This window comes from Eumetopias jubatus, unplaced genomic scaffold, assembly GCF_037043125.1.
Source record: "Eumetopias jubatus isolate StellerSeaLion01/CBP00866 unplaced genomic scaffold, mEumJub1_p1.0 scaffold_4, whole genome shotgun sequence".
In the NCBI taxonomy this organism is placed as follows: domain Eukaryota; kingdom Metazoa; phylum Chordata; class Mammalia; order Carnivora; family Otariidae; genus Eumetopias; species Eumetopias jubatus.
The window spans coordinates 171,819,469-172,861,215 of record NW_028274810.1 but is presented as its reverse complement, the minus strand read 5'-3'; the positions used below and the strand labels follow the sequence as shown (position 1 = coordinate 172,861,215).

General features: G+C 38.2%; 12 protein-coding genes, 5 long non-coding RNA genes, 4 other non-coding genes and 5 pseudogenes across 50 annotated transcripts; 9 read left to right on the top strand and 17 right to left on the bottom strand.

Annotated features, from left to right (window-relative positions):
* Positions 1-63,893: 63,893 nt before the first annotated feature.
* Positions 63,894-88,619, bottom strand: LOC114216383 (uncharacterized). The gene is made up of 4 exons (XR_003610771.1): positions 88,492-88,619; positions 66,218-66,385; positions 64,871-65,008; positions 63,894-64,000 (listed from the first exon to the last, which is right to left on the bottom strand). It is a non-coding gene; the product is annotated as an uncharacterized LOC114216383 (long non-coding RNA).
* Positions 88,620-88,628: 9 nt separating this feature from the next.
* Positions 88,629-90,308, top strand: RRS1 (regulator of ribosome synthesis 1). The gene has a single exon (XM_028112950.2). It carries the CDS (start codon positions 88,715-88,717, stop codon positions 89,828-89,830), a length of 1,116 nt encoding a protein of 371 aa, XP_027968751.2. The 5' UTR covers positions 88,629-88,714; the 3' UTR covers positions 89,831-90,308.
* A 1,478-nt stretch (positions 90,309-91,786) lies between these two features.
* On the top strand, positions 91,787-126,045 carry ADHFE1 (alcohol dehydrogenase iron containing 1). Of its 9 annotated transcripts, XM_088022814.1 has the most exons (15): positions 91,820-91,868; positions 99,002-99,039; positions 100,080-100,139; positions 100,862-100,940; positions 101,495-101,548; positions 101,736-101,890; positions 102,040-102,236; positions 103,837-103,914; positions 105,254-105,359; positions 107,842-107,994; positions 109,586-109,684; positions 112,806-112,884; positions 113,070-113,166; positions 116,190-116,347; positions 123,045-123,614. In XM_088022814.1, the coding sequence occupies exons 4-15, from the start codon at positions 100,872-100,874 to the stop codon at positions 123,126-123,128; spliced, it is 1,329 nt and encodes a 442-aa protein (XP_087878940.1). In that variant the 5' UTR covers positions 91,820-91,868; positions 99,002-99,039; positions 100,080-100,139; positions 100,862-100,871; the 3' UTR covers positions 123,129-123,614. The 9 variants fall into 9 exon arrangements, 8 of the variants coding, with proteins under 8 accessions (XP_087878939.1, XP_027968095.1, XP_087878942.1 ...); XR_015768101.1 differs by lacking the exons at positions 100,080-100,139; positions 123,045-123,614 and adding an exon at positions 113,794-113,873 and having other exon boundaries at positions 91,787-91,868; positions 100,894-100,940; positions 116,190-116,277; XM_088022813.1 differs by lacking the exons at positions 100,080-100,139; positions 123,045-123,614 and adding an exon at positions 125,417-126,045 and having other exon boundaries at positions 91,787-91,868; positions 100,894-100,940.
* A 24,841-nt stretch (positions 126,046-150,886) lies between these two features.
* On the bottom strand, positions 150,887-162,172 carry LOC114214726 (uncharacterized). Its single transcript, XR_003610479.2, has 2 exons — positions 161,933-162,172; positions 150,887-152,084 (listed from the first exon to the last, which is right to left on the bottom strand). It is a non-coding gene; the product is annotated as an uncharacterized LOC114214726 (long non-coding RNA).
* On the top strand, positions 151,626-176,077 carry VXN (vexin). The gene is made up of 6 exons (XM_028110501.2): positions 151,626-151,930; positions 156,522-156,577; positions 164,676-164,835; positions 168,821-168,882; positions 171,707-171,798; positions 173,647-176,077. Exons 1-6 carry the CDS (start codon positions 151,864-151,866, stop codon positions 173,828-173,830), a joined length of 621 nt encoding a protein of 206 aa, XP_027966302.1. The 5' UTR covers positions 151,626-151,863; the 3' UTR covers positions 173,831-176,077.
* LOC114214717 (cytochrome c oxidase subunit 7B, mitochondrial pseudogene) lies at positions 157,957-158,961 on the bottom strand (annotated as a pseudogene).
* Positions 169,090-204,787, bottom strand: LOC114214722 (uncharacterized). The gene is made up of 5 exons (XR_003610478.2): positions 204,660-204,787; positions 178,079-178,214; positions 172,988-173,109; positions 171,946-172,181; positions 169,090-169,576 (listed from the first exon to the last, which is right to left on the bottom strand). It is a non-coding gene; the product is annotated as an uncharacterized LOC114214722 (long non-coding RNA).
* A 23,372-nt stretch (positions 204,788-228,159) lies between these two features.
* MYBL1 (MYB proto-oncogene like 1) lies at positions 228,160-266,745 on the bottom strand. 7 transcript variants are annotated; one of them, XM_028110210.2, is made up of 16 exons: positions 266,308-266,745; positions 256,544-256,649; positions 256,133-256,204; positions 253,350-253,442; positions 251,794-252,014; positions 247,599-247,773; positions 245,313-245,384; positions 244,500-244,604; positions 241,089-241,322; positions 239,650-240,018; positions 237,325-237,467; positions 236,656-236,770; positions 232,934-233,050; positions 232,741-232,845; positions 232,120-232,302; positions 228,160-230,809 (listed from the first exon to the last, which is right to left on the bottom strand). In XM_028110210.2, the coding sequence occupies exons 1-16, from the start codon at positions 266,325-266,327 to the stop codon at positions 230,681-230,683; spliced, it is 2,259 nt and encodes a 752-aa protein (XP_027966011.1). In that variant the 5' UTR covers positions 266,328-266,745; the 3' UTR covers positions 228,160-230,680. The 7 variants fall into 7 exon arrangements, with proteins under 7 accessions (XP_027966011.1, XP_027966024.1, XP_027966002.1 ...); XM_028110223.2 differs by lacking the exon at positions 266,308-266,745 and adding an exon at positions 264,936-265,008 and having other exon boundaries at positions 241,089-241,187; XM_028110201.2 differs by lacking the exon at positions 266,308-266,745 and adding an exon at positions 264,936-265,007.
* Positions 266,746-268,568: 1,823 nt separating this feature from the next.
* VCPIP1 (valosin containing protein interacting protein 1) lies at positions 268,569-309,549 on the bottom strand. Of its 6 annotated transcripts, none has more exons than XR_015768100.1 (5): positions 306,585-309,549; positions 295,546-295,632; positions 283,213-283,841; positions 269,738-269,911; positions 268,569-268,698 (listed from the first exon to the last, which is right to left on the bottom strand). XR_015768100.1 is itself a non-coding variant. In XM_088022810.1 (5 exons), exons 1-5 carry the CDS (start codon positions 309,286-309,288, stop codon positions 269,801-269,803), a joined length of 3,126 nt encoding a protein of 1,041 aa, XP_087878936.1. In that variant the 5' UTR covers positions 309,289-309,549; the 3' UTR covers positions 268,569-269,800. The 6 variants fall into 6 exon arrangements, 5 of the variants coding, with proteins under 5 accessions (XP_087878936.1, XP_087878935.1, XP_087878937.1 ...); XM_088022810.1 differs by having other exon boundaries at positions 268,569-269,911; positions 283,213-283,287; positions 283,693-283,841; XM_088022809.1 differs by having other exon boundaries at positions 268,569-269,911.
* A 373-nt stretch (positions 309,550-309,922) lies between these two features.
* On the top strand, positions 309,923-319,877 carry LOC114213429 (uncharacterized). The gene is made up of 3 exons (XR_003610216.2): positions 309,923-310,040; positions 312,210-312,402; positions 319,649-319,877. It is a non-coding gene; the product is annotated as an uncharacterized LOC114213429 (long non-coding RNA).
* Positions 319,878-349,370: 29,493 nt separating this feature from the next.
* SGK3 (serum/glucocorticoid regulated kinase family member 3) lies at positions 349,371-487,068 on the top strand. 3 transcript variants are annotated; one of them, XM_028109796.2, is made up of 17 exons: positions 349,371-349,467; positions 420,622-420,836; positions 426,818-426,901; positions 431,517-431,589; positions 438,195-438,270; positions 445,403-445,490; positions 450,324-450,373; positions 453,095-453,152; positions 460,243-460,326; positions 460,431-460,562; positions 464,635-464,747; positions 464,843-464,879; positions 465,465-465,551; positions 476,273-476,368; positions 478,377-478,532; positions 481,782-481,871; positions 485,267-487,068. In XM_028109796.2, exons 2-17 carry the CDS (start codon positions 420,759-420,761, stop codon positions 485,435-485,437), a joined length of 1,473 nt encoding a protein of 490 aa, XP_027965597.1. In that variant the 5' UTR covers positions 349,371-349,467; positions 420,622-420,758; the 3' UTR covers positions 485,438-487,068. The 3 variants fall into 3 exon arrangements, with proteins under 3 accessions (XP_027965597.1, XP_087878934.1, XP_027965605.1); XM_088022808.1 differs by lacking the exon at positions 349,371-349,467 and adding an exon at positions 396,066-396,164; XM_028109804.2 differs by lacking the exon at positions 349,371-349,467 and adding an exon at positions 403,430-403,531.
* Positions 467,253-467,498, bottom strand: LOC114214297 (cyclin-dependent kinases regulatory subunit 2 pseudogene; annotated as a pseudogene).
* Positions 487,069-502,874: 15,806 nt separating the features above from the next.
* Positions 502,875-537,250, top strand: MCMDC2 (minichromosome maintenance domain containing 2). The gene is made up of 14 exons (XM_028112783.2): positions 502,875-503,028; positions 503,123-503,253; positions 503,324-503,383; positions 505,450-505,645; positions 506,554-506,676; positions 506,796-506,900; positions 509,929-510,054; positions 511,698-511,935; positions 516,448-516,653; positions 519,077-519,243; positions 519,748-519,927; positions 523,600-523,742; positions 530,589-530,698; positions 536,550-537,250. Exons 1-14 carry the CDS (start codon positions 502,935-502,937, stop codon positions 536,714-536,716), a joined length of 2,046 nt encoding a protein of 681 aa, XP_027968584.1. The 5' UTR covers positions 502,875-502,934; the 3' UTR covers positions 536,717-537,250.
* A 1,525-nt stretch (positions 537,251-538,775) lies between these two features.
* Positions 538,776-542,209, bottom strand: LOC114216274 (uncharacterized). Its single transcript, XR_003610746.2, has 4 exons — positions 542,122-542,209; positions 539,388-539,500; positions 539,062-539,126; positions 538,776-538,885 (listed from the first exon to the last, which is right to left on the bottom strand). It is a non-coding gene; the product is annotated as an uncharacterized LOC114216274 (long non-coding RNA).
* Positions 539,201-539,289, bottom strand: LOC114216962 (small nucleolar RNA SNORD87). Its single transcript, XR_003610887.1, has one exon. It is a non-coding gene; the product is annotated as a small nucleolar RNA SNORD87 (small nucleolar RNA).
* A 22,098-nt stretch (positions 542,210-564,307) lies between the features above and the next one.
* TCF24 (transcription factor 24) lies at positions 564,308-571,264 on the bottom strand. Its single transcript, XM_028109379.1, has 2 exons — positions 570,875-571,264; positions 564,308-564,421 (listed from the first exon to the last, which is right to left on the bottom strand). The coding sequence occupies exons 1-2, from the start codon at positions 571,262-571,264 to the stop codon at positions 564,308-564,310; spliced, it is 504 nt and encodes a 167-aa protein (XP_027965180.1).
* A 2,314-nt stretch (positions 571,265-573,578) lies between these two features.
* On the bottom strand, positions 573,579-632,672 carry PPP1R42 (protein phosphatase 1 regulatory subunit 42). The gene is given in 10 exon segments (XM_088022807.1): positions 573,579-573,631; positions 573,634-573,671; positions 580,089-580,247; positions 585,754-585,755; positions 586,520-586,650; positions 590,434-590,551; positions 624,407-624,523; positions 627,976-628,114; positions 629,198-629,364; positions 632,544-632,672. Coding segments are annotated over 10 exon segments (1,053 nt in total).
* On the bottom strand, positions 576,838-577,593 carry LOC114216580 (small ribosomal subunit protein eS6 pseudogene; annotated as a pseudogene).
* A 753-nt stretch (positions 632,673-633,425) lies between the features above and the next one.
* LOC114216959 (small nucleolar RNA SNORA51) lies at positions 633,426-633,555 on the bottom strand. Its single transcript, XR_003610886.1, has one exon. It is a non-coding gene; the product is annotated as a small nucleolar RNA SNORA51 (small nucleolar RNA).
* An 18,785-nt stretch (positions 633,556-652,340) lies between these two features.
* On the bottom strand, positions 652,341-669,129 carry COPS5 (COP9 signalosome subunit 5). Of its 2 annotated transcripts, none has more exons than XM_028111870.2 (8): positions 668,766-669,129; positions 666,311-666,545; positions 665,234-665,362; positions 664,892-664,957; positions 664,281-664,366; positions 659,338-659,449; positions 654,503-654,651; positions 652,341-652,580 (listed from the first exon to the last, which is right to left on the bottom strand). In XM_028111870.2, exons 1-8 carry the CDS (start codon positions 668,906-668,908, stop codon positions 652,496-652,498), a joined length of 1,005 nt encoding a protein of 334 aa, XP_027967671.1. In that variant the 5' UTR covers positions 668,909-669,129; the 3' UTR covers positions 652,341-652,495. The 2 variants fall into 2 exon arrangements, with proteins under 2 accessions (XP_027967671.1, XP_027967692.1); XM_028111891.1 differs by having other exon boundaries at positions 668,758-668,845.
* Positions 669,130-671,014: 1,885 nt separating this feature from the next.
* Positions 671,015-837,707, top strand: CSPP1 (centrosome and spindle pole associated protein 1). 4 transcript variants are annotated; one of them, XM_028113310.2, is made up of 30 exons: positions 671,015-671,134; positions 680,596-680,704; positions 692,931-693,030; positions 716,762-716,865; positions 722,295-722,375; positions 723,748-723,849; positions 724,791-725,230; positions 736,878-736,976; positions 738,117-738,184; positions 746,182-746,275; positions 747,551-747,608; positions 749,299-749,507; positions 751,838-751,959; positions 752,314-752,392; positions 770,268-770,397; positions 772,203-772,350; positions 781,308-781,460; positions 784,770-784,882; positions 788,290-788,439; positions 789,048-789,194; positions 791,954-792,058; positions 793,991-794,057; positions 794,849-794,966; positions 806,790-806,929; positions 810,336-810,476; positions 812,277-812,323; positions 822,811-822,874; positions 828,609-828,718; positions 835,165-835,303; positions 837,306-837,707. In XM_028113310.2, the coding sequence occupies exons 2-30, from the start codon at positions 680,606-680,608 to the stop codon at positions 837,512-837,514; spliced, it is 3,636 nt and encodes a 1,211-aa protein (XP_027969111.1). In that variant the 5' UTR covers positions 671,015-671,134; positions 680,596-680,605; the 3' UTR covers positions 837,515-837,707. The 4 variants fall into 4 exon arrangements, with proteins under 4 accessions (XP_027969111.1, XP_027969098.1, XP_027969120.1 ...); XM_028113297.2 differs by having other exon boundaries at positions 692,931-693,042; XM_028113319.2 differs by lacking the exon at positions 722,295-722,375.
* On the bottom strand, positions 690,906-691,039 carry LOC114216965 (U11 spliceosomal RNA). The gene has a single exon (XR_003610888.1). It is a non-coding gene; the product is annotated as a U11 spliceosomal RNA (small nuclear RNA).
* LOC114216952 (small nucleolar RNA SNORA31) lies at positions 700,814-700,943 on the top strand. The gene has a single exon (XR_003610883.1). It is a non-coding gene; the product is annotated as a small nucleolar RNA SNORA31 (small nucleolar RNA).
* On the bottom strand, positions 706,891-707,426 carry LOC114215113 (coiled-coil-helix-coiled-coil-helix domain-containing protein 2 pseudogene; annotated as a pseudogene).
* A 1,385-nt stretch (positions 837,708-839,092) lies between the features above and the next one.
* On the bottom strand, positions 839,093-987,100 carry ARFGEF1 (ARF guanine nucleotide exchange factor 1). Of its 5 annotated transcripts, none has more exons than XM_028113260.2 (39): positions 986,468-987,100; positions 931,036-931,066; positions 930,362-930,518; positions 929,037-929,183; positions 927,394-927,573; positions 924,902-925,178; positions 921,393-921,503; positions 911,223-911,398; positions 909,850-909,983; positions 906,010-906,244; positions 896,678-896,777; positions 896,217-896,356; positions 896,003-896,111; positions 894,744-894,960; positions 890,909-891,020; positions 890,359-890,564; positions 890,006-890,090; positions 885,297-885,468; positions 883,222-883,373; positions 879,731-879,859; positions 878,704-878,862; positions 878,310-878,460; positions 872,728-872,818; positions 868,008-868,048; positions 867,746-867,915; positions 867,238-867,389; positions 866,926-867,098; positions 865,962-866,122; positions 864,139-864,269; positions 861,126-861,282; positions 859,899-860,034; positions 859,679-859,817; positions 857,907-857,979; positions 850,497-850,629; positions 846,526-846,665; positions 844,737-844,905; positions 843,310-843,448; positions 842,227-842,344; positions 839,093-840,563 (listed from the first exon to the last, which is right to left on the bottom strand). In XM_028113260.2, exons 1-39 carry the CDS (start codon positions 986,589-986,591, stop codon positions 840,399-840,401), a joined length of 5,592 nt encoding a protein of 1,863 aa, XP_027969061.1. In that variant the 5' UTR covers positions 986,592-987,100; the 3' UTR covers positions 839,093-840,398. The 5 variants fall into 5 exon arrangements, with proteins under 5 accessions (XP_027969061.1, XP_087878932.1, XP_027969077.1 ...); XM_088022806.1 differs by having other exon boundaries at positions 885,306-885,468; XM_028113276.2 differs by having other exon boundaries at positions 861,126-861,255; positions 986,468-987,099.
* Positions 914,282-914,720, top strand: LOC114216690 (large ribosomal subunit protein uL24 pseudogene; annotated as a pseudogene).
* Positions 987,101-1,041,747: the final 54,647 nt, after the last annotated feature.

The following is a 1,041,747-nucleotide window of genomic DNA, read 5'->3' as shown; positions in this document are numbered from 1 at the left end:
GTGTGTCTGCCATATTGTCATTCATATTCTGTTGTACTTTAGGCTGTAGAAAGGATATGTCAATTACTAACAACTGAGACTTCACCTGTTATAGAGGCATAGCTTGAGGATATAAATCATACATACATCCTGTTCCTAATTAAGGAGGAAGACTGACATATGTCATTGGAGACAACATAATAGACAGCTCTTCTGTGACACCAGCTTTTACATTAGTCAAAATGTTGCTTAGGAAATACTTGTCAGGATAAGACAAGGTTATATATACTGTTACCCATGGGACTGAGGACAGTCACCAAACATATGTGTACAAGACAAAAAAAGTTGCTACATAAAATCTTCACTCTTGAGTTACTCCAGTGGTGTATATAGCAAAGAGAGGGTTTGAGATCCAGGAGGGAAAATGGAAAAGGAATTCAAACTCCAGAGTTGCTCTATAGGTGAGATTAGTGGGTAGGAGTCTCACTGGCACAAAGAAGAGGCACCTTGTAAAGCTATAGTCTAACAGTCATGGGTTCAAGTCCCAGTGATCCCACTTATTACCTTTGTAACTACTGATGATTCACACAGTGTCTCTCATTTTCCTCATTGTGAAAGGAATATTAAAATAATCAAATGGATAAGATGATTACAAAAATTACATGAAGAAATATATGCAAATTATTTGGATCATAAGTGTTTGGGTTCCCTAGTAAATGCTCATTCATCTCTGGTCCATCTGTGAGGAAGAAATTGAGGCATTTCGTTGGTGTCAGGGATTGGGTTCCATGGGATGAGGCAAGTCAGGGGCCGCAACCCGAGGGAGCACAGGGCCCTGACAGCACAAAGAGCAGAAGTCAAGCCTAAATCCTTTAACACTATTTCTTCCCAACTGAGTTACAGCCCATTAGTGGAATGCACATCAATTTACTGTGCTGTGATTAGCACTTTTTAAGTGAAATGGAATGGACTCTATTATAGTTCAGCAAATGTGATAAGGGTAAGTTTCATGAGACTCTTGTTTCTGTTTCATATATATGTATATGTTAATGTATGTATGCTGGATTGTGATGTGAAATGTATTTATTACTGTGGATCAAGGTAAAAAATTTTTGAAAACTACTTCTTTAGAAAAAGCCAGGTTTCAAAGTCTCAGCCCAAAGGTTCACATCACAATGACTCAGAGCTTGAAGGAATCAGGATAGGAACTGATTTGTGACAGTGTGAAGGCAGAAACAAGATGATTGCTGGAACATGCTTGGGGTATCCACCCTCCCTACACCTATCATTAGTATGTAGTGAGCCAGGCTGGCTTATCACATGCATAGCAGACCCTCGATACTGGAGAGATCTGTTGAGATCTGGTCCCCAATATGCTGGGGGTTAGCAGCTACTTTCATATTCCCCAGGGAAACCACTGATTTCCCTATATTAAGCGTACCCTGGGTTTTGTTCACCTGCTCTGTGGAACCCCTCATCTGGGACTTGTTTTCTTACCTCCCTCTTGCCATACATACCTCTTGGGGCTGAGCCCTGTTCTCATTCTTCCCCACCTCACCCCACTCAGAGTTCTATGGACTCAATGGCACCTTGTTCTATTCCATGGCCAGTCCCCATACTTCTCCTCCCCCTCGCAACCCATATTGGGTCCAAAATGGAATTGATTTCCCACAGCTCAACTCATGATGAAACCTCTCTCCAACATGAAAACCTTTCAATACCATGTATTTAAGTTTGATTAGCTTATCTTCTGTGTCTTTAGCTAATCACCAGAGCAGACCAGAGAGATGGAGTATCACCTGCTTCCTGGGACACTAGTTCCCAAATACTGCCTCAATAACAAGCAGGAGTCTCTGTGTTCATAATACCTTCCAGCTTATATTTGCCTACAAGGATCTCATGCACAATTGTCAGGGGTCCTGCTGAGGTCCTGATAGCCAATGTATACCACGGTCCTGTGGGAAATTATCTTGATGCCATTTTAGGCTACCAAAATGCCAAAAGTACTACCAGGAAGTCATGGAATGGTTTGCTAAAAATCCACTTATAACACACAAGGAGAAAGAAGGGGAAAGAGGGGGAAAGAGACCATAAAGTTAATACATTTAGATAGGGTTACAGACAGACTGGAAGGACCTCACTGCTTGAATTCTGGGTTAGCAGCATTCATTTGTCTTCTCTCACTCTCTCTCTCTCTCATTCAATCTCTCTCTCCATGTCAATCTCTCTCTCTCTCTCTCTCTCTCTCTCTCTCACACACACACACACACACACACACACACACACACACACACACACACCCCTTTCTTACAACGACCAAAACTGAGATTTTAGCAAGAGTGCTCATGGACGTAAGGTGCCCTGGGCCCACACATTAGCTTTGTTGGAGAGATGTAGGTATAAGTACCTCTGGCCATCACTATAACTCAACAGTTAGCTGATTAACAGCCCTGGGTTTATTTGTATTTCTTGGGCAGAGGACACGTGGGGCCAGAATGGCTGCTATAAATAGGGTCTTATGAATATTACATGTTCATTTGGTGACCTGAATACTTTGTGCCTTTTTTATATTTAGCATCTCATAGATCCCATATATATTTAGTGTATAATGAATATTTGGTTCCCAGGACCTCATGAATATTAGATATCTTTTGATTCTGTTACTCCTTCCCACCTATGTTTGACCCATGCATGTTCTACTTACTGTTTGTCTATATATAACATAACTTAAATGTTTCACTTATTTTTTTACAAATTTATCTTCTATAATAGAATTAAATATTTCAAAAGCAAGTGCACATTACAACCACATTGCCCCTAACTGCCAGACTAGTAACCTTATGAAAGAAAGAAATTCATTTAAGTGAACATAACTTATCTTCACTGATATGGGAAATCTAGCATAGCTTCCAGAGTTGACTAGCTGGTTTTAACCACTATGAGCTATGTGGCTCCAGTCAAGTCACTTATTCTCCCCATCCTTCAGTTTCATCAACTGTAAAACTGGAATGATAATGGTATCTACTATATATGGCCATTGTGTAGATTAAATTAAATAATCTAAGGACTCAGAATAGTGCCCAGCACATAGTATATGCTATATAAGTGATAATTTTGTAATAAAATTTTCCACAGACCCCTTCACACAGGAGGCCTAAAACATCTTTTTCACCTAAGCTATCAACTTAATGCCATCTCTAGGTCTGGAATCTACCTCTGTTCCCTTTGGGAAAATTACAGTGGTGCTTGTCTTATCTCAGATTATGTGACAAAGCAAAGTAAATGTAAATATGACTAACACAATGAGATCAGTCCAATGAGAGGACAATGCAGAGAGTATTACAATCTCCAGTTCACTCTTCAATCATCTCTCATGTGAATTACACCATTTCCAATCATTTTACCCTCTTTTTTAACTCTCAAGTCTTATTCTCTGTAGAACTGATTTGCCTGTATTATCTCGTTGTGGTTTTTTCTCCTTCTCTGGCCCTATTCAGTTTAAAGTACTCTATATCTGCTAGCCAGCTTGTGAACAAATGCATCCTGCCCCTCCATCCATTTTCTACACTTGGCCAAGAATGCATCATCCTGATGTCTTATACCAGGATTCACACATCCAAGCCCCATTTGTCAACACCATTTGCCATTTCCTTCCAAGATCTTCCTCAATCACCCAAGTCCCATCTGAAGGTAGAAATGATGAAAAATGATAATAGTCACCCTTTCCCCAATAGCTGCTATGTACCAGGAAGTCTGTTCATGGCTTCCCACTCTTGATCTCTAATCCTGGTACCATAGGCATTATTGTTAGCACCCACAAGATTTCCTGTGAAGTATCTCTCATAAACCCAGAGACAGGAAAAATAAAAATGTATTCAGAGTTAAAATGTAAAATCAATACAATACACTAGATCAGAAATATGTTATCACCTTAAATACCCAGAAAGTGAAGAGTCTTGCATTAATTGACCAAAACCAGATAGAATGTATAAAGTTATCTAAAAAAAGAATGTGCCATAATAATTGTAGAAAAAAAGAAGTCAGCCACTAGCTAGTTGACTGAAGAATCATTCCCAACTCCTACTCTCTTGTCACTTTCCACTATATGGATGAAAAAGCCAAGCACTTGCTTTTCCAGCCTTCTTTGCAGCTGGAGGGATGGGAGACAAGGCACATAAGGGGACCCAGCAATGGGGTCATATAACACAATTCTGACGAGTGAGAAATAACTGGAAGTCTGCTAGGTATGTCTAGAAGAGGTTTTGCTTTCATAACAAAAGGGACAATCCTCCCCCTATCTCCTCCTACCTTGGATGAGAAATGTAATGGCTACAATCAGAAAGGACATGGCATTTAGACTCTAATAGATCTGAGTTCAAATCTCAGTTTTCCCACTTACTGGAGGTGCAATATTGGGCAAATTCTTTAACATGCTTCAACTGTAAATGGGTTTAATAATACCTGTAGATGTTCCAGTGAGAAGAGAATGATGCACCAGAATGGTCAGATGCTTGAATCCTCAGCTGTTACGTTCTCTCCAACCAGCAGCTTCATGGAATTGCCAGATTTTAATCAGAATGCACTCGCTACCATTGCTACTCTCTGGGTGCATCCACATCCCTTGCTCTGCCCATATCTCTGAAAAAAGTCCATGTATTAAACTCTCTCAAATTGACCATTTCAGGGTGCTATATACTTTCTGCTAGAGCCCCAACTGATGCAACCACTGATGAAATATGCATGTCTGAGATGACTTCACTCAGACTGAGAGTAACAAGTCCAACCAGGCCTCAGAGGCGTCTTTCAATCCAAAGACTCCTAAACCAAGCCTTCCTTCCTTTCATGTCTGTTATTCACTCCCAAGTTACCAGGAAAGGACTCTGGTCTCCCACCTGTCTCAGGAACTCACACACACACACACACACACACACACACACACACACACACACACCATCCCACCACACACACACACACACACACACACACACACACCATCCCACCACACACACACACACACACACACACACACCATCCCACCCCAACCAAAGAAAAGGAAATAGCATCCAAGCAGGGTGAATAGCTGGATTAAACTTTAAGAAGAATAAAGAGGGGTGCCTGGGTGGCTCAGTCGTTAAGTGTCTGCCTTCAGCTCAGGTCATGATCCCGGGGTCCTGGGATGGAGCCCTGCATCAGGCTCCCTGCTCGGCAGGAAGCCTGTTTCTGCCTCTGCCCACTCACCCTGCTTGTGTTCCCTCTCTGGCTGTCTTTTTCTCTGTCAAATAAATAAAATCTTTAAAAAAAAAGAAGAAAGAAAAAGCAAGAAGGACTAAAATACTTTAAACATCTAGTTTCATGTTATATCCCTAAAGCCTACTATAGTGCGGTCAGTGAGCTCAATAAATGAATGATAAAAAAGACTGACCATGTCCACGTTCCCACTCCAGCCCAAGAAAGAAGGAAAAGCAGAGATGAAGGGGAAAAGCTTCCCTCACAACTAGGCTGGAGAGAGGAGGAGAAGGCCAACAATTATTCAGTAATCTCAACAGTCTGGAATTACTTGTATGTTTCATGTTATGTGCTTACCCTCCATTAATTTTGATCAGGTTATCAAAATCCTGAATTTCCTTATTTCCATCTGGTATCATATCTCTTATTTTAGTCTAGATTCCTCCAGAATTCAGACACACTGAAGTGTTGAGAAGCAACTTTCCTCAAGCTTTGTGGCCAACTTCCATTCATTGTTTAGCATGAAAATTAATACAACAGAATCCCAGTTCCTGCCAGAATTGAGTCATTTCCATAACCTTAGTGGCCTTGGGCTTTTCCTTTGGGCTTCCCCGCTAAGCGGCCTGTTGGGCTGCCTAGCTCTAGGTTTCCTGGTCTTTTGGCACCTCAGTGCCATTTATACTATTCTATCCCTACTCCTGCTCTCTTAAGATCTGCCTTTACTGCTGCTAGGAAAGCCACTTGCTATTGCCAGCAACTTACAGTAATCAGCAGCAATTAGCAGCAGCTGCCTGACTTAACACATATAAGAAGCAACTCAGCAAACTCAGAGGGAGAAACCTCTGAGAATCTGGACAATGGCTAACCTCTTCCCATCCTCCAGCTGCAGAGGAAGCCTTATGCCTATCTCCCCAGAACTCTAAAGAGACTGCTAATCTACACTAGATCTTGTAAACTCACAAGGAGCAATTCCTTCTTTGGGTCGGCAACATGTCTTTCTGGAATTCCCTCCATGAAACGCAGTTTGGCATGCTCAGGTGTGGCGAGATGGCAAGTGACTAGCTTCATGTTATCCTCAGTGATGAAGGTTCAGAAGTCATTCACCTTAAGCTTCTTCCATCAGCAAAATGGCACCAAAGGACTTCACAGGGGTGATGTTCAGAGGTGGCTCACAGAAAATGAATCTTAACTCCCTCATTATTCCATTCAAGACATAAATTGGCTGTGCCCACCATCCAATACCCAGAAGTCAAAGTCTGCTGAAAAACAAGACATGGGCATCAGTGTGGAACTGCTGGTCATCTTCTGGAGAAAACCAATAAGCAATCGATCTACATATCATTAAAAACAAACAATTATTAAGCCTCTCCTATGTTCCAGGCACACTGTAGGCACTGGTATTCAGAGATAAGGAGTTCACAGGCTGGAAAAAGAGTGAAAGATCTAAGAAGACAGTTATACAATATGATAAACACTGTGATAGCAGGAAGTACTGTGTGCTAGGAAAGCTTATAAGAGGACATGAGGAAAGACTTCCTGAGAAGATGATGCTCAAACCAAGCCTTAAAGAACAAACAGGAGTTAGCAGGACAGAGACAGCCGAGGGCACATCAAGGGGCAGTTGGTTTGAGACAATGAGAGAACCTGAGACAGTTGTGGTGCTGCACTTTTAGTTCAGCTGGTAGGTGAGGGGACAAGAAAGGCATGAAGTGGCAAGAGATGAGACTGAAGAAGGAGAGTCAAAGGAGGAAAAAGTCTAGAGGTTCTTGGTGAATTCCAAGGTTCTTCCAACCACTATCTCTATTTTCTTAAAAAGGAGCCATGAAATAATGGAATTTTAGGAATAGAAGAGAATTTGGATATCAACTATGGCCAACTGTTTTATAGGTAAACTCAGGCCCACGGAGGTCAAATCAAGATAAGAGGCAGCACACTGAAATGATGGGATGATAGTAGTTCACATATGTAAAACATCTTACAGCCCATCAAGCCCTTTCACTTACCACATATCAATAATGGAAGGAAATGTGAACAAGTCAAAAGACCTGAGTTGTTAGCATGCCTCAATCACTGCCTGGGATGAGTGATCCTCAGTAAGTCCTTTCATGGCTCTGGATCTCATTTTCACATCTACAGGATGAAGAGGCTGGATCACTAAGGCTTTTTCCAGTTCTAACACTCCACATTTGTAGAAGCTGGTATTACTGAGTCTTTACTGCCATGTTAGAAAAAAATAACTTCTCCTCCAAAGGCCTGGAGTTATAATTTTCTGAAGGTTTTCAAGGTGGATCTAACCCATATTTCTTTATAATCCTTTTCCTGCTTAAACAAAATGGTCACAAATAATCTAACATCACCCTTATTAAAACTGTCCCCAACTAAACAAAAAAACAAGGTGCCTCCATAAACTCTGGAAATCTCTCTGATCTCGATAGAGTCAGTATTGCACTCCAAACTGAAATTGTTTCATGATATGCAGACGCCCAAAAATTATAGCTTTCTTTCTTTTTTAAATTTAGGCACTAAAAACCTACAAGGACATTCCATAATAAAGAAATGAATATATTGCACCTTCTGCCTTTCTCTTCATTTATTATTAAAGATATTTTCAGGGGAGCAGGCTCACATTGCTTAGGAATCCATCCGGGCCTGCTGATAATTCTCATTATGAGGTGAGGAGCACAATCCGAGAGGTCCTTCATCTTATGGAGAGTGGAACAATGTGGCTGTCAACACAAAGATTGAAGATGCAGGCAGGCACTACTCAGCAGGAGCAAAAGGATGCCTCGGTAGCAGTGATCATGTTTCATGCAAACAACCTAAAATCAAGAGAAAAGAAAAAACTGAAAATGTAATTTGCTAAGTTTTTCAACAATGGCATTTATTTTTTAAATAAGGGTTCTGTGCTTCAAAGCATCGTGCTCTAGTGTGGGATCTGAACATGGAAAAGCTCAGCCTGTCTTTGAGGAGTTTACGAGTAACAGGAGAGATGACAAATGAGAGTAGAAGGCAGCAAGGAATGGGTATCACAAAATCACAAGGTGAGTTCAGAAAGGAGAGAAATCTCATGCTGGGCGAGTGAGGCTGCAACCAATTGGGGCAGGGCAGGGCTGTGGCAGAAGGTGAGTGAAGCATCTGCTCTCCAGGGTGTCTGGACCACCTCCCTCACTGGACATTCTTCCTTCACTTAACCATTTCCCTCCTTGCATCATCTGGATATCCTTTCTTCCTCTCCATCTTTCACTTGTTTATTGTGTATCACCTCCACTAAAATGCAAGCTCCATGAAAGCAGAACTTTGCTTTGTTCTCTTCAATGCCTAAAACAATGACTAGCATAGAACAGGTACTGAATAAATGGTAGGAAGCAAGGCAGGCATGCAGGAAATAAGGGGGGAAAAGGGAAGGAGGGAGGGAAAATACAATCCACAGAAATGAATTCATGTCCCTACTCATCTTTCCCTTACATCCTATTTACATTTTAAAGTCTGATGTGGATTCCTTCCACTGAGAGAGCTGCCCCTGCTCTGTTTAGCCCACCTAATTCTTAACTTGACCCTAAATTCTCTTACAGTCCTGTGCCTGGCCATTCCCCACCATGCATCCCACCAAACTACACAATCATTTGTACATGCCATGTCTTTGTTCCTGCTGTTCCTGTGCCTAAAATAGCATCCTTCTTGTACCTTTCTCTGCCTGATAAACTCCCACTCATTCTTCAAAATACAATGTAGCAATTTAGCAATATCTTACAAAATGTTAAATATGCACTCCTTTTGATCCATCTACCCATTGCTATAAATGTATCCTTGGGGTTTTCTCACACAAGGCAAATGTTAGCTCTTCTAGGAACCTCTTTCTGTACTCTGAGGCCAGGCCACTGGAAGAGCACACAGAGCACACAGAGCACCCCTTTCATATATCATTTATCCCACAATGTGTAACTATTTGTTTACAAGGTGTCCTCCTTATAGTAAACCTAACCAGCTCATGAAACTTACATTCTTATGGGTAGACAGACAAAAATGTAAGTAAAAAAGCAAATAAATACATAAATATATACTTTCAAATAAAAGCCGGGGAAAAAAGGATAATGCAATCTCCAAGTAAGGAATGAGAATCCCCCTTTTTAACTTATTATGTACCTACTGTGTATCATGGTTGACACATTTTTAAATCTAAATTCTCCTCTGTTTGTACTATGCACTTTGATATTCTATGGTATGTTGCAGGCATCTAGGTCCTGTCTGCCCAAGTATGCTGTAAGATTATAGTGGGCAGAATCCATATCCTATACATATTTGCCTGCCCCCATGTCATCTAGCACATGGTGCACAGCAGGATTTCAGTTACTACCTGGTTGGTCATAGAAATAACTAAAAGCACAGGTGCTACTGACAAGTTTGAAACATCATCTATGAATAAAGAGATAAAACCCATGGAGAAAGAGGAGTCCAAATATGGCCTCTGAATAGCTCATATTAAAAACAAATAAACAGCAAGATGGCGGAGGAGTATGAGACCTAAATTTCGTCTGGTCCCAGGAATTCAGCTAGATACTTATCAAACCATTCTGAACACTTATGGACTCAAGAGGAGATTGAAGAAAAGAATAGCAGCAACTCTCTGAACAGAAAAGTGACCACTTTCTGGAAAGGACCCAACAAGCGGCAGATCCAGGGAGACTCCCCTTCCTCCCACAGAAGGAACAGCGAGGGAGCTCACCGCAAGGATCTGCTGGGTTGGAGATTCCACACGGGGTTGTGTGCCAGAGATAGAAACGCTCGATCACGGGCCGGGTGAGCACAGAGTGAGGCCAGAGACCCGGGAGATGGGAATGATTGACTGCTTTTCTCTGGGGGCTCAATGAGGAGGGGTGCCCCGAGTTCTCAGCTCCTCCGGGGCAGAGATTGGGAGGCCGCCATTTTCACTCTCGTCCTCCAAAGCTGTACAGAAAGCTTGCAGGGAACAAAAGCTCCTGAGAGCAAACCTGAGATTACTTAGCCCAGCCCTGACAAGGGCGGGGAAATTCCGCCTCCAGCAAAAGACATTTGAGAACCACTGCGACGGGCCCCTCCCCCGAAGATCAACAAGAACAGCCAGCCAAGACCAAGTTTACCGATCAATGAGAACGGCAGAACTCCAGCGCTAGGGGAATATTGCACATAGAATTCATGGCTTTTTTCCCATGATTCTTTAATCTTTCAAAGTTAATTTTTTTAATTTTTTTTGAATTTTTCTTTTTCCCTTTTTCAACAAATATCTTATCAATATCTTTTTTAAATATCTTTTTTATTTTTCATTTTTAGAGTCATATTCTGTCCCTTCATAGTAGTTAACCTTATTTTTTGGTGTATATATATATATATATATATATATATATATATACACACACACACATATATATATATGTTGTTCTCTCTTTAAAAATTTTGGGATACAGTTTCTTCTAACAGACCAAAATATACCCTAAATCTCTACTGTATGGCTTTGTTCTAGTCTCCTGCCTGATCACATTCTCTCCCTTTTTTTTTTAGTTCCTCTTCTTTCTTTTTCAACCAACTTCTTATCTTATCAATTCCTTTTATAAAATCTTTTATAACTTTCATCTTTACAGTCATATCCCAACCCTTCATCGTTTTTACCCTTATTTTTGTACATATATAAGTTTTTCTTTCTTTAAAATTTTGGGAGGGACTTTCTTCTACAGACCAAAATATGCCCAAAATCTAGTGTGTGGCACTGATCTATGCACCAGCCTGATCATATTCGATCATACTCTTTTTTTTTCCTTTTTTTCTTTTTTCTTTTTCTTTTTTCTTTCTTTCCCTTTCTTTTCCCCTGGTTTCAAGTCTCTTCTGATTTGTTTAGTGTGTATCTCTCTGGGGTCATTGTTACACTTTTAGCATTTTGTTCTCTCTTTCATTTATTCTTCTCTGGACAAAATGACAAGATGAAAAAAATCACCTCAAAAAAAAGAACAAGGGGGGCACCTGCGTGGCTCAGTCATTAAGTGTCTGCCTTCAGCTCAGGTCATGATCCCAGGGTCCTGATATTGAGCCCTGCATCAGGCACCCTGCTCCACGGGAAGCCTGCTTCTCCCTCTCCCACTGCCCCTGCTTGTGTTCTCTCTCTCACTGTCTCCCTCTGTCAAATAAATAAATAAAATCTTAAAAAAAAAAAAAGAACAAGAGGCAGTACCGACTGCCATGGACCTAATCAATAGGGACATTAGTAAGATGTCAGAACCAGAGTTCAGAATGACGATTTTAAAGATACTAGCTGGGCTTGAAAAAAGCATGGAAGATATTAGAGAAACCCTCTCTGGAGAAATAAAAGAACTAAAACCTAACCAAGTCGAAATCAAAACGACTATTAATGAGGGGCAATAAAAAATGGAGGCTCTCACTGCGAGGATAAATGAGGCAGAAGAGAGAATTAGTGATATAGAAGACCAAATGATGGAAAATAAAGAAGCTGAGAAAAAGAGAGATAAACAACTACTGGATCATGAGGGCAGAATTCGAGAGATAAGTGATAGCATAAAGCGAAACAATACTAGAATAATAGGGATCCCAGAAGAAGAAGAAAGAGAGAGAGGGGCAGAAGGTATATTGGAGCAAATTATAGCAGAGAACTTACCTAATTTGGAGAAGGAAACAGGCATCAAAATCAGGGAGGCACAGAGAACCCCTCTCAATATCAATAAAAATAGGTCAACACACCGACATCTAATAGTAAAACTTACGAGTCTCAGAGACAAAGAGAAAATCCTGAAAGCAGCTCGGGACAAGAGATCTGTAAGCTACAATGGTAGAAACATTAGATTGGCAACAGACCTATCCGCAGACACTGGCAGGCCAGAAAGGACTGGCATGATATATTCAGAGCACTAAATGAGAAAAATATGCAGCCAAGAATACTATAACCAGCTAGGCTGTCATTGAAAATAAGAGAGATAAAAAGCTTCCAGGACAAACAAAAACTAAAGGAATTTGCAAACACGAAACCAGCCCTACAAGAAATATTGAAAGGGGTCCTTTAAGCAAAGAAGAGCCTAAAGGTAACATAGACCAGAAAGGAACAGAGACAATACACAGTAACAGTCACCTTACAGGCAATACAATGGCACTAAATTCATATCTTTCAATAGTTACCCTGAATGTAAATGGGCTAAATGCCCCAATCAAAAGACACAGGCTATCAGATTGGATAAAAAAACAAGACCCACCGATATGCTGTCTGCAAGAGACTCATTTTAGACACAAAGACACCTCCAGATTGAAAGTGAGGGGGTAGAAAACCATTTACCATGCTAATGGACACCAAAAGAAACCTGGGGTGGCATCCTTATATCAGACAAATTAGATTTTAAACCAAAGACTATAATAAGAGATGAGGAAGGACACTATATCCTACTTAAAGAGTCTACCCAACAAGATCTAACAATTGTAAATCTCTATGCCCCTAACATGGGAGCAGCCAATTATATAAGCCACTTAATAACAAAAGCAAAGAAACACATCGACAACAATACAATAATAGTGGGGGACTTTAACACCCCCTCACTGAAACGGACAGATCATCTAAGCAAAAGATCAACAAGGAAGTAAAGACTTTAAATGACACACTGGAATAGATGGACTTCACAGATATATTCACAACATTCCATCCCAAAGCAACAGAATACACATTCTTCTGTAGTGCCCATGGAACATTCTCCAGAATAGATCACATCCTAGGTCACAAATCAGGTCTCAACTGGTACCAAAAGATCGGGATCATTCCCTGCATATTTTCAGACCACAATGCTTTGAAACTAGAACTCAATCACAAGAGGAAAGTCGGAAAGAACTCATATACATGGACCTAAAGAGCATCCTACTAAAGAATGAATGGGTCAACCAGAAAATTAAAGAATTTAAAAAATTCATGGAAACAAATGAAAATGAAAACACAACTGTTCAAAATCTTTGGGATGCAGCAAAGGCAGTCCTAAGAGGAAAGTATACAGCAATACAAGCCTTTGTCACAAAACAAGAAAGGTCTCAAATACACAACCTAACCCTACACCTAAAGGAGCTGGAGAAAGAACAGCAAATAAAGCCTAAACCCTGCAGGAGAAGAGAAATAATAAAGATCAGAGCAGAAATCAATGAAATAGAAACCAAAAGAACAGTAGAACAGATCAACGAAACTAGGAGCTGGTTCTTTGAAAGAATTAATAAGATTGATAAACCCCTGGCCAGACTTATCAAAAAGAAAAGAGAAAGGACCCAAATAAAATCATGAATGAAAGAGGAAAGACCACAACCAACACCGAAGAAATACAAACAATTATAAGAACATATTATGAGCAACTCTATGGCAGCCAATTAGATAATCTGGACGAAATGGATGCATTCCTAGAGATGTATCAACTACCAAAACTGAACCAGGAAGAAATAGAAAATCTGAACAGACCTATAACCACTAAGGAAATTCAAGCAGTCATCAAAAATCTCCCAACAAACAAAAGCCCAGGGCCAGATGGCTTCCCAGGGGAATTCTACCAAACATTTAAGGAAGAATTAATACCTATTCTTCTGAAACTATTCAAAAATTGAAATGGAAGGAAAACTTCCAAACTCGTTTTATGAGGCCACCATTACCTTGATCCCAAAACCAGACAAAGACCCCATCAAAAAGGAGAATTACAGACCAATATCCTTGATGAACACAGAAGCAAAAATTCTCACCAAAATACTAGCCAATAGGATCCAACAGTATATGAAAAGGATTATTCACCACGACCAAGTGGGATTTATCCCTGGGCTGCAAGGTTGGTTCAACATCCGCAAATCAATCAATGTGATACAATATATTAACAAAAGAAAGAACAAGAATCATATGATCCTCTCAATCGATGCAGAAAAAACAATTTGACAAAGTACAGCATCCTTTCTTGATCAAAACCCTTCAGAGTATAGGGATAGAGGGTACATACCTCAATATCATAAAAGCCATCTATAAAAACCTGCAGTGAATATCATTCTCAATGGGGAAAAACTGAGAGCTTTCCCCCTAAGGTCAGGAATGCGGCAGGGATGTCCACTATCAACACTGCTATTCAACATAGTATTAGAAGTCCTAGCCACAGCAATCAGACAACAAAAAGAAATCAAAGGCATCCAAATCGGCAAAGAGGAAGTCAAACTCTCACTGTTTGCAGATGATATGATACTGTATGTGGAAAACCCAAAAGACTCCACCCCAAAACTGCTAGAACTCATACAGGAATTCAGTAAAGTGGCAGGATATAAAATCAATGCACAGAAATCAGTGGCATTCCTATACACCAACAACAAGAGGGAAGAGAGACAAATTAAGGAGTCGATCCCATTGACAATTGCACCCAAAACCATAAGATACCTAGGAATAAATCTACCCAAAGGGGCAAAGGATCTGTACTCAGAAAACTATAAAATACTCCTGAAAGAAATTGAGGAAGACACAAAGAAATGGAAAAACGTTCTATGCTCATGGATTGGAAGAACAAGCATTGTGAAGATGTCAATGCTACCTAGAGCAATCTACACATTCAATACAATCCCCATCAAAATACCATCCCCTTTTTTCAAAGAAATGGAACAAATAATCCTAAAATTTGTATGGAATCAGAAAAGACCCCAAATAGCCAGAGGAATGTTGAAAAAGAAAAGCAAAGCTGGCAGCATCACAATTCCGGACTTCCAGCTCTATTACAAAGCTGTCATCATCAAGACAGTATGGTACTGGCACAAAAACAGACACATAGATCAATGGAACAGAACAGAGAGCCCAGAAATGGACCCTCAACTCTATGGTCAACTAATCTTTGACAAAGCAGGAAAGAATGTCCAATGGAAAAAAGACAGTCTCTTCAACAAATGGTGTTGGGAAAATTGGACAGCCACATGCAGAAGAATGAAACTGGACCATTTCCTTACACCACACACAAAAATAGACTCCAAATGGTTGAAAGACCTCAATGTGAGACAGGAGTCCATCAAAATCCTAAAGGAGAACACAGGCAGCAACCTCTTCGACCTCAGCCACAACAACTTCTTCCTAGAAACATTGCCAAAGGCAAGGGAAGCAAGGGCAAAAATGAACTATTGGCATTTCATCAAGATAAAAAGCTTTTGGCACAGCCAAAGAAACAGTCAACAAAACCAAAACACAACCGACAGAATGGGAGAAAATATTTGCAAATGACATATCAGATAAAGGGCTAGTATCCAAAATCTATAAAGAACTTATCAAACTCAACACCCAAAGAACAGATGATCCAATCAAGAAATGCACAGAAGATATGAACAGACATTTTTGCAAAGAAGACATCCAAATGGCCAACAGACACATGAAAAAGCGCTCAACATTGCTTGGCATCAGGGAGATCCAAATCAAAACCTCAATGAGATACCACCTCACACCAGTCAGAACGGCTAAAAGTAACAAGTCAGAAAACGACAGATGTTGGCGGGGATGTGGAGAAAGGGGAACCCTCCTACACTGTTGGTGGGAATGCAAGCTGGTGCAACCACTCTGGAAAACAGTATGGAGCTTCCTCAAAAAGTTGAAAATAGAGCTACCATATGATCCAGCAATTGTATTACTGGGTATTTACCCCAAAGATACAAATGTAGGGACCCGAAGGGGTACGTGCACCCCAATGTTTATAGCAGCAATGTCCACAATAGCCAAACTGTGGAAAGAGCCAAGATGTCCATCGACAGATGAATGGATAAAGAAGATGTGGTATATACACACAATGGAATATTATGCAGCCATCAAAAGGAATGAGGTCTTGGCATTTGCAATGATGTGGATGGAACTGGAGGGTGTTATGCTGAGTGAAATAAGTCAATCAGAGAAAGACATGTATCATATGACCTCACTGATATGAGGAATTCTTAATCTCAGGAAACAAACTGAGGGTTGCTGGAGTGGGGGTGGGGTGGGAGGGAGGGGGTGGCTGGGTGACAGACATTGGGGAGGGTGTGTGCTATGGTGAGCGCTGTGAATTGTGCAAGACTATTGAATCACAGATCTGTACCTCTGAAACAAATAATGCAATATATGTTAAGAAAAGAAAAAAAGAAGATAGCAGGAGGAGAAGAATGAAGGGGGGTAATTCGGAGGGGGAGACGAACCATGAGAGATGATGGACCTTGAAAAACAAACTGAGGGTTCTAGAGGGGAGGGGGTGGGGGGATGGGTTAGCCTGGTGATGGGTATTAAAGAGGGCACGTTCTGCGTGGAGCACTGGGTGTTAGGCACAAACAATGAATCATGGAACTCTACATCAAAAACTAATGATGTAATGTATGGTGATTAACATAACAACAAAAAAATTTAAAAAAATAATAATAAGTGGTAAATGACCTGACAACCAAAGGAAATAATAGAATCAAAAGGAAATCAGAATCCCAAAGGAATTATTATAATTATAATCTTCCTTAATTAAACTGACCTAAAATGGAGGTTTTATCAATAAATCCCTCAGCATGTAAAGCAAGAACACAGACCTTAGGGAACTAAAAGGGGGACATGATTAAACTGAAAGAAAACCACATTTTTGAGAGTACAATCATTTCACACTTTCCAAAGGGCCTTTTTCCAAGCTGTTCCTCACTGCCCCTCATGAAGTTTCACAAAAGAACTCATTAGGCTTTGAGAAGTGCAGGTTGACATTTGTAATGTGTATATCAGGTTATAATACGTTGTTAAATGTGAAGAAATAAAATCAGTAATCTTCAATTCAAATAGATCAATAAGCATATTCAATCGCCTGTTCCGCTTGCTATAACAGTTACAGATGACAATATTTTCACCTTGTACTTAAAGTGATATTAGGCGATTAGGTCAGGAGCCTTGAACAGCCAAATGGGCAACTCATCACTTCCCTATCAGCACAGCCCTATGGGTCCCGGCCTTCAATATTGCATCTGGGTGAAGAGCTATGTTTTTGAATTGCAATCTCTGTCCTCCATTGCCAGTACAACTAGCAAGTAAGGAAAAACTGATTTTTTAAGGGCCTGTATAGAGGAGACTGATGTTAAATCTACTTTGGTGTTTTAATAAACTGTTAAAATTGAAGATCAGATGACCTTATGAACATTTTGGGCTTGCTAAAATCATCTTTCTCCAAATTTGAAATTCTTCATCACCCTAAGCCCTACTCTCTCCCAGAAATTAACTATCCTAGAAGAGTCCTGATGGAATTCTTTATTTCACTAAGAGGAATAAAGATATTCTAGATGGAACTTCCATCTTCCATTGTAAAAATGATGCTAGCTAACATCTACTGAGTGCCCACAATGCCAGGCACTGTTAAATGTTTTACATGCATTATCTCTTTTAAAACTCATAACAAATCTAAGTGGCTAAAACTATCATGATCCTCACTTAGTGGATAAGGACAATGAAGGACTGACAGATTAGGTAACTTGCCCAGGATGACACAGGAAATACTGAGTCTAGGACTGGAAACCTGGAATCCAGACATAGTGCCATAATGCATATCTTTTCAAAACATCTCTATACACTGTTGTCATACTCTTCTTTCTAGTCCTACATTATAGTAAATACCATTTAAGTTACCTTCACAGTTCCCAGTAACCCCCTTCCTCTGAGAACTGCCTATACACACACACACACACACACACACACACACACACACACACACACACACACACCCCAGAAGAATCCTGCAAACATGTACCTACTATGTTACTTCACCTTTTTGGTCATTGCTGACTGGATCATGAGTGGACACTTGACCCAAGTCAGGCCAGTCAGAATCTCTCTCAAGAATTTCAACTGAAAGCTCTAGTGCAGAAGCATTAGCAGTGGTCATGTTAATGGCCAAGTTCTCTAGTGGTTGCCAATGTTCCCAGAGCTGCCTGGCTTAGCCCCTTCCTGCATACTCCTTATCCAGTTTTCCTAGAATTCCATGAAGTTTCTTTTCATGAATCTAGGTTGCATAAGAGTGGTACCAAGACATAGTCATTTATTCATTCAATAAACTTTTCAAGCATCTACTATGTGACAGGCACATAGATGGAAATTTAGTGGGTGGAACCCAACATTAAAACAACTAACCACACAAATAAATATATAGTTTCGAGTTGTAAAAAGTGCCACAGCAAAAAAGTATTGGTGCTGTTAGAGATGGAATTACTTTTGTCATAAATGTGATAATATATGTAAAGCACTTAGCACAGGGTCTGGTTCCTAATAGGCTCTCAGTGTATGTATATTCTTTGGCCAAATTCTCTCTAAATAATAAATAATAGTTCTGGCACAACGTCTTCCTGGTTGAGGCCCAAATCCTGCCAAACTCTTCTAATTAACTGCTAATTTACTCCCTGCCTTTGGTTTCTGCTGCCAAATTATTATTCCCAAAATATCCTTTTATTATGCCGCCTATTTGTATCCCATGCCAAAGAATTTGGACTCTTTCCTGTAAGCCAGCTGTGAGGTCTCAGATGGGAGAAAGTAGGTAAGCAGGATTCTTGGTCACCTGCCCCGCCTTACTCCAAGGGAAAATAAAGGTACCCATGGGGGTGAGAGGGTGCATGAAAAATGAATGTCAGGTAGGCCATACAGCACTCATTATTTCTATTGGGTTAAATAAGTAGTCCAGCAATCCAATCTGCCCAGATAAGTTTTGACCAATGAGGGAAGGAGGAGGAATGGAGAGAGCAGCTCTGAGGTAAACCCTTCATTCTTCAGGACTGGAAAGACTGCTTTGATCACTCAGAGCAAACTTCTATGGAGATGGTGAGTTCAGTAAAAAGTTCAACCATCAGTTCCATCTTCTTCACCATATCTGGATGTTGGAAACATTCTCTTTTCAAAGCAAAGGGAGATTCAGCCCCACCAGGTGCTACTCTGCCATCTATTCTCTCCTCCTCTTCCTCTTCCTTCTTCTCCATCTCTCATTCTAAAGCATGTTGTGACATTTAATGTGGCTACACACAATAACGATCAATTGCACAGTATTATGCACAAGGGCCTAGCTGGTTTACGATGGGAATTCTGGCTGTCTGAAATAGGGTTTATTCCTGGAAAGGATAATGAAAGCATAAGAACTTGATTTTATGAATCATACTACGCTGTGTGGAAGCAAAGTACACCTTATGAAAAAATCATTACTGTTCATAAAACTAAATCCAAGTCTGCTCCTGAAGGAGTAGTGAGTTCAATGAAACACATTCCTTTTTCCAGAGAAACACTATGATACCCATTAAATGACAACTTTGAAATGAAGTAGCACTTAAGAAAAATGCTTACAAATTAGCAATTAAATGTAAACTTCCCTACCTATCAGCATCTTTCTCCCTCCATTTTTTTAATATTTTTTTAAGATCTTATTTATTTATTTGACAGAGAGAGAGATAGAGAGAGAGCACAAATAGGCAGAGCGGCAGGCAGAGGGAGAGGGAGAAGCAGGCTCTCCACTAAGCAGGGAGTCCTGCGTGGGGCTTAGGACCCTGGGATCACGACCTGAGCTGAAGGCAGCCACTTAACTGACTGAGCCACCCAGGTGCCCCTTCCCTCCAATTTTTAAATGTAAGTTAAAAGAGATCCTTAGAGAATGTTCAGCAGATAAGGCAGAAGTAAAACAACATTTTCTACTTCCACAGTGCCTGTGGACCCAATCAATTTAATATGGGTTGGGCACCTCTCGACCTGAGTCCAGGAACCTCTACTTTCCTCCTTATCATCAACCTGAATTCTGGCAGAGACAGAGGGCACTTGTCCAGAGAATTAGTGGGTTTGGATCCCAGCTGCTAGGCCTGCCTGCCTCTCTCCTATTACTGATCCTCACATTTCTCAGGAGGCCAAATGGAAAGGAGATAATAAAATTCTCAAAGATGTTTTCTGGTTGATGATCATTTCAAAAGCCATTGTGCAAAATTTTCCCCCATCCTTGAAGTCCTGGAGGCTTGAAAGAATAAAGTGGAAACACTTTAGAAAGGATGAATGGTATTCAGAGCAGACTTCAGAATAAACTATATTTTTAAATCTGACAGCAGGAACCATTCATTCAACATTTATTGAGCCAGGAAACTGACTCAGAGCTAAGTATTCAAAGATCAATACCACATAGTACTTGCCCTTAGGGAACTCCTAGTCCAGTAGAGAAACAACCACTTTAAATATTTTCAGAAACAATACAGGTTTATATAGTATTGAAAAAAATATTTGTTATTTTGATACCCAGTACCCACCACCCTTCTGATATTAGCACTCAATTTTGCCTCCTTCATTGGATTCGGTCTGGATGTAATAATTCAGTTATGGTATGATGTCCAAGACCAAACCAAATCAAGTGGATACAATTCTCACTGAAAATCATATACAAGCTACTACGGAACTACAGAAAAGTATTCATAACTCAGCCAGGAAAGATCAGGAAAGGCTTCCTGAAGTAAGTGACACTAAATTTGAGTCATGATAGCCAATCAACAGTTAGGGAAACAGGGTCAAAAACAAAGACGTTTAGTGGGGCGCCTGGGTGGTTCAGTCATTAAGTATCTGCCTTCGGCTTAGGTCATGATTCCAGGGTCCTGGGATCGAACCCCACATTGGGCTCCCTGCTCAGCAGGAAGCTTGCTTCTCCCTCTTCCACTCCCCCTGGTTGTGTTCCCTCTCTCACTGTGTCTCTCTATGTCAAATAAATAAAATCTTAAAAAAAAAATAAAGACATTTAGGAGCATAATACACAAAAGAAAAGAGATATATAGCGGCAGGGAAAGAACAGCACAATGGAGACACACATGTATAATTTATTCCAATAAAAAGTTTGAAAATAATACTGATATTTAGGTCTCACCCAACACCAATTGAGTAAGAATCTTTGGAATTGAGACCAGGTATTGGTCTTTTCTAAAAGGCTCCCAGATAATTCTAACTGTGGCTAGAAACAGCACACCAAACCATAAAAGGCAAACACCTGTACCTGCAGAGCAGACCCTTCACATTCTGGTCCCAGACTTCACTTTCCACTTATTTTTCCACCTCTCGGCCCTCTTCCCTTTTTTTTAAGCAACAATACTAAATTTCTTGTAGGTCTTCAAACATATCGTGCCTCCTCAACTATTTACACAGGCTCCTCCCTCCTCCAGCCTCTAGGAGGCTGCCCTCTTCCTCGTTGGACATCTGGAAAGTTGTCAATTCTTCATGGCCAGCTCAAAGCCTAGCTTCCCTGGAAAGCCTTTCCTGACTCCACTACAAACTGAGGAGCTTCTTCCTCAGTCTTTCCCCAGCACCTATCCCTACCTCCACTGTTGTGACCATCTTACTGTCTTATAACACTTTCCACCTCTCCCTCCACACTAGACTCTGAGCAAGGATGTTGTCTTATTTTTGTATCTCTAGCCTGGTACATATGATTGCTACCCAACAAATATTTGTGAAAAACACAGCAGACTTCAGAATAAACTATATTTATCCAGAGAGAGGAAGGAATCCACCCACCTTCTTCATCTGTTAGATACTGGATATACTAGTCACTATTTCTTTCACTCAAATAAAAAGCCTTAAGGTCTTTAGAACTCCTTTTCAGAGTAGTCATGCAGGAGGAACTCTTGCTTAAATATGGAAATAACCAGTTACTCCTATTTCGCTCTGATATCTTTGGGTATACTCAAAGTTGAGGAGGTAGGACAGACTGCCTTAGGCCAGGAAATCTTTTCAATATCTTATATAGCAACTTCTCAGTATTTACCAATGTTGGAGAATACACAGGAGTACAGAGATCAACAGTCTATCTCCTCACCTAGATCACAGGCCCCTTGGGGACAAAAGCTACAGTTTATTCGCTTTGAATTCACAAGTCATAACACAGTATAGCTTAGAAGAGGAACTCAATAAATGTATAGAAATAAAACAGTCAATAGCCCCTGAGGTTGGGGTTCCAGCTGGATCCCTCTGGGCCAATAGATGAAGTCTGCATCTATGCAGAAATCATCCCCTCATCTCATTTCTCTAGTCAAAACCTTTAACATCCTGGTTCTTATTCCAGCTCTGCCACTTACTGGCCACATGACCATGGCTTCTTCCCTTCTCAGAGCCTCAGTTTCCTTAGCTAGAGAGTTCTCACTCAGTTTATGCAATTGCAGTCAGATAGTGACTTGGCTAGAATCACCTTGAACACATCCTCACTCACAGATCTGGCAATTAATGCTGGCATTTTCATGGGATGTAATGTGGGCTGTCAGCTGGACTACCCTACACATGGCCTTAGCATGTGGCTTGGGCTTTCTCACAATGAAGTGGCCAGGCTTCAAGAATGAGTAGCCCAAGAGAGCAAAGTAAGTACATGGCTTTTTTTTTTAAGTACACAACATTTTTATGACCATTATGGCAAATTTTGGATGTCACACAGTATCACTTCTGCTGTAGTCTATTGGTCAAAGCATCACAAAGGTCGACCCAATTTCAAGGAGAAGGGATATAAATCTCATCACTCTATAGGAAGAGTATCAATACCACATTTCAAGAACAGCATGTAGGATGGAAAATATTGGGTAGTTATCTTTGAAAAATGCAATATGCCACACCTACCTAGGATGACTATGCAGATAAAATGAGACAGTGATATAAAGTACTTAGCCTGTGCATGGCACATGGTAAGTGCTCAATAAACAACAGCTATAGGTAATTTTTTATTAGTGTTAAAGTGGCCCTTTCACTTCCCACCTGTGCCATAGAACCACATGGACTCACCTACAGATGAACTATGTAGTCGCATGGCCAAAGGTCACATCACCAGTAAGTGGCAGAGACAGGATTTGGGCCCAAGCTATCTGGCTCCCGAGTCTGCCCTCATAATCTCTATACCAAGAAATCCCTCTTTTGGAGTTTCTGTCTTGTTGATGAATCTGAGGACCTGAGGAAGGAAGAGAGCAGCCATCAGTGAAATGAAGAGCCCATTAGGTTGGGAACATCCAGTACTAACTCTATGCCCATGGACACTGGTGGGATAAAGAACATCAGACAATCCATATGGACCATTAGCCAGGGCTCAGTTCCCAAAGAAGAGGATCCTTCTTGATCCTAGCATTGACTAGAAACAGCATTTTGTTTTCCACCAAAACCGTCCTGGGTCAGGAGATCCTGTTCCTGTCACTGTCTCTGTACAAGTGAAGCTAAAGAAAGGCAACTCAGGCAACTAGTGCACCAGGGAGGCAGAGGGAAGCTAATCTAAGTTCACAAGCCTGAGGAGAGGTGGAGATGTGCTCTCCTCCCTGGGGAGGTGGTGGGGTTTAAAAGCATGGGCCATGGAGGCAGCCACCTGGCTTCCATTTCTGACCAGTTAGGGGACCGCCAGTCTGAGTCCGTTTCCTTGTTTGTAAAATAGGGGAATGATGATAAGAGAACCCTTGATGAAAGGCTGCTGTGGGGATTAAAGAAGCCAGGGCTGGAAAACAATGGCACCTATAAAGTGTTCAAACAGCATTAGTGATGGTGAGGATTCTAAGATTATGGAGTTCCCAGTGTTCCAGTTTGGGCCGCTCCAGGGCCCAGACACTCACTCTCTTGGCAAATATTTACACAGAGCTATGCAGATGTGAAAGGCTGGAGACCCCTCCCCACCTCACAGGAGACTGATGAGACCTGCTGCCCCACAACTTGCACTTCTGCTTCATAACCTACATTGCATTGGCATTTCTTTTTCAGTTCCTGTCTTCCTACATAGACTATGGTGCCCAGCAGGGCACAGACCTCTTTTCTTACCTTTAAATCCCTAGCACAGTGCTTGGTACCTAATAGGTACTTAATAAATATTTGTTGAACTAATCAACAAATGAATAAAATAAAAATTCAACTCCCTACTCAAAAAACAAAATAAATTAAAAATAAAATTTTTAAAAATCTCAGCCCTATTGTCCAAATAGACAATATATTTTAAGAATTCAGTATGCTATCCCTCCTCCTTATAGCTGTCATCATCTTCTCTACCTCTTGGGATTTCTTCTTTCCTTCAATAAATACTTATTGAGGACCTATTTTGTTTAGGTGCTGGGAAACACCAAAACTTTTTAAAAATAAAAACTCTGCCTTCACAGAGCTATTTCTGGTATGGGAAACAGACATTGAAAAAGCAAAATAAAATATAAATATAATTTCAGATAAAAAGTGCTATGAAGGAAATAATCAGGGTGTTACAATACAAAATTTCTGGGTTGAGCAAGCTCATAGAACCAGCAAGAAGAATCTATCTGGAGCTATGCTGGCATTAAGTGGCCAGGACTTTCCTTCCTCCCTGGGCCTAAGACAGCCCTCTCTGAAGGATACTGGACAGTTAGGCCATAAGGAGGCAGGATTCTGACACAAGTGCTCAACACAGGAAGTGATCTTCGTCTTTACCAGGAATCCATGCAGGCTGGGGAAGCTCCTGTTACCTTTGAAGGCAGCACCAGCAGGGATCTGTTAAAACTACAAGGGCACCAAGCAGACCAAAATAGTACAACAAAGGCTCTGAAAATTAAATTGTCTTTGAAACCACAGCCTACAAAAGTAGCCCAGGACTGGAATGCTAAACCTAAAAGGGTGACTGCCTGCCAAAATAAAATACTAAATAAAATCCAGAGTCTCCGGATGTAATAACCAAGATATCCAGGATACAACCCATCATACCAAGAAACAAGAAAATCATACTTGGGGGCACCTGGGTGGCTCAGTTGGTTAAGCAACTGCCTTCGGCTCAGGTCATGATCCTGGAGTCCCGGGATCGAGTCCCGCATCGGGCTCCCTGCTCAGCGGGGAGTCTGCTTCTCCCTCTGACCCTCGCCCCTCTCATGCTCTCTCTATCTCATTCTCTCTCTCTCAAATAAATAAATCTTTAAAAAAAAAAGAAAATCATACTTGGATGAAAAAAGACAATCAATTGACACCAACATCTAGATGAATCAGATGTTGGAATTATCTGACAAGGATTTTAAAGCAGCCATCATAAATATGCTTCAGCAAGGATTAAAAATGCTCTTTAAACAATGAAAAAATATAAAATCTCAGCAAAGAACTATAAGTTATAGGAAAGAACCAAATGGCAATTATAGAACTGATACAATAGCGAAAATTTCTAAATCTGACTGGATGGATTCAGTAGCAAAGTGGAGAGGACAGGATCAGTGAACTTGAGAATATATTAATAGAAATTACCCAATATGAACAACAGAGAAAAAAGAGACTAAAAAGCAAAACAAAAAAAAACAAAAACAGTCTCAGGAACTTGTGGGACAACAAGAGATCCAATATTGCCATCACTGGAGAGGATAAAGAGAGTGGCTAAAAGAGTATTCCAAGAAATAATGGCTAAACAGTTCCCAATTTTGGAAATTAAAATAAATAAATAAATAAATAAAGCCACAGATTCAAAAAGCTGAGTAAATTCTAAATAAGATAAATGCAAAGAAATCTATACTAAGACACATCATAATTAAACTTCTGAAAACTGAAGACAAAAAAAATCAAAAGCCGCCAGAAGGAAATGATATTACCCATAGAGGACATCAATTTAAATGACAGCAGATCTCTCAGATTTCTCATCTAAAACCATGGAGGCAAGAAGGAAGTAGAACATTTTTCAAGTGCTGAAAAAGAAAAAGAACTGTCAACGATGAATTTTATATCTGACAAAACTATTCTTCAGGAATAAAAGAGAAATAAAGACATTCTCAGATCAAAGAAAACTAAAAAAAAAAAAATTGTTGCTGGAAGACTTACCCTTAAGGAATGGCTAAAGCAGGTTCTTCAAACAGAAAGGAAATGATAAAAGAAGGAGACTTGTGGCATCAGGAAGGAAGAAACAACAGAAAGGGCAGAAATATGGGCAAACAGAATAGATTACCCTTCTCACAAGTTTTCTAAATTATACTTGGTAATTAAAAATGAAAATAATGATACTGAATACAATGATATTTAAAAGTGGAAAAGGTAAAGGGACCTGAATGAAAGTAAAGTTTTGACACTTCACTAAAAGTGGTAAACGCTAATACCATTCAACTGTGGTTAAGTCACATTTGTATACTGAACACCCAGTGCAGCTACTATGAAAATGATACAAAATGATACACACAAAAACACTATAAACTGACAAGTTTATCATTTTTACAAACCACTGAGCCTGGTTCTAAGAAACACAATGTTTTATATCTAATACCTGTCAATTTATGAAAAATATACTAATGGCAAAATGTTTATATGTTTGACTTAAACCAGGATTGTATTATAGTCTGTTAACAATATATAAATTACTAAATGGCCTACTTGATATTTTTCCCCTGAGATGTGTTTAAAGGGATTTTCTTTATCTTTTACATGAATGACTTCATGATACTTTTTTAGTAATGTGGGTGAAATTACCATACACACAATAGACAAGAAAATATTTTCAAGAAAGTAAACATAAAATTCAAAAAAATCTTTGTCTTTGATTGGAATAAAATTAACCACTGAGTTTAAAAAAATAAATTTATGCATCAGGAGCATTACATTAGAGAGAAGGGTCAGGAAAAGTCTTTCCTTGAAACCAGTGTTTGAGAAGATCCTAAGATAAAAGGAATTCCAGGTAGATAAGTACCCCATGCAAACATCCTAAGGCAGAACAGAGCCTGGTTTCGTTCAAGAGTCTTCTAACAACTAGATCATTCATGTGTGTACCTTCTCTAATTGATTTTGTTCCCTAAAACACACAGATTCTTTTTGCCATAAGAGTTTTACTGACACCTGCCATAAGGAGAAATGCCCAATCAATAACAAAAGCAGCAAAAATGGAAAAGTTACTAGGATACCAGTAAACTCACAGAGATCTCAGAGCAAATGGGGTCTGCATTTGTCTTGTGTCCCTTTTCCCCATCTCTTTGCAAATGACTCCATGGAGATTCCTTTCTAGTTTATCCCTCCCCAAGACACACACACACACACACACACACACACACACACACACACACACTTCTTCAATCTTCTGACTCCCTTCTTTATCTTGGTACCTTTTTTTTTAGATTTTAATTATTTATTTGAAAGACAGAGAGAGCAAAGCAGGGAGGAGGGGCATAGAGAGAGGGAGAAGCAGACTCCTTGAAGAGTAGGGAGCCCGACTCAGGGTTCAATCCCAGGACCCTGAGATCATGACCTGAGCTGAAGGCAGACACTTAACCAACTGAGCCATCCAGGGGCCCCTATCTTGGTACTTTTAATATAGAAAACAAGTGTCAATTTGTGAACTTTTTCAGTAATCTGAGATTACTGGTTCTCAAACAGGAGCAATTTTACTCCCCAATGGGACATTTGGCAATGCTTGGACACATTAATACTGTTATGAGTGGGAAGTAGCGGATACTAGCATCTAACGGGTAGAGGCTAATGATGCTGCTAAATATCCTATAATGGTCAGGATAGCCCCCACAACAGAGAATTATCTGACATCATCTGTCTTAGGTTAATGACTATAAATTTCCATCCTAAGGGAATTCCAAGAACTCTGTCTCCCACCCCAGTGTCTAATCCTGACTTCTCCTTGAAAAGTCACCTTGATCTTTTCCCAGAACAACAAAAACACTATCGGTAGTAATTCCCAAAAGATGCTCCATGTGTTATATGACAAAATAGTTCTGTGGTCAAACAAGTTTCATAAATGTTTGGTCAAACAGAGATATATAGGTTCCTCTTATTCTTTGAAACTGGCTAGGTCAATAGAAATGGCTAAAGCCACAGGTCAGAGTAGAAATGAGCACCAATACAGCAAGAGCTCTTTGACTACCAATGAGGCAAAGAGGTAGACAAGAAGACTGCAGTCTAGTGATTCTGCTGATAGAGGCTGGAACCAAATATCACTGCTGGTACTCACACCCACTGATAATCTTCACCTAGGCACCTAGCTGGGGAAAGTGACGGAGATATAAGTAACAGTGGTACCAGGAACAGTTAAGTATGTAAGTTTTAAACCTAGTATTAGTTTCCTAGGGCTACCATTACAAAGTACCAAAACCTGAGTGGCTTACAAAACAGAAATGTACTGCCTCACAGTTTGGGAAGCTACAGGTTTAAGGTCAGGTTTTGGCAAGGTTGGTTCTTTCTAAGGACTGTGAGGGAAGGATCTGATCTGGGCTTCTCTATATATAGCTGTTTCTCCCTGTATCTCCTTTCATGGTATTCCCTTGATGTATGCCTATCTCTTTGTCCAAATTTCCCATTTCTTCTAAAGGACATCAGTCATTGGATGAGGGCCCACTCTAATAACTTCATTTTATTTTCATTACCTCTGTAAAGATCCTATCTCCAAAGATCACATTCCAAAGTAATGGGGGTTAGGATTCCAACATATCTTTGGTTATCTTTGGAGGACACAATTTAACCTATAACATAAGGCTAGTTCAAATTCTTTGTTCTGGCCAATGGTTCTAGTTTTCTGGCCTAAAATCCTTTCACCAAAGCTATTAGTGAGCAGTAAGAGGGACATATTTAATTTATGCCTTCTTATGCATAAGCTACTTCATACAGAAACTGTCAAAAGCTGGACAGTAGGAGGGAGACCAGAAGAGAGGCCACATGTTGAATAATTGGAGGCTAATTATGGACATTTGTGCTTTCCAAGGTAAATGAACTGAGCTATCATAAATATGTCAGCATTTGCCTTCAGACAAAGTGTGACAAGAGTTTAGGCAAAGGGCAGCTGTTCTTCCCACTGTCAGAAATAATCCCAAAGTCTGTCAAACCTCAGACACAAAGTTCACATGTGTGGAGAACCCACCTGTGGTGGCCCCCTCAAACCTATCCTATCCCCCACACCTGCTGCCATTTATTTACATTAAATGGCATTGCAAACTGTAGCAATTATGTGGATCCTGACCTGAAAGTCATCAGTGCTTATGCACCCACTTCACAGACATTGTACTTCCCTAGAAAACTGGCTGCATTCCATTACGAAGTTTGGGTATTCTATGGCAGGTGTGCATAGCCAAGAAATGAGCCACTGATGGCCTGCTTTGGTGTTTGAGCAGGAGCCATAACCCAGGGGGAAGTCATTCCACATCAACTGTCGCTGATAATCACATGGTGCCAAATGTCTGCATACTCTCACTCTTCCTCTCTGTATTTTTTATTTCATTTAAAAATATTTTAATGTCCTTAGTGCGTGTCAGGGACACAACCACCCTATGAGATAAAAACAACTGCTATTCCCATTTTATAGATGGGTAAATCAGAAGGCACTGAAAGCATAACTTACCCAAGGTCACGTAGCTAGTAAGTGTAAGAACTCACATTTGAACCAGGCAACATGGCTTCAGAATCCATGTTGTATTCATTGGGCTCTGCTGTCTCTACATTGGCTTTGTGAGCCAATGTTACATGACAGAATTTGTTCAAACATGAATACTGAGACAACCCCTGAGTATTCCACTCTAAGTTCTAAATATATGGACATCGCTCAGAGCAACCCTGTAAAATAGGTACTATTTCTATTCCCATCTTTGGTCTGGTAAATTGAAAGACAAAAGGAGGTTAAATAATTTGTCCCAAGGTCACTTAGAATGTATCTCAAAAATAATGTTAGATGCTGGAGATACAGCCTTGAACAAAGCAACCACGGTTCCTGCCTTAACTGAACTGATGCCACAGATAGGGACACAGACAAGTAAATAGGCAACTGTAATACACTGCAGTAAGAGCCAAGGTTAAGTTCTGTGTGCTGTGCCAGCACACAGAGGTAGTAGTCAGCCTTCCCTCGGGACACTGAAAAGACTTCCTGAGGACTGATATTTTGACTTAAATCTGAAGATTAAGTTAGATAGGCACAGGGATAGAGAAAAGGGGGAAAATGTTCCAAGAGAGTAAACTGCATTTGTAAAATCAGGAAGCAAGACAAAGGGCACAGTTCACTCCAGGAGTTAAAAGAAATTCAGCAGGATTTGATGTGTAGAATGCAAGGCAATGGACTGGCAAGAAATGAAGTGGGAAAATAACATTATGCCCTAAGAACAATGAGGACCCACTGAGTTTTAGGAGGTAGAATAGCATCATCAGGTCTACATTCAGAAAGACAAGGCCGTAGAGCATGGATTGGTGGAAGGAAAACCAAAGTCAGAGAGTTCTCTCTCTCCATTCTGGGAGTCACTGCAATAAACCCTGCTTAATATTGTGCCAGAATTAAGCTCAGTGATCAACTGTCTCTATGGGGTGTGTGGTATAATAAAAAATATATTTGTGGACAGTTTCTGGCAGAACTCTTAGAACCCTTGGAATTTCCTTAGCGACAGGAGTGTCTTTTGTTATTCATAAGGAGCCCCTTTTGGCACACCTGATTTATGCTTATAAGTGAGATAGGCTGGGGCCTTTAGACAGTTTCAGGATGGGACTGGTCACCAGAAAGACCAACTGATTAGAGGGATGAAACTTTCAGCCCCACCCACTAATGTCTGGGAAGGGGGAAGGAGGAACTACAGATTAAGCTCTATGAACACACTTGAACAACAAGATTTGATGAGTTTCTGGGTTAGTGGACATATGGAGGTACTGGGAGAGTGGCACCCTAAATCAGGAACCCTGATTTATAGCCAATCAGTCAGAAGTACAGGTAACAACCTAGACTTGAGATTGGCATCCAATATGGAAAGCATTGTGAAACTGAGTCCTTAATCTATCTTCAGACAGAGAGTGTCAGAACTGAGTTAAATTTGTAGGATATCCTGTCAGTATCACTGAGAATTGGAGAACTGTATGGTGTGAAAAAAACTCTCACACATCTAGTGTCAGAAGTATTGAGAATAGAGGAGAAAAATAGAGTTTTCCCTCACAGGGTGAAAGAGAGAGGTGTCCTGTGTAACTCCTAAGCCACTGATTTATACAATTAGATAAATGGTGGTGCCATTTGCTGGGTGGAGAACACCAAAGGAGAAGTAAGTTGAGAGACAGCAGTAAAAATGAGTTCCATTTTGGACATGCTTGGTTTCAAGAGCATGTAGGACCTCCAAACGGCAACTGGATAGATGGATCTGAAGCTAGAGAGAAATCTGCACATGAGATAAAGCTTTTTAAATTATCAGTAAATAATTGGATATAGAACTCAAAAGACTAAATGCATTGATTAGGAAAAGTGCAACAAGGAAAAGAGAACAGGGTTTCATGTGACATCATCATTTAAGTGCTCGCCAACAAAAGAAACCTACAAAACAGACTGACATGGATCATTCAGAAGTAATAAGATGCTGAGACACATAGGTATCAGAGAACCCAAGGGAAGCTAAAGGAAGTCTTTTCAAATGATTTTGTGCTGTAAACAAGTCAATTAAGGCAATGACTGGGAAGTATCCATCTGATTATGCCATATTGGAAAAGCAAAATGTTTGTTTCTGAGGGTTGTTTAGGAAGACAATGGAGAGCCCTCTGAAGAGAAATAAAAAACTTAAGCAATCATTTCTTGCCCTTCACTATTGTAGGCCTAGCTGCTAGCTGGATGGATAAATCACTCAAGATTTTTGGGTGCCACTTCCAACAAAAGAACAGCATCTTCAACTCTATTTGGGGGCATTCACATAATAGTACTTAGTGTTGAGCTAATTTTCTATCTTTGGCTTCTTTGTCAGCACATTATAATCATAGACAGAGTTGGATATAACTGTGAAGGAGAAAATCTGCCTCAAAGATCCTTATCCTACCTGCTGCCAATGATCTAGCATCCTACATTTTCCCATTCCATCTCCCAAGACACTATAATCCCTGAAGGCAATAGTTCCCACAGGTGTGTGTGCTGCAGCCATGGTTAAAGTTTTTCCCTATATTCTTCCCTCCAAATTAGACAGGTCTTTCCTACCTCCCTCTTTTTTAGAGTCCCATGAGCAGGAGATAAACCACCTAGGGGTATTGTAATGCAATGGGAAAAAACTACTGAATTTGCAATCAGAAAACCCGGGCTAGATTCCCAGTTTTACTTACCATTTATCAGAACTATGTGACATTTCGTAAGTCATTTTTCCATTAATCTTTCTGAGCTTCAGAATACCTACCTCTGAAAGGTATATAGATTGGGGCGGGGGGGAGGACTGGGTGTTATACACAAACAATGAATCATGGAACCCTACATCAAAAACTAATGATGTAATGTATGGTGATTAACATAATAAAATAAAATTTAAAAAAAAAACCTCTCTTTTAATGTAATATAGAGTCATTCAGTCTTCCCAACTGGATCTCTTGGATTCTTGGAACTACAGTTTGTCTAGCATGGAGTCAGATTTGCTTTGGTATCTAGTAAATTGATGGACTTTTTTCATGTAAGTTTCTGTGAGAATATTATTTCTGAAATTCTGTAAGAAGAAACAAACACCTCATTTCTGGGTGGGCTGAATTGTCCTGTGTTTAATCAAAGAGGTGTGATGAGCCTCAACGGAGGAATTTCTTGTTACTTCCTGTTTTAGCAGCCCTGTACAGAAATAGCAAACAAGCATTTTTATGGTGCTTTACCATCTCCAAAGCACTCTTGCACATATGATTTGAAATTACCCCAGGATAGCTGGCCGAAACTGAGATCTCACAACAGACTGAAGGCAGTAGCAGATATGAAAAAATTCAACTGTTTTCTATCAAGCCAAACAGAAGAAATTAGCAAAAATGTAAAACAAGGTGACTCTTCTCTCAATTTTTTTTTGTCATAGGAAATATAGTTAGTTTTAATTAAAATGTGTTAATTATATTAATATCTAATGTTTTTTCAATGAATTAATGTATAATTGTTTTAATTTCTAATGTGGAAACTATCAATAGATCCAACACACATCAACACATTTTTAAGAGTGTAATGGGGTCTTGAAGCAAAAATGTTTGAAGACTACTGTGCTGGTGTGATGCCCAGTGAAATGGAATTTTAAATATTTTTTAATTAATTTTTTATGTTCAGTTAGCCAAATATAGTACATCATTAGTTTTTGATGTAGTGTTCAATGATTCATTAGTCATGTATAACATTCAGTGCTCATCACAACATGTGCCCTCCTTAGAAATTTTAAATATTTCTTACTTTAAAAAATTGCCATTTGTAAATTGCTAATTGTTCTTTGCTTTCTGATGGTAGCCACATGGAGTTGCCTTGAAGCTTTCACTTTTCCTGGACAAGTCACCAAAATGCCCTTCAATTACTAACAGACATTTTGCTGGCATCAAGGTCCAACTCCCTCAACCCCACCTTCACCCCACTGAGAGACTAAGCTTAAAGACATCCAAGATGGAGTGGTTGAATTTGTGTAAGAAACTCAGAGGCTGTAGGTAAGGGCCAATAGGAAGGAAATGAGAACCGCAACTCCTTTGCTTCTTGCTTCAAAGTTACCATAATTGTCACCTGACTCTGTTGGGAGGCAGAGATTCCCAACAATACTCCTCAGGGTCACCCTAAGGTCAGGGGTCAGGCAAAGGGATCTTACCAGGACTTGGAGACAGCTAATCCCACACAAATGCCTATTGATCCATGTACAGATGGAAAAGACCATTTCATGAAAGGAAGTTATTGAGAACCTGGGGCTGCTTGGGCATGGGGTACCCGTGGGTGAGGGAAGAATTCCTTCCCCATCCTGTTCTAGTCAGTTCTGGTCAGCGCAGCAATGGCAATGGCAACAAGCTTTCTATTTGGCAACTTCAATACCACCACACCTTCTGTGACACAGCCCTTGAATAAGTGGACTGTATGCCCAGGTTGGAGCAGTGGCACCAGTGAGTGGGAGTAGCAGTAGCAAGCTAGAACAAGTGCTCTTATAGTAATGACCACTCTTCTCCCAGCAAGGCAATATTAACTGAGGCTGACCTCCTGGATTAAATTCCTAGTGTTCATGGACTGATCACTGGAGGGCCTCCTCCCAGCCTCACCTCACCCAGGACCTCTGGCTAAAAAGGCAGGTGGGGACACAGGGGTAGCAACTGGGAAACCACTATGGGTGACATTTTTTGCACTCTAAACTGATGATACTAAACACCTCAGTTTCAGTTTCATTCCTGTGGTAGGCAGAATAATGACCTCCCAAAGATGTCCATGTCCTAGTCCCTAGAACCTGTGAATATGGTACCTTACAAGGCAAAGGGACTTTGCAGATGTGATTAAAGTTAAGGACCTTAAACTCGGGAAATTGGCCTGGATTATCCAGGCAGGCCCAATCTAATGACATGAATCCTCAAAGCAGAGAATCTTTCCTGCTATGGTCAGAGATAGATGGGACAACAGGTGCAGAGAGAGGCTATATGAGGAAGGCTCCACAAGCCATTGCTGCTTTGGAAAACAGAGGAAGGGGCCACAGGTCAAGGACACTGACAAAGGTAAGGAAACAGATTTGCCCCCAGGGCCTTCAGAACTGAACGTAGTTCTACCCTGATTTTAGCCCAGGGGAGGCCCATGTTGGAACTTCTAAACTCCATAACTACAGATAATAAATTAATGTTGTTTAAGCTACTGAGTTTGTGAAAATGTATCACAGTAGCACCAAAAACAATTACTAGTCAGTGCCTTGCCCAAAGAGAATTCCTAAACTCTAATAAAACACTAGCTTGAGGATTGTGTGGCAATAGCTGGAAGGGACCAGCTGAGCACAGAGTGAATAAACACCTCCGGAGAAGCTCAGATGCAGGATCCCAAGCAGCAGGAGACCTGGAGAGCCCTGTGGTAGGTCACCCCCAGGCCCAGGAGCAAGTGATCCTGATGACTACTTGAAGAACTGGGATTATATTATTGAAATCTGTTGCATACCATCTCAGGACTTAATTTTAAAAATTACCTTAGGAATCATCTGTAGTCCCTGCATCTTCTCATGCATGATTCTCTTCCATCAAATGGCACAACTTCTTTTGGCGACATTGTGTGCATTTTGTTTGTAAGTGGAGGCCTTGCTATTGGCTTCCTGGAAGGCCCAGAGAAGGTATTCTCTCATATTTCTCAGGCAAGGGCTTGCTTAGAAGAGGTCAAGGCAGCGCAGTATCAGTGTTAAGAGCAGTTTTTGGAGTCAGACAAGTGGGCTTGAAAACTCACTTTCTACCACTTACCAGCTGTTTGACCTTGTGTGCTTTTTTCATTAACCTCTCTATGCCTCAGTTCTCTCAGCTGTAAAGTGGGGAATAATTATAGTACTTACTCTTGGAGTTCTCTATGAAGATTTAATGAAATGATGCATATAAAGTACCTGACACATAATAAGTGTTTTTATTATGATGTAACCTATGTGGGTCCTTCAAGGGACCCAAGGGTTACATTTACTTTTTTACAAACCAAATGGTCCTTAAGGAGAGATTCATCCATGTATGCATGCCTCTCCCATCAGTGCAATTGCCAGAAGTCACAGCTACCAGCCAAATTAAAGTTGGAACATGTCTGTTCTCAGGAAAGTTACCCTAAACAATTCAAATAATAATATTTGATAATAAGAATAATATTTAACCCTTTTGGGGACCGGCCATGTGCCAAGTGCTATTCTAAACCACATGCATACAGTCTTCAAAATAAACCTATACCATAGTACTATACCATAGTACATAGTACTATACATACATACAGTCTTCAAAATAAACCTATACCATAGTACATAGTACATAGTACATAGTACTACCCCCATCTTACAGATAAGGGAATTGAGGAACAGAGAGATTAAATAATTTTCCCAAGATCACACAGCTGAGAAATAGGGAGGCCAGTCAGTCCGCTCTGAGTTCCACAGCCTTAATCACTACATCATAATATGTCTTTGAATCAAGTCATAAGATGAAATATAAACCAATAAAATCAAAAGTACTGACCCTCCCCCTCACCAAGAAATAGGCAAGTATTGATTGGTTACTAATGATTTAAAGGAGCCAGTCTTCTCAAAGAGTCAAAGGTTTCTTGGTAAATTTTTTTTTTTTTACTTTTCAATTTTTTTTTAATTTAAATTCTTGGTGACTTTTTAATTGGGGCAGGCTTAACTGATCTTACTAATCACTTCTGTTGAGTGTTATGCAGCGTTTAAAATTTTGAGCAAAATTAATATTATTTTAGGAGGAACATGAGAAGTACTTTTGGATGAGATGTTTCCCTTGTCCCTTGTTAAAGAACAAAAATTTACCCCAACTGAGTAAATCTGAAGATCTAATTGGCTTTATTCAATGATTCATGAATCCAACAACATCCTATCTAGCAAGTAGAGAGATGCTCTGAGGAGTTGTACAAAAATGGAAAGTTTTTATGGGAAGGAGGGTGGTGCAAGGAAGTTATTAGTAAAAGAAAAGAAAGGATTGTTTCAGGCAAGGTCACTTTCCCTTAGGGGGAACCACAGAGGGTCTTATTAGGAAGATGACCTCATCTTCCTTTGGGGGATGGAGAGAGACCCTGTGACAGATTACCTCATTGCAGCTGACCAGAAAATTCCTGAGCAATTGGTTAAGAATTCTGGGGGAGACTGAAACTGCAGTTAGGTTAGGTATTAAGCCCCAGTTTGGTGACTCCATTTTGAGCCTGTAGTTTTCTTTTTAACACCCTATATAGCCAGGGCATTATACAAAGAAGGAGGTGGTTTGAGACACTATAGAAAGGAAGTATTAATCCAGACTAGACCCAGGACTTGACAATATCCATTTATCCCTTTGTCTTTTCAGTTTCTCCCTAGGCTTTCTGCTAATACTTTATTCTTACTGGGTAACTGGTTATGTTGCTTTTCCAATGGCTGCCCCAGTGACCCCAGCTAAATTGTTGGTTGATCCCAACCCTAAACCATTATATTCTACCTTGTACTTTCCCTAGATAGATCTCAAGGGGCTATCTAAACACTAATTACTTCTCACTGTCCCCTGTGAAATCCCCTGAGTCATTTAGGGTATAAATGAAAGAAAAAGTCCTGGGAATGAGGAAATTTGAGCCTCCTCCTCCCCACCTGGGGCTGTAGTTGCTGGTCCAATGAACATTTTGTTTGGCTCTGCCTGGGATTTCCCTTACCTTCCTGAGTTTCCTTTAACCCATCTGCTTTCAGGGAATTTGGGCTGAGGCTATAAAATTAAAGTTCTTTATACTTAGTTTTCTTCCTTCTTCCCCACTCCCCATTCCACCATCTCAGCTGAAACAATACACACTCTTAAAAAACCTTAACCAAAGTGTTCTCACATAGCAAAATTTGCTGCTAAGGCTCTACCCCAGTTGAGGCAAGCATATCAGAGTCAGTAATATAACTGGAAAGTGATTGGTCTTTTGCACCTGTTGCCTGTATCACAAATAATATAATTAGCACGGGTTAAGAAAATGTGAGATTATTTTTCAGATATACACAGCTGTGACTTTAAAGATAAAACAATGTGATATCTACAATTTATGTTAAAATAAGTCTAATTAGCATTTGTCTTCTTTGCTGGATTATATACTTTACAAGGAAGGAGAATGAGTCTGCTTTATTCTCTGCTGTATCCCTGACCCACAATAGATGCTCAATAAATATTTCTTGACTAAGTGAGAAAGTTAATATGAAAGAATCACACAAAGTGCAGCATGAAGAGCAGTCTGATTATGCAGAGGCAGTAATCAGCGGGCCCCTCTGTGAATGCTGCTTTTGGATGAAGGGTTGTCACCCAAAGAAACACTGTCTGCTTCAAAAATTTTGAATAGTACTAATCCTATAAAATGAACAGGATTTTAACACATATTTTAAATGCATTTACAAAATGAATTCTATAAAATATTTCTCTCATTTCTCAAAATGTTTTTCTCATTTTCCATGGATTTCAGTGAAAAAGAAATTCTAGTACACATGATACAATAAAACGCAGAAACCTTTTCTTGTCTGCAAAAGCACAGATATGTTTTCCAATTTACTTTTGCCACTCCCAAAGGAAACACAAAGCTTGCCAAACTCAAATGTTGTTAGAACTCAAACAGTTCTGGGTCCTGGGGTCCTGGGATCAAGCCCTGTGTCGAGCTCCCTGCTCAGCAGAAAGCCTGCTTCTCCCTCTCCCTCTGCTGCTCCCCCTGCTTGTGCTCTTCTCCCGGCCCGCTCCCCTTCCCTGTCAAATAAAAAAATAAAATCTAAAAAAAAAAAAAAAAAAAAACTCAAAACAATTCCAAAACTCAAAGGAAGGCAAGTTTCTAATCAACTCTGGGATGTTCACTTTCAATAACATTTTTTAGGGCTAAGAAAGAATAGGCCCAAATATAGCTTTAAAATGTTGAGCTATCTACTTTTATAACTGTTGGTGATAGAATTGTTGTTGCTTTGTCAAATCCGGCTGCAGTTTGACCCTTCTCTGTGGGAACTTGATTAATAATGCCCTTAATTGCTTTTCCTCCTGCCCTCACAGCTGGTAGGAGAAGTGATGGATGTCATAAAGAAACACTGAACCAAGTTTTAAGGACAGAAAGGAAGTGGGAATGTAGTGCCGCTGGGCTCTGCCTCCTTCCTGAACCGTGGGAGGCCAGGGAGCTTCTCCCTTGTTAAGGAGAAAGCCTCAGCCCAGGAGCACTGGTTACTCTTGCTCCCCATCACAATTCTGCTCCAGCTCATGACTGACAGGGAAGCATTCCTAAATCCCCAGGCTTTAGTTGGAGCTTTCCCCATCTGCCCTATAGGTCTATGGGGTGCGAGTGAATGAACCAATGAACTGTTTCCTTTCTCAGGTCCTTTGCTGATTAGTTGATGCAAGAGTGTCAGAAAACCACGGCTTTTCCTGTACTGTGAATCAAGTGCAAGTGTTCCATAGGAGCTAAGATTACAGGAACAGTGTCCCAACTCAGTGCAGATGATGGAATCTAATCAAATAAGGAAGCGTTGGAGAGGGGAGAGAGTGATAATGGGCAGTGAATGTGACTTTGATTTAGAAAGTGATTTTATGTCATTTGAGATAACTCAGTAACTTTCCAAAAAGACAGACCAAATTTATATAATTAGGTTCCCCAGACTACTGAAATCCCTTTCTGATAACTTTATCCTTTTGCTTTTAATACCAACTCTTTAGGAGAACTGGTATGGATGGGGAGAGCAGAGAGGGACTAGACATCCTCAAGCAGCAGACTGCCTTAACTTAAAAGGGCCAGGAACTAAAACCTCAAAGAGCTCTTGCCAAGAGAACATCTATAAGATGCATAGGGGTTTATTGATTATAAAATGTATTGAAGGGGATCAGAATATGCCACCTCATAATATGCCACTTTGGCATAAGGATTATTTTGAGCTGAGGGTAACTGAGAAGCAGTGGACGCAAGAGCTCTCTGCCCTCCTATCTGACTAAATAGCAGGGCAAATATTTCCCTTCCATAAAAGAAATTTCCACTTGTAAAGGTATTCCACCCCCCCACCCATACCAAGAAGAGAACACAAGACATAATTAATATGTGACCATCCTTCTCTTATCTCTCCATGTATTTAACAGACTGTGTTACTCCCCTGCTTAAAATAGTCCAGTGACTTCTCATTCCACTTAGGATAAATCCAAACTCTTTACTTTAGCTGATGAAGCTCAACAATCCAGCGCCTACCAATATCTCCAAACTTATCACCTGCCACCCTCTCCTCACTGACTGTTTTCCAGCAAAACCGGACTTCTTTCTGTTGCTTGAACACCCCAGGCTACAGTTGTAAGATTTAGCAAATAAAAATACAGGGTGCCTGGTAAAATTTGAATTTCAGATAAAAATGAATTATTTTTTGGTATAAGTATGACCCATACAATATTTGGGATACACTTATACTAAAACAGTATATATTCATTGTTTATCTGAAATTCAAATTTAACCAGGCACCCTGTATTTTATTTGGCAAGGCTCATCCTTGTCCTAGTGCCTTTGCACTTGCTGTTGTTCCCGTTTCTGGAGGCCCCTTACTCCCAGATCACTGTCATATGATTGACCTTTCTTTGTCATTCAAATCACAAATATCACCTCCTCAGAAAATCATTCTCTGGTCACCCAATCTACATGGCTCCCAACACACATATCTCTCCCTAACCCAGTCACTCTCCATCTCATCACCTTATTTCTTCCTTTTTGACACATAAGTTCTATTAAGGCTGGGACCTTGTCCATCTTGTTCACTCTTACATCCCATTACCTACAGTGGCATATAGTAGATACTCAATAAAATACGTGCTGAATGAATGAATGTCCTCCCAATATACTAGCCTGGATAACACCTGTACATTTGAAAAGAGTGCAGGTAGTAAGAAGTGAAAGTCCTTTTACTTCAGAAAATGGGGGAAAGTGGGGCACCTGGGTGGGTCAGTCGTTAAGTGTTTGCCTTTGGCTCAGGTCATGATCTCAGGGTCCTGGGATCGAGGGCCACATCGGGCTCCCCGCTCTGCTGGAAGCCTGCTTCTCCCCCTCCCTCTCCCACTCCACTACTTGTGTTCCCTCTCTCTCTCTCTCCTTCTCTGTCAAAAAATAAAATTTTTTTAAAAAAAAAGAAAATGTGGGTAAGCATCATTAGAAGTAGCCATATAAACTGAGTATACACTATTTGAACTACACCCCTAGCCAAATTTTATTAACTTTACCATCAGAAATTAAGAAAAAAAGGAAATAATCCAATTCTTGGAAATGTTCTAAATCATTCAAATTACCCTCCCCTTTCTAAAGAAAAGAAAAAAATAGCAAAGCAAGCTTTGAATTTCAAGAGAACAAAGAAAAACTGTCACTAATTAGATTTTTTTTAAGATTTTTTTATTTATTTTTGAGAGAGAGAGTGAGTGAGCAAGCGAGCATGAATGGGGGCAGGGGCAGAGGAAGAAGTAGACTCCCCACTGAGCAGGGAGCCCGATACAGGGCTTGAACCCAGGACCCTGAGATCATGACCTGAGTTGAAGGCAGCCGCTTAACTGACTGACCCACCCAGGTGCCCACTAATTAGATATTTAATATTGTTTATTCTAAGTAGCATATTAACTGTAGTTCAAATGTTTAACATAATAAACCTCTATTTTGTGTAGGCTTTACAGAACAACTCTCTTGAACTAATATACCCTTATTTCCATGTTTAATAATAGAATTTATATAATATTTTAAATCTTATAAAGTATTTTAAAATGTAGAACCTCATTTGATCATTCTGCGTGCTCTAATCTGGACCACAATTTTTCTATATTCAGTTATTATGGAGGATACAAATTTAGTTTTACCATTACCATTATGATATCATTTTAAAACCTTCAAGTACAATAGTGTTCCTGTTGGGAAACATTAATCTGATTTACAACAATCTGTCTACAATGCCATTTTCAAGAATTCTTTACTGCAAAAAATAACAACTGCTTTCCTATGGTTAGCCTTTTAAATTCTGAAGTCCTGTTGATTTTAATTTACCTGGTCAAAGTAATATGAATGTACATTGGTGTGAGTTTCCTGATTTCTACTTTTTGCATTACAACTAAATACTAGTTCTTCAGGAAACTGTCGGTGAAAGAGAATACCAGAACAATATCTCACAGCACATTTATGGATTCCTTAAAAGCATGGTTACCATGTTCTCATACTCTAAACCCACATTTCTTGGTCCCATGCTTTAAAGTTGAGTAGTCTTTTTTTTTTTTTAGATTTTTTATTTATTTATTTGAGAGAGAGAGAATGAGAAACAGAGGGCATGAGGGGGAAGAGGGTCAGAGGGAGAAGCAGACCCCCTGCTGAGCAGGGAGCCCAATGTGGGACTCGATCCTGGAACTCCAGGATCATGACCTGAGCCGAAGGCAGTCGCTTAACCAACTGAGCCACTCAGGCGCCCAAAGTTGAGTAGTCTTTAATTCTTCTTCGAAGCAGTTATGGCAGAGGCTAAAGTTGAGTTGCTCTTCTGGGCTTCTCCCTTTGACAGCTGAGAGAGTGATTGATACATTTTCGGCACAGGGGTGATTTCATCCAGGCATGTGGCAGTAGTTCCGTTTGCTTCCTCATCCTTAATCTTCAGTTCTCTCTCACTGATATGCTGAACTTCTTCAGTACAGTCTGTTAGAAGTGAGCCATGGAGCTGCTGAATTAATTGCCTTTGCTCCAACCATACCAGATCATCTAGCAGCGGACAGAATCATGTGACTCCAAAATGGATAAGGCAGACATCAGCCCAAAGTGAAAATGACTGCAAAAGGCTACGATCCCAATTTATTCTTGGTCTTTTTTGATCTCCCTATAACATACTTAATATATTTTTGTTCTCTTTGTGCCAAGTAACACAACTACACAGCCCAGAATGCCAATTATTCCAGCTTACCTGAGCTAAGGGATTGGAAGTTTCTTCCTAAAATCTTCAGACTATCATACAGATCGCATTTCAGTTCTAAGCTTATCCATTCACTACTTCTACATCTTTCAATTTTTACCTGCATAAAGTAAAACAAACCTTGCCCTCCTTTTTTCACCTGGCTATCCCCCTCACAACACCCAGGAGACATCAGTCCCACCGCCAATTGGAGAGGCAAAGGAAGTCCTGGCAGTTATCCAGCTGATTCACCTGCTTCAGGAGACCCGAAGACTCATACACTCACTCATACGCTCATTCAATAAATATTTATTAAATGCCTTTGAGGCATTGTGCTAAGTACTGTGAGGAAATAAAGATGATTCAGATACAGGGCTTACCCTGAAGGGGTTTAGTGTCTACTAAAACACGCATACAAATAAACATTATAATGGCAGTAAAGAATGTGAGGCAATCCATAGAGAAAAAGAGACTCTATAGGAGAGGTAAAGACAAAGAGCTGTTGAATCCTAGCTGACAGGATCTGAGAAAGCTTCATTAAGAAGGTGGCATGTGAGGATAAGTAAGGTTTGAACCTCAGAGAGGGAGGGAAGGACATTTAAGCTCAACCACAAACCTGAGCAAACAGAGCAGGGGGACAGAGCACCAGAGCATATAGTCTCTCCCAACAGCTCAGTACAGTGCAGAGAATTGTAGACTTAGAGTCAAAGCCACTGGGTCAAGCCCCAGCTTTTGCTGACTTTTAGTCCTGTAACCCTAGTCACTTAACTTTTCTGAGCTTCAGTTTCCTTCTGTAAAGTGGAAAAGATAATTCTTTTTCAAAATTGCATGCAGTTGGGCAAATAAAATAGGATAATGAAGTTAAAGTGCACGTTTCTAAATAACTTGTACCCCCTTTTCTCAAGACTTCTTTCCCTACTTGGCCTGCATGTCTGCCTCCTGATTTCTCCCCACAATTTTCCTCACCTTGCTTTTAACACCCCATCATCTCCCATCAGAAAAATAGTAACAACAATCTCATTAAGTAGTGATCCCTGCTTCTTCCAGGACTCAATATAGGCACTATTGTTTTCTCTTTGAATTTGGCTTCAAAACGACACCCTTACTAAAACTATCCACAGAATTTACCCCTTTGAGAAACAAAAGTCTTCCAAATTCCAGCATATTGGTATTTTGGGGTCTTTTTCCTGTGCCAGTTCACTGTGTTAGATATGCAGAGGAAATGACCTAATCATTGGTCAAAGTCAAAGACACATCTTCAAACTGTTCCTTAAGATAATCACATCAGGATTTCCTTGAATCCTAGGCTATAAATTATAAGCAATTATGTTTGCATGATGAAACCCCTTCTAATATAAGTCTATAATCATAAAAGAAATAAAACATATAAATAATCATGCATATTACAACAGTTACATTGTTGATCTTCATAATTTAAAATTATCAATAGAGGAGTGGCTTCCTCTTGGACTTGAGTTAAAAAAAGTTGGGTATGGCAAAAAGGAAATCGCAGAGTCAGGGTTTATGCTTTTCATCTTTGTATTTCCAATGACTGATACAGTGTCCAGCATGTGCTAGGTGCTCAATAAATATTCACTGGACAAATGAATGAATGAGTGAAAATTATATCTCTCATCCTACCTTTAGTCCCAAATTCCAACACAAACTGCATGTTCCATTAGTACCTTAAACTCAACAAATTACAAACCAAATCATTATCTTCCCCCTCAAAAAAAATCATCTTTTTATGATTTTTTATTTCTATTATTAGTATCATCATTCTCTGAATCACCCAAGTTCAAATCTGCATTGGTTCCTCATCTCATACTGAGTTATCAATTATCAGTTATCAATTCCTGACAACAGTTTCTTTAGGATATTTCTCACATCTGTTCCTTTTTTCATTCATCTCCACTGTTAACCACCTAAGACCATGGACCAATTTATCTTCCTAGGACACTAATCACTTTGCTCCCTGGAAGGCAGGGGTAGGTCTCCTTTGTCAGATGAACTATCCAAACACTTTAACCTGGTGTTCAAGATTCCCCATGATCAGATCCAGAATTGTCTTTCCAGCCCTAACTTGTGCAGGTCCATTACATATACCTTATGTCCCAGTTCAACAGGATTACAACTCATCATTGTTTAGACACTACTCCTTTTGTTTGTTTCAAGTTTTTATTTAAATTCTAGTTACTTAACATATAACGTAATACTTGTTTCAGGAGAATTTAGTGATTCATCACTTACATATAATACCCAGTACTCATCACCACAAGGGCCCACCTTAATAGCCATCACCCATTTAGCCCATCCCCCGCCACCTTCCCTCCAGCAACCCTCAGTTTGTTCTCTACAGTTAAAAATCTCTGTGGTTTGCCAGCAGTAGAAGAGAAATAATAAAGATCAGAGCAGAAATCAATGAAATAGAAACCAAAAGAACAGTAGAACAGATCAACGAAACTAGGAGCTGGTTCTTTGAAAGAATTAATAAGATTGATAAACCCCTGGCCAGACTTATCAAAAAGAAAAGAGAAAGGACCCAAATAAAATCATGAATGAAAGAGGAAAGACCACAACCAACACCGAAGAAATACAAACAATTATAAGAACATATTATGAGCAACTCTATGGCAGCCAATTAGATAATCTGGACGAAATGGATGCATTCCTAGAGATGTATCAACTACCAAAACTGAACCAGGAAGAAATAGAAAATCTGAACAGACCTATAACCACTAAGGAAATTCAAGCAGTCATCAAAAATCTCCCAACAAACAAAAGCCCAGGGCCAGATGGCTTCCCAGGGGAATTCTACCAAACATTTAAGGAAGAATTAATACCTATTCTTCTGAAACTATTCAAAAATTGAAATGGAAGGAAAACTTCCAAACTCGTTTTATGAGGCCACCATTACCTTGATCCCAAAACCAGACAAAGACCCCATCAAAAAGGAGAATTACAGACCAATATCCTTGATGAACACAGAAGCAAAAATTCTCACCAAAATACTAGCCAATAGGATCCAACAGTATATGAAAAGGATTATTCACCACGACCAAGTGGGATTTATCCCTGGGCTGCAAGGTTGGTTCAACATCCGCAAATCAATCAATGTGATACAATATATTAACAAAAGAAAGAACAAGAATCATATGATCCTCTCAATCGATGCAGAAAAAACAATTTGACAAAGTACAGCATCCTTTCTTGATCAAAACCCTTCAGAGTATAGGGATAGAGGGTACATACCTCAATATCATAAAAGCCATCTATAAAAACCTGCAGTGAATATCATTCTCAATGGGGAAAAACTGAGAGCTTTCCCCCTAAGGTCAGGAATGCGGCAGGGATGTCCACTATCAACACTGCTATTCAACATAGTATTAGAAGTCCTAGCCACAGCAATCAGACAACAAAAAGAAATCAAAGGCATCCAAATCGGCAAAGAGGAAGTCAAACTCTCACTGTTTGCAGATGATATGATACTGTATGTGGAAAACCCAAAAGACTCCACCCCAAAACTGCTAGAACTCATACAGGAATTCAGTAAAGTGGCAGGATATAAAATCAATGCACAGAAATCAGTGGCATTCCTATACACCAACAACAAGAGGGAAGAGAGACAAATTAAGGAGTCGATCCCATTGACAATTGCACCCAAAACCATAAGATACCTAGGAATAAATCTACCCAAAGGGGCAAAGGATCTGTACTCAGAAAACTATAAAATACTCCTGAAAGAAATTGAGGAAGACACAAAGAAATGGAAAAACGTTCTATGCTCATGGATTGGAAGAACAAGCATTGTGAAGATGTCAATGCTACCTAGAGCAATCTACACATTCAATACAATCCCCATCAAAATACCATCCCCTTTTTTCAAAGAAATGGAACAAATAATCCTAAAATTTGTATGGAATCAGAAAAGACCCCAAATAGCCAGAGGAATGTTGAAAAAGAAAAGCAAAGCTGGCAGCATCACAATTCCGGACTTCCAGCTCTATTACAAAGCTGTCATCATCAAGACAGTATGGTACTGGCACAAAAACAGACACATAGATCAATGGAACAGAACAGAGAGCCCAGAAATGGACCCTCAACTCTATGGTCAACTAATCTTTGACAAAGCAGGAAAGAATGTCCAATGGAAAAAAGACAGTCTCTTCAACAAATGGTGTTGGGAAAATTGGACAGCCACATGCAGAAGAATGAAACTGGACCATTTCCTTACACCACACACAAAAATAGACTCCAAATGGTTGAAAGACCTCAGTGTGAGACGGGAGTCCATCAAAATCCTAAAGGAGAACACAGGCAGCAACCTCTTCGACCTCAGCCACAACAACTTCTTCCTAGAAACATTGCCAAAGGCAAGGGAAGCAAGGGCAAAAATGAACTATTGGCATTTCATCAAGATAAAAAGCTTTTGGCACAGCCAAAGAAACAGTCAACAAAACCAAAGGACAACTGACAGAATGGGAGAAAATATTTGCAAATGACATATCAGATAAAGGGCTAGTATCCAAAATCTATAAAGAACTTATCAAACTCAACACCCAAAGAACAGATGATCCAATCAAGAAATGCACAGAAGATATGAACAGACATTTTTGCAAAGAAGACATCCAAATGGCCAACAGACACATGAAAAAGTGCTCAACATCGCTCAGCATTAGAGAAATCCAAATCAAAACCTCAATGAGATACCACCTCACACCAGTCAGAATGGCTAAAAGTAACAAGTCAGGAAATGACAGATGTTGGCGGGGATGCGGAGAAAGGGGAACCCTCCTACACTGTTGGTGGGAATGCAAGCTGGTGCAACCACTCTGGAAAACAGTATGGAGGTTCCTCAAAAAGTTGAAAATAGAGCTACCATATGATCCAGCAATTGTACTACTGGGTATTTACCACAAAGATACAAATGTAGGGATCCGAAGGGGTACATGCACCCCGATGTTTATAGCAGCAATGTCCACAATAGCCAAACTGTGGAAAGAGCCAAGATGTCCATCGACAGATGAATGGATAAAGAAGATGTAGTATATACACACAATGGAATATTATGCAGCCATCAAAAGGAATGAGGTCTTGGCATTTGCAATGATGTGGATGGAACTGGAGGGTGTTATGCTGAGTGAAATAAGTCAATCAGAGAAAGACATGTATCATATGACCTTACTGATATGAGGAATTCTTAATCTCAGGAAACAAACTGAGGGTTGCTGGAGTGGGGGTGGAGTGGGAAGGAGGGGGTGGCTGGGTGACAGATTTTGGGGAGGGTATGTGCTATGGTGAGCGCTGTGAATTGTGCAAGACTGTTGAATCACAGATCTGTACCTCTGAAACAAATAATACAATATATGTCAAGAAAAAAAAAAGAAGATAGCAGGAGGGGAAGAATGAAGGGGGGTAAATCAGAGGGGGAGACGAACCATGAGAGACAATGGACTCTGAAAAACAAACTGAGGGTTCTAGAGGGGAGGGGGTGGGGGGATGGGTTAGCCTGGTGATGGGTATTAAAGAGGGCATGTTCTGCGTGGAGCACTGGGTGTTATGCACAAACAATGAATCATGGAACACTACATCAAAAACTAATGATGTAATGTATGGTGATTAACATAACAATTTAAAAAATTTAAAGCAAAAGAAAAGAAAAAGGGAAAATTATATGATTAAAGGGATCTAAAGAGTAGCAAAAATAAAAGGATGAAGAGAGAAATATTTTGCTAATCTCTTGATAGGCCATCTTAACAAAGGAAGATTGAATGCTATGCTAGGTCAGATGACACTGTACTCTTGAGGATGACTGCAGAGAGTCAGTGTTGGAAGATAAGGATCAAAATAAACAAACTTTAGAGCTAGAAAATGTTATGGGAATGAATTTGTTTTCTCTCTGTCGAAGGAGTCCTAAAGAGAGACTGATTGTTCTCCTTAAGGTTTGCAGGTTTTTCAGCAAAACAGCCTTTTGTTTATTTGCTTTAACTTATAGCTTTCCTAATGTGCATTAGAGACAGACATGGTTTCTAGATCCATTCAAAAATTTTGATAACTACCAATGTTTTCCAAGAAAATTCTGTAAACTTAGAGAGCTAGCAGTTAAAAAAACAAAAACAAAAGTGATCCTATTAGAACTTGTATTCTACTGGGGACAATAAGACTATGAATAAGATAATAAGTAAAAATTAACAAGTGCTATGGAGAACAATAAAGCAGAGAAGGGAAACTGGGGTGTGGAGGGTATAATTTTAAATCAGTTTGCTTTGAAAAGCTTCTAGGAGAAAGTGATATTTTTGAATAAAGTCCTACTGAACATGAAAAAAAAAGTCTCTGTGGTTTGCCTCCCTCTTTTTTTTCCTCCCTTCCCCTATGTTCATCAGTGTTTTTTTTTTCCTTAAATTCCACACATGAGTAAAATCACATGGTATTTGTCTTTCTCTGACTGACTTATTTTGCCTAGCATAATACACTTTCACTCCATCCCTTTCATTGCAAATGGCAAGACAGCATTCTTTCTGACGGATGATAATACTCCATCACACACATACATACACACACATACCATCTTTGGGCTCTTTCCATAATTTGGCTATTATTGATAATGCTGCTATAAACATCAGGGTGCATGTGCCTCTTTGAATCAGTATTTTTGTAGCCTTCAGGTAAATATCTAGCGGTGCAATTGCTGGGTTGTAGGGTAGTTCTATTTTTAACTTTTTGAGGAATCTCCATACTGTTTTCCAGAGTGGCTGTACCAATTTGCATTCTTACCAACAGTGTGAAAGGGTTCCCCTTTCTCTGCATCCTCTCCAACATCTGTTGTTTCCTGTGTTGTTAATTTTAGCCATCCTGAACAGGTCAGACTTTACTCCTTTTCTTAAGCCTAGAGAATCTTTATGTCCAGCCTTGATGTCCAGCTTGAACATTTCCTCGTCTATAAGTCCTCAGTGACCTCCTTGGCCACAGTAAGTATCCCCTCCATGAACTCCCAAATTAGTTCAAGCCTCTCTTACCACATTTGGCTCATAAATTCACCTACTCACTCAAAAATAAGTATGGAGTACCTACTGCTATGCTCAAGGAATTGAGATAGACACTAAAAAGTCAGCAATAAACAAGATAGTCATGGTCTCTGCCCTAGTGAAGTTTCCTCTGCAGCAAGAGATGTAAGAGTGTTCAAGGAACAGGAAAAAGCCAGAGTGGCTAAAGGGGAAAGTAGATGAAGCAAGGTCAGGGATGCAGACAGGGCCAGGGGCCTCATAGGCCATCTTAAGAAAGGGAATATTATTTTAAATGTGAAGAAGCCATCAATGGCTCTATGCAGAGGAAAGAGATAATTGGATTTAGATTTGTCTCCAAAGGTTTTACTGGCTCTTGTGTAGAGAATGCATTATAGGAAGACCAGCTAAGGAGGCTGTCCCCCTATCTAGGCAAATAATGAGAGTGAAGATAGAGAAAAGTAGATGAATCTGGAGTAGTACATTCTAAAGTCCACAGGACTTGCTAATGGATTAAATATAAGGAGAAAGAAAGAGAGACATTAAGGATGACTCCTAGCTTTCTGACATGAGCAACTAAGAGTACAGCATTGACTGATATAGAAAATGTTGGAGACACAGCAGGTTTAAGAGAATGATTGGCAGATGAGAGAGGCTTCAACATATCTGAATGTTGATAGAAATTATCCAGTGGAGAGGAAATGATAGAAGATACAGGACAAAGAATAAATCAATCCTCAGGGGCCCCAGGGCCACAAATCCTGGGCTACCTGCCAATCTAGGTGTTACAGGGCTCAGCTTTATTAAAGTAAATGAGACATGAGACCACAGACACCGGCTAGTCAGGATGGAAGAACACTTGGTTATGCATGCATGAATGAATGAATGAATGAATTTGTTCAATGACTAAAATTATCTATCCTATTATTTTTATCTTTCAGAAGCAACATTAAAAGAAGAAATCTTAGAACATGTTTGTCATTGTTCCCTATCCAGCCCCTAAAGAAAGAAATCTTCACTGGAAAAAGGCAGGTTACAAGCAGTATTCATTGTATAATCTCCTACACACACATGTGTGCATACATACATATTTTATACATACTGATACATAATTGAGGACTGTCATTAAAATGTAATAGTATCTTTATAATTGGATTACAAGTATTTTTCATTGTCTATATTTTATAAAATTTCTATAATGAACATGTACATTTTTGTATTATGAAAAAAACTAGTAAGTTTATTAGATAAATATCTTGGGCTCTCAGACACACCCAAGTTCTAGAAGATTCTTCAGAGGGAAGGAAGAAACTAGTAGAGTCAGCAGCATAGCTTTATTCAAGGCATTTGGTCTATCTGTTTGCCTGATCTCTCCCGCCACAAGGAGCATGTATATCCTCCCCAAGCCAGCTCCTGTGGTCCCAAACACCATTCTTACCTGTGGTAGCTGCCACTCGCCCAAGAAAGTTCCTTTACCTATACAGAAAGTCCAGCCAAGGGCCCCATCACCATTTCTCACCATTTATAATTTTTTATGACTTTTTTCAAAAAATATTGCATTCATATATTTAAAGAATTCAGAAGTACAGATAGTATACAATGAAAAAGCCTCCTTAAATCTCTGTTCTCCACTTTCCCTTGGAGAAACAAATGTTACCAATTTCTTGTGTAACCACCTAGAGATAAATTATAGATGGAGCAATAATTTTTTAATTTAAATTTTGTTAGTTAACACACAGTGCAATATTGGTTTCTGAAGTAGAATTCAGTGATTCATCACTTACGTACAATACCCAGTGCCCATCACAACAAGTGGCCTCTTTAACACCCATCACTCAACTAGCTCATTCCCCACCCACCTCCTTCCATCAACCCTCAGTTTGTCCTCTATCATTACGAGTCACTTATGGCATGTTTCCGTCTCTCTTTTCTTTCTTTTCCCCCTTCCCATATGTTCATCCGTTTTCTTTCTTAAATTCCACATATGAGTGAGATCATATGGTATTTGTCTTTCTCTGACTTATTTCACTTAGTATAATACACTCTAGCTCCATCCACATCATTGCAAATGGCAAGACTTTATTCTTTTTGATGGCTGAGTAATATTCCATTATGCATGCACGCACGCACGCACGCACACACACACACACACACACACCCCACATCTTCTTTATCCATTCATCAGTCAGTGGACATTTGGGCTCTTTCCATAGTTTGACTATTGTTGATAATGCTGCTATAAACATTAGGATGCATGTACCCCTTCAAATCTGTATTTTTGTATCCTTTGGGTAAATATCTAGTAGTGCGATTGCTGGGTTGTAGGGTAGTTCTATTTTTAACTTTTTGAGGAACCTCAAAACTTCTCCAGAGTGGCTGTACCAATTTGTATTCCCACCAACAGTGCAAAAGGGTCCCCCTTTCTCCACATCCTTGCCAACACCTGTTGTTTCTTATGTCATTAATTTTAGCCATTCTGACAGGTGTGAGGTGGTATCACATCGTGGTTTTGATTTGTATTCCCCTGATAATGAGTGATGTTAAGCATCTTTTCATGTGTCTGTTAGCCATCAGGATGTCTTCTTTGGAAATGTGTCTATTCATGTCTTCTGCCCATTCCTTAACTGGATTATTTTAGTTCTTTATAGATTTTATCAGAAACGTCATTTGTAACTATCTTCTCCCATTCCATGGGCTGCCTTTTAGTTTTTTGATTGTTTCCTTCACTGTGTGGAAGCTTTTTATCTTGATGAACCCCAATAGTTCATTTTTGCTTTTGTTGCCCTTGCCTCTAGAGATGTGTCTAATAAAAAGTTGCCATGGCTGAGGTTAAAGAGGTTTCTGCCTGTGTTCTCCTCTCTCACATTGAGAGGTCTTTCATCCATTTTGAATATATTTTATTTATTATTTATTTGTATGGTATAAAAAAGTGGTCCAGTTTCATTCTCTGCATATTGCTATCCAATTTTCCCAACCCCATTTGTGGAAGAGACTGTCTTTTTTCCATTGGATGTTCTTTCCTGCTTTGTCGAACATTAGTTGACCACACAGTTGTGGGTCCATTTCTGGGTTCTCTATTGTGTTCCATTGATACATATGTCTGTTTTTGTTTGGAGATTCTCCAAAAAGTTAAAAATATAACTAATACCTAATGATCCAGCAATTATACTACTAGCTATTTACCCAAGGATACAAAAATACAGGTTCAAAGAGGGACATGCACCCTAATGTTTATAGCAGCATTATCAACAATAGCCAAATTATGGAAAGAGCCCAAATTTCCATCAACTGATGAATGGATAAAGAAGATGTGGTGTACATATATGTGTGTGTGTGTGTGTGTGTGTGTGTGTGTGTGTGTGTGTGTGATGGAATATTACTCAGTCATCAAAAAGAATGAAATCTTGCCATTTGGAACAATGTGGATGGAGGTAGAGCCCTCTGATCTAGGCAGCAGTCATCCGTTTAAGAAATCATTGGCCTCTTCCCAGCACATTGCATGGAGGGAGAAGAAGCCCAGCACTAATGACCTCAGTTCTCCTTGGAGAACAGCCTCTTCCTTCAGCCCCCTGCTCTGGGATGACACAATGAGTAACATCTAGCCATAAAAATCAGTCTCTTTCATTTGTTTTTTATTATGTTGTACATCACTAAAGATCTAAATACAAGGATAAAAATTGAGAGAGAGAGGTTAAGTAACTTGCACAAATTTTATGGAGCTAAAGTTGATAAACACTATATATAAACAAGAGGGCCTAGAGGCTTTAGAGCCCCCACCCCATGTAATCTCTACCAGCACCCTAACCCAAGCTTTGAAATGAGTAAATGGTGTTTTCTCAGTATCTTATGTACAGAGCTCTGGAGAGTAGCCTCGAAGCCCCAACGCCTACCAAACTAGCACAACTGCTCTGGAAATTCTATAGCTACACAATAGATGAAGGACAGAGTTGGTACATGATTTGCCAATGACAAACAGAAAAGAGACAATTATCACTCATCCTAAAAATAACCCTGGGAGACAGATACTATTATCTCAGTAGGGACACACCAAGGCTTTACAGATGAGCAAATATAAGTTAAGTTGGCTTGTCCAAGTAACAGTGGCTGAGGCAGGATTCAATCCACATAACTCTGGTTCCTAAACCTAAAGGGGACAATGGCCGAGTGTGGACTATGGCTTAGAACCTCATGATGCCTTCTCAGAATCGTGTCTTCTGAGAGCAGACACATCAGATGGGCCCAGGGCACAGCTGCCTAATTCCAACAAAGGTCTTTGAGAGAAATCAATAGGTGTGTGTTGAAAAAAGATACTTACAAAATCATTTCTGAGAAAAACAAAAAAAAAGACCCTTCACAAGAAACCAGCCTCCAAGAAGCAGTATGAAGAGGCTGGCTGAAGGGAGAGGGGGTCTGAAGTACTTTTCCACTTCCTGAACAATTTATTGGGCTCCCTGCCCTTATGCTTGTGATTAATAGAGCCTCAAGAGCTGTTGAGTCTCCAGGCCATTTTGCTCTAGGAAGCTTTGATTTGAAAAATGAGACAAGTAGTTTCACTGCTGTCATCAATAGGAAATTAGGAGATAAAAAGAAATCTATTTAAATGGCTTTTAAATATTCACAAGGAGAGCCATTGGGTCTTGGCCATGTTCCTCTCCTCTGTGCCCCTTGCCCAGATACCCCATTGCATCAGAATAATGAACACAAACTATGCCACTGTCAGCAGATGCTGAAGACAGTGGCAGTGAGTACAGCCAACATTGGCCTGAACTCTCTTGCCCCTCAGGAACTTAGATCTTTGGGGATGAGGTTCAATAAAGAATATTTGAGCTTTTCTAGACCAAGGTGCAAGATAAGATGACTGGAGAGGTACAGCCACAGTAAAATGACAATCCGATTCAAAAGAAGCCTTTCACATTGGTTCTATGTAACTGTTTTCTTTTCTTTTTGGCATCCAAGAAAATCAAAACCAAATTTGAGACTCAAGCACAATAATCTAAAGGACCCTGTAGTCTGCAAATTTGTGGTCTTTTTCCTCTGGAGAGGCAGAACAGGAAGTGGTTAAGGGCATGAGTTCCCATATCAAACTGATTTCAAATACTGGCTCTCCTGCTTACAAGCCACGTGACTTTGGCCATATTTAATTTCACTGAGCCTCAGTTCCCTTTACCTCAAAATAAAGACTAAAATAGCACTTACCTCAAAGGACCCTTTTAAGGATTAAATAAAATTATGTACACAAATTTCATTGTATGCAACTAAAATCAGCTGTACTTATTAAAAGAAAAAAAGAAACTCTTAAGGGAATATAAATTGGTATAACCTCTTTCGATGCAATTTGCTGAATGCATCAAAATTTAAAATGTGGATTACTGGGGTGCCTGGCTGATTCAATCAGTGGAGCATGCGACTCTTGATCTTGGAGTCATGAGTTTAAGCCCCACCTTGGGAATAGAGCTTACTTTAAAAAAATGTGGATTCTGGGGCACCTGGGTGGCTCAGTCGTTAAGTGTCTGCCTTTGGCTCAGGTCATGATCCCGGGGTCCTAGGATCGAGCCCCACATCGGGCTCCCTGCTCAGCCGGAAGCCTGCTTCTCCCTCTCCCACTCCCCCTGCTTGTGTTCCCTCTCTCACTGTCTTCCTCTCTGTCAAATACATAAATAAAATCTTTAAAAAGAATGAAAAAAAATATGGATTCCCTTTGAACTAGTGATTCTACTTCTAAGACACTTATTAGAATAAGTAAACAGATGTATAGGTAAAGACGTTGGCAGATATACTATGTAACTGAAAAAACAGCAAAGTAAACATGCATCCATTGAGGAATGGTTAAATGAATTAGAATTCATCTATACAAAGGTATATATTATGTGGTAAGAAGAATAAGATATATGTGCTTCAACAAGGTAAAAAATCCATAATACACCATTCTGTGCAAAAAAAAAAAAAAAGTAGAATGTAAGGCAGCATATACTGTATGAACTCATTTGTATAAAATATACAGACACATATTTAAATTTGTATTTAAAAGATCGGAATGATATAAACCAAATGCTAGCAGTCATCAGCTCTGGGGAGTAGGATAGGCTGGTGCCTGCAGGAAGCAGGTTTTCACTCTTTATATAGTTCTCCATTAGTCGAATTTTGACAAGCAAGTGATATTTTACATTTTTTAAAAGATTAGTAAGCCTCATACTTTTGAGCTTAGCCACTCATAGAAAAATTAAGCAAATCAGATACAGACATACTAGCAACTGAAGCTTTAAGCATATAATCGTGGTTCATTTCAGCCATTTCAACTGGGTAAAATTCAATGTAATAAATAACAGAATTATGAAAATTTTACTTTGGGATACCTCAACACACATTTGTTCTCAAACTGTTTAACTGAATATATACTTTGTTTTCGACTCATCAATGCAAACTTTGTTTTCTTTTCTGATCCATGAGTTCCCTCACAAGCCTATATACCTGCCTGATAGGTATTTCCACCAGGATACTCCAATGTGCTTAAAACTAACATGTCTATGTTGTCTGTTGAAGGGCATCTCGGCTCTTTCCACAGTTTGGCTATTGTTGACATTGCTGCTACGAACATTGGGGTGCATACGGCCCTTCTTTTCACGACATCTGTATCTTTGGGGTAAATATCGAGTAGTGCAATTGCACGTACTGCATGGAGCACTGAGTGTTATATGCAAACAGAATCATGGAACATTACATCAAAAACTAATGACGTACTATGTGGTGACTAACATAACACAATAATAATAATAAAAAAAACTAACATGTCTAAAACCAAATCTATCATCTTCCCAAAATATCCTATTTTTCCAAGGATATTCCCACTCTCCTACCACCTGGCCTTGAAAGTCTCACTCTTATTAGTAGTCAGGCCTCAGTCTTACTCCATCAGCAGACTGATGGTCAAGCAGTGTTTGTTTTTGATCCACAGTATCTCTGACATCACTCCCTTCATTGCCATTCCCCAGGCCAGCCCCTAAATGCAAGTACCCCACCTCAATGTCACCTTGTATCTTTATTACAGTATCTGTAATACTGTGGACATCTCCCCGCTGCACCCCACCAACTCCAATCCCTAATAGACCATAAACTCCTCAAAAGAAGGTTCATTTTCTATTAATCTCAGCACCCAGCATCCTGCCTAGGGCACAGTGGGTGCTAGTTTAATATTTTTTTTCAGTGAACAAAGAGATGGAAAGAAGTAATTGGTCTTTCTTTCTAGCAGATTCTCCTTTCCCCATCTCCTTATCCCCCACCTATTTTCTTCAATAGTTCTCCCTAGTTGATAATTCAATAGCATCATCATCATTGGTAATTTGCCACTTCTCAGACGAGAGCATAATCCTTTCAAATTCAATCATGAATGGAGTTTAAAGGGCTTTATTTGATATATTCAGTGCTTTTCAAAGAAAACTTGAAAAATTCAAAGCTATAGAACCTAAAAAACTCCAATAGGCCTTAGATTTCCATTGAGACTTTTACAAAACAGTGAAAATGAGCATTTATGAATCATTGGAGGGTTAAAGACCAAGTCCCTTAATTATCAATCCTAAAATACTATTTTATAAGAGGAATGCACACGTATTAAGAACGAGTCATGTAATTTACAAATCATTTCTAAATAGCTCTCTGACTATGATGTTCAGCTTATTAGGAGCTGTTAATATTCTATTACTCGGAGGTCATTAGCACATTCTGCTGGCAGTATAGATCACATAATATCAAGTGACAAAGGGAGAACATGAAATATTCCAATTATGATTTCTTTTAAAAAGGGCTGCCGTGGGGCGCCTGGGTGGCTCAGTCGTTAAGCATCTGCCTTCGGCTCAGGTTATGATCCCAGGGTCCTGGGATCGAGCCCCGCATCGGGTTCCCTGCTCAGCGGGAAGCCTGCTTCTCCCTCTCCCACTCCCCCTGCTTGTGTTCCCTCTTTGTGTCTCTCTCTGTCAAATGAATAAATAAAAAATCTTAGGGGAAAAAAAGGGGGGGCTGCCGTAAACTTCTATATCTTGCAAAGTCGGAAAATGCTACCACCTTTCTCCATTAAATGGGGTACCATCAGGGGAGGGGAAGATTACTTAAATAGAATAATAGCTAACATTTAATATGTGCCAGGCACAGTTTGAAGGGCTTTCCAATAATTCACTAAATCCTTACAAAAACTTTATGAGCTATGTAGTTATTAACCCTATTTAACAGGTAGGGAAACTGAGTCCCCACTGAGGTTTTAAATAACATGTCCAAGATTTGTACCTTTTAAAAAGGGAGCCACGTGTGGCAGACATGGAGATATGCCACCCAGACCCCCACTTCAAGGAAGGCTTTGTGGCTAAACACTATAAAGATGTATTTCTTGCCCATGCTACATGTCTTCTGCAGGTGTCAGGATGGCTCTCTTCACTGTGGTCACTCAGGGACCCAGACTGATGAGACAGTCATCATCTTGAATGCTTCTGATTTTCAATCCAGAGGCAAAGAGAAACCCCTGGGATTCTAATATTATCAATTAAATGTTCCTGGTTTAAAATGACACAGATAATTTCTATATATAGCTTACTGGCCAGAATCACAAAAAGACCAGAAATGGCAATCCCACCATGTGATCAGAAAGGAGAAGAACTGAGAATACTTGATGAATTGTACTAATTGCAGTCTCATCTAGTGACCGAGATAGTTAAGGTCAAGGATTCCCAAACTTAGCTGTATGTATCTTGATCACTTGGGGAGTTTTTGTTTTTAGTAAAAATTCCCAGATTCCACCCCATATCTACAAAATAGAAATGTCCAGAGTGAAGGCTGGAAACACATAACCCCCTTGCACAATCCAAAACTATGTATATGAGAATCACACCACTAGAACAGCTCCAAGGTTCCTTCCAAAGAAAGAAGGCTATAAAAAGCAGGACACAGATTTTGGTGGACTAAGTTGTTTTACATACGCAAATTTTATTTTATTAATTAATTTGTTAGTCTCTATTAAATCTTTCTAAAGTATATTTTATGTCTTCATAAATTATATAGAGTAAACCTCTCCTTGTTGACTCTGGTCATTCAATCAGCAAAGAATTCCCACCTTCATTCCAGCACTTTATTGTCGTCATGGTCCTGACCTCAGGAGGCTCAGGACCTATTATGGCCTACTATGGCCTAATAAACCATCTCCCTGGACAACATTGGCCATGACCAATCCCTTGTCTCCCTAGTACATGGCCCTGGCTTCCAATCCCCACCCAAGTCTCACACCCTGAGTACTGCTTGCCATAGAGAGAATTCTGATTAAATATGCCCTTGATGGAGTTTATCAAATATATACAATGACTTCTTTTGGGGAAAAAAAGGTGCTTATAAATACTTAAAGCTGAATTAAACTGTTTTAATTATATATAACTTAAATATATACAAGCACAAAACTAGCCATATGGATATTACATTCTAGCTCCTGTACAACTATAAAAACAACATAAATTCATGAAATAAATAAAACCTAACAGCTAAGAGATCAGACACTTAAAATCAGAATGTCTAAGTTCAAACTAATTCCACCTCTTATAAATTGTGTCTTTTTGAGTGTTACTTAAACTCTTCAGGCTTTGGTCTCCTCATCTGTAAAATAGGAATGATAATAATTCCTATTATATAGGTTGCTTCAGGATTAAATTAAATAATCCATCTAAAGCATTAATGAATGATTAATGTTATTACAAAATCAATAACTTATATCACAAAATCAAATAAAGTACAAATTGAATTAATACAATTTGATACACAATAATATAATGTGATACATGATATTTTGCTGAAACCAAAGAGCCAACATGAATATAGTACTGAACCATGACAGGTTGAGTCCCACATACCTGTACTACTGTCTGCATGATTCAGTTTACCCATCATATTCCAACTGCTGGGAAAACTGCATTTGCCCAGTACACCATGATGGCTATGACATTTTCCTGGAGTGAAATGGATCATTTGTCTATTGTCTTCCTCTATTCTGCACCCATGAGTTTATAACACAGTATCAGCACAAAGGCAGGCTCTGAGATTACATATCTGTATTTGGTAATAAGACGGTCATTAGGATTTGCCAGGAAATATTTATTCCTATTTCTTAAATTGTCATCAAAATGAAAACACAATAAAGAACATTCCCCTGAAACTTATGAGGAACCCTGGCCTATGATGGGAAACCAAGAAAAAAGCTAATGGTGCTAGATGCCAGAATTTAGATCTTAAATGATAAGCCAAGTGTAAGAAAATGAAAGTTAATATAAATGCAAATTCCTACACTCATGTCCAAAAGACAAACCACACAAGTGATAACTGGGAAAACATATCCTGATAAGAGCACATATTTTAAGAACCAAGGAACTGTTTGTCAATAGGATGATGTGCTTGCCATAGAATAATAAGATCTTGGTTACATTATCAGAAGCAAAGTCTCCAAAATAAAGTGACTTCTACCCTGCTCCATGCAAGTGAGATCATATCTAACATCATATATTTGGCACCATATATGGCCCTTTAATAGGTTTATTAGTAAATCAGAACCAGTCTATTGTGGTGATTAATAACATGGAATCTAGAGTTCGGAGAACTGGATGGGAATTGGAATATCAGCCCCACCATCTCAAGCATGTTGGTTCACCACTCTTTAGTTTTCTTCGTTTCCTTATCAGCCAAGTGCTGATACTAATAATGTGTATCTCATGGGACTGTTATGAGAATTAAATCAGAACATACATAGTAGTATGTACTGTATTCTAAAGGTAAAATGCTGTTGAACACAATGTTTAGCCAAGGTAAGATTCTAAAAAAAATGGTTTAAACATTTTTAAGTACAATGAAGGACACAAGACAGTGAATTGTCCTTGATTTCATTTCACATAAAAATTATTAATAGAACTGGGAAGATTAGCTGGGAGAAGAGTCATCCTGAAAACAACATGGGGTTGCTATGTTCAAATTTTTGAAGTATGTGACAAAGATGAAAGAACTAGGACCAATAAGTCTAAGTTATAGGGAGACAATAGGGAGATAAGTGGTTTTTAACTCAACAAAGGTAGAATTGCTCAATGAGCAGTTCAAAAATTACACTGCTGCCAGAGAAAGTGGTCAATTTCTTAGTGGTGGGAAGTTCCATAACTACTCTGACCTTCTGTGAATCAGTAAAAATCCCCTAATGCCCTTCACTCTGTGGAGTCTCTCCCTAAATGTCCCACCAAATGACTGGTCACTTCAAGGCTACAGGAATCTAAAGACCAAAATCCTGTATCTCCAAGTCCCAGGATCATCTCAGCTTTCAACCTTTGCCCTATATTCCCTTCTATCATCTCACAAAACTGAAACAAGCCAAAGATGCTTTTCATCTGGGGAAAGATAAAGAGGAAGCCATGAGCACAAAACAAGGTTATTACCTCCTTCAATGTCTAGCCCAAAGAGAGCCCAATTTCCTTCTAGACAAATCTTGCCTCATTTCACATAAGCCTTTAACTTCTGGTCCAGTGGCACTTAAATAATCTGTTGGAAGTCTATCATTTTTGCTGTTTTGGACATACTGTGTTTTCATTTATCCAAAAAATGAAGCAAGGTTCAGCACATGTAAGTTTTCTGGTATCTATTTTTAGTTCAATGAAAGAATTTTTAAGCATTATTGCTATCTAGTAATGGGGATAACAATGACCCTGTCAGTAGAAGTATTAGAACTGAAACTAGGTGGGTATGGGTGTCAAACTAGATTACTTTTAAAGTCCCTTCCAACCATAAGAATCTATACTTCTATCTATATAATGATGTGGTAATTTCAAATGGAGTCTAGGAAGAAAAATCACCTGAGTGTATAAATAAATGAACCTAGGTTCATTTATTGAGACACATCTGCACTTGCTATAAACACTTTAATTTAGAAACTAAAACTTCCATTTCAAATAGTTTTGTTGCTATTTTCCTCACCAAAGATTAGTGTATTTTAAAGATTTTATTTTTTTTAGGTACTGCTCTACACCCAACGTGGGGCTCAAACTCACGACCCCATGATCAAGAGTCTCATGCTCTACTGACTGAGCCAGTCAGGCACCCCCCCACACTTGTTTTAATTCAATTTAGTTAACATATACTCTATTGTTAGTTTCAGGGGTAGAATTTAGTGACTCTTCAGTTGCATATAACACCCAGTGCTCATTACATCAAGTTCAGGCGCCCCTTTTACAGATTTTTTTTTAAGTAATAGGTTAGTGTATTTTAATGATAACTGTTTACAGTACATTACAAAGAAACAAGTTTTCTAAGAATATATACATAAATAATAAACACTGGGTCTATAAAAGTTAAAGTGAAATCCCAGAGCAGCAATTGTATACTGTCCTCTGAAAATGTGCAACAAGGCTTGACTTTATGTTGAATCACTACATTATATACCTGAAACTAATATGATCCCGTATGTTAACTATATTGGAATTTTAAATTTAGAAGAAAAAAAAAAAGGCTTGATTTTGGTTCCTCCTTCCACTTTCAGATCCTGAAAAAAATCACCGAGGAAGGTATGAAATTCAATGCATTGAATATAGGTGAACACAAAAATGCATGTAAGAAAGAAGCTACCACCAGATCATTCCAGCTATTCCTATGGTTAAAAATCTGCCTTTCTGCCTCTCATGCAAGAAGCAATGGTGTCCCATTGAACAATTTCATTCTTTTAATGTCATCAGGCACTTTTGTAAAAATGAATGTGGAGGCTTTTGACACACTTCTTTCATATTGCTAAGGAATATACATTCCCCAGATAATCTTCATTCTCTGCCTCCACAAAGAGCATGATAGTCTCAACCCCTGACATTTCCTCTTTAATAAACAGGGAATTTGTACATGGGCTGAAAAACGTCATTAAACACACTTCCTTTAGTCATTCAGTAATTTAGTTGCCATGGTAATCTTTGGTAAACTTGAAAAGTACTTTGGAGGGGTCATTTCCAAATGCTTGTTTTTAAAATTCTAGAACTTTTAAAAGTCCCAGAGGATAAAGAGGCTGAAAATGCTTTTCTCTTCAATGCCTCACCCTGGATTCATCGAATGGAGCACAGCTATTCACGTGACATGCATTATACCTCTGACAATGATCATTCCATCATTTCCCACCTCGAGATCATTCTTACAGACTGCCCATATCTTCCCAACTGAGTGAACACACTAACTCGGTTCTCCGTGGCAGCAAAGGGAATTAATTCATGAAATAAGCACTTTCCCATAATAGTCCCCAAAGCTTTTCACAATTGAGCAGTGTCATTTTTGGCCTTCCATCAATAATAGGGTGACAAAGTACACTCTGAAGCAGTTTAACAAAGGAACATCAGATAACTTGGGACTTGAACAGATCCAGGCCACTACCCAAGGAAACAATGTCGGACAGGAGGCTCTGATGATTCATGGCTCTAACCCACTCTGTTCATCAACCATGTCAGGGCTCAAAAGGTTTCAGGAAACACTGTCTGGAAGACTTTCTTCTGGCTAATAGCTACATTTGACAACTGACCTTTAATCTTTACTTCACATTATCATCCTATCATTAGCCAAGGATAATACACGAGCATTTTTCAAATATGATTTGATGGACTGAAGGTGTTCTAAAGATTTTTCATCCAAAGAAAGATGCTATTATTAGCTTTACCAGACTCTGACTCTATCCTGAATTTTTAAAAAGAACTTAATTAAGTAAAATTAATGGTTTCACTAGAGTTGAACAAGCAGTCACACACTATTTGTTTCATTCTTTTCTGTGGGGCACTATTGGTCACATTAGAATAGGCTAACACTCATGAACTAAAGCAGTGTATGTTGTGTGGTAGAAGGAGCACTGACCTGGAAAACAAGAGTCTGCTTTGACCTTAAGCAAACCATTTAATATCCCTTAATCTGTTGCCTCATCTGTAATATCTGAGGATTGAACTGAGTAAGAGAGCATGTGCCTCCTATCAGTATAGCTGGAACACAGAGAGAGAAGTAAAATATAAGGCAAAATGAGGTTTGGCCATGTAGGGAGGGGGGCCATACCTTGCCTTGTGAGTCTCCTCAAAGATTCTGATATTTACCCGAAGAGCAGTAGGATATAATCCACTGAAGATTTAAGCAAGAGGGTGATGTGATCAGAGATGTCATTATGGAAGGTTCACCGTGGAGTTTGGATTATAGATCAAAGCGAGACATGGAACCCAGTCAAACTACTTCAGTAGCCTTGGAATGATCTGCTTATGTCCCTGCCCCTGTGGCAGAGGCCACTTCACTACTACCCAAGTAGATTCAACCCTGCCCCAGTGCTGAATTACTTTTTTAAAGGGAGATCATAATCCTGCCTTCACAAGATTGTTAAAAATCCCAGCACAGTGCTTTGTCAAACTGACAGCTGTCCTGTTCTCCATTCTCCCTGCCTTGGTCCCTCAATCTTCTGGTTATGGGATCTTGGGATGCTTACTTGCTACCTGGGGCCCTTGAAGTCAGAAGTCCTAGGTTCCAGTCTCCATTTTGATACTTCCTGGCTGCATGAGCTTGGGCAGGTTGCTCGTTGTTTGCAGCCTTGGGGTCCTCACCTGCAAAAAGTGGGGTAATAACTATCTCACAGTGGGGTTGGGATGATCAACTGAGATGACTTATTAAAAGCACTCTGGAAGTCATTCTGCATATCCTAGGCCTCCTTGTGCTTCCCATTCCTGGTAATCAGACAGCAGACCCTGGACCTTCCAGCCCATTCCACCGTGGGTGGGCCTGGTGTGGCAGGCTCCTTTCTGCCCTCAGGAGCTACACTAAATAAACCTCCCCCTTCTTCAAATACATGAAACCACCATATCATCATATCAGATGACTGCCCTATTGGAAGGCCCTGCTTTGGCCTCACTCCTATTTAAGTAATACCCACTCTGAAATACCCCTTTTTTCCAATCATCTCACCTTCTCTCACTCCTAGTTTCATTTTCTATCAGATTACTCCCCTCCATTCTCTGCTACAATTTTCCAGTTAATGATACCAGTTCAGACTCTTCTAAGAGAACTGGGGGTAGGAAGGTAGGAGGAGGCTAGGAAGTTCCACAAAAGTTCCTGGAACATGTGTGCATGAGGAGGATGGCTGCTGCTTAAACAAACCTCATTAGTTTTCCAGCTGCCTCTGTGTGTGTGTATCTTTCCATCAACAGTGATTATGCAAATGTGATATTTGTTTTAATGAGCATGTCAGGTGTGTTTTGCTGTAACATTACATATGATTGACTATGGTATTAAAGTAACAACTTGATGACAACTGCATAAGAATATGTGGAGCTGTAAAAATAGAGGTTTGGCAAACCTCTCTCTTCTAACAGTAGCACAATCTCTGCTGGACAGTAGGAGCCTAAATATCCTATAACGCAATTCCCACAATGTGAAGGAAATTCAGATATTCAGAATCCAAACCTAGTCATCCATACCTGCCAACTCCTTTGGAGGCACAAGACTGGCCTGGGGCTCCAGCTGGCCAGCTGACTAATATTAGGGAGGTGGTTTTCAGACCATATGTGGACTCTTTTGTGGAGCTCTACTGGGTTGAGGAAAGCACAGATTTTATTCTGGAAGATACAAAATAGCAAAGTGGATTTAGAGTTAGACTACAACTGAGTATGAATTCTGGCAAAAACAAATTTCATCATCTGAAAAGTCTGAGCATCAATAAGGACAACAACCCTTATCCAATATATAGTTGCAAATATTTTGTTCCATTTCATAGGCTGCCTTTTCGTTTTGTTGATGGTTTACTTTGCTGTGCAGAAGCTTTTTAGTTTGATATAGTGCTATTTATTTTTTCTTTTGTTACTTGTGCTTTTGGTGTCATAGTCAAAAAATCATTGCCAAGACCAATGTCAAGGACCTTCTTCAATATGGTTTCTTCTAGGAGTTATGAAAACAGGATATTGAGGAGATATCTGCACGACATGTTTATTACAGCATTTTTCACAACAGTCAAGATATGGAAACAACCTAAGTGTCCATCAACAGATGAATAGATAAAAAAGATGTGGTACGTATATAAAATGGAATGTTATTCAACCATGAGAAAGAAGTCCTGCCATTTGCATCAACAAGGATGGACCTTTAGGGTATTATGCCAAGTGAGATAAGTCAGACAGAGAAAGACAAATACTCTATAATGTCACTTAAATCTGTAATCTAAAAGAGCGGGGAACTCATAAAAACAAGGACCAGATGGGTGATGACCAGAAGCTTGGTGGGCAGGACGGGGGAGTGGCAGAACCGGGACCCCTTGTGTAAGGACATGAACTTGCAGCTAGTAAATAAGCCCTAGAGATCTAATGCAGAGTAGAGTGATTATAGTCAACGATACTGTGTTATAAACTTTAAAGTTGCTAAAAGACCAGGTCTTAATTGTTCTCACCATGAAAAGGAAATAATTATGTGACATGATGAAGGTGTTCACTAATGCGACACTGGTAATCATATTGCAATATATATATGTGTATATATACACACACACAAATGTATCAAATCAACATATTATAACCTTAAGTTTACACAAGGTTATATATCAACTATATCTCAATTTTTTAAAAGCAAAAAAATTAAAAACCACACACTAAAACCAAGGGCAACAAGTGTGACATTTAGGCTTCTTCTCTTTCCAAAAGTATCCAAGTTCTTTTTAACTTTGGGGCCAGCACTTGGTAGTACTCTATTCCCTTCAAATTATTCTAGAGAATTTCTGTTCAATACACTCTTCTTAAAATGACAAACTCTTTACATATTTACACAAAATTGTTTACCTTTTGAATTAAGGTCCTCTATTTCCTGTGCCATCAGCAGGCCAATGATAGTCTCAGAACTTGATCAGCTAAACTTGGGTGTGAATTTAGTCTATGCTCTTCCTGGATTTTATTATAAGACGAATTTGCACATTTCAAATACTGGAGGTTTCTTTGAAGCTGAAATATCTGAAATTTTTTTTAAAGATTTTATTTATTTATTTGACAAAAAGAGACACAGCGAGAGCAGGAACACAAGCAGGGGGAGTGGGAGAGGGAGAAGGAGGCTTCCCGCTGAGCAGGGAGCCCGATGCGGGGCTCGATCCCAGGACCCTGGGATCATGACCTGAGCCGAAGGCAGCCGCTTAACAACTGAGCCACCCAGGCGCCCCTGAAATACCTGAAATTTTCAAAATAGCTTGGTTTAAGGTGTCTGGGTGGCTTAGTCAGTTAAGCATCTGACTCTTGATTTTGGCTCAGGTCATGATCTCAGGGTCATAAGATCAAGCCCTGCCTCTGCTCACACTGGGTGTGGAGCCTGCTTAAGGCTCTCTCTCCCTTTCTTTCTGTCCCTCCCCAGCCTGATCCTACCCCTCCCCGCCACGTGTACATGCACACTTTCTCTAAAAAATAATAATAAAAAAATAAAAATAAATTTTAAAAATAATAAAATAATAATAAAAATAGCTTGGCTTTAAGATCCACAAATAATCCAAAAACTTTTAAATAATTAAAGGCTTCAACCTTCTCACTCATGAAAAATTTAGCTAGAATTCCTAATGAAATAAACTTTAACTCATATAACATAGAATTAAATGTTTCCAAACCAGGTTGCTCAAAAAGACCCAAAAGGCCTAAATAATTAATTGACAGCCAAGAACTGGGTATCATTTCCAAACCCCAAAAATGGAGTTGAGCTGAATGAGCAAAGAAATGACATATCAAGTTAGACACGCCTTGGTGAGGCCTTCCCAAGCAGGCAGCACAACACCACCTCATCCTTCACAGCAGAAATAGCAATTCATCATCATATGCTACTATCTTCTTTATTTAATAATAGCATTTAACAAGCTTATTTGGGAATCTGATTCATTATCATTTTTAGGAATTGTAAAGGCCTTAAACCTTCTCCATACTGTGTGTGATTGTAGCTAAAGTTCACATCTTTCACAGAAAGGTGGAACATCAGTTCTAATTTTACATACTAGTGTGATAAAGAGCATAAAGCTCTTTGAAGGTCAGAAGACCCAGGTTCAATTTCTGACTTGGTCACTACTTTTCTGGCTTTTCTTAAATGTCTCAGTTTTTCCAACCACAATATATGGGCAGAGTTCATTAGAACTTGTTACAGTTCTTTAGAACAAATTATGTCAACAGTATTTGTTTAAAAATTATTGAACCCATACTGTGTGCCAGACACCATCCTATTTGCTAGAAATACAATAGCGAACAAGAAAGCCATGTTTCTAATCTCACAGAGTTTACATTTGTTCCAAATATGTTCACTGCTATCCAATCACTGATACGATACCCTCACAAATTACTGAGGACACATGAAGTCAATAAGTTAATTTACTTATTTCCTTATTTACTAACTGACTTGGTTAAAGTCAACAAATATTTGTTGAATACTTATATTGTGCAAGGCATTATTCTACATGCAATGAGAAAAAAATATGTCCCTCACTAGACTTATGCTGCAAGAAGATAGAGGTCATATTTGTCATTGCACTCTATGTCCCCAAAGACTAGCCTGGTATCTGGTACTCAGCAGGTACTCAATATATAACTGCTGGAATGAGTAAATTTGTGAGTAGAAAAAAATATTATAGGCCCTGCTCTCAAGGGATTAGAATCTAATGAGGAATTTAAAGCATCTGTACATCAAATACAATAAATCATGGTACGTTATAAAAAGACATGAAGGATACAAAAGGATTAAAAGCAGAAACTCAAAACAGATACTAGTATACCAATGTTCATAGCAAGAATATTCACAATAGGGATGCCTGGGTGGCCCAGTTGATTAAGTGTCTGCTTTCGGCTCAGGGCATGATCCCAGGGTCCTGGGATTGAATTCCACATCAAGGGGAGCAGGGAGTCTGCTTCTCCCTCTGCCTGCTGCTCCCCCAGCTTGTACTCTGTATCTCTCTCTCTCTCTCTCTCTCTCTCTCTGACAAATAAATAAAATACTTTTTTAAAAAAAAGAGAGCCGAGATGCCCTTCAACAGACAAATAGATAAAGAAGATGTGGTCCATATATACAATGGAATATTACTCAGCCATCTGAAAGGATGAATACCCAACTTTTGCATCAGCATGGTTGGGACTGGAGGAGATTATACTAAGTGAAATAAGTCAAGCAGAGAAAGACAATTATCATACGGTTTCACTTATTTGTGGAACATAAGGAATAGCATGGAGGACATTAGGAGAAGGAAGGGAAAAATGAAGGGGGGAATCGGAGGGGGAGACAAACCACGAGAGACTATGGACTCCGAGAAACAAACTGAGGGTTCTAGAGGGGAGGGGGGTGGGAGGATGGGTTAGCCTGGTGATGGGTATTAAGGAGGGCATGTACTGCATGGAGCACTGGGTGTTATATGAAAACAATGAATCATGGATCACTACATCAAAAATTAATGATGTATTGTATGGTGATTAATATAACATAATAAAATAAAATTTAAAAAATTAAAAAAGAATATTTACAATAGCATAAAGGTGAAAACAACCCAAATGTTAACAAATGAACAGAGAAACAAAATATGGAATATCCATACAATGGAATATTATTCAGCCTTTAAAAAGAAGGTAATTCTGAAACATGCTACAACACAGATGAGCCTTGAAGCATTAGACCAAATAAAATAAGACACAAAAGGACAAATATTGTACAATTACAATGATATGAGAAAACCTAGAATAGGCAAATTCATAGAGACAGAAAATAGAGTGGTGGTTACTAGGGCCTGTGGGGAGAGGGAATGAGGAGTTAGTGTTTAATGGACAGAATTTCTGTTTGGGATGAGGATTAATTCTGGCAATGGATAGTGGTGATGGTTGAACAACAATGTGAATTTACTCAATGCCACTGACCTGTACACTTAAAAAGAGTTAAAATGGAAAATTCTATGTTATATATCTTTTCCCACAACAAAAAATAATGATAATTATAAAAAGACATGAAGGAGTTTGGGAGGCAGTGACATCAACCTGGCCTAACCAAGGATGGGTTTCTTAGAGGTGGTATCATTTCAGCCTGCTCTTCCACTTACTGCATACAAATCAGAGTTGTCACTGTTACCAATAAGAACCAAGCATTCATTTTCACAAGGTTCTTGAGTTTTATAGGACTCCTTCTTATACAAGAAACTGGTAAGAGTGGTTGCTTCTGGGCAGAGACACTGGAAGTCAGGAGGGTTAAGGATATAATGGCCTGGGGTGAAATTTCTTCCTTTTCACTATACATTTGTTCTTTTCTTAAAATTTTTGGGGGGGAGGGGAAGAAGGAGGGAGAGAGAGAGAAGGAGAGAGAGAATCTCAAGCAGACTCCAAGCCCAGCACAGAGCCTGACTCAGGGCTCAATCCCAGGACACTGAGATTATGACCTGAGCTGAAACCAAAAGCTGGCTGCTCAACTGACTGAGCCACCCAGGCACCCCTATGCTCTAGGTTTTAATCTTGGATCCTCTTCTAATAAATTGCAATTTATTCATTTACTCTATGGCAGAGATATTTGTGGTGGCAATGCCCTGGATTAAAAGACAAGCTTCCTTAGACTCCTTTGCAGTAGGTGTGGCCAGGTGATTAAATTCTATCTAGCCCATGAGAAGTATTATGTTATTTTCTGAAAGATTCCTTTTTCCTTCACTTTGCTTCCTTCCAGGAAGTGATTTTGAGGATAGAAGGCATGTGCTGAGGATGATGGAGGAGATAGGACACTTGGTCGCTGGTGGGATCCTGAAGCTTCCATCCAACACCTGGTTCCCTCCTGTGGATTTCTTTTATGTGATGAAATAAACCACTATGTGGTTAAGACACAGTTATTGGGAGTTTCTATTATATGCTGTTTACATAAGCTTTCTTTCCTTCTCCCCCACATATTATTTCTTCTTTGGGCTCACTTTTTCATTTGCTTACTTGTAATTCCTATACTTTCATATTCTGTAACTCACTCTCTGTTTTCTGGAAGTTTTCACTTTCCTGCTAACCACAACTTTTGCAATCCCCTCTGCCTTTTGCAGAGGGCTGCTACTAGGTAGTCTCCTCCATCTTTGACTGCTGTGGCTACTTTATAAGTCCCATCATGCTGGCCTCTACACAAAAGCTGCACATTCTGCAGTTCTGCTATTTTGCAGTTGGTTCCCACTAGGAATATCGGCTCCAAGAAGGCAGAGCTGTCCTGTCTATTCGCAGCTGTACTCCTTGAACTTTAGAGCAACACTTGACTTTTAGCAACTACTCTACAAATAATTCACTGAGTTTACTCAGCAAATATTTATTGAGCACCTTTCAAAGCACTAGGGATACCTCAGTGAACAAAACAGACAAAAATTTCTTCACTACGTTCTAGTGTGGGAGAAAGAAAAATAAACATTCAATCAATCAATGAAAAAAAAAAAAAAAGAAAAGCTAATCTAGTATTCTACCAGGGGAGAGGTGCTATGGAAAATCAGAGCAGGGCAAAGGGGATTGGGGAACTCATGGTAGAAAAGCTGGGCAGGAGGGAAAGGGGATCACAGTTTCAAATAAATAAAGGAGTAAGAGTTGGCCCTTGAAGAAGGCAATATTTGAGCAAAGACTTGACAGAAGTGAAGAAGGGAACCATTCCAATATCCAGGGAAGAGCATTCCAGGCAACTAGTACAATGAGGGAACAGCTAGTTCAAAGGCCCTATGGCTTCAAGAAATAGTGTGGAGGACACTGAGCCTAGAAGAAAGTGAGCAGGAGGGAGAGAGATTTGAGAAGAGATCAAAGAGATCTCAGACTTTGAAGGTCAATCTCAGTTTTTTGGCTGTTACTCTGGGTGACACAGGAAACCACTGCAGGGCTTGGAGCAGAAGAGGGATATGATGTAGTTTTAATTTTAGAACACTCTGGCTGCTGTGTTGAGAACAGATTATAAAGGAACAAGAATGGAAGTAAGGAGAACAGTAAGGAGACCTACAATAATTCAGATGACAGCTTGGGCCAAGATGTAGCAAGAGGTAAGGGGGAAATGATCAGATTCTAGATATATTTTGAAGGTAGAGGCAAAGGGATTTGTCAGTCAACTGGAAGTGGGGTATTAAAAAAAGAAAAGAAAATACTACTCCCTTGAATGATTCCAAGTTTTTTGGCTTGGTCAGCTGGAAGAAGAGTGTTGCCATTAACCAAAATTGGGAAAACTGCAAGTGGACGAGGCTTGAAGGGAGGATTTTAGTGTGGCTGTGTGAAGTGGGACAGGTCTATTAGACATTCCAGTAGAGGTGTTCCAGCAGACAGCTGGATATACACACCTGGAGTTCAGAGAAAAGTTCTGGGTTAGGAGTATAAACTTTGAGGTCATCATGAATATATGAAGAATGAGCTCTGAACAATGATAAAACCTATTTTCCTTTCTGGAAGGAATCTTAATATTTTGCAGATAAAAGAATGACTTCCAAAGAGTGTGAACAAGACCATTAACCCAGAAAACAAGTCAAAACCTCTATGATGCTTCCCATTCTTTTTTTTTTTTTTTTAAGATTTTGTTTATTTGAGAGAGAGGGAAAGAGAGCACAAGCAGAGGAAAGAGGCAGAGGGAGAGGGAGAAGCAGGCTTCCCGCTGAACAGGGAGCCCAATGCGGTGCTCTATCCCAAGACCCTGGGACCATGACCTGAGCGAAGGCAGACGCTTAATGACTGAGCCACCCAGGTGCCCCCCCCATTCTTTCATTTTAAAGCAACGTGTCTCAAAATATGGTCTGCAGATCCCCTGAATCAGAATAAAACCAACTTTTGTAACAAACACTCTTAGTAATTCTCAGGCATACTCAAATCTGAAAACCACCCACTCTGTGTGTGTGTGTGTGTAACTCTGTGGCAGAGATTGTCATCTGGAAGTTTTCACTTTCAGACCTATAATGGCAACGAAGTGTGGGTTACACATGATGGACAGAACCTAAAGACAGTCACTAGGAATCCCTGATATCCAATTCATTTTATAATAGCCATAGGCTGACACATGTTGCATGGAATTTATCAATATTCAAGGAAATATATTTCTGGGTAATATTCTGAATCATTTCCTGCATCATCTCCAGAGCAACCTTGACCATTTGCCTTTAAGACAGACGTCTCTTGCTCTGAATTATAACAACTTTGGTTCAGATGAGCATGTTTCAGGAAAGATGCTGCTATTTCTCAGCCATATCTGATTTTCTGGTGTCAACATTTAGAAAACTATATTCTCATGAGTTTTTTTGGTTCTTTGTAATCTTTATTTTTTTCTTATACTAATTTTTTGCTTGCTGACAAAGTTTAAGAGCTCGTGAGACTATACTATAGTCTCCTAAACTGGAAAGTCCTTTCAAAGTGATTGGTTACTCAAAGAAACAAACACAGCCAACACTTGAAAGGCTTACCCAGGTACCCTTTCAAAGAAATGCTAATTCCAAGAGATTGTGCAAACACATTTAACAGGTTTCTTGAGTAATCATTTTCAGGCCCAGATTAACCTATAGTAGCTAAGTAGTATTTTCAAATTCCTGGGCCAGGAAAGTCATAAACCAAAGATCTCTTCAAATAGTTTGTCAGGATGTGTGGCAGCTATGGGCTTCACTCAGGTACATTTCCTGCCTGGCCCTTTTGGATACTAGAGTTATCATTCCTAACCTACATCAATTGTTCTCATAGGTTCAAGAACCTGGAACTACATTTTCAATCCACTCTATCAAAAAGAAAAGAAAAGAAAAAAAAAAAAACACTTGACTCAGTATGCTATGAAGAATTTGATATTAGAGAAACTTTAGAAAGTACTTAAGCCACTTTTAAATTATAAAACCCAAATTTGTGGTATCTCTAGGTTTTATTTTCTAAAATTCTGTGAAAATTTCTGACTTCAGTTCTGCTGGACAAATAGTTTACATGTTAAATTACAGCTGTCACTTTCATTTGTCTCAATTCTAAAATGACATTAAATTTTTATAATTTCATTGTATAAAACATTAATGTTTGATAGGTTGCATATAAATTCAGCAGGAGTATAGAAAGACTGGAAGTCCAGAATAGAAATTAGAGATCCTAAGGATGCACAATTGTGTGATATAAGAGTTCCAGGCTGCAGGCCCATGGTATCTCCCAAATGGGCTCAGACTTCACCTTTGTACCCAAAGTGAACAGGACCCAGGAAGGGAGAGGGCTAATGTTATAGAGTCAGAAAGTGCTGACTCTGATGACCCCCTGGCACCATGTTAAGCACCTGCTCTGGCCTGGGCTCGGGGGCTGGTGAGAGGAGAGCACAGTGGAGGCCCCAGGCCAAAGACAGTAGTAGAAGACAGGGTTCCCTGGGGAAATCACTCCTCTTCTCTGAACATAAACCAGAAGGGGCAGCAGCATCAAATACTGACTTTTCCTAATTAAACTTATGAGCTTATGACTCTTGGCAGGCAGTAAGTTTATAAGTTATATCATTTTTTTATTTTCTACTGGTTACTACTAAACAGATCTGAAAGGACTTCATAAATATTAAGATATCCTTTCAAACTTTTATCCTCCACTTTATTTAGATGGTACCTCATTCAGATCTTGTTTCTTCCTGGAAGGCACTGGATCTTATTCCCAAAATATTGAGGTACATGACTTCCCTTCTTTCCACACATGGTAAGTAGGAAGCACATAGCCATGAAGAGCACTGGGACCAGTAAGGGGACATGAAAGGGAGGGAGCAAATACATGTACATTACAATATCTGGGAAGTACTGCCACACTTTTTACATGCCTTCCATAATGGCCTTTTGTCTTTTCCATTGGATTAACAATCCTTGCAATACAGGCATCTTGTTGTCTTTCTATGGCACTTGGTATTCTGTTGCATTGGACATTCACTAAGTATTTGTCAATTCACGACCGATGCAAACTAGAAAGTATAAAAAATAAAGATATCCTACTTATCATGTGTCCATTTTCAAGGCTGCAAATAGCATAAGATGCTGTCATGAATGTTTAATAGAAAAGCTGCAGTGTGCAGCTTACATATACTGCTAATCTGGGAGCTATAAACCGGGAGAAAAATATAATATAACAAAATGTTCTCAACACTTACTTGCTTACAAGAAATTGAAAAATTACAATTTGGAAGGTATCGATAGTGTCTGCTAAATCGTCTGTTATTAAATATATTATCAAGGGAATAAATCCTTTTGCTGCCTATTGTAAGAAAACAGATTTAAACAAGATGTCAAAAGGAAGGAAAGAGAGGGGAAAGGGTATGTTGTAAAATATCCTTTGTTAAAATGGCAGTTGCCATTTCCCCTTTATTTTTATAGCTGTTAAATGACGATAGAGACAACAAAAACTAGTAGTCATTAAAAATTTCAAACTATATATATTTATACATACAATTATACAATATTGCCTTACTTAGCAATTCTTTTTACAACAGCTATATAAGATAATTTACAGAATTATCTCAAAGGAATCTCTAGCTACTCTAGTAAAAACTTAGAAAATAATTTAATTTCTCCACAGGACCATTTCCAGTAAGTCAATTATGACAAATTAGTTGACTGTGAACTCTAACCTAGTTAACAACATCCTGTGTTTACTGATGCAATGCTTCAAGCAATGGGGGCAAGATAGGTGGTTAAGACTCTCTCCCTCTCTGAGAGCCCATAAGAAGCAGAAACAAGAGCTGAGATGCAGCAACATCACCACCATCCTCAGACCGGAGGATGGTCCTGCCTCCTTGACCTCCCTACCCCATGCATATCCCCCTATTACACCTGCTCTGACAACTGCCATCACCCTCCATAGTCCACGCACGTATCATTTCTCTCTGGAACTAAGACAACGGTCTCCTACCTACCTGGACTCTCTGCTTCCAGTCTCTTTCCCCTTGACTGCCACTTGAGTGAAATTTCCATCAATCTACAGGCTTAAATTCCTTCATTCCATCAACTCCCTAATGCCTATAGCTCCTGGAGAACAGAAACACTTTCTCACTCCCACATCCCCAGTGCTAGCATGGCTCCTGGCACACAGTAAGTTTTCAGAAAATGTTGGCTGAATAAATATAGAACAAAGTGTGACATGCAAACCCCTTTATAATCTGGCCCCATCTGACCTTCATAGCCTCACTTTCTGCTATCCCTTCAAATGTTTCAGCAGTTCAGGATTGCTCTGTTTTCCCATACACACGATGTATTTTCAAATTTCTGATCTCTAATGGAGCAACTCTCTGTTTAAAATATTTCTCACCCATTTCAGTTGTTACCCCCTAATTCATGTGGTGAAGTTCTGACTGATACACATTAAATGAATGAATGAGCTAACAACTCTCACGGAATACCTTGCCTCTATTCCTGCATCTCACTGGCAGGACTACTCTGTCAACACTGTTTCCCCATGGTCTTTCCTGTCAGGATGCATATTCCACCACTTAATAATATTAACTAAAACTAGCTATGTGAGCCTGAACAAGACTCAGTTTCCTTATTTGTTTTTAAAAATGTGGTTGGGAAACTGGTCAGAATGTTTCTACTCTCATTCTTTTTTCTCTCAGTTTTTGATAAAAGATCTGGAAATAAAAAACTATAACATGTGCTCAGTAAACAGAAGGATAAATCAGCACTTATAAAACACTTGGTGTATGAAGGAAGAGCAGAAAAAAGAGATGAGAAAGGTAGGTTTGGGGTGGATTATGAATATATCCAGGTATCATGCTTCACTCAATATCATTTAAACAAGAAAAATAAATAGCTAATGGGGGAAGAGGGGTGTGTGTGTGTGTGTGTGTGTGTGTGTGTGTGTGTGTGTGTGTGTGTGTGTGTTGGGTGGCTCACTGTTAAAGACAGAGGCAATCCTACCCTCATCTGATACCTAGTTCCCAAAGAAATTGAGCAGGGCAGCCAGTGGAGGACACATTTTGTTTGTAACTCCAGGAGGACCAAGCTACTGCAGAGGAAACCGGCTTCTCTGACCAACACTGGGACAATGCTAAGATTGCCTAAGGGAGAACCAGAGCTGGAGACCACTGAACCTCCCCAGCATTGAGAACCACACTGCTTAAAGAGACCCCAAATCCTGCTCCATATGGGATTCAACCCCCTCCCTCCACAGCTGATATGAGCAGGCAAAGAGTTTGTGGACCATACCTGAATAGGTGGCTCCTATTGAGGCAGATTTAATGGCAGAAGAAACCTAAGGAGAACTTTAATTAAAATGTAATGACAACTCTTCCATACTGTTTTCCAGAGTGACCGCACCAGTTTGCATTCCCACCAACAGTATAAAAGGGTTCCCCTTTCTCCTCATCCTATCACTTGTTGTTTCCTGTGTTGTTAATTTTAGCCCTTCTAAGTGGTGTGAGGCAATATCTCATTGTAGTTTTGATTTTTATTTCCCTGATGATAAGTGATATGGAGCATCTTTGCATGTGTCTGTTGGCCATCTGGACGTCTTCTTTGGAAAAAATGTCTGCCCATTTTTTAACAGGATTATTTGGTTTTGGGTATTGAGTTTTATAAGTTCTTTATGTATTTTAGATAGCAATCCTTTATCAGATATGTCATTTACAAATATCTTCTCCCATTCCATGGGTTGCCTTTTAGTTTTGGTGCTTGTTTCCTTCACTGTGTAGAAGCTTTTTATTTTGTTTTTTTTTCTTTTATATATATATTTTTAAAGATTTTATTTATTTATTTGAGAGAGAGAATGAGAGAGAGAGAGAGAGAGAGCACATGAGAGAGGGGAGGGTCAGAGGGAGAAGCAGACTCCCTGCCAAGCAGGGAACCCGATGCGGGACTCCAGGATCATGACCTGAGCCGAAGGCAGTCGCTTAACCAACTGAGCCACCCAGGCGCCCAGAAGCTTTTTATTTTGATGAAGACAACTCTTGGGTAGATTTTTTTTTTTCCAGATTACAATTCTTTATTCATTTTTTTTAAAGACTGGTTTTACGGGTAGATTTGTTTAAAGGAAAGAAATAAGTCCAGGCAAATTAAAAAAAAATAAACCTTACTTCTGAATTTAAAACCTACAAAAGAATCCAAAAAATACTACTGCTGAAATACAAAGTAGTCATCAGGATTAGTAAGCTAGAAGCTCTATAAGATCAAATGGAAAAGATACGTCAGAGAGAAAAATACAAATAAAAGGAAATCATTCATGAAAAGAAACATGGAGACAGTTTCAAGGAGCCTGATATGCAAATGAAAATAAAGGCATTCCAGAAGGAAGAAAAGGAATAGAAGACAAGCCACAATCAAATAAAAGGAAAAATGAAAAAAAAAAAAGTTTTCCTGAGCTGAAAAAAGACCTGACATTTCAAACAGCAGGGGCAACCAAGTGCCAGACAGGATTAATGGAAAATGACATACATTTAGGTACATTCTGGTGTCATTTCTGAACTCCAAAGAATAAAAATATTCACATAAACTTCCAAAGAGAGATCACCTTACTTAAAAAGGAAAGAGAATCAGAATAGCTATCACATTCTTCACTGATAGTACTAAAGTCCAGGAGAAAAAAAAGAGAAAAGGAATACTGTTTAGAGACTTTTGAAAGAAGTGAATATAATCCAAGAATTCTATGCCTGGCCAGAATATCATTTATAGCAAAGTTGGAGAACCTTCTCATTGGTGGGTCTCCTCCCTCTGGAGCCTCCTTCAATTTGCCTATGCCTGGGTGAGTAATAAACCTTTGAATTACTTGCTGTCATGGCTCTGGTGTGATAATGTCTTGACATGAATACCTTTAAAGGAGGGAAGAGAGGGCCCAGCAATAGGCAGGGCTAAACCACAAGAGGTAGAAGAAGGGCATTTTCAAACATAAAAGAATTCAGAATTTATACCACATATGTAAATTTTTTGAGGAAATCATTCAAGACAGAATACCTCAATTGAAAGAAAATTAAAACTAAATAATAAATTCATGGTAGGGGTCTAAAGTATAAGAAACAATTGGGATCCATGAATCTAGCAAAATATATAATTATGTCAAAATGCATGGTGGCATTATGTTTATATAATAAAAACAGCATACTTCTCAAGAGCAGGAATGGAAACCAAAAGATGAAGTGAATATCTTCAAAGTGTTAGGAGAAAGTAACTGTCTATTGAGAACTGCATCCTCAAATAAACAATCTTTTATTAACTAGGGTAAACTAAAGACATTTTCAGATAAATAAAAAATGCAAGAGTTTGCCATAAGGAAACTTAATGAAGGAATTTTATAAGGATGTACCTCAGGAAGAAAGAAAACAAACTCAAAAAAGTTTTAAGAGACAAAAAGAAAAAATGGCAAAGATATTGATAAACATACAAATTGATAAATTTAAACATATCACCTATAACTATAATGATATCTAATTTAAGAGTTTAAGAAAATATAACTAAAATACTGGCTAATAACAGTGAATAATCTGATAGAGGATGATCAAAGTTCAGTACCTTCTACTTTTCAGTCAGGAGTGTTAAGACATTGATTAACCTCACAACTCATTAAGTAAAATATAAATGGAAAAAATCAAATAAAACCTTGAAAAGGAAAACAGTGCCTAACTTCTAAGTAATTAGAAAAAAATGGAAGATTAAAAACAAATATGCTGGGGCGCCTGGGTGGCTCAGTCGTTAAGCGTCTGCCTTCAGCTCAGGTCATGATTCCGGGGTCCTGGGATCGAGTCCCGCAGCGGGCTCCCTGCTCAGTGGGAAGCCTGCTTCTCCCTCTCCCACCCCCGCTGCTTGTGTTCCCTCTCTCGCTGTGTCTCTCTCTCTGTCAAATAAATAAATAAAATGTTTAAAAAAATAAAAAATAAAAACAAATACGCTATCATTCAAAATAGAGAGAAATAAAGGAGAAGAAGGCAAATTTTTAAAAGACAGAGATGCCCTTCAACAGACGAATGGATAAAGAAGATGTGGTCCATATATACGATGGAATATTACTCAGCCATCAGAAAAGATGAATACCCAACTTTTACATCAACATGGTTGGGACTGGATGATTACGCTAAGTGAAATAAGTCAAGCAGAGAAAGTCAATTATCATGCGGTTTCACTTATTTGTGGAACATAAGGAATAGCATGGAGGACATTAGGAGAAGGAAGGGAAAATGAAGGAGGGGAATCAGAGGGAGAGATGAACCACGAGAGACTATGGACTCTGGGAAACAAACTGAGGGTTCTAGAGGGGAGGGGGGTGGGGGGATGTGTTAGCCCGGTGATGGGTATTAAAGAGGGCACGTACTGCATGGAGCACTGGGTGTTATATGCAAACAATGAATCATGGAACACTACATCAAAAACTAATAATGTACTGTATAGTGACTAACATAACATAATAATATATATATATATATATATATATAAAATAAAAGACAGATTAAAACAAACCCAAACATATATGCTAAATTCCACTGAAAGTTAATGGATTAAACTTCCCAGTTAAAAGATGGAGACTGTCAGATGGATTTTAAAATCCTAGCTATAAGCTCACCAGAAACATGCCTAAATCATAAAGATGTAGAAAAGGTGACTATAAAAGGAAGGAAAAAGTATTCCAGGAAAATACAGAGAACTAAATGAAATTCAAAGTATCATAAATCAAAATGTTGTAAGAAGCACTAAAAGCATTACTTGAAGGGAAAGATACAGCTTTAAATATTTACATATTAAGAAATAAAGTGAAAACTAATGAACTTAAGCCTAACTGTAGAAGTTTAAAAAAAGAATAACAAAATAAAATCTAAGTTGAAGATTAATAAAAGTAGAAATTAACATGTTAAGATATAATGGAGAGTATCAATAAAGCTGAAAAATGGATCTTTGTGAAGACTTATAAAATAGAAAATCTCTAGTAAGATTGATCAAGAAAAAAGAGAATAGACAAAATAATATTAGGAGTGATATGATGGATATAACTTTAGATAAAGAGGAGATTTTTTTAAAGAGACTATTATAAAAATTTTATACCAATAAATTTGAGATGTTAGAATAGATAAATTTCTAGAAATACATATCCTACTATAACTATTTTGAGAAGTCAAATGGCTTCATCTTTTAAAATGGAATCAGAACCTTAAAATCTCTTCACCATGGTAATACCAAACCTAGATAATTTTATAGGTGAATTCTACCACACTTTCAAATAATCAGATGTTCCAATCTTATTCAAACTCTACCAGTGATCAGAAAAAGGAATACTCCCCAATTTAGCCAATGAAGTTACTATATAATACTGATATCTGAACAAGACAAAGGTAGTACAAAGAAGAAAAATTACAGGCCCACCTCACCCATAAATATAGATACAGAAATGTAAACAAAATGTTAGCAAACCAAAATTAGCAGTATAAAAAAGATAATACATCATGATCAGACTGGGTTTATCCCAGAATGCAAAATCTATGAAGTATATAAATATAATTTACTACATTAAATGATTAAAGGAGAAAAAACTATACGATAATTGTTGGGATTAGACTAAAAGGCTTCACATCCTGGTTTACCACTTACTAACTGAAAGACCTTGGGTAAGCCTCTCTACCCTGATGATCATCATTCTTCTCATCAATAAAATAAGGATACCATTAATATCTACCTCCTAGTCCTATTTTGAGAATTTATAAAGATAATCCATGTCTGATACATTATACCTGCTCCTGGTATACATGCCCTTTATTCCTCATGTTACCATCTACTAGAACACCCCTCTTCCTCCTCCCATCTATTCAAACCCTACCCAGGCTCAAAGGCCAACCCCAGTTCCTCTTCTTTCATAAAGTCTTTACCATTATTCCCCTTAGCTTTAATTTATCTCCCTCTTCTACACATTACAGTAGTTCTTAAACTTCTGAAGGAGGGGTAGAGAGTCACAGATGCCTTAGAGAATCTAATGGGGAAAAAAAGATCTATTCACAAAAATGCACATGCATATGCATACACATTTGCATAAAACATCAGGGGATTCCTGTCCCTCTGAAGCTCACCCATGGAACCCCAATTAAGAACTTCTGTCTTCAAGTGTATGTTTCACCATCACCCACTCTTTCTACCTGAGACCATCTTAACAAAAGCACAGGTTGCTGCATGGAGCTAGAAGCAGCACAGAGAGAAGCTAATGAAGCTCAATTCATAGATAAGGAAAAAGACACACAAAGAGGTGACGTGACATATCAAAGCCATGCACAAGTATAGAGAGTAACAGAGATGGAGCCAGAACCTGTCTCCTGACTATCTCTCTAGGTTTCTTTGCAAAAGTGTGTTTGAATAATTTATCTCCAACTTACAGAACTCTAAAATTGAGAAATAATGTTAGCCCATTTTTCAGATGGGGTGATGATCCCTTGGGGAATTTGTTCCCAGGTAATCAGGCTAGAAATTACTAAGACTTACTTAATCTCAGAATGATAGTTACTAAACATACCAGCAACATTATTATATTTTATTCTACTTTACCTTCCTTGTATTGAAATTCTCTCACTAGCTTTATCTGAAGCAGCACCAAACCGGGGAACACAACACTGCCCCAATTTTATTATGTGAGGGAGTTAACTTGGAAGCTTTTTAAAAACATTTCTACAACTGTAACCAATCAAAGAACATCATCAGTTCTAGATCTTGGGCCCAGATAGAAACAAATAAAGTCAATCCACAATCTTTCATTCTCATAAATATATCTTCTGTCTTCTTCCCTATGAGACATTTTTCCAGAACAGCTAACAAATAGTAAAATGGATTATGCCCTGCTCATTCTCTACCCTACCTTCCAATTCTCAAAGAAGTTTAATGGTAAGGGAAAAAACTGAAAGAAAAAAAGAAAGAAAAGCTTTATGAGTAATTTACAGAACACAATAATCAACCTCCACATTATTAAAAACTGATTAACACTTGTGTAGTCAGTCTCCCTATGCACGCAAGAAACTGTTTCACTATGTGGAGTCGTACGACCAACCTAGGAAATCAGATAATGACTCAGGAAGAGGGGGAGGTTTGTAAAATGGGATATATTGGAAATTATAGGAAATACAATATTGGAGTGCCTGAAGAGCACAGGTTTTTAACAAATGTATCTTAGAGATGAATGGCAAAGGCCACCTAGTCAAAACCTTTCATTTTCCAGGTGAGTAAACTGAAGCCTGAAATCTAAAATGCCTCACCTCTAAAATCCATAGGCTTTCCAGAGAAGGAAAACTGGGGCCCACAATAAGAAGTCAGCTTGCCCAGCTGAAAATTCATACTACCTTGGATAATGAGGTAAGTACCATAAATACTGGAAAATGCCAGGAACGTTATTTAAACATTCTAAATAATAAGTCTTTCTTAGGCCTTGGGGGAAAGCACACACACCACAAGCAACTGGATCTTCAGCATTACCAAGTGGCTCACAGGAACCTAGATGAGGCTGCAGTGCACTTCTGGATGCTGTCAGGGACAGTGTTACACCTATTTGCCACAAAAGAGGTTTTCTCCTTTGCTTTCTTTAGCAAGGAAAACACCTAGAAAAAGTGTAGGCTACAGCATTTCCCCTATATATGGTCATATTTTTAGTGTTTCTATCCATTGTTTTTATTTTTCATTGGTGTATTCTAAAAAATAATGGGCTTAACAATGTTTAGAAATAATTCTGGATTAAGAGGGACCAAGAAGGGGCACCCGGGTGGCTCAGTCAGTTAAGCGTCTGGGATCCAGCCCTGCCTCGAGCCCCACGTCAGGCTCCCTGCTCCACAGGGACCCTGCTTCTCCCTCTCCCTCTGCCTGCCACTCCCCCTGCTTGTGCTCCCTCTCTCCCACTCTCTTTCAAATAAATAAATAAAATCTTAAAAAAAAAAGGAGGGACCAAGAATTAATGTTTATTTGGCATAACAATAACTTCATTATGTACTCTTGATATTGCTTATGTGGGAAATTTAGCAGAAAAAATTTATTGGCAGATTAATATATGTTCACATATGGCCTATGATTGCAAAGACAAATTGAAATCTGCATGGCAATGAAGTTGCTCTCCTTAGGGGAAAGGAATTCAGGACTCAATTGCCTAATCTGGTGTAAATCTACTCTAAAGTTTTCAAAAACTGTTCAGACTCCATTAAGAAAAACACAAAAAGATCTCTTGCTCATTGCAATTTTACTTTCATAAGTTAAAGTATAATAAAAAAGATTTTTTAGATAAATGGATCTAAATTCTGTTGTTGGGTTCTTTGAGTGCAAATATACCTAAAGTTCTGGAACTTTAGTTTTCCTTTTTAAATCAATCTTTCATTCTTATATTGAACTTCTTATACAGGAAAAGTCTAAAGCCAAACACCAATCTCATTTCCTTGGGATTTAGTGAAGAAGTCTTATGAAGGGGGGTACCTGGGTGGCTCAGTCATTAAGCGTCTGCCTTCAATTTAGGTCATGATCCCAGGGTCCTGGGATCGACCCCGCATTAGGCCCCCTGCTCAGTGGGAGGCCTGCTTCTCCCTCTCCCACTCCCCCTGTTTGTGTTCCCTCTCTTCCTGTCTCTCTCTCTGTGTCAAATAAATAAATAAAATATTTTAAAAAAGAAAGAAGTCTTATGAAGGAAAACCATCAGCCAGTGGTGCTTACATACCTTACAGGTAGTGATAAGATTTTGGGAAATGCAGTTTTCTTGGCAAACTGCATTTGCCAATTTTTGAAAAACAGAAACTGTTGTGTATTTTTACAGATAGCAAATCAACTTAAGTCAATTCTAAAATGCTACCATCATTTTTACTATCCTCAAATCCAAAGTTCCCTCTAGACAAATGTACAATGTTTGGTAGTTATTCTATCTGCTTTTATACTAACTATACAAAATTTTAATGCTATATCTTCTATGTTCATTTGTAAAACAAAACAATAGATTTTTATATAGGTTTCTGGCTAAAACTGAAGCATATGAATACACAGATTTTTGTCTATGATTAAGAAATTTTCAAAAATTAGATTTTCCCTTCAAGTATTTCCAAATTAAAATTATAAATCAGTAAAAATGAACCATGTGGAAATAATGTGAGCATTTGAAGGGCTCTTTTCTGCTATTTTATCAAATTACTGGCACATTGAACTTCCTAGACAAAAATACTCAAAATAACTATGTTCACAGCAGGATTAAAGATTGAATCATCCCTAACAATTTCCGCTACCAAAAAGGGGCAACTGAGAAACATTTAGATTAATGCACCATCAAAAAAATGAAAAAAAAATGCTTACAAAAATGTTTTGCTGGACAAAGTAGTTATGTTTTGAGGGAACATAAAGGTATCACTTTCATGCCTTTAACCTTCTAGGCCCTTGACTGCAGAGAAAAAAAATCTCCCTATAAGTTTACTTTTGTTATTGAAATACTTTTCAATAGGTGCTACAAAAATATAGTTGTTGATTGTTCTGTCCTGTGCCTCATTTTTGCCTTTCTTAAGGAATGTTCTTAGCTACCTCTAGGAAGGTAGCTAAGATAGACAAATAGGAATGGGGAAGAAATATTTAAAAAACAAGCATAATGAGAACTATCATGCCATGGAGTAAAGAGCTATTTCAGGCCAGATCATGACCATCCAAGACCAAGAATAATCATTATTTTGTTAGGTAGAGAAGGGAGTTTATGAGAAGAGTGATTTTGCCAGATCGGTAGAAGACAAATCCTCTGGACTGACCTGAAGAGAGAATGAAGGGAAGGAACTGTAAGGATGCTCCTAGAATAGCTCCCTGGGTATCAGTCAGGTCCTGGCTGGAAACAGGTAGCAGTCAAACTGGGTAATTTAACAAAGATCAACAAAAGGAATATTACAAAGATGTAAGCATGGTTTAAGGAAACTCACAAAGAGTAGTGACACAACAGCTAGAGCCATACCAACCTCTAGGCCTGCAGGAACCAGGGAAGCAAATAGAGGAGCTAAGAGAATATGTGTGGCTAAATGGAAAGATCTGCCTGATTGGAGCTACGGCCTTTTAGAGGAACCAGCCAACCCATGACAATCTGCAGAGGGCTAGGGGCATACATGCCCTCACCTTAAACTCTTTACACCCTCTGATCTTCTGTCATTGCTTCCTGCTAACCACAACCAGCTGGAAGCCAGGGGCAAATAGCAGAGTAGAGAGAGGATCTGGAGAAGTAGATGGAAGAGACCCAGTCTAGGGATAAGGTAGTGACAGTGGGAATGAAAAGGATACAATACAAGAACACATTTAACAGAAATTTTAGACTGACTGGATTTGGAGTTTAGAAAAGTCAAGGATGACATCATAGTCTCAGGCCAGAGTAACTAGACTAGAATGATGATAACATCAACTGAGACTGTTTTTACTAACCATTGCATTCCCAAAGTCCAGCATAGTACCTTGAGCATGAAAGACCTTCCATAAACTTTTATTGGGGAAAAAAAAAATGTGGATGAATGGATAACGGAAGAAGCAAATTTTCAGGAAGATTATGTGTAAAAGTCTTAGTCTTAGGCATACTGACTTTAGAGTATTGTGGAAGAGCCCACCAAGTGGTTGGAGATTTCAGTCTGGAGCTCTGAAAAGGAAAGGAATAAAGATGTACCTCTGAGACCCATCTGCACAAAAGTGGCAGCTGACAGAATGAGAGTGGATGAAATGGCATAGAAAGCGGGTATAAAGAGAAAAGCAGAGTCTAATGACCAAATATGGGATCTGTCTGCATTATGGGACAAAAGAAGATAGGGAAAACAGCAAAGAGAAAAAACAAAGGGAAAAAAACAAAACAAAAGATGTACAACCATTGGCTGTACTGTTAAAATATATTCACATATATTTGTACATCTTTTGTAGGCTTTCTTTTTCTTGACACTGCAAAATCTTGCCTAACATAAAGATGATACAAATGCAAGCTGGAGACCACCACTCACCTACTTGCCTAAGATTTTTTTTAAGCCACAAATCCCAATTTTACTAATCTTGTTCACCCTGAATCTAACAGCCAACATTAATCCTTTTTTAAATTTAGAAAAGTCTATTTAACAGGTTTATTCATTCAATTATGTATTGAATACCTATTATAAATCCAGAATTATCACTGGCAAAGTGAAAGTAAAAATCAGTCTCCCAGCATAAGGAAATTAAAGTGAGAATTCACTGATTACTGTTTAACACCTTTTGACACTTGCTTTTTCTCTAACTCTGAAAATTGAAAGAGAAGCTAAAACCTACAAACGTGTCCTTCCTATCAAAAGCCCAAACATGCCATGTTGTAAATTTTTCTTAACCCTTCTTTCTTCCCTACTGTTCCACACAGTCTCAATAATCTTCGTGTCTAATGTCTGGAATATGGCAATCATTCAAATGTTTGTTGAATGAATGAATGGGAAGCTAAGCCAAGCCCAGCACAGCCGTATCAATGTCTCTAACACTCTCTATGGCAAATCACAAAACCTTTTTTAAGGGTCAAGGCTAGGTTTAAGGCCATTATCTAAGATGGCCTTTGACCTAGCCTTGACCTCACAATATGAGTGGTATTAAAGACTTTGTGCTGAGTATTAAGACAAGGGCAGAAAAAAACCCGCAAATCCTAAAATGTTTTTTGTTTGTTTATAGCAGCTCTATTCATAACTGCAGCCTAAAATGCTTTTAGAAAAGAGGAAAAAAGATTATAGCATACTGTCCGATGCATAAAATGTGCTCACTAAACGTTTGATGAGTGACTGAACAAAGGGAAGCTGAGGAAAGATAGTGAGCTCCAGAAACCAAACTCCGGCGGGTGGGGGGGGGGGTGAGGGGGGTGGGGAGGCAGGTACAGTAGATGGGACTGTGCCTAATGACCTCTCCAGCTGAAACTCAACTAAATCTATTTCCTAAGGGCTATTATATCCATTTCCATGGGTAATTTTCTAGATAACCCCCTCTTCACTACTCCCAACTTCCCATTAAAAAACAAAACCAAACCTGTAAGCCATACAATCAGCTCTGTGCCTCCCAAACTTGATGTACGTACTCATCACCCAAAGATCTTGTTAAAAATGAAGGTTCTGAATCATTACATCTGGGTTGAGGCCAGAGACACTGCAATTCTAACAACTTCTCAGGTGATGCTATACTACTGGTCAAAAGACCACACATTTTGTGTCTCAAGGGCCTGAAAGACATTGCGGAGAATACGCCTATCGTCTTAAAGCGAGAGTTAAGATAATTCCTACTCCCACATTTCCTAGTTGTATAACCTTAGACAAGTCATTTTACTTCTCTGAGCCTCCTTTTGTGGAATATGATGATTAACAACTGCTAACACTTATTGAGTGCTTACTATGTACCAGGAACTAATGTTTCATATTTTCAACTTATGAATTGGACTTAGGTTAAAAAAACCTGTCCAAAGTAGGTACTGTAAAACTAGATGTGATTCTAGGTAGTTTGACCCAAGAACCTGGTGCATGGTCACTGTATAAGACTGCCTCTTTAGCTTACTCCCAGGGCGATTAGAAAGGTTAATAATTGGTATTTAGCTAACATTTGTTGAGTGCTCCTATGTTCCAGACCAAGCTGCCTCAGAGGCATATTAACTCATTTATCCTTATAATAGCCCTAAATGGTAGGTACTATTACCACCGCATCTTACAGGTTTTTAATTAGGCCCAAATACCCGAAGATCCAACAGAAGTCCGGACTGGAACTCACGCAGTTTCACTGCAGACAGAGCCCAGCGCATATTTGCCACAAGCGTGGAGACGATGCAATCCCGGGGCTCTGGGCTGCCAGACCTCAGCTCGCCCGGGGAGGGGGCGGGGAGGGCGCACCCCAGTGCCCACCTAAGGCAGTCTAACTGCCAGCCCCTGTTCGCTCACCAAGCAAACCAAATCTTCCACAACTAGCTTTATGTGCATCTGTGGAAAATGTCTTTCTCGGTCAACACCCAGGACCCCCATGAACAGGTTCAGGCTATGGTAAAAATAAAATTTATGTAGTCCCAGAAAGCTGAGAAGCGATACATCTTGTGAACTGATTTACATTGAAATTGGTAACAGTCGCTCCGGGACCCCCTCAAACCGCGACGCCCAAAATTCACACCACCCCGCTCCGCCGCTGCATCCTGGGAGACACAGATCCAATTGGGCCCTGGAATTCGTAGTCCAGGCTCCTTGCGCTAGCACCGCCTACCTCTGGGCTCCCGCCAAAGAGCCTTCGGTAATCCCATCTGCTCTCCAACACTGCTCTCTGCCGGCCTCTTCTCGGGTTGCCGGGACTGTGAGCCTCTTCCGGGTGCTCCGGAAGCGAAGCTTTCTCTTCCGGAACGAGCTTCTCGGCGACAGAGCGTGGTTGTGTTGCCCGGGCTTGAGCCGGTGTTGGCAAAGCAGTAATTTGAACTGTCTACCCGGAGCGAATGAGCCCAGGGGGAGCCATGGAGGGCCAGAGCGTGGAGGAATTGCTGGCAAAGGCGGAGCGGGACGAGGCAGAGAAGCTGCAGCGCATCACGGTGCACAAAGAGCTGGAGCTGGAGTTCGACTTAGGTAACCTGCTGGCCTCAGACCGGAACCCCCCGACGGGCCTGCGGCGCGCGGGACCCACGCCGGAGGCTGAGCTGCAGGCCCTGGCGCGGGACAACACGCAGCTGCTCATCAACCAGCTGTGGCAGCTGCCCACGGAGCGCGTGGAGGAGGCGCTGGTGGCGCGGCTGCCGGAGCCCACCACTCGCCTGCCGCGCGAGAAGCCGGTGCCCCGGCCGCGGCCGCTTACTCGCTGGCAGCAGTTCGCACGCCTCAAGGGCATCCGTCCCAAGAAGAAGACCAATCTGGTGTGGGACGAGGTGAGTGGCCAGTGGCGACGCCGCTGGGGCTACCAGCGCGCCCGCGACGACACCAAGGAATGGTTGATCGAGGTGCCCGGCGGTGCCGACCCCTTAGAGGACCAGTTCGCCAAGCGGATCCAGGCTAAGAAGGAACGGGTGGCCAAGAATGAGTTGAACCGACTGCGTAACCTGGCTCGCGCGCACAAGATGCAGCTGCCCAGCGCGGCTGGCATGCATCCTACGGGACACCAGAGTAAGGAGGAATTGGGCCGCGCCATGCAGGTGGCCAAGGTCTCCACCGCCTCAGTGGGGCGTTTCCAGGAGCGCTTGCCCAAGGAGAAGGCCCCCCGGGGCTCCGGCAAGAAGAGGAAGTTTCAACCCCTTTTCGGGGACTTTGCAGCGGAGAAAAAGAGCCAGTTGGAGCTGCTGCGGGTGATGAAGAGCAAAAAGCCTCGGCTGGACGTGACAAGGGCCACCAATAAACAGATGAGGGAGGAGGACCAGGAGGAGGCTGCCAAGAGGAGGAAAATGAGCCAGAAGGGCAAGAGAAAGGGGGGCCGGCAGGGTCCTGGGGGCAAAAGGAAAGGTGTCCCGCCCAGCCAGGGAGGGAAGAGGAAAGCGGGCTTGGGAGGCAAGATGAATTCTGGGCCGCTTCCCTTCGGCGGCAAGAGGAAAGGAGGGCAACACCAAGGAGGAAAGAGAAGGAAATAATTTTCACCCTCGGACCCGTCTGTAAACGTTAAATTCTAGTTACGGGGGGGGGGGGGGACGGGGGGTTGTTGAAAAAGGGGGCCGCTGCCTTCACTGAGCTTGAGGTTGAAGGCATAGGCTGCCGACCCCCAAGATAGTATGTAAATGTTGGACTCTACAAATTAATGTTTTTCCCACAACCAGGAATTTGGCTGGAGATTAAAGGATGTATTTGAGGACATAAGAAAACGGGAAAGAATTTGGTGGAAACAGAATGAGTTCTATTTTTAAACGGACATCTTTTTTTCTTTTTAACTTTGGATATATTGTGAGAGAGAGTTGGTCATCTTTCAGACTTAAAATTGATTTCTGCATTATTTTTATAACAAGGGAGTGTATCACATGGGGGAACGGAAAGATTACATTTTCAAAACTGGACTTATAAGTAACTCTTATGAAGGTTGTTTAATAAAAGTGTGTTATCTACTGTTACTTTTGACATTTTGGCTATTGGTAGAAATTCTAAGTAAAGCCAGGGGATACCTGGTTCAGATTATTTTAGTTTACTTTCTAAAAACCAAAGCAGGTAATTTATGATGATTTCAGTGATACCAACAGAAGTGTGAGTTTTTCTAATAAGTATCAGATATAATATGAAAGTGTAATATGACTGGTGTCTCTGAAAAAAGATTTTATGCTTTTTAATACTGTGAAAACATTTACTGCCTGTAAATTATAAATGTGGGCTTCACTAAATAATGGTAATAATCCTCATTAATCCAAAAAACACTTAAAACTTTTTCAACATTTATGTCCCCAATTTTTTTTTTTAAACATCTGGTAGGGTCTGTTTTTTGAGAAGAGATGAAGAAACCCACCAAATCTTTACTGAAACACTGTTATCTTTGATTCGTTTGTCAAACTGACCTTACTAGTTTGATTAGGAGGTCAAATGTTCATAGCTTTTATGGGTCTCCTTCCCTAATTGATCTCAATAAGCTGAGAAGGATTCATAGTAGATCTAGATTCCAGGGGAGCATTTTTGCTGCTGTTACAGCCCCATGAGCCACTCTACTCAGGTTTTTGGTCTGACAGTTGATAGGAAATTAAAGCTGGGTGTTAATTGTGTCTTTTTTTAGTGTTGCCTCATTTTTATGTTATCTTTAGAAGTTACTATGGAAGAAAAGATTAATTCAAATTTCATGATATGTTAGTAAAAACACAGATGTTCAATTGTTACTGTCTTAGGATACTTTCTGATAAAGTTGAACTGCCATCATTGATCAACTCTCCCACTGGGAAGTGGAGCACTTGGCCCTAGAATATAGTGTAATCATGGAAAATTTGTAACTACTGATGAAACCATTTAATGGTAACTTAATCAAAAGCTATTCTGGAGCACTTAACACCTTTTAAGTTCTCAACTGTTCAGGGTGTTTTGTTGTTACTGTTTGGTTTTGGGATTTTTTTGGGTTTTGTTGTTGTTTTTAGACTTTTGATTTAGCAGTTAGGCACAGCACTGGCCCTGTAAAAACAAACAAAACCCTCGGGCTTTTTGCATGGTCCTTATTTACTATTAAAACAGTTTAAACGCAATGTCTTAATAATTTATTGGGAAAGTAGGAAGGCAAAGTAGCATTTTAAAGGAATCAGTGGAAAAAGAATGCCCTTTTTTCCCTCCCTTTCCCCGTATCCCCAATATTTGAAATAAAGAGTTTTAAGTAGAGAGACTTCAGGAAGTACTCACGATCCTACAAAGCAGTTACCATTACGGCAATTTCGGAGGTGGATGGTGAAATTGCAGGTAGGGCACTTGAGATTTTGACTCGTGGGAAAATGGTCCTGATCCAGAGGGCTAACGCTGGGGCCGGGAGAATTAGCACGGGGGGGTGGGCAGTCTCAGCCGAGTGGGCGGGAGCAGGAGGGCGGCGGCTGGGATTGGTCCGCAGAAGGGGCGTAGGGGGTGGAGGAGGGGCTACTGGAAGGAAGACTGCACGGCCATGGCTGCAGCCACCCGCGCCCGTGTCGCGCACTTGCTGAGGCAACTGCAGCGAGCAGCGTGAGTGCGGGGCCGGCGGGCGGGCGGGGGACCGAAGGATGCCACCAGGCCTACGCAGCCCCTCTGGGTGCGACCCGCCGGGCCCAACGCGGTCTTACTCAGGTTACTTTCAAGAACCCGGGGAAGGGGATCCCATTTAGCGTGCCCTCTCCACGTCAGAGCCGTGCGCCAGGTGGGGCGACATTGTAGCGGGGTGCCATGCAACTACACACAGCAGCGAGGCAGGTTGCACCTTGCTTGTTCTACCGTTAAAAAGGCCCAGAGAAGACAGTGCCTGGTCCCATGTCGTGGCAGACATTGGAGGGCTTGGCACGGTGACCAAGACAAATTCATGCATCCAATCAACACATTTGTATTGGGTGTATATTATGTGCCAAAAACTATTCTAGGTGCTGGGGATACAAGGGTGAAAGACTCTGGAGCAATTTAAACTCTAGCGGGTAATTGGATGAGGGGACAGGGTTTGTGAAACGGGCCTGGGAGGAACGGAGGGAAGAGAGAGATGGATGTGAGAAATTACCAGGAGCTTCACTCCCTGGCGTGTACAGGGAGTCAGGGTATTAAATGTTATGACATGTCTGACTCCCCATCCAGAAATGGGAGGTATATAGTAGCCACCTGATAAATATTTGTGGAACGTACAAATGCACCAGTCAGCCTGGGAAAACATGTAAAATTTTGAGCAAACAGGTAGAGATAAGGGGAAAGGAGGGGGACTAGAGAGGAATTTCAACTAACTGGGAAGAGCAGAACTACTGGCAAGAGATGTAGTTCCAGGATCTAAAGGAAGTTAAAATCTGGACCTACCTTCATAGAAGGAGGCGAGGATGGAGAAGACAGGCCCTGAATAAGAATATAGCACTTAATCAGGCACTTACTATGTACCAGGCACTGTCCTACATGCTTTACATATACTGTTAATAGTAACAGTAATCCTTACGACAACCCTATGCCATATTGTATTATTATCCTCATATTACAGTTAAAAAGAAAAAAAAGCATGAAGAAAAGGAATCTGTCCAGTGCCACACAGCTAAGCAAATGGTGCAGCCATAATCTGAACCCAGATATTCTAGCTTCACGGTCCTTGTTCTCAGTCCTATGCTAAAGAATTTGAATTATGTCCTGTAGATAATAGAAAGTTATGGAAGCAATAGTTCTCACTGTGAAACACTAATACTTTGAAATGCCCCATGGGGCGTGGGGGGAGGAATTCCATGGCTAAATAAATGGGAAACTGCTCACTGCTGCATAGTGCTTTTGGAGTCAGGATAATTAGCACACAAAAGGCTCTGAGAAGTCCTACAGGGTTGGAAAAAAAAAAAAAGGTTAGCTGTATTTAAACTCTTTGTTCTAAATCTGTTATAAAACTTTTTATCAAGCAACACTATTCATATCCCTTGGAACCAGTGTCATGTAGAACATGTTTTTGGAATGGTTGTATGACAAAGGAGGGTGGCATGATTAGAATTATGTTAGAGCTTTCTGGTGGCAGTGTGCAGTGAAGGGGAAAGACTAGAAGTAATTGTAATGCTTCAGCTAAAAGGTGATGGCTTCAGTTACCAAGGAGAGGCAGCTGGTACAAGGGGTAGATGTGAGAAATATTGAGGAGTCCATTAAAATCAGCAGGACTTTGTATCTGATTAGTGAGATGGAAGGAGAGGTTGAAGTTTCTGGCTGGGGTATCAGGTAAACGCTGGGGCCATTTACCAAGATAGGGACTATAGAAGCATTAGCTTTAGGAGGAAGATGATAACTTACCTTAGGAAATTCAAATTGGACATGGCTCAGGTACATCCAGGTGAAGAAGACCTTCAGCAGGTAATTGATTATATTGTTCTGGAGCTCTGAAGTGAGTTGGAACTCACACACGCGTATAGAGGACAGTTGAAACTCTGGCTGGGGAAGCAAAGGCCTTAGCAAACTGTAAACCTAGAAGGGTTGAGAATGAGGTCCCTATGAGCAGCAATGTGTTGAAGCAGGAGTGGCAAAACGGGGCTTATTTTTTAAATAGGGTATGCATTTAAAAAGTTGGAGATTTCAGATAAAAATTTTTGGAAAATTGGGAAATGGCATCATTGGGCCCACATTTCATCTGGAAGGTCTGCCAGGGCTGAGGTGAAGTGGTGGCCACTTCCCTTGAACAAGGCAAGCATTCCAGCTTCCTGAGAGAGCCTGGCATATAGCCCGCCACTCATTCTGCACACCAGCTACATAGCCAGCCAGGAGCTCTGACCTCTCATTTATATTATCTACCAGCCTCCTTACGCACTTGGATTTGCAAATGATTGGCACTTTCAGGGGAGGAAAAGGAGCCAGTATTAAAGGACAGGAACACAGCCAGAGAGGTAGGAGAAAGCCCAGGAGGGAAGGACTGCACATTCACTGCAGATTTGCAGTGTTCTCATTCATGGGGTACATCAAGAAACAAAACAACCTAATATCCCTGGTGTGTAAGTGTGTAGGTGGGGCAGGTGGGGTGGACAATAAACTAGTAAAAGTTAGAGTATATTACAAGTTGATAGGTATTAAAGAGAAAGTAGAGGATGGGTTGTTGAAGGAGGGGATGCAATTTTAGAGAGGATGGTCAGAGAAGACCTAACTGTATTAGTATCTTATTGCTGCTGTAACAAATTACCATGACTTTGGTGGCGTAAAACAACACACATTTATTCTTTTACAGTTCTGAAGTTCAAAATCAGTCTTACTGGGCCAAAATCAAGGTGTAAGAGGGCCACACTCCCTTCAGAGGTTCTGGAGGAGAATCCATTATCTTGCTCTTTCCATCTTCTAAAGCTGCACTTTTTGCAATGGTAGATTGTAGCTCCTTCCCCCATCTTCACAGCCAGCAAAGGTAGCCACTTGCTTCAGTGGTCACATTACCTTTATGTCAAATCTCCTTCTGCCTCTCTCCTAGAAGGATGTTTCTAATTACATTTAGGGCCCACCCAGATAATCCAGGATAATCTTTCCATCTCAAAATGTTTAATTTAATCACATCTGTAGAGTCCCTTTTGTTCTATAATGTTCACAGGTTCCAGGTATTAGGACCTGAATATCTTTAGGGTCTCAGCCGATCACACTCACTGAGAAGGTAACTGAGATGGAAGACCCGTGAAAGGAAGGAGAGAGCCATGTGGCTCTATGGGAAGGTACTTAGAGGTGGGGAATACCAGCATGGTTTCAGAACACGGTGACTGGAGCAGAGTGAGTGAGGGGAAGATGAGGTCAGAGATGTTGGGGGCCAGCAGGGGGACGACCAAGGATGAGCCCAAGGTGTTTTGGCCTAAACAACTGGAAGAATGAAATTGCCATTAAACTGGGGTGGGGAAAAGGCTTTAAGGGAAGACCAGGAACTGAATCTTAGGTGGGAGCTGAAATGCCTAATAGACGTTCAAGTGGAGATGTCAGGCAGCTGAATCTGGAGTTCAAGCAAGACAACTAAACCAGAAAGATAAAGGGGGAAATTGTCAGCATGGAAGGCACTCAAGACCATGAGACAAGGTGTGGTCACTCAGGGAGTGAGAGTGGAAAGAAAAGAGAAGGATCCACAGGCCGATCCCTGGGACCCTCCAGCATTCAGAGTCAATAGCATGAAAAGAACCTAGGCCAGGAGCAGCCTGGAAGCGAAAGGAAGAAAGTGTTTCCAGGGAGAAGGGAGTGGATAGAAGGATGCTGCTGCCAGGGTGGGCAAGATGAGGACTGAACTCAGAACGGAGTGGTATATTAGCAAGGTGAAGGGCATTAGGGACCTGGTAAACTGTTAGTGGAGTCATAGGGCAAAGGTCAGTTGGAGGGGGTCCCAGAGAGAATGCAAGAAGAGAAACTGGAGAGAGCAGGTATAGTCATCTAAAGGCAAGGAGAGCAGTGGGGGCAGCATCAGGAGAGGGAAGAAGGACAAGAGAAGGTTGTTAATATAAAAAGGGAAAAACACGGGATGCCTAGGTGGGTCAGTCGGTTAAGCATCTGTCTTCAGCTGAGGTCATGATCCGAGAGTCCTGGGATTGAGTCCTGCATCAGGCTCCTTGCTTGGCAGGAAGCCTGTTTCTCCCTCTGCCTGCCATTCCGCCAGCTTGTGCTCTCTCTCTTTCTCTCTCTCTGACAAATAAATAAAATCTTTAAAAAAATATTTAAAAATTAAAAGATTTAAACATTAAAAAGAGAAAAACAATATTTTATGTTGGTGGATAAGATCTACTGGGGGGGAAATCTTGATGATGCAGGACAGAGACGATGATACAGTGATGTCCTTGAGTAAATGGGGGGGGGGATGAGATTTAGTGCACAGGAGAGGGGCCGACTTTTGCTGAAAGCTTGGCCAGTTTATCCCTAGCCAGTGATACTGGCAGGAAGGCCAGAATAATCAGGCCAGAGCCAGAGGGTGGGTGAATGAGAGCCTTGCTCTACCCGTGGGTTCCTCAGCTTCTCAACAGTAGAGAAGCCCATCAGTGGTTTCAGGCTATCCTAAGGTGGGGGAACCCACAGTCTGTTTCTCCCTACCCCAGCTCAGGTTCTGTGTCGTGGCACACCAGGAAAAGAGAGAAAAAGCTCAGAGGATTTTAAATGTCTAATTTATTTATTTATTCATTCATTTATTCATTTACTTATTTCTTCAATCAGTATTCCTTTAATTGGTATTAGTTTGTGCCTGTTACAATGCTAACCATTATGGATAAAGTTGTGATAAAGGGCAGATCTTGTCTTGCCACCACAAAATTTACAATCTAGCGGCAGATGCAAACAGGAGAATGGTACCCACAATACAGTGTGATAATGGTTCTAATGGGGAGGGGGGCGTAGTACAGACCATAGGGGGAGAGTGCCTACCTGCGGCCTCCAGCCTTAAGGAAGACTGCCCAGGGGAAGTGACAATTCAACTGACACTAGAAAGGACACTAATTACCTGGAAGAAGGGGGGAAACATGTTCCAGGCAGAGGAAATAACAAGGACAAAGTTCTGGAGGCAAGAAAGAGAATGTGTGGCCCATTCAAGGAAAAGAACAAATTTTCCAGGAGCTCCAGAGGATGGACGGAGATGAGGGACCAGGTTAGAGAGATTAGCTGGGCCTGTGAAGCAGGGCCAGGTCTGAACTTTATCCAAAAAGCCATGGGAGGGGAAGTGGGGGGGCATCATTGGAAATAAGCCCCTGACCACTGTGTGGCACAGAGGGAGCCAAGAGAAGCCTATTAGGGACTCTCTGTAGTTATCCAGATGAGAGATGACACTGAAACCAGAGACTGGCAGAGGACCCAAGAGTGGTGGTTGGATTTGGGTAAAGAAATATTGGGGGGGCCTTGATGAGTGGTTTGCTATAAAGGGTGAGAGGTGAGCCCAGGATAGAACTCAATATTTAAGGAATGAGCAGAGTGGGAAAGGAGCTGGAAAATAATTAGAGGAAACCCAGGTGAGTAGGGAGTCCTGGAAGCCAAGGAAAGCATTGCACCCACCCAAGGAGGGGGTGGCCCAGTGTTCATTGCTAGGAGAGCAAGGTCCTGGGGGTGGGGGGTCTGAGAAGTAAGAATATAGCAGGAAAGCTGAGACTTGTTGAGACAGCAGCCAGATTTCAGGGAGCCAAGCAATGTGTGGGAGGCAAGAAAATGGAGCCAGCAGACCTAGGTCAGGAGGGAAGGCCCAGAGAGGGTGAGCAAGCCAGAGGGGAAAAGAGGTTGAGACTTTGAAGCATGAAACTCTTAAATACAATGACAAAGATCTAGTGAGGGGGAAGACTAGGAAACACAGGATAGATGGAGGCCCCAAGAAGGCAAGAGAGGATGGGATTCAAACCACAAGAAATAGGAATGATTAATCAAGGCGGCCTCAAACCTTATAAATATAAAATAAAAAGAAGGGGGAGGGGTGTAGGAAAGCATGTGCTCCCAAGGCCCTGGGCAGTGGAAAGTTTTGAGTCTGGAGATGTTCTTCCCTCTGCCTCCACTTTCTCGTCCTTGGAGGGTGTAAAGCAGGGAAAGTTCTCCAAAGAAAGCCCACCTGTGAAGGACAAGGCCTTGGCCTTGCCTGCTGTGTTTTCCCTGCGGCAGCCTGAGAATGGCTAACACCGCTGGGATGCTCCCAGGACTCTCAACACTCGGCATTTTCAGCCGTCTCCAGGAGGTGGCAGCCTCGACTCATGGTGGCGCTCACACCCGCTTCCCATGTCTGCTTTGACTTAAATCTGTTTTTGAGGTCTTGACCACCATTGAGTTGAACACTTTTCCTTCCTTCCCCACCTTACCCCTCAGATGTTCTCGCTCCAAATTTGAACGGTGGAGGGGGGGGGTGTATACATTCACGGATCTACTGGGACCCCACTAGGACAAGGTTCTCTGGCAAGAAATAGAAACATAAAACACTTTGGTGATGCTCAAATGCATAGCAACAGGAGAAAGGGACTATGCAGGAAATGGGAGGTGACAGAGACTAGGAAGGGAAACGGAGCCAAGGGTAGAGAAGCAGACTGGGAACTGAGAAGAGGTGAGGGATTCGGGGAGGAGAGGGTGATGGGCATGAGCACACTTCAGGCCACGGGGGAGCAGGGGACATGGCCACTGGTCCTGGGGCGGGGACCAGCACAGGAAGGCACCCAAGGGGCTGGCAGTTCCCTGGGGCTGGGCCCAGAAAGGATGGAGGTGCGAGGTGGTGACCAGCGAGGCCTGCAGGCCCAGTGAGGGCTTCTCAGAGGCCCAGGCCCAGAGTCTGTTTTGAGAAAATTAAACACCTTGAAGACAATGGGAAAATACAAGTTCCCTGGGTGGGGGCAATGGGAGGGGAGGTTCATTGAGTAGTTAACCTTGGGTCAATTTGGTCAAAGCTCCTAACCTGATAAAAGAGCTGGAACCTCCTAAAGCACTGAGACCCCATCTCAAACTTCCTTGTAGTCCCAGAGGGCTTACCTCAGCTTCCTGAAGACATTTATTGAGCACCAACTGAATAATTCCTGAAAGAATGATCCTGCAACACTGGAAAGACTCTGAGTGGACTTCTTGTCCATGATGATTTCTGGGTTTTCCTGCATAGCGTTTGCCAAAGGCAACTACTTTGATAGAATCTCAAGACTAGAATGCAGTGTGAGTCACATTAAAGCATCCTATCTTTTGGTTTTCTAGTTTCACTTTTCTTTTTTTCTTTTCCATAGATGCCAGTGCCCAACTCATTCTCATACTTACTCCCAAGGTAATAATACATTTTCTGGTTTTAAAGTGGCCCAAATTTCCAATCCCTCCATTGGCCCTTATAATACATTTGGGCAAAGGATAAATCAAGGAAATCAGGGGATGTGAGAGGAAAGTTGAAATGGTTGCCTTTTCACTTGCAACTGGCAATATCTAGTTCTGATTATATGATGGGAGCTGAACGTGTGCTACTGACTGATTATATGTTTGGCTCAAGTATATATTTAATGCTATTTATGATGTTTTTCTATTTTAAATAGAATTATTTGCCAGAGCTAAAAATGGGGGCACAGATGAGATTTTAAGATTGTCTGAGTTAATCAAACACAATTAACAAAGATGAACTCTTTGGATGGTTTTAATATGTCTCAGGAAAGAAAGAGGCTAAAGAACAAAGCGGTTCCTAGAAAGAAAAAACTTGTTTATATCAATTTTTTTTAAAAAAGTAACATTCTATTTCTTAGTAATTAAAAATGACAAAAGTTTTCAGTTCCCACAAACATCTTAATCCTTCCCAACTCCATTGTCCACAGAGCAGCAGGAAGCTCATTGTAGCTTCAGCGTGTCCTCAGAATGTCACATGAATTAGTGACACAAAAACTGATTTCACCTCTTAGAAGGAAAGGTCAAATCTAAACAGCACAGTGAGAATGGAAACGAGGGGGGCTGCCCATACAGGAAACTAAGCAGAACCCACAGAGAAGCCTGTTGGGGAGTAGAACAGATAGAGTGACTGAGGGCTTTTTCCTGCCACTGGTGTGGCTCACCATTTAGGAAAAACCAAGGGACCTCCCAGTCATTAATGACCATCTGCTAGGTGAAAGCATGCCCAGCCTTTTAGGTCCTCATGGACATATGCAGAATTTTGTCTTCAGCTGATTCTTTCCAATTCTTAGTTGATTTCAACAAAGAATTAGGAGTCTCCTGTTTGGGAGCATAAAATTAATAATTTAAATAAAGATAATCTCACCGTTTCCTAGGATTCAATTTATGTCTTTTCCTAAACCTCAGTAGCAAGAGTAATAGATTATTTCTTTACAGTGGATAAGGCAAGAAATTTGAATTTTGATTAAGGATACCCTTGCCCTCAGGAATCCAAAGGTAAATTGTTTTCTAGTTGTGGTCTCTTGTCCTTTAAAAAAAAAAAATGGTAGTGGAAATTGTTGTTGCAGACTTTTTTTTCAATCTTATGACTGACCAGGAGTGATGAAAACAAGGATAAAATTCATTAAGTGAAGCCTTCTTGTTCTAATATGACAGGAAATCATTTCTGCCAAAACTAAAACCTGATAACATTACAAAGAAATATCAGTTTATAAAAATTTTTATTAAATCTCATAAATAAAACTAAATTTTTACATGCTTTAACTTGAAAAATATAAATTTCTTACTGTGATCATTTTTTCTCCACGGAAAAAATTTTAATTCAAACAACCAATCACAATTGTTATAAGAAATATAAGCAAGACTCTAATTAATGAATTTACTAATAGTTGTTCTCTAACAGAAATCCAACTCGAGTCTAGAGGGGTTTTTTTTTCCCTAGAGGATTTTTAGACATTGTTTCAAAAGTACATTTTAATTTCAATGAAGAAAATATTTTAAATAACTATTTTCACACAATCAGCCTCAAGTTAGCATTACATTCTCTTAAAATGCAAGTTTTAATTTCAATTTGATAGGCAACAATGAAACTTGAAAATATATTTTAGCTAAGGCTTTTTCTTTTCTTTATAGGTAAGGCTTTTTAAGGGAGATGCTTATGTTCACTGCTGAAATACCAATTTACTAACAAAAACCATTATTTTTCCTTTGTTTTTGAGGCCTACTCTGATGCTAATTTCTACATTTCTAGCTCCTGGATTTGCACCTTCTGGGAAAACAACAGATTATGCCTTTGAGGTAGATATAATCAATCCATTCTTTCTTTTATGAATGACTTGAAAAAATACTAGAGTATTTTACTAATGCATTATTATCTCATTTGAAATCTATTAATTAGTGTTCCCTAATCTCATTATTTGATGAGACCCTATTTAGCAATGGGGGTAATGGAACTGGAATACACATCTTCTGATAACATGAGTAATGTCTAGAATACTGTCTTTTGTTCAGCCATCAAAATAGGACAGATTCTCAGTTATACAAACGTCTCCAACTTATATATGTTGTATGTCACAGTTTAGTTTCGTAATTATAATAACCTAAAAGAGGTCCAAGTAATCTTTTGAAGCAAGAATAAAGGATCAATGAATTCTGATGAATTTTTATCACACCGTAACTACATAATTATTTGATTAAATCTGTCTCCTCCTCGTTCAGGAGTCATAAATTAAAATGAAGGCCACGCTAAGGAATATATACTTTATTCTCTACACAATAAGGAACCATTCATTTCATTTATAGGTTTTTAAGTGAAACACCCTATACCTAAATCTTTTTTTTTTTTTCCTCAGATGGCCGTTTCAAATATTAGATACGGAGCAGGAGTTACAAAGGAAGTGGGAATGGCAAGTATTTAAGATTCCTACAGTCTTCCATTATAAATGTTACATGTCTTTTAAAACAAATGCAAATTGACAACAATTGAGTCCTTTGTTTTTAAAAATGTACAGTTGTTAATTTGCCAGAGAGAGAGAATCTATTACAGTTCTCGGGCAGTCAAACCTAACTTACAAATTATTTTTGTTGTTGTAGGACCTAAAAAACATGGGTGCTAAAAATGTGTGTTTGATGACAGACAAGAACCTCTCCCAGCTCCCTCCCGTACAAATGGTTATGGATTCCCTAGTGAAGAATGGCATAAATTTTAAGGTTTATGACAATGTGAGGGTGGAACCAACTGATAGAAGGTATTATTTTATTGTTGCTATTTACTTTATGTAGAAGCCAACACATCTCACTGTTGCTTAAAACTTGCTCCAGGCCTTGTTTAATAGCGTGGCAATTTGTTTCTGAAAAAATATGACCTAACTATGGCTTTTATTTTCCCTTCTCCAAGCTTCATGGAAGCCATTGAGTTTGTCAAAAGGGGAGCTTTTGATGCCTACGTTGCTGTCGGTGGCGGGTCCACCATGGACACCTGTAAGGCCGCTAATCTGTATGCGTCCAGCCCTCACTCTGATTTCCTAGATTATGTCAATGCCCCCATTGGGAAGGGAAAGCCTGTGTCTGTGCCTCTGAAGCCTCTGATTGCAGGTAAAGACTGTGTGTTTGTATGTTTTGTTTTGCGGTTGGCAAAAGGCCTCAGGAAAGATGCAAGCCAGGAATATTAGGGTATACGTTCCCAAAGTTTTCTGATTTCTTCATTTCAGTGTAGTACATTGTTTGGAGAGAACAGATAGCAATTCATTGATGTTTAAAATTCTGATCTTCATTTATTGCGCAGATAGAGACAATTTGGGTCAGTGGTAGGGAAGTTTGCAGATTTATGCTAGGAAGTTACTGTGTGAAGGAGGAGGGAAGGTTATCGTTTCCATATTATTAGATCCCTCTGCTGGCAGGTTGGTCTTCTAAACATCTCTGCTTTGTCCCATTCTGCAAGCCACTGTGGAGTATAAGGGGAACATTCGCTATTATTTTTCTGGTGTTGACTCAACCCTTTCTTCCACACAATGGCTCTTCAGCTGACCTGGGGCTTTGTCTCTTCTCTGGGACATGTGGCCAACATGGCTGCATCACTCTGGGCAACATCTGCTCTGTGGCTGCCCTTGGGGACAGACACACAAATCCAAATCAGATTGTCTGTCCCGCACAGACCTTGGGATCTCTTGGTCTTCCCTCCCTCCCATTTTATGGCTGTTAGCATATTACTATTTAAAGTTTTATAGTGAAATTGCACTAACTGGTAACTGGACAATATCTGTCTGAAGTTTTGTCCTCTCTCTTCTCCCCCTCGTCTGCCCCCACTGTGAATGGGCCTTGTGATGGTATAGGAGTAAGCTGAAGGCAGATGAACTGCTTTGACATGAATGAGCAATCAGCAGGGAGCACCATAATTGATGTCTAGCAAATGGAACCCTCTGGTGAAACTGTGTCAGCATCACACAGAGGGGTGATTAGTAAAGTTTAGAAACTTGACAGAACTACAAAACCACAGAGCCCAGCAAAGGCAGAACGTTACTGTGCTTGCTGCCAAGAAGGAATAAAGATGTCTTTTAGAGAAGGCAAATATGAATTTTCTAACTGAGATGCCGAGCAGCCCGTGTTTGAATGCCCAGCTGCAGCTGCGTAAGCTCGGGTGCTAGAGTTCTCAGAGTTCCTAGCTGTTAACACAGAAACAGACATTACACATACATGTTAAACATACATACGTGTTAATACAGACATGGACAGCATACATGTTAGGCCTAGATACATGTTGGCACAGGCACTGACATCCTACATATGTGTTAGTAGAGATATAGGTATCACACAGTCTCATCAAAGTGCACATATATGTTCGACATGCCTACATGCTATATAGACATGGACACCATGCATGTGAAACGTGTGCATATTAATGCAGATGCTGCCACCACATATGCATATTAAAGTGCATGTTAATGCTGACAGGCATACTATTGCACATGCATGTTAATGCAGACACGGACACACATGTGAAGCATACATGCGGATTAATATAGATACAGACCTCAGGTGAGCAACAGGGGCATCAGAGCTTCCTTCTCTAACTTTGTTCCTTGCTTCCTAAAGCTGAATTAAGTATCTCCATTGACCTTTATTTAGATGCATTATGTAAATTAATGTAATGTAATTAATGTAATTAATGTAATTAATATAAATTATTTTGTTCAAGTCCCAACTACCTCAGGAACTGGGAGTGAAACTACGGGAGTTGCCATCTTTGACTATGAACACTTGAAAGTAAAAACTGGTAAGAACTGTGCCCATAAAAATTGTGTTTAATTCTCTCTCACCTTTCAACCCCACCTCCTTTTCTTTAATCCTAATATCTAAAAATCAAGGAGTTTAGAGTTAAGGGAGGTACACACACACACACACACACACACACACACACACACATTTTCTTTCTTTTTCCAACTACATATCAAAATATGAAACAGTCTAATAAACTTTTTTTTTTAATTTTATTTATTTGACAGAGAGAGACACAGTGAGAGAGGGAACATAAGCAGGGGGAGTGGGAGAGGGAGAAGCAGGCTTCCCGCGGAGCAGGGAGCCCAATGCGGGGCTCGATCCCAGGACCGATCATGACCTGAGCAGAAAGCAGACGCTTAACGACTGAGCCACCCAGGCACCCCTAATAAACTTCTTTTTGAGAATTACCTACAAAAGCATATTGCAATGCCATAATCTTGATTGGCCATTTCTCTGCCTAAGTTAGTAAGTGTATGTCAGTGGTGAATGATTATTCCCTTTCTTGGACATCTTTTCAATATTTTTTTCCTTTCAACATTTTAAATCAGTTTCATTGAGACACAAATTTTATATAATAAAATGCATACATTTTTGAGAGTCAGTTTGATGAATTTTGACAAACAGATATACCCATGTAACCACTACCCCAATCAAAGTATAAAACATTCCCATCACTCCAGAGAGATCCAGAAGTCCCAGGCAGAATAAATTGATATTTGACTGCACATTTATAGTAACTTCTCTTTTTTAAATTAAATTACATTAACCTTTGACATTATTAAAGATAATAGTAGCCAATACTTGAATTCTACCTTACAGTTTTTCAAAGATTTTACATAATATTTTCTAATACTAGCCTTACATCAGCTATGAGGGTTAGAAGCCCTATATTGTTAGGATCTAATAGAGAATTAAGAGAGACTAAGTGACTTGCCCAAAGATACATCGCAAGCTGCAGAACCAGGACCCAAACCAGTGGTGTGCTAGTAAAGCAGTTCTCTGGAATGTAATCAGGAATTTAATGGCCAATTTGTAGTATTGGTCAATTTCTTTGGTGTAAATACTCCCACCATAGCCAGTGACACCATTCAAACCAGCGTTGGGAAGAGATGTACACACTTGGCTCCTTCAAACCAGAAGGAGCTTCAGATCCACTGAAAAACCCAGGTTTCTGACTCCAGACCTCTTTCCACTGTTCTTGCTGCCTTCCTTCATGAGAATGAATCTCATCTCCTATTTTTAATTTTTTAAGAATAGATTGTTAACCTAAAGTAACTTAATTTTTTTTAAATGGTGTCCATACCTTTCCCCTCTGTTGAAAATCCCTGTCTTAGGCATTGCTTCCCGAGCCATCAAACCCACACTGGGACTGATCGATCCTATGCACACCCTGCACATGCCTGACCAGGTGGTTGCCAACAGCGGCTTCGATGTGCTTTGGTAGGTACCGGTGCCAACTGGAGGGGCTTTTCCAGTCCCTGAGTCTATGGACAGTATCTTCTTGCTGAAAGCACTTGCTAAGCAGACACCGATTAGTGTTCCACAACCACGCCAGCTTTGGCTATCCTTATCCCCTTTCCTAGATGAAAACGCAGAACCTATAAAGGTTGATGACTAGGTGGGCTCCTGGGTAAGCCACAGACCGCTGTTCAGGATCAGCCAGGCCAGCCACGGCGGCTGCCACGGGGACGCAGCAAAAGGAGCAGGCGGAGCTGGTGTGCAGCATCTCAGACCCACAGCACCTGCCTCTATGGCTACAGGAAGCAGGAAACGGCCAGGGCTGCCACGGCACGGAAGAGGGAGCAGACGTTTCACTGAGTCAGCACTTTGCACACATCACCACCTCACTACAGCTCTGCACCACATGAGAAAGAAACCTGGCTTGGAGATGTAGTGACTTGCCAGAGTCATACTGCATGCTCCCTGGGCCTCAGCTGCGATGTGCTGCTGGATGCCTGATCAGGACACCGTCCACATTCAGCATGTCCCAAACTACCTATTTCATCCACTTGCACGTGCACATTTTTTCACATTCTAACATCTCTGAACTCAGAACACATCTTAAGATCTGTGGCACGACTGTATGGTTTTCTTCCTCAGTGGTACATTTTTTTTAACTAGTGCATCTTATAATGCATGGCATCTTAAATTCGATGAAATCTGATTCTTCTCTAACTTCCCCCACCACCTCACAGCTTTCCCTGAGTCCCTTAAGTTAGTGAGCAGCAGGACTTACTATGAACTTCCTTCTCATGCCCACACATAGCCCAGTATTTCCTACCACTTGTCCTGCTTGAATCTCTCCTATCTGCTCCCTCCCCTCAAGCCTCATTGTTCCCACCTTGGTTCAGACCTGCCCAAGTCTTGCTTAGACAGTTGCAGTATCCTTGTCAGACTCCCTGCTTCCATCCCATAGTCCGTCTGTCCTCCATAACAGCCTCAGCAAGATTCATCACACATATACATGCATGCACACACACATACCTCTGCCTGACAAGTCTGTTAGTGGCTTTCCACGCCTACTGCCAGAAGGCCAAATTTCTTTGGCCCTGGAATGTCCCCAATGCTCAGCTCTTTATCTGTTTGGAACATTCATCTTCCAATTCCACTGGTGCATTCTCCCCTTGATGGAGCCTTTGCTGACCCCCACCCCCTTTCCTCTCCTCAGGTACAACTGACCACTCTGTTCTTTGCTCTTCCCCATTGGGTGGCGTATACATTCTAAGACTCTTCCATTTCACATGCCCATCTCCTTCATTGCACTGTGAGCTTGATGAGGACAGGACCATCTTACTCACTTCTCCATCTCTGTCCCTTGGCACAGTGAATGTCACATCATAGGTATTTGGTTAATATCTCCCGACATGGACACCTCATTCTTGCATTGCCCACAGTTTGAACAGATTAAGAACCATAAAGCCATAAAACCATCTACCAACTATTTAAAAAAAAAATTCCAATGGTTTGTTCAAAAGATTTTATCTGCTTCTCAGATATAGAAGAAATTCTCCATTCTAAGACCAAAAACCATAATTCATGCCTGAAACCGTTCATGTTATATTGTGTTCCCAGTGCATCATTGATCTAGATGGCTATGCTTTTTTTTTTCCTCTTCTGCAATTGATTCATTAGAATTGATGGCACCCCAGCAGGTAGAGGAAATTCTGAAGCTTGGTTCTTGAAATAGCCAACCTTTAGTTTAAGGCATGTCAGAAAAAAGAATTGAATTTTTTTTCAGGCCAAAATTTAATAATAACAGTGAATGGTAAGTTTTACAATGTGCTGCTCATTATTCTAAGTACTTTACATGTACCACCTCATTTAATTTTCACAGCAGCACCAGGAAGGCATAGTATTATTTGTCCTTGTCTTAGAGTCACAGGTTAGCTAGTGACTTACCCAGGCCTGCAACAGGAAGGTCTGGTGCCAGGATTTACAGCTGACCCTGGCGTCTGTGTTCTCACCCGCTGCACGGTACTCTTAATAGACAGTTCATGTAACTATGATCCTCCTTAGGTGATACGGTATTTGATCAGTGCAAGGTATAAAATGGTAAATATATTTTACAAGGAAATCATTTTTTAGATTCAGTGCTTTTCTTCATGACCCAAATATGTAAAAATTCAACATCATAAAGATTTATTTGCACTAGAAAGGGACCACATGTAATCCAGTAATACATACTGGTCAAAAAACACTGTAATGCTGTTAATATAAACGTCACTGTTAATTTCTATAATAAGCAATGACTATTGTGGGCAAGAGTCTGACCTGCTGGGATGATGCGCTGTCATTATCACTGCTACAGAGTTTATCTGCCGTGGAGTGAATACTGAACATGTCCAAGAGAGTCTGTAATTTGAATGGAGGGAAAAAAGAAGAAGGTGCTTTCAATCTGTGTGTTTTAAATATTTCTCATTAGCCATGCCCTGGAGTCCTACACTGCCCTACCCTACCACATGCGGAGCCCCTGCCCTTCAAATCCTATCACCCGGCCAGCATACCAGGGCAGCAACCCAATCAGCGACATTTGGGCAGTCCATGCACTTAGGATCGTCGCTAAGTATCTGAAGAGGTATGTGGCCCAAGGGAGATAGAAATGGAATGGAAGGGGCGCCTGGCTGGCTCAGTCAATAAAGCATGCAAATCTTGATCTTGGGGTTGTAAGTTCGAGCCCCACATTGGATGTTGAAATTACTTTTCACTGAACTGAGCTGAAGTGAGACCCAGAGAGGCAGATGTTGGCTGTGCCCATGCAGGCCCTGTCCAAAGGCACACACAGTCAACCCAGTAAGCAAACTAACATGACTGAATTTAAGAAATGGATGTGTAGAGTTGTCTGTCCCAGGAGATATAAAAAGCTTTCTAAAAGATTTCAAAGGATTTATGAATGATGTAGCTATGATTGGCTCCCAAGAGAGCAAAGATATACTTAGAGATGAAAGCTGATCCCTGAGACATTAAGACCTATGCAAAGCCAGACTCATTTGTACACATAACAGAGGGAAAGAGCACAGCAGGTTGGACCTAGATGTGAACATGGTGCTTCCGCTGGCCCCGAGCTGGAAGCTACACTAGAGAGGGAGCTCAGACTACATTTTGTAGTAAAGCAAAGGGAAGGGACACAGAACTATTTCAGGAGACCATCAGGGAGCATGGTAGCATTTGGCTGGGTAGACGCAGATACAGATAATGGTCAGCCAGTGTGTGAGAGACAGGCAGAAGACTTGGCAGAGCACAGTGGAAGGTGAGGGCATGTAAAGGACAGAGGAAAAGCTAAAGCCCCATCATCTGCTCTTTCATCTTAGTGTTCAGGGAATAAGAAACTAACACTGGGTTTGGAAAGGAGCCACAGATGCCTAACCATTCCAAATAAAAGGAGATAAAAGGCTGTAGCACTCTTACTGCATAACAGGAACCCTTACTCCAGGCAAAATCGTGAAAAGCAAGCAAGGGGTGGTTTGTCATTCTTGGCAGTCTTAGGCTTCTTCCCTGGGGCAGGGTTTCTAAGCAAGTGTGTGCAGGATGGTTGAGCTGCATCTGCAAGGGGCCTTTGAGAATTTGCTTTTACAAAGTGGCGTCGGGACATCTAGAGCGAGCAAAGGCTCATCCTACAATAACATCCCACTTCCATGAGGATAAATATTAAAATAACATGTAGTTTCCACAGATACTAAAAGAGGCCTCCAGAGGGTTCTATTTGGGGCAGTGTCACAGAAAGAAAGATGGCTGGGCAGGCTGTGTTTAGCCTGCAGGTAGCCCCGGGCAACAGGGACTCATTTCAGAGAAGTAGTCTGGGCCCTGTGCATTCTGATTGTATGTTTACTTGGCCATAGTCAAGATCACTGACAAATGAAGAAGAAGAATGAGTCTCAGGGCACTTTTCTAGAGCAGCTCGCAGTCCAAGGGTCAGTGCTTTGCTTCCCCTGGCACTTTTATCACATGAGCAGCCTGACAGCATATTTATTATGCCTTTGCCCAAAACCATTGATGAGAAAATATGTTTCCCTTCGGTTTTCGTTGAGAAAACAAGATGTCGTTTGAATAAGTTGCCTAATTTTTCTTCCTACCAAGCAGAATTTCTTTTTTCACAGATCTTTCCCTAAGGCAGCTTTTTATTCAGTAGGAAATGCCAGTGTTGATGTAGGTATTTATATCATCCACAGGGCTGTCAGAAATCCTGATGATCTTGAAGCGAGGTCTAATATGCACTTGGCAAGTGCTTTTGCTGGCATTGGCTTTGGAAATGCTGGTGTTCATCTGTGGTGAGCGAACTTGAGATTTTATTTCTTCACCTAAGCTATTGCTTTTATTTTTAAAAAATGTTTATAACTTAGGACAAGTGGTAAGATCTAAATATGCTATAGAGAGAAGAAATTTAACTTAGGGTCCTGGAATGTTTTCTTAATTCAAATGTAATTTGTTGGGTCATAGTTTTTTAAGTTTTATTATTTTTTTAAAATATATTCTACCCCTAATGTGGGGCTCAAATTCATGACCCTGAGATCAAGAATCACATGCTCCATCGACTGAGCCAGCCCGGTGCCCTCATAGATTTTTTTTTTTTTTTTTAGATTTCATTTATTTATTCATGACAGACAGAGGGAGAGAGAGAGAGAGAGAGAAGCAGAGGGAGAAGCAGGCTCCCAAGGAGCAGGGAGCCCAATGTGGGACTCGATCCCAGGACCCTGGGATCATGACCTGAGCCGAAGGCAGACACTTAACCATCTGAGCCACCCAGGCGCCCATAGATTTTTCTTTTATAACAGCCTTATGAGATACAATTCACACACTATAAAATTTACCCATTCAAAATGTATAATTCAGTGGGCTTTAGCATATTCATAGAGTTGTACAGCCATTACCACAATCGATTTTACAACATTTTATTGCCGAGAAGAAATTCCGTTCCCCTTGGCTGTCACCCATCAATCCTCCTACACCCCTCAGTCGTAAGCAACCACTAATCTACTTTGTCTTTATAGATTTGCCTACTCTGGATATTTTATATAAATGGAATTATATAATATGTGGTCATTTGTGCCTTTAGCTTAGCATGTTTTCATGGTTCATCCATACATGCATCAGTATGTCATTCCTTTTTATTGCCTAGTAATATTCCACTGTATGGATATGCCACATTTTATTTCTCCATTCATCAGAAGATGGACATTGGACTGTTTCCACTTTTTGGCTATTATGAATAATGCTGCTATGAACATTTGTGTATAAGTTTTTTGTGTGGATATATGTTTTCATTTCTACTGAGTATATACCTAGGAGTGGAGTTGTTAGGTCATATGGTAGCTCTCTGTTTAAGTTCTGAGGAACTAATATCGTTATCCATAGCAGCTACACCATTTTACACTTCCATAAGCAGTGGATAAGGGTTCTGATTTCTCCACATCCTCACCATGTGTTGTGGATTTTTAAAACCTCAAATGCAAGAATTTTTTTCTCTTAATCTCTCACAAAAAGAAAGGGATCAGAATCCTTGTCAGTAGCCCAGAATTTATTTGTTTGATCAGAACTTTATTGGTATGATGCCTTAATACTGAATACCTGTGATCACTGAGAATTAAGAATAGGGCTTTGCTATGGAGGGTGCAGTGAATTCACCCCCAAACTTGGCTGCTGAGAGCACATATTGATACCACCTTTCTAAAAAACAGGTGGGGTGCCTGCGTGGTGCAGTCCGTTAAGCGTCCAACTCTTGGTTTCAGCTCTGGTTGTGATCTCGGGGTCATGGGATCAAGCCCTGTGTCGGGCTCCACACTCAGTGCAGAGTCTGCTTAGGATTCTCTCCCCCTCTCCCTCTGCCCCTCCTGCTTGTTCTGGCTCTCTGTCTCTCTCTCTCAAGTAAATAAATAAATCTTTAAAAATAAATAAATAAAAATAAAATAAAAAGCAAGTGAGCAAAATCTCCCAAGAGCTTGAAAAATGTTTATATCCTTGGGCCCACTAATTTTAGTTCTATGAATGTAGCCTAAAGAAATCATATGATCAAGGAATTTCCTAAGTGGTATGTATAATCAAAAATTTTGGAAACAACCTAATTTCCAACAGTTTAGGAATGGTTAACTGAAATGCAGTACTCAAAAAATAAAATAAGGCTATTAAAAATAATGTTTTAGAAGAATAGAAAATGATATGGGAAAACGTTTATAAAAAATATTAAGTAACCAAAGCAATGTTTGAAACTGTATGCACATATGATCATAAACTAAAGATATGCATAAAAAGACTAGAAGAAACATCCTATAATGGTTATCTTGAAGAAAAAGGATTATGGACCATTCTAATTTTTACGAAAAACATACACAACTCTTAAATCAAACTAAGATGTTGGGTATTGTTAGAAAGTTACTTTTGAAAGCTACATGAACTCTTTCACATCATGAAAGCACACTAAGCAATAATTTTCCAAATACTGTGAAGCCCAAGAAAGGTCAAGCACATTCCTAAGTAAACAGCAATTCAGTGAATCAATAGCTTCTGATCCATCTCACGAAAGTGATAGGCAAGGGATACCTTTTTTGGATAAGTAATCATATGGTTCACCAAAATACTCTGTCTTCTTATGAATTGTAAATCTTTTGCTGAGTAAGCCCAAAGTCATCCAGTAACCCACATAAAAAGACTTACAGACCATTTTACTATTGTAAAGCATTTCATTTACAATGTATTAATTATAAATATATAAGCTTCTCACAGTATGTATCTTCTGAGTCATCTAGTAAACTATAATATTGTCCTGTTTGTTCACCAAAAATTCAAGAGTATATAAAGTGTTTTTTCATTAACAAATCAAACCCCACAAATAAAAACCATGATACCTTTTCTTGATAGCCTTTCGAACTACAATAATCATTTATGAGTCAACTCTATTAGTATGTAACATTTGAAAGGATGTATCAATTATCAATGGGACAGATCACTGGAGGGTCAAGCTTGCATGTCTAATGCAGCACATCTTGGCTCATAAAACACCCACCCACATCATCAGCTGTGCAGGAGCACGCTGCCAAGGCGGTGCCAAGCAAAACAAAACGCATGCCCTGAAGCTTATTAAAGAAACTTCAAAGTAAATTCTTGATTTCTTCAAGATCATCAGGTTAATCTACGTGTTTGGGAAGCAATTTCTGCATTTGACATACAATTCTGTGAGCATTTGAATTTGAACATTTCAGAGGTTTTGTTAACGAATACACAAAATGTCCAATGCAGTAATATATTGTTGTATCAAAGAAAACAGAATGTATCACTTTGTGAGATGACTATATTGTCAAGAGACTGTGAAGGGCTCTCCCATAAAAGTATGTTTGTTTTGTTAATTTGAATTTCTGATAGCTGTATGTCAACCTAAGGACTTTCTTTCTTTTCTAGCCATGGAATGTCTTACCCGATTTCAGGCTTAGTGAAGACATATAAAGCAAAGGATTATAATGTGGATCACCCACTGGTGGTAAAATCATAATAAATTCTTTAATTAAATTTCATGTTCTTTGCAGTTGCCATAAATGTATCTGTTAAATGTATTTGTCAATTCTTGATTGCTTGGAGTACAGGCTAAAGTAATTTAATATCTAGAATATGCAGGGTAAAGACCCAAATTTGCCCCATTGGTCACCACGTTTTGTTTCTCTGCAGCCTCATGGCCTTTCTGTGGTACTCACCTCCCCAGCGGTATTCACTTTCACAGCACAGATGTCTCCTGAACGGCACCTGGAAACGGCAGAAATACTGGGTATGAACCATTACTCATAAATCTGTGACCCGCATATGTGGAGCATTTTGTAGGTTGCTTCTGGGGATAAACCATAAAGGATAATAATACCCATAAAGTTGCTTTGGAATAGTTTAATAATAAAATGTGAGTGACCTGCCTACAGTCCTATCTAGCACTAAAATTCTGTAATTTTGCTTCTAATAATCTATTAACAATGAAATGGAACCAAATATTGCTTATGTTAAATTTGTAGTAATGATATTTCTCGTTTTCATTCCTAAGGAACATGAAACTCTTTACATAGTATTAATGTTGTGAATGGTTTTTGCTACATTTAGTGGGTAATAAAATGAATCTAATTCAGGAAGTAACAGTACCTTCCCAATTATAGAAAATCTAAACAGCTAGAAACTTTATAAAAGGATCCCAAAAGAAGAACTTGTTTTGCTGCTCTGTAGAATAAATAATGTCTATAACAAGACACCCACAGTGCTTTTTGAATCTCACAAGCAAAAAAATTATATTCAGGCTAGCTTTAGTGTTGAGTAAAAATTTTTGGTATTTTTCTAAGATGAGAACTCTTTCAAGTAGACTTTGAGAATTTGATTAACTTTCCAAACATTTTATTCCCCTACTTGTGTTTAGGGTAGGAAGGGAAAAGCTAAAAAGAAAACGTCATTATGCTCTTCTAGCTCCAGCCGTTGGGAGAGGTTATTTCCGAGAAGGTAGGCATGACCACAGACTCCTTCCATGTGTCCTGCTTCACCTCCACATCTCTCTCACACTGATGTGTGTGCTTTCGTAGAGTTCCAGGTGCTGGGCTGTGCTGGGAATGCTAATGAGAGAAGTCCAGGGTAGAGAAGCAGTGCAGGGACTTGATTTCCCAGCATGGGCTACTGGAAATATGGTGCCTACCTTAGCAAGGATCTTGTGTCCCTTTTCCCTTTGAGGTTGGGGCTGTTTTTTTAGCCATTCTGGGGACTCAGATAGATGCCCGGTAAATACGCAGTGTAAGTAGGAAGGAGCCCAAATAGTAGGCTAGGTGTATGGTAAATGGGAAAGTCTTAGAGAACTCAAAGCTAAAATTCCAGGCAACCAACAACGTTACTGAGAAAGCAATTCCTCCGGTAGACAAAACTCAGGGTAGAACCCACCAATTCTTCCTCCTTGCATAAGAAGTTTTGTTTAATGTGATTCCGTACTTAGCCATTAAATATTTTAATTCCCTATGTAATCTTAGATTTTCTTAGCTTTATACCAATTTATTCTCTTTCCTACCCTCTCTTTTTTTTCTCAAACACTTCACAGGAAAACCCAGAGGCTTTGATGGTGTGTTTTATGGCAGCAATCCCAGGAACATAAAAACCTCATAAACTTTATACCGTGTGTCACCTTTCCACCTAATCCATATTTCAGCTGCCACTGTGTAATACAGACTGGTCTTGTCAGGCAAGGTTTACCTTCCCTCCAGCCGCTCTCCCAACTAGCCCCGTATCGGGTTCTATTTAAACCTTTTCCTGGATTACTAAAACAGTTCTTGTTGTCATAGAAGAAAAGGGTTAAAACTAATTGAATAGTGTGCTTCAGTAGGGACATAAACTATACATTCTAGTCTCCTTTTGAACCATACAGAGAAAGTGGCCTTAGACTCAACATGAGGCATTTTGGATAATGACTTATGCCACATCTGTTTGTCGAGTGCTTCACTTCCTGGCAGTGAATGTGTTCAACTAGAACAGGTGAAGGGCTGGAGTGCGAAGAGTCTGGGGACTCTCACTGCTACCCTGCCTGAGGGCAGAACCCCTAGCTCTTCTACACTGATGTCTCTACGATTTCATGTACTGATTATTTTTTTTTAAAGATTTTATTTATTTATTCATGAGAGACAGGGAGAGAGAGAGAGGTAGAGGCAGAGGGAGAAGCAGGCTCCCCGCTGAGCAGGGAACCCGATGCAGGACTCGATCCCAGGACCTTGGGATCTTGACCCGATCCAATGGATCTTAACCATCTGAGCCACCCAGGCGCCCTCATGTACTAATTACTAATCATGTCCAAATTTCCACCCCTTTGCAACCTTCTTCCCCCTTCACCAACATCACTATTATCTACAGAGTAAATACTGTTTTTTTGTTTTTTTTTTTTAAGATTTTATTTTTTTGACAGAGAGAGACACAGTGAGAGAGGGAACACAAGCAGGGGGAGTGGGAGAGGGAGAAGCAGGCTTCCCGCTGAGCAGGGAGCCCGATGCAGGGCTCAATCCCAGGACCCCAGCTGGGACCATGACCTGAGCCGAAGGCAGAAGCTTAACAACTGAGCCACCAGACACCCCTAAATACTGTTTCCTGAGAGTCTTTATGTTCTTGGTTCTGTCTGACTGGTTCTGTAATATTTATTTAGAGGAACCCGCCCTGCCCTTTGGCAACGGAGCCCAAAATAAGAAGTTTTATAGCTATAGAGAAGAAATATTTCCTTCCCTGGCTACACATAATTCATTTTTGTCATTTTCCTCCTTTGGGGCAGTCAGTGTTGGACTTTTGTACCTCTATACGTCCTTGCCACACAAGGTGTTTGCAAAGTGTTGGTCTTCTTTTCCTAAGATGTTGCAATGAGAAAAGATATTGAACACATATACCTCTAGATGTCAGCAAATTCCAACCCTTGAAAGTTACATAAGCTTTTCTCCTACAAATGCTCCTTCCTCCTCATCCAAACACCAGCCTTCTTTTTTGGTCTCCTCCCTGTGCTTCTTTTCCTGGCTCAGTTCCTCTTCTTCCCACCACACCAGGGGCGAACAGCCCATTGGAAATGTGAAAGCCAGGTTAGCCTCAGCCAACTTCTCTGCAAAGGATCTCGGGGTTCTCTGCAGGCTGGCCTGGCCCATCTATGTTCTGCAGGGCTGATCACTGGGCTGGCCTCCGTGTGGAGGCAGAGCAGTGCCCTTGTCCTTGGTGGTAGGGAGGCAGCAGTTAGGTTATATATTCAGCTATCTTGTGACTGAATGATACCCTCTCTCTCTATAGTCAGCACTTTGTGTCTTCTAGGAGCTGACACCCGCACTGCCAGGATCCCAGATGCTGGGCCTATTTTGGCAGACACACTCCGGAAATTCTTATTCGATCTGGATGTTGATGATGGCCTCGCTGCCATTGGTTACTCCAGGGCCGATATCCCTGCATTAGTGAAAGGAACGCTGCCCCAGGTAAGAGATGCAGGGTGCCTTCACTCCCTTCTGAGAAGCACAAAGCTGCTGGGAAAACGTGGTCCACTGGGGATGTTTCAGGGGAGAGGAAAACCCAGGGGTCCTCCAGCTTTCAGCTCTCCTCCACACCAGACAGCAGCTCTTCTCTTCCCCTGTGGGAAGGGGCCAGGCTCCCTCACCTTTATATTCTTCCATAAAACTGGCTTTTTTGGAGCTTTTATGATGTAACTGAAAGGATCTTTTATAAAAACTCAAGGCAAAAACAACCACATTGTCTTGAGGTATGGCAAAATTTCCCTTTTTACCCTTTCTGCTCTTTTAAGAGTCCTCTATAAAACAACCTGATGCTGTTCCAAAAGGACCACTAATATTATTTTATATTATAAGCGTTATAAATTCCTACTGTTTTGTGGGAAAATAGGCATGGCCTTTAAATCAATACTATTACAAAATCACTTTTTAATGTATCTGGGAGAGTATATTTTGTACATATACATATACATACGTATCTGTGTCACTTTGGGTCTTATTTAAATGTCGCTAAAAAAATTTAAACTGAGCTGCCAACTTTATTGGGTAGAATCATAATAGATGTAGAGTTTCCCCTCCAAGTTTCTCATGAAGAGAATTTACCCTCCCATTGCACCTCCCTTACCTTTTGGATCAGATACCCTTGTGCTGTAGCATCAGATCTTAAAAAGCTACGACCCCATTCACTGCAACTCACCATAAAATCGCGCCAGAGCCACGAGGTCTTGGGTTTTGGACCACACTATGCTCACCATGCCCAGAGTATTCACCTAGTCCTTCTGTCTAAAATGGGAAAGATGTGGATCACTTAAACACTGTAAGAATATGAGCGCAAGGCACTGCTACCCAAAGTTAAGGCAAGCATGGATCTATCGCTGACTCTGAAACAGAGTTAATGACTATTCTATCCACCCCGCACAGATTCCTGCTTACCCTAAGCAGCAGTGCTTTCCCTCACCCCACTCTGGTTAAATAAAGGCCCCACACTAGCTGCTTCCCCACTTGGCAACTGCTTAGAATGTTGAAGACCTCACCACTCACATAAGATGATACTTGAATGGATTGGGTTAATAGACTCACGTGTCCTCAGGAGGTAGGTAGGTAATAGCAATGAACAAAGTAATTTAAAGCAGCAGGGAGTGGTGGGGACTTTGGTGAACTAGAAAGCTTATAATCCATCTCACTGGGTGTCTTTTCAGCTACAATGTATTATCCCCCAGCAGAAATTCAGGCCCCAGCGCTGAGCTTCCAATTTCAAAAAAAAAAAAAAAATCCACTGCTGGAGTTTCTAATTTCCAACAAAAATCAACAATCTGGATGTTTGTATTGTATTCCCTGATCACCCACTGTAGAAACCAAACATGCCCCACAGGCCAGCAGATTCCCTGATTTAGACTCAGACCCGGTAGCCTCAGCTGCATCCAAAAATATAAATGAATGAGAAAAAGAAACATCTCAAAGTGTAGCTGAGCTCTTAGGCTAACTCACAAACTCTTAGTTCTAAGCAACAAGTCCAAGGGACTAAACAGCCAAAAAATATGACCAACACAGTTATTTTATCCAAACCTACTAGACTATAAATTCCATGAGTACAGGGATGTTTTCCTCACCCGTCCTCGACTACACCGAGCACAGGCTAGTAAACGTGTTAAATGGACACATAAACGGACACATACCTGCAGCCCTGCAGCCCTCTCTCTTGAAAAGTCGTCTGTGCAGGTGAGTGTAATGGCTGAAGGGCAGGAACTTTTTTCAGAAATTTCCTCACACTTGATAGGACTCACCTAATGACAAGAAGCCATGAAAGCCTGTCCAGGGATTCAGAGACCAGAGACCAAACGGTCGCCATGGTTTTTGACAGAGCCTTTGGCTCCTATAGCATGGTTCCAGTGATAGTGTCCGTTCTGCAGGAGGGGTTCTGAAAAGTTCTGCTTACTCAGGAATGTGTGCTTGTCAACCTGCAGGGATGGTATCCATGATTTTCAGATAAAACTGTGTGATATTCTTGGCCATTTCATTGCTAGTAGCAACGCATCTTCCAGCCATCAGCACACACTGGGAAGTGCTTACTGTTTAAATTCTACTGTGCTCAGTCTTTTACTTTCAGAAACTGTTCCAGATAGCAACAGATCCAGACTAACATTTGAGACCATCCACTAAAATGGCAAGTTAATCAGGTATCATATTAAATGCCTCCGTGCACATACCATCCCAGGGAAATCACAGATAGCAAAGCCTTAAACAGACAAAACTAATTTCGTAGTTTCACAAAAGATGCAAGGTAAATTAGATCTTTTGAATACAAGTCATCTCGGTGGAGGAGGAGGCCAGGATCTCCTCAAGCTATATTCAAAAGGCAGCCCCAACATGAATGCTGCTTTTTTAATCATGTGCCTGTGATTGGGAGAAGCATAGTTAATTTTAATAAACTAGCACTAGTTCCATTTTGGAGTCCATGTAATTGAGTCAATGTGTTCTATATATGGAGAAGGCAGGAGAGATTCACAGGACTTTGGGAGGAATCTTAGCAATAAGCCTGTCTGTTTTGCAGATGAAGAACTACTATGGGTTTTTTGTTTGGTTTTTTTGGCAGCAGTGAACATTTTACAGGAATGCTATGGCAACTTCAGAATTTTACACATGCAGCAGGCTAATCTTCACTTATTAGTATCTACAGGATTTAAGGTAGTGAGATGGATAGGTTGGTTGCTGCAAAGAATATTGCCAGAAAGATTATTTATGTAGTCGACATTTGATAAAGCTTCTTTTATGTTCAGCAAGAGGGATCAGTTTTCTCTGGAAGGAACAACCGGGCCAGTATTCTTGACCAAACACCACATCCCATACTGATGGTGGCAACAGCAGCCCTGTGTGCGGAGGCTTCCAACCGCCAACACCAGGCTGCAAGGCGAGCAGGCAAGAATAAATTAATCTTCCAAGCGGGGTTCCTGAAACCTCTGGAAAAAAACATTTACATTTCAAATCAAAACATTTCATTTCTGAGGAGAGCTGTCTACCAAAATGAGCACTTCCACTCCCTGGCAGACAGGCCAGCCGAAATGTTATTTTATGAATGCGCTAAAAGTAGTAGTCAGGATTTATTTCAGTGCCCATGTTAATCAGTTGTCCCTCGGTCTTACACGTCTATAAATAATAGCGCATTGCTGAACACATCTTAATTCGGAGAGTTTAGCTTTTACATGGCATAGATGATATGAGTGGGGATAGATCACAAACTTTATGTCCCTGTCCTCGTTTAACCTATCCTGGGGCATTAGAAATGTGGAAGAGAAACTCAGATCAGCGTGGCCTGAAGTACTTCTGAGACTCCTGAACTACTTCACCAAAGATGAACAGGATCGTTTTAAGGGCCTCTGAGCTCATCAGAGAAGATTCTCTCCTGTTATAAACAGAACAATGTGGCAGGAATTGGCGGCCATAGCAAATGCTGAACTTTGGTTCTTGACCCTGCCGCCAACACAGATGTAAGTCTCTGCCTTGCTATTGATTTTCAGAATTCTTTAGAGTCTCTGAAGATCTGCAGTGTAAAATTTTTGGTTTTACCCATACTCTTCAGCATGTTCCCCCATCCTCCCATCTGTTCATCCATCCTTCCTAATTATTTTTTTAATCATGGTAAAATATACTTAACATAAAATGTACTATTTTAACCATTTTTTAAGCGTACAATTCAGTGCCATTGAGTACATTTAGTATTGAGCAGTCATCCCAACTATCCATTTCCAGAACTTTTAAACCATTTCAAATAGAAGCTCTGCTCTATTGCTTAATGGTGAAATAGTAACTCCCCTTTTCCAGGCCCTGAGAACCTCTATTCCACTTTCTGGCTCTATGAATTTGCCTATTGCAGGTACCTCATATAAGAGATACAGTATTTGTTCCTTTTGTGTCTGCATAATGTCTTCACTTAGCATAAATCTTTAATGTGTCTGAATTTCATTCCTTTTTATGGCTGAATAATATTCCAGTGCATGGATATACCACCTGTTGCCTATCCATTCATCTGCAGATGGACACTTGGGTTGTTTCCATCTTCTGGCTATTGTAATGGATAGCCTTCTGACTATGAACATTGGTGTACAAAAATATGTTTTAGTCTCTGCTTTCAGTTCAATTGGTTATATACCTAGGAATAAAACTGTAGGATCATAGGGTAATTCTCTGTTTAACTTTTTGAGGAACTGCCAAACTTTTCCATAGAGGCTGCATCATTTTACATTCCCACCAATAATGCATGAAGGTTCCAATTTCTCCACATCTTCACCAAGATTTCTTATTTTCCATTTTTTGGATAGCTATCCTGGTGGATAGGAAGTGAGAAATCACTGTGGTTTTGAAGAGCACTTTGCTAATGACTAAAGATGTTGAGCATCTTTTCATGTGCTTACTGGCTATTTATATATCTTCATTCAAGAAATATCTATTCAAGTCTTTTGCCTATTTTTGAGATGGTTTGTTTGGGGTTTTCTGCTGTTGAGTTGTAGTAATTATTTATATATTCTAGTTATTAACCCCTTATCAGATCTATAATTTGCACTTTTCTCATTCTATCTGAGTTGTCTTTTCAACTCTCTTGAGAGTGTCCTTTGATGCATAAAACTTTTAAATTTTGATGTAGTCCAATTTACCTAATTTTTGTATTGCCTGTGCTTTTGGTGTCATATCCAAGAAATTATTGCCAAATCCAACATCATGAAATTTTCCTCTCTTCTGTTCTAAGAGTTTTGGTTTTAGCTCTTAGATTTGAGTCTTTACATTTAGACCTATTTTGAGTTAATTTTTTTAATACATTCTTCCTATTTTCATTCTTCCTTTTACCTTACAAATACTTATTGAGGTCCTACTACATACCATGCCTTGAATGGGACACAAGGAAGAGGAAAATAAAGTCTCTTCACGCCCTCATGGAGCTTACATTTTAGTGAGAGAAGACAGATGATAGGCATCTAATCAAATATGTAAATAAGATACAAATGAAATCATTTCAGATAATGATTAGTGGTATGAAGGGAAACCTGAGTAATGAGATAGTGATTTCCCATGGGACAGTGTGGCGGGGGGGGGGGGGGGGGGGGGGGGGGGGGGGACTCCAGGAGGGTGGGCGGTCAGAGAGGCTTCTGACTACAGGTGAAGGCAGCCACATTAAGATCTGGGAGAAGAGATCTGGGAACACTGCAGGCAGAGGGGAAAGACCCTGAGACAGGGTGAAGATGAGCATTTTCGTGGGACTGAGAAGGGATGGGGCTAAGTGAGACGAACTGATGGGAGAAGAGTCAGAGCTGAGGGGAGCAGCAGGGCCGGAACAGCGTGGCATTGGAGGCCACGGTCTTGTCATTGCAATGGGAAGTCATCAGAGAGCATTAAGCAAGTAATGACATGAACAAACTTCACGCTGGGAAAAAGTCATCGCTCTGGCTGCTGTGTGAAGAATGGCCTCTAGGGGGAGTAGAGCAAAAGTGGAAACAGACTTTAGGAGAGGGGAGTCAGGATGACTTAGACGTGGGTTGTGGTGGAACAGGAGGTGATAAGTGGTCAGGTTGGGGGTTTACTCTGGAGGGAAATCTGCCAAGTTTGCTGGTGGACTGAACTTGCAGAGAAGGGAAAGAGGAATCAAGAGAACTCCTAGGCTTTTCCCTGAGTGACTGGGGGTCACTGCTGAGATGAGAAAAATGGAAGGCAGGTGGAGTCAGAGTTCTATCTTGAATATGTGAACTTTGAGATGCCAATATCCCCCTCCCGCCATTTTCATTAATTCAACAAATAACTGTCAAGCACCTATGTACTGTGTGTCGAGCACCCTAGTGCGCACTGGGCATGAAGAATGGGCACAGCCCTGCCTCATCTACCAGGTACGCTCCCACACAAGTATTTACCATAAGAAAACAAACCAAGAGACCCGTGAGAATGGAACCAAAACTCTGGCATATATCTTAATTTCATTGAGGCCCAGAAATTTGGACATGGGGTCGTCATTGTAGTATCTTTTAATCTCCTGTCCCACTGGGATTAAGGAGACACTGATGGGGGTATAAATAGCAATAGGGTGTGCCATCTTTGCTGACTCCACCCAACAACACTGGAGAAATTGAGCAAGTCACTGAATTCATTTAGGAAGGTAGAAGTAAAACCTTAGTTAATATTAAAAAGGAGTCATTGTTGTCCTTAGCGTGAAAGTTGATGTCCTAATGAAGTCTTTTTGAATATACTTTCAGTCCAGTTGCAAAATATACAGTCTTTGAAGTGAAGGACAACCTGGTTTTGTTTTCCTCAGCAGCACCTGCTGCACCTGGGACAGTGCTCTCTGCACAGAGAGCCTACCTGGCTGAGGCTCTGCCCAATGTTGTTTGGTCATTATCGCAGGGGTTTTGCCCAAGGTTCGTTTGGTTCTGTACTTTGGGTAGAAAGCTATTGCCAGAACATAAGGCAAAGGCAATGGCTTTTGAAAGCTTTGTGGAAAAGAGGCATCACTTGATGAACTTCTGAGTGAGGGATCAGCTAGTATGAAGCAAACAAGAAATGGGATTTTTAAAGATAGGACTATTAACAAGTCATTGAGTCTCACGGCCAAGTTAACTTATATAACCTAGTCGCTTTTGCAAACTATCTTTTCAAAGCCCTGGGTAAATCTTTTCGTTTACTGTTTCAGGAAAGGGTCACCAAGCTTGCACCACGCCCTCAGTCAGAAGAGGATCTGTCTGATCTGTTTGAAGCTTCAATGAAATTGTATTAATTTCATTCTCACTGAAAGAATTACCACTGGCCATCACAGTTCTGACAAGAGAAGCCAAGCTAGCCAGAACTTTGTCTTTTCATCGCCACATATAACATACCTGTTACCAGTCTGAATGTGTTAGAAATTTATCCTGCAGAAGATTCCCTGATGCTCAAAGTCAAGCTACTTCCATAAAATAGTGGAAAAATACCCACTATGTCGGATCTTGGGCGAGACTTTAGGGATCCGTGTTCCTGTCCTAAACCCCATAGATTGCCACTGCTCTATTTATCAAATGAGCAAAACTCAGTATCTGTCAAAATGAGCAAAACTCAGTATCTGTCAAAAACATAAATGCACATATCCTACGCCCGGTAATCCCCAGTCTAGAAATTCATCCCATAGAAATACTAGCACAAGTGTGTTAAGAAATATGGCAAGGATAAACAAATAATACATTATATGTTAAAAAAGAAAAAAGAAGATAGCAGGAAGGGAAGAATGAAGGGGGGGAATCGGAGGGGGGGAAGAACCATGGGAGATGATGGACTCTGAGAAACAAACTGAGGGTTCCAGAGGGGAGGGGGTGGGGGGACGGGCTAGCCTGGTGATGGGTATTAAAGAAGGCACATTCTGCATGGAGCACTGGGTGTTATGCACAAACAATGAATCATGGAACGCTACATCCAAAACTAGTGATGTAATGTATGGTGACTAACAAAGTTAAAAAAAAATATATGGCAAGGATGTTTCTGGCAGCACATTTCCTAATAAAAAAATCTGAAAAAACCTAAATATTCATTAATAGTATAGAGATAAATAAATCATAGTATATTAAATAATGGAATGCTATAGTGCTATCAATAAGAATGAGATAAATCTATTGGAAATATGCCCATGATATACTGCTAAATTGGAAAAAGGCAGAACAATTATATATCTGTATGGTCTGATTTTTACTTATTAAATTATATATAAATATATGTCTATAGAGAGAAAGGATACACATCAAAATATTAAAAGTTATCACTGTAGGGGCGCCTGGGTGGCTCAGTCAGTTAAGCGTCTGCCTTCGGCTCAGGTCGTGATCCCAGGGTCCTGGGATTGAGCCCCACATCGGGCTCCCTGCTCAGGAGGGAGCCTGCTTCTCCCCTGCCTGCTGTTCCCCCTGCTTGTGCTTGCTCTCTGTCTCTCTCTCTCTTGTTCCGTGTCAAATAAATTAATAAAAAATATTTGAAAAAAATAAAAGTTATCACTGGAGAAAAGGACTTTGGGGTATAGAGAATTAAGAGAAAGTATTTCACTATATTTTATACTTCCCATTTTTATTTCATAAACATCTGTATTGTTTGGATTTGTTACAGGCACATATTTTCTGATTTTAAAAGGGCCAAAAAAAAAATAAAGGGGCCAGAGAACAGAGAAAAATACCACTTTATTGTTTTAGGTCAGATTCATCTTAGTTTATGAAAGTACTAATAACTAATATTTAAAGATTAAAACAGACCCAAAGAGGTAAAATACTAGAGACTGATCCTCAGGTAAATAGTTCCTTTGAGAAAAACACTAACATCCTACATGGTAATTCCCTCTTTGGAAAGATGTGTTCAGTGCTCAAAATAAATTAACTCAAAAGCAAGCAGTGTTGTAGTTTATAGACTTCAGCCTTGCAAGTAGAATCTAAGTAGCATGATCATCTGCCTCTCTGTTATCCCCAGCCTGCAAAAACTACAGCTCATTTCTCCTCATAAAGGTTACCACACTGATGTTTTTTTGCCTGCTCCAGCTTTGGCAGTCTGGATGTCAGTGTACTTGTGGATTTATTCATGTTTTAAACTGAATTAAAGTTTTAATCAAATAAGTAATGTATATATAATTACATCAGGATTTTAAAAAACGGAAGAGAAGTGCATTACTTGCCTTCAACCTGGCCAGGCCCACTTTATCTGTATCAAGGTCTTTATTTCCTTGAGATCTTTTAAATAACATTGAGATAATGTTTATAGAGGTTTCTCTAACTATAAACATAAAATATGGTCAGTACCAAAAACTGGTAATACAAAGATAAACACAAAAGAAAATATTTGTATATTTTCATATATTTCAAATATTGCACCATCCAGAAGATAGCCACGATTAAAAATGTGGTTTATGTTTTTTATTATATGCATGAATATATTTTTGACATGGAAATGATATCATTAGGGTGTAGTTTTAATTCCTACAGAACATTCAAATCATTTATACCAAGTACCCAAAAGGCAAGCTTAGGACAGTACCAAAAGAATCTCATTTGTATCTTGCAGGCCACATCTAGCTAAAATTCCCTCCAGCGTTTCAAGAGTATCATGGGTTTTGAAAGCAGAAGCTGTGTGATTGAGCGTACAGCTAAACTCTCTGCCAATCTGAGATCCTTCAGGAAACTTAAGTAAAAGTTGTTAATGTCTCAAAATACATTTGGCACAGCAAAAACATGTATGTGTCTCCCCATCAACCCACCCTCCCAAAAAAGTCCAGGTAAGTTCTAGACATTCTACAAGGTGATGTAGCATCATTAGAACGGCATTAGATTAGGGATCAAGGGCCGCGGGCTCCACTCCAGTCCCTTGGTCTTTCTTGGGCTTTACTGTATTCAACCAAGGCCTCTTCCACTTTGAAAATGCTATGCCTAGATTTTATGTATTCCATAGTCCTTAATGTGTGATTTTGAGTTTGGGAAATGTAATGTAAAATAATCCGAGACATAAAAATGCATTCTCGATCTCTCTTAAATGTTCAATGCCTTTACTACCAGTAGCCAGATGTCTAAATGTGACTCACCAGGAGGAGTGTTTGGTATTCATACTGATGATGACTCTGTAGAGAAGGATTTAAAGGTCAGGCATGAAGAAACAGATTTAGGAAGGCTTCATGTTTTTTATCTTAATACCCATCATGTTGGTCCTTACAATTTGAGAATATGGAAAAGATGTATTTCTTGACTTACCAGCTATTAAAAGAACGTGAGATAAGAAATTCAGCCCATTTCTGTAAACCAAACACTTCGATATTTCCGAGACAACAAGTGCATTTTTCTAAGTCAAATCCTATTTTTTATTGATTACCTTTAAAAGACCAAAAAGTTTTCAGGGGTTATAGCTCCATTTGTATGGATTAATTTACTTGCTAAGGCAAGAAAAATTAAAAGAATTGTATTCAAAAGTTTGTATAATATCACTTTCACAAAACTATCGTATTTGGTGAATTTTCATTCAAAATACATGAGCATCCCTAACTTGTTTTATGATACAGAATACTAATTAGTTTCAAGTACATCATGTTTATGATTTTTGTCAAGTGCCACAATAAACAGCCTATTCGTTTTGCACTCCTCTCCCTTCCCCATGCACCAGGAGGCCTGTGCTGGGCTTGGCATTTTTGCATAGCTGTGGACACAGCTGTGGGGTATTTTCCAGTGGTCAGTGAAGTAAGTCTGCTCTTGTAAAATACAGACAAGTACAGTATCAAAATAGAGAGCAAAACTTGCTTTCCTGGCCTTTTAACCCTGAGAAAGATTAATGGTTGTTTGGATTAGAAACTGTACCCTAATGAGGGACTGTTGCCTCCGGGGAGTGGGTCTGAGAAAGGGGACTGTTCACCTCCGGGTCAACATTGCACATGCTGCCTCGTCTCTGATGACCAGCAACCCCAAGCTGAGACAGCTGCCCAGGCCCTCCATCAAACGCCTGACCCTCTGGGAGCTGTTGCGGAGGCAGGCCCACATCCCCGCCATCACCATCACAATGGTCGGCCCAAGGTGGTCTCCAGGGATGAGCTGCACTTTGAATGGGCAGAAATTGCTTCTTGAAGACCTAGGTTGAATTACTGGCAGCTGGGGGTGGGAGGGTCTAGTTTCTGTTGCTATTATCCCACCACACTGTCTTTCCAACCACCCCCAACAACTCTCGGAATAAATGCATCCCCCCGCGCCCCCCCCCCGCAAATTGCAATAACTGTTGGCAATTTTATCCCATGTGAAATCCCTCATGAAGCTCTGTGAAGAACAGCCAACTTTAAAGTAACCCTACTTCATTCTTTCTAGCTTTAACTATTGGCTCTTTAATTTGGGTATTTTTAATTGGCTTTCCAATTTATAAAATTGGAAACTGATTAAAATAATCATGAGCGAAAAAGAGAAAATAACTACCATCATGCCATTACCCAAACACAGCTGCTATCATTTGATATACTTCCTTTCCATCTTTTTCATTTGGGTGGTGTAATTTCCAGCTCACTTCCCTCAAGGCATGACATTTTAAGTATTTTCTACATTGCCACATAATCTTCATAATCATTCTTTTTAAAGGTACACAATGTTTTGTTGAATAGAAATTTAAACATTTATCCTTATTACAGGGCATCAAGATTGCTTCCAAATTTTGACCCCTACCAATGACATAGCAATGAATACCGTGTATGTGGCTTTTTTTTTTTCATTTTCTAAATTAACTTCTTAGGTTAACTCCAAATTGAATTTTTATATTAGAGTATGGACATTTTTGTGACTTTTGATTCATGCTGTCAAATTGTTTATACTCCACTATTGTCTTAACTTTGTGTCCCCTCTCCTTCAATCTTCTCTTCAAAATAAATAGTGTAAGCCAGCAAGAAATGAAACAGAGCTCACATGGATGACCAGGGCTAGGCTATTTGTACAGACCTGCAAGAGTCACCTGTGATTTTTCTCTTTTTATATTAGTATATCTTAACAGTTCACACGAACAGAAACAGATTAAAATTTTCAAATAAAATTATGTAATTTATTTTAGTGTTACTTAAGTGAAACTGTAGATCACCAAGACTACTTTTATCACATTTTTTTTCCTTCTAGAACCTTCCATGGGACCCTAAACCTATGGGCTTGTGTTATTCACAGTCCCCCTGTTTTCCTGGCAAAAAAAAAAAAAACAGACCCACAGAGACATATAAATATCCTTTTCTATAAGGCTGTTCTAGAACCATCCAGGCCTGTGAGTGTAAGGATTGCTGCACTGGGAAGAGGTAACCAACAACCATCTCCACCAAGATCCCTTCCAAGGGTGTAAGTTGCCCCTTTAATCAAAAACCTCTCAAATCTTTGCCAATTATGCACATTGGTCCCATGTGGCTTTGGCAACATTTACTGGAGACCAATGTGAACCATATACCAAGCATTGCATAGGAGAAAAGAATGTTTGGACAACATACAAATGGAAAGATGTCCAAAGATTACCACCAGGCTGGAGTGGCCACTTGAGTAAGGACAGGTTAATTTTCATTCATTTTTCACATCTCCTTTAACCACTATATACTCAGTACATAGCTCAGTACCTTAAAATATTCTCCCAAAGGAGGAAGAAGACCATGGATTTGGGGAGAGGAGGATTGGGGTTCTGCAGGCAGGGGTGATTGGGGGAGACCCTAGGGAATGATTATAGGAACATGACATTTAGTAGAATTTTTTTAGTACTATTTAACCAAACTATTGTCACTTTATAAATATCAACTCTTATGAAATGTGGAGGCCAATTTGCTAGGGCATCTACTATAGCTGGCAACAATAATAAACTAAAGACAGTAACAGTTTCATTCTAACAGTTTCAGACAACTTTTTTTTTTAAGTAGGCTCCAAACCCAGTATGCGGCTTGAACTCACAACCCTGAGATCAAGACCTGAGTCGATACCAAGAGTCTGGTGCTTAACTGACTAAGCCACCCAGGTGACCCTAGTAAGTTTCAAATAACAGTCGTCTACTGGGCCCTCCACCTGTGCCAGGCCCTTTATCAAGGGTTTGCCCACTATGAGAGAGGCATTGCTATGTCCTTTTTGCACAAATGAGGAAACTAAGTTAAAAAAAAAAAAAAACTGCCAACTTCACACAGCTAGTAAGGGGCAGGACTAGCACTCAATCCCAAAGTCATCCTGACCCTGCTGCATTCCCAGCCACCAAATTCACTGCCTTTCAAGTGCCTTCTGTTGTCTGAGAGCTTCTTGAATTGCATTTAAACACTGTATACACTTGTGTACAACACAGTACATTGAACATAGTAGGGGACCCCTAAGTATTTGTGGAACAGAGGATTCTATTTTATTAAAAGGGGGAAAAGGAGAAGAGAAAAAAGAAGGTCCTGCAAGCCTTTGGCATGTCAGAGAAAAGTTGAGCTGGCCGTGCTGGTGGTCACACAGAAGGGTATTAGAAGTAGGTAACAGAGCCACCTTGGGGACAAATCCCAGACCTGCTTCTTACTGAGTAGCCTAGGGTAAAGACTTAAGATTTTCTGAGCACAAACCTTAACTCACAGGGTTGTTATAAACATCAATAGGAAGTAATGTATGCGAAATGTCCTTGCTCAGTAAATGTTACTTCTCTTCCCTTTCCTGAATGGAAAGCTTGCAGGAAGACTTTCACCCCAGCAGCTGACGAGCAGATCACTACAGTGACGTCAGTTGTATACTAAGGGCTTCCAAACCTCCCTCAGAACAAGAAGTACCTGGGACGCTAGTTAAAGATATAGATCAGTCCTTTCCTCCCACCCCTGAGAAACTCAAATCTTGTCAACCTGGGCTGGAACCCAGGAGACAGCTGTTAGGTCAGTTTGGTTTAGAAAAGTTAAACAGCACTTGGGCCTGTTTGGCGGCCTCTTGGCATAGATGGTGACAGAAACGGAGCACGGGTCTCAACCTTCACTGTGCATCAGAAGCTTCTGGAGGGCTTAGTAAAACATGGGTTGCTGGGCCAGGTCCCCAGAGTTTCTGATTCAATGAGTCCAGGTGGGAAGTGAGAATCTGCATTTCTAACTGCTTCCCAGGAACCACACTCTTGAGAGGATTGCAATTTTCTCACATTTCAACCTTAGCTGGCTCAGATTTCAGCTGGAATTCTACATGGTGTGTGGCCAGACCGTGAGCCCCTGGGGAGGGTCAGGACAACACCTGAAACTTACCTCAGGACTCCTCCACCAGACTGGGAACCCACGCCTGAGCGCTGTCCTGCCCCTTCCCCACCATGACCGGCTGTCCCTGCAGCTCCTCCTCGCGTTTCCACCTGATTTTCAGGCTGAGACCTTTCAGGATGTGCCGATCGAAGCCTGAGCAGAAAGGAGACACTCGCTTAGGACTCCAGGCTTGGTATTTGCTCCACCCATGAGGAGCCTATTAAAAAGTATATGAAGTACCAGAACACCGAGTTTCATTTCAGTATAATCGGAATAAAGAATATAAGACGCCCAGCTAGGAGGTTACCAGACTAATAAAACTATTCTGGCTAATCTGTTTAAAAAAGAAACTAGGGGCGCCTGGATGGCTCAGTCAGTGTCCAACTCTTGATCTCAGCTCAGGTCTTGATCTCTGGGTCGTGAGTTCAAGCCCCACATTGGGAGCCTACCTAAAATAAAAAAGAAAATGAAAATCCTCCTTGTTATATTCCTATTTTAAAAGCTATGTTGTGAAAAGGTTCCATTCTAACGTGGAAAGGGATGTAGAAAGAGTGAATACATATAGAGTAATGCCTGTATTTATTGGTAAAGTAGCTCCCTGGATACAAATCAAACTGTGCTTCAAGGGCAAAAGCGCCAACGTGAAGAAAAGGACAGCTACTTAACATCCAGCTAGAAAAAGACAACACAGCGGTCCTGCCGCTCACTCAGAGGCACCACAGGGCTCCCTGTTCTGACTCTTCTTGTTGACATGCAGCATTAGCGCCCTACCATATGCCCTTGCTAACCTTAAAAAATAAAACGGCCGTTATTTTACCAGCAAACCGCGGTTTTATCTTGAATGGCCGGGAACCGCGATCAAGGACAAGCACGCTACCGCAAAACTATAGGCAAGCACACAGACCAAAAGAGAAGAGGGCAGTTGGGAGGGCTGTTATAAACAAAAAGCCCATTGGACTAAACTGGGAGTTTAAAGGATAGTGACTTTTCATTGGCTGAGCTGTGACTCTCTCTCATTGGCTGGGCTGTTGCCGAGGGAGGAAGAAAGTCGCTCCTCCTCCAGGGATAATGAAGTAGTGTTCACTGCAAGGTCTGGCTCTTCCTGTTGGGTCTGCAGTTGACAAGTGGTAGGGCCTAAGAGCGCCCCCTGCTGGCCTCCAACTCTATTCTAAAATGAGCGGTCCTTTCATTAATTTTCACACCCTTGGTAAAGGGTTTTGGATGATCTCACCAGAAATGAGCACAGGCGGGGAGGGCTGTTCCCTGTCATGCTACTGAAACACCAAAATCTATAGATTTAAAATGTTTGACTTAAAATTGAGTAGAAAAAGATATTCCCTAATTTTGTGGAGGAGAGAGATGGAGCACCTCCAACTTTCATTGATTGCCCCCTATGCCCCAGTCTGGCCAATAGGAGGAATATTATCTTTGTTAGCTTGGATTCCCCCACCTTTCTTGGGTGGACCAGAGTTACCCAGTATGATGGACTGAATTGTTTCCCCAAAATTCATGTATTAAAGCCCTAACTCCCTCCACATGTCTGTATTTGAAGGTGGGGCCTATAAAAAGGTATCAAGTTAAAAGGGGTCATATGTGTGGACCTTAATCCAATCTGACCGGGGTCCTTCTAAGAAGAGGAAATTTGGACACAAAAGAAACACAAAGATGCATGCACACAGAAGAAAGACCATGTGAGGACACAGTGAGAAGGTGGGCCAAGGAGAGAGGCCTCAGGAGAAACCAAACCTGCTGACACCTGATCTTGGACTCCTAGCCTCCAGAACTGTGAGGAAATAAAATTCTGTTGTTTAAGCTGCCCAGTCTGTGGATTTTGTTATGGTAACCCTAGTAACCTAGGATTTGCTGGCAAATGACAATCTTGAAGGATTTACATCAGAAAGGGCTAAGAGCCACTAGCAGAAAAGAAAGTAGTTAATCCAGAGGCAAGAAAGAAGAAAAGGCTTGAAGCAGCAAACTGAGTGTAGAGTCTTAGGGGAGGTGAGCAGAGAGGGAGAGATCAGAGGCAGCCAACAAGCAGGGCAATGGAAGATAAAGAGGGAGAGAGTGGTTGGGTTGGTTCTTAAAGTTTGGCTCTGCAGGACGCCTGGGTGGCTCAGATTGTTAAGCATCTGCCTTCAGCTCAGGTCATAATCTCCGGGTCCTGGGATCGAGCCCCGCGTCGTTGTCCCAGCTCAGCAGGGAGTCTGCTTCTCCCTCCCTCTCTGCCTCTCCCCCTGCTCATGCTCTCTCTCTCTCTGTATCTTTCTCTCTCAAATGAATAAATAAAAACCTTAAAGCTTGGCTCTGTATTATGAATAGAATCCCCTTTGGAGTTTCTTGGGAAATGGCAATAATGACATAGGTTGTTACAAAATTATTTCTGCAGGTCAGGCTTTAGCTGTGATGCTTTTGCAAAATGCAACACCAAACCAAGCCTGATTCAAACTATGGGGAGTTAAGGTTATAATTTTAAAACAGTATAGCAAGCGCAGTGATAAAAAACCAAATCAGAAAGGCTTCATGAAGGAGGTGACTCCTGTGTTGAACGGAGAAGGAAAGACGGAGTTAGATGGGAGGTAGGACATTCCAAGGACCATGAACAGCAGAAAGGGTAACACAGAGTAAAAATGGAGTGTGCAGAGAATTTTCCACAGTTCAGTGTTGCAGGAGTGTCAGATGAGTGTCAAGAGGTGGCAAGTTGAGGCTGGAGAAGCAAACGTGGCCCAATCCTGGTGCCTTTTTGAAACTTGGAATGCACCCAGAAAGGTGGTGAAACCATCAGGGATGAGCTGGGGTGCCAGAGACAGAACTGTAGTATAGATGGGTCACTTGGACAAGAAGTGTCCTGATAACAATTATAGAATAACAAAAAAGATCATTATAAATAAGCTAATATTTCTTTCATCTTTCTCTGTATTTTTTAAAATTTTTATTTGGAAATAATTGTAGATCCAAATGCAATTGAACAAAAGAACAGAGAGAGAGATCCCGTATACCTTCACACGCTTTCCCCCCAGGTAACATCTTGCACAACTGTAATATCACAACCAGGAAACTGACACTGATAACTGCTTCCACCTCCTTCAGTTTCACCAATTTTACATGAGCTCATTTGTGTGTGTACTCAGTTCTATCACATTTTGTCACATGCACAGATTCATGTGACCACCACTACAGCCCGAATACAGAACAGTTCCGTCACAAGGATGCTACCCTTTGATTTTTTATTTTTTTTATTATGTTATGTTAATCACCATACATTACATCATTAGTTTTTGATGCAGTGTTCCATGATTCATTGTTTGCATATAACACCCAGTGCTCCATGCAGTACGTGCCCTCCTTAATACCCATCACCAGGCTAACCCATCCCCCCACAACCCTCCCCTCTAGAACCCTCAGTTTGTTTCTCAGAGTCCATAGTCTCTCATGGTTCGTCTCCCCCACTGAAGTTCCCCCCTTCATTTCTCCCTTCCTATTATCTTCTTTTTTTTTTTTAACATATAATGTATTATTTGTTTCAGAGGTACAGGTCTGTGATTCAACAGTCTTACACAATTCACAGCCCTCACCATAGCACATACCCTCCCCAATGTCTATCACCCAGCCACCCCATCCCTCCCACCCCCCACCACTCCAGCAACCCTCAGTTTGTTTCCTGAGATTAAGAATTCCTCACATCAGGGCGCCTGGGTGGCTCAGTTGGTTAAGCGACTGCCTTCGGCTCAGGTCATGATCCTGGAGTCCCGGGATCGAGTCCCACATCGGGCTCCCTGCTCAGCAGGGAGTCTGCTTCTCCCACTGACCCTCTTCCCTCTTGTGCTCTCTATCTCTCATTCCCTCTCTCTCAAATAAATAAATAAAATCTTTAAAAAAAAAAAAAAAGAATTCCTCACATCAGTGAGGTCATATGATACATGTCTTTCTCTGATTGACTTATATCGCTCAACATAATACCCTCCAGTTGCATCCACGTCGATGCTACCCTTTTAGAGCCATAACCATTTCTCTCCCTCCCCAGTCCCTGGCGACTGCTAATCTATTTCCTATTTCTATAACTTCGTACATTTTAAGCATGAAACCTTTTGAGATTGGCTTTTTTTCCACTCAGCATAATTCTCCGAGATTCATCTAAGCTATTCCGTGTACCAATAGTTCCTTCTTTATTATAAGTTGTATTCCATGGTGTGAATGTGCCGCTGTTAACCATTCAGCCGCCGAAGGACATTTTGACTGATTCCAGCTTGGAGCTATTACAAATAAGGCTGCTATGAAAGACTGTGTACAGGTTTCTGGATGAACATAAGTTTTTGTTTCTCTGGGTTAAATGTCTAAGAATGCCATATGGTAAGCACTTGTTTAGTTATGTAAGAAACTGCCAAACTGTTTCAGGGGGCTGCACCGTTTTACATTCCCATCAGAAACGTGTGAGTTTCTCCACATCCCACCAGCATTCTCTGTTACCACTGTTTTTTATTTTAGCCATCCTGGGAGGCATGTAGCGAGCTCTTGTTGCCGTTTTCATTTGCATTTCTCTAATGGCTAATGATGTTGAACATCTTTTCTAGTGCTGATTTGCCATCTGTATATCCTCTTTGCTAAAATGTCTGTTCATGTCTTTGCCTATTTTCTAACTGGATTATTTTTTTACTGTCGAGTTTTGAAAATTCTTTATGTAAGTCCTTTGACAAATATGGGGCTTGCAAATACTTTCTCCCAGTCCACTGCTTGTCTTTTCATCTTCTTACAGGGTGCTTTTTCACAGAGCAAAAAGTTTTAATTTGATGAGGTCCAATGTATCATTTTTTTCCTTTTATGCATCATGCTTTTGGTGTCAAGTCTAACTAAGAACTCTGATTAGCCATAGAGCTCTATAATTCTATCCTAAATTTTTTTCCTAAAAGTTTTAGTTTTTCATTTAAGTCCATGATCCATTTTGAGTTAATTTTTTTTTTTTTGAGAGAGTGTGTGCGCATGAGCGGGGTTGGGGGCAGAGGGAGAGGGAGAGAGAGAATCTTAATCAGGCTCCAAGCCCAGCACAGAGCCTAATGCAGTTGACCTCATGACCCTGAGATCATGACCTGAGCTGAAATCAAGAGTCAGACACTCAGGGGTGCCTGGGTGGCTCAGTCGGTTAAGCGTATGCCTTCGGCTCAGGTCATGATCCCAGGGTCCTGGGATCAAGTCCTGCATCGGGCTCCCTGCTCAGCAGGGAGTCTGCTTCTCCCTCTCCCACTCCCCCTGCTTGTGTTCCCTTTCTCGCTGTGTCTCTCTCTGTCAGATAAATAAATCTTTAAAAAAAAAAAAAAAGTCGGACACTCAACCAACTGAGCCATCCAGGTGCCCCTCCACTTATTTAGATCAGCATTTCATTTCATCAGCATTTGTAATTTTTAGGACACCGTTCATAGGCATATTTTGTTACTTTTATACCTAAGTATTTCATTCTCTTTACAGTAATTATAAATGGTATTTTTTAAAATTTCTGTTTCCACATTGTTAGTATATAGAACTGTGATTGATTTTTGCACGTGTATCTTATATCCTGCAACATCTCTGATTCCTTGAGATTTTCTACATAGGCAATTATGTCATCTGCAAATAGGGATAGTTTGATTTCCTCAGTTCTAATATGTACACCTTTTATTTGCTTTTCTTGATTTATTGCACTGGCTAGAACTTCCAGTACTATATTGAATAAGAGCAGTGAGAGCAGATATCCTTGCCTGTTCCTGATCCTAAGGGAAAAGCATGCAGACTAGAACTGTAAGGTTAGCTGTAGAGTTTTATAGGTGCTCTTTATGAACTAAAAATAATATAATAACACAGTAGCTTTTATTTTTCTCTGATGTTTTTGCTTAGATAATTTACTGGAGTTAAGTTATTTTTATATAATTAATGAGAAAGCAATCTTCTCCATTTCCATTATAATCCTGTTAAGGTAACTGTGCAGGTATTATAATTTCCAGTTTTCAGATAAACCTTTTAAAAATAGAGACTCCAAGAGGTAAAGTGCTTTGCCTAAAGTTACATGCAAATTAATAGACTTATGCTAAGTCCTAGGGAATCAGTTCAATAACATTTACTGTAAACCTACTACTGATAGCGTGGTTGAACCCTTATGAGCCAGGCACTATAAGTGCTTTAGGTGTGTTATGTCATTTAATTGCTCAAAACAGCCTAATGGGGTGGATATTGCTATTGTCCCCATTTTACAGATGATAATATCAAGCCTCAGAGAGCTCTATAATTGACCAAGGTCACTGCTAGCAAGTGGTAGCAAGTAATTTGAACAGAGACACAGATCTCCCTCTTTTTTTTTTTAAGATTTTATTTATTTATTTGACAGAGAGAGACACAGCGAGAGCAGGAACACAAGCAGGGGGAGTGGGAGAGGGAGAAGCAGGCTTCCTACGGAGCAGGGAGCCCAATGCGGGGCTCGATCCCAGGACCTGGGATCATGACCTGAATAGACGGCAGACGCTTAACGACTGAGCCACCCAGGCGCCCGCAGATCTCCCTCTTAACAACCACTTAGTATGAAATCCTGTGTCAGGTTCTGGGGACACAAATGTGGATAGAAGAGAGCCCCCTGCCTCCAAAGGAGCACATAATCCAGCAGGGGAAACAGATCAGCATATTTGCAGCTTGGTTCCTGAAGAAGCCACAGCTCCAGTTGGTAAATTATCTTAATAGTGTTAGAGCAGCTCAATAATATTTGTGGGCTGAATGGCTAAATGGAAGGAAAGAAGGAAAGAAAAGGGAGAAAGGAGGGAGGGAAGGAGGAAGGTAGTCATCATTCTGGTTTCTTGGACAAATCTAACATTGTTTGTATCTTATACAGAAGCTTCTAGTAGAAAGTACTTTCTACTTTCCAGAAGTAGAAAGAGTTCCTTAAACCAAATCATCTACATGCTTCAGCCAGCTTAGTGTTTGCACAATTGTGCTAGTAACAGTGACTAAAAAATATCAAATATAAACATCATGGAATATCAGAACAGAAAAAAATGGCAGGAGCTGGTCATCCAGAAAAAAGAGCAAATCTTTCACACACAGCTTTATGGAATAGACAGGTTCAGCCACAATGGCTGCCCAGGGAGGGTAGGCTTTCCTGGCTGAGTGACTTTGACCTCAGGCTTCCCCAAACTCTCACCACCTAACAAGACCTCCAACACCTCCAACACCATGCTCGCCTCTCCTTCATCGAGTCTCATCAGCAGGTAAAGTTTCCTGTAGGGCAGACCCCAGGAGATACTGGGCAAAACACTCTCTTCTCACTACAGTGTCCTTTCTCTCTTCAAAGCCCAATTTGAGTGCTTTTGATTTTTTAAATGAAATAAAGCCATCAACACACAATAAAAGCTATGCAATAGTATAATTAAAGGTCTCTAGAGTATATTTTATGTTACAGAAAAGATTGAATTTCTAGGCCTTCCCTTTTAAATCCCTTAAAACCTTCAGCTTTAAAATGAGAGACTCAAACTCTTCTCTCGAGTCTTAACTTTCCCATCCCCTAATTCTCCCTTCTCCTCCTATCCCTCTTCCTGTTCTTCCTCTGTGTTCTTATGACCACTGGGAAGTACTCATTCCCAAAGAAGAACAAGAAATACGAGTTAACATGAACTAAGGGTAGATTATACAAGTTCTATTCTAAACATTTTACATATCTTTCAATGTTGTCATTTCAACAACCTTATGAGTCATTATTACACCTTCCTCTTCACCCCAAACACATACACAGCCTCCTCGGTTCAGGCCCACCACCCCCCACCTGGATCACTTCAGTCACCTTCTTAATGGCTTCTCTGCCTCCATTTCTTAACCCGCAGCAATCCATTCTCCACACTGGCCCCAGGATGGTTTTTATAAAACCCAAATTGTCGACCATGTCTTTCCTTTAATTAAAATCCTTCAAGAGAAGGCACACAGCCTATAGCAGAAGGCAAAGCTGCCAGGATCTTGCCCCTGCCTCCCTGACCATCCCCCTGTCCCCACGTGGACCCTTCACTGCAGCCTCACCCTCCTCCCTAGGGGCATCAAGGAACCCTTGTTGAGGTCTCCTCTGCCCATGACATTCTCTGCATGCAGAGGATGCAGATCACCCTGTGGTGTAAGTACGTCTTACTCTTTGTGCAATCATTTATTGCCTTGTCGAGCTCCCCCTCTAATCTGTTAACCAAGGGTAAAAGACTTTGTCTTAATCATCTCTAGATACTTATCACCTAGTATGACAGCTCGCACAGACAGCAGTAAGTTATCAATAACTTGGCAACAAAGAATGGGAAGGAGAGCATGAAACAACTGGTCTGATTTCTTCCTACTCAGACAATCTGATTTTTCCTTGGCCAAAATCTCAAACTTTTCAACTAAATAAATGCAAAGCCTACATACCCCAGATCCTCAGCTACAACTAATGAGCAGGAGAACAACTATCTCTTGCCCACTATAGCCTGATATAAAAACAACCTGTCAAAAAGCAAAAAGTGTTCTAAGATATGCCTTTTAAAGTCCTGGACCACTAAGAACATTGGGAGGGCAGCCTGGGGGGGTCCACAGAATTTAGGAGCCCCCTCTTACAGATCAATGCACAGAGAACCCTCCTATCTAGGCCAATGAGGGATAACTTTGTAAAGAATAGACAACTATTTACCTACACAAAAGAAAATCTTCCTACCATTAGTAACACCATTAACATCTTAGCAGCTTTTCCATTATGAATCTGACATTTCCTTTTTCTTCAAAGCCCAATGTTAGTGCTTTTGATATTTTAAATGAAATAAAGCCATCAACACACAATAAAAGCTATGCAATATTATAATTAAAGGTCTCTAGAGTATATTTTATGTTACAGAAAAGATTGAATTTCTAGGCCTTCCCTTTTAAATCCCTTAAAACCTTCAGCTTTAAAATGAGAGACTCAAACTCTTCTCTCGAGTCTTAACTTTTATGTGGCTTATTACTTTTTTATCCCTTCTAAAACTCTAAATCCCTTCAACATAGCTTCGGTTCCTTCCATGGCTGAATTGGCAGCAGGCTGATCTTTTTATTGGTGGGTAATGGATTTAGTTTGATTGCTGACACGGGAACAATGAGAGGATAAACAATTCCATTTGTGGCCATGAAATTTCCCATCTGTTGAGTGCGTTCGTGACTGAAGAGCACTGGGCAGAGACAGATGAATGCGCCCGCCATGCCCGATCTTAATGACATCCGCCATACAAGTTGAACATGTGGCTCCATAAATCAAGAGCTAATAGCAACTCTGGTTGCTCATGTCATTAACTCGCCAGCCGCTTAAATACCTAAGAATGTACCATAACGTTGAGCATGGAGACCCGATTTGCAATTCTCATCTCACCAAAAAACCAGAGGTAGCAAGGGAAGCCAAAGTCATTTTTCCAAGCTAAAAACAACAACAACAAAAACACCTCTTTCAGATGCATGCTTAAATATTTGTAGATGATATCTCAGATCTGTGCTATCTGGAATTGTTTTTAAAATATAATGTGTGGGGGGAGTAGGCAGAGATATAGATGAAAAAAGATTGGCTATGGGCGCCTGGGTGGCTCAGTTGGTTAAGCGACTGCCTTCGGCTCAGGTCATGATCCTGGAGTCTCTGGATCAAGTCCCGCATCGGGCTCCCTGCTCGACGGGGAGTCTGTTTCTCCCTCTGACCTTCCTCCCTCTTGTGCTCTCTCTCTACCATTCTCTCTCTCTCTCAATAAATAAATAAAAATATTTATAAAAAAAGTAAAAACAAATAAATTATCTACTTTAAAAAAAAAAAAGATTGGCCATGAGTTGATCGTTGTTAAAGCTTGGTGATGGGAACTTGAGAGTTCCTTATACTATCTCCTTCCCTTTTGTATGTCCAAAATTATTCATAATGAAAAGGTTTTTTTAATTTGAAGATAACTGGAAAATGGGAGTTTCCATTGTTTAGCATGAACATTTTTTGCCAAATTCTCTCTTAAAGAAAAAGAAAGAAGCTATGCTCACACAACAGTTCAAGCATGTAACAAGGCAAGTAAGCCATCGTCACCAAAGAGGAAAGCAACACATTTCAGAGGGAGAAGATCAGGCAACACCCACTGTGGGTTTTCAGGAACCCACATCACTTGCTGCCCAAGCCCTAATGCCAGGAGATTATGGTGTTTGGGAAGTCTCAACAGTCTCCCCACTCCTCACACTTCTGATTTTCCACTGCAGTGAGTTACCTATGGTCACCATCACTTCTGCATTTTGTGGCTTCTTTTCATGGATGTTCAGTCCCAGGTGCTTTAATCTGGGGGCTGTTGTCAAAGAAATGGAAAATGAAAGAACAAAGGGAAAGGAAAACAACAAAAGGAAAGTGATAGTGCCCTGTTCAAAGGACTGTTCAAACCATTTCTGTTAGGTAAAGCCTCTTAATGCCACTCAGGGCACACTGTCTCAAGTTCAGCTGGATTCCCAGAGGAAGGTCTAGGTATGTCTCCATCAATCCTGGTATTGTTGCAAGGCCAGAAGAGGAGAAAGAGAGAAAAATCTGTGCCTCTATTAGCCTCCTGACTCCCAAATTATATACAAATAGAATGTTGCTATAATTTCCCCATGATAAAATCACTGAGTATGTACTCTGTGTCCAACACTGTGCTGGGCACTGGGGTTACCACAGTGAATAGGGCACATGGCTTCTGGTGAGCAGGCAGGCAAATAAACAAACAATCACTCCTCAGTGTGGTGCTACAGTGGAATATGGCCCCCTGACCTGCCTTGGGAATCTTCCAGTAGAAGTGATGCTGAAAGTGAGACTGTCAAGTGCAAAGGCCAATAGCCAATGAAGATTTGGCAGGTTGGAGGACCCCTAGAACTGTGCTGTCTGATGTAGTGGCCACTAGCCACACATGGCTATGGAGCTCTTGAAATGTGACCAGTCCAAGTTGAAATGGGCTGTAATGTAAATGTAAAGTATATACCAGATTTTGAAGACTTAGCATAAAAAAGTCAAATATCTCATTAGGATTTTTATATTGCTTATCTATTAAAATGATAATATTTTGGATCGTTTAGGTTAAATAGCAGATATTCTTTTTTTTTTTTTTTTTGACAGAGAGAGACACAGCAAGAGAGGGAACACAAGCAGGGGGAGTGGGAGAGGGAGAAGCAGGCTCCCCGCTGAGCAGGGAGCCCGATGTGGGGCTCGATCCCAGGACCCTGGGACCATGACCTGAGCCGAAGGCAGATGCTTAACGACTGAGCCACCCAGGCGCCCCTAAATAGCAGATACTATTAAAGTTAATGCCACTTATTTCTTTGAACTTTTTGAGTGTGGCTACTACAATACTTTAAACTAGATATATGGCTAGAATTGTATCTCTCTGGGACAGTGCCTCTCTAGTGGTTCAGGGTAAGCATGGGAACAGTATGGGTTGAGAACCACCTTGAAGGAACTGAGAGACTGTACAGTCCCCTGGTATCAGAAAAGGAACAAGAGTCATTTACCGTCTCCCTTACATATCAAACTTCAGGTCTGAAATTGAGCTCCTCACCAGATTCTTCTCCCCCAGCTGCTGAGTGTTGGTGGCTGACAGCTCAGCGCTGACTTCGCACTAGAGCTTGCTCCACTGTGGAGAACTAACCCGCCCAAGATCACACCCTTCCCAAGGTGGCCTCCAACTGGGGCCCCTCAGGTAGGATGTCAAGTAGGAGACCTGACTGACTACTTTGACCCAGTTTAGGTAAATCTGAAGACTGCCCAGCCTCCAAGTTCCTTCCTGAGGTTGGCTGAGTTCCTCTTTGGGACCACATGGCATCCCAGCAACTTCCTCTGCCTGATCCCACTTCCTTCACTTCGCCCCCAGGTGCTGACCTTACAAGCAATGGCCAGCAAACTTGCTCCCTGCAGATTTCATCTCAGAGTCAGCTTCCTGGGAACTGGACCTGCAACATGATATGCCCCCAAATCGCTTCTTTTTCCAGCCTTCTCCTGGAGTCATCTTTAGCTCCTCTCTTTCTCTCACACCCACAGCCTGTTGGTCAGCAATCCTATTGGTTTTACCTGAAATTACATCCAGAACGTGACCAGTTCTCACTTCCCTTTCCACTGTCATCCTGATCCAAGCCCCTATCACCTCTCACCTGTGGTCCTACAAGGGTCGCTCACTGCTTCCCCCTGCTGCTGCCCTTGCCATCCTTTCTCACCCTCTCAACACAGTAACCAGAGTGAAGGTCTCAAGCCAGGTCATGGCCCAGCTCTGCTCAAAGCCCACCAGTGACTTCCCATCTCACTCAGAGTAAAAGCTAAATCCTTGCTATGATCCAGCATGCCTAGAATAATCCCAGTTTATACCTGATTGCCCAGAATAATTTAGGAGCAATTGCTTTCCCCCTCAAAAGCAGTCTAGTTTGGATTATAAGTTACATAGTTACCCTACCTATAAGGCCTTTCGTGTAGCTTCCTGCTGCCTCTTGGGCCTTATCGCCTACCCTCTCCTTGTCCACTCTCTTCCGGTGACTCCAGAATATTCTGCAAACACGTAAACAAACTTCTGTCTCAGGATATTTGCACTTTCTGTTCCCTTGTCTAAGGTGTTCTTCCTTCAGTTATTTGCAGGCTAACTTCCTCATGCCCCTCAGGCTATTCAAGACCATTTTTGGGGGGGTGAGGTCTTCCCTGGCCATCCCTTTTAAAACTGCAAATATTTTACTGATTTATTCTGGTATCTTAGTCCATTCGGGTAGCTATAATGAGAAGTCACAAACTGGGTGGCTTATGAACAATAGAGGGGAGCCTGGGTGGCTCAGTTGGTTAAGTGTCCGACTGTTGGTTTCGGCTAGTGTCATGATCTCAGGGTTGTGAGATTGAGCCCTGCACTGGGCCCAGAGCCTGTTTGAGAGTCTCTTCTTTTCCCCATGCCCCCCCACACACTCCTGCACATGCATATGTGCATGGGCACTGTCTCTCTCTCTCTCTCAGATAAATAAATAAAATCTTTTTTTAAAGAGTCTCTCATAAAAAAAAAATAATAAAAATAATAAATAACAGAAATTTATTTTTCACAGTTCTGGAGACTGGAAAGGCCAAGATCAAGGCACCAGCTGTCTGTGTTCTGGTGAATCTTCCTGGTCCATAGCTGGTGCCTTCTTCTCACTGTGTCCTTATGTGCTGGAAAGGGTTAAGGAGCTCTGCGGGGTCTCTTTTATAAGAACATTCATCCCACTCATGAGGACTACACCTTTGTGACTTAAGCACCTCCCAAAGACCCCACCTTCTTATACCACCACATTGGGCACTAGGATTTTAAGATACGAATTTTGGTGGTACAAACATTCAGACCGTAGCATCTGGTTATCATCTGTCTCTTTCAATAGGATGTAAGCTCTGTGAGTTTACACTTCATCATCCCCAGTGCTTGGTGCATAGTAGGTGTTCAATAAGTAGCTGTTGGAAAAATAAAGGAATGAAATATGTATGGACTTCAAAAATATTAGGCTAAATGAAAGAAGCCAGACACAAAATTTCCCAATTGTATGATTTCATTTATATGAAATATCAGAATACATCAATCTGTAGAGACAGAATGCAGACCAGTCATTGCTAGAGGCTGGCAGAAAGGGGAATGGGGAATGATTGATGGGTACAAGGTTTCCTTCTGGGGTGAGGAAATATTTTGCAACTAGGCAGTGCTCATAGGAGCGATGGTAGCACAACCACTGCGAGTATACCAAATGCCACGGAAATGTATGCCTTAAAATGGTTAATTTCATGTTATGTGAATTTTACTTCAATGAAAAAAGAGCAAAAAAAAAACCAAATATGAATGAATGAACAGTGATGGAATGGTGAGGTCTGGCAGGGTCAGGGTTTTGCTGCCCTCAGTATGGAGAGGGGAGTGAGGGGTGTTATGCATTCCTCAGGCTACAAGAGGATGGCCTGAGAACCACGGTCAAGCCCATTCTCTTTTCAAGGCAGGGAGAACCTTCCCCGTAACAAGCGGGACCTTCTTCTCATTCATGCCATATTTCAACAACCATATTAAATGCCCACAAGGTCCAGGCATGATCCACTCTGAACCTTACAGAGCTCTGTGATAACACCCAAAGCGGAAATCAAGCTGCAATAATAATAGGTCACGCAAAAGCTCTGCATGCCATTTTTCAAATGATTTTCTTCCAAATAAATGTGATATGATCAACTCCTCTTGATTTCTGAACTTTTTTCTGGATGAAATTGTTGCCTTGTCTAAGAACATAAGCTTTGGGGCAGGCTGCCTGGGTCCTGATGCTGGCTCAACGTCTTAACAGCTATCAAATCTTAGATCGGTGGTTCTCAACGAGGGGTGAATTTGTCCCCAGGGGACATTTGGTAACATGTGGAGACAAGTTTGTTACAACTGAGGAAATACTACTGGCAGCTAATGAGTAAAGGCCAGGGATGCCAGTAAACATTCCTCGGTGCACAGAATAGACGGTCCCCACAACAAAGAATTATCTGGTCCCAGATTTTGATAATGGCACTGCTGAGAAACCCTGTCTTAGACCAGTCACCAAGCTGTTTTGGGCCTCAGTTTTCTCATCTGTTAAATGGTGATACTAGCACTGGGCCTACTTATAGGGTTGTGATAATAAATAAAAAGTGAGCAAAAGACTCATGGTGTAGTCCTTGGCATATAGTAAGTGCTATTTTTTTAAAGTATTATTAGACTAAGCCTGTGTCTGATTATCTCGATTATTGCAGAACCTAATAAGACCAGGTGAATTTGTCTTCTGCCCCTCCGCCAGCCTTAGCTGTGAGCTTCTAAAACAGGAGCATCACTGATCACAAGGAGATGGAGCATGTTCATCACCTGGGCCAGAAAACCCACTGTAATAAGCTTGCCTGATTTAGCAAATAAAAATATAGGATGCCCAGTTAGATTTGAATTCCAGTAAACAATAAATAATTTTTCATATAAGTATACCCTGTGTGATATATGGGGCACATACCTTATGCTAGAAAACCAATACGTAGACTACACTAGAAAAACTATTTGTTATTTATCTTAAATTAAAATGTAACTGGGTAACCTGTATTTCATCTGATCACCCTACCCTCCAAGCACCTGCCCTCTGACGAGGAGAGTCTTTTTCACACACAGAGAACATCAATTTGCCTAAGTTAAAGATTGAAACCATCTCTCTCCCCCTCAGAGGAACTGAAAGGTGAATGTTACACCCGCTAAAATTACGAATGTATCTCCAATTTCACAAAATAAACCACTGAAGATTGAACACAGAGGCCTCCCACGTCTGCACAGATTAGATTTGGGGGGTGGCAGGGAGTCCAGGTTTTGGAGTCATAACTGACCTGGGTTAGGGGCTCTCTTCTGTAAAGTGGTAGTACGTCCACTTTGCCAGACTGTTGTGGGTCTAGTGTATAAAATGCCTGGTACCTGGGGCACCTGGGTAGCTCAGTTGTTAAGTGTCTGCCTTCGGCTCAGGTCATGATCCCAGGGTCCTGGGATGGAGCCCCGCATCTGGCATCCTGCTTGGCGGGAAGCCTGCTTCTCCCTCTCCCACTCCCCCTGCTTGTGTTCCCCTCTCACTACGTATCTCTCTGTCAAATAAATAAAATCTTTAAAAAAAAAAACGCCTGGTACCTAATAGGTGTTCCACAGTGCTATCTTCGACATAGTGTTGGCACATGATGGGGTTTGATTAATGTGGGACGAAGGGGCGAACGCTGTACCGCACAAGCCAGGGGCCATAGACCACCATTCTATGTTGAAGGGCTACCACCCCTCTGCTCAGCCACTAAATCCACATTCCCCAGATGCTTTTAAAGCCACACACTCCCAGGAACCTCTCCAGATCTTTGGAATCAGAAAAAAATGGGGGTGCAGCCCAGGCTTTATCAGGCTGCTTACTTAGCAGGTCTGATGCACAATCAGGGTTAAGAACCATGACAAACTGAGGGTTGCTGGAGTGGTCAGGGGGTGTGAGGGATGGGGTGGCTGAATGATAGACATTGGGGAGGGTATGTGCTATGGTGAGCACTGTGAATTGTGTAAGACTGTTGAATCACAGATCTGTACTTCTGAAACAAATAATACATTATATGTTAAAAAAAAAAAAAAGAAGAAGATAGCAGGAAGGGAAAAACGAAGGGGAGGAAATCGGAGGGAGAGAGGAACCATGAGAGACTATGGACTCTGAGAAACAGGGTTCTAGAGGGGAGGCGGGTGGGGGGATGGGTTAGCCCAGTGATGGGTATTAAGGAGGGCACGTTTGCATGGAGCACTGGGTGTTATACGCAAACAATGAATCATGGAACACTACATCAAAAACTAATGATGTAATGTATGGTGATTAACATAACATAAGAAAAAAATAAATTAAAAAAAATCTTAAAAAAAAAAAAACCATGAGTCTAAATCTTGGAGGATGGCTCTGTCAAGAGTGGTTCTCAAACTTTAGCGAAGGTCAGAGGCCCCGGAGAGCTTGTTAAAACAAGGATTGGTGCGCTCTCTCTGAAAGTTTCTGATTTAGGAGGCAGGGTGGGCCTGATAATTTGCATGTCTAACACATTCCCTGTTCCCCCGCCCGCCCCATGCTGCTGCTGTCTGAAGACAATCTGAGAACCACCTCACTCCATCCAAGCCCCAGCCACATATTATCATCATCAGGGGTGTTTTTAAATACCTATGCCTTGGCCCTGGAGAATCATATTTAAACAGTCTGGTGAGGGACCTGAGCTCTTCATAATGCTAGTGCCTCTGGGTCAGGAACGTCTTCTCTCCTAAAATGAACTTTTTGTTCTAATTCCGAAGTGTGCCCTGGTGCCAACAACCAGGGTTTCAAGGGGGCCCCCTAGAAACTCAGTTTCTCAGGCCCCACCTCAGAGCCATGCAATCAGAATCTGCATTTTAACAAGGCCCTAATTCCTATCACATTAAAGACTGAGAAGCATTGCTTAGGATTCAACAGAAATGAAACTTGCTAGCATCTCTGTGAGGGTAGAACTCTGAGGTTGGAGAAACACAGGCAGCACCACTCAGCCCTCCCCATTAGCCAGGCAGATAGGTAGCCAAGCTCGCAATAAATAAATAGTCTTCCATTGACATGATTTGCCTGCCCTTTGAGACAGGGTAGAAACAGAATTTTAAAATTGAAAGTAAGTGGGCATGCACATGCCAACGGTGTAGAGTCCTCACCCCTGACTTCCCAGAACCTGAGAGAAGAGGAACCTGGTCTGGACCAGGACAGACTGCCTGACTTAGGCTTCGGCTTGCCCTGGCAGGGGCGGCCACCAGGACTCACAGGTGTGGTGTGTATTCAACTGTTGCGTACAGATTATAGAGTTTATATTCCAAAATGAGGTCTCAGCCATCCTCCCCTTCATGGATTGTAAGATCTCTGGGCAAGGAGCCCCGTAACTATCTAATATGATCAAGATTCTTGGCTCAGAGCCCAAAAGCCAAACAGTATAATTTTGGCAAAAAAATTTGATAATAAGTATTGCCTAGGGTGTGGGGAATAAGCCCCTCATATCCTATTAGTGAGAGTGTCAAGGGATGCAGAATTTTTGGAAGGCAATGTGGTCCCTCAAAATTTTAAACACCCTTATGCTATGACCCACTCACAACTAGAAACGTAGCCTACAAAAAAGTTAGAAGACATGTATAAGGATACATATATAAGGATGTTCTTTGCAGCATTGTTTTTAATTTTTAAAAATGGAAATAAGCTATCGGTCTATCAAGAAAGTAGACAGGGGCACCTGGGTGGTTCAGTCCACTAAGTGTCTGCCTTGGGCTCAGGTCATGATCCCAGGCTCCTGGGATCAAGCCCCAAGGCAAGTTTAGCCCCTGCTCAGCGGGGAGTCCGCGTCTCCCTCTGACCCTCCCCCTCCCCATGAGCACTCTCTTTCTCAAATAAATAAAATCTTTTTTAAAAAAGGAGTGGACAAATTCTTACAGTGCAGTAGTCTTCTGCACGTTTATTTTAAAAATGGGAACTATAAATGTTCACACATGGATGAGTACATGCATGCATATGTATGTGTATGTGTAGTAGGACTCCACTTCTATTTTTTAAATTATTTATATATATATTTATATATATGCTCATATATATAAATAAGCATAAACAAATCTGGAAATGCACCACCAATCTGTAAACAATGATTGCTTTTAGGAAGTGGGGCTAGAATAGGGGAAGTAGATTTCACTTTTTTTGTATACCCATCTATAATTTTTGAATGTGTTAAAATAAGCATGTATTATTCTTATTACTTCAAAAATATTTGCAACAGGTAAAAATGATTTCTTAAGAATTGTTTTTCTTGGGGCGCCTGGGTGGCTCAGTTGGTTAAGCAACTGCCTTCGGCTCAGGTCATGATCCTGGAGTCCCAGGATCGAGTCCCACATCGGGCTCCCTGCTCAGCAGGGAGTCTGCTTCTCCCTCTGACCCTCTTCCCTCTCGTGCTCTCTCTATCTCATTCTCTCTCTCAAATAAATAAATAAAATCTTAAAAAAAAAAAAGAATTGTTTTTCTCTGAGTGTGTTTCGTTACATTAGCTTATTTAGTTCTGTGTTTCAGGCTTATTCATTAAGCATAATACAATATACTATAATTGACTAAGTTTGGGCTGTCTTAGAAAAAACCTAATCCAGCCAGGATTCCTTGAGATTAAATCCAGGTGACCCTGATTAGCTTCTGGGTACCCTAGAAGGTTCTTTTTTTTTTTTAAGATTTTATTTATTTATTTATTTATTTGACAGAGAGAGACACAGCGAGAGAGGGAACACAAGCAGGGGGAGCGGGAGAGGGAGAAGCAGGCTTCCCACTGAGCAGTGAGACCTGCATGCGGGGCTCGATCCCAGGACCCTGGGACCATGACCTGAGCTGAAAGCAGACGCTTAATGACTGAGCCACCCAGGCGCCCCTACCCTAGAAGATTCTTAATTTTAATTTAGTATCAGGTCTTTGAAACTATGTGTCTTTTAGCCCCTATTCTTTACTATTACCTCTTATTAAGCCTGTGGTTAACCAAAACTCCAGGTTTCTTTGTAATAAAATGCTGCTAAACCGGTCACCCCAATTCTGTATAATTTTTTAATTAAAGATTAATGTTTACATTTAGTTTTATTAAATTCCATGTATGTTTTATTACCTAGTCTGTTTTTTGTTTTTAAAGTGAAGGACAGAACAGGATCTTGGTTTTCCTGAACAGTGCTCAGTAGGACTGCAGTTACCTACAGTGTGTTAACATAATTTTGGATCTTGCTTGCTATTTAGATATTCCTCTAAATTTTCTATTATTTAAAAATGTAATCACTGTGGAGGTTATAAAATTTATAGACATGTCTTTTTACCTGAAAATGACCAAAATCTACTTAATCAGAAAGGAAACTTATCAGATAGAGACCTAGGTATCTCATTGGAAACTATCAAATTGAACCATTTTTCAGTCCCTCCCTTATCTCTGCCTCTTTGTGCTCTTTCTCAATTCTCCACACCCATCCCTCACTTTTCCAATACTTCGCTGACCCCCCAACCCCCATCCCTTGCACTGGCTCTCACCCACCTGTATAGGTAACCACAGACCAACCAAGTATGCATCAAGGTGAAAGTACTTGCTCCCCTCCCCCAGCTAAAACTCTTTACCCTGGATTTGCATTCAGGCCTCAGGCCCTGTCCAGACCATCGGTTCCATTTATTTCCACTGGCTTCCCCTCAATTTCACCCCCATTGACCCTGAGAACCACCTAGATATTTAGAGTTTATACCTTCCCTCTGGCCCCAGCCTAAGGCCCAAATTCTGTTCCCAGGAGGCAGCAGTTTGGGTTGTGTCTACCTTGGTCCAGTCAAATGTGGTCCAGGGGACAAATTCAGAGAGAATAAGCATGGCTCCCCAGAGCCATCCTCTGTGGCTAGGTGCAATTCTGAGACATAAGTGTAATACTGACAACTAACTAACTGATGAGTAAATGCCCCAAATTTGTCTACTATAGAAAGAGCAGTGGATACCAAGTCTAAGATGGGCTTTGAACCCCCAGGTTCAAAGTAGGGGGCAAGACTGTTGAATCACAGATCTGCACCTCTGAAACAAATAATACATTATATGTCAAAAAAAAAAAAAGAAGAAGAAGATAGCAGGAGGGGAAGAATGAAGGGGGGGAAATCGGAGGGGGAGACGAACCATGAGAGACTATGGACTGAGAAACAAACTGAGGGTTCTAGAGGGGAGGGGGAGTGGGGGGATGGGTTAGCCTGGTGATGGGTATTAAAGAGGGCACGTACGTATTGAATGGAGCGCTGGGTGTTATACGCAAACAATGAATCATGGAACACTACATCAAAAACTAATGATGTAGGGGCACCTGGGTGGCTCAGGCATTAAGTGTCTGCCTTCGGCTCAGGACATGATCCCAGGGTCCTGGAATCGAGCCCCGCATCGGGCTCCCCGCTCAGCGGGAAGCCTGCTTCTCCCTCTCCCGCTCCCCCTGCTTGTGTTCCCTTTCTCGCTGTGTCTCTCTCTGTCAAATAAATAAATAAAATCTTTAAAAAAAAAAAACTAATGATGTAATGTATGGTGACTAACATAACATCATAAAAAAAAGTAGGGGGCAAGGCTTTGGAAGTAAAGAATGGAGTATAATTTAATGATTAAGTACATTGATTTTGGAATCAAATTAGGGATTAAATCCTAGTTCTGCCATGAAACTAGGTATTTTAATCTTGGGCAAATTACTCAGTCTCTTCAGGCCTCAGTTTCCTCACCTATAAAATGGCAAAAATAATGGCTAGTCTCGTTGGGTGGTTGTAGACATTAAATGAGATTATACATCACGCTTCCTAGCTCTTAGCAAGCATTTAATAAATGCCAACTATCATTATTATGATTACATCATCATTATCAACACGAAGAAATAAATCTGTCATGGCGTAATGAAAGACGGTGGGTTTGACACAATACACATACATTTCAGACATACCTTATTTCTGTGTGTATACATAGAATATATAAGACAAAATATAGGATATGTATTATTCTACATAAATATAGGATAACCGAATATATAGGATAATATATATTAGGCTATTTAGGGTAATAAAAATACAATCTTCTTGTAAATCTAATCTTCCTGTGCCACCTTGGGTGTCAAGACACTGCTTGTTACCATGTCTCTGCAAGCACCTGAAGGGTTGTACAAGAAGATGCTAAATAGACCGCTCTCCAGAAATGTCAGCCTTGTCATGTACTGGCATGAGGGGAAAACGCTCTGGAGAAACAGTCCTTTTGTTTAAAATAGAAACTTAGAAGGCTGCCAAATTAACACACGACAAATTACTGAATATCCTCTTCTTCTGGAGGAAAAAAAGAAAAAAGCCCCCTTCCTTTCTGAAATGAAAAGGGTAATTGCTGGTAGCAAAATCCACGTTTCTTTCCTTTTCGGTGAAATTCTCCAGCCAAGCTTGGCGCTAACCGAGTCGGCGATTTCACTTCATCCTTACTTCACAAAAGACTTCCAAAATCACTGCGGCAGACACGGCAAAATAAAAATGTTAAATACGTCCTGGCTGGGAGGGGACTGAAGCCTCCACGCTCAATCAAAGGTTTACAATAATAGGATTCATAAAAAAAAAAAAAAAGACAGATGGGATTAGAAAATGTTGCAGTGAAGACTCTGGAATGAGATGAGATCACAGCACCAGCCTGTCTTTTGTAGACCTGCACAATGATCCCCGAGCCAGACTGGATTAGGAAACCTCGCGACTAGGGGTTCAGAGAGAGGCTTCCGGTTCCCGGCACTTTGGGGGAGAGAAGGCTGAAACGATGCATCAGATTTACAGCTGCAGTGATGAAAATATAGAAGTTTTCACCACCGTGATCCCTTCCAAGGGTGAGTAAAATTGCCCTTGACGGTTTCCTCACCGCGGCACCTTCTGCCAGAGGTTAAGGATAATCACGTGCTGTTTTACTATGGCTTATCCTCAGGTCTCTCAGAGGGGTTGATGGGCTCACTGTTGTGATGGTATTTGTTATTGTTGTTGTTTCTGAAAAGGAGGTACATGGATAAACATCAGTCATTGAGAAACAATCCATCAAAGGGGTGGGGGGAATGAGGGCAGTTAAATGCTCCCAGTTCCACTTAGTTCAGTACTGGTAACCCAATATGCGAATGAAAGTGACAGCAAGCCATTGTTTTAGGAAACAGAGATGAAAACAAAATTCCCAGGGCAGCTAGAAAGATTCTTTCTTCTTCTCCCATGAGCAGGTGGGCTCTGAAATGAGAACCAGCTGGCTCAAAAGTATGATTTCTAACTATGCCATCAAATGTGAAGGAGAAATACTCCCCGCAATGGCCTGAAGTCTAATAAAGTGGTCAAATAATGCCCTGACCCAGGGCTGGCCTCTAACACAGATCCCAGGGCCCCGCTCCCAAACTTCACCTGGAACTAGCGTCACCAAAACGTGTGACTCTGTCAGCTCTTGTGCTCGGGGTGAATGGTGTCAAGTCCCAGAGAGGGCTTTGTGTTTGAGCTCAGCGGACAGCAGGTGTCTGGTTACTGGACAGTTCCCTCACCCCCTCCAAAGCTCAGCCCTCTCTCCTGCTCCCTCTGTTCTTTCCCCGTGGCCCCTGCCTTGCTGGCAGAGCCTGGGACTCTGGCTTAGCCCCGGTCTCATTGTCAGACTTGAATGAAGGGGGCTGGATGTTTGCTGGTGTTGTGACCCCCTGTTCAAACAATCCCTTTCTTCTTCCCGTGTCAGCCACTGACAGGGCCACTGCTGGGTGGTGGGGGGAGGGAGAGACTCAGCCTGGTCACAAAGAGACAGCCAGCAGAACATAAATAAAGCTTTTGACATCCATTGCCACATAGAGAGAGAAAAGAGCGAGAAGTCTGCCCACGTGCAGGAGTTGGAACTCTGTCTGGAGACTCTGGAAGTACCTGGAAAGTCAAAGCTGACCCTCTGACCCAGCACTTCCACTTCTGGATACTCTTACTCACAGATGTTCACAGGGGCATTGATTCTAGGAGGGCAAGATTGAAAATAGCTTCAATGTCCTTGAGGAGGGGAGGGGGTAAAATGCGGTGTCATCGTACTATGGAATATTCCACAGTTGTCAACAGGGATGAACTAGATCTGTGTGTATGGATACAGATCTCAAAAGCATAATGTTGAGTGGAAAAAAATAGAAAAGGCTGACTGAAAATTTTATATGTATGATAACAATTACTATATCTGGCAATACAAAACAACTTACGGATACATATTCAGAAAGAGTATGAAAACAGGCTGGAAAGATACAGAAAAAATTAGTGATCTTACCGGCCCTCGGGAGGAGTGGAAGAAGGATAAGGGGGGAGTAGAAAGGGAATCTAAACTTGTCTAGTTTTTTATTTCTTTTACATGAGAAAAAAAATTGGAAGCAAATATGAAAATGTTAAATTTTGTCTATTTCCTGTTATTTCTTTCCATTTAACAATTTTTAGAGGAAGAAACCAATCAAAGCTGAATAGCCCTTTTTAATTAAAAACTTATTCAACAATTCAGGAGCAATGTCACACTTCACCTGAATAAAAGCATTTGAAACAGGACCTTTGGCTCCATTTGCTTAGCGCAGTGGCCAAGAGACTGTGGTCACTTCTACACTGTGTGACTTTGGGCAGGCTACTTCATCTCTCTGGGCCAGAGTTTCTACTTTTGTAAAAGGGAGAGCTCGACTTTACCGCCCAGGGTTATTATGGGGGGGAAATTGAAATACAGATAAAACATATAAAGCATCTTGGGGCGCCTGGGTGGCTCAGTTGTTAAGCATCTGCCTTTGGCTCAGGTCATGATCCCAGGGTCCTTCCTGCTCTCCCGCTCCCCCTGCTTGTGTTCCCTCTCTTGCTGTGTCTCTGTCAAATAAATAAATAAAATCTTTAAAAAAAAACATATAAAGCATCTAGAACAGTATCCAGCATGTAGTAAGCACCATTAAATACAACACTTACAAAATGATGTCTATTTTTATTACATATTTAGAGCAATGACTATGTTCAAAGATAAATATTGAATCCTGTATTTCTTTCTTGCCATTTTCATTCATGGCCATCTCCTGGTCATAAACCAAGTATTCATTGGTATTCATGGACATTTCACTGCTCAGGAAGTTGTTCTCTAGAAAAGGAGTATTTGCATTCTTACCTTAGACCGTGAATGGAAGAATTTCACTTCCTCCCACTTCCTTTTTTGCCTCATCTTGCTTTCTCCAAAGCTATCAAGCAGAGGGCTCTCAGTGAGAGAAGACAGTGCTAGCTTTTCTTAAGTCACTGCTTATAAGAGAAATGGGTAACTCTTCAATACATCCCCACATTCCTTACCTACAGAAATAGAAGGTGGCTTCATTTTATCTAACAGGGTTATAGTTCTCCCTGGGATGCCCTTTTCCCAATGCTACCGTTTAGCATGACAGAAATAGCCAAGACATTTTCTGAGCACAGGTTCAGCAGCAAGGGCAGTGTGGCCAATGGTTAAGAGGATAGGGCCTTGTTCCACCATCAACTGTGGGACCCCTAACTTCAGTATCCCCAGTAAAATAGGGATAATGCAGAGTACCTGGCTCACAGAGTTGCTACGAGGAGTGAATGAGATAAACCAAATAAGCCATCACCTGGTGAAGCTCAATGTGAGCTATTATTACCTTTCTACTGTTGTATTATATCCTTCTTTCCAACACACCCATACATACATAACTGGGTTCAACTTAATATTTGTGTGTATTTTTTAGCTGAGCCATCTTAATGTCTCACAAAAATATGGCAGCAACAAGTGTTAGACTGTTACTTAAGTATTTTAAAGACATGGGACATAGATACCAAGTCTATAGCTGAGGACAAGTGTGGATTTTTACTTTCTGGAGAGAAAGAGAGCCCTTTAAGGGAAAAAAAATTCATAGACACAATTCACAGTAAATACAAAAAGTAAAAGCTGTGGTTTTACCAAGAAGTTATACCAGAAGTTATTTCCTGAGACACACCAGAGGGGGTTTAATTCTAGAGTGAACAGCACCATGGCGTTCAAAATAATTCTCTTGAGTTATAAACAACAATGGGGAGGGGTTGGGGAGAAGAATCGGGGAACAGCAGGAGGAAATGGAGAAAACTCCAGAACGAGAAATCCTAATGGAATGCTATAGGATCTAGAAGTCATCACCTATTCTTTCCACCTGCCTTCAGCTTGCAGAGATGGAGGACAATCATAATAACCACCATTGATTCCTGGGAACCTACTCTGTGCCAGGCACTGGACTAAGGGCTTTATAAAAATTAGTTCATTTCATCCTTGTCCCAGCCCTCTGAGGTGGGTGCTATTATTCCCCCCTGTCTTACAGACGAGGAGAGGAAGGTGTGGAGAGGATGAGATATTTGCCCAAGTCACATAAGTGGCAAGTGGTCCAGTTCTGATTCACACTCAAGTGAAGGGAGTCAGGAATCCTCCTAACTAGTGTACTGGACAACAGGTTTCACGGCTGTAGGTGCTCTGCAGAAAATACCATCACCCAGCACTCATCTGATCACTTATCTGATATGTGACAAGGAGTCATCTCAGTTCTAGGCAGGGCAGTAACATGGTGGGATTTCAGTTCCGAGTAAATCATTTTAGCGGCAGTATGGAAAAGAGATGCCTGAGTATCTCCATTTTCAACAAAATACACACCTTCTTCCAACCAACATTTTTTAATGCTTAATTGATTTTTAAAGCTTTTTACTGTAGTAAAACATGCATGATATAAAATTTACCATTTAAGCATTTTTTAAGTGTACAGCTCTGTGGCATGAGGTCCATTCACATTGTTGTGCAGACATCACCATTATCCATTTCCAGAACTTTCATCATCCCTAACTGAAACTCTATACCTGTTAAATAACAACTCCGCATTCCCTTCTTCCCTTCAAATGTAAGGAGAAATACTCCCGACAATAAATGCCAACTATCATTATTATGATTACATCATCATTATCAACATGAAGAAATAAATCTGTCGTGGCGTAATGAAGAGATTATTCTCTGCTCTACTTCCTGTCTCTGAGTTTAATACTCTAGGTATCCCATATAAGTGGACTAATACAATATTTGTTCTTTTGTGTCCAGCTTATTTCACTTAGCTTAATGTTTTCAAGGTTCATCCATGTTACCGCATGTATCAGAATTTTATTTCTTTTTAAGGCTGAATAATATTCCATTGTGGGCATATACCACATTCTGTTTATCCACTCATCTGTTAGGGGACACTTGGGTTGTTTCCACCTTTTGGCTATTGTGAACAATGCTGTTATGAACTTTGGTGCACTCAGCCAAGTAACATCTAAAATTGTAATTACACCCTGCCTATTCTCCCCACTTCCCCTCCTCCTCGCCCCTCCCACTCCAGGTGCAAACCCTCTCTGAGGCTACATCAGCCTCACCCGTGTTCTCTAAAACCATTTCTTTCTCTCTCTTTGCAGTGTCCAGTCCAGCCAGAAGAAGAGTCAAAAGCTCTCAACACCTCTTGACCAAGAATGTAAGGAAAACTTCAATTTTGATCCCTTTTATTGGTTTTCATTACAAAAGCGGCATCTAGCTTCTTCACTTCCTCTTCCTGCTCTCAATAGCCAGGAAGTTTTTCTCTATGGCATGTTGGGGCTGAGTGATTTCCTGTCTTCCACTTCACCAAAATAATTGACAAATGTCCACCAGACAGTGAACAGCCTTGAATTGGACTCTCCTATTCTGCCATTTTCCCCAGAGTAAATCTCATTCCCTAAAAAAACTGTGTTCTTATTTAAACAGAGTCCACGATGAGTATAGCATCCCTGACTGAGGTATTCTCCTGTTGTTGGCATTTGTGATGTTCCATTTTTTCACTATTATAAATAGCTTTGCAATTAATTTGTACAAAATACTATTCTTTTGGAGTAATTCCATGGTAAATTAGCAAGTAAAAGGATAAGAATAGTTTCATCTCTCCATCGATCCATTCCTCCAATATTTTCATGCCTACCATGTGTAAGAGACACTATGCTAGATGTAGAGAATAGTGATTTTTTTTTAAATGATTTCTGCTTACAGCTTTGTCACATATTACTAGGAATTCTAAAAAGTTGCCAGGCTTCTAGCAACGCTTTTCCATTTACCTCCAACCTCACTAACATTGACTTTCATTTTTTTTTACATTATCTTTTGCTACTCTAATAAGCATTTGCATTACCTTAAAATTAGTTTACATGTCATTAGAACCAAAGGATGCGGTAAATTTGTCATTTTACTTACAGATTTCTTTATACAAAAGTTGTCAATCCATCTTTGTACTTTCACTGAAAAGGTTTAACTGCTAATTGTTTCCTCTTGGTTATGCTGGAGTTTCTATTTCTATCACAATTTTTCATGGAACACCATTTTGATTTTCTAAGTATCTCAATTTTTGAAGGCCTATTCTCCATTAAAAAGAATTTTTTCAGCATCCTGGGAATGAGATGGGGTTTTAGTCATTGTTGTTTTTACAAACATTCCTTTTTTTGATTCCCAAAGTAGTATGTGCCTATTATAAAATTTCAAATACTATGAACATATAAAATATAATATCAGAAAATTCTAAGAAGCTGTGGAACATAATGGTTAGATATATAGACTTAGAGTCCAACTGCCTGGACTTAAATTCCAGTTCTATCCATTTCTAGCTAGGTAACCTTGAGCAAGTTGCCCACCATACTGGAACTCAACTGCTTTAGTATTCAAATGGAAATAATAGGAGCACATATCTCAAGAACCACTGGAGAGCAAATGATTTAATACATGTAAAGTGCTTAGTCCAGAGCCTGACACAAACCAAGCATTCAATTATTATTGGCGTTTTTTAAGTGAAAATTTCCCATATACTAACATATCATTATTATGCTCCATTGCTCGATAACATACTGTTTTGCAATTTGCTTTTCTCACTAAACTATAAATCTTGAACATCTTTACATGCCAGTTAATACTTATAGATCTACCTCATTTTTTTTAAGGTTTCAAATGTACTTTATTTCTTCAACCATGCCATACTTTAATGGGTGCACAGTGCTTTTACTTGGCATCAATTATGAGTTGGTTTTGAAACAATTCAGTATTACACCAGCTGGGATGATTACTGATCTCTCCATTCCTTTGGGGTGACTCTGCCAACAGGGGACAAGTTCCACTCTATTCCAATTTGTGTTGCTGTATATGCCCATACAGCAATACAGAAAGTGGCTCCACTAGCTAGTATGGCATTACCATATTTGTCATGGAAATCAGGTGTCCTTTTCTGGTGGCTCTGCCTTGCCATTGTTTGTGGAATGCTTTGAACTCGGAGGCGACTTAGAGCGGTTCTGACTATGGGAAACATTCTGAAGCTGAAGATACAACGGTGCAACTGTAGCTGCTGCTTTGCTGCAACTTCGGCCCAAGTCTCCTTGCAAAGCTACCTCATTCTTTATAAAGGCTGCATACCATGCCATTATATGAATGTACTATAATTTTCTGCCCAAATCACATCTGAAGTTTTCTAGATTATTTAACCAAATTCTACTAAAACAATGCTGTAAGCAATATCCTTGCACATATTTTTCATGCTCTTTTGCAAATATTTTTGAGGATAAATTCACAGATATGAAAATGCTTGGTCATCAAATCGACACATTGTACTCCTTAATGTTATATGTCAATTATATCTCAATTTAAAAAAAGAAAATGTTCAAAGGATATGAACATTGAAAATTTATAGCCATTACCAAATTCTTAGCAACTGTGTTTTAGGGTAACTTTACCAAAACACCGAAGTCCATACTATATGTCATCAATGTTGTTCATCTTTGACAATCTGATGGGTGAAAATATCTTGTTTTAATTTGCATTCTTTAATTATTAATATCATTCTTCATCCTTTCAGGGATTTTGATATTTTTTTCTCTATAGGTTCTTAACTCATGTCTTTTGTACATTTTTCTGTTGTATGTATTTTTTAATGACTTTTGAGAATATTTTGTATTAAGAAAGAAAAGAGGGGTGTCTGGGTGGTGCAGTTAGTTAGGCATCCGACTCTTGATTTCAGCTCAGGTCTTGATCTCAGGTCATGAGTTCAGGCCCTGCCTTGGGCTCTGTGCTGGGAGTAAAGCCTACTTAAAAAAGGAAGGAAAAAGGCTTTTAATGGAAAATTTCTTTGTGGTAGGGCAAGAGATTCTTACCCTTCTCCTGGTCCCTGAAAACTTAAGCCCACAGTCTAAAAGAAAAATGCTCCTGATTTTCAAGGAGTGGGTGTTACCAAAAATAGAAAGGGAGGGGCGCCTGGGTGACTCAGTCGTTTAAGCAGGCAACTCTTGATTTCAGCTCAGTTCATTATCTTGGGGTCCTGGGGTTGAGCCCCACCTCGGGCTCTGTGCTCCGTGGGGAGGCTGCTTGAGGATTTTCTCTCTCCCTCTCCCCCTGTCCCTTCCCCCACTCGCACTCGAGCTCTAAAATAAATAAATCTTTTTAAAAATGGAAAGGGAAGGGGTTGTTTGTGGGTAATTTTCAGTTTAAGGAAAGTTTCACAACAGACTTTTCAGTCAAGGGGCTTGAGTTTGGCATTACTCTAGATTTGAAGAGCCACAAATCATTCATGACTCCAGAAAGATCCCTTGGGAATTGGGACTATTTAGTTTTCAACCAAGTTCTTGCCTTGAATTTCTAACCCTAAACAGTGTTCATGTCTGAATCACTCCTAATACCTGTATCTACTGGCTTTATAAGGACAGAACAGTATTTACAAAAGCTTTTAAAATGGAAACTAAATCACCATACTTTCTAATAGTTAAGTAGGTTCTAGGGAAGAAAATCCTCAGGAGATTTTGAACCTAAATAAAGGAGAAAACTCTCAGTTGTCTGAGATGGTGGTGATGAAGCCACATGGGGATGAGATACACAAAGCAACCAAAATACAGGACACAACCTTCTGGAAGAGCCACTTGACTTCAGCCAGCACTGTAAAACCATGCTCTCAGGTTTCCTGGGAGTGGAAATTTTTGAGAAAGACAGTTATGTTTATGGCTTATGACTTTCCCTCTCCAAAATATTTTTACTCAGAGAAAAAAAAATGACTCAAGTATATGAATACATATTAAAATTTGCTTTTAAGAAAAAAATTAGAAGCTGGATCTTGTCTTCACCTATGCAGGCTTCCTCCAGGTGAGACAACTTAATAATGCCCTCTGGCCTTTGAGCTCTCCTCTAAATTCCTCGTTTCCCCTAACAGCCTGACTCATCCTTTGCTTGCACACCTCAACACCAGCTGTACAGAACATTCAAATTAGAAAAGACAAGAAAGGTCTTAGTCTACCTAAGATGAGGGAAGTGAGTCCTAAAGAAAGAATTGTCTCTGATCTGACGGGCTCTTGGCTGCCTTTGAGTTCCCAAGGAAAACATTCATATTTTGTCTAACCGCTTGAATCTACCAATGTTTATGACTTTCTTTGTCCTGAAATTCTTATTTGTGTCTGTTGTCCTTGGGCTACCAAAGGAGTCAGTTTCCCTCCTTTACAAAGATCTCTCGCCTCTAAATTATCCTTAGTGCCACAGCATCCCTAGGGTGCAGTCAGGCCCCCCGGGGGCCACTGATTCCCAGCCCCATCATAATGAGCAGCGGTACCACCACCAGGAAAGATGGAGAAATGAGATTGTAAATGTCACATTCTCCCCAGAGTTCAACCTGATCGGGGAGAAATTGGCCTGGAAATTTACTGATTTTTCAAAAGGCCCTGAGTGATTGATTACACTTGAAATTTCTTATCTAGATGTAGGCACTTCTCTGGGTCTTATAAAGAGCACTCACCTAGAAGTCATAAAACCACGACTCTCATTCTGGCTCTGTCCCTTATAACTCTGTGACCCTGAAGACACATGACCTCTCTTGGCCTCAGTTTCCCTATGTGTAAAATTAGGGAGTTGGGCTAGAACATTGCTGTGGATCCCATCAGCCCTAAGTCATGATGATTCTCCATCACCTAGGTCTCACCTGTCTTTCCAACTCCCTACCAGCCCCCTAGGCTGGCGAACAAACAGAAGTGTGACTTGAGGATGTCAGTGGATGGAATCCTGAGGCTTGAGTGTTAGCCCATGAATTCCGTTATTCTTTTTTTTTTTTTTTAAGATTTTATTTATTTGACAGAGAGACACAGCGAGAGCAGGAACACAAGCAGGGGAGTAGGAGAGGGAGAAGCAGGCTTCCCGCTGAGCAGGGAGCCCGATGTGGGACTCGATCCCAGGACCCTGGTCATGACCTGAGCCGAAGGCAGACACTTAACGACTGAGCCACCCAGGCGCCCGACTTCTGATATTCTATCAATAACCCGAGACCAGCAGGGGAGCATCAATTTATTGCTCTAATACATCCCCCCTACTTTCGGAAGGCAGTTTGCTGATTAGGAAAGGCAAATCCAACACTAAATCCGCCTCTCCCTTCCCTCTCCCCATTCCCTTGTCTTACCCCTGTACTGGGCTGGGGGGCCCGCTAAAGAGCCTGCTCTCAGACCAGCCTGTTCTAAGACCAGCAGCAGCCACCGCCCCAAACTGTGTCCTAGAGACCAGAAAATAGCCCAGGCTTTCAGGAGGCCACAGCCATCCATTCAGTTGTCTGTTTCCTGGTGTGGGCCCAACGCTCTCCCCCCGGAGCCCTCTCAGAGCTTCTGTTACTGTGGGAAATGAGAACCAAGTACAAGACCAGCTAAGAAAGGGAAATCTTCTGAACTGGGCACCTCTCTTTCCTTTCCTGCTACTGGCATCTTTTGGGGACTGGGGAAGACACCCTGAAGGGGCACTTGGCCCTAAGTCATGATCTGGGAAGTAACCAGCCTCACCCCCATCCCCTGGTCGCTCCTACCTCCAGCAGAGGGCTGAGCAGCTAACGCCTCTTGGCTCTCTCCTTCCCGGTTCTCTTCTGCCACCCCACAGCGCAGAGAAGCGATTGCGGAGGTGGAGTTTCTTGTTCCTCAAAGGGAACATTTGCTTCCCTTTCAGAGGAGGAAATGCTGGGTCTCCCTCACGGACTCCGCAGGCTTTCTTCACCTGGCTTTACTTTCTCCTTGTACAAAGTAGGTCTGAAAACATACCAGTCTCACTCCTCCTCACTCAGAAGAATGCTGACAGAATGAAAATAAAATCAGAAATACCTGTGGTAGCCAAGAGCTCTGTGTCAGTAATGAGGCTCAGGTCTCTCCTATTTAACCTGGAGGGTCACGTTCCAGGGGAGAGCCCTTAGGCCAAATATTGGGGACTGGGGCTCCAAACAACCATTACCCTAGGAAATTCCGGTATTCTGGGCAACATCATAGCAGAGCATGGGGCCGGGGGAAGGAAGGTAAAGCGGACAGCAGACTGTTAGTGCTGGGTGGTCAGTGCTGGACCACCCACTGAGCTTGTGCAGGGTGGACCCAGGGCTGCCCCCAGCCCAAAAGAACCACCACCTTCTAATCATACCACAGCTTATAAATATATCAAATCAACACATTGTACACCTTAAACTTACCAAATCATAGGTGTCAGTGATATCTCAATTTAGCTGAGAGGAAAAAGGAATATTTTAAATTATTGAGGGGGAAAAAAACCCACCTTCTGCAATGCCCAGAGGAGAACAGGTGCTAATCCTACATGCTCCTGAATGATCAGCTCTCTCCAAAGGCACAGAATGAATGAATCTGGGCCCTAAAATAGGCTTGAGAGGAGTTAATTTCCTAACCCAGATAAGACCAAATTGGGGATATATTGGTTTTCTAAGCAAAGGACTGTTTGTGGTAAACTGAAGCAAAGAGTGACAGCTTCTTCTTGTTTCCTCTTTGGGAGACAAGAACTGCTCCCTGATGCTGCAGATAAATATGTGGCTTGAGGAAAGAGTGCAAGCTCTGCTACTAAAACTAAAACAGATGATAGGCATTTGCTCCACCCCAAGACAGCAAGGACACACAAGAATATCTCCTTTCCCCGGAACCACTAAGTATCAAGACGGGGGCATGAACTCAGGTCTGATGACCACAAATGGAGTTACCTTCTTCATCATGGGCAATCTGAGAGAAAAAAAACCACACACACAACTCTTTTCACTTGCATTTAATTACTGTTCGACATCTTTTCATGTTTGTGGTGTCGTGTTTACCATTTGTATTTCTCTTGTCAATGGCCAGCTCCTGGTTTTTGCCCCATTTTTCTCTTTTCCTCTTCTTTATTGATCTGTAAGAGTTCTATGTACATAGGGATCATTCCCCTTCATATGTAACAAATGTTATATTGAGCCACATTCAATTTTTGTTTTGTTTTTAATATGTATCTTGGATCTGTCTGGTATTTATTTTGGTGTGAGACGTGTGAACACAGATCCATTTCCCCCAGTGACCTGCCATTTCTTATAACAGTATTAAAGATCCAATTTTTCTCCATTAAATCAAAATATCACCCCATTATATATATATTTAAAAATTTAGTCTTATTTGCTTCAGCGTCCTCCAAAAGCAACACAATTGTTCTATGTGGACAAGTGAGGGGGGATCCATCAGAGGCTAGAGAACAAGGGCTCAGATGGGTCCACCTACTTGCAGATGCCCCCAGTGCCCAGGACCTGGCACGGAACATGCCCTTACAGGGCATCTGATGAAGGAGCAAGCGAATGAGTCAATGCAAACCTCAGAGTAGCTGCCATGTACTATTGGACATTCCAACCAGCTTTAAAGGAGTGAAGAAATTCAGAATGGATGACCCCAACATCCTGGATATGTATAAAACTATGCAGGATAAGAGCCCAAAACCGCTAAGATTCCCTTCACTACTCTTGGTATTAAGATAAAGTATGGTATTTTTTGTCTCAAGTTTTTTTTACATTTAAATTATTTCAATGATTTAAGTATGTTTATTATAACTTTTAAGGCCCTTTTTGGTGGGTCCTGACAAAAGGGGTATTTCCTCTTAATGTACTTCCCAAAATAACTATTCAGGTGATCATTCCTGAAAACACATCAGCTCTTAGCATTCTGTCTGGTTTTCGGGAATTTCCACTTAGCGAACCACACATAGTGGAAATTCATCTCCCAGCTCCACCTGACACAGGCCCTCTGCAAGGTGGGGGTAAATGTGAGCATGTGGGGTTGTACCAGCAACTTCTGTTTTAAAACCTGGGAATGAGTTGGGCCCTGGGTCCTCTCCCTAGCTCTTCTCTCTGCGAGAGCATTCAAAAAGCTATCCTGTGTGTGAACGAAGGTGTCTGCTTAGCGCAAAGACTGTAAGACCCTGATTTCCAGAACTGTCATCATTTCAAATAGCCTGTTCTGTTGCCAAACCAGGTCAGGTCCTAGGGCAGGGGACATTTTTGGCTTGATGGCCCAGGCTGCTGACTCTGTGAAGGGACTGCTGGTGAGGAACCCGAACCCTCCAGGAACCCTCATCATCCTGCACCACGGCACTATTTGGCACGCTGAGATGAAATAAAACGGTTGCCTGTTGGAGGCCAGTTACCCCAAGTTCTCTCACTGCTGCTAGCATTCGCTGGAGCAAGGAAAACTCCGATAAGTCACTGTGGGCCCAAGGTGCATCTGAAGATCCGAGAGGCACAAGCTGACTGTCCTTCCTCCTCCCGGCAGGTGGTGATCGAGTCAGACCTCTACACGCCGCGGCCCCTGGAGCTGCTGCCGCACCGCAGCGACCGCAGCGACCGCCGCGACGGCGAGGGCCGCAGGGCGGGCCGGCTGCACGGCGCGCGGCCGCAGGGGCCCCACCTTGCCAAGGCCCCGGCCAGACCCGGTACGTGCGCGCTGGATCGAGTCCCCGGAACCTCCCTTGGGGACGGGGCGGGGGGCGCGGTGACGTACTCAGACCAGCAGCCGCGGGGGTCTACGGCCTGGCTTGTCTTTTCCAACAACCTCGCGCTCTTCGCTGGCGTCCTCCATCACGCCAGGTGAGCGCAGCACCTGGGGCGTGGGGTGTGGGGCGTGGGGCGTGGGGCGTGGGGCGTGGGGCGTGGGGCGTGGACGCCCCGCCCCGCCCCTCCCCTTCTCGGCGCGGGCCTTTCCTGCTCCGAGTGCACCTGCTCTCAGGCCCCACCTACAGAGCAACACAAAACACCTACCTGAAAAACACTCCTGGGCGAGCACAGATGCTTTTATCTGCCACCTGGCTCCCCCAGGAAGCCCAGCTGGGTTCGACAGATGAAAATCGTTATGTTCCGGGGGAGAGAAAAAACTAGTGTAGACATGAGTCATGAAGAAACAGAAGCTTACCTTATTTATTTTACAGGCTGGGTATGTAATTATACGGGCTCTTCATAAACTGCCAACTTAAGATCTCACCATTGTAAATGTGAGTAGCTTAGGGCTATCTGAACAATCTCTAAAAAGAATTTAGAGACAAATTTGTTTTGAAAACTGGAAACATTATAGATTTACCTTCAGCACTATTTTTAAAAATGGCCTCCACCCCAAGCAGTTCAACGGGAATCTGCGCCTAGCCCGCGGAAGTCTGTGGTGGTATTTTGCCTTTAATTGCTGGTTTAGGTTATTTCTGTTATGTCCACAGCCTAAAGTAATTCCTATTTTAATTCCAAAAATGCACAATAGAAAGTCTGGGATGTCCTTCTCAGGGCATTCAGCTGTCAACAACTTTGTATGTTGTAAGAACTGAAATTATACTTCATCGAGTATCTCTCTTCATTTATCCATCTTCTCTCCTTCTTTAGAGATGCTCGACTGGATCCCTAAGGTTTCTTTGATCAGTAACACCCTGATCCTGTTTTTATGATCTAATGTATAATAATACATAAATCAAGCGATACTCTCTAGCTAAGTGATTACATATACACATATGTAGAGTGAAAGCATTAGGAAAACCACAATCTGCCTTGCAAATTAAGAGGAGATAAATTTTTCTGTGTCTATATATAGGTGGGTGGGTGAGTGCATGTGTGTGTAGAAAGAGAAAAAGAATATCTTCGCTACAAAATCATAAAATAGATGTACAGCCGTGTTTTTCACATTTTAATGTGCAAAAGAATCACCTGGGAATCTTGTTTTCATGCAGAGTCTAATTCTGTAGGACTAAGTAGGGCCCCAGATTTTGTTTTTAAAAAGCTTCCAGATGATGTTGATGATGTTGGTCTGAGAACAATATATTGATTAGCAAGGATTTAGAGATGGTCAAATGGGTTCTCACAGTGGGGTCCCCAGAGCAGCAGAATTACCTGGGAACTTACTGGAAATATAAATTTTGGGTCCCACCTGAGACCTATTGAATCCAATTCTGGGGTGGGGCCCAGCCATCTCTGATTTAACAAGCTCCCCAGGTGATTCTAATGCACACTGAAGGTAGCAGATCCCTGGTCTGCAGCACCCCATGCCCATTTACAGAAAAGGAAACTGAAACCATAGAAGCTGTTTAACCCAAAGTCACACTGCTTATTAGCAACAGAACTGAAATTAAATCTTGGTTCTTCTAATTTCCTAGCCAATGCCTCTATCCCCCGCCCCCAGAGAATAATTTCGTCCCAACCATCTAGTTTTAGGGGCCTCTTTCCTTCCTAAATAGCTTGTGGAAGCTTGACTATCCAAGTCAGTCTTTTATTCTATAAGAGAACACTAAGTAATGAAATGCAGAGAATCTACCCAACATGTGACAGTCAGCTCATGCAGGGAATGTGCTAGTCAGGTTTAAAAAAAAAAAAAAATTGAGCTGGGCATTGATTCAATTCCTTCAGCTCCCCCAATCTGATAGATTCCAGAGGGAGGTTGGGGGAGACGGAGGGTTTCTGAGTCAAAGCCAGACCCAGGGCTTTCCATGGGAAAGGCTTGGGCACTGAGTCTTCCAACCTCCCATCAGAAGGACATGTGTCTCCAGGGATCTCAGATCTGGGGGCTTACTTCTTTTCTGAGCTGTAGGAGAAGGCTCCTGGATGATGTAGCCTTCTCATGTGGGAGAAAGATTCACCGAGGAATCTTGGAAATTGAAGGGACTCTGAAGGCAGAGACCCAGCTGAGAAACTCTCTCACCATGAGGCCCTGGGTAGGTGAGCCTCAAATGCCTGGAATGGGGACAACCACCTCCTGAGCCCTGGAGAATTGGCTGCCTATGGAATGTCTCCACCAAGATGTCCTCAGGCACCTCAGAATCAGCTTGTTCAAATGGAATGTGTCCTCCTCCTTCAAACCTGTCTTCCTTTCTCTGCTGGGATGTTTTCCTTAACACCCCCTTGTCCTCCCCACCCCCACTCCACCCACCACGTCACATACTAAACACTGACAATGTCAACTCCTGGATATGTCTCATCTCTCCCTCTTGGTACCTACCTCAGGCTACCTGGGCGCAGACCCCCTTCATCTCTGGTGTGTAGCATCCAACCCCGGCCCTCAGCCACCAGTCCTTCTTCCCTCTACAAGGCTACCAGAGGGGTCTGTCTAAAGCAGAAATCTGCCTCTGCCATCCTTCTGCTTCAGTGTCCTTCCTACCCCCACTGCCCTCCAGATTATGTTCAAGGCCCTCCATATCCATTCTCGGCTGACTTCTCCAGGGCACACTCCTGTCTCCACCCATCCATACACACAGAAATCCTGAGCTGCAGTACAATTCTGTGACTGCTCCATTATATTCTGTTTCCTGGAACTTCCCTGAGCCTGTCCCTTCTGCAGATTGTCCTGTCTCTACCTGGCAAATACCTCCCAGATTGGGTTAGGGTGTCCCTCAGTCACATTTCTCCAGCCCTGAAAGACCCCCAAAGCAGTTTGCCATTCCCTAGATCATCCTTACCTGGCTTCTTCTAACTGTTCTCCAAAGCCTCGATTTCCTCATCTGGAAAGTGGGGACTATTATGATATTTACCTAACAGGGTTATGGTAAGGGCTAAATGAGATAATGTTTATGTGTTTTATACTCAGCACAGTGCCTGATACAGTAAATACTCAAAACTATAAGCTGCTGTTATTATTTATGCCAGAGCACTGTACGTTATGATTTAATCTTGGTAGTCTTGTAACTTCATTTTATTGCCATTGAAATGTTTTCTTCCTTGGGTTGGGGAGTGTTTTATCTGTATTTGCTATAGTGTGATAGGATGGGGCTCGTTCTGGAATGTCTGCCCAAGGAAAGGACTGTATTGAAAGCCAACTTTCCCCTACCTGTTGCCAGCTCAACACCTGCATTCTCAGAAGCTGCAGACTTCAGGGTAGAGATAACTCAGAAGTAGGTCGGGCTTCAGGAATAAAGGCATAGCAAGAAGGTTCTCACGTAAGTCCTGTGTAGCCAATGTCTCAGGACTCAGATAATCTCCAACCCTCACACATCATGAAGCTGTGCTTCCCACCGCAGTCAGGCTTCTCTGCTCATTTCCACAGAGGAGTGTCCAGGATCAGCAAGCAAAATCGATCCCAGCAGTAGAGACTTAACTCCTGATAACCTCTTGTGATGTGGCACCTTAGGAAGGAAGGACAAGCTAAGGGCACATTCTCTGAGCGCCTACTGCCTGCAGACACAGTACTAAATGCTTCCACACACATGATCTTATTAGACCTCAGTTCTACCCTCCCCGCCCACCCCACACCTGGAAGAGTGCCAGGGGTACAGGTGACCCACTCGACAGTTGCCCCATTGCCTGACCCTACTGCCTGATTTTGCTGCTTGGCACAAAGGCCTTTAGAAATTCCCAGCTTGTGATTGATTAGTTAATGAGATCATTGATGCAGAAGAGGGGGGAAGTAGAACACAGAGTACCACTGAGTAATGTCTTCTCTGTTCAACCTTGCAGTGGGGAGTTCGGAACCCAAATCATCAAATCTGTGTGGGAATCGAGCATATGGAAAGTCTTTGGTAAGTAAAATAAGTTTGGTTAGTTCTATCCATTGTGCTTTAAACTTCTCACCCTGTCCTTTGTTTCAGGCCCGAGGATTATCAGAAAAGCCTACCTGAGGGTTCTTTGCTCCTAAAGTTTATCAGCTCACAGCATACCACTGTTGTTCTCTTTCTTGCCAGAAATTCAGCTTTTAGGCAAGCAGAAGAAGGTATTGCCTAGAGGACATCTCAAACATGGGGGGAAAGAAGTGGTTTCTGTGGTAGGCACGTGTCAGGTGGAAACACCTAATTCCCAGGGGCAGCTATGGGGGTAAAGAGCTGCGAGGGTCTTAAACGTTGTGAAAACACAAAACACCAGGCATCTCTGGTCAAGCCACCTCTGGAGGACATCTGCTCCAGTTCAGGGTCTCTGGAGGCCGACTCTGAGATGCGCGGTAGGAGCTTTGAGATGTATATTAGGGATCAGTACCTGTGACAGGAGAAGAGAGGTCGGCTTGCGCAGAGGCTGAACTGCTGTGCACACCAGATACCTCCTGGCAGGAGCTCTGGGGCCAGTGCTACCCATCCACCTTGTCCTGAGTTGGGCCCAAATGGTCAAACCTTTGTTTCCTCCTTGCTCCGTCATGGTACGTGGCCTGCCCCACTGGTGGCAACTTTTCCTTCCCTGAAGGGCGATCAGGGGGTGTACATCCAGATCTAGCTCAGGGTCACTCTGGAAAAAAAAAAAATCTCCTGCATCATCTTCTGGGCGTGTATGTGGGTACCGTGTGGGGTGGCACAGTAGGGGCGGAACCGTGGCTAGAGGTGAGGTCAGCTCGGGCATCCTGGGCTCTGTGAGCAGCAGCTCTCCAGATTGGTGGATCATGCCATGTGAGGACTAGAAAAGACCCTGGAGATTGTGTGGGCCAGCCCCCTCATCCTTCTGGAACAAATTGGACAGTGAGCCCTTCACTCCCCATCTGAGCCTAAAATCTAATCCAAATACCTCATTTAGGTCATCCCTGTACTAGGAGAACCACACAAAGGGCAGGGATGGGCCAAGCTGTTTTATCAGGAGCCCCCTGCCCCAACCTAGTACTCGAGAGAAACTGAGGAAGGCTGGGCCATTGCCATAGATTGTCAGGCTGTGACAGCTCAAAGAGTTGCCCTCAGCTGAGGCCGGAGGAAGACCAAGTTTAAGGGGAAGAGGGTGGCTCACAGCCTTGGATTACCTGCCCCAAGCCCCTGGGCTGGACTCACACAGTACCTCTGGCGGAGAGGTACCTGCATCTGGGAGGCCAGGATGAATTGGGATGGGATAGGGTGGTCCTGTGGACACAGTGACAAAGAGGCAGCATGACTGACTTTCCCCTGAGGGTCCTGCAGCTCCTCAGAGGCCCCTTATCCCAGGGTGGGAGAATGATTCAGAGCTTGCACAACTAATTGTGCAATTAGCATTGCTAATTGATTCAATGCTGACAGGCACTGGAGGAGGACTAAGGACTCTGGAGCAGGAGAGGCGGGTCTATGTTCCCGGGGCTGGACTGTTGGCACGGTGGGGAGGGAGAGCTCCCGAGAGGCCACAAGGTGGCACAGTAACTCTGTCCACAAACTTTGGCCAGCTAGGCAGAGAAGGGGACAGTTAATCATGATGTCCTCCACCTGGAATTTCCCAGCCATTCCAGGAATGTGGTGACCCAAAGCCTTCAATGCGGTTGGGGTGAAGGAACAAAGCATAGCATATGCCCATTGACTAAGCAAATTCTGGATTTAGCCCTTGTTAGGCCGTCAGTTACTTTTCCATTCAGCACATGCTTCTTGAGCACTCACCATCTCCTTTAGGAGGGCTGCAGAGGGCCACCAAAGGGATTAAGTGACAGACCCTGACACACACCATGTCACCTTTCTGAGGACTGGGAGACTAGACAAGCATATGAAACAAGAAGAGAACTGTAGAAAGAATTGAACATATCACACAGGTACTCAGTACTGTGGGACATGGGGCATAAAGGCCGAGAGAAATCAACTTAGGCCACCAGCCTAAGGAAGGGCCTCTGGGAAGAAGTGGCCTTGAATGGCAGGCAGAGATGAGGCTCCATCCAGAGGGTGAAGGAAAAGCCGAGGCACGATGCGGTGCTGTGCATGAGCATGAGGAAAGGGTTTGTTGTGCATGGGAATGAGCGTGAGCAAGAGGAGAGGCCAGGCCAGCCCCGCTGGAATGGGAGCTGTCACGGTACCCACGGGGGATAACAGAGGTCGAGCTGCGTAGATGAAGGGGAGCCGGATTCTGAGGAGCCTGTGCTTCCGGAGTTGGCATCAGTCCCGCCTGCTATGGGGAGGCGCTGTAAATCCATGGGGGGCTGAGATTAGTGGTGGGTCTGGTCCAAAGCAAGGAGGTCCCAGGTGACTGGAGCCGAAGGCTGCAGCAGAGGAAATGGGGAGGATGGCCCTGACCGAGGCAGTCTTTCAAAGCACGAATCTGCAGGATTTGACAACAAAGTGGACACAGGGAATGGGAGTTGGCGGGGTGGGGGGACAGAGTTGTCAGGTAAGATTGAGTTGTGCTCTCAAGTTCTCTGGGTCAGTGGTTCTCAGTGGGGTCCTGGGATAGGCAGCACCCAGGAACTTATTAGAAATGCAGACTCTTGGGCCCACATCAGACCTACTGAATCAGAAGCTATGGTAGGCCCCGCACAGTGTTCACAAGCCCCACAGGGGAGCCTTGATGCCTGCCAAAGTGTGAGGACTACCGTCCTGGGCGGTGGGTCGATGGGGTCACCCCCCTTTCAGCTGGCTCCAGTCAGTGCCAGAGTTGGGGCCATGGCCACATCCTCCCCTTCCCTTCCCCTTCTGCAACACCCAGATTCCTCCGGTGGCCCGGATCTCGGTGAAAGCCCCCGGCGTGCTGGAGGCGGCGGCCACAGGCTCGGAAAACGGAGCTGTTCTGACAAGAGGGTAAGTGCCCTGTCCCCCCCCCCATTCCCCACCTGCTGATGGCAGGGCTCCCCAACCACTCTTGATCCCGCCACAGAAGAGTAACAGGTGGCCTGGCTTACAGACTCTCAAGATGCTAACACAAAATCCATGCCAGCTTTAAATTACCTTTTAATGAGGGCAATAATCCTGGGTCTCTGTAGCGCCTCATCAACTGTTTCCCTAGGATTAAGCTGAAGTGTTTTTGATGGTTTCCACTTCATTAACACCACTTTTTAGACTTGCAGAAGTGTCATTCGGGAAGGTTTTTGGTTAATTAGATAAATGTAATCACAGGTCATATTCAGAGCCTCCTGGTAGGCACAGTGGTGTCAGAAATGCCTCGTGAATTAGGTGAAGGGCCCCTGCCCAAAGGTAAAGAAATACGTAAGATACACAAGTTTCAAACCAAATGCATAACCCCCATGTTACTGTTAACTCTGATCCAGAACCAGCAGCTAGACTAGGAGAAGTAGAGAGTCCCCTCCCCTACCCCCAGCAGTTCCCCCACTACCTTCCAGGCTGCACTAGTAGATGACAGGCAGGTGTCGGAAACTCGTCAGCATGCACATTTATGCCCCCGCCACCATCGTCCATACCGCACATAGTAGAAAAGGGGCTTAGGGGTTGATGAAGGGTGTGGGCTCTTGACTCCCAGCTGCTTGCTGGCCCAGCACCACCACTAAACTGCTATGACCTCCATGCCCTCATTTATTTCCAAACAAAAACAAAAAATGGGGATGATCATAATACCCCTCTTGAAGGATTATTGTGAGAATGGAATGGGACGATATGTGAAGAACTTAGCACAAACTGTGGCTGTTATATTTCAAGAAACCTACAGTCTAGCAGTTGGAAAGACACGTCCTCGGGAGCATGTGAGATGTGCACACCAGAGGGACCGTGGGCTGAAATATCAACCCAAGTGTCCACACCTTGGAAGCTTAGACTCCAAGGAGGAAGAGACCAATGTGAAGCTCTTGTAGATAAAAGAAAATAATCTAGAAAGAATTATAAAAACCAAGTCACTCAATGTACTTGGACCTAATTGGAGAAAAGTCAGAAAGGCATGTGGATTGTTTGAAGGTCTAGTGGCAAATGGTCCGGAGCAGCAGTAGCTGTTGCTGAAGGCTGGAGTAAGCCCACAACTTACTGAGCGGCACACACCAACCTTTCTGTTCCACATAGCTGTGTCGAGGGTTCTCCACGGTTCCTTTCTCTCTGAGCTCAGACATTCTCATTTCCATGTGTTCCTGGAGGCTGGCTCTTGAAAAGTCAGGCCATTTCTTTCACCTAGGGAGAGGAAGTGAAGAGAAAGATAAACATTTATTGAGGTCTACACTGAGCCCAGTGCTTTATTATCTCATTCTCCGCCTCACAAGTCCTGTGAGTTAGATGAAATTATCCCCCTTTTGTACATGAGGAAACTGAGGCTGGCTGAGATTAAGTCACTTGGTGAGGCCACACAGTCGGTGAGCAGCAGGATGCACCCCCAGGGCTCAGGCTCTTTCTATAGCTTTATGCTTTGGGAAGCTTGCCCTTTCCATCAAGATTGTCGGTCTAGAAGTGGGAGGGGTGGGAAAGGAGAACTTGGGACAAGAGCAGAACTTGAGATCCATGAACCACTGTGCCCAGAGCCACCTCCTTCCCTCACCCCATGTGAGGATCCCCCAAAAGAAGTCATCCGTATGTGCGTCCCAACAGTGACCCTCTATCCTGGTCACAGAGCAGAGGAGAAATAAGAGCTCGGTCTACTCCTTGAGGGCAAAAATTAAAAGTTTGGCTCTGTGAAATGACTGTCCTCCCTCCCTACCCCTGGCTTTTCTTTAGATCCAGACATCTCAAGAAGATGACAGAAGAGTATCCGACCCTTCCCCAGGGAGCAGAAGCCTCCCTACCACTGACAGGAAGCGCTTCCTGTGGTGTCCCTAGCATCCTCCGGAAAATGTGGACAAGGCACAAGAAGAAGTCTGAATATGTGGGAGCTACCAACAGTGCCTTTGAGGCTGACTAAAGGTGACCCTCCCCAGGTGTCCTGAGTTGGCCAAAGTTCACTGCATATGGGGGAGAAAACTTCCAGATTGGAACTGAGCCACATTCACCTCTGCTAGTAGCTGGTCCAAACACATCACCATCTCTTACTAACCAATAGCCCTGGTTTAGGGTACAAGCAAGGAACTCCCCTGGAAGGCAAAAGAAAAGTGTGCCTTCTTAGAATCAATAAAGCCACTGGTCTGAAAGTGGCTTTGGGAGGTCATAGAGTTTATATCCCTATCTTTAAGCAAAACCACACCACAATCAAACTTTCCCAACCCATTTTAAAGACCTCCAAAGAAGGAAGCAGGCAATTCCTCAGTCTTCCTTGTGAGTTGTTCTAATGTGTGTGATTTCTGGTATAAATATAAGAGCTTGACATTTGAGGCACTTGTAAACACCGTGGTTCTTACTATTCCTCTTATCACATTTATTTCATCTTGACAAGGTACAATTTTTAATGACAAAGTACTATATATTTACTTATAGTTCTAATATCCATTTGACAGTGTTGTCAAGATCAGTATTGATCATTTGGCATGATTGCATGATTTCTCTATTCTTTTACATGCAGCTTTTCTATAGAGAAACATGATTAAAAATTAAACGTTGAATGCTAATGTTTTCTGAAGTGGCAGAGTCTAGTAAAATTAATAATACCTTGCACTGGCAAAATGATTTTAACTTTTGAAAGTGCTTTCCCATCCATTATCCCTGTTAAAGAAAGCACAATTATTCCCAGTCTACAGATGAGGAAGCCAAGGCCTTATGAGAGACAGTTAGTGGAACTGGATACTAGGCCCTCAAGTCCACCAGACTCATTGCTTTGCTTATTTTAGCAACTGATTTAAGGAAGGTTTTGAGGGGTAGGAGTATGTCTCTGGGGGCAATGTTTGAAAGGAAAAATGTGATAAAGTTGGAAAAAGTAAGTGATTTAAATGAAATACATCATTAAGTATTGGGTTGAACTTGAAGAAATTGCCATCTCTGTAGGTCAGAAACAACTGATCAATTTCACATGGTTCAACCTAATATATAATATTGTGCTTTCCTTCTTTTAATGGAAATGTCATCATTAATCCCATTGTTAACATCGACAGACTTACGATGATAATATAACGACAGTTCTCATCTATTAAATGCCTACCGTGTATCAGACATGACACTGAGCACTTTACATACATTCTCCCTGTCTAACAACTCTGAGTTAGGTGTCCTTCTCCATTTCATAGATGACAGTTTAAAGCAGTTAAATGATTAGTCTCGAGGTGCCTGACTCACATGGGTGTCAGGCTTCAGTGCCTGGTGTTTGTATCTATTCCTTCACACAGAATAGCTCAGAACATAGAGAAGGATCAAGGTTAGTAAATAATGTTCACCTCAGATGCTAAACACCGATGATTGGCAGAGGCGGCCTAGAGCGCTGTGTGGAGGTGGAGTCTGAGATGCAGGCGTGCAGTGGTCAGTTAGGAATGCCGACCTGTAGAGGCCATTAGTGGCACATGTCCTGCATATCTGTCATCCATAGCCTCAACTCTGCCCCCAGAAGGCTGGTGTTCTAATTCAGAAGCTTAAATTAATCCAACCCATTTAGCAAAATCAGACACTCCATGGTGAAACTTAGTCTAAGACTCGGCTGGAAATTGCCACGTCTTGGTACAATGAAGAACTTAGCCACGTTACCAGTCTCAAGGGTTATTCATAGGCTACCACTCTGTCGCCTTTTGCTAAGTTACCCGTTTCCATGTCTCCAGGTGAACCGTAAGGAGGCATGGAGGGGTAAGAGGCCTGGGCTTCTGGGCCTTCACCTTGCTGATCCCTGCCCTTCAGTCATTGTTTTAGATGCTCAGCACCCAATCCTCACGTTGGAACATGATTTGGGGATTCAGGCATCAAGGGCTCTTTCGATGAGGGCCTAGTCTCAACAGACTCATAGTCTTGCACAGTATAGATAATGGGGCCTGGAGCACAGTTAGGGAACAAGTAGGTGATTTATGCTGGACCTATATCAATCAGAGTATCCTAAAACTATTTATTTCAACTTATTTAGTCTATAGCTGATGTCCTCCATTTGTATGTGGCACCTGGAGATTTCTGTAGGATGCAACTAACTTATTTATTTTTAATTTAAAGATTTCATGATGAAGTGTTTGCCTTGCATAGAATGTTTTAACTGACCAGTTCAAATAAAAATAAAGTATGCTTTGTCTGTGACATCAGTAAACCACCACAAGAGTATGAGGCTCCCTCACTGAATGAGAGAAGGCTTTCACCAAGGGAAAGAATTATGAATCTGGACCTCACTGTTCCTTTACCTAAATGAAAAGGATTGTGAGAAAGAATCCAGAATGTTCTTTCCGTCCTAAGGCAGTGTCTGGTTTTGATATTACGGGCCCTGCCCAACAGTCAACACCGGGGCCATTTCTGACGGGGCTCGGCCTGGCATGACCTGTCCTCTCAGGGCTCACCCTCCTCCCCGATGCCCACCCCTCAATCCCCACCACAAATCCCAGGGGGCCCAGTGGCCACCCCAGCCTGCTGGCCTGTCTCCCCTGAGGCCAGGGAAGACAGAGCTTTTCTCTTCTGTGCCCGCCTCATGTTCAGCCTCCCTGGAGACTGGCCCTGTGACTCACATTACAGCCACTTGCAGAAGGGCGCCAAGGCTAGCTCAGACTGCTGTCCAGGATGACGGAGCCTGGAGCCTTCTCGCGCCAGAGGCAACAGGGTTTCCAGGACATTTAGGGTAATGAAATCGCCTCTCTTAGGACCAAGTCCAGTCAAATATTTCAGTTCTGACTTGTGTGCTCTCTGGCAGTCCCCACCGCCCCCCCCCCAGGCTTGTGTCGCCTTCAGAGCAGGCAGATGGGCAGTGGGTAGGCTGAGCCACGGCTGCCAGAGCCCAATTTCAAAAGGAATCATGTGACATGTTGTCTCTGACTCTAAATTGGCAGAGACCTAGGGACAAGCAAGGAAAAACACAAGAAGATAACTCTCCCAAGGATTCTAATCCTCCGGAATTGCATTTCATTTTTAATATAAGAAATGTCAGCCTCTGTTTAGAGGTTTGTGGTGAACGCATCGCCAACGTGCATAGGAAGAAAGATTTCATTTTGCAGACAGGCCACGTGCCTAGAAAAAAGTCTTTTATTTTGGGGGGTCTCTTGGGTCACCCTGGACTTGGGGCAAGACTTGCACCTATTAATATCCTTTGTTGGGAGGGAGCATATAGTTTGGGGAAAGGCATGTCCTCTCAAAGGGAGCAGCAGCAGAAGAAACCTGACATGGGGCTTGCTCATCGAAAGGGCAGCTGGGCCTGTGCCAACCTGGTTCCTAGCCCCTAGCTGGGGTCTGTGGGGAAAACCCAGTAGAGAGGCTTGTACCACTTCACATCATAAGCCCTTCCCACACTGCTGCCACTCCTGGAGGCCTGGGCAGGGCCATTGGTGCACAGGTTGCCATGAGGCTCAACTCCCCTCCCAGGGGGGCAAGCAGCTAGGCCTTTGCCTGATGGCCTAAGAAGGGTCTATGCTTTTTCAGGAAGAACAGGGTAGGGGGTGGGGCAGGAATCTGGATCCTGCCCAGCCCCAAATAGCAGCATGGCCGGGGGGGGGGGGGGGGGGGTACCTGGAATTCTAGGCAAGTGCTAATTAACATTTCAGACTCCATCCCCAGAAGATCAAATTGAGTTTCCTACTCTTTAAACCACCTGGGCCCCAGCATTCTTCAGGGAGAGGCCCTACTTCAACAAGCACCAGCTTGTTGCTCACATCACAATCCACAGAGCTCAGGAGGCTACCCAGCCTGGCAATCGCAGGCAGTGGGGGGCAGGCCTCAGTGGCTAATCAGCAGCCCCTGATGAACAAGACACAGCTAGTTCTAAAATGAAATGCCACAGCTAGTGCTCCAAATGTGATCACATTCTCTGGGTGACAATATTCACATATAGGGCAACAGGCAACGCAAACCATGAAAATGATTTCTCTGTTTCACTCAGGACTAGTTCTTGCCACAGCAAACCTGTGTTGAGGGCAGGCTTATTCCCAGTTTCTCAATGTCTGCCCACCCCCACCCTCTTTCAACTTCCCAGTCAGCATCAACACACATACCTTTTCTTTCTGTTTGTTTCCCCACCCCCGGCTCCCTGACATCTGGCGGGGTCTGAGCCCTCAGTGGTGCCCTCGGCCTACTCAGGAGCCCCACCTCCTCTATCTCACAAAGGGCCTCCCACCTTGGGTACTCCATGCCCTGAACTTCTCCAGCTGCCAGAAACACTGGCTGTGAGAGCTTGAGAAGCTGTTGAATGTCATGGAGATTCAATTTCCTCCATCGTTGAACAGAAAATGTAGTATATCCTTCCACATGTCCTAGAAAAGATTAAACAAGACAATTGACATTAATATACAATGGTGTGCACAAGTATGGTGGTGCATGTGTGGAAATGTCCGAGTGCTTTGGCACTAGCTGGCAATGGCCAATGCCCAGAGTTCCCCAAAGTACCCCCCTTGGCCCTGGTTGCCCAGCCCCCCTCCTGGGACTCTTGCAGACCTCCCCATGGATCAGCAGCTATAGGTAATGCCTAGCACTATGGAGGGGCAGGGGGGGCTCCAAGACCCACCCAGTGCTATGACCCAGGTTTGTTCTCAATGGTTGTCCATGCTATGCTAGTTGTTAAAAATTTGTACTTTCTCCTGGAGACTAATAACCTTAAAAATAAAACTGCCAGTTATTTTACTAGCAAATACGGTTTTATTAAGGAATAGCAGAGAACTGCACTCTAGGACAGAGAAACTGCATCAAAACCATAGGTAAGTACAGGAAACAAAGCGGAGAAACGCTCTTTTATAGAGGAAGCTGGAAGTTGGAAGGGCTGTTTTAAACGACAAACCCATTGGAGTAAACTGCGAGTTTGAAGTATAGTGGCTTTCCATTGGCTGAGTTATAACTGTCTCTCATTGGCTGGGTTGTTGCCAAGGGAGGAAGAAAGCTTTCCTTCCTCTTGCTGGGGTAGTCAAGTAGTAGCCACATGCAAAATCCACCTTTTCCTATTGGATTAGCAATAGAGGAGGAATGGAAGGGTGTGAGAGCTACCCATGCTGAACCTCCTGACTCCATTTTAGTGAGATTTCCTTAATTCATTTTCACAAGACAATGCATTTGGATGTGCCTGTCTTGTAAGTTGTGGCATAGACCACATAATTGTAAGGTGAGCTAAGGTCCGGAGGGGTAACCCTTTAAACAGTGTGAATTGTTATCAATCCTTTGTTCCTCCAAGGAATGGAGGAAAGGATTTCTTAGGAACCTGGAGATAAGGTGAGAGGAGGGGGTTAAGGGCCTCGGATGGGGGAACAAATTCAGGCTACTTCCTCTACTTTGTCTGGAGTTCTGCTTATGCCCCATCAGTATTTTAAATGCCTTAGATTCAAAGTGCAATGGTCCCCAGAAGCAAGCATCCTCCATCAAGAAGAAAAGAAATGGCCACCACAGGTTGTCCTGCAGGGTCTCACTTGCCAGTGCCCTATACCGTGGACACCTAGACATGTAGGGTGGTAGGGATGAGCATCAGACTCAAGACGGGAAGCCTGATTCTTAAGACTCAACTCCACAATGACTTGCAGTGTGCTTCTGTGTGTGTGTGTGTGTGTGTGTGTGTGTGTGTGTGTGTGTATCTCGTAGATCAAACTGCCTGAGTTTCTTTAAGCCTCCATTGTTGCTCATCTGTGAAACATGGATTGTTACCTGCCTGGTGGACCTCACAGGCTGATGAACGATCAGAAGAGAGCTGGTGCACAAAAAGGCTTTATCAATTGTGAATTGCTCTTCTAACATATGGTGTTATGCTAACCCACTCCATTCAGAAAGAAGCAGAGCGGGGAGTGAGGAGAAGTGACTCAGGAAGCTCAAGACAGGAATGAGGGCTGAAGAGCTAGTCAGCAACCTAAAATAGAATCGTTTGCAGAGCCTGGGGCCAGACTGTGGGGCCAGGCCCGTCAGCAGCGGGCAGGGCAAAAACTCCCGGCTGGCAGGGACCCAGGCTACCTGCTCCCTCTGGTGTGCCTGTGGGGTCAGTGCCTGTAGCTGGAGATGGCTACCCGCAGGCCAGGTCAGTGCGGGCCACCGGCCACCGGCCCACAGGCAGGAAGTGGAGGGCAGGAATTCAGAGTGCAATCCCTGGGAATTCAAACAGCTCTCCCTCTCTGGGAGATGTCCCCTCCTTGCCAAATGCTGCCCTGGCCTCTTGCCCATATTCCCTACCAGCAAAATTAGTCTGCAAATGAAATCTACAAAGCACGTTGGCCCAGGAGACCACAGGGCCGGCCCATGTCCTCCGGCTCCAGGAGGGAAGCTGGCCCCTGCCCAGCCTGCCTCGGCCGAGCTCCAGCCGTTTGGTTCCAAGGCAGGTAACAGACACCTGTACCTGCAGGACTGAAGACGGAAGAACCACTGAGGGACTGGGGTCTGGAGGCAAGCTGGCCTGCTTGGGCGTAACTAGGCAGGGATTTGATGTTTCACAAACAAACACTGCTCCAAGGCATTCCTGCTGCTTGCTCTGGCCAAGGAAAGCAAGGTAATAGCTCAAGGAAGAGTGACCTCATCAGCAAAGCAGGCTCCCCAGTCTCTCACACAAACCCCATATCCCCAAACAACCCAGGAGACTGTTTGTCATGAAAAGTCCCAGAGTGGCCTGCCCTGTAGAGCGAGCAGGTGGCCAGTCTAGAAGTGGGCTGGGAGCAGGGAGGTAGCTTTTTTCCTGCTGTCTGGAGAAACCAACGTTTCAGGGCAGAGGCGTAGGGGATGGAGGCTGGGGGGTGGGGGTCATTTTCCACCTCAGGCTCCTCCCTCCTGCCACAACATGAACCAAAACAGGGCCAAAGCTATTTGTCATTTCAGCTCTCTCGGGGCCCCTGGCCAGGCTCTGAGCCATCAGCGTGCTGCCTCGGCAGCCTCGGGGGAGCCGGGTGCTGCCAGGACCATTCAGCCTGGTCCTGTTTCACTTCTCCCATCTGCTATTTTGTTCATCCTCAGGATGTGGGGAGAGGTGGAGATTGGGGAAAGAAGTAGGAAGTGGAGAGGGGAAGGGATGCCTGGATGCTCTGGCTATTTATTCTCTATTTCTCCAGCCTGAGGAGAGGAAGGGCAGAAAGCCATCCTGGCTTCAGAAACTGGAGAAAAACTCACTTGCAGTGAGTTGCCCGGGGCCATGTGCCATGCACTACCCGAAGCCACAGGCTAACGAGACATACCTTCCTCAGCCCTCCAGCACCGTGTGGTAGACTTCTTTACGTTAAGATAAATGCAGGTGTATTAGTAGGAGCAAACTCTTCCTGGGGTTTACCACATGCCAGGCACTGTGCTAAGTGCTTAAAGTGCCTGAGCTCATGCAATATTCCAACAGGGCTATAATCGAGTTCTTTCCTTTACTCTCTCTATTTACAGAGGCTAGAGAGTCCGTAGCATGTCTGAGGCCACACAGTTATGGGTGGCCGGCCTGGACATAAACCCCAGCAGTCTGACTCCAGAGCCCACTACACGTGGTTGTGCAATCTGTACAGTGCTGTCAGGGGCCTTACTAGGGACAAGGGCCACGTGCCCCGGCACAGGGGACTGCCCCCACACAACACACTTGCCTTGTGGCTTGCCTTGAAGGGGCATCTGCCCAGAAGAGGCAAAATTCACTCAAATATTTCAGTTAAAGCCCGAGGTGTCTTTGGATGTGTTATATCAAACAACAAGATACATTACATATATTATGTAAAATATGTAATATATATAATGCATTATTTTATATATAAGATAAAACCATATACATATATTCATTCTTCCTCTTGCTCTTGCCTGCCTCAACAGCTCAGCCCTAAGGTAGTCTGGCCCAGCAGAGCAAGCTAGGCCTCCGTGCAGGGTGAGAGGGCAGAACCACAGTGACCCACACAGAAGGCAGGCTGGATCCTTTTGAGATAAAGGACACCCCTGGGACAACTGGAGAAACTCAAGTGGGGTGTGCAGACAGATGGCAGTCAGGTACCCTTGTGAGTTTCCTGATTGGGTGGGTCTGTTGGGGTTTTAGAGGGGAATGTCCTTGTAGGGGGCACATGATGCCAGCAACTTACTCTTTTAAAATGTTTTTCATTACTAGTTTTACCTTTCGTTTACTTTTTTTTCTTTAGCTAAGACAGCAGAAGAGATGATTTGTGGGGCGCCTGGGTGGCTCAGTCGTTAAGCGTCTGCCTTCGGCTCAGGTCATGATCCCAGGGTCCTGGGATCGAGCCCTGCATCGGGCTCCCTGCTCGGCGGGGAGCCTGCTTCTCCCTCTCCCTCTGCCTGCCGCTCTGCCTACTTGTGCTCTCTCTCTCTCTCTGTCAAATAAATAAATAAAATCTTTAAAAAAAAAAAAAAAGAAGAGATGATTTGTTGTACACCTGTTACATTCAGCCACAAATGAAAACAGAATAAGTCTCAGAAGTCACAGGTCCAGGGCAAAGGACCAAAATGGACTGTTTTGGTGTAAGCAAGGTGGGTCTCTCAAAAGTGGATGGCTATTCTAGATCCACTGAATCAAGTTCTAGAAAGTAGGCATGTGATCCAACAATTTGTACCAGCACCCCTGGCCTCTGGCTTTCCTTATTTCTGCTATGGCTTCCATGAGTGCAAAAGCTAATGGTTTACTTGGACTCTGCCTTGTCTTTCTTCTTGTTCACTTCAACCTGAGCATTTGCTTCTTCCTCCACAAACCTCTCACGGCGCAGAGGTTTCCAAGAAGGTAGCGCTAAGGCCAATCCCTTTTTCATTTACTTTTAAAACAAACTAGTAATGCATACATATGCTCTCACGGTGAAAAAACATCAAGCAATACCAAAGTTATTCATTAAAACAATGAAAGCACCCTTCCTTCCCTTTCAATATCAGTGCCTTTTTCAGAAGCCACCGGTATTATCGAGGTGGTATCTTCGTAGAATGCAAATACGTAAGGGAGAGAACAGATCTTCAAGTTTTCTTGTCATCACAAGAAAACAAATTGTAACTATTTGAGGTGATAGATGTTAACTAAGCTTATCATGGTGACCATCTTGCAATGTATACATGTATCAGATCATTGTATTGTACACCTTAAATAAATACCATGTTACAAGTCAATTCTATCCCAATAAAACTGAAAAAAATAGCCAAGAAAAAAATAATTTAAAAAATTTGAATTCTTGGGATGCCTGGGTGGCTCAGTTGGTTAAGTGTCTGCCTTCGGCTCAGGTCATGATCCGAGAGTCCTGGGATCAAGTCCTGCATCAGGCTCCTTGCTTGGCGGGGAGTCTGTTTCTCCCTCTGCCTGCCATTCCCCCTGCTTGTGCTCGCTCTCTTTCGCTCTTTCTGACAAATAAATAAAATCTTTAAAAAAAAATTGAATTCTCACTATGAAAAAAGGAAAAGAAAAAAGAAATGTTAAACTTTCATTACATTGGTTGTTAAAGTCAAAAAAGGTTAATAAAATATACTTTGCTTTTGAAAAAAAACAAATATATAGGCAATTGACTTTTACATGGTACAGAGGAAAAAGGTTATTTGCACTGTGCTTTCAATTTCTCTGTAAGTTTGGGATTGTTTCAAAATGTCTAAAAATTAATAAGAAAACACACAGAAACCAAACATGAGCCTCAAAAGAAAATTTGCTCTTAGGTTGGAGACCTCCAGGGCATATCTCTATGGTCGCCTGCCATTAGAAGCACTAGAGTAAGGATTTGGGGGGAGTCTGGCCACACCCAGGCCACACTGTCCAGAAATACCAGGTGCTCTGTGCTCCCCAGGGAGTGGAGGGTTCCCTACTAGTGGGTATATGCTCCCTGGGTCGCTTCACGTGCTCCAGCCTCCACTTGGGAGTTTATAGCAGATAAGGTAACATAAGCAGCAGTGCCTTGGCCTTCAGGTTCTCACTGCCTAGACAATACACCCCTGCCTCCACAGCAAACAGCTCCCACAGCTCCTGCCTGCAGGGGCCTGCAGGGGCTCATCACAATTTATTGATCGCAATAGATAATCACTCTAAAGAAGAAATGGTCATTGTACTCTGAATTTCCTCTCCAAATGCAGGGACTTCTCTGGAATTAGTTAATACTGATGGAGAAAGGTCGTGGGAGGGAGGGAAGTATGAGAAAGTGCCAAGTCTAATGGTGGTAGCCTCAGCCTGGGACTGTCCTGGCTTTTAGAGCATCGTCCCTCTACAACTTCCGCACCATGAAGATGGCGCCTATCTGCTTCTCTGGGTTCAGGGCAAAGGACATGGATATTTTCCACATTTCTGATTATCTTTTCTGTTGAATAGTCTTTCATTTTAAGGACCAAGAGAAGGGTAGAAACTCCAGTGTTCCTGACCAGAACCACAGCTAATTTCCAGAGGGAGGAAATGCTGCCTGATGTTCCAGCCTATTACTCAGCAGGTGAGCTGATGGCCAAAGACAGTGGTTGTGGTTCCAGTGTCTGGGGCAACAGCACAAACAGTGCAGGGGTGTTCAGGTCAGTGCCCTGGCTCCCTCACATAAAATTCCTGCATCATGTGTGCTGAGAGTGGGCAGGGCACAGAATAAAATAGGTAGGCTTCTTGATGTGAGAACAGTTGCCCAGCATCGGAACATTTCTAGGGCCCTTACTTTGCCTAGAAATGCAGTGAGTAAAAAACCATGGACCTAATTCCTGCCCAAGTCATCTGCATAGGACCTCCAGAATGACAGCCCCTCCCTCACATGGAACTTGGATTTGTGACAGGGACATAAGAAGAACATCCTCCTCCACAATTTAATACTGCAATCTCTACCTTCCCTGTAAGACAACAAAAAGCAAAAGTGATCCTAGGGAAACACCAAATTTCACGGTGCCTATATTGGAATTACTGGGCAAGCAAGAAGAAGTGGACGTTAGGAAATACGAGCTAGCAGAAGTGAGCTCGGGGACTCGGATGTGAGAATGTGTGATGGCAGTCAGAAAGAAAAAGAGAAAAGACCAGGAGTTTAAAGAAGCTTAAAATCAGAAAGCAGGATGATTTCAGACGGGAGGAACTGATCATTCAGCAAACTGTGCTGGACACAGAGAAGGCAAAAATGAAAAGACAGTCCTTGCTCTTGAAGACTGAAATAGTCTAGTGGAAGATACCGAAATAAGCCAATTCAAAAAACCGCATGATCCAAGCCATAGTGGAGGCATTTAGAGGCTAAGGGAAAGTGAAGGAGTGAGCAACCGACTGAGGGAGTCAGGGACATCTAAGGTGGGTACTGAAAGGATGACGACAAGTTTTGCCAAGAAAGGGAAAGGGCTTGAGCGCCTTCCACAGGTAAGTCAGCTACAAAAAACCTGAAGGAAAGGGCAAAGAAACCAGTTCAGGGAGACTTCTCTTATTGTGACAGCAGGTAGCATTCCTGGGCAAGATGTCTGGACTCTTTGTCAAGGGGTTTAGAAATGACACTACAAGTCAGCCTGAACTCAAGGGGATAGTAAGCAGGGGGAAAGAGGGAGAATTGTTTTAATCATACTTTGCATATAATCTGAGACTTTCACCTCAGATTATTTACCTATTAAATAGGGATAATAATATATATGGTAAGGATAGCCAGTTATCTAACATATTTTTGGGGGAGTGTTAACTAAATGATAATTTTTTTAAGTAGGAACCCAATAAATACTTGGTGGTTTTTTTAATTTAAATTCAATTGATTAACATATAGTATATTATTAGTTTCAGAGGTAGAGCTCAGTGATTCATCAGTATTATATAACACCAAGTGCTCACTGCCCTCCTTAATGTCCATGACACAGTTACCTCATCCCCCCACCTCCCCTCCAGCAACCCTCAGTTTGTTTCCTATGATTAAGAGTCTCATGGTTTGTCTCCCTCTCTGGTTTCATCTTGTTTTATTTTTCCCTCCCTTCCCCTATGATCCTCTGTTTTGTTCCTTAAATTCCACATATGAGTGAGATCATATGGTATTTGTCTTTGATTAACTTTTTTCGCTCAGCATAATACCCTCTAGTTCCATCCACGTCATTGTAAATGGCAAGATTTTGGGTTTTTTGATGGCTGAGTAATATTCCATTGTATATATACACCACATCTTCTTTATCCATTCATCTGTTGATGGACATCTGGGTTCTTTCCATAGTTTGGCTATTGTGGACATTACTGCTATAAACATTAGGTGCAGGTGCCCCCTTCGGATCACTACCTTCGTATCTTTGAGGTAAATACCTAGTAGTGCAATTGCTGGGTTGTAGGGTAGCTCTATTTTCAACTTTTTGAGGAACCTCCATACTGTTTTCCAGAGTGGCTATACCAGCTTGCATCCCTACCAACAGTATAAAAAGATTCCCCTTTCTCCACATCTTGGCCAATATCTGTCATTTCCTGGGTGCTTAATTTTAGCTCTTCTGACTGGTGTGAGATGATACCTCGTTGTGGTTTGGATTTGGATTTCCCTGATGCTGAGCGATGTTGAGCACTTTTTCATGTGTCTGTTGGCCATTTGGATGTCTTCTTTGCAGAAATGTCTGTTCATGTCTTCCGCCCATTTCTTGATTGGATTATTTGTTCTTTGGGTGTTGAGTTTGATAAGTTCTTTATAGATTTTGGATACTAGCCCTTCATATGATATGTCATTTGCAAATATCTTCTCCCATTCTGTCGGTTGTCTTTTGCTTTTGTCGACTGTTTCCTTTGCTGTGCAAAAGCTTTTTATCTTGATAAAGTCCCAATAGTTCATTTTACCTTTGTTTCCCTTGCTTTTGGAGATGTGTCTAGCAAGACATTGCTGCAGCCAAGGCCACAGAGGTTGCTGCCCATGTTCTCCTCTAGAATTTTGATGGATTCCTGTCTCACATTTAGGTCTGTCATCTATTTTGATCCTATTTTTATGTGTGGTGTAAGGATATAGTCCAGTTTCATTCTTCTGCATGGGGCTGTCCAATTTTCCCAACACCATTTGTTGAAGAGACTTTTTTCCATTGGACATTCTTTCCTGCTTTGTCGAAGATTAGTTGACCATAGAGTTGGGGGTCCATTTCTGGGCTCTCTATTCTGTTCCACTGATGTATGTGTCTGTTTTTGTGCCAGTACCATACTGTCTTGATGACAACAGCTTTGTAATAGAGCTGGAAGTCCTGAATTGTGATGCCACCAGCTTTGCTTTGCTTTTTCAATATTCCTCTAGCTATTCGGGGTCTTTTCTGGTTCCATACATATTTTAGGATTATTTGTTCCATTTCTTTGAAAAAAGTTGATGGTATTTTGATAGGGATTGCATTAAATGTGTAGATTGCTCCAGGTAGCATAGATATTTTCACAATATTTGTGAATCCATTTCTTCCAATCCATGAGCATGGAAGGTTTTTCCATTTCTTTGTGTCTTCCTCAATTTCTTTCATGAGTATTCTATAGTTTTCTGAGTACAGATCCTTTGCCTCTTTGGTTAGGTTTATTCCTAGGTATCTCATGGTTTTGGGTGCAATTGTAAATGGATCGACTCCTTAATTTCTCTTTCTTCTGTCTCTTTGTTAGTGTATAGACATGCAACTAATTTCAGCACATTGCTGAATTCCTGTCTGAGTTTTAGCAATTTTGGAATGGAGTCCTTGGGTTTTCCACATAGAGTATCATGTCATTTGCAAAGAGTGAGAGTTTACTTCTTTGCCTATTTGGATGCCTTTTATTTCTTTTTGTTGTCTGATTGCTGAGGCTAGGAGGACATCCCGGTCATGTTCCTGACCTTAGCGGAGAAGCTCTCAGTTTTTCCCCATTGAGAATGATATTTGCTGTGGACTTTTCATATATGGCCTTTATGATATTGAGGTATGTTTCCTCTATCCCTACACTGTGAAGAGTTTAATCAAGAAAGGATGCTGTACATTTCTTCCTAGAAACATCACCAAAGGCAAGGGAAGCAAGGGCAAAAATGAACTATTGGGACTTCAACAAGATAAAAATCTTTTGCACAGCAAAGGAAACGGTCGACAAAACCAAAAGACAACTGACAGAATGGGAGAAAATATTTGCAAATGACATATCAGATAAAGGGCTAATATCCAAAATCTATAAAGAACTTATCAAACTCAACACCCAAAGAACAAATAATCCAATCAAGAAATGGGTAGAAGACATGAACAGACATTTCTGCAAAGAAGACATCCAAATGACCAACAGACACATGAAAAAGTGCTCAACATCGCTCAGCATCAGGGAAATCCAAATCAAAACCTCAATGAGATACCACCTCACACCAGTCAGGATAGCTAAAATGAACAAGTCAGGAAATGACAGATGTTGCAGAGGATGCGCAGAAAGGAGAACCCTCCTACACTGTTGGTGGGAATGCAAGCTGTTGCAGCCACTCTGGAAAACAGTATGGAGGTTCCTCAAAAAGTTGAAAATAGAGCTACCCTATGACCCAGCAATTGCACTACTGGGTATTTACCCCAGAGATACAAAGGTAGTGATCTGAAGGGGCACGTGCACCCCAATGTTTATAGCAGTAATTTCCAATAGCCAAACTATGGAAAGAGCCTAGATGTCCATCGACAGACGAATGGATAAAGAAGATGTGGTATATATATATATACAATGGAATATTATGCAGCCATCAAAAAAATGAAATCTTGCCATTTGCAATGACATGGATGGAACTAGAGGGTATTATGCTAAGTGAAATAAGTCAATCAGAGAAAGACAAATATCATATGATCTCACTGATATGAGGAATTTGAGAAACAAGACAGAGGTTCATAGGGGAAGGGAGGGAAAAATGAAACAAGATGAAACCAGAGAGGGAGACAAACCATAAGAGACTCTTAATCTCAGGAAACAAACTGAGGGTTGCCGGAGTGGAGTGGGGTGGAAGGGATGGGTGGCTGGATGATGGACACTGGGGAGGGTATATACTATGGTGAGCACTGTGAATTATGTAAGACTGATGAATAACAAATCTGTACCCCTGAAACAAATAATACATTATATGTTAATTTAAAAATTAAAAAAAAAAGATTGACTTACTGAAAGCTCAGATGATGAGTAGCATTATTTTTTTTAGCAATAAAGTATTTTTAAATTAAAAGAAAAAAGAAAGAAAGGAGTGGGGTGCCTGAGTGGCTCAGCAGGTTAAGCCTCTGCCTTCGGCTCAGGTCATGATCTCAGAGTCCTAGGATTGAGCCTTGCATCGGGCTCCCTGCTCAGTGGGGAGTCTGCTTCTCCCTTTGCCCCTCCACCTCCCCCTGCTCGTGCACTCTCTCTCTCTCAAATAAATAAAATCTTTAAAAAAAAAAGAAAGAAAGGATGCTGTACTTTGTCAAATGCTTTTTCTGCATCTATTGAGAAGATCATATGGTTCTCGTCTTTTCTTTTATTAACGTAGTGTATCACATTGATTTGCAGAGGTTGAGCCACTGTCGCAGCCCAGGAATAAATCCCACTTGGTTGTGAATAATCCTGTTGGATCCTATTGCCTAGTATCTTGGTGAGAATTTTTGCATCTATGTTCCATCAGGGATATTGGTCTGTAATTCTCCTTTTTGGTGGGGTCTTTGATTTTGGGATCAAGGTAATGCTGGCCTCATAAAATGAGTTTAGAAGTTTTCCTTCCATTTCTATTTTTTGAAACAGCTTCAGAAGAATAGGTATTAAGTTTTCTTTAAATGTTTGGTATAATTCCCCTGGGAAGCCATCTGGCCCTGAACTCTTGTTTGTTGGGAGATTTTTGATTACTGCTTCAATTTCCTTGCTGGTTATGGGTCTGTTCAGGTTTTCTATTTCTTCCTGTTTCAGTTTTGGTGGTTTATAAGTCTCCAGGAATGCATCCATTTCTTCCCGATTGCCTAATTTCTTGGCATGTAGTTGCTCATAACATGTTCTTATAATTGTTAGTATTTCTTTGGTATTGGTTGTGATCTCTCCTCTTTCATTCATGATTTTATTTATTTGGGTCCATTCTCTTTTCTTTTTGATAAGTCTGGCTTGGGGTTTATCAATCTTGTTAATTCTTTCAAAGAACCAGTTCCTGGTTTCCTTGATCTGTTCTACTGTTCTTTTGGTTTCTATTTCATTGATTTCTCCTCTAATCTTTATTTTCTTCTCCTGCTGGGTTTAGACTTTATTTCTGTTCTTCCTCCAGCTCCTTTGGGTGTAAGGTTAGGTTGTGTATTTGAGACCTTTCTTGTTTCTTGAGAAAGGCTTCTATTGCTATATCCTTCCCTCTTAGGACCACCTCTGCTGCAGCCCAAAGGTTTTGAACAGTTGTGTTTTCATTTTCACTTGTTTCCATGAATTTTTTAAATTCTTCATTAATTTCCTGGTTGACCCATTCATTCTTCAGTAGGATGCTCTTTAGTCTCCATGTATTTGAGTTCTTTCCAAATTTCTTCTTGTGATTGAATTCAAGGTTCAAAGCACTGTGGTCTGAAAATATGCAGGGAATGATCCCAGTCTTTTGGTACCGGTTGAGACCTGATTTGTGACCCAGGATGTGATCTATTTTGGAGAACGTTCCATGAGCACTTGAGAAGAATGTGTATTATGTTGCTTTAGGATGGAATGTTCTGAATATATCTATTAAGTCCATCTGGTCCAGTGGGTCATTCAGAGCCCTTGTTTCCTTTTTGATCTTCTGATTAGATGATCTGTCCATTGCAGTGAGTGGGGTGTTAAAGTCCTCTACTATTATCAATGTGTTTCTTTAATTTTATTATTAATTGGTTTGTATAATTGGCTGCTCCCATGTTAGGGGCATAAATATCTACAATTTTTAGATCTCCTTGTTGGATAGACCCTCTAATTATGATATAGTGTCCTTCCTCATCTTTTATTACAGTCTTTGGTTGAAAATCTAAATTGTCTGATATAAGGATTGCTATCCCAGCTTTCTTTTCATGTCCATTAGCATGATAAATTGTTTTCCACCCCCTCACTTTCAGTCTAGAGGTGTCTTTGGGTCTAAAATGAGTCTCTTGCAGACAGCATATCAATAGGTCCTACTTTTTTATTCAATCTGATACCCTGTGTCTTTTGATTGAGGCATTTAGCCCATTTACATTCAGAGTAACTACTGAAAGATATGAATTTAGTGCCACTGTATTACCTGTAAAGTTTCTGTATATATTGCCCCTGTTCCTTTCTGGAACAGAGGTTTATGTTACTTTTGGGCTCTCTCTTCCCTTAAGGGATCTCCTGAATGGAGGAGTGGGTAGCTGGAAGGCTTGGTACTTGTAGCTGCAGTGATGGAGGCCCTTGCCCAGAGCATGGCACTCTGTGACACCCTGGCCCAGGAAAAAAAATGTGACCCCATGGCTGGTTGTGCTCTTAGTAGAAGGAGCTCTGGGCAAAGAACATGGAGCCCAATTTCAGGGGAATGATGCTGTTATGGGCTGAACTGTGTCCCCCAAAAATGTCACATATTGAAGTCCCAACTCCCAGTACCTCAGAATGTGACCTAATTTGGGGATAGGGTCTTTACAGAGGTAGTAAGTTAAATGAGGTCATTAGGGTGGGCCCTACTTCAGTACAGAATGTCCTTGTAAGAAGGGGAATTTGGACACACTTGAAGGGAAGATGGTGTGAAGAGATGTAGAAGGAAGACCACTATCTGCAAGCCAGAGAGAGAGAGACCTGGAACAGAGCCTTCCTTCACATCCCTCAGAAGGAATCAATCTTACTGATATTTTCATTTCAGATTTCTAGTCTCCAGAACTGTGGGACAATCAATTTCTGTTGTTGAAGCCACCCAGCCTGTGGCACTTTGTTATGGCAGCCTGAGCAAACTAACATAGATGTCCACCCTACCATGGTCCACTGTGGTCCCCTTCAAGCAGTGTTTCTAAAATTTCAATAATGTGTAGATTTCTTTTAAGGAAAGAAGGACATCTGCTTACTCCACACCTATCCCATGACAATTTAAATCATTTAAAATTATTTTTAAAGTAGTATAATTAGTTACAGACATAAAATCAAGCATAAATTTGTATTTTTGCTCTTGTAGAATTATGAAATCAAAACTGAATGTACTCTGTATTAAAATTATCAGTTGAGAAGATATTTGCAAATGACATAGTTGATAAAGGGCTAGTATCCAAAATTTATAAAGAACTTATCAAATTCAACACCCAAAAAACAAACAATCCAGTGAAGAAATGGGAAGAAGACATGAATAGGCACTTTTCCAACGAAGACATCCAGATGACTAACAGACACATGAAAAGATGCTCAACATCATTCATCATCAGGGAAATACAAATCAACACCTCAGTGAGATACCACCTCACACCAGTCAGAATGGCTAAAATGAACAAGTCAGGAGACAACAGATGTTGGCAGGGATGCGGAGAAAGGGGAACCCTCCTACACTGTTGGTGGGAATGCAAGCTGGTGCAGCCACTCTGGAAAACAGTATGGAGGTTCCTCAAAAAAACTGAAAATAGAACTACCATATGATCCAGCAATTGCACTACTGGGTATTTACCACAAAGATACAAATGTAGGGATCCGAAGGGGTACATGCACCCCGATGTTTATAGTGGCATTATCAACAATAATCAAACTATGGAGAGTGCCCAAATATCCATTAACTGATGAATGGATAAAGAAGATGTGGTATATACATATACAATGGAATATTACTCAGTCAACAAAAAATGAAATCTTGCCATTTGCAACAACATGGATGAAGCTAGAGCGTATTATGCTAAGTGAAGTAAGTCAGTCAGAGAAAGACAAATACCATATGATCTCACTCATATGTGGAATTTAAGAAAGAAAACAGATGAACATATGGGAAGGAGAAAAGAAAAAAGGAGAGGGAAACAAACCATAAGAAACTCTTAATGATAGAGAATAAACTGAGGGTTGATGGAGGAAGGAGGGTGGGGGATGGTCTTAAAGGGTGATAGGTATTAAGGAGGGCAGTTGTTGTGATGAGCACTGGGTATTGTGTGTAAGTGATGAATCACTGAATTCTACTTCAGGAACCATTATTGCACTGTATGTTCACTATCTAAAATTTCAATTAAAAAAAAGATTATCCATTGAAATAAAATCACAGGATTAAAAAATTCTTGTGACAATGTTGGTGGTTCACTTCGAGGAAAACTACCCTAAACAATTTATACGCTGGGGAGACTGTGTCACCAAAAGCAATGCCAGTGGGTGGTCATCGGTGAAAAGTCCCAGGAATCATAGAACCAGATGGACACCTGGATCGTGCATTGACGCTGGTATGTCTCTAAGGAAACAACTTCTCCGTTCCCCTGTAGAGTCTTCTAGATGTTAAGAAACTGATAGCTCAGGGCCTGTAGTCAAATGTTGAAACTCTGAGCAAGCAGGAGGCTGTAGAGGACATATTTGGGATGGAGATAGGCTCCCCAGGTGTGCCTGTCCCCCTCTATATTCACTGTGCCTATTTTGTAGCAGATTCACAAGCTTGGTTTAGCAGAATAAATAAGTAGAAAGACAAGTAATTTTTAAAGTACCCCATGTGTTATGGGCTGAATTGTGTTCCCCAAAATTCATATGTCGAACTTCCAACCCCTAGTACCTCAGAATGTAGACTTATTTAGAGATGGGCTCTTTATATAGGTGATTAAAGGTTAAGTGAGGTCTAAGGCTCGGAGCCTCATCCAATAGGATTTACAAGAAGAGAGACACCAGGGCAGCAAGGCACAGAGGAAGGGCCATGTGAGGACACAGTGAGAAGGCAGCCATCTGCAAGTTAAGGAGATAGACCTCAGGAGAAACCAAACCTGTTGACAACTTGATTTCAAACTTCTAGCCTCCAGAACTGTGAGAAAACAAATGTCTGTTGTTTAAACCACCCAGTCTGTGGTGGTTTGTTATAACAGCCCTAGCAAATTAATCCCCCCCCACACACAGATGATCTCTCTCCAAGCCAATATCCCCCAGCACACTATTTGTTCATGACGTGGGTGGGTGTCCGACCACCCTGCAGAGAGCATCATGCTGGCTGCTTCGGGAGTTGTTGAAATCAGGGTTGGATATTTGTCAAAATGTCTTTTCTCCCCTACCAAACTATAATTCCTGAGAGGCCAGGACTGTGTCTCACTCTGCTGTGAACAAGAGCACACAGGAATCTCTCAACAAGTATTTGCTGGATATATGAATGAAAAATAGAAACAGGGTGTAATCTAACTTTATATTTAGAAATAGATAAAGAATATACACCAAAACATTCATAGAGATGATCTTTGAATATGGGATTATGCATGATTTAACTTTTGTTACTTTTACATCAGTGTTTTCTTTACCTCCCACAATAAATTCTTATTATTATAATAAGATAAAAGAGGGGCTTTTTTTTTTTGCTTTGATTGTTGTGTTTGAGTATCCAGAGCTGTTGCTCACTGAGATGCTGACAACAGAATTTAAGCTCATTCCCTTGCTGATGGCGCCTTAAGGAAAAGAAGGACCCTGGGGAAGACTTGAGCCACAGGGACTTCTCCCTTGGTCCCCCTGAGACCAGGTGCATTCACTTAGAATAAAGTCCCCAAATCATCTGCCTACCCCAAGTCATGCAATGTGGAGAGAACATCCAGTATCCAAGATAGGCTGAGAGGGAGCAGGGCATTTGACACCAAGGCCTGGGTGGTGCCTGCCCTGGAGGCCACAGACAAGCTTTCTAGACATTCATGTTGGGTGGTCCAGGGAGATGAGGCCTGTGTCCATTCATGGAGCTTCATAAGAACTTGGTCACCCTGTCGCCCAAGAAACACGTTAAAGGTTTACGCACACCACAGCTCACTCTTGGGCAAATTCAACCCAAGAGTGTAACATAAAAGGCCCAGAGACCCTCCAACCGAAATGATCTCTTACTTGATCCAACAAGAAGCCCTCAAATCCCCACTGCCAGAAGCCACCCATGGGGTCAAGCATTACCTACAGAAGGATCCAAGGCAAACAGCTTGTTAATCCATTAGCACATTGGCACTCAGCAGAAAGAGAGTCCCAAGGGACTGAGATGAAGGCATTCCACATTGTGATACAAGAAAGAAGTTGAGCAGTATCTATCAGAGTTTTTCTTAAACATGAGCAACGTACAGACCCCTTTTAAAGGAAAAAAATCACTTGTATCCCCAGTACTGACTCAATTTATTGTTATTCTAGGGCAACTTAAATATGTACAAACATACAATTGGGTAGGAAAATAAGCTTAAAATATGGAAAAGTATGTTGAATATAGAAAACATAAATACCAATAAAATCTAAATTATTCCATTACTTTAATGTGACAAACTGAACTGTTTTGCTGAAGCTAATTCACTGCACGGCACAGGAATGCAGGGCTGATCACGCAGCGGTTATCATGCTGGAGAAACATAAGCAGATGGTGCTCTGACCACCATGACACCCAAGCCATTATAAGCATCATCGACAGAACCCTGACACTGAGAAGGGATGGTTGTAAGTTCAGTAACAAGGCAATTATCCTGATCCCCAAGGAGATGTTAGATTACCACAAATGAGAGCACATATTTTAAAATTCTCATTGATAACTCTGTTGGAGCTCCAGTTTGAGACACTTTTATTCAGTTTCTTCAACGCTACTATCCAGAGAAAATAAACTCAAGTGGAGAACAAAGTTGGAGGAAACTTCAAAAAGAAAGCAGCAAAAACTATGATTGGGTGCCTTAAAAAAGTTCAAAAAAGAGCAGAAGGAATTGAAATAAGTTGGGGGATGTAAATGAAGAGAAAAAACAAATAAAAGTTACCTGGTTTGATTATTGAAGATAATGATGGTTTGGGGTTTGGTTTTGGCTACGACTACCTCTGGATTTATCCTAACCATCTTATTATAAAGTAGCAGTTAGAACATGTGGTTGAATCAGACACCCCTGAGACAGATTTCAGTCCCATAATTTCCCATAAACACAAGAAGTAGTTTGGCTTCTCTAAATCTCAGCTTCTTTCTCTGCAAATAGGAATGATAATTTTACCTTCCTCCAAGGATTGTTTTGAGGATTCAATTAAATAATCCATGTTAAAAAAAATCACTAATACATTGCATGGCACATAGTAAGTGCTCAGGTAGTAACTACTTTTCATATCAGATTTATTTTAGCCACATTAACCATAAATCTAGGCAAAGGACTTTAGAATACCTAAACTAAATAGTGGATAAACATGTGTTTGCATTTGATCTTATATTTTAAAGTATTTTTCTTAATAAATACATAGTCATAAAATAAAATTTTATAAAACATATTGAAATTATTTATTAAAATTTACATCAAGTAATTACTATCAAACATTATCCAAAAGATCTTTCTAAATTTGTACCATTTTCCAATGATTGACTTCTCACAGATCAATTCACTGGACCAGGTCTCCTTAAAACCACATTTTAGGATTGAGCAATTTATTTTGCTTTGATTGTTGTGTTTGAGTATCCAGAGCTGTGGCTCACTGAGACACTGACAACAGAATTTAAGCTCATTCCCTTGCTGATGGCAATTTGTTAAATACATTTTCAATATTCACAGGAGGGAAAGATAAAACTTGTTTTACATGTTTTAAAGAATTGGGTAATTGCTGGGTTACTTAAGCAAATGATGTGATACAAAACAACTCTTACAGGAAACAGACATGCCAAAATTGGTAGAAACATGATTTCCAAGGAAATATTTTTGGCTAGGAAAAAAAAATAGTCATTGGAACCAAGTCAAGAGATAGGCTTGTGTGTGTGTGTATGTGTGTGTGTGTGTGTGTGTGTGTGTGTGTGTTTTCCAGAAGAGGAAATGTGAAGTACTACACCTAGGAAGAGAATTTAGGGCTTCCTTGAGATGAGCAGATTTGTTTTATCAAGAGTAGCATTAGGGGGTTGGAGGAAGCAAAACCCCAAGTGCAGTAATGCAGCAGGAAGATCACCAACAATTCTCAAGGAAAGCAACACAAAGGCTAAAATCCATGTGACTTGCGGAGAGGTCACAGGCAGCCGATGGCCCAGGACTTAGAGCCGATGAGAAAAATCATAGCTAGCTAACCATCTGATTTATCTCCCAGACCTACACACTTTTGGAAGTAAAAGGGAACACAAAAATAAATTTAAATTACATAAACTTTGAAATATGTATTTTAATGGATAAATTGAATGTATCATATGAGTGGACCTATATATTAATTTTACTCCAAAGTAAAATTCTTTCCTTTTTTTTTTAAGATTTTATTTATTCATTTGAGAGAGAGACAGAGAGACAGAGAGAGCACAAGCAGGGGGAGAGTCAATGGGAGAGGGAGAAGCAGACTCCCCGCTGAGCTAGGAGCCTGATATGGGGCTCCATGTGGGGCTGGATCCCAGGACCCAGAGATCATGATGCAAGCTGAAGGCAGACACTTAACCATCTGAGCCACCCAGCCGTCCTATAAAATTCTTTCTTTAAAAGTAGTCAATTACCATGGGGTAATTCCTGCTCTCGCTATCTCTCTGTCAAATAAATAAATAAAATCTTTAAAAAAAATAAAAGTAGTCAATTACCATGTATATTCAAGCAAAATAAGAAAAATGTATTAATATGGATTCTCTGAAGATTAAGAATAAAGTCATTCTTGGTACATATTTATGTAGTTTAATCAGTTAGTCATATCTTTTTTTTTTTAAGATTTTTATTTATTTGACAGAGAGAGACACAGCGAGAGAGGGAACACAACCAGGAGGAGTGGCAGAGGGAGAAGCAGGTTTCCTGCGGAGCAGGAAGCCAGACACGGGGCTCCATCCCAGGACCCTGAGATCATGACCTGAGCCGAAGGCAGACACTTAATGACTGAGCCACCCAGGCGCCCCTAGTCATATCTTTCTTATTGAAATATTTTGAAGAGTGTATTTTTATTACACTTTATAAGTTTTATTTTATGAAGTTGCATGCAATTTTCTGCAAAGTTGTATTTTATGATTAATAAATTTTAAATGGTGTACATCTTCAATTGATTCCTCTATGGACAACAATATTTTTAGTTGGGAAAATACTCTCTATGGGTGCCAGAATACCTGGTACACTGAGAACAAATTCTGCTAAATATAAAGATTTATAGTTCTAATTTTTTCTATGTTGAAATGTGTAAATAATTCAGACCAAATATTTTCATGGATATTATTGTTTTTCCTAAGGTCAAAGTATATTTCTTTAACAAATATTTTTATAAATGCTGCAAAATTATCGGCTTTCTAGTTGACATTCCATTCCACTTCAGAATCTAAATTCATTCAATTAAAAGCAGGGGTTTTGTCAAAAGACCCCACAAGTCAAAATCCTCCAAAGTATAAGCATAATTATAGATTTTTTTAAATTAAAACTTTTACAACACTTAAGCTCTCCATGTTTAACTGTTCAATTTCTCCTTTGCCTTGTAAGGGCAAATTTCACTATCTTCCTGTTTGCAACTTTGTTTTCAATAGCTGCAATTTGTTAACATTTTCCAATACTGAAGTTCTTTGGTCCTTCATTGAGTACCTTGATTAAACATTTAAAACTGATTTCAATCTAAATGCAGTCAAAGGACTTGCTTACCAAAAAACGTTTCTTCTGCTACTAACGAGGCCACCACATTAATATCAATGGTTTCACTTTTTGAATATATGCAAGAAAACTTAGAATTAAAAGTGAGTGAAATTCATCTAGAAGAAATGGCATTTGATCTAATGAAAAGTCATGCTTCACTGAATGATACATAAATGCATCTTCTGCAGCTGTACCATCCTTCTGCCCAGTCTTATTAAAATTAAAACAAACTTTTGAGGTACCTGGGTGGCTCAGTCTGTTGATCTCCCGACTCTTGGCTTCCGCTCGGTTCATGATCTCGGGGGTCATGGGATCAAGCTGTGGGTGGAGCTCTGTGCTCAGCAGAGAGGCTGTTCTTCTCCCCCCTCCCTCTGCCTCTCCCCCCACTTGCACAGACACTCTCTCTCTAAAATAAATAAATAAATCTTAAAAAAATTAAAACAAACTTTGGAAGTAGATACTGATGTATCCTCAGCAGACATGTGCCTTCTGGTTTCCCTGTGGCCACTATGGCCCTCCATTTGTGGACAATAAAAGTTGACAAACACTTTGTTCAAGTTACATGCTCATTATCAACTATCTTGAGACACAGAAATCTGAGCATCTAATTTTTCATTAAACATGAACTTTTAATTTTCTTAGTTGATTGTTGGCAGAAAGACTTATTGCAAAAGAAAAAAAGCATTCTAAGTGTATTAGTTTCCCAATGCTGCTATAACAAATTACAACAAATGTCATGGCTTAAAACAACACCAATTTATTATGTTGTAGTTCTGGAGGTCAGAAGCCCAAAATAAGTCTCACTGGGCGAAAGTCAAAATGTTGGTTCAACTGGTTCCTTCTGTCCAATTAAAAAATGGGCAGAAGACATGAACAGACATTTCTCCAAAGAAGACATCCAGATGGCCAATAGATACATGAAAAGATGCTCAACATCACTCATCATCAGGGAAATGCAAATCAAAACCACAATGAGATGTCACTGCTCACCTGTCAGAATGGCTAAAATAAAAAACACAAGAAACAACAAGTGTTGGCAAAGATGTGGAGAAAAATCAACCCTTGTGCACTGTTGGTGGGAATGCCTGCTGGTGCAGCCACTGTGGAAAACAGCACGGAGTTTCCTCAAAAAATTAAAAATAGAAATACCATATGATCCAGTAATTTCACGACTGGGTATTTACACAAAGAATATGAACTAATTTTTTTTTTAAAGATTGTATTTATTTATTTGACAGAGAGAGAGAGAGCGAGAGCAGGAACACAAGCAGGGGGAACGGGAGAGGGAGAAGAAGGCTTCCCACTGAGCAGGGAGCCTGATGTGAGGCTCGATCCGAGGACCCTGGGATCATGACCTGAGCCGAAGGCAGATGCTTAATGACTGAGCCAGCCAGGCACCCCAAATATGAATTTAAAAAGACATATGCACCCCTATGTTTACAGCAGCATTATCTACAATAGCCAAATTATGGGAACAGCACAAGTGTCCATCAACAGATGAATGGATAAAGAAAATATGATTATGTATACAATGGAATATTACTGAGCCACAAAAAAGAATGAAATCTTGCCATTTACAACAACACAGATGAATCTAGAGAATCTAAAGCTAAGTGAAATAAGTCAGAGAAAGACAAATACCATATGATTTCACTCATATGTAGAATTTAAGAAATAAATGAACAAAGGAAAAAAAAAGAGACAAACCAAGAAAACAGACTTAATTACAAAAAAACAAACTGATGGGTACCAGAGGGGAGGTGGGTGGGGGATGGGTGAAACAGGTGATGGGGATTAAAGAGTGCATTTATCATAATGAGCACTGAGTAATGTATAGAATTGTTGAATCACTATACCATACACCTGAAACTAATACAATGTTAACTATATTGGAATTAAAATTTTTTAAAAATGTAAAAAACTGGTTCTTTCTGGAGGCTCTGAGGGAAGAACGATTTTCCTTACATTTTTCTATTTCTGGAGTCCATTTGAATTTCTTGGCTCCTGATCCCTTCCTCACATCACTCCAATCTCTTGTTCTGGTGGTAACATCAGCTACTGACTCAGACCTCCTGCCTCCCTCTAGAAGGATCCTTGAGTACATCAGGCCCGCCTGGATAAACCAGAATAATCTTCCCATCTCAAGATCCTTATTTAGTCACGTCTTCTAAACTCCTTTTGACATGTGAGGCAATGTATTCACAGGTTCCAGCGTTTAGGACATTTTTGGGAGAAGGAGGGCATAACTCAGCCTACCACACTAAGCAATGTAGAAACTAAATGTAGGTTTACACAGTACAATCAATGTCACAGACAATGCAGCGGTGCTCGGAGAGGAACTTCTTAGCCCCTATTTCCTGAACATGTCTCAAGTCCATTTCTATTAGCCTGTATTTTCCCACATTTCACACTGGCCACATTGACTATCAGCCTGGCACTTTGAGCCTCTAGCATCCCACAGGCCAAAACATGGGTCCTAGCACAACTGGTACACCAAGTCACCAATGGTGATTGGTGCAGCTGGTCCAGCAGCAACTACCACCCACCTGGGAGGAGAGGGTGTTCATGATCCCTCGCAGCTGCCGTCCAAGAACACTTCATTTTATTGGCAAACATCCCACACACTCTCCTCGAAAAGGAGCCAATGGTTAGGCTGCATCTGGAAAACTTCAAGAAAAGGGACTGGTGTGCCCCACTGTCTTTCAGATTTAACCATGCTTTGGAGGAAGAACTTTGGTTGCCACGCTGCATCTCACGCACGACTGGCCAAGACCAGAAGCCAGCAGTAAAGGCTACCAAACCCATCCCTGCTTATCTTGTTACTGGCCATATTATTACCTCCTTTTTAAAAAAGGAAAATTTGGGACAAATTCTAATCCAGACAGGATGCTAGAATAAGAGGTATCATAGAGACTGTAACCTGGACCTGTGGTTTTACTCTAATAAGTGAAAGAAAAGTTAACATTTCCTTTAAATTAGAAAAAAAAGAGAAAAACAAAAAGCAAGCCAAGATTTACCTAAGCAGCTGCTAATAATTAATAATTGAGGTTAATAACAATGGAATTTAACCTGTATTTACTTATTTTAGATTATTATGTATCTCTTTCTTTCTAAGAATAAATTCATGGGGCACCTGGGTGGCTCAGTCAGGTTAAGTGTCTGACTCTTGAATTCGGCTCAGGTCACGATCTCAGGGTCGGTAGATCGAGCCTCGAGTCAGGCTCTGTGCTGGGAATGGAGCCTGCTTAAGATTCTTTCTCTTTCCCTCCCTTCTCTCTCTCGCCCCTCCCCACCCCTGCTCACTTGCGCAAGCGCTCTCTCTCTCTCTCAAAAAAAAAAAGAAATTCATAATAGTTTGTTTTACAAAGGAGATATACATTTTCAAGGAAAATGATTGTAGGGTGCTCTATGATTTCTCAGTTATTCACAAACCAATCAAACCTAAGCAGGGCAACACCTACTGGCAACAATCCAAATTGCAATAACTACACCAAAACCAGCCTGGCAATTTAAAAGCTAGTAAGTGATCACAAATACTGACTCCCCTCAGGCCAAAACTTACCCTGTTTGTATTCCACACCTGCTTCTGCACAGAACACTCATGATCACACATTCCCTTTCTCCCAACTCCACCTTCTAGGCTTCCCTGGCCTGTCTCCCCTGGGTTCTCCTCATCTCCTTACATTCTCTTCCCCAGTTTCCTGGCTAGTTTCTCCTCCTGCCCCCGCGCTGTAACTGTAGGTGTCGCCCCCAAATCAGGCCTCAGCCCTTTGTTCCTTCTGCTTTACAATTACCCTCTTGGAGCATTACCTACAACCCATGTAACTGAAGGTCCATCTCCTTTCTTGATACCCAACCAAACTCCAGGACCCAATTCTTACACTTTCTTCAAATCTGGCCCCAGACCTCACTATTTTCTTTCTGTGAATTCTAATAGCATTTATAAACCACACACACAATCTAAAATATATATATATCCTATGTTCTTCTCTACACATTTCATATATGTACATTTGCTCCTTCCCATCCAGAGTACAAGCCCTTCAAGTAAAGGTGAGGTCTTTCATGAATCATTCAACAAACATTGAGAGCCGACTATATGCAAATACTGTTTTAGATACATAAACAGACAAAACAAAGATCCCTGATTTCATGAAGCTAATATTTTAGTGGGATGGGGTGGGGAGATGAGGGGGCAAGGAGAGACAATGAACAATAAACTAATAACCAAGAAAATTGTATATAGCATATGAGTCGGTACTAAATCTCAACAGCTTTACGTGGCTTGTAATATCACATTGGACAGTATAGGCCTAATGCCTTAATTCCCTGGATTTCATTTAATTTCATCAGGAAAAATGTCAGAAACAAATCAAGCTGCCATATTAGTGTTCATTTTCTCAAATGCAAAGCAGCCCAGTGCATCTACAAATACCATGATGCAGGTGGTAGAAATAAACTGGGGTTGTTGGCTTGTCTGCTTCTCTTGTTATAGAAAAAGTGAACAACAGAGTGACCACATTGGCAAAATCAGGTGCTCAGGAGGCTCCATCGGGTGGCCCAGGCTCACACCCTCAGGGTTCAGGCACCAGATGACCCCTTTTCTCACTATGAAAAAATACAAGAAAACAAGTTGTCCCACAGGCTCTGAAGGGCAATTACAAAGGAGATGTTCCAAAAATATTTGGGAGATGACATCACCGGAATCAACAACTGCTTGCCAAGGTTTTGAAGAGAACACCCCGCATTAGACTGTCCAGCTTTCATATAATTGCCATATTACTGTGTGATCAGAGGCCGAAGCGACTGTTTGCATGCAGATTTTGCGAGGCAGCTGTTTTGACAGGACAACTATTTGACAAAGCTGCATCAAAACCATCCCATCATCAAACCCAGTGTGCACCCCTGACACTTGCCCTGTCCCTGTCACCACCATTTCTGGAGGATTTTTGCTTACTCTATTGCTTTCTGATATATATTAGTCTTACAAATTACTTCTTCTTAATGAAAACTCATATATAACAGGCAACATTTGTATAAAAAAGCATAGGCAATTACATTTATATGCGCTTGTACTTGGACAGCGTATCTCTGGAAGGATATTTTTTAAAGGGGCAATGATCCATTACCTCTGGGGTGGGATGTAGGGCGCTGGGGATCAAGCACCGGGAGAACCTCACTCCTCACAAGATATCCTTTGAACTCCGAATATTTTTTTACCATATGCGTCTTTTACTTCATCTTTAAAAACCTTTTGCTGAATTTATTTTTTAGCAGTTTTAGTTGCACTAACATACGCAGAAAGTACAGAGAATTTTCACATACTCCCCCAACCCTTCGCACTCTATTAACACCTTGCACTGGTATGGCACCTTCCTTACAATTGATAAGCCAATATTTGTAAATTATTAAAGTCTACGGTTTACATTAGGGTTCACTCGATATTGTACATTTGGCTACTATAGGTCCAGCATCTGTTCTCACAAATGGGTACTCTCAGGTAGTCCTCCCAGCAATCTCACTTTCTAAATGAGGAAGCTCGGGCTCAGAGAGGTTCAGTAATTTGCCCAAGGTCACACAGCCCCTAAGTTTGTTTGTGTCTGCCTCCATCCTAGATTGGCCCATTACCCCACAGCTGTAGTGTATCTGAAGCATTAGACAAGCCAGCATGAAATTGCTTTTCTTTAAATTTAATAGGAAAAGAAAAAATCTCTTGAAAATGTTTTCAAACGATTGCTCCATTAACATGAGCAACAATAACTCCTCTTGAAAGGGGAAATAATTTGGCCACTTGTGGTTAAAAAATATTGCCCCACCCTCAGTGTCATGGCTACCAAGTCAGTGAGCTCCCTACTCCCTGTGCCCTCCCCTTGCATCATATGAATGTACCAGGGACAGGAAAGAGGGGAAATTCCACTTGACACCGGAAGTCCTATTTCAGGAATGAGTGACTCAGATGCCACTGGCAGACTCCCTGCCCAACCAATCAGCCCTGTTAAGGAGGCACATGCTTTCAGGGCATGATTAACAGGACACAGGGTTCTAGAGCCCCAAGTTTTAGCATATGGCTAAATTCTGGGCCCCAAATCTGCAGACAAAATCTTCAGAAAGCTTTCAGTGATTTAGTTTCCTTGTTGACTTCATTTCTTCAACAACCATGAGCTGAGTCCCCACTGGCTACTGAAGACACCAAGGAGAAGGCAGGTTGGACAAACCTAGTGCTCCTTCAATAATGCAATGGGGTAAACATAGAAACAGATGAAAAGCAAAGAGATGGGGGCAGGGTGAGGAGGACTTACTAGTATTATCTGGGGCTTCTGTCTTCAGGGAGATTTCTTTTGATGTATACCACAGCTATAATAAGATGCAATCTGCTAAATGTGCCTTAAGAACAGCACAAAGCAGATATTATGGGGATTCAAAGTGAACAAAGTGATTTGAGAAACTTAGTTACTACACAGAATTTGAAAATTATGTGTAGATCTTTGCTTCTGGAGGTGTGGTCCACACAACCGGAGCACCAATGTCACCCAGGAGCTTGTAAGAAATGTAGAATTATAGACTCCACCCAGACCCATTGAATCAGGATTTCTCAATCCTGATTTGATTTACTCAAATCTGCATTTGAGTAAAATCCTCTGGTGGTGTGTCTACGCAGTCAGCCTTGAGAAGCACTGGTTTAGAGCCCAAACGGCTCTAAAGCTTGCTTTAAATATTGTTTGGGTTTTGTTATTGTTTTGTTTTTTTAAGTAAACAATATGCAGAACTAAACTCCCTGTATTGTGAAATTAGCCTAACCACAACATAATCTTTCAAAATTCGTACTTCTCTTCCTTAAGTGCATCTTGTATTTCCCATTCTTCCTTTATTCAATCTGAGAGGGATGCAGGTGTGTGGGGCTCAAAACAGAAAAGAGAAGAAGAAAATAGATCCTCTCTGGGAGGTGGGCAGGGCTGGCACGCTCCCAGTAGATTCAGTTCTAGAAAATAAAGCCTTTGTGCTTGGAGGTGGTCTGAGGCCTTTCGCTCTCAAGTCTCTGTTTCACCTGGCCTGCTAGCTGTCCTGCTGAGCAGTCACATCAGCATCAGTGCATGTCCTTTTGTGCTGATCTCATTTTTTACATGGATCCGGAAGCATTTGCAGAGTACCTATGAAGTGCATAACAGGGGCTAAGTGCTCTCAGGTATATAAAGGCATGGCCAATCATGTGTAGAAATAATTACAAGAATAGGTAGAAAGTAAGTCGTACCAAAAGAGAGATATAAACCAAAGAGAATGAATGTTCGGATAAGGGAGAGAAAATTCCTGGCTCAAGAAATCCAGGAGGGTTTTGGGAAGGAGGCTGCAGAACCAGCTGGGCCTTAAATGATGGTCAGGATTTGAAGAGGCAGACATGGAATTAGAGCATTTTAGAAAGAACATCTAGCCCAGAAAAAGGGTGGGGGCGCAAAGATGAAGGGTTTCTCCCAGGAGATGAGAGAATCTGACTGAGACGTGTGAGGCAGCAAGCCGGAAAAGAAGACCTGGAATTTGGTCATAGATGGTCCCAAATGCCCAAGTGTGGTAGCAGGAAGTCACCGAAGATTTCTGAGTAGAGCAATAACATGACCATATCTGTGTCTTGGAGTTTTTATACACCAGGGCATTCTTTGCAGAGGAGGGAGTGAATGGGCGAGGGTAAGAATTTAGGGAAGTCCTACTGCTTCCTATGAGTCCCAGTTGAAGGTAGATAGATGTTATCCCCTTTCTTCATGTTCTTCCCTCTCCCCATGCCCCTGCTTCCCGCAAACCATGCAATCCATGGATGCTCAACATCTTGATGTTGACAGGGGCTGGAGTGGAGTCCAGCCCCCACGGAGACTTTCCTGAAGGCTGCGAAGAGGCATGAGCCCTGTTCCCAGGAAGATGGCCACAGAGCACAGGTGTGTTATGATAGGAAGTATGAAAGCTGCCGATTTATCAAAGTCTGGGGTGGTGATGATTATCACTGGGCATGTTCACCATCAGAAAGGAGAAGATGATCAGATAAGAAAACCCACTTGACAACAATCTCCTTTCACCTGTAATTACTTCTGGGTATGTGCTGTTCTAAGAAGAACATTTGGTGCCTTTTTCGGTGAACTTGATTCCCCTGAGCCAGCTGATTCTTCTTTCTCGTTATCACACAACTTGGGAGCTTGATAGAAAGGCAGAGCCATTTTGCCAATTCCCTCATTTAAAGGAGAAGCAGAATGACTTGTCCAACTGCGATCAGCCAAGCTGGAACAGAACCTTTTAAAAACATATAAAATATAAAAGCTGGAGGAGGGTCCCTAGCATCCCCCCCACACACTGGGAAGTGGGGGTGGGGAGGCTTCCCTGTCGTCCACGTCCACCAGGCTGTTGGGTGTCCAGGAGGGACCTCAGTGTGGGCTGCCCAGTGGGAGAGCGCCTCTTCCCCAGGTGCCAAGGTCAGCAGTACCCCTGACCCCAGAAGCAGGCGACCTGCCCACAGGGCGTGGCCTGGAGGGCCCCACCCCTGGCCTGACTCCCATCTTCACTCCTCTTAAAAACAGAAATGTGATGGAATTTTAAACTGTTTAGACGGGAATGTAACGTTAAGAAAATGCAACTTATTCAGCTTGGCCTACACCAAAATACAAAGAGGTTGGTGTGAAATCACTTCCTCAATGAGAACTAAGTGAGACACGCTCAGTCACTTCCCAGCGGAGGTGAGAAAGAGTTATTCCTCTCTCTCTCTCTCTCTCTCTCTCTCTGAGTCCTTGTGAAGAACCACCACACGTCCGGTAAAGTCCCTGCTGATGAAGTGTTCAGGGCTTATCGCTGCTCAAAGACACCTTCTCCAAGTCACGGCCACAGCCCTCACCATATCAAAACATCCCCTCAGGCCTTAAATGTTTTGTGCTTTGAGTTAAACTTACAAAGGAGAAAAGAGATGGCTAGATAAACTAAGGCAAGGAACACTGGAAGTTCTCGGCAGATTTTCCTTGGACTTGGGCTTTGTCTAATCACCTGTGCTAAAACACAAGGCCCTGGAGCCAGACCTTCCATTTCCAGAATAGTGTCAGTCAACCTGAGGGCAGAGCCTTGCTTTGGGTCTTGATTTATAGAAACAAGGCAAGATTCCCAGCCTCAAAACAACCTCGTGTTAGAAAACACTGAAGCCAGAAAGACTGGGCTTCCTGAGAGTAAGACAAAGACCAGACAATTGTGTCACCCAAGCAGCCAGCTTTATGAGGGAGGATGAGGGCTGGACAGTAAGAAAGTAGTCTTCTGCCTGATACTTACGTCAGCTGTGTCTAATTGAATAGAATGCATTCCACATATGGAATTTTAATTTTTCTAGAAGCTCCATTCTAAAAAAGCAAAGAGAAGCAGAGAAATTAATTTTAATATTTTCACTTAGCACAGTGTATCCAAAATATTATCATTTCAATATGTTGCCAATATAAAAATGATTAGGGAGAGATTTTACATTCTATTTTGTCCTAAGTCTTCAAAATCTCGTATGTATTTTACACTCAGAGCACATCTCATTTCAAACCAGCCACATTTCAAGTGATGAACAGCCACATGTGATTAATGGCCACCGTGTGGAACCCTTCAGAATCAGAGAATTAAAAAATCAATGAAAAAGATAATCTTAGGACACCGGTATTCTGAAAAGAGCCTGCCTGCCTACTGCAGGAGGGGCAAAAGTTAGGTTCTCTGGGAAGATGCCACATCACAGTCTTTACGGGATTTGTTTCGTCTTTTCCCTGACCCTGTGACCTGGATATTACTCTCTCCTGATTAACAGTAAGGAAACAGGATCAGTAGTCTAAAGGCTGGGCCAAAGTCACACAATGAAGAAATGGATATGGGATCTAAGCCCAGGCCTCCTGACTCCTCACGCCGGCCATGCAGTGTTCTGGAAGAGCCCTACTTCCAGGAGACAATTTCTGAAACTGGAGAGGACGCTCGGTGACATCATTCTGTCTGGTCCCACACAGATTTCACCCTCTTTTTAGAAGACAAATGACACATCAACCCAACAGAGATGCACGTCCGTGCATATTATCCAGGATGGTTTTTAGAAATGTGGGGTTAGTGGGGCGCCTGGGTGGCTCAGTTGGTTAAGCGTCTGCCTTTACCTCAGGTCATGATCCCAGGGTCCTGGGGTCCAGACCCGCATTGGGCTCTGCGCTCAGAGGGGAGTCTGCTTCTCCCTCTCCCTCTGCCTGCCACTCCCCCTGCTTGTGCTCTCTCTTTCAAATAAATAAAATCTTTTTAAAAAAACAGAAATGTGGGGTTAGGTGGGAAGGTGGACTCCAGCAGCCTGATCATGGGCAAACATGTCAGAAGTGGCTTCGGGAGTTCCTCTGGAGCTCCTTCTCCCTTCATCCCTCTGCTGGGCTCTTATCCTGGACTCACTACAGACCTCTCCCAGCTCCTCATGTCCCCTGGTACATTGGGCTGAGGTCATCACCTGCGTGCACGCTCTCTGCTTAAATGATGAGGTGTGCTCTTGTGTTAGACTCAAGGTCACCGCCGCAGATAAATAGCGGCCGTCTGGAGAGAACGCCTAGATTTGAGGAGGGCAAACCAGCAGAACAGATGTTCAGAAGATAGAGAGGGACTTTCATATCATTTCCCTTCACATCTACCTGGTCCAGGTCAGTAGTGTTCTGGAAATGAATGCTCCATTCAAACCTAAACAACAGGGCATTTACCATTTCATCTAAATAGTGCCCCAGCCTCAGGCCTGGGTAAGTCCTGTTTACTGTAATCAGTTCTGCTGCAGACTTAGAGATAGGATCCCCGCCCCCCCCACCCCGCCCCGCCCAGGTGGCAGGACCATGGAGCATGTGGCTGCAGACTAAGGTTCTGTCCATTTATCTCCTCTCTACCTCCCTCTACTCCCCGCCCCCCCCCACACACACACCCACAAACACAAATCAACACCTGATCAAGGAGCTGGCCACATCTCCTTCCTGCCAAGTCTTGCTCTGCCTGTGAACTCTGGGCTAAGATATCAATGGGGGATTCTCTCTGGGAGGTCGCAGTGTCCCTCCCCACTCCCCATCACCCTCTGTCTCTGCACGTGCACACAGCCTGGACCCAGCTCAAACTCATCCCTCACTGATGACCTCCCCCTTCAAAGAGTTCTCTGAACAATGGCCAGCCCCGCGCTCACCAGAGTGCAAACATCGCTTGCTCTCTGCTCCCTGAAAGGCCATATGGAAACTCCCCCTCATTTGTTGGCCCACATCTGACAGAGCAAAGGGCTTTTATCTCAGAAGGAAGGAGCCCAGTTCTGAGCAGCCCCCACGCCCCTAAGGACACACAAAGTCAAAAAGACGTTTGTCCAAAAGGCCTGTCACAGAGAAGTTTTCTGTGTGCGTGTGTTTTTTAAAAGAATTTTCTCTTCCCGCCAAAATGTCTGTACCAGCAGCAGTAGCAGGTCCGTGGAGAGCCTGCCACCTGACCTGCTCGGCAGGTCCCTAATTGCGTCCCATCTGGTGTCTGGCACACACAAAGGCCACCCGCCCAGCTCCGCCCCCAGCCTTTCTCCCGGCCGTTTGGTGCGTTCGTGCAGCCTGCGCAGGGCCGCACCCCGCCAGGCCCGACGGAGCGCACGGCTAGTGGGCGCCAGGCCCGGGGCCTCCCAGGCACTCAGAGCTGGCGCACAGCTCTGGGGTGGAGGACAAAGGCTGCGCCTGGTGCGGAGGGCCTGCGCTTCGAGGCGAGCACTGTGCACGTTTTGTCAGCCAAAGCCTGACAGGCGGGGCGGACTGGCTCTTAGCCAGAGAAAGCGGACGGACCAGCCCCGGGACCCCATGGAGCGTTGGCAGTATGCATTAAAATGCGCTTGCCTCTGACTCAGCAATTCCCAGCTCCTAGGAACATCCCACACTGCAATTCAGAAGGGCCCAAAGACAAAGCTGCCAAAGGTTCCCAGCACCGCCTTTTTGCAAAATAGCAAAAGCTTGGGAGCAACTCTAACAATTAAGAATGGGTTGGGTTGCAGAAACTGTGGAAGGCACACACTGTAAAATACTGGGTAGTGATGAAAGGTGATGCTGGAGGCCTGTATGTGTTGGCATCAAAGGATAGCCAGAAAACCATTCTTAAATTTAAAAAGCCAGTTACAAAATAATATACATAATATCCTCTTTCCTTATAAAATGTTTTTATGTAAATTTATATATACATGCATGACTGTGTGTATCTCTGTATGATAGAAAAAAATATATGTACCAGGCTGTTAACTGATTATTTCTGGATATTGAGTTTGTGGCTGATTTTTTCTTCCTATTTTTGATTATCTGTATTTTCTGACTTTTACACATTTTCCATAATTGTATAATAAAGAGGTTTAAAAAAATGAATGCTGGAGTCAGCTCTCTTATTTACTTATAAGTATTATCTACAACCATGGACGAGATGAAGTCATCTGAAGGAAAATATAGAGAAGGGGCTCCAGGGCAGAGGCCCTGTGACATCAATATTTGGAAGTTGGGCATAGGAGGAGACGGACACAGGAAAGGAAACCAGGAAGGGGTAGCCAGTACATGAAAGGAGAAAAACCAGAAGGATCCCAGAGGCCACGTGAACGAAGTGGCTCAGGCAAATGAGAGAGGCACCGTCACATGTCCCTCAGAGGTCAGACAGTATGATTAGGACAGCAAATTGGGCAATGGTTGGCAAGATGGAATTTTATCAGGACAAGAGGGAAGTTGAGGAAGTGGAGTTTTGCTGTGAAGAAAAGGCAGAGACACGGGAAATGGAGAGTGTTGTCCCCTGAGGGAAGGTTGGTTTTTTCAAAGGTGGGAGATATTTCCACACTGGGGTAAGGATGACAAGAAGGGTTAAGTAGGGAGGGATGCTGGGGAGAGAAAGGAGGGTTGCAGTGCTCCAAGCTTGGCTGAGCCAGAGGTGCAGGGTCCAACCAGTGACGAGGGGCCCCCAGCTCGCCCCCCTCCAGGAGGAAACAGCACCGCGACCGGTGGGCCCAAAGCAGGCAGCTTGGGAGGCATGGCCAGGGAAAGATGAGGTGTTTCCATGCTGTTCTAGACTTTTTTTAAATAAACAAATAAAAAGCAGCAAGCTGTGCCTGAAGGGAAGTCTGGGGAGAGAGATGAGCATGACCTCCTCAGACGGGGGAGAGTCACCTGTCCAGGGGTGCAGAGGGTAGGATTGTGCAGCAACCCTGAGGGAGGGACTGCTTGAGGCTTGTGGCAACCATGCACTTTTTACAGAAGGTCGGTTGGCACCCTTGTGCGTTTGCCTCCAGCCCCCGCTTCGGTGCTCTGTGAGCGAGGGGGCTCCCCAGGGGGAGGGAGGAGTTGGCCAGGGCGTGGGTGAATGCTGCCCTGCAGGGAGTCTCTCACCTCCCAGCAGCCCTTCCCGGTGCGCTTCAGCCTGCTGCTGGCAAAGGCTTCTCCCAGGCCCGCCCAAAGCCTATTTACCGACTCTTAAGACTTCATTTAGGGGTCTGCCTGCTTCAAAGAGCTGAGAGAGGTGCTGTCACTAAGCACATGAATTGTAATTAGGTATCTGTTCTAAAATTAAAGTAGGAATTCCTTGGAGGCTAGGAGTGGGTTATCTTTACTTTATTTCCTGAATTCTTGGTACAGAACGTAAAAAGTAGGCGCTCAATAAATAGGTGTTGAAGGAAGGAAAGGAAGAAAGGAGGAGGGAGGGAGGGAGAGAGGAAGGCAAGGAAGAAAAAGTTTTCCCCGGTTTAGAATTGAGGAAATCAAAACTCTAACTTCAAACCCTGCTTATAAAACACCAAGAGTTACATATTAATATTGGTCATATTATCAAATACATGATTTGAGCTAGAGGGACCCGGCGTACGATTTGCTTATGCTAATTGTCCTGGTGTAATTATTAATGAAGTCATCAGCGGCCACTGAGTTCAGACTGGGGCTGGTTACTTGAGTGAAAGCTTTCAGAACAATCTGCAAACTGAAAATTCAAAACTTTTTCATGGTTTTCATATGGATCAGTATCAGATTCTCACTTTTGACCATCCCTCCACAACCCCAGTGTATTACACGTGGGTATGAACTGAGCTATATCTGTTTAAAAATATTTTGCTATTTTTTAATTTTGTTAATATTTTATTGATTACACATACCAAACAAAACTGAATTCATTTTTACAGCCTTTTTGAGGTGTAACTGACGTACCACAAACTTTGTTCATTTTACTTGTCCAATTCAATAATTTTTGGTAAATTCACAGCTGTGAAACCAAACAATAATAATTGGACTAATTTTATTTATAGGCAGGAAATCATGTATATCTTAAGCTTTCTATTAACATGAATTATTTAATGTACACAACTCCATCCCCAAATATACACTCTGTAACTCTCTCTCTCTCTCTCATCGGTTCAATTTTGTAATAATTTATATCTCTCAGGAAATGACTTCATCTCAACTCTTAAGATAATAAATGGGAATTGTAAAACAACAGTCATATTCTTGAGCATGATAAAACTTTGGTATTCTTTTCCCAGGACACAATCCATCTTATGTTTTCACTTCTTGAGCATGATAAAACTTTGGTATTCTTTTCCCAGGACACAATCCATCTTATGTTTTCACAAAAAGGGGGGGAAGTATCACAAATGAGAACATCTCTCTCTCCTCACTCTGCCAGGGAAAGACGGTAGCTGACAACTGATGATTAATTAAACGGCCCAGAGATGTTCTGCCCCTGGGTTCCTCTGCTCCGGCCCACCCAACCATTCCATCTTCTCAGCCAGCTACTCGCACTTGTGGTTGTTACTAAATAGATATCCTGACTTGCCATATTCTCTGGATTATCAAAGAAGAAAATCCATGCGGCAGCTGAGAGTGCAATGGGCCTTGTTTCCCACAGACACTTTGTTCTTTCCCACAACTCACATTCTATGTGAGGATTTGGGGTTGGAAACCGCTGACCAACTTCTCCTTTATCACAGACCCTAGAAAGACACCAGCATGGTGCACTGAAACCTATCACTACCATGTTCTTTCACATTCAATATTGTAGAATCAACTACCCTGCCGACTAATATGAGTGCAGTTTCTGATATCAGTGTGCCAAGAAAATAGCAACAAGGGCTAAATCCTAACTTCTTATCAAGCCATCCAAGAACATTGACAATACAAGCAAGTGTCTGGAAGAGAGTAAAAGTCAGAGATCTTTCTAGAACCCTCCAGCAAAAAGCTCTAGGGATGGAGTTTTTGATCTAAGAAAGAGCCCCAGGAGTGGTTCCCAAACACTTAGATGTAAGATTTCAAAAATATTGGGGGTTTGGAGAAGTGATACATTTGGAATCTGGTATATTTTGCCAAATAAAGATTCCTTCATTGTTTTTGTTGTTGTTAAAGATTTTATTTATTTATTCATGAGAGACAGAGAGAGAGAGAGAGAGAGAGAGAGGCAGAGGGAGAAGCAGGCTCCCAAGGAGCAGGGAGCCTGATGCGGGACTCGATCCCAGGACCCTGGGATCATGACCCGAGCCGAAGGCAGGCGCTTAACCACCTGAGCCACCCAGGTGCCCTCCTTCATTGTTTTAAAAAGAAAGATTATTATTTGAATACCCCTAAATAAAAAGAACGTGTTCACAGAATGATTATTCTATAAATTAATTAAATTTTGTTTTACTTAAAAATGTATTATGCCCACCTATTTTTCTCAAATAAGAGCATATCCTCATCCAAGATAGAATCATCTTTCATATAGACAATGGAATTAGAAAGACATTTTATAATTCTTTACTCAGATCAAAAAATTAATCAAAGCAATCCCAAACTGAATGCTAGAATTCAGGCAATATAATATGGTGCTGCAATGGTCTAATGAATTCCAAAGAGTCTATGTTCTTACCCTGTTCCCGCTACCCCTTAATTTGTATTATGGCCTAGGGAAACTATTCCTATGCCACTCTTTCTCCATCAGCAAACCTGAGAAAACATTCATCTTTATAACCACATTGTACAAATTTCAGTGAGAGAAACCAATTAAAGGACTCACACCACACAAATAAGCTACCACTAGGTCTAAAGTGCTCAGTAATTACAGTAAATTTAGATGTTATCATCATACCTAGTCCCCAAATTCATTTATGACTCCCCGGTGACAGCATACACTTTCTCCTTCAGAAGGTGAACAGTAAACCAAATATAAAAGTATAAATTAAACTTACTACCTCAAGTCAGTAAAGTGAGGTTTATCAACCACGTACAATCAACTGCCTGCCCTCCCTTGGTCCTATGAGGGGCAGAGACAAATCCCGATGCGGTCCTTAAGGAGGGAGATAAGACATGGACTCAGAGCACAGGCCCTTAACACCTAAGGTGTAGGTTAGGCTAACAGCATGGTGTTTGGGAACAACAAGGAGGAAAGTATTTGTTCCTAACTCTTCCACAATCCTAGCTTCTTTTGCTTCCCCCAGACATTTTCTGTTTAACTTTTCCTTTTGACATGATTTCACACTGAAAGAAAAGTAGCAAAAATAAACTTTGATACAGCCCTTCAAACCAAGCAGTTGGGTTCACCAACTGCTGACATTTTAGCCACATTTGCTTTATCATTCTATCTCCTCCCCCTCTCTCTGTATGTGTATACACACACAGAGACACACACACACTTTTTCCTTAAATTATCAAAGAGAGTTGCAGACATTATACTTCTTTATTCCTAAATACTTGAGTGAATATTTGCTAGAACAAAAATATTCATGTATACAACATAGTACAATAATCAAAATTATGAAATTTAACACTGGTACAATACTGTTATCTAATCTATGAATTTTATTCAAGTGTTGCTAATTGTTATAGACTGAATGTATCTCCCCAAAATTCATATGCTGCGGTCCGAAACTCCCATTATGACTATATTGGAGATGGGCCCTCCTAGGACGTGATTAAGGTTAAATGAGATCATTAGGATGGGGCCCTGATCCTTATTAGAACAGACACCAGAGACCTCTCTCCCTCTCTTTATCTGAGCACAAGCACAGAGGAAAGTTCATGCGAAGATACAAGAAAAAGTGGTCCTCGACAAGCCAGGAAATGAATTTGCAGGTACCTTAATCTTGGATTTTGCAGCCTCCAAAACTATGAGAAAATAAACTTCTGTTGTTCAAGCCTCCCACTGTATGGTAGTTTGTTACAGCAGCTTAAGCAGACTAATACGCTAATGGTTCCAATGACCTTCGTAACAATGTTTTTTTCTTGCCCAGCACCCAGTCTTCCCAGTACTCTTAAAGCCCTTTATCTCTACCCCTTCCTTTACACAGGAAGCACTGCCATTAGTTTTTGCTAAACTTTTCACACGTATGTGTTCATCTCCCTGGGGAAGCTTTAAGCAATGTGAATCTTTGCTTTTGTCTTGCACATCTGTGACTGCCACGCACGGCCTCCACAGGGTCCTGCACACAGGAGGTACTCATGAATATTTGTCGGTTAATTGAATGGGAATAAGTTTTAATTACTAGCTGCATTATGGCTTAGAGCCAATGGTCATTAAATGAACCACACCTCAGTGGCCTCTCTCATTCTGTTGCCAGAACAAATTTTCCCATTGTTCCATGGGAATAATACGTACCATATCTTATTCACACAGAGCCTCTAGTTTATAAAAACAATTCTTTGGTGGGACGCCTGGGTGGCTCAGTCAGGTTAAGCTCAGCAGGGAGTCTGCTTCTCCCTCTGCCTGCCACTCTCCCTGCTTGTGCATGCTCTCTCTCTGATAAATAAATAAATAAATAATAAACAACAAAAAAACTTCTTTGATCATGCTCAGAGATGGATAAGCTCCCAAATTCCTTCAGGACAAAGTTCAAATCTTTCCAGGATTTTAAACACCCTTCAGGATCTGAACCTAATGTGCATTTTCATTGTATTACTACTTACTCTACGCTCCACACTCGAACCAAAGTGGGCCACTTGTCATTTCCTATGAATGTCCTTAATTTTCCATTCACCACCCTTTACTCATTCTTATTATCTCTGCCTAAAATGCAATTCCTCATCATCATTGATCAAAATTACCCTCTAGCATTGAGCCCAACATTGGAATAGAGCAAAATTGAATTGCTCGTCCATAAACGCATAGCACATTTATTCCACAATAATTTACTGAGCACTTACTCTATGCCAGGTACAGCACTACATGCTCAAACTACAATAGTGAATGAGACAGGGTTTCCTGCCCTCCTCATCATCCTTGCCTCTGCTAGTTGGACAATATATTCTGAGAATTTGAGCAGGATTTCTATTTAGAATGACTTTGTTTTCCTGATGTGATAATTCAACAGTTCATCATTTGGCCAACAAGAATGCCTCGTCTTTGTAGGCAATTCGATGGTGGATAGGCATATACCCATTCATTATCTCATTTTATACTACCTCAGAGGTTCCCCTTTTATGAGAGAGGACACAGAAATTCAGAAAGGTTAAGTTAACTGACCAAGGCTGGTGTCAGATATAGATGAGAATCCTGGCCTTCCAACTCCCTGTCCAGTCTCACCACCTCCAGAAACCAGATGTGGAGGAGGGATAAGAAATATTAGCCCTACTTTGTAAATGAGAAAACTCATTTAAGCATAGTGGATGTCAGGATATGCTGCAAAAAGAAATGCAACCTAGTGGTGTTCGGAAATCAAATTCAATATGACTTCTTCCACCAAGATAACATAAATCATATACCAGTGCCTTGAGAAAAAATAAGCCACTTGCTGCAATTTATTTGAATTCATAAGTTCAACTGTTGGTAGATTGGCCTTGCTTTATTAACACTTAAAATTTGAACAAGTAACCCTGTAATTCACTAAGCCAGTAAAAAATTCAAATGCAGGTAATTCTTCTGTAGTTCCAGTCTTGTCTTATACTATTAAAGTAACTTAGCATTTCAGAGAATTGGGAGAAAAAAAAAACCCTCTCATAATCCACAAATTCTGACATAACACTGCTAGCTTGAAAACGTTTCCTTTCAGTTTTTTACCAGACACAAACATTTTATATTATTATAATTATAGTTCTCATACTCTGCTTTGATTTTTTTCACCTGATATTCTATTCATCCTTTTCTGTGTTTCTACATAGTCTAAATATAGAACAGGTCTTGGAATCAGAAGCCCCAAATTCAAAATGTAGCTCTACACTTACCACTTATCTACAAGGACAGATGTAGACCTTACAGGGCTCAAAGCTTTTACAGTTGGTGGGGGGGGCGGGGGGCTCTTAAAGAATACAAAATTCAGAGTAGGATTAAATATTCTTTTGGAATGGAAAAGGAAATCACAACACATTTCTGGAGATGTGGAGATTTCGATCTTTTCTTCTGAGCTCTCTGCAGGCAATTTACCAGAAATGCTTATACAGAAATGCTCTCTGATTATAATCTGGTTTCCCCTCCTCCCCTCCACACCATGTGACTCCTGAATTCACAGGGGGCCTGCAAGTGGGGGCCCTAAAGCTTAAGCTTCATTTGCTTTACAGTAAATCCACATCTGCCATTAAGATCTTGGGCAGATTGTATAACGTCTCTGGTCCTCAGTTTGCTTATCTATAAAATGGGTAACAGCTACCTGCAGAGGTTGCTCTGAGAACTAAATGAAATAATGCAGAAATCAGTGCTGGAACCCATGCAGCACCACACAGGCTGGTTATCACCCCCCCTAATGCCAATGATCCGGAGGTGGGGGCTGCTTATGGGACACCAAACACTGCTCCCCCTCCTTAGAGAGACTACTTCCCTTCCAGTTAGGTTATTGTCCTTTTTCAACAATCTCTCCCTTTCTTGTGTCAGTTTTAATGGATTTTTAGGCTTATAGATTTTGTTAGTTATTAACAAACCCTTCTCTAGCAATTTATAGCTCAAAATAGGAATTAAGTAAAGCAACCCTTTTTCCAGGGCTTCTCCTTAATTATTTCTTCTGAAAACAATGCCTAATAAAATCTGATTTGGGGTTTTGCTTTTTGGGGTTTGTGTCATTTGTTTTTTGTTTGTTTTGTTTGTTTGTTTTTGGTTGTTTTTGGAGGTACTGAAGCAATTACAAAAAGAGGACTCAAAAGATTCAACGGCTCTGGCCTGTGAGCAGACGGGCCATTCATAATTTTGTGATTTCCAATTTGGAGCAGTCTCAGATGAATTTCCTGCCCAAGCTGGTCTACTTATGGAACAAAAGCCTGGAGATGTGTCTGTTTCACGCCCCATTGGCGGTGCACACTGCTTAGGGCTGGCCTCTCTGGTGGCCTGTATTCATCCGAGGGACTCACCGCCCTCCGCGATCTGGCTTTTACAGATCACTACAGGGAAATCCGGTGTAGACAACACAGACACGCTTTCCTTCAAACCACAGGGACTCTGCCACAATCTTTTTTATCTTGTAAGTATCCCGTAAAGGTTTCAATTAACTATTTCCTGTTATTGCTTCCTCACCAGGAAAGGTCCCCTTTGCTGGGTCAACTTTCCCAAAATGGTCCAAAAACTCTGAAAGTTGTCCCTAAGTCATTTATTCCACAATTTGCAACATAGATCCCTCTAAGGATCATTTTCATATGGCTGCTTCTTACCCGATATCCTACAGGCTCTGGCAAACAGGGACTAATTAGGTACCTGTGAACTAATACACAACCTGGGGAAAGGTGCAAATACCCCAAGAGGCAAGAGATGCCAAGTGTCTCATTCCTTTTTAAACAACTAACCTTGCGGCGTTGGCGGGGGAGGGCGCTGGGTGGCTCAGTTGGTTAAGCGACTGCCTTCGGCTCAGGTCATGATCCTGGAGTCCCAGGATCGAGTCCTGCATTGGGCTCCCTGCTCAGTGGGAGGGTCTGCTTCTCCCTCTGACCCTCCGCCCTCTCATGCTCTCTCCGTCAAATAAATAAAATCTTAAAAAAAAAAACAAAACTAACCTTGGGTTGTAGTCCCACCTTTGTGAACGGAATGCTTCTACAATTACAGCTACTCCAACCTCAGTTCAGCTACCTTCTCTCACACAATAATGGAAGAAGGGATGAGCAGGAAGAACTGCGAGGTGGGCCTGAGAAACAAACCTAAAAAGAATGCTTGGTACCATCTCACAAGCAGATCTGGGACAAAGGAGCAGGAAAATGGGCTGCATACCACCTCTGGGTACTGGAGAGAGGAAACAAGTTACCAGTTAACTAATTTTATTTTTTTTTTGAAGATTTTATTTATTGATTTGAGAGAGCACGAGCCAGGGGAGGGACAGAGAAGCAGACTCCCCACTGAGCAGGGAGCCCTGAGGTGGCGGGGGTTGGGGGAACAGAACTTGATTTCGGGACTCAGGGATCCTGGGATCATGACCTGAGCCAAAGGCAGGTGCTTAACAGCTTGACCGACTGAGTCATCCAAGCTCCTGCAGTTAACTAATTTTAAAGAGCAGGTTGTGAGGTATAGCTGTTACTTCACAAGATTTCTTTTACTAAAATTCTCTTTCATATTTAAAAAAGAGTATATGTTTAAAATACACTTGGAGAGGGTGCCTGATGGCTCAGTTAAGCATCTGACTCGTGATTTCAGTTTAGGTCTTGATCTTGGGTTGGTGAGTTCAAGCCTCGCATTGGGCTCCATGCTGAGTGTTAAGCCTACTTTATATATATATATATATATATATATATATATATATACACACACACACATATATACACACTTGGAGACAATTGAATACTTATAAGGAAATTTCCTTAAATACTGAAAGTAAATGTCTAGTAATTGTGCATTCTTTAAGAGCTAGAATTGACCTCAAATTTTAAATTAAATTTATAAAAATGGGAAAAAATATATCTGCTTAATCAACTTGTGATTCTATGGTAAATTTCATGCTTCCACTACTCTCAAGATACTTGGCCCACTTATTTACACTCTAGCCCAAAGGCATCTTACCTCCCCAGTGACTGCCCTCCCTCTGCAGACCCCTCTCCAATGGGTGGGGATTTTATTGCATTGTTTTTAAAGAATTTTTCCAGTAACTTCCTTGATACGCCTTTAAGTCATTTCAAGTTTTTTTTTTAAAAAATACTATTTTTCAATAAACTCCAGAGTCCTGTAGGACTTCATAGTAAGCACAATATCTGATAATTACAATAACTAATAAGGCCCTAATCGTATATGTTGGGTTTGATTTTTCTAGAGTCAACACAGTTACATTAACAGATTATACACATTTGTAAAGGAAGATTCTGCCAGAAGTAGCTACAGTTGGTAATTGAGAACCAGGAGATCAAAGGGTTTGTCCTAAGAGTTGGTATTCCTTCCAACACTCCCCAAAGAGGTGCCATAGTTCTTGTGTCCTCTTGAAACCTTAAAAGACACAGAGGTCAAGTCCAGGCATGTATCCTCACCCGCAGCTGTGGCCTCTGATCTTGGAATGCATTGTTTCAGCAGATGCAGTAGAAGCCAAGAAAGCCTGCCCTGATGAAAGGTTGTGTAGAGCCTGGATAGCCAATGCCAACCAATGAATAATTTTAGCCTCATTCTGTTCATATTCTTATATTTTCTCTCTCTTCCTCTTGACCCCTTCTGCAGCTGAGGATTCTACTCAAGCATCATTTCCTGAGGAAAACCTTTCCTGCCCAACCGCCCAGTTAGCTGGAGCCCTTTGTTATAGACCTCCATAAAATACTGTAGTCCTTTCCTTCAGAATGCCTATCGTGGTTTGTAGTTATATATTCATTAGGGTGGTTATTTGTTTAGTGTGTCTCCCCAGTGCAGGGGCCAAGGGCAGGACACCACAAAATGTGCCCCTTTGACATCTTGATTATTTTAAATAAAAGTTACATAAGAAAAAGCTGATGCAAGGACACTCAGCCCCTCCTCTGTCCCCCTAAAAGCAGGAAACAAATCTTCCATATGAAAAAATACCCTTCCTGTACTAAAAAGGAAAAATACATCTTTATCATCAGAGATAGGGACTTTAAAAGCCAAGGAAGCTACGGAAAGAAATCTTATTTTTTTCTAATCAACTACCTCAGCTTTAATTCTGCTTAGAATTCCCTACCAATTCCAGTGATGGGGATTAAGGAGGGCATGTGTTGCATGGAGCACTGGGTGTTATATGCAAACAATGAATCATGGAACACTATATCAAAAATTAATGTATGGTCACTAACATAATAAAATAAAATTTAAAAAAATAATTAAATGTCTATACAAATAAAAAAAAGAATTCCCTACTAATTAAAGCTCCCAAACACCTGTTTTCTTTTTCCTGTCATTTCCTCACAGATTTATTGTCTCTTTGTCTAAAATGTATAAAAACTGCCTGCCCTGATAATTTCTTTAGGTATCAGATTTCGTTATTGGGGCTCTGTGCACACATAATAAAACTTTGGGTTTTTTTCTGTTAATCCGTCTCGTGTAAATTTGATTCTTAGTCCAGTTGGAAGACCTTGAAAGGTAGAGGAAGATTTTTCCTTTCCTATACCACTAAACACTAAATCCTATGATTAGAACCAGGTCTGGTTTATCCTTACTAGTTTATGGTAGGCCATGATCAATACTGGCTGAGTGAATGAGTGAACGAGGAATCTAAGGCGTGGGTCCAGGCTCCCTTCCTCCACCACTAAGATTCTTGGCTAAGCTATAAATCAAGTCAATGTAGGTGAGCCAAAAACCAGAAGACAACTCTCCGGAACATTTAGAATATATTTGTTGAGAGCCCACTGGGAGCTGGAGCTCTTCAGAGAGGCACAAATCTCGAAGAGGAGCCAAGGCATACACAAAAAGCTCTAACGAAGGACAGAAGTAATGACAGCTACAAATGGGAGACAGATAAAGTGCAATGGAAATTCGGAAGAGGCAAAGTGGCCTCCAGTTGAGGGTATCCTGCCTTATTCCATGAACCTCCTCTCTTGATAACATTCCACACTCCCTTGCTCCTCAGTCCTTTTGCTGTGTCCGTTTGGCAAATGGAAAAGGTGTCTGCTTCTGCTGAGACCCTGGGTCAACCAGCCCCAGCAGTGGATACCAAGGGTGAGGCAGATGTGTATCACTATGGGTCGGTGCAGGGCCCCTGCCTGTGGTCACGCTCCCCCGCTGAGGGGACAAGGGGGGCTTAATTAACACCAAAGCATCATGATGCACCTAGCAGAGGGCCTGAACTCACGCTTGCCAAAACGAGTCTTCAAGGCTGCTTGGCAGTTCTACTGTTTCCCTGATCAAATTCCTTCCCTGTTTTCCTCAACAATCACTTAAAAATTCTTTACGCCCCTCAGATCTCTGACAGGGCCTCCCACACCATCAGTCCCTCCCGTCTTTCTCAGCAGATGACCCTGCCTCTCACTCCACAAAATGAATTGCTCTCTGAGGAGAGTCCTCACCCAAGGGCAGGCCCCTCTCCTGGTGCTGCCTACTTCCTGGCGTGGTCTCCTTACCTGACTTGGGACATCTTGAAGGGCCACCTGAACCTCAGAGCTCCCCAAGGAGTTGGCCAAGGTCTTCACTGAGACGGCACTGTGGTCAGCTTCTCCCTCTGCCCAGTCCTGCTCCCTTCCCTTCCTCAGGTGTTGACTAGAAGACCACCCCCTAACCCACATCCTGCGTGCTCATCTCCATCAGACTGTTTCCCAGGGAAGACATGGCCTACCAGGGCTTGCCTGCCTCTTCAGGAGCCTTGTTTGCACTGTCCTCCTCCACCAATGTCCTCACCACTTCACTCTGGCTTCGGGGTCTTTGAATTTGGAATGCCTGTTTCCTCTGCAGGGCCTTACTCTCCTTACCTGGTTACCTCATTCCCGCTCCATCTGCCAGGTCTCCCTTCACACATAACTTCCTCCTGAGGGAGGGTGCCTGGGTGGCTCAGTTGGTTAAGCGACTGCCTTCGGCTCAGGTCATGATCCTGGAGTCCCTGGATCGAGTCCCATATCAGGCTCCCTGCTCGACAGGGAGTCTTCTTCTCCCTTGACCCTCCCCCCTCTCATGTGCTCTCAGTCTCTCTCTCTCAAATAAATAAATAAAATCTTAAAAAAAAAAAAAAAAAACTTCCTCCTGAGGGAAACAGATCAGTTTCCTTTGTCATAACCTCTCATGGGACCATATTTCTCTCCTTCATAGCATTTGGAGTTCTACCTGCCCTCTCAGAATTTAAGCACGCTAGCAGGGCTGCTTGGTTTTGCTCTTGTATCCTTTGTGTTTTGCATACTTCCAGGTGGTGTGCTAAATGCTGAACACATTCCCTTAGGGAACTTACAATCCACTTACAGAGACAGCAATATAGGGGCACCTGGGTGGCTCAGTCGGTTAAGTGTCTGCCTTCAGCTCAGATGGTGATCCCAGGGTCCTGGGATGGAGCCCCACATGGAGCTCCCTGCTCAGCAGGGAGCCTGCTTCTCCTTCTCCCTCTGCCACTCCTCCTGCTCCTGCTTGTGCTCTCTCCCTCTGTTAAATAAATAAAATCTTAAAAAAAAAAAATGAGACAGTCATATGGAGGTTAAGAAGTAGTAGACCTCCATCTTACTAATGAAGAAACTGAAGCTTGTGACAGGCATGATCCCAAGGTCAGCAAGGAGAATTGGGATTAAATTAATGAACTCCAAAACACCCAGGGAAAAAGGCAGGTAGGTGGAGAAGGATTCCAGTGACTGTAATTTACTAAGTTGGTCTGTGGCCTGAAATAGGTAGTTTCTTCTGAATTACAAAACATTTTCTCTGTGAATTCCTAGTGATTTAAAACTGCATTGCCCAGTGCACTAGCCACTTGCCACTTGTGGCTACTGAGCCCTTCAAATGTGGCTGGTCTGAATTGAGATGTGCTTTAGGTGTAAAATGCACTTCGGATTTCAAAGACTTAGAATGTGGTGGGGGGGAGGGGTGGAAAGAATATAAAATACCTTATTAATAATGTATATTAAATGTTAATATTTTTGGACATACTGGGTAAAATATATTAAACTTAAAAAAATGTAGAAGCTCTCTCATCTATCATTATTTGTATTCATTACTGAGCAAAAAGTGTTCAGTTAACTAAAGAAGGTCTACCAGCCTATAGCCCTGGGTGACAGGGAACTTGGGAACTTGGGAATGAGCAATGTGGGTTAATCAGCTGAGTGAATTAAGTGAATGTTGGTCAAGAGAACACCAACACTGAAAAGACAATAACACATGCTACAAAGAAATGCAGTTGATAAGGTGCAAAGCACCTAGTGGACCACATGAGATAGATGAATATTTGGTTACTAGCAACTTGGTGAGTGTGGATGTTCCAGTGGGGTGGGAGTGAAAGCAAGAGGCTGAGCAGAGGTTGAGAAGTGTAATTGTGGAGTATTTATGGGGAACTGTAACTGTTTAGTTTGGCTTGAGTAGAGTTCGTGCAATGGAGTGGAGTAAGCTCTTACAAATAAAACTTTGGTATGTTTGGCATATACCACCCAAGGAAATAGTTCACTTACTTCACATAGAAATCTTGTATAAATTTACTTTACCAGAAGAAATGGGTTCAACATATGCTAGAGAAGAATAGTGAGAAGCTCATAACTGAGTGCATAATTCTTGTAGACTCTTGTAAGCATATGAATGGAACCCTGCAAGGAACATTTGTTACATTTTGCTGTGGCAGAGCACTTTTATTTCCCTCTACTATCCAACCTAAGCTTAATTTTAAAAATTTGTTATTGAAGTATAATGTACATACATACAGAAGAGTGCACTTAATAGCAGAGCTTGGATTTATATGAACTTAAACACATCCATAAAATTAGCACCCACGGCAAGAAATGGAGCATTGTAGCACCCAGAAGCCCCCTTCCTCAGGGTTCCTTTCAACAACCCCTCCACCCGGGGTAACCACTACCTTCTAACAGCATACACTATTTTTTCCTGTTTTTGTACTTTTATAGAAATGAAATCATACACTCTGTACTCTTCGGTGCCTTATGCTTAATTTTAAAGAATCAATCCAGTATGGTGACTAACATAACATAATAAAATAAAATTTAAAAAAAGAATCAATCCAAATCTCAGATGATTAAATGAATCCCAGCTCAGCATTGTACTGTGTGTTTGGACAAGTCTCTTAACCTAAGTCTGTTTCCACATCCACAAAAGTGGATTATACCAATGTTTACCTAAGAGAGTTGTCAGGAGGATTAAATAACATGCTTGTGACTGGCACATGGCTCCAGCTGTTACACTGTGCTCAGACTTTCAGGCTGTGAACTCATGGGTGGTGCAAGATCCCTGGGTGGTGCTAGCCCAACCAACTCTCCACAGTATATGGGGAAAAGAAATCTGCACTCTCTAGGCAGTGACCAAATTCTCAAATGAGCATCTACAAATACAAGGAAACCTGCTTACTTGATCCATCTCATTTCTCGGCCTAAGGAAAATAGATGCCATTTCTGTCACATACTTATTCATACCCTTTCTAGAATATCAGCTTCCTTAAGGGAAGGGTCATGTCCTGTTTACCACAAGTATCCCCAATCCTAGCACCAGGTACTGTAAGCACTTGGTTAAGTATTAGCTGCTAGTTGAACAAATAAATAAATGCTAACTGTATCAGGGCTTAGGAAATTGTGTCAGAATTTGATCCAATCTTTTGAGGTATGGTTAGTAAAATTACAGAAGTAAAATCACAGCAAAGTCAATCTCCCTCCCTCTTTCCCTGTGCTGGCCAGGAAAATCCACTCAAAGCTAGCACATTCTGTACTTGGAACTTGAATAAGCACATCAGATCTGAGACCTTCAGAAATAAGGGCACTATAGTACACTGCTTTTAATACTGAGTTTACTCAAATGCAACAGCTTTTAGCATACTAATGCCAACACACTAAAAAGTTTTCAGAAACATTCTCTTGACAACACATTTGTCAGCCATAAGTAATTTTTTTTCCTGGTACACTTTATCTTGGTTTTCTACTGATAATATTTCACATATTCTTGACCATATCCACTCATTAAAAAAAAAAAAAAAAAACCAAACCAGGGAAGGGGAAAGTCTAATGTTCTGATGGAATTTCACTTGATTCGTTTTACCCTCCACTACTTAATTAAAAATAAATTTTCGGGGCGCCTGGGTGGCTCAGTTGGTTAAACGACTGCCTTCGGCTCAGGTCATGATCCTGGAGTCCCGGGATCGAGTCCCGCGTCGGGCTCCCTGCTCGGCGGGGAGTCTGCTTCTCCCTCTGACCCTCCGCCCCTCATGTGTTCTCTCTCTCTCATTCTCTCTCTCAAATAAATAAATAAAATCTTTAATAAATAAATAGATTTTCACTTCTCACAGAGTGGGATGTATTTCTTCAAAAACTACCGACTGTTTTTACATTATAATTAAAGGTCTGATCGGCTGGCAAGTCTACCACTCTATAGGTGCATAAACCAAGCAGGAAATTACATGGTTATAAAAATGAGCTGAAAGATTTTAACAAAATAATAGTTTATTGACTATAAAGTAAAACTAGTTTCATACAGATAACTAAGAAGCCAAAGCTATTTTTAATCAATCTGTTGTGTAAAGTATGGCTATTATTCCCTGATAGTCATGACTAATTTTTAAAAATTCTTTCAACACTTACTGAGATTTTCTAAGCACCATGCTAGACAAGGAGCTACAAATAGCAATCCCCACTCTTCAAAACAAAGTCTAGTGGGAAAGTTTTATGGAAGCACTAGGATAATCAGGAAATGATTCACAGATCTGTGCCATCAAGGATGAGTAAAATTTTAATAGGCTAAGGAGACAAAGCAAAACAATCATGCAGAGAAAACATTTACAAATACAGGCATGGAGACAGAAGCATGCACATACATATTCTTGGAAGATCCAAGCCACCAAGTCTACATTAGCAAGTGAAGGAGAATTTTTTATTTTTATTTTTATTATTTTATGCTTTTACATTATTTTATACTTATCCTCTTAGCAGTTGTATTTTACACTGTAAATTAATAGATTGGCATTTTAGTGTCATGTGTCAGTCTTGCACACTTGAGATAAGCATTCTACTGAAGGATAAACTCATTTTTGGTGGGTTAATCCATCAGATTTCTAAGCCTAGAAAGGTAAAATCCAGATGGTGACGAATTCAGAGGCAATATAATGCTGCACAGACCTGACTTGGGTGAGCATTTGGCCTTGCAGGGGACACCCTGATGTCACTGGCACAATTTCTTCATATTTCTATAGAATGGAAATCAGAGTAATTAGTGCAACAATCCACGTAAGAGATGAAGGAACAGAATTAGAGCAATGGCCTTAGGCAGGCTTAGAATTGTTTTTAAAGATTTTATTTATTTACTTTTAGAGAGAGAGCAGGGAGGGGCAGAGCGAGAATCTCAAGCAGACTCTGTGCTGAGCATGGAGCCCAACATGGGGCTCAATCTCATGACCCTGAGATCATGACCTGAGCCGAGATCAAGAACAGGATGATTAACCTACTGAGCCACCCAGGGACCCGTAGGCAGAGAATTTACAACGGGTTTCAATGTGGAGAGGTGAGGGAGGCAGGAGGTTTCTCAACGGGTGATAAAAGGGAAGGCAACACCACAAAGAGAGAGAAAAAAAGGAAGGGGAGGTCCAAGTTGGGAAAAAGAGAACACGTTGCATTTAAGGTGTTAGCAGAAAAGTCATATGGAAATATCTAAAAGCAGTTGAAAATATGGCTCTGAAAGAGACTGTGTAAGTATTTCCACTTCTTGATAATGAGGTCAAGTTTTGTTAACAGATAAAATCACCTGTATAGGTAGTACTAAAGGAGAAAAAGAAGTCTAAAACAGAATGTTGGGTTAAGTCCTTAAGGGTTCAATCAATACCATAAAACACAAAACCAAAATGAAATGAGGAATGCGAGGTCAGCTTGTACACAGATGCTTTATTATGGATGTTAATAGTCAACATTGTATGCAAGATTCTCTTAACAATGGAAAGTTTTCCCATACATCAAAAAACTCAATTTAGTCAGGGTAATTGCTGTATTAATGTGAAAACCTTACAACAAAATGCAGTATTATATATGTGTAGTCAGTTTCCATGCAAGTATGGCTGCTACATGTATGTCTGGCATTTTTATAACATACTGAAAGAAATTCAAATGAACACAACAGTATAAAGGTGACTTAAGATGCCTGACATGTTTAAAATTAAAAATCTTCCTGCAAAAAGCAACAAAGCAGTTAACTAAAGGATTCAACCAATACCAACCCAAATATGTACTATGTCCAATAAGCTCAGGGTTATCTGCAATATATTATACTTGGGATAATTTAATGCTCAAGAAAAATTATGCTTTAAAAAAATATAGCTCTTCCAAGATATACTTTGGTGACTGGAAACTATGTACATCCAAACCAGCTAAGGGCTATGGGCTACATTAAAACAAACAAACAAACAAAAACCATTATGTGCTATTAGTTCAAAGTAACTGAAATTGAAATGATCCAGTATGATTTTGCTACAATCATTGGTTTTATAAAGTGATATTTCTGTGAGAAGTTCACTAATTAGGAAGCAATCAACAGACTTAACAAACACGCTAAGAAGATTCAAATTGGTTCATCTATTTGTTATCAACAAGGCATAATCTTGGTACCATACATTTTCTTCACTTCTCACTACATATAATATGCAAAAATGAGCAAGTGGATTTAAATAGCTTAAAACCCTTTTAGGTCTACTGTTCAAGAGCTAGGCGTTAAAATATTTAGTATTACCATTTCTACTAACGTAAAAACATCAGAAAATCTTAAGCTGTCTTTGTTTTAAGGCATAGTATTTTGGCATTTGCAAGAATTTGCCTGGTAATGGTTGATTCCATTAAGTTAACTTGAGAACTTGCCATCATTTGCTTTTTACCTTTTCACACAGTGCAAGTGGTGGTGGCTCTTTCCGTCTCTCATAGCAGCAAGCCGATTCTGCTATTTTCTATAGCAGCATACTTCAGGAGTGGAGAGGGAGAGAGTGTGTCAATTATAAATAGTTACAACTACAGTGTACAATTCTATTTGCCTGTCAGTGTTTAAGTTGACAGCACACCATTATATGTCTCAAAAAAAAGTACATAAAATCTCTACACAAAAGCAAATAAAGACATTCTTTCAAAAAGAAATAAAATAAGTGCAAACACCTAAAACAGGCAACTGAAGCAACTGTTGTAACCTGTAGAGAAACACAAAACATTTATAAAAGGACAAAATATTTTTATAAATAAAAGATAATGTTCTCTACTTCTGAAACACTGAGTAAATATAATAAACTTCTAAGTGCAGACTGTTTTTAGGGACCAAAGTACCATATTATTTGTTTAAACAAAATGCAAAAATTTCAAACACATATACAAATCACCAGATTAATTTATATGACCCCCCCATATAATTTAAAAAGAAAATATTAAATTATTATTTAGTACATTTTTAGAACTACTTTATAACCAACATGATTTAAAGGGCATAGTGCAATATTTAGGTAGATGTGACATACAGTAGCTACTGTATTCTTTGCAGCCATAACTTACTACTGTCTCATATTTCATACTTAAACATCAAAATTGTTCTTTATGTTAGCTGTAAATAACAGGAAACAACACTGGCTTCTAGACACCCTGTATAGGTATAAATAACTACATTTAAGCTTTAAAAATGAAAATAAATTATAAAAAGACTTCTTTCCAATTTACAAAGTCTTCTTGCTCCTACATACTGTACAATACATTCAACAAAACTCTCAGCTCTTCTGAGATTTATGAAGAAAATACTGACTCTTTACTAATAAGGAAAAAAACCCTTTTCAATGCTTCTTGTTTTTAGTACTATGCTCAAATAAATACATTTAACACTGTAGTTAATTTTGTTTTCGAAAAATACCAAAAATTAGTAGTGCAACTTTCTCTCCTTCTTTTCAATTTCTTCCCACTGTATTTCTTTGTAAATGGTAGCCTAAGTAAATCAGCACATAGGCAAAAGTACTTCATAAAACCATGTGTGCTTCCCATACATAGACTAACTACAGAAACCACACATACTCATAAACCTATCTGTAACAAAACTGCAGCATCAGGAGAGTAGCAACATACATCTTCTGAAGAAAATACGTGGAAATTTTCTTATAGGATATCCATAACATTCTAATATGGTTTTCCCATCTTGTTCTTTTAAAAACAATTTTTTAAAATCTCATCTCTTAAAAAAATCAACTATGAAATTACCGACCCCTTACTTAAGTGGCTGGGCTTCCTGCCTGTCCAATATGAAAAAAGAGGCAAACCGTTTTAGGGCTGTATTAAAACTCTAAAAACAATTAATTGACAAAAATTTCATTGCAACCTAATTTAGTATAGAATACAGTAAGAACGGGGCATTTCATTCATTTTAGTAACAATTACAGTACGAGAGCTCTTGAAGTGCTGCTGGTAGCGGTGTAAGTGCTCAAATATCTTCTTGCTTGTTCAGTCATGATAAGCTGGTCTTCCGTCTTCCCATAAACCACTGTTTCCCATTCACAATTTGACTATGAAGGAAACATTAGTAGTGATGTGAAGATTACCAAAATAACTATCCACTCCACTTTACAACTGATTACGCTTTTGAAAGTCAATGATTTCAACCGATTGGATATTTAATGATAAATAATCACTGTAAACATGTTTTGATAATGGCACTGTGATTCTTTTTATTAAACAATGTTTTAAAAATACATACCGAAATATTTATGGTCAATTTTTTTAAGTCCATCTTTTTCTTTATTTATTTTAATTAAATAATTTTTATTTTTAAAAAGTCCATCTTTTTTAACTATCTACAATGTTCATAGACCTGTGGAGGCAGTTGAAAGTTTTCTACCCACAACCCCCCCAATTCAAGTCAGTCTTAACACAGAAAGAAATGTCAGTCTTTATTGCTTCAAAATTTTGCAAAAGATTTAAAGAGAGGATGTAATGTCAAAAAATGAGCCGAGAATGCTTTATGTTTTGCAAATTAGGAAATATATCCATAATACAAGGTCAAGTTTGTGTTCGCTTCATTGGTTTTCTTCCTTTATTATAAAGATTACTACATTATAGGTACGACCTGCTATGTAATATATTTTCCTGAAAAGTTCTGTGTTGAACACTGGGAAATCAGACCATTTAAAATGGACTAAGAATGTGCTACATGGCTCTTTGAAGGGCAGCAGCTAAAGACAGAGATGAGGTGGTCACATCTGATTGCCAAAGATGTTTTCAAGGACTGCTTAAATGTCAGGAATGCTAGTGCTGCAGTCACTGTGGTATAAAGAAGAGAACTTCTTCCTCAATGAACTCTCAAACTAGCTGGGTTGAATTAAGATAATGTAGTAAAAAATTTTCCAGCCTTCATTTACAGCGACATAATGGCTGCATAGCAACGGAAAAAAGAATTTTGTTTTACAACTTCTGAGCCAAAAAGTTCACTGGAAACAATCATACCAACAAAATCAAGCTGAAACTGCTTCCAACCACTTACCCTTTCAAGATAGCAATTAGGGCTACACATATTTGTTACAGAAGAGATGCCAAAAGGAGACTTAGATATCTTTAGTTTAAAAATGAAATTGTGCTTAAGAAATCGCCAGAAGAGACTGGCTACAACTTCAATTGTTTAAATTATATGTGCCCTGATGAATGAGTCTCTCAAAAACCCAAATCTAGTTTGAGTGACAAAATAATGATGAATGTTTAGTTACTGTTATAGTCAGTTTTGAATCTAAAAAGAAAAGGTATAATTTGTGATCAGTAAGTCCAAAGTGATAACTGAATAAACAACAACAAAAATCACTAAAAGAAACTTATAAATTCATACCTGAAGGTTCTTTTCCAATGTGACAACTTTAGAAGTGTTAGGGTTTGGTTTCTTTTTATTAAGTGTATATGTTTTGTTGGTTGAATTTATAATATCTTGTTTTTCAGGAGTCAAGTTGCACCTATTGTCATGTATTTCCAATAATGGTATCATTAATAAAGATGTTGTAAATATATTTTCTGACTAAGAGAGAAAAAAGAAAGAGGAAAATAACTAATTCAAAAATGGAGACAAATAGAGGGACTACTGAGTAAGTGGTAGTGGAAGCCCTGTTCATTTCCCTCCAAGAAAGCTTTTGACTCCAAGGAAATTTCTAGTAATGTAGTAAAATTAAATATTTCAGAAATTAACCAAAGATAAATATTGAAATTTAAAGTTTTGAGAACAACCATTTTTTGACATCATACATAAGAGAGCGAACTCCTCTCAAAACAAAACAAATATAAAAAGCAAGGAAGTAAATAAGATATTCTCTACAGTTAATAGTTTCTGAAGAAAGCAAAATAAATACTAAAGGAAACTCTATGAATCTCTGATGAACTAACCACACAATGGAGTAAGAAACAAGAACCAGCAGGACTTAAAGCAACCATCTTAACAACAACAAAATTCTTTACCAACCTGCATGTCTGAAATGTCTTCAGTCAATAGTTGAGTACCTGGTTCTTCTTTTTCCCAATTATCTAAGACTAGTGATTTTCTGACTTTCTTTACAGAAGCTGTATGCTAGAATGAATAATTTACAATAGAAACATTAAAGTCACTTTTATTTTTAAAATCAAGACTTTTATTAACAATAATACTAAAAGATTACCTCCTGTTTGCAGCTTTTGTAAGCAGGTTCATCTTCCTCTTTGAGGAATATATCTGTTCCAGTTTCTTCTTTTAAAACTTCCCTAATATCTTCTTCCAAGAAGGCAAGTGGCTGTGACTAAATTGTTTTTAAAAGGGTTATTAAAGAGTCTTTTATTGCAATTTCATTTTTCCCCATATACAGAAACCCATCTTTCTTTTATACTTTTTCATTATTGGCATAATTTTCTCCCAGTCCCTGTAGATACCTAAGTTGAATGAATTAACTAATCACTTTTATGGCAAAAATACTACTACACATTGCAAGCACTGAATGAAGTGTGGCACTTTGTTCACTCTAGGCTTCACTCCAGCCTTCCTCCTCTGGGGAACCTACTGTAGCTCCCACTTCAATTAGGAGCCTCAGAATTAAACAGGTAAGAGATTATTTCCCAAATATATATACATTTTTTAAAAGATTTTATTTATTTGACAGAGAGAGACACAGCAAGAGAGGGAACACAAGCAGGGAGGAGTAGGAGAGGGAGAAGCAGGCTCCCCGCAGAGCAGGGAGCCCAATGCGGGGCTTGATCCCAGGACCCTGGGATGATGACCTGAGCTGAAGGCAGACGCTTAACGACTGAGCCACCCAGGCGCCCCTCCCAAATATTTTTATATAAAAATAGGAAAAATAAGAAATACAGAACGAATTGGGACTACACTAGTTCTCCTTAAACTACTTTTACTGTACTTATTGTATAGTATGTAATTACTAATTTACACGTTTCTCTTACCACTAAACGTGTGAGCTACTTAAGAGCAGTGAGCACATCTTTTTCATCTTTGTGTATATCTCTGTACACCTAGCCTCAAGCTTAGAGCTGAGACAGTGTTCAAGAAGTGATGTGTGTGTGTGTGTGTGTCTTTGTGTGTACTGGAAAGAAACTTGAGTGTGGGCTGAATAGTGAAATAGTCTCAAAATATTATTTACCTAGCTTCCTATCAAATAGCTAAGCCTACCATGTAAGTCAGAAAATATGGTTGGTGTGTTTTAGAGAGAGCACACACGGGGGACTGGGAGCATAGGGAGAGGGAGAGAGAGAACCATAAGCAGGCTCCATACGCAGTGCAGAGCCCCACTTGGGGTTCAATCTCGTGATCCTGAAATCATGACCTGAGCCAAAATCAAGAGTTGGACACCCAACCGACTGAGCCACCCAGGAGCCCCCGGGAAAAATGTTTTTAATTATATCAAACAACAAACCAAGATCTGTTTTAAGAAAAAAAAAAAGTAATCAAAGTGCCACTATATAAAGAACAAACTGACAGCACAGAATGACCAGCAGCTCATATTCCCAGTCAACAAAGCTAGGGAGAAAAACATTCATATATAAATGAGATTTCACAGCACTTACAAAAACTTTAAGAATGGAAATAGCATTTTTAAAGTGCTCGCATCCACAGCCTGAGACATGCAGGAATTATGTCAGTATTTCTGTGTAATGCTCCCAGAGCTTTTTTTTTTTTTACGATTTTATTTATTTATTTGACAGAGACAGGGACAGCAAGAGCAGAAACACAAGCAGGAGGAGTGGGAGAGGGAGAAGCCGGCTTCCCACTGAGCAGGGAGCCTGATGTGGGGCTCGAACCCAGCACCCTGGGATCATGACCTGAGCCGAAGGCAGACGCTTAACAACTGAGCCACCCAGGCGCCCCCAAGAGATTTTAAGAATTATATTTCACAAAGAACATTGATTAGGTACTCCTTAAAAACAAAACAAAACAAAACAAAAAAACCTATGATTTGTTTTTCCCTCATAAGAATACAAACGTCCTAGGGAAATGCCCAAGACATAGATGAATTCATTCACTACCAAGAATTACTCTCTTAATTGTCCTAATGTGACAAAGAAAAGAACTACTGTATTTAATCCTTCTCAGTTTGATACTACCAAAATTTAGATTTATATTTAAAGGACTTTCAGAGTTTTTAGTCTTTTGAGTGATTTTCAGCAAACATTAGAAGAATCAATGTTTATTAAGAAAGCAACAGATACTTAAGGTATACCAGATTAAAATTCTGGAACCATCTCTAAGAAGTGCATGTGACTCATAGTAAAATACATTAGAAAATTAAATGGTTAGAATATTGTAGGTACTCAGTAAATAATAACTAGAGAAGGAACAGGAGGAATGAAAAGTCAGCTTGCCGCAAACAAATGTATGAGCATATGGATATTTTAGAAACTGTTAATTACTAAATCATTATTTTCTTTTTATCTTAAATTGCTGATGAAAATGATCTGTTTTGGCAATGGATAAATTCTTCCCAAATGAGAACATACTAACAGGGACTTTAGGTCACTTAAAACCTAATTTCTCATGCACTATTATTAAAGTAACAATTTTTATTCAATTTATATGCTGAACAAATGACCCTGAGGCACTGCAGAATTCTTAAATGCCTTCAAATCATTGTTTATTTGTCTAACTCCCAATTAGGCTACACACTCCTACGAAGGCAGACAACATACCTGACAGGTTCAACATTACATCCCCAAAGCCTAGCCCACTGCCTGGTACCTATTAGGCACTCAATCAAAACTTGTCAAATTAATGATGCATTTTAAAATGAATAGCAAAACACTGAAACAGATTAGTCTAATCAATTAGATAATTCCATACAATGGAATATTATACAACTATTAAAAATTATGGGATACATATATACACATTAACTTAAATTTTTTTAAAAAGATTGTAAGATAGTACATAAAGTGTGATCTCACTTTTGTTATGTGTATATGCACAAATAAAAGTCCAGACAGCTAAAAAGAATATAGTTGTTCACAGCAGTCTAAGGAGCTAGGGGACAAAAAAATTTCATCAATCCTACTATATACCCTCAGAAAAGAGCAGAAGATTTGAGGGTGTGACATTCCTTTTGGTAGGAAACTGATTACATCAAGTAAACTAGAATTAATGAATCTAGTCAAAATATGACTAAAAATAGAAGAACATAACTAAACTCCCCTAGAAGTGACCATATTTTAAAAATATTTTATTTCTAATGAACCTAACTTGGCAGAGATCTGTATCTGCCTAGAATTAGAATGCCCATAGTTCATCTAACATATTTCAAAGTTGACTATATATCTGAAAGCACAGATAACACTTCCCACCTCCATTTATGTACTATTGCTACAATGATTAATCATAGCAGCAAATAAGTACATACTACTTGAAACTGAGCACCAACCTCTTTATTTCTACTACCTTTTTTATCTCCAGAAAGAACCCTCTGGGATGTGTTTTATGATCTCCATTGAATAGAAGAGTAAACTGAACCTTAAAGAGGTATCCTGATCAATCAGTCATAAGTATTATAAGGAAAGTGCTTATGTATATCAAAATATGAAAATTACTTTATTTGACTGCAGGTATCCACCACAGAAACTAATAAAAGGTGGGTTTTAATATTAAGAGGATTCAACTGACACTTGATTTGCTTTCTCTACATGACATGATATAAAAGAAGTATGAATTCAAAACAAGCCAAGCAAAGGTTTATTTACAAGTCGAGTAAAAGGATTCACACAACAAATTCAAATTTATAAATCAAGAAATAAAATTTTATCAATTTCAGTGAACATCTTTTTAAAATGTAAAAAATCAAAGATAAAAATCAAAAAACTTTTTTATTAAAATTAGGATATTTCTTAAAAATAAAACATGTATACATACCACAATTTTAAGAGGTCCATATTTTTTCTCCTGAGCAGCAAGCGCATTCTTAAAAGGCGTAGGAGTTCTTGGTGTGGTACCCAATATAGATCTTCTAATAGTAGGTGTTCTAAACCTAGCCAATCATTTAGATATTTGTATTATAGTCAAAATTTGATTCTATAAGAGTTAAGGAAGGCAAACCAATGATAAAAGCATACACTAAATTTTTCTTGCATACACATGTTTTATTTAAACATTCCAGGACTATTTTAAAGTATGCCTGCCTAAACTAATTCTTACTCCAATCAATCATCTTAAAATAGAAAAAGACAAATGCAGAAAGAAGTACTAAAAATGTTATTTCGCTTCATATCAAAGTTTTCCATTATTTTTAGTTGTTTTCAGTCAGTAGGAATGAAACATGAGGTTATGATCTGTTTTTTTCAATTCTAAGTCCTATATAAATAGGGATTAGAATAAATGGACGAAAAGCTATTTTTTCAAAATAAGATCATTTTTATTATTATTTTTTTAAGTAAGCTCTATGCCCAACGTGGGGCTTCTAGTAATGATTGTGAGATCAAGAGTCTCATGCTCCACTGACTGAACCAGCCAGGCACCCTATTAATCTATTCTTAAAATTGTGCTTCCCATTTTCTCTAACACAATTATTTAATATCTACTTACCCTACATTTTCCTTTTGATCTTTGGGGGTTGTTTCCTTGTGAAGAGGAGTTGTAATGAGAACCTTCTGCCCACAAATAGGGGTTGACGTAAATGAAGGATTTTCTATATTAATTTGTTCATTTCCAGGGCATGTGTTGAAAAACTAAAAAAGAGCATTTAAAGACAACTTCTAGAACATTAAAATATTAAACTGATAGGATTTTTTAAAGATATATATATATATATATTTTTTTAAAGATTTTATTTATTTGACAGAGAAAGACACAGTGAGAGAGGGAACACAAGCAGGGGGAGTGGGAGAGGGAGAAGCAGGCTTCCAGCAGAGCAGGGAGCCCGATGCGGGGCTCAATCCCAGGACCCTGGGACCATGACCTGAGCCGAAGCCGACACCTAACGACTGAGCCACCCAGGCACCCCAAAGATATTTTCAAGTATAAGATATCTCTCCATTCTTTTTAGAAAAGAATTATCAATAATATTTCATTTACATTCCACTCCATGAAAATTAAGCTCCATGAGGGCAGGAATGTTAATGTTGTTCATCGTCTACGGCCATACCACCCTGAATGCGCCCGATCTCGTCTGATCTCGGAAGTTAATGTTGTTCATCACTGCCTCCCCAGCTCTTTTAAGTGTTTAGCATATAATAGGCATTCAAGAAATAGTTGTTTAACAAATATTCGAAAGTTACAAAACACAGTAAAACAATTTTATAACAGTGTATTATCAAATAGAAATCTATGGGAACCATAAATAGCTGCTATGTTAAGCTTAACAGTTTCATGCAACAGGGTAACTGGAAAAAAGTATTATTATTTTATGAATACGCAATCTTAGGTATCCTTTTCTATGAGATTTCTTTGAATTCTGGAAATAATAATAATGCTTTGCTGATAATACAGCTGTCTAAAAAATTTGCCTACCTAGAATACAGCTCAGAACCTTGGAGCAGACAGAACTGGTATCAAGGAAATGACACAATTTACTCATTGAATCTTAACTTATATATAATCATGAAATACTGATTGTTTTTTGTAGCCAACAGAATAAAAGCAGTGGTAGGAAGAAGTGGAAATTACTTTAAGGCTACTTATAACTGGAATGAATTCTAGCTCTATCACTTCCAACTCCTAATATCTACAACACACTTAACCTTAAGATTAGTAGTCAAACCCTCTCAAAACCCTGCAGTGGTGCCCATCAATTACAGGATAAAATTCAAGCTCTTTACTATGGGATACAAGGTCTTTATTACCCATGCCTCAACCTTTTCAGCCACTTTCCACCTTAGGATTTATATTTCAACAGAAATTGCTAGTGTTCAAAACTCCCAAAATAGAAAATTGCTAGTGTGCCCAATCCAGTTTCACCTTCCTCAGGATGCTTTGTAACTCTGAGAGCTGGGGTGTTATTGGAAAACGTAACTATTCAAACTGTAGTCTGTGTAAATGGCATCCCCTGAAGCATAGGGGGAATAATTTTCAGAGAACAGAGTGCTTATGTACAGTAAGATTCTCCTAACTTCCCAGCATCAAAGTACATCTTCAATAATATCCCAGCATCTTCCAAGTTTATTTGATGATTAAATTTCCTTCTTTTTCCATAAAGCTTTTTAACTTCTACCAAGACACTTTCAGTAAACATCAGCTCCATTCTCTTACTAACTGATCATGGACAAATTGCTTAACTTCTGAATTGTTCCACCTAGCTCCTAAGGTCTTTTGGAAGAGGATTAACGGGTGAGATGCTATAAGAAAAGTGTTTAGCTTATAGCCTGGAATGCAGTATTCATTAAGAAAGATAGTATTATAAAATAAGAGATACAGTTTGCCCTGTATCTCTTGTAAATATCTGCTGCCCAGGAACATAACTCCAAGAGAAAGTGAGTATCTGTTCCTGACAACCACAGAAAACCTTCAGACACATGAAATTCTTACAGTGAGCAGTTGTCTATGGATGTATACCCGATATCTGTTGAACAGTTAATCAGGAAACTGGATCTCAGTCTCAACTCTGCCATCAGATAACTGTGGGCAAACCATTTTATCTTTCTGGGCCTATTTCCTGATGAGTTCTGTAAAGATGTAGAACTACTTATCTAAAACATCCCTTTTAGCTCTAAAAATGTTAAGATACTATAACGCAACTACTACACTTTATGAGATAGCTTCTAATCTACCAGAGCTTAGCACTCTCATGTACACGTTTAAATACCTTATCCATTTTTACATGTTATCAAAGCAACAAACTGCTAGTAAGGATACTAAGGATCTAATGTAATCGAGCTCACCAACATTTGGAAACAAACAAAAACAACCCTCTACCTGTGAAGGAGAAAATGGTAGTGTTTTCACCGGCGTGTGTTTTAGTGCTGTATTACCACCATCATTGAAAGAGCCATCGCTATGTTCGCTGCTGGGGGACTGACCCACTTGCATTCTTCTCTTCTTTCTGAGGATGGTTGGTGGAGTGCTAAACTTGGCCACATTTGGCGATGTTACAGGAACAGCCTCACTGTCTGCACCATTACAACTGTTTTTTTTCCCCTCAAGTACAAGACTGACATTAAATTGACATTCCATGGCTCCTTCATTGTGTTGAATTCTCATTAGTTTGACTGGGGTGGACTTGACAGGAGAAGCAGCAGCATCAGAAAGATTGAAACTGGTAACATCACTCCATGCTACAGGATCCTGCAATAAAATAAATCCTTAACTAATGAACTAAAGCTAATGCTTTAAGCTTGCTAAATGTGATATCGAACATAGAAAGATGACTTTCACAAAGTTAACTACTCATTTTTATTAGGAGAAATAGGCTTTTCTTGTTCTTTTTTTTTAAAGAAAGTCCATTTGAGAGGAACAGATTATGGTTTGACTATAACTCCAATTTGGAACATTCTGAAATAATATTTCATCTAATTCAGTAGCTGAAGCTTACTGTCAAAGTAATTTAAGTAAAAAGAATAAATTAAGTTATTATCAAAGAATACAATTCTTCATAAAACTTCACACTCTATTCCACATCAGAAAAATACTACCAAATTCAGTATAATTTGGTAATGTGTATGGAACATCTTCAAAATGGTCATACACTTTGATCCAGAAATTCAGTCTAACCTAAGGAAATAATCATGATTTTACACAAAGGTTTACATAATATATTCTGTAATTTGTAATACTGAAAAACTGGATACCACCTAAATGTTCAATAAGAGTACACTGAGTAAATAAATTTTGTTACATTCATATGATAGAATGAGTCATTAAAGTTGAAGTTTAAAAAATAGTTAAGAAAACAAAGACAGGCTCATGATACAATGTAGAAAAAAAATCCACAAACAAAATACTTAAGAGTATCTTTTGGTTTAAAAATACATGCATGCATATATGTTTTATATGTATAGAACACAGCCTGAAAGAAAATACTTCAAATTATTAACTCTGGGCTTCTGGAGGATTTTTCTTTTTTACAGTTTCATCTAGTTTCCAACTCTCTCTAATATACTTGTACAACTTGTATAATAAAAAATAGTTAAATTTCATTTTTTAAAAATTTTAGACAAAGTACATACTGAGATAGATATAGATTTAAGTTTTTTGTTTTTCCCAAAAGCCACTGCAAAAAATCAGAATCAAATCAAGCATGACATACAAAGGAATGTTTAAAATAAAACTGGTCAGTGTCCCTTAAACTAAGCTTCTGAACATGAAACCATATAACTAAAATTGAGCTTTTGATAATCTCACAATTTCAAACTTACAGATTCAATAAGTTCTAGAGTCTCTGCAAATTCTGGGATGGTCTGTAGAGAGGACAGCACAGCATTTGCCTCTACGGCCAGGAACTTTGTGGGTGAATTCTGCTGAGCAGACAGAGTTTGATTTTCATCCATACTGTAAAACTCACTAGTGTGCTCCTCGAGGCTATTTAGAGTATTAGACATGCTATCATCCATGAGGAAACTACCAGACCAGCTAGAAAAGCTTCCAGGTTGCTAAAAGTACAAAAGAAATGTGAGTATTATTTGTCATTCTCAACCTAGGCATAAATTTGGATTTTAAGTAAGAGTTTTTTTCTAGGATAACATACTTCACAACATTTCAGCTAAAAAATATAGTAGCAACTATACTGTCTTTCCTCAAAATGGATGTAAACATTTTTTCATTAAACCTCTTGTCTCTATTTCTTTTTTCTAACTAAATTTTTTTTTAATTTATAAAGTCATGGTGAGATAAAACTAGTACATGTATACGACATAAAGTTCAAGCTCCCAGAATGTGGTCTCTCTCTACCTTTTACCCTTCATCTCCCAACACTTTCACTCATACATCCTCCTTCCAGGGAATACCGAATACCCAACTATAGTCGTTGCAATTCCCACACGAGTTAGCCTTTGACCCTAGAATGCCTTTGCACATACTACTGCTCCCGTTATCTAGAATCCTCTCCAACACACACCAGGGAAAACTTTTATTCTTCATTTAAGATACACTTCAAATATTGGAAAGTACTCCATCTGATCATCCACTTTTACCTGTTTCACTTACAATAATGTCCTGGCTCATCTACTTTGCTAGAATATAATCATTGCCTTTCAAGATCGAGCTCAAATAGGATTTCTTCTAGGAACACTTCTCTGACTACCTAAACCTTAGACACCTCTCTTATGTACCCCCATAAAACTCTGTGACTTATTTTATCACACTCCTTCCTATTTCTTGTCTGTGTCCTCATTGCAGAGTAAATCCTTTGAAGTCAGGAACTGTGTCATTTTTATCTCTCTGAAGAGGTACAGTGGGCAATTTACTTATCTTTTGAGCTTAGCTTCCTAGTATCTCATAATAAAAAAACAAGAAAGGAGACCTTGAAGAGTCATGGTTAAGAAACAATATGTAATTCGAAAGTCGTTAAGAGTGGATCCTGAGTTCTCATTATATGAAAAAAGTAGTTTTTCCCTTTTTCTTTTCTTTTTCTGTTTTGTATCTATATTAGATGACAGATGTTAACTAAACTTATTGTGGTTATCATTTCACAATATATGTAAGTCAATTCATTATGCTGTACACCTTAAACATACAGTGCTGTATGTCCTATCTCAATAAAACTTAGAAAAAAAATATGTAAAGCATATCTCTCTGTCCAGAACTCTCGGAGGTGATAAAAATGTTGTTTACACCTGAAACTGCTCACTATGAGAGCCACTAGCCATACGAGCAACCAAAATGTGACTAGTACAACTGAGGAACTGGATTTTTAAATTTCATTTAAAATTAAATGGGGCTAGTAGCTACCATATTTTAGAAAGCACATTGTCCCATCCACAGGAAGTACTCAATAAATGGCACCTATTATTTTTAAAAATAAAAATTACTAGAATGTGCTAGATAGTCAATAACTAGATAACAATAGCAAAATGTTTGCTAGACAACAATAGGAAAATGTTAAGTTTCAAGTAAGGTGCAAAAAATTTCCAACATTGTTGTAAAATAAGTTCCACCTGTTTTAAATTTCCTCCAAAATAAAAGAAATTAAAGAACTCCTATTTTATTAGATAGCCAACTTCCGAGTATACAATCACTTTCTAGAGATAGATTCCAAGCCATATGCATTTCAATTAAATTTGGAGGTGGGAAAAAGATTCAAAAAGGTGATTAGGCCCAGTGGAAAAACCACAGGGTCGCATTCAGACTCATCTGAATATAAATTTTTAACAACAAACCACCTACTTCACAGAGTTAACACAAGGATTACTAAGAATACATAAAACACATCTATAATGGTCGAACATAATGGATACTCAGTAAAATGACAATATTTATTATCAAGTAATTTTTAAGAATAAATACTTTATATGTGTATGGACTCTACTCCACTGGGTGTAGCAACTTCCCTCTAGAATCTAGAATCTCCAACCAGATCTTTATGAGAGTGGATTTTAGATAAATAAGTTCTAAAAAAAATTAATAGCTTCCTTCATTTTAATGCAAAATGCCATTTCTTTTAGCTAGTTATATCTTTCTGTTAAATTAAAAATGACAGAAACTATCAAAAAAATAAAAAATGGTTTAAACAAGATATAATTATCTAGAAATGGACACTCTCTAACCATATTTATTTAATAAAACCAAAATTAATTTTAAAATAAGTACACTTCAGGTCTTCCTATTTGCCCATGGGTTTTGCAATTTCAAAACAAAAACTATGCCTCCTATGGCATGCATCTTGTCTGTTACAGGTGACAAATGTTGTTTGTATTAACACTGTTTTAAATGGTTTAAAGACATCACCAGTTGCCTTGTAACACTATTTCAAGAACTCAGGTTATTCTATTTAGTAATTTTGTATTAGTTCTCAGTCACCCTGAATGGACAGTCCCCTCATTAAGCTGCAAACCAAGAATAACCCTTTCCTAAATGCAAAAAAATCTCAGGATATTAAACTTAAAATTGTCATTTAAGTATAAACTTTCTTCCTTTAATCCATCTAACATAGCCTGTCTAACTTAGCTGGAATGAATACCATTTATCCTAATTTAATACTCCTAATTGTTCCCATCAACCAAATCCCAGACAATAGTTTTCACATGTGGTAATCAATATTCATATAAAAATTTATTAAGAACATAAAATTTAAATGTTCCCTTTCCCTATATTTTTTAAGTTATTATTTTTTTCTAATTTACCAAATTTGTATTCATAATAAATAGGAAAAAATGCTCAATGACAGAATAAAAGCAATTTTGAAGCACATAAATCGCTACACATCTATTAAATTCTTTATTTTTCAAATGTTTTTTCTATTAAAGCCATCATTACAAGGAATGTCTAAAATAAAAGCAGAGCCAAAAATCATAATAAAAGCAAAGCCTAAACCACACATCATTTTCACAAATATATATATATTGAAGATCATACCTTAAGTCTGCTTGAAATTTACAACTCAAGAAGCATCTTAATACAGAACATTGTAAAATATGTTCAAAAGAGTTGTATATCAAAATCAGGCAACCTCAACAATGCAAAATAGAAAAACTATTTTTAGTCCACATTAAATTCTGAAGTCATACTGAATATGCTTTCCATGTATTAGTATATGAAAGTCAATGCTAATGAAAACAATAAAAGCACATGAGGATTCTAACAAAATCTAAACACTTAAGCTTATTTCTTACCGATGAAACTCGCTTTCTTCTAACTTCATTCTCAGCTGACATAAGAAGCAACTCAAGTTCCTTTATTTTTTTTTCCTTATCAGGATCTTCATCAATGAAGGGTGGCTAAAAAAAAGTTAAATAAAAGAGAATAAGAGATGCTACTTAAACAACTGTTTTTATTATTATTATATTATTATTATTAATGTTCTAATTTTTATCTTCGATGCAACATAAAATCTCTTTTCTCCAATAACATTGATTTAATACAACTAAATCCCAAATGCTCAATATCACAATCTCTCTGGTATCTAAATATTTTCAATTTAACAGAAGAGATTTGGGAAATTTATTATTTTATTTTTTTAAGTAATCTCTACCCCCAACGTGGGGCTCAAACTCATGACCCCGAGATGGAGCCACATGCTCTACTGACGGAGCCAGCCAGCCAGCCCTAGAATTAGGAAATTTAAATGCATTAAAAAACTTGTATCATCTATATTAATTTAGAAATTTATGTCTGGAGTCTGTTTTATTAAATCATATGTATGCACATTCTATCCAATTTAAGAAAAATATGTCCATTTACAACCCAAATGCTCAAGTTGGAAAAATGAAAGGACCACTCTACTGGTGTTGTCAATCACCTTACATTTGTACAGTTTATATTTCTGAAACCCATTTATAAACTTTCTCCTTTAGTGTTATAATACTCTAAGTAAATAGAACAGATAGTATTGTTTGTGTCCTAGTTTTATGAATGAGGAAACAGGACTATTAGACTTTCAAATATATGTTTGAAAGTGTTTCCTTTTTTTGCTATAAATAAGTTACCTGAATAAATGCAGAAGTCTGAACATGTTCTACACAATTGCCTTCAGGTGACACATACTGATAGCCTGGGATCTAAAAAGTAATTAAAATATTAGTATCATACATATAGCACTATATAAATTTTTAAAATCTGAGGCAAAGCATAAAAACTCTTGACAAAATATCAGCATTAAAAACTCATAAAGTATCTCTTTAACTTTGAAAATTCATTTATATAATAGTTTCTAATAACTACATCTTTGTTCTTAGAATCTACTAATGAAAAGTAGTAACTCATAGGAAAGACCTATCTTCTCCTGGATGACATATGAGAATTACTTGGCATGTATTTATCAGCCAATCAGTCTATTATCTACAATATCCACCAAATTATTTTTTTAATCTGCTACTAGAAGGATTACTCTATCTCTGGAAGAAGACAAAGTAGTTGTGTTCTTATCTTTCAGAGGAAGGGCTTGGTCCATATGAAGCACTCACAAAGACAGAGATTAAAGCAAGTTTTTCAATATTCATTCCTCCTACTCCTACCACCACCCCATGCCAATCTCTGTGTAAAAAGATATGAAAACGGAGGCTTCTTCTATTATTCTATTGCCTTAGAAAAACAATCAGAATCACTCATGTGCTTTTTAATACTCTGACAACAGACTAAGAATTATTTTCTTTCTTTTCTAAAGCATCTATAGTAAGAATTTTGAAGTTGCATGCAAATTTAGTGTGCAATGGTGGAAAGAAACATGAAAAGGTATTTTTTAAAAACCTAAAAACCTAATAAATATAAATAAGAAATTGTTTATTTTCCATAATGGCCTACCTAAATCACTATCTGATGCAGAATCACCATACATAACTACTAACATAGAACTTAACTTTCACAATACTTGATTTGTATGTTATCACTAAACTTTCAATGAATTAGAAATTTATCTTTCTCAAACTTTTAATTTAAATCTGTGACAGTATTTCAAACCAATCCATTTTTTCTTTCAAGTCAAAATTAGAATGATTTTTTTAGTAGTTCAAATGAGCTGAATTATGAATGCATAAATCTTTCAAGAATTATTAAAAGTATAATACATGATTCTTAAAGTATGAGAAATATCCTTATTTTCCAATATATTTTGATTGAGATTGTTAAATACTCCTTTGACCCCAAATAATGTTTAAAATTATGTTTCTATGAGTTAAAAAAATAAATTTAAATGATAACCTTTCTAAGACAGAAGCAGAATGTTTCAGTTTATGGTGCTGAAATCTAGGACTCTAAAGAAAAATGTAAAGAAACAGACAATAAAAACCTTAAGGTATTGAGTATCAGCAGATAACTATACCATCTTCATACGTTTTCCTATTTGTAAATTAAGATGTCATTAGTTTTTTAAAATGGTTCTTTTAAAATTATGTCCAAAAAATAATGTCCATTTAATGAGGTAAATTCAAATCGAATCTGTGCATACTAACCACAGATTTTTAACACCCAGACAAATTTTATCTTTTGGTAGACACTATTTTTAAGTCCTGACTTAATCTTTACATTTTATGTGATAAGAACCAAGAATTGCTCAACATGAAAAATGGTATGACAGACAGGCAGACAGAAAAATATAAAACAAACCTTATGAAAACTCCTAAACTAATTTCTTGCAGAGAAGAAAATGCACTGTAAGGAAAATAGAGCTTGCCCTATCATGAGCTTGGGGAATCTCTACTCTAATGAACCTGATTAAACAAAGACTGACATCACTTAGTTGACTGGTTACTAGGGAGAAAAGCAAAGTTGAGTACCATCAAAGAACCAATTAATTATCTACCATGCCTCCCAAAATGATGAATGGATTTTGACTATTTTCTCCTTAAAACCATTTTATACACACTTACCTCTTAGAGATAAGCAATACTACAATTACACAAAATATTTCTTAAAAGGAAACTACAATGGATGATAAAGCACAGATGACCATAAGCTTTGAATCATAAATGAAGATTCAAAGAATGGTAGCATTAGGAAATGTACATACTGTTTCTTAACTAGATAATATAAAAACTACATATAAAAGGAAACATTTTAATGAGTTTGTTTCCAAAATATTTATCAATCAAAATAAGTAGAGATAAACCTCCACTAATGGTCTAATTGCTTGTTATAATAATTTTTTTTTCAGTTTGGAAATTGAAATGTCTATTCCCCTTAATATATGTTGTATCTGTTGTATTAAGAAATCAATCATCCTCCCATATAACAACTAAATAAATCTTTTAAATAATAAAGGTATTAAAAATATGTGCCTGAACAGGTATGTAAAACTGATTCTGGGTTTGCAAATGGTCCATAGTCGCACAAGGTTTGTGTTGAAGTTTAGATGAAGATCGTTCTGATTTTATTCCATCTTGTAAGTAGCCCTCCTGTTCCACTTTTCTTCGCATGGTAGAATTCCAGTGATTTTTGATAGAATTATCAGTCCTAAGAAATGAAAGTGTATAATTTAAAAAGAAAAAAAAAGTATTCCACAAATTTTAACACTGTATAAAGTGTACAAAGTGCTTAAAACAAATTTTCACAAATAATGAAACTAGATACTTTCTCAATTCAAAGATAAATTGTCTGTCAGTCAGGCATAGTTCTAAACAGTGGAGATAGAGCAGTGATGAGAAAGTCCCTCTCTCACGAGGTTTACATTCTCACTGAAAGTGTGGAAGCATGGAAGGAGGGAAGAATAGAAAAACGAAAAAATAAATAAGAAGAAAAACATCAGTGCAAGCTAAATTCAACAATACATAAAAAATCATATACCATGATCAATTGGGATTTACTCTAAGGATACAAGGATGGTTCAATATCTGCAAAATAAATCAACACCATATTAACAAAATAAAGGATAAAAATCGTATCATCTCAATAGATGGAGAAAAAGTATTTGATAAAATTCAACATCCATTTATGATAAAAACTCCCAACAAAGTGGGTACAGAGGAAACACATCTCAACATAATAAAGGCCATACAGGACAAACCCACAGCTAACATCACACTCTATGGTGAAAAGCTGAAAGCTCTTCCTCTAAGGTCAGGAACAAGACAAGGATGCCCATTCCTGCAACTTTCATTCAACATAGTTTGGGAAGTCCTAGCTACAGCAATCAGACAAGAAAAAGAAAGAAAAGGCATCCAAATTTGAAAAGAAGTAAAACTGTCACTATTTGCTGATGACATGACTATATATAAAAAAAACCTAAAGAATCCACCAAAAAACCATTAGAACTAATAAGTGAATTCAGTAAAGTTGCAGGATACAAAATCAGTATACAGAAATCTGTTGTGTTTCTAATACACTAATAACAAGCTATCAAAAAGAAATTAAGAAAACAATACCATTCACAATTGCATCAAATAGAATATAATACCTAGGAATAAATTTATCATGGAGGTGAAAGACCTGTATTCTGAAAACTATAAGACACTGATGAGAGAAACTTAAGATAGCACAAATAAATGGAAATACATACTATGCTTATAGACTGGAAGAATTATTAAAATGTACATACTACAAAAAGCGATCTATAGATTCAATGCAATCCCTACCAAAATACCAATGGCACTTTTCATAGAGCTAGAACAAATAATCCTAAAATTTGTATAGAACCACAAAAGGCCCTGAATAACCAAAGCAATCTTGAGAGAGAAGAACAAAGCTGAAGTATCACACTCCCAGATTTCAAACTATGCTACAAAGTAATAGTAATCAAAACAGTGTGGTAATGATACAAAACAGAAACATAGGTCAAAGGAACAGAATAGAGTCCAGCAATAAACCCATGCCTATACAGTCAATTAATCTTTAACAAATGAGGTAAGAACATACAATGGGGAGAAGACAGTCTTATCAATAAATGGTGCTGGAAAAACAGGACAACTACATGAAAGGATAAAACTGGACCACTTTCTTATATAATATACAAAAATAAACTCAAGATAGATTAAAGACTTAAATATAAGACCAGAGACCACAAAACTACTCAAAGAAAACAGGCAGTTAGCTCTTGGACATTGGTCTAAGTAGTATTTTCTTGAATCTGTCCGAAAAGGGCAACAAAAACAAAAAGCACTACATCAAACTAAAAAGCTTTTTATACAGTGAAGAAAACCATCCACAAAACAAGACCTACTGAATAGGAGGAGATATTTGCAAATGATATAAGCAATAAGGGTTAACATCCAAAATATATAAAGAACTCATACAACTTAATATAAAAAAAAAATCAAACAATGGGGAGAGAGCATGAACAGACATTTCTCCAAAGGCGGCATATAAATGGCTTATAAACTTAAAAAGATGCTCACTAATCGTCACTAATCATCAGGGAAGGGCAAATCAAAACCACAATGACCTATCACCCCATACAGGTCAGAATGGCTACTATCAAAAAAGACAAAAAAAACAAGTGTTGGAAAGGATATGGAGAAAAAAGAACCCTCATGAACTCTTGGTGGGAATGCAAAAAGGTACAGCCACCATGGAAAACAGTATGAAGGTTCCTCAAAAAATTAAAAGTAAAACTACCATATGATCCAGGAATTCCATGTCTGGAAATTTATCTGAAAAAAACAAAAACACTAATACAAAGATATATGCACACCCATGTTCACTGCAGCATTATTTACAGCCAAAATATGGAACCAACCCAAGTGGCCACTGATAGATGAGTAGAAAAAGAAGATGTGGTATATGCATGCAATGGAATATTACTCAGCCATAAAAAAGAATGAAATCTTTTCATTTACAACAACATGGATGGACCTAGATGGTATTTTGTTAAGTGAAAAAAGTCAGCTAAAGATATATACCATAGAATTGCACTTATCTGTGGAATCTAAAAAAACAAAACAAACAGAACAGAAATAGACTCATGGATACTAAGAACAATTTTGTGGTTGCCAAAGAGGAGGGAGGTTGAGGGCTGGGCAAAATAGGGGAAGGAGATTAAAAGTACAAACTTCCAGCTATAAAATAAATAAGACATGGGGATAAAATATACAGCATAGGGAATGTAGTTAATAATATGTAACAGTTTTGTATGGTGATAGATGGTAGATAGGTTTAGCTTGGTGAGCACTTAAAAATGTATATAAATGTTAAATCACCATGTTGTATACCTGAAAATAATATAATATTACATGTCAAAAACACTTCAGTTGGAAAAAAACAAAGAAAAACATCAGTGCAATGCAGATCTTTAAAGTAGGATAAGAAAAGTGAGTAACTAGGGTAATTTGATAGGTGGTCCAGGAAGGCCTCTGTGAAGTGACAGTGAGGCTAAGAATGAATGACAAGAATGAACCTGCCATACAAGAAAAGAAAAAAAGAGCATTCCAGATAAAGGCATAGATAGGGCAAAGGCTAAAAGCCAGGAACAAACATGGTCAAGAAAAACAAACCAAAAATTAGAGAATCCCAGTATTTTTTCACTAATTAGAATACCTATGTTGAAAAGAGTTCACTGGCTCCCTTTTTACCTAAAGTTCCTTTTATAAAAATGAGAACCTTCAACCCACAATTACTTGTAGTATAAATTCCACCCTTCATAAAATATACAAAGATTTACTGAGAATCGACTACATACATAAAGTGTTAAGGCACTTTATATTAAGGCTAGCTTAAATGGACAGTAACAAGATATATAAAAGACTGAAAACATCAGAAGTTCCTAAACCTGATTCAGTAAAAAACACAATGCTTTAATTTCCTTACCTATAAAAAAAGACAGCGTTGTTTGCTTTGCATATTTCATTAGTATATGAAAATTAAGTATATAGGTAAAAACATTTTATAAACTATGAAGTACCATACAGAGACTACAGCAATAAAAAGACATGCATGAGGTATGGATTTTCCCAAGGTTGCTGGTCTACTGTACTACAGACAATCAGGAAACATTTGAACCAGTGCAATATATACTTACAGTACACAGGGGTGTATCGCTTTCCCTGAGGGAAATTCTGTATTTTAGCCACATGGATATATATACACTACTTCCATGATTTGAATAATACCATAATTAAGAATTGCATTTTCGCTCATGAACTTCCATAGTTTATTTCAGCCCATATATTTGCTATTCTCTGGTCTTATACATAGAATCCAATATGAAAGAAATCCCTTCAATTTAGATTCCATTCCAACCAGGTTTGTACAAAGAAGGTCTGTCTGACGGGCATTGATATGTGAACAATCTGTGGATTACATTAACTGTTCACATAATCCAAAGACTTAGCATTTTACTGCACGAATTACTGCTATAAAATATTTCATTAAAAGAGTAATTCTATCCTTTACACAGAATTTATTATAAATAGGCCCAAAGGAATGCCTGTCTAAATTTCAATTATAAATAAAAGTCATGGGGATACTTGCAACCATATTTAAAGTAACTTAATGAAGATCAAGTTTAAGTACAGGAAAATGCATATACATTTATATAAGCACCTTCCAGGAAGCAGTTTGGCAATTTCCGCCCAACGATTTCCCAGCCGCTTATGTGCCTCGTAGATGATCCTGTCCTCCTCCTCCGTCCAGGAGGACTTCTTCACCTCCGGGTTCAGGTGGTTATGCCATCTTTCTCTACACTGCTTGCCTATTCTTCCTTTCAAATGTTTTGCAATTAAAGACCATCTTTTTGGCCCATATTTCTGAACTAATTCAATAACCTAAGAAACAGAAAAACAAAGTTTAAAAAAGCACTATCTTTTTAAAAATAGACAATCCATGGGGATGTAATGTACAGCATGGTGACTACAGTTAACAATACTGTAAGACGCATCTGAAAGCCGCCTAGAGACACCTTAAAAATTCTCATCACAAGAAAAAAATTTTGGCAGCTATATATGGTGACAGATGTTAACTAGACCCATTGTGATCATTCAGCAATATATACAAATAGCAAATCATTATGTGGTACGCCTGAAACTAACATAGTGTTACATGTCAATTATACCTCAATTAAAAAAAGCATTACCTTGACAGAATTTTGAAACATAACTCAAGAATACTTTTTTTTAATGCATTAAAATCCAAACCACAACAATTGGTCTCATATTCATCATTTGCCAAGTACAAAAGTAAAAACTTAATCTAAAATACAAGGTGTTAATTAAAGTGAATGGTAAATTAAATTGTTTTCATTGAAAACTAATTTAAAACAGTAAAGATGTTGAGACTTATAGATTTTCTATTCTAGTGATTTTTTTAAAAAAAAAAGCTTCAGCTGAAAGCCAAATACATCAGTTTGGAAGCAGGAAGGATCTACAAATTATCTTCATTTCTTCCTTTCTCACACTAAAAGGATACAGATCACACATTGTAAAACCTATCACTGGCCATCAAGTAAAGCAGATCAGTTCTGAGCCTGGTGAACTTTTTTTTTTGTTGTTGGTTTTTTTTTTGAGTGGGAAGAAACATGCTCTAATTCACCAACTACATTAACATATCTGCCATAAAGAACATAAACTAAAGGGCAATTCCTAGTAGAGGACAGCAATATTCCTATTCTCAGACTTTTATAACACAAAGAATTACCTTAGTTTTTAAATCATCCAACCCTTTAGAAACACGATGCTCTGGTATCTAACTTATTTTGGGGCTCATTACAGGTCAAGAGGGATAGTTAAGAATGACTTTCTTACATACCATGTTATCAGATAAAATAAAAATTAAAATTGTTTTTAAAATGTTAACTCAATTTTCAACAAGAAGCTATACCCTAAATGCTGCTAACTTAAGCTCTAAATAAGATGACTTAGCTGACGGCATTTTTCCTCCTGTAAACCAAACTCTCAGAAAGAAAAAGCTATGTATATTATACTTGGTTTGACTCAATTCAGAAAAACTACATTTCCAGACACTCACCTTTCATTCTTCTACAAGCAGCACCCAAAGAACAAAATCATGTGATTTAAACATATTCTTTGTGACAAAACAATATATTAGGAAAAAAAAAAGCCAGTCCACCTACACAGTTGGAACAAAGAATATGAACATGTTACCCTCTGATCTTCTTCTTTAGTCCAAGGACCCTTTATCAATTCTGGATTTAAAACTTTCTGCCACCGATGCTGGCACTGAAAATCCGAACGATTCTGAAAGAATTGATGATTTTGTTATTGAATAATTGTCTTCCAGAAAGCAAGTCAGCCTAAACTCAAGGAGAAAGTCTTCAAGAATAATGTATTCAATATCATTCTTTAAACTGGGGGCGCCTGGGTGACTCAGTTAAGCATCTGCCTTCAATTCAGGTCATGATCCCAGGGTCCTGGGATGTAATCCCGTATCATCAGGCTTCCTGCTCAGCGGGGAGTCTGCTTCTGCTTCTCTCCCTCGGCCCCTCCCCCTGCTTGTTCTCTCATTCTCTCTCTCAAATAAAATCTTTTAAAAAAACAGAAATGTGGGGTTAGGTGGGAAGGTGGACTCCAGCAGCCTGATCATGGGCAAACATGTCAGAAGTGGCTTCAGGAGTCCCTCTGGAGCTCCTTCTCCCTTCATCCCTCTGCTGGGCTCTTATCCTGGACTCACTCACTACAGACCTCTCCCAGCTCCTCATGTCCCCTGGTATATTTGGGCTGAATGTCATTACCTGCGTGCATGCTCCCTCTGCGCTCTCTCTCAAATAAATAAATACTTAAAAAAAAAAATTCTTTAAACTGTAGTATTTATTGGGGCACCTGGATGGCCCAGTCAGTTAAGTGTCTGCCTTTGGCTCAGGTCATGATCTCAGGGTCCTGGGATCGAGCCCTGCATTGGGATCCCTGCTCAGCAAGGAGTCTGCTTCTCCCTCTCCCTCTGGCCCTCCCCAAAACTCATGCATGCCCTCACTCTCAAATTAAAAAAAAAAAAAAAAAGAAAAGCCTTAAACTGTAATATTTATCTTACATGCCTATGTCTCGATTCATTTTTAAATTAACGCCTTTGGCAGAGCTTAGACAATATACATTATTTTAATTTATAAGTATGTATCTCTGCAGTGCACCTTATAACGTAGCAAAACGCAAAGCTATTTAACACAGATACTGCCATAAAGAAATGTATCTAAGATTGAGGAATAAAAGGGAGTAGACAGAAAACTATACAAAGCAGACATATGAACTCAAATAGCATAGCAATCTGAATTCATATAGTACAGTAGTACTTAAAAACCCCTAAAGGCATTACTAGACCACTGCATGGTATTTAAAGGATTTTTATAAATGATGAACTCTGAGTTATTAAGAAAAAACTAAATATATCTATATGAAAGATGTGCATTACATATCAGTTAAATTATTTAAGTGTTGAAACTTAAAAGGAAAATGAATTTACCAGGATAAGAAAGCCTTATGTAGAAATATCTCCAATCCCAAAAATCATTAACAAATGAAGCCTTAGTCAATTCATGACCTAGTAACTCTTACATATAATAATAATACATAATAATAACAACAAAACACTTAACTTCATGACTGATTCAGAGTTTACAAAAATATTAGTTCATATACAGGATTATGGATAATGTTGTTTACCAGTGGCCGTCTCTGTGCCTGGTGGATTTCAAATTATATTTAAGCTGATTTTTATTTATGGCTTCTAACCATCAATGCTGATCCATTTTAAGGCTATCATTTTCTTCAAAATAATCAGGCAGTTCCTGCATGTCACTGTAACATTTCTCTGTTCCCTTCATTTGCTGCTATTTCACTGAAGTTAAACTGATAAAGCTAATATAAATAACTTTTCTAATTTAGTTTCCATTTATTGAACACCTGCTAAATGTCAGGAAATGTGCCAAAATCCTATATATGTTATTTCTAATTCTCACAACAAATACTACAAAAACAGTACTATTATTTACATATTGTAGATAAGGAAGCTGAAAATCAAAAAAGTTAAGTAATTTTTCTAAGACCAAACAGCTAATAGAGCTGACTCCAAAACTTATGCTCTTTCCATTATCTAGTCTCAATTTTCAGGTTATGTTAAAAAGCATCATAACAACTTAGAAAGAACATAGGTAACCTGATTTATGAAACCCATGGTACTCAAAACAGAAATTCAAAAATGAGTATTTTGCCTCACTACCTTTAATGTAGTAAGAAACAAAAGAAATGTATGTGAAAACACTTTGTAAATTATAAAATTACATACTAATGAATAGTATGTGAATAGTATGATGAACAATTAAATATAATTCTTTTAAAAATCAATAACACCTTAAAATGCAAACATTAAATGACAAACTTTTCAACGGATCTTTTTCTGATTTTATTGATCAGCTGCCAAAAGATTTCAATGTATTTAACTTCTTCCAAATGTTTTAACGTTTATCAACAAATATTTTAAAGCCCTAACCAAACTTAGCATCATTTTCATTTTAGATTAGTAATCTTTTTAGGCCCCTGTATAAATTAATTATTAGAAAATCAGACTTTCTGACCTTTGACCACTGTAGGAAGATCAGAACAACAGAAATGTTTTTAGAAAGGAAACCTAAGTCTAAAATAATGAAGACACGGGGCACCTGGGTGGCTCAGTCGGTTAAGCCGCTGCCTTCGGCTCAGGTCATGACCCCAGGGTCCCGGGATCAAGCCCCACATCAGGCTCCCTGCTCAGCGGGGAGCCTGCTTCTCCCTCTCCCTCTGCCTGCCTCTCTGCCTACTTGTTCTCTGTCAAATAAATAAATAAAATCTTTTAAAAAATAAATAAATAAAATAATGAAGACACATTTCTGAAAAACAGCAAATTTAATCCAATTACCTATATCATCCATTTTAGAAATAGAAGATAATAGTTTACTTACTTGAAGATGACTAGCAATTAGAGTCCAATCATCAGTTCCGTGTTGTTCAACCAACTTCTTTAACTTATCATCCTATTAAAACAGGAATGAAAATTAGAAAGCTTTCCTCCCCCACCTATTCCTCTATCTCTAAATATAGATAACTCTCCAATTCTTTCATGTCATATCTGACAGCCATCTATAGAAGGACAAGCCACTATAATACAAACTCTCCCATTTACTCTACTGTTTCTGTCAGTCTCAACATCAAACCACTGTTCACACCTCTGGTAGAAGAAAAATATGTGCACATTAGTTGATGAATAACTTTTCTCAGGTTTTGCTTTTCAATATCTTTTAATATCTTTATTAAATATTATTATTAACAAGTAAATGCAAGTATGAAATTAGTAAACCTTATCACATAATTACCTCATCTCTTGTCCATTTTACTCTGTTCCAGAGTTTCTTCAGTCCTTTCTGTTGTGGTACTTCATAATCATGATCAGCATACTGAAGGTCATCATCCTCATCCTCACTAAAAAAAAAATAAAAACCCACAATTGTGAAATCAAGAATTTTATGTAAATTTGTGAATTCAATCTTTGAAACTGTGTATACAGGTATGACTGAAGAAGCCACTCAGACTAACATACATCAAATTAGATTATTCAAAATATAAAAAATTAAGAGTCGTACAATTGAGACTAGCTATAGTTCTTATTGACACCAGAGAAATGATATGCCACGAGGGGTCAAGTGATAACCTCTATGTCATGCTAAAGAGTCTGACTTTTATTCTTTATTTGACCTTTATCTTAAAGAGTTAAAAGGCTTTAAGTAAGGGAGAGACAAATACCTCGGGTTTTGGAAAAATCACTGGCAGGAATGTGGAGAAATGGAGGAAGGAAGACCAATTACTAATCTTTTACAATAACCCAAGTAAGAAATTATTAGAGCCTGACAATGTTAAGGGTAAAATACAAAACACAGTCACATCTAGTTAAAAGAAACAATGGAAGAAATGATTCACTGGCATTACCAACAACAAAATTAAAATATGTGAAAATAATCTGAATATATAAGATCAAGGCATAGTAAACAATGAAACACTATTATAAGATACATTAGACTTGAATAAATGGAAAAACATTCAGACCCCATTCCTGGATAGGAAAACAATATTACAGATGTCCATTCTCCCTAAATTAATTCATAAATTTTTAATTTTTTTTTAAAAGTAGGCTCCACACCCAATGTGGAGTCCAATGCAGGACTCAAACTCATGACTGTGGGATCAAGACCTGAGCCCAGATCAAGAGTGGGACATTTAACTGACTGAGCCACCCAGGCACCCCTAATTCATAAATTTAATGAATAATGATTTTCAGTGGGAGGGGTGCCTGGGTGGCTTAGTCAGTTAAGCATTTGCCTTCAGCTCAGGTCATGATCCCAGGGTCCTGGGATAGAGTCCCACATTGGGCTCCCTGCTCAGCGGGGGGCCTGCTTCTCCCTCTCCCTCTGCCTGCCACTCCCCCTGCTTGTGCACTCACTCTCCCTCCCTCTCTCTCTAATAAATAAATAAAATCTTTAAAAATAAAAAAGATTTCAGAGGGACTTAGACATGCTGATTCTATAGTTCATATGGAAAAATAAACAATTAGCACTACCCAGTATGAAAACATACTGTAGAGAAACAATAAATAGAACAGTACTGGCATATGAACAGATACACAGGTGAATGGAAGAGAATAGATCATTCAGAAAAAAAAACCACACCCAAATGGGAATTTGGTAAATTGTAACAGTAACATATCAAATCAGTGGGGTAAAGATGGGCTTTTCAATAAATGGTAAGACACAGGGTGGCTATTTTTAAAAATAAAGCTTGAGTCTTAGTTTAAAATAAAAAACGCCAGATGAATCTTACATTTTAAAAACTGAAACCATAATAGTACTATTAAAAAAATAGGACAGAGTTCCATCTTTTTATACCCTTGAGTAGAAGAGATCTAAATGTAACAAAAATCAAGAAACCATAAAAGAATAAACCAACTAAGGTAATAATAGTGGCAATGGAAAGAAGCATGTGAAACAGAGATATTAAAAAGGTAGAAACAAAAGGATTTTGCAAGCATCAAGGATGCCTCCAAAACTTCTGACTTTAGGAGCATAAACAGAGCTATCCACTGAGATAAAGAATAGAAGGAAAAACAGAACTTTGAGAGGGAGAAGAGAATGGGGAGAGTAGGCAGTTTGGGACTAGCTGATTTCAAGGCACTTGAGAAATATACAAGTGAATATACCTTGAACAGCACTGTCAAGAGAAATATAACACAGCCATATATGTAATTTCCTAGTAGCCACATTTTAAAAATAGAAACAGGTCAAAATAATGTTAATTATTTAACCCAATATATTAAAAAATTACTACCTCAACACATACTCAACATAATCATGAACTAGTTTACATTCCTTTTTTACTTACTAAAGTCTTCAAAATCTAGTGTGTATTTTATAGAGTACATTGCAATTCAGACTAACCACATTTCAAGAGCTCAATAGCAACATGTGGGGAATGGCTATTCCATTGGGCAGAGCAGATCTAGGAAGGCACCAGGGCACATGGATCTTCTGCTCAGGTTAAGAGGCCTAGAGTAGACACACAGTTTTGGCAATCACCAGCATACAGAAAACAGTTAAAGCCATGAGAACATGAAGCCTCAGAAAAGAGGGTGGGTCTTTATGATAAACTGAATTAGAGGGTTTTGAATAGCTAGAGGATTGAATACGGTCATGAGCATCTGAAAATAATAAGAGCAAATATTTATTTAAACTTTCTAAGTACCAGGGGCGCCTGGGTGGCTCAGTCATTGGGCGTCTGCCTTCGGCTCAGGTCATGGCCCCAGGGTCCTGGGATCGAGCCCCGCATCCGGCTCCCTGCTCAGCGGGAAGCCTGCTTCTCCCTCTCCCACTCCCCCTGCTTGTGTTCCCTCTCTCGCTGTGTCTCTCTGTCAAATAAATAAATAAAATCTTTAAAAAAAAAAAAAACTTTCTAAGTACCAGACATTAGGTAGTCTCTGAAATTTCTGTCTTAAAACCCCACAACAACCCCAAGAGGGAAATACTACTATTCCCACTTTACAGAAAAGGGAGACTCTGACTTAGAAAAGTAACTTCTTGCCTACAGTTACGCCAAATGTAGCGTGACTGAACTCCAAAATTCACTATTTAACCAGTATACTACCACATACTAGAAAAATAGGGAAGAGGATACTAAGAAGCTGGAAGATACCAAAGACAAACCTAAAGTATGTTTTGAAATCAGAACATGGTTCTAGTTATAACTGAACTACTTATTTTGCATCATGGATATATTAACCTCTTGGGGCTTTAGTTTACCTCTTCGTGAAATAAGGATAATACCACCTACCTTATAGTGCTTCAAGGATAAAATTAAATGAAAAAACATATAAGACACCTCATATAGCACATGGCACAGAGAGGTAGCTCAATATTAGTATTATGTGCATAGGCTGACTGCCCAACAATATTCGAGATTATTTCTGCTTTACTAGATTCAACTCTTTTCCAAAAATTCACTCTGATTTCAAATAGCTAAAGTTTGATGATTTAACTTTAATGTAATATATTTAAGAACATGTGGGTAGTTCCCAATATCTACATACAGTTTAATTTTTACAAAACTGAAAAATGAAGGCCTAGATTTAATATATACTGTCTATAGATCCTTTGCAGGAACTTCTGATTTCCCTTGATTTGTCAATTCTATAGGACCAAAATTCTTTTTTTTTTTTTAAGAAGGCTTCATGTCCAATGTGAAGGTTGAACTCATGACCCAGAGATCAAGAATCACATGTTCTACCAACTGAGCCAGGCTGGTGTGAGCCCCCCCTTCCCCCCGCCCCCGAACCGAAGTTCTTCATATCCAACCAAGCAAGACACCAAGATCCCCAACTTCTCTACCTATATAACTATCTATCTGCTTCGGTTCAATGCATTTCAACATTCCAATGCTCTCTCCCTAAAGCCAGTGTCTATTTGTAACAATAATCTGCCAGTTCTATGCTTGTTTTGTTGAATTAATCTGAAAATAAAGACACAAGTTTAAATAAAGAAATACCTGTTATTTGCTGCCATCTTCAGCTATCAGAAATATCCACCTGATTAGCCAAGATTAAATAGTTAAAATGGAGATGGTTCAGGATCCAGTGACTTAATAAATTTCTAAGAAGGCTACCAAATCAGAAAAAACACCATACTGAGGCTTTCTGTCCAATTTGTATGTACTCATGGCATCTACCCTTCTTTTTTAATGCTCATCACACATGCCAACCTTTCCAACCAAATAGTAAGTTCAGGAATGCAAAGACCATATCTGATACCTCTCAGCACCAAGCACAGTACCTGTAATATTTGTAAAATTAATGATCAGTGAATGATCTTCCTTACTCTTTTACCCCTCCAAGTACTCTGTATTCCAAACTTACCTCATTCCCTTCCAACCCAATGAAAACTTCCACCTCCCTCAATACAGCTGATCTCACTGGATATGAGAGAGAAAACTTTTTTTTAACAAATGAAAATACCTCTAGAAGGGGAAAGGCATTCCCATTTATTAAAAAGGACTTTCAAAATCCAAATGCACCTCCAAATGGTAGAATTTTAAGGAGCATAACCTGCTGAAACAAACAAAATATTCAATACAGAAGGGGTTCTTTGGGGTGTCTACTAATATTGCCTAACCTTTCCTGGAACTGTCCCCAGCAACATTACCACTTCCTGCCATCCCAAACAGCCCTCAGTTGTGCTTTTCACAGGTTCCCCCTTTCTCCCACCCCTCAGATCCCAACAGCTTTCACAAAGGCATATTTGAGACTGCTTTTAAAAATTAGGTTATTTCTAGATCAAAAATGTTTAATTCAGGGACTTGCCTATATAAATCTTGAGTGTTCAAAAAAAATATCTACATCAAGTCTAATCTGTACAAAATTCACTGTCGGTTCTTATCAAATTATTTTAACTTAAGGGTATGAGTCCAGAGATGTTATTTGGGTCAAAAGACCAGTTACCAAGGAGTAATTTTCCTGAAAACTTGTTCAACTTTAAAATTTGGCCTTATTTTTTAACCACATACTTGGTTTGTGAGAAATTTCTATTTCTACATGAGGTTTCATTCTCTGTTTTGCATCAGCATGGTCATCAGTTTCAGAGAGTTATACAGCCCAGTCAATGTTCAGGAAGCTGGGTTTTTTGAGTGGGGTGAGTGTGAGGGAGGATTAAAGTAGAATTCTTAGAATCATCTCTCTACCACTGGGACTTTCCTGGAGTCTATCCACCTAGCTACTTCTTAGTTTTAGCATAAGTTATTTCTATATTGGTTAAGTAACTGTTGAAAGAATGATACAACTTTTAAATAAGTGTGACAGAATAAGATCCTAGAAAATTATCAATATCATTAGCTACAATAGAAAGATGCCTGAGAATGTGTACAATTTGCCAGTAAAAAAGAGAAGGGATAAAACCCCACATGTAATCTCATCAATACTCTACTTTCACCACTGCTTAATAATGGTTAGACACCATCAAAACAAATCTGTTCCATTTATCTGCTTTTTAATATCATCGTTTAGCACTTTTATATTGTAGCAATCAGTGATGATAATATATAATAACTAAATAAAATCAACTCCTTACTACATAAGTAAGTCATTTTTAGACTAGGATGACTGATCTAGAAGACAACAAAAATAGGTGAAATTATTTCTCCAGATACAAAGCAAAAATAGAAAAGGAATTTGGTTTCTGAATCTTCATCCAGGACTTGGTTACCAGAATTACTCTGCCAGTTTTATTTTTTTAAGTCAAAGAAAATATTTATTCTATAACTGTCTGATATATAAACTAAGCACTACATTCAAATGAAAAGTTTTCTTTTTTTTAGATTATGAATGAACAAAGTGATTAGGGTGATTATCAAACAGCAAAATGAAGCACGTACACACACACACACACAAATACTATGACTCATTAGGCCAGGAAAATGGTTAAGAGAAACTTTACACTGGGTGTAAGCTAATAGGATGTTACAGTCATAACTTACCCTGTGAAATAATACACAAATTACTCATACTTGACTATATTAAGATAAAACACTTAGGGAGAAGTTCAATTTTTTTTAAAGATTTTTTATTTATTTATTTGACACAGAGAGAGAGAGAGAGAGAGAGAGATCACAAGCAGGCAGACAGGCAGGCAGAGGGAGAGGGAGAAGCAGGCTCCCCGCTAAGCACAGAGTTGGACATGGGGCTCGATCCCAGGACTCTAGGATCACGACCTGAGCCGAAGGCAGCCGCTTAACAGACTGAGCCACCCAGGCGCCCCGAGAAATTCAATTTTTAAGGGATACTAATTTTTAGAGTAAAATGAGGTATTGAAAGGAAGAATTTGAGAATTTTTAAAAATTTACTTTTATTTGAAAAGAATCACTGGTTCAAAATTAAAGAAATATCAATAGTTCTATCAAATTTGCTCTAATAAAATCACTTCAACTTGATTGTATTTTGAGTCACAAATCATCAAATCCGAAAATTTTATCAAAATCCAAAATTACATCTTTATTTTAAACTGGCTTGGGGCACCTGGGTGGCTCAGTCATTAAGCATCTGCCTTGGGCTCAGGTCATGGTCCCAGGGTCCTGCAATCAAGGCCCACATCGGGCTCCCTCCCTGCTTAGCGGGAAGCCTGCTTCTCCCTCTCCCACTCCCTCTGCTTGTGTTCCTTCTCTCACTGTGTCTCTGTCAAATAAATAAATAAAATCTTTAAAAAAAAAATAAACTGTCTTGACAGGGTAATTCTACATTTTCTTAAATCCAATCAAATTCAAGGTATGAAAATTTACCAGGTTGATTTAAAAAAGTGAAATCAGGCCACCCGGTGGTTAATATTATGTACTGCATACATGAATATTTTATTTCCAAACCTGGACTGCAAACTAGCATCATTATTAAGACAAATTTGACTTCATTTGACCAGTATTAATAGTAATACTGAAATAAGTACTGAAGGGAATTCTACCTACCTACTCATAAACAAAAATGATGACTGAACTTTTCTATTTTATTCCATTAGTTGTGTATATTTTTAAATGAGCAAAGATGATTACAAAAGGATTCAAAACAGGATATATATTAAATCTGGAAGTTACTTTACAGACCCTAAAATCCAAACCCCTAGATTAACAGACTTAAAACTGGGATATAGAGTTTACTTGCTTTTCTAAAACAATATTGCTAATTAATGACAAAGCTGCTTAAAAAATCAGTTCTCATTTTCAGTATTCCTTCACCCATAACACTCATTTTGCTGGAAATAACATAGTAAAATTGCTTCCCATACACACACATAACCCACTAAAAAACATTTTCCAATGCAAAAGCTGGCTTTTACCTTTCCAGTTTAGTACAGTTCACCAAGTGTAAATACCTGAATCTGTTACTACTTAAATATGTCTTCTAGTTTCTAAATGACATTTTTTAAAGTTTATTTTTAAGGGTAGATCTAGTTTTTAAAAACTAAAATTAATTACTCAATACATAAATATGCTTAAAAATCAAATACATGTTAATAACCTATACCAATTTTGGTATTGCCTATAAATTATATCATTAAAACCCCCAGTGAGATCTAAAACTATTTAAAGTCACAACACTAAATGAGCCTTTTCCTTTATGTAAATCTAGATCAGAGATACTGCAGCTATCTTAAACAAAAGTCAAAAGAGCCAACATCCTCCAGTTGTTTCAGCCTAAGGTAACAGTTTCTTTTACTTTTTTTTCATATCATACAGAAAAAAGTATATTACAGGATTTATACCCATAGTCTTATGCAAAACTTTTATATAGCAAACTATAGTTTGCACTCAAATACTTAGTCATATAGTAGAGATCTTAAATTGACCAAATTATTTTCTTTCTCAACTATAAATTAGGTTCATATTTATTAAGACATTTAGCCAAAAGGCATGAGGCCAGACTTTGCCCAATAATTTCACCTTCAAAACATTTTACATTCTATTATCTTATAAGATAAATAAGACTATTTTCATATACAAGAAATATAATTTAGAGCATGAAACACATTTAAGTATGAAGAGCCTAAGAAATACACCATTTAGATGTGACAATTTCTCACCACATCCTCTACCTCTATATTCCCATAGGGAGCATAGCTTCACCCCACTGCATTTAATTACTCCAGCCTTATGACTTTTTAAATCATTCTATAATACATTTTAATTCATACAGCTGACAAAGAACAAAAGTGAACAGTACAATCAATGTTCAGATCTCAATGCTCACAGTATTATGAATAAAAGAAAATAACGTACACAGGCAAATTAGTCATTAAATCACTTCTCCTTTCTTAGTCTATTATTATGAAGCATACAAAAACTATGAAATGAACAGACAAAATCAATTGGAGGACAGGGTTCTAACATTCAAGCATCCGTGTCTAACCATAACTAAACGATGATGATAGCATTAGCTAAGACACTCTTTCAAATAAGATTAACATCAATAGTGATAGGTAGATAATGCCACACAATGAATATAAACAAACTTCTGTTTTTGAGTTGACAGTCACTTGTCACTTTGCTTAATGAAATTATTTTATTTTAAAAGTTTTGTATATTTAAAAATCCACAAGGCCTAAGCCAGTACCTCAGTAATTATAATTATAGGAGCTTTTAATATCTATCTTTTCTGAAGATTAGGAAGTTAATTAGAGCAGAGATTCTCACCTGGGTGATTCTACCCCCCTCAACACACATTTGGTAATGTCTGGAAACATTTGATTGTCACAACTCAGAGAAACGGTGTTACTGGCACCTACTGGACAGGGCCACGGATGCTATTAAACATACTACAAAGCATAGGGCAGCCCCCCACTACCGAGAATTATCTAATCCATGTATCAGTAGTGACAAGGTTGAAAACCCTGTTGTAGAGAGGTGGGTTTATGTGAGTGTATATTTGTTCCATCTGAAGAGTTTGACCTACACCGTAGTTGTCACAAAATAAGTCTAAAAAGGACTTATTTAATGCTGATTTCTGCAGAAATACTTTACATACAGATGATTAATAAATTAATAAAGCAACAAATATAATGTGTAGTTATTGCCAATTTTTAACAGAAATCTGCAATGAATGAATCCTACTACTAAATTTCAACTTAAGAAATACATCTCTAGTTATGACTTTAAGGCTGTGAACCTAGATAAACAAAACCACTTGGAAATCCTGCCAAACATCTTTTCAGGTTTATTTAATACTACTGACAAAAGACAACCTCGTTTTGTGTCATCTAAGTGGTTACTACACACAATTTAGGTGTAGCTACTATAGCAACGTATAAATAAAAATTAGATGAGTAAATTCCTCCTAGCAAGTTTTCCAACAAAAATTATGCCCTACCTCTCTGGGCAACACTTAGTTACAGACAGAGCCAAACACGGAACTAAAAATATTCAGTGAATCAAACATTGTTTTAAGATCAAGCTACGGGTAGTAACAGTGTAACAACTTCCCAGCAGAAGATACTAAAAATATATACATAAAGCTGAGAACATGGGAATGGTAATTACAGAAAACATCAAAAAGGTCCTCTCTCCTCAGCTATTCCGGAGGATTTTCCCTACCTGTCAAGGTAGCAAAGATGGCAGAGGGCTCCCAGCGCACGTTTATCAGAGTTTAACTGATACAGTAATTCAGAAAAAAAGAATCTCTCCGGACACCATTTTCAAGCCGTCCGGGCTGCACATGAGCACTTTTAGGTGCGTAGGGTCCTCCCTGAAAGCGCAGACTTACCTGGCAAGAAACTCCGACCAAGTGGCTGTGAGAGACTTAAGTCTGGACGTGCGCTGTTGGGAGAATCAACTCCTTAGAGCAATCTGGGCATTTGTTACTCACTTTCTGCGCCTTAAACACAGTGGTCCCCAACTCTACACACGTCACGGCTGCGATTGGGCCAGCCGGGCCGAAGAGGCTGTGGGGCTGCGGGAAGGAAAACCTCTGCCCCAGCTGGGGAGGGCCTGATGGGGAAGCATTGGGACAGGGAAAAGAATCTGAGCCGGGACAGTGCCAACAGGCCTGAGTGAAAGGGATGTCACCCACCTGCGCGACCTCTTCGCCATCCTTCAAGTACCGCATAGGCGCGGGCTGGGCGGGGACGCAGTTAAGCCTCCTCCAGCCTCAAGCGAATGCTCCTTGTCCCCGACCCTCCAAGCCGTTTCCCTCGCTCCCTCTCCGAGGCGACCGAGAGTGGAACGCAAGTCCCCCGCAGGGCAGGACGGAGGGGCGGACCGCGACCCGCCCCCGGCCCGCAGTGCCGCTCCTAGCCCCGGTCCGGCCCGGTCAGGGATGCCCCCAACATGTCAGGAGGCGCGCTCCCGCCCTCCGCCGGCCCCTCCCGCCGCCTCTCAGCCTCTACTCAGTGGTCCCAGCTCAGCTCTGCGGCGGGCGCCGACCCCCGCCCTCACCCCGCAGCGAGCAGCTCTGCAGGGCTCGCAGCCTCCTGCAGGGTTTTGTCCGCACCGCCGAATCTCGCGCCCAGCCTCCCTCAAGAGCCGCCGTTTGAATCTGCGCACGCGGCCCCGAACCTCATTGGCTGTAGCGACCGCACGCGGGGGGACGAGGGCGGGGCGGGGAGAGCGCGCGCGACTGGGGGCGGGGCTGGGGAGCTGGAAGTCGGGACTGGAACTCGCGGGAGTCGTGGAAGGAGCTGGGAGTCAGGGGGTGGGGCCGCAGGGCGGGCTCGCGGGTCTTGCCTTGACAGGACTCGGAGCGCGCCGAGCGCCGCACTGCGCGGGGCCTGCTGGGAAAGCGAGTTCCGGTGCTCGCTTAGAGGCGGGTCCGGAAGCTGCGGCGCGAGTCCAAACTTCCCGGGGCTCGCGGACACGGTCCTTGGGGGTTGGGCGGCCTCGCCAAGGCACGTCCCCGCACCCTCCTTTCAGCCACAGCTCCTCGATTCCTAACTCCTCGTGTGTATCCCGCCTCGTTAGTTAGGAGGCGCGGTCTTCCGATTTGAGACAAATCTAACCATAAAATTTGCGCGGCCGTTATTGTTTAAGCAAAAATGTGAGCTATTTTTTGCCCAGACATCAGAGCTACTGGAGTAGCGAAGACTGTGATAGGAAACCGAATATCAAGAATGAGCAGGAGTGACAGGTGAAAAAAGTTTTTAGCTGGAGTCGTTCTTGGCACAGAAAAAGGAAATAAGCCAAGTCTGCGTCCAGTCTTCGCAGTGCTTAATCCCTTAGCTCGCTGTACGGGAAATAATGGAACCCGGATCCAGAAGAACAATGCAGGAAGACAAGAGCGAACTGGAAATTTTGCCCAGATAAATCAGTATGGTAGTCAACTATAGAAGGTGACCTTCCCTCGCAGGAGAGACGGGAGGAGGGGAGAATTGCATGGAAGGAGCTTCCAGCAGTTCGAACTACTTTAGAACAAGTGTAAAACTATGAACTGCTGGAATCAAGTAACATTGAAGTAGATTACAGTAACAATTAGAAATGGTAAAGGATCCAAATTTGCAAGGTAACATGCTCTACTGCATAGAGCACTAAACCACATGTTAATATTATAACAAACTTACATTTTGCTATTTTGAAATTTTACGCATCAATTTTTGCAAATCAGAGATGCAGGTGCAAATGTGAATTGAAGAGGAGCTTGCATGCACCACTTTGAAAACTTAAAACGCCTTTTTATAGTTCCGTTTTCTCAAGATACGGGTTCTGGGAAGGTAAAACACCTTTTATATCATTCCTTATTATATTGCTCGTTCAGTTTATTTTTAACCTAACTGAGAAAGTAATGTCATTTGAAAACTGATTTCTGATTTACTCCTGAGTCATACATTACTCAACTTATTTATATTCTAACAGGAAGCAGAGTTTCTCCTATATATTAGGCTTTTTGCAGAGAATACTTTTTTAGAGCTCGAAGGCAGTTATTCTAGATTTTGAAAGGGGTTCACAGTCATTTGAATACACACTAGAATGTAATTGAGAACTGGCCTTTTTTTTTTAGCAAAACATACATTTTAAAAGAGTTTTTATTCGGAGTATTATAAAGAGCTCTAAAAACAGCTATGAGGTGGGGGAAGCAATGAAAAAATGAGCAAAAGATTAGAGCAGACATTTCACAAAAAAAGATAGACAAATGGCAAATAAGCCACATGAAAAGACGCTCCACATCATTGATCATTAGAGAAATGCAAATCAAAACCACAGTGAGATACTATCACACAGCTATTAGGAGGAGGGAAGACTGACTATACAAGTGTCGGTAAAGGAGAAGATGCTGAGCAAATATAACTTTAATGCATTGCTGGTAGAAATGCAAACGGAACAGACACTTCGGAAAACAAATGTTTATAGTGGTTTTATTTGTAATCACCCAAAACTGAAAACACTCAAAGGGATGTTCTTCTCATGATCACACTTCTCAATCCGCGAGAGTTGTTTTGAATAGTCTGTTAAAGTTTCTCAGGTTTTTCCGCTGGGGTATAGGGGATTGAAAACCAAGGGAAAAATGATGGAGGACAAGTGTTAGAAATTTCTTTAAAAACTATTTTATCTTAAAAACTCATGTAAAGTTTTCTTTCTACTCCATGACAAATATATTCCTATTTTTAATTATAAAAATGATTTTTTAAATATTTTTTTAATATATTTTTTTTAAGTAATCTCTATGAACCCAACATGGGGCTCAAACTCACAACTCTGAGATCAAGAGTCGCATGCTCTTCCAACTGAGCCAGCCAAGTAAACCTAGAAAAATGATTTTAAAAGTATATACTAATTTACTTTCTTACTCCAAATCTTTAAATAAATTGCTTCATTATTATTAAATAAATGAGCGGTAAAGTGCACCATGCTCATCCTTCCCATGACTATACCAACTTATTCTCCACAAAGGCCAAATACTCCGAAGGTTTCCTTATGTTGTTTGAAAAGCTTTTGCTGGCTTAATATAGTACCTGAGAGACAATACTTTTGATAGAGCCATATGTATCATTCCATAAATATATTTTTGTCTGTTCTATTTATTGTAGAATCCCAGTCCCTAGAATAGCAATGCATCAGTATACAATGAGTAAACAAAGGCAAATAATAAGCTCATGAATAAATATGTTCGTAAAAATATAAATTAGGGGTGCCTAGGTGGCTCAATTGGTTGGCCATCTGCCTTCTGCTCTGGTCATGATCCCAGGGTCCTGGGATTGAGCCCCACGTTGGGTTTCCCTGCTTTGCAGGGAGCCTGCTTCTCCCTCTCCCTCTGCCTGCAGTTCCCCCTGCTTGGCTCATCTCTCTCTCTCTCTCTCTCTCTCTGTCAAATAAATAGTCTTTTAAAAAAATATAAATTTGAAATACCATTTTATGACTACTAAGGTAGCAAAATATTTCTAAATTCTGTCAACAAACTGAATAATTCCTTGATGTTAGTACTGAAACTGGTATAACCTTTTGGAAAGCAATACTAAGCAAAAGCCATAAAGATGTGCATAGCCTATGACAGACATTTTATCTTAATATACCGTAATTTGGGGTGCCTGGGTGGTGCAGTCGTTTGAGTGTCCAACTCTTGGTTTCGGCTTAGGTCATGATTTCGGGGTCCTGGGATCAAGACCCGCATCAGACTCCACACTCGGGGGAGTCTGCTTGAGATTCTCTTTCCCTCTGTCTCTCCCGCTTGTGCCATCTCTCTCTCTCTAAAATAAATAAATAAAATCTTTTTAAAAAAATACTGTAATTCAATGCAAGCAAAAAAGATGTACTTCAATGCTTATAGTGTTATATTTCATTAAAACCCCAATTGGTTCTCATCAGGGACAATTACAGCCAGTAAAAATAGTGTAATATTAAGACAATGCCATTAAACAGCTGTTACACCACTGGGCCCTTCTAGGTGTTTCACATGCATTCATCTTAGGTAATATGCACAACTTGTATAATTGTAACAATCCTATGGGGTAGGTACTATTATTTTCATCCACTTTATTTTTTTAGAAAAGATTTTATTTATTTATTTGACAGAGAGAGACACAGTGAGAGAGGGAACACAAGTAGGGGGAGTGGGAGAGGGAGAAGCAGGCTTCCTGCAAAGCAGGGATCCCGATGCGGGGCTGGATGCGGGGCTTGATCCCAGGACCCTGGGATCACGACCTGAGCCGAAGGCAGGTGCTCAACGACTGAGCCCCATCATCCACTTTATAAATGAGAAAAATAAGGCACCAAAAAGTTAATTTGTTCAAGGGCGTATTTTCATCCACTTTATAAATAAAAAAATAGGGCACCAAAAGGTTAATTTGTTAAAGGGCCTATAGAGGTAGAACCAAGATTTGAATTAGAAACAAGTTCCCAATCACTTTACTACCCTAACATCCATGAGCATTCAACTACCAGTATAGTATAGATGTACTATAATATGGTATAGAGCGAAGAGCTGGTAGCAGAATTTTATGATTAATATGTTATTTATGTACGTAAGGTCTCAGGGTGTATGTGTATGTGGGTAAGTGTCTAACATAGAAAATGGTCTAGGGACTGCACACCAAACTGTTTAGCAGTGTTTTACTTTGGAGGGAGGGATGAGATGGGGGCAGGGCAGGCTTTAACTCTTTACTCTATGTATTTTTGTATTATTTGACTTTTTTAAAGCATAAATTCTTGTTTATTTTACTTTTTTAATTTAAAAAAATGAACTGGAAGGGCGCCTGGGTGGCTCAGTCGGTTAAGTGTCTGCCTTTGGCTCGGGTCATGATCTCAGGCTCCTGGGATCGAGTCCCGTGTTGGGCTCCCTGCTTCTCCCTCTTTCTCTGCCCCTCCCTCCCCGCCTGTGCTCGTGCTCTCTCTCTCTGTCTCTCTGTCAAATAAATAAAATCTTTAAAATAATTAAAAATGAAATAAAAATTTAAAAATGAGCTGAAAATAAAAAGAAATAGCATGTTATATAAAACTTGCCCCAGTATTGATAATGCTAAATAAATATGCTTTGGCAGAAATGATGAAACCATATATTATGTGCTCAATCTGAGAACAAAAATCAGGTTTAGGATTATATCTTGGATACATAAATATCTGTTTCAACCTCTTCCCACCACCAATATATTTTGGTAATCTCTACATTTAGGATACTATTTTAAGTTTGACAGAAATTATAAATAGAAATCATATTGTCATAAGCAGCTATAGAATTCTTAGTTTGGCTTTTAAAGGTAAAAATGAGCGGTTGATCTGCAAGAAAAAAAAATGTAAGAGAAAATATTTTTAAATTTGTCCCTTTTCAGGAGGTGGGTGAGGGGATGGGTTAAATAGGTGTTGGGGATTAAGGAGGGCACTTGGTTTTTTTGTGTTTGTTTGTTTTTTAAAGATTTTATTTATTTATTTGACAGAGAGAGACACAGCGAGAGAGGGAACACAAGCAAGGGGAGTGGGAGAGGGAGAAGCAGGCTTCCCACAGAGCAGGGAGCCCGATGGGGCTGGATGCGGGGCTGGATGCGGGGCTGGATGCGGGGCTGGATGCGGGGCTTGATCCCAGGACCCTGGGATCATGACCTGAGCCGAAGGCAGACGCTTAACAGCTGAGCCACCCAGGCGCCCCAAGGAGGGCACTTGTGATGAGCACCAGGTGTCATATGGAAGTGTTTGAATCACTATATTGTATACCTGAAACTAATATTACACTGGAATTTAACTAACTGGAATTTAAATAAAACTTTAATATTTTTTAATATTTTTATTTAATATTTTTTATTTTTATTTATATTTTATATTTTATTTTATATAAATAAATATATTTAATATTTTTAAATAAAAACTTAAAAAAATTAAGTGTCCCTATTTCAAACCAATATTCTTTGCTCTACTCTTTTGTAATAGATAGAATAATGGCCCACCCAAAGATATCTATGTTCTAGTTCCCAGAACCTATGAATATAATACCTTAATGGCAAAAGGGACTTTGCAGTTGTGATTAAATTAAGGATCTTGACATGGAGATATTAGGTTGGATTATCCAGGAGGACCCAATGTAATCATAAAGATCCTTAAGAGTGGAAAAGGGGAGCAGGAGAGCCTGACAGATTTGGAGATGCTATACTGTTAGCTTTGAAAATGGAGAAAGAGGTCATGAACCAAGGAATGCAGGCAGCCTGTAGAAGCTATTAAATAAATCGAGAAAATGGGTTCTCCTCTCAGATTTTAGCTTATGGAGATTCTCTATCAACTTCTTTTTCTTTTTTTTTTTTTAAAGATTTTATTTATTTGACAGAGAGAGCACAAGCAGAGGGAGAGAGAGGGAAAAGCAGGTTCCCTGCTGAGCAAGGAGCCCGATGTGGGACTCAATCCCAGGATCCTGGGATCATGACCTGGGCTGAAGGCAGCCGCTTAACCGCCTGAGCCACCCAGGCGTCCCTCTCTTTGAATTTCTGACTTCCAGAAGTTTAGGATATTAAGTTTGTATTGTTTTAATCCAGAGTTTATGGTAATTTGTTACAGCAACATAGGAAACTACACCTTCTTTGAAATTTTGAACATTTTTGGCCTGTGATGATAAAAGTAGTGCTTTCTCTTCAAAAGGTGATCTTTCACATAGTGTTCAAATTTTAGCACTCATTTACAACAGATGAGCCTACTAACTGAGGGTTCAAAATGAAGGATATGAACTCCAGATTGAGAGAGAGGGTACTGAGGGCATTAAACAAGAGAAATTATTTACTAGAATATCACAAAATCCTTAAAGCAAGACTTGCTCATCTGTGGGAAACATGACATGTACGAAGATATGAAGGTATGTGCTTCTTTTTAATTCTAAGCTTTCTACCTCTACTTTAAATTTTGTCACCTTCCACATTATTAGGGATAATATCTTGTTTGTTTTTGTTTTCAGCCTCCCCTTCTCTCCTGGCCTAGTACATCCAGGCACTCCCAAAGGGAACAATGAATTTGCAAGATTTTAGGGGAATTTGTGGTTATTGAAAGTCGTTACTGGCATTTAGAATGCCAGTTCTAGGAACAGAGGACTCTTGTAATGTTTGAAAGAGTCCTGCACAAGGAAGAACTATCCTGAGTTCCATTCAACTTTCAACCGGACAGTAATTTAAGTGAAAAAACTGATAATTATTTAAGCCTAGAATCAACTTTTTTTTAACTTATAAACACAAGTACATAGTGTTGGGGTTTTTTTGCAGTTTTAAAATACACTATTTCCAGGGCGCCTGGGTAGCTCAGTCAGTTAAGCATCTGCCTTGGGCTCAGGGCATGATCCCAGAGCCCCAGAGTCCCAGGATTGAGCCCAGCATGGGCTTCCTGCTCAGTGGGGAGTCTTCTCCCTCTACCCTTCCCCCATGCTTGTGATCTCTTTCTCTCTCTCTCTCTCTCTCTCCATCAAATAAATAATAAAATCTTTTAAAAATATACACTATCTCCAGAAATACCAGTACGTAAACCAGGGGAAGATGGCATCTTATTTTGTTCAGACTTAACCAAGAGTTGTTTCCCCATTTTAGAAAATCATATCACTGAGGATAACTCAGCTCAAGATTTTAAGACAGAAATATAGCCCACTGGTATCTGTGTTTCTAGCTATGGAGTTCATAGTGATTCTATATGTATTTTGGCTGGATTAGTTGTGCCTGATGGGCTTTATTATAAATCTCTTCTGTTTCTCCTCCATTTTATAGGGAGAGCATTAAATTGATTTTTTAAAAATTTGTAAGTTATCTATGAATATCACTTTAGTAGGGTACAGGGAGTAGAATATATTGTTATAAAAAGAGGACACTGGCTCCAGTCGGTTTGAAAATATTGATCTAAATATATTCATCCATCCCTCCCTCCCTCCCATAATCCTGTATCTGCTATCTTCCCTTCTTCCCTTTCAGCTAAACTTCAAAGTTGTCTTGACTTGACTACCCCATCAGTCTTCAGTCCTCTCATAATCTAACCTTTACCATCACTGTCCATTAAAATTGTGGCTGCAAAATTGTGGCTCTTAAATCCAATGGACACTTGAAAAAAAATTCATTTTACCTGAACTTTCTACAGCATTTGACTTTATTACTTCCTTTTATTTGAAACTTCCGTCCTTCGTTTTCTGTGACCTCACCTCCATAATTTCCATTCCTCAAAGTATTTTGGAAGTCTCTGTTCTTCTGCCAGCTCCTTAAATGTCGGAATTCTCCCAAATTGCATGTAGCTGTCCTCTCATTGTACACTCTCTTCCTAGGCCATCTCAACCACTTCCATGATTTCAGTCACATCCTAGGATTCACGGATCTTCAACTTGCAATCCCAAACCCTCTCCTGAACTCCATCTCTCTCCCAAAATTCAACATGTGAATTCCCAAATGGAATTTATTCCCTTTCTACCCATCTGCAATTACTCCTGTGTCCTATTCCAAATTAGTAGCACCACCATCCAGCCTCTCAACTCATAACCTGAGAGTCTGGATTGGCCTTTTTACTGTCTCTCCAACATCTTCTCCTTGACATCCCCACGGCCAGTGGGTCAGTTCAGGCTCTCATCTCTCATCAATTACAGCAAGTCTTTTAACTGATCTCTCATCCTCTCGTCTTATCCAATCCATTGCATCCTCCACTTGGCCACCTGAAGGGTCTTTTAAAACACAAACCTGTTTAAATTATAATATCTGCTTTGGGAAAGTTCCAACTTCTAATTGGAGTCTCAGAAAACCCTTCTTATTTTGACATTTGGGATCACCTCACCTGTTTTCAAACTATAGATTACTTTTAAAGCAATTATGGCTACAGAACATATTTTGAATGCCATAAACCTTAACAACATAACAATAATAGTACAGCTAATAAAAGTTAAGAAGCAGAACGGGAGGATAAGGGATATTAGAAAGTGTAGAAATGATAATTTCTTCATTTTACATACTGGAGAGTTGAGATGATGTCTAAAAAATTGATGGCTCAATAAACAGACTTAAGAATATTATATAAAGTTAGAAAGGTGATTTGAAGAGAGCAAGGGTACTCATCTTTCATAATGGAGAAATCAAATACTGTCTAAAGTTGATAAATCAAGGGATTAGACCTGGTAGGGAGGTAACCACCAAAATAGAAATAGTTGATTTAGCAATTGAGATGGAGGAACTGGGTGTCTTTCTATATAGTTTTGAAAAAAATTTTTTAACCAAGTATATTCATTGCTTTGAGAATAACTTTTAAAAAGAAAAAGAATTAAGGCCCATTTCAATGAAAACTTCTATAGATTACTTCTTTTTCAGCTATTGATTTAATTTTTTCTGATCACTTCACTGTACCAAAAATAAATTTAATAACATTATAAAGCTTAGTAAAGAGAAAGCCAAATCACTCACCATAAGAAAGATCACAAAAAGAAATAATCTTAATGTGAGAAGCAGTATTTTAAGCACTACTTTGTACACTGGTTACTAGTTACAAGTTACCTCTTGGGAAGCCTTCTCTAAGCCCCTAGCAAGTCAGGTTAGTTCCTCCTGTAGTATGACTCCCACCACCCAGTAGTCCCCCTATATTTGCACTTGCTTGTTTAGGCGACTCTCTCATTCACTAAAAATATAATGGCAGGAAGTATGTCTTTCTTGCCATTTTATTATTCCTTATTTGTAGCAAGTACCTGGCACACGAAAAGATTTCATATAAATGTTTTGATGAGATACAAGTAGCCCATGAACTGTCCTTTGAGAAATATCACCTTTGGGAAGCCTTTCCACTAAAGCAACAGACCTGCTTAGTAAATGACAATCGTTCCAGGCTCTTGAAATGAGGGAGTTGGACTTTTATCTAACCAATGATTCTCAAATTTACCCAGATCAATCATCTAAGAAATTCTGAAATCCTTCTTTAAATCATCTCCAAATTTGGGGGGGGGGGAAACAAACCCAAGTAGGGAAGAACTTGGGGTAGAGGACTGGGGTTCAGGGAGGGAACTTCTAGGAAGTGAAATTAAAGCCAGGTAGTACACATTGAAATCATTTCAAACCAGATTGGTGTACCTGAAAACAAGCTAGATTTAACAATAGATGTTTATAAAGATTTACGTGACCACCAAATTTTACTCCTTTGCTAAATTACAAATATAGTACTCAGGTTAAGAACTTAGGCCATGGAGTCATAAACATCTAGGTTTAAATTCAGCTCTACCACCTGTAAGTCCAGAATTTGGGTAAATTACCAATCTACCTGAGCCTATTTCCTGAAAGATGAAAACAACGATGTTACCCAACCACAAAGAGTTGTTTTGAGTTGTTATTGTCTGTATATAGGGAAATGGTCACTAAATGATAATTAATATGGAATGTGTTTATTGCTTGTCTCCATCATTGGGATGTAGCTCTAAAAGCTACATGGATCTTATTTAGAATTATTACCCAGTTCCTAGAACAGGGGACACGTTGAATTTTTTTTTTTTTTTCAGGAGAGGGGTTGGGGTTACAAGTGAAGATCTGTGAATCCTAGGATGTGACTGCATCAAGATTATACTTGAATCATTCAATTTGTTACGCACTGATCAAAAGCCAAGCTTCTGTTCTGTGGTATGACAAATGGACCAAGGACAGGTTTAGTTCAAATGAGGAAAGAGTGCAAGTTTAAAGAGCCTGTTAGTTTTTCACCTCAGGATACCATAGTTTAGAAAATCAATCAAAGACTTCGTTTAGAAAATCAATTAAAGACTTCAATTTTTCTGTATACATTTTTAATGATTAGAAACAATGAGCTATGCAGTCATAATTGCAGTTACTGGGGTCTGAAAAAGCCAGTCAAGAAAAATAAAATCCATACTGAACTGTCATAAGTAGGATGTTTATCTTATTCACTGAAGTTTTTGAGAACTCCCAAATATATGGTATGTGACCAGTGGGACGCATGTACAAGACCTCAAGTCCAAGCTTGGGACAAGTGTAGCCAGCCAAAGCATAAAGCAAAGCTAATTATGTTTAGTTTACTTGGAGCCCACATCAATGTCACTTGTCCCAACAGCACTATGCTAACAGCAAGTGAGCCCATGATGACATATCAGCAGAACAAGGGGATAGCAACTAAAGAACCAAAAAGTTATAGAAGAAACTGAGGCCTTGAAAGGCTCCATGACTTGCCTCAAGTCACAGAACAAGTTAGTCACAGAGCACAGACTGTCAGTTCTCCAGATTTTCAGTATTGCATGTAGTCATAAAGCTCTCGCATAAATATCTGAACTTAGATACCATTGTTTTTAGCTCATTAACTATGTATCACAAATAAAGCAGGTTTTAACCTAATAAAACAAATTATTTAAATAATGTGTGCTCTATATATGAGGATTTATCAGTTTTAATGTCAACTGAACTCTACTGAATTATTTTGATATGTAAACAACAGGAATAGTAAACATTTAAGTGTTTACTGTATGTCAGGCACTGTTCTAATCGTCGAATACATGTTAACTCATTTAATCCTCACAACCACCCCAGGAGTAGATGTCCTCATCATCCTACTAGAGAAAAAACTGAAGCACAGACAGATCACACAGTAAACAGTGTGCCAAGACTCAGTTCTAGGAGCCTAGTGTCTGAGGCTCTGCTCTAAGTTAAACAAGTCTATTCTAACAGAATGAATATTAAGCATACATATTAAAACTTAAAAGTAAATATAAGTCGTTGATTGCTAAGCCATAGAAATGTTACTTCTATTTTCTCTATTTCCCTTCATTCCCTCTTTATCTCTAACCAGTATTTTTTAAAAATCAGCACAAAACTAAGTTCTCTTTATTAGAACATGTCTGTTTTGTCTTTAAATATTCAGTAAGCATTACATAACCCAATTATGTAAAATATCTAAAGGAATTTTGCTTATTCTTTTTTTATTTTTTATTTATTTATTTGAGAGAGAGAGAATGAGAGATAGAGAGCACAAGAGGGAAGAGGGTCAGAGGGAGAAGCAGACTCCCCGCTGAGCAGGGAGCCCAGTGCGGAACTCGATCCCAGGACTCCAGGATCATGACCTGAGCCAAAGGCAGTCGCTTAACCAACTGAGCCACCCAGGTGCCCTGCTTATTCTTTTCTGAGTCCATTTCATTTACGTTGAGATCACAGTAAAGGGGAGAAATTCCTGTTCCTATATGGTGTCCCACTAAAGGAGGTTTAAAAAAGACCTTTATTACATTAAGAATTCCTTTATAAAACTAAACTATATTTTCATGCATTATATTATTAAAGTATAATTCCAGGAAACTCAAGAATAAAAATTATTTTAAAAAGTTAATGTGGAGAAGTCGAGGGGAAAATCAGTTATGTATTAACTTATAGTTTTATTAATATAAAAGAAAACTTCAAATACTGTACAGTGAGGTGTGTAGAACACTATATAGTTATAATACACTATTAGCAATTATTTATTACTCAAATGTAATATATACAGCAACGACAAAATCAGAAAATAATGGGTAACAGCCAGTGCCTTAGGGATGATAGAACATTTATACTATTTAATTGAGCAGTTAAAGCACTTGCTATGTAATTTTTCTAAATATTTACATTACCACTTATTTTTACATTTTCTAAAGAATATTTCCCTCCAAAAAAGTAGACTCTCCAGCTCTTGGCACTAATTCTTAAAGTCCAATAAACCTGAAAATATTGATACCTTTTCAGTCCTTTATTGCCCCACCACAGGCATAAAGGCTCAGGAAGGGACTTGAGCAATCTAAAGAAAAGTATGCAATACCTTCAAATTTTAATACTAAGTAATTGATACTCACAAGCAGATAACATCAACTAAAACTTTTTTTTTACTAGTTTTCCTTTTCTTTTACAAGAGAATAATCATTGTATTAATATTATACTACAAAAGCATGTAGACTCCATAATTTAAAAAATTAAATGTCAGATATACAAGTAATGGCATTTTCTCCAATAATTCACAATTTTTACAATTTCTGCTATTTTGGAACAAACGTTAAAATTCCCACGATTTAATTATCATTAAATATGAATTGAAACACTTAGCATCTCGAAGAGTTATTAAGAATGGCAGAACTTACAGTTAACTATAAATCTTACAGTAGCTCCTCTTTGTTATTTAAGTAAACATTCTACTATGGTATGTTTTCAAGTGAATAGTTCTGGTTTGAAAATTAATTTCTTATATTACGAAGAGCTTTGAGGATGTACAATTTTGTTAAATTATATGATAACCTTGAACTGTAGGATATTTCTACCCAACTTACATAAAGTATATATCTCACTACTGCTGTGATAAAAGGTCATTTAAAATTCATATTGAGTGTAGTTTAATTCAATTTTGCAAAGGCTTTTTTGAAAATCTTAATATGGAAACCTTATTTCAGGAACCATGAAACTCTCAAAATCTACTCTGCAGTATTTTAAGTGTGGGCCAATTGAAATTCCTATTGAAAAATGAAGACAAAACTGTATTGATATTCTAAAATAAACATAGTATGATATTGTCACTATATTGACCAAAGCATAATTAATGACAGAAGTTATGAGTTTGCTTCATACCTAAAGATTAGTTATTAGGGAGTTCTAAATTTTTAAAGAAACGTTCACTAGCAACCAGTATTAGTAGGCACCTACAGAAAATAATACTGTTATAAATTTTGCATTTAGTAGCTAACATGTGATGTCAGTACAATTCTCAAAAACCTGTCATTAGTAATATATGAGTTGCTAGCAAGTGATCTTCCCTGAGGTAAGAGACCATATGCAAAAGTCTGCTCACTTCAAATCAAGTTACTTAAAAATAATGGCAATAAGGACCTATGGCTGGGATTCACAGATGCATTTCAGATTGGTATCTCAATTCCAAGCAGTAGGCTTGATTGTAAAAATCAAACTAAAAATCATCAGAAGATATAAAGAAATTTCACAGTCAATAGCATTTGCTAAATTTCTCAGGTTTTTATCCTAACATTTTCCAATAAAATACTTGAAACATAGTGAAAGGGGAAAAGATAGGCCTTGGGCTTGCTCTTTAACTAGTTCCTGAGTAACCATTCCCTTGGAGTTCATTATTATTCTAGCTCATAATATTTGGCAGTGTCATGTGTTCTTCAATTTCAACCAGTTTCTCATTACCAATATTCTACACCACCTTCAACTCTACCTGGACTTTGGGTCATCAACTCAAACTTGGTATGATTACCTATAAAATGGATTACTGAAGAAAAAAATTTACAATTTTACCTCAAGTTTCAGTGAAATATCACAAGTAGAATTATAAGATTGAGCTATAGTTATGTTACATCTAGGGCTAAAAAAATATTTTAACTGATTTATGACCTCTAGCCTGAACTCAAAATTGTGGTGATCACAAATGGCAGTACTAAAAAATAAGAATTCTATAGTCATGTATTTGATTATGATAACCATATGGAATGACAAAGGATGAAAATTAAGAACTTAAACTGTTTCTAAAACTTCTTTGTGAAGATGATACCTGGCCCACTTCTCAAAAACTAATTACCCCAACCAAATTTCAGCAGATTTAAAATAATTTCAAGAAATCTGACCATTCTCAAAATCAAGCCTTTTATTCTTTATCAAGGGAGAACCCAAACTATTATAATATTCATACCTAACCAGCTTCTAAATAGCATTGCTGTGGCAAGAGAAATTAATAGTGTTATCAGAGATTAAAGCCCTTCTCCTAATGTTCACAGGTGCACTCTAATTTGACTAAATGCAAATGTTTAATATAATAGGAAGATAAAATTTATTTCTGATATTTTTACTATATGCTATAAGAGTATATTTGTCAGTTACTAACGAAACATGCCAAGCCACAGGTGAAGAAAATATTTGTTAAAGAAAAGGTGATTATATCATTTACCTGGAAGCAGTGCATTTGCTTGTTAAACATTTTCCTGTATTTAAATTAATAAGAAAAAGCCAGTTTCAAGTGGCTGAAAAAGCCAGAAATGATTATAGTGGTCAGCGGTTTTGGCAATTTTTAGTTTAATACACAGAAGCCACCTATACTAACTAAATGGGAAATATTATTTGGTAGCTATAGTTCTTTATGCAAAACTAATGCACAATGTAAAAGTCCTAAATTTTCCTGCTCTTTAGATATTAAGATAATTGAAAGTAAATTTAGAAGAATCGAGATAAAATATGGTTTAAAATGTGATAATGTGATAAAACTAACCCAAATATATATCTTGCTCAGATATCACCTGCAAAATGTCTAGATTCTCCATTCTTTCCTTATTCAAATGGAGTAGTTCATTTAGTAAGTGGATTAAGTCAGAGATACTTTCATAGAAAGAAATCCAAAACCTCCCTCCTTTGGAAACACAAGTCAAAGTACTGTCTATATTATGAATCAACAGATTGAAATTTTGTAACACCTGATAATATAATTTCTGATGTACATTTTCTTAGACTGCAAACACAGTTCTGCATCTGTTACATGTGCAAACAGAGACAGCCAGGCTTTGAATGCTCTAGATAAGAGATTGTATTAATATACATTTTGTCTTTCATCCATTCAAATTCAACTTAATTTCAGTGAACAAAGGAAGAAGATGGATTGAAATGTACATTTCAGAACACAGACTTGCAGAACAGGATAAAATAGTGCAATACCAATCTCAGGATAAACATTCTTTGTCTTTAAGATAATAAGCATGAAAGGCTGCTTTTTGAGGAAACTGGCACTAAAGATTTGATGAATACACTATTTAAGCAAATGCCCAGTTGATCAGGGTCTGATGCAGTAAAATTTGCATCCAAATCCAAGTGAAGCCAACAGATAAAGAAAATCTTATGGATGCTAAGGAAAAAAGGAAACATTTTTGGTTCAAAGGGGCTCAAAGACACTTAGCATATACAAGCTTAAATACCATTGATCAAAATTGTAGAACAATGTAACTCATTCATAAAGATAAATTCTTATATATAAATTCTCTGTGAATCTGACAGACTCTGAAAATTAGAGATTAACTACTGCTACCATTATTTTTATATTTTCTACCACACTTTGCAATCAACTTTTCTGCAAGATTAAAGAAAAAAGAATTCAGTGGTACTTGACCAGGCCAGGATTAAAAAAATAATGGTAACATATTATCAACACCAGAGCACACAGTTGGCTGTGTTGGCTCAGACAGCAACATTACTGAATCACATTGACTTTATCATTCTAGAATAGATATTTTCTCCCTAGCCTTGCTCAAATCAGCAAAATGCTCTATCATTACACTCCATTCTCAAGATTACATATCTCTATGAATGTGTTTACGCTCACGGAAATGTCAGGATCCCAGTATCTAATAAATCCTTCTATGAATTTTAAGATACAATTTAGTTCCGATAACCTTCAAATTTACATAAATCTTTTGACACTCTAATAAATATGTAGAATGGTTACCTGGATGACATCAATGTTAGCAAAATCTCATTCCCCACTCAGTTCTAGCCTTTTCAGAAAATCTAACATTAGCAAGAGAATTTTCATGTTTGAAACATTAAGACTTTCATGGAATTAGAATTACAAAAAACTTCCAATGAACCACATATATGGAAGAAACTCATCTCAGCAGATCTAATAACTAATTTATAGGAATTCAGAGCCAGCCTGGGCAGCAGTATATTAAAAGCTATTGCCAATCACACACTTGCTGTCATGCACTGAATAACAAGATATAATCTTTGAATTATATACGTACAAGATTTTTTATGACTAATCAAGTTATGTGGCCCAGCCAACAAATGTTACATATTCACAATAAACATTCTGCCTTTATTATTAGCCTCTAATTAAATCAAGAGTGATCCATTGGCTCAGTTGTGTTTATCATTTCAGCATCTTGACTATCCATCTCTTCAGGCTCCTCCACTGAATTTCCCTTTTGTGCTTTTGACCTTGTGGCAAATGCTGCTCCCAGGGCCTCTGCCACACAGCTATCAGTTGTTTCTGTATTCAAATTTTCAGTGCCACCAGTTAAAGAAAAAGATTCAGGTAAGCCAGTCTGAAGATTCCCAGACTTCACAGAACTCACTTCTACTTTCCTTTGAGGAAGATCAGATGGTGACTGCTCTGTACTTTGATCCCGCAAATGCTTGTCCATCGAAGCCTGGATAGAAGAAACCATTTCCTGCAATTTTTTTCGCTGGGCCTCAACCAAATCAGGATCAAGCTGCCTGCTGTCTCTCATTGTAACTACTCCTGGAGCTATTCGAATAAGCTCACTATTACTAGGAGCAGTTGTGAATACAGAAGGCTCTATTTTAATGGAGCTATTACTAAAGTCTGTCCCTGTGTTATGCTTCCTTACAACTGGGGCTTCCCTAGCTCTTGAATCAAGGTGTGGATTACTAGATGCAGTTCCTAGAGAATGCCCTTTTCCCTGAAAGGCAGTTACATTATGAAGCTGCTCAGATTTCTTTTTCACTACCCCACCACTACCTAGTTTTAATAGCCCATGTGAGGGACTTGATTCTCTACTTCTTGTAGTAGCCTCTGCTCGAACCTGACTTACAGCCTCTTTAACTAAATCTTCAACATCAGGACCGATGGGGAAATGTCCTGCAGCATCCACACACAATTCCAGTCTATCTTCAGAAGCATTATAGACAAAGGTTTTGCCAGGCAGGTGTGGAAAAGTACAATGCTTGCCATCAGCCATACCTAAAGAAGGAAAAAACATATTTAATATATTAAAATCTTACTTAAAAAGTGTAGTAAAGACAATTATAGTTGAAATAGTGAATTTTCAACAATATCCAGATCACAGTTTTGAAAAAAATTAAAAAATAATTTATTATATTAATAGAATTTAATACTATTAAAAAATATCACAACAGACCTTACTGTAGTTCCCCAGGAGAATCTTTTTTTTTTTACAAATATCATTAATCTGTTACAAAGTTAGGAAAAGCGCTTGAAACAGCTAAGCTATGAGAACACACTAACAACAGTGTTAGTAGAACAACTGCTTGCAGTAAAGCAATAAGAAGACATACTTTCATCTACTAATTCAAATTTAAAACTTTGCAAAAATACCTATAAGGGCAAAGTGTTGCACAAAATATGCTGCAGTGCGAATTAAAATTAGAAATCATTAGTAATTCTGCTAAATTACAGAATACCAGCATAAAACTGGTTTTCTCAGTGTACCTTAGGTATATATCTTTTACAAATATAAAAGATAATGAACTTTCAAAATGAGATATCCTATAGTTAAAGAAGTAATTATGAGGGCATATTTAGGAAAGCTAAGATTAATGCACTGTGTCTTTGGTATAACTGTAAGAAATGACATTTGGTCAAAATAAATGAAAAAGATCTTGTTTAATTCAATTCCTTTGAAAAAGTTTTATTTCATGTTACTCCTCTTATTCCTCTCGGGTAAGCCACAACCACCAAAATAAGCCTGACTTACAGATGCTCCTCAAATGGCCCCTGCAATTTAATTTACTTCTCATAGTCAACTAAGGTAGCAATAGAAGAACTTAAAAGCAGGCTTCTATTTTCTACTTGAGGAGCTTATTGTCACTATCTGGTATTCCAAAATTTTATACTTTTTCCAGCTTGGGTATAAGAAAATTGTGTGTTTTAAACTATCCAATACCCTTACATTTTAAATTTGTTTCTCAAAGTATACTCCAAGTATGCAATAGGGGTTTTCAAATTTTATAAAACCAAAGATTTTCTATGTTAGCAACAAAAGAAAGATGAAGTAAAGAACTCTTATTTTTATTTTTTGTAAGTAGACTCCACGTCCAGCCTAGAACCCATGAAGCAGAGAACTCTTAATAATATATGGTGCAAATGGGTATGTTTATGGCAAAATATAAAGGCAAAAGCAAACTAGTTAAAAATGAATGAAATTGTTAGTGCTATACAAATACAGAGGTGGAGGATGACTGAACTATAGAATGCTTAGTAGGCATTTAGGTAGTCTCCAGTTTTGTAGGTTATTAAGAATAGTTTTTCCTCCCTCCTCTGAAAAAAAGCTAGAGTAGTTCTAATGTATCTCACTGTGAATATTCCAAATAACCACAGAAAAGAACTAAACTGCAAATGAATAAATAACATACAGTAATTTTAAAATAAACATTCATCTCAGCTGTAAGTATCCATTAATACAAATCCAACTAGAATTTCCTCTTAGCAGAACATTTTTGGCATCGGTGACTGAAAAAAAGAGACAGACAAAAATTTAAAATCAGAGATGTGGTCTCAATAGTACCTTTCAGGCCACAACCCTTAGAATCGGCTTATTACCAATCCCCTACCAGAGATCTGTCCACAGCCCATGTGAGGGACTTGGTTCTCTACTTCTTGTAGTAGCCTCTGTTCGAACCTGACTTACAGCCTCTTTAACTAAATCGTCAACATCAGGACCGATGGGGAAATGTCCTGCAGCATCCACACACAATTCCAGTCTATCTTCAGAAGCATTATAGACAAAGGTTTTGCCAGGCAGATGTGGAAAAGTAAAACTTGGCTCAAGAAACAAAGGTAGCAAAGAAGAGAATTTTGAATGATTAAGTCCAGGGATGACCCTAAGCAACTTTCAAACATTCATTTCAATAGATAACACCTGTTGAGTCTCACTATGTGCCAGGAACTAAAATAGACCCTGAAGATTCAAATAAAATGCAATTCTTAGGAGACAGGTACAAACAGATCATTATAATACAATCAAGTAAGTATAATGATGGGTATACTACTGACTTCACTGATTATTTGAGGATTAAATGAGAAAACACGCAAAGCATACCACAGAGTGCCTAATGTAAATCAGGCAGTCAATAGTTTTAGTTCCTCTATTAGATCAAAAGGTTTTGTAACTGTTTCCAGACTGCTATTGTGATGCTTTCCCTTGGTCATCCCTGGAAAGAATCATAGTCCCACATAACACAGTATTATTCACAATGAAACACTGGAAACAATCTATGTAAGCTTCCAACAAGAAGACGATGGCTAGGAAAATTACAATCTACCTGATGGAAGTAATATGCAGCAGCTATTAAGAATTGATATAAATAAGAAACCTATGATGCTTCATATATATAGTAAAATGTGCATGAATAGAAGGAAACAAATCTAAGTACTATAATTACAATCAGGCCAAAACATGTATGTATAAGACAAATATTTAAAAATTATAGGTGATGTTTTCCATTTCTATAGTTTCTAGACCTTTTACATTATTTTAAATATGTTTTAAAAAACCAATGCAAATACTTTACGGGGTTGTGCTCTCTTTAAATCATTTAGGTTTTATATAACTTATATAGCCTTTTGAATTTTAAGAATCAAGGTGTATTAAAATTCCTGTATCACATATCAACAGTTCCATCACACATCACACCAAAAAATATGTATACTAATATTTAGGGCTACATTCTTCCTTACATCAAAAAAACTAGAAATGCATCAGAACAATGGATGAATAATATTAAAATGATAAAACAGAATACTATGCTGTAGTGAAAATGGTAGTTGAACCCATCAACGTGAATGAATCTGAAAGTGCTGCATAAAAGAAGAAAATCACAGAGAACGCATATAGCATAATTTTCAATTTCCATTTTCATAAAGTTCAAACACAAGCAAAACTCAACATTATAAATTAAAGATAGCTATACAAGTTTTAGAACTAAATTTGTCATTCATGTCTGCACTTATCTCTGTATAAAGACCTGCAAGGAAACTTACATTTTAAGCAAAAGAACTTTAAAATATCTTTCCAAATATAAAGAATAGGAATATTAATAGTCTAGTTATATTGGGAAAGATTTCTGTTCCAACGTAGATATAACCATCTGCTTGTTAGGGCGGATTTGAAAAAAGAGAAGTATGTTCCAATTTTTGGAAGATATGGGTGTATGTGTTTTGGGGTGATATACTTTGATTCTTTGACCACAGGATAATAATAATGATTTGCCACACGAATCTGTCCTCAACAAAAGAGGTGAGGGGCACCTGGCTGGCTAAGTGAGAGGAACATGGGATTCTTGATCTCTCAGGATCAAGAGTTCGAGCCCCACGTCGGGTGTAGAGATTACCTGAATAATGAAATTTTTGAAAAGATAAAACTCTGCCACAAATATTAGAAGAAACTGTATTTTGAAAAGTAAAATTTTCTGACAATGACCCATTTCAAATGGTTGTTATAGTCAAAAGAATTTTAATTATTCTGCAAGTAACAGCTAAAATTCTAATAATAACAACAAACATTAGCTAATTATTTATTAGGTACCAGGCCCTTTGCTAACTGCTTTATGTGCATGATCTCATTTGATCCTAACAACCCTGACTGAGATTATAATACCCACTTTACAAATGAAGAAATTAAGACTTAGAAGTCACACAGGGAGTAAGTGGTAGAACCAAAATTTGATCTCAGATGTTCTTACTTCAGAATTTTAAACTACTTCTTAATAAGGATAAATAACACAGGTAACATTTAAAAACTTATAATGGCTATTGAGAGATAATTCACATAAAATTCATTTTAAGTGTACAACTGAATGGTTTTCAGTATATTCACAGCATTGTGCAACCATTACCACAATCACTTTTAGAACATTTTCATCACCCTAAAAAGAAATTCAAACCCATTAGCAGTCACTCTCATTTCATCCGCCTACCCTAACTCCCAGCCCTAGGCAATACTGATTTACTCTCTCTAGGTATGCCTATTCTGTGACATTTAATATAAATGGAATAATATATGATCTATTGTGACTGGTTTGTCTCATGCAGCATAATTTTTCAAGGTTCATGCATGATCTAGCATGTACCAATACTGCATTCCTTTTTATTGCCAAATAATACTTCATTGTATCGATGCACTAAATCCTACTTATCCAATCACCAGTTGATGGAAATTTTGTTTTTTTTCCACTTTTGACTATTATGAATAATGCTATTATGACCCATTTGTGTACAAGTTTTGTGTGGACAGGTTTCATTTCTCTTGGGTATACGCCTAAGAGTAGAACTGCTGGGTTGTAACCATGTTAAATCTTTTGAGGAACTGCCAGACTGTTTTCCCAAGTGGCTGCACCATTTCACATTCCCACCACCAGTATGAGGGTTCCAATTTCTCTATATCTCCTTGCCAACAGTTCTTATTATCTGCCTTTTTGATTATAGCTATTCTAGTGAGTGTGAAGTACAATGTCATTGTGGTTTTGATCTGCATTTCTCTGATGGTTAATGATGCTGAGCATCTAAACATCAGTTTATGTACTTAACAGCTATTTGTATACTTTCTTTGGAGAAATGTCTATTCAGATCTTTTGCCCATTTTTTATTCGCATTATTTGCCTTTTTACTGATGAGCTTTTATTTTTAACATTTTATTTATTTATTTATTTGAGAGAGAGAGAGTACACAGCAGGGGAGAGGAGCAGAGGGAGAAGGAGAAGCAAACTCCTCACTGAGCAGGGAGCTGATGCGGGGCTCAATCCCAGGACCCTGGAATCATGCCCTGGGATCATGACCTCAGTTGAAGGCAGACACTTAGCTATCTGAGCACCCAAGTGCCCCCAAGTTCTTTATATTTTAGATACAAATCTGTTATCAGATACATAATTTGCAAAAATTTTCTCATTCTGTGGGCTGTCTTTTCACTTTTTTTTTTTTTAATGAGAGAGAGCAGGGGAGAGACAGAGAATTTTAAGCAGGCTCATCGCCCAGCGCAGAACCTGACATGGGGCTCCATCTCACAACCCTGTGATCATGACCAAGTGAGCCACCCAGGTGCCCATCTTTCCACTTTCTTGATGGTGTCCTTTACAGCATAAAAGTTTGCTTTTTATTTATCTATTTTTTTCTTTTGTTGCTTGTACTTTTGGTGTCATATCTAAGAAGGCTTTGCCAAATCCAAAGGCAAGAATTTTAGGCCTATGTCTTTTTCTAAAAGCTTTCTAGTATTAACTCCTATATCTAGGTGGTGGGTACATTTTGAGCTATTTTTTTTTAAAGATTTTATTTATTTATTTGATAGTGAGAGAGACAGCGAGAGAGGGAACACAAGCAGGGGGAGTGGGAGAGGGAGAAGCAGGCTTCCCGCTGAGCAGGGAGCCCGATACAGGGCTCGATCCCAGGACCCCGGGACCATGACCTGAGCCGAAGGCAGACATTCAACGACTGAGCCACCCAGGCGCCCCTTGAGCTAATTTTTTATTTGGTGTGAGGCAGAAGTCAAAACTTCATTTTTTTGTATGTAAATATCCAGTTGTCCCAGCACCATTTGTTGAAAAAAACAATTCTTTCTCCATTAAACTGTCTTAGCATTACAGCTAACATTTTAAAAATAATTTCAAACCAGAAACATAAAACTATTTAGTAAATAATCAAAAGTCATCCCCACAACCACCCACCACCTATCCCTCCCACACAAAAAACAAATGAGGGAAGTTCATTCAGTTGCATGAAAGACAGTGCATATTTACCCTAATTACTGAGAATGCCATTAATCGATCTAATTAAATACTTTTAAAAATAACTAATTAAATACTTTTAAAAAACTATTAACGGATATCAATAATGTGAAAATGGAAAGTAAAAAGAAAGGGATGCAAAAATAAGGGGGAGGATGCTCAGAGAGAAATTTATAGCTTTAAATGCTTTTATTAGAAAACAAAAATTTATAAGCAATAATTTAAGCTTCTACATAAAGAAACTAGAAAGAAAAGGACAAATTAAACCCAAAGCAAGCAAAAAGAAGGAAAAAATAAATGTAAAAGCAGCAATCAATGAAACTAAAATCAGAAAAACAACAGAGAAAACCTGTGAAACCAAATCCTGTTTCTTTGGAAAAGATCAGTAAAATTGATAGACCATTAGCTGGACTGGTCAGCAAAACAAGCAAAACAAAACAACAGAGAAAACCTGTGAAACCAAATCCTGTTTCTTTGGAAAAGATCAGTAAAATTGATAGACCATTAGCTGGACTGGTCAGCAAAACAAATCGCCCATATCAGAAATGAAGGAGCTACAGACCTTACAGATATTAAATGGACAGTAAGGGAATATTATGAACAATTTTATGCCAATAAAATTGTTAACTTGGATGAAGTGGACAGATTTCTTGAAAGACAAAACAAAGCTTACTCAAGAAAAAACACATAAACTTAAGAGGATTCTATTAAATTAAATTCATAGCTAAAAACTGTCCAGCAAAGATAACTCCAAGCACAGATGGCTTCACTGGTGGATTCTACCAGTTAAGAAAGAAATAACCATATCAAAGTATTACAAAATCTACCAGAAAACAGAAGAGGAGCAAACACTTCCCAACTATATTTTATAAAGCCAACATTACCCTGATTAAGTAGTCATTTTAAGAAAACTACATACCATTATGCCCCATGAATACAGCTGCAAAACACTCAACAAAATATTAGCGATTTGAATCCAGCATGCAAAGTTGGTTCAACATCCAAAAATCAATCAATGTAATTCACCCTACCAATAAACTAAATAGAAAAGCCATAAGATCATTTCAATAGATGCAGGAAGAGAGCACCTGATAAAATTCAACATCCATTCAAAATATAAGCTCTCAGTAAACCATCAATAGAACGGAATGTCCTCAATCTGATAAAGAGCATTTCTGAAAAACCTACCAGATGAATTGCTTTCAGGAACAAGGCAAGGATGTCTGTTCTCACCATACCTATTCAGCAATGAACTTATAGCCACTGCAATAAGGCAAGAGAAATACAAGGCATACTGACTGAAAAGGAAGAAATAAAACTGTCTTTTATTTGCAAAAGACATGATGACCTACACAGACAATCCCACAGAATCTGCTAAAAAAGCTACAAGAATATGTGCATTTAGCAAGGTCACAGGATACAAGGTCAATGTATAAAAACCCATCTTGGGGCGTCTGGGTGGCTCAGTCGGTTGAGCGTCTGCGTTCGGCTCGGGTCATGGTCTCAGAGTCCTGGGATCGAACCCCACACAGGCTCTCCACTCAGTGGCAAGTTTGCTCCTCCCGCTCCCTCTCCCTCTGTGATCTCTCTTGTTCTCGCTCTCTCTCAAATGAATAAATAAAATCTTTAAAAAAAGTTTAAAAACCAATCTTATTTTCTATACACTAGCAAAGAACAAAAGGAGTTGGAATTTTTAAAAAAACATTTATTTATTTGAGAGAGAGAAGGAGCAAGAGAGACAGCGGGGGTGGGGAGGGGCAGAGAGAGAGGGAGAGAAAGAGAGTCCTAAGCAGACTTGGCACTGAGTGCAGAGGCGACATGGGGCTCAATCTCACTATCCTGAGCTGAGATCATGACCTGAGCCAAAGCTAAGAGTCCAATGCTTAACTGACTGCACCACCCAGGTGCCCCAGGAAATTGCAATTTTTAAAAAAGCATCTTTTAGGGGCGCCTGGGTGGCTCAGTTGGTTAAACCGCTGCCTTCAGCTCAGGTCATGATCGCAGGGTCCTGGGATCGAGCCCCACATCGGGCTCCCTGCTCATGCAGGAAGCCTGCTTCTCCCTCTGCCTGCCGCTCCCCCTGCTTGTGCTCTCTCCCTCTCTCTCCCTCGCTATCTCTGTGTGTCAAATAAATAAATATAATCTTTAAAAAAAAAAAAAAGCATCTTTTACAACAGCATTCCCAAACCATGAAATATTTAGGTATAAATCTAACAAAGGATATGTAAGAATTATATACCGAAAATTACAAAATTTTGATGAGGGAAATTAAAGAACACTTAAATAAATGGAGAAATACAATGTTTTCATGAATCAGAAGATTTGATGTTGTAAAAATATCATTTATCCTCAATTTGATCTACAGAGTCAACAAATCACAATAAAAATCCCAGCGGACTTTTTTGTAGAAACTAACAAGCTGATTCTAAAATTTATATGGATAAGCAAAGCACCTAGAATACCCCAAATTTTTTTTTGGAAAAGAATAAAGATGTTTGCAAAACCATGGATGGAGCCAGATAGTATGATGCTAAGCGAAATAAGGTAGAGAACAATGAATACCATTTGATTTTATTTATGTGGAATTTAAGAAATAAAACAAATGGGGGGGAAGCCGGGGGGGGGGGAGGAGAGAGAGAGAGGCAAACCAAGAAACACTTAACTGTAGAGAGTAAACTGAAGGTTACCAGAGAGGAGGTAGGTGGGGGACTGGGTCAAATAGGTGATGGGGATTAAGGAATGCACTTGTGATGAGCACCAAGTGTTGCATGAAAGTGTTGAATCACTATATTGTACACTTGAAACTAATATTACACTGTATGTTAACTAACTGGAATTTAAATAAAAACTTAAAAAAAAGAGTAAAGATGGAAGACTCATACTAACTGATTTCAAGAATTACTATAATGGGGGCGCCTGGGTGGCTCAGTTGGTTAAACTGCTGCCTTCAGCCTCAGGTCATGATCCCAGGGTCCTGGGATCGAGCCCCACATCGGGCTCCCTGCTCATGCAGGAAGTCTGCTTCTCCCTCTGCCTGCCGCTCCCCCTGCTTGTGCTCTCTCCCTCTCTCTCTCTCGCTATCTCTCTGTGTCAAATAAATAAATAAAATCTTAAAAAAAAAAAAAGAATTACTATAATGATACTTTAATCAAGACTAAGTATTGGCGAAAGGAGAGACATAGATCAACAAATCAGAAAACAGTTTCTAAAAATAGACCCACATGTATATAGTCAATTGATTTTTTAAAATAATTTTACTGATGCTATATTTTGCATATAATTCACCCTTTTCAAGTGTATGATCCATGGTCAATTGATTTTTGATGAGGTACTAAAGTAATTCAATGGATAAGGTATACTTCTTTCAATAAACAGTGCTGGAACAATTGGATATCCATACATTAAAAAATGAACCTCAACTCATACCTTGCAACATATAAAAAATCAACTTGAAATAGATCATAAACCTAAATATAAAATCTAAAGCTATAAAACTGCCAGAAGAAAACATAGAAAAAAATTTTTGTCACCTTTGATTAGGCAAGGATGTTTTTGGATAGGGCACAAAAAGTACAAAAGAAAAAACTGTTAAATTGGTTATCAAAATTAGAAATCTCTGATCTTCAGAAGATACTGTTAAGAGAATGAAAAGACAAATTACAAACTGGGAGAAAATATTTGCAAAATACTTACCTGATAAATGATGTGTGCCCAGAATATATAAAGAACTCTCAAAACTCAACTAAAAAGAAGATTCAAACCAATTTAAAAATGAGCAAAAGAAGGAAGAAAATAAGCACATGAGAAGATGCTCAACACCATTAGTTATTAGGGAAATGCAAATTAAAACCACTATGAGGTAATACTATAAACCTATCAAAATAGTTTTAAAAAACAAAAACTGATACTACCAAGTACTGGTAAGGAACAGAGCAACTGGAACTCCAGTACAGTGCTAAGGAATACAAAATGGTCCAGCTACTTTGCAAAATGGTTTGGGAGTTTCTTATAAAGATAAGCATATACTTACCATATGACTCAGCAATCCCACTCCTAAGTATTTATAAAAGGGAAGTGAAACATATGTCCACATACAAAGACCTATACACAAATGTTTATAGTGGCCTTATCCATAGAAGCCCAAAACTGAAAATCACCCAAATGTCCTTCAATTGGTTATAGATTTTCAAAAATGTGATTCATCCATACAATGGAATACTACTCAGCTATATGAGAGAATAAACTAATACATGCAACCAGATAGACGAATCTCAAAAGCATTAAAACAGTAAAACAGAAATGGGCAAATTTTTTTCTGTAATGGAGCAACACAGTAAATACTTTAGGTTTTCAGACCATATAGTCTCTGCCACAACTATTCAATTCTGCCACTGTAGTGTGGCAGAACACATTTTGCTGTGTTCTGAGAAAACTTTATATACACAGGCAGCAGGCCTGATATGGCTGCTGGGCAGTAGTTTGCCAACCCCTGTGCTAAATCAAAGAAACCAGACACAAAAGGTTATATTAATCCATTTACATGGTGATATGAAAAAGACAAACATAAAGAGACAAACAAAATCAGTGGTTGTCAAGGCCTGGGGGGTAGGAGTAAGGGATTGCTTAGGAGCACAAGGCAACTTTTTAGAATGACAGCAATATTCTGTATCTTGATTGTGGTGGTGGCTACATGGCTGCATATGTTTGTCAAAATTCATATACATACAAATGGTGAATTATACTGTATGCAAATTATGTTTCAAGAATTCTGTCTTAGGAAGGAAGGAAGGAGGAAAGGAAGGAAAGTAGGACCAAGGAAGAAAGGAAGGAAACCAGCCAGCCAGCTATTCTTTGGTCCCTGATTCAAATAAACCAAAAGAAAAAAAATTTTTTTTGAGACAATAAAAAAATCACGGAATTGTAAAAACTCACTGGATATTTGGTGATGTTTTAAAAATTATTTTTCATATTTTTAATAAGTGATAATCATACTGTAGTTTTTTTAAAAAGAAAGAGTTCTTACTTTTAGAGATACATAATGAAGTTCTTACAGATGAAATTATATTATGTCTGGGATTTATTTTAAAATAGTCCAGTTGAGGGGAATAGAAATGTACTGATAATTGTTGAAGCTGAGTGGTGGGTAAACAGGGGTTCATTATATTATTCTTGCTACTTTTATGTATGTTTGAACATTTCTACAATAGTCAAGTTGGGTTGGTTTTTTTGAAGAAGGGGAAAAAAAAGTGTGTAAGATAAAAACCATAAATAGTGATTATGCAGTTAATGTCTATGGAGGTCAGGTAGTGAAAAAAATGAAAAAAACGAGAAAAGCCAAAATCATTCACATCAAATCTCTGAAAAAACATGTGAGGTCCAAACACACACTGCTAATCATTCTCTTAAGACCTTAAAACCTGAAGATACAGTTGTATACTTTCAAATATCTTTACAAACAATGCATACCCAATGTGAAGTTAAATGTAAAATGAGTAATTTCTTAAAATTCAGAAAACACTGAGGTATATAATAGTAACAGCCAAAACACAACAACAACAAAAATACTGTATTATCTTGTTCTGGTACATTCACTAGCATTATAACCAAATCTGCTTCTAATTTCTTTCTTTCTTTTTTTTTTTTTTGCTTCTAATTTCACAATTTGTCTTTAGTTACTAAGAAACATATACATAATTTAATGAGAATATAGGAGCAAGGAAATAATAGGAGACTTTTTAGTAATATTATAGCTGAAAACATAGCTGATCATATGAGGATAATAATTCATTTAAACTATGCAAACTGCTAAAGAAGAACATATACCAAAGATTAATGTTGGAAGTAGCTTTAGAATATCTGCCCTTTCTTAATCTTACAATAGCCTAAGTGGAGATATATTATCTAAGAATAAAATCAGATAGTAACTATACCCATGGTTTTCTTCATAATATTGTAGAATACTCCACCCTGCTGGAACAAGTGAGGAAGCCCCTTTGCATAAGACCATACATCTTCTCCTGTAAAATAAAAACAGATATAGTATTGGCAACAAACAAAAGAGTTCAACCCAAGGTTGCTTAATGATTAACCTCGAATAGAGATTGCAAGGCAGATCTCCTAAATGAGTAACACAGCTTGGTATAACATAAAGAGATGATATGGAGTGATGGGACTATGGTAAACTAGAAAATCCATGGCCCATCTAAAGGTGGCAGCCACTGCCACGTGCTGTCATAGAAGAGGGTAGGCCCAATGTTTTAAGACCATATGGCTTTTCAGAAGCCAGAAACCTAGGTTTTTCATGTGAATTCTCCCAATTTTTTAAATGTAGAAACTAATTCAAAAATGTCTTTAAAACTGCATGAGTCAACACTAGGCATATTAAACAAAATATACCTGAAGACTCAATCCAACTCAAAGGAAAGTAGTTCACAACCTTGAACTAGAGCAACAGAGAAGGTTATGGAAAGATACTTATTTTTAACAAGTAAAATACAGAATTGTGTATTCTATATATATATTTTTTAAGTTTTATTTATTTGACAGAGACAGCAAGAGAGGGAACACAAGCAGGGGGAGTGGGAGAGGAAGAGGCAGAGGGAGAAGCAGGCTTCCCACTGAGCAGGGAGCCCGATGCAGGGCTCGATCCCAGGATGCCGAGATCATGACCTGAGCTGAAGGCAGACGCTTAAAAGACTGAGCCACCCAGGTGCCCCTGTGTATTCTATATTATGTTAAAACCAAATAAAAATAGATGGAAGTGTCTAGGGAGAAAAGTAAATAGGCAGACTGAAGGTAAGTAATTAATGTATTGTGTTGTTCCAAAGTTGACTTTCTTAAATAGAAATTTAGGGGAGAAATACCTTGTTGAAGAGATTCAGAACAACCTTTAGAAGTCTACAAAATGCCCACAAGCAAATGACCATTCACAAAAACATTTTTTTAAGAACATCCTTGACAGTGACTATTTCAATAAGAAGTTTCAAATAAAAAAACATAATCACTGTTCAAAAAGTTAATGAAGAATAGAAGGAACATAAAAATTAGTTACTTTTGAGGGTGCCTCAGTGGCACAGTTGGTTAAACGTCTGACTCTTGGTTTCGGCTCAGGTCGTGATCTCAGCATTGTGGCGTCAAGCCCGGCATCAGGCTCCACGTGCTCAACGCGAAACCCTCTTGGGATTCTCGCTTTCCTTCCCCACCCTCTAAAATGAATAAATAATTTTTTTTTTTTTTAAGATTTGTTTGAGAGAGAGAGAGAGAGAGAGAACACAAGCAGGGGGAATGGCAGTCAGAGGGAGAGGGAGAAGCAGGCTCCCCACAGAGCAGGGAGCCCGATGCAGGGCTCAATCCCAGGACCCCGGGATCATGACCTGAGCCAAAGGCAGACACTTAATGGACTGAGCCACCCAGATGCCCCAATAAAAAAATCTTTTTTAAAAAATTAGTTACTTTTGGTTTGTGGAATGATTGTTTTTGTTTCTTTATACTTTCACTATTTTCTAATCTGACACTGTATATATGCTACATTTACAATAAGGACTTTTTTCAGTTAATCTTAACAAAGAAAAGTTAATTTTTATTTTTGAATGGAGGTTACTAATGATGTGGCTTAATCATTACGTACATGCAATCTCTCAGAGCTCTAACCCCTTCCCACATTTATAAACAGGAATATGAATTTGCATGGCAGTTGGTTAAAGTTTAGAGTACTCAGTACATCAGATTAAAGTATGCAAATTTTAAAAGCCTTGGCGCTTAAAGTTTCAGTTTACTAGAACATTTACTTACACACAAACACTTCATTCACTAATGATACAGTATTACCAGAATATGGCTAAATTTAAGGGTGGGCACAAGAATTTAATTTTAAATTTTGAATATTAATAAAAGCCTCCAAAACAGAATGTTAACAACTTACAGTAGAAGTTCAATTGCTGAACTTATCATTAAACTTCATTTGGATAAATTATTTCTATGGCAGGGCGCCTGGGTGGCTCAGTTGGTTAAGCGACTGCCTTTGGCTCAGGTCATGATCCCGGAGTCCCGGGATCGAGTCCCACATCAGGCTCCTGCTCGGCAGGGAGTCTGCCTCTCCCTCTGACCCTCCCCACTCTGATGCCTTGTCTCTCTCATTCCCTCTCTAAATAAATAAATAAAATCTTAAAAAAAAATTTCTATGGCAATAACCTTTCATTTAGTTATTATCAATGTTACCTTAAATGTACTAAGTATTTTATAAAATACTCAGAATATAATTTATTTGAAAAACATACAAAAATTATATAGTAGTGGGGCGCCCCAGTGGCTGTTGGTTAAGCCTATGCCTTCAGCTCAGGTCATATACTTGGGTCCTAGGATGGAGTCCCACATTGGGCTCCCTGCCCAGTGGGGACCCTGCTTCTCCCCTCCCTCTGCCTTCTGTTCCCCTTGCTTGTGTGCTCTCTGTCAAATAAATAACTAAAAATTATATGGTAGCACTTAAGTTTTTTTGGTAAAAGTCTGAATAGGTCTTAAAGTAGTGAATTCTCCAGAACTGTCCACCATTAAAAACTAATTTAAAAAATGACATTTCCTAGTATTTTACATACCTTACTATTCCTTATTTAAGCAGGCAGAACTCTAAGTAAGAACTCTACTGGAGTGTTTATCAACCTTGTTTTCATTCTGTCCCTCTAAGGATCGTTTTTTTAAATTATTCCTAAGGATCCCTTTAAAACATTTTGCTAAGCTGCCTCCTCTGTGGCATTTGAATACTACAGAAATACAGATATACTGCTTATCTGTTTATGTACTGCAGTATATCAGAGCTCTATTCATTAAATAAAGATTTTGTTTACCCTCTCCCTCTCCCAAGAACCAAACTTCACCCCTCTTCAGAGCAGTATTTGGCCTCATTAAGTATGCATGCTCTGTTCCTTTAAGGGAAGGATAAATAAATCGAAACCTCTATTATCTACACAGCTTTGAGAAGGCACTTTACACAGTTTTGTTTTCTCATCACAACTAAGCCCTATTTTACAGAAAAGGAAACAGGGGCGCCTAGGTGGCTCAGTCGTTAAGTGTCTGCCTTCGGCTCAGGTCATGATCCCAGGGTCTTGGGTTCAAGCCCCACATCGGGCTCCCTGCTCCGCGGGAAGCCTGCTTCTCCCTCTCCCACTACCCCCTGCTTGTGTTCCCTCTCTCGCTGTGTCTCTCTCTGTTAAATAAATAAAAATCTTTAAAATAAAAAAAAAATACAGAAAAGGAAACAAAGTTAGAGAGTTTAAGCAATTCTCCCAAGATCAAACAGCTTGTAAGTGGCAGAGGCAGGATTTGAATCCAAAGCTTAAGCCCTCCCTTTCCACTGATATTAAACCTTTACCAGAGGTCAAATTGTGTTACAACAAATATGACAGAACTATCCAGTCTTTTCTTATAGAAATCCCTGGCATTAACAACTGGTTGGGAGGAAAAAATAGGCAAATTATTTCCTTTGGTATACAAATACTTCCACTAAGTCATGTTTGTGGGTAACAGAACCAAGAAAAGAGATTATCTGAGATCAGGAAGGAGGAATTGTGACTCTCTGTACAAGTGCCCCATCAGCATCCTACTGCTCTCCACTGCATTTGCCCCCATCAATCCTACAACTGCCCTGGTTCGGGCCTGTCTCCTGCCTGCAACACTGCCATCACATCCTCAAGGGTCTTCCCTCCAATCTTGTTCTCCTCAAATCCCTCCTTCTTCCGCGTTACACCTTTAATGGTTCCCCAAAACCATACCATAAAGTCCAAGCTCCTTTTTCATGGCAGATAAAGGCACTCAAAGAGTCATCCTTGCATTCTCATCTATCCCACATCTCTCACTGCACCCTAACTTGACTTTTACAAAGCAACACCACCAAACTGGTCTGGTTCCCAAAGGTCAATAATTGCTATATATTCTTTAAAACTCAATTTAGGTGTCACTTCCTCTTGGATTCTTCAGAGTGGCAGGTAGGTAGGTACCTTCCTTGCTACTCTTATGCAGATGAGCGCCACAGTTCTCATCACACTGCAGGTTAATTTACTATACTTTTCTGCTTCCCCTTCTAGACTGGCTTCTCAAAGTCAGGAAAAGGTCAGCGGTCTACCTGACTTTCTATTCCCAGGGCGACACAATGCTGAGGAGATAGTACCACTCTTAACATTCACTGAATGAATGTATATGAATGAACAGTACAAATGAAGTTTTTCCTTTTAACAATGCCCGAAAGAAGTACAGAAAAACTTAAATGGAGCAGCACAATGACAACTGTTCTTCAGTGTTAATATGGATAAAATATAACTAATGGAACCATCTATACCTCTTCATGAATCTAATAAAAAAAAATCACAGCAAAAACGAAGGAAAAGACTTTTAGTTACAAACTTCCAGTTATCAAATAAATAAGCCATGGGGATGTAATGTACAGCATGGTGACTACAGTTAATAATACTGCATTGTATATTTGAAAGTTACTAAGAGAGTAGAACTTACCAAAAAAAGGAAAGAATTATTTTTCTACCATTCCATTAGAAAGCAAACTCTTAGAGAACAGGAATAGCTTGGTAAAGCATCTAGCAAATATTATGTTAACTCATATTTTTGTTAGTCCCCAATTAACTTTATAATTTATGTTTCTTCACAGTAAAAAATAAAATATTTATATTCAGCACATTGTGTGTACATATAAATGTAGAAAAAATGTCTATACCACTATCATCAATAACCTCTGTTCACATTTTGTCTTCCTCAAATCCTTCCTCCTAAAAATCTTCAGTTCGGGCGCCTGGGTGGCTCAGTCGTTAAGCGTCTGCCTTCGGCTCAGGTCATGATCCCAGGGTTCTGGGATCGAGTCCCACATCGGGCTCCCTGCTCAGCAGGAAGCCTGCTTCTCCCTCTCCCACTCCCCCTGCTTGTGTTCCTGCTCTCGCTGTGTCTCTCTGTCAAATAAATAAATAAAATCTTTAAAAAAAAAAATTAAAAAAAAAAAGTCTTCAGTTTTCCTACCTAAACAGTAGTTATATATGGCAGTGGTATTATGGATGGTTTTTCTTTTGGTTTATCTGACTTTTTTCCTCTTTAAGAATTTTTAATTTTTAAAAAGTATATTAAAGTGAACATTTTTTTTAAATATCACATTTTTCTAACTTTTACTACTAATAATAAAATGACGGGTTTAAAAGTCGGCTTAAAAGCTCATCATTCCAATTTTCTAACTGGCTTTTTAAAAAGGCAATTTGAAGTTCCTATTTTGCAATTGATGAAGTGAGCAAATTTTATTTTTTATTTTTATTTTTTTAAAGATTTTATTTATTTATTTAACTGACAGAGAGAGAGAGAGAGACAGCGAGAGAGGGAACACAAGCAGGGGGAGTGGGAGAGGAAGAAGCAGGCTTCCCGCGGAGCGGGGAGCCCAATGCGGGGCTCGATCCCAGGACCCTGGGATCATGACCTGAGCCGAAGGCAGTCGCTTAACCAACTGAGCTACCAGGCGCCCCTGAAGTGAGCAAATTTTAAAATCTAACATCTATATGAAATATATATATATATATGTTTTTAGTGAAGTATAATTGACACACATTACATTAGTTTCAGGTGTACAACACAGCGATTTGACAACTCTATACATTATGCTATGCTCACTACGAGTATAGCTACCACCTGTCACCATACAACACTATTACAATACCACTGACTATATTCCTTATGCTGTACCTTTCATTCCCATGACTTATTCATTCCATAACTAGAAGCCTGTACTTCCCACTCCTCTTCACCCATTTTGCCCACTTCCCTCCACCCCCCACCATCAGTTTGTTTTCTGAATTTATGGGCCTGTTTCTGCTTTTTTGTTTTGTTTTTTAGATTCCACATGTAAATAAAATCATATGGTTTTGTCTTTCTCTGTCTGACTTATTTTACTTAGCATAATACCCTCTAGGTCCATCCATGTTGTCACAAATGGCGAGACCTCATTCTTTTCCTATGGCTGAGTAATAAAATGAACTATCTTTATAAGGTCATCTGGCTGGCTCAGTCGGAAGAGCACCATGACTCTTGATCTTGGGATCCTGAGTTTGAACCCACCATTGGTTGTAGAGATTACTAAATAAATAAACTTAAAAAAGAAAAAAAATATGTATTTTTAAAGACCCCCTCCCCAAAGGGGAGGGGGTCTTTAAAATAGATACCCAAGATACCTAAGATTACCTAAGGTACCTAAAATAGATACCCAAGATACCCAAGATACCTAAAATTAACTCTGAACTCAAGTATCTATCACCATAAAATAAACTGGCCAAAATGTAAATTTAAACTAGGAACATGGGACTATTTCTACTAGAAATAATCCTAAAGCTATTCGTTAGCTGAAAGAATTGTTGCCATCTCTCTACCCTTCCTGCAGATCCTCCCATCTAAAAATGTATCTACCTTATCAATAGTCAAAACCATTTCTAAGAAAGGGATGCCTGTTTCTCTCCTTATACCAAGTTCCTGAAGTGTATCCAGCCCATACAAGTTTTAGCGTCATCATTAACATTAAAAGATGTATTTATCATACATATACCTGCACACAAACCTGTGTGTAACACACACAGTCTGATTTTCTCTGGGAGGTAAAAATGTTAAAGACAACTATCATATTTTACTTTACATACACTTGAATTCTTTGAATATTTAAAAATAATATAATCTTGTAATTGAAAAAATATGAAGGAAAATAAAAGGTGTCAAAGTAGTTGAGTACAGAAAGGAATAGAATCAATGTTTAACTTAATCTTCAAAGTATTATAGTATAAATTCATGTATAACATACATTTATCTTAGGATATATCTATATGCATCTTTCAGGAAGATAAAAGATATATAAAAATCAAACAAGTTTCTCAACTCCTGAAAGGCTGCTAACCTTTATAGTGAAGTGGGGTAAATATCACAAGTAGCTCAATTCTGTTAAAGCAACTCCAAACTGACAGATTCTGTTTTTTTCACAAATCTGTCTTTAACTCTTGAAAAAGAAAATTAACTAGAAACTTAGTGGAATACACTACAAAGAAAAAAGAAATTAGCCTAGTATTTATGATGGCTGTTAGGCCATCTGTCATGCTTACCACAAAGAAAATCCACCAAAAAATGGTCTACAAGAAAACTGAATAATATATTTTGTAATGCGAAAGTCACTCACATATAAATAATGAAGATGACAATCTGCAAAAATTGTTCAATAACCTCCAACTAGTCTGGATAAAGCAGATTTAAATGTGAAATGTTACAGGTAGAACTTATTTCATTTTAAACTCTCATATTCAAAGTGACTAGTTCCATGAATGGTTTATACTAAGCAAAAGACTGATGCATTTGTTGATACAAATAAATAATAATTATAATGCCCTCAGCTGAGATTCTGCAGCTAAGTTTATGGAGGGCAAGGACTATGTCTCATTCATCTTTGTATCTCCAGCACAATCTCTAGCTCACAGCAAAACATTCATTTTGCTGAAAAAATTGCATTCATTCATTCAGCAAGCATTTATTTGGCACCTAATAAGTGCCAGGCCCTGTACTAAGTGATAAAGTATTCATCAGTGAATAAAACAGGCTACCGTCTCTGCCTTTGTGGAGTTTACAATACAGTGGGGTGAGCAAATAAATAAGTAAACCAACAAAGAAGATAATGAAAATTTGTAATAGGGTATGAGAGAAATGAACAGGATACAATGATAGAGGAGACCTACTTAGATTGGTTAGCAAAGGTCTCTCAAACCCTTAGATAATGGTCAGGAAAAAGCCTCTCTAAGAAGGTGGTATTTAAGCCTAAACCTAAATGAGAAGAAGCCAGTTATTCGAACAGCATAAGGCTGGATGCACTCTTTTCTAAACTAAAATATCAGCAGCTTAGCTCATATCTGGTAATTCACAAAGTAATTTCTGCATTTTGAAATTTGCAATTTTCTAAATAAGCTCTGTCGTTTTCCAGCCCTCTCCAAACTAAACATCAATAGTTCTCCAGCACTCTTTACATAAGGTTGTATATGTATGTGTGCGTATATATTTATTCCCAAATTGACATTTTTACCAACACATCACTTTTTATTAAGAATATCTTCTAGGGCGGGGCACCTGAGTGGCTCAGTGGGTTAAGCATTTGCCTTCAGCTCAGGTCATGATCCCAGGGTCCTGAGATCAAGCCCCACACTGGGCTCCTCTGCTCAGCGAGGAGCCTGCTTCTCCCTCTCCCTGCCACTCTGCCTACTTGTGCTTTCCCTCTCTCTGTCAAATAAATAAATAAAATTTTTAATAATAATAAAAAAAGAATATCTTCTAGAGGTGCCTGGGTGGCTCAGGCAGTTGGGTGTCCCAATCTTTATTCAGATTCAGGTCACAGTCTCGGGATCATGGGATCGAGCCTGCATCAGGTTCTGTCCTGGGCATGGAGCCTGCTTGGGATTCTTTCTCCCTCTCCCTCTGCCCCTCCACCACCACTCATGCTTTCTCTCTCTAAACAAAAACAAAACAAAACAAAACAAAACAAACAAAAAGATTATCTTCTACATAATTCAAATACAGTTATAAGAAAATAAGAGAGGTAAAAAACGAATATTTTTAGAGGGACTAATACAGGTCAGGCACTCTCTTAGTACTTTTTACAGCAGAAAATCTCTCAAGTGCTACAGTAAAAAATTAAAAAAAAATAACAAAACACTCTTTTTATGCTCAAATTTGTGTTGGGAATAGATTTAAAGAGATGTGTGGGTTTATAAGGGCAGCAACATAAATGTTGGAGGTAAAGAGGGAAGGGATCATAACAAGACATTATATTGTTGAACTCATTGCAGTCTACAGTCTAGTACTCAGATATTTAGGTCCAGAAACCTCAAACTAAACTCAAAAGGTGACTAATTATAAACCAGAACTATATTTTACTGATTTTCATTATAAAATATATTATTATGCTGACCAGATTTAAAGTACGGATCATAATCTCACTCTTGCCATTTATTTATTTACAAGGGAGAACACAGCCTTCTAAGTGAACTAATCCTCATATGCATTCTCACCTGTACATCAATACTTTTATCAGGAAGTTAAATGAGTGTTCAGAATAGATACCTGATGAATACAGAATCACTAAAGGGATACAGTTCTTTCAGCCAGGCCGTGGTGAGGACTGATGAAATATTCCCACCCTAGAGATTACCTTTCTAGTTACCAGAATTTTCATGAACCCTAGATGATGTATCTTTTCCCTTTGTACAGCAGTGTCTAAACAGTGCCAAATTCTGCTTTTCAACTCTTTTTCAACGTTCAATGCTGACCATCCATTCCATTTCTGCTGACACAGCCTTTCTTTAGACATGTTAATGTCATCTATTTAATGCAATCAAAAACATTTCAAAGTGCCGGCAACCTGCTGGGCACTATACTGGGTACTGAGCATCCAAGTTTAGATAAGAGATGAGCCACATCCTCAAGAGTTCATCCTCTATTGAGGAAGACCTTCTCTTTCCTGTTTTTTACCTGGGAGATTGCTAGTTTTTAAAGTACCTTCTGCATATACCTAATTTTATCCATTCTCTGCCAATGTTATTTAATTTTCAGAGTTCTAGGAGTATTTTATTGTTGCCCTGTGTCCCAACTACAAAGGGTATTTTGTAGAGAAGAAGCAACTGAAAGTATTGGGGAGATAAGCAGCTTGCCTGAATCACTAAGTTAATAAGCAGTGGAGCCAAGATTCAAATTCTAGGTCTTTCTGACTCCAAAGATCACACAATCTTTCATGTAGTCTCTAAGAAACCAGAAACTCTTAAGAGACAGACATACAGTGTGCCTAATACATTTCTTGACATATCCCCCAATTCGATGGCTATGTCTGCCAAAATAAAATCAGCAATATCAAGTTATAAATGTGTACAGAGCTTTTAGATCTCCTATTAATTTCTAGGCCCCCAAATTTAACAAGCCAGGAATAAATAATCTTCATTTTGGTAGGTCAAGGCCCAATTCACTGATATTTACTACTCTTAGAAAAAAGAATCAAAACCCAGATCACTTTTCCAGTTAAAAGCTCTAATCTCAGCAAAAATAAGGCTCTTCTAATATGTAATATAAATTTTAATTCACTTTAAGCCTTAGTAAAGCATATTAAGAGTGATTCTGAAAACAAAGATTAAGCAAATAAAAATAATGTTAAAAGTGCACCATTGGATCATATCTCAAATCATCTAAAGCTTTAGATTACATATTTAGTTGATATTTTTAATTTACGCTGAATTATTAAAAAGAAATGCTTCTTAAGCAACCCCATTAACATCTACCTGTTTCTTGTATTTCTCATGAGTTATGATAGTTTATTACAATTGATGGCACAGAGTCAGTAAGCAAGGAAATAACTTAAGCACAAATCCTAATGTACAAATAAAAATGTGATGAACTGGGAAAGGAAGAACAGGAAATGGAGGACAGAGACTATTAGGTGGGAGAGCAGTGAGAATATAAACACCAGAAACTGCAATTCATCAAACAGGAAGTCCTGAAATCACATGACATGCAGGAAAAGAAAATTTAAAAATAAATGAAAAGGGACAAAGTGGGCAGGCTCAATAGAGCCCAGGAGGTAAAATATTTTAAAAGGTTTTAAATAGCTACATTATAAGGCTATTAAAAAATTTACAACAATAAATTATATTTAAATAATCTGGTAACAGTTAAGGGACTACTTTCACTTTCTTAGTTATGTTGTCCTAAATATTGACTTTAGTAGAGAATCATGCTCACATATATCCATCAACTGTAAAAAAAAAAAAAACAAAAAAAACTGAAGGAAATAATCTCCTCCTAAACTATATATATAATCGAAGAGTTTTTACGATGACCACAGATTTTTTTTCACAAAGACAACAGAAAAACTCAATGCATTATATTCACAATTAAGAAATAACCATCTAGGTTAAAATGATCTTACCCATTAATGTTGCTAAAAGACACAAGGAGTACATTTCTTTGTCAGCTTGCTCCTGAAGTTCCTTAGATAGTTTACCAGTAACAGCAATCTCTTCTTGTTTCACAGTGTGGGCCGAGTGTGCTGCAGCAGACTGACCACCTTCTGCTTTACTTTTTAGAATCTCTATTGTAATTCTGTCGCCATGCTGTAAAGGAACTGGTTCCTTTTCCATTCCTGCCTGGGGTGGCATTAACTCTTTAGGAGGAAAGCCATATCGAATACACTGTAAATATGGAGGAATGTTAAATTCTCTGGCTATGCTTTCCTGAAGTTCAAAAAAGGTTGTTGAAGACTTAAGTGTAACCATTGACTGCCGTCCATCATTAGTTGTTATTCGGATTTTTTTCTCCTTAGAAGTTGTTGGTGAATAGGGAGCCTTGGTAGGGGTAGCAGGTGCAGAGGATGCACCATCACGAATGGTACTAGGAGAAACAGTCCTGGGCTGCCCTTTTTGTTCTTGTTTTAACTTCTCTGTTTTCCGTTTCTGCATTACAGCAGCCTGTTCCGTAATATTCTGTTGAATAGTTCTTTCAGTTTTACTCATGTTTAACTCCTCCTTGTGCAAAGTTTTTGTTTTCTGTCCAGTAAGAATAATTTTAGTTGGGAGCTGAGATTCCGACTCTTGTCCTTGTACATCTCCGACTCTTTGGGCATGAGCACCATCTATATTTACAGGAGTATAATCATCAGGATTCTTTTTGGCAGTCTGATGCAATATAGTGTGGACAACTTTCTGAACTAGGATTTCACTCCCAAATTCACCTGGAAAGTGCTTGGTAACAAGTTTCATTGCAACATCATAAACATTACTATTCAAAGATGAATCACTTTCATACTGGAACCAATATACTGTTTCTCTGACCACTCTTCCACCCCATTCCAAAGTAATAGGAAAAGCTTCTGGTAGATTGTCATACTCTTTACCATCCCAAAAATGTTTGAATCCACAACCACATTTGCCACCAGTGGACCTAGAATTAGTTCTGTCCCCATCCAAATACACAATAGACCCATCTCCTCTGACCCTTCGCACAGATGTGCCATGGCACCAATTACAAGCTGTCAGGTTACTCAATCCATAGTCTGGTACCAGAACATCTTTCACTGAATCATATGAGCAAACTAAATTGTTCAAGGGAAAGCTGTAATTTTTGTCAGGCCTCAGCTGTCCATGAGTACTTTTTGCCAGGTTATACAGTTTCCCTCCTGGAGCCAACCACTCTGGAGGAACATGAAGTTCAGAAAGGGCACCACAGAGCAAACATCTGTGAAGGCGATTATCCATTACTGCTTTTTTAGCAGCTGCTGTGACTTCTTCAGGCTGAACTCCTATCACCCCAGTCCTCCTGTAGAAATACTGATGGACATCAGCAACCAAACTAGGATGGATACCATGTTTGTCCATAAAGACTTCTTCCATAGCAGCAACAAGCCTAAGTAAGTATTTATCCTGCAAACTTCTGTCTCCTCCAATAACACAACCACCATCCTCCTCAAGTTTAATGTACTTTTTAATAAGGTCCTGAGGCACACCCCACGCTTTAGGCAGCAAATTCATAGGCAGTTTGGGCAAAGCAGCCCCTTTTATGCCTACCAAGGGGATATAATGGTTTCTACCAGAGCTACTCCATGCAATACAGATTGGTTTGTTCAAATGACCATCTCTCCCTGTGCACTTCTCTGCAGGGATGAGCCCAGGCAGAAAGGTGGCTGAATAATCACCAGAGCTTCTCATGCCACTGAGAGAATCTAGCAGAATAATAGGGCGATGTAATACATTGGCAAGGCCAAATATGTGGATGTTCCTCAAGCCCAAGGGAACACCCTCAGGTGGTACAAACAGAGGGTCACACTCATTGATAATGTCCTCCCATTCAGCGGCATCAATGAAGTCATGGAACAGGGCTTGATACTGGGCCAGGTGCTGCTGAAAGTGTTGTTTAAGATTCTCTCTCAAGGCATGCCAGAAGAGTTCCCGGCCTACTAGAGCCCGGGACACAGCATGCACCAAACAGTGTCCGTCCCCGTCCACATGAACTGGAATGAGGCATTCCTGGCTTTTATTGGCCCGCTTGATGTCCTCAAGAGTGTCATGCAAATACAGGAGGCTTCCGGAGCGGTCCTTGCCATAGCCCACGGTGTTAACATGCTCTGGTTCGATGAGGAAGGCGCGGTCACCTAATAAAGCGCAATCGAACAGTTCACCCTGGTTCATGTCCCGGAGAAGCTTAGCCCTGCCTGTCTGTTTATCCATTCCATAGCGAGCTAATATGGGCGACAACAATTTGCAGTGGTAGTTAGAAAGGCCCATCACCTTTACCAGTTCCGTGTTCTTCTTGGGTGCCCCTGTCACCCCGAGCAGCGCGTTCCGCAGCAGGTTGTGTAGCACTACGTCCGGGTCGGTCACCTCCTCCACCCCCAGCAGCTGTTGCTGCTCGTGCCGCTGTCCGCACTCGGTACACTCGATGCTGACAGAACCGGAGGCCGGGAAGAACAGACGCGCCTGGCACTTCGGATCCGGGCAGCTCCCGGAGAGAATTCTCCGGTCTCTCCGTTTCGAGAGCCCCACCGGAGGAGCCGCCGCCGCCAGGGACGGCGGAGTCTGCGGAGCCTCGGGGGGAGGAGGTGGCGGAGGCAGCGGAGGCGGCGGCGGCGGCTGAGACATACCTCTCGGCTCTCGTGTCTCGCTCCGCGTCCCAAGCGACCCTCAAAGGCTCATAGCCCAGACCCCCACCAGCCCGACTCTGTCTATTCCAGGCCCAGGGCGAATCACTTTCCTTTCCCTACCAGCTCCTCCTCCTCCTAAGCGAAGGCGGAAGCGCCGGACGTTGTTTCTCTTCTTACTTCTCCACTGCCGTAGCCGTTGCCCCGAACGTAACGGCCACCACCCTACCCAGCACTCACACTCACTCACTCTCGCTCTCTCTCTCCCTCAGACACACAGACATACACGCCCTCACTGAGAGTGCGCAGGCGCAGCTACCGCTCTGCCCTCTGGGAATTAGAGTCTTGCAGCCTCTCTTCCAGACGTTGAGTGCTAGGATCTTGGATCCAGAAAGAACTACAAATACCGTTAGGCCAAGCGGTTCAGCCCCCGCGGAGAGGCGGAAGAGGAAGGCAATAGGAAGGGGGGGCAGAAAGGAAGATAGTCTCTCATGTTGCTTGCTGGGAGTTGTAGTTTTAACTGGATCTCCTTTGTCGTCTTCCCATTTCTAGAGCGCAAGCAAAAGAGAATGAGAGACCACATTTCCTAGGATGCCCTTCGGTGCGTTCAGCCTCACTTCCCCCTTAGGCGGATAGAAGGATACAGGGAAGCCTGGTAAAAACAGAATTAAAGGGAATGGGTGTCGGAAGCGGAGGGTCTGAAGTTCACGACTCCTAGAAGGGGAGGGGAATGAAAGGCTCTCAGTGAAGAAGGTACAGTAAATAAATGTCCAGCGATATGGCGGGCTGGGAAGTTGAATGAAATGATCTAATCTAGACCGGAGGTCGTAAAAGAAAAAGGGGGAAAACAATGAATTGATTCTCGGAGTATTTCTTAAGGTCTTTTTTTCTGCCACACTTCTCTGTTCTCTTTTCTACCTGTATTCCAAGCCACTGAGTGCCTAAGTCCCCTTTTCTGCCTTTTTTCCCTCTCTAGTGAGGGTAACTGGGGCGCCATTTGTTTCCTAGTTCCCTGTATGTCTTTGCAGTTTACAGTACAAATAACAATACCTTGGATGCGTGTAGAGTCGTATATACATACAAAGCGTTTTAACTAGATATAGTTTGCTCCTTATGGCCCTCTCCTCAGAGAGCTGTAACAGCTGTTTTTTAAGTTCTTAATATATTCCTGTTGCAGCCTTTACAAACACGGTATCATTTGATCTTCATAATAACCTTGTTAGAAAACACGTCGAGAAAGGAAATGACTTCCTCGGGTTCACACAGCCAGTAAGTGACGGTTAAGCATTCAGATCTAGATCTGTACCCATTTTACAGACAGGGATATAGGCACGAAAGGTTATACCAGTTTTATATAAAATAATAACTAACTTCTCATTACTATTGCTTTATAGTTTACATATGTTCATATATATCATCTCATTCTCTCACCAGTCCATTAATACGTTACCACTTAATACTAGGAATTAAATGACTTGTGCAAGGTCAAATCACCAGTGTATCTCTGACCCAAAGAGTGCTTTTTACACTATTTTCTACAAAAGAAAAGAGCTGTTAAGCTCAGACCTTTTGTTAAGCCTCTGGGTCTGTTAGTGACTCAAGGAGTGAGTGGTAAAGATGTTTACCCTTAAGAGGGCAGTACAGCTTTATTGTGTGCTTGGAAACTGCCTCTTCATGCAAAACACATTGATATGTTAATTGAAAGCTAGTATTGTTTTAATTATTATTGTACAGTCAGCCCCTTTCACTTATTCTGGAAATTCTTGCTTTCTGAACCTTAGATAAGTGAACTGTCTCAAGATTTCTGAAACATTTGGCACAAAATAGATACATCAGTGCAATCCATGAGGTCATTTGAGTCTTCTGCAGCTGCCAAGGGAATTGTTTACCTTACTAGGTTTTTTGTGTAAATAGAATTTGATGCTTTGAAATGAACCATCTGTAAGACACTCCTAAAGGGTATTAGTACTGACTTTCACCCTAATTATTGTCTACAGTTTTCTTCAAAAGAAATATGTTTGAAAGAGAAAGTCTTCAAATGTTATTTCCTCACCCAGTTCTTCCAGGTCCATGCAAAAAATGATGTTACCTCATATAAGATAGGTAATGTTACTTAAAGGGGATAATTTTTTCAATAAAGTTTTTCTTAATTCATGCAGGAAAAGTTGTTTATTTCTATTTTGACAATAGTTTGGTAGTACTATATACGTGATCTTGGAACTGATTTTTTATTGAGTGTTTATAAGTTGAGAAATTGAATATGCCCATTAAGTAGAAATCATTGTCTTCTGTTACGGAGAAGTTACACCTGCAGTGAAATTTTATTTTCCTCATACAGAATCCAAAGAATTGAATTATGAAAGCTTCAGAGCACATGAAAGATAACAGCAGTGTGCACACTGGCATGCACTTTTATGTCTTGACATCACCAAGGCAGATTTTCCTTACTAATAATACATGTGAACAGTGAAATAGATTTTTTAAGTTGCATCCGAATGTGTCGTTCTGAATCATACTTGACAAAATCATACTTGACAAAACCCTACTGAAGAAATGGGTGGCCTCTCTCTGGCTTGTCAAGCACAGTCCATTCGACTGATCCACTTTCCTCATTTGGAACCTTGATTAGTTAGAAACTTTTTTACCAAACTAAATCTGACATTTAAACCCATTTGTTACTATGGTTCTCCTAGTTTTAAGAATGATACTTTTGAGAGGAAAAGATAAAATACCCTGGTATAAAGCATAGTTAATAAGGGGGAAGGAGAGGAGTTAAGTTTTCAATCAATTCTGGAGTTAAATTAGGTCATTTAACCTACAAATCACTTTTTTAATGAGTCTGTAGATGCAAAGTTCAGAAAGAAGAAAGCTTACCAATAAAGGGGCAATATTTTTTAAATATTTTATTTATTTATTTGCCAGAGAGCGAGCAAGCACAAGCAGGGGGAGTGGCAGGCAGAGGAAGAAGCAGGCTCCCCGCCAAGCAAGGACCCCGACGTGGGACTCGGATCCCAGGATCCCGGCTGGGATCATGACCCAAGCTGAAGGCAGACACTTAACCAACCGAGCCACCCAGGCATCCCAAGGGGCAATGATATCAACCATACCAAGTTCAGTATGTAAATTAGTCTTTTACAGGCATTTGGAAGGCATGGGTACCTGTAAAGTAAGAGAATTTTGTTAGGACAAAATATGACATGCTGTATAAAGCCATAGGAGTACAGAAAGCTTCTAACCTGCTTATGTGAGATACACATGCTTCCTTCCTCTTCTCCACAAATTCCATGACCTTAATTGTCTAATAACTTTCACAAGAACTTTATGAGATTCCTAATAGTTGTTGTTCTTGTCTCAGTATTCTGGATGGGAAAATGAGCTGAGCCCCTAGTGTTAGCTGCTCTGATACATACCTCTTCTACCGCCTTTATCCCAGCATCACTTCTATCTGAATGGCCAAAATGTAGTTAAAACTGAAACCCTTTTTCCCCCATAAATTTCTAGTATGACACTTCTAAAATTCCTGTATTGCTGTTAGCAAACCTAGTAAATGCAAAAGCAAGAGGCATCCACTTAAGAGAACAACCATGATTGTTTTTTCTCTTTTATGTTGGAAAAGGAAGGGAATCATAACTTTGGGAATCATTATGTCAGCCACATACTTTTTTTTTTAAAGATTATTGTATTTATTTGAGAGAGAGAGAGCACAAGTGGAGGGAGGGGCAGAGAAAGAGGAAGAAGCAGTGTCCCCACTGAGCAGGGAGCTCTGAGGCTGGTCTCAATCCCAGGACCCCTGGATCGTGACCTGAGCCAAATGCAGACGCTTAACCAACTGAACCACCCAGGTGCCCCAGCCACATGCTTTCCTATATGAAATATACATCTGTACTAAGAGTTGACTGTGTTCCTCCAGATTCCTCCCCCAATCGGACTTTGAGTCATAAGCTTTTGTTGAATCTCACGATGGACATACAAGGGACTTAATTACTTGAATAGGTACTGTAGGTACTTAAAGGGATGCAGAAGGACATCCCTGACCCAAAGGAACTCAAGAGTCTAACAGAAGAAATAGGCTTAACCAAATTGTTCATAAATACAGGTAGAATAAAGCATATAATCGATCAAAACAATACAAGAAAATAAATATCACAGATGCTATGAAAAATTTATTGAGGGCTTATTGTAGGGAGGGTGTTTTTAAGAATATTATCTTAATCTTTAAAACAATCCTGTGAGGGGCACCTGTTAAGCATCAGTCGGTTAAGCATCTGCCTTTGGCTCAGGTCAGGATCCTGGGATCGAGCCCCACATCGATCAAGCCCCACATGGGGCTCCCTGCTCAGTGGGAAGCTTGCTTCTCCCTCTCCCTCTGCCACTCCCCCTGCTTGTGCTCTCTCTCTCTCTCTCTCTCAAATGGATAAATAACATCTTTAAGAAAAACAAATCCTGTGACATAGGTAGTATTGTTTTTATTATACAGATGAGAAGATTTAACTCTGGAAGGTTAACATTATTATCAATATTATTACCACCCAGCTAGCAAGTAGCAGAGCTGGGCTTCAAATCAAGGTTCATGTTCACTCACTCTTTCCACTACATCACAGCTGCTTAGTGATTTGAGAGAGAATTAGCCAAGAAGTGAGTGCAGACTGGTGGCCAGTGGCCAAACTTGGCTTACATGTGTTTTTGTTTGGCCAGCAGCAGTTTAACTTTTTTTTTGAATGTGAACATCTTTGCACAGTGGCCAGCACTTTACTCTAACATCATATACCAGGTCCCCTTGAGACATACTACCTTCCTGGTTCCAGAAAGCATTTGCGTTTTCTGTATCAGACAGCAACTGGGGACAGAGAGGAGCAATTCTCAAAAGGCTCATGAAGAAGGTATTTCAAAGGGTGGAGGAGGACTTTGTGAGTTGCAGAGAGGGGTGGCTGGGTGGCTCAGTCAGTTAAGGTAGGCTGCTGAGCCTGCGTTCATGTGGCAAAGGTCAAATTCTACCTAGGTAACATCTCTGCATTGCCCAATAGAACTATCTGCAGTGATGGAAAAGTCCTATGCCTGTCCTGCCCAATATGGCAACCACTAGCTACATGTGGCTATTAGGTACTTAATGTGGCTAGTGCAACATAGGAACTGATTTGTTAACTTTATTTAATTTTAATTAAATTTAAGTAGCCACGTGTGGGTATGGCTCTCTGTTGGCAGCACAAATCTAAGTCCTTACAGCTATTAAGTCTACATTAAAAATAATGATTCCCCAAATTCCAGTGAGTTCCTAGCTCTGGTGGGGGTCAAGGGATGGGGACTGACTGTAAAAGGGAACAAAGGAACTTTTTAGGATGATGGAAATATTCTTCATCTTGATTATGGTGATGACATGGATATATACATTTGCCAAAACTCATCCAACTGAACTTTAAAAAGGGTGCATTTGTGTGTGTAAATTATACCTCAATAAAGTTGATTTTTTAAAAAGATTTATTTATTTGAGAGAGAGAGAGAAACAGCATGAGAGGGGAGAGGGTCAGAGGGAGAAGCAGGCTCCCCGCTGAGCCAGGAGCCCGATGTGGGACTCGATCCCAGGACTCTGGGATCATGACCTGAGCCAAAGGCAGCCACTTAACCAACTGAGCCACCCAGGCGCCCCAATAAAGTCGATTTTAAAAAGGAAAAGAATAAAGGGGCACCTGGATGGCACAGTCAGTTAAGCATCCAACTCTTGGTTTTGGCTTAGGTTATGATCTCAGGGTCCTGGGATCGAGCCCCATGTCGGGCTCTGTGCTCACTGCAGAGTCTGCTTGAGAGTCTCTCTCCCTCTTGCCCTGCCCCTCCTGCTTGTGTTCTCTCTCTCTCTCAAATAAATAAATAAATCTTACCCCAAAAAAAGTAAAATTTGAGTTCCAGAGACCGGAGTTTCACCTCTAGTCTACCTAAAGCATGCCTTCTGCAATCCCATTTTTTTTCCTAAGGACCAGCAAAGTCTATACGACATTACAGGACCCTGTGTGATCTGGCCCCTGGCTACTTCAGACATTATTTCCTTAGCTCATGCGTCTGCCACACTGACCTCCTTGTTGATCCTCAGACACTCCGTGTACATTCCTGTCTCAAGGCCTTTGCACTTGCCCTTCTTCTGATTGGAAAACTTTTTCCAGGTAATCACTTAGGTGTCTGCTCAAATATCAGCTCCAGCAAGATGCCACTTCTGCCAACCTCTCTAAAATAGCACCTCTGTCCTTCTCACCCTCCATGTCCCTCTGCTCACTTTCTTGATAGCACTAATCACTATCTGAAATTATATAATTACTTGTTTATTGTCCTCCTTCCCCATTAGACTGTAAGGCTGTTCCTAAGGGCAGGCAGTTTGTTGATTGTTCGAGTCCCTGTGCCAGGCACATGTAGCCTCAGCAAATATTGCTGAATGAATGAATGGCTGTCATCCATGGCAGGGTTCTCAGCCTGAGATCCAAACATACACCATCATAGAAAATCCACAACTTCTCTAAGAAATGTTTTAAAATCCTTTGTTGGCATTTTAGTACTAATCTAAAACAATTTTATGATTTCTCAAATGAGCACCCTAAAACATGAAATTCTGAATGCATGAGTTCATGTAGTGTTTAGGATTTTGTGTCAGGTGAAAACCAAAGGACATCATGACTAAATGTATAAAGATTTCACGGTTATTTTGATAGAGTTGGGTCATCACATGTCACATAGTAACCTAGACATGCCAAACTCAAAAGAGCCAACACTTTAACTGCCAGTGCCACGTTCCAGTTAGAAACAGAAATTGCACAAAGCATGCACACTTGCACACACAAACATACACACACACTCATTCGGAACAACTTAGTAACTATAAGTGAACTAGTAAATACACAGGAATTGTTTTGTGGTTTCCAGCAATAATCAGATTAGATACTATTAAATTAAGATGTCATACTTAAAAAGGGGTGAGGCGCCTGGCTGGCGCTGTTGGTAGAGCATGCAACTCTTGATCTTAGGGTACTGAGTTCAAGCCCCACGTTGGGCATAGAACTTACTTTTAAAAAAAGATGTCAGATATTCAAAAATACTAAACCTATCTTATAATAAGTGACTACTTTATAGTTACCAGATGATAATTAAAATTGGCATTCCAGGATTTTGTAGCACTAGAATTTTTATTGAAATATGTGATCTGATCTCCAACTAGTAGCAGAAAACCTGGAAGTTATTAATACAGTGTATTTGTGCAAATGGGTATCATTGCATTGACATTATTAAGCATACAGAGACACATTTAATATAGATCAGAAGTTGCATCTTCCTCAAAATGGTTGAAAGACCTAAATGTGAGACAGGAGTCCATCAAAATCCTAAAGGAGAACACAGGCAGCAACCTCTTCGACCTCAGCCGCAGCAACTTCTTCCTAGAAACATTGCCAAAGGCAAGGGAAGCAAGGGCAAAAATGAACTATTGGGACCTCATTGAGATAAAAAGCTTTTGCACAGCAAAAGAAACAGTCCACAAAACCAAAAGACAACGGACAGAATGGGAGAAGATATTTGCAAATGACATATCAGATAAAGGGCTAGTATCCAAAATCTATAAAGAACTTATCAAACTCAACACCCAAAGAACAAATAATCCAATCAAGAAACGGGCAGAAGACATGAACAGACATTTTTCCAAAGAAGACATCCAAATGGCCAACAGACACATGAAAAAGTGCTCAACATCGCTCGGCATCAGGGAAATCCAAATCAAAACCTCAATGAGATATCACCTCACACCAGTCAGAATGGCTAAAATTAAGTCAGGAAACGACAGATGTTGGTGGGGATGTGGAGAAAGGGGAACCCTCCTACACTGTTGGTGGGAATGCAAGCTGGTGCAGCTACTCTGGAAAACAGTATGGAGTTTCCTCAAAAAGTTGAAAGTAGAGCTACCATAGCACCTAGCAATTGCACTACTGGGTATTTACCCCAAAGATACAAATGTAGGGATCCGAAGGGGTATGTGCACCCCAATGTTTATAGCAGCAATGTCCACAATAGCCAAACTGTGGAAAGAGCCAAGATGTCCATCGACAGATGAATGGATAAAGAAGATGTATATATATACAATGGAATATTATGCAGCCATCAAAAGGAATGAAATCTTGCCATTTGCAATGATGTGGATGGAACTGGAGGGTGTTAGGCTGAGAGAAATAAGTCAATCAGAGAAAGACATGTATCCTATGACCTCACTGATATGAGGAATTCTTAATCTCAGGAAACAAACAGGGTTGCTGGAGTGGTGGGAGGTGGGAGGGATGGGGTGGCTGGGTGATAGCCATTGGGGAGTGTATGTGCTATGGTGAGCGCTGTGAATTGTGCAAGACTGTTGAATCACAGATCTGTACCTCTGAAACAAATAATACATTATATGTTTAAAAAAAAAAAGCACAAGGGGAAGAATGGGGGGGCGGATCGGAGGGGGAGATGAACCATGAGAGATGATGGACTCTGAAAAACAAACTGAGGGTTCTAGAGGGGAGGGTGGTGGGATGATGGGTTAGCCTGGTGATGGGTATTAAGGCACGTTCTGCATGGAGCACTGGGTGTTATACGCAAACAATCATGGAACACTACATCAAAAACTAATGATGTATGGTGATTAACATAACATAATAATAGAAAAAAGGAAAAAAAAGTTGCATCTTCATGCTCATAAGCCCAATGGTTCATAATTCAAATTAACACTAATTTAAATGGCTGGACCAAATAACCACTGTCCTTGGAGCAGGAGAATGCTTATCACTGCAGTTATATTAATTTTCCTTCTTTCATCTTTTTCCTTCCCTTTATTTAAAACCCAAAGGGTACTTTTGGGGTAAAAGAAAATAGGTTCAAGAGCTTACTGAAAGAAACACTTTATCTTCATTCCAGTTACAATCTCCAGTTTTTGTAGAATGGCCTGATCTCTCTATCTGAACCTTCTAGCTCTGTCCCTTAAACACAGTCTAATTCAATTCCCTTCATGGATATAACATAAAGAGTCAGAAAAAGCATTACTTGACACATTTTTTTAATATGTATAGTCTCATAAGACATTTTAATAGGTGAGAGAAGAGCAAAAGTACAAGGCAGCATACTTTCTTAGCCCTTTGGATCATTTACATAAGTCCTTTCATAATATTCCAAGATAAAAATGCATTATAATTACGTACAAGAATATAAATGCTGTCTGCAAGGTTTTTATTTTGGTGGGCAGGAAAGTATTGGAAATTGTGTGTGTGTGTGTGTGTACACTAAATTAAAGCATCAGCACTAGGTGTCAGCAGATCACAACACTGGAGAGCACCTCAATTTGGGCATTGGTCAAATAGCAATAAATGGGGGCGCTTGGGTGGCTCAGTCAGTTAAGCATCTGCCTTCGGCTCAAGTCATGATCCCAGGGTCCTGGGATCAAGCCCCGTGTCAGGCCCCCTGCTCAGCAGGAAGCCTGTTTCTCCCTCTCCCTCTGCCCCTGTTCCTGTACTGTCTCTCCTGCTCACTCTTTCTCTCAGATAAATAAATAAAAAATCTTTTAAAAAAATAACAATAAATGGACGTATGTCTTTCACAATAACACCTCTTGCTGAGCATTTTCTCCTTCAAATATTAATTTTTAGCCTGACATTGCTAAGTGTGCTCCACAAATTCTATGGATATTAATAGGTATCATGTTGAAGGGAGGGTTCTGTAGTCAAGTCAGTTTGATAAAACAGTAAGTAAATGAAGTTAGTTTTCTTCTTTTTCCACTAAGTACTTGTCAGAGCCTTTCTATGCTGATGACACTCTGACTCCAGAGGACAAGCAGTGATGCTTCTAGAATGTCTGTGGAGAGAAGGGCTTAATGGCAAGAGTCGGCTTGCAGCATAACATACTAGGATGTATTACAGCTTTCATTTTGCACATTATTTTATTTACCGTGTATATTTACTGCATATATTAACAGGTGATCTGGGGGTGCTGATAGAGATAACGGGGATGTTAATACCCTAAGCCACCCTTGGCATTATTATTGATGTGTAGCATTTCCACACCCCCTTAGCCACAAAATCATTTTGAATCTGTGTCAGAGGCATATATTGTAGGAAAAACCAACACAGAGAAATAGTGCCTCTCGTCATGGTCTCTGCTTTTATCAGTGTGCTTTAAAAGGGCTTAATGCTTGTCCATATTTTCTGGTAGTTCATGGGGGTTTTTTCCCATTTAATATTTTCATCTAGCTGATATGTATTTTTGCACAGGATGTGAGGGAGAGATTCAACTTATTTACTTATTTTATATTGCAAAATACCAGTTGCCCCAAAACCTTGCATTAAGTATGTTTTTGGTTTTGTTTTCAGGTCCAGAACCCTTCAGATCAACTTACCAATAAGTTCAATATGTAAAACAGACCAATATGGCTGAAATGGGAATGAATGAGAGTTAATGCAACTTGCCAGCAGTGCTTACCCCCATTCCCACCTCCCCACAAGGTGTACTTTGAAAACCACTGGAAAAACCCAGCCCCTCATAAACGTCTTGAAGTGCCCCATCTGTAACATGCTACATTAAAATGTTTACTTATCCCAATTATTTTTCTATTTTTCTGCCAGTCTCATACTTTAATTTATAGAGCCTCAGACCTTTCTAATACAACAAAAGAAGAAATTGAAATATCTGATAAAATGAGATTTGGGAGGATCCATAAAATTAGCATATTTCTTTAAAATGTCTGCTGTTGGCAAGAGTTGACCAAATCCCTTCAATACATAGAAGATTAACTTGGTAAAACTATATACTGGTTGATAATTTGACAATGTGTGTCACAAGTTTACAATGTTGATATTCTTTGATTTACCAAATCACTTATAAGATTTAACCCTAAAGAAATAACCAGAAATGGGGGCTCCTGGGTGGCTCAGTCGTTAAGCGTCTGCCTTTGGCTCAGGTCATGATCCCAGGGTCCTGGGATCGAGTCCCACATCGGGCTCCCTGCTCAGCCAGGAGCCTGCTTCTCCCTCTTCCACTCCCCCTGCTTGTGATCCCTCTCTCGCTGTGTCTCTCTCTGTCAAATAAATAAAATCTTTAAAAAAAAAAAAGAAAGAAAGAACCAGAAATGTATGGGGAAATTTTGCTATTGTTTATATTATTGATAGTATTGAAAATGTTCCAGGCACCTGGGTGGCTCAGTCGTTAAGCGTCTGCCTTCAGCTCAGGTCATGGTACCGGGGTCCTGGGATCGAGCCCTGCATCGGGCTCCCTGCTCTGCGAGAAGCCTGCTTCTCCCTCCCCCACTCCCCCTGCTTGTGTTCCCTCTCTTGTTGTGTCTCTCTCTGTCAAATAAATAAATAAAAATCTTAAAAAAAAAGTTCCAAATTTTAACAATGCAGGACTGGTTAAATGGAATCTGGCACAGCCATGAGATGGGATACTCTAGCCGTTACAGTGATGTCATAAAAAAGAAAAATACCTTATTGAGTGCTTGTGATGAATCTGGCACTGTACTAGTCACCTTAATTGTATTGTCTTAAGCCTAACAATATCCCTAGATGATAGGTATCATTATTCCCGTGCATAGAAAAGAAAACACAGAACTTCAAACAGCTAGTGAAGTAGTGTTGCTGGAATTCAACCCACGTCTGCTCTTAACCCTTGTTCTTAATCACTGTCCTAATGATACGGAGAAATACTCACTATTTACTGATAAGCTATTGTTTTACAACCCAATTTTTTTTTTAAGTAGGCTCCACATCTAATGTAGGGCTTGAACTCATGACCCTGAGATCAAGAGTCACATGCTCTACCAACTGAGCTAGCCAGGCACCCCAAATAAGACTAGCCCCATTTTTTAAGTAATCTCTACATGACATGGGGCTACAACCCCAAGATCAAGAGCCTCCCACTCTACCTACTGAGCCAGCCAGGTGCCCCCCTCATGATGAGCTCTTGTTTTAATGTAGTTTAACTGACATTAAAATAAACAACAAGCAAAAAACTTCCTCCCATGTGAAATCCCTTCCTTTCCAAAGTTAGTTATGCTTGGTCATTTTGTCGCCCAAAACGAATCTACCTTGACACATGTTTTTTTAAGTTGATTTTGGAAGTTTTAAATGCCGCTTTAAGAATTCAAACGGTACTGAAGATTATAAAGCTGCAACTTTAAGCATAAATGATATATAAGATTGGGTACACTTATAGGCTCTTTTTTATGTTCCCTCAATTCTATCTCTTCTTGCTCTGGTATCAGCTCTAGGCAAAATGAGGGGAAGGATCTGTGAAGGTCTAGATGGCTAACTTTTGACACAGGAGAGTCCCTTATGTGTGTAGCATGGTGGTTAGAAATGCTGTTTCTGGAGCTCAGCTGGTTAGACTGAGTCCCAGCTTTTGAATTTGAGCAGCTTGTTTATCTTCTTGGTGCATCAGTGTCTTCATCAAATGAAGGTGGTCATTGTACCTATCTCATAAGATTGTGGTAAGGATTAAACTAATTGATGCATGTAAAGTGCTTAGAATAGTGCCTGAGACATAGTAAATGCGCAACTATTAGCTACAATTATTGTTGGTATGATGCTGCTGCTGCTGCACATGTGCAGAGATGAGGAAGACAAGAAAAATATGAGTGCTTACTAGGTACTGTATGCCTGCATGATCTCTCCATTTGATCTCTCTGAATGAGATATTTTTATTCCCTAAAATTCAGGGTGGTGATATGTGGACGGAATAGAATAAATTATTAGACCCATTTCTCGGACTAAGGACAAGATAAATACCAAAAGCTGCCTGACCAGGACATAGCAAAATGCTGAGGAATGAGATGAGAAACAGGCCTGCAGACTCATACCACCCTTTGGGCAGTGTTCTAACATTCAGGACTAACATTCAGGACGGAGTAGGTGCTGAACCCAATCTGGTATCAGAAAACTGCTTTAGAAATCCAACTGTTTTTACACTGGCTGTATTTTCTGTAAATATTTCTTGTTTTCTTCTCCCTTTGTATGTACTAAAATTATTTCTGAACTACCAGTCTGTCTCAATTTGATTTTAAGGGAACAAAAAGGAAAAAGGAATCCTTGGGCACCTTCTGGAGCTTTCAGGGAGAACCTGTCAGACACCAGGTGTCCTGGGCTTCAAATGCCAGAAGCCTAAGAGGGAAAAGAAATGCAGGGAAGAAAATCCTCAGGGTACCTGGGTGGCTCAGTTGGTTAAGCGTCTGCCTGCAGCTCAGGTCATGATCTCAGGGTCCTGAAATCGAGCCCCGAGTTGGGCTCCCTGCTCAGCATGGAGCCTGCTTCTCCCTCTCCCACTCCCCCTGCTTGTGTTCCCTCTCTCACTGTGTCTCTCTCTGTCAAATAAATAAATAAAATCTTAGAAAAGAAAAGAAAATCCTCTTCCCCAGAGGCTTCTGGAGTGTTCTCTGCTCTAACCTTAGAAGGTTTTGAATAATGTTGCCTAGAGAATGGCCTTTTACTTAGTCATCTATCTAGCATGACTCATCCCTAAGGGTGTTGAGTAAGTGAAATTTACAGTATTTATGCTTTTGTGACTTTTATAAACATGGTGATGTGGAAAGAGCATGGACTTTGGAATTGAACAGGCCTAAGCTTTGTCACTTGGTACTTGTGTTATTTTGACCTAGTTAATAACTCCTCTGGGCTTGGGGCACCTGGGTGGCTCAGTTGGTTAAGCATCCGCCTTTGACTCAGGTCATGATCCTGGGGTCCTTGGATCCAGCCCCACATTGGGCTCCCTGCTCCGTGGGGAGCCTGCTTCTCTCTCTCCCCCTGCCCCTCCCCCTGCTCGTGCTGGCTCTCTCTCGCTCTCAAATAAATGAATAAATAAATAAAATCTTAAAAAAAACTTTTCTGGGCTTCCTCATGGATAAAACAGGAATAATGAAAATCTATTTCACAGAATTGGTATGGAAATGAAATGAGGCAGCAAAAATGAAAGTATAACCTCCGGCACACATAGGCACTCATGCTTTTCCTTTCTCTGTCAGATTATGGGTTTGGAGTGAGCATTTGGCCACGTCGTGTATTTATTTTTATATTTTTCTACTATATCCCATGCAGTGCTTTGTTTACAGTGAGCATTCTATAGTGACTTAACAACATTGCATACATGCACAGAAGTAGTTAATGGGTAAACAATTCTAGGTGTGTCCTAATGTTGATTAATCCATTTATCCTGTCATAGAGAAAAACTGCCAAATGCAGATAAATAAGATGTGCATTCAGGGCTAAAGAATTGGGCAGCAGCTTCAGGGGAGAGCGGGGACCAAGCCCTCGGCCCCCTCTGCTTGCAGAGCCCCCTGAGAGCTCCTTGTTTCAGTTTACTCAAAGGCAGTCTTCTGTGGGTGAACTGCAGCCTCACCTCTTCCGACACCTGGGGTTCCTCTTAAAGACAACTTGCTATGCTTGATTTAAATTGTTTTCCTTTTTTCTCATTAAATACTGAAAAGGTAAGAAAGATACTGTGGTATTTATTTACCCATACACTGAGACTGCGTAATTACTATAATTTCTTTGAAACTGTAACATCATTTCAGACTTTTAGAAAAATTGAAAAAAATATTACAGAATTCCTACACACCTTTCAGAGTTTCCCAAATGTCAGTATTTTATACACTTGCTCATCCTTAGCTCTCTATATTATATATGCAGATTATTTTTTTGGACCATTTAAGAGAAATTTCCCTTCCTCCTCCTCATTCCTTTCTTCTTTCATTCCTTCATTCCTTCCCCCCTCCTTCTTTCCTTCCTTCCTTCGTCTCAAATAAAACATATTCAGTAGAGCTAATACTTCTTGCTTCACCCACCCCCTACTCTCCCTCCCCGCCTCTCCTTGCCTTTGTTAGGGAACCTGCTGGGTTACATGTTTTTGTCCTTTTACTACGTATGATTGGTTCTACAGATACTGAATTTTCATTATTTGTTGAGACTTGCTTTGTGACCCAGTACATGATCACTTTTACGACAATTCCATATAACCTGAGAAAGAATATGTACTCTGAGCCAATAGCAGGGCACCTGGGTGGCTCAGTCAGTTAAGCGTCTGCCTTTAGCTCAGATCAGGATCTCAGGGTTCTGGGATCAAGCCCCGCATTGGGCTCCCTGCTCAGCGGGGAGTCTGCTTCTCCCTCTGCCTCTCCTTGTGCTCTCTCTCTCACTCACTCTCTCTAATAAATAAATAAAATCTTTAAAAAATAAATAAATGAGCCAATAGCTATAAACCACTTGCAACAGTGCCTGGCACATCATAAGCACTATGTAGTGTTTAAATTTTTAAGACAGTGTACAGTTATATATAAATCCATTGGCTCAAATTTGTTAACTGTCTTGCTCAAATTTTGTATACTTGAGCTCTCAACTTTTAAAGAAGTTTGCTAAGGGGGCGCCTGGGTGGCTCAGTTGGTTAAACTGCCTTCTGCTCAGGTCATGATCCTGGAGTCATGGGATCAAGTCCCGCATTGGGCTCCCTGCTCAGCAGGGAGTCTGCCTCTCCCTCTGACCTCCCCTCTCTCTGTCTCTCAAATAAATAAATAAAATCCTAAAAAAAAAAAAAAAGGAATTTTGCTAAGATCTCCCTGTGACCGTGGATCTGTACATTTTTGCATGTATTCTGCCAACTTTTGCTCCCTGGCCTAGGAGTGAGAGCTTCTGGTCAGTTGTCTGCATCCCACCCCTAACCCCTCCTGTTAGTGTCTCATTGCACAGCTGAGAGCTAGGATGGAAGTCAAGGTGCGGACTGAACGGAAAAGCCATCACAGGGAAATGGAAGTTTATGAATCCAAACACGCCGAGAATCACAGTGGCCTTAACATCTCCCTTTTGTAAGCTTTTACTCAGCAGCCAAATCATCATTTGCTACACCCTGATATTTCTCCTCTCAAATGCCCCCCACCCCACGGGTTGCACCATCCTACCCCACTCCCTTCCCCTCCAATCCCTCAACCGTAATTCTTCTGAAGCTTAAGCCAATTTGGGGGATAATATTCACTAAATGCCCTCTCCAATATTTCAAAACTAAATTTCAATATTTCAATGATATTTATGGGACTGGAAGCTGGGCAAGAAATGTTTCTTAACTGATTCATTAAAAATCGGATATTGTTGGCTATATCACGATAAACAGAATACACATGAAGAGTGGGAAAACAGACATGAAATAAATAAAACCAAATAAATTGTGAAAATTGCTAAAAGAGTAAAGAACTGTTTCTGTAAGGAAGAAAATGGTGGGGGCGTGTCCTGTGAAGATGTTTTGCAGAAGGACGTTCGAAGAGGAGTGACCAGCTCTCAGAAGGTCGTGGCCAGAACAGAACTTGGCGGCTGAAGGGCTGAAAGAAGCCAGCAGGGCGGGATCACAGTGAGAAGCAGAGCGGTGGCTGGAGAGACGTGGGCTCGCTCGCATCGGGCTGTATGAGCCGTGTTAGAGCTTTTGATTTTATCCCAGGAACTGGAATCCACTGAAGGGTGTTAAGCACAGAAGGAGGTGACCAGATTTATGGGGGTTTTGTTTTGTTTTTTAAAGATTTTATTTATTTATTTATTTGAGAGAGAGCATGAGCGGGAGGGGGGTGGGGGGGAGAGGGGTAGAGGCCGAAGGAGAAGCAGACTCCCCGCTGAGCGGGGAGCCGGACGTGGGTCTCCATCCCAGGACACTTGGATCATGACCTGAGCCAAAGGCAGACGCTTAACGACTGAGCCACCGAGGCGTCCCAGATTTATGGTTTTAAAATATGACTCTAGCTAGAAGATGGAGAATGACTGCAGAAGATCAAGAGTGGAAGCAGGGTTACCATTCATAGCACCTTTGGCAAATGGGGGTTTTTGGTGAGCTCAGAGTATGTCTCCCTCTTGTCAGAGAGTTTACTAAAACCACAACAGCAAATGAAACAGACTTCCTTCATCTGTAAAGGATCGTTTGTACAGTTTGTGATGACCATCACAGACTCCTTATAGGTCTGGAAGGTATAGAGTTATAACCACAACTCCACCCCCAATTTAAATTTTGTGGGTATTTTGTGAGAACTTTTTTTCTTGGAAAAAATCTAACTTTCATTTAAAAAGTATAATTAATTCCCATTACCTTGGGAATTACTTACTCAATGATTGTCAAGTTTGCTGACATTTACTTCATCTGTTACTTTTTTTCTTCCTTTGCTGAATTATTTAAAAATAAATCCCAAATATATAATTTTGTCCCTTCATATTAAGGATCCACCTCCAAAATATGAACATTTTCTTACATACCACAAAGCCATATTCACAAAATTAACAATTTATTGCTAACATCTAATGCCAATTCCATAACTAAATTTCTTTATGTCTCAAAATGTCTTTTTTATAGTTGGTTTGTTCAAATCAGAACCTAAGTAAGATCTACACAATGCATTTGGTTGTTAGATCTTTTAAGTCTCTTAATCCACAGCACTGCTTTTTCTTTTTTTCCTCCTTTTTTCTTCTTTTTAAAATTTATGGTATTGACTTGTAGGAACTGGATTAATCCTGTAAAATGTCTAAATATTTTATAATAAAAACTGTTTTTAAAAAAACAGGATAAAATATGGGGTTTGAGCCTTTAAACTTCCAGTAAGTCAGACCATCTCTCTGGAATGTTCTTTGAAGTGTCTGGCATACAACACAGTTGGTGAACCATAAACACTCACCACACTTGGCATGCATATGCAAGCTGTTAAATAAGAGTACTTATGCTTAATGTTTTAATCTTATCATTCAGTCTTCTCAAGTTCTTGACCTGCTTACTCACTGTGATTTGTCTACTGTTATTAAATTAACAGAGTCTGAAAATAGCAGTTTCTCAAATGTTTTCCAAAACAATTAAGATAATGCTTCAGCTTGCTAACCTCAGCCCTTTTCACTTCAGATATTAGAAAATTAAAATTAGTTGAACTGGCATCAGTAAAAAGCCAAGTTTCATTCCACTTCAAGGATGCACAGAAAAAGCAGTGGCCAAACAATGCATGTTTCCTTCACCTCAATGTTGGTCTCTCCAAGAAGGATGACTTTTGTTTCTTTGCTATAATTAGCCTCTGTTGCCAATGGAGCAGAGTCTTATTACCTGCAGTAAATAGAATTAGATCACTAGTTCTTTTGGCTTTGTTGTTTCAACAGGTTATAGGGCATGAATATTATTGACAATACCATGGTTATATAAAATGTTGGCATAGGGAAAACTGGGTAAATGGTATATGCGAACTCTGTACTATCTTTACAACTCCTCTAAATACAAAATTATTTCAAAGTAAGACTTTTTTTTTTAGAGAGGGGTGGGGAGGGGCAGAGAGAGAATCCTAAGCAGACTCCATGCCCAGTGTGGAGCCCGACGTGGGGCTCGATCCCACGACCCCAAAATCATGACCTGAGCAGAAATCAAGAGTTGGACACTTAACTGACTGGGCCACCCAGGTGCCCCAAGATGGTTTCAAATATTAATTTCCTATTCTAAATGATTATCTTAAAGAAGTGCGTGGTTATTCCATTAATGGTGTCATTGCTTTAATTATCTTTGATGCCCCTTTTTTGGTACTGTCCTCAAAAGCCTAAAATCAAAGGTCATAAAATTGGAAGATTGTAAAAGATCTGAGGAGTTATCTAGTCCAATTCTCAACCATTCCAGAGAATTCTGCTATGTACCATACATTATTTACCATTCCCCTAGTGGTTAATATTTAGGTTGTGTCCCAAATTGTCCCCTTTACAAAGTTTATTGGACATATATCTTTTTTTGTACACATATCTTTAGACACATTAGGGATATTTCAGTACTCTAGATTTCAAAAAGTGGAATTACTGGGTCAAAGGAAACACCCATTTATTTATTTATTTTTTTAAAGATTTTATTTATTTATTTGAAAGAGAGAGAGAGGGCGCCTGGGTGCCTCAGTTGGTTAAGCGACTGCTTTTGGCTCGGGTCATGATCCTGGAGTCGCGGGATCGAGTCCCACATCGGGCTCCCTGCTCAGCAGAGAAAATGCTTCTCCCTCTGACCCTCTTCCCTCTCGTGCTTTCTATCTCTCATTCCCTCTCTCAAAATAAATAAATAAAATCTTTAAAAAAAAAGAGAGAGAGAGCACATGAGAGGGGGGAGGGTCAGAGGGAGAAGGAGACTCCCTGCCGAGCAGGAGCCTGATGTGGGACTCGATCCCGGGACTCCAGGATCATGACCTGAGCTGGAGGCAGTCGCTTAACCAGCTGAGCCACCCAGGCGCCTGGAAATACCTCTTTAAAATATTGATTAAGTCCTTCCGATTTGCCATCCAAAAAAGCTGTATGCTTCTACCAACAGTGTGTGGGCATATACTGACATAGGTTGCTAGTAATCTTTTACATTTTTGCTATTCTAATAGGGGCCTGGTGGGTTTGGGGCAGCGGAAGCAGCCTAACCCTGTAGGGAAGAATATTGTACCAATGACATATTTTAGAATTAGCATGATGATATGTTTTATTATTATTTTGAAAATTCTCCTGATTGCTTGCCCTCCTTCCTGCTGACTGCTCACACCACCCATCCCCACTTGGTATACTGCTGCTGATAGGTAAAAAAAAAGCCATCTTGCTTTAATTTGCATTTCTCTGATTAGTAGTGAGGTTGAACACATGCTTATTTATTAATTGGCAACTTGTATGCCTTCTCATTGAATTGCCTATTCATATCATTGGTCTGTTTATTTACTTATTAAAGATTTTATTTATTTATTTGCCAGAGAGAGAGAGGGAGAGCACAAACGGGGAGCGGCAGGCAGGGTGAGAAGCAGGCTCCCTGGGGAGCAAGGAGCCTGATGTGGGACTCAATCCCAGGACCCTGGGATCGTGACCTGAGCTGAAGGCAGATACTTAACTTACTGAGCCACCCAGGCATCCTGGTCTGTTTTATTTTTTATTTTCCTTTTCTGATTTTAAAAGAACATTTTCTATATAATGAATAGCAACCCTTTATTACCCAGTTTGCAAATTTATTTTCTGTGTATCACTCATTTTTTAACTTTAGTCTCTTTTGCTATATGAGAGTTATGGTGGTGTTTGGGGGAAGATACAAGTGAGGGTTTTTTTTTAAGATTTATTTATTTATTTTAGATAGAGAGAGTAGGGGGAGGGACAGAGAGGGAGAGAGAGAGAGAGAGAGATAGAGAATCCTCAAGCCGACTCCCTGCTGAGTGTGGAGCCTACCATGGGGCTGAGATGGTGACTGGAGCTGAAATCAGGAGTCTGGCCACTTAACTGACTGAGCCACCCAGGTGCCCCAAGTGAGTTTTTATTTCATTTAAATTCCTTTAAAATTAGAAATACTAGGAACTAGGAGGAATACATTTCAAAAAAGCCATCAAGGGGCGCCTGGGTGGCTCAGTCAGTTAAGTGTCTGCCTTAGGCCCCGGGTCATGATCCCAGGGTCCTGGGATTGAGTCCCTCATCAGGCTCCTTGCTCAGCAGGGAGCCTGCTTCTCCCTCTCTCTCCCTCTGCTTGCGCTCTCTCTGTCAAATAAATAACATCTTTAAAAAATAAAAATAAAAATAAATAAGTAAATAAAAAATTTTTAAAAAGCTATCAAATTCCAAGTAAGAAATCCACTGTGCTTTTCTGAGCAGGGAGCAATGCTCAGGATCAAAGCAAAGCATAGCAAAAGACTCCTGGGTGCCCTTCCTAGACTCCCTCTACTTGCCTCCCAGCTCCCATCTCTCACCCCATGCTATGGCTCTCCTGGGGATTTCATGGAGAGGCACAGCTCTTTACCAAAGTGTTTAATCTTCACATAATCTAGGGCGCCTGGGTGGCTCAGTTGGTTAGGCGACTGCCTTCGGCTCAGGTCATGATCCTGGAGTCCTGGGATTGAGTCCCACATCGGGCTCCCTGCTCAGCAGGGAGTCTGCTTCTCCCTCTGACCCTCTTCCCTCTCGTGCTCTCTATCTCTCATTTCTCTCTCTCTCAAATAAATGAATAAAATCTTTAAAAAAAAATCTCCACGTAATCTGATCAATCCATTGTGGCTTCCAGGTTTTGTGTCAGGCTAAGGAAGTTCTTTCCTACCCAAAGTTTGTAAAGATATTTTTCTAAATTTTTTTTTTTACAAATAGTTTTATTGTTTTGTTTTTTTACATTTAGATTTTTAAATCACCCATGATTTATGGGTAATTAAGCCAATTGTCCTTATGCTGTTAGTACTGAATTATCTAGTCTTCCCCCACCAATTTGAAATGCTACCTTGAGGGGTGCCTGGCTGGCTCAGTGAGCAGAGCATACAACTCTTGATCTTGGGGTTGTGAGTTCAAGCCCCCTGTTGGGTGTGGAGATTACTTAAAAATAAAATATTGGGGCTCTTGGGCGGCTCAGTCAGTTAAGCGTCTGACTTCAACTCAGGTCCTGGGATTAGGCCCCGCATCGAGCTCACTGCTCAGCAGGGAGTCTGCTTCTCCTTTGCCCCCCCTCCCCCCCCCCCCCCCCCGGTGCTCTCTCTCTGTCTCTCTCAACTGGGTGGCTCAGTCGTTAAGCGTCTGCCTTCGGCTCAGGTCATGGTCCCAGGGTCCTGGGATCGAGCCCCCCATCGGGCTCCCTGCTCAGCAGGAAGCCTGCTTCTCCCTCTCCCACTCCCCCTGCTTGTGTTCTCTCTCTCTCACTGTGTCTCTCTGTCAAATAAATAAATAAAATCTTTTAAAAAACAAATAAAATAAAATATTGAAGGGGCAGCTGGGTGACTTAGTCAGTTAAGTGTCTGACTCTTGATTTTGGCTCAGGTCATGATCTCAGGGTCTTGAGATGGAGCCCTGTCTCGGGGATCCAAGTTCAGCCAGGAGTCGGCTTGAGATTCTCTCTCTCCCTCTGCTCCTCCCCCGGCTCATGCACACACGCACACACATACACTCTCAAATAAATCTTTAAAAATTAAATATTTTTTAAAAATGAAACGCCACCTTGAGCATATGTAAAATCCTGTAAATATGAACCTGGGTTATTTCCTGAACTCTGTTCCATTCCATTGATCTAGTTGTCTTTTTCTGATCAGTACCATACTACCCTATTTACTATATAGTTTTACAGTTCTTTCAGTGTCTTGTAAGCCAAGTCTTATTTTGTTATAGTTGTTTTTCAAAACCTTCTTGGCTATTTTGAAATATTTACTCTTCCAGATAAACTAGAGATTCAACTTTTAAATATAAAAAATTCCATTGGGATTTTGATAAAAATTACATTTAATTTACAGATCAATATGGGGAGAATTGGCTTTAAAAAATATTGAGGCTTCTTATCCATATTTGACTCTCCATTTACAAAGACTTTATATGTCCTTCGGTAAAACATAATTTTTAATGGGTTTTGAACATTTTTTATTAATTTTATTTCTAGGTATTCTATAGTTGTGATTATTATGAATGTGTCATTTTTGCATTTTATTTTTGAACTGTTCTTCCTGATACACAGTAAAACTATGATTCTTGTATATTCCTTTTATACTTAGAATCTTGTATTACTATACTTTGTTTATTTAACCCTCCCCCATTTCTGAGTATTAGGTTGTTCCCAAGTTCTGATGGTCATACTTAGCATTGCTACAAACATCTCTATTTAGGTAATTTTTTCCCTTTAAATTTCTTAAAAGAAAAAAACAGAGGGGCACCTGGGTGGCTCAGATGGTTAAGCATCTGCCTTCGGCTCAGGTCATGATCCTGGGGTCCTGGGATCGAGTTCCGCATCGGGCTCCCTGCTTCTTGGGGAGCCTGCTTCTCCCTCTGCCTCTTTCTCTCTATCTGTCTCTCATAAATAAAATATTTAGAAAATAAATAAATAAATAAATTTCATCCCACGCATGGGAAAAACAGATTTAAAAGGTACATGGAACTTTATGTCTCTTATTACATACTGCTCCTGAAGGGCTAGCCCCCTTTCCAATTCTGCCTGTGATAACATCAGCAAATCAAGTAACAATGATGAAGATAATGACGAGGATGATGAGACTAGTTGGTGAGAGCCAGTGTTATGCTCTGGGCTTTCCATGTCTTTTCTCATTTAATACTCACAATGAATCTATAATATGCTATTGCTGTATCATATATACAGATAAGGAAACTTAGGCACAGAGAGAAAGGGTAACATCTGCACTCATAGCTGGTAGGAGGCAAAGTCAGATGCATTGTTCCATGATCAAGCCTTCTTCCTATGTCTTCTCCAATACCCATTCTTTTTATCTTTCATTTACATTTGAGACTTTAAAAGGTATATAAGACCTGAAAGTTGTTTTACTTTGCATTTCTTAACCAGTAAGTAGGTTGTGATGTAACACACTCGTTAAAACTCTGTTTCATCTCTTTTGACCACTTATCCAATAGACTGGTGATGTTAATTACATATTTGTAACAACTCTCTCTATAAATTGGATAGAAAGTTTTTAAAAGATTACATTTTTTTCCCACACCTTTACAAATATTCTTGGGTATTATTGCCCATTGATCCTTCCTTCCTCTATTCTAATTTATATCTTCTGTAAATTCTTCTTATCTGAAAATTCCATTACCAGCATGGAGAATATTAAGCAGATGGACCGCACTTATCTCATTCAAACAGTAGTAGTAGTAGTTAATAACAATAACAGCTTTCAAAAACTGAATACTTACCTAGTACTAAGGACACTATATACATAATCTCATTTAATCAGTTCTATAATCCAATGAGATATTATCTTTGTTTTACAGATGAAGAAATAGGCTCAGATTTATCAACTTGGCTAAGGGCACACAGTTAATAAAGGAAGTCCTGTCTATTACAAAGCCCATGTTCCTAACAACAGTACTGCTGGCCCTCCATTATGTAGGGAATAAAATTGACTCTCTTTGAAAAAAAAAATCTATCATGTTAAGAAATCTTCCATACCAATTTATTTCTTTTTAAAAATTTTTTTAAAGATTTTTATTTATTTATTTGACAGAGAGAGACACAGTGAGAGAGGGAACACAAGCAGGGTGAGTGGCAGAGGGAGAAGCAGGCTTCCCGCTGAACAGGGAACCCGATGTGGGGCTCGATCCCAGGACCCTGGGATCACGACCTGAGCCGAAGGCAGACGCCTAACGACTAAGCCACCCAGGCGCCCCTCTTTTTAAAATTTTGAATGAATGTGTCTTTTAATTGAGATATAATTGACATGTAACATTATATTAGTTTTATGTTTACAACATAATTTAATATTTATTATTGTGAAATGATCACAATAAGTCTAGTTAACATCCATCAACACCTAGTTACAAATGTTTCATACCAATTTCTTACAAGCTTTAAATCAGAGATTTTTAATTTAATTAAATATGTTCTTGACATTTTTTTAATTTATTTATTTATCAGGGAGAGACAGAGAGAGAGAATACAAGCAGGGGGAATGGCAGGCAGAAGGAGAATCAGGCTCCCCACTGAATATGGAGCCCAGTGTGGGACCAGATCCCAGGATCCTAGGACCATGACCTGAACCAAAAATAGACAGACACTTAACCTACTGAGCCACGCAGGAATCCCTTTTCTTGACATTTACAAAGAACCTTGCCATTTGCCTTGCTTAGTACTTCTTGTGGTCTCTGGGCTTTGCCACTCTGGTCTCCAGGGGGCACTGTTTCCCCTTTAATCAAGCATTTGACTCTTAATTCTCTTGGGTACAAGCAAGACCAGGGAAAATATTTAAACAAAGTTTACAAAGAGCTCAGATGAACAGAAGGCAAATGAGTACAGAGAGTAATACACAACTAGATAATTTGATTCACTGAATGCAGAGTAGGAATTTCAGTATTTGACACACCCTACCTAGCTTCCCACTGCATGCACAGAGCAGAAGCCTTTTTTTTTCTATCCTTTAATATGTCCTCAAGCAAGCAAAATTCTTCAAAAACTGGCTCTGAGATTGTTAAGGCTAGTTCCAGCTAAGGGCTTCCTTCCAAATTCTAGTTTCCAGTTTTAGTATCCGCCTCTCCCTACATACTAGACACTAAACATGTCAGCCCTCTTCTGGGAAGATGACAGTGTCTACCCCTGGTTTGTAGCTTTGTCCTGTTGTTTGGAAATGGTTATCTACGGGTCTCTCATACCCCTTCATGTCTTGGTCAATATGCCAAGAGTGTAGGGCCCTGACAGCTTATATTACATATCTATTACTACATAACAGATTACTCCAAAACATAGAGGCTTCAAATAACAAACACTTTTTTTTTTTTTTTGACAGTTTCTGTTGACTAGGAATCTGGGCATAGCTTAGCTGGGTGCCCTTGGCCTCAGGGTGTCTGATAAGGCTACAGTCAAGGTGTTGGCCAGGGTGCAGTCATCCCCAATCCTGAATAAGGGAGATTCTCCTTCCAAAGTCACTCAACATAGCTGTTGGCAGGCCTCAGGTTCTTACTCACTGTTGGTCAAAGACATCCTTTCCTTGCTGTGCATGTCTTTCTTAGGGCGGCTTACAACATGATAACTGTCTGCCCTCAGAGTGAATGAGAGAGAACATGAGAGGGTGCCCAAGATAGAAGCCACAGTCTTTTTATAACCTCATCTCAAAGCAACATCCTGTCACTTGTGCTATATTAAATTAGTTAGAAATGAGTCAATAAATTGAGCCCACAGTAAACTGGAGATGATTACACAAAGGAGTGAATACCAGGAGGCAAGAACAATTATGGGCCATTTTAGAGGTCTTCTACCACATCACTCTTTACCCAAGCCATTTCTCATGGTTGTGTTTGCAGGAAGCAATCTTTTTTTTTTTTTTAAGTAATCTTTACGGCCAACATGGGACTCAAACTCACAACCCTGACATCAAGAATAGCATGCCCTAGTAACTGAGTCAGCCAAGTGCCCCTACAGCAAGCAATCTTGAGAGATAAAGTAACATCTCCCTCTGGGACAAAGAAGCTGACTTACCTTGTTGCTTGCTAGAAAAGCAATGGGCTCCCCAAGTTCACTGTTCCCCCACTGAACACAAACCCACTGCATGTGTAGCATCTGTCTGGGCCCCTTGGTATCACGCATATGGAACTTGGGGGCAAGAGGAATTGATACGAACAATTCATGCTTTTTATGCTGTGCTGTGGGTAAAACAGTTTTTTTTTTTCTCTGACTCATATGTCTCATGTCTTCTTTCAGCATCTGTGAAACAGTAAAGACTAACTTATTGGCTTGTAAGTGGGATAAATCAAATTGCAGACCTGACAGTTTGACTCAAAAGCACAATTCAGAATTGTATACAGGCCTGGGAGACCAGCATTCATACAATAGATCCATGTACATATTCATTTTATTTGACAAACACTCATGTGCCAGGTAATTATTCTAAGAGTTTGTGGATATAAACTCATTTAATCCATGAGGTAGACTCTGTAAAGCAGAGCCTCATTATTCAAACAGAAACGACACAACCTGGCTACAGCCTCCATCGATCCAGCGTATCACGTTAACTGTGTTCAGAGCTGAGAAGAGGGGGAGCAGAGAGAAGATGGGGGCCATGACAAAATAGAGAGTTAATTCCTCAAAACCTTTGTTGAAATCATCAAATTAGGGTTTTCTATTCCGAACATAGTAACATATTGTCTTGTTTCAAAGGGATATTCAAAGGATAAACTCTACCAGTCATATGCTAAATGCTTTGATTTTGTGTGCTATATTTGACTTCTGAGGATTCGATTTAGAACACTTGTTCTAGATTCAGACTATGAAGGTTAAAATGAACTCTCCACACAAAATTCTGAACATGGAGTTTGTAACAGCTTTATTCATAAGTGCCAAAACTTGGAAGCAACCAAGATGTCCTTCAGTAAGTGAATGGATAAACTGGTACATCCATACAGTAGAAAACTGTTTAATGTTAAGAAGAAATAAGCTATTAAGCCATGACAAGATGGGTGGGGCTTTAATGTATATCGCTAATTAAAAGAAGCCAATCTGAAAAGATTATATACTGTTTGATTCCAACTATATGACAATTTGCAAAAGGCAAATCTATGGAGACAGTAAAAAGATCAGTGGTTGCCAGGGGTTGGGAGGAAGGAAGGGATGAGTAGGTGGATCTCAGAGGATGTCAGGGCAGTGAAACTATTCTGCATGATACTATAATGGTGAAAACATGTTACTAGACGTTTGTCCAAGCCCATAGAATATGTAACAACAAGAGTGAACCCTAATGTGAATTACAGATTTTGAATGACAATGATATATCAACGTAGGTTCATCCATTACAAGGGAAGTCCCACTCTGGTGGGGGAGGTCGTGCATATGTGGGGGCAGGAGTTATCTGAGAACTCTCTACTTTCTGCTCAATGTTGCTGTGATCCTAGAACTGCTCCAAAAAATAGTCTATTTTAAAAAATGCTTTGAAAATGACAGTGTACTTTAAAATGTAAAATATTATGAATAGTATAAGCACGTGTAGTAAGTTTTTGTTAACCTCTCTCTCCACCTGTCCACGTCCCCTATGCCCTTGGCCTCATCTTCCTGCCTGTCATCTCCTCCTTTCCTTAGCAAGTATAAATGGCCTGGCCCCCACTTGGCCTCTCTTCCTCCGCTCCATTGTCCTTCTCTTGAACCTTCCCAACCTAGGTTCAAGCCGGCTGTCCGTCTCCTCCATGGCTTTACCACGGCTGCAGAGCTCAGGGTCAGAAAAACCACAACGGTGAAGACGAAATGTATTGTACAACTTGCATTCTCCTCCGTCAGCTCATCCCTCAGTGTTTCCTGCAACTATTTATTTATTTTTTTTAAGATTTTATTTCTTTATTTGACAGAGAGAGACACAGTGAGAGAGGGAACACAAGCAGGGGGAGTGGGAGAGGGAGAAGCAGGCCTCCCGTAGAGCAGGGAGCCCAATGCGGGGCTCGATCCCAGGACCCCGGGATCATGACCTGAGCCGAAGGCAGACGCTTAACGACTGAGCCACCTAGGCGCCCCTCCTGCAACTATTTCTATGTCTCTCAAACCAGAGCTTTCTGCTTAAAATATGTATCAGTAAGTTTTAAGTGTAATTCGCTTTTCTGATATTGTACTATTTTGAATATGTATTTTCAAAGTCTTAGGCCATTTCTTCCTACTCTACAGATATTATGTGTCAGCTTTTTTGCATATATATAAAATTGGATTCATGTTATTAATTAAGCTGTTTTTATTAAAACAATTAAAATAATCTGGCTTCTAATGAGCGTGCATATCTATCAATGATGATTCACCCAAAAATGCTTATGCATTAGCAAACCCGGGGGGGGGGGTTGATGTGTTTAGAGTTGCTTTAATTATTGGTGTATTGAAGAAGATTCTGTGGATAAGTTGAGTCATATTCCCTTCTCCAATGTGCCTCAATTCCCTGGAATAAGGCTCCCTTGTTCTTAGATTAAGGTATTTCTTCAATGAGTTCAATCAAAAGCTAATTCAATCCTTTCCACATCTCTTTTAGCAAGACTACAGACCACTCCCTGGGTCCTATGGATCAATACTAGTGGTCTCAAATTGGTAGCCCATGGGGCAAATTTGCTTGATAGATATAGCTCATTTGGCCTGCACAGTGTTTTAAGAAAATCTGAATTTGTTCCTAGCATTTTGAAATTATGCCATTTCACATTAAAATGTATATTGCTAGCTTTTATTGAAAAATTAACAGACCTGGCAACATTGGGCTTCTGTGCCCCCCTTGCAACAGTCAGCTGGTAGCAGCCGTCAGCTGTAGAGGGCATGCGCCTCTTGCCACTCGTGAAGACCGATGGTCAGTTACCATTTATCATCTCACTTTCACCTCTTCTGACACCATCGCAGGGACCTCCCTGGGCTTTAGGCATTTAGTTTGTAAATTCTCCTACACCTGGTCCTTCCGGCCTTTCATCCAGCACCACCCACTGACATTGAAGGCTCTGTGGTGCTCTAGAAAGACCATGGGCTTCAGATCAAATGGACTCAGCTCTGCCACTTACCTGCTGTGTGACCTGGGTAGGGTTATTTCACCTCTTTGAATTTCTGTTCCTTTATCTGTAAAAAAGGGGATAATGATGGTGTGGTTATTTGGATTAAAGTCAATAATGGGAGCACCTGGGTGGCTCAGTTGGTCAATCTTGATTTTGGCTCAAGTCATGATCACAGAGTCGTGAAATTGAGCCCTATGTTGGGCTCCGCACGCAGCAGGGAATCTGCTTGAGATTCACTCTCTCCCTCTCCATCTGCCCCTTCTCCCCCCATGTCTGTGCACAAGCACTCTCTCTCTCTAAAAATAAATAAATCTTTAAAAAAAAAATAAAGGCAATAATGTACATAATGTGCTTCTGATAGAGCCAAGAAGAGGCAGGAAGGACTCAATGAGTATGGCCTGCCTCCTTTGACAATCTCTGAGCTCACCTCTCAGGAGACTGCAGGGCTACTCCTGTAAGTCTCCAGCATGGTCAATTCATAACTAATTTGTATGATACTCTCAGGTGTCTAGATACTAATAATAGAAACTAGGAGTACATGGCTGGCTCAGTTGGCAGAGCATGTGACTCTTGATCTTGGGGTCGTGAGTTTGAGCCCCACGTTGGGGATAGAATTTAGTGAAAAAAATTAAATCAAATCAAACTAAATTAAATTTTAGGGGCACCTGGGTGGCTCAGTTGTTAAGCATCTGCCTTTGGCTCAGGTTATGATCCTAGGGTCCTGGGATCGAGCCCTGTGTCGGGCTCCCTGCTCAGTGGGGAGCCTGCTTCTCCCTCTCCCCCTGCTTGTGTTCCCTCTCTGTGTCTCTCTCTCTGTCAAATAAATAAAATCTTTAAAAAATAATAATAATAAATAAGTAAAACATAAGAAGCCAGATAGTATTTAAGTAAAATTTATATTCTATAATTGTCATCTGCCATCATCAAGGAACCATAATGGGTTAAGTTGTTAACCAACAGCACTTCTATTGCTTGGAGAATAATCCTATGGCATGGTCAATCGAACTCTTGCAATTAGTTATATAAAGAAAACAAAAATGAAAAAGTCTGTGAGTTGGCATGTTTTCCAAAACTGGGGGAAAAAAAGACAATTCTCTATATGCCACACTTGCTCTCACACTGTAACTTGTAGAGTTCCTGATGTATCTATATATCTAACTTGCTTTTTATATGCTGCTGTAACAAATTACCACATACTTGGAGACTTAAAACAACACAAATATATTATCTTATGGCTCTCTAGGTTTGAAGTCTGACATTGGTGTCACTGAGCTAAAATTAGTGCATCAGCGGGGCTGCATTGTTTTTTGGAGGTTCTAGGAGTGAATCCATTTTCTTGCCTTTTCCAACTAATTAATTTGTATTGATACTTTGAAACTAATTGAAACTAATTAATTGTATTGATTCCAGCGGCCACCCACATTCCATGGCTTGAGGCCCCTTTCTCTACCTTCAAAGGCAGCAATGTTGTATCTCTCCAACCATCCTTCCATAGTGACATCTTTTTCTCTAACTCTTCTTTTGCCTTCTTCCTCTTCACTTCTAAGGACCCCCGTGATCACCTGGGACCCACTCAGAAAATCCAGGATATTCTTCCTATCTTAAGGTCAGCTGACTGGCAACCTTAATTCTATCTGCAACCTTAATTCTTTTTTTAAATTAATTTTTAAAAATTGAGGTACAATTAACATATGACATTATATTAGTTTCAGGTGTACAGCATAATGATTCAATATCTGTATATGCTGCTAAATGATCACCACAAGTCTAGTTAACATCCATCACCACACATAGTTACAATGTTTTTCTTGTTATAGAAATTTGAAGATCTCCTCTCTTGGCAACTTTCAGATATACATACAGCATTACTAACTGTAGTCACCATACTGTACATTACATCCCATGACTTATTTATTTTATAACTGGAAGCTTGAGCCTTTTCACCACCTTCACTCATTTCACCTACCCCCCCACCCAACCCCTGCTTCTGGCAGCCACCAATCTATTCTCTGTTATCTGAGTTAATTTTTGTTTAGTTTTAGATTCCATATATAAGTAAGATCATATAGTATTTGTCATTTCTTGTCTGACTTAATTCACTTAGCATAATGGCCTCTGGGTCCATCCCTGTTGTTCACACAAACTTAATTCTTTGCCACATAATATAATATATTTACAGCTTCCAGGGATGTGGATGTGGCTATCTTTCAGAGGCCATCATTCTGCCTACCATAGTAAGTAGGTACATTACTATGAATTTATTTCACTTAATCTTCACAACAACCTTATGAAGTAGGAAATACTTTTACAAATAAGAAAACCGAGGCTGAGGAGTTAGGAAACGTGCTTGGGTCCAGAGCTGGTAAGCAGCAGTGAGATTCAAACCCAGAGCTGTTTTCCTCTAAAGCCATGTGCTTAATCACTATACCATACTTAAATTTGTTCAAATGGTATTTTCTATTTTTTTAAATTAAAAAAACTTTTAGAAGATTTTATTTATTTATTCATTTGAGGGGAAGGGGACGCAGAGGGAGAGAATCTCAAGCAGACTCCACACTGAGCATGGAGCCCGACATGGGGCTCCATGCCACGACCCCAAGATCATGACCTGAACCAAAATCAATCTTTAACATTTAACCGACTGAGCCACCCAGGTCCCTCTCTTTCTATTTTCTTTGAAAATGATTATTATAGTGAAAATTGGATTTTTGGGGGGCAGTGGGTTAGCCCAAGGAGTATATATGTATCAGTTAAAATTCAAATAAAGATATTGTCTCTTTATTGCTTTAATGTGCTGCTTACATTTTTCTAAATTGAATTTTATATTATTACAGACTTTTGCAACTAAGTCTGACTTTTCACACCATGCCCTAAATTGTTAATACCACTTGCTTTTAAAAAGTCAAACAGAGGGGCGCCTGGGCGGCTCAGTCGTTAAGCATCTGCCTTCGACTCAGGTCATGATCCCAGGGTCCTGGGATCGAGCCCCACATCGGGCTCCCTGCTAAGCAGGGAGCCCACTTCTCCCTCTCCCACTCCCCCTGCTTGTATTCCCTCTCTCGCTGTGTCTCTTTCTGTCAAAAAAAAAAAAAAAAAAAAAAAAGTCAAACAGATATAGTTGCCTCCAAAGGCTGTGAACTTTGATTTTGCTTATTTGCGAGTTTAAAAGTAAATGAGACCCCAGGTAGTTATATGATTCAGTTTCTTGCCTTGAATACCTCACATCACCACTTTTTTTTTTTTTTTTAGGGAAATGGATTCCATTGTAGGTGTTTAATTTCTATGATCTTAACAGCTTTTTCTTCTACCTGTTTTTCATGATTGTTCTTTAATGCAAATAACTAGCAATTAAAAGTAATTTATCCCAGTCATGAGTTGAAATTATAAGCAATGAGATAAAGTTTTAAAGAGGTGGTTGAAGCCAAATAGCTTGCTTGTAAAACTTTCAAATAATATGGTATCAGGCTTGAAGAAACACACCAGGCAAAAGTGGTGAGATAGTTAAAAAGGCAATGTACTGAGGAATACATTCAACAGTGAATGCACTCCACATCATGTAAGGAAAAAAATTAGTGTGTTTTTCTCATTTTCTGTCAAGGATATAAAATCCCCTCGAAAGCACAATGCATGTTTGTACCTTGAGCCTTCCCTCTGTCTTAACACGGTGATTTGAAGAGGAAATGTTTGTTGAATCAGTGATATTTATATTTACATATGATTGCATAAAAAGCACCTTGCAGATATCAAGAAAGGAAATAAGTCATAAATGGTATATTTAAACTACATAAAAAACTAAGTGGGTATTAGAATGACCAGTTTCAAATTCAAATCCCAGTCTACAGCAAATTGTCGTCTATGCCAAGGGCTGGGAGTGGAGGTAGGGGAAGGAGCTGAGAAACAGGTGATTCTGTGAAGATTAGTTGTGGGAACAGTTCTTTATTATATGCTTCATAAATGATTTAAACTACTCTTTATGGGTGGGGATAATATTTTTAATTTCTATCTCTGAGCCTAGCACAGTACCTGGCATACACTGGGCACTCAACAGTTACTGAATGAAGAAGAAAGAACAAAAAGCATTAAATTCTTAGATGACACTAAACAGAATGCACATACATATAAATTATGTATCTGTGACCTCCTATACTAATAGACTGTACCCATTGTAAAACAGAAACTCCAAATTTAAAAACATGAAATAATCAATATACTTTAAATAATTTAATGGCATTTTATTAATAGTATAAAAGCATTTCTGCTTTCATTTGATGCTTTATTACTTGGCACTTTATTACTTTTTTTAAATCTTGGTTTAACACATTGTGATATAGTGATTTGAAGATGTGGTTCTAAGTTTAGTTTATTCTGATATTACATTTTAATAGCTGAAAAAGATACTTCAAAAAGATATTTAGATTTAAATTGAAGAAATACATTGTTTTTGGCTATACCTATTAAAGTATTCATTTTCTTCTTCAGTCTCATCAACCAGTTCTGCAAAGGCTTTTGTTGAAGCCTTACTAGTAAATTCCCATTTTCTCTGCTATCAATCAGCAATTCTTGCAAACTAATTTTAAAGCATTGCATTTTAATTAGTTTAAGGCCCACTCAAATTATTTGGAAACTATTTCAAGAAATCAAAAATTGTGTTTCCAAAATGTTTAAGTATGCATATATGAGAGTTTTAAAAGGACACACACACATACACACACACACATACACACTGGGGTTTTTGCAACAAAAATACACACTGATAGAAATATTTCTAATTTTCAAATATTTTTTCCAACGTGTTTCTTTCAAAACACGTATACTCTCAAAGGAGAGGGCTGATCGAGTTACTCTCTCATGTTAAAACTTTACCTTAAAAGGAAAATACTACTCACAGAAAAGGTAAGGAAATCTGGATCCCTGGTATTTTTGTCAGAGGAAAATGCATCTTCATTCTGATATTCATTCTCTTAAGTAATAATAATAACCAGTGCTTATGTAGTGCTTATTTTGGTGGTAGATTTTTATATATTAGCCTACCTCATCCTCAGAACAACCCGATGCAGTAGATACAATTATGCTCTCCAATTTATGGATGAGGAAACAAAACCTCAGAGATGTTAATGATTTGCCCAGGACTACATGGCTGGCGTGGCTGAACTATGGTCAGACCAGGTAGTGTGTATGCAGGAGCAATGACTTTAACACTGAGTATCCTGAATCCTTCAGTAGAAGATAAAGAGTTTCCATGATGACTCTCCATCTCAGTACAAAGTATTATATAGATTCTATTGAAAGGATTTGTTTGTACAGAATTAACCACATCAATGACCTCCTATGCTACACAAACCTGCAGTACACTGACGTTGGATAAAGGAGAGCTTTCCTGCAAGGGGGAAGCCCATCCTTCTCAGGGAACCTCACAGAGCACATGAATGACTGCCTGAAAAAGGACTGTTTGAGTAAGCCTGGTGTCAATATGTATGTTAAATAAGAAAATTTAACTTCTTTCTATTTATTTTTTTAAAAGATTTTATTTATTTATTTGAGAGAGAGAGACAGAGAAAGCAACAGAGAGCACGAGTGGGAAAGAGAGGGGGAGCAGGGAGCTGAGCAGGGAGCCAGACGTGGGGCTCGATCCCAGAACCCTGGGATCATGACCCCAGCCAAAGGCAGACGCTTAATCGACTGAGCCACCCAGGCGCCCCTAACTTTTTTCTTCTTGAATAAAACGAATAGACATTGGAGTATTTTCTTTCTGAACTGTATTAGAATGTCTTGAGTACCCTTAGGATGCACACCCTCTGCCTTGGGTTTTTTTTGACTTTACAAATATAATGAAATTCAAAATCACTCAGGAAAAGTACAGTTTTGATAAAATAGGTATAGGGATAATCAAAACAACCTCTTAAATATAATGCAAGAAAACATAAGTAGGCTAAACAAGCATTTCGAGTTCAGATTTTAAAATTTGATAATGATGAAATGTAATTTTAAATGTGAGAGTGATTCTAACTTGCTATATAGGAGTGTGAATTGAAGAGCTGTAAGAGAATGCTCTCACTGTACTAAGGACTTACCTGATCCTTTCTAGAGTTCCATGTCTCATACTGGGCAACTCATCTAAAGAAGAATGTGGAGAATTTGGAAAGAATTCATATGAGAGTCATAAAACATTAAAAAAAAAAGAGGTGTGAGAAAAAGTTAAAAGAACTCGGGTTGTTTATTCTAGAAAACCTAGAGAATTTAAGGGTCTTCCGGTATATGAAAAGTTACAATCCCTTAAAGTCTATTTAAGTCTTTGACACGTCTGGTTGAGGCAGACACAGATGCCTTAGAGAATCAGTTGCAGAAATAACAGCAACACACGTTTTTAAGCCAGAGGCTATTAAGACTTTGCATTTGAAATGGGTTCAATCATTCATTGTACATAATTAACAGTAAGTAACTGAGTCACCAAATGAATAGTGTTTAAGAAAAGCTATTATTTCCTACTGATATGCAACTAAAATAATTGTTATCTTCAAAGTCCACCTAGTAGGTTTGAGCTCAAAGGCCTAATAAGGTTCTCTGAGGAACACAGTAACTGCTGACCCAACTTATGTAAGTAAGTTATTATCAACTATTAACAGATGTAATTTATGTATGTAACAGACTATCCAAACAAGAGACAGAAAAAAAAAAAGTGAGAAAGAAAAGAGAGCGATTTGTATTTTGTTCTTGATATTCATAATAACTAGATTGGAAGACAATGAGGTTTCCTTAATTTCCTAATTAGGGAAGGATAATAGTTTCACTTCAGATAATTAATGGTCTTAGCAAGATTTAAAGTAATTTCTAGCAACTTTTTATCAAAAGTTGTGCCAGCAATGTAAGGGTTCTGATCTCTCAACACTTCCCCTTGGTTTTTCTCAGGAGTCTCATATAGAAAGTGAAAAAGTCCTGTCATCTAAAGGACCTTATATTTGACCCTAATGTAGTCTTGCTTTAAAATGGTTTTCACTTTGTTACAAAACACACTTGAACGTCAGGCACTTCAGTTTTGAGTTTGAACATGGCTAATTTGGCCCAACAAAGATGTTGAGCTTTGGGTCATTCCCATCCCCAACACACAAAATGAGTATACTCTCAACCATTTTCTAAATGAAGGAAACAAGTTATTTTGGCTCTGTGCCGAGGTGGTATACACCAGTGTCAATACTCATCAATTCCTGGGCGCCTGGGTGGCTCAGTTGGTTAAGCGACTGCCTTCGGCTCAGGTCATGATCCTGGAGTCCCGGGATCGAGTCCCACATCGGGCTCCCTGCTCAGCAGTGAGTCTGCTTCTCCCTCTGACCCTCTTCCCTCTCGTGCTCTCTATCTCTCAGTCTCTCTCAAATAAATAAATAAAATCTTTAAAAAAAAAATACTCATCAATTCCCATGAGTGTCTGAGTTTTTCTAACTATCCCTTGGGTGGCTCTGTGTTATACTAAATTGTTTTGCTCAGAAAATTCAATACATTAATCACTTTAATTCCCATCTGCGTACCTATTTTACTGCAGGCTTTTCGGGTTAACTATTTCCTGAGCCAATTCATGGCTTGGACTATCCTTAAACTACCCTCCCTAGAAAAATGGTTTTCTTTTTTTGAAGTTGTGGGATGCTACGATTGGCATACTGAAGGATAAACATAGCTGGAAACTATAGCAACAACTTATGATATCTGACCCACTTAAGGAGAGGAGTTTGTAGTAGAATGAAGGAAAAGGTGCTATGAAAGCAATACAAATAATATGAATCAAAAGTATCTGTGCTTTTGTAATCATGTGGTTGGTAGCACTATTGTCTAGTCTTGCTGATTTATCTGCTATAAGACAAATATTCTAATGAATGCTGGCTCTCACTTCTGTTACCAGCTGACTTATGAATAGAAGCCATTCATGTCCCATAGCTGTCATTTTATCAAATTTTCTCCCTATGGGAAGTGATATTTCTTGCGTTATCGGGAAGTGATATTTCTTATATTATGCTCCTCAACTCTTCCAAAGTTACAATGAAACAACTACAAATAATAGAGGACTTCATTAGGATATAAAAAGTCATGATGGTTCCTTATCAGGCACCAGTTTAGGGAAAAGGTTTTCCATTTTGAAGAGTAGGTGAAAACCAAGCACTCATCTCATTGGAATATATTATCTAAAAAAATACTGTATTCTCTTGTTAGGTAGTTGTTTATTTTTATTTTTAATATTTGGGTCAATAGTTTACAGTATCACCAGTCCAATTTTCTAAAGTTCTGAACATAACTGTATCTTAGAATTGCTTTTATTTTTTTCCTGTTACATTTAGGACTTCTCCAAAAACTCTCCCCAAACTCTCAAATTTGACCATTCTTCATACTAGTACAAAAGGAATATAAAATATTGGCATTTTTATATCTGTGTTAGAGCTAATCATAATGATGACAATAGCAATCAATTGATATTATGTTCCAGGCATTCTACTAAGTTCATTTGATCCTCCTAGCAATTTCATAAGATAAGAACTATTATTATCTCTATTTCACTGAGGAGAGTACTATTATCCTATGTTACTGATGAAACCAGTGCTCAGAGATGTAAAATAATTTGCCCAAAGTAGAAAGTGGCAGAGCCAGAACTTAAACCTGAGTCTATCCAATTCCAAAGCTTATGCTCATAATCTATACATTATAAATAAAATAGATGAACAAAATATTTGCCCTATCTGCATGAATAGAGTCATATTTCCAAACAAAATTTTGGAATCCATGGTCTAAATAAAAAACTTTTTCCGTTTTAAAATTTTATTTATATGAAACCTTTTATAAAAGCATAAATATCAGCTAGATATGTAGCTGAACATTTAACAACTTTTCTTTTACAGTATAAACTCAAAGAAATTGGAAACATAATGGAACATGGAGATATGATCTATTTCTTTTTTTTTTTTAAGATTTTATTTATTTATTCATGAGAGACAGAGAAAGAGAGAGAGAGGCAGAGGGAGAAGCAGGCTCCCAAGGAGCAGGGAGCCTGATGTGGGACTCGATCCCAGGACCCTGGGATCATGACCTGAGCCGAAGGCAGACGCTTAACCATCTGAGCCACCCAGGCACCCTATGATTTATTTCTATAGATGAATATGATTAATCAAAGTAATTAGCCTTACTCCCTGCTCAGCGGGGAGTCTGCTTCTCCCTCTGACCCTCTTCCCTCTTGTGCTCTCTCTCATTCTCTCTCTCTCAAATAAATAAAATCTTTAAAAAAAAAGTAATTAGCCTTAAAGGTGCCTTTAAAATTAATTTTAAGTTGGGGCGCCTGGGTGGCTCAGTTGTTAAGTGTCTATGCGTGTGTTAAGTGTCTATGCGCATAAATGTGTATGCGTGTGTGTGTGTGTGTGTGTGTGTGTGTGTGTGTGTATGTGGGTGGGTGGGTGGGTGGGCGCGCACGTGAGGCTCACAGCAGGAAGACAGATTTATTCTGGAAATGTAATGACTCTCAGATGTTTGTTTTTTAAGGAGAAAAAAGGAAGGAAGGAAAGAAAGAGGGAAGGAGGGAAGGAAGGAAAGAAGGAAGCGAGGGAGGGAAGGAGGGAGGGAATGAAAAGTTGAAATGTCATAGCCAGGTATGTATCTCTAAAGCGAGAATGATGTCATATTTGGAGTTTATTGACAAAATTTCCTTTTGTCTGAGAAATTTTTCAGCATGGTGAATATGGTTTTAATTAAGAGATACACTGATCATTTGTTGATTTTGTTACAAGGGAGGAAATTCTGTAGTTTCTCTGTGCCTCATTGTGTGGATCACAATGGAAACAGACAAAGGACCATGGCAGTGTGTTGATTTGTAGCTACTGTATTTTACATCTGTTTCCGAATGCCACTGAAAATCGTTGTTTAGAAAGTTCTGCAAGATTATTATGTTTTGAAGTATAAAAATATTGGATTCACAATTCTTTAAGAAGGAGGCCATACTGTGTTAACTGACATTACAAATGACTATTCTCACCCTACCTGTGGGTTAAATTTTTTAATATTATTTTAAAACATAAGGAAATGTACCCTGAATTTAGGGAAGCCACACATAAATGCTGGCTCCTCTAATTACCTTTGAAAGTTTATTTGTTCATAGATTTATGGCATTGCCTCAAAATCTAAAACTTGATATAGACATGGTAATCTTTATATAGTTGTTGGAGTCTATCTTCAAGTGATATCTGATAAAACTTCAACTACAGTAGTGTTGTGGGGCAAACACAACCCTGCTCAGCTTCCAAATGCTAACCACTTTATTCCACGCGCACTGAATCATGTCATCTTTAGTTTTCCACTCATCTTCTTTACCTCTCTTTAACTGGAAAAAAAAGGATACAAATAAAATGCAACTTCTATATTTAAAGAATAAGAAAGAGTAATAAGAAACTGTAAAGTGTGACCTCAGCTGACTTGGAGATTAATGGGAATGCAAATAAATAAATAAATAATAAATCAATAAATAAAGTGGACTTGGAAAATGTGTGGAAAGGAAATTTCTCTGTACCCAGGATCCGCCAATTTCTGAACTCTAAACACAAAAGCCAAAACGTTGCTGATGAAAAAAAAAAGTAGAATACTTCAAATAACAGTAAATGAGGCATAGTTGTTCATCGAAATTATTTGGATACTTATTTCACTTCCCTGAGTTTCCAATTTACACCCAGCCACAGGCCCACCAGGCCATTCCTGGGGTAACTCTTACTCCTCTGGCTGTCCAGCGGTCCTGCTCGCTGCGTATGGCAGGGTCGTCTCCGCCGGGCGGCCGGGTGCGTTGGCCCACGCGGCTCTTGGGCCCCAGGGCAGCAGTCACTATCAGCTGAGCAGCCGAGAGTCACCAAGGATCCCGAGCCTCTAGACAGGACCCACCGGTGTCCCTGAACTTTGCGCACGCGGCGAAGCTGGAGGCAGACCGCGCGCTGTGGCTGGGCTTTCGCTGGGGTCCACGACGAAGAGATTTCCGCGGCGGGGCGGCGGCGGGCCTGAGCAGGGGCCGCCCAGCCTGCGGCTCCAGCCCAGCGCCGACAGCGCCAGCTTCGGTGCGGGCGCCCTCCCGCCGCGCTGCCGGCCGCCCCGCTCTCCCGGACCGCCCGGCACACTGCGGGAGGAGCCGCCGGCCGCCGTGACGCGTCAGGGAGGAAGCGGCGGCGCCCGGCGGCCCTGCGGGGAAGGAGGAAACGCGAGTGCGCTCGGCTCCGCGCCCGCTGCGCCAGGAGGCAGCACCGTGGAGCTGGGTAGGTACGGGGCCGACAGGGACCCGAGGCGGGTGGGCCGGCCGCAGGGTCCGTGCGCGTCCGGGCCGCAGTCGTGAGCCCCTGGGCGGGTGAGACGAGACGGGGCGGGGCGAGCGGTGCCCGGGCCTCGACTGCTGCCTCTTCTCGGGGCAAACGTGACTTTCCTGGGTCTTTTGGCAGCTCCCCTGACCCCTCAGCCCGAAAACCTCCGAGTTGGTGGAAGGGGAGAAGCAATACCCCCGCCCCGCCCCCAACTCTAAGAGTTTGTGGTCTGTGTTTCCTCGAGGTGAATTCAGATTCTGCTTTTTGATTCCTAAACGCTCGAACCGTGTGGGTGGAAGGACATTGTTAACCCAGTGCGCAACTTCCCAGCTTAGAGGAGCCGGGAACTGGGGGGGTGGGAGACCCCCACCTGAGGTCGAAAGAGGGCGCGGGTCGCCTGCGAGGATCGGGGATGGAGGAGGCCCCGGGAGTGGAGGGCACAGGAATCATTAACCTGTTGTCCGCGGACTGAAATCTGAGGCTAATGGGTTACTACTACCCTTGGGTTCTCTGTGATTTAAACCCTTTCCGTCTTTTTTAAAGTGAATTTGGCTCTATTGATTCCCACAGCTTTAGTGTTGATATGTACCATCTAGAATGCTTTGAGATTTTTAGATTTGTCATTTTTAGTGGTGGTTAGTTGGGAAGATAGAAAAGAGAAAGAATTTATCTCTTGAGACTTAAACTCTTTCATCATTTAATTTTGCACAGTGATTTCTGAACCATGAGTAGAATTTGGTCCTCCGCAAGAGACTATATGCTTGAGCTGCAGGTACACTTGAGCTGCAGAAATAGGTATAGAGCACTATAGTTCCCAAATCTTTATTTAAAACTATTAGACTATTGTGTGTTTTGATTCTCTACTTTGTCTCTAGGTTGAGGATTTACCCAAGCAATCTGGGAAGTGACTTATTTATTTAATAAACACTCAAATGGCTCTTACCACGTGCTTGGGCTCCTTCTTAGTGTTTTATAAATATTAACTCAAATTGTTAGCGCAAACTATTAAATTATAGCGGTTCCAGCAGTGAAGAGACTGTGTACAGTTCAGTTCCCCAAATGTCACTGCAAGAGCTAGAAACATTAGAGGAAGTTTCAGGCATATTTTAGGACTGGGTGTGCCTTCTGGCGCACTTGGCTACCACTCCTGTAAGACAAGCCGCCACCCCTTCACTCCCTGGGGGAAGGGAGTCTGGAGCTATGGGAATGAGACCTCTTCCTTGCAGATCTCTGCCTGATCCCTAGCATCATCTGTAAGACAGTCTTTCATATCCACCATAGTGCCCATAGTGCCCATTAGCTAACTCTGGAGAGACTAGAACTTCCCCCTTTTTCAACTGCCACTACATGGAGCTTAATTTTGTTTTTAAAAGGAGCTTTGTTCCTAATCTGTTTGACAGTTGATGAAACCATAGTTTAGTGAAATGTACTATAAAATAGACTGTTTTTGCTTGTACACGTCAACATAAATAATGCTTTGTAATTTTGCTGCCATTTGCTGTTAGTAACGTTGAATTGATAGATCAACCTGGTAGGTGTCCATTTTGTGATTTGCAGACCTAGAGAGAATATTTTTCCAAAATAAAATACCCTCTTCAAATGAGTCTTTTGGCCTGATGGTCAGATTGGAAGAGACCCAAAATGGTGAATCATGGTTCTTGTCATTATGGTGATTATCATTTGATGTCAAAATCTGCACGTCATACTAGCTTTCTCTTTCTAGCTTTCTCTATCTCCCATTTAAATTTCCAGAGAGATGATTAAATGAGACTCTGAGCCTTATTTAATAGGATTATGAGGTGTCTCCTGGAAGCAGGAAGACTCACTTTTCCTCTGATATAACTTACGGTACAATAAACAGTGGCATTCATGAATTCAGTCAAGTGAAATGACAACTAACGCTTTCATGGTTTACAGAGTGCTTCCAGATATATATTTGTGAGGTTGGCAGCCATTTTTTATTCCTGTTTTTACAGATGAGGAAACTGAGGCATAGAAATGTAAAATGTTTTAGCCAGGATTGTACAGCTGGTGGTGGGAGAGAGAGCTTGAATAGAGAGCAGGTATGTGGACAGTGCCTGGCATGTGCCAGCCAGTAATAAACATTGTGGAATGAATGATTCCAAATGACTTCAGATTTCTTGCTCTTTCCAAACATTATGCTTCTCAAATACTGTAATTGATTTATGCCTAAGAGATTTCTGGGCCTATACCAATGTCTCTCAGTTATTTCAAACAGTACCTGATACAATAAACATCTTTTCAACAAAAGGGATGAGAATGCCCTTTGGACTCATTTCTTAGGATTTGTCAACTCTGGTTTTTGAAAAACGCAGTAGGCTGGTTATTTTGTTCTCTTCTCAAACATCTTTCTTTTTTCCTCTGATTTGAAGATAGTTTAGATTGGACATATGGTTTCATTGTTTGTGTTGACAGCTTCCTTATCTCTCCCCACTCACTGAAGGTCATTTTTAAGGACTACAAATCACTATAGGTTTTCAGTGTCAGTGAACTCAATTAAGCTACTTAGATTTATGATCAGGTTCAAACACAATGATCATAGGTATTGTCAATTTTTTTTGAAGCATCTGACACTACTACTACTGTGTTCTTTGAAATGTTTTAAGTACGTTAGTATAAAGGGTCTCTTTTTAAAAAGTTTTATTTATTTAAGCAATCTCTACACCCAACAGGGAGCTGGAACTCATGACCCCAAGATCAAGAGTCACACGCTTTCTGACTGAGCCAGCCAGGTGCCCCTAAAGGGTCTTTTATTTTTATTTATTTATTTATTTTAAAGATTTTATTTATTTATTTGACAGAGAGAGACAGTGAGAGAGGGAACACAAGCAGGGGGAGTGGGAGAGGGAGAAGCAGGCTTCCCGTGGAGCAGGGAGCCCAATGTGGGGCTCCATCCCAGGACTCTGGGATCATGACCTGAGCTGAAGGCAGACGCTTAACGACTGAGCCACCCAGGCGCCCCTAAAGGATCTTAAAAAAAAAAAAAAAAAACCAAAAAACCCCTCAACTATTTATATCCTTCCAGTATAATCTCTGTTTCTTAAAGTATGTGACCTGCAGAGAGTTAACCTTCAATTAGGGGGGAAACTATGGCCATTACCTGCAGGGAGGAATTGAGAAGGGTATCATGGAAAAAAGAGAGATGGGGTGGCCTTTCCCATGAGGGATATTAGATGGTAAGAAGCCCTTAATGAAGCCAGACTGAGTCATCTGCCTGTCAACATTCTTCTGTGTGGGGGTGGAATAAAATACTTTTGAAACCTGTCTTGTTTCAGAAACCACTTTACCTTTTCCGATTCTCATATTTTCTCTCTCTTTGTTAATTCATGTAAATTACTGACTAAACTGCTAATTCATGAAACTCAAATTATGTAACATGTTATTCCTGACAGAAACAGCTCCCATGGTATTTTAAGGGACTCAAGGCTTCTGTTTTCCTTTACCTATTCCATTCCTTACGGTGGCATCTTTGTTCTCGTTTCACTTTTTTTTTCTTTCTATTTCATGGAGAAAAGTAAATCTAAGAGGTGCTGATTCCACATCTTGTAGTTCAAGTCAAAGTAATTTTAACTCAGTACTAACTTTGAGTTAATTGTTATTGCTGAGGAAGATGACGTGGAAATCAAATGTTGAGGGCTGAGTCAGAGCATCGATAAGTAAAATTTTATTACCTCTCTGAAGCTGAGCCAGGGGATTTTCAAAGGGAATTGAGGCAGTGTACAGTATCCTTGCCCTTGTCTAGTTTCCCAGGGCCTCTCCTCTTTCCCACAGGTCCTGAATACCTGTCTTGGTCCATCTCCTTGTAGCCACTATTTCTTCTATTATTCAAAACCAAAATCTGTTTTCCTAGGGTGGGCGTGGGGGCGAGTGAAAGGAGGGTGAAGGGAATTGTTGTAGGGTAAGAGATTGATAATATGGAAGAAGGAAGACAGGAGATGTGTGGGTGAAGTAAGAGATATTTAGTGAGCTCTCCTGGTGGATTTGTGCAGAGTACTGGCCTCCCTCAGTGGGGCCATAAATGTAGGGAAGACCTACATGGGATCAAAGAATGTCTGGCAAGGATTAAAAACATCTACTGGTGTGCGACATTGGCAGGCAGAGCTCCTTTGTAGCACCAAGTGTGGAGGGATCATTCTAGTTAGCTGTTGCTTCAGGCCACCATTTGAGTTTGCAGATAATTAAAATGTAGAGGGCTGGTTTTGTGGCTTTTAATTTGAGAATAGGAATGATTTGACAGACTTTTGGTTGAATAAAGGCCTGGATTTTTACCTTTTTAAAGGCATACATTTTTTGGAGAATGTCTATAGTGTTGAGATAATGTTACTCCCTTTACTGTTTTGTGATTTTATATAAATGACATTTGTATTTACATTGCATATAATAATGAATATGATTCAGGTTAAGTGTTTCCATTCAGGTTCCTGATATATTTGCTATGCCAGTCAATACCAAACTTTTTTTTTCCTGTAGGTAAAATAGACTTCATATGTAATATATTCATTCAGACACAAAATTGGACTCGTTGATGGACTAGACATTCCACAGACGGCTGGATGAAATGTCCTCAAGTACAGTGAGGCTTCACTAGGACTTGACTAATTGTTTGCTTGAGTTAAAAAATGAGAAGGACCTTTATTGCTCTAGTTATTTACCTCATTGTTTTTAAAAAATAGATTAAAGTTAACTTAAAATGATCTGGTTTCCAACTCAGTGTCCGTATATGCAGACAAACATACATATAGGACCAAGTGTATAGCCTATATATAATCTAATGCACGTGCATGTTATATATATGACTAGCCAAGAAGGAATATAAGAATCATATCCTTAGTTTCCCAAGAAAACACTATACATCATCTTTCCCCCTTTTTAATTTTATTATTGTCTCATATTTTCTAAACATTATTTTTTATTACAAAGGTATGCATGCCCTTAAATTCAAGCAACTGAGAAATATGTTAAGTAAAAAAATGAGTCCTCCCACTCTAATCTTACCCACAAAGATAACCACTCTCAATTTTTATATCCTTGTAAACTTTTCCTCATGTTTATATAAATTTGTATATCTATAAATGTACTTTGAGGTTTTGTATTGTTTTTAAAGATTTTGTTTATTTGTCAGAGAGAGAGAGTGTGTGAGCACAAGCAGGGGGGAACGGCAGGCAGAAGGAGAAGCAGGCTGGCTCCCTGCTGAGCAAGGAGCCCAACGTGGGACTCGATCCCAGGACCCTGGGATCATGACCCGAGCTGGATGCAGATGCTTAACCGACTGAGCCACCCAGGCATCCCATGTACATTGAGTTTCTTAAAAATGGGAATCATTCTACCCAATTTGTTCTTTTTGTTTCTTGTTTAACACTTTATTGTGTACATCTGTAGATCTACATAAATTTTGACAGCTACATAGTGTTCCACTTCATAGCTAATAACATCCAGTTTCTAGCTCCATTACTTCTGTGTTCTCTCTTTTGTATCTTTTAAAATATATTTAAATCACCAAAGTAACACATTTTTCAAGAAAAATTTAAAGAAAAAGAGAAACTAAGAATCACCAATAAACCTGCCATCAGTTAATAATCGCTCTTAGTATTTTAGAGTACATCTTTCTAAACTTCTGTGTGTATCCATGTTTTCAATGCCATTTAAAAACTTTCTCTTATACAGGCTTGCTTTGTTGGTTAGAGAATCATGTTTATGTAGCCAACCAACGTCATGGATTCCATGCATGTTTGAACCAGTTACTTTACAGTTTCCTGGCCACCTGCCATACCCTAAACCTGGATAACACTCATGAAAATTTATACTACTGCTCATCAAGGGGATGAGGTGAGGGTACATGGGTGGATTGATAAATCCATCCAGATCAGCATAAATCCTTCTAATGGAGGTCAGTCAATACTTGTATTTTAAGCACATCCAAAGTACAAGATGTTTAAGAAGAGAGACGATAGAATACCCACATGTGATTGTGATCACTGCAGGAGAAGCAGAAGTAATGGATTTGAACCAAGGAAAAGTGTTAAATTCAGTTAAAAATGAGAACAGCTGAACTTTAGATGTTTTGAAACAGTCTCCTAATGATAAGCACATGGTTTGGAGTCCTTGGTTTAACAAAGCTCCCACCAATGGTAGGAGTAGATGACCTTGATGTTCCTTGTGATCCTATTCTGTTATAGGCTGTCTCAGAGTTAGTAACACTTGGCTTCGTATAATTTCATGCATACAACTCCCTCATTGCATACTAACTCCACCAGTCTTTCCAGATGGCACCTGTCCGGGCGAGCATCTCTCCACCCGCCGAGCATGTGCACAGCTATCTCCCACACATTCCTCCTATGTCCCCTTGCTGCCTTTCCCCCTTTCTGAAAGTTTAGTAGCCTTTTGACCTTTTTCTTTTTTCCTTTTCTTCCAGCTTTTGCTTTAAGGAAATACCTGTTCTTTCTCCATCCCACTCTCTTCATTTTGGTCTTGAGCAAAGAGATACTAATCATGGTGATACAGTTAAGAACAAGCCTTTAATAAGGGAAAGGAAAGCTTTTAGTTTGGGAGGGAAGGTAGACATTATAAAGAATAGTGGTTTCAACCTTCAAAGCCCTTGAGAATACCCAGTAATTCCTTTCAAAATTTCCACAGAAGTCCCCACCCACCTCCTCTTCTGTAAATAAGCTGGTTTTCCTTAAGCATTGGCATGTATAATAAAATTTAAAACTTTATAATGGGGGGTAGAATTCATGTTATTGCAATAGCATTGTTTTGTGCTACTTTTTCCCCATTGAAGATGTTAGCTATGTTATGGATTGAATAGACTGTTGTAGATAAGATGACTCTTCCCTTCAGAAAATACATCTAGTTCTAGATATCTGGTTTAAAGCAATCTCTTTGGTTTTAAGTAAGTTGAAGACTAAGAAGGCTATTTTAGATTAAAGGTTAGTAATCTTTGAGAAGTGGTATGTCAAGATTCCAAACCCTTTCCTTCCAGATTTTCATCAGCAGAGATAGGCATTAGTGAGAAGCATGGATCAGCCTTTCATCCTTAGGAGTCAGAGAAGAAGCAATACTGGTTGCAAGAATGTTAGGTTGCCCCTGGAGACTCTCTCAAGTCAGGCCCAGGTAGCTGGCTTCATATCAACATCAGCTCACTTGTAAAGGTGCTTTGGCCAGACGTTTTGAGGAGCTTCACACCAAGACAATAGCTGCTTAAGCTACACTGAGAGTAAAGGCCTATTTTTTTCATAAATATTAATGAAAAAGGTTTTGAAAAGACATTTTTATTCAGCTTTCAAACAACATGATGCTAAAATTGATGCTGGCTTAAGCATGAAAGTTCTATATCATTCACTTATTTGAACAGGGTTAGTAAACATTTAGAAATTAAGACTTTGACATAATTTTAAAAAATTGTTCTTATTTTTGTAGTTCTTTGTGTACATAGTTGGCATTTAATCCATTCTGACATAAATAGCTCTCTTTTCTGATTGATCTCCTGTTACCCCTACTCGCTCTTCTCATGAATATTTGGTTAAAATTTTTTTGTCCCGTAAGGGAGTGATTTCTTTTAATTAATGAAAGATAAGACACTCAAATGTCTTAGCAGAGAACCTTTTTAAAGAGATTTATAAGACTATGCTACCTTTTCTCCTTGAGTTTTGTTTCCTCCTTTGGATTTCCTTTATTTCTGCTTCCCACTGACATTAACATCATTTATGTTTCGCCTTTTAAAAGTCCACTCATGTGTGAACAAAAGTCCCTGTCCTGTTGAATTTATTTGTTGCTTTCACTGGATATTTAGGATTAAAAATTTGCCTTTAGGGGGATGCCTGGGTGGCTCAGTCGGTTAGGCACCTGCCTTCAGCTCAGGTCACGATCCCAGGGTCCTGGAATCCAGTTTCTCATCGGGTTCCCTGCTTCTCCTTCTGCCTGCTGCCCCCCCTGCTTGTGCTCGCTCTCTCTCTCGCTGACAAATAAATAAAATATTTTTTTAAAAAATTTGCTTTTGGGATGCAGAATGGTATTGATAAATTGCTACTTTTGTGTAGAAAAATGAGGAAAGAAAAAGGATATATTTTTGCTTTGCTTGTCTAAGCATAAAGAGACTCTGGAAGGCTACTAAGAATTTTTTTAAAGATTTTATTTATTTGACAGAGAGAGATAGTGAGAGCAGGAACATAAGCAGGGGGAGTGGGAGAGGGAGAAGCAGGCTTCCTGCTGAGCAGGGAGCCCGATGCAATGTGGGGCTCAATCCCAGGACCCTGGGATCATGACCTGAGCCACCCAGGTGACCCAAGGGTACTAAGAAATTAACAGTGTTTATCTATTTGAGTTTGGGTGGCAAGAGCTGGGTGGGTAGGGACATGGGTGGGAAGCAGACTTTTCACTATGTCTCTTTTATATTCTCTTGGTTTGAACCATGTCAATATGTAACCCATTGTAAAAATCATTTTAAAAATCATGTCTATTGGTTTCCTGACTTATAGAAAATAAATCTACCCTTTTCTGTTTTCCCTTTTCCATACGTCTTTAAGAAAGTTGCTTTGTTTTTTTCCAATAACACGATTTTATATATTTTATTTATTTATTTAAAGTTTTATTTTAATTCCAGTTAGCATACAGTGTTATATTCGTTTCAGGTGTACAATATAGTGATTCAGCAATTTTATACATACTCACTGCTCATCATGACACGTGTACTCTTTAGTTCCCATCACCTATTTAACCCACCTTCCACCCACCTTCCTTCTGGTAACCACCTCTATAGTTGAGTCTGTTTTTTGATTTGTCTCTCTCTCTCAAAAGTTGTTGTTTTAAATCTTTTTAAAAGAATCCTTGTGTAGTCTAGTCTCAAAGGACTAGCAGTATCTTGTGGGAATCTTGACCTGTTCCCTTCTGCTTTCTCAAGTGCAGTGTCTTAAGATTCAGTATGAAGCCTTCTCTTAAGAAATTCTAATACTGCAAATATAGCCAAGCCTTAAGTTCTTGTTGGCTTATTTGATGAATCATTTAACTGAAATTGTCTGCAATATTCTGCCAACTGGATACTCAGTTGTTTCCTAATAAAACTGCCAGATAATAACAACATAATTAATGCAAAGTTAGTTGATTTTTTCCCCCCGTGGTATCTTGTATCTTATCATCATGGTTATAATTTACCTACTTAAGAGTATATTAGTTTGAAACTTGTAGAAAATAAAGGTTAGTTTCCTTTAATATTAAATAATACTGCCCTTTTTAATACACACTAAGCCAAATAGTTTCTTTCATCTGGACTTTTGTAGTTTTTGTCATTTGTGACCTGTATTTTACTTTGCGGAGAACGAAGAGAAAGGAACTAATAGTTGTTGAGGGGTGCCTGGGTGGCTCAGTGGGTTAAGCGTCTGCCTTCGGCTCAGGTCATGATCCCAGGGTCCTGGGATCTATTCCCGCGTTGGGCTCCCTGCTCCACAGGGAGTCTGCCTCTCCCTCTGCCCCTCCCCCTGCTTGTGCTCTCCCCTCCGTCTGTCAAATAAAAAAATAAAATCTTAAAAAAAATAATATTTGTTGAGTATCTACCACATACTAGGTACTTTAAGACATTATTATTTTATAAAGATTTATTTATTTATTTGAGAGAGAGAGAGTGATTGCGTGCAAGCAGAGGGAGGGGCAAAGGGAGAGGGAGACAAGCAGACTCCATGCTGAGCAGAGCTGGACAGCACATGGCCCTATCCCAGGACCCTGAGAGCATGACCTGAGCTAAAATCAAGAGTCTGAAGCTTAACCAACTGAGCCACCCAGGTGCCCAAGACATTATTTTACTAAATATTCAGAATAACTCTGGGGAGTAGGTGAGTATTATTTTACAGATGAGCAAATTGGGGCTCAGTGAGGTTTTGAAGGGAGCTGTATGTAGGCAACACAGGGCAGAGCTGATCTGAACACTTCTACCTGGATTTACTAGGAGGTCTCCTATGCCTTTGAGGAGGGGGTAAAAGCTGACTCGGCTTAAACCTCTCATCTGAAAGAACTGGCAGAATTGATTTACAGATAACTCAGATTACCATCTGCTGTTGAGGTAGTGGTTAAATGAGTTTGAGGACTGGCTTTTCAGTTTTACCTTATTATTCTGAGATTACATTGTTTTAATTTAGTAACTCGTGCCAGACTTCAAGAAGAAAGCTGACTGAAAATGTTTTAAATATCACATATTTCTTGCTTAATAGAAAAGGGCTTAAAATTCTCAATTTACTGACTGGGTGAAATTCTGAATATATAGGGTTTGAATGTCTTATGTTAGTATCTGCAGAGGTATTAAACTTGTACTGTTAGCAACCAATGCCCAGTGAACTTTGCCAACTCTAACAAATGCTGTTGTCATGCTCTTGTCTAAAATCGCTTAAAGATGATAATTAGCACCACTTAAATAAATCCGGAGCTAAAGCCATCATCAGGTAAAGTCTATCATTATGATGATCTTTGATGGATGTTAGCTGACGTAGGTATATCACATGTCCTGGCAGTTACTGGGATGCGCTCCTGTTTAACCAAGTAAGAATGAAAGAACATTTTATGTCTCAATTCATATTGTCCCATTATCTAATGCATTTATGTTCTGGGCAAAGATGGTAGGAAAGGTATTGAGGAAATTCAAGTGATTAGAAAAGTTTAAAAGGAAATAAAACATCACAGATGGTGATTGAACAGGACAGAATAAACCCATCCTCAACATTCTCTGGAATCTGTTACACTTAATACGTTAAAAAAATCGTTAAATTTTTAAACACTTTCCCCATTGAATTATCTTGGCAGCCATGTAAAAAATCAACTGACCGCAAATGTAAAGGTATATTTCTGTACTCTCGTTTTTATTCTAATAAAATGCCACACTGTCTTAATTAGCTTAGCGTGGCTCTGTAGTAAGTTTTAAAATCAGGAAATGTGAGTTCTCCAACTTTGTTCTTTTTCAAGATTGCACTATTTGGGGGGCTATTGCATTTCCATATGAATCTTAGAATCTGCTTGTCGATTTATGAAAAAATGGCACCTGGGATTTTGATAGGGATTGCATTGAATCTGTAGATGGATTTGGAGAATATTGCCATCTTAATGATATTTTGTGTTCAGATCCATGAACGTGAGTTGTTTTTCCATTTACTAAGATCTTTTCTAGTTTTTCAACAATGTTTTGTAGTTCTCAGTGTAAATCTTGTGCTTCTTTTGTCAAAATTTATTCCTAAATATTTTATTCTTTTTGATACAGTTGTAAATGGAATTGTTTTCTTAATTCATTTTATGTTTGCTCATTGCTACTGTATAGAAATACAAGTGATTTTTTATATTGAGGTATAATTGATCATGTTTTATTAGTACAATTGATTTTTATTTTTTTAAAAAGATTTTATTTATGGGGTGCCTGGGTGGCTCAGTCAGTTAAGCGTCTGCCTTCGGCTCAGGTCATGACCCCAGGGTTCTGGAATCGAGCCTGCATCGGGCTCCCTGCTCAGTGGGCAGCCTGCTTCTCCCTCTCCCTCTGCCACTCCCCCTGCTTGTGCTCTCTCTCTCTCTCTCTTTAAAATCTTAAAGATTTTATTTATTTATTTGACAGAGAAAGAGAGAGTGAAAGAGAGCACAAGCAGGGGGAGTGGCAGAGGGAGAGGGACAAGCAGACTCCCTGCTGAGCAAGGAGCCTGACGCGGGACTTAATCCCAGGACATGACCTGAGCTGAAGGCAGACGCTTAACCGGCTGAGCCACCAAGGCACCCAGTACAATTGATTTGTATTTTTTTAAAGATTTTATTTATTTGACAGAGAGAGACACAGTGAGAGAGGGAACACAAGCAGGGGGAGTGGGAGAAGGAGAAGCAGGCTTCCCACTGAACAGAGAACCTGATGCGGGGCTTGATCCCAAGACCCTGGGATCATGACCTGAGCTGAAGGCAACTGTTTAACCAACTGAGCCACCAAGGTGCCCCATGATTTTTAAATATTGACCTTGTATTTTTTTTTTTAATTTTATTTATTTGCTAGAGAGAGCATGGGTGAGAGAGAGTAAGTGAGAGTACGAGCAGGGGGAGCTGCAGGCAGAGGGAGAAGCAGGCTCCCTGCTGAGCAAGGAGCCCCATGCAGGACTCAATCCCAGGACCCTAAGATCATGACCTGAGCAGAAGGCAGCTACTTAACCAACTGAGCCCCAGGCATCCCTGACCTTGTATTTTTAATCTTGCTGAATTTACCTATTAGTGTGAGTAGTTTTTTGGTGGATTCATTAGGATTTTCTATATATAAGATCATATTATCTGCACATAGAGATAGTTTTACTTCTTCCTTATCAATCCAAATGCCTTTTATAATTTTTTCTTTCCTAATTGCTCTGGCTACAACCTCCAATACAATGTTGAACGGAAATGAAGAGAGCTGATATCCTTGTCTTCTTCCTGATAACAGGGGAAGAGCATTTAGTCTTTCATCATTATATGTGATGTTAACTGTGGGTTTTTTGTAGATGTCCTTTATTAGCTTGAGGAAATCTTCTTATTTTGCTATGATTTTGTCATTAGAGTGTTAGATTTTTTAAGTGCCTTTTCTGTCTCTCTTGAGATGATTGTGTAGTTTCTGTCCCTTATTTTGTTAATACAGTATATTACATTTGATTGGTATTCAGATGTTAATCCAACTTTACATTCCTGGAATAAATCATATTTGGTCATGGTATATAATCCTTTTTATATGTTGCTGGATTTGGTTTGCTGGTATTTTGTTGAGGATTTTTGCACCTATATTAATCTATAATTTTCTTGTGATATCTTTATTTGGCTTTGGTATCAGGGTAATACTGGCCTCCCTGAATGAGTTCCTTTCTCTTCATTTTCTTGGGGGGGGTGAGATTTTATGAAAGATTAATATTAATTTTTCTTTAGCTGGACTTTGGCTTTTATTCGTGGGAAATTTTGATTACTAATTCAATTTCTTGTTACATATCTAGATAGTTTCTATTTCTTTAGTCTGTTTTGGTAGTTTTTTCCTTCTACAAATTTGTCCATTTCATCTAGGTCATCTAATTTGTTGGTGTACATCTGTTCATAGCATTCCCTTAAAATCCTTTTTACTTCTGTGAGATTGATAGTGATGTTCCCATTCATTCCTTATTTTAGTGATGAGTCTTCTCTCTTCTTGATCAGTATGGCTAAAGGCTTGCCAACCTTGTTAATTTGTTTTCAAAGAACCAACTTTTGGTTTTCTCTATTGTTTTGCAATTCTCTATTTCATTGATTTCTACTCTAATCATTATGACTTCCTTCCTTTTGCTTGCTTTGGGTTTACCTTGCTCTTCTTTTTCTAGTCTCTTAAGGTGGGAGGTTAAGCTGTTGATTTTTAGATCTTACTTTTTTAAAGTAGGCATTCACAGTTACATAATTCCCTCCAAACACTATATTAGCTGAATTCTAGAAGGCTTGGTTTGTTGTGTTTTCATTTTCATTTATCTGAAAGTATTTCCTAATTTCCCTTGTGATTTCTTTTCTTTTTTTCCCTTGTGATTTCTTCTTTGACCCCTTGGTTATGTAAGAATGTGTTGTTTAATTTCCACATATTTGTGAATTTGCTGAATTTCCTCTTGTTACTGCTTTCTAATTTCAATCCATTGTTGTCTGAGAACATACTTTGTATGATTTCTGTCTCTTTAAATTTAATGAGGCCTTCTTACGGCCTAATATGTGGGCTTTCCTAGAGAATGTTTCATGTGTACATGAGAAGATTGTGTATTTTGCTCCTGTTGGTAGAACTGTTCTATAAATATCTATTAGGTCTTGTTGGTTTATAGTGTTGTTCATATCTTCTCCTTCTTTATTGATATTCTGCTTAGATATTCCTCTTAATACTTTTAAGGCATTATTTTATTATTTCATTTTAATATAAATATAAAAACTTACTATCAAGATAAAAGACTCAAATGTGAACTTACAATGTTTAGTGGGCTATTTAAACAAAATTAAATTTAAAAATTATTTACTTTCATTACTTTTTAATATTAAAGTTTAAATGTAACTTAAGTTCAGTGATATTTTCTCAGGCCCATGATTCTTTTGTGTCTATATGATAGGATTTGTTAATAAAGTGCACTAAAATAGTTTCTTCAAACGGTATTGACACTCATGTCATCTCAAATGAATCAACACTCTTGTTTTTTTTTTTAAGATTTTATTTATTTATTTGACAGAGAGACACAACCAGAGAGGGAACATAAGCAGGGGGAGTGGGAGAGGGAGAAGCAGGCTTCCCCCAGATCAGGGAGCCCGATGTGGGGCTTGATGCAGGGCTTAATGCGGGGCTTGGTCCCAGGACCCTGGGATCATGACCTGAGCCAACGGCAGACGCTTAATGACTGAGCCACCCAGGCGCCCCTGAATCAACACTCTTATTTGATCAACTTGCTTGTTAGGAAGTACGAGTTTACTTGCTAAAATGTGGTGGAGGTGACAGCTCTAAAAAATGTAACAAATAGCACCACATCTTCACACTAACCAGAATTGGTGAGTAGTTGTATTTTATTTTTCATTTTCTCTCTTTTTTTAAAAGATTTTATTTTATTTGAGAGAGAGAGCACAAGCAGGGAGTGGAGCAGAGGGAGTAGCAGATCTCAGGACTTGGGACTTGATCTCAGGACACCAAGCCAAAGGCAGCCACTTAACTGACTGAGCCACTCAGGCGCCCCTTATTTTTCATTTTCAATGGTACCATTATTTGGTCTAGACCTACACAAATTCTATAAAATCCACATTTCAAAATTTGCAGTGGTAGAGAGGCCATGTGAAATCTAGTTAATAGAGGCAATTTAAAATATATCAATATATGAATACCAATAAATTCTTTTCCTCAGCTAAAAATACTTGGACGTTTTAGTACCATGTGTTTGTGAAGGACAATATAATCTTACTTTGCCTTGTAGCATATATAGAAATTATAATTATAATGCATTTTAAAAATAGACTGTTGTTTTGAGATTTTAAAAAAGCAAATACCCACATTTTAATGTGTGTTTTTTTTTTTTTAACCTGTAGTTAGAACGATCTCTGATTTAATGAATCCTGTCATCTAACAGTGACCGTTTTGGAAGGCCATTTGGCCTAGGTAAATACAGGGTGTGGGTCAGGGGTGCCTGGGTAGCTGAGTTGGTTAAATGGTTGCCTTGGGCTCAGGTCATGATCTCAGGGTCCTGAGATTGAGTCCCACATCGGGCTCCCTGCTCAGCAGGGATCCTGCTTCTCCTCTTCCTCTTCCCCTTCCTGCTCGTTCCCACTCTCTCTCTCTCAAATAAATAAATAAAATCTTTAAGAAAAAAAGTGTGTGGGCCAGAATGTAGAGGAAAAATTCTACATCGTTTCTAGATTTTCTAGATTTTTGGATTATCAGAGGCAACAGCAGTTTAGGAGAAAGCATAGATTGGAGAACAAAGAGTAGCTACTGAAGAATGAAAAAGAATGTGATACAGAAAAAGTGTAGAAGTGGGTGAAGGAGGAGGGTAGGTAGCTACAGAAGTCTTTATAGGTCCTTGGCAAAGAAGCCAGTACACAGAAATGAGTTCCTAAGTTTTCTCAATCTTTATCTACCTCCGAGAGGGAAATTTCTGAAAGCGAAGTGTGTCGTTGGAGCACATCCTCTTAAGTAGTGTAGTTATTGCAGTAATTGAATTTCCTCTTTCCATTTAGATCGTGTGGCAATATTCTCTGTGGCAACACTAAACGTCTAAAGTAGTGAATGTGATAGTTTTGTTAAGTGTTTTAAAAATCTTATGAGCTAACTTAGAAAAGTGATGATGGGTATAAAAATGGGCATAAAAATGCTTGGGCACAAATGTAAAAGGCACAAAGTAGGAATGTGATAAATGTTGGCTGATAATAACCTATCAGTAATATTCTATAATACTTAATAGCCTTGTCTAGGGCATTTAGAAAGCCCAAGTTATAGTGTTAGATCTGCCACTAACTTATTAAGGGATCCTTAGCAAGCCACTTGATTTTCTTTGATTATAAATTACTCAAATTTCCTTCTACCTTTAAAATTCTATGCTTCTATTAAATCCATACAGAAAAAAACAGCTTTGAATAAAGATTATTATTTTAATAGAGATGGAAGTTTTGTTGTTCTCAACTTCTACAATTTTAACTAGGGTACACTACATGAATAAGATTCTTTATAGCATTATCTAAAGCCAACCACTGATTTATTTGAAAACAAAGGGTTTCTTTACAGTGTCATTTAGCCTGGCTTTGCCATGAATCCAAGAATTATTCTACACTAATCAGAGAACAGTAATTCAGTTGTACTTAAATTTAGAGTTCCACACAGCCATTCATGAGAGATGAATTGAGGTGAACAAGTACTTCTAACTTAATTTGCAAAAGTTCTAAAATGTACGGGTGGAATGCACTGTAGGAAAGTGAAAAGTAGGTTGGAAGTGTGGCTCAGATCATGCAAAACTGTTGTAGGAACGATTGCTGCTTTTTGTTATATTTTCTGATCTGTGTGATTTCTAGCAAAAAAATTAGTGATAATGTAAATTTTAGGAGCATTTTTACCATCTTGAAATACTGATGTATGGTGTGGCTGTTAGATAATGAATCGGTATGGTCGGTTGTTTTTATTTTAAAAGGAAGCCAGTACCTGTATGAAATCATATTCGTGTAGTTGTGAAGGAAAAAACTCTTGCTTTCCATTACACGCAATACTCTGAACAATTCCGTACTCTGGTCATGAATGTGTGGTAGTTTTTCAGCACACCAAGCAATTCTGAGACACCAGCTGGGTGTCTTACAATTTAACTCAATCCTGACACTGCCTATCTGGAGATCCCACCGATTCAGAGCTCAGTTCTATAGAACTGTTGTCCCCACCCCCTTCAGCCAACATTTGCAAGGCCAGGTTGTTACCTGTTCTTTGGACCAACAGGCTATAACTTAATTTCCCATGACTCCCTCCTCATGTTTGATTAATTTGCCAGGTGGCTCACAGAATTCAGAAAAAAAGTTTACTTACGAGATCGCCAGTTTATTATGAAGGCATATAGCTCAGGAACAGCCAGATGGAAGAGATGCGCAGAACATGGTATGTGGGAAGGGATGAGGGGTGCCCTCCGTCAGGGCTGTACCACTCTCTCCCCACACCTCCTTGTGCACCAATCTGGAAGCTCTCTGAATCCTGCCCTTTGGTTTTCTATGGAGGCTTCATTATGTAGGTACGGTTGATGAAGTCATTGGCCATTGGTGGTTCTATTAAATCTGTATAGAATTTATTTGAACTCCAGCCCCGTTCCCTTCCCCAGAGGTGCAGGGTGGGTGTGTAGGTGGGACTGAAAGTTCCAGCCCTCTGATCTAATCAGATTGGTTCCCCTGGCAACCAGTCACTATCCTTATATTACCTTGGGGTTTTCGAAAATTCACCTCATTAACATAAACTCAGGTGTGATTGAAACAGGCTTATTATATGAATGATGAAAGACACCTGTTTCATCTTTATTGGTTTTTTTTATCACTTAGGAGGATTTTAGGAGCTCTGCCAGAAACTGACGAAGACCAGATATATGTATTTCTTAATATAAATCACGATATCACTGTAGTATACTATTTGGTTTTAGGAGGTAAATTATGCTCTGAGACCGAGTTTGTTTTTACCAGTGTGAAAATTAATAATGGGAAACCTCACCAAAATGGGTCAGGAGGTTTGGCAGGCAGAACTCTTGCACCTTACTACTCGTAGGCAACTGCAGACCCAACAGAAAGAGATGCACCTTGCAAGTGGATAATACTTTACTGTCTCAGCAGAAGGAAGAAAGACTTACCCTATCTCACTCTCACCCAACAGCCCAGCCAGTGAAAATCCACTATACTTCCAGCTCCCAGTTTACTCCAATGGATTTTTTGTTTATAACTGCCTTCCCAACTTACCCCCCTTTCTCTATAAAAGAACCTATTACTCCTTTGTTCTCTGGACTTGCCTATGGTTTTGCTGCAGCTTGCTTGTCCAGGATTGCAATTCTTTTTTATTCCCGAATAAACCCATCTTCTGCTGGTAAAATAACTGGACGTTTTATTTTTAAGGTCAACACCAGCCATTTATTTCTTGCAGGTTCGCTGTAGGCATTTCATAAGCCAATAGCATACAGGATAATATCTCTTACTAAGCCAATGAAGAAATAACAGACTCCAAAACAATGTTTGGCTGATAATTGTTCCAGGCAAGGGGAGATGAAAGAAATAAAGTCCAAATTTAGTTGAGGTATACCTTTATATAGTTGGTACTCAGGAGAGAGAGCTCAGCCAACTGAGAGCTGACATTAGGCGGCCAGAGCAAAAGTAAAAGTCCTTTGTTGCTGGAGCATGTTGGTAAGGAACAACGGTGCTGATGTCGGTGGGAAAGATGTTCTTCCAGGGGCCGCTGCAGGTCTCACCACTGTCGGTAAAAGAGTGGCCTTTCCTGAACTAGGACCCACCAGCTCACCAGGTCTTGGGAGAGCTATTTAGATCAACAAATAACCTTGCCAGACTGAATACTCACAGATAGTCCTCACAGACTCTCCGTGTTTATAATCTAAATGTCCCCTTGCCATAGTTGCTGTTTCATATGTTTTATTGATAAGCCCCAAGCAAGGCCCTCGGCAGCTGAGCTATGGAGTGCTTATCAACAATAATGGATGAGATGATGAAATCCTGACATAACTTACTTCACTCTTACATCAAAACAACTTTACTCTTAAGAACAGTTGCATTCAACAACAGCTAAGAACAGTCATAAACAAGTAGATTTGAAATACTATCAAACCAATATACAACATCCTTGTTTAAGAATTGTTAATAACATCATGAGAACCAAAACAATTTTTTTCCACTTCCATTAACAGAATACAGTACACTTTAAATATCTATGTAATCTTTAGTGGAAAAACCAGGAGGCAAGCCATTCAAATGTACTGTGGGTTTTTTCTTTTTTTAAATCTTTAACTCTTGCTATTAAAGTTCATGTATTATAATTCTGTGTACATTGCCTTAAGTTCAGTTTTAAAAGGAGGGAAAAGTGGAAAACAAGTTGCAAAACACTAAGGTAATTGATGGTGGTTATGAGTCATTATGGTTTATTGTGCAAGTATGTACAGTAGTAGAAGGATCCATCAGGCACAGCTCTCTTAAAATGACAGATTCACCAAATCCTCAGTGAAAAAGTTCCTGTATATATTTAATGGAAGTCTCTTCTCATGGACTTTCTAATCATTAAAATATAAAATTTGGGTCATTTGGAGAAGGTTCCGGATAAGTGACTGTGTTGAAGACTATATTAATTTGTTGGTCAGCATTTGTTCTTAAGCCTTTCTAGGACCCCCAAGATCTATCCCTATCTTGGAAGACAGTATTGACTTTCAGACTTTATACAGGTAGAAAGCAAAGAGTACTTTCTATTTCATCTCCGGTAGTTAGCCATAGACTTAACATCTTGTGCTTAAAAAGCTATTTTATTTTAATGTCTGTCGTTGAAGTTTACCAGTCAGGCTTCAATTTTAATGTTTCTCTTTCATAATTAAAGTGGACTGAATCTTTGGACTGTGGCATTTAATAGAACCTTTATTCAAACTTTTATATAGTCATATATAAAAACAGAATACTTCTTTAAAATGTATATAAGATGGTCACAAATGGAATGAATGTCAATGACAGGCATGTTATGCATAGAAGGAGCAGGTTGCTTTGGGTGACTCATTTTTTTTAGCTCCTTTGAGAATTATACTTAAATGTGGTTAAGAATGGGCCTTTTGGAGTCACCTGGCTCAGTTAGTTAAGCATCCAATTCTTTGTTTTGGCTCAGATCATGATCTCAGGGTCATAAAATTGAGCCCCGCATTGGGCTCCACACTCAGCGCAGAGCCTGCTTGAGATTCTCTCCCCCACCCACCCACCCTCTCAAATAAGTAAGTAAGTAAATCTTAAAAAAAAAAAAAAAAAGAATGGGCATTCTGGATTTAACCCAGACCATATTTCAAATAGTGGTTCAGACACCACTTACAAGGTTTTCACCTGTAGAATAGGCACAGTAATAGGACATATCTCATAGGGTTGTTATTAAGTTTAAAATAAATAATACTTATGGAAAGAGCCAAGATGTCCATCAACAGATGAATGGATAAAGAAGATGTGGTGTATATATATACAATGGAATATTATGCAGCCATCAAAAAACCAAAATCTTGCCATTTGCAACGACGTGGATGGAACTAGAGGGTATTATGCTAAGCGAAATAAGTCAGTCAAAGACAAGTATCATATAATCTCACTGATATGAGGAATTTGAGAAACAAGACAGAGGATCATAGGGGAAGGGAGGCAGACGCTTAACTGACTGAGCCATAGGGGAAGGGAGGGAAAAACAAGATGAAACCAGAGAGGGAGACAAACCATAAGAGACTTTTAATCTCAGGAAACAAACTGAGGGTTGTTGGAGTGGAAGGGGGTGGGAGGGATGGGGTGGCTGGGTGATGGGCATTGGGGAGGGTATGTGCTATGGTGAGTGCTATGAATTGTGTAAGACTGATGAATCACAGACCTGTACCTCTGAAACAAATAATACATTATATGTTAAAAAAAAAGAAGAAGAAGAAGAAGATAGTAGGAAGGGAAAAATGAAGGGGGGGAGATCGGAGGGAGAGACAAACCATGGGAGACTATGGACTCTGAGAAACAAACTGAGGGTTTTAGAGGGGAGAGGGGTCGGGGGGTGGGTTAGCCCAATGATGGGTATTAAGGAGGGCACATATTGCATGGAGCAGTGGGTGTTATACACAAACAATGAATCATGGAACACTACATCAAAAACTAATGATATAATGTATGGTGATTAACATAACATAATAAAATAAAATTAAAAAAGAAAAAATAATACTTGTAAAGCACTTAACATAATGCTTGTGATATAGTAGATGCTCAATAAATGTCAGTAATTAATAATATACTAGTCCTCCTGTATCTGTAGGTCGTAAGTTTAAGACCTTCAATGGATCCCTGTAACCGAGGATAGTACCAAACCCTATATATATTATTTTTTCCTGTGCATACATAGATATGATGAAGCTTAATTTATAAATCAGGGACAATAAGAGATTAACAATAATTAATAATAAAATAGGACAATTACAACAATATACTGTAATAAAAGTTACATGAATGTGGGCTCTCTCTCTCTGAAAATGTCTTATTGTACTATATTTGACATTCTTCTTGTAATGATGTGAGATGATCAAATGCCTATGCGATGAGATGAAGTGAGGTGAATGACATAGTCATTGTGACATAGCATTAGGCTGCTATTGATCTGAGATACATTTAAGGATCATCTGCTTCCAGACTGCAAATGACAATGGGTAACTAAACACATGGGCAAGCAAAACCATGTGGTAAGGGGGGACTACTGTATTCTTTTTTTTTTTCAAGATTTTATTTATTTATTTGACAGAGAGAGAGAGAGTGTGTGTACAAGTAGGCAGAGTGGCAGAGAGAGAGAGAGGGAGAAGCGGGCTCCCAGGGAGGACTCAAACCCAGGACTCTGGGATCATGACCTGGAGCCAAAGGCAGACGCTTAACCGACTCAGCCACCCAGGCGCCCAGGACTACTATATTATTTTTTTTTTTAAAGATTTTATTTGTTTGAGAGAGAGAATGAGATAGAGAGAGAGAGCATGAGAGGGGGGAGGGTACGAGGGAGAAGCAGACTCACTGCTGAGCAGGGAGCCCGATGTGGGACTCGATCCCGGGACTCCAGGATCATGACCTGAGCCGAAGGCAGTTGCTTAACCAACTGAGCCACCCAGGCGCCCAGGACTACTATATTCTTAATGGATAAAATTTTATGGCTTTAATTTTGTTTCTCTTTTGTTAATTATTTCAAAGGAAGTCATATACCACAACTTTTCCTTCATAAATCCTAAGAAGCTTTAGGAAAGAGAGATCTGGAGAATGACAAAGAAATGATTCTTCAGAGATTATTCCTGACCTAAGCTTAAAGTGATAAGCCTATTCCCCCTGTTGTGTCCCCAAGAGTCTGACTTCCAGCCCGTTGCCCTTTTTGGACTACACAATCTCTCTATGAGTGATTAGAGCTACTCCTCTGGTTTACGTGCATCTTTTGTGTATGACTCCCAAATCATGGCTCCTACACTGACCTTTATCCTTTGCTATTCAAACCTGGTATGTCCAGTTGCCTACTACCAGATAACTAGCTTCACATAGTGCTACCCTACAGGTAGTTCAAACAACATGTATAAAACAAAAGATGTCTTCTCTACCCTCCTCCTGATGTCCCATCCCCACTTTCCACTAATTTTGTCTCCCTTTTATTAGCCTATTCAACTTACGATATCCCCATCAACCTGAGAGGCATTCTAGACTTGTCTCCCTTATTGCCTACATCCTGTCATTTACAAAGTCCTCCTGATTTTACCTCCTACATATTTCTCAGGTTTGTCTCGTCAGTTCTATGTCAACTATAGCTTCTTGAGGGCTTCATCATCTCTTGCCTCTTTCTCTAGATTTCTCTAACCCCATCTTTTTTTTTAATTAATTTATTTTTTTTGATGTAGTGTTCCATGATTCATTGTTTGCATATAACACCCAGTGCTCCATTCAATACATGCCATCTTTATATACCCATCACCAGGCTAACCCATCCCCCCACCCCCCTCCCCTTCTAACTCCATCTTGATCTTGCCCCATCTTCCTTCATTTATATTGCTTTCAAAGTGATTTAAAGTGAAGATATGACCACTGTCGTTACTACATACAAACACCTTCTTCATTTCCTATATTATCAAGTCCAAGGTTCTTAGCATGGCTTATCAGGCTCACTGTGATCTTCTGATCTCTACTTATTTACTAGCTCTTCCAGGCTCATGCTCTCAGCTCCAATGGTAATTACTTCCACACATACTATGTGTGCTTGGAATACTGATCCTCTGCTCTTCACTAACTTGTCCAATTATCAGTTCTCAGCTTAAGAGCTACCTTCTTTAGGACATCTTCCCTAACTTTCATTTTCCTCGCTATACTGTCCCCCAAAATAGAACCACTTTCCTCTCCTCTGTGCTTCTACTGTAACCTCTGGATACTTCTATCCTAACACACTGTTGTATTGGAATTATCTCTTGTAGCCCATCAGGAAGTCTTGAGCTCCCTGGGACACTTTTAACAAACTGCTTTTTTCCAGAGGTGGAAGTCACAGTAGTTATTAAAATTATTTATCAATACAGGAGCACTAATAATGTAAGAAAAGAATGTGTAAGGTGACTTGGTTCTATGAAAACATTAGGTTCGGTAATTTTATGTAGACACTTGTTCAATTATACTTAAGCACCATAGGTTCCCCTTACTACACCAGAATGCTGACATTAATGTGGCTCAGCTCTCAACAATTTGTATCCATTTCATTAAGGTCAGGTTATAGTATATGAAGTTATTTGATTTAACATAGTACAGCTCATAGAACATAGTAGAACCTCAAAAAATGTTTGTTGAGTTGATGAATACTAAACTCAATCTATACAGACTGGGCCTTTGTGGTTAATTGCTCATGTTAGTCTGGCCATCTGCTCATACTTTAAAAAACAGGCTAAAAAAATGGAGGAAAAAATTCCCCCATTCTATCTTGCATGCCAGAAGAGACTAATCTTCTTAAAGCCCTCTTTTAATTGCATGCCTATCTTTCTTAACCTACAATGGCTCTTTATTAGTTCAAATCCAAACTCCTCACCTTGTCTTACAACACCCTCTGTATTACCTATTCAACCTAATTTTGGGCAGCAACTTCTACGGAATGATTCTGTACAGTTAGATCCACTTACTTAATAGGCAGGAAATACGGATTGGTTGTTCTTACTTGAAACAGATTTTGACTTTTAGCATCAGGGTAGAGACTTTAAAATTATATGTTGGTACACTAAACAAAAACTTTTTGTTCATTAAATATTTATTGAGTGCTCACTATGGGCTAGGCACTGGAACAGTGGATGGGGCTTTGGTGATAATCAAACTCAACATAACCTCTGCCCTCATGGAGATTTCAGTCTAATTGTGAAGGCAAATAATTATAATTCAGGGCAAAAGTTCTAGGACAGGGGAAGTGCTCCTGGAGCCCAAGTTCACAGCAGTAGCATCTAAACCAGCTATGGGATCAGAGAAGGCTTCTTAGGCTCAGTGACATCTAGCTTGGTGTCAGTCAATGGGCTGTGTATTACAGGCTGAAGGAACAGCAAGTGCAGAAGTTTAGTGGGAAGAGAGGCCGGTATGCTCAAGAAAATGAGAGAAGTTACCTGAGGCTAGATCTCAGGTACAAGGAGCCCTCTGTATTACTGTAGTAGATCATGAAAGAGAAGAAAGGATATCTCTTTGTCCTATCAGAGACTTACTTCCTCTTTTCCTCAGGGTCTAAATTATTCAAATAAATTCATTCTTTTCTTTCATGGAAGTTTTAAGAAAAAAATCAGAATGAATAAAATAAGCTTCTGTTGTTTTACTGCTCAGCTTCTATTCACATATTATGTTGCGTTTAATTGATGTAATTTATGCATACAAAATTAATAAGTCACACTGAAATGGTATAGGCATCACTGTAGTTTGCTAACACCCTCATCCCCCTTTGAGCATTTCCTTGGATCTACTCCTTGGATCTCCATTGCTATCGAATTGCATTAGATAAACTCCTCAGCAGAGTTGTCAAGCCTTTCATGGTTAGTCTTCAACCTACCTCTCTCTCTCTTCTACTTGTCTCTTTCATCCAGGCTTACCCTTTGTCCTGCCATACCTTTAGCACATCCCGTGTTTTCCTGTGTTTGAGCCTTTACTTACCTCCTCTTCACTTGGAATAGCTGCCTTCCCTTTCACTGTCTGTCTGATTATGATCCTTTCGTGAAAACTCAGTTCAAATTTCTTTTTCTATCAAGTCTCTGATTTTTTTTTTTTGCTTTCCTTCTTACCGCCTCCAATTCTCCAGAAGTGTTTTCTTTTTTCTTTTCAATAAAACATACCATAATCTTTTGTAGTGTTTTCTTTTTAAAATGTGGGCTGCAACCCATTAGTGACTTGTGAAGTCAATTTAGTGGACTGTGATCAGCATTTAAAAATCTAGAATAATGGGGTGCCTGGGTGTCTCAGTCAGATAAGTGTCCAACTCTTGATTTCCGCTCAGGTCATGATCTCTGGGTCAGGATCTCAGTGTCGTGAGATTGAGTCCTGTGTCAGGCCAGCGCTGAGAGCAGAGCCTGCTTAGAATTCTCTCTCTCCCTCTCTCCCTCCCCCTCCCCGCATGTGCACATGTTCTCTCTTTCTCTAAAAAAATTTTTTTTTAAATTATAGAAACCAGGATGCCTGGGTGGCTCAATCGGTTAAGTGACTGCCTTCGGCTCAGGTCATGATCCCAGGGTCCTGGGATCCAGCCCCGCATCAGGCTCTCTGCTCAGTGGGAAGCCTGCTTCTCCCTTTCCCCCTCCCCCTGCTTGTGTTGCCCTCTCCCTGTATCTCTCTCTGTCAAATAAATAAATCTTAAAAAAATAAAAAATAAAAAATTATAAAAACCTGGAATAAAATAGACCAGAATAGAAAATACCAAAATATGTTGTGTATCAAAAGGAGTATAGGTTTCCCCCACTATCCAAAAGTAGAGTGTTCCTATGAAACCTTTTGTAAGCCAAAATGGTGTTAAAGCAAAGAAGCAATTACCATTAATTAATATGGAAACAATTTTGAATGTTCCCAGATCCAAAAAAATAAAATAACCTCTTAGGCTTTTCTGATACCTTAGGATACATCTTGCTAAAGGATGCCCAGAATAAATTGTAGATGAAGCAGAGATGCTCACAGACACAGTTCAAAGCTGGTGCGGCTTGATGCGGAGATGCTGGGTGTAGTTCTGGGCAAGGAACTTGGTAGTGCTGCTCTGGCTGCTTGGGGTGTGCACTTTCTTTATAAACGCTCACTGCAAAACAAATGCTGAGTGCCATTTTTGCGTTTCACCTTTTTAGTAAAAGCGGAAATCCTCTTCAGATTTCTTTCAGTTAGCAAAAACAGGTACTGAAGTAGGTGTGTCATAAAAGCAACGTGGTGTAATACAAACTTTCAAAAAAAAAAAAAGCAGGAGATACCTGTGCTATTGTTCTATGGTACTTTTGTTGCAGGTGTGTGTGTGTGTGAGTGTGTGTGTGTGTGTGTGTGTGCGCGCGCGCGCACACGCACGTGCGCTGGCTCATCATGTAAGAAATATTTCTTGGGGCACCTGGGTGGCTCAGATGGTTAAGCATCTGACTCTTGATTTCAGCTCGGGTCCTGATTTCCAGGGTCTTAAGATACAGCCCTGCACTGGGCTCTGCACTGGGCTCTGCACTTAGTGCCGAGTCAGCTTGAGATCCTCTGCCTTTGCCTCTTCCCCCGCTCTCTGTCTCTCAAACCCTCTCTCTAAAATAAATAAATACAATAAATCTTTATATTTTTATTTTTTTAAAGATTTTTATTATTTATTTGACAGAGAGAGACACAGCGAGAGAGGGAACACAAGCAGGGGGAGTGGGAGAGGGAGAAGCAGGCTTCCTGCAGAGCAGCAAGCCCAATGCGGGGCTCGATCCCAGGGCCCTGGATCATGACCTGAGCCGAAGGCAGACACTTAACGACTGAGCCACCCAGGTGCCCCAATACAATAAATCTTTAAAAAAGAAATATTTATTATATAGTTCTTGGTAAAAAAAAAAATTGAAAAACAATGGTTCACATTATATCTATGGATTAGCTCCCCAATTAGAATATATGTTATTTTCAGACAAGGACTTATCAATTGGGCTCTAAATATTGCACCCTCTCCAATTCATATGGTATCTAGGGTGTTTTGTTCATTTTAAGTGTTGATTTTCTTTGAGCTTTTCTCTAATTCTTCCTAAATCCTTTAACAACCTTTCCATAAAATTGCCCTTACAGTTCGGTCAAGCAGATTGGAATCTCCCAGTTCCCTCCCCCTCTGGAAAACTTCCTTCAGGATTCCTCTGTTCTCCAGTTCCAGTCTGGGTTGCTGCTGGATTGTCATTCTGTGAATTCCCTTTGCGTCTTACCTGGACTGGATCCCTTGCTGCCTCTTTGGTGGCTGATTCTGTTATTTTGGTAGAGCACATGGTCCGATAGCTTAATGAGCTATTGTACCTTCACATTTGAGTGATAAATTGGCTGTCTATAGAACTCTGGTTGAAAACTGTTTTCTCTCAGACTTTTAAAAGCATTGCTCTATTGTCTTCTAGATTCCACTGTTGCAGTTAAGAAGTCATGCCATTCTTATCCCTAAACTTTTGTATGTGACCTCTTTATTCCTCTCTAGAGCTCTTAAGATCTTTTGACATTTTTTATTCTAAAATACTACAGTGATCTGCCTTGTGAGGTCCTCCCTTCAGCCAATGTACTAGGTACTCAGTGAACATTTTCAATGTAGAATTTATGTTGTTCATGTTTTGGAAGAATTCTTTGATAATTTCATCCTCACTGTTTCCTCTTTGTAGATCTTGGATTAGTTCTGTGTTTGATTTTTTGGATTGGTCCTCTAATTTTCTTACCTGTCTTTCCTCTTGTCCATCTCTTGCTAATTTTTGTTCTACTCTCTACAAGAGTCCCTCAACTTTATCTTCCAACCTTTTTACTGAAAGTTTTGTTTTAGCATCATTGTTACTTTCCAAGAGCTCTTTCTTATTATCGAATTGTGCATTTTAAAAATTATTTTATTGAAAAAAATCTTGTTCTTGTTCCATGCATATATCTTTCATCTCTATGAAGGTATTTCTTTTGTGTGTAGGTTAAAAAACTTTTGTCTATTCTTAGTATTCTGTTTCTTGTTTTTATTTGTTTTAGTTTGTTTCATGTTTTTTTTTCTTTTTTCTTTTGGTCCTTTATATTAGAAGTTCTTCTTAAGTCCCTGATGATCATTTAAGAGTAAAACACTAAACATTCATTGAAAACAAAATAAAAGTCCTATGTATCTGAGTGGAACTTGTTAAAGATGAGCCAGCTTTTTTGATGGGGACCATCACAGATTTCATCAGCGGAAACTGCTTTCTCAAGGACCATTCCGTTTTTTCAGACAAGAAACCTCTCATCTCTTTCCTGTTGCACCAAATCCTGAGCCTTTTTACAGAATCTGCAGGTTAGGTCAGCTCCCTCCTGCCTGGTGTCCCCTCTGCAGACCCTCAAGTTTCACCTTCTACCACTCTGCCCATTTTCCATTTCTCCATCGGCTGTCTTCATATAGTATGGAGTTTGTTGTCTTTTGTGTTTTTCCTGTTGTTTGAGGTGACTCCTGAGAGAAAGGGGTGAAACACCTTTATACCAACATTTTAAAATGAGAAATCCTTTCCTGAGCTTTTTAATTCACAAGTTTCTCCATATATGTCATTAAAAATAGAGGGACTATGCTAATATTTCTCCTACACAGTTATGTTGAGACCTAATTAATGCTAATGTATTTATGTAGATGAAATCCTTGTGTAAGTATTAAGTGGCATACTGTTTTCCAGAGAGCATAGAAAGAATGCTGTCTAGATTTTAAATTACCTTTCGTGGTTTCTCATTTCAAAAAAACAGAGGTTCTCCCTTTTAACTTTAGATTTTGGCAGACCAGTGTTTATTGTCTTCTCATGTCCAATTCCAATATCCAGAGGATGACATTAGAAGACAATTCATAATATGAAGCATGCTGAACATGGCTTTGTGAAAGTTGTTTTCATGATATTGAGGTGGCGTTTACTTTTAGAATAGACTGTTTTATATCCTAACCTCATTTTAATGTTCTTTTTCTTTTTGAGCATCTGACCATGGTTTTTCCATCCCTGTAACTTCAGTAAAATTTCTTTTTTTTTTTTTAAGATTTTATTGATTTATTTATTTGAGAGAGAGAATGAGAGAGAGAGCACATGAGAGGAGGGAGGGTCAGAGGGAGAAGCAGACTCCCCGCCGAGCAGGGAGCCCGATGTGGGACTCAATCCCAGGAGTCCAGGATCATGACCTGAGCCGAAGGCAGTCGCCCAACCAACTGAGCCACCCAGGCGCCCACTTCAGTAAAATTTCTTATAGGGCAATTGCTTATAAAGAAAAGACTATCTTGATGTAGTTTAAATAGCCATATAGTTTTTTGAGTAAAGAGTACAGAATGCCTGTTTTAGAAAGTCCAGGCCTAGAGGAGTAAGAGAGCTGGAGGAGACTGAGATGGTGCCATATTGTGAAAGAATGGTGTTACACATTATTTTAAAATTCTTCAACATGTGTGCCATTTTAGTATAAAGCTAAAAAAAACTCTTATCTTTTAAACTTTTAGCCACTTGGCAATTTAGGTTTTTTTAATCTGTTTGGTTTGCTAAGTCTTTATCAAAAATTAGTACAATGTGTTTTACAGCATAACCTGGCAGGTAGAGCACAAGTATTAGTGTTGGACAGGCCTTGGTTTGAATTCCAGCACTGCTGAGCGAGTTACTTAAAGTTTCATTTTCTGCTTCTGTAGCATGGGAGTTAAGAAGATGTCCTTGCAAAAAACTAATGATGTAATATATGGTGATTAACATAACAATAAAAAAATTAAAAAAAAAAAAGAAGAAGATGTCCTTGCAGGGGCACCTGTGTGGCTCGGTTGGCTAAGCGTCTGCTCAGGTCTCGATCCCAGGGTCCTGGGATCGAGCCCTGAGTTGGGCTCCCTGCTCAGCAGAGAACCTGCTTCTCCCTCTGCCCCTACCCCCGCTCATGCTCTCTCTCTCTCTCTAATAAATAAATAAAATCTTAAAAAAAAAAAGAAGGTGTCCTCATGGGGATTACATGAGAGAATGCATGTGAAGTCCTCAGCACAGGGCTTGGCTCCATTCCTTGGAGGCTCCATTCCTCAATTCCTTCTATTGAGATATGTAAGGCTTCTAGCTCAGCGCCTTTTCCTCCTCCTTTCCTCCTACTTACTCAGGATGTTCTGCTGAATCAAAACGACCAGTAGGAGGTTATATAATTCGGATCCTTTCGTCTAATTCTTAGAAGTTTTAATTTGGAGATAGTTTCAGTAAATTCAAAAAAATACTGCCACTAAGGGAATATCTATTTATGCTCAGCGCTTTCTAAAGAGTTAATCCTGTCTGTGCTGAATTAGCAACCTATGAAAACAACAGTGCGTTGCTGGAGGGAACTCCAAATTTTTGAAATAACTTCTTTGTCAAGCTACTCAGGCCTTGGGTATTACCTAGGGGAATTTATGAATATGTCAAGCCTTGATAGATTCTTCCTTTTTATGTTAATGTCCTGTAAATATGCTGGGCTCATCCTGCCTGTGGGTATGTTTTGTCCAGGCTGTTCCTTGTATCGCCAGTATCACGGTCCTCCTGGACCTGACTAGCGCTAGGGACCCCCAGGATCAGTTCAACTCTGCCCTGACTCATATTTCCCTCTAACACTTCTGATTTTGAGATTAATAAACTCTCTACTCTGACAAGTAGAAGGAGCAGGCTCATCAATTTTAATTACGAAAATTGCCTGCATGCTACTGTCATCAATTTTTCTGGGTTATCTTTGCAAAGATGGTGGACTCATCAATTTGAAATCCATGATGTCAGAGCTGGCCATTAGGGATTTCTAATTTTGCTATTAAATTATTTCCAGTGAAACTCTAACTAGATATTCTAGCTGTATGAATGCTTATGTGAGAAAATGGTAAAGAAAATATAGAGTAAGGGATGGATCCATTTTGTATTATTCAGAAAATTATTCTATAATACAGTTTCTGAAATTAACTACCTTTCGTCAACATCTAACAAAATGGGCAAAATTTGATTTGATTCGTCTGATAGAAAAATTATCATTTTATTAATGGGCTGTTTCTTGCATTTGGAAGACTAAGTTCTAATTTTGAAGGTGAATATTATGTAGCTTTACAGATATATTTTTATTAAACTAAAAATCTCCACTTACACTTTTTTATTTAAAAAGTAGAAGGTTTAACATTCCAGGGATATAGTGGACCTAGATTTGATTGCTTAAAATATTTTTTGTAAGCTAGTCACTCTTTTTTAAACATATTATTAAATACATATAAGAGAATATTCACAGCAGATGTGCAAAATATAAAGAATAACACTACAAAAAACACCCATGTAGCTACCACTCAGTTTAAGAAATAGAATACTAATAATCCATTAGAATCCCCATGTACCCTTCCCCAATTCAGTGCACCTCCCTCCACCCACCAATTAACTATGGCAAAACTTTCTATTTATTATTCTCTTGACTTACTGTAAAATGGTTTTTTTCAACATTTGTATTTATCTCTAAACAGTACCTTGCTGAATTTTTTGCTTTTGAAACTTATATAAATGGAATAATTTCTCTTGATACTTTTACTGGTAGTGTTGGTGACATTTATCCATGTTGATGTGTACAGTTGTGGTTCATTTTCATTTCTGTTAACATTCTATTGTATGACTATCCCATAATTTAGTTACCTATTCTTCTCTTGATGGACATTTGGGTTATTGCTAGTTTTTTGGCTAGTATGAACATTTATTTCTTATACATGTCCCTTGTTGCATATGAACAAAAATGGAATCGCTAAATACATTGCTTAATTTCTGAATTTCATGCAAATTCAATTTGCTTTTCTTTGAATTTAAGGAGGATTTGAGATTGAGAGAATTTATTGCAAATCAGTGCTTTGATAATTTGGTATCAACTTTAACAATTTTTCTAGGAAAAATAGTTCAAAGTATTTAAAGATAGTTGATTTATTCAGAAAGTCAGGAAATGAGGAATTCTAGATTACTTAGATACGTTTGTACATGGATATAGGGATCTAGATATGAGATAAAGATATAGTTAATTTTTAGGAATCAGAATATAATCCTAATAATAATAATAACAGCTAACTTTTATTAAGCATGTATGAACCAGGATGACTGTCCTGGTACATGCCAATTGAATAATTGAATATAAGCCACTGCTGCCTGGAAATAGTTTTGTGTGTGTGAATCTCTGAATATGGGCAGTGGAAAAATTGCCTTCAGATTTCTTGATTTTTGGACAAAAGAGGAATTTTATATTTATTCAGCCTGCTTTAATTAGTGCATCTTCTACCATCTGGAAGTAAGATGGACTATCAGATGCTGACTTAATTTTTCATTGTAATATTTGAATTTCTATAACTTCATGATAAGATGAGTCAATAATGGTTGTGGTAATTGTCAACTTTATAACTAGTGTTTATTGCCAATGTTTTTCTTGGTGTATATCTGGAAGTTATGAGCATTGCTGATATAATGTCCTCTCTTCTGAAAAACCCTTGTTTTACAACTATCTAAAATTTGCTCACTTTTAAGATTTCCTTCCTTCCTCTGTACTTAAGATATTTATTTTTGCCCCTGCCTGGACCAGGCACCTATTTGTCTAAGTGCTGGAGATGCAATAAGAAGCTAGATCCAATCTTGCCCTCAAAGAGCTTAGAGGTCAGTGACAGAGAGGGATATGTGATTAGACAATTTCTGGGCAATTTGCTTTATAAGGATTGGTTCATAGTTAGTCTTAAGAAAAGGGAAGAGAAAGCCTCCACTCTTTAGATATTTTTAAAAATCTGTTCTTTGATTTAAAATAAATGTACAATAAATTTAAGTACTTGCTTACTCATTTTTATAGGTAATTTTTTATACATCTACTTTCAAAGCTTTAAAGAAAAAGAAAAGTCATATTATGATTCTTCCTAACAGAATACCATTCTGTTTTCTTGTTTGGATTTCATGAAAAAGGAGAACTACTTTTCTTGTTGCTTCAAATGTTTTTTTAATTCCATGAGTCATGACTTCTGGAAACTTCTTAATCAGAAAACATAGTAGTCATTGATCGCATCTTGTGATTATTCTAATGAAGTCATAAGGAAGGCATGACATTTAGAACTATGTAAACAACACATGGGATGGTACCTTGAATCCACAGATACTCATGAACTTAGTAAATGTGGATATTGTAATACTGGCTTGCTTCATTAAAAGAAAAAGGTACACCACAGGAATAATCTTTGGTTACTAAATATCATTTATTGAAAGGTCAATCTAAGAGGGACTATAAAGTGTCCCGTAGATTTGGCCACGGGGAGAGCACTGTGCTATGTGACAAAGCAGTTTGGGGAGGTGAGGGGTGGAAGCTGATGACATTGTGTTGAAGAGTGAAGAGTAGAGGAGAAGAGAAGACAGCAAGTGTGGACTCTGTTCATTCCATACATGAGTTTGTAATAGAGTGACCAATACCCAGCACTGCAGGGTTTCCTTGGACTCAGCACTTTCATTTGGTTATTCTACGTGCCGGGTTCAGTGCTAGGTTCTGAGATTGTAAAAAGTAGATGTGCAAAGAGAGAATTATTATATAATATGATAGTTTAGGATATCAATTTAAGGGGCTGTACAAACACAAAAGGGAATACTCCCCAGTTTGCAGAAGGTGGTCAGAAAGAAGATGAATCCAGAGAAAGAGTAGGAGTTACCCCAACAAAAAAAAAACGGGGACAGAACATTTCAGGCAGAGAAAGTGTGCAGCCTTTAGTTTTTAGAGAAACACAAGTCATCTTTTCCTGAAAGAGAAGGGGAAGTCACTAAAAGGGAAAAGAGCCCAGGTTCTTATACCACAGGGTTTGGCCATGTGGGGGATGTTAAGGGAGATAAAATCTGGTGATCTCTATGTCTTCAGTGAAACTCGGGTACTGCTGAGGAAGAGAAAGAAGACATGAGGAGTTTAAGGAGAGTGGAGAGATCACAAGTTTCTAAGATAGTCAAATGTGATGATAATGGGTGGAAAAACTCTAAGAATTACAAAGCGCTAGAAGAAATAGCTAATACTTAGGTATTAGATACCTAGGCATCTTACGAACATTATCACATTTAATTATCATAACAACCACAAGAGGTAGATACTATTATCTCCATTTTACAGATGAGGAAACCAAGGCACAAAGAAGCTAACACTTGCCCAAGGTTATGCAGTTCCTAAGAGGCAGAAGCCAGGACTCTGTAGGTCCTGTGGAACCCTTCACTCTTTATCTCTGCATTGAATACATTTCTACATGTGATTTCACCTGACACTCGCGCTTATCTCTTGTGGTATTTTTATCCACAGGTGAGGGGACAGTAACCAAGGTACAATCTTGTTCAAAGTCACATGTGTAGTCGAGATATATAGGTTAGGCAATGTGTAGGAAAGAACAACTAAAGGCACTGTAAATTGCTGACACTTTTCTTTTCCCCACATTACATACTTCCCCAGCCTCAAAATAAACAAATATGATCCTACCCTCTCCATACCCCAGAAATATTCTATTTTTTTTGTTTAAAGATATTATTTATTTATTCATAAGGGACAGAGAGAGAGACAGGCAGAGGGAGAAGCAGGCTCCCCGCTGAGCAGGGAGCCCAATATGGGACTCGATCCCAGGACTCTGGTATCATGACCTGAGCCGAAGGCAGACGCTTAACGACTGAGCCACCCAGGCGCCCACCCCAGAAATATTCTAGCCATTCATTTGTATTTTGGTTTTTTGAATTCAAATGCACATCTCCCTAAAAGTCACAGATGACACTCCTTAATTCCTAACCAGGTTGCAAGATTTTAAATATTGGCCTTAGATTTTAAATGCCCTTATGAACCCCTGAACTCCGGTTGCCCTCTGAGTCCTGAGTTTTTGGGAAGTGGTAGTGACTGAAGATTTATTTAATTAGCAATGTGCTATTGTGGTGAGAGAGAAGTCTTCAGAAACCAGAGATGGGACTCCCAGAGCTTTAGCAGAATTGGTTGTGAAAGGTGGTTGACCCTCCCAGCAAAGGCAGACCAGGGTCCCAATAGCAAAGGAAAGAGTTGGACTGTATATTTTGGATATTCACAGATCAGGGGGTTTCTGTTTAAATTGTGACCAACTTTGATAATTTCTGCATTTACAGATGAGGAGAGATAATGTAAAGTTAAGGAACATTGCCCCATTTTTATGTTACTAGTTAATGATTGAGCCAGGACTAGAGTTAAATCTCTATCCCCTTAACCTATTGCCCCAGTGGGATGAAAAGCCAGTGAGACTTTACCACCACCAAGGCACTAATTTGCTGGTACATCTCTTGTGGATGGCGGCTGCCTCAGTATTCCGAATGATTCCAGGCAGTCTCATAAACTTGACATTTTCATCAAAACTCTCTAATGTGAGAAAGACAATTATCATATGGTTTCATTCATATGTGCAATATAAGAAACAGTGCAGAGGATCATAGGGGAAGGGAAGAAAAACTGAATGGGAAGAAATCAGAGAGGGAGACAAACCATGAGAGACTCTTGACTCTGAGAAACAAGCTGAGGATTGCGGAAGGGGAGGTAGGTGGGTGGATGGGGTAATTGGGTGACGGGCATTAAGGAGGGCATGTGATGTGATAAGCACTGGGTGTTATATGCAACTGATAAATTAATGAACACTATATCTGAAACTAATGATGTACATATGTTCGCTAATTGAATTTAACTTAAAAAAAATTCTCTAATGTTGTGACACCACACAGCATTCCCTCACTCATCGAGTCGCCCTAGTATGTCAGTGGTTATCCTAAACCCTGCCAACCCACTGGGGAATGTGACAGGCACAGTCTCTGCTCTCATGGTGCTTAAGGAGAGACAGTCATAAAACAATCACCCCAGGGGCGCCTGGGTGGCTCAATCCTTAAGCCTCTGCCTTCGGCTCAGGTCATGATCCCGGGGTTCTGGGATCGAGTCCTGCCTCGGGCTCCCTGCTCCGCGGGAAGCCCGCTTCTCCCTCTCCCACTCCCCCTGCTTGTGTTCCCTCTCTCGCTGTGTCTCTCTCTGTCAAATAAATAAATAAAATCTTCCCAAAAAAATGTGTAAAAAAAAACCCCAAAAAACCAATCACCCCAAGGGTTTAATTACATTTGCATGATAAATGGTATATAGGTTAAGTATTGGATACTATGCGAGTGTAACAAGGGCCCTAACCTAATAGTAAGGCCCTAAGGACATACTATTTTTTTAAAGATTTTTTTATTTATTTATTGGACAGAGAGACATAGTGAGAGAGGGAGCACAGGCGGGGGGTAGTGGGAGGGGGAGAAGGAGGCTTCCTGCAGAGCAGGGAGCCCGACGCAGGACTAGATCCCAGGACCCTGGGATCATGACCTGAGCCGAAGGCAGACGCTTAACGACTGAGCCACCCAGGCGCCCCCCTAAGGACGTACTATTCAGGCTGATCCCCAAAAGGCAAGTAGTAGTTAGCTAAGTCTTATGGACTGAATTGTGTCTCACTTCAAATTCATATGTTGAAATCCTAACCCCCCCGTACCTCAGAATGTGACTGTATTTGAAGATAGAGTCTTTAAAGAGGTAATTAAGGTTAAGATCATTAGGGTGGGCCCTAACCTGACATGACTAGTGTTCTTGTGAGAAGAAATGAAGACAGACTGTGTATACAGAGGGGGGACCGAATGAAGACAGGAGGGAAAAGACGGCCATCTACAAGCAATGAGAAGAAACCAAATCTATAGACACCTTGATCTTGGACTTATAGCTTCTAGAATTATGAGAAAATAAATTTCTGTGTTTAAGCTATCCAATCTGTGTCACTTTGGTATGGCAACCCTAGTTGACTGATAACATCAAGCGAAAAGTAGAGGTAAGAGTGTTCCAGGTAGAGTGACTCTACAGACTGAGAGGAAGGTTGTAGTTGGCTAGTTTGCTATTTAAAGGGACTCTTTCCATCTCTTTGGAGGAATAAGAGAATAAGAAGAATGGTATGTTACCCACATTTACAAAACCAAAAATCTTTTCAAGTTATGGGTTACCAAAAACTAACAAAGATTCCTGAAATTGAGTCATATATCTAGTCTTTTAAAAGATAATAATAATGTGGATATGTAAAATTGTTTATATATACATTTATTTATTTTTAACAGGTTTTTTTTTTTGAGAGAGAGAGTGAGGGTACACATGCACATGAGCAGGTGGGGGAGGGTCAGAAGGAGAAAGAGAGAGAGAATCTTAAGCATGCTCCATGCTTCTCATGGAGTCTGACTCAGGGCTCGATCTCACAACCCTGAGATTATGACCTGAGCTGAAATCAAGAGTGGGACGTTTAACTGACTGAGCCAGCCAGGCGCCCCTGTTTATGTATTTATTAATGGTCCAGTCTTCTGAAATTATCATGTGTAGACCTGCTTCTAAAGTGTATTATATGTTCATGGGGTTCTTTTGCCTGGGTGGATCTGTCTCTGCCTTCTTACCCCTGAAAATCCAATGCATAGTTAAAAATAACTGGAATCTTATGTGCATGATACCTCTGATTGCTCAGGCCCCTACTCCTCTGTCCTCCCTTACTAAGGGTGTGTACTAGCGGTTCTCACACTTTTTGGTCTAGAACCCCTACACTCTTAAAAATTATTGAGGACCCCAAAGAGTTTGTATTTATGTGGGTTATCAATATTTACTATATAAGAAGTTAAAACTGAGAAATTTTAAAAAATATTTAAATTTAAAATATTTAGCTATTACATATTAACATAAAACATTTTTATGATAAGTGTTTCCCAAAACTAAAAAAATAGTGAGATTAACACTGTTTTACATATTTCAAATCTCTTTAATTATATCTGGCTTACTAAGAGACACCTGGATCCTTATACCTGCTGCATTCAAACAGTTACAATATGTTGTTTTGATTGAAGTATGCAAAAAAAAAAAAAAACCAACTCATGCCTCACAAAGATAGGTAGTGGGGAAAAAGGAGGGATATTTTAATAGCATTTCTGGAAAACTGTGAAAATTCTTCTTTGACACTATACCAAGACTTGGCAAGTGGCTGTTTTTTAAACACAAGCTATGTGGCTTAAAACAACAAAAATTTATTCTCTCACAGTTCTGGAGTCTAGAAGTCTGAAATCAGGGAGTCAGCAAAGCCACATTCTCTCCAAAGACTCTAGGGGACATTTGTTCCTTACCTCCTGTAGCTTCTGGTGGTTGTCTGCCTTATGTGGCCTTCTCCTCCGTGTGTCTCTGTGTCTTCTCGTTGTCTTATAAGGACACTTGTCATTGGATTTAAGGCTCACCTGGAAAATATATAAATGATCTTATCTTGTGATCCATTTGCGGAGCCACCATTCAACCCACTATGGTCAGCTTACATTTTGAAGGGACCTTTGGTGCATGCATGGTTTTGTAACTTCATACATTAGTCTTTTGAAAAATACTGGTTCACTAATTCATGCAGATTTTCCAAATGTTGGCTCATTTCATTTAATAATATTTTTTAAAATCACATTTATTAATATCCCTGAGTGCATCAGAAAAATCTTTCAGTGGAAGGAAGCAGGCGAGCTCATGGGGGAAAGAAACAAATTTTCCAAAACTCTTAATTTCACTTTAAAGGTTGAATTTTATCATTGCCAACAAATACAGAGTTGTTTTCCTCAGTGTGACAGGCTTACTTTGTTCGTTTTCAAGAAAATGTCTGCCAAATACCCAAGTTTGGCAAATATTGTCATTTGTCAGTCATCCTTTTCAGTAAAAATGGTGTTCTGTATAAAGCAGTTAGTTCAGCTTTTAACTCAAACAATACAGCAGGAATGCGTTATGCATACTCACCATTTTGTCACACAGTATATTAAAAACTAATGGACTCAAAGGTCAAGATTTAATAAAATTTTTATTGCTTTTTCAAGGATATCCTTAAGTGAACTTGGCTTTTTCCTCTTTTTAAACTTCAAGTGAGTAATGGTGAAGAAAACAATGAGTAAGATAGTCATGAGCCTGCCTTGTTTCATGCCAGGGCACCAGCAGTTCTAGGTATTATTACTTTTGCACCAGCAGTGCAAATCAATAAAAAAGGCAAATAACATCTTAATGTTATTATGAAAATAGTCTGACCTCACTGATCCCCTGAAAGGGTCACAGGGCCTTCCAGGGCTCCATGGACTTGAAGATTGAAAACTGCTGATGTACATTTTGGAACTAAATCACCATAGACTGATTAATTTTTGTTAAAAAATTACGTGTATTTCTTGTTATTAGGACTGTTTCCTTAGAAATGAAATATATGCATGTACCTAAAAATAAAAACAACAAATAGTACAGGAAGGCTTATAATGAAAACACTCTCCCACCTCACCAGTCCTCTGAAGGAAACACTGTTTTAAGGAAAACATACCTTTTTATTATAGAAAATTTCAGACATCTACAAAAATAGTCTGAATAGTATAATTAGCCTTCATAAACATGTTGCCCACTTTCAACAATTACCTACTTATAGTTAAGTATTATTCAGCTAATCACACCCTCTTCCCCTGTCTCCACAATTTTGAGGCAAATCTGAGACATCAGATCATTTCATCTTTCAGTATATTTTTTAAAGATTTTGCTTATTTATTATTTTGAGAGAGAGAGAGAGCATGCAAGCAGGGGTAGGGGCAGAGGGAGAGGGAGAGAGAGAATCTCAAGCAGACTCCGCACTAAGAGCAGAGCCCAACACCACACTCCATCCCAGGACCCTGAGATCATGACCTGAGCTGAAACCAAGAGTCGGATGCTCAACCAACTGAACCACACAAGCACCCCTTAAATATTTCAGTATTACCTCTAAATATAGACTCTTTTCAGAAATGTAACAATAACGTCATGTCTTTAAAAAACCACAGTGATTTCTTAATGTCATTAGATATTTAAATTTCCCCAATTGCCTCATATTTTTTTCAGTTTGTTTATTCCAATCAAGATCCAAATAATATCCATATATTACAATTGGTAGTTGATGTATCTTTTAAGTCTTTTAATCTAAGTGTTTCCTGCCTTTTTTTCCCTTACAACTTATGTAATGAAGAAACAAGGTCATTTGTCCTATAGAATTTACCACTAAATTTTGCTGATTGAATCCCTGAAATGTCATTTATCATGGATCTCTGACCCCTGTTTTTCCTATACATTGGAAGTTAGAACTATAAACTCTATGAGATTTAGGTTCACATTTTTTGGCAAGAATACTTCATAAGTGGTAGTGTGTTTTTGCTTTCGGGAGACAAAATGTCTGGTTGGCTATCCTTTTTTAAGGTGAGTAGTCTTTGATGGTCATTGCCTAGATGCATTAATTCCTTAGAGGTTGCAAAATAGTCACATTTCTTCTTTATTCATTCTTCTATAAAAAGCAACATCCCCTTGTCGACTATTTGGTTACCTTGGATATAATTTGTATTGGAAAGGCAGTATAAAGGCTTGATTCTTACCATTTATTTACCAGTTAAAAAAAAAGATTTAGTTCCTTAGTATCACTCATAGATAATCCATGAGGTTTGTTTTGTATCTTTTTAATGATTTATTTATTCGAGAGGCAGAGAGTGCACAAGTGGGGGGAGGGGCAGAAGGAGAGGGAGAGAGAATCCTCAAGCAGAATCCCCACTGTTCATGGAGACTGATGCGGGGCTCAATCCCAGGACCCTGAGAACATGACCTGAGCTTAAACCAAGAGTTGGCTGCTTAACCACCTGAGCCACCCAGGTGCCCCTGTTTTGTATTTTTTAGTGTCTTTGTAAACTTCTGTATTTAGCATTCATTGTGTTTCAGTTCACCATAGTCATTATTCTTTTTTATGCTTGATTTTTCCATCTTTGGTTAACTGCGTTGGTCCTAAGGCTTTTGACATGACTCTGGTATTCATTTATATCACACCAGAAAGTAAGGAAGTTAAGACATTTCAGGTTCATTTTGTATATTTTCTGCCCCATATCTGCAATCATCCAATCCCACAAGAAGCCCTGGTTCATTTTAGCAGAAAATATCTAGAGACCACTATCTAGGTGCTGATGGTGCTCATTTTACTTCATTTAAAATGTGCTCTTTTGCTGTTGGTAGAAATGAAAATTGGTACAGCCTGTCTGGAAAACAGCATGGAGTTTCCTCTAAAAGTTAAAAATAGAGCTATCCTGTGACCCAGCAATTACACTACCAGTATTTACCCAAAAGATACAAACATAGTGATTTGAAGGGGCACTGCACCCCAATGTTTATACCAGCAGTGTCCACAATAACCAAAATATGGAAAGAGCCCAGATGTCCATTAACAGATGAATGCATAAAGAAGATGTGGGGTACACACACACACACACACACACACACAGTATTATTCAGCCATCAAAGAGAATGAAATCTTGCCATTGGCAACGATGTGGGTAGAACTAGAGGGTATTATGCTAAGTAAAATAATTCAGTCGGAGAAATACAAGTATCATATGATTTCACTCGTGTAATTTAAGAAACAAAACAAATGAACATAGGAGAAGGGAAGGAAAAATAGAATAAGATGAAAATTGAGAGAGAGGGAAACCATAAGAGACTTTGAACTCTAGGAAACAAACTGAGGGTTGATGGAGGAGAGGTGGGTGGGGGGATGGGGTAATTGGGTGATGGGCATTAATGAGGGCACTTGATGTAATGAGCACTGGGTGTTATATGCAACTGATGAAACACTAAATCCTACATTTGAAACTAATTTTAAAAAATCTTAGTAAGTTCATATGAATGAAGCTATTAGTGTGCTAAGCTCTGGGACCCAAACTGGAAAAAAACAAATCACCTATTTATGACATAGTCTTTTGAATCATGAAAATACGGTGGAAAATAATTTTCCCCCTTAGCATACAAAAGAATGCATAAAAAAAAGTTCTTGTAATCTCCGTCTCCATTAATGGAATCTGAATTAGTCTTTTAAAAGAAATATGTGTAATTAATCATGGATTAAAAATTACTGACCAGATCATATAAATCATTTGAGACAAATTTAAACCCAAAGGCCTGTTCCAAATTCCAGTGTCAAAATTACTCAGCACATCATTAATAGATGATTTGCTGCATACAAGATTAATAGAAAAGACCTGACTTTTGAGGGTTGAGAAAAGGATTCAATTGGATGTCAAATTCAAAGATTTTATTTCCTCTCTAAGATGAATAACCTCTAATTATTGTTTATCAATTTTATTTTCTCTGGCCCACTGCTATAGAGGGCTTCAGTGTAATTATATCATAGGTCACTAATTCTCTTTTATAGAATTAGGTCCCCTTCACTGTAACATTAATATTTATATAAAACAACATTGATTTAACAAAAGATATATAAGCACTGTTATATATAAGAATTATTTGGAATTTGAGATACAGAAAATAACATTTAAAAATTGTTTTTATCAGAAATTTATACATAATCAGTCTTTCTTTATGAAATTTTCAGGCTCCTTTATATTTCAGTAAATGTACAGTCCCGTTGGTGTACTTAAACTTTTATTGTGTTCCTTTATTATAATTCATTTGTCATTATATCTTTATAGTGCGTTATGTTGTGTTCCTGCTTCAACTTTGTTTCTTAGTCAATATACTTTCTTCAGTACAATAGAATCAAGTTTATTCATAAAAGTTATTAGCCATCTCAGAATTCCAGGCATAAAGTCTGAGAAAACAGTGGAAGTTTCACATTAATCTGCTCTAGGATATTAGCAATGAGTTCCTTAGAAACTCATTGACTTTTCAAAGTCATTTTATTATACATGGTTAAGTTGTCATTATAGAGAGCTGATGTAGCATAGTGGTTGAGAGTATGTACTCTGGAACCAAAGTAGCCAGATTCCAATCCCAACTCTGCCAGTTAATAGCAAGTGACATTAAGCCAATTGATTTGGCTTTGTAGGTGTTTCTTCACCTGTAGAATGTAGGTGTTTCTTCACCTCTAGAATGTAGAAGTCCCTCTCCCACTACCCCTGCCTGTGTTCCTGCTCTCGCTATCTCTCTCTGTCAAATAAATAAATAAAATCTAAAAAAAGAAAAGAAAAAGAACATTAGCAATTATAGGGTGCCTGGGCGGCACAGTCGGTTAAGCCTCTGACTCTTGGTTTTAGCTTAGGTCATGATATCAGGGTGGTGAGATCGAGCCCTGCATCTGGCTCTGAGCTCCACACAGAGTCTGCTTAAGACGTTCTCTACCTCTTCCCCTACTCCTCTCCCCCCTCAAATAAATAAATAAATCTTTAAAAAAAAGAACATTAGCAATTATTGTCAGGGATACAAATAGTTCTAGTTATTTCCTATTAGTGTTCAGAAATATGTCTATAACTATTTTATCAGGACACTGTAATAATACCTATTTATGTGATTTTCTTTTCTTTTAAAGATTTTATTTATTTATTTGACAGAGAGAGAGAGCACAAGCAGGGAGAGCTGCAGGCAGAGGGAGAAGCAGGCTCCCCGTGGAGCAGGGAGCCTGCTGCGGGGCTTGATCCCAGGACCCTGGGATCATGGCCTGAGCCGAAGGCAGATGCTTAACCAACTGAGCCACCCAGGTGCCCCTATTTATGTGATTTTCAAAGGGTTTTAGACATGCTAGAGTCAAATACATTCTCAGAAAAACACATCTCCAATTTTATAATGGAAGCCAAGAGGATTCATATGCAGAAATTTATTTTATATTAATCTGTTTCTTTCAATATTATGTGGCTGATCCATGTAAGAATATCCTAAGGACACTGGGAATAATAGGATGAATCACATATGCATCTTGCCAACAATTATTGACTAATAGAGGATAAACAAATTGTGTTATATATATTCAAGAGAATATTATTCAGCCATGAAAAGTAATGAAGTACTGATATATATTACAATGTGGATGAACCTCAAAAACATGCTAAGTGAAAGAAGTCAGACACAAGAGGGCACATCTGCAACAAGTGCAGATAAAATGCTCGTAGAAGCTTACAGGAAAGAGTATTTCCCACTAAAAGACTGAGAAAAAACTCTTAAAGGAGCTTGTATTTGAATAATGCCATGAAAGAAGAGCAGGACTTACGTGTGTAGAGAAATGAGGTTCTGTGTCGCATGTAGAGGAAAGGGCTTATTTTGCTTGGAGAATGCGGGGCATGATAGGGAAGTAGGGTTATGTAATGGTCAGTTATGAAGGCTCTAGGAAGCTAGGCTGATAAGATTTTATTTAGTCATCAGTGGGATATTGTTAAGGTGTTTTCTATAAAATTAAGATGGCATTCATGTAACGTAAAATTAACCATTTTAAAATGAACAATTCGGTGACATTTAGTATATTTACAATGTTGTGTAACCACTACTTCTATCTAGTCTCAAACATTTTCTTTACCCCAAATTAAACCCCATGTCCATTAAGCAGTAATTTCCTATTCCCAGTCCTGTGCCGCGCCCCCACCCCCACCCACCCAGCAACTACCAATCTGCTTCGTGTTTCTGTGAATCCACCTATTCCAAGTAGTGGATTTATTTGGGATGTGCCCTCTTGTGTCTGACTTCTTTCACTTAGCATGTTTTTGAGGTTCATCCACATTGTAATATATATCAGTACTTCATTACTTTTTATGGCTGAATAATATTCTCTTGAATATATATAACACAATTTGTTTATCCATTCATCCCTTGATGGACATTTGGTTGTTTCCATCTTTCGGCTATTGTAAATAGTGCAGCTATTAACATGTACATGTAAATATTTGGGCACATATATTCGGTTGTTTGGGGTAAATATCTAGGTGTGGAATTGCTGGGTCATATGGTAATTCTATGTTTAGATTTCTGAGGAACTGACAAACTTTTCCACAGTAGCTGCACCATGTTACATTCCTACCAACAAATACAAGGACTCCAGTTTCTCCGCATCCTCACCACCACTTGGTTTCCACTCCTTTTTTTTATTACCATCCTAGTGTGTGTGACATGGTATCTCTTTGTGGTTTTGATTTGCATTTTCCTGGTGACTAATGATGTTGAATGTCTTTTCATATGCTTGTTGGCTGTTCATATATCTTCTTTGGAGAAATGTTTATTCAGGTCCTTTGCCCACTTTTTAATTGTGTTGTTTATCTTTTTGTTGTTGAGTTGTACAAGTTTTTTATATATTCTTGATGCTAGACTCTTTTCAAATATATGATTTGCAAATATTTTCTCCCACTCCATATGTTGTCTTTTTACTTTCTTGATGATACTCTTTGATTCACAAAGTTTTTTAATTTTTAATTTTGATTTTTCACAAAGGTTTTTAATTTTTTGTGAAGTGCAATTTATCTATTTTGTTGTTGCTCATACTTTTAGTGTCATATCTAAGAATCCATTGTCAAATCCAAGGTCATGAATATTCATATCTATGTTTTCATATAAGATTTTTATAGTTTTAACTCAGATTTAAGTCATTAATCAATCTTGAGTTAGTTTTTATATAGAGTGTGGGGTAGGAATCCAACTTCATTTTTTTGTATGTGGATACACAATTGGCCAACCACTATTTGAGGAGACTGTCCTTTCCCTGTTGAATGATCTTAGCACCCTTGTTGAAAATTAGTTGGCCATAGATATATGGGCTTATTTATGGACTCAATTCTATCCCAGTGGTTTATAGGCCTGTCCTTGTGCTAGTATTATATTGCTTTCATTACTATAACTTTGTGATAAGTTTTGAAATCAGAAAGTATGAGACCTTGTTCTTTTTCAATATTGTTTTGGTTATATAGGGCCCTTTGCAATTCTATATGAATTTGAGGGTCATTTCTGCAAAACAAGGCTGTTAGAATTTTGATAAAGATTGCGTTAAAATTATTACAGGATTTGAACAGAGAAAATGATTTGACTAGAATTGAATTGTCTTAGACAACATTCTACAATATGGATAGGAAAAGGAAGGAGTCTGGGAGACCACTAAAAAAGTTAGCACAACAGGAAGGCTCAGACCTATATTGTCAGAGTGAAGTAAAGGGACAAATGCCAGACAGGCTGTGGAGGCAGACTTGAACGGACTGGAGAAATTGGTCCATTTGTTTAATAATTTGCACCCCATTGTTATATGCCCCAGGCCCTGCAAATGTTATGGTAAACAAGATAGATATGTTATTTTGCTTTCATGGACCTTGAACTCTAATGGGGCAGGAACAGGGGAACAGTAAACAGTGAAATAAAGAGCAAATTGTGATCACAGTGCTATGAAGAAAATGGACAAGCTACTATTACAGAGATAACAGAGGAGGGCCTATTTTATATAGGAAAGGCCTTGATGAAGAACAGCTATTTATGTATTTATTTTTAAGTAGGCTCCACACCCAGTGTAGAGCCCAACGCAGGGCTTGAACTCACAGCCCTGTGATCAGGAGTTGGACATTTAACTGACTAAGCCACCCAGGCACGTCCCCCACATTTTTTTTAAAGATTTTATTTATTTATTTGAGAGAGAGAGTGAGCATGAGCAGGGGGGGAAGGGCAGAGGGAGAGGGAGAAGCAGGCTCCCTGCTGAGCAGAGAGCCTGACTCCTGGGACTTGATCCCAGAACTCTGTAATCATGACCTGAGCCAAAGGCAGATGCTTAACTGACTGCCTTAACCCAGGCGCTCCCCTTTTATTTTTATTTTTTTAATTTTTATTTATTTATTTGATAGAGAGAGAGCCTGAATGGGGGAAGAGCAGAGGGAGAGGGACAAGCAAACTCTATGCTGAGCACGGAGCCTGAAGCGGGCCTCAATCCCAGGACCCTGAGATCATGACCTGAGCAGAAATCAGGAGTCGGAGGCTTAACTGACTGAGCCACCCAGGTGTCCCTCTCAGTCTTTTTGTGTGTGTGCTGATTAGTCTGGTTTAGCAATTTGACTGATTTTTTTTTTTAATTAACTTTTGGTCTCATTGATTTTTCTCTTTTCTCTTTCATTGGTTGTGCTCAGATCTTTATTACTTTCTTTCTATGCATAATACTTCGGTTTAATTTGCTCCCTTTGTTTAGTAAGGTAGAAACTGAGTTCACTGATTTGAGAACTTTCTTTTTTTATTATGGGTATTACCTCCTAAGGACTGCTTTATTGCCATCCACAAATTTTGATATGTTGTGTTTTAATTTTCATTCAGTGCAAAATATTTCCTAGTTTTCCTTTTGATTTCTTCTTTGACCCATGGGTTACTTAGAATTGTATATTGATTTCACATATTTGGGGATTTTCCAGATGTTTTTCTGTTATTGATTTCTAACTTAATTTCACTGTAGTTAGAGAACATAACTTTGTATGCCTTAAATCCTTATAAGTTTATTGAAACTTGTTTTGTGGCCCAATATATTGTCTATCTTGGTAAATATCTTGTGTGTACCTGAAAAAGAATTATATTCTTGTGTCTTGTAGTGATCTATAAATGTCAGTTAGGTTAAGATGGTTAATAGTATTGTTTGGGTCTTTTATATCTGCTATGGTCTGAATGTTTGTGTCTACCCTCAAATTCATACATGGAAATCTTCACCTCCAAAGGTGATGGTATTAGTAGGTGGGGCGTTTGGGAGGTAATTAGGTCAGGAAGGTGGAGCCCTCATAAATAAGATTAGTACTCTTACAAAAGAGAACCCACAGAACTTCTTATTCCCTTCTATCAGGACACAGAGAAAAGATACTGGCCATAGACCAGGAAGAGGGCCCTGACTCAACCATGCTGGCTCCCTGATCTCCAATTTTCAGTCTCCAGAACCCATGAAAATTAAATTTCAGTTGTTTATAAGCTACACAGTCTGTGATATTTTGTTATAGTGACCCAAAATGATTAAGACAATATCCTTGCTGATCTTGTTTCTACTTGTGCTATTATTATGAGTGTTTTTAAAACCTCTAAAAATAGCATATGCCTATTTTTCCTTCAAGTTGTTTCAGTTTTTTCTCATTTATTTTGAAGCTCTGTTATTAGATACATAAATGATTAGGACTTTTTTTTTAAGATTTTATTTATTCATTTGCTAGAGAGAGAGAGATCACAAGCAGGGGGATAGGCTGCGGAGAGGGATAAGCAGGCTCCCCGCTGAGCAGGGAGGTCCATGCGGGGCTGGATCCCAAGACCCTGGGATCATGACATGAGCCGAAGGCAGATGCTTAACCAACTGAGCCACCCAGGTGCCCCCATAAAAGTTTAGAACTTTTATGTCCTCAAGATGAATTGGCCCCTTCATAATTATGAAATGACCTTCTCTTTCCCTGGTAATATTATTTGCTCTGAAATCTACTTTATGTGATATTATTATAGCTGCTCCAGCTTTCTTTTGACTAGTGTTAGCATGGTATAGCTTTTTCCATCCTTTTACTTTTAACCTATTTGTGTCTTCATATTTGAAATATAGTTTTTTGTAGGTGAAATATAGTTGCGTCTTGTTTTATTTACCCAGTAAGACAAATTTTAATTGTGGTGTTTTGACCATTGCCTTTAATTTTATTATTGATATGAGTTGAGTTTATGTCTGTCCTCTTGTTACTTGTTTTCTGTTTGTCTTACCTGTTCTTTGTGTCCTCTTTCCTCTTTTTCTAGCTTATTTTGGGGTTTGAGTATACTACTTTGTTATAGCCTATCTTCAAATGAATTATGCCATATCACTTATAGGATGCTTACATTTAATTATACAATATACCTTTCATAATATACCTCCATGTCTCTTCTCCCAACCTTTATGCTATTGTTGTCATACATTTTACTTACATATAGGCTATAAAGCCCACAATAAATGATTACTATTGTTGTTTTAAACAGTTATTATCTTTCAAAAGATAAAAATTGTAAAAAACCCAACACATCTCTTGTTACTATTTCCACTGTTCTTCATTCCTAGTGTATATTTCCAGAAATCTGGAGTGATTTTCTGTCTGTCTGATGGACTCCCTTTAACATTTCTTGTAGTGCAAGTCTTCTTGTTATGGTCTTTCAGTTTCTGTGCATCTGAAAAAAATCTTTATATTGTCTTGAGTTTTGGAAGATATTTTTTGCTGAGTATAGAATTCTAGGTTTATAGCTTTTTCGTTCAGTACTTCAAAGATGTTACTCCACTGTTTTTTTCTTGCACTGTTTCTGACAAGAAATCTGTCATATTTACTCTTGTTTCTCCATATAGAGCATGTCTTTTTTCCCCCTGGCTGCCGTTAAGATTTTTGCTTCATCACTGGTTTACTTTTTTACTTTTTTTTATTTTTAAAGATTTTATTTATTTATTTGACAGAGAGAGACACAGCGAGAAAGGGAACACAAGCAGGGGGAGTGGGAGAGGGAGAAGCAGGCTTCCCGTGGAGCAGGGAGCCCAATGTGGGGCTCGATCCCAGGACCCTGGGATCATGATCTGAGCTGAAGGCAGACGCTTAACGACTAAGCCACCCAGGTGCCCCTGGTTTTTAGTAATTGTATTGTGAAATATCTTGTTGTAGTTTTCTTTGTGTTTCTGGTGTTTGTGTTCATCAAGCTTGTGAGATCTGTGGGTTTATAATTTTCATCAAATTTTGAAATTTCAGTCATATTTCTTCAAATGTCTATTCTGATCTTTCCCCAGCCTACCTTTATCCTTTCCTTCTTCAACTCCAACTACAAGTATGTTAGACTGCTTAAAGTTTTCCCATAGCTTATAATTATTTTTTAAAGATTTTATTTATTTATTTGATGGAGAGAGACAGCGAGAGAGGGAACACAAGCAGGGGGAGGACAGGGAGAAGCAGGCTCCCTGCTCTGCAGGGAGCCCAATGTGGGGCTCGATCCCAGGACCCCTGGATCATGACCTGAGCTGAAGGCAGACGCTTAATGTCTGAGCCACCCAGGCACCCCTCCCATAGCTTATTGATTCTTTTTTTAATTCCTTTTTCTCTCTACAATTCATCTTGGAAATTTTATATTGTGTGTCTTCAAGTTCACTAATCCTTTCTTTTGCAATGTCTATTCTTCCATTAATCCCATCCAGTGTATTTTTCACCTTAGAGATGGTTGTTTTCATCCCTAAATTGGATTTAGAAATTTTTTATACCTTCCTTGTCTCTATTTAATTTTTTGAATATATGTCCATTATAATAACTGTTTTAATGTTCTTGTCTGCTAATTTTAACATTATGCAGTTGTTAGTTTCAGTGATTGATTTTTCTCCTCATTATGGGTCGTATTTTTGTTTATTTGCATGCCTTGTAATATCTGATTGAATGGCAGATGTTGTGAATTTTAGTTTGTTGGGTGCTGAATATTTTTGTATTTTTATAAACATGCCTGAATTTTAATTTGAGATGCAGTTAAATAACTTTAAAATATGATCCTTTTGGATCTTGCTTTTTATTTTGGCAGCACCCAAGCAGCATTTAGTCTAGGGCTAATTACTCTCCGATACTAGGGCAAGACCCTTCTAAGTACTCTATCTCATTGAACTGGGACGTTTCTAGTTGGCCTGGTGTGAATAGTGACTGTTCCTGGTCCTCTGTGAGTGCCCAGTACTTTTCCTTCTAATGCTTTGAGATGGTTTGTTCTTTCCATGACCCTGAGTACAGGCATACACTGATCAGCACTCCTGAATTCCCAAGGAAGACCCTCTGCAGATCTCTGGGATTCTCTGTGTTGTTATCTTGTCTCCATATCTGAGTTGTGAATGCTAGCTATCTTGTTCTCCCTGGTCTCACAGCTCTTGCAGTTCCCTCTTTTCCTGCCATGGCCTGTAAGTTCTCTGAAGGTGATAAGCTAGGGCCAATCTTGTACATTTCCCATCTCTGAGGCATCAGTCTCCTTCATTGCACGATATCCATCTTGAAAACTGTCGTTTTATATATTTTGTCTGGCTTCTTTTTGTTGTTGTTCGTTCAGGTGGGAGAGTAAATATGGTCCTTGTTACTACATCTTGGCCAGATTGAGAAGTTCCCCTAAGGCTCTAATCTTAATAGTTACTTCACATTTTTAGAAGAGGAAGAGAAACATTCCAAGAGTCTATAACCAGTAGCCTCTGGTACAACCAGTCTGTAAAATGAAGTGTGACTGTTGTTCAATCTGCCTATTAATGCTTTTTAAACATCCAGAATATTATAAAGGTTTGCTGTGAGTAGTGATTTATAGATTGTCTGGGCCAGAATTCAGAGCTCTGGGGCCTCCTTTAAACATGCCAGTGACATTTTCAAAACACAAGGGGCCATTGATAGATTGCAAATCAGTTTTCACTCTTACTTGGTAGTCATTCTGCAAACTTGGTTCTGCTTCTACTTTTGTCATCTGGGTAAGGTTGCAATTAAGGAAAATTTACTCTCTAAAGATGTTAGTAGTATGTAGGGCCCCTTGACATACGCAATTTACTGTGATTTGAGGCTTTATTTCTTGGATACTAAAAACCATTCTAGTCCCACTCTGAGAAGTGCTGTGTGATTCTTGTTTATCTTATTCTTAAGAATTTATTTGAAATTGAAGGGAAACTCTTACAATCTTATTTGCATGAAAAGAAAAGACCAGTATTTTAATTAAAGCAAAGGAGAGAGAGGGCTTAAGGAAAGCTGAAAATAATCATAGACTAATGAATATATTCTTAAGCACTTACTATGGGTATGTTACTTGTTTTGGCAATGGGGTGACAAAAGAATGGGCTGGCTATTTTTATTTTTATGTACCTCTGTGCATCTCATAGATTTAGTCTTCAAAACAGTCTTATTTAGGGGCGCTGTGTGGCTCAGTTGTTGAGCGTCTGCCTTCGGCTTGGGTCATGATCCCGGGGTCCTGGGATGGAGTCCCACGTTGGGCTCCTTGCTCAGCGGGGAGCCTGCTTCTCCCTCTGCCACTCCCTGCCACTCTACCTGCTTGTGATTCCTCTCTCTCTCTCTGTGTCAAATAAATAAAATCTTTAAAAAAAAGAGTCTTATTTAATAGTAATTTATTTTCCCTTTTCTTTTCTTCTTTTTTTTTTTTTACATAATCTTTACATCCAACATAGGACTTGAACTTTTGAACTCAAGACCCCAACCAAGATCAAGAGTCACATGCTCTACTGGTGGAGCCAGTCAGGCACTCCTGTTTCCCTTTCTAAAAATCAGTCACATCTAGCTGCCCATCAGAGCTTTGGTTAACATGAAATAATTGGTGTTATTTCAGTGTCATATAATTTCAGATAAAAACAGAAAATTCTGGGGCTCCTGGCTGGCTGGCTCAGCCAGTGGAGCATGTGACTCTTGATCTTGGGGTTGTGAGTCCGAGCCCCATGTTGGGTATAGAGATTACTTAAAAAATAAAAATATAAATTTTTTTAGTTAAAAAAAAACCAGAATCTTACTGTTCTAGGTAATTTGAACAGCCTAATTGTAGATGAATATAAATTTCTTTTAGGCTTTTGAGATACTGAAAATAGCTTTTTCTTTCTTAACTGGCTGGGGCCTAGGGTTATCTAGTAAGGAGCTTACAGTTTAGTTTTGGAGATAAATATAAATAACAGAAGAAAACAAAATGAGGTAGGCCTGCTAAGTTGCCACATTGAGTGGTACACATCCTAAGTGTTATAGCATTTTATTGGATAGAGAGGTCCCTGAGCTGAGCTATCAACTGAACAGGTAGCTAGGACTAAGAAGTATCTAAGCTGGGAAGCAGTGGATATAAATGTTCAGTGGCAGGAATGTTGGCTGTATGTTGTGGCTACTGTGCAGTGAGGAAACAGTCTGTCAGAGTAGTTGGAGATTAGGTGGAAAAAATAGGTGAGCGTCAGATCTAAGAACCTGAGTTCTTTGATTTTGGACTTTATACAGAGATGGCAGTGCAAATGAGAAGGTTCATTGAAGAGACTCTATAATGGAAAAAGCCGAGGACCTGGTGACCAAATGTGAGGACTGAGAGGGATGAGTCAGAGGTTTTTAGCTAGGACAAGAGTTATCATTATAGCAAATAGAAAAGTCATAAAGGAGAGCTTGAATGAAGTGATGCCAGAGATCCCTGAAGCATTTTCTAAAAATTCCCAGTTTCTCTGTGTGGCTCCTGACTGGACAGCACTTTCCCTATGGTCCTTTGCCCTTAATTGTTGAGCCTAGCAGGATGAAATTAAGTTTGGAAGGGCAAATAGAGGTCATGAGGCCACCTGGCCTAATCTCTTCATTTTACAGATAAGCAGATCTGGGGCTTCAGATTTTGTGACTTCCCTTAGGGCCACACAGCTAGGCTGGCCTCTTGGCACTGTTTTCTGAAATTCTTCCAGCAAATGCTGCTTGTTAGCAAAGTGAGCCTTGTGTTTTCCCCACCACAATTCAATTAGTGTTTGACTTGATTCCTCAAATAGTTTTTCACCTTCAAAAATCAAATTAATTAATAGTTAAAATAATTCCTTCTGAGGGGTCTGATTTTTTCCTTTATCCATACATGTAGTCGCAAACCTTGTAGTACACCGTGGGCATTAATGCCAAACTCGGCCTGGGTGAAATGAGTCTGCTCTCTTGAAAAGTGCCTGAGCTATTTGAGGGGAGAAGGAATGAGTAAGTCTGAAGCGATTCCTACTGAGACTCCTTTCCAGAATTTTTAAAATGAAAAACGAGGATGTGTGGTGAGATCAGTGAAGGATTTGCTTCCTTTCTTTGCCCCTCTAAATCCTAGCTCCTATGACTTCTCATGCATGGAACCCTGAATTCGTGAGTCCTACCCTGCCCGAGGAGAATGAGATTAGCTAATGCGCTGAGTAAGTGAACTAAGCTACTTTAAGAGGTCTCACCCAGCCCTACACCTCGGCTGGAACCTGGGGAGAGCGCCTTCTCTTTCCCCTCCCAAGCCTCTTTCCTCATTTTGCCACATGGCTGTCTGTCTCCCTTTCCCCGTCCCCTCTGCCTGCGTCCCGCACCTACTCCCTCGGGGTCAGGCACCCCCACGCCCTCCCCGCTTTATTTATTTAGGGCCTCCCGGCGGCATCCAGCCAGCACCTTCACGCAGGTCCACCGTCTTCTAGCGAGCTAGGGGCAGAGCTGAGTGAGCATAAGCCCCGCCCCTAGCCTTGGGCGGAGCTAGTGGCCTAGAGGGTTCCCTTGATTGGTGGGGGCGGGGCCTGCTGCGAGGGGCGGAATCAGGAGGTCGGGCCAAGGCGGGGAGGGTGGTGGGCCCCGCTGGGGGTAGGAGGCGCGGCGCGGAGGCCCGTAGAGTGTGGCGCAGCTGTGGCGGCGTTTCCCGCTCGCTATGCGTCGGGCGAGGGTCCCCGAAGGTAAGTACGGGGAGGGGCCTGGGCGCCGCGAGAGCCAGGTGAAGGAACCCCCGCGGGCGCGTTCGAGCCAGGTGTGGTTTGGTTGGACCGGCCCCTGGGCCACTTCCGTGCGTAGTAGGAGCGCGTGGTGCGGCTGGGCGGCCCCCTGGCGTGAACCCCTAGAGGCAGGGAGACACGGGGTCCGGCTCTAGTTTTGCAGCACTTGTTCACGGCATTACCGCCGAGACAGAAAACATTTGCGTTGCTCCACACACCTCCCTAAATCTCGAGAGACCTCAGGTACTGAGATTTTACGTTCTTTAAAATACATTTCTAGTTTGTGGTTCAGGACTGGAGGAGAAACTCGATAATGAACTTGCAGTGCAGCTTTATTTTGACTTCGTGTTATTCAGTTTGTAAGAAGAGTGCAATTGGTAATGGGACTGTTAATTTAAACAGGGACACCAGGATTTACATAGGCAGTGTATTGTGGAGGTTAAGCTCTTAGGCTTTGAAGCTAGAGTGCCTGGGTTTGAATCTACTTAATTGTGAAAACTTGGGCAATTTGCTTAATTTCTCAATGACTTTGTTTCTGCATATGTAAAATGAGGATAATGATAGTTCCATCCTTATAGGATTGTTATGAGGATTAAATCAGTTAGTACTTAATTCCGTCCGGCGCATAGTCCACAATCAGGTTGGCTGTTATGCATTTAGATGGGCATTAATCTTCAAAGCTGTCAACACCGGAAAACCTTTCCGCAGAGTTGTAGCTAGAAATGCTTGGGGATTCCTTTGGAATTTCAGAGACTGAATCCCACCAGATAAGGTCTCATTACTTTTCTCACCTACTAGAGATGTGATCATCCACCTGGTTTCAAATCTAATCCACTCTCAAATGATACAGAAGCCTCAGGGTCTTAAAGGCTGTTCTAAAAGACGGATGAAAAAGGCAGCACTTTCAGAGAGGGTATCCTCATTTTTAATACCAAGCTCCGGTATGTTTGTTTACAAGAAGGTCATTATCACTTTTATACAGAACTTACAAGTTGTGTTACTTGGGATGGGTGCTTATTTGTACTATTATTGCAAAAGGACGTAAACCAGAGTACCCAAATACATAAATAAGCTAAACATCATAGGAATCGTAACTAGCCAAATAGAATCTCAGAATTGAAAGGAATCTGAAAAATCACAACAGCTGCCCTTTACAGATAAGGATGAGGCCTCAGTATCCAGAACCAATAAAATGCATAGTTCAGGGTAGAATTCAGCTCTGCTGAACAACAAATAATAAAATCAAAGAATGATGTTACTTCTGATTTTGATAATTGTGCTGTTTTTGTTTTTGACAGTTTTATGGTGCTGTGAATGGTTTTTCTCTCTGCAGCATCCTCCTTGGTAGCTTAATTGCATGATTCATAATCATTCTTCAGCACCTTTGATTTAAATCACAAGTTTCAAAAGTTGCTACATCAATGATTGCTTTGAGAACAAGATGATTGTCTCTTAAGCTTTTTACAAACATGTTCCAACAGTGCTTTGGTTTTGTTGTTTTAAAATGTAGTCCTTTTCTCCCATGTAGGGAATATAAACAGCCAGTGTAAACAAATTGACTTACTAGGCAATTTGTTATCAGTGTGTTATTGGTGAAGTTTTTTTGATCTGCTTAGGGTAGAGTCAGGAAGTGGAACACTGAATACTAGCCCAAGGAAATAGGACTGGGTCACCAAAGAGATACACTGCAATTGCTGCTAACTTCAAAAGCATCATGGAGTGAAACTATTTGAAAATATTGGTGTGTTAGTTGCTGACTCTTTCCTGGCTCCTTGCGCGGTTCACTCCCTCACCTCTAGGTATTTGTTTAGATGTTACTATCTCAGTCAGACCCTAATTAAAATTCCATACAACTCCTCTCTTTCTATAATATATATTTATCTCTTTATTTACTTGTTCATTATCTCTTGTCTGCCATTAGAGGGTAAGTTCCATGAGGGCTGTGGTACTTGCCAGTTGTGTTCACTGCGCTATCCTGAGTGCTTGGAAACTGCCTGGCACCAGGTGTCAGATTTGTGCATCTGATGCAGACATTTCCAGCTAGGGCTAGTAATTACTTAAACCAATTCACTGTCATTTTGCCTTGCTCTCCGTTCCCCCCTTTTCTAGTTATTTATTCTGGTTACCCAGGAATAAAACCATGAGGCAGTATTAATGCCTCCTTCCACCTTGCACTCCACATGCAATAGCAAATCGCTATTACTTATTTCTCCAGTCATTTTTTTGCAAACCAGCCATTCTTATTGTTGCCAAACCCCTGTTTCTTTAAGCCCTCCTCCATTTCATTCCATTCTCTACACCTACAACCTTTCAGGTTCCCTTTTCGAATTCCTTTACATCTTCATCTGCAGAATGAAATCCAGAGTGAGAAGCCTGGCATTCAGAGTTCTCTACATGATTTCAAATGCACTTTTCCATCCTCTGTCTCCTATATGTAAGAAAAGTGATTTCCAATTTATGCTTGTAACTATGAAAATAAAATAAGGCTTTAATGATAATGCCATGTAAAAGCCATGGGTATTGAAGAGGGCGCGTTCTGCGTGGAGCACTGGGTGTTACAAACAATGAATCATGGGACACTACATCAAAAACTAATGATGTAATGTATGGTGATTAACATAACAATAAAAATTTAAAGGAAAAAAAAAGCCAAAGGTGAGTGTTGCTTCTTGACAGTTTCTCTTTCTGTTTTTATCAAGTGGAGTGAATGTTTTCCTGTAAGTGGGCAGGAATTCAGACAAATTGAACGAATGGCTATTCTCTGTACTGAGGACTTTTGCTGCCCTCTCTGTTTTGAGTGCCCAGCCTTCAGATCCTCCCTCACCACCCCAAATACCTAGATAAGTTCAGTTAGAAGTTTTTTTTTTTCTTCCTCTGAATTCTAGAAACTTTTCATACTTTTCTTAGAGAATTTATCAGTCTATTTTGAATTGTAATTCTTTGGGCATTTATCTTTTCTTTTTGCTACATATTAGCTCCTGGAGGACAAGAATCACGCACATAAAAATTCCAGTTACTTTTTTAAGGAAAAATAAGACATCCACTTCTTTGTTTTTTAAGTAAAAGTGAACTTAAAGTTCTTTTTTATAGGTCTTTAAATCATTAAATATTGAGCTTCAACAATCATTTCTATAATACGTTCAATTAAGGAAGAAGGCAGGGGGAAATTTAGTACTACATAAAAAGATCCAAAAGAAGATACTGAGATCTGGATTCATAGAAGGGAAGAGGTGTAGGGATAGCAACATACCCAACACCCACATAAATGGACAGGCAGAAGTTTAAAAAGATACACAGACTCACTCAGGAAACCATTAGGGCAAGACAGACTTCATGGAGCAAGCAACATCTGCAGCTTTGGTTTTTCTTGTGGGGAATTATTCCTAGCTTTATTTTGTTTTTGCATCTCTACGCACAAATAATACTGTCACTGCTTTGTTTTCTGAACTGGGTAAGACTGAACTTTCTCTTCCTCTTTCTGGTCTGCAGAATGTAGTTTACCTTCTTTCCCTTATTTTTAAACTAATAAAGTGTTCATACTTCCTTCTTATTTTCCTGTATGTATGGAGAAGATATATGCCAGAAGCTCTTAGTTCTTCAGAGAAAAGAGAAGATACTTGAATTTATCTATTGTGAGAAACTTCCGGCTTTATTGTTTGATATCAGCATCTGGTTTAATATATTTTGTTTCATTTCATTACCCAGCATATCCTTGCACATACTCCAGTTGAGTGAATGCTTTTCTTTTGCTTGTGACTTTTTCTGATATTTTAAAATTTGTCTCTAGAACATCTATAGACATTTCTGAAATTTAATTTTCTCTATTGCCTCCCAGACCTTGACTGGTGTTTTCCCATTCTAGGACATGCATTAGCCTAACTTACTCTCTTTGTTGATTTTGAGTACTTAGAGGTGTTGACTATATTTATTTTACCATTCCTAGGATGAAGCTGCAGTTTCTATTGGTAGGAAAGAGTTGGTAAGGAAAATAAATATAAAAGTCCTAATTTTTTAAATGTTAAAACTTTAAGGTAAAAATCTGCAGATTATTTTTACTAATAAGTAGCTATTATAAGGTCAGGACTTAAAGCTAATATACTACAATTTATTTTTTAAATTTTTAAAATTAAAATTAAAATTTTTTAAATTTATTTTTTAAATTGTAGTATATTAACTTTAAGTCCTTACCTTGTATTAGCTATAAGGAGAAAACTTACAACCAATTACATATTTAAATCATACCACAATTTAAATTTCTTCTTATGTGCTAACCAGTAAAGTTTTATTGTCAGAAAAAGAATCTTGAAAGCAAATATTTGCTTTGGAGTACAGTTTCCTTTATCACACTGTATAAAGCATCTTTGTTTACCCTGAGTTCTCCTTGTTTTCAAAAGCCTTAGTTAAGGGTACATATCAGGATCATTCATACAAATAATAAAAGATGGGGTGCAGACTACACATTTCTAGCACATGGTAAACACTGTGCAAGTATCTGTTAAATAAATCTATATTTTTCAAGATTTTGTTAGAGTACTGTAGCATACTAGTACATTTAATAATGGAATTGATCTAGTAAAGAGGGAGAAATTGATGATTCAGGAGACATTAAGGAATGATGAGCCATTGGTTACTTCGAAGATCTCACACACTTTGGCAAATGGCAATTTTTACGTGCCTCTCTCCACCTGTTTGTTGAAAGAATAAATGAAATGTGTACCCTAGGTACGTGGCAGTACTTAAGTCACAATTTCTACATTCTAGTCAGGGAGGTTTTCAATATACAAGATGTAATCTTAGATGATTATAAATGCTAAAATGGAAAAAACCCAGGATGACGACAGATTACTGTGGGGAAGGAGCACTGTAGTTAGGTGGTCCCAAAGGTTTGCACAAAGGCCTCAGTGTGAGGAGCTGATGGAAGAGCATGCTAGGCAGAGGGGACACAGGTATAAGAGATGAGATGGGAGAGTGCTCAGTGTGTGAGAAATAGGAAGGGGGCTGTTCCCACAGGAGTCTAGCGAATAGGGTGGTGAGGCACTGGTGGGATGCAGCTGGAGAGATTGGAAAAGGTTAGGCCATATGGGTGCTTGTAGGCTATTAGCAATAATTCAGGGTTTGGCTTTTATTCTAAGGGCAGTGGGAAGCAATGGAAAGAGTTTAAGCAGTGGAGTGAAATTATCAGATTTATAGTGATGAAGAAAATGACCCCGGTTACCGCAGGAATAACGGATTGCGGGGGCTTAGAGTGGAAAGTTCTCTAAAGAGACTGTGAAATGTGATGGTGATTGTTTGTGGGGGTTCTTTGGCGGTGGGTTTTGTTTGTCACTTCTTCCAGTCTTCCCAGCCAGAGAGCCAGAGCAAGGCTTCATAGGACCTGCAGTATTTTACCACTGCTAATTCTGTGAAATTCCATGTTCGTTTTTCTCATGCCTCATATAATCATCCATCCACCCATCACTCTGCCAGTGATCACAGTCCTCCAGGAATCGTCCTTGAAAGTGTTGTGTTCCCATCTTCCTGGAACATACGCTGGGAGTGTACCTTCCAGTGGAAAAGCTTGGGAAGCCAGGAATAGGGTAGGTGTTCTGGTTATGGGGAACCCAAGACAGTGACCTTAGGAGGCTGAGAAGGATAGAGCAGAGCATTGCAGCTGCAGTGAACATCCCTACCCTGTCGGTTCTGTAACCAGTGGAGGGACATGTTATCAGTTGGACTCAGTTTAGGATCTTCTTCCTTATCCTGGCAGCTTTGAGTCTAGTATTGGAAAACAGAGGACTGTCAGTTGTTACTTCTACCTCCTCACTCAATCCTTTCCTTAAATATCTGTATTAAATGGAGTCAGTTTCAGAGAACCAACAGACTCATGTAACTATTGTCAAGGTTTTTGGATACTGCTGTCAGATTGTTGGGTGCAGACCATTCTTCTATACTGTGTCCCAACATTGAATATCTTACACATATTTTATTTCCTTTTTTTAGAAAGTGGTTTCTTTTCTCTTTTTTTAGGATTTTATTTATTTATTTGACGAGAGAGACATGACGAGAGAGACATAGCGAGAGAGGGAACACAAGCAGGGGGAGTGGGAGAGGGAGAAGCAGGCTTCCCACTGAGCAGGGATCCCAATGTGGGACTCGATCCCAGGACCCTGGGATCATGACCTGAGCCGAAGGCAGACGCTTAACGACTGAGCCACCCAGGCGCCCTACACATATTTTATTTCTAATTCTTAATACCACTTTTCTTTATCAAGAATCAGGATAAATAAAAGGTACCTCAAATAAGAGATGCAGTAAACCTTGGAAAAACTAGGACTGCTTTGTGATTACAGAATGAGGGAAAAATCAGAGAGGGGGTGGGGTGGGAATTAGAGGAAGGATTTATTAGTAAGGAAGGAAAACAGGAAAAGTTGTAACTGATTCATCCTGCGATATGTGTAGGGAGAAGGTTACTATGTATCTTCCATTTTCAGATCCTGTTAGATTTTTAATCTGTTCTGCAGTGAATTTAATTTACAGATATGACAAAGATGTGCTTTGTTTCTGTTTGGAGCTAGTATTCTGAAAGGTGGAAATGAACAGATACAGATTATATACTATTACAGTAGGCTTTCAGTAAAGTAGTTAGTTTGAAGAATTTCCTAAGGTGCTTTTAATGTAGTTTAAAATGAAACCCAACTCTCTTGGCCTGTTCTCAGGAATAATTCCTGCCCCCTTCCCCATGCCCATTCCTTTTCATATTCTCTGGGTCAGTCCCCATTTTCCAAACCAGTCCCTATGCCATACCCCATGTCTGTAAGGGGATTTTCTTTTGTCTCTTCCTTTGTCAGTTCCCTCCTTTAGGACCCTTGTTTCCAAACATCCAGCACCAACACCCCTGCCCCCCTGCCCCCCTGCTGAAGAAAATCTGTAGCTCTTCCAGGTCTGCTTCTTGCCTTTTGGAACAGGATTGTTCTTAATTTCCCTTTATGCCTTGGTGTAAATCACTGAACCCCTCTTTGCCATATTAGTTGAGAGTGGATACAATACTTACGAATGTATCTGTCTTGTAATTTTGGGTAAGGTCCACTAGTCAGTACCAAACAGCATCCATGATGTGTGAAAGAAATGGAGTTAAGAACTTCTCTGTTTAAATTTTAGAGGTAAAAAGCTGAAGAATCTTTGGATTTTCTTATAAAACATTTTTTGGCTGTCTGAAACAAAGATGGACAAGATCCAGGACAGTAATTGCATGTAATGGACACAAACATGGGCACAATGATGAAGGAAAAAAATTCTTTTAAAAAAGCCTTAACTGATGTTAGCTATACTGGAATTGAAATAAAAACCTTAATTTTAAAAAGGCCTTAATCAGTGCCTATCTATTTTAAGTAGTATTTGTCAACAAAATTTTAACATAACATGAATTTGGACAGTTTTCTGTCATGGTATTTCATCCATATTTCTTACTTTTTACAGCCCTGAAATAAAAAGAAAATTAAATCTGTTAATGATTTTTTTAAAACTTTCCCCCCTTTTTAAAAAACCATATCCTGTGATAGCATCCTTTCTTGTGTTCTTCTTCTTCTTTTTTTTTTTTAAGATTTTATTCATTTATTTGACAAAGACAGACACAGCGAGAGAGGGAACACAAGCAGGGGGAGTGGGAGAGGGAGAAGCAGGCTTCCCGCTGAGCAGGGAGCCCCATGTGGGGCTTGATCCCAGGACCCTGGGATCATGACCTGAGCCGAAGGCAGATGCTTAACGACTGAGCCACCCAGGCACCCCTCTTGTGTTCTTCTTATTTCATAATTTAGCCCTTGATTGTCCTTTTGATGGGGCCAATACTCGGGGTCTATTCTGTACCACACTCTTGGCTAGATGTTGACATAAGATGTTTTATGAAGCTGGGCCACTCCTCGTACAGTGCTACACAAACCTGACCCCTCCTGGTGGCAGAATCAGAAAGCTGCTTTTCCTGTGCATGGCCTTTTTTTCTATCACCTGATAGTTAATGGATGCTTGGTGTTCTCCCCTCTTCAACCTGTATCTCCAAAGGTGATTCAGAAGAAGGGGATGCATGCAGTAGTACTATAAGGAATTCAGAGACAGTGTGTGCACACCAGGCTCTCAGGTCAGAGCTGTGATCACCATACGGTGCTACCACCTGAAGGTGTGTGAGAATGTGGACCTTGTAGCCTAGGTTTGTTCATCTGAAAATGCAGATAAAGATACTTGATGAGTCTCTATGAGGAACAAGTGATGTGTTAGATGTAAGGCACCCTTCAGATAGTGCCTAGCTTTAGTACTCAGTAAATATTAGCTTCTTAACCTCAACAGTATTGACATCTTGGGCTAGATAACTTTCTGTTGTAGTGGCTGTCCTGTACATTGTAGGATGTTTAGCATCATCCTTGACATGTAGCCACTTAGCAACTCCCTCAAGTTGTGACAACCAAAAAATCCCCAGACATTGCCCACTGTTCGTGATGAGAACCATTACATATAAATACAATATTTACTAGCTGTTAGTCTACCTTTGCAAACCACTTTCCCCCTAAAGTCTGGCTGGTCCCTGAAAGTTCTGTTCTCATCTGACCCACTTCTTTTTGTCATGTTGGACTTGTCTGAGTTGATTCACTGGATGAATATCAAGGTTAGTTCTTCTATTCTGGGTTAGTATCTGAACTTAGTCTCATTAGAGCTACAAGACCCACCCCTAGGTGAGCCAGCTGCCCCTGGGAACCAGTCTCCAAGACTATATTGTGACTCTCCAACAGAGTGAAGGCAGATTCTTTTACCATTCTTCTTCTTCTTTTTTAATTTTATTTATTGTTTATTTGACAGAGAGAAACAGAGCAAGAGAGGGAACACAAGCAGGGGGAGTGGGAGAGGGAGAAGAAGACTCCCCACTGAGCAGGGAGCCCAATGCGGGGCTCGATCCTGGGACCCTGGGATCATGACCTGAGCCGAAGGCAGACACTTAACGAATGAGCCACCCAGGCGCCCCTCTTTTTTTTTTTTAAGATTTTTTTTTTTTAAGTAATCTCTACACCCAACATGGGGCTCGAACTCAAGACCCCGAGATCAAGAGTTGCATGCTCCACTGACTGAGCCAGCCAGGTGCTGCCGCCCTGCCACTCTTCTTTTGAAAAGCCTAATTTACCTGTGAACTTCCCCCAAAATTCCAAGTTTTATTCCCACAAGAATAACATAGTTTCTGTTTGTTTTTAGTTGTGGGGTTCTTATATCAGTCCTCTTCTCTTTGTTTTATTTCCCTGCCTGGCCATAAGATGATTTTGCAGAATTTTGATTGCTTCAGTTTCACAGAATAAACATAGATTAAATTTATAGTAATAGCAGGGTTGCTTTTTCATAGATTCAGTCCTGACCACTTAAGAATAAATTTATGAGGGGCGCCTGGGTGGCTCAGTCATTAGGCGTCTGCCTTCGGCTCAGGTCATGATCCCAGGGTCCTGGGATCGAGCCCCACATCGGGCTCCCTGCTCAGCGGGAAACCTGCTTCTCCCTCTCCCACTCCCCCTGCTTGTGTTCCCTCTCTCACTGTTCTCTCTCTGTCAAATAAATGAATAAAGTCTTTTAAAAAAAAAAGAATAAATTTATGAGCCTTCATTGATTTCCAAAGGACTCTTTAGAGTGTATATATGTTGTAGAGGCAGTGGTAGAACGGGTGCAAGTCCTGAAGTCAGACTACCTGGGTTCAAATCCTGATGCCACCACATGGAGCAGATTACTTCTCCTTTTATGCTTCAGTTTCTCCTTGGTTAAACCTGTCAGTAAGGCTTCAGCGAGGAGCCACAGTCTGGCTTATAATAAGCTTAGCCACTAAATATTAAATATTGTTAGGTTACTGGATTGATTTAGTTTGAAGGAACGGATGACCTTATTTAAAGTGAGACAGTGTGGTATAGCAAACAAGTACATATACATTTTGGAGGTGGTCAAATTTGGACTTAAATCCTAGCCCATTAACTGGATAGTAGCTTGGACAAGTGATGTCTTTCTTTAATTTATTATTATTATTATATTATTATTATTAGGGGACAAGTGATTTAATCTCATTGTTTTTCTCTAAGCAGCTTCTGCATTTCCAACATAAGACTTTAGCACCCTTTTTTCAGAGAAAATTGAAGCAGACAAGTGTGATTTATTTCAAACTTCTCCCATATCTGCCTGGCTTTATTTTTATTTTTACTTATTTATTAATTTTTTGCCTGGCTTTATTTTTAGTTAGGCTGAGAATATATGATAGTCTTCATCTGTGTCCTCATGGTGTACCTTGCATACATATAACATCACACTTAGTGAACTGTTGAAATTTTTATATTGCTTATCATTCTTACCCATGAGATAAGTTCTTTGCAGGTAGGATTTTTCTCTTACTTCTCTTCCTTTGTCTTTCTATTGCTTAATGCATAATGAATGCTTAATAAGTATTTGTTGAACAAAGGAATAAAAAGTAATTTGAAACAAATTGCTTTGTATTAGATCCAGTTTATTGACTACTTACACAGAGCTAGGTCTTTTACTTATCTCAGATGCTTCAACAACCATATAAGGTAGATGTTGCTAGCCTCATTTTCTAGATTAGGAAACTAGGACTCATATAATTTGATCTTGTCCAAGGACTGAGGTGGAAAATTGTAGCATATTGTCCCCGTTTGAGTTGTAGTCACAGGACAGAAGATCATCTCTCAGGAGTTTTTGGCCTTAGAGGGAGGAACACAGTAGCTACCAAACTGCAGCCTGCTCAGGAAGGAGCAAGATGACAAATATATGTTGTATTTGCTTTTTCTCACCCCACGTCATGCCAGAGGGATGAAATCAACCAGCAGCTAGAGGGCGAGGGAGCCTAAAGGGTGCAGGGTTTAGAGGTCAGCATCCCAGGGCGTGGAGCAGGGTGGAGAGGGATCTGAAAAGACATGGAGGATATCCAGCAGAGTCCTCCCCTTCCTGTCCCATAGCGTTCCCTCTTACACTTTGGGCGTTACATTTAGGTTCCTAACTTGGGGGAAACACAGTCAGCCACCGACACTCACTGTATTGGGTGCATTCGTACTCCCACCCAGAGCCAATGCCAGTGTTCAGAGAAGGCAGCAGAGAAGAAAACTAAAATAAAACAGAACCGCTCTAGTCTTGGCATCTGTAGCTAGTCTTTTGCCTCAAGTTCATCACTAGTACCTATTTTATGTTCCCCTCCCCTGTTCCAGCACCTTAGCTTGTCAAAGTTGTTTACTGGTGGAGGACCCCAAACCTTCATTCCCACAGGATCCAAGTCTGTAGTAGTCCCATCTTTATTGAGTTGCCAGTTTCCCATTGACCAGTACTGTTGGACATGCCCCCACTGAATCTCCTCTCACTTCAGACATAATTCTCCTCCGCACACTGTATAATGACATCCAAGTTTCCTCCTGGAAATCCAGATCAGTCACTTTCCTGGGACAGGGACCACTCTCTTATTAGGGTGGATGGTGTGATAAACCACACGTGGCTAGGGCATAGGCTTAGCTTTCAGTTGAACAGGACTAGACTGTTCCTCGGTGAAAGCATTCATCCACCAAACCTGAGGTTATCTTGAGAAGGAATGGGGTAGAGTGTCATGTTAAATCACAGGTTCTGGAATGAGACATCGATTCAAGTTCTGATTCCACCAACTACTTGGTTCAGTGACTTCAGGCAGTTACCTAGCCCGATTGGTGTCTGTTTGCTCACATGTTAAAGGAGAGTGACAATAGTATCTTCTAGGGTTACTGTGAAGATTACATATCAGCCTAGTGCCTGGCACACAGTAATAATAATCATCACTACTGGTACATTATAAAGTTTAAAGTACAAGTTTGTAAAATAATATGTTCCATCATTTTAACACACAAGCACACACATACTCATAATACAGACATATTCTCACACCCATATATGTTTATAGACATATAGGAAAAAAGAAACATGCAAAAAATATTGACTGTACATGTCTGTTGTATATGCTAAGATGATGGATATTTTTCTATATGCTTTTCTATATGCCTTTAATTTTTATGATTATTTTTGTATTCAAATGGCAAAAGTTAATGAATTTTATGAATAATTTAAAAGTGACTCAAGAAGATAATTGAGCCAAATTTCATTATAAAAACGTAGTTTTTAGCCTAGGGTTAGTCAGTCCTTGTTGATGAAATCAGGGAGAACACCTCTCTTCAGCCAGTTCAGTCTTTTTGAGAACTGAGGATGCACTGAGTCAGGGACTATTGCAGTTCTGATCCTAGGTTTATATTATTGATAATGGGTCTCCATGTCAACAAAATAAAGTGTATTGTCCGGGAGCCATGCAAACACAGACATTGCCCAAAGATTGAACATGAGTACTCCAGAAACCGAGTGACACTGATAGGACAGATACTTGATCATTCAGGAACCTTCCATGTTTAAGCATCAAAAGCAAACAAAGAGGGGGCCTGGGTGGCTCAGATGGTTGAGTGTCTGCTTTTGGCTCAGGTTGTGATCTCCAGGTCCTGGGATCAAGCCCCATGTCCTGTTCCCGGCTCAGTGGGGAGTCTGCTTCTCCCTCTCCTTTTGCTTGTGCTCTCTCTGTCTCTGTTTCTCCCTCAAATGAATAAATAAAATCTTTAAAAAAAAAAAAAGGCAAGCAAAGGAGCGTAAGCCATGATTCATAGCACCAAAATGAGTGAATTGCTTCTGAAAGAGTGATTTCATTTTCTCAAATATTTCTGCACTTCTTCGGAATTTCTGATCCCATGAAGTTCAGGCCTAGTCACAGTGGAAAATAAGTCCAACTTGTCTTTGAGATCTAATAGATTGATTCTCTCAGGATGCTCATGAATTTCCAGAAGTCTTAGGTCTGAGTTTGATAAATATCTTCAACAATTTTCTGCTACTCAGTCATCTAACCAGTTAAGATAATCTTAACTTTCACACCCAACTTCCACTCCTTCCAAGTAACCCATAAGTTGTCAAAGGTATTAGAACAAAGAAATACTGCTTTGTCTACTTTGTCATGGGTCCATTGAGCAAGCAATGGGTGATAGGGAAAAAGGCTGACTGACATCCATAGGACCGGTCATCTTGACCACCTGATTATTGACAGCCTCTCTACGGTGAGCTTTTATGTAGGACAAAAATATTTTTTACATTCTGTGCTGTGTTAAAAAATTCATCCGCATACATCTGCAGGCCTCTCCTCCTTTTTAAACTTAAAAAAATTTTTATTTAAAAAAAAAAGATGAAAGAACAACATATGGGAATATACTCTCCCCTTTAAAAAACAATTTGAATCTTGTTCTTTCCAGCTCTTTACCAGTGAGCCATCCATTAGCTATTGGCCACAAGTCAGCATAGATATATATCTGGGGCATGCATTTCTCCTGACACCACATATACTGCTCAGAATTGTGCCCAGTGGGAAGAGTTCCCTTCACCACTCTTTCAGGACCATCCTTGAATAGGGCTGCATTGTCTCATTTCTGGGTGGGGCTAGCATCCCATGCATGTCCATTCATAAACGGGCAGGTCTTTTCCCTCCTCTGCTAACTGGCTGTAGGGTCCTCCCCACGAGTGTGTGGTGAGAGAGCTCACAAGGAAGATACTACAAGTAGCAGGTATTCCTGCGGTTTACTTGTGTCTTCCAGACCTGCTCAGGCCCAGTCTTGCTTTTAACATACCAAGTGGAATGCTTTTGTACAGTCCAGTTTTATGATTCAGTAGGTCAGATAATATTGTTCATGACTGGGCTGTTCTTATTATATAGTCTCTTGGTTTCCCATGGGCAGGTATATAATCTTTACGTGAGCTTAGTAGCAAGCCAGGAACCAAATGGACAAAACTTATTGACAGTACCCTAAGGAGTCTATAACTCATTCTTGATGCTTGTCAGAGGCTTCTTACCCCATCCCTGTCTGCCATGTCATTTGTAGTACTGGTGAGCGTGCTAAGGAATAGCCCCAAGAGTTAGGGCAGCTTTTATTGCTGAAGAACCTGCTCTTGAATCAGGCCCCAGTAAAAACTGGCAGCCTCGTAGGTTACCCAGTATATAAGTCAGAGCAGCACATCCTAATATGAAGCTCACCAATTGTGTTATGTCTTTCTTAGTGGACATAGTGCCAAGAGTAGCAATTTTACTTTAGATGGGAGAGTTCCTGCCTCAGACCTCTGGAACCATAGAAACCATCAGTGTGGTAGATCCCTGAACTTCCATGGGTTTTATCCTCTATCCTCTGGCTTGTACATGTGTCTTACAGAGGCATCCTGAGTGCTTGCTACATCTTGTTCACCAGATCCAGTTAACGTAATGCCATCAACGTGATGGACCAGTGTGGTGATCTGTGGGATATTGAGATAATCGAGTCCTTCAAGACTATATTATGGCAGTGCAGAAATAGCCCTCAGGTAAAACACTGAAGGTGCACTGCTATTTCTGGCACTTGGTGGGAAATTGCATTGTATTGTTCTTACTGATGATAGAAAAGAAAGCATTTGTCAGGTCAGTAGTTATCTACCAGATATCAGAGGTTATGCTCATTTTCTCCAGCAAGAAGTATCACATTTAGAAGTACAGCCATGATTGGCCTCATCATCTATTGTTATGTTCCAAGATCTTTCTGGCTTTGGTCCAAGTAAACAGGCAAGTTAAAAAAGGAGATATAATAGGAATCAATACCTCTGTATCCTTCAGTGTTTTTGATAGTAGTACTGACTTTGGAACTTCTCCCATGGATGTGGTACAGCTTCTGGTTTACTTTCATAGTGGGAGAGGGGAAGAGTTCCAAGGGTTTCTTCATGGCCCTTTCTTCCATATGGCCAAAGGACAGGGAACCAGTGTGGGGGCTTGGCCACTTACTAAGTATATCCATTTTCAGAAAAATTTTAGGACTAGGGAAATAACCAAAGGATGGGCCTGTGGTCCCATAGTACCCACCATGAGATACCAGTGTTGACTTCATTACTCATTTCTTTTCTGGAATGAGATAGGTGCTCTGACTGGTGGGCCTTGTTTTGGGTCTTTGGGGATTAGTGTCAGTTTAGAAGTCGTGTCTGGTAACTCTTGGAAGGACTGTACATTTCTCTTTACCCAGTGAGCAGTCACCCTTTTGAATGGCTGCAGGTCTTTCTCAGGGAAGGTCTGGAGAAAGATTGTTAGGATACACTTGTGGCCATGTATAGGATCACAGTAATCTCATATTTAGTCCACCTTGGCCTAATATCCTTTGAATGTACTCCCATATATGCTCCTCAGACTCCTGCTGGTAAAAATTTCTGAGATTCTGCAGATTTTTCAGTATAAAGGCAGTCTTTTCCCAGAGTTGGCTTTGAACTTCTTCCTGGGTTCTTGTGGGAGCTAACTCTCATTGGGGTGCAGTGAGGGGTGATAGGAATAGGTAGTGAGGAGACTTGGCATCCTCCTAAGTGCTGGCCTCTACTTATTGCCTACTATACATGTCCCCTGAGTACCTTGTATGAAACAACATCCTACTTCCCAGCTCTTTCCCGCTCGTCTATTCCTGATGCCACTTAATGTCAAAGCTTATTGTCCCTTCCAAATGGAAGACCTGAGACATGATGTTCTCCTCTAGTTCTGCTCCTGTGGACCATGCACAGTAAGGCACAAACAGACATTCAAGCTCTGCATAATACAGTACCAGCAGGGCCCACCACCCTCTGGGTCCCATATTCTCAAGGGATAGGTGTGGAAAATGTAGCACTGTAACTTTCATCCTCTTGTCACTTCTGCTACAGTTGGAGAATGGGCTGATGTGGGTCTGGGGCTCGTAGGCAAGGTTAATCTGCCTTAGAAGAGCTAAGGTTCCCCCTGCTCTGATTCTGTGGCAATAGAGCGATGGAACTGTGGGGCAAGAGTTTGATCACGTGGCTGTCCTGGTCTAATGGGCAAGCCAAAGAATCGAGCTGCCTTAATGGGGCACTCTGAGCTTAGGATGGGGCCAGTGACATGTCTATGTTTTCTGACAACTAATTCAACTACATATACATCCTTCTAAACTGCATTTCCACCATCAAATCCAGCAAAGTGGGTTTTGAATCATCTTGAAGCACCCTTATAATCAGTTAAAATTCACCATGCCTGAATACTCAATGCCTATTGATATTTTCAAAATCATTACTTCAATATAATTTATTTACAATTTTTAGATCTGTCAGAGTGACTTCCTAAAATTAGTCACCAGGGAAACTGGCAAACTATTTAAAGGGTATTATTTGGTATCAGTGGAGAGTATGGGCTGCTGTGTAGCAAAAGTGACGTCAGTTTGATATCTCGAGTCCTTTGTCCTTGGGTGGAATGATAATATTAACATAATTGTATTTATTCTATATGAAGATTGTAATATCTCTGACCAGGGGCCCAGTGCATAAGAATTATCCACAGTTGTAAAAATGCAGCATAGCACAGTGGTTAAGAGTCAAGACTGGAGCCACACAGCCTGCGTTCACATCCTGGATGGGCAATTTATTTAATGTCTCCATGTCTCAGTTGCCTCACATTAAAACAGGAGTAAATAGTTACTATATAGGATCCTAATCTGAAGCAAGCTTCTCCTGCTCATCTTGATGTAAGAAGCCTGAAAAACACACTTTGGGGGTGCCTGGCCGGCTCAGTCGGAAGAGCATGTTGACTCTTAATCTCAGGGCCGTGAGTTCAAGCCCCACCTTGGGTGTAGAGATTACTTAAATAAATACACTTAAAAAAAATAAAATAAGATGGAAAGCACACTTTTAAAAACCCTGCTTGAAATCTAACAAAATAGAGCCCTTTTGGGTGCAAGTTGCCCTCAGTCCACCTGAACTGTGGCTCCTAGAATGTCTTAGTGGTAAGGAAGGCTGGTGGGATGCACATGTTTGTGGTTTAGCTATTGATGGGGCATAAGAGAAACTGTATCTCTAACCTGGGCTGTGACTTACGATCAAATGTAAATTCCTACCAGAATAAGCATGAAATTTGTCCTGTGAATAATGACAAATCATTGTATTTTTAAATGATTTTGCTAATCCATGTTTTTTTGTTTTTGTTTTTGTTTTTCCTGTTGATTAAGGTTGCATGATGGAATATGAATGTTACCTCAAGAGGTTTTATGTTTTGGATTAGCTAACTGTTTATCCTCTGCTGACTATTTCTTCGGACTCATTTTTTGATGTCCTTTTGAGGCAATAAACTCAAAGGGATTATAACATGGACTACAAGGAAAGCTGCCCAAGTGTAAGCATTCCCAGCTCCGATGAACACAGAGAGAAAAAGAAGAGGTTTACTGTAAGTATGTAATATAAAGCATATGGAGAAAAAATGAATATAGAGAATATTTCCTTTTTTTTCTTTTTTTAAAGATTTTATTTATTTATTTGACACAGAGAGAAGGGGAATAGGGGGAGTAGCAGTGGGAGAAGGAGAAACAGGCTTCCTGCCGAGCAGGGAGCCCGATGTGGGGCTCAATCCCAGGACCCTGGGATCATGACCTGAGCCGAGGGCAGACGCTTAACGACTGAGCCACCCAGGCGCCCCGAGAATATTTCCATTTCTTCTTTTGTTCTTCCTTAACCTAGAAACATCCTTCCCATGTTTCCACATATCCAGATCTTACTTACCCTTCAAATGATACCTCCTCCACAGTCTTCCCTTTGTACTGTAACAGGATATAGTTTCCTTTTCAGATTTTTGCCTGTTTACCTATCCCCTGGGAGAAGCTTGTGAAACTCCAATAGATCCTCTCACCAGAAAATGTGAAGACACAATGGTCTACAGACATGCACATAATTTTGCATGCGTTGTTGGGAGCATAATGGACTCCAGAAGTCATGGATCCCATGTTAAGAACCACTGTCTTGCAATTTCCACAGCATCTTTCTTACAACAGTCATTTTCTACCTCAGTTTTTGAAATCTTTAATCCAGTATTTTACCTCTTTTTTTTTTACCTGAAAGGCAAAGACCATTTCTAATATTATTTTTTTATCACCATGGTATCTACTATAGAACTGTAAAGAATAAGCACAATGAATGTTTGCTGAATCATTGTGTCAGTGAGAGTAGCCATTTCTCTAATTAGTGTAATCAAACCTGTATTTAGTTCCAGTAGTCCTGTTTGTGTGTATATTCAGAGATCTCCTGCCTTGCTCCCCCTGAAACAATATCATTTATCTAGTCTATAACTGATCTGCTCTTCCTTGTAAGGCCCTACTGTCTGCTGAGTAGTATAAAGAAATTCGTTTAACTCAGTTCTATTTAACATTTAGTTGCAGCTAAAATTTAAGCAGTTCTTTTAAGTAAAAATGCTCAGGCTGTCTTTATTCTACTCTCTTTCTCCTATTTGAACACACGCTCCTCCAACTTGACATCATGGTTTATGACTGGAGAGGTGTCCCCTTTTGTGGTATTTGTTGAGTCAGTGACTGACCTCACGGTAGCCTGCTGAAGGCTCTTGCATTCTTGTCAGCCCTCTAGATCTTTGCTGTTCTGGGTGTAGAGTGACTGGTCTGGCAAACAGCCAGGTGTGGTTGACCTGATCTAGCCCTGGACATTTTGTTGGCATCCACTGTTGGCATCTGCAGTCAATCAACTGATTTGTGATCTGTTCTTTGTTGGCTTGGCCAGAGTGGTAGGTGACTTACTGCTGACTCAGCTTCCCCTTGGCTCTTGATGGCTGTAGACCCCACTTAGGCTCTGCCACTCCTTTCACTGTTCTTGATTCAAGTGGTCTACCCCGGCCTCTGACCTGGGGATCACCTCGCTCCTGCCAGGTGCATCCCATGACAGATGACTTTCAACTCAGAGTTCATGTCACATGGGAAAACTGAGGAGTTAAACTAAACCCTTTGGTCTGACCACTCCAGTCTCTTTTGTTTTTCTTTTCTTTTTTTAAGATTTTACTTATTTATTTGTCCAAGAGAACAAGCAGGGGGAGTGGCAGAGGGAGAAGCAGGCTCCCTGGGGAGCAAGGAGCCTGACGCGGAGCTGCATCCCAGGACCCCGGGATCATGACCTGAGCTGAAGGCAGATGCTTAACCAATTGAGCCACCCAGGCATTTTTGTTGTTGTTGTTGTTTTTTAAGATTTTATTTATTTATTTGTCAGAGAGAGATCTAGTCTCCTTTCTTAACTAGGTGGGCCTGGAGCCCCCAGTGACACTTTTCTCCCAAAGTCCCAGACAAGGAACTGGAAATAGCTTCTGTCCTCTCCTCGGTTCTCCCTTTCTTAATAAACGTACCTCCATACCCTGTACCAAAGCCCAGAGGAGAGGCTGCAGTGTGTGTCTGGCCATTTGCCTCTGCTCGGTGTCTGTTACAGCGGCATCTTAAGCATTGTTCATTTATTCTGCAGTCTTATAAGCAAGTCTTAGAAACATCACATTGATGGTAAATAAGAGGTCAGTATACCTCAGTAAAATAGTGGAGTGTGTGAAAGTTGTTTTTCCTTCCCTCTCCTATTTTTTTTTTTTAACCCTTGAGCATTCTCTCCTTTAAGGGCATAACCTCCTGCCAAGTTTGATGGAAGTTCATATATAGCAAATACAGGCAGTGGGTTATCTCAGTGTCCATTTACTTTTCATGGTAGAGGTATTTTCATGCCTTCTGTGAAAGGTTCAGGGAAGCCTGTAGCATCAGTCTTACCCACCTGTTCCCAGAGCTGTCCCCTGCATTCTCGGAGGCCTCCTCCAGATCACTTTGTTCATTTCTTTGCTTCAGATTATCAAATGTTGCCCTGGTAGAGAGGCTTTTTCTGACCACGCTATATGAAATAGCACCTTCACACCCCACCCTACCCGTTTCACTCTCTGTCCTGCTTAATTTTTGGGGAGGGGGGTTGCAAGGGGCAGAGGAAGAGGGAGAGAGAGAATCTTAAGCAGTCTCCACACCCAGTGCAGAGCCCAGCACGGGCTCAATCTCACAACCCTGAGATCATGACCTGAGCCGAAATCAAGAGTCAGATGCTTAACCAACTGAGCCACCCAGGCGTACCATCCCCTTTTTTTTATGTAGGCTCCACACCCAGCATGGAGTCCAGTGCAGGGCTTGAACTCACAACCCTGAGATCAAGACCTGAGCTGAGATCAAAAGTCAGACGCTTACCTGACTTAGCCACCCAGGTACCTCTACCCTATTTAATTTTTTAATAGCAGTTATCACTCCCTGATACATTTTTTGCTTATTTATGACTAGACTAGACTAGAATGCAAGATCCTTTGAAATAAGAACTTCCCTCACTGTTGCTTTATCAGTACCCAGAACAGATATGGATATTTAAAAAGTATTTGTTGAATTGATGTTGAATGAAAAGTAGTATTAAGTTCACATGTTAGTTGCCGACCACTACAGGGCAGTCCGCAAGAACCTCAGTTTTAGTCAACACAGACTACTCTACCTCACCCAACACAGACTCTGTGTCGAGCCTCAGTGCATCCCAGATGCCTGTGTCATACTTGGGAACAAAAATAGACATTGTGTTATTTGCTATCTCTAATATTTTTATACTCTAGTTCTCGTGTCTTTTATATAGCTCTATACTGTGAAGCTTCTTTTTTTTTTTTTAAAGATTTTATTTATTCATGAGAGACAGAGGAGGAGAGAGAGAGAAGCAGGCTCCCAAGGAGCAGGGAGCCCAATGCGGGACTTGATCCCAGGACCCCAGGATCATGACCTGAGCCAAAGGCAGACGCTTAACCATCTGAGCCACCCAGGCGCCCTATACTGTGAAGCTTCTAACAGAGAAAGGCATTACCTTCTAGGATGTCTTAACCAAGTCTAAATTATACTTTCATTTATCCATTCAACAAATTGTCATTGAGTTTGTGTGTCATGCTAGGTGCTGTTCTGGGCACTGGGAATATGGTAGGTAGCAAGCATGATACAGCCCTTGCTCTCAAGGATCTTAAATTCTGGTGGGACAAGAGAGGCAATAAGGAAATATTTAAAAAAAAAAAAGTTTTATATTGTAATAAGTATTGTACTGTTTTCTGCAAATTCTTGTGCTTATTTTGCAAATGAAAGTGTTTTTTAAAATTTGAAGAGTTTGTGGTTACCTATTGGTGTTTTATTAGAACTTAATAGGCCCTTGTTCAGGGCGCCTGGGTGGCTCAGTCGGTTAAGCATCTGCTTTTGGCTCAGGTCATGATCCTGGGGTCTTGGGATGCAGCCCTGAGTCAGGCTTTCTCTGCTTTCTCTCTCTTTCAAATAAATAAATAAAATAAAATCTTAAAAAAAAAATAGGCCTTTGTTCATAAGTCATACTGCTGATTGGTAACTTCATGGGGCTTTATCTGAAGCAGAGCTGCTTCAGCCTGGAACCTATTTGTGGCTTCTAGTCTTGGCTGTCCTTTGGTAACCATGGGAAGCCACCTTACCACACTAGGAAGCGAGCATAACTGATTCAAGTGGCTTGCAATCATCTAAACCTAAGTTTCTGATCCTTTGGTAGCAGTCCTGCTTTCAGTCCTATCTGATCTTGAATGCTCTATGAGTTAAATCTGTAACCTAGTCTTAGAAACGGTGTAGCTTTGCTGGCCCCTTGACCAGGTTCTTTATCCTCTACTTCCGCATCCTCTCTTTGTGAGCAGTATCATCTTACAAACAAATCTGGTATCTTACATCCAGTAGCTTCCTCTATGACAACTTGATGCGTTCTTAGTTAAGACCAGAAGAGCCATGTTACCACCCACCATCCCAGCTCATGTAGGGTGCCTGGGTGCTACTTTTTCTCTCAGTCTAAGTAATTCATCACTTAACTCAGGTGATTGATACCAAGGACTTTGTTTCACCTTCCAGGTGAGACCTTTTCCTCTCTCACACAGAGGAATGTGGCTTTGCATGCTGGGACCCTTCTCACTGTGTGCTTGTTAACGTGACCATGTCTTACAAAGTGCTACAGAATTCGTGTTTTAATCACATACAGTATCAGAGAGGTACTCTCCTCACATATTATCTAACTATGAACTTGTGAGTGTAGCTTTCAGTCTTTTATGGGAAAGGATAGTTTATACATATTTGTATACCCATTTTCTAAAATAAACCTGGTTTACTCTGAGTTGTCTAACAGACTATGGACAACTGTATTGTAAACCCCAAAGTAATTCCTATCTCTATAATTCATAACCCAAGTCATACATCAGTGAGCTTTTCCTCAAATGCATGGATTCTTGTTATTTTTCTCTTTAGAAATGACACATAGGACACCTGGATGGCGCAGTTGGTTAAGTGTCCGACTCTTGGTTTTGGCTCAGGTCATGAACTCAGGGTTCTGGGATCGAGCCCTGTGTCGGGCCCCTCACTCAGTGTGGAGTCTGCTTAAGACTCTCTCCATCTCCCTCTCCCCTTCCCCACCCCTCATGCTTCTCTTCCTCTCTCTCAAATAAATAAATAAATCTTTAAAAAAAGAAAAAAGAAATGACAGATCTTTGGGGTCTCAAACCATTCTCTCTACATTAGTATGTTGAATTATACTCTGAAACTATGGGATGGGATGAATTACAAGAATTAATTCTGTATTATAATTGTTGATTTGATACTGGTTCTGGTACATGAAGGGTTGAAGATTTAAATTTTAGTCTCATAAGTCTGTGAATTTGGGCAAGTTATTAAGCTTTTTTGGGCCATCATTTCCTCATGTGTATACTAGGGGGTTATAGTATTTGTTCTGCTTACTTCATAGGGTTGTTGACTCTGGTTATATGAAGTTATGTATAATATGAAAATATTAAACACATGTAAGATGGCAGTAGGAAGTCTGAGGATAAATTCCAGTTTGAAAAATACTGTGTACAAGATGACCTGGAAGGAGAAGAACTAAGAACTGAGTCTTTACTATGTGCCAGGAGCCACTTTTGAAAATACTTTATAATTTAGGGTTATTGCTGGAGAAGAGGAGAGGAGAATGGCATCAATTGAATCTATAATGTTGTAATCTTGGGGGGAGAAAAGTCTGAAACAAGAATGGCAAAATGTTAGAATTCAGAACATCTGAATGAGTTCACAGGTGTTCACTGTGTTATTCTCTTTGAAAATTATAGAAATATTTCATAACATTTTAAAAATAAAATATCTCTTAAAAAATAAATAAAATATCTCCTTTCAAGAAAATAAAGTAAGTCTTTTGACCAGTATACTTCTGTATTTTAGAGAATCATCTATAAACATGGATGTCTAATATCAGTTCCCTGAGTATAAAAACAGGTTATTCACCTATTAAATAGCTAATTAATTTTTTTGCAATCAAGTTTTGTTATGCTGTTTTTTATTTCCGCAGGTTTATAAAGTTCTGGTCTCAATGGGCAGGAGTGAGTGGTTTGTCTTCAGGAGATATGCAGAGTTTGATAAGCTTTACAATACTGTAAGTAAACGTCAGTCTGCAGGATTTTTATTTAACACAAAACACCTGAGGGTGCCTGGCTGGCTCAGTTGGAAGAGTGTGCAACTCTTGATCTTAGGGTTGTGAGTTCAAGCCCCATATTAAGTATAGAGACTACTTAAATAAAACTTAAAAAAAATTAAGATAGAATAAAACACCTGAGAAAACTTGCAAATAAGAGAAATTTCTTTTTTTAAAAAAGATTTATTTATTTGAGAGAGAGAGAGAGCAAGCAAGAACAGGGGAGGGGCAGAGAGAGAAGCAGCAGCAGTCTCCCCACTGAGCAGGGAACCTGATGTGGGGCTTGATCCCAGGACCCTGAGACTATGACCTGAGCTGAAAGCAGGAACTTAACCAACTGAGCCACCCAGGCGCCCCCAAGAGAGATTTCTTTGAGTGATTAAATAATACTCCTACCCAAATAGACAAGCAGAAAAGGGTAAGAGATTCTCCAGAAGCATCCTAACTTTGGAATTCCTACCAAAAAGGGTGGAGAGAGGACTGTTGAGAATTTCCAAGTAAACTCTTGAAGATACAAAAACTAGATATGTAGCTTAAAATACATTTAATGTCAGAATATTAGAAATAAATTCTTTCTACTGCCTCTCTAATAGTTGTTAATTGTCGTGTTATTTCTGGTTAAATTGACCAGCAACTAGATTTAGGTCTGAAAGTTTGTCATAAGCTTACCTTCCTTCTGTAGTTTCATTTGTGGCTAGAGGTAAGTCTTCAGTTCCAGATTTTAAGTAGCCAACACAACTAAAATGAATATGGACTTTTGTAAGTTCTAACAGTTACTGGTCGGTGGGGGGTGATATCTAAGGGATCATTAATTGTTTAAATTAGTAAAACCTATTTTTATATATTCAGAATTAAGATATTAAATATTATTTTTAATCCAGTGCTTGCAATTCCAATTACTCTCTAAAGTAGGAAGCAAGAGCACCATGGTCATTGTAACATGTCAGGCCAGATCTATGCAGAGACCAGTGTTTGTGTATTATTGTCCATTGTTGTGTTGGATATTAGTCATACATACCTAGGAGGCCAAAGAACCCCACCTGTGTTGGTCATTATAGACCTTAGATTATTAAGACAGCTCTGGATTCCAAGCTTTGCTTCAGTTAAGGAAAAAAGCAATTATGCTACAAATCCCAAATTTAAATTTTTTTCTGCCCTAAGACTAAATAGGAATCTCCTTATGTCATTGTTTAATAAGTGGTAGATTACCAGGCATCCTTCAGAAAAAATTGTTTCATATTAAGAAGGTAATTTTCTTCAATTTTCTTAACCCTGTCTCTTGATTTTAAAAATAGGGTTAAATAGATACAGAAGTCTGCGACTTACCATTCGTAAGATACTTTAAATATGGAGGAAGTTAAGCATATCTCAGTTAGATAAATTACTTTCTAAGTGGGCCAGAATGAATCCAATGTCTAGTTGTACAATATTCCATGTTTTGTTAAGTCATGAAAGTAAGGCTTCTGATTAATTTATTTTTTTTTTAAGATTTTATTTATTTTGGGAGAGGGGAGAGAGAGAGCAAGCACAAGCGGGTAAGGGGCAGGAGAAGTAGACTTTCTGCCAAGCAGGGAGCCTGACATGGGACTTGATACCAGGACCCTGGGATCAGGACCTGAGCCAAAGGCAGAGGCTTAACCGACTGAGCCAACTGGGAGCCCCTTCTGATTCCTTTCTTTTTAGCATTTCACTGTGTCTGCTTTTCTTCCAAATAATATTCAGATGCTTTGCTAGTTAAAATTGAACTTTTAAAATAATAAAGTTTTTTAAATGGCATTTTTCCTATGTAAAATTAATATATATTCTAGAAAATCTGGAATGTAGAGGAAAATAAGTGTTCAAACTTAAAAATCACCCATGCTATGTTGCTACTCAGAGATCTGTAGTATTTTTACTGTGTTTTCTTCTGTTTTTTAATTTTTCTTTAATGCATATGTAGCCAAACTAAATAAATATACATTTAGTTGCTTAATCAAATGATATTGTGACAGTCTTTTTTTGACTGTAAGTGAAGTCACACTTTTGAAACAAAATAATAGCCAAAAACAATTTGTACATGAGGATATCTTCTGTAATGTTGAATGATTTTTATTTAGTTAGTTTATTTACTTATTTATTTTTAAGTAGACTCCACATCCGGGGTGGAGCACAATGCAGGGCTCAAACTCATGACCCCGAGATTGAGACCTGAGCTGAGATCAAGAGTCGGATGCTTAACCAACTGAGCCACCCAGGCACCCCTGTAATGTTGAGTGATTTAAAAAAAAAAAAAGTTTGTGTTGGAAAAAAAAAATAGTTTATATTGGAGCCTGGGTGAGGGTTAAATTGCCAGCTCTGTTTGAAATTCTTGGATACCATTACATAAATGATTAGCATTTTTTTGAGGATTGTAAAGATTTGACTGTAGCTCTCATGATGATACTATAACACATGTATGCGTATACCAATAGTTTATATTAACTTCTTAGAGAAACAAGATGAAATTTTTTTCAGTAAACTAATAACTGAAAATCTGAGATTTCTTTCTGTATTTTGCTTAAAAGATTATATTAACCAGATTTACCTTCTAAATGTGTTTCCTTCTGTAGGACTGTTTTTAAGAAGGAAGAATGTAGGGAATGTCACCTAAAAGCTCAGCAGTGTGGTGGTCTTTCATGAGTGAAGAGCCATCCTCATGTCATGATGGTTTCATGATTTAAATAGCTAGCGATTAGGGGTGCCTGGGGCGCCTGGATGGCTCAGTTGGTTAAGTGTCTGCCTTCAGCTCGGGTCGCGATCCCAGGGTCCTGAGATCGAGTCCCGCATCGGGCTCCCTGCCTCAACGGGAGCCTACTTCTCCCTCTGCCTCTATCCCTTTATCTCCTCCCCTGCCCGCTTGTGCGCATGCTCTCTCAAATAAATAAATCTGTAAATAGCTAGAGATTAATTAGGTAAGGGTGTTAATATTTGAGTGTCTTTAAGTATAAAGGTGAAGTAGAATGGTTTGGGGGTACCCTCCCCCACCATGATCACTTTCATTCTCTTTTTCCAACAAACACCCCATCTTAAGCTTTTTGCAGAAAGTTTTCCTTACTATATAGTTGAGTTTTTATTATCCTTCTCCCTCATTTTTCCTGTATTTCTCTTCCTTTTTTCATCTTTTTCTTATTTCTCCATTTTCTCTGTCTGCCTCTTTTTTTATAACTCCTAATTCTGCCTCCTGTGGTGAGGTACAAAGGAAAAAACAGGGGAATTGCATCAGTTGTATTCTTTAAAACCACAGAAGTGGGGTTAAACCTGGCCTGAATTTCCCTAAGATTGAAAACACAAATTCTTTCCCTGTGTTCCTTTTAGAGTACAAGAAAAAACAAAAAGTACAATAACCAATCTGTAAACATTTTGTCCATAGAAACGTATTTTTTATGAGTGTAGTTTGCATTTAAATTTTTTTCATTGTAGAAATTGTTGCACACATACAGAAGTAGAGAGAATGGTACAAACACAGAAAACAATATAATTTACCACCAGCTGCCGCAGGTCCAGATACACGGCCATTCTCGTTTCATCTCTCTCCCTAGCCAGCCCACTGTAATGTTGAAGCAAATTTTAGACTTCGTACCTTTTCATCTGTAAATATTTTAGTATACATCTCTAAAAAGATAAAAGTTCTTTACAAATGCATGTGCACACATACACACAGTACTAGTATCACATCTGAAAATAATTAACAATGACATTTTAATATCTAGTATTCAGTTAGTGTTTATATGACTGGTTGATAAATCTGTGAAGTGTCTTTATGTCACAAAGTCTCCCCTTCCACCTCTCTTTTCTTTCTGTTACAATTTTTTGTTGAAAAAGCAGGGTCATTTGTCTACTGATTTTTCAGTCTGGATTTTGCTGACTGCATACTTGTGGTGTAGAGTGATTAATACATTCTTCTATTCTTTGTATTTCCTGACATTTTGGTAGTTGGATATATAGTTAATGTGTGTGTGTGGTTTTCTGACATCAGGCTTATAATAAAAATAAGCATTAATCCATTTTTATGACTTTACTGCCCCAAATTTAATGTCTTCAGGGCCAAGTTGTTCTTTGTCTAGGAATAAGCAAATCTGATAAACAAATGTATTAAAATATTAATAAGGGGTAGGCTAGAGCAGGGGGTAATGAAAGCAAAATTCACCAGCTTTCTTACAAAACAATTGTCATATAGAAAGAATGCAAAGATCACAACTTCTCTTGAGGTACTAAATGGTGAGTAACATGTATTCAGATCTTTACTCCAGATTCTTGTCTAAGTGCCAAAATCATCTCCATTTTACAGATAAGAAAACTGAAGTACAGAGATGTTAAGTAACTTATCCAGGGTCGCAAAGATACTAAGTGTTCTATTGGGACAAAATAGGATGATTAGTCAAACTAATGTTATTTTATTGGTGTAATTTAATATTGTATATATTTGATCATGATATCCTTAAAAGTATGTCTTATGATATATTTTCTTGAAAATCAGATTATAATTTGTTTTGGTACATGTATAACTAGAAGACTTAGAAAATTAAGTTCATGTAATGTTCTTTTTTTTTAATTCTAGTTAAAGAAACAATTTCCTGCTATGGCCCTGAAGATTCCTGCCAAGAGAATATTTGGTGATAATTTTGACCCAGGTAAGCAGTACCTTCATAGACCAGCCATAAGTGATAGTTGAAGTTTGAAGAAGTAGCTAATGTACTCATTGTGCTGTACAGTAAGTAGTACAGGGCTTCACGAAGCTAATCGATCTCATGTTCTTTGAACATAATGCCTCAGGAAGGGGCTTTCTGTGTACCACACATTGTTTTGTTTTATTTTGTTTTTAAAGATTTTATTTATATATTTGACAGAGAGAGCACAAGCAAGAGGAGTGGGAGAGGGAGAAGCAGACTCCCCGCTGAGCAGAGAGCCCCTGCGATGGGGACTCCGTCCAGGACCCTGAGCTCATGACCCGAGCCACACTTAACTGACTGAGCCACCCAGGCATTGTTTTAAATACTTTGCGTGTTTTAATTCATTCAGTCCTCACAAAAACCCTTTGAGGCAGGTGTTCTTATTATCATCAATGTTTTTTAGATAAAGAAACGGAGGTACATTTAGGTTAATTAATTTGCCCAGGGTCACAGCTAAGAAGTGTCAGATTTGGAAGTTAAATTCAAGCAGTCTGGCTTCAGGTAAATTTATTGGTCATTAAGGATAAATGGGGGTGTTTTTCTAACCATGAAGGACATTCTTTGTTGCATCCAGAATATTTATTAAATATAAACTGTATACACAGCACCCAGCAAGCCTCTGAATGGGATACTAAGAAAATGTCCTATTGTTCACCCTTAGGAAGCCTTATGACACGTAGGCTGTCAGGAGTCTGGAGCTGTATGTCTGAAGCCTTAAGCCTGGAACTGTTTTCACTTGAATCCATATCAGTCTAGGTCACGAATGGCTACATACAGAGAGACAGAAGTCTCCTTATCCACCAGATGATCTCCTTATGCAGATGAGAAAAGCCATCTGTCTATGCCACAGCTGAACCCTGATGGGCTAGAGTGCCGTCCATCCTCATCATCTGTCTTACCTCTGTAACTAATTTGCTTGTAGCCTTGTAACCCATTAAACCTAGGATTCCTCACATGTCTGCTTTCTTGGGTCTTTACTCAAAAATAAGTTCTCACATCATGTATCCTGACTGTACATCTTCTCTGCAAATTAGCCTTTTTCCACTGTGCCCTATGAAATTCTCTTCATGATTAACTAATTCCTCTTTATCCTCCATCTTTTTCATATTTCTTTTACATTATTGCTTTAATTAAACTTAGTCTTTTCCCTGAGGCTGCTGGATCACCCCCTATAGCCCTCTCAACTGGAGGTTTTTCATTCTTTTATGCTTTATGAACCTCAGGATTGGAGAGGGTTCTCACTTCCCCTATTATGTGTAGAATTTTTTTCTCTTGAGAGAATTTAGCATACTTCATTATCATTGCCAGTCTATCTCATCTGGCTGTAGATTTTATGAACATTGGTACTTGTCTTTTTTATTGATTTATAATGCCTGGTAGATCTTGGGTTTTCAATAAATATTACTTGAATATATGAATTCATTAATATAGAGAAGCAAATAAAAAAAAGCAAGGCAAGAGAGGACCGAGTCACCACAACAGAGCCGGATTGGACATTCTGCAGAATTGATTCTGTAGGCCAGTTTTTAGCTGCTGCAGAATGCTTTTTTCCCAATGAAACCTTTCACAGAAGATGTCATGCATAGAACAGATAAAAATGGAGCTGCTTTATTGGTGTAGCAGTGAAGTGTGTCTGCATAGCACAGGCTGACAAATGTCATCATGGGCAACATGTGGGTCCTAGAGTTATTTGGGTAAAGTGAATGTGAAACCGACAGTGTGCGATAACGGTAGTCACAGGCACAGAAGAGACAGGACAGAGACTAGAACATGGGCTAAGGGAATATTCTGATAGACCTCACATTAGATAATCAGAACGAGGCCTGGGGTGGAAATGAGCTACAAATGGAGCAATATGCAGGAACTCTTTTAAGGAAGACTCTATAAGAAATCTTGGTGATTGCTCAGGTAAAGGAGACATAGAGAAGGGAATGAGAGATAAGTGAGGTGTCAGGCCTGGGTGAACGAGAGAATGAATTACTGTGAAGTGGCAGAAATACATCTGAGAGGAGTCGGGAACTGTGTGTTACTGATAATAGAGACTTGAACTCAGTCTGGAGTTCTGGAGAGCCCTTAGTTGAACCTAATGGCAGAATCATTTCATTTCGTCATGGGAAGAAGATGAAGAGATAAAGACCTCTCTCTTGAGTTCTTATGTTGTAGTTTAAGAGCATGTCTCCATTTTCTTGTTTTCACTTCTTGATTCTGGTGGTTGCCAACCTAAGGTAAGTTTTATGTATCTGAAGGTAGATTTTAAGGGTTATTTCTGCCTATACTTTTCAAAAAGTTAAAATTTCATTTTGAATTTAAGTATCTTTCTGTAGAGGGCACAGAGATAACTATACTTTTTATATTCTAAATGGTTTAATATCAAGCCTTTTGCCAATAGGATCCTGAGGTCAGTATATAAACTACTGTTTTTTTGAAGTTAAAAAAAAAAAGTTTATTTTATCTTAACTATAGAAAAATAAGTGTACGAAGTACCAAAATCAGTGTGAGTCCAATAAAAGGGCATATGAAATTTAGAGACTTTGAATGTTAGAATATATAACTGTTTGCTCAGTATTTTATTTATCCAGTCACAAAAACATCAGTTAACATCAATCAGTTAAGTACCTTTCATTACACTTGTGTTAAGGGCTAGAGATAAAATATTTTTTAAAGGCATGATCCTTCAACCGCTTTTATGTAGAAACCACTTTTATTTCTCACTTTTAACCCTTACTAATTGAAGAGAAATAGATTTGTACAAAATAAAAAGACAACTCCCCATTATTGTTCTAGTCTTTGAGTTCTTCTGAAGCCTAGACATTGTACCCATCTGGTTCTTTATAAGACTTGGTGTAGGTACCAGTGCCTCAGGAAATTTTTCTTAAGTGCTAGTCCCTGGGCAGGACTGGGGAGCCTCTTCTCTGCTCTCATAGCAGGTGTGAATTCTCTGTTAGTTCCTTTGGTGTGCCCAAGTGTAGTGATTTGTTTAAATTTGTCTTCCACTAGAACTCAAGCTTCTTGAGGATAGGTACCATGTCTTAAGTAAACATTTTTGTATTTCCAGTGCCTTGTACAGGGCAAAGTGTCTAATAGGTGATTGGTGAACAAATGAACAAATGAGTGCATGCATGCTATTTTCAACTAGTCCCTTATTTTGGAAGGTCTCCTTAATATTAGGTTAAAGATTTTAAAAATTGCTTCTCTTAGAACTTACATTTTCAAATAGTTGAGGCTTGTGAATTAGGTACCTTAATTTTATTAGCCAGTCTTACTCTTTTTTCTTCTCTTTTGGATGACTTCTGTTTTGAGTCACAAAATGTTATAGCTAGAAAGAGAGCTTACAGGTCATTTAATCCTGTCCCCTAGTTGACAGGTTAAAGGGGGAAATCTGTGGTTAGAAAACTAGGCAGTGGCACAAGTGAGACTCAGTTACATCTTAGATTCTGGTTCCAGTGTTCTTTCCCTGTAGTAGGCTGTTTTTAAAAATGCTGCTGCTGTTGCAATAGTATATAATAATACAATATCTATTGTAATAATACAATAATATAATAATACTAGCAGTAGTAGTGATAATAATTGTGCTGTTATTTGAGTTCCTAACTATAAAGTAGCTCTTTTACCTCTGTTTCATGCGTGAGGAAAATAGAGACTTAGCAAAGACCAGCCACCACACAGCCAATAGCAGAATTATGTTCATCCAGGTTTGTTTGTTTCTCTTTTCACTGTACTCTATTGTCTGAGTTATGCATGGTACCTTTAAAATCAAAATTCACAGTCCTTTTGTGTACATGTTATTTTAAAATTTAAAATTGCTTGTTTTGGACATTACAAAAATCTTAACCTTGTTTCCTAACCAGAAAGGTGTGAATTAGGACTAAAAAAAAAAAAAAAAGTCTGTAGTCCCTGGGGGCTCTAAATATCCTTTGATGATGAATATAATTAGGCACTCTGGCCACCAGTAGCAGTATTAGGATTAAAACCCAAGGTCTCCTTACATCAGATTTTGGTGATCTTTTTCCCCCCTGTCCCACAGTACTGGAAATTGTGTCCCGTTGGTTGATTTTTCTTGAAGCAGTGAAATGACAGAAATCTGTGTAGGTCATTTTCATACACACTCGGGAGACTAAAGCTTTCATTTTATTGTCTAAGCTTTGATTTCTTTTCAGTCTCTAATTGAAATTTCTTTTGAATGACAACAGATAAATTCACATAAGTTCTTAATTGGAGAGATTTTTAAAAATATATCTCTCCAGGGGCTCCTAGGTGGCTCAGTTGGTTAAGCGTCCGACTCTTGATTTCGGTTCAGGTCATGATCCTCAGGGTCCTGGGATCAAGCCCCGCACAACGTGGAACATGCTTGGGATTCTTTCCCTCTCCCCCACCCATGATGCACAAGCCTATATATATATTTATCTCTAACTATAATTCTTAAAGATAGAATGTCAGCTTTATATAAATTCTTGGGACTTACCAATAATGGGCTTGTTCATTTTAGTCTTACCTGGAATTTTTTTTTTTTTTAAGATTTTATTTATTTGACAGACCGCAAGAGAGGGAACCCAAGCAGGGGGAGTGAGAGAGGGAAAAGCAGGCTCTCCTCAGAGCAGGGAGCCCTATGCGGGGCTCAATCCCAGGACCCTGGGATCATGACCCAAGCAGAAGGCAGATGCTTAATGACTGAGCCACCCAGGCACCCCTCTTACCTGGAATTTTTAAAGATATTTGCTGGCTTAATGTTGATCTAAAAATTAAGCTTGGAATTTCCTCTAAACTCTGACTACTATAGGGCTTCTTTTTTCATTACTGACTTATTTCTGTTCTTATGTTGGGCTTTCCATAGGGCTTTCAAAAAACTGTTCAGAGTCAGCAATGAAATGGAAGTAACACTTAGGCAGCATGGGCTGTAGCTCACTAAAGAAAGAAACTTAATCTCACGATTGATCTCCCAATGTAAAATGTACCTTTAGAGTAAGTATCTACAGAACAGGTTAGAGCTGCATCCCTATAATATAGCTTTTCTCTAAATATCTCAAATGTAGTCATTCATTTTAGTTTTCTCTATGTTTACTTCCTAAGTTCAGTTCCTGAAAAATAACTGTTTCAAGTGTAGTTTCTAATGTAAACCTCACCTTTGCCTTACTGTGTGGTGAATAGGAAGAATGCCTTTGGAAGAGTTCTATATGATACCTTCCTGAACTTCTTCAAGAAATTCACAGTTGAACAGGAAAAAAGTACTAAGTGCATCTAGATCTAACAGACCAGATCTAATTTATATTTGTTCTTTTATAGCCATACCTTACATTTAAGAAATGGAAATAAACCTGAGTGACTAGAAACAACCCATAATTTTGGTGACAAACATTGTACATTAAAACCTTTATTGAGTAGAAACCATTTTACTAAATCAAAACTCATTCTTGAGTTGAATATTGTTTATAGATTTTTATTGAGACATGCAGCCAGTGAGACACTTTTTCAAATATCCTGTTTTTTTCCTTTTTTAGAGTATATTTCTTAAGAATTTGGGTTTAGGGTGATAGATTTGTAAACCCACAACAACAAATAACAACAACAATAACAAAAATTGTAATAAAGATTGCGCTCTTTCTACCAGGCATTTTACTGTAAATTTATATGCACTGTCTCACTTAATCCTATAACAGCATTATGAGGTATAAATGTTAGTTATCCTCATTTTACAAGTACGGATTTAAATCTTAGAAAGATTCAAGGCCAGTTAAGTAGTAAGTAGCAGAGATAAAGTTTTTTAATTCCAAGAAACTTTTGTGCTTTACCTTTATTGCTAACCTGCTGATGCATAATCCTTAATTATCAAGTCAAAACACTTTGAAGCTTCTAGACAGTTGTTCTTTAGAAAATTGTTCCATTGTGTTTTTCAAGGGATGTTTAGCAGGGGGAGTTTTTTAGCAGCTAAGTTTTGGTGATAAACAGTTGCAAGGATTTCCAGTAATTCTTGTTACTTTTTTAAATTAGTACGATTTTCCATCACCAGTGTCATAGTATTAATTTTTATTCATTATCTGGTTGTACTTGAGTCAGACAAAGCAAGGCCCCTCCCCAAGTTTTGTGGTGAGTCTATTTAGAACCTAAAAGGGCATTTCTTTGGAGAGTTTTCTTTTGGGAGGTATGTTTTCTGCTTGATTTTAATTTTATAGTCATTGTATTTATAGATTTTTATAGATTTAAATATATACATATATTTCTAAGTATTTCTTATTGTATATCAAGAAGCATGAATTAAGAAATAGCTTATTGAGTGGCACCTGGGTGGCTTAGTCGGTTAAGCGTCTGCCTTCGGCTCAGGTCATGATCCCGGGGTCCTGGGATGGAACCCTGCATCGGGCTCTCTGCTCAGCAGGGAGCCTGCTTCTCCCTCTCCCTCTGCCACTCCCCCTGCTTGTGCTCTCTCTCTGTCTGTCAAATAAATAAATAAAATCTTTAAGAAAAAAAAAATAGCTTATTGATCAAATTGGTTGTCCATTCTTATATAACTATATTGATGATAATTACATAATCTGACATAAATAATCCTAATAGTTTGTCTCTCTTGACAGATTTTATTAAACAAAGAAGAGCAGGACTGAATGAATTCATTCAGAACTTAGTTAGGTATCCAGAACTTTACAACCAGTAAGTAATTTTCATGGTGTTTTGAAGAGGTGCTGAAACCAAATCTAAGAATATTGAATAAGCTACTGATCTAGATTTTATACATTCTATAGAATATTGTGCTGTATATGTTTGTAAAATCCTCAAGCAGTTTTCCCCTGGTGTCCTTAATCTCCTTTTCCCTCCATCAGCTCAAGACCCTAGTTATTTTCTTTCTTCCTTTTGTACTTGTATTAGTTTTTTAGATTAAACTTGAAAGAACATTACATAGTACACAGTTAAGACGTTTTTCTAATTATATTCAAAAAGCATTTGTTAAATCACTATATTGAACAGCTGAAACTAATATTACACTATATGTTAACTCACTGGAATTTAAATAAAACTTTTTAAAAGAGCACTTATTAAGTGCCTGCTGTATGCATTGATAAGGTAAAGAGAGCCTTCCAGAGGCATAGGCTCCCTGTCTAGTGGGAGAAACAGACATATAAACAAGCAATTAAAGGTAGGAAAGTTTTATGATAGAGGTGCTAGAAGATAATGGAGAAAAACGTGGCCAGCTTTCCTTGGCCAGAGGGCAAGCAAGGCTTCCTGGGATTTAAAGGATGTGTAGTTGTTCAAGAAAAGGTAGGGAGAGCATCCAGGCAAAAGGGGCAGTACATGTAACAGAATCTACAAAAAGCCTGACATGTTGACACTTAAGTGTTTACATTTCACGGTGACTAGACTACGGAGTAGGTTTTCAGAAAGGAGATGAGGCTGAAGGAGTTGGCAAGGGTCATGTACACACGCCACCATCCTTGTTCCGCCTGGGATGGTATTCTGTCGACCCAGACAAGGTCTCCAGGCCTTCTCCACATAGCATTGCAGACAGCCACTTAACAGGAAGGTGCTTTCCCGGCCCTGTGTGTGTCTCAGGCTAATAAGCCAGAAGGGTGGGTCCTATCGGAAATACAGGTAGATCTATGGTTTGAGATGTGTTTTCATTTTTGAGTCTGGTAATTAGTTCATGGATATTCATTATAATTATTAATTTTAATTTACATATATGTTACTTTTTTATTTACATAACGTATTATGTTCTTAGAAGAATAGAGAGGATAAAGTAAAATATCTTGGGAGCTTTTCCATAGCTGTGTAGACATGAGGGTTGCCTTATGGATGGTGATGTAGACGTGACACACTTTAATAGTCCTTTCAGAACCACAACACTGAAGGACTATATTTTTAGCAGTTGTTCTAAAACCGGTGACTACCATTTGTATAGTTCTTCACAGCGTGATTACTGAAGGTTTCTACCATTCTGAGCAAGTCCTCTGACCTCCTTTTTTTAACTTAATATAACTTACTAAATTAGTAAAATACTAGAACTGGACCTCCTCTGACCAAGGTCTTCTGCCTAGTGCTTTGGATTTTCCCTGTTGCTCACAAGGACAAGGGTTGGGAAGAGGTGCAGCACCTCTGGTAGCTCTGGGCTTAGCCAGTGCATTGAGGAGCAGGTGCCTTTCCATTCTGGGCCTTCAGCAGGTAACGAACAAAATCAAGGAGGATCCTTGAATTTGGTATTTGTATGTCGGTCTTTTCCTCAGTAAAAGAGTGTTTTGTGATTTGGCTCTCTGAATAATTATTTTTTAAACATTATGCAGCCACTCTGGAAAGCAATATGGAGGTTCCTCAAAAAGTTGAAAATAGAGCTACCCTGTGACCCAGCAATTGCACTACTGGGTATTTACCCCAAAGATACAAGTGTGATCCAAAGGGGCGCCTGTACCCCAGTGTTTATAGCAGCAATGTCTACAATAGCCAAACTATGGAAAGAGCCAAGATGTCCATTGACAAATGAATGGATAAAGAAGATGTAGTGTGTGTGTGTGTGTGTGTGTATACAGCCATCAAAAAATGAAATCTTGCCATTTGCAATGAGTGGGATGGAACTAGAGGGTATTACGATAAGCAAAATAAGTCAATCAGAGAAAGAGAAGTATATGATCTCACTGTTATGAGGAATTTGAGAAACAAGACAGAGGATCGTAGGGGAAGGGAGGGCAAAATGAAACAGGAAACCAGAGAGGGAGACAAACTATAAGAGACTCTTAAATCTCAGGAAACAAACTGAGGGTTGCTGGAGTGGAGGAGGGTGGGCAGGATGGGGTGGCTGGGTGATGGACATAGGGGAGGGTATGTGCTATAGTGAGCACTCTGAATTGTGTAAGACTGATGAATCACAGACCCGTAACCCCTGTTAATAAAAAAAAATTATGCCTTTTTCCTAAGACAAATTCTAGGTATTCAGCTTAGATCCACCCCCTAACCATTAATTTTTGCTATCTGCCCTTGAGATTACTCAGATTGTCATATTAGTGGCTTGTTTGAAATATGGTTCCTAAACCAAGAAGTCGAATTTGTCTTCTTTGACAGAGCCTTACATGGAATAAATATAGAACAAATGTTGCTGGTGATTATTTCTCCTCGCATTTTGAAGTGTTACAAAGAACCTCTACCACTATATATTAAATTCTAAATATTCATTCTGGATCTGGAAGTATAACATTTTAAAGATGTTATATTTGGTATTAAAAGTCAACTAAAAGCAATTTGATTATTTTCATTTTAACATTACACCATAAAATACACAATTCTTAAGTATACAACCTGATGGATTTTTATGTACATATACACCCTATAACTGCCACCATTCCATTCAAGGTAGAGGACATTTATAGAATTCCAAAAATAAATAGCCAAGAGTTTTTTCAAACTTAATTTTTCACTGACATTTTCTTTTTAATAAAAAATGACATTTTGTATTTTCTGGATCTCATCTTGGTGTTAACAGAGCTTTGTTAATTTTCACACTTTTAATTTATATATCAAACTATAAAATTGTACAGATTTAAGAGAGCAAGAAGAGAAGCCAATCATCAAGTGTATCTTGAACACCTACTGTGTACCTGTTACTCCTGTGTTAGGGAAATGCACTTTAAAAGTACCTTTACTTAATGGGGTGCCTGGCTGGCTTAATCAGTGGAGCATGCGACTCTTGATCTTGCAGTTGTGAGTTTGAGCCCCATGTTGGGTGTAGAGATTACTTAAAAATAAAATCTTAAAAAAATAAAATTATCTTTACTTGCTTATTTTAAAACAACTTTACTAAAATTTATTGTTAAAATTATTTAAAAACTGGAATAAGATAGGTTAATATTTATTTCCTGGATTTCTAGATTTAAAAAAAGGGTTTTCTGAGTGTATCAGCAGTGCATGATGTATTGTAAGATAAAACAGTGACAAATTTGACTTAAAAACTTTTGAACCCGATATCACAAGTGAAATTAGAAACCAAAAATGTAGAAAAAGATTCCCATAGTAAAGGACAGTAGATAAAATATACTTAATATAGAAAGAGCTTGTACAGGTAGGACGCACTTAAGACACCAGAAGAAATGGACAAAGCACATTAATGATGTATAAAAGAGGAGATACAAGTGGCTGATTAATTACCAGAGAAACTGAATATTTCCTTATCTATTTAAGAAATGCAAATGGGAGTAAAAATACCTTATTTGAGCTTTATTGCAGTATAACACATATAGAAAGGAGCACAACTCATGATTATACAGGTTAATGAACTATGAGAAAGTGAACACATCTGAGTTGCCACCTCCCAAGCCAAGAAATAGAACATTACCAGCACACCTGAAACCCCTCACATGCCTCCTCTCAATCTCTGTTCCTTCCCTCCTTCCCAGAGGTAATGATTCTCCTGATTTTTAGCAGGATAGATTAAGGGGCCATTGTTGTACTTTATAATACATGGAATCATACAATATGTGTTCTCTATCTGGCTTGTTTTCAACCATGTGAAAGTCATTTATATTGTTGGACATAGCGATAATTTGTTGATTTCCACTGCTGTATAATATCCCATTGTATGAATATACTCCAGTTTATCCATTTTACTGCTGATACACATTTGGGTTATTTTTATTTTGTTACGAATAATGTTGCCATTAATATATCTTTTCGTGCAATGTGCAAACATTTCTGATGTATTTGGAATAGAACTTCTGGGTTGTAGGGTATTATATATTTAACCTTAAGGGATAATGTTAAAAATGTTTTCCAAAGTGACTGTACCAGGTAATACTTACACTATCTATGTCTGAGATCACACTGCTCACCTCACCAACACTTAGTATTGTTAATCTCTTCAATTTGAGCCATTCTGGTGAGTGGGTTGTGGTATCTTACTGTTGCATTTCTCTTTCACTAATTACTAATGAAATTGAGTGCCTTTTCTTTAAATTACATATTTTTACTTAAATTATTACAGATAGTAATATAAACTAATATTTAATGCTAATCAGAGCTGGAGAGGGTCTTCAGGATGTTCATATACTGCTGGGAGAGAATAAATCAGTATAACCTCTCTGGAAATCAGCTTAACAAACTATTTAAAGCCTGAAAATGGTTTGTAATTCAGACCAAATAATTTTATTTTTAAAAATTTGTATTGAAAATCCTAAATGCAGTTCTAATGTTATGCACAAAGATTATCATTGCAACATTATTTGTAGCAGTGAAAGTTGTATAGTAAAAAGTTAGAGGCCATCTAAATATTCTAAAGTGAAAGAATCATTGAGTAACGTTTAGTGCGTTCTTATTATACAGCATCATACATCTATCAAAAGTGACTGTTTACAAACATGGGGAAATGTTTATGATGTAATTTTTAGGCAAAAAAAACCCCAGTAAGATAAAAATATTTTAAATACAGGGTGGTCTTAACAGTGCAGGAAAAAAAAATTGAAATAAAATACCACCAAGATTAGTAATAGTTGCCTCTGTGTGGTAAGATTGAAGATCCTCACCCTCACCTTTAAAAAAAATTTTTGTTGAGATAAAATTCACATAAATATAATTTACCCTTTTAACTGTTTTTAAAGTATACAATTTTGTGGTATTTAGTATATCACATTGCTGTACAACCATCACAACTATCCAATTCTGTTGCCTCAAGGCTAATCTAACAACATCACTCCAAAGAGACTACAGTTGACCCTTGAACAACATGGGTTTGAACTGTGTGGGCTCGCTTATGCATGGATTATTTTTTGGTAAATACAGGACAGTGCTGTAAATGTGTTTTCTCTTCATTACAATTTTCTTAATATTTTCTTTAGGTTACATTGTATATATATGTAATATGTATGTTATGTATATATATGTATTACATATATATTGTGTATATATGTAATGCATATAACACAAAATAAGTGTTAATCAACCGTTTATGTTATTGGTAAGGCTTCGGGTCAACAACAGGCTGTTAGTAGTAGTTAAATTTTGGGGGAATCAAACAGTTACACATGGATTTTCAACTACATGGGGCGTTGGTGTCCCTAACCCCCATGTTGTTCAAAGGTCAACTGTACTTTTGAATTTCTCCTTCCCCCAACCCTTGGCAACCACTAATCTGCTTTTCTGTCACTGTGGGTTTGCCTATTCTGGACATTTCATATAAATGGAGTCGTATAATATATGACCTTTTCTGTCTTTTTTTTTTTTTTTTGGCCTAATGTTTTTGAGGTTCATCCATGGAGTATTAATGTGTCAGTACTTCATTCCTTTTTATGACTGAATGATATTCTTTTGTATGGATATGTTACATTTTGTTTGTCTATTCATTTGGGTTTCTACTTTTTGGCTATTGTGAATAATGCTGCTGTGAACATTTGTGAGTTTTTGTGTGAATATGTTTTTATTTTTCTTGGGTACATACCTAGGAATGGAATTGCTTAGTCATATGGAAATTCTATGTTTAACTTTCTGAACTGCCAAACTGTTGTCCACAGTGGCTCTGTACGTTCTCACCAGCTCTACTGTTTTTAAAAATTATTTTTCATCTTTCTGAATTTCTACAATGAATGTATATTTTATTTAATCATTAGGGACAATTTGAGGAGGAGGTACCTCAGATACAGAGATTAAATTATCCCTCAGGGATGTCATTAATGTAATCATGTCACTGAATTAGTGCATTAAGGCCCCTCTTGGGGGCACCCGGCTGGCTCAGATGGTTGAGCATCTGCCTTCAGCTTGGGTCATGATCCCAGGGTCCTGGGATCGAGTCCCACATCGGGCTCCTGGCTCAGCGGGAAGCCTGCTTCTCCCTCTGCCTCTGCCTCTCCCCCTGCTTGTGCTCTCTCTTTCTGTCTATATCTCTGTGTCTCAAATGAATAAATAAAATCTTAAAAAAAAAAAGGCCCCTCTTGTATTTTAGTCTTATTTTTTTCTCTATGTTTGATCTTCATTCCAATTTTAGTATATGTGCTGCCGAAGCGAGCACTTCGTGTTTGATTTTCATACCCATCTCTTCATCCTTCCTGTTGATACCCACTTTCATATATTTGTTATGTCTTTGGAATTTGCTTATTGGGTATTGCTTCATGTGTGTGAATATTTAATATATATACAAAAATGATACTGTACTACCTTGTTTCTGACTCTTGAGTAGAATTCTCTGTGGGCAGTGACCGTAGCTTTCTTACTAATTTCTTTAGTGGTAGATGCCTATTTTACTTCTGATTCACTACCAGAGAGAAAGTTACAATGAGTATCCTAGTCACGCATCTTTCACTGAACCTGCACATGATTTATTTTTTGTGGTTTATTCCTAGAACTGGAATTTCTGGGCCCAGGAAAAATGCAGATACAGTTTCACCAAGTATTGCCAAATTCCTTTTCAGAAAAGTTGCCTCATTTCACATTCTTACTAGCAATGCATGAGGGTGTCTCTTTCCCTATATCCCTACCAGCTTCTGATATTATCTGTCTTTCTAATTTTTGCCAGTTAATGGACATAAAGTGGTATTTCATTAGTGTTTTAATTTTTATTTCTTTGGTTATGAATTAAGCTAGACATCTTCCTTACCATTTGGGTTTTTTCTTTATGAACTGCCTTGTTTATATCTTTGACCATTTGTCTGTTGGATTCCCTATTTTTAAAAAATTAATCAGCCTGTTCCTTTTATAATATTGATGGATTGTATTGGCTTTCATACTGTAAATGCTACTGTGGTTATTTTCATTTTAAAAGGGAGAAAAGCTATAGAAATGCTTTCAAAGTCATAATAAAGTTAATTTTTGTTTTTAGTCCAGATGTCAGAGCATTCCTTCAAATGGACAGTCCAAAACATCAGTCAGATCCATCAGAAGATGAGGATGAAAGAAGTACTCAGAAGGTAGTAAGAGGGATTATATTTTTTAACAGAAAAAAATACCATTCCCCAAAGATGAAATTGCTGGCAACTTTACGGCAACATTTACTTACAATGATGTAATTTCATCCATTGTAAATTTTTTACTTTGTAGAATACATAAAAACAAATGTGTACACCTCTTACTGATTACTACTTATTATAAAATTTATAAAATGAGGACTTTTATGATGAAAAGTAATACATGCTAGTATTTAGTAAGGAAGAGTAGTAGAAAGTTTAGTTAGTAGAATGTTTTGAAAATAGATGTAGAGGCACCTGGGTGGCTCAGTTAAGCGTCTACCTTTGGCTCAGGTCATGATCCCAGGGTCCTGGAATTGAGCCCTGCATTGGGCTCCTTGCTCAGCAGGGAGTCTACAGCTCCTTCTCCTTCTGCCTGCCACTCCCCCTGCTTGTGCTCACTCTCTGTCAAATAAATTTTAAAAATCTTAAAAAAAAATTGATGTTATTACTTCCTTATCCCTAACCAGACCAGTAATTTTTAACATTTTAGTGGTTTTCTTTCTCATCTTCTCTTAATATATAAGGATTTTTTAGTTACCTAATTTTAATTGTACAATATATGCAATTTTATATTCTCTCTTCACTTTACCTCTTAATTTTTATCATTATAAATCTTCATAATCATTAACATACTTAAACTGTTGTTTTGAATTTTGACCAGCAGGAAAGGCCTTTCAACCAAAGTGTTAATTGAATACTTCTTCTACATTGCCAAGTTTTTATATGCAGAAGAACCAATACGCATGTGTCAGTTGGTATAACTAAGTTTTATTCCTGTAGGTACATGCACATAATCAGTATGTGTTCCAAATCAAGAATAGTATATTCTTATTTTTTTAATCATTGTGATAACAAATAAATAAATAGGATAAGCCGTGGCTTATTATAAAGATGTTTTCAGCATTTACTTTAGAAAGTGATGTGAGAAAGGTAAATTATAAAACTTAACCCAGAGAATTATTATTTAGCAATTAAAATTATAATGAAAAAGTGTATATAAATATGGCAACACCTTTATAATTAATAAATGATGAAAACTATATGTTTGCTTAATATATGAATGAAAATCAGAGGTATTGGGTTCAAGTGCGTTTTTGTCTTTATAATGTCTTATTTTGTCGTGGTTCTGTTTTTGTGATTTAAAAGATAATATGAATCAGAACCTTACTGTCTCACAGCTAAAATCTTCATTTGGAAAATAGACATATTCCTTTTTTGTGACTACTGTAAAGTAGTAATTTTGCATTTCTGATGCCACAAGAGGGTTTTCAGTTAAGAGAACTGATTTATCTTTTCCATTTGTGACGTGGTTGATCCTAGGACAACATAAAAGGATATTTTAACTTTATATCTTTGCAATTTGTCAAAAGAAAAACTGGGAGAGCATTTGTAATAAATAAAGCATATTTGTAATAAATAAGGCAAAAATATTTATGTAAAAATGTCATACAAATGGATTTTTGAAAAGAAGGATATTTAAGACCCCAGTAGATTAAGAGAAAAGGGGCATGAAGAAATACTGTAAACAGAGATGTGGGGGAATGTTCAAGCTCAGTGCCAGTAGCAAGTGAAATTTGTACAATAGAGATTTTTTTTCTCTGCCAAATTAACAAAAATATAAAGTAAATAAAATATTTCAGGACTGGTAAGGGTAAAGCACAGGCACCTTAAGGCTTTCCTGGCATTTCTATAATTTTATGCAACTCTTTTGGAAAGCAGTTTGGCAATGTGTACCAAACATGAAAATATTCAAATTATTTAGGATTTGATGCAAATGAAATAATTCTTCACACAGAAAAAAAGATTCAGGGTGCCTGGGTGGCTCAGTCATTAAGCGTCTGCCTTCAGCTCAGGTCATGATCCCAAGGTCCTGGGATCGAGCCCTGCTTTGGGCTCCCTGCTCTGCAGGAAGCCTGCTTCTCCCTCTCCCACTCCCCCTGCTTGTGTTCCCTCTCTTGCTGTGTCTCTCTCTGTCAAATAAATAAATAAAATCTTTAAAAAAAAAAAAGATACTCATTTTAGTATAGTTTATGTGAAAAATTAGAATCAATTTAAATATTCATCAAATAGTGTTTTTCCCCATATATTGTATATTTTGAAAATAAGATAATATTTTAAGTTTTGACATACTGTTACCTGAAATCAGGGTATAAAATTTTATATTCATATTCTCACAGGGATTCCAGTTTTTTAAAGTTACATAAAGACTGTATGAAATTGCTCTAATATTTGCAGAATCATGTTAATAAGGTTATAGATTTTTTAAAAGCATTTTCTTCCTGATACTTTCCATATTTTCCAATTATGAGTATATTTTTAATTGAAAAAGATGAAACTTAAAAATATTTTAAAGAATAAAATGTATGTAACCCTGATTTTTCCATGTTTTGCTTGGCAATCATGTTGAGAATATATAGGTTTAGGTTATTTGAAAAATACCTTGCCTTGCTATAGGAGACAGCTGGTTTTTGAAGAAAGAAGCTTCCCGAATTCTGGTTCCTGTTCTCTGTCACTTTTGGCCTCAGATCTGAATTTTATTTCCTTTCTCTTTTTTCATCCATAAATCTGAAACTTGGACTAGGATCTCTTGCAGTTTTAAAATATGGATAAAAAGAATCTCTTCAGAAAAGGGAGAGAATCTCAAGCAGACTCCCTGCTGAGTACAGAGCCCAACCAGCGGCTTGATCTCAAGACCCATGAGATCATGACCTGAGCCAAAATCACGAGTGGGATGCTTAACTGACTGAGTACCCAAGCACCCTGCCGTAGCTATTTATTAAGGACTTCTAAGTGGATAACTAAATTAGTAGCCAGAAAATATCTTTCAGGGCATCTGGACCTTTCCCCTTATTTAGTGAGAGAAAAATAGAGGCCAAAAGAAGTCAAGAAACTTACGCTTTTGATTAGTGTTCACTGTTAATAAATTATATCTCACTCTTGGTTTAGTATAATCTTTAAAAATAGTGGGTAGAGTAAAAAGTTATCTGATTATATTTTCCAGTAATTTCCATTATTATTTCAGAAATGTGCTCTATTAGGAAAACCACTGCTATGTAATGAAATCTTCCTACATAGTGGTGTGATTCAGGGCACAGGTTGTCCTATTGTTTAATCCATGCTTATTGAATCCTCTTCCCTCACCTATATAAGGAAAGTTAATTAAATGGAAAAGTGATCCAGTTTTGGGGGGCCTGGGTAGCTCAGTCAGTTGAGCAACTGGCTCTTGGTTTTGGCTCAGGTCATGATCTCTTGGGTTGTGGGATTGCCCTGCATGGGGCTCCACACTCAGCAGGGAGTCTGCTTGAAGATTCTCTCCCTCTGCCTCTCCCCCTGCTCACCCATGAGCTCTCTCTCCCTCTCTCTCTGAAATAAATCTTTAAAAAAGTGATCCATCAGTTTTCTTCACATTCATTAAAAGAATAAATGTGTCAAAATTGTAACTTAGTTTGTATTATGTTATCAGATTCTCTGGAACACTATAATATATAAACAGAAAAGATTCTTCCATGTTAAAATTATGGCACAACAGGATGAATCTTATTTCATGAACCAGATTTTTTATACATTTTTTTTTTTGGTCTTGTGCTAGATTGTGTGGCTCTCTATATTTCTGTCTTCTGGGAGCTGAAAATGTATTACATGAAGATTTTTCATGTAAAGATATTGATAGGAAATTTCATTTCATAAGAAGCTGGTGCCAATATTGTTATTTCATAAGAAATATATCATTATGCTTAGGAACTTTTGCCCTTTATTTTTAAAAGTAGTTTGCATTCTGGAGATTGTCTATAAGTTTCAAATGAATTGAGGTGGAAATCTATATGATATATGTCTCTAATAAGAAATTGCTTAGGTAAAATTTTTTGGTACTGATTAAAGAGAAAAATTTTTTAAAGCTTATATCTATAACTTATGTCAAGGGTAATTATGTAGGGCTATAGTAAAAGTATGCATATTTGGGATCTCTGTAACTGTTTTAATTCCCTGTATGCATAAAGAATTTCAAAGGAAATTTAATGTGAAGCAGGATTCACTACAGTTGGCTTTATAAAAAATGCTCACGTTAACAAGATCACTAGATTAACCTGATGGGATCTGGGGTTAAATTTCTAGCTAATTATTAGTGAGCTAGAATCTTTTTTTAAATTGCTTTATGGCATAGTAGGTAAGTAAAGATTTGCTTCTAAATTAATATTAGGGATCAAATTTATATTATTGTAAAGAGAAAAGGCTATCTAAAATTTTTATTTGACTACAGTGGTGGAATTAGAAAGAAAAACACTCTTGTCTACATGTATTTGACTTGGAAATAAGTCCGTCTCCTATAATTCAATCCAGCATTAGCAGTCTTCATCATCATCATCTTATTATTTCCATATCATAAAATTAATAAGCAATTATTTGAAAATTTGGAAAAACATACAGCCATTTTAACCAGCTTTTTAAATGTAGAAATGATCCTTCATAAATTTGGGTTTCTACACCCACCTTGTCCAAGGAGCTTTCCCCAGTGTACTTCATTCATTTGACAACTTTGAGCTTTATTTCTGCCTTATTTTTCTCCTTAAAACTGCTCTTGAAATTTATCATTAAAATGATTATATTGTGTGTTTCCAAATAAGTTACTGCATTTATTAAGAATTAGGACTTCAGGCTTCTTTAACATGGCAATACATCCAATATCTATGGTAGAGTTATGTATATTTTATTTCAGAAACATTCATTGACTGATAACCTTTGAAGTGTTACCGCTTACAATAAGAGTGTTACCGCTTTTTTTCCCCGTCCCAATAGCTACACTCTACCTCACAGAACATCAACCTGGGACCATCTGGAAATCCTCAGTAAGTCTGTTTCAAACATCCTCTAACTGAATTCTAGGAAGACCTTTTTTGTGAATGTATAAATATATACCAGTTTAATTAGACCCGTTTAACTAGAACCCTATAAAATATAATAACCATAGTTACACTGAATATAATACTATCATATGCTTGCCTGTTTTACTGCTCTAGCTTTGCATTACTTTAATAGAGTTCTGAGGAGGTCTTAAATCCACAAATTATAGTTGGGTCCTGCTGTTTTGCTATTGTTATTTTTCTAGGTGTGTGTGTGTGTGTGTGTGTGTGTGTGTGTGTGCGTGTGTGTGCGTGCGTGTGCGTGTGTAAAACCAGTAGACTTTATTTCTCAGGAGATCTTAAGTCCAGGGAGGTATTCTGACAAAAGTATCCATGCAGGCCTAATGGATATTCTCACTGGTGCCCGGTGTTTTTGGAGCAACCCTAGTTGTCAGCCAGCTTGTTCCAGAAGAGTCATGATGGACATTAGCATATTAAAGGCTGTTAAACTTGCTTTAACCAGTTCCTGCCTCCCATAGTCCCATATTTGAGCACAGGGAAAACATATTGAGGAACAGCAGGAATGGCATATATAGACTTCATCTTGAATGTCAACTCTAGCAGTTCATTAGAAGTGAAGGAAGGGGGGGAAATCGGAGGGGGAGACAAACCATGAGAGACTATGGACTCTGAGAAACTGAGGATTCTAGAGGGGAGGGGGGTGGGGGGATGGGTTAGCCTGGTGGTGGGTATTAAGGAGGGCATGTACTGCATGGAGCACTGGGTGTTATACAATGAACCATGGAACACTACATCAAAAACTAATGATGCAATGTATGGTGATTAACATAACATAAAAAAAAAAAAAAAGTGAATGCCTAGACCACTGAATACAAAGGATTCCAGGCCACTTCTTGGCTCAGTTGGAGGAGTGCCCTGACAAATCAGTGATATCTGCCATGGTTTGGAGAAAGAGTATATAGTATTGCTGTCCTTACTTGTAATGATTCTTCAGGTTCATTGGATTCATTCTATCTTTTACCCCAGGACATTATGTTTCCCTCACTCTTTTGGTCCACTTAGTGAGTAAAGATAGATAAGAAATGGCCCAAGGTTTGGGTCCTTCAGCTTTGCAGTAAGGTAAAAAACTGGGAATGTGATGTCACAACAATCAGATGAAAAAAGTGTGTCAAGGAGGTAGTAATTAACTCTGTTAATGTTGCTGGTAAAGCAGTTAAGTGTTGAGAATTGACCACTGGATTTGATAAGTCATCGGTGACCTTTGCGAACCATTTCAGGGGTGTGGTGGGTACAAACCCTGATAGAAAAGAGTTCAAGAGAGAACTAGAGGAGAGAATAGCAGGAATAGACAAAGAATTTAGATCTCTTATTTGAGGAGTTTTACCACAAAGGAAAGCAAAGAAATGGGGTGGTAACTGGAAGGGGAGGTTTGGTTTTGAGCATGCTTTTCTGTTGTCAAACACTGAGTTGATTAGGCAGCACAGAAACAGAAACTCGCTTTCAGTGAGGATGTATCACCAACAGTTAACAGTGGGGCCTTGGGTATTGCCTGAATTAGCCTATTTACTATGTTTGAGGAATTTGCATGATTGTTCGCTGTTAGGTTTGTTTAAAAAAATTATTTCAGTATCTCAGCATATCATTCAAGAACAAAATAACTAGTCCAAAGTGCAGATTCTTGAAGAAGAAAAACACCTGAACTTAGTTAAGTATTTATTTCCCTAATCTTTACCTGTTATTATTTAACCTAGACCTGGTGTTACTCTCATGTTTGAATTGACCATTTGTCTCAGTAGTGAATTAAAGGAAATTTAAAATCTAACAGGTTAAGTGTCTGCCTTTGGCTCAGGTCATGATCTCAGGGTACTGGGATCGAGGCCCATGTACTGCTCCCTTCTCAGTGGGGAGTCTGCTTCTCCCTCTCTCTCTCTCTGCTTCTTCCTGCTCGTGCTCGCTCGCTCGCTCTCAAATAAATAAAATCTTAAAAAAAAATGAAGGAAATTTAAAATCTAAATGGAGTCATTCTCCTCTCCCTAGTCCAACTTAGGATTCAGACTGTGTTGAAGGAAAAAGTTCTTCTGGCTGCTTAGGCTCCACTTTCTGCTGCCCTGTTCTTTTGTCTACCTACAGCCAATGTTGTTTTCACCTGGCAGGGTGAAATAAAAGGACAAAATTAGTATTCCCTCTGGTTTCTCTACTGGATTTTCTGCATTACCATCTATGAGAATAAGCAGAGAGGTCTTTTATCTGTAATGTACAATAAGTTATATTACATGTCCGAAGGATTGCCGGATGAGGTAGTCCTTGGAATATATTACTAATTTATATAGTTGTTCAGGGCCCTCATTAACAGCATTGGTGAGGTTTATGATTAATAAAATTGGTTTAAATAGAAGCTACATTGATTTCAAAACAATATACAGGTACACATATATCCTTTTCTCCCAAAGAGACTATTACTGAAATCTCTCTTAAGCAGAACTTAACAAGGCTTAAATAAAGTTTTAAAATGTCTTATCAGCAAGTAGATATTTACTGCTATTCATCATTATATTCAAGATGAGACACTATCAGTGTGAAAGCTGGAGTCTTCATGCTACAATGTTTTGTGCCCAGCATTTTCTTAGTAGAGTGAGGTGCTAAGAAATGTTTAAAAGTTAACATCTTTCCAGTTTCTAGGAGGCTAATTCTTGTTCATTTTTCCAGTGCTAAACCAACAGACTTTGATTTCCTGAAAGTTATTGGAAAAGGCAGCTTTGGCAAGGTAAGAGTGTTTTTATTTTGCCGTTCAGTAAATAAGTACTTAAGGAATGCCTGCCTTATGTATTCCAGGCCGCAGAACTTGTTGGTACGCAGGATATGGAGTTACAGTGCTTTCTCTAACTTCAAAATACTTAGGGAGTTAAGGCGTTTACTCAAATTTTAACATAAAATTCATTTGTTCGAGTATTTGTTGAGCACCTATCATGTGCCAAGCAGTGTACTGGGTTCTGGTTAGTTAGAGAGTATTGAACGAAACTGACACAGTTACTACCTTTGTGATGCTTGCAACCTAGTAGGGGAAATAGCCAGTTAAAAATATGCAGTCATGGGACACCTGGGTGGCTCAGTTGTTAAGCATCTGCCTTCGGCTCAGGTCATGATCCCAGGGTCCTGGGATTGAGCCCTGCATCGGGCTCCCTGCTCAGCAGGAAGCCTTCTTGTCCCACTCCCCCTGCTTGTGTTCCCTGTCTCTCTGTCTTTGTCTCTCTCTGTCAAAATAAATAAAATCTTTAAAAAAAAAATATGGTCAATAAATAATGAAAAGCAGTAATGGGGATTGTGTTGTAAATACAGAATAGGGTGAAGTGATAGAGGACAATAGGTAAGTGGGGGGAAAATTCCTACTCAGATGGGTCGGTCAGGGATGGCTTCTTTAAAGAGGTGCTGTTTAAGCTGAAGCTGGAAAGACAAAAATGAGCAACTGTGAAAATAACAGTTGAGGGAGGAAAAGGGTGTTTGAAAACCCTGCTGTTCCTCATACAGTGAGTGTCAGATGAATCACACAACTTGACAGTGTGGCCATACCAAGGAAGGCCAGAAGCATCATAAAGGGAGTTACCAGGATCATTAGATATATTTAAATGCTTTTTTGCATTTGCTGCAATCTGTAATAAAAATAAATATGCGTGTGTTTAATTATAGTTTGCTACATTCTGAGCTTTGGGTATCTCTAGTTTGTTTTCTCAGTTCCCTGGATACCAGAAACTGTAACCATACAATTAAATCCATGTGTGTTAATTCAGCACATATATATCGACCACCCACTACATGCTGAACATTGTGCTAGTACAGCAACAGAGAGTTGGAAAGGGATGCTGCACTCAGAATGCTCAGTGTATTGGGATGTTAGAGATAATCTGTCATTACAAATAAAAAGCATTATCTTTTGGAAACTTCATGTTTAGATCTAGAGTCTACCAGGAATTGGTTCTTGGATATAGCATGAAGTTGTAGGGCACAGTTAATTTTTTCCCTATTAATATCCAACTGATCCCACACAATTTATTGAAAAGACAGTTCTTTCCCCACTGATCTGCAGAGTAATTTTCATCATTTATTCAGTGTCCATATATACATGGATCTGCTTCTAGATTTTATGTTTTATATTTCTGTTTCAAGATATTATATATTGTTCCATTAGTCTATTAGACTGTGTAGCTTGATATCCAACAAGACAAGTCCTCCCTCCTTGTTCTTCTTCAAGAGTCTTAGGCCTTTGTGTATCTTTTTAAGTTTTAGAATTAGCATGCCAATTTCCATAAAGTTCTGCTGGATTCTGATTGGGATTGCATTTAATCTGTAGGTCAATTTGGGAAAAATTGTTATTTTACATTATTGAGTCTTCCAATCCATGACCATGGTATATCCCTTTCTTAATTTAGTTCATCTTTAACTTTTCTCAGTAATGTTTTATGTCGAGTTTTTACACATCTTTAATTAGATTTATTCCTGTGTATTTCATTTTTTTATGCTGTTGAAAACTGGTGTTAATTATTGAAGCTAAATATATGCCATTATCTGTGTGATACATTGGTTCTACTTCTAACTGTATATCCAACAGAAATGCATGCACATATGCACTAAGAAAGGCATATGCCAGAATATTCATGGCATTGTTATTCATAAACAATCTAAATGTCTGTCAATTAAAGAGTGGATTAAACTGTGTAATGCAGTTTTTCACAGAACTAATCAAACAATACTAAAATTTATATGGAACCACAAAAGACCCTGAATAGCCAAAGCAATCTTGAAAAAGAAAAACAAGGGGCGCCTGGGTGGCTCAGTCGGTTAAGCATCTGCCTTCAGCTCAGGTCGTGATCCCAGGGTCCTGGGATCCAGCCCCACATTGGGCTCCCTGCTCCGCGGGAAGCCTGCTTCTCCCTCTCCCACTCCCCAATGCTTGTGTTCCCTCTCTCGCTGTGTCTCTCTGTCAAATAAATAAATAAAATCTTAAAAAAAAAAAGAAAAAGGAAAACAAAACTGGAGGTATCAAAATCCAGATGTCAGGATGATAGTGGCCCAAAAATAGACACATAAATCAATGGAACAGAATAGAGAGCCCAGAAATAAACCTGCAATTATATGGTCATTTAATCTGCAACAAAGGAGTCAAGAATATGCAATGGGACAAAGTCTCTTAAATGGTGTTGGGAAAACTGGACAGCTACATGCAAAATAATGAAACTGGACCACGTTTTTACACCATACACAAAAATAAACTCAAAATAGATTAAGACCTAAATGTGAGACTTGAAACCATAAAAATCCTAGAAGAGCACACAGGCAGTAATTTCTCTGACATCGGCTGGAACAACATTTTTCTAGATATGTCTCCCGAGGCAAAGGAAACAAAAGCAAAAATAAACTATTGAAACTACATCAAAATAAAAAGTCATTGCACAGCAAAGGGAATAATCAACAAAACAGAGACAACCTACTGAATGGGAGAAGATATTTGCAAATGGCATAGTTGATACAGGGTTAGTATGCAGATTAAAGAACTTACACAACTTAACACCAGAGAACCAAGTAATCCAGTTAAAAAATGGGCAGAAGACATGAACAAACTTTTTTCCAAAGAGGACATACAACATCAAAAACTAATGATGTACTACATGTTGGCTAATTGAACATAATAATAAAAGAGGACATACAGATGGCCCACAGACACATGAAAAGATGCTCAACATCATTCATCATCAGGGAAATGCAAATCAAAACCACAGGGAGAAATCACCTTATGGCTATCAGAATGGCTAAAATCAAAAAGTGTTGGTAAGGATGTTGGTAGGGATATGGAGAAGGAGGAACCCTTGTGCACTGTTGGTGGGAATGGAAACTGGTCAGCCACTATGGAAAACAGTATGGAGGTTCCTCAAAAAAGTAAAAACAGAACTACCATATGATCCAGTAATTCTATTAGGTATTTACCCAAAGAATATGAAAACACCAATTCAAAAAGATAATATGCACCCCTGTGTTTATAACAGCATTATTTACAATAACCAGGATATGGAAACAACCCAAGTGTCCATAGATACACATATACAATGGAATATCAATGAGCTATAAAAAAGAATGAAATCTTGCCATTTACAACAAAATGGGTGAATCTAGAGAGTATAATGCTAAGTGAAATAGGTCGGTCAGAGAGAGACAAATACCATATGATTTCATTCATATGTGAATTTAAGAAACAAAACAAATGAAAGAAGACAAACCAAGAAACCCACTCTTAACTATAGAGAATAAACTGATGGTTACCAGAGGGGATGTGGGTGGGGGGGTATGGGTGAAATAGGTGAAGGGGTTTAAGTGTGCACTTATTAAAAAAAAAAAGTATACTCACCATAATGAACACTGAGTAATGTATAGAATTGTTGAATTACTGTATCATACACCTGAAACTAATATAACACTGTATGTTAACTATACTGGAATTAAATTTTTTAAAATGTGTAATGCATTATTCTGCACAATAAAAATACAAAAATTATGCTTCATGCCACAACATGAATGCATATTACATTATTTAGAGTGAAAGAAGTCAGAGACAACTTTATATGATTCTAATTATATAAAATTCAAAAAAAAGACAAAACCTGTGTTATTACAAGTTGAGCTAAATGAGGAAGACAGGGATAAGTAGTTTCTGAAATAGGGGCGAAGGGGGGCTTCAGGCTACTGATAATGTTTTTTTTTTTAATTTCTTTTTAAAAATTTTTAAATTCCAGTTAACATCCAGTGTAATATCAGTTTCAGGTGTACAATTTAGTGATTCAACACTTAGATACAACACCTGGTGCGCATCACAAGTGCCCTCCCTATCACCCATTTAACCCGTCCCCCCACCTACCCCCCACCCACCTCCCCTGTGATAACAATCAGTTTGTTCCCTTTAGTTAAGAGTCTGTTCCTTAGGGCGCCTGGGTGGCTCAGTTGGTTGAGCGACTGCCTTCGGCTCAGGTCATGATCCTGGAGTCCTGGGATCGAGTCCCGCATCAGGCTCCCTGCCCAGCAGGGAGTCTGCTTCTCTCTCTGACCCTCTTCCCTCTCGTGCTCTCTATCTCTCATTCTCTCTCCCTCTCAAATAAATAAATAAAATCTTTAAAAAAAAAAAAAGTCTGTTCCTTGGTTTGCCTCTTTTTTTCCCCTGTGATCTTTTGTTTTGTTCCTTAAATTCCACATATGAATGAAATCATGTGGTTTTTGTCTTTCTCTGACTTACTTCACTTAGCATAATACTAACTCCAACATGTCATTGCAAATAGCAAGATTTCATTCTTTTTATGGCTGAGTAATATTCCATTATATTTGTAAATACCATGTCTTCTTTTTCCATTCATCTGTCAATGGACATTTGGGCTTTTTCCATAATTTGGCTATTGTAGATAATGCTGATATAAACAGGGTACGTGTATCCCTTCGAATTATATTTTTTTATTCTTTGCGTAAATGCAAAAATAGAATAGAAAACCCAGAAGTGAACCCACAACTATAAGATAATGTTTTATTTTTTGACCTAGATAGTGGTTACATATGTGTTCATTTTGTAGTAATTTACTGAGCTGTAATGATTTGTGAGTTATTCTGTATACATGTTATGTTTAATAAAAATTTTAAATCTTGCAAAGTGGTTAGAAACCAATAAAGTACAGTAAAACAAAAGCAGAATACACAAAAAATGGAAAAGTAAACAAATGCAAATCCAGTGTTTGAAAAATAGAAAAAAATATATGATAGACAAATAAATAATGGCAATCTAAAATTTATTCTAAACTCTTCTCCATTGAGGGGTCTTGGTTCCATTTTCCCTTTGCCTATTTGTTTCTTTTTTTAAAGATTTTATTTATTTGACAGAGAGACAGCTAGAGAGGGAACACAAGCAGGGGTGCAGGAGAGGGAGAAGCAGGCTTCCTGCTGAGCAAGGAGCCTGATGTGGGGCTCGAACCCAGCACCCTGGGATCATGACTGAGCCGAAGGCAGACGCTTAATGACTGAGCCACCCAGGCGCCCCTGCCTGTTTCTTAGCGATCTGCCTGTTCTCCAAATCTACCAATCTATTGAAAAAATGCTTACTTTAGGGAAATTGGTACCTCCTAATTGCCACATTTGAATTATTTTCTCATAATGTATTGGAAGATGAACCAGTCAAACTAGAGCAGGAAAGGTCAGGCAGGTGGGAGGTGTTGAGAAAAGGAAAAATGTACAAAGAAAAGGTGTTGTATAGAGTCAAATATTGTAGCAAACAAAAGAATGGAAAATGGGGAAAATGCCAACAGTTGAGCCAGGACATTTTTACCCTGAAGATGTTTTGACTCCGTCTTGATTAAAAACAAACACTTTTTTCTAATTAATAGACTTTATTTTTTAGAACAGCTTAGATTTACAGAAAAATTGAGTAAAGAGAAAAAACAGGAAGTTCAGAGAATACCCAAACATCCTCCACTCCACACACAGTATCCCTATTGTTAATACCTTACATTAGCATGGTACATGTGTTCCAGTTAATGAGCCAACATTGATACAAAGTCCATTGTTTATTCAGATTTCCTTGCTTTTTACCTGATGTCCTTTTTTTGTTCCAGGATCTCATCCACAATACCACATTACATTTGCTTGCGTGTCTCCTTAAGCTTCTCATAGCTCTAACAGCTTCTCAGACTTTCCTTGTTTTTGAGGACCTTGATGGTTTTGAGAAGTACTAATGGGGTATATTGTAAGATGTCCCTCTACTAGAATTCATCTGATGTTTTTCTCATGATTAGACTGGGGTTTTAAGTTGTATCGAGGAAGACAACACCTATACTAGAATATAAAGCCCAGCAGTGTTACCAGTTGCTGTGTCAGATCATCTCAGAAAGCTTTAGAATGTATCATTTAATAGTTACACAATTTGTCAGGCTTCTTGAATCTCTTAAAAAGTTATTTGCAAAACCCTGAGTATGTCTGCTTTTTTTCTGGGGCAAGAGCCTCTAAATTTCTTCAGATCCTTGAAAGTGCATACAGCCTAGCCCATTGTAGAAGCTCAGCTCTACATGGTCCTTCTTCCCCTGAATGCTTCTGAATTTAAAACTTAAGAGAAACCTAAATATGAAAACAAAAATGCATTTCAATCACATAGAAACCATTTTCTTCTCCGCTTTTTTTTATCAATATCCATGAAGTTGATAGCCTCAGTATTTTTCTTTTTTTTTTTTTAAGATTTTATTTATTTATTTGAGAGAGAATGAGAGAGAGGGCAAGCACATGAGAGGGGGGAGGATCAGAGGGAGAAGCGGACTCCCCGCTGAGCAGGGAGCCCGATGCGGGACTTGATCCGGGACTCGATCCGGGACTCCAGGGTCATGACCCGAGCTGAAGGCAGACGCTTAACCAACTGAGCCACCCAGGCGCCTGCCTCAGTATTTTCTAAGGACACTCTTTAGGACTCAGGGCTTGCATGTGCATGTGCACACTCAACACACCACACACACTTGAGGATCTCAAGCAGTATAGGTTTTGGGACTTAAATTTCGTAAAAATCTCAAACATCAGCACATTAAGTGACAAAGAAGTGGTACCTGGTATTTGAGTGGTACCTGGTACCTGGCTATTCAAGTGATTAACATTCCTTTTTTGTTATTATTTTATTAAAATATCTAAGAAGTAGAATAAAAATAAATTCAGTATTCAGTTTTCAAAACTAAAACGTCATCTAGGTCCCCTTTAGACTTTTTGTACATAAGTTATGAATTTACTGACAAGCGAATTGTTTTTATCAAAATATTGAAATTTCTAATAGTTTGTATAATCTGTAACTACAACAGGTTCTTCTTGCAAAACGGAAACTGGATGGAAAATTCTATGCTGTCAAAGTGTTACAGAAAAAAATAGTTCTCAACAGAAAAGAGGTAAAATAAAATAGCATTGTTTCTCCTAAATTCATTTTCTCAATTAACAGAATTATTTTCTGGTATATAATGCAAGTTGATCCTTTACTTTTTTTTTTTTACAGCAAAAACATATCATGGCTGAACGTAATGTGCTTTTGAAAAATGTGAAACATCCATTTTTGGTTGGATTACATTATTCTTTCCAAACAACTGAAAAGCTTTATTTTGTTCTGGATTTTGTTAATGGAGGGGAGGTGAGTTTTATGATTAGTTTTGTAATGTTGATAATGTTTAGAAAAAATAGAGTAAAGTCACAGTTTTTCTTCGCTTAACAGGTTTTGGAAGGATAGGCCAGAATTAACAGCTGTTAGATTCAAGATGCTGGCTAATAAGCACAAAGCAAGATGTAGAGAATTGTAAACAAAGCTCTTAAGCAGCTTATGGTGTGTAGGTGGGAAGATTCATAAAAGAACCTTGGTATGAAGCTACAGACTTCACGGATAATATAGCAGGAATAATATACTGAAACGTTAGACTAAAACATGATTTGTATTCAGATAATTATTGTCTCCACAGTTGCATATAAAGATTACTCTAGCCTGTCATTTTCTAAAACGTGCAAACTATAATCAGACGAGATGATCCTCTAATAAGGAGTTCTGTGGTGAAGTCAGTTTGGAAAACGTTTCAAGTTCTCTCCCATTGGCAATTAACAGTATGCTTCTTGGTGATTCACAGTATGTTTCAGCATGTTAAAGACTTTGAGTTCTGCCAAAGCCAAGATTTTTTGAAAATATTTTCTTAGCATGCAGTCCCTTTTTGTTTGAACCAAATCTGTTAATAATACTCCCCAAAACTCTAATCAGAGGGATATTGAAATACATTTTGGAAAATGCTACCGTCATGATAATAATTACAGTAATAGCTAACATGCATCAAGTATACTTATGTGCCCAGCACTCTGCATCTTTATATGTATTATTTCATCTTCACAACAGTCATGTTCTATAAGATAAAGAAACTGAGGCACAGAGAAGCTGGGTAACTTGCTCAAGGCATGTGGTTAATAAGTATCAGAGGCAGGAATAGAACTCAGGCAGTGTGATTCCAGGATTTAGGCAGTGGACCACCCCCCTGTTCTTCTGGTTCTCAATCCTCGTACCTTTCTAATTTGTTTGATCTCTAACCTGTGAGTGTCTCTCAAAATTATTCTCATAGATTGTGTCCTGTCCTCACAAAGGGATCTTTTCATCCCCTAGTTCCAGATCAGAGAGAGAGGAAAATGGTTATTTCAACCTTAATATAGTATACTTAACTGTAGAATAAAGGAAGACTACTGTCTATTCTGCAAACCTGAAAGATGGTCACACACCTAGATCATTTGGGGGAAGATGATTAAAAGAATCATCACACACCCCCTACATCTCTATGACAAAAATGCCATATGCCTCCTCAGTGTAGATGCAAAACTTTGAAGGCTGAAGATTTGAGGTTGTCATTTTATGTGTACATGAGTGCTAACATATAATGAGAATTTATTGAGGGCCTGCCACTGTGTAATTATTTTTCCTGCATTATTTCAATTAATCATTATAACTCTTTGAGATAAATACTCTTCTAAGGCTCAGAGAGGTTAAGTAACTTTCTCAGTGTCACCATGCTTTCTAGTAAGTGTCAGGTCCTGGATTTAACCTGGATCTGAGTACAAATCTGTGACTTTGAAATGTCCTGCAAGGCATTAACTGCAGATGAGATCCTGTTTGTGAGCTTCCTGCTTTGTCTGTGGTTTCTTCATCTTGTTTTAGGACCTTGCTTTTGAGCCCTTTTTATACATTGATCTCTCATAAACTGAGTGGCAAAGGTGGAAACATGTAGGCTTGTATTCTAAAAGATAGACTTGGTTAAGATAATGGGGAATAAAAAGAATGGAATAGAATGTTGGGGTTGGTGGAGGAGGAGCTGAATGGGGCAGTAGTAGGAGGGCAATAAAGATGAGAAAGGATAGAGGTAGGAGTATAATTTCATTATGGGTTTCCTGTTATTCTTACTAGGACTGTCCCCCTGGCTTTCTTTTTTTTTGTTAACTTAAATTCAATTAGTCAACATATAGAACACCATTAGTTTCAGGTGTAGAGTTCAGTAATTCATTAGTTATGTAGTCCCTCTGATTTTCATATAACATTTTAACCTTGACTTGTGTACTTATTTGATATGATACTAGACATTTACACAAGCCCTCCTGAACCTCAGCTTCCTCATTAATTTTCTGCCTCAAACTACTTGGGTAGATTAAATAATACAAACAGGGGCGCCTGGGTGGCTCAGTTGTTAAGCGTCTGCCTTCGGCTCAGGTCATGATCCCAGGGTCCTCGGATCGAGCCCCACATTGGGCTCCCTGCTCTGCGGGAAGCCTGCTTCTCCCTCTCCCCCTGCTTGTGTTCCCTTTCTCGCTGTGTCTCTCTCTGTCAAATAAATAAAATCTTTAAAATAAATAAATAAATAGAACAAACATATAAAGTCGTCCTCAGTATGGTGCCTTTTTTTTTTTTAAAGATTTTATTTATTTATTTGACAGAGAGAGACACAGTGAGAGAGGGAACACAAGCAGGAGGAGTGGGAGAGGGAGAAGCAAAGCAGGCTTCCCGCAGAGCAGGGAGCCCGATGTGGGGCTCGATCCCAAGACCCTGGGATCATGACCTGAGCCGAAGGCAGATGCTTAACAACTGAGCCACCCAGGCGCCCCAATATGGTGCCTTTGAGTTAGTAAACAGTGTTAGCTATCATTGATGAATGGTCACGTTTTCATTTTAAATAGAATATTAACGATAGTATAAGCTAATAAAGGCAGTGGTAGGGCTAAACAGGAGGGAGTATTTCAGAAATAATTAAAAGATAAAAACAGAAGAATTTATTCAATAGTTAGATATAGAGGCGAAGGGTAAAGGAGCAGTCCGGATGAATCCCAGGCCAGCCTCCATGTCCCTACTCTGTCAGGATCTATTATAACTGATCTTCACCATAACCTTTCAGAAGAGGTTAAGAAAAATTGGGGGACAGTCAGAGAAGTTAAATGAATTGCACACAAAAAGAGAAGAATTAGGATTTGAATCCAAGTCTGATCAGCTTTAAAACTTGACTCTTCTCACTGTACCTTGTTGCCTCCCATGGCTCAGAGGGCTGGGTAGAAAGTGATGTCATTAAAGGATAGAATATAGCTACAGTAGCAGTAAATCTGTAAAAGAAGACAAGGGGCTCTGTTGTAGACAAGTTGAATTTGTTGGCTTGTGAAATATTCAAGAAAGAGCAGTAGGCGGCAAGTCTTTGCAGGAGAAGCTCCAAGCAGAGGTGTAGGTGGGGTATGTCCACGTGGAAGATGTCGACATAGAGGGGTTTAAAATCACTGGATGGATTAGGTTACCTGGACAGGGTATTCGGAGAAAGAGTAACAGTGGAGAAACTGAGGACAGACACCTCGCTATCCCTGCAGTGTAAGGGGCCAGAAAGGAGCCAATACAGAACTCTCCAGGGAAGGGGGAGCCCTAAGGTGAGATCTTTGTTTTAAGAAGCCCGGGAACTTAGAGTAAGGACCTAGGGCAAACTTCGCCCAGGCAGGTAACCTAATGAGTAAAGGACAGGTAGTAAGAAATAAAATATGATTTCAGGAGTATAGGAAATGAACTGGAGAGCCCAGCTGCTGCTCAGCCCTGGCCATTTGCTACCACACTGGAATTGAGGCTTAATGTTGCAGAGCTTCCTTTTTTTTTTTTCCCAGAAGAAATCAAACCTGAATTTTTACCAAAAAAATTTCTCCATTTTTTTAAATGTTACCAGTTAATTTAGATTTTTTCTAAAAACAGCATTTGGCTCAAACACATTATATCTGTGGGTTATATTTGGTCTGCCAGCCACTTGTTTCCAATCTCTGAATAGTGGGTTTTTTTGTTTTGTTTTGTTTTGTTTTGTTTCCCAAGTGAAACCACAGTCAAAAAAAGGGCTAGTAAGACCTTATTGACTCCATGGCAATATCCAGATCATTGGTCTGGGTTGATAATCTTTTCCAGAGTGGTGAGGACACAGCCACGCTGGGGATTGAAGAGTAAATGAGAGACGAGCAAGTTGAAGTTAGCAAGGGTAAAGAAAGATGTGTGGTTGAAGAGAGAATGATTGCGAGGCAGGGAACACAAAGGAGAGTCACAGTTCTGTGCTTTGGTGCATTTTTATCTCATGTTCCGAGTAACAAAAATCCTGTTTTTGTATTTAGAGGATATATTTGTTTTACTTTATGTGTGAATGATCTTAATACCCATTTCTTTTTCCATTTTACAGCTGTTTTTCCACTTACAGAGAGAACGGTCCTTTCCCGAACACAGAGCTAGGTTTTATGCTGCTGAAATTGCCAGTGCATTGGGTTATTTGCACTCCATCAAAATAGTGTACAGGTACATTTTAATGTATTTCTTGTAAAAACGTCTTTTTTTATTACTTTGTTTCAGTTAATACTCAGTTTTGCTTTTCTTTCCATTTAATTTAATAGAGACTTGAAACCAGAAAATATTCTTTTGGATTCAGTAGTAAGTATTCTTTTAAAAATCTACCAATTCTCAATTTAATCGTTGTTGTGCTTGGTGGAAAAAAGGCAGCCTCAAAGGTTCCACACTGCATCATTCCATTTATGTAACATTCTCCAAATGACAGAACTGTAGAGATGGAAAATAGATGAGTGATTGCAAGGTGACAGGGACAGTGGGCATAGGTGAATACAAAGATAAAGGGGTAGCCTGAATCCTCAGTTTCTTTGGGGTAGTGGATAGTTTTCTATCTTGATGGTAGCGGTAGTTACATAGATCTGCACGTCTCTATTGCATAGAACCACACATATATATACACACACACACAAAGGCATATGTGTAAAAAAAATTAATGAAAACTGAATAAAATGGACAGTCTGGTTAACAGTATTCTACCATTCCTAATTTTGATATTTTCTACAGTTATATAAGCTATCAGCATTAGGAAAAGCTGGGTGAGGGGTACACAAAACTGTACTATTTTTGCAATTTCCTGTGGGTCTATAATTATTTCAAAGTGAAATGGTTTTAAAAATTGTCAGCTTATGCCCATGTGTTGTTTTATCTTACTGCCCCTCTGTTTGTCAGGGACATGTTGTCTTAACAGATTTTGGGCTTTGTAAAGAAGGAATTGCTATATCTGACACGACTACAACATTTTGTGGGACACCAGAGGTAAGAAATATGTCTCATTTGTTGTTTATATAATCAGGTGTAAATGCGAAAATGAATCACGAAGTGCAAATACAATACTCAGAATCAGAAAAGTAGACTAAAACTCTCATTTCAGGAAGCTTTTAGCCACTTGTATATATCTGATAATCATCCCTTCAGAACATTTAAAGTTTATTGATAGTATTTTTAATTGTGATTGTAGGCTACCACAGATAACCCAACAAAGATATAAATTATACTTATTTGTTTTTATTTTTGTTTTTTTAGATTTCATTTACATTCAAGTTAGTTAACATGTAGTGTATTATTAGTTTCAGGGGTAGAACTTAGTGATTCATCAGTTGCATATAACACCCAATGCTCATTACATCAAGTGCCCTCTTTATTTTTTTAAAATTTTTTAAAGATTTTATTTATTTATGTGACAGAGAGAGAGAGCACAAGTAGGCAGAGTGGCAGGCAGAGGGAGAGGGAGAAACAGGTTCTCCGCTGAGCAGGGAGCCCGGCATGGGGCTCGATACCAGGACTCTGGGATCATGACCTGAGCCGAAGGCAGCCGTTAACCAACTGAGCCACCCAGGCGGCCCAAGTGCCCTCTTTCATGTTCCTTACCCAGTTACCCCATCCCCTCATATACTTACATGTTTTTAATGTTAAAAGTTTACCTTAGACTTTTTAAAGCATTTGATTAGATTTCTGATCCTTTAAAAATCACCAATCAACAATGAAGAATGTACTAAAATTGTAATGTTTACACCACTCTAAATATACTAATAGCCATTGAAGTACACACTTTAAAATGAGTAAATTGCATGGTATGTGAGTATCTAAATAAAGCTTTTTTTATATAAGCTAGAGCAAATATGGCAAAATACTGACATTGCCTATAATTAGTGGCAGCTATATTGGTTTCTGTTTTCTCTTTTTCTGTGTGATGAAAGTATTTTATAATAAAATTAACCATTTATTTAACAGAAGAAAGGAAAGCAATGGATGTGGAGGAAAGAAAACCATAAGTCAGGGCGCTTAGGTGGCTCATTAGGTTAAGCATCTGCCTTCAGCTCAGGTCATGATTCCAGAGTCCTGGGATCGAGTCCCACATCAGGCTCCTTGCTCAGCGGAGAGTCTGCTTCTCCCTTTGCCTGCCATTCCCCCTGCTTGTGCTCTCTCGTTCTCTCTCTGTCAGATAAAAAAATAAAATCTTAAAAAAATAAAGAAAAAGAAAACCACAAGTCAGAATTAATCAGAACATCTCATCTTCTAATCATGTTAGCTAGCAGAAAATGTAACCTTCCATTTGAGACAATAATAATCTTTACAAGTCATGTTAAAGCCTTGTTACTCTCCCTACACACATACACACACACACATGCACACACACACACATTTCGTTTATTTTAAACTATCCTAATTTTATTTATTTATTTTTTTGAAAAATGCAACATACAAACTAACAAAAGTAACAGGTAAAGTCAAACAGGCACTTATATTAAAAGAAAAACCAACTAGAAGAAATTTTATCTTAAACACCTTATAGTAACCTATCTGCAGTTGCATTTACTGAGCTCTGTTGCTGTGAAGAATACAGCTCATGCACAGGTATGGATCAACAATTTGTACATTTTTCAAGTATTCACTGAATACTACCTTATATACACATATACATTAAATTTGAAAAAGATTTAATTGGCGATCCCCAGATAGACTTCATTTTTGTTGCTCTTTTGGAAGAGGTCATCTAAAGAGAAGAATATGTGGTTCTGGCTCATGAATCATGTAATGAACCCAGCCTAGACTCTTTTGGACACCAAGTCTCCTCCACTCCTCTTCAGACATCAGATGGGTTTTCGGGACTTGTTTGGAAAGTTCTCTGGGTAACATGACATGCCGGTACTCGTAGTGCTCATCGAAGTACTTGTCCGAGTAGTAGATCTGCTTGTGGGCCATCCTGCCGGTGGGCGGGAGCGACGGGGTGCAAAGAGCGGGCGCAGCGGGCCACACGTCCTGGTCTGGCCAAAGCAACGACTCAACTCTAAACTATCCTAATTTTAATATATTTATAGTGATCTTAGAAGCCAGGTAGTATCTCATCCTTTTTTTTTTTTTTTAAAGATTTTATTTACTTATTTGACAGAGAGAGAGACAGACAGAGGGAACACAAGCAGGGGGAGTGGGAGAGGGAGAAGCAGGCTTCCCGCAGAGCAGGGAGCCCGATGTGGGGCTCGATCCCAGGATCCTGGTATCATGACCTGAGCGAAGGCAGACACTTAACGACTGAGCCACCCAGGCGCCCCGTATTTCATCTTTTTTGTAGAGTAATCGCAAATAACATGATGAAATGTGTGATAAAATGGCTCATATGAGACTTTTAATCAACATCAGAAAAGTTAAAAATAATTAAAAGTAAAAATACTTTGAAATGTTTTTTTTTCCTTCCTTTTTCTAATCTACCCCTAGCTCTTAGATATATTTGTAACCATTCTAGTTTGGTTTGTGTATGAAGAAACATTTTTTTGTGAATGTATATTGGGTTTTTGGAATGTGGATACATTTTTATGTAAATTCTATCTCCTTTAAATTTTTTTTAATTTTTATTTTTTATTTAAATTCAATTAACCTATAATGTATTATTAATTTCAGAGGTAGAGTTCAGTGATTCATCAGTCTTATACCCAGTGCTCATTACATCATGTGCCCTCTGTAATGTTCATCATCCAGTTACCCCATTCCCCCACCCCCTTCCCTCCAGCAACCCTCAGTTTGTTTCCTATGACTAAGTCTCTTATGGTTTATCTCCCTCTCTGATTTCTTCTTCTTTTATTTTTTCCTCCCTTCCCCTCTGATCTTCTGTTTTGTTTCTTAAATTCCACATATGAGTGAGATCATATAACTGTCTTTCCCTGAGTGACTAATTTTGCTTACCATGATACCCTCTAGTTCTATCCACGTTGTTGCAAATGGCAAGATTTCATTTTTTTGATAAATGAGTAGTATTCCATTGAATATATATACACCACATTTTCTTTATCCATGCATCTGTCGATGGACATCTGGGCTCTTTCCATAGTTTGGCTATTGTGGGCATTGTTGCTATAAACATTGGGGTGCAGGCGCCCCTTCGGATCGCTACATTTGTATCTTTGGGGTAAATACCCAGTAGTGCAATTGCTGGGTCATAGGGTAGCTCTATTTTCAACGTTTTGAGGAACCTCCATACTGTTTTCCACAGTGACTGCACCACCTTGCGTTCCTGTCAGCAGTGTATGAGGGTTCCCCTTTCTCCACATCCTCGCCAAAATCTGTCATTTCCTGACTTGTTAATTTTAGTCATTCTGACTGGTGTGAGGTGGTATCTCACTGAGGTTTTGATTTGGATTTCCCTGATGCCGAGTGATGTGGAACATTTCTTTCATATGTCTGTTGGCCATTTTATGTCTTCTTTGGAGAAATGTCTGTTTATGTCTTCTGCCCATTTCTTGATTGGATTATTTGTTCTTTGGGCACTGAATTTGATAAATGCTTTATAGATTTTGGATACTAGCCCTTTATCTGATGTGTCATTTGCAAATACCTTCTCCCATTCTGTTGGTTGTCTTTTGGTTTTGTCGACCGTTTACTTTGCTGTGCAAAAGCTTTTTATCTTGATGAAGTCCCAGTAGTTCATTTTTACTTTTGTTTCCCTTGCCTGTGGAGACGTGTCTAGCAAGACGTTGCTGCAGCCGAGGTCACAGAGGTTACTGCCTGTGTTCTCCTCTAGGATCTTGATTGATTCCTGTCTCACATTAGATCTTTCATCCATTTTGAGTCTCTTTTTGTGTATGGTGTAAGGAAATGGTCCAGTTTCATTTTTCTGCATGGGGCTGTCCAATTTTCCCAACACCATTTGTTGAAGAGACTTTTTCCATTGGACATTCTTTCCTGCTTTGTCAAAGATTAGTTGACCATAGAGTTGAGGGTCCATTTCTGGGCTCTCTGTTCTGTTCCATTGATGTATGTGTATGTTTTTGTGCCAGTACCATACTGTCTTGATGATGGCAGCTTTGTAATAGAGCTTGAAGTCCTGAATTGTGATGCCACTGGCTTTGCTTTTCTTTTTCAACATTCCTCTGGCTATTCGGGGTCTTTTCTGGTTCCATACATATTTTACGATTATTTGTTCCATTTCTTTGAAAAAAGTGGATGGTATTTTGATAGGGATTGCATTAAATGTGTAGATTGCTCCAGGTAGCATAGACATTTTCACAATATTTGTTCTTCCAATCTTCCTCAGTTTCTTTCATGAGTATTCTGTAGTTTTCTGAGTATAGATCCTTTGCCTCTTTGGTTAGGTTTATTCCTAGGTATCTTATGGTTTTGGATGCCATTGTATATGGGATCGACTCCTTAATTTCTCTTTCTTCTGTCTCATTGTTAGTATATAGAAGAGCAACTGATTTGTGTCCATTGCTTTTATATCCTGCCACTTTACTGAATTCCTGTATGAGTTCTAGCAGTTTTGGGGTGGAGTCTTTTGGGTTTTCCACATAGAGTATCATATCATCTGCAAAGAGTGAGAGTTTGACTTCTTTGCTGATTTGGATGCCTTTTATTTCTTTTTGTTGTCTGATTGCTGTGGCTAGGACTTCTACTACTATGTTGAATAGCAGTGGTGATAGTGGACATCCCTGCCGTGTTCCTGACCTTAGGGGGAAAGCTCTCAGTTTTTCCCCATTGAGAATGATATTTGCTGTGGGTTTTTCATAGATGGCATTTATCATATTGAGGTATGTATCCTCTATCCCTACACTGTGAAGAGTTTTAATCAAGAAATGTTGCTATACTTTGTGAAATGTTTTTTCTGCATCTGTTGAGAGGATCATATGGTTCTTGTCCTTTTATTAATGTGTAGTGTATCACATTGATTTGCAGAGGTTGAACCACCCTTGCAGCCCAGTAATAAATCCCACTTGGACGTGGTGAATAATCCTTTTAATGTACTGTTGGATCCTATTGGCTAGGATTTTGGTGAGAATTTTGGCATGCATGTTAATCAGGGATATTGGTCTGTAATTCTCCTTTTTTGGTGGGGTCTTCGGTTTTGGGATCAAGGTAATGCTGGCCTCATAAAATGAGTTTGGAAGTTTTCCTTCCATTTCTGTTTTTTGAAACAGCTTCAGAAGAATAGATATTAATTTTTATTTGAATGTTTGATAGAATTCCCCTGGGAAGCCATCTGGCCCTGGAGTCTTGTTGGGAGATTTTTTTTTTTTTTAAGATTTTATTTATTTATTCATAAGAGACAGAGAGAGAGACAGGCAGAGGGAGAAGCAGGCTCCCCGCTGAGCAGGGAGCCCGATGCGGGACTCGATCCCAGGACTCTGGGATCATGACCTGAGCCGAAGGCAGACACCTAAAGACTGAGCCACCCAGGCGCCCTGTTGTGAGATTTTTGATTACTGCTTCAGTTTCCTTGCTGGTTATGGGTCTGTTCAGGTTTTCTATTTCTTCCTGTTTCAGTTTTGGTAGCTTATACATCTCTAGGAATGCATCCATTTCTTCCAGATTGTCTAATTTGTTGGCATATAGTTGCTCATAATATGTTCTCATACTTGTTTGTATTTCTTTGGTGGTGGTTGTGATCTCTCCCCTTTCATTCATGATTTATTTATTTGGGTCCTTTCTCTTTTCTTTTTGATAAGTCTGGCCAGGGGTTTATCAATCTTATTGTTTCAGAGAACCAGCTCACAGTTACATTAATCTGTTCTCTTCTTTTGGTTTCTATTTCATTTATTTCTGCTCTGATCTTTATTAATTTTATTCTCCTGCTGGGTTCAGGCTTTATTTGCTGTTCTTTCTCCAGCTCCTTTAGGTGTAAGGTTAGGTTGTGTATTTGAGACCTTGTTTCTTGAGAAAGGCTTGTATTGCTATATACTTCCCTCTTAGGACTGCCTTTGCTGCATTCCAAAGATTTGAACAGTTGTGTTTTCATTTTCATTTGTTTCCATGAATTTTTTAAATTCTTCTTTAATTTCCTGGTTGACCCATTCATTCTTTAGTAGGATGCTCTTTGAGTATTTGAGTTCTTTCCAAATTTCCTCTTGTGATTGAGTTCCAGTTTCAAAGCATTATGGTCTGAAAATATGCAGAGAATGATCCCAATCTTTTGGTACTAGTTGAGACCTGATTTTCGACCCAGTATGTGATCTATTCTGGAGAATGTTCCATGTGCACTCAAGAAGAATGTGTATTCTGTTACTTTAGGTTGGTAGGTTGGTATGCTCTGAATACATCTGTGAAGTCCATCTGGTCCAGTGTGTCATTCAGAGCCCTTGTTTCCTTGTTGATCTTTTGTTTAGATGATCTGTCCATTGCAGTGAGTGGGGTGTTAAAGTTCCCTACTGTTATCAATGTGTTTCCTTAATCTTGTTATTAATTGGTTTATATAATTGGTTGTTCCCATGTTAGGGGCATAAATATTTACAATTGTTTGATCTTGTTGGATAGACACTTTAATTATGATATTGTATCCTTCCTCTTATTACAGTCTTTGGTTTAAAATGTAATTTGTCTGTTATAAGGATTGTTACCTTAGCTACTTTTGATGTCCATTAGCATAATAAATGGTTTTCCAGCCCCTCACTTTTGATCTGGAGGTGTCTTTGGGTCTAAAATGAGTCTCTTGCAGACAGAATATCAATGGGTCTTGCTTTTTATCCAGTCTGATACCCTGTGTCTTTCTATTAGGGCATTTAGCCCATTTACATACAGAGTAACTGTTGAAAGGTAGAATTTAGTGCCATTGTATTACCTGTAAAGTGACTGTTTCTGTATATTGTCTCTGTTCCTTTCTGGTCTATGTTACTTTTGGGCTCTCTCTTCGCTTAGAGCATCACTTTTAATATTTTTTGTAGGGCTGGTTTGGTGATCACAAATTTCTTTTATTTCTGTTTGTCCTGGAAGCTCTCTCTCTCTCCTTCTTTTTTGAATGACATCCTTGCTGGATAAAGTATTCTTGGTTGCATATTTTTCTCGGTTATTACCCTGAATATATAATGCCAGTTCTTTCTGGCCTGCTAGGTCTCTGTGGATAGGTCTGCTGCCAATCTAATGTTTCTACCCTTGTAGGTTACAGAGCTCTTGTCCCGAGCTGCTTTCAGGATTTTTTCTTTGTCTCTGAGATTTCCAAGTTTCGCTGTTATATGTCGAGGTGTTCACCTATTTTTACTGATTTTGAGGGGACTTGTTTGTGCCTTCTGGTCTTTATACCTGCTTCCTTTCCCAGGTTAGGGAAGTTCTCCACTGTAATTTGCTCCAGTATACCTTCTACCCCTCTCCCTCTCTTTCTTTTTTCTTCTGGAATCCCAATTATTCTAATACTGTTTCACTTTATGGTATCACTTATCTCAGATTCTCTCCTTGTGATCCAGTAGTTGTTTATCTCTTTTTCTCAGCATCTTTATTCTCCATAATTTCGTTTTTCTATATCACTAATTCTCTCTTCTGCCTCATTTATCCTAGCAGTTAGGGCCTCCATTTTTTATTGCATCTCATTAATAGCCTTTTTTATTTTGACTTGATTAGATTTTAGTTCTTTTATTTCTCCAGAAAGGGATTCTCTAGTGTCTTCTATGCTTTTTTCAAACCCAGCTAGTATCTATATAATCATTATGCTGAATTCTAGTTCTGACATCTTACTTAATGTCCATACTGATTAGGTCCCTGGCAGTCAGTACTGCCTCTTGTTCTTTGTTGAGGTGAGTTTTCCATCTTATCATTCTGTCCAGAGAAGAATAGATGAACAAGAGAACAAAATACTAAAATGGCAACAATGACCCCCACAGAAATATACACTAAATAAATCAGAAGAGACCTGAAACCAAAAAAAATAAAATAAAAATAAAAAAAGAGAAAATAGGGCGCCTGGGTGGCTCAGTTGGTTGAGCGACTGCCTTTGACTCAGGTCATGATCCTGGAGTCCTGGGATCGAGTCCTGCATCGGGCTCCCCTGCCCAGCAGGGAGTCTGCTTCTCCCTCTGACCCTCCCCGCCATGTGCTCTTTCTCTCACCCTCATTCTCTCTCTCAAATAAATGAATAAAATCTTAAAAAAAGAAAATAACCAGGTGAACAGAACAGATACACTGGATCCTGTGTGTATTTTGGTCTGTTTGTTAGAAGAAACTGCATCCCAAAATTGTAAAGAAAGAAAAACATACACACACACAAACACACACACATAAAATTAAATACAAAAAGGATAGAATGTAAGTGTAAAAATGAAAAAAAAGACTTTTTTAAAAGTTGATAAAATAGGGGTGCCTGGGTGGCTCAGTCAGTTAAGCGTCTGCCTTCGGCTCAGTTCATGATCCCAGGGTCCTGGGATCGATCCCCAAATCGGGCTCCTTGCTCAGCGGGAAGCCTGCGAGATTCTCCCTCTCCTTCTGCCTGCTGCTCTGCCTTCTTGTGCGCTCTATCTCTGTTAAATAAATAAATAAAAATATTAAAAAAAAATAAGTTGATAAAATAAGAAATTGTTTGAAAAAGGAGTGAAAAAAATTAAAATTGGAAGACTAAAAAATCATGGGGGGAAAAACATGTATTCTATATACTATTTTCCTGTAGCGCTGGAGTTTTCCAGTTCTCTGATCAGTAAACTCGGTCTTAGCTGAATGTTCTTGCTGATCTTCTGGGAGAGGAGCCTGTTGCACTGATTCTCAGGTGTCTTTGCCGGGGAAGAATTGCACTGTCCTTGCCAGGGGCCCAGGCTAAGTAATCCTCTCCAGATTGCTCCAAATGACTTTTGTTCCCTGAAGGCTTTCCAGGCTGCTTTAGAGGATGAGAATGAAAATGGCGGCCTCCCATTCTCCCTACCAACCTCCCTACCTGGAGTCCAAAGCTAGGGGCCCACTCTTCAGTGCACCTTCGGGGAAAAGCAGTCAGTCACTCCTGTCTCCCTGGTCTTCCGCCACACTCCTTGCTCACCCAGCCCGTGACTGTTTCTGTCTCGGGCACGTGACTAGGTTTGGAGCCTCCAAATTCTGCAAACTGCTGGGTTGCGCACTCGTGCCGCTCCTCTGCGGGGGAGGCGGAGGGAGTCTCGCAGAGGATCTACTGCTTGCTGGACTCGCCCGACCATGCCTGGGTTTGCAGTATATGGCAACCCTGAGCTCAGAGCCCACTTCTGAGCTGAGAGCCCATTCCTAGGCTCTCTGATTGCTGCTGGCTTCCCCAGTCCAATGCCTGGGAGCTCTGCCCCACTCAGGCACCGCGATCTCCCTGTGACCCTTGGGATCCTCAGTCCCACCTAGGATTCCACCCCATTTCACCACCTCTGCACCTTTCAAGCAGGGACATCCCTCTCCGGAGCAGACTTCTAAAAGTTCTGATTTTGTACTCACTGGTCTGTTACTTTCCGGTGCTGGCCGAGGGAGGCTCCCTCCACCCATGGTTAATCTTCCTATATATCCCCTCGGATTCACTTCTCCGTACCTCCTCCTTTACAGAAAGTGGCTGCTTTTCTATTTGTGGAGTTGCGGCAATTCTTTTCTTAGATCTCCAGTTGAGTTTGCAGGTGTTCAGAATGATTTGATAGCTACTAGCTGAATTCCTGGGGCCAGGTGAAACTAAGGTCTCCTGCTCCTCCGCCATCTTGGACTATCTTGAATGTGTATCGATTGTATAGTTATCAAAATCTTTTTCCTTTAAGAATTTTATTTATTCATTTGAGACAGATACAGAGCGAGAGAGAAAGAGAGAGAGAGCAGGAGCAGTGGGGCAAGGCAGAAAAAGAAGGAGAAGCAGACTCCCTTTTGAGCAGGAAGCCCAATGCGGGTATCGATCCCAGGACTTAGAGATCATGACCTGAGCCAAAGGCAGACGCTTAACCTTCTGAGCCACCCAGGCGCCCCAAGTTATCAAAATCTTTAAGTCCTGTAGTTTTAAGAGAGGAAACAAGTTTTTTTTGGTCCTCTAAATCTAAATGTAATCAGAAATTACTAAACCCTTTTAATATATTTTGCCATTTTTTTGGATCACATTAAAAAAAAAGCCTAAGAAGAAATTATTTCCTTCATATGGGAAGAGAAAATACATATTTTGCAATCTCGAATTCAAATTCACCATTTTATATGTGTGAAATTATGTTTAAATGTTTTACAAATAAAATGTGCATAGCCATCTAATAACTTACACTTTTCTAAATAATATGTTAGAGAATTATATAGTAATTACAGTAATTACTATGGTGATTAATAGTAGTTACTGTTATAATTCTCTAATAACAATGCAATTCACATTCTTTTTTCTTTAAATGAAGGGGAAAATGGATTATAATTGCCGCATTAAAAATTCTTTCTTCAAGAGAAACAATTATGAGTAATGATCAGAGGAATTTCTAAAATAATCTTGTGAAAGACTCTCCCTGCCCCCTCAGCCCAATACCTAGTTTACATAGTATTACAGATTTCTACATTTGTTGTCCTCTTCTGTTTGCCCTAATTGCATCACAGTTTGTGGGGGGAAGTGCTTGAATATGTGTATTTTGAAAAATGTGCCACATGATTCTGAAGAATACTACTGCCTGAGAACCCCTGGTATAGGATGAGCATACCCAACCAATTAAAAATCTAGATAATATGTTTTTAGCATCATAGTGACATCTTAAATTTGTTAAATTTCTTAATTATTCCTAAATTTTATCATGAGTTATTTATTCAGTTGATTTAATATTTAATGTTTTCCATAGTACCTTGCTCCTGAAGTAATCCGAAAACAGCCCTATGACAATACTGTAGATTGGTGGTGCCTTGGTGCTGTTCTCTATGAAATGCTGTATGGATTGGTATGTATTTCTGCTCTCTCATTATTGTTCCAATTTATTTTCATTATTTTGAGTTGTCTCTCTTTTTTAATAATCCCGAGGACTCTTAGATAACACTGATTGAGCAGTAGTAGTAACCTGGTTAAATGAATCCAGAATCACATTGGGGATATATACAAAAGGAAAAACTTTTCCTTTGTTACTGGTCTTTCAATTTTTTTTCACTGTTACACTAATCACTACTTACACTAATCAATATTCTCATCCAGCTTGGCATTTTTTAGAAATAGACACTAGCTATAACATTAATATTATTCACTTTCATACAGTTTACCCATCATCATTCTGCCCAATTTCAAAAAGATGGAAAGAAGATTTCTGTATTAATTAGAAGATCATATCTTTTGGGTTTTGCCTTGTATTTTATTTTTATAGGATTAATAACTGGTGCTTCACTTTTTCCGCCAATAAGAAACCCTCTATTCCCTTTACCAAAAACATTACTAGATTTTATTGAAAAAGTATATTCACTATGAAATCATTTACCTCAGTTTTTATTAATTGAAGACACATAAGGCCAACCAGTGCTTCTGATTAATGTGTGTAAAATTGTTTTACTACGGTAATTAATATTCCAACCAGGAGTGCCTGGCTGGATCAGTTGGAGGGGCATGTGACTCTTGATCTTGGGATCTTGAGTTCGAGCCCCATGTTGGGTGTACAGATTACTAAAAAAATAAATAAACTTTAAAAATATATATCATTCCAACCAAAAGCAAGCAATTTAGGCACTTTGGTTAGTTTACATATTCTTATAGGACCAATTTTTCTTCATACTTTTCGAGATATTTAGAGTAGTTTCTAAAGTCTTTTTGTGATCCCATGAGTGTCCAGCAGCCCCATGCTGGGGACCATGCACTCATCACCCATGCTGCTGATCACACTAAGCTAAATACTATCATCAGCAGAGACCTGAGCTGGGGCTTGGTTTTTTTGATTCACTTTTTGTTTTGTGTGGGGTTTCCCCCCCAAAAAACTGGGGAGCTCTCATTGAAATCCAACACATGAGGTACATGTTAGAGCATTTGTCTTGTGTTGCTAACTTTGAATGATAGATTCCTATGGCAACCAACACTGTCTCTTTTTTGCCCTTGCTTACTAAAAGATTTAGTGTTCTCATTATAGTGACTTGGAATAACTGATATACCTTACTTTCTTTAAACGCTGAGTATTTGCTGTCCAGATATTTCTGAATCCTTTAAATTTCTTTAGAGGACTCTGAAGGTGGAAAATACTGTCATTGTATATAAAATGCAATTGATTCAAAAGGGAACATTTGAAACATAGATTTCACTAATGACACATGAACTTTTTAAAAATAAAGTTGGATTTTAAAAAGTAAAAATGTTTTGCTTTCCTGTAAAAAAGAAAGTGACAGGCTATATAACTGCCTTAACTTTAAAAATTATTTTTAGTTTAAAAATTAACTCGACAATAAACTGGCTAATCCTCATGTTGAAGCTGTACAGGGCTTAGGCTGTGAATTGTAATTCTGCACAGTGTACCCGTAATGCTGTTATTACCCAAAGTACTTAGGAAGGAGCACTATCTTCATGTCTCCATCTCTACTGGAAATCTCTGTTTTAATTCATTTATTCCCAAGTCTCAAAAAATTATTTAATATTAGATCTGTGTTGAATCTCTGTGTGCAGTAGTTCTTTCCTTATGCTTCTAATGAGGTTGGTGGTTTTCTCTAAAGCAGATACTATTACAAGTTTCACAGTTTACACCTGTCTGCAGCGTATTCTTGAACATTCAGTGAACGCATGTTGGGCTCTACATGGTGCTGGGTTTTAAACCCTCTTCACATTGGAGACCACACTGCAGATGTACACGTGCCCACAAGACCTGTGCATTTCTAGAACTGTCCAGACCCAGACTGATCCCTGTAGAGCAAGGCCAAATCCACTCTTTTAACCCTATTTCGTCATAGCTTAATTAACACTATTTTCCTTTTTCCCCCCGCCAGCCTCCTTTTTATTGCCGAGATGTTGCTGAAATGTATGACAATATTCTTCACAAGCCCCTAAGTTTGAGGCCAGGAGTGAGCCTCACAGCCTGGTCCATTCTGGAAGAACTCCTAGAAAAAGACAGGCAAAATCGACTTGGTGCCAAAGAAGACTTTGTATGTACATCCTTCCCAGTATCTGCTTTATTTAAGCTTAAGATTTGAAGAAAAATTCTTATTTTATGTGGCATTTACTGGGACGAATACAGCTCTTAAACAGCACCATGGAAAAGAAGCATGCTTGTCCCAGCAGTTCTCACCAGTGTTTATAGTGTTTGAAGCACTTGCACAAGGTGGCTTTTCATTTGATCTTCGTAACAGTTCGAGCCTCTCCTCTTCACCCCTCACAGCCTGCCTTCTCACCCTGTTATTTATTTGATTTTCATTTATAAGAATTTTCCTCCCTTTTTAAAAAATGTGTGGCATGCATTTTTTGGTTACCTAACCTTTTAAATCATTTTACTTAAGAATTTATTGAATATGCCTCCTGTCTGCATGAGGTAATACATTTTGCCTTGAACTAACATTTAATAACATTTTTTCTTCTGAGAATTTGGTGACACCTCCCTGAGGTAATTATAGAATCTACAGGTTTGTTTGGTTTTTTAAAAAATCAGGGCAATTAAGAGTGCCTGGCTGGCTCAGTAAATGGAGTGTGTGACTCTTGATCTTGGGGTTGTGGGTTTGAGCCCCACAATGGGTGTAGCAATTACTTAAAAATAAAAGTCCTTATGGGGTGCCTGGGTGGCTCAGTTGTTAAGCGTCTGCCTTCGGCTCAGGTCGTGATCCCAGGGTCCTAGGATCGAGCCCCGCATCAGGCTCCCTGCTCTGTGGGGAGCCTGCTTCTCCCTCTCCCACTCCCCCTGCTTGTGTTCCCTCTCTCGCTGTCTCTCTCTCTCTGTCAAATAAATAAATAAAATCTTTAAAAATAAAAATAAAAAAATAAGTCCTTAGAAAAAGGGTAATTAAATTGCTTGTGTAGCCACTGGTGTTATGTTCACATGTCAGTAAATTCATGAACTATTGGGGAACATGAACTTTTACTTTTTTTTAAGGATTTTATTTATTTATTTGACATAGACACGGCGAGAGAAGGAACACAAGCAGGGGGAGTGGGAGAGGGAGAAGTAGACTCCCTGCTGAGCAGGGAGCCCGATGCGGGGCTCGATCCCAGGACCCTGGGATCATGACCTGAGCTGAAGGCAGACGCTTAACCAACGGAGCCACCCAGGTGCCCCAGGGAACATGAACTTTTAAATTCATTTAAATCTCATACAAATTCAGGATGTCTGGGTGGCTCAGCCGGTTAAGCATCTGCCTTCGGCTCACTCCATTACCCCGGGGTCCTGGAATTGAGTCCCACATCGGGCTCCTTGCTCAGTGGGGAGTCTGTTTCTCCCTCTGCCTGCTGCTCCCCTGCTTGTCCTCAAACTCTCTCTTTCTCTCTCTGACAAATAAATAAAATCTTTAAAAAAATAAATAAACTTCCAACACTCTTGTTCCATAGGCTTCCGCAAGATCCCACAGTCATCTCATGCTTTCCTTTCTGTATTTCTGGGCCCTCTTCCGTAATGTCCTGTGTAAACTCCTTTCTTCAACCTGATGGTTAAGTGTTGTGGTTCCTTGTGGTTGTCCTAAACCCTCTTTCCTTCTTCTGCGCTCTCTTCCTGGACAGTCTCAATTGGCCCAATGGCTTTGGTTCTCGTCTTCATCTCACATGTCTATAACTCCAGTCCAGACCTCTCTTCTGAACTCGGGACAATGGGATATATGCCTATTCGGCACCACCCTTCGGATTTCTTGAGAGAACTTCAAACATAGCATGTTCAAAATTAAACTCCTGCCATTTCCCTTTTGTGTGCCTCAGGTCAGAAATCTGAGTCATTCTTGACTTCTCGTTCTTCCTGTCATATTCAACAGACAGCCAGATCTTGTTGTATTTGCCTCCTAAATCTTTCCCACAACCACACACTTTTCTACTCACACTGTGATTACTCTTTTTCTGCCATTTTCAACTTATTTTTTTTAAAGACTTTATTTTTAGGTAATCTGTACATCCAGCCTGTGGCCCAAAACCACAAGCCTGAGATCAAGAATCATGGCTCCACAAACTGAGCCAGCCAGGCACCCCTACCATTTTGAGTTTGTGTTTGGCCACAACAATAGCTATTTTTCCTTCATTTGCTCATGGCTTTCCAGTCCATTTCCCTGTTACAGTCCGAGCGGTCTTAAAAAACAAACCAAAAATCCCCCATATTTGTGACATTCCTAAAACTCCCTCATGATTTCTCATAATCCTAGAATAAAATCCGAAATTCTTAATGTAGACCCAATATGATCTGACCTCTTTGCCTCTCAGGCTTCCCCTTGTGTGACAGTCCCAATCCTTTCCTGTAATGCAACAATATTTGACTCATTTTCTTGATCAAACTCACCTCTTTGCCACCTCAGGACCTTTGTATTCTGCCTGGAATGTTCTCCCCCTCATTTTTTATATGACTAACTTTTGCTCATCTTTCACACCTCTGATCAAACATTACTTCATCTCCAAAAAGGCTGTTTAGACCCACCAAACTAGGTTGGATCCTACTTTATACACTCTTGTGTCACCTTGCAGGGAAAATAACTGGAATTGATACTCTGCCAGCCTTTGATCATACTAACCCAGAATAGAATTTTTTTTTCTTGGTACGATAACTTATCAGTTTGATTTTACCTCTACCCCAGTGTGTAAAAAAACTCTCTTACCTAACTTCTTTTTTACCTCTCCCATTCAGATAATAATTACAATTCTTTGTGCCTATGTAGTGCCTTCTTTTTTTTTTTTTTTAAGGTTTATTTATTTATTTGAGAGAGAGAGCATGGAGGGGAGGGACACAGGGAGAGGGAGAGAGAGCCTTAAGCAGACTCTGTGCTGAGCGCAGAGCCCAGTGTGGGGCTTGATTCCACGACCCTGAGATCACAACCTGAGCCGAAACCAGGAGTTGGATGCTTAACTGACTGCCACCCAGGCACCTTGTGCCTTATTCTTTTCATATCTCTTTTATTTCCATATTTTTCACTAGTCCTTAAAATTGCATGTGAAGTGTCTAAGACAAATGTTAACTCCATTTTACCTACAAAGAAATTATGACTGTGAAGAGGATATAACTTAGGTTGGTCATTCTGAATAACTGTCCTGTCTGCTCTGGTGGTAGTCTCTCCACTACACTATCTTGCCGCATGAATACCATTAGCATGTACCTAAAAAGAATTATTGAGGGACAAAGTGGTAATGGTTTGGCTTCATATAATTATTCAGTGAGTACTTAATTGTATTTTTCAACATTAGTAAAAAAAAAATTATGTATTTCTTTAACATTCTAGCTTGAAATTCAGAATCATCCTTTTTTTGAATCACTCAGCTGGACTGATCTTGTGCAAAAGAGGATTCCACCACCATTCAATCCTAATGTGGTAAGTGTCTATCCACATCTTATTTTCTGAACTAGTGAAATGTAGAACTGTAGTTCATCATAATTTTAGCAATAGATCTCAAAGTCTAATGTGAATGAAACTGAATCATCAGTACCATTATTTGAAAATATGTCTCTCGGGGTTTATCTAGTGCACTGATAACTTCAAGATGACCAGTAAAATTATATTACATTGGTAAAAGTATCTTTTAGCATAGTAATTATGAAGTGTTTCTTTGGAACATGTATAAAAAGGGATGAGCTCATTAGATTAAAAAAAAGATGCAAATTAAGTAAGTGAGGTGTCTCATGCCTATAAATCAACAAACATTTTAAGTAACATTAATGCACATTTTTTTCTAGAATGATACAAAACCAAGCACAGGCAAACATTAATGGTACTGTGAATTGTTAGATACCTTTTTGGAAAATAAAATGTTCATGTTAGCTTGACTTGTTAAATCAACTGATGGAAACATTTTACCTAAAGATTTTTTTTTTTTTAAAGGAAAGTTTCATCAAAGATCTGTTTACAATGTTACGATGTTGAAAATTTGGGGAAATAAATACAGAACAGTAGGGAAATTTTTAATAATCATCAGTAGGCCAATAATGATGTTACTATTGATGGCTATATCTTTAGGCATATACTTTTATGCATTAAAATATGTAATTTATTCCTTATGCTACCAAGTTACTACCGTTGTTGTCCTTCTTATTATACATATTTTATAAATGAAGAAATGGAAAGTCAGAGATGCCACATAGCTGGATTAAAAAGTAGCAGAGCAAGGATTCAAATCTGTGCATTTCAAAATCACTATTCTATCTATGCTTTCTTATGCTCGATTGCCTTTTCTCGTTAAGTGAATGGTAATAATAATAAATGTAAAAATGAGCAGGCACTTAGAAAATCCTTATAATGTTAAACAAAAACATGACAGTCCTTATACTATAAAATAAACATGGCAATTTTTGTGACGTGTTATTATAGCAGTAAAAATAACAGGTAAGGACTAGGAGAGAGTATAATATAAACCAAGATTGATTTGGGGTTGCGGGATCATAGGTGAATTTTTTTTTCCTTTATTTAAAGTGTTTTGGTGTTGTGAAATTCATGACATACTTTTTTAGTAAATTAGTGCAGAATAAGGAAATTGCTTCAGGAAAATATTACTTAGTCTACTCATTTTGTTAAAGGTTTGTTTCAGTGCATAGCTTATGACTAGTAATATTTAATAGGTGTGACACTGTACACCTATTAACAATATTTGTAGATTGCCTTATTTCATATAGCTTATCCAGAAGTGACTCCATTAAGGACAGTTTCTGTCCCTAATTTCTAGAGTTTGCACTAAGAACCTAGGACCTTTAAAAATTATTTTATTTTTATTTTTATATTGAAAGTCTTACTGAGTTTAGTTTAGCTCAAATAAATATGTCATCAGGCACATTAAAGAGTTAGGTACTCCTAAGCAGTACTGGAAATGGAAACAATGTTGACTTCAGAGTCAGTACCTCCATTTGGATCCCCACTCTTTTTGACTAATAAAATTTTTTAAAGCAAGATCCACAACCAAGAAGCCACAGAAGAAATTGGTAAATTTGGCCACATTAAATTTAGAAATGTCTACATGGTAAGAAAGAAAAAAAAACAACAACACTGCAAATAACAAACTGGGGAAGATTTCTTTAGCACATAAAGCATTCTTACAAGTCAATGAGAAAAAAGACCAATGACCAGTAAAAACATGGACAAAAGACACAAAATACGCAGTTACAGAAAAATAAATACAGATGGCTTTTAAATATATGGAAAGATGTTCAAATTCACTGACAAACTCTAATAGGTTACCATTTTCCACTTAACGGATTAATAAAGATCAGAAAGTTAGAGGATGTTAATGTAGACGTTCTCCTACTCTGTTCTCAGTACTTGCATCCTTTTATTTAACTCTGACAGCAATTCTATGAAATAGTACTGCTATTTTCCATATATTACAGATGAGTTAACTTAGGCACAGAAAAGGTTAAATAAGTTTCCCAGAGTTTAAAGAACTAGAATTTGAGCTCGGGCTCTTCGAAGACAGATCCTTCCCTCACTCTTAACATAAGCAATACAGTGTTATCCCTGTCAGTACTAGCCATGAGCCCTAAGAGCATTCATAAAATATCTATAAAGTCAAGTAAAAGAACATTTGCCATCATTCACTGAACACCTTCTACATGTCAGATTCTGGGAATTTTGTGTATTAACACATCAGATCCTCACAACACCTTAACAGGTAGGTGGTAGTATTCTTACTTACAGGAGTGGAAACAGAGATAGGATAATTTATATAAAAAATTAAAGCTAGCAAAAAAAAAAAAATTAGAGCCAGCAAATTTCATAGCCAGAATTCAAAGCTTAGTCTTATTCCAAAGCCCATGCTTCTGGGGTTCCATGTAAGAATTTGATGACATTTTATATATACACATAAATACAACTTGTAGTATTCTTCTTCCTCTGTGGAGGAATTTCTCATATTGAGGGATCTAGCATTCTGGGTTTCCCTTGTCTGTGCTCTGCTGTTTATAGACCTACCAGGCTAACTGTATCCTTGGCTTAGAGTACCTGCCTTGGATCCTTGTCTGTTCACCTTGGTTAGACTTGCTGACCTAGACATGCTAAGGATTCCCTCCCGCTTAGAGCAGAGATAACCTAGAGATTCAGGGATGAGTTCTAAGAGTGAGTCACTGGGATTTGTGTCTCAGTTTTTATCTGCAAATACGTCAGAAGGGGAAAGTGCGGTAGTTTGTACCAGATTTGTAAAGGAAGACGAAGAACTGCTTCCATCAAGAAGCTGCCATGCTTTATTTCCCGGGTTCCCAGCTTCTTTAGGCCTCTACAGCTAAGGTGTCCTAGCCAAATGCCTAATGACCTTTGTAGCACAGTTTTATTTAATGCCCCTTTATTCTCCTCAAAAGGCTTCACCTAACCAGAGTACAGAAACTAGATGGGCAAGCATTTGATGGGAGCTCAAGTGAAAAGTGCCATCCTGAAAACCTACCTGGACTCCTTTTCTAAACTTAGAGGTGGTGCTGGGTAGAGAGAGAGGGGGTCAGTTGCAGGGCCTGAGGTTCAAGTTACCATAGGTAAGGACTCTGTTATGCTAGCTTACCTCACCCTTGTCTCCCCCCACTTCCAACAAGAACTTTGCTAGAAGGACAGATAACCTCACCTAAATAGTAAACTCTGGAAAGGAAAAGCAGAAACTGTTTCAAAGAAATGGCGAAGTAGGAAGACATCTAAACTTGCCAGGAATAAATATATAAATTCATGAAGTGGTTTTAATGAAAGACTAAATTAGTGAAAAACAAGCTAAGGTGAATAATAATATGCTTTTGATGTTTTAGGCAGGACCAGATGATATCAGGAACTTTGATGCAGCATTTACGGAAGAAACAGTTCCGTATTCTGTGTGTGTGTCTTCTGACTATTCTATAGTGAACGCCAGTGTGCTGGAGGCAGATGATGCATTCGTTGGTTTCTCTTACGCACCTCCTTCAGAAGATTTATTTTTGTGAACAGTTTGCCATCCAGAAACCATTGAGCAAATATAAGCCTACAGATGAGACTGAAACTCCTCTTTGTGTGAATATATTCAAATATGTTTAACTAGTGCCTCATTTTTACATGTAATGTTAAAAACTATGAAAAATGTATTTTCTGCTGTATGCAAGAAAATAGGGCATTTCAAAGAGCTAAGTTTTGAATTAAAATTTCTATTATTGTTTATTAAGCTTATTTTTAAAGAGTTTTAAAAGCTATTGTTCTCAGCATTAACCTATTTTTAAAGAAAACATTTTGCTAATGACTGTTTTCCCCCCTCAGTTTACACTAACATCTACCCAAGACAGACTATTTTTCAACAGCCTGTTTCAGTTTGGTTAACATGACATTAATGCCTTTGTAACTCTCTACTTTGACCTTTGTTCTCAGATCAGAACTATGCAATTGGTATGTGGTTGTTTAAGAAGAAACCACATCTTTCCATGATAAGTCATTCTTTGACATAATCAGTTCTTGGTAGGATTAAAATGTAAAAGCATAGTTAACACATGGGCTGTGAGTTAACACTTTGAATAAGTGTTCATTCTGCAGATCAAATTAAGAAATAACAAAAGGAGACCCATTGCTTTTGAAATACCAATTCAAATTTGTGAATTATTTTTCTCTGGAAGAAAAGTAAAGGCTTAATAGTTAGAAAGTTTAAAATATTCCCAAAGATCTGAAGGGTAATAAAATACTACTGGATTTTTTTTTAGGTGGTGCCAAAAATGAATGTCTCTGTGTCATGTATTTATATTACAAATACGTTCTATTTATGTTCTTTCTGGTCTTTATGTTGTTAAGTAGGCCTAAATCTCGGTATTTGCTTTTGCAAAAAGCTGTTCAAACTGTCTTTCTAATTGGTTATTAGTGAAAAATAGTGAGCCTTCTAGAGTATTTACCTAATTGGGAATATAAAAAATAGAATAGCAAATTCTTGGTCAGTATATATATTTCACTACAGTGTAACAAAAGTTAAAAATGATTCAGGCAGATGAAATGTCAGTATCTTTTTTGTCTTAGAAAACACAGGAAACTCACCTTAAAATCATACTAAAAGCAAACTGTGTATTTATCATTATAAAAGAGAATACAGAAAAACTAAAAAAGAATGCTTGCCTTGGAATTCAGCTTCTTAGAGAAGAAATTTTTCAAGTCATGTAGGAAACATCGTGAAAGTTTAGGGACCAACTTATTATGCTTCAGGAACAAGCATTCTTTCCATGTATTTTCTCTTGAGAAAGGAATCACAAAAGCATTTCACATACCCTTTGGCTTAAAAATGTTCAGCAAAATGGGAGGGGGGTGTACTTTTGTTAGATTAATAATGTTTGCATCCAATACACTGAATCTTCCTTTAGAGGTAAGACTGTAATAGCAACACTGTAAATATGTGGTTTATTTGGCACTACTGTAAGTTCTGCTTTTACACAAAGTTCTTTGCTTATTATAAAGCAAAACAAAAACTAGTTTCTTGTATGATTTTTTTTTACTCAGCCACTCCTTAATTAAACTGCCAAAAATTAAAGTGCAATATTGTATATTTTTAAGAACAAATTTAAATATGCTGATGTTTATTGGATCACAAGAAATACAAATCTTAAAGTATAATAAAACTAGCAAAAAGATTAATAAGCATCTAATTCCTGTCATTATTTTAAATTAAATTGGTGATGGTTTATAAAAGTCATTACAAAAATGAATTATTTGTATATGTGAGGGATAAAAGTATAAAACTTTATATTTGGACACACATAAAAGATTATCTAGATTATCAGCGGCTGACATATTTAATATTCAGGGAATAAACATCTTCCAAGTTTCAAGTTTATTTTTTCTGTCATAGCATGCTAAGTCTTTTAGGAAAAAACGTGTGCCCTTTGAATAGTTGAACCATTTCATGGCTATTGCCAAAATAAATTCAAGGGTCTGAGTGAAGAATCCCTAACATTCTTCGTGTTATCCATACCTCTTATTTTATTGCATATGGTATAGTGAAGAGCTTCCCAGCCATTGTTACAGCATAGTACACACTGAAGTTGACAAGTTTTCAGCATACCTGGGGGGAGGTGCTAAATGATGTAGATAGAGACTGGAAGCAGGTTCTCCGTTCAAAATTTTTACATGCCAAAATAATTTTTGAACTTAAGATATTTGCAGAGCCAACAAACACTGTTTGGATATAATTTTAGCAATGGAACATTTAAAAGGTGGTTTAAATATTTCAAATATTTATTACTGTAAAATTTGATCACTATAAAAACTTATCATTACCAGTGTCTTTTAGCCTACCTTTAACTAGTAATTATTCACAGTCATGATATTAAAAAACTACACAGATAGGGCACCTGGGTGGCTCAGTCGGTTAAGCAGCTGCCTTTGGCTCAGGTTATGATCCCAGGGTCCTGGGATCGAGCCCTGCATCAGGCTCCCTGCTCTGCGGGAAGCCTGCTTCTCCCTCTCCCACTCCCCCTGCTTGTGTTCCTTCTCTCGCTGGCTCGCTCTCTGTCAAATGAATAAATAAAATCTTAAAAAAAAAAAACTACACAGATGTTACTGTATGAAAAGTGGGAGTGAGTATTACAGGAAAATTTGTGATATTAGAATGACTTTTTCAATAAACTGTTGAAATTGATGACTTAATTCCTCATATATGTAGTTTGGAAGTTAAGTCTGTTTTAAAAGTGGGATTTTCTGCCACTTGCCTTTAAGATTGGTTTTTACTTTTATTGATTTTTACAGGTTATTCCATATCCCAAGGTGATTGTTCTTTTATTATAAAATCCTAAAAGTACATAGATGAGTGTCAGGCATCTTGACTACCTTGAAATAATATGCCAAGTTTTGTGTATGAATGAAATTGACTTGCAGCAGGGAGTGCTAAATGGCTTTGTTCAGATACCCAAAAGGATTCACTGCTGTAAAAATACTGGGTTTCCTCTCTGCCATTTTAGTTCTTCTTTGCTCACCTACAATTAAGAGTAATTGCTCTCTAACTTCCCTGAAAGCATTCCAATTGGGACTTTTTACGTCTTTAGCATTTTTGGTCTCTTACCAATATTGCATAATCATTCATTTGTAATCCTTTTTTTTAAGATATTTATTTATTTGAGAGAGAGAATGAGAGAGAGAGAGCATGAGAGGGGGGAGGGTCAGAGGGAGAGGCAGACTCCCCGCTGAGCAGGGAGCCTGATGTGGGACTCGATCCCAAAACTCCAGAATCATGACCTGAGCCGAAGGCAGTCGCCTAACCAACTGAGCCACCTGGGTGCCCTATAATCCTTTTTTTTTTTTTTTAAAGATTTTATTTATTTATTTGACACAGAGAGCACAAGCACGGGGAGCGGCAGGTAGAGGGAGAGGGAGAAGCAGGCTCTCTGCTGAGCAGGGAGCCCAATGCGGGGCTCCATCCCAGGACACTGGGATCATGACCTGAGCCGAAAGCAGCCGCTTAACCAGCTGAGCCACCCAGGCGTCCCTGATTTGTAATCCTTGAAACACATTCCTTAATAGTTAAAAGGACCCATATGCAAAAATAGTTCTTATTTTACTATTTCCTTATATTATGTCCATTTTTACAGAGGTAAATAAATCAGCAAGAAACATAGCTATTTCAAAGTGTACCTTTTCAATAATTTACCCAAAGTCAAGATAGAGAATAATTTAAAGCAATATTACACACAAAAAAGCCTACAGAGAAGTATAAACTCAGAGTGATTTATAGCAGTGAAGTAGCCAAAGGATCCTACAAACAAAAATTATTTTTACATGTACTAAAAATGATGAACACCATATCTTTAATAGCATAAAACAAAAAACCACATCATTCTATATAACCCTTCTTACTGGAAGAGCCAGACACGTTTGGTGATTTTACAAATCTTGTGTTCAAATGTGACTTGAAAGTTTTTACTGAAAATTCTCTTTTGCAGGAATATATCTGATAGATTTATCCTTTTCCTTCTAACATATTTTCAGTGTTCTCATGTTATTAAGGAGCAGAGATTTACACTTCGATTTTAGTTGAGTTTCTGTGGGAAAGTCTAGAATGAGTTATCAATATTTAAGTGTTTTTATGTTTTATTAGTTAACTCATGGAATCTGGAAGGCTTATGGGCAATGAAACAGACTTACCCAAATGGTCTAATTTATCTCAGTGTGTTGGACTTTTTTCAGTTCTTTCCAGAAAGTAGTTAATACAGCCTTGGTTTTTTTTAAATTTTTCTCTCATGCCTCAATAATACAGAAATTATAGCTTACTTTGTTAATGATACATTGATGTTGAACATTAACACTTACTTACTTTAGAAAGATAACCCTAGCTATATGCCTCAAATAGATATCAAAAGCAAAGCTTTGGGGGCACCTGGGTGGTTCAGTTGGTTAAGTGTCTGACTTGATTTTGGCTAGGGTTGTGATCTTGGGATTGTGGGATCAAGCCCCAGATCAGGCTTCACACTCAGCAGGGAGTCTGCTTGAGATTCTCTCCCTCTCCCTCTGCCCCTCCACCCACTTGTGCACTCACTCTCCCACCTCCAATAAATAAATCTTTAAAAAAAAAAAAACTTTGTCAGAATTCATATGACTTTAACACTTAAGAGCTGTGCATTTATTTGGCTCTATATAAATTATACCTCAGTGAAAAATATTGAAAGACAAAGCTATATATAACAAAAAATAAAATTTAGATAACCCATAATACTACCATCTTAAAGTATTTGAGACATTTTACCACATTACATGTGAAAGAATCCAGGAATTTGGAGCCAAAGAAAAAGGTGAAGAGATGAAAATAGCCCAACCTGAACCATGTACATGCACGACAGGGACTTCCTTTTTTCCAGTTCCACCTGTAAGGATCTTGGAAGTTACCAGATAAAAAGCTGAACAGACTGAATCATCAACTACTCTTCTTGGATACAGAATAAAAGGGAGGATGCAGGGCACACTGCTACCCCCAAAATGGGAGAGTGAGGTGAATATAAGAAGTTGCAACTTACTGTAGCAGAGACTCAACCACTGCGGGAGCGGTGCAGGAGTTGGAAAACCTGAACTAGATTAGCAAGTTGCTAGAGGCTAAGTGAAGACAATTGAAAGTGAAAAAGTCCAGGGAAAGCCAGTCATAGGGATCCCCACAATTTTGTGAAACTGACCTCCCAGAGCTCAAGGAGCTTCTCACAAATACTGGAGAAAAACTCTCTTGCGATTCCAGGAGAAGGAGAGGAAAAGGGACACGTTTCAAATATGCCAGGGCATTCTGGTCTTCTGCTTTTAGGAGAAACTAGTTAATCAGAACCTGACCTGCAGGGGTATTCTCAGAGCCTAATATGCAGGAAGGAAAGTACCAAACTCTAGTCAGTTCAAGTCTTACATATGGGAGAAGGGAAATACCCAACTTCAGTCCACTCTAGCCACCCTGTCCCACCTAATGGGAAAGAAAAAACTAAGAAACACACTAAGTTTGTCCAGAGGCATTAAAATAAATGATCGAATCAAAGGATTATAGAACACTTCCCTCTCACCATACTGTATCACAACATTTTAAAAGATTTATAGCACTTCCTTTTACCCACTACGTCATGCCTGGCCACCAAGAAAAACTACAAGGCACACTAAAAGACAAAAACAAAAGCCCACACAATTTGAAGAGAAAGAGCATCAGAATGCAGGGATGTTGGAATTATCAGACCAGGAGTTTAAAACAAGTATGATTAATATGTCAAAGTCCCTAGGGGCACCTGGGTGCCTCAGTTGTTAAGTGTCTGCCTTCAGCTCAGGTCATGATACCAGGGTCCTCGATCAAGCCCCTCACTGGGCTCCCTGCTCAGCAGGAAGTCTGCTTCTCCCTCTTCCTCTGCCCTCCCCCTGCTCATGCTCTCTCTCTCTCTCAAATAAAGAAAATCTCTAAAAATATACATATATGTTAAGATCCCTAATAGATAAAGCAAGAACAGATGGTCTGTGTTGTAAGCAGAGAGAAAGAAATCCTAAGAAAGAAACAGAAAGAAATGCTGGAGATGTAAACAACAACAAATGAAGACTGCTTTTGATGGGCTTATTAATATGCTGGACACGGCTGAGGGAAGAATCTCTGAGCTTGAGGATATTTCAGTGAAAACTTCCAAAGCTGAAAAACAAAGAGAACAAAGACTAAAGAAAACAGAACCATATCCAAGGACAGTGGGACAACTGCAAATGGTGTAATATACGTGTAATAGAAATACCAGAAGAAGAAGAGAAAGAAACAGAAGAAATATTTGAAGTAATAATGACAGAATTTTCCCTAAATTAATGTCAGACACCAAACCACAGATGGAGGAAACTCAGGAACACCAAGCAGGATAAATGCCAAAAAATTATACCTAGGCATATCATTTTCAAACTTCAGAAAATCAAAGATAATGAAAAAGTCCTGAAAGAAGCCAGAGGAAAAACATCCTTACCTATAGAGGAACAAAGAAAAGAATTACACCCAACTAGTCCTCAGAAATCATGCAGACAAGAAGAGTGGAGTGAAATAAATAAAATGCTGAGAGGGGCATCTGGGTGGCTCAGTCAATTGAGCTTCAGATTCTTGGTTTTGGCTCAGGTCATGATCTTGGGGTCATGGAATCAAGCCCTGCATCAGGCTCTGTGCTCTGTGAGGTCTGCTTGTTCCTCTCCCTGCCCCTCTGCTTCTTACCCTGCACGTGCTCATGCACATGCACATGCTCTTTCTCTCTCTCTCTCTCTCAAAAAAAATTTTAAAAAGTGAAGGAGAAATGGACTTTCTTAGACAAATAAAAATTTAGGTAATGTGTTGCAATAGACCTACCTTGCAAGAAATGTTGAAAGAAGTTCTTTCGAGAAAAAGAAAACATCATAGGTCAGAAACTCAGATCTACATAAAGGAAGAGCATCAAAAAGGAGTAAATGAAGGTAAAATAAAACTTTTACTTTTCTTAATTGATCTAACAGGTAACAATTTGTTCAAAGTAACAGCAACAATGTATTTGATAATGTATGCATATGTATATATCATATAGGTAAGCTTATTTGTGCTTTTATATAAGTAAAACGAATGATGTCAATGATACAAGAGACAGGAGGGAAGAATTAAGATTATTTTATTATTATAAGGTAATCACACTGAGGTACTTCACTGTACTGTGAAGCAGTATAATGTTATTTGAAAGTGGATTTGGATTAGTTGTAAATGGGTATTGCAAACTCTAGGACAGTTACTATAAAAAGGTGGGGGGAGAGTGTAACTGATATGCTAAAAAAATGGAATCAGTTAAAATCACAGAAGGCAGAAAAAAGGATGGGAGACAAAAATAAAGACAAGAAAAAGGCAACAAATAGAAAATAGTAACAAATATGGTAGGTATTAGTTCAACTATATCAATCATCACTTTAAGCATAAATGGTCTATATGTACCAATTAAAAGACAGAGATTGTCAGAGTAGATCAAAAAACAAGATTCAACTGTATGTTGTCTACAAGGAATTTACTTTAAATTTAAAGATACATACAGATTGAAAGTAAATGGATGGAGAAAAATACACCATGCTAACACTAATCAAAAGAAAGCAGGAGTAGCTATATTAACTTCAGACAGAGCAGATTTCAAAGTAAGGAAAATTATCAAGAATAAAAAAAGGGATTACATAATGATAAAGGAGTCAATTCTCTAGAAAGACATAACAATCCTTAATGTGTATGTGCCTAACAAAAGAGTGTCTGACTGCATTAGGCAAAAACTGATAGAACTGCAAGGAGAGACAGATGAATCCACTATCATAGTTGGAGACTTCAACACTCTCTCTCAGAAATGGACAGATTCAGCAGGCAGAAAATCAGTGAGGACATAGTTAAACTCAACGACACCATCAATCCACTGGATATAATTGACATCTATAGACTCATCCAACAACAGCAGAGTACATTCTCTCCAGCTCACAGGAACATTCACCCAGATAGAACAAATTCTGGGCCATAAAACACACCTTGTGAAATTTAAAAGTATAGAAATCATACAATGTTTGCTCTAAAACCACAATTAAATAAAACTAAAAATTAATAACAGAAAGATAACTGGAAAATCCAAAACAGATGAAGATTAAATAACACACTTATAAATAACACATATGTCAAAGAAGAAATCTCAAGAGAAACTTTAGAATATTTTGAACTAGGGTGCCTGGGTGGCTCAGTCGGTTGAGCATCCATCCGACTCATGGTTTTGGGTCAGGTCACAATATCAGGGTCGTGAGACTGAGCCCTGCATCAGGCTCTGTGCTCAGTGGGGATGTCTGCTTGAAATTCTTTCTCTCCCTCTCACTCTGCCCCTCCCTGGCTTGTGCTCTCCCCCTCTCTCTCAAATAAATCTTTTAAAAAATATCTTGAACTAAATGAAAATGAAAACAATTTATCAAAATGTGTGGAATATAATGAAAATAGTATTTAGAGGGAAATTTATAGCACTGGATGCATATATTAGAAAAGAGGAAAGATCTAAAATCAACAATCTAAGTTTCTACCTTAGGGAACAAGGGAAATAATCACTAATTACTTTCAAGGTAAGCAGAAGAAAAGAAAAAAAATTATAGCAAAAATCAATGAAATCAAAAATAGGAAATCAACAAAGAAAATCAATGAAACCACATGCACCCCAATGTTTATAGCAGCAATGACCACAGTAGCCAAACTATGGAAGGAGCCAAGATGCCCTTCAACAGGTGAATGGATAAAGAAGATGTGGTACATATATACAGTGGAATATTACTCAGCCATCAGAAAGGATGAATACCCACTATTTGCATCAATATGCATGGAACTGGAGGGGATTATGCTAAGTCAAATAAGTCAAGCAGAGAAAGACAATTATCATAAGGTTTCACTCATATATAGAACATAAGGAATAGCACAGAGGACCATAAGGGAAGGGAGGGAAAACTGAAGGGGGAGAAATCAGAGAGGGAGACTAACCATGAGAGACTATGGACTCCAGGAAAAAAACTGAGGTTTCGAGGGGAGGGAGTTGAGGGGATGGGCTACCAGATGATGGGTATTGAGGAGGGCATGTGTTGTGATGAGCACTGGGTGTTATATGCAACTAATGAATCATTGAACACTACATCAAAAACTAATGATGTACTGGGGCTCCTGGGTGGCTCAGTTGTTAAGTGTCTGCCTTCGGCTCAGGTCCTGGTCCTGGGGTCCTGGGATCGAGCCCCACATTGGACTCCCTGCTCAGCGGGAAGCCTGCTTCTCCCTCTCCCACTCCCCCTGCTTGTGTTCCCTCTCTCACTGTGTCTCTCTCTGTTAAATAAATAAAATAAAATCTTAAAAAAAAAACTAACGATATACTATACAGTACCTAACTGATCATAATAATAAAAAAAAGAAAGAAAGAAAAATCAAAGAAACCAGAAGCTGATTCTGTGAAAAGATCAATAAAGTTGATAAGCCTCTAGCCAGGCTAACGAAGAAAAAGAGAAAAAAAAAAAAACACATCACTACAGATCCCATGGACATTAAAAGGATAATAAAGGAATACTATGAACAACTATGCCACAAATGTGGTAACCTGGATAAAAGGGACCAATTCCTTGAAAGACACAATCTGCCAAAACTCACACAAAAAGCAACAGTCTGAATAGGCCTGTAGAAACTGAATCAGTAATTAATAAGCTTCCAAAAGAGACAGCATCAGGCCCAGATGGATTCAGTGGTGAATTCCACCAAACATTTAAGGAAGAAATGATACCAGTTCTCTATCATTTCTTTCAGAAGGTAGAAGCAGAGGGAACACTTCCTAACTAATGACCTCATTGTATAAGGTCAGGATTATGCTAACCAAAACCAGACAAAGACATTACAAGGAAAGGAAACTACAGGCCAGTATCTGTCATGAACATAGATGCAGAAGTCCACAACAAAATCTTGTAAATTGAGTCCAAAAATGTATAAAAAGTTTAAAATGTATAAAATGTATAAAAGGTACACAACATGGCCAGGTGGGATTTATTCTACATTGTAAGTTTGGTTAAGCATTTGGAAACCAATTAATGTATCTCATCACATCAATAGGCTAAAGAAGAAAAATCACATGACCATAACAATAGATGCAGAAAAAGTACTTGACAAAATCCAACTCTTAATCATGATAAAAACTCAGTAAACTGGGGATAGAATGAAACTTCCTCAACTTGATAAAGAATATCTACAAAAAACCTATGGTTGGCATCATACTTAATGGTGAGAAACTATAAACTTTCCCTCTAAGACCAGGAAGAAGGCAAGAATGTCCCCTATCACCTGCTTCCTTTCAGCATTGTACTGGAAGTACTAGCTAATGCAGTAAGAAAAGAAAAGGTATAAAGATTGAGGAAAACATAAAACTGTTGTTGTTTGCAGATGACATGATCATCTATGTAGAAAATCCAATGGAATCAACAAAAAAGTTCTGGAATTAATAAGTGATTATAGCAAAGTTGCAGGATATGAGGTTAATATAAAAAAGTCAATCACTTTCTTATATACCAGCAACAAACAAGTGAAATTTTAAATTAAAAACACAATACAGGGGCGCCTGGGTGGCTCAGTTGGTTAAGTGACTGCCTTCGCCTCAGGTCATGATCCTGGAGTCCCGGGATCCAGTCCTGCAACGGGCTCCCTGCTTAGCAGGGAGTCTGCTTCTCCCTCTGACCCTCCCCCCTCTCATGCTCTCATTCTTTTTCTCAAATGAATAAAATCTTTAAAAAAAAAAAAAAACACAATACATTTACGTGAGCTGTTCCCCAAATTAAATACTTAGGTATAAATCTAATAAAATATGTACAACATATATATGAGGAAAATTACAAAACTCTGATGAGGGGTGTCTGGGTGGCTCAGTCGTTAAGCGTCTGCCTTCGGCTCAGGTCATGATCCCAAGGTCCTGGGATCAAGCCCCGCATTGAGCTCCCTGCTCCGCTGGAAGCCTGCTTCTCCCTTTCCCACTCTCCCTGCTTGTGTTCCCTCTCTCGCTGTGTCTCTCTCTGTCAAATAAATAAATAAAATCTTAAAAAAAAAACTGATGAAAAAATCAAAGAACTAAATAAATGGAAAGATATTCTGTGTTCATGGATAGGAAGACAATCTTGTCAAAATGTCAGTTCTTTCCAAACTGATCTATAGATTCAACACGATTCCAACTGAAATCTCAGCAAGTTGTTTAGTGGGTAGCAATAAACTTTATATGAAAAGACAAAAGACCCAGTATAGGCAACACAATATTGAAAGAAAAGAATAAAATTGGAAGACTACACTATCTGTTTTTAAGACTTACTATAAAGCTACAGTGATTGAGACAATGTGGTATTGGCAAAAAAATAGACAAATAGATCAGTGGAACATAATAGAGAACCCAGAAACAGACCCACAGAATTATACTCAACTGGTCTTTAACAAAAGAATAAAGGCAATACAATGAATTAAAGATAGTCTTTTCAATAAATGGTGCTGGGACAACCAGATACCCACATGCAAAAAATGAATCTAAACAGAGACCTCATACCTTCAGAAAATTTAACTCAAAGTGGATTACAGACCTAAATGTAAAACACAGAACTGTAAAACTCCTGGAAGATAACAAAGGAGAAAATCTAGTTAACCTTTGTTATGTTGATGTTTTTAGATACAACGCCGAAGGCATGATCCATGAAAGAAATAATTAATAAGTTGAACTTCATTAAAACTAAAAACTTGTGCTCTGTGAAAGACAATGTCAGGAGAATGAGAAGACAAGCCACAAACTCGGAGAAAATCTTTGCGAAGGACATACCTAATAAAAGACTGTTATCCAAAAAATACAAAGAGGGGGCACCTGGTTGGCTCAGTCAGTGGAGCATGTGACTCCTGATCTCAGGGTTGTGAGTTCGAGCCCCATGTTGGCTATAGGGAGTATTTAACAATAAAATATTTAAATAAATATATATATATATATGTATATCATACATATATATATATATTCACATATATATGTATTTACAAAGAACTCTTGAAAGTCAAGAATAAAAAAATGAACAACTCGATTAAAAAATGGCCTGGGGTTAGTCAGTTAAGTTGTTAGTCGGTTAAGCAGCTGACTTCTGATTTCAGCTCAGATCATGATCTCAGGGCCCTGGGATCCAGCCCCATATGGGGCTTGATTCTCTTTTTCCCTCTCCCTTTGCTTGATTCTCTTTTTCCCTCTCCCTCTGCCCTTCCCCCCCTCACATGCTCTCTCTCTCTCTCTCAAATAAATAAATTAATTTTTAAAAAATGGGTCAACGGCCTTAACAGACATCTGACCAAAGAAGATATACAGATGACAAATAAGCATATGAAAAGAAGCTCCACATCATATGTCATTAGGGAAATGCAAATTAAAATAATAATGAGATACCACTACATACCTATTACAATGGTCAAAATCTAGAACAATGACAACACCAAAGGATGGCAAAGATGTGGAGCAACAGGAACTCTCATTCACTACTGGTGGGAATGCAAAATGGTATAGCCACTTTGGAAGACAGTTTAGTGGTTTCTTTCAAAACCAAACATACTCTATATATATTTCTATATATAGAAATATATATACTCTATATATATTTCATATAAAGTTTATTGCTACCCACTAAACAAAACCAAACATACCACTTTAGTGGTTTCTTTCAAAACCAAACATACTTTGGTTTCTTTCAAAACCAAACATACTTTTGCACCCCAGGCAAAAGGGGGGTGCCTGGGTGGCTCAGTTGGTTAAGCGACTGCCTTCGGCTCTGGTCATGATCCTGGAGTCCCGGGATCTAGTCCCACATCGGGCTCCCTGCTCAGCGTGGAGCCTGCTTCTCCCTCTGACCCTCTTCCCTCTCGTGCTCTCTATCTCTCATTCTCTCTCTCAAATAAATAAATAAAATCTTTAAAAAAAACAAAAACAAAAAACCAAACATACTCTTATCATATCATAGTGCTCCTTAGTATCCTCCCAAAGAACTGAAAACATACATCCACACAAAAACATGGACGTGGATGTTTATAGCAGCTTTATACATAATTGCCACAACCTAGAAGCAACCAAGATGTTCATTATTAGATGAATGGATAAACTGTGGTACATCCAGATGATGGAATATTATTCAGTTCTAAATGAACAACTATGCCACAAATGTGGTAACATGGATAAAATGGACCAATTCCTTGAAAGACACAATCTGCCAAAACTCACACAAAAAGCAACAGTCTGAATAGGCCAAGTTCTAAAAAGAAGTGTTCTATCAAGCCATGAAAATACATGGAATAACCTTAAATGCATCATACTAAGGGAAAAAAGTTCATGACCTGAGCTGAAACCAAGAGTCAGATTCTCAACCAACTGAGCCACCCAGGCACCCCCCTTTTCAAAAAATATTTTGTTTTTAAGTAATCTCTACACCCAACAGGAGGCTTGAACTCACAACCCCGAGATCAAGAGTTGCATTTTCCAACCACTGAATCAGTCAGGTGTCCCTAGGAACTCCCTTTATCTTCTGCTCAATTTTGCTGTGAACCTAACACTGCCCTAAAATTTTTTAAATATTTAAAAAAAAAAGTGTGACAGAAAGCCCTGTGTAGTTGCTGAAAGACAGAAAAAAATGGGAGAGGAAATGAGAATGTAATGGAAAGGGATTTTGATTTGGGTAAAACAGTCCAGTTCCACACCACCATCTCTAAGTTAAAAAATTAAGATGACCCATCTGTTAAAAATTATTCATTTTTATAAATCTGCCTAACAAAACTCCATGTAAATATACCTAAAAATAAATGTTTCTTCCTTAATGTACTAGTTTTATATATTGGATATCTACTTAAAATTTTCAACCTATTGGGAAGTTTCTAATTCTCAACCTACCACTGAAAATTTATTTGTGATGTTCAGTGATATTCTGTAATAATAAAGTATTTACAGCAATGTTGTAATAAAAAGCAATGAAACTTTGCCTCTAGATATCACTATCATTTTTAGAGTCTGCAATGTGCAGTAATGCACTGAATACTTAAGGTTTTAAATGCTATTCTTACATTTAATATAAATATATGTGTGTATCTTCTTTTTTAGAGAAGGAACGGGGGTGGGGGTGGAGGGGCAGAGGGACAAAGAGAATCTTTTTTTTTTTAAAGATTTTATTTATTTATTTGAGAGAGAGAGAGAGAATGAGAAAGAGAAAGCACATGAGAGGGGGGCAGGGTCGGAGGGAGAAGCAGACTCCCCGCGGAGCAGGGAGCCCGATGCAGGACTCGATCCCAGGACTCCAGGATCATGACCTGAGCTGAAGGCAGTCGCTTAACCAACTGAGCCACCCAGGCGCCCCATAATCTTTTTTCGTTTTTAAAGATTTTATTTATTCATTTGAGACACAGAGATAGAGAGAGAGCATGAGCAGGGAGAAAGGCAGAGGGAGAGGGAGAAGCAGGCTCCCCGCTGAGCCAGGAGCTGGATGTGGGGCTGGATCCCAGGACCCTGGGATCATGACCTGAGCCGAAGGCAGATGCTTAATGACTGAGCCACCCAGGCGCCCCAATGCATATCTCATTTTTAAGGCCAAATAACATTCCATTGTAGGGATATACCACACTTTATTTATCCATTTATCAGTTGTTTCCACTTTTTGGCTATGAATATTGTGTGTAAGTTTTTGTGTGAACATATGTTTAAATCCTCTCATTATCTATGTATAATAGATAATGTGTGGCATGGATTTGTTGGATCATACAGTAACTCCACTTCTGAGGTAGTCCCAGGACGTTTTCCAAATTGATTACACCATTTTGCATTCCCAGAAGGAGAGTTTTCAGTAAATTAAAAAACAAAACAAAACAAAAAACCAGGGAGACCCTTGGCCTGTGAAAACAACAAAAAGCAAAGGTTTGTATCTATCTTCCTCCCTCTCCTTTGCCTTGCAGGGAGAGTGCAACGGTGATTTAATTAAAGAGGGTGGAGGAAGGGTCTGGGTAGCCACCCTGACGAGATGGGGGGCGGGGTCCCGGCAGCCCCCGCGCCACCAACGTCCGCGAGGTGCGCGCACGCGTGCGAGGATCTCGCTGGGTGTTGGTCTCAAGGGAGCGGTCGCCCGGCAGGGTTCTGTGGGTAAAGACTGGGTGTTATGTGCTGCTGGGTCGGGGTTCCTGCTAGCAGAGGCTGCGGATGGTGGTGGGAGAGGTCCTAGATCCCAGGGTGTGAGGTCAGATTCGCTTTTATCCACTTTGTGAGGTGTTTTTCTGCTGACGCGACGGGCGAGAAGACGCGACTCAAGGCCTGTTGCAAGTGAACCAACACTTGAGTTCCTTAGAGGACGGGAACGCTTGTAGAATTTTACCCCCGTTCTCTTACTTAATGTTTTTCCACAGGCTTCCATGTCGTTTTCCACTTTCCCCTTCTCAAAAGTGAATCTACTCCCAAGACTTCTGCTTTACACAGGGACACTGGAGCTTTATCTCTCGGGTTTTTGTTTTGTTTTGGTTTTGGTTTTTTTTTAAAGCTGCTGGACGCCAGGCCTTGATTTACGTGTCTCTAGTGCTTATATATATATCTGGGTGTCCCAAGAGCCCGTTAGGGTTACGGTATTTAAGGTGAACTTTACATTATTTTTCTACTCTTCTCTGGGGTTCCATATTTCCATTAGGGCAGCAGCATCCATCCACGCCCATCCTGAAAACACAGGCTGGTCACCATGTCCAGCATGAAATCTTTAAAAGTCTAGAATCCATCCCCTCTACTTCATTTCATTCATCATGCCCTGGATTAGGCCATACATCTCTTAAGACTATTTCAGTAGCTAGAAACTGATTATCAACTCTTTCTCTACCCAACCCATCTTGCACGCTGGCAGCAGGCATTGATTACTAACATAAAAATCTGACCATATTTTTCCCTGTTAAAAACTTCGATGGTTTCTCTTTGCCTGTCTATATAATCGTCACGGACTTCAAACATTTTAATAACCTGATTGAGACTCATCCAACCATTTCAGAGCCTCCCTTCATTCAGCCCCAGAAACCTTATGTTCAAATGAAGCACAGATGTAATGTCCTGAACACAACATACACTTTAAGATCATTGTACCTATGACAACTGAGAAACTCTGAACTTTCCCCCCCTGTATAATAGCAAAAAGGACAGTCTCTTTTATTTGGAAAGTAGCCTGAATGCCAAGTAGTAAGGACATGGATTCAATAGTGTAGGTCTGAAAATTGGGGTGACAGAGGGTTACCCCATCTTTGGAAAAAATCCTCCTGTCTTTACATCTCTTCCAGTTAGTGAGATCTTTATCAAATATCACCTTTAAAGTAGAATTCATTTCTTTTTCTCTATGACCTATTGTATTAAGTCAAAATGTCCTAAAACGATAGAAAATATTATGACCCCAACACAAGGATGATGTCATTTTGTGAACTATTTAATATATCTTGTTCCTTTTGTGAGTCTTAGTACATTAATATTTTTTATAACAAGTAAATTGTAAGTTTTTTACATATTTCTCATCTCTCACCATACTTTTTGTGAACAGTAGGAATCATATTTTACTCATCTTTGTGTCCCCAGTGTCTAGGACAGTCTGGTATCCAATAAATAGTAAATGCCCAATAAATATTTGATAATGAATAAATGTGATGGTCATTATTTCTGACTTCTCTAAATTGGCAACTCCTTGAAGGCAGGATCCAATCTTAATCATTTTATTCCTAAGATCTAATACAATTATTGGTATATATTGTTTCCAATTACTGTTTGCTGTCTTTAAATGAATTTTACATATTCCATTCTCATTACCAAAGTTTAATGTTTTATGTTGGCCACTAATAGAAGATTTAAAGCCAGAAGAAGCCTTATCATCTAATGCAACCCCTTCATTTTCTACAGATGAAGATACTGGGCCAAGAGAGGTCAGGTGATTGCCCCATAGCAACTAGGAAATGCTGGGTCTAGAACTAAGTTCTCAGATTTTTTAGGTTAACTACACTTTACTTAGATTGAATTTTTGAAACAACTTTTACCACTTTCATTTTTTAAGCAACTCCTGCAAGGGGACCTCATCATCTAATATTTATTTCAACAAGCATTTTTTGGGGAACACCTACTCTGTAAAGAGACAGTTGAGGCTCCTGTTCTTACATTTGCAATATTGTGGAGAATCTGATGACCTACTGTTGATAAAAAATGTTATTTGGCAAAAAAACCACAAAATTTTTTTTCCTTTTGGGTAGGAATTTTTCTAAGTTGGAAATTTTACCTCATTTCGTTTCACTCTCAATTTGAAGTTGAACAATTTGTAAGGTTTTATTAGAGATCATGAAGTATAAATTCTAATTTATTTTATTTCTAGGTATTCTCATCTTTTCTGTGCGTTTCACCATCTGTAGTCTTTACCAGCAACTGTCGTTTAATCATTTAGTAATAGAGAAGAATCATTAATTAGGAGAAAATGTCAAGTCTAAAAATGAAAGAGGCAGCCCTTATCTATCTTGACAGAAGTGGAGGCCTCCAAAAGTTTATAGATGATTGCAAATACTACAATGGTATGTTCAGCAAAGGTGACATTGTATCTTAGAAACTTTAAAATAAATTCCTGCATGTAACTATCCTCATTTTTATATTTGTGTATTTTTACAGATTCAAAACAAAGTTATGCTGTCTATCGATTCAACATTTTAATAAATCCCTCTGATATTGTTGAATTGGATGCTGAACTTGGAAATCACATTTTACATGAGCCTTTAAAAGCTGCTCAAGTTTTTCAATCAGTAAGTTAAAGAAAGAAAGAATTTTATGTCATGTGGAATTTTTGGTAACTTTGTTTGTTTGAAACCACAGGTCTGTTTTACTGCTGTTAAGACTCTCTCATTAATTGGACAATTACAGACTGAAACTCAGGTAAGTTTTAGTTAAATTTAACAAAGAAAACTGAGGTAAAAATTTTGAAGATTACTTGTAAATAAATATTTCTATATTCATATTTCTGTTTATTAAAAAATATACTACATTTTTTCAGAGTTCAATAGAATATCTTAAATACACATCTTTACTTCCTGTATTATCACTTATAACATTGAATATTTTTGTAATAGAACATTCCAAACATACCCCAAAATAAAGAGAATAATACGGTGAACCTCTATATATCTATCATTCAGATTTAATAGTTTACAATATTTTGCCATACCTGCATCATCCATTTTTTACCAAAATATTTTAAGGCAAATCCCAGACATCCTAATGTCACCGCTCCATCCTTTAGTATCAACCTCTAAAAGTTGTGGACATTTTTCTTATATAACCACAATGCCATTATGCCCCCTTACAAAATAACAATTTTTTGGTATCTAATATCCAGTCCATATTTAAATGTACCCATTTGGGCTCTCAAGAGTGTCTCACAATTGATTTGTTCAAATCAGGATAAAAACAAAGCCTATACATTATAATTGGTTATTGTATCTCATTAAACCTCTTTTAATCTAGAGCAGTTACCTCCCTCTTCCTTTTTATACCACTGAGTTTTGGAGAAACTAGTAATTTTCCTGCTAATGTTTCATAATTTGGATTTGTCTGATTATGTTCTTATGGTATTTAACTTATTCTTCCATACACCGTATTTCTGGGAAATAGAAATTGGCTCTAAAAACTTGCTTAAATTCAGATTCAACTCATTTTGACAAGGATACATCATACTTACTGTCATGTATTTCATATTGCACTACATTTGGGGAAATACACTATCTGTTTTCCACTTTTAGTAATCCCACAATTGATCAGTGGGTTCTGGTAATGTCAATCTGATCTCTTCAATATACATTTTCCCATCAACCTTCACCTAATAGTTTTTGCAGCCACTGATGACCATTACTAGAACCCATTATTTCATTAGAAGTTGTAAAATTGTGATTTTTCTAATTTCAGCAACCTTTCTGAATTTATTATCTGAAATTATTCTATAACAGAAATTTTCTCTCATCAACTATTTGGTTACCCTGAAATATAATTTGTACCTAAAAGGCAGAATGAATGGTTGATTTTTTTCCATTTATAAATCTTCAGAGAATAATGAGTTGAAATCTAGGAGCCTCAATGATGATCAGTAATTTTTTTGGTTTTGTTTTTCCTTTTTTTTTTATTATGAGGAACTCATGAATTTAAAGATATATCCGATATATTTCAATGAATCTTTGTCCTTCTTTTTGTTGTATATTATTGATTCATTGGAAGTTCCTTAAAGTTTGGTTCATTGGGAGTACCTTAAAGTTTGCGTTTATGTCCTTTTGACACATACCATGTTTTAGTTTTTGGTAGCTCCCTTGGTTTTTGGCACAAAGAGGTGCACCAGGTCCATCTGGTATATTTTCTGCCTCAGACCTGCAGTCAGCCATTTCCCTTAAGCAGCCTTGGTTCCTTTTGGTGAGAAATTATATTTAAGAGATCATAATCTGGGCACTGGAAGGGTTCATTGCTATTGGATTCTCATTGTTTTGTAGGTCTTGTCAGTGGGTATAGTCAAGAAATTGTGGTGTTTTTTTTTTTTAAAGATTTTATTTATTGAGAGAGAGAGAGCACATGAGAGGGGGTAGGGCCAGAGGGAGAAACAGGCTCCCCGCCGAGCAGGGAGCCCGATGCGGGACTCGATCACGGGACTCCAGGATCACGACCCGAGCCGAAGACAGTCGCCTAACCAACTGAGCCACCCAGGCGCCCCACAAGAAATTGTGGTTTTAAAGAAAAATTATGAGTTCATAATAATATTTTCAATTAAAATGTAAGATTTAAGGGGTTTGCATCTTTAATTTTATATTTAAATCTTATTTCTTATGCTTAAATTTGATTCCTAATAACACTAACAAGTTATTTATTTAATTTACTGTACAATGTAATATACTTACTATCGTGTAATGCAAGTCCAATTGGATCTACAATTTTTATTAATACCATTTTTACCTTCTTATTAGATTAATATAGTGCTGAAGTTAACACATTTACCTCCTCTACGAAGTTATAGTCTTGATCTTTGTGAGTTTCCACTTGATTATGCATCTCAAAGATTTTATATGTTGCAAGGAATTGTGATTGCAATGACAACTGTAACCAAGTATACACAAGGTGCAAGATTTCTTTGTTCAGATGAAGCATGCCCTCTTTCAAAAGGTAGATATAAAAATGTAAAATCAAAACATCAAGCAATTTATTGTTTAATCCTAAATCATGTTTATCATTAGTTATGAAACATTCCTAGACTAGAAAGAATGGAATAAAACTTGGTGTTTCATGTTTACAAGTTTACTTTGCATAATCCGGAGGTGCATTCTTTTCTTTCCCTTCTCTCTCCCACAGTGTTAACAGGTGCTCTTGGATTGCTGAAGCACTTGTTCTCATACATTGTTTCATGACTGTTCATGCGGTTTCCTCTCCCTGTAATGTCCTCTCTCAAACCTTTGGCTTAACTTCAATTCAGTCCTTCTCAGGACATCTTTTCCATTCATCCCCACTTCTCATTGGCTTGGATGTCATTCCTCTCTTCTCTCTGAACTCTCTAAATGAACACCACATATTGAAATTATCTGTTTCTTATTGCTGCCTTTTGAAACTGTGTTTAAGTATCCATATCACCAGTGTCTTAGCATAGTGCCTGGCAAGAAATAGCCATGCAATAAATGTTTTTTTTTATTATGTTATGTTAATCACCATACATTACATCATTAGTTTTTGATGTAGTGTTCCATGATTCATTGTTTGCGTATAACACCTAGTGCTCCATGCAGAACGTGCCCTCTATAATACCCATCACCAAGCTAACCCATCCCCCCCACCTCTAGAATCCTCAGTTTGTTTTTCAGAGTCCATAGTCTCTCATGGTTCGTCTCCCCCTCCGATTTCCCCCCCTTCATTTTTCTCCTCCCTCTATCTTCTTTTTCATGCAATAAATGTTAATTGAACTGCTCTGAACCCACATGCACAATTGAATTAATTATACTTTGAATTAGAATAATTTTAAAGGAATGAAAATGGATAGCTAAATCCAAAAGCAAATTTAGCTTACCTTTGTTTTCTTTCAGGATTTCAGTATATAAGAGTGCATGTGCCTGGTGCTACAGAATCTGCAACAGTAAGAAATGACTTTTTGTGTAATCTATGTTCATCTTCACTTCAAGAAGACAGAAAATTTAGAGTACTTGGTGGTAAAGATGCATTTATATTTTGTAATTACAAATTTTAAAATAGTATTTGATATCTTAATGTGGAAAGTAAATTGAATGTATATTCAAATAACTAATTCTTTTTTGCTATTGGCCTTAAGATAAACAGATAGTTGAAATAATCACAGCAAAGGCACTTCATGCTTTTCAAGGATATTCTAACAACCAGCCATGTAGGTTTCAATCTCTTACAATTTTTCTAAGAGGTAAGTAAGTTTTGTGTGAACTAAAAACAAATTGCTGTAAAATATATAAAATATGTAATTGACTTGTTTATAGCTGTATATTATAAATGGTACTTCTATAGCTTAAGAATCATAGGTGTTCTTTTGAGTGTTTTAAAGAGTCATATTTAGCTAAGGTATCAGTTATTCATTGAGTCATACATCATTCACTTAAAAAGATATTAGTACCTGCTATGTCCCAAGCACCATGCTAAGTTTCAGGGACACAATTATTTATGGTAATGATCTCCCATCATTTTATGTTGTATCTTATGTAAACATTGGGGTTATTTAATTTATTTTTTAAAGACTTATTTATTTATTTGAGAGAGAGAATTTGCAAGCAGGGGGGAGGGCAGAGGGGAAGCAGACTCCCTACTGAGCAAGGAGACTGATATGGGGCTCAGTCTCCCTGACCGGGAGATCATGACTTGAGCGGAAACCTAGAGTTGGTCACTTAACAAACTGAGCCACTCAGGAGCCCCTGGGATTACTTTATAATGTAAACTTCATGAAGGTAAGGACTAGTTTTTTTTACTGCATATAGTAAAACCTCAATAAATATTTGTTTACAAAAATGAATGAGCTGTGATGTATGATTAACTCTTGAGAACTGCATGAATAAAGACCTGTGAGTAGACAGAGCCTGCCATGGAGGAAATCATTATTGGTATTAATCACCCAGGGAAGGGTGAGTCTTCATTGAAAAGCCAGAACTGTGAAAATGAGGATGAGGCTCAGCCTCTTTTCTTGGGCTGAAATTGGAGAAATTAAACTGTTTGGAAAGAGAGAACTTGAATATCAAACATGTATCGGAAACTCAAGAGTTAGGGAAGTAGAAATTCAAACAAGAACTCTTCCCACTGTGGCCTGACAAGGATGAGGCAAGCATATAAGCACAGATGATAATAGGTCATTTTTAAATAGCAGTTACTCTGTGCCAGGCACTCTTACATATATTAACTCATTTAGTCACAACCCCATCAAGTAAGTTCTGTTATTATCTCAATTTTACAATTTGGAAACTGAGGCACAGAGAAGTAACTTGTCCAAAGTTACATAGCTAGTATGTGGCACAGCCATGATTCAAATTCAGGCATTCCAGCCTTAAAGTCTACTTAGTTCTATTATATACTACATAAAAACCATACAACATAGAAAAATATAAGTGGCTATCCAACTTATATTTTGGTAGAAAATCCTTTCTTCGAATAAACTCTTCCATAGAATGTAAATGAATTTTTAAGGATTAAATTAATAAAAAACAGGCCTTTTGGGATTGACATTAGAAGAGATCACCAGACTTCCCAGCCTCCTTACCTTTTTCTCGACCTTTCCTTGACCTCAAGATACATCTCCCAAACTCTATGATTCCATGGAACAGTTGAAAAACTATTTGCCCTAATTATCCCCTCATAATTCATTCTGTATCCTTCAGTTAGTTGTTTTTTGTTGTTATTGTTTGTTTGATTGGTTGGTTGGTTTGTAGTTTTTATTTTCTCAATTCTCGAGCCTGATTCTTCCCTTCCAGTCTACAGGGTACACCAATATGCTCTGTGGAGCAATAAATAAATAAATAAATAAGTAAATAAATAAAATTAAAATTAAAAAAAAAAAAGAAAGGAGGGACACCTGGGTGGCTCAGTCAGTTAAGTGTCTGCCTTCGGCTCAGGTCATGATCCCAGGGTCTGGGATTGAGTTCTGCATCGGGCTCCTTGTTCAGTGGGGAGCCTGCTTCTCCTTCTGTCTGCTGTTGCCCCTGCTTGTGCACTCTTTGTCTCTCTCTCTGACAAATAAATAAATAAAATCTTAAAAAAAAAAAAAAGAAATGAGAGAGAGAGAAGAAAAAAAAATGATGGAGAAGATCACCTTTTGATCTTCTTCATGGAGAGATGCTAATCCTGTTCCTCCTTTTAAGCCTTTCTCTCATAACTTTACAACCAACCAACTTCTAACTGTGTAATGGAGGATCAAGATTTTTAGTGTATGTTGGGCGCCTGGGTGGCTCAGATGGTTAAGCGTCTGCCTTCGGCTCAGGTCATGATCCCAGGGTCCTGGGATTGAGTCCTGCATCAGGCTCCCTGCTCCTTGGGAGCCTGCTTCTCCCTCTGCTTCTCTCTCTCTCTGTCTCTCTCTCTCTGTCTCTCATGAATAAATAAATAAAATCTCATGAATAAATAAATAAAATCTTTAGAAAAAAAAAGATTTTTAGTGTATGTTTTTAAAATAAATTTTGAGGGGTGCCTGGGTGGTTTAGTTGGTTAAGCATCGGACTCTTGATTTCAGCTCAGGTCTTGATCTTGGGGTCATGAGCTCAAGCCCTGAGTTTAATCAATTTGGCTCATGGCCAAATTGATTAAAACAATCAGTAAATCAACCAATTCTGAATTTGTGCAAAAGCTTTGTCCAATCTGTAGATGTGAGAAGGGAAACCTAGCATAGTGCAAGAAATAGCCAGATTTAGATGTGAACTTCAGTTCTGGTATGTACTATTTAGCCTCGTACAATTTACTTAACTTCTCAGTTTCTTCATGTACAAAGCAGGAATAATAATATCTAACAGTTTTCAGTTAGATAATATATGTAAAAATACCTTGCCTATATTGTAGGTAGTGAATAATACCTTTTAAAATTATTTTCTTCTCAAATTATTATTTATAAGGTCATTTTTATTAACATTTTTTATGATTAATGCAAAGATGTTTCATCTTAAATAGAATGATCCTGTTTTTCCTTTAATTGTATTAGAGGAGACTATCTTGTTGCTGTGTCTCATGCTTCTTGAAATTAATTCATCGTTGCCTATAAATATCAAAATTTATCAGCAATAAAATTGCCTCGATTTACATTATTGGTGTTACTCTATATAGATATTATACTAAACAAAAGTAAATGCTTTACAACTAACTCAATTACTAACTTGTTACTTGTTCTAGATTTTTGAACCATATGATCATGTACAAGTTTCATTTAGTGAATACATATTTTCTTTCGTGTTTAATAATCTTAGATGAATCAGTGAGTAAAATGAATATAGGAAATGAGTATAAAATTATTGGAATTCCAGCCTGTGTAAAAACTTCACAAATGGCTGTCTGTATAGAGGCAAACAGTATCATTTCTTGCAATCCAAAAGGTAAGGAAATTGTTAGTATCATATATTAACAAATATTTAAATTTAAGTCTATGTTTTCAGGAAATAAGTATTTGCTCAGGAAATAAGTATTGCTGGGCACTCTTCTAAGCACTAGGTATATAGTTATAGTCAGGTTCCTACTCTTAAATCATATGGTAGACAGTCAGTAAACCTGTAAACTAATCAACAAGATGATTTCAGATAATAAATGTTATGAAAGAAATAAAATGTGATAATGTAGAACCTTGCCCACAGGAAGGACTCCTTTTTTTGCCTAAACTTTATTTCGATTTTTTCATAATTAGCAATGAGAAAATTGTGTCCAGATGCCAAGAGTTAAAGATTCATCAAAAGGTTTTTCTACCCAACCTTTTATTTTCTAACTAAAGCAATATTAAGTAACTTGTGGTCTGAGAAAAAGACCCCAATACAATAGCATCCTTTTCCTCATCTGAGTTCTGAACCAATCAAGAAATAAGACAAAAGAGAAAGGCGATGGGGACTAAAATACACTTTTGTTACTGGTAATTTCCTTTAACAACTCAAACATAAATAAGCATTAAGTAAGAGTAGAGAGCAGACCTACTCTTAACTTGGCACACAAATAATTAAAGTAGGAAAGGTTAGTTAAATCTTGAATAGAGTTAGATTTTTTTTGGAATCACTAGATAACCATCTGCAAAAATAGAGGCCCAAGTTGAATTTAAATGCAAGTAGATTCTAGATACCTCTGCTTGTCTTGAAGAGAAAAGCTTCTTAAAAGAGCAAGAATATTGAAGAAAGAAAGCACTAATGGACAATAGATATTTTAATGTTATTTTAAATATTTTCTGCTGTGAAGTGTTTCCAGATTTATTGATTTGGTAGCAGAATATGACTTATATGTAGGTGAAAAAGTGTGCTTTCTCATGCTACACTATAGAATTAGGCAGATTTAACCACCCAAATGTGGCAGGAGTTACACTAAGGTAGGTCTCCCTTGGTCCATGGGCATGGATGAATAGAAGAAATCATTGCTCTCTGATGGCAGCCCAAAAGGAAGGAGAAAGGGACTAGTTTATGCATGCACAGCTATTCCTCCCAGTGATCAGTTGGATTAAATCAACTCATTCCTTTGAGGAGCTGGATAGAGTAAGGGAGTGGAGAAAGATCTAGATTGTTACAGTATAATAGAGTACAGTGCTTTCATAGTAGTAGAGAGTAATCTTCCCTTTTAACAGCATCATTCAAAGATTTCCCATTCTGCTGTTTAGCCCTCACTAAAGGTGGTATTATTTTAAACATAGATATAGAAGCAAACACTGCAATACAGGAGCCCCCTGATCTGGCTTTGTTCATATAGGTCTTAAAAGGAAAAAATGAGGGATTTGCTTGCCCCCCGCACAGCCAGTCTATGTGGACACATGGGGTGACTGCTTCCTTTTATTATATTCCCTGGGATAAAATTGAGAGACCAGAGTGACCTCTAATCATAATTTAATATAATATATATAATAATTTAATATTATTATAAGAAATTGAATGTGGCATTACTAGAAGAACTACAATTTGATAGTATTTTAGATAAATGGAATTAGAGATCTATAATGTCATTTTCTTGTTTTAAAACCCTTTTTAATATATGTGTTAATATTTACTTTCAGTTCCCTCAGGAATTAGCGACAATTTCAAGCATCTTCTCTCTTTGACTTCCAGCTCATGCTGGAAATTTACGGCAATACTTGCCAATATCTTTGCATCACAAATTGTTCCTCCTGGGACTTACAATTTGCTCAAGCTCTGTTTGCTGATGAGTCTAGTACAGACAACTGACCATAACAAGGAACTGAAAAATTGCCTGGATATTTTAATTATAACAAGTGATACTCTACTTGTAGACAGGTAAAATATGTGATATGAATGTTTTCAAATTATAAATTGGTCACAGATTTGCATAAATCCTTTCCATGAGCATTATTACAAGACAAATATTTAGAATTCATCTGGGCAGTATTAATATTTAAATAAACTTTTATTAATGAAGTTCAGAACTTTAAAAACAGGAATTGATAAATTGGATATTTGCTTTCAATATTTTGAGAATCTAACCACTCAGAATTTCAACCAATTTCCCCACTCAGACCTTTACAAATAAATGTATCCTTCACAGGCTTCTTTTTCCCTCATTCCCTAGTTCATTTTCTGCTTTTGTACTTTGCTTTCATTTTAAAATAATCTTCCCCCCAACAGCCAACAAGCCATTGTCTTATTTTTCTCCAAGATTCCATTCAATAATACTGATGCACTGTATCCAAATAAGTCTGTGAAAAGTGCCAAAATTACTGTTTGGGGACTATCACCCTAACTTCGGAATAAACTTCTACTCAGCATTTTGGGGCTTCCCACTAGCAAGTACCATTTCTAAAATTACTTAAATGTTCAAAAGCCAGGGATAAACTTCTTATATTAATACCTTAGATGAATTTGTAAAGCAAAAGCAAATTTATAGAATGAATTTAAAATTTTAAAAATGCAAATTTAACTTAATTGGACAGATGATGTTTTGCTAAAATTAAATTAAAATTAAATTGCAATGTAAATGTGGTACTAACTGCTACAGATTGCACCAATTTAATCTTCTACTGATGAGCATGGGAGTGTTTGTTTCCTCACAGCCTCACCAACACTGGGTATTATCAAACTTAAATTTAGCCATCTGATGGGTGGAAAATGGTATTTTATTTTAATTTACATTTCTTTAACGAGGCGTAAGTTTTAGCATCATTTAGAGTTTGTTAAACACTTTTATTACTTTTTTATGAACCTCCTTGACTACTGTCTACTTTTCTATTAAGTTGTTTTTTTCTAAATGATTTGTGATATCTCTTGTAAATGAAGGCCTTTGTCTCTTTTCCCGTTTGTCATTAACCTCTGGCTTTTCCTGTGGTATTTGGGGTGGTGTGAGAGATTTGGGGGGGTTGTTTTGTTTTTTAGTTAAAATTTGTATATAGCAAAATAATCAGATCTTAAGTGTATACTCTAATAAGTTTTGACAAGTGCATACATTGTGATAGCCACCACCACAATAAAATACAGAACATTTCCATCACCTCAGAAAGTTCCTTCACTTAGTTCCTATCTCCATAGGTGATTTCTGTCACCGTAGGTCAATTTTCCTGTTCTTGAACTTCATAAAAATAGAATCATATAATGCAAACAATGCATATTCTTTTGGGCCTAGTCTCTTTTACTCTACACATTTTTGAGATTGATCCAGTTGTGCATGTCAGTAGTTCGTTGTTTTTATTGATGAGTAGTATTCCATTATATGAATGTGCCAAAATTTGTTTATCCATTCTCCTAGTGATAGACATTGGGTTTTGCATGTTTTGACTATTATAAATGAAGTTGCTGTAAACATTCCTATACAGGTCTTTTTGTGGATGTGTGTTTTCATTATCTTGGATAAATAACTAGGAGTAGAATTGCTATGTCATTAGGTAGATACATATTTAACTTTATAAGAAACTGCCAAACAGTTTTCCAGAGTGGTTATACCATTTTACATTCCTACCAACAGTGTAAGGTTCCAGTTGTTTCTATCATCACCAACACCTGGTGTTGTCAGTGTTTCTCAATTTTGCCATTCAGGTGCATGTGAAATGGTATCACATTATGGTTGTAATTTTCATTTCCCTGATGACTACCGATCTGAGCTCTTTTATATGTGGTTATTGGCTGCTCAAATATCTTCTTTTATGAAGTGTCTGTTCAAGTCCTTTGCCCACTTTTAAGAGGGGCTGTTCTAGATATACATCCTTTGTCACATATATGTACCATGAAATTTTTCTTTCAGTCTAAAGCTAGTATTTTTTTCCTTAAAAATGTCTGATGAGCAGACCTTTTCGTTTTGATGAAATTCAATTTATTGGGTTTTTTTTAAGTTTAGTGTTTTCCGTTTAAGAAATCTTTGCCTACACCAAAGGTCATGAAGGTATTCTTTTATATTTTCTCCTAGAAGCATTATAGTTCTAGCTTTTATATTAGGTCTGTTATCCATCATAAGTTAATTTTTGTATATGGCGTGAGGTAGGAGTCAAGGTTAATGTTTTTTCCTACGCATTTATACAGTTTTTCCATACCATTTGTTGGAAAGACTTTCCTTTCATCATTGAATTGTTTTGACACCATTGTTGAAAATCAGTTGAACTGGGTATAAACTAGATATAAAATTGAACTAGACATAAATCTATTTGAATTCTTTCTGTTATTTTGACCTATTTGTCCATAATTATGCAATACCATACATTTTTTATTATTGTAGCTCTATGTTGTTTTGAATCAAGTGGTGCAACTTTATTCTTCATTTTAAAGATTCTTTTTCACTATTTTAGGTCCTTTGCATTTTCTTATAACGTTTAGAATCCATATGTTAATACCAATCTCTCACCCACCCGCCAGAAAAGGCCATTAAAGATTTTTGTTGGAACTGCATTTAACTTATAAATCAATTTTAGGGAGAATTTCTATCTTAACAATGTTGAGCCTTTTGATCCATGAATATGGTGTGTATCTCCATTTATTTAAGTCTTCCTTAATTTCCCTCAGCAATGTTTTGCAAAGCTCATGCATATGTTTTGCTAGAGTGATTTCTAAATATTTGAAAATATTGATATTATTAAAAATAGTATTTTATTAATTTCATTTTTCATATGTTTGCTGTGAATATGTAGAAATATAATTGATTTTTGCATTTTGACCTTAATTATGTGACTTTTTATCACTATTTTTTTAAAAGATTTTATTTACTTATTTGGGGCGCCTGGGTGGCTCAGTCGTTAAGCGTCTGCCTCCGGCTCAGGTCATGATCCCCGGGGTCCTGGGATCGAGCTCCACATCCGGCTCCCTGCTCCGCGGGAAGCCCGCTTCTCCCTCTCCCACTCCCCTTGCTTGAGTTCCCTCTCTCGCTGTGTATTTCTCCGTCAAATAAGTAAATAAAATCTTTAAAAAAAAAGATTTTATTTACTTATTTGACAGAGAGAGAGAGCACAAGCAGGGGGAGCGACAGAGGGAGAGCGAGAAGCAGGCTGCCCGCTGAACAGGGAGCCTGATGCAGGGCTCAGTCCCAGGACCCTGGGATCATGACCTGAGCCAAAGGCAGACGTTAAACCGACCGAGCCACCCAGGTGCCCCCTTGTATCACTATTTTTAAAAATTTCTCATTGGATTCCAATGTGTAGACAGACAAGTTTGAGGCCCATTGTTCTATATAATAGGTTCTCAGCCATACTGCATATTAGAATTACCTGGGAGAATTTTTTTTCCTTTTTAAGTAGGCGCCATGCCTGGAGCCCATCATGGGGCTTGAAACCACGACCCTGAGATCAAGACCTGAGCCAAGGTCAAGAATTGGATGCTTAACCGACTGAGCCACCCAGGCGCCCTACTTGGGAGAGTTTTTAAAAAAAATATTTATGATTTTGGCTCACCCCTAGAATGGTTTGGGGTGGGGGCTTGACATTGGAATTTAAAAAATCTCCCCAGGTGATTTTAATGTGAGGTGGGGTTGAAAACCACTGCTTTATAGGCTTGCAAAAGTTTCTTTCTAAATCTCATTCCCCCATTTTATATATCTTCAAACTAACATCCAAATTCCTTGGAATGACATGTACACTAGAAATTTTATAGCATCTACCTATGCATATTTAAAGAATACTGCTTCATCCTCTTTTGCACTGGATATCTATGTCAGCTCATCATAGTTGATTGCACCAGCAAGCTGTGATTTCTGTGGGAAGGCTTTGAAAGCTAAGACAATCATAATCCTTTCTTAGAATTTAAATTTGAGAAATGAAGGGGCTGAGGCAATTGGCAAAGAGATCAGAAAACAGAAAGATGTATCATGATATATAGGCAGCAGGGATAGTCATTATGGGCTACTGGCAAGCCTAAATGTGAAAATTCTGAATAAACAAAAGAAAGCAATCCAGAAAGAGCAAGGACCAGTTCAAATGTCATCTCTCTGTAGCTTTCTCTGACTTCCTTCCAGGAACAAATAATACTCTCCAATGGATGTTCTCCTAAAAACACATTGTGTTTTAGTTTTTTGTTTATGTCTCTCTTTCTAGGCTGTGAGCTTTCTAAGTTAAGGACCATGTCTTTTATATGTTTTTATCCCTAGAAAAGGTGCTCATTAGGGGTATCTGGCTGGCTCAGTCAGTAGAGCATGCAACTCTTGATCTCGGGGTTGTGAGTCTGAGCCCCATGTTGGGTGTAGCAATTACTTAAAAATAAAATCTTAGAAAAAATTTTCATTAAACACTGACTCAAATTAAATTTGTGTAGCTGTTATACATTATCACTTTTGAAAATCAAACATTGAATAATTGTAACGAGTAATTTATTTTTTCCTAGGCTTTTGAATTTTAGTATAAACCTTGTGCCCCGTGGTATACGTCATCCGGTCTCTACTGAAATTTTTCCTACCCTATCCAGAAATAAGTATGGAACTGGTGCAGTTAGCATTCAAGCTGGCAGTGCTTTGCTAGCTAAAGGTGGTATCTGCTTTATGGGAGACTTGGCTTCACACAAAAAAGATAAACTAGAACAGCTTCAATCAGGTAAACAATATTTTTTCTAATTAATTGTTACCTGTTTAACTTACAGTCTCATCAGTGTCAAGGAGTTAACAGTTAAGATTGTATTGTGCACATTTTAGGAACTGAGAAATTATATTAAATGACACTTCTCATTTTACCTTTATTAATAAAAAGAGAGGAATTTAATATACAAATGCACTGTTTTAGCTTTTGCTCTCAGTTGTGCTAACATATGAGTTTTTTTTGGCCCAGATTTCTTTTCTTGTCTTAGTGTTTTAGCTAGGACTTCCACTCTGATGCTGAAAAACAGTGGTAAAAAGAGATATCCTTGTCTTGTTCCTCATCTTTGCAAGAAAGTTTTGAGTTTGTCACCATTAAATATGATGTTAGCTGTAGGTTTTTTTGTAGATGTTTTTTTCCAAGTTGAAGGAGTTCTGCTCTATGGTGAAATACACATAACATAAAATTTACGATTTTAAACATTTTTAAGTGTACAATTCAGTGGCATTAAGCACATTCACAATGTTATGTAATCATTACCACTCTCCATTTCCAGAACTTTTCATAATTCCTAACAGAAACTCTGTATCTAGGGATGCCTGGGTGGCTCTGTCAGTTAAATGTCTGCCTTTGGCTCAGGTCATAATCCCAAGGTCCTGGGATCAAGTCCGGCATCAGGCTCTTTGCTCAGTGGGAAGCCTGCTTCTCCCTCTGCCTGCCACTCCCCCTGCTTGTGCTCTGTCTCTCTGTCTCTCTCTCTGACAAATAAATAAATAAATAAAATCTTTAAGAAAAAAAGAAACTCTGTACCCATTATACAATAACTCCCTATTCCTCCCTACCTCCAGCCCCTGGTAACCTCTATTCTACTTTCTGTCTTTATGAATTTGTCTATTCAAGAATCTCTTATTGTTAAATAAGATTCCATTTTATATATATACCACTTTTTTAAAAAATTCATTCATTTGTTGAGGGACACTTAGGTTGTTTCCATCTTTTGGCTATTGTGAATAATGTTGCTCTGAACATTGGAGTCCAGGTATCTGTTTGAGTCCCTACTTTCAACTCTTGGGTATATACCTAGAAGTGGAATTGCTGGATTATAAGGTAATTCTATGTTTAACTTAATGAGGAACCACCAAACCGTTTTCCACAGTGGCTATGCAATTTTACATTCTGATCAGTAAAGGATGAAGATTCTAATTTCTCCACATCAGTCCTATTACATTTCATAGGTAATAAAATATTTTTTAAAGATTTTATTTATTTATTTGAGAGAGAGAGAATGAGCAGTGAGGAGGGACAGAGGGAGAGAGAGAGAGAGAGAGAGAGAGAGAAGCAGATTCCCCACAGAGCAGGGAGCCTGATGTGGGACTCGGTTCCCAGGACCTGGAGATTGTGACCTGAGCCGAAGGCAGACGCTTAACTGAATGAGGCACCCCGGCGCCCCAGTAATAAAATATTTTTAAAGGAAAAAGCTCTCTATATTAGTACATTTAACAGCAGCTTTTCCCTTGTGTTTGATTATTTTTTAGTTTACACTGGGCCCACATAATAAGTAGCTGACCCTGGCTACTAGAATGGCAAAAATTTAAAAAATTGACAACAAATGTTACCAAGGATGTGGAAAAACTGGAATTCCTATGTATTTTTGATGAGAGTATAACATAGTACAACCATTTTGAAAACTGCTCTGGCCGTTTCTATAGAGTTAAAAATATATATTTATCTTATGACCCAAGAGAAGAATAAATATAGACAAAAGACTCTTATCATGAATGAAGAGAAGACTAATTTGAGAAATATTTGAAAGATAGAATCCTAGGAATTGGATTGAATCTATAGATTGAATGGTTATAAGGGGTGAAGGATGGATAGAAAGGAGACTTTGTTGCTTCTACATTTTTTATTTGGGTTTTAAGTAGTTGAATAGTGATAGCCCTAATTGTGAGTAATGCACACAGAGTCATTTGAGGAGAAGAAATGATGAATTTGGTTTTCAGCATGTTGATTTGAGATATAATTTCCCCTAGTCATTGTAGTTTATATTTTCTCTCAGTCTTACTCTCTTTCACTCTTACATACATGTCCTGCTTTCTTTTCCACATAAAAGAACATTGCTTAATTTCAGCCCCCCTTGTAAGCATGACCTACATGACCAGTCTCTTAACCCTCTGCCTATTCCACCCAGACACTGACCATAATTCCAGCTATATGCTTTAGACTGTTGTTCTCATCAAGTCATGGGACACATAAACGTCCGGCTATTTTTCTTGTTCTTTTTATGGCAAATTTTCTAATTTAACCACATCTTAAAAAACAACCAAATTTACTTGTGTCTTTACTGTTCAACATTTAGAGAGTAAAATACTATATAATAATATCTGTTATTAATTTGTAGATATATAGACCAAAATATAAATGCATAATGTCTTTTGACTTAGTTGTGGAAAGCAGAAGCATCACAGTATACATCCCAGGAAAGAAGTTTGGGGATGATGTTAATCAACAAATGACTTTTCCAGTTCAGTGCAGTTTTTGGTCTTTTGTTGATATGGATTCATCTTCAAGGAAGAATATGCAGAAAACCAATACTCTAATTGGTCAGATGGTAAGGTATATGTATATTTTATTTTAGAATGTTGTTCAGGGAATTTAATCACAGATTTTAATCTCAATGTTTTTGTTGTACTTAATGTTTTGTTATTAACCCATTTCTATCTTTAATCGGGTACTAGAACTAAATAATGATGCAATTGTTTGAAAATTTTCATTTTTTTAGTCATGCAAAGCAGGTGTTTGTTTACTAGAAATTATTATGTGAATAGGCAGTAGAGTAGGCTTTAATGAATAATGTGTAAGAAAATAATAAAGAGCATTAAAAAAATTGGTCATATTAAGTTCCCATGATACTCAGGAATCACTTTAAATAATAATTAGTAGTAACAAATAATAGAACAAAAATAGTTATATAATTTAATATAGTAAAATATTATAATAATATAAATATGTTAATAATTTAAATAATTATAAACAATACTTAATTTATAATTATTTCTAAAGTGTGGAAATGCCAGAATTTAATGTTTGTCTTTTACATTTTCATTTGATGTAGGATTGCAGTTTGATTCCAGCTAATCTCCTAGAGGCATTTGGATTATTGATTAGCTGCAATGAATCATCTCCTTGCTACCCACTTCTTTCTACTGTGCAACATACTTTAAAGAAAGCCATTGATCCTGAAGGGCAGCTTTATGTAGCTTCTAAGAAGTTCACAACTGAAGATTTTGAAAAGGTACAGGCAGGAAAAATGAGTACCAAGCATACTTGTGCTAATGTTTCTCAAATGAAATAGAACTCACTTGAGCTCTCAGTTTTCTTTATTTAGATTTCTTCTATTCCAAGTCACTTTCAGCCTTTAAATATTTTAAGGACATTGTGTAGAAAATATTTAGGATTATAATTAAATAAAAAACTGCATAAGGACATAAATATTAAAATGTTGAGTTAATTCTTTGTACCTCTATCCAAATAGCTTTTAAAAATCTCAGTAAAAAGAAAACCAATAGAATATTTCTATGGAAAATTATGATGAGAGGCTGTATAGGTATACAGTTATTTACATTTTACAGACCATTCAAAGGGATTTTCTTTATATAAATGCCTTCAGAGTTCTGACTTTAGAGAATACCTATCATGACTCACTAACCCATTTCAGTGTCCTGCCATGAAAACATGGGCAGCATGTTCAGAGAACCTGAGAGTAGGTGATATAAATTAGTAATGATTTTTGTAACTATTAAAGGTACACAAGTATTTACAAGTGACACCCTTTCAATATTGACTATTGAGAAGTCTATCCACAGTAGAGTTAAAATACCTAGATAGGATAGATAAAGGGCAGGAATACTGGGAGTGGGAATCTATGAGTCATTACAAATTTTTTTTCATGCCTGCTTTCCTTGTAGGTAGATTGCATGGGTAAAAGGAAGAGTGAGGTGGACTTAAAACGGAATTATGAGCATTGTTTATTCACATAGCTTAGAACAGAAAAAGAATATTTATGATAAATCAGGTATTTTTGTTTTATTTATTTATTTTTTATTATTTATATTTGGGGGAGGGGCAGAGGGAGAGAATATTTTTTTAAAGATTTTTTTTTAAGATTTTATTTATTTATTTGACAGAAAGAAAGAGGGAACACAAGCAGGGGGCAGAGGCAGGCAGAGGGAGAAGCAGGCTCCCTGCTGAGCAGAGAGCCCAATGTGGGGCTCGATCCCAGGACCCTGAGATCATGACCTGAGCCAAAGCAGGTACTTAACCAACTGAGTCACCCCGGTGCCCCAAGAGAGAGAGTCCTAAGCAGGCTCCATGATCAACACAGAGCCCAACATGGAGCTTAATCTCACAACCTTGAGATCATGACCTGAGCGAAAATCAAGAGTCAGACACTTAACCGACTGAGCCACCCAGGCACTCCTGTTTGTTTTAATATATAAGAAAAAAAGTAGTTAATCTCTAGGAATTAGGGTACTAAATATATAGACACACTAATGACCCAGAGACATTTTTGCCCAGTTTTTCTCTGAAAAACAAACAAATAAAACCCCTTGGGATTTATTATTTACTGAATCCTTTATATATATATGAGCCTACTTCTGCTCTTTTATGTTCTCACAGAAAAATAAATCTTCTTTAAATAGTTTATCATTTAATTGAGATAAAAATAAGATACAAGAAACCATTAAGGGACAGGTTAAGTGTTAACCTGCACGTGCTAACTCTAAGTATTTTAGGAATTCAGGAAGGAAGATGTCAAGTAGAATGCAAGAGTTGGGAAGACTTCAAGGAGGTGAGATTTTGGGGCACCTGGGTGGCTCAGTTGGTTAAGCGTCTGCTTTCGGCTTAGGGTATGATCTCAGGGTCCTGGGATTGAGCCTCACATCGGGGTCCCTGCTCGGCAGGAAGCCTGCTTCTCCCTCTCCCACTCCCCTGCTTGTGTTCCCTCTCTCGCTGTGTCTCTCTCTGCCAAATAAATAACATCTTAAAAAAAAAAAAAGGAGGTGAGACTTTAGTTGAGCCTCAAGAAAAGGTAAGATTTAGATGACAGGAAGGATGGACATCCTAAACAGGAATGAAAGTAGGAGCAAAGACAGAAGTAGAAATGAATATGCATGGAAAACTATGAGAAGACATAGCTGACTGGAGCAAAAATTAGAATCATTGGGATTAGGATTTGGCAAATTTACAATAAACCTTGAAGCTCAGGCAAAAAAAATTATAGTTGATTCCTCAGACTGTAGAGAACAGTTGGACTTTATTAGACTTGTGAAACAGCGAAAATTATTTCTCCAGAAGATAAATCTGTCCATTACACAAAACAGGTTGGATGTAGTGTGTCAGAGCCTGGGCTCTCCAGGAGACTGATCAAGATGAGTTTGGTGTGCCATTGTCTATTCAGGAGTGCTCTTCTAGCTCTTCTATTAATACCTGTGGAAGGGAGAAGGAAACAGGATTGGGCAGAGAAAGGAGTCAAGCTGTGATGCAGGCCCAAAGATAGCCCTACAATGAGCTCTGGAGTTAAAGAGACCCACCAGAATTGTTTTGCTTTGGACAGAAATAGACTTTTTTGGTAACACTTGCCCCACTTCTATCTCAGTCACTTGATATGGGCTGTCTTGAGGCATTCCCTAAAGAGGTTGATACCTGGAGGCCAATGCTGACAGCACTCCCAGGAGCTAGGAGCAAATCCTTTCCTGAAGGGGGAGATAGCTGGCACATTACTGTGACTCCATAGGATAAAACCTAGAGAGGGCTACTGAGATTATTAATAATGTTATTATCCAGTTCTTAAGGTCTAGAGGGAACTGTGGAGTGTAAGGAGAATAAAGAAGACAGGACATACCTAATACAGGACATATCCAGATCCTTTAAAATTTGTATTTAGAGGCGCCTGGGTGGCTCAGTCTGTTAAGTGTCTGCCTTGGGCTCAGGTCATGATCCCAGCGTCCTGGGATCAAGCCCCACATTGGGCTCCTTGCTCAGTGGGGAGCCTGCTTCTCCCCTGCCTGCTTCTTCCCTGCCTGCTTCTCCCCTGCCTGCCGTCCCCCTTGCCTGTGCTTGCTCTCTGTCACTCTGTCTCTCTCATTCTCTCTGTGTCAAATAATAAATAAATAAATAAATAAATAAATAAATCTTTAAAAAAATACAAAATAAAAAGTTGTATTTAAAATATAGTATTATAGTTAATAGCAACCTTATTATGATTAAATCTGCCTTTCAATTCTGAGTTGAAAAAGCAGAAAACAAACAGGGTGGTGAAAAGTCTGGAAATGATGTCACAGATTAAGGATTTAAGGGACTGGGAATCCTCAGAAAGAAAAAAAGCACAAAGCTCAGAGAAGACAGTGCTAATCATTATGTTGAAGGCTTGTTCTTTCCTGGAAGTCTTAATTTCCAAAGCCCACCTTCATAGTGGTTAACACAGTGCCTCCTACATTGTTAGTGTTCAGCTGTGTTCTTTAAAAGGAAGGAAAGGAAGTAACGAAGGCAGGTAGCTCTAGGGCCCATGAGAGAAAGTTTTAAGGAAATAAATATTCAAAGAATTAAAGCTATTCAAAGGGAAATGAGCTGCTGGGGGAAGCCTCTTTCCCACTGAAAGGATCTAAGGGAGCCTTTACTCCTCTAGAAGCAAAGCCTTGATCCTCATTCAAATACATTGCACAGAACATTTATGCACTAAGAGGGAGGAAGAGATTACTCTGGCTAAACTTTAACAATATTTACAGGTGTTAAGATGATGATTTAAAGCGCTCAATGACTTTGAGATGGCCCCAGATATTTAATCAACTTTGATGTAAATAAATTATGCAAACTTTGGATTTTTATAATATAGATTTTATAATAAAGTTTGAATTTCTTTTTTTTTAAGTTTGAATTTCTTAAATTTTTCACACTTTTAATTTAGCTGCTGGCTTTTGCAAAGAGTTTGAATGTAGAATTCAGTTTGGAGGCAGAAAGAATGATTCATGGCTATTATCTAGCAAGTCGAAGAATCAGAACAGATTCTGTAAGTGGATCAAAACTGTCAGCATCTGCATTAAAATACTTGTAGGTATTCAATCTAAAATTTTAAAGCCAGTATTGACTTTTAAATGATGTGTTTAATTAATTTATTTATATTTCACTTGTTTCTTTCTTTGATTGCTAGTTGGTTGGTTTATAATTAACCTTACTCCAAAAGATTTTAAGGTGATACAACAATTCCTTTTGTTATATTGTTACATCAATTGAATCTCCAATATTTGTTTTCATGAAATTATTTTTGTATTGGAACCTCTGTATAAAATGTGTCTAAGTAAAGTGCATTGATTTCAAATGCAAATGATTGTTTTTTAAAATATGGCTTTTTTATATTCCAGGTATTTTTTTAGTTGAACCTAGAAAAAATTCTTTTTAAGTGCATTGTTCCCTGTACTTTTAAATACTTCAATAGACTCATCTATTATTGTTCCTTGGAAAAGTTATTTTTTAATTTTTAGGGGCGCCTGGGTGGCTCAGTCGTTAAGTGTCTGCCTTCAGCTCAGGTCATGGTCCCAGGGTCCTGGGAATGAGCCCCGCATCGGGCTTCCTGCTCCGTGGGAAGACTGCTTCTCCCTCTCCCACTCCCCCTGCTTGTGTTCCCTCTTTCGCTGTGTCTCTCTCTGTCAAATAAATAAATAAAATCTTAAAAAAATAAAAAAATATATAAAAACTAATTTTTATTATAAAAGTAAAGGATGGACACAGTAAAAGTCCAAAATAATGAGTAAGGTGTCCAGCTAACTCTACCCATTGCTGTCCCACTCTCTAGAGAGATAATCACTGTTAACAGTTTTTGTGTATTTTTCCAAAACTTATCCATTCAAATACTAGCATGTACAAACATATGTAATTTAAATATATGATGTATATTAAATCCATACTTTATTTGAATATGCTATATATTTTTAGATGGATATGTTACTTAAACATATTATATGTATAGACGGTCCCCGACTTAGGATGGTTTGACTTACGATTTTTCAACTTCATAATAGTGTGAAAATGTACATTTTCAGTAGAAATCATACTTTGAATTTTGAATTTCTTTTTCCCGGCTGGCAATATGCAGTAGGATACTCTCTCCTACTGGGCAGCAACAATGGACTGCAGCTCCCAGTCAGCTATGAGATTAAAAGGGTAGACAACTGGTACACAGACACCATTCTATATCCATGCAGCCATTCTGTGCTTCACTTTCAGAGCAGTATTCAATAAATTATGTGAGATAGTCAACACATCATTATAAAAATGGCTTTGTTTAGATGATTTTGTCCAACTGTAGGCTAATGTGTTTTCAGCACTTTTAAGGTAGGCTAGGGTAAGCTATGTTTGGTAGGTTAGGTGTATTAAATACATTTTTGACATGGTATTTTTAGTTTACAGTGGGTTTATTGGGATGTAAACCCATTGTAAGTTGAGAAAGATCTAAATACAAATATATATTCACATGGATAGATATTTTCCTTTTGCCCAAATGGAATCATGCATGGTTTACATATTATATTATAATACTATCAGAACACAAGGAATTACCTTATTCTGTTTTAATAGCTGCATTATAGTTTTACTGTGTTCCAGTGGGGCTGTACCATAATTTCGACAGTCCCCTATTGATAAACCATTACTTCTAAATTAAAGTGTAATTTCAAACAAATCATGAAGTAGGACCAGGGGTAAAATAATCCATTAAATAAATAAATATCTTGTTATAACTGCAATATAAAATAAGTGAAGGACTGGCAGGAAATGTCAGAGGTCTACAAGAGATAAATATATTTAGTTAACTTTCCTAGCTGTATATTTATCTTTATAGACCTGAAAAAAAGTGCTGAAGATAAGGTAGAAGTCAACTATGATGTTTTAAAATGGTGAATGGAATTTTGTAATGTTTTCCATTTCTGAAGGAATATTTAAAATACTCAAATCAGGGGTGCCTGGCTGGCTCAGTTGGTGAACCATGCAACTCTTGATCTTGGGGTTATGAGTTCAAGCCCCACATCGGACATGGAGCCTACTTAAAAAAAATTTTTTTAAATAATAAAATAAAATACTCAAATCAATACTCAAATAGTCAAAGCCTTGAAAATCCCATTTTCTTATTTTTTTTTTCTCTGTAGCAAAAAGATATTTAAACTCATATCTCAGTTTACATTTTTTTTTGTGTGTTTTTTTAAGATTTTATTCATTTATCTGACAGAGAGAGACACACTTAGAGAGGGAACACGAGCAGGGGGAGAGGGAGAAGCAGGCTTCCCACGGAGCAGGGAGCCGGACGCAGGGAGCCTGGCACGGGGCCCAACCTGAGCAGAAAGCAGATGCTTAACAACTGAGCCACCCAGGCGCCCCCTCAGTTTACATTTGACTATATTGATCCAAAAATAAAGCAGAGTTAAATTTAATGTGATAACTCTACTTCTTCCCATTGTAGAAATAAACACTAGAAGTAGAGATGGAGTTTAGGAAATAGCAAAGTAAATGAACTCAGAAGAGTCATAAACTTTAAATTTTTCTCCTGCTTCTTCTATAGACAGGTACCTAATAACACCATCCTTGCTTTTCTAGAGTGGAGCTGAATAGTACTCTTTTCTTGCCCTGAAAAACTTTATATATATTCATTTGGGGTCAACATTTTTAGAAGGAGCTAAGGTGAGGATATCAGGAACATTATAGTCAAATTTGAAAATAAACAACTCTGGAGAGATCTCCATAGACTCAAATGATGATCTTGGTCTAACCAAGTATGAATGGATAAGAAAAGGTTGATGTCTTAATATGAAAAAAACTTGAGGTTTCATTCCTTTTATGTTTAATATGGGTAAACTGTAATATGGCTCTTAATACTGTGAATTCAGGTTATGTTAATAGAATATAGTATCTAGAGTAAAAAAAAATGCTAGTTCTGCCTCACCTCTACATTGCTGGTTAAATCACACCATAGTACTGTACTGAAAAAGAATATTAACCAAATCTGGTCATGAGGAAAGTAGCCAGAAAGAATGGTGAAGGGCCTGAAAATGATGTCTTATGACATACTAAAAGAGCTAGGAATATTTTATCTTAGAGAAAAGAAAATGTAGGGCAATTAGGAAATTTGTCTTTGAATATTTGAAGAGCTGTCATATTTAAGAAGTATTAGGCTTATTTTATAATCTCAGAAAACAGAACCAGGGACCAGTGGGTAGAAATTTCAGTGAAACCAATTTCAGTTTAAATTTATATAATCTTTGTGGGTGAGTCCCGAAATTTTCAAATGCTTTATTTGAAATCATAATAACTGTGAATTATTATTGTCCCCATTTTATACCCGAGCTTCAAAAAAATCCCAGAAAGTAAATATGAAGTCACACAGCTAGTAAATTCTAAAGACCTAGCCCAGGTTTTCTTTTTTTAAAAAAATATTTTATTGTTATGTTAATCACCAGACATTACATCATTAGTTTTGGATGTAGTGTTCCATGATTCATTTTTTGTGCATAACACCCAGTGCTCCACGCAAACGTGCCCTCTTTAATACCCATCACCAGGCTAACCCACCCCTTCATCCCCTCCCTTCTAGAACCCTCAGTTTGTTTTTCAGAGTCCATCGTCTCTCATGGTTCATCTCCCCCTCCGATTTCCCCCACTTCATTCTTCCCCTCCTGCTATCTTCTTCTTCTTTTTTTTTTTCTTAACATATATTGCATTATTTCTTTCAGAGGTGCAGATCTGTGATTCAACAGTCTTGCACAATTCACAGCACTCGCCATAGCACATACCCTCCCCAATGTCTATCACCTAGCCACCCCATCCCTCCCACACCCCCACCACTCCAGCAACCCTCAGTTTGTTTCCTGAGATTAAGAATTCCGCATATCAGTGAGGTCATATGATACATGTCTTTCTCTGATTGACTTATTTCATTCAGCATAACACCCTCCAGTTCCATCCATGTCATTGCAAATGGCAAGATCTCATTCCTTTTGATGGCTGCATAATATTCCATTGTGTATATATACCATATCTTCTTTATCCATAAATTCATCTGTCGATGGACATCTTGGCTCCTTCCACAGTTTGGCTATTGTGGACATTGCTGCTATAAACATTGGGGTGCACGTACCCCTTCGGAACCCTACATTTGTATCTTTGTGGTAAATACCCAGTAGTGCAATTGCTGGATCGTATGGTACCTCTATTTTCAACTGTTTGAGGAACCTCCATACTGTTTTCCAGAGTGGTTGCACCAACTTGCATTGCCACCAACAAGTGTAGGAGGGTTCCCCTTTCTCCGCATCCCCACCGTCTGTCGTTTCCTGACTTGTTAATTTTAGCCATTCTGACCGGTGTGAGGTGGTATCTCATTGAGGTTTTGATGTGGATTTCCCTGATGCCGAGCAATGTTGAGCACTTTTTCATGTGTCTGTTGGCCATTTGGATGTCTTCTTTGGAAAAATGTCTGTTCATGTCTTCTGCCCATTTCTTGATTGATTTGTTCTTTGGGTGTTGAATGTGATAAGTTCTTTATAGATTTTGGATACTAGCCCTTTATCTGATATGTCATTTGCAAATATTTTCTCCCATTCTGTTGGTTGTCTTTTGGTTTTGTTGACTGTTTCTTTTGCTGTGCAAAAGCTTTTTATCTTGATGAAATCCCAATAGTTCATTTTTGCCCTTGCTTCCCTTGCCTTTGGAGATGTTTCTAGGAAGAAGTTGCTGCGGCTGAGGTCGAAGAGGTTGCTGCCTGTGTTCTCCTTTAGGATTTTGATGGACTCCTGTCTCACATTGAGGTCTTTCAACCATTTGGAGTCTATTTTTGTGTGTGGTGTAAGGAAATGGTCCAGTTTCATTCTTCTGCATGTGGCTGTCCAATTTTCCCAACACCATTTGTTGAAGAGACTGTCTTTTTTCCATTGGACATTCTTTCCTGCTTTGTCAAAAATTAGTTGACCATAGAGTTGAGGGTCCATTTCTGGGCTCTCTATTCTGTTCCATTGATCTATGTGCCTGTTTTTGTGCCAGTACCATACTGTCTTGATGATGACAGCTTTGGAATAGAGCTGGAAGTCCGGAATTGTGATGCCGCCAGCTTTGATTTTCTTTTTCAACATTCCTCTGGCTATTCGGGGTCTCTTCTGCTTCCATAGAAATTTTAGGATTATTTGTTCCATTTCTTTGAAAAAAGTGGATGGTATTTTGATGGGGATTGTATTGAATGTGTAGATTGCTTTAGGTAGCATTGACATCTTCACAATGTTTGTTCTTCCAATCCATGAGCATGGAACGTTTTTCCATTTCTTTGTGTCTTCCTCAATTTCTTTCATGAGTATTTTATAGTTTTCTGAGTACAGATCCTTTGCCTCTTTGGTTAGATTTATTCCTAGGTATCTTATGGTTTTGGGTGCAATTGTAAATGGGATCAACTCCTTAATTTGTCTCTCTTCTGTCTTGTTGGTGTATAGGAATGCCACTGATTTCTTTGCATTGATTTTATATCCTGCCACTTTACTGAATTCCTGTATGAGTTCTAGCAGTTTTGGGGTGGAGTCTTTTGGGTTTTCCATATAAAGTATCATATCATCTGCAAAGAGTGAGAGTTTGACTTCCTCTTTGCCGATTTGGATGCCTTTGATTTCTTTTTGTTGTCTGATTGCTGTGGCTAGGACTTCTAATACTATGTTGAATAGCAGTGGTGAGAGTGGATATCCCTGCCACATTCCTGACCTTAGGGGGAAAGCTCTCAGCTTTTCCCCATTGAGAATGATATTCGCTGTGGGTTTTTCATAGATGGCTTTTATGATACTGAGGTATGTACCCTCTATCCCTATACTCTGAAGAGTTTTGATCAAGAAAAGATGCTGGACTTTGTCAAATGCTTTTTCTGCATCTATTGAGAGGATCATATGATTCTTGTTCTTTCTTTTGTTAATATATTGTATCACGTTGATTGATTTGCGGATGTTGAACCAACCTTGCAGCCCAGGGATAAATCCCACTTGGTCATGGTGAATAATCCTTTTAATGTACTGTTGGATCCTATTGGCTAGTATTTTGGTGAGAATTTTTGCATCCATGTTCATCAAGGATATTGGTCTGTAATTCTCCTTTTTGATGGGGTCTTTGTCTGGTTTTGGGATCAAGGTAATGGTGGCCTCATAAAATGAGTTTGGAAGTTTTCCTTCCATTTCTATTTTTTGGAACGGTTTCAGAATAATAGGTATTAATTCTTATTTAAAAGTTTGGTAGAATTCCCCTTAGCCCAGGTTTTCTGATTTTCAAGTTCAGCAATCATTCAAATACATTACATATGCCAAGTAAGAGCTTGAGGGAGATTTTTTAGGTAGTCAAAAGTTAGTTTTAAAATAAAAGATAAAGGACTGGATTCCTAGTGAGCCCTAGGAAAAGTTCAAAAGAGACTGGACAATAAGTAGCCTGAGACATTGTAGAGAAAATTCAATTATCTGATGGGAGTCTGAACTTTAAGGTCTCTTCCAAAACTAAAATTTCAAGATTCTATGACGACTTTAAATAGATGAAGAACTGGAAGAAAATACCTAAGATATCTATAAGAGATATTTAGTTAGGTTAATTTTCCCAACTGTGTGTTTATCTGAACAGAACTTGGGGAAGAGTGTGTAGAATAATAAAAATAAAGATAAGTCAGTGTGGAAACCAAGTCTTTGATAACAAGTCAGGATATTTGCTTGTTCTGGAATAGTCTATTGAACTTGGTAGGAAACACATGCTTTGAAAAGAAACTGAATTTTTTAAAAGTAAAAATATGCTGATCTTTAAGGTATGGCTTATGTACACATATGTCTTGGTTTGTTCCTGCCAAAATATATATTATCTTTATAATATCAGCATATTTTGATTAGCACCAGTTTTCTTTTTCAGAGTTTCCCTAGCTGAATCCCATGCTCGACTGAACTTAAGGAATAAAGTGCTTAAAGAAGATGCACTAATTGCAGCCTTATTATTTGAAACATCTCTCACACTGAAATATGGTAATCTGTTAATTTGTTTTTTGTTTTGTTTTAAGATTTTATTTATTTATTTGACAGAGAGAGATAGCGAGAGCAGGAACACAGCAGGGGGAGTGGGAGAGGGAGAAGCAGGCTTCCCGCTGAGCGGGGAGCCCTATGTGGGGCTCGATCCCAGGACCCTGGGATCATGACCTGAGCTGAAGGCATACGCTAAATGAATGAGCCACCCAGGTGCCCCAAATTTGTTAATGGTCACTATAAATAATTATATTTAAATAATCTTAGTCTGTTAAAATAAAATGTTATATATATTTAAATATTATTTTAAAGAATAATACATTTTTATCAGGTAAGGCCTGTTTGAATTTGAACATTTACTGATTGTTTATAGGTAGTTATCATCTGTTAAGTTCCTTATTGTGCATGATTGCTTGGATATTTAAACTTTTGCAACACTTACAGAATTCTGAAAAAACATGTACTTAATTCAACACATGAAGTGATTTTAAATTCATCTTCCTTTTAAAATAACATGCAACATTTAATTTTCAAGCAGTCCCCCTCAATGGAGTTAGGCACATAGCCAAAGAAAATGTGATCATCTGGCATCACCACCTTTCTGAATTGCTAGCTATACTAATCCTGTGACTATAGCATTTAATTATTTGAAATGAATATGAGTTTATTATGGTTTTGTTAATAAAAACATAAAAGGGCTCTTACGGTAAGAGTAAAGAGAGTTATATTCTCACAAAGGTCTTTGTTGAATTGGATGAGACATTAATTTTGATAAAATATTACCATCCTTGAAACCAAACTTTGGTCCCAACCGTGGGACTTAAAGGATGTATTAACACTGACTTTTCTGTGTATATACATTCAGTGCTTAAATTTGTCTTAAATTCAATTTATATGGTAATAACTTTTTGCAAAGATTCATTAGAACATTAGAACTTTGTTCTATAATTATCTAAATCAAGCATTCTTAACCTGGGATTCATGAATACTGAGAGAGTTCTAGGGGCTCATGAATCTCTAAATTCTGTAAAAATTTTTATATGTATGTGCTTTACACCTTTATGCTTACAGAAATGAGTGGTAAGTTTTATTAAGTATCTCTTACGGGTTCATGATTCCCAGAAAGTTAGCTATCATCCTGAATTAATTTTATGTACTAAAAGAGATAAACATTGGTTCCCAACCAATACTAAATAAGAGGAATGATATAAAAATATTTTTATTTTTAATTTGCTTTATCATTTATATATATATATATATATATATATATATATATATTTTTTTTTTTTTTAAGTAATCGCTACACCCAGTGTGGATCTGACTTACAACCCTGAGGTCAAGAGTCCATGTTCTACTGACTGAGCCAGCCATGTGTCCCTATCTTTTACATTCTTCTTATTCTGTATTTAAAAGCATTCTTTTTGGGGCGCCTGGGTGGCTCAGTCGTTAACCATCTGCCTTTGGCTCAGGTCATGATCTCGGGGTCCTGGGATCAAGCCCCACATCGGGCTCTCTGCTTCTCCCTCTCCCTCTGCCTGCCCCCACCCCTGGCTTGGGCTTGCTGTCTCTCTCTTGCTCTTTGTCTCTCTCTCTCACATAAATAAAATCTTTTTAAAAAAGACTTAAAAATCAATATGAAGGGGGGGAAATCGGAGGGGGAGACGAACCATGAGAGACTATGGACTCTGAGAAACAAACTGAGAGTTCTAGAGGGGAGGGGGGCGGGGGGATGGGTTAGACTGGTGATGGGTATTAAAGAGGGCACGTATTGCATGGAGCACTGGGTGTTATACGCAAAGAATGAATCATGGAACACTACATCAAAAACTAATGATGTAATGTATGGTGATTAACATAATAAAATAAAAAATAATTAAAAAATTAAAAAAATCAATATACCTAACAAATTCATTATGAAAACAAAAAGTAACTAAAGGAAAAAAAATCTTTACAGAGTTTTATTTTCCTCAGCAAATGCTTTCTTAAATGCTCAAGAAAGTCTTGACAAAATGCTTACCAAGTGAAAATTGCCATATTCTACCACAGGAGTCCTTAATATTATAATACCATAGTTTTTAAGGTCAAAGACACACATTTTTGTCTTCTTATTGATATCTAAGTTGTGTCTTTTTTTTAAAGATTTTATTTATTTGAGAGAGAGAGCAGAGGAGGAGGGGAGGAGCAGAGGGAGAGGGAGAAGCAGACTCTCCACTGAGCAGGGAACCCTATGCAGGGCTCCATTCAGGGTTCGATCCCAGGATCCTGGGATCATGACATGAGCTGAAGGCAGACGCTTAAACGACTGAGCCACCCAAGGCACTGCTCTTGTGTCTTAACAATTTCGATGGCATGCCATAGTAAAATAGGCAGCAATTTTTCGTTATAGTACATTAAAAAAAATGTTAGTTTTTATCAAGAATGCTTTTGGGGCACCTGGGTGGCTCAGATGGTTAAGCCTCTGCCTTCGGCTCAGGTCATGATCCCAGGGTCCTGGGATCGAGCCCCACACTGGGCTCCTGGCTCAGCGGGGAGCCGGCTTCTCCCTCTCCCTCTGCTCTCCCCCTGCTCATTCTCTCTGTCTCTGTGTCTCAGATGAATAAATAAAATCTTTAAAAATTAATAAAAAATAATTTTTTATAGATTTTATTTATTTATTTGACAGAGAGAGACACAGCGAGAGAGGGAACACAAGCAGGGGGAGTGGGAGAGGGAGAAGTAGGCTTCCCACCGAGTGGGGAGCCTGATGCGGGGCTCGATCCCAGGACCCTGGGATCATGACCTGAGCCAAAGGCAGACGCTTAACGACTGAGCCACCCAGGTGCCCCAAAAAGATTTTTAAGTCTTAAGCAAAAAACAATGTTAAACCTCCTTAAATGTTACTTTAAACATAGTAAGAAATTGGGAAAAAAGGGGAAAAAATAACAGCAGGAAACTGATCTCTACTCAGGGACATTTTTCTTGGATACAAAAACCAATAGGTTGTGCTTATGAACTAGATTTAGAAGCTGGGACAGAGAGCAGAGGGAAGAATTAAGGAAAACTCCCAAGCTTCTGCCTTGAGCAACTGACTGGATCATGGTGTCATTTGCCAAGACTAGCAAAAAAATAGAAAAAGGGTTGGGAGAAAAACCAAATGATAGATATAAGTTTGAGGCATCCTACAGAGATACCAATAGACAGATACAAGAATCGTTTAGATGAGAGTTCTAATTTAGAAATTTAATTTGGGAACCATCAGCACAGAGATGGTACTCATAGCCATGGAATGGATGAAATCACCTGAAATCACCTAGAGAGAGACTATATACTAAGAACTCCAAGGACGGCTCTTGAAGAATTCCAGTATTTAGAAATGGGGTCGAGGAGGAGGAACTAACAAAGGAGACTGAGAAGTAGCAGCTAAAATGTAGAAAGAAAATCACGTGTAGTTATGGAAGATTAGATTTGGCAACGTAGGGGATATAGGTGTCCGTGATCAGAGCTACTTCAGTGGACTGGGATTTGGGTGGGAAAAGAAGTGAGGATATGGAAATAGCACACATAAGACAACTTTGAGATGTTTGACTATAAAGATGGGGAAGAAAAATTGGGTATTAACCAGAGAAGGATGTGTGGTCCAAAAAGGATTTTTTTTTAATTTTTTTTTTTAAAGATTTTATTTTATTTGAGAGACAGTGAGAGAGAGAGAGCGAGCACATGAGAGGGGGGAGGGTCAGAGGGAGAAGCAGACTCCCTGCTGAGCAGGGAGCCCGATGCGGGACTCGATCCTGGGACTCCAGGATCATGACCTGAGCCGAAGGCAGTCGATTAACCAACCGAGCCACCCAGGCGCCCAAGGATTTTTTTTTTTAAAGATTTTATTTATTTGACAGAGAGAGAGAGGGAGGGAGGGAGAGAGCAGCAGCAGTAGAGGGCGAGGGAGAAGCAGACTCCCCGCCGAGCAGGGAGTCTGATGCTGGACTCGATCCCAGGACCCTGGGATCATGACCTGAGTCGAAGGTGACGCTTAACCGACTGAGCCACCCAGGTACCCCAGGATTTTTTTTTTTTTTTAAGAATAAATAGATCTTATGATGTGCAACAGAGAGTAAACTAATACTACAGAATCGGGGAAAGATCAAAGGAGTAAAATCCTTTAAAAGGTGAGAGAGGATGGGATCCAGAGCACATGTTGAAGGCATTGGCCTCTAATAGAAAAGTCAGTTCATTTCATAGGAGGGAAGACAGGGATAGAGAATCAGGTCTGTAGATTAGGTCAAATGCTCTACACAAGGTCATCAGCTAAAAACAAAACGTTTGAGGAGAGAACGGAATCTAATAGTCGCGTTGTGGGGGACAGAAGAACAGTTGTGCTAGACAAACCCAGCAGGGTTGTCTGGCAGTTCAAGTGCCCATCCATTTGAGGTTTCTGATTCATTTAAAGTGAAACCAAGAAACGCCAATTAGGTGATTTTCTGTCTAGCAGCCCGAGTGCAGGCATAAAGCAAACAGTTGGGCTCATGCAGAGTTGAGGTTTTGATAGGCGAGTGTTGCAGGGGGCAAGGGAGTTGGGGGACTGGCTTGGGAGAGATTCTTAAATAGGTTAAAAAAGGAAAATGAATTGAAGGAAGCTGATTAGAGGCCTTGGAGATAAAAGACCTAAAAGCTGGAAGTAGGTAGTGTAGGGAAGGGGGACATTTGAACTAACGGTTTTAAGTTTTTGGTGATACCAGTTTCCTGTGACCTTACTATGCATAGTGGAGGTAGAAGGGAAAAGGTCAAGACAGGGAGGTCTGGAATTAAACGAGCAATTCATATGGAAATCACCAAATGGCAAGGTATTAGGGAAGAGAGGAAGATTTTGAGCCATGTGCCGAGAACTGATGACTTGACCATGGAAGGGAAAGGGTAATAAAGCCCAGGTGGCACTGCGCATTAGAGGAAAGATTTTTATTCAGAGGAAAGCAGGGGTGAGAATGGTCTGGTAGCTGCAAGGGGGCTGCAAGTTAGGCACTGTCTCTGTCTTGTGATACTAAGGAATGAGGTGTTTTGAGAAAAAGCAGCTTCACCTGAGAGAGCCACAGGGAAGAAGGCAGTGTTCTCAAGGGACAGCAAAGATGCAGGTAAGATAAAGGGAGTAATAAAGGGAGCAATAAAGGGAGCAGTGACAGAAGTGTGAGGCTATGTAAGTATTTACTGAGGACAGACAGATTTAGGAGAGAGGCACTGTCTGCTTGGCTAGCAACTGTACACCTGGCCAGTCAGTGTAGGTACTCCTTCAGTGAATCAACAATGAAACATACAATGCTGTCTTTATCCTCAGTCATCCATTTAACCTTCATGAAAGTGTTTCCCTACCTTCTAATACCTTCTCCCCCTACTTCTTCCACCTCCTCCCATCACTATTCAGGTTCAAAACTGTAATGATTATGTCAACAGATAAATTTCTGTAGTTTCAAAACTTTAAAATGTAATCAACATATTTCTCCTTGGCGCTGTTAAGTTTGTGCATGTACCGAAACTGTCTCATGAGTCTCAAAAACAGGTCAGCTTTAAATGATTATTAATATTCTATTAAGGGATGCCTGGGTCAGTCGGTTAGGTGTCTGCCTTCAGCTTGGGTCATGATCCCAGCTCAATCCCAAGGTCCTGGGACTGAGTCCCACATCAGGCTCCATGCTCAGCAGGGAGCCTGCTTCTCCCTCTGCCTGCCACTCCCCCTGCTTGTGCTCTGACAAATAAAAATCTTTATTTAAAAAAAATGTCCTATTAAGTAAGTCAGAACTTAATTTTAAAACCTACTCTTCTGTTGAAAATGTGATTTCACATTTAGCATTTTAAGGAATTCTCATTTACACTTTTTTCCTTTACTTAGGGGCCACTGTATTTTGTGTTGCTCCAAATGCAGTATTTCCGTTTGAATTGTATAACGAAGAATATTTAGAGCAAAGGGATATCTATTTGACTCAGTGCCAACAGCAGCTCCAACAGTTTATTGCCACATATGGACCTGGGACAACTCTTTTCACTAGTGATGAATAGCCAATCTGAGGACACTATTTTCTTCATATTTAAGTTAAATGTGATTTTGAAGTAATGCTTCAGGTAATGTGTACAGTAGTATGTTAGAATGCTATCCTAAATGTATGAAATATGGTCTCAATATGATTTACAAACTAAGCAAGGTAAAATACCATTTTGTGTAGTTCCCGCTATTTGTCACAAGATGGCAAGAACACTTTAAATGAGAACATTTACCTACAAATAATCATTTTAAACCATTTTTCTTGCACCTGTGAACCTGACAAATGATAACAGCAATTTCTGTAACAGAAGCCCCAAATTTAAGGAGCTTTCATACTTTATTATATAGTGTTATACCCATTATATCATTTTGGAAGCCCTAATTATGGAGTCAGGGAAAGCTTGTATATTTCCCATTTTTTAAGCCAGGTTAAATGAAAAAAAAAAGGAATTTAAATCAAATCAAAGATCAAGAATTGGCAATTGGTTACAGGAAAGGTACCAAAAGGCGAAGAAACCAATTTGCAAACCCAGTTTGTTTCTGGAGGGAAAAGATCTACTCTGAAAGGTGGGGCAGGGGGTGGGTTGGGGGGACTAAGACTGAGGAAATACACTTAACTTGTAAAATCCCCAAATCTTTTTCATTTTCCAAAGCTTAAGAGAAATTCTAAAATAAATAAATCTTACTAAAAGGAAAATGTCATCACAAAATTGCCACCTATTTTACCCAGATACTACCATGCCGGTTCTTCAGAAACTGGTACCTCATGGAGCTTAACCATACAGACAGACAGGTCTCTCTATGGACCTTTGACGTATCATTCAAAAACAGTGAATAGTCACTAGTCTCAGACACTTGCATTCAGAAAGCAAAGCTAGTTTTGTACAAACAATTTACATATTACAGTTCTATAATTCTAGTCAGGACCTTACTTTGTGGCTTCTTTGTTGCTATACAGGTTTTGTACCGTTTGGCCATACTGCAATTATAACTTGGATAAAGGCAGGTAATTATATGCTGTGGGACTCAACAGGGGAAAAGCAAGATTTACCTAAGTCTCCAGTTAGGAAGTCAGTTTTAGAATTTTTTAAGATTTGAGAGAGAGAGAGCACAAAAGGTGAGAGGGAGCAGCAGACTCCCCGCTGAGCAGAGAGCACCACCATCCCAGGACCCTGGGATCATAACCTGAGCTGAAGGCAGACACTTAACCGACTGAGCCACCCAGGTGCCCCTAGTTTTAGAATTCTTGTAAATCCAGATTGGACTGTCCAGTCACTATTTTCCTTAAGATAACATTATTTGTACTAGAAGCAGAATTACTTTTTCAGAGCAGTTGTTTACAAAAAATTTTTATTATCATTTACAATTTATTCATGAGAGCGAGCGAGGGAGAGCAGAGGGAGAGGAGAGAAACTGAAGCATACTCAACGCTCAGTGCAGAGCCCAACGATGGGCTTCATCTCACAACCTGAGCAGAAACCAAGTGTCAGATACCCAACTAACTGTACCACGTAGGCACCCCAGGATTATTTTATTCAAAGGTATGAACAAAGAATAAGATTTATATTTTAAACAAATTGTAGGTCACAGGTGAAATCTTTACTTGTAAGAGATAATTCATTAAGGTGTTTAGGAGATTCCAAATACTTATTTTTTAGGTATACCTCCATGGTTATCCAGTTTGCTGAAATCCCCTAAGGCAAGAAAGGACATCGGTTCACAAACGAGCTTGTTATTGACAAGAACATACTATCCTTGAAGTATGTTAAAAACAAGTCTGGTGGGGTGCCCGGGTGGCTCAGTTGTTAAGCATTTGCCTTCAGCTCAGGTCATTGATCCCAGGGTCCTGGGATTGAGCCCCACATTGGGCTCCCTGCTCAGCAGGAGGCCTGCTTCTCCCTCTCCCACTCCCCCGCTTGTGTTCCTGCTCTGTGTCTCTGTCAAATAAATATATAAAACCTTAAAAAACAAAACCAAGTCGGACTAGTGATTATGAAAATGGAACTGTTTAAACATTTGGTATTTTTTAAAGATCATAAACTTTACTTGCCTAACAATTGCAAGTACTCAAACATGTATTTTTCTACATAATTTATTGAGGTGATCAATGTTAAAAATATTAATCTTCATGTTTCAATTCATGTCTTCTTGACCAATTCTTCTTTTTTCCTTCCAATTGCATGCCTCTAGGAAAAAAAAAATAGAAACCAACAGTGAAAACCACTCCATAGTCAAAAATCAAAAAGAAATCATACTCCCTGACACACACAGGCAATTTTAACAGGAAATGGCCCTAGCCCTTTGGAGTTTCAGATACTTTTGAATTATTAATAGCTGTGATTACTTGACAAATCATACTTACTTGAGGCAATGAATTTTAACCACGATAGTTTTGCACTTGAATATTCATCTGCAGCTACCTATATGCTGAAAAGAACATTTCACCCATTTTAATTAAAAATTGCATTATACTTGGGCAATTCACATAAACAATATAGGTTACTGGCATCTCAGTCTTAAAATTATTTCTTCAAAGAAACCCTCAGCTGGGTAAACGGCAAAAAGTAATTTAAGTCATCATTGTGCCAGTTTTTACCCTGTGTCAAAAATGTATTAAACATTTTTGGTACTGCCCTTCATGAACAGTACCACAAATACATAAAAAAGCACAACATTAACTTTTGGTACCTCATTACATGCACTTGTGCTCCTAGTGGTTTTATCAGAGCCATCCTGTGAACAGTTTCTGGAAAACATCAGGACAACCTTCATTCATCTTCACCTCATAGGCTCTATTGCACCTGGAAATTAAAATATTTAGAGTTCTCATTTGTACTTGCATCTGTTTGGCATCTTATATGTAGGAATGGTCCAGTGAGACTTTTTCCTTCTCATCAGGAACCATAAACGTAATATTTGCCACCTTCCTGACTCCCAACTTTTTAATAAAAACTACTAACATTAAGGCCATATACTGGAAAAATGTTGTTGTTTAACACATCTCTAATGAACAAAGTACTTTCTGTGTAATTCTTTTTTTGGTAGTCAAAGCAGATAAACCCCAAACTTAAAATGTCTATAATGATTTGAGCATATTAGTACTTTTGACTGTTTAGGCCCTAATAATTCCATAAATGATCTTTCCAAGCTGGAAATGGGTTTATTAGCATGAACAGGAAAAACAGTGGATACATATGATGTTCTTTACTGGGGCAGTATCGATTTTAAGACATGATGGTCCTAATGAGTACTCTAGCCATTGCTTTTCTGTCTCCGAGCTTGACAAGGATGAGATATGAATCAGGTTAAAGGTTAGGTATATAAAAACAAGTGTGCAGACCTCCAACTAAAGCATCACAATGGCAAATCTAACATAGTTTTAGAACAGATACATTATGTTGGCATCATTATTGGACAGTCTTGTGGAATTAAGTCCCAGGTTGCATGAAAGCACACTTAGGTAGTGCAAAGGGAATGGCCAGGGCCACAGATCATATCCCGCAGCACCCCAGGAGGATAAATCACTGAATCAGACAGCTACTGGAAATGATTTATGAAGACACATCAAATGTTGGACCTTGTGAAACAATTTATCATTTTCAAGTCTGGAAATAATTTCACATAATCAGTATCAGGAACACAAACTATTAGTTATGAATAATTCCAATTGGAAAATTTCAGTGTAATGAGATTGATGGAATTACTGAAAACTACATGCATAATCCCATTTCTCTAAAGCCTACCAGCATGTTTAGGGATACATATTTGGAATAAAACTGCTATCCATCCCACTTAGCTCAAAAAGCTAAGAGACGCGGATACAAAAGCCCAGATGATAGGCACCTCAGGATGGAAGGCAGGAGAATGGGACACGGAAGAAATGAGAGGCCATTATATTGATAAAATCACCGTTCTTAAATGGTTTGGTGGGCTCTGTATTTATTATGCTTCAGGAATTACCTACATTATATTTTTACCAAACATTTAGTTTGTAAAATTAAAAAAAAAATCCCAGTATTTACCAATAAAAATAGGATTCAAGCCCCTTAGGCCTCAAAATAATGACTAATACCAAATATACACTACTTTCAGGGGCGTCTGGGTGGATCAGTCCTTAAGCGCCTGCCTTTGGCTCAGGTCCTGGGATCCAGCCCCGCACTGGGCTCCCTGGGCTCCCTGCTCGGAGGGATGCCTGCTTGTCCCTCTCCCACTCCCCCTGCTTGTGTTCCCTCTCTGCCAAATAAATAAATAAAATCTTAAAAAAAACCAACAAAAAAACCCAAAACCTACTTTCATCCATCACAGTTGCTTTTTTTTTTTTAAAGATTTTATTTATTTATTTGAGAGAGAGAGGGTCAGAGGGAGAAGCAGACTCCCCGCTGAGCCGGGAGCCTGATGCGGGACTCGATCCCAGGACTCCGGGATCATGACCTGAGCCGAAGGCAGTCGCTTAACCTAACTGAGCCACCCAGGCGCCCCACAGTTGCCTTGTTGTAAGCAACGTATTTGGGGGAGGGAACAAAAAAAACCGCAGGATTATACCAAGTCTCATCGGTGAAGTATTCATTAATAACTTGTTTTTGAATAGGCAATGTTTTTTTCCAGTCTCCCAGCTGTTGACCAGTTTCTTCCGTATTATGTTCAGAAATACACATCTCTATATAAACGCAAAATCTAAGCGTAGAGCAGGCATTTATGGCCTGGGGGTAGGGGAGGGCAGGAATCTATACAGTACATATTGTTCTCCAACTTCAATACCACTCAGAGCATATTTACAAGGAAGACTCACAAATGCGACAACTCTACTAAATCCCTACCAGAACTGTTACTAAACTGCTGTTAAGTTTAAAAGCCAATCATAAAGTACAGTTAAGTAAAGGCTGTCTTAACATCCTAGAGATAATCCCTTCCCCATTTTATAAAATGCTCCCTTACTAGGGGTAAATACGCAGCCCATTTAGGGGACCTTAAAACCTTCCAGGCCGCACTCAAGGCTTTGCTGGGGATACAAAACGGCTTCGGAGAAGGGCGGGGAGGAGCACCAAACCCACCCGCCGTACCCTCCAACCTCCTCGGAACCACCTGAATCTGAGAAGGCCCTTTATTAATTTTGGGGCTTAGAACAGTTGAAGCCAAGGTCTACTATAAGAGAGGGGTCAGGTTAAGAGTCGCGGCTGGTTACTCAAAAAATGCGACTGAGCCAACGACCCGGAAGTAAGCTCCGGCCCCGTCAACTGGGGCGGGGGGGAGGGGAACGGGAAGGTTGCCTCCGGGGCCGAGCTCGCGGCCGTGTGGACCACGGGTCGGAGGCCCAGGGCGCGGGCACCCAAGGGCAGAAGGCCCAAGGCGGGCATGGTTTCCGGCACGGAATCAGGCTCCCAGCAGGAACGGGGGAACTAAGTAAGACCGCGAGGACGCCCACCTCGAAGAACCCAGCAACTGGCCCGCAGACCCTGCCGCCCGGCCCGCCTGGCCGACGATGCCCCACACAACCTCATCCTTCGGTGGCCGCGCGGAAAAGAAAGCACAGCTTCTTCCGCTCGGCGTTTGGCGCTCCGGGCCCCGCCTCTTCCGGGTCTTGGCCCCGCCCCTGCCCGGGATTGGGGTGTTCGCCCAGCGGCGGAGGGCCGGCAGAGAGCTAGAGCGTGTGGTCCGCGTTGCGGTCCCAGCGTTTCGCCAAGCTTGTGGCGCCGCCGGGAGGTCTGGCATCTCGGCCTGCGGTGGAGTGCCACAACGTAAGTTCCTACTGGGGGGGCCTTTTGGAACTCCGTAGAGGCTTTCAAGGCTCATGAGTACTTCACCTAGAGCTATTTCACTGAGTATGCAAATGTTTAATCTAGTTTGTAGTGGACAGAAGAGAGCGGAAAATGCTCCAAAAAGGAAGGGTTTCCCATTCCTAGTACAATATATTTGCTTAGTCTTCTACTCTCTCACGTAGTTCAGTGCGTGAAAAACTGGTGGTATTGGACATCCCAATTTAGAGTAAGGGTATCTGGAATCGACCCCTTCACACAAACACAGAACCAGTTACCAGAAAAAAAGGAAGCTGCCATATATTTCTCTTCTAACAACAGCTACTGCTGCTGTTTTTATCGATAATAATAATTATAGAGCATTTATAAACAGCATTTGTAAAGCAGTCACGTGCCTTGTTTATGAACATGTTCTAATTTGCCATTGATTTTTGTGTTTTGTGGGTTCCCCCCCTCTTGTTTCTCTCAGTCATTTTATATTGAGTCCTGGATGCAAAGCACTAGGCTTAGAGCTGCAGGGGGCAGGTTGATGGTCTTGTTGCCAGAAAGAATACACATAAAAGCATGTAATTAAACAACTGAATCAGTAAAAGACACATCATCTTTCCTTTAAACACTGAAAGTCTAAGAAATTCATACAAAATCCAGTACAAAATATATTTGCCTCAAAGAAACACGGTATAAAAAACTAAACCTTGCAAAACAAATTGTGCTTATAGTCACTTTACCAAAGAATTTCTCTCTATATAAAGTTTTTGCTGAATGTTTTATAGGGGTTTACAATTGTTTGGGGCCCCACCTGGGCAGTTCTGTCAAGTAGTGGCTTTGGGCCTCAGCCTGCATCGCAGACTCCTGGCTGGATATTACTTCTACAACCTAATTTCACAGCCTGGACAGCCACCTCCACCAAGCAAGCCTTTGCCTACAGCTGGTTGGGCAGGTGTGGGAGCCACCATTACTGAAAGTTATAGAGGAGGGTGAGTTTGGATGCTGAACCTATAGATGTTAGGGCAACATTTTAGGCAGCTTCTCAATGCCTACGGCCATATGAGAAGGAACTGGAGACCAGCAGGGACACTTCTGCAACACTTCCTTACAGGATAGCTCCTAAGTTGCTAGTTTTCCTATCCTCCTGTCGGTGCTCACGTGGCATGGTGTTTATTAGCATCGCTTCCAAGAGATACCTGATCTGGGAGGATAGATTATGGAAGGGACCACTGCCTTAATGACTTAATATGTTCTTTCTTCAGACTAGATACAGTTAAAGTCCATGACAAAGATTTAGATGTTCCTAAAACTCCAGAGACACCCATTTTCAGATTATCATTTTGTCAGTTATTTTAATTGTTTAATAATGTCATCCATTAAATAGATGCAATGTTCTCAACTGCAAGTAACAAATGCAACTAAATGGCTTTTAAAAAATGAAAGTGTATTATTCCACATTGCAGGAAGTCCAGAGGTACCTGGCTCTAGGGTTGGTTAATTCAGCAGTGCAACATTGTCAGAGTTTGTGGTCTTCTCTGAGACTCTTGATTTTCCCCTCATGGTTGCCAAAAGGCTCCCACAGCTATAAACATCACATTTTCTTGTAACAACATCCAAAGGCAGGAAGAAGGGACTTTTTTTTTTCTTTTAATCTGGGTGGAAAATCTTACGCAGAATGGCCTTCAGGTACCATTCATTAACCATGGTTAGGTTACATGTCCAGAGATTATCAGTTTGTAATGTGAGAAGGTAGGTTGTGGCAGAAAAGAAAGAGAAAGGGGTATGGCTGTTAAGAAGACTGTCAACAGTGTTTGCCTCAGCAGGTAATCTTAACTTTAAGGTTTGGGGGTACTGCTGTAAGCCTCAAGAGCTCTCTTTTAATTACTCTGCAAAGGAAGATAACATTATAGGCGCATGATGGAGGGTGCAGGAATTCTGAGGAAGGATGGGTTCAAATTTCAGTTCAACTTCTGCCTCAAAAGTTGCCACAAAAGCAAAAATAGCTTTTCTTTAACACAACTTTATTGACATACAAAGAATTGAACATATTTAAAATGAAAAATTTGTAAGTTTTGACATATGTATATGTGTGAAACATCCCATTAAAGAAAATGAACATATTCATCACCCCCAAACATTTCCTCATGCTCCTTTGTAATGTCTCCTTCATGGCCCCCAAACCCCACCTTCAAACCCCTTCCCCAAGCAACCACTGACTTACTTTCTGTTACTAGAGATTAGTTTGCATTTTTCTATAATTTGCTTAAATGCAATCATACAGTATGTACTCTTTTTTTAGAGGAGGGGGAGGGGCAGAGAGAATTTTTTAAATTAATTTATTTTTTGAGAGAGAGAGAGCAAGCTTGTACTCAAGTGGGGGGAGGGGGCAGATAGGGAGAGAGAATTTCAAGCAGACTCCCTGCAGAACATGGAGCCCGAGAGAAGGGGTGCTCAATCCCACGACCCCAAGATCATGATCTGAGCTGAAACCAAGAGTCAGTTGCTTAACTGACTCAAGCCACCCAGGCACTCCAGTATACTTTTTTGTTGGCTTCTTTCATTCAGCATAATCATTTTGAAATTCATCCATGCCATTATATGTAACAACAGTTAATTCCTTTTTAGTGTTGAACAGTTTTCCCCATATTTGGATATACCACTCTTTGTTTATCTATAGATCCACTGATGGACATTTGGAGGTTTCAGTGTTTGGCTATAACAAATAAAGCTGCTATGAATATTCATGTAAGTCTTTGTATGGACATGTGCTTTTATTTCTTTTGGTAAATACCTAGGAGTAGAATGGCTGCATTGCGTGGTAGGTGTGTGTTTAACGTTGTAAGAAACGGCCAAACTGTTTTCCAGAGTGGTTATTACCATTTTTCATTCCCATCAGCAGTGCTTGAGAGTTCTAGTTGTTTCATATTCTTGTCAACACTTGGTATGGTCAGTCTTTTGCTTTAGACACTCAAATAGGTGTGTAGTGATATTTCATTGTGCTTTTAATTTGCCTTTCCCTGAAGAATACTGAGCATTTTTTAAAATGCTTATTTGCTATCTGATATCATTTGCAAGTATTTTCTCCCAGTCTATAACTTGTTTTTTTTTCCCATTCTTTATTTTATTTTATTTATTTATTTTTAAAGATTTTATGTATTTATTTGACAGAGAGAGACAGCGAGAGAGAGAACACAAGAGGAGAAGCGGGAGAGGGAGAAGCAGGCTCGCAGGGAGCCTGACATGGGGCTCAATCCCAGGACCCTGGGATCATGACCTGAGCCAAAGGCAGACGCTTAACGACTGAGCCACCCAGGCACCCCTTTTTCATTCTTTTAATAGTGTCATTAAAACAGAAGTTTCATTTTGATGAAAAACAATTTATTATTTGTTTTCTTATAGGGATTTGGCTTTGGCTGTTTTGTCTAGGAAACTTTATATAACTCAAACTTCTGGAAAGTACCTTTTCCCCCCCTAACCATAGACCAACTCAGTTATTCCTCATGAGAATAAATATGCCCTTCTTAGGACACAGATCACTCCACCAGGCTCATCAAATGACTGTTTCTATGCAAGATTCAGAGCTATGTCTATTATAAATTAGGTCATGAATTTTGCCCAAACCTAGTAAGCTCCCTTGACCCTTGATTTTGGCTCAAGTCATGATCTCAGGGTTGTGAGATTGAGTCCTACAGTGGGCTCTGCGCTCAGCAGGGAGTCTGCTTGAGATTCTCTCCCTTTGCCCCTCACCCTACACACTCTCTCTCTCAAATAATCTTTAAAAAAAACAAAAAAACTCATCCTAATCCAGACTCTCAAAAACCTCATAATATCCTGCCATTGCCTCCCTGTCTAAGAAGCTAAGACTGTCAAGGCAGTAGTCTCCCTTACTTCTCTTATCCTTCCCTCCTTACAAATTTTTGTGATAAGCAATGAACTTGACTTTGTTCTTTTTTTAAAAAAAGATTTTATTTATTCATTTGACAGAGAGCACACAAGCAGAGGGCATGGCAGGCAGAGGGAGAGGGAGAAGCAGGCTTCCCACTGAGCAGTGGGGCTCAATCCCAGGACTCTGGGATCATGATCTGAGCCAAAGGCAGACGCTTAACCGACTGAGCCACCCAGGTGCCCAAACTTGACTTTGTTCTACCAACAGGTTATTTTGGTGGTCTTTTCAAGGAGTCAGCCATCACAGCAGTCAAAAATAAATAGATAGAAAGAAAGAAAAGGAAGGGAAAAGAAAGGAAAGAAAAGATGTCTCCAAAAGCATAGGGAGACAGATTAGAAGAATATCCATCCACATCCACATTGTGTGTGTGTGTGTGTATGTTTAAACAACCTAAATATCCAGAGACTGGTAAAATGAATTACCATACATCCAAATAGTGTAATGGAAATCCTACTTTTGTTTGGCAAATTTATTAACCCCCTTTTCCAGACTATTTCAGCCCATTTCTCCCAAACCTCCTCTTTCCCTTCCCCAACATTCTTAGCTTATAACTTATTAGGTAAGTCAGGACCCTTTAAGAGACTACAAAGAGAAAACACAAAGTAATTTAAACACGAAAATTTAATATAAAGAATTAACTGTAGGGGCACCTGGCAGGCTCAGTTGGAAGAGTGTGCGACTCTTGATCTCATGATCATGAGTTTGAGCCCATGTTGGGTGTAGAGGTTACTTAAATGAATAAATAAAAACTTAAAAAAAAAAGAGTTAACTGTAATAAGGGATTATCTATTAAGAGAAAAAAAATTTTAAAGCATGTGGAAATAACATATTGAAGTTGCCACCCCCTCTGAGCTGAGACAGAACCTAGCAAGGAGCAGATTTGGTGGCGGCCACTCCAGACTTTGTGGCTAAGTGAATGGCAGAGAAGTAAGGTGCCCTCTGGATCGCTAGGGGAAGCTACCCACAGGAAGGTGCTACGTAGTGCCGGCCACAGTGCACTGTAGGAACCTGTTGAGAGGAGCAAACCAGAAACAAGAAGAGAAGCTCCTCCTGCAATCTCCCTTCAGTACCGTTTGCTGACAGATCTTTACATTATTTGTTTGGCAAAAGAGAAATGTTTATATGGTCCAGGTCCATTTTCACAGAGCAGGTAATATGGGGTAGATCTGGAGATGAAAGACAGTAAATTGATAACTGGAACATTCTTTCTTCTCCATTGAACAAAGAGAAGCCACCAGCTGGGAAATCACCATCCAGTTCACACCCCTCTGTACATTAGTGCCTACTTTCTCCTGTCTTGTTGCTGCCCAAAGTGTCCCTCCTGTTAAAGGCTTTTGGTTCTCTCCTGCTCAAGGACGCTCCTTCAAGTGTCTTCTCTCTTTTGCCTCATCTCTCTCCCTTACCAATGGACCACTCCAGCAGCATATAAACATGTTCCAGTCTCTATACTATTTATTTATTAATTTTTGGCTGCCTAGTATCCATTCCCACTTCTTTTAATAAAAGCATGTACTGATATTGCCCAAATTTACATTTCTTTTTTTTTTCAAATTTACATTTCTACCTCAGACCTCACCTCCAAACTAACGTATGTTTTTCCACTTCACCATCTCCAGTGCTGAGGGTGGGGTAAAGAACTTAGACCTGACTTTTGACCTTTCATTTTCTTATCTCTCTTTTTCTATTGAAGCCTTTGTATTTCTCCTTCCTTTCTAATGGAAACTTCATTTAAGTCATTTCTTGAGATTCCTTTTCCTAGGCAAAATTTAATGTTAACTCCTTTAAACTTTGTTCTTAATAGTAAAGGGGTTTTTGGAATTTAGAATTCCCGTCTCCCTTTCAAGTCTATCACCTTCAAAGGGACTTAAGAAAGTCAATGTAGAGACTCAGGGTTGCCAGATGACTTGATTAATGTGAATAACTTGGGGCACCTGGGTGGCATATTTGGTTAAGCCTCTAACTCTTGATCTCAGCTTAGGTCTTGATCTCAGGGTCGTGAGTTCAAGTCCCACGTTGGACTCCACGCACAAAAAATAATGTGAATAAATTCCCTTTATACCTAAAAAATATCCACTTGCGTAAATGGTCAATTGATTTTTGACAAGGATGCTAAGACTATTCAATGGGGAAAAGACAATCTTTCAACAAATGGTACTGAGAAAACAGTATCTATATGCAAAAGAATGAAGTTCTTAAATTAACTCAAAATAGATCAAAGATCTAAATATAAGAGCTAAAACTATAAAACTCTTAAAACAGGAGAATAGTTTCATCAGTTTGGATTTGGGAATAATTTCTTGGATTTGACACCAAAAACACAAGCAACAAAAAGAAAAATAGATAAATTGGACTTCACCAAAATAAAACTTTTGTGCATTAAAAGACAGTGTCAAGAGAGTGAAAAGATAATCCACAGAATGGGAGAAAATGTTTGCAAAGCACATATCTGATAAGGGGTAAATATCCAGAATATATGGAGAACTCCTAAACTCAACAATGAAAAAAACCAAACAACTCAGTGCAAAAATGGACAAAGGACATGAATAGACATTTCTCCAAAGAAGATATACAAGTGGCCAATAACCACATGAAAAAGATGCTCAATATAACTAGCTATCAGGGAAATGAAAATCAAAGCTGTAGTGAGATACAGTTCACACCCATTAGAGTGTCTATTATCAAAACAATAACAACAGCAACAAAATAACAAATATTGGTAAGGATAGGGAGAAATTGGAACCCTTGTATCATTGCTGGTGCATTGCTGGTGAGAATGTAAAATAGTGCAGCCATGGGGGAAAACAATCTGGCAGTTCCTCAAAAAGTTAAACATAGAATTACCCTGTGTTCCAGCAATTCCACTTCAGGGAATATACCCAAAAGAAATGAAAGCAGAGACTCAAATACTTGTACACCAATGTTCATAGCAGCATTATTCATGATAGTCAAAAAGAAACAACCAAATATCCGTTGATGAATGAATGAATAAACAAAATATGGTATTTAAAATTTTGCAACTGTTTACAATGCATGCCTCTAGGGAGTGAAACTTGGGGTTTGTGGGGAAAGTGGTATTTTAATTTTTTATTGTATACCATTCTCTACTCTTTGGATTTTTACTGTGTGTATGCAATTTTATAATTAAACTTAAAAAATAATTATTAAAATTATTAAAAATTATTAAAATAATAATTAAAAAATAGTACATTTTTGCTTCCAACTGCAAAAATAGACCATTTCTAAAATTTGTCTCTTCAGCTCATCATCACTCCTTCCTTTACCTTTGACCTGCCTTATGAAAAGTGTTTGGTATTCTCCAGCAATGAGCACATCCCTGGGGGTTGCTGGTCTCCAAGTTGCTGAACTGAGTTAATGTTGCCAGTTTGCAGATACAATTAAAACCACTTCAAGGGAAAAGATTTATGGTTTAAATCTGATATAGCAGTTTATCAAAAGTAACTTTTTAAAAAAGAGCCACTGATTTGACAATATAACCAGGATTACCTTAGAAAGTTTACATTTTGTAGATAGACATATGTGTGGATTCAGGGCATATAGGATATTATTTTCTCTTAAGCTGTCAGAATCTATAGTCTCTACTTTACACATGTAAATCTCATTAGTAAATTAATACATTTGCCCTTCAGTCCTTTTTCATATTAGTGAATGATTTGGAGAACCTCCTAGTTCCCCTGGATGTTTGCAGCAGAAAATGAGGTTGGAACTGGAAGGAAGTTGGCTATAATAACCACATGCTTGTGCTCTCCCTTGCTCAATAGTAAGCATGTCAAAGTAGAGTTAATGCAAGGGAAATGTAAATGACCCTAGTCATAAACGCATGACTTTTATATATAAGATCCTTTTACCTCAGGCAAGATTATTTTTAAACATAATATTGACATTAAGATAATCATAGCATTTATACCTCTCGTCAAGGTTAAAGTTCCAAATCTGTGAAAAATACATTAAATTGTCAGAAAATAGGGCAGTGATCTGAATGAAAGTTGATTCTTAAACACTTGAAGTGCATGAACTTTACTGAGATAATTTTGGTGAAAATTACCTAAATTACTTATGATTTCTGCCCGGATCTAAAATAATGAGTGGCTTTAATTGTCAGTGTGAGACACTAGGGTTTTCCTTTTCTGTTGAAAAAATTTAACTTTTATATTAAGAGTAAGCCTTGCAAACAACTACTTAAATCCTTCGACAAATTCTAAATGTAATGGAATGTTACTGAAATTACTCAAGCTGACCAATGGGACCTGAGGGGAAGTCTGCTAGGAGACTTCAGGGGAAGTTTTCTTCTTTGATGAAAAGACACAAATGGGAAGAAATAGCTCTTCTTCCCCTACATATTATCTGTGAAAGAATTCTTGGCATCGCTGCAGCCATCTTGTTGAATGAGGGGAGCTTGCTGGAAATGGCAAAGTAGAAAGGAGAAGAAATCAAGCAACTTAAAGACATCGAATAGTCACCAAATTAACCAGCCAGGGAGCCACCCCAGTTCAGGCTTCTTGTTTTGTGAAATAATACACTTTTCTTAGTGTTTAAAGAAATTATTTAAGAACGATTACATAGAGAGTTGAGAATGTGGAAGTAATTGAAAAATTCAAACTAAGGTTAAATTATGTTGTTATTCGTACCTTAGTGATGATCTAATGCAAATGATGTCCTGAAATTAATACCCCATAAACTTAAACATGGCATAGATTCTGAATATTTCTTCCACAGTGTTTTGTGCATATGCATGAGAGTTTCTCTGTGTATGGTGGTATTCTGCTAAATAGGATCTAAAAACAAAGCAAAATACCCAACCCTGATTTATAGTGGTTGCAGATTTCTATAGTGTAAATATCCCCATCATGGGGGAATAGCATTCAAGATGCTATTTAACAACTGGTTTACATAATACCTGAATACTTGAATAATTAACAGTTGGTTCTCATAGAACACCATTCCCAAGAAGCTGAATTGCTGGGTTGAAGGATTGAAGGAGGAATGCATCTTCATACTTAGGATAGTCAAATTGTTTTCCAAGTGGTAGTACCACATCCCTGTCAAAACTTGTTTCAGAATTTAAACATTTTTGCCAATCTGATAAATAAATGCAGAATGGTATTTATTGTTATTTTAATTTGCATTTGCCATGAGGTTGAAAAGATTACATATTTTTTTTTCCTTAATTTTTTTTCGTATGTTTTTTAATCATTTGGGTTTTCACTTCTGTAAGTCCTAGCCTTCACCCAATTGTTTATTGGAGTATTTGTAATTTTTAAAATTGATTGATGGGATTTCTTTAATATTCTGCATACTAATCTTTTGTCAATTATCAGTTACCTGCATGGCAAATAACTTTTCCCAGTCTTTATCATTATATTTATGGTGTTTTATGTTGTTTGGAAATCTGTATTCTTCTGCTTACCAGCAGCTCCCTAACACCCAACACCTCTGTGTTCCTATGGAGAATTTCTGGCTACCTTGAAATCCAAATTCTTTACTGTGCCTTTTAAGGCCCTCCTTGATTTGCAAATTGGGAATGATACAATACTCATTCCTGTGATTTTTATGGGATGAAATGAGATAATATATGTGAAGTATTCATCCCTCTTCCCCGTGCTCTTTCTTTCTTTTTTAAAAAATTTTATTTATTCATTTGAAAGAGAGAGAGAGAGCACAAACAGGGGGAGGGGCAGAGGAAGAGGGAGAAGCAGAGCCTGCTGATCAGGGAGCCTGCTGTGGGGCTCCATCCCAGGACCCCGGGATCATGACTGAGCTGAAGGCAGACACTTAACTGACTGAGCCACCCAGGCACTTCCCCGCTGCGCACCCCCCCACCATGATCTTTCTTTCAAAGCAGTATATTCTTGCCTTCCCTGTGCCTGGAATACTCTTCTTGTCCCTCTTTGCCTTCTCCTTTTTTTTTTTTTTTTTTAAGTAGAGCCCACTGCAGGACTTGAACTCATGAACCTGAGATCAAGACCTGAGCTGAGATCAAGAAGTAGACACTTAACCAACTGAGCCACCCAGATGCCGCTCCTCTTTGTCTTCTCAGTAAAGTCTTCCTTGATCTCTTAAGACTGAGTCAGGTACCCCTGGCTGACACTCTTGTTGCTGTCTCTGTAGCCATCCCAGCCCTCTTCCCTGATATTGAAACCCAGATTTTATTTGTGTTTTATGCCCAGTCTTAGGGCTAAGCCAATCTGTTTGCCTGTCTCTCCTGCCTCTTGTGGTAGATGCTGGAGACTGGCTCACTTGATAGCTATTGCATTTCTGTATTTGAGAGACTGAAAAGCTAAGTATTACATATTTCAAGACTCTCTTGCAGCTAGGATTCTGGATGTGAATTGGGTCCTGCCAGTCAAATGCATTGGTACAAAACCTGAATTCTAAATCAAGTTATGTGATGAGAAAAGCAGGCCACAAGCCATCCATTTTGCTGGCATATATGCGGCAAAGGCAGTGTGCTTCTAGAGTTAGCCACTGTTGGGGTAGTTTCTCATTTGGCAGGCAGGATCCAGATCCTTGCAGAAGTATCAGCTGCCTTGGCAGCCCAGTTCTGTGGAATGATTTTGAAAATTGTTCCTATAAATTAAGCCTGAGTTTGTTTCATCTCAATGACTCTGTAAGTCACTAATGCTCTATAATAAGCTCTTTCTTTCTTTAAAAAAAAATTATTTGAGAGAGAAAGTGAGCATGAGCAGGGGTAGGGGTAGAGGAGGAGAGAGAGAGAATCCCAAGCAGACTCTGCTGAGGGCAGAGCTGGATGCGGGGCTTGATCCCAAGACCCTGAAATCGTGACCTGAGCCAAAACCAAGAGTTGGATGCTTAACTGACTGAGCCACCCAGGCACCCCATTCTTTCTTTTACTATTTATTTTTATTTTTTAGAGAGAGAGAGTGCATGTGCATGTATGTGCATGGGGGGAGGGGCAGAGGAAGAAGGAGAGAGAGAATACTAAGCAGGCTCCATGCTTAGCATAGAGCTTAGCATGGAGCCTGATGCGGGGCTGGATTTCAAGACCCTGAGATCATGACCTGAGTTGAAATCAATGAGTCAGACGCTTAACTGACTGAGCCACCCGGTGTCCCACATCTTTCTTTTTAAACTAGTTGGAGCAGATACCTCAACAAAATCCAGACTGATATACCTTCCTGACACCTGGGGTGAACTTGTGTCCCAGTTCTGGCCAATGAGAAAAAAGTAGAAGCCTTGGACCCTGATGACTTTATAAAGCCATCTTACCAGTCCTGGACTTCCTACCTATGGATTTCTTTTACATGAGAGAATAAAGTCCTAATTTATTTAACCCCCTGAGGTTGGGTCTTTTTTATTAGCAGCTGAATGCAATTCCTAACTGATATGGTAAGCAATGAACAGTGTGTATTGTAGTGTTAAAAAATACTAACATAGTAATAATATAGTATTATATTGTTGTAGTATAGTATTAAAAAATGGGCAGAGGACCTGAATAGACATTTTTCCAATTAAGACATATAAATGGCCAACAGACACATGAAAAAATGCTCAACATCACTGATCACCAGGGAAATGCAAATCAAAACCACAATGAGGTATCACCCTACACTGGTCAGAATGGATAGAATCTAAAACACAAGAAACAAGTGTTGGTGAGGATGTGGAGAAAAAGGAACTCAAGTGCAGTGCTGGAGGGAATGTAAATTGGTGTAGCCACTGTGGAAAACACTATGGAGTTTCCTTAAAAAATTAAGAATAATACCATATGATCCATTAATTCTACTCCTGGGTATTTATCCAAAGAAAATGAAAACACTAATCCAAAAAGCTGCACCCCACTTCCACAAAATATAGAAGAAATGCAAATGTCCATCCACAGATGCATGGATAAAGAAGATGTGGTATATATTTACAATGGAATATTACTCCTCCATAAAAAAGAATGAGACCTTGCCATTTGCAACCCCAGAGGATATAATGCTAAGTGAAATAAATCAGACAGAAAGACAAGTACCATATGACTTTAGTCATGTGTAGCATTTAAGAAACAAAACAAATGACCAAAGAAAAAAGAAACAAACAAAAAACAGACAAATTCAGAGAACAATTCAGAACCCCCTCTGGTGGTTGCCAGAGAGGAGGTGGGTGGGTGGGGTGAAACAGTTAAAGGGGATTAAGAGTACAGTTATGATGAGCACTGAGAAATGTTTAGAATTGTTGAATCATTATAATGTATACCTGAAACTAATATAATACTGTATGTTAGTTATACTTCAATAAAAAAATAATGGAAAAATGTTTGTGGACCAACTGATTTATGAATAAAGGCACTGAAGCATGAAATAGTAGTGTGTGTGTGTGTGTGTGTGTGTGTGTGTGTGTGTGTGTGCGCTATAATGGAAAATGTAAAACAGGAAGCGGTAGAGTAAGGGTGTACGTAAGGGTTTCACAGGTGAAGTTAGAGCGTTACATACCTTTAGATGATAGGGAATCTTTTTTTTTTAAGATTTTGTTTATTTATTTGAGAGAGAGAATGAGAGCACGAGAGGGAGGAGGGCCAGAGGGAGAAGCAGACTCCCTGCTGAGCAGGGAGCCCGATGTGGGACTCGATCCGGGGACTCCAGGATCATGACCTGAGCCGAAGGCAGTTACTTAACCAACTGACCCACCCAGGCACCCCTAGATAATAGGGAATCTTTAAAGGGATTTCAGCAGGTGTGTTACATCCTCAGGTTTGCATTTTTGGTAGGTTACTTGGGTGCAGCCGAAACTGCAGGTAATACTGCATTGTTAAATCTACAAATTGCAAGGTAAATGACAAATACTTGGAGTAATTATTCTTGCATTTGTGAATATAAGAGTATCTTTAGGGAAATCTTTTAATGTGCAATACTAGGTCAGAGTGTATACACTTAAAATATTGAGAGATATCTCCACGTTGTATTTAAAAGGGCTTGCACTCCAACAGTGTGACAGTCCTCGTTTCCTTATCCTTACCGATAATGGGTATTTTAAATTTGTACCACTGTTCCCCCTACCCCCACCATTGCTCCATTTAATATTACCTGGGAGAGGGGGAGAAAGGCATGAGGATAAAAACTAGGGATTTATTTTCATCAAAAACATACATTCTTGGGGTGCCTGGGTGCCTCAGTCGGTAGGGTGTCTGCCTTCGGCTCAGGTCATGATCCCGGGATCCTGGTATCGAGTCCCTCGTCGGGCTCCCTGCTCCCCTTCTCCCTCTCTCTTTGCTCCTCCCCACCCCCTACCCCCACTCATTTGCTCGCTCTCTCTCAAATAAATAAAATCTTAAAAAACAAAACAAAACATTCTTAAGCATTAGGGCCTGGTTAAAATAAATTAACTCCAGTATGCCAGAAAAATTAATCATCACTTACCTTCTGAGTCCAGTTAACCATTTCCCCCAGTATACTGAGACATAATTGACATATAACGTTGTTTAAGGTGTACAGCATAATGGTTTGATATATGTATATGTTGTGAAATATCACAATAAGTTCAGTTAACATCCACCTCACATAGTTATAAATTTTTTTTTCCTGTGATGAGAACTTTTTTTTTTAAAGATTTATTTATTTATTTATTCATGAGAGACAGGAGGAGAGAGAGAAGCAGAGGGAGAAGCAGGCTCCCAAGGAGCAGGGAGCCCGATGCAGGACTCGATCCCAGGACCCTGGGATCATGACCTGAGCCGAAGGCAGATGCTTAACCATCTGAGCCACCCAGGCGCCCTGTGATGAGAACTTTTAAGATCTGCTTTCTTGGGGCATCTGGGTGACTCAGTTGGTTAAGCAGCTGCCTTCGGCTCAGGTCATGGTCCCAGGGTCCTGGGATCAAGCCCTGCATCAGGCTCCCTGCTCGGCAGGAAGGCTGCTTCTCCCTCTCCCACTGCCCTGCTTGTGTTCCCTCTCTCGCTGTGTCTCTCTCTGTCAATTAAATACATAAATAAAATATTTTTTTTTTAAAGGTTTATTTGACAGAGACAGCGGGAGCAGGAACACAAGCAGGGCGAGTGGGAGAGGCAGAAGCAGGCTTCCTGCGGAGCAGGGAGCCTGATGGCGGGGCTCGGTTCCAGGACCCTGGGATCATGACCTGAGCTGAAGGCAGATGCTTAACGACTGAGCCACCCAGGAGCCCCAATACATAAATAGAATCTTAAAAAAAAAAAAAAGATCTACTTTCTTAGCAACTTTCAGTTATATAATCGTTAACTATAGTCGTCATGCTGTATGTTACCTACCCAGGACTTATTTGTCTTACAACTGGATAGTCTGTATCATCCTGATAGGTGAAATATGTTGTTTCATTGCTTTTTAAATTTATATTTCTTAATCATATGTGAGTTTGTGTCTTTCCATAGAAATATTGGCTGTTTTCTTTCAATGAACTTCTTATACCATTTGCAGCATTTTCTACTGAGTTGCTGGTTTTTTTAACTTCTGAGAGCTAATTTTATTTTATTTTTTTAGATTTTATTTATTTTGTGAGAGAGAGAGAGAGCGAGCACGTGATCACGAGCAGGGGGAAGAGCAGAGGGAGAAGCAGACTCCCTGCTGAGCAAGGAGCCCGACGTGGGGCTCGATTCCAGGACCCCAGGATCATGACCTGAGCCAAAGGCAGACGCTTAACTGACTGAGCCACCCAGGCGCCCAAAGCTGATTTTATATAAAGGAAATGACTACTGTGACTATCTTATATGTTGTGTCCCCCCAACATCCCTCCCCCGGTTTGCTTTTTGTCTATTTGTCTTGTTTATGATTTTTTCAATAACATAATTTTTCATAAAAAATTATTTTATATAGTCAAAATTACCCATCTTTTCCTTTATGGCTTTTTGGGTTTTGTTTTGTTTTTCTGTATGTGTGTCATGCTTCCCCTTGCCATCTTTAACCCTCCATCTAATTGAGCTAACCAGCCAGAGAAGACATTCCTAACTTCTACTGTCTACATATATTTCCTCAGCTTTTATTTCTCATCAACTTTATGAGTTGATGGGAACATGAGGAAAAGGCAAGGGAAGTTTGTTAAGGGCAAACACTAAGCCAAATGCTTATCACAGTAAGAGACCTGAAGCCAAGAAGGGTATTTTCCAACAGGACTGGGGGTAGAACACTAGAATGCCTAAAGCATCCAGGTAGGTAACAGGGCAGGCAGCCTCAAGCAGGTAAGAAGCAGACTCTCAGGGGTGCCTGGGTGGCTCAGTCAGTTGGGTGTCTGCCTTCGGCTCGGGTCATGTTCCCAGGGTCCTGGAATCACTCTACCCACAGTGGATGACATTGGAGAATTATGTCTGCACTGCGGCCTTTTTCCCTGTCTGCCCCTTGGCCTGACTCTCCCCTCTGTTACCATTTAGAGTAAAACTCTATTTAGAGGCCTCCAATTTTGGCTGTTCTTCATATAGGGAACTTTTGGAATTTCAAATTTTGTTTTCTCTTTTAATAAAGTTTGAAGTTTAGGTCTATTATCTTACTAGGGATTCTGAGTCAGTTTTGTGACTTCAAAGGTGAACAATGACTTCATTCTAGGAGGAGTCTCCCCTTAACCAGAGGTCCTTAATTCAGTGAGTAGGAGAGCCTGCACACTACTAAATCAGTTTAATATTTAAAAATATATGATCCCCGGGGCACCTGGGTGGCTCAGTTGGTTAAGCATCTGCCTTCGGCTCAAGTCATGATCCCAGGGTCCTGGGATGGAGCCCCACATCCATCGAGCCCGCATGGGGCTCTCTGCTCAGTGGGGAGTCTGCTTCTCCCTCTCACTGTCCCCTCTGTGCTCTCAAATAAATAAAACCTTTAAATACATATATACATATGTATATATATGATCCCCTCCTCTTGTTAGTAAACTACTTCATGCCCCAAGGAAATTTGCTCACATAGGTGTCCCCCAACTCACCTCCTATTAGGAAGTGGGATTTAGGTTTTTATCTAGGATCTATTTATTTTTTGACCTCTTCTGGCCTCCCCATTCCTCACTTCCTCAAGTTTGACTAAAGGTGGATCTTGAGTAACATGCTGTCTCTCCTCTCATCATTCATTTTTGCAGGAAGCTCTGCTTCCTTTCACCAAGGGAAGGGAGAGCACTAATGTAATGAGTGTGTATCCCGAGAGTGGCCGTACGTCTGGGTGGGGCTTGCATGGGTTGGGGGAGGGGGAGAGAACAGCAGTTACTGTTGGAGTGACAAGAATTTCTGTCTTGAGTCAAGCCATTCCCATCACCACTATCACTCTAGACATTGTCCAGCTTCTGGCACTGGCTGTCTGGCCAGAGAGGGAAATAGAACCACCTGGTTCTAGTCCTTCCTGAGACCTCGTGTGGCTGCTTTCTGGACCTCTCAGGTCAGGTGTAGCACAGCATCAGCAGCTTTTTCTTGTTCTGGTCTTGTCCTCAAGTCAGGTCTTTTGAAGGCAGTCTTTCCAACACTTTTAGAGTCTGACTGGTTTCGTGGTGGAACTGGCCTCCTTTCTGAAAGGAGAATTTGGAAATAGCTTCCCACTTCCCACATTTGTTCCTTCCCTTGACTCTCCTGTTTCTGCCATTGCACACCACTTTTTCCACTTGGTTATGGCCTATGTTTCAAGACGACTCCAGTATAGGGGCTTAAAATCAGCAAGAGAGACAGGTGTGCTGCACACAAAGGAGAAACAATCTTGCACAGGCCTTTTGTTTTTTTTAATACAACTTATTTTTTATTTTTTATTTTTTTAAGATTTTTATTTATTTATTTGACAGAGAGAGAGACAGCGAGAGAGGGAACACAAGCAGGGGGAGCGGGAGAGGGAGAAGCAGGCTTCCCACCAAGCAGAGAGCCTGATGTGGGGCTCGATCCCAGGACCCTGGGATCATGACCTGAGCTGAAGGCAGATGGATAACGACTGAGCCACCCAGGCGCCCCTAAAATACAACTTAATTTAAAAAAAATACTGATCTGGTCACCTGGGTGGCTCAGTTGGCTAAGCATCTGCCTTCAGCTCAGGTGATGATCCCAGAGTCCTGGGATGCCTTCAGCTCAGGTCATGATCCCAGGGTTCTGGGATCAAGTCCCATATCGGGCTCCTTGCTCAGCGGGGAACCTGCTTCTCCCTCTGCTCCCCCTGCTTGTGCATGCTGTCTGTCAAATAAACAAATAAAATCTTTAAAATCTTTAAAAAAAATACTGATCCACATGATATACATATCTACATAAAGAATTAAGATGCTTTCTAATAGCACATGTTTAAGATTTTTAAATTGACTGATTTCAGAACTTACTGAAAAATAAGATTGCTTTAATCAATTCTTATCTAGACCTCACATTGACTATATAAAAATGGAGACAAGTGATTTAAGTCCACCTCCAGAGCTCCCCGTGGACATACTTCTTGGTTCTGAGAAGGCAGGAATGCGTGAGTTTCTTCAGTAACATTCATAGGCACAGGAAATGACTATTGACATAATCTTTAAGCCTAATAGTTAAGATTATTCTTCAGTTTATAATTTAAAAGCTTCTGACAGCTGAATGCTATGGTAAAATTTATAATGAAAAAGTTTGAGTGATTGAGGTATATTTCACTGAGCTGGTTTCTCTTATGAGTTGAAACTAAGACTTGTATAAACATAGGAAGGGAAGCCCTTGCTGGGTTTATGTAGTTAGGCAAGAGCACTAATGTCCCACATTCCCAACTGTGCCACAGTACCGTCTGTGCTGTACTCAAAGTTTATAGGAAGCAAATCTATAGGATTTAAGGGGCATTTTTTCCCCAGTAAGACAGTCCTATACATATTAATTTCTTTGAGATATACAATTTTATATTTCCCTAGTGTTCCTTTTAAAAATTGGGAATCTTAACTTTTGGATATTTTTTAAGTTACAAGAACAAAAACAAAACTAAAAAAATCAAAAGTGTACCATGGAGAAGGATAGCATTAGTACACTACTAGTTGTAAAAGTCATTTGGGAAACTGTAGATATCACATCCTCCAGCAAGGTTAAAAAAAAAAAAGAATTTGGGGTGCCTGGGTGGCGCAGTGGGTTAAGCATCCAACTCTTGGTTTTGGCTCAGGTCATGATCTCAGAGTCCTGGGATTGAGCCCCATGTTGGGCTCCATGCTTAGCGGGAGTCTGCTTGGGACTTTCTCTCTCTACCTCTCCCTCTGCCCCTCACGCTCACGCTCTCTCTCTCTGTCTCAAATAAATAAATAAACCTTTTTGTTACCAGATTAAAACAATATGCCAATGCTCGAAGAGTCCAAGTTCATACCTTTTCAAATAAAATATACGACTGATATAACCTGCAATAACCTATACCTGGTTAGGAAAGAGCATTTGGATTAAGTCATCCTCTCAAAGTAAGATATCTAATATATAAATTTGGATCAGAAGCAATGTGTTTGATTTATAATTTCTTCTTCCTGCCAGCTAAGAATACAATTTGTGTGGAGCCAACAAGCACCTTTTCTTATAATTATGCCAAGTACAATTCATGTTGATTTTTTTAAAAGATTTTATTTATTTATTTGAGAGAGAGAGAATGAGAGATAGAGAGCACGAGAGGGAAGAGGGTCAGAGGGAGAAGCAGACTCCCTGCTGAGCAGGGAGCCCGATGTGGGACTGGATCCCGGGACTCCAGGATCATGACCTGAGCCGAAGGCAGTCGCTTAACCAACTGAGCCACCGAGGCACCCCATTTGTTGATTTTTAAGGGAATCATGTAGGCCACTGCAGAAATGTTTTGTCTGTTTGGTTTATTTCCTCCGAATGACACTATGATACCCCAAGGCTTAAATAAAAAAATTAAATGATGTGCTGGAAAATATATATACAACTACCTCTCCCTCTCCTACTTTCGCTTTTCTTGATAATAACTGGTTAGTTGCTTTCAAGAATATAAAATGAGGACCTGTGAGAGAAAGAGAAATTATTGAGTAATTTAACCTAAAAAGCAATTTCAACTCAAATAATGACTGGGTGTTTCAGTAAGGTCAATTAGCATTTATATTCTTTTTGCAGTTTCTTCTAAGTTTAAATAAAGTCTCCATGAATAGATAAGAAAACCACTGTTTAGGATATCTATAACTGCAGATTGAAGTAGTTGGGCCAAATAAGCCTTATAAAAATGCAAAACCCATCTTTTTTACCAGGTAATGTGTGAATAGATTTCCCCACCCTTATTCTATATCCCAAACACCCTCTTCCATTGCAGGACTTTTATTTTCCACGTAATCCCTTTTATTATTAAGTTTTAATTTGTAAAACAGGTGTGTATATATATATATATATACTTTTAATATAATTATTGATGCATGATCAACATACAATCAACTGCACTGTATTTTTATAATCAGAAAAGGAAATAATATTTTTAAAGTCTGTTGGAACTGGTTATGCTTCTAAAAAGGCACTTCCCTATCCTCTAAAATTTTCATTACAGAAGAATTTAAATATCTGTCATATTGCTGAGAGCTGAGTGAAATGACGGGAATTTAGGATTTCCCTTGCAGATTATAGGATAATACTGTGATCCAAATATACCTCCCCTCCCCAGTCCTAATATATACTCCATTAAAGGGAGCATGGTGAAGAAGCTAATGCCAAACAGTTATCTATCTTCTAGAAAGATTTCAAATGTACCTTAAGTACCTAAAGTCTTTGTTAAATATCCCCAGAGACAGATGCAAACTTAACAGACTAAATTAATTTTCAAATTAATGCTTTATTTTAGTAATGTGTTTATCTCGACCGTGTACCATTAATTAAAACAGCATGCTCCTTTGAACCTTTGGGTGAAAATATGCAATTTCTCCCTTGAGAATTTCCAATCTACCAAAAGCTGTTAACATATTTAGCAATTTAATGAAGTGTTAAGAAAACCTAGGACAGAAATATACTTCTTTGGCATTAAAACATTTCTGTAAGTGGACAAGAAGAAATAAAAAGTAATACTGCCAAAGGCAAAGCTTAACTATTTTAACAGGATGATATAGGAAGGTCTGGCAATTCAACAAAAGTCATAATTTTCCCCCAATTAAATGCTTTAACAACTGTAGCCAAATAGATCATTATTAGCAAGAAAACCATTTTTCTGAAACTCTTGCTATCAAATGTAGTATTTAGAGTTCAGTTTCAGGTAACTTTAAAGAACTTTGCTTTCATGCCTTAAGATAAAAGATTAGTCATAGCACTTTTTATGGAAATAACATAATAGTGAATGGCTGAATTCATACCTCATTTTACATTTTATTCCTTTCCATGTTATATGAGTGGGTAAATATAGTCACAAATATTTAAATATACAAACATTTTTGCTACATATTAATATGTAGAAAATTTTTTATTATATGCCTTTTCTTTTAAAGACATGCTTTGGTCACATTACTAGGAGTATTCACATTCAAATAATAAAAATTACAGGCTATCAGATATGAGCTGAAATATGGTCATGTTCAGCTGAATCAACTGAGTGATGGTTTGTGCCTTCAATGGTCCTTTACCTCATTTCACTGCCAAAAGCTGTAAGAAAACCGCAGTGAGGAGACAAATAAAATGATGGTTCAACAGCTATAGTAATCGGTTCAACCAAGTCCATTAATATACTTTCCTATTTGCTAATCTTGGATCAAATTCAGCTTCCTTAACACGTGGTTATTGAGAAATAAATGAACTTTACGGTTGGAAAGAGGAATAGTTAAGATGAGGAGAAAGAGAAGGAAGGGAGTTCAAGACATGACAAGAGACCTGTTTTGGGATTCAGTGCGGTCCCTGACAGACATTTCTACTTCATGGCTCTGACCCCTGAGCTCCTGTTGAAAACGGAAACGGGCACAATCAGGTAGAACAGCTGCTCCCTGGGCACGTGGTGTGCAGTGTGAGGGGAGAGGCCCACGGGAGAGGACCTTCCCGATTGCATGTTCACACTGGGGCAGATTCAGGGGGATATGCTCTGGCCTGATTGAACTCAGGGTAGTCACTGTGTGTCCTCAGACCCTCTCAAGGTGCAGATCAGTGCCGGAATTCCCAATCAGACGGGTTTTCTCTTCTATTTCATAATGGCCAAGTAGGTAGATTGTGAACAGCAACTGACAAGGAGGAGAAGGAGCTTAGGCAAAACCGAGACCGGGAGGGGTTGACTCTGTAAGGTGGCTGCAGCTGTGCCTGCTCATCTAGTCCAGGACCTGAAAGGGTGGAGCGGATATGGAGGGACCAGGGAGGAGGGTGAGGAACCCTGCTGCCCAGTGACACTCATCTGCTGTTTACACTGGGCTACAGGGATTCCCAAAGCCTTCCACAATTTGGAAACAAAATAAGATATTTCATAGTCATCTAGGAAGGTGGCCAAGCCCTGTCCAATACAGCAAACTCTTCTAATACTCCAAACAGGTTTTCTAAGAGGGAAAAATAACTAGTTGTAGAAGTTACTGCAACTTCCTAATACCTCAACAATCCTTTCACACATCTTTAGCTAAAACTGAATAAATGATCTCACACCTTCCAATTGAAATGGCTTCTCAGACCAACTTAAGCATAAACTGGTTTTCACAAAAATGGAATATTAGTGTCTTATTTTTTTTAAACTATCAAGATTATTGATAGATATCAGCTTTTCAGGGTGTAATAGATACCTACAGAAAATGTGTGCATTCTTTGGATATATACACAATTCTTTGATTTGGGTGCTTTTCTTTTTTCCAATAGTTTTTCTTGCACTATACAGTAGTGAATATCTCTCACAACGGATAGATAAGCTGTGTATTTTATACAAGACTGATGACTTCATTCCACATTTATTTAGATGAGACAGATAAATCTGAACTTCCCACTATGGATTCACATGCAGACTTTCAGGAATGATGTTTGTTATGCCTGATGTAATAAATACAGACTGATTTCCTACTATTTAAAAACAATGCACGCCACTTTCTACCAGCACCCATCAGGGAAAAGCCTAAGGCTGTGAGTCTGTTGTAGTACTGCCATGATTTGCTTTTTCTCCAGACACAGAATGCTTCAGAAACTGACCAGTAGCACCAATGTATAATCTTGATCGCATGGGCCATTTCTGAAAAAGAATATTTAAACAAGAATCCAAAAATTAGTATCTGTGACAGATAGGTCTGTATTAGTAATATTAAAAATTCCAAATGCCTCAAAGCAAATGCAATATCATGAAGCTAGTAACAATTATAATTGTGAAGTCAAAGGAACAACATAAAACAATGTTTATTAGTGCTAGCAATAAAAGTAAAAATATACCAAGACTTTGATTATAACTGTATAAAATAATATGGAAATCATGGAGAATGAATATAGATAAGCAAAGGAAAATATATCTATTAACAGTGTTTTAATTTAAAACTAACTCTAAAACAAAATATTTAAAGATATTTTAAGAAGTTATACATGGTAAATATTATATGTTCCCACTTGTCACAGAACTACAATAAGTGACTAACTCAACTTTTTACACATTTTATCTAGGGGGCGCCTGGGTGGCTCAGTCGGTTAAGCGTCCAACTCTTGGTTTCTGCTCAGGTCATGATCTCAGTGTCCTGGGAATGAGCCCCGCGTTGGGCTCCACGCTCAGCACAGAGTCTTCTTGTCCCTTTCCCCCTGCCCATCCCCCTGAGTTCTATCAAATAAATAAATAAAAATCTTAAAAAAAATTTTATCTAGCTAAAAGCATTATCTCGAAGTTGCAAATGTTATAATGTTTGGTGTTATGTAGATAAAACATCCAAAATAAATGTCTGGATGTAGTGGCATCATACAGCATTAGCCTTTCAGTAATTATTGCATTTGTATTCTGATTGTGAATTTTCTTTTTAAAGATCTTATTTATTTATTTATAATTTTTAAAAAGATTTTATTTATTTGACAGAGAGATACAGCGAGAGAGGGAACACAAGCAGGGGGATGGGAGAGGGAGAAGCAGGCTTCCCACTGAACAGGGAGCCCGATGCATGGCTCGATCCCAGGATCCTGGGATCATGACCTGAGCCAAAGGCAGACGCTTAACGACTGAGCCCCCCAGGCGCCCCTGATTGTGAATTTTCTAAATTCACCTTAAAAGTGGACAACCTCTCAAAAATAATATGACTTATTGCCAAATAGACATGATGAGAAAGAAACATATTATATAAGTAGTACTTTCAGAAATTTTTCTTGGGGAGGGGTGTCTGATAATCGGTTAGTTCTAAGGTCCTTGGAATACTAGTCAGAGAAATACTACTTTTATACAAAGAGAAGTCTTTAGACTAATAAAGTGCAACTCCCAAAGGTCAGCAATGGGATCCCACACTCTTCAGAGAGTAAATGCTACAGTGAGTAGCAGGCTCTTTTTATCACTGAACAGTCACAGGCTCACTGCTGGTTACACAGCACCATGAAATGTTCTTAAATGCCTGACAAATAATCTGCAGTGCTCAAATAGAGATACAATTATTAACAAGGTAAAAGACCCTAAGAACTTCAGATTCTTAACCCAAGCTCCATATCAAAATCACATGGAGGGGCACCTGGGTGGCTCAGTCATTAAGCGTCTGCCTTTGGCTCAGGTCATGATCCCAGAGTCCTGGGATCGAGCTCCGCATCAGGCTCCCTGCTCAGCAGGAGGCCTGCTTCCCCCCTCTCCTGCTCCCTCTGCTTGTGTTCCCTCTTCCGCTATGTTTCTCTCTGTCAAATAAATAAATAAAATCTTAAAAAAAATAAAAATAAAAAAATAAAATCACATGGGGAGCTTTAAAAAATACCGATGGCCAAGTCACACACCAGACCAATTAAATCGGAATGGACCTCTTTTTGCAGAAGTTGAGTATAAGGTAGAGTCAGATTGTACTTCTGAGTACAGTACTATCACCTAAACTGGCATTCCAGATGTAAAATGTAGCTATAAGGGATAGTTAAGTAGGCATGTGATACCATCCAGCAAGCCTCTGTTCTTTGCAACCAACAAGAGTCCTAGTTTTATGCCTCCAGATATAATAAGTGTTTGCTCTCATGCAGCTCAGGTCCATTTTAGGGTTAAATTCAGATTATTCTGGCTGGAAATCTATACTTTAAACACAGATAAATATAAAATTTGTGTTACTTAGAATTTAAAATGATCTACTCCTGTATAATCTTCCTGTAAATAACCTTGTACTTTATATTTGATGCAGTAATAACACTGACACTGTGCTACTTATTTTTGCATCCATTTCAGGTTTTTTTTAAATCACAGATGTGCTTTCTTACACATTCTGGGTGTATCTCTGGTCCTGTCCTTGGGTTCTTGCCATGGGTTGATAACCCCAGTTTTGGAAACTGGTATGGGTTTTTTCTGATATGTCAGGAGCTGACATTGTTAGATCAGATTCCAGTCCTGCATTATAACAAAGAACCTTGTGCCATAATGCTATGGACTGAATGTTTGTATCATATGTTGATGCTCTAACTCCCAATGTGATGGTATTTGTGGAGGTAATTCAAGCTAAATGAGGTTAAAAGGGTGGGTCCCCTCATGATGGATTAGTGGTCTTTTTTTTTCTTTTTTAAGATTTTACTTACTTATTTGAGAGAGAGACTGAGAGAGAGAGTTGGGGGAGGCGAAGAGGGAGAAGCAGACTCCCTGCAGAGCAGGGAGCCCTACTGATGTGGACGTGGTACTCTGAGGATCCTGGGATCATGACCTGAGTGGAAAGCAGACACTTAACTGACTGAGCCATCCAGGAGCCCAGGTTAGTGGTCTTTGAAGAGAAAGCTTCTGGGTGGCTCAGTCAGTAAGCGTCTGCCTTCGGCTCAGGTCATGATCCCAGGGTCCTGGGATCGAGACTGCATCAGGCTCCCTGCTCAGCAGGAAGCCTGCTTCTCCCTCTCCCACTCCCCCTGCTTGTGTTCCTACTGTCACTATCTCGCTCTCTGTCAAATAAATAAATATAATCTTTAAAAAAAAAGAGAGAAAGCTTCTTTTTTTCCTGAGAAAGAAGGAAGTTGGCCAACCACAAGATAGGGAGAGAGCTCTCACCAGGAATTCAAATGGCCCGTACTTTGATCCTAGACTTTCCAGACTCCAGAATTGTGAGAGAATAAATTTGTTTTTTAAGCCTTCCCGTCTATGGTGTTTTGTTATTGCAGCCCAAGCCGACTAATACTTGTAGTTAATAGTGTAGGGCTAAAATAATCAATTTCAAGTGTAGAATTTTTGGCACATTATAAACCTGTGCTTCTCAATCTTTTAAATTCCTGCCTCATATTCATGAGCATAAAAATGTCATGCTTAAACTTCAGATGTAATTTGAATATTCCATATGAATTAAATATATTTAAAAGCAAATAAAATAAACATTCCACTGAATGCTCCCTGGTATTTCTGATATGTGCTACCTGGGTCCTGCTGTATTGAGAATGACTCTAAATCATGCAACCAAATGTGGAGACAAATGAAGGCATCTGTTCCTTGGCGGGACATAAGTAATTAATGAAGCAAACTTAAAAATGTATATGTGGATTTTTGGGATGCCTAGCTGGCTCAGTGGGAGGAATGTGTGATTCCTGATCTCAGGGTCATGAGTTTGAGCCCCACCTTGGCTGTAGAGATTACTAAAAAATAAAATAAACTTAAAAAAATGTGTATGTGAATTTTTGCCTCATTTTTCATGAACTTAATGATAAAACTTTAAGAACTTTGTACTTTGATTTTCCAAAAGGCTTCTAATGATTTTATTCAACTGAATTTAATGTATATATGTAGTTTTAAGAGTCAGAAATAAAATGTAAATAAAATATTGGTTAGGCTGCATGTCAGTATTATGCCGAAAAAGCTAGTTTGACTGTTTTACGTTTCACCTTTCAATGGAATGTTTTAACATTTTGTAGATTAACACAATCCTGACCTCTATTTTACCTAATAAAGTTTATTTAAAACCATGATGTTTCATGAGGCTTAGAACAATCTAGCAAACTCATAGGATTAACCGAACTGAACCTGAAAACCTTAAAAGTGCACTCTTGGATTCTGGAGTTAAATGACCCAAAATAACAAAACTTTGTATTTTATTTTTAAGATTACTGTATATGTATATTATCAACAGTGATTCTCCAGGGATAATGCAATTAATAAAGTCATCTGTGCTTTTCTCCAATATAAGAATCTGAAATATATCCCTGTTCTCTTGAAGGATCACTGCCCCTTGGTACACTGGTGCTAATCAAATTGCTCATATCCCAAAGGGATGAAAACTGCTGTTTTAGGCTATGCCCCAGGATCCCAATCACTTTAACCGTCCAGTTTCATTTGAGATACTCTTAATGTAAATTCCCAAAAATGTTAAATCTCAATACAGATAATAAGGACTGATGACTCAAAATCATGGCCTTGAAATATTTGTTAACAGATCTTTAATCATCAAAGACATAGTAATGCTATGTTGTAAGGCAGAAAAAAAAGTCATCTTGGAACACTTTTTAACTATGGGTTACAACATCCTTAGTTAACTAAAAATTAGTATGATCAGAATATTTTTATTTCTTTTGCATTAGATTAATCAAAAATAGACTTAAACATTTGGTAATATCCGTAAAATAATGTGTTACAGGTGGTTTCAATTACGCGTACGAAATCTCTTTCCTCTAAACCTCCAAAAGCACATGGTTATAGCTCTCTTATGGTATACAGAACATTATCCCTTACATTATTTTATTTTTGTCTTTGTCTCTATTACATATTAATTTAGGGCAGGGATTGAGTCTTACTCTTAATTGTATCCACTCTCCTAACAGTGCTTTGCACACAGTAGACACTCAGTAAATGATTTTAAAACAGACTAGTCACTTGTTCAACCATCATCAATTTCATTTTAAAGAGGTAATCCTTGACCTTGTTTCATTATCCCTAGAATTGTCTTTTAAAATCAAAACAACTGATTTGAGGACAAATGAGATTTAATTTTTCTTAAAGGAGTTATTAGACTACAAAAACATTTGGTGCCTGAATCAAGTACAAAAAACAAAAAAACTCCTGTTAAGCTTATTGTTATATGAAAATTATTAACAGTATTTATTCAAAAAGATACTATAAGAAACAAAGGTGAAAACAATTTGATTTCTTATCTGAATTGTATCTCCTACAGAGGCATTTAACAGATGCTTTCTGTATTAAAGTCTACTTAATGTTAAACTTTTTTAGAGTATATGGGAAATGTCAAGTCAAAAGAAATCTAATATTAATGATATATTTGAATATCAATCTAATGCAGACTGTAGAGCAAAACCCCTAATTAATAATGAATGACTTTTCAGCAGAGATTATATTATATAGCACAAAGATATGAGGTCCAGTATAATTATAAACAAATGATATTCCAAATTTCTATATTCAAAATAGCTTGCGTCTATCATTATGTTGATTATATTTGCAAAGTAAACTGTTAAACCGCACCAAAGAATTTTAGTTTCAGTTAATATTAGACAATGTACCTTACTACATTTCAATGATGGTTATTCAATAATTTATTGAACACTAATATGCTTAAGTCTAAGTCCTGATTTTATATTTATATGTGTGGCAAAATATTTCAGAATGGTAGAACCAAAAATTTGAAAATTTAGGTTTAGAAAATATAGGGTAGATAATGCATTTTGAACAGAAAGCCAGATAAATGCTGGATTTTGAAACAAATCTAGGCAAGAAGGACAATGCAGAGTCTAAACACTGCAATATAGGTAATAAATCATAACCGTATACACCATGCTAAATGAAAACCCTGACCATTTTACCTACATGTAATGTAATAAATTATACAAAACGGATTCTAGGGGCTAATTTGCACATTACAGAATCTTAGTATAGTACTGAATCGGCTTGATTAACATACCCCAATCTATTGTGAAAATTACATAAATACATTATAGTTTTTCTAACATTCTAGGTAACTGCCTAATCCATGATAATTAACCTTTATTAAAACGGACTGAAAATTTACTCCGCAGAATGGCAGAACGGTCTCACTTTGTTCTTAACCAGTTTTACAAAAAATTTCAACATGGTTTCCTGGATTATTTAAGGGGCGATAATTCCATCACCCCCTTTAATTCGTGAAACTTTTCAACCATCTGATAAAAACCGCGATGGAAATATAATTATGTAAATTTAAAACTCTCAAAGGCTCATAAATGTAAATCTGATACTAAAAATCACTAGAACTTGCCAAAAACCCCAACAGGCACTCCCAAGAAACTTCTCACCTAGGAAAGGCATCATGTAGGCTGCATCCTGGAAGTGGAGTAGGACGCCCCTACGACCCAAGCCACTTCGGGTTTAAATCCACTACCTGTGAACAGTTACGGAGTAGCCTTTTGCAGTGGGGACCTCGCTACCGGTGCCCTTGCGGGCCAAGGTCGCTGTCCGGATCCGTTCCCCGTCTCGCCGCGAGGGAGGAGTGAGAGCTCTGCGGCATCTGCCCAGGCGGTGGCCGACCCGGAGGGTTAAGGTGCCCTGCTCCCCGGCCCAGCTCCGCAGGCCTCCCTGCCTGCCTACCTTAACAGGGTGTAGGTAGCCGTCGCCGCGCAGGGCGCCCAGCCCAGCGTCCGCCGGCGCCTCGGCGTCGTCTTGCAGGCTGCGGGTGAGGTGAGCAATGTAGGTGGTGGCCAGCAGCAGCACGTCCAGCTTGGACAGCTTGGTGTCCGGCGGCACCGACGGCAGCGTGCGCTGCAGCTCCAGGAAGGCGTGCCGCAGAGTCTGCACGCGGCTTCGCTCCCGCGCAGCGTTCGCTGCAGCCGGCCTCCCGCCCCCCGGGCGCCCGCCGCCGCCCGGGCCCGCGGGTCCTGGCCCGGCCCTGCCCGGGCTCGAGTCGCGGGTGGCGGCAACCGGGGGCGCGGTTTCGTTGCTAGCGATCAGGGGGCTGCCTGCGGGGCCGTCGCGGTCCATGGCGGCTTCCCGCGCTGCGTGCCCTGCAAAGGACCCAAGGCGCGGTGAGACCCGGCGCCGGTCGGGCTTAACCCGGGGAACCGCAGGCCTCTCGCTTCAACGGCATGCCGGGCCGGGCCATCGACGTGGCTCGGGGCGTTCTCAGAGATGAGGTCGTTTTGCCTGGGGCGTGTTTACCTCCCCGCGTCTTGGGAGAGTTGTGGGGCCTGACAGTTCCTGGGCTTAGAAGGCTCAGGAGGGGCACGGTGCCGACTTTACTTTTCAGGGACAAATTAAGTGAAAGGGCTATTCTACCGAGGAAGGAAGATCTTGGAAGCAGAGCTCCGGTTCGGGACTTGTTTGCACTTCTGGAACGTTATGTGCCAGCCCCGCAGGAGAGATGGGCAGGTCATTCTCGCGGGCTCAGCGGGAAGCCCTGGCCTCGCCAGGGTACTCAGCGCCCACGGGGGCAGCCCTCGCACCATTCATTCCCAAGGTCAGGGATCCCGGGGGTGACGGCGGGAGCTCATTCTAATTTCTGCGGGAGGAGAGGGGACCCCTGACCTCACCTTGGACCTAGGCACCCGCTATCCTAACGAACCTGGGGACCAAGCGACACTGCTGGGGTCGGACTGAGGTTCTCACCTTTCCTGGAGCGGCCGTGCAGGGCTCCGTTCCGCTGCAAGAGCGGACCAGGAGCGTCGAGCTTGGTCTGAGTGGCCAGGGCCGCACAAGTCACTCCATCCTCGTCCAGCCGAAGTCGACAGCCGCTTCTAGGCCCTCTTGGGCGCGCCTTTTATGCGGTCGCCCCCGTGGCCAGGCGTGTGTGGGCCAGACTCCATGTAGGGCTGGGACAGCGGGACCCGCCGAGGTCCGCGCCCACCTGACGGGCTCTGCCGGGGGCTGAGAGTCATTAATCAAATGGCCCGGCGGGGCGGGGCCACAGGGGGCGGGGCCACAGGGGCGGGGCGTCGTCATGTCCCCTCCCTCCGCCCCGTCCGGGTTCGCCCCGAGGCGTGACTGCAGGCGCAGTACGTCGAGCGTCCGCGGTGATGAAGGCCCTCGGGGCGGCCTCGCGAGTTGCCTAGCCTCGCCGCCGGCTTTCCGTCACGGGTCCGGCCTGAGCGCGGGCGCCTCCCAGGCAGGCGCCGAGCTGAGGCGGGAGCCCTGCCGTTTTGCCCAGCGTGACTTTTAATTTTCTGAGGAAATGTGGAGTGTGTCGCTGCGATGCGCTAACCTATTATTCTACCGCCAAGGTAAATGTTTCATGCTGCCCTAATTGAAGCAGTAGTCCCTCCACCTCGGTACTCCGTGACCAGTTTATAGCCGCTCGGAGATAGTGCGCCTACGGGGATATTTGGAAGTTCCCAAACCGGAGTAAAAGGCCCTGGGATCGCGGTCGCTTCTCCCCCGGGGGCGCGGACCGTTGCGGGTCGCCTCCGTCGCACGCGCGGGGCCCCGCTTTGTTTCGTTTTTTGGACCTAAAATTCGTCCTGGCTCCGCCCCCCTGCAGGGAACTCGCCTCAGATGTCTTGCACTTGGGGGCCCACGGGAAACGTGGCCTGCAAGCTGTCCGGTGAGGGGCTCTCTCTCAGGCTCTTTGAGAGCTAATGCTGGCTCGGCGCCGCTTGGCCTGTTCAGAGCCCGCCCGGGAAGCGCTGGGCCCACGACGCCCCCAACCCTGTGGCTCCCGCGGGTCCTGGGCCCAGGGCCTTCAGAGGTGAAGTCTAAGTGGACGCACGATAGTTTCTAGAACGTAGTTAGTATGTCCTTGAACTAATGCCCTCAGTTCGAAGAGCAGGACATTTAAAAATCTTTGGAGTCAAGACAGAATATCAAATTTAAAATATCATTGATGAAATTGCTCTTGTATATGAGACGTAATTTCTGTACAATAGATTTTTAAATTGGAACTGTGAAGTAGTATGTAGTAATGGTGACAACTTGCATTTTAATATATCATTCTACACTTCAGGTATATTAGTGAATCAGAATAATAATAATCTTCAGTTCCCGTTCAATAACTGTAATTAGATTTACGCTTTAGAAAAGATGGACCAAAATACCATTGGCTCAAAAAGGATTACTTTCTTTTGATGAATGAGGAAGCACATCTTTATTTTCTCAGTAAATTGTATGTAATGAGGTAAAAGCAATTGAAAAGCAATGTTTCAGACGCCATAAAGAAGCAAATCAAACCGCTTAAAGGTTTTTCTTATATAGTGAGATACCCTAGAGCTACAAACTACAAAAGATGATATTGCCTGGTAGTATAAAAGTAAAAAAACGTACGTTTCAGATCACTTAAGGCTGAATTTACTCATCTTTTTTTTTTTTACAAATTTTCTTTTACTTTTGTTCGGAGAAGGTGAAGTTCAGGTATATCACTTTTGTCAACAAGCTTTCAGATTCCTTGAAAGAGAGATACCTGGATTAATAGAGAAAAAAAACAGGAATATTTCAAAAATGAAAGTTACCCAAAATGGGAACATACAGACTCTAGGATACAACAGTAGTAGAGGCTAATGATTAGTCACCAAACTGTGTGAATCTTTTTAAAGGAAGCGGAACAATTCCTTCCCCCCGCCCCCGCCCCCCAGTAGAGAAGAACGTGGAAAATCTATGTGTTGGGAGAAATGTGGAAATAAGAATTTTGGAGGGAAGGTGGGCTGGGCTAGGGCTAGCTCTAGGCAAATGCCTAGAGCTTCTTAACTTTTGCACCCTTGGCATCTCACATGCCTCACCCTAGCCTAGCCTGCTAAAGCCTCCTGTTAAGCGGAGGAGGTGGGGGCACCAGGGAAGCTCTTCACTGATAACAGAGGCTGGAAAGTGGACAGCTGTATTGCCCGATAGTCAGGTTCAAACGAAAAGATTGGTGAAACAATACCAACCACTTCGGGCCACCTCGTCTTACCTGCTGCCACTCGAACCAGCCTCTCCGAATCCTTTCATGATTCTAGAGTAGTCCTATTCTCGCAAGAAGCCATTATTTGCCATTAAGTTAAAAATAGAAGATGAAAATCTTCAAATTTTCAACCTTACATACATTAGTAACAGGTACCTTATTTAACCATATGTGCAAAGTGCTTTACAAAAAAGCACTTTATTTTCTCATTTAGTCTACACAAACCCTTTGAGGATTTTACATTTTATGGTTGAGAAAATAAGACTCCGCAGGATTAAGCAATTTGTCAAGGTCACACAGCTAGTAAGTGGCAGAGACAGGGTTCGAGCCAGGCTGACCCTAAATCCTTTTGCTTTTTACCATACCTATTCTATTTAATATTTGTAGGTTCTTCATAATTTGCAAAACATTTTTTGTATCTGTTACTGTAATAAGGGGCATATTTTAACTTGACTCCCTATTAACAATTCAAACACTCTTTTCATAATAATACAGTGTATTTTTTGGAGTTCTTGTCTAGTCTTCCAGAAAGTAGATGGCTTTAGAGTGCTATAGATTTTATTTTGTGGAGTATGGTGTAGATCTTAAAATTATGTGTCTTTCTCTAAATATATCAATTTGTCCTTAACTTACTATCTTTATAATGTAAAATAATCACACATATCAGTGAAGAAAGTACATTGCTGTTTTATATATATATATGTGTGTGTGTGTGTGTGTGTGTGTGTATAATAAAACTTAGGTTTTATATAATTGGTGCTTTTTTTTCATCTTTCAACTATTTCCTTTATTGTTTAGTTAAGGTATAATGTACATAGTTAAATTCATTCTTTTGAGTATATAATAGTTCAGCAAGTTTTGATTAAAAACTACCACAATAAAGATATGCATTTCATCATCCCACCCTTCCATTCTGTTGTGACTTTGTGCATTCTACTCCTAGGCCTTGGCAACTACCCATCTGTTTTCTGTCTCTATAGTTTCAGCTTTGCCAGAACTTCATAGAATCTTACTGTGTATACATACTCTTTTAAGTTGGCTTCTTTAGCCTAGCATAATACTTTGAGATCTGTACATGTTGTTTTGTGTATCAGTAGTTCATTCCTTTTTAATGCTGAGTAGTATCCCATTACATGGATATACCACAGTTTGTTTATCCATTCCCCAGTGTCAGGTCTGTGGGTCATTTTGTTTTTGGTGATTATGAATAAGCCACTATACACATTTGGGTATAGATTTTTGTGTGCATATAGGTTTTCATTTCACTTGAAAAAATACCTTGGACTAACAGTGGGACTGTTAGATGTGGTAAGTACATGTTGAACTTTATAAAAAGTATGTCAGACTGTTTTCCAAAGTGGCTGTACTATTTTTGCATTCCCATCAGCAATGCACAAGATTTCCAGTTGTTCCTTATCTTTGCTAGCATTACCAGATTCTTTTTCTTTTTATCCATTTTAATATATATTTTTTAAGAAAAATTGAGCCAATATTTTAAAATCCATTGATTTCTTAATCTAGATATCTTGCTTGTCAGTTAGTCTGATTTCTCAAGTTTAAGAACTTGAGAAAGTTCTGCCTGACTACAATGTTTTGGAATGGAGTAGCTGCAAATGCCCTTAGGTGGGTGGACATGTGCTCTTCAGTTCACCTCAATCACATTCTCCTGCTTCCCTCACTTATTTTTTTTTTAAAGATTTTCTTTATTTATTTGACAGAGAGAGAGAAAGAACAAGTAGGCAGAGAGGCAGGCAGAGGGAGAGGGAGAAGCAGGCTCCCCGCTTAGCAGGGAGCCCGATGTGGGGCTCGATCCCAGGACCCTAGGATCATGACCTGAGCCGAAGGCAGCAGCTTAACCGACTGAGCCACCCAGGTGCCCCTTCCCTCACTTATTTTACCTGCCTATACCAGAGGGCGTTTTTGAGACCCCTTGCAGATTAGTTGAGAGCTTGGCTTTTAGAGTCAGTGACCCGAATTCAAGTTCCAGCTCTGCCTCATGGCCGTTGTGTGACTTTGGGCCCCTCTCTGACTGGGCCTCTCCAATGCTCATTTTCCCCGGCTATAAAATGGGTCTGATCATACTCTTATCTCAGAGGGTTCTGCTGTTTTTTAAAAGTTAAGGTAGTGAATATTCAGGTATCAAAGTAGACATTTTAAAATGGGGTAAATAACATAATTCTTAAAAATTAGATCTTACATAACTCTTGTTCACAGAGTAAGCCATTGACAGAATTGAGACTAGAAGTCACAAAACCTAGCTTAGATTGTTCTAAAAAAACCCTTTGTTGCTTACCACTATTGCTTTTTTTAAAGGAGGGGTGTCCTAATTTCAGAAGGGTTCCTTGACAACTAACTGCAAATCAAAGTCTTAATATTATATCTCCATTACTGATACATAGAAGTTTATTTTGCATATAAAATGAATTAGACAGAGGTTAGGTTTAACACAGCATAATTAAAGGCATTTAGAGCTTTGCAGATGAGTTTATATAAGATCATCCCAGAGTTTTGTAACTAAAAATATTACCTAAGTTTTAAAAACTCTTGAGGAACATAGAAGATCTGTTGTTACAACTGTTCAGACATAACCTTAGCAGTGGTGAAAGCAAGTTATTTTTACTGTTTTTAAAGTTCACTTTTTTGGGGGGGGATTGATGTCTGATTGTATTTATTTGTCACTCAGAAAATCTCATTTTTGACTGGACTCAGACTTAGAGGTAGAAGCTCTCAGAGAGGACAGCCTCCGTCTCTTGGCAATCTGTTCCTGGCATTTTTCTTTGGCCTCCTTCATTCTCTTGGCCAAAAGTTTAGCATATTCTGCAGCCTCTTCCTTATTTTTCTTAGTGCGCTGCTTCTTCAAAGCAATACGCCGCTGTTTGTGCTGGAGGACTCGTGGAGTAACAAGACGCTGAATCTTAGGCGCTTTGGTTCTAGGTTTCTTCCCTTCTTTGTTTAGGGGCTTTCTCACAACATACTGGCGGACATCATCTTCTTTAGAGAGATTGAAAAGTTTGCGGATTCTGCTGGCTCTTTTGGGCCCCAGGCGACGAGGCACAGTAGTATCAGTGAGTCCAGGAATATCCTTCTCCCCTTTTTTTACAATGACCAAGTTGAGAACACTGAGATTGGCATCCACAATGCAACCCTGAACAGATTTGCGCTTTCTCTCTCCAGTCCGCCTTGGTCTATAGCAGGAATGCCCCTTACTCAGCAGCAGGTGGACACGACCATGGGTCAAGATACCCTGCTTCATGGAGAAGCCTTGTTTGTCATTGCCACCACTGATTCGGACCACATAACCCTTCCATTCTTCACCCAGAGCATCAGCAGCAACTTCTGTGGCCATGCGCTTCTCATAAAAGGTACGAAGTTTGCTTTCATCCTCCACTTCAATGAGTTTCTGGCAGCCAGTAGCTGGGAAAGAGATGTTCAGCTTCATCCTGAAGCAGCCGACCGCCTCCAAGGCGCCATGAAAAAGAGCTAAAGTTCACTTTTTAACTCAAAGAAACCTAATACTTCCATATTCTAACTAAAGATAGTAGGTATTTTATAAATAGTTAAATAATGTACAGTGAACATTTCCCAGTGAATTATGGGTCCCAGAGATTCACATTCCTTAAAAGTATCTGAAACTAAGGCATTCTAACCCAGCTACACAGTTATTTTTATAGTAACAAAAGAGATGGACTGATCTATGGATAGGGCTTAGGCTTAAAAGATAAATAATCAAGTAACAATTTGCTTTCTTCAGTGTATGGTGCTCTACAGTATTCTCAGTGGATCTTATTTACAATATGTAAATGCATTTAATGTCTATTTTAAAATTACTAAGTCTCAAGCACCTCCTATCATGTTTGAAAAGAGAGGAAACATCTGTCAGAAGTATTTACTGTGACAAACACAGAAAGAAGCAATCATGTGTACACTTTTTAATAACATAAATTATTTTTAATTGAACAGTGAAGGCATTTGTTTAGAATCAGCCGTTAAATAAAAAATAGCTTTGAACTAATCTTTAATTAAAGTGTACATCGACAGTATCAAGTTCAGTTTGAGGGTCAAAAACAACGTCAATGAGTCTGACTTTTTCCTCCCTGTAGGGAAAGCAGGCTTGTATAAATATACATGAGCACAGACTGCACACATTTATAAAGGAGGTGAAAAACATTCCCCTGTCATTGGACAGATGTTGCTTCACTGTGTTCACATAGGATACGGGCACAGCTCCTAATGTGCAGAACCTTAAAGGAATATGGGGCACATACTTTTATCATTTGGAAGAAGACTCTAAGCTCTTTTATACCTCTGAGCAATAATGTAGACTATAGGAGACAACGTCTGTTGATGCTAGCTCATTCTCCCCTTAAAGTAATTAAGGGAAGGAGTTGCTTTAATCAACTTTTTAGATTTTTAGAATTTATTCTTTGTGGTTTTTTGTTTTTTAAGATTTATTTATTTGAGAGAGCACTTGTGCGTGGGGTGGGGGTGGGGGCAGAGTGAAAGTGAAAATCTTTTAAGAAACTACCAGGGTGATCGATGGATAGAGTGGTTCAGGTTTTGATGGTAATGGCAACAAATGTAAGCAGTTGAGCAAACTCTCACGCAGCTTCTGTGTTTTTTGTTTGTTTTTGGTGAGTGGAGATGAGCTCAGATTCCATATCCCTTTTCCTCTCCCCGAATAAAGCATTTTCCAGGCTCACAGGACCCTTTCTCCCTTAGGCCTCCATCCCAGCAAGCCTAAGCCACTCTTCAGGGAATGGGGGTAGGATAGTGTAGCAGTGTTGTTCATAGGTCTTCTTTAGGTTGGCTCCATTAAAGAATGCTAAGTCACCATCCCTTGATTGGACTCTGCAAAGAGGGTCTCACGACAAACTTATCTGGCCTTCAGCAAGCAGTTCTCAGAAAAAGGAAATCTATTCTAGAATATGTACACTGGCTCTGCTTACTTTCTCAATGAAATATGCTGTTGCCCCCTTCATTATATTGTAATGACTACTATGATATGATTGGAAAGATCAATAGAGCAATTATATTGAGTATAAATGAGAAAAGTTTGAATGAATAATTTATAGGATGTATTAGGATCTGGTTTATAATTCTCATAACATTTATCACACTCCACAATAATTGTATCACATTTGACTCTCCAACCAGCTTGTTGTAAGACCTTTGAGATCAGGAGTATCCCATTTGAGTTTTTATATCCAGTATCGCCCAGCATAGAGCAGGTACCTATTAGTTTTATGAATAAATAAAATAAATAAATAAAATAAAACTTATTTCTGGTATGATTTATCTTTACATTGAAGCAATATCATTTTTTAAAACTAAAAAAGCAATTTTCTCCTTATCAGGAAACTTAGAGCTGATTCATATGGAGCTACATTATGCATATACTCAAGGTTTAGAATAGTGACTCTTCAACTAATTTTTTAGATCATAAACCCCTTTGAGAATCTAATGAAACTTCTCCTTCAGGGACACCAGATTAAGAACCTTTAGTCTGGAGAAGTGAAAGTAGCCTACCTCTGTAATGCTCTGGGTTGCCCCTCCTATCTGCTACTAGATACCGTTGGCATAGTCATCTATTCTTTAGTGGACCACCCATCATCAGCTAGGCCTCAGGCTCCTTTGATATGATCTCTACTCATTGAGACATCTTTACCTGCTGCTTCTGGGACTGTCCTGAGTCACTTGCCCTACCTCAGTGAGTATATCTAGTCTGTGACTCCCACTCTTTCTTGAACTAGTTATTCCATCACAGTGTGATTTTTTGGGCAGACCAACAGTGAACTTTTTTTGGACGGAGTGGGGGTGCCTTGTCAAGAATTGAGACCCAAGAACAAGGAGACAGTTGGAGGGCCTCTCTTCCTTTGTGTTGTTGTCAGGGTGTCCCATCTTCCCAAAAAAGAGAAATCACAAATATTTGAAAGAATCTACTCCATATCTTCAATAATTTTAGGGTTATATTCTTGGGAGCTTTCTGTGGATGCATTTCCATTTGGGAGGTATCTCTGTATATCAGAAAAAAAGACTAATTTTGGCTTACCCACCTGTGGGTAATAAATAGGAACTATGTGATGCATTGTTTCAAATTTACTTGTAGTATACAAAGAGTTAAAAGGTTCTGCTTTGAAACTAATAACTAAATTGTAAACATAGCCTATGACAGCATTAGACAATCCAAAATTATAATTTATGAAATGGAATTAAATTTAAATAGATCCAAAATAAGGCCAATTAAAAACTTAATATCCCAGATAAAATATCACAGACTTGCATTCTGCTGTTCTGAGTTTAGTTTTTCAGAGTATTTAACCTTTAGGGAGTAGATTAGTTATGTATAGTTCCTGGAGTGTGTTCACACCTTTATTTTGAAACTTAACATTCCACATCATTTCCCTATTGACAGATCCTCCTCCCTTTCCAGCAGTTATTTCCCTTTAAGTGGGGACTGTTTTATTTACCTCTAATTCCAGTGTCTAGCATAGTCTTGTGTACATCCAAGGTGCCCAATAAATAAATCAGTGTTTCCATAGAAGCACTACAGAAGTATATGCTAAAAGATATGCATATATTTTGGATTTTGTTTAAGCATTTGATTTTGTTTCCAAATTTGAGTTATATAGTTATGTGGCTATATTTAGGACAAGATTTTTTATCATAAGATCCTTGAAGTCTTAAGTCATAATCCGCATAAATCTTGTCATAATCCTCAATATACAGCTCCAAATTTATAAGGCTATAAAAATATGTAAAAGGTCAGGAAGTACAGAAATTACTATCTTCCTAGGAATTCCTGTTCACTTATAATGTATTTGGTTGTACAAGCGTATCTTTAAATGGTTCATCTTAGTTCTTCTAAAGACCTGAAGGTATATTGTAGATTTTAAAAATACATAACATACCTCCTAGACTTTTAATTCATGCTTTCCATTTCTTTTGAGCAGTAATAACAGAGCCTTAGTATAAAGACCATAGTGTTAAGTTGTTGGCCACATACCTAAGGATGGAGTTATCATGTGCTACATACATGTATCCACAGATGTCACTGATGTTAAGCCTGAAAGGCTCAGAACTGTGTCATTGTGTTTGGATGGGGATGACAAATGTGTAGGAGGTGAGAGAGAAGGATCTCTACAAGTGGCCAAGGGAGAATAACTAAGTACTCCTGAGGAAAACTCAGATAATTTTCTCTTGCAGCTAATCAGCTTTCAATTTCAATTGTATTTTAATTGACCTTAGAGTTTATTTTTCAATATAGTAAATCATATAATCTATTAGAATACTTAAAATTTTTTTATATTATCCCATTTTCTCTGTAGTTCCTTTTTATTTGTAAAAATTATTTGTTTACATTGTCATGTTTACACATCTGCAGATTTTCCTAAATTCCCACCAATCTGAAGTGAATTTCTAAGTAGAGGAGACATCATTGTCCTTATATCCAAGCACAATTCAGCCAGTCATTGTTAGAGTGGTCACTAGAAGCCAAAGCTGTTTGATGAAGTTAAAAATTTTGATGAATGACTGCTGTCTTTGTGACGTTAGACAAGTTATTTTATCTTTCTGAAACTCAGCTTTCTCATCTACAAATGGATGTAATTATCTCTGCCATAGGTTATAATGATTAAATGCAATGATGTTTATAGATCTCTGAAATGTTTAGTACAGTAAATATTACCTCTCTTTTCTTCCCTTACCCCCCTTTGCCTCCTTGACTAGAGTGCTTTCCATTTTAAATTATTAATGATTATTATAATAGCAACTATAGCAAGGTATGAAATGATACTTCTGTACTATATAACATTCTATATGGCTTTTAAAAAATTTGTGCTAAAAACATTAAAAAATTTTGTTTTACGATTTTATTTATTTGACAGACACAGCGAGAGAGGGAACACAAGCAGAGGGAGGGGGAGAGGGAGAAGCAGGCTTCCTGCCGAGCAGGGAGCCCAACGTGGGCCTCGATCCCAGGACCCTGGGATCATGACCTGAGCCGAAGGCAGACACTTAACGACTGAGCCACCCAGGTGCCCCAACATTAAAAATTTTTTAATTAAAATTATAACTTTTTAATTTTAATTCCAAATAGTTAGTCTATGATGTTAGATTAGTTTTAGGTGTACAATGTAATGACTCAACAATTGTATACATTACTTACTGCTCATCATGATAAGTACATTCTTTAATCCCCTTCACTTATTTCACCCATCTCTCTACCCATCTCTCCTCTGGTAACCATCAGTTTTTTCTCTGTAGTTAAGAGTCTGTTTTTTGGTTTGTCTCTTTTTTTACCCCCTTGCTCATTTGTTTTGTTTCTTAAATTCCACATATGAGTGAAATGATACAGTATTTGTCTTTCTCTGACTGAATTATTTTGCTTAGCATTATACTCTCTAGCTCCATCCATGTTGTTGCAAATGGCAAGATTTCATTCTTTTTTGTGGCTGAATAATATTCCATTGTGTATACACACCACATCTTTATCCATTCATCTATCAGTGGACATTTGGGCTGCCTCAATAATTTGGCTATTGTAGATAATGCTGCAATAAACATAAGGGTGCATGTATCCCTTTGAATTAGTTTTTGCATATTTTGGGGGTAAATACCCAGTAGTGTGATTACTGGATCATAGGGTAGTTCTTTTTTTAACTTTTTAAGGAACTTCCATATGGTATTCCACAGTGGCTGCCTCAGTTTGCATTCCTACCAATAGTGCATGAGGGTTCCTTTTTTCTCTACATCTCTGCCAGTACTTGTTTTTTCTTGCATTTTATTTTAGCCATTCTGATAGGTGTGAGGTGATATCTTATTGTAGGTCTGATTCGCATTTCCCTGATGATGAGTGATGTTGAGCATCTTTCATGTGTCTGTTGGCCATTTGTGTATGTTCTTTGGAGAAATGTCTGTTCATGTCTTCTGCCCACTTTTTAATTGGATTATTTGTGGGTTTTTTGGGTCTTGACTTGTATAAATTCTTTATATATTTGGATACTAATCCTTTCTTGGATATGTTATTTGCAAATATCTTCTCCCATTCAGTAGATTGTCTTTTAGTTTAATTGATTCCTTTGCTGTGCAGAAGCTTTTTTGGTTAATGTATGTGGTAAGAACACTTAACATGAGATCTACTTTGTAAACAAATTCTTACATGTATAATAAATTATTTTTGGCTGTAGGTACAACTTTGTACGGTAGATATCTAGAGTTTATTCATCTTGCTTAACTGAAACTTTATGCCCATTGATTAGTAACTCACCATTTACTCCTTCCCCCAGCCTCTAGCAACCACATTCTACTCTTTGATTCTATGAATGTGACTATTTTACATAGCTCATATGAGTGGAATCATGCAGTATTTGTCTTTCTGTGACTGGCTTATTGTATTTAGCATAATGTCCTCAAGGTTCATTCATGTTGTAACATGTTGCAGAATTTCATTCTCTTTTAAGGCTGAATAATATTGTATATGTATCTACCATGTTTTCTTTATCCATTCATCTGTCAGTGGACATTTAAGTTGTTTCTACATCTTGGCTGTTGTGACTAGTGCTGCATTAACACAGGAATGCTAATATCTCTTCAAAATCTTAATTTCAGTTCTTTTGAATGAATACACAGAACTGGGATTGCTGGATCATATAGTAGTTCTATTCTTAAATTTTGATGCACTGCCATACTGTTTTTCATAGTGGCTGCACCATTTTGTATCCCCACCAGTAGTGTATAAGGTTCAAATTTCTCTACATCCTCACCAACTCTTGTTGTCTTTAGGTTTTCTGATTAACAGCCATCTGACAGGTGTGTGGTGATACCTCATTGTGGTTTTGATTTGCATTTCCCTGTGGATTAATGATATTGAGCATTTTTTAAAATATACCTGTTGGCCATTTGTAGGTCTTTGGAGATATGCCTTTTTCAAGTCCCTAGCCCATTTTAAAATCTGGTTATTAGTTTTTTTGCTGTTGAGTTGTAGGAGTTCTGTATATGTTTTGGAGCTTAACACCGTATCAGATGTATAGTTTGCAAATATTTTCTCCCATTCTGTAGGTTGTCTTTTTACTCTGTTGATTATTTCCTTTGCTGTGTATGAGCTTTTTAGTTTGATGTAGTTAACTTGTTTGTTTTTCTTTTTGTTGCCTGTGCTTTTTGGTGTCATATCCATGAAATCATTGCCAAGACCAATGTCATGAAGATTTCTCCAGTGTTTTCTTCTAGAGTTTTACAGTTTCAGGTCTTATGTCTTTAATCCGTTTTGAGTGGAATTTTTTGTATGGTGTATGATAAGCGTTCTTTTGCATGTGGATATCCAGTTTTCCCAACATTTAACTATCCATTCCCCGCTGTGTATTCTTGGCACCCTTGGTAAAAATCAGTTGACCATTTATGCATGGATTTATTTTTGAGCTTTCTATTCTATTCTGTTTATCTGTATATCTGTCTTACCTCAGGACTACACTGTTTTGATTGCTGTATTTTGTAATATATTTTGAAATCAGGAAGTGTGATGCTTCTAACCTTCTCAAGGCTGATTTGGCTATTTGTGGTCTTTTGTGGTTCCATATGAATTTTAGAATTGTTTTTCAATTCTGTGAAAATGCCATTAGGATTTTGATAGAGGTTGTACTGAATTTGTTAATTGCTTTGGGTATTATGGACATTTTAACAATATTAAATTTTCTAGTTCATGAACATAAGATGTCTTTCCATTTGTTTGTTAATTTCTTTCTTTAGTGTTTTGTAGTTTTCAGTATACACTTATTTTTTTTTCTTACCTTACTAGTTAAATTTATTTGTAGGTATATTTATTCTTTTTTGTGCTATTGTAAATGGGATTCTTTTCTTAATTCACTTTTCAGATGGTTTGTTGTTACTGTATCTATAATGGCTTTAAAGATTGCTTTTGGTAACTGTTAGTGATCACACTAGATTATGAAGAAATTAATAAGGATTTTATTGAGAAAATAAAATGACTGTAATTTTTTAAATTATAAACTTTAAGGCACATTTTAATTGTTGTTTTGTAGAATTTCACTGGAGAAGTTAAAAATAAATTAACTTAATTGTTTCTGAAGGAGGAAGACTTTTTAAAATCTATTAAGATGAGGGAAACTACATTATGTTTAGAATAGGTTCAGTTTTTGGGTGAGGGCTGGTGTTGAATTCTATGAATACTTTAGTATTAATAAGGTACTTTGGTGTCCTTGCTATAATTCTGAAAATATGTGAAATACTGCAATCCTTACCCTTGGTCTGGTTCTGCTCTTCAAAGCCCGCCAGGGATAAACAGAGGAGAAGAAATGCTGCCTGTCCATTTTATAGATTTCAGATCTTGAAAAATTCACATTGCCAACACAGCATCATCACTCATGGGTATACCGTCAGTTCAGAAAGTCCCATTCTTCAAAACGATTTCCCACAGTTCATATTCAATTGACATGATATGGCAAAATCATCAGAGCTCCATGCCTTTTTACCCTTGCTTCTCCTCACCTCAACCTCCTTATTCTAGAGTGGCAGAGCTCCTAGGATATGGTATCCATGCATGAAGCCTCACTACACTATTGTAGTTTCCCTTTCCTTATTCCCCCAGTCTAACCCCTTTCTACAATCCCATCCCATTAGCTGTGAAATAGGAGGACCGTTAGCATTCAAACACTGTCATGGAGCAGAGGAAGAGGTTCATTCCAATGTTGTGGACTATAGAATTTGTGATGAATGAATTCTAGGATGCTCACAAGTATGGTAAAGATTATTGTTACATGTTACACTTTGCTACATTTAGTTGTATAAGTTAAGCAAGGGAAGTTGACCTGTCCTTTGTATTGTAACCTTAAGCATATCATAAACAAAATATTCAAGTGTTGGGGTATGTATGTAAGAAAGGGGACAGGCTACAGAGTATAGGCCACAGATGGGGTTGTCATAAAACATTTTTATTTTGTATCCTGATGGAAAATGTGATTTTTGCACTGCTGCTAAACACATATACTAGTGACTTAGGTTTCACAATTTACATAGCTGATTGTTGTTTCACCATTTGCATATTTAATATCATGCACTTTTGTCAGATATTAAAATTATGCATTTTCCTCCACTCTCATGACTCTGTTTTCATAGCTGACACAGTCAAACTCAATATGAACCAAACACAGCTTTTGTTGACAGTAGCTACCACTTTCATCTGTAAACATTATAGGTAAAATTTCCTAGAAATTGTAAATAAGTTAAAAAAAAACCCAAATCTTAAACAAAAAAATCTAAATAAAAGCCTCTTATTTCTTGGCATTTTTTGTTGTTGTTGTTGAGTAGAATATTCTCCCTTTTAGTAGAAGTGGTTAACTAATGAATGACAGCCTGCTTACTTAGTTTGAGTTACCTGCATCCTCGGTTTTAGTGTTCCTTTTCTTGCTGATTTTCTTGGCATCTTTGGATGCTTTCCAATTTATTAGGAATTGTCTTTCCATATTTTTAATTTCTTTTCCATCGAGAAATTCTATAGAAAAATATATTTGTTAAAAAATACTATATATAAATATATAGATAATATATATATATTTTTGGTTTAAGGCATATGAACTTAAATTACACCAGAGGTTGAAATAAATATCTTTTAAAAATACCTTATTTATACAACTTCTTTGTTTTTGTTGAGCTTTTACTTATTTTTAATTATTTTTTTTTCTGATTTCAAAAAGAATATGTGCTTATTATAAACTGAAACATGGTGAAAAAAACATAAAAAGACTCTGTAATTACTATCCATAACTCTCCTTACCATCACTGACAAAGATAGTCACTGTAAACAATTTGATGTATGGTTTCCCTTCTAGGGCACATGTAAATTGTTATTTTTTAAAAACAAAAATGTCATATTCAACAAAATTTAGATATTATCTATTCATTTCCATATTATGGTTATTATTAAGAAAAAGCAAAATATATTTTATGTTAAAGTGAATAAGAAATTTTGTACATTTAGCATGGTATTTTAAAAGCACATACATTAATAATGCTTATTATATCCTAGGCTTAACCAACTGAGCCACCCAGGTGCCACTATTTTCTCCTAGGACATAGGATATGATAGGGACAACCCACAAAGCTGGCCTCTTTGTTCTGTGAAGATTTCAGCTATGTTTACATTTTGTTCCTCTAAAAAAGTTTTGAAAATTGAGCATCTTAAATTACACAAAATAATTTTTTGTGTAATTTGGAAAATACAAAAAGTGGGAAAAGAAAAAAATTAATATTGCCTGTATTCTACAACCAAAACTAATCACTAAAACCCACTAACAGTATATTTTTAACATTTTTTTGTTTTCTATGTATGTGTATATTATATAAAGTTGGAATTCTCTATTTATATAGTATTACATCCTAATTTTTATTATTGTATTGTGATCATTTTACCATGTCTTTCTTTAAACACAATTTTTAATGGTTGATAGTATTCCATTGTATATGTATATATGTGACATATACTATAAAATGTCAAACTATTCCTTTATAGGACATTTTGTTTTATATGTAATTACATATGGCCTTCATTTGACAAAAAGACTATCTCTTTCTAACAAAATTTGCTATATAGTAGTTTTGTAAGGTAATTACGCATTTTTCTTTCATTATCCATGTAATGTCTTCCCCTGGATCCCAGAATGAGAAAAGGATGTAGTAAAAATGTTTAAATCATGTTCTTACAGGGAAAGTGACAGTATCCTGCTACTCATTGCACTACTGAAAGTATTAACATTGCCATTTAAATATGATCCATAGTATTGTTAGATCCTAAGCACAAAATAAAGTGATGAAACTGGAAATATAAACTTAGAACCATAAACTCTAGAAATATAATTGTTTCCATATATTGTCCCATGTACTTATTTTAACTGAAATTAGTACTCTCCAAATTATAATGTAAGAAATTGGCTAAATGTTTTATTATCAAGCATCTTTGTACTTACAACTTTATATTAAAGGTCATTCTTTTATGTTTAGTTTTCCCAACCACTTGGTTTTATTGATATCTTTCCAGATTTGTTTTTATTAGTAATTGTATAATTTGTTAGTGTATTTTTGGGTGTTATATGTGTAAATCAATACATATTTTTAAAACATCTGTTATAAAGATAAGGAATGAAAATCCAAATCTTTTACCATGATCCCTTTTTCCCCATGTTTATGTTGCAGACAGAGGTGAGAAATGACTAGGAGACTGTGCCTTAGTAAGCCTGATTTCTTCTTTTAGGAAATGATCAGATAGAGGTGATTCAGGAGGGGAAGCCAGGTAATGGACATAAGATCAAACACCTGTGAGATTTGTTTTAATGAGTTGTTCTCAACACAAAATTTATTTCCACTCAGCTAAGTAAACCAAATGTGTGGCTCGTCATTCTGTTTGGTGAGGACTGGGTTACTCATAAAACATGTCTCTCCACAGTCCTTACTGGGACACATCAAACCAGGTCCTCAATTCACTTTTTTGTTTTTGGCTTTGCATTTAGGAAAAAAAGGACATGAAAATAAGACAAGCTAGGGGTGCCTGGGTGGCTCAATCAGTTGCATACGTCTGCCTTCTGCTCAGGTTCCTAGGATTGAGCCCCATGTCAGGCTCCCTGCTGACCCTCTGCCTGTTCTCTCTCTCTCTCTCTCTAGTGCTCTCTCTCTCAAATTAAAAAAAAAAAAATCTTAAAAAAAAAATGACAAGCTAGAACCCAAAAAGGAAAGACTGAAAGGACATATACTAAAGTGTTAGCAGATTTATGGTGGGATTATGAATGACATTAATACTCTTCTCTGTATTTTCTGCATTTTTATAAGAAATGTGTATTAATTTTAGGGGTGACTGGCTGGCTCAGTTGGTAGAGCATGTGACTCTTGATCTCTCAGGGTTGTAAGTTCAAGCCCCACATTGGGTATGGAACCTACTTAAAATTTTAAAAAAAGGAAATGTGTGTTACTTTTATAATCAGAAAATATGTTTAGGAAAGATTTATTTTTATTTTTTTTAAATATTTTATTTGAGAGAGAGAATGAGAGAGAGAGAGCACATGAGAGGGGGGAGGGTCAGAGGGACAAGCAGACTCCCTGCTGAGCAGGGATCCTGATGTGGGATTCGATCCTGGGACTCCAGGACCATGACCTGAGCCGAAGGCTGTCGCTTAACCAGCTGAGCCACCCAGGCGCCCGGAAAGATTTATTTTTAAAAAATTTTGACTAAATCCTGTTTATTTGGAAATCAGTACCTTATCTTCAAATCCTTTACTGCATCACCTACAGTATTCCGTGAACATAGTAAGATTCTTAAGCATCTAACATTAGTTGTATTTACTCTGCTTCCTAAGGAAAGTGGATTAATACAATTGTGTGTGGTGGGCAGGAAGGGAAGGAGATGGAGAGTTGAGGGAATGTAAATTGCAGATTCATCTGCACAACTTACAAAAAATACACATGACTGTTTTCCTGGTGTATTTTCAGTTTCCTTCCCCTGGCTGGTGGGGTCAAAGGTGGTGGGCAGGGTGTGACCTTGCATATGTATTTTGAAAAATCTTGGATTTTTGTGATATACCCTTTGTCAACCCCTCCCTCCCCTAAGAGAACCACTGTATTGGCATCATGATTAATCAAGGTTTATTACAGCTATGGTTTGAAATGGTTTTGCCATGCATTAGTTTTTATACCCAAGTATAGCATATCACAGAAGTTCAGATATAGGAAACTCTTTCATGAATCTCCCTCGTGAGAAGGCAGTGCTTGTCTCTTTAATGTTGTATGACTTGGTCCCTAGTGAAGAGCTGTGGTCCATTACCCCCAGTATAGTGCATAATCAGGCTGTTGTTATTTCTAAGGATCTCATAAAGGAGCTCCCTACCTTGCTCCCCTTTCAAATGAAAGGGACCCTGTACGTTCTTAGGGCAGTTGTCAAACAATGAATACTTTGATTAATTTTTATCTACAGATCCAAGAACTGAACATTCTCTTGGGATCTTCAGAGGATTTGTGCCAATGAGAATTTGACAAAAGGTCAGCAAGTTCTACACATTTTTAAAGAAAGGGTATGTGGTGCCTTAATTATTTCTGAAGAGCAGATATTTTTCATGTTTTATTTCTCAATTTTAACTTTTGCTTTTATTTAAAATATTGAATTTAAAGTTGACTATTTTCATAGAATCAGACATCATATTTATATTTTTCAAGGCTTGATGTTAAATTAACTAAAAAGTTAAGCAGTTCTCGTTCTCTAAGAAAATTATATTAATATAATATAAATATATACCCAGTGATTTGGACACCAGTATCAGTCTGTCTCTGTATTTAGGTTTGAGACAAACAGGATTTCCATTTAGATCCATTTTCCACAGCTTCATCAACTTGTTCAGTAAAAATTCCAAATCCTATAATTAGAGAAGAAAAAGCAAGACACAAGTATTTCATAATCATCAATATTCCTTTCATATCAGTTAACTGTTTTTAAAGGTAATTACTGCTTTTCTAGGTACTTAAAAGGTGTACCATAAATCTTTTTTGAATAAAATGGTCTATACTACTAATCGATCTTGTACACATCTAGGGGAATAACTTTTCTTTAGAATAAGGTGGTAAGAATTACAAAATTAATGAAAATTCTGAAGAATAGCAACAGGCAAACACCTATGATTCTTCCGTTTGCTCTCCTCAAGCCAAGACCAAAATTATAGGATATAAGGGAGAATTAAGAAATACAAAGTATAGATTAATTCATACATGTTCTTAATTACAAAGCTAAAAGTAATTGGCAATGCATTGCTTGGAATTTTTATTCCTGGTATCATTTCCTCACCTTCAAAGCCTGATACCTTTCAGCCTTGTTATTTATTAACCTCTTTGTACTTTCCATCTTATTCTTTGCTTGATCCATGTTTCTTGTTACTTAGATATTTCATTTTTCCATTTTTGGAAAACTTTCTTTTGGTAAGACTGCATTTATTCTTTAGATTTTAGAAAATCATTTTTTTTTTTTTTTGGTTTATTTTTGGTTTTTAGAGGGGAGAGGGGTAGAGGGAGAGAGAGAATCTTAAGCAGTCTCCATACCCAGCACTGAACTCAGTGCCGGACTTGATCTCATAACCCTGAGGTCATGACGTGAGCCTAAGTCGAGTTGGAAGCTTAACCGACTGAGCCACCTAGGCGTAGGCGCCCCAGAAAATCTTTTTTTTTTTTTTTTTTTTTTTACCATGAGCTGTGACAACAGTTCCATTCCACATATTAAAAATCCCCACAAGAAGTACCTGGCTGGCTCAATTAGTGGAGCATGTGACTCTTGATCTCAGGGTAGTGAGCTCAAGCCCCACGTTGGATGTAGAACTTACGTGGAAAAAAAATCCCCACAAAAACTCTTTCATATCATGCAGGTAACAAATTTGGAACATCCAGGCATATGGCTGGATGCTTTACAATGCTTACAATGCTTCACATTGTAAATACACCACATTCTACATGAAGGAATGGTATTTTAGGGGAATAATTACAAGGACAGCTGGGTGGGTGTCTAGGACCCACTGCAGAGCACCTGGTATTTCTCTTAATCTTCTTGAGACCCGTGTCTTCTTATGTAAAATGGCAAAAATATTTCCAGTTCTATCTACTTCATTATTCAACAAAATACTTAACTGAATCATGGCTGAGTTCTGTACTAGACTCTGAGGTATCCAAATAAATAATTTGTGAAAAAAATATAGGAGTTTTTTTGTTTTTTTTTTAAATAGACAATCCCAACCTTCCTGGCACTGCTGCTTACTGTATGACCTTAGGCAAGTCTGTGTTCTCATTTATAAAGTGTGAATAGTTAGGATTGGTTGTTGTGGCACATAAAGTGCCTGGAACAAAGCAGAAATAATAAATATATTAATTCTCTGTCTTGTCTGCCCTACCACCCCTCAGCTAATAACCTTTCTCTTAATTGTGGTCAATAGAGAACAAAAATTGTTGTAAGGAAGAATAACCTTCTGACTCACTGACTAGTAGTTGATTTCTTATAAGAAAGCTGTCTTCAAAAGTTGTAACTTCATCTTTCAGTCTTGGGCCCTGGATTACTTCCTCTCCACAGCATTTGTTTAACAGCATTTGAAACATCCCCGTGATTATTTTATGTGAGAGTTTCACTGTATTTCTCTTAGTCTAAAAACCTCTAAGGAAGGAACTGTGCATTGTATTTTTGTAGTGTTGAATATGATGCCCATCATCCAAAAGTTAAGTAATAACAATAATAAGAAAACTTAAAATTTATATAGATAAAAAGAATCCTGTAGAGTTTTGTTAATTGTTCCTCACTTGATAAATGACCCGTGACATACTCCCTCCAGTGTATGTTTATTTAAGACTAAACTAATCCTGTGCTGAAATATGATTACCCTTTGGATACGCTCTGGTAGTTCATTGCCTTCCTGTCTTTAATAAAATGCTTTCGCTTTCCTGCCCTTCAGTGTTATTGAAGGGAGCAGACACTTTTCTGGACAGTCTCTGTTTGATAAATGATCATGTCATGCTATCACTTAGAGGAGTGCTGCAAAATACTGAGGAACCAATTCTATTTCCCATGCAGGGCTGGTGCCTGAGCTCCTCTGTAGGCGCCTGCAGTAACTGGCAGTACTTGCTCTACAATTAATGATGGCCACTGATGAACCTGTATTTGACCAGCATGCTCCAATCTTTATCGGAAATGTCTGGTCCAGCTGTCCTAACTAAATCTAAAGACGGCCATTTGTCATCCCCCTGACTGCTTGTCATCATCTGCCTGGGAAAATCTATAATTTTTGGCTTATTTCTGACTAAACTGTGGAGTGAATAAATTTATCTTTGGGCTACTCTGCTTGTCAGGATCAATACTGAGCAGAGGTTGAATAAATTAGAAACTGGAAAAACATGACAGGCCATGGTGGTTTGTTCATTTGTGTCTTATAAATCAAATATTTAGTTTATCTTAAGAGGCAGGCACATCAAATTTTTTATTTCCACCATTCATTCTGAAGATGCTTTGCTTCATGATAAATGGTCATCAGAAAACCAATGAAGTAAATCACTAATATATCTGACTGTGAGATGAACTTTTCAGATTATTTTATTGATTTAGCAAACTTTGCAGACATAAAAACTATAGGTAAAGATTTTTTTAATATTACTATTCTTTCAAGTTTTTATACATTTTTGCAACCATGATGTTTATTTGACTTAATATGTCATCAAGGTATATAATGTTGGCCCTAGTGGAGTTCATGTCTCATCAACTATTATAGAAATGGAAGTTTTATTGTAAATGGCCAGTGAAGTTTTAATATTTTAATACATTGATGCATACTTATTTAAAGGAGTTACAGGAAAAAATGCAAAGGAATATTAACCAAAGTAAATGTCATTTAAACTAGAGCCCTCTGAATTTAAACTATGGAGTATTGTTTGGCCTCAAACCTCTCTTTCCCCTCCTCAGTGGTTGACTTTGCTGTCTATTGGGGAGAACTGGGTCATTGCCCACAGAGTTTTCTCAGTTTTCTGCCTTTGGTCTTACACTTCTTCCATTCCTCTTTCCTATTTTTGTGAACAAAGGAAGAGTCCCATCTCTTTTTTCAAATTAATCAGTCCTCTTGATCTTTTCCCTTCTCCATAGGCCTTCTCTTCTTAGGGTCTTCTTTCTCTTGCATTTCCATTTCTAATCTCTTTCTCCCCTATGGCTTTTATCCTATATGTTAACCTACCATCGCTACACTTCTTGAAACAGTAGTACAGAGCTGTGTTTTTCAAACTTTTATGTGCTTAAGAATCACCTAGGGATCTCATTTATTAAATGTGGGTTCTGATATATTTGTTCTGGAGTAGAAGCAGAGATTCTGCATTTCTGATGCTGCTGGTCTTAGGATGACATTTGGAGTTATAAGAGTCTAAGCCACTGACTGTGCTTCCTCAATCACTGGGCACTCCTGCAGCCTGGTCCTTCTGAACAGGCACTGCCAACCTTATCACTGAGCCATACATTACAATCTCAAACTTTCTCAGTTTCACTTCTTTGGAGCATCTTACCTTACTGACTGCTCCCTAATGGCTTTGTGATTCTACGTTTTTGCAGGCTTCCTGGATCCTGAATGAATCTCTGACTCTACAAGTAACAAACTTCTGACCATAGAAATCCCTAATGTATAAACAAGCTGTTTTATAAAAGTTGCTTTTGAGACTGGAGAAACCATTTCATAAAAAAGAGCTATACCCAGTGGACTGTTGCCTGAGTTGGCCCATGGAAACAACCTATTGAGAAAAAGCCCAAAGAATATCTGTGCAGTGACAGTGCTATAAAACCTCTCCAAGGACATCACCATGTTTTCTTTTTTTTTAAATTTTTATTATGTTAGTCACCATACATCATTAGTTCTTGATGTAGTGTTCCATGATTCATTGTTTGTGCATCACACCCAGTGCTCCACGCAGAATGTGCCCTCTTTAATACCCATCACCAGGCTAACCCATCCCCCCACCCTCCTCCCCTCTAGAACCCCCAGTTTGTTTTTCAGAGTCCATCGTCTCTCATGGTTTGTCTCCCTCTCTGACTTACTCCCCTTCATCCTTCCCTTCCTGCTATCTTCTTCTTTTTCTTTTTTCTTAACATATGTTGCATTATTTGCTTCAGAAGTACAGATCTGTGATTCAACAGTCTTGCACAATTCACAGCGCTCACCATAGCACATACCCTCCCCAATGTCTATCACCCAGCCACCCCATCCCTCCCACCCCCCACCACTCCAGCAACACTCAGTTTGTTTCCTGAGATTAAGAATTCCTCATATCAGTGAGGTCATATGATACAGGTCTTTCTCTGATTGACTTATTTCACTCAGTATAACACCCTCCAGTTCCATCCATGTCGTTGCAAATGGCAAGATCTCATTCCTTTTGATGGCTGCATAATATTCCATTGTGTATATATACCACATCTTCTTTATCCATTCATCTGTCGATGGACATCTTGGCTCCTTCCACAGTTTGGCTATTGTGGACATTGCTGCTATAAACATTGGGGTGCACTACCCCTTCGGATCCCTACATTTGTATCTTTGTGGTAAATACCCAGTAGTGCCATTGCTGGATTGTATGGTAGCTCTATTTTCAACTGTTTGAGGAACCTCCATACTGTTTTCCAGAGTGACTGCACCAGCTTGCATTCCCACCAACAGTGTAGGAGGGTTCCCCTTTCTCCACATCCCCACCAACATCTGTCGTTTCCTGACTTGTTAATTTTAGCCATTCTCACTGGCATCACCATGTTTTCTGAACATACAGTTTTCTATGGGGAATGGGAGCAGATAGGTATCCCTGTGACAGATGTTCAGGGATCAATTCACTTGCTTCCTTTTCTATAATCTACATTTATTTCTTTCAAACTTGTTTTCCTTCCCTGGACCACAGCAGACTGTAAAATCATGGCTACAAAAACAATTGTCTAACACACCATGATCTCCATTTATGTGCATATCCTTTACAGAAAAAGAATAGCCACATTGATGCAAATAGTAAAACATCTGTTACACTGAGGAAGGAAGGGTCATCTGTACATGATGGGAAGAACCAGATTTTACAGGAAACTACACTGAGCGTTTCATCTAATATTCTTTCCTCCCATATATAGGTAGTATCATTCATCATGGCTGTTTAAGTGACCACATAACCAATATGTTGAAGACACCCATGTTCTTCTGTCCACTGGGCTCTGGCTTTATGTATCCAACTGTCTACTTAATATTTTCTCTGGAAGACTACAAGGCACCTCAAACTCTATATGGCTAAAACTCATGATCTTCTCCCTCTCCACTGAACCTGACTCTCGAGCAAGGCAGGAACTAGAGAATCCTTCTTGACCTCTCCTTCTTCGATGCTCTGTATATCCAACTCACCACCAAGTTCTGTACACTTGATTTCCAAACAGCTCTCCAGAGTGTCTACTCACTTAATTTCTACCCCAGCTCTATTCAAGTTTCTACCATCTCTCACTTCCTAACTAGTCTAGCCTCTTCCAAGCTATTCTCCACACTGTAGCTATGCTGGTCTTTTCAAAATGCTATTCTATTACTACTTTACCCCTTGCTTAAACACCTTCGGTGATTCACCATTGTTCTTAGGTTAAAGGCAAAACTCTCTACCATGACCTATGTGACCCATCTACCCATCAGCCTCTATGTGTAGTATGCTCCACCTTCACTCTTTCTGCTTCCTGTTCTCATCTTTGTCAAACTCTCACCTTCTCCGGGGCCTTTGCACATGCTATTCTCTACCTGGTAAACCCTTCTGTTCTCTGAGAGCCCAGTTTAGCAATCCCTTTCTAAGAGAAGCTTTCACTGAGCTCTCTAACAAAGGCAAATCCCCCTGTTGTAGGCTCTCAAAGTCACATACTTTTTCTTTGTAGTATTTGCCAGAGGTGCAATTTTACATTTGTTTTTGGGTAATTATGTGCTTAATGTTTCTCTCCCCCTCAAGGGTGAGAGCTCTTCAAGGCCAGGGACTATGATTTTTGTTCACTATTGTCTCCCTCCATAGCAAGCACTGGCAGATGGTAGGTGTTTTGAATGAATGGATAAGAAGACATGAACAAAAGCACGCATGAATCAATGGATCTGACATTAGAAGGACAGGAATTATAAAGGAGAACTTGTATGAAGCCACTTTGAAAAATTTGCTGATTAGAGGGGCCACAGACATAGAAAGAGGAAAAGACAGGATTTATCTTCTGTTACTCTGTTTCCTCCTCTACTCCTCTGCCACCCTCCCCCTCTCCTCCCCCCATCTCCCTTGCCCCAAATCTCTGCCCTGGACCAGTTTTGGACTAGAGAATAGGAGAAATGAGGGCAGGGTTAGAGGATCTTGGGGGAAGGAGTCTTTGGCAGCTGTGGGCCTGTAGAAGTGAGAGGGAAGGGAATGAAATCCCAAAAAGGAGGAAGCTTCTTCCAGGTCTATATCCTGTGCCTCCACCTCTAATGTAGCCACTCCCCTGTGGCTCTAGTACCCTCAGTAGGCTAGGGAATGGGCACCATTTAGGAATACCTATTTTTGCCAGTGACCTGATTCTCTTTACTTTTTCCTTTTCTTATTCCTTCCACAGAGCTCCAAGATTTTAAGTTGCCCTGCCAGAATTTTTGTTGTGGTTGTTATATCTTTTCCTTTTAATTTTTCTTAAATATCTTTCTCATTGCTCAAACCAGAATCTTGATTGGAAGATTCAAAGTTATTTAACTATCCTAAGGGACCATTATTTTTCTTTTTTTCATATTTCATGTATTTTCTATAGGTGTATACAGGAACCTATGGATGTCCATATAAAAGCAGCTGCTTTAAGTGCTAAAAACCTTGGGTAATTATAGGGTTTTTGTTAGGAGTCACTAATGAGGTCTACTTTTCCCCCATGGCACAAAGCTGTCTGTAGTTGAAGACTTTTAGGAAGGATGTCAACGACCTTATGTGTGGTACATTGAGCTTTCTCTCCCATGGCACAGAGTTTGATGTCACAGCTTTGGGGCAGCTTCAGTCCGTGAGCATAAAGAATGGAAAAATGAAAGCCAAAAAAAAAAAAAAAATGGAGACACTGACCTCAATAATACATATCAAGAAACAAGTTAATATTTTGTTGCTAAACTTCAACATGTCCTTTTACTAAGCCATTGGAAGTTGATTTGAAATGGACCACAAGAGCATGTTTTATTTTTTTATTGTTCCTATCATTTTTAAATTTAAATTCAAGTTGGTTAACATATAGTGTAGTTCTGGTTTCAGGAGTTTAGTGATTCATCATTTACATGTAACAATCAGTGCTCATCCTAGCAAGTGCCCTCCTTAATGCCCATCACCCATTTAGCCTTATCAGCCACCCACCTCTCCTCCAGCAACCTTCAGTTTGTTCTCCTAGACTTAAAAAAGTCTCTTATGGTTTGCCTCCCTCTCTGTTTTAAATCTTATTTTATTTTTCCTTGCCTTCTCCTGTGTTCGTCTGTTTTGTTTCTTAAATTCCACATGAATAAAATCATACATTTGTCTTTCTCTGACTGACTTGTTTTGCTTAGTATAATACACTCAAGTTCCATCCATGTTGTTGCAAATGGCAATTTCATTCTTTTTGGTCGCTAAGTAATATTCCATTATATACACCACATCTTCTTTATCCATTCATCAGTCAATGGACTTTTGGGGTCCTTCCATAATTTGACTGTTGTTGATAGTGCTGTTATAAACATTGGGATGTTTCAAATCAGCATTTTTGTATCTTTTGGATAAATACCTAGTAGTGCAATTGTTGGGTTGTAGGGTAATTCTATTTTTAACATTTTGAAAGAGGACTGCCCCCCCATACTGTTTTCCAGAGTGGCTACACTATATTGCATTTCCACCAACAACACAAGAGCACATTTTAAATGAACCCTGGGCAAGTCTATATATTCACTCTTCCAGGAAGCTATGCAGGGCATTTTAAATTGCTTGTCTTCTTGGTGAAAGTAAAAACTTGAAATTTCATCCTTACTCCCTGGGTATCTTCTCTTTATGGGAGGAAAAAGCAATTTTTGGCATAGCCCAGCCTCTGGAACTTGCTGAATGGTTTACATTCCTTCTTCAGATGGTTGGATAATTTTTATTGTTCGTTTATTCATTCATTCTGTAAACATGTAGTTGGTGCCTGTTATGTGCCAGGCACTCACTGGGCTGAACTCTAGGGAATTCTGAAATAACAAAAATTCCTTGCTCTTAAATGCTCTCAGCCTAATGGGGGATATGGTGATACATGTTAACAGAATTCTATTAACCCAGGCATTCCTTACCAATCATTCAGTCATTTTTAAATTAGATTTTTTAAAAATCAAAGCAATGCAATCAACACTGTTAAAAAATAAGACCATAGGGTTTATAACAAAACTTAAAGAGTACCTAAGGGCTTATAACAGAACCACTTTCAGTTTCTACAGCTCTTCCTACATACACTTACCTCTGCATTACTAAATAACAGCTGTTATTTATTGATTTTTAAATCTTAGATAATTATCTACTGAATTCCTACTATGGAACATGATATAATTCTTGTAAGGACCACCCCAACCCCTAATAAACTTCCCTTCCCCAATCCTGTCAATAGAGTTAAATTAAACTTGTTGATATGAGGGGGGAAAAGATGGTGGAGGAGTAGGGGACCCTATTCCAACCGGTCCCCGGAATTGAGCTGGATATCTACCAGCTGAACACCCATGAAATCAGCCTGAGATGTAAGAAGATAGATCAGGATCTCTACAAACAGAATATCACAGGCAGTTGGTTTCAAGGTACAAAGCGGGGAGCCATGATTCCACAGGCAGATATCGGAGGATAAACGGGAGGAGGAGGGAGCTGAGCCATCAGGACCCTACCTCTGATGAGCGATAGCCTACCGCACTGGGGACTGGGCACAGACTTGCAGACCGATAGCGGCAGGGAAAGGACTCTAGGGCAGCACCCAGGACAGAAACCCAGAGCAGTGAGGTAACACATGCGAACTGGGGGCGGCTGGCGGTTTCAGAAGCACAAAGGGCAGAGATGTGTCCCTGTGCCCTGACCTGGAGGCAAGGACTGGGAGCCGTGCTGAGGGGCGCACAACCCAGGACGCTGCAGTTTATAGCAGCACAGACAGAAACGGAGATAGTGTGGCCTGGAGAGCTCACTGAAGAACAGATGGCGATCTCTCGGCTCTGAGGCAGAGGGTAGGAAACGGTCTCTTCTACGCTGACTCTCTGAAGAGATGCGGAAGGCCACCAGGGAAAGCCACCAGAGAACAAAAGCCCCCCAAAACTGGTTTTCACTGAGCCCATCCACCACCACACGGGGGCAGGGCAACTCTGCCCAAACAGGGTTGCCTGAGTAACAGTGTGGCAGGCCCCTACCCCAGAAGACAGGCTGGGAGAACAAGAGGCCAGTAACCCTAAGGTCCCTAGAAAACAGGTGCCTCTTGCTTGGGTTGTGGTCAATAATTTGGACTCTATACATTCCCTCAACCACCCCTCAACAGAATGACTAGGAGGAGGAACCCCCAAAATAGGAAAGACTCAGAGATTATGACTTATGCCACAGATTTACAAATGGATTCAGGTATAACCAAGATGTCAGAGATGGAATTCAAGCTAGCAATTGTGAAGACAATAGCTAGAATGGAGAAATCAATTAATGGCAACATGAGTCTCTAAGGGCAGAAATGAAAGCTGAATTGGCAGAATTTAAAAATACTATCAATGAGATCCAATCTAATCTAGATAATCTAGCAGCTAGGGTAAGTGAGGCAGAAGAATGAATTAGTGACCTGGAAGGCAATTTAATAGATAAAAAGGGAAAAGAGGAGGCCAGGAAAAAACAACTCAGAATCCATGAAAATAGAATCAGAGAAATAAGTGACACCATGAAGCATTCCAATGTCAGAATTATTGGAATCCCGGAGAGGGTGGAGAGAGAGAGAGGACTAGAAGATATATTTGAGCAAATTGTAACTGAGAACTTCCCTAATCTGAGGAATGAAACAAACATTCGTGTCCTAGAGGCAGAGAGGCCCCTCCCAAGATCAAGGAAAACAGGCCAACACCCTGGCATGTAATAGTAAAACTCGCAAATCATAGAACCAAAGAAACCATCTTAAGGGCAGTAGGGGGAAGAGATTCCTTACGTACAGAGGGAGGAACATCAGAATAACATCAGACCTATCCACAGAGACCTGGCAAACCAGAAAGGCCTGGCAAGACATATTCAGGGTACTAAACGAGAAGAACATGCAGCCAAGAATACTTTATCCGGCAAGGATGTCATTTAGAATGGATGGAGAGATGCAGAGCTTCCAAGACCGGCAGAAGCTGAAAGAATATGTGACCACTAAGCCGGCCCTGCAAGAAATATTAAGGGGGGGTTCTATAAAAGGAGAAAGACACCAAGAGTGATATACAACAGAAATTTACAGGGACAATCTATAAAAACAAGGTCTTCACAGGCAACATGGTGACAATGAAGTCGTATCTTTCAATACTCACTCTCAAAGTGAACGGCCTAAATGCTCCCATAAAACAGCACAGGCTTGCAGATTGGATAAAAAGACAGGACCCATCCATATGCTGTCTACAAGAGACTCATTTTGAACCTAAAGTTACATCCAGACTGGAAGTGAAGGGATGGAGATCCATCTTCCATGCCAGCGGACCTCAAAAGAAAGCTGGGGTAGCAAATCTTGTATCAGACAAACTAGATTTTAAACTAAAGACCGTAGTTAGAGACACAGAAGGACACTATATCATTGTTAAAGGGTCTATAAATTTTAAATAGCTACACCCCCAACATGGGAGCAGCCATCTACATAAGCCAACTGTTAACCAAAATAGAGTCACGTTGATAACAATACATTAATTTTAGGAGACCTCAATACTCCACTCTCAGCAATGGATAGATCATCTAAGCAGAAAGTCAACAAAGAAACAAGAGCTTTGAATGACACACTGGACCAGATGGACCACATAGATACATACAGAACATTCTACCCTAAAACAAAAGAATACTCATTCTTCTCGAGCACACATGGAATTTCTCCAGAATAGACCGCATACTGGGTCACAAATCAGGTCTCAACCGATACCAAAAGATTGAGATTATTCCCTGCATATTCTCAGACCATAATGCTTTAAAACTGGAACTCAATCACAAGAAAAAATTTGGAAGAAATTCAAACACTTGGAAGCTAAAGACCACTCTGCTCAAGAATGTTTGGGTCAACAAGGAAATCAAAGAAGAACTTAAACAATTCATGGAAACCAATGAGAATGAAAACACATCGGTCCAAAACTTATGGGATACTGCAAAGGTGGTCCTAAGGGGGAAATACATAGCCATCCACGCCTCACTCAAAAAAAATGGAAAAATCGCGAATTCACCAACTAACTCTACACCTTAAAGAACTAGAGAAAAAGCAACAAATGATGCCTAAGCCACGCATTAGAAGAGAAATAATTAAGATTAGAGCAGAGATCAATGAATTAGAAACCAGAAACACAGTAGATCAGGTCAACGAAACTAGAAGCTGGTTCTTTGAAAGAATTAATAAACCACTGGCCAGACTTATCCAAAAGAAAAGAGAAAGGACCCAAATGAATAAAATTATGAATGAAAGGGGAGAGATCATGACTAACACCAAGGAAATAGAAACAATTATTAGAAATTATTATCAATAACTATATGCCAATAAACTGAGCAATCTGGATGAAATGGATGCCTTCCTGGAAACCTATAAGCTGCCAAGACTGAAAAAGGAAGAAATTGACAACCTGAATAGGCCAATAACCAGTAACAAGATTGAAGCAGTGATCAAAAACCTCCCAAAAAACAGGAGTCCAGGGCCTGATGGATTCCCTGGGGAATTCTACCAAACATTCAAAGAAGAAATAATACCTAGTCTCCTGAAGCTGTTTCAAAAAATAGAAACAGAAGGAAAGCTTCTAGACTCATTCTATGAGGCCAGCATTACCTTAATCCCCAAACCAGGCAAAGACCCCATCAAAAAGGAGAATTTCAGACCGATATCCCTGATGAATATGAATTCCAAAATCCTCAACAAAATCCTAGCTAATAGGATCCAGCAATACAATAAAAGGATCATCCACCACGACCAAGTGGGATTTATCTCCAGGATGCAAGAGTGGTTCGATATTCACAAATCAATCAGTGCGATAGAATACATTAATAAGAGGAGGGAGAAGAACCATATGGTCCTCTCAGTTGATGTAGAAAAAGCATTTGACAAAATACAACATCCTTTCCTAAGGATGATTAAACTCTTCAGAGTACAGGGATAGAGGGAACATTCCTCAAGTTCATAAAATCCATCTCTGAAAAACCCACAGTGAATATCCTCCTCAATGGGGAAAAGCTAAGAGCCTTTCCCTTAAGATCAGGAACGCATCAAGGATGCCCACTCTCGCCACTGTTGTTCAACATAGTACTAGAAGTCCTAGCAACAGCAATCAGACAACAAAAAGAAATAAAAGGTATTCAAATTGGCAAAGAAGAAGAAGCCAAACTCTCTTTTCGCAGACGACATGATACTTTATGTGGAAAACCCAAAAGACTCTACCCCCAAATTACTAGAACTCATCCAGCAATTCAGTGATGTGGCAGGATACAAAATCAATGCACAGAAATCAGTTGCTTTCTTATACAATAACAATGCAACTGTAGAAAGAGAAATTAGAGAAACAATTCCATTTACAATAGCACCAAAAACCATAAGATACCTTGGAATAAACCTAACCAAAGAGGTAAAGGATCTATACTCTAGGAACTACAGAACATTCGTGAAAGAAATTGAAGAAGACACAAAAAGATGGAAAAATATTCCATGCTCATGGATTGGAAGAGTAAACATTGTTAAAATGTCTATGCTACCAAGAGCAATCTATACCTTCAGTGTCATCCCGATCAAAATTCCAATGACATTTTTCAAAGTGCTGGAACAAACAATCCTAAAATTTGTATGGAATCAGAAAAGACCCCGAATCGCCAAGGAAATGTTGAAAAAGTAAAACAAAGCTGGGGGCATCACGTTGCCCGATTTCAAGCTATATTACAAAGCTGTGATCACCAAGACAGCATGGTACTGGCACAAAAACAGACATATAGACCAATGGAACAGAATAGAGAACCCAGATATGGACCCTCAACTATATGGTCAAATAATCTTTGACAAAGTAGGAAAAAACATGCAATAGAAAAAAAGACAGTCTCTTCAATAAATGGTGCTGGGAAAATTGGACAGCCACACGCAGAAGAATGAAACTCGACCATTCTCTAACACCACACACAAAGATAAACTAAAAATTGATGAAAGACCTCAGTGTGAGACAGGAATCCATCAAGATCCTAGAGGAGAAAATAGGCAGTAACCTCTTTGACATCGGCCACAGCAACTTCTTTCAAGATACATCCAAAAGCTAGTGAAACAAAAGCAAAAATGAACTTTTGGGACTTCATCAAGATAAAAAGCTTCTGCACAGCAAAGGAAACAGCCAACAAAACAAACATAAGGAATAACATGGAGGACATTAGGAGAAGGAAGGGAAAACTGAAGGGGGGAAAACTGGAGGGAGAGATGAACCATGAGAGACAAACTGAGGGTTTTAGAGGGGAGGGGGTGGTGGGATGGGTTAGCCCGGTGATGGGTATTAAGGAGGGCACGTACTGCATGGAGCAGTGGGTGTTATATGAAAACAATGACTTGTGGATCACCACATCAAAAACTAATGATGTATTGTATGGTGCTTAACATAACATAATAAAATAAAATTAAAGGGGCGCCTGGGTGGCTCAGTTGGTTGAGCGACTGCCTTCGGCTCAGGTCATGGTCCTGGAGTCCCAGGATCGAGTCCTGCATTGGGCTCCCTGTTCAGCAGGGAGTCTGCTTCTCCCTCTGACCCTCCCCCCTCTCATGTTCTCTGTCTCTATCTCATTCTCTCTCTCTCAAATAAATAAATAAATAAAATTAAAGATATTAAAAAAATAAAATTGTTGATATGGTTAGTATTTATTGACTACATAATTAAGCTCACTTAAATATTGTTCAAAGTTAAATCACATAATGTGCTATGATTGCTTTTTATTGTCCCTGGAATTAAAAATTGGTTGATTATTTGCTTATTTTTCGATGTATTTATCACCAATTCACCCTACTATAACCTGGGCTGGTAGATACTGTTTTAAGACTTCACTTTAGATTTCCTTCATATTCATTCTGGGAATTTCTTTTGACTTTCTCCTGTTTCCTAGATCCTATGTCTTCCCTCTTTTTAGTTTTCTGTCCTGTTTAGATGAGACTCATTCTTCAAAGGTGCCTGAGAAAGGGACATAAGTTTTTTTAGAGCTTGCATGTTCAAAGATATTTTATACCTCATAATTGATTGAAAAATTCATGGAGTATATAATTCTAGATTTAGAAGATTTTTATCTCAAAATTTTGGAGGCATTTTTCTACTGTGTTCCAGATAGAAACGTCTGTAATTCTGATTCCATTTTGATTCTTTATATTATTATCCTTTTTTCTCTGTCAAATTCTTTAGGGACTATTTATTCCTGGTGTCCTAAAAACTTTTAAGGATGCACCTCAGTGTGGGTCATTTTCCATCCACTGTGCTGGCATTTGGGAGACAGTTTCATTCTGTCAATTCATGTCCTTTGGTTTTGGAAGTTCCTCCAATATTTAAAATTAACCTTATGGATTTGTAATTTACATACAGTATGCATCCACTAAAAGACTAAATCCTATACATTCATATAACAATCACTATAATCAAGAGAGAATGTTTTCATTATTCTTTAAGATTCACTCATAGCCCATTCCAGTCAACCTCTTCCCATTCCCATTCAGCAACTATTGATATAATTGGTACTATATACATTTGTTCTTACTTTTCAGCAGTTTCATATAAGTGGAATCATACAGTATGTACACTTTTTTGTCTATCTTATTTCACTCAGTATAATATTTTTTAATTTGTCCATGTTGTTGTATGCATCAGTAGCAGTTCATTCATTTTTATTGTTGGGTGATGTTCCATGGTATGGAATACAGTTTGTTTATTGCCCATTTGAGGGAAACTTGGTTGTTTCTAAAATTATAAATAAAGTTATTATAAAGAATTGCATACAGATATTTGAGTGAACATAGCTTTTTATTTCACTTGGGTAAATACATAAAAATGGGGTTGCTGAATCATATTTATTTACATAAATAAAAAGTACATATTTAAGTTTATAAGAAAATGTCAAACTATTTTCCTTTTTTAAAAAGATTTTATTCATTTATTTGATAGAGAGAGACACAGCAAGAGAGGGAACACAAGCAGGGGGAGTGGGAGAGGGAGAAGCAGGCTTCCTGCTGAGAAGGGAGCCTGATTTGGGGCTTGATCCCAGGACCCTGGGATCATGACCTGAGCCAAAGGCAGATGCTTAATGACTGAGCCACCCAAGTGCCCTGAAGCTGTCAAACTATTTTCCAGAGAGATGTACCTTTTAGATTTTCCTCAGCAATTAATGAGAAACCCAGTTGCTCCAGATCCGATAAAAAATTGGTATTAATGGGGTTGGAGGAGATAGTCCAAGATGGCAGAGGAGTTGGAGACCTTAGTTTCCTCTGGTCCCAGGAATTCAGCTTGATAGTTGTTAAATAATTTAGAACACCTGTGAACTCAACCGGAGATCTAAGAAAACAATAGATGCAACTCTATGAATAGAAAAACGACCACTTTCTCCAAGAATGACAAGATGGGAAACTCACCTCAAAAAAGAGAACAAGAGGCAGTACTGACTGCCAGGGACCTAATCAGTATGAATATGAGTAAGATGTCAGAAGAACTAAAATATCAAGTTGAAATTTTAAAAAGGCTATTAATGAGATGTAATAAAAATGGAGGCTCTAAACACTAGGATAAATGAGGCAGAAGAGAGAATTAGTGATCTAGAAAGCAAAATGATGGAGAATAAAGATACTGAGAAAAAGAGAGATAAACAACTACTGGATCACGAGGGGAGAATTTGAGAGATAAGTGAAACCATAATGTGAAACAATATTAGAATAATTGGGATCCCAGAAGAAGAGGAAAGGAAGAGGGGCAGAAGGTATATTGGAGCAAATTATAGCAGAGAACTTCCCTAATCTGAGGAAGGAAGCAAGCATTCAAGTCCAGGAGGCAAGAGAACCCCCCCCTCAAAATCAATAAAAATAGGTGAACACCTCGACTTATAATAGTGAAACTTGCATATCTCAGAGACAAAGAGAAAATTCTGAAAGCAGCTCGGGACAAGAGGTCCATAACCTTCAAGGGTAGAAACATTAGACTGGCAACAGACCTACCACAGACTTGGCAGGCCAGAAAGGACTGTCATGATATAGTCAGGGTGCTAAAAGAGAAAAATATGCAGCCAAGAATATTTTATCCAGGAAGGATGTCATTCAAAACAGGAGAGACAAAAAGCTTTTATGACAAACAGAAAATAAAAGAATTTGTGATCACTAAACCAGCCCTGCAAGAAATATTAAAAGGGATCCTTTAAGCCAAGAGAGAGCCCAAAAGTAACATAGACCAGAAAGGAACAGAGACAATATATACAGAAACAGTTACTTTACAGGTAGTATAATGGCACTAAATACACATCTTTCAGTAGTTACCCTGAATGTAAATGGGCTAAATGCCCCAGTCAAAAGACACAGGGTATGAGACTGAATAAAAAAGGAAGACCCATTGATATGTTGTATGCAAGAGACTGATTTTTAGACCCAAGACACCTCCAGATTTAAAGTGAGGGGCTGGAAAACCATTTATCATGCTAATGGACATCAAAAGAAAGCACAGGTGGCCATCCCTTATATCAGACAAATTAGATTTTAAACCAAAGACTGTAATAAGAGATTAGGAAGGACACTATATCATAATTAAAGGGTCTATCCAACAAGGAGATCTAACAATTGTAAATACTAATGCCACTAACGTGGGAGCAGCCAGTTATATAAGCCAATTGGTAACAAAATTAACGAAACACATTGATAACAATACAGGAATAGTAGGGGACTTTAACACCCCCTTCAGTGCAATGGACAGATCATCTACGCAGAAGATCAACAAGGAAACAAGGGCTTTGAATGACACACTGGACCAGATGGACTTCACAGGTATATTCAGAGTGTTCCATCCTAAAGCAACAAAATACACATTCTTCTCAAGTGCACATGGAATATCCTCCAGAATAGATCACATACTGGGTCGAAAATCAGGTCTCAACCAGTACAAGAAGACTGGGATCATTCCTTGCATATTTTCAGACCACAGTGCTTTGAAACTGTAACTTAATCACAAGAGGAAATTTGGAAAGAACTCAAACACATGGAGGCTAAAGAGCATTCTACTAAAGAATGAATGAGTCAACTCATTCATTAAAGAAGAAATTAGGAAGGAAATTAAAGAAGAACTTTAAAAATTCATGGAAACAAATGAAAATGAAAACACGACTGTTCAAAATCTTTGGGATTCAGTAAAGGCAGTCCTAAGAGGGAAGTGTATATAGCAATACAAGCCTTTGTCACAAAACAAGAAAGGTCTCAAATACACTACCTAACCTTACACCTAAAGGAGCTGGAGAAAGAACAGCAAATAAAGCCTAAACCCAGCAGGGGAAGAGAAATAATAAAGATCAGAGCAGAAATCAATGAAATAGAAACCAAAAACACAGTAGAACAGATCAGTGAAACTAGGAGCTGGTTCCTTGAAAGAATTAATAAGATTGATAAACCCCTGGCCAGACTTATCAAATAGAAAAGAGAAAGGACCCCAAATAAATAAAATCATGAATGAAAGGGGAGAGATCACAACCACCACCAAAGAAATACAACTATAAAAACATATTATGAGCAAGTATATGCCAACAAATTAGGCAATCTGGAAGAAATGGATGCGTTCCTAGAGACATATAACCTACCAAAACTGAACCAGGAAGAAGTAGAAAACCTGAACAGACCCATAATCAGAAAGGAAATTAAAGCACTAATCAAAAATCTCCCAGCAAACAAGAGTCCAGGGCCAGATGGCATCCCAGGGGAATTCTATCAAACATTTAAAGAACAATTAATATCTATTCTTCTGAAGCTGTTTCAAAAAATGGAAATGGAAGAAAAACTTCCAAACTCATTATATGAGGCCAACATTACCTTGATTCCCAAACCAAAGACCCCACCAAAGAGGAGAATTACAAACCAATATCCCTGGTGAACATGGATTCCAAAATTCTCAACAAAATCCTAGCCAATAGGATCCAACAGTACATTAAAAGGGTATTCACCACGACCAAGTGGGATTTATTCCTGGGCTGCAAGTGTGGTTCAGCCTTTGCAAATCAATGTGATACACTATATTAATAAAAGAAAGGACAAGAAACATATGATACTCTCAGTAGATGCAGAAAAAGCATTTGACAAAGTACAGTATCATTTCTTGATAAAACTCTTCAGAGTGTACAGATAGAGGGAACATACCTCAATATCATAAAAGCCATATATCAAGATCCCACAGCGAATATCATTCTCAATGGGGGAAAGTTGACAGCTTTTCCCCTAAGGTCAGAAACATGGCAGGGATATTCATTCTCACCACTGTTGTTCAACATAGTACTAGAAGTCCTAGCCTCAGCAATCAGACAACAAAAACAAATAAAAGGCATCCAAATTGGTAAAGAAGTCAAATTCCCACTCTTCACAGATGACATGATACTCTATGTGGAAAACCCAGAAGACTCCACACCAAAATTGTTAGAACTCATACAGGAATTCAGCATAGTTGCAGGATGTAAAATCACTACACAGAAATCAGTTGCATTTCTATACACTAACAATGAGACAGAAGAAAGAGAAACTAAGGAGTTGATCACATTAACAATTTTACCAAAACCCATAAGATACCTAGGAATAAACCTAACCAAAGAGGCAAAGGATCTGTACTCAGAAAACTATAGAACACTCATGAAAGAAACTGAGGCAGACACAAAAAAATGGAAAAATGTTTCATGCTCATGGATAGGAAGAACAAATATTGTTAAAATGTCTATGCTATCTAGAGCAATCTATATTTTCAGTGCAATCCCTATCAAAATACCATCAACTTTTTTTTCCACAGAAATGGAACAAAGAATCCTAAAATCGGTATGGAACCAGAAAAGACCCCGAATAGCCAAAGGAGTGTTGAGAAAGAAAATCAAAGCTCATGGCATCACAGTCTTGGACTTCAAGCTCTATTAGAAAGCTGATTCATCAAGACGGCATGGTACTGGCACAAACACAGACACACAGGTCAATGGAACAGAATAGAGAACCCAGAAATGGATCTTAAATTCTATGGTCAACTAATCTTGGACAAAGCAGGAAAGAATATCCAGTGGAAAAAGTCCCTTCCACAAATGGTGTTGGGAAAATTGGACAGCCAAATATAGAAGAATGAAACTGGGCAATTTTCTTATACCATACACAAAAATAGACTCAAAATGGATGAAAGACCTAAACGTGAGATAGGAATCTATCAAGATTCTAGAGGAGAACACACAGGCAGCAACCTCCGTGACTTGAGCTGCAGGAACTTTTTGCTAGACACATCTCAAAGGCAAGGGAAACAAAGGCAAAAGTGAACTATTGGGACTTCATCAAGATAAGAAGCTTTTGCACAGCAAAGGAAACAGTCGACAAAACCAAAAGACAACCGACAGAATGGGAGAAGATATTTGCAAATATCTTATCAGATAAAGGACTAGTATCCAAAAATCAGTAAAGAACTTAATCAAACTCAACACCCAAAGAACAAGTAATCCAATCAAGAAATAGGCAGAAGACATGAACAGACATATCTCCAAAGAAGACATACAAATGGCCAACAGACACATGAAAAAAATGCTCCACATCACTCAGCATTAGGGAAATACAAATCCAAACCACACTGGGATACCAACTCACACCAGTCAGAATGGCTAAAATTAGCCACTCAGGAAATGACAGATGTTGGCGAGGATGCAGAGAAAGGGGAACCCTCCTACACTGTTGGTGGGAATGCAAGCTGGTATAGCTACTCTGGAAAACAGTATGGAGTTTCCTCAAGAAGTTAAAAATAGACGTACCCTCTATGACCCAATGATTTCACTGCTAGGGATTTACCCCAAAGATACAAATGTAGTGATCCAAAGGGGCACCTGCTTCCCAGTGTTTATAGCTGCAATATCTGCAATAGCCAAACTATGGAAAGAGCTCAGATGTCCATCAACAGATGAATGAATAAAGATGTGGTACACACACACACACACACACACACACACACACACACACACACACACTGGAATACTACTCAGCCATCAAAAAATTGAAATCTTGCCATTTGCAACGACATGGATGGAACAGGAGGGTATTACGCTAAACAAAATAAGTCAATCAGAGAAAGGCAATTATCATATCTCCTCATATGTGGAATTTAAGAAACAAAACAGGATCATAGGGCCTAAAAAAAGATGAAATCAGAGAGGGAAATAAAACATAAGAGACTCAATCTTAGGAAACAAACTGAGAATTGCTGGAGGAGGGGTGGGAGAATGGGGTAACTGGGTGATGGACATTAAGAAGGGCATGTGATATAATGAGCACTGGGTATTATATAAGACTGATGAATCACTTCTACCTCTGAAACTAATAATACATTATGTGTTAATTAATTGAATAAAAAATTCGTATTAATGGATAAAGAAGATGTGGTATATATATACAATGGAATATGACTCAGCCATAAAAAAAGAATAAAATCTTGCCATTTGCAATGACATGTATGGAGCCAGAGTGTATTATGCTAAGCAAAATAAGTCAGTCAGAGAAAGACAAATACCGTATGATTTTACTCACATGAAATTTAAGAAATAAAGCAGAGGAACATATGGGAAGGGGAAAAAAAATGAGAGAGGGAAACAAACCATGAGACTTTTTTCTTCTTCTTTTTCTTTTTTTACTTTCAGAGGTAGAATTTAGTGATTCGTCAGTTGCATATAATAGCCAGTGCTGATAACATAAAATTCCCTCCTTAATGCCCATCACCCTGTAAGAGACTCTTAATGAGGGCTGATGGAATGAGCTGGGTAGGGGATGGGCTAGATGAGTGATGGGTATTAAAGAGGGCACTGGATGTTGTAAGTGATGAATCACTGAATCTACTCCTGAAACCAATATTGTATGGCATGTTAATTAAAATTTAAATGAGGGGCGCCTGGGTGGCTCAGACGGTTAAGCGTCTGCCTTCGGCTCAGGTCATGATCCCAGCGTCCTGGGATCGAGCCCCGCATCTGGCTCCCTGCTCGGCGGGAAGCCTGCTTCTCCCTCTCCCTCTGCCTCTGCCTGTCGCTCCCCCTGCTTGTACTCTCTCTCTGTGTCAAATAAAAATAAAATAAAATAAAATAAATCTATAAAAAAAATTTAAATGAAAACTAAAAAAATTGGTATTGTCAGTGTCTTTAATTTTAGCCATTGTAGTGGAATCACATTTTGGTTTTAATTTGCTTTTCCCTGCTGAATGATGATTTGAGTACTTTTCTTGTATTCATTTACATTAGCATATGTTACTTTATAAAGTTTTTTGTAATCTTTAGCCCATTTTAAATGTGTTGCTTGTCTTCTTACTATAGAGTTTCAAAAGTTCTTTATATATTCTGGATAACAACTGTTCGTTACATATATGATAGCTAATATTTTCTCTCCACCTGTGGTTTACCATTTCATTATCTTTCAAAGAACAGAGGTTTTAAAAAAAAATAAATTTTGATAAAGTCCCGTTTAACAGTTTTTTATGGGTCTTGCTTTTTGTGTTCTTTGTGTTTGAGTTCTTTAAAGAACTCTTTAATCTATGTTTTTAATCTAGCGGTTTTATATCTTAGCAGTTAAATTTGGATATGATCCACTTTGAGTGAATTTTGTATATGATATGAAGGGTGAAGGTTCACTTTTTCTATTTTGATATCCAGTGGTTCCACCAGCATTTGTTGAAAACTTTATCCTCATTGAATTATCTTGGAACCCGTGTAAGAAAATCAGTTGAACATATGTGATTTCTTTATAAATCTTGATATCTGTGTCCATCCTATGTCACTAATGCAGTGTCTTGATTATTGTAACAATAAAGTCGTGAAATCAGGTAGAGTTCTTCAACATCATTCTTTCTGCTAATATTGTTTCAGTATTTTAGGTCCTTTGCATTATCACATAAATTTTAGAATCAACTGGTCAATTTCCTTAAAAAATTCTGCAAGGATTATGATTGGGATTATGTTGAATATATAGATTAATTTATAAAGAGTTAGCACCTTAAGAATATAGTCTTCCAGGGGCACCTGGGTGGCTCAGTCGTTGGGTGTCTGCCTTCAGCTCAGGTCATGATCTCGGGCTCCTGGGATCAAGCCCCGCATTGGTCTCCCTCCTTAGCAGGAAGCCTGCTTCTCCCTCTCCCACTCCCCCTACTTGTGTTCTCTTTCTTGCTGTCTCTCTCTCTTTCTAAAATAAATAAATGAAATCTTTAAAAAGAAAAAAAATATAATCTTACAATCCATGAAAATGGTATTTCTCTCCATTTATTTAGTTGTTCGTTAATTTATCCCAATGGTATTTTGTAGTTTTTTTTTTCTTTTTTAAATTTTTTATTGTTATGTTAATCACCATATATTACATCATTAGTTTTTTGGTGCAGTGTTCCATGATTCATTGTTTGTTCATAAAACCCAGTGCTCCATGCAGAACGTGCCCTCCTCAATACCCATCACCAGGCTAACCCATCCCCCTACCCCCTCCCCTCTAGAACCCTCAGTTTGTTTTTCAGAGTCCATCATCTCTCATGGTTCGTCTCCCCCTCTGACATACTCCCCTTTTCTTCCTCTCCTGTTATCTTCTTCTTTTTTTTTCTTAAAATATGTTGCGTTATTTGTTTCAGAAGTACAGATCTGTGATTCAACAGTCTTGCACAATTCACAGCGCTCACCGTAGCACATACCCTCCCCAATGTCTATCACCCAGCCACCCCCTCCCTCCCACCCCCAACCACTCCAGTAACACTCAGTTTGTTTCCTGAGATTAAGAATTCCTCATATCAGTGAGGTCATGTGATACATGTCTTTCTCTGACTGACTTATTTCACTCAGCATAACACCCTCCAGTTCCATCCACGTCGTTGCAAATGGCAAGATCTCATTCCTTTTGATGGCTGCATAATATTCCATTGTGTATATATACCACATCTTCTTTATCCATTCATCTGTCGATGGGCATCTTGGCTCTTTCCACAGTTTGGCTATTGTGGACATTGCTGCTATAAACATTGGGGTACACGTACCCCTTCGGGTCCCTACATTTGTATCTTTGTGGTAAATACCCAGTAGTGCAATTGCTGGATCGAACGGTAGCTCTAATTTCAACTGTTTGAGGAACCTCCATACTGTTTTCCAGAGGGGTTGCACCAGCTTGCATTCCCACCAACAGTGTAGGAGGGTTCCCTTTTCTCCACATCCCCGCCAACATCTGTCGTTCCCTGACTTGTTAATTTTAGCCATTCTGACGGGTGTGAGGTGGTATCTCATTGAGGTTTTGATTTGGATTTCCCTGATGCCGAGCGATGTTGAGCACTTTTTCATGTGCCTGTTGGCCATTTGGATGTCTTCTTTGGAGAAATGTCTTTATTGCACAGCCCTTGCACATATTTTAAGTTTATCCTTATGTATCTCATGTTTTTTCACATGAATGGTGGATGGCATCTTTAAAAAAAAATCATTTTCCACTTGTTTATTGCTAGTGTGTGAAAACTGATTTTTGCATATTGAACTTGTTTCCTATAGCATAGCTAAATTTATTCTATAAGTTCTAATAGCTTTTTGTAGATTTTTTATGATTTTATATTTATCAAATCATGTAGTCTGCTGGTAAAGATACTTTTCTTTTTTCCTTTCCAAACTGAATGTTGTTTCATTTCTTGACTTATTGCTTGGCCAGGACTTCTACTATAAAGTAGATTAAACATCCTTGCTTTATTCTCAGTCTCAAGGAGGAAAGCATTTAGTCTTTCATCATAAGTTATGATGTTATTTATAGATTTTACATGAATGCCAATTATCAGGTTAAGTTCCCTTCAATTTGTTTGCTGAGAATGTCTTAAAAATCAAAATGGGTGTTGAATTTTTAAAAATGCATTTGTGTCTCTGTTGAGATGATCATATTTCTCTTTTATTTTGTTTGGTGAATTACATTGACTTTTTAAAAAAGATTTTATTTATTTGTCAGAGAGGGAGAGAGCATGAGCATGGAGAGGGGCAGAGGGATAAGCGGGCTCCCCACTGAGCAAGCAGCCCGTTGTGGGACTCGATCCCAGGACTCTGGGGTCATGATCTGAGCAGAAGGCAGACACTTAACTGTCTGAGCCACCCAGGCATCCCAAATTACATTGATTTTTGAATGTTGAACCAATCTCATTCTTAGAATAAATCTCACTTGGTCATTATGGCTTATCTTTTTTATTTTTTATTTTTATTTTTATTTTTTTTTTAAGATTTTATTTATTATTTTGAGAGAGAGAGAGAGAGCACATGAGAGGGGGGAGGGTCAGAGGGAGAAGCAGACTCCCTGCTGAGCAGGATCCCGATGCGGGACTTGATCCTGGTACTCCAGGATCATGACCTGAGCCAAAGGCAGTCGCTTAACCAACTGAGCCACCCAGGCGCCCTGGCTTATCTTTTTTATATATTGCTGGGTTTTGCTAATATTTTGGTAGGGACTTGTGTTTCTGTGTTCATGAGGGATAGTGTTTTCATTTATTTCATTCATTGTATTTTCTTTTCTTGTAAAGTTGGGGATAGTAGGATAATGTTGGCCTGATAACATGAGTTGAGAAGTTTTTCCTGCTTATCTGTTTTCTAAAGGAGTTTGTGTAGGATTGGTATAATTTGGTTCTTCAGTGTGTGATAGAGTGTATCAACGAAGCCATCTGGGTTTGGAGTTTTCTTTGTGGAAATGTTTTTATTTATAAGTATTTAATAGATACAGAGCTATATCGAATTTCTATTTCTTCTAATTCGTGTATTTCAAGGAATTTACGTTTTACCTAAGCTGTCAACTTTATTGGCATAAAGTTCTTTACAGCATTCCTTTATTATTCTTTTAACTACAGCAACATATTTTTCATCTCTGATATTGGTAGTGTCTTCTCTCTTTGTTTTCTTATCAGCCCACCTAGAATTGATTACTTTTATTTATATTTTCAGAGTCAGCTTTTGGTTTCATGGATTTTTCTGTAGTCAGTCTATATTTCTTTATCATTGATTTCTGCTGTTATTTCCTTCTTTTGAATTGAATTTGCATTTACTTTTCTTGCTTCTTGAGGTGGAAGTTAGATCATTTTCCCTCTTTTGTAATAGAGGCGTTCAAAGCTATAAATTTCCCTCTAAGCAATATGCTACTGCATCCCACAAATTTTCAAATTTTTGTTTTCACTTTCACTCAGTTCAAATATTTTCTAATTTTCCTTGTGATTTTTTTCTTTGTCCCAGAGGTTATTTAAAAGTGTGTTTTTAGGGGTGCCTGTGTGGCTCAGTTGGTTAAGTGTACAACTCTTGGTTTCAGCTCAGCTCATGATCTTAGGGTCCTGAGACTGAGCTCCATGTTGAGCTCTGTGCTCAGCACAGAGTTTGCTTGTCCCTCTCCCTTTGCTCCTCCCTCTGCTTTCTCTTTCTCTCTCTAATAAATAAATAAAATCTTAAAATAATAAAAGTATGTTTTTATTTTTTTAAAGGTTTTATTTATTTGACAGAGAGAGACAGTGAGAGAGGGAACACAAACAGGGGGAGTGGGAGAGGGAGAAGCAGGCTTCCTGCCGAGCAGGGAGTCTGATGTGGGGCTCGATCCCAGGACCCTGGAATTATGACCTGAGCTGAAGGCAGTCGCCTAACCAACTGAGCCACCCAGGTGCCCCTAAAAGTGTGTTTTTAAATCTCCAAACATTTGGAGATTTTAAAGATTTCTTTCCTTTATTCCTAATTTAATTCCATTGTGGTTAAATAACGTACTCTGCAAAATTTCAGTTCCTTAAAGTTTTTGAAGCTTGCTTTATGGCTCAGCATATGGATTATTTTGGTGACTATTCCAACTTCTGTTCTTAGGTGGAATGTTCTGAGAGTCAATTAGATTAATTCAGTTGGCTGTGTTGTACCGATCTTTTATATCCTTACTGATTTACTGGCTACTTAGAGAGAGTGTTGAAATCTGTTTTAATTATGTATTTGTCTGTTTCCCTTCTGCCAATTTTTGCTTTCTGCATTTTGAAGCTCTGTTATTAGGTACATATATATTGAGGAGTGTAATGTTTTCTTAATGAATTGGCACTTCTTAATCATTATAAAATTTCCTGATCTATCTCTGGTAATATTTCTTATCCTGAAATCTGTTCTAGCTTAATATAGCCACTCCAGCTTTCTAATCTTATTATTTGTGTATATATTTCCCTGTAATTTTACTTCTTACCTGTATATATATTTATATTTAAAGTGTGTTTCTTGCAGAGAGCATGTGATTGGATTTTCAAAATCCAGTCTTACCATCTCCGCCTTTTGATTGGAATGTTTAGACTATTTACATTTAATATAATTACCAATAAAACTGAGTTTAAAGTACCATCTTGCTATCTGTCTTATCTGTTCCCTTTTCCTCCTTTCCTGCTCCCCCGTATTTTTGCATCTCATTTTCTCTCTCTGACTGACTTACTAGTTATAAATATCCTTGTTATTTTAGTGGTTGCTTTAGGGTTTAGAACAATCATCCTTAAATACGCACATTTTGTTCAAATAATGACATCACTTCATATGTAACCTTAGTATACTGCCATTTCCTACCTCCCTGTCATTTTTGCTATTGTTATTCTACATTTTACTTTTACATATTATTAACCCATGATCTGTGGTTATTTTTGTTTTAAAAAATTGATAATCTTAAAAAAATAAAAATAAAAAATTGATAATCTTTAAAGATTTTATTTATTTGAGAGAGTGTGAGAGAGCGCATGTGCATGTAAGCACAGAAGTGGGGAGAGGGGTGGGAGTTGGGGGTAGAATTGGAAACAGACTCCGTGCTGAGTGCAGAGCCCAACATGGGGCTTGATCCCAGGACCCTGAGATCACTACCTGAGCTGAAACCAAGAGTCAGACAGTTAACTGAGTGAGATACCCAGGCGCCCCATTTCTCCACATTATTGCCAACACTTGTTATTATCTATCTTTTTAATTATAGCTATCTTATCAGGTATGAAGTGGTGTATAATTGTGGTTTTGATTTACATTTCCCTAATGACTATTGATGTTGAGTATCTTTTCATGTGCATATTATCCACTTCTATATCTTCTTTGTAGAATATCTATTCAAGTTCTCTTCCCATTTATAAATTGGATTGTTTGTCTTTTTCTTATTGAGTCATGAGAGTTTTTTTTTAATATATTCTGGACACCAAGTCTAATATCAGTTATAGGATTTGCAAATATTTTCCCCCAGTCTGTTGGCTTGTCTTTTTCATTTTCTTAATGATATTCTTTGAAGTATAAAAATTTTTAATTTTGCTGATGTCTAATTTATTTATTTATTTATTTTTTGCTTATGCTTTTGGTGTTGTATTTAAGAAGTTTTTGTCTAATAGAAAGTCATAAAGATTTATCCCTATGTTTTCCTCGAAGAGTTTTGTAGTTTTAACTCATATTTAAATCTTTGACCAATTTTGAATAGATTTTTGCTTATGTTATAGAAGAGATCCAACTTAATTCTTTTATATGCAGCTATCCAAATATCTCAGCACCATTTATTGAAAAAACTATTCTTAAATAAATAAAATCTTTAAAAAAAAAAAAGGGTGCCTGGGTGGCTCAGTTGGTTAAGCAACTGCCTTCGGCTCAGGTCATGATCCTGGAGTCCCAGGATCGAGTCCCACATCGGGCTCCCTGCTCAGCAGGGAGTCTGCTCCCTCTGACCCTCCCCCCCCATGCTCTCTCTCTATCTCATTCTCTCTCTCAAATAAATAAATAAAATCTTTAAAAAAAAAACTATTCTTTGCTCATTGGGTTGTCTTGGTGTCCTTGTCAAAAATCAGTTAACATAAATGTGAAGGTTTATTTCTGGATTCCAGTCTCATACTTATGACAATGCCACACTGCTTTAGTTAATACACATTTGTAGTAAGTTTTAAAATAGGAAAGTGTGAATCCTTCAGTGTGGGGTTTTTGTTTTTGTTTTTGTTTTTTTTCAGGAAGGTTTTGACTATTCTGGATACTTTGAAGCCACTACTTTTTCAAAGCTATTTTCTGCTTTCTTCTTTGTTTGGGCTGCTATAACAGAATGCTATTGACTAGATGGCTTAAGCAACAAGCTTGATTTCTCATGATTCTGGAAACTGGTAAGTCCAAGATCAAAGTGCTGGCAGATACTATGATCTTGTGAGAGCATTCTCCCTGGTTTGTAGATGCCTGCATTCTCATTGTATCCTCACATAGCTAAGAGAGAAAGCCGTGATCCCTTCTCTTCTTTAAAAAGACTCTAATCCCATTCATGAGATCTCCAGCCTCACTCAAGACCTAATTATTTCCCAGAGGCCTTACCTTCAAATACCATCACCCTGGGGATCAGGTTTCAATTTATGAATTTTATTTTATTTTTTTTAAAGATTTTATTTATTTAATTGAGAGAGAGAGAATGAGAGACAGCATGAAAGGGAAGAGGGTCAGAGGGAGAAGCACACCCCCACTGAGCAGGGAGCCCGACGTGGGACTCGATCCTGGGACTCCAGGATCATGACCTGAGCTGAAGGCAGTCGCTTAACCAACTGAGCCACCCAGGTGCCCCCAATTTATGAATTTTAAAGGGACACAAACATTTAGTCCCCAGCATTGCCCCTACTCCTCCTAGGACTCCATTTACATACATGTTTGAATGCTTGTTATATTCCACAAGCCACTGAGGCTCTGTTCATTTTTTAGTGTTTTTACTTTCTGTACCTCTAATTTTTAGTAATTCTAATGCTATGGCTTTAAGTTAACTGATAATTTCTTCTGTAATATCTTATCTACTTTTTTAATTTAAATTTTAGTTAGTGAACATACAGTGCAATATTGGTTTCTGGAGTAGAATTCAGTGATTCATCGCTTACATACAACACCCAGTGCTCATCACAACAAGTGCCCTCTTTAATGATTAATCTACTTTGAATCCCATCCAGTTAATTTTTCATTTTAGATCCATTTTTCAGTTCCAAAAGTTACTTTTTTCTTTGCATCTTCCCTTTCTTTTCTGTTTGTGTTCATGCTGTCTTTAAATTCTAGACCATATTTATAATAGCTTTTTAATAGTCCTGTCTTCTAATTCCATCCTCCATTGTCATTTCCAGATGTTTTTTCTTGAGTGACTTTTCTCCAGTTGTGATTGACATTTTCATGGCACTTGTTTGCTATTCCCCTCCCTGCATTGTGGTCTGGAAAGTGCCTTCAGGCAGAAAGCTGGAATAATTAGAGATCTTACCTTGTTTGTTTTCTTTCTCTTAGGGTCCACAGTCCTGTGCACCTCTAGTCGTGTCTGAAAAAGTTGTTTCACATATTTTATCTGGCTTTCTGGTGTGTGTGTGTACGCGTGTGCGCGTGTGATGATTCTTGTTTTGGTTAATACATCATGGCCCATTATATTATTTTTAAATATAATTTTCCCTTTTTTCCTATTTTCTGATTCTTGTACTCTTATTTGTCATATGTTGGATCTCCTGAATTAATTCTCTACATTTCTTTTTTACTTGCTTATTTTCCATTTTTTCTCTTTTGTTGTTTCTTGGACACTTATAAAGTTTTATCATTTAAGGTTTGTATTGAATATTTAATTTCTTCTATCCTCTTTTAAATTTTGCTGTGATTTTTGAACCACAGTCTCTCTGGTTCAACTTATTCACAAATTAAACCTGTCCCCAGTAACTTTATTTTTTAAGGTATTCTATCTAGGTAATCTTTTTAATTTTTTCTTCATTCATCTCATCTTATTTGGAGTCTAGCATTTTTGTCCTGTTATATATTGAAGTTTCAGGTATGGAGAAGTATTTCATGAAAAACCTGAAGTTTTTCAAGCCATAACATGGAAAGAAACTCCTAAGAGGTTCATGTGGCTTTGGTTAGAAAAAAGTGCAAAGCCCTGTTAAAGCACTCCATTTCTGAAATATGCAAAAAAATGATACTTGATCAGATATAATCTCACTATTGCCAAATCCAGTGGATTTCTGTCCATGTGTTATCTGCCCTCATGTCAGCCTCTCAACAGCATCAAATGCAAGGAGCCATTCCCTCTTTCTTGAAGCTTCTTTTTCTTGTCTTCTCATCGTTGACATCTCCCAGTGCCTTCTCATCTAAATGATCTCTAAATATTGGAGTGTTTCTGGCCTTATCTAGTCTCTATCCCTACTGTCTTTCACCCAGAGTCACAGCTTTAAATATCCTGTTAATACTGTTGATTCTAAAACTTTCCTATCTTCTCCTGTCAATTTCAGTGTCCAATAGGCATTTCAATAGAAGGAATTCTTTATTCCTTCCCTTGTATTTCCCAACTTCTAAAGGCTACCATGGTCTCCCCAGATCCTCACACAAAAAACAAGGATTCATCCTTGATTCTTCTCTTTTTCCTTTATTCTTGTGCATCCTACTCAGTAAGTCCCATAGGTTCAATAAAAAAAACATACCTCCAATCCATCCACTCCTTTTCATCTCCAAGCAACCATCTTTTCTTAACCTTTGCAGTAGTCTCCCAACTGATCTCTTTGCTGTTATTCTTGCAACCCATTCTTTTTCTTTATTTTTATTTTTTTTAAAGATTTTATTTATTTGTTTGAGAGACAGAGTGAGCAAGTGAGAGAGCATGAGCAAGGGGAGAAGCAGGCTCCCTCCTGAGCAGGGAGCCTGATGCAGGGCTCGATCCCAGGACCCTGGGATCAGGGCCTGAGCCCAAGGCAGACGCTCAACCAACTGAGCCACCCAGGCGCCCCTCATTCAACAGTTATTTATTGAGTACTTACAATGTGTTAGAGACCGAGCTAGGCAGTGGGGTCCCTATCACAGTAAATTGGTCTCTTTTTTGTTCCTAGGATACTTAGAATCTTTAAATCTGCTGTTCCCTATGCTTGGCATGTTCTTTTCTTAGCTCTTTGCACAGATTTGTTCTTTATCATTCTTCAGATCTCAGCATAAATGTCATTCCCTCAGAGGCCTTTTTTGATAATCTGATTTAAAATATCTACTGGCCCCTTTTCTATTATGTCATCCTATTTAATTTCTTCATAGCCTTTTTCATAATCTCTGCTTATTTATTTTCTGACTGTTCCCTCCCCTGTCTCGTTTTAATGTAAGCTCTTTGAGGGTAGAGACCCTGTCTGTCTTGATCATGGTATCCTCAGTGCCTAGAACTTTTTCTGAAGGCCTAGAGCAGTGCCTGGCACATATAATATCATAAATATTTTTAGTAGATTAACTTGATTGGGATGGGTTCAGGAAAAACTACACAGAGGAGGTAACATTGAGTTCAGTCTTAAAAAATAAGGGTTTGTTTATTTAGACATTTATTATTCGGCTGAATAATCAATAATAATAAAAGTATTTATTTTGGTTACACATTTATCCTGATTATGCAACATTAACATAGCCTAAGAATCACTGTGGGTGAAGTAGCTTGGTCTTAATGTCATTCAGAAAAACTTCCTTTGGGATCATTTGGAGGCTAGCATTTTTGTCCTGTTATCAAACTTTGATTTTCTGTTCAGAGTTAAAAGCATAATAGAGGGGCTTCTGGGTGGCTCAGTTGGTTAAGCATCCAACCCTTGATTTTGGCTCAGGTCATGATCTCAGGGTTGTGAGATCGAGCTCCACATTGGGCTCCAGCTCAGTGCTGCATCTTCTTGAGCTTCTCTCTCTCCCCTTTCCTGTGCCTCTCCTCCCTCTCACCTGTGCTCCTGCTCTCTTTCAATAAATAAATAAACTCTTTTAAAAAAGCATAATAAAATAAGGCTTTAAGAATGACAATAACTGAAATGAATCTTGGTAGTTATAATTAACAACTAATCAGATCATTTAAAATATATTCACCACTCATTACCAGGCATTGTGTGTAGAACCTGGCTTACAAAAACATTTTGGAAAAATACTTATACTGCACTTAAGATTGATGCCAATTTGGGAGACTGGAATTCTCCACTTTTCTCTCCCCAGGAAAAGTGAGCTTCTGTGCTTGGCCACTCTGTTCCCATTTTCCATGTGGTGAATTGGGAATGTAATACACAGCACAAGTCTTCTCTACTTAACAAAAACTTAGACACCAGGCTTTGTCACTTTGATTAGGATCATATGCATGTATAGTGTATTTCATATAAGGCTGTCGATCTATCACAAAATCATATTATTCATACAAATACTGCAAAATCATAGGAAAATTAAATAATTCTCATGAATACAAAATGCCCAGTGGGGAAAAAATCTAGAAGAGCAGTCTAAAACTTAAAATATTTTTGAATGCAGAATTTATCCCATGAACTTCTTATATCCTTCATGTTGTAAGTTGCAACAATTAATCGAGTCATGCTTCCTTATTGGTCTTTTTATTTTAAACATCCATCCTGATTGTTCAGTGGCATTTTGGGTATTTTGGGGACTTCTTTTGTAGTTTAATACATGTAATAGTTTTGTAATTGTCTACTGCTTATAGTAGTTATGGGACTAACTAGGTACTAGATCTGAATTTGGAAACAAGTCAGGGGAAGCTTTTTAAGGTCAGTGGATAGGAAGTAGTTTTGAAAACAAGAGCTCTGTTTATGGGGAAAAGAAGCTCTTCGTTGCTCCTGTGTCTCCAGGTAAAGAAATTATACCACAGCCTACCCCCGTTGCCATACCAGAAACTGTGAGGTCATGGCAGTGGCTCAGCTTACAGATGACTGTTTCCAGCATGCCTTCTCTAGCCACAGACTGAGTTAGTGCCACCACAATACTTATGGAAACAGAATCACATTGTAGTCCTGTTACTTGCTGACTGTAGGTTTTCTGAGCCCCAGGACTGTACCCTTCCTTCCCCTGATCTACACAGAATAGTACACTGTCTGACAGACATGTTGGTACTCAGTACATATTTGAATGAATAAATAATTGAATGAATACAGTATGATATGACATAACATGCCATGAATATAGCTAGTGCAAATTAGAGTAAGTTCAAGATCCAGATACTTGCCCAAGGAGGAGCAGCCAGGAGAGAGCTCAGGTCTAATCACAGTTACTAGAAATTCATTCATTGGGAGATCAGAATTAAGTTGTAAGAAATCTAGTCTCTAGAGGGAAACATTTGATGGAAAAATAATACAGAGAGGAAAAGCACATATTTCCCTCTCAGAAAAACCTCTTTCTGTTGGTGAGGGGTGGAGGTATTGGGGTATGGAAGAGAAAACCAGGTAAAAGGGCAGAGTTATGCAAATAAATATAGTAAGAAGTAGAGACTCATATGCTAGTTTTAGAGTTAATCCAGAATAGTTTTTAAAGTAATAAATTTTATATGTATTTAGAAAAATAAGTACTTTTTAATCACAATTTTGTGTAAGTACTTTAAAAATAATTTTTCTTTACACTACCTTTACATGCAGAAGTTGGTTGTCAACTGCTATGAGCTGATTAAGATTCTCCAGTGTTTCTAGGTCTTTTATGTCATCAATATTGTTATTGCTGATATTCAATATAGAGAGGGATTTCTGTAAGAAAAATAAATTAGCATTAGTAAATAGTCTAATTAAATGCTATATATAGGAACCAGAAATCTTAATCTGTGAAAAATTTAAGATTTATCAGTTCAGGCTATTTTGCTCTTTAGGCAAGAAAATTAAAAGCCATGGAGATTTTGTTTTTATGCTATATTTTTTTCAGACACAACTTTAAGGACTTTAGTAATTGTGATATGACTTATTATTTTTGTCTAAATTTCCTTCATAAGTCTGATTTTCCTCTTCTAGAATATAAAAGAAATTTATAGAAAAAAGAAGCCAGGAATCAAGAAGCAAAGAAAGAGAAAAGATGCCCCATAAACAAATGATAACACAGTATAGAAAAATGCTTATTTCAGTTTAAGGAAATTATCATTTTGTGTTAACTATCACTAAGATTTATACTTACATAGGAAGAAATAGTTTTTGTCTGTTTTCCTAAATAGGAAAAATGACTAAAAGATTGTCTGGTTTAATTTTTTTAAGACTTTTTATTTATTTATTCATAAGAGATAGAGAGAGAGGCAGAGGGAGAAGCAGGCTCCCCGCTGAGCAGGGAGCCCGATGTGGGACTCGATCCCAGGACCCTGGGATCATGACCTGAGCCAAAGGCAGACGCTTAACCATCTGAGCCACCCAGACACCCTATCTAGTTTAATTTTTATCTTTATCTCTCTCTATTTTCTCTAAGTTTTCTCTTGACAATCCATATGTTCAGAAGGCACTTAAAATAATGATTAGCTAATTAACAAGCAGTATCAACATCAGCTGTTAGTGAGGACATAAATACACAATAGAGCAACACTAAACCAAAGCCATCTTAAAATCTATGGCCTAATAATCTCTACCAAGATTGAGTCGACCCACCAAGGCATCCATAACCAACCTTTAGAAAAAATACTTCTTGATACTTTTTAAGAATTTAAATACAACTTAAAAAATTATGCCTTATATTTAGAATTTTGGAATCTAATTGAATCTATGCAAAAATTGAGCAAGCAAAGATGTTTGTACTGGCGTTTGTAATAAAACTGGCCATCCCCACAGAGGGATCAATTTATTTGGGTCAGTTGAGGTGAGCTGAGACACATTTGATTCTATGGGGAGGATAGGGAGAGGGTAGGATAGAAATCAGATCACTTCTTTCTTTTCCAATTTAAAGGACTGTTTTTCAATTTTTATAACTTTGGTTCACAAACCTTCTATTGCCCTCTGTTTCTGAGCACTGTAAAATAAAGCCAATGAAATCTATAAACACACAACCTGTTCCCTTTATGTCTCTTGCCCCAGAATTGAAGGTAGCGTATCCTAATAAATCCCATTTTGAGAATTAGCAAAAGCCTCCACTGAACCCTCTGGCTTCTCAACTAATTGTGACACCTTCACAATGTAACTGGGTGTCAAGTCACAGTGGGAGCATCAAATCTAGTGCTTCCAGATCTACTTGCTTCTGATGAGGAAGAGCTGATGTAGTGCAACCTACAATCAAATCAGAATCCATCAAGAAAACAATTATCATCATCATGATTCTCTAGGTTGTTTAAAATTTGCCAAATAATTGTGCATGACTCTTTCCTTAGGCTTTTTCCTAATACTATAAATTTTGAATCATAATAATAACCAAGGCTGAAATTATGAATGAATTGACATCTGGATTAGAACCTAATAATTTACATAACCATTCCACATCCTTCTTTTGATCCTTTTAGTACCGTAGAGGCAGGCATTATTATTCCCACTTTATAGCTGCTGAGTCTCTGAGAAATTATATGAGAAAAGTTAGTTTAATCCTCAAATAAATTCTCAACTGTTTGGAACCAGAAAAGACCCCGAATAGCCAGAGGAATTATGGAAAAGAAAACCAAACTGGTGGCATCACAATCCTGGACTTCAAGCTATACTACAAAGCTGAATCATCAAGATGGTAATGGGTACTGGCACAAAAACAGACACATAGATCAATGGAACAGAATAGAGAACCTAGAAATGGACCCTCAACTCTATGGTCAACTAATCTTCAACAAAGCAAGGAAAGAATATCCAATGGAAAAAGGACAGTCACTTCAATAAATGGTGCTGGGAAACTTGGACAGCCATATGTAGAAGAATGAAACTGGACAATTTTCTTACACCATACATAAAAATAGACTCAAAATGGATGAAAAACCTAAATGTGAAACAGGAATCCATCAAGATCCTAGAAGAGAACACAGACAGCAACCTCTGTGACTTTGGCTGCAGCAACTTCTTGCTAGACACGTCTCAAAGGCAAGGGAAACAAAAGCAAAAATAAACTATTGGGACTTCATCAAGATAAAAGGCTTTTGCACAGCAATGGAAATAGTCAACAAAACTAAAAGGCAACCTACAGAATGAGAGAAGATATTTGCAAATGACATATCAGATAAAGGGCTAGTATCCCAAGATCTATAAAGAACTTTTCAAATTCAACACCCAAAGAACAAATAATCCAATCAAGAAATGGACAGAAGACATGAACAGACATATCTCCAAAGAAGACATACAAATGGCCAACAGACACATGAAAAAAATGCTCCATATCACTCGGCATTAGGGAAATACAAATCCAAACTACATTGGGATATCACCTCACACCAGTCAGAATGGCTAAAATTAGCCACTCAGGAAACAACAAATATTGATGAGGATGCAGAGAAAGGGGAACCCTCTTACACTGTTGGTGGGAATGCAAGCTAGTGCAGCCACTCTGGAAAAACAGTATGGAGTTTACTTAGAAGTTAAAAATAGAGCTACCCTATGGCCCAGTGATTGCACTACTAGGGATTTATCCCAAAGATACAAATGTACTGACCCCAATGTTCATAGGGGCAATGTCCACAATAGCCAAACTGTGGAAAGAGCCCAGATGTCCATTGACAGATGAATGGATAAAGATGTGATATATATATACAATGGAATATTACTCAGCCATTGGAAAGGGCAAATATTTACCATTTATATTGACATGGATGGAACTGGAGGGCATTATGCTGAGCAAAATAAGTCAATGAGCGAAAGACAATTATATGGTCTCACTCATGTGGAATATAAGAAACAGTGTAGAGGATCATAGGGGAAGGGAGGGAAAGCTGAATGGGAAGTCATCAGAGAAGGAGAAAAACCATGAGAGACTGTTAACTATAGGAAACAAACTGAGGGTTGCTGGAGGGAAGAAGGGTGGGGGTGTGGGGTAATTGGGTGATGGGCACTGGGTGTTATACGCAACTGATAAATTATTGAATACCACATCTGAGACTAATGTACTATATGCTGGCTAATTGAGTTTAAATTTAAAAATTCTCAACTGGCCATATAAACATATAGAGTATACATAATGTCCAAATATACCTTTGCTACCTTCCTGTTCCATTATAACTGTTAATAACTGTATTCTTTGTCAGAATACTCAAATGTGGCCTTACTGCCAGAGAATGAAGAGTTCTTGGATCAAACAGAAGCTTTTCTCCAAGCGGAAGCCTCTGACTCTCAACATGAAGCTCTCTTAGTCCTTCTAATCCTTCTAAACCTTCTATGACAGCAATGTGATTGCCTCCCAGATACCTGCAAAATATAAAACAATTTTAAATAGACATTCTGAGAATATCATGGTCTGTAAACATGATAAAAACCTAACAATCACTGAGCTGAGTGAAAATTACATATGTAGAAATATGCAGAATCTTCTTTGTAATGAATCAATGAAAGGTTTATTTATATGATTCTTACACTTAATTTAGTCTAAGAAATAAGTTTATTTTTTTTAAAGTGAGAGAATTGGAATAGTCCTTATTAAATGATCTACCAGTATTCTTTTTATATGTTAGGGTGAAGAATCATCTGGGTAGGTTTTTTTTTTAAGAATTTATTAATTTATTTGAGAGAGAGAGTGAAAGAGAGCATGAGGAGGGTGGAGGGAGAGGGAGAGACAAGACTCCCTGCTGAGCAGGGAGACCAATACAGGGCTCCGTCCCAGGTCCCTGAGATGATGACCTGAGCTGAAGGCAGATGCTGAACCGACTGAGCCACCCAGGCACCCTCTGGGTAATAGGTTTAAAAATGGAAGATTTTTGGCCCTAACACCAGAGATTCTCATTTGGCTATCTAGGTCAGAACCCCGCAATCTGCATTTTCAATCAGCATTTTCTACCCCACTCTCTTCCCATTCTGAGGTTCTTAGCCCACTTTTTGGGAAGCGCTAGTAATTCTTCCAGTCTGGGAAAGTTGAATACACCAGTCTTCACTGTTGAGTTAAAATCATTATAGGCAGTAAATGCCTTTTTACAATCAAATCAACAGTATCAACTCTATGACCCTGCCCCTTTGAAATGTGTGATTCTGAAAGGAGAGCTCATCTGGTTTCCATGGAAACTTTTTTTACCAGTTGAGTCTTTAAGGATGCTTTAGGTATCCTTATAAGTGGTTAAGACAACTCACCCACCTGCAAAAGAAATGTATTATCAGGCTTAATGAAACAAATTGCCAAGTATTACATGTATAACAGTTTTTTTTTGTACTAATAATACTACAGGAGAATAAAAATTGAGGTCTGTTCCACAAAACTGCAGATAATGGAAAGGCCCATATGCAAAAATATTACTGTAATGATGACAAAGAATTACATTATTTAAAAATAAAAGCACTTACAGTTTTTCCAGTTTCTTTAATGACCTGAGGTTCTCTATACATGAAATACAGTTGTTTTGTAGATATAAATGGGTCAGATTTGTAGCATAATTGAAGTTAGTCATTTGACTAATACGGTTATCATACAAATATAAAACACTAAGATTTTTGCAAGGAGAGAGGTCTTCCTAAAAGGAAAACAAAAACAGGTCATACTTAATATCTCCTGAAAATTTAGAAGTTTGTTTTTGAGAAGGTTTTTCACTTAATCATTCTGCAATTTCCCCTAAGTTTAATATTAAAGAACAGTATTTCTCTGTTCTTAGCACAGTCAAAATGAGTCTCGAATGATTGTAAAATTAGTTCTAGGTTTTAGTATCCTGTAATTATATCAATAAGCAGTTTTCCTTGGAAGCAGTTAGGTTCCTCTGGAAGTTGAAGCATTTAACAAGTTATCGCTTCAACATTATAAATCAGGGTTTTTTTTTTTTAAGATTTTATTTATTTGAGAGAGAGAGTGAGAGCAAGAGAGAGAGAGCATGAGCGCAGTGGGGGAGTAGGGGTGGAGGGAGAGGCAGAAGCAGATGCCCTGCTGAGCGGGGAGCCCAAAGCGGGGCTCAGTCCCAGGACCCTGAGATCATGACCTGAGATCATGACCTGACCCTGAGGCAGACACTTAACCAACTGAGCCACCCAGGTGCCCCTATAAATCAGGTCTTAATCTTTCTGTAGGATTAGAAGTAAACTTGTTTATGATACTGAAAATGGGAAGTCATATAGCTATTCAAGAGCAATAGATTAATAAACTATGATAATGCTATTGAAGGGAATACTGTTTAACCATTAGATATCTGTTAGTTTCTTTAGTAATATTTTGTAGATCTCAAAATGAAAACAGTACATTCAATATGACCCACTATTGTAAAATTATATGAATACATGCCTAGAAAAAAGATTGGAAGGATATCACCTACATGTTAATAGCGGTTTTCTCTGCATGATGGGATTATGCCAGTTTCTTTTTATATGTATTTCATAGAAATGCACACCAGTTGTTTTTTTTTCTGATTGAGAAATTTTTATTGATAAGTAACTGTTAGGAACATTCATTCCTCAAGTCTGTTGTCAACTATAATCTACAAAAGCAAATTATACTTAAATTATAATGTTCAACAAAGTGGATTAAACAAACAAACAAGGCAGCCACCAATGAACTAAGCACAATGTGTTTTCTCACACCAGTTACTTTTGAGATAAGAAAATAATTAAAGGTATTTTTTAAAGTTTGCCATTTCTTATGTGGTGGTAGAGTCAGCTAGAGTAAGTAGGCAAGAGGTAAAGTAAAGTTATGCTCAAAAGCACCTCAGGTTGGGGTACCTGGCTGGCTCAGTTGGTGGAGCCTGAAACTTTTTGGTCTTGGGGTTTAAGTTTGAGCCCCACATTGGGCATAGAGATTATTTAAAAAAAATAAAATCTTAAAAAAAACTCAGCTTTTTTTAACAAGATTTTAAAAAACATAACCACATCTTGGGAATTTTAAGTTTACAAGGTGTTCTTAGTGTGAATTTTTTTTTTTTTTTTGAGAGAGAGCATGGGTGGGGGGAAGGACAAAGGGAAGGGAAGAGAGAATCCCAAGCAGGCTCCATGCCCAGTGCAGAGCCTGATGTGGGGCCTGATCTCATGACCCTGAGATGATGACCTGAGCCGAAATCCAAGAGTGAGACACTTAACCAACTGAGCCACCTAGCCACCCAGGTCCCCAACTGAATTATACTTGGCCCTTGAACAACATGGATTTGAACTGCATGGGTCCACTTATACATGGATTCTTTTTCTGTAAATACTGTATAATACTGTAATGTATTTTATCTTCCTTATGATTTTCTTAATAACATTTTCTTTTCTCTAGCTTACTTTATTGTAAGAATACAGTATATAATACATATAACATACAGAATATGTGTTAATTGACTTTATGTTATCAAGAGTTCTGGTCAACAATAGACCATTGGTAGTTAAGTTTTTTAGGAATCAAAAGTTGTACAAGGATATTCAGTTGTGTTGGGTGGTAAGATGTTGGGGAGTGGTGGGGTGTTGGTGTCCCTAACTCCTGTATTGTTCTAGGGTTAACTGTACTTTAACTAGTTTGCTTTCCTCCTAAAAAAGATCATCTAAACCAAAGGAGCACTGAATGTGAGGGGACAAAAGAACATTAAATGGAGGCTCTCTGCAGAGGGCAAATCTGTAATGATATGATGAGGTAGAGAGTTTTCTGGGCAATTGGATTCATGGGGAGAAGAATCACTAAGAAACTGGAAAGAAGGGATGCTGGGTGGCTCAGTTGGTTAAGCATCTGCCTTTGGCTCAGGTAACGATCCCAGAGTCCTGGAATCAAGTCCCACATATAAGGCTCCTTGCTCAGCAGGGAGCCTGCTTCTCCCTCTGCCTACCGCTCCCCCTGCTTGTGTGCTCTCTCTTTCTCTCTCACAAATAAAATAAAATATAATTAAAAGAAAAAGAAACTGGAAAGAAATACAGAATAGGAACTTGGTAGGGTCTTTGCAAAAAAAAAATAATTGACAGTTGTGCCTGGGGCTTTGGTATTTTTTTCATTCATTTTGATAAACATTTATTAAGCACTTAATATGGGTTAGGTGCTGTGTTGGATGGGGGGATTTAGAGTGATGTGAACAAAACAGACATCATCCCTGCCCTCATGTACCTTATATTTCTGAGGAAATTTCTCCCATTAGCATTTTATTGTAGACAATGGACACTAATCCAAATGGCCTAAAGGGGTTATTGCTCCTTTTAAAGTTTCCCGAATTAAAGCCAAGAATTAGCTTAACACAGAGAAAATATAGTGTCAGAGTATAGCCAAACAAACATAATCTTGTCTGATATAAATTATAGTATAACTTCCATTTATATAACCAGTTAAATTATGAGTGAAAAAGATTTCACTGTTGAAGTTTTGAAATAAGGTATTTGCATAGTTAAATCTTGCTATCTTGTTAAAAAAAACCTCATATTCCAAAGACCTGGAATTATACAAAAGTATTATCTTTGAAATTATTTTCCAACATACACTTTCAAATCTAGTTTGCTGCACTATAGAATATTTCAGGGGGACATATATATTTAGCACATATATTTAACAATCATGATGGTATATTTTATAGAGACTTAGTTTTAATAATTGTAACATCAAAAGCAGGAAATTAAAATGAAAACACAATATACTAATCAAAGTACAGTTAAATAAGTATGATCAAAATATAGTTAATAAGAATGTATTTTTGACACCTATTTTCAAACTTTACATTGTTAATTATGTAAAAATAGGAAATAATTTCAGAATTCTTACAATTTCATCTATATTTTTGTCTGAAAAATTTATATGAGTTATTTTCTTCAGGTATTGTGAAGTGGTTTCTTCTTTTCGGGGTTTAAGATTGCTATTTTTGGCAATTAGATCCAAGGTTAGTCGAACCATGATTTCTCTCTAAATCAAACTCTCATCAGTAGCTCAGTTCTAATACCATGTCAAAAGTAGGTTTAGGCATTGTTTTATGCCCAACTTTCTAAAAATAAAAGAAAAAAAGGAATATTATGTACATGGTAATTTAGGAAAAATTATTTTGACTTTTTAATTTTCTTATATAAAACTATGCGATAAGCTACTTCAGAGACATTTTTAAAGGCACTTAGGTATTTTCTAAGTTTATAGACTTAATTCTTTTTATAAAAAGATATAAAACATCAAAATTAATTAAGTATACAATGCTCATTCACTTCTACTTTTAAATCTTTTCCTCTCCCTAGTACTGAGTTTTTACTGTTGGCATCTTTTAAAGGATTTTTTTTTCCTCTCAAGAAATATCATCTGATGTTCTCATGTGAAGACACTAAGGCCCAGAGATTTGTCCCAAACTGCTTAAGGTAGTGGTAGTTGGGAATGAGACCAGGTCTTCTGGCTCCTTTTTTCATAGTACCCATGGTGATCATATTTTCTAAACCCTCAAAACAGAACACATTGTGGAAAAACCTTGAGTATGTACATAGGACAAGGGTGCAAAATACTTGAAAGTGGAGTAGGCTTTGAAATTTTATGTTACTACAACTGTAATCCACAAAGAGGCAACATAAGGCAGTGTTTTTGAGTCCAGACTGCCTGGGTTCAGATTTTGGCTCCACTGCCCCCTGATTAGGCAATCTTGGGCAGGGTACATCAGTTTCCTTTTTTTCCCCATGTACCCCCATTCACAGTACAGACCAGGCAAAGGGCCTGGGCTGAGGTGTATTTGGTAGATTTACTCTGCTTTCTCTTTCTGTACGGTCCATGTAAGAACACAGCCTGTGGTAAGCACCAGGACGCTACGTTACCTCTGTTTCTTATACAGTTAGGTTAATAATGGTACCTACTTCCAAGGGATATTGTGAAGATTACATAAGATAATCATGTATAGAATATTCTGCATGGTGCCTGGTACACAGGTCAATAAATGTTTGCTATCACCAATCATTATTTTATTGTTTTGTTCACAGATAAGGTGAATACTATTTACTTCACTGTTTCACCTGGAATACATTAGGGCTATTAAATAAGGGGAACATACTATTAATTAAATTAATTAATTAATAAAATATTGCTTTATGTAAGAGATCCATATGTGGTCCATAAGTTTAAAGTAACCCATTTTTTTCAATCATCCAGAAAGTATAGCTATTTAAGTGATAAACATCCCAGTTTTGTAAAACGTACTGTATTTTTAAAGTTTAGTTTAAAATTGAGCATTATTTTCATGTATCTGGAATTTCACCAACCAAACACCTCAATTTGCATCATATTCTGGACATGGAATCAGTGCTTCTGAAGAAAAATGAATTTAGTAGAAGATGGATTCCAATTTGTATTCTCATACAATGACATATAACTACCCAGGCTATATTATATAAAATGCCCACAATAAAATATTCAAAGATATGGCCTGTATCCTTATATACTTCAGAATGCAAAATTAATCTATAGAATAAAATTATGAAATCTTTGTAGATTTTTGAAATTTGCATGAATTCATTTTATAACAAAAATTTAAGATTATTGTTTATAGATCAAATTTCAAACATGACAATAATATTCTGAACAAAGTTTCTAATTAAGTAAAAAAAACTTTTCTTAATATTGCCTTAAAAATATTTCATGATGGGGGCGCCTGGATGATTCAGTCATTAAGCCTCTGCCTTCGGCTCAGGTCATGATCCCAGGGTCCTGGAATTGAGCCCCGCATTGGGCTCCCTGCTCCACGGGAAGGCTGCTGCTTCTCCCTCTCCCACTCTCCCTGCTTGTATTCCCTCTCTGGCTGTCTCTCTCTCTGTCAAATAAATAAATAATTTTAAAAAATCTTAAAAAAAATTTCATGATGAAAGTGTAAAGAATAACACCACACTCATGGATCTACAAACCCCCTTAAAATATAAAACATTATAAATACATTTGGAACCCTTCTATACCTTTCTCCCTATTCTTTTATTTTTAGAGTTTAGAGTTAGATGTCTCTTATTTTTAGAGTTTAGAGTTAGATTCATGTCTTTATACTTTTACTACAGGTGCATGTATACCTAAACAATATATAGTACTTTTTAAAATATATTTTTACAGTCATAAATGGTACTATTCTGGTTCCAGCTTTTTTACTTAATGTTTTGTTTGTGAGAATCATCAGAGTTGATATGTATAGCTCTAGAATATTTGTATTGGGTGTAACATTCTATTGTAAGGAATTTATTTCTTGTGATGATAGATCTTTGGGTGTTGTTTTTTTCTTCTTTTGCAATGTTGCTTTCATGATTCTTATATACATGTCATTTTTAGCACATGTGCAAGTTTCTTTAGGGTTCAAAACTGGGAGTGCTATTTCTGGGTTGCACATTTTCAGCTTTACTATTAACTGCCAAATTGTTCTCCAAAGGAGTTTTACCGGTGCAGTTAAGAGAGTTCTTACTGGGGCGCCTGGGTGGCTCAGTCGTTAAGCACCTGCCTTCAGCTCAGGTCATGATCCCAGGGTCCTGGGATCAAGCCCCGCAACGGGCTCCCTGTTTGGGCTCCCTGTTCGGGCTCCCTGTTCGGGCTCCCTGTTCGGGCTCCCTGTTCGGGCTCCCTGTTCGATGGGGAGGCTGCTTCTCCCTCTCCTACTCCCCCTGTTTGTGTTCCCTCTCTCGCTGTCTCTTTCTGTCAAATAAATAAAATCTTAAAAAAAAAAAAGTTCTTACTGCTTTACAATGCAGTCTATACCAGTGTCAGCACTTTATAACGGCTGTCCTTTTGCCAATCTGATGGGTGTGAAGTGATATCTCATTATTTCTGTTTTTCCTCAGATCTTTTTATATGTAAAAATAAAGCAAAAAAGAGATTTGAAAACAGCCAGATCAGTAGTCTTATCTCCTCCTTGTGTTTTAATTTGCATTCTGTAATTACTAGAGATTGAGGGTCTTTTCCTGTTTATTGCCATGTGGAGTTCCTTTTCTGTTAATTGTGGTTTCTTATATTTTGCCCATTTTTGCTTATGGGTTGTGTTTTTATAAGTAATTTTTAGATACTGTATTTTTAACAGATACCAATATTTCATTGATTATATATTTAGCAAATATCTATTCCCTGATTAGTTTGTCTTTTCTCCTTTTTTTTTGTTTGTGTTTAATGGCATCTTCTAAAAAATGGAAGCTATATATATATATTTTTAAAGATTTTATTTATTTATTTTAACAGAGAGAGAGCACAAGTAGAGAGGCAGGCAGAGGGAGAGGGAGAAGCAGGCTCCCCGCTGAGCAGGGAGCCCGATGGGGGACTCTATCCCAGGACCCTGGGATCATGACCTGAGCTGAAGGCAGCCGCTTAACTGACTGAGCCACCCAGGCGCCCCTGGAAGCTATATATTTTTAATGTGGTCAAATGTATCATTTTTTTGCTTATGTTTTATGTTTTTTGTGGCTTATTTAGTAACTCCTTTCCTATCCACATTTTAAGAGAAAGACCTTTTTCTTTTTCTTGTAGACATGTTTAGGTTTTGCTTTGCACACTTTGTCTGCATTGCTGTGATCTGAAGCAGCAATCAGTGGTCAGAGGACAGATCCTTGATATTTGGTGGCTAGTGTGCATTTTGCCCATTTTGGCTTCTGCAAGCTGTGTGTATAAGGTGCTCCAGAAACCCCTGCGTAGCTTTCTGCTCTGGGGTCGGGTGTAGGGGATGAATAGTTGCTCTAGAGCTGAAACTGACCAAAATTTATTGAGGTTTATTGTCTAAGTCTTTCCCTGGAAGTTGTTAGCCTTCAGTAGACTCCAGGTTCTAAAGTATTTACACCAGACAGATTCTGTCAGTGCAGTTGTTGTGTAGGTGGGGAAACAGATGCTTCCTACTCTGGCATATTCCCAGAATCCTCTCCTCAACTCTTTCATATACATTTTATTATTTTTTATTTTATTATATTATGTTAATCACCATACAGTACATCATTAGTTTTTGATGTAGTGTTCCGTGATTCATTGTTTGCGTATAACACCCAGTGCTCCATTCAGTATGTGCCGTCTTTAACACCCATCACCAGGCTAACCCATCCCCCCACACCCCTCCCCTCTAGAACCCTCAGTTTGTTTCTCAGAGTCCATAGTCTCTCATGGGTCATCTCCCCCTCCAATGTCCCCCCCTTCATTCTTCCCTTCCTACTATCGTCTTTTTTTTTTTTTTTAAACATATAATGTATTATTTGTTTCAGAGGTACAGGTTTGTGATACAACAGTCTTACACATACATTTTAAAAGTAACTTGTCATGTTCCATGAAAAATCCTGTCAGGATTTTGTTCGGAATTGCACTGAATTTATAAACAGTTTGGTGAAGCACCAACGCATCTCTAATATTGAGTCTTCTTTTCCATCACTATGGTATGCCTCTCTATTTTAGGAGTGCTTCTTTAATGATTTTCAATAGTTTTATAGTTTTCTTGTAATTAAGGCCATGCAAAATTTTTTTGGTCATTTTCAGGAATCATATATCTTTGTTGATACTGCAAGTGACATTTTTTAGGAATTACATTCACTGGAGCTAGTGTGTAGAAATGCAATATATTAAAAAATATTTGGGGGTGCCTGGGTGGCTCAGTCGTTAGGCGTCTGCCTTTGGCTCAGGTCATGATCCCAGGGTCCTGGGATCGAGCCCCACATTGGGCTCCCTGCTCCGCGGGAAGCCTGCTTCTCCCTCTCCCACCCCCCCCGCTTGTGTTCCCTCTCTCGCTGTGTCTCTGTCAAATAAATAAAATCTTTAAAAAATAAAAAAATAAAAAATATTTGAGATATTTAAAATATTTTTAAAATATGATTTTACTATTTTAAAATTTTAGAACTTTTTCTGGAAATTTCAGATATCATTTTTACACTGATAACTGGTGAAAATGCACATCTTAAAGTGGTTATATACCCCAGGATTTCTTTCTTACAGTGGAGGCAGGTAACTGCTGTACAGGTGGCCATGCACGAGCAAACCTGTGCTATGAAGGGGGTGATGCCCTGTGGGGGTGATTTTTACCCGTGGGAGACAGGAGCCACAAATTATTTATTCTCCCTTCTTTCCCCCATAGACTTTTAGGAGACAGAGCCATTTCAAAAGGTCTCAATGAAAACAGCTCTGGTCTTCTGGGTTATATACTGAGCTATATTTGTTATCCTTCCATCTCTCTCTCATTCCTTTTTTCCTTCTCTCCTGCTTCCCTGAGATTACAACCCCCCAAAAAGTGTTATCATATGAGTCTTTGCTTCAGGCTCTGTTTTCTAAACTGGGTTAAAACATAAATTTTGGATCATCTGAATCCTCATGAATGACCATGCTATAAATGGATTTTGTCTCTAGGTTCCAGTACACAAACTGTTGTTTGTATAGAAATAAATTTAATTCTCTAAGATTATTAGAAAAGCAAAGGGGCAGAGGTAGTATATAAATGAAATATTTATCAAGGAGAGGCCAATGGACCTCATCAACAAGCTACAGGAAAACTTTCCAGGGGCTTTTCGAATATGGAAAGGGAGATAATTGAATCAACCTATAACACACAGTAAGAGAGACTTCACTGAAAAGAACCTGCATTGTAGCAGTCAAATCCACAAGCGAGGATTTAGTTTCATCAAAACACCACCATTCATCTTGTTAATGTAATATTAATTTAAACTTTATTGGTATTGTAGTTTGTTTTAGAGATACTGTAAACTTCGGGTATTTAAATTGAACCTAGTTTGGGTTTGGACACATTTTAGAACATTATAATAAAAATAATTATGTCAACACTTATGGGGTGTCCTTGCTTTTCTTTAAAAAGAGGTTCATTATTTTCTAAAGTTTGAGAAACAGCTTTTTCATAATTTTTCACTACCAGATAACTGTTATTTCAGGATTCCTCTTGCCTAGGATATCTCTATCTCTCCGGATTGCCAGTGGGGGACAGCTTAGAGCTGCTTTACAGGCTCTGGGAATCCATTTTAGTGGACCCTTTGCCTTAATTTATCTCTTGGGGCTCCCACAGGCTACAGGCGTGGATGTTTCCGAATTTAGTTTGTATATTTCCCTTAGCGAGCCCCAGGCTCACTGGCTTCCCAGTGCTCTAAATCGCCGGTCTGGCTCTCAGGCTTTCCTTTTCAAACTCAGATCCGTTGTCACAGATCCCGCTCCCTCTGCTCGGCGGCCACCCCTCCACCCGTGTCTCTCTTCTGGAGCTGTTTCCCAGCCTTGCCTGATTCTAGCTATTTGTTTAAAATACAAAAACTTCCAGAATGATTTTCTGGAAATTCTAGATGTCTAGAGATAAGGCTTAGGAATTTTCATTTTTAACCAGTGACCCAAGAAAGTCTTACTGGCAGGCAAGTTTGAGAGACGTGGCTCTAGGGTCTCCTCAGTCCCCACGCTTCTTCCCTGAAGGCACCTCACCACTTGCGGGATGAGCCGAGTCTGGAAGTAAAGTTTGTAAATTTCTTTGGCGCAAGGTTCCTCAGCGGCCCGGGTGCGGTTGCCGAGTGACCAGACGCTCTAGTCAGGGCCACGGTTTCCGGGAAATCTCGCGATGTCTCCGGCAGCGCCTTCCGCTGTGGCCTGGCGCAGGTCACTGTGACGCGGCGGTGGGGGGTTGATGGTCCCTAGACAGGGTTCGAATGGAGCCAGTTAGCTTGGTGAAGCCGTGAGGCGTCCGTCATATGAGCGTTTTAGTGAACCAAACAGTAGCCAAAACTGTTTTTGGCAGGGCATGATTTCCCCCTACCGGATTATCCTTCTGTCAGCTTTGAATGTTTCAGTGCCCAGTAGCAGACCAGGGAATTGAACCAAAGTACAGCCCATACTCCACCCTTTACTCGGGTAAAATCTAAAGCCCTTAGGGTAATATTCCAGTTCGTTCATCACGATCAGCTTCACTGCTTGCTTCTTGCCCTCTATTCTCCAGTATTTCAGTCTCACACTTGGCCCAATATGCCCTGTTTTAATAGGACACACCTCATTTCCTCAATTTTTATTTTCCCATTTGAGTTGCAAGGACCCAGCTTGGAATTAGCACATCCTTTCTGAAGATTTCCTATGTACTCAGTCTTGTTAAGTGGTGGTCTTTTCTGCCCCCCAAACAACTAGGATATATTAAATTCTTTAGCAAAGCACTTAACACATTACTATGTATTTGTTACTCACCCATTGTCTGCAATAAGATGGTAAATTATTTGAGGTCAAGGATTATGTCTTTAACTTCTCTATTCTCTGGCCCTAGCCAAGTGCCTTGTACATTAGCAGTCACTCCATAAATGTTTGTAAAATGAATAATTTATAAATGAAGGAGAACAACAATAGAGCAAGGAACTGACATTTACAGTGGAAAGACTGGGGCTCATTAAGGATTTGGTGAATTGAGCAATCTGGATGTAAGGGACAGTGCAAGCTGGAAAATAGTCACAGTTGTGATTTTAGTGGGAAAGGGGTTGGGGGAGAGGATGAGGGATGGGGTTGGGTATAGGCAATAGTGGAAAGTTGTCATTGCTGTTCCTTGAGCAAAGAAACATCAGAATAGAAGACTGTTAGAGTTGCAAGGCAGCTTAGAGCCCATATGACAGTCCAACTTGTCATTTTGCAAATAAGGAAAATTCGAGGCCTAGAGGAAGGAAAGAAATATGTGAAGGTCACATCTGAGGTGGCAGAGAGGGAATTTACCCTTGGGCTCCTGATTTCAGGCTCAAGTCCCCTTTCCTTGTACCTCACCGACTGTTAAAGTAAGAAGAGCCTAGTAGGAAAGATGGGGGGATACAGACAGATGAACCCTTACCTCATTCAGAACATTGTTGCTAAAATCCAGTTGTGAGGGAATTTTGGCCTGGATTAGGTTGAAGGCAAAGGGGGTGGCAAGGAATGAACAAATTTAGGAGGCATCTTGAAACATGGTTTAATAGAAATTGATAGGATAAAAAGGGAAGAAGAAGTTGAAGATAATTCCTGGGTGTTAGCTAGAATAAAGGAATGATAGTGGAGAAAGAGGAGAGGTGGCAAGTAATTTGAGGGGAAGTGGATGAGTTTGGTTTATACATGTTAAGTGTGGAGTGAGATAGGTTTAATAGTTTCTAGAATAGAAGTAATCCTTGAAACCATGCGGTCATAAATGGTAGTGAGGGAGAAAGTAGGGAAAAGAGAAATAAGTCAATAACTATGCCAACTAGTTTGGATGGAAGAGGGAAGCAGAGTTGGTTAACGTGTCAGAGGCAGAGTCATCAGAGATGAGATTTGTTTTGAGAACAAATAATAATTCAGTGATTCAGAAACTAATAAGTTAGATTCAGATACTAGGGTAAGAGTTTGAGGAGGAGGGGTACCTAAAGAATAAAAAGCTATAAAAGGATACAAGAAAGTAAAAGAATGATTAAAATAATATGACTAAAATACTAGGGCACAAATCAGATGCCCCTTTTACTTGTTTTGTAGGTCATTTATTTAGGAACCAAATAAATTTGGTCATTTATTTGGGTCATTTATTGGGAATGTAAGCAGGGCTGTTCTCTGTTCTGTGTAGCACTCACTTGCTGCTAAGATTACTTTGCTGGAAACATGTTTAGCAATACTTCATTAAAAATCAGTTGCTCTGTTAATCATTGTTTTGTAACAGTTTCATATATCATTATAAAAAATATCTCATTTGTGGTAAAATTGTATACACATTTAAATGTCTAAAAGGATATATATCTGCATCTATGCATGTAAAGATTTAGATGTAGATCTATGTAGATCTATACCTCTATACCAAAATATGTAATAATGGTTATTTCTTGATGGTAGGATTATGACTGTTTCTTTTTTTTTTCAGTAATCAGGGTTTTAAAAATGATAAAATTATTATTCTGAAAGTTCATTTTGGATTCTGACCTTCATGAAATTGGAAATCTCTTTGTGACTGCTAATATTTAATTAATTAATCTTTTAAAAATCACCAAATTATTAGTTTTTTTAAAAGGCAAAAAGTTAAGCTTAAGGGAAAGTATTTTCTCATTAAGATGTGAAATATAATTCCTGTCTAGTGGCACACAGTGTTAAACAATCATCTGTGTATTTTCCAATGTGGCAGAAATTTGGCAGACTACAAGAAATACTTGTCTTCAGTGACACACTTGTAAGTTCAGTGTAAAGTACTCTAAGATTTACATTTTGACAGATGTTGGTAAATTTGTGTTGTAAAAAAAAATGTTGTGAAGTCTTGAGAGTCATTTTAAAAGGCACTTTTGGAAGAATAGTGCTACAAAGCACATTTTAAAGTCTCCACTAGAGTTTCCAAGTAACTTTAGACAGAAACACACTTTTTGTTTCACATATTGTTCTATCTATCTTTGTCAATTAGTATATATTTCCCAACCTTCTAGAGTACATATTATGTAGCCCTGTGTGAGACCCTAAGCAAACTTTTTAAAAATTTTATTATGTTATGTTAATCACCATACATTACATCATTAGTTTTTGATGTAGTGTTCCATGATTCATTGTTTGCGTATAACACCCAGTGCTCCATTCAGTATGTGCCCTCTTTAATACCCATCCTCCCACCCCCCCCTCCCCTCTAGAACCCTCAGTTTGTTTCTGAGAGTCCATGATCTCTCATGGTTCGTCTCCCCCTCCGACTTCCTCCCCTTCATTTTTCCCTTCCTGCTATCTTCTTTTTTTTTTTTAACATATAATATATTATTTGTTTCAGAGGCACAGGTCTGTGATTCAACAGTCTTACAAAATTCACAGTGCTCACCATAGCACATACCCTCCCCAATGTCTGTCACCCAGCCACCCCATCCCTCCCACCTCCCACCACTCCAGCAACCCTCAGTTTGTTCCCTGAGATTAAGAATTCCTCATATCAGTGAGGTCATATGATACATGTCTTTCTCTGATTGACTTATTTCGCTCAGCATGATATTATGCTAAGCAAACATTTTAATGATTACTTTCATTAAGAAACCAACAAATTAGTGTGCCTGGGTGGCTCAGTTGTTAAGCATCTGCCTTCAGCTCAGGTCATGATCCCTGGGTCCTGGGATGGAGCCCTGCATCAGGCTCCCTGCTCTGCAGGAAGCCTGCTTCTCCCTCTCCTACCCCCCTGCTTGTGTCCCCTCTCTGTTGTGTCTCTTTCTGTCAAATAAATAAATAAAATCTTAAAAAAACCCCAACAAATTAAAGGGCCTAGATATGTATATCATCATATAACTTTATACAGAAAAATTAGCAGTTATTGAAGTTAAATTTTTTTTGTCTTGACCTTATAGATCGGTAAATATTAGTGAGTATGGTAGGCAGACTTCTAAGATGGTCTCAGTGATCTTATCTTATTCATATTCATGCTCTTGTGTGTTCCCTTCTCCTTGAGTATGGACTGGTCTTAGTGACTTTTTCTAACCAATAAAACAAAGCAAAGTTGATGAAATATCATTTCTGCAATTTTGGCTTGCACTCTTTGATAGAGCAGACTGTCATTTAGGAGAGCCCCACATGGTAAGGAACTGAAGATGGCTTCTAGCCAACAATGAGGAACTGAGACCTACCGTTTAAGTTTGGAAGTCAATCCTGCCCCAGTTGAGCTTTTAGATGAAACCTCATCCCTGGCCAATACCTTGATTGCAGCCTTGTGAGAGAACTTGAAGGAGAGAACCTAAATTCCTGACCCATGAAATCTGTGAAATAATAAATGTGTATTGTTTTAAGCCACAAAGTTTTTGGGTAATTTGTTAATGCAGCAATATATAATACAGGAAGCAATGGAAAATTCTCTTAGGGAGGGAAGATTTGCTTAGAAGTTTGGGACATTATTCCCATTTTCATAGGATATTTGGAGAGGAAGCTCAGAAGAAATAAAGTGACTATAGGAAGTTTTAGCCTAGCTAGAATGAAGGCTTTCTTAACAAGTATCCATTTATAGGAACTGTAGTTGTAGAATCAGTACAAAGGAAACCCTTTGTTTATGGATGAGGCAGTTTCCATTCAGGGTACCGCTCCTAATTTCTGTAATCAGGGGATGATTATTTAATTGAGAGCTTCATGGTCTTCTAATACCATGATGTATACAATATGGGCACCAATAATAAATAATTTTTTAAAAACTTAGTAACTGATTTCTTATTTTTAGTAACTGATTTCTGTCATTTATTATACAATATATTCTATAAATGTAAATGATTATTACATAGGTTATATATAAAACAATCCAAGGCATTTCTTCTAATTTCCAGACCTATGTGTGCAAGTGGCTGCTAGACATTCATTTCACCTGGAGATGAATGTCTTAGAGACAATTAAAACTGAAATTGTCAGAAATGGACCCAGTTCTATTCTGTACAAATCTGATCAGCCTCCTCCAGTTTCTATCTAGCCAACAGCCAATGAGGAACTGAGACCTATTGTTTAAGCTTGGAAGCCAGTCCTGCTCACAATCCACCATACTACCCAAAATGGAGCCTGGGAACCATCTCCAGTATTCCCTCACATACTAGTAGTACTCACACAATCAGTCATGAGATTAAGTCCACTTAATCTCAGAAACTACCTTCAAATCCAGCTGTCTCTCCATTGCCGCTTCATTACCTAAGAGTGGATATGAAAGGACTTTATTAAGTTCTATTATATTTTTAAGCTTCTATTAATTTTAATACACAAAGACTTTTTCTCAAGTTCTATTCTTAAAATTCTAGTATGTTTAATATAAAAAATATCTTTTCTAGAGTGGTTCACTTTCATCCTCCACTACAGGGTCAAATTGTAATAAATATAACATGTATGAGATGTGACTAAATTGAGGGATCTAAGCTGAAAATCATTAAAGTCACATATCATACAGTTAATATATCTTATATTAAAATATTTTCTGAAAAGTATTTTTGTAAACATTGCCACTGGTGGTCTTATTTAAATAATGTTCTATATTTCTGAAACATCTACTGTCTTTAGAGTCTAACACTTTAGTTTGAGTCTATTAGAAAGCATTTCTAAGAAAGGGATTTAACAATTTTAGAATAAATTTAGGTTTCAGGAACAGTTCATTGCTTATGTTTTAGGAATTTTATTTTTATTTTAAAATTTTATTTGTTTATTTATTTATTTATTTATTTATTTATTTTAAGAGAGAGAGAGAGAGAACAAGCAAGCAGGGGAGCAGGGAGAGAGAGAATCCCAAGCAGGCTCTATGCCCAGCACAAAGCCAGATGTAGGGCTTGATCCCCGCCCCGGAGTTAGCCTACTCCAGACTCCATCCCATGACCCCAAGATCATGACCTGAGCTGAAAACAAGAGTCAGAGGCTTAATGGACTGGGCCATTCAGGCACCCCATGTTTTAAGGAATTAAAAAAAATTGTCTTTTGAATAAGGGGTGGGGAACCGCTGTTTTCTAATATAGATCCAAGACTTTGCTGAAGCTGATCAAGCCAATTACAAAGTCAGCAAAAATTTAATTAGTTGGTGATGACTGAGGCCAATAGTGAAACTCAGCAATGTAACATACTCTATTCTCATGTCTTTCACAAAATTTGTTAAAATCAGTGAAAACATATATCTGTATACCTTATTTAGTTGCTTATTATTATTATTATTATTGGGGGCTCCTGTCTGCTTTTTTTGAGGGGAGGGCAGTCAGCTTACTTGAAAAGAACATATCTCCTTAATGCTTGTTTTGGAAAATGGCTGGTGCTTTTTTGCTAGTGTGTGGCCCTTTCCATATTTGTGCAGTAGTGACTCTTCATTGAAGAAAAAATTTTTTTTGCACTTTTTTAAAAAAAATTTTATTTATTTATTTGACAGAGAGATAGCACAAGTAGGCAGAGGGAGCAGCAGAGGGAGAGGGAGAAGCAGGCTCTCTGCTGAGCAGGGAGCCAGATGTGGGACTCTATCCCAGGACGTTGGGATCATGACCCGAGCCAAAGGCAGACGCTCAACCAACTGAGCCACACACACGCCCCTGCACTTTTGTTTTAAATCTGCTGAGAAGTTTGGGAAAAGATACTCATTTTATAATGACTGCACAGTCAACAAAAGTCAGTTTCCCATACAAAGACATGAACACATTTAGTCTTATCATTCTAAAAACAAATATTGTTAATGTTTGTTAAAAACAAATTGAAATGTCCATTGCATTTATTTCTTCATTGAACAAATATTCACCAAGTACCCAATGTGCCATTGTTCAAGCTGCGGAGGATACAGAAGTTAGTTAGACCAAGTCCCCAGGCCTATGGAGCTTACATTCTAGTAAGGGGAGACAGAGAGTGAAAAAGTAAATAAATCAATGACCAAGATAATTTCAGATTGTGGTATAGTCTGTGAAGGAAATAGAGTGAAACTGGGGTGTAGAAGTGGGGAGGAAGGAGGGAAGGGGAGAGGTGTTTCCTTGAGAGGATTCGGCAAGGCCTTTCTGCAGAGGCAGAATTGGAGCTGAGATTTGAAGAATGAAGAGCCTAACCAGCCAGGCCTGAGAGCCTGAGAGGAAGTGTTCCAGGCCCAGGAAGCAGCCAGTTTGAGGGCTTGGGGTTGGGGTGGGGGGGAGAATTGGATGAGCATAAGGACCCAGGGGACATTGTGGCTGGATCCTATTCAGGACAGAGAATGGATTGAAAGAAAAACAGGAACCAGATCAGCCCTTAAGCCACAGTGAGAAATTTGGATTTTGACATAAAGCAACATTTAACCCCCCCGTAAGGCAGAATGTAAAATTTCCCTTTGTTATTAGGAAAAACTAACTTTATTATATTTAAGAGTTTGAAGGAGAGAACAGTTGCCACTTTATTATAAGCTAAAATTCAAAATCTTGATTGAAATGTAATGTTTTGGGGCACCTGGGTGGCTCAATCATTTAAGCTTCCAACTCTTGGTTTTGGCTCAGGTCATGATCTCAGGGTCCTGAGATAGAATGCCCCCCACCCCCTTGGGCTGGGCTGGGAGCTCAGTGGGGAGTCTGCTTGAAATCCTCTCTCTCCCTCTCCTCCCTCTGCCCCTCCCACCTTTGTGCGTGCCTGCTCTTTCCCTCTAAAATAAAAAAATCTTTAAAAAATGTAATGTTCTTGTAATGTGATATTAATATGATATAGTATTATCAAAGATGCTCTTAGAAATCTGGTAGCAAGAGCCTGAAAATGAGAAAATATAATTTCTACTTGTGCTCCAAATTCTCATATTTAATATAGCTTTTGTTTCAGTTTTGCTATTTACTGAAATAGGTAAAGCACTTGTTAATAGCCTATTTTTAGATCTGGGGATAACTATAAGTTCATAGTATTGATGTCTGTCTAAATAAATTACCCTTTCAATAGTTAATAGTTCTTTAGTTTTAAGTGATGTAGTATTTTACCTTAAATATTAAGACTATTTAGAATGTTCAAAAATAATCTCCCTTAAAAAGTGGTGTTCATGTATAATTCTCACATCAGTGATCTATCAAGTTAACTTTTCTGAGTCTATAGAACACTTCAGATGGTTGTTATTATTCAACCATGGTTGTGTCCTCATAAGATCATAAATTAATTTCTTACTTAGCCTAATTTGTTACTTTATTTAAGCCCCAAATCTTGAGATAATAGTCTCAAGTATACTGGAAACACATGCAAGAAATGATAGATGGATTACATAGGAGTTGAAGTAAAAGATTAAAGCTAAACACATATGGTTTTAAAGGATTTATTTAATATCATAAATACAGTACAGATAATAAATACAAATATATTTAGTACAAATAATAAAGTGAATATGAGGATGGGGTATGAAGTAGCAAATTCTAGGAAAAAAAATGGAACCATTTAAATCAGACATTTAGGGGCGCCTGGGTGGCTCAGTCGTTAAGCGTCTGCCTTTGGCTCAGGTCATGATCCCAGGGTCCTGGGATCAAGCCCTGCATCGGGCTACCTGCTCAGTGGGAAGCCTGCTTCTCCCTCTCCCACTCCTCCTGCTTGTGTTCCCTCTCTTGCTGTGTCTCTCTCTGTCAAATAAATAAATAAAATCTTAAAAAAAAAACCAAACATTTGGAGATGAGCTTTTACCAACTAGTTTTTCAGGAATATAGTTTAAAGTAATAACTATTAATAAACATATTCACAGTTATGTGAAAGATATTTACAGTTCTCTGTAATCTAACATAAAGGTCACAGCTCTATTCTGGACAATATACTTCTTTATGCATTGCCTCTTAGGTTATGAAAAGTACAACTGTAGTTCATCAAAATGTGCCCCAAGGCACAATACCATTTTACTCATTCATTAGAAAGTTTAGCATAATTGCTTAGTATAATCCAAAGAAAATATGAGTACAGACATCAGGGACTCTCCAATTTGTTAGGCAATTGTTCCATAATTTTTGGCACCAAGATAATCCACATGTTGAAAAAGCAATTAATCATTGGTGCTAGTTATCAAGCTATGATTTTAGCCATTTCCTCCAAAATTTGACCCCAAATGACAGAGTTCCTTATTTTATTTTTGTAATATTCTGACTTCTGAGATCAAAAGTTTAAATATGCCAGTTTGGTTATAGTTGACTTGAACTTTGTGTTCCTAGTTTTCTAAAGTAAGTGGATCATAACTTTGTATTTACAAAGATAGATGTTATTTCTTCCACTAATATTTGGATAAAAGGTTTAGAAACCTTTAGAAACTTACAGACTGATTACCTCAGAAGAAGTTAATTGAAATCCTTATACTAGCATTTTTGCCCCAAGAAGGTATTTATTTGCTCTTGGAACTTGTGTCAAAAACAGGACAAAACAAAAGAACACACAATTAGATTTTCAATTTTCTAACAAATATTTTGCAAACACAATTACATAGATACATCAGTTATTAAACAGTGAATGAAATAAATACCTCATAATTTGAACGTAATCATCTTTTACTTATTTTATTTCATAAGGATGAGTAAAAATAAGAGTTGTCACTTTGTGTAGTATATTTTCCTATCCTCAAAAACAAACAAAAAAACATAAAAACATTGAGCCAAACATCCCCTGCTCTCACATTGCTCACTGATGTATGTCTTTGGTATTTATAGTTAAAACAATCCAGAAATATAGAAAGAAACCTTGGAAATTCAACAGTCTTGTTCAGTTCAGTTTTTTCAGCTACATGTGGATACAGTGCAGACTTAGCAATATAAATGAACTCCTCTCTGCACGCATGAGTTATGCATCTGTACCTCATCACTCATAGAACGGTTTTTGGAAACTCTGAACCTCTGCAATATGCAGCAGCCCAACTCCCAGTTTCTGTGATTCATTGTATAGTTACTTATGCTATTGCTCTTCTGTGTTTATTTTCAATATAGCTGCACTGTTGGGCAGTTTATTATTATATTGTGCAATGCAGTGATTTTTCAAAATCCTGAATACCAGGTAGTCATACTAATTTTTGACAACAATCTTCAGACTTGATCCCTCAAATGGAGGACATGATGTTTGGTCTCAGAGCTTATTTTCCCAATTCAGAAACAAATGGAGCACAAACGGTTTTTCTTCCCATTGGTTCTTTGTTCTTGGTAGTAGTGCTGATTTCAAAATAACAACTTGTATGGTGTTTTATTGTTAGTCAATAAATAAAACTGCAGAATGAAGTACTCAGTTCATAACTGGACAGTGTAACCAAAAAATTGTAGTAATGCATAAATTCTCAATAATATACATAGAAAGTACTGTTGAATTGTTTGTAACAAAGACCTTGAGATACTAAAACAATCTAGAAAATTTGGAAAACGCTTGCTTCTGGGATCTTTCTGTATGTACCCTTAAAGGGTCCCAATCCCCATTCCATATGCACTGACTCCTTTATCTCTGTTTCAGCCTGTGCTTCTGGCTCCAGTCTTATTATTTGGACACTGGGATTAAGTTTTTGATGACAAGTGACATTTCCTGTATATTATCACCAAAGAGCTTGGAGAAATTATTTCTGAAAAAACATTGAAACTGAACAAAAAACACACTTTACTTAGAAAATGCTCTTTTCAGCTCCTAAGTAGCTCAAAAGTGTAAGATAATACTTTGCGGGAAAAGACAACCCCAGTTCACAACTTAGTTTCTGAATGATGGCTGCAATTGAACCCTGATTTCCTAAAAGCTCATTAATATAAATTGGAGCACTTATATCAAAAGTGGTCATGACAATACAATTTAAAGATATACTTTAAAAATATTTGTAAAGGATCTTGCTTTTTAATAAAGCAGGTACATTTACAACAAAATGCAAATGCTCCTTCCTGAGTCATTTTTGCCTGGGCTGCACCACTGAGTACAGGGAACGTTATTGGTTGCCTCTGTAGTATCTTTTTAATCTTAGTGTGTAGTAGTTATGCATTTTGGGGATTATTGACCCCATTCCTACCTCCAGGCATGGCCCTTAATTGATCTAAACTAGTCCCTATGTATAATCTCAGAGGTGGGCTCATTCATAATCCATTAGACCAGTGTGAAGTTTGAACCTTCCTCTGACAGCTCTTTACCCCTAACTGGATGGTGTGGTGTGCAGCCAGTTTGGGGGAATACAGCTTTAGATTTAGGCCAACATGTGGAGGGCAGAGCTGAGAACCGTGACAGGAAGCTTAATCCAGCTGTGCCTAAACCAAATATGATTCTGGACTCTGGAGTGAGGTGAGCCAACAAATTTTTGTTCTTTAAGCAACTGTTGCTGTGTGTATATGTGTGTTACCTCCAATCAATGCATCATTACCAAAATGTGGAGACTTCTCAAAACGAGTCCAATGAAGTTAGGACTGAAACGCTTTCTTTTCCTAGTAATTCTGTTGTTATCATAGGCATTTTCCATCACACCAAAGTGTCTTAAATTGTTTAGGTAATGAATGTCAAATTAAATGTGGATAATTGTATTTAAGTCTTAGAATGAAAACTGCTAGTATATTTTCATGGTGACTCCAATGGCTCCTTACTCTTTCATGTCAAAAACTTTAACCCCTCAATCCTGTATGTGAATGAAACCTGTATGTGCTGAAAAGACTATGGCAGTAAATAGATTTTGGCTGCTCATAGGGGGGCAGTCATTTTTTTTTAAAGGGTATAAAAATGGAGGTAAGTTTGAACCATCTGAAATTGGGGGTGCCTACTTTTATTTAAATAGTTACAAAATGAGGGGCTCCTGGCTGGCTTAGTTGGTAAAGCATGATTCTTGATCTCAGGGACATGAGTTCAAGCCCCACATTGGGTGTAGATGTTACTTAAAAAAAAAAAATTTAAAAGTTTACAAAACGAGACCAAAATGCTAATATATTGTCGACTGTCAAAGAATGTATTTGGATACTAATGTTAATGGGCTTCCTCATCTTACCGAAGACTACCTCATTGCTAAATCTAATGGAAAACTTTTAGGCTTTGTTTTCCTTGACCTCTTGGCAGCATGTCAAGTCACTGGTAAATTACTTCTTAAAGTTTCTTCTCTGCTCCTGTGGTCTCTTCCTCTGCCAATTTTTGTATTTGATGTTTCCATGATTTGTCTTGTCTTTTCACTATTTTCTACAAGTCATTTCATTTGCTTTCAGCCAGCCCTCACCCCCAGATCTCTTAAGAGTGCTCTTAGAAACATCACTTTCTGCTGTTTAAAACTCTTTTAACTCCGCAGGCGCTTGGGTGGCTCAGTTGGTTAAACGACTGCCTTCAGCTCAGGTCATGATCCTGGAGTCCCGAGATCAAGTCCCGCATCGGGCTCCCTGCTCAGTGGGGAGTCTGCTTCTCCCTCTGACCTTCCCCCCTCTCATGTGCTCTCTCTCTCTCATTCTCTCTCTCAAATAAATAAATAAAATCTTTAAAAAAAACCAAAACCCTTAACTCCGCATTGCCGTTAGGATAAAGTCCACAGTGCCTCTGCAGGATCTTCCCTCATCTTACCTATTAAAGTCATCTTTTGCTACTTCTCATGTCCAACTGGACGCTCTCAGGTCTAACTGAGTATCAGTTCTTGAAGGTACTAGGTTCATGCTCTCTACCTCTGGCCTTCTCCGTGTTGCCGTACTCTCTGCTTATAAACTTGCATTCCCATTATGCTTTTCTGGCTAGTCCTCCTATCTTTCAGATTTCAGCTTTATGTCAGGTCACTCTTTCAGGAAGCCTACCTGGGTAACTCCTCCCTGGGGCAAATGTTCCTCCTGAGTTTCCCAGCACACTATTTCTCCCTTCATACTAGTATACATAGGTTCTTGTTAACTTAGCTTTAGCCTCCATGGTAGGTTCTGTGAGGACAGGAAGTGGCCTTGTCTATCTTGTTCAGAATATCTGCAAAGTAAAATTTGGCCTATTCAGTAAAGGTACTTGGTAAATATTTGAATGACTAGATAACCTATGTTAGGCTCTGTCTTAAGTTATTTAATTTTCAAGAAAATAACTTAAGGTGTGACATGGTTAACATTTCATAAGAACATAAAAACGTTACGTTAAATTATATTTTTACTAGTGGACTACTAAAGAAGGTATAGGCGAATTGAAAAGTGGCTCTGATAATCAGTATGGCAAGTGAAGTGCTGAAATTCTTCGATTTAGATTTAAATTTAAAAAATAAAGGTTCCAATAAATATTTCTTTCTCTAATATTCTAGAACATTAAAGGATCCTAGAAAAATAATGTAACTGCTCCCACAAAATAACAAAAGAACAATTTCATTTTAAAGAGTTTTATTATACAATGTTAATATTCAGGACACTTCAGAGCACCTTATACTTCTAATCAGGTATTTGGTAACTGGTTTTAAAGTGTTACTTGAGTATTTTTCTCATACTGGCTTTCAGTCAAAAGTACTACTTAGTGATAGTTTAAGAGATGTTAATTTGATTAAACAGTTTATCCTTAATAACCTGAGACATCAATCCATGGATAGCTTCTATGGTAGTTTTACAGCTGTAAAGAAAAAACACATCACAAAATGTCATAAGAACTGAAGACTGTTTTGAACATGCAAGTTCCCTCCCCCCATTTCCATTCTTATACCCCCAATAATGATTTTAAGTTCTATTCATACTCTACAAACCACAATTTACAGTTTACTCTTGTAATTTTTAGCCTTCTGCATGTCTTTTAACCATTTCATTACAGTTGATCCTTGAACAATGTGGGAGTTAAGGGTACCAAATCTTCCACACAGTTGAAAATTCACATATAACTTTTGACTCCCCCAAAACTTAACTACTTATTGTCTAGTGTTAATGGGAAGCTTAACAATAACATAAACAATTGATTAAAACGTATTTTGTATATTACATTATACAGTGTATTCTTACAACATACTAAGCTAGAGAGAAGAAAATCTACATTTACATTACTGTACTGTATTTATAGGAAAAAACCCCACATATAAGCGGACCCATGCAGTTCAAACCCACATTGTTCAAGAGTCAACAAAACTTACTAGAACCTTCACAAGAGCAGTATAAAATTTGATATAATTCATAACAATTATCAATAGTTTTGGGAAAAGTTCTATTCTGGAAGGTGACTGAAATAGTATATAATTCATCATTATAGACTGATTCTGACCTTACATTAAAATCTTACTTATTACTTAGAATTATTAAAAAAGATTTTAAAGAATCCTGTGCTTTTTCCTGAAATAATCACAAACAACCTTCAAGCAAAAGTCAAAGTCAGTGGGTAAAGGACTTAGATTTTAGAACTGATAAAAAATAAAAAGCAAAAAACAATAAAACCCCATAATATTTAAAAGAGATACAATTCTTATAAAGTTACCCAAAAAAGGAAAATTCTCTACTTGTGTAGTACTAATTTTGTCCTTCCTACTTTTCTTCTTATATAATTGGAGACATTACCATTGTGAAATTTTTGCTTGCTATGAAACTGAGGTGTAGATGTAGATAAAATTATAAATCACAAATGATACAAAGATAGATGAGCAAAAACATACACTCAGTGCAGGTACCAAAAATGAGACCTAATATTGAAGAAAGATTTAATTTTATCCAGGCCACTAGCTCTATACTTTCTAAAAACTCATGGAACAGAGTAAGATAATTTAACCCAAGATGGCTTCTGCTCCTAACACACTTTACCTTCCCTTCTCCCTTTTCTTTCCTATTGACCAGTCTGGTTTTTCTTAAGATGGATACCAAGGTATCAGTTTATATAGATGTCAACATAATTTTCCCTTACTCTCTGCCCCGAATTATCATATTAAAGTTCAAACTTTTGTGAAAGTACATGCTATTTAGGTAGTCTTCCCAATACTCTATGCATGTGAAGGGCCACCTGATTATTTCATAAGTTATCAGAGAATACATTCCAAGTTTGTTTCTAACAAATTCTTGGTAGTGAAATTTGGGATACTAAATTACTGTATTAAGGATAATTTCAGAAGAATAACTTAAGAGAGATGCAATCATTTTTGTGATATTTAGGGGTTTAAAACTTCATAGAAATGTGAAGTTTGATAAATTTAAGAAATCTTAACATAACCCCTCAAAAGATGATTAAGTTAGAATAGATTTGGATGTTCTTTTGCAGAAGTTTTTTTTTTTAAAGATCCAGTGATGGATTGGTTTTCTTTAGTACACTTTCTAGCTAGATCTAGAAAAGATGACTGGGAGTTTTTCATTACATTACCTAGATCTTTAAGCTTTTAATGTTTAACCTAAATTTTCTAAGCTAAAATTTGCATTTGACAACTCTTAAAGGTCCCAAGAAATTAATATTCAGGTACCATTCTAAGTTGTAAGTAAGTTGAAACATAAGGAATTTAAATCCTATTATAATGTGCAAATTTGGAAACAAAAAGAACTAGTTAGGGGTAGGAATAGATTTGCTCTTACCTGTCTCTTGTAGCTTTGGCAAGTTTGTCTTCTGACTTTCTGTCATGTGTTTCTAAACCCAACATGAAACTCCCTCGTCCCAGCTGGGCTTCTGACTGTTCTAATTTTTCAGACAAATCAAAGACCTGACCAGTGGTATAGTCTGCATTCTGTAGGGAAAATGGTATTGTGTCAGTGTGTGTGTGTGTGTATATATATTTTTTAATGTAAATTTTTTTCTATTTAGAACATTTCATTTACAAAGAATTCCACCATGAAATATAAGTGTGATAGTAACTGAAGTAAGAAATCAAATTTACTTGTAAAAACTGACTCCAAAGTTCAAGCAGTTCAAGTGTAGAGTTTTCCCCCCTTTATAATTTCTAGATTAAATTTGGAATTCTTCTTTTTGACTCATTAAATCTAATACTTGTTATTATGAGAGGCTTTGAAGTACACAGTCCTGAGTCTCAGTTTTGGCTCTGCTGCAGATTAGCTGGGAGGCCTTGGGAAAACTCCCTTACTTTTCTGTGCCTTTAAGTCATCTTCTGAAAATGGGGGAGAGGACAATGATAATTTCTACATTAAGGCTATTATGAAGACTAAATTAAATAATGTATATTGAGTAATGTATATAAAGCTCTTAGGACTGTCCATAGCACCTGGTAAAGCCTTAATAATTGTTAGCTAATTTTATTATTTGTTCTTGTTGAAATTTCAGCATTTAATACTAACATTTGTTGGGGCACCTGGTTGGCTCAGTTGGTTAGGCGACTGCCTTTGGCTCAGGTCATGATCCTGGAGTCCCGGGATCAAGTCCTGCATTGGGCTCCCTGCTCAGTGGGGAGTCTGCTTCTCCCTCTGCCTCTACCCCTTCTTGTGCTCTCTCTCACTCTCTCTGCTCCCTGTCTCTCTCTCTCTCAAATAAATAAATAAAATCTTAAAAAAAAAAATAAAAAAGAACACTTCCCGACCCCGCAAAAAAAAAAAACCCAAAAATAAATAAAAATAACATTTTTCTTAGGTTTTCTGATTATAAAGTTAATAGTTAACTGCAGACAATTTGGAAAACGTAGAGCAAAATAAAGAGGAAAGGAAACACCTATAATCCCTCCACTTAGCTATAACCACAGTTATATTTTAGAGTATTGCTATATGCTTGCACACACACCTATATTTGTTAAGCTGTAATACTACATATACTATTTGTCCCTTAATATTTCATACTTTTTAAAAAGAAAAACTTTAACAGTTACATATGTACACTTAAGCATTAAACACCTAAGCATTTTTATGGGTTATCTTTTTTAAAATGTTGTATGCTAAAATACAAAACAACTTTTCACTAAGATGAGTTATGAAATATATGTTCCATTTCTTTCCTTTATCTTCAAAAGAAGAGAGTGAAGATTAAACAAATGACTTGGCAACAATTAGTACATTACTCTATTTACTCAATGTGTAAGACAGTGTACCTGTTCAATCACCAAACATGAAAAGTTATTTGCTGTCATCATACTTACTACAGAGGGCCCTTTATAATGCTACCAGCTCTTCCAATGATTTTATAAACTGATAGTATTTTTTAAAAAAATATTTTATTTATTTTGAGAGAGAGTATGCACAGGTGAGGGGGGAGAGGCACAGGCAGAAGGAGAGAGAGAAGCAGACTCCCGGCTGAGCAGGGAGCCCGATGTGGGACTCAATCCCAGGACTGTGGGATCATGATCTGAGCCAAAGGCAGATGCTTAACCAACTGAGCCACCCAGGTGCCCTAAAATGTTAATATATATATATTTTTTTAATTAAAAAAATTTTTTTAAGATTTTATTTATTTATTTGACAGACACAGCGAGAGAGAGAGCACAAGCAGGGGGAGTAGGAGAGGGAGAAGCAGGCTTCCTGCCGAGCAGGGAGCCCGATGGAGGGCTTGATTCCAGGACCCGGGGATCATGACCTGAGCCGAAGGCAGATGCCCAACGACTGAGCCACCCAGGCGCTCCCAAAATGATATTTTTTAAAGATGCAATTATATTCACTTTGTCTGGATCTAAATGGTTTAGGACACCAAGACATTTTCCCCTCTACAGTTCTGAAGAAAAGCTTAAGGTTTGTAGACCACTTCACATTTGGAAGATTTAGCTCAAGCCATAAAAATGTAAGATAGCAGGAACAGTTATACTATTAAAATGAAATAAAATGACATCAATTACATTTTAAACACACAGAGGATGAAGAGGGAACTAATTTCTTAAATCAGAAAACTTTTTTCTGGTAGCTTTTAGGTTATATGCTTTAGCTGGAGAAAGAGTTGTGTTGAACATACATTTATAGATTTTTTCTTTTCTTTTTTTAAGATTTATTTGGTTTATTTGAGAGAGGGAGCATGAGAGTGGAAAGGGGCAGAAAGAGAGGAGATGCAGACTCCCTGCTGAGCAGGGAGCCCAATGAGGGGCTCAATCCCAGGACCCCGGGATCGTGACCCAAGCCGAAAGCAGATGCTTAACCTACTGAGCCACTCAGGAGTCTTATAAATTTTTTCTTAAAATGCTACAATGTACCATATATACAACCACAAAAAAGAAGAAAATATAATTTAACCTTTTCTTGATTATTAATGTCCTCAATATATGCAATGCTGGAATATAGGGAGAGCCATAGGCTGAGTAGGTAGAGCTGTTTGCCTTTACACAAAGGTTCAGACTGCTCTGGTCTTAGTGTTTTCTCCCTCTGCCATCATGTGTCACTTCTGGTTCTCATTAGTGTACTTGCCTCTAAGGAAACAACTCATACAAAGCATTTAGCAGTATATGGCACAAAGGAAGCACTTAATAAATGTTTGCTATAATGATCGCTTTCCTTCCTTCTAATTTGCTACTTCTGACTGTTGAGGTTACAAAATAACAGAAAGGCTGCCAGAACTCTATTTAAAATCACAGAAAGGACTGCCTGGGTGGCTCAGTCAGTGAAGTGTCCAACTTTTGGTTTCAGCTTGGGTCATGATCTCAGGGTTGTGGGACTGAGCCCTCTGTTGGGCTCTGAGCTCAGCACGGAGTCCGCTTGGGATTTTTCTCTCTCTCCCTCTGCCCCTGCTCAGGCTCTCTCTCTAAATAAAATCTTTAAATAAAAAAAACCAATAAAATCATAGAAAATATGCTCTATGAACAAACAAATGAACCAAACAAAAAATAATGACTTACTGAGGCTTTATTATATGCCAGGCACTTTGTTAGCTGATTTATATAAAGAATTTCATTTCATTCTCATGGTACTTAATGATGTAGGTACTATTATCACTAAACTCAAGAAAAGGCTCAGTCTCATTAAATAACTTTCTGAAGGTCACACACAGCTAGTAAAGTTCCAGAGTTGTTTTTGAACTGAGTTTATCTTATACCAAATTTTGTGGTTCTAACCATTATGCTAATCTGTACTATGTGAGGTGGCCTACTTTAAAAAAGAAGAAAAAAACACAACTGTTCCTGACTAAGCTCTAGATAGAAGCCTGTAAAATAAATATCCTTCTAAGTATGTTAGGTTTTAATGATATATTAGAAAAAATTCAGTAATTTATTTTATCTTATTTTTTGCTGCCCAGCATCTGCTACTTTAAGTTAATGATACTCTGATTTCCTTCTGGGGACAGCCCTTCCTAATTCTTAGTCCATGTGCTCCAGAGTTTTTTCTACCCCAGCCCTGCAGTGAAGTACTTGCCCTGATACAGCTACTCATGGTGTTCATTCCCTTGGCCTACAGCTGGTTTAAGGATGGGCATGCAACCTAAACAAAGCTCAGACACAGTGAGGTTTTGCCTGGAGTTATGCGTATGTGTATCTTGATCTTCTCTTTTGAATGTGAAAATGGGAGGATGGGAGGCCTGAAGTTAATGCTGCAATCTTGTTTTCTTTTCTTTTCTTTTTTTTTAAAGATTTTATTTATTTATTTGACAGAGAGAGACACAGGGAGAGAGGGAACACAAGCAGGGGGAGTGGGAGAGGGAGAAGCAGGCTTTCCGCTGAGCAGGGAGCCCGATGTGGGGTTCGATCCCAGGACCTCGGGACCATGACCTGAGCCGAAGGCAGATGCTCAACCAGCTAAGCCGCCCAGGCGCCCCTGCCATCTTTTCTTTTCCTCCCCCGACCCCCCCTTTTTAAAAAAGATTTATTTATTTTAGAGAGAGCATAAGCGGGAGGGGTAGAGGGAGAGGGAGATAGAATCCCAATCAGACTGCGCTGAGTGCAGAGCCCGACACTGGGCTCAATCTCATGACTCTGAGATCAGGACCTGAGCCAAAACCGAGTAGGACGCTTAAAGGCAGATGCCACCCAGGTGCCCCTGCCATCTTGTTTTCACATGAAGCCCAAAACTGAAGGGAACTGATACGAAATCAAAGCTGAGACAGAAAGACCAAGACCTCATAATATTGTTTCACTGCAAACTTGCTATGCTTGAAGTAAGCCCTACTCCTGGACTTCGTAGCTTAAAAGATTCTCTTTTTTGTTTAGGCCATTTTGGTTGGGTCTCCTGTCACCTGTAACTGGGGTCCTACCTGAGACACCTGACACAACAAAAAACTGTATTTTTCTCTCTGTAAGTCTCTTTAAGGCAGGGGCAGATTTCACCCTTATCTGGCCACTTGTATTTGTCACTTGGACTTGGTCTCAGTGGTACATGACATACATCTTGGCTTGGCCTAGTATCCCAATTCAGCTCTGGTCATGTGCAGAATCTGAGCCCAGCCCTGGTGTCTTGGCCAAGTCAGGTATAGCCTTTCCATGAAAAAGAGTTTCAGATATTAAACAACTTATGTAGTTTAGATAAAATTCAAATGCATCCCTTGGGAATACAGTACTTACAGTAAGCAAACTAGAGGAACTCAGCGTATTCACCCAGTATTTATTCCACAAAAGCTCAAGCAATTTGCGATCCAATGAGGATTTGAAATATGAGACTTCTAAGGCATAATATCTATAAAACAAAAGGACAAATTTAGTAAGTTAAAAAAAATTCAAACATATCATATACAAGTTATGGCCAAATTTAAGTGAATTACATTTTATATCCATATAGTTATGTTTTAGTTTTTAGTCCAATAGAACAATAGGTAAACCATGGTTTCCTTACTCTTCAGAGATGTGTTTCAAATCTTCTGTTAACTAAACTTTCTTGTGTTATATTTCTTCCCACTGTAGAGCCCAGAAATTCCCCACAGCTTATCAACAACCAGTTAGAACTTCTGAATGACATATGTTTATCCATGTTATCGAATTCATAAATTCTAGCCAATGGCACATAAACTTAATGAACTGCTTCTCTCGGGTCAATGACAGTTTTTGATAGGCTTTTAAAAATACTGAAAATGACATGTGGATTTCCCATTTCTCCCTTTCTAATCCCCTAATTAGCGCCTATTGCTTTTTTGGAAAGAAAACCTTAAAATAGAATCCTTAGAGTGCCTAAAAAAATACTGCTTCTAAAAGTGCCTAATTTGTAATCAGTGAGATGCAAGAAATATTTGGTTAAATGTATGAAAAACATGTATTTTTGAAGTAAAAAACATTTGAATACCTCCCTAGGTTCTGTACATCAGTAGATACGAAGAAACACAAGGGACTATTTTACCTTAAGGAGCTTATTACTATTTTTAGGGGAGATGTGGTATGAAGCCACAAAAAATTAAATATAATGGTATATACTGAATAACAGTATGTGATGCTATAGTGAATATATAAAATTAATCATCACCAATTAAATGTTAGAGATAGTGAATACTCAGTGTAGACAGAATTGCCTGAGAAGCCCCAGGGAGAAGGCAGGCCTGACAGTAACCCTTACATGAGTCTATGGTGTGTTTACGCAGACAGCAAGGAGGGCATTAGGCAGGGAGCACTGACTCATAAACAGGAAAGTCATGAAAGGAATAGTAAGTAAATCACTTTGTCTGGACAGTTAAGCAAAAGCAGAATAATTATGTGAGGGGAACCTAGAAGGCTTTGTTGGGGTCTATTTGGTGGAAGACATTACATGAAAGGTTATGAAATTTAAACTTCATGGGTGGGGGGATGGGTTATATAGATGATAGGGATTAAGGAGTGCACTTGTGATGAGTACCAGGTGTTGTATAGAAATGCTGAATCACTATATTATACATCCAAAACAAATACTACACTGTATGTTAACTAATAAAACTTAATAAAAACTTAAAAAAAGAAATTTAAACTTTATCTTCTAGGTAGTGGGGCCTCATGGAAGATGTCTGAGCAGAGCAATGATAGGGCCAAAGAGGTGTTTGAAGAAAGCTGGCTTGTGATAGGATGTGTTTCAGAGGAACTGTAGGCAGGGAGACCACAAGGGATACAACTGCAGTGCAGCAGATGCGAAGAAAGGCTCAGACGCAGGTTAGTGGTGCAAAACATAAAGACATGTGGACACAATAAGAAATGCTTGTTGATTCAATTCAGGAGTGAGTAAAGAAATAAAAAAGAATAAGAATTTAAGGACATTAGAATTAAGTGAAGATCTTTTCAAAATTAAGATACCTATGCAGATCTGAAGATGGGTAGGACATGGCTAATGAAATGTGGAAGTGGAACAGTGTATTTCTTGGATGCCTATTATGTCCTGGGTGCTTTACATACATTCTCATTTAGTCTTTCCTATAACAATATGCAGAAAGCATTTATTATTCCCAGTCTATAGACAACCGTTCAGAAAGAAAAGACTTTACTCAAAGCCACATAGCTAGTAAGTGGCAGAGAAAGGGTATGAAAAGTTGTATCTATTATCAAAAACCTCACAGTTTTATTTTTACATGTAGACTGTAGACATTTAAGAGAGTATTTAAGAAGTGAGGTCCCAGGAGTAAGGGAATTAGGTATGGGGAGGGGATGAGGGGCTCCAGTAGAAAGGTCAGCTTTAGAAAGAAGGGGGTTGTATCTCTGATACTTGAGGAAAAAAGAGATGAGAGGATGAATATAGCAATAGATATTTGGATTTATAAAGGATGGAAAATAAGGGAACTCAAATGAAGTTCTAGAATAGAGTTTATGTTTTAAAATTTATGGATCACCTTAATGTAATTACTGTTTTAATTCCATAGGTTGATGCAATGAAATTTTTTGTCTAACATGTAGTGATTAGCTGCAAATCTCAGTAGCAGAGTTGAAAACAAGAAGAACATTCAAAATTACTTGTGGAGCTAAATCCTCATCTTCTGTACAGGAAGTCAATAATAGATACTGCCTAGAACTGAAAATCAAGAAGTAGCACTATCAGCACGTTGTTTGAAGAGATGTGGTAAATACTTACAGGAATAACTATAATAGTTTAAGTGACTGCCTCTGAGGGGATAGATGGGAAAGGGAATGGTACAAAATTGTTGTTTTTCATAAGTTTCATTGAACCATTTTACTCTTTAAACCATGTTCCTGCATAACACTGACAACATACAAGCTAACTTAAAAAAAAACAACACTTTGTATCCTCTTTTCAAAGGTTCTTCAATGTTAAAAACATTTAATAGCTACATTATATTCTATGTTTTAAACAGACTTTGGGTGTACAATATGATATGGGATTTAAGGTAGGAAAGAAAAAAGACCAATATAAACTGCACATAATACTTCATCACCAAATAATTTAGGAAATGGATCTATAAGCAGCCAGCCCCAAACCCCTGCTCTTTCAACCTGGCACTATATTTCATTAAAGATTTTAAACAAAAATAAATTAAGCCCCTTATTTGCCTTAGGAAAGAGTTTATTCTCTCTTATTTAGGAATTGATCCTAAGAGAACATCTTTGAATAGCCAAGCAATTCCAGATTCAAAATTCTAGGCTCTAGCATGTAGATAGCTAGAAAGTGGCTATTCTTCTCTGATGGGCTCGTATTTCAGTAAAATAGGAAATGCAGGTTTGTTTGGATACAGAAAGCATAGACTGCCTCAGTCTTTTTTCTTTCAAAAGCTGCTGTTGGTAGTGAAAAAAGTAGTGTAGGTATTAAAGGTATAAGCTTTTTCTACCGCTATAAACTCAATATAAATGAAAAAAAAATTGACTATTTCTCTGAGAAAGTATCACAGCAAAGGTGTTTCCAGGCTTAGGAGCAATTCTCTCAAACTGGAATGGTTTAAATTTTTTTCTTTTTGCTAAAAATTTTTTTCCAATAGGGTAAATTATGTGATTTAATCCCAAGCCTCTAACTGAAAATAAAAAAGAATCTTTTTTTTCCCCCCCAGAAGTATGTCAGGGATGACTGATCTATTTTAAAACTCAATTTTAGAAATTCTAGAATTTTCTAAGAATTTCTGAACAGAAGAATAATAGCATAGCAGCACATGGGTAGTCAAGGTAGTCCTAGAAGTTTGGATAGGAGGTATGGAGAAAAGGGGACTCTAGATAATCATTTAGGTAACTTTTTTTGGTGGGGGTGGATGCCTACCCTTCTATGTGCCATGTCTGATTTAAAATGTTAGGATACAGCAATGAATTAAGTCTACTGTCATGAAGTTTACATTCTAATGGGATCAATAACAAGGAAAGAGAAACATATCAGATGGTGGTAAGTGATAAGAAAAATAAAGTAGGGAAACTGAAACACAGGGTACTGACTGGAAAGTGTTATATTAGGGTGACCAGTGAACATTCTCTCTGTTAAGGTGACCCTTAAACAACTACTCCATGATTGAAGTAGTTAGTGAGCCACGTGGAAATAAGGAACTATTTTCCCAGCAGAGGGAACAGCAAATGCAAAGGCCCCGAGGCAGAAAGCTGCCTGGCACATCTGACAACCATAAGGACACCACTATGGCTGGACTGGAGAGAGCAAAGGTTTAGTGATAGGAGATGAGCTCAGAGATAGTAAGGGTCAGATCACATAGGGCTGTGTAGTCCATCATGAGGACTATGGATCTTATTTTTGGTGATACAGGAAATCATTCTGGAGAAGGAGGAATATGATCTAACTTACATTTTAACAGAATCAATTTGGCTGACAAAAGAACTTTAAAGGGGTGAATGGAAGAAGCTGGAAGACTAGTTAGAAGGCTAGTGCTTTGGTTCAGGCTCCAGAATGTGGTGGGTGGGTCAACGTGACGTGGCAAGATATAGTCAGAAGGAGAAAACTGTTTTCATTGGCTTCTTTAATACTTTTTAAAACTTGAGATGTAATTCATATACCTCAACATTCACTGTTTTAAAGAAGTATATAATTCACTGGTTTTAGTATGGCTTCTTTAAAATTTGGAGTGAAAATGTTTAGGCTGAAGTTTTACTAAATGGGACTTGAGAAGTGCCTGGGTGGCTCATTCGGTTGAGTGGCTTCCTTCAGCTCAGGTCATGATCTCGGGGTCCTGGGACAGAGCCCTGTGTTAGGCTCCCTGCTGGTGGGGGGGGGTCTGCTTCTCCCTCTGCCCCTCCCCCCTGCTCTTGCGCTCTCTTAAATAAATCAATGAATGAATGAATGAATGAATGAAAGAAACTTGGGTACTTTGAGAGCTTGCAGACATGCTTGTGTCAGGCTGGCCCTGAATACAACTTCTTTCAATTGTTAATTTCATTAATGGGCTAAGTACCCTGTACTTTGATAATATTCATAGTTGTGTGAAAGGCAAATAACAGGTTAAAACAATTATTAATAAAAAATTCAAACATTATCTTAAATTTTATATTCTTACTACAATTTTAAAAGAGATTATGAAATGCATTTCATCTGAAACTTTATTCTCATCTGTAAAATTAGGGGCTTGGACTAAGGTTTCTTATGATGATTGTGGTATGAGATACACTTTAAAATTACTTACTGTTTGCAATGTACACCAAAGTCTTCTATTTTATTAAGTGGGATAGTCTGGTATTCAGAAGGTCCTTCATCAGGGGGTTTGTAGCCCTCAACAAAAATGAAAATAGAAGATTAAAAAACACACACACACACTCAGAAAAAACATACTTTCTATGCAGCTTTCCATTTATAGAAACATTAATTCTGGGGAGCCACATATTGAACTTAAATATTCCAGTAAAAAAAGTATATTGCTCATACTCTCCCTCAACCCCATTTGATGGCTGATGGTTGGATCTGGTTTATAAATTCATTTTTCTTGTCCTTAGGGGATGTACATGTATGCTAATATCTATTTCAGATTGCAGGAAGGAAACAGATGTATTTAGCTTGTTGTCTAGTACCTGTCAGAATGCCATGGGCACACAGATACTTATTAACAAATGAAAACTGCTTTCTTAGTAATGTATAGCACAAATGTATTGTCTTTTGTTAAAGACAATTTGTGTTGGTTGACTGCTATTTTGTAAATATTATCAAATTGTTTTAGGACAAAACAAGATATTAACCATAACATGACTTTAAAAATAAATCTTTTAAAAAATTATAAGGGCTTTGAATTTTAAAAATTACCTTTGGATATGTCCTAAAGGCTCCAAGATTCACTTTTCCTGCAGATATTGTTCTTGTTGGGTCAATCTACAAGAAAGATATATTTACAGTCTGCTGGTTATAAAACTGTTATATACTTCCCATTTGTTTAAACGTTAAACTTAGAAATACATATGTATAAGAGTATGCATGCATGCACACAAACACTATTGAATAAAATAACCAAATAGGAAAAAATAATTGGAAAAAAATAACCAAACCAAATTGTTTCTTTGATTGTTCTGCAGTTTTTCTTTCTCTGTATACCTGCTTTAATAAATCTTCACGAAGAATTTAATTAAGACTGGTTGCAAAAGTACTTACTACTACTGCTACGAATGGTTCCTGGAACTGCTGATTGAGCATCTGCGTACTAACATCAATCCCAGAAAGCCAGCAGCCATAGCCAGGATGGCTGTGATACCAGCCAATTGCATTTTCAAGGCGGCCAACCTAGCAAAGAAGGCAAAGAAGATTGAGGATTCTGTTTAATCTTAGAGACACTTGTCATTTGTCTGCTTATATAGCATTATGGTAAAATGAAAGCATGCAGAATAGTGGATAGCATATGCTGCTTTCAGGTTAAAAAAAGATTATTTTGAATAGGTAATACCCAAAGTATAATACCTAAAACTTCAGGCATAAAATTAACAAGATACAAGTACAGTAAGGTTATTCAGTCTGCTTCCTACTTGTTCCCCTCAACTATCCAGTTTCTCAGCCCAGATGTCAACCACTATAACCGCTGCTTATATACCGATCTTGCAGACATATTCTTTCCATATGTAGATTAAAAGAAACACACACAATGGCATACCACATACAGTGCTCTATACTCTGCTTTTTCAACTCAACACAATATTGTGGGGTTTGTTCCAAGTAGATAAAATATATAGATAACTACTTTTTATTTTTCTTAAAGGCTGGCTTGCAGTTCATTGTATGGATATACCATGATTTAATCAGTTTTATACTCAGGAACATTTAGGTTGTTTCCAAATTTTTGGTTTTAAACATACATCTGATACTGAGTGTAAGAATTAAAAAAATTTTTTATGAGATATGGATATATAACATTGTATTAGTCCAGGTGTACACCATAATGATTCAATATATGTATATATTGCAAAATGATCACCACAAGAAATGTAGTTAATATCCATCACCACACATTAGGTACAACTTTTTTTTCTTATGATGAAAACTTTTAAGATCTACTCTCTTCAGTATGAGAATTTATTAAAAAAAAAATCCATGCTAACCTTTTACATATTTTACATAAAGTTTTTGAAAATAAAGTATAAACTTTATGTAAAGAGGATAGTTTTAAGTTTAGAAACTCAAGAGTCACGATGAGACTCCAATTTAGAGTTACTGAACTTTAAGAAACAACATTTTTACCTGTTTGGCATTTTCTATGTATGCAGCCATGTATTCATATGCAGCAGCCTGAGCATTTACTCGGGTTTCAGTGCCCTCTACAGGCAAAGCAAAACTGTCCATAATGATCATGGTTTCCCCATCCACCTTTCCCAGCATTAAGCCCATCACTTCCAAGTTGCCTCCTGATCTGGCATGCATCACCATTTTCAGTAGAGCCAATGCTGAGATTTTGCAGTACTTAAAGTAATGGTGACTACAAAACAAAAGCACAGTGTAATTAATTATATAAAACACAATTTCAAAGCCAGTTTTTGTAAAGATAACAAGTATTGAAGGAATTTATAGTGATGGGAAGGGGAGAAAGAATGTAGAATATGGGAAAGAAAAAGGAAGTAGAGTTCCTGCAGGGGATAGGAAATGATAAACATGTCAGGGTCCTGCAAAGTATTTCCTTTTAGGGGAAGGGAAAAGTATGAAATAATTTTTTAAATATGCTATTCAGGTAGATAGAAATTACATGACCAGTTCAATAGACTTTTTCTCAATTAATTTTGGAATCACCAAATCTGATTCTGACTCTACTTGGATGGTTGTGCCTAAAGATTTTCAGGCCTAACTTTCTCGCCTAATGGTTCCAAATGTGGAACCATCTGACATCCATCTGCTTAGATTTGAGTCTGCCATGCCATGCTAGCTGTAGCCTAGAGACAACCACTTCATGTCTGTGCCTTAGTTTCCTCATCTGTAAGTAGGAATATTTCACAGATTTGTTAGGAGGAAATAAAGTAAGTGAAATAATGTATATAAAATGCTTAGCATACTGCCTAACACATATTAAAACTTTGTAAGTGCTAGCTGTTATTAGCCTTAGCCCATCTTTTATAGTACTCTCAAAGAACAGTGTGTTGTTTCTTTCTGTGCTATCAGCCTCAAAATTGAAAATGTGGCTCTAATATCTTTATTTCTGATCACTGTTTCAAAGTTTGTCATATGTAGATGTGATTAAACTACTCTTGAATAAAATTACATTTTCTGTCTCACTGATGCAGCCCAAGACAGCTAGGATTAATATAAGCAGAGCCACAAAAAAGCAAGCAGACAGTTTTCAAATATTTAGTAGGCTACAGCTACCTTAAATGCATAATCTGTTATAGAGGTAAGCAGACAAGCAGTTTTTAATAACGTGGTCAGTCAATGTCTCTGAGAAGCCCATACCCCCCCCTTTTTTTTCCCCTGAGAAGCCTTTTTAAGATGTCTGCCCACAGATTTAAATCACAACTGAAAAATATGGAGACCTGGTCTTGGGAGTCAAGACATGAATTAAAATCTTGGCTCCTTCATTTACTGGGAAAAAGGAAAAGAAAAGATAGTTATTGTGCTCCCAGTACATACATTGTAGGCCCTTTTTAATATATTATCTCATCTAATCTTTATGACATTACTAATAGGTAGGTCTTAATTCCTTTTTACAGATAAAAAGTGAAGATACATAAATTTCCTAGGGCCAGTCAACTAGTGACAGTTATGAGGTTGAACTTCAGTCTATTACTCACTTAAAAGTTCACTGCCTCAGTGTGATCATGAAATAAGTTACTTACATTTGCTTGTTTTCTTATTTGCAAAAAAGGAATGAAAACAGTACTGGGCTGTCATGTAGATTAAATAACATATGGGAATCCCTAGCTCAGTGCTCAGCCCATATTAAATAACTGATAAACAGCTGAATCTGAATACTGACTGAGAAAGATGAAGAATGGTTTTATGTTGACCACTGCTGTCCTTTCTACCTCCCCATTTGACAGACTCTTTTTACTCTATAGGGAACACAATCTGCTTTCAGGAAAGGGTAAATGCTGTGGGTAAAGAGTCCATGACTTGTCATTATTTCCAGAGACAGAGGGCTTTTGCTAAGGATCAAAGAGCTTTAAACTCGGTTGATAAAATTCCTAGCTCGTGAGAACTGGTGGAGTAACGTTTTGGGAAACTGGGTGGAGCCTCGTTTCTGAAACACTTATCAGCAATCAACAATCGATTATAGGATATCTAAAAGATGGCTCGTAGTTATTTTAGAGACCTGGGCTGATTTAGTTTTTGAAGACAGGTGCAGTCTCCAGTCTGAGATAAGCTGAAGGTCCTAGCAAGGTGTAAATCGACAAGACTTAAGGCAGGGTGTGTAGCATATATATGACAATACAGATATTGAGAAATGAGAAATGAGAATCGCTTGTCCTTTTCCTCTTACATCCTCTGGAGGCAAATGGGTTAGCGACAGAAAGGGGAGTCGAAGCAAGCCCCAGGAGAGGGGTTTTGGCTCTACTAGTGGAGACAAAAGGACCAAAATTCCTCGGGCGCATATTCTTCTCCCTGCCCATGAAAACACAAACTCTCCGCCCTCTGCACTCCCACTCCCCCTGGGTGTCCTAAAGTCCCGCCGCCCCTTCCCTCCCCTGCGTCTCGCCAGGGACCTCCTCACTCCTTAGTCCAGGGCTTCGCCGCCAGTATTTCTTGCTGCTGTTTCTTGTCGTATTTGTAGATTTCATCGATACTCTGGGCTTCCTGCATGTTGTTGGCCAATTCCCAGGTTTTCTGAGCCATACCACTCCCGGACGCCGCCATCGCCGAGGAATCGGAGAAGTTGTCGCCTCCACAACCAAGACGCAACTTTACCTCGCTAGGTTCTCGGGTGTGGGCTTCGGACCCTTCGCACCACAGGTGCAAACTCGTACTATTCTCTCGAGGCAGCCATGACACCTAGAACCGGAGGTGAAGTAGGTACAGACCATTCGGGGATGGCGGGAGCGCTTCCGGGATGACACGATATAAACAGCAGTTACATAATAGAGACAGAGGAATCTTCTTGTGGTTGAAATGGGAACATATTATCGTAGAAAATTATGTGTGTGAATAAGGACAAACACGATGATTGGGTAAGAGAATGGTATAGCCTTCCGGACCGGAAGAAGGGCATGTTAACGTTATGCCAGAAACTGGAACTGGTCCTCTTTGTTCGTACTGCGCAGGCTCGGCCTCCGCCATGTTAAAAATGGGTAGATCTTTAGGCTGTGATGGGAAAAAAAAACCCTATTTTTATGTGGCTATAGATACGGTAAATAAAATGTTTGTTGAAAGCCTAAAAAATGAGGATGTTTGTGAGAAACTTGAGATATAAGTAGTTCTGGATGGTAGTTGAGACGAAGATAAACATGGTATCCTAGTTTACTTCCAGATGAGTCACTGCACATGCGTAAAATTCTGTGGCCTCTTGGTTTGGCAATACGCTTCTCTAGAGGGCAGGTCTCTGACATTCCAAGGAAGCTGGGGAAACTCGTGGGAGGCTACGATCGTGTCTTTTGTCGTGTTTGTAAAAATTAACATCTATATGAGCTAATTAGTGTTCGGAAATGACCAGTACCCGATTCTTACAATTAGTTTACGGTTTAATCTTCAGCATAATATGAGCTATTAGTGTTCTGAAATGACCAGTACCCAATTCTTACAATTAGTTTACGGTTTAACCTTCAGCATAGCTCTGTGAAACCTCTTCCTGTCCCCGAGGCCAAATTAATCTCAGCAACTTTTCTACCAACAGTTAGTGCAATGCTTAATTATTTCGCTTATTTGCTTGTTTTAGGTATTTTTCCTTCCCCTCCTTTCCCCAGCTAGACTCTAAGCTCCAAAACCTAGGAACCAGTTGTGTTCCTTGTTTTATCCCTACATAGATGTTCAATTAACTTTTTTTTTTTCTTCTGCCTGGAGTCGAGGAAGGAGGGGAAGAATAGCATCACAGCTCACTTCTCCAACTTCATCTTTAATCACCCCGAAACTTAGGATATGTGGTCAGCATTGCTTAAATACTCTCCCCTGGTGGTTGTGTTGTCTTGTTTTGGCCTGGGAGCTCAAATTAATCTTTAAAAACACAGCTCAGTGATCTCTACCATAAAATCTTTCTTGACTTCCTCCGCTCTCCAGTGATGATTCCTTTCAGGTGTCTTTAAACGTCTGTAGGTGCTTCTATAACTGTTACATTGCATTGTAATAATGTATTTGTTTACTTGGAATTTTTTCTTTTCACTGTAATCTTTAGAGTTCAGGACACTGCTCTGAGTTATGTCCTCCACTTCTAGTACGGTGTATGGCAAAAAGTTAAAATAAAAACATTAGAATGATCGAATCCACACCCCTGCCTGCAGTTTTGACAACTTCCATTTGAAGAAAAAATTGTAAAACCCTCTTACAAAGTAATTTAGGATAAAGGATTCTTAGTTCCACTCTCTTGGGAAGCTAGAGATCTCTTTTCTAGTGGTAGCACATGGCCACTAAGTATTGGAGTGACCCGAATATGTTGAAATTAGTAATAAAAACCCAGGACAAAATGTTGACCAGACTTCTAGGAGAGGAGAAATACGCAGGAGAGGTATGCCAACACTTTTTCTCTCACTGCCACCCCTGCCCTTTTTTCTCCCCATGCTGGCTGGGGCTTGGACGGTTTGGAGGGGCTAGAATCGATTTAGCTTGGGAATTACTTCTCATGGTTTAACCACAGACCATTGGCCGAGTATCCACCTACGTGTAGGCGAGCCTGCTTTGCGAGCCTGCTTTGCGGCCTCCGCGGCGACAGGGGGCGTCCCGACCACGCAACCTTACCCCCGCGGCCGTAGTGGGGGCGGGGCCGCGTTAGTCCGTTGGGGAAGGGCGGGCGGAGAGCTCGGCTTAAGAGGCGGAGCAGGGCCAGTCGGCTTGTCACAGTGTTCCCGTTCTGGGCGGCCGTTGCCACTTCTTTGGCCCCCGAAGTTCTTCTCTTGGGCGCTGTGCGTCTTCCCCAACGCAAGCCCACTCTCTTGAGTAAGCGTTAGTCAGCCACTGGTGGGAAGCGGGCCTGGCGGGGTGTGGTCGGGGGGGAGGTGGTGTCCCAGAGTTGGGTTCGCGGCCCCGCAGCGGGGCCGGGGGCTCCCTGGGGGTGGAGGTCTCGGCGGCCACGCTGGCCGCGGAGCGGGACTGACGGGGTTGGGAGGGTGGGGGTTCTGTGCCGGGTGAGGTCTCTCGGACCCCGGGCTACGGGCGGTGCCCAAGTTACAGGGCTGAGGTCGGGGTCTCGGGGCTTCAGGGCTAGGGGCGGTATCCGAGGTACAGGATCCTGGTCTGGGTCTCGCAGCAGTTCGGCCGGGGGCGGTGCCTGGTTCCCGGGGACGAGGGTTCCGGGGGTCTCGCTGCTGCATGGTGGCTCGGGGGCGGTGCCCCGGTTACGCGGTCTGGACTTTGGGGCCCCGGCAGCCACAGCCGCCTTGGGTGCTGTGGAGACCCGGTTGCCTGACGACGCGTTGACGCTTCCTAACGTGGCCGCCACCCAAAGCTCTCCCGCGTGCCTTCCCTCCCCGACAGTCCGCGCTCCGCTGCTGGGCTAAGCCTCCCGGAGCACTTTCCCTTTGCTTGGTGCTGGCTAATGGTTAACGTTTATTCAGTGTGCGCTCGGCGCGGTTCTCAGCGCTTTGCTTTGCAAGTGAAATTTATTTAATCACCACAGCCCTGTGAAGTTGGTGCTGTTAATACCCTGTTTTCCTTGAGCTCGAATCTCTCCTAATTGCCTTCATATTAGGATTGTTAACCGGGATTGGGATCCAATTTTCAGTAAATGTTAGCAGTGGGACTCATTTCTTGAAAGAAGTTGGCTCTCAGATTTTAGGATTCAAAAATTTACCTTCATTTCCGGGAAGCAAACCAACACTTAGTTTCCAAAGACCTCGGAAAATGCCAAGAACATAATAGCAACCAATATAGGTTTGTAAAAAGCCATTTATCCTCAGAGAGGTTCTATTTTATATGAAAGAATGACATGTCATGTTGACAAGAGGGAATCCCACGGAAACTAGTGGGATGCTACTTTCTTTTCTGCGTATTCTCACTAGGAGGACACGGACTCGGTGGTGGTTAAATAGCTGCTTAAAATCCTCCCCAGGGGTGAAATTTTAGGTCTCCGTACAGATGACCTTCTGAAAGGGTTTTAAATAGGATAAATTGAAACAGGATGGTTTCAGCACATTTTTACTCAAGTGAAGTTCTCAGATAAGTGTGATTTATTACAAACTTTGAGCAGATTTCAGATTATTCTTTTAACATTCCGACTTGCGTTCCCACTGCTATACTGAGTGTGAGGCAAAGGTGTTTGAGCAAGTGTTCTGGCAGTTTTGCATACCCCAAAGACCATCTAATTTATGCTAGTGTTATTCATTACCATTAATGATGTAAGTTGCTTAAGGACTTATCAGGCTTTTATGTATTCACTCTATCTGTACCCTAACCCTCAATCTTCCTCTCTCCCCCCAGTTACTTGTTAACATTTAGAGGAATTTGTTCAAATTTGGGTGTGCCCGTGGAAGCACATTGATCATGTGGATGTCATCTGCCAGGAAAAAAGATTAAGTACTTTTCATTTGGTGCAAAGATCTCTGGAAGGATGGGAAATGAGAAACATTGTTCTGGTTCACCTCCTCCCTTCTCTTCTAAGACTTTTTTTTTTTTAAAGATTTTATTTATTTGAGAGAGAGAATGAGAGAGACAGAAAGCACATGAGAGGGGGGGAGGGTCAGAGGGAGAAGCAGACTCCCCGCTGAGCAGGGAGCCCAATGCAGGACTCGATCCAGGGACTCCAGGATCATGACCTGAGCCGAAGTCAGTCGCTTAACCAACTGAGCCACCCAGGCGCCCTCTTCTAAGACTCTTTCAATGGCTCCTCCCTGCATCCCATGGACGTTATGTTATCACTCTCTGCTATTCTGTTTTCAGCCCTGTTCTCCCACTCTAGGGTCTCTTTTTCAAAGCAACCTTTTCTCCTATAGCTGTAATGATCATTAAAAAACCTACTAAACCTTCCCCCTAACCCCCACTCCCGTCCTGCACTCTATTCTGAATTCCAGACATACTCAAATTGTTTTTTTCATATAGCTGCTGGATCCTTTATGGGTATTTCACATCAGTCCCTAACCCCAAGTCTGGCCAGATGTAGCCATGTGACATGGGGCATTATCTTGTCCAAATCTGAGGGCAGGGTCCATATCTTATACTTTCCATCCCCCTAGCATCTGAATAACGTCCTTCTAAGAGAGGGGAGTATTTTCTGTTTTTTATGCTTCCATAGTGGGGAGGAAATTTACACTTCACTCGAGAGGGTAAAGGATGGGAACATTTTCTCCTCTCTTTGTGATTGAAGAAATGGGGAGAAGGAATTGGACATAGTTCTTTCTGGCTCCTCTGTTTTTTTAGATTCATCAAGGCTTAGCACAATGAGTGTGTTTTGGTCTGCTTATATGTCTATATGATAAGCATAAAGGGCTTTGGTTTAAGATTTAGACATGTTGATTTTTTTTTTTTTAAGATTTTGTTTGTTTATTTGAGAGACAGCAGAGTGAGACAGGGAGCATGAAAGGGCATGGGCAGAGGGAGAGGGATAAGCGGACTCCCCACTTAGCAGGGAGTCTGACACACAGGGCTCCATCCCAGGACCCTGGGATCATAACCTGAGCCGAAGGCAGACACTTAACCGACTGAGCCACCCAGGCACCTGTAGACATGTTCATTTGGATTATGATAACCAAGTGTCAATTACTGGTGATTTAAATCCCAGTGTACTTTGGAGGCTTTCTTTAAAAAGGTGATTACTGACGTATACAAGTATTGTGAAAATATAATGAGTTAATGAAACAGCTATAATTTGATTTCTCAGTGTTAGGTGTGCCATACACTTTATATGTACCATTTAGTTTTTTTTCTTCATAACAGCTCTGGAGTAGATTATTTCCATTTAACAGGTGAGGAAAGTAAGAGGGGGATTAAGGAACATATTGAGGTTGATCACATAGTCAGTTAGTGATGGAATTGGGTTTCAAATCCAGATCTTTCAGTTAAACTATTTTCTTAAAAACTGTTTATCGTCTACATACTATGTACATAGCTACTGGGGGAAAAAAACAACAACTTGGTAATAAGACCTTAGAAGAAGCTGTGAATGATTTTTACATTGTAGGGTGAAGGAAAAGAAAAAATCCCCTTTAGGTTTCTTTCAGCTGATTTTTCTTGTAACTTAATCTTTAAATTGTAAATACACTTAATCTATTTTGTACTTAAGCTGTACCCACCAGCTCAGTCTATGTGATTCACTAAATCTTGAATAATTTTGTAGTTGAAGTATGTTTTATGTAAGTTGTCATATGCTTGAAAGAGTGAGAAAGAAAAAAGTGGTCATGGTAGCTGAAAGCTGGGTTACACTATCACCAAGGCCTTGGTGTTGCTAGGAACTGGCTTGGCACTACTGCTTAGGCTTGTTGTTCTTCCACTGAAGATAAAACAATTGCACAGAACATCAACATTCGACAAAGCTCTGTGTCTGTGATGGATCAAGAGAAAAACAATACCACTCCATAATAATCCTGTCCAAACACAGACAAAACATGAATGTTGTCTAAGCCGCAAAAGACCCAAGCATCCCCTCTCCCAGTTGATGAGCGATGGCTGCCTCTTAACCAGTTTCAGAGCTTACTTTTCTATATTTTTACAAGTTTAGATAAGATTTGCTAAAATGTCCAATCATAGAATTACTCTCACTTTCTGACAGCCTCCAATCCTGAGCAAAGCTCTGCTACCAAATCACCTAAGCTGCAAACCCTATTAGTCTTTTCTAACACCTTCATACTAAGATACTCCAGAGTTCCCCATGGTTGGTATCAAGGATGCATCCCTTGATGCAATGAAAAATAAACCCAACTAGTTTAACCACAGTAGTGTTCCTGGTGGTCTTTGGAGGGCATTGTCAAGAGAAAGCTTTTTAGTATCTTTGACTCTTCAATTTAAAGATACTACAGTCTAATCAGATAGTAGAACAAAATTAGAAATGATTAAATGCATACTTATATCTAATAAATCTGATATATTAGTTTTTGCATAATATACATACTACCATTGTTTAAAAATATTACTATGGTTATATAAAATCAATTTTAGAATTTATAATGGATGTTAAAGTGTTAAAGGGGAGCACCTGGGTGACTGGGTTAAACGTCAGACTCTTGATCTCAGCTCAAGTCTCAATCTCAGGGTCATGAGTTTGAGCCCCATGTTGGGCTCCATGTTGGGTGTGGAGCCTACTTTAAAAAAAAAAGAAAAAAAAGACTAAAGGGAAATTTAAGTATCTATAAATTCAAGAGAGATCTTCCAAAATTTGTTTAATTAAATGAACATGTTAATTTAATAATTGTTAACAGTATTATGTGGAGACCTTAGATCAGAGTGAGAGGCTTGTTACTTTTTGTTTTTTTGGTAATGACATTTCTCCTTAAATTTTGTATAAAATTTGTTTCAAAGTATGTATTATCGCATCATTATTTTTTATTTCTATTAGACATAAAATATTTAGGGAAATTAGGGGATTTTAAGAAGTGATTTTTTTTTTTTTACATGAAAACTACCGTATGCTGTTGAGCTGTCTTGAATTTTAACTAGGAAAAATCTTTTGTCACAATTAGCAAATTAAAAATGGCTTAACTATGTTAACTTTTGTTGGTTTGGAATGTATTTTGTTAAAGCCCTATTTTAAAATCAGTGTTCTTTTTAGAAGTAAATAATAGAATGAAGTTCACGTTATGTACTATTTAATTGATATAAATTTCAACTTTTTTTTTTTCAAGATTTTATTTGTTTATTTGACAGAGAGAGAGAGAGCACAAGCAGGGGGAGTGGCAGGCAGAGGGAAAGGGAGAAGCGGGCTCCCTGCTGAGCAGAGAGCCTGATGTGGGCTCCATCCCAGGACCCTGGGATCATGACCAGAGCCAAAGGCAGACACTTAACCCACGGAGCCACCCAGGTGCCCCTCAACATTTTTTTTAGAGGTTTTATTTATTTGACGGAGAAAAAGAGAAAGCGGGGGAGAGAGGGGTGTAGGGGGAGAGTATGCATAAGGAGAGGGAGCAGCAAAGGGAGAGGGAGAAGCAGGCTGTCCACTGAGCAGGGAACTCAATGCAGGGCTCTCCATCCCAGGACTCTGGGATCATGACTTGAGCTGAAGGCAGACGCTTAACCGACTGAGTCACCCAGGTGCCCCAGCATTTTTTTTTTTTTTTTTTTAGGTAAAGCTTACTTTTCTATGTTTTTACAAGTTATTGTCCTACAAGTATTAAATTCAGTGGATGCTTTTTTTTTTTTTCTTTAACTCTTTTGCATTTGAAATTGTTGACTGGTTCTTTCTTGTATCTCTTCTTTTCCTCCACAAATTATGTTGACTGTGTCTTCTTTATATCCTTTTAAATATTCCTTTCTATTTTTTCCAGCTTCTTCTGTAACCCCCTCAAGTGAACATTGCCTAACATTTAGTTCTGGGTCATCTCTTTTTTCCCTTTCCATGCTCATTTACCATGGCTTAAACTATTATCTTTAACATAATCAACTCAAACATTTCTAATGTGGTCTTATTCCTTGAATGTGTCTTGAATTTCTAAGTATCTGCTGGAAATTTCCATTAGCAATCTTACTAACTCCAACTTAACATATCTAAACCAAACCTTTCCAGGCTAGCCAGCTTCTTGTGACTTTTTCTTGTTCAGGATTCCATCCACATTTAGTTTCTCGGACTTAAAAACTTTGTCATCAGTGACTCCTTCTTTCTTGCCACACATCTAATTAGTCACTAAATTTCATGTTTTTGAAAAAAATAAAAAAAATTCCAAGTTCAATAAGGAAAGGATAGTTTATTTTATTTATTTTTTTTAAAGATTTTATTTATTTATTTGAGAGAGAGAATGAGAGATAGAGAGCACGAGAGGGAAGAAGGTCAGAGGGAGAAGCAGACTCCCTGCCGAGCAGGGAGCCTGATACAGGACTCGATCCCGGGACTCCAGGACCATGACCTGAGCCGAAGGCAGTCGCTTAACCAACTGAGCCACCCAGGCGCCCCAAGGAAAGGATAGTTTAAAGAATGGTGTTAGAATAATTTTATATCCACATGGAAAAAAAATTAAACCTTGATGACTCTTGGCACTATTTGCAAAAATTAACTTGAAATGGATCATAGACTTAAATATAAGAGAAAACTAGAAAACTTCTAAAAATGTAGAAGAAAGTATCTGCATTTTGGGTTAGGCAAAAATTTCCTATATAGGATGCAAAAAGCACAAATGATTCAAAATTGATGAAAAATGAATGAATTAGTGAATGAATTAATTGGACTTCATACAAATTAAAAACTCTTGCTCTTTAGAAGACATCATCACACAGATGTTTACAGCAGTTTTATTCATAGTTGCTAAAACCTAGAAGCAACCAAAAATTTGGAGTACATGAATGGATAAATACACTGTGGTGCATCCAGACAATATAATAATAGTGCTAAAAAGAAATGAGCTACAAAGACATAAAAAGACAGGGAGGAACCTTGTATGCATAGAAGTGAAAGAAGCCAATCTGAATAGGCTACATACTGTATGATTCCAACTGTTTGACTGTCTGGAATAGGCAAAACTATGGAGGCAGTAAAAAGATCAGTGGTTGCCAGGGTTCAGAGCAGAGGGAGGAATGAATAGGTGGAGCACAGAGGATTTGGGGGACAGTGACGCTATTATGTATGAAACTGTAATAGTAGATACATGTCATTATACCTATGTTTGAACCATAGAATGTACAACACCAAAAGTGAACCATAATGTAAACTATGAACTTTGGGTGATAATGATGTATTAATGTATGTTCATCAGTAGTAACAAATGTACCACTTTGGTGGGGGATGTTGATAATGGCGGAGGCTATGCATGTGTGAGGGGATGTATGGGAAATCTGTACCTTCTGCTCAGTTGTGCTGTGAGCCTAAAACGGCTCTAAAAAATAGTCTTATTAAAGAAAGAAGGCATTAAGAAAACTGAAACCATACGCTAAGAGATAATACTTACAAAACATGTTTGATAAAGAACTGGTATCCAGTATATATAAAGACCTCTTACAATTCATAAAACAATTTAATTTTAAAAATTGGCATAAGATATGAATAGACATTTTGCCAGTGGTTAAATGGATATATGAATGGCAGATAAACAGAAAAAGATGCTCAATATTAAGTCTTCAAAGAAATGCAAATTAAAACCACAATCAGAAGAACCATGAGAGACTATGGTCTCTGAGAAACAAACTGAGGGTTCTAGAGGGGAGAGTGGTGGGGGGATGGGTTAGCCTGGTGATGGGTATTAAAGAGGGCACGTTCTGCATGGAGCACAGGTTTTATATGCAAACAATGAATCATGGAACTCTACATCAAATAAACAAACAAAACCACCCCACAATCAGATATTATTACATATCCAGTGACTAAGGATCAAAAATGGAATGACTAACATCCAAAAGACTGAAAATACCCAGGGTTTTCAGGATGCACTGCTGGTTGCAATGTAAAATGGTCCAGCTATGTTATACTTAGAGGAACAGTTTTGCAGTTCCTCAAAATGTTAAACGTGTTACATATGACTCAGTAATTCCACTCCTAGGTACATGTCTAACAGAACTCAAAGCATAAGTCCATGCAAAAACCTGAACACAAATGTTCATAGCAGCATTATTCATAAATAGCCCCCAAATAGAAACAATCCAAATGTCTAGTAATGGGTAAATAGGTAAACTGGTATTTCCATACAATGGAATACCGCTTAGCAATAAAAATACCCCCTACTTACTGATAGATGTAACTACAAGGATGAATCTCAAAAACATTTTTAAGTGAAAGAAGCCAGACTACATATTGTATGATCCAATTATATGAAATTTCTACATTAGTCAAAAACCATAGAGACAGAAAACAGATTGGTGGTTGCCTGAGGAGGGTGTGAGTAAGGACTGACTACAAAAAGGCACAGGGGAACTTCTTGGGGTCATAGAGGCATTAGAAAATGTGATTGTGGTGATAATTGCACAACTGTGAATTCACCAAAACTTAGGGAAATTGTTCAGTAAACTGAGTAAATTTATGAATTTAAAAACAATTCCAGGCCTTACTGGGAAAAAAAAAATTTCATGAGTCCATACTGATAATAAGCTGATAAATACATCGGAGGAAGGAAGGGCTCATAGAATAGAATAAGTGCCAAGTGGTAAATAAATATGCAGGGAGTGGTGGAATTGGAAAATTAGAATTTTGTAGCCATCTTGATTGAAAGATTGGATCAGTTAAGAATCACCAGTTGTTGCTAAATCCAGGAAATTTTGAGTGGAAGAAGTGTTTGCATGGTCTAAATATATCTCCCTATGGGCTGCTTATTAGTTACAAGGGAAAGTCGTGCAGAAATCAGACAGCATGTAGACCAGGCGATCAAAAATAATATCACCAGTGAAGGGCAAATGGATATGTGTGTCTCTAATTGTTGACACTTTAAAAAGACACATCACCATGTAAGTAGTATTTCACCTGAGAATGCATAAACTGAATTTAAGTTATAAAGGTATGGTAGGCAAACCCCAAAAGGGGAAGTTCTGTTACAAGTGTTGGTGTTAGGTGGGCTATATTGAAAAAACAATGTTATGAAAGACAAAAGGAAGGTTGTGGGAATTTTCCAGATTGAAGGAGGCTAAAGACACCTAACAAAGAATTGCAGCACTTGACCTGGACTGGGTCTTGAGCTGGAGGGAGAGAAAAATAAGCTGTAGAGGACACTGTTAGGTCATTTGACAAAATTGGAACATGGACAGTGGATTAGATATAAAAATCAGTGTGGCTGAAGTTGATAATTATATTGAAGTCTGTAGGAACAATCTAATTATTAATACACTCTTAAGTGTTTAGGGGTAAATGTATGTAATTCACCCTCTGAAAAATTTTAGATAAAATTGCATATGTAGAGAGAATGAACTTGTGTGCACAAAGAACAAAGCAAGTTGTGCAAAATCTTAATAGGAAATAGGTAAAGAATATATGGGTGTTCGTTGTGCTATTCTTATTGTAACTTTTTTTGTTTGAAATTACCTCCAAATAAAGCACTTCTTTAAAAGTTTTTCTTTTTCTTTCTTTTTTTTTTTTTTTTTGACTTATGAATCAGTGTGTGTGGAGGGGGGGAGAGAGAGATGATGGTAGTTGTGCATATTCTTTATTTTCAGATATTTAATGTATGTCATAGGTTTTCGGGGTGGGTTGGAAGAGAAGCAAGCAGGAATATTTTGGTCAAGCTTATTTGAATTTCTCAGTTTGGTAAGTGAAATTGAATACTAAATGTGGGCTAAGCTTGCATGTTGTTAATTATCCTAAAAATACTGTGGTATAGCTGTGCTGATGGAGGTTTGTTTTTTAGTATCTGCAAAATGGCTGATAATTTGGATGAGTTTATTGAAGAGCGAAAAGCCAAACTGGCGAAAGACAAAGCAGAACTGGAAAGTGATCCCCCTTACATGGAAATGAAGGTAAAGTTAATAATTTTCTTTCAACATGTTTCATTAAAATTGTCTCTGAAGATTAGCTTTGTGTAAATGCAAAACATCCTCTTCAGTGAGTGAGAGTCTTCTGTTTGATACTTTTCTTTGGGTGTCATGTCACTCTGAGTCTGAGAGCCTGATTCAGGACAAGATTGCATTGATTTTGAATGTAGTTTTTCTGTTGTGTTTTGTATCTCAGTTTCTTCTATCTTAGTAGGGTTTATAATAATAATTGCTGTGCTTCGTAATATGATTAGGAGACTACTTCTAGTACAAGGAGCTTTCAGAATATGATATAAAAATGTTCTCATTCTATGTATTCTAAGTGAAAAGTACGACTTCAATAAATTAGTGTCTTAAAATTTTTTTAATTTACAAAAGTGATTTTATTGGAATAGTTTATTTTGGTATATTTGCTTTTCAGATTAGAATTTGTTCAAGTGTTTCTGAAAGCAATGTTTGAAAAAGCTTCCTTAAAGCTTTCATAGTTTTGGTAAAAGAGTGATTGATCCATTTAGTAAATGCTTATTGAGACTGTGCTAGGTACTATGTTAAGCTCTACTATAGCACTAATCTAGACAGATGGGGCACTTTCTTGAGCTCAATGTATTGATAATATATAGGATAATCTTAATCTTGTCTATCATATAGTCCATTTTAATCAGAGTCACTGTATATAGTGGCTTGCCCAAGACAGTTCTGGTTTACCTATTGTCCAGTGTCTCATCTGGTTTAGCATTTGTCTTGGGCAAAGGTATGGGCATCTGGTTGACATGATAAATAATATGGTTACCCTCATTATGAGGGAATTTTACTTACATAGCTAACATTTATTGTGTGCTAATTATGGAAGAGGCTTAGTCTTTTATTCTATTTTTTAAATTCCAGTATAATTAATATACAGTGTTACATTAGTTTCTGGTGTACAATACAGTGATTCAGCAATTCTGTACATTACTCATGCTCATAATTCTAAATATACTCCTAATGCTCTTCACCCCCAGCCACCATCACTCTGACAACCACCAGTTTGTTCTCCAAATTTAGGGGCCTGTTTTTGATTATCTTTTTTCTTTGTTTCTTAAATTCCACATATGAGTAAAATCTCATGGTATTTGTCTTTCTCTGATTGACTTATTTCCCTTAGTATAATACCCTCTGGATTCATCCATGTTGTTGCAAATGGTGAGAGTTCATTCTTTTTTATGGCTGAGCAATACTCCATTGTGTAATAATGTATGTGTGTATGTGTGTATATCTATGGATAAATGCTTGGGTTGCTTCCATATCTTGCTGTTGTAAATAATACTGCAATAAACATAGGGTTGCACATATCTTTTTGAATTAATGTTTTCATTTTCTTTGGGTAAAATATCCAGTAGTGGAAATACTGGATCATACGGTAATTTTGTTTTTAATTTTTTGAGGAAGCTCCACCCTGATTTCCACAGTGGCTGCACCAGTCTTCATTCCCACCAAAAGTACATGAGGGTTCTCTTTTCTCTATATCCTCACCAGCACTTGTTTCTTGTGTTTTTGATTGTTGCCGTTCTGACTGGTGTAAGGTGATATCTCGTTGTAGTTTTGATTTGCATTTCTCTGATGGTTATTGATGGTGAACATCTTCTCATGTGTCTGTTGGCCATCTATAGGTCTTCTTTGGAAAAATGTGTATTCAGGTCCTTTACCCGTTTTTAAATTGGGGTTTTGGTGGTGTATAAGTTCTTTGTATATTTTGGGTATTAAGCTGTTATTGGATATATCATTTGCAAATATCTTTTCCCATTCGGTGGGTTGTTTTTTTTGTTTTGTTTTGTTTTGTTGCTGGTTTCCTTTGATGGGGGAAGCTTTTTATTTTGATGTAGTCCCAATAGTTAAATTTTGCCAAAGGACACATACCTAGAAAAATCATGGTAAGGCCAATGTCCAAGAGCTTATTGCCTATGTTTTCTTCTAGGAGTTTTATGGTTTCAGGCCTCACATTTAGGTCTTAATCCATTTTGAGTTTATTTTTCTGTGTGGTGTAAGAAAGTCATCCAGTTTCATTCATTCGCATGTTGCTGTCTAGTTTCCCAACACGATTTGTTGAAGAGACTGTCTTTTTCCCACTGCATATTCTTCTCTGCTGTTGCAGATTAATTGACCATATATGCTTGAGTTTGTTTCTGGGTTTTCTATTCTGTTCTATTGATCTATGTGTCTATTTTTGTACCACAGCCATACTATTTCAATGACTACAGCTTTGTAGTATATCTTGAAATCTGGGATTGTAGTACTTCCAGTTTTTTGGTTCTTTTTTTAAGATTGCTTTGGCTACTTGGGGTCTTTTGCGGTTCCATACAAATTTTAGGATTCTATTTCTGTGAAAAATGCTATTGGTATTTTGATAGAAATTGCATTAAATCTGTAGATTGCTTTGGGTAGTATGGACATTTTAACAATGTTCTAATAATCCATGAGCATGGAATATCTTTCCATTTGGTCATCTTTTTGAATTTGTTGAGACTTAATTTGTTGCCTAATATGTGATCTATTCTGGAGAATGTTTCATGTACCCTTGAAAAGGTTGTGTATTCTGCTGTTTTAAGATGGAATATTTCTGAATGTATCTGTTAGATCCACCTGTTAAATGTGTCATTTGAAGCCACTGTTTCCTTGTTGATTTTCTGTTTGGATGATCTATTGTTGTAAGTGGGTGTTACAATCGTCTGTTTACTACTATTACTACCAATACTATCATTACTATCAATAGTAGTATTGATTGGTACTTCCTTTATGTTAGTTAATAGCTGCTTTATGTATTTGGGTGCTCCCATGTTGGGTGCATAAATATTTACAATTGTAATGTCTCCTTGTTGAATTATTCCATTTATGATTGTGTAGTGTTCTTTGCCTCTTGTTACAGTCTTTGTTTTAAAGTCTGTTTGTCTAATATAAGTACAGTTACCCCATCGTTCTTTTCACTTCCATTTGCAGGATAAATGTTATTGTGTCCCTTCACTTTCTTTGATTTATTTATCTATTATTTACTTATTTATTTAAAAAATTTTTTTATTAACGTATAATGTATTATTTGTTCCAGGGGTACAGGTCTGTGATTCGTCAGTCTTACACAATTCACAGTGCTCATCATAGTACATAGCCTCCCTAATGTCCATCATTCAGCCACCCCATCCCTCCCACCCCCTCTACTCCAGCAACCCTCAGTTTGTTTCCTGAGATTGAGTCTCTTATGGTTTGTCTCCCTCTCTGGTTACGTCTTGTTTCATTTTTCCCTCCCTTCCTCTATGGTACTCTCTTGTTTCTCAAGATCCTCATATCAGTGAGTTCATATGATACTTATCTTTCTCTGATTGACTTATTTCACTTAGCATAATACCCTCTAGTTCCATCCACGTCATTGCAAATGGCAAGACTTCATTTTTTTGATGCCTGCATAATACTCCATTGTGTGTTTGTGTGTGTTTGCGCGCACGCACATATCACATAATTTTTATCCATTCATCTGGACATCTTGGCTCTTTCCATAGTTTGGCTGTTGTGGACATTGCTGCTATAAACATTGGGGTGCATGTGCCCTTTCGGATCACTACATTTGTATCTTTGGGGTAAATACCCAGTAGTGCAATTGCTGGGTCATAGGGTAGCTCTATTTTCAACTCTTTGAGGAACCTCCATACTGTTTTCCAGAGTGGCTGCACCAGCTTGCATTCCCACCAACAGTGTAGGAGGGTTCCCCTTTCTCCGCATCCTCTCCAACATCTGTTGTCTCCTGACTTGTTCATTTTAGCCATTCTGACTGGTGTGAGGTGGTATCTCATTGAGGTTTTGATTTGGATTTCCCTGATGCTGTGTTGAGCACTTTTTCATGTGTCTGTTAGCCATCTGGTGTCTTCTTTGGAAAAATGTCTGTTCATGTTTTCTGTTCATTTCTTGATTGGATTATTTGGTCTTTGGGTGTTGAGTTTGATAAGTTCTTCATAGATTTTGGATACTAGCCCTTTATCTGATATGTCATTTGCAAATATCTTCTCCCATTCTGTCAGTTGTCTTTTGGTTTTGTGGACTGTTTCCTTTGCCATGCAAAAGCTTTTTATCTTGATGAAGTCCCAATAGTTCATTTTTGCCCTTGCTTCCCTTGCCTTTGATGATGTTTCTAGGAAGAAGTTGCTGTGGCTGAGGTCGAAGAGGTTGCTGCCTTTGTTCTCCTCTAGGATTTTGATGGGCTCCTGTCTCACATTTAGGTCTTTCAACCATTTGGAGTCTATTTTTGTGTGTGGAGTAAGGAAATGGTCCAGTTTCATTCTTCTGCATGGGGCTGTCCAGTTTTCCCAACATCATTTGTTGAAGAGACTTTTTTCCATTGGACATTCTTTCCTGCTTTGTCAAAGATTAGTTGACCATAGAGTTGAGGGTCCATTTCTGGGCTCTCTATTCTGTTCCATTGATGTATGTGTCTGTTTTTGTGCCAGTACCGTACTGTCTTGATGATGACAGCTTTGTAATAGAGCTTGAAGTCCGGAAGTGTGATGCCACTGGCTTTGCTTTTCTTTTTCAACATTCCTCTGGCTATTCGGGGTCTTTTCTGGTTCCATACAAATTTTAGGATTATTTGTTCCACTTCTTTGAAAAAAGTGGATGGTATTTTGATAGGGATTGCATTAAATGTGTAGATTGCTCTAGGTAGCATAGACATTTTCACAATATTTGTTCTTCCAGTCCATGAGCATGGGAGGTTTTTCCATTTATTTGTGTCTTCCTCAATTTTTTTCATGAGTATTCTATAGTTTTCTTAGTACAGATTGTTTGCCTCTTTGGTTAGGTTTTTTTCCTAGGTGTCTCATGGTTTTGGGTGCAATTATAAATGGGACTGACTCATGAATTTGTCTCTCTTCTGTCTCGTTGGTGTATAGAAATGCAACTGATTTGTGTGCAGTGATTTTTATATCCTGCCACTTTACTGAATTCCTGTATGAGTTCTAGCAGTTTTGGGGTGGAGTCTTTTGGATTTTCCACATAAAGTATCATATCATCTGCAAAGAGTGAGAGTTTGACTTCTTTGCTGATTCAGATGCCTTTGATTTCTTTTTGTTGTCTGATTGCTGTGGCTAGGATTTCTAATACTATGTTTAATAGCAGTGGTGATAGTGGACATCCCTGCCATGTTCCTGACCTTAGGGGAAAAGCTCTCAGTTTTTCCTCCTTGAGAATGATATTCGCTGTGGGTTTTTCATAGATGGCTTTTATAATATTGAGGTATGTACCCTCTATCCCTGCACTATGAAGATTTTTAATCAAGATGTCAAATGCTGGGTGCCTGGGTGGTTTAGTCATTAAGTGTCTGCCTTCGGCTCAGGTCATGGTCCCGGGGTCCTGGGATTGAGCCCCGCATCAGGCTTCCTTCTTGGCAGGGAGCCTGCTTCTCCCTCTCCCACTCCCCCTGCTTGTGTTCCTTCTCTTGCTGTGTCTCTCTCTGTCACATAAATAAATAAAATCTTAAAAAAAAAGTCACATGCTTTTTCTGCATCTATTGAGAGGATCATATGGTTCTTGTTCTTTTTTTTATTAATGTATTGTATCACATTGATTTGCGGATGTTGAAACACCCTTGCAGCCCAGGAATAAATCTCACTTGGTTGTGGTCAATAATCCTTTCAATGTACTGTTGGTTCCTATTGGGTAGAGTTTTGGTCAGAATTTTTGCATCCATGTTCCTCAGGGATAATGGTCTGTAGTTCTCCTTTTTGATGGGGTCTTTGGTTTTGGGATCAAGATAATGCTAGCCTCATAAAATGAGTTTGGAAGTTTTCCTTCCATTTCTATTTTTTGGAACAGTTTCAGAAGAACATTCTTGAAATGTTTGGTAGAATTCTCTGGGAAGCCATCTGGCCCTGGGCTTTTGTTAGGAGACTTTTGATTACTGCTTCAATTTCCTTGGTGGTAATGGGTCTGTTCAGGTTTTCAAGTTTCTTCCTGGTTCAGTTTTGATAGTTTATACATCTCTAGGAATGCGTCCATTTCTTCCAGATTGTCTAATTTATTGGCATATAGTTGCTCATAATATGTTCTTATAATTGTTTGTATTGCTTTGGTGTTGGTTGTAATCTCTCCCCTTTCATTCATGATTTTATTTATTTGCGTCCTTTCTCTTTTGTTTTTGGTAAGTCTGGCCAGGGGTTTATCAGTCTTATTAATTCTTTCAAAGAACCAGCTCCTAGTTTCGTTGATCTGTTCTACTGTTCTTTTGGTTTCTATTTCATTGATTTCTGCTCTGATCTTTATTATTTCTCTTTTCCTGCTGGGTTTCGGCTTTATTTGCTGTTCTTTCTCTAGCTCCTTTAGGTGTAGGGGTTAGCTTGTGTACTTGAGACCTTTCTTGTTTCTTGAGAAAGGCTTGTATTGCTATATACTTTCCTCTTAGGACCGCCTTTGCTGCATCCCAAAGATTTTGAACAGTTGTGTTTTCATTTTCATTAGTTTCCATGAATTTTTAAAATTCTTCTTTAATTTCCTGGTTGACCCATTCATTCTTTAGTAGGATGCTCTTTAGCCTCCATGTATTCTTTCTGACTTTCCTCTTGCAACTGAGTTTCCTCTTGAGACTTTCCTCTTGTGACTGAGTTCTAGTTTCAAAGCATTGTGGTCCAAAAATATGCAGGGAATGATTCCAATCTTTTGGTACTGGTTGAGACCTGATTTGTGACCCAGGATGTGATCTATTCTGGAGAATGTTCCATGGGCACTAGAGAAGAATGTGTATTCTGTTCCTTTGGGATGGAATGTTCTGAATATATCTGTGAAGTCCATCTGGTCCATTGTGTCATTTACTTTTTTTATTTTTATTTTTTTAAAGATTTTATTCATGAGAGACAGAGAAGCAGGCCCATTGTGTCATTTAAAGTCTTTATTTACTTGTTGATCTTTTGTTTAGATGATCTGTCCATTTCAGTGAGGGGGGGGGTGTTAAAATCCCCTACTATTATTGTATTATTGTCCTTGTGTTTCTTTGATTTTGTTATTAATTGGCTTATATAATTGGCTGCTCCTATGTTAGGGGCATATATTGTAAATATTGTAAATTGTAAATACAGTTTACAATTGTAAATACAATTGTTAAATCTTCTTGTTGGATAGACCCTTTAAGTATGATGTAGTGTCCTTCCTCATCTCTTATTACATTCTTTGGTTTAAAATCTAATTGGTCTGATATAAGGATTGCCACCCCAGCTTTCTTTTGATGTCCACTAGCATGGTAAATGGTTTTCCACCCCCTCACTTTCAATCTGGAGGTATCTTTAGGTCTAAAATGAGTCTCTTGCAGACAGCATATTGATGGGTCTTATTTTTATTTTTATTCAATCTGTTACCCTGTGTCTTTTGATTGGGGCATTTAGCTCATTTACATTCAGGGTAACTATTGAAAGATATGAGTTTAGTGCCATTGTATTGCCTGTAAGGTGACTGTTACTGTAGATTTTCTCTGTTCCTTTCTGGTCTGTGTTACTTTTGGGTTCGTTCTTTGCTTAGAGGACCCCTTCCAATATTTCTTGTAGGTCTGGTTTGGTGTTCGCAAATTCCTTTAGTTTTTGTTTGTCCTGGAAGCTTTTTATCTCTCCTTCTCTTTTCAGTGACAGCCTAGCTGGATATAGTGTTCTTGGCTGCATACTTTTCTCATTTAGTGCTCTGAAGGTACCATGCCAGTCCTTTCTGGCCTGCCAGGTCTCTGTGAATAGGTCTGCTGCCAATCTAATGTTTCTGCTGTTGTAGTTTACAGACTTCTTGTCCTGAGCTGCTTTCAGGATTTTCTCTTTGCCTCTGAGACTTGTGAGTTTTACTCTTAGATGTTGGGGTGTTGACCTCTTTTTATTGATTTTTGAGGGGGGTGCTCTGTGCCTCCTGGATTTTGATGCCTGTTTCCTTCCCCAAATTAGGGAAGTTCTCTGCTATAATTTGCTCCAGTATACCTTCTGAGCCCCCCCTTCTTCTGGGATCCCAATTATTCTAATACTGTTTTGTCTTATGGTATCACTTACCTCTCGAATTCTGCCCTTGTGATCCAGTAGTTTTTTATCTGTCTTTTTCTCAGCTCTTTATTCTCCATCATTTGGTCTTCTATATCACTAATTCTCTCTTCTGCGTCATTTATCTTAGCAGTTAGAGCCTCCAGTTTTGATTTCTACTTGGTTAGATTTTAGTTCTTTTATTTCTCCAGAAGGTAATTCTCTAGTATTTTCTATGTTTTTTTCAAGCCCAGCTAGTATCTTTATAGTTGTCATTCTGAACTCTATTTCTGACATCTTATTAATGTCCATATTGATTAGGTCCCTGGCATTTGGTACTGCCTCTTGTTCTTTTTTTTGAGGTGAGTTTTTCTGTCTTTTTATTTTGTCCAGAGGAGAATAGATGAATGAGAGAAAAAATGTTAACAGGGTAACAGCGACCCCAGAAAAATAATACACTAAACAAATCTGAGGAGACCTGAAACCAGGGGGAACAGGAAGCGGGGGAAGAATATGATCAGGCTGATGAATAGAACAGAGAGGTACACACTAGATTTTGGGTGGATTTTGACCTGTTAGAAGAAATTGCTTCCCAAAATTTTAAAGAAAATAAAACTTATATATGTTTATATATTTATATATATAAATAAATAAGAGTACATACAATGAAGGGATGGAATATGACTGTAAAGATGAAAATTAAAAAAGATTTAGAAAAGGAACTGATAAGTTGGTTGAAAAAAATGAAAAAATTAAAAAAGAATGTGATCAGGTGGGAGGCTAGGACAATGTCATACACTAGATTTAGGTACATTTTGGTGTGTTAGAATAAACTTTAGCCCAAAATTTTAAATAAAAACTTACATATATACAAAAAATAAGGTTAAATACAGTGAAGGGATAAAATATGAACATGAAAATGAGAATTAAAAATTTTAAGAAAGGAATTGATAAGGTGGTTGAAAAAGGGAAGAAAAATTCAACTAAAATAAAAACAAAAAAAAATAAAGAAAATTTAAAAAATTAACTTTGAAAGAAAGCATCATGGGAAAAAAGCCATGAATCCTATGTGCTGTATTCCTCTAGGGTTGGGGTTTTGTCATTCTCATTGATTGGTAAACTTTGTTTTGGCTGGATGTTCTTGCTGATCTTCTGGGGGAGGGACCTGTTGCAATGATTCTGAAATGCCTTTGCCTGAGGCGGAATTTCTCCACCATTGCCGGGGGTGGGCTAGGTAATCCTGCTTGGGTTTGCTCTTGGGAGGTTTTGTTCCCTGAAAGCTTTCTGTACAGCTTTGGAGGATAGGAGTGAAAAATGGCGGCCTCCCAGTCTCCACCCTGGAGGAGCAGAGAACTTGGAGCCCCACTCCTCAGTGAGCCCTCAGAGAAAAGCAGTCACTCCTGTCTCCCTGGACTCTGGCTGGACTCCGTGCTCACCCGGCCTGTGACTGAGCGTTTCTGTCTCTGGCACACAACCCCATTTGGAGTCTCCAGACCCAGGAGATTCCTGCATCGGGTTTCTGTGCTGCCCCTCCTGGGGGAGGATCTGCTACTTGTTGGGTCCCTGCTTGAAGAACAGTGGCCCGACTATGCCATGGGTCACAGTTTATGGCAACCCCGAGCTGAGAGCCCACTCCTCGGCTCTGTCTTTGCAGCCGGCCTCCCTGCTCTGATACGTGGGAGCTCTGTCACACTCAGACACCCCCGTCTTTCTGTGGCCCTGAGGGTCCTGAGGCCACTCTGTCCCAGCGAACCCCCGCCCTTAGCCACTGGAGCGATGTCTCTCAGCGGAGCAGACTTCCAAAAGTTCCAATTTTGTGCTCTGCTGCTCTATCACTTGTTGGTAGCAGCTGACAGAGGCCCCCCCTCCCCTGCCTTCTCTCTTCCCGAATATCGCCTCGGATTCACTTCTCTGCATGTCCTACCTTCCAGAAAGTGGTCGCTTTTCTGTTCAGGGAATTTCTGCTCTTCTTTTCTTCCATCTCCTGTTGAGTTCGTAGGTGTTCTGAATGGTTTGATAACTGTCTAGCTGAATTCCTGGGACCAGACGAAATTGAGGTCTCCTACTCCTTGACCATCTTGCTCCTCCCCTGTCCCTTCACTTTCAATCTTCATAGGTCTTTAGGTCTGAAATGAGTCTCTTGTAGGCAGCATATATGTTATATCCCCCCCCCCCTTTTTTTTCTTTAATGGGGAGCCAGGACCAATGATCACTAGCTGCTCAGGTACCAAAAAATTATGATTCTGAAATCTCTTTATGTCATTTCCACAGGAAGAGCAATGCAGCTGCCCTACATGTGCCATTCATGATACAGCCCTTTTTTGTGTGTCTTGCTTTTTTATCCACTTAGTCACCCTATATCTTTTGGAGCATTTAGTCCATTTACACTGACAGTATTGGTAGGTATCTACTTACTGCCATTTTGTTAATTGTTTTATGGTTGTTTTTATAGTTCTTTGTTCCTTTCTTGTCTTGTTCTCTTGTGGTTTGATGGGCTTTCTCTAATGATATTCTTGTATTCCTTTCTCTTTTCTTTATATCTATTACTGGTTTTTGATTTGTGGTTACCATTAGGTTTATGTATAACATCTTATGCATATAGAAGTCTGTATTAAGTTAATGGTTGCTTAAGTTTGAACTCATTGTAAAGCATGAAATTTGTACTCCCTTCTCCCCCACGTTTTAGGTATATGGTGTCATATTTTACATCCTTTTATTTTGTGAATCCCATTACTGACTTTTATAGATACATTTTTTTTTTAAAGATCTTATTTATTTTAGAGTGTGAGAGAGCACAAGCAGGGGGAGCGGCAGAGGGAGATTGGTGAAGCAGGCTCCCCGCCGAGCAAGGATCCCTGGGACCATAACCTGAGCATAACGCTTAACCAGTTGAGCCACCCAGGCGCCCCTATAGATACATTTGGTTTTGCTTCTTTTGTGCTTTAACCTCTATACTGGTTTTATAAGGGATTATTCTATTTTACTATGTTAATATGTAGCTGTGAAATTTTTTCCTTTCCTACTTTTCTTATTCCTGCTGTGGTCTTTCCTTTCCACTCAAAGAATCCCCTATAACATTTCTTGTAAGGCTGGTTTAGTGGTGATGAATTTCTTTAAATTTTGTTTGGAAATCTTTCTTTCCTTCAATTCTAAATGACAGCCTTGCTGAATAGAGTATTCTTTGTTGCAGGTTTTTTCCTTTCATGGATGAGGCTTAGTCTTGAAAGGTTACATTTATGATTCACGTGCATCTGTGAGATAAATACTGTTGTTATGCTCATTTTCTAAATGAGTAAACTGAGGCATGTGGAAGTTAAGTAATGAGACTAAGGTCACAGAGTTAATAGAAGTAGGCTTTGATTCCTGATATCCTGACTGTAATGCTTGCTCTCTTAACCACCATAACTATATTGCCTTCGTTCCATAATAGCTGCTCTGGTCAAGGAGTTGTGTCAAGGACTTTACATGTATTATCTTATTTAATCATAATATCCCTGTTAAGTATGTGGAATATTTTTGTTTTACAGATCAAGAAAGTAAAGCTCAAAGGGGTTAAGTAAATCATCCAGGTGCACACAGTGGTGGCTTCATGATTGGGACCATCATGTGTCCAGCCCCAAAGTCTGTGATTTTAACCACTCTCTGCTTAAAAGTAGTTTACAGTGTTTGAAAAGGGTTATTACATAATTTAAAATATAATTTTATTATAATTTCTAATATTAAATTGTACATATATCGTGATCTTTAAGTCCTAATTCAAGTATCACTGCTCAGTGAGGTCTTTCAGTCCCTCCTGCATCATTTATGGCCCTTCTTACCATGCTTCATTTTTTTTCCCAATAGACATTACCAATTACTGTCTATGTATTACATAGTCTAATTACATAGTATGTTTATCGCTTGTCCACTTAGGAGTTTGAACTCCATGATGGCAGAGATTCTATGTTTTTTTCATTTGTGTTTCCAGTGCCTGGGACACCATGGAGTAGGAACTCAGTGGATATTTGTTGATATATGAATTCTAATATTTAATTAGAATTTATTACATTTATTACAGTGTTAAGTACTCTTGGTTAATTCCTCAAACCTAACACTTAAATTTCTTCTGTGATGTATTGTGTAATTTTGTCAAGTCATTTAATTATTGGGATAGAGTGTGTATTTTGTAGATGTTTTTTCCCCCCTTACTTTTGTAAATATAATGTTTCTTTCAGGGAAAGGCATCAGAGAAGCTTTCTGAAAACAATAAAATATTAATCTCCATGGCTAAGGAAAACATACCACCAAACAGTCAACAGACCAGGAGTTCTTTAGGTATGTCATTAGGTATGCTAAATTGATTTTAAAGTTTCTTAGCAGGCTGTTATGAAAGAGTTCTGTATTGTCAGAAAAAAAGATTTCTTTGGAGTCGCAGTAACTCTTTGATTTCTGGAGTCTTACATATGACTATACTGTCTGCAAAGGAAATATGCATACTGAGAAGAATCTACCCATTTTAAATGATATTCCCTTATAACTTATGGAAATCATGGCAGTAAGTATATACAACATAAGTAAAAATTAATTGAAAAATTTGGATTTGTGTGTGAGAGGGAAGATGTGTTAATTGAATAAAATGTGGATGTTTATTTAAAAGTCAGAGATGCTTAGAGGATACAAAATGCTATTTAGTGAATGACTGTTTTAATTATTACTATATTAGAATTGTACAGAAGTTAATATTGCAGGTATACTGAGTTTTTGATTATGGTTATGAAAATATGTAGAAATTTTTTTATGAAGTATAAATAACATACAGTGTTATGTTAATTTCAGGTGTACAATGTATTGATTCAACAATTCTATACATTACTCATTGCTTACCATGATAAGTGTTGTCATCATACAATATTAATGCAGTATTACTGACTCTATTCCGTATGCTATATTTTTCATCTTTGTGACTTATTTTTAACTGGAAGTTTGGATTTTTATCTATTTCACCCATCCCCCTCATTCACTTCACCTCTGGCAACCACCAGTTCAGTTTGCTATATTTGAGTCTGGTTTCTTTGCTGTGTGTTTCGTTTTTTAGATTCACATGTAAGGGAAATCGTATGGTATTTGTCTTACTCTGACTTATTTCACTTACCAGAATACCGTTTAGATCCATCCATGTTGTTGCAAGTGGCAGGATCTTACTCTTTATTATGGCTGAGTAATACTCCATTCCATATATGTAACCATATCTTCTTTATATGTTTGCTATTGATGGACACTGGGTTGCTTCCATAGCTTGTTATTGTAAATAATGTTGCAGTGAATTTAGGGGTGATATATCTTTTCAAATAATGTTTTTGTTTGGTTAAATAACCAGTGGTGAAATTACTGGGTCATATGTTACATTTATTTTTAATTTTTTGAGCCAACTCCGTGCTGTTTTCTGTGGTGGCTAAACCAATTTACATTCCCATCAACAGTGCACAGGGTTCCTTTTTCTCCACATGATTTTCTCCACATGCTTTTTCTTCACTTGTTGTTCCTTATGTTTTTGATCGTAGCCATTCTGACAGATATAAATATGGTTTTGATTTGCATTTCCTGCTGATTAATGGTGATGAACATCTTTTTATGTGTCTGTTGGTCATCTTTATGTCTTTGGAAAAATGTCTCTTCCTGTCTTCCACCCATTTTTTAACTGTATTATGTGGTTTTTTTTTGGTGTTTTATAAGTTCTTTATATATTTTTGATATTAAACCCCTTACTGGATGAATTGTTCGTAAATATCTTCTCCGGTTCAGTGGGTTGTCTTGGTGTTTTGTTGATGGTTTCCCTCATCGTATAAAAGCTTTTTATTTTAGTGTAGTCCCAGTATTTTGTTTTTGCTTTTGTTTTCTTGCTTTAGGAGACATATATAGAAAAATGACACTAGGACAGATGTCAAAGAGATTATTGCCTGTTTCCTTTTAGGAGTTTATGGTTTCAGGTCTCACATTTAGGTCTTTTTTTTTTTTTTTTTTTTTTAGATTTTTAAATTTTTTATTTGACAGAGAGAGACAGTGAGAGAGGGAACACAAGCAGGGGGAGTGGGAGAGGGAGAAGCAGGCTTCCTGCAGAGCAGGGAGCCTGATGTGGGGCTCGATCCCAGGACCCTGGGGTCATGACCTGAGCCGAAGGCAGACGCCTAAGGACTGAGCCACCTGGGCGCCCCTAGGTCTTCATCCATTTTGAGTTTGTTTCTGTGTATGGTGTAAGAAAGTCATCCAGTGTCATTCTTTCCCATGTAGCTATCTAGTTTTCCCAGCACCATTTATTAAAGAGATTATCTTTTCCCCTTTGTATATTCTTGCCTCCTTTGTCATAGGTTAATTGAACATGTAAGTGTGGGTTTAGTTCTGGGTGAGCTATTCTGTTGCATTATCTTTGTGTCTGTTTTTGTGCCAGTACCATACTGCTTTGATAACTACAGCTTTGTAGTATATCTTGGAATCTGGAATTGTGATACCTTCAGCTTTGTTCTTTTTAAGATTGCTTTGACTATTCAGGCTCTTTTTATTTATTTTAAAGATTTATTTATTTATTTGAGAGAGAGCAAGAGAGCATTGAGCATGAGAACATGAGCAGGGGGAACGGCAGAGGGAGAGAATCTCAAGCAGACTCCCCACTGAGATGGAGCTTGATGTGGAGCTTGATCCCAGGACCCTGAGGTCATAACCTGAGCCGAAATCAAGAATCAGATGCCCAGGTGACCGATCCACCCAGATGCCCCCAGGCTCTTTATAAATTTTTAGTATTATATTTTGGAAAAGCTCCTTTATTTCTAAGGACCCCAATTTCCTTATCTGTAACATAAAAAAGTTGGGTTATCTTCTAGCCCTAAATTTTTATGAATTGAAATTTTGATTATTGTAAGAGATAATTTTTTTGAAAGTTTAATAGTAGATTCTTTTATTCAGTGTAAGGTTAGACAGAATCACTTTGAAATTCTGGGTTACAGCTTGCTCTGGATTGTGCATGTCATGCCTTTGTGACCTGGCACGGGTTATTTAAGCTCTCTGTTTCTATTCTATTAAATTCTACTAAGAATTTAAGAGTTATTCTTTATTACATGCACAAGTGATGGAGAGTTTAAAGTCTAGTTTAAAGACAGTGACCTCTGCTTATTCCTTAAATTGGTGTTCCTTCGGGCAATGTCTTATGCCTTTTCATTTCACATATTCCTTGACTGACCTTATCCACTCAGAGGCTTTATATACCATCAGTGTGTTCATGACCCCTAAATCTGTATTCCAATCCTGATTTAAAAAAAATTTTTTTTATTGAACTATGGACCCATATATCTAATTTCCTATTGGATGTTGATAGTTGGATGTCATGGGCTCAGAATTAACATATGCAAGATTACCTTTACTCTTCTCAAACTTTCTGGTACTCCGGTGAGGTGTTTGCCTAGTCATCTTTGACTCCCTTCTTCCCTTTGCCTCCCACAGCAAGTAATTACATAAGTTCAGTTGATTCTATTGCTTAAATTTAAAAATAAGTTTTCTTTTTCTCTAATCCCACAAACATTATTTTATGCAGGCCTGTGCTGTCTCTGATTTTTTTTCTAGTGTTCTTTTTGTTTTATGGTCTAGCCCCCCCACTAAGTCTCTGCACTGCCCTTCATTATCCTTTCAAAAAAACAAATAGGATCACGTTAGTCTTGCTCAACTCCTTCAATGTATTCTTGTTTACCGTATGATTTTATCCTTTTATTGATTTTCGCAGATTGTGTTGGCTATTTATGTCTTGTCCTCCTGTGCTTCTGTTGCATTGATTCTCTCTGTAAAGTGTAGTTTTGAACTTAGTCAACTGTCTCTTGTACTGCAGTGGTATGCCAGCTTGCCTGCCATTGTGTATTTGCTGCCTAGCACAGTGCCTGTCACTTTAGTGTTTAAGGAAGGTGTTCTGAATGAATGAAGGTCCCCACTGCAAAAATAAACTATTCTGTTGGGTATGTAGAATTTAATTTTCATAGAATGGTTGTTTTATTGTTAACTGAAACAATAATTATTTTTGATGTGCATTGAATCTTACTAAAGAATAATACATAATTTGATTTTATAAAAACTTATCAGCATTCAGTTACTGACTTGCTTGAATAATTGTGGCCTTAAAATTAGCCCAGATATATATGAAAAGATGCTCAACATCACTAGTCATTAGGGAAGTGCAAATTAAAATTACAAAGAGATCACCTCATGCCTGTTAGAATGGCCATCATCAAAAAGACAGAGATAGCAAATGCTGTCATGGAACTCTTGCTTGCCCACTATTGGTGAGTTGAAGGCATTATGCCCAGTGAAGTAAGTCAGAGAAAGACAGATACTGCATGATCTCACATGTGGAATTTAAACAGAAAATAAAACCAAACTCAGAAAAAGAGATCAGACTTGTGGTTACCAGAGGTGAAGGGTGGGGGTAGGGGAATTAGAGGAAGGTGATCAAAAGGTCTAAATTTCCAGTTGTAATATAAATACAGGGCTTAAAAATAAATAAATACATATATACATACATATTAGGGAAATAACATATAACATGATGATTACAGCTAACATTGCTGTGTGATGTATAGGAAATTTGTTGAGAGTAAGTTTAAGAGTTTTCATGAGAAGGAAAATGTTTTTCTTGCCTTTCCATTGTATCTATACATAAGGAAGATGGATGTTAGCAGAACCTATTGTGGTAATTATTCCACAGTATGTATAAATCAATCAAGTTGTATGCCTTAAAGTCACACAGTGATTTATGTCAATTATTTTTCAATAAAACTAGAAAGAAATTAGGCCAAATATGTAGTTTGTCACAATGGGAAAAATGTAGAATAATTTGGCATTAGAGAATTTTCTTTTTCTTTCTTTTTTTTTTTGGAGTTTTTTCTCATGTGGTTTCTTACAGTACTTATGGAGCAAACTGGTCTAAAAAAGGTCCAATTTGGAAATTATATTTTGAATTAAGGTCTTTGATACCATACTTTGAATAAATAAGCATAATAGTTATCAATAATATATAAACTGACAATATTCATTTAGCCAGTGAAGATCTATTGATAGCTCATGATGCAGCTATCATGAATCACACTGCATTTTTATGATTTTTGTAAATTCATTTGTTAGTGGTAATACTTATGGGTAATGCTTATCCATGTGGCTTATTCTTCCATTCTCATTCTATACCTCTCACAGAAGTATTTGAGGAGCATTACAATGATTTCTGACATCAACTACCCAGGGTTGAACCAAACTTCACAGATTAAGGGCATAGTCCTCCACAAGGCTTCTCTTTGGACATCAGCAGCTAGTTTTGGAGTCCACAAGCCATCCTCTATTCTGTCTACAAGTATGGGGGTTTCTACTACTCTGTCGAGTTTGATAATCACTAGAATGACTTACAGAACTCAAGAAAGTACTTCATGATTACAGTTCTGTTGTAGCACAAGCTACAAATTAGAACTAGCCAACGGGGGGAGATGGATAGGGCATGGTCTGGGAGTGGTCCACACGTGAAGCTTCTGTCAGCCTCAGGGATATGTCGCCCTCCTCTCCTGGAACATCAGTACTATTGCCAGCCAGCATGCTCCCCTGAGTTTCAGTGTCCAGAGCTTTTATTGAGATTTCACTAGTCATGTTGCTCAGTCTCCAGACTCCCTACTTTCCCTTGAGGTCTGGCTGATGTCAAATGGCTCAAAGGTCTAACCCTCTAATCACATCTTTCTGGTGTGGTCTTTCTGATGTGACCAGCTCCCATATATGTTATCTCTTAAGCATAAACTATATAGGAGCTCACCATGAGTTAGTATATTAGTATAAACTATTGTGTATGGGTCCCAGGGACCTACCATGAATAACAAGGAGCCTTCTATCACTCGGAATATTCCAAGGATTTAGAAGTTACCTCCCAGGAACCAGGACAGAGGCGGATGAAGTTCTTTATTTTATATGGCATGCACATAGTTTAGTCTGTATAAGCTGATGACGTGATGTCCTTAGTAAGGAATTTGTTAGAATATCAAAAACTAATGATGTAATATATGATGATTAACATAACAATAAATAAAAAAAAGGAATTTGTTAGAATAACTCAGGTTTAATGAAATATGGGAGTCAGCTGAAAATGATCTGTGGAAGCAAATATTTTCTTTCTACACCATTTCTAGGCATATTAATGATTTTTTTAATTAAAAGAAATTATTTGACTTTTAGTAATTCCTTATTGTGTTTAATAACTAGCCATTGTTGAGAAATGCTTTTATTAATTTTTTAAGTATAGGTCTATGTACCTCAGTTAAATACCATCTTTTTCATTAATTAATTATTTAAAAATTTTATTTATTTGACAGAGAGACACAGTGAGAGAGGGAATACAAGCAGGGGGAAGTGGGAGAGGGAGAAGCAGGCCTTCCGCAGACCAGGGACCCTGATGCGGGGCTGATCCCGGGACCCTGAGATCATGACCTGAGCCGAAGGCAGATGCTTAACGACTGAGCCACCCAGGTGCCCCTATTTTTCTCTTTCTTAGAGAAGTTAAGTATTTTCCCTTAGGTTGAGCATTATTACTTTGATTTTAATGCTTTATATCCTGGAAGGTGTTTTTTTTTTTTTTAAAGATTTTATTTATTTGAGAGAGAGAGAGAGAGAGAGAGAGTGCATGAGAGGGGTTAAGGTCAGAGGGAGAAGCAGACTTCCCACCGAGGAGGGAGGCTGATGCGGGATTCGATCCTGAGACTCCAGGATCATGACCTGAGCCGAAGGCAGCCACATAACCAACTGAGCCACTCAGGTGCCCTATCCTGGAAGATATTTTTAATAATTGACATGATACAGCCAATACTTTCAACATTTTTTCCATATATACATACTTTTAACCCAACATCCATAGATTATCTGCACTGCTTTTGAAATAAAGTATCTGGCTCAGATGGTGAAGATAGGAGCATTGCTTTGTTTTGAGTTTTATAAGAATTTTTTTCTATTAAAGAAATAAAATTTGCACATGCAAAATGATTATAAAGTGTACAGAACAGGGACCCCCTGGGTGGCTCAGTCAGTTGGGTCTCTGACTCTTGATTTCGACTCAGGTCATGATCTCAAGAGTCTTGAGATTGAGCCCCGTGTAGGGCTCTGAGCCCAGCAAGAAGTCTGCTTCTCTCCCTCTCTCTCTTCCCCCTCTGCCCCTCCCCTGCTCGTGCTCTCCCTCTTTCTCTAAAATAAATAAATCTTTAAAAAAAAGAAAGTACAGGGGTGCCTGAATGGCTCAGTCGGTTGAGCATCTGCCTTTGGCTCGGGTCATGATCTCAGGGTCCTGGGATTGAGCCCCACATCGGGCTCTCTGCTCAGTGGCACGTCTGCTTCTCCCTCTTCCTCTGCCTCTGTGATCTCTCTCTCTTTCTCTCTCTCTCTCTCAAATAAATAAATAAATCTTAAAAAAAATAGAGGGGTGCCTGGGTGGCTTGGTCGTTGAGCTTCTGCCTTCGGCTCAGGTCATGATCCCAGGGTCCTGGGATTGAGCCCCGCATTGGGCTCTCTGCTCTGCTGGAAGCCTGCTTCTCCCTCTCCCACTCTCCCTGCTTGTGCTCCCTCTCTTTTTTTTTTTTTTTTAAGATTTTATTTATTTATTCATGAGAGACAGAGCGAGAGAGAAAGAGAGAGAGAGAGAGAGGCAGAGGGAGAAGCAGGCTCCCAAGGAGCAGGGAGCCCGACGCGGGACTCGATACCAGGACCCTGGGATCATGACCTGAGCTGAAGGCAGACGCTTAACCATCTGAGCCACCCAGGCGCCCTTGTGCTTCCTCTCTTGCTGTGTCTCTGTCAAATAAATAAATAAAATCTTTAAAAAAAAAAAAAAAGTACAGAGCAGTATAACGTGAAAATTTGTGACCCTCCCAACTCTGTCCTCCAGTCTCTCTTCTTAGACAGTATCTTGTGTATAATTTCATGGTTAGATGGTGCATATGTGTATGTATACCCCTTCTTTTTCTATATCTGGTAGCATAGATCCTGTTCTGTATTTGAAAATACTAGTTTTGTGATTTATAGTATGGGGATATGACCATACCTTTTGAGATTAAAAAGCAATGGAATGCATCTGTTTGACCTGGAGCAGTTCCTGTATGCTGCTAAGGTTTTCATTACAGATGCAAGAAAAAAGTGTCCTTGTCCTTCCTGTCTGTCTAATTGTGGCAGCCATGATTGAATGGGGGAATACAGAGGGAAACATGGAGAGAGAATTTTTGCAACTCAGAAATAACTTGTAAACACTGAAGAGCCTGTTATACTCCAAAAAAGAAATGGAAATTTTAGTTAAAAAAGGTAACCTAGACCGGGGCATAAAACTGTATTAACCAGCCTTTATCTCTTGGTGTAAAGAAAGTTCTTTGTATACCAAACTAGTACTTGCAGTGGGTTATGGAAGGTGTCAAATAACATTTACAATGTTATATTGAAATTATATGCTTGCTTGTTTACTGTCTAGATGCTGTTCCTTTGGGCAAAGACTTATATACCTGTTTATCTCCCCAAGACCAGCAAAGCAGCTGGCATATGGGTGGTGCTCAGTAAATGTTAAATGAAGAGTTACTAAGTCAGTATGTATCTTGGAAGAGAGGTTGGCTTTTAAATGTGGCAATGTTGAAATTTATTTTAAAAAACTAAATTCATAGTAAGAAGAATTTAAGAAATTTAATATTTTCAGTAAGTTATTTAATAAAAGTTCATGAATTAAAAATTAAACAATTTTCTATCAAATATGGTCTCATTAATAAGAAAAAGATGTTAGGTTAACCTTAGAAAAATCTTCAAATCCAGCAATTAATATATCACTCTATTGTCAGTGTTCTTCAGAGAACCACTAGGATGTGTGTGTAAGTAAATACATATAATACATATAAATATATATATAAAGAGAAATAATTAAGGAGTTGGCTTGTGATTATGGAGGCTGAAAAGTCTAATATCTGTAAGGTAAGCTGTGTAAGTTGTGAAGCTGGTTACCCTGGGAAGAGCTGATGTTGCAGTTCTATGTCTGAAGATTGTTGGCAGAATTCCTTCTTGCTTGGGAAAGGTCAGTCTTCGTTAAGGCCTTCCACTGATTGGATGAGGCTCACTCACATTATGGAGGGCAGTTTGCTTTATTTAAATTCTACCAATTTAAATGTTTATCTCACCCAAAAACCACTGTCACAGAAACATCCATAATAATGTTTGACCAAATATCTGGGCACCATGGCCCAGCCAAGTAGACACCTAAAATTAACCATCATAGTCACTACTGAAATCTTTCCTTTTATTGAGTTTCTTTACAAGTGGCATAGAAATAATGTTAAAAATTAAATGCAAGCAGGATTTCACATTAACTGTTAGCACTAATAAATCTTTAGTGTTTGCTGACTTGTCTAATATTGCAGGTGTGTTATGTGAACAAGTTAGCTCTTAGACAAAATTGATAAATTCCTAGAGAGACCCAAATTACTAAAATTGATTGAAGTAGAAATGGAAAATCTAAATAGACCTATAACATGTAAAGAAATTGAAATCTTCATTAAAAATCTTTCACAAAGAAAAGCCCAGGCCTGGATGGCTTCATTGATGAAGTCTACCAAATGTTTAAAGAAGCAATAATACCATTCCTTTATAAACTTGAAACAAAAGAGAAAGGCACACTTCCCAACACATACTGTGAGGCTAGTATTATCCTAATATCAAGGCTAGATGAAGTTTTCACAAGAAAAGTACAAAGTAGTGTCTTATGAATATAGATGCAGAAATCCTAAACAAAACATTAACAGATTGAAATGAACAACATATAAAAATTATTATACCCCTGGCCAAGTGAGCTTTATCATAGTAATGCAAGTTTTTGTCTTAATATCTCAAAATTAATATATACCGGATTAATAGAATTGAGATAATCATGTGCTTTCTGCCCTTAAGAGTTGGAGAAAAAGCATTTGACCAAATCCAGCACCGATTTATGATAAAAACTATCAATAGATGCGGAATAGAAGAGATCTTTGGATTCTGAAGAAGGGCATCTGTGAAAAACCTACAGTCAGCATCACACTTAACAGTTTATGACTGCAAAGCTTTCCTTCTAAGAGCAGGAACAAAATAAGGATGTGTACTGTTAACACTTCATTCAACTTTGTGCTGAAGGTTCTAGCCAGTGCAATGGAAGAAAACAGGAAATAAAAGGCATCAAAGTTAGAAGTAAAATTGTCCTTGTTTGCAGATGGCATGATTCTGTTTGGAGAGAATCCTAAGGAATCCACAAAAAAACCAATAGAAATAATGAGCTTATTAGCAAGTTCACAGAATATGAGATCAATAAAAACGTGTTTCTATATGTTTGTTAGCAATGAACAGTCTGAAAATACTTAATTCAGAATAGCAACAAATAGAATAAAATACAGTTGATCCTTGAACAACATGGGCTTGAACTGGGGGTCTAGTTATACATGGACTTTTTTCAATAAATGTATTAGAAATATTTTTGGAGATTTGTGACAATTTGAAAAATTTCATAGATGAGCTGTGTAGCCTAGAAATACTGAAAAAATTTAAGAAAGTTAGGTGCCTGGGTGGCTCAGTTCAGTTGAGTGTCTGACTCTTGATTTTTGGCTCAGGCCATGATATCAGGGTCCTGGGATTGAGCCCTGGGTGGGGCTCCCCGCTCAGCAAGGAGTTTGAGGATTCTCTCTCTCCCTCCCTCTGATTGTGTATGCACTTGCTCGTTCTCTCTAAAATAAATCTTTTAAAAAGGAGTACTGTGAATGTATAAAATATATGTGGATATTAGTCTGTTCTATCATTTACCACCATAAAATGTATACAAATCTATTAAAAGTTGAAAATCATCAAAACTTAAACCCCAAACACAGACTATACTGTGCGTGTTGCCATTTGCATTCATGAGAAATGTAGATAACTGTAAAGATGCACTATTAAATTTTAACTGCATAAAATTAACTGTTCATACTGTACTACTGTAATAATTTCATAGCCACCTCCTTGTTGCTATTGTAGTGAGCTCAATTGTTGCAGGTGTCCACTTAAAAAACCATGTGGTGCTGGTGTGCCTGACTGGCTCAGTCGGAAGAGCTTGTGACTGTCGATCTCTGGCTTGTTTGAGCTGGATACAGAGATTAAATAAATTTAATTTATCCATACATACATTGGACGTAGAGATTAAATAAAGTCCTTATGATGCTAATCATCCCTGAGAGGGCAGTTCATTTCCAGTAAATGGTGTATTGCAGTAAAAAGTGATCTCTCTGGATTCTTGTTTTTCATTGTCTTCAGTGCAATAATATAAACTTTGGGTTACACCCTGGGATCCATACAAAGTGCCACTAGTGGTGCTGGGAGTGCTCCCAAGAAGCAGAGAAAAGTCATATTACAATAAAAAATTGAATTGCTTGATATGTAGATTAAGGTCTACAGCTGTGGTTGGCCCACCATTTGAAGATAACTGAATCCTGTGTAAGGACCACTGTGAAAAAGAAAAAGGAAATTCATGAAGCCATTGCTGTGCTACACCAGCAGGTGCAAAAACTTTGCAATTTGTGAATACCTTTTTTTGTTGTATTGCAAATGGAACTTTTATGTGGGTGCAGGATTGCTATAAGAAAGGCATACCTATAGACTGTACTATGATTTGAAGAAAAGCAAAGTTATTATGTGACAATTTAAAGCAAAAGGAAGATGAAGAATCTAAAGGTGGAGAGTTTAATACCAGCAAGGGATGGTTTGATAATTTTGGAAAGACGTTTGTCTTAAACAATGTCAAGATAGCAGGGGAAGCAGCTCCTGCTGATGGAGAGGCAGCAGACTAATTCCCAGATGCCATTAAGAAAATCATTGAGGAGAAAGAATATCCATCTGAACAGGTTTTAATGCAGATGAAGGTGCCCTATTTCCGGGAAAAATTCCACAAAGAACATGTATTAGTAGGAAGAGAAGCGAGCACCAGGATTTAAGGTAGGAGGGCTAGGCTCTACTGTTTTGTGCAAATGCAGTTGGGTTTATGATCAGGACTGCCCTTATCTGTAAAACTGCTAATGTCTGAGTCTTGAGGGGAAAAAATAAATAGCAGCTTACCAGTCTTCTGGTTGTGCAAAAAGGGTTGAACAATGAGAACTTTTTTTCTGCATTGATTCCAGTGATGCTTTGTCCCTAATACTAATATCTGTTAAATTGGACAATGCCCCTGACTACCCAGAACCCCATGAGTTCAACACTGAAGATGTTGAGGTAGTCTGCTTGCCCCCAAACACATCTTTTATTCAGCCTCTAAACTAGGGGGTTATATTGACCTTTATGGCTCATTACATATGGTACTCCATGGAAAGGACTGTCAACACTATGGAAGAGAACCCTGATAGGGAGAACACCATAAAAGTCTGGAAAGATTGAAGAGCTCATCATTTTTATAGGAAAAGCCATGAAAGCCATTAGACCTGCAGCAATAAATTCCTGCTGGAGAAAACTGTCCAGATGTTGTGCATGACTTCATAGGATTTATTGCAGAGCCAGTCAAGGAACTCATCAAAGAGATTGTGGATATGGCCAAAAAAAAAAAAAAAAAAGTGGGTGAACAGTTTCAAGATAAGAATCTTGGAGAAATTCAAGAGCTAATAGATACCCTACCAGAGGAATTAACAGAAGCTGGCTTGATGGAGGTGAGTACTTCTGAACCAGTGCCAGATGATAAGGAGGAAGACCTAGAAGAGCAGTGCCATAAAACAAATCGACATCTGACAATCTGGCAGAAGTGTTTCAGTTATTCAAGACTGCTTTTAACTTCTTTCACAACATAGGCTTTTCTGTGTTATGAGCATTGAAATTAAAGGACATGGTGGAAGAAGGATTGGTAGGGTATAGAAACATTTTTAGAGAAATGATAAAACAGCAGTCAAATTACAGTGTGTATCCGTAAAGGTATACTGAGTGTATCAGCCTGTCCTGGCCTTTCTCTGCTTCTCCTGAGACAGCAAGACCAACCCCTCCTTTTCCTCCTCCTCCTCAGCCTACTCATTGTGAAGATGACAAGGATAAAGACCTTTATGGTGATCACTTCCACTTAGTGAATAACTATCGTGCTGTACAATAGTTGAAGTTGTCTACTGTGTATGCATGTGTCTTAGTGTGAAAGTCTAATAAGTCTATGGCAAGAACTGTATATTTTTGTGTCATTTTTATTGCCTAAATATTCATTGCATAAAACATTGTATGTAAGACTTCTGTGGAAATGGATAGCCTGTCCTTGTGTAGGCATAAGGTGAGTGATGTTTAATCTAAAGTTAATTAGGTTTCCTATGTTTTATAACTTTGCTTTCAAAGAATTACATTATCATACAGTATGCGTCTCTTGTAATTGGAGAAACTATCATCCTGTCATCACAGGTAAGTGGTTTTTAAAACAATGTGACAGTGTTTCCAATACTGTATTATGGATATGACTGTAATACTGTATGCCATAAAAATTTGATAACCATTCATTAGTGTATAGGTTAGGCTATCATGAAACATTTGTATCGATTATACTAGGCTACTATAAAGCAATCATGTTGCTGCTTCATCATGAATACTGAGTCATTATACCTGTAAATGTAAGTTTTTTTCACGTTGTCTTTTCATTTTTATTTTATTTTATTTTTTTTAAGTAAGCTCTGCACCCAGTGTGGAGCTTGAACTCAACAACACCGAGATCAAGAGTCAAGAGTCTTCAGTCTACTGACTGAACCAGCCAGGCACCCATTATCTTTTCAATTTTGATGTCTGGTGTTAGTAATATATGTAATTTTGACAGTGTTTTTGTATCATATAAGATAATATTGATATAGGTACTGATATGATTCATCTTGTAAATAGATGATGTACACTTACAGTATTGATAAATACAGTAAAGTACTGTCAATGTATTTTCCTTATGATATTTTTTGGAGGGGAGAAAATCACTTTATTCTAATTAATTCACAAATGAGAATATCACAAAAAGTGATTTAAGGAGGCACACAAACATCTGCCCAGCCCCAAACTCAAAGCATCTCAATTTCTATACAGTAAGAACATCCTTTTTCATTCCAGATCTGAACAAAGCTGTATTTAATGATGGAGAGGTTTAACTGGTGGTTTTACACTTTATATATTCACTGTTAATTATATTTTTATGTTAAATTGGTCATGAGAGATGATTTTTCCATATCTTCAATTTGAACTTCTTGATTAGACTAAAATCCTTTTGTACATCTGCACTGTTTCAGCACCTCACTGAAACCTTCACAAAGTTTCAGGTCACCCTGGTTCTGGGCACACTCTAGAAACTGTTTCATCTCATAGTGGCATGGGCCAGACTGCTGCTGCTGCTGGCGTGCTGGCTGGGTTCCCTGAGGCTCCTGGTAAGCGATGTCAGGCCTTGAAGGCTCAGCATTACTTCCACCACCGAAGCCTCCAGTGATGGCATGGCCCATCCAGTGCCCAACAGCAGAGCCCACAGCCACGCCAGCTGCAGTGGTTGCCATTTGGGCCATGAGACCTGGCTGCCGGGGTGCAGCAGCAGGTGAGCCAATAGCAGATGGTGGAGCCACTGCTGGGGGCTGAGCTGCTGGTGCTGGTCTAGGCGCGGCTCTCATCTGAGGTGCCCAGCTGGCCGGAGGGGCCATGTGGGAGGTGCGGCTCCGGCTTCCACGGGACATGGTTACTTGCAGAGAAGCTTGGTGTCTAGAAGTCTGAGATTTAGCAGAGACCCCAGCGGCTTCTTCCTTATGATTTAAGTAACATTTTCTTTAGCTTACTTTATTGTTAGATTACAGTATGTAATATGTATATAAAATGTGTGCTAATCAATTGTTTATGTTATCCATTAGGCTTATGGTGAAAGACTATTAGTGTATAAGTTTTTGGGGAAATCAAAAGGTATGTGTGGATTTTCAGTGGCATGGGGGTTGACACTCCCACCCCCACATTGTTCAAGGGTCATCTGTACTTAAAAGTGTATTTAACAAAGTGTGTAAGACTTGTACACAGAAAACTACAAAATGTGTCAGAAATTAAAGAATGTGCAAGTATAGGGAGAGACATTCTATGTTCATGGATTTGAAGTCTCTCAACATTATCAGATTGCCAAAGCATAAAAAAGGTGCTTGTGACATATTGTAAGGTATACAACAAGGCAAGCGGTGTTCATATAACTCTTGAAAAGTTTTTTTTCCAGGAATTAAAATATTTTAATTCTCAGTGTTCCTAATGTTTTAAATTTCAGTGTACTAAATAATTATTAATTTCCTTTTTCTTAATTTCCCTGTATGTTTATAACTGACAGAGAGGGTTTTCTTGTTGTTGGTAGTGGTTTTTTTTTTTTTTTAAGATTTTTATTTATTTATTTGACAGAGCACAAGCAGGGGGAGTGGCAGGCAGAGGGAGAAGCAGGTTCCCCGCTGAGCAGGGTGCCTGACACAGGGCTCGATCCCAGGACCCTGGGATCATGGCCTGAGCCGAAGGCAGATGCTTAACCATCGAGCCACCCAGGTGCCCCGGTAGTAGGATTTTTTTTTTTAACTTTTTTTTTTTTAAAGATTTTATTTATTTATTCATGAGAGACAGAGGAGGAGAGAGAGAGAGAGAGGGAGAGAGAGAGAGAGAAGCAGAGGGAGAAGCAGCCTCCCAAGGAGCAGGGAGCCCGATGCGGGACTCGATCCCAGGACCCTGGGATCGTGACCTGAGCCGAAGGCAGACACTTAACCATCTGAGCCACCCAGGCGCCCTTTTTTTTTTTAACTCTTGACAAAAGTTCATGAAGATCACAGAACAATCATAGTTTTCCCATTGATCTTTAAGATTGCTGCACCATTTCAGAGTGCGTGGTGATCAGTGCAGTACCAGGAGGCGCCTTGATAGCTGATTTATAAGGAAATAAAAACAACTTGGATAGCTATGACAATCTTGAAGAAAAGGTTGGAAACAAAGTTGGAAAACTTTATATATAAAGACTTGGTATGAAATTAGAGTAATTAAGACTGTTTAGTTTTGGCATGAGGTTAGGTAAATAGACTACTGGGACAGAATAGAGAGGATTGAAACAAACCCACTCTGTACAGATACCTGATTTACGACGTTAAGTGCCTCTGCGGTTCAGTGGAGAAAAGGATGGTCTTCCCAGTAAGTGGTGCTGGTTAGGTCAGGAATCCATACTAGAGAAGAGAAAAAAAAGAAACTTAAACCTGTACCTCACACTGCATATGATTATTAATTCAAGAGAGTTACTGACCTAAAGGTAAAACTTTAACACTATAAAATAGCTTAGAGAAAACAAAGGAGACTGTCTGAGATGTTGGAGATAGTTGAGGATGTCTTAAATAAGACCGGAAAAGAACTAATCATAAAAGAGAAGTCTGATAAGATGGACTTCATTAAAATTAAGAACTATTCATCACAGGGGCACCTGGGTGGCTCAGTCAGTTAAGCATCTGCCTTCGGCCCAGGTCATGATCCCAGGGTCCTGGGATCGAGTCCCACATCGGGCTCCCTGCTCTGCGGGAGTCTGCTTCTCCCTCTGCCCCTCCCCACTGTGCATGCGCTCTCTCTCTGTCTCACAAAATCTTAAAAAAAAAAAATTATCTTTATTGGTCTCTCTTTGTTTTTCTTGTCTACTTCTCCCTCTCTTCCTCTCCCTGCTTGTGTTCTCTCTCTCTCAAATAAAATCTTAAAAAAGAACTATTCATCACAATACATAACAATGGGAAAAGGCAGCCGTAGGTATATGTATAAAATCTACATATTTATATGTATGTATATGTGTGTGTATAAAATTTACATATCAGTAAGAAGAAGACCAGTTCTGAAAATGGACAAAAGACTTGGATAGCTGTTTTCAAAAGAGGGAAATCCAAATGCATTGCAAAGGTGCTCAGCATCATTAGTTGTTAGGAAATACAGATTGAAACTACAGTGAGACACCATTGCACACAAGTATAATGTCTAATATTTATAATACCAAGAGTGGGCAAGGCTGTGAATTAACTGGAACTCATTCATTGCTTGTAGGAATGGATAACGGTTCAACTTTGAAAAACTGGCAGTATCTACTGAACTCGACCTTATCCAGTGACCCAACAATTCCACTCCTAGGAATATAGCCAAGAGAAATACATGTGTTCACCAAAGACATGTACAAGAATGTAAATGGAATTTTGTTCATAATAGTGCTCCCCCCCACCCTCCCAAACAGCAGGAAACTGCTGAAATGTCTGTGAACTGTAGGATGGATTAAAAAAAGTGATCATACAATGAAAGACACAAACTGAAAAGAATGAACCACTGCCGCATATAGCTACATGGCTGAATCTCACATAAGTAATATTGAGTGAAGTAAAATGTAAAAAAGTTCTTTTTATTTGAGGTTCAAGAACAGCTCCAACGCATCCATATTAATAGAAGTCTGAATACTTGTAAGCTCTGGGAGAGGGCATTAGTAGGGAAGGAGCATAAGTGTGCCTTCTGAGGTGGAAAGAAATCTGAGTTATTACAATAGTGCATATTTTTGTACAAATTCATTGAGCAATATGCCTAAGATTGTGCTTTTTTGGTATGTATATTCCTCAATTTTTAAAAAATTCGGCTTGTGGGAGAAAGTTTGCTTTGCTTTCCACAGTAGGAAGTGCTCAAAATCAGTATTTTGGGATTTGCCAGAAAACTGATTTACTGACACCTTATGCATTTGACAAGAGAAGCCAATAAAGATTTTTTTTTTTAAGATTTATTTGAGAGAGAGCGCACAGGGAGGGGGGAAGGAAAGAGGGGCAGAGGCAGAGAGAGAGGGAGACACAGACTCCCTGCTAAGCAGGGAGCCCGATGTGAGGCTTGATCCCAGGACCCTGGGATCATGACCTGAGCTGAAGGCAGATGCTTAACCGACTCAGCCACGCAGGCGCCCCACCAATAAAGATAATTTAAACCAAGAAGGATCCTGGTGTTTGAAAGGTCAGTAAAAATATTAAAGTCCACTATTCTTTCTGCTATTGCCACTACTACCAACTAACCTATATTGAGTGCTTATGTGCCAGATGCTGTGCTATATATATATATTCTTCCCTCATTTAATCTGGAGTTGGATTTCTTTTTTGGGACTTCATACTTCTTGTCCTCCCTATAACCTGACATCTTTGAAATTCGCAACATCAATCTCTTGTACTCACTTCTTACTGCAGTTATTCACAGATTCAGAGCCATTCCTCTAATCCTTAAACATTTAGTACCTCTTTAGTTTTTTGACTTCTTCATGTTGTGATACTGTTTTCCACTCTTCCTCAGCCACCCACTTCAATAGTCCTATCTTAGACCCCTGTTACCAGTGACTGAATTACAGTTGCAAATATTTATTTTGATGACCACTTCCAGTTTTTTTCAGCTGATTTTCTCTTGTATCCCGCCTCTGACAAGTATTCCAAATAATTGACATTACCAGGACCTACCATCCCTTGATTCTACTCCCTTAAAGGACCTACCCTCTCATTACTTCCTTCCTTATGTGGCTTAAGTTCCATGGTCCGTTTTATCGACTCCCTTTTCTTTCTTGCTTCTCTTTCCCTTTATCTTATCTATTTGGGAAAATCTAATCTCTTGTTAAATCTAACTCTGAGCCTGTTGTGTGCTGTATGTATGTAGCCGAATTTGGGTGGAGAAAACCCACAACCATGTAATTGTTCTTACTTTAAAGTACTATTAACCTAAGGTGTGTCCTCACTGCTCTTGGCGGTTCTGTTACATTTACCTAATCCATTCCTATCCTGTTCTACAAGGCAGCTATTTCATCTTTTCTTTTCTCCTCAAACTCCATTCCCCGTCCTCCTGCCCATGGTTTTACTCTGTATTTCCCTGCAAAATAGAAGCAATTAGAATTTACCCTTTTCTCCCACTCTTATATCTGCCAGCCAGCCCTCATCTGTACTATGTATTCTGCCTTGTCTTGTTACCATAGATTGTTAGACCAACCCCTCTACTTATATAGCATTCTGTCCCTTTTCACTGAAAATATTACCACTTCAATTTTCCTCCTCACCTGAATCATAAATTATTTTTCCTTTCTATTAGAACATTTATGTCAGAATATAAGCATTGCTATATCATCTCCTGTTTTATAAAATCCTGTATGTTCCTCCAGTTACTGTCAATTTCTAGGTTCTTCTTTGTTCAAAAGTTAGAGTTGTGTATATTATCTCCAATTACTCTCACCTCAGTTTCTTAAACCTCTTCCCATCAGGCTTCTGTGCTGCTCAACCACAAAGATTAAGATCTATAGTAACCTCTTACATAACTGCATTTAGTGAGCAGTTTTGAAATCTTTTATTGTTCAACTTACCTGCTCCATTTAACATCTTACTGCTTCCTTGAAGTATTTTCTTCACTTGGCTTCTAGAGCTACTCTTCTGGTTTTCTTCCTATCTTACTAGTTCCTCCTTATGCAGATCACTTTTAACAAAGCAGGCCTGGGACTGACTATCCTTAGAAAGGCCTGCCTGCAAGCCTGCCTTGGCTAGTATCTTGAATTTAGCTAGTAAACAGTTCCTGGTACTGATCTAAAACATCTAAAAATCCTCTAAATGATAAAGTCATTGTTCGTAAATAAAATTGTATAAACCATATGACCAAGTAGAACAACTGCTTTCCTTTTGTAGAGTCTGGAATCTTGGTATGTGCTAGGCAGAGGGTGCCTGTGTGACCTGTTCTGAATAAAAACCTGGGGCACTGAGTCTAATGAGCTTTCTTAGTAGACAACGCTTCACGTTATGTTGTCACCATTTGTGTCCTATGTGATTCCATGGGGAAAGAATTCTTGGAGATTTGTACCTAGTTTCCTCTGGACTTTGTTGCGTGAGCTTTTTCTTTCCCTTTGCTAATTTTTCTTTGTATTCTTTCGTAGTAATAAACTGTAATTGTGAATATAATGCATTCTGTAAGTCTAGTCAATCACTCAGCCTGGAGATGGCTTGGGGGACTTCCAGCAGACTCCTTTTCATTTTTTTTTTTTTCCTTGTTCCTTTTCAACTCCCTTACCTCTAAACTTTGGGTACTTGAAGAATCCTTCTGTGACCATAGTCCCTATGTGTTTTTATCCATTTTTAGGCAGTGTCTTTCAATCTTATATCAAAATAGTATTGATTCGTATTTTAGGCTCCAGAATTTTCTAGATTTATTTTTCATGCTCTGAAGTATTTATTTTGGAAATCAAGCAAAAATGATTACAGATTACCAAATAAGATAAAGAGATTTTGCTCTTGTTACTAGAAATTTTGTGTGATTTGTAAAAATTCATTTTAAGTACAATTATGCTTAGGGAAATTCGGAAGAGAATAATAAAGGAGAAAACAATTACATTGTTAAATTTAAAAATTATCAGAAAGGAAGCAACAGTAGAATTTTACATTGCAGAGAAGCTCTGAGGTTTAGACTAGGCCAAAAAATTACAGTTAATGTAAAGATTTTGGGAAATGGACAACAGGAAATTGATGTTTTTTTGTTTTTTTGTTTTTTTACTAATTTTTGTATTTTTAATTCTCATTCTTTTTAACATTTGTAATCTTAGGTTTCTCTTATTGCGAACTAAATGTCAGATATTCTGCTTTTCAGATTGTACGAGTCAAATGAGTCCTGTGTAATAATACCTTTATAGGTAAAGTTTGAGTACAGTGTTCTCAATTAAAGCAGTCCTGTCTCTTGATAAGTCACCTGCTTATGGAAAGTCCTATTATTTCCTATAATTTGTCTTTTGAGGGGCGCCTGGGTGGCTCAGTCGTTAAGCGTCTGCCTTCAGCTCAGGTCATGATCCCAGGGTTCTGGGATCGAGCCCCGCATCGGGCTCCCTGCTCAGCTGGAAGCCTGCTTCTCCCTCTCCCACTCCCCCTGCTTGTGTTCCCTCTCTCACTGTCTCTCTCTCTGTCAAATAAATAAATAAAATCTTTAAAAAAAAATTTCTTTTGATTATTTTTATGTAGTAACTTCTCATGGTAATATAATAAAAGAGAAAGCTAAGTGTTCCTTGGTAATTCTATAAATTGCTAATTATGAGTGCTGTTAGGTAAATTAATTTTAAAAAGATTGCATACTTTAGTTTTGAATATAGTTTTTTTTTTTAGCCCATAACCACTATAGAAACTAATACTTGTAATTGATACAGTTGTGAAGCATAATGTTAACTGTCTTAGAGTCACTGATGTACTTCAGTGACATCACTTCAAATGACCCTAAGATAACACTAATGCTTTATTTGCCACTAGAAGCATCATAAGACAACTGCTCTTAATAAGTAAGTTTGACCATGTTTCTTAAGTCAATTAAGATGCCATAGTTCATGCATAGTTTAAAAGGAACAGAATACTTAAATTGTTCCATATAGTTCTTAATTTTATTTCTCTGACCTACCTCTAATGCTGTAAAATGTTATGACAAAAATAACAGTTAAAAAGTATTTTCTGTTGACTAAACCTTAAACTTAATAAAATTTAAAGTAGTTCAGAAGGCAATCAGTATGTATTCTTCCTTGTCTCTTAAGACAATTATTACAAATACTGTTTGTGGCAAAAGTAAAAGGCAAATCCTCTTGATAAATGAAATTGAACTTAGTATAAATAGTAATTTATAAATGAAAATCACATTTTAATTTCTATTTTTCTACATAAATGCACCAAGCAAAATTGAAAACCTGTATTAAAAACGACCTTAAATACATGACTTTTCAGAAAGCTGTGAATTACTGCTTTCCTCAGTAGGAAAGCCTGGCATGTTGAGAGGCATCATCCTTGGCAGCATTGTTTTCTTTTTCTCCTTGACACAATAGAGTATCCATTGTGACTAGAGATAAGTAACTTTGGTTACTAGTTACTATGCTTCTTCTCTATGCAGTCAGACTGCCTAAAAGCAGAAATGAAATATTAAAAATTGTGTGCTTTTTCCCTTTCATTCTTTCCTCGTATTCAAGGATTCATTCATGTATTCATTCATACATTTATTCATTGAATATTTCTTAGATATAGGTTATATACCAGGCATTATAAAATTGAATAAAGCATGGTCTTACCTTCATTGACCTTATAGCTTAGTTCCATGTGTAAATGTGAGAATCGAAACTATTTCTCTCTTTAGGCTTAAATTCTGTATCTTTTAAAAATAAGGTTTAGATTCCTATGTGAGGAAAGAATGCTTTTCTAGAATGATTTAAAATTCTAAGCATATGGGATACTTTAAATTCTTTTGGGATGGGGCGCCTGGGTGGCTCAGTCGTTAAGCGTCTGCCTTTGGCTCAGGTCATGATCCCCGCGTCCTGGGATTGAGCCCCGCCTTTGGCTCAGATCATGATCCCCGCGTCCTGGGATCGAGCCCCGCATCGGCTCCCTGCTCGGCGGGAAACCTGCTTCTCCCTCTCCCATTCCCCCTGCTTGGGTTCCCTCTCTCGCTGTCTCTCTCTCTGTCAAATAAATAAAGTCTTTAAAAAAAAATTCTTTTGGGAGAGAGTTGGGAGTGTGAGTGAGAGGCATCCCTAAGGATGCCTGCTTTACCCACTATTATCAGGATTATGTAGGCTAGAAGTGTTTATCAAGAGAATTCCATGGTATTCATGGTGGAAAGTGGAATTTAGTATTCTGTAAAAATCAAGAGACATCCATTTATATTTATACCACTTGGGCCTTTCCCCCTGAAATATTTCAGTGATGTAATAAAGCAGTTATATGACACTTTTATGAAAAGTCCCATCATTTAGCTGCATTGTGAGGGAATAAGACACAAAAATGGTGATATCTATATCAGTTTATAAACTACGGTTAATTATTTCACCTATCTTCCTTGTAGCTGACTCATTAAGGAAAATTATTTTGTTTAGAAATGATAAACTTTTTATACTATGGTATTATATAGTAGGACTAAAAAAAGAGGAACTTCAAAATCTAAATACTCACCTGATATCTGTGCCTCTTGACAGTATTTTTACTATTAAAATATTTTGAAAGTATATAATTTGATTTTTAACAGCTTTATCGAGATAATTTGCATATCACAAAGTTTACCCATTGAAATTGTACAACCCTGGTTTTTAGTATATTTACAAGTTTTACAGCCATCACTATTGTCGATCATCACCCCAAAATGTAATTTGATTTTTGAGCTCTATGTATGGAAACATGACTCAAAATTAAAGTTTTTCTTAAAAAATTAACATCCTTCTATGGAGTTTCTGTTTGGGATGATGAAAAAATTCTGGAAATTACCTTAATTTTGTGTGTGTGGTGATGTTTGCACAGCATTGTGAATATGCTTAATGCTACTTAATTGTGTGCTTAAAAGTGGTTAAAATGGTAAATTTTATATTATGTATATTTTACCACAGTAAAAAATTAAATACCCATTTATATGAAATCAGAATTGGTGGCTTAACTTTTAAAGTTTTGGAAATTTCAGCCTGAGCCATGCATAGTCCTAATAATTTTTTCTCTAACATGTTATAACAAAGATATTCTTACAATAAAAAAAAATCACATTATTAATTTTCACAGAAGACAGACCTTAAAATTGTTGTAGGTATTTGTCTTTATAGAAATTTCAGTAGAATTAAGTGAAAAAGTAAAGGTAATCAGCTTTTCTTTAATTTTGTACTCTGAAAAAGCCAGATGCCAAACAATGCAGAATCATTTATCTAAAGGGAGAAAAAGTAAATACACAGACACATGCACACACACACACACACACAGTAATTTAAAAGTATCTGTTTATAGATGCATAAAGTCTCTGGAAGAAAATACAAGAAACAGTAATGGTTGTTTTGGGCAGGAGAACTGGGTGACTGGGTTTCATGGGCGTGAGGGATATTTTCCATATGTGTGAATGTATGACCTGCTGAAACATTTTAAGTAAACTATTATCCTGATCCCAGTCTCAGAATCAAACATGACTGTGTTCTTTGCTACTGTGCATTGGTGACAGCAGATTGTATTGAAATTGACATTGGTTTGAAAAGGAGCTATATTACTTGTTTTCTTTCTAGGAATTGATTATGGATTAAGTTTACCACTTGGGGAAGATTATGAACGTAAGAAACATAAACTAAAAGAAGAATTGAGGCAAGATTACAGACGTTATCTTACTCAGGTAATACATTCTGTTAGTTAGCTGGATCTTATGCTTCAGAATTCACCAGCTAAATTTATTTTCCTAAGGTTTTAGTCAAATGTGTTAATTTTTAGGTTTTCATTGGTATCTAACAGTAGGATATTAAAATGACAGTTAAGGGACATATATGACATTGGTAGAAAGTGGTGCTGAGAATTGGTACCATGGAATAACAGATTCTTGATCTTTGCAGTAGGGTAGTGGGTTTTAATTTTAAATGAGATTGTAAGTTCTGGTTGTTCATATTTTCTGTAGAGTTATGGTTTAAAAAAACCCAATTATGATTCCCTGCTTCTCTAGTCCCCACGACCATGTATTTAAATGACACATGGAATTCTAGTTGCCACTTATTTTCCTGTCGGCTAAGCTTTTAAAAACTTCATTTAACATATTTACTTAGCTTCCAAAGTCTTTGCTTTATGATTTAATCTATTTACTTAGCAGAACTCTTGTTTTAAGTATGTTTGGTTAAATTATGTAATTGCTAAACTAAAGATTTCTTGTAAGTTTTGAAATTTACTTTTTAGCATATCAAATTATTTTAAAGTTATGATGTTTCTAGTCATCCTGAGATATTCTGTTGTTTTTTAATACTTTGTAATGTTTATTCCAAGTGTATAAGTGGTCTCTTATTTATTCTGATTTGCACATGGAGAGAAAGAACTTTGAATACATTTTATCAATAGTTTGTTTTCCTTGACTTTAGGGTATTACACAAGCAAAAAGACAGGTAGGGTTGCCTGCAAAATGTTCTTTAATTTTTTTTCTTATTTTTTAGATCTAGTAGCTTGCAATTATTTTCATTTATGATGTTGCTCTCAAACTAGTAAGAAAAATAACTTCATTTGTGATTTTGAGACTTTTGAATGGTAACATTTTATAGCCTTGCTTTTACCAAGATGGCAGTCTATATGTTATAATTTTTCATTAATTCAATCAAGCATTCTTTTTGATTCCTGCTTTGCATTTATTTTTGTTGCTTTCTTATGCATCTTTTAGAAATATGCAGCTATTATAAGCCCATTTATTTTCAGCATGCCAGTTCTTTTCTTCAAATTATGCTAATCACATTAAGATTAATAAAAGATACTCAGGATATTCTAAGATTTTTTAAACTGTGTGTTGTCAGGATTTGGATTACTCAGTATTTTTGTACCCATACCCATGGATTGTGTTTGTAAATTTATATTGGAAAACAAAAACACTATAGTTTTACAGAACTTTTTTTTTTTTTAAGATTTTATTTATTTATTTGACAGAGAGAGACACAGCGAGAGAGGGAACACAAGCAGGGGGAGTGGGAGAGGGAGAAGCAGGCTTCCCGCCGAGCGGGGAGCTCGATGTGGGGCTCGATGTGGGGCTCGATCCCAGAACCCTGGGATCATGACCTGAGCCGAAGGCAGATGCTTAACGACTGAGCCACCCAGATGCCCCTTACAGAACTTTTTTTAAAAAGAATCTCACAGGGCGCCTGGGTGGCTCAGATCGTTAAGTGTCTTCCTTCGGCTCAGGTCATGATCCCTCCTGGGATCGAGTCCTGCATGGGGCTCCCTGCTCAGCGGGAAGCCTACTTCTCCTTCTGCTTCCCTCTCTCTCTCTCTCTCATGAATAAATAAATAAAATCTTTAAAAAAAATAAAAAGAATCTCACACAGTCATTCATTCACCCAACATTTTTTAAGCACTTACGAAGAAGAATCTGTCTTCAAGGGGTCTTAGAATCTGGTCATAGAGATAACATTCATACAGGTTAGAAACTGATAACTAATAAGGCTGTAATGATCAGGAAAGACCTCAAGGTGTTATTTTGTAGGACATTGTAGGATAGGTAGGATTTGGATATTCTAGAGGGCAAATCACGGAGAGGAAGCTTTTCAGATGGAGAATATAGAATGAAGGACTTGGATGGTAGGCTTTAGCTTTGTATGAACGAATCACATGTGATTTACCAGTCTGAGGAGGTTAGAGTAGATTCTTTCTGAGAGTAGTAAAAAATAATGATGTAGGTAGATAGGATAGAGTAGATTAGATTTTTTTAAAAAGGAATTTATTTAAAATATTTATTTATTGTTATTTACTTAATTTTTAAATAGGCTCTACACCCAACATGGAGCTTCAACTCATGACCCTGAGATTAAGAGTTGCATGCTCTACAGAATGAACCAGCGAGGTGCTTCTAGACTAGATTTTTATTTTGATATGTGTGAAACATTACACCTCTGTAAGCAGCCTGTGAAGACCTTGATAACTGTTTTAGGACTGTTAGTTCTGCATATTAGAGATTCTTATCTTATTATTTACTTTAAATTACTGCTACAGATTTTTAGCTTCTCCTTCCACTAATTTTCAGTCTGTTCTTCATACTACTTTCCAGAATGATCCTGTCCCTTACCAATTTAAATACTTCAGTGTCTCCTCACAGACCTTCAGGATAAAAATGCATACTCCTTAGCATGACATGTCGTCTTTCATGTTCCAGCCCACCTCCCTAGCCTTGTACCTCAATATTCTTCCCCTCTCCCACCACTCCTTATTGGGTGGGGTTTTCCTCTAGTTATCTACCGTTTTCACTTGTGGATTTTATACTACTTTATAGATAGAAGATTTTTAAAAAGAGAGGTGGTAGGAGGCATAGGAAGAAATTGCCTTTATGAAAGAGAAAAAGATCAAGGAGTACAAATCTTTAAATTCAAATGGATATGAAGGAGTTTTTGGTGTTGGGTTATCAAGAATGTGGTTGTGATAGAGGAGCAGTAATCCCTTACTATGCAAGAGACAAATTTTGGTTGATGTCTGAGAAGGTGGGCATGGAAAGGAAAGCACAGGAAAAAGAAAATTACATAGGATTTGGGTAGGTGGCTGCAGTGACTTCCTTGACCCCTAGGAAGTCCTATTTCTAGATTTTTTTCTGTGCCTTCCAGACTTTTGGATTGCGTGGATATTTAAATTAAAAAAAATTAAATCCTTAAATTTTGCCAAGAAGAACCATTAAACAACTGCTATTTTCTTTCCAATTTTTAGAATAGAAGACACTTGACCATTTAAAAGTGCAGGGAGAACATATTCTTAGAAGAACAATTTTTAAATTGAATTAGTAAATGTATATTTACAGCCCAGACTTCTCTCCTGAACCTCACACTTTTCCATTTGGCTACCTATCTTAGAAATCTAATGGGTATCTTATGTTGAGCATGTCCAAAAGGGAACTCTGGATTTCTATTTTTCCTACTCCCATCCTCAAGAAACCTGAATTGCTTGTAGCCTGTTCTTTTAATTTTGTCATAGCACTTATCACCTTATAACATACCATACTCTTCCTTATGTTTATTATTTCTTGTCAGTTTCCCATGCTTGAATGTAAGCTTCAGGAAGGCAGGGATCTTGTTTTCTTCACTGTTGAATCTCAGATATATCAAACAGTTTGGGACAGTAGGCATTCAGTATTTGTTGAATGAATGAGACAATGTCTAAAATTTAACTTTTTTAATAACTCACTATACTGTCATTATTTATTTTTTTTCATTTTACTGAACATTTCAAACATCTATCTAGGACTGTGTTGGGAGTGTGAACTGCCCAGTGAAGGAGCGAGGATGCTGTATCTCTGTCTTTCCGGGGTTGGAACTCTGTGTTTTTTTGTATATGTGTAACTCTACAAAATGGCTAGGTTTATAGTGTTACTTTTTATATAAGGGTTAAACTGACTCAGGGATCTAGTCAGGTATCCTATTTTTTCCCCTGACAAATAAGTTTAGAGTTCTATACAACCAACTTTCAAATCAGCTTTTGTAGCACAACTTATTTCTAAGTTTAGATTGAATAAAACCATATATTTTTATTTTTTTAAAAGATTTATTTACTTATTTTAGAGAGAGAGAGAAAGCACGAGTGGGAAGGGCAGAGAGAGAGAGAGAGAGAGAGAGAGTGAATCTACACCAGATTCCACTGAGCACGGAGCCTGACATGGGGCTTGATCTCACAACCCTGAGATTGTGACCTGAGCAGGAACCAAGAGCTGGGCGCTTAACTGACTGTGCCACCCAGGCGCCCCTCAGTCAAACCTTATTAATCATTAAGTTTTATTAATCACTCTGCTCCCAAATGTTTTGAATATAATTATATTGTAGCAGTTGGTACATTATATTATAGTTGTTTGTTTACATGTTTGTTTCCTCAGCTGAATTGTAAATTTCTTACATAGAGGGGATATATTCTTATCTTTGTCCCCCTACCACCAAGAAAAGTAACTGGAAAGTTTTAGGTAGTCAATAATTGCTTGTTTAATGAATAAATAAAAGGCATGGAACTACACAGCTTGACAAGTATCAATTCATTTAATCCTCATAACTTAGTGATTTAGGTGGCATTATCCCTGCCTTATGGACAGAGAAATTGAGGCAGAGATGTTAAGTAACTTCCAGATTATATGACTACCAAGCACTACCAGAAAGTTGGGGATCATATATATTTTTTACTCATCCCTTGTGTTTGCTTTAGAAGTATTCAAAGATATTTTACATTTTTAATCCTCTGATCCTTATACCAGTTTTGGTAGGTAGGCAGAGCAGATACCATTCTCATTTTATATAAGAAGACGGGGTCAGGGAGGTTAAGCAACTTACTCAGTGTTACAGAACTGAGACGTTTTGGGGCTAGTCCTGGAGGCCAGGTCTTTTGACTCCTAGTCTGATGATCTGTCTACTACACTGCATTATCTAAATCTTTAATGAACAAGGGTGGAGGTACATAGAAGGAAACAATGTTCATAGTTTATATCTTTTGGCATTTGAGTAGATATCCCTTCGTAAATTATTGCAGGAAAATTAGTAAAAAAACATTATTACAGCATGTATATGGATCTTGCTGAAGAATAGTAGGACACTGAGAATGAAGAATATGTGCTTAGAAGAGAAATATAAATTGGGAAAGAGTTTCCTTTTTTCCCAGGCTTTTTAATCATCTGGAATTATATATATGTTGCAAATGAAAATTAAGACCTGGGGCTCCTGGGTGGCTCAGTTGGTTGGGCGACTGCCTTCGGCTCAGGTCACGATCCTGGAGTCCCGGGATCGAGTCCTGCATCGGGCTCCCTGCTCGGCGGGGAGTCTGCTTCTCCCTCTGACCCTCTTCCCTCTCGTGCTCTCTATCTCTCATTCTCTCTCTCTCAAATAAATAAATAAAATCTTTAAAAAAAAAAAGAAAATTAAGACCTGATTCTCCTCTTCAGGGACCTGTTGATTGGAAGAAAATTCTGTTTTCTAATTACTTTGGTACTTTCTGTCTTCATCTCCGTTCCATTCTTTTGCTTTGCATAATGCATAGTTTAGAAAATAGAATGTAAAGACACATTTATGAAACATTTTATAAAGGCAATTAGATAATATATTTTTTTAATGTGTATATATACAGAAAAATTTTCTGTCCACGAGTGAAACAGATCCATCTACTCTGGGAGTTTCTCTTCCTATTGGTGAGAGGTTATCTGCCAAGGTAGGTGGATAGGAATAGTTATTGTGGGTAGTAGTTTTATGAGGCATCAAAATAATTAACATACTCCTGACTTAAATGCAAGCAGAAGATATTATCATTTCCCATTCTTGAATATATGTCTTTTAAAAAAAATCTATGGAGTCCCTAGTTGTGCTGTTTTTAAAAGAACTTTTGAACATAACATTTATAATGATGTGAGTGATATATCTTTAATATGAGAATTAATTGAATATTTAGAATTTATGTTTTTCAGCATTGGTTTCTGAGCTATAAAGTTCATGCTCTGTGTCACAGTTATCAGTGAGATGAGTGAATGAGAGTATACTGAGCTTTGATGTAGAGTGAGGTCTGGAGCTATTTGAATGTATTTCTGTCACTCTACAAATACATGTACTTTTTTTTTTTAAGATTTTTTTTATTTATTTGACAGAGAGCGAGCACAAGTAGGGAGAGCAGCAGGCAGAGGGAGAGGGAAAAGCAGGCTTCCAGGCGAGCAGGGAGCCTGATGCGGGGCTCGATTCCAAGACCCTGGGATCATGACCTGAGCTGAAGGCAGCCGCTTAACCGAGCCACCCAGGCGCCCTGACATCTACTTACTCTTTAGAGGTGGTAGTGATAAAGCACTGCATACCCCTTGTAGGGACTGAATTTCCAAACTAGATCAGCGATCATGACATAGTACATAAGTCAAACAGACAGATAATAAGTTTCAAAAGATGACCTAGTTAAATCTTTATTTATTTTTTTAGATTGTGCTGTTTCAATGACAGTGGAGATATTAAGGCTTAAAAACATTTCCTAATGTAGTATGTGTTTCAACAGAACATTTATATTATAATATTTTAGTGTCTGTGATAATTATACCTTTTTATGTTCAAAATGTAGTCAATCTTCTTGATACTTAGGAAAGAAATGATTAGCAGTAGGTCTTTTGGGAGTGGGGTGGGGAAATAGAGGCAGGAGATGTCTCTGAGGAGGAAAGAAGGAAGGTAACTGGTCAAATCCCCTTGGAAACATGGTAATGACAGGTCTCCTGGCAAACACAGTCATGTAGTTACTAGTGTGATAGATTTATTTATGAATGCTTTTGGTTGAAGCAGCTCCCTGCTGTTAAAGACCTCCTGTATTAACCTGGACCTAAGCGTGTAGTAATGTTTATTTTGATGTGGCGAGAAAGGATGTGGGGAATTGCATTGGTTGTTTCAGACCTCTTCCTGTCTCTCTTGTGCCTTACAACTACTTCTGTCCTTGAGATTATTAATAAAGCTTGATTCTGGGTAAGATCTCTTATTTTATATGAGTTTGATTGGACATAAAGGTACTTTTTCCTGAAGTTGGAGTTTTAACATTACCTTTTGATTTTTATTTTAAGGAAAGGTTGAAACTTGAACGCAACAAAGAATACAATCTATTTCTCAGGGGTAAGGAAGAATCTACTGACAAGTTCAGACAGGTAGAAAAGAGTAGTACTGAGGTAGGTTTTGCTTTTAAAGTAAATCTTTAACACCAGAGGTTGAATTTTGTACTTACTTGAAAATATTTTTATATGTTAAACATTTCACTTGGTTTTTATGTAAATATTTTAAAGATTAAGCCAAATTGAACTAAACAGGGCATTTTAATATTTAGTGTTATTAATGGTTTTATCACATATTGAAGAACTTACCCTACTTTTTAACTTCAGGGGGGAGATTTAATTTTAGAGGTTGGCTTTAAGTGATGTTTAGTTTTTTTACTAAACAATAGAAAAGTTTTTTACTTTTTATTAAAAAATTTTTTTTTGAGACAGTGCCAGCAGGCAGGGGAGGGGGCCGGGGAAGGGGGGATGAGGGAGAGAGAGAATCTTAGGCAGACTCCATGCCCAGCATGGATGGAGCCTGGCACGGAGCTCAGTCTCCTGACCCTGAGATCATGACCTGAACCCAAATCAAGAGTTGGACATTGTACTGAGCCACTCAGCGCCCCTAGTTTTTACTTTTAAGTGATTTTTAAAATGCTGACAATTTCTCGCTATATATTTTTTTTCCAAATTTAAGAATGGTTGATGTTAATAGGGCCAAAAAATTGACCACTTTCTATATTGTTTGTATTAAGAATTTAATTTGAAATATTTTGAAGCAATATTACCTGCCAAAATATACCTACTATCTCCTGGGATAGGAATTTGCATTTAGTTTATCCTCTCTTTTTGTAGCCACTTACCCATATCACTGTTGCTTGATATATTTTATTTATTAAGTTTTGAAGGCTAACATTTCCTTGGAGTTTTTTTTTTTTCTAAAGATAAGCTATTTCTTTTGGGTGATTAGGCCTTGGAGTTGAGATGATAGACTAAGCATCAGTTGAGGGTATAATTACTTTTTAAGAAATAGCATTGTATTAAGATCTGTTTTGTTTTCTTTTTTAATTGACCAGCTCAAGAATCAAAGAAATAAAAAACCTATTAGTCAGGTTAAGCCTGATTTACCTTCACAAATACAAACATCTTGTGAAAATTCAGAGGGTCCTATAAGAAATGTCTTAACTCCTTCGGAGTCATATGAAGAGCTTCTAAACCAAAGAAGACTAGAGGAGGACAGATATCGACAACTAGATGATGAAATTGAATTAAGGAATAGAAGAATCATTAAAAAAACTAATGAAGAAGTGGGCATTTCCAATAAAAAACATCACAGGTTTGCCAACAAAGCTGAAATTCCAGATAGAAGATTTTGCCGGTTTAATGAGGATGGTGTTTTTGATAGACAGTATTATAGACCAGATCAAGATCCTGAAGTAAGTGAAGAAATGGACGAGAGGTTTAGATATGAAAGTGATTTTGATAGAAGACTTTTGAGAGTGTATACAAATGACAGGTATTTACAACTTCATTTTTATTTTCTTTATTTGCTTAGTATTAATGTTGTTACTTTTTATGATTATGTTAGGGAGAAGCAGTTTCATTTTTCTACATATTTGGTTAATTCTAAGATGCTGTCAGTTTGAAGTTACAGCATTATTTTTTATGTGCCACTGAAGGAACAAATAAAACCCCCCAAGATGGGGGAGAAAGGGACCCTGTAATAAAGCTGGGATGCTGGAAGGCTACAACCTTCCTGTAAAATTAAATGGGAAATAAACTTTTTCACAGAAGGGGACAGAAAGGAAACTTCCATGTTTCAACCTTGGCACTAAATGGAGGGATTAAAAAAAGAAAAGAAAAAGCTTCTCTGAGATTTTGAACTGTAAGCCAGTACTGATTCAGGTTTGCAGTCTGAATTCATGTTGCCAATATTGTTTAAAAAACCTTGAGGCAAGAATTCAGGGTTGTCTCAGATTCATAGTGCTCCTAGGTGACTGACAGGAGAAAAAACTCCTCTTTGTGAGAACTTGAATTAAAACCAGGTTGCTGGCAATCCCAGATTCAGATTTTATTTTATTTTTTATTTTATTTTTTTTTTAAGATTTTATTTATTTGAGAGAGAGAGAATGAGAGAGAGAGCACATGAGAGGGGGAGAGGGGGAGGGTCAGAGGGCGAAGCAGACTCCCTGCTGAGCAGGGAGCCCGATGTGGGACTCGATCCAGGGACTCCAGGATCATGACCTGAGCCGAAAGCAGTCGCTTAACCAACTGAGCCACCCAGGCGCCCTCAGATTCAAATTTTAAAATGTGGATTAAAAGGACATTTTAAAATAGATGAAATACAGCTTATTCCTTTAATGTTCTTATGCTCTCAGTACTTCTATCATCAATATACTTCATTGTTTTTAAGTCACTTATTATTAAACATTTACTTAAGTGAAATGATACCAGATTTTTTTTTTTAAATGATACCAGATTTTTACTATCAGATTTTCAGATGCCTTTCAGTTCTTTGGGATGATTATTTTTGGGACACTACTTGTAATTTCTTAACTGCTGCAGTGAGTTTTTATTTTATTAAGTCATTTATCTTAAAATTTGCTCTGTTTTCATAAACTTTTGGAGATAGAAATATGGCAGGGTTCCATATTTCTTGAAAGGGTGAAATCTAAATTTTGAAGAGTTTATGGGACCTGTTTCTTTAGTCCAAATAGATTACCTTTTAAATATTTTAGAAAATTTCTGAGACATAATGCTGTACATTCAGTATTCTAGATATTAATAATACAAAACCTTTACAGTTTGCTGTCTTCTCTTTATTCTGGAGCCATTATGGCCTCTCACCCAGTCTTTTTAATTATCATCCTGATTTAAGTGATGTAAATGAAGGATTAGAATTTTGCAAGGCTACTTGTCATTTCTGTCTGATTTGAATCTAATTGTTTGTACTCCAGAAAATACTCTAAATCCTATAATGTTTTATATTTGAAAATGTTTATACCTGAAGGTAGTCAAAGGCTGCCTTAACTAAAAGAGCTCTCAGTTGGGGAACTGCAGGTAGTCTTGGACTCTTGGTTCTGCTTTCTTTGTACATGAAAACATTTTTTCTTTATGGTGTCTATTTTTAAAGTGTAATGTAATGCTATCTTTTAAGTTTGGAATTTCAAGAAACTTATTATGATTGCTTTTAAAATATGCTTATTATTTTTGTAATTCTATCCTGTGATAATTTTTTACCTGAACAAATGAATTTCAGCCTAATTATTTGAGAACTATCTTATTTTCTTATACACTCCCTAAGTAAAATGAACTTTTTATATAATCTCCAAGTAGCATTTTAAGATTAAACATGAGAATGAGTGAGAATACTTCCTGTTACACGTTTTAAAATGTTTAGAAGTATTTCTTCAAGTTTAAATCATTATTATATAATACTTCCATTTTGTTAATGTATAAACTTACATCTCTAGATATAAGGTTTTTCACGTATGTCTCTAAGGTATGAGGTTAAAATTGAATTTCTGTATTTCAGATTTGTAAGATTCCTTAATTCCAGCCAAAAAACAAGAATTCACATCTGTCATTCAGTAATTTTTATTTAGGAGGCAGAGTGGTTGATAGGAAAAATGACTTGTTAGTAAAATTTTTGAGACTACAGAAATGTATATAACTGCATTTAGCCTCTTGCTCTAACGATTTATTCTTTAAAAAACTTTTTTTAATTAAGTATAGTTGATAGATGTTATATTAGTTTTAGGTGCACACATAGGGATTCATCAGTTTTACACATTATGCCGTGTTCACCACAATATATGTAGTTACCATCTCTCACCATACAACATTATTATAATAATACTGTCTATATTCCTTATGTTGTATTTTTCATCTCTGTGACTTATTTTTTACTAGAGGTTTGTGTCTCTTAATCCCTGTTAACTATTTAGCCCTTTCTGCCCACATCCCTACCCTCTGGCAACAAGATTGTTCTCTGTGCTTATGAGTCTGTTTCTGTTTTTTGTTGTTTGTTCATTTGTTTTGTTTTTTAGATTTCACATATGAGTGAAATCATATGGTATTTTTCTTTTCCTGACTGACTTATTTTCACTTGGCATAATACCCCCTAGGTCCATCCATGTTGTTGGAAATGGCAAGATCTCATTCTTTTTTATGGCTAATATTCCATTTTATATCTATACCACATCTTTTTTATCCATTCATCTATGGATGGACACTTGGGTGGCTTGGCTATTGTAAGTAATATTGCAATAAACCTAGAGCTGCAGATATCTTTTCAAATTAGGGTTTTCATTTTCTTTGATTAACTACCCAATAGTGGAATTACTGGATCATATGGTATATCTATTTTTAATATTTTGAACCATCTCCATACTGTTTTCCATAGTGGCTACACCAGTTTACATTCCCAGCATAGTGTACAGGAGTTTCTTTTTCTCCACAGCCTAAATAGCACTTACTGTTTCTTGTCTTTTTGATACTAGCCATTCTTGTGGTGTGATGTGATATCTCATTGTGGTTTTCATTTGCATTTCCCTGATGGTTAGTGATGTTGAGCATCTTTTCATGTGTCTGTTTGGCCATTTGTTCGTCTCTTTGTAAAAATGACTACTCAGGTCCTCTACTTGTTTTCTAATCAGATTATTTGCTTTTTGGTTTGAATTGTATGAGTTCTTTATATGGTCTGGAAATTAACCCTTTATTGGATGAATCATTTGCAGATATCTCCAGTAGGTTGCTTTTTGTTTTGTTGATGGTTTCCTTTTTGTACAAAAGCATTTTATTTTGGTGTGGTCCTGATAGCTTTTGTTTCCCTTACCTTAAGAGACATATCCATAAATATGTTGCCAAGGCTGATGTGCAAGAGACTGCTATGTTTCCTCTTAGGAGTTTTATGGTTTCAGGTCTCATGTTTAGGTCTTCAATCCATTTTGAGTTTATTTTTATGTATGGTGTAAGAAAGTGGTTCAGTTTTATTTTTTTACATGTAGCTGTCCAGTTTTCCCAGCACCATTTATTGAAGAAATGTCTTTTTCCCCATTGTAGATTCTTGCCTCCTTTATCATAGATTAATTGACTTTGTAAAGTGTGGGTGTATTTCTGGGATTTCTGTTCAGTTCCTTTGATCCCTATGTCTATTTTTGTGCCAGCACTATACTGTTTTGATTATTATAGCTTTGTAGTACTATCTTGAAATTTGGATTGTGATGCTTTTAGCTTTGTTATTCTTTCTCAAGATTGCTTTGGCTATTCAGAGACTTGTGGCTCAGTACAAATTTTAGGATTATTTGTTTACATTCTGTGATAAATGCTTTTGGTATTTTGGTAGGAATTGCATTGGATCTGTAGATTGCTCTGGGCAGTTGGGACATTTTTAAATATATTATTTTTTCCAGTGCATTACCATGGAATATCTTTCTATTTGTGTCATCTTCACTTTCTTTCATCAGAGTCTTACAGTTTTCACACTATAGGTCTTTCACCTCCTTGGTTAAATTTATTCCGAGGGTTTTTTTTTCTTCTTTTTTTGATGCAATTGTAAATGGGACTAAAATTTTTTTTCCTCTCTGCTACTTTATTATTGGTGTATAGAAATGCAGCAGATTTCTGTATATTAATTTTCTTTTTTAAAAAAATTTCATTCGCTAGAGAGAGAGTGGGAGAGAGAGAGAGACTGCACACAAGCAGGGGGAGTGGCAGGTAGAGGGAGACGCAGGCTCCCTGCTGAGCAAGGAGTCCGATGTGGGACTCGATCCCAGGACCCTGGGATCATGACCTGAGCCGAAGGCAGACGCTTAACCGACTGAGACACCCAGGCGTCCCAAATTTTCTTCTTTTTTTAAAGGTCTTATTTATTTGACAGCACACAAGCAGGGGGGAGTAGGAGAGGGGAAAGCAGACCCTCTGCTGAGCACGGAGCCTGATGTGGGGCTCAATCCCAGGACCCTGGAGTCATGACCTGAGCTGAAGGCAGATGCTTAACTGACTGAGCCAGCCAGTATATTAATTTTCTATCCTGTAGCATTACTGAATTCATTTATTCTAAGTTTTTTGGCGGAGTCTTTAGGACTTTCTGTATATAGTTTTGTGTCATCTGCAAATAGTGAAAGTTTTATTTCTTCCTTACCAGTTTGGATGCTTTTTATTTCTTTTTCTTGTCTGAGTGCTATGACTTGTACTTCCAGTTGTAGTGTTGAATAACAGTGCTAAGAGTGGACATTCTTGTCTTTTTCCTGATCTTAGAGGAAAAGCTCTCAGTTTTTCACTATGGAGTATGATGTTAAGTGTGTGTTTTTCATATATGGCCTTTATTATGATGAACCTACTTTGTTGAGTTTTTATCATAAATGGGTGTTGTATTTTGTCACATGCTTTTTCTGAATCTGCTGAGGTGATCATATGGTTTTTAGCCTTCATTTTGTTAATGTGATGTATCACGTTGATTGTTTTGCATATATTGAACCATCCTTGCATTCCTAGACTAAATCCCAGTTGATTGTAATGAATGATTCTTAATGTATTGTTGAATTTGGTTTGCTAATATTTTGTTGAGCATTTTTGCATCTATGTTCATCAGGGATTTTGCCTGTTTAGGTTTGTGGGTGTTTTTTTTTTTTTTTCTTCTTTTTTGTAGTGTCTTTGTTAGGTTTTGGTTATCAGGGTAATCCTGGCCTCATTGAGAAAATTTGGAACTTTTCCTTCCTCTTCTATTTTTTGGAATAGTTTGAGAAGAACTCTTCTTTAAATATTTGGTAGAATTCACTTGGAAAGCCATGTTGTCCTGGACTTCTGTTTGTTGGAAGTTTTTTGATTGCAGTTTAATTTCATTATTAGTAATTGGTCTGTTCAGATTTTGTCTTCCTGATTCAGTTTTGGGAGATTATACGATCTGGGGATTTATCCATTTCTTCTAGATTGTCCCAATTTTTGGCATATACTTTAAGTCCTTTCTCTTTTTTCTTGATGAGTCTGGCTAAAGGTTTATTAATTTTGTTTTGTTTATTGATCCTTTCTATTGTTTTTTTTAAGTCTCCATTTATTTCTGCTCTGATCTTTGTTAATATTTTTCTTTCTGCAGACTTTGTGTTTCATTTGTTATTTTTCTAGTTCCTTTAGGTATAAGGTTAGATTGTTCAAGTTTTTTTTGTTTGTTTGTTTCTGGAGGTAGGCCTGTGAAATGCTCTTAGAACTTTCACTATATCCTAAAGATTTTGGACTATTGTGCTTTCCTTTTCATATTTCTCCATGTGTTTTGGATTTCTCTCTCATTTCTTCATTGATCCATTGCTTGGTACAATGTTTAGCCTCCACATTTTTTTGTGTTTGCTTACTTGTTTTCTCTCTTTTTCTTTCCTTTTTTCCCCTTGTAATTGGTTTCTAGTTTCATACTGTTGTGGCTGGAAAGGATGCTTGATAGGATTTCAGGCTTCTTAAATTCATTCTGACTTGTTTTGTGGCCTAGCACGTGGTCTATCCTGTGGAATGTTTCATGTGCACTTCAAAAGAATGTGTATTCTGCTCTATTTGGATGGAATGTTCTTTATATATCTGTTAAATAAATCTGGTGTAATATGTCATTCAAAGCCACTGTTTTCTTACTGATTTTCTGTCTGGATGATATCCATTGATGTGAGTGGGGTGTTAAAGTCCTCTACTATTATTATATTACTATCAATTTCTTTATGTTAATATTTGCTTTATGTACTTAGGTGATCCTATGTTGGCTGCATAGATATTTATAATTGTTAATCTGTTGATGAATTAATCCCTTTATCATTATGTAATGCTCTTGCTTTTTGTCTAAACATTTATTCATGGTATATTGTAATCTTAACCCAAAGTTCTTGATAAAAAATAATTATAACTGATTGTGAGAAGTACTAAATTAATTTTCCTTCATTTTTGTGAGTTTCTCTTTCTCTTTTTTTCTTCTAAAAGTCAGTATGTGATAAATTCCGGTTTTGATTTTAAACAGTTTTTGAGTTTTATATTTTTGGTCTCACTTTTTTTCTAATTACCCCATAAACAGTTTCATGTATGATAATGTATTTGTTAATGAACTGTTTTGCCCACCTTAAATATGGGAAAGCTAAAGCCCAGGAATGATGTTAACTTCTGAGCTCATCATTAATCACTGACCAGTGTTTTTAAATAATTAACAAGGTAGTTAACATTTTGCTTTACACTTGCATTCTTTGTGTATGTGTGTGTGTTTATGTGTTATTTATTTATAAATATTTACAGTTTGACTAAAGTTTATGTTTTAGGAGGTTTTAGAAGTTGAATGTAATGGTGTATTTCATAGTACTTTGATTTGTAGGTTCTTTTTAAATGTGGTCATCCTAGTCTTTATTTTTTATTAACTTGACCTGTAGAAGTTAATATATTACTTTATTGTGTTTACTTGATAACTAATGTTAATGAGTAAAAGAAACTTTTAGCTTTAAAAAATGCTTTTTAAAAGTTTTTATGTGATTAATGCAGTTACCACTTCCATTCTCTTTAACTCTTGATATTTGTTAGTTTGTAATCTTAAGAGTTATTTAATAAAATTCTGAAATAACATTCCATCTGAAATTAGAATCTGTATGTTAGCCACATAGATGAGTACATGCCTACTTAGTGTGCGACATTCTAAGAAATGTGCATGCTTAATATGTAAAACATAAAAGAAGAGAAATGGCTCATTAGAACTTGAGTTATTTAATACTACTTTTTTTCTAATACATAGTAATTTTCATTTATTTCTGGAAGGGCCTCTGTAATACTAGCTTTTTTCTCCATTTTAAGGATGGGCTTGATATTACAAAAACACTGTTACTGAATTAAAGCAAATATAATTGTGAAACAACTGAAAACAGTGACAAAAATGGTGATCCACGGCTAACAGCTCAGTATTTTTCTTTTAACATCAGGATAGTACCTCTAATAGCAGAATTCATTCACATTAGAGAAATTCTTAATATGAAAACAAGGTGATATAACCATTTTATGAATTAGATGATTTTTTTTAAGTAAGGAGAAATTTGGTTCTTCCTTGCTGTGAGCTGTATGAATCTAGGACCAACAGATGGTAAATATTTTATTTTTATGATGTGGTATTCTTGATAGCATATCATGGTAAATTTTTTTCTGAAGTAGTTTGATTCTATGGTTTGTTAAGGAAAAAAGATAAGTTATTCATTATCACTTAGGAGTTCATTTATATTTAAATTAGCTGGAAAAACCTATGCTTTTAGAGAATTTGCTTTTCTTCTGTAAGAATAATTTTTTTTGGAAGGTAGACACGTGTTAATTTTTAAAATAAACTTGGCCTCTAGCCTATAGCTGGTTTCTTTGGGCATTGAGTTTTGAACCTAATTAAAGTTATTGACCCCTGTCTTCCAGGAAATAGAGATAGAGAAAAAGCTTTTTCCATTTAACATACCTGTAACTTTTTTTTTCTTTTGATAGTAGGATGGTGAAACCATTTACAGTTATTTTATTACTTCAGTTAAATCTGATTTGGTATGTCCAAGAAAGCAAATTCTTTTTTGCGGTTGTCTCTTTCTGACAAAACAGTGGATTGAGGTGTGGTAAGCGAATCTATGGATTTAAAGCCATAGAACATTTAGATAGATTGGTTCTGGGTCTCAGGGATAGTTTTAATCTGGTACTGACTTTAAAGCTATAGCTAAACAGAAAGGACTTCTCAGGGACAAACTGGACCCAAGTTGAACTCCTGGACTTTCATTAGAATCAGGTTGTTAGACATTTAGTGAGTTCATTACTTTTGGCTATTACCGTTTGTTGGTCTCCCTTAATGTTGGGAAGATTGAAGAGATGAGATAGAAATGATGAAAACACTATTGGCTCTCACCAATTCCTGTCTTCCTGGAGAACTTCATTGTCTCAATAAAGGATTCTTTCTTTTTTTTAATTTTTAAAGAGACAGAGCAAACAAGTGTGTGTGGGGTCAGGGGAGGGGCAGAGGGAGAGAAAGAATCTTAAGCAGCATAGAGCCCACTGCAGGACTGGATCTCATGACCTAGAGATCATGACCTGAGCCAAAATCAAGAGTTGGGCGCTTAACTGACTGAGCCACCCAGGCACCCCTCAGTAAAGGTTTCTAAAATAAATTGTAAGACCACCATAACAGTTGTTAAAGTGAACTAACGGGGTAGTTAATAGTGATTAAATGCTAAATTTATTAGAAATATGAAAAAAAGTTCAATAAATGAAGGAAATTCCATTATAATTATGGGGATATTTTAATAAGAAATAAGGTAGCCTACTTGCCATCCTGTAATTTGGCTTCACAGCTTGTTGGGTTCCCCTTTAGTTTTTTTGCTTTTGTTTTTAATATAATAGTAAACTTAAAAAATATTTATGGAATCTGTCTGTAAATAGTAATTTTTCATTGATTTAACAAAGTAAGCATAGTCATATCATGAGTCATTCCATAAAATTAAATAGGATGCCTTAAGATTTTATTTTATCCTTTTTAGTGAAATGTTTCTCTCTCCTTTTCTTTGGCCTCTTAAACATTTCTCTAGTCTTGTTTTATTGTGACAAGATTTTGATTTTTATCAGTGACAAGAGGGGACTTTTATAGTTTTGTTAATGAATCTTTTTTTTTTCTTTAGTGAAAGGGTGTACCTTAAGCTGTATTCCCTATGAGGGGTTCGTTAGGAAATATTTGTGATTTTACTGTAGAATTTAGCAGTGAGACCTTGACTTTACACATAATAATTTCTTAAATATCTTTAATTTAGAATGGACTTTGAAAATGACCTTTTGTGTTTATGGTGCTTGCTTTATTACAATAGCTTTATATACTGAAGAACCTATAAAAATTTTTTTAATACAGATGCTTTGGATACAACTGCATAAACATAAGCTAGAATTGCATGTCTAAATGTTTGCTTTTAGAGAACTTAACTGAAAATGCAGAAAGTCACAAACTCTTGGATAAATTTTAGAAAAAAATTTTGTATATAATAAGTAGCCTTTAATTCTGGTTTAATCACAAGATATGTTTTTAAAAATATAATTTAAATGTAACTTTAAGTTTCTCTGTATTTGAAAACTTTGATTTGTTGAGGCACCACTTTACCACATCAACACATTTACTTTTGTCTGTTGGGTCATGGGAGACTACCCCCAGGTTTGGTGATTCATCAGGAGGGCTCACAAGACTTCCTGTATATATAGTTAAATTCCTGGGTATGATTTATTACAGTGAAAGGATACAGAGTAAAATCAGCAAAGGAAAAAGGGGATTGAACAAAGTCTGAAGGCAAGCTGGCACAAGTTTCCAAGAGTTCTGTCCTAGGGGAGTCACACAGGACATGCTTAATTCCTCCAGCATTAAATTGTGACAACATGGGTGAAATGTTGTCTGCCAGGAAAGGTCATTAGAGAGTCAGTGCTCAGTGTTTTTATTGGGGACTGGTCACATAGGCACCCTTTTTTGAAGATATATGAAAATTCTGAACTTCTTGAAGGAAAGCAGATGTTCAGCAAAAACTGTATTGTTTGTATAAACAGTTTAGGTACAGTGAGCCACTCTTTATCAGTCCTGGAAATGGTAGGGACCCCTCCCCCCCCCCCCCCCCCCCCCCGCCAAATCTATGTTTCTAGGTGCCAGCCAAGGGCCAGCCTTCCAAATAGGTATTTCTAAGGATAGGCAGTTTAGGCCTGTGCTCTTAACTCTTTCCTGCTCATGCATATTTAATATAGACAAGTATAACTAAATCTGGTTGCTTGGCATTATTAATTACAAATTTGAATTTGAGTTTATATTTACCAGTTCTTTAAGTGGTAGAAATAGGGAATGAGAGACACTAAACTGATGTGTCAGTTTAAAACAGAGATTTGAGCACATAGGTTTTAGATATGAAACCAGCTCTGTTTTGATAAATTGAAATAAGTTGACATTCCTTTTTGAAAGGGCTTGTGGAGGGTTCTGTTGTTTTAGATATGGATAAAAATTGAAGCTCTTTTATGTGTCATGCCAGGTCAGATATGGTGAAGGTTACAATTCTGGGTAGTCTTTTCTCCACAGATAATATTGATGGTGGCTTGTGTGATGGACACAAATGAGAAAAGACTTCTGTGCTAGCTCTGTGGAGAATGAGAAGTTTTCTTCTAAAAATTGCCATTTTTCATAATGTGAAAATGAAATTCACCTAAAATATTGAATAATACTTTTAACAGCCATATTTCTCTCTAATAGTCCTTTTGAGAGAAAATGTAGTTTGTTAACAGCCACATGAAGAAGTATGACTTGTGAAATGCTGATTTTCATGGATGCTGACAAATGTTGGTGTGAAAAGTCATGTTGGTTTCTCTGGTATGAGGAATTAAGCTAAAGAAATCAATGTTTGCCAAGTGGAAAAAAAAAAGATTAATTGGAAAAATTTTAAGTTTATTTTCTGATAAGGATTTTTAAGGAAAAAAAAAAACCACAAACATTCTGATCTTTTTTGTTGTCCATGACCTTGTGAGTAAAGTGATCATTTTTACCAATGTATTAGACTATTTGTTTATAATGTTTTCCATTCACCTGTTGCTAATATTTATTCTTTCATGTGATTTACAGTGTTAGCAAATGTTGTGCCTTGCTACATTTGGTTTAATTTAATGGTAAGACAGCTGCTATATTTTTAAGTTAAAAAGGTTTGTATATGCAGTGAAATAATTTCCAGAATCTATGAATTTTGTTTAAAAAAGAGATCTCATTGTGAAATTTGTCTATAATCTTCATGAGGGCAAGGGCCATGTTCATATACCCAGTGCCTAGGAAAAATAGTACTTGGCATGTAGTAGGTACTAGTTAATTCTTTGAATTAAATGAATGATAAGAAAGTCTTAGTATATGCAGAGTTTTGAAATTAAAATTTTCTAGAAGTTATATTGAAGTAATTTATAACCTTTTGTTTTAAAGACTAGTGAATCTAAATTCTCAGTTTCTCTTATTAACCAGCAAATCATACTTGAATTAAAATCTCCTTCAAATTAATTTTTGAATGTGTTTGCAGTAAAACTTCATTATAACTCTTTGTTCCCTTTAATATTTCTAATATCAAATGTAAAAACACCAAAGAGATATAAGAAGGTCCACTGTATGTGGAGCAAGATCTATAAGCTAATGTGTTTTTAAGGATGTACGGGAACAGACGAGGGGATGTACTTCCTATGGAGCAAAGTGGTGATGTCACAGAACAGTCAAACATACGCATTTCATCTGCTGGAAAGAAAAGGTATAGTATGTAATATAAATTCTGCCCTTCAGTCCTTACACTGTGAAACAGCACCTACTAAAACTGGCTTACTGAATAAGTAAAAAGGTATAGTATGTTAACAGCTTTCCTTATTTAATAAGAAAATTAAAGGGAAAAAAGGAGGAGGGAGAGAATGGTGTGAAATGAGAATTTATAGTACTTGACAGCATTCTTTTGAACAGCAAGTTTTGATTATAAGTGTGCCAAGGTGTTCCATATAAGTCCCTATGATTGTAAAGTGTATATAAATTTGTTTGAAATAATGAAAGAAATAAGCATGTAGTTTAATGGACTAAAAATCAATAAAATATCTTGCAGTTATGAGAGTGATATAACTTAAGTGGAAATAAATTGAAAATGTTCCTGCAATGTGAGTTTTCCTTTGGAAAAAAAAAAATTTATTTTCAGCTTATTGAGTAGGTAACTTTTATGCTTACTTTGTAGAATTAGTGCTCATAATAATTCTGTCATGATGAACAGAAGTTATATGTACTTTATATTCATGTTCTCTTTCTGTTGATAGTTTTTATCATTTTGGTGGCTTTCTTACATTGTACAGAAGTATAAATCGTTACGAATCTATAGTGTATATTGAAGATAATAATGTCATATGTCAGGAAAGGTGTCTCTTTTCTCTGAAGAAAAGAAATATATAGAAGTGCTTGAGATGAGATAATTTGCTGTTTGGGTCTGATTAGGTTTCCTTTGAGGGAGTTGTCTCCCCCCCGCCACCTTATTTCTATATTTTAAGGAAGGAATTTTTAAGAGATGATCTTTTTCAAATGTGTGAATAGGTATCCCCTTTCTCTTCTTTTTTTAGGATTTATGTGTATTTATATTCATTTTCCTAACTGGGTTAACTGTTCTTACGAAAAAGAGGTTTATTGGGACTCTATAGAGCCACTGATGCAAGCTGAAGAAAAAGGTTATATATTTATAGAGCGTGAATATATAGAGGTCCCACTGTATAAAGAGAGAAAATGCTATGATTTTACTCCGACTTTTAAAAATAGTGTCCATAGTACTTTGAAAGGCCCATAACTCCTATCTTCAATTTACTCTAAATTTTTGTTACCTGAAAATCATTTGGGTTCTAATTCTTTTTGTGTTTTGTTTTAGTGCTCAAGACAATGAACCATCCAAATCTAACCGAGAGATCTGTAGTCCTTTTGCTGGAATGCTCTTTGGTATGTACAAGACTTCCAGTTGATTAAAATTTTGCAGACTGCTCTAGAAAAGGTCTTTAGTGAAAACTCGGTGGTATTAATGTCATTAATACTACTGTTACTAATAATAGAAGACTCTTATCTAGTGCTTACTTTATGACAGACTCTATGCTAAACATTTAATGTGTATTGTATAGCTCTGTATATAATTTTAAAGTGGAATAACTATTTAGTGATGAGCTTTCTATAGATGATAAATGCAATATTAATTTCAGTAACTTTGTTGTAGTGTGACTATTTCTTATATTCTGTTTTAATATGCAATAGTTTTTTTCTTCATTCTTCTTCTTTTTCTTCTTTAGCTAGTACAGAACTGCCTTACATTTTAAGTTTATTTTCCCTGAACTAAACCTTTTTATCCCTTGGTAAACATCCTTTCCTGTGTTCTTTCCAGGTAGTTTCTGAGAAGGTGTTTTGTTCAAATCATGATCATAATCCAGATTCTCTATTTATTTTATCAGAAATGAAGGTCGCTGATTAATATAAGAATGTTGATTTGCTACTTGTCATAATTTCAGAAACAGTGTGAAGAGAGAGCCTTACTTTTTTCCTATGTATAACTTTAAATAGAAGAGTGGTCTGTTTTCTGTGTAAAAACTATTAGAAAAAAATGACCTGAAATTTGGTTTCAGGTGAAGTATGTGAGGAAATTGGATAAAAGTTTAGATTCATTCAATCTGAAAGCAGTCAGTAATTTAAATCTTGGCTTAGAGATACTTAATTGCATGATATTTTCAGATCTTTGTTTCCTTGAAATGGCTATTGTGAGAAAATAGGGCATAGCAACTAGAGTTTCATTTTATTTTTTTTAAGATTTATTTATTGAGAGACAGAGAGAGAACACGATCAGAGCCTGATGTGGGACTTGATCCCAAGATCATGACTTGAGCCAAAATCGAGTCAGCTGCTTAACTGAGTCACCCAGGCGCCTCTAGAGTTTTATTCTAATGTAATGTCTTTAAGTGAGAATTTACCAGTTTAACCTATCAGTAAGTCAGAGTAAAGGCTTCATTCTTATGATGTATTTTGTTAAACATGAAAAACTGGAGAAATGGCTTTCTTTGTTCACAGTCCACTGACAAATAATTTTATCAATAAATGCATTACTCTACCCTAAAATTTTAAGCTTGAATGGCATAAATTTACCGTTACTGCAATCCAGGAATTATGGATGAGTATTTGGTGAGATAATAGACTCTAATGCTTGGAACAAGCCATTTAAAGTCATTTAATCCAGTGATTTATCTCATGGGTTTCCCCCCCGCCCCCCAGCCAATATGTGTATGGACCCATAGGGAACTCCAGAGGTAGCATTATCAGATTGTTATAAAATTCTTATTTCAATTGAATTGAAATTTGTCTTCCGATAATTTTGCCCCAAGGACCTAATTTGGAGCCTTTTGCTTTATTTTAAAAATTAAGACAGTGACTACTTAGAGCAAAAATAACAATATATTGTGGGGTTTATAAAAGAATCATGGATTATTTACAAGTATGCTTTTAAATTTTCAAGTATTTGGGGATTTTCCTCCTGTCTTTTTATTACTGACTGCTTGTTTAATTCCCTTATGGTCTGAAAAAAGTTTGTATAATTTCAATTATTTCAAATTTGAATTTAAAAAATATTTGTAATGGCTCAGAATATAGTTTATCTTGGTGAATTTTTAGCTTGTAATTGAAAGAATGTGTATTGTATGGTTGTTGAGTATAGTGGTTTATAAATGTCAAGTAGAGCAGTTGGTTGGTAGTGATGTTCATGTCTTGTGCATATTTAATGATTTTCAACTCTTCTTCTACCACTTGTTTAGAAATAAGTTTTAAATTATCTGACTACCTTGTTCTTAATGTGGGGCCTGGAGTGCTGGAGTGATTTTCTTAGTGTGACTGAACCTCTTCAGTTTTCAGCAGGACCTGCTTGACTCTGACAGAGTGATTGCTGTTGCTTTTTCTTTGGTGCAAAGCTGATCCTGTGCATCTGGTTCTCAGAAATGAGTGTCTTTCAGTGTTCCTGATGCTTCCCAGAGTGGTAGCCAAACTCTTCCTTTACGTTTGTGGAGGGTCTTGTGTGAGAATTTCCTGCCCTTCCCCTAATAGTAACAGAACCTCACCTTATATAAGTGCAGAATGCTGGGTCCAGCAGGTTTTCTGCTCTTCAACCACTAGATTTTGGCCATTGTTATGTATGAAAGAAGGATCTGGAAGGCATGCAGTATTATTTGGCCTCAGAATGATCCCTGTGTCTCATGTTGTCCTATCTCCAATTTCTATCGTAAACATCTGGTGGAGGTGGAGAAGTGAGTGCAAATTCCTCTTGTGTCTGGGTTTTCCGGGGAATCTACATTATTACTCTAGCCCACTGAAAGCCTTTAAGAATTCAACAACATTGCAGCTATTCCTACTTCCTTTTAAGGCAGCCACCTACTTCTCCATACTCTAGGAAAGGTAAAACAATTTGGATTATCCCATCTCTCTTTGGATTGGTTTTTATAACCTTTGGAATTCACTTTACCTGGTTTCTTATAACCTCAACTCTCTGATGGGCTTTTTAAAAGTTACAGTTTTATAGATGATCTTTTTCCCCATTGTAGGGTTTGAGCAATGTTCTCTTGTAGCTGTCTGCTAAGTAGAAGCAGAACTCCCCGTTTTTTTAATATCAGCTTCTATTTCTTCCTCAATATGTTCCTATTTTTAAAAAATATGTATATTTTTAAATAAATCTTTAAAAAAAAGGTAGGGGGCGCACCTGGGTGGCTCAGTTGGTTGAATGGCTAACTCTTGGTTTTGGTTCAGGTCATGATCTCAGAGTGCTGGGATCAAGCCCTGTGTCAGGCTCCACGCTTAGCTGGGGAGTCTCCTTGTGGATTCTCGCTCTTCCTCTCCCTGAACCCCCCCTCCCCCTGCTTGAGAGTCTCCCTCTCTCTCTCAAATAAATAAATAAATCTATCTTTTAAAAATATACTTCTGTATTTTTAAGTTTCATTAAATCCAGTTGATTTTTTTTTTAAAGTGAACTCCATGCCCAACATGAGGCTTGAAGTAACGACCCCAAGATCAAGAATCACATGCTCTACCTACTGAGCCAGCTAGATGCCCCTGTGTTCCTATTTTTATTTAAATACTTGGGCATAGTTGTGCTAGCTAATTTAATATCTTTGTTCCATCATCTGTTGTTCATGTGTGTGTTTTTTCTATTGACTAACATTTCTGATGGTTATTGGTCATTGTATTCGTTTTCTATTGCTGCATCAAGGATGAGCACAACTTTTGTCACTCAAAACATCTCACATTATCTCAGTGTCTGTGGGTCAGGAGTGTAGGTAGTTTCTCTGCTCAGGTCTCACAAGGTTTTAATCAGGGTTTCAATCAGGCTGTTTTTATTTGAATCTTGACTGGGGTAGAATCTACTTCTAAGCCCATTCACATTATTGGCAGAATTCAATAACTAATGGCTGTATTACTAAGGGCCCTGGTTTCTTACTGGATGTTAGGTGGAGACTGCACACAGTTCTTAGAGGCCATCCATTGTTTTTTGCCACGTGGGCTTCCTTACCATGGCTGCTAACTTTATTATGCCAGTAGGGAGAATCTTTAAACTCAGGGAGGGCTTTTGCCTGATTATATCAGGCCCACCCAAGATAATCTCCCTTTTGATTAATTCAGACTTGAATTTTGATCTGGAATTGGTACCTTAATCACATCAGCAAATTCCTTTCACCTTTGCCATATTCTCTTGGCTGGAAGCAAGTCATAGGTCCTGCCTGTACCCAAGAGGAGAGGTGTATAGAGGGAATCAGCACCAGAAGGCAGGGAACATGGGGTCTATCTTAGAATTTTGCCTACCACAGTCACATTTTTCTGATACTTAAGAACTAATCTTTTCTTATTTTAAGCTTTGCTGGGGACATCTTAGAGTAGCCTTCTTCATAGGGACAGTCCAGCCTTATTAGTATCAAATGACCTTTCTGGGGGTGTCTTCCTTGAATACCCTAGGAGACCACTGAGAACTCCTACAGCTGACTGAAGCTGGAATTTCTCTCTACTTTGAGGATGTCCGAGAATTTTTCAGTTTGTGTTCTCCATAGCTTTTTGTCCAGCCTAATGGAATTTTATCCTGCCCATTTATAGATGGGCACAGTAAAGTCTGAAGGATCCCTGCCACAGATTTTTTTTTTTTTTTTATAGTAGGCTCCATGCCCAGAGTGGAGCCAAACGTGGGGCTTGAACTCATGACCCAGAGATCAAGAGTCAGATGCTTAACCGACTGAGCCACCTAGGTGCCCCTGAAGCTCTTTTTATGCTTCCTTTTGAATCTTTGCCCTAAACTTCCAGACATTTTAACCTTCCTGAATTTTGATCTTTATCTGATTTGCTTAGTTTCCTGGCTTTGTTTGGTTCTCCTTCCCTGTACCCATGGAATGGAAATTGCATTCAGGCACAAGTGGCAGTGCTTAAAAGGGCTCACCTCATTAATTTTCCTACTCTCAGTTATTATAGTCCTGTGCTACCTGTTGTCCAGTGTCTGAAAAACACTTATTTCATATTTTGCCTACTTTTATTATTTTCTTTTTATGGTATGAGATTAAATTCTCTGTTTATTACTCCATCATGATCAGAAGCAGAATGGATCAATCTACTTTGATATAAAACATTATTAAGCTTAATGTGATTCATGTTACTCCTGTGAGAGCTTCACTGTTGCTGACATCTATGCTTAATGGGCACACTTAGATGCTCTATGTTCACTGATGGTAGGGAGACTAATAATTAAGGTAGTAGAGAAATTGCTGGTTCAGTTGCATTTTTGATATCCAGTGATTGTGTGGTGTTCAAATGATGCATATCTAGATTAGGAGGTTATTTTGTGTCATTAAGATAGACAATGATAACACTGATGAAAGAAATTGAGGGGGACACAAACAAATGGAAAGATATTCTGTGCTCATGAATTAAAGAATTAGTATTTTTCTTAAAGGATTTTATTTGTTTATTTTAGACACGGGATGGGCAGGGAGTGAGAGAGAGCATGCACAAGTGTGCAGGCATGTAGAGGGGCCGAGGGGGAGGAGAGGAAGAGGAAAAGAATTTCAAGCAGACTCTGTGCTGAGTGTGGAGCCCCATGTGGGACTTGATCTCACAACCCTGAGATCATGACCTGAGCTGAAACCAAGAGTTGGATGCTCAGCTGACTGAACCACCCAGGCACCAGTAGAAGAATTAGTGTTATTAAAATGTCCATACTACCCACAGCAATCTACAGATTTAGTGCAATTCCAGCAAAATATCAATAGAATTTTTTACAAAACGAGAAAAAATAATACTAAAATTGGTAGTGAACTACAAAAGACCCAGAATAGCCAAAGAAATTTTGAGAAAGAAAACACTGGAGGTATCACAATTCCAGATTTCAAGATAGGCCCACAAAGCTGTAGTAATCAAAACAGTGTGGTACTGGCATGAAAATGGACACAGAAATCAATGGAACAGAATAAAGAGCCCAGAAATAAACCCACACTTATATAGTCAATCTATGACAAAGAAGGCAAGAACATACAATGGGAAAAGACAGTTTATTTTTTATTTTTATTTTTTTAAGACAGTCTCTTTAATAAATGGTGCTAGGAAAACTGGACAGCTACATGTAAAGGAATGGAACTGGACCATTTTCTTACACCATACACAAAAATAAACTCAAAATGGATTAAAGGCTTGAGTGTGAGACCTGAAACCATAAAAATCCTAGAAGAGAACACAAGCAGTAATTTCTCTGACATTAAATGTAGCAACATCTTTCTAGAAATGTGTCCTAAGGCAAGGAAAACAAAAGCAAAAATAAACTATTGGAACTACACCAAAATAAAACCTTTTGCACAGCAAAGGAAACCATCCACAAAATGAAAAGGTAACCTACTGAATAGAAGATATTTGCAAATAATATGTCCAATAAGTGGTTAATATCTACAATATATAAAGGACCTATACAACTCAACACCAAAAAAAAAAAAATGATTAAAAATGGGCAGAGGACCTGAATAAATATTTTTTCCAAAGAAGACATACAGATGACCAACAGACACATGAAAAGATGCTTGATATCACTAATCACCAGAGAAATACAAATCAAAACTACAATGAGATATCATCTTATACTCGTCAGATGTCTAAAATGAAAAAAGAAAAGAACGTATTAGTGAGGATATAGAGAAAACAGCTATCAGATACTGTTGGTGGGAATGCAAATTGGTATAGCCACTGTGGAAAACAGTATGGAGATTCCTCAAGAAATTAAAAATAGAAATAACCATATGATCCAATAATTCCACTAGTGGGTATTTACCCCAAGAAAATGAAAACAGTAATTTAAAAAGATATATATACCCCTATGTTTACTGCAGTATTATTTACAATAGCCAAGATATGGAAGCAACTTAAGTGTCCATCAGTTGACAAATGGATAATGAAGAAGTGGTATATACAGATAATGGAATATTACACAGCCGTAAAAAGGATGAGTGTGCCATTTGCAACAACATGGATGGACCTAGATGGTATAACGCTTAAGTGAAGTAAGTCAGAGAAAGATGACTATCGTATGATTTCACTTGTATGTGGAATCTAAAAAAACAAATGAATAAACAAAAATGTGGAATCAGATCTATAAAGAACAATATAATGGTTGCCAGAGGGGAGCAGGGCAGGAGGATGGGCAAAATGGATGAAGGGGAGTGGGAGATACAGACTTTCAGGTATGGAATGAATAAGTCATGGGAATAAAAGGCACAGTATAAGGAATGTAGTCAGTGAAGCTATAAAAACATTATATGGTTACAGATGATAGCTACACTCCTGGTGAGCATAGCATAATGTGAAGACTTGTTGAATCAGTGTTGTACACCTGGAACTAATGTAACGTTGTCAACTGTAGTCTAAAAAAAAAACACAGTAATCACTAAATTACCTGTAAGTTAAAAAAAAAAAGGCAGTAATAATGATCTAATGTGGATCTAAAATGTTTGCACAACTTGGTTTTCTCATGATACCCAGGTGAGAGGTTTATATTTTTTTCTATAGAATTGAGGTAACCACTGAAGTTCTTTGGGTAACCACTGAAGTAACCACTGAAGTGCAAGGATAATTAGTGTTGTGTTTTAAGACTGTTAATCTTACATTAAGTATGCTGGGTGTATTGGAGCAGAGAGGGGGAATGGGGAGACTGATTAGGAGGTTATTGCTGCAATACAGGTGAAATGTATGTGACAGGTCCTATTCAAGGTTAAAGGTGGTGAGACTAGAAAGAGGATCTGCATATGAAGTGAATAAAAGATAATGAGCATTTAAAGTTATATGAGGTTTTGAGGCTTGAGTTAACAGAAAACCCCAATTGCTTTTGAGATGTTCATTTTGTACACAGTTGTTAAATTTAAGGGGCTTGTAGGAGTTATTAGTGGTGATATTATCCCAATTATTAGAAAAATGGGGATGGGGATTATTAGAGTATTCTCTTTTAAAAAGAATTTTTTTTTTAAATTGTTTTAGAGACAGAGCGAGTGTGCATGCAGGAGGTGGGGAGGGGCAGAGGGAATCCCAAGCAGGCTCCACGCTCAGTGTGGAGCCCCATGCAGGGCTGGATCCCATGACCCTGAGGTCATGACCTGAACTGAAATCAAGAGTCAGACACTTAACTGACTGAGCCACACAAACACTCCTAGAGTATTTAAGGTTTTTGACTAAGTTTAGAGGTTTGGGAAAGTGTAATGTGTCTTGTGATTGACAAATAGAAGATATTCATAAATTATGAAAATAATTGAAGAGGTAATATACACTTTTACCTTTTATATTTTCTGCATATGCATTTAATTACTCTTTGATATAATTAAAAATGGAGATTTTTAAAAATTTGAGTTTCCAGTTGCAGATGTTGCTTAAGAGTTAAAACCATTTTTTTCCTTACCACTTTCTAGGAAGTGAAGATCGAGAACTTATTCAGAAAAGGAAAGAGAAATATAGACTAGAACTGTTGGAACAAATGGCTGAACAACAGAAGAACAAGAGACGGTAATGAAAGGTTTGCATTTAAAAAAGATGTTTTGAACTTAAAATGCATTTGCGTAGGGTGCCTGGGTGGCTCAGTCAGTTGGGCATGCGACTCTTGATTTCAGCTCTGGTTGTGATCTTGGGTCATGCGTTAGCCCTGCGGAAGCCTTTTGAGGTTCTCTCTCCTTCCGCCCCCGCCCTCCTGCTTGCATGTGCTCTTTTTCCTTCTCTCTAAAATAAATAAGTAAATAAATAAAATCTTTAAAGAAATGCTTTTGTGTAAAATGACATGGTGATAACAGTTACATAGTAAAATAAGGGGATATTTTTCCTAAGATGATTATGTGTTTGTAAGTCACTTTCATTTCAGCCTCTACATTGTATATCAGCTAGGGTAATAAAACAAATACTATATGAGTGTTCATTTATTGTGTCGTGTAGGTAACAGATGAGACTGTGTGTATTCTCTAACAGGCCTTTTATATACCTTCAATAATTTAGAGTAGCATTTAATGTTATCTACATCCCCACTGTATTACCTCATAAGTAGTAACAATTATGAAATGGAAGTATTTTGTCTTACAACAATGTGAAATGATAAGCACACCCATAAATGCAATATAAAAAATAATCATGATAAATCCACAGATATTTATATTATGTACGACTCTCAGTGTTTATAATCTTTCTTGTAGAAATACTTGTGAAATAGTAATTATAGTTTACAAATTAGGAATAGATATCTTGTTTCTAGAGAATTTGAGGCCTACTGTTAACTTTTAGTTTTGCCTTTTTTCCTCTATGTTAGAGAAAGCCAGTATCTATTGTCTTATATTAGTCATTTTTAACATCATTTTTATTTTTTTGGTAACATCATTTTCTTAAAAACTCTGTTTAAATAAACTTAAAAAGTATGGTATTAATTTTTAATTTTTTTTACCCTTCCTTTTGCCAACAAAACATACATGTACCCTAAACATTTTTGTTTCACAAGGTAAAGATTTTGTTTTACTTCTGTAATTTATTCTGTGCGAATTACTGAGGCTTTGAAGTGCTCCAGGCACTGGTTTTAAGACTTAATGTAAGTCAATTTACATGTGAAATCTAGTTTACTTTGTACCAAATCAAAAATTTAGTTTTTAGAATTATTTAAGGCTTTTTTGTCAGTGAAAGGAATTACTTGTACTTGAAGATGTTATTACATGGACTCTGTGTTTAAGTTTGTTTTAGTAATGATTATGATTTTGATAGTGTTTACTATAACTGTTTAATACACAGAGTTTTAATTTTGTTCAGAGAAAAAGATATGGAACTCAGTGTTGCAGCTTCTGGAGTACGAGACCCTGAGAAATCAGTAAGTGTTTTTGGCATCTTTTAATGTTTACTCTTTCATTTAAATAAGCTTCAGTGGTGGTGGCAGGTGGAGTTAGAAGGTATTGGGGGAAATATAATGGTAGACCAATTTGAGTATTAATAAATTCAGTTCTCATAAAACATAAGTCCTAACTCTTACTTGTTTATTCCTGTAAGATAATTTTTCCTTTTTCATAGGTGCATCATTTTTTTTAGTTTGTTTTAAATTAGTTCTTCCTACTTTGTTCACATGCACTATCCAAGAGAAAGTTATCTCAGTTTAATTTACAACAGATGTTAATATTTTTCTTGAGTTTATCTTACCACTCTTCTTATATTAGAATGATTTCTAAAGAAGCTGAAATCTTTAGTGGTTCTAGTGGTTAAGCATTTTAGTAATTTTTATTTACTATAAAACTAGAGACATAATCTTGTTTTTAATTTTGCAATTCTCATTAAGTGGAATGAATTACATCATTGCAGTTAAGTAAGGAGGAGGTAATAATTTATTGCTCTTCTCAAAATATGCTTTTTCTGTAGTGGGATATGTTGAATTTATTTGCTAAGGGAAGTTTTTGTCTTTGATGACTGAGAAGCTTTAATTTCATTAAAAAGTTCATTCTTAAAAAGAATAGAGCAACTTAAAATTATTCAACTATAGGCAACTTTCAATACACTTTTACCAGTGCTGAGTATATATCCTTGGGTTGTCCATTTAAAGAAGTTTAATACTGTACTAATACCACTCCTAATGTGCTTTTTGACTGCTCATAGAATAAAACTATTAGATTAATCTGAGAAATAATTCCTAAGGAATTAAACATGGTGGGTAAGAAAGGATAATTCCAAAGCTAAATGTATTTTCCTCTATCAGTGAATACCTTTGAAATAGTTTTCACAGTCAAAAATTTCTTTTAAAATCTTGAACTTTTTAATGTAATATGGTAGTATGTTAAACATTTAATTTATAATTACATTAGTATTTGATGGACATTCTTATTTATATTTGAATGAAACAGCCTTTAGAGTGTCAAGTTGCTTTATGAGAATAAATAAATAAAAACATTAACTATAATAGACCATTATTTTTGGGTTTACTTTTGATGTCAAATTTTAGAAAAGAATTCGTAAATGATGTTCTAAAACGGGTTAGGAAACTATAGTCTATGGCCTATTTTTGTAAATAAAGTTCTATTGCAGCATATCCTCACTTATTATTTACATATTGTTTTGGGCTACTTTAGTTCTGTGGTTGAGTTGAGTAGTTCTGAAGAAACTGCATGCTCTGCAAAGCCTGATATATTAACTATCTGGCTCTTTACAGAAAACATTTGCTGACCATTCTAGAGAATACTTGATGTCAGAAATGGCAGTTGGATAGAGAACTAGCACAGTGTTATAGTATAATAGAGTTTTGTATTTGGAATTAATATCTGGCTCTAGTTTTTGATTATTTATTAATGGTGAGACCTTAGGTGATTTATGTACTTTCAGGGAGTCTCATTTACCCCATTTGTAAAATAAGGATTAGATCCTCAAAGTCTTTTATAGCTATAAAATTCTTTTATTCTGTGACTAAAGTGCTTGTTTGTAGTCTGGGGTAGAGAGTCTTTTGAGGTCCCTTCCACCTTTAAATTTCTACCTTTAAATTTATGATTACATGTAACAAACATTTTTTTTCTTTATTTTAGCCTGATAGACTAAAGCAGTTTAGTGTGGCACCAAGACATTTTGAAGAGAAGATACCACCTGAAAGACCCAGAGTGGCTTTCCAGACACCTCTCCCTCCTTTATCTGCCCCATCTGCCCCATCCATCCCATCAGTTCACTCCATCCCGTCTCAAAATGAAGATTTGCACAGTGGACCCAGCTGCACCCTTGGTGAAATGGTGCCTCCCAGGTGCTTGTTTAAAATGTTTTGTGTTTGGGAATTAGGTAAAGTATCATTATATTTCATGTTTAGAAGGATTTGATGAAGCAGTTAAAATTGTCCTTTGGAGATTTTTGTATGATTAACAGCTTCTATGAAAGAATTTCTCTTGAAATTTGTTTGTGGTGTTGGTCTTTTCTCTTATAAAAACAAGGGAAATCCTTATAACATTCTTTTATTGTTTAAAGATGCTGTAATAGTTTTAGAATGCGTAACTAACTACATTTAGTATTTAGTTTTAGGTTACATTTTGGAATATCTATTATTAAAAACTTTTAACATATAAAAACTATACATTTTCTTCAATTTTGTAATTTCCACTTGGCAAACACTGATTACTTCTTTCAGTTTAAGCAGAAAAAAATTTCTCATGTGGTTCTTTTGTATATATTACTTTATTTTAACTAAATTCTGTTTCCTTCAACTCTTTCTCTGCGATTACCTACAGGCTATGCAACTCACATACCTGAAATAAAAAGTGTTGAGATTATAAAATCTATAACTTAGGTATTAGGGTAAGGATTTGATTTTTATAGGTAAGAGGCATCATGTTATACTAGACTATACATGAAGAAAATTCTCTTGTTAACATTGATATTTTTCTGGGCTGCGCTTTCTTCCCTTAGTAGGATCTGAGCTTATTTTTTGCTTACTATTAATGTATTAATCATAAAAGTGTTTAATTAGGTGGTTTTCTTTTTTAACATCGATATTTTCTGTGCTGTACTTTCTTTCACTAACAAATTGTAGCACTGTGTGTACTCTGTTTATTAGGTGTTTTGTTTGTTTCAACTGATGACTTCCTGACTCAAAACACTAGGTGGGATCAAAATTACAGAGCATGGTATGATGGTCTCCGCATTGGTTTAGGGATTAAAATGGTTGGCTCCACTGTCTGCATTTCAGGAATACTACACCTTTATTAAACTTTCAGTTTTCTTATTTGTACAAGTGAAATAGTAGTCTTTTTTCCTTACCATACACTTAACAGAGTTGTTGTGAAGATCACATTCTATATAAATCTCTATACAAATTTAAGATACAATGATGTTGACAGTTCCCTTTCATAGCAGTTTCTCAACTGCTTTGTTGACGTATCTATACAGTGACGATAGTAAGGTTAGTAGACACACTGAGTGACCAGTAAGTGTGAAAAATATTAATGACAGGAGAGAACCTGAATGCCTTTTTAGCTTTTCAAAATTAGTTTGAAGTATTCAACAAGGGATACCTGTTAAGATACACTCAAAAGGGAGGACATTCTAGGATGCCCCCTTTTCTCTTTCTGGCCATTTAAAGGAATTTGCCTTTTCCATTTTTACTATTGGAAAATATTGCCTTGGTGCAGATAGAGAGGTATTTCCTAATCAGCAATGAAGTGCTGAAATAGAGGTTTTTGAATGTTTTAACTTTAGGAAAGACGAAACATTATGTCCAGACTTTACTGTTGATATATAAGTGGCCTCTCTTTCACATTATGGTTGACTTCCTTTGAAAGAACAATAAATTATTTTAGAGTTAAAAAAATACACTCTTTCCCCACAGTCAAATGGAGCCATTTATAATCCCATTTATACCTCTTTGCCTTTTCTTCCTGCACTATCCTTCTCTGTGTGACTCCAGCAACATGGCTGAAGCATTGTCTTTTCTAGAAAGCCTTACTTCTTCTTTCCTCCTTTCCCCTTTGTGATTTAAATGTCCCTGTTCCATATTTCTACAGCACCGTGTATCTATTTGTATTGTTTCACTTAACATGCTGTGCTGTAATTGCCTGTTTATTTCTGTATTATTTGTGGGGAACAGGGACCATGTTTGTTCAATACTGGCATATACTGACTAATTAGAAATTAATTATTCAAGGGCGCCTGGGTGGCTCAGTCGGTTAAACGACTGCCTTCGGCTCAGGTCATGATCCCGGAGTCCCGGGATCGAGTCCTGCATCGGGCTCCCTGCTCAGCGGGGAGTCTGCTTCTCCCTCTGACCCTCTTCCCTCTCGTGCTCTCTATCTCTCATTCTCTCCCTCTCAAATAAATAAATAAAATCTTAAAAAAAAACATTTAAAAAAAAGAAATTAATTATTCAAAGTTTTTGTCTTATATGTGTTGTAACTTAAATTCTGAAATTGGGTAGCACATTTTACTGTTTGAATCCTAATTTTTGATAAGAGATCAAAGCAAGATGGTGGCCTTTTCTAAAGTAGCAATTAGATGTTCAGTAAAATTGTGCAAAAGAATTATATCTTGATTTTAAAAAATTGCAATGAAATATGAGAAAATTTTTCCAATTTTCTTTTGATACAGGATTGCACCTCTGCCTCCTCCTCCCCTACTACCACCTTTAGCTTCTAACTATCGGACTCCTTATGATGATGCATACTATTTTTATGGGGCCAGGAATACTTTGGATCCCAGTCTTGCTTATTGTAAGTTATCTATAGGCGAAACATTTTTTCCTAGTGGTTCAGTCAGGAAAATTATTTTTTTTTGTAAGCAAAAATAAATAAGTTGAGAAACCACAGCTTTACTTAATTCAAATATTCATATTTATTGGCTTAATATGTCCTATTTTAAAACTCAGCTGTATTTCATAGTTACTTGTTTTTTATTTAGCTTTAAGAAATGTCTATTTTGTGATTTCTTGCAATGTTTTTTGCTAACTCCTGAGAAGGAAGTATGAAATTTTTCCCTTAGGTAACATTCAGCATGTGACTTTTTCTTTAGGAATAAAGTGTCAATAAATGGGTACTCTGAAATAAATGTGTTTGTTTTCTTTTAAGATGGTTCAGGAATGATGGGTGTACAGCCTACAGCTTATGTTAGTGCTCCTGTCACCCACAAGCCAGCACAGCCTATTATGTAAGTTATTAAAATAATAATTTCTTTCAAAATTAATTTGTCTTCCATAGAACCTGTATTATTTTTTCCCTTCAGACAGATAGAACTTAACTGTCAATTATTGCATAACTAGTATGTTCAAAGTATTGCTTTTAAGTCAATGTTTCATAGAAAGTACGTTTAAAAAATTAAGAGTAACCTCACTTTCACATTAGAAAAGTCATGCATGTATATTATTGAGAAATAAGAATACAAACAAGCATATGAAAAAAATTGAAATCACCTAAAATCCCATTCATCCAGTGATAGGTGCATCTGCCTGAGCATTTAGGGTGTCTTCTGTAGTCACAAAACTACATACACACAACATACACCAATATTATGTTATATTGTATATATTGTTCTGAAATCTGATTTTAAAATTAACAATATATCATAAACATCTTTTCCATGTCAATAAGTATACTTTATAGCATTATTATTTAAAATTAAACTTTTTAAAAAAATTTTTTATTGTTATGTTAATCACCATATATTACATCATTAGTTTTTGGTGCAGTGTTCCATGATTCATTGTTTGTTCATAACACCCAGTGCTCCATGCAGTAAAATTAAACTTTTTATTAGAGATAATTATAGGTTCCCATGATGGAATTATAAGAAATAATATAGAGACATCTTGTATACCCTTTACCCAGTTCCTAATGCTAAGATCTTGCAAAACTGTGGTACAGTGACACAGCCCAACTATACGACATTGGATACAGTCAAGATACAGAACACTACCATCATCACAAGGACCCATTATTATGCCCTTTTCTGTCATACCTAGTTCCTTCCTGTCCCTACTCCCTCCATAGGCACTAGGAACAACTAATCTGTTCTCCATTTCTTTAATATTTAAAAAATGCTATATAAACATGGAATCATATATGTAACCTTTTGGGGTTGACTTTTTAAAATCAGCATAATTCCCTTGGGATTCATGACGTTGTTGCATATATAAATTATTTGTTCTTATTGCTAAGTAGCATTTCCTGGTATGTTTGTACCACAGTTTAAACATTCCATTGTTGAAGGCCATCTAAGTTAGTATGAATAGAGCTGCTGTAAATATTCCTGTACAGGTTTTGTGTGAACATAGTCTTCAGTTCTTTAGGATAATTGGTCAGGAGTGTTATTGTTGGGTTATATGGTAGTTACAACTTTAGTTTTATAAGAAGCTGCCAAACTTTTCACAGAGACTGTACCATTTCACATTTGTATTGGCAGTGTATTTGGAATCTGGTTTCTTTACATCTTTACCAGCATTTGGTGTCATGACTTTTGTTTGTGTCACTTTAATAGGTGTGTAATGATACATCTTTGGGGTTTTAATTTACATTTCCCTAATAGTGATGATGCTTCCCATCTTTTCATGTATTTATTTGCCATCTTTTTATATTTGATGAAAAGTCTGTTGATGTTTTTTACATATTTTATTTTACTTATTTTTTTTAAAAGTAGTCTCCATGCCCAAGGTGGGGCTTGAATTCATAACCCTGAGATCAAGAGTTGCATGCTCTACTGACTGAGCCGGACAGGCACCCGTTTTTTACACATTTTAAATCTTTTTTTCTTAACTGTTGAGTTTTTGAGGGTTCTTGATATATTCTGAATACTAGTTCTTTGTCAGATATAGGGTGTGCAAATATTTTCTGTCAGTCTAAAGCTTGTCTTCATCCCATGAGTAGGGTGTTGCCTAGAGCAAAAGTTTAAATTTTGATAAAGCCCAATTTATCAGTTTTTCCTTTTATGGATCATATTTTCAGTGTCAAATCTAGTATTCTTTTTCTAGGACTAGATCCCAAAGATTTTTATCTTGTTTTTTCCTTCCCCTAAAAGCTTTATAGTTTTTTTGCTTAAATCCATGATCCATTTTGAGTTAATTTTTAGGTAAGATGTGAGGCTTAGATGGAAGGTCTTTTTTTTTTTTTTTTCCTTTTTTTTTTTGGGAGAGGGCCTGTGGGTGTCTAGCATAATTTGTTAACAAGATTACTTTTCCTCTATTGAATTGCTTTTGCATCTTTGTCAAAATCCACTGGACATATTTATGTGAGTCTGTTTCTGGGATTCTGTATTCTATTCCATTGATCTGTGTTGTGTGCCTCTCCTTAGGCCAGGAGCATTGATTATCATAGTGCTCTAGTAAGTTTTGAAATTCGGGAACTGTTGAGTTCTCCAAGTTTGTTTTTCTTTTCCAGAATTGCTTTGGCTTTTAAGGTCCTTTGCATTTCAGTATGAATTTTCAGATAAGCTTGTCTATTTATGCAAAAAGTCAGTTGAGATTTTTGGTGGACATTATATGGAATCTGTAGACCTGTGTAGTATTATCATCTTAATTTTTATTTCAATTTCTTTATTTTCCTAAAATACACATAAAATAAGATTTACCATTTTGATAATTTATTTTTTTTTTAATTTTATTTTATTATGTTATGTTAATCACCATACATTACATCATTAATTTTTGATGTAGTGTTCCATGATTCATTGTTTGCGTATAACACCCAGTGCTCCATTCAATACGTGCCCTCTTTAATACCCAGTCACCAGGCTAACCCATCCTCCTGACCCCTCCCCTCTAGAACCCTCAAACAAACCCTCAGTTTGTTTCTCAGAGTCCATAGTCTCTCATTGTTCATCTCCTGCTCCATTCCCCCCTTCATTTTTCCCTTCCTACTACCTTCTTTTAACATATAATGTATTATTTGTTTCAGAGGTATAGGTTTGTGATTCATCAGTCTTACACAATTCACAGCAATCACAATAGCACATACCCTCTCCAATGTCTACCACCCAACCACCCCATCCCTCCCACCCCCCACCACTCCAGCAACCCTCAGTTTGTTTCCTGAGATTAAGAATTCCTCATCTCAGTGCGATCAAATGATACATGTCTTTCTCTGATTGAGTGACTTACTTAGCTTAGCATAATACCCTCTAGTTCCATCCACATCATTGCAAAAGGCAAGATTTCGTTTTTATGATGGCTGCATAATATTCTGTTGTATATATATACCACATCTTCTTTATCCATTCATCTGTTGATGGACATCTTGGCTCTTTCCATAGTTTGGCTATTGTGGACATTGCTGCTATAAACATTGGGGTGCTGTGTGTACCCCTTCGGATCACTACATTTGTATCTTTGGGATAAATACCCAGTACTGCAATTTCTGGGTCATAGGATAGCTCTATTTTCAACTTTCTGAGGAACATCCATACTGTTTTCCAGAGTGGCTGCACCAGCTTTCATTCCCACCAACAGTGTAGGAGGGTTCCCATTTCTCCGCATCCTCTCCAACATCTGTCTTTTCCTGACCTCTTAATTTTAACCATTCTGACTGGTGTGAGGTAGTATCTCATTGAGGTTTTGATTTGGATTTCCCTGATGGCGATGTTGAGCACTTTTTCATGTGTCTGTTGGCCATCTGGATGTCTTCTTTGGAAAAATATCTGTTCATGTCTTCTGCCCATTTCTTGATTGGATTATTTGTTCTTTGGGTGTTGAGTTTGATAAGTTCTTTATAGATTTTGGATACTAGCCCTTTATCCGATATGTCATTTGCAAATATCTTCTCCCATTCTGTCGGTTGTCTTTTGGTTTTGTTGATTGTTTCCTTTGCTGTGCAAAAGCTTTTTATCTTGATGAAGTCCCAGTAGTTCATTTTTGCCCTTGCTTCCCTTGCCTTTGGCGATGTTTCTAGGAAAACGTTGCTGCGGCTGAGGTCAAAGAGGTTGCTGTTTGTGTTCTCCTCTAGGATTTTGATGGACTCCTGTCTCACATTTAGGTCTTTCAACCATTTTGAGTCTATTTTTGTGTGTGGTGTAAGGAAATGGTCCAGTTTCAGTCTTCTGCATGTGGGTGTCCAATTGTCTGAACACCATTTGTTGAAGAGACTTTTTTCCATTGGACATTCTCTCCTGCTTTGTCGAAGATTAGTTGACCATAGAGTTGAGGGTCCATTTCTGGGCTCTCTATTCTGTTCCATTGATGTATGTGTCTGTTTTTGTGCCAGTACCATACTGTCTTGATGATGACAGCTTTGTAATAGAGCTTGAGGTCCTGAATTGTGATGCCACCGGCTTTGCTTTTCTTTTTCAACATTCCTCTGGCTATTCGGGATCTCTTCTGGTTTCATACAAATTTTAGGATGATTTGTTCCATTTCTTTGAAAAAAATGGATGGTATTTTGATAGGGATTGCACTGAATGTGTAGATTGCTCTAGGTAGCGTTGACATCTTCACAGTATTTGTTCTTCCAGTCCATGAGCATGGAACGTTTTTCCATTTCTTTGTGTCTTCCTCAATATTTTTCATGAGTATTTTAATGTTTTCTGAGTACAGATTCTTTGCCTCTTTGGTTAGATTTATTCCTAGGTATCTCATGGTTTTGGGTGCAATTGTAAATGGGATCAACTCCTTAATTTCTCTTTCTTCTGTCTTGTTGTTGGTGTATAGGAATGCCAGTGATTTCTGTGCATTGATTTTATATCCTGCCACTTTACTGAATTCCTGTATGAGTTCTAGCAGTTTTGGGGTGGAGTCTTTTGGGTTTTCCACATAAAGTATCATATCTGCAAAGAGTGAGAGTTTGACTTCTTCTTTGCCGATTCGGATGCCTTTGATTTCTTTTTGTTGTCTGATTGCTGTGGTTAGTACTTCTAGAACTATGTTGAATAGTGGTGGTGATAGTGAACATCCCTGCCGTGTTCCTGACTTTAGGGGAAAAGCTCTCAGTTTTTCCCAATTGAGAATGATATTTGCTGTGGGTTTTTCATAGATGGCTTTTATGATATTGAGGTGTGTACCCTCTATCCCTACACTCTGAAGAGTTTAAATCAAGAAAGGATGCTGTATTCTGCATCTATTGAGAGGATCATATGGTTCTTGTTCTTTTTTTTTTTATTAATGTATCACATTGATTGATTTGTGGATGTTGAACCAACCTTGCAGCCCAGGAATAAATCCCACTTGGTCGTGGTAAATAATCCTTTTAATGTACTGTTGGATCCTATTGGCTAGTATTTTGGTGAGAATTTTTGCATCCATGTTCGTCAGGGATATTGGTCTGTAATTCTCCTTTTTGATGGGGTCTTTGTCTGATTTTGGGATCAAGGTAATGCTGGCCTCATAGAAAGAGTTTGGAAGTTTTTCTTCCATTTCTATTTTTTGGAACAATTTCAGAAGAATAGGTATTGATTCTTCTTTAAATGTTTGGTAGAATTCCTCTGGGAAGCCATCTGGCCTTGGGCTCCTGTTTGTTGGGAGATTTTTGATTACTGCTTCAATTTTCTTAGTGGTTATGGGTCTGTTCAGGTTTTCTATTTCTTCCTGGTTCAGTTTTGGTAGTTTATACATCTCTAGGAATGCATCCATTTCTTCCAGATTATCTAATTTCCTGGCATATAGTTGCTCATAATACGTTCTTGTAATTGTATTTCTTTGGTGTTGGTTGTGATCTCCCCTTTCATTCATGATTTTATTTATTTGGGTCCTTTCTCTTTTCTCTTTGGTAAGTCTGGACAGGGGTTTGTCAATCTTACTAATTCTTTCAGAGAACCAGCTCCTAGTTTCGTTGATCTGTTCTACTGTTCTTTTGGTTTCTGTTTCATTGATTTCTGCTCTGATCATTATTACTTCTCTTCTCCTGCTGGGTTTTGGCTTTATTTGCTGTTCTTTCTCCAGCTCCTTTAGGTGTAGGGTTAGGCTGTGTATTTGAGAAAGAAAAGAAAAAAAAAAGATATGATCAAATAAGATCAGGCTGGTGAATAGATCAGTGCCACTCACTAGATTTTGGGCATATTTTGGTCTGTTAGAAGAAACTGCCTCCCAAAATTTTAAAGAAAGAAAATCTTAATGTATGTACAAAAATAAGGGTAAATATGATGAATGGATGGAATATGATTATAAAGATGAAAATTATAAAAGATTCTATAAAAGTATTTGATAAGATAAAAAGTTGGTTGAAAAAAGAAAAGAGAAATTAAAAAAAAAAAGGGAGAGAATGTGATCAGGCAGGAGACTAGAACAAAGCCATACAATAGAGATTTAGGGTGTATTTTGGTCTGTTAGAAGAAACTGTATCCCAAAATTTCAAAGAGAGAATAACTTATGTATATACAAAAAATAAGGTTAAGTACAATGAAGGGTTAGAATATGACTAAAAATGAAAAATAAAAAAGGTTTAAAAAAGGGATTGATAAGATGTTGGTTGAAAAAGGGAAAAAGAAATTAAAAAAAAATAGAGGAAAAAAATTAAAGTAACTCTGAAAGACTAAAAGAATCATGGGAAAAAAGCCATGAATTCTACATGCTTTATTCCCCTAGTGCTGGAGTTCTGCTGTTGTCATTGATCGGTAAACTTGGTCTTGGCTGGCCGTTCTTGCAGATCTTCTGGGAGAGGGGCCTGTCGCCGCGGTTCCCAAATGTCTTTGCCGGAGGTGGAATTGCCCAGCCCTTGCCGGTCGGGTCTGGACAAAGTAATCTGCTCAGGTTTGCTCTCAGGAGCTTTTGTTCCCTGCAAGCTTTCCGTACAGCTTTGGAGGACGAGAGCGAAAATGGTGGTCTCCCAATCTCTGCCCCAGAGGAGCCGAGAGCCCGGGGCCCCACTCCTCAGTGAGCCCCCAGAGAAAGGCAGTCAATCACTCCTGTCTCCCCGGTCTCCGGCCTCACTCCATGCTCACCCGGCCTGTGACTGAGCGTTTCTATCTCTGGCACACGACCCCGTGTGGAGTCTCCAAACCCAGCGGATCCCTGCGGTGCGCTCCCGCGTTGCTCCTCCCAGGGGAGGAAGGGGAGTCTCCCCGGATCTGCCGCTTGTTGGGTTCCTGCTGGAAAAGCAGTGGCCCGACTGTGCTGCGGATCACGCTTTATGGTAACCCAGAGGTGAGAGCCCACTCCTCGGCTCCCTCTCTGCAGCCGGCTTCCCCGCTCCGATACCTGGGAGCTCTGTCACACTCAGGCACCCCCAGTCTTCCTGTGACCCCGAGGGTCCTGAGACCACAGTGTTCCAGCGGGGGTTCCACCCCCCGCTTAGCCACTGGAGCGACTTCTCTCAGCGGAGCCAACTTCTCAAAGTTCCGATTTTGTGCTCCACGGCTCTATCACCTGCTGGGAGCAGCTGACGGAGGCTTCCTCCCCTCTCAGTCTGTCTTCCCATATATCGCCTCAGATTCAGTTCTCTGCACGTCCTACCTTCCAGAAAGTGGTCACTTTTCTGTTCAGAGAGTTGCTGCTATTCTTTTCTTTGATTTTCTGTTGAGTTCCTAGGTGTTCAGAGTTGTTTGGTGACTGACTAGCTGAATTCCTGGGACCAGACGAAATTTAGGTCTCCTACTCCTGTGTCATCTTGCTCCTCCTCCCATTTTGATCATTTTAAGTGTGTAGTTCAGTGGTATTAAGTACATTCATATTGTTGTGCAACCATCACCACCACCTGTTTGTAGAACTCTTTTCATTTTGTAAAACTGACTGTACCCATTAAACAACATCTCCCTATTCCCCTCCTCCTGCCCCTTTCTGTCTCTGTCATTTCAACTACTTTAGATACCTCATAGAAGTCAAATCATATGTTCCTCATCTTTTTGTGTCTGGCTTATTTTACTTACCATAATGTTTCAAGGTTAACCCATGTTGTAGGGTAAGTCAGAATTTCCTTCCTTTATAAGGCTGAATAATAATTGATTGCTTATCCATTCATCCATCAATGGGTGCTTGGGTTGCTTCCATGTTTTGGTGTTGCGAATATGCAGCTGTGAATGTGGGTATACAAGTATCTCTTCTAGACTCTGCTTTCGGTTCTTTAAAGTATATACTCAGAAGTGGAATTGCTGGATCATATGGTAATTGGTATCAGGTAACCACCATACCGTATTCCACAGCAGCAGTACTATTTTTCATTCCCATCAACTGTACATGAGAGTTCTAAGTTCTCTACCTCCTCACCAACAGTTGTTCTTTCTGTTTTATTTGATAAGAGCCATCCTCATGGATATGAATTATCTCATTGTGATTTTGATTTGTATTTCCTTACAATTACTGATATTGACTGAAGTTTCATGTGCCTATTGACCATTTGTCTGTCTTTGGAGAAATGTCTATTCAAGTCCTTAGTTCATTTTTTAATTGGGTGATTTGTTTTTTTGGTTGATGAATTTTAAGAGTTCCCTATATATTGTGGATATTAATTCCTTATCAGATAAATGAATTGCAAATATTTTCCCCCATTCTTTGTGTTGCCTTTTTACTCTGTTGATAGTATCTAGCAACACTATAGATGCACACAAATTTCTAATCTTCATGAAGTTTAATTTGCCAATTTTTTTTCTTTTTTGACTGTGTCTTTGGTGTCCCATCTAAGAAATCATTGCCAAATCCAATACTGTGAAGCTTTTGCCCTGTTTTCTTCTAAGAGTTTTACAGTTTTTGGTCTTACATTGAGGATTTTGATCCATTTTGAGTTAACTGTGGTATGAAGTGTTATTAAGGGTCAGCTTCATTCTTCGCATGTGGATATCATTTTCTTAGCATCATTTGTTGAAAATATTGTCCTTTCCCTAATGTTTTGTCATGGCACCCTTGCAAAAATTAATTTACTTTACATGCATGCATTTAGTTCTGACCTTTGTTGATCTATGTCTGTCTATATGTCAGTACCCATGCTGTTTTGATTACTGTAGCTTTGTGGTAAGTTTTAAAATCAGGAAGTGTGAGTCCTGTAGCTTATTCTTTTTCAAAAATTTTTTGACTATTTGGGGTCCCTTGAGAAAATAAAATTTTAATAAGGGTTTTTCTATTTCTGCAAAAAAATCATTGAGATTTAGATAAGGCTTGCATTGAATCTGCACATCACTTTGGGTAGTATTGACAGCAATATTAAGACTTCTAATCCGTAAATGGGGTGCATTTCCATTTATTGTCTTCTTTAATTTCTTTCAGCAATGTTTTAGTTTTCAGTGTATGTACAAGTCTTTCACTGCTGTGGTTAACTTAATTTCTAAGTATTTTGTTCTGTTTGATGCTATTATAAATGGAATTGTTTTTGTAATTTCCTTTTCAGATTGTTCATTGTTTGTGTATAGACATGCAACTGATTATTGTGTGTTAACTTTGTATCCTGCTATTGCTGAATTTGTTTTACTAACAGGTATTTTTTGTAAAATATAAAATACATTTTAATATATATAAAATATAAAATATAAATATATAAAATGTAAAATAAAAAATATAAAAACATTTTATATTTTTTACTAACTTTGTATTTTTTGTGTGGTATCTTCAGAGTTTTCTATATACAAGATCATATCATCAACGAACAGAAATTTACTTCTTACATTCCAATTTGGATGCCTTTTACTTATTTTTCTATCCTAATTGCTCTGGCTAGAACTTCCTGTAATATGTTCAGTAAAAGTAGTGAAAGTGGGTAATTTTTGCCTTGTTCCTGATCTTAGAGGAAAAGCTTTCAGTCTCTTAAATATGGTGTTTATTATGTTGAGGTAGTTTCCTTTTATTTCTAGTTTGTTGAGTGTTTCTATCAAGAAAGATTGTTGAATTTTATCATTCTTTTCTGCACAGTTGAGATGATTATATGCTTTTTTTTCCTTGCTTCATTCTGTTAATGTGGTAAATAATATTGACTGATTTTTGTATGTTAACCATCCTTGTATTCCAGGAATAAATCCACCCCCACCCCAACCATGGTGTTTAATTCTTTTAAAAGGCTTTTGAATTTGGCTTGCTAGTATCTTGTTGAGGATTTTTACATCACTGGTCACAAGCAATAGTAGTCTGTAGTTTTCTTGTAGCATCTTTGTCTGGTTTGGGTATCAGGGTAAATGCTGGCTTCTCAGCATATGTTAGGATGTCTTCCCTCCTCTTCAAGTTTTTGGAAAAGTTTGAGAAGAATTGGTGTTAGTTTTCCTTTGGTAGAATTTATCACTGAAGCCATCAGGGCCATGGCTTTACTCTGTCAGGAAATTTTTCATTAGTGATTCAATTTCCTTACTAGTTGTAGTGTTTCTTTAGTGTAGTCTGTTTCTTTATGGTTTAGTCTTACATCTTAACAATAATAAGTCTCCAATCCATGAATGTGGAATGTCTTTAAAATTATTTGGGGTTTTTTAATTTCTTCCAACAATATTTTGTCACTTTTAGACTGTTTAACTTCTGTTTAATTTATTCCAAAGTATTTAATACTCTTTGGTGTTGTGAATGGAATTGTTCTCTTAATTTCATTTCCATATTATTCATGCTAGTTTGTAGAAATACAGTTGAACTTGGTGTGTTGATCTTGTATCCTGCAACTTCACTGAACTCTTAATCTTAACAGTTTTTAGTGGATTTCTTAGCATTTTCTGTATGCATGATTTTATGTCTTCAGTAAATGAAGATAATTTTATTTCTTCCTTTCCAATCTTATGCCTTTTATTTCTTTTTCTTCTTAATTGTCTTGCTTAGAACCTTCAGTACAATGTTGAATGGACATTATGAGAGTGGATATCTTTATCTTATTCTCATCTTAAGTGGAAGGGATTTATAACCATTAAATGTGATGTTATAGATTTTTTATAATTGCCTTTATCAGCTTGAGGAAGTTTTCTTCTATTCTTTGTTGATTGTTTTTATCATAAATGATGTTTAGAATTTTAATATATTTCAACATATTTCTAAATTAGAAGTTGAATTTTGCTAGATGCTGCTTCTGCATTTATTGAGATGCTTCAGAGGGTTTTGTTCTTGATTCTATTAATATGGTGTATTATATTGATTTCAGATATTAAATCAACCTTGAATTCCTGTGATAAATCCCACTTGGTCATGAAGTATAATCCTTATGATGTGTTGCTGGATTGTTTAGTTTGCTAATTTTTTGTTGAGGATTTTTACCTGTATATTTATGAGTGATATTAGTCTTTGGTTTTGTTTTTCTTTTGTTAGCTTCCATGGTATATGATTTTCCATGTCTTACCCTCAGTATATTTATTTGAATCTAAGTGTGTCTCTGCACCCTGATCTGTCTCCCTCTACCCCACCAGCCCACCCTTTTCTGCTAGCCTCTGCCTAAATTTACATATAGTGCAACTCTTATTGAGGTAGAATTTTTGTCAGCTATTTTGCTTTTTAAAAAAATACCACTTTTTTGTTTCTCTGTTCCTCTATTAATGCCTTCTTTTATGTTAAATATTTCTTTAAAGATTTTATTGATTGATTGATTGATTTAGAGAGCATGTGCATGTGTCTGCTAACCAGGGGAGGGGCAGAGGGAGAGGAAGAGAGAAACAGACTCCCTGCTGAGCTCGGAGCCTGACACTGATGCGGGGCTTGATCAACCAGTTAGATGCTTAACCAGCTGAGCCACCCAGGCACCATTATGTTAAATACAGCATTCCTTTTTAACTCTCTTTTAGTATGATTTTTCTGGGGTTTTTTTGTGTTTTTGTTACTGATTAAAATTACTGTGTTAATTTAAAAGAACTGAGTTTAGGTCAATATTAATTTAAAATAGTAAAAAGATTTTTCTCCATTGTAATGCCACTCCTTTCCTTTTCCTTGATGCCATTGTTTTCATACAGATTACATCTTTATACATTTAAACTTGTCAACACAGTTTTATAATTCTTTTCATTTCTTGTTCCTCTGTTTCTTTGTGTATTTGTCTTTTAAGTTAGAGAAGAATAGAGTTGCAACTAAAAACGTATTTGTAATATCTTTTATCTTTGCCTACGTGTAGTTACTGTTTTTGATGTTTTTTATTTCTTTGTGTTTACTCCAGTTACTCTCAGGTGTTCCTCATTTCAATCTGAAGTGCTCCATTCAATATTATAGTCTGTTAGTGATGACTTCTCTGAGTTTTTACTGAATGGTCTAATTAGCTTTAATGTTCTAATTTTGCTTTTATTTTTGAAGGATAGTTTTCCTGGGTATAGAATTCTTGGTTAAAATTCTTTTTTTCTGTCAGCATTTTGAATGTCATCTCATTGCCTTCTGGTCTTCCTGGTTTCTGATGAGCTGTTAATCTTATTGAAGATCCCTTGTATCTGATGAATTGTTATTTTCTTGCTATTTTCAAGATTCTGTCTTTGTCTTTAGGTAGATTGACTATTATATATATATATATGTATGGATCTCGGAGTTTTCCTGCTTAGAATTTGATGAGCTATTGGATGTGCTCATTAATGTTTTTCATCAAATTTGGGAAATTTTCAGCTATCATTCAAACATTCTTTATGTCTCTTTGTCTCCTTTCTTTCTGAGATTGCTATTATGTTTATATTGGTATACTTGATGCTGTCCCACAGGGTCTCTGAAATTCTGTCCATTTTTATTCAACATTTTTCCCTCTGTTCCTTAGACTGGATAATCTCAAGTTACTTATCTTCAAGTTCAGTGATTGTTCCTTCTGCCTGCTAAAAATCTGTTGTTGAGACCCTCTAGTGAATTTGTCTTTTCAGTTTTTGTACTTCCCAACTCTATAATTTTTTAATAATTTCTGTATAACATTGTTCTCCTTTCCTTTAATTCTTTAGATACGGTTTTCTTTAGTTTTTCCAAGGTATTTGTAATACCTCATTCAGAGTCTTTGTCCAGCAAGTCCAACATGTGGGATTCCTCAGTGACAGTTTATATTGACTGATTTCTTTTTCCTGTATATGGTCCATACTTCCCTGTTCCTTTGCTAGTCTCATATAACTTTTTTTTGTTATTGAAAACTGAACATTTAAAAATATAAAATGTGGCAATTGTGGAAATCAAATTTTCTCCTTTCCCTAAGGATTATATTGTTCTTTCTATTTGTCATTGTGGCTCTCTTTAACTATTGTGAACTAATTCTGTAGTTTATATTTGTCATGTGGCTACTGATGCCTCTGCTGGGTTAGCTTAATAGTTAGGTCGTGATTGGACAGAGATTTCCTTAAAGGGCCTAAGTTTCCTTCAAAGACTTAAATCTCTAATACTCTTTGTTGAGTGTTTTGTGTTTGTGTTGGGGCATGTTCAGTACAGTACTCCAGCAGTTTTCATCTCTGCTTTAGCCTTTACTTCATTCTAGCACAGAGCCTCAATGCCAGACAGAAGTGAGAGATCAGAGTGTTCTCACAGCTTTTCTGGATATCTGTGTAACTCTGCACATGCATGTGGCTTTCTAGATTCACAGGAATATGTTAGTTTTTCAAGACCATATGGTTATGTTTTCCCCTGATTTTTCTCAGGGGGTCAGGCTTTTGCTTGCCTCAGTGGTTTTGCTGCCACAGCTAACTGTAATGCTGAACAATTGCTGCTAATTGTTTCCTACAAACATTTCATGATAAGAATATTTATACCGATTAAGCTCTAAGTATGTGTTAAATAAAGGCAGGCTTTAAGAATGGAGCTTTTCCAGGTAGCTGCCAGGTAGATCAAAAGTGACACTTTTCTAGATATTGGCTGTTTGGGGAGCTCCAAACCTATTCTACATGTCCAGTGGCAGTGGGCTGCTGGTTTTTACAGCTTCCATTTGTGGCAGGCTGTTGGATTTTAAGGTTTCAGTAGAGTGAATGGGAAGGGGCAGGTTCACATGCCATAAATATTACTGTTCTTAGTGAAAGTTCCTGTCTTTTAATTTTTTAAAACTCTTCTTGGATTGTTGCAAGACTTTCATTAATTTTCAGAATTATAAAGTTGATTTTGGCAGTTTTTAACTTTTCTTTTTTAAGATTTTATTTATTTGACAGAGAGACACAGCGAGAGCAGGAACACAAGCAGGGGGAGTGGGAGAGGGAGAAGCAGCTTCCCGCTGAGCAGGGAGCCCGATGTGGGACTCGATCCCAGGACCCTGGGATCATGACCTGAGCCGAAGGCAGATGCTTAACGACTGAGCCACCCAGGCGCCCAGCAATTTTTAACTTAAATACTTAATGTATTTAACAATGCTTGAATGGAGTAGCAGATTTTCGGAGGTCCCTACTTTGCCATTGTGGAAGTGTTTCCCAGTTTTAGAACACTCATCTCCGTAAGACCCCTTATGCCCATTTACTGTTAGTTGTGAGTCCTGTGCTCAATGTAGTTGTTTTTTAAATTGTCCTTTTTTCTGTTAATGTTTTTCTGAATGCCACATTAAAAAGTATAAAATTTGAATAAAATAGTAACAGTTAAATAGTGGAATTACCTCCTTAATTTCTTACAAACTATTTCCTAATGTATTTATTTATTTCCAAGCATTTTAACCCAACTAGAGGTGGGAGGAACCTGTGATTCTGTTAACTGTTTTGGTGTGCTCATGATCTATCTTCTTTCCAATGTTTTATTTCTTTAACACATCTTAATTCATAGGTAAAAATGATGTAGGAAAGAGGCTTGTAAGTCTGCCATTCAATTGCCAAAACTGTATTCACTGATTGATGACTTGTCCTTAGGATTTTAATTGTCCAAATTGGGTATACATTTACTAAAACAGTAATAGTCATAATAGTAGCAATTTCAATTTACTGAGTAGTATATGCTGCTGTCATGTCATTGTATACATTATACATTATATCTATCAATATTTGCAACTGGAGGAAATTGGAACTCAGCTATATAAAGTGACTTCCCTAAGTCCTCAGTCAATAAGCAGTTAAGGTAGAAATCTAAAGTAGTTTTGTCTGGCTTCAAAGCCTTAACTCTTTGCCACACTTTAGGAAACTTATCAGAATTACACTGTGTAATGATTTGTGATAACAGAAGAGGTTATAATTATTTTGTAAACCACTGTTTGCCACCTATACAAAGTACTCTCTTTTTCATGAGCAAGGTCTCTTCAGGACCAAATTAAAGAGCTTTAGAGCTGAAAAGGATGTTTGTGATTTCTTAACATGAGGTATGTAGGTTTTAGAGAGGCTATATAAATCCATTGAAATATTGTATGCATAATTTTTGTATATATAAGTTTCTGCAGTGAAAGTAGATAGTTTTTAATCAAATTCTCAAAGGAAATGTCACAGATTCCCTTCCCAAAGGTTAGGAGATACATTGATGGGTGTCTGTAGGTACACTGAAGACCAGATTATCTCCTGTGATTTTGACAGTGTCATCCACTTCTCCAGTTTTGATATCAGCATTGTCCTTAATAACCCCTTTTCACATTCATTTCTTGCATGACAATAAATTTGACTACATTGTCTGTATGGTGCACTTCATTGTCTAGATGATTTCTAAGTAGTAAGAGCTCTGGATCACCAGAGAAAGATGGAAAAAAAGGAAGGAAGAGAGGAAGAGGAGCCCTCATTTGCTGAGGAATCACTACTCCAACTTTACCCAACACTTAGAACCATCTTTGGCACAATTTCCATCCCAGGTCTTATAAGCAGGGCAGGGTTTTAGAGATTCTACTAGTCTTAAGCCATCAATATCATCAGTAAAATCTATAATGACTCATTGAAAAAAGGAAAAAAGCATAAATTTATCTATTTTTTTCTTCTATTTATTTTTTGAATGCTGATAAAATATTAATAGTTTTGCTGAATACAAAGTCAATACATAAAAAGCAGTGTCAAGAAGTGGCAGTTTCTTAAAAAGTTAAACATGCTTACCAGACATCACTTGAGTTGTCCTCTTAGGTATATAGTTAAGAGAAATGTAGATATATGTACACACAAAGATTTGTATGTGAATGTTCATAACAGTATTATTCATAATACTTCTAAGTATAAACAGTTCAAATGTCCATAAATGGATAAACAAAATGCATTATATCCATATAAATGAAATACTATTCAGCCATAAAAAAGAATGAATTCTTTAAAAAAAAATTTTTTTTATTTACATTCAATTTAGTTACCATGTAGTGTATTACTAGTTTCAGGAATAGAATTTAGTGATTCATCAGTTGCATATAACACCCCAGTGCCATTACATCAAGTGGCCTCCTTAATGCCTCTCACCTATTTATCCCATCTCCCCACCTACCTCCCCTCTAGCAACCCTCAGTTTGTTTCCTATGGTTAACGGTCTCTTATGGTTTGCCTCCCTCTCTGTTTTCTGTTTTCCTCTTATTTTTCCTTCCCTTCCCCTATGTTCATCTGTTTTGTTTCTTAAATTCCACATATGAGTGAGATCATTTGGTATTTGCCTTTCTCTGACTGACTTATTTCGGTTAGCATAATGCCCTCTAGTTCCATCCACATTGTTGCAAATGGCAAGATTTCATTCTTTTTGATGGCCAAGTAATATTCCGTTGTGTGTATGTACACACACACACACACACCACGTCTTCTTTATCCATTCTTCTGTCTGTGGAAATCTGGGCTCTTTCCATAGTTTGCCTATTATGGACATTGCTGCTATAAACATTGGGGTGCAGGTGCGCCATCGGATCACTATGTTTGTATCCTTTGGATAAATACCTAGTAGTGCAGTTGCTGGCTCATAGGGTAGTTCTATTTTTAACTTTTTGAGGAACCTCCATGCTGTTTTCTGATGTGGCTGCATCAGTTTGCATTCCCACCAACAGTGTAAATGGGTTCCCCTTTCTCTACATTCTCACCAACATCTGATGTTTTCTGACTTGTTAATTTTAGTCATTCTGACTGGTATGAGGTGGTATCTCACTGTGGTTTTGATTTCTATTTCCCTGCTGCCGAGTGATGTGGAGCATTTTTTCATGTGTCTCTTGGCTATTTGTATATCTTCTTTGGAGAAGTGTCTTCATATGTTCTGCCCGTTTTTTGACTGGATTTTTTGTTTTTTGGGGGTGTTTGATAAGTTCTTTTAGATAGTGGAATTTATAGCCAGTTTGTTTTGAGAGATTGGTCTTACTCAGATAAGCCCTTTCAACCTTCTTTATTCATATGTACATGCAGAGCCCGGTGCTCTTAAATAAAAAGTCTAACATCTTTTAGGAACCATTTCCTCTGGCTCTCCTCATCTTTCCTTTTCTTTTTTAAATTTTTTTTGGGGGGGGGAAGTGGGGAGGGAGGTGGAGAGAGAATCTCCAGCAGGCTCCACAACTAGCTCGGGGCTCGGTCTCATGACCCTGAGATTGTGACCTGAGCCAAAATCAAGAGTTGAACACTTAACCAACCGAGCCACCCAGGCGCCCCATCTTCATCTTTTATCCTCTCATGATCTAGTGTGACAGTATACGTAAACATCTGTTTATCCTAATGAAAGATTGCTAATAAATTGGATAAGTTAGATACACAAAAGGGACTCCTTATTTGAAGTGATGATGTTTTTGGAGATGAGAAGCCTCTTGTAGTCTCTTTAATAATTATAGTTTTATTATAAAACTAATATTTGAGTATCTTCTGTAATTAAGATTTTTAAATGTATTGCTTTCTTCAAAGTGGCTGCATTCCTGTATTTAAGGCAAATAGCACTTTTTTGCTTGAGATTTATATAACCATAATATGTTTTAAATTTTTCCTTTTTTGATTCCTTGCAAGTTTTTCAAAAATTTGAGTTTTATTTGGGACAGTCAGTAATTTTATTTTTGAAATGGCTAAGAAGTTAATACTTTATATTAGAGTACATTTATTAAGTAAATTATTAGTTATAATATTGGGAAACTTCTACCATATTGTTATTTCTCTACATTCAGAAAAGTGCATAAGTCATATATATACTGTTTGGTGTATTATCACCAAGTTTTTACCCCCATGTATCTGCCACGTAGGTCAAGAAATAGATCTAATAAATTTGAAAGTTCCATTAATTGTGAAACAGAGACAGTAGAGAAAACTTAGTAAGGGGACATTTACTTAAGGATTTCTCTTTGACCCACAGAGAAACATTTTTCCGTGTTTTTAAATCTACTTAAACGCTGTGCTATTTCAAAGGAGTATTGTATTCTTGCTTTGTCACAGATGGATTAAAATTATTGTGTACTTGATACAGGAATATGGTTGGACAGAATGAACTGAAAATTACGAGTGATCGAGCAATAAATTCAGGATTGTTTTTTGAAGATAAACCAAAGCCTTCAAAACAGTCACTTCAGTCTTACCAAGAAGCTTTGCAGCAACAGGTATTCATTCATTCATTCGTTCATTCAGTGTCGAACATCTTATGTGTTAGCACAGTGGTCCCTTATAACTCAGTTTGGCAGAGGAGAAAACAGTACCAGTCATTTATATTTCAGTATGATAAATTTTGATGCAGATAGATTATAATGCTCTTGGAAGAATAGGATAAGAATAATTGCCTGGCTGTTCGGAGGGCTTCCTGTGTTGTTGATACTTGAACTACATGTTATGCAATGAATAGATTTTAAATTCCTGGCATATATTCAGGGAATGGAAATTGATGTGGGAGAAGGGGCTGAAGTGTTAGATTGTGCTCAATTGTGAAGGATTAACTAATAAGGACTTTTCAGTTTCATCCTGTTCTGGAGAGCCTACGGGAGGAAAGTTTAAGCCAGAGAGTGAAAGGAATAGTTGATGTGAATACCTTTAAGTTTTAGAAGCGTAGCTAGTTGTGATGTATATGATTGGGAAAGAGATATGGCAGAGAAACCTTTCAGTAGACTACTGAGGCAGTCCAGACTGGAGGTAATGAGGCCCTGACCAGATGGGGAAGGTGGGAGGACATCCAGAAGACAACTCTGGGATTTATCGATAGAACTTAGATATAGGGAATGAGAAAGAACAAAGGGCTTGAAGATGATTCTGAATGTTGTAGTCTATGTGAATAATGAGGCTATGAATATGAACTAAGAGAAAAAAGTAGAACACTTTTAGGGAGGAGGATAATGGGTTATATTGTAGTTTGTAATATTTGAAGAGAGTTTACTTCAAAGTAATTGTATCAAATGTATGGGGTTTTCTGGGGAGTATCCATATCTCTGAGAGGATTCTGGGACTCTTGGTAGGTATATATCCATCTGAAGTGCTTTTCTATAAAATTCTATAAAATTTTAAATTGTAGAATTACAACTTTATATTTTGGATGGTAGGTTTCTACAAATAAAAGATTGAATTTATATATCTGTTTTCAAATGAGCATATTAAAAACACTGCTGACAAAACTACATTTCCTAACTCTAGAATTTTATTTCATGTATGAGATGACTTCTTGGCCTTGATGTAGTGGTTGCTTAAATTTTCCATGCATGTGTTTATGATTTGTGTGTGTGTGGAGGGGGGGTGGGGGGGGCTTATGATTTTAAAAGTAACTTTCCAAAATGTAGATTCTTGTTCATTGCCTATCCATATGTTCCTAGAGACCTAACCTGTGCTTACACTTGTTGATGAGAAGACTGTTTTATATGCTTTCATAAAGTTGTACTTAAAGGAGCCCAGAATTCTCCAAATAGCTTTGAACCTTCAACCTCTTGAATTCTGGGAATGGAGTTTGCCCAGGGAAAAGTAGGTCTGGTGAGAAGTGGGGAGTAGTTTGTGGCTGGCCAGGTCCCATAAAAGGATAGGTGGAAAAGGAAAGTAGGGAGATCCTATTGGTCCTCATGCAGCTGGGGAGGTTAGGGAAGGAGTGGCTCAGGTAGAAGTTGGTGGGAAGGAAGAATTGGTTCAGTCCCAGCTGGCATCAGTGGCTGGAAAGCACTCTAGTAGCAATGATGTGAGGGACCAACAGCTATTTATTCTCACCAAGGAAGTGTTTTTAAATTGGGTATTCCATAGATTTGTGATTTCAAATTTTATGGTGAAGCAGATTGTAAAAATAAAAAACCAAAAAAAAAAAACCAAACCAAAACAGAAAAACCCAAACAAAACCAAACTCCAGTTTTTTTCTCTAATAAAAATAAAAACTGATATTAAGACTAAACTTTTTGTATCAGAATACTTGTCAGCACTAATGTTTCTTAACATTATCAAGATTCGGGAAAGAGAAGAAAGAAGGAAGAGAGAACGTGAAGAAAAAGAAGAATATGAAGCTAAATTAGAAGCTGAAATGAGACGTTACAACCCCTGGGGAAAAGGTGGAGGTGGTGCTCCTCTGAGAGATGCAAAAGGAAATCTGATAAGTATGTTATTTCCATTGATCTGTTGTTTTTAAAAGAAACTGAACTATTTTTAAATTTTTAAAAGAATGGGGTGGTAGAAGAAGTGGGAATCATAGCCTGTAAGGCAAGCTCTCTTTTTGTGTAACTTAATGCAAAAGAGATATTTTGTAACACATATAATAACAGGTTAGAAAGTCTTTTTTCTTTGGAGTACTATTGATTTAATTTTGTTGCATGTTTTTCATCCTCTAATAATAATTCAATTGCAGAGAAAAGCTCATGTTAGTTGGCAAGTTTTTACCCAAACTAGTGGTTAGATTTTTAAGAAAACATCCTGGTAAAAATAACAAAACTCTTATTAAATTTTTTTTTTAAGTAGTAAGACATTTTAAATATAAGTGATCTGAAATAGTTGTGGGCTGCAGTATTTCATACACGCCCTGTACCTGCACACTGCAAGGACTCCATTGAAATGTAAAGACCTGATCTCAGAAACTCTCTGGCAGGTTGCAGAATCATATTGATTGGTCTTTAAATTATGTACTCTCAAAAATGTTTGATCTAGAGGGGCACCTGGGTTGCTCAGTCAGTTAAGTGTCCGACTCTTGATTTCAGCTCAGGTCATGATCTCAAGGTCGTGAGATCAAGCCCCACTTTGGGTTCTGTTCTGGGTGTGGAGCCTGTTTAAGATTATCTCTCTCTCTCTGTCTCCCCCCCACTGCCTGACCCCCTTCCCCCCGCCATCTTTCACATGCTCTTTCTCCCTGTCTTAAAAAAAAAAAAAATGTTTGATCTAGAAACTACAGCAGCCAGCACTTTGAAGAAAAGAGGTCTTACTTATACAACTTGTGATATATATTGGGATGGTCTCTGATTAGCTTTTAGGTAAGAATAAAAATAGACAAAGACAGGTTTTTGAAAATTATTAGAAATGAGAAACGAATAATAGAAACCCATTAAATGGTAAAGATGTAGACTTCATTTTGTTCTTCAGGTATTATACATTATAGGGATAGTTGAGGGATGTAGTCAGAATACTTTCTGGATATTGAGTTATTAAGAGTTCTTAAATATTATGCTTTTGCTTCTTTGTTAAAGATGGCTTTTTAAAAAGATGTATTTGAGACCCACTTAAATTACTAAGATAACTCTTTTCTTCCCAAAGGATTTGTTCCTTTCCTATCTTCACCTCATACTTTGCTCACGGTTTTGAAGACTGGAACTCTTACTCTTTTTATAGATGAGGTGATTTTAGGTGATATATAGATAAACATTGCGTATTTTAAAAGTTAAATGGTTATTTGAATATATATTAGAAAAACACTGGTTTTTCATTTAAGGATAGTGCTATAACATTTCCTTTTAAAGTACAGGTATTAGTTCAGGCATTTAACAGAAAGTGCTTTAACAAACAACCTCTAGGGGCGCCTGGGTGGCTCAGTTGGTTAAGCAACTGCCTTTGGCTCAGGTCATGATCCCCGCGTCTCGGGATCGAGTCCTGCATCGGGCTCCCTGCTCAGTGGGGAGTCTGCTCTCCCTCTGACCCTACCCCCTCTTGTGCTCGCTCTCGCGCTCTTTCTCTCTCTCTCTCAAATAAATAAATAAAATCTTAAAACAACAACAACAACAAAAAACGAACAACCCCTAATTATCAGAGGCTCGAGGCTTAGGTTTAAGGCAATTAAAGTTACTTCTCACTTACGTCACAGTCTGATGCTGTTTGGGTGGTTCTCCTCCAAGAGGTGACTCAGGAATCCAGGGCTCTTCTCTTGTGTCATTCCTCCACTTTGAAATCCTGTAATTCGAGCAGCCAAACAGGGTTCAGTGGTGGGAGATTGAGTTGAGAGTTTTGTGGGGACTCTGGCCTAGAAGTGGAGGGAATATTGCTTTGTCTTTGCTCCAATATTCAGGCCTAATTATGAGGAGACATAATTATAGTGCCTAGGAGGAGGATATGAAATTGATAAGCATCTAGTCAAGTCTTTGCTGCAGTGAATTTAAATTGTGAATTGATAGAAACATAGTAGTTACTAGGAAGGAGGTGCTTAAATGACCGAAACTTTGGTAAACACTGGAATAGAATAATTTCCTAGGACTTTCAAGCTTGCCTCTAAGATTATTTCCAGTCCACATAATAGAATTAAGTTGTTCTGTATGTGTTTAGTTGGCGTAAAGGAGTGGGATGAAGGTGGGTTATTGAATTATAAAATACTGTTTTAGAATTGTTTGACCTCACAGTAAAGAAGCAAACTTTTCTGTGGTTTTCATTTTTAACAGTAATGTTTACTTTGCTTATTTAATTCTACTGTCATGCCATGTGATAGAAAAGTATACTATTTTATCAAATACAGTGTAACTCTTTTTTAAATGGTATTTTCAAAGCAGGTAACTCATCCCTTAAAGAGTGTCAGTTTGTTTGTGACTGATATATTTTAGAGAGGGAGGGAGAGGAGGGAATGTAATTTTTCTGTTATATTTGAAATATGTAGTAAAGATCTATATTCTACTTTACTTCGTGTAATGACTGAGATCATATAACTTCTGTACTTTCTGTTGGCCAACATTAATTGGGCTGCTGGCTTTTCTAGTTACTCCTGTTTTATCTTTGATCTTTTATTACAAAGAAGTTAAGGAAATTTAATGTTCATCCTTATCTTAGCTCTCTAGGGAAGGTCTCTATAAGGAGAAGTAGTTATTAATAAATATTAACCCATATAACTGGAATAGCATCAGCCCCCTTTTTTTTGTGCATCAACCCTTTTAAAGTAAATATCTCTCATTTTTATTATTTGTACGACACTCAAAATCTGTTTCATTTCTCATCTCTCTATTCATTAAAGTTCTTTTTTCAAGTTCCTATTAAAAAAACAAACTGTTCTAATGACTTTCAATGGTTGAATGAATAAACTGTGGTACATTCGTACCATGGATTGCTACCGAGCAATTAAAAGAATTAACTATTGATGCACATAATAACTTGAAAGACTCTTCAAAGAAATTTTGCTAAGTGAAAGAAGCCCCTCTCTAATGGTTACATACGTGTATATTCTTAAGATGATTATAGGGATGGTGATGTTACATGAATATATCATATGTTAAAATTCTTAAAAATTACTCCAAAAAAATCAATAAAAATTAAAAAATACTTTACTTTGAAAGATAGCAGAAGTATCTCATAGTTCTAACTGATTAATAGATTATGCGTTTCTTCACATATATTTGATTAAGTATTTGTATTTCTTTTATGTATTGTATTTGCCCCAGTTAGACTTATGTTTGTTTTTATGTTGATTATTGAGATACAATTTGCATATGACAAAATTCATCCTTTTTTAAGTGTATCATTCAGTGAGTTTTGACAGCTGATTCTAGCAGCTACTGCCGCAATCAAGATATAGAACATTTCCAATTTATCCAACCTTATATACCCTTGCCAACCTCTGATCTGCATTCTGACACAATAGTATTGCCTTTGTGTCTTTTTTTTCTTAGTTTTAATGATTTATCCACGTTGTGTATGTCTGTAGTTTACTTCTTTTTATTACTGAATAGGATTCTACTATGTGGAGGTACCATAATTGTTTATCCTTTTACCAGTTGATGGATTTTTGGCTTGTTTACAATTTAAGGCTGTTATAAATAAAGCTGTTACAAACGTTCGCCTTCAGGTCTTTATGTGCATATAAATTTTCATTTTCCATAGAAATGGAACTCCTGGAACATATAGTAATAAGTGTATATTTAACTTTGTTAGAAACCTCTAGAACATTTTCCAAAGTGGTTGTGCCATTTTGCATTCTTACCAGCAAAGCGTAAGATTTCTGGTTGCATTGCCTCTTCAGCCCTTGTATTTAGCCTTTCTATTAAATAGATAGGATATCTCATTGTGTTTTTTTTTTTAACTTCTTATTTTGAAATAATTCAAGACTTAGGGAAGAGTTGCAGAGATATAGGGTGTACCCTTCACCTAGCTTCCCATGATGTTAACATCTTCCATAATCTAGTGTAGTGTCCCAAATGAGAAATTAAAATTTTAATTTAATGAGATCTCATTTCCCATGCCACACAATTTATCCCTTTCAAATATATAATTCGGGGATGCCTGGGTAGCTCAGTTGGTTGAGCATCTGCCTTTGGCTTGAGTCATGATCCTAGGGTCCTTGGATCGAGCCCCACATCAGGCTCCTCGCTTGGTGGGGGAGCCTGCTTTTCCCTCTGCCTGTAGCTCCTCCTGCTTGTGCGCTCTCTCTCTCTCTCTCTCTCTCACAAATAAGTAAATAAAATCTTTAAAGAAAATAAAATATACAATTCAGCAGTTTTTAGTATATTCACAAAGTTGTGCTACAATCACACAATTTTAGAACATTTTGTACGTTGAATTGCCTTGATACACTTGTTGAAAATCAGTTGACCATAAAATTATTTATGGACTCTTATGTTGTGTTCCATTGATCTAGATGTCTATCCTTATGCCCATATCATACTCTCTTGATTACTGTAGCTTTGTAGTAAGTTTTGAAATTGAGAAGTGTGAGTCCTCCAACTTTGTTCTTCTTTTTCAAGATTGTTTTGTCTACTTCCCTTGCATTTTCATATAAATTTTACTATCATTTTGTCAACCTCAACAAAAAAATGTGGGATTTTCATTGGGATTGCATTTACAAAAAGATCAATTTGGGACAGCCAGCATCTTAACTATATTGAATCTTTTGATTGATGAATGTGGAATATTTATCTACTTATTACTCTTAGTTAATATCTTTTAGCAATATTTTGCAGTTTTCAGATATTGTAATATATTTTGTTAGTTTTTTTTTGTAGGTTCTTTGGAATTTTTTAGACAATCATGTTATCTGCAAACAGTTTTACTTCTTCCTTTCCAATCTGATTGCCTTTTAGTTATTTGCTTGTGTTTTGCACTTGTTTGGAACTCCAGTACAATGATTAGAAATCATGAGAACAGATAACCTTGTCTTGTCCGATTTTAGGTGGGAAGCATTCAGTCTTTTCACCAGTGTAATGTTGACTGTAGGTTTTTTGTAGATTTTTTTTTTTTTTTAATCAGGTCTAGGACGTTCTCTTCTATTCCTGCTCTTCTATTCCTTTTCACATGAGTATATGTTGAATTTTGTCAAGTGCTTTTCTACATCTTTTGAAATGATAATTTCATCTTTCTTACTCTGTCGCTATAGGGTGAATTACATTGACTAATTTTTTAAAAAAAGATTTTATTTATTTATTTGGCAGAGAGATAGCACAAGTAGGCAGAGCAGCAGGCAGAGGGAGAGGGAGAGACCTGATGTGGGGCTCGATCCCAGGACCCTGGGGTCATGACCTGAGTCAAAGTCAGTTTAACTGACTGAGCCACTCAGGCGCCCCACACTGACTAATTTTTTTAAATGTTGAGCCACTCTTTTATCCTGGTATCAACCCTAGTTAGTCATATTTTATTGTTTTTCTTTTTTAATTTCTTATTGTAGGATTTGATTTGCTAATATTTAGTTAGAGATCTTTGCATCTAGGCTCATACCCTTGTCTGTTTTTCTTATAATGTTGTTGTCCGGTTTTGGTATCAGGATGATGCTGGCTTCACAGATAGGAGTTGGGAAAAGTTTCCTCTTTTGTTGCTAGAATTTACCAGTGAAGCCACCTGGGCTGGGAATTTTCTTTTGGGGAAGTTTTTAAACCATGAATTCAACTTCTTTAGTACATAAAGATATCAGTTTATCTATTTCTTCTTGTGTGAACTTTTGTGGTTTGAATCATTAAAGGAATTTATCCATTTTATTTAAATTTTTCAATTTATTGGCATAAAATTATTCACAGTATTCTTTAATGTCTGTATATAGGATCTACAGTGATAGTTTCTCTTTTATTCCTGATATTTGTAATTTGTTTATTCTTTTTTTCTTAGCCAATCTTGCTGGAGGCTTATTCATTTTATTGATCTTTTCATAGAACCAGCTCTGGTTTTCATTGATTTTCTCTGTTGTTGTTCTTTTCCTGTTTCATTTATTTTTCCTCTTATCTTTACGATTTTCTTCCTGTAGTTTGCTTTGTACTTAATTTTCTTTTTCTGTTTTCTCAATGTACAAGCTTAATGATTTGATTTCTTTTCTAATACATGCATTTAAAAATGCTATAAATTTCCTTTTGAGTACTGCTTTAACTGTAGCACAAATTTTGATATGTGGTATTTTCATTTCCATTCAACTAACTTTTCTAATTTTGTGATTTTTCTTTGACCCATTAATTATTTAGACATGAGTTTTTAAAATTTCCATATATTTGGTAACTTTCTTTTATTCACTTCTAGTGTACTCTTTTGTTCAGAGAATATACTTTTTTTCATTTTAATATTTTTAAATTCATGAGATTTATTTTATGGACTGCCAGTTAGATTTTTATTTGTCTTAGAGACTGTGATCTTTATAAGTTAAGTATGTATATTTTAATTTTGAAATATGTATTATTAGTCAAATTAGGGTTGGAAATTTTCTTTAGTTCTTTGAATTGATTTATAGAAGAGTTTGTATATCAATCATGATCGCTGGATAATCTTGGGCCTATAGAAATATTTTCAGCCATTTTCTTTATGTTTTGGTACTTTCATCAAACAACAGCTAACTTATAAAATTAATTTTATGAGGTGCCTGGATAGGTAGTCAGTTGAGTGTCTGACTCTTGATGTTGGCTCAGGTCATGATATCAGGGTCGTGGGATCAAGCCTCAGGGTGGGCTCTGCGCTCAGACAGGAGTCTGCTTCTCTTTCTCTCTCTCGCTCTCCCCCTCTCCCTGATCATGCACGTGCATGCTTGCTCTCCCTCTCTCTAAAATCAATAGTCAATCTTTAAAAAATAAATTTTAATTTCAAAGTATTTAGGTTTATAAAAAAAATAATAAAGTAAGGAGTGAAAAAAATTTAAGTATTGTTTACCTGTAGCTATCACATAATTTAGTCCTGGTCTGATAAATTGTTCAGAGAGTAGAATTATTTTCCCATTCATTAATCTGTAATATTTTCTTTTGTTATTCTGTTCTTTGTAGAATTATTCTGTAATGCTAGCAATTTTATATTAGGTGATATGATGGTGTACATTTGAAATAAAGGCTGTTTTTCAGTGACATCTTTGCAATTGGCAAATTATACTCTTCACTAAAGTGCGTTTTTAAATTTTGATTTTTAGCTGATTTCAAACCTTTTATTTTACCACCTCACAGAAAGATAGACAAGGAGTAACCAGTTAATTGATAGTCTTTTGCAATAAATAGCAATATGGACTTGTCTTGATTGCTTAGTCTGATAGTCTTAAATAATTATGTACTCTGCTGACATCAATTTTCTTTTTATATAAATACATTGACTTATCTAATTGAGAGGACTGTGTATAATCACAATAGTAAAGTAAAACATGTTATTCATTTTGAAGTTTATTATAGTGTTTGTTTACTTATAAGATATTTATATCTTAATTTATGGTTGTGTAAATGATTATCAAAATGAGATTGCCTTCCCTGAGCATTCATTAGTTTGGTAACAGACCTCTGGTTTTCATCTTAGAAGGAGTGAGCTTGATATACCATACTCTTCTAATAGAAACTGGAAGAATACTGTATATATTGTTATTCATAGTGACTTCTCACTTATATAGAGAGATTTTATGCTGTTCTAGTGAATTTTGGATGATGAGATATTGATTTCCCATTTGAGTTCTTTTGTGTAATTTGGTGACTTTTTAGGGACCGCAGCTATTAGTTCATGACCTCAACTTTATCGTCATGTTTCTGTTTGCATTTACCTCCCATATCCAGATAGATCCCAGGATTTGGTGATGATTGCAGGAGCACTTAGCTAATTTTTCCTTACCAATTCTTGGCAGTTAGCAGTTCTTTTGCAGTCAGTTTCTCTGTGATTTCAGCTAGTCCCTTACTATCCCAATTGTTTTATGGAGAAGAAGTATTTTTTATTTTGTTACAGCTTTAGAGTTCTGTAGTCATTCAGGTCTGTTTTTAATATTGACTTGTTGTTTGACCTGATTCTGTGTGCTCAGATTTTTGTGATGTGTATGTGGTATCTATTGCTGTGTGACAGATTACCCAATATGTAATGTGTTAATTTAACAAATATTCATTATCTTGTGGTTCTGTGAGTCAGTAATTTGTGAATGGGTTAGCTGGTTATTTCTGTCTCACGGTCTTTGATGAGTTTGGGATCCAAAATGTCAGCCAGGGTTATAGTCATATGAAGGCTTGACTGGAACTGGAGAATCCATTTTCAATATGGCTCCCTCACATGGCTCAAGAAGCCTCAGTTTCTTGCCATGTGGGCCTTTCCATGGGGCTCCATCAGTGCCCTTATGATATAGTAGCTGACTTTCTTCAGAGTAAGTGATCTAGTAGATAAAGCAAAGTGGAAACCATAATGTCTTTTATGAAGTAGCCTGGAAGTCATATGGCATCACCCTGCAATATTTTGTTCAGAAGAAGTGAGTTACTGACTCTGGCTTATGCTTAAAGGGAGGGGAATTGAACTCCATCTTTTAAGGGAGGACCATCAAAAGAGTTTATGGATGTATTTTAAAACTCTGCACTACATGATTATATTTTTCTCATTACGAATGCTAATGAAGTTGGGTAAATTTCGCTATGACTTGTTTTGAATTGTTGCTGTTTGTTCTGTATTAAAAAAATTCCAACTTCTTAACTAACATAGATATGAATATAATTTTTATGGGTTGTCAAAGATCTAACATTCTTAAGGTCTCTACTGATTTTGAGTTTATTTTATAAGGTTATTTTTTGAAAATCTTACAAGTTTTAATAATTCTGTTTCTATTTTCAGGGCACCAAGATACCATTGAATTATTCCAACTCTGTCCTATTTTTTTCTCTCTGGTTCTCTACTTTAAAAAATGTATTAAACATACTAATTACAAAAATGTATTTGTTGAAATAAATGGCTTATTTTTCCCTCTTAGCTGATTTGAATAGGATGCACAGACAAAATATAGATGCCTACCATAACCCAGATGCAAGAACATATGAAGATAAAAGGGCTGTTGTATCTCTAAACCAAAATTTAGCCACCTCAAATGCTGAGAACCTAGAAGATTCTACGAATAAAAACTCAGGTTTTTAATCACATTCTATTTTTTTTGTTTGTTTGTTTACATTTCTAAAGTTGTTCAGTAACATTTCTCTTCTCTTGCCTGACAAAGGTCATATTGTGATTTTGAGAACTTGGTTACACTGAGTCAGAAAGCATAACACGTTATTCATGTTATTTACAATACCTTTTCTTAAGTATTTTGAAAAAAAGCGAATAGGGAAATATACTTTGCTTTTTAACACTATGTGTTTCTTCTCAGCTTTATAACTTATGTATGCTTTAGCTACTGCTAAAATTTTTATTTTGCTGGTGGGAGGACTTAAAATCACATAGTCTCTTTACACATATACAGACAAATAGTCTCTTGCTGCTTATACCCGTAACTATTTGAACTAGTGAAAATGCATCAGATGTGATATGATATATTGTACAAAGAAATTGCTTATTTTTATTTGTTATACTTTATTTTTATTTTAATTGTTAATTTTATTTTTTGCTTATTTTGTAATCATTTGCCCTGTCTTGTAAAACCACAAAGGACAAAGAAATGAAGTTTAATTTTTTTAAAAGTTTAATTTGATGTCCCTTTCTTAAGCAATATCTTTGATTTGCTATCAAACAACATCCTTTAATTAAAGGTTCTATACATAGAAAATTATTCAGTAGCTTTCTTTATGACTTGGCAGGGAAAGTTGTCATCTTCTTTATCAAGTGTATATGAAAATATGTTACATATTTTAAAATCAAAGGAAGTTTAAAGGACATATCTATCACTTTGCACTATATTTTGATGCCTGTAGAAGTAACCATTTATTTACTACAAATTCTGCTTTTGTACTTCCACTAAAGTTTTGATTTTAGACTACTAAAGAACTTATATTAGAAAGTCCTCCCAAAATATCCCTGACTGATCATATAGTCTTCAAAATTGATTTTTAAATTTTTAACCCATATGACTGCCTGGCCAAACAGGCAGATTAAATAGGGAGCTGTGATTAGAATCACCAACCTTTCATCTTTCATGCCTTTGATGGTAGCGCTAATCCCTATGCCCTTTTTGAACATTTTAGGAGATGTGCTACTTGTCATTTCCGTGGACAGCCTGTACCACTGTTGGATCTCTAATTACGAGGAAGTGCTTTCTTACTTTGATCTACAATAGATTTTTACCTAGTGGATCCAGTCTTCATTTTTGAAGCACTACAATTGAATTTTTTTTATTGTATATAATTATTAATTTGGCTTCCACTCTTTGTAATAGTTCATTGTGCAGTAAAAACACCTTTCATTTTATTGAAGGGAATTTTGACTTCTTTTTGATACATCATTATTTTTCTCTTCATTTATTTCTAGTAGTCTGTATTGAGATCCCAGTTCTACATACTCCTTCTCTATCTTTTTCTTCCACACCTGGTATTGTTTGTAGTTCTGTCTTCACCCAGAACTTTATCATATTAATAAGGATTTAAGCATCTAGCTCTGCTTATCAAGCAAAAACACTGGAAAAAAAATCAGGTTTCTATGACCCTTTCCAAGGAAAACACACAAACTTGATGATTGAACATGTACAGCAGAATTTACTGCCTGTTGTCTTTCTCTACACTCCCAGGGTTTTAGTGCTGTTATTGTGGGCAGGTGCTTTCGTTTAAGAAGTCATACAAACTCATGAAGTGCTAAAATGTCCCCTTTTTTTGTGTATTGAAGTTCCCTAAGAATCAACCTAAGATAGACTTTCTGAATGCAAGAAACCATCCAGTCACCTAATTTGTTGCTGTGCTAGCATTTATGTGTGTGAGTGTATGTTTATATATGTATATGTGTGTTTACACATACACATACATATGTGGCATTTGATATTTTAAAGGCCTTAGGGAACTTGAATATATCTGAAAATTGAATGTTACAATGTGTGCTTAAAAGTTCATTATCCTTTCATGTTTTCTCTTCATTAGACCTGTTTGAGGCCTTTCCTAAAGTTCATTGTTTTTCTTTTACTTTCTGGTTCTAGAATGAAGCACCATATTTATGAAGTCCATACTAATTTGACTTAAACTTAGTGTTTAGCTTATTATGATACCTAGATATATTTCCATAGGTTAGAGCATGTGTTTCTCCATGATTTTATTTTTGTAATTTATTTTTTAAAGATCTTATTTTTAAAAACTTAATTTTGTTTTGCTTATCTGCTTTTTCACTATAACATTTGATTTTCTGCTGATCTATTCAAATAAGCATTAATACTTAAACACAAGGCAAAATAGGCCTAAGTGGCAGCGAAACTGCAAGGCATGAGTGAGAGAAAGATATGCTTTAGATTGATGGTATAAAGACTGAGTCAGTAACTAAAAAATAATATAAAAAGTTATATGAGGCTTAAATTTAAACATATTTTTCCTGCATTTAAGGAGAGACTCCTGGGGTATAATTATTTTTCAGGTTGCCTTTATGAAATCATTTAATCCTTCCCCAGAATGTATAATTCTATTTATAGGAACATATAGCATATTTTTATTCTTCATGTTTATATCCTGTTACTTTAATAGAATTTTTAAATAAAAATTATTGCAGTGATAAAGAATCATTCTAATTTGTAAAAAGTGTTTTCAGAGCTGGCTTTCTAATCTATTGTGAACCATAGATGGAAAGACTTTTGGAATTACTGATTTTCTAAAACAAATTTTTTAATATATGTATACATACTAGATTTTAATATATAATTAAGCATATTCTTAAGAAAAGGGTATTTACAGGGGCACCTGGGTGGCTCAGTTGTTAAGCCTCTGCCTTCAGCTCAGGTCGTGATCCCAGAGTCCTGGGATCGAGCCCCGCATCGGGCTCCCTGCTCAGTGGGTAGCCTGCTTTCCCTCTCCCACTCCCCCTGCTTGTGTTCCCTCTCTTGCTGTCTGTCTCTGTCAAATAAATAAATAAAATCTTAAAAAAAAAAAAAAAGAAAAGGGTATTTACATAAGAACTTAAATGTACTTTTTTTCTTTATATAAATTTTACTTTAAAGTCTGTGCTGCAGTGAAAGTTGTTTAGGCTCCTACCTTTTGTTTCCTTGGTGTCTTTTAGATATAGATATAAATTTTTCAACTATATATTTTTGTTTCATCATTTTTCTTTACTCGTTACTTTTCATCTGGTCTTCAGATTCTAATCTCAGCCTTCCTCTTCTGATTTTTGACCTCTGGTCTTCCGTAGTTAGCACGTTTATTTAGTAGCAAACTTTATTTTTAAATTTATTTTTATTTAGTAGCAAACTTTATTCTTTAACCTTTATATTTTCTAACCATCGAGTAATGGTATGTTTTTGCAAAATTTCTCTTTCAAGGTTATATGCAACCACAGAGCTCTCCTTTTGCTCGGGGAAATATATTTTGTGAGCCTCCAACTGAACTTCAGATTAAACAGCAAGAATTATACAAGAATTTTCTTCGTTTTCAGGTGAAGTGCTTATTTTATCATAGTTTCAAAGTTTTGTTAGAATTGTAATAAACTAAACTTGAAAAGATTTTACTCACAGGATAAAGAATAAATTCTAAAATACCTCCACAGTTATTTAAGATAACTAATTTACATCAGATATAGGTAGTACTAAAATGATTTTTCATTTATATCTGAGAAAGGAATATGGAGACATGTTAGGCATGCCAGTTGTCTTACTCTTTTTTCTTTTTTATTATTAACATATACTGTATTATTTGTTTCAGGGGTACAGGTCTGTGATTCATCAGTCTTACAGAATTCACAGCCCCACTCACCATAGCACATACTCTCCCCAATGTCCATCTCTTTTCTAAACTTTATTAAATCATTGTTAAAGAATGCTGACATTTCTAAAACTGAATGATTTAATAAAATATTTGCTTTTTAGACATAGAATGAATATTTCTAGATGCTTATGTGTTAGTAGAAAATCAATAGTTTTTTTCCAAATGATATATTCTTGACTCAGTATAGTTTATAAATTATTAAAAATCAGATGTAATCACATTTTGCAATTATTTGCCTCATTTATGCATGTAAGCAAATAGCATTTAAAAATAGTGGAAATGCTCAAAGTAAGACACTTGAGTGAGTATCCAGCGTTTATTAAGCAAACAATTATTGAATACCCATACTGTGTCTACTCCTGTGCTGAATACTAGGGGTGGAGCCTGAGGTGAAAGAGAAGGACTCACAATTTCTTCTTTTCTCACCGCCACACCCCTTTCCCACCCACCCTTAATATCCCATTATCAGATTAACCCTGTGGTCTGGGTGGTCTTCCTTTGATATGACTTCTCATGTTATGCTTCGCTACTCAAAAACTGGTAGTAGCTTTTCTTTCCTACAGAAAATACTCAAATTCCTTAGTCTGACACCTAAAGCTATCCAGTCTAATCCCAAACTCTTAAATTCTTCTTAAAAATGTTCTACTCAAATATGTCCTCTTTCTAATCCTAATTATTGTGGACTCTTCAATAAGGCAGTGATGTAATGGATATGCTCTTGAGGGTGACTGATCTGGCATTAGTCTTTAAGATGTATTTTTCGAGGATTTAAAAGATTGGAAGCAAGGGTATTTTACTAGACGGGCAACAATGGAAATGGATGGAAATGGAAAGACCTTTGTAAGGATCGACAGAATGAATAGAGATAATGAATGTAAGAGAGTGGCATCAGAAGTCCTTACGGTACTGGCCACTCATGTAGCAGCTGATTGAGGGTCACAGAGTCACCTACTGAACTTGAAATGCCCTGTGGTATACTGCCCATAATGACAGCAAGTCAAAATTATGTAACTCCTATTATACTTAACAAGTGTTAGCATGGTTTAGGGTAGAATTCAGGGGGGAAAACAGTCTTGAAATTATATAGCCTTTTATTATTTTGAAGGTACTTTTGCATATAGTATCTCATTAATCTTCAAACTTGCCGAGGAAGGTATTACTATTTCTGTTTTATGACATGCAACTAAAACCCAGGCTAAGACGCTTACCCACGGTGGCAGAGCCAGCATATTGAACCCAGGTCTCCTGACTTTAAGTACAATACACAATACACACTTATATTTCTAGAGGGTTCTAAGAGTCTTTCCCTCTGGAAAAAAGTAGTAATAGGGGAAGTTTGACTATATCAGTTTTAGAGTAAGTTTAGGTGAATGGATTGCTCTCGAATGGTGGCTTACATATTTTTCTTTAAGCAGCCCCTTAAAACTCTTTCCCTCTCAAGCAAAATCTAGCACAAAACTCTAAGAAAATTTAAAATATCTAAATGGTATTTATTATTACTACCAACACTAAAGTGTCAGACAAGAAGTATCCCCAAACTTAAATGTCAAAAGAAATGTTATAAAATGTTCAGATCTGTGTACCAAGATGGCAAAATAAGGCTTAGCTCCATGTATGCATAAAAAAGTTATACTGTTAAAGTTAATGCAGAAGTCTTCATGTGGTTAAAATCTGATAAGTAATGCAAATGAGTGTTTACATATAATTTTTAATTACAGCTTTAGAAATAATTTAATCTTTTCAGCTGTAAGGTAAATTTTGATAAAATATTTGCAGGACCCTTGAAGCACCTTTGTATTATACAGTTTGAAAACAACTGACCTAGATGATAGCTTTCCTCTTTCTGTCGAACTGCTGTGTAGCATTTTTGTTGGAATGGCATTTCTGTGGATTTCTTAGATGTGTGATCCATTTATGATTGTGACCCTTAATGGAGAAGTGACTTTGTGATTGTAAATTGTGTGTGTGTGTGTGTGTGTGTGGAATAGGAAGAAGGGGGAATAAGTGTTAAATGTGAGGTTTTGTTGTATAGATCATAATTGCCCTTTTGTCTAGGTGTATTGTACTTGAAGAAGTGATTATGGGTACCTTATTAGTACTAAATATTAGGATTGTGCTTATTTAATAGTGTTGTTTGAAAAAAGTTTTGGAAGAAGCCCTAGCATGTAAAGTCATGGGACATGTAGGAAGAGTAAAGTTCTTACAGTTGAAAAGATTGATAACGCTAGATATAACAGCCTTGAAGCTAGAGGATATGTAGACAAGAACAATGAAAATAATATGAATATCCATAACCACTTCATATTTAAAAGTAACTGAAATCTATTGATAACCTTAAAACCAGCATCATGAATTCCCGATACCTTTGCTGCCATTCTACCTTACCTCATTCATGGAGGATGTAGACTATACCTCAAGGTCCTCTTCCTTTCACATCTCAGACCTTGCCTTAGAATATTTCTCCGGAGTTGTCAGCACTGTCGGCTCCACGTGGCATTCAAGATGAAACTTAATTATGAACCCTTGTGGCTAAAATCCTTGTTTACCTTACCACTTACCAGTAGATAGGAAAGAAGAAAGGGCATTCTGGGGAAGGGTTTCTTGCATAAGGAATGATTAAATGCTAAAATACTACATTGTTGTTTCAGGATACTAATCAAGCCAAGGAATTTTGAGACATAATAGTAATGATCATTATAAAATAATATAATCATGAGTTATTTACTGCGTATGTGTGTAAACAGGAATTTTTATTTTTTTTAACATACATTGTTTCACTTCAGTTCTGTAAGTACTCCTTGGAGATGTAGACATTAATAGCTCTTTTTACCAGATGACAAAACTGAATAAGAATGTCTTCTTAAGGTCACTCAGTGAGTAAGTATTTGATGGAGCTGGAATTTTACTCATATCTCAACATTACATCATGTAGCCTCCTTAATAAAATATAGGAAACTGAAAAATTTAGGAACTTAAAAAGAGGGTATGAATGTTGAATTCATAGGATACTAGAAAATATTACATGGTATTCTAACTTTCATTAGTTTTCCAGAGTAATAACTAGGTTTAATTCTTTAGATTGAGGAAAAGAAACAAAGAGAGGAAGCAGAGCGAGAGAGACTAAGAATTGCAGAAGAAAAAGAAGAAAAACGGCTTGCAGAACAGAGAGCACGAATTCAGCAAGAGTATGAAGAGGAACAGGAAAAGAAAAGGGAGAAAGAGGAGGAGGTGCATTTTTTTCCTACTTTCTTTTTCTACTTACCCTGAAAGTGAAATCTTTATTTTGACTTGGAAAGGTATTACAGAGAACAGTCCTAGAGTACATTTAGAAAATATCAGATCAATATCCATTTATTGGATACTATTTTATTAAAGTGAAAGACTAAGTTAAAAAAGATTAATGATGACTTTTTTAAGCCAAAAATTAGCTTAGGCTTACTGGGATGTTATACAAAATGCCTAATACTTGGGGCGCCTGGGTGGCTCAGTTGGTTAAGCGACTGCCTTCGGCTCAGGTCATGATCCTGGAGTCCCGGGATCGAGTCCCGCATTGGGCTCCCTGCTCAGCAGGGAGTCTGCTTCTCCCTCTGACTCTCTTCCCTCTCGTGCTCTCTGTCTCTCATTCTCTCTCTCTCAAATAAACAAATAAAATCTTAAAAAAAAAAACAAAAAAACAAAATGCCTAATACTTTATTGTTAAATAGCTTCTTTTTGTTAACACTGTATCATCTATATCTTCAATTTTATCTCTTTATTTCAGACAAATAAGACAGCAGATATTTGAATGGACTATAGAATGTATGTATGGAGTGTGTATTTTTCTCTTTATTTTAAAGCAAAGGCTAAAAAATGAAGAGCTTATTCGGTTAGCTGAAGAAAGACGAAAAGAGGCGGAAAGAAAGAAGAAAGAAGAGGAAGAAAAACATAATCTGCAGCTTCAGCACTACTATGCAAGAGAAAATATAATCGGGGAAGAAACAAAGGTACGTTTCAGACAGAAATGTCAGTTAAACCCATAGTTTAAACCCCTTTCATTGTGGCCTTGAGAGCAAAAGAGAGAGAGGGGAGGGGAGGCTTTTGTTTCTCCCTTCCATCTTGCTACTTCATCTGGGTGCAGTGCACTGGGCTTCCTATACAGAGCATGCATGTCATCCTGCTTGCTGCTCTTTCCCCCCCAGTGAATGTAAGGGCTTTACTTACCTTAGTCATTCTTAATCTTGTTCCCGTGGTCTCTGGAGTAGCACCTGGCCAGCTATTCATGCTAAGAGTAAGTACAAAAATGGAAACTAAGTGTCTGGAAACTTTTGTAGCAATTTGTCAAAGTAATTCTGTGTGTGTTGGATCTGATAAAAAAGTTGGACTTAAATTGTGTAATGTCTTTTTAAAAATTTTCATGTATTTAGTAATTCATTTTTACTGTTTTACACTTCTATCCTTGATGGATTGGAAATTAAAAAAGAAATTGGTGCCTCATAATGGACTGGTTTGAAGTCCATAGCTGAGACTGATTGATATTCACTGTTAGGTGTGTGGTGGATCAAAGAGGTTTTCTCTCTAGGAAGCCACTTGGCCCCTGTGAAGCTCCAGTTTACACCCTTGCTCATATTTCAAAGCTATATTTAAAATTTTATATGTGTAAGTATCACTGGGGATTTGTTAAAAATGCATCTTCAGGTCTTATCCACAAAGTGTCTGATTTTAATAAGCTTGAGGGTGGTCCAGGAATCTGCATTTTACAAGCATTCTTAGGAGTTCAGATGTAGTTGGCCTACACATCTTGAAAAACTCTGTATGTGCTATAGTTTTGGCCCAATTCAACTTAAGAAAATGGTTTTCAGAAATTTAGATTTATACAGACATTATTTCTTCTAAGCAGCATTCACAGAAATACTACTTTTAACAAGTGGGCTCTTCTAGTGTATTTATGATGTGGTTTGGTACACTTTTCAGTGGGTAACCTGCTATAGACAGCATGAGCCATTTTTGATGGGTTCAGATACACTATTTGATTTCTCACCCCAGGATTTTATGGTGATAGAAATAAGTGTTTGCAGTTAGAATCTGCTGAAACATTATTTAAAAGAGAATTTATAAGTAACACCTATGTTTTTTGTTTGCTTTATTTATTTTCAGTGTTCTAGTAATGTTAGGCAATACCCTTCATTTTTAAAGTTGGATATATATTTGTTCTGCCTTTTAAAATATTATTCAAATGTCATTCATTTTTTAAATTAATAGCATTTATTTTTTAGAGCCATATTAGACTTGTAGGAAAATTGAGTGGAAAACACAGAGAATATTTTCTTGTAAAATTATTTAAAAATGAAAGAACATTTATTTCTGCCAATTTCTAATTATGTTTAACAGAAAATGCTTTTCTTAGGAATATACAGTTTTATGACTGCTCTAGTTCAGTTGTGAAGTACCATAGTTTTAAACCAGCTTTGTTCCATTTAACGTATTTTGCTCTCAGTGATGCAGTTATCATTGCTAGCTATAATTTTTCTTTTATTTATGTATGCCTGATGGCATACATAAATACAAAATACAAAAACAATGTTTTTGTCCATTTTCTTAGTTTTTACTTTTGTGTCATTTATTTTTTATTTAGCTTGTATATTTGGTTTGTTGAATTTGGTTTTATGTTTTTTTTTTAAATTCAGTTTTTTACCCTAATCAGAGAATTATAGTCTTTTGAACAGTGATACCTAAATCCATCTATTTTTATCAGACCCAATATATTTGATCATATTAATTGAATTTCTGGCTTTTTTTTTTATTTATGCTTCCTTGATAGTTATTTGTTTTCTTACTCTGTGGAGTATGCTTTGTTTGCTTCATCCTCTGTGTTCCTTTAGAAGGTTTATATTGTTATAATTCTGCTTGTGGTCATCTAGTGGTTTTAAAAGAAAAGATTTTCTCATATATTTCTGATTTTGTCAGAGTCACCAGTGAAAGTATATTTGGTTTTGTACCATGCAAAATGAACAATTTAACATCCATACATATACTCTGTTCTGGGTTTTTTTTTTTTTTTTAACCAGATAATTATTACTGCATTTTGTTGGGAATTTGTTTTTTGCATTTTGATTTTAATATGAAATTGGGAACTATTAACTTTATTACACTGGAAACTGAAACCCTCTTTTATCTCTTATGGAGACATAGAATGCTGTTGTGATCTGGAACATTCCCTCATGGTGATGCTCTTGGTGACAAGGGATCTAGGTTTTAGAGGTTGATTTATATTATTTCCCAGAAAAGAGTTTCTGTTTTTTTGTGTTGTCCTGTTTCTTTTTATTATTAAAACAAGTGTTTACCTTAGTTCTGTTTTTTGTTTTTGTTGTTTTCCTAATATTTGGTATGTTATTGCTTTACTTAAGTTTGTTGGATTTTTTTGTTCTAATCTGAGAGTGCTTTGGTTTTAATAACAATATCTAAATCAATTTATGTTTATCCTAACTGATGTTTTTGATCTTACATAATTGAATTTCTCACTTTTTTTTGGTAAAAAGTATTTTATTAAATAAAAGCAATAGCTTTCTGAACTTCCTAAGTGGTGTTGTAACTATTAGGGGTGTCTGTGCACACAGGCACATATATATGTAGACATACATATATGTATGTACGTGTTTGTACATACATATGTTGGTGTATGTCTATATATGTTTATATACGTATGTGTGTGTTTGTATGTGTATATATATACATACATATATATGTATACTTTCTTCCCCCCCAGCGCTTGAGACAGCCTTCTCCTGTTGTTCCTGCTCTTCAGAACAAAATTGCAAACAGACTTCAAAGACCTCCTTCAGTTGACAGCATTATAAGTTCCTTTATTCAGGTATATACTTTTTCTTTTGATTTGTTAATCTTAGCTAAATTATTTTAGATGAGGGGAATTGAGTGACATTTTTTTAATTCATCATATTTACCTATGTTACATTTTTTCAAATCTGGAATACAATGGTTGCATTTATTTGTTGCATCAGTTGTAACTGGTAATAGTTGGTGCCATAAAGTTTAAATTCTTTTGACAGATTATAATTTAGCAAATGGTTCTTGTCCAGCCCTCTCAAGAAGGCCTTTTCTTTGATAATATATTATCTGGCTAGCTGTAATTATGCCATTGAAGTCCCTTATACTTTAGACTCAGCTATGATCAAAAAAACAGAGCTGGGAAAATGTTCCAGAAGGGTTGATCCTTGAGTTGACTCTTGAAGAATGAGTAGGAATTTGCCATAAAGAGGAGGAGGAGATGTGCCAAATCATGGAAGGAAGTGGCACACACGGAGAAGAATACCCCATGGTTTGCTCTGGCCTCAGAATGCCTGACCAGGGTGGCAGCAGAGGTAGAGGTCAAGACATAAGTAGGATGTTGTATGGAGTTTGACTTGATTCCCGTAGATGAGTGGATACCAAATGGACTAATTACCAGAATAGACAAAGCAAATGTTAGAACATTATCCTAATCCCGCTCTCTGAGATTCTGATTTAGTTGGTCTGTGATAGATAATGAATGGTATGCTTTGTAATACTTTAAGTAGGAGAATGACACGTCATAAGTTGGAGAATGGCCATATTTGTCTTACATAACGTTCTCTCAGGCACTGGTGTGGAGATGTATTTTAGAGGTCGGGTAAGACCATAAACATAGAAGTTACAGTGGTTTTGCACAAGTCCAGTTGTGAGACTTTCAGGACTTAAAGGCAGTGACATTAAGAACTGAGAATGGATGACAAATTTAAGACATACTTAAGAGACACAAATAATGGCATTCACTGTGTGTTGGGGGTAGGCATCAGTGAAAACCTTCAAGTTTCTTGTGAGATTTATATAGAGTGGGTAGTTGAAAATATGGGTTGTGGCTAAGGAAGGAGCTCTGGACTTGTTTGGAAGCCATTAACACTGTTCCTTGTCAGATTAGTACAGTTGTTTGGGATGGGTTTGGGGGAAGTAAAGAGGGCTGAGGATGGAACACCAGGGAATTAAATATTTAAGAGGCAGAGAAAGGAAATAGAGACAGAGAAAGTGATAGAGAATGGCAATATCAGTTGCTACTGGCCAATTAAAATAAGGGTGTAAAAGCCCATTGAATGTGTCACTTGGGGATCCCCTGGTGACTTTGGTGAGAGCTGTGGAGCGATAGGGTGTAGAAGCAAAGGCAGTAGCTGTGTGGTGAGGCGTGAATGGGCATGAGGAAGTAGACACCGTGTTGCATCTATTCTTCTTGAGAGGATGGCTGTGGAGGGAAGTAGAGAAGGGACAGTAGATAGTGATGAAGGAGGAGATAATTTTTTTTTAAGAAGGAAGAGTTTTTTTTAAGGTTTTATTTGAGAGAGAATGAGAGAGAGAGCACAGCGGGGGGGAGGGTCAGAGGGAGAAGCAGACTCCCCGCTGAGCAGGGTGCCCGATGCTGGACTCGATCCTGGGACTCCAGGATCATGACCTGAGCCGAAGGCAGTTGCTTAACCAACTGAGCCTCCCAGGCGCCCCAAGAAGGAAGAGATTTTTAAGCATAAGCTAAGAAAAAAGGGTGATTGGAGGAGGTAGGAGTCACTTACCAGATACAGAGAACAGGTGACAGGGTTGTCGTTGGGTGGAGCAAGGACACTTCCATTGTGATGGGAAGGAAAAAGACATGGAGGTGAGTGTATAGGTAGGATAGTGGAAATCTGGTTTCTTTTACATATAGTTGCTTCAAAAAAATTATTCTCTTCAAGCTTCTGAGCAGGCAAGACATACTGAGTATATCTTTGTTATGATTGTTAAACAGGAAAGTTCCATATCCAGGGCAGAGTCTCCTCCGGTACCTGCCAGGAGAAACCAGCTCCGTGCAGAAGGTAGAGTTAACTATTAAGTCTGTAACCTATAATATTTCTCTTTTAAGCTTTTTATTTTGAAATAATTGTAGACTCACAGAATGTTGCAAAAGAGCGTAGTGAAGTCCCGTGTACCCTTCCTGCAGCTTCCCTCAGTGGTACTATCTTATATAGAACAACAACCAGGAAATTGACATTGTTAGACTCTACAGACCTCCATCAGGTCTCACAGTTTTAACACAAAGTAATTGATGTGTGTTTGTGTTTTGTGTGTGGTTCTGTGCATTTGTATTGTGTATAATTTGTGTGACTATTGCACAAAGTATAGAACTGTGGCATCAGGGGCGCCTGGTGGCTCAGTCAGTTAAGAGTCTGCCTTTGGCTCAGGTCATGATCCCGGGGTCCTGGGATCAAGCCCCACATCAGGCTTCCTGCTCAGTGGGAGTCTGCTTCTCCCTCTCCCTCTGCCCCTCCCCTCTGCTCATGTTATCTCTCTCTTTCTTTCAAATAAATAAAATCTTTAAAAAAAAAGAAGAAGTGTGGCATCACCACAAAGGAACTCTCTTGTGCTGCCTCTTTATAGTTGCACTCTCCCTACCCCAAGAATATTTCTTAAGTCTGGCAAGTCCTGTATTTTCAGAAATGTGTATGTGTATCTTACTGGTATTCATAAATATCTGTATTTATAAAACATTAACAACCTTCATAAAAATGTTTCTCTGAGCATTTTAGTTTTGTGATAAGTCTGGTTATGTTTTAATGTTTAATCTTCTGTTCTTATACCTGTCTTATTTTTTACTTTGAATTTGCAGAGGAGAAAAAAAATGTAATTATGGAGTTATCAGAAATGAGAAAACAGCTTCGTAGTGAAGAACGGCGTCTACAAGGGCGGTTGTTACACATGGACAGTGATGATGAAATTCATATAAGGCAAGTTTCACCTTGCGTTTTTGTTTGTTCTTGTGTTTTGTTGTTCTTGTGTTCAGGAAAAGGAATTATACATTAATCAGAACCGATCCAGTAATTCTACAGTTTTGGACCAGGATTAATCAGTCTTTGTTGTAAAATCACATTTATTAGAATAGATAAGTAGTATGCTTGAGAAAAGTTTTTAAGAGATTGTTGGTGAAATTGTAATACTGAAATAGCCTTTTCCCCCAAAAGAAATATAGCAAAATAATTATATCCTAGTGGAGGGACGCAGTGCAACTAATCCAAAATAGTATATGATTTATTAAGTCTCTTTGTGTTTAAAGTATGTGGTAGGTTTTCTTTTTCTAAACTTCATTCTTTTCTTTTTTGGCAAAGTAGCTTTTTCTTTAACCAGTATGCTTTTACTTTATTTTTTTCATTTAAATTCAATTAATTAACATATAATGTATTACTAGTTTCAGAAGTAGAGGTCAGTGATTCATCAGTCTTAAATAATACCCAGTGCTCATTACATCATGTGCCCTGCTTACTGGCCATCACCCAGTTACCCTATCCCTCCACCTCCTGCCCCTCCAGCAATGCTCAGTTTGTTTCCTATGATTTCGAGTCTCTTATGATTTCTCTTCCTCTCTGATTTTGTCTCATTTTTTCCTCTCTTCCTCTATGATCTTCTGTTTTGTTTCTTAAATTCCACATATGACAGATCTTATGATAATTGTCTTTCTCTGATTATTTTGCTTAGCATATTACCCTCCACTTCCATCCATGTCATTGCAAATGGCAAGATTTCATTTTTTTTGATGGTTGAGTAGTATTCCGTTGTGTGTATATATAGCATCTTCTTTATCCATTCATCTCTCACTGGACATCGGGGCTCTTTGCATAGTTTGACTATTGTGGACATTGCTGCTATGAACATTGAAGTGCAGGTGCCCTTTGGATCACTAAATTTGTTCTTTGGGGTAAATCCCTAGTAGTGCAGTTGCTGGCTCACAGGGTAGCTCTATTTTTAACTTCTTGAGGAACCTCCATACTGTTTTCCAGAGCTGGCTGCACCAGCTTGCATTCCCACCAACAGTGTACCCCTTTCTCCGCATCCTTACCAATATCAGTCACTTCCTGACTTGTTAATTTTAGCCATTCTAACTACTATGATGTGGTACCTCATTGTGGTTTTGATTTGTATTTTCCTGATGCTGAGTGATGTGGAGCATTTTTTCATGTTTCTGTTGGCCATTTGGATGTCTTCTTTGGATAAATGTCTGTTCATGTCTTCTGTCCATTTCTTGATGGGATTATTTGTTCTTTGGGTATTGAGTTTAATAAGTTCTTTATCGATTTTGGATGTTAGCCCATTATCTGATATATCATTTGCAAATATCTTCTTCCATTCTGTTGGTTGTCTTTTGGTTTTTGTCAACTATTTCCTTTGTTGTGCAAAAGCTTTTTATCTTGATGAAGTCCCAATAGTTAATTTTTGCCTTTCTCTCCCTTGCCTTTGGAGATGTGTCTAGCAAGATGTTGCCGCAGCCGAGGTCACAGAAGTTGCTGCCTGTGTTCTTTAGGATTTTGATGGGTTCCTGTCTCACATTTAGGTCTTTCATCCATTTTGAATCTATTCTTTTGTGTATTGTGTAAGGAAATGGTCCAGTTTCAGTCTTCTGCATGTGGCTGTCCAATTTCCCCAACACCATTTGTTGAAGAAAATGTCTTTTTTCCATTGGATATTCTTTCCTGCTTCATCCAAGATTAGGTGACCATAGAGTTGAGGGTCCATTTCTGGGTTCTCTATTCTGTTCCACTGATCTAGTGTCTGTGTTTGTGCCAGTACCATACTGTCTTGATGACAGCTTTGTAATAGAGCTTGAGGTCCAGGATTGTGATGCCACCAGCTTTGGTTTTCTTTTCCAACATTTCTTTGGCTATTTGGGGTCTTTTCTGGTTCCATACAAATTTTAGGATTATTTGTTCCAGCTCTGTGAAAAAAAGTTGATGGTATTTTGGTAGGAATTGCATTGAAAGTATAGATTGCTCGAGGTAGCATAACCATTTTAACAACATTTGTTCTTCCAACCTATGAGCATGGAACGTTTTTCCATTTCTTTGTGTCTGCCTCTGTTTCTTTCATGAGTGTTCTATAGTTTTTTGAGTACAGATCGTTTGCCTCTTGGGTTAGTTTTATTCCTAGGTATCTTAGGGGTTTTGGTGCAGTTGTAAATGGGATCAACTCCTTAATTTCTCTGTCTTCTGTCTCATTGTTAGTGTATAGGAATGGAACTGATTTCTGTGCATTCGTTTTATATCCTGCCACTTTGCTGAAGTCCTGTATGTGTTCTAGCAATTTTGGGGTGGAGTCTTTTGGGTTTTCCACATAGAGTATCATACCGCCTGCAAAGAGTGGAGAGTTTGACTACTTCTCTGCCGATTCGGATGCCTTTTATTTCTTTTTGTTGTCTGATTGCTGAGGCTAGGACTTCTAGTACTATGTTGAACAACAGTGGTGAGAGTGGGCATCCCTGCCGTGTTCCCGACCTTAGGGGAAAAGCTCTCAGTTTTTCCCCATTGAGAACATTTGCTGTGGGCTTTTCGTATATGGCTTTTATGATATTGAGGTGTGTTCCCTCTGTCCCTACCCTGTGAAGAGTTTTAATCAAGGAAAGATGCTGTACTTTGTCAGATGCTTTTTCTGCATTCATTGGGAGGTTTATATGGTTCTTGTCCTTTCTTTTAATAAAGTAGTGTGTCACAATGATTGATGTGCAGTTGTAACCACACTAGGAGATAGGAAAATACTACCTCAGGAGTAAATCCCACTTGGTCAGGGTGAATAATCCTTTTAATGTATCGTTGGATCCTGTTGGCTAGGATCTTTTTAATGTACCTTTGGATCCTACTGGCTAGTATCTTGGTGAGAATTTTGGCATCCATGTTCATCAGAGATATTGGTCTGTAATTCTCCTTTTTGGTGGGTTCTTTGTCTAGTTTTGGGATCAAGGTAATGCTGGCCTCATAAAATGAGTTTGGAAGTTTTCCTTCCATTTCTATTTTTTGAAACCGCTTCAGAAGAATAGGTATTAATTCTTCTTTAAATGTTTGGTAGAATTCCCCTGCGAAGTCATCTGGCCCTGGGCTCTTGTTTGTTGGGAGATTTTTGATTACTTCTTCAATTTTCTTGCTGGTTATGGGTCTGTTCAGGTTTTCTGTTTCTTCCTGGTTCAGTTTTGGTAGTTTATACATCTCTAGGAATGCATCCGTTTCTTCCAGATTGCCTAATTTGTTGATATATAGTTGCTCATAATATGTTCTTATGACTGTTTGTATTGCTTTGATGTTGGTTATGATCTCTCCTCTTTCATTCATGATTTATTTGGGTCCTTTCTCTTTTCTTTCTGATGAATCTGGCCAGGTGTTTATCGATCTTATTCTTTTTTAAAGAACCAGCTCCTATTTTCGTTGATCTGTCCTACTGTTCTTTTGTTTTCTATTTCATTGATTTCTGCTCAAATCTTCATTAATTCTCTTCTCCTGCTGGGTTCAGTCTTTATTTGCTGTTCTTTCTCCAGCTCCTTAGGTGTAAGTTTAGGTTGTGTATTTGAGACCTTTCCTGTTTCTTGAGAAAGACTTGTGTTGCTGTATGATTCCCTCTTAGGACTGCCTTGGCTGCATCCCAACGATTTTGACCAGTTGTGTTTTCATTTTCATTGGTTTCCATGAATTCTTAAAATTCTTTAATTTCCTGGTTGATCCATTCATTCTTTAGTAGGATGCTCTCTAGCCTCCATGTATTTGAGTTCTTTCCGACTTTCCTCTTGTGATTGAGTTCTAGTTTCAAAGCATTGTGGTCCAAAAACATGCAGGGAATGATCCCAATCTTTTGGTACCGGTGGAGACCTGATTTGAGACCCAGTATGTGATCTATTCTGGAGAATGTTCCATGTGGACTCCAGAAGAATGTGTATTCCCTTATTTTAGGATGGAATGCTCTGAATATATCTGTGAAGTCCATGTGGTTCAGTGTGTCATTCAAAGCCCTTGTTTCCTTGTTTATCTTCTTAGATGATCTGTCCATTTCAGTGCCTGAGGTGTTAAAGTCCCCTACTATTGTACTATTATCGATGTGTTTCTTTAATTTTGTTATGTGCTTATATATTTGGCTGCTCCCATGTTAGGGGTATAAATATTTACAGTTGTTAGATCTTCTTGTTGGATAGACCCTTTAAGTATGTTATGGTGTCCTTCCTCATCTCTTATTGCAGTCTTGGTTTAAAATGTAATTTGTGTGATAGAAGGATTGCTACTCTAGCTCTCTTTTGATGTCCATTAGCATGATAAATGGTTTTCCACCCCCTCGCTTTCAATCTGAAGGTGTCTTTGGGTCTAAAATGGTCTCTTGCAGACAGTATATGGATGGGTCTTGCTTTTTTATCTAGTCTGATAGCCTGTGTGTTTTGATTGGGGCATTTAGCCCATTTACATTCAGGGTAACTATTGAAAGATATGAATTTAGTGCTATTGTATTACCTGTAAAGTCACTGTTTCTGTATTTATTGTCTCTGTTCCTTTCTGGCCTATGTTACTTTTGGGTTCACTCTTCACTTAAAGGATCCCTTTTAATATTTCTTCCAGAGCTCTTTTAGTGATCACAAATTCTTTTAGTTTCTGTTTGTCCTGGAAGCTTTTTATCTCTCCTTCAATTTTGAATGACAGCCTTGCTGGATAAAGTATTTTTGGCTGCACAGTTTTTTCATTTAGCACCCTGAATATATCATGGCAGTCCTTTCTGGCCTGCTAGGTCCCTGTGGATAGGTCCCCTGCGAGTCTAATGTTTCTGTCCTTTTAGGTTACGGACCTCTTGTACCAAGCTGCTTTCAGGAATTTCTCCTTGTCTCTGAGATTAGCAAGTTTCAGTATTATATGTCGAGGTGTTGACCTGTTTTTAACTGATTTTGAGGGATGTTCTCTGTGCGTCCTGGACTTGAATGCCTGTTTCCTTTCCCAGATTAGGGATGTTCTCTGTTATAATTTGCTCTAATATACCTTCTGCCCTTCTCCCTTTCCTCTTCTGGAATCCCAATTATTCTAATATTGTTTTGGTTTATGGTATAACTTATCTCTCGAATTCTTCCCTCGATATTCAGTTGTTGTTTATCTCTCTTGTTTTTAAGATTTTATTTATTTATTTGACATAGAGAGAGACAGCGAGAGAGGGGACATGACCATGGGGGAGTGGTAGAGGGAGAAGCAGGCTTCCCACTGAGCAGAGAGCCCGATGCAGGGCTTGATCCCCGGACCCTGGGATCATGACCTGAGCCGAAGGCAGAGGCTTAATGACTGAGCCACCCAGGCGCCCCTGTTTAATCTCTTTTTTTCTCAGCTTGTTTATTTTCCATTATTTTGTCTTTTTTTTTTAAGATTTTATTTATTTATTCATGAGAGACAGAAAGAGAGAGAGGCAGAGGGAGAAGCAGACTCCCAAGGAGTAGAGAGCCCGATGTGGGACTCGATCCCAGGACCCTGGGATCATGACCTGAGCTGAGGGCAGACGCTTAAGCATCTGAGCCACCCAGGCACCCCATTATTTTGTCTTCTCTCTCACAATTCTCTCTGCTGCCTCATCTATCCCAGCAGTTAGAGCCTCCATTTTTTATTACATCTCATTAATAGCCTTTTTTATTTTGACTTGATTAGATTTTAGTTCTTTTATTTCTTCAGTATAAGCTTCTCTAATGTCTTCTGTGCTTTTTGCAAGCCCAGCTAGTATCTTTATAATCATTATTCTGAACTCTAGTTCCAACATTTTATTCATGTCCATACTGATTAGGTCTCTGGCCATCATTATTGCATCTTGTTCTCTTTTTTGAGGTGAGTTTTTTTGTCTTGTCATTCTGTCTAGAGAAGAATAGATGAAGAAGAGAACAAAATACTAAAATGGAAACAATGACCCCAGAGAAATATACACTAAAATCAGAAGAGATGCAAAACCAGAAAAAATTTTAAAAAAAGTGTGAGAGAATATAATCAGACAGGTGAATAAAACAGAGCAATACACTGGATCCTGTGTGCATTTTTGTCTGTTAGAAAACTAGATTCCAAAATTGTAAGGAAAGAAAAACTTCTATATGTACGAAAATAAAGGATAGAATGTAACTATAAAAATGAAAATTAAAAGTCAAAAAAAAAAAAAGGAATATAAACAGGTGAACAGAACAGAGCAATACACTATATCCTGAGTGTATTTTGGTCTGTTTGTTAGAAGAAACTGCATCCCAAAATTGTAAAGAAAGGAAAACTTTAATATATATACAAAAATAATATTAAATACAATGGAAGGCTAGAATGTAAGTGTAAATATGAAAATTAAAAAAGATTTTAAAAGAGTTGATTCAAAAATAAGAAAATGGTTGAAAAAAGAAAGAGCAAAAACATTAAAATTGAAGTACTAAAGAATCGTGGCAAAAAGACCATAATTTCTATATGTTTTCCCTTAGTGCTGGAGTTTTGCCGTTCTGTGTGATTAGTAAACATGGTCTTAGCTGGATATTCTTGGTGATCCTCTGGGGGAGGGGCCTGTTGTGCTGATTCTACAGTGTCTTTGCCCCAGGGGCAACTGCATTGCCCTTGCCAGGGGTCCATGCTAAGTAAGCTGCTCTGGTTTGTTCTATGTGGTTTTGTTCCCTGAAGGCTTTCTGCTCTGCTTTAGAGGATGAGAATTAAAATGGCGGCCTCCCAATCTTCAGCCCCAGAGCCAGAGCTCGGGGCCCACTCCTCAGTGTGCCCTCACGCAAAAGCAGTCAATCACATCTGTCTCCCTGGTCTCCATCTGCACGAAACCCTGATGGGAGTCTCCAAACCCTGCAGCCTCCTATGGCACATACTCATGCCGCTCCTCCCTGGGGGACGAAGTAGGGTCAATTCTGAATATATCATGGCAGTCCTTTATGGCCTGCCATGTCTCTGTGGATAGAGCTCCTGCCAGTCTAACATTTCTACCCTTGGGGTTTATGGATCTCTTGTCCCTAGCTGCTATCAGGAGTGCAGTCTCCCAACTGTTTGGTGGTTCGTCATTTATGGCAACACTATGCTGAGAGCCCACACCTGGGCTTTCTGATTGCAGCCCACTTGTCCACCCCCAGGCACCCCAGGTCTTTCTGTGATCCTGAAGATCCAGAGACCACACTGTCCCACCTAGGTTTTTGCCCCATTTCACCACCTTAGCATGCCTCTCAGGCAGGGCTGTCCCTCACTGGAGCAGACTTCTAAAAGTTCTGATTTTGCGCTTGGCTGCTATATCAGTTTCGGGTGTTGGCTTAGGGAGGCTCCCCCCACCTCCCTGGCGGTTTATCTTCCCATATAGAGCTTCAGATTCACTTCTCTGCACATCCTGCCTTGCAGAAAGTAGTCGCTTTTCTGTTTGTAGAGTTGCAGCTATTCTTTCCTTAGATCTCTGGTTGAGTTCACAGGTGTTCAGAATGATTTGATAGCTACTAGTTGAATTCCTGGAACCAGACAAAACCAAGGTCTCCTATTTCTCTGCCATGTTGGACTATCTGCACCAATATTCTCTTAGATTCACATTCTTGAATTTTATGTAGATTATGTTGCCTTCATAAAACATTTATCCATACCTGTTCAATCTATTCACTGCAAAAATATGGGATATTTAATGAATATTTAACCTAATATAAAACATTTAAATTGAGCGTCTTAACTGCCCTTCCTTACTGCCAATAATATATTTATGGTGATGATGATGACCACCATAGTGGTGGTGACAGAGATGTTGAGATTGGGGAGGAAGAAAGAAGTAGCACTTTTTAAAAAAAATATTAGAGAGTGAGCAAGAGAGAGAGAGCACGAGTTGGGTGGAGAGGCAGGGGGAGAGAGAGAAGCACACTCCCTGCTGAGCAGGGAGCCTGACACAGGGCTCGATTCCAGGACCCTGGGATCATGACCTGAGCCAAAGGTAGATGCTTAACCATCCAAGCCACCCAGGTGCCCTGAAGTAGCACTTTCTTGAAGGAAAACCAGAAATACTAGCCCTAATCATGAAATGTTTAATAGGATTAGACTCAATAAAACTGAGTTTGGGGCGGGCACACCTTTCTTCCAGCTCTATCTTAGAATGGACTGTTTTGTCTCACCACAGAAATCAGTGAATGAAAATAATTGACTGATTTCAGTCTGTATGTACACAAGGCAAATGGGTGCAGAAGTTGCTTTGTAAGCTAAGCTAAGTGGTAGGGAAGTCCATGCTGGGGAAAAAGATAATTGAAACAAGACTAGAAATAGAAAATTATGAAAACATTCTCTTTACTTTCCCATTTTTAGTCTTCTATAAAATCAGGCACAGAAATTTAGTCTTTGAGGGGGAAAACTATATAGGAATGGACAACTTCAGAGTTGGAATAATCATAGTTACATTTTAAAGGTATCTTTTACATTTTCCATCAACAATCTATTTTCTAAAATACTTATAACTTACAGACTATCAAACATTTCTGATTTTTGCCAAAAGGACTCATAAATTTTTTTAAAGTAGTGTTCTTCAAACTGCAGAGCAGTTTTGTTCAAAATAAACTTTTATTTATTTTGGCATCATTTTAGATTAAAAGAAAAGTTGCAGACATAGTACAGAGTTTCCATATGCCTCTCACTCAGTTTTCCCCAGTTGTTAACATCTTGTGTTACTGGAGTTTGACTGTCACTAAAAAACTGTTGTTGGAACATTACTACTAAGTTCCAGACTTTTTAGCCTTCCCTAGTTTTTCCATTAATGTTCTCTTTCTGTTCCAGAATCTAATCACTGTAGGTACCACATTGCATTTAGTTGTCATGTCTTCTAGTCTCCTCTGGTCTGGGACAGTTTCTTAGTCTTTACTTGTTTTCATGACTGTGACAGTCTAGAGGGGTATTGGCCAGGTAGAATCCTATAGAATATCCCCTAGTCTGGGTTTGTCTGAAGTTTACTCATGATTAGACTGGTGTTAAGGGTTTTTGGAAAGAATTGCACAGGGTGGATGGCCTTCTCATCACATCATATAATGGGGGTATGTGGCATCTACATAGACATTCCTGGGGATGGAAACCTTCATCATTTGGTTAAAGTAGAATTTGCCAGGTTTCTCTGCTGTAGTTACTATTCTTAGGACATGACTCAACGAATTTGGCACACTCACAAGAATGGGTAGGAGGTAGGATTAAGCTCCATAGCCTGTAGAGGGGCTTAGTTATCTATATATGTATATTTTTAGAATTCTTTTGTAAGGAAGATTTGTCCCTTCTTGGTGTGCTTGAGTAGTTCACTTGGTCGAGCATCAGACTTGATTTTGGCTCAGGTCGTGGTCTTGGGGTCATATGATCGAGCCCCGTGTTGGGCTCTGAGCTCAGTGGGGAGTCTGCTTCTCTCCCTTTCCTTCTGCCCCTCCCCCTGCTCATGCTCTCACATGCTCTCTCTTTTTCTCTCTCTAAAGTAAATAAATCTTAAAAAACTGTCCCTTCTCTTCCCTTTATTTATTCAATCTTTATATCACTTTCGATTCATGTATATTTATTTTGTACTTTGGGGTATAATCCATTGTCCATTTTTTTTGAGCACTTCATTCCTTTTTGGTATTACGAGAGACACTTCAGGATGCTCTTGTATTTCCCCTACCCCAGCCCTGAAATCCGCTATTTCTCCAGGAAGCCATGGTTCCTCTTGGAGGATGGTATTTAGAAACAAGCTCTGGATGCTGGATGTGCTTTCTGGGTGTCTTTGCGTCTGGGCCCTGTTTAGTGGACAGAGCTAGATAATATTATGTGTACTGAGAAACATATCTGTCATTGTTCCTGGCCTATCATTTTGTATTTCTGTTAAATTTATACTGATGCTTAAGACTCTAATCCAGTATGTGATAGGATTTTAATGTCGCAGCTTAATCTCCAAGCATGTTCTAGCTAAGTAAACACAGTGAGAAAATTTCAAAAATACGGAATGGCTAGATAATGAAATGTTAACCCAAGGCGGTAATTTTCAGTGAGTAGTTCTGTTTTATTTATCAACTACTTATAAGTAGTTGAGAGGTCAGTGTAGTTTTTCTTTATTTACTTTTATGATGTTATAAATGTCTTAACTATTGCAGCTTTACATACTCAAACATGCATGTTTAATTCAGTATAGTGGGTTATTGACATTAATTTTCTTTCATAAATTGAACACTGTACTCTCTTTTGGCAAACCAATATAAGAGAAACCAGGTAGCTTTTCAATTTTCTCTTCTGCAAGTGATAGCAATAATTTCTACCCCATGAGATTTTAGCGAAGCATAAATACATGCATGTATTTGAAAGTACCTTGTAAATTCTACATGCTAACTTAGAGAATATATGTTAGATTGCCATCATTTAACAAGAATTGGTTAAATACATTTACTCTGGTATAATTTTTAATATGTATCATAATCAGAGACATCTCAGAGTTGATTATTCCAATTTTATAAATTGTTTCACAAAAAGAATCTTATTCATTAATTAAGCTCACATTATTGAGCTCTTACTTTGTGTTAGGCACAAAACAAACATTAGCCAGCTCACATCCAAAGAAGATCTAATAATCTAATTCCTAACTTAGTAGCCTATTTAACTTTTAGTAGTAATGGAAACTAGGAAGGAGTCCAGTTCACTAGAGGTCTTTGTCAGCCTTGACGAGGTACTTTTGTGATTTGTTATCCTCACCTCGAAAGGAAGCTCCAGGAGAACAGTAGTATTGCCTTTTGGGATCCAAGCTTTCCCATCTAGGTGCTTAGGGAAGATTTAGTGAACAAAGAAATGAAGGCAAGAGTTGGGCCAAGTCTCTGACAGCTATAGCTTAAAGCCTAATTTTCAGAAATAGAGGGGGACTGTCTAGTGCTGCGGGAAGCACAGGTAGGTCTTTTCAGGGCTAGAGACACTGTCCCCCATCCTTTCCTCTTCTTAGTCACTCCCCCAAAGCCCTAGCAGGAAACTTGCTTACTAAGCCCCCTATTATGTTAACTTCCTAGGTACCAGAGTATCAAATAAACTAATTAGGTATTGAGTTCCCCAAAAGCCGTTGTAAAATTAGTGTTGGAGACTGTGTATAGTACCCATTATATTGGGTGGTGTATTAATACCATATTTCTCTGTATAATTTTTATTTTAGGCTGAGGGGAAGATAACATTTATTGATTACTTAACATATGTCAAATACAATGCTGGGTACTTTACCGTGTATAACTTCACTTAATTAGAAGGAATAGACATCATCTGCATCATACAGATGATGAAATCAAGGTCAAACTGCCAATAAATAGCAGAGCTGGTCTTTGAGTCTTGGTTTTGCTGACTTCAAAGACTATGATCTTTCTACTATGTGAACATTTTTAAGGTAAAGCTAACTCATTTTACTCTTCTAATAAGGTACTTTGCATCAGAATATCTTGGAAGATTACACTGACCTTTACTATATTTTTTAATACAAGAGATTGAAATAACGTATTAAAGTTTTCTAGTATACTGTGATGTAAGATGCCAGATTTTTTTTTTTTAAAGATTTTATTATTTGACAGAGAGAGACACAGCAAGAGAGGGAACACAAGCAGGGGGAGTGGGAGAGGGAGAAGGAGGCTTCCCCCGGAGCAGGGAGCCCGATGCGGGGCTCGATTCCAGGACCCTGGGATCATGACCTGAGCCGAAGGCAGACGCTTAATGACTGAGCCACCCAGGCACCCTGAGATGCCAGATTTCTTGTACAGGGAGTTAAATGTGAACTCCAATTCTCTTCCCATTAAAACACATTTACCAAAATTTGTCATCTCTCTGTAGGAAAAGAGAAAGGAATCCCATGGATATATTTGACATGGCTAGGCATCGACTGCAAGCTCCTGTGAGAAGACAGTCGCCTAAGGGCTTAGATGCTACTACTTTTCAGAATATTCATGACTTCAATGAGCTGAAAGATAGAGGTGAGTCGAATGCTGCTCTTTTATATACAGACTGTGTTCTCCCCGTATTCAAGTATTTATTTGTATCCTTTTTCTAAAGTAAAGTTTCATCTACGATACCTATTTTAAATAACGATGAATAAAACTTCTATATACTTTAGTTCTTTATGTTACCAATCTGGTAGATGAGGCTTTGGTTTGTCTCTTTTCTTTTGGAGAGCATACAGCTGTTAAAGCCTCTCTGGAGTGGATTAGATCAGGTAGACTAATAAGAGTGGCACTTAATGGAAGTCATTAATGGAAGGGGGACAGGGCAAGCTGAGCTTGGGAAAGAGACTAAGAACGAACAGCCAGAGTGACTGGAGAATGTGGTATCCTGAAAGCTGAGGGAAGAGAGCGTGTCAAGGAGAAAGAATCGTGTAAGAGGAATATTGCAAAGTATCATTTGGATCAGAGGTCACTGGTGACCTCAATTAGATCTTTGGTGGAATTAGGGCATCAGAAGCCAACTAACATTGGAATGAGGATTGACTAGGAGGCAGACTGTTGGAGGCAGTGACAACCCCTGGAGGAAGCTTGGCTGGGAAAGGGAGGAACGGAGGGTCCAGAGCTGGGGGAATGCGTTCTGATGCTACTGTGGAGGGTGGCTTGTGACAGGGTAAGAGGTGTATGTAGGATATGAGAGAGAGGGAGGGAATGATGAGAGCAGGGTCCCTGAGTAGGCAGGAGCAAATAGAGGATATTTGAAGGAAGAGAGTTGAGAAGATTTGATGTAGTGCTTAGAAGGAGGAGAGAAAGCTTAGTAGGGAAATAGGATTACCAGGAGACACAGGGGCCTGGGAAACTGAAAATGTGTAGAGGAACCAAAATGTGTGTTATATGTGATTTTTCCTTTTGGACCATTTAATAGAGCAGGTGTCGGAGTCGAGGTGGCAAATTGTTGGATGTGTGATCATACGACCTATACCAGATGAACCAGAATTGAACCTTTCTTCTTTTTACTTTTAAAAATAGTATCTATTACAGAAAGTTTTGAAAACACAGAAAGATAGATAAGAGGGGAAAATCACCTTACTCAAATCACCTAAATATTTCTAGTCTTCTTTCTGAGCCTAGTTTAAAACAAAAAAAGTATGGGGCGCCTGGGTGGCTCAGTCGTTAAGTGTCTGCCTTCGGCTCAGGTCATGGTCCCAGGGTCCTGGGATTGAGCCCTGCATCGGGCTCCTGGCTTAGCGGGAGGCCTGCTTCTCCCTCTCCCACTCTTGCTGTCTCTCTCTACCAAATAAATAAAATCTTGAAAAAAAAAAAAAGTAAAACAAAAACAAGATATAACTTATTTAATTTTCTCTGTTTTTCATTTAGATTTACAAGTGTCATCAGTTACATTTACTATTGTTTTTTAATGCTATCATTTATTTATTTATTTGATTGTCGGTTAACTAGAATTTGGTTAATTTATTACAACAATCCAATTGCAAAGCAACCCATTTATTTATTTTTTATTATGTTCAGTTAGTCAGCATATAATACATCATTAGTTTTTGGTGTAGTGTTCAGTGATTCATTAGTTGTGTATAACACCCAGTGTTCATCCCAACATGTGCCCTCCTTAATACCCATCACCCGGTTACCCCATCCCCCTCCTTCTGTAACCCCCAGTTTGTTTCCCGGAGTCCAGAATCTCTCATGGTTTGTCTCCCTCTCTGATTTCTTCCCATTCATTTTTCTTTCCCTTTCCCTATGGTCCTGCTTGCTATTCTTTATGTTCCACATATGAGTGAAACCATATGATTGTCTTCCTCTACTTGACTTACTTCACTTAGCATAATCCCCTCCAGTTCCATCCATGTCGATGCAAATGGTGGGTATTCATCCTTTCTGATGGCTGAGTAATATTCCATTGTATATGGGAGGCGTTGTATTAAGCCAGTAGGTCTCAGAGTTTGGTCAGGGGACCTGTGCAGTCAGAACTGTTTTCATTATAAACTAAGACATTATTTGTCTTTTTCATGTTTATTCTCACATGTGTGTACAGGTTTTCTGGAGGTTACATACGTGATAAATCCATTGCTCTGATGCTAATAATACATTTGTGTATTCTCATGTTTTAAAAATTTCTTAGTTTTAATTTCTAATAAGGCCTGTGTGTGTGTGAGAGAGAGACATAGATAAAAGCTCCTTGGGGTCCTCAAAGAGTATAAAGAGATCGTGAGAACAAAAAAGGTTTACACCATAAAATTGAGCCATTCATTTCCCTGTATGATTTCCACATTGAATCCTCGTTCATTATATGACTTGGTTTTTGAGGTTTCTTAAAGTTTTTACAGAGAGGAAACTGAGTCTGGAAGTGGCCAAGTCAGGGTCCATCCAATCCAAGTTCATGTGTCCAGAGTGTCTTCTGTTAACTTTGCTCTTAACCATTTTCTAGTTCTTACTCAACTTGGTTCCCATGTTTTTATTATATTATACTTTTAAATTATTTTGGTAATTGTGATAATTTCTGATCATAAAGCCTTTTACATATTTATGATCATTTCTTTAAATTGTATTCCAGTAGTATAATTAGTAGATCAAAGGGAATAATAGTTTCAAGGCTTTTTAAATGTATGAACTATATTTTTGTTCTCAAGATTTAAAAATTAAGTTTTGGGCGCCTGGGTGGCTCAGATGGTTGGGCGTCTGCCTTCGGCTCGGGTCATGGTCTCAGGGTCCTGGGATCGAGTCCCGCATCGGGCTCCCTGCTCCTTGGGAGCCTGCTTCTCCCTCTGCTTTTCTCTCTGTCTCTCATGAATAAATAAATTAATTAAAAAAAATAAAAATTAAGTTTTAACATTTTCATTCTGATCACTTGATATTCTTGAACTTGTGGCATAGATGAATTCTTAGATTGTCATTTCCTCCACTAATGACATCTCTCCTAAAATTCCAGCCAGTCTGCCTTTATCTTGCTTTTTGTGTGATATATGCAAGGGTTAAAATATTAATTGGCCAATAACATTGTTTCATTTTTTCAGTATATTTTAGGGACTGGCTGTGATTACAGTGTCTAAATGGCTGCCTGAGTTGTAGCCCTGTGACTGCTTGGCTATCACCTGTATATAGTTGCCCAGCTGTGTGCTCTGGGAGGCATCTTGGGGAGTGGGGAGGTATGGATGGAGATTGCATAATAAGCTACTGCTTGTTCTGGGGTGGGGCAGGGGGGTTCCTTTTAATGTTGGTAAGTTTGTGAAAGGGCATTTACTTAAAGAATATTAATTTCGTGTTGAGTTTTATGATAATTTTAATATCTCTTGACTTTGGTGATATTTTATTATTTTAATTGTTCCTTGATTTTGAAATTAGGTTACTCATATGTTACTTATAGTGAAGTTTTATAAAATCTCCTTTGGAAACAAGATTGAACTTAGCTATATATTTTTTGTACTAGATTCAGAAACACGAGTTGATCTGAAATTTATGTACCCGGATCCTCCAAGAGATCACCACACCTTAGAGATTCAGCAGCAAGCCCTACTAAGAGAGCAGCAGAAGAAACTGAATAGAATGAAGATGCAGGAAGATGCTGAAGGTAAGAAATAATCATTCCTGTCTCAAATAGTATCAGTCGGTTGTTTGTTGTTGTTGGCTTCTTTTCTCTCTGGTATTGATTTCAGTCCCAGGCAGCTTCCCGCCACTGGCAGCTCCATGCTCACGTGGCCCTTTTGGCAGATAGTCCCAGAAAAGGACAGGTCCCCGAGAGGGCTCTGGTTGCTGTGGCTGAGGTACGTTATGTGTGAGAGGGGTCCAGGGAGGATTGAGGACCTCGGCTAGGCCAGGTGCCATCTGCAGCAGGAAGTAGGAGCCAGGGGGAGGAGTGCTGGGCAAACACACCAGTGCCCTATGGGGCATTTCTTTGCCATGTGTGTCTGACAGGTTTTGATATGGCATCAAAATCTGTTTAGCGAGACTGGGCTATGAATGTACGTTTGTATAATCAGCCAGTCAACAGATACTGAGTGCCTATTGGTGAGCACAAGTACTGACCCATATCTGGGGGATGTGGTGATGAAGGAAATATGCTCCTCCTGTCAAGGAGCTTATACTTTGTGGCAGGAGTTAGATGCTAAATAAGCATAAATGTGCTGAATGCTGCAAAGGAGAATCTAGGGTCCCTTGGGAGTATGGAACTGGGGAGTGGGGGAGCACCTGATGGCAGAGTGGGGGTAGCTGCCTCACAGAGCAGAGCATCTTGGACCCTGTTGGCCCAGTGTCCTGCAGGACTTCACATATTTCCCCAGCTTTGCCAGCCTGCAGGCCCCTGAGGGTGGCCATGGAAAATGAGTCCTAAAAACACAACAATCCAGTAATAAGAATGAGAAGACATTCTCATTCTCAGGCTTGCAGGATCTGGGGAATGTTTTTTCACCAGGAGACATTATCACAGGAGTAAGTGGTGCACCATTTTAGGCCCAGGTCAAGACTGATAAAGATTGATACAGGGAAAGTCTTTCCTCCATTTTGTACAGGACTTTTCACAGTAGTCTCATAGATCACCCTCTGACAGCAGAGTAACCCAGATTCTATGATAAATAGTAGGCATGTCATCAGAGAAGAGAAACTAGGACATTCTTCAACCTTTACAAGCATTTTGGTGGAATTTTTCCAGAGGAGACCCAGCTGATGATCTGATCTGGTGTGGTCTTGACATATTAGGCTGATTAACCCAAAAGTAGTCCCCAGGTGGAGGGATGCAGGTGCATGTTGGCACTGAGGGTATTCATCTGCCATAGCAGCCACTGGCCAGCTTCCAATAAAGACGATGATGACTGAATAAGAAAATGGCTTAACTATAAAAGTCACAAACATGGTATAAAATAGTCTGAGAAGGAATACAGGCTATCATTCATCGGTAGCCTATTTATTCCCAAAGGCAGTCTCTAAAGGACAAAATGCACTATTCAGAGGAACACATAGGAACACTGGTCAAATCCATGAGGGGCCTTTGGGACACCTGTTCCAGAATCTCTGTGGAACCAGGTGCCTGGAGCTGAACTAATTCCATGTGAGGGGCCGTGTTTAACTCCACTCAGCCACTGGAAATTGGGTTGTGGAAATATGAGTGAAGCTGGTGAAGAATCCTGCTTTTCTTTTTCTACAGACATCAGTATTAAGCTCATAATGACATTTACTTTTTCTAGTCAACTAGAATGGGTGCTGAGTTATATTTATTAATAAATAAGTAATATCTTAACATTCTAAAATGTGATAGTTGAAAAAGAATTTCCAGTAGAGAGCTAGTCACAAAAGATATTCTAAAAGGTTTTTTTTTTGATATTCTAAAAGTTTTTATTTTTAAAATGTTTTTTTTTTTTTTCTCCATTAACTACAGTTGACTTAGATGCCATCCCAAGTGCTAAAGTACGGGACCTCAGAATGGTAAGAAGCCAGTTACAGTTTTTCAAGCTTGTTTTTGGGGGATAAAAAATTTTAGGCATATGGTAAGTGAGTAATCCAGTTTTTAATATTGAATTAAGAAAGAATTTAATCTTGTCTCATCCATGTAGTGGGTAGGTAGAGATATATTAGTAAAATATGTAGAGAGAAAGCGTATTGTTATACGAAGTGTAGTGTGTTACAAACTTTAGAGCTAGGCTGTTTAGGTTAGTCTGTTTTAGCTATGTGACTTCAGGCAGGGTATTTAATCTTTCTGTGCCTTAGCTTCCTTATATTGAGATAATATTGAGGGTGGCTATAAGAATTATTATTTGTGAGAGGAGGAGCAAGATGGCGGAGGAGTAGGAGACCTAAATTTCGTCTGGTCCCAGGAATTCAGCTAGATAGTCATCAAACCATTCTGAGCACGTACTAATTCAACCAGAGATCGAAATAAAGAACAGCAGCAACTCTCTGAACAGAAAAGCGACCACTTTCTGGAAGGTAGGATGTGCGGAGAAGTGAATCCGAGGCGATATTTGGGAAGATAGATGGTGGGGGAGGAGTCTTCCATCAGCCGCTACTGGCAAGTGCTAGAGCCGCGGAGCACAAAATCGGAACTTTTAGAAGTCGGCTCCGCTGAGGGACGTCGCTCCAGTGGCTAAGCGGGGGGTGGAACCTTCACTGGGACAGTGTGGTCTCAGGACCCTCGGCGTCACAGGAAGACCAGGGTTGCTTGAGTGCGGCAGAGCTCCCAGGTAGCGGAGCGGGGAAGCCGGCTGCAGAGATGGAGCCAAGGAGTGGGCTCTCAGCTCGGGGTTGCCATAAACCGAGGTCCGCGGTACAGTTGGGCCACTGCTCTTTGAGCAGGGACCCAACAAGTGGCAGATCCGGGGAGATTCCCCTTCTTCCCCCCCGGGAGGAGCGGCGCGGGAGCACACCGCAGGGATCTGCTGGGTTTGGAGATTCCACACGGGGTCATGTGCCAGAGATAGAGATGCTCAATCACAGGCTGGGTGAGCACAGAGGGCGGCCGGAGACTGGGGAGACAGGAGTGATTGACTGCTTTTCTCTGGGGGCGCACTGAGGAGCAGGTCCCCGAGTTCTCGGCTCCTCCGGGATGGAGATAGGGAGGCCACCATTTCCACCCTGGTCCTCCAAAGCTGTATGGAAAGCTTGCAGGGAGCAAAAGCTCCCGAGAGCAAACCCGAGCAGATTACTTAGCCGGGACCTGGCAAGGGCGGGGCAATTCCACCTCCGGCAGACATTTGGGAACCGCGGCAACAGGCCCCTCCTCCAGAAGATCAGCAAGAACAGCCAGCCAAGACCACATTTACCGATCAATGAGAATGGCAGAACTCCAGCACTAGGGGAATACTGCACATAGAATTCATGGCTTTTTCTGCCCCCTGATTCTTTAGTCTTTCAAAGTTAATCTTTTTAATTTTTTTTGGTTTTTCTTTTTCCCTTTTTCAACCAACATCTTATCGATTCCTTTTTAAAAATCTTTATGTTTCATTTTTAGAGTCATATTTTATCCCTTCATAGTAGTTAACCTTATTTCTGGTGTGTGTGTATATATATATATATAAGTTGTTCTCTCTTTAAAATTTTGGGATACAGTTTCTTCTAACAGACCAAAATATACCCTAAATCTCTAGTGTATGGCTTTGTTCTAGTCTCCTGCCTGATCAAATTCTCTCCCTTTCTTTTTTTTTTTTTAATTCCTCTTCTTTCTTTTTTCAACCAAGTTATCTTCTCAATTTCTTTTATAAAATCTTTTATAATTTTCACCTTTACAGTCATATTACATCCCTTCATTGTATTTACCCTTATTTTTGTACATATATAAGTTTTTCTTTCTATAAAATTTTGGGGGGCACTTTCTTCTAACAAACCAAATTATGCCCAAAATTTAGTGTGTGGCACTGATCTATGCACCAGCCTGATCATATTTGATCAGATTCTTTTTTTTTTCTTTTTTCTTTCTTTCCATTTCTTTTCCCCTGGTTTCAGGTGTCTTCCGATTTGTTTAGTGTATATTTTTCTGGGGTCGTTGTTACCCTGTTAGCATTTTGTTCTCTCATTCATCTATTCTTCTCTGGACAAAATGAAAAGACGGAAAAAAATCACCTCAAAAAAAAAAGAACAAGAGGCAGTACCGACTGCCGGGGCCCTAATCAATACAGACATTACTACGATCTCAGAACTAGAGTTCAGCATGACGATTTTAAACATACTAGCTGGGGTTGAAAAACATGGAAGATATTAGAAAAACCCTTTCTGGAGAAATAAAAGAACTAAAAACTAACCAAGTCAAAATCAAAAAGGCTATTAATGAGGTGCATTAAAAAATGGAGGCTCTAACTGCTAGGATGAATGAGGTACAAGAGAGAATTAGTAATATAGTAGACCAAATGATGGAGAATACGGAAGCTGAGAAAAAGAGAGATAAACAACTACTGGATCACAAGGGCAGAATTTGAGAGATAAGCGATACCATAAGATGAAACAATATTAGAATAATTGGGATCCCAGAAGAAGAAGAAAGAGAGGAGCAGAAGGTATATTGGAGCAAATTATAGCAGAGAACTTCCCTAATTTGGGAAAGAAAACAGGCATCAAAATCCAGAAAGGGACAGAGAACCCCCCTCAAAATCAATAAAAATAGGTCAATACCCCGACATCTAATAGTAAAACTTAGTCTCAGAGACAAAGAGAACATCCTGAAAGCAGCTTGGGACAAGAGATCTGTAACCTAAGTTGGTAGAAACATTAGATTGGCAACAGACCTATCCACAGAGACCTGGCAGGCCAGAAAGCACTGCCATGATATATTCAGAGCACTAAACGAGAAAAATATGCAGCCAAGAATACTATATCCAGCTAGGCTGTCATTGAAAAGAGAAGGAGAGATAAAAAGCTTCCAGAACAAACAAAAACTAAAGGAATTTTCAAACACCAAACCAGCCCTACAAGAAATATTGAAAGGGGTCCTCTAAGCAAAGAGAGAGCCTAAAAGTAACATAGACCAGAAAGGAACAGAGAAAATCTACAGTAACAGTCACCTTACAGGCAATACAATGGCACTAAATTCATATCTTTCAATAGTTACCCTGTATGTAAATGGGCTAAATGCCCCAATCAAAAGACACAGGGTATCAGATTGGATAAAAAAAAAAAGACCCATCGATATGCTGTCTGCAAGAGACTCATTTGAGACTCATAGACACCTCCAGACTGAAAGTGAGGGGGTGGAAAACCATTTACCATGCTAATGGACACCAAAAGAAAGATGGGGTGGCAATCCCTATATCAGACAAATTTAAACCAAAGACTATAATAAGAGATGAGGAAGGACACTATATCCTACTTAAAGAGTCTATCCAACAAGAAGATCTAACAGTTGTAAATATCTGTGCCCCTAACATGGGAGCAGCCAGTTATATAAGCCAGTTAATAACAAAAGCAAAGAAACACATTGACAACAATACAGTAATAGTAGGGGACTTTAACACCCCGCTCATTGAAATGAACAGATCATCTAAGCAAAAGATCAACAAGGGAATAAAGACTTTAAATGATACACGGGACGAAATCGACTTTACAGATATATTCAGAACATTCTATCCCAAAGCAGCAGAATACACAGTCTTCTCTAGTGCCCATGGAACATTCTCCAGAATAGATCACATCCTGGGTCACAAATCAGGTCTCAACTGGTACCAAAAGATTGGGAACATTCCCTGTATATTTTTGGACCACAATCTTTGAAACTAGAACTCAGTCGCAAAAGGAAAGTCAGAAAGAACTCAGATACATGGAGGCTAAAGAGCATCCTACTAAAGAATGAATGGGTCAACCAGGAAAATAAAGAAGAATTTAAAAAATTCATGGAAACAAGCGAAAATGAAAACACAACTGTTCAAAATCTTTGGGTTGTAGAAAGGCAGTCCTAAGAGGAAAGTATATGGCAATACAAACCTTTGTCAAGAAACAAGAAAGGTCTCAAATACACAACCTAACCCTACACCTAAAGGAGCTGGAGAAAGAACAGCAAATAAAGCCTAAACCTAGCAGGAGAGGAGAAATAATAAAGATCAGAGCAGAAATCAATGAAATAGAAAACAAAAGAACATTTGAACAGGTCAACGAAACTAGGAGCTGGTTCTTTGAAAGAATTAATAAGATTGATAAACCCCTGGCCAGACTTACAAAAAAGAAAAGAGAAAGGATGCAAATAAATAAAATCATGAATGAAAGAGGAGAGATCACAACCAACACCAAAGCAATACAAACAATTATAAGAACATGTTATGAGCAACCATATGCTAGGAGATTAGATAATCTAGAAGAAATGGATGCATTCCTAGAGATGTATAAACTACCAAAATTGAACCAGGAAGAAATAGAAAACCTGAACAGACCTATAACCGCTAAGGAAATTGGAAGCAGTAATCAAAAATCTCCCAACAAACAAAAGCCCAGGGCCAGATGGCTTCCCAGGGGAATTCTACCAAACATTTAAAGAAGAATTAATACCTATTCTTCTGAAACTGTTCCAAGAAATAGAAATGGAAGGAAAACTTCCAAACTCGTTTTATGAGGCCACCATTACCTTGATCCCAAAACCAGACAAAGACCCCATCAGAAAGGAGAATTACAGACCCATATCCTTGGTGTACATGGATGCAAAAATTCTCACCAAAATACTAGCCAATAGGATCCAACAGTACATGAAAAGGATTATTCACCATGACCGAGTGGGATTTATCCCTGGGCTGCAGGGTTGGTTCAACATCTGCAAATCGATCATTGTGATACAATACATTGATAAAAGAACAAGAACCAGATGATCCTCTCAACAGATGCAGAAAAAGCATTTGACAAAGTACAGCATCCTTTCTTGATCAAAACTCTTCAGAGTATAGGGATAGAGGGTACATACCTCAATATCATAAAAGCCATCTATGAAGAACCCACGGCAAATATCATTCTCAATGGAGAAAAACTGAGAACTTTCCCCCTAAGGTCAGGAATACGGCAGGGATGTCCACTATTACCACAGCTATTCAGCATAGTATTAGAAGTTCTAGCCACAGCAATCAGACAACAAAAAGAAATCAAAGGCATCTGAATCAGCAAAGAAGAAGTCAAACTCTCACTCTTTGCAGATGATATGATACTTTATGTGGAAAACCCAAAAGACTCCATCCCAAAACTGCTAGAAGTCATACAGTAATTCAGTTAAGTGGCACGCTATAAAATGAATGTGCCGAAATCAGTGGCATTCCTATACACCAACAACAAGACAGAAGAAAGAGAAATTAAGGAGTCGATCCCATTTACAGTTGCTCCCAAAACCATAATATACCTAGGAATAAACCCAACCAAAGGACAAAGAATCTGTACTCAGAAAACTATAAAATACTTATGAAAGAAATTGAGAAAGACACAAAGAAATGGAAAATCTTTCTATGCTCATGGATTGGAAGAACAAATATTGTGAAGATGTCAATGCTACCTAGAACAATCTACACATTTAATGCAATCCCTATCAAAATACCATCCACTTTTTTCAAAGAAATGGAACAAATAATCCTAAAATTTGTATGGAACCAGAAAAGACCCCAAATAGCCAGAGGAATGTTGAAAAAGAAAAGCAAAGCCAGTGGCATCCGACTTCGGACTTCAAGCTCTATTACAAAGCTGTCATCATCAAGACAGTATGGTACTGGCACAAAAACAGACACATAGATCAATGGAACAGAATAGAGAGCCCAGAAATGGACCCTCAACTCTATGGTCAACTAATCTTCAACAAAGCAAGAAAGAATGTCCAATGGAAAAAAGATAGTCTCTTCAATAAATGGTGTTGGGAAAATTGGACAGCCACATGCAGAAGCATGAAACTGGACCATTTCCTTACACCACACACAAAAATAGACTCAGAATGGTTGAAAGACCTCAATGTGAGATAGGAGTCCATCAGAATCCTAGAGGAGAACACAGGCAGCAACCTCTTCAACCTCAGCTGCAGCAACTTCTTCCTAGAAGCATCGCCAAAGGCAAGGGAAGCAAGGGCAAAAATGAACTATTGGGACTTCATCAGGATAAAAAGCTTTTGCACAGCAAAGGACATGGTCAACAAAACCAAAAGACAACCAACATAATGGGAGAAGATATTTGCAAATGATAGATAAAGGGCTAGTATCCAAAATCTATAAAGAACTTATCAAACTCAACACCCAAAGAACAAATAATCCAATCCAATGAGTAGAAGACATGAACAGCTATTTTTCTAAAGAAGACATCCAAATGGCTAAAGACACATGAAAAAGTGCTCAACATCGCTCGGCATCAGGGAAATCCAAATGAAGACCTCAGTGAGATACCAGTCACACCAGTCAGAATGGCTTAAATGAACAAGTCAGGAGACGACAGATGTTGGCAGGGATGCGGAGAAAGGGGAACCCTCCTACGCTGTTGGGAATGCAAGCTGGTGCACCCACTCTGGAAAACAGTATGGAGGTTCCTCAAAAAGTTGAAAATAGAGCTACCATATGACCCAGCAATTGCACTACTGGGTATTTACCCCAAAGATACAAATGTAGAGATCTGAAGGGGTACATGCACCCCGCTGTTTATAGCAGCAATGTCCACAAAAGCCAAACTATGGAATGAGCCCAGATGTCCATGGACAGATGAATGGATAAAGAATATGTGTTATATATATATATATATATATATATATATATATATACACACACAATGGAATATTATGCAGCCATCAAAAGGAATGAGATCTTGCCATTTGCAACGACATGGATTGAACTGGAGGGTATTATGCTGAGCGAAATAAGTCAATCAGAGAAAGACATGTATTATCTCACTGAGAGGAGGAATTCTTAATCTCAGGAAACAAACTGAGGGTTGCTGGAGTGGTGGGGGGTGGGAGGGATGGGGTGGTTGGTTGATAGACATTGGGGAGGGTATGTGCTATGGTGAGTGCTGTGAATTGTGTAAGACTGTTAAATCACAGACCTGTACCTCTGAAACACATAATACATTATACGTTAAAAAAAAAATGAAGTAGATAGCAGGAAGGGAAAAATGAAGGAGGGCAATTCGGAGGGGGAGATGAACCATAAGAGACTATGTACTCTGAGAAACAAACTGAGGGTTCTAGCGGGGAGGGGCGGTGGGGGGATGGGTTAGCCTGGTGGTATTGAAGAGGGCACATACTGCATGGAGCACTGGGTGTTATACGCAAACAATGAATCATGGAATACTACCTCAAAAACTAATGATATAATGTATGGGTATTCACATAACATAATAAAAGAAAATTATTATTTGCACATCACTTAGGGATAGGCTTAGCACGTAATTTCTATATAAATGTTTATTAAATAAAAAATAGCTCAGGTTGTTGCAGAGATTAAGTGAGATGATATATTAACACGGGGCCTGGTCCATGAGTGCCGTGTGTTTGCTTTCAACATCATTAGCAGCAGTGGAAGTAGGAGTTTATAAGTAGTGGTGAGGCCTGTTAAGAAAGTAAGCAAGGTAAGGACATCATTCTCCTGAGGTGACATCTGTGCAAAGACTGAATAAAGGGAAGGCATGAGCCACTTTCATGCAGCAGATATGTATTGAATACTGACTGTGGACCAGATACAATCCTAGGTGCTGGGGGTCCTGGAGTGAGCAAAAGGCACAAAAATCCCTGCCCTCTGAGGGCTTAGTTTCTGGTAAGACGGAGAGACAATAAACAAACAAAACATACAGTATGTTAAATCGTGGGGCTCTGGTGTCTGTGATGGCCTGGAGAAGGGGTCCTGGGTGTCCTGGGCTGACAGGGTTTACAATATGAAATATAATGGGCATGGAAGGCCTCACCGAGTATTTAACATTTAAGTAAGGGCATCAAGGAGGCGGCCATGTGAATTACCAGGGGGTACATCTGGAGGAAGAAGCTTCTAGATGGCAGCCCTGGGCAGGAGTAGGCTTGGTGCACACGGGGAGCAGTGAGCAGACCGGAGAGTCTGGAGAGCCAGGAGCAGGGGGTTGGGAGCAGATGGGGTAGAGAGGTGATGGGCTGGACTGTGGAGCCTCTGAGCCCATCACAGGGTTTTGCCTTTTACACTGTGAATGTGTTGAGATGCTTCTAAAGTTTTGGAGCAGAGTAGTGACAGGGCTACTGCTATAATCTAGTTAAGATATAATGTGATTTAGCCCCAGGTGGGAACAGTGGAAGTGGTCGGAAGTGGCTGGATTTATTTTGAAAGGAGACCTGATAGTATTTTGACATATTGGCTGTGGGGTATGAGGAGTCAAAGGTGGACTTCAAGGGTTTTGGTTGGGAGTTGCTGTTTATAGTGGCGGGTGAAGCAGGAGAAACACATTTGGGGGTGGGGAAGATTAGGAACTTAGTTTAAAACATGGTAAGTTTTGAGATGCTTGTTAGAAAACCAGTTGGAACTGGTGAGTAGCAGATAGATAAGAGAGTTCAGCGGAAAAGATTGAGGTTGGAAATAAATTTAATTTTCATAAACACAAATGATAGTAACAGTATTATCACATTTTCAGATTATAAAGGTAAGGCTCAGCTTGGCTGTTTTAGTAGCCCAGGGTTACCAGTTGGTAGCTTTTGGTGCTTCAATTGAAGTGATAATGATGTTGCTAATAGCTACCATTTACAGAGTGACCACTCTGTGCCAGGTACTTGATTGATGTTTATTTCTCTCAAGTACACAACAAGGTATGCTTTCCCTATTTGACATTAAGAGGAAACTGCGGGCTCATGATCACGCAGTCCGTAAGCTGCAAAGCCCAGACTTGAAATCAAGCTAGTCTTGAGAGCTCCTCCTTGTCCCCATGCCATACCTATTCCTGAAGTCTCTGTGGGTCGGTAGGTTTGTCTGTATGTGGCAGCCACATTTCTCAGTGAAAAGATACTGAAATTTAACAGCTGAGATTTTGGTTAAAATCCTGGACTAGTAAAACCATATTTTCCTGAGTAGAAACTCAGCATAAGCCAACAGCTTATCATGGCTGTTACCAAAAAGCTAATAAATTTTGGGCTCCTCATCTTCCTAGAAACTGGACTGTATAGAAAATACAGATGAAAGTAGGGCAGGTTGTCATGGAGAAGATAGAGCTTACATGGACTTGGATCACTTTTTATTTTATGTATCTTTTTTGAAAGATTTTATTTATTTATTTGACAGAGACACAACAAGAGAGGGAACACAAGTAGGGGGAGTGGGAGAGGGAGAAGTAGGCTTCCTGCTGAGCAGGGAACTCAATGCGGGGCTCCATTCCAGGACCCTGGGACCGTGACTTGAGCCGAAGGCAGACGCTTAACTGATTGAGCCACCCAGGCGCCCCTGGGATCACTTTTTAGTTATGTGAACGACTCTGATGAGGAAGAGAGGTTGGGCAGTATGCAGTGCTAGGAACACCTGGTTCAGTCCATTTGGTAAATATTAGATGCTGTTCATGGTAGAAAACAAAAGTAGAATCAATAGGTGTTAAAAAGGAAAGTTAAGTGCAATATATGGAAGAATTCAGTGAAAGAGAACTTTCTGATAATGCTGTGTATTAGTGGAATGTGTTTAGAAATTAATGGATAGCTCTTCAGTGGAGTGCTCTAGCACATCCTAGAAATTTGGTGGGGAAGTGGTGGTAGGTGACTTTAGGCTCCTTCCAAAATATAAGGTGACATTATTCTCTAAATGTAAATCTGTTAACCTCTTATTTGAGAGCTCAGTATAAGCGCAATCCTAGTGTTATTTTTTTCCCCTACTCTTATGTTCCCTCTGTGTCTGTGCTATACCTTTGTGACAACTGCTGTCACATAGGGCTGTCAGTGTCTGAGGGCATGCCCCTCTCTGTCCCCCATGGGACTGTGATCCACTCCACAGCAGAAACTCTTACTCATCTTTGTTCCTGGCATGGAGGAAATAATAGTAAGTGCACTGTACAGATTTATTGAAAGAATGAATGAATCTTGGCAATGGTTTAAAGACTTATTTATTTATTTATTTATTTTTAAGATTTTTGTCAGAGAGAGAGAGCACAAGCAGGGGGAGCTGCAGGCAGAGTGAGAAGCAGGCTTCCTGCTGAGCAAGGACCCCGATGCGGGACTTGATTCTAGGACCCTGGGATCATGACCTGAGCCAAAGGCAGATGCTTAACTGACTGAGCCACCCAGGTGCCCCAGTTTAAAGACTTTTAATATTTAATTGGGTTCATTGCTTCATACTCTGTTTTCATCAGCAGTATTGTGACCCATAATAAAACGGGTCTTTCCTCTTTTTTTGGGCATTGGAATGTGGTGTAGGAGGCAAGTAGCCAGTCTTACCTCTCCCCATCCTTTTTTGCTAATTTTGGGGACAGTGTGGAGACTTGTGCCTCTTGGTACAAATTTGTTGTTTTTCCATACAGGACTAAGAAAAATCACTAATATATGATGTTTCTTTTAGCCCACAGAGGACTCTGATGATTTCTTGAAAACTTCATTATTGGAATCTGATAGTGCTTTTATTGGTGAGTATATTTATTTTACCAATCTAGTTATTTAAATATTAAGCATTATTTATATTTCTTTTAAGTATTTTTCTCCATACTTGACAAAATTAGTACTTCACTCTTTTGCAAGGTGGTAAAAAGGTAATATCCTATTTTACTAACTTAATCATCATCAAATATGACTTACTCTGATTCTGAAAACTTTATAAATAAAATGAGCTTTTGAAGTCATAGGAATGGTTCACACAAAAACCTGTACATGAATTTTCATAACAGCTTTACTTCTAATAGCCAAAACCTGGAATCAGCCCAGATATCCTTCAACAGGTGAACAGTTAAACTGTAGTACATCCATACCATGGGATACTGCTTAAGAGATGAGTGGATCAGGATCATATCAGTATTCTGGATGTGAGACTGTTGCTCTTCTTTTCCAAAACATTACTGCTGGGGGGACCTGGGCGAGGTGTGCAAAGGACCTCTTTGATTTCTTAAAACTGCATGTGAATCTTTACATTTTAAAAGGTCATAAGAATATTTTTAGTCTTAAGAAAAAATATATCTCACGGTACCTCTATGTATCTTCCTAAGTATTGTAATATACACATAATTATGTACTCTGATCATAAGCATTTCTGCTGTCTTAGGGCCATCAGGGAATTATATCTCCTACATATTAGTTGTATTTCATGAGATGAAAATTCCAAACTAGCCTATACTTTTTTTTTTTTAATGAGTTTTTCTTTTCCAGGATGTCATATTGTGGAGAGTGAGTAGAGATGGAGAAACCAGGAGGAAATAGGGATGGGGAGGTAGTCTGTGGAAGCATCAGGGAAATGTGACCTGTTCCTGCTAACAATTAAGACAGTTTGGGGCACTCGAGATGGTGTCTTAGACTATTTCATTATACCACACCAAAGATACACCAATCTGTCTTTTTGATACCCACAGATATCCCATAGTCATGACTGTTACCACTGTTCTAACGAATGTGGGTAAGGCTTTTGTGTGTGTGATAACCTAGATGAGAAAGTTCTGAGGATCTAAATATATAGCATGTTGACTGTAGTTAACAGTACTGTACTGTATACACAAAAGTTGCTGTGAGAGAGAGTTTTCATGTCCTCACCCATAACAACAAGAACAACAACAAAATGGTAATTCTGCGAAGGAGGTGAAGTATGTGTTAACTAGCCTTATTGTCAAAAACATTTTGCAATATGTAATTGACTGACATGGGTCAATTGAACAACATGGGTCTGAACTGTGTGGATCCACTTAAACATGGATTTTTTTCTAGTAAATACAGTACAGTAAATATTTTCTCAGTAACATTTTCTCTTGATTCCTTTATTGTAAGAATATATATATAATATATATGGAACATATAAAGTATGTGTTAATCAACTGTTTAGTGTTATCAGTAAGGCTTCTGGTCTACAGTAAAGTTTTTGAGGAGTGCAAAAGTATATGTGCATTTTCGAACATACAGGAGCCCTTCATGAATCAAGGGTCAGCTGTATACATAGAATCAGATCATCACATTGTACACCTTAAACTTACACAATGTTCTGTGTCTGTAATAAATTAAGCTGGAAAAAACACAAATTGACTATAAACAATAAGAAAGAAATTCAATTAATAATAAGTTTCCAAAACAGAAAGCACCAGGTTCAGATAGCTTCACTGGTGGATTCTACCAAACATTTAGGGAAAAATTCTACGAATTCTCTACAACCTGCTCCAGAAAATGGAAGCAGAGGGACACATTCTGTGTGTCTAGCATTACCCTAATACCAAAACCAGACAAAGAAGAGCACAAGAAAACTACATACCAATACCTCTCATGAACATAGATGCAGAAATTCTCAGCAAAATATTAGCAGATTGAATTCAACAACGTGTGAAAAGAAACACAACCAAGTGGGATCTATATCGGGTATGCAAAGCTGATTTACATTCAGTTAATATAATTAATCAAAATGTAATCATCGTATCAACAGGCAAAAGAAGAAAAATCACACGATCATTATCAGTAGATGCAGAAAGGCACTGAACAGAATCCAACACCCATTCATGAGAACTCTCAGCAAACTAGGGTTATAAGGGAGCATCCTCAACTTGACAGAGAACATCTACAGAAACCCTACAGCCAACATCATGTTTAATGATGAGGAGATAGAAACTTTCCTGTGAAGACCAGGAACAAGGCAAAGTGTCACTTCTCACTACTCCTTAACATCATTATGGAAGTCCTAGCTGATGTGCTAAGTCAAAGAAAGGAGGTATACAGATTGGGAAGGGAGAAGTAATACTAATACTGTCTTTGTGCACAGATGATATGATTGTAGGAAATCTGATAAATAAAAGAAACCCTGGTACTAATAATAAGTAGTTATAGCACGGTTGCAGGATACCAAGTTAAAACACAGAAGTCAGTTGCTTTCCTATATGTACCAGCAATGAACAAGTGGACTTAGAAATTTAAAACACAATATCACTTACATTAGCACCCCCTAAAAGAGAAATACATATAGATCTTGTACTGATTTTATTATGAAAAAAACTGCAAAACTTTTATGAAATAAAACAGACATTTCATGTTCATGGATTGGGAAATGCAATATGGTTTAAGGTACCAGTTCTTCTCAACCTGATCTATAAATTCAATGCAGTCCCAGTTAAACTGATTCTAAAATTCATATGGAGAAGTGAAAGATCCAGAATAGCCAGCACAATATGGAAAGAGGACAAAGATGAAGACTGACACTACGTGACTTACTATAAAGTTAACAGGAATCAAGTGGGTGTGGTATTGGCAAAAGAATATACAAATAGATCAATTGAACAGAACAGAGTCTAGAAATAGAGCCAAACAAGTATAGTCCATTGATTTTTGACAAAAGAGCAAAAGCAATGTAATGGACAAAAGATGGTTTTTTCAACAAATGGTGCTAGAACAACTGGACATCTACATGCAAAAAAAAAAAGGGAATCTAGACACAGACCTTAGACCCTTCACCAGAATCAACTCAAAGTGGACCGTAGACCGAAATTATAAAATGCAAAATTATACAAGTCCTAGAAGATAACAGAGGGAAAAACCGAGAAGAACTTGGGGATGGTGATGACATTTTAGATACAATTCCAGAGGTGTAATCCATGAGAGAGAGATTGGATAAACTAGACTTCTTTAAAAACTAATGCTCTGTGAAAGACAATGGCAAGAGAATGAGAAGACAGGCTAGAGACTAGGAGAAAATACTTGGCTAAAGACCCATCTGATAAAGGACTTTTAGCCAGAATATACAAAGAACTCTTAAAACTAAACAGTAAGAATTCAATTAAAAGATGGGCAAAAGATCCAAACACATTTCACTAAGACCTACAGATGGCAAATAAGCATATGAAAATAATGTATTTAGGGAAATGTAAGTTAACAATGAGATGACACTATTAGATAGAATGGCCAAAATCCACAGGAACTCTCACTCAGTGCTGGTGGGAATGTAAAATGGTACAGCCACTTTGGGAAACAGTTTGGATGTTTCTTAAGAAACCAAACATACTCTTATCTTACAATCCTGCAATTACACTACTTGATATGTACCCAAAGGAGTTGAAACTTAATGTCCATACAAAAATCCACACACAGATATTTATAGCAGTTTTATCAGTAATTGCCAAGACCTGGAAGCAATCAAGATGTCTTTCAGAAGGTGAATGGATGAACATACTGTGATAAAACCAGACAGTGCGAAATTATTCAGTGCTGAAAAGGAATCACAGACCTCTACCTCTGAAACAAATAATACATTATATGTTTAAAAAAAAAAACAGGAAGGGAAGAATGAAGGGGGGGGATTCGGAGGGGGAGACGAACCATGAGAGATGATGGTCTCTGAGAAATAAACTGAGGGTTCTAGAGGGGACGGGGGTGGGGGGTTGGGTTAGCCTGGTGATGGGTATTAAAAAGGGCATGTTCTGCATGGACCACTGGGTGTTATACGCAAACAATGAATCATGGAACACTACATCAAAAACTAATGATGTAATGTATGGTGATTAACATAAAAAAGAAGAAATGAGCTATGAAACCATGGAAAGATACAGAGGATCCTTGAATGTGTGTGTGTGAAAGAAGACAATCTGAACAGGCTACATACTGTATGATTCAACTCTATGACCATCAGGGAAAGGCAAAACTATGGAGGCAGCAAAGAGATCAGCAGTTGCCAGGGGTTCCAGCAGAGGGAGGAATGGGTAGGGGTGCACAGAGGAGTTTTAGGGCAGTGAAGCTATTCTGTGGATCCTGTCATAGTGGATACATGTCAAAACCCATGGAATGTATACCACCAAGAGTGAAGCCTAAACTATGGATGTTGGGTGATAATGTGTCAGTGCAGGTTTATTGATTTTAATGAACATACTACTCTGGTTGTTGATAGTGAGGTAGGCTATGAGTGTGTGAACAGGGGGTATATAGGAATTCCCTATTTTCCACTCCGTTTTCCTGAACTTAAAAACTCTTGTAAACAGTCTATGCTGTTTTTTTTTAAAGCAAGTGCATTAGTGGTAGGGTATATACAGAAATCAGAAAACTTTATTTTTGGAGTTTTAGAAAACCACACCTCATTCAGTAAAATGTAGTATTGCTGCCTTAAAAAAAATGTACATTTTAAATACCAGAAATTTGAATATCACTTATAGGGTAAATGATAGTATTGTATCAGTGTTAAATTTCCTGAATGTGATAATGAAATTGTAGGTATAATGTAGGAGAAAGTCCTTGTTCTTAGATAGTAGATGCTTAAGTATGTGGGGATGAAATGTCATGCAACTTACTGGTTCTGCAAAAACAAGCAACACCACCTCCCCCCATATAGAAATAAAGTAAATGTGGCAAAATAAGAAATGGTGATTTTAGGTATTTATTATAACTTTCCTTTAGGTTTTAATTTTTTAAAATAAAGAGTTGGAAAAATCCTTACCTCCATGATCACTAGAGAGGCTGTGATCAAAACGACTGACAATACCAAGTGTTGGTAAGGATATGGGAAACTAGAACCTTCTTAAAATGTAAAATGATAGAACCACTTCTGAAAATGGTTTGGTAGTTGCTCAAAATGCTAAACGTAGAGTTACACAGACTATCCCAACAATTTTACTCCTAGGAATATACCCCAAGAAATGAAAACATATGGCCATAAAGACATATACACGAATGTTCGTAGCAGAATTAATAATTGCCAACTAGAAACAGTTCACATATCCATCACCTGGTGAATACACAGATAAAATGTGATATAGCCATATGATGGGGCACTATACAGCAATAAGAATCAGTTGTACATGGTACAACATAAAAGAACCTCAAACACATTATGCTAAGTGGAAGACACAAAATATTACATTGTATATTCCATTTATATGTAATCTCAGGAAAGGTAAATCTCCTGAGCTTGAAAGCAGATCAGTGTTTAGTTGGGGCCAGGGAGGTGGGAGTTGTGAGTGATTGCCTGTGAGCACAAGGGAACTTTTTGAGGTGATAGACATGTTCTAAAACTAGATTTAGACGGCACAATTGACTGCACAATTCTATAAAAGTTATTGAACTGTGTACATTTGTAGTAGCTGAGTTTTATTACATGTAAAATCTAAAGCTATTAAAAAAAGAGTCTTGGTTTGGCTCGGAGTAAAAAGATTTGAAATGTTGGATGTTTAAGACTTCTCCTTTGTGTGGTCTTCTTAGGTGCTTATGGCGAGACATATCCTGCCATTGAAGATGACATCCTCCCTCTACAGTCCCAGCTGTCCTCTGCAAGGCAGCGCAGGAGGAACAAACAGAAAGGACTGGACTTTGTATGTATGAAATATCTTTTTCTTTTTTCCCTTCTCAGTTTAAGAGAGGTCTGGGTTCTGACCCATGCTAAATTGGTATGGTCCACAAGAGACTCATTTTAGAACCAAAGACACCTCCAGATTTAAAGTGAGGGGGTGGAAAACCATTTATCATGCTAATGGACATCAAAAGACAGCTGGGGTGGCAATTCTTATATCAGACAAATTAGATTTTAAACCAAAGACTGTAATAGGAGATAAGGAAGGACACTATATCATAATTAAGGGGTCTGTCCAACAAGAAGATCTAACAACTGTAAATATTTATACCCCTAACATGGAAGCAGCCAAATATATAAGCCAATTAATAACTAAATCAAAGAAACACATCGATAATAATACAATAATAGTAGGGGACTTTAACAACCCAGGCACTAAAATGGACAGATCCATCTAAGCAGAAGATCAACAAGGAAACAAGGGCTCTGAATGATACATTGGACCACATGGACTTCATAGATATATTCAGAGCATTCCATCCTAAAATAAGAGAATACACATTCTTCTGGAGTCCACATGGAACATTCTCCAAAATAGATCACATACTGGGTCTCAAATCAGGTCTCCACCAGTACCAAAAGATTGGGATCATTTCCTGCATGTTTTTGGACCACAATGCTTTGAAACTAGAACTCAATCACAAGAGGAAAGTCGGAAAGAACTCAAATACATGGAGGCTAGAGAGCATCCTACTAAAGAATGAATGGATCAACCAGGAAATTAAAGAATTTTAAGAATTCATGGAAACCAATGAAAATGAAAACACAACTGGTCAAAATCGTTGGGATGCAGCCAAGGCAGTCCGAAGAGGGAATCATACAGCAACACAAGTCTTTCTCAAGAAACAGGAAAGGTCTCAAATACACAACCTAAACTTACACCTAAGGAGCTGGAGAAAGAACAGCAAATAAAGACAACCCAGCAGGAGAAGAGAATTAATGAAGATTTGAGCAGAAATCAATGAAACAGAAAACAAAAGAACAGTAGGACAGATCAACGAAACTAGGAGGTGGTTCTTTAAAAAAATAATAAGATCGATAAACACCTGGCCAGATTTATCAAAAAGAAAAAAGGGGGGCACCTGGGAGGCTTAGCCGGTGAAGTGTCTGCCTTCAGCTCAGGTCATGATCCCAGGGTCCTGGGATCGAGTCCTGCATCGGGCTCCCTGCTCGGCGGGGAGCCTGCTTCTCCCTCTCCCTCTGCCTGCCTCTCTGCCTATTTGTGCTCTCTATTTCTCAAATAAATAAATAAAGTCTTAAAAAAAAAAAAAAGGACCCAAATAAATAAAATTATCAATGAAAGAGGACAGATCATGACCAACATGAAAGCAGGTATACAAACATAAAATTATAAAACAATTATAAAAACATATTATGAGCAACTATATATCAACAAGTTATGCAATCTGGGAGAAAAGGATGCATTCCTAGAGATGTATAAACTACAAAAACTGAACCAGGAAGAAACAGAAAACCTGAACAGACCCATAACCAGCAAGAAAATTGAAGAAGTAATCAAAATCTCCCAACAAACAAGAGCCCAGGGCCGGATGACTTCACAGGGGAATTCTACTAAACATTTAAAGAAGAATTAATACCTATTCTTCTGAGGCTGTTTCAAAAAATAGAAATGGAAGGAAAACTTCCAAACTCATTTTATGAGGCCAGCATTACCTTGATCCCAAAACTAGACAACCCACCAAAAAGGAGAATTACAGACCAATATCTCTGATGAACATGGATGCCAAAATTCTCACCAAGATACTAGCCAGTAGGATCCAAAGGTACATTAAAAAGATCCTAGCCAATAGGATCCAACGATACATTAAAAGGATTATTCACCCTGACCAAGTGGGATTTACTCCTGAGGTAGTATTTTCCTATCTCCTAGTGTGGTTACATCTGCACATCAATCATTGTGATACACTGCTTTATTAAAAGAAAGGACAAGAACCATATAATCCTCCCAATGAATGCAGAAAAGCATCTGACGGGCACCTGGGTGGCTCAGCCGTTAAGCATTTGCCTTTGGCTCTGGTCGTGATCCCAGGGTCCTGGGATCGAGCCCTGCATTGGGCTCCCTGCTCAGCGGGAAGCCTGCTTCTCCCTCTCCCACTCCCCCTGCTCGTGTTCCCTCTCTTGCCGGGTCTTTCTCTGTCAAATAAATAAAAATAAAATCTTTAAAAAAAAAAAGCATCTGACAAAGTACAGCATCCTTCGTTGATTAAAACTCTTCACAGTGTAGGGACAGAGGGAACACACCTCAATATCATAAAAGCCATATACGAAAAGCCCACAGCAAATGTTCTCAATGGGGAAAAACTGAGAGCTTTTCCCCTAAGGTCGGGAACACGGCAGGGATGCCCACTCTCACCACTGTTGTTCAACATAGTACTAGAAGTCCTAGCCTCAGCAATCAGACAACAAAAAGAAATAAAAGGCATCCGAATCGGCAGAGAAGTAGTCAAACTCTCCACTCTTTGCAGGCGGTATGATACTCTATGTGGAAAACCCAAAAGACTCCACCCCAAAATTGCTAGAACACATACAGGACTTCAGCAAAGTGGCAGGATATAAAACGAATGCACAGAAATCAGTTCCATTCCTATACACTAACAATGAGACAGAAGACAGAGAAATTAAGGAGTTGATCCCATTTACAACTGCACCAAAACCCCTAAGATACCTAGGAATAAAACTAACCCAAGAGGCAAACGATCTGTACTCAAAAAACTATAGAACACTCATGAAAGAAACAGAGGCAGACACAAAGAAATGGAAAAACGTTCCATGCTCATAGGTTGGAAGAACAAATGTTGTTAAAATGGTTATGCTACCTCGAGCAATCTATACTTTCAATGCAATTCCTACCAAAATACCATCAACTTTTTTTCACAGAGCTGGAACAAATAATCCTAAAATTTGTATGGAACCAGAAAAGACCCCAAATAGCCAAAGAAATGTTGGAAAAGAAAACCAAAGCTGGTGGCATCACAATCCTGGACCTCAAGCTCTATTACAAAGCTGTCATCAAGACAGTATGGTACTGGCACAAACACAGACACTAGATCAGTGGAACAGAATAGAGAACCCAGAAATGGACCCTCAACTCTATGGTCACCTAATCTTGGATGAAGCAGGAAAGAATATCCAATGGAAAAAAGACATTTTCTTCAACAAATGGTGTTGGGGAAATTGGACAGCCACATGCAGAAGACTGAAACTGGACCATTTCCTTACACAATACACAAAAGAATAGATTCAAAATGGATGAAAGACCTAAATGTGAGACAGGAACCCATCAAAATCCTAAAGAACACAGGCAGCAACTTCTGTGACCTCGGCTGCGGCAACACCTTGCTAGACACATCTCCAAAGGCAAGGGAGAGAAAGGCGAAAATTAACTATTGGGACTTCAAGATAAAAAGCTTTTGCACAGCAAAGGAAATAGTTGACAAAACCAAAAGACAACCAACAGAATGGAAGGAGATATTTGCAAATGACATATCAAATAAAGGGCTAGTATCCAAATCTATAAAGCACTTATCAGTCTCAACCCAAAGAACAAATAACCTACTCAAGAAATGGGCAGAAGACATGAAGAGAGATTCCTCTAAAGAAGATATCCAAATGGTCAACAGATATATGAAAAAATACTCCATATCACTAGGCATCAGGGAAATCCAAATCAAAACCTCAATGAGGTACCATATCACACTAGTCAGAATGGCTAAAATTAACAAGTCCAGAAACACCAGGTGTTGGTGAGGATGCTAGAAAGGGGAACCCTCCTACACTGTTGGTGGGAATGCAAGCTGGTACAGCCATTCTGGAAAACATTATGAGGTTCCTCAAGAAGTTAAAAATAGAGCTACCCTATGAACCAGCAATTACACTACTGAGTATTTATCTCAAAGATACAAGTGTAGTGATCCAAAGGGGCACCTTCACCCCAATATTCATAGCAGTAACGTCCACAATAGCCAAACTATGGAAAGAGCCCAGATGTCCACTGACAGATGAATGGCTAAAGAAGATGTGGTGTGTATACACACAATGGAATATTATTCAGCCATCAAAAAATGAAATCTTGCCATTTCCAATGATGTGAATGGAACTAGAGGATATCATGGTAAGTGAAATAAGTCATTCAGAGAAAGATAATTGTATGATCTCACTGTTATGTGGAATTTAAGAAACAGAGGATCATAGGGGAAGAGAGGAGAAAAATAAGACCAAACCAGAGAGGGAGACAAACCAAGAGAGACTCTTAATCATAGGAAACAAAGTGCTGAGGGTTGCTGGAGGGGAGAGAGGTGGAGGGACGGGGTAATTGGGTTATGGACATTAAGAAGGGCATGTGATGTAATGAGCATTGGGTATTATGTAAGACTGGTGAATCACGGGCCTGTACCTCTGAAACCAGTAATACACTATATGTTACTTGAATTTAAATTAAAAAAATGTTTAAAAATACATAAATAAAAATAATATAAATTGACATGGTCCAGTAAAGAGCACTTGTTCTGGAAAGAGGTGACTGTAGGTGTAAATGTAGGCTCTACCACCTGACCTAGCTCCCTAAGTGTGGGCAGGTCATTGAACTCTGGTACCTTGGCTTCTTTGAGGTAGTATTTCCCTATCTCCTAGTGTGGTTATAAGCCTAGTAGTTACCTGGCACAGAATGTTCAGCAATGTTTGTTCCACACCCTAATCTTCCTCCTTCCCGGTTGCAGAATATTTGGATTTCAGAGAAGGTACAAGAAGCAACTGAAAACATTTATTGCAAAGTCTGCTTGGACACCTACCTAAGCCTACTATATAGGCATCTTCTAGTATTTTGGTGGGATAACCTGTCCAAGTCACATTCCACAGGAAGGCTGATATTCAACCCATATTCTTTTCATAGAATGTGTGTAAATGTTTTTATAGTATAACTAGTAAAAAGCCCTTGTGACATTGTTGAGATATGTACTTTGTTGAGTAGACAACTTTGGGCAAATTCTTAAACTGTGTGTGTTTTCTTATATACCTGACATGGAGATAGTTAATATATATGAGCCATTAGCGCTAAGTCCACAAAGGACAGATGCTGTTATTAGCATTATTACATGTATAACTTTACCAGGTGGCAGTAACTTGTTTCCCCGGCAACCACCAGTCTACTTTCTGTCTCTGTGTAGTTGCCTTTTTTGGATACAGAGACATGAGATGCGGTCAAGTTTAGCATGTCAGTACTTGCCTCCTTTTTATTGCTGAGTAACTCCTTTGAATGGGTATTCTACATTTTGTTTATCTATTCAACACTTGATGGACATTTGGATTGTTTCTACTTTTGTGTACAAGTTTACTGATGATTTTCATTTTTCTTGCATATACACCTAGGAATAGAATGGTTGTGTTACAGAGTAACTATGGTTGACATTTTGAGGAACTGCCAGACTGGTTTCCAAAGTGGCTACACCATTTTATACTGCCACCAGCAATAGATGAAGGTTCCAGTTTCTACATCATGGCAACACTTGTTACTCTTTTATTATAGTTATTATAGTCATTCTAGGGAGTGTGAAGTAGTGCCTCCTTGTGGGTGTGATTTGCATTTCTGTAATGATGTTCAGTATCTTTGAAGATAACGTCTATGCAAATCTTTTGCCCATTTTCTAATCAGTTTGTCTATTGTTGATTTGTAAGTTATGTATTTGAGACACAAGTCCCTTATTGTATGATTTTTATAGTTCCTCTCATTTTGTGTGTTGTCTTTTTTACTTTCTTGATGGGGTCCAACTTAACCAATCTTCTCTTTTATTGCTTGTGCTTCTGGTGTCTTATCAAGAAACCATTACCTAACCCAGCATCATGAAAATTACTTGTTTTCTTCTAAGGGTTTTTATAGTTTTGCTCTCAAATTTAGGTCAATGATCCACTCTAATTTTTGCACTTGATGTGAGGTGTAGGGGTCCAAATTCATTCTTCTGCATGTGGACAATCCAGGTTGTTCCAGTAACATTTATTGAAAAGGCTCTTCTTTCCCCTAGTGAATTTTTTTGGCGCTTTTGTCCATAAATTAAGGGTTTATTCCTGGACTCTCTGTTCCATTGTCTTATGCCATTACCACCCTGTCTTGATTACTGTAGCTTAATTGATTCTTAGGCCCTGTTGTTTCACTTTTTATCTTTTGCATCCTGTTAATTCCCCACCTTCACCCAGCCTGGCAGTATTTAAATATTATTACAAATGCTGCATCTTCATCTGAGCCTGCATGAATAAACACCAGGAGTTAGAATATAAATGCTACAGATTTCCATTTCTTTTATTCCTCACACTATACATTTATCAGGGGCAAGAATATTTTTAGGTTCACTGATTTATGTTACTGATTGTTTCTAAAATTCTCTTTTCTAATTATAGGATAACAGTCATCCTAACATGCCACCAGATGGTCTCTCTCTAAAATCTGTGTCCAGTATAAATATTGATCAGCTTAGAATGAAAAATGAAGAACGGATGCAAAGACTGAATGAACTTCAGAATAAACTGATTAATACAGGTAAATGGCCAGTCTTATGGACTATTATCTTTAAGAACTCAAACCTGTTTACAGGGAAGTTTTCACTGTTGGCTGGGGGCAGGGATGGGTGGGTTGGAGAGATGGAATGAATTTTGAAATCCCTTTTGAGTTTAAGGCCTAGAACCATAGACACTATCCAGGAAAACTTGGGACTCAGGATCAACTTTGCATCAGATTCTACCAGAGACGGTATGCTTTTTTGAGTGGATTCTTTTTTTTTTTTTTTTTAATATTTTATTTATTTGTCGAGAGAGGGAACACAAGCAGGGGGAGAGGGAGAGGGAGAAGCAGGCTCTCCACTGAGCAGGGAGCCCGATGCGGGGCTCGATCCCAGGACCCTGAAATCAGGACCCGAGCCGAAGGCAGACGCTTAACCGACTGACCCACCCAGGCATCCCTTCAGTGGATTCTAAATAGATGAAACTTTTATTAAATATATCCAGGCTTTCTTTGCTTTGAGCAGGGAAAATGCTGGCTAGTATCAGCATCTCACTCCCCTTACTGAAGTGAGAAATTAACTTGACAACTTTTGGTTCTTTAGGTAACACACCTATTATAAATTTATAGTACTACAAGGAACTTTGTTTTTGCGTGGCTTTCAATGCCATAGACAAAGCAAGTAGCCTCAGGTTAATGTTTCTTTTTAGAAGTCAGTGGGGCACCTGGGTGGCTCAGTCGTTAAGTGTCTGCCTTCGGCTCAGGTCATGATCCCAGGGTCCTGGGATCGAGCCCCACATCGGGCTCCCTGCTCAGCGGGAAGCCTGCTTCTCCCTTTCCCTCTCCTGCTCCCCCTGCTTGTGTTCCCTCTCTTGTTCTTGCTGTCAAAAAATAAAATCTTAAAAAGAAAAAAAAAAAAGCCAGGGTTTAGTGTTATTACGGTTTCACTGTCTTTCCTTGCTTGGGAGACCAGCAGGTTGAAGGGTGCTCAGCAAGCACAGGCAGACAGGATGGTTCCTTAGGCAGCTAGTGAGCCCCTCAATACTAGTTTTGGCGAACAGTAGAGTGGTCTTTTGGGACAGTACCCTTTAGTCTGTTAAGCTACATACAATAATTTTCTAATAGCAATTATCTTTATTAATTTAAAACTATACTACAATCTCTAGCAGTCAAGGTATTGGTGGCAATTCCCTATCAAATACGAGCACATACGGTAATTGATGGAGCAGTACTTTTCATCATATACTGAAAAAATGTGGACCAGTGGGAAAACAGTTCTTTAAATCTGCACTGAGGATTATCTATTCCTCAATTTCTTTTAGAGCCAGTAAGGGTAATTAATATTTAACAGGGCTATATTTAAATTGAGAAAGAGCATTTGAAGAATCTCTTACGGGTTTTCAACTTCTAAACTTTTTAACATTGTCCTTTCAAACAGGAGCTTTCTGGTACGATGTGGATTGATTGCTTATTAAATTGACTGCACATATCCCTTTGCTGGGCTAATCCTTCACAGACTGGGAGATGTAATTAAAAAAAATAATGACATCACAGGGTAGGAAGACAGATTTTCCTGTTATATCTAATAAGTAAAATACAGAGATAGAAGTTGAGTACATTCAATTAAAGGATGAAACTTAAGGACCTACTTTTTAATGGAGTAGACACCAAACTCTTAATATTAGGTGCAAGAATGGAAGTAATTTCATCTCCTTAGAGCATTGCTAACAGGTTTGGGGTATTTCTAAAACTTTGCTGAATTTAAAAGTTTTTTAAGATTGCGTACACTTCTATAGTCAACTTAATGTTTGGCCCCCTCTCCTTGCCCACTTTGGAATCCATGTGGGTGATGGTACCATGGAGTCACCTATTCCCTTGACCATTTTCTTCCTACCTCTAAATGAGGGGCCTGGACAAAACGAGAACATAATACTATGGCGAAATGCAGTGCTGAAATGGGTTGAATTACAGGAAGGAGATCTGTGTTCATTTCACCTCCTTGCCACCAGTGTTACCTGAGTCCTGTTCCTCTTGCCTCCTGTAGACGATGAGAGTTCACTGCTTGACCCTGATGACATGAAGCACGTGGGGGACGATGGATCAAACTCTGTAGCAACTGAGCCCTGGCTCCGCCCAGGCACCTCAGAAACGCTGCAACAGTTCATGGCTGAGCAGTTGAACCAGGAGCAGCAGCAGGTTCCTGGAAAACCAGGCACTTACAACTGGCAGGGCCTGTCTACTGCCCACGGTTAAATAAATCTGCATTGGACCCAGCAGTGCCTTTTAAGGTGAAAGGAATGTCAAATCGGAACCTTTAATAAGTGTGCTACTGTTGGCCCCTACCTGAAGTTACTTACACAAGTTTCATCTGTATATAAGGTGTATTTTTTCCCATGTATAATGATGTATATATTATGTACATAAATAAAAGGCAATGATTACATAATGTAGGATTACCTAGAATTATTTTTGCACAATTTTGCCATAAATTGGGGCGGTAATGAACTCTTGGAATCAATTACCATATGTGCATTATTTTAAATTCTGCTTGTCAGTAAGATAAGGTGAATAAAACAAGTGTCTTATCAGTACTGTAAAACCTGAATACGCTTTTTGTATGTACATTTGCCAGTTATTGCTATTCAAAATAATTCATTTAATAAATACATTGGTTGTAGCTGTATTTCAGTTGCTAGGTAATGACTCAAATGTGCTAGTTATTTCCATGTCATTTATAGCTGCTCATTCAGTATAAATGATGGGGGAATGCCATAAACTAAATATCACATCTTTTTGCCTCTATGTTTATGCAAATGAAGGCATTACATTTACTAATCTATATGACTGAATACTTGATAGAAATAAATTATTTTTTATTACCAATGTCAATTTCTTATTTTAACTGGAATTGAGGTTTCTAGACGAGGTGTTTTAGAAGTTGAAGACAGGACCATCAGGGGCCAAGGACAGAGACTGGAATCCTTGCTGCGTCACCATGGACCCTTGGATCAGTGAGTCAGTCTTCCTAATCACTCCTTAATCACATTTAAAAATTAAAAGATTAATTCAAATTCTGGGAAATAATTCTTTGGTCTTTTTAGCATTATGATGGCTGAGAACACCCCCAGGTACTACTTCCTGCACATTTCCACTGATGGAACTAATGACGGACAGGATAGACAAGTTTACTGGAAGTGTGAAATTTCTCCATTTTGAATTTTAGCTATACATTTTATACTCAATTTTGTAACCTAACCGTTGTTTATTTTACTGTGAAGCTTTTTCCTGTTATATCTTCATCTGAAACACCCATCAGATAGACTGGAAGGTCATAGTGGTTTCCATTTACCAAGGTGGGTGACTCCCAGCTCTAGCATCCAGCTGGGCTTGCACAGGGCTGTCCTGGGGGTAGTAAATACGGTACACCTATAAATGCATTGTTCAATAACTCGTCTAAGAGCGGTATGAGAGCGAACACTGAACACTTCTATTTTTAAACACAATCATTATCTTGACACGTTCCATTTTTTGTTCAATGCCATCATACCATACAACTTGAACTGACTCCTAGGACACACAATGCCCCGACAAACTGCCCCAAAAGGGACTTCAGCTCTTTCTCTCAGCATTCACACAGTATAGCCTTATTTTGGGTTATTAACACACAAAATTTTAATTATGAATACCCTATGGCTGAGAAAGCACGATCCTAATGCCAAAAGAGGAACACTGTAGTTCTGGCCAAGAATATTCCTAAATTGTTTGGCTTTTAACAAAGAAAGGATCAATGAAACATGGGGCTGTAGATTACACAGGTTTTGATTGCACTGATGAAATAATCCAAAAACTTTATTGACCTATAACCTGATTAGAATATGCCAGATGAGAATCAGTATTGTACAGAAAGTTGTACAGAATTTTTTACATAGAAAACTTTACATCTGTACCATATACATTTTATCCATCTGAAAAAATTTTCTACATCCACTGTTTGTTAATACGGAATGCTTGACAATCTTGTCTTTTTTTTTTTAAACCATCAGAGCACAATTCACAGTATGAATACATTTCCAGTAAATCTAACTCCCCCAACCATGCCAGATTTATTTTAACATATTCAACATTAAATTCTGTACACAGAGTAAAATCTACATCAAGCCCCGCCACCCAAAAGAAAAAGAAAGTGACAGCAACCTAGATTCATTCTGCAGTGATTCAAGTTTCGGTCCATGAAGGATCAACTCTATTTTAATGGCTCATCTTTAGAAGCCCTAAGAGAAGTATATTACAGGTAGTTAGGTCAGTAGGAGTATTTTCTACCTTTTTTGTTGTTGTTGACCATGACAAGTATCAGCCACAACAGCTTTCTGGGCATGTTAAACCCTCAAAATTACCACCCCCCCCCCACCAAAAAGGGCAAAACCAAAACCCCCACAAAATAAAAAAGACAAAAAGTTGAACCCAAATGTTTAGTGCATTTGACAAAATATTATAGGTATTTAGCAAATGAATAAGAAAATAAAGAAATTAAAATAAAACAGTGCAGGAAGAACTATATAATGTTTAAGATTTTTATATTACAGACCTGCATCTCTGTACATTTTTCACAGAAGGATGATTACCAGTATCTCAGATAGCCTGAGTGTGCAAAAATCTTCAGAATAAGAATACCATAGTTGCTAAATATCTTTTACCATGAACAATAATTTCTTCTCCCCCCCACCCCCCAATTATAAACATTTTATCCTTCAAAATACAGCTCTCCTGAGTTGTACTTCTTGCAGAAGTTCAAATCTTTACATCTATAGTTCTTTGGGTAAAGTTTTACTTCCACACCTGCCGAAAATTGTGGGGCTTTCCCTGCCAAGGACAGGGAAGGACACATGAACACAAGCTGACACTGTGGAAACAGGCTTTCTGCTCAACATGAGCCCAACGTGACAAAGAGAATCCACCAGATTACTAAATAGGGACTGGAGCGTTGCGCAAGTTTGAGTTACAGTTCTAAGCATCTTTACCAGTAACCCTCAGACACCGCAATTCAGAGAAACCATTTCTCAGGTAGGAAACCTCAGCTCCAAGGTCCTTTTAAAGAGCGGAGGGATGTAAACGCAAACAGAAAAATACCAAGTTGCCATCATTGCTTGTTTATTCCAAGTTCCTGCTCAGGTGGTTGTGATATCTGAAAAACTACTCCAATTCGCAGAAAAAATCTTCTAAGAACGGCACGAAGTTCAGGAATCAAGTCAAATTGCATAATTTCACATAAGAGAGGGTAGTAGAATGATGCATGAGCTTTAAACTGGGGGGGGGGGAGGGGGGAGGAAATAAATTTCTCCATTAGTAGTGCTTGCATTCCAAACCACAGCAGCTCAAATGCCTTTAGAGTCAAACCACTCTGGGGCCTGCACTGATCAGTGAAGACAGAGGAAAGGCATCTGCGTGAAGCAGGGACTATACTGATTATGGAACTGAAAGAGAAGTATCAAAAGACTCAATACAAACATTATTCACTTATCTATCCTTATTTTGATTCCCATTACATTTCCTTGACAAACTTATGACAAACTTTTAGTATTTATCATTGTTTTCCCTGGATAATAAGCAAAAGAAGACAAGCAGGAACCACAGTTGAGTTTTTATAAGCTATGGGTTATTGAAACAATCTTATTTGTTAAAGAAAATTTTAATTTTTATGGAAAATTCTACCTAATAGTAGTGCAATACAAAATTGCAGTCTCCAAGCAAAGATCAGACTTTCCACATTTACAGTTCAACTGATGTACTGTGGTTGTCTTTGTTGGAGTTCCTCAATCTCTGAATATCTTTCTCTGCTGTTCTCCACACCCCATGAGGGACTAGGTAGCAGTGTGACCGATGGTGGCATGAAAGCCCACGGTGGAACCAGAGAGACTGGGGTTTGGAGTCCTTCCTGGCCACATGGCTGCTGATGTCTTAGGTCACTTCTCCAAGCTTTATCCAGCCCAGAGGGAAATGCATGTGGACTAGAGCACATGACTTGGGACAAACATCTGTAGGGCACCAAGTGCCACCACACAGCCTCTCTGGGGCCCTGTACACCACCGTGACCCCAATCTCAGGCTACCTCACTAAACATTTTTAAACCAGGGATCATGGCAACCCGTTTCCAAGTATATGAGCTTTAAGTTGCTGTATTTTTTAAAGAGGGAAATGCATATTTTTGAAAATCTGCACTATGTATTTATATTTAGTTACATATTTTTTTTAAAGATTTATTTATTTGAGAGAGCGAGAAAGAGAGAGAGAGTACATGAGAGGGGGGAGGGTTAGAGGGAGAAGCAGGCTCCTCGCTGAGCAGGGAGCCCGATGCGGGACTCGATCCAGGGACTCCAGGATCATGACCTGAGCCGAAGGCAATCGCTTAACCAACTGAGCCACCCAGGTGCCTCTTAGTTACATATTTTTAATTTATCGTCATTTCTACTGGTTTCAAATTCTTAAATGAGTTTATGGCCTATTCACTAAGGCCTCTGTGTTACATGGAACCAATAAATATGCCAAAGGAATGGCTAAAGCCTGGAGCACAGGCCTGGTACCCCAGTAGGTGCAGAGTCCAGGGCCAGAGGTTGGGCAGGGTGACAGTTTTCAAAATGGAGGACAGACTTTAGGGGTCAGGACGGGAATTGCAAAGTGTGGGGGACCCAGCAGCTTGGTCAGAGTGTTCCAAAGGGACACTGATTCCTTCTTTACTGACTCCCCTACAAAATCACTGCTTAGAGAAACAAGCAGGGTGAGGAGGGACAACACTGAGGGCCCATGAGGAGACGGGCCACCGTGGTCCAGCACAAAGTGGCCCCACAGCCCGGGCTTTGCTAGATCTACCTCCGAGCCACAGGTCTGCAAGCTGGTGCCCCTGCCTCCCGCTTGAGCCTGATGCTGGTCAGGCTAGAAATGCCGGGCTGGAGAAGACCTCTCATACTTACCCTACTGTCGCTTATCTTTAGAACTTTAGTTAGAAACAAAAGCAGTAAGTTAGTCCAGGCTTCCCGGTGACTCTCTGACGTCAGAGTAAGGAAGTAACTTAGGGCTTCGCTGCAGACACTGTAACAGAAAGAGCTCACTTTGACACGTGCTGCATACCTGCTGCTAGGGCGTTCACAGAGAAAACAGCTGGGACGAGGCGGGGAGGGACTATTAACTATCAGGAACTGGTCAGAGTCTGTCTGCTAACACTAACTAGAGTATCAACATAAACGTGTCCTTTTCAAATTAGGAAGAAAACCAGACGTTAAAAGAAGCCAGTGCAATGTATCCGGAAACGCATTTTCTAAAAGGTCCCCCGAATTTCAGAGCCCCTGTGCGGCAGCACACGTACAAGCCTGGCATCAAGAAATCGGGGCTGAAATCGGGCGGGTCTTCACTCACTGTGAAGGTGTAGACACTTCTGGGTCTTAAAAGTCTCATCAGTGAAGTGGGAAAAACAGGGACTAAATCATCTCTTGAAGTTCTAAAATGTACTTAACTGGTCTCTGAGAACATCTATTCCCTGAGAATACACAAAAATACAATGCAGAAGACAGCAGTCTTTCTAAATGGCATGTTTCATTCTTAGCATGAGTTTAAAATTTAAAGGACAGAATCTTAAGTTGTCATGAAGTAAAAAGAGAATGCAAAAATAAGTAACACTAACAAAACATCAAACCTTTCAAACTAAATGCAGGCAGGCAGGTTTTCACTTTCACATATGACTGGTTTGTAAAAATGTGGTTATCTGTGGCATGAAAAAGCCTAAAAACTCTGAAGTTTTAAATTTTAGGAAACTTTCTTCCTGTCCCACAGCAGCAACAATACACATGATTTGCTCATGTCACCAACTGCAAAGTGCGTCCACCTGTAAGACTCTATCTAATTTTCGCAATCTCTTCCTTGGGCCCCAAGCTGTTTGCATGGTCCTGCAGCGGGGCTGAAATGTGGACTCTGCCACGAGTGCAAACCTAGTGGCCCTTTCCTACTCTGTACCACACAGCCACATGGGTCAAAGGCAGAAACTGAGTCAAGAGTCTTACTTCAAAAGCCTCTGCTGGACCTCCTCCCAGGCACTAACCCGGCTCTCATCCATGTACATCCGGAAGAGAATGCGCAGCCCACAGGCAAGGCTGCTCGTCTCCTGCTTCAGAAGGTTAGGTTTGGATTTGCCTTTGAAGCCTGCGGAGAAGGGAAGTTTCCAAGATTATCTTGGGAAGGCATGTTACAGAAAGACAAAACCGCCTTGTGTGAAGGCACATCTTGTGTACGTCCAGCGGTGCCATCTGCTGCCTGCCCTGAGCCCAGAGCCTCAGCAGCCATGAGATGGCCCACAGGGAAGGAGTCGCACAGGGAAGGCACGCCTCGAGACTGTGGGGAGGTCAAACGGGGGGAGGCCCAGCTAAAGGCGATTTCTATGTGTAAAACTTCCTCTCCTTTCCAGCTGGGGGGACAGGAGGTACAAAACAATGTTTGCCTGGGAAAGCAGATCTCTTCAAATGAAACGGCACCTGAAAGCTCCATACAGCTTACAGGGGGGCCCCTGGGTGAACAGGGGCAGACCCCTCAGCAGGAAGAAGGTTTCAACAGGCCGCCAGCATTGTGAAGGGTACAAGGCGCATGCCAACGTGAAACTTGGTGACTTTAGCAGGAGCAGTCCTGGTTGAATGGCAGCAACAACTTGGGTTGAATAAAGGGGAAAAAATATAGACTACTCTTCCCAGAAGTTAGGTTGTAAAGGAAAGAGGAGGAACAAAGCCGTGGGCTTAATCAGGAGTTAAACGATCATTTTAGATTAAATAAAATATGCAAATATAAAGTACCCAACACTATTTCACAGAGTTTGATGTTCAATAAACATTAGCTCCTTTTCTTCACATTCTGCTCTCATTCTTCCAGCACTGTTTTTTACCTAATAGGCACCAAATTACTTCTTAAGTAAAAAATTAGATGTCAGTTTATTATACTTAATTATATATTTATATAATTATACTAAAATTTTTCAACTTGTTCAAAAATATGCCTCCCTCCCTCAGAACATTCACTTCCATTCTGAGGTGTGGCCACTCCCAGATAAGCATGGAGAAGTCATTTGAATACACCTGCAAGGATTTCATGTTTAGGACCTTCACACACTTTTTCTCATTAAAAAAAGTATTCTGACAGTATCGACAGGGAGGTCCAGGTTGGGTGAACAGGATGAAAAAATGGTCAAATCAGTCAAATAACAGATTGATTAAACAAGTGGGAAACAAGTTTCCCCTAGCAGCTTACTATATTACACATTATATTATATATGTATTATATTAGGCCTGGCTAGCAGACTGCCTTCCTACTATTATTAAGGTAAAAACTTCATACAGTGACATGCATACACCCGAACTGTACAATAATGAATTCTGATAAATGTACACCTCTGGTGCACAACTGTTAATGGTGAACACTAAAATGTGATACTCGTGCAGCTTACCTGCTTTCCACAGAGCAGTCCTCTGTTCATTGTTGGAATTAAACGCTTTTGCAAATCTATGGGACTCTAATAAGCAGTCCAGTAGCTTAAAAAGTTGTTGTGATGTTAAAAAGCGGTACATTCCTTGATCCTGTGTATCAACTCGAACATCAAAGTCCACAGCATCTCTCTTTGGAAAACAAACCACCACAGCGCATACACACACACACACACACACACACACACACACACACACACACACACACACACACACACACACACACACACACACACACACACACACACACACACACACACACACACACACACACACACACACACACACACACACACACACACACACACACACACACACACACACACACACACACACAGTCACAAATTTTAGTAAGTTTAGAACTCAATTCTCCCCCAAAGATCAGTTTTAAGAGCAAGCCACAGAACTTAATCTCTTTTATCTCAACAGGAAATAGGGAAAAGTCTTATCTTTTGTCATTAAACTTCCAAAATCTTCCTTCCATGCATCCTAGTCATCAAGCACCACCTCCTTCCTGACTCCAGGAGGTCTTCCCCTGCCAGAGCCTACAGCCCTTCACTGCTCCTCCCTGCCACTTAGGTCCTCTCTGCTCCTATTAACCAGTTTCGACTCCACAGGCTCCAGTTATAATTATTCTCTTGCATAATGCCTCACTCTTTTTTAGATTAATTGGCTGGCAAAACTGCCTACTCCACATCTACACCCACACAGCAAACACGACTGGAGAAAACAGACTGGTTTTAAATCCAGTGGGCTCTGGGTGCTGCCCAGCAATCCTGCACTGCCCTAGTCTGCTCTCCTGGATGACTAGCTCATGTTTTCACTTCTCCAAGCATCTAAAACTCTCTTCCCAACCTCATTTGGTGGATGATTTTTCTTCTCATCTCTATCAGAAGAGACCTCCCACAAACTCCCAACAGCAAACAGACCAACCTTCCCGTGTTAACCCACACACTTCGTTGCTTTCCTATCACAATGCACGAGCGGCCAGGGCTTCCATCCAAGACAACCCCCTGGGAGCTGGCACTAGATGCCGTCCCCGTTCACTTTTCAAAAAGATTGTTCTGCGACTGCCCCTGTCTTCTGCATTCAGTTCTCGCAGCAGGGAAAATGCTGCCATACTGCCAATCTTAAAGACAAAACAAAGCAAACCCTTCTCTTGACCCCCTCCATCCTCCTCCAGAGATTATCCTATTTCTCTGTACGCCTTTACAGCAAAACTCCCCTTGATGGAATTATCAATATTTTCTGCCTGCAATTCCTCTCTTCTCTTGTACCCATTTCCATAATGCTTTTGTCCTCAACATTACAACTGACGCACTGTCAAGGTCACTGAAGTCTACCAAATTGCTAGGGGGCGATTCTCAGACGAAATATTACTTGACCCACTGAGGATTTGACAGAGATGATCACATCCTTCTTCTTAAAACATTTTCTTCATTTGGCTTCCAGGACACCACTGTCTCTTGCTCTCCCCTTGCCTCACGGATTCTTTTTCTCGAGCTCTTTAACCAGCCGCTTCATCACCAGGCGCTCTAACCACGGAAGCCCCGGGGCTCAGGGGGCAACCCTCCTCTCAGCTGTCCACACGTACTGCCTAGGGCATAGCATTCAGTCCCCTGGTTTAGAATGACATTTCTGTGATGAAGAGCCCCCAGCTCAAATCTCTAGTGTGACCTCTGCTCTAAAGTCCAGACTGTGAAAGCCAACTTCCTCCTCAATGTAAAAGCAGCTGTCCCCCAACATCCGTACCTGTGCGGCAGCTAGGTTTTCGGCATCTTCCTTCTTGCTTGTGGCTGGGAAGAACACAATGTTGTCGATAGTCTGGATGAGTTCCAGCTGCACAACACATTTAATCAACAGGGCGGCAAACAATTTTTGTTCTGGAAATTCTGTGAGGAAACCCACCCCAATGCACATGCAAACAAAAATTATTTTGAATCCTTTATAGTATCTATGACATTACAATGCTAAGGAAACATTTGTATGTATGAAGGTTACCTGCATATATCACACTGAGAACATACTGCTTTTGCACATAAGCACTACTCAATAAAAGTTTAATCAATTTTTAGAAAAGCCTTACAAAATTAATTCTTTAAATAAAAATATTCCCAAGGACTAAGAACAGTAAATAATGTTCAGAAAGGTCCCACTACAACTTTTAAAATAAGATTAAGGTTACTCTTTAATAAAATGTAACAAATGGATTTTAAAAGCTTAGACCTTAATAGCATTTACTGGAACTCAAGTTTGACCTGTGAATATAGGTAATGTAAAAACCTATATATACCAAAAGAAAACAACAGGAACTGGATCTGTGAGAAAGGAAGTAAGGGATAGCCACAAATTCTGACAAATGGGGTAATACTGTGGGTTAATCAGAGCACGTTTTATTTGAATCCAGGTTAGAAGTTGTAGCTAACTATATTTTCAAATGCATCCACAAGCAAAGAAGTCTATAAAAAGATTATGCTAAGTACATGATCACAAAACTAACCGAATTTCAAAGTAACAAAATGCTCTCCACGCTGCGCAGGCAAGATGAAACATAGCTAAGTCTTCTAGCCTGAATGAACCTGCTTAGCAAGATGTTTCTGACAATCCACCAGCCTATAAGGACATGTTCATAGAAGAACTTTGCATTTCACTGACCAAATGCTGAAGCACAAGGTCAGAAAGAACTCAACTACTGAGATGCTGCAAGAGCTTGGCAGTGCTGACATGTGGCTCCAAGGGAGCTCTCAATCCTGGGATGTCAGGGCCAGCTTTTCTAGCGAGCTTTCCAGGAGGCAGATGACTGCCCAAGGGGAGCGGCTGACTTACAATTCTTCGGTCTCTACTTTTGCTTTTATTACAAATTCCCTTTTGTGGCACCAATTTGTGGAACTTAATGTTTTAGGGACTTTAGGGGTAGCAAAACAACTTGCATAAATTTATTCTTATTGAGGTCATTAATAAAGGCTCCTTTCCAGGTAGTTTTCAGAAATGCTGTTGTATTGAACACTTACTACTAGATCACATGTCAAAAACAAAACAAAAACAAAACAAAGAAGCCACAAGTCCCACAAACTGTCTCCTCTTCAGTGTCTTTTTCCTAGCCCTTTACCTCAGTCAGAGCTGACACGTACCAGTTGCTCCTTCCCCTCCCCCATTCCAGTCCTAAAACTCAGTTCCTAGAGCAGGAGACTCCTGGCAGCACAGCCGGAGCTCCCAGAGAGACGTGGGAGTCGGCTGATGTCTGACAAGATGTGTCCTCATTAGTTCTAACATCAGCCGCTAAGGGCCGGAAGAGCTTTCAGCAGGGTGAACTTAGAGTATGGCTGATGAGGCTCCACTCTGATTGAATGGGCAAAGTTGGGCCTCTCCCTGCTTTCTGGTGTCCTTGGAGGATAAGGATCTTAACTTCAGACTCACTAGCAATGACCAGCAGTATGTTTGAGGACAATATCTATTTGGACAAATTTTACAACTCGGGTTGGTTGACACTGCCAGGGTTTATTAGGTGACCACGTAACTGGTTCACCCAAGCTAAGCAAAGATGAACTATGTGGGACAGCAGGTATGGAGCCGAGGCTAGAGGGGGCGGTGATGTTTTCTGAAAGTGGACAGAGAGAATGAGCTAGTTGCCCTGCAGACAGCGTGAAGTACTTAGGTCTGTGTTGATGATTCTTTTCTCTGAAGAGGAGTCAGACCGCAGATGGCCGCCTCATTCAACAGAGGAACCATCACCTGTCCACTTAACAAATTCTTTTTTAAGATTTTATTTATTTATTTGAGAGAGAGAATGAGAAAGAGAGAGTACATGAGGGGGGGAAGGTCAGAGGGAGAAGCAGACTCCCTGATGAGCAGGGAGCCCAATGCGGGACTCAATCCTGGGACTCCGGGATCATGACCTGAGCCAAAGGCAGTCGCTTAACCAACTGAGCCACCCAGGCGCCCCCATCACCTGTCCACTTAATGAAAGAGCTCATAGGAGCATGGTGGCCATCTGTTCTTCCCCCAGCTCCACGATTCTGAGTTAACAATCCCATGGTGAACTTTTCCTAAAGAACTTCAAGGGGAGAACAAACAGGGTGTCTGACAGAAGGAAAGAAGCATGGGTCCTCAGCTCAGGGTGGTAGGGAAGCAGCTCCAGTTAAAGACATATTCCTGGATTAGCCATGTGAAAACTTTCTCTAATGTGTGATGACCAGGCCCTTCCTTTACAAAGCTAAGTATATTTAAATTCAGTCTTGGGGCTGAGAGAGAAGTCACTCACTATTCTGTCCTCATGGCATGTTCCAGTGTAGACTAAAGCTGTCATGGATTCCTGCACAAGCCACTGCTGGTTCTCCAGAGAACAGGAATCAAAAATGAAAATAAGCCACTCACCACTACCTATCTCCCTTTTAGAAAGTTAGCAAAACACAGTGACTTGAAGCTAGAAACTCCTCTCAAGTAGGATACCAAATCTGTCTTCTCTCAAGAACAAGCACCTAGGATTAATAAAAAATTCCCCGAGAAAAAAATTAAATTAAAAATGTAGGGACTAAAAGCATAAAACTCTTAAAAGGAAATATCAAGTAAAACCTTCATGACCTTAAATCTGGCAATGGATTCTTAGCTATGACACCAAAAGCAAGAGCAAGAAAAAAATAGGTAAATTGGATTTCATCAGAATTAAAGACTTTCTGCATAAGATGTTATCAAAGAAATGATAAGACTTATACAACAGGAGAATATAAGTATCTGCAAATCATATGTGATACAGGTAGAATATCCAGAGTGTGTAACAAACTTACATTTCAACAACAAAAAGACATAAACCAATTAAAAATGAGCAAAGGACATGAATAGACATTTCTCCAAAGAGACATACAAATGGCAATAAGCACATGAAAAGACCCTTTACCATCATTAATCATTAGGGTGATTGCACAACACTGTGAATGTACTGAAAATATTTTTATTTTTTAAAGATTTATTTATTTATTTTAGAGACAGAGTGTGCACACAGGGGGAGGGGCAGAGGGAGAAAGGAAATCTCAAGCAGACTCCCTGCTGAGCGCAGAGCCCGACGCGGGGCTCAATCTCAGGACCCAGGATCATGACCTGAGCAGAAAGAAAGAACTGGCCACTCAATCAAGTGAGCCACCCAGGCGCCCCTAAAATGGTTACTTTTCTTATGTGACTTTTCTTATGTGACCTCATTTTATAAAAGCAATTAGAGTTGTCCTGTTTTCTTCTAGGGAGGAGGTGGCTTTTCCTTGGTGTTAGAATTTTCCTTCAGTAAACAAAGTTGGATCAGTTTTGTAAAAAAACAGAAGGGGTTCCCCTTCTTTGTGAAAAGAACTAAGACGGTGAGCGGAGGAGATGTGGGGTGAGGCAGCTGAGTGTATAGAAGAAGGCTGGCTCCACAGGAAGCTGGGTGTTCCTGCTTAGAAAGCACTGTAGGGAAAGGCCCCTCAGGCCCCACTTTTGCATAAAGGAACGAAGAGAGAAGACTCACATGCTCCAGAACAGACTCATGTGTCCGACACAAACAGTAGCTAAAAGCATTTGTGGAAAAAGCTGGTACTACAGGTGTTAGTGAATGTCCCAAGTTGGAACACACACAGTAACGAAGTGACTACACCATCAATTACAGTATATATTTGTTAATACCAAAAGTAAAAGCAAACATTTCATCCTTTACCTACACAAAACAAAACACACTATTTTTATTAGGAGAAATAACTCACTTGCTGTATGTTTAATTTTGTTGACTTCTTCGTTCACAGTAGAGACAGCAGCCACTGGTGCTTGCTGTCTATTATCTGCAGATCTTGGCTGAACAGAATCATGAATATCTACAGATTTCTGTGATATTGTATCCTAATAAAACAAAAAATTCACTGTAAGTACAACGAATAAAGCTTAAGGATGAAAAGTTTCTAGTATGCTGTTTTTGAAAAAAAAAATTACGTGTGTCACTATGAAAAGGACATTCTACACAGTGTGATTACAGACACAAGGAGAAAATTATTTAAAGTTACATACGCTGACAGCCTTTAAGAGAAAAGCTTCCTCTCTAACCCTCATTCGTTTCGGGCCTGGTAGCACCCAAAAGCAATAGATAAAAATGCTAAGCTTCACTGTGTGGAAAAGCTAGTCAGCAATATCCACGAATTGTCATGAAATCTGTTTAAACAGAACACGTATGTGGCAGAGGTGGGGGACATTTCTGCAAGCTTTGTGTAGGTGGTGCTCAGGAAAGCTTTGTAGAGCTGAGTTTAGGGAAAGACATTCTGTCATCCAAAGGAATTGGCGACCGGAAAGGTCAGTGAGAAGGTGACTAACTGCGAGTGTGGTGTCATGAAGAAAAGCTCAAGTTCAAGTCCAAGAGAAAACTACACCAGACTTTCGCTCCAGCATTAGATGTAACCTTGGAAAAGCATAGAATCCTCTTGTGTTAAGATTTTCTGACCTGAAAATGGAGAGGACACTTTCCTTGTAAGTTATTAAGGACAAGGTAAGAAATACAAAGCACTAGCACAGTGTCAGACAATATGTGTAGCTGGCATTACTATTCTAGCTTTATTTTGTTACAGCAATACAACACACTCCGGACAGAATCTAGAACGTGGTTTCCAGAGGAACTGAGAACTCTACCCTAACAGCCTTAGCCAGAAGCGACCTCACCTGGGTTTATGAAAAGAAGGCAGAGGCTTACATTCCCAAGAAACAGTGCTAATCAAAACAGTATTTTAACTTAGATTTAAAGTATCACAGTTTATGATTTTTCATTTGCTGTTCCGTATAAAACGGGGATAATGTACCAAACTGGGTTCAAAAAATTGCTGAAAGGATCAAATGTGAAAATATTTTTTAGACGGTGAAGTGCTACACAAATCTAAAGCCATATTATTACTGCTGTAATTGTTCTTACTCATCTTTGTATTTTTCATGTTTAATACACAGGAGGCCTTTACTAATAATTATATAGACCCATTAGAGTAGTTGGGTAATTTCTTTGGCCATGATGGACTATAATACAGTTAAAAAAATTTTTTTTTAAAGATGTTATTTATTTGAGAGAGAGAGCACGTGAGCATGAGCAGGGGTGAGGGGCAAAGGAAGAGGGAGAAGCAGACTCCAGGACAACTCGGGGGACTCAGTCCCAGGACCCTGAAATCATGACCTGAGCTAAAGGCAGACACTTAACCGACTGAGCCATCCAGGCATCCTATAAGCACTTTTAGATAAAAACTTAAATGGAAGAATGCATGTAACAACACTTCTAAATTTGTAAGTCCTTTAAGGGAACGTTTATTGTTTAAAATTAACTATAAAAAAAAGTCTCTTTTTAACTTGTACACTTTAAGAAGTATACAAGGGGAAATTAATCAGTTGACAGAATAAAAAATGTATTGTCCTACTGAATGTAAGGGAAAAACATTTTTTTTTTTTTCAGGCACTAGTTTTTAAATTTTTTGGGCACTGGCTCTTTGGAACATTCTGATGATTCCTAAGAAGCTTCTCCCCAGGAAATTAAATGTACACAAAAACTAGATCACAGTATTGGGGATTTAAAGTCTCCTTTGTATCAGAGGAATTTTTTTAATGTTAGGCATATTGCTTTCTCAATTTTTCTGATTAATCAATGTAAATGAGGATGATTTTTTGGTAATCTTTGCATTTTTTAGAACAGCTGTGTACCAGAAATATGCCCACACCTCCCCTTTAAAAAAAGGACCCTTTACTGGAAAAGGAGGAGCTCCTATGAAAGCTATCTCTATGTTTCAAAGTGGAGACATCTCTTAGCTACTCCAAATATAAAATGTTAGTCTCAAAATAAGATTTCATTTTTTGAAAAACCACATATAATTAATATTAACTATATACAAAATGTATGGAAAACAGCTGGAAGGATACACATCACAACATTAAATACGACTTGTGGCCAAAGGGGGCAGTACAAAAAGGGAATTTCATTTTTTTTTTTTAAAGATTTTATTTGTCAGAGAGAGAGAGACAGAGGCAGGCAGAGGGAGAAGTGGGAGCCCAATGTGGGGCTCGACCCCAGGACCCCGGAATCATGACCTGAGCTGAAGGCAGATACCTAACCGAATGGGCCACCCAGGCATCCTGGGACCTGCATTTTTTACCCTATTTTCTTCTATACTATCCAAAAAAAATTTTTTTTTATATTAACAGGGTATATTTCTATTTTTATTTTTTAAAAAGTAATCCTTCACCAAATCAGTACTGGATATGCACCTGTACTGATTGTCACACAGGTCAGACTGCTTGCAAACTTGTGGAGATGAAGGAGAAGACTGATTGTCATCCCAGGAAAAAGGGGGAAGACGGCTCTTAAGTTCTTGAAATCTGGTGATGCTGCCATTGCTGACATGGCTCCTGACAAAACTGTGTGTGTTGAGAACCTCTCTGACTATTCTGTGGGCCATTTTGCTGTTTGTGACATGAGACAGACAAGAAGGCAGCTGGAGCTGGCAAGGTCACCAAGTCTGCCCAGAAAGTTCAAAGGCTAAATGAGTATTATCCCCAATAACCTGACACCCTGGTCTTATTCAGTGGTGGAAGAACAGTCTCAGAAATGTTTGTATCAACTGGCCAGTTAAGTTTAATAGTAAAAGACTGGTTAATGATAACAATACATTGTAAAACCTTCAGAAGGAAAGGAGATGTTTTGTGGACCGTGTGTGTGTGTGTGTGTGTGTGTGTGTGTAGCAGTTTTAAGTCATTAGGGTTTTTTTTAGGTTATTAGTTTTTAAAATCAGTACTTTTTAATGGAAAACACTTGTGTGTGTGTGTGTGTGTGTGTGTGTGTGTGTGTGTGTGTGTGTGTGTGTGTGTGTGTGTGTGTAGCAGTTTTAAGTCATTAGGGTTTTTTTTAGGTTATTAGTTTTTAAAATCAGTACTTTTTAATGGAAAACACTGTGTGTGTGTGTGTGTGTGTGTGTGTGTGTGTGTGTGTGTGTGTGTGTGTGTGTGTGTAGCAGTTTTAAGTCATTAGGGTTTTTTTTAGGTTATTAGTTTTTAAAATCAGTACTTTTTAATGGAAAACACTTGACCAAAAATCTGTCACAGAATTTTGAGACCCATTAAAACAAAAGTTTAATGAAACAAATAAAAATAAGTAGTCCTCCAGTGCACGGCAAGAAATATTCAGCGAGAAAACACTGCAGTTTACTGGCAAGCTGTAAGCCATACAGAGAAGGGAAAGCAAAAGGAAGCGGGGTGAAAGAAGGGGCGGCAGCAGCAGCTCACAGAGGAGACGGTGAGCTGGTCCCAAGGGGCACTGTTGCCTCCCTCTGTGGAGCCTGGCCGCAGCCCAGCCTCTCATCACTCACCCTGGCACATGCAGTTCCAACAACTTTATGTGCATTATAATGCATTACCTGACTTAACTCCCATCACAAAACTCACTCTACCATGAGGTCAGGTAACTTGCTGAGGCCACAGAGCTAGTCACTGCAGAGCCAGGATTTCATTTTGGGTCTGGCATCAAAGCCCACACTGCAAACTACTATACTATATAGCAGAGGTAGCAAAAACAAAAGCCCAGAGTAAGCAGAGGGTGGGCCAAATTTAAGAAAAACAAAAGAGAGCAAGCTCATTCTGGACTTGAAAGAGGGTTTCGTAAGTGGTGGAGTCTATAATGAACAGACAACTCCTACAGATCAGGGTCATGGAGCAATGTGGCCCCAATATATCAGATATGACTGTTCTCTCAAGATAAATTCAGAGTAGTACTTCTCTGTGAAATCTAAGTTTTAGCCGTTGACAATTAGTTAGGGAATTTAAAAGTTGTGAGAGGGATAAACTGACCAATCGACACTAATATGCTAGCTCTGGCCTCCTGGGTTTAAAATTCAGTAAGGCCAGATTAAATAACAGTACTGTTTCAATGGTAATTTCCTGATTTTGTTAATGGAACTGTGATTATGTAAGTGCTTTTGCTTTGTTTTTTTATGGAAAAACACTAAACTTAAGAGAAAAGGACATCTTATTTTCAATTTACATTCAAAGAATTCTGAAAAGTTTGTGGGGGGGGACAGAGAGAGAAAAAGGAAGGAGGGAGGAAATAATAAAGCAAATGTAGTGAAATGATAACATCTGGTGAAACATGGTGTCATGTAGTTTTATGTGTCAACCTGGCTAGGCTATAGGGTCTAGTTACTTCCAACACCAATATGAGTGTTGCTGTGAAGGTATTCTGTAGATGTGGTGATCATCTATAACCAGTCAACTTTAAGTAAAGATTATCCTCAATAATATGGCCGGAGATTCATGTGACCACCAAAAAGCCTCAGGTCTCCCGAAAGTAATTCTGCCTGTGGACTGCAGCTACAGTTCCTGCCTAAGAGTTTCCAGCCTGCCCTACAGATTTCAAATTATTGGCACCCATAATCGCATAGCCAATTCTGTGAAATTTAAATTAAAAAAAAAAAAGATCTATGCATATACATATATTTTATACACACACACACACACACACACACAGATAGATACAGATATTTCCCACTGGTTCCATTTCTCTGGTAGAACACTGACTGATACAGATTTTGGTACCATGAAGTGGGGTGCTGCTATAAGAAATACCTAGAAATGTGGAAGTGGCTTTGGAACCGGGTAATGGTAGAAACCAGAAGAGTTCTGAGGCATATAACAGAAAAAGCCTAGACTGCCTTGAAGAGACTGTTAGTAGCAACATGGCCATTAAATACGATTCTGGTGAGGATGCAGAAGGCAGTGAAATGCATAATGGAGAAATCTTCTGTCTTCTGTCACCCTAAAGAATACACATATAAGGCATGGAATCGAATGTGGACAGAAATATGAATGTTAAAAGTGCTTCTGGTGAGGTCTCAGAAGGAAATCAGGAACATGTAACTGGATAATGGAAGTAAGGTGATATTTGTATACAGTAGCAGAAAACTTGGTTCAACTGTGTTGTCCTACTGGGTGGAAAGCAGAACTCCTAAGTGATGAACTTGAATATTTAGCTGAGGATATTTCTAAGCAAAAGGCTAAAGGTGTGGCCCAGTTTCTCCTTGGTGTTTACAGAAAAATGAGAGGCTAGAGAGATACACTGAGGAAGGAACTACTAAGCAAAAATGAACTAGCACTTGCTAATTTGGAAGGATAAACTGCAAAGGATGCTAAAATTGGAAAATTCATTGTTATGAAAACATTTCTTTGGACAGTTAGACAACATTTTGTTGAAAGAGATTAGGTGTGTGGATCCAATCAAACATCTTAGCAGAAGCCTGGAAGAGAGATGAAGTTATCCAGAAAGGTTCCATGAATAACCTTCTTGACATACACGAGAGACCCACAGGGATTTTAAGAATGATATACCAGTAGAAACACAGCCAGCCTAGACTGAAAGGGACAGACATAGGATAAAATGAATGAAGGTTATCAGATCTCTGGGATTCTACAGGCAGGAAATGGGCTACATGGCTGCAAACACATGCTAACCTTTAAGAAGAAATGATTTAGAGAGCAGAGCTGCAGGGGCACAGGAAGGAGCCGTGGGCCCAGAGGGCAGAGTATCAAGGTACAGAGAATTATCCTCAGGCCTTGAAAATTTTTTTTGAAAGATTTTTATTTATTTGATTGAGAGAGAGAGAAGAGAGCATGAGTGGGGGGAGGTTCGGGGCTCAATCCCAGGACCCTGGGATTATGACCTGAGCTGAAGGCAGATGCTTAATTGAATGAGCCACCCAGGTGCCCCTCAGACCTTAAAAATTAATAGAATTTGCCCTGCTGGGTTTTGAACTGTTTAGGACCAGTGACCCTTTTATTCCTTCCAATTTCACCCTTCTGGAATGAGAATGTTTATCCTATGCTTGTCCCACCACTGTATTTTACAAATAGGTAATTTGTTTTCTCGGTTTACAGGTCCACAGATGGGGACGGATGACGCCCCCAGAAGAGACCACATACCTGATCTAGATGGCTGTGATGATGAGATTTGGGACTTTTGATATGATGTTTAGATCAGATTTTGGACTTGTTGATGCTATAATGAGTTGAAACTTTTGGAAATATTGGGATGGCATGAATACATTTTGCCTGAAAGATGAACATGAATTTTTGGGTACCAGAGGGTAGAAACTGCAATAGGTTGAACAGTGGCCCCAAAAAGGTATATTAAAGTTGGAACCTCTGGTACTTATGAAGGTTACTTGGAAATGGTCTTTAAGGAGGTAATTAAAGATTTTGAAATGAGGTGGCTTATATCTTATAAGAAATGGTTAGTGTCCTTTAAAGAGAAAAAAGGAAAGGCAGATTTGACACGTAACGGATTTGACTTTACACAGACATGTGAAAATGGAGGCAGAGATTAGAATGATGTGTGTACAAGTCAAGGAATGCCGAAGGTTGCCAACAGCCACTAGAAGCTGAACAAGGCAAAGAAGGATTCTCCATTAAGGCCTTTGGAGAAAATGCAGCTCTGCTGATGCCTTCATTTTGGGCCTTTGGCCTCCTAAACTGGGAGACAATATATTTCTGTTGTTTTAAGCCACTTAGTTTGTGGTAATTTGTTGTGGCAGACCTACGAAGCAAATATATTGCGTGAAGGGTATGTTAAAATTCTTTGAACTGTTATTGTAATATTTCTCATAGGTTAAATTGTATCCAAATTAAAATTTTAAAATAAATAACCAATAATATCTTTAGCTTGGTATGGAAATCCTTTTTAATTTTTTTTTTTTTTTAAAGTAGGCTCCATACCCATCATGGAGCCCAACGTGGGCCTTGAACTCAGGACCCTGAGATCAAGACCTGAGCTGAAATCAAGAGGTGGATGCTTAACCGACTGCACTGCCCAGGTGCCCCTTGGCATGGAAATCCTTACATTATCTCATACCTGGCTCTTAAAACTCTTGACATCATTTTACTCTGTGTCTCAGACCATCTACATTATAAAATAATTTAAAATACCTCCTTCATGGCACTTACAGAGAAAAATTTTAGCCACCCGGGAAATTTACCATTATGAAGCTTAACCTAAGAATTTTGGACAGATTTATGCCAGCTTTTTTAAAGACATGGACTCACATAAAAGAATTTGGCCCATGGTAAAATTACTTCTCACAAGCAATTTTAAGTATGACTTATTTATGAAAACTTACCAGCTGTTTTTCACTCACAGGAGATAGAGGTGGGGGAACAGTTTCTCCAGAAGAGGGACGCCAGGTTAAGAGCCTTTAAAAATACCGAATCACACCAATCACTGCGAGTGTGAAACATGACACATCCAACATGTTTTAAAACAGGCATAAAAAAGTCCGAAGAATATGCCAAAAACAATATAATCCTTCTCTGACTACTGCTAAAAACCATTTGCTGAAAAAAATCTAGTAAAAAGTTTAAAATATGTATTTCCAGAAAACAACTGACTAGCATATAATATAATCAAAAGGGTACTCTGGTCATTAGTTTAAAAAAAAAAAAAAACTTCTGAAAAGTTTCAAAAACTTTAAACTCACTTTTTCTAAGTATTAATGTCATTACATATTTCCTAAAGTGAGACTGAGAAAAGTTTGAGACTTTTCAAAAATTCATGGATCTCCTTAGATTCTACTTTTTTTAAATGTATAAAAATAAATGGAATAAAATTTGGCCCAAAAGAAGAAACTAACTTGCCATCCCTGGATTGGGTACTTGGAATAGAAGGATGATTAAGGCCCAAGTTCTTGCTTCTGAGAAGCAGAAGCTCCTGGGAAATGGAGCAGACAATGGTAGATACATCATTTCAATTCAATTTGGAAAGAACTCTAGTACAGTTATTTTCTATTAAGAAATGCTTATTAGATGATCTTTAAGATCATGTATCTTAATTCAATAAATTAAAACAGAGGCAGTTCCTAAAACAAACAAACAAAAAGAATGTTCAGCCTGGCTGGTTTCTGTTGACTTCACAGGGACAACAGCTAGGCAAGAATTCATACTGTCTTTTGACATAAGGGCTACAGATAAACTCTGACAAAAGGGATCATTTGTCAAGTACATTGTTCCAACAAAATGTGCACCAAAAAAATAAGAAAAGCTGACCAGTATTTGTCTTTTTAGTTTAGACCCAGCTAGAGACTGCTTTCCTAGAGTTGTGTCCCTTTTGTTTGACCTCCAATGTCCTATTTATTAGGATACTTACAAGGGGCTCATATCAGTGCAAATATTTCACTCATATCCAGAAAAAGTTTATGATGCTTAAAAATCTGAACTCCTAGTTTTCATACATCATTTTATGCCAGTACATACACATGTATCTACTTAAGATGTTTTAAGTAAGACTTAAGTAAGACTTAAAGGATGTTATTAAGTAGACTTAAAAATAGTAAATCTAAAGTAAAACTTTGCATAGGTCAGAGAGCCCCAAAGGCTGAGCTGGGAAGTAACTTCAAATATGTCCTACAAATAATCCACATGCTATTAGTCATTTAAGTGAGACTATGTCTTAGTTTCTCCATTGATAAAAACTCTTTCACTACAATTCAATTCCAAACTAATTCATTAGAAGATGACAATTAACTATAAAATACATTTGCAAATAAATTTTCCTTAGATTATTAAATCTAAAGTAACTGAAATATATGTTTAGTTTTTTTGCTTCTTTAAAATTCAAAACTACTGCTTGCTTTAATCTGGATAAATAAAACCCTATTAAAGCAGAATCACCTCAATATGACCAATGACCATATGATGAATCAGACTGAAGTGTCTGGTTTATAAAGAATTTAATTCAAGTATTTGTTACAGTTTATAGGAGTCTGGTTTGCAATAAATACAAATTCATGAACACTGAGGTATTTTTAAAAGAGTTTGGTAAAAAAATCACTAGTTACTATCAAACTTTTTATGTCTATCATTCAATATACAAATATAAAGTTGAGTAAAATCTTACGCATGTGGGATTGTGGTTTTGAAGATATCCAGTGTGCAGTTACAAGTTTTATCCCAGATTTCTAGGGTAAATTTCTCACCATTCAGAATAACAACATTCTCTAAGCAGTTTGTACCAGATCGTGCTAACTGCTCATTGTCTGGAAAAGAAAAGAGCAATTCATTTATATATTGCCAGGGCCACATTTAACACTTTGTGTCACTATTTGCTATAGACCGACCTTGCTGCACACACCAGTAGAGCTGGGCAAAAATATCATCCAAAAGTACATCACTGAGTACTTCTAAATACTGGGTGAATACATCACAGATCGCATAAAGTGCATGATTACAAGTTGTAGTCATCCATTCAGCTTTCTAAGGGAAAAAAGTCATTAAAAGAAGGTCAGACCATTCACCAACAACCAGAATTAAAGAAGAAATATGTTTGCATATTTAAAATGCTAAGCCTGTCCATGTTCCTTTCAGAGCACTTACTTCCCTCTATAATATTACATTCACCTTGACTCAGTATCTGAGATCTATTTTTTCTCCATTATTCCACAATTTATGTATAAAATAATTTGAACTATTTTTTGTATTATTTTTGATTTTAAAAAATTATCACTGAATTGTCTTGCTATTAACATTATAACTCTTCTCAAACAATATGCATGATATCAACAGCTGGCCTTGCTCCATAATATGACAGAACATAAAAGAGAAAGGGGAAGGAAGTAAGAATTTATCCAAGTGTGCTTATTAGCATAAATTTAAAATAAAACTTTCATGAAGTATGGTTACTTGAAAATACCATAAATGGTGAATAGGGCCATACAAAATAAATACTTTTCTCAAATATATAAAGGACTAATCTGGACTAGCTGATAATTTTCATATACAGTTTTGTGCCAGTGCATACACATATGCCTACTTAGATGTTTTCAGTAAGTCTACTGTAGATTTAAAAGTCATAGATCTAAAGTAAAACTTCGTGCAGGTCAGTGTCCCTCATGTCTAGATTTAATATAGCTATATGGGACAAAACAAGAAAACTTGAGGCTCTCTCCCTACATTTACTGAGATGTATACTATAATTGGTTTGTAGTAAAAGACACCGAAATAAAATAAATAAAACTTATTACTATGTATTCTGTACTCACTTCAGAATAAGATGTCACTATGAATACTAAAGAAAGCTACTGGTGTCTGTAACTGTGGCAATATTAAAATAAGGAAAGAAACTGGAAGTTCAACAAAAACACTGAAAACAACCAATTCATTAACTCAGATTCTATCCCCAAATAGTGTTCTTTCTTTATAAAGACATACCTTTTATTATAATGAAAAACTCTCTAGGAACTTTTTTTTCTTTTCCAGGTACTTGATTTGATCTACTAAACTGTATTAGAGAAAATGTTCAGAACCTTTTAACTTGACTGTGTTAAATGAAAATATTTTTCTCTTACCTCTGTCTGCTGTTCTGGCAATTTCATGTTGTCAAAGATTCTGAAAACAATTCTAAATAAATCCTGCCACCAGTGTTTTTCATAAGTGTGGCCATAAGTTTTCATTATTTCGAACATTACTGTTAAACCCCTAAAAGGATAGAACACAAGTGGACAGCTGTAATACAAAAAAGTATGCCACATCAGAATCCCCTCTTAAAATAGTTTTTAGAGGTCATGAAGCTACTAAAAAAGTTCAAAACTGGTTTTAAACTAACATAAGATATTCAGTTTTAAGAAATTTCAACTGTAAAACTGGTTTCTTTGGGACGCATCATGTAGGAGAAAATTCCAAAGGCCTTGTCCTTAAAATGTTTTATTTCACTTTTCTTCCACTCCCACCCCATCATCCCAGCATTTTAAGATTGTAAATGAAATTAAAGATTGTGAATGATAATCATAAAATTAGTTCAGGGATACTGTATGAGCAATTAAAAGTGTTAGCTAAAAGTCCTATAACTCTTTGAAAAAGATATCCCAGAAACCAAAGGAACTGATCCACTAAGACATTCATGTGGGCAGTTTGTTTCCTACTACATTCCAGACAGAGCAATGCTTGTTACCCACAAGGCACACAATAAGTATTTACTTTATCAAATAAACTGCTTAGTATCACATTCACTGTCTTTTTGAATAAGTGTTAAAATTAAAAACTTAACACTGCCTTCCTGATTCCTTATCTTCCTCTAAATAATAACCCTTTCATGTAACCATTAAAAAGCTTGATCTTTTCTCTACATGTTACTTTCTTCTAGCAAAACAGGTATCTGTCCATTTAGAAAAAGGTTTATATTTCTAAGAAGTCTGATGGTAAGCCAGAACCAAATGTTATCTAAAGACTCCATAAGGACTGGTTCGCAGTCCAGCTCATTTGCTGCTATGCTACCTCTGGGCCTAATTCATGTCTGGCACATAGCAGGCTATAACTAACTGTTAAATAAACGTGTAAAGTACATTATGGTAGCTTGGTCCTACAGCAAGTTCAGAGCAGTTATCTGATCCATGAGTTATTTGATCCGTAAGAGATACCTAATGTGTATAATGAAAAGTAAAGGAACCGTAGTAAAGAAATTCCTGAGGAAGAAACATACTCTATTCTTTGGGAGAAGTCTGTTGGAATTCATTCTTCCCCCTACAATGGAACAAGGCTCCCTCTTCCTCCATCTCCTAAGCTTGGAATCCATTTCCACCCACTCTAAGTAACTGGATGCTAACTCCCACAGCTAGGGATAAGGGGATGTGGGAATCCTGTTTCTTCCAGGCCCACAGAGCTACAGAGGTTTCCAAGGATTTTCACTGTTCAAGAAAATCTTTTTGAAAGCAATACTTAAGTTGCTGGTACAGGGAAAAAGAGTATGTGAGACCCTAGGTTAATTAACCAACCCTCAATCTACAGAATTTTGAGGCAATCAAATGAGAACACATGTGAAAGTACTGTGTAATTAACCTGTTATACAAATCATGGTATTACATTTTTTAAATGTAATCTAAATATCAGCCCTTACAAAGCCGGGAATAAAATAAGAAAAAGCCATTACTGAACAAAGTTTACTCCTATCTTTCCTCTCCTTTATCAACTAGAATACATATTTTCTCTTCTCTTTAACAACTAGAACTCATCCATAATCTGAACATGGGATATGGCAAGAAGGAAAACAGGATGGTCCCAGACCAGGGCAGGCTCAAAGACTAAGGAAGCAGGAAGGTCCCCTCATCAAATAAATTTCTACAAAGAAACAAGGGCAGGGAGGGAGTGCTGAGTTTATATGATGTGTCGGTCATGATATGTTAGCTGTTCCAATGATGTGGCTGGACAATTCAAAGTTGTAAATCTCAGTTATTTAGTTTACATGAATCAGGGGCTATCTTGAATTTTATCCAGTGCCTAACAGGTCCACTGCCAAACAATTCTCAATGTCTAAAATGCTGTATAATGTTCTTGTGATTATTAAATTCTATGACAAATTCCTAAGGTTTGAGTCCTATTTTGGATTATTTACCTAATTTTATAAAATTTCTCTTATAACAAATAAAAATGAAATTTCTTAGGATATATATCAACTCCACCTTGAATGGGGATAAGGGTGGCTGTGGCATAAGAGGAGGAAGGAAAGGTTCATTCCTTCCTTATAGTCCTATCGCTGATATCTTACAATTCTCTATTTACTACCTTTCCAATTTAAAAAAATCCAATAAAGTTAATTACCCAAATGACTAATGATTCTCCCTAAAAAGAAGATGGGATACATAAAAGACAGATTTTATTTAAACATATGATTGAACTCATGGTGCCTCAAGCACTTGTTGACAGGTAACAGGATACACAAATCAGTCATTTCAATTTGGTAGTAAAAAATGTAGGATAAAAATTTTACTGTGGGAGTGACATGAACTGTAACATAAGAAGTGCATATTGAATGCTTATCCAGTTGCATTATATCCCTAATAGTTTCTTCACAAATGGACCATACATTCATATAGATCTTTTATTGAGAATATACTTTTGAAAGAGCCCACTTCTTTGTTAATAGACCTGTATTATTCAAAACTGTGTTACTTACCAGTCTTCAAAGAGAAATGGTTCTTTCTCTAAAGTTGACCAAGGATGTGCATTGAGAAATTCTTCTAGCATTTGTCAGGAAAATAAATTTTGCCACTAACTTCAATTTTTATTTGGAAACAAATGTATGAAAAGACAGACTGTGTAACATTATTAAATTAACACAGAAGCTAAAACTCAAAGTGAAATGTTAGACTAAAATCTGGAGGAAAAGTAGTATTTCCATTTTTACTGTTGTTCCATTTAACATATTTTAAAATCTGCCTATCAAATATTACTATATTACTATATTTGATAAAACACATGACTTATGGACTTATGGCCTTCAACTACTGAACTTACATTCACAAAACAAAAATTCATTGCAGTCAAAATGAGCCTTTCAAAATTATAGTTACAAACACTGATTGTTACCTGGTTCTTACATCTAATTTGCATCTATTGATGATGCAGGACAACTCGAAGAGGATTGGGAACCATCCTCTGACCCAAACCCTGTCTTCAGGCGCCACATTCATATCGTCGCTTGTGTACTCCTTGAAAGCCTTCAGGAAGAAAGGTAGATATACTTAAGGCAAAACATAACACCTGTATGTTATTTCTCCAAAAAATATTTTAAATGCTTTACAAATGGAAAGTAAGCAATTTGATAAACAATTTATAGAAAGATGGAGATTATAAAACTGCCTATGAAGAGCACTGTACTAAAATTCCAAAGTTGGTTTCGGCTCCAACTCTGTCATCAGCTTTTCTGTATTATTCTATTCGCCAGGTTAAATCAGGCTTGCATTTTTATCATTTCCCTGGTTATGACACGTGCAGCCTTATCAGCCGCCCTGGGAAGTGTAAAGGTCAAATGAGTCAATGTATGTAAAAAGTACTAAGCACCCCCATAGGTCCATGTTAGTATGTAGTAAAAAATCTTACTACCAAATCTAATGTATCACTTCTCTTGATAATAGTTACAGAGATAGATTCAGAGACGCAAGTTAAGATGCAAAATTATGTTCAACCAGGTTGCCAATTCAACCAGGTTGCCAATTCAACTTTTTACTTCAGTGCTTAAGTCCACACTCATCCATAGACAGACAGTCAACTTCAGTACTGCACAGCACCACATGCAAGAAACAGTATGGGCTAAAAGGCTAAAAACACAGGATTCAGTTCAAACCCTTTGTCTCCTTTACTAGCCCTGCAACCATGGACACATTTTTTTTTTCATTCCGCATCTCTTTTTTATTTTTTTAAATTTTTTATTGTTATGTTAATCACCATATATCACATCATTAGTTTTTGATGTAGTGTTCCATGATTCATTGTTTGTGCATAACACCCAGTGCTCCATGCAGAATGTGCCCTCTTTAATACCCATCACCAGGCTAACCCATCCCCCTACCCTCCTCCCCTCTAGAACCCTCAGTTTGTTTTTCAGAGTCCATCGTCTCTCATGGTTCGTCTACCCCTCTGACTTACTCCCCTTCATTCTTCCCCTCCTGCTATCTTCTTCTTTTTCTTTTTTCTTAACATATGTTGCATTATTTGTTTCAGAAGTACAGATCTGTGATTTGACAGTCTTGCACAATTCACAGCGCTCACCATAGCACATACCCTCCCCAATGTCTATCACCCAGCCACCCCATCCCTCCCACCCCCCACCACTCCAGCAACACTCAGTTTGTTTTCTGAGATTAAGAATTCCTCATATCAGTGAGGTCATATGATACATGTCTTTCTCTGATTGACTTATTTCACTCAGCATAACATCCTCCAGTTCCATCCATGTCGTTGCAAATGGCAAGATCTCATTTTTTAACTTCTTTGTGCCTCAGATTCCTTATCTGTATGGGGCTATAACACTACCTATCCCATAAAGTTAAGAACATTAAACAAGTTAATACGTATGAAATAGAAAAACACGTGACATCTTTAATAAATGACAGCTATCTCCCATCCAAGTACTATCCAGGCCCAACCCTGCTTAGCTTCCGAGATCGGGCGTGTTCAGGGTGGTATGGCTGTAGACTAAATGACAGCTATCATTACACTTGGAAAAACAAAGACCTGATACCTTTAATAAATGATAGCTATTATTACTAATCACTTAAGTCAGAATCAAGCTCAGATAATTTTGGGGTTTAATGAAAAATGTTTCCTATCCCCTCAATTCCCAAATAAACTTTGATCTCAGACTGGAAATAAATACTCAGCAAAATTTTGTTTACTAAATGACACTATACCTGAGGTCTATCAGACACATATTTTGCACAATGGCGAATAAGTCGAATTGCTTCCATACTTGTGTCTGGGAAAGCTGCATTGCACGCAAATTCAGACAAACACTTCACTGCATCCTGGAAAGAATCAATGGTCGCTGGAAAGTGTTTTTCAAACACAAGAGCTAAAAGGGTAAAAAATATATCAAAGTAATTTTAATTTTTTTATTATTCTTAACTGTACCAAAAAACACCAACCCCCAAATGTAAAGCATACTTAAAGGTGAAGCGTTTTGATGCCTAAGAGACATGGCTATCTGTCATTACTGCTTACTTGACTGTCCTGAGTAGTGGGGAGAGGGACACAGGTCTGTGTTTTCTTCACACTATAAACCCAGCACATAATACAGTGACAGTACACAGTATGTCCCGAATCAGTAGTTGTTGAGTTGAATATACAAAATTATGTTCAACCTATCTGTATTTCAGTCTCTTAATCTGTGAAAAATGATGATGGTCATCATTATCATCTTTCAGACAGGCTTAACTTACATCCTCAGTATTTAATTCTCCCTTAAGGAGGCTGTGTAATGGAGTGGTCCAAAACCTCTCCCTAGCTTTGAATCCCAACAACTCCATCATGCACCTTATGCAGGTCACTTAACCTCACTGGGCCTGAATTTTCTGATCTATTTAAAAAGGGATAATGAAGACACTTCATTACAGAGTTGTTGCAAACATAGAGTTGTTGTAAACACGAAAGGAAACACATTCAATGTGCTTAGTGTTCTTGCCACAAGGTAAACATTCAATAAATGTTAACTATGATAACAATATTACTGTCATTATGTATTCTGTTTCTACAGGCAAAACTTGGTAAACTTAAAACCCAGGATAGGCCTGTGATCCTACTTTTGTGTTATTTTCTGAACACATTAAAGTTTTGTTTTCTTTTTTTAAACGTGAATGCAGGCAGACGAATACTCACTGACAATGTGCCCTGTTGTTTGGAATGCAAGTTCCACTATGCTTTCATCTTGATCGGATGCAGCTAGATGAAACACAGAGAAAATGTTCTTCCATCCAGACCGAATGTTAGCAGCTTGAGAATTAACCATTTGTGCTATACACCGTACAACCATATCTCGAATTGTTGGAGACCTAAAATATTAATATAATTGCTTGGATATGCATATACATAAAACCCATCAGTTTTTTTTCTCCTTTCTTCTGTTTTCCCCCTGCGGTGGAAAATAATAAGGTATTTTTCTGATATTAAGCAATTCAACAAATATAATACCTGTTCCGTTTCATTATATGTTCAAACGGTCTTAAGAAATCCTTCTGGAATCTGAAATTAGCAAGCTCCCCTTTCTCTAAAAACTTCATTGACAATTGCCTCAAGGAGTCTACTGCAAAAATAGCTACATCTTCATTAGGATTACAGCCAACCTGTAATGGCAACAGAAATACAGGGTGCTAATGTCAGCAGTGAAAATCTATTTCTTCATTTTTTAGAAAAAATATATGACTAATAGCACAGATTGGTAAATCCTAAAATTCTCCACAAAGGCACTAGGTGTACTAACAGTATTTCTCAACAAGAAAAACATTTTTTAACTAAATTCTTAAAACCCACAGCAATCACTTTTTAAAAAAAAAAAAGATTCAAAGGGTTTTCTAATTTTAATTACAAAAATGTAATTTAAAAAACCTAGAAAATGAAAAAAGTCTCAATTATATTATAAGGAATTTTAAACAACAAAAAACATTACAAATGTAAGCAAATCCTACAATTATTCAAATACCTTATTAAAATGATCGCCAATAACTTCCCAAATTCGAGACCACTGCAATCTTATTCTTCCCATGTTGTAATACGATATTTCTACTATTTTTTGTAGACTAAACATTCTTGGATGTGTAGTGGAAAGTAATTCATCCATAGACACGGCACAGAGCCAACGGACAAAATCCACTATAATATAAATAGATTTACATTTTTTTAGCTTAACTTCCAAGTCTTTTAGCCAAAAAACCAATTTAAGTGAAATAAATGTATATACTTACCAATAGCATTTCCATCTAGTCTTGTAGACCCTGTAAATATTCTAAAGAAAAGAAACATAATTCAAAAATTTATGAAGTCTTACTTCTGTTACATCAACTCAAAAGTAAGTAGCCTGAGGTACTTGCTACTTTAAATCTGGTTTAAAGGAACAAAAAATCAGGTAGTCAAATGATATTGTTAACATATTGTTTCATAACAAGTACAGTTTGGATGTTCCTCTCTCCCTCCTCTGCATTTGATAATAGAGTAAGAATGTATTGTAATTTTATTAGTAAGCTTACAAACACTAGATCAACACGAGACTCTAAGATAAGGAAAATATCAATTTGTAAAACGAACTGATAATTGGCACAGTACAAGACAGAAGATTTTTTCAAATTTTCCTGATTACCTACTAGCATTAAGCATGTTCTTAAGATGAAAAACTCTTTGCTTTTATAAGTAACATACATTTGATTAGAAAACTCATTTATGTTAAATTACAAGCAACTTAACAGAAACTGCAAATAGTCTCTAACAGTTTAACCAAGAAGTGGCTAAATAAGTTTTCCTGGAAAATTCAAATGTTTAGAGTTAAGCTGTGCTGTCCAGCTTTGCCCAGCTTTCTTCACTAAGGTTTTTGTTTCTAAAGTTTCATAAAAGATTTCAGCATAAACCTATTAGTCCTTTTAAAGTCTGCATTTTTACTGATGCTCTGGGTTCGTAACCAAGGGTTTGATGCACCTTCCAGGGTGAACTGATATTCCTCAATTTACATTGTGTACCACAGGATTTGCATGGCAAAAAGGAAACCTTAAAGGCAGAAGCAGATTAAATATTAAGCTTAGAAATAAAAGTAATTTGGGGCATCTGGGTGGCTCCGTTGGTTAAGTGACCAACTCTTGGTTTCAGCTCAAGTTGTGATCTGAGATTGAGCCCCATGTCGGGCTCTGTGCTTACTGTGGAGTCTGCCTGGGATGTGCTTTTCCTCTGCCCCTCCCCCCCACTCACCCTCTCTCTCTCTCTCTTTAAAATAAATAAATCTGAAAAAAAAAAAGAGAAAGAAATAAAAAGTAATCATAGTAACAGTAATAGCTACCAACAACCACGAAGTGGCTGCTATTCTAGGTGTTTTATAATATATCCACTCACTTAGTAATCACAAATAGCCTGTGAAGTAGGGACTGGTATAACTTCTAATTTTATAAACTGAGGCACAAAGATATTTAATGACTTCCTCAAAGTCACAGAACTAGTAAGTCCTACAGCTAAGATTCAAACCAGGATGGGCACCCTCCAGAGTCCACCCTCTTAACTACTTTGATATACTGCCTCACACTTATCTGAGCAAAACATAAAACATTTAAAATATATTCTAAAAGTTTTTTTTCCTACTATGTCCACTATATCCATGTTGTGAGTATATCATGGATTTTTTAACCTCAGCGCCCTTGTATGTCTGTCCATGTGTTCTGGCAATGAGTAACAAATACAAGACAGGAAAAACAGCCTAAAAAACTGACAACATGATGACTCACACTCTGATCTCCTGCTAAAGGAATATTTTATGATTTTCTCTTATTGCTTGTCAGAACAAAATAGTAATTCAAAGATCTAGCTGAGAACATCACCTGGGGGGAAAAATAGCATAATAAAGGCCCCGTTTAATTCACTGGTTAAACTGGATCCAGAAATTAAAAATATACAAAGGCTACAAATTTCTCACATGAACAAAAATGAACATGGCTAGAGTACACATTATAAATGTCATTAGGTGATTTCTCAAGCTACAGGTACATAGGCAATGGCTATTAAAAAAAAATAACCAGTGATAAAACTAAACAGTATATAAGAAAAACAACAAGAAAAGGGAGGAAAAAAAGAAAAAAAATTTCTTTAAACGGAGAAGGAAGCAAATGGCAAAGAGGAGAGGGGTAAAGCAATGGAGATTATATGTAAATACAGGGGAAAGAAGCAACAAATTCTCTGAAGGCCCTGAAATGATGGAGAACAAGGACAAAGAAATACCAGTAGTGATCAGACAAGTTTATAGACTCAGGGTGACAGAAGTTAGGGGGAGCATGCATCCTGAAAAAGGGTATTCAAATTCCTACTCACTTTCGTAGCCTCTGAGGGGTCACTTTATTTCTAGTAATGCTCCACTACAGATAAGCCATATGGTAGAGCATAGCAGTCTGTGGAGGCATTTAAAGTTAAGCCTTCATAAACTAAGGCAAGAGGACAGAGCTATGTTTCACAAAATCAGTCTATGAAACAGATTCTGCATTCCTTGTATGAAAAAGCAAAGGACGGATGCACGAAAATCTTGTGTGTTAATATTAAAAGACCTGTGCTAAAAAACTACGAGCAGGAAAACAAAATGATAGATTACTGCTTCAGCCACAAAATGAAAAGTAATGCAGCAATACAAAAAAAAAAAAAACCTAAAAAAAAAAGCTTGACAAAACTTGCAAACTGTAGGGCAAACTAAATTATTGTATACGTAAAAAGTTTTCACAGTGAAAATATCAGAGGTAACACTTATTTCTAAGACCTAATCCGAAGATATTTATGAGCAAATGCAGTTGGGGATGAGCTACACGTATTTTCTGATAGGAGACAATGTTCCAAAGTGTGAGATGCGTCAGTATAAAGCTAGATCAGGTGTGCTTAAAATTAATAAAAACAAAAACTATGGTACTGTTTTTTAACTTTTAGTGGGAACTCATTCCCGGACAAAATCTATTCCTGCATAAAGTAGCTTTTAATAGAATCATATATTTTTTTCTTAAGAAACAAGCTTCTGTTGAAGGCTCTTTAGCCTTCATAAGGAAAAGGCAAAAAAGAAAAAAAAAACTGCTTTGATTTTTTTCATGTTTACTTCCTGTACTTGTCATAACAGATTATTCAGAACAACAGACCTAAGGACAAGAAAATGACTTGTTACAAGTACAGAACTTTCCAGGATGATGCCTAACAATATTCGCACCACTGACTTGAATACCTAAGTTATCTAACTGACTTAGCTTATGAATTTAGAGTCAGAATATTACATATGAAAATATACTCTGATACTGAGAAATTCAGAAGAAATTTAATGAGAAAGTGAAAAGTACCACACAAGAATATAATCTTATAGTAAATCAAAGATGTAACTTTTAATACTTTTACTATAAGCTAAAATTTAAATGTTGAGGTTTTGTATAAAATTGGACATTGGATTTATGTTTGCAGAAGTTATCTGGTGATGATGAATTTGAGACAACAAAGTACTAACAGAATTTGTGTTAAGACCCCTCTAAAATATCTTAAATTCTTAAAATGGGAGAGGCCTATCATTTACTCAAATGAGTGAATGTCTCCCTGCAACAAACAGTGGATAGATGGATAAATGAGAACTGGCTATGGTCATATAAAATATACCATGGAAATAAATAGTAGGTAAAATGTTAACTCTTGCCTGAAGAGATTCTCATAAAGACACTGAAGGCCAGAAAATGATTTGGAAACAAGCTACCCTGACAGCAGAAGGGCAGACATTATTACACGGCTCTCCAGTTGTACATGCAGGCAGAGACTTGGTGGAGAGGGTAAGAATGTACATTCAGAGACATGCTGCCTGAGTCTATGTCCTGGCACCACTCCTCAAAATTCTCTGTGGATGAAATCGTTATTGCATCAGTAATCAAGACAAGATTAGTTGTGGGGATGAGCAAGTTATTTAGGCCCCCTCTGTCTCAGTTTCCTCCTTTATAAAGTAAGGACAATATTAATACTTATCTCATTAAGTTACTGGAAATATTAAGTGATAAGTAATACCTAGGAAGTACTTCGAAAAGTGCCAAGCACATGGTAAGCCTTCAGGTTATATAGGGGGTCTAAGAGGATATGCAATCTTTCTTTAGCCTTCATAAGGAAAAGGCAAATGACCTCCTTCCCTTATTAAAAAAAGAAAAAGGTCACCAAGTGAAGATTAAGAGTTCTTTTCAAAGAAAAAGTTGCAGGGAATATTTCCAGGGTGAATACTCTAGCTCAGTCTGTACTTATAGCAAAAAGTTTTATCTTAGGTAAAATTCTGGATTAGCCTAAGTCTCCAAGCACCAAGAAAAAATATAGATTATATTTTGGACAGTTTCATCACAAGTAATAAGAAAATTTAAATATCAGTGTTAAGTTTCAAATATTTGGGCATTCATCTAGAAAAAGCTAATCTTCAAAAGAACACTTAGTATGGGTTCACTTTTAGAAAACTAAAAATGATGAATACTTGGTAATACATATAATATACAAACTCTGAAGTCCTTTCCAAAGAAGCTTGCAATGAGAATTGCCAGCAAATACTTCACTCACCCATAATGCAACCCTTATATCAATCAAATAGGACTTGAAAGATTACACTCCATTTTCATATAGGGATAATAAGACCAATTAGTTTTCTATGAAGAAAATAAAACGTGTTCTTTTTCATCAAGATTACCATTTCCCTAATGTCCACTAATATCTATTTTAAGTTAAATTTTCATACTGTTTATCTCCTTCCTATATTCCATGATCTAAAGAGCAAAATTATAGGTACTTCATCACCAAACCACCATATATCACAATATAGTCTTATAATACTTAAGGAAAGTTATTTTGGCAATAATTTTTCTTTTTTAACCACTACGGAGCAAAATGTACCTAAATGCTACAGAATTGAAACAGTATTCATTTGAAAAGGGAATAAAATAAATACCTTACCTATCTACAGCAACAACAACACTTTGAGAACTGGTTTCTCCGATGGATTCCTGAATACTTGCTATCTGCTTCCAGTCCACATTTCCTCCGACTACCACACATAAAAGAGAGTCATTTCAGTTTGAAAATAATTCAGTAGAAGAATACACTTATAGTTCTAAAACATATTTCTGAAATCAGTTTTTTTCCTAATGAAAGAAATAAAGCTTTTGGTAAATAATTCTTTTGGCATCAGTGACCTATATCAAGGCCAAATGCGCTTAATTAGCTATACTAAGTGGCATATAGACATGGATGGTTATAAAGACAAATTGTGCTTCCAGAGATCAACAAATTAGGGGCACTGAGAATTCAGATCACAAAATTAATGACAGTAGGCATAATTTCCCTTTATGTTTAAGAAACAGCACTAACTGTAGTTCCAATGTTATCTTCTTAGAATGATTCCCAATTCCATATAATTAGATCTCCCTGTCATTTAATCTCCAGTCCTCTATATTTACAAATGCTTTTTGGAAATTTTAACTGTATTTTCTAGTATCTTCTTATTCAAAGAAATCATTTCTCTTTCCCCCCAAAACTGGTTCCATATGTTGGACAGAACAATTTTCCCAGTTCTCGCTCTTAACCTCACAATCATCTTTGGTATCTTTCCCCTCCTCCACTAGTAACTAAATCTTTCTTTTGATCTGTTTCTGGTGTCATTCCTTCATTTTCATTCCTACATAATGTAGAGCCTTATAATTTCAGGGCCAGATTACGGATAGTTTCCTAACTGCTATCCCTGCTGCTAATTTTTTCCCTCTTCAATCTCTCTTTCTAGTCTCCTGTCAGGTTAATTTTTCTATATCATCACATTCATTTTGCTGCCTATTACTTTCAGGATAAAGCATAAACTTTTTAAGCCTAGCACTTAAGGTAGTACTCTTCAACATTCTAGCCATTACAGAATCTATTCAGGCCATCCCTCAACTATCTAAAACCCAATTTGAGTTCTCAGGAAGGATTCCTCCCATTGTTCCTCTGAACTAAGCATTTACTTAAGTAAATAATAGTCATATCAGGATTTCTTCCATACAGTTTTACATAAATTACTACAGGTGTGTTAATGTTGCCTTCTCAGCACAATTAAAAGTTCCCTAAGGCAAGGAACCAGATCATACACATTTTTTTAATTGCTGTTATTTCTTGACGTCACTCAATATTAAGTCCAAAGAAGATGTTAAGAAATATTTGTTGACTCAACTGACCACTCACTAAATGCCTTTATGAATGCAACCATAATAGATGATACTATTTAAAGCAGCTAAACTCAAATTCTCTTCCAGGACTGAACAATGTGAAAAAAGATGTGATCCTTGACCTCAGAGAGTTTATAATTTACCAGGAGACACAGACTGAGACAGACTTATAATCAACTTTAGTAAAATGTAATAATTACTTCATCGCTGAGATAAACTAATGACATAACATATAATACAAGTTTTACTAAATAGAACTAATTTTTGGAGGAGAAGGAGAATAGGGGTATTAGCTCATGGAAAACCTTCATATATGATGATATATTAATTCAAGTTGGACCTAGAAGGATAATCATGTAGAAAAGGAGGCAGAAGGAAAAGGAGCAGCATATATAAACTGATGGAAGGATGAAAGTAAACATCATGTTTTAACACACTTGGCTACAGCAATAATGGGAGGATCTACTGGGGACAAAAGAGAAGGGACAGAACAGTAGTAGAAGATGAAGCTGGAAAGAGAGGCTAACATTAAAATGTGAAGAACCCTGACTGTTACGTTTAATGTATTGCTTTTGAAAACAGAATAATATGGGGCACCTGGGTGGCTCAGTCAGTTAAGCGACTGACTCGACTCTTGATTTCAGCTCAGGTCATGATCACAATCTGGGATCGACCCTATTTGGCCTCACCACTTGGGAGGTAGACTGCTTCTCTCCCTCTCCTTCTTCCTCCTCTGCCTCTCACCCCTGCTTGCGCACGTGTGCGCACACTCTATCTCAAATAAATAAATTAATCTCAGAAAAAAAAAAAGATTGAGGGGTGCCTGGGTGGCTCAGTCGCTAAGTGTCTGCGATCGGCTCAGGTCATGATCTCAGGGTCCTGGTATCAAGCCCCATGTCAGGCTTTCTGCTCAGCGGGGAGCCTGCTTCTTCCTCTCCCTGCCCCTCCCCCTGCTTGTACTCTCTCTCTCGCGCTGTCTCTGTCAAAAAATAAAATCTTAAAAAAAAAAAAATTGAAAACCGGGAACAACAGACCTTTTAGAAGACTGACATAATGCAACCTATTTTCTGAAAGATAATTCTGGTAGTATCTGTAGAACACAGTGAAACAGGAAGAGATACTAGAGCTAGAAAGACAAAGAGTCTATTTCTATAATACAAGTGAACAAGGACGAAAGCCTGAAATAAGTGACAGAGAATTGGAGTGGTTAGGGAAATAGTGTCAAGCAACACGTGAAGCACATTAGCACGTTACAGGAATTTAACGAAGAAAAATCTATGAGAAAAAATAATGCCCATCACCACTAACTTCCTTTGTGTATCATCTGAATGTCCTTCCTAGAAACTTTTTATTTTTATATTTAAGAGTTTTTAATATTATTATTATATTTAAATATAATAATCTGTAATCATTAAGAAATATATATATTTAGAGGAATAAAAAATATATATAAAATGTTTAGCAATCCAAAGAACCTATTTCAAAAACACATGAAATCTTTCAAAGATCTGTATAACACTGTAACATGACAGGCTAATAGTTTCAGCTTTACCAAACAAATTACTCAAAGCACAAATACTCAGATAAAGAACAAAGAGGTAGGAGTGAATATTCACTTAAGATTTATATGTCCAGAGGCGCCTGGGTGGCTCAGTCGTTGGGAGTCTGCCTTCGGCTCAGGTCATGATCCCAGGGTCCTGGGATTGAGCCCCGCATCGGGCTCCCTGCTTGGCGGGGAGCCTGCTTCTCCCTCTCCCACTCCCCCTGCTTGTGTTCCCTCTCTCGCTGTGTCTCTGTCTAATAAATAACATCTTAAAAAAAAAAAAAGAAATATATGTCCAAATCACTGAATTTTTAAACTTTGATATACAGTATGCATATAATTCTAATAATCATATGCTACGTGGGCGCCTGGGTGGCTCAGTTGGTTAGGCATCTGCCTTTGGCTCAGGTCACGATCTCAGGGTCCTGGGATTGAGCCCAGCATCGGGCTCCCTGCTCACCAGGAAGTCTGCTTCTCCTTCTGCCTCTCACTTGTGCTCGCTCTCTCTCCCTCTCAAATAAACAAAATCCTTTTTAAAAAATATCATATGCTATGTATTCTTAATAATTAAAAGTTTCACGTTTCCAAAAAGTGGAAGTACAGACTTGCATCCTATCAGTCAGAGAGTCACATTAGTCACATCAGGCAGAAAGTCACATCAGTCACATCAGTCAGAAAGTCACATAAATATATACTCAGCCCTATTAACGTGGTTACATGGAATACTTGGAGGTAGATGCTATCAATAAAGGCAGATACTAATTTATTTTTTAAAAACCATATATATACAGATTAAACCTGCTCGAATGTCTGGACTACATCTTCTTCTAGCTTAAATTCTGACTACAGCATCCTGCTGAAGAAAACATCTGTTGCCTGAGTAAGTGATAGGGCACAGATGGACAGGGGTGGACATCTGCCACACTGGGCTAGCTGATAACTGATGAGAGGGCCTGAAGGGAAGACTCTGCCCAACAGGGGCCAAGTCAACAGACTGAATCCCTCTAGGATGCAGACTCAAAAATGAGAGACCTAATCAATCAGGAATGAGTGGAGAATGGAGCAGGCCCAAAAGAGAAGTAGATGACATAAGATGAAATCTAGATAAAACAAGAAAGAGAGGTGGAAGAATACGGCTGGTTGCTTGAGTGGCTTGGAAGCCTGAACTTTTTATTTCATTTCCAGATCCAAAAAGTATATATTTTTGTGTAAATTCCCTTTTCCTGAAGTGAGAAGACAGGTCATCTCATATTCTTAGACCTTAGGTAACACAACAATGATCAAATTAATTTAATTTACTTTCAAGTATACTAGGAAACATTATCAGCAAGTATCATTATTTCTCTTGTTTGACTAAAACTTTTAGAAGATAAAATACTCCACTGGTGTTTTATTTTTAGTGTAACCTACTTTTATTACTTGCCAAAATTAAGCCCTGGCAATTTGCACCTGTCATTATTTTAGCCTTCCTGTACTCCTATTTGGCTTTTCCCCACCCCAGCCCCAAAACAAAAACGCCTTTCAAAAGTTACTGAATCAATCAATGCACACTCATTTCACTTGTTGGTAAATATTTTTCATCTGTATCTCAGACTTCTAAGTGATAAAAGTCACCATGAAGGTGCTCACTGGTTCTAAATCCTGCTGGGTCACCAAGTTATTAGGTCTACACCTTCACCTCCCAGAACCAAAGTATCTAAGGTGCAACTGGGTAAGAGAACTGCACTGCTGGCTGCCACAGTTGAAATATCACTAGGAAATAACTGTCCCCAGTCCAACTTAAAGCCACACATGGTCCTGGTGTTTCTTCTTTCCCTGTGGATCATTTTTTCAAACTTAAAGAAGTTTTTGGATTTCCTTACGAATTTTTACTGCGAGCAATACAGAGAAATCACTAAAAGACAAAAAGATAAAAAAATATCCAGAAATATAGTGCTAGAGTGAAAACCTTAAAAACATAAATATTCCTCAATCTCATCTCTTTCCTGCTCTTTTTAAGTCATCTCTCTAGATTTCTTGGATGGAAGTGGGGTGGGGAAAGTGGACAGAGAACAATCCACAAACCATTAATATACCAGCCACTGTGCTAACTCCATTTATACATATTCTTATTTAATCCTAAGACCTCTATGTAGATATTACTATTAGTGTGCAGAAGTGGAAACCAAAGCTCAGAGAGTTAAAGTAACCTGCACACAGTAAGGAAGATACACAAAAGAATTCAAACTCCAAAGTACATATTCAAAACCAAAGACAGTCTAAATGCTGCTTCCTCCCTGGTGGTACTCTTTCCATTTATGATTCAAAATGTATTGTCTTTAGTTCTTCTGTAGCCATTCTCACTAATATTTTGCTTTGTTCTACTGGGTTAAATCTGGAAGTTCCTGGCCACACTGAGCAGATAAGGAACCATGGGGAAGTTTCTATACCAGTATAAGAGTCCGGTTAGGACTGCATAGTGCCTTTAAAAAAACCTGAATGTGAACGCTTTCTCCAGTTGCCCCAACTATTTATCATCTTATACAAGCCTTCACTCATTTAAGTCACCTGCTTAGTGTTAAAAGTAGGTCATTTTAAACTGCACCTTTCTCCTACCCCCAACTATGAGATTTAGATTAAGGGTCACTTAATGCTGCAAACTAGACCAGGCAAAAATGGTCTTCTTGCTTTTCCCATAAGGTTAGCCAAAGGGCATTTTATCATGTCCCTCTAATTATATTTCCTTGCTACAATAAAGTTACACATACTGAAGTTAATTATCTTTGATACTTCATAAAAATAATTTTTAAAATTCTCACCTAGCCCCAGACCCACAAATTCATCAGGAGCCTGATCTTTTGTTCCAGTAAGAGATCCTTCTCTGCCCCGTACTGTTCCAGAAATGTATCGAGGTTTCACTCCAGTTCCTATAAGCTGTGCAAGCTCCAACTGACTGATGCACTTCAGAATCTTCATTATTAAAAAAAAACACAAAAACTTTTTAATTCCACATTAAAAATGATCACAAAAAAACTTAAATGTATGGAGCCAGGATTTAAATACAGTCTATGTTATAAATCATTATAAAAACCTAAATAAACTTATCCTGAATATACTAAATTTTCCCCCAAACACTTAAGCATGTCAGTGGGCAGAATATTTAGCATTAAATCATTTTATAAACCAAACTGTAAAGTTGAAAAGTGCTTATACCTCATGCCATGAATTTCCTAAATAATTTCCATCTGTATGGGCCACTGTGATAAGTGTTTTTATTGTGTCAATGTTCTTCTGTTTCATTTCAGTAATACCAGAACTCACTGTAAGTAAGGTAAATCTTGCTAGCGCCTGGACATATGCATCTCTTTCCAGCTATAAAAAAGAGAAAAGTATACTTACATTGTTATAAACACAACAGAGTGATCTCTAATTCCCTTCTGACAAACTGTTTACTTGTTTAAGTTTTTAACTGACAAATTACATACCTCAAACTACAGTGTTTTTATTTAAATGAATTTCTAAAATCTAAAGGCAATGGAGATGTCAAATCAAGATGAGATTTTAGTGACAACAAGTAAATTCATATAGTAAAAAACATTCCTGGAGTGCTAATGTTTCAAGTACTGTGCAGACTAACAGAAATGTGATTTATAAATGTGTTCATTTTTTCTCTACAACTAGGCTGTGCTTTTTAAGCCATAACATTCATAAATAAATGTGAAATGGGTTTAAAAAAAAAAAAAGCAAGCAAGCTTTGGCTAAAATTTATTATCAAAGTATATAAATTACTAGAAGGGCCTGTCTTCATGAAAATTAAGTACTAGATTCTTGGTTTTCTTCAAGATAACTTTTCTTAGGTTTAAGTGAAATTATAAAGTAATACATATAAGCACACAAGTATGAAAAAATATGATTCAATAAGTATGAACCTGCAACATATTTAGATATTCAAATTAACATATAGAAATTAAAAGTCTTAGAAACTTTGGGTACAGCTAATATTCTATAGAGGAAAAAACTGCTAACCAAAGTCATTATGATGAATTCCAGATGCACCAACATAGAACTAACCCTTCTGTCACAGTTTCTCAGAAACTTAAACATAGATTCATTTAAATTCCATCATAAACTTGAAATTAGTTTTTAGTAAGTCAAACATAAAAAAAAAATTTTAATTATAGTCATGACATAAGTAATTTATGTTTTCCACACTGGCGACAAAGGCAAAATTCTTTGTTACCTGAATGCTGAAAATGCATGCAATTCTGATTGCACATCTTATACCTTCCAGGCAAAGAGAGGCTACTTCAGTATCATCACAATCTTGCAGACCCACACTAAACGCAGCCAGAAAAGGTGTCCAAGCCAACTAGAAAAATTAAAAATTTTTAAACTATATCATGAATATCAACTGATAAATAAATTTTATTATAGTAATACATTAATATTTCTCAAAGCTTCAGACAATAAATGATTTGAGAAAGTTCTAAAAAAAAAAAAAAGTAATGAGTTTTTTTGGGGAAAAAATACATAATGTTGCCTGGGCTTAAATAAGAGGGACAGCAAGACTACAAATTCAGTAGAGGACCTTGGCATATTTTAAGTACAGCAGCTATAAATAATTCACATCAGTAAGAAACGGGAATTGTCACTATTCATAAATGGTATTAGTCTTACCCCTACTTTCAGAACTCATCTCTCTCTGCAAGCTTTAAAGGCCCTTGCATCACAGACTTTATTTCTAAGAAAATCCTTTTAGTCATTTTCTACTTGCAATAATTACATTATTCTTTTTTCTTTAAGCCTGCTCCCTGGACATCATTTAGCCTTACTTTTTTTACAGTTAAATATTTTACACTGAAATATCAATGATATGTCTGGTTCCTAGTTGGACAATACTTTAAAAATATAGTTCAATAAAATACTTCATTACAAACTGCAAAAACCAACAAATACTAAATTTTACCAGTAGGTAACACTGAATACCTAATGTAAAACTGTAATATAAAATAAACAAAAATACTTTTGGATTACTGAAAATTCTGACATCAAAACATATGTGTATACATTGGTGTGTGCTTGTGTAACCTTGAATTGTCTAATACGAGTATTTGTTGCTTTTAATAGGTTCTAATGAAGCAAAAATATATATCCACATAACCACAGATATGAAAAAGATTTATACCAGTGTACTGTAAAAATGACAACTAGAATTTTAAAAAGATCTAAAAAGTTTTTAAGATTACTAAGAAAAACATTACCCAAAGGATTACCCAAAGCTTTATTTGTAACATCAGAAAGTTTAGAAGTAAAAGTATATAATCCCTAAACAAAGGAACATAAGTCACAGTACCTTATTTCTAGTCCTAGCTTTGCCACTTACTTAAACCTCATTTTCTTTCTCTTTAATACCTGGACTGCCACTATAGAGATGCTTTGGGAAGCATATGAAGTACATTACTTTTAAAATATGAAGTACCACACGGAAGTAATAAATTACATGTTCTATTTTAAGTAAATAGTACATCTATTCAGAAACCTGTGCAATATTTTATACAAGAAAAAGTATAAATGGTTCTTAAGCCAGTGAAAAATATATTTAACTCCATTAGTAATTAAAGACAATTTCTCCTATCAAACTACACCTAAATAATATCCAGGGGTCAGTGAAATCATCCATTCATACTGTATAAACCTTTGTTAAAATACAATTTGGCAATATTTAAAAAGTCCCTTAATATTATATCACATCCTAGAAATCTCTCATTTAGTCTGGTACTTAGTCAATGCTTGTTTACTGAACACTTACTACAAGCTAAGAATGGTGATAGATACTGGGAAAAGTGAACATTACATAGTCCCTTGCCTCATAGAACTTAAAAGTCTAGTAAACAGATATTAAATTTTAAAATAAGTAAATGTATAAACACAAACTGTTATAAATACAATGCAGGATAAGCATAGCACATTATGAAAAGGGACCAAATTTGGATGGCAGGGGTAGGGTAAACCTGTCTGAGAAGGTAACATTTAAAGCTGAAACCACCTGGGCAAAGAAGGAAAGAGCATTCTAGACAAAAGACACAGCTTGTAAGAATGCTTTGAAGAGAAAATTTAGGACATTTCTAGAAACTGAAGGAATGCTGTGTGACTGCAGCCTAGTAAGACCGAAGAAATCTAGCAATGAGGCTGGAAAGGCAGTTGGAGCCAGACCATGCAAGGTTACAGATGTTGTGGATGTGTTAGTTTCATCACAGTATCATGCAAAGTTAGTGAAGTGCCTTAAGGAAGAAGGCAACATTTCTTTTTGTATTTTAAAATGATCATTCTGGCCTCGGTAAATGGCTAAGAGGAGCACAAAAATAGACCTAAGGATACCAGTTAGTACACTACAATAATAAGATGAGAAATGAGGATGTCTGGAGAGGTTAAATGGCAGTAGAAACGGTGGTAAGAGGAAAGATTCTTAATGCTAGCTTAGAAGATGTTTAAAGAACTAACTTATAGAGAATAAATAATAAAAGCTATTTATGAAGAATTTTTAATGATACAGGGAAATACTTGTTATGAGAGAAATAGCAAGACACAAATTCTACACATAATATGGTCACAATTACTCAATTAAGATTAAAAAAGTAGTATATGAACATATCAACAGAAGTTTTTTCTGAGTGATAAAATTGTGGCTGGTTTCTTGTTTTTTTTTCATTCTCCACCTCCCGCAACCAAAAAACATTTGAGAAGAAAAACAAGAGTGTAAGACTATTCAAAACGAAACAAAAAGCTGCTTTATAAAATGGTTCATAATAAAGAGAAAATGCTTCTTGTATTATTTTCTGTATTATTTCAAAAGACAAGGCTAGTCATACTCCACTATTCCTTCTAACAACGCCTCCCCCAGGCCCCTCTCCCCCATCCCACAATTCTTCATCAACTTTTGGAAATAACATTATCACACAGACGTTGAAGTAGAGGTAGAACTATAAAACTTTAGAACTAAAAGAAAGCAATCTTGTAGTCGTCTTTTACTGCCCATACATATGTGTACTTAATATCTGAATGAGAACTCAAATTACAATCTTTAGCCTCCACAAACCATCCTACCACACTGTCCCACAAACTGGAATGTACTTTATCCCTTCTCCCTTTTCAATTTTGACTAGACTCTCCTCTATTTCCCTGTAATCCTTATTGATTCACTGCTTACTTACTCTTGCATTTCAGAGAAAGGATAGGAAAAAAGAACAGGAAAACGAAGAAGGAATAGGCAATCAAATTTTAAAGAACCAGTAAGTATCATTCTTACTAGATCAACCTTTAAACATAAATAACGCTTGCTTTTGTTCCTCACTCTACTCTTTGCACTCCAGGTATACTCGGAACCCTCATGTGAGTTCCTGGCCAGAAGTTCAAGATCACTCTGAAATTTTAGTTAACTCCAAAGGTTTAAATAGAACTCATTTGGAGAAAAACAGGCCAAAAATTAATGATCATTCTCTGAAATCTTCCCATTCTTCTTAAGGTCACACACTTATTAATTGCTAGTAGTGTATACCTTTTCTCATTCTCTTTAAGAAAAAATTTGTATTTGCTATATCCTAAATAGCACGGCTTTTGCTTCCAGGTTTATACTAATGGGCTATAATCACTGTATTTCCTTAACTTAAAAACACACTGAACAAAGTTACATATAAATGTATACTGCAACCAAAAGTTATTAGTAACTCTTACCTTAAACATGGGTCTCACATGCTCCAAATGTGTTGCACTTGTAAAAGGTGCCTGAACATGGCTCACAGCTTCCATGAGTGCTTTTGCTGTCTTGGCCATCTGTTCCATTTCTAAGTTATACAGAAGCCTTCTTTGTTTTTCACTGGCTACATCTGAAATAACAAGCACTATTAGCATTTAAGATACAAAGCTTTTTAAATGCTTTTTTACTATAAAATCATAAATACCACCAATTAATACTAATTAGGTAGAGTCTTAAAAAGCCAGACACAAAAGGTCACATAAGGTGTGATTCCATTTATATGAAATACCCAGAGTAGGTAAATCCATAGAAAAAGAAAGCAGACTGGTGGTAGCCAGAGGCTGGTGAGAGGGAGGGAATGTTAAATTTAATGGGTACAAGATTTTATTTTGGGTGATGAAAATGTTTTGGAACTAGACAGAGGTGGTGGTTGCCCAACAATGTAAATGTACTAAATGCCACTGAACCGTTCACTTCAAAATGTTTAATTTTATGTTATATGAATTATACCTCGAAAATGGGGGAAAAATTCCTGAACTAAGAGTTGGGGATAAATGGAAAACCTATGAGAAGGGAAGAGAGTAGGTATAACTCTGTCACAATGGAAGTACTAGGGAAACAACCCACTGGATGGGAGAATAGGAGGAGACAGGTAGAAGGCAAGGGGATCCTTGAATGACAACTCCTGAGTTAACAAGAAAACAGTAATCCTAACATTCCGGGATGACATCAGTATTTTAGTACACCTACAGCCTTTCCATATCCTGCTTCTCATTGATACTCTACCACCATGGACAAATTAGGCCAGAGAAAAGGAGGATAGGAAGAGGTTTTATTATGGGTCTGAAGACGAAAACTGAGTCAGAGAATTGGCATCTACTCAGGTGTAAAAATGAAGTCCTGAGCAATATATTCAACAATATTATAAGCAGAAGAGCTGAAAATAATACGCCCAAGTAAACTGCTGATTGGAACTGGACTGCAAAATGAGCCAAAGACACTAATTCAAGATTTAGCTTTGCCACTCTTTGGCTTTTAGCTGTAAAGATTTAATAAAAGTTTTTTACATTATACTCAGCTTATAGATTCTATGATTCTAAGTTTTCTAACCTCTCTGGACTTCAGTTTCCTCATCTATAAAATGAAGGGAGTATTAAAACTCCTTAGAATCATCTTCTACATTATTCCAAAAGATAAGGCCATTTATATTTCACTATTCCTTCTAACACCTTCCTAGCCCCTGACTCTCATAATGGTTCATCAACTTCTGGAATACACATATCACATAGGCCCTTGTTCCTCTCCTCTCAATAGAATTGTGCTGCAACCTGTTCTGTGAGATAAAGCTTGAGATTTCATTTCCAGGTGGAGTGTTCAGAAAGGCAGGAGTCTTCTTTCCATATTAGTGTTATATTCCTAAGCCACTACACTCATCTTATTTTATAGTCAGATTTTTAGCTCTAATTTAATCACCACTGTCCACATGTATAGAATGTCTACAATGGAGACAAGCCCACAGTTGGCTTCTCATGCTGGTTAGAGCTACAACCTCTATAATGATATAATTTGTGGTGCATCTGAAGGAGTGATTTCCAACTCCATGAGCTCCCTCACAATCCTAACCTTCCCCATCTCCTTGAATCACCCCTACTTCCAGCTTGTGTTTATGTGTAGCAATAAATGAACAGACAGAATTGTGTTGCTTGTAGATGATGAGGAGGCAGAAAAAGATGGAGAGTTGAAGTCTGACTAGTGGAGCTGCCTCAGCAGTCTTGCTGATGTCCAAATCCATGCTGAGATTTACTGCTAAACTGACAAGTATATATTAAATGCACACGAATCCATGCAAATTATATAGCATTTTCTGTTGATCACTGGTCAGTGCTATTTTTACTCAGAATGTGGAAAAAAAATATAACCAGATCAGCCAACTGTATATTATTATACTTCTCATTAGAATAGTATCTAATTTACTCTAAACCAAGTGAAAAACTCTTAGGAAACCCTATTTTTCCTCCTGAACAATCAGAATTCAATTGATTTGGAGACTTACTTTGCTTACTTGATTTTGTAGGGATTGTGAGTTCTTTTGTTTCTTTCATTGATATCTTTTTTCCAGCTATTTCATTATAGATAGCTGACAGATATTCTTCAGGAAGGTCTTTACTGTCATTGATACCTCTATTCATCTTAATGTACTGTTCCTTTGTCATTTTATTTTTAACCTAGAAATGAAAAACCATTAATTCTTAAAACTTACTTAAAAATTACTCCTATTTTAAGAATATGAATTAGAATTTATAAATACTTTGAGGACAGGAAGGGGAAAATATTCAACAAAACATGTATTAAAATGAAAGAAGTCACAGAAAATGAAGGCAATGTAGAAAAGACCTAGCCTGGCATATGCTAATACACCTTCTCAGATGGGTACATAAATAATTTATAGTAAGAAACAGGGAAATCGAATAATGAAATTACTTATTTTTGCCCAAGGTTTAAAAAAGAACCATGACAAGGATTAAAAACATATGGTATCAAAAAGATTTAAATCTTAGTTTGGGAAAACATAAATATGTTGTAATGATTTAAAAGCTGATTTTATATAAGTGGATGCAAAGTAACAGCTGAATTCATTTAAAATCAGATAACAATCTCCCTCCCTGACTGACTCAGCATGGTAAATGCATGTTAGGTGATCCAGGTGAAGTAGCCTTTGAACACTGTCTTGTTAAGAGTACTCTGAATAGGAATGTCCTGCAGCATACCTTGATCAATCTGTGGAGTAATAATTTGTAGTTTATAAGATACAGCCTTGTCACCAAACTTGAGAATTAGCACAAAATGTTTATATCTCCAAAAAACCCATATAGGTCTTACGACATCTCTAAGGATACAGGCATACCCGGGAGAAACTGTGTTTGGGTCCAGACTACCACAATAAAGTGAGTCAAATAAATTTTTTGGCTTCCTAGTGCATATAAAAGTTATATTTACCCTAAGCGTGCAATAGCAATGTCTAAAAAAAAAAGTACATACCTTAATTCAAAAACACTTTATTGCTAAAAATACTGTCATCTGAGCTTTCAAAGAGTCAATCACTGATCACAGATCATCATAACAAATGTAATAGTAATGAAAAAGTTTGGTTTATCGTGAGAATCACCAAACTGTGACAGAGATAATGAAATGAGCAAATGCTGTTGGAAAAACGGTGCTGACAGACTTGCTTGATGCAAGGTTGCCACAGACCTTCAATTTGCAAAAAATAAAACGAGGTATGCCTATATATTTATTCAATTATATATATATTTCCACCATCTCCCATAAAGAATTTGAAGCAACTCCAAACGTAAGACTCCTCCTGTAAATTTATAAGGTACACAGAATAATAAGCAAGTCATAACTTTAAAAACTCATCTTGAGTCAGCACTTAAAAAAAAAGAAAAGAAAGAAAGAAAGCCATTTCTCCTGGAGTTCTGATACATACTAAAAAACAATAACTCAGAGACACTAAGATAAAAGACTGTACAAGGGCTGCCAGTAAGAGGCTAAAAGAAGATTAACATCACCTGGAGATCTTGAGCATGCCATATTGTTTTAGCATCACACCAATCAGACAAAAAGAAGTCTTGATAAAAAATCTGAAGTAGCAGAGTAATATACTTGTGGGTGTGGGTTGAGAGGTGGGAGTGGGAGCTCCCAGAAGTGGGAGTAGGGAATACATGAATTTCAGATACCCCAAATAAAAATATACTGCTCAAACAGAACAATTCTGCCACAATGGGATTCTGAAAGTAGGATAAAAAAAACATAATCCTACTTTTCTTTTCCTCCTTATCTTTTATGGAACACTCCACTCTTAACTTTTGTTTTCATGTGCGTATGTTTTTTTTTAAAAAGATTTTATTTATTTGACAGAGAGAGATAGCAAGAGAGAGAGCTCAAGCAGGGGGAGCAGCAGGCAGAGGGAGAGGGAGAAGCAGGCTCCCTGTGGAGCAAGGAGCCCAACTCAGGGCCTGATCCCAGGACCCTGGGATCACTACCTGAGCCGAAGGCAGTCGCTTAACCAACTGAGCCACCCAGGCGCCCTTCATGTACTTATATCAAGCTGTGTTTAGTTTTAGTGTTTAAGTCACTTAAAGCCAGTTGTTACTATGATGGAGATTAATATACACAAAAAACCCTAAATGTGTTCTAAATATATACCTCAAATTTTAAAATAATTCACTGACTCAGACAATATATAAAAATGAGTCTAATTATAAATATTCTAGGTGAAAAAGAAACAAAAATGACTTGTTTAAATATTTTAATTTTGAAAACAACTAAGAATGAAAAGACCTAGTTCTAAGGAATTCCTTTAAAATTTACCCATGTTCGTTTCAAAATGATGTCATTTGTTACAGTTCATGTGGTCTTGAATCAATGGGGTCATGATTATGGGTTTAGTTTTCTAATTGAATTTTCCTTCATAGAAAGTAATAAGCTGTTCTGTACCTGCAGGCTGTATAGCAGCCAGCCAGCACTAGTTTGAGAGGGAGCGGGAAGACTACAAGCAGTTACCACTGCTAGGCCAGGACTCCATGTACATGTTCTATGGACAGAAACAAGTGCCATGAAGACAGAGCACTGCTCTCAAGTTGTTTCCTAACTGATCTGTGTTCAGAAACTTTTAACAATCTGGGTACTATGAAAGGACATTAAAGGATGTTTTAATATTTCCTCAAAATAACTTACAGAAGGATGAACTTATGTATGGGAAGATATGACACAGATGCATATAACACTGATAATTCATTTACAGAACCAAATTCTTTAAAAATATAACATTTTAAACACAAACAGGTGGTAGTATATTGGTTTGGACCAAAACACCAGACAGCAAACTCTGATATGAAGATATCCAAGTAAGTATCTGTAGACAGCCTTGTAACACCATGGAAAAAAGTATACTGCATAAGAAAAACCTGAAATGGAGCTGCTTTAACTACACTGCCAGTAATATGCCAAGGGCAATTTTTATTTATTTTTTCAAGATTCTATTTATTTGAGAGAGAGAGAGAGAGATAGTGCACGCAAGAGAGCACAAGCAAGAGTACGAGCCAGCAGGGGGCGGGGGGGGGCGCTGTGCAGAGGGAGAAGCAAATTTCCCGCCGAACAGGAAGCCCTACATGGGGCTCGAAGGCAGGCGCTTAACTGACTGAGCCACCCAGGCACCCTGTGAAGGGCTATTTTTAAATGATTAAAATATTAAATGACTTTTTAAGAAATATCTATATAAAATCAAATAAATCACTGGTAAATGCATAGTTGTTGAATTCTGATGTTTAAATCTAAGGGTAATTCTGTATATAATCCCCATGATACATTTGATCTATACTTTCCATATCAACCCTGCCTTAAGCATCTCAAAACACACACACACAAGTCCCTATATTGCAAAGTTTAATCTCAACCTTTAAATAAATTTTAATTTTTCTAAACCTCTAAGATTAGTAATAGTTTATTTCAGTTCCTAAGAATAATAAATTTCATTAGATGCCTATTCCTAAGAAGTATGAAGAAATTCTTGCAAATAGATAAATTTCTAAAGGTAATTTTCCCCAAAGATATCAAAGCATGTTTTTTGAAACGAAGTATAAAATACCTAAAACTTTAAAAATAATTTTTTGCTAATGGATATCGGAACTCAAGTGACAGTTCCTTAATATTTAAGAAGGAGTTATGAATTTTAAGAGGCAAATGAATATCTCAATATCCTAGGTATCAACACTTTAAAATTATTGTTAATTTTTAGGTGTAATGGTATTGTGGTTATGTTTAAATAGAGTGTGTGTCTTTCAGAGATATACACTGAAATAAATACAGATGAAATGATATGACACCTGGTATTTACTTCAAAATGATTTGGGAGAGAGAGAAGATATAGAATGAAGAAGACTGGCCATGGTTGATAACTGTGGAAGCTGGGTGACGGGCAAAGGAAGGATTCCCATACTAACCACTCTACTGCTTAAGTTTGAAACGTTAAAAGAAAAAACGTTTATGTATAGAGTTCTTCTTTGTTGTACTAAGTATAGGCAGAAGAACTAAAACATATTCTTAAAATTTATCTTAAGCTTTATATACCTATCAATCATGAGACAAATACAGACTTATTTTACAGATATCTGAAAGTCTAACTAGAATTATTACCAGAAACTGCGTTTTTTGTTTTTTTTTTAAACATTTATTTATTTAGAGGTGCCTGGGTGACTCAGTTAAGCATCTGCCTTCGGTTCAGGTCATGATCCCAAGGTCCTGGGATTGAGCCCCACAGTTGCAGTGGGGCTCCCTGCTCAGCAGGCAATCCGCTTCTCGCTCTGCCTCTCTCCCTGAGTGCTCATGCTCTCACGCTCTCTCTCAAATCAATGAATAAAATCTTAAAAAAAAAAAAAAGATTTTTTTTGAGGGGGAGAGAGAGAGAGAGAGAGAAAGCACTCCCATGAGCTGAAGGAAGGGCAGAGGGAGAGAGGAAAAAAAAATCTTACACAAGGGACCCTGAGATCAGTACCAGAGCAGAAACCAAGAGTCAGACACTCAACTGACTGAGGCACCCAGTGCCCCCAGAAACCACATTTGTAAAATGAACACTATACTAAATTAAATACCCCAATCTGGTGACTGGTTTCACTGAGTAAGATTAAAATTTCAACTCTTAACTTACTGAATTCAAAAGCACTTATTTAATTCATACTATCTATTATACACAGTACATACCTGTGGACTGTGAAGATCTGTGGTCAGCATGATAATTGAATAAGCCAAAACATAAGCAGTATCTGCACTAGCAAAAAGGGTTTGTCTGGAAAAATAAATGTATCATGTTACAAACTTTTATTGTTTTACAGTCGCATTTAAATAAATCATCTCAAACCCCCATAATTTTCTCTTTCAGGATTTATGTTCTAGCTCATACTACAGTGTTTTTATGGAATTGTCTTATCACTTCTAAATCACAGACAATCCAAATTCTCTGGGTGTAAGGAATGATGAATCTTCTGATGTTCCCTGCCACAATGTCTTGGACATAGCTGGCAACCAATAAATACCTGAATTTGAATCTTGCTTACCCTTGGTTGCATTCGAGGTATCTTGCAGCAAATTTTTCCATCAATCGATCAATTTTCTGAGCTTCCCCTGGAAGACGGAATCCTTCCAGAAACATACGAAGGGCTGAAACAAAGTCCTTTCCTGAAAAGTCATGTTGGTCCACATATGCATACATGACTTCTTTGTTAAATTTATCATTATCTCCCAGGAACTCGCCCACTTGAGTCTAAAGAACAAAAGATAAAAAAATTGATATCCTAATGAAATGTTACATTTGCCACAGAGAGGTTTAAAGAGCAGAAAAATCTCTAAGATTCATAGGTTTTGACTACAGGGTTAACTATTTCAAACGTGAAACTAAAAGTTAAACACACTAAATGTGTTTATTAAAAAAAAAGATATTGAGTTTAGAAAATTAAAAAGCAAAATTAAGAATACCTAGGTTATTCTTTGTAAGTTTTACTTACATACTTAGGAGGGCACTTTTAAAGGGGAAACAGTATGTATCATTATTAACTTAAAAAGGAACTTTATAGAGAAGGTTAGAATTAAAAAAATGGGTTTTCTTACAGAGTCTAATCTTTCCTCTTGATGTAAGAACTGGGCAATATCTTCAGGTGTAGTGCCAAGCATCCCTTGTTCTTGGAGGTACTGTATTCCTCTCTTTGGTTTCTTATTAAATCTAGATGATGTTAAAGTTAATACAAACATTAGAAACAGAAAATCATTTGAAAAGATCTTAAACTACTGTAAATTAATTTTCTAATACAACTCAGAAAAGTTTATTTAATATAATCAATGCATGAATATACAAAACTTTTTACATTATGCAAAGTTTTATTTTTCTTTTCTTAGAAAAGAGTCTGAAGCAAAAGGCCATCTTTATCAATGATATGGACCATTTCACTATTTGAGATAATGTCATGTTGTAGATAAGCTCTAAGGATATAGATACTAAATATCTCATGCTTTTAATATTTATATTCTCCTTAATGCTCAAGTAATCTTGGTTCATTCCATATACACCCACTGATTAATTCCGTTTCCTGCTTTTAAAGTAAAGAATTCTGGTGACTGTTTAACAACAATCTGACAGCATCATTTCCTTTATTAAAAAAATTCCTAGATATCCAATGTTTTTGAAGTCAAGTCCAAACTGACCAGATGGACAGACTCCTTCTCAGTACAGCTCTAGTTGATCTCATCCCCTCCCACCCACCTACTCCCACATATCCTGTTCTCATTCCTTAAGCAGAATGCATTTCTGCAGTCTATTTCCTCCACACGGCCTTTACTTGCTCCATTCACTGTGGAACTCCCCTTCATGCTTACAGATCCAGTTCAAAGGTCACCTCCTTGTTTCCACATCATTTACTTTCTTTTATTACACCACTAATTACTTTGGTCCCTCATCACCTGTCACCTGGTTAACAGTACTTAAATGGTCTTGCTATCTTTTGTTTTGCTCACATTCTAATCCATCCTTCAGGCTACTGGCCAAGTAATTGTTTCAAAAGAGAAACCTGATGCTACTCCTCCTCTGACTAAAATCCTTCAATACTAGTAGGCCAAAGTCAAGAAAAACAAGATAAAAATGTGTTTACATGGAGAGTAAGGCCTGCTGGAATCCGGATCCAACTCAATGCTCTCATTTCATTTCCTACGCCTGCCCCCGACCCTGCCTCTGCGGTGCTGAGCAACAGTCCTCAATGTTCCTCTCCTCTGTGCGGCAGCACGTCATTCTCTGTCTGAACCGTCCTTACCTGTACTGTCCTGACGATTCCTGTCAGTACAGCTCTAGTTGATCTGTAGGATCTAGGACCTGTCAAGTCCTAATTCATACATTAAAATCAAACATAGTTCACTGAGATAAGCACAATCTCTGCTCTCTAGAAGCTCTCTCCCTAATAAGCTTGATTTTTAAAAACCGTAACAGTAACAATGCAGTAACTCATATATTGACCAGGAAGACAGCACAGACGAGGAAGTTAACAAACACAGATGCTTGTGACATACTTCCTGGGGCAGGTGCCTGTGAAACTGAGCTTTCAAGGAGGACTACGTATTTCAAAAAAAAAAAAACATCTCAGAGAGGAAGGGGTCATACTAACACATGGCAGCATAAAACAGCATGACACTGTAACAAACAGCTCTGCATTGTTGGAAGGATGAAGTGAGCCAAAGAAGGCAGGTGATGAAGCTTAGAGTCCAGCAGACCTATATCATGAAGGTTATTATATCCTATTACAAGAAGCTGTGACTTTATTCTTTAAAAACAAAAGGGGGGCAGAAACAGAAGCTGACTTTCATTCAAGAGAGATCACTCTAGCTAAGTGTGAGAAAAGACTACAGAATAAATAAGACCAAAAAAAGGTAGGCCAATTAAAAGATTACATGAGTCAAGGCAAGAAACGGTGTTGGTTTGACTTGCGAAAACAGCTGCGGGAGATGGAGAGAGGAGATAAATAGCATAGATATTTAGCAAGTACAATCAACAGGATTTAGTGACAGACTAGATCCAAGGGGAAAATATAAGTAACTCCCAGGACTCTAGCTTTTAAATGTGGTAGCATGCTGGGGTTACTAGCCTAAATAAGAAATACAGAAACAGTAGTTTTCTATTTGTCTTTTGTTTTTGGTTAGAGTATTAGGGAGTTGATTATGAAGAGAATGGAGACTGGTAAATTTGGTTATGGACACACTGAGTGTGAGAACCTAAGCAATATCCAACAGAGATGTCCAACGGGCAATTATGGACAGGAGTCTAGACTTTAGCAGAGGTATTTATGTTAAAAGTAACACTGGGGAGTGGTGACATGCTAGCACATACATAGTAGCTGAAGTCATGAAAAAGAACATGATCCTCTAGGGGAAATTACAAAGTAAAAAAAGGGCTGAGGGACAGAACTCTGGAAATGCTAAGCTGTATGCAGGAGATAAATAGCCCACAGGAAGACTGAGATGGATAATCAGAATGGTAGGAGGAACAAGACAGAATGGTGCCACAGTCATGAAAGAGTGTAATGAGAGCATAGCAACATGAAAGCATTCACATGAAAGTATGAAGCAGAGCTCAAGTCCAGGGGCTGAAAGGCCGACTAGAGACTAAGGAGCCCTCCACTTTGCAGTCCTGTGACGACTCCAACTCACTCCCAAGTACTTCAAAGAGAGTTATCATATCTTGGCAGCACTTTGTATACTATTATGGACAATACATGGTATTATTTTAGAAAAACACTTTTGCCCCATATTTAGGCTGTAATCTTAAACACAAACAAGAACCAATGCTTTCATGGTTCTTAGCACACAGTCCCAAACACCAAATATATGTTTGCTGAGTAACACTTGCTGAGAATTTCAATATGAATATCTGATTACACATACTAAACCGAGTCCCTTAGAAGCCATGGCTGTTTCATTCATCAAGTTTCCCTAGGACCTTGCATAATGTCAGGAACAGATGGGACTTTGATAAATATCGACTGAAAAACTGGAATGAATGAACTATTAATGGCTATTTCCTGAGGCAATTTTGTGAGATTTTATAATTTTATGACAGTATACATGCATACATTTTGTCTTTTTTTCGGGAACCTGAACATTCACCAAAAGGTACTGTTTAAAAGTCAGGAAGAAATGCTTTACAGGAGAAGTAGCAAACCAGGTAAAGATACAAGGGAATTTTTAACAGTTTACAGTAGCTAGATCCATGGAGAAATGTCAGCAACTTCATTCTTCCTTCCAGTTTCTCTTTGAAAAAGATGGGCAATTAGAGGAATGAAAGCAGCATGGTACTATTTGGATACGAAATAGTCCAGGAGCAGGCCAATGCCATACAGCTTAGTGGGAAAACTGACTTTACAAGATCTGGGTCTGGTAGAGCAGCCAGGTTGGAAAAGGAGGTTATTACCTTATCAACATATAAAACTGAAATCGATAACAATGGATCAGTAACAAGAGTAGCACATTTGTAACCCAACTGGAGAAAATATAAAACCTATAAAAGGAGCAATGAGAAGCTAGCTATTAGAAGTTTTACATTGTAAATTTTTTGACTTGTCATCTGCTTAGGAAATATAATGCGGGATTTTATAACTGAGCTACTAAATGAACAATGCAAAACTACTGAGATGATATTCATCAACAGCATGTAAGATATGCTGCAAAATTAATTTAATGTGTATTATAGGGGTCTCTTGGGCTAGATTGCAATAAACAAGGAGAGCTGAATAATGAGCCACTAGAAGTCTTGGATACAGGAGACCTGTGCCCGGTTTTACTCAATGAAAGGTGGTAATGAGAAAGGAACAAATATTCTGAAGATGCAGAGAAACCCAGGGCAAGGGTGATACAGTACTAGCAAAAGGATATTCAGTAACATTTCTTCTTAAAATTGGACACTCACAAATCTATTCCTTGTTCTATTATTTCTTTTTGTTGCTTTAGGACTTCAAATTGTTCTGGATTATCAGTGCCAGACATCTGTGTACTGTAGCTGCCTATTCCTGATGATGAAGTTGACTCCAAGGAATTTAAACTTCCATATCTGTTTATTGTCTCAGGGTGTTTGATTTCACTCGTCTCTTGCTCTAAGGGTTTTTCCTGACCTGTGAGAAGAAAGACTGATACAGTAAATTAATCTTTCAAATAAAAATATGTAAATGGTTAAAAAAAAACATCAAGTAAGGCAAGAAATTTCAATGTTTCTTAGATAACTATGCAACACAAGCAAAATACTGAGTGCCATCACAGACAATATACTATGATATTAAAACACACCAGAATTAGAATGTGTGCACCATTAAAAGTTCTTTCTGCAGTTGCAGTGCTAAGTACCCACTGGGTTTCTGCTCTCAGTTCATGCCTCATGAGAAATAATTTTCCCTCAAAAGACTCTTGACTGATGGAATACTAGCTGTAGCTATGCGTTTTTCTCCTAGTAAGGGTAAATGTCAAACAAAGGTGAACAAACTTCTTAAAACAACTTGGCTTGTATAAATTTCTCCTATAATTATCTTTTCACAAAGCTGCATAAATATGCTTCACTTTAACATATTATTTAAATATTTCTAGGAAGATTTAGAAAGAAAAAGGTTTGGATAACTAAGTTGGAAATTTATAATTTTATTTTTATTTATATTATTTTTTAAAGATTTTATTTATTTATTTGACAGAGATACACAACAAGAGAGGGAACACAAGCAGCGGGAGTGGCAGAAGAAGGTTTCCCGCTGAGCAGGAAGCCAGATGCGGGGCTCGATCCCAGGACCCTGGGATCATGACCTGAGCCAAGGGCAGACGCTTAACGACTGAGCCACCAGGCATCCCTTGAGTGGATTCTAAACAGATGAAATATTTATTAAATATATCCAGGCTTTCTTTGCTTTGAGCAGGGAAAATGCTGGCTAGTATCAGCATCTCACTCCCCTTACTGAAGTGAGAAATAACTTGACACCTTTTGAGTTCTTTAGGAAACACATCTATTATAAATTTATAGTACTACAAATTTACAATTTTAAAGCTAGTATTTAACTCATACAGAATGCTTCCCTTATCAGCTAAAGGAATAAAGAGGTCACAAAACTGGCCTAATGGCAACTGGAACTATCCTCTTCAAAATACCATTTACTTGAAACGACAAAGGATTATAAAATGTCACCTTACCAAGAGTTGTCTGAGAGTTGGGATTCACATACTGATCCTTACTCCATTCAACCATACACTTCAAAATTGACACTAAACATTCTAAACCTTTTTTCCTCAGGCTCAATTCCTACAAATAATTCATAAAAAGAATAAAAACAAAAAGATCTTTTAAGGAAACACATAGCTCTTCCTTGACCAAGTTTAAATTTGAAAATGCTTTTAAAGTTCTTACCTGAACATTACTCATACCAAGTTCTTGACTACCCCGTCCTTGAGCAATTTTTGATAGATCATTTACTAGTCTTTCAAATATATTCGCTGCATTTAAATCACAGTCATAGTTTACATAAATATCCACTACACTCTGAGCATCTGTAACAATATCATATATTACTTTTAACAAAAGGCATTAAGAATATTAGTATATTTTGGGCTTTTAAATCTCTCTTTTTAAGAGAGATTTTATTTATTTATTTGTCAGACAGAGAGAGAGAGAGAGAGAGAACAAGCAGGGGGAGTGCCAGGCAGAGGAAGAAGCAGGCTCCCCACTGAGCAAGGAGCCTGATGCAGGACTCAATCCCAGGAACCGAGATCATGACCTGAACCAAAGGCAGATGCGTAACCAATTGAGCTACCCAGGCATCCCTCAAATATCTCTTAATAAGAAAAGATAATAAGGATAATTTCAAATACCTGCACAGATCCTTGTCAATGTTTGAATAACCATCCATTTGTGGTCAAATGAGCTGGTAGAAGTTTCCAAAATGTATAGGAAAATTTCTTTAAAGAACACCTGTGATTAGGGAAAAAATTCTGTTTAAAATATTATTTGTATATGTGATGTTTTAAATATCCCAAAGCTGTGGAGCAGAGATTAGGACCCAGGCTCCTCTGGAGTTCAACTTCTTTTGAGTTCCATCTCTGAAATGTCAGGACTAAGCTAACTTGGGTGTGTGACTTAAACTAGCCCTTATAGTAGGAGTACTGAACTTCACATTGTTTTGTTTGCCATCACACAGCCACTACAAAGGAAATCTGCAAAGTCCTCTGGGTAAGAATTTTGTGAACATATTTACAAAAGCAATGTAACTCATGCTTCATTTTTTTAATCTCTCAAAGATTATAAATTTATTCATCAGTTAGGTTTTTCAGCCATTATTAATAGGTGCCTAATTTTCCTAGATTTAAATGTACCTAATGCTCTAATCCACACAATAAAAATCATCTCTTACACTATATTTTTATAATTACTCACATAAGTGGAAATCTCTATCTGAAAACAACAAACTGTTTCTTACTATTCTTTACACTAAATGATGTCAAATAAAAAGGAGTTACTCAACCTAATTAAATAAATTACAATTTAAGAGCTAGGAAAGAATTTTTAGATTGAAATTTATTTTGGAAAAATGACTGATTTAAGAAGGGATGACTGAAAAAAGAAAACTAAAAGTCACACATTAACATTTAGGGAGCTTTGTGCTCCATAAATGCATACTGATAATATGAGGTGACTAATGTCTTTCTCCCTCCTAATTGGGTGAGGTACCCTTGAAATGTGCTTTTCTTTCACAAAATCCAACACATTTCTATTACTTCCTTAATGTCAGCAGCATTTCCTACAAGAGCATAACTTTTTAAGAAGGTAGGGTCCAGGTCTTTCTTACTAAGCACTGTGTCCCCACTGCCTGGCATACAGCAGCTGTTCAATAAATATTTATGATCACAGTTCCTAAACATTGCCCCAAGGCACCGCTGCAGCCAACTTAGAGGGATGCCATGACAATTTCTGAGGGAAAATTCCGAAGAAATATATCTGTTGAACACCTCACAAGACTGCTCAGTTTCAACATTAGATCACACTACATTCCTTTCACTGACATCATTTTCGCAAACCTGAGTTTTAGTGATTGGTATGCTAAAGGGCAGAGACCGCAAGAAAGTCAATGAAGAATAGGAAATAAGGGTGGCAGTGTCCAAGTGGATTCCAAGGTCTGAGGAGTTGGGCAGTGTCCAAAAGGCACATACATTTCGGTAGTTAAGTAACTGTGACTACTTAAAAATGAAATAAAAATATCATTTTTAAAAATTTATCTATTATTTTTCTTCAAATGGAGATTACGTTGTTAAAATAAATATTTGTTAAGCTGTTTGAACCTCATTACTTAATAAATGGAACTGTTAGGTACTTCTTTTAGCACAAGTACGCTGTGAAAAGATTAGACACTCTAAAGGTACCATGAATCAAGAAAGTTTGCTGCCTTGCTGGGACAAGCAAGGGGTAGTGGACATGACACTTGCTGAGACCAGAGAGCGTGAGTGGCTGCAGTGCTTCCCTGCCCCCAGGCTGAGGCTGGTGAGCACAAGTGCCTGCGGCATTCTCCTGTACCCAGCCTAAAGCCAGTGGACACACAGATGAGGCACTCTGCCATAGCACTGCTGAAACACATAGGCACTGCCTTTTTGAAGTCTTAAGCCAGCAAGGGTGCCCCTTCCCCTACACTCTCCAGCTGTCTTGCTACAGCCAGTGAGCATGTGCAATCCACAGAGGAGATATCACTTGACTGCCTGGCCCTGGTGGCCAAGAGAGCTGGCATTCAGAGCAACATGGGACTGTAACAATGAGAAAGACTGTTCTTGGCATGCCACCATCCATAGGGCATTGCACAGACAGCGGACTGAAACACAACATGTCTTCTTGTAAAAAAGGTCTGTTTATTTAGCCTGGAAGCTTCAGCCTGAGGAACAGGCTTCAGGTCTCCCTCACATCTAGAGGTGAAAAAGGTGCTCCCCGGGAGTGAAAGCAGGGAGAAACCGTGTTTTGCGCCTCCCCCGGCCTTACTACAGTTTGACAAGCCTTCCCAGAAAGGAGCTTATACACTTCTCTGGAGTCAGGAATTTTGCCACTGTCACACAGGGGACATCTCCAGATCTCCAGTCTGGAGAACAGGACTGTATATATTTGCATATTTAAAAGTTGCTGCCTGAGGGAGTGGCTTCCAAACAACCTGAAACTAGGTGCTAAATGAGATTCCTCCCCATGGATCACTGACAGGACATGGCACATCCTCAACAATAGGTGCATATCAAGAATAAATAAGGTGGTTTAGATAATCACAAAGGTTCCAGGGACAACCAAGAGCTAGGGCAAGGTTGAATGAGAAGGATCATCACCTGCACAAGGTCATTCCCTCAAGAGAGAGAGGCAGATGTTTCACCCAATACATGGAAACAGAGTCAAGCAAAATGAGGAAACCAAGAAATAGATTTCAAAAAAAAAAAAAGACAAAAACCTCAGAAAAAGACCTTAATGATATAGAGATAGGTGATCTACATGATAAAGAATTCAAAGTAATGCTCATAAAGATGCTCACAGAATGTGGTACAGGAATGGATGAGAACTTCAAGAAGGAAAATGAAATAGCAAAGAAGTCAAAGAGCTGAGGAACACAACAACTGAACTGAAAAACACACTTGTGGGGTTCAACAGCAGACTGAATCAAATAGGTAAGGACCAGCGATCTACAAATCAGGGCAGTAGAACCCCCCAAATAGAGCAACAAAAAGAATTTTTAAAAAATGAAGATCACTCAAGGAACATCAAGTGGAAGAACATTCTCATTATAGTAGTCCCTAAAGGAGAAGAGCAAGAGAAAGGGGCAGAAGACTTATCTGAACAATTAAGGCTAGAAACTTCCCTGGGGGAAGGAAACAGACATCCAGGTCCAGGAAGTCCAAAGAGTTACAAATGAGATGAATTCAGAGAGGTCCACACCAAGACACATTGTAATTAAAATGTCAAAAGTTAAAGATACAGAGAAAATCTTAAAAACAGCAAGAGAAAAACAACTAGTTGTATACAAGGAAAAACCCATATGGCTATGAACAGATATCTGAGCACAAACTGTGTGGCCAGAACGCAGCGACAGGAGATACTCAAAGTGCTGAAAGGAAAGAACTTCCAACCAATAATACTCTAACCAGCAAGATTATCATTCAAATTTCAAGGAGAGAGTTTTCCAGACAAGCAAAACCAAAGGAGTTCATTATAATTAAACTGTCTTTATAAGTAATATTAACAAGACTTCTTTCAGCTGAAAAGAAATGGCACTAATAAACAAGAAAACATACAAAAGTAAAAATCTCACTAGAAAAGGCACATTATAGTACAGGTAGTAAATTAATCACTTATAAAGCTACTAATAAAATTAAAAAAGTAAAATTAAGTAAAACAATGATTAGTTAAGGGTTACATAAAAAATGTAAAAAGCAGTATCAAAAACATAAAATGGGGGAGGGATTAAAAATGCAGTTTAGTAGGAGTGTTTTCAAATTTAAGTTGTGATCAACTTAAAATAAACTGATCTATACATAGGAGGATATATGTGATCCTCATCATAGCCACAAACCAAACACTTATAGTAAATATACAAAACGAGAAAGGAATCTAACCATAATACTAAAAAAAGTCATCAAACCACAAAGGTAGAGAAAAAGAAAAAGGAAGAGAACAGTCAGAAAAAAATTAACAAAATGGCAGTTAAGTATTTACCTATCAATAGTTACTTCAAATGTAGATGAACTAAATGCCCCAAACAAAAGATATATAGTGGCTGGATGAATGAAAAAACAAGATACATCTATATACTTCCTACATGAGACTCCTTTCAGAAGTAAGGACACACACAGACTTGAAAGTGAAAGAATGGGAAAGATATTCCACACAAAGGGAAAGGAAAAGTAAGGTGGTACAGCTACACTAATATCAGACAAAAAAAGACTAAAACAAAGACAGTAATAAAAGACAAAGTGGGGCAGTAAATAACAATAAAGGGGTCAATCCAGCAAAAATTTAGAATAGTTATATATGCACCATACATAGAAGCACTGAAATATATAAGGCAAATATTAACAGACCCAAAGGGAGAAACTGACAGCAGTAGAGTATGAAATTTCAATCCTCCACTTACATCAATGGATAGATCATCCAGACAGAATATCATTAAGGAAACACTGGTCTTAAATAACACATTATACAAGATGGATTTAACAGATGTACAGGCAACCCTTGAAAAACATGGGTTTGAACTATGCAGGCCCACTTATATGCGGACTTTTTTTTTCCTTCAAGTTTTATTTAACCTCCAGTTAGCTAACATACAGTGTAATATTAGTTTCAGGTGTAGAACTTAGTGATCCATCTCTTACCTACAACACCCAGTGTTCATCACTACTAGTGACCTCCTTAACCCATCACCCATTTAACCCATCCCCCTGCCCACCTCCCCTCCAGTAACCCTAAGTTTGTTCTCTATAGTTTGTTCCTGGTTTGCCTCTCTTTTCTTTCCCATATGTTCATCTGTTTTATTTCTTAAATTCCACATATGAGTGAAATCATACGGTATTTGTCTTTCTCTGACTTATTTTACCTCTCAAGCTCGGGGGCACGTGGGTGGCTTAGTTGGTTAAGCACTTGCCTTTGGCTCAGGTCATGATCTCAGGGTCCTGCGATCAAGCCCCGATCAAGCCCCACGTAAAGCTCCTTGCTCAGCAGGGAGTCCCCTTCTCCCTCTCCCTTTGCCCCTCCCCACCACTCATGTTCTCTCCCTCTCTATCTCAAATAAATAAATCTTAAAAACACACTTTAAAAAAATACTCTCAAGCTCCATCCTATGTGGATTTCTTTTGATAAATACAGTACGTACTGTAAAAATATTTTCTCATGATTTTCTTAATGTTTTTTCTCTAGCTTACTTTATTGTAACACAGTATATCACGCATACAATATACAAAATATATGTTAATCGACTGTTATCAGTAAAGGCTTTCAGTCAACAGTAGGCTATTAGTAGTTAAATTTTGGGGGGAGTCAGATGGTTAACATGGATTTTTGACTAGGCAGTAGTTAAATGTCCCTAACCCTGTACCATTCAAGCATTAACGGTATACAGAACCCAAAAACAGAATATACGCCCTTCTTAAATGCACATGAAACACTCTTCAGGACAGATTACATTTTAGACCACAAAACAAGTCTCAATAAATTCAAGAAAACTGAAATCATATCAAATACTACACAATGGTTTAAAATTAGAAATTACAAGAAGAAAAACTGAAAAACTACATGTGGAGATTAAACAACACACTACTGAACAACTGAGTCATAGGAGAAGTCAAAAACTACCTTGAGATGAACAAAAACAAATACAACATACCAAAATCTATAGGATGCAGCAAGTGGTCCTAAGAGAGGAATCATTGCAATACAAGCCAACTTCAAAAACAAACAAGAGAAACCTCAAATGAGTAACTTAACTTTACACCTAAAGGAATTAAAAAAAAGAATACAAGAAACCTAAACATAGGAAGCAAATAAGATCAGAGTGTAAATAAATGAAAGAGAGACTAAAAAGACTATAGAAAAGATGAATAAACAAAGAGATGATTCTCTGGAAAGATACACACACTGACAAACCTTCAGGCTGACTCACTCAAAGTCAGAAATGAAAGAGGAGGTTACAGCTGATTCCACAGATATACAAAAGATCACAAAAGACTACTATGAACAATTATATACCAACAAATGGGACAACCTAGAAGAAATGGATGAATTCCTAGAAACATACAATGTTACAAGAATGAATCAGGAAGAGACAGAAAATCTGAATAGACCAATTACTAGTAAGGAGATTACATCAGTAATCAGTCTCTTCAATCACTGGTCCTGGGCAAACTGGACAGCTACATGTGAAATGATGAAACTAAACCACTATCTTACACCATGTACAAAAATTAACTCAAAATGGATTAAAGACTTGGATGTAAGACCTTTAACCATAAAACTCCTAGAAGAAAAAATAGGTAGTAAGCTTGCTAACATAAGCCTTAGTGATGTCTTTTTGGATCTGATTCCAAAGGCAAGGGAAACAAAAGCATAAGTAAACAAATGGGACCACATCAAACTAAACAGCTTCTGCACAGCAAAGGAAACCATTAATGAAATGAAAAGGCAACCTACTAAATAGAAGACATCTGCAAATCATATATTTAACAAGGGATTAATATCTAAAATATATAAAGAACTTACACAACTCAATAGCAAAAAAACAAAAAAAAAATCAATTAAAAAAACAGGCAGAGGTTATGAAAAGACATTTTTCCAAAGGAGACAAATACAGATGGCCAACAGGTACACGAAAAGATGCTCAACATCTCTAATCATCAAGGAAATGCAAATCAAAGCCATAATGAGGTATCACCTTACACTTGTGAGGATGGCTATTATCAAAAAGATAAGAAATAACAGAGTTTGACGAGGATGTAGAGAAAGGGGAACTCTTGTACACTATTGGTGGGGATGTAAACCGGTACAGCCACTATGGAAAACAGTATGGAGGTTCCTCAAAAAATTAAAAATAGAGCTACTATATAATCCAGCAATTCCACTAATGGGTATCTATACAATGAAATGAAAACACTAATATGAAAAGATACATGATACCTATGTTTATTGCAGCATTATTTACTATAGACAAGATAATGGAAAGAAACGCAGAGTCCATGAATGGATAAAGAAGAAATGATATATATGTACAATGCAACACTACTCAGCCATAGAAAAGAATTTAAATCTTGTCATTGCAATAACATGGATGAACCTTACAAGAATTATGCTAAGTGAAATAAGGAAGAGAAAGACAAATACTGCCATGATTTCATTTAAATTTGGAGTCCAAAAAACAAAAACAAAAGAAACAAAGCTCCGACTCATAGATAGAACCAGCTGGTGGCTGACAGAGGGGTGAGGATGTGGAGGTTCGAAATGGGTGCAAAGGATTAAGAGGTATAAACTGCCAGTTATAAGTTGTGGGGATGTAATACACAGTATGGGGAATATAGTTAATAATCTTGTATTAACTTCGTAAGATAACAGATGGTAACTAGATTTATTGCAGTGATCATCCTGTAATGTACAGAAATGTTGAATCCCTATGTTGTACACCTGACACTAATACTGTTAACATCAATTATACTAAACAAACAAATAAAAAAGAAAGTTTAGAACTCTCCAAATTGTGGACTAAATACAACCCCTAGATTTGAAGAAAGAGGAAAATAAAAACTTTAGCTACTCTGAGTTATCAAATTATACTAGGCAAGCAATAGCCTACAATTGTAATTTAAGACATCATGCCCATCGACAGGGGCTCTAAAAAAACACAAAAATTTTAAAGATAGAGCACCTAAAATGTAATGTGTGCAGAGTAACAGTAGTATCATAGACACTTCGCACATATTTTCTTGAAAAGTTGTGCATTAACTATTTTCTGATAATAGACATGTAAGTTAATGTCTATGGAAAATCATATTATCGAAACTCTGAAGTGAATATTCTCATAAAATGAACATTCATGTAATAACAATCTCAACACTACTTTGCAAATTTAGGTTTTTATATGTCGGCTTTGCTTTCTCCAATTAGAACACAGCTTATCTTGCATTTGAATATGTGTAGTATTTTCAAAAGTGATCTACACTTGTCTTGTTTGATCCTCAATCTCTCCATAAGGGACAATGGAGAGCGAAATAAACCTGATCTCTTTAAGCATACAGAACAATATTACAACAATTTTGTAATGAGAATCTACCATCTGAGACAAAGGAAATTTCTTACCAGCATTTCCTTTAAATTTGTGTTTCCAAAAGTTTTGTACATTAAATTTAATCTACAAAAATAGTAATCCCAACTTTAGTGATTTTTGTGATACCTGGTTCCCTAAGAATTTATATTTCACAGTCTACTAAACAGTACTTAAAGAAGTTGAGTCTCAGTGTTCAGAAATCTCTAAGTAAATGAATGTAGTCTTCTAAAATTATCTAATAGCAATTTAAATGCTTCATCATCACATGGAAGACTTTTGGCTTAGTAAGGAAGCAAAAGTTCCAAAAGTTTTTTTAAATCTCTTTTAACTGTACTTCCTGAAAATAATGGGAAAAAAGTTATCAAAAAATAGCAACTGTTCCTAGTTAAATGCCTTCCATTATTTTGACAGACATAAGACAAACTAAAATTTGACAATATATATGTACCAGAAATTGTTTCCTGTTCAGAATTTGGCCCCAATTTAAAAACTAGGGCCTTATTCTGTCTTATTCCCATAATATTCCATGTGAATTTTAATAGATACTGTAGAACATTAGTAATAAAGTATATGATTGTTCCACCCACCTCAAATCTCTAGGAAATGACAATTTATCATTTGCACATTAGAAAAATAATACAAAGCAAAAATTAAAATTTCAAACTCCTAAAATATAACACTAAAAATATAATCCTTCTTAATAGCCTCTTTAAAGTGCCCAAAACTTAAATGGCTTAAAACCGTATATATATATATAGAGTTTTCTTTTAAGATAACCAAATTCACTATTACATACCATATAAACAACGGCAAAATTACTGTGAGGACTGAATTACCTCAGGACATCTAGAATCATCAATTCAACCAGTATAAATTCCCTGTCTTAATTTGATTTTGTTTTCTTAATGTTTACCCAGTGCTTAGTACTTCATAAGCACATGCTAGTTGAATGAGTAAATGAAAAAAAAGTAGCACAGTTGACCCCTGAACAATGCGCGGGTTAGGGCTACTGATCCCAGCGCAGCTGAAAATCCACATATAACTTTGGGTCTCCAAACGCTTAACTACTAATAGGCTACAAGCCTACTGACAACATAAACATTCAACTAACTATTTTGTACATTATATGTATTATATGCTGTATTCTTACAATCAAGTAAACTAAAGAAAAAAAAAGAAAATACACTTACAGTACTGTATCTACACTTACTGAAAAAAAATCCACATGTAAGTGGGCCTACTCAGTTCAAAGCAGTATTGTTTAAGGGTCAGCTGTATATGACAATTCACAAATATTATTTCACATTCTGAAAAATTTTCTAGGGGATTAATATCTGATTTAAAACATGAAACAAATGAAATACCCAACAATGCAGAACATACCTCAATTTGCATCTTCAGATGCGTCTTGAAATTTGACAACAAAGTGAGAAATATGGAAAGAGAAAGCTCAAAAACCTCTGGAACAGATGAAACTCCATTTTTTGAGAGTGCAACACACAGATACTGCTTAATAGCATTAATAAACATCTCATTTGTCCTGAAAACAGGTCCTGCATTCTGCAGAATGGATAGAAGTAACTGCAATGAAAGAATCTTGGATCGTAACTCATGAGACCTAAAATGTAAAAAAGAAGGCACAGTATATGGACATATTTAGCATATGGTAATAAAAGGCTGTTCCAAAGATATTTCCTGGTACCACAAAATTTCACACACTTTTAAATGGAGAGGAACAGAAAACTCTACCACATAAAGTACGGTACATGAATAAGCTTTGCCACTAGTAATGGGTAGTTCCACTTATGATCTCAAGTACCACATAATTTCACAAACTTTTTATATGGAAAAGCAATCATTCACACATATTTAAAATCAACCTACTCTTCCTTTGGACACAATATATAAAGATTTATTCCCTGTTCTTTTCTTACACAAGCATATTTCACCTTCTAGAAATCATCATAAACTTCCCAGATTATATGCCATATTTAGTATATGAGTTCCATAGTATATGATATTTAATAGTTTAGTATATAATGTACTTTTTCCCTACGTATGCTACTCAAAAACCCTAAACAAAATTAAAAGTTTTGGTTGCATGAACAAGTTATAAGACTATTTCAAGCTTATTTTTTCAATAACCATTTAAAGTTCTTTTCTTTTTTGAAAGAGGCTTTTAGAACATTTATCATCTCTTAATAGTTTACCCATTTATTCTAAGTATTTTAATAATGAAAAGCAAAAAAACTCCCTTTCAGCTTAAATTTTCATTTTTTTTCTGATCAATATACTATGCCATATTCTGATCAGTGTCTAGCATTATAATTATCAGATTTCACAACATAGAATTTTTCTCCCATTGACAGGCCTCTTAAGGCCAACAGACCAACATTGTATCCCATGCAATTTTTCAAATACAGAACACACTTACATGCTCTAGGAGCTAATTCTTTTATTTTTTCCAAATGCTGTATCAGTTACATTCACACCACAGATAATTAAGTTTACTTAACTGTTCCTGATTTCTACCTTAAAAATTTTATGGTTTTTAAGGGTCGAGTATTTCAAGAACCTAAGAAACTCTAACAAGTATTTAATTTCATGTAAATGGGAATCACAAAAATATTACCATCTTTGAAATAAAACTGGAACCAATAATATCATTACTTGCTACTACATATCAACTTTCCAAGAAGGCTATGTACGGCAAATATAGTTATTACCAAAGGAAAAAACAAAGCTTAAATCAAGTTAGAAACAGTGCGAGGTTAGATTATGAATAGCCCAGGAAAATATGGTATGGGTTAAGTATCTCCCCTTCATGTTGAAGCCTTCCAAGACTTTTATATTACGACTATTTCCTAGTCTAGTTAATTGTCTTTTCTGCTCAATTCCAGTAGTTATTACAACCTGCACATAAATTTTTGTTGTAGGTTTTATTTTTGTATCCCCAGCTCTAACAAAATGCCTTGTACATAGTAAGTGCTCAATATAACTCATGGATTTATTCATGCACCCATCTAAACGTTTATTAAGTACCTACTCTCTATAAGGCATTATTTAATGAAGAAATGATTAAATGATTGTCTTATGACACAATCAAGTACACTTTTATAGGCAAAAGAAGCTAGAAATTTCAGGCCTGCAGATTTTCACGGGGTAGTTTCAAATTATAATTCAAGCTTAACGAACATTTCCTGGAACATCATCTTAGCAAGATCACAAAATATCAAGAGAAGAAAGGCAAAAAAGAAAATTATGTAACTACAAGTCATTAATTTTGGGGAAAAAAATCATTCAAGATAGGAACTACATATTCTCTCTTGGAAAATGAACAGGTTCTAGAGGTGGAAAATTTGATTTCTTCTGTATTCAATTCTAATGTTTAATGTTCCTGATGACCAAAAAGGTTTTTTTATGTTCAAATTTCCTAATGTTTGGTTTAAGTCTACTGAGTGGGAGGATAATTAATTTACATTATTCCTCATAAGAATCCTTTGTAATATTAAAGATTGTAGCTCTCCAAAACTAGATTACTCTTTATATAGTACTAAAGGAAAGCCCCCCGCCATAAAGTACTCCTTAAAATCATGTATTTTCTTTTGTTTTCTTTTCATTTTGGGCACTTTAAAGAATTCTTTTTCTGCTTATTAATATGTTTTCAAATAACATTTTTAAACAGTTGATTTGGAAAAGTAAACATCTGAGACTTTTAAGGTTAATAACATTTTTAAATCATGGCAAAGATGGCCTTCAGCAATAACACTAAATTCTTTTTTTTTTTAAAGATGACTTTTTTTTAAAGATTTATTCATTTATTTTGAGAGAGTGAGAATGAGAGAGAGAGAGACAGAGACAGAGAGAGCACATGAGAGGGGGGAGGGTCAGAGGGAGTAGCAGGCTCCTCGCCGAGCAGGGAGCCCATGCGGGACTCGATCCCGGGACTCCAGGATCATGATCTGAGCCGAAGGCAGTCGCTTCTGAGCCACCCAGGCGCTCCAGCAATAACACTAAATTCTTAAGTTATTTCCTCCTTAAAGTAAGTCTTCAACAATTTGGAATGAGATGTTATTTTTCCTGTCATAGTGAAAATAAGAAACTGAAAAAATTTTGAATATATTCTTATAACATACATAGGGTACAGCCAACTTTATATTGCAATCTGAACAGCCTTCATCCTTCTTCTGTAGAGTTTGTATTTTCAAAATTAAGGAAAATCAGTGTTATATTTCTGACTCTCAGGACTCTAAAATCTAAAAAGATTTTAGAATTTTAGGTTTAGGGCTTAAAAGATGTTTCCCATTGAATCAGTACAATGTGACAAAATAAAACTATAGAAAATAGAACAAATGTGGTTTCCCAAAACTTACAAAGTTTTTCTTTTCTCCCCAAACTTAATAAATATTGTAACCGTCTCTCATCTTTCTTCTTAGGTGACATTTAGAAACCAAAATGCTCTAGAGTTTTTAAAAAATGAAGTAGTGCTTACATTTTCCCCCATTTCAATATCCTTTTCACCAAGACACTCAGGCAAAGCCACCTCTAAGATTTCTCTCTCCAGAAAGTTCTGCTAAATTGTCATGCTGTATTACACCATGCTGCAACATTAGGGAGGCATGGCTCTCCAATACTGCCCAAACTCAGTCTCAAGCAAGAATTAGTTACATTTGACTCATATGAAATGAAAGATATTTGGTGACTTATGACTTAAACTAATATATTTGATAGGAATCAGACAAGTGAGTCCTATCTCAAAGTACTTCCTGCTTCCCACAGAGAAAGGTATCACATCCAAGCATTTTTCAGACCTTGATGAACATGGAGTATCTTTCATTATAAATTTTAAAAATTTATTTCTCTTAGGCTTTATTACCTTTCAACTGGTAGTTTTCAGAAACTTGGCATGAGGCTAAATGTAACAGGGCTACACTTACTCCAAAGTTACTCATGATACTGAAATAAGAATTCTCTCAATTGTTCAACTAGGCACAATTCTCTAATACTGTTGGTATGCTTTGGGAAACAGTGTAAGGTATCTAGCAATTTTCGAACTCACCGTTTTTCAAATACATTTTTTAAAAAGCAAAATAACCCTAAAATAATTTTTTTGAGAGTTCTATGGGGCAAGAAGAACAAAAGAAAATCCAAAGACTACCTTATAGTAAGTAAGTTTCAAGCTTAAAAAACTGTATTTGTCAAGCAGAATAGCTAATGACTTACTTTGGATCTGGTGGTCCATCTGACAGTGGTTTCATGGACAGTTTACACAATGACCTGAATACTAGAAAGGCATCCTTTTGTAAAATGTGGGAAAACTTAGCACCAGGTGAAGGTCCTGAAGAATTTCCAGATTCCTAAACAAGTTAACATACCATGTAAATAAAGACATTTATTTTATTCAGTTCAGTAATTAATGGAGGGGGTTCTGTTGGAAGAGAAACCTGATGAGGAATTGCCATACTGTTTCTCTTTAATCTGACATACCACCTTCCTTCCCAGCAATAAATTAATACCTTAAAAAATAAATTCTTTTTTTTAAATAAAGATTTTTATTTATTTAACAGAGGGAGAAAGAGAGAGAGCACAAACGGGGGAGTGGCAGAGGGAGAGGGAGAAGCAGACTCCCCGCTGAGCAGGGAGCCCGATGCAGGGCTTGATCCCAAGACCCCAGGATCATCACCTGAGCCGAAGGCAGAAGCTCAACTGACTGCGCCACCCAGGCACCCCCAAAAATAAATTCTTTAAAAATATTCTCTCTTTGCCACCAAAAAAACTCTGGAAATTTATCCAGTTCATATCATTACTAACAAAATTGAGCACATAATGCCCTGACAAGATATCTCATCCATGGCCTAGACCATGCTTTCCACTACCTGTCATTGGGTGTTTTATGTTTTTGTTCTATTTGATGTTTTATCTACTCTGTGCAGAGAGACATAAAACAACAGAAATTGTCAAGGCAATGTTTAAAAGTTGTTAACTGATGAAAGTCAACAAAGCCAAGAAAGCTGAATCTTATACATAGGGCGATGATTTAGGGTAGGACTCCCTTATCTAAAATAAGAACACACTAAATATAGGGTGGGGAGGATGAGGAGAACCTGTCACTACCATAGTATAGATTTCATTGTAGCTGTGAATGAAAGTAAGATGAAGTTCCCTAGATTTCTAAAAGTTCGTTTTCATCAAATGATACTAGAATTGTCCTGTGAATATATGATAAAAATAGAATTCTCTGGAAGAAGTCATAAAAAATTTAATAATGATTATCAGAAAATGATAATTGTCCCTCAAAGCACTTACTCCATTTTCTGTCAATACCCAAAAGCTCTTTTTAAATCCAATTTCAATAGGGGGGAGCACAGAGAAGATGTGAATATATATGAAACAGCTTAGAGTTGGAAAGTTAACTATCAATATTCAGGGAATAAACTGCTTTGATTTATATCAATAAGAAAAACCCAAGTTTTTATTTTCCCAAATTATAATCAGCCAGCATATTCACTATATATCACTAGATATATTCACCACAAGGTGCTGGTAGCCTATAAATCTATAAGATTAACTGGATACCCCCTGCCCCCCATTTATACCTGAGTATCATTGGAAGAGACAGACAATCTGTCATCAGGTAAAGACGGTGTATATGCAACAGAAATTGGTGTTCCTGGAATTCCATTTGCTTGAATATTTTCACTGTCGCTACCATCCTCTATACTTCCAATGTTGCCATCTGCACTTGCATTTATAGTAGTCCTTTCTCCCATATCTAAAATGGTAAGAATAAAAAAACCATGCAAATATATCTGACTTAACTCAAGTGTACTGAAAAAGCATAAAGAGTATTTAAAACGCAACAGTGGCAAAAAAGCAATGTGAAACAGTATGTATTGGCACCATTTAAAGGTTAGCATACTTAGTAGTAAGTATGCATTTGGAATACATCCAAATATAATCCTTGAGTAGCTCTAGCTAGGAAACACATTCAGCTGATCAAAGGCTAACTGGTATGTGCCCAAACAGAAGCTTACTTTTGGTCTATATTATCATTTACTAAACTTGGTTCTAATGAATGCTAATGCCTTAAGATGTTAACAGAGATTCTTCAAAAAAATATCCCATTATCAAGTAAGTTAGAGATATGCTGGGAAATAGCTTTCTTTATTACATTTTTTAATTTGCTCTCTAAAGGGAATATATAATATGCAGGGTTTCCAAAATTTATTTTACCATGAGCCCCTCTTCCTCATTTTAGAATACCTATTAATAACTCTAATAATATATTCTTAAGACACAGATATGGAAAAAATGGCTACACCCCTGAATATTTTTCAGCATGTCACTCTGAGTAATCATACTTTTAATTAATATGAACAGAAATAAATGACTTCCAGTAGAACAAAGAGATAATGCAAATAATATCTGGTTTCATAACTATTCTAGGTGTAATGTATGTTATTTAAAAAAAAGAAATACTTATCTGTGGCCATAACTCAGCCATCTGGCAGAAAATTGCTCATTTCATGCTACCAATTACAAGAGAACCATAAGCAAAGGAAACATACTATACTATAAGGAGCAGATTTTGGAGTATGAAAGACCTGTGTTTCAATCATGTCTCCCCATTTAACTGGATAATTTATTTCATCTTTCTTTGCATCAGTTTCTTCATCAGCAACAAAGATGATAATGTTCATGAGGAATCACCAAAACACACATACCCTACATAGGCACAATACATAAAGAACAACTAATTCTAAATTAGTGGTAGCTATTATTTTGTCTATAACTGATAACACATGCCCAATTTTTGACTAATTCAGTAATGAAAAGAGTGTATCTGGTGTCCCAACTCTGAAGCTGCTTTCTGCTCTCCAAATTAGAACACCCTGGATAGATTAAACTGGATGATTTCAAAGTATGTTTTACAATTAACAACTGGTACATGAAAAAGATATTCATTGATAAAATATATTTGGGAAACTCTGCATTACACAAAACAGTTTTCCTAGTGGACCTTTTGGATCTTTAACATGCTGATATTAGACATGCTTAATACTATTACAACTTTTAATATATATTTAATATGCATAATACATATGTATTAATGTGCTAAATACTGCTACAGTTTTTAAAAGACATATTATTTATTATATATATCTTACATATATAAAAATGTTTAATATGCAAAGAGTTCTCTGGAAAAAGTCATAAAAAATTTAATAATGATTATCAGAAAATGATAATTGTCCCTCAAAGCACTTATTCCATTTTCTGTCAATACCCAGTCACATCTCCTCCCACTGCCCCTCTTCCACCTTCCCTTAACAAACAAGCAAACAAATTACCTTAGCTAAGAAGTAGGTAACTTAACATAGGCTACTTCAGTCTCCCTTGTCCCACCATAAAGTTCCCTGACATCAACAATAATCTTTCTCTTTCCTCTCATTTTAGGGGAAAAAATACTCCTTTGTACTTCTAAAGTGAACTATTCATTCACCCTCAAACCCATCTCTTCTTGCATTCATTAATATCTTCCCCCAACTCAAGTTTTTTCTTGCAACATTACATTTTCAATTTCATGTAAATGACTGAATCTTCTCCAATACTTATTAACATATTCAAATCTTTTCACTGAAAAAAAAAGTCTTCCTTCAACTCTTGCTACACCTCTCCAACTGTCCATTTTTCTCCTTTTTTCACATTTCTGAGAGGAATAATCAATATTCATTGATGATACTTTCCTTCCTCCCTTCCTAGGAAATTTCTCAAAAGAACTGAAAACATTCTTCACTTTACTGCTTCCTACAAGTTAACTTAAAATTTCTCAATTTTCTCATTGTAAAAAAGGAAATAGTAACAGCACCTAAATATCCCAGTGTTTGGGGAGGATTAAGTGAATAAATTGAAGTAAAGCACATAAAATCATTTGGGATACACAAAAAGTACTTAATAGAGTTATTATTCTCTATGTTTTCTCCTCTAATTCTCCCTCTCTAATTGTCTCCTAAATATAAGTGCAGACTTCTGTTTTCAAGGTGGTAAATTGAGTCCACTAAAAATTAACTTCTCCTTTGATGAATCCCATTGAAATTACTAGGGAAAATATAAACAAGAGATAAATGTAATGTTTTTAACATTACTGCTATATTTACCAGTAAGTTTTCATAATTGTTGATCTAGTATTTTTCACTGGTATGAAAAAATTCAAGTCAATCCTGACTTAAAAAACAAAAGTAAAATCACATCCAGGCACACACACACACACTCATATACTTAATTTGATAGAGTATCCTCCAAAAAAACAACAGCAATTATCAAACTTACTGGTGAAATACAACAGTAATGTTAAAAACAAAGTGAGGTTCCTTGCCATCATTAACACTATTCAATATTTTCTAGAGGTTCAAACAAATGTTCTATAACAGAAACAAAAGAACAAAAATGAGGAATAAATACTGTAAAAGAACAGACAAAATACATTATTCACCTAGAAAAACCCAAGATAACGAAATAAAGTTTTAGAAACAATATGAGTTTAGAAGGTGAATAAGTATAAGATAAATAGGGAAAAATGACAGTTTTTCTATATTCCAATTAAATTAGGAAGTGGGAGCTTTTCGAGGCCTTTGCTGAAGTGCCAGCAACCAAAATGAAGTTCAATCCCTTTGTGACTTCTGACTGGAGCAAGAAGAGTAAAAGGCATTTCAATGCACCTTCCCACATTCACAGGAAGATGATGTCTTCCCTCCTTTCCAAAAAGCTGAGACAGAAGTACAACATTCAATCCATGCCCATTCAAAAGGATGATGAAGTACAATTTGTGCGAGGATACCACAAAGATCAGCAAATTGACAAAGTAGTCCAGGTTTACAGGAAGAAATACATCATCTACACTGAATGAGTACCACGAGACAAGGCTCATGGTACAACTGTCCATGTGGGCATTCACTCTAGCAACGTGGTCAACACTAGACTAACACTGGACAGAGACAGCAAAAAGATCCTTGAACGTAAAGCCAAATCTCACCAAGTAGGAAAGGAAAAAGGGCGAATATAAGGCAGAAACAATTGAGAAGATGCAGGAATAAAGTAATTTTATATACAACATTAAATAAAAACTGTTAAAAAAAAGTAAGTTAGGAAGTGAGAAAAAAAGTCATCCAAAATACTATCGAAACTAAAACAAAAAACATAGAAATAATTAAACAGGAATGTGCAAGAGCAAAAGGAAGAAAACAATGAAATTTTACTAAGTGACTTATATAAAAGATCTGACTGAATGAATTTATACTTCTGGATAAGAAGGTTCAATACTTCAAATAAGATATATCTCCCCAAGTTAACTTATAAACACAATACAATTCTAAATCACTAAATAAACTTTTTTTTTTAACTTAATAAACTGGTTTTAAAGTCATGTAGAAGAATACATTTAATAGACGTTTAAAAGAATTGGCAGAGGTGGGGGGACTTGCACTACAAAGATCAAAGTGTACTATAAAATTAAAATATTTTAAACAATTCAACAATGGATACAATAAATAGCTCAATGTTACCGTACAGAAAACTCAAGCAGAATCACGTAGGATAAAACTGGCATTTCAAATTAATTGGGAAAGGAGGATTCAATATAACCATTTCAGATGAATTAAAGATCTAAATTCAAAAAATAAGAAGTATTAGAAAAGTGTATGGCAGAATATTTCTGTAATTTTAGGGTGGTAAAATCCATTCTAAGCAAGGCAAAAACAGATTTCATGAAAAAAAGGACAATATTTATTACATTTTCTACGTGTGGTCAAATATCTGCTCAGAACAATAACATATGCAAAGGCTAAACAAAATGAAAGCAAAACAAAGACTAGAAAAAAATATTTACAATACATTGAATAAGGGCTAATTTCTTGATGTGAATAAACCATAAAAGAAGAACAAAAAAACCCAAAAAAGGAAAAACAGGCAAGTCATGAATAGGCAATTCAGAAAAGTATAACCAAGAAACTGCCAATATTTACCTACAAAAATAATGACTACTCCCTGCAAGTCATCAAAGAAACACAAATTACAACAGTAAGATATAATCCATCTAGTAAAGTGATATTAAACAAAGATTATATAAATTTAAATGCCCATATGCCTTGATCAAAGTATTTTTTTAAAGTATTCCTTTTTTATAAATTTATTCTAAAGTGTTAAAAGATATCAATAACAAGAATGCTCCTCAGAGCAGTGTTTATAAAAAAGCAAAAACTTGGAAATAATCTAAATGTTAGCAATAGGAGATTATTTAAATAAATTATGGACCATCTATGTAATGAATTAGAAACTGACATAAAATGGGAACTACAGAATGTGAAAGAGCAGATTATAAAACAGAGAGTGTAGTAGGTTCCCATTTAGATTTTAAAATATGTATACAGGCATTCATGAACAGAATTTTTTTAAAAAAAATTTTGCAGAGCAAAAATACACCATATCAAAATTAAAAGACTTGGGCAAATAATAAACTGAGAGAAAATATTTGTAAAATATGTCACAGAACCCTAATATAAAAAGGACTTTTAAAAACTAAGGGAAAAAAATCATGTATTAGATAAAGGGCTAGTATCCAAGATCTAAAAAGCACTTACCAAACTCAACACCCAAAGAACAAATAATCCCATCAAGAAATGGGCATAAGACACGAACAGACATTTCTCCAAAGAAGACATCCAAATGGCCAACAGACACATGAAAAAATGCTCAACATTACTTGGCATTAGGGAAATCCAAATCAAAACCTCAATGAGATACCACCTCACACCAGTCAGAATGGCTAAAATTAACAAGTCAGGAGATGACAGATGTTGGCGGGGATGCGGAGAAAGGGGAACCCTCCTACACTGTTGGTGGGAATGCAAGCTGGTGCAGCCACTCTGGAAAACAGTATGGAGGTTCCTCAAAAAGTTGAAAATAGAGCTACCCTACGACCCAGCAACTGCACTACTGGGTATTTACCCCAAAGACAGAAATGTAGTAATCCAAAGGGGGACCTGCACCCCAATGTTTATAGTCGCGATGTCCATAATAGCCAAACAATGGAAAGAGCCCAGATGTCCATCGACAGATGCATGGATAGAGAAGATGTGGTGTGTGTGTGTACACACACACACACACACACACACACACACACACACTGGAATATTACTTAGCCATCAAAAAAATGAAATCTTGCCATTTGCAACGACATGGATGGAACTAGAGGGTATTATGCTATGCAAAATAAATCAATCAGAGAAAGACAATTATCATATGATCTCACTGATATGTGGAATTTAAGAACAAAACAGAGGATCATAGGAAAGAGAGAAAAAAATAGAACAAGACGAAACCAGAGAGGGAGACAAACCATAAGAGACTCTTAATCACAGGAAACAAACTGAAGGTTGCTGGAGGGGCGAGGGGTGGAGGGACAGGGTTAACTGGGTGATGGACATTAAGGAGGGCACATGATGTAATGAGCATTGGGTGTTATATAAGACTGATGAATCACAGGCCTGTACCTCTGAAACCAGTAATATATGTTAAATTTAAATAAGAAAATGTTTTTAGAAAAAGGCTAAGTAGAAAGAACAAAGGGAATCTGAGAGGAGGTTAATGTATTCAATTAGTAGTAATAAAAGCAAACAAAAAGACTGTCCCTTCTTGTAATTTATAACTAATAATTGGCTCCAAGGCAAACTGGCATATGCTTTTCAAGGTGAAAGTAATACAATAAAGGAAGAAAAAATAAGACAATCATAAAACTTTATAAAGCCTACATGGTTCCTGGTAGATTGTAAAGATGGCCAGAGATTTTTCCTATCCTTGTATAAATGATCTTTTTGCCAAGTGAACTTGGCAAGGATCATCAATGGATGCTAAAACCACTAAGTGGATGGATCCTTCTATGATCTCGAAGTATCACTTTCAGATTACTCATTTCATATTTCAGTTGACCCTTGAAAAACATGGGGTAGGGGTGCCAACCCCTCATGTAGTTGAAAAGCTGTGTAACTTCCGACTCCCCCAAAACTTGACTACCTGATGCCCAGAAGCCTTACATAAACAGTCGTTTAACACATATTTTGTATGTTACATGTATTATATACTGTATTTTTACAGTCAAGTAAACTAAGAAAAAAATCCTAAGAAAATTATTAAAAAAGAGAAAATACATTCACAGGACTGTATTTATGGGGGGAAAAATCCACATATAGTGGATCCATGTAGTTTCAATCCATGTCACTCGTTGAAGGGTCAACTATAGATATAAAGGAAAAAATGCTCCCTTACAATGAAGAGACCCGGTGGTCATCCTCTTAACCAAGTGATCAAACATTATCACTAACAGGGGTAACTTGTTATGCTCCAGTTAACATAACATGATGTAATAAGAAGCACCAACATTAACTATGCAGTATTCTTGCCAAATACATTTAATCTAAATCAGGAAACTGTCATATCAACTCAAAATGTGTAACATTCTACAGGACAATATCATACTTTTTAAAAAAAGGTAAATGTTATGAAAGATGGGGGAAGAGGCAAGAGGACTTGCTCTAAACTAACAAGACCAAAGAGACAGAATCAAATGCAGCAAGTGTACTGAGATCCCATACTTCAAAAAGGAAAAAAAAAAAAGCATATAAGAGAGACATTTTGAGAATTTGGGAACATTTTAAAATGTAGTATTATATTAGATATTCTTGAAATAGTGTTAATTTTCTTAGGTGTGAAAATGAATGATGGTTATGTATGAGAATGCCCTTATTCTTAGAAGATATATGCTGAAGTATTTAGAAGTATCAAGATATATATAACCAATTTTTAAAAGGCTCAGCAAAGATGAACAAAACTCACATATTTACATACATGTATGTGTGTGTGTACATCCATTTAAAGATACATAAAACATATGTACCAAAATTCTTAACAACTAGTGAATCTAGAGAAAGGGCATACAGGTGTTCATTGTACTATTCTTTGGACTTTTCTCTAGGTATGAAAATGCTCTGAGTAAAAAGTTGCAGAAAAATGAGAGAAATTTCACTTCACACTCTGAATTGGTATGTATTCGAGACTGGTAAAGTTTTTTTTTGCAAAAGGGCCGGTTAGTAAACATTTTAGGCTTTGCAGACCATATGGTCTGTTCCAACTACTCAACTCTACTTTTGTAGTGCAAAGACAGCCACTATAGGCAAAACATAAACGAGCATGTGTTCCAAGAAAACATTATTTACAAAAATAGGCAACGGGCCAAATTTGGTTCATGGAATATAATCTGCCATCCCTTCTTATATATTATTAAACTTTTAAAAAATGCATGGACACATAATGCTCTTTCTTCCCTGATTGTAAGTTTACAGGGTTTTGGTTTGTTTTTAAATTCATACTCCCCAAGATCATGGCCTCTTCTTTAGTCTCTATACTTTCTCATTCAATGATTTTATGGCTTCAACTATTAATTTTAACAGAATGACTCCCATCTATAGCACCTGCCTTGATATCTTAGGGCAGACTTCTATATTTCTATTATGTAGTTCATAAAATTCCCACATGGATGGTACACTAAAAGGTCAAATTTAGTATGTCAAAATAAAAATTAGTACTTTTTTCCCCAAGCCAACTTCTCCAACATGATTTAATTCTACCAGTTCTAAAGCATCCACCTACCCATTTAGGCTGAGAAACTGGCAGACCACCCATGCAGAGAGGAGTTAACACAGCAGGCCTGAGACTGCCTATCCTTAGAAAGGCCTGCTTTCAAGGCTGGCCTTTGGCTGGCACCCAGGAACTTACATTTTGGGAGGGTTCCCACTATTCCCAGAACTAGTAAGAGTGCCTCACTGTGCCTAAGCCATTTGCACAAATAATGTGGTTTATGCTGAAAACCAGCTTTCTTTCTGGAAATCTGAAATTAGGGTATATGTAAGTAAAGGGAGCAGACATAACTTTGGGTACTGAGGCTAATGAGCTGCCCTGGTAGTATACTCACAATACTCACAATCTGATGTGGAGGAATTAAGAACCTCCTGTGTGACTTCACTAAGATAGGATTCCTGAAGTGTGCACCTGATTTCTTCCAGATGTTGCCTCATATGCCTTTTCTCTTTGATGATTTTGTACTGTACCTTTACATGGTAAAAATTTTAGTGGTGAGCGTTAACTATATGATGAATCCTGTCAGTCCTTCTAGTGAATCACAAAACCCTGGGGTATTCTTGGGGATCTTCGACAAACCTTGTAATTTCTCTTTCCCACCTAGGTATTTAATCAGTTGCAAAGTCTTCTTGATTTAACATTCATTATCTGACTTCTCATTCACGTTTCCCTCTCCATTTCCACTGTTTCTGTCCTATTGAGGATTCCATTACTGCACTGGTCTCCTACTGTACTTTCTACTTTCCCACTTAGTTTCTTAAAACATAATTCTAATCATTCTATCTCTTAGTTTAAAGATCCTTAATGGTAACTCATTTTACGATGGAATGAAGTCTAAAATCTTAAACCTTTAATTAGTAAGTTTGCTCAAGATTTCTTTAGCTGTAGTTTCTATTATATGATATCACATACTTTACTTTATACTTCAGCCAAACCACCACCTGCCAATTCCCAGGTGGTTAGTTTGGCTGAAGTCCTCTCCTCTATACTTGAGCCAATAGAGCTTCCAATACATCAAATACCACTCCCCATACCTGTGTGAATCCATATAGTCTAAGTTCAAGTGTCATCTCCTACATGAAGCCCTTTTGGATCATTTTAGCTGGAAATCATCACTTTTTTCCTGAATTTTAATAGGATGTTAGCTGTTTCTTTGTAATGGCACTTATCACTTTATACCTTGTTATTAGTCTTACATACATACTTTCCAGAACCCCCTTCTTCCAGAGCATGGTCTATCTTGGATTAATTTTTGTATCCTCCTACAGTGCCACACAACTGTACGCACTTCCTTAGTATTTGCTGAATGAAAAGATGAGAAAACGAGAAGGCAATCAGATGAATGCCTGGTTCTAGTGTTGCATTAAAGGAGAAAATATATTCTTAGAAATGATGTTGTAAGTGGGAGTTAGGTATTGCTGGAACAGTATTATTCTCATTCAAGAGCCAAACTGTACATTTAATCATACATCTAGAAGTATATGTAACAAGGTACTATGCTTAGTCCTGTGCAAGATACCACGAATTAAATAAACTTCAGTGGATTGGTCTCAAATCTAATCCTCTCTATAAATAATATTATTTATGGAAAATGTGAGTTAAATTCCTAACAAACTTTAAGACATCTTTATAATACAATCCATAAGATAGAAACTGGCCCTATATCAACTATACATCGGTTGTGATAATAAAGGTATAAGAAAGCGTGATTTTTCAAAAAACGATATGCATACTCAAAACCAAATCAATTTCAATTACTTTCTAGTTTATAAAGTTTAGAACATTTAGGAGGATAAAAAATATATCTCTGCCACCAAACACAAAAACAAAAACATGAAATGGCATCAACTTTTTTTTAGTGCGGTAGGGGAATAATGGGTTTTTATAAAAGATTATAACTGAACCTGGAGAAAAAAGGGAGTAACTCTTCTATAACTAAAGATGTTTAAATATTTTTTTCTATACACACACTCTAAGCTGAGAAAGCTTGTATTTTTGCTCCATACATTATATAAATAACCTCCATAGTGGGATGAAATATCAAAGAGAAAAAACTAATTTTGAGTGAAATACACTACCTCCAACAACGATGTTCACCATTTCTTCTACAATGCTCTGTACAATGTCTTGTGGCTTTTCCTCACAGTCATGGTTTTCTCCATCATATAATATGTCATTTTTAGATAACGCTTTAAGAAAGAAAAATCCAAGAAAGCATTATTTTAATTTTTTTGGAAACTTTACTAAACATTTAAAATTTAAAAACTTTCCTTAAAAACTAAGAATAAAAGAAAACATAATAGATACATGAAACTAGAAGAGATTACAAGTTAAACCTTCACAATTCATAACTAAACCAAATTTAAAATATTTTATAAATTCAAGTCAATTTAAAAAATGATTTACCTGACAAACTACTAAATGATGATTCAACATAAGTAAATTTTCTAGATTATTCCTTTAGGAGCCAAACATTTTAAAATATTTTTTTTTTAATTTTATGTTATGTTAATCACCATACATTACATCAGTTTTTGATGTTAAAGTATTTTGAATGAAACATATCTAACACATTTGACACTCTAAGTATATGTTAAATGTAATTAGAGCCTACATTGATTAATTCAGTTCATCAATAATAACAAGCTCATTGTTGTGCCTTAATATTTTTGAGGTCCTTGAAGAAAAGACATAGGCTATCTGGGAGTCCACCAATGCTTTCCATCCCTTCTCTACTATTTCTTCCCCCCAAAGAATCTACATATCCAATGTAAAACTAAATTTAATAAGTAAAAAAGAATTCATCCCCCAATTTAACAATCAAAAACAGATTGAAAAGCCCATCAGTACTTCTCAACAACCTGAGAGAAACTGATAAAACTTGACATTCCAGAGTTAGCTTGCAGATAAAAATAGGATTTCCATCGGATTTTTTGAAATGCTGCAAATATCTCAGGAAGGCTCAATTAGCACTTTGGGATGCTTTGGGATCCAGGACCCTACTCCAAATGGCATCAGAGAGCATATTGGTTGATAGTGCTAACAAGCCCATCCCCACTCACACTACTATAAAGGACCACTACTTATGATTCTGGCTTCCAAGAGCCTGTCCTCCCTATTGTTCACTGCTACTAATTTATGTTTGCTACATTCTATAAAACACTGAATGCCACAAGAGGAAATCTGATAAATGAGCATACCAAATTGATAAACTTACTTTATAAAAAATTCAAATATAATAACACTTAAATTTTTAGTGGAGTAAAAACATGTAAATACTTTGACAAGATAATTTTTCCACCAGCCTTAAGCTTTGTATTTTTTTAAGGTTTTATTTTTTAAGTAATCTCTACACCCAACGTGGGGGCTTGAACTCACAACCCCAATATCAAGAGTCACACACTCCACTGACTGAGCCAGCCAGGTGCCCCGAAACTTTGTATTTCTGTGTTCTAGTTGGCTAAAATTAGATATCTAGAGTCTGAAAGTTAGTTTCAACAAAACTAAATACACACACTCACTAATATGTGTATAAAATAACTAGTGAATCAAGAGTCAATTCTCACAGAAATTATCTAACAGAAATAGATTAGAGTAACAGTAATATTTATTACACATAGGAAATCATTAGAAGTTAACCACTATGTCCAAAGTCATATAACTAATTAGTGACAAAGATGTGATTCAAAGCATATAATCTAACTCCAGAGCACTCTTAACCAATGCTTCTCAGGGTAGAATTTTCATTTTTATCAGCTGTTGGGAGAAAACACCTATAGGGCCAAAATAATCATTACTACGCCACAGTGAATTATGTTTTATTTATAATTCTGTATCCTATAAGGTGACTTCATACACAGTAGATGCTTCCATTCCTTGGGTCTCAGCCCATGTTGTTTCTTCTGTCAGAAAATTTCCTAGCTAGCCAATTCCAACTCCTATCCAACAAGATTCAACTAAACCATCATTGCTTTCTCTACAAAGGTATTGCCTAACCCTCCTCAGCAGAATTACCTTGTGCATGCCACTTTCAGAATATTTATCCCATTATACATCATTTATACACCTGACCACCCAGGCAGACCATGAGTACCCTAAGAACAATGTTTTTATCTCCAACAGTTTTTTAACTCCAAGTCCACAGAGTACCGAGGACACAGTATGCTAAATGTTTACTGAATCAATGAAGAAATGAAGGAATAAATAAAGTCTCAGCTTTATTAGGGATTAGCCCTTTCAATCAGCCCCTTTATAAACTCACAGTAAAAGTAGGTGAAATTCTGGCAAGGACAGACTAGAAAACTGTAAATCATATAAGCAGTACAGATTTACTATTAGCTTGAGTACTGTGAATGGTTGGATTTATCAAAATTATCCCTTTTAAAATAAATAGTAAAGCACTATGAAAAATAGTGAAAAGGCATCCAATCATGCCACTATTGTTATAAAAAAAAGATGTGGTTAAAAAAAACCTCAAGAGCTGAAAATATATTACAGAAGTCTTCTCTCAAAGAAAAATCTAGAATTCAGATAATCTGTTACTAAGCCCTAACCATCCTACTTCCACACACATACAGTAAATAGGCAAGAGAATTTCTGTCATTTTTTGATACCAACCTAAGAAGGAACAAAGGGAACAAACAAATTCCCTAGAATAGCTAAAGCTCAAAATAATGTTTTGGGAGAAAAAAATGACTTCATGTGATTATTTTTAGAAAAACAAATTCGTAAAATAAATAAATGTAACTTAATTTTTGTTATCCTGTGACCCTTTTTCAAAGATTTTTATTTATTTATTTGAGAGAGAGAGAATGAGCACACAAGAATGGGAAGAGGAGCAGAGGGGGAGGGAGACGGAGGGGGAAAGTCTCAAGCAGACTCCATGCTGGGCGAGAAGAACGGAACCCAACTTGACTCAGGGCTTGATCTCATGAACGTAAGATCACAACCAGAGAGCCAAAACCAAGAATCAGATGTTTAATCGACCAAACCACCCAGCGCCCCACTCTTTTCTAATAAATAAATTTACTTAGAAAAATACTATCAGAGAACATCTCAATTTTAGTGGTTACTACACATCAGGATATAAAAATATTTTTGTATGTCAGGTGGTTGGTTACTCAAAAGATTTCTTTTTATATTTAATTTCAGTACTTTATAGACCATAATATTTTTCCAAACCAGTAACATTTTGATGCCCTAAAACTTTCAGTCATATTCCAGAAAACCTTACTAAATAAATAGGTCTTTTGTTTGCTGTGAAACTAATTTTAAGAAGAAAACTCAAGTTCTTATAAAACACACTAATAGACATTCATGACCCCGTTTAGTAACATATATCTCCTCCAAAACAAGTCCATAAATCATACTACTCATGAGATGCTAACAAATGCATAGTATTGTTAATAGGTGTCTTGTATGTTTAAGTCAATAACTTCACCACGTAGGATGGAAAAATCCACATTACCATGTGTCTGATATCCATTAAGTCATATTACCCTTTCCACATTTCTTTCCCAAATACACATGCCTACACTCTTCTCTTAACACACACACATGCCCCACAACCCCTTCTCAAAAAGATTACTTTCAGCTGCAGTTGCCTGATCAGCTTCAGTCTGTTCATTTTCTGCACTGGAAATATCAGATCCATTTTCAGGTTCTGTGTCATCCTGAAGGCTTTTATCCACATCATTTGTATGGGAATCAAGGTCCCCTTCATGTTCTTGGGACATGTTATCAACAGTTTGAGGTGGCAAATATCTAAGTTGAGGTGATTCAGGCTCATGATGGCTTACTGGAGACTGCAACAGATGATGATGCTGCCGATGCCTTTCTTTTTCCATTTGTTTGGCTTCCTGCAACTGGAAAGAAATAAAATAATTTCCAATATTAGTAAAATGAGTTGTTTAAAATTTGGAGGGATAATGTTACACTGAACTATAAATCCTTTATATATAAGGTGACACTTTATCCATCAGAAGCAAAGCACATAAAATATACTAAAAACACACAAAAACAAATAACAGTGGTTACTTCTTAGAAGGATGTACATAAGAACAGAGATGGAAGTCTTTCAGTATATATCTTCTCTTCACTATTTTTGGTGTTTGAATCATGTAAATGTATAACCTAAACAATTTGAAAACTAAAATAAATTCTAATAGCCTCAGAATAATTACTGGATTATTACCAATAGTGGATTTTCCAAAAATCAAATAGAAGTTTCACTAAGGGAGGGGAAAAAGTGGATATGGAAATAAAACACATGCTCATTTTTACCCATACATACATAAACAAAATGTAGATACACAAGAAAGTAGTTAATAATAATACTTACCTATAGGGAGTAGAGGTTAGAAAATGACCAAATTAGAAACAAGAGTCGGAGGGATTTTCAGTATAACATGTTCTCAAATGTCTTTTTAATTAAAAAAATAATAAAATTGCATTTAATAAATAAAATAGCAATGAGTTCTTAAATGTCTCTGCTCAGTCATCTTAGTAAGGATGAAAAATGGTATGGACAAATGTTGAGTTTTATTTTAGGAGACTTGTCATTATTATATATACAATGCCACCTATAAAACTGGCTTACTGGTAAGATGCTAAAACAGTAATGATCAGAATCACAGGATTTCATTTTTTAGCATTTTACTGCTTTTAGACACATGTCTTCTGGCCTCATGGCCTAGTAAGAATGACTCTCACAGAATTAATTTCCATAAAGGTAAATACTTTACTGTGCCAAAAATGAACATTTCATATTCCTTAGTAATAGTCCAGTTTATGTGGAAATACCAGAATTGTATGAATTTATAAAATAAATTTAAATTTGCTCAAAATGTAGGGAACCTTATAAGACGCATGGTCTAAATCTCGTATTTTACAGATAAGGAAACTGATGGGCATGACTAGATGCACAGATGGAATGAGAAGAGAATTTTCAGACCAATACTTCAGCCCATTCATGAGAAAGTCAATTTCCAAATTAGCGGTGAAGAACCTATGACTTGCAACGCATTCCCACCCTCAGCCTGAACTTCAACAGATCTGCACCATGGTTTAGAGGAGCAAGCACATGCTTGAAATCATAGAAAAGCATGGTGTTGAACTCTAGTTCTATTTATTCCGGGGTTAAAGAAACTCTAGAAATATCCTTTTATAAATGTTATTGCATGAAAATAAACCTTTAAACTTTCTATAGACTTCCATACTTTCTAGACTAGGGTTTCTCAACATCAGTGCTACTGACATTTTAGATCAGGATTATTCTTTGTTGTGGAGAAGGACTGTCAGCTATCCTGTGTTCTTCAGGGAATTTGGCATCACCCCATCCTCTACTAAATTCATATTAAGTACAAAGTCAGATCCTGAATTGGATCTTGAAACAAAAAAAGGACATGTGTAGGGAAACTGGTAAACTTCAAGTAGGCTCTGTAGTTTATTTAACAGTAATATACAAATGCCAATTCCTGTTTCTGGTTATTGTAATATGGTTATATAAGATGCTGGCATTAAGGAAAGAGGGGTAAAGGAGATCTCTCTGTAATATTAGAAGTTTAAAATCGGCTCAAAAAAAAGTTAAAAGTCGATTTGTAATTATGAAGACCTGAACGATTTAAAAATATGTACAAATGATTCTTTGGCTGATCTCTTACCCCCCAAAATGCATTTCCACAATATAGATACATATTTTATTTTTAAAGGACTCAATGATTAAATAATTTTATAGCAGAATAGACCAAATTAGGTAGTTTTATACCTACATTAAACTCATCTACTAAGCTTGAGTACAATAAAAATATTATCAATTTATAAACACTTCCATGAGGATGATGACAATAAATATCTTCCAAATTCTACTTGTAAACCACTAAAAATATATTTTTTCTGAAGTCAAACAAGTCAGTAAACCTCAAAACAAAGCAAAATAATACCACAGATCTCCACTAAGTAGAACTATAAATGACAACATTCTTCCTACAAGCACAGAAGATTTCACTGTAATTTCTCTATAAATTCTTTTCTATATTTGATGCCTGTGGTATTCTTTAAATCTCTCTCTTTAATACTTACTGCTTGGTTTTCCATGCGTGCAAAGATGACATTTAGCATCTGAGTAAGAGTAGCTTTGGCTGTTGTCTGATTGATGAGATTTTTGCTTGCTAGATAGATATTGTAACATGTTCTCACAGCTTGCAGTACAGTTCCTTCATGAATTTCTATGTGTTGAGATGTTACTGCAGTAAGTAAAGCCTTTAAAAAGAAAGACACACCAAATAAATAAATAAATAAATAAAAATAAAGACACAGTTGAAGCAATTTTCTACATCCAGAGTTTCAGCATAAAAATATGAGTATTTTTATATTATAATTAAAGCTTTCACACACCATTACCACTTTCAGGTATACACTAACAGAATTTTCAGTATATACCAAGAGAATTTCTATCAACCTTGAATATATATCATCAACTGCCAGTAACTTCCAAATAATCCAAACCCAGATGACTAGAAACTATTCAATCATATTGTTTCAACCCAAGTTTCATTTTAATAAAAATATTACTTAGTTTCTTAAAATGCACAGCATTACCTCTGTCACAACAGAACACAGATATGCTTCATATGATAGATCTGTCAAATGAGACTGTCAACTTTGGAGGATACACAATGTCGTACTCACTCCCAAATTTTTCTGAAATCTTTCTTAGAGACCAGACTCAATAAATGTACTGCTATTGTTGAAGAGGTTTACAAATAGAATAAAGCATTAAAATATCAGATTAAATTAGAATAAAGCATTTAAAATAATCCTAAGTGAATCCTCCAACAAAGTCAACAACTTTAATTTACATGAATATTCATACATTAGGGTACTTGCAATTTCTCAAGAGCAAGGACTCCTTTGTCCTTTTATGTTGTACATTGCTATGCAGAGTCAGCACTGATATATGCTAAATAAACCATGACTGATATCAAATTGCAAAAGACAGGCCAACTGGGCAGCCTTTTTAGAATAAAGATATGACTTGTGACGTGAAAACAGCTATGAAACTGAAAGACTCAGAAGGGGCTATATTCACACATGAAAAACACTTTATATGTGTAAATGATTTCAAAAAGTACAAGAAAATTCTACTGATGTATAAATGTATCACAACTACCATTAGCTGTCATATTAAGAATTCAAAATTTATAAGAGACTGAAAAAACAACTGAGTGACTTTTCTTTAAAGGAGTTTAATCATCCAGGTATATTACGGCACAATGTTTGGCTAAGCAGGTTCAGCAGATGAACAGGTACAAGGGAATCAGGAAAGCTGGTACACCAATAGTTCACAGGGTGAAGCATGCGTCTAGAGGGCCGACTATAAGGGGTCCAGAAGTAGAGGAAACTAGAGGGGTCACAGGACCATCGCATGGACCCTAAAGCTCCAAAGATGGAATATGTACAGTAAACGTTCCAGAAACTGAAAAACTCTGGGGGCCCAAGCCTAAACTGGGACCTTCAAAATAATAGACTTAGAAATATAATCTTCTAGTGAACTCTTGACATTCAACAAAACCCCCTCATATGGTGTCTAAAAAGCAACTAAATGACCTCTATTACAGCTGGAAACCACATAAAATGACCTTTCCAAATATTTCCAAGGTAAATGGCTTCTGATTTTTAAAAACAGAGATTATGAATGACAAATTCACTATATAATCAATTACCTTTATTATTTGCAACTGAACTCCTTCATCTGTTTGAGGACCTTGGAAGCAGCCACAAATTGTTTCAATAATTCTATCAATTAATTTTTTGCCTGGTGTTGTACTATCTGGAGCATTGCCAGTCAAGTGCCCATAAGCAATAAGTTTCTGAAATGGAAAAAGAAAACAAAGATCCCCATTAAGCTGATATATATGCTAATTAAATATACATTAAAATTATAATATATAATTCAGTATATATTACACTTTTTACATAAAAACATTAAAGTAAAATCAAAGCCATGGCTATACCAACTTTTCCTGAAAACTTTATTAGCTATAAACATGTAAAATTATTTACATTCATAATAACCACAAAAACATAATAACCACAATAAAACCATCAGGCAATATTTTGAGAAAGCCAGGCCTCAGACCTTATCTCTGATGAATCAGAATAGCTTACTGCTTTCTATCTAACCATTATTGATATTGCTTTTGTGAAAGCTGTATTAACACATTTAAATGACTCAAAATCTCTTTCCACATCAGATCTGTGAAAATGCAGAAAACCCAATTTCCATGCACTGGCTATAATAAATCATAGATTTGTTCATTCATCATCCATTATAGCCCTGAAAGCCTTAGGTATCATTAATTTTAATTTTTCAGGGAAAACAAGGTCACATATCAAATGAACTTAATCTATCTTCTAAAAAAATCATATGAATATGGTCTTTTCCTAGCCACTGAATTGTTAGTTCCACAGGTATAATTTACCAAACAGTGAAAACACCTGAAAAGAGAAAAACCCCTCTATCTGGAAGTTTTACAAGTATCTTAAATCTTAAGAGAATCCTCTGTGTGTGTGTGTATGTAAATAAAACAGGATGAAAAATTTCAGGAATTTTTCTGACATAAATAAAAATCAGAGCTAAAGTCCAGCAGTGAATAGAAACATTAAACTGTCAATATTAACCTATTGCTTTAAATAAAACAGCAGGCATTTAGTAAAATCATTGCAAATCATGATACATGTAAAGTCAGCAGCAGGTTAAAAGTCTTATGGTTCTTGCACCTCACTGATGGAAAATGAGACCAAATCAACACTTAGTAAAGATAATGTGTCTCACTAAGCTAACTAATGATTTTTGTTACCCTTAAACTAGGAACATCTTTGTGGAGTCATTATTTTGTCTCTCTTAAATATAAGCAACCATTTGGTTTCTTATCACAATAAGAATATTCAAGGCTTTCATGGAAAATGTCTGAATCATCAATTGTGAACAATGTTTAGAAACATATTCAAATTAAATAGTTTTTAGATAATGCCATTTTATACATACCTGTAAACAATCAAGAGATGTACTAACTATACGGGGACATTTGGACTGGCATGCCAATTCAAAGGGTAAGAAATACTTGTCTGCTTCAATAAAATTTGTCTTTGATTTAACTGGTGGAAGAGTGCTTGATCCACCTTTCGCTTCTCCATGAGGAGGACTAAAGGAAAAAAAAAAAGAGTCTGATTAGAATATCACATTTTTCGTACTGATGATAAACTCATATAAAAACACAAAATTTCAGTTCTAAAGGGAATTTTGCTGAACCAACTTTCATATGCCCATATTTCATGAGGGAAACCAAACCCCAGAGAAATTATGATTTGCAACAGGTCAAAAGCTAGTGGCCAGAGCTTAACTAAATGCAAGAAAATCAAATAGTTATTTAATTACTTGAAAAGTAATTTAAATTACAAAATAAATAGTTACCTTTCTAAATATGGATCAAAGTTTTTAAGCGAAGACTTTAAAGCATATCATATGGTATTTCAGGAATACCCTTATATACTTATTTATGAGATCTTTTTGCTTCTATTGCTTAAAAGCCATTTTTTATTAATTTTATTATAAAGATCACATACAGAAAATTTGTGACATATAGATGAATGTATTACTATATTAGCCAAGACTGATATGTTTGCAAATTATTTTTACTAAAGAAAAGAAACCCCACAAACCTCTGTTTTTCAGTTTCCGCTTTTATTTCCTCTGGGGGGGGAAAAGAGGCATATGTTAGAAAACATGACAACAGAAAGATCATTAAGTAATTTGATTACAGGCTTTGTAAACTAATTTGTAACTTCTACAAGAAGTTGGGAAGAATGCAAATTCAAAAGAAAATTCAGTACTAAAATTCTCCTGCTGCTAAATGTATTAATTTACACAATATAGTTTAATGAAACTATACAAAGAATATATTAATAACCATAAGGATAAGTACAACTGCGCGTTACTAATTCCCAAAGAAAAATTTCTTTTCTCGGGGCACGTGGGTGGCTCAGTCGTTAAGTGCCTGCCTTCGGCTCAGCCCCACATTGGGCTCCCTGCTTGGCAGGAAGCCTGATTCTCCCTCTCCCACTTCCCCTGCTTGTGTTCCCTCTCTTGCTGTGTCTCTTTCTGTCAAATAAATAAATAAAATCTTTAAAAAAAAAATTTCTTTTCTCAAAGTAGATTTTTTTTGGTCAAGTAACTACACTAACCATAAGCATTAATATTAAGAATGGAATATTATGTATTCAAGTTATAAAATATAGGGCACATGTTCAGTGAGGGGTAAAAAAACTCAACACATCACTCTTGTGATTACCTCAAGATTATCAGACCAGGACTATAACCTTTTGACCATGTACATGTGTTGATATTTAACCAATTTTTCTACTTATGACTACATAAAGCACTGTAAAATACACATGTCCAGTTCAATGGGAAATTTTGCTGTTTATAACTTATGAAATGAGGTAAATAGGTAAATCCTACCTGTAATAAAAGACCGCTAAATTTAATTGATAGGCTGGGGGAGGAGAGGGTGTCTGGTTAACTGATTAAACCCGTTTGAAATGTGGGAAGAAAAACATTCAAACATAACATTTATAATTACTATTATTGTAACCAATAGTTGTTCAGAATGAACTATGTGCCAAGCACTATTACATTTTACATGTACTAACATAATTAAGCCTCACAGTAACCCATAAAAGTTTGTACTAGCATCTTCATTTTAAAGATTAGGAAAGTGAGGCACAAAAAGGTTAAATAATTTGCTCAAGGGCTGCATGGCTTGGGTGTATGGCTAATCAGGTTTCACAACTAAATAATCTAATTCCAGATCCTGGTTTCTTAACTGCTCTATTACATAGGTGTATCTAGGAACATTGAACAAATGTGTTAAATTTGGTATTAAAAAAAGACTAGACTACAACTGAATAATCCAGAGACTATATTAAACCCTTTATAAAGTGGTTTTGTCAAATCACTTTGTCATACACACACAATTTATTCATTACCTACTCTGTGCCAAGCATTTGATGTTTGGTGTTTCAGTCTAGTCCTCTGTGGGCTAAAGTTCTTTCCATTTTACCACTGGTAGAAGTGGAAGGGGGACAATATGAAATAGTATCTGTATGTACTTAAAATACTACTTAATAAAAGTTCACAATGTCTGATACTGAAAACTGTACAGTTCACCAATACATGTAATTAAAAATAATTTACATCACCTTAAAAAATACAGTACAGATGAAGGGAAAATATATTAACTGCCCCCAAATCTTCATTAAAATTTTTAAAACCCTATTTTTCATTTTAAAATATTATCATTATTATTGAAGCTGAGGTACTGCTAAAATTCAAGCAAGGCAGAAAAAAGATGTAAAGTAGGGGAAGGGGTAAGGTGGCAGTTTTTGTAAAAGGTGAACTTCCATGTATAAAATCAGTAGGAAACAGGGTATTCTGGTTAAGAACATCAGAAGTAGTACATTTTAAATACCACTATGATTTGACACCACCTATTACTAAATAACCACGTGACCTTGGGAAACAATCCTCACTTCACTACTAGATGATTGCAAAAGTCTCTTATATTCTAAAACATCCGTCAACAACTATTGCTCACATGCCAAAGCCACCCACCACTGTTTTCCTGAGTTTAAGAATAGTTTTTACAGCTGAATATCTGCAATCAGTTTGATGGTAGGGTACACTAACCTTCAAACCCAGGGAAGAAATGTTACTCCACCTGAGAGAATTCTCATTAGACCAGGATTACAAAATTTATACTCAATTATGATTATTTTGAATCCATCAATAAAAAAATCTGTGTAAACTGGTTTTCTCTTGGTATGTAAGTACTTATATAATATCCTTGATTTTTTTCTTGGCCTGAAAAGCCCTCTATAGAAAAGGTTTGCTGACCTTTGCCCTAAAACATTAGGGTTCAAAGGATCTGACCAGATTCTTATGAACCATTTTATTCTATGATTCCATTATTTTTAGCTGTCCATATTTATCTACCTATTTATTTATTTATTTTAGGGAGGTAGAGGGAGAGAATCTCAAGCAGACTACCCACTGAGCACAGTCTGATGTGTGCTCAATCCCACAACCCCAAGATCACGACCTGAGCTGAAATCAAGAGTTGGACACTCAACCGACTGAGCTACCCAGCCACCCCTAAATGTCCATATTTAAATAGTCTAAAAAAACATACCCAACACAAGCTATATTGAATATAATGTTTTTCTAATTCAGACAGTACTATATTTTTTTCTATCTCCATATTGTAAGTTATACAAAGTACTGTTCAAACTGATCTAGATAAGTTTTATTTACAAAGAAATAAAACAATTTAACTCAGTATTTCTAATGTTTTAAATTACCTTGTACTAAACATGAGTTTTACTTTTTCCTTTCCCTATACATTTATAACCCACAGTAAAAAAGTTTTAAAATGTTTTGATAAAATCTTTAAAGGTCACAGAATAATCATAACTTTTCCCACTGACTACTATCAACAACATAGCTTGCATGGTTATCTTTCTGGTCCCACAAAATGCTTATATTTTTAGAGTCCCACAGGACTGTGTATTCATTTTAATGTTACCTTTCCAAGCCATTCGAGACTACTTAAACTGAAAGACATCTGTCACTAAAAAGTAACCAAGATTAAAAGGACAAGGGGCAATAGGGGGAGGTAGAAAATAAGTGTTTCTCAAAATACTTAATGTAACAATATGATAAGCCACAGTATTTTTTGTTTTGTTGTTCAGGGTACAGGTCTGTGATTCATCAGTCTTATATAATACCCGGTATACCCTCCCCAATGTCCATCACCCAGTTACCCCATCCCTCCACCCCTCTCCCCTCCACCAACCCTCAGTTTGTTTCCTGTGATTAAGAGTCTCTTACAGTTTGTCTCCTTCTCTGGTTTCGTCTTCATTTTTTCCTCTCTTCCCCTATGATCCTCTGCCTTGTTTCTTAAATTCTACATATCAGTGAGATCATATAATTGTCTTTCTCTGATTGACTTATTTTGCTTAGCACAATACCCTCTAGCCACAGTATTTTAAAACAAGCTGAAATTTTAAAATATGCAATACTATTTTATATTTGAGCAGCAATGTAGAGTTTAAAACATTTTTCCACACATTACCTAATTTTATCCTCAAAGGACAACTCCTCATTTTATGGAGGAGGAAACCATGGATCAGATTAAATAATAACTTTAAGGTCAGAAAGCTGGTAAGTAGTGATCCAGAAACTAGTTTCTCTCCTCTTAGTGTATTACACAGGACACATTGTGCTATATTTAAGCAACCTTCTATTAACTGATGCAACTGAATGGAAAAATTCATTCTACAATTATTAGGATAAACATTTTATAAAGCAGTGCTTCTCTAAATATGGTCTCAGGACCAGTAGCATCACTACCACCAGGACCCACAGAGACATACTGAATCAGTAAGTACCAAATCAGAGTACTACAGTCTGTGTTTTTTCATGGCTTCAAGGGGATTCTGATACGCAAATAAGTTAAAGAATTATTGCTATAAAGCAGTTAAAAGAAACGAGTGGAAGACAGTTGAGTTTCATTCACCATGGCTTTGGTTTCACCCAACCGTTTATTGTACTTGTAAGAACTCTTGGTCTAGTGTTTGAGTGCATACTAAAATGGAATTCCTTTTCAGTTTTCTTATAACGAATGTCCAGTAATACAGTTTTTGAGGCAACTGTCTATTTTAATAAATTAGGGCTTAGAAACAGTTTGCCTCATGTTGGCCTTCAACTGTAGAATCAAGAAGTAAACTAATTCTCAATTATTAAAGAAAACACACCCAGAAGAAAAAAAATATTAAAGCATCAAAATAAGAAATATTAGCATACTCAAACTACAAACCACATAGTGCTTAACTGTGAAATACTTTGTTAAAGTGAGAATCACGACAAGGATGAAAACAAACAGCAAAATATTTTTTTTTAACTGCTTTGGAAACAGTAGACAATGCAAATAGACAATATTGGATGTCATAAGAAAAGTCATCATTTTTGAGCTGAAATAAGATAAAAATTAGATGATGAATTTGTTTAGTGATATTTAGGTTTTTAAACTATGTAGTCCTAGCCCTTTACAAAAAATTACTGAAATTCTTTTAGGAATTACTTTCTAGCCATCAATTCTCCCTATTCCTTCAGAACTAGTTTTATAAAAATTTTTGAAAGCCACAGAAACACAATCACTGCATTATATATAGAAAGATTAAAACTGGAGAATATGGGTCATTGGGAATTAGCATAAAAATATAGATGTGAAGTATTTTGAAAAGAAATACAAGTTTTATTCCTCCTAGGTACATTAAATAACTGGAACCAAGTGAGCACAACTGATAAGGCACAGGACTTATTTAATGAACAGGAAAGAATGATTTACTGAAAAATAACTGATTATATACAAGTTATATGCCTGATTTCCTAAGTATATTAAATATTCCCTCTCATAATATTATGCTTACTATCAACTTGCTTAGCAGCTTTTTTACCCACTGAAAACACAAATATAAACTTCAAAACAATACTAGTACAATTCAACGAATTCTATTATCTATACACTATGATTTATATCTACCTCTCATGACATCATTTTGTCTTAAGTATAGTTTGTAGAACAGTATTTAGTCAATGCAAACTAAACTGGTAATCTAAGGAAAGACCTTATAAGTGAAATGAATAGTTTTTAATAAACACATTAGAACTTATACATCCAAACTGCTGTCTCCTTCAAAGCAGTGTGTGGGAGGATATGCATCAATTATCATAATAGTGCCAGTATTCAGAAATATTTGTGGAATTCACTGTTTGCAGTTCTTTTCTGCCTGTTTCTTTCAAATGAATAGCTTCACGGAAGGAAAAATCTCTAGAAAGGGAATGAGATTCTAACAACCAATTAATCACAGTTGGCATGGAGCCAAGTATGAAGAATGGTATACGAACACGAAACAAAAGTTCTTAATTTTACTGCTTCTCTGAACCATTTCAAATTGTGTGTGTTTAAGCTTATTCTAGAAAAATAGAACATACATAACTCTCATTAGTCTCCAGAAGCCTGTAACCCAAACTATAAAGATGATATAGGATCAATTATGACTATATATATCTAAAAGCAACTTTAAACAAAAACATTTATTAAAAAGCAGAAATGTAGGGATTACTTTGAAAAATAACATTCCTTTGGATGTATATATTCTACTAGGTTTTACTTTTTCAAAGCCAATTGTATGACTTTAGAATCACATTTCATATAGCTAAGGATTAAATAAAAATACAGAAGTTAAATAGAATGCTACAGTAACCTAAAGAGGAGGCAATGGTTTGAATTAAAGCTGTGACAATAGGGATGAATACATGTGAACTCCATGAACATCTGGAAAGAAAACCAATGAAACAATCTCACAGAGGCTCTCAGCAAGCAGAGACCTGGCTTGCATAACTGCCTAGAAGAGGTACCACTAACTTAGAAACAAAATGCAGTTTTCTCACTGTGTGAGAGAGCAGGGGTAAGAGAGCAGGGGTGAAGAGGACGTACGTTTTGGTAGCGTTTTATTCTCAGCCACTGAAATGTTCAAGTGGCACTATTCAGTAGGTACCAAGACATGTAAATTTGAAAATCAGGACATCGTATGGCAGACTGTATTTTCCAAAATGGTCACTATATTATATCTTATCCCACATGCCTTCTGCAAAGTGACCTTGCCAGAATCCCTCCAAAATACAGAATCTAATTCTTCTCCCCTTGAATCAGGGCTAGTTGTGGAGATACATTTATAACCAGTAGGATGCAGTGGAAGTAACAGAGGACAACTACCAAGAGCAGCTACTTACCCTATTACTGTTTCTCCTGTAATGCTAGGTCTCCAGACACCTACTCTTGGAACTCAGCAGCCCTGAGGTGAGAAGCCTAAGCCACATGGAGGTTCAGTCAACAATCCCAGCTGAGCCCAGCTCTCTAGTAATTACAGCCCAGGCACCGGACATGTAAGTGAAGAAGCCTCCAGAGGATTCTGGTTCCCAGCCATTCACATCTCACCCAGTCATTTGAGTCTTAGCTTAGGCCCCAGACACTGTGAAACAGCAACACACCCTAACTGAAATCCTGTCACACAGAGAATCTGTGAGCATAATAAAATTCTATTATTATTGACTTCAATTGCCTGAATATCAGTGGAACTTTCAGAATAAAAAGGTGAAAAGTGAAGTTTCCACCATAAAACAAAAACCACCTAAGAGAGAGTTTACAAATAACTCAAACTTTGAATTTCCAAATTTAACTTTACATCTTTAAATTTTTTAATTACTTGTAACAGAAAGGCACTGTATAATTGTAAAAATTTAGGCCAACTTTAGGCCAAATTTAGGCCATTTGTTCTCTGGCCAAAGATAATGTGTAATTTAAGTTCTCTAATGCATTTAAAAAATTTTTCTGTAATAAGTAACTTAAAACTAGGATTAAAAATTCATAAAAAATACTGAGAACCTTGAGAAATATTTTCTAAGGTGATGAAAACTATAATTAGCTCACAAGAATCGCATTAACAGGAACAATTCTAATCAAAAATATTTCATATTTGTGTATTTTACAATTTACAGAGCAGTTTTACATACATCTTATTCTTAGAATAGCACACAGTATTACCAGCATGCCCACTTTACAGATTAAAAAGGCTGAAGTAACTTAACACAAGATGACAAGAGGGGTACAGAATGACTTAAGTGTGGTTTTTGATAACAAGCCCAAATCAAATGGATGAGTTTCAACAACTCATTAATGAAAAAGAATATTAATTTTACAGTGTTATCACAGTTTTCTAACAAAGAAAACTACTGTGCTGCTTATTAATTCAGAAATAGAAGGAATCCTGTTTTGAAGACCAAAACTAGAAATGTGACTTGAGTGATAAATATTCCAAGTCAATAATTTTCTTTTCTATTCCAGACTTTATGTATAAAAAATTTTAAAAATACAAATGAAGGGGCACCTGGGTGGCTCAGTCAGTTAAGCGTCTGCCTTCGGCTCGGGTCATGATCTCAGGGACCTGGGATCGAGCCCCACATTGGGCTCCCTGCTCAGGGGAGAGCCTGCTTCTCCCTCTCCCTCTGCCTGCCACTCTGCTTACTTGTGCTCTCTATATTTCTGCCAAATAAATAAGTAAAATCTTTAAAAATAAATAAATAAATATCCTTTAAAAAATACAAAATGAAAATCTCAGTAGAATTCAGATCAAGTGCCTGCCTAATTACACTAAAGTATTAAATATAGGTAAACCAAATGTAAGAAAACTCAGTAAGTGGAAATAAGCATTCAAAGAAATCATGAATTATGAAAATGATCCTTTAATGGAACTTAATATTTAGATAGAAAAGAATACAATGGCTGTTCACTGTCAACAACTTGCAGTGACTACAGTGAAAAGCAAAAACACCAGAGTTATTGTTCTAAGTATTAACACCCCTAGTGGTAAATAAACAATCAGACATTTCATAAATTCTGCTCAATATAAGATGTGCAGAAGCAGCAGCTATGGGGGTCATGGAAAGAATACTGCATTGTAAGTCAGGGCCCTGGGCTTCGTCAAAGAAGTGGAATACAGTAGAAAGAAATGGGCTGAAGGCCCAAAAAGACAAGAGTCAAACCCCAGGTCTGTCACTGTAAAAACTTTTTAAACCTCATTTTACAGATTTTTTAAAACAGGGATCATAATATCTAGTTGTCTATCCCATAAGAATATTAGGTTTATCAAAGAGGTATGAAAGTGCTTTGTCTTAGCTAGGTTTATTTATTTATTTATTTTGAGCGAGGTTTTAAATATGAAAAAGTACAAACAACAGGGCTGCCTGGCTGGCTCAGTTGGTTAAGCATCTGCCTTCAACTCAGGTCACATCCCAGGACCCTGAGATGGAGCCCCATGTTGAGTTCCTTCACACAGCAGGGAGCCTGCTTCTCCCTCTCTCTCTGTTGCTCCCCCTGCTTGTGCTCTCGCTTGCTCTCTCTCAAACAAATAAAATCTTAAAAAAAAAAAGCACAAACAATATAAATACTGAGTAACCAACCACCCAATTTTATGAAAGCATTTCATAAATGTACAACTCTTTCCAAATATAAGAGCCTTTTAGAACAAATAGCTAAAAGTTTGGGATAGTGAAAGTATTTAAATTTGGGATAGAGGTACAAAGGCTCAACTTAAAATAGACAATAGAGGAAATTTTTAAAGCAATACCTATGCTATATATAAATGCATGAACCCTCGCTGAAAGAATTTGCTAGAAATAGTAATAGTGTTTGCCTAAAGGGAAAAAAATTAAGTGACTAGATAACAGGAGAAAACATTTTTCATCTTTTACCTTTCTCTTTGTACTTTCTAAACTTCACACTGTGTATATTTTAACTATTTTGAGAAACTAAATTAAAAAAGCAAACAAGACAATAAAGATTTTGGTAAATATTTTAATGTTTGGCTTAATATTAAAGGCTGATATCTATTTTTAAATCTACAAATGTTAATTTCCAATTTCAATGTTCCTTAAAAATATTACTTTAAAAATTTTTTTGCATTATTTTTACTGAGATTTTTAGATCTTAGGGACTATTTTTCCTCATAAAAGCAGCTCTAATCTTAAAATTCAAATGAAGGGGAAATGACTTAACCTCTAAATATTTACACTATACAAAATTTTTCAATACTGTATCTAGTCTATAATTAAGTTATGCTAGTTGTAGTCATAATTACAAACATCTCATGTAATCATGCATTTATGATTTTATCAGAAGGTTCTACCAGTAGTTAGATACAAATAAAATTATTTTCCAAAAAAAAAATCTCAAAAGTATCTTAGTATAGACCAGCAAAATTTTACACATATTTACATTAAAAAGTATAAGGAATAAGAATTAAATAACCTGAGTGGTTTGAGTTAAATACCAAATTTTCTTATAGTCCAGCATACAGACCTTGAAGTATGACTAATCTACATAAACTTTTAAGAATGATATATAAGTCAAGGTTTGACCCATCACAAACGCTTATGAAAAAACTAAATCTGCATTTCTCATAATTGTATGGCAAAATTTATTAAACACATTCATAATTTTAATCTCCAGAAGCACCACCATCAAGTCCACCTCTTGGTTTGTCCTGACACTTAACAACAAAATTGCAATACTAAGGTAGAAAGTCAAATGCTTGATTCTGCCCTTCCAAAATACATGCTAGATTTTGAAAATGTTACTTTTTGCCTATCTTAACTGTGAACAGACTTGCACACTGATACCACACTTTTTTTTTTTTTTTTTTGATACAACACTTCTTGGAGCACAATTTTCAAAAACATGATAAAACAAGTAAGTTATACATATGAATAGTTAGGCTTCTAATACGACTCTGTACTAGAGGAATCATTTCATTGACTCAGTCTTTCCCTTACTGTTTTGATCCCAAATTCCCCCATCTCCAACCCCTCAATTAACCATCATTCCCCCCAATGGGGTAACACAAGAGAAATATAGACATTTTATTTCTCCTTATCTATTTACTTGTTCTGTATCTCCATTTCCCACCAGATTATAAACAATGCAAAAAAAGGGACCCTGTCAGTTTTAAACACCAATGCATCTTCGGTTCTTATCACAAGCTGCACATAATAACACCTAATGTCTACTGAGCAGCTACCAAGTGCTGGATACTATTGCAGGTGCTTTCAAAATATCTTAGTATATCCTCCAGCAGCTTTGAGATAGATGCTATTGTTTTTCTGATGTATACAAGAGAAAACAGAGATACCTAAGTGACACACTGGGGTCACATACTTAGTGACAGGGCCAATGTTATTAACATAGTGGACACTCAGTAAATGATTATTGAATGAATTAAGTGAATGATTATAAAATCTAGTAGAGGACATAAGTTATACATGAAAACAATTTTAAAAATTCAAGATAATTTTTCAGGCCACTGAAATTGTTAAAAGATAATCTGCAGACATTAAAAAAATCCTAAAATTTACAAATAAGTTTATGGCAAATAATTTGCCTTATAAGGAGAAACCAAAGCTGCCATGTTCCTAGGCAGTGGCTAATCTCAATTACTGGCTAAGTGACTCACTTCCTCAGACCAGCCTTAAAAAGTAATATACAACTGATTCAAATTCATGCCTCAGAAAAATTATAAATTACTATATCCACATCAGAAACTCAATATTCCAAAGTGCAAATTTTAAGTCCACCAATGCCAAGATTTTTCTACTTTTTAAAATAATTAAGTACTAAATTTCAAGGAACAAATGATAATTCATCTAAGAGGCCAGGAAAGTCAGAAGTGTAAGTAATAGCTAAGCAGGAAAGCCCTCAAAAAGAAAGTAGTATTTGTTTTTTTTTTTTTTTTTTAGCCCTAAGCACTTTTTTTTTTTTTTAAGATTTTATGTATTTATTTGACAGAGAGAGACACAGTGAGAGAGGGAACACAAGCAGGGGGAGTGGGAGAGGGAGAAGCAGGCTTCCCGCAGAGCAGGGAGCCCGATGCGGGGCTCGATCCCAGGACCCTGGGATCCCATGACCTGAGCCGAAGGCAGACGCTTAACGACTGAGCCACCCAGGCGCCCCAAGAAGGTGGTATTTGAACTAAACTTTGAGAAGAAAGAATTTAAAGAGGTACAAAGTACTGAAAAAGAAAGATATGACAAAGAGCAAGAGAGAGAAGAGATGATTGTGTATGGGGTGTTGTTCAGTTGGTAAAGATATATAAATCTCAATAAATGAGAAGACCAATTTAAAAAATGGGCCAAAAGATTTGAACAGACATTATACAACATATAAGTAAGATATATGAATGGCTAACAGGTACGGGATGCTCAACATCATTAGTCTAGGGAAATACAAATCAAATCCACGAGATACTATGTCACAGCCCTAGGATGGCTATTCTACATTCTAAAGATATACAATAAACAAATGTTGGGGAGGATAGGGAGAAATGGAGTCCCTCATACACTGCTGGAGGAAAGAAAAATGCTGTAGCCACTTTGGAAAACACTGGCAATTTCTTAAAAAGTTAAACATAAATTTGCTATATAATCCAGCAATTGCAATCTCAGGTACCTAACTAAAAGAAATAAAAATATATATCTAAAGACTTGTATGTAAATGTTGAAAGCAGCTTTATTCATAGCTGTCAAAAACTGGTAACAATCTAAGTGTCCACCAATGGGTGAATGCATAAACACATCAACTCAATACAATAGAATGCTACTCAACAATAAAAAGGGACTAAATACTGATACCCGCTAGGACAAGGATAAAACTCAAAAACATTATGCTAAAAAAAGTCATACACAAAAGATTATATACTATATGATTCAATTTACATGAAATGTCCTCAAGGGGGAAATCTACAGAGACAGAAAGTAGGTAAGTGGGTGCCAAGGGTAGGTATGGGCATTAACAATTAACAGACATGAGGAATTTTACAAAAGTGATGGAAAAGTTCTAAAACTGATCTATGATGATGGTTGCACAGCTCATTAAATTTACTAAAAACAACAAAAAAACCCACTAAGTTGTACATTAGAAATAAGGTAATTATATGATATATAAAATATATTTCAATAAAGTTCTATTAAGACAAAAAAAGACATCCAGATTGGATACATCCAGAGCAAATGACATTTCATATATATTCTATAAGTAAATAAAGCCCAGCTAAAGTGACTCAGCTAAAATGGAGGAGCCTTAAGCCCAGAAAACAAACAAAAAAAACTCCCATAATTGTGAAATACTATGCATGCTCCAGTATCAGGAGACACATTTTTCTTCTCCAAAAATTATTCTCCTCAGAAAAAAGTCATCTTATACTTGAGTCCTTATTACGTTTCACATTTCACAGTACACTCTTTTAACAGCTTTTAAAAACTTTTTATTATGAAAATTCCAGACACATTTTCAAGAGTAAAGAACAAATAATATAATGAATCCCATGTTCTATTATCCACCTTTTCACCTAAACACCCCAACTACTTCATGCTCCCCTTCCTCACTGAATTCAATTAAAGCAAAACTGAGGTATACCATTTATAAATATTTCAATATTAAATTACCTTTTAAGTTTCTTTTAAAAAAATATAAAAGTAACCCATGATCACTTTAGAAAATCTGGAAACTACAGAAATGTATAAAGGAGGAAAAAAAAATACCAATCACAATCCCACCATACAGAAAACTCTTGTTAACCTTGTAATATATAATGTCCCTACACACATTATTTTTAATGTAAACTTATTAAAGTATGATATATATTATGGAAGGCATATGAATTATAAGTGTTCAATAGATTTTCCTTTACTAAGATACCTGCATTAACTGCCACTTTACTTTGAAAAACCGAATGATTTAAGCAACTGCCTTAATATTATGTAGATACTTATGGTTTTGTACATAAATTGTCTATATATACACTACCTTGCCAACCACAATGTAGGGGATAAGAACACTGACTATATATACTGTCTCATTTAATACTGTAATAACCCTATTAAGTAGGCGTTACAGATGAGAAAGGAGACCCAAAAAGACTTGATTACTTTCCTGTCTCAGATTTAATAAATGGTAGAATCAGGATATAATTAAAAAAACTGTCAGGGCTTTTGTCCACCATATCATGGCATCTATCTGAATGAACAGTATGAAGTAAACAAAACGAGAATGCTGATTCTTCTCTCTTATTCTAGGACTTCTAGTTCTTTTTGCTTTTTATACAACACTCATAACCACCACAGACAACCTACACCTAACTTCTATAAACGAGTAGCTTAAATAAAATACGCAATATTGCAGAAAGCCTTAGGAGGTCACCAAAGTAAAAAAAGAGAATTCTAATAACCAAACAACTCAAATTTCTTTAGAATTTTGTGTGTTTACTAGCAACGTCTAATAGTAAGAGTTTTATCTTTGGACCCTTACCTTACACCATACACAAAAATTAACTCAAAATGGATCAAAGACCTAAATATAAGAGCTGAAACTTTAAAACCCTTACAAAAAAATACAGAGGAAAAGCTTCATGACACTGGATTTGGCAATGATTTCTTGGATGGGACACCAAAAGCACAGGAAACAAAAGTAAAATTAGACTACACCAAAATTAAAAACTGTATAAAAGGATGCAATCAAGAGTGAAAAGTCAAACTAAGGAATGAGAGAAAACGTTTGCAAATCATCTATCTCATAAGGGGTTAATACTCAGAATAATATTAAAAAAAAAAAAACAACTCCTACTACCCAACAAAGAAACAAACAACCTGATTTAAAAATGAGAAAAGAACTTGGATACACATTTCTCCAAAGAAGGTAAACAAATGGCTAACAACCATTTGAAAAGATGCTCAACATCACTAATAATTAGGGAAATATAAATCAAAACCACAATGAGATACCACTTTTTCATTGTTAGAATGCCTTACTGTCAGAAAAACCAAAGTAACAAGTGTTAGTGAGGATATGGAGACATTGAAATACTTGTGCACTATTTGTGTGAATGTAAAATGGTGCAGCTGCTACTAACAACAGTATGGTAATCCCTGAAAAAATTAAAATATGATATGATCCAGTAATTCCACTTCTGAGTGTATATACACCCCAAAAAATGAAAAGCAGGGTCATGAAGAGATATATCCATGTTCTTATAGCAGCATTATTCATAACAACCAAAGGTGGAAGCAACCCAAGTTCCTTGACAGATGAATAAATAAACAAAATATAGTATATAAGTACAATGTATGTATACATTCGGCCTTATAAAGGAAGAAAATTCTGACATATGCTACAACATGGATGAACCTTGAAGACATTATGCTAAGTGAAATAAACCACTCACAAAAAGACAAATACTGTATGATCTCACTTATATGAATTACTTGTAATAATCAAATTCATAGAGGCAAAAAGTAGAATGATGGGTTGCCAGGGTTTGTGGGGAGGGGAGAAGAGATAATTGTTTAGTGGGTAATGAGTTTTAGTTCTACAAGATGAAAAGAACTCTGGAGATTTATGCAACAATGTGAATGTACTTAACACTACTGAACTGTACATTTAAAAAATGGTTAAGATGATAAATTTTATGGTACGTGTATTTCACCACAATTTAAAAAGAAAAAAGACATAATTTGTTTTGGCCAGGATGTAGTAAGCCCCATTCCTCATAAGTCCAACCTCTTATAACTAGGAAATCCTAGAACATGTAATACAACAAAGCAAGACTGGTAGAGAAGGCAAAGGTAAAGAAGGACCCAGAGACTTGAGGAATAACACAGTGGTGAATTCCCGGGGTTTTCTTTCTGCCTCCTATACATCCTGGATAGCACGCTGAAGAAGCCTCCAACCTGTAACTACCAACAGACATAGACCCCACCCCACCCAAAAAAAGCCTCAAGAAAATCCATCTCCCACTAGCCAAAAGACAGGTAAAAGAGCAGCCAGTAGAACTGAAAACTTTTTAAATATTATCTGCCCAACTGTTACCAAAGACTAAAAGAAAAACTTCATCTGCAGTGTAATGGGGCTGAAGGGGGTAGCCGGACTTATGCTCCCACCTGGAGACAATGGGGCAGAACAAGTGACCCTAAGCTTTCCCCACAACAGTAATGTCAGTGGGGCTAAATGGGCAGTTAAACTTCCAACCCCACAAGGCAGCAAAGAGGAAGAATAAAGTGGTGCAAGGTGGTGCTAGTGGGCAATACTCTATATCTGCAGGAATAGTGCTGGCAGGGCCAACCCCCAGCTCAACAGCAACTAGGCAGTTCAAGTAGGCCATTTGCTTCTACCCACCCTGATATCATTAGTCCCAGGAAGGAGCTGAACATCCAACTCCACCTGGACATGCACACTAAACCTAAACAGGGTGACTATTTGCAAAATAAATATTAAATAGCATCCAGAATCTCACAACGTAACACTCAAAATATCCAAGATACAAGTGAGAATCACCCAAAATACCAAGTACCACAAAAATCTCAACTTCGAGTAAAGAGAATCAACAGATGCCAACTCCAAGGTGACACAGACATTAAAATTATCTAACAAGGATTTTAAAACAGCCATCTTGAAACAAATTAAAAAAGTATAGAGTCAGCAAAGAAATGATATAAAAAAGAACCAAGTGGAAATTTAAAAACTGAAAATTACAATACATAAAATTAAAAATTCACTGAATTGATTCAACAGCTAAGTAAATATGATGGAGGAAGGAAATCAGTGAACTTGAAGACAGAACAAAAGAAATTAACCTGAATTACAGGAAAAAATATACTGGAAAAAAAAAAGAACAGATCCTCAGAGATCTAGTTAGAATAAGAAAAGATGTATTATTCATATTAACAAAAGTCCCAGAAGGAGAGGAGAAAGAATGAATGCAAGGCTAAAACAGTGTATGAAGAAATAACAGCTGAAGACTACCCAAGTTTTGCAAAACACATGAACCTACAGATTCAAGAAGCTGAGAAAACCCAAACAGAATAGGAATCCAAAGAAACACATGCCAAGACACTTAATCAAACTTCAGAAAATTAGGGACAAAGAAAAAATTTTGGAAGCAGGTAGAAAAAAAAAAGACATTAACTATGGAAAAACAAAGATTCAAATGACAGAAGATTTCTCATCAGAAAATATGGAGGCCAACATTCGGAGGAAATGACACATTTCCAAGAGCTGAAAGAAAAGAACTGTCATTCAAAGTTCTATATCCAGTGAAAAAATTTCGAAGGTATGGAGGTAAAATCAAGACCCTCTCAGAAAAAGGAAAACAAAAGGTTACCACCAGACCTACCCAAAAAGAAGTTATTCAAACTGAAAGGAAATAGTAGAGAAGAAAATATGAAACACCAAGAATGTAAAGTATAAAAATATGGGATAATGTAACACTATCTTTTCCCCAGTTGAATTATCTAAATGATATCAGACATCTGAAGTAAAAATAAAACATTACCTTATATTATTCCTAATATACGTAGAGGAACTATTTAAAACAATACTACTATACAGAAGTAAGAAAATGAGACCTAAACAGAACAGCTAAGCTTCTACAGGTTACTCAAATTGGTAAAATGTTGACATCAGTATACTGTGACAAGTTACATATGGATAATGTAATATCTAACATAACCACTAAAAAACAAAATTTGAGATACACTCAAAACTCTATACAAAAAACAAAATGGAGTTCTAAGAATTGTTCAAGTAACCCACATAAAGGCAGGAAAAGGGATACACAGGAAAGAAAAATAGAATAAAACAAAGGAAAAATGGCAGAATTAATCTCTAACATATCAATACTATATTAAATGTAAAAGGTCTAAACATAGCAATTAAAAGACAGACTTTAGCAGACCAGTTTTTAAAAATATGAACCAACTCTATGTTCTCTACATGAAACCAACTTCAAATATAATGAGAAGGGTAGGCTGGAAGTAAATGAATGAAAAAAGATAGAGCACATAAACATTAATCAAAAGAAAGCAGGGGGGCACCTGGATGGCTCAGTCGGTTGGGTGTTTGACACCTGATTTCAGCTCAGGGTATAATCTCAGAGTTGTGGGATTGAGCCCCGCCACTAGGCTCTGAGCTGAGCCTGGAACCTGCTTGGGATTCTCTCTCCCTCTGCTCCCCCTCCACCATACATGTCCTCTAAAATAAATACATAAATATAAATAAATAAATAAATAAATAAATAAAATAAAATCTTTTAAAAAAGAAAACAGGAATGGCTATATTAATGTCAGATGAAGTAGAACAAGAAAAAAATGACCAGAGACAAAGAACATTACAGAGTAATGATAAAAGCGTCAACACACCCAGAATAGCAATCCTTTATGTGTGTGCAACAAATAAAAGAGCTTCAAAACACATGAAACAGAAACCTCCAATTATAGTTGAAGAGTTCAACACCCCTCTCACAACAATTAATAGAACTACTAGACAAAAATATCACCAAAGACACAGAACTAACACCATCGATCAATAGGATCTAAATTTATACAACACTCTACTCAACAAAAGAATGCACATTCTTATCAAATGCCCATGAATATTCACCAACATGGTCCATATCATAGACTACAAATTAAACTTCAACAAATTTAAAAGAACTAAAATCATACAGCGTATATTTTCTGCCCCCAATGGAATAAAACCAAGGAATCAAGGGGAAATAAATTAAATAATATTTCTGAACAATTCATGGGATCAAAAAGACGTGCTGAGTAAAATTTAAAAATACATGGTACTAAATAATAATAAACCTTCAATAAAAAAGTTTATGGAACACAGCTAAACTGTGCTAAAAGAGAACTCTATAGCACTAATTGTTTCTATTAGAAAAGATATCACATGGGATTTATCCTTGAAATGCAAGGATACTTGAACATACACAAATCAGTATGATACACCACATGAACAAAATGAAGAATAAAAAGCATATAATCACCTCAACGGATGCAGAAAAAGCATCTGATAAAATTCAACATCCTTTCATGATAAAAAAAAAAACTCTCAAAAAATTGGGTATAGAAGGAATGCACATGAACATAATAAAGACCATATTTGACAAGCCCACAGCTAACATCACATTCAACAGTGAAAAGCTGAAAACTTTTCCTATAGGATCAAGAATAAAAGGATGCCCACCCACACCACTTCCATTCAATAAAGTACTGAAAGTCCTAGCCAGATGTATTAGACAAGAAATAAAAAAGGCATCCAAACTGGAAAGAAAGATGTAAAATGTCTGTTTGCAGATGACATGATTTTATATATAGAAAACCCTAAAGATTCCAGCCAAGAACTGTTAAAACTAATAAATGAACTCAGTAAAGCTGCAGGATACAAAATACGCAAGAATTAGTTTCTATATGCCAACAACAAACAATTAGAAATTGTCTATGTAAACAAAATACTCAGGAACAAATTTAAGCAAGGTGAAAGATCTGTACACTGAAAACTGTAAGACATTAATGAAAGAAACTGAAAATGACACAAATCAACAAAAAGATATTTCATGTTCATGGATTAGAAGAATTAATATTGTTAAAATAACCATACCATCTGAAGTGATCCACAGATACAAGGCAATCCAGGTCAAAATGTCAAAGGCATTTTTTTCACAGAAATAGGAAAAAAAAAAAAAAAGTCCTGAAAGTTGTACTAAACCACAAAAGATCCCAAACAGCCAGAGCAATCTTAAGAATGAAGCTAAAGTCATCATACTGCCTGATTTCAAACTATAAAGCAACAGTAGTCAAAAACAGCATGGTATTGACATAAAAACAGACACAGTGGTCAATGAAACAGCATTGAGAGTCCAGAAATAAACCCATGCATATATGGTCAATTAATCATCCACAAAGGATCCAAGAATATACAATGGGGAAAGGATGGTCTCTTCAATAAATGATGCGGGGAAACTGGGATTCCTATCTTACACCATACACACAAAAATCATTTCAAAATGAATTAAAGATGAACATAAGACCTGAAACTGACAAATTCCTAGAAGAAAACACAGGAGGTCAGCCTCTCAATATTGGCTTTGTCAATGATTTTTTGGATTTGACACCAAAAGCAAAGGCAACAAAAGCAGTAATAAACAAGTAGAACTATGTCAAACTAAAAAGCTTCTGTACAGCAAAAGAAGCCATCAACAAAATGAAAAGGCAATGTACAGAATGGGAGAAAATATTTGCAAACCATGTTTCAAGTAAGGGGTTAACAACCAAAATATAAAAGAACTCATACAACTCAATAGCAAAAAGACAATCTAATTAATAAATGGGCAAAAGGCCTCAATAGTCATTTTTTAAAGACACACAAATGGCCTACAGGTACAGGAAAAGGTGGGTGTTCAACATCACTAATCTTTAGGGAAATGCAAATAAAAACCACAACGAGATATCAGGTCATACCTGTAAGGATGTCTTTTATCAAAAGAGGAAAAAAGCTGGTGATACACACTGATGTGGCAGTGAGGTGATAAATCCTGAGGATACGAAAGATTTGCATTTAGAGCTCTCCTGGACTTTACGGTCTCTTAGACGGTCCTGATTTGTATTCCTTACAATACAACTGTAATCCTAAACAGAGCACTTTCCTGAGTCCTGAAAACTGCTCTTGCAATCTGAGGGGGAAGCGGGAACCTCAAATGTGTAGCCAGTTGGTTAGAAGTACAGGTGTCCTAGAAACTCTAGAGCTTAGGGCTAGTGGCTGAGTGAGGGCAGTTTTGTGCAGGACTGAGAACTTAACCTGTCAAATGTGACTTCACGCTGGGTAGTTAGTACCAGGATTGCACTGCACAGACATAGACAGTAGCCCAAGAAAAGAAAATACAGATCCCTACCACTTATGAGTATACAAGTAAACATCCTCAACAAATATATTAGAAAATAGAATCCAGTAATGTAGAGAAAAAAATTATACACCATGACCAGCTGGGATTTATTCCAAGGAGCTAAGGCTAATTAGATATTAAAAAAAATTAACCAATGTAATCCACCACATGAAGAAGCTAAAGAAGAAAAATCATATGGTCCTATCAACTGATGCAGAAAAAGCATCTAACAAAACTCAACATGATAAAAATTCTCAGCAATCTAGCAAAAAAAGGAGTTTCAACTTTTAAGAGTAGCTACAAAATGTCGGTGTTATGTGCAGAGAAACTGGATCCCATACACATCGTTAGTGGGAATGTAAAATGATACCACCACTCTGGGAAACAGTTTACAGTTCCTTATAAGCTAGCCATGAAATGACCACATATATGATCTGGCAAAAAACCTGTACAAGAATGATCATTCATTCAGCTTTGTTCTTAATAGTGAAAAACTAAACAACCCAGATGTCTTTCAGCTGGTAAATGATTAAACAAACTGTGGTATATCAACACCATGGAATGCCACTTACCAAAAAAAAAAAAGGAACTATCGATACAAGCAACAATTTGGATGAATCTCTAGGGAATTATGCTGAGTGGAAAAAAAAAACCCAAAGGTTATATACTGTAAGATTCCATTTCTGTAACATTTTTTAAATGACAAATTTTATAAATGGAGACAGATTAAGTGGTTGCAGAGTTTAGGGATGGGTGAATATGGTAATGAGGGGTCTTCGTGATGATGGACCTGTTCTGGGTCTCGACTGTGACAGTGGATACAGGAACCCATGTGTGTTATAAAATCATATATAGCTAATACATACACACAAACGAATATATGAACAAGGGGGTAAATCTGAATGTGATGGGAGGACTGTAGCAATGTTGGTAGTTGGCTGTGATACTATATTTTTACTATATTTTTACAAGGTGTTACCATGGGGTACACTAGGTATACACATGATGTCTGTATTCTTTCTTACAACTGCATGTGAATCTACAATTATCTCAAAATAAAAAGTTTACCTAAAAAATGAAAAAAAAAAAAGAGTAGCTATAAAAGACTTCTGGGGAAGATGGGGGAGTGGGAGGACCCAAAGCTCACCTCATCCCACAGATACTAGATAACACCCACATCGGTATAAAAAAAACCCCAGAAAATGACCTGAAGACTAGCACAACAGACTCTCCACAGCTAAATGTAAACAAGAGGTAACATCAAAAAGGATAGGATGGGTGAAGACATGGTAAGGAACTAAACAGACCACAGGACTGTCTTGGAAGGGAAGGACACTATGGTTGTGGAAAGGGCAGAGACAGACTGACACAAGGGAACCTACATAAAGAAGACGAATTCCCATAACATTTGGCTCTGAAAACCAGAGGGGCTGAATTTCCCCAATTCTTACAATCAGTGAGCCTTAACACCTGGAACTTTAAAAAAATTAGCAGGCTCCTGGGAGAGCAGGGAGGGCAGAGTCTCTGCCCTTAAAAAGACAACACAACATAGAGCCCCTTGGAGATACAGCACAGAAGCAGCAGTTTGAAAAAACCACCTGGGGGACACGGCAGGGGGATTTGTTTACTAATCTCAGAGCAAGTGATGGAAGGGGGCAGGATCTTTGGAGACTTCTCTAGGAACAATGGAGCTGGAAGGCACCATTTCCCTACCCCACTGCCCCCCCCAACATAAATACATGGACCACAGACACCTGAAGGAACCAGCATGGCGCCAACATTCACTAGTTAGCTTGCTGACAGTGCACTGGGCCCTAGAATTCTCCTGCAAACACAGGAGGACTGAGGTCCAGATCTTCCCCTACAGCACACCCACCCTTACCCTGCTGGCACCGAGTGCCTCACCTCCCCATTTTCATACAGCTGGTGACACTGCATCTCTGGCAAATGCACGGTTTGGTGCAATTTACACCCAAGGTGGCCAAGACTGGCCCACTAGCAACACAGGGAACAAATTCTGCCCACAAGAGGCAGAGAGAGCCATTACAGATAAATGGACTAAAGAGAAAGGGCTCAGCCACAACAGCATGGCCCATGCAACACACAAAGGAGACACCCAGAAGTGCCAGGTTCTGGTAAGCAGGGACACTGTGCTTGCAGGGCACTATAGGACCTCTTCTTCATAAGGCCACTACTTTGAAGAGCAGGAGACATAGCTGACTTGCCTAACACACAGAAATAGAGTTGGACAAAATGAGGAGACAGAGGAGTATGTCCCAAATAAAAGAGAACAAGATCACAGCAAGAGAGCTAAATGAAATGGAGGTAAATAATATGCCTGATAGAGAATTTAAAGTAACAGTCATAGGGGCACCTGGGTGGCTCAGATGGTTAAGCATCTGCCTTCGGCTCAGGTCATGATCCCAGGCTCCTGGGATCGAGCCCCACATTGGGCTCCTGGCTCAACGGGGAGCCTGCCTCTCCCTCTCCCCTTGCTCATGCTTGCTCGCTCTCTCTCCCTCTGTATCTCTGTGTCTCAAATGAATAAATAAAATCTTAAAAAAAAAATAAAGTAACGGTCATAAAGATACTCACTGGATGTGAGAAAAGAGTGGAGAATCTCAAAGAGACCTTTAAAAAAGAAATCATCAAAAAGTACCAATGAGAGATGAAGAACTCAGGAACTGAAATGAAAAATATACTAAATGGAATAGACAATAGATTAAGCGAAGCAGAAGAATGGACTGGTGACCTAGAGGACAAAGTAATGGAAAGCAATCAAGCTGAATAGGAGAAAAATAATAAAAAAATGAAAACAGACTTAGTGAACTCTGACACTATCAAGAATAATGACATTCACATTACAGGGATCTCAGAAGGAAAAGAGAGAGAGAGGGAGCAGAAAATTTATTTGAAGAAACAACAGCTGAAAATCTGGGGAAGGAAATAGAAATCCAGATCCAGGAGGCACAGAGAATCCTGAACAAAATCAACCCAAGGGGGTCCATATGAAGATACATAGTAACCAAAATGGCAAAAAATAGTGACAGAAAATTTTAAAAGCAGCATGAGAAAAGAAAACAGTTACATACAAAGAGAACTCCATAAGGCTTTTAGCTGATTTTTCAGCGGAAACTTGCAGGCCAGAAGGGAATGTCATGATATATTGAAAGTGCTGAAAGAAAAAAAAAAAAAAAAAAAACAACTGCAGCCAAAAATACTCTATCCAGCAAGGCTATTAATCAGAGTAGAAGAGACAGTGTCCCAGAAAAACAGAAGTTAAAGGAATTCATGCCCACTAAACCAGCCCTAGAAGAATTGTTAAAGGGAACTCTAAGTGGAAAAGAAAGACCATTAGTAGGAGTAAAAAAAAAAAAAAAAAAAATAGAAACACAAAAACAGTAAAATTAAGTTTATCTACAAAAAGCAGTCAAGGGCTTCACAGAATAAAAGGATGTAAAGTATGACACCATATACCTAAAATGTGAGGGAAGGAGAAGAGCAAAAATTTAATGCTTTTAGAATGGGTTCAAACTTAAGAAACCATAAAGTAGACTGCTATATGCATGTTATATACAAACAATGCAACCACAAATCAAAAACCAATAACAGATATGCAAAAAAAGGAGTAACCCAAGCACATCAACTAAAAAAAGCCCGCAAACTGAGAGAGCAAGAGAATTAACAAAGAACTACAAAAACAACCATAAAACAAGGAAACAAGCAACAAAACTGCAATGAGTACATACCTATCAATAATTACTATGAATGCGTATGGATTAAATGTTCCACTCAAAAGATATAGGGTGACACACTGGACAAGAAAGAAGGACCCATGTATACGCTGCCTACAAGAGACTCATTTCAGACCTAAAGACACATGCAGATTCAAAGTGAAGGGATGGAAAAGCATTTATCATGCAAATGAAAGTGAAAAAAAGCCGGGTAGCATTATTTATATCAGACAAAAGAAGACTATAAAACAAGACTGTAAGAAAAAACAAAACAGGACACTATATAATCATAAAGGGAACAATCGAACAAGAATATATAACAATTTTAAATATTTACACACCCAATATGTGAGCACACAAATACATATAAAGCAGCTAATAACAAACATAAAGGAAGTAATCAATAGTAATATGGTAATGGAGGGGGACTTTAACACCCCACTTACATCAATGGATAGATCATCCAAAAAGAAATTCAACAAGGAAACAGTGGCTTTGAACGACATGTTGGACCGGTTGTATCTAACGGATATATTCAGAACGTTCCATCCAAAACAACAGAATACACATTCCTTTCAAGTGCACATGGAACATTCTCCAGAATAGATCACATGTTAAGACACAAAACAAGTCTAGCAGATTCCAAATGATTGGAGTCATACCATGCATCTTTTATGACAACACTATGAAACTAGAAATCAACCACAAAAATCTGGAAATAACACAAATAAATGGAGGTTAAATAACACACTACTAAACAATGAATGGGTCAACCAAGAAACAGAAGAGGCAATAAAAAACATGAAGAGAGATGAAAATGAAAACACAATGATCCAAAATCTTTGGAACGCAGGAAAAGCTGTTCTAAGAGAGATGATTATAAGCAATAGAGGCTTACCACAAACTGGAAGAAAAATCTCAAATAAACAACCTAACTCTACACCTAAGGGATCTACAAAAAGAGCAGACAAAAACCCAAAACCAGTAAAAGGAAATAATAAAGATAAAAGCAGAAATAACTAATACAGAAACTAAAACACACATCAGTGAAACTGGGAGCTGATTCTTTGAAAAAATTAACAAAACTGATAAACCTTTAGCCAGACTCATAAATAAACTGAGTACTCTAACAAAATCAGAAATGAAAGAGGAGAAATAACAGCTAACATCACAGAAATATAAAGGATTATAAGAGAATATTATGAAAAATTATATGCCAACAAACTGGACAACCTGAAAGAAACGGATAAATTCCTAGAAACATATAACCCTCCAAACCTGAATCAGGAATAAATACAAAATTTGGACAGACTCATTACCAGCCATGAAATTTTATCAGTAATCAAAACACTCCCAACAAACGAAAGTCCAGGACCAGACTGTTTCACAGGTAAATTCTAACAAACATTTAAAGAATCTGTGAGTTAATATCTATTCTTTTCAAACTATTCCAAAAATAGAAGAGGAAGGAAAGCATCTAAATTCATTCTATGAAGACAGCATTACCCTGATACCAAAACCAGATAAAGACACTACAAAAAAAAACCCAAAAAACAAAACTATAGACCATCATCGCTGATGAACACAGATGCAAAAACCCTAGACAAAATATTAGCAAACCAAAATCCAACAATAGTACATTTAAAGAATCATTCACCATAATCAAGTGGGATTTATTCCTGGGAAGCAAGAATGGCTCAATATTTGCAAATCTATCAATGTGATACATCACATCAACAAGAGAAAGGATAAAAACCGTATGATCCTTTCAACAGATGCACAGAAAGGATCTGACAAAGTACAACATCCATTCATGATTAAAACCCAACCAAGTAGGTTTAGAGGGAACATACCTCAACATAACAAAGACCATATATGAAAAATCCACAGCTAACATCATACTCAGTGGTGAAAAACTGCTTTTCCCCTAAGGTCAAGAACAAAAGACTGAGTAGCCAAAGCAATCTTGAAAAAGAACACAACTGAAGGTATCACAATCCCAGATTTTAAGATATAAAGCTGTAGTCATCAAAATAGTATTGTACTGGCACAAAGATCAATGCAACAGAATAGAAACCAGAAATAAACCCATTATTATATGGCCAATTAATATTCAACAAAGAATAGCCAATGGCAAAAAGACAGTCTCTTCAAAAATGGAGCTGAGAAAACTGGATAGCTACATGCAAAAGAATGAAACTGGACCACTTTCTTTCCCCATATGCAAAAATGAACTCAAAATGGAGTAAAGACTTGTGAGATCTGAAACCATAAAAATTCTAAAAGAAAACACAGGCAGTAATTTTGCTGACACTGGCTGTAGCAGTATCTTTCTAGATGTCTCCTAAGGCAAGGGAAACAAAAGCAAAAGTAAACTACTGAGACTGCATCAAAATAAAAATTTTCTCCACAGCAAAGGAAACAATCAACAAAATAAAAAGACAATCTACTGAATGGGAGAAGATATTTGCAAATGACATATCCAATAAAGGCTTAGTATCCAAAAAATATAAGGAAATTATACAGCTCAACACACCAAAAAACCAAATAATCCAATTAAAAATGGGCAGAAAACATGAACAGACATTTCTCCAAAGAAGAGATACAGATGGTCAACAGATACATGAAAACATGTTCAACATCACAAATCATCAGGGAAATGCAAATCAAAACCACAATGAGATATCCCCTTACACCTGTCAGAATGGCTACAATCAAAAACACAAGAAACAAGTGTTGACAAGGATGTGGAGGAAAAAGGAACCCTGTGCACTGCTGGTAGGAACGCAAACTGGTGCAGCCACTATGGAATACAGTATGGAAGTTTCTCAAAAAATTAAAGATAGTATTATCATATAATCCATATACAGTAACTCCACTACTGGGTATTTACCCAAAGAATACAAAAGCACTAATTGGAAAAGACTTATGCACCCCATGTTTATTGCAGCATCATTTACAATAGCCAAATTATGGAAGCAACCCAAGTTTCCACGGATAGATGCGTAGATAAAGAAGATGTATATCGATACAATGGAATATTACTGAGCCATAAAAAAGAATGAAATCTTGTCACTTCCAACAACAAGGATGGATGTAGAGAGTATAATAAGTGAAATAACTCAAAGACAAATACCATATGCTTTCACTCATACGTGGAATTTAAAAAATAAAACAAATGAACAAAAAAAGGGACAAACCAAAAAACAGACTCTTAACTACAGAGAACAAATTGATGGTTACCAGAGTGGAGGTGGGTGGGGGATGGGTAAAATAAGTAGAGGGAATTAAGAGTACACTTATCATGATCAGCCCTTAATGTACAGAACTGCTGAATCACTATACTGTACACTTGAAACTAATATAATAGTGTATGTTAACTATAACGGGAATTAAAAAACAAGGAGGGTCAGGAACATGTGGAACAGACTCAGCCCACCACCCCTGCAGCCTAAAGCAGAACTGGCCAACTAAGCCTAGCTCAGACCCCATGAGCATAAAAATAAACTTATTATTGTAGGAAAAAAATTATGTTTTGGGAGAACAGTTAATGGAACGGAAAAATGTCAATTATATATTAAATGAAAATATCAGAATATACAAGAGTAGCTACAAAAAACCTATAGCTAACACCAAACTTAATGATGAAAAACTGAATGCTTTCCCCCAAGATCTGGAACAAGGCAAGAATGTCTATTGTCACCATTTCCGTTCAACTGTGCAGTAATGTCCCAGTCAGAGCAATAGGCAAGAAAAAGAAATAAAAGGCATGCAGACTGGAAAGGAAGAAATAAAATTATTCTATTCACAGATGACATGATTGTGTAAGTAAAAAAAATCCCAAGAAATCCAAAGAAAAATTCTTAGAACATATAAATGCAGTTAGCAAAGTTTTAACACACAAAAACCAAACTTCTATAATACTAACAGTGAATGACTGGAAACCAAAACTTTGAAAATAATACTATTTATAAGAGCTCCCGCCAAAATGAAATTCTTAAGTACAAACCTAGCAAAACATGAAAGAAATTAAAGAACTAAAGAATAGGAGAGACATATGTTCATGGATTGGAATAATAAAGATGTCAATCCTCCCCAAAATGATCTACAGATTTAACTTACTGCCAATCACAATGCCAGCAAAATGTTCTGTAGATAGATAAGGAGATTCTGAAGTTTACAAGGAAAATCAATGTAACTAGAATAGATAAAATAATTCTGATTAAAAAATTAAGTGGGAAGAAATACAATCTCCAACTTCAGGACTTTAAAGTTACAATAATCAAAATGATGTGATATTAGAGAAGGGACAGACACAGAGACCAATAAACAAGTCAGAGTCCAGATACAGAGCCACAGAAACACAGCAAACTGATTTTTGACAAAGACGCAAAGACAATTCAATGAAGAAAGGATAATCTTTTCTACAAACCAAGTTGGAACAATGAGACATTAAAAAAATTAATAAATTAGACTCTTAAAAACAGATTTTATTTATTTGACACACGGAGACAGAGAGTGAGCGAGCACACAAGCAGGGGGAGTGGCAGGCAGAAGGAGAGGGAGAAGCAGGGAGCCTGATGCAGGGCTCCATCCCAGGACCCTGAGATCGTGACCTGAGCCAAAGACAGATGCGTAACTGACTGAGCCACCCAGGCGCCCCTAATAAATTGGATTTAACAAAAAATAAAGCCTTGTTTTGTGAAAGGCACTGTTTAGAAAATGAAAAGGTAGGTTACAGAAGTTATTTGCAAGTCACATATCTGACAATGGACTTCTGTGTGTGTATATATAAGCATTTTTAAATAAATGAAATGTATATAAATACACACACACTCTTAAAACTCAACAGTAAAACAAATAACCAAATCAAAAAATGAGCAAAAGACTTAAGACACTTCACCAAAAGGATATAACATGGCAAATAAGTACATGAAAAGATGTTCAATAACAGCAGCCATTAAGAAATGGAAATGGGGGGGGCGGAGCAAGATGGCGGAGGAGTAGTAGACCTGGATTTCGTCTGGTCTCAGGAATTCAGCTGAATAGGGATCAAACCATTCTGAACACCTACAACTCAACAGGAGATCAAAGAAGAGAGTAGCAACAACTCTCTGAACAGAGAAGCGACCACTTACTGGAAGGTAGGAGTGCGGAGAAGTGAATCCAAGGCTATATTTGGAAGGATAGACGGAGGGGGAGGAGGCCTCTGCCGCTTCTGGCAAGTAATAGAGCCGCAGAGCACAAAATCGGAACTTTTAGAGGCCGGCTCTGCTGAGGGACGTCGCTCCAGTGGCTAAGCGGGGGGTGGAACCCTCACGGGACAGTGTGGTCTCAGGACCCTCGGGGGTCACAGAAAGACCGGGGCTGTCTGAGTGCACCAGAGCTCCCAGGTATCGGAGCAGGGAAGCCAGCTGCAGAGACAGAACCGAGGCGCGGGCTCTCAGCTCGGGGTTGCCATAAACTGTGATCCGGGCCCAGTCGGGCCACTGCTCCTCCAGCAGGGACTCAACAAGTGGCAGAGCCGGGGAGACTCCCCTTCCTCCCCGGGGAGGAGCGGCACGGGAGCGCACCGCAAGGACCTGCTGGGTTTGGAGACTCCACACGGGGTCGGGTACCAGAGATAGAAATGCTCGGTCACAGGCCGGGTGAGCACAGAGTGCAGCCAGAGACCTGGGAGACGGGAGTGACTGCTTTTCTCTGGGGGCACACTGAGGAGCGGGCCCTAAGTTCTCAGCTCCTCCGGGCAGAGTGGGAGGCCACCATTTTCACCCTGGTCCTCCAAAGCTGTACCCAGAGCTTGCAGGGAACAAAACCTACTGAAAGCAAACCCGAGCAGCTTGCTTAGCCCAGACCAACAAGGGCGGGGCAATTCCGCCTCCGCCAAAGACATTTGGGAACCATGGCAACAAGCCCCTCCCCCAGAAGATCGCACGAAGAGCCAGCAAGCCAAGACCAGGTTTACCGATCAAGGAGAACGGGAGAACTCCAGCGCTAGGGGAATACTGCACATAGAATTCATGGCTTTTTTACCATGATTCATTAGTTTTTCAAAGTTAATTTTTTTAACTTTTTCTTTGAATTTTTCTTTTTCCCTTTTTCAACATCTTATCAATCCCTTTTTTAAAAAAATTTTTTTTCATTTTTCATTTTTAGAGTCATTATTTTCTCCCTTCATAGTAGTTACCCTTATTTTTGGCATATATATATATGTTGTTCTCTCTTTAAAATTTTGAGATACAGTTTCTTCTAACAGATCAAACTATACCCTAAATCACTAGTGTATGTCTTTGTTCTAGTCTCCTGCCTAATCACATTCTCTCCCTTTTTTTTCTTTTTTTTTAAATCTTTTCTTTTTTTCAAACAACTTATCAATTCCTTTTATAAAATCTTTTATAATTTTCATCTTTACAGTCATCTTCCATCCCTTCATTGTATCAACCCTTATTTTGTACATATATAAGTCTTTCTTCCTTTAAAATTTTAGGAGGCACTTTCTTCTAACAGACCAAAATACGCCCAAAATCTAGTGTGTGGCACTGATCTATGCACTAGCCTGATCGTATCTGATCATATTCTGTTTTTTTTTGTTTTGTTCTATTTTTGATTGTTTTTATCTTTTTCTTTTTTCTTCTCTTTCTTTTTTCTTTCTTTCCCTTTCTTTTCCCCTGGTTTCAGGTCTTTTCTGATTTGTATAGAGTATATTTGCTGGGGACGTTGTTAACCTGTTAGCATTTTGTTCTCTCATTCATCTATTCTCCTCTGGACAAAATGACAAGACGAAAAAAATCACCTCAGCCAAGAGGTAGTACTGTCTGCCAGGGACCTACTCAGTACGGACATTAGTATGATGTCGGACCTAGAGTTCAGAATCATGACTTTAAAGATACTAGCTGGGCGTGAAAAAAGCGTGGAAGTTATTAGAGAAACCCTTTCTGGAGAAATAAAAGAACTAAAATCTAACCAAGTGGAAATCAAAAAGGCTATTGATGAGGTGCAATCAAAAATGGGGGCACTAACTGCCAGAATAAATGAGGCAGAAGAGAGAATCAGCAATACAGAAGACCAAATGATGGAAAATAAAGAGGCTGAGAAAGAGAGAAACAACTACAGGATCACGAGGGCAGAATTCAAGAGATAAGCGATACAATAAGATGAAACAACATTAGAATAATTGGGATCCCAGAAGAAGAAGAAAGAGAGAGGGGGGCAGAAGGTATATTGGAGCAAATAATAGCAGAGAACTTCCCTAATGTGGGGAAGGAAACCGGCATCAAAATCCAGGAGGCACAGAGAACCCCTCTCAAAATCAATAAAAACAGGTCAACACCCCAACATCTAATAGTAAAACTTACAAGTCTCAGAGACAAAGAGAAAATCCTGAAAGCAGCTCGGGAGAAGAGATATGTAACCTACAATCGTAGAAACATTTAGATTGGCAACAGACCTAGCCAGAGAGACCTGGCAGGCCAGAAAGGACTGGCATGATATCTTCAGAGCACTACATGAGAAAAATATGCAGCCAAGAATACTATATCCAGCTAGGCTGTCACTGAAAATAGAAGGAGAGATAAAAAGCTTCCAGGACAAACAAAAACTAAAGGAATTTGCAAACACAAAACCAGCCCTACAAGAAATATTGAAAGGGGTCCTCTAAGCAGAGAGCCTAAAAGCAGCATAGACCAGAAAGGAACAGAGACAATATACAGTAACAGTCACCTTACAGGCAATACAATGTCACTAAATTCATACCTTTCAATAGTTACCCTGAATGTAAATGGGCTAAATGCCCCAATCAAAAGACACAGGCTATCAGATTGGATTAAAAAACAAGACCCATCGATATGCTGTCTGCAAGAGACTCATTTTAGACCCAAAGACACCCCCACATTGAAAGTGAGGGGGTGGAAAACCATTTACATTGCTAATAGACACCAAAAGAAAGCTGGGGTGGCAATCCTTATATCAGACAAATTAGATTTTAAAACAGACTGTAATAAGAGATGAAGGACACTATCTATATCCTATTTAAAGGGTCTATCCAACAAGAAGACCTAACAGTTGTAAATATCTATGACCCTAACATGGGAGCAGCCAATTATATAAGGCAATTAATAACAAAAGCAAAGAAACACATTGACAACAATACAATAATAGTGGGGGACTTTAACACCCCCTGACTGAAATGGACAGATCATCTAAGCAAAAGATCAAGGAAATAAAGACTTTAAATGAAACACTGGACCAAATGGACTTCACAGATATATTCAGAATATTCCATCCCAAGGCAACGGAATACACATTCTTCTCTAGTGCCCATGGAAATTCGCCAGAATTGATCATATCCTAGGTCACAAATCAGGTCTCAAGCGGTACCAAAAGACTGGGATCATTCCCTGCATATTTTCAGACCACAATGCTTTGAAACTAGAACTCAATCACAAGAGGAAAGTCGGAAAGAACTCAAATACATGGAGGATTAAGAGCATCCTACTAAAGAATGAATGGGTCAACCACGAAATTAAAGAAGAATTAAAAAAATTCATGGAAACCAATGAAAATGAAAACACAACTGTCCAAAATCTTTGGGATACAGCAAAGGCAGTCCTAAGAGGAAAGTATATAGCAATACAAGCCTTTCTCAAGAAACAAGAAAGGTCTCAAATACACAACCTAACCCTACACCTAAAGGAGCTAGAAAAAGAACAGCAAATAAAGCCTAAACCCAGCAGGAGAAGAGAAATAATAAGAATCAGAGCAAAATCAATGAAATAGAAAACAAAAGAACAGTAGAACATATCAACGAAACTAGGAGCTGGTTCTTTGAAAGAATTCACAAGATTGATAAACCCCTGGCCAGACTTATCAAAAAGAAAAGAGAAAGGACCCAAATCAACAAAATCATGAATGAAAGAGAAGAGATCACAACCAACACCAAAGAAATACAAACAATTATAAGAACATATTATGAGCAACTCTATGCCAGCAAATTAGATAACCTGGAAGAAATGGGTGCATTCCTAGAGATGTATCAACTACCAAAATTGAACCAGGAAGAAATAGAAAACCTGAACAGACCTATAACCACTAAGGAAATTGAAGCAGTAACCAAAAATCTCCCAACAAAAGCCCAGGGCCAGATGGCTTCCCAGGGGAATTCTATCAAACATTTCAAGAAGAATTAATACCTATTCTCCTGAAACTGTTCCAAAAAATAGAAATGGAAGGAAAACTTCCAAACTCATTTCATGAAGCCACCATTACCTTGATCCCCAAACCAAAGACCCCATCAAAAAGGAGAACTACAGACCAATATCCTTGATGAACATGGATGCAAAAATTCTCACCAAAACACTAGCCAATAGGATCCAACAGTACATTAAAAGGATTATTCACCATGACCAAGTGGGATTTATCCCTGGGCTGCAAGGCTGGTTCAACATCCGCAAATCAATCAACGTGATACAATACATTAACAAAAGAAAGAACAAGAATCATATGATCCTCTCAATAGATGCAGAAAAAGCATTTGACAAAGTACAGCATCCTTTCTTGATCAAAACTCTTCAGAATATAGGGATAGAGGGTACCTACCTCAATATCATAAAAGCCATCTATGAAAAACCTACAGCGAATATCATTCTCAATGGGGAAAAGCTGAGAGCTTTTCCCCTAAGGTCAGGAACGCGGCAGGGATGTCCACTATCATCACTGCTCTTCAACATAGTATTAGAAGTCCTAGCCACAGCAATCAGACAACAAAAAGAAATCAAAGGCATCCAAATCAGTAAAGAGGAAGTCAAACTCTCAGTGTCTGCAGATGGTATGATACTGTATGTGGAAAACCCAAAAGACTCCACCCCAAAACTGCTAGAACTCATACAAGAATTCAGTAAAGTAGCGGGATATAAAATCAATGCACAGAAATCAGTGGCATTCCTATACACCACCACCAAGACAGAAGAGAGACAAATCAAAGAGTCGATCCCATTTACAACTGCACCCAAAACCATAAGATACCTAGGAATAAATTTATCCAAAGAGGCAAAGGATCTGTACTCAGAAAACTATAAAATACTCATGAAAGAAATTGAAGAAGACACAAAGAAATGGAAAAATGTTCCATGCTCATGGATTGGAAGAACAAACATTGTGAAGATGTCAATGCTATCCAGAGCAATCTACACATTCAATGCAATCCCCATCAAAATACCAACCACTTTTTTCAAAGAAATGGAACAAATAATCCTAAAATTTGTATGGAACCAGAAGAGACCCCGAATAGCCAGAGGAATATTGAAAAAGAAAAGCAAAGCTGGCGGCATCACAATTCCGGACTTCCAGCTCTATTCCAAAGCTGTTATCATCAAGACAGTATGGTACTGGCACAAAACCAGACACATAGATCAGTGGAACAGAATAGAGAGCCCAGAAATGGACCCTCAACTCTATGGTCAACTCATCTTTGACAAAGCAGGAAAGAATGTCCAACGGAAAAAAGACAGTCTCTTCAACAAATGGTGTTGGGAAAATTGGACAGCCACATGCAGAAGAATGAAACTGGACCATTTCCTTACACCACACACAAAAATAGACTCCAAATGGTTGAAAGACCTCAACGTGAGACAGGAGTCCATCAAAATCCTAAAGGAGAACACAGGCAGCAACCTCTTCGACCTCAGCCGCAGCAACTTCTTCCTAGAAACGTTGCCATAGGCAAGGGAAGCAAGGCCAAAAATGAACTATTGGGATTTCATCAAGATAAAAAGCTTTTACACAGCAAAAGAAACAGTCCACAAAACCAAAATACAACCGACAGAATGGGAGAAAATATCTGCAAATGACGTATCAGATAAAGGGCTAGTATCCAAAATCTATAAAGAACTTATCAAACTCAACACCCAAAGAACAAATAATCCAATCAAGAAGTGGGCAGAAGACATGGATAGACATTTTTCCAAAGAAGACATCCAAATGGCCAACAGACACATGAAAAAGTGCTCAACATTGCTCGGCATCAGGGAAATCCAAATCAACACCTCAATGAGATACCACCTCACACCAGTTCAGAATGGCTAAAATGAACAAGTCAGGAAACGACAGATGTTGGCGGGGATGCGGAGAAAGGGGAACCCTCCTACACTGTTGGTGGGAATGCAAGGTGGTGCAACCACTCTGGAAAACAGTATGGAGGTTCCTCAAATAGTTGAAAATAGAGCTACCATATGATCCAGGAATTGCACTACTGGGTATTTACCCCAAAGATAGAAATGTAGTGATCCAAAGGGGTACGTGCACCCCAATGTTTATAGCAGCAATGTCCACAATAGCCAAACTGTGGAAAGAGCCAAGATGTCCATCGACAGATGAATGGATAAAGAAGAAGTGGTATATATACACAATGGAATATTATGCAGCCATCAAAAGGAATGAGATCTTGCCATTTGCAACGACATGGATGGAACTGGAGGGGGTTATGCTGAGTGAAATAAGTCAATCAGAGAAAGACATGGATCATATGACCTCACTGATATGAGGAATTCTTAATCTCAGGAAACAAACGGAGGGTTGCTGGAGTGGTGGGGGGTGGGAGGGATGGGGTGGCTGGGTGATAGACATTGGGGAGGGTATGTGCTATGGTGAGCGCTGTGAATTGTGCAAGACTGTGGAATCACAGATCTGTACTTCTGAAACAAATAATGCAATATATGTTAAGAAAAAAAAAGAAGATAGCAGGAGGGGAAGAATGAAGGGGAGTAAGTCAGAGAGGGAGATGAACCATGAGAGATGATGGACTCTGAAAAACAAACTGAAGGTTCTAGAGGGGAGGGGGGTGGGGGGATGGGTTAGCCTGGTGATGGGTATTAAAGAGGGCACATTCTGCATGGAGCACTGGGTGTTATGCACAAACAATGAATCATGGAACACTACATCAAAAACTAATGATGTAATGTATGGTGATTTACATAACAATAAACAAATTTAAAAAAAGAAAATTAAATGAGAACCATAATGAGATACTACTACACACCTATTAAAATAGTTTAAAAACAGTTAAAATATAGAGACCAACAAGAGCTAGTGAAAATATGGAGCAACTGGAACTGTCCAACCGTGATGATGAAAATGTGAAATGATATAGCCACTCTGGAAAACAGTCTGAAAGTTTCTCATAAAGTTAAACATATACTTACCATATGACCCAGCAGCCCCACTCCTGGGTACCTACCCTAGAGAAATGAAAACTTATGTTCAAATAAAAATCTATACATGAATGTTTACAGCAGCTCTAGTCATACTAACAAAAACCGGAAACAACTCAATTTCCTTTGTCAATGGGTGACAGATAAACTGTAGTACCTGGATACAATGGACTATTACTCAGCAATAAAAAGGAACAGACTTTTAATACACGTAGCAACTTGGATGAATCTCAAAGACACGCTGAATGAAAAAAGCCAAATTCAAAGCTTACATACTATATGATCTGATGTATGTGACATTCTCAAAAAGACAAAATTATAGTGACATAGAACAGAGCAGTGATTGTCAGGGATTAAAAATGGGGAGAAGTCTGTGACTACAAGGAAGTAGCAACAGTTTTTTTGGGATGCTGTAACTATTTGATATCTTAACTGTGGTAGAGCTTACATAAATCTTCACGTTTTAAAATTCTTATAACTGTACACACACACAAAAATTCAGTTTTACTTATATTAATGTAAAATACAAAATTAAAAAGCAAAATAAGATGCTCAGGCCCATGCCCAGACTTAGTAAACAGGATCGCCAGTATTGTGATGCAGCTGATTTCATTTTTAAGACACTTCACAGGTGCTCTTGGACTATAGCCAAGGATGAGAACAGTTGTAATTCCTTGAATCTGATTTCTCTATTCCTTCTGTTACATCTTTAAGTCAGGCTCTTATCTCTCATCAGGCCTACTGATTCCTCATCTCTCTTCTTGAGCCCTACTACATTAGTGCCAGAGTGATCGTTGGCAGGATAAATTTCAAGCTCTTTGGCACAAGACCCTCCAAGATTTGACCCCTTCAACTACTCTCATCTCTCTGCATGCCCTTCCCCTTCCTTGTATTCCACACTCCAATATTAAAAGAACACTCTAGGGCGCCTGGGTGGCTCAGTTGGTTAAGCGACTGCCTTCGGCTCAGGTCATGATCCTGGAGTCCCGGGATCGAGTCCCACATCGGGCTTCCTGCTCGGCAGGGAGTCTGCTTCTCCCTCTGACCCTCTTCCCTTCGTGCTTTCTATCTCTCATTCTCTCTCTCTCTCAAATAAATAAATAAAATCTTTAAAAAAAAAAAAAAAAGAACACTCTAAATCCCCGGAAGTGACCTGTTAACCCACACCTCCAGGCTTTTTGCTCAAACTACATTCTCTGCCTGGAATTCTACCCCCACCACGAATTTGCCTGGCAGGTACCTTTTAAGACTGGTTCAGTTACATGTTTTATGTCGCTCCCAGCTAAAAATCTTTCAGTAGTTTTCTGTCCATGCTTACCATCACCTATAATACTGCCCACAAGCCTCATCTCCTACCATTCCTGCCTCACACTTAAGACTCTTAACATGCCAAGTTTCTGGGTAACTCTCCCAAACTTCGTGTTTTTTCAGCTACTCATGCCTTAGCTAATGATACTCCTCCTTCCCAAGAATAGTTTTCACTCACCCATTTTTTTCCTAACACATATTCATCCTTCTAGAATAAATAGCTGTCATTTCTAAGAAGTCTCCCCCTGCACTTCCAGGCTAAGAGAATTACAGTTATTTCCATAGCCTCTCTGGTTATCATTATCAACACCTATCTTCTTATACTGAAATTACTTCATGTGTTCATCTCTCTCAATTTGCTCCTTAACAGCAAAGGCCATCCTTTAGATCTTTATATTACTCAGGCTTAGCATAAAATCTGGAACAAACAGGTCCTTAACAAATGTTTCCTGAAGAAAGAAATAAATGAGAGCAATTTACTGGGTAATTTAATATACATCTCCTTTTCTCCAAAAGGACCTAAGTGGCTAACTATATGCTGGTAATACCTAAACCTCTATCTACAGCTCAGCTCTCTCTCTCCTCAGCTTTTGTCATGTTATAAACAACTGTCAACTAAGCATCTTTATTTAGATGTCCCACATGTACCTCGAAATCAACTTAACCAAAACTGAATCCATATTCTTCCTCAACTCCTTCTCTTAAATGTGGTCATTTCCTTGGTAAATGGATCCAATAGCCCAAAATCACATTAGAAACCTCAATTATCCTAAATGCCTTCCTTTCCCTCACTTCTCACACCCGTTGTGAAGTCCTGCTGATTTGCTGAGATCTAAGCTCTCCATATGGGCCCCAAGCTCATGCCCCTGCTTCTTCAAATCTGGACTCTACCAACAGTTATTAATATAATGGTCTTACTAAATGGGCAGAAGACATGAGCAGACATTTCTTCAAAGAAGACATAACAAATGGCCAAGAGACACATGAAAAAAGGCTCAACATCACTCAGCATTGGGAAAATACAAATCAAAACCACAATGAGGTAACACCTCATGCTGGTCAGAATGGCTAAAATTAAAAAGTCAGGAAACAACAAATGTTGGAGAGGATATGGAGAAAGGGGAACCTTCTTACGCTGCTGGTGGGAATGCCAACTGGTGCTGCCACTCCAGAAAACAGTATGGAGGGTCCTCAAAAAAGTTAAAATAGAACTACCCTATGAGCCAGCAATTGCACTACCTAAAGGATACAAACATAGTGATCCAAAGGGACATCTGCACCTCAATGTTTATAGCAGCAATGTCTGCAATAGCCAAACTACGGGAAAAGCCTAGATGTCCCTCAACAGATGAATGGATAAAGAAAATGTGGTATACGTGTACAATGGAATATTACTCAGCCATCAAAAAAATGAAATCCTTACCATTTGCAACAGTGAATGGAACTACAGGGTACTATGCTAAATGAAGTAAGTCAATCAAAGAAAGACAAATACCATATGATTTCACTCATATGGGGAATTTAAGAAACAAAACAGAGGATCACAGGGGAAGGGAGGGAAAAATAAGATGAAATCAAAAAGGGAAATAAAACCATAAGAGACTATCAATCTCAGGAAACAAACTGAGGGTTGCTGGAGGGGAGGTAGGTGGGGGGATGGGGTAACTGGGTGATGGGCATTAAGGAGGGCACATGATGTAATGAGCACTGGGTGTTATATGCAACCAATGAACCCCTAACTCTAGCTCTGAAACTAACAATGTACTATGTGTTAATTAATTGAATTTATTTATTTTTAAAGATTTTATTGAATTTAAATAAAATTAAATATGTTTTATACACACACACACACACGCATAATGGTCTTACTGCCTACAGTTCTGAATCCTAGCAATTTATTTTTCATAATGCCAATAGCGATCTTTCTGAACTGCAACACCATCACTTCACTCCTTTGCTTGGCATTTTACAGTCTATTTAAGAAAAAGTCTAAACTCCTTAGCATGGTATAAAAGATCTTCTGCCCCCTGCTGTCTTCCCCAGACTCCTTTCTCTCCTTATCCACTCTATCAAACTACATCCTGCAGTCACACTGAACTTCCTGCATTTCCCAAGGGATAGCGATACTAACTCATACATCTATGCTCAAGCAACTCATTCTGTCTATAATGTTCTTCCACAGTACAGTCATCTAGTGATCTTGCAAGCCTGAGGTCTAAAGTAGATTCCACTATAAAGCTATACCTGATACATGGTCTCACAAAACCACTACTCTTGGAAAGAACTGATCAATTCTTCCTTTGGGTTTCCATCAATTGTATATATGTCTACATTAGCAGCATTGATGGGTTTCCATCAATTTTATATGTGTCTACAATAGCACATATGTATCACCTATAACATCTGTTTATTACAATCTATTTCCCCCAAGAACACTAAAAGCTGCTTGAAGGCAAGGGCCATACATGATCTCTAGCATCCACAGTATCTAATAAAATTAAAAGACACACTGGCGGTGTTCAATAAACGTTTATTAATGCAGGTTAATAACCCTGGCTTTTAACCATGTGGCAAAATCAACAGTTCACAATGACAAATTTTAATACACAAAATATTAGGTAGTCCCAAAACAGCCACATAGGCAAAATCCACTAATTTACCTTTTTAACAGAAAATAGCTAATAATTAGCATTTTCCCCCCAAACACAAAAAACAAGCTATCACCAACAAACTTTAAAACATGCTGACATATTTTAAATAGTATATGTTGTGCAGCAAAGTAAAGCTTGTTTTTAATACTTTCTCACTTCACCATTCTGCACCTTTCTATCTATTCTTTCTTACCCACAATCATGCTATGTGTAGGTTATGTAAAGGAGCTTGTTTCAGGCCTGTCCCAGTTCTGTAATGTCCCGTGTTCCAAAATTAATCCATTCTCTCTTCTTTTTCAGTCAAATCTCTCATTCTCTCAATAGGTAAAACTCAGGTTGATGGTGAAGCCAAGAAAACATTTTCCAGAAATCTAAGGACAGCACCAACACATGAGTAACTAATATGTTTAATATTCCCAAACATTATCTGCAAATAAATGCAATTAAATTATAATTATAAATGCAAATAAATATTGAATTGGTATGAGAGAAGATTTTTGAGGAGAAATTTACCAATGGGTGAAGAAGAGAAAGAACACAGAAGTTATCAGCTCAAGACTAACCAAGTTGTAACTGCATTACAATAGAATGAACACAAATTTTAGCTCACTGCTTTTAGGCAAGCATTTATCAATAAAAGAGAATAACAACATCTACAACTAACAGCGTTATTTTGTGACTCAACTGGAATAGGAAGAAATAAATGAGATTCTATGTATAGTTGATTCTTGAACAACAGGAGTTTAAAATGCCCAGGCCCACTTAATACTGGTTTTATTTTGTTTTGTTGAGAATTGACAGCAAAAGCCACAGAGCATTTATTTACAACTGCCCACCCCAGTCACCACAGGACTGAATGGAAGACAACTGGCACACAGGTCATGCCCCTTGTCCTCTAAGTACTAAAGGGAGGCCTGCTCAGACAGTGAGCAGCCACCCGCCTCTCCCCCGTGGCCCAGGACCAGGCAGAGCTGTGAGCTGCCCTGAGTGCTGAGCTGGGTCAAGCACCATGGCTGGCAGGCAAGAGGCCATGCTGAAGCAGAAAAACACACCTAGAGGGCAGGGTGGGCGCTGCTCTGGGGGGTACTTTAATGTATTTTCTCTAATGCATTTCTCAACATTTTCTTTTTTCTAGCTTACTTTATCATAAGAAAACAGTATGATACATTTCACACACTAAATATGTTTTAGTCAACTGTTTATGCTATCAGTAAGGCTTCCAGCCAACAGTAAGCTATTAGTAAAGTTTCTGGAGAGTTTTGACTGTGCAGGGGTGTCAGTGTCCCCAATTCCCACCTTGTTCAAAGGTCAGCTGTAATTGAAAAGAACGTGGTATTCAATTCCAGAAAAGATGCAGACCCAAGAATTTGCAAGACTAAGTCTATACCAGTTAACACTAATACCAGCTAACACTAATGGACTTTTTTATAAACATCAAGAAACCTCTATTCTTCAATCAATTTTCTGCCCTTTACTAAATGGGTTGAGAAGGCTACAATGGCTACATACATGGAGAGGAGATCTTCTAAAGCCTGTAAACTTTTCTTGGCTTAGGGTTTATCTGAGGTGAAAACTAAGGTTTCCTTTGTGTTTTCAAAGATGCAGCAACCAAAGGAGTTTTCTAAGACTTTTAATTCTCATATGATACTTAGATAACCAAAGACAGAAATTATAAGTAGTGCCTAGTCAAAAGTCTGTTTGAGACCAGTTATTCTCTCTCCATTCAAGTAATCAAAATGAGAAAGAGCATGACGGTACTGAAAAAATTTCTTTCTTGTTGTCAGAAGCCTGTAAGTGATGAAGCCTAGGATACAATCCATTTTTAATTGATAACTAGGTATCTCTAAGCAATACAAAAGACACATTTAAACTGTCCCTGTGTTTACTACCAGGCTGACATGGTGGTAAATAAATGTGACTATCATTCAATCAGTTAGCTTTGATATCCTCCACCTTCTTTCTTGGTTTTATTTTTACTTCAATATGAAGGCCACTACTTATCTTTGTGGGTTTTTTTTTTTCTTTCTCCTCCCTTTCTCTACATTTAAATACCACAGGCTTGGAGAGGAAAACAGTATTTTTGCATGATACAGAAGTTCCATAGAGGCATATAGACTCTTCAATGACATATACTTCTCTAACAACCTTATAGATACATCGTAGTTCTACTGCAAAACAAGACAATGAAACAGGTCTCTCAATATATTTGTCAAAATTTCCTTATATTTGCAACACTTTTTCTATGCATACCTATATATACTTGTTCAAATTAATACTATCACATAATTATATAACAGATTATATAGCTTTTATGTATTTCCACTCATTTATCTTTCTAAATCAATGAATATATTTCCAGCATGTCACTATTCAGTGCTTTGCAGTATTCCAAATACCATTATTTATTTAACCCATCCCATATTGTTGACAACTTGCTTTCAACTTTTAGTAATCATAAAGAGTACAATGATGGATAAATCTGTACAGATATCTTCACAATGTGTCTGATTATTTTCTATTTTTTAAAAGATTTTACTTATTTATTTGAGAGAGAGTGACAGAGAGAGCACAAGCAGGGGGAGAGGCAGAGGGAGAGGAAGAAGCAGACTCCCCACTGAGCTGGGAGCCTGACATGGGGCTTGATCCCAGTACCTGGAGATCATGACCTGAGCCAAAGGCAGACGCTTAACCATCTGAGCCACCCAGTTGCCCCTATTTTCTAAAAATTTTTAGATGTTATTTGAAGGGAAGAAAAATATTTGAAGTAAAAGGGATGAGAGAAAGCAGTGGATAGATGAAGGAGACGGAAAGGAGAGGAAAGAAAGGGAACAAGGAAAAACAACTCAGAAGCAGGATAAGGCACAGATCGAAAAAAACCAAAAAGATGTGCAACAGTATATCTGACTTTATTAGCAGAGTTGCTGCTGCTGTTCTATCATTTTCAGCAAATTCCTATTACTTAGGTTTACCTAAGGTAAAACTCTTCCTTGCAATCTTACAATTCCTTCTTTGGAAGATTCCAATTCCTTCTTTGGTAGCTTATTTTCTCTGCCTAGGTATTTATGGGATTTATTTTTTTATCCTTAATTTTAAAGAATATCCATAGATTGAAACTTGTAAGAATCTCTTTAAGTTTCTTTCTTCCTAGAATATGGTAGTTTGCATGAACAGGTGTTTTTTTAGTGCAGCCATTTCAATATGTCTCCGATTATTACTTTGTTCACCATTTCAAATTAAGCTTTTTTTCATTTAGGAAAAAAGAATTATCCCTATGTTTGACAGCTTTGTTAGATATCAAGGATATCTCTCATCCTTTTAGCTTCTTCTCATTCCTTCCAGATCTAGAAACAGATTGCCATTAATCTGGCTTTTCCACAATGTAGTGAATTTTCTTCCATTTCCACAATTTAGTGGTCATTTGGGAGGTCACATCAAGGGATATTAACCAGGTGCCTGGTTCGCTTTCTGATGATTTTTAAATTGCCTCAATTTCTCTAAAATATGTTTTTATGAATCAAGAATGGATTAATATATCAATGCTCATAAGATTCCGAGGTTTGAAAAGGAAGAGGAAGAGAGATAAGGAAGATCAGGTAGGAAATGAACGTAAAAGGAGTGGTTCCAAAAAAAGGAACTGAAATATTGTGGTAATTTTTTAAGTGAAAATTTCAGGATAAAAGTTTAAAAAATAAACATGGAAAACTGAGGAAAAGCAAACATTCTTGACATTTAATTTCCAAACTTAAAGATATTTTTATTTTCTTACACATCTCCTGGAAAGCCAAATTATTAACCATGACTATCCTAGACAAAATAATTGGGGACATTAATGAATCAACAAAAACTTTACATTTAAGAAATTTTAGTCAAGCAAACTAATGACAGATCATAGCATTAGGCATGCATGAGTGGCAATCAAAGTTTCTTATTTGTTAGCCAAAGATCACATAACTTCAATAAATGTTAAAGACAGAAAGCTTCAATGAGCATTTTCAAAAGCATTTTATCACATCTTGTTCCATCAGTCATTCTCAATTTAAATTAGCATAGTGCCTAACATAGTATCTCATTGATGAGTCCTCAATGCCACTTATTTGTTTATATTTTTTGTAAGTCGTATTCAATGAGACCAAATTGGTAGAAACCATTTAGGAGGGGGTGTTAAAAAAATTGAAGGGATATTCAATTTAAGAATTAAAACTGCTCAATAAATAATCATAAATATGACTTTAATTTAGTAATATAACAGCAAAAGACTAATTTTTCCTAAAGACATTTTTCATTCAAACGAAGAAAAACCAACAAAACAAAAATAATTACAATGATGATAATTTGAATGCCTAACTTTTTTATAGGGAAATCAGATTTTGGCATATTAATCAAGTTAAGTGTGCTTTTTGAAATGTAAAAGAAAATTATAAACTGAAAAAATATTTGTTTTAACTATTTCAAAAGGAATATAACTCGATGAATATATAATCACATACAGAAGTTTAAGATACCATACTTTGGCATATTCGTTGACTTTTTAAGGGAAGTGTGTGCTACATATTAACCAAAAAAGGTACCTTTCCTCCTAATTTGCCATTTAAGAGTCTTCTCCAATAGCCACAGAAATGGGGGTTGGGGTGAGAAGAGAATAAAGTAACTTTCACTCCATATAAACAAACACAGAAATTCATCATTGCATTTATAACAACAAATACATTCTGATTAAGTTTAATTTCTGTCCATGTATCTTGTAGCAAAAACAGTTAAAGTTTTATAGTATTCACTATAAAATGTCTGTTCTCTATTCATAATAAAATTCCTATTCTGGACACTGATACATTATTTTAAAGCTTAATTATTAAGTCTTAATTGTTAATTTAATTAACTGGTATCAAACATACACTTTTTTTTACACTTTTATTCGCTATTAGAAGATGCATGTGGTCCCATTTTCATTTCTAAATATAGAACAAGCACATTAGAAATTACACATAAGCTCTGGCTTGTCAACGCATTAAACACATTCTCAATTACTATGTAAGAATTAAAATTTAGGGAATAAAGCATGAGAACCCAAAATAGGTAAAATAATCAACTTCTTTCCAACTATAACAGATTTTATCTTATATATAAAAATAAAAGGTAAGAAAGGCTAAGCATTATATTAATAAGACGCTAAAAGTAAGCATTAAAGAACAAAAAATAAAATACTAAAATTTGGGGGGAAGCAACATTATAAAAAAATAAATAAGAGGCGAGGACTAATCAATCCTATCTGATACCATGTTAGGTACGATGCTAAATAAAAATTGAGAATGATCAATAACGTAAGAAGTAATAAAATGCTTTTTAACTTAACTGCTTTTTACCATCTGACTATCAATTCAAAGGGAGAAAATGAATCTATTAAATACCTCCTATTATACCCTAATAAATTCAAGAAAATAAGCACCAAAAAAGTCAAAATGTATAGAAAACAAAAGTATACACATTCTGATTATAAAGGGGAGTTTTAGGTCTTTGTTTTTTACTTTTAGAACAGAAAAAAAAATTGCAAAGGATAGATGAAAAGGAATGGTTACATAAAAATAGGTCAAAACCAATAAATCTAAAGAGAATGAATACTCTGTCTTCCTCAGCAGATGGCTGTATACTTGCACCTAGCACAGGTAGAGTACATTTATGACAATTCTACCTAAGGAACAAGAGTCATAAATGACCACACCCTAACCCAGCGAACTCAATCTTAGTGTTTACTGTAAATAATTCTGCATACATAACACTCAATGAATTTGGCAGGGATTAATAAAAATATATATATAAGAAAAGTCTGTGTAGCAGAATTTAAGTGTAAATGTCCCTAAACTCAAAAAACACTTTACAACAGGACACAGGGGTGCCTGGGTGGCTCAGTGGGTTAAGTGCTTTCAGCTCAGGTTATGATCTCGGGGTCCTGGGATCGAGCCCAGCGTCCGGCTCCCTACTCAGCGGGGAGAGCCTGCTTCTCCCTCTCCTCCCCAATCGTGCTATCTCTGTCTCTCTCTCAAATAAATAAATAAAATCTTTAAAAAACCACACACACACACACACAAACCAGGACACATTATTAAAATGCTTGGTAGGAAGACAAAATACATATATAGAAAATGCCCATGAAATGATGATGAGGCTATACAACTGAAAATGATGACAGGGGCGCCTGGGTGGCTCAGTTGGTTAAGCGACTGCCTTCGGCTCAGGTCATGATCCTGGAGTCCCGGGATCGAGTCCCACATCGGGCTCCCTGCTCAGCAGGGAGTCTGCTTCTCCCTGTGACCCTCTTCCCTCTCGTGCTATCTCTCATTCTCTCTCTCTCAAATAAATAAATAAATAAAATCTTTAAAAAAAAAAGAAAATGATGACAATTAGACAATAATTATATTCATTTATTTAAGTTTTATTTACTTTAGAGAGAGATCAAGTGCACGCCAGGTGGGGGTGGGAGAGAGGGAGAAAGAGAATTTCAAGCAGACTCCTGCTGAGTACAGAGCCCCACACAGGGCTGGATCTCACAACCCTGAGATCATGACCTGAGCTGAAATCAAGAGTTGGACACTTAACCAACTGAGCCACCCAGGCACCCCATAATAATTATATACTTATGAAAGCCACTGAGTTTATGGAGACTCATTTGACTGTTTCAACACATATATGTTGAATGGGAGCACATATATCTATAAATAGAAGCTCAAATCAAACTGGGTCTGAAAAGTTAGGATAAAGAGAACTTTTATTAGTTTTCTAGGGCTGCGTTAACAAATTACCACAAACTTGGTGACTTAAAACAACAGAAATTTGTTCTCACAGTTCTGGAGTCCAGATATCTGACCTATACTACCTCTGAAGGCTCCAGAAGAATCCTTCTTGCTTCTAGCTTCTGGTGACTACAGGCGTTCCCTGGCTTATTTATGGCAGCATAACTCCATAAACATAAACAACCAATTATTTTGAGGTAACAAAGGCTTACTTCCTATAACATTTTAATAAGATTTTGTTTTTATTTCAATTCTTAAAATGATTTGAAAATGCTGTAAAATATTAAGATAAAAAATAAGAATATTTTTAAAAGATGAGGCACTCAGATACCGTAAAAGATTGCCAGAATCCTTGGAAAATGTCACAGGACAGTTTAATTTTCCAAATGGCTTAAATTTTTAAAATTTTGTTTAAAATCTTACATACACAGAAATACACATGAATCTGGCTGACTTAGGCAGAACACAAAATAAAATGTTTTTTTTTTGTATGACACACTCAGAGATGCCATTATTAATATATAGTACAGAAATACCTTTAAATACCTTTGAGAGTCACTGAGATGTAAGAGAGCAGTATTTTTCTGTACTGCAGTTAGATAGTTGTTTCTTTGTTACGTATTTTGCCCTTTCTTTCTTAACAGTAACTCTCTTTCCATGGAGGCCCTTCTTTCCCTTTCTGTAATTTGTTAATTGTAAACAAAGATTTGTGTGTAAGGGTGCAGGTCAGGTCAGCCACATTAGGCCAAAAAGACTCACTCATATTCTAATTCTACCAAATACAAGCTCTAAAGCTCAGTTTCTTCAATTGCAAACTGCAGATAATAATAGCACCTAAACATATAGGGTTGTCTGGAGGACAAACTGAGATAAAGACAACAAAGTAACTGGCACAGAACTTGGCATACAGTAAATGATAAATGTAAGCTATTTCTTTTTCCTTCTTCCTATTGCCTTATAAATTAACTAGCTCAATTTTTGAAGACTACATCTGTGTGTGTGTGGTGCGTTGTCAGAATAAAGTCTGGAAAAAATACCTCAAAAAGTTAATATTGTGTTTCAAAGAAATAACACTTCATCTTTAGATGGCTAAAATAAAAAAGACAGTAATAATCTTTGGCTGGCAAGGACGTATGAGAAACCCTCCTACATTGCTGATGGGGAAATAAAAGGGTGCAGCCACTCTGGAGAACAACTTAGTTTCTTAAAAAGTTAAACACTGATTTATCATATGACACAACAATTCTACTCCTAGGTACTAATGATACAAAAGAAAAATTTAGGTCCACATAAAGACTTACACACAAATATTCACAGCAGCATTATTCATTCAACCCAAATGTCCACCAACTAGTGAATAAACAAAATGTGGTGCATCCACACTCTGGAATACTATTCATTAATAAAAAGAAATAAAATATTAATATGTGCTATAACATGAATGAACCTCAAACACATCATGCTGAAAGAAGCCAGACACAAAAGACCGTATCTATATGATGATACTTACAAGAAATATACAGAAAAGGCTAATCTAGACACAGAAAGCATATTAGTGGATACCTAGAGCTGTGGGTGATACCAGGGATTAACTGTAAATAGGCACTAGGGATCTTACTGGGGTAATGGAAGTGTTCTGAAACTGGATTATGGTTATGGCTGCACAACTCAATGAATTTAGTAAAAATCATTACATTTAAAATGGGCAGAATTTGGGGGCACCTGACTGGCTTAGTCGGAAGAGCATGTAACTCTTGATCTTGGTTTGGGCCCCATGTTCAGTGTAGAGAAATTATTTAAATAAATAATTTAAAGTTATATTAAATTTAAATATTAAATTAATTAAATTAATTATATATGTAACTTAATTACATATACTATGTAAATTATACCTCAACAAAGTTGTTTTTTATAAAGTTAGCAATGACTATCTTCACCTAACAGTATCATGGGTGATTTTTTCCCCAGTTTTACTTTTGAAAATGGTTTGAAGAAAAGGTTTATTTAAAACAAACAAAAAGGGGCTCCTGGGTGGCTTCATCGTTAAGCATCTGCCTTCAGCTCAGGTCATGATCCCGGAGTCCTGGGATGGAGCCCTGGGATGGAGCCCCACCTCGGGCTCCCTGCTCAGTGGGAAGCCTGCTTCTCCTTCTCCCACTCCCCCTGCTTGTGTTCCTGCTCTTGCTTTCTCTCTGTCAAATAAATAAATAAAATCTTTAAAAATAAATAAACTAAAAGAGTAAACTGCCAAATTTGTTGGACTTATGTATAATTAAAAGCAAACAGAGTAAAGACATTGGGATTCTCCTCTGAATAAAGTACTTGGCCTTCATGATACCTACTTTCTCTGCTCATATTTTTATTGATTATTTTATTTCCTTAGCAAGGTTCTAGATAGATAGTTATTAAACAGCTGATTAAGTGATTCAAAGTTGAGAGAAAAATATTAAATGCCCAACGTGAATTTTTCTAAAGATACGGCCAGAGGTAATAATACTGTGATATTAAATATTTTATAGATTGTTTTTCACAATCTTTCCTGGATGATAAGATAACATAGGCTATATAGACCTATGTAGTTATCAAGTCTAAATTTAAACAAAACAAAACTACTAAAAGAACACAAACTTTTTAAATACTTGGTCTCAGTACCCTTTTTTAAAGAACTTTTTCAAGTGACTCACACACACTAAAGCCTCAGAATAACTACTTTCTAGATTTACGAAAAACAAATCAGCCGAAGACTGCATCTGACTGTTTCAACAGATACATGGTATACTCTATAAATGGAAGCTCAAATCAAACTGGGTCTGAAAAGTTAGGATAAAGAGAACTTTTATTAGTTTTCTAGGGCTGCGTTAACAAATTACCACAAACTTGGTGACTTAAAACAACAGAAATTTGTTCTCACAGTTCTGGAGCCCAGATATCTGACCTATACTATCTCTGAAGGCTCCAGGAAGAATCCTTCTTGCCTCTTCCTAGCTTCTGGTGACTACAGGCGTTCCTTGGCTTATTTACGGCAGCATAACTCCAATTTCTACCTCCATTTTCACATGGCCTTCTTCCTTCACTGTCTACCTGTCCCCTCCTTCCACTTACAAGGACACTAGTCACTGGATTTAGGACCCACCCTAAATCCAAGATGATTTTATCTGGAGATCCTCAACTAATTAAATCTGCAAAGATCCTACCCCAAAAAGGGACTAAGCCAGTTGTTTATTAACTACGTGAAAGTTCGTTCTCTTAGGGAAAAAACCTCATCGAAAAAACCTAACAACTCAAATTTAAAACTGTTTTGTACATTCTCAGTTGGAAATATCCTATTATTTTAACTGTGTCCTTTTCTCAGTAGAAAGTATCCTATTATATAATCGGGAAATTCTATCATTAAAAAATTACAAAATACATATAAAGGGTTGGATGAAAATATTTTACTGTAACAACTTATTTCCCAAAGGTTATTTCTCTCCTGGTGTTCCTCATCATGGTGAATGCCCTCTCTCTAACAACCCTATAGCTCTGGCTACTAGACTGTTGTCATATACAAGCAACCCATCAGCAAATCCTGTGGACTCCTTTAAAATATATTCCAAATGCAACCAATTCTCACTCCTCCCCCTACCAGCCTAGTCTAAATCACTACCAGTGAGCCCTTTAACGTGTAAATCTGCTACATCACTCTCTTATACAAAACTCTCCAGTGGCTTCCATCACAGATACGATAAAATCCCAATGTCGCTCTCCTCTCCCATTCCTCTCCCTCTTACTCTCCCTCAACCACATAAACCTTTCAACCTGGAAAGCACCAACCATACGCCTGTCTTACTGTTACCTCTATTTGTTTCATCCAGGTGTTTAAAAGGCTGACTCTCTCTCTTCTGTCCACTTCTCTGCTGAAATGTCACCTCATAGAAAGGCCTTTCCTAACAACCCTATGTAAAATTGCACTCCTGGGCCATTCTCCCTTTACCCTTCTGAACTACTGATTCTGAAAATAACAATCTGACAATCCACGTTAGTTTTTGTTTTTTACTGTTAGCTTCAATGAACTAGAAAGTAAGTTCCATGAAGGCATGTTTGGATCAGTGCGGTATGCTCAGCACTGGAATATCTGGCACACACTAGCTCAACCAATATCTAAAGAACATATGTAACTTTGAATGACGACAGTAATTTTTTCATATATTTTCCCTTTTCGAATATCCCCTCCTCAACTTTGTAAGGAATAGTATGACAAATATTTCCCATTCACAATACATTTTTATTCTGCTTTGAAAAAACAATTACCAACAGACGTTTCTCTGCAAGTTAAATATTATCAGGAGAGACAACCAGTTGCTTGCCATTAGATGGGATGGGAAACGAGCTAGTAAGCAAACAGTTCTGTGATCTGATACCATTCTTCCCCACTGCTCCTTGTTTCTGACTTTTCTTCTTCCTTCACTGTCAACAGAACTTTCCCAAAACACAATGACTAATCTGGAGAATGGTCTCATCTATAAGTAGGGCTATTATATCTACTGTATTAGAGCTCTACCTTATCAGTAATTAGGGCCTTTCATTCCCTTGAATAGTGTCCTAAAGTAAATTCCAAGGAACAATGTTTCCTCTGTTTCACAGAAGTGTTAACAGACGCTGAAAAGGGTCAAATAAATTAAGAAAAACTTCAATAAGCAAAACAGAGCAGATATCTTTCTTAGAAGACTTCTCAGAATCTCAACTACATTAATGTGCATTGTAAATCTTCACAATGTAAAGAATATACACTGAAACCCAAACTTATTTTTTCAACTCAAACTTAACAGAATCTTTCATCAATCATTTCATTACTCTTTTTTCCTAGCTATCTCAAAAATTCTGGCAGCCCGACTTACTGAAAACACCTTTTACCTTAGATATCGAGGAAGGTTTAAAAGGAGATTTGCTAATGGATTTAAATTATAATTAAAATGTTCACTGCAGAATATTATCGGGGAATAAATCACTTTTTTCCATAAAAGGTGAAGAGTAACAAAAATTGATATTACCAAAAGTAGCATAAAATTGAGGTCAATAGCACTCAAGTAATTCCCCTCCACCCATATAACCCTTTTTATAACACTGCTAACCAAAATAAGGGTGGGACTGGAGGTACAGAAAGAAGTTCTGTAACTGTTTAGGCTAAATATTATATTTACGTTTCTGGGGTAACTATAACTACGGGTTTAACAGACTTAAATAAAAAAATAAATCAAGTAGGATCACTTTAGGATATGATAAACAACAAAATTCATACACTGTCTGATGCAAAAATTACTTCCCTCACAAGTCCTCTTTTTCTCTATCATTCTCCCATGTGTCAAGGGATTCCACCCTTATGAATGTCCCTGCATGCCTCCCTTGCCTCTAAAACCTTCTTGTGGTCACCCTTTTCACTCCAATTCCATATCAGTGCCAGCTTCCAACCTTGAACTAGTTCATCCTAACATCTACAGAATATCTTTGTCAATATCTGATGTTTAAACAGAAGTTGAGCTAGTCACAGCCCTAACATCAAAGAAACTCCTGAAACGTAGAGGCCTGACTGGAATATGGCCCAAATGCACCCTCCCCCATGAGACAAACAATGCTACCTTCAAGTCCCATCCTGCAACAATCCTAAATTCTTTGAAACTAAAAATAGCTCAGCTGTTGTCTCATCTGCCAGCAGATGGCCAGACTATTTTTAATTCAGGATTCTAGAGAGCAGGAATGGATCAAGATAAGCTAGGGCAGCCTAGAAGCCCTCTGCTGAGTTGTCTTAGCTGCAGAGCACTGTAGTGGGGGCAGGTACCAAGAGAGGGCAACCTGGAGCTGTCCTTGGCCCTCTGCGCCTCACACGGATTGTTAACAGTGTAGATGTGAAGGTTTTTTGTTTTTTTCCTAACCATTCTTTACTTCAAAATAAAGTCTGAAATGTAAGATAATTTGATAATCATTTTAAATAATCTGCATACCCTTTAAAGTGTTCATTATTTTTCTTTTTGTGAATGCAATAAAATGAAATTTCCTGTGTGCAGTATCTTTGCGGATGAATTTTGTTTTTAATAAAGTGAAATCTCCACTAATCTTGATAAGGTGTGCTAAAAGTTTTACTTTAACCAAAAAAATATCATTTTCTTAAGAATATATGATGAACTATAATTTCATCAGTATTATTTACAGAAAAACTATTTATAACCGGCCATTGTTAAAAGGTAAGGGAATTTTGAATACCAGTGCTCTGAAATCTCCTCACCTGCCAATAAAATGATTTTAAAACACAAAAGGATTAAAAGTCTGACATACTATATACTTTCCCGTTTATTGCCTGTCTCCCTTCAGCTCCTTGGTAGGTGCTCAATAAATATTTGGGGGTGAGGAGGAGGAAGAATGCAGGCAGGTGTATTTAGAAGAGTTATTTAGGAAATATATTTAGAAGGATTATAGCACTCACTTCTGTGCTTCCACCATCCAACTCCTACCCACTCACAACCTAATCTAGATCAGGGATGACCAAACCAGTCCATTCCCGTTTACCTTCCCATTCCTGCTTGATGGCCACACAGATTATCAAGAGACCAAAGTGGGTCTGCAGTCTCAATAATGAAGAGCAAAGATTTATTATAATAGTTTCCAGGGACAATACATATTTGAAGACACCATCTTACTGTAAAACGTTACACTTTCTGTAAAACTGAAAGGGGTTATTCCTACCAATTTATGTTTGTGATAATGTAGATGGATGACTAGAAGGAAAGAAACAAAGTTCATCCATCAGGGATTCACTTGAGAATGCTCAATGAGATTTTGTGGGAGACTAAATGTAACTTTTATAAAATGTGAGAAAAAGCCTTATACATCTTTAAAAAACTATTGCATTGCCTAGCCCCTGCCTGGGTAGTCACATTGCTCATAATTAGCTTCTGCTAACTATATGGAAGAGGCAGGCAAAAAAGTAAAACCAGCAAAATCTGCAATAGACAATTCCTAGTACACCTAACACACTAACAAGTAGCTCCTACATCTAGATACGGCAAGGACCAAGCCATAAGCCCTCTAAAGATGCCAATAAAGGGCAGGAATACTCGGTGCACAAGTTAACCAAACTGTGTTCGTGCTCATGGCACATTAGAGGGGATGTAACCTGACGATAATTAAAACTGGGATTTAAACCCAAGATCCCAGATTCTCCTTCCACAGAACTCTTCACTAAAACACACTCAACTTATATTGGCATTCTGGAGAGGAAAAAAAAAATATGTATACAAAATACACTCCATTTCATCAGTCTAATACTCATTATTTAGTATACTAAAAATATAATTAACATGGAAAATCTGGTTTCAACTAAAACTTTAGTTTGAATCTCATAAGTTCTTTAACCTGCAAGCACATAATTCTTTTAAAAACTCAAAATCATTTCTTCCCTCATCCCACCCCAATTTAATAATTACTCCTTTCAGGACCTAGATAAATTCAATTTTTATCGCTATACAAAGTCTTCTCATCCACCTGGAACAGTCTTTCATTAGCTACAAGGATAAAAAGATGAACTTCTGATTCATGAAGGGTCAAAAACTAAACTTAAAGCCACTATACCACAGATTCAAAAAATATTTTAATGAAATTTCTTCAGTAATGTTTTTCATAACATCGCCTTAAAATATCTAAAAAAGAAAGAAAAACAGTATAGCTTATGGTAGCAAGTTTTAAAAAAGTACTCTATTTTAGGGGCGCCTGGGTGGCTCAGTTAAGCATCTGCCTTCAGCTGGGGTCATGATCCCAGAATCCTGGGATCGAGCCCTGCATTGGGCTCCCTGCTTGGCGGGAAGCCTGCTTCTCCCTCTCCCACTCCCCCTGCTGTGTTCCCTCTCTCTCGCTGTGTCTCTCTTTCTCTGTCAAATAAATAAATAAAATCTTAAAAAAAAAAGTACTCTGTTTTAATAATTAAAAGGTCTTTCCTGTCTTCACCCTTTAACACACATTTAAGTTATTCTGGATTTTTTCCCCCTTCAAGAACTCTTTTTTCCAAAGCCCATTTAACAAGCTTGATTTTCTTGTCAATTTGATATAGTCTATTTCCACTACTATAAAATAAAAACAGAAGCATTAGGAATTCATGTTTGTGTTAAATGTCCCGGTCTTTCCTTAAACGATTTCATCTTTGATGGATGCAACAGATCTATGAGTGTTCCCCCTTTAACAATTCCTCATCTGCTTGTCCTCACTATAGGTATTGTTTGGATTTACCATGCACTAGATCTCCTCCGTCTGAACTATAAATCAGAATTCAAGCTTGAGAGCAGCTGTCACTGTCCAGACATGTGGCTGGTGGGTGTCATTGTCTTTTTCATTTTCCCCATTTCAAACCCTCCCTTCCTTGTCACTAAAGCCGGCATATTTGAAGGTCCTTCCCTTCCTAGCTTTTATATCGCCACCCCCACCCCTTAACCTCTGGTCTTGTTCTTCCAGGTCAGCCCAGTCACATAACAACATCACTGTTTTTCCTGTGGCGGAGGCGGAGAGATGTCAGAATGGGCTAAGACCCCTTATCAAGACCGTCAACAAGGGAACAACTTCGGCCCACCTTCCCAAAGTAGCACGCCAAACGACAAAGTTATCAAAATTACGATACGGAACCCTTCCCACGCCCAATCTTGACAAATCAGCTCTACCTCAATTTCCAAGCTAATAAACAACAGCTCATCTTCTGCTCATCACAAAGGGTGCTAGCCTGTCCGCACCGCACGGTCCACCAACAAAATCTCATACTCTCAAGTCGATTCCAAGCCCTGCTGCGTTCCCCGAGCCTAGCTAACTGCCCTTCCTCCTCCACCCTGCCTCTGCCCCACATCCAGCCGAGTTACAGTCAACTCCAGCCGGGGAGCAAAGAGCTTCGCGAGGGCTCCCTGAGGGCAGTGGCGCTGGCCTAGGACAGCCCCAGACGACCCCACCTCCCGCGACGCCTGCCGCGCCCCCCCCCCCCCCCCCCCGCCCCGCTGGGCCTCCTCCCCGCTCACCTAACGCCACCTCGCACGCTTTGCGCAGCTGGGAGTGATGCGCCTTCTTCACTTCCTTGTCGGCCAAAATCTTCTCCAGGGCCCGGGTCAGGAACATGTTCTTCGTCTTCTTCCCCTCATACATGGACGCAGAGAAGGAGGCGGCGGCTCGTCCGACCCGCGGCTCCCGGCGGCTGGAGGGGAGGAGGAGGAGGTGGAGGAAGAGAAGAGAGAAAGGAGAGGGGGTGGAAGTGGGGGAGAGGAGGCGTGGAGGGCAGCGGCCGGATCACGAAGGGACGGGCAGGTAGGAGCAGCCGCGGTGAGGGCGAGGGGCGAGGAGGTCTTCACCAGCCCTTGAGAAGCCGCCCCTTGAGGGCCGCGCCCGTCGGACCGCCGCTTCTCCCGGCCTGGGGTCGCTTCCCGGCCACCCCCCTCACTCGCCCCTCCGGCCCAGGGGCGGCGAGGGAGCCCAGCCCGGGCGGCCGTCTGCCGGGAGCCGAGGGACAAGGCGGCGACGGCGGCTCAGAGGCCCGGAGAGAGCACGGCTGCCCTGGCTACTGTGGGGATTAGCACCCGCCGCGGCCGCGGACTGGCCTCCATCACCGCCGACCTGCCCCGGCCGCCATGTTGGGAGGAAACGACGCGTCACGCAGCGGCCGAACGGCTGCAGAGGAGGAAGCGGCGGCGGCGGCGGCGGCGGCGGCGCTGCCTGCCCTGAGCTGCCGCGGCGCTGGGAGGCTGGGGGCGGAGGGCGGCGCGGGAGGAGAGGCCCGATCCGCAGCGCTACGGTGGCCCGGCGGGGCCTTACCGCCTCCTGCGTTCGCCTGCAGGGCGGCGTGGGGCGTGGCGGGCGTCCTGCGGCGCCGGGCACGTCGGGGCGGCTCCGCTGCGGGGCGGAGGACCCCCGGTACCCTTACTCCCACCTGGTGAACAGGACTCCAGGCTACGCTGCTCCCACTTCTCCGACTACCTGACGATCCCGTTAGTGGAAGTGCAGTCCCTTCCGCTCCATGGGTCGCGGATACATCCGCATCGCCCATTCTCAGCCGCACAGTGTTTCCACCTGCCGCGCTCGACTCTTAAATTTCCTTACTAGATGTGCGAAACTGCAGTCCAGGACCGTGCCCTCGGACTACCTCAAGGAAGAGTCTCTCTTAGGAAGAGTAAACCAAAACCAAGTTGACACGGATTCAGGCATGTTTCACTTTTTTTTTTTTTTTAAATCTCTGTAGGATTAATCGGTAAACTAGATTTCAGGTCCCCTCTGAATTGAGTCTAAAGTTAAGCCAACAGGTAAAGGTGTCTGATTGATGAGGTCCTTTAGAGCTCTGTGTTTCTGTGCTTTTAATACTAAGATGCAGTCAGGACGTGAAAACCAGTTTAAGAATAGAAAAGCTTTAAATACAGATTGCCACAAACATGTGACCATGTGTCTGCTTTGGTATCAAAGAAGAATTAAAACTTATACCGTGTTTAATTCAGAGCATACAATTATAAAGAATACCAGAAAATATAAGCAAAGAATTTATATAGTGATTTAGGTGCATGTCTACAAGTTCAAAGCTCACTTGTGATCCATCTAGGGACTTGTCCTAATGCAATCATCCAAACCCACGAATGGAGAGGCTGTGAAGTGGCAAGATTTGGGACAGGCTAAAAACCATGAGAAATAAAAATGGAAACCTCAGAGGTGACCCTGAATTAAAGTAAACACATAGATTAGTTTTTAAAACTGTGGTGTTTAAAAAAAATAAAAATAATAGAAACTGTGTTGTTCTGAGAAACAGATACATAAATTAATTTCATTTTAAAGACTATTTCTAGATTCCTGGGGATTGGAGATTAAATATACTAGATCAGACATAATTCTGATTCCTATGTACACTCAAAGATAAAATTTTTTAGAATAAGCTTCATTTCTAATTTATCTTTGTTTCTTCATTATGCCAGGGTTGTGCCAGGTACTGTTGAAGGTGCTAATCATCAAATCTGTATACTCTTTTTCCTCAGTACAAAGATACATTATGTTCCCCAGCCTCCCTTGCAATTAGGTGTAGCCATCTAGATTTAGCTCATTAAAAAAATAATAATTCCACAATCAATCTTCCATGCTGTACCCTTCAGTGGCCACATGCTGAAGATGGCAGAGCACAAATTAGAAGGAGCCTGAGTCCTGAATTACCACTTGGAGGAGAGCCATCCATCCATCAGGAATATTTGTTTCTGGACTTTTACATGAGCAAAGTAAATTCTTCAGTTATGTTTAGCAGCTAACTCTGTCCTAAACAAAACATTTGGCGTTCATACAGACAGCTGTCTGAGCTTAAAGATCCCAGAGTATCCTGCATACCACATATCACAATCTGTGATCATCTTGTCTGCTTACTTTTTTATTGATTGGTTATGTTTCCCTCATAAGAGCAATGACTTCATCTGTCTATTCACTTCTCTATGCCTAGCATCTGGTATAGTCATTGGCACAGAGAAGACCTTTAGAATGAACTTGAATAGAAACTTGGATGAATGAATGATACTGGACTAAGTCAGGAATGATCCTTGCCCCTGTGGAACTTAGCGTATATAATAGGAAAAAGGATATTAAACAAGTAAAGCACTAGTGAATATATAATTACAAATGTGTTAAGTATGATTAAAAAAAATAGAGTGCTGTGAGGAGATCTTTAGATTTTGGATTCAGGAATGGCTTTCATAAAGAAGTAACATTTAAACTGAGCCCTGAAGGAAGAGTAAGAATTAGCCAAGCTAAGTCAGGCAGTCTTTTGGGGTAAGGGGGAAGCTTGGCAATTTTCAGGAACCAAAACAAGGCAGTGTGGCTGAAAGTTATCAAGGCAAATGGGTGCCAGTAAAGATAAAGAGGTAACTAGGCACCAGACCATACAAAACCTTGCAGGCCATGGTAAGGGTTTTGGTTTTCATTCTAATAGCAATAGAAACCTATTGAAGGGTTAAGTAGGGAGTGAAGTAAAAGTGGGAATTTAAAAATAGTCCCCCTGTTGTGTGGAGAATGGGTTAGAAAGGGACAAGAGTGGATGTGGGCAGAAAAGTGAGGTGATTACAACAGAGCAGCATGGAGTGGGCTGGGGTCCAGGACCAACATGCAGGGTTTTAGAGCTCATGTCCTGCACAAAGATGGCAAATGGGGCTGACGTCCAGCACCAACATCTGTCCAGGGGAAGGGAATCCTTTTTCTAATTTGCATAAACATTAGACCAGTGGTGTCTGAGTCTGATAGCCATGGAGATGGGCAGATTTGAAATAAACTTTAGTGGCAGAATGGACAGGACTTAGTAATGAGTTGGAATGAAGAAAAGAGGCAGGAAGAAGTCACAAATGAATGTCATGTTTCTGACCAGAGCCAGAGAATGAGTAGAAATGCTGTTTGTGGAGATGGCCTAGACTGGAATAGGAGCAAATTTGAGGGCAAGGGCACAATTTCAGTTTTAGAAGAATCAACTGCTCTGCTTCCTCTCAGAAGGAATGGCCTCCATCCTTTCTCCCAGAGGACAATTCATCTTCCTCCTTTGTTGAGTCTAGGACTCCCAGCCAAAGGAGGTAGTGATGGGGGTAGGAGGTATGCAGCCTTGGGAGGTGGGCATTCTCACCCAACTTGAAATTCAATATAATAACTCTGACCTGCCTGGAGAAAAAAAAAAAAAAGGTAAGACTCTAAAAGAAAGATGTCCTTGGAAGAAAAAGGGACAGATAATATTTTTAGTCTGTTATTCACAAGGATGGGGGAGATGAGGAAGGGGAAGGCGTTGGGGGCGGGTACCAGGCTCAGGCAATATTTACACAAAATGTTGAGTGTATTTCCATGTATACCTTTCCTTTATTATTATTGCTGCTTGGTGCTTATCCTATTTAAATAAATTCAATCTCAGTATTAACTTGCATTTGACTCATTGCTATTTTTAAAATATCAAATTTTTCTGAAATGCCTATCATTCTCTAAATTTTAAAATATAGTTTTCTTATACGATGTTTTTTTCCTGAGTCCATTTTTACCCCTCAGTCTACAATCTCACCTTCCTATCACTTAATTGCCCCTCATCATTTTCCCTTTCATCTATAACTTGCTATGTTAGCTGCCTTTTCTCCTTGGATAATATTCCCCCTTTGATTCCAAAGAGTCAAATAATATCAAACAATAAAAGACTTTGACCTGGGTTTTAGCATCTTGGTTGGTGTGCTTGATCATCATCCTTTTATTTATTTATTTCTAATTTTTTAAAAAGATTATTTATTTGAGAGAGAAGGAGGGCGCATGCATGGGGGGAGGGGCAAAGGGAAAGGGAGAGAGAGAATCTCAAGCAGACTCCCCACTGAGCCCAGAGCCTGATGTGGGTCTTGATCTCATGTCCCGAGATCATGACCTGAGCCAAAATCAAGAGTCCGACGGTTAACCAACTGAGCCACCCAGGCACCCCATCATCCTTTTAATGTAGACGGAAGTTCAGTGTAACATGAAAATTAAATAAAATCTGAATAAAATTTTAATTAAGGCTGAGCATATCTGATTGCAGTTAAAAGCCTATATCTGTTAACATCAAAAATAGCATCATGTTCAGTTGACTAAAAAAGTAGTCTTTCACATGATCTCTAAATTCTGTTAGCTTTCAAAACATTCCATCAGCTGACCCTTCTGACTCTCCCAACTAATTTCTCTATAGTAATGGCAAAAATAATTAACATTTATAGAGAGCTTATCATGAGCCAGGCATAGTAACCCAAATGAAGTTTCCATTATTATCCCTGATTTATAGATAAAGAAACACAGTTTAGACAACTTGTCCAGCCATATAATTAATAAGTGGTGGCGCCAGGATTACAGTTTAGAAAGTTTGGCTCCAGAGCCCATAAACTATACTGCCTCTCTAAACAGTCTATTCTTGTAACCTTCCCTGCCTACTCTCTCCTCCCCTGAAATACACATACAGGCACACAAGTTCCAGCCCTTTCTTCCTGCAAATCTTCCTTCCATCCCCACACCACATACCTATGCAAACACCAAGCTTTTCTGTATCTGCATGCCTTTGTTCATCTTTCCCCACCCACCAGAGCAACCACCACCTTTCTTTTGTTTGCTCTCCACAGCAGCTTCCCAACCTTCAAATTTCATTAAAATCCATCACCTTCTTTGTTTTCTACTTCTATCTCCAACAGCACCAATCCCTCCCTCCTCTCCTTTTAAAGCATCATCTACCTCACTCTTTACACCTAAATCTATATTCATGGTGGTGTTTAATGAGACTGCACATTTTTATTTTTTTAAAGATTTTATTTATTTGACAGAGAGAGACACAGCAAGAGAGGGAACACAAGCAGGGGGAGTGGGAGAGGGAGAAGCAGGAGCAGGGAGCAGGGAGCCTGATGCGGGGCTCTATCCCAGGACACTGGGATCATGACCTGAGCCGAAGGCAGATGCTTAACGACTGAGCCGCCCAGGCGACCAAGACTGCACATTTTTGAAGACCAAGGATATAAGGAAAGATGAAGCAAGCAACTTAGTAAAAGATGGGGAACACTGATTAAACAGAACCATATCAGTTTTGCTGAGACCATAACAATGACATGACTAAAAGACCATATCCAAAGTAAGTCAAGTCTGCTTTCCTGCTTTTCATGTGAACAGGCTTATACGCTAATTTGATATTCCTCTTTTATCAGTCAGCTTGTTTTAATCTTGTTTGTTAAGGAAATAAGTGAATAGTGTCTTCAAACTCAGAGGTCCTGCTCACTGTTCTGCAGGAAAAGTATCAATACACTGGACAGGGCAGACAGAGGGAGAGCATGGTAGATTGAAGAGTTTGATTTAGAAAGAAAAGATAAGAGGAGCAAGCAAATTTTTATTAAATAAGAGACTACATTATGGTATTTGATAATCACAGTGAAGTTTAAAAAAATAGAATGCTACAGAAAAAAGTTACAAATCTAGAGCAGGAAGTTGGAAGTAATAGAATTTTTCATGAATTTTAAATCATCAACTGCTAATGTTTTACAGAGTAATAAAACTGAAAGCATTAGCACTTAAATTTCTTTAAAAATCTTTATATAATTATCTAGAGGGGTGGAAAGTACTTACTTATAATCCATGATACTATTCTCTCTTTCCGGTATACATAGTTATAATTTTTCCAGTAAAATCACACTGATGATAGCTACTACAGATTAGGTGTTTATATGAATCCCTTGCATTAACTCCTTTAATCCTTACAACAACTCAGCCATGTCTATGGTATTATTCCTCTTTTACAAATGAGGGAAAAAAAGTTAGGGAAGTTAATTGCCCAAGGTTACAGAAGCAAATACGTTTCTCACTTGTCAAAGTTCATGCATGCTCTTAACCACTGAGATATCCTATGTTTAGTCACATATTTGTATATATCCATTTGAAAATGCTTTTTCACCAATATTGTGTCATAATTATTTTAAAGTAGGACGACATCTTTTCTTTTCTTTGAAACTACTTTCACCAACTAGTACGCTGAACTGAGTGTTAATGACTAAGTGGGCATTAATTTTCTGGAGGTCAAGTTTTTTAAAAAATATTAGAAATGGGAAATTTTATTAAAAGCCTGCCTTTTATTTTTTTTAAAGATTTTATTTATTTATTTGAGAAAGAGAGCACATGGGGGGGGAGGGTCAGAGGGAGAAGCAGACTCCCTACCGAGCTGGGAGCCCAATGCGGGACTCGATCCAGGAACTCCAGGATCATGACCTGAGCCGAAGGCAGTCGCTTAACAACTGAGCCACCCAGGCATCCCAAAAGCCTGCCTTTTAAAGAAATTGAAATGTAGTTTGAAACTTTCTAGAAAAAGAAATCTCTAAGCCCAGTTAGTTTTACTAGGGAATTCTATCACACATTTAAAGAAGAAATAACACCGACACCATCTCTTTCAGAAAATAGAAGAGGATGGAACAATTCTCAACTTACTTTATGAGGCCAGCATAACCCTGAAATCCAAACTCAATAAGCAGTACTAAAAAAGAACTACAGACCAATATCCCCTAAGAATATAAATGTAAAAATACAAAATATTGGCAAATCAAATTCAGCAATATATAAAAGAATAATATGCCATAACCAATGGAGGGAAGGTGGAGGTTCATCTTGGGAATGCAGGCTTGTTCAGTATTAGAAAATCAAGCAATGCAATTGACCACACTGGCAAACTAAAAATAACTATATGATATCAATTGATAGGAAAAAGCATTTGACAACAGTCAACATTTATTCATGATAAAAGCTCTCAGAAAACATTATCAACCTCCTAAAGGACATTTAAAAAGAAAAAACAAATATAGCCAACATCATACTCAATTATGACAAAATTCTATGGTGAAGATCAGAAACAAGGCAAGGATATCCATGCTCACTACTCGTATTTAATGTCATACTGGAAGTCCTGGCCAATACAATAAGCAAGGGAAAGAAAAGGCATGCAGATTGAAATGGAGGAAACAAACTGTTCTCACTGACCGTCAACATAATTGTCTATGTAGAAAATCCAAAGGAATCTACCCAAACTCCTAGAACTTATTACATTTAACAAGGTCAGGATACAGAGTCAATGCATAAAAATCTATTGTGTTTTTATATATTATTAATGTACAATTGGAAACCAAAATTTAAAAATACCATTTACAAGAGAGTCAAAAAATAAAATGTTTGACTATAAATCTAACAAAACATATACAGGATCCTATGCTGAAAAAAGATGCTGATGAAGGAACTCAAAGAAGACCTAAATAAATGAAAAGATATATGTTCGTGAATTGGAAAACATTGTAATATTAGTCAACTAATCTATAGGTTTAGCACAATTCTAATCCTGTAGTTACAGAGAAGCCTATAAAATGTGTATGGAAAGGTGAACCATCCAAAGTTACAAAAATTTTGGTTTTCTTTTTTTTTAAAGCTTTTATTTTAATTCCAGTCAACATACAGTGTTATATTAGTTTCAGGTGTAGAATATAGTAATTTGATTGTTCCATACATTACCCAGGGTTCATCATAACAAGTGCACTCCTTAATCCTCATCACCTATTTAAACCCATCCCCCCCCACTTCCCTCCCACCTGGTAACCATCAGATTGTTCTCTATAATTAAGAGTCTCTTGCTTTATCTCAAAAGATTGTTTTTTTCCTATGATGAAAACTTTTAAGATTTACTCTTTTGGCAATTTTCAAACATACACTATAATATTGATTTTAGTCACTACGCTGTATATTACATCTCCATGACCTATTTATGACTGGAAGTTTGTACCTCTTGACCCACTTTACCTGTTTTGCACATTCCCTAACCCCCTCTACCCTAGGAACTTCCATTCTGTTCTCTGTAGCTAAGAGGGTTTTTTGTTGTAACTGAGATCATATGCTATTTTGGTTTCTCTTATTTCACTTAGCATAATACCCTCAAGGACCATCCCTGTTGTCAAACATTGCAAGATTTCATTCTTTATATGGCTGAATAGTATTCTCCTGTGTGTGTGTGTATGTGTGTGTGTGTGTGTGTATACACACATCTTTTTATCCATTCATCCATCAATGGGCATGTGTTTTTTTTTCACATGTTGGCTATCACAATGTGCAATGAACATAATATAGCATATATCTTTTCAAATTAGTATTTTTGTTTTCTTTGGATAAATATTGAGAAGTGGCATTTCTGGATTGTATGGTAGTTCTATCTTTTCCTATCTTTAATTTTTTGAGGAGTCTCCATACTGTTTTTCCATAGTAGCTTCACCAATTTACATTCCCACCAACAGTGTACAAGGGTTCCCCTTTTTCCACATCCTCACCAACACCTGTTATTTGTTCTCTTTTTTTATAATAGTCATTCTAACAGGTGTCAAGTGGTGTCTCTTTGTGGTTTTGATTTGCACTTCCCTGATTTTTAGTGATGTTGAACATCTTTTTATGTGCCTATTGGCCATCTGTAGGTCTTCTCTAGAAAAATATCTATTCAGATCCTCTGCCCATTTTTTTAATCAATTTTTTTTGCTATAGAGTTATATAGTTCTTTATATATTTTATATAGTAATGTCTTATTGGATATATGATTTGTAAATATTTCCTCCCATTAGGTAGGTCACCTTTTCATTTTGCTGATGGTTTTGTTTACTGTGCAGAAGCTTTTTAGTTTATATAGTCCCACTTGTTTTTTGTTTTTTGTTTTTCTTTGATTGCCTTTGCTTTTAGAGTCAGTTCTATAAAGTCATCACCAAGACAAAGGTCAAGGAGCTTACTGCCTACGCTTTCTTCTAGGAGCTTTAGGTTTTCAGGTCTTATATTTGAGTCTTTGAGTTAATTTTTGTGTATGGTCTAAAATAGTAGTCTAGTTATATGCTTTTGCATGTGGTTGTCTGGTTTTCCCAATACCAAATATTAAAGAGAATGTCCATTCCCAATTGCTTATTCTTGTTCCTTTGTTGTAAATTAATTGACCAAATACACATAGTTTTATTTCTGGGCTCTCTACTCTGTTCCATTGATGTGTGTCTGTTTTTGTGTTAAGACTATTAGCAATACCATACTGTTTTGATCACTTTAGCTTTGTAATATAGTTTGAAATCAGGAAGCATAATGCCTCCAGTTGTGTTCTTTCTCAAGATTACTTTGACTATTTGAGGTCTTTTGTGATTCTGTGCAAATTTTAGGATTATTTGTTCCATTTGTATGAAAGATGTCATTGGGATTTTCATGAGGATTGCATTGAATCTGTAGATTGGGTGATATAATAATTATTATTTCCTTCTTGTTCATTGTTTTCTGACTGTTTTATAATTCCTCTCACTTCCATTTTCCTTATCTTGCTTTCTTCTCTTGTGGTTTGATGACTTTCTTTAGTGATATGCTTAAATTCCTTTCTTATTATCTTTTGTGTATCTACTATAGGTTTTTGCTTTGTGGCTACCATAAGGTTCACATATAACAGCCTGTTTATATGAGTCTATTTTAAGTTCATAGCAACTTAAGTTTGAACACATTCTAAGACTCTACATTTTTACTCTCCCCCTCCCACATTTTATGTTTGATGTCACATATTACATCTTTTTATTTGGTGTCTGCCTTAACTGATTGTATTACAGTTATTTTTACTACTTTTGTCTTTTAAACTTCACACTGGCTTTATAAGTGATTAATCCATTTCTTTATTATATATTTACCTTTACCCCTGAGATTTATACTTTCATATGTTTTCTTGTTACTAATTAATGCCATTTCTTTTCAGCTTAAACAAGTTCCTTTGACATTTCTGGTAAGTCTAGTTTAGTGGTGATAAACTCCCTTGGCTTTTGCATGTATGGAAAACTTTATTTCTTCTTCTAATCTGAAAGATAATTTTGCTGGGTAGAAGGGTCTTAATTCTAGCACTTTGAATGTATTGTACCATTCTCTTCTGGCGTGCAAAATTTCTGTTGAAGAATCCACTGAAAATCTTATCAGGGTCCCTTGTATGTAAAAAGTTGTTTTTCTCTGCTACTTTTAAGATTCTCTTTAACTTTCGACTTTTTAATTATAGTGTGTCTTGCTGTAGATCTCTCTGGGCTCATCTCATTTGGAACTTTCAGGGATTCCTGGATCTGGATGACTTTTTCCTTCCCTAGATTAGGCAAGTTTTCAGGCATTATTTTTTCAAGTAATTTTTCTGCCCCCTTCTGTCTTCTCCATCTGGGACCCCTATGATGTGAATGTTACTCTGCTTGATGTTGTTCCATAGGTCCCTTAAGCTATCTTTACTTTTTAAATTCTTTTTTCTTTTTTGTTGTTCTCTTTGGCTGAGTTCCACTGCCCTATCTTCTAGATCACTGATTCTTTCCTCTGCTTCATCGAGTCTGCTGAACTTCTCTAGTATATTTTGGTGTTCAATTATTGTCTTCTTCAAGCACTGTGACTTCTGTGGGGTACTCTTTTATCTTTTCTATCTCTTTGAAGTTCTCATCTATTCTTCTCCTGAATTTGGTGAGCATATTTTTGACCATTACTTTGAACTCTATCAGGTAAATGACTTATCTCCATTTCATTGAGGTTTTTTTCCTCAAGTTTTATCTTGTTCTATGTTTGGAACATATTCTTCTCTTTCCTCCTTCTGCTGGACTCTGTTTCTCTGTATGAGGTGAAACAGCTATGTCTCCCAGTCATGAAGGAGGGGCTTTGTATAGGAGATAGACCTTATCTTTCAACTTTACACACTAACCTTGGTTTTCTCTCACATCTTTGTGATTTTCTAAGCAGTCTGACTTATTCTTGATTTTTCCCAGTTGGTGAGGGTGTGCCAAGATTTGTCAGTGTTCCAAAGGGAAAGATTTCGGTCAGCAGCTAGTTTTAGGCTGATTGGAAGCTAGACCTTCAGGCAGTAGCTTTTAAAGTATGCAAACACATATAATCCTATGGGACTGCAATCATAAAACCTGCTGGTCTCCAGACCAGACAATCTGGTGGTGTCTCCTGGGTGACAGTTGGAAAAATCAGGGCTTCAAATGAGTGTATAAGATCCTTTTTGGGAGATACCAGCAAGCTGAATTGAGGCCAAGGGAGAGTGCAAAGATAGCCTACATTCTCTGAAAGGAGCTCTTTTCACGGGAAAACCAGGAGTTTTGGTCTGCTGTCTATCTAGTGCTTTGGGTTTGGTGGCCTTCTAAGAACTTTGTCTGATTGTTACAGTCATGTGGGACTCAGGAACACAAGACCCTTTGGCTACCAGAGCCAGGCAATCAAGGAGCATGCTCTGTGTGTACTGTGTGCACATGCTAGCTTTTACATAGCTGTGGGAGAGCACAGGGCTGTGGTGTGCCTGTTTTGCACCCACTGGCTTTCACAAGGCCATAGGAGAGCACAAAGCAAAGGAATGTCTGTTGGATTTAGCAAGACAGCAGGAGAGCTCAGGGCAGAAGTACGCCTGCCCGCATTATTCAGGTAGACAGCATGAAAATGGTATGTACCAAAGCCTCCATCCCCAGAGAGAGTCCAAACAGGCTCCTGATGTCTTAAGATGAGCAAATAGTATCCTTCATGTATAGTGTAGGCACTTTTCAAACTGCTGCCTTTGTGCTGGTCCTGGGACAATTGAGTCCTATGTGCGTCCTTTAAAAGAAGTATCTCAGTTTTTTACAGCCCCTTGGGTCTTCTGCATATGAGCCTTGTTGTTTGCAAAGCTAGACATTATGGGGGCTGGTCATTCCATTGCACGTCACAAGGGTTGGAGTGTCTGATATGAGGCACAAACCCCACATTCTTCATGGAGAAGCCCTGGATCTGTGAGATCCCTCCAGTTGTGGGTCACCATGCTGGTGTTGGGTTTTGTTGAGAAGGCATCTCCACCTCTCCTACCCACCTTGATGTTGCCCTTTTATTGTTTGTTGTGAGGGAGCTGTTCAGCTAGTTTTCAAGTCTTTTTCTGAGGGAATTGTTTCATCTGTACCTGTAGATTTAGTGTGTCTGTGGGAGGAGGGGAGTTCAGGATCTTCCTATACTGTCATATTGGACTGCTCCCCCTGCCTCCCCTAACAATTTTTAAAAAGAAGAATAAAATTGGATGAATCACAATACCTACAAAGTCTTAATATAAACTTGTGATAATTGAGACACTGGTATTAACAAAGGGATAGATATACAGATAACAGAAGAGAATGAAAGTCCAAATATAGACTCATAAAAATTAATTTTTGACAAAGGTTCAAAGGCAATTCAGTGTAAAAGGATAGTCTTTTCAAGAAATGATGTTGAAACAATTAGACATTCATATGTGGAAAAAAAAGCTTTAGCCTAAAAGTCATACTTTATGCAAAAATGAATTTAAAATATAGCATAGATCTAAATCTAAAATGTAAACTATAAAAGTTTCATAGGATAGGATAAAGTCCTATAGAATTTACGATAAAATCTTCATGAAATGGGGTTAGGCCAAAGTTCTTAGACATGACACCAAAAGCATGATTCATAACAGAAAAAAACTGATAAATTAGACTGCACAGAATTTGAAATTTTGCTCTGTGAAAGACACTGTTAAGAGAATAAAAAGATAAGCTACAAAGTAAGAAAATATTTGAAATCACAAATAACTTACATTCAGAATACAAATTTTAAAAATTCTTAAAACTCATTAAAAAAAACACCTAATTTTAAAAATGGGTAAAAAACTTGGACATTTCACTAAAGTATATATAATGGCAAATAAGCATGGGAAAAGATGTTTATATAATTAACTATTACAGAAATGTAAATTAAAAATACAATGAGATATTATTACACATCTATTAGAGTGACTAAAGTTTAAAAAGCTGATAATATAGAGTGCCAGAGAGGATGTAGAATAATCTAAACCCATATTGCTGGCAGAAATGCAAATGGGTCAGAAATTCTTGGGAAACAGTTTGGTAGTTTCTTATAAAGTTAAACACTTAACATGTGACTCAGCAATCCTACCCCTGGATATTTACACTAGGGAAATTAAAAGTTATGTTCACACAAAAACCTGTACACATGTTTATAGAAATTCTATTCATATTCACTAAAAATTGAAAACAACTCCTGGTCTTTCATTGAACAAATTGATAAACAGTGGTACATCTATACAATGGAATAGATCTCAGCAATACAAAAGAACAAATTTTAATACATGTAAGAACTTCAATCTCAAAGATATTATGCTAAGTGAAAAAAGACAGTCTCAAAAAGTTTCATACTGTATTATGCATTTCTATGACATTCTCAAAAAGGCAAAATTATAGGGTCAAAAAAAACCAGTGGTTATCAGCTGTTGTATGGGGAGGTAGGAGATGTCTGTAAAAGGAGCATGAGGGAGAATTTTTAGGGGAATGGGAGAAATGTTTTGTATCCTAATTATGGTGTGGTTACATGAATCTATACATGCATGTGTTTAAATTCATATCATTGTTAAGAAAAAGTCAATTTTTCTGTCTTGTTGTTGGTGTATAGAAATGCAACTGATTTCTGTGCATTGATTTTATATCCTGCCAGAAATCAGTTGCATTTCTATACACCAACAACAAGACAGAAGAAAGAGAAATTAAGGAGTTGGTCCCATTTACAATTGCACCCAAAACCAAAAATACCTAGGAATAAATTTAACCAAAGAGGCAAAGGATCTGTACTCAGAAAACTGTAGAATACTCATGAAAGAAATTGAGGAAGACACAAAGAAATGGAAAAACGTTCCATCCTCACGGATTGGAAGAACAAATATTGTGAAAATGTCTATGCTACCTAGAACAATCTACACATTTAATGCAATCCCTATCAAAATACCATCAACTTTTTTCAAAGAAATGGAACAAATAATCCTAAAATATGTATGGAACCAGAAAAGATCCCAAATAGCCAGAGGAATGTTGAAAAAGAAAAGCAAAGCCGGTGGCATTTCAAGCTCTATTACAAAGCTGTAATCATCAAGATAGTATGGTACTGGCACAAAACCAGACACATAGATCAATGGAACAGAATAGAGAGCCCAGAAATGGACCTTCAACTCTATGATCAGCTAATCTTCGACAAAGCAGGAAAGAATGTCCAGTGGAAAAAAGACCGTCTCTTCAACAAATGGTGTTGGGAAAATTGGGCAGCCACAGGCAGAAGAATGAAACTGGACCATTTCTTTACACCACACACAAAAATAGACTCAAAATGGATGAAAGACCTAAATGTGAGACAGGAGTCCATCAAAATCCTAAAAGAGAACACAGGCAGCAACCTCTTCGACCGCAGCCGCAGCAACTTCTTCCTAGAAACATCGCCAAAGGCAAGGGAAGCAAGGGCAAAAATGAACCATTGGGGCTTCATCAAGATAAAAATCTTTTGCACAGCAAAGGAAACAGTCAAGAAACCAAAAGACAACCGACAGAATGGGAGAAGATATTTGCAAATGACATATTAGATAAAGGGCTAGTATCCAAAATCTATAGAACTTATCAAACTCAAAACCCAAAGAACAAATAATCCAATCAAGAAATGGGCAGAAGACATGAACAGACATTTCTGCAAAGAAGACATCCAAATGGCCAACAGACACATGAAAAAGTGTTCAACATCGCTCAGCATCAGGGGAATCCAAATCAAAACCTCAATGAGATACCACCTCACACCAGTCAGAATGGCTAAAATGAACAAGTCAGGAAACAACAGGTGTTAGCGAAGATGCAGAGAAAGGGTAACCCTCCTACACTGTTGGTGGGAATGCAAGCTGGTGCAGCCACTCTGGAAAACAGTATGGAGGTTCCTCAAAAAGTTGCAAATAGAGCTACCCTACGACCCAGCAATTGCACTACTGGGTATTTAACCCAAAGATACAAATGTAGTGATCAGAAGGGGCACCTCCACCCCAATGTTTATAGCAGCAATGTCCACAATAGCCAAACTATGGAAAGAGCCAAGATGTCCATCAACAGATGAATGGATGAAGATGCAGCCATCAAAAAATGAAATCTTGCCATTTGCAATGATGTGGATGGAACTAGAGGGTATTATGCTAAGTGAAATAAGTCAACCAGAGAAAGACAAGTATCATATGATCTCACTGATATGAGGAATTTGAGAAACAAGACAGAGGATCATAGGGAAAGGGAGGGAAAAATGAAACAAGATGAAACCAGAGAGGGAGACAAACCATAAGAGACTCTTAATCTCAGGAAACAAACTGAGGGTTGCTGGAGTGGTGGGGGTGGGAGGGATGGGGTGGCTGGGTGATGGACAATGGGGAGGGTATGTACTATGGTGAACGCTGTGAATTGTGTAAGACTGATGAATCACAGACCTGTACCCCTGAAACAAATAATACATTATATGTTAATAAAAAAAAGAAAAAGAAAAAAAGAAAAATAGGCTTAATGCCATTTTCATTGCTTCCCCCCCAAAAAAGAAAAAGTCAATTTCTCTTATCTATAATTTAAAAAAACCCTGTACTTCTAACACCACCAAATATCAACTTTACTTCTATGAGATTGAATTAGATCCCACTGGATATAAAATAGAGATGACTAATTCTGGAGAATTAGGTAATTGAAAGAAACATAGTTGCTATATCAAGCAGTAGAAAAATATAAGTGGTATTCAGGAAGGGAGAGAGGAAGGTCTGGCTAGTAAAGAGGTTAAATCATATAGATAGGCCATGAATGGAATTTTCTGAATCATTACACATGATTCCACTCACATATAAGCAAGCAAGACTCTTAAGTGCATAAGTAATTCCACTGCAATAAGTTACTTTTTTTGGAATTCTCCATGAACACTTACATACTTTCAAAGCTTTTTAGTGATTCATCACTGTTTTAACATGAGTTACTGCAATTTCCTAACACACCACTCATAATTCCAAGGGAATCCCTTACATATCTGAAGATATCAACATTGTTTTCTTTTTTAATTATCACCACTGAAATGTAACTAAGTCTTTTAATTTTTTGAAATATTTAAGAAAAATTTGAATTTATTATAGGAATAATAACAATTTAGTCTTAATCTTGTGTATAAATATGTTTCCTCCATGACTGGAAAACTAGATTATAATTTGTTTTCACTTGCAGTTTTTAGAGTTGTCAGTTCCAATTATATTAATTTTAAATTATTTTTGAGACTAGTTAAATAAACTATGGTACATCCATTTAATGACATGTTATAGTCATAATAAAGAATAATGTACTAATATGAAATGATCTCTGTTAGGTATAAAAACAGTAAACTTCAGAATAGTAGGCAGTTTATTTGTGAAAAAATGGGGCAAAGTTTATACACAAACACACACATGTAGTTACTTAGTCTAAGTAAATATATTTTTAGAAGAATACAGAAGTGGGGAATTAGGTGTTCAGGGTGAGAATTGGGAGACCATTTTATATCTTGTATATTTTGAATCCTGTGAATGCATTGCCTATTATAAAAATCAATTAAAATAAAAGTCATTCCCCTTCCCTTCAAAACAGAGTATCTATGTATTAAAAAAAAAAATTTGATTGCCTGGAAAAAAGAAGAAAGAATAATTCAGTTTCCTTTTTGGGCCCCCACAGTCTCACTCAGTAGAAATGCACTGAAGAATAAATTTCTCATTGTACATGTTTGATGCAATTTTTGTTTTCTTCACACAAGAAATCTGAAGTGTGTAGGATCCTTTGAATACTCTAATACCTTGCTATTCAAAGTTTTGTCCAAGGACTAGTAGCACTGGAAGCTGGCTAGAAATGCAGAATCCTTGTGCCCTACCGCAGACCTACCAAATCAGAATCAGCACTTTAACAAAATCCCCCCAGGGGACTTATATGTGCCTTCAAGTGTGAGAAGTACTCCTCCAAAAGGCAGGGTAAAATTGAATGGAGACAGTGCCAATAGCCCTAGGATATTAGGCAAATCAATGACCTATCAGGGTAGAGAGAGAGAAAGGTCACGGAGCAGGCTGAAGTTTGTGGAAGAACCAAAGAGAATCTTAGATCCTAGAACGGTGATGAATCCCTAAATTACTCCTGAAACCAATATTAACTAGAATTTAAATAAAAATTTGAAAAAGAAAGAAAGAAAGATCCTAGGACCTAGGGTCAAAAGGGAAATCCTAGATCCTGGGTGTAAATAAAAATGCAATTTATTTTCTATTTCATCTGTTAATAGCCCACGAATATGAACAAAATCATCATTGGGAGCCCCCCACCCCCAAGATGCATCCATTAGCTGTTTTAAAAGCCAAACCAAAATAAACTAAAACTTTTGATAAGTTTCATCAAGTTGTCCTGCTTCTGGCCTTTTCCCCATCTCACCACCATTTAGCCAACAGTAAGAGGGATTATTCTGTAATAGAAGTCAATTCATATCACTCCTCCATTCAAACACCTTTCAATGGCTCCCCCTTTTACTGAGTAGGAGTCGGAGTCTAACACAAACCTACAAGGGTCTATGTAATGCACCTACCCCGTCACTCAACTACGCTCTCCTTGGCCTGCTCAGCTCCAGCCACACTGGCCTCCTTGCTATTTCCTGAACTTGTCAAGTGTTCTCTGCTTCCAGATCTTTACACTTGTTCCCTCTTCCTAGGTTCCTCTTTCAGATAATCTATGGTTCACTTCCGTTAGTTCTCTGCTCAAGAGTCGTCTGGTAAGTGAGGCCTTCCATGACCACATTACATAAAATAGCCACTCCCCACTCCTCTATCTGCCTCACTCTGCTTTATTTTTTCCCATCGCACTCACCACCATTTCTCATATACTTATTTATTGTTTTGATTTTTTTTCCTCTCTAGAATAGAAGCTCCTCAAACGCTAGAACTTTACCTATTGCTAAATCTCCAATGCCTAAAAGAGGGATAATTGTTGAATGAAGGAATGAATGAATGAGTGAATGAATGAATAAAAGAACCAACAATTGATCCAGTCTTAAATCTACTTGGGTTGCCATAACAAAACACCATAGACTAGGTGGCTTAAACAACAGAAATCTATTTCTCAGTTCTGGAACCTGGAAGTCCAAGATCAAGGTGCTGGCCAATTTGGGTTCTGGTGAGGACCTTCTTCCTTACAGTTGGCTGCCTTCTCCCTATGTCTTTGTATGACCTTTCCTCGGTGCATGCATGTAAAATCTCCACCCCCCACTTCTTATAAGGCCACCAGTCCTGTTAGATTAGGATCCCACCCTTATGACCTCATTTAACCTTAAAAGTTCTATCTCCACATAGTCATGTTGAGGGTTAGGGTTTCAGCATATGAATTTTGGGGGGGCCATCATTCAGTCTATAGCAGATTTCACAATCAGTTTACTCCCACAAAGAAATTGCCCTGTCAGGCTGCATTTTCTTTTTAATTCTTATCCTGTTCGATGCTGCATCTGGTATGTATTTTAACATAACTTCCCCTGACCAAAAATGCTGCAGCTGGGGGATGCCATTTGAAACAATCTTCCCTGGGTCCAGGGGTAACTCTGGACATGGAGATGTAAGGGCTTGTGCTAGGTTTCTCACAGCCAAGAGTCAGATGTCCCTGAAAGTATATTTTTAAATACTGAAGGAAAAAAAATAGAATTTGGGGTTTCTGTTGCAGTTACTTCTCAGTCCCTTATCTTCCTTGACTTGGACCTTGAATGAAATGCAACTTTATGAAATACAAGGTAATTGCAGCAGCTCTGTAATGCTATGTGTCCTCACCACAGAGCAGTGCAGAAATCTTTCCTGTTTGCCAACTACTTTTGCAGTTGTGTATTAGGAACAACTCAGAAACACATTTAAGCAAGCTGCCTTTCTGCAAGGATTGTAAATCTCCTTACTGCAGGTATTATTATTTTTTTTAACCCTGGTCACTAGAATCATCTATGGACAAGCTTTGGCATACAGATGCCAGACTCTTTTCTTGACCAAATTCTACTCAGGCTCCTCTGAGTCTTCTCAACCAGGCCTCAACTTTGGCCTGTAAAACCCACAGACCCTCTGTGTAAGTCATTTCCTTCACTCCCTTGTCCCCTCACCCCATCCTCCACATACACTGAGAGACTTGAAGAAACACTGGCATAGTTTCTAACAGCTCAAGCCTGCATCCCTGGGATGATAACAGCAACCCTCTTAAATTCCTGCGGGAGAAAGCTCAATGCTGCCCGGAGAGTTTACTGTTTTTTCTAGCCAAAACCTTGTGATAGGCACATAGGGCCTCTAAACACTCTCTTAGAGCAGTTACTTTAGAAAGCTTGCAACTATAAATCTTTTCTCTGTCCCTTTGAGATGTAAATCTCTACCAGCCGGAATAGTCTTCTCAAGAATCTTTCTTTGAAATGCAAACATTCAAAAAGCTAACTGTCACCCTACCTCACAGTCCCTATGGAGGGGCGGGGGTGGGGTGGGGGGGGTGGGTAAGGGCTGCAGCATGCTCTAACTTGTTCTACTGCCTCCTGCTTTAAAGACAGGAGAAGTCTGGGGCACCTGGTTGGCTCAGTCGAAGGAACATGTGACTCTTGATCTCGGGGTTGTGAGTTTGAGCCCCATGTTGGGTGTAGAGACTATTTAAAAGTAAGTTTTTTTTTTTTAAAGATTTTATTTATTTATTTGACAGAGAGAGACAGCAAGAGAGGGAACACAAGCAGGGGGAGAGGGAGAGGGAGAAGCGGGCTTCCCGCTGAGTGGGGAGCCCGATGAGGGGCTCGACCCCAGGACCCTGGGATCATGACCTGAGCCAAAGGCAGATGCCTAACAACTGAGCCACCCGGGTGCCCCTAAAAGTAAAATCTTTTTTAAAAAAGATAGAAGTTTGTTTTGTTTCTCCTCAGGATAAGTGCCAGTTAACAAACCCACATGGCCTCTCCCATGGATGCTTAACACATCTCAATGCCTTTCCCTTAGCATACTTCAACTTTAAAAAGTCTCTTTCTTACCTTTTGTTTTGACAAAGTTGGTTTCAGTTCATGCTGGACCCTCTTACCCATCTCAGTAGTTATTACTGAAAGAAATCTACCCTTACCGCTTTAACTAGTGTCCGGATTTATTTATCTTTGACAAGATCAGCCCCAGAGATTTTGTTTAAGTGGATCTAGGGTGGGGACTAGGTATCAGGATTTTATAAAACGTCCAAAGAAGAGTCTTCTGATGCATAGTCAGGATTGTGGATAACTGCTGTAGGACCTTGGTTCTCAAAGTGGGGTCTCTGGACCAACGATACCATCTTCATCTCCTAGAACTTGTCAGAAAGGCAAATGCTTATGTCTCACTCCAGACCTACTGAATCTGAGACCCTAAGGGTAGGACCCAGCAATCTGTGTTTTTAACAAGACCTCGTGGTGATTCTGATGGACTAAGTTTGAGCACTACTGTTGCAGAGGGTTAAACTTGCTCCATGAAATATAATTAGGATTTGGTTAGTTAACCGTGACTTGGAGCCCAGTTATGTCAGTAAACATTAACCTGAAGAATGTGTCTGGAAAATTTCCTATTTTTGCTCCACTCCTTCCCCCTTCTCCGTCCCCACCCCCCAATTCAGTTTTCTCTATAATGAGAGCTAGGAGGATCCTGGTCCACCAACGCTCTTAGAAACCTTCACTAATCTTTGAAATTACAATACAGTTGCTAAATGGCCATGACAAAATGGGTCTTTGGAAAGGGTGTGTAGGATCTAGAGCTTATGAAATGGATTCTCACCCTACTCCCTTTAAAAATTCCTAGGTATCCTAAAATGCGTTCTTTGGCTAACATTTTGTTGTTGTTGTTGTTAAGATTTATTTATTTGACAGAGAGAGACACAGCGAGAGAGGGAACACAAGCAGGGGGAGTGGGAGAGGGAGAAGCAGGCTTCCCGCAGAGCAGGGAGCCCCATGCGGGGCTCGATCCCACGACCCGAGATCATGACCTGAGCCGAAGGCAGACGCTTAACGACTGAGCCACCCAGGCGCCCCGGGCTAACATTTTTATAACTGGGTATTTATTTCAGAGAGAGAGACTTGGAAAGAAAAATGATTGTATTTGTATGTGACTGCTTTTCCTTTCTACTTTGTTAGATGAAGATTAAGTATGTTTGGTTCCAGAATATGCAGCACTAGGCCTTTGTGAGCTTCTTCCTTCTTACCACCAGAGAGCAGGAGGGATGCTGACAACCATTCCTTCCTGATGGAGAAGGGCATTGAGAGAGGGTACAGGAAAAAGGATTATGTTTTTCTACTTTCTGCTCTTGCCAGTGACAGTCATGGCTCTTTTAATTCATTCCTCCATCTCATTTGCAAATGGAAGAACATATTCCACAAAAAGAAGTCTCTGCTTCTGGAAACATTTGTTTCAGAAAAAAAAAAAAAAGGTATGAGGAAGCTTTATTTTGGGCAAATATATTCTCTTGTTTTTCTGAGTTAAATATTTAATTAAAATATTTAAGTATTGTAAAATAAATGAAAAAATATTTAAAATATTTACTTTTACATACACACAGAATTCTTTCAAAGAATAGAACATAATCCTTAACTTTGGAAACAGATTTTGACAAAAGAGATATCTCTTTGTATTTTTTACATTAGGGTTTTTATTTTGGAAACATGTATTAGTTTCTAGAGTTTTGCCTCACCTAGGGCAAATTAGCAATACAATTTGGGGAGATGCTATTCCTGGAAGGCATCAATAGCTTATGTCCTCTGAGAATTATCAGACCCACTTATTCTTCAAACAACCAAAGTGCTTGTCGGAAATTTACTTAGTTTTCACTTACACCAATGCTTCTTTTAACTGGCTTTGAAACTCTTACATAACTGCCTGCAAAGAGTTTCAAATCCAGCTTGAACTACCATTGCCTCATTCAGCTGGGCATTAGAGTCAACAGGTTAAACCAGTCTCCCAGAATCTGCCGGTTCCCTGCCCCCCATGTTTTAGCAGACAAAAGTGAGCTCAGTTGGGAGCGGCAGGGGTGGTCTCCGCTCAGCTGAAGATTATTTTTTCCCTGCATTGTCTCTCCAGTGATGTTATCCACCCATTCACCTTGAAATCCTAGAGACATTTCTACAAGGTTCATTACTCCACTTCATTAAGCAACAGGTTCTGCTAGTTAAACCTTTAAAAAAAAAATAGTAGCAGCAAGCAACAATTTTAGTAGCGTTTCCTAATTCCAGGCTGTGACACACCCGTGTGAACTTTACACATTAAGACTGGTGGAATTGGGGAAAGAAAATTCTAAACTTCTTGAACCCTTTCGTTCATGGGTAGGAAAAGCTGGAGTAGAAATGCCTGTTCTGTAACTTAGTATACATATATGTTTTACTTTATAAAGCTCTACATGCTGTAGCTTGTGGACATACATTTCATAGGAGGATAAGACAAGGGCCCAGTCTTCAAAAAACTGACAGTGGGGTCAGAAGGGAGGTTGTAAACATGTCCAACAGTAACTAATTGTGAAGCAGAGTGAAATAAGGGATAATAAAGAGACTTAGGCAGAGAGCTAAGGGAGCAAGGAGCCAGGATCACCAGCCAGGGGTCCTGACTGAAGGGAGCTTTGAGGCAGCAAGTGCCGGTGGCGAACCGACCCCAGGTTCAAAGAAACACACCGTAAGATGAGAAAGCAAGCCTCAAATGGAACCGACTCAATAGTATACCTGAAAATCCTTGGCACATGGTTTCACCTCTTGTTGCAAGAAGTACTTGGCATTTGAGTTGAGCTCTGAAGGATAAAACCATTTTACAACGAAGAGAAGGGTATTCCGGCTGAGGGAATAGAGATGGAAAGTTGACAGTTCGAGGCTCAGGAGTGAGATGGGGAATGAAAGGTTGATGGTGTGCTTCTAGCACACTGCCTGGAGAGAGAAAACAGGGTGTGGAAATTTAGGTTAGACAAAGCACTGGGGTCTTATGTCACATGCCGTGGAGTTTGGAGCACATGAAGAAAAGAAAAGAAAAAGGTGGCTAGTTTACCACTCCTTCAGACATACCGCCTTTTTTCTGGTCCACCTGGCCTGGTCAAAAATTACCAAAAGAGAATAAGAAAACCAGCGTGTTGCAACAAACAAGGACACTTTGTGGCTCCCTACTGTCGTAACCGATTGTGAAAGAGTCCATTACTTCTCTCCACCCAGACCCCTCTCCTACCAGTGCCACAACCTCTTCAATGGGGGGCGACACTGGTAACGCCCCCCTCAGTGTGTCTGACAACCTCCTTCCTAACCAGCTCAGACTGCCACAGTCATTACCACAGCCACGAAGCACCTCAGGGGAAACGCAAGCAAGGGAACCATGTCAGAAAGTGGCTGCACACTGTCCTGTGGAGAATGCCATGCTTTGCGCATGAATTCTGTGGAAAAGATACACGTCAGCTGATGGATTTATTCAGATGGGGCCTGGTACTCTGTAGATCCTCAATAAATATTAAATTGAGCTTTAAGCGTTCATAAGCTATTAAAACAAACTGCTACTTTCTACTGTGTGAGTCTTCATAAGTCAATTTTCTCACTACATGACATTAAGAACTTCAAGGAACAGTTAGGGTGTTGTCAGTTTTGAGTCTAAATGCTCAAATTTACCATTGCCTTCATTACCATTTTCATATGATTTGAAAAATAATAAGCATGAGATTTTCCTAATTATAAAGGTAGTATGTATATATTATATAGAATTCGGAAAGTATAAAACTCCCTCTTTTTTAAAATCTCCCAATAAACAATAACCAGACTCACTGTTTTAGGTTCCTACTGCTGCTATAACAAATTCCTATAGGTTTAGCGCCTTAAAACAACTCAGTTTGTTATTGCATAGTTCTGGAGATCAGAAATCTGACCCAAGTCGCAACGGGCTAAAGTTAAGGTGTCAGCAGGGCTGTGTTCATTCTGGAGGTTTTAGGGGAAAATCTACTGCCTTGCCTTGTCCAGCTCATCAAAGTAGCCCCATTCTTTGGCTTGTGGCCCCCTTCCTCTATCTTGAAAGCCAGAAAATTTGCATCGCTCCCTCGGACTCTCTTCTGCCTCCCTCTTCCACTTTTAAGGACCCTGGTGATTATACTGGGCCTACCTGAATAACCCGGGATAATCAAGGATCATCTATTTACTGATTAGCAACTGCAACCTTAACTCCTCTTGCCATGTAAAGCAACATTCACAGTTCTAAGGATTAGGACATAGATATCTTTGGGGGTGAGGGAGTGTCATTATCCTATCATACTCATAATCTCTATTCAGTATCAGTAATCATAAACACTTTTGAAAAAGATTTATTTGAGAGAGAGAGAGAGAACACGCGAGCGAGTTCGGGGGGAGGGGCAGAGGGAGAGAATCTTCAAGCAAACTCCCCATTGAGCGCGGAGCCCAGTGTGGGGCTCCATCTCACCATCCATAAGATCATGACCTGAGCCAAAACCAAGACTTGGCTGCCTCACTGACTGAGCGACCCAGGCGCCCCAGTAATTATATACATTATAATTTCCTAATCTTTGTCAAGTTCACATATATGCAAATATGTACTACATGTAATAGATTGTTCCCCACTTTAAAGTGGAATAATGTCTCTTCTGGGAATGGAGTTTTCTGAATAACTGTAGACCATGGTTTCAGTTTTCTGAATAACATGTACGTCATTCTCTACCGGTTTATATTCAATAAAGCTACTTTGCATATAATAAGTGGATACTGAAGAGTCAGTATCCCGTTGCCTTTTCTCCATTCAGAAACCAGTGGAAGTGGAGTGAATGCATTGAATGCATTTGTGTATGTTGGCTTAGGAGTTGGTCAAATTTGGCAAGGAAGTTTTAAAACTTTCTTCCTGGGAGGAACCAGAGCTGTTCCAATGAAAACCACATCAACTGGCAGTAGTGAAACCTGGATGTGTTCACACTTGTAACACAACCTTGTATTAATCATACTCAGCCTACTGAGTTCTGAGAAAAAGAAATTATTTATACATTCTAATAATTTGTGTCTAAATGGGCAACTATTTCCTTTCTCCTGCAGTGTTTTAAGATTACACAAATGTGAAGAATAGTACTCTTGATATCAGATATTTTTCTGCTGACAGGTTACTCATGAGTCATCATCAAAGATTTTTATAGGATTGTCCTCACACACTATTCCCTAAGTAGGGAGCTGAAAGCAGTATAGCAATTCATTCTTGAAAAATTTCAAAATAGCAATATCTGTTTGAGTAACCAAGTAAAATCAAAACCATTGGGAGTTTACTTTGAGTAACTTAATTATAACTACAAAGGATATGCTGTTTATTTAGAGACCACCTTTTGCCCCGAAGACTATAAATCACTAAATTATTATGTTATCCCTTGAAAGACAGGAAGAGACATTATGGTAAAGTTTATCTTATCTGGTGATAAGGGAGAGGGTCTCTCATTCCAACTTTCCTCCCCTTTCCTCATCCCCCAAATTCCAAACTGGTGTAAGGATGAGCGGCAACTGAGGCCAGATATGAGTGACAAATAATAAGAGTCCCTTGCTGTGTTTTTTTTTTTTTCTTAAGATTTATTCGTTTGAGAGGGAGAAAGAGAGAGAGAGAGAGAAAGAGAGAGAGAATTTGCGTAGGAGCACAAGCTGGGGGAAGGGGCAGAGGAAGAGGGAGGGGAGGAGGAAGAATAGAAATCTCCAGCATACTCCCTGCTGAGCAGGGAGTCAGCACCTGCGTCAAGGCTCTATTCAGGACCCTGCGATCATGACCTGACCCCAAATCAAGAGTCAGATGCTTAACCAACCGAGCCACCCAGGCACCTCAGGAGTCCCTTGCTGTTTCAATCCAGGTGTGACCTGGGGTCTCCCTGACCCTTGCTGTCTAGATAAAATGAAATCAGTCCCCCAATTTCAAGGCTTGTGGCTGACTTCTCTAAATTCCTGGGCAGTTTACATCCTCAAAGCCACCTCTGGCTCCACACGTTTGCTTTCTTAGTTTATGGATTATTTCAGGGTCACACGTTTTGCTTCTGCTCCTGAGCACACTGACTCAGATGTCACATTCAGGCTCCTTCCCAGTTTTCACCCGCCCCCCCCCATCCCTCAGCCCACTAGCACAAGGTGGTCCGCAGGACCCGTCCCTTGACTGAGACGCGGGGAGAGATGGAAGTAGAGACCTTGCCAAGAGAATTTCCACTCCGCCACCCTTCCTCCTTCACCTGGTGCCCCAGTTTTCTGTCAACATCGACTGGGATCCCCCTCCCTCTTAGAGGCAAAACAAATTCCTCTTGTTTTATCATGCAGAACCGGTCAGTCATTTCTTTTGTTCCCTCAGCACCTTCCCGACCCTGGGTGCTCACCTACTCCAAAAGGACTCTCAGGTATTTCCTAAGAATTCTACCGCCAGCTCTTAAGATAAAATATAGAGGGTTGAAATTTTTATCATTTTAAAACTCCAGTGTTTTCAGCCCAGAGAAGACTAATGTTTCTTTTATTCAACAAATAATTTTTTTGTAGCTTATTTTGTGCCAGACATTATTACCAGAGCTGGGAACCGAGCCGGGAATTAGACACAGTCCTGGCCCTCATGGAGTTGGTTTAAAACCTTTCTCCTCCATAAGACAAGCAATGATGTGAATAATTAACAACTGTGGTAAATACCACAAAGGAAAACTGCTGAGTATTATCTGGAAGGGTGTGGTTGTGGCAGAAAGGGGTGAGAGTTAAGGGAAGTTTTCCCCTCATGACTTTTAATTTGCCCAGGGTTAGAAAAGACTGGTTTACTCCTTGCCTTTTCTCACTGTTCTTTTCTCGGCCAGTGCTGCCTCTGAAGACACCATAAGATAGGAAGGACAGCATTTGTTAAGTTTCGGTCCTGAATTAACTAACCAATTAAACAAACACTTACTGAGGGGCTGACACGTACCTGGTACTGTGCTAACAGTATAAGGAACTTATCTACAGCCTAGAAAGGGTAACAGAAAATATACAACAAAACAAAACAAACACAAAGAATGAAGTATGTTTTCAGAGAGTATGAAGTGCAGTAACTGAAAAACAGTGGCTAGTGTCTAGCTACAGGTGAGCTATGTTCAAAGTTCCCGAGGCAGAAAGAAACACAAGGTTGGCCTGTCTGACCAGAGAGAAAATTATGTGAGGCCAGAACCAATGAGAGAAGAGGGGTTGGAGGTTCTTGGTGTGGAGCTAGGACCCTGCTTAGGGAGGGTTTTATAGGCCGTGGGAAGAGTTAAGGTCTTTTTCCCCCCAAGAGTAAAATGTAGTAATCAGTAGGGGAGTGACTTACCTGATCTGTATTGTAAGAGATCATTTCAGGTACAGGATAGAGAATAGATTTATCATCTTTTTATAATAAAAAATCCCAAACATCTATTTGAGACAGGGAAGCTGAAAGGACCCTATGAAAGACTGCTTTTTTGCTGCCTCTATTCTTGCTAGGACCTACATCCCCACCTTACACGTGCCTTATAGAATAGTGTATGTCCTCCTTGTTAAGGTCAAGGAGTTCATGATTTCTTTGGAGTTTTCCAGCACAATAGATAACATCTAAGAAGTGACCAGGCAGGGTCCTTATGAACTGAACATTTTCCAAGACCACTGACTCACCAAGAGCCCTGGCTCCAGGGCTTATGTGACTTTCAGGGGACACCTAAACACTCATCTGTGTTCCTGGATGCCTGAGAAGACATGTGCACTGGACCACAATCCTCAATAAAAACCCCAGACCCCACAAAAAGACGAGACTCACTCTCCGTTCCTTTTCAAGTTTCTCAGATGCTCTGTATTTGCACTCTCTCTGGGTCTTCAATAAACTCTGCTCTCACTTCCTCTTGGCTCGCATTTGATTTCTACTCTGGGTAAAGCCAAGGACCCTCTTGGTTGGTCCTGTGGGAACTCCCTCTGGGTCCTTGGACCCAGCCAGCCTGCATCATATCAATACAGGATTGGTTAAATTATGATATATACACACAATGGAATATTATGAAGCCCTAAAAAAGGTGCCATGTCTATTGTTGACATGGAAGGATGTCCACATTATAGTAACTGCGGAAACAATTAAGTTACTGTACAGTGAATATATAGAGCTTTAATAAGCCTGAAGACCAAAAATGTTTATATTACTTATCCCTGGGTGGTAACAATATAGAATGTTTTCTCTTCATTTTTGCTTACCTGTATTTTCTAGTTTTTCTACTGGAGTAAAAAAAATCAGTTCATGAGACAGAAGATTAGAATATGGCCTGTCAGAGAAAACATTTAAATACAGTAATGTGGCATTTTCATTTACCGAGAATTATATTTATAGCTGCCTTTAAAACATGAAGACTGTGTAGCACATTTCAAATGTTATTCCATAAAATTTATAATGAAAGACTAAAAGTGTGATCACAGATATTATTCCTTAAAATTCAAGTTCATAGTATTTCTCTTTTTCCTGCATGTGTCATTGTCTTTGATCAGACATTTTCTCAGGCCCAATGTGAAGTTGTTCCCCCCTTGAGTGCCAATTTTAGGGAGAGCTTCTGACTGTTGCCTTGCTTTATTTCTTAAATTAGGGTTAGAAAATATTTCTATCACTGTCCCACTTAAAATTTCTGATAAAAACAACTTGAAAAATGGGTTAACTACGACTCATTGGAATATATCTGAGCTCCTGATACCTTTTACGAGTTTTTCCTCTATTTTTGCTTTGAAAGTATTGCATAATCCTAGGCTTCTTTTTGTTCAATATTTACACAGTTGGGTGATGTTTTAAGTCCCTCATATATTAGCTATTCAATAACAGTAGCACACCCAAAGGGCCACAGGCCAGTATTTATGATTTTCTGACTATAGCAGTGTAGGATTAAGTTTCCTGCAATCTTGGTCTTTCTGAACTTCCTTTGTTAATTTCAAAGGAATCCTCTGAATTTTAAATTTCAAATCATGTTTTACAATAGTAGATTGTTGTGAATGTAATCAGGGTTTTTTTTTTTTTTTAATTTGACAGAGAGAGACACAGCGAGAGAGGGAACACAAGCAGGGGGAGTGGGAGAGGGAGAAGCAGGCTTCCCGTGGAGCAGGGAGCCCGATGCGGGGCTCAATCCCAGGACCCTGGGATCATGACCTGAGCTGAAGGCAGACGCTTAATGACTGAGCCACCCAGGGGCCCTTAAAAAACCTTTTAACAAAAACTACATTACTAGGCTACCTAGCTACAGAAATGCTATACCCTTGGTTTATCTCAGAATCTAACAGAAACCATTAGCATTTTTATAGTTTTATGGTTTTCAAAGTCATTTCACATATATCATGGATACAATATTTCCAAAGATGTCCTTAAACTTTAGATGGTGGGTATGTAAAATAATAATACACAGCATTTATTATCTCGTGAAGCCTAACTTCTCAGCAGCCAGAGCTAGTTTTAAAGACCAGGTGACAGACTTGCTAACCTCGTTTTTTTTTTTTTTTTTTTTTTTTGCAGTAGGTCTCTAAATATTTTATTTTTTTATTTTATTTTTTAATTTTATTATGTTATGTTAATCACCATACATTACATCATTAGTTTTTGATGTAGTGTTCCATGATTCATTGTTTGCCACCCAGTGCTCCATTCAATATGTGCCCTCTTTAATACTCATCACCAGGCTAACCCATCCACCCACCCCCCAGACTTGCTAACCTTGTAATTGTTTATGACCAGAGCAACAACTTAACAGGTTTTTAGTCCAGTCAGCATCAAATACCTTCTTGTAGGCACCAGCACAGAACTTGAGGAATATGATTAAAATTAACTGCTGCTTTTAAGAGGCTTGCAATAAAATAATTTTTAATTAACTAATCACAATATGAATTAGAATGACAAATATTCAATAGAGGTACATTCGTGGAAATAAAAAGAAAATGAATTTTGACAAGAAAGATCAAAGGAACCTTTCCTAAGTGGTGGTATTTCATCCAAGTCTTATCAACACATACACACACACACACACACACACATCCCTACCAGAATCATCATTCAAAGAAATCTGCTGCTTAGGAAGTTTTTCATTTCCAATGAAATGGTTGGTAATCAAAATATTTTAGGAATCGTCTCTAGATACCCTGAGTCATAGGACAATCAACTCCTTTTCATTATAGTCACACTTGGTTTTAATATGCTGCCCACTGGTCAGCTCAAGCAGATAAACATTTATTCCTCTGAAGGGAGAAATGTTATCTGGAGCCCAGAATACCTTTGGCCTCTCCCATTTCTTTGCGGTTTGTAGAGAAAGGAAGCCTATTTCTGGGAATTTACAGACCTTTTTCTGAGAGAGCTTTGTTTTGTCTGCTGTTGAGCCTAGATGACCTGTGGAAGTTCAGAAAGAGTTGCTGGCATTAAAGAGGCAAGTTCATCTTAAGTGGAAATACTTAGTCTTCAACAAGATACGGATGTTCGGTAACATGTAAATGGAGATTTCAGTCATTTCCTCTAAACTTTGCTGCATGTAAAAGACAGAAGAAAGAGTATCTGTTCTTATTTTGCGTATAATTAAAACAAGCTAGTCTTCTCAGAGAAGGATTTGTTGAAATTGGGAAGCTGAGGACAGAGCATAAATCACCTAATCTTCATGTCAGAGCTGTGCATCTCACCGTGCCACCAGGGATGGAAAAACTTTTTTTTTTTTCCTGTTTGTGGCTACCAATCCTTATAAAACCAAAGGTAAAGGGAACATCTGAAGTAATTTGGAAGTACACCGCAATGTTGTATAATGTCCAAAAATAGAATAGGAAAGGTGGAAGAGACTAGATTAACAAGTGGGTAAATAAAGAGGGAAGGATGAGTTAGGAAGTGGAGGAAAAGAGGGGAGAGAGGAAAACTATAGTTAATGGAAGAAATAGGCTCATATTGAGGATGCTGACATTTATCACTGCGTTTGAACATGCTAACTTAGAACCTTTGAGGTCCCTTGTACTATTGTGAATGGGATTCAAACAGAAACTCACAAATGAGGGAAATTTCTTGGGATAGCATTTGTTAAATTGGGTTTTGAACCCTATATTCTTGAGGAGGAAGGTGGGTCCTTGGATCAAATTTGATGGTTTCTATTTGATGATAATCTTCTAAATTTTTTACATAAGCATATTATGAATCACTAGATGTCTAGAACAGAATATTGTCTAATAATTTCATGGCAATATTTACTATTGGGTAGGGGTAAAATAACGTTGAGTTACTCTAATTCTCATGGGCTAACTAATGAGAGTAGTGGTAAAATTAATAAATAACATATTTGTGCCAAGTAAAGGCCAAATGAGTCATTCTGAGCTTGTAAGAAGAATAATGTCTGGCCAGAGAAATGTAGTGGGAGAACATATCTGAGGGAAGACACATTTAGATGGTAGGGGCACAGGAAACCAAAAGAGCCCATCTTAGATGTGGGAACCACCATCTCATTGCAAATGGCAATTTGGTTTCAGCAAAAGGGATAATTAATCATGTTAATTTGAGTTTTATTCATTTTTTCTGGTTTTATTTTAATTTGTAAGTTTATTTTGGATTTAAAATTATAGGGAAGGCCAAAAAAATTATATGAAGCCCATAAGTATAAGATATTTGTAATTTGTTAAGTTTATACATGTTTAAATAATAGCATAGTAAACAAAAATTAAGGCAAGTTTGAGTCTGAAGGAGTCTTTTTTTAATTTTTAAATTCATTATATTTATTTTTTAAAGTTTTAATTTTAATTCCAGTTAGTTAACATGCAGTGTTATATTAGTTTCAGGTGTACAATATAGTGATTTAACAATTCTATACATGTAAGGAGTCTTATTTTTAAAAGAGGTCTGTTCATTACTCAAGTTTGAGAAACACAGTTATAAACTGTAATGGAAGAACAATATTACCCATGACTAAATAATATCAAACTATGGACCAATAATATTAAACTAGAAAGTTCTGTGAAAATTGAATTATGTTTGACAATTGGCTTATTACTCTTCATTCATAGGTGCTGCATATTCATCTCCAATTACTGCTTTCAGAGCAATGGGTCTTAGTATCTTAGTATCTTTCATTTTTTTCTTCTCCTAGTAGATCTGAAAACAATTTGTTAGTGATAAAAAGCATTGGCCATTTAATATATGGAATTGTTGAATCGCTATATTGTAGACCTGAAACTAATATAACACTTTATGTTAACTACACTGGAATTAAAATAAGAAAAGTATCGACCATTTAAAATGTTTATTCGTAAGAAGACACAGTTTAAAGGGCAACTCGACTATAAGTGAACTAACTCTATAGCATCTACCAAATGATCGGAGGTGCCATTGTGTATGCTCCCCCCCACCTTGACAGCACAGACAGAAGCAAGATCTGGGTGCTCTAGCCAGCCTGCTGCCTCAGGGAGTCTTGGGCCCCTAGCCCACAACAGCCCCAGCTGTCCCCTAAAATGGCCACCCACCCATGACCACTAGAACTCCAGTCATCTTGCCAAGGTGGCCCCAGCAAGACACACAAGAGGTATCTCCCAGAATGAACTCATTACAGCTCCAGCCATCCCACGAAGACAGCCCAAGTACAAAGTGTCCCAGAACCCACAACTTACACCCACTACAGCTCCAGTAAGCTAGTCAAAGCTGCCAAGCACATCTGGTCTATACAGGGGATATTCCTATACAAGGACTGGGAGAGGTAGCTGTTTCACTTAATTCATAGAAACAAACACAGAATGTCACACAAAATGAGGAGCTAGAGGAATATGTGCCAATGGAAGAAAAAGACAAAACTTTAGAAAAAGAACTAAACAAAACGGAATTAAGCAATCTACATAAGTTAAACATAATGGCCATATAAAGATGCTCACCAGACTTGAGAGAAGAGTAGATGGATGCAGTGAGAACTTTAAGAGATAGAAAATATAAACAATATTTATATTATATAAACAAACCAATCAGAGTTGAAAAATAACTGAAACAAAAAATGTACCAGAGGGAATCAGCAGCATGTTAGAGGATTTTGAAGACTAGATCAAAGGCAGGGTAATGAAAAGCAGCCAAGCTGAACAGCAAAAAGAAAAAAAAAATTAAAAAGAAAATAAAAGAGGATGGGTTAAAGGGACTTCTCAGACAACATCAAGCATACTAACATTTGCATTAAAGGGGCCCCAGAAGGAGAAGAGAAAAAGAGGCAGAAAACTTACTTGAATAATAGCTGAAAACTTCCCTAATCGGGAGAAGAAAGCACACATCCAAATCCAGGAATCATAGATACCCCAAACAAGATGAACCCAAGGACACCCAAACAAAGACTTGTAATAGTTAAAATGCCAAAGTTTGAAGAAAAAGAGAATCTCAAGAGCAGTCAGAGAAAAGCAACTAGTTCTGTACAAGGAGAAAAACAACACCAACACCAACAAAAACCCCGTAAGGTGATCAGTTGATTTTTTAGCAGATACTGTACAGTTAAGAAAGAAGTGGAATGATATATTCAAAGTGCTGAAAGTGAAAAAAAATCTATACCCTGGGATACTCTACACATGGCAAAGTTATCATTTATAATTAAAAGGAGAGATAAAGAGTTTCCCAAACAAAAGTTAAAGTTCATTACCGCTAAACAGGCCCTACAAGAAATGTTAAAAGAACTTGAAGAGGAAAAGAAAAGGCTGTAACAAGAAGAAAATTATGAAAAGAAAACTTTACTGGTAAAAGCAAATATATACAAAACAAATGATGTAATATATGGTGATTAACATAACAATAAAAAATTAAAAAAAAGCAAATATATAGAAAATTAGTTGATCAATAACTTAGAAAGCTAGTACGGAGGTTCAAAGATAAAGTGGTAAGATCAAATATATCTAAAAAATTAGTTAAGGGATGCACAAAATAAGCAATGTAAGATAGGATATCATATACATAAAATGTGTGTGTGGGAGGAGTAAAAAATGTTGTGCTTTTAGAATGTTTGTGAACTTAGTGACCATCAACTTCATGTAGTGTTGATGTACTTAGGATGTTATATACAATCCTCATGGTGAGCACAAACCAAAAACCTATAATAGATATATAAAAAATAAAGAGAAAGGAATCCAGATGTTAAAGACCTCAATCACAAGGGAGAAAAGAACGAACATATAAGAGTTACATATACGACCAGAAACTGAGCAACGAAACGGCAGTAAGTACATGTCTATCCATAATTATTTTATTTTATCACTATTATTTTTTTTGGAGAGAGAGAGAAATTGAGAGAGCATGCAAGTGAGGGAGGGGCAAAGAGATAGGGAGAGAGAGATTCTTAAGCAGGCTCCACACTCAGCATGGAGGCTGAGGTGGGGCTCAGTCTCACAACCCTGATATCATGACCTGAGCCAAAATCAAGAGTTAGACACTTAACTGACTGAGCCACCCAGGTGTGCCATCCATAATTATTAGAAATGTAAGTGATCTGGGGCACCTGGGTGGCTCAGTCATTAATCATCTGCCTTCAGCTCAGGTCATGATCCCAGGGTCCTGGGATCGAGCCCCGTATTGGGCTCCCTGCTCTGCGGGGAGCCTGCTGCTCCTTCTCCCACTCTCCCTGCTTGTGTTCCCTCTCTTGCTGTCTCTCTCTGTCAAATAAATACATAAAATATTTAAAAAAATAAATGTAAGTGATCTAAATACTTCAATCAAAAGACATGGGTTGCCTGGGTGGCTCAGTTGGTTAAACATCTGCCTTTGGCTTAGGTCATGATCTCAGGGTCCTGGGATCAAGCCCTGCATCAGCCTCTCTGCTCAGCAACAAGTCTGCTTCTCCTTCTTCTTCTCCATCTGTGATCTCTCACTCTCACTCTCTCTCAAATAAATAACTAAAATCTTAAAAAAGAAAAAAAAAAACCCCAAAGAAAAGACATAGGGTGAATGAATGGATTAAAAAAGCAAGACATATCTATTTGCTGCCTACAAGAGACTCATTTTAGACCTAAAGGCACATACAGATTGAAAGTGAAGAATGGAAAAAGTTATACCATGCAAATGGAAGTCAAAAAAAAAAAAAAGTCTGGGGTAGACAAAATCGACTTTAAAACAAAGACTCTAACAAGAGACAGAGAGGAGCATTATATAATGATAAAGGATCACTCTAACAAGAGGAGATAACAATTGTAAATATTTATGCACCTAACATAGAAGCACTTAAATATATACGGTAAATATTAAACAGACATAAGGGGAGAATTTGACAGTAATAAAATAGGGGACTTTAACACCCCACTTACATCAATGGGTAGATCATCCAGACAAAAAAAATCAGTAAGGAAACGTGATTTGAATGGCACATTGGACTAGGTGGATTTACAGATATATGTAAAACATTCCATCCAAGAGCTGTAGGACACACATACTTTAAATACACATGTAACATTATTCAGACAGCTCATGTTAAACTCCAAACCAGGCTCAATAAATTTAAGACTGAAATCATATCAAGCATTTTTTCTGACCAAGACAGTATGAAACTAGATATCAATGATAGGAAAAGCTGGTAAAAAAACACAAACACTTGGAGGGCGCCTGGGTGGCTCAGTCGTTAAGTGTCTGCCTTCGGCTCAGGTCATGATCCCAGGGTCCTGGGATTGAGTCCCACATTGGGCTCCCTGCTCAGCGGGAAGCCTGCTTCTCCCTCTCCTACTCCCTCTGCTTGTGTTCCTGCTCTCACTGTGTCTCTCTGTCAAATAAATAAATAAAAAATCTTAAAAAAAAAACACAAACACTTGGAGACTAAACAACATGCTACTAGACAACCAATGCATCAATGAAGAAGTCAGAGGAAATAAAAAAATACAAGGAGACTAATAGAAATGAAGACACAACAGTCCAAAATTTTCGGAACAAAAGCATTCAGTGAAGGAGGGAAATTTATAGTGATAGAGGCCTAAGTCAAAAAACAAAAACATAAAGTCAAATAAACAGTTCAACCCTACACCTAAAGGAACTGGAAAAAGAACTAAATCCCAAAGTAAGAAAGAAGGAAATGATAAAGATGAGAGTGGAACTAAATGAAATAGAGTAAAAAAAAAAAAAAGCCAAGGAAACCAAGAGCTGGTTCTTTGAAAAGATAACATTGATAAACATTTTGCCAGACTAGTAAGAAAAAAGGAGAGAGAACTTAAATACAACCCAAAATGAAAAAGTAGTAACTACTGACAACACAGAAATACAAATGATTAGAAGAGACTACTACAAAAAAATTGTATGTTAACAAATTGGACAACCTAGAAACATACAATCTTCTAAAACTGAATCAGGAAGAAATAGACAGTTGGAACAGACTAATTACTAGTTATAAAACTGAATTGAGAAACAGAACAAAAACAAAAAAATAACTCCCCACAAACCAAAGTCCAGGACCAGATGATTTCACAGGGGAATTCTAACAAACATTTAAATGAGTTAATACTATTCCTCTCATACTACTGAAAAAAATAGAGGAAGGAAAACTTTTGAATTTCATTTTATGAGGCCAGCATTACACTGATACTAAAGCTAGACAAAGACACTACCAAAAAAAAAAAAAAAATACAGGCCAATAACCTTGATGAACATAGATACAAAAATCCTCAACCAAATATTAGCAAACTGAACTCAACAATACATTAAAAGGATCATTCACCACAATCAAGTGGGATTTATTCCAGGTATACAAGTGTGCTTCAATAAATGCAAAATCAACACCATACACCATATTAACAAAATGAAGCCTAAAAATCATATGGTCATCTCAATAGATGCAGGAAAAAGCATATGTCAAAATTCAACATCCATTTATAATAAAAACTCTCAACAAGGTGGGTTTAGCAGGAACATACCTCAACATAATAAAGGCCATACATGACAAACCCACAGCTAACCTGATACTCAACGGTAAAAAATGGAGAGCTTTTCCTTTAAGATCAGGAATAAGACAAAGGTGCTCACCCTTGCCACTTTTATTCAGTATAGAACTAGAAGTCCTAGCCACAGCAATCAGAGAAGAAATAAAAGGAGTCCAAATTGGTAAGGAACAAATACAACTGTCACCATTTGCAAATGACATGATACAACATAAAGAAAACCCTAAAAACTCCACCAGAACACTAATAGAATAAATGAACTCAGTAAAGTCACAGGATGTAAAATTAATATACAGAAGTCTGTTATGTTTCTATATACTAATAACATTAGCAGAAAGAGAAATTAAGACAATAATCTCATTTACAATTGCATCAAAAAGAATAAAATACCTAGGAATAAATTAAACCGAGGTAAAAGAGCTATACTCTAAAAATTACAAGACATTGATGAAAGAAGTTGAAGATGGCACAAAATATATACCAGGCTCATGGATGGAAGAATATTGCTAAATGTCCATACTGCCCCCCTAAAATTTACAGATTCAATGCAATCCCTATCAAAATACCAGTAGTATCTTTCACAGAATAGAACAAATAATTCTAAAATTTGATGGCAACCAAAAAGACCTCCAATAGCCAAAGCAATCTTGAGAAAGAAAAATAAAGCTGGAGGTATTATAATCCTGGATTTCAAACTATACCACAAAGTTATAGTAATCAAAACAGTATGGTACTGACACAAAAATAGACACATAGATCAATAGAACAGACTAGAGAGCCCAGAAATAAACCCACACTTATATGGTCAAGTAATCTCAGACAAAAAAGGCAAAAATATACAATGCAGAAAAGATAGGCTCTTCAATAAATGATGTTGAGAAAACTGGATGGCTATATGCAAAAGAATGAAACTGAACAACTTACCCCATACAGAAAAAAACTCAAAATGGATTAAAGACCTAAATGTGTACAATAAAGCACCTGTAAGATCTCAGAAAAAAAAAAAAAAAAAGACCTAAATGTGTGACCTGAAACCATAAAACTCCTAAACAAAAACAAAAACAAACACGGGCAGTAAATCTCTTGGACACTGACCTTAGCAACATTTTTCTGAATGTTTCCTGAGGCAAGGGAAACAAAAGCAAAAATAAACTATTGGAATTCCATCAAACTAAAATTCTTTTGGACAGTGAAAGAAACCATCAACGAAACAAAAAGACAACCTACTGAATGGGAGAAGATATTTGTAAATGATATATTTGATTAGGGGTGAAATTCCAGAATATATAAAAAACTCATACAAGACAACACCAAAAAAACCAATCTGATTAAAAATGGGCAGAAGACCTGAATAAACACCTTCCTAAAAAAGACATCCAGATGGCCAACATACACATGAACAGATGCTCAACATCACTAATCCTTAGTGAAATGCAAATCAAGACCACAATGAGAGATCACCTTACACCTGTCAGCAATTGCTAGTATCAAAAAGACTAGAAATAACAAGTGTTGGTGAGGATGTAGTGAGAAGGAAACTCTCGTACATTGTTGATGGGACTGTAAATTGGTGCAGCAACTATGGAAAAGAGTATGGAGATTTCTCAAAAAATTAAAAATAGAACTACCATATATAATCCAACAATTTCACTTCTGGGCATTTACCCAAAGAAAAGGAAAACACTAATTTGAAAGGATGTATGTGCTCCTTTGTTCACTGAAGCATTATTCACAACAGCCAAGGTATGAAAGTAACTTAAAGCTTGAATTGGTAAAAATGTGGTATATATACAAAATGGAGTATTACTCAGCCATAAAAATGAATGAAATTTTGCCATTTGTGACAACTTGGACGGACCTAGAGGGTATTATGCTTAGTGAAATCAGTCAGACAGAGAAAGACAAATGCTGTGTGATTTCTCTTATATGCAGAATATAAAAAACAAATGAACAAACAAAACGAAAAGACTCATATTCATATACAGAGAACAGACTCGTGGTTGCCAGATTGGTGGGAGTGGGGGAATGGGCAAAATAGGTGAAGGTGATTAAGAAGCACAAACTTCTAGTTATAAAACAAAGAAGTTGTAGGTATGAAAAGTACAGCATAGGGAATACAGTCAATAATATTGTAATAACCTGGCATGGTAATAGATGGTAACTATACTTATCCTAACGAGCACTGTATAATGTATAAAATTATCGAATCACTATTTTATATACCCAAAACTAATACAACATTATATGCCAACTATACTTTAGTAAAAACAAAACTGTCCATTATTTCAATAATATTTATAGAATGGAAAATATTGCCAGGCATAATAATGATATAACTTATATGTACTTCTTATATTTATATATAAATATTAAAAATATTTACATTATGTTTGTATACAGTTGACTCTTGAACAACATGGGTTTGAATTGTGGGGGTCCACTTACATGTGGATTTTTTTCAACAAACATGTACAGTACTATAAATATACTCTCTCTTATGATTTCTTAACATTTTCTTTTCTCTAGCTTACTTGATTGTAAGAATACAGTATATAATACCTGTAACACACAAAGTATGTGCTAATCAACTAGGTTATTGGTAAGGCTTTTGATCAATAGTAGGCTATTAGTAATTAATTTTGGGGGGAGTCAAAAGTTACATGCAGATTTTTCAACTATGTGGTTGTTGATGTCCCTAACCCCTATGTTGTTTAAGGATCAACTGTATAAATATAAAGTAAATAAAACATATTTATATATGTAAACTAATTATTATAGGTTGATCAATAGAGAGATAAGAGGGTTATCAGCCTTGAGAAGCTCAAAATCTAGTAGGGGAGGTAAAGATGAAAACATAAAATAGCAGAACTAATTGCTATTATATATGTGTGAGTTGAAACAAAGAGTAGGTAGAAACTAACTTTGCTTAAAGGAGGAGAATTGGAATGCCCTTTTATTAGGACTTATTCTCTGTGTTATAAATTAGAATTTTCAGATTCCAGAGTAAGAGGAGAACATCTGTGTAGGGGTTTTTCCCCCCAGCTTTGAGATATTATCTGACATATGTAAGATGTACAATGTGATGATTTCATACACATGTATATTGTATATTGCAAAATGATTACCACAATAGGATTAGTTAACACCTCCACCCTGGGTAGAGTTTTAAAAATTTATCTCAGTAAGGAAACCAGCCTGCAATAGTGTGGAGAGTGCGATACAAGAATTTGCTACACATGATAACAATTGCCTAATGTACCAAGGAAATGTTGAGATGGCTCCTTTACATAAACTGTAATTGTATGATAGCATATGTAAATAGAATATAGTGAATGGTATGATGCACTAGACATATGCATCACTTATTTCATTGATTCACTTGAAAAACTGTACCTTTTACGGGCAAGCTACTGCATAGGTACTAATGAGAAAACAAAAACTAAGAAGGTATCTTTCTTGCTTCAAGGAGATTTTTATAACCTAGTGAGGGAGGTAAAATAGACACAAGTGACTACAATCCACACTTGTTTGTGCTAAGGGTCCCGAGAACTGTATAACCAAGTATTAAAAAGTTCAGAGAAAATGCTTAGTTTGGGGATAAGAGAGGACTTATTGGGAGAACATGACTGTGAGCTTGGTTATAGGGATAGAAGTTTTGTAGGTGGCTATCATGGAGAGATGGTGAATGTCCCAAATATAAGAATACTTTGAATCACATGAGCACGTTTGTAGAGGTGGGAAAGGGTAAGTTCTATTTCAGGAACAGAAAGTAGTCTAGCTTGGTTTGAGCATAAAGTGCATACAGCAGAGTTGTAGGAGATAATTTTTGAAAGATTAATTAGTAATAAGTCATAGGGGCCTGAATCTTGGCCAAAAACAGACAATTCTACAAACATTTAAGGGCTTGTAACATCTCAAGCATCGGGAATTCAAAGATGAATGAAGTTCTTGCCCCCAGGAACTCCATCCCTGATGCCTTGGAGATAGTTGTAGGGCAGGGATTATAAAACATGAGGGTACATGCAATACAGAAGACATGTGCAAAGGACTATGGGAACAGTGACCTCTCACTGGGCGAGTCAGGGAAAACATTAGGGAAGAGATAATATTGTAACTGTGTCTTGAGAACTGAGTGCAGAAAAAACAAGAACATAATGTTTCTTCTGCATATGAAGTCCCAGAGATGTGAAAAAGCTAATTTAATTCAAGAGCAACATGTGGTCCCATGTGACTCAAGGGGCCAGAATTAGCAGTTAAGGCTGGAGAGAAAGGTTGGGGTCAAAATGAGAAGGACCTGGTAGGTTGTGGTGGGGAATCTAGACTTAAGTCTTCAGTGATTTTCATTTGGTTTTGTAGCACACCTTCAAATACTAGAATTTTTAGCAGGACAACAGAAAGGATCAAACATCCAGAAACATTAAACAAGCCAGCAGCAATTGCAGGACAAACGATAGTATACAGTCTCACAGCGTCTATAAAAGCTTCTGTAGTTACCTCACTATTTGCTAGGTTGACCCTCAGCACCTTTTTTTTTTGAATAGAGCTGTTTACTCCCAGACATACACCCTTGAATCTTGGGAGGCAATGTTCTCAACAAGTTCCAATAAGCACAAGGTAGTTCCCTTGGCATACACTTGTGACTCTAAGCCTCTTCCCCTTATTTGTAGCAAGTTGCATTCTACTCAATACCCACAAGTCGCTCAGATCAGCATTCTGACAGAAATTACTGTTAAAAGTTTTAATCTTGGCAAAATGGAATTTTACCTATTGGCCAGGAGGTGGTTGTATGTTTGCAAAGCATGCAAGGTATAGGGACAAACTGCTGTGTCTTAGCAGATGCAAGCCATGGTGTGGGCAGTTGAAAGTCCTGAAAGACATTTAAGAGGTGGATCCTCTAACCAAAGTGATGATACGGGCAGGTTAGTCAAACTGCCATGTGCAAAACTGGTGGGAGGGAGGAGAGGCTTCGAGCGGGGAGACCGTTTAAGGCCAGAACTAGGATCAGAAACAGGGCGTCAAAAGAAAGGGAGATTAGGGGCCATTTTATTAAGAAAATATAGGATTTGCCAATTGATTGGGTGGAGAAGGAGTGTCATGAAAAGGAACCAAAGATGGGCCTGGCGTTTTATGCCTGGTGAACAGAAGAATATTGGTGCCATTAACAGAACTAGGATAGCAGGAATAACAGCTGTTTGGCATTACATGAGAAATGTGGCTCAGGGTAATTGAGGGTTTTTAAAATTAATTCAATTTTTTAGAGTGAGAGCGAGCGCGCGCCGGGTAAGCACGTGCCCACGTGCAAGTGGAGGAGGGGCAGAGGGAGAGACTTCCTAAGCAGGCTCCATGCACAGTACAGAGCCAGTCATGGCGCTTGATCTCATGATCAGGGTAATTGAGGTTTTTTTTTTTTTAAGATTTTATTAATTTGACAGAGAGAGACACAGCGGAGAGAAGGAACACAAGCAGGGGGAGTGGGAGAGGGAGAAGCAGGCCTCCCGCGGAGCGGCGAGCCCGATGTGGGGCTCGATCCCAGGACCCTGGGATCATGACCTGAGCTGAAGGCAGACGCTTAAGGACTGAGCCACCCAGGCGCCCCAGGGTAATTGAGTTTTAAATGGTAGTTACAAATTAGCCAAGATTAGTGATGTCTTTCAGAATATTCTTATTCTAGTAAATACCTAGGGAAAGTAAATATTGCCCAATATAGCAATTCAGTGTTTTTTGGCCTTTTAGCATTTCATATGTAACTCCGAGGTTTTTTTTGTTGTTGTTGTTAAGATGTTATTATTAAGTAATCTCTACACCCAGTACAGGACTTGAATTTACTACCCTGAGATCGAGTTGCATGCTCTATCAACTGAGCCAGCTAGGTGCCCCTATAACTCCCTTGACATGCAATTTTGTTTGTAACAGCTGATTTACTTATAATTTCCTGTAGAGCCCATTAATATAAAAATATTCCCAACCCTTATAGATAGGCCTTAAGAAGTATTCTGGAAAGTGGGGATAGTTCTCAACTACTTGCCAATCTAGGGATTCTAATAAGTCTAATTCTCCTGACAAACAGGTCTATAAGGTTGTTTCTGTGGCCCCGACCTTTCTACCCCGGGATGGGGCATATGCAGATACCCGCCATACAGAACAGGGAAGTACCTGCCTCTAGTAGGTAATCCTTAAGCAGAGTGGTAACTAGGTGACTAATTTTTGAGCCCTATTATTTCTTTTACTACAAATAAGGACGTTAAAAAAAAACAACAAAAACTTTTCATTAGTTATTTCCCCAGTTTGAAAAGGCATATCCCCAGAAAAACCCAAACCCACAATTTAGTGGACACAAGCACAAACTTGAGTGACTCCATTTAAAAAAGGCTTTTCTTAGGATGCATAAACCAGAGTCAGGAGCCCCAGATTTTCTTGGGGTCCCCGTTGATGATGGCTTTGGCAGTGGTCCTCAACTTATTACCCAGGTATACAAGAGGGTACAGGGGAGGATTTCTTTGGCATTCATACCACGAGATCAGTTTGCAGCACAGAACATACCCAAAGCACCCATCCTTGACAGTCTGGACTCCTACCCATATTCCCTGCAGGGGTCAGTGGGAACCTTGCAGGGTGAATAGAGTTTGGAGCCTCAGGCAAAGGACCCTGCCCTGCAGAACAGGGAAGGTAGAGGGTTGAGACAGATGATTTTTCTCGAGTTGTTTTTGTTTTTCAGTAGCAGCATTTCCTCCCTTTCACCCACAGCTGAAGCCAGAGTTCTCTAATTATTAAAGGCTAACGGTTCCACACAGTTTCATTTCTCCTGCTCCCTGAGCTATCATGAAAGGTGTTGGTGAAGTGAGTTATAATTGGTAGAAGAAACTTTAAAGTAGAAGGCACCATGCTATTCTAGCTTTGCAGTAGAAAGGGCAGGTGGGTGCCATTCCACCTTTCCCGCTCCTCTGTGGCAGTAGCAGAAGCAGCACTGAACATGTGGGTAAAGCTCATGGGGAGTAGCTACCCTCCTCCCAGAGCCCCAAGATACGGATCAAGCATTCTGGTTTAAGGCACAATGAAGTACAGCTTGGCTGATAAAATTAGGAAGACATATATTATCCTTTTCTTCAAATGTTAGGAGACTCATCTTCCCTCTCATGTTGCTTTAATGCTATTTCCATGGGGCTAGTTTCCCACTTTCAAATGTAGAATAAAATTAAGGAAAGTAGATTAAGATTGAATAAAATGTACAATGTTCTCTCAAGCCATTACAGATTTTGGAATGTTTTAGCCAAACATCTGGCTTTTTGTTTTGTTTTGTTTTTGACTTTCCACACAGAGCCCTGGAGCCAGGGTGTAAGGTGAATGGTGTTGCTTGGAGCACAAACCTGTATCGCTATAACCTCGGTGCAACCTCACAGTTACCGTGCTGTTGGGCACTGAGGGACTGGATCTGTCTCCTCCCTTTAACAAGGGTCCATTTCCAGCAGGAACTCAGCCCTGCCCACAGTGTATCTGAAAGACACAGGTTTCATCAATCTAAATCTGATCTCAAAGATTCAAGGCTTTGAGTTTTCAGTTATTAATTTAAACACAAACATTTGACTAGTTTTGAATTGAGTAAAGTATGTTTCTCGTGTAGCTTATCAGTGGGGTAGTTCTGGCTTCCATCTTGTTCAGCCCACCAGTTGCCTTTGGCTAAAGAGTTGCGTATTGTTTTATAATCCTTCTAGGGCAAACAGCTACTTCTGTTTGCTACTTAGCATTTTCTCAATTTCTCTTCATGATCTCATAACCAAGTAAGATTCTATTTATTCATTTTTTTCAGCTTATTAATGTATTGCTATGCCTCCTGGCTGCAAAAAAATGATAAAATCACTGAGAAAAATATTTGATAATTAATGAAGGCTTATTCTCCCCAGCTTACAAAATTCAGATAAAAATCTTATTCAAAAATCTTGAAATATGGACTTAACCTTTAATCCTTAAGAACAGAAAATGAATTATCTGGGCTAAAGAATGTTTTAAAAATGGATTTTTTTTAAAAGTCTAGGAATTGTTAACAGGATCATGTGGCCAAATTAAGTGACATGAAGGAAGAGTGAAAGAAACTAATATTGTCACTCAGATTCTCCCAGGTCTTTAAAGCATTATTTCAAGAACACTTTCCTCTGACAATGAAAAAAAGTCTCATTCTGTCTGTTCTATTTAAATGGGTCCAGCTTTGGTTAGGGGAGAATGAAGCCGTTATCAGAGCAGACACCTTTGTTGAACTGGAAATATTTCATTTTTTGACATTTTTCTGAACAGCTGTGTGCCATAACCCATACCCTCATGTAATAACACGAATGTTATTGAGCAAATATTGCCGGATCACAGATATAAGAGGGCACAAACCCTGAATGGAGAGATGGGGAACCATCAAGGACTGTGCAGAATCTGGGATTTTACCCTACTTACAAGCTAACGAGCGAGTCTGGTACTGTTGCATGAGTTCTGATGGAAGACAGGAGACTCCTGGGTCAGGGACAAATGACTGTTCCACTCATGGCACAGTGAGTGGCACCAGCATGATGTCAGCACCAGTCCTCATGCTACTTCCTCCCCCCATACCCCAATCCACGGGAGGCATTCAGGTGGGCCTAGATGAATGCCTACATACCCTATGAGTTGTGTTACGGGAGAGGAACCCAGAGCTTAAAGAATTTACCATTTTTACAGTGAGAGGCAAGCAAGATGCTACTCCAGCCCTCAAGATTGCTCTCTGCAAATACAACACTGAGAAATGGCCAAGATAAAGAGTAGTTAGGGCTTTGCATTCCTAGCATCCTTGGCAAGAAGGTGGACGGAAGGAGCTCAAGGCCTAGGGTGGATTATTTCCTCTGGTAGAAACTTCACTGAGAAGAGGATATTTAGGCTGGGATGAGTAGATATTTGGTGAGGACAAGAAGGACTCATTCGAGTTAGTGAGAACATTATTTGCCAAGGCCGTGAGGCCTGAGAGACGCAGAGATGTTTCAGGAACAACGGAGAGTCTGGCATGATTGGGATGGTGGTGATAAGGCTAAATGAGTAGGCTGGCGTCCAGACGGTGAGGGCTTTGCATGCCATTGAGATTATGGAACATGGCTTTTCATTTTATTTTAACCTAACAAATTTCAGAGCATTTGAAGCAGAGGTATGACATGATTGAATTTTATTTTCTATTATCTGGTGATAATGTGGAACATAGACTGAAATCGGAGAGAAGTTACATACGCCTTTTATCAAAAAGCTCTGGAACAGCTCATGTCTTTTAGGTCCCTTATCCCTCCTTCATGTTCCCCCTCTTTTCCTAAGGCTTTGCTACTTTATCCTACCCTGTGTCCCATTCTCACCTTCAGGAACCTCACATACTCACTGTCATGCCTGGCAGTTAGCTCCCTTCAACTCACATTGAATATGCTGAGAAATTTGCTGTAGGAATATTTCTATTTAATTCACTGAATTTTACAATACTTTTAGAGTTGTAAACATATTATTTCCTGGGAATTCATTCACTGTTTTTTTTTCCTTCATGTCAATATTCTAGTAAGAATTTTTACTTGGCAGAATGTAATTTATAAATCCAAACTCTAGAAGGTAAATTGAAACATTCAATTTGTTAAAATGAACAAAATCCCCACCGAGTACTCTCTTTGAAATAGTATTTGCTTATTCTAAAAAGAAGTCAGAAGACAAGTGTAAGTATGATATTTTAATATATTAAAAATACATAACTACACTGAACATAAAATGAAGATACAAAGTATTTTGTTTTCGCTGTGATTTTTAAGACCCTTCCGATTTTATAATGTATTCTGGGGAATAAGTGATGGTGATTATTTTTTTCATCCCTTCTGGGTGAGTGTATTAGCTTCCCGTCACCACTGTAACAAATTACTACACATTTAGTGGCTTAATACAACACAGATTTCTTCTACTATAGTTGTGGAGATCAGAAATCTGCAATACTTTTCACTGAGGTAAAAAGTCAAGGTGTTAGCATTACTGGCATTCGGTTCCTTCTGGAAAATCTGAGGGGGAGGACCTCTGTTGTTACCTTTTGTTTAATCTTTCAGTGGCACCATACTCTTTGGCCTCTCCATCTTCAAAGTGTGTCACCCTTACATCTGCTCTTCTTGTTATGTATCCCTCCCACTCCAATTCTGAGCCACCTTCTTCCCTCTCATAAGGACTGCGTGATTACATTGGGCCCACCTGGGTAATTCAACGTAATTTCCCCATCTCCAAATCCTGAACCTAATTACACCTGCAAAGTCCCTTTTGCCTTAAAACGGAACATTCACAGTGTCTCAGGATTAGAATGTAGACATATTTGGGGAGGTCATTATTCAACCTACCGCAATCCCACTTCCCACTGAACGCGCTGTTCTTTTCTCCTTCCACAGATATACTTGATTAGGGATCACAACTGAGATAATTGGGCTCCCTAAACATGTCGTCCATGTATCAGTATGCTATAGAATAAGTTTAGAAAAATAGGTTCTTGGAGCTGGAGGCTTCTGAGTGAACCCTCCTTCTCCATGGAATGGTTCATCTTTGAATAAGTCAGGTGGGTTTGTTAGGTTTCTTCCTCACTAAGTACAGCAGACCCGATCCGGGCCCTACACACACCCCCTTATTCTTCCCATTTCAGTGCATCATGACTCCAAACTGCAAAGTGCTGGTATTTGGATCTCTTTGCCTGAAAGTCACCCTAGTCTCAGAGCCGGTTTTGTCTGCTTAGGACAGGCTGGAAATGCTGTGGAAATTAGGTACACCCCCCCCCCACCATCAGCCCTGACTCATGAATAGAGCTTGTGTATAAATATCCCAGCTCCCTCATTTGTTTATTATAATTTGTTGTGTTGAGATATAATTCATGTAACAAAACTCTATAAAATTCAGTGATTTTTTTTACGTATTCACAATATTGTACAACCATCACTACTAATTCTGAACATTGCTACCCTTACCCAAAGAAACCCATACCTGTTGATAGTTTCTCCTGATCCTCCCCTCCCCCACCCCCTAGAACGCACAAATCTATTTGCTGTCTCTGTGAATTGGCTTATTGTGGACATTTCCTATAAATGGAATCACAATATGTGGTCACTCATTTTTGGATGGATAACTTCAAGGCACATGTCCAACGCTGGTTCTCAGATTTCCCCAGCAGGATTAAACTCTTGCCCCACAGTGGTAATGAGTAACTGGCTGCCTTTCCTTTCCTGTTTCACTTTCCTATGTTCCCAGCAGTGTTTCCTGGAATCACTTCTCAAATAATGTGCTTGCACTTGAATCCTTGCCTTAGGGTCTCCTTCTGGGGGAATCCAAACTAAAATACCAAGTATATCAAATTAACTAGTCTATTCATAGAATATACACTGAAGATTTACTCTGTGCATGGCACATTGCTCAACACTGAAAATACAGCACAATCAAGTCTGACATTGTCCCTGCTCTCATGGAGGGTGTTCAAGCAGGGAATAAAGGCATTAAGCAAATTACAAATCCGACGAGTGTTATGAGGGAGCAGGCGAGAGAGGGCCTAACTAAGGAAGAGATCTGAGGAAGGGGAAGGAGTTTGCCAGGTGCAGAGGGTGGGGAAAATGTTCCAGGGATCATTTACAGGGATCCACTGTAAGACAAGGGTGAGCATGGTGCTTTGAGGGACTGAGAGAAATCCATGCGGTTCTTGCAGACAGACTTGGAGAATAGTTGTGCTAGGTACTTACATGTCCCTTCAAGGAAGAACTTGGTGTCCAGCTGTGGAGTGCCTGGTCAGAAGACAGTCTTTATCCGTGAGCTCCTGAGAGCCGCCTTGCCCCAGGTCGTGGCCCTTCCTGGAGCTGCCTGCATCCGGTGACTGGGTGACACCCAGATATAGAGGCATAGTCATCTGGCCTGGCTGGGGACATTCTCCTGGGCAGTATTTGCCCCAGAGCTCCCAGCTACATGTGTTGTGTCTGTGTTGTGGTTCAATTGCTTCCTCAATCCAGCCCTGCTTCTGCCTTCTTCGTTTCACAGGTGTTGACCCTTAATAAACATCTTGCTCCTCAAACACTGTGTAAGAACTGTCTCCTGGAGGACCCAACCTCCTGTAGCAGAGAAATAGGAAGGTATTGCGTTCCGAGTAGTATTGCAAGACTTCTCCTCAGACACTAAGGAGGTGAGGGTCTTTGATAGGGCCCGATTTTACATATACTGATCAAGAATGACTTTGGAGTCTTCACGGAAGTATCTGCAGATAAGTTTGCCTTTGAGAGATTCTGGAAGTCTGAGAACAACTCAGGGGAAGTGAAGATTTGTGATGAGCATCAACATTTGGGAGCCCATTTAAAATACATTTCATTCTTGGTATGTGTTTTTCTAAATTCGTCTCAAATGATAACATTTGTGTATACCTATGTAAATGAACCATCCTCATAATATGTTTGGATTTACATGGTCTTTCATCCCTGGATCCCCCAGGAATGTGAGCAAAAGGAAACATCATAGAAATATTTTTTCCCCATAAAGGATAATATTAGATAACATACTGCTGGCATTTAAAATTTTATGTCCTGTCTGGGTAGTAGACTTTTAAAATGATGATTAGATGCTACACCAGTGGATACTTTGGAAAGCACTAAAATATTAAATAACTTGAATGTTTAACTTACATTAGTTGAAACAGGGTTATCTAAACTCCTCTGCCCTTACTTTAGGGTATACCACTAGAGTCTAGTCTGTCCCGAAAGTTCAGAAACAGGAGCTCCTTCCCACCCTAAGGGAGGGTCCTAGAATGCTTCATTGCAGATGTCTTGGAACATACGGGCAGTGGCATGACCCGGGTCCCTAAATGACTAGAGGCCTGGCGGTGGGCATTGCAGGGAAGGCAAGAGCAGGCTGCCTTATGCAGCCTGCTGAGGTGCTAGAGTTTTTTTCTACCTGGCACAGTTCCCAGATGCTCTCATGGTGCCCCTCACAACCATTCCTTCCTGAGTCCCCTGGCCCAAGTGCTTCTTGACTTGGGGACCCAAGGATTCATGACCTAAAGCTTCCTTTGGTGTCCCTTCTTTTAGTTACTTCTTCAGGTTCTGACGCCTCCCTGTAGATCAGCTCCACATCCAGTATCCTTGTCTTCTCTTTGAGGGTGAGAGGTGGGGTACTATCTTTAGGGCTTTACAGTTATTTCAGAGGAAATAAAAATACATGATAAATTCCCTGCTATATGGCAAGATATGTTTTGAATATGTGAGAATGAAAGCAACTTCATTTACATGAAGTTCTAGAACAAACAAAACTACAGTGACATAAGTCAGAACAGTAGTTGCCTCTGGAGGGGAAATTGACTGGAAAGGGGCTTGAGGATGTTTTCTAGAGAGAAGGAAATGTTCTAAATCTTGCTGGGGTGGGGGCATATGTTTGTCAAAACTCATTGAACTGCGTATTTAAAATCTATGCACTTTATTTTATGTGAATTTAAAAAGTATATAGGATGGCAGTTCAAAAATGAAAAAGAAATGACTGTATGAAACTAATTCAGGTAAGCTTTAGATTTCAAACTTGTTTGGCTTTAATTTTCCGGCTTAAGTAGGGATAGTTAAAGAAAAGGATTCATCAGTAGCATGCAGTTCTGTGAAGGCATATAAAAACATTTTTATCCATTATCATTTCTTATTAGAAGTCTGAATCTTTCATGAAACAAAGTTATTTGAACAGAGAGAAATTGTTTTTACATTTCATGAAATCAAGTTAGTTAGATGAGATTTGGTACACTTTTCTTTAGCTTTTGTCTTTAGCCAACACCCAATATTTCCACCTACAGGGTAGCCACAAATATAGGTGACCCTTTGCCCTGCTTGGACCATGTTAAGTGACCACCGGTTAGTGTATGCTCTTGACAGGCAGCTCAGCTCACTCAGAGACCAACCACCACATGACCCCAGAGTGGTGAGAGACTGGTAGGGTGATAATTTCTAAAACTGGGTGAGGTGACACAGCCCTGTGGAATATGCCGAATGCTGGCCAGATTAAAACACTCTTGCGTATGGATGCCAGAAAAACTCAGGGCACAGGATGAAACATTCAATTTGGATATCAGACAAACAACAAATTATCTTTTAGTATAACTATGCATGCGGATACTTATATATCCCTTTTATAAATGGGGTACATATATATACATAGGACATACCTGCAAGGGACATAAGTATACTAAAATTTTTTTAATCTGAAATTCAAATTTAACTGGTGTCCTATATTTTTATTTGCTAAATCTGGCAACCCTATGCTTGGGGTAGGCTGAAAGGGCAAGGCGTTTTTTTTTTTTTTTGTTGGTTTGTTTTCAGTGAAAATCAGAGACATACAAAATCTGAGCATGTGTTTCTCAGATTTTAGCTTGCATCTGAATCACCTGCAGAGCTTGTTAAAACAGACTATTGAACCCAACTTTCTGATTGACTAGGTCTGGGGTGGGGGCCTGAAAATTTACATTTTTAACATCCCCAGGCATTGCTGATTCCAGGGATCTCATCTGAGAACTGATTGGAGGTGATACATTACAGATGTATGTGCAAAGATTGTTAGAAATACTGTGTGAATGTATCCTGTTCATTGCCATTCTGTCCAGCACGCTCAACTGTGCATTACTAATGAGGGGCAACACATCAAACATATCATGTATTGTCATGTAATATCAATAAACCACTTATTATATATAGTTGCCTATGTTGCCAGACTTCATAGCCACTCTATAGGTTAAGTGCCTCTGTTGTGAATAGATTGCCTTTTAATGTGTGTGACATTAAAATTCCATATTAAAATTAGAATAGAATTAAAATTTTGATAAAGTCACAAAATAGGAACATCAGAGAACCTTTGCTAAATTAGATGCCAAAGAAATATTCAACAAGATGAGACCCTCATGAATTTTATTTATATTTTATTAAACACCACCACAGTTTCCATTGCAAGTTGTATATATACACAGTCTTCATATAATCTTAGGATTTTACCCAGAACGGAATTTCCACACCATGATTTTTCCAGGAAACTGGCTTTCTTGGAGGAAGATAAAAGAGAGATTTGCTTGTACTTTTTGTAGAACTGAACACAGTGAAATGTTTTAAAGTAATTTTGAAACTTATGTTTTAAATTTTTACTATCAAAAGATTATTGGGTTTTTGTTTTTTTTTCTTTTTATTGGTCTACTAAAATTGATTTGAATTTCCTCTTTTGAGAGAGAAATACATAGGGAAAAAAATGAAAGAAGGGTACTAGAATATTTTACTAGGTGTCTGAGACCTTTGGCCACTGTTAGGAAATTGTTGATCTACCAAAAGTAGATGTAAAATGTAAGAAATAGCTTAATAGAGATATATACTGAAGTAAATATAGGGGGAATGATATGACATCTAGAATTTGCTTTAAATTACTGCAACAAGAGGGGCGTCTGGGTGGTTCCGTCCGTTAAGCGTCTGACTCTTGGTTTCGGCTCAGGTCATGATCCCAGGGTTGTGGGATCGAGCCCTGTGTTGGGCTCCGTGCTGAGCAGAGTCTGCTTGAGATTCTCTCTCTCCCTCCCCCTGCCCTTCTCCCCCCATGCTCTGTCTCTCTCAAATAAATAAATAAATCTTAAAAAAAAATACTGCAACAGGAAAAAAAGTTGGAGGAAAGATGAAATAAGTTTGGCTAAATAAGATGTTGATAAATTGTTGAAACTGGGTGTTGGGAGCCTGGGGTTTATGATACTATACTACCTTCATAGGATAGTTTAAAAATTTCTATAGTAAGTTAAAAAAAAAATCTCAGGACTTGGCTTATAGTCTCAGCTTTGCCACTAATTAGATAAGAAATCATATTCAAGTCACTTAAATATTCTGTGCCTCAATTTTTACAATGATTGGATAGCAATTAGCAAGTAATAATTGAGCTAGGCTTACTGTGTAGGTCGCACTCAGGTGTTACTATATAAATTCCCAGGGAAGTTGTCAGATTACTAGAAAGTATAATGTACTTAAAAAAAAAAAAAAAATTAAAACCCCGGCGCCTGGGTTGCTCAGTCGTTAAGCGTCTGCCTTCAGATCAGGTCATGGTCCCAGGGTCCTGGGATGGAGCCCGCATCGGGCTCCCTGCTTGGCGGGAAGCCTGCTTCTCCCTCTCCCACTCCCCCTGCTTGTGTTCCCTCTCTCGCTCTCGCTCTCTCTGTCAAATAACTAAATAAAATCTTCAACAACAATAACAAAAAAACTAAAACCAGTTTTCAGGTATTATTGTCACAAAATCTATTTTGGAAATTCTTTGAGTACAAATGCTTGGAACACAGATCTGTGGTAAATGAAGGTTCCCAAAGACTTCTCTTTTTTTTGTGTGTGTTTTTTGTATGTGTTTAAGAATAGTTATTTAGGTTAGGTGTCTGCTGAGATAGCAGAGAGGCTTAGACACCTACATTGGAATAGGACAGGCAAAAAAAAAAAATGTTGCATATCTTGACTCTTTTGTGTTTCCAAGGAAAAAGCAAAGCAATCTTTAAGATTCCTAAATGCCATCTATATCTAACAAGGTAAAATAATTTAATTTGGACACTTTTGTGGTTGATTCCCCAAAAGGCAGGTAAATACAGAAGGAGAACTTAAAAGGTCAAGAATATGCAAGCTTATGTGTTTGCTTCCGTGTGTGCACGAGGATGAGCAGTTGAGAAACTTTGGAATGCAATCCAGGCATGGCTGTGTTCCCCATGTAGAATAGGGGAGATGATGTCCCCCTTATTTGTGAACTTAAAGCCATGGTCATGGTTCAGATCCAGAAATGGGCCATGGCCTGGAAGTCTGGGGACCAGAGTGTGTGACTGCATGTCCAGCCTCACCTCAGGGGTAAACTGAGCCCCTCTGACTGGCCCTGAAGATGCAGGAACAGGTGCAAGGTAGGATGAGAATGCACCCGCACCCAGTGGCATAGCGTGGACAGTGCAGGGTGTACTTGCCCTCCTGAACTATTAGAAATTCTTTCCTGTGGTTATTAAGCAATTATTCCCTGCCAACAAGCAATTATTCTCTACGTTCTGTGCAGAGTGTTAAAATTCTTTCATAGTGTGTGTTTAACAATATTTTCTCTGTTATGGACTGAATGTTTGTGTCCTTCCCTCCCACCCCATTCTTATGTTGAAGGCCTAACCCTCTGTATGGATGGATTTGGAGATGGGGCCTCTGTGGAAGCAGTTAAGGTTACATGAGGTCGTAAGGGTGAGGTTCCATCCAATAGGATTAGTGCCCTATGAGACGAGACACTAGGGCACTTGTGTGCTTTCTCTCTCTGTCTGTCTCTCTGTCTCTCTCTCACTGTATCTCTCCTCCCCTTCTTTCTCCCTGTCCACCATCCACCACCCCCATGTGGTCAATGAAAGGCAAGCCAGGAAGCGAAGCCTTACTAAGAACTGAATTGTCTAGAAGCCTGATCTTGGACTTCCAGCCTCCAGAAAGAACAGTGAGAAAATAAATGTCTGTCGTTTAAGCCACCCAGTCTATGGTATTTTGTTTTGGCAGCTTGAGCAGACTAATACACCCTGTGATAGCTAGATGAGAGTACTTCCTGTAGAGAGGAATCTGGAGTTTGAGACCTACAGTTGACCCTTGAACAACATGGCGTGGTTCGGGGCACTGACCCCTCTTAAAGTCAAAAATCCTCAAATAACTTTTAGCTCCCCTAAAACTTAACTACTAATAACCTACTGTTGACTGGAAGCCTTACCAATAACATAGTCAATTAACACATATTTTGTATGTTATATGTATTATATACTATATTCTTACAATAAAGTAAGCCAGAGGAAAAAATGTTGGGAAAATCGTAGGAGAAAATATTTATAGCCCTATACAGTAAAAAATATAAGGGGACCCACACAGTTTAAACCCAAGTTGTTCAACAATCAACTGCATTTAGAAAGGCAGGCCAGAGAAGTCTGCTTCAGCTGGGGATAGTGATGGTGGTAGTGGGATTTCCTGAGGAGTGAGAGGCAGGAGAGAAGGGATTGATGAGAACTTTACCTTCTTTACAATTTTGCTTGTGGATTACCTTGGCAGGAGACACTTGCATTTTTCTTTGGCAGATTGCTTGA

What these genes read in the sequence shown, in the direction of transcription:
- CSPP1 (XM_028113297.2), top strand. Translation starts at nt 680,606, where the DNA reads ATGGCTGATAATTTGGATGAGTTTATTGAAGAGCGAAAAGCCAAACTG. An exon ending in TTTTGCTGGAATGCTCTTTG is followed by an intron (nt 738,185 to 746,181) that starts GTATGTACAAGA and finishes ACCACTTTCTAG; the next exon opens with GAAGTGAAGATCGAGAACTT. An exon ending in AAAGGGAGAAAGAGGAGGAG is followed by an intron (nt 788,440 to 789,047) that starts GTGCATTTTTTT and finishes TTTATTTTAAAG; the next exon opens with CAAAGGCTAAAAAATGAAGA.
- MYBL1 (XM_028110201.2), bottom strand. Translation starts at nt 264,985, where the DNA reads ATGTTTCCAGACATTACCAAATGTGTGTTGAGGGGGGTAGAATCACCC. An exon ending in TACCATTTTCTCCTTCACAG is followed by an intron (nt 237,468 to 239,649) that starts GTAGAGGGTTGT and finishes GCTCTTTTTTAG; the next exon opens with TTTTTCAACACATGCCCTGG. An exon ending in CATTGGAAAAGAACCTTCAG is followed by an intron (nt 230,810 to 232,119) that starts GTATGAATTTAT and finishes TTTCCTTCATAG; the next exon opens with TCAAATTGTGAATGGGAAAC.
- MCMDC2 (XM_028112783.2), top strand. Translation starts at nt 502,935, where the DNA reads ATGTCAAGTCTAAAAATGAAAGAGGCAGCCCTTATCTATCTTGACAGA. An exon ending in AAAATTTAGAGTACTTGGTG is followed by an intron (nt 506,677 to 506,795) that starts GTAAAGATGCAT and finishes ATTGGCCTTAAG; the next exon opens with ATAAACAGATAGTTGAAATA. An exon ending in GCATCTGCATTAAAATACTT is followed by an intron (nt 523,743 to 530,588) that starts GTAGGTATTCAA and finishes TTTCTTTTTCAG; the next exon opens with AGTTTCCCTAGCTGAATCCC.
- ARFGEF1 (XM_028113260.2), bottom strand. Translation starts at nt 986,591, where the DNA reads ATGTATGAGGGGAAGAAGACGAAGAACATGTTCCTGACCCGGGCCCTG. An exon ending in CTGTGAGTGAAAAACAGCTG is followed by an intron (nt 850,630 to 857,906) that starts GTAAGTTTTCAT and finishes TTGTTTTATTAG; the next exon opens with GATACAATATCACAGAAATC. An exon ending in GACTGCTCTGTGGAAAGCAG is followed by an intron (nt 843,449 to 844,736) that starts GTAAGCTGCACG and finishes CCTTCTCCGCAG; the next exon opens with GCTTCAAAGGCAAATCCAAA.
- ADHFE1 (XM_028112294.2), top strand. Translation starts at nt 91,810, where the DNA reads ATGGCTGCAGCCACCCGCGCCCGTGTCGCGCACTTGCTGAGGCAACTG. An exon ending in GTCGCTAAGTATCTGAAGAG is followed by an intron (nt 107,995 to 109,585) that starts GTATGTGGCCCA and finishes TATCATCCACAG; the next exon opens with GGCTGTCAGAAATCCTGATG. An exon ending in GGAAACGGCAGAAATACTGG is followed by an intron (nt 113,167 to 116,189) that starts GTATGAACCATT and finishes TGTGTCTTCTAG; the next exon opens with GAGCTGACACCCGCACTGCC.
- VXN (XM_028110501.2), top strand. Translation starts at nt 151,864, where the DNA reads ATGCATCAGATTTACAGCTGCAGTGATGAAAATATAGAAGTTTTCACC. An exon ending in AACACCTCTTGACCAAGAAT is followed by an intron (nt 156,578 to 164,675) that starts GTAAGGAAAACT and finishes TCCTCCCGGCAG; the next exon opens with GTGGTGATCGAGTCAGACCT. An exon ending in GGAGCTGTTCTGACAAGAGG is followed by an intron (nt 171,799 to 173,646) that starts GTAAGTGCCCTG and finishes GCTTTTCTTTAG; the next exon opens with ATCCAGACATCTCAAGAAGA.
- TCF24 (XM_028109379.1), bottom strand. Translation starts at nt 571,264, where the DNA reads ATGGACCGCGACGGCCCCGCAGGCAGCCCCCTGATCGCTAGCAACGAA. An exon ending in GCTACCTACACCCTGTTAAG is followed by an intron (nt 564,422 to 570,874) that starts GTAGGCAGGCAG and finishes ATTCTTTTTCAG; the next exon opens with AAATGGCCCATGCGATCAAG.
- VCPIP1 (XM_028109242.2), bottom strand. Translation starts at nt 309,288, where the DNA reads ATGTCTCAGCCGCCGCCGCCGCCTCCGCTGCCTCCGCCACCTCCTCCC. An exon ending in TCTTTTAGCAACATTAATGG is followed by an intron (nt 295,633 to 306,584) that starts GTAAGATCATTT and finishes TTTATTTTACAG; the next exon opens with GAGAAGATGTATGGTCTTAT. An exon ending in TATTATGAAGAAAACCATGG is followed by an intron (nt 283,842 to 295,545) that starts GTATAGTTACTA and finishes TTCCTTCTTTAG; the next exon opens with GTATGGCTGATGGCAAGCAT.
- SGK3 (XM_028109796.2), top strand. Translation starts at nt 420,759, where the DNA reads ATGGACTACAAGGAAAGCTGCCCAAGTGTAAGCATTCCCAGCTCCGAT. An exon ending in TAGTTCTCAACAGAAAAGAG is followed by an intron (nt 460,327 to 460,430) that starts GTAAAATAAAAT and finishes TTTTTTTTACAG; the next exon opens with CAAAAACATATCATGGCTGA. An exon ending in TTGGTGCCAAAGAAGACTTT is followed by an intron (nt 478,533 to 481,781) that starts GTATGTACATCC and finishes TTAACATTCTAG; the next exon opens with CTTGAAATTCAGAATCATCC.
- COPS5 (XM_028111870.2), bottom strand. Translation starts at nt 668,908, where the DNA reads ATGGCGGCGTCCGGGAGTGGTATGGCTCAGAAAACCTGGGAATTGGCC. An exon ending in ACATAGAAAATGCCAAACAG is followed by an intron (nt 665,363 to 666,310) that starts GTAAAAATGTTG and finishes CTTCTTTGCTAG; the next exon opens with GTTGGCCGCCTTGAAAATGC. An exon ending in AACCATTCGTAGCAGTAGTA is followed by an intron (nt 664,958 to 665,233) that starts GTAAGTACTTTT and finishes TCTTTCTTGTAG; the next exon opens with ATTGACCCAACAAGAACAAT.
- RRS1 (XM_028112950.2), top strand. Translation starts at nt 88,715, where the DNA reads ATGAGCCCAGGGGGAGCCATGGAGGGCCAGAGCGTGGAGGAATTGCTG.